We start from the raw sequence: 1,153,433 nt of genomic DNA, 5'->3' as shown, positions 1-1,153,433 counted from the left end.
GAGTCCTGTGTGTTATCAATAGTCTCTGATAGATTAATGATGGAGTAGGGAGGTAGTCCAGTTGGAGGCAGGGACAAGCGTCTCTCCGACTGCTCAATAGCAGTAGTTACCGCACCAATAGTTTTTTGTAACATGCGGTCAATGGCAGTTAATGTCGTAATGTTACTTTTGGCCTGATTGGGAATTTTAGAAGAAGGCATTTTCAACTGCAATAAACAATTTCCAAACGTATAACAGTCCTGTGTCCTGCTTACTTGTTTGTCGCTTTACGAATCACAGATGATCGACCTGGGAAAGTTGGGAAAAGGGGGTGGCCCAGCCCGGCCCCCGAACGGCCACAAAATGGCCCGCCCTTGACCCGGGCTTCACCTGGGCTACACCCGCGTGCGTCCCATGGTGCAGGAGGAGCGTAGGTGTTTTTGTGCGCCTCCGGGCGCTTCCGCTGGCATAGTTGGATGGAGCCAGCAGGAATTGTGGGACCTGTAGTCCCCCCACTCGGCGGCCGTGTTCACTAGGCGGCGACGGTGGGGACCTGGTGGCATGTTGTTAGCGCTCCCACCGCGCTGAGCAGAGTTCAGTCACCCCGTGACTAAAGCAGGAAAGTAGAGGCTGAAAACGCTGGCAAAAGGCAGAAACGTCCTGCAAGGGTTCCGTGGGCTAAGATAATGCTCCCTTCCTTCTTCAGGGAACTCATTTCTACAAAATGATGTCCGTAATTTAGTGTTGCAAGAACCTCATGGGTTGTATGGCAACACTCGATAAATGTGTTACAAACTTCAAGGCGTTTGAGTCTCGGTTCATTGGGATAAACCAAGGAGTCAGTAAATCGTGCCTGGAAGACACCGATCGGGTAGTCCCAGCGGAGTCAAAAGCTGTGCGTTACTAAGATATGTAAAACCGGAGGTAGTGACGTAACGTGGTCACATCTTCCTTTTGCAGAACTGTGGTTTCTACAACATGCTGCCTGTAAGATAATATCATTTGGAACCAGCATGTAAAGATTGCATAAGGTACTCAGTAACAAGGCAATTTATAGGCCGGTGAAAGAATACCATGCTCGTTGAACATAAGCCAAAAACAAATATGTCATACGAACTCATTCTTACAAATTGAATTGGAATTAATTTGATTTAAAACTATGCCAATATATGAGTATAAAATAATCTGTCAATAGACAGGAAGAGCTAATATGATGTTACCACAGTTAAAATGTACTAGATAGAACTTCACACACAATCATAATACTGTTGGCCTCTTGGGCCTTCTCCTGACAAGGCTAGTGGGGTGATCATTTACAATAAAGTGCTTGTGCAATGCGTCTGGTGGGGTTGAGGTTTCCATGGGCAGCGTTACTAAGGCCCAAGGGCAGCCAGGTCTGTAGGCTGGCCTGCTGGTTAACTCGCATTATCTGTTTTAGCCCTTTTAATATAGAGTATTGCATAAAAGACTGAAAACCATTAGTTACCCTTGCAGCTTTCTGAAACAGCTGGTTTCATGTCTACATTTACCACTATAGGCTCATTTACTTTAGCCTGCTACTTCGGAACGTGGGGCCATTGTGTCATGAATATAGAATGGTAATACTCTAGTTGCTAATTTATTTACTTTTTTGCCGATTTATATACTGTGAACTGGACCCAAAGGCATTGGAGCACTTTAAATGAGCACCAGTTACCTTACACAAGGACACATTCATTTTTTGGTAGGCACCGGGAGATTAAGTGATTTGCCCAGAATCACAGGATGTTCAGCAAACGCCTAAGCTCGAACCTGATTCCTCAGCTCCAAAGTCAGCATCAAGACTACATCCCCTCCCTTTCATTAGAGCACAGTGGTGAAGCTGCAAGTAGAATATTAGGGAATCAACTGACACTCTGCTGCTACTGCTCTATGTTCCTTTTTACTCATATGTCGCACTTGATTTCCTTAGTGAGTGAGGAAGATATTTGTTTCAAGAAAATTTGTCATTTTAACTCCTAGACCTTCAACTATAGTTTCCAAGAGAAAATCACAAGAGAGAAAAACGATGTTGTTTCAACAAATCACAGCAGATGATTAGCATTTTTCACAGTGTGAATTCACCTAGGAACTTACCACCGTTCGTAAAATGAATATGAAACAACAAATACACGAATTACATTGTAACCAAAATTTTATCGCGCTTTCTTTACACTCAACAAGAAAAAGAACGACAATACAATGAATATAATAAGTCCTATTTAACACAAAAAAATGTAGGGAAGGCTATTATATATGAAAGATATAAATATCATGCTATGTACAGATGAAAAATACAAAATATGAACTAATTAAAGGATGGAGTGGGGGAAACAATATACAAATGCTTCATAATATTGAGAGCTGAAAATATGGCAAAAAAGAATTAAACTGTAGGCATAATAATAAGAAAAACTAAATAACAGTTATAAATATACAGGTATAAATATCCTCTAGTAATCTAGAGAAATGGCAATAAGGTGAAATTAGGGTGGCTTTTAATAATAGTAATAATTGTAGCAGCATGGGAGGCATAAAGAGATAAGTACGTAGTTAATGGGAGGCATAAGAGATCCCTCTTAATCGCCAGAGATATAGGAGAAACATAATTGGTGTCGAATCTATGATGAAAACACACAGCATTCCACCAGGACCTAAAAGTAAACTGTCAACTTGTTTCCAGTTTGAGATTATTAAATGAAAAGCAAAAGCGAACAGGCAATCCAACAACTTAAAATTCGGTGGTGATTGAGGCCACTGAGGTGACAAGTGCCTAAAAATATGTTAGTAAAAAAAATGGAACATTAATTTTGAAAATCTTCTTAATTTGGATCCAAACTGACTGCCAAAACTGGCGAACAGGGGCCCCTCAAATAACATGTGTTTTAAAGCGGCAGTAGGGCAGGAACAGGACCAACAGGTAGAAGACATAGTTTATGAAAAAGATGCTAAAGTCACTGGGGAAAATAATAAATTCTGGTAAACAAAATAGAGATCTGTATAGTGTTTGCAGCTTGTGTGGTTTTGTACTAGTTAGCCAACATTGCAGAAAGTCTTATTTCCCAGGCCAATTCAGACTTCGATTTAAGTCTATCTGAGGGCAATTAAAAGGATTTGTAGATCATAAATGCAGAAGGGGAAGTATCTAATAATGGAGAAAGTGTAGTATACTTTGCGAGGGACAGGAAATGATTGATAATGAGATAAGATATTGTTAGAAATGGGATCTCTGGTTGGCTAAGGCTTGCACCAAAGCCAGGCAGAGACCACCACTCTAGTTAGGGCAAGGGAGTTACACTCCAAAGATAACCCCTGCTCACCCCCTTGGCAACGTGGCACGAGCAGTAAGGCTGATCCCGGAGGCAATGTGTAAAGCATTTGCACAACACACACACAGCAGCAACACACTAGGCACGCCACAAAAAGGAACTCCACATAAGGTTATATCATAAAAATAGCCTTTGTATTACCATAAACACATTAGATCCTAATCACACAGATACACAGTGCCAACTGGCACTGGGCAGTATTTACAGGGGAATATTTACACATGACAGGGCCACGTGGGCCACTGTCAGAATCAGCACTTAGTAGAATTAGCACGTAGAATAACTGTAGCACAAAATAACAATTGTAGAACACAACCAGTAACCACTGGTAAAAGGTAGGTACACACTACGCAATACTAATCACCATAGGCATAGGTCATGCAGGTAAACATAAACTCACTAGCATAAACCATACTAGGCAAAACAACCTCCTAAGCATGAAAACGCAGTTAGAGGTATAGAACAGGCATAAAGGCATTGCACATTACGCATAACTCACATTAGGCAATTATCATCATAAACACAAATCACCAATCACCTTGAGCAAGAATCACAGTAGGTACCGGCCCCAGGCCAACTGGCCTTCAATGGGGCTCAAACGCCCTTTGACCCAAAAGTCAAGGCACGCTGCCTCGGCATCAAACACCACAGGTCCTAGTTTTCGAGGCAATTCTCGTCTATTGATCTGCAGACATCACTGGTTAAGCATCAATCACCCCAGGAGATCTCTTAATATAGAGATTATCAAGCTGTCTCAGTCTATTGCCTTTATAAAAAACAGCCTAGCTCTGATCTACACATTTAAAACAACACAAACCACACAAACACTTTAGAAACCGGCAGAAAAAAGTGTGGAGGAGCGAGATGGCACCTCACGGGCGCACCACCATTGGGACCCCTGGCTGGTACTCACCAGGATGGCCCTGTTCTCATCATTGGTGCCATCAAGCCTTAACAGAAACGTGTCTTAAACCCAAAGTAAAAGGACAGTGAGTGGTGCAGTGGACACAACTTATATGTGACAAAAACTTACAACATTAAACATTTAACATACAAGCTACTGTGCAACCAGGACAATAAACTTTACTCATGTTCCTTTCTTTGTTGCAAACAGTAAACATATAAACATAAAAAAGGAGAGTGTGAATACTACCCATCGATTCACACCCTACTTACAGCTGACATGTTTCATTGCCTTGGTTTCTATCAGGCAATTTCCTCAGGGCAACTCAATTAAATGCCACTGCCAAAGACACTGAGCTTTGCGTGCCTTCAATTAGCTTTGCCTCTCATACCAGCCAAGAGGAAAATTAAAACGGGAATACAGCCCCCATAGGTGAGCGTGATCCTATCTCCCTTCGGTTCTGTTACGGTGGAGAATAGTCGTTCGGCGTCTTCTCAGCACTCGAGGATCACGCTGTAAGTTTTTGTCACTTATAAGTTGTGTCCACTGCACCACTCACTGTCCTTTTACTTTGGGTTTAAGACATGTTTCCGTTAAGGCTTGATGACACCAATGATGAGAACAGGGCCATCCTGGTGAGTACCAGCCAGGGGTCCCATTGGTGGTGCGCCTGTGAGGTGCCATCTCGCTCTCCACACTTTTTTCTGTCGGTTTCTAAAGTGTTTGTGGGGTTTGTGTTGTTCTAAATGTGTAGATCAGAGCTAGGCTGTTTTTTATAAAGGCAATAGACTGAGACAGCTTGATAATCTCTATATTAAGAGATCTCCTGGGGTGATTGATGCTTAACCAGTGATGTCTGCAGATCAATAGACGAGAATTGCCTCGAAAACTAGGACCTGTGGTGTTTGATGACTGACTGAGTGGAGGGCGTGTTAGTTTTGTCTTTCCCTCTAGACTTCTATTTTGCATGCACGCTGCCTAGGCAGCCATAGCAAAAGGTGCGCAAGAGTTTGGGCCTAAACGTAGCAGCTGCCCACTACTTGCTGGGCACTGGGAATGGATGGGGCGAAGGAGTGCGTCTCACTCCTACCTTCAATCTTGCCCCCCAAAGAGCGGTGCGCCTACACGGTGCAGCTGGCACTAATTGCTGCGCAGCTGTGAATATCAAGATGTGGGCCTGGGCTCTACCTGGCCCTTGAAACAAATGCGCTCAACGTTGGAGCCATCTAGGCTCTGAAACAACTATGGCCCATGGAGCACATGGGCTCCTGAACCAATTATGCGCAAATGGAGAGAATACTTTTGCCCCCAAAACGTGGAGCGCACTGGTGCTCGCGATAAATAGGCCCACAAGCGTTGGGACCTCTCAGGATCTAGGAATCATCATGCCGCAAAAAAAGAAAGAAGGACTAGCCCCAAGGCTGGAGCAGATGCGGGGGAAAATCCGGGGTCCCTCTGGGCTCTCTAAATAGCAATATGCCCCCTCTGGTGGAGCGACCCCCCTATTAGGCGGGGGCCGCTCAGGACATAGGTCGGGACCCTTACAAGGATGAAGCCCCTACTCACTGGGGACTCCTCACTGGGGATCGGTCTCTTCACTGGGGATCAATCTTCTCTGCACACGCGGTGGGGCAGGCACCAGCAATGTGCCTCGAGCCCCCTCCCCCTTTCAGCTGCACTTGGTGGCACCTGCAGGGCTCTCCCTCAGTCATGGGAGCCCCGCGCAGGCAGGTGCCATTGTTCTTCCTCCAGGCGACTTCTTCCCCTCTCGTGGCGGTGGGCACAGGACTTCCCTCCCAAACCGGAAGTCCCGTCCACAGTCAGGCACTACGGTGCCTAGCTTCCTATTTGCCCGCGGCTGCAGCGGTGATTCTCGGGGGCAAGCACGAGGGGTAGGCTCTCTCTTAATTAGTGATACCTAGCGGGGTGGGCACCTGCTTAGATAAATAATGACATAAGGGGGCACAAGTCCCTGGCGGAGTGGGCACCCGCCAGGGGATTTAATAAAAAACTCGGTAAAGTCCCTGGCAGGGTGGGCACCCGCTAGGGATATCTAAAACTGGCAAATATGAGGTGGTGGTCACCCGCGCCGAGAATACAGATGCAGGGGGAACTCCACGGTGCAGCTCCTTGCTGCAGTTGAGAACAGAAGCGCTACTCTTCCTGGCAGCACAGCAAAGCGTTTCTTATGGTAGTAGAAATAAAGTGCTTCCCAGGTGCTTTAGCACCAAGTTCCAAAGTCCAGGAGAAAGTCTCTTTAAGAATGCAGGGGGGGCAAAGGCTAGGCCCAAGGGCCAGCTCACAGGGCCCTCCAGCAGGGAGGCAGTCCCCAGTGGCGGTTCCTCCTGGCGCCCAGTGGCAGCAGGCCACCCTCAACTCAGGAACAAGAGTGAATATTTTACAGGGGGTCACAGCCACAGGGCAAAGGAAAAAACTGATGCAACTGTTTTTTAGCACTTCGTTGTGCTCAGCCCCTCTCCCTTTTCACAGGATGGGACAGGGACATCAGACGCACCACAGGGGTGGAGCCAGCATTGTGGAGGAAGGTCACAGCCCTATTCAGGTCCCAGGTGCACTCCTCCGTCCCATCTACATGCAGATCTCCGCATTCACCACAGGGCAGACCCATCCTGACTCCTGGAGCCAGGCACACCAGCCAGCCCGTCACTCACAAGCCAGACAGGCAATTCACATTCACTGCACACAGACATGCCAAATTCTAGAAGTGGCTCTTCTACACTTTTTTTACATGGGTTTGAAACTAGTATTCCCATTAATCTTATTTGTTGCCCCGTGGATACTTCATTTTTCGTCTTCCAACATAAATTGATTTTTGGCTAGAATCCGGTTTTCATTCTATTAGAAACCCCCTCTTGGAAGCAAGAATAGATAGAACACGGACATCGGCAAGTAGTCTTTTTTCTATATTTACGGCCATGTGATTGTTCACATGACCGGAACCTCCAACAAATATCTAAACGCTGTCGGTTACTATTGTACCGACGCGAACGGAGGAGACAAACCGTTACCTGCACGAGATTCCATACAGGTTAGTCCGCTGTACAGAACGAGTCGAACATGCTCTTCGAGAGAGACCTCTATGACACATTTTTTCTAAAACCGCTTTTTTCACCATTCTTTATAGCATTTACCGCAAACTGGAGTTTCCAGTCACGTGAGTGTTACCTGATATATCTTTAGCGCGCTTCACTTTTCACTATGCATGCAGACCACAACTACACCAGTCACATAACATCTCTTGCATAATTATATGTTTATGTCATTATTTTAACCGTTTGGATGTATGGCTTATTACTGATTGGAGTGGACAGTAACAGTAGCGTTTTTCATTTTACAGTGTCATTTTCCCTGATGAAGGGCATGTTGTTTAATGCCCGAAATGCATTGGAAGCCTAAGAATGACAGTGCTTGCAATATGGAATATATTTTTGATTACTGAATGAAGGAATACAAAATATGAATACAATTGATATTACCCTAAAGGAATAAATAAAGTACTGATGAACAATTAAATAAAAGAGTGAAAGTCTTCTTACATAGGGAGACAATAGCGAGTGCCCGGTAAGGGATGACACTAGAGAATCTCTAGTATCACTTCTCAATCTTCTACACTAGTCACATTAAAACTCGTCCCTGCACTCCTCTCACATCAGGAACTACAATGGACACATATATCCCCCATGCATTTCTATGGGAGGGCAGGCCAATCTCACCACATGCACTCAGATTGCACATGCACTTTACACTGGGACACAATGTTAAAGTGCGCAGAAGCCAAAAAAAACTAACATTAGGTCACATTTAAAAGCAAAAAGTTTAGGGGTGAACCTGCCAAAAGAGCCAAGTCCAACAGATATTGGTTGAGGGAGAAACATAAACGGTCCAATTGCGAACCAAAGTTAGCTGGTAAGGAACATTTAGTTTAGAGATCAGTAAAGGTCAAGGGTTGATCATCCGCTAGAAGTTGATATATCCAACACAAACCCTTAGATCATCAAGTCTTTCAATTTATGGTACGGTTCTTAATTTGCAGCAATTTATTATGCCAAATGGGTTGTTGGTGGTAGGAGGTAACTGAGGAATATAAAGATGGTAAAAGTGGAGCCAGGAGTTTACGAGAGTGGGAAATAATTGGAGAACGTTGTGAAAGCAGGAATTTCATTGAAATCAAAGGGAAAAATAAGAAATGTTTCTAACTGTATCCATAATGGAGGATGCAAAGGGAGCTTAGAGGACTGCCAATGGCCAGCCAGTTTCAGGGAAAAGGCAGAGTGATACGTTTTGAAATCGGGAAAGCTAAGACTTCTAGTAGGTTTATTCCTTTTTAAAGAGAACAAAGTTATGCGAGGGGGCTTGTTCTTTCAAAGACATTTTGTTAAAAGAGTATCTATTTTCTTAAAATAAAACCCAGGAATGTCAACAGCAATCATGGATATAGTATATAATATAAGGGGGTGAGCATTACTTTGATAGAATCAATTCGGCCCCACCAGAAGAGGAAAAGTCGATGCCAGCGTTTAATAGTATCATTTAATATTTTGATAATGTAATCAAAATTTTATTTTAATGTTTAAGGGATTGTCAGAGAAAACCACAGATCCAGATATTTTAGTTTAGAGGTGTAGCCATTAAAAACCTGTGTGGACAAAAAGGTGCTTATGACATAAAACATTTAAAGGTAAAACCTCGCATTTATCGGCATTAAGCCGATAACCTGACAATTGGGAAAATGTAGCAACTTGTAGGAAAGGAGGAAGAGAGGTTTCAGGATTAGTACAGTATAGGAAAATGTCATCAGGATAACCTGACATTTTAACCGGATAAGGACCAAACTGGAAACCTGAAATATGAGCATTTTGGTTAAAAAGGGTTCAAAAGCAATGATAAACAAAAGAGGTGATAACGGACACCCTTGCTGTACCCCTCTGAACAAAGAAAAATAATACAACATTTTACCATTAAGAAAAATTGATGCCCTAGGACCTGAATATAATAGGGAAATTAAAGCAATCAGTTAGGTTGGAAAACGAATCCATCTTAATGCATGAAACATAAAATCCCAACCAATCCTATCAAAATTTTTTTCTGCGTCCAAAGCAATAGCAGCATTTGGTTGATCCAAAGAAGAGGGCTTGCTTAGGACATTAAAAAAGACTTGAGAATTATAAGAGTTTAGTCGCACCTTAACAAAGCTGGATAGTTCAGGACCTATAATATCTGGCAAGACAAGGTCAATATGTAACAACAACGTATTGGCAAAAAATTGTAGTCAGTATTGAATTGACTAAGGAGATGAGACGATAATTGTTACATAGGGAAAGGTCTTTATTATCTTTTGGAGTTAAACATATAATGTCTTCTTGGAAAGTGCCCTTAGAGTTAAAGAATTAAAGATTGGGAAGGAAAAGGTTTTCAAAATGGTCATAAAATTCAACAGTAAAGCCATCAGGCCCAGGAGCTTTTCCACAGCGTAACACCAAGACCGCATTTGTAATTTCTGCTAAGGAAAAATCAGCTTCCAATGAGTCAAAATCAATATGATGGGAGAGGGGGGAATCAATAGATTGGAAATAATTGGTTACATATAATTGAACTAGTTATGTTTCTGAAGAATATACATTTTTATAAAAAGAAACAACTTAATTTAAAATATCATTGTTTCAAAAAAAAAGGAGTCTCAGCATGACTTTGTAAGGATTATATACTAGTTCTGTCTCTTATTTTTTAATAATGAGTCAACAATTTTCCCATTTAATTTTTACCTCCATTGTAATGAGTAATACTCCTCAGTAAATAAGACGAAGAGAAATCCATAGTTAATCTGTTGAAAGAGAATTTGGCGTTGATAGGATTCTTTAAGGAAGACTCATTATTGGAGTGATAGTAAGTGTATTCTAATTGTTTAATCTTAATAAGTAGTTGAGCAGTATGGGCAGCTGTGAAACAAAATTCATTATAAAAACCCTTAGCAGCTTCCTTAAAGGAGTCCCACATCATTGCAAAAAAAGGAGTCTGGGGAAGTGAAAATAGTAAGAAATTTAGAGGCGAAGGAACGAAATTGTTCAGTAAATTTAAGGTCTACCGACATGTGATGAAGAGGGGATAGGATCAAGCTCAATATAAACTGGAGCGCAAGCTGATAGTACGATTGATCCTATTTCAGACTGAAGAACATGCTGAATTAAATATTTACTGGGAAAAAGGTAGTTAATACGGGATTATGAGGGATGCGGGGCTGAATACAAACTATACTCCTGGAGATCTGAGTGGCAGATTTGCCAAATATCAATTAACGATTTACTTCGGACTGTGAATGTAAATTGTGAGTGTATTTTAGTACAAACTTAGCTGTCGAATGCCTGTCCAGAATGGGATCATGAATTTGATTACAGTCACCACAAAATATAATGCAATTAAGGGTGGGCGTAAAATCCGTTTCGCGGGCAAATTTGCGGATTTTCCACAATTTCGCAATCCGCGAATCTCGCGAAATCGCGGTAAAATCAGCGAATCAGCGGGGACGAATTTTCAGCCAAGCAAGGGTTACAGCAGCAGGTGCAAAAGTTGAACATAATTTCTTTGTAACCTTTTACAAAAGGGTTACAAACAAATTAACTTCAACTTGGACACCTGCTGCTAATTGCTACCTGGCGCCTCGTTGCCTACTCGCAACTATCCTCTGACCCTGCTCTGACCCTTGAAGCAGGGTCAGAGAATAGTTACAAGTAGGCAACGAGGCACCTGTCCAAGGAATTAAACCTCATCAGGAAGCACTTACAGATATAAAAAACAGGAAGAAGGGAGAGGATGGCAAATACACCCATTTTGAGTTGTCAGGAGGGGTTAAACTAAAAGAGACCTTTACAGCACAATTTTCATATGCATTTTGCTAAAAATAAAAAGCTGTATGTTCTGTAGGGGCAACTCAGGAATCTGGCCCTTCAGAGATCCGGCCTCTCTTTCTTTCTCTCATTCTCTCTCTCCCTCTCTCTTTCCCTCTCTTTCTCTCTCTATCTATCTATCTATCTATCTATCTATCTATCTATCTATCTATCTATCTATCTCTCCCTCTCCCATAAACGACTGCATGGGTAACTTTGCTATGCAAGCGGCTCGCGAAGACGCAAAAAGCCCCGCGAACACGCAAAAAACCCCGCGAACATGCAAAAAAAAATCCGCAAATTCGCACAAATTCACGAATTTTGCGGATCGCGAATTCGCAAATCCGCAAATTCGCGGATCGCAAATTCGCAAAATTCGCCCATGCTTAAATGCAATTATCTTCACATAAAAGCAGTTTATCAGAATTTTTTGTCTAGAGAAGCTTATCAAAATAGACTGGACTATACACATTAAAAATAGTTAAAGGTCTATAAGAAGTTTAACAATAATCCAATGACCTTCAGAGTCAGATTCCTGATGAACAACTGTAACATGTAATACTTTATGGCAAAGAATCAGAACCCTGTGTTTCTTCTCTAAAACAGGAGAAGTGAACACATTATCTACCCAACAACTCTTCAGCTTGGAATCCTCAGGTTTAAAAAGATGTGATTTCTGAAGCAATGCAATATCAGTTTTTAATTTAGCTAAATGAGGTAACACCCATTGCCTTTTAATAGGGTTACCTAACCCTTTAACAATCCAAGTAGTAATCTGGAATGCAATATTAAAAACAATACCATGATAAATTTGCCTACAGCAGTGAAATTGAGATCAAGATAAAACAAATATGAAAAGGAATAAGAATAGAACTTTTGTTTGATGAAGAAAAGAGGAATGACAGAATAGATCATAGAAAGTAGAATATGGTAGAAAAGAACCATATAAGGAAGTGCCAGGGAAGGGTAAATAGTACAAGAAAAAGAGAGACAGTACAAGTCATACATATGATGACTGAAAAACATATGCACAGAACACAAAGACGAAAGGGGGGTGGCAACACCAGATGATCATAACAGCGCTCAAACTCCACTGAATGTCAGGGCAGCCTTGAATTGAATTGACAGCAGAGACTATATGGGAAACAGGAAGAGAGAAAGTGTGCCTGTGTTATAAAAAGAGAGACAATATGTATACACATTTGAAATAGAGAAGAGAAAAAGCAATATTATGATTAAACAAAAAATGAAAGACATTTAGTGATTTATACAGAAAGGAAATCTGGCAGAAAAGAACAAAATTAAAATCAAGTAGACTTTGAAGTATCCATGACGTCTGCTCCATGTTAATGAAGAAATTTCTGTAGCACAGTTGGTTCCTCATATGTGGTAGTCTTTTCCTTGCAAGTTACTTTAAGTAGGCATGGGTGTATTAGGCCATATCTGGCATTTATAGCGCTTAGTTGAGGACATAGATCAAGAAAAGGTTTACGGCGCTCTGCAGTGGCCTTGGCTACATCCCGAGAAAATAAAACGTGATGACTAGCCCAATAGATTTGTTTTTTTGGATTGGAGAGCTGACATCACTTGTAGCAGGTCAGTATATTGCAAGAAGAACAGAATGACACCACATGGTTTTGTTTAAACTCTTGGACCAAGTCTGTGAGCCAATTGTATGTTGAGTGGGGCTGTAGTAGACATATCAGGAGGCGTAGGCAAAAAGGTTGGAACCCCCTGTGTTTTCAGGAAGTCCATATATGCAGAGATTATTTTTGCGATTTAGATACTCAAGGTCCTCATCGTGTTTTTTTAGAAGAGTTATTTCTGACTCTAGGAAAGAAATATGTGAGCATATAGACTGAAAAGATTCAGGTTTTTTTCTACAATGAGAACTAATGATTCCAAAGAAGACCCTTTTTCATCCAGGTGCTATAATATTTTATTAGTTTCCTCCATGAAGGGTTTTAATGCATGAATTTCCCCAAGAATCGTATCAATAGAAGTTGATGAGGATTGCACTGGAGATGGGGGGATCTTTCTTTTGTCGTTTAGTGGAACCCATAGGCATCTTACTTGAGAAAAGTGCTTTTGCAGTGGCACCTGTCATTCATGTTGCTGCAAAGAGAGTCTGAATCTGAGTGTATAGTATATTTGGAGGAAACAGAGCTTAAGATTAATTAATAGCCCCATAAAAGAGAAAAGGAGATTATGTAAAGCATTACAGACATTGTATAGCAATTGTTGAACCTCCAATGATGCAGGGCATTTCATTCACACAATAAAGAGCAGAAAACAACAGGTTCTAAAAACTAGAGCACAGAGGAAAATACGAACTGCTGGGTCAACCTTTCTCCCAAATTGTAAGAATGAAAGTTCAAAAATAAGAAAAGGTGCTTAAAGTCTATATGGTAGAAACCATTAAGATATCAGTTATGCACTGCTTGAAAATAATACACAGAGACCAGTTGATGAGGTAAAAAGGATCATGGGACATGAAGAGTTGAATATCTCTTATGAAAAGTTCATGTCAAAAACATGAGAGCCATGAAGTTTGAGACATATTAGTCAAGTTGCCTGTAGAACAGGAGCATGGTATATGTAAGACACCTCATGAAAGAAAGCAACTCGCTCTCCAGTCAAAATGGTGGGCGCGACCTTGTATCTGAGGATAAATCCCTGGGTGCCGTCATGGCCAGAAAAACATAAGAAAAGGAGTTATATGAAACTACTTCGACTCACAAAATCATGAGGGAGAGATGCTGTAATGTCTCTTCCCTCGGCAAGCGCAGGAGTGGTCTTCGGCTAAGAAAAAGCTCCCCGGTCAGTTGGAGCGCAGTCAGGCCCCACCATCCTCGATCGGCACTGAGACCATGCTCCCCGAAACTAGACATTGATAAACATACATTTCAACAGAACGCAAATGAGTAGCGTTTTTGCTACAAAATGCAGCAGTTGCGTGTTTTGTAATTTTCCAATAAATAGTACTATGGAAAGCACACCACCTAACAAACAAGTTTGAGAATGTCACCCCAAAAGGTTAATGGTCTAATTTACAATAGCAATATTATTCAAGGAGAAGGGCACTCCTAGATGGTTTTTGATGAAAGTGAAGTGGGGCCTTTGGCTTCAACTCAGACAGCTGACTCCACCCCAATCAAAAACTACCCAGGAGAACCCTCCCGCTTGAACAATATTGAGTAAATACCACACTTTGCAACTTTATTGCCTTCAATATAGATGATGATAAGGGTGAGGAAAAGCCTGCCCAAAACAAAAACTAAAAAAAAGTTGGAAACAGCCTTAGCCAATAACAAAAAATATAAATTGAGTTAAAAAGATCACACAATACTTTCCCAATGTTGAAATGCTTTTTGTACAATGTTCATGAGTGTGACCAAACATGCCAATACCCAAAGATTTGCAGCATTTAAGGTGAACTACCAAATTCTGTGCTCAAAATGTAGGTAAGATTCATAGTCAAAACATGTGTTACACCTATGGCTCTAATGCAACTGTAATATTTCACCTGGTTATCTGAATGGAAAGAAAAGAAGATAACCAGTTCTTTTAGGTTTATCATTTATTTTATTTAGTGTATTTATGAAGTGCAGACTCCTTGGCTGGAATCTCATAGTGATGAACAGTGTCAGCATTTTTGCTCCACCTCTATTAAGCATTGTCTTTGATTCTATGATCTTACATCCATGTCTGATTGGGACTTTCAGGACTACCATTACTCACCCACATGGGTTTGGTAGCCTAAGCAAGTACTGTGCTGCACTGTTCGCGGATGTATGGAACACTTGCTTTCATACTGTCTCGATTCTGTAGGCAGACTACTACCTGAAACACATTCATGTTACACTGTACACAGTGACATCCTTTGTTCCTAGCCCCTCTCGCCATCTTCCACACAGAAAGAGACCAGCCACATCTCTGTCACTCTATGTTGTAAGAAACCTGTAATCACAGCATTTAGCAGCAACAGCGGGGGTCCTAAGAGCTGTAACACTGTTTGACAATAGAAACAGACATTCCTTAGTGTCATCAGAGACCTCGTTACAGCAGCCACTATAGGTGGTTTTTAAGGCATGGGAGACCACAGGCGTCAGTGATTTTTGTACGCAATGTTTGTGGTAATATCAAGGAAATTAACAGTAAAAACCCACAAGATTGTAAAACAGGCCTACAAACAAACAGTAACCGGCCCACTCAGTGACTTCTCAGACCAGACCTAAATGCCATTCCCAAATTGCCCTATAGGCCAGTCCAACCCTGGTGGGGGACTTGCGCCTCAATGAGCATTGCCAAAGCCAATAGGTCTCGCCAATGGGAGACCTATTGACTTTGTCAATTGGGTGGGGGTGGTTAGCAAGGGTTGTGAAGAAACAAAGATCAAAGAGAAGCACAGGGTTGAAAAAACAGGGAATGGGTGGGGACAAGTAAAGCACCACATTTATATAAAAACTTAAAAACCAAAATTACAACACTAAATGTATAAAACACAGCAAAGGAGCTTGGAGCGACATTTGTCACAGAGAATTTGATGATAAACAAGAATGGAGCAGCTCAAAACCGATTGTGTCAAATGTGGTAAATGTGATAATAAACAGGAATGGAGCTCGGAGCAGCATCTGTCCAAGCAAAAGTGATGATAAACAAGAGCAGAGCAACTGAAAATACAAGCGCATGTGTTAAGGGCAAAAACTAGTGTGCCTAAACAAACAGAAATGGCTGAAAGTGAAAGCCTATTAACAAACGGGCCATGCTCCATGAGAGGGAGCAAGATGCCAACAGGATGAACAAAGAACATATATTAACCAGATTGAAGCAGGCCTTTTAGAAGTGCATGTGAAGTAACAAATAGAAAGTGATGGATGGGCTTTAAGCCCACAGCGTAGATACAGCATGTCTCGAACAGACAGCGCATGCCCTGCCTAGGCGAGACCTAATAATTGCCACTACTCTGCAATATTCCATCTTCAAAGGAAGGTGGGATCTATCTCAGCATCACACTGGGACAGGGGTCGATTTGGGCAAGATGTTCAATTAATGCACCAGATTGCATGGGTGGCAGGGGGGAGCTTGACTGCTGTTCACCCTCAAGCTTGACTTTCCGGGCCATGCCCTTAAAGGATAATACTTACAAGTGTTGGCCAGTACTAGAACCAGCAGTGTCTTGTTGGCTGATAGAATACCCCCAGCCAGGCAGAGCTTCCTCTCCTGTCAAGGGTAGGTGATTACACTCGCTGTATATCCTTCGCTCACCCTTGGGTAGCTCGGCACTGAGCAGTCAGGCTCATTACAGATCAAATTGTAAAGCAAAGGCACAGCAACCACTTGTGATAAATGCACTGAGGGTCACAAAAGAGACTTCATATAGGATGTACGTAAAAACGTTTATATTCAACACACATATTCAATCATTATAACATAACATTATATACTTTTGGACATAGAACACAATTAGCAATATTATTAGCAGTACTAGGCCCACTCATATGGCTATGATTTCAACAGTATGCACACACTGAACAATTCCTAATCTAACTGCCCCTATGATAGTGAGAGAGCACCCTTATGCTGTGCACGATATCAGATTATGTACATACACAGAGCATAAAACACATTTTTTAGGAACACCGTGGATCGAAGCACTGTGGGAGAAACCCATTGTCAAAAGATGAAACAGGAAAGAGCTTAAACAGCACACCTTTTGTTACTCATTGTTTGTACAAGCATCAATAACTTTTGTAAGTATATATGACCACATTCAGCTTGGGTATAAAGCGATTGACAACAACTTCGACCAGACATAGGGATCCAAAATGAGGGATAATCTTGATATCTTTTATTTCATAAATCACTTCAATAAAAGTTCCCAGCACACGGCTTGCCGACATGTGTTTCGTCTTACAAAGACTTTTTCAAGGCAAAAGATAGTAAATTCTAGACATCCAGACTGTTCCAGGATCAAGTTCGGTCTCCAGTGTATTAAACCATTCCCAGGAGGTAGCCCTGAGTTGCAAATCTAAAAGTATTCAAAGAGGCTCATAAAGTATCGTGTATTAGTTGTGAAATATGACCTATAGTCACAATGGCCTCTCCGCTGACAAGAAGTCCAGAAACCGGTCCTGACCATGATAAGTCTTGACCTCAAAAGAAGTTAGTTGCGAAAAATAGGCATCTCAGAATCCGACTGGAAGTTTTACAGAGAGGTTATTTGGGCAATAAAATGTTTAGTTACATGGATAATTTTACACTTAGTTGTAGTTTTTGCACAGGGATATTACCGCCCTGTTGATTAAAGTTTGTTTCTCATGTTCTTAACTAGAAATTTTGAAAGAGTTATTTTTAGGTTGTGATTCAGGGTTAGGTAAAAGTGAGACCTCAGACATTGGGAAAGGCGTGTACATAAGGTTAGAATGTGATTAATTACATCCTGCTAGGAGTGCTTTATGTGGTTCTTTCATGCACACTAGTCTGTCAGGTATCAAGCACTGAATTCAACTTAATGTTGAACTTTGTTTTGCTCTTAAAATGTCCAATTAGGTAACAATATTTGAAAAACCTTGCGAGTATTTGAATAGCAAAATGTATCCGCACAGCCAGTAAGACGGATACACGCAAGATACGTGTATACCTAACGGTCTCACCAGACCTACTGGCTTTACTGCGTAGTCGCATACCCCATTCAGAGTAATAAATAGTGACAGTCTGTTTTGCTGTGATTGTGTATGTAGAGGGACCAGATTGTTTAGGGATTCACCTCGAGGTGTTTGAGCATTAATCAGACGGAGCAGGGCAGGTAACTTTTCTCTTGTGTGTGAATAGGCTTTTTGATGGTAGTGATGTAAATATTTTGAAGTGAATATTTGAACCTGTGAGTCTAGCCTCCCCAACCCTATAATGAAAAGACATGCCATTTAAAAAGAGACAATCCTCCTAATAGCGTTTAATACAAAGTCACCAAAGTGCATTCTGGGTCGCATCAGCAACAGGCAGTCTTCTAGGCCTCACAGCTCTGGCACAGAAAATGCTGGCAGAAACCCTTTTCCGTGGTGAGAAGGGCTTCTCTGTGGGAGCATAGTTCATGAGTTAGCACTAATGCAAAGTGTTGCTGGCACCAAAACAACTTTTATAAAGCTAACGAAGTTTGGAAGATATGGCCATGCCAGCAGTTCAGTTTTCAGTGTTTGGTTAGTCTTAGTTTAATCTACCATTGGCCAGTACTCCAGAAAAGTGGTTGTGTTGATGTGACCACTGCCTGTTCCATGTACCAAAGCCTGGTCCGAAAGGAAATTGGTGAAGGGGTGAGGTTTCCACCACTGGGCAGGAGGCCAGTGTCTGTAGGTGGAAGGGGCAGGATCTTTAAGGGCCTCTGGTACCGGCAAGGCCCCCCCTACCCCAAGCCATGACCCTCTAACCCCTTTTGCTGTCCCTGTGCATTAGTTTGTCCTCTTTTCAATTGCTATATGTTTGTGTAGTGTATTCCATCTCTTGGGGTGTTACAGGGTAGGTTTGTGCAGTTTATATTTTAATTCTGGATGTATATATATATATATACACGTTATTGTTTAGTTAATTAAAACCATAACAATCATACAAGTAAAAGTAAGAAAAATTTCCTAATTACTATTATTAAGAACCTTTTTGTTTTAAAATTTCATATTGCTTTCAAGCACTTTTCAAAGGCTGTCAAGAACTTTATCAGCTTGCAATTGATTATGGGTTCTGTTGAATCAGGTGCACCAATAATGACAGACCTACAGGTACGTAGTCTCTTGACCCTAAAAATGTTCTTTAAAAAGTATGTGCGCTCCCGGTTCAAAGATTTACAGTGGCATATGATGTGGATTATATTTTCTTTTGTGGTGCCACATAGTCGACAGACTACTGAATCTGAACGTTTCCAGACCGGTTCGTCCGCCAGAGTTGGTAATTTGCCAAATCTCAGAACCATTAGCCTTTTCTTAATGAAGACCGAATATGTTGTTTCTGGATAGGCAGCCGGGGTGAGTTTTTTATAACTATTAATCACAGTCCAAGAATGGGAACGGTCTGAAAAGATGGCTTTGTCAGTAATTAACGAATGAAATTTGGCAGCCTTATTTAATGCCTGTTTATAAGAGGTGAATGGCAGGTTTTTGCCCTACAGATTAGCGGTGCATGTTTGCTCCAGAGCACGAGTAAGATGTTTATTAGCTGCTGAGTTTTGTTGGCTTTCTAATTCCTGCCATAGAAATCAGTTCATAGTGTTATTTGTGGCATTCATTTTAATTCGGTACCATACTCTGATACTTGTGTAGAGTCGTCCCAATGACTCGTTCATTAGGCCAAATTCTAGGCGCGTCTGAGCTGGTGAAGCAGAGCTTGGAAGTTATAAAACCTTCTTATATATTTTTATAATAAGATTATTTAAAATAATAGCATCCTTTCCCTGCATTGCTACGCTAGCATACGCTAGGGTAGGAAGTATTTTGGTGGCCATCACCGTCAATAAGGGTGTAAACGAAGGACCTTCCAGTTTTTTTGACAGTGGACTTAAAGCAAATATTAAAGCTCCAGCTCTTTGCTTCATGTATTTTTTTGGGGCATTTAAGTTTATTTTGTCATCAATATAATATCCTAGGGCCCGATTCACAGAACTAACTTAAGACAAAATCCTAAACTTACTACTTTTGGTATTCACAGAAGTTAGGATTTTGTCTTAAGTTTGTCTTAAGTTTGTCTTAAGACATACTTAAGACAGACTTAAGTTAGGATTTTGTCTTAAGTCTGTCTTAAGACAAACTTAAGACAAAATCCTAAATTCTATGAATACCAAAAGTAGTAAGTTTAGGATTTTGTCTTACGTTAGTTCTGTGAATCGGGCCCCTAGACATTAATAATTTGATACTCTTTCCAGTTGTTTTCCTTCAAGCCTGATATTAAGATGAGCTGATCAACGATTGGTTATTAGCATTGTTTTTGTCTTAGACAGATTGAGAGCAAGGTTGTTTGCGGCCAGAAATTCCGACATTACTACTAATAGTCTAGACAGGCCCACCTTAGTTAGACTCAAAAGCACAATGTCATCAGCGTAAGCCATATGAGTACGCTGGAGGTTGCCAAGTTTCGGTGCATGAGCATTACAGTTGTTTAGATTGCCCGAAGGTCGGAAATAAATAGGTTAAATAGTTGTGACGCTAAGACGCAACCCTGTTTTAATCCGATCGATGTATAGACTTTTCTTGATAAATGTGTCCCGTCCCCTAGCTTGATTTGCGTCCAGGTCTCAGCATAGAACAAGAGTAGGCCCCTAAGTATACCCTCCGGTATGGCCCATCCTCTCAGCTTCGCCCATAATAGCTTACGATCAACACTATCAAATTCCACCTGCAGGTCAATAAAACAAAGGTTAAGCTCCTGTTTAGCGTGCTGGCATTTTCCTGCTATCATGGTTATTGACAATATGTTCGATGTGGTTCCGATTCCGGCTCTAAAGCCAGTTTGGTTGATTGGAATCATTGCGTTGTCTTCTGCCCAATTTACCAGGTCTTTTAGAAGGAGGGAAGCAAAATATTTAGCTTCTATGTCCTGGAGTGTAATTAGACGATAATTTAGAGGATTAGCTCTGTCTCCTCCTTTATATATAGGCATGATGATAGAGCCTTTCCAGCTTTCGGGAAGGCGATTATGCTTTTGGACGCCTGCGAAAAGTTTTTCAAGAGGTGGACCCCAAAATTCTGGTTCTTGTTTGAAGGCGATTTGCAGGATACCATTTGGACCCGGCGCCCCGTTGCTTTTACCCTTTCTAATAATGGTGATTATCTCCCCAGTTGAGTAGTAGCCATCTGTGGTCGCAGGGTGTGCCGTATTCCTTAAGTCCATTGTTGTTAGATGACTAAGGTGTTGCTCTTCGCTGCTGTTTGTATGGGGATCCACCGGAAAGAATTGCTGCCCAGGTGCCTTCATTGGATTTTCTTTAAATTTTGTCGACAGAAAAGTTGCCCATTCGGATTCTTGGATGTTCGATGTTAGTACATTTCGCGGTCTTGTTAGCTGGTTTATAATTTTCCAAAATGTATTTAAGTCCTGTAGCTTAGAGCTGGCTAGCAAGTTGATCCAAATCTCATCATTCATCTGCTTTTGATACTCCCAAATCCTTTTTTTATATAACTTTCTTTGAGCAAAAAAAGTTTCCAAATATCTCCGATCGTTAGCGTTTACTTGCAAGTTTTTTTGGCTTCTTCGTAAGACCCTTCTTAGTGCTTGTAGCTCCAACGGCAATTTCTTTGTTGAATTCTCTCTATTAGCCCCAGATTTAAATGGTTTCATTTTTGTCTTTAATTTCTCTAGAAAAAAAGACCAAGCTTGTATCTCGTCCATTGTTGCACTATCCAGCTCTTTCAATGTGGTCTCTATTATTGTGAACCACTGCTCTTTATTGGAGCTGTTCCAGTATATTCGTTTTAGATTAGTTGTACCTAGTTGGCCCTCTAGGGAATACACAGGTTGCAGTGTTTCTACGAGGAAATTGAGTTTAAGGTGCTGCATCCCATGATCACTCAGTGGTGTGTATTCTATGTAGAAAGTGAGTAATGGGGGGATCAATGGGAGACTTACAATGGTAAAGTCCAATATTGATTGGGTGTTTGTTCCATAGTACGTTTTTTTCGGTGGTCTGTCTTCCTCCGTCCTACCATTCAAAACTCGCATGCCTTGGTACTCCAATTCCGTTACTAAGTGTCTAGCTAAGTTGTCCTTTCGACTCTTTGTTGCACCATTTGACTGCTGAGGGACATTCCAGTGCGTGTTCTCTGCAGTTAGTATCTTGTCTTCTACTGGAGTGTATATCAAGTGGGAATTGAAGTCTCCAGATAATATAATGTTCCATGTTGGCTCTGTACTTCGTAAATTTAATATTTCTTTGCATAGCAAATCATTTTTTATCTTTTTTGCTTGTAAATTTGGTTGTATATTATAATTAATCAAAATTGTCGTTTTATGGGCGTATGGATTTTGTCCTGATAATTTGACTAGCTGGATGCTTGAATCTGGAGATTTAAGATGTGGAGAAGTGTGGCTCAGGGGTTAGAGGCGGCAGACCCGGAAGCTGAGATCGGTCCTGGACCAGGGTTCAATTCCCCGCCTTGGCGGGTCTTGGGCTAAAAATTCCACGGACTCGATAATTCTCGCCCTGGTGCCTTCTCGACTCACAGGTTCACACTCTGTGACTCTGGGCAATAGCTTGCTTAATCTCCACAACGGCCCCTCGCGGCGGGATGCCTGACTTTCACCTTGTGGATACCCTGCTATCTCACAGGGGAATATCAGGACGGGTTCCCTAAGCAAGCGCCGGGAAACCCACTGCGGGTAGCTGTGCGCTATATAAGCTCAACTACATTTACATGTTCTGATTCGATTTTTAAAGCAGTAGAGACGTAAACTGAAAGACCACTTGCTCGGCCATAGGTTTTGCATTTTTTCGCAGGTACTGTGTGATGAATAAAGCTGGCCAGTGCGATGTCTTCCTGTAGCCATGTCTCTTGCAGTGCAATTATATTGGCATTGTCCCATTCATCCAAAGCAAGTCCGTCCTCTAACAGTCTTTTTGCTCCGGCTATATTCCAGGAGATTACATGTATATTGTTATTTACTGCTTTATTTATTTCTAAATCGTTCGGTCAATTCTTCCGTTTGCTATTCGCCATACTGGGAAGCCATTTCCAAGCGTCAGATGACGTTAATGAATCCCTCTCTCAATCTATGTCAGGAACGTCGCGTATGGTATCTACCTCGGTTCTGCCTTTGGTGTTCTGTAAAATAGAATAGACTGGTTTTATCGGGGCAAGGTCCACCAGTCTCCTAGTAAGTTGCGGGCAGCTGTTCTTCTTTAGAGAAAGCAGGTATTTTGGAATAGTTGGCTGTGATAATTGGATACCCCACTTTTGGACTATTTCCGATTTCCCTAATATTAATTGCACTATCAAGGCGGTTTTCCATGTTGTCATCGTTCGTTCATTCGTAGATTCATTTGTACTGCTTATGAATTGGACCCGATCTAAGTCGGAAGATTTGATGGCAGTCAGGTCCTTAATTTCCTCCATCAGCTTTAAAATATTGCTCCTGTTTAGGATATCATGACTGCCTTGAGTCACGTACTCCGGAGTGAAAATGATTTGGAAACTGACGTCATCTAACTTAATGCTATCTGACACTCGCTTTGTTGCCGCCTCATGCTTTGACTGCATATTTTCGTCGTTCACAATGCAGAAGCTCAGTTTTGTCTGGACTGGGTTACGCTGAGTGTCTGATATTGAGTTATGGAGTATTGGCTCGGAATTTTGTGCAGTGTCTTGTATTCCCCAATTGGTAAATTGTTTTTGGAATGTTAGCTATTAATCCCAGCGTATCCACAGCGCTCTGGTAGACTTTTTGTGGTTGACTGCCAGCACATTCTTGCGCCTCTTTATTTCCCTCATGATGTGCTCCAGGTTGAGCGTTTTTGGGTATTAGCTTCGATGTTGTGTTCATCGAGTGAGTGTGCCCTGCCGCATTTTTTGTTACCAGGACTGGCGCCAGGTCTTGAGATATCAGCCCGTTCATAACGGTCTTAGTCTGCTCAGTATCCTCTTGATCGGTAGTATTGATGTTATCCCTTAACACAGGAATTTTATGTTTTGTGCCTATTGGCGGCAAGCTGATCGGTTTTGCAGTGGTTATTAACATCAATGGGCAGGTTGTCGGGTTTCCTGGTGGACTTGGGGCCATGGGTTCCGTCATTGTCGACGTATTAGTATTAAGGTGCCTACTGGTTCCTCCTATTGCTTCTTGACTAGGTCCCCTTGTGCAGACCTCTATCGTTTTCGGTATGTGTTGATTTGAAAATATTGGATACGTCCTGATATGTGGGAAAGAGTCTACTTCTGTTTTTTTGTTTCTCGCTTTCCGTTTTTTTCCTTTGTCTTTTCGTTAATATTTGTTTTGTTGGCTCAGCAGTAATACACTCAGTCGTTGATTTTTCCATGGAGTCGTCGCTAGTTATATTATTCATGGACTTAGGTGGCTGTTCTTTGATCATTTTTTCCACAGTGGACTTGTTGCTGCCCATTTGTTGAAGCTCAAGCAGACTATGTTTGGGCCATCTATGTCTCTTTCGCGGCTAATAGCTTGTTTATTTAGATTAATGATCTGTTCTAGGACCGTTGGTAGGGTACTCATTTTGGCGAGAATTTGGCCGCAAGGGCAAGATTGTTGCAATTCGGTGGTATTTGCTTGGGCTCTTTTGATTAAGGTGTTAAGGTTATCTAATTTTGTATTAATCCCAGCTATATAGGAAGCAATTATGTTCATTAAATCAATTTGGATGTTCAGCTTGTCAGATGGCATTATTAGCGTAGCAGTAGCTGTTTGTAATGCTTGCAGGAGGGTAGCTACGAAAGTTAGGGACCCTTCACCTTTGCATGAGTTCATATCTGATTCACTTAATACCGGTATATTATGCTGCGTCGCATTTTCTGGTAGGGCATGTGTTCCGGCAAGGTCCGTTAATCCGGGTGATAGTACTTTTTTACTCAGTTCTAGTGAGTGTAAAGCCTCATCCTCCTTGGGCTTAGCAGTCTCTGCGTTTGGCTCACCCTGATTCAACCGATGTTCAGTGCCAGTTTCAGCCAATAGGGTCTCTCTCTTTAGATTTGTCATGGAATGGGCTAATGTTAGATCATAATTGCGAAAGCTCTTCGATGCTTGAGTGGAAAAAATTAGTATGATTTTGTTGTATTGTATCCATTCCTTCCATACTCAATCTAAGGGGACCTCTTATATGCAGGTCTTGGGGCTTTGGTTGTTTGGGGGCGTCTAGGTCCTCCTTGCGAGTGGTGTGTATTAATGCTGATATGGTTAAACTGGTTTCTCTATGGGGCGAATTTTTTTTATGATTGCCGTTTAGTAGGAGTTCTTGAGCTTTAGTAGCAGGGCAGTCTTCGCTGGTTTGAGCAGGTAGATTCACGGGCACAGTCATGTATGTTTCATCAGCTTGCTGATCGATAACTTCAAGTTTTTTTGCTGGATCCAGTGGCGTTATTAATCCCGCAACGTCTACTGTCGAAGAAAGCAATGCTGAGCCCGGATCTTTCAGGAAGTGGAATCGTAGATCCTGTAACGAATTTTTGTTCGCTATTGACTTGTCAAAGAGAGTCGCAATTGGTGAAATTAAGTTTTTTTTTACGGTGTTATTAGCCTTATTTGCCGTTGTTTTATCGAGTCTTCTCCGTTTGGCTGTACTCTTAAGAGTTGTTGGTTTCTCGCCAGGGGCTTTTCTTACTTTGCCGGACCTCATGTATAGGCTGAAGGCGGCTCCTCAATCCCAAGGCTCCTTGGCTGTACCCAGCAACTTTTTTCCCTGAGTTTTTTTTTCTTTTCTATTCCTGGTTTCAGAGTTCTTTTCCTGGTTTTGGGATTCTCCCTGATGCTGTGGGCTGTGAGCTGCGAGCTGTGAGCTTGCGGTTGTGGGCCGCGGCGGTGTTGTTCTCACAGCGCTGGACTAGGCGCTCACACCTGCGCGTGACCTTTCTCCACTGGTCTCCTCGCACAACTCACACTCAAACGGGGCGTAACTCCCTGGATCAGAGAATGCCTGTGCTCTGATGTGCTCTGGTGTGGCCCTAATGTGGCCTAGTGTGGCCGACGACTTGAGTGACCACTCCTTTCAGCCTTTAGTCCCTAATGGACCAGATATCTGATCAGCCTCCGCTTAAATTCCCGCTCACCCTCCCAGGCCTCCCAAGCCTGTCTGCCCCCACGAAGTGGGACAGCTGCCGTCAGGGAGGAAACACGGAAAGAGCGGGGGCAAGTAGCGAGGTGTTATGGCATTATGTGCGTTTGTAAGGCTGTTTAACCAGGTGTAAGATGGCGAATTTGGGCGAGTTTGAACAAGTTATTTTTTTTCCTTTTCTCCTTAACTCTTTATCTTACTCTTTCTCTTTTTTTTTTTCTTTTCACTTTCCCGCCTTTGACGAGGGAGTGCCAAGTTCCAGCTGACAGTGGAAGGCTGTGTTGAGAAGACCGGCTCTTTACACAGGGAGGCACAGGAGGCATAGGGAGGCAAAGGACAGAGAGCGATCCAAGCGGGACCCAAGCCAACACGTCACAGTCCCAGTCCCGGCTTACAGCTCCTCACCTCTGCTGCTTTCCAGCTGCAGCCCCAACTCCGGCTCTGGCCCCCACCAACGGTGGTGGTTTCCTCAACGGTCCCCCTGCTGTGGCGTTGTTCTCACAGCGCACAGATCAGCGCACACGCCCAACCGCAGATGGCTCGCAACCCCCTCTGCTCCTTGCACAACGTTCGACACAGCGTTCGGTGCGGCGTCCAGCTGATCGCAAAATGATGCACGGGTCCCTCAGTTGTTGGCTAACTGGCTACCATCCACCATCCGTCACCACTGCCCGCTCTCCCCTCTCCCTGCTCTCCGCTCCTGAAAGCGGGGGGTAAGACTGGGGTGGTGGTAGGACAGCAGACAGCAGACACAAAAGCTAGCACTGGCACTGGAGCTGGGCCAGATGCAGAGGCTGTTGGTCGTCTGTCTCGTCACTGAAATGCAGTTCGGCTGCAGTGCTCCCACGAGACCCAGCTACGGAGCAACTCAAAACAGCTGCCAACTAAGCTGCCGAGTGAGTTGTGGACCGCAGACTCGAATGGCGGCGGCAGTCCGGCAGCAACCCGGACCAGCGAGCAGCCCCAGCCCCAACCGTGGGGCAGGGCAAAAACTCCAACAACCAACAACAAGCAGTCGAGCCGCAGCCGAGCAACGAGCTGCGAGTGAGACGCGAACAGCGGCAGCGATAGTGGAGGCAGTGGCGGCTGGAGCAACAGCGATCCTCTCTCAGGTTCTCCCAGGCACGTAGCGTGTGCAGTGTGGGGAAGCAGGCATGCTCCAGTGACATCAGCAACCCACTGGTCCACAGTACCGCAGAGCTTCAGAGTGACTGTAACTTCGGCCCCTTTCTGGCTGCCTCTGGCCCCTCTAGCATCTTCTGCTCGCTCCTATGGCGTCGCACAAGTCGAGACCGACCGCACCTCACCTCTTAGGCCGCCGGGGGGCCACACTGTGACCAGCGCGGCAACAAACAAGGCAGCGGGCGCTGCTTGTTGGTATGTTGCCCTGTCCGTGATTTCTCTGCAATTTTCCCCACCTCGGCTGCACTCAAGTCTCGGTGGTCTCGGTTCTCAGGTCTCGGCTCCCACGCCGTTCTCCGCGCTCAGAGCACTCGCAGCACTCAGAGCACAGGCAGCACAACACAGCACTGCATCGCAGCTTCACTCTCCAGACTCCAGACTCTACCAATCGATCGGAATACTGGATGTGAGGAAACTCGATTATTACTTTCCAGAATGGTGTGAAAAATTATTGAGAATACTGCTTATGAGAAAAGACAGCTTGAAATGTGGAATGTTTGGAAATATTTGCGGTTTTGTGGCCACGTCATGTAATGTAATTTTGGATCGTATAAAGCAGGGATGTCCCGAGTTGCTTTACAAGAGCTTGAATTTAGCCATAATTTCAGGATAGCCAAAGAATATGTAAATGATATAATTTAGATCAACTTTATGCATGATTGTCATATGTGTATATAATAAAATCAGATATGAATCCAACCTTCATGGACCAACATTGGACATCACTGCCAGAAAGGGCCTCTGTGGTGGAGCTAGTCTGGTAACATTTTTTTTATTTATTTTTATTTTTTTATTTATTTATTTATTCCATTTGCATGGCGCAACAGCTACCCTGAGGGTTTCCCGGCGCCTTGGATCAAAACATTCCATAGGGTCATAGATTCATAGTATCATTCTTCGTTGAAAAGCCATGCCTTGACACCTTTCCTAAATTTCATATAGTTAGGTTCAAGGCGCAGATTAAGCGGGATTGAGTTCCATAGTACTGGCACCAAGTAACCAAAGGAGCATCCTCCTAGTCTTGCTCGCCTGAATCTAGGAACATCAAATCTCTCTTGATGGATAGATCGGAGGTTCCGGGACGGGATGTATTTATGGACTAGTTTGCACAGATAAGCTGGTGCTTCTCCTATGTTTATTTTGTACATGAAATATAGCGCCTTAAATTTAACTTTGTTGCCCATCTTGAACCAATGTAAATTACGTAGATATTCCGATACATGTGCTCGCCTAGGTAGATGAAGTATCCTGGCTTCCGCATTTTGCACGACCTGAAGTCGGCGTATAATTTCCTTGTTGGCCCCCAAGAACAAGATGTTACCGTAGTCCAGCCTTGACCCAATCAATGCTTGCACTACAGTTCTCTGTGCCCCTTCCGGGAGTTGCCACAAGATTTTTCTCAACCATTTGAGAATGGCGAAGCAGACTGATGCTGTTTTAGTGACCTGGGTACGCATTGTCAATTTGTCATCTATTATTACTCCTAAATTACGAGCTGACGTGACTGCTCTCGGGAGAGGCCCCATTTCAGTAGGCCAATGAACTGGACCCCAAAGAGGCCAATGAACTGGACCCGAATATGAGCAGTTTGGTTTTGTCTCCATTCAGTTTTAATTTTTTGGAGTGCATCCATTGCGCCATGCTCTGTAATCCGGAGTGAAGGGTAGAGGGAGTCTTTTTATCGGTGGATGACAAGGAGAACACCAGTTGTGTATCGTCCGCGTATGAAAAGATTGTCAGACCAAATCTGTCCGCTATGTACGCAAGAGGGGCAATATACATATTAAATAACAGGGGGCTCAGGATTGACCCTTGAGGAACTCCATGTGGGGAAGTTAAGATCTTGGAGGAGTTATTTTTGGAAAATACCTGGTAAGACCTGTCAGCTAAGCAATTTTCTAGCCACCTCAGTGCTGTACCCTTTATCCCTATTCCCTCTAGGGTTTCTAGTAGTGTTTCATGGGATATAGTGTCAAATGCGGCACTCAAATCTAAAAGAATGAGTGCCGCCGTGCCCCCATGGTCTAACGTTAGACGGATTGCTTCTGTGACTCCCAGTAGGGTGGATTTGGTCGAATGCCCTGCTCTGAATCCTGATTGCGATGGATGTAAGCTTGTTGGTGGTTATGTTTTCCCCCAATTGCTTGTTTACACGTTTTCTAAAATTTTAGAAAACAAGGGGAGCAGTGATACCGGTCTGAAGTTCGACAGTATCTCTGGGTCGCTATTTGCTTTTTTCAACAGTGGTACTACCATCGCGTGTTTCCATACAGCCGGCAGTATCGCTACCTCTAGTGATGCATTCAGTAATACACTAATGACGTTAAGTATATCGGGGTCAAGTTGTTTAAAGATTCCAGCTGGAATGGGATCATTTGGGGAACCAGATTTGATGCTGTTGAGAGTTTCTGCAAATGACTGTTGGTCTAAGGGTTGCCAGCTCAACAGTTGATTCCCGGGAGGGTCTATCCTTACCCTGGAACTCAGGATTCTATTCGGGGAGAGATGTGAGACCTCATCACTACCGAGGGATAAGTGAATGTTAGCTATTTTGTCACTAAAGAATTGCGCAAGGCCATTACACTGTGATATAGACAGCGTTGGCGGTTCTGGTTGATGAGCGGCCCCCGCTAGTTCCTTTAGAACCTTAAATAGGGTTCCAGAATTGTTTTGTGCTTCTAGAATAGTACTTTTTGTAAAATCACCTTTAGTTATTTTACATAACAGATGGTAAGCCTTCAGAGCTTGTTTGTAGGTTTCCTTCTTTTCCACATCATAGTCTTTCCTCCAATTTCTCTCAAGTTTTTTACATTTACTTTTTTCTATTTTTAGCCTTTCGGAAAACCATGGGACTGGGGGTCTACCTGAGTTCTGTTTGCTCCTTGAGAGTGGAATGGTTGACTCTACAGCTTTGGTTAACCATTGTATAATTTTGTCCTGATCTCTTACCTTAAGGTCATCTAAGTTCAGATGGGGCTTCAAATTATGTAGTTGGGAGTTCAGGTCTGCTATCTTCAGTTTTTTCCAGCTTCTGAAATAAGAGTTCTTGGACCTGCTCATAGCTTTCTTATCTGTTAGCCTGACTTTGAAAGTGGTCATATAGTGGTCGGACCAAATGACAGGTAATGCAGGCTCACAAAAAAGGCCCTCAAAGTTTGCAAAGATCGGGTCTAATTGATGGCCCGCTGTATGAGTGGGGCCTGAATTACATAAATGTACATTAAGGGCTTCCAAGTCGGTTAGGAGATTCTGAACCAATGGGCATGTATGGTCCTCGAAGTGTAAATTAAAATCTCCTAAAATCGTAAAGATGGATGCTTCTAATAGCAAGGGGGTAATAAATTCAGGAAAGGCTGCCACCCAATCTCTGGTGGCTCCAGGAGGGCGATATACCAGGATTCCGGTAAAAGTAATATACATTGGCTATGAGCATGTGCTTTGTCGCAGAAGGTATATGGTTCACTCTCTACTGACTCCGTGGTCAAAGCCTCTCTCCACCATCAAGTTCACCCCTACTGTCATATACCCCCAGATGGAAGATAACCAGACCCATCTCCCGGACACAGGGCCACACTTAGTCTGGTTCCACGGGAGGCAGGTGGGAATATGTGACAGTTTTAATTAGGAGGTAAACATAAATAAGGAGAAGTTAGTAGCCAAATGGGAAGTTCATTCTCAGGTCTCAGAACAAAAAGTCACACAGTCTCTTGACCCACTTCTGAACTATCTCAGAAGCATTTCTTCAACCCAGTGAATCTCTCTCACTACCACCCAGTGCCAAGATGTCTTTGGGAGGGGCCAGGTGTGGATAGGGCAGTTGGTCAGCCTTCATGAGGGTCAATTAGGAACTACTGTTGAATGGGTTAGTGACACAGGGGAGCCTCTCAGTAGGATGAGGTTCCCGGAACAATACATAATGATCAACGTAATGCCCAGCGATTCAGGCACAGCGACTAGGAGTGTATAGGGATGAGTCGCAGCAGGCACCACAAATTTAAACACGATAAGTGGCAAATTCTGCACCTTCCTGGTATGGAAGCACCATGACCAGTGCCCATCGAGTTAGGTTGCATCAGGCAATTCTGGTCACAGACACACAGTGAAGAGTTGCAATTCTGTACCTCTCCGGAAATGAGGCACAACGTCTGGTGCATGATGATACAGGTTGCACCAGACCAGTCCGGTCTGACACAAACAGGCCAAGTCAACAGAGCCACGTGAGGTAGAATGAGGCACTACTCTGGGTACACCCCCACCTCCGAGGGTCGCACCCTGTGAATCAGACACCGCACGCAATGAGCATGCAGTCAGCATGTCGCATGAGAAAAAAGCGGTGCAATCGTCAATATGTGTTGCGATGGATCTCACAACCAGTGAATCCGCTCACCACCACCAGATGCGTACGAGTGTTGTGGTCCCCATAGTACAGGAACCACAAACCTCAGATGAGGGCAAGATTTCTGGGGCTCTGCACTAGGCAATCCGGTCACCAGAAACAAGTCTTCAATCCATCCTTCCACCACACTACCAGTGTGAATTTAGTAGCCGAGGTGGGCACTTGAGAAGGCACAGCTCTCCAAATGTCACAAGTAAATGGTGTAGATCCCTCAGGGAGATCTTTGATGTCCCTGAAATCTTAGAAGAACAGGAGGCCCACCGTCGGGCCATTGGTGAGCACATTTCAAATCTCCACACTTCAGCAGGTCCTCGGCTCAGGTCAGTCTCTATTTGGACAGTTATCCTCTATGTAAACAGCAGAGTTCTCTGACAATGTGCACCATGTAGTCCAGGTTCTCCAGTCCCACGTCCCCACAATCATATCTCACCATTTGCTGGAGGATGGCACCCTTAGTTATACTACTGTGTGTCTTTGAAGTCAGGGTGGTTCAGGTTTTTTTTCTTTTGAACCACAGATTTCTGCCCATAAGTGTAGGCCTGTCTGCCATGGGGCCTTGGAATGCAGATCTTAATCTTTAGTGGGGCCATGATCGGGCCCCTAGAGGCTAAGTGCCACAACCTCGATCTTCAATCTATCCCATTGAGCCCCCAAATAGCAAATGTCTGCTGTTCCTGTGGGATGCCCATGTTTTATGGCTGTAGATTGCGGAATGTTGCTAACCTCTTCCCCATATTAACTTATATGTAGAGCAGGCCTCGTAGGTAGGGAAAACATGCATAGGTGTTCCTCACTACCTAGGCGCTCATGTGCTATTGCGCACACTGACCTGCAATGGCAGGAGGGACAAACAGTTCCTAGCACCAGTGGTGTCGGTGCATATGCCCAAGTCTGCACTGCAGACTGGACATGGGTTTAACCAAAATGTGCATCTATTCTATGTGCATGCACTAACCTGCGTTGGCAGGCAGCACACACAATCACTGGTACCATAGGTGTGGTTGAGCACTCCCAGCAGCCTACACTGGCAAAGTGCTCATGAGTTTACCCATGATAGCCACCAGTGCGAACTTACTGGTCTGCATTGACAGAACGGCCTGTGTTTCAGAGCATGAAATCAGTGCCATTTCCCAAAAAGGATAGAAAGGGCACGTTTCACGTGGAAAGGACAGGCCGGACACATGGCTTACGAAGGCCAGAGCACCTTTAGTCCCCGTGTGCACATACCACCCTGCTTGGCCCAGCTGGTCATGAGGAGACCCCCTCACATTGATGGTTGTGCACTTCCAACCCAGGACGGCAGACCCGGCAGCACCATGGATGCAAGCACACAGGTGTAGGCCTGCACCAGCAGGACTGACCCGGAGGTTATAACACTGTGCTTGCAGGTATACGCCCATCAGCCTGCGATGGCAGGATGTACACCTATCCACCATGCCATAGGTGCTAGGAGCATCCTCCCGTCTGCCACAGCAGGTGGGGCACGTATCAGAAAAAGCTTTTAGGGCCGGCTCAAACTACTTGGTCTGCATGTTCTTGGACAGTGCATCAGCACTCTTCCCAACCTGTGTAGAAAGGCCCATGTACTTCCCCACTGCTTTGACAGTGAGGATGTACTGAGGGCCCTGTGGCCACTCCATAGATATGGTAACTCCCCAGGAGGATTCATGGGGAAAGCTGAACTCTAAGGCAGGGGAAGCCCCATCGTGGGGTTTCTCACAACCTGGGCAGAGAATATCCATATATGCCCGACTAGCCTTCAGCCTACCCCCCCCCCCCCCCCTGGTTTCTGTTACGGATTCCCTGGGGTGCATTCCTGATAGGGAACCAACCACTCCAGGTTGGCAAGAGTAAGTGATGCCAACTGAGGAAGGGGTGTAGTGCCCCGCAGGCCTACTGGCTATCCAATGAGTAGCACATTCAGTGCTGCGTCATGACTTAGCCTGTGCAGTATCCGCTCTGGGTGTGTGTTATACCTATTTACTAGGCACAAGACAGTACGGCACCAAAACCCTATCGTATCTGCAACCCTAGCCCAATGCGGGCCAGGCGGGTGCGTGCACCTTCCTTCTGCCGTACAGGGGGAAGGTGCCCAGTTTCCTAAGAGTAGACTAGGAGTAGCAAGGACTAGGAAGAAATAACGAAAAGTTTTGGGGATAATTTTCCCTAAGAAAGCCATGCTCAACAGTCGGCAACAAGAAAAAAGAAAAAAAGTATTGGCTACCAAAGGTGAAGGTAGGGATGTTGTGGGTAAAGCAAAGACCTCTTAGTGATAGAATATGTAGGATAAATGCAGGCTATGGAACGTCACTTTTTAAGATGTTGAATGCACCCATGCAAATTTAAGAAATGCAAAAACTTTAATGTGATGCAGACACGCATGGCATTTTTCGTTAAACAATGCGCAGTCTTCTGTAGTTCTTGTTTTTTTATTCCTTCAAGTTTAGTTTTGGAAAGTTCAAATGTTTCTACAGAACTAAATGAGCTATGGGGTGAAATACAGTTGTAGCATAAAATGTCTACAGAAATACACTGATTATTAGCCACACTTGTAGCCAACATCAAACAGGGCATACTTCAGCATTTCAGACATGGCAACGACCAACATACTGTGAAACACTGTATTATCACGTACACTGCACTACAAAACCTGCACTACTTCCTTACCTGGGTAACTACTGTGGGAAAACACACCTCTTGAGCTGCCAGACTAGTCGTTCATGCTGCCACCCACTGCAGCACTAGGCGCACCAAGGCCCTCACTGTGCACCACCAGAAAAGGCGCATCTATGTTTTATACAGTCGATGCACCATAGAAGGTCCTGCTTTAGCCCTGGCCGCCAGATGACATTCTTGGCACTGAGTTGCAATGCATTCTACAAGGCTAATTTAACTTGGGGCCTTGGGACAGCTATAAATAAACGGCCTCCGCTAGCTTCCTTGCCACACTCCATGTGGAGAGCTTCTAGCCACCAACACACAGGTCAAGTTCGCTGCCACGTTTTTATCATTAGAGAACAGATTCTGCTCAAGCTTCACACCACAACACCACTTCACATCTCTCTGATGTCAGGGGTGCAGAGATAACCAGGAGTGGGCTCCGGGCTGGAATCCGCCAGCCGCACGTACTGCTGCTCTGATATGGGCTCTCAGATCTCCAGCTCCGCTGGAATCCCTTTCACAGAGGAGCACGTGTCTCCTGCTATGGCCTGGCTTGGTGTTTGTCTGTATGGTGCTGACAGCCCGTTTTACTGAAAATCCGTAAGCAGGAGCGCACTAAGTGCATTGTCGAGTTGGAACAGGCGTAGAGGATGAGTATATGAATGGGTGTTCACGGTCACACATAGGAGAGCATATTGGAAACAAGCGTGCTGTAGCCTCTACAACGAATGGCGCGCGTGAGCAAACAAATACACAAATTATTTGCAGTGATATCTTGCCACACTGACACATGCTGAAAAAGATACACTGCCTAAGGTGGACGAATTCACTTGACTTTAAGAGAATTTATCAAGTACATTTGTTAGTCCTTAGGTCTCATGTATCTGTGTAGCATCCTTAAATCTGGCACTGTGAACTGTGTGGGACCCTTTAAGTGCACAATAAGATCCAGCCTGCATGTTACTAGGGAGCTAGCGATGCTGTAATGTCGATGTCGGGAGAAAACGTTCCACAAGAAATTGCATTAAAAAATTACAAACTATCGAATTTCATAGAATATTAAAATGTAATATAGTCATCAGAGGCAACTACTGTTGTCTAGCACATGCCTTCACCCATCAAATGATGGCAATGAGCTGTGCTCCTTGTCGGGCTTGCACTTCAAGGCTAGATGGACACCGCTAGAGGGCAAAAGAGCTGTCCTAGTCGTCACATTCATGTGCTGTTAAAGCAATTTAAAACAGACTGAAGACCACAAACTTAATTCATATGGACTTTAAGCATTTATTTGCTGAGTCATTCGTTTTAGAAACTTTGATCCACATTATTTGATGGGTCAGACAAGTGTGGATAAGTATCAAATAGGGAACGTTATAACAAAACATGTGAGAACATGTAAAAAGACACTGAAATCAGCTTTGTGATATAGCAATGTGACAAAACATTCAATTAATAAAGAATAATAAAGAATAACAATCGTGTACGATAAACACCAGTCTTGATTCACAAAACAGGAGCAGAAACTGGAAACTCTTTAACATTCAAATTGTCTACCACATTGACAGTGCTGCTACACATGGGTAAAATCCATTGTGCCTAGTAGTTAGAAATTTGAACAGCATTTCTACTAGGGTGAACTTAATTAAATGCAAGAGCCTCCGCGTTGCAAGATGCCGACGCGTTTCAATTCCCAAGAAAATGTTCAAGATTCTCTTCAGGACTTGGACTGGTTTATCTGACCAACAGAGGTGTATTTGATAGGTTGCAGGCTCGGAGGACCAGTGTGGCAGGCGAGAGACACACTCTTCGCCGGGCTGGGGTGCTTTTGTGGTTATAAGTAGGCTGACTGCTGACATGTAAACTCCCAATTCATTCAGAAAAAAAAGAGCCTTTGATTTTAAGCTCGTGCTGGCTCCTAGCAGGGCAGCTTCTTGCCGCGTTGGTTTGGGAAGGTGCGGAGCATCCGCACCCGTCTCGATATCTGTTGCAATTTTATTATTATTAAAAGGGCATCCGTAAGATCTAATTTTGTGGACGATAAAAGGGGATCTATATTTTTTTTAAAGTTTTTAATTTGGAGAAAAGACCATTTAAGTATGTCTTCAAAGCAGCTTAAACCACTTTCAATCTCTACCCAGATTTTCCATTAGCCAATGTTAATAAAATCTGCCACTGTGGTTTAGACATTCTCTTCCCATTTCATTAAAATGCTGGAATCGAGCAGCTGCTGATCCCCAACATGTAGGTCTGCAAGTTGTGTTGAACCATTTATCATAGGTATATCATACAAGTTAAACATTTGTGCCTTTTGCTTTAATGACCACTGTAAGACCTTAAATCGGACTTGTTTTTGTTTTTTGTTGACCTCATTAGGTCCTGAATTTTGTTTTCCTTCAAAAGTTTGAACATAAAAAACATGTCTGTGCATAGTGTATCAGAATTAGTAAAGAATCTGTGTCTAATTTTTGCAAAATTTGCATATTAATATTCTCTTAAATTTGGGAGGTCCAAGCTGCCTTCCTTGGTTGATTTACATAAGGTGGCTAGTGCTAATCTCGGAATCTTATTTGCCCGTATACAGGATGAAAGTAACATATCTATTTATTTGTTTTAAATGACAGTTGCAATTCATAGGGGATTGCTGACAATAAAAAGTTAAACAAGGGTAAAATTGACATGCGGATTAAGCCATCATGTCCTACAATTCAAATAAGTAATTGGTTCGATTTTGTAAATAGGCGCTTGATCTTTTGTATTAAAGGAGCATAATATAGGGTATATAGATCATTCACATTCTCAGAGAGAAATCTACCCAAATATCGCTTTGGTTTTCTATTAATTAATATTTGAAATTCTGGTATTAGGGTATTTTGCGAGCAACTGCAGGGTAAAATGTTGGTCTTGGCGTTATTTATTCTGTATCCACCCAGAGCTCAAAATTCACTGAATATTGCAAAAAACATCCCTCTGAATAGTCTCCCCTGCTTTATGAAAAAGCACAATACCTACAGCATATAATTTTATATTTGTCGTGCCTTGCAATGAGGCTGATATTGTTGCTTTTTACCTAATGGCAATGGCCAGTGGTTCTATGAACAAAGCAAAAAGTATGGGGGAGATAAGACATCCCTCACGAGTGCCTATGCTCACTTTACATCGGCCGACGTTAATAATAATAATAATAGGGAGATTTGTAGAGCGCATGGTGACGCCGACGGCGTGTCCCCGCGCTGAGATCCTGGTGCAGGCTGGAGGGGAGGGAGGAGGAACACTATTGAGAGTAGAGAAGTGTTTTCAGTTTAGCTCTAAAGGTGGATTCTGAGGGTTAATGGAATGAATATTTATTTGTGTCTCAGCATCCTTATATAAACAAGATAATATTTGTATAAAACATTTTGAGAACCCGAATCTTTCAAGTATTAGAAAGAGGCTTTCCTAGGACACCAGATCAAAAGCTTTTTTGGCGCCCAAAAACATGTCCTGGGCTTCTATTAAAAAAGTTTTTTTGTAAAAAGGTGTCTGCCTGCCCCCAAACCACATTGATCAATATAGATAATTGAGCCTATGATCTTATTTAGTCTATTTGCTAAAAGCTTTGTGAAATGTATAATCTACTTTTAGTAAACTTAGTAAACTTTTAGTAAACTTGTAGGCCTATGAGAGTTGATGCTTTCCAGATCCTTCTTTTTCTTTACAAAACTAACTGTCACCACGGTGCAAAAAGATGATGGAGGCTTTCCACCCTCTAAAATGTGAATAGCTAGCTTTATTAATTGTGGATTTAATATTGGGTCAACTTTCTTATATAATTCAATTGACAGACCATCTTCCCCTGCCAAATAACCGTTTGCTGCTGAATTTACGACTATCTATTTACTCTAGGGAAAATACAGATAACAGCTTTGTTCATTTGATACAGTTGGAATATGGAGATTGTCTAAAAACACAATAAGATGATTGGCCACACTCTGCTGATCTGATTGATATATATCCTTGTAATGGTTTTAAAAACGCCTTCCCAATCTCAGTAGAGTTAGTTATCTGCTCTTTTGATTCAATGTCTTTCAGGGATGAGATTCTATTTTTCACCTATCACTCTTTAGCCTGCCATGCCAAAAGTCTTCCTGTATATTCACTCTCTTCATACACCCTCTGACAAGGCAGTGTTAGCAATATTGCCCTGTGCATGATAAATTTACTGCATATTTAATTTAGCTTGCTTAAAAAATTGTTTCGTAACAGCATTTCTGATTTGTAGATATTTCCTATTCACTTACTCTAATCTAGCTTCTAAGTCCCTTCATTTCAGATTTTCGCCCTTCTGTTGCAGAATCTCTTTTGATATAATGTATCCTCAGAGAGTAGCCTTAAAGGCTTCCCAGACAATCTCTGTACGTGCGGTACCAATATTGGTCTCAAAGAAATGTATAATCTCTGCATACCATGCTATGTTCTCCAAATTGATTTTATTGAAATATTAACTTCTTGGCATTCTCTCAATGCCAATTCCAATGACTTCCATCTTCACCAATGTGTGACCTGAAAAAGACGTTCAGAATATATTCATGGGTGGTAAGTTTCAACCCATGTGAAACTAGAAAATCTATTTGGGAAGTGGTATTATACTTTGCTGAGATGCATGAAAACTCCTGTTTCTTAGGGTGCTGAGCACGCCATGGATCAATCAGATCTAGATCTGTTTTACAGTTTGCTAAGGCTATAGCTGTTTGTGGTTTGTTTTGTTGTAGGGCTGTGGCATCTATCAGGGGAGCTAGAAGAAAATTAATATCACCCCCTAAAATAACTCGACCTGGAATATTGGTCAAAGCCTGTTTTAGTTCAAATAATGGAAGAAAATGATCAAAAATTGGGGCATAGATTGTTGCAATAGTTATATTCGATTAATTCAGACTCCCAACATTAAATGACCACCTTCCCTTGGAGTCTGTCTGCATGGCCTTTATCTGAAAAGGTATTCGCTTGCTGATGTGTATCCCCACCCCTTTTTGTACACAGCACACGTTTCATTGGCATTGCAATCCAGACCAATTTTTGAGAATTTTTCTCTGATTGTTAGTATTCTTAAAATTGATTTCCTGCAATAACATGACATCTGCAGTGTGTCCCCTAATCCAGCTTTCGGCTGCCTGAATTTTACGTCTACTATTAAGTCCATTGATATTTAAGGATATTACTAGCATTTCTTCACCTAAAATTCTTACATATTTAATTAGCGAACTAAGGTGTCGAGTGCTATTGTTGTAAAAATTAATAATCTCAAAAGTGCCCTGTGCATTATGCTCCATAGTATCTCTTTCAAAAACAGGTAGGCCATAATATAATGTAAAGGCATTAAGTGACAATACATGCAAATTTGAAATCTTCCAATGCTGAAAAGCATTTTGTTTCTCCTTATCCGAGGCCTAATACAAAAGTGCATTTTATCAAAAAGGGTTTTGTGCTTTGTGCAACGTGGAATTCCTGCATTCTTGTGCCAGAGATATACCTACTATGATATAGTCTAAAGTTCGTTAAGGGACCAGCACTGTAATTTGCAGATATATCCCCCTTTTTCATTACTAATATTAATAAGGTGCTATTTTGTCTTAATCTTTTTTTCATCACCCTTGGGCTTAAACGGCTTAAACTCTATGTCAACTACCATTGATTTGCCCTTCTTTTTGCCTTATTTGTTCTGAATCTATCTGATCTTGTCGATTATCTAAAAAATCTACTTTTTCATTTTGCAACACCCCTCTACCCCCCGCCCATATTTCCCTCTTCCCCCTGATTGACTCTTGATGCCATGGGAGTGCATCCTTCCTGTACTCCACCACTCCCCACCCATCCCTTGTTGAACTATGAATTGCCAAACCGGTTTAGACCCCTCTGTTTCCATTTTTAACTTCAACCAGCTATCATTTTGAAATATTGGGCAATTTCATTAGTGCTGACTGAGCTTCTTGAACATCATAATATTGAAAACATTGACAAACTATTTCCTTCGGCACGCTGTTGCTGCTGACATATCCTGAAAACATCTTAAAATGTAAGATATCTGCAGTAAAAAATGTGTTCTTTAACTTGATAGTCTGCAAAGTTTACTAAGATTGTACAGAGATATTTCGTGTTTGTATGTCTATGGGCTGGGACTCTATGAGCCCTAGTGATTCTTAGATCCCCCTCAAGCTCTGGTCTTGCTTTCTTTAGGAGTTGTTTTAGTCCATTTGGGGATCAGGGTGCCTTCCATTCCTTCTTCTTCGGGTATGCCGACCAGTCGAAGATTACAACGTCTATTATGAGTCTTAATGTCCTGCATCTTGAGAGCAATCCCCTTTTTACTGTTTTCCATTACAGTCAACTCTTGTTGTATTGTCTTCAGTTTATCTTCTAATTCTGAGATTCGGTTCTGGGCTTCATTTATTCTTTTAGGTGTATTGGACATGCTCTCCTCTAATTTAGTAAGCCGCTCATGCAATGTAGCAATCTCCTGTCCTTGAGACATTTGCAGATCTCTGAATTCACCTAGAATTGTAATTAACATCTCCTTTCTAATTCTAATTTATTTTCATTATCTAGAATTCTGTCCAGATTAGCCTGCTTTTCCTCCCCAATTAAGGCATTTGCTTTTAATTCCATTCTGTGCTGCGCATTTCTCTACACTTTGCGTTTTATTTTAGGGGCTGGCGTGTGAGCAGATTGATTTGGCTTTTCGTGGTCATCTTTTACTACTTTGCTCTGCTTAGTGAGCATCATGTATATCTAAGCCCCACTCAAACATTCTATAATAAGCGTCCTCAGTGTTCCTTCTTGTTCAGTTTGAATTTTTTTCCCACTTCTTTTTTTTCTTCAGTCCTTTCGGCCTCTTGCAGAAGGACAGCAGAGGTATCATCAGGAGCTGAGGCTCAAGATCTCCGTGTTGAAATATAAAGAGTTTTTAAAATTCCCAATTTACTTCGAAAAGAGTTTTTATCTTGGTGGGTCAGCTGCCGTAGGGTCGTCTTAAGGTCTCACAGCCCCCCACAGCCGTCGCAGCAAGGAGAGTCCCCACCGCCCAACTCCTCATTGTGGCGAGGACTCACCTCTTCGTGGCTCAATGTAGAAGCCTCTTAACCATTGGCTGTCGTAGCTTCCGCCCTACGCTTCACTGGGCGTGGTGATGAAGTTTTCCAGGACCCAGGGACCTGGCCCAGTCTCACCGCCACGGCGTACATCGCCGGTCTTTCACCAGTACGCTCCAGTCAAGAGAGCCGACGCGATGAAACATTGCTATGCAGAGCTCCAGCCCTCCGCACTTCTGTCTTCCTTCTTGGAAATCTCCCCGTAGCGTAGCCCACTGGGCAGGAGGAGAGAGAGCATTGGAGCTCTAACAGCCGCCTACGCCAGAGACGCGTGCAGTCATCTCATTCGTATCTGCACTAACATGTTTCTTGCCTTGTCACTGAATCAGCTGTATGATAAATTGGAGACCACAGGTACATTTATAGCTACAGGCCGGAGTGAACTATTAAAGCTGATGAGCAATGTAGGCTTACTGGTTTTGGAAGTGGATACTTTAATGACTAACCTCCTAACGAACAGGACACCAGACAGGAGCCCCTCAATGCAACTGCAAACCAAACAAACCACAAGTTATGATGGTAGGTTATAAAAGGATAAGGAGGGTATCCATTGTAGTGTCTCGTAAATAAACGCTGAAACTCTTTTGGTTCCTTCTGTACACCGTAGGCCTTTGACACACGCATTGGAGGGATGAGTTGAAGACAGACTTATAATTAGGGCTCCCGGTATTAGGCTAGTTATTTTTTTGCCATTTCCGTCTGTATTTATCCATATTTATTTTTTGCTAATTTTATCTGCATTTATCCATATTTATTTTGGGTTTTGTGGAAAAAGTACGCTGACATTAGTCTTTTTCCACATTTATTTAACCTATAATTATGCATGTATGCTTGAATGACTGCCTGGTTTCAGTGCTGTGAACACATGCAGAAGATAAATCAGTACACTTATATGAAAATATGCAAATATCAGTTTCAAACTTGTGGATATCTACTGCTGCTTAAGCCTTTTTACTATAATTCCTTTCCTTTTTACCCCCCCTTATTTACCAATCCACACATTTATTGGCCTGGCAGATCTTGGTAGACAATATTTATAATTACTCAAAAAGCAACCCAATTTCCGTTTTATCCACATTTAAAAATAGATACAGACAAGAAAATGAATGTTTTCTGTCTGTATTTTTCTGTAAAAATCAGTAAAAACGGAAAACAGGGAACCTTACTTATAATGTTGAGTTCTAAATGACATACAGCAGAATAAAGATGTGTACAACTTTTCACAATATGTGGGTTGGGTACTTGTGAGTACTGGTGCTGGTAGGACACCACATCTGGTGAAGAAATAGGGGATATGAAGCCAATACAGTGAAAGGGCACTTCCAGAGAGTTTACCTTGCTCCAGCAAACTGCGTGTGTGTTCCACATGTGCAACAGTCAAAGTGCAGAATCAACACAGGAATTGGTGGAATTTCAGTGCAACACCAGCCTGTGTAAATGCTTGAAGATAAAAAAAACACATTGAAAGTCTAAATGTCAATGCCCCAGAACTGAATAAAATGGCTGCAAATAAAAGGCACTGTACCATTTGGCAAATTAATGCCATACACTTAACGGAGTAAGAACGCTAAAGGCAGATGCAACCATGTTACGAAAGCAGCACACAATAATAGTTCACTACAGATTAAACTGAAATGCATGTGGTATGAAACAGAGATTAACTGGGTGATGTGAAGAAACATTAAAACACAAAGTCAACAAAATGTCATCTTTCATGGACTAGTAGTATACAAGGTTCATCTGCTTATCAAAACCATTAACGAATCATCATTCCACAACATTCTGCGGAGCGACCCCAGAAAGAGGTTAAGTGGTTATCTTGTAGAGGTGTTACCCCAAAGAAGCAGTTTAACCCCAGCGTTACCACATAGGGGCCAGAACAACTTTAGGTAAGGAGCTCCAATGGGGAGCCAGGGTGAGAAAAGCTTTAAAAGTCATTTAGACTGACCCCCGAAGCCAGCACATCAAGAGGCGCTACAGAAGCTCTGCCTAATCAAGATCTGTAAGAAGCGTCTGAATGACAACTATGAACCACCAAGGTATATACGGTTGCTGCATTCTTAAAATCGCCATCTGCATTTAGTACTGCAAAAAAATACAAAACTGGCAATATATGGATGGCACGATAGAGACTTTTAAAGATTTCATAGATGCAATAGATTAAAAAGATCATAACAAGATCATTATGTATATGATGAACATGGCTGGTAAAGGAGTTAAAGAAGCCATGTAAAAGAGGAGGTGACGTGACCTATGATCAAAGTAAAACAGCCTTTAACATCAAGTTTAATCCAGTGACAAATGTGTTAAAGAAAGATACATATTCAATTAGGAACACCAGAGACCAGGGGTAACCATTGATGAGTTTGTTGAGAGACTGAAAGTTCTGGGGAAGCACTGTAGATTCAATGAGTTTAACAATGAGGAAGCTACCTCCCTCAAAGAAATCGATAAATGTTGGTCATATTCCTTTCGACTATGAATGCTGAAGGAACTCTGAGCTTAGAACAAGTCCTCAATGCTGCTCATTCTGAAGAGCATACTGATCAGCAAGCGACTGCCATGGAAATCGGAGGCGCCCAAAGTGCATCAGTAATGAGCAAGAAGAGCAAGCCAAAGTAGAAGGCTGAGGAACACAAGGTGATGCCTCCACAGAAGAAGAAAATGTGTTACAGATATAGACTGCCATTTCCACATGAAAGTAAATGTCCCACAATAGGACAGATTTGCATCAGCTGTGGTAACCCAAACCAATTTGTGAAGATTTGCAAGGGACAGAGAAAAGTAAATGCATCACAGTGTAAAGACAAAATGGCCAACCAAATGCTACCTCAACAAAGCTCGACACGCTCCCACAGGGCCAAGCAGTCACACCAACTGTGGAAAACAAACACCAAACGAAGTTGATTGTCGTCTAAATCCTTGATAAAGAGTTCCCCAATATCAGTTTCTAGTGAATGTGGCAATTACAATGTTGATATTTACTTCAGAAAGGCATGCACATGTGAGACTAGTTGGATGTGAGGAAAAATTAGAAGTGAAGAAAAATCAACAGACAAAGGCACCACAAACATTCAAACAGTGTCCAAAGATCACTCTAAAGGTAAATGAGGGGGTGTGGCCAAGACGGCGGTGGAGTAGCATCGTTTCTCTGGGACTCCGCTCGCCGAAGCCGATCTATTGGCATCCAACTGCAGACTTACGACCTACACATCGCTGAAAGTGACGCCAGGACATCTGGAACACAGGCGGACCCTGTAGTCCCGAAGACAAGCGAGGAATCCAACGTGGTGTGGCTGTAGTGCCCTTGGGGGATTGGAGGTGGCGAAGACGGAGATACCGCAGAGGCCGCAGTGAGGAGCCCGCGGTCGGGGAGGGGCACAGGGCCCACGCCTCAGGCTGCTGACTCCACTTCTGGGGCCACGGTGAGCCCCCAACAATGAGAATTGAGCGGAACAGCGTCAGACCCCCAGGGTTGTGACAGACCAGGACACTACAGGGAGTACGTGCCGGAAACCGGGCCCACGAGGCGGTTGTGGAGCGGAGGTGAGGCCTGGTGACAGCGTGAGAGGGAGAGACGTGCCTGGGCAGCGAGGGTGGCCCCCTCCCTCAAGATCATCAACTCTGACAGCCCCGCAGGAGCACGGGGAAGCAGTTGCGCGCAGGCCAAGATCGGCGGCTTGGACCTGTGAGCAGCAGAGGAAGGCCCGATGAGACACGGAGCAAGGAAAGCCCACGGGACCAGATCAACCATAGCAGCACCCAGTCTGCGCTGTGAAGCCTCAGCAGTTACGGTGGATGACGCGTCCTGAAGGCCTAGAGGGCCCACCATGTCATCAGCCCTTCAACACAAGCCTTCTACTCCCTGAGGCCTAGGAAACGTGGTGCCCTCGCATCATACACCTTTCGACTTAGTTGAAAAGATGGAGGATTGAATCCTAGTAAACTGGCACCCAACAAAAACTAAACTAACAGCTTTATTGCAGTGAACGACACAACAGAAGAACACTGGGTGCTGCGGACACACTCGTTTTGAACCAGCATGCTAACTGATTCACGCCGGTGAAAACTTCACTGAGGGACTCGTTCTTTAAATAAACCCGGTGCACTTAAACTTGCAGTCGCCTTTCGAGGAAAAAAATCCTTTAAAGTGCCCACGTCATTTAAGAGGTACAAAACGTCCAGCACTACAACTTCAGGTTACACCGTGCTTCGGCCCTGATGAAAATCCCGAGATTTCTATTCGGGATTGGAAATGTGTCGGCATTTCCCTTTCTTATTTGGCTACAAAGCGCACCAAGATACGCTTTTCACCTCTATAAGGGGTCTCAAATTCAACATGTACCCCATAGAGCAGCATGTATCCCTTGTATCAGCACAATCCTAAATTTCGCCAAGTGATAGGGCCTTATGGAACGGCTCTATTTCATTTGCACTAACTATCTGCTGGTGTAATTGTGTATTTTGCTTATAAATATATTTTCATATGATTTATGATCACACATGTTTTTTTTTGCACATTATTTCATGTATGCACTCTAAGTAACACAGTCGTTGTGTAATATAAGTGTATTTGACTCTGACATGAGGAAAACGTTCTGTGAAAATGTTCAATGTGTTAAAGTATTGTGATTAAGACACAACGTGCTTAAGAACCTATTGGTCTTAGCTTTCGTCTGCTTCAATAAATAGCAGCATGATAAATTGACAACCATGTCTTCTTCTTTTGTACTTGTATCTTATCATCCTATCTGACGTTGTTTGGATGAACCCCCCCTTTCTTCCTTCACATCATACAAGGCGGGTGATGCCAGGTGCTGCTTTTGACTGTATCCTGAGGCCCCTTCCTCTGCAATATCCTGAAGCTGCACCAGGCTTATGTGTGAATGGGAAGCCAATTTAGTGAGAACCCACCACTGCTGAGATGGGAGGCCTGGCCCCAGGTCCCCAAGAGCCGCCGTTGGGATAAGAGCTTCGAGGGTTGAGGGCCTGTACGGACCTAGACCCATGAACGGGGCCCTGCACAAGCCTAGAAGCACCAGGAACACGGAGGTGGCACCAGGCTCCCACACTTAGCTGTAGCTAACTCTGCATAATGTCACAGCCACTGAGGTCACTGAGTTACGCACCTCCCAACCAGAGATTGCTGTACCCCTGGCTACCAGGACCAACAGCTGTTGAGAGAGCACCTCTCCCCCATCTGCAGCTGCGCAGGGAGTGAGCCCCATGGTCCTTTGCCCCACCGACCACAGATCTGGCCACACATCAATCCAAGAAAGACACCATGAATAAGGACACCTCCATTAAGGACCTACTCCAGAATCCGGGCGGGCAGAAAGCAGGTGGGACTGGCATCGACCCCCACGGCTCATAGCCAGGTGATGCAACAACGGACTCAGCCACAGGACATGCTGCCGAACCTGTCACGAAAGAGTCATGGAACAGCTATTTAGTACGCTACGGGAGGATTTCGCTGGACTGCGACAAGAGATGGCCTCCTATATTAAGCAGCTCAGAGCGGAGCTCGGTGAGGTGGGTGAAAGAGTGGACACCCTGGAGTGTAATGGGGATCAGCGAGAAGAAGAGCTCACTGAACAGGCTCGGGAACTAATCGACCTCCGCGAGAGGAATGAGGAGATATATTTCAAGCTGGAAGACCTAGAAAACAGTTTGAGACGCTCCGACGTTTGCATCAAAGGCGTGCCACTTCAGGCAGACGGCGGCTAGCTGGAAGACTGGGTTCTTTACCTTTTTAAATGCATGGCTCCTGAGCTGAGAGACAAAGAGGTCACGTTGGATCGTACTCACCATGCAGGGCGCCCCGCCTCAGGCCCCGGCCAGCCACAAGACATCCTAACTTGACAACACTCCTACCGGCAGAAGGAGATTATTCTGTCCGCCACCCGTGACCGTCCGACTGTAGAATTTGAGGGTCTCCAGGTGGGGGTTTTCCAAGACCACTCGCCCCTCACCCCTCAGAGGTGCAAAGAGCGATGACCAGCCACAACCTTCTTCAGCGAGCAGGGAATACGCTACAGATGGGGGCACCCGTTCTGACTGTCCTTCGTCTGGAATAACGAAACGCATGGGGTGCGGAATCTGCAGGAAGACGACATTGAAGTCTCCTTATGTTCTCAATCGTCTCTTCTCTCTTTCCTCTCCTCTTTCTTCTCTACCCACGAGAGATCTGCAGCACTCCTACAGGCAGGTAGAGTGAATCTCCGATACTGGTGGCTAGGGGCGGCGAGCAGGGGCTAGGGAGGTAAGGCATCATATGGGTGGGAGACGGGGCTGCTGCGATCACTGGAGACATATGACCTGCATGCTTTGTCTGCTCTTTACCTGGAGGGTACCACTGAATGCTCTGCCTGACACCCAGACCTACCCACCCACGCACCTATATGGTCTGCACCATAGTGATAAAGGGAAGCGGCGCAGCAGGCAGGCTGGAGTGAAAGGGACGCTGTCCACTGGTGGGGTGCGGGTGGGGGGGAGTATGTACCCTGTTGTTGCTGGCTTTGTGCGAGAGATGCTTGACATGTGCAGAACCATACACCCCCACCACATCCTATGACACGACTTAAAGTAGACAGCATGAGCTTCAATGTTCGGGGTCTTAGCTCACCGGTAAAGCGGCGAGCGCTTCTTGCCCTGTTGAGAGATGCTAAATACAATATCTGTCTCTTACAAGAGACCCACCTCTTGTGGGCCAACTGGAAGAGGCTTAGGTCCAAATGGTTCAACAGATAATACTTCCCCTCGGGCCGGGGAAGAAGGTGGCCACACACTTTCAGGAGACAGTAGTGGGGACCCACATGGAAGTACTTGGTCACCTCCTGGCCTTCAGAGTGTTGCTAGGTGAGCTAGTGCACACAATTGCTTCGGTTTATAGCCCCAACGAGCACCAGGAGGCCTTTTTACACGTACATCAAGTCTGCTCCTGGAGTCACCCGCCGAGGACTAAGTAATCGTGGGGATTTTAATTTGGTCCTGGATGCAATTCTGGACAGGTCGGTGCTCAGGGTGGGCCATTCGGGATCGATCTCCGACTCGATGCTTCAAAGACTAAGGGAGGCTGGTCTTAAAGACACTTGGTGTAACCGCTATCTGTCTGCCTGGGAGTACACCTTTTTCTCGGCGGCGCACCAAACACACGTCCACATAGATCTCTTTTGGACCTCGCCTAGAGTCCCAGCGTCCACCGAAGATGTATCTATCGGGTGGCGGCGCTCTCTGAACATTCCCTGATCATGCTAACACTGCTCCTCCCTGGAGGCTCCCCCTGGGTGGGGTTGTGGCGCCTAAGTCATAAATTTCTCACATACAATGCCAATATAACTGAATTGTGGATCATTATCAAAGCCTACGTGGAAGTGAACAACGCTGGCTGTGTTGGGGTAGACACACTCTGGGACGCCCTGAAGGCGGTCCTCCATGGAAGATGTATTGCTATTGTGGCGAGTCTGAACAAGGATAGTTGGGCCAAGAGGGGTGAACTGGAAAACCAAATCAAGGAGCTGGAGGGGGTCGATCGATGCACAGGTTCGGTTCAAACACAGCGACCACTCACGATGGCGAGGAAGCAGCTGAGGGTGCTTGACCTCGACCATGCCGAATACACTCTTCTCCGTACCAAGCAGCGCTACAACAATGGGGGGGAACAAGACTGGAGCCCTTTCATGTCGCTCTCTGGGTTGTGGGTAGACTCCTGTCCTTGCTCTCTCCTAATCTTCTCAATTTCTTCTCTGTCTCTTTTTTCCTTTTCTCGACTTTCCCTCTCTCTGGCCAGTGGTTGTAGGTGGGCGTATAATTACTGCTTGCAATAATTTCAAGAAAAACGATTTAAACCATAAAGATGAATGAGTGTTCAATACCATTAATAATTGATAGTGGTGGGTCGATGAGTATCAAAGAGAAGTATCAAGAGTGATCTCCGTTACCCCAACTTATGAAGTCAAAGACTAAAGTATACAGATGGTCTGCCTCAACGGCCTTTAAGAGTCAAGGTTTGTTTGTAGCTATGATTAAACATATGAAAACTATGCTACAAGCACCTATTCATGTACTTCAAAGAACAGCCTCATATGTTTGCTGAGTTTTAACACTGCTGCTGAAATGGGACTCATATCAGTGAACTACAATATGATGGCCCATCATGGAACTGTAAGACAATTTCCTTCATTATTTTACAGGTTAGGAAAACTCAACGATAAAAGGAAAGTTACATGTAAATGAGGATGCTCGTTCTGTTGCACAAACACAAAGATGCGTTGTGTTTCACTTGCATGGAGGCTGTTGAAAAGGAACTTAATTCATTGCATAAACCAGACATCATTGAACGCTCCACTGGTCAAACAACATGGCTTTCTCCAATTGTTGAAGTGCCTTAAAGAGACAGTGAAGGAGCTGTACACCTATGCGCTGACATGCGTGAGCCGAACAAGGGGATTGAGCCAATTGGAGCCTGAAGAAAAATCCAGGTAGATTACAACCTTTTCTATGCATATTGGTCTGTTTCACTACAAGCTATTGAGTTTTGGTGTACCGTCTGCTGCAGAACGTTTCCAAGACGTCATTTGACATATCATACAGCCTCTAGTAAATACACTTAACAATAGCGATGACATATTCATTTTCAGAGCCACACTAGAGTTTGACAGAGCTCTAGAACAAGTACGCCATTTGCTGAACAATGCAGATTAAACTCTAAATGCTGACAAGTGTGAATTCCACAAGAAAAGCTTTCAATTTTTGGCCATGAATTTTTCCGTTGGGGTCTGAAACTTGATCCAGATAAAGTGCAAGCGTTGTCTACTGCTAGTCCACCACAGGACATTTCTATGTTACGATTATTTCTTGGAATGGTCAGTTATTGTCCTGGATACATACAAGACTTTCCTACAGTCAGTGCATTTTTAACAATAACTGATGAAACAAAATGTGTCTTTTCATTGGCCACATGATTACAAGAGCTTCCAAAAAATCAAACAAGCCAATGAAATGGCTTGCTTTCAACAAAAACTTCATACAGAGCTAGTAGTTGACTCTAGCCCTGTTGAGTTAGGTGCAATCCTGGAACAGTACAGGGGACAACCACATCCTTTGAGACATATTATGGCATATGCCAGCAAAAGCCTGTCACAAACAGAACTTGTTTACTCGCAACCTGAGAAAGAAAGTTTGGTAGTGGTCTGAGCTTGTGAATATTTCCATGTGTTCTTGTACAGAAAGTCTTTCACAGTAGTGACTGATCATCAAGTACTGGTGATGATAATTGGCAATCCCAAAGCTAAAATTCCTTCTTGAATGGGACATTGGTGTTTGAGGTTAGAAGAATCCAACTATAAAATTCTCCATTGTCCAGAGAATTACCAGAATCCTGCTGATTATTTTTTACAGTGCCATTGCAGTGTCCTGGTACCTCATCTAAGACAATGGAGGCCTACATCAATTTTATTGTGAAAACGAGCACACCAGATGCCATGTCTCTAGAACTAATTGTCACTCCCATGAGCCAGAATAGTGACATGTTAAAGTTAAAAGACATTATTGCTCATCAGTCATGGGGCAGTATTCTAGACCTCCCATTAAGGCCAGCTATTACTTCAAGTGCAAAAATGTAAGAGAGGAACTTTCAGTGACTCAAGAAGGCCTCAATCTGCGAATTGTGATTCCTCAGAGTCTATGACAACAAGTGATCTGTGTCGCCCATAAAGAACATTGAGGAATAGCTGCCACCATTATAGCTCTCCATGACCAAGTTTGGTTTCCATATCTCGAAAAAGAAGTGTAAAAAAAGAATTCAAGATTTGTCACATATGCAACTGTCTTTCAGCTCAAGTCAGTCATTCAGCACCCTTTGAATATGTCAGAATTGCCACAATTTGTGTGGGAGAGAATTATTATTAATTTCTTTGATCCTCTTGATGATGGACATTACCTTCTAGTCCTAATACTCTTGTTTTCCGTTGGTAGAAGACCTGCAATTTTGATGTCTAATAGTCAAGAATTTAAAGACTTTCTAAATCACCTCAATATAAAGCATCAAAAAAGCACTCCTCTTTGTTTTGAGCCCAATGGTCTGGTGGATCGGTTCATGAGTATGCTAAAGAAAGCTGTCCAGCATGCTGCATTGGAGAACCTCGACCTCATAAGTGTTTTGAACACTACTTTTCGAGCTTACTGCTAGACTCCTCACTCAACCACAGTGGAAAGCCCTGCAACTTTCATTTTAGAAGAGCCATGACGACTAAGATGCCCCAATGAACCAACCTCAGAACTGAGAATGAAGGACACATTAATACTATGGACTTTGGTAGCAAACAGAAGATAAAAATGTATGCTTACAGACGACATCATGTAAAAGATGTCATCTTTACAAGAGGACTAATGCTTCCCAAACAAAAAATAAAAATAAAATAGGTTTCTCTTTTTGAGGCTAAACCATTTATCATTACTAATGCCAAAGGACATATGCACAAAAAAGAAAAGGGCTCGGACAGCCCACCTATAGTCACTATTTAGTCAGCAAATGTAAATTACACCAATGGGTATAGATATCACCCATTCAGCACCAATAGGAGTATCAACAGTAACAGTAACAGTAGTCAAAATATAAGGATCCAAGGCATGTAGCAGTCTTGATAGTCTTTATTCCAAAATCATTTCATTAAAACTTCCCAGCACACGACTTGCCGACATGTGTTTCGTCTTTCAAAAATACCTTTTAAGGCTGGAAATATCAAAGTAATACACCAATAAGTGTTCTATACAAACAACTGGGTGAATCTAACACTTCATAAATGAATCCAATTCAATACCTGCATTTGTTATTTACATATAAAATAATCATATCTCTATATAAAATTAATTGCATATATAAAAAGAAATCAATTGTATATAAGGAAAATCAATTATATATAAAACAGATACAAAAAACAGAAATTGTGAGGGGAGAAAAAAGATTATACACATGAACATAGAAATAACAATCAATAATTATGGATCTATGACGTTACAACGCAGGCTATTACAACGCCTGCTGTTACAACGCGGTTTTTACATCGCATACCATTACAACGCATATTGCTTTTAGGCGCTGGATAGTGAATTATTTAATTTACTATTCCAACTCCAGTCCCCGTGGATAGTAGGGAAGGTGTTGGATAGTAAATTAAATATATTCCCTATCCAAGAGCGCCCCCCAGCGCAATGGGTTGTAATGGTTTGCGTTGTAATGGTTGTGATGTAATGGTAGTGCGTTGTAATGCTTGCGTTGTAAGTGATGTTTCCCAATAATTATACATGCTTAAGTATTTTAACACAAATATAATGTGAATATATTTAAGGTGACATAGCAGCAACATTAGCATTCTCAAAACTGGAGGGGAAGGCGAAAAGTAAATCATGTAAAAGAAAAAACATAGAAAGATGTGTGAATCATACTAGAAGAAAGACGGAAAACAGCCTTTAGCTAATGTGAGGTTCCAAATATATACAAAAGCCACCAATAATAGATGTCCACTGTCCTGTAATCTGACACAGTAGGTGTGGAAGCTGGTGACAATTGTGGAGTAGCATTCAAATACAACCACGTTGTAGGCACAAATTATTTTACTGCGGTCTAAATGGATACAGAGAAGAAAATTCGCTGTCACCAACAAGATAATTTCCTAAGATAAACAAAGTTATCCACCCTCGAGCACAGTTCGACAACAGCCCCTTATCATTAGGCTCTCAATCCTCACACCATCAGTTCACATACGCATAAGTTGTCCTTAATTATTGTACTTCATGTACGATCTGTATAAACAACTAGGTTCAATCCCCCTATTTGAACCTTTTAATTGTAATTGAAACGCATCTGCAATAATATACAGAGACACAAACACAGAACCACACTCACCGATAATGAGCCATGGAATGTTACTCAAAGAGGAAATAAATCGTATTCCAAACGCTTTGGTTACAAATTCAGAGCTGATGACGTCCCTACATCAAATGAAGAGGAAAAATACAGCAGTTGATCACATTTCTCCTATACTGCATGCCACAGACATTCGACTAGACTTTTCTACACAACAAAACAGAACCAGCTAGGTTCCACATAAATTAAAAAGAAGGAATGTACACTCACCAACAACAAACAATTTTTTAGAACACTACAAGGATCTGATAATCGATCACTGTCCAAGCAAATAGTATTTCTGTAGTCTCGTCTTAACTGGCGAGATCATCTATAGTATAACAATCAATAAAACAAGGAAGACAATGCTGCTTAAAGCTACCCCAACCATGAATCTTGCATTTTCTGAATGCTCGAAAGAATTCTCAGATTGGTCATCGAGAAAAGACAAAAGAAAATAAACACACTCAACAAAAAATTATATATAGGATGAATGAATAATTCGATACTCCGTCTGGTCCAAAAAAGGCCCTTCTGTTAAAACTGTCGAATCAACCTATTTATTTATTTCACTTATAGAGCGCGCTATCACCTCGAGAGGCATCCTGGCGCTGGCAGACTCGAAAGAAAAAAGGAGGGACAACAAATCACAGGCTAAGGATTAGGGAAAGAGGGGAAAAAGTCAGGTTTTTGACTGCCTTCTAAAAGCAAGAAAGCCGGTGACCTTCCTAAATTCAGTGGGAAGAGAGTTCCAGAGCTTGGCCGCAGCCACACTGAACGATCTACCTCCTGCTCTGGATCTCCTAAACCTTGGTACGGTCACCAACCTGGCCGAGGAGTAGCGTAGATTACGGGCTGGCACATGCCATGAAAACTTCCTTTGAAGGCAGGCAAGGCCTAACGTGGAGGGCTTTAAAGGTCAGACAGAGGGAATTAAATGTCACCCTCTGCCTCACTGGGAGCCAATGCAACTGAGCCAGAGCCCCTGAGGAGGAAGATCTAGTTGACCACTCTAGGGCTAATTTTGCAGCTGCAGACTGGAGTCTCTGGAGTCTATCCATAAGGTAGCTAGGGGACTCCAGCAGCAAGGCTTTGCAATAGTCTAACCCACTAAGCACGGTGCAACGCACCACCTCTATCTGAGCAGGATATATAGGTATAGACATAAGTGTCACTTATTGAACCAGCCACAATAAGTCTAAAATTACCAAAAGTTAATCAAGTTGCCCTCATAGTCACACTCACCACAGTCACTATTGATATATTGTTTATTCAATTTATCCTCTCCTGTGAAGTGTACAGGGTCGTGTCAGACTAACAGCAGTAAAAATAGAAAGCCAAAACAATGATAAGTCCCGACCAACAAAAAAGTATATAGCAAAAGTTTAGCAAATCTATTGTTTCGTAATATCTCATTAAAACAGCATGCGCCTAATACGACTACACTGTATCAAGCCCACACAACCAACTAACTTCTGCAGTAGTAAACTCACCTAATGGCTGTCGCTCCCGCAATCTCAGTAGTCCGAATAAAGAACCTGCAGCTCTAAGGGCACCCATTTTTGAAGCCACTGTAGTCCCGCCATCCCGACCACGTGACTAGTTAGTAATGCCCACGTAGGCCAATCTACGCTGTCAGTTTAGGCGGCCATCTTGTAAATAGCACTGTGAATCGGTGCTAAGCTATACCTATTAACAGACACATTTAAATCTCGTCACAAACCTTAATACTGGCTCGGCGGATATTACAACCTTATTCGGCAAGGACAAAAATATAATACTAGTCAAGTCAAAGACCCGCCCTTATTTGTGACGCAAATTTCTTAGGAATGATCTACAAAGCCAACAAAAATTTCGTGGAGTCTACTATGGTATTATCCAGGTTCACTAAGTAGGAAACAAGAAAAACCACAAAAACGGTTGGGTTTAGTGTAATAGGACAACTCTAAAGGGAAGGTCACTAGCCCCGCGTATGAAACAGCGGCCATATTGGAATGTTTATAATTCTTAACAGCATAACAAGGTAGAGTCAATGTTGTGGCATAGGATCTACCAATTCCATTTGTTGTTGTTATAGATTAAGTTTACCTCAAGTTAGGTTCAGAGCATCGCAAATTAGAACCAGATCTTAATGATCACACAACCTTCTTCTATCATGTGGTAATATTAAAAACCTCATCCATTCTACAGATCATGAAAAGTTGGTATAAAAGATGGAAAATATCAGACCCACACTCATGAAAGAAAGACAAGGGAGACAGAACATCATAAACAGAAAGTAAACAAATTTCTCCAACATGATATATTGCCTACTCCCTGACAGCTATATCTTAGTCATTGCAGGATATTAGATTTCATCAATAAAACACATATCCCACTTATTAACAGCTCCATATAGTTGTTTAGTCACGTAAAAACACATGCAGCTCACGATCAGTATTTATGCCCATATCTACTGCTCTGAGCTTGATCAACCACCTCGATTCCAATCTCCTAAGTGCAGCCGTTCAATCTACACCCCTTGGGTTGGTGTTCACAAGGGCAATGCCATGGAATCTCAATGCCAGGATTTCCGTATTGGCATGTGTATCATTATAATGTACTGCCAGAGGGTAGTTTGCATTGTGGTTCCTAATGGCCCTGACATGTTCTTGTATCCTCTTCTTGAGAGGTCTAATTGTACTCCCAACGTAAATTAATTTGCATTGACATACAATGCAATAAACTACGTACTTAGAGTTACAGTTTATGAAATCATTTATATGATGAGTGTGTTTGGTATTAAAACAAAAGGTCTGTGCAGACATTTCTCTATCTAGAGAACACTACTACCCACCTTTTGTAATGCCAAAGGACATATGGTGACTGCCCAGCGTCCTGGGAAGTCCCTTGCGAGAGACTCTTCTCACGTTTGACATGCGACTCATCACTCCTCAAACATAACTGTCAATGTAGAGACTGGGTGCAGACAGACTGTTGATGACTGTCTGCTGATGATCCCACATCACCTTTGCAGATCACTGACACTCTGACTGCCAGTTTCCAGCGACAGTGACCTGATGAGGATGTGTGATTTAGGCACCACGACAATAAATTGAAGTATTATAATTGCCTGTATATCTCTAATCATCTGTGTATTTATTGATGTATTTGTTTCAATTTACTCATCCATTTAGTTATTTATCTAGGTTTAAAAGTTAGAACGTTTTATTTAAAAAAGCAGGAGATATAGTCTCTTGTAAACAAAGAAACAATCAATCAATCAGGGTTCTTGTGAAGCACAACTACACACCTGTTAGGGTCTCAAGGCGCGGGGTGTTGGATCTGTAGTTCAGTCAAACAACCAGATTTTGAGGTCCTTCCTGATTTGAGGCAGAGACTGTTATTAACCGAGATGTAGAGGTAGAGACTTCCGGGTCTACGCAGCGTAGTAGGACCAGCAGTGGACTTGCGGATCAGCGGGATGGTGGCCAGGCCCAGTTGGGCGGAGTGGAGATTTCAGGTGGGTGTGTGGAAGGAGAGGCAGTGGTTCAGGTATGCAGGTCTAGGATTGTGGAGGGCTTTATAAGCATGCGTGAGGAGCTTGAAAGTAATTCTTTGTTGATAGGGAGCCAATGGAGGTTGCTCAGCTGACCAGTGATGTGGCTGTGAAGGGGATCTTCAGGATGAGTCTGGTGGCATTCTGGATGTTGTTGTTTCTTTAAGGGCATTTTGGTGGGACCCAGTATAGAGTGCTTAGTCCATTCTGATGCTGATGAGTGCATAGATGACCATTTTCCTGAACTCAGTGGGCATCCACTTGAAAATCTTCCAAAGCAGACAGAGGGTGAGGAAGCAAAAGGATGAGAAGGCATTGATTTGGTTCCCACCATACACTATAGGCCTGTGACGTAAGAGTCAGAGGGATGAGTTGACGACAGGCTTAGAATGTTGAGTTCTGACTGACATACAAAAGAAAGACATGTACAACTACTTGCCGTGCGTGGCTTATTTACTGGTGAGTACCGGAGCTGGTAGGACGCTACATCAATCACAACCAAATGCACACTGTGAGTGGGAAATTGTGAACCTAATGTGAGGGAACCAAGACAGGTAAGCAAACAAACGCGTGGGATGATTAAGCAGGTGTATGAACTGGTACAAAACAGAGAGCAACAAATAGCAGCACATTACCAGGCACAGATGCTATGTTAAAATGACCTGAAATAGTGGCTGTACACCCTTATGCCCTTAAAGTGAACTAGTAACCAGGAAGTGATTGTATCACTAAGTAAGTGGTCTAATGTTCAGAATCTCTCTAGTTTCCACTGTCCTATTTTCCACAAACTTTAGCCGTAACTACGCTTACACCTGATTCAGTCTTTGCTCACATCCTGATCCTGACACATCTATATGCAATTTTGTTAATACAAATATATTTTTTCTCTTAAATGATTGCTTTTTATATTTCATACTGTAAGATGTACGCGAAAAGCACAATTTAATATAATACACTACTCACCTTTAAGCTAAACAGGTGCTACGGTAACTATTGTACGTGCTGGTGGCCATCATTAACAATTTTATGATTTCTAAGCAAGAAGTATAGATGCTTTATAGTCACAAACTTTCAAATATCAGACTTAAACCATACCATACCCAACCTACCATTCTCATTCTTTCATGCCTACCATTTCTAATCTATTTATTATACCAAATCAATCATGCCTACCTATGAACCAAACCTATCTACGAATTAAGGTACTGAAGCCTGTATCTAGAAAATGCCAATTGCAGATTTTGGCAGGTATGAAAATGTCATTGTTCCTTTAAAATTAGAGAGACCTAGTAGCTTTGCCAATTCTTGTTAAGCAGTGCCCAACATCCGGGAACTCCCATTGGGATGTGGAGACACCTAAAGGGAGCTGAAGTCAGTTGTAAAGTGATATGGTTCAGGGCCAGCGAAATACAGACCACTGCAGCACTGCATTCACTCTCTGGGCACCAGCTCAGGACACAGGACAGGAAGTACAAAGAAGCAGAGCACATCATGTTTGCGATGGGCACCATGAATGGAGACAAGCTTCCCCTAAAATATACAAGCGGAAACTTTCATTCTATAACTTATAAAGGATATTGAGCTGGCTAACAGTGTATGTGGTCTTTGTTGTGGTAGGACACTCCCTGCACAAATGTCTTACTAGAGTTTATTGAACAAGTTACTTACCTTCAGTAACAATATATAAAAACATAGAAACATAGGTTAGTTATAGATTCTTTACCATGGAATTACCCCCAGGTGTCAGACTGGATCCAGAAAGTTTTTTGTCAGCAGTACCCCTGTGCATCGGAAGGTGGCGTCTGTTGACTCCGCGTCCGTCATCGACGCCACCGGGATGACGTTGCGGTAGCTACATAGATGCCGCCCTTGTGCGCTGATGTCAGTTCTGTACATGACTTTCCACGCCAGAAGTGCAGAGCCATGCAAGACACTGACCACTGGTTTACAAAACTAGGGCCCTGAAATGATGTCCTTAACCATAGAAGTCAGTTCGCAGAATAGGAGGATGGGTGGGGCGGTAAGGAATCTATAACTAACCTATGTTTCTTACAGATATATTGTTAAACAAGGTAAGTAACTTGTTCATATGAAAAAAACAGTTAGTTATAGATACCTTACCTTAGAATAGATACTCCAGTAATACCAACCCCGGAGGTGGGTCTGCAAACTAAGTTCACACCAGATTGTCCTGGAGAACAGAATGGCCAAAGAAGCTGTCTCTCCGGACTTGGCTGTCCAGGCTGTAGTGTCTAGTAAACATGTGCAGCGATGCCCACGTAGCTACCTGACAGATGTCATTGAGGTGGACTTGTCCCAAAGCAACGGTGGCTGCCGTCGCCCTGGTGAAATGGGCGCATAGCCACACTGAAGGCTCCTTCTTTGCCAAAGAATAGCAAGCTTTGATGCACAAAACAACCCACCAGGAGATCGTCAGTTTGTGTACGGCCCACCCTTTCTTAGCACCCACGTACCCAACAAAGAGCTGGTCGTCCACGGGAATTGCTTTGTGCAATCCAGATAGAAGGAAAGCGCATGTTATAGATCCAGAAGGTGGAGCATCTCTTACTCTTTTGAAGGATGCGGAGGCGGAAAGAAGGTGGGCAAATTGATGGTTCGGCCAATGTGGAAAGAAGTAACCTCCTTGGGAGGAAAGGAAGGTCTAGTTCTAAGAAAGACCTTGTCTGGTTGGACAGCCAGAAACGGAGGCTTGGAAGAAAGAGCTTGTAGCTCACTCACCCTGCGTGTAGAGGTGATGGCCACCAGTAAGGCAGTTTTCAAAGTAAGAAGCCTGAGACCTCTGACCCTGCTCGCAGGCAGGTCACTCCCCACGCCACCACATGGCCGCCAGCTGCCTCAGGCCTGCTCCCTGTCGCCCGCCTGTTTTCCTGCTCCTTTTCACCGCTGCATCCCTGCGGCCCCACCCCCATCTCCCCATTGTCCACCCCGCTCCCGCCTTCCAGCTGCTCCTCCCTCCCTATCCCCCTCTTATTGAGGCCGCGCAGCAGACACGCGCAGCGGGCCGCCGCTGGCGTGCCGCTGGCGTGCCGAAGACGCGCCAAAGACAAGCCTGTCTGCGCCCGTCCACGCCTGGACTGTGCCCAGCGCCAGAACCCCTGGACCCCGTGAACGCCACAACACCAGACTCCGCTAAGACGCCAGCACCCTCCACACACTCAATGCCGGCCGAAACCATACCTGCTTCCAAGCAGCCCCAAAACGGACTCATGGACCTTTCTCCTGCCACACCTGCAGCTTCACCTGCGACAGAACCACCAAACCTCCAAGGACTGGACCCAACCACCTCCGCTGCATACTCCTCAACACCTGCTCTGCAGGTAAACATGCCGTCGAGCTCTGGGATCTGCTCGACACCTCCGGCCCAGACGTGGCCTTTCTGACCGAGACCTGGTTGAACGACTCCTCGGCGCCCGACATCGCCACAACCATCCCGGACGGCTACAAGATCACCCAGAGGGATCACGGCAACGGAACCGGAGGAGGAATAGCCATCGTCCACAAGTCCACCCTCAAGGTCGCCACCCACGAAAACAACACCCTCAACACCACCGAACACCTGCACTTCTGGATCCACACCGACCCCAACACCACCCTCAGAGGAACACTCATCTACAGACCCCCGGACCCCGAGCTCAATTCAGTGACTCCATCGCCGACCTCGCCAGCACCCACGCACTCGCCTCCACGGACTACTTCCTCCTCGGGACCTGAATTTCCACCTCCAGGACAACAATGACGCCAACTCCGGCACCCTGATCGCCAACCTCGCCAACCTCCGCCTCAGACAACTCGTCACCGCACCCACCCACGCCGCTGGCCACACGCTGGACCCCGTCTTCTCCACAGGCACCCACGCCGCCTTCACCACACCACCGAACTCCACTGGACCGACCACCGCTGCATCCATTTCACCTTCAATAAACCAACGACGTACCACCGCACCCAACAGCTACCTCGCCACTGCTGGAGCAAAGTCACCGAAGACCAGCTGATCACCACCCTCACCCAAAACCCACCCACCGACCCCACCAACACAGACACCGCAGCCCGCAACCTCAGACAGTGGATCGACGACTGGGCCAACACCCTCGCCCCACTCAAGAAACCCTCCAACAACCACGGCAGCAAGAGAGCCACCTGGTTCACCGACGAGCTCCAGACCTCCAAACGCGCATGCCGGAAACTGGAGAAGATATGGCTCCATGAACGCACTCCGGACAACCACGCAGCCCACAAGGACGCCACCCGCAGACATCACCACCTCATCAGATTAGCCAAGTGATCCTCCTTCAAAGACTGCCTGAATAACAACGCACACAACAACACAGAGCTCTTCAGCATCGTAAAGGAACTCTCCAACCCCAGCACCAACACCAACGACATACCGCCCTCACAAAAACTGTGCAACTCACTAGCCATCTTCTTCCACCGCACGATCGCTGACATCCATGACAGCTTCAACACCATGACCGCCCCGACTACGCCAGACCCGACCGCCCGAATACGCCAGACCCCACCTCCCCTGTGAACACCAACAGCGCCAACCGCCTGACCTCCTGGTCCAACGTCAACGATGACGAGACACGCAAGGCCATGAACTCCATCCACTCAGGCTCTCCGTCAGATCCGTGCCCACACCACGTATTCAACAAAGCAGACGCTGCCATCACACCCCAACTATGTAAGGTCATCAACATCTCCTTCGAAAAAGCAACATTCCCGGAAAGCTGGAAACACGCCAAAATCAACGCCCTCCTCAAGAAGCCCAAGGAGGACCCCAAGGACCTCAAGAACTTCCGTACCATCTCCCTGCTCCCGTTCCCGGCGAAGGTCATCGAGAAAATCGTCAACATGCAACTGGCCCGCCACCTGAAAGACAACAACATCTTGGACCTGTCCCATCCGGGTTCAGACGAAACCACAGCACCGAGACAGCCTTCATCGCGCCACAGACGACATCAGGCTCCAACTAGACAACGACGAAACATCAGCCCTCATCCTCCTGGACCTGTCAGCTGCCTTTGACACGGTCTGCCATCGCACTCTAAAGACACGCCTCCTAGAAGCCGGAATCCAAGAGAAGGCCCTTGACTGTACCACGTCCTTCCTCTCCGGCAGAACCCAGAACGTCCGCTTCCCGCCCTTCTGATGTCATCTGCGGCGTCCCCTAGGGCTCATCCCTCAGCCCGATGCTGTTCAACATCTACATGGCGCCCCTCGCGCAAGTGGCCCGCCAACACGACCTCAACATCATCTCCTACGCCAATGACACCCAGCTCATCCTCTCTCTCACTGAGGACCCGCACACCGCCAAAACCAACCTCCACGAGGGAATGAAGGCTGTCGCCGACTGGATGAGGAACAGCCGTCTGAAGCTGAACTCGGACAAGACAGAGGTACTCATCCTCTGACCCACCCCCTCAGCCTGGGACGACTCCTGGTGTCCGACCACACTGGGAACAGCACCGACAACCACCGACCATGCACGCAACCTAGGATTTATCACAAAACATAGCATAGCATAGCATAAAAAAATAGCATAACAAAACACATCAGAACATAGCATAGCATAACAAAACACAACAAAACATAGCGTAGCATAACAAACCAAAGCATAGGATAGCAAAACTTAACATAGCATAGCAAAACATAGCATAACAAAACATAGCATAGCATAACAAAACATAGCATAACAAAACACAACACAGCATAACAAAACATAGCAAAACACAACAAAACATAGCATAGCTTAACAAAACACAACACAACATAGCATAGCATAACAAAACACAACAAAACATAGCGTAGCATAACAAATCAAAGCATAGGATAGCAAAACTTAACATAGCATAGCATAACAAAACATAGCATAGCATAACAAAACATAGCATAAAAAAACACAACACAGCATAACAAAACATAGCAAAACACAACAAAACATAGCATAGCTTAACAAAACACAACAAAGCATAGCAAAACATATAATAGCATAGCAAAGCATAGCATACCAAACACAACAAAGCATAGCATAGCATAACAAAACATAACATAGCAAAACAAAGCATAGCATAATAAAACACAACATAGCAAAGCATAGAATAGCAAAACATAGCATAGCATAACAAAACATAGCATAGCATAACAAAACACAGCATAGCATAACAAATCAAAAGCATAGGATAGCAAAACATAGCATAGCATAACAAAACAAACATAGGAAAGCAAAACAAAACGTAGCATACAGCATCACTCAGCACCACCACTGCATCACTCAGGGGCACCACAACATCACTCTGGGCTACCACAGCATCACTGAAGGCCACAGCATCACTCGTTCGCCATCACAACATCACTCAGCGCCACCACAGCATCAATCTGTGCAACCATTCAACAACAACTGGTTCAAATATGTTCTCTCAATGTTTCAAGCTTTATTACAAATGTAACAAAAAGTTGTTAATATTTCACTTCTGTTCTTGGATTTTCGTCACAATAAAATACACTGAACATAATCTTAACAAAAGTTATATACAAAAGTTTAAGCTATTGCCATTAGAAATTACAATAACTTTTATTTAAGTATTAATTCATTAAAAAAATAAAAGCCATTGTTATTTGTAATATCAATACATGTAAGTCACGTAAATACAACACATATTGCATTACAAATGCTATCGGTCACATTCGCAAAAGTTATAACTATTGGCATTGTAAATGACAAAGCTATTAATTTAGCTATTTTCAAAACCAACACAAATAAAAAAATTGTCATTTACAAGACAAATAACTCAAACTTTCCTAATGCGAGACCTATTGCATTTCCAAAGCTTGTTTATATAAATCTGTACCACTCAAAATCAGTGCATGTGTTTGCAGACCGTTTTCACCCCATTGTGACCCCCAACATGGCTTACATCCGTTTCCGTCGGCCCCGCTCTGGTCATTACTTTCCCCCACCCTGTCTTTGCTTGTTTATTTAGCAATCTTGCTACCGAGGGCCGCGCTCTAATACTAATATGACAGCATGAAGAATTGTACTGGCTTTGACCAGCACACGGGAAAAAACGGAGTAAATCATTGCTATTATTTGCTATATATCACAGAAAAAAATATTAAGATTTACTTAGGCTAAACCTAATGCATTTATCAATGCTTGTTAAGTTCTGCATGTATTGGCATGCCGTTTTCCCACTTGTTCTGTAACTTCTCTGCTGGTCTCCAAATTAGAGCCATTTTAAGGCATGGGCAAAGTGGGCTAAATTAAAATTGCCACCCACTACTCATAATATACATGTTCAACTTGTATAGGGCACTTAACATCAATAATATTGTACACGACAGAATTACATTATACGTTTTTCCAAACATGCATGATTTTTCAAATGTTTAATTGGGAAAGATAGAAAATTCAATGCCGCTTATTGCATTCACTGCAAATCAGATACAATAAACACTAAATTCCAATTCACCCTACAATATTTTTTCTACTCCTTAAACAGGGAAATGTTTATAAGAACCGCCAAAATGTCTATTTGCACAATTGCTATAGAGCGAGTGGAAACCGAAAAGCAGGTTTCAGTGCAGAACTTCAGGATGGCCGCTCCTAGAAGTGCAAATGCGCGACTGTGCATTTCAAAAGGTCAATTAGCATGACAAGAGACTCGTCCCTGAAAACCCCAGAAGACTGCGAAAGACAGGAAAAGCTTCCTGGAGGGGGGATGGGCCCTATTGCATTAGAGTACACATTACCTCTACGTCCCTCGTCCTCGACCCAGTCATCACTCATGAGGTATTCCTTAGACAGGAAACAAAACAGGAAACGCTTTTAGGCTCCACCCCCCCCCCCCCCTCCTGCCAGGTGCTATATCATGCCTAACCACCAAAAGCACATCCTGTTTTGTTTCCTGTCGGATTACTTGATGGGAGGCGCTGGGGTGGGTGCCGGGCACTTACCTCCATCTTTGTCCTGTGGTTCCTCCTCTGCTGGGCTCTGGGAGGCTCCCAGGGACCATCGTGGGATTCTTTGGAGTGGGGCTGCTGGGCTTCCCTGTCTCCTCCTTGGCTTGGTTGACCTGAGCTGCTGGGCTTCTCTGGTCTTCCTCCTTCTACTTCGTTCCTGGATCCTGCTCTTGATGTCTTCTGGCTCCTCGTGCTCACCTGCTGACAGGTAGGGGTGGGGAGCGCTGGTCTGCTTTGTGCACGCTGCTTCCCGGGGTGTTCCTTACCCCCCCCTCTGGCCTCTCTGCGGTTATGGGGGCCCGGGGATGTTTTTCATTGGGGTGGTGCTTGGATTGAGGAGCACTGGTTTCTGCGCGCTCCTCTCCATATTTCTTTCCCCCCCATCCCCCGCCCGGGCCTCTCTGTGCTGTGGGGGCTGGCGGAGGGGTGGGGGGTGAGGGTGGGGGCGTTTCGGCCGGCGTTGGTACTCGCGGTGTGCCGACAGCCTGCTCTGTCCTCCCGGTTTGCTGTGGCCAGGCTTCCTCGTTGTGTGGCGGCCCGGCCTCCTCTCGCGATGCGTTGTTTCGCGCATGCGCTGTGGATTGTTTCCTGCCTGACCTCGGTATGGACGGACGCCCGGGTGGGCTCCGGGCACTCCGGTCGTTGGGGACTCTTTTTGGTATGGCCTCCGCCACCGGACTCTGTGCAGTTCCGGCGCCCCTGCTTCCCGCTTCTGGCATTAGCCTTCCACTTGCAGAGAGCCTCAGTGAGTCATGCATTGTTATGCCGCGAGGGCTGTTCTGCTCTCTTTTTGTTTTTGCCTGTCCCTCCCTCTTCTCCGGCTTGGCCTGCTGGTTGGCTGGGGGGGGGTCGGGACTGGCCTCCCTGTGGGGGGTGAATTGAGGTGTGCCCTCAATATGTATATATTTGTGTCCTCTGGGGGGGGTGTGTGTGTGCTTTTGTGGTGTTTTTTCCTTCATTCTTGCTTTGTGCTTTGGTTATTGAACATGGGCAAGCACCATCGCAAGAGGAAGCATTCCTCTCCTGTGCCTCCCTCTTCCTCGGATTCCGGTGGAGCCTCTTCTCCTCCTCCTTTGAAGCGTGCCAAGGGGGTTGATGATGATAGGATTAAGCGCCTTATCCTGGAGACTCTTTCTGATATCAAGGCGTCCAAGAAGGGTGCTGCTGGTCTTTCTGGTTCTGCTGCGCTATATTCTGATATTTCGTCATCTTCTGAGTCTGATGAGTCTTCTTCGGCTGCTGTTGAGCTTCAGGGCAAATACATTTCCAGGGATCTCTTGCCTGACGTCCTTTCCCATGTGAGGGTTAACATGTGGTTTCCTGATGATTCTGCGCCCAGTGCTTCTCAGGATTCACTTTTGCCACAGTTTCGGAAGCCTGTTGCCTCTTCCTTGCCGGTCCATCCCTTTGCCTCTGATGTCCTGCTGAAAGAGTGGAAGGACCCTGATCATATTTCCCTGCCCAGGTTTATGTCCAAGCTTTATCCCTTGCAGGATATGGCAGATAATTTACCTGATTCCGTTCCTGTGGACTCTGTAGTGGCCAGTCTTGTGGGTCATCCTTCTATGGCAGATGATAACATTCTGAAAGATGGCGTGGACAAGAAGGTGGATTCTGCCCTGAAGAAGTCTTATGCCGCCTCGCACCTGGCTATTAGTTCTGGCATTTACGGGGCGTATGTTGCCCAGTCTCTGCTGACCGATTTCAAGTCCCTGTTTTCATCTATGCAGGAGGGATGCCAGTTGTCCAGAGTTGCTGGAGTCTATGGAGCGCCAGGCGGAATTCCTGTCGGACATCACCTTTGATTCGGTGAGGGCTTCTGCTATGTCCTGTGGTTACTCTGTGGCTGCCCGTCGTAACCTATTGCTGAGAGATTGGAAGACGGACGTGGCCCATCGTTCCATGGCTTTGAGGCTGCCTTTCACTGGTGCTCGTCTGTTTGGTGACTTGCTGGAAGAGAAACTGCACAAGGTCTTCAAGGAGCGCAAGCATTCTTTGTCCTTTCGTGATCTTCCGCCCCGTAGGAGTTCCTCCTTCTCTGGTGCAAGGTCTTTCCGCCAGCCTTCCAGGTTTCAGCAGTCTTCGTTTCGGAGTCAGCGTGGCACTGGCCGGTCTTTTCCCCGGACGTTTCAGAAGAAGTCCCAGAGGGGTGTCGGGTCTGGTCCGCAGCGTTCCTGACTATGCCAGCCTGGGGGACGTTCTCGCTGGTGGTCCGCCTCTAGTTGGTGGGAGGCTTCGCCAGTTCCTTCCTGCTTGGCGCCTGACGACCTCCGACAGATGGGTGTTGGGTGTCTTGTCAAGGGGCTACTGGATCGAGTTCCTGTCCCCCCCTCCCTCCTCCGGGGTGGTGGTGACCCCTACTCCTCTGGATGCCTCCTGCCGTCTGGCCTTGTCGGACGGGGTTCGTTCTTTGGTCAGCAAACTTGCGGTTGTCCCTGTTCCGCTGGCGGAGAGAGGGGGTGGGCGTCTACTCCATCATCTTTGTGGTGCCGAAGATCACGGGGGGCTTCCGTGTGGTCATCAACCTTCGGGGTCTGAACTTGTTCGTGAGGAAGATCCCGTTCAAGATGGAGACTCTCCAGAGGATCATCCCGCTGATCCAGTCCGGTTGGGTGTTCTCCACTCTGGACCTGCAGGATGCGTACCTGCACGTCCCGGTGGCTGTGAGGGATCAGCGTTTCCTGTGCTTCTGCCTGGAGGGCCAGCACTGGCAGTTCTGCATCCTTCCCTTTGGTCTTCGGTCCACCCCGAGGGTGTTCACCAAGGTGGTGGCTCCCTTGGTGGCCCATCTCCATCTCCTGGGGGTGTCGGTGTTCCCGAATCTGGACGACTGGATGGTTCAGGCTCCGTCCCTGGAGGTCATGTCTCACCACCTTCACTTGACCATGACTGCGCTCAGGGAACACGGGTTCTTGATCAACTTGCCGAAGTGCCACCTGGAGCCTCCCCTCCTTCAGTGGCTGGAGGTTCAGGGCCACATGGCTGCTTCTGTCTTCACCGTGCCCTGGTCCAGGGTTCATCTGCGCCCTCTGCTGTGGCATGTGCAGTGGTGGGTCCCCTTTCCTGTCCTGGATTATGCAGTCCCTGTGCCCGTGTCTCTGGACATTGTGTCTGCTCTTCAGTGGTGTCTGGATCCTTTCCACCTTTCCGTGGGGATGTTGTTCCGTCTGCCTCCTCCTCTGGTTGTGACCACGGATGCCAGCGCTTCCGGCTGGGGGGCGACTCTGGACCATTTGGGCTGTGCAGGCTCGTTGGCTCCCAGGTGGAGTCTCGCAGGTCGTCCAACTGGAGGGAGTTGTCTGCAGTGGAGAGGGCACTCCGCTTTTTCCATCTTCATCTGAGGGGTTGCCATGTCCTGGTGAGATCGGACAACACCGTGTCTGTAGCCTATATCAATCACCAGGGGGGGACCCACAGTTCTTCCCTGAATCTGGTGGCCTGCTCCATTTTGGACTGTGCGGAGAAGAATCTTCTGGCCCTGTCTGCTCAGCACATTCGAGGTGTGGTTAACGTGGTGGCGGATTTGTTGAGCTGGAGGTTTCCTTCGTCTCTGTCCCTGTGCCTGGCTCCCCGGACTTTTCGCTTGCTTTGCCTGAGGTTCGGGACTCCGGATCTGGACTTGTTCGCCTCCCAGTCCAATGCCCTGGTTCCCCTGTTCTGCTCCAGATCTCCGGAGGTGGGCGCCTGGGGAGTGGATGCCTTGTCTCTCCGGTGGCCTCCTTGGCCTCTTTATGACTTTCCTCCCTTTCCTCTGATTCCTGCCTTTTTACTGAAGGTTCAGCGGGAGGGGGCTCAGGTGGTAGTGTTCTTCCGCACTGGCCGAGGAGGTCCTGGTTTCCTCTGCTGCTGGGCCTCGCGGTGGGCCCTCCTTGGCTTCTGTCCCGCTACCCGTCTCCTCTGAGGTCCCCGTCCCCTCTTCTGGTTCCCCTCTCCTTGGCGGTCTGTCTGGGATTTGAACGGTTGTCTCTTGGGGTCCGTGGTCTGCCCGACCACATAATTTCTGTGAATCAGACCTCTCATAGGCCATCTACTTTGTCTTCCTACTCGAAGCACTGGGCTTCCTTCTCAGGGTGGTGTACCTCTTCTGGTTTGTCTCCTACCTCTTGCCCTGTGTCTTCTGTCCTTCAGTTTTTTTCTGGATGGCTTTCGGAAGCGCTTTGCTGTTTCTACCTTGAGGGGCCAGTGGGCTGCTTTTCGGGCCTTCCGGGACCCGGATTCTTTTCTTTCTTGAGATGGCCTGTTGGTTTCTCGTCTGCTTCGTAGTTTTCGCTCTCTTCCACTTCTGTTCGTTCTCTGGTGCCTCCTTGGGACTTGTCTTTAGTGTTGGGTGTTTTGCAGTCTTCCCCCTTTGAGCCTTTGGAGACTGTGGACCTTAAGTTTCTATCCTACAAAGTGGTTTTTCTGGTGGCCATCACTTCTGCGAGGCGGTTGGGGGAGCTTACGGCCTTGCGTTGTTCCCCACCGTTTTTGCTTTTTTTGGATGATGCTGTGGTGCTCTCTTTGAAGCCTGGTTTTGTCCCGAAAGTCCGCTCCCGTTTCCATTCCTCTCAGGAGCTGGTTCTTCCTTCTTTGTGTCCTTCTCCTTCTTCTCCTTCTGAGCGGTTGCAATGGACTGTGCTTACGACACAATTCAATAAGCACTGGCAAAGGAAGAAGCTAAACGGCTGAGAGAGGGGCCACATCCTGCACAACAGGAAGAAAACAAACAGAAACAAGTCGGGCGGCACAACAGGGGCTGAAAAAAGGGGAGGCTGAAAAAATAAAGGGAGACACGGCCTGGCGGCCGTGAAACTGCAGGGAGAGAGAGGTGAGGTGCTGGCGGTTGGGGAGGGGGAGGAGAAATGCGAGCAAGGCTGTGTGCGGGGAGAGACAGGGGAGGTGCTGGCGGCACCAAGCTGGCTGGGGAGGGGGGGGAGGCAGAGGTTTCCCCAAACATATTCCTTTTACATTGTTTCAGAGACTGGACGAATTTGTAACTGTGGTTTCAATTCGATGTTCCTGTTGAAGGCAGTACTCAAGACGACAGAAATGACTTGATTTGGTCTAGGGCATACAACGTTTCTGACTGATGCTAAATCACTGGAGGAAAGGCATTCTGAAAGAAAATACGGATTCAAAGGAAACCTCTGCGACTGTATGGAATTATTAAGCTTGTAAAGCGCCCGGGTACATTGAAGTAGACACAATTCATGCCAAATAGTCAGAACTAACCCAAACGAGGAAGGCTTCTCTCTTAAGAATTTTAACAAAGCAAACGTCTCTGAGGACAGGGCAATCATCAAAAGGGTGGGAGCTCTCTAAATTGGGATGGGCAAACCTCTTTTCAAAACGGTAAAGGGTCCTTGAACAAGTGCTAATTACATAGGGGTGGGACTTTTGCGTGTAAGGGGTTGACTTTCCAATGGAGATGGGATTCACTTCAAAGAAGGGCACTCCCCTAGAGGGCACGATGTTCCCAGCCCTAGAATGGGCATTTAGTGTCCTATGGGGATCCCGCTTGTCTATGTCCACGTTCTGCCCTCACAGAGTACATTTTTCAACCATCCAAGCAGCCGCCTGCGTTACTGAGCTGGTTTTCATCAGGGAGGAGGAAGATTTAAAAGCAGGGTTCGCAAGAACACTGACCGGAAGCATTACACGAGACAAACCATTGCGGCCAGGGACTTGAAGTGGGCCCAGGATTGGGGTTGGGGGGAGGGAGAGAGAAGACATGCGAGTGCACGTTATTAGGATGGAGGGTGAGGAGGTAGTGTGAGACGCACAGGAGAACGAAGTACACATGAGGATGAGATACATGGGAGTGAATGGAGGTAGACTAAGAATACAATCAATATGGAGGAATGGTGTGAGGTGAGGTTAGTTCACAGATCCGGGCTATGAAATGGAGGAAAGGGGACAAGTAATGGAACAGCGGATAGAGGCAGAAAAGAAAATGTTAAATTGCACACAAACATTTTAAACAGAGAAAGGAATGTAGCGGAGTACATGGTTAAGGAGTAGAAGGGAGAAAAGATGTGTAAGAGTGAACAAATCAGAAGAAGTACCATTATTTTTTCTGCAGGGAGAGAGAGGGGAGGTGCTGGCGGCTGGTGAGCGCGGTGTCTGTGGCAGTTCAAAACAAAAAAACACAGTGAACAGCCAGATAGACAAGAATATTGAGAAAATAAAACGAGACCATGAAAAATTAGGGGAGGAGCAGCCAGGAGAGAGCAGGAGCGGAGGCGCCAAGCTGGGGAACAGATGGCTGGCGATTTGATGCTGTGCACGCGCATTTTAGCTCAATGCGCTTGCACCATCGCAAGAGGAAGCCTTCCTCTCCTGTGCCTCCCTCTTCCTCGGATTCCGGTGGGGCCTCCTCTCCTCCTCCTGTGCAGCGTGCCAAGGGGGTTGATGATGATAGGATTAAGCACCTTATCCTGGAGACTCTTTCTGATATCAAGGCGTCCAAGAAGGGTGCTGCTGGTCTTTCTGGTTCTGCTGTGCTTTATTCTGATATTTCGTCTTCTTCTGAGTCTGATGAGTCTTCTTCGGCTGCTGTTGGTTTCATAAAACTAGATGTTGTGATTAGCTACCAGCAAGAGCTAATCACAACATCTAGTTTGTTCTAGAATAACATTGATATATGCTTTTTTCGCTCTTGTAATGAATTGGCTCTTTTCATGAAAATAATCTTGATTATGAAATGAATTAATGTATTACAGATTTGTTATACTGTAATGTGGATCGTTTGTTGGATGTAATGTTGATGTTTCTTTTCGAGTATTTTTGTAAAGCATGTTTGTGTCAAGTATTATTGAATAAGATTGTTAATTGTCTTTTGTATTGTGTATCCTCTTTCTGCCATTTTTATGAAAGTTGTTTTGTATAAAGAAAAAGACTAAAAGGTATAAATAAATATACCGGACCAGATTTAATTAATTTGTTTATTTGGTCTTCATACTTAAGTTTATTGAGAAGGGGGCAATTTTCTTGTTGCTAGATTTATATAGGGTCCAGCCCTCCCTCAACCCCGTTAAGGACCTATCTCCGTTTGTGCGCTGTCCATTTATGTGGCTCGTTCTGGGGAGTTTCATTCTTCTGACTCTCTCTTTGTGACCTTTGGTTTGGGTGGTAAGGGTAAGGCTGCTTCCAGGCTCACCTTGGGTCGTTGAATCAAGGCTGTCATCACTCTTGCCTATCGTGGTGCTGGTTTGCCTTGTCCAGTGGGGGTTCAGGAGCGTTCCACTCGGGGCGTGTCTGCCTCCTGGGCTGCTTACCATGGTGTGTCTCTTGATGAGATTTGTTGTGCTGGGACCTAAGCCTCCGAGTCCACGTTTGTGAGGCACTTCAGGTTGAATTGTGCCCTGTCTGACCAGACCAATTTTGGTCGTGGGGTGTTGCAAGCTGCGGGGGTTCCCCCTCCGCTCTGAGTTCTGTTTGTGTATTAAACTTTTTTCACTTGCTGCTCCCCTTTGTGTCTGGTCTGTGTTTTGCTGTGTTTGGGTTGCCAAAGGCCTGTTTGTGCATTGCTTTTGTATGCCTCATGAGTGATGACTGGGTTGAGGACGAGGGACATAGAGGTAATGCAATGATTACGTTTGGTAATCCCCATTACTCTCAGTCCTACTCGTCCTCGACCCAGTCATACTTCCCACCCTCCCTCACTGTCCAGGCCTTTGTTGCTTGGTGTGTCAGGATGTGCTTTTGGTGGTTAGGCATGATATAGCACCTGGCAGGAGGGGGGGTGGAGCCTAAAAGCGTTTCCTGTTTTGTTTCCTGTCTATGGAATACATCATGAGTGATGACTGGGTCGAGAACGAGTGGGACTAAGAGTAATGGGGATTACCAAACGTAATCATAGCATTGCTAAACTCGGTCTACAGAGAAGTAGCATGGCATACAACTTGTTTGGCCTGAGAACAGCAAGCAAGTGGCCCAGCACCTAAACAGAATCTCAGAATCTTTCCGTGATTATTGGTCAACCTCACTACAAAATGATGGTTACAAAAAACCAAATGAAATAACATTTGCAAGCGCTATACTAATTTATATGTGTGTGCCTACAATTACTTTGTTAATTATTGTATTCCAAACAAAACCATTCCCGAGCTGCCCATGTGGCAGTCTGCTCTGTGAAATGTTGGGAGGTATTAGGAGTCCTTTTTTATATGTTTAACAAGTTATTCTTCCGGGATTAATATTGACTAGTCATGTTGGAGAACAAATGCACACAATAAACATCTCTCATTTGGGAAAAACATTGCTCTAACTTTAACAAAAGCTTGGGGGAAATAAAACAAGTGACGTACAAAGGCAAATGAGGAAGAAAGAGAGAGGACGAATTGAGACAGGAGGAAAAGAGAATATAGTGGAAAAACAAGCATTGGAAATGCAATAGGTCTCGCATTAGAAAAGTTGGAGCTATTGGTCTTGTAAATGACAAATATTTTATTTATTTGTTGGTTTTTAAAATAGCTAAATTGATAGCTTTGTCATTTACAATGCCAATAGTTATAACTTTCGCGAATGTGACACCTATAGCATTTGGAATGCAACATGTTTTGTATTTACGTGACTTAGATGGCAGCTCTGGTCGTTAGGCTACATCTCTGGAGAGCAGGAGAGTGCAGCAGGGGAGAGAAGCACAGAAATGCAATAGGTCTCGCATTAGGAAAGTTTGAGCTATTGGTATTGTAAAGGACACATTTTTTATTTATGTGCTTGTTTTGAAAATAGCGAAATTAATAGCTTTGGTATTTACAATACCAATAGTTTTATCTTTCGCAAATGTGACACCTATTGCAACACAATATGTGTTGTAGCACTGAGTGGTGTGAGGGTGAGGGGGTGTGAGGGTGAGGGCGAGTGGGTGTGTGAGTGTGTGAGGGTGAGGGTGAGTGAGGGGGTGTGAGGGTGAGGGTGTGTGAGGGTGAGGGTGTGAGGCTGAGTGCGGATGATAGGGTTGTGAGGGGGGTGAGGGTGAGTGAGGGTGTGTGAGGATGAGGGGGTGAGGATGAGTGAGGGTGTGAGGGTGAGGGTGAGGGGGTGTGAGGGTGCGTGAGGGTGTGAGGGTGGGTGAGGGTGAGGGTTTGTGAGGGTGAGTGGATGTGAGGGTGTGTGATGGTGAGGAAGTGTGAGTGTGAGGGTGACTGAGGGTGTGTGAGGGTGAGGGGTGAGGGTAAGGGTGTGTGAGGGTGAGTGGGTGTGTGAGGGGGTGTGAAGGTTTGTGAGGGTGGGTGAGGGGTGTGAGGGTGAGTGAGGGGGTGTGAGGGTGAGTGAGGGGGAAGAGGGTGAGGGGGTGAGTGGGGTGAGGGGGTGTGAGGGTGTTGGTGTGAGGGTGACAGGGTGTGTCAGGGTGAGGGGGTGAGGGTAAGGGTGTGTGAGGGTGAGGGGGGTGAGGGTGAGGGGGTGTGAGGGTGATTGAGGGTGAGAGGGTTGTTGAGGGTGTGAGGGTGAGTGAGGGTGTGTGAGGATGAGTGGGTGAGGGGGTGAAATGGACTTGGTACTGTGTGAAGCAACATCTAGGTCCCTATGGCTGTATGCCTGTATGAAAAAAAATAACACCTCAAATGGCTTGGCTCCGCGGTTGCAATGGACTGTGCTTACGACACAATTCAACAAGCACTGGCAAAGGCAGAAGCTAAACGGCTGAGAGAGGGGCCACATCCTGCACAATAGGAAGAAAACAAACAGAAACAAGTTGGGCAGCACAACAGGGGCTGAAAAAAGGGGAGGCTGAAAAAATAAAGGGAGACACGGCCTGGTGGCCGTGAAACTGCAGGGAGAGAGAGGTGAGGTGCTGGCGGCTGGGGAGGGGGAGGAGAAATGCGAGCAAGGCTGTGTGCGGGGAGAGAGAGGGGAGGTGCTGGCAGCACCAAGCTGGCTGGGGAGGGGGAGGAGGCAGAGGTTTCCCCAAACATATTCCTTTTACATTGTTTCAGAGACTGGACGAATTCGTAACTGTGGTTTCAATTCGATGTTCCTGTTGCAGGCAGTCCTCAAGACGACAGAAATGACTTGATTTGGTCTAGGGTATACAACGTTTCTGACTGATGCTAAATCACTGGAGGGAAGGCATTCTGAAAGAAAATACAGATTCAAAGGAAACCTCTGCGACTGTATGGAATTATTAAGCTTGTAAAGCGCCAGGGTACATTGAAGTAGACACAACTCATGCCAAATAGTCAGAACTAACCCAAACGAGGAAGGCTTCTCTCTTAAGAATTTTAACAAAGCAAACGTCTCTGAGGACAGGGCAATCATCAAAAGGGTGGGGGCTCTCTAAATTGGGATGGGCAAACCTCTTTTCAAAACGGTAAAGGGTCCTTGAACAAATGCTAATTACATAGGGGTGGGACTTTTGCGTGTAAGGGGTTGACTTTCCAATGGAGATGGGATTCACTTCAAAGAAGGGCACTCCCCTAGAGGGCACAATGTTCCCAGCCCTAGAATGGGCATTTAGTGTCCTACAGGGATCCGGCTTGTCTATGTCCGCGTTCTGCCCTCACAGAGTACATTTTTCAACCATCCAAGCAGCCGCCTGCCTTACTGAGCTGGTTTTCATCAGGGAGGAGGAAGATTTAAAAGCAGGGTTTCGCAAGAACACTGACCGGAAGCATTACACGAGACAAACCATTGCGGCCAGGGACATGAAGTGGGCCCAGGATTGGGGTTGGGGGGAGCGAGAGAGAGGACATGCGAGTGCACGGTATTAGGATGGAGGGTGAGGAGGTAGTGTGAGACGCACAGGAGAACGAAGTACGCATGAGGATGAGATACATTGGAGTGGATGGAGGTAGACTAAGAATACAATCAATATGAAGGAATGGTGTGAGGTGAGGTTAGTTCACATATCCGGGCTATGAAATGGAGGAAAGGGGACAAGTAATGGAACAACGGATAGAGGCAGAAAAGAAAATGTTAAATTGCACACGAACATTTTAAACAGAGAAAGGAATGTAGCGGAGTACATGGTTAAGGAGTAGAAGGGAGAAAAGATGTGTAAGAGTGAACAAATCAGAAGAAGTACCATTATTTTTTCTGCAGGGAGAGAGGGGAGGTGCTGGCGGCTGGGGAGCGCGGTGTCTGTGGCAGTTCAAAACAAAAAAACACAGTGAACAGCCAGAGAGACAAGAATATTGAGAAAATAAAACGAGACACGGCCTGTTGGCCGTGAAAGTGAAAGTACGGCCGGCTGGCCATGAATAATTAGGGGAGGAGCAGCCAGGAGAGATCAGGAGCAGAGGCGCCAAGCTGGGGAACATATGGCTGGCGATTTGATGCTGTGCACGCGCATTTTAGCTCAATGCTCTTGCGCATTGACCTAAAAGCGCACGGGCACAGCATCAAATCGCCAGTCTAGTTAAAGTCTGTTTAAGCCCCTATAGTCTCGCAAGCTCAATGCGCATGCGCATTGACAGGCGAGACCTAAAAAAGTACATGGAGGGGAATAAGAGGAGGAGGGAGTTGGAAGACCAAGAGAATCAGGGCTATCCCAGAGGGGAGATGAAAGTGCAGACAATGAAAAATAGGATCAGCTGAGAGAGGTATGGGCATAATCGAAATGAAAAGAAAGTAGCAGCTACAGTAAACATACAATGCTGGCTAGCAAATGGCTGGCCAGAACGGTAGGAAAAGCAAGAGTTTCTGAAGGAAATAGATATACAGAGACTAACGAGAGTAGAGGGGCATACAGGAAAAATATGCAGGGAGGGCAGGAACCGCTGTAGAAAGAGGAGCAGTTAAGAAAAACATCTGGAGAGCAGCGCAATTTCACAACGGTCTGTCCCTTGTCCCGTGTGAGCAGATATTCCAGTCCTCATTTTTTTTCCTCTGTGACACATGTGGTCTCAAGGGCAGCTTTTAGGGTGGTGCAACCGGTTTAGCTGCACCTGACGCTGACCATAGGCAGTGCTGCATTTAGAATTAACGTATGGTTTTAAAAGCACATGCCACAGAGTTCCTTATGTGTCCAGACAATTGCAGCTCACAATAAAAATGTCAGGATATCTTTGGTGATTAATGTTTCTGCTATAGAGAGAGACTGAGAATTTTTCTAGTGGCAGTTTTGACGCATAAAAAAGTAGTGCAGAGTGTTAATATGCGAGCTGCAAAGAACGTGTACCATGCAGATCACAGAACTATCTTTTATGTGTGTAGCTCAGTGGGTTACTGCTTTTGTCTCAAAGATCCGTTTGTTACTTGTAGTTCATAAGTTATAATCCTAACATAGCACAGTGACCTATGAACTGTCATTAAAGAGTTGCATGCAAGGTGCACAGTATAACTTAGAATGTTATATGCCTTATCCCCGGTCTTTCATTATCCTAATATTGCTAAAAATGGGTTTGTTTGATAGAAATACATTCTTATTAGTAACGGCAACCCCAAGCACTTTGGTACATTGTAAATCCCAAGTATATGCTTCTCTAGGCCAAACTCTCAAAGTATCCTGCCTACTAGTATGGATGAAGTGATTTCTACACCTTTCTAATTCTCATTGCCTTATGTAACATTTTCTATAGACTGATTTACACACATATCATTCATTGTACCAGTTTAATGTGTGTGTGATGAAAAGTGCTTTGAAACCCTAATTTTGTATGAGTAGTTCTACAAAACAAATACAATGTATGTGAAAGTAGTGGCGGCTCTTCTACTTAGGTCAAGGAGCATCATCCATCCCACTGCTTTTCTCAGTTTAAGAAAATAAAAAATAAAATGATAATAACAGGTATTGTCATTCTATTTCCTCCTGCTGCTGCATCCTGGAGGGGTGGGGCAGTTTTGCTTTGCTGACAGAGCAGGGGAGGAATGTTTTGCACTTCCTATGTGTGCATGAATGCTTGGCCGGACATCTCGGTCCGGCCATACATTCATGCACACTTAGCATGGTCTCCACCCAGGCTGCATTACAGCCTGGTTGAAGAACATGCCCAGGCTCCCATTCCCTGGCTGAGCGCCGAACCACAGCATTCAGACCGGTAACAACGCTTCATTGCAGCGTTGTGATTGGCGATGGGGAGCCTGGGAGCTCGGATGCTTCCTGTTTGCACTGAAGAAGCCAGGAAAAGGATGGGAGAGGATGGAGGAGAGGCGGCTGGCCGGCAGGTAAGTGAATTCTTTTTACACCTCTTCCCCTCTGCCCGCCCCACTGCTGCTTTCCAGGAGCAGCCACGACTGTGTGAAAGAGGGGCTATGGAGATGTGAGGGGCACTGTTGAGGGAGACAGGGGCACATGCATCAACCTATTTAGGAAGTGCAAACGGTGCGAATCGGTAAATTCGGCCGTTTGCACTTCCTAAATATGTGTTTGGGATGCATCAAGCATTTTTGAGTAATTCGGTATTTTTACCGAATTCCAAAAATGCGATTGCTTTTAAGGAATTGCAAATTTGCGATTCCTTAAAAGCTATGCATCATTTAAAAAAAAAATTGCGAGTATTCAAATTGGAAGTGCAAATTACCACGAGGTTCAACCTCGTGGTAATTTGCGAAATTGTTTAAAAATGCTTAAAAATGCATTTTTTAAACTGTCCAGTTACAGACACACATGTCCTTAGGACATGTGTGTGTGAAACATGCACTTTCAAATGCATTTCAGGGGTGCAGGGGGGGGTCCTTTGGACCCCCCCTGCACCCATGAAATTTTCTAAGTGCCACTCGCAATTTGCTACTGCCTTCCAATTGACTACATTGATTCCTATGGGCCTCTAGGCCCATAGGAATCAATGTAATGCCATTCCTTAATTGCACTTCGCAATTAAGGAATCGCAATTTCCGAAAATTAAGAAATCCTAAAAACTTTTAGGATTTCTTGATGCATAGCATTTTGCATTTCCTAAATAGCGATTCCTTAATTTTCGCTATTTAAGAAATGCAAAATCCTAGATTGATGCATGTGGGGGATAGTGAGGTGATCTGTGGAGAAGGAGGTAATGGAGACAAGGGGTGCCAAAAGAGGTTTTCACACAGGGCCTTACCAGCGAGAAATCCAGCCCTGTGTGGTCCAGTGTTTGTAATGTGAAAAAGGGTTCAAGGAGCAAAACATGCCAGCTGCTGCATTGATTTAGAGGTTTAAGGGCAGCTAGATGTGCTGTGTTACTGGGAAAGTTCAAGAGTACACCATATTTATTACAATACTGTGCATTCCTGTCCTTTCCCCTGCTCTGGCGCACAATGAGCTGCCTAGCGCCAACAAAGGCACCCATGCACACTTAAGAGCCAAGCCAAAGGGTAAGGATTTGCCACCTATATTCTGATTCAGGGGTCATGCATTGTTGAAATAGGATGGATTTTCGTCATTTCAATTGAATTCCCAGATGGGCATAAATCTCTCAGTTACTACTGGGTACCAGGATCTGCTGAGTAAGGTCACTCATACTTAGCAAAGCATTAGCTACTTATACTGAATTCAAATGTTTGGTTCCCACAAGGGGTATGTCCATTGTTACAGGAATTATTTAGGTAAGGAGTAGGTTACATTTAAACGTGTTGTGTAAATAAAACACACTTGTCACTCCCTTTAAGTGTGACCAGAGTGGCAAATTATTTAGGTGACTGATTTCTTGAACAAATAAAATGCTATGTAACTTAAAGGACACTTAAGCTGTGGTTCAAATGCGCTTAAGGCTCACTTTGAAATGCGGCTGTTCTCAGGCCCGTTACAAGTAAAAAATAATTTGTCTTTGTGCCCCCTACAGCATTGAACATATTTCACAAAGTCAATGTAAGAGTACTCAACCTGGAAGGGGCTGCTTTTGACAATCATTCCACTGCAGTAGCATACACAAACATGGGCTAATTGATCGCATTAGCATATCTATAGGTAGAGGGCAGATGTCCCATCCCCCATTGCCCTGCCCTTGTGTTTGCATCTTTTGTTTGAGATAAAGGCTTCACGCACTCAAAGGGCCTCAGAGTTCACAGTTCTCACCTGGCCCCAGCACAGAGAATCCTGGCATATGTGCAGTCAATAAGGGAATATCAGACAGCAGACAGTCAGCCGCCAACACAATGGGATGTTGTTAAAAAAATATATAGTTGAGTTCCACACACCTTGTGCAATTTAAACCAAATAATAAGCAAACTTCCCCGAATGTCGGCGTGAACGTTATCCAGGTGTATATGTACCGCTCCATATTGGCTGAGAAAAAATGATTTTTTTTTGCAGACTGGAGCATTAGGTGAAGTTCAAATTGTTAATTTAATCAATTATGTAAGCTGACTGTGCTTGCAATTATTCAGTTGTTCCCATATCACAAATAGGAAGATTCTTTCATTATACAGAAATAACATAGAGTGTCAGTGATGGCAGACCACGAACTGAGATAATATTCTAGTAACTTGACAAGGCCGGTGAAATCACCTCAGAACCCGTGACCCTGACCTGGAGGGACAATCTCTGTGATAAAGGAAATGAATACTCAACCGCAGATATAGTGTAATGCACTAAAAGGTCCTTACTTAAGAGCCTGGAATTTTACTTATACGAGCAAGATCTTGAGTAGATGGTTAGATTTCGGTAGCGAAGGAAGGCTTACATGTCAGAGAACAGATTCACGTTTAGAAAACTCTCATGCATTCTGGAACCACCCACAAGTCACCTCTTTAAAGGGGAGCAGAGATTGTGTTTTTTCTTCCCAAAGCAATTGCACTACGGTTTCTAAAATACAAAACAAATGTATCTATGCAGAGTGCTGGGTATCTGGCAGCAGAGAAAGCTGTCAAAATCTAGGGCAGAACAGCCAGTGCAGTATTTAAACAAAACGTGGCAGATTTACGTTTCCTGGCGCATCCCTGCAAATCATCAGGGATGCGCCAGGAAAGATGTGTGACGCAAGTTTATACTTGCGCCACCACAGATGCGCCACATTTACAATGCGGCGCATCATGGTGCAAGGAGAAACAGATGCATGTCTCATCTGCCGGCGTAAGATTGGCGCAGTGCTGGAGTTCTGTTGCAGGTGCGACGCAACTCGAGCACTGTGCCAGCCTGGCCTATCCTCAACATGGTGCGTCACACCTTATCGGCGGAAGGACACGAACGAGGAATCGTCATGCTGGGAGGACCTTGGGACTGTAGGCATTAGCCTAAAAAGAAATGTTTTATCACTGAAGAACTGTAATTTTATACCACGGATAACGCACATACTTCTGTAACAGGAATTTTCGACGTGAATTAACTCATCTAGCCTTGAGAAAGCCCCGGCGCAAATCGCCAAGAGGGGGCGAAACACGTGTCGGCTGTCCTCATCGTATGAATTAAAATAAAGTAATTTTTCTACAAACAGAAAGATTCTTGTCCTTCATATCAAGAGCTGAAAAAACGGATATTAATCCTGGCAAATAAATTCAATCTTACGTGGAGATCACACTCACAACTTCTTAAAACTGTTTCCTTAACCCTGAAGCCCAAGAGGTCCAGAGCTTCGAGTGTGTCTCCATCCGCTAACTAACCACACTTATTCAAGTGTTGTCTAAAGCCTTGAAATCCTTGGACCTTTGCTACCTCATCCACTGCGTCACACCTTATGCCTGCTACAAGCAGGTGCAAGTTTTTGCCACAGCGACGTCGGAAAAAGTGACTGAGTAAAATCTTGTAGATTTCACTCAGGCACTTTTCCGAGGGGTTCCCGCGCTGGAGCACCCACCCTGCGCCGGGACGCCCACATGAAACCTGACGCAGGTTTCATGTGGCGCAGGGCTTTACAATGTGACGCATCTCCCTAGATGCATAACGTTGTAAATCCCCCGCAGCACGGCTCTAGCTTTACGCCGCCACTGCGTCACAGAAGTGAGGCAATGGCGGCACAAAAGTGGTGCACGGGGCTTATAAATCTGCCCCAACATACTGAGCCCAGACTGATTGTACACTGCAGGTTGATAAGATGGAGGGCTACATTGAGAACATTCGCTGGCATGTGGTCAAGCATCTAGAAACACATAAAAATATATTTCCTTTATTTACATTTTTAACCCTTTATTTACTGAACTTTGTTGGGGTAAACTAAGTGCACAGTACTTAGTAATTGTGGAGGGGGAGCAGGGACAAAGAAAGTCATAACAATATCTGGGGGCTGTGGCTCCTAGGAATAAGACAACGAAGAAAGATAAAAAAGTGCAAAATAAGCTAGCTGTGCTGTTGTATATAATACATTAAAGGAAAGCAGCAAATCCAAGGTATTTTATGAGCTCCCCCATCAAAAACGATTTGGGCCTTATTTATGATCCCTTGCATCACGTTAATGCCGCCATTGTGTCACTTTTTGTGAAGCTGCGGCATAAAAAATACGCCACGTTGCCCCATTTTACAAAGTGATCCATCTAGACCCCTGCGTGATATTATGCCTGCGTCAGGTATAATGTATGCAGGGTGGGCGTTCCCCCCGCATCAAAGCCTCATAGATGTGACACATTGAAATCTTATAGATTTCAATGTGCCACTTCTAGGATGCCATTACGTCAAAACCTAACCCCTGCCTCATGGCAGGCGTAAGGGTGACAAAGCCCTTTCATGTGAAAGGACACATTGCTGGAGTTGCATCTGTTTTCAGACACATCCAGCAATGTGCCACTTTTGCACATACAAATACGTAATTAATACTGAGGTATCTGTAACTCCTTGCGAGATGATGCATGGCACTGTAAATACAGTGCATCCAGTGGAGTCAGTGGGGATGAGAAAGTCATCACTTCTTTGCTTCTTACCAAGTTGGTCCAGTGATTGAGGAGTGTCGTTGTGGTCGGAAGAATACTACCGGAAGTAGTAAGCTCCCAAAAAAATTCATTAAAACCAGGGGTGGGCCTAGGGGGCCGATAAACTACCATAAGTACAATGCAGGAGGACTTCAAGGAAATTTTTATCTCCAAAACATCCGCATTGTCACAGCTTTCTGTCATTATTTTTGTAACCATACGGCTCTTTTTTGAAAAGGAAAGCCACCCCCCTCCCCTGGAGTCCCCTGATCTATTATGCCACAGAGCATTAAATTCCATTCGAAGGGCTGCAACAATATCAGGGGCAGAAATATCCCCCAACCATGTTTCCGTAAGTGCCAAATGTCTATATCTCCCTCGTGCAGCAAGGAGAAAACTTCAAGATGGTGCTTCTGCAAGGAGCGAGTGTTAAGCACCACTACCTTTAGACCACATGCAGTGGGGGCATGAGTCTGTCCGTGAGTCCTCAAAGACCCATCAGCCTCTATACTGTTAGGCCTCAGTACATTTTCAACCAACAGCCTTGCCTGCACACTCTCTAGCAAACAGTTACCCGAATTAAGGGACCATAGTGTTTCTGCAGCATAAATCAGCAGAGGAGCAGGGGTTCTGTACCCTGGTCCCGTCCGGGCACGGACGGGCGCAGACGAGCTTGCCTTTGGCGCGCCCAACCTCAAAAAACCAGGCCAACTACATATCCTGCAATTTTCTCATTCGTTTTGGAAGTTCCAGAGCAAGTAATAATTTTGGAGTCAACCCAGTCAACAGAATGGCACTATGACTGTGTATGTAATCTAATTGTATCCTTTTTTTAAAAAATGTATTTTATTGGTTCACGACAAAATACCTTAGTCAAATAATTCATAAAGACATGTACATAAAATACACTATAAAAGTGAGAGTAAATAAGGACATTAACACAAGATCAAAAATATACCATTAAACCAAGGAACACAAAAAGACATACACTTTTTCAAGCTTCATAAAAATCTGAAAAAGTCCCCCAAATTTTCCATCACAGCTTTTTCTTCCGCCTTGATGCAGAGAGCGAGAAAAGACTCTACTCTAATTTATAAAGTTTATACAATCGTGCTTGCCACTGTTGAAATAATGGTGGTTTTTCTTGAAGCCACTCTGTGGCAATACATAGCCTTGCTACCGTCATTGAGAAAAAAATAAAATAGCGAAAACGATAAAATTCATTAATCCGATTGTCATTAGAGATCTTCCCCAGTACCAGCATAGAGGGAGTAATCGTTAGATTAACATTCAACATTAAGGACAAAAAATTTTCAATGTCTTGTATAAATCTTCCTAATGAAGGGCAAGAGAAAAAAATGTGTACACTATCAGCATTGTCAGCTTTACAACGAAAACATTTTCCATCAAAGCCTCTTCTCCATTTTAACATTCGAGCTGGAGTATAATATAAATCAAATAGGGTTTTAAAAAATTGAGCTTTTAAATTAGCTGACATCAAAACCTCTTTAGAAAGCAAAATCAAATTTTCCACAACAATCTCATTATCTCCCAGTAAATCCCCCCACTTTGCCCGTATTTTCTCCAAATCGTCAGGTTTCTTCTCCAAGAGCATACGATAAAGAATTCCGATCTTCACTTGTCGAGCCATTCCCTCTACTACTTGATGCTTTTTTAAACATAATTTATGTCTAATAAGGTAGTCCCTTATTTGTAAAAATTTTAAAAAATGACTACTAGACAGACCAAATTCTTCGCACATTTTAATGAACGATTTACATTTGCCCTCACTAGAAAAAAAATCCCCCAAGCAATTCACCCCTTTTTTTGCCAATTCCTGGCTATCCCATCAGAAAATATCATAGGTAATAGTCTGGAAGAAAAATAAGGAGTGTAATACGACAGTTTTCTTATATCAATAGTGCGAGCCAAGCATTTCCATGTTTTATAAGCACTAATAAGAACCTTAAATCGAGTCCTTTTGTAGTAATTACCATCGATTTCATTAAAGAAAATTTGTCTTGCATGTGTTCCTATCAGAATCTCAAATATAGAAGGGTGATTATGTGCATACTCCGAAGATCCTCTTATTGTGAGAATTCTCATTTTTAACAGAAAACACACTATGTAACAAAAAAAAATCAGGTACCCCTAGCCCTCCCCTTTCAGTGGGTAAGGTCAGAAACCTCATCGCCCTCCTAGGTTTCCCAGGGCTCCAAATGAATTTACCACAAAGTGATTGTAGAGCCTGCAACTTAGGTTTTGGGAATTCCAAGGGAATAGAGCGAAATAGATAAAGGATTTTGGGAAGGACATTCATTTTTATAATATTGGTCCTACCTATAATGGTCAGATATAACCTATCCCATTTCTCCAAAGAAGTCTTAATTTTCTGATAAGCATTGTTCCAATTTGCATTAACCAATTCAACCATATTTGTTTTGATCCGTATCCCTAAATACGTAACTTCTCCAACCACCCTCTCATCTTCCCATGTTATGGCTTCTGAACAATGAATCTGTGTTTTGGATGCATTAAGTTTATACCCCGTTATCATACCGAACTCCTTAGCCATCCTTTCAATCTCCAAACTAGCTGTTACTGATGTATCTGTTACTACTGCTATGTCATCCGCATATGCGAATACTGAGAAAGAAAAATCAGAAACGATAAAGGGAGGAATTAAAGGGTTCCGACTCAATAATTCAATAAACGGGTTAATATATAATGAAAACAATAACGGGGAACAGGGGCAACCTTGACGAGTCCCTCTAGTAATATTCACCGACTCAGAAAGTCCTCCCAAGGCAGATATTTTTGCAATAGGTTTAACATAAAGTGTTTTTATGGCTTTAATGTATTTCTGTCCAAAACCCATTTTTCCCATTAGAGACCGGAGGTACTCCCAAGACACTCGATCAAACGCTTTTTCCGCGTCTAGCAGAAAAAGCACCAGATTCCGATTATTTACAGCTGCCAGGTCAAACAGCGTGATAACTTTATTGATGTAGTCAACTGTACTCCTTTGAGGAATGAACCCATGTTGATGTCTTGACACTAGGGATGCGACTACTCCAGATAGCCGATTGGCTAAAATCTTTGAATATATCTTATTGTCCACGTTTAATAACGATATGGGTCTATAAGATCCTACATTATCAGCCGGTTTATCTTTTTTACAAAACACAACTATAGTTGCTTCAGGCCATGTAGAGGGAGGATTACCCGCTTGTGCAGCCAAAATTACCTGATAGATCTCATCCTTTAAAATATGGAAAAAGCTTTTATACACCTCAGCTGGTAATCTATCTGGACCCGCAGCTTTACCAACTGCAAGACTTTTTACTGCATTCTCCACTTCAACCATAGTTATTGGTAGATCTAATTCTTCTACCGATTGGGAATCCAAGATCTTCAAATCTACAAGCATTCTATCGTACCATTGGACGTTTGAATCCAAACTGTCATCCCTAGCATATACATTTTCATAAAAGCTTTTAAATATTCCTAATATACGTTCTGGATCTGAATGTAAATCGCCTTGCGAGTCTTTCATTGAACTGATATTCTGGGTGGTCTGCTTCATTCGTAGCTTTATTGCCAAGGTCCTGCCTATTTTCTCACCAAATTCGTGACTCATCATTTTAGAAGATAACAATTTCCTGGCAATTTCCTTATCCCAAAAACCCAAAATATTAGTCTTAGCCTTAGTGACCTCATTTTCTTCCTCAAAGAGCCCTCTAATCTGCCGTCTTCCATGCTCATTCGTGTGGCATATAGTTCAACCAAGCTCTCCGAAGAGGACATAGAGTGCTCTGACATCGAGAAAAAATCCGCTGAATCGGTATCTCCTGCTACTGATGTTACTGTATCCGCGTTAACCACTTTTACATTTTGCATCGCAGGTACTTCCGAAAAAGAACTCGCCCCAAGACAAACATTGGTCGTTTGCCCTGCCAAGCCTTCTGCAACCCCAGCAGTGTCCATGTTTGCTCTCATATTTGCCACTTTCTCTTTTACCATTGATCCCATTTCCGCGCTAGAGGTTGAACTTAAGATCTGTGCAGGTTCCAAAGTGGACTGCAAAGTGTTCCCTTCCGGATTATCGGTTCTTAGTGCATCCGCCGCATCAACCCCTGATTCTGAAACAGGTTGTCTTTTTTGTAAATTTGGATTATCCATCTCCTTACTTTTACTTTTCACACCAGTAAACATTACTGGGATCTTCTTACGACCGCTGGCCTCCCCCTCCCTCCCTGCCGGATTCCCTTGCGGTACACCGCTCTTACTCACTGCAGGAGGGGGGGGTCGCGACCGCGGCGGGTGATGCCAGTCCCGCACCTGTCTCAGCGCCATTGAGCATCTCCGTTGCAGCTCCCTGCCCACATGCTCTCCTTCCTTTCAGTCTCATGCCGCTCCGCAACACGTTCGAGGCAGCGCCTCGTCTCCACTCGCTGCTTTCCTCGTTGCTTTCCTCCGATCTGTCTTGCTTCGCGCGGAAGCAGGGCTTCCACCAGGTGTGGCGCGTTAACTGCTGGGTCAGGTGCTGCCGCAGAGATGCGTAGCGCGTCTGAAGCCAACGCCAAGCCCAAACCGTCAGCTTTAAAATCATGAATAATTTCAACTTCTAATTCGTATTTTTAGAAGAAACGGAATCTTCCCAGGTACAAACGGCATATGGCTCCACTGTAATTCGGATTTCTCACCCCTTGCAGTTCCACTCTGTGGAGTCCGGCAGGAGCGACAAACTTACGCGTCCGACTCGGACGCCATCTTGCCCCCCTAATCGTATCCATATGTGAGCCTGCTTATAGTGTAATCCAGACAACTCAATATATAACATGCCGTATTTTAATTTATTTTTTAATGTCCTCATTTAAGCAAAAACAAGTGAGACGTCTTTAGGCAAACCAAAGGTTTGTTTAAGGATCCCCGTACACAGATGACAATGCCTTCAGGTTGCAAAGCCCTCCGGGGATCCATTGAAACCTGTTGCTAAGATCCTAAAGGAGGTAAGTGTAGTGGGTGGGAACCTTTCACCACCACAGAATAAGCACACTATCTCCACTCTCACTTATTTGATAATCATTGGACTTTTCTATGTGTAATGTCAAGTAACAAGATAAATTATATCAAACCATATTCTCCCAATCAACCCAATTTCTCCATAATCTATGAATGCGCCTTACTGAGGCATCCCAATCTAAAACTACTGGTGAGTGCGGTGTGATCCATTTTAAACAAATTTCACATCTAGCGTAAATAAAAGAGAAGCCTGTGAATGAGATAAGTTATAACTGGAACCCCCCTCTGGTAGGACCCCAAATATAACCAGGCTTAAGTTTACCTTAATCTCTTGCCCCAGAACCTCCGAGACAGTGTTACCTATGTCTTGGCAGAAGCCCTGGATAGAAGGATACTGCCAAAGCATGTGCAAATCATCCGCATCATCAGAGTCGCACTTTGGACAATCCTTTCGATGAACACCTCCCACTTTGGACACCTTCTTCAGGGTCAAGTATGCCCTGTGGAGTGTGAACAGATGGTTCCTCTTAAGATAGGAAGCTTTGATGACATTCCATAAAGTGTGCATCAATACTTGCCATAAGTATGTTACGTTGATCGAAGGCATGGATCTTTTCAGGACTCCTCCATAGGTACTAAAGGGGGTTCACTCTAAATCAAAAGGCAATACCATTTAGAGACCTCCTTTCGTTGAGATAGGGCGGCCTCGAAGAGAGAGTTCATGTTCTACATCAGCTTCTCCTTCTTTGTCCAATTGTGATGCCCGACTAGATGGCTGATAAAATCTTAAATCTTGCAAGTCTTTGATAAGTAGAATTATATAATACGTCCCATGGAAGGAGTTTGTTTCCTTGAAGCAATTGGCCTCAGCTCAAAATACATTCCTCCTGTAATATGGAAGATAGACTATCTTTTAAACAAACTGGCATACCCTGGGAATTCCAAATAGGGACCCCTGCACTGTAATAAGAGATCTTCGGGATCTTCCAGATTTGAAACCAAACTTTACAAGCCGAACTTAGAACCATAAGTTAAATTTTGTCAAAGTTTTTTCGGTGCCCAAACTTAAAAAGATATCCATCACTCCCCTGTGGGGTGCTTTTAGACATGGATAGAAACAGGGGGGGGGGAGAGGAAGAATTAAATAGGAGAGATCTTACATTCTCCAATTGAAAGGCAAAACAATAAAAGCAGAGATCCCGGCTGGCAATACCTCCCTCAAATTTTGAACATCTCATCTTCCGCCATGCAATCCTCACCCCACTTGTTTACCCAAAGAAAACTATTTATTATCCCTTGTAGTTTTTTCAAAGTGGACTGATCAAAGGATAAAAGAATCGTAATAAAAATGAAAGTGAACTTTGGCAAAATTGGCATCTTAATCAGATTAGAACAGCCCAAGATGGACAATGCAAGACTACTCCAAGAGCTTAATAACAAAACAGTTTCTTTCTGTTTATGGTGTAAATTTACCAAGGCTGTCCTAGTGATGTCATGTGTGATTTGTATATCAAGATAACAAATTTGCTGTTTGGTTGAAACAGTACCTGCAGATATTCCATGTCAGAATCTCTGTCTTTTGAGCATTAATTAAATACCCTGAAAGCCTTCCAAAATTCACCAGTAGTTTTTCCAGGCTGGGCAGAATAGCAGGAGAATAACTAGAGAAGACCACCAAGTCGTCTGCATACAAGGCAACTTTTTTTTCCAACCCTCCCAACTGAAGGGCGTAAAGATATTGCTAGCCCTGATGCTACAGGCCAGAGGTTCTATGTATAGACTGAATAGTAAAGGGGAGAGAGGGCATCCCTGTCTTGTTCCCTGTTCTAACTTGATTGATTTAGAAAGATTGCTATTAACAATCAGTCTGGCAGTGGGCGTTTTATAGATGTTTTTAATCACTCTAACAAAGTGATCACCCAACCCAAACCATCGGATCATATTGGGTAAATAGGCCAGTTCAATCGATCGCAAGCCTTCACGGCATCGAAAGCGAAGATCAAGAGTGCTGATTGTGGGTAGTGGCTATGTCAATTGCCCCGATTAACTCATGAGTTAGTTCGTGAAGCTGACGGCCCCCAATGAATCCCTTCTGGTCCGGATGAATCAAAGAACTCATTACAGGGTTCAGCCTCCCTTCAAGAATTTGTGTAAATATTTTATAATCACAATTTAGCAGGGGATAGGTCTATATGACTCACAGTTCTTTGGATCTTTGTTTGGTTTAAGGATCAGGAGACCGCAGCCTCTTCCCAGGACTTAGGATTGGAATATTTTTGGAGAGACTCTTTTCGAACAGAATCACAAGAACCGGGGCGATCTCTTCAACCGAAGGCAGACCCAAGAGACCTCAAGAACTTCCGACCCATCTCTCTGCTCCCCTTCCCGGCCAAGGTCATCGAGAAAATCGTTAACAGACAGCTAACTGATACCTAGAAGAGAACAGAATCCTGGACCCTTCCCAGTCAGGGTTCCGCAGCAACCACAGCACCGAAACCGCCCTCATCGCCGCCACCGACGACATCAGGACCCTGCTAGACAATGGGGAGACTGCAGCACTTATCCTCCTAGACCTCTCCGCCGCCTTCGGCACCATCTGCCACCGCACACTACGCGCACGCCTCCATGTCACAGGGATCCCAGACAAGGCTCTGGAATAGACCACCTTCTTCCTCTCCGGCAGAACCCAGAGCGTCTGTCTCCCCCGTTCCGTTCCGAAGCCTCCGTGATCATCTGTGGCGTACCCCAAGGATTCTCCCTCAGCCCAACACTGTTCACCATTGACATGGCCCCTCTTGCACACGTCGCCCTACAGCACGACCTCAACATAATCTCCTACCCTGATGACACTCAACTGATCCTCACCAAGGACCCCATCAACACCAAAGCCAACCTCCATGAAGGAATAAAGGCTGTCGCCGACTGGATGAAGATCAGCCGTCTGAAGCTGAACTCGGACAAGACGGAGGTCCTCATCCTCGGCTCCAACCCGTCAGCCTGGGACGACTCCTGATGGCTAACAGCACTGGGGGCAGCTCCGACCCCCACCGACCACGCACGCAACCTGGGATTCATCCTCGATTCAACGCTCTCAATGACCAAGCAAGTCAACGCGGTCTCCTCCTCCTGCTTCAACACCCTCCGCATGCTCCGCAAGATCTACAGATTGATCCCGACAGATACGAGAATCACCCAGGCCCTCGTCAGCAGCAGACTCCACTACGGAAACACGTTCTAAGCGGGCGCCCGGACCAAGCTCATCAATCGACTACAACTCATCCAAAACGCCGTGGCACGACTGATCCTCGATGTACCATGACACGGCCACATCACCCCCCACCTGGGAAACCTGCACTGGCTCCCCGTCAACAAGAGGATATCCTTCAAGCTCCTCATCCACGCACAAAAGGCACTCCACAAGACCAGCCCAGCCTACCTCAACAGACGGCTCTCCTTCTACACCCCCAACCGCCAGCTACGCTCCGCCGACCTCTCACTCGCCACCGTACCGCGCATCCGAAGAACAACCACCGGCGGGAGATCCTTCTTCCGCCTCGCCGCCAAGACATGGAACACCCTCCCACTGATCCTATGACAGACACAAGACCTGCTGACCTTCAGGAGGACACTAAAGACCTGGCTGTTCGATCAGTAGCGGCCCCCACTTCCCCTCCTCCCAGTGCCTTGAGACCCTCACAGGTATGTAGTGCACTTAACAAATGACTGATTGATTGATTGATTGATTGATTGATTGATTGAACCAAAGCCACATAAAATTAATTCGGCATATCGTCAGTTCCTGCTGCACTGCCCTTCTTTAGATGTTTCAACGCGTTCTTTAAGTTCTGCTAAGTCAATGCTTCGATTCAACAAACTAGTTTGACTTTCTGTGAGGTGGGGAGCGGTACATCCTCAATATAATTCTTAATTTGCGGCTCTAAGACCACAAGGTCTTCCGTATACAAGTCCCGGAAAAAACTCAAATGCCTGTTCTATTTTAAGATTATCTGAGGAGGGCTCACCTGAGTCTAGCATGATTATTCATTTCTTTAGGTTCCTTGTTTGATTTATCCGGGACTTCCAAGCATGGAGTTTCCCGCATCCCTCTCCACATTCATAATTGGTAATCTTACTAGCCTCCCATTTTTTCCTAGTTATATCATCCAGGTGGTCTTTTAATAACTGCTTCTTAGCTGTTACCTCTCTACCATCCTCCCCATCCGATTGCCCAATCTGGAGAGATTCACACTCAGACCTCGCTCTAGAAAGATCCTCCTCTAATTTCTGTACGATCATTCTAGTCTCCTTATGTTTCTTAGCCGCCAAATTTATCAGAACCAATCTAATGAATCCCAGATTACTTCCAATGAAGCAGAATTTCGGTTTGTTTCTAAGAAGATTAGTGTTTCTTCCTTCAACTGTGCAATCATTAAGGGATCTAGGAGGAGGGTTCTATCAAAGGTCCGGCTCCTCGTAGATTCACTTTTGGGCATTTGAAGTACTGAAGCAACAGTAGAATGGTCGGAGAGGTGCTCCGGAACATGCCTAATCGATGACATAAATTTCAGCAATCTTAAATCAATCAAGAAAAAATCAATAAGGGAAAAATGTCCATACTTTTTATTGTGAAATGTAAAATCTGTCAGGCCACCCAGCCCCTTATATTTTTCCCTCCAGATATCTATCAGTCCTAGGTCCCTCATCAATACTTAAGGAACCCATTTTCGAGGAAACTGCTTTCCCCCCTCTGGACCTATTTAGAACTGGGTTCAGAAGAATGTTAAAATCTCCCCCCATTATGATAGGATTGTTGGATTGGATCAAATGACTATAGATTGTATTTAGTGGTGTTTCATCATCAATATTGGGCCATAATAACCAGCTACGATATACCACTCCTTTTGAATTTTAACATAAAAAGTTACCCAACGCCCTTTAGAGTCCACCTTAACCTCACCTAAAGTAGCTCTGGCTGCGTGCTTGATAATAACAGCTACTCCTTTAGTATACAGGATTGTGAATCCATCTCTGCTTATCACAGATGCATTCCCATTCCTCACAAGTTAAATGGGTCTCCTGAGGATGATGATATCGAACTCAGATTGGCACAAATATTGGAATATTCTCCTCTGTCTACTTGAAACCCTTAGACAATTAACAATCCACATTAGGATTTTAATTGATTTTAAAGAAATGGTACCAGTGGGATGAATTGTTTAAAGGACCACCCACTTTCATTTGTGCTATCTTGTCTATTTAACAAATGAGGACTTTAGGACTTTTTCCCCTTCTTTCCCTAATTTGCTACCTATCCAGTGAAAAAATAAGTAAAGAACGTTTCCTCGAGATGTGACCCCCCCTCTCCCATGGGAACCCACCCTGACATTAGCCTTAGCTTGATGATAACCAGCACAATCAAGCTCACCCCCCCCCCACCTCCGGAATACTTATAAATAACAACAAACATCAGCTTCAACCCTGAGCCTTTATTTGATCTATGAAAGGCCCCACCTCCGTCGGATGTCTAAAAGTTGTCATTTTATTATTCCACATGACTTTTAACAGAGCGGGTAATCTCAGTTGCGTTGTTGCACCAAGTGATGTTGAAGTCAGGATAGACTTCCCCAGTTCCGATTGCCTGTCTTGGGTAATGCTGGACAGATCTGATCTGATTCGGAATGACCGGGCTCTCTTGGTATAGGAAATCCGCTACTTCAAAAGGAAGTTTTTGAAGTTTACCAAAATTCTTCTAGGTTTTTTTCCTATTGGTATTTTTTGAGAAGGGGTCCCTGTGGATTCTCTGAATATCAGCCTCAAGGTCTGAGGAGTCAATAGTCGGGATAAACTCTTTTAGGAGACCTATAAAGAAGTTTTTAATGTTATCACCCTCCAGACCTTATAGGAAGTTGAGAACTTTAATGTTATTACGCCTGCTGTTGTTTTCAAGGGCTTCGATTTTATCCAGCATAGCTTTTTCACCCCTTTTTAAGGATTGGATCTCAGCCCGATTTGCCGCAACATCCTTATTTAGGGCCGCAACAGATGCTTCCATCAGACAAATCCTCTCTGTAATGGCAGAAATTTTCACCTCTAATGCTTCACAGGTGTCTTGGATTTTTGCCTGATTTTTTTCCGAAATAGCAAACTTACTCCTAATCTCCAAGGAAAGATTTCCTAGCATCTTCATCAATTCAGATTGATTAGATCTGTTAGGATCGAGAGGGTTATCCTGAAAAATATCAGGAGATGACTGCATGGTAGCCTGAGGTACTTCCTCAACGCAGATGGTAGGATCTTCAGAGCCGTTTCTGATGACTTGATATCTGTTTGAGGTTGGAAAGTTCAAACCAGCCTCCTGTGCAGTCGCGGAATTTTCTCCTATATTGGCCATCATAGAATCTATTGTTTTCCCAGTGAGGGATGCAGATTGAAATGACTCCTGCTTTTCTGACTGGAGTGTATTTGATTGACGGATTTATTGAGCTGTCGGAAGCACCTTAAAGAAAGATCTAAGAGATGGAGTTATTCTTAATTGAGTTGAGACCTTCAGTTGCCGTATCGGGGGGGGGGGCGCAGAAGATAATTGAGCTAGTTCAGAGTTAGAAGAAGTCTTGCCCCCTGCTGTCCTACTTGATTTTTTTACAACTGCTCTTCCAATCCTGGGGACCGGCAAGACCAAAGTAGAACTGTCTGAGAATTTCCCAGATCCAAAAATGTTGTATGGTCCCTTCTTGCCTATACTGTTGAGAAGAGAACATTGCTGCTCTAGATATGGGCCCTAACATGATGGGGGTTAGAGCCTGAACGTTTGATATTAATATTGCACACACTGAGTGTAGCAGGGTGCTGCATAGCTGTTCTCAATTGTCAGTTGCTAGGAGGCATTACTACTGTGGAAGCCTGTTATTTTTCTCTGTACCTGCAGGATCAGTTGCACAAGATATGTCAAATTCAATGGGTTTGTCTTTAGGTTTGTACAATGAACTGAAGTTTCAGGGCCAAGTGAGTCCCATTTACTGCTTGATTCCAACCTAAGTAACCAAAGGAATGTGCCCTTATCAGGCATTTCGGAAATATAGGGTACCTAAACTAGTGCAGGTTTATTGTTATTATTAAAACATGCTGCTGGTAATAGAAATAAACCCATCACTCCGCTGGTCGTGCATTTCAGACAAGTCCTCTATTAAGTCCTGAAAGGGTTAGCATAGATGGCAAGTTTTCAGTTGGTATGTGTGCAACATTTCCATTTCTTGTGTGCTTCTGTCTTACATTTAGATTCTTTAATTGTGACACACTGTGTGACACTTTTTTTGCCAATGAAAAAGTGTAGTAAAGAAGGCCCATGCTTCCTCTTAACACGCATAGTTAAAAAATACCCATTGCAATTTGCAATTATGTATATTTGGCTCGTGCCTTCCTGCACATGTGTTCTGCTTGGTGTTTTCATTTTTTCTTCTTCTTTAATTAATTTCATACAACTGTGTTGTGGTGGCAGAAACCATCAACAACGTGTTTAGCTTACAATTATAACAACATTAAACACAGCTGTACTTTAAGAAAAACACATCTGAAAACACCAGAAACAACATGTGTAGCAAGACATTAGTCCACTATTTGTACATGTATACAAAAATTCCCCAAAACTACTTGCACCATTTTGCTTATGGGGCATATTTTTATGTTTGTGTAGGCTACATTCATCTGGGGACCTTGGGTTTCCAAGACGTGCCTCACTCTATAAAGCATGCCTTTTAGAGTTACTTTCTTCTTTTTATTTTTTATTCTTTTTTTAACACCCAAAGACATAGCTCCTACCTATTTCTTTTTTTCGTCATTAAAAAGCCAAAGCTATCCACACATTTCCACGCCACACAATTCAACTCCACACAATTCAACTCCACACATTTCATATACACACCACATAATTTAACAGCAAACCACATAATTCAACTCAACAACGCAATTACTCAATACACCACATACATCCAATCCACAACACAAAATTCAAGCCACAAAAATCATGCCACCTAACACAATCCCACACCACATAATTCCAGTACACTCAATACAACATAATTATAATTAGGGCTTCCGGTTTTCCCTTTTTACTGATTTTTACAGGTAAATTCAGACAGAAATCAATTTATTTCCTGTCTGTGTTTATTTTTAAAAGTGGAAACTACTGACAATGGTGCTTCTTTTGAGAGACTCTCCATGCTGTTTTTCATGAATGCCAGACAACAGCTGAGCAGCTAGACAGCATGGAGAGTTCAAAAATAGGATGAGATTTCCTTAAATAAAGGCATATGCTAACATATATCTGTAGTATAACGTTAAGATGCACCTGTGAGTGTAGGATTTTGTTAAGTGACTACTTAATTTGGTAGAACCTGACAAGCATCCATGTATGAGGGCACATCCAAGGGTTACATTCACATGGAAATATACCATTTTACAGCTCCATTTATTCCCAAAATAAAAAATAAATATGGATAAATACCAATAAGATGAGTAAAAAATAAATATGGATAAATACAGATGGAAATGTTGAAAGAATCAATACCATATAACCGGGAGCCCTAATTATAATCAACATATTTACACTGCACACCATGCCACTACACAAATCAACTCCACACGTTTCCACAACTAACAGTTTCGTCCAAACCACATAGTTTCACTACACACCACATACATACACTCCATAGCACATAAGTAAAAGATATTGTCATTTACAACGCCAAGCTCTAACTCAATTGAATGCGAAACCTATTGCATTTCCAGTGCTTGTTTTCTTGGATTGGGTGAATGCTTTGCATGGGAGCCAGAGTACTCATCATGTTACGACGGTGAAGAGGAAGACGGAAGAGGAAGGTAATTCCTCTCACCTGGAGAGATTGTGCTGTGTGTCTCTTTCACAGTGCTCATCCCAGAAGAGTCTACCTATATTAAATGACACTAGACTGCATGTAGTAAGAGGGCGTGACAAGCAAGCTACTCTGCTAGGCTGAGACAGCACACAGGCCAGGGGTCACGGTTGAGTGATTTGTCATTGTCAGCGGAACCCGCCATGTGATTAAAAGCGTTCTGTTGCCTGATATAATAAAAAAATAGTAAGAAAATGGATTCTGTCCAATTGACTGATGACATTATCTGACCCATCAGCACGCCGTGGTAGTGAGGATTGCTGGAGGGAATGTGAAGTTGGGCGAAAGTGTCGAAGATCTCTACTCTTGCTTTGAAGATTCGTGCTTGAGTTATAGAATGATGTCTGAATTCCAATGAGAAAGGTGTCTGGGGGGCGAATTTTCACCCCCTCTTTAGTACCCCTATATCATTTCCCCGTAAAATCTGTGCGGTTGCTACTATCCTGACCGTTTACAAATGATACAGATTTTGTGCATGTCCAAAATGATCTTTATTTTTTATATTGTCTGCAAAAATGTGCACATAATAAGATAATCTCCATATTTTTGATTCTGAAGACTGTATTATCTGTATGAACTCGAGTGTTAGGGGTTGTTTTTCAGTAAATTAAAGAGGTTTGACCCCCCCCCCCCCCTCCCCCCCTCACCCCCCCACTGCGGTCACCTCCCGTACTGCATCTGCCTCAACAATTAATCTTTACTGCACATAAATCCCTGATGCAGCGTCGTTCCCATGGCGGGTCGGATCGAAGGATTGTGAAATGGCCTATGAGCGGAACACATATCTTTTACACATCAATGTGTGATTTAATTTGGTAGATAGATCCAGGGCTCCTGGATTTTATATGAATATGTGTAGCACTGTCACTTGTTTCCGGATCAATATTCAGTTAATTATGATCGTTTTATGCACGTGTATTTTATGCTTACGATCCGAAGGACCTATGTGTTTATGGAATATTATTCAAGCATTGTGTACATTTTTCCTGGGCAATTTACAAAAATACCACTATTGCTGCACGTGTTCCAAACATTATTCAAGAATTCTCTGCGTTTTACACGAATTTGCTTCCTGATATTATTCATTTCAGTAGAAACATTGAAGCCATATGGGGTTGTCTGCCAATCACTGGATTCCCCGCCAGTCCCCGGAGTATTAATAATTTACATAACCGATGCAAAGGATTCTTTGTGGAATTCTCCGCTCCCCTCCCCCCGCCGCTCCCCGCTGAGGGTGCGGACACCGTTGACTTGCTTTGATAGGATCGCCGCCAACGCACTTATTAATTCCTGTTCAGCGAGGTTTACAGAAATGCTTTCTATTGGGTATGCAGACATGAATAAACACAAATAAAACTCGCGAATAAGCATTTGTGTATTTTGTTTCTCCTGTTGTCCTTCGGGGTCACAAGAGTGACGTTAAGAGACAGCTGTCAATTCTGACCACATTGATGTTTTCCGTGGTGGGCGCTCTGAATCCATTTAGATAATGACATGCTGTTAAAGGGTACTAGTTCCTGCAGCATGTATTGTATAGGATGCAAATATCAATATGCACTTTTTTAGGCGCCAAGGGGGAGATGAACAGAGGGTTCACTGAAGTGCAAGCATGACGTGCGCTTCAGTAAAGCTGCAATGTGCAAAGTGCCAGCATGCTCCAAAGGCATTTCTTATGTTTTATATAGTGAATGTCCGCTTGGAGATGCGGGACAGGTTGTCTACAACAGGATAACCAAATGCACCTGCAATAAATCGTAAAAGATAAGCATTCAATTATTCTGGAAAAGAAGGAGCTGAACAGCTGTGCCCCCTTCAACTACTTTTTGTTGAAGGAAACTAAGAAATGTGTGGATTTCTTAGTGGACACCGCCATTATATTGGGAATACAATAAACACATTACAACACATTATATAACCTTCAGTACAGAGCCGCTAGATGGCCGCTAGATAGGAGCTCTGCTGCAGAGCTCCCGGAAATCAGAAAAATCCCTGAAAAAACCCTGCCATCCACCTCCCGCTACAGCACCCCACGGAAGCACTACATGCTACGACTCCGGATAACTTTAACATCGAGCCCTTGGACTTGGTGGGATTACCTCTACCGAAGGTCTCTACATGGAGGTCGCCGCTCTTCGCCCTTTCACCGACCATCTGGAACACAGCGCGGCGCCTCGATCGGATCTGACTGTGGGATCCTCCAGCAAGACTTCGGTAGGACTCGCGATGCCCTGGTGAGGAGCTGGCACTGCATCCCGCTGGACTTGCGTGGACGTCAGCTTGGTCCGCAACTCCGGGCTGAACAGGGCGCTCTCGCCGAGACTGGGGCTGGTGGGGAACCGGCCTCCCGCCCACCTCTGATACTGAGGTGATCCGCGATTCTGAAGTGAACAGGGCGCTCGCGCGCCGAGACTTCACCCTCTCCCACTATCCCTAAAACACTTACGCCCCGCAAGCAACCCAGCCACCTCTCAGAGGAAGAAATCATTGCGCTCCTACAGACCTACAAACCCACCCCTGGCACGCTTATCCCGCCAGATCCCACGGAAAAAGAAGTGGCTGACCTCCTCATTAGCTACGAGTCCGCCTTGACAACCCCATGCCCCTCAATCCTGAGAGAAGAACACCCTATCCACTCAGTGGCAACCAACCCCAACAGATCTGCCACTCTCCGGGTCAGAGGGGTGGTCAATAGCAACCTAGCTAGAGTTCCCATCTCTGCATCTACCCCTGACACTCACTCCTACCCTTCCATAACCGGCCTCCTAATAAACTGCTGATCAGCAGTAAAACATGCATCTGATGTCACGGACCTCATCTTTAGACATAATTCGGACTTAGCGATCCTGTCGCAATCTTGGCTCAAGGAATCCTCCTCGCCCTACCTAGACCTCTTAGTCCCACCCAATTACAACATCCTAAGGATGGACAGGCACTCAAAGAAAAAAGGGGGAGGCATTAGCTGCATCTACCGCTCTAACCTCTTGGTTACGGAACTGCCGGTAGTCCCTACAGACTTCTGCGAATACCTTGCATTCTCCGTCTCCAACAACACCTCTCAATTGTGCAAATTTCACATATTTTACCACCCCCCAGGCAAGAATGACACCTTCATGGACCTCGTAGTTTGATATCCCTGTGCACTATTGTTACTTTACGTTTCTCTCGTTTTATACTATTTATTACAAAAGTTCTTGGTGTGATGTCGCACTGTGTCTGACAGTGCCCTAAAATTGTATCTTCGAGACTGGTTATTCCAGTACCATACAGTTCCACCTTCATGAACCTCCTCATGGAAATCATCACAGCCAAGGTCTCTCCAAACTCTAATGACATTTTCCTTGGTGACTTCAACTTACACTGGAACGATCCCAAGGCCTCTCAGGTCAATGCATCAGTGACTTCTTGGCCGACCTGGCCCTTACCCAAGCCTGTTCTCTCCCTACTCACTCGAAAGGCGCCACCCTAGACTGGATCATTGCTAAGGAATCAGCGGTCAAAATTATCTCTATTGGCCTGTGTGATTGGTCAGACCACCATGCCATTACCTTCCTCCTGCCCAGCTCTCACAAGGCATGGACCCTGCAACTCATGATTCCCAAATGTTGGGTTAGAGACACCAAGAACCTCGATCACAGGAAACTAGCAGCGCGTTGTGAGACTGACCCCCCCTCAGTTCACCTCGGTCGACAACCTAGTGGATCACTACTCCTCAACCATATCCGACATTCTCGATGACCTGGCACCACTAAAATTAAAAAGAACCCAGATCAAGGACAGGAATCCCTGGTTCAGCGGATCCCTCAACAAGGAGAGGAGATCCCTTCGACAGACTGAACGAAACTGGAAACAACACCTATCAGCAGCCCATCTAAATCTTCTCCGCCAGGCCAGAAATGCTTATAACAAGAAAATACTCAACTCTAAAAAAGACTTCTTCAAAACCGAACTCGAGAGTGCCAAAAACTGACCTCGCAAGTTATTCGACTTAGTCAAAAACCAATCCAACAAACTAGCAAAAACCACCAAGGAAACACCCACACCCCTAATATCAAGAGAGGAATATTCTTCCTTCTTCTGCAACAAAATCTCTGCCCTAGGAAATGATCTTAAATCTGCAACTCACCGCCAAAATCAAAATCTATCATATCCACCTCCTCTCCACACGCTATCTTTCCAAACCTCACCCAAAAATATAGCGCACTGGTCCAACTTTAAATTCTATGACGAACACTCTATCTTGAAAATTCTCGCCTCCTTAAACCCGAACAACCACTTCAATGATCCTCTCCCCTCTAACTGCTTAGTAGCCGCCTCGCAGGCTATCATTCCCTCCTGGATGTCAATAATCAACGCCTCCCTCCAACAGGGCTCTATTCCTGACTCACTCAAGGCTGGTCAAGTTGTCCCTATACTAAAAAAAACGACCTTGGACCCTGCTTCCGTTGAGAATTACAGACCCATATCCAACATCCCACTCCATGCCATAGTTCTAGAAAAATGTGTACAACAGCAGCAGAGCCTACACCGTAATAATTTCCACCTGCGAGATGACTTCCAATCTGGTTTCAGACCTGGACACAGCACAGAAACCACCCTCCTCCACATCGTGGATGACGCCCTTCAAGCCCTCGACCAAGGCAAAACCTGTCGCCTAATCCTCCTAGACCTATCTTCTGCCTTTGATACGGTTTACTACGAAATCCTCCTTGAACGACTCAAACTCAGAATGGGGTTAGATGGCACCGTTCTTGAATGGTTTAGACCCTTCTTCAAAAACTGCTCTCAGAGAGTCCTCATCAACGGTAATCTTTCCGCCCCCTCTCCGGTCACGGTTGGAGTTCCCCAAGGATCAACCCTCTCCCCTACCCTCTTCAATCTTTACCTCGAACCACTCACCGAGATGTTACGTTCCGCCAATATCTCCTACCTTATGTACGCAGACGATACAGAGATCTATATCAAAATCTCCTCCCCTGAGGACATTTGCTCCCTGAATGAGGCACTAAAGCTGACAGTACATTGGCTCACCACCAACCAGCTTAAACTCTATGCAAATAAAACAGAATTTCTCCTAATCTCCTCACGCAAAACCAACCCGGAGATCCAGGAATGGATCAAGAGCATCACAGCACTAAATTGCCCTCCCACCATTGTAGACTCTGTGAAATCCCTTGGAATAACCCTCGACAGCAGCCTGAACATGGGCGGCCATATAAACTCAATGGCCAAGACGGCCAGGTTCCACCTGAGCTACCTAAGAAACCTAAAACCCTTCCTTGAGCTTTCTGACCTCAAAACGGCAATCCAGGCTCTAGTCATTTCCAGATTAGAATATGGATGCTCCACTCTCGCAGGGCTACCCAAGAGCTCCCTGGCCCCACTGAAAACCTGCCTCAACACCGCCGCCAGACTGCTAACTGGTTCAAAGAAATTTGACCACATTTCTCCCCACCTCAAAACTCTGAACTTTCTTCCCCTAGAGGCCAGAATCCAATTCAAACTGGCCTGCATCCCTCACAAAGCTCTCTACTCCATTTCCCCTATTTTTCTTGCCCATGAACTTGTGATATCAGGAGTCAGAAACTCCTGATCTGACAAAGACCTATTGCTGCAACCAGCCTGCTTCTGCAAGAAAAAAACCTACAATCGGACCTTCTCTGGGACCGCTACAAGAATCTGGAACTCTCTCCCACCCGCCATTAGAAGGATTCTGTCCTTGGCACACTTTAAAAATAAAACCAAAACCTTCTTAATGGGCAAATACCTCGTCTGATGACTACATCGCAACCATCGGAGCAACTTGTTTCCACCCTCCACCTTGACATCATCCCCTGCTCTGCAAAGGACACCTAATTCTGCACCCTTGGATATCCCACCCAAGAGTTGAGACTGCAGGCCTTCTGTCATAAGTTTCTTCCTATATTTATCCTGCTTGTAGCCTGAACTTTAAACTGCATGCTTTTTTGCACAATATATAATGTATCCCCCATCTTACCTTAAACTGTGTGCTTTTCTTGTGTAATGTATCCCCATCTTACCCAACTGTTCCCCTCCCTTCCTAACGCTTTGTATACCACCCTCAAACCAGTAAAGTGCTCAGATACCCTCACAGGTCTGGTACGCGCTCTATAAAACCTTAAAATAAATAAATAAATAAATAAAACAAGCACCCACGCGTCCTCTCTGACTCCTGTGTCCAGTAGCAATCCATAATTGAGCTACATACCTGGCTTCCTTCAGCACATTCTTTATGATCAGAGCAACAGTGCATCGTTTCGATCTCGGGATAGCATGTCTGCAATGCTAACCCTTATGATTTTGGTCTTTGCAGCACAGACACCTGCTGTCACCAGTGGGGACCTGTCACCTCCAAGGCTCTGTGTAGTACAAAGGGCTTGCAAATGTGGAAGCATCATGAATGACCTGGTTACTGAGGGATCCGCTTTGCTGCCTCTATTCTTTAGGCAGATACACAGACAATTTAGTAAAACATTTCCAGAATATGTGTGGATGTTAGGTAAGGGCTAGCTTCAACCATGGCTTTTGGAAAATCGTGCTTATTATTCACCTGCAATCTGTGTTTCTAGTTAAGAGATTTTCTGGTTATTCTCTGATCAGTGTTTGAGGTGCTCGAATGTAAGCGCCAGTCCTCTGTAAGGGCTTAAATGAGGTATTGAAATGTATTGAGTGCTTAAAGCTTCAGGTCTGCACAAACTTAAGCTGAAAAATTAAAACTGTGTCAATTACATAAATATGTCAGCACCTGTCACTATTTTAAGAGCACCTGTCACTATTTTAAGAACATGCTTAATGTCTAGAAGTTACTTATTACTGTAGCAAACTGGATGAGATTTGTTCCAACGAATCACCAAGCGACATCCCCTGTAGTAAGTGAAGTATTCTTCTGTAGAATATGCTTTTATGATTGGAGGAGCTAAGCCCTTTCGGGGTAGGTTACCTAAACAATCTATTGTAAGATAATTCCACATTTGTGAAAGCGCGAACAATCGCCAGTAAGGGTCTGTAGGCGCTGGGGGCCCTCGGGAAGATTAAGCAAGCTATTGCTCAGAGTCCGGTGGCAGAGTCTGCCGCCGGAGCCGGGGATTGAACCGTGAGCCCCCAGGTTCGGGAGTCTGTCACCCTGGACACTGCGCAACACCTCTTTAACGGCTATGACATGAAAACGGGCAATGTATATGTCCAGGCTTGGGACTCGCGTTTTATGTGCTGGACGGCCTGGGCCCATACTGGCCTGGCTGTGCGTCTTTACACAGTGGGAATCAATGGAAAGCCAATGGCATATAGATACCAGGGCCTTGTAGACACTGGCCCAGTGGTGGTATTTCACATACTAGGCAGATACTTGTCTGGCTGTCGTGCTTTACATATTGGCCTTGCCCTGACCTAGCTGTGGTGCTGTACATTCTGTGGGAGTGCCAAACTTGACAACATTGTGTTGCTTTAACCCCGCCCATGCTGGTGCCAAAACCGTTCCGTCACGAGCCTCGGGTGGGCTGTGCTGGTGACGGAACCGTTCCATCACGTCCCGCTCGCCGTGCCTGCACGGCGCGAATTCCGCGCCTGCGCTGACGTTCTAAAGAGCGGGCGGGGCCGTGATGGAACCGTTCCGTTACAAGCACAGCTCACCCGCAGGCCGTGACGGAGCAATTCCATCACCAGCGCGGGACCGCCACATGGCCCCGCCTCCCCCTTAGCTGTGGCGGAATAGCCGCCGCAGCGAAGGGGTTAAATATTGGGGCAACGTGGATGCAGGCTGGTTATGATTCTTTAAACATGCAAGTTTTAAATACACGTCTTACTGAGACACTGAAAACTGGCTTGTATGTGATATGTTATATATTGGTCATAGAGAAAACTGGCATGACAATAGTGAAACTACCATTACACTCCCTTTCACTTACCAGGCATTAAAATAATAATAATGTAAGATTACATTTCAATCAAACATACATAAATCACTTTCAATTAATGATCTACACGACTTAAATAATTATTCATGCATTTTTTTTAATTTAAGGTGGAAATGTTTTTTAACTTAAGAAAAATTATTATAATTTAATTGAATGTATTTAAATTCATTTCATTTTTAATTCAAAGTTACGTTATTAGTTCTGAAGCATTTCCTACTTGTGTTATACGTTTAAAATACATATATAACATTAATTTACATTAATATATATCATAAAGATAGTTTTCATTTTTTTTCCAAGTTTAATAAAAAAACAATTCTCTATACTTTAACATAGGAGGCCTCTGAAGACAGTGTGGAGGTCTCTGTATGGCAAAGTATAGGGAAATGCTCCTAACTTGCCAAGGCTATTTTGGGGAATCATTAACCACACAGTGAAAACTGAAGTGCCCGTGTGACATTTTTCTTGGAACGCTTGGTTCCCACTTTGTATGATGAGCCAGGCAAAAGTAGATTGGCGGGTTGTTACTGGCAGTACCTGTTCAACAGATTACTTTAAATTGGAAATAGTTTAATGTAATTTCTTTTAAAAGTTGATTTAAATGCATTTGTTACGATCATAGACTTGACACTGTTCCATCTCTTCCCCTAGAGACATCTCCTAAAGAAGCAGAGATACGTGGATCCATTCACATTATATTTCAACAAAAAAACTACATTCACTATTGCTGCAGTTGAAGAAGTAGAAGGTAACAAACCTCCATCATTTTTTGCCATCTCCTCATATAATTTGATCTTTATAGGATCACGAATCTCTGTAAATTGCTGTTTGCATTTTTGCTTATTTTAGACATATTTTGTGATGCTTATAATTGCCCCTTCTAATGTTACTCGCAAACACTTTATTAATATCTCCATCTTTTCTTTTGTCATTTTCTACTCCCTTCCTTCATCACCTTATTTGTCTTTCTTCCCTCTTTATACATTTATTTTCTTTTGTTGTTTCTCTTCACAGACATAAAAGCTTTTTTTATAAAAGCTATGTTTCCCAGTTGCTATCTATGGTACTTTCTTCTCTCCTGGTTTTTGAATTGATATTTTTTGGGATTGTGACTATTTCATGTTTATTACTATGGATTGGGAGGAAATGGGGAGTATTATATGGTGTGGTTGCGTGACGTCACTGTGTACTACACCTACCAACCCCTTCAAGCCCTTTAGGTTTCATTTGTCAAACCTTCAGCTGAACCCTGGGTAGCAGTGGCTTTGAGCAGCATGACTTAGACAAAGAAACAAATGTAAAGCATTTAAACAGCACCAAAACAATTGAAGATGAAATCAACATGGCACCAAACAATCCCGACAACAATTTATAAATATAGCCTGTATTTTTATGTATTTTTAGACACCAGTGAAAAAGATCCACTGGAGGTGCCCCCGCAGGGAGTCTCCGCATGCCTTTCCGTGGCAGCATTGCCACCACGGAAAGGCATTGACAGATGCCCATACTAATATGGCTGGCGGTGTCTGATAGACACCGCCACCATATTAAACCTTTTCCGCCGCGGTCGCAAGGCGACAGGGGCGGAAAAGCGTCGGACGGTCTTTCCGTCCGCCGCGGATCCCCCAGCCATCTTAATATGGCGGGGGGTCATTGCAGCAAGGATAGTATGGAGGTTAAAATTACTATTCTAACTCCAGGGGGGTGTTGAAGTAGGGTAAGTGCTGGATAGTCTAGAGGTTAAAATTACTATTCTAACTCCAGGGGGTGTTGAAGTACGGTAAGTGCTGGATAGTGTAGAGGTTAAAATTACTATTCTACCTCCAGGGGGGTGTTGTAGTAGGGTAACTGCTGGATAGTATAGAGGTTAAAATGACTATTCTAACTCCAGGGGGGTGTTGAAGTAGGGTAAGTGCTGGATAGTGTAGAGGTTAAAATTACTATTCTACCTGCAGGGGGGTGTTGTAGTAGAGTAACTGCTGGATAGTGTAGAGGTTAAAATTACAATTCTAACTCCAGGGGGGTGTAGAAGTAGGGTAAGTTCTGGATAGTATAGAGGTTGAAATTACTATTCTAACTCGAGGGGGTGTTGAAGTAGGGTAAGTGCTGGATAGTGTAGGGGTAAAAAAACTATTCTAACTCCAGGGGGGTGTTGAAGTAGGGTAAGTGCTGGATAGTGTAGCAGTTAAAATTACTATTCTAACTCCAGGGGGGGGGGGGTATTTAAGTAGGGTAACTGCTGGATATTGTAGAGGTTAAAATTACTATTCTAACTCCAGGGGTTTGTGTTGAAGTTGGGTAAGTGCTGGATAGTGTAGAGGTTAAAATTACTATTCTAACTCCGGGGGGGGGGGGTGTTGAAGTAGGGTAAGTGCTGGATAGTGTAGCGGTTAAAGTTACTTTTCCAACTCCACTCAAATTTACACTATTCATGCAAAAATTAACAACACAGTTGTCCCCTTAGTGTACAGTTTGCTACCTGACAAACAATCCACAACCTACACTGAACTTTTGACAGTGATTAATTCCAAAACATCAAACAAAAGTCCTAGGAAAATAATTATCGATTTTGAATTTGCAATGATAAATGTATTCACAAAAACGTTCACGGATACCCAAATTCAGGGATGTTTTTCCATTTTTCCCAGGCATTTTGGCACAAATTACAAAAACATCCCTAGTTTCGGATTATTCTTCGGATAGCAAACTGCAATTCGAATTAAAAAAACGAACTGCACTTTGCTTTGTTCTACCTGAAAGTGTAGACGAATACTACACTGCAATTACAGAATCAGAATTTTACACAGAAAACGAAGAAAAATTGGCACCCTTACTAAATTATTTTGAAGACACATGGATTGGGCATCTGAGCAGGTCGGGTCGCAGGAGGGATCCGCGTTTCCATGTGGAGTGGTAGAACTGCTACACGAGCTGCTTAGAAGGAGGAGAAAAGACAAACAATGCCATAGAGGGATGGCATAACTCCTTCAATTACACAATTGAAAAACCTCATCCCAACTTTTATCATTTTTTGAAAACTTTGAGGAAGGAGCAAAGTTTCCAAGAAATGAAAATGTCACAAGCATTAACAGGTAGTCTAAATTCACGCATCTCTAAAAGATCAAAAGAAATGTCTGAACGACTATTGGGTACCTTACAACAATTTTCGTTGTGTGTGGCTTTAGACTAGCTAGATAATGTTGCTCACATACTACATTACTAACTCTATCCACACCATTACTTTCCTGTTTTGCCTTAAATTAATTAAACATTTCAATTCAATTGGCAATTTTAAAAACATTTTTTTACCAAATTAAAACGTCGGGTCACCTTACCTTAGAAGTCTTCTTTCTTCTTTTATTTACTTTTAAAATCCCAAACAAATCCATGTCTTTTTGTAATCCATCAACATATCCACTCCAGAGGCCAAAACATTGAAATATTTTTTTCTTCTTTTGAAATAAACATTTCCCCCAAACAAAAATAAAAATCCATTCTCCAAGGAAGGTAATCCAATCAGAATTTTTAGGAACTGGACCAAAAAGAACGAATCACAGTATTCCATAAGATTTCTAATTTGAATTCCCAGAAACAAAATCTTCTTTAAATCCATATGTTTTGGAACTCCTCCTCCAAAAGAAACATCGATCCATCTTCTTTCTTCTCTTTAAATCCCAAAGTTTAACAAACCACAACCCAAAGAATCTCCAAATAAATCCACGACTTACAAGATTCCCAAAAAAACCCCAATGTTTTAAAAAATATACTCCATAATAAATCCAAATCTTTGGAATCAATCAATCCAAACTCTTGTATAGCGCGCTACTCACCCGGAAGGGTCTTAAGGCGCTTGGGGGAAGGGGCCGCTACTGCTCGAAGAGCCAGGTCTTGAGTTGTCTCCTGAAGGCGAGGTGGTCCTGGGTCAGCCGAAGGTGGATGGGGAGGGAGTTCCATGTCTTGGCCGCCAGATAGGAGAAGGATCTGCCACCGGCGGTGGCTTTTCGGATGCGTGGTACGGCGGCGAGGGCGAGGCTAGCGGACCGTAGCTGGCGGGTGGGCGTGTGGAAGGTCAGGCGGTCGTTGAGGTACTTGGGGCCCAGGTTGTGGAGAGACTTGTGTGCGTGGGTGAGGAGTCTGAACGTGATCCTTTTGTTGACGGGGAGCCAGTGTAGGTTCCTCAGGTGGCTGGAGATGTGGCTGCGTCGAGGGATGTCCAGGATGAGTCGGGCGGAGGCGTTCTGGATGCGTTGTAGTCTTTTCTGTAGCTTGGCTGTGGTTCCGGCGTAGAGGGTGTTTCCGTAGTCCAGCCGGCTGGTGACGAGGGCCTGGGTGACCGTCTTCCTGGTTTCGATCGGGATCCATCGGAAGATCTTGCGGAGCATGCGGAGGGTGTGAAAGCATGAAGAGGAGACGGCGTTGACTTGTCTGGTCATCGAGAGGGAGGAGTCCAGGATGAAGCCCAGGTTGCGTGCGTGGTCTGTCGGCTTGGGGGCGGTGCCCAGGGCTGGGGGCCACCAGGAGTCGTCCCAGGCGGAGGGTGATGGTCCAAGGATGAGGACTTCCGTCTTGTCTGAGTTCAGTTTCAAGCGGCTGTTCTTCATCCACTCGGCGACGTCTTTCATCCCTTCGTGGAGGCTGGTTCTGGCGGTGTCGGGGTCTCTGGTGAGGGAGAGGATCAGCTGGGTGTCGTCGGCGTAGGAGATGATGTTGAGGTTGTGTTGGCGTGCGATGGCTGCGAGAGGTCTCATGTAGACGTTGAAGAGGGTGGGGCTGAGTGATGTTCCTTGTGGGACGCTGCAGATGACTTCGGTGGCCTCGGAACAAAATGGGGGAGGCGGACTCTCTGTGTTCTTCCAGCGAGGAACGAGATGATCCACTTCAATGCCTTCTCTTGGATGCCGGTGTTGCTGAGGCGTTGGACTAGGGTGCGGTGGCAGACAGTGTCGAACGTGGTGGAGAGGTCCAGGAGGATGAGTGCCGCTGTTTCCCCATTGTCGAGCAGGGCTCGGATGTCGTCAGTGGCTGCGATGAGGGCGGTCTCGGTGCTGTGGTTGGCTCTGAAACCGGACTGCGAGGGGTCGAGGGATCCATTTGTCTCAAGGAAGGCGGCAAGCTGTCTGTTGGCGATCTTCTCGATGACTTTGGCAGGGAAAGGGAGGAGCGAGATGGGGCGGAAGTTTTTGAGGTCGGTGGGGTCCGCTGTTGGTTTCTTCAGTAGGGCGCTGAGCTCGGCATGCTTCCAGCTCTCCGGGAAGGTGGCGGTGTCGAAGGAGGTGTTGATGACGTCTCGGAGTTGGGGTGCGATGGTGGAGTTGGCCTTGTTGAAGACGTGGTGGGGGCAGGGGTCAGTCGGAGAACCGGAGTGGATGGTGTTCATCGTGCGGGCTGTGTCTTCGGTGGTCACTGCGGTCCAGGTGCAGAGGGTCGTGGTGGGGTGCGTTGGTTCGACGGTTGGGTGCGAGGATGGTGTGCCGAAGCTGTTGTGGATATCGGCAATCTTGCGGTAGAAGAACGAGGCGAGGGAGTCGCAGAGATCTTGTGAGGGGGTGATGTCGTTGTTGCCGGTGCTGGGGTTGGAGAACTCCTTGACGATGCTGAAGAGTTCCTTGCTGTCGTGGGCGTTGTTGTCCAGTCGATCCTTCAGTGATTTCTTCTTAGTGGTGCGGATGAGCTGGTGGTGCTTGCGGGTCGCGTGTTTGAGGGCGGTCATGTTGTCAGTGGTCCGGTCGAGTAGCCAGGCTTTCTCGAGGGTGCGGCAGGTCTTTTTAGAGTCCTTGAGTTCGTCGGTGAACCAGGGGGCCTTCTTGCTTCTGGGTTTGCTGGGAGGGTTCTTCAGTGGTGCGAGGTTGTCGGCGCAGGCTGTCAGCCACTGCGTGAAGTTGCGGGCAGCTTTGTTGGGGTCCGGTGTGCTGGCAGGTAGGTTCTGGCTGGGGGAGGTGGTGAGCTGGTCGGCGGTGATCTTGCTCCAGCTTCTGTGAGGAACCTGTTGCGGGTGGTGGTGGGTAGTGGTTTTTCTGAAGCTGAAGTGGACGCAGCTGTGGTCTGTCCAGTGAAGTCCAGTGGAGTGGCTGAAGGCGATGTGCTTGCTGGATGAGAAGACGGGGTCAAGCGTGTGGCCGGCATAGTGGGTGGGGGTGTTGACCAGTTGCTTGAGTCCGAGGTTGGCAGGTTGTCCAGCAGGGCGACGGTGTTGCGGTCCTTGTTGTTCTCCAGGTGGAAGTTGAAGTCCCCTAGCAGGATGTAGTCGGCGGAGTGGAGGGCGTGTGGGCTGATGAAGTCTGTGATGTCTTCGCTGAATTGTGTGCATGGTCCCGGGGGTCTGTAGATGAGGGTGCCTCTGAGGGTCGTCTTTGGGTCGGTGTGGATCTGGAAGTGGAGGTGTTCGGCAGAGGAGAAGGTGTCGTCGGCGTCAGTCATGATGCGGATGGTGTTCTTGTGGACGTTGGTGATGCCTCCTCCGGTCTGGTTGACGTGGTTCCTCCTGATGATCTTGTATCCATCCGGGATGGCGATGGCGATGTCGGGGGCTGAGGAGGCGTTCATCCATGTTTCAGTGAGGAACGCGACGTCTGGGGATGTTGTTTCGAGCAGGTTCCAGAGTTCGACGGCGTGTCTGTGGACGGAACGGGTGTTGAGCAGGATGCACTTGAGGTCGCTGCCAGGGTTTGGCTTTGCGAGCGCGGCGCATGTTCGGAGGCAGGTGAACTTGCAGGTAGTGCAGGTGAAGGGTCCGTGGAAGCGTTTCAGGGCGGCTCGGCAGCAGGCGGGGTTCCGGCCGGCGTTGAGTGCGTTGAGGGCGGCGGCGTCGTAGGTCTGTCGGGTCGTCTTGCATCGTCGGTGGGGGCCAGGGGTCCTGGTGCTGGGCACAGTCCAGGCGCGGACGGGCGTGGATGGGAGCAGACGGGCTTACCTTTGGCGTGCCTTCGGCGCACAATCGGCGCGCCAGCTGTGCGTGACCGCTGCTCATCCGCTCGGTCGCCATTTAAGGCGAAGTGGGAGGGAGGAGCAGCTGGGAGATGGGAGCCGGGAGGGTACAGAACACAAAGGGGCCGTGGACGGCAGCGGGAGGCGGGGAGCGGGGGGGAAGGCACAGGGGGGAAAAACGAGCACGATATATAGAAGGAAAAGGTACAAAATAAACTAAGGCAATACAATGTCACAGGCTGAAGAACAACAAAAGAGCAACAAAATACAGTGGAAATAAACCGGCGCAGCTGCGGGCAGCTAGGGCGGCAGGCACATGGAGCAGCGAGGCTGCGAGCAGCAGCGAGGGGCACACACACACACAGCTGGTGGCCGTGCGGCGCGGGGGTGTCCTGAGAGCAGGACAGGATCTTCTTCTTGGTTCGGTTGGTCCGGTTTTCCCCCCAAAATTTTAAAGTTCAAAAAAACCATTCATATACATATTTATAAAGTACTATAACAATAATTTACATTAAAAAATAACATTTACTTAATTTAAAGTAATAACAGGTAACCCGACAACGGCATACTCTAACTACACGATCGGCAACATACTAAAAAGGTGATATTATCTAGAATACATTAATAAACTATTCCTCCCTATTCTCTCCTTGCAATATATTTACATTAAAACATCTAACTGTTTCTAAATAAAGTTTTAAACAGTCCTACCTGAGCGCAGCTCTGCTTGCTGCTGCTTTGTCCATCGATGCTCCTCAAAATGGCCGCGATGAAGCACGTCTACGTCATCAGGAGCTATGAAGAGAAAAAAAGGACAATTTATTTTCGATGTACTGTACTATTCAATAAATACATTTAAAAAATGTATTTAAAAAAAATTAAAAATGAATAATTTTTTTCTTTATTTATTAATTCTTTATTTTAAATAAAAGACAATATAAACAATCTCGCATTCTGTTGTCAATATTGTTATATGTTTAATATACTTCTATTATCTAAATTTTGTTTTGAATATAAACTAAATAATGTACTTACCTCTATACTAGTCTCATTTGCTTCTGATCTGTCCCACATCAGTCTACTAATGAACTTGAAAAAGATACCCCCGGCAAACACATAGCCTGCTATTGAAATAAAAAAAGGTCAAAACATTACATTGTAGTCAATGGAAAAGCGTGAGAAAAGATTTTCCTTTTTAAGAAAAATAAATTTGCACTATCAATTCTTACTAAAATATTTTTAATAAATAAAAATAATCTTCAGTAATCATAATTTTAATTGTTTATAATTATTTGTATACATTTTTAAAAAATATATATTTTTAAATATTGATCCTTTTTTATATACATTGGTTACATTTTAAAATAAAAATGGAATATATGATTTTTACAATTTATAATATATATTCACAATTTTTTACATTTTTTTATTTTTAAATAATTAAGACAACTAATATTTTGAATAAATATAAATAATTAAACAATGTATTTTTTTTTAATTCTTAAAATATTTAATCATTAATAATTCATAAAACTAATACTATTTTTTATTTAAATTCCCAAAAAGAATTTATTAATTAATAAAACTAATATAAAATCAAAATGACTAATCACATTTTTGTATTTTAATTTATTTTTAAACCTACTAAGGAGTATTTGTTGAATATTTTAAATATTTAAAGAGTATTCATTAATAATACTGAAAAAAATCCAATAATTACTATATTATTACTTTTAGTAAAATTACTAAATAGTATTTATTGAGTTTTATAAATATTTATGCTAATATAAAAATATTTTAAAAACATTATTTTTACTACAAGAAAGTACGAATTATTCATTAATAATGCTGAATAATTTTCAATAATTACTATATTATTAATTTTAGTAAAATTACTAAGTAGTATTTTTTTAGTATTATCAATATTTATTATATTATGCTAATATAAAAATATTTTGTTTAATTATTTTAACTACAAGAAAGTACTAGTTTGATTTTTTTTAAACTACAAGTATTAATTTTAATAAATCTTTTTTTTTAAACATTACATATTACACTTAAAAAAGTAAAGAAGTATTAATTTTTTTATGACTTTTTTAACTATAATATAAATACTAATGAGTATTAATTTAATAATAACATTTTTTAACAAAAATAATGTACATTTTTTAAATTTTTTATTAGTATTAACTACAAGGAAGTACTAGTTTGTTTTTTTAAACATGAAATCAGTATTATATTTTATAATTCTTTTTAAACATTACACATTACAAATGACTGGAGTATTAATTTCAAAAATCTATAACTACTATTGTGAATTATTATGGTATTACAAATATAAAATAGTAAAAAAAAATGTTTTAATTTGAAAACAAATAACAATACTTACGTTGTAATTGCATGCGTTGTAATAGCATCTGCGTTGTAATAGCATACGTTGCAAAGGCACTTGCGTTGTAATGGATTAGTTGTAAAGGTAGTGCGTTGAAAAAGTTGCGTTGTAATGGATGTTTCCTCTCTGCCTTCAGAGAACAAAGGATTTGGTGGTATAAAAATTGGGACCCAGACCCTAGACCCTTAGAACTCTTTTGGAGCCAAAAAGACTGCCAAGATGAAGAGCTGGAGAAACTGTGAGGAGGGACTACCACTTTGCTGTGGGCTGACCCTGTGCCTCCACACCACTGGATTCAAGCAAACCAGGCTGAAGACGGCTGATAGCCAGAAACCGGTCCTAAAATGCTTGATTCCGGTCCAGGGAAGACATGGCTTGGCAGTTCGGGCTGGACTGTTCCCATGAGGCACAGGGTCAAGACTGATTTGCATATGGCCATGGCTGAACTGGGGTGGCTTGGTGAGCAAAATAACGATAGATTAAACCCAGATCTGTGACTGGGGGTGAATGTTTTGCCATTGTGCATCATTCCGTCCATCATCTTGTGTGTTTTGCTGCAACAGAAGAAAAAGCAACCCGCCGCCGCCTATGGCACCACTGTCAACTCCGGGTCTTGAAGGCACTGCAGAAGGTGCCACCGCAATGCCACACCACAACTCTGGTCCTACCGACGATGCCACCTGACTCCGCCGCTGAAAGTACTGCTTGCATCGCAACCTGTGCATACCGCCTTCTGCACCGCCTCGCTTCACGCCATCGCCCTGGTATCCCCGACAATGGTGCTCCATGCTGACATCGACACTGCTGCTTATACCGTGGTTCAAGGGCACCGCTTGTAAGTTACACAATGCAACATCCTCATCCCGCACTGCAGCCTTGGCCTACTGACGCTGGTCCATCGACTTCAGTTCATCAGCCGACAACAGCACTTCAGCACTGATGACGCCGCTGCTTGCACCATGACCTGCCAGCACCACTACGAACATTGCATCACTTTGCACCGCAGCCCAGGTCTCATCAATGGCACTGTACGACCATCACTGAGCCGCTGCCTGCACGTGACCTGAGAACACCGCAGGCTGCAACGCTGCACTTTGCACTGCAACATCTGACGCCTGCCGGCACTGGTGCTCCTGACTTCAACCACGAGGAGTTCGATCTGCAACACGTGTAACTTAAAGGGCTCAACGGCTCCTGCTCCAACCTCTGGAACCGACAGCTGCAGACACCATGCCTTCGGAACTCAAAGAGAGGTCACTTTTCACCCTGTATTTCTAAAAGGTACTGTTTTGCGTGTCTTCCCGACACTGTAGCTGGCCCGCGACCCCGTGGTCATCCAGAATCGTTTGGAGTTGTTGTTCACGTGATAGCCCCAGATAGAGCTATCAACTTTTTTGCAGGAACTGTTTTGCAAGTTTATTTTGAAAACTTAAGATTTCTACGAACTGTATTGTGGCTGTTTATCGTTTTTGGTCTTGTATATAAGTATATAACAAATTTAATAGTTTTCTAAACTGGTGTCCTTTTGTAGTGCTTACGCTGTATTACTGTTGGTTATGTGCTAATGCGTTACACACTGCCTCTACAATAAACATGACTGCTCGTGCCAAGCTACCAAGGGGGTGATCAGGGGTTATTTTAGGAGTGTAACTCCCTTACCCTGACTAAAAAGAAGGGTCCCTGCTTGGACAAGATGCAAACCATTGCTAACTAGAGACCCCCATTTCTAACAGCCAGGCATACCTCAACCCCCCCCCCAGAGGCTGTCTACAGGAAATTCAAATTTTCTGTCACACTGAAAGCAGACAGTCAATCTACAAAACAGACATAGGCACACAGGATGGTTGAACAAGAAAATAGCCACTTTCTAAAAGTGGTATTTTCAAACACACAATTTAAAAATCATCTTTACTAAAAGATGTGTTATTAAATCCTGGGTTCAGGGATACCAAACTCCATTTTTCTATCATATCCCTATGGGAAGATATGCTTGCAAAATATTGCAAAGTATTTCCCATTCCGTCCTATGGGGTAAGATAGCCTTTCAATAGTGAAAAATGAAATGGTCAGTCATTTCACTATCAGGACATGTTGCACACACCAGTACATGTCCTACCTTTCACATACACTGCACCCTTCCCATGGGGGAACCTTGGGCCTACTATAGGGGTGTCCTATGTGTAAGAGCAGGGAAGGGCAGGGCCTGGGAAGTAGGTACATTTGTCAAGTCGACATGGCAGTTAACAAACTACGCACAGGCACCACGGTGGCAGGCATGAGATCCCTTTTCAGGACTACTCATGTGGGTGGCACAATCAATGCTACAAGCCCACTAGTAGCATTTGATTTACCTGCCCTGGCAAACTCAGTGCACTTTACTAGAGACCTACTGGTAAAACAAATATGCAAATCAGGGAGAACCAATCTCACTACCAATTTACACAGGGAGCACTTGCCCTTTGACACTGATCAGCAGTGGCAAAGTGCCCGAAGCATCTAAGCTAGCAAAATCAAAATCCGGCACAGCATCAAAAACACAGGAGGTAGCGGCAAAAAGTCAGGGAAAACCACGCCTAGCAAGTCTTAGAAAAACTGACTTTCCTTAGATGTTTTACTAAAAAAAGAATAAGGAATCTGTAAAATGCTGAAGGCCCACCAGTGTTAACTAACATACCTGATAATAGCAAGGATTTGAGTAAATATATAAGTAACATCACTGAAATACATCATGAGATACATGATCTAGTAACTGAGGGAATTTGGGATAAAATTGGAAAAGGATTTGGAAATGTTGGAAGTTGGTCTGCAAATCTTAGAAAAGGAAATCTTAGATATATCTTGAAGCCAATAGTAATTAAGGGCATACAAATGGCACAAGTCGAGGCAATTGGAGAATTCCATTAGAAAGAGAGAAAGGAAATGGAAAGACTCCAAGACAGTTAATATGAGAACCTTAAGTGTTTAGAAGAATTTAGACAGAGCAGATTAGCTACAACATCTGTTTAGATCTGTCACCTCTATGGGTAGTTAGGGTACTGTGAGGACACAGGTTATCAGAGTGGGGGACTAATATAGCACAAAATCTATTTTCATTGTTGGGGTGCATTATAATCACACGAGCAGACCGCCTCCGTATTTAATCTTTTGTCTTGTTAACCTAAGTGTTACGATCTTGTAACGTAATAACATGAAAGTGATGTACATAGGCTAAAATGTGAAGAACTAATGTGGAAGATCAAAAGTAACCAGTGGAAAGCATTAACTGAAATGCTTGGGTTGTGCAACTGACAATCATTTTATTATTGAATATGCTTATTATTCATGTTTTTTATATGTAAACAGAAATATTAACTTATGATTCTCGATTTCTATATAACTATGTAAAGCTCATGTTTCATTTCTTTTATGTTAACTGAATTTTGTAGGCCTGATATGCATTTTCTTTGGAAGCCCTTGCATTGGAATTAATAGTTGAACTTCATGTGCATGTTGAACTCTATTCTTTCTCACGATTATGTTGCAGGTGGAAGAAGCGCGCTTGTTAGTTAGAATAATATCTTCGTTTAAGAGTTAGGCAAAAGAGAAGTGGATACATTGGGAGCTCTTGCCCATAAGGAGAACTTTTGTATTTTTCTCACTGGAGCGGGCCTGGTAATCAAGGTCATTGTGCTAGAGTTTAGGAGTAATCATCGTCCCATGGAAAGCTACCTATGAGAATGTGGCCTGTTCGGATGGCATGACCTGAAAGGAATCATTGTAAGGCACCTGTAATATTTAGAGTACTGTAATTAGGGAAAGAGACCACTTCTTCTTCTCTGCCTTTTGGAGAGAGAGCATCTTAAAATGAGCTCTGTCTCAGTACCTTTATGCTACTTGACCCAACTAAAGTGTAGAGACTTCTGAGGAAGACTCTACACGCTGAAACCTTAATCTATCCTGAATGTTTGATTAGGGATGTCATATTAGTGCTAGTGTACGGCTAGTTAATGCTTTATAGTCATCAACCCTCGATGCAGGGGAATTTGGCACCTGTTCCATAATATTTTACATCCTGATTCTTGAATTAATGGTCTTGTGCATATTGCACCGCCTTAATCTTATTTGAAGATTTGACTTTTCTATTGGTTCCAATATATTTCTACATCCTCATTTTGAAGTGTCTGGATATTCAGTTATTTTTAGCATTGTAATAAATGTACTAACCTTATTTAGTAGTCTGTGATTATCATGGCTCAAGAGAACTGCAATTGAATTGATTTGCATTCTTAATGATTTCTCTCTCCTCCATGCTCTCATGCTGAGAAAAAGTACCATCTACTCAACGTTCTATAGCAGATCGAGAACATGCTTATCCAACTCTGTCAGATGTTTAAAACTTTAGTGCATTAAGGACTCTGCTGTCTATTACAGACTTTTATTGTAGTCAATGCACATTCATCACAGTATAAGTTCATGATCAAGGAAAAAGTACAAACAAAACAATTGCTTTATTTTGATTTTTGAAGACGATTATTCACACTCTATCAAAAAGATAGCGTTTCAAACCAGATATAATATTTACACAAAGAACTACACTTCGGGTATCCATTTCATACATTTTTCCTAATTATCCAGATTATGATGTAAAAAAATCAAAGAGTAATATTGTACTCACTTCCTTAAAGAGTAATATATGTTGTTAGAAACATTTAGAAGGTTAATTGATAATAATCACATTAGTGCCAATATTACTAATAAGGCACTCTTAATACCAACACTAAAACTACTACTATGTACTACTACTACTACTGCCACTACTATAATACCAACACTAAAACTAATATTATGTACTACTACTAATACTACTACTTATAATAATAATATAAGTATGTTTTAACCCCTTCGATGCTCATGACGGATTGGCTCTGTCATGACATCAGCTGGACTTGCACCACTCCATCATGGCACCCACCCATGGGGGAAGCGCTATCACTCCCTCCATGGGCAGCCCAACATTTTGCCACAAAGGGGGATGGCAGCGGAAGAGTTTGCGCTGCTACCCGACCCCCCCCCCGGTGATCCTGTGATGTCAGCGTGCACAGCTCGCGCCGACATCATCTGGAAGCGCTGGGATGCCTGGAAGCCATTTGATTACAGGCGTCCCAAGGAGGAGGGTGAGTTCTATGTGCTCTGGTGGGGCCTTTTGCAGTGTATTGAGGCATTGGGGAAGAGGAAAGAGTATTTCCTCTCCCCTGATGTCTCAATGCAGGGCATTCCTGCTGCACGATCGTGCACAGAGCCATGATCGTTTAGCAGGAATGCCCCACTGGACACCAGGGATGCCTTTTTTGGTGAAAAGGAAGCGACCCCTTGGGCAAGGGTCACTTCCTATGGAGGCAAATTAATTTTTAGACTCTTCTGCCTCCCCTGGGGACAGATCGGCAGATTGTTGGGCCGTTTCTGGCCCCAGGGGGGTGCAGAAAAGCCCACTAGAGCCAGGGAATATTTGAGAATTTAAATGGAAGCGACCCCTTGGGCAAGGGTCACTTCCAGGGGGACAATTTTTTTACTATGGAAATTCGCAGCTCGGCCTGTTTTTTTGGCCTTTCTGCCCCCAGGGGCAGAAACCTCCTCTAGATACCAGTGGGTCATTAGGATGGCGGGCGAACTTTGCCCGCGCGCCATCCTGGTGGTAATAGGGAACGCCCGCCATAAGGGTGGGGGTCCCGTGGGGGATATTAGGATGTGCCCGCCACAGTGGCGGGCACATCCTGTATTTTTAGCATTGTGACGGGCGGTGCTCTCTGCACCGCCCGCCACAATGGTAAAAATGCATGTCAGCATTTGCATTTACAAAGCGGCAGGCACTGTGCAATGCCTGACGCTTTGTAAATGCAAATGAAGGGGGGTACCACAGGTACCCCCCGTGTTCACCCCCCTACTCTCCTTCACTCTGGGGGCCCGCACAGCGCTCCCAGAGTGAAGTCCACCTTCCTTTCCGTGGCGAAAAGCAACTGCAGACGCCCATCCAAATATGGCTGGTGGTGTCTGATAGACACCGCCGCCATATGAACCCTTTTCCGCCCCGGCCGCAAGGCGACCGGGGTGGAAAAGTGGCGGGCGGTGTTTGCCTCCGCTGCGGTTCCCCCGCTATTGTAATGTGGCGGGGGCGGGAAAGGGTGGCGGGCGGGCATTCATGTCGGGCGGATCGCCACCGCCACCATGGCGGTGGCGATCCACCCGACATCGTAATGGACCCCCAGGGAGTTATTTTAAATTGAAATGGAAGCGACCCCTTGGGCAAGAGGTCGCTTTGAGGGGGCCAATTTTGTTTGTAATGGAATTCTGCCCCCCTCGGGGTAGATTGGCCCATTTCGGGCCTTTCTGCCCCGGGAGGGGGGGGGAGGCAGAAACCCGCACTAGACACCAGGGTGTTATGTAAAATTTAAACAGAAGCTACCCCTTTGGCAAGGGTCACTTCCAGGGGGCCATTATTTTTTATGTGTATTCTGCCACCCCTTTTTATTGGGCCTTTCTGCCCCCAGAGGGGGGCAGAAAACCCCACTAGACACCAGGGACTAATTTTAAAATTAAAATGGAAGTGACCACTTGGGCAAGGGTCGCTTAAAGGGGCATATGGTTTTTGTATGCGAATTCTGCCTCCCCTGGGGGCAGATTGGCCTGGTTTTTTTGCCTTTCTGCCCAAGGGGGGCAGAAAACCCCACTAGACATCAGGGACTTGTTTTAAATTAAAATGGAACGACCCTTTGGGCAAGGATCACTTCCAGGGGCCAGATTTATTTTTATATGTGTATTCTGCCCCCCGGGGGGGCGTATCAGCCCAGTTTTTTGCCCTTTCTGCCTCCCGGGGGGGGGGGGGGGGTGCAGAAAACCCCACTAGGCACCAGGGATTTTGTTTTGTGTGTAATGGAAGCAACATGGTTGTAATGTTTTTTCTGCCCCTCCCAGAAACCGATATGCCCCTTTTTTTGGCCTTTCTTCCCTAGGCAGGATGAGGGAGGAAGAAAACCCTACTAGGCACCAGGGATTTATTATTTTTGCAAAGGTGGCACATTTCTGCCTGCTGTTTTCTGCCCCACCTGGGGGACAGATTGGCATGGCAGACAACCTCACCGATCCCTTGGGAGAGATCCCCCCCCATTTTTCTTAGCCTTATTTGAAAGCCCAACTGGTGGATTGATGATTTGGGTAGTGACATAGCGTGTTCAAATGTTATTTGTTTTATTTCTTGTGAATTGCAATTGTAATAGTTCAAGGCTTTTACTCTTTATTTTTTTGTGTTTAATCTGTTTATTAAGTTCACTAGTATACAGAGTACCGTTCATTGTTCATTGCAATTATCCAACACATCATACAGTAATCAAGGGTTAATTCCCAAATACAATGTGATTATATATATCTCTGTTCCCACCTCTACGCAGTTCCAGTTCCATCATTGGGGGTATTGTCTCACTTTTTAGGGCATCCACGCATTAAAAATACCTCTTTTTCCGCTACCATCCACTTGTCAAGTTCTTTCGCCCAAACATTGATGGATGATGGGTCCACCGCCCCCCAACTTCGTGCTAGCTCTCGCTTAACTAATGAATATCCTAATGTTACCACCTGCTGCTCAACTTCTGTGAGGTCCGCGGCTGTCAAAATATTGAGTAGGCCTAGTTGGGGTGAAAGAGCTAACTCCTACCCCAGTGCAGTCTGAATGTGAGTCATGGCTCCCTCCCATATATGCTGTATTACAGGGCATTCCCAGATCGTATGATAAAAGGTAGCTGTTTGCACCCCCTAAGACAGAGCACATCCGTCTTTGCACCTATTTTGGCCAGAATGACCCCTGTCATGTAGGACCGATGTAAGATCCTAAGTTGTATCAGTCGGAAGCGGAGGGTGATAGCCGCCTCTCTAGGGGACATCAAGGCCGTTTGCCAGTCTTCATCATCAATAGGCCCCAGGTCACTTTGCCACTGTTCCCTAAGTTTAGTAAATGTATCGGGCAGGTTATTACATAATTCTTTATAGGTTAAGGATATGGCTTTTGAGTGTAATGGCCCATCCAGAAGTCGATCTTCTAACGGCGATGATTCTAATATGTCATTAAGATCAGGGAAAGCCGCTGTTAGGGCGTGCCTAATTTGTAGGTACCGAAACAGTTCCCCTGAGCCATTTGGTAATGCCCCTGGAGTTCCTCAAAACTAAGAATAGTTACCTTTTAATCAAGTCTCCAACCACTGAGATCTCGATCATGTTCCACTTGTTGAACCCAGTTTGGTGACATAGAGTGCCTAGTCTCTGGGCATGCTGCAATGGCTTTGCTTTTATGAGGAAATTGGCCGAGCACAGGAGAGAATTCCTATAGTGTGAGAGGTGGGCCTAAAAAATCCACATTTCTTGACTTTGGAATACAGTGCTCCTAAGTAACCAGAATGGCCAGTTTGACATCGGTCTAGAACATATGCCGGAACGTTAGGGAGGTGGTACATCCAGCGGTTCACCACCAGCAATTGCGAAGCCCAGTAATAGAGTTTAAGGTCTGGGAGGGCTATGCCCCCATCACACCATTCTTTTGTTAACTTTTCATTGCCACACGAGGGGCCTTGCCATTCCACAGCAATGCACGGATTTCACTTTCCACCGCTTTGAAATACGTATCTGGGACACGGTTCGGGCAGTTCTGGAGAATGTATAAAAAGTGCGGGAGAGCCAGCATCCTAAAGAGGGCAGCCCGGGCCACGAGGGACAGAGGTAGGGACCTCCAGTGCTTTACATCCGCTCGCAACCGTGCTAGCAGAGGGGCTAAGTTGCGGTTATAAAAAAGGGCCCGATGTGATGTTACAAAGATTCCCAAGTACCGGAAGCCATCCCCAGCCATTTCTAACATACAATTTACTGGGAGACAAGGATTCTGTCCCTGGAGCATGAACAATACTGACTTGCTCCAATTGATCACATATCTACTTTCCAAAGTTCGTGAAGATGTTCAAGACAGCATGTACGGATTTATAGGGGGAGGCAAGATATAACAGTATATCATCAGCGTACAAGGATATTCAATCCTCCTGATCTTCTGCCCATTTCAGACCTCTCACCATTACATCCCGACGTATCCATGTAGCTAGTGGTTCTAGCATAAAGGAAAATATCAAAGGAAATAAAGGACAGCCCTGTTAGGTACCTCTCCGCAGTGTGAATGGACGGGGCGTGTAACTGTTGACTCTTTTTTGCCCTTGAATAACTGTACAAAGCAGTTTCACCCAGCCCAGAAACTTAGGACCAAATTCAAATATCTCCAGAACTTCAAATACATATGGCCATTCTATGGAGTCAAACGCCATAGAGGCATCCAGTGACAGGACCACTGCGTCCTCCTCCATGTATTTTCTGCGTGCTAGTACGTTATGGAGACGATGGATATTAAGTGCTGTATTCCTCCCTGGCAGAAAGGCAGATTGGTCACGGTGAACTAAGGAGGAGATAACTGCGACTAGTCTAGTGGCAAGAACTTTCGGCAAGATCTTAGCTTCTATATTGATTAACAAAATCGGTCCGTAGGAGCCGCTGCTGTCCCCGGGCTTCCCTGGTTTACGGATAACTACTATGGTGGCAAGATGCTGGTCTTTGGGCAGTTTTTCCATCTCGCAGCTTTCATTATACATAGCTCGCAAGTGCGGGGCTACTTGGGAGGTCGTTACTTTCAAAAATTCGATGGGAGTGCCGTTGGGCCCCATCGCTTTCCCTGAGCGGATTTGACTAATGGCTTTCTGAATCTCCTCATCTGTTAAGTCACCATCAAGGGTGTGTCTATCTGACTCAGAGAGTGTTGGTAGGATACTATCTGAGAGAAGTTGGTGGGAATCATACGCTGAGTAAGTAGTAGAGGGGGAGTATATCTTCTCTAGGTGGTCTGCGAATACCTCCGCAATGTCCTTAGGATGAGTGAGCTTCTCGCCAGTTGGCAGTGTTAACCGCAGCACCCATCTATCCCCTTGTTCTCTTCCCTCTAACCATGCCAAAGTTTTGCTGGCCCTATCATGTAATTCATACATTCTGTGTTGGGTGTGGAGTTGTTTGGCCATCATATGTTCCCTAGCTTTGATTTTGTATTCTTCTTGCTGAAGTGCGAGACGATGTTGCGTGTCTTCTTATGACCTATTTGTGTGGTCTAGTTCCAGTTGTTGGAGCTCATCTTCTAACTGAACTAGTAGGCAACGTTTGTTCTGGATGTAGCCCATTTTTAAGGCCTGGGCCTGTCCCTTCAAAACCACTTTGAATGCCTCCCATATAGTTAATGCCGAGTTAACCGATCCTAAGTTTTCATTGAAGTAGTAGCCTGTTTGCTTACACAATTCCTCTCTGATGTCCGGAATTTTCAGCAACCATAGGTTGAGGCCAATAGTAGTATGCGGTTGTGGTTCTCAATGTGTAAATTCAACCTTAACCGGGGAATGATCCAAAATACCTCTCAGCAATGCCTGGGGGTGCCTAAAGTTACCTATTGAGGCAACATGTGTCAGGCAGTAGTCAATATGGGATGAACTCTTGTGTGTATTGGAGAAATAAGTGTATTGAATTTCAGTTGGTCGTAGTGCACGTCATACATCTATTAGACCCATAGCTGTGGTAATATTCTGCCATTAGCACATTTTGTCTTGTCCCCGGCCGCTGTTGGTGTCTGTCAACAATGTCATCCTTAGTCATGATATAATCCCCTCCTAGGAATAGGGTGCCCACAGGAAGATCAGTCAATATTTTGCTGAGGTCTGCCAGAGCTTCCATACCTAATGCTGGTGGCAGATACAATGAGATCACTTTAAGCGCTTTAGCCTCCATTGGTTCTCCAAAACAGCAAATCTTCCTCCAGGGTCTTCCCAGGTGCATTGCACAATAAGTGCCAGGTTCTTTTTAACTAGATTACCCGTTCTTGAGAGACCGTGGTGTAGTCAGCGTGCACTCGGAGTTCCTATCCCCATTGAGTAAGAGCTTTACTTTTGTTCCCAACCAAGTGAGTCTCCTGTAGTAGTACCACGTCTGGACACTGTCTTTTTAAATACTGCTGAATAATTCCACATTTGAGAGTGACAAGTCTATTTCATCCCCCATCACCTAGCCTGACTAGAACCATTTTACTGTAGGTCGATAATGGTGTGTAGTGTGCATTTGCAATTAGCTTAACTGGTTAAACTCGACTCTGCTTGTCTCCCCTATGACAGAAGCCAGCAAAGAAACCGGTACATGTTAGTATACGATTGTTACCTTGTACATTAACCAAACCTTGAAAAGGCAAACACCCATCCCTCCTCCCACCACCACCCCCCCCTCCCTTCCCCCTGCCCGTGGATTTAAAACTACCCACTCCCCAATTAGAAAGAGTGTCTCTCTCCCTCCCAAAAATACTGAAAGGTGCGGGCTGCGTTTGTCCCCATCCCCCCTGATTTCCCTGTGTGTCTTGCCTATAGCAGTCTATCTGTAGTCTTACTCGTAGAATGGCTAGGGAGCACCTTCCTCAATATGGTATGTTCAGGACGGGCAATATTACAAGCAAGTCCCCCGACAACCCACAGTTTAAGTCTTAAGAACAGTCTCACCACCGCTGCAGTACTTTCAATTGTGTCAAACTGCATACGACCCATTCCTCAAGTATAAGTTCCATCTGTGTGACATCTCTTTCCCTTTCGTAGCAGCGGAATCATTCACAAACTGAATCCTGCTGTTCTCTCTGCGCAGCCTGGGATCTCTATTAGGGTCTCAACGCTGGCCCCCCACCCTACGCCACCCCTCCAACCATTCCCATGCTTCCTCTGGAGAAGTGAAGAACCATGTATAGCCATCAGACTCCACTCTGAGCTTTGCTGGAAAGAGCATAGCATATCATACTTTGCGGTCTCGGAGCTCTTTTTTCACTGCCTGAAAGCTTCATCATTGGTCCTGGACCTTGGCCTTGAAGTTTGGGAAAAATGTGACGTCGTTGTTGTCAATCTTAAGGGGAGGGTTGGACTGTGCTGTCTGTAATATAATGTCTCTATCTCTGTAGTTGAAACAAGGGCAATGAGGGGTCTCGGGGGGGCCCGGGCTTTGGTCTGCCCCCTGGTACCTGATGTGCTCTTTCAATCGAGAGGTATCTTGACGGGCTCTTGGGTTGTAGGTGGGTTATTACTAAATCCTCCACATAGAGGTCGGCTGCTGATCCCTCAGCCTGCTCCGGAGTACCCAATATACGTATGTTATTCCGTTGGGCCTGTCCTTGATACTCATCAAGTTGTTGCGCCATCCGCTCCTGTCGACTCTGAAGTTCAGCCACCTGCGTCTGAAGCTGAGACACATCAGTCTCCAGTGCTGTGGCAACAATTTTGAGTTCCTCCACCTTTTCATCCATTTTTCGAAAATCTGCCCTGATGAGAGACACTTCTACGTTGAATGAATCGAGGGAAGTGCGCACTCCTCCTATTGCTTCCATGACATCATGAAGCGTTGGCTCCGACAACGATTTGGGAGCACTCTGCGCTTCTGGTGCCTCCGTGTGTTGCTCTTCTCGGTATTATCCCAACTTGTTCCAGGTGACGTTGGCCAGCTTGTTTTGCACGATAGCTTTCGGATCTCTGCCTGTCGCCATATTTGCGCCGCCGGTTTCGCGAGAGGGCACTGAAATCAGGAATAACCCTGGTAATCTCCGCCGCCTACCCAGCGAGTAAGACAGTCTGGCCGTTGGCCTGTTGGGTTTCCCTAGGGCCTCTCTTCGCTAGCCCACAGTGTCCAAGTGACCTCTCCAACCAAGGCCACCAACAATGCCCGAGCACACCGGTTGATTAGGGCACCACAGACTGCGTACCTGTAGCCTGGCCTGCCATGGGACTTTTGGCCGGGGGAAGTTGTGTTGTTTCCCATCTCAGCACTAATTCAATTTTCAAAGGGAACGAGGTATTCCATGGAAGTCTGTCTCTCTGCTCTGGGGTCTACTGGTGTTCAAGGTGCAGGGCAAGGTCAACAAGCGCTATTTTGATTGCATAACACCTCGGATAGTTGCAGCCTCGGGCACCATCCGGCAGGTCTCAGGCCATCCGTCTTACTTGCCCACTCCATCCCTTACTGGGTCTCCCCCAGCCCCGGGGGACACCACCACCATCTGCAGTTCGGGCACCAGCACCACAACTAGCAGTCCCGCTTGTCTGCTGCAGGTCCAGTCACGCTCCACAACTTCCCAATCCAATACCTGCAGGTGATGAGCAGGCACACGGAGGGGGGGGCACACACCACTGGTGTCTTGTGCGGGCTTCCGGGCCCCAGTAAGGGACTGTCTAGTCGTCAGCAACCAATTTATTATCTTGCCACCAGGCCAACTCTCAGCCCACCTCGCCTATGTCCCTTCATTTTCAGGCAGTTCGCACTAGGCTGGGCTGGTCCTAGGCTCTGCAGTCCTCCAAAGCCGGGACCTCAATTGGTGGCCTCCACCCCGCCACCTCGGATCAGCCGCTGTAGCTCCACAAACTTCACTCGACTCCCCAACCGGAGCAATCAGCTACCGCATCTTAAGCAGAGGTGTGTCGCCTATTGAACCCTAGACATTGCGCAGTTACAATGACCGTGGTTTCTCAATCGGTAGTCCCCACACCGGCATGTTGGTCTCTGCTCCGCTGGCTGCCAGGCTTTCTATTTTCCTTCACCTCAGAGGAATCTCATCACCGCAGCAGTGGCAGACCGCAGAACTGGTAGGTCACCCATATAGCGGGTTTGCAGCTTTTTATGGCACAGGATTATGCAGGATAGACGGTGGGGATGCAGGAGCCTTTCTAACCAGCCGCCATTCTCTTCGGCTGCTAGCCACGCCCCGGCTTTTGCTCTTTAGACTGTTCCTGATTTAAGTTTTGTTACTGGTGGTACTGCTGTTTGTGTAGTTGCATGTGTTTGGTAGGAGATTTTGTTTTGTACAATGTACTGATTTTAATTCTCTGCATGAATGTGTTTTTTGCAAATGGTGTAATAATAGCAGTATGTTTGGCTTCGGTTTTTGAGTGTCAAAATCTTTTTGCATTTGTGCTCGATGTGTATTTTGTTGTCTTGTGAGTAAATGGTTTTGTTATTTTCTTTCTAGTGGGATATCGTTGGTTTTTGCTGTGTCTCTGCAGAGTAGGTGCTGGTGAGTGTAGCTGTCTCTTGCAAATGAATCGTATAGTTTTGAGTATATAGATCTTTGTGATAAAGACACATTTTTTTACTTACTTATTTTGCACAGTGTTGGATGTTGTTGACTTGTTTGTACAGTCTCATTTTTAAGTAAGGATAATGGCTAGCCTTCGGATTACTGCTCAGCAGGTTTTTGGTGTGCTTTTTGATTCTTCCTCTGACCATGGTTCAGAGACTGTCTCTGCATCTGAGGCAGAGGAGGGAGGGGAAGATTCAGGCAGTGAGTTTTTCCCTCCACCTGGAATCATTGGATGATGAAGCTACTCTCAGTGCGAATGAAGATACTCTTAGTTCCGATCAAGTGCCTGTGTTAGAGGAGGACATTGATGTGCCGATAATGCGGCAAGAGGCATCTGGGCTGCAGCCTGGGGCTGCAAGGCTTCCCGTTGGTATAGTGCGGCAAGAGGCATCTGGGCTGCAGCCTGGGGCTGCAAGGCTTCCCGTTGAAAGTGCTGACCTCTGGGATGCCCCAGTCATGGTGCAGCCGGCATTGCCAGACTTTACTGGTGTTACAGGGTATAGAGTGAATACTGAAAACATGTTGCTGATACATTTTTTTAGTTGTTTATGGATGATGTATTTTTGGCAGAGATTGTTGACCAGACTAATTTGTATGCCGAACAGTTTTTGAGGGACAGCCTCAAGCCCCACTCTACAGCTACCCAGTGGAACCCCACATATCTGAAAGAGAAGTTCTTGGGTTTAACTTTCTTTATGGGCTTGCTAAGGAAGCCATCAATATCGTCATGTTAGTCTACTAGTCCCTTGACGGCAATAGCTATATTTCCGGCAGTCATGAGTCATGATAGGTATTTTTTTTTTGTATGTTCTTATATAGCGCTCGAATCACCCGGAGGCATCTCGGCGCTTGCCTTGGGAACCCGTCCTGGCTTTTTCCCTGTGAGATAGCCCCTAACGGGCATCCCCAAGGTGTAAGCCAGGCATCCCGCCGCGGGGGGCCGTTGTGGAGATTAAGCAAGCTTAATGCCCAGAGTTGCAGAGTGTGAACCCATGATTAGGTCAGGCACCGAAGCGAGAATTATCGAGTCCGTGGACATTTGAGCTCAAGACCCTGCCGCGTCGGGAATTGAACCCTGGTCCCGGGTCTGACCTCTGCTTCAGGGTCTGCCTGCTCTAACCAGTGAGCCACACTTCTCCAACTTCTGCTTCGGATGCTGCATTTTGCCGATAATGGTTTAGCATTGGCACAAGATCACCCTGATTGTGACCATCTTTTTAAGATTCGGCCTGTCATTCATCACTTTGTTGATGGATTTTCTGAGATCTATGTTCCAGGGAAAGAAATAGCAGTGGATGAGTCTTTGGTGTTGTTCAAGGGCCGCTTGGTTTTTAGGCAATACATTCCTAGTAAGAGGGCACGCTATTTTTTATTTTATTTTATTTATTTTATTTAGTGTTTTCTATAGTTTGAACATGACCCTGCGAGGGGTATCAGAGCGCTTTACAGACGTATATCGTCATTAGCACCATTCAGAACCATAGATTGCACATTACAAACTCTTTACAACAGTACACTTCAGGGAAGTGTATAAACAAAATAATGAATCAGCAATTGAATAAGCAATTGAGTTAGTATCGATCGCATTAAGTCACACCACCACATGCGAGAGGCTGCCGGATGACTGGAAGCAAACATGGAAAGATTGAATCCATAGGTACTGCTGCAAGGTCGTATTGTAGAATTTTTCTCATATAGAACAATTTTGCTTCTTTTTTTATTGCTGCGATGGATGGAATTCTTCTAATGCTAGGGGGGAGTGCATTCCGAATTTGTGGTGCTGCTCCAGAGAACGCTCGGTCATAAGTTCTTTTCCTACAAAAACGAGCTGGCTTCAGAAGTAGATTGTCTTTGCTCCTGTTGCTTCGGTTTCCTCCTGAAAGCGTGATTTTCTGTGCAAGGTAAACTGGCATTTTATGGTGCAATGTGTTATGGGTGATGCATGCTAATTTGAAGTGAATTCTTGCTTCGAAGGGTAGCCGGTTGAGCACTTTCAAATGAGGCGAGATGTGGTCGAATTTTTTGGATCCCAATATCAGTCTTGGGGCTGCATTGAGACATGCTTTCAAAGGGGCTTTTGTGACTTTGGGAAGCCCTGCCAGAGTAGTGCACCCATATTCTATCCTGGAGATGACCCGTGCCTGGACTGCTGTTTTAAGATCTGTTTTATTTAGGAATGGTTTTAGTTTCCGCAGGTAGCTTAGATGGAAACGGGCGTTCTTTGCCATTGTGTTGATATGTGCAATCATGTTCAGATTTTTGTCAAGAGCAATTCCCAAAGATTTAGTGGAATCGACAATCTTTGGGGTACATTTTAAAGCAGTGATAATGTTGGACCAATCCGCTATCTTGAGTTTACTTTTCTGAGGTGTAATCAGTAGGAATTCGGTTTTCTGCGGATTTAGCTTCAGGTGATTCAGGGTTAGCCATTGGAGGGTTTCTCGTAAGGGCTTGATTCATAGTTTTTATATCTTCTGTCAATGTCACCTTGATATACAGCTGCGTGTCATCCGCGTACATATGAAATGAGATGTTCGCTTTTTGTAGAATACCCGTTAGTGGTTCTACATAGAGATTGAAAAGCACCTGGGATTACGTTGAACCTTGTGGAACTCCAATTGTATTTCTGGTAGAACCTGACAGGGTTTGGTTGACAATTAATTGTTGTGATCTGTACTCTAGGAAGGAGCTGAACCACTTTAGAACTATACCATCTAGCCCCATTCGGTTTTTCAGCCTATCCAGAATTTTGTCATGGTTTACCGTGCCGAAAGCAGACGACAAGTCCAACAATATTAGGAGACATGTGTTGTTGTGGTCAAGAGCCTGTAGAGTGTCATCTACTATTTGCAGCATTGCAGTTTCTGTACTATGGTTCAATCTGAACCCTGATTGGCAATCATTTAGTAGATTGAAATCTGAAATGTGATGACTCAGTTGTTGTTGGACACATTTTTCCAGCCCTTTAGCGAGCATGGGAATGTTTGGAACAGGTCTGAAGTTGTTTGAATCAGAAGGGTTTTCTGTTGTTTTTTTTAGAAGAGGAATGACTTGCCCTGTTTTTAGGCAGTCTGGAATTTGGCCTTGTGATAACGAAGCATTTATGATCTTAGTCCATGACGGGATTAACAGGTGGTTAAGAGAAGACCAGCACTTTGCTGGTAGGGGGTCGTTATATTGGTTGTTAGGTTTGGTAGAGGTCATGATCTGATTAGATTAAATCAAGTCAAGTCAAGTCAAGTCAAAAGATTTGTATAGCGCGCTACATACCCAGAGGGTCTCACGGCGCTTGAAGAAGGGTGGGGAGTTACTTGTCGAATATCCATGTTTTGAGTTGCTTTCTGAATGCTAGGTGGTTCTGAGTAAGGCGGAGGTGAGTGGGAAGTGAGTTCCAAGTTTTAGCTGCTAGGTAGGAGAAGGATCTACCTCCCATGGTGGTTTTGTTGATGCGAGGTACAGTGGCAAGGGCTTGGTTGGAGGATCGTAGCAGGCGGGAGGGGGTGTAGAAGGATAGTCGTGTGTTGAGGCATTCGGGTCCGATTTCGTAGAGTGCTTTGTGTGTGTGGGTTAGGAGCCGGAAAGTGATCCTCTTATTGACGGGGAGCCAGTGGAGGTTTTTCAGGTGATCAGAGATGTGTTCTTTACGCGGGATGTCTAATATGAGCCTGGCTGAGGCGTTCTGGATGCGCTGTAGTTTTTTCTGGAGTTTTGCGGTGGTGCCGGCGTAGAGGGTGTTTCCGTAGTCCAGTCGGCTCGTGACCAGAGCGTGGGTGACTGTTTTTCTAGTTTCGGTAGGGATCCAGCGAAATGTTTTTTTGAGCATGCGAAGAATGTTGAAGCAAGATGAAGAAACGGCGTTGACTTGTCTGTTCATCGAGAGTGAGGAATCCAGGATGACGCCCAGGTTCCGTGCGTGGTCCGTCGGGATGGGTGCTTTTCCAAGGGCCTCTGGCCACCAAGAGTCGTCCCAGGCGGAGGGGGAGGTACCTAAGATGAGGACTTCTGTTTTGTCTGAGTTCAGTTTCAGACGGCTGTGCTTCATCCATTCGGCTACTTCTTTCATTCCTTCGTGTAGGTTGGTTTTGGCCGTGTTAGGGTCTCTGGTGAGTGATAGGATCAGTTGAGTGTCGTCGGCGTAGGAGATGATGTTGAGGTTATGTTGGCATGCGATGGCCGCGAGGGGGCTCATGTAAACGTTGAAGAGGGTGGGACTGAGTGAGGACCCTTGAGGTACGCCGCAGATGACTTCAGTAGCCTCTGACTTGAATGGTGGAAGGCGGACTCTCTGGGTTCTTCCGGAGAGGAACGAGGTGATCCATTCCAGTGCTTTTCCTTGGATTCCAATGTTTTTGAGGCGCTGTAGAAGGGTGCTATGGCATACTGTGTCGAAGGCTGCGGAGAGGTTGAGGAGGATGAGGGCGACTGTGTCTCCATTGTCCAGTAGAGTTCGAATGTCGTCTGCTGCTGCGATAAGGGCGGTTTCGGTGCTGTGCTTGGCTCGGAAGCCGGACTGTGAGGAGTCGAGGGATTTGTTGGTTTCGAGGAATGCGGCGAGCTGGTTGTTGACAGCTTTCTCGATGACTTTGGCCGGGAAAGGAAGGAGTGAGATAGGGCGATAGTTTTTGAGTTTGGTGGGGTCAGCTGTGGGTTTCTTCAGGAGGGCGCTGAGTTCGGCATGTTTCCAGCTTTCCGGGAAGGTTGCGGAGTTGAGGGAGCAGTTGATGACGTCTCGGAGGTGCGGTGCAATAATGGAGTCTGCTTTGTTAAAGATGTGGTGAGGGCAAGGGTCAGTGGGGGATCCTGAGTAGATAGAGTTCATCAGACGGATGGTGTCCTCAGTGGAGATTGGCTTCCAGTCATTGAGGATGTTCAGGGGGGGTGGGGGTCCTGCAGGGGATTGGGTGGGTTGGTCTCCGGGTTGGTTGTCGAAGCTGTTGTGGATGTCTGCAATTTTGTTGTGGAAGAATGAGGCTAGGGAGTCGCAGAGGGCTTGAGAGGGGGTGATGTCGTTGGAGTTGGCTGAGGGGTTGGTAAATTCCTTGACGATGTTGAATAATTCCTTGCTGTTGTGGGCGTTGTTATCTAGACGGTCCTTGAAGGCTGTTTTCTTGGCATTTCGGATTAGTTGGTGGTGTATGCGGGTGGCGTTTTTGAAGGCGTCCTTGGTGCTGGTGGTTGGGTCTTTTTTCCAGGCCTTCTCGAGGGAGCGACAGAGTTTCTTGGATTTCTTAAGGTCATCGTTGAACCAGGAGGCCTTCTTGCTGCCTAGTTTGATTTGTCGTTTTTTCAGTGGTGCTAGGATGTCGGCGCTGTTGGATAACCATTGGGTGAGGTTGGTGGCTGCTTGGTCTGGGTTTGAGGAGTGGGCGGGGGGCTTTTGAAGAAGCGATGAGGAGATCTGGTCGATGGTGATTTTGTTCCAGTTTCTTTGCAGAGTGGGTTGGGGGTGGTTGTTGGATGTGGGCTTGTTGTAGGTGAAGTGAACGCAGCTGTGGTCAGTCCAAAGGAGAGCTGTGGTGTGGCTGAGGGAAACATGCTTGCTGGAGGTGAAGACAGGGTCGAGTGTGTGACCTGCGATGTGGGTGGGGGTAGTGACAAGTTGTTTAAGTCCGAGGTTTGCGAGGTTGTCCAAAAGGGTGGTGGTGTTGCGGTCGTTGTTCTTTTCAAGGTGAAAGTTGAGGTCTCCCAGAAGGATGTAGTCCTCGGAGGGGAGCGCGTGTGGAGTGATGAAGTCCGTGAAGTCTTCACTAAATTGTGCGCGGGGTCCTGGTGGCCTGTAAAGGAGGGTGCCTCTGAGTGTGGTCTTGGGGTCGATGTGGATCTGGAAGTGAAGGTGTTCAGAGTTGGCGAGATTGACGTCTGAGCTGGTTGAGATGCGGATGGATTTCTTATGGACGATAGCGATGCCTCCTCCTGTGTGGCCGGTACGGTCCTTGCGAATGATCTTATAGCCTTCCGGGATGGCAATGGTGATGTCTGGGGCTGAAGAGGCATTCATCCATGTTTCTGTTAGGAAGGCGACGTCCGGAGAGATGGTGTCGAGTAGATTCCAGAGGTCAATGGCGTGTCTGTGGACCGAGCGGGTGTTGAGCAGGATGCCTTGTAGGTGGTTGGGATCGGATATCTGTTGGGAGTTCGTAGATGAGGAGTTGTTCTTGGTGCCGTCGAACTTGCAGGAGTAGCAGGAAAAGGGTCCATGGGTGTGTCCAGGAGCGGCTTGGACGCAGTTGAGGGAGCGGCCGGGGTTGAGGGCTAGGAGGGTGGTGGCATCGTAAGTAATGCGGGAGGGATGGACTTTACGAGGACCAGGGGCTCTGGCGCTGGGCGCGGTCCAGGCGCGGACGGGCGTAGACGGGCTTACCTTTGGCGCACCTTCGGCGTGGCCGTAGCGCGTGGACGCTGCGCGTGGGACCATCTGACATAAATGGACAGTGGAGGGGGCGGAGCGTGGGAGGGGCAGCAGGGAGGCGGTAGTGTGGGTGAGGGGCGGGTCAGGGGATCCCAACAACAAAATGGAGTTTCAAAGGGAAAGGCAGACAGGGACAACAAATGCACAAATGCGACGAGTGAGCAGTTCTCTGAAATCAGTACATAAACAAAAAACACTGGAGAAATGAGCGCAGCTGCCTGAGCGAGGTCGCGCTAATTAAATCAATCAAAGCTGCGGCGCTACCATTCACTGCTAAACCGCGCTAAATTTGAATGTTATACAGCGCTATAATTGAAGGCTACACAGCGCTACAATTCTATGTAAAACAGCGCTACAATAGGATGATACACAGCGATACAACTCTATGTAAGACAGCGCTACAAATGGATGCTACAGGGCGCTACAATTCTATGTGAAACAGCGCTACAATTGGAAGATACACAGCGCTATAATTATATGTAAAACAGCGCTACAATTGGATGTTACCCAGAGCACGAAAATGACGATACCAGCAACGCGATAGCGTGGAGTGATGCAGCTGTGAGTGAGGAGGAGCGAGAGTGAGCGACCGTTCTGAAGAGAGTCCAGGTGGTCACAGTTTGGCCAGGGGAATGGAAGGCTCGGTAAGCGTGGGTGGGAGGGGCAGCAGGGAGGCGGTAGTGTGGGTGAGGGGCGGGTCAGGGGATCCCAACAACAAAATGGAGGGTCAAAGGGAAAGGCAGACAGGGACAACAAATGCACAAATGCGACGAGTGAGCAGTTCTCTGAAATCAGTACATAAACAAAAAACACTGGAGAAATGAGCGCAGCTGCCTGAGCGAGGTCGCGCTGATTAAATCAATCAAAGCTGCGGCGCTACCATTCACTGCTAAACCGCGCTAAATTTGAATGTTATACAGCGCTATAATTGAAGGCTACACAGCGCTACAATTCTATGTAAAACAGCGCTACAATAGGATGATACACAGCGATACAACTCTATGTAAGACAGCGCTACAAATGGATGCTACAGGGCGCTACAATTCTATGTGAAACAGCGCTACAATTGGAAGATACACAGCGCTATAATTATATGTAAAACAGCGCTACAATTGGATGTTACCCAGAGCACGAAAATGACGATACCAGCAACGCGATAGCGTGGAGTGATGCAGCTGTGCGTGAGGAGGAGCGAGAGTGAGCGACTGTTCTGAAGAGAGTCCAGGTGGTCACAGTTTGGCCAGGGGAATGGAAGGCTCGGTAAACGTGGGTGGGAGGGGCAGCAGGGAGGCGGTAGTGTGGGTGAGGGGCGGGTCAGGGGATCCCAACAACAAAATGGAGGGTCAAAGGGAAAGGCAGACAGGGACAACAAATGCACAAATGCGACGAGTGAGCAGTTCTCTGAAATCAGTACATAAACAAAAAACACTGGAGAAATGAGCGCAGCTGCCTGAGCGAGGTCGCGCTAATTAAATCAATCAAAGCTGTGGCGCTACCATTCACTGCTAAACCGCACTAAATTTGAATGTTATACAGCGCTATAATTGAAGGCTACACAGCGCTACAATTCTATGTAAAACAGCGCTACAATAAGATGATACACAGCGATACAACTCTATGTAAGACAGCGCTACAAATGGATGCTACAGGGCGCTACAATTCTATGTGAAACAGCGCTACAATTGGAAGATACACAGCGCTATAATTATATGTAAAACAGCGCTACAATTGGATGTTACCCAGAGCACGAAAATGACGATACCAGCAACGCGATAGCGTGGAGTGATGCAGCTGTGAGTGAGGAGGAGCAAGAGTGAGCGACCGTTCTGAAGAGAGTCCATCCTGTCCATCGAGCATTGTTTTTTGGTTTTTCGTATTCTTGTTGGAACTGTGGTTCATCTGAGGAACCCTTCTCCCTTTCTAAGTCTTCAGCTGATTTTTTAAGTACCCTCTCCAGTGCGTTTGCTTCTTAAGCTTGTTTTGGCGATGACCGATGCTGATTTGGCAGATTTATTCGACTGTTCTTTGAGTATATCGAATAGTTTCCTTGGCCTATTTATTGCATTGTCCAATTCTTTCCTAAAAAAGTATTTTTTTGATTTAAGGATGCTTTTATTATAAGCTTTCCTGGATTATCTCAGTTGGCAAAAGTGGGGTGAGGTAGGGTATTAACGCCATTTGCGCACTGAGAGTCGGAGTGATCGTCTTTCCTCATTTAGGGAACCATTAAACAACAGATTTTTGTCTTTGTCAGCGATCCTTTTAAGTTTTAGAGGGGCTACTCCTCGATGATGCTTGATATTGACATATTATAATGCAAAGTAAGGTCCTTGACATCAACCATGTTCTTGGGTGGCTGCAGCTTGTTTTCACAGCGAGCTGCTACGTTTTCCATATTGATTCCTCTGGTGTCCCTAGTCCATTTTGATGGCTTAATAGCTTGTGAGGTCGATTTAGTTTTTCTCAGGGGAATTTCAAATGTAATTATGTGATGATCAGGCCAATCGCATGGTGTAATTTAAATGTTCTTGATTGCTTTTTCTTTGGCTATGATCCAGTCTAAGGTTGAACCTTTGGAGTGGGTGGGGAGATGACATCCCTGGACTAGAGATTGTTCTTCCAGGAAGGTTTTAAAGAGTGTGATTTGCTTGTCCGCCTGATCCGTCCAATTAATATTGAAGTCTCCTAGGAAGATATCATTTGACTGGGGGCTAGAGTTGACGGTGATGATTTCCATCAATTGGTCTAGGAACTTGGTCTTTGTACCAGGCGGGTGGTAGAATGCATGGAGTTTACAGTTTTGGTTGTCTGCTGATTTTAAGGACATGCCTATATATTCGCAAGAGTCTAGAGGGTCCGAATGAGTTTTAGTAATGGAGATGTCTGTCCTATAAATGCAAGCGATGCCTCCACCCAATCTCCCTTGTCTGTCCAGTCTCATAATCTGGTATTTTGGGGGGACTAAAATGTCTAAGCATGGGAAAGACGCGTCGGAAAGCCAGGTTTCAATTAAGATGGTAACGTCTATTTCATGATTTAGTATGAGGTCGGCTATGTCCGCCGCGTGTTTGTTTGCTGATCGACAGTTGAGTAATATGCAACGAAAAGGTTTCGGGGAGTTGGTCACTGGCGGAGCTGACGTTTCAGGCAATAGTGTCACTGTCTTTAGGTTGCTCGCATTAGTCCTTCTATTAACCTGGGACATTCTATCCGTATTAGAAACAATAGTTTGGATAGCGTTTATGCCTATCTTAGGTTGCGAAGTGTGAAGCTATATATGCTGTGCGACAGTAGGATTGGATATGTCTCTAATTACCGGGTGTACACAAGTAATAAATCCAGGATTAACCCATCTGGTTGTCCGTCTACTTTTGGAGTGACTGAGAAATTTGTGTGGGAACTTGGTAGGGGACTTTTTAACAAAGGCCACCATTTATATGTAGATAACTTCTACACTGGTGTGTGGTTGTACAGGAAATTGGCCAAAGTGGACACTGTTGCTTGTGGCACAATCCACTCTAACCGTAAAGTTTTACCAAAATAACTTGTTTGTCAAAAGCTTGTGTGGGGACAGTGCAGTGCAGTGCATTGCATTGCGAGGAGCTTCTAGCTGTGAAGTTTTCAGACAGAAGATATTACTACATGCTCCACAACCTCCCAATCCAATAACTGCAGGTGATGAGCAGGCACACGGAGGGGGTCACACACCACTGGTGTCTTGTGCGTGCTTCCGGGCCCCAGTAAGGGACTGCCTAGTCATCAGGAACCAATGTTATATCCTGCCACCAGGCCAACTCTCAGCCCACCTCGCCTCTGTCCCTTCATTTTCAGGCAGTTCGCACTAGGCTGGGCTGGTCCTAGGCTCTGCAGGCCTCCAAAGCCGGGACCTCAATTGGCGGCCTCCACCCGTCACCTCCGATCAGCCGCTGCAGCTCTACAAACTTCACTCGACTCCCCAACCAGAGCAGTCAGCTGCCGCATCTTAAGAAGGGGTGTGTCGCCTATTGAGCGTTAGGCGTGTGGCAATTACACTGACCATGGTTTCTCAATCAGGAGTCCCCAGACCAGCATGTTTGTCTCTGCTCTGCTGGCTGCCGGATTTTCTATTTTCCCTCGCCTCAGAGGAATCTCATCACCCCAGCAGCGGCAGACCACAGAACTGGTAGGACACCCGTAGAGCGGGTTTGCAGCTTTTTATGGCACAGGATTATGCAGGATAGACGGTGGGTATGCAGGAGCCATTCTAAGCATCCATGATGAAAGCATTTCACCTGTGACTGTGCGCGCAAACCTGTGTGTATTTTAGACTATAATAGGGGTAAGGATGGAGACGTCGATATAGACATTCAAGGTAACAACAGGGTTTCTTTGAAATGGACAGGCGTTAACCATTTGACTTTTATGGAAACGCTTAAAGGGAAAATATCAAAAGAATTAGAAATATGTTTGGACGGTTCATCCACACATACTTCGGTTATTAATGCCTTCTCTAATATCACTGAAGCAATCGCAGGTGATCTGAAACCATAAAAAAGGAAAAAAACATGCAGTCCAACCCAAAGATGGTTTAACCGCAAATGCACAAGAATGAATGGGGAATTAAAATTTGCGCTTAAACAAAAACCTAGAGACCCGCAAAAAATAAGTGCCACCAGGAGAGCGTATAAAAAGATATTGGAAATAAGGAAACGGGAGATCTGTGAAGAGGCTTGGGAAAACCTAAACCAAGCAGCAGAGACAAAAGACTCAGCGCTCTTCTGGAAGATAGTCAACTACCCATATTTTAAAGATAATAATGCAGTTAGGATAGATACCGTGGTACCACCGGAAGACTGGGTGTTACATTTTAAGAATATTTTCAATCCAGAAGATATAAATCTTATAGATTGGAAAAATGAACAATGTATTAGGGTGAATCAAGTCAATACATCGCCAGTCACACCAGAGGAAGTGAAACTTGCACTTCAGAAAAGTGCAAGTGGGAAAGCAGCAGGCCCAGATGGTGTGCCAATAGACGTTTTTAAGTATGACCTGGACTTTTGGACACCGATACTTGTGACAGTTTTTAATGCCGCTCTGGGAGGAGCTTTGCCAACTACATGGGTTGAAAAATGTATTGTACCCATATTTAAAAAAGGGGATAGGGAAAAGGCTAATTGCTACCGTCCAATATCCCTTCTTGATTCCTCTTCCAAGATCATGGGACGAATCATGTTAGAAAGGCTTGAAGACTAGCACCTGGACGCCTCAGGGCAGCTGCAGCGCTTTACAAATCTTATTTTCATTTCATTTCATTTCATTTCATTTCATTCATTTCATTTCGACTAGGCCAACGAAAATGACATCTTGTCAGAGGCACAGTATGGCTTCAGAAGGGGTATTGGGACGGTGGAGCAACGTCTTAACCTAGACCTGATAATTGGGAAGTATACGCTAGCCAAGGAAGGTTCTCTTCATCTATGTTTTGTAGATTTGACTAGTGCCTTTGACTTAGTAAATCATCAAAAATTATGGCAAATTTTAAGAGGGCTTGGCGCTCCCATAGAAATAATGCCTTTGTATCTCAAATTTACAATTTTCAAAGTTCAAGGGTACGGTACGGAAAATCAGGGGAATGCACGCCTGCGGTAAAGCGGGGTATTAGACAGGGATGTGTATTGGCCCCCCTCTTATTTTCCCTATATATAAATAAAGTGGATCCATTTTTACAAGAATTGGCCGTAGATGCCCCAAAAGTTGGAATACGCCCCACCCCCTTGTTATTATATGCAGATGATGCTGTCTTGATGTCCAGAACTGCTAATGGCTTACAATGTCTAATAGAACACTTTGCCCAATACATGACTAACATCAATTTACAGTTGAACCTGAAAAAAACATTTGTAATGTCATGTGGAGGCAAAAGACAAAAGTGTAGACTGCATCACGTGGGTGGGGTTTCTATAAGCAGAGCCCCCACTTTTTCATATTTAGGGTTATTATTTTGTAATAACGGTACATGGAATCCGCACATCAAACTACGTAAAATGAAATTTTTTAAAACGACAGGGAATCATGAGGTTTGTGGCAAAACTTGGGAATAAACATCTACGTGAAATTTTAAATTTATATAGGAGCAAGTGTGTTCCAGCAGTTTTTTGGAGCTGCCATATGGGGGAGAGCAAACACGATAATCCTCCAAACTAATGAAAATAAGTTCCTAAAAAGACTGTTGGCAGTCCCTAGTGCAGCCGCAAATATAATCGTACACAAAGAATTGTCTGTCTCATATTTAAGCGACACTCTCAATATAGCTGCCCTTCCACTCTGGCATGGCTTATGGACAAAGGAAGAAACTAAATTCTCTAAGGATTTAGTTATAGATTGTCTAGCACTAGACCATGGTATGAAAATACCATGGTTGTGTCACATTTTTAATCTTTTGACAAAGTGTGAAATATTTACAGATGACCCCATAAGCATACAAGAGAATAGTAAAAGAGATCTGAAATTGAGATATCTTGCTGCTATAGAACATGACAGGGATAGGATGATTAAACAAAAACAGACAGTGGCAGCTTATTATGAACGTCCATACATGAGGGGCACTCAGTTATATCTTACCCTGGTTCAAAATGTCCAGCACAGATTTTATCTGACCAGGGTAAGGATGAGCACGTTACATTATTTAATTGCTTTTCCAAAAACTGAGAAATGGCACAGAATCTTGCCCCAATGTCCATGTGATGGTAAAACCTCACAATCCACCCTGAATTTTATTTTATTTTGCCCTTTTTATATGGATATCCGAAAAACTGTATTGAAACCACTATTTTTAAAAAACATGCTTTTTAATTATAAGGATGCGTTTAATTTTATATGCAGCTTGGACACCATGAAAATTATAAGTGCCGTAATATGTTTTATACAAAAATCAATTAGAAGGAGAAAAGATTATGCACCTTTGGATGTCCTGCTATATGAAAAAGAAAATCGCATTCTTTTGCACCGATTGCACTTGCACTTTATTGCATGAATTAGTGATAGATTGTATTTTAAGGATCTTGAAAAATAGACCTACTACTTTATCGCGGTTCTCCTTCTCCCAGGAACCTTAAATGTGCCCATGTTGTACCATAATTAATGTCTCTTATGAAATTTAGCTACAATGTACTTTTTTAGATATATGTGTATTGGTATGCTTTTAGGGTGTTTGCCTTGTTGTCGCCGAATAAAGCTGTTTTGATTTGATTTGATTTGACTATAATAGGCACATGGGTGGAGTTGATAGAGTAGATCGGAGGTTGGAACCTTACTGTTTCTCTTTGTAAGGCCTACATTTGGTATAAGAAGTTGGCTATCCATCTTTTCCACTTGGCAACCTTTAATGCTTTTTTTGTATTCCAGGATTCTTGTCCTGAGTCAAAGATGACTTTTGCTAAGTTTCAAGAGTCTGTAATAGGCAGTCTTGTTTTAGTGGAACAGGCAAGTGTTCCTAGAGTTGGAGTGGGGAAGGATGTGGCTAGATTGAAAGATTGCCACTTTCCTGATCACATTCCTCCCACACCCTCAAAAGACTTTTCCATTAGGAGATGTAGAGTCTGTTGGCGAAGAGTTACCCGGAAGGAGACTCATACGTACTGCCCCAAGTGTCCTTCTAACCCTGGGCTGTGTGTGCATGCTTGTTTTAGAATGTACCACACGCAAAATAATTTTTGGGAGCATCCATGAGTGGTAAAGTGAACTGCCTAGTCTCTATTGTTTTATATCTTTTGTTCAGTTTTAAGGTTGTCAAAGTATGTAGTTTCAGATTTTGTGCTAGTAGATTTGTATCTATTTGCAATTTGTTTGTGTTTTCTTTTTTGTATAAAAAAATCCTTAAATGTGATGGTGTGTGTAGGCTTGCACTTGGCTGCTGGTGTGCGTGGACTGGCACTTGTCTGGGGGGGTGTGTGGACTGGTGCTTCGCTGGCGGTGTGCCTGGACTGGCGCTTGGCTGGTGGTGTGTGTGGACTGGCACTTGGCTAGCGGTGTGTAGACTAGCGTGCCGGCCCTTATGTCCTACCCCACAGCGTTCTCCCTTGTGTCCCGAGTAAAATGATACCTTACTGGTGTGGCTGTCCAATGCAGAATTGGCTAAAAACGTATTTTAAAAAAAATTAGCGCTTAGAACTCTTGGTGCTATACCATTATTCCCCATGTTTTGGGCTCTTGCCAGTCACAGGCCCTTGCCACACCCACACAAGTGAGGTATCATTTTACTCGGGAGACTCAGGCAAATGCTTTGGGTAGGACATTTGTGCCGGCATAGGGATTCCACACAAAAATATGTGGAAAATGTGTTATTATTTAGCTAAATTTAAGGTTTGCATGGCATTCTGGATAGGAAAACATTGGGGGATCCACACAAGCTATACCTCATTGGACTACCCGGGTGTCTACTTTTCAGAAATGTTTAGGTTTGATACTTTACCAAGATCGTCGCCAAGCCTGGGGCCAAAATCTCAGGTGCCGCCGCCCAAAACCAGGTAGTTTTGTTATAGGTAATTTTTAAGTCTCCACAGTTTTATTTGGGCCATTTCCTGTTGCAGCCACTATGCCTACCTACACAAGTGAGATACCATTTTTATTGTGAAACCTGGGGGAATGCTGGGTGGGAGGAAATCTGTGGATCCACACAGATTCCAGAACTTTTCCACACAGAAATTTGAGAAAAAAACGTGATTTTTTTCTGCGAAATTTGAGGTTTGCAGGGGATTCACAGTAGGAAAATGTTGGGGGACCCACGCAAGCCATACCTCGCTGGACAACCCTGGGTTTCAAGTTTGCAGAAATGAGTTAGTTTGGTAGGTTTCCCTATATGGCCGACTAGCCCCGGGCCAAAAACCCATGGGACCCCCCTTGCAAAACCAGGTTGGTTTGTGATAGTTAATTGCGATTCTCCTATTAACATGCCTAGAGAATCTAGATTTCATTAAAGACACAGAGGCTCACATTATGCAATGACTTTTAATTGCAGATCCAAGCCAGTCGCATCACAATATAAAGGTTCCAAAAAGAACACTGAGATAAAGTAAGACATTACACATAGTAGCCATCAGCCTCTTTTAAATCTGGTGAAAGTAGATCCAGTAGATTCCAGGAGATTCCAAGTAAATAGAAGCAAAATTGAAGAAGAAGAAGAAGGCAAACGAACGACCTCCTGATGATGAAACGTCAAAAGTAGATTAAGTAGAAGGGTTATCTGAAAGAAAGAGGACAATGAAAATTGTATCCTAAAAAACAATGTAAGCAGTTTCAAAAACCAGGTGAACAGTTGAACAATAAATTATAAACAATTCAAAATACATAACATTAAGATTATGAATAACATCATGTTAAATTAAACCCAATACCAAACAGGGATGGGTTGGGATGGATAATGTGAGCCTCCGTGTCTTTAATGAAATCTAGATTCTCTAGGCATGTTAATAGGAGAATCGCAATTTCATTACAAGAACGGAGGCTACATTATGCATGTTGGTAGCCCTGTAAAACTACATTAGACATGTGTTCAATTGGTTTAAAATAATGTCTTGTGAAGGTACTTGCATTAGACCAGTCTGCAGCTTTAAGGATATCATCCAACTTACCTCCGGACAAAAGAGATTTACTTGCCATGGCACCTCTAAGAGAATGAGCTTGAAATTTGGAAATATCAATACCAGCTAGAGACATAGCGGACTTAACCCATCTGGCAATGGAAGTGGAGGAAATAGCCTTATGGGGCTTAACGAAGGAAATGAGAAGTTGGTTCTCATTAAGTGGTCGAAGATTAGACATTGTCAAATCATACACTTTCATACAATCAACCACACAAAGTTTCGGAGAAGGATCGAAACGAGGATAGAAGATTGAATCAGACATGGTCTTGGTTTTTCTATAGACTCCAAATTTAACTCCAAATAAATTATATGCTCTATTAGAAATCTCCAGAGCTTTAACATCAGAAACTCTACGGCAGGAGATAAGGCAAAGAAGAGTTGCGAGTTTAAAAGAAAGAAACTTTCTGCTCGAAAATGAATTATCTGGCCAGGAAGTGAAGAGATCTAGAATCGATCCAAATCCCTCTCCATCGACATGCACCAACGAAGCCAGCATTTCCAGATATTGTTGTATCTGTAGTGAGTTCCTGGTGCCCATGACTCTCTGAGGCGAGTAGAAGCTGATGACGAAAGTCTTGAGACTTCGTTAGATCGCCTGACACACTCCAGGCAAGAAGGTTCAAACTCCCTGATAGGGTCATTAGGTGAGGATCTCCGTTTACATCTGTAAGAAGATCTTTTAGGAAAGGTATCAGAAATGGAATTTTGAAGGTCAGTTCCAGAACAGTGGGGAACCATGCTTGTGATGGCCAGAAGGGAGTTATTAAAACTAGAGAGCATTGATCCTGCCTCACTTTCTGCAGGACTCTCTGTATCATTGCGAATGGGGGAAAGGCATAATCATTGATCCCTGACCAGGTTTGGAGAAATGCGTTCACTTCCTGTGCGCCGGGACCCCGGCATCCAGCTGAAGTAACGCTCTAGTTGAAAGGTGAGACGACTTGCAAAGAGGTCTATCTCTAATGGACCCCAATAAGAATTTAGTGAGTCGAAAACAGCGACGTTCAGTTTCCAATCGCTGTAGTCCGAAAGGAATCTGGAATTCCAATCGGCAGAAACGTTCGTCTTCCCTGGGTAGTATTCCGCTTTGAGGGCAATTTTGTGTTCTAAACAGAACATCCAGAGTTTCCTTGCTAGGTTCGAAAGGTCGGCAGACTTCGTACCTCCCAACCGATTGATGTAGGCCACTGCTGAAACATTGTCCATTTTCAGGACAACCGATCTCCCTTGAATTGAGTGCTTGAAACTCATAAGGGCGTATAGACCAGCAGTAATTTCTAGGAAATTGATGTGGTGAGATGACTCCTCCTGAGACCAGACACCACCCGTATTCTGGTCTAGAAGACAAGCACCCCAACCATGAAGGGAAGCGTCTGATTCCAGCACAAAATCTGGTTCTGACCCGAAAATTGCTTTCCCATTCCAAGCTTCCAGGTTTTCTAACCACCAGTTCAGTTCAATTTTGACCTCCAAATCTAGGGTGATTCGGTCTTTGTACCAAAGACCGGACCTCAACGCTCTTCCTTTTATCCTTTGTAAGGCCCGGTAATTCAGAGGGCCTGGGAAGATCGCCTGAATGGAAAAGGATAAAAGACCTAGAAGTCTTGCCAGTTCCTTTAAAGGGATGTCTTCCTGTCTTAAGACATGACGAATCTCTTTCTTGATCTTCGAGATTTTTGAAGGAGGTAAAAGAAGGAGGCACTTGGAAGTGTCTAGAGTGAAACCCAGAAACTCCAGAGATTTGGAGGGGGTTAGAATAGACTTCTCTTTGTTGACAATGAAACCTAGACTTTCCAGCGGATTCGTAACCATTTCCAGATTGATGAGAATCTGAGGCAGGTCCTGGGACATTATTAAGATGTCGTTGAGGTAAATAATAGGACGGACACCTCGTTCTCTTAGGAAAGAAGCTACAGCTCTCATTACCTTGGTAAAACACCAAGGGGTGGACGAAAGCCCAAAGGGGAGAGCCTTGAACTGATAAAGATGATTTTTCCAAAGAAATTGTAGGTAAGGTTGATGAATTTCCGCCATCGGGATAGTGAAGTAGGCGTCCTTCAAATCTAGTTTGACTAACCAATCTTCTTTTTGAAGAAGCTCTCTTAGAAGATGTATTCCTTCCATTTTGAAATGCCTGTAAACAAGAAATTTGTTCAGGCCCTTCAAATTTATAACCGGTCTCCAACCTTTTCCTTTTTTCTCAACAAGAAACAAAGAACTTACAAAGGTTAGGGAATCCATGGGAACTTCTAATATTGCTCCTTTTTGAAGCATAGACGATATCTCTTCCTCTACTATTTTCTCCTTCTCCACTGAGATGGGAATATCCCTTGGGAAAGAGGTTTGAAACGGAGTTTGACAAAATCTATCATAAAGCCTATTACTGTGGACAGTACCCACGGATCTTGAGTTATTTCCTCCCATTTTTTTGAAACATTTTTTAGTCTGCCTCCCACTTTTGGAGGGGTAGAGGGAGAAACTAAATGAAGGGAACTTACTTGGAGGGTTTGATGGGAAAGATGATCGGGATCTTCCACCTCTTGCTCGATTTCCTCTTCCACGGTTGGAGGTGTTGAAGTAATTGTTCTGGTATGAGCCTCTTCCAAAGGGGCCAGATCTCTGGTAGGGCCTTTGTTTATACCGGCCAGAAGGGAGGCCCCTTCTTCTCGCCCTTCCAAAAAAAAAATTATTGGTGAATACTCTTTTCATATTCTTTTGGGCTTTATCAAGAGCAGTAAAAGTTGAGACGTACTTTCCCAAAGATCTTATAAGCTCTTCACCAAAGAGCAGGCCTTTTGGATTCAAGGAAGGTTCCTTCTCAGCCATATCGGTGAGTTTAGGGTCTAGTTTAAAAAGGATGAGCCTACGCCTTTCAGCGTTAATACTAGTATTAGCATTACCTAGGAGAATGAGGGCTCTCTGACTCCAACCTCTTATTAGATCAATATCGAGCTGGGTACCTTTAAGGTAACACTCCTCAGCGGAGTCAAGAATTCTACTCAATGGACCAAGCACGTCCAATAGGCGATCTTGGCACCCTTTAAACGCTTTTTCAAGACCTTTTCTAGGGTCGCGACCAAGTCTAAATAGGTATTTGATTAATTTAGGATCCAAATTAGGAGCATAACATGCTTTCTCATCGATTGAGGGTCTTGAACACTCAGCCCTTAAAATGTTCCTTGTCCCTCTTTCAAGGGGAAATCGAATCCATTTTTTGATAAATTTAGATACATGCTCCTGAGGAGACCATTGTGTGGAACGTGGATGCTTTAGATTTAGGGGGAAAACATCTCCTCTCCCAAGGGATTTAGAATACTATCCTTGGATGTAGAGGGGGTTTCATCCTCCTCGTCAAAGATTCCAACATCCCCATCATCCAAGTCCAGAACGTATTTGTCTGGATCTAAGTCATCATCATTATCCGAGCCTTCCTGGAAGTCTTGAGCACTTAGTGATAATGAGCCGCTAAGGGCATCCAAGGTATTTGGGCCGTAAGGGGCACCCGAATAATGTGTGTCATAAAAGACATCTCTATTATTTGAGGTACGAGGACCATCCGAAAATTTTGTGGTGCCAAGACCTCCAACAATATTAGAGGTGCTAGGACCTCCTGTGCTCACATGGGTCTCGGTAGTGGTGTTGTTACTTTTTTTGGTACGTTTTGCACGCACTTTCTCACCATTAAAAGCATCAGAGATATCCTCTTGCCGAGGTATTGGTCTCTTATAGGAGGCGAATTGGGCGAAGGTTTCCCTAAAACAGGATTTCATTTCTTTCTGGATCATAGATTGTAAGAAGCTATTCACCCTTACATCTATTTTGTGTTTTCCCACTGATAAAGTAGGTATTTGTGCTCACCCACAAAGGCTGATTAAAAAATAGGGATTCTTGGGAAAGAAAAAACAAGCATATAAGCACAAATATTCAAATGCCTGTATTTTAACATTTCTAGGTTCTTCACTAGCTCTGGGAACAAAAAACGCGAAGCTCCGATGTTTACAAACAGCTGAATTTCAACTGTCCTGGAGGGGGTGAGGAAAGTCCCTAGGCGAGACACTCACGAAGCGTGAGGTTTGCCAGGGAGCTTTCCTCTAATATACGTATTGCGTGTTTGCCTGATACCCTCAACCGAGGTTCCACGCTGAGAAGGAAGCTCCACGAAATCCGCAAAGCAGTAAGGGGCAGCGTTTTATTTAATGCAGTCGGCGCTTAAAGGCTGCGTTTCATTTAATGGGGTCGGCGGCGCTTAAAAGGTCACATTACGCTCCCGTTATGGAGCGGGTGTTGTCTGCGCGTCTCTCCGAGCTGCGCGTGTGTCAAAGCAGGCGCGCGGCTCACTGCGGGAGTAACTAACGGATATGGAGCTAAAATACAATACAGTGTGGAAAGATATTTTAATATGAGCCTTAAATTAGAAAAAACTAACTCCTGGGGTAAATGCGCTTTAACAGACGATCTCGTGCGAGGGAACACGAATGGGTGCTCACAAGGGGGAGTGATTCGTTAAAGGGTGTATAAGGCGACATAAGTAAGGCCTAGAAAGAGAAAGGGAAGGTAGGATCTCCGTAAATTGCAGATCCGGGGAGGTGGGGGGGTAGGGAGTGAGGTAAAACCACATAAAGATAGATAAAAATGAATTCAACCCCAATATAATGTGAGAATTAACTCACACTTAAATTAAACCTCCCCAGAAATTAAGATCCATAACAATATCAAATGACAATAGTTTTAAAATGAGGAAGAAAAATAAGAGCTGCTTATCTGCTTGGAGCCGCATTTAAAAGAGGCTGATGGCTACTATGTGTAATGTCTTACTTTATCTCAGTGTTCTTTTTGGAACCTTTATATTGTGATGCGACTGGCTTGGATCTGCAATTAAAAGTCATTGCATAATGTAGCCTCCGTTCTTGTAATGAAATTTTGATGTCGCCTCAATAGTTTTTGGGCCCTTGCCTGTCGAGGGTACTTGACCCACACAACCACAAGAGTGAGGTACCATTTTTATCGGGAGGCCTGAGGGAACCCTGGGTGGGAGGGAATTGGTGGATCCACGCAGATTTCAGAACTTTCCCACACAGAAATTTGAGAAAAAAGTGATCTTTTCAGCAAAATTTGAGGTTTGCAGGGGATTCTGGTAGGAGAATATTGGGGGACCCATGCAACCCATAACTCGATGGACTCCCCCGGGTGTCTAATTTCCATACATTTGTGGTTTTGGTGGGTTTTATTACATGGCCGCAGAGCCCCAGGTCCAAAAACCCATGGGACCCCCTTGCAAAACCAGGTTGGTTTGTGATAGGTAATTTTGATGTTGCCTCAATGGGTTTGGGGCCCTTGCCTGTTGCGGGTCCTTGACCCACCCAAGCGAGTGAGGTACCATTTTGATCGTGCGACCTGTGGAAACGCTTGGTGGAAGGAAATTTGTGGATCCACACCGATTCCAGAACTTTCTCACACAGAAAAGGTGTTTTTTTGACAGTTTTTTAGGTTTGCAAGGGATTCTGGGTAACAGACCCTGGTGAGAGGCAGTCAAGTCCCCCCATCCTGAATTTCCCTGGGTGTCTAGTTTTCAAAAATGTATAGGTTTTCTAGGTTTCCATAGGGGCCGGCAGAGCTAGGGTTAAAAAGCTACAGTGAAATTGTGGTGTGTCCATGTTGTGATTTTCGCCGTTTCCTGTCATGGGCACTAGGCCTACCAACACAAGTGAGGTATGATTTTTCTCGGGAAGACTTAGGGGAACGCCGAGTGGGTGGAAATTTGTGGATCCACGCAGATTCCAGAACTTTCCACCACAGAAATGTGAGGACAATGTAGTTTAAAAAAAAAAATTTAGGTTTGCAAAGGATTTTGAGCAACAGACCCTGGTGAAACGCAGTCAAGTCACCCCATCCTGGATATCCCTTGGTGTCTAGTTTTAAAAAATGTATAGGTTTGCTAGGAATCCCCTTGGTGTCTAGTTTTCAAAAATGTATAGGTTTGCTAGTTTTCCCTAGGTGCCGGCAGAGCTAGGGTTCAAAAACTACTGCTAGGCACTTGGCCAAAAAAGGGTAATTTTTCACTGTGAAATTGTGGTGTGTCCACGTTGTGTTTTGCGCCGTTTCCTGTCACGGGTACTAGACCTACCCACACAAGTGAGGTACCATTTTTCTCTGAAGACTTTAGGGAACACAGGGTGGGTGGAAATTTGTAGATCCACGCAGACTCCAGAACTTTCCCCACAGAAACTTGAGGAAAATTTAGTTTTTTTGAAGAAATTTAGGTTTGCAAGGGATTTTGAGTAACAGAACCTGGTGATAGGCAGTCAAGTCACCCCATCCTAGATTTCCCTGTGTGTCTAGTTTTCAAAAATGTATAGGTTTGCTAGTTTTCTCTAGGTTACGGCAGAGCTAGGGTTAAAAAACTACAGTTAGGCACTTTGCCAAAAAAGGGTAATTTTTCACTTTGAAATTGTGGTGTGTCCATGTTGCGTTTTGCGCCGTTTCCTGTCACGGGCACTAGGCCTACCCACACAAGTGAGGTACCATTTTTCGCGGAAGACTTTGGGGAACATGGGGTGCGTAGAAATTTGTAGATCCTCGCAGATTCCAGAACTTTCCACCACAGAAATGTTAGGAAAATGTGTTTTTTTAAAATAAATATTTAGGTTTACAAGGGATTCTGGGTAGGAGAACCTGGTGAGAGGCAGTCAAGTCACCCCATACTGGATTCCCCCACGTGTCTAGTTTCCAGGAATGCATTGGTTTGGTAGGTTTCCCTAGATGGCCGCCGATCCCTGGGCCAAAAACCCATGGGACCCCCCATGCAAAACCGGGTTGGTTTGTGATAGGTAATTTTGATGTCGCCTCAATAGGTTTTGGGCCCTTGCCTGTTGCGGGTCCTTGACCCACCCACGCGAGTGAGGTTCCATGTTTATCGGCAGACCTGGGGAAACACTGGGTGGGAGGAAATTTGTGGATACACGCAGATTCCAGAACTTTCCCACACAGAAATTTGAGAAAAAAGTTATTTCTTTCAGCGAAATTTGAGGTTTGCAGGGGATTCTGGGTAGGAGAATGTTGGGGGACCCACGCAAACCATACCTCACTGGACTTCCCCGTGTGTCTAGTTTCCAGAAATCGGTGGGTTTGGTAGGTTTCCCTAGATGGCGGCCGAGTCCAGGCCAAAAACCCATCAAACCCCCCTTGCAAAACCAGGTTGGTTTGTGCTAGGTAATTTTGATGTCGCCTCAATAGGTTTTGGGCCCTTACCTGTCCCAGAAAAATGCCAAAATTGTGTAAAAAATTTTGGTTTTCTGACAAAAGTCTGTCATTCTCTAAAAGCTGGGAAAATTGTGATTTCAGCCCCATAAACTTTTTTGTTATACCATTTGCAGGGAAAAACCCAGATGCTTTCATTTGCAGCCCTTTTTTCCTATTTTTCCCCCAAACCCCCAAATTTAGCTGTATTTTGGCAAATTTCTGGGTCCCCTCCAGGGGAATGCACGAACCCTGGGTACCTTTAGAATTTCCAGGATGTTGGAAGAAAAGGACGTAAATTTGGCGTTGATACCTTATGTGGTCAAAAAGTTACAGGGTCCTAAGCGCGAATTACCCCAAATAGCGAAAAAAAGGCTTAGCACAGGGGGGGGGAAGGCCTACAAACAAAGGGGTTAATACATGCTAACATTTTCTATCTCAAATATGCATTTAGTGCTTGAAAAACCCCAAACATCGGGCAGTAATTTTCATCCATTTAAGCAAGAATGTATTTTTCTGTTGAAATGCATAGCTTGAGCATATGGATGTTGATTGTGAGGCAAATGCAGCAAGTGTAAAGCAATGTGGAAGTTTTGCGAAGACAGAGTTACATATTTCTACTGTCCATAGCTATAGCAGACTAGCTGTTAATGAAACTGGAGAACATAAATACAAGAAGAATGGCCTCAAACGGAGCTATTAGACAGAACAAGGATAGGTGCATATTTCAGCCCTTTTACACTCTTTTACGAAACCAATTGGTTCCCCTTACATTCTAATTAGTCATGCATATTGAACATATCACAAAAGCAATTCATGATGAATAAAAATCTTATCTAACACAATTCCATCAGGGACTGGAACATCCAAAATGTTCACCAAGGAAAGGTCTCTTCACACTTTTGTGATAAAGAATGGGGTGTTAAAAACAAGTTCAGCAGTTCTGCAGCAGAACGTTCTGGTAGATAGTGTCCATTTAGAAACAGAAAAAAACTGTCACGGAACACATCCGGAAAGATAAAGTTTGTCTGTGAGAAGTTGCCGGGCATATGCTGTTCACTAGTTATAGTGGGCACCTTGCACCAGTCCAAACAACCCTTATTGATGATAGGTTTAAAGACAACCTTTATTGAAAGCTATGCTAGTGGTAGCTATGGAGAGCAGCCTTCAGGTAAAGTCTTGAAGGAGTGTAAAGCAGCTTGGTTTACCAGATTATAAACTCTTGAATGTCTAAATGAAAGGAAAACCACACAAGGTATGTATAAAATATATGTATTTGTTACTAAACACTCTCTAGTAATCTCTTTATGCGTTTACACAGCAAGGTACCCAATTTAAACACAATAGTACTTCAGTAAATAGCACAATATACAATGGGCCCCAGGGGGAGACCAAACCATATATTAAGAAAGTACCTCCATTGAACTGAACTGCTGAGAGTGCTGTTCCCTTCGTGTACTCTCCTTCCTGTTTGCCAAGCAACGCCTCGCGGCCCCCGCTCCGCGGGAACCGCTCGCAGGCTAAGGACTTTGCTTGATACCTGTCCCTGGACCTTCCCAAGTGCATAGGAGCACCAACGCGATCTCTGCGAGGCTACATCTGGACCCCAAGGCTTGAGGCGGGACTGCGAGGACCAGCGTGCAGCGCGGCGCTGATCGGCCGCAGCTGGTCCTCTTCCCGCCCCTCCACCCGTCAAAAACATTGCGGTGTGTGAGCAGCCCGGGTACCTCCATTGAACTGAACTGCTGAGAGTGCTGTTCCCTTCGTGTACTCTCCTTCCTGTTTGCCAAGCAACGCCTCGCGGCCCCCGCTCTGCGGGTGCCGCTCACAGGCTAAGGACTTTGCTTGATACCTGTCCCTGGACCTTCCCAAGTGCATAGGAGCACCAACGCGATCTCTGCGAGGCTACATCTGGACCCCAAGGCTTGAGGCGGGACTGCGAGGACCAGCGTGCAGCGCGGCGCTGATCGGCCGCAGCTGGTCCTCTTCCCGCCCCTCCACCCGTCAAAAACATCGCGGTGTGTGAGCAGCCCGGGTACCTCCATTGAACTGAACTGCTGAGAGTGCTGTTCCCTTCGTGTACTCTCCTTCCTGTTTGCCAAGCAACGCCTCGCGGCCCCCGCTCCGCGGGAGCCGCTCGCAGGCTAAGGACTTTGCTTGATACCTGTCCCTGGACCTTCCCAAGTGCATAGGAGCACCAACGCGATCTCTGCGAGGCTACATCTGGACCCCAAGGCTTGAGGCGGGACTGCGAGGACCAGCGTGCAGCGCGGCGCTGATCGGCCGCAGCTGGTCCTCTTCCCGCCCCTCCACCCGTCAAAAACATTGCGGTGTGTGAGCAGCCCGGGTACCTCCATTGAACTGAACTGCTGAGAGTGCTGTTCCCTTCGTGTACTCTCCTTCCTGTTTGCCAAGCAACGCCTCGCGGCCCCCGCTCTGCGGGTGCCGCTCGCAGGCTAAGGACTTTGCTTGATACCTGTCCCTCGACCTTCCCAAGTGCATAGGAGCACCAACGCGATCTCTGCGAGGCTACATCTGGACCCCAAGGCTTGAGGCGGGACTGCGAGGACCAGCGTGCAGCGCGGCGCTGATCGGCCGCAGCTGGTCCTCTTCCCGCCCCTCCACCCGTCAAAAACATCGCGGTGTGTGAGCAGCCCGGGTACCTCCATTGAACTGAACTGCTGAGAGTGCTGTTCCCTTCGTGTACTCTCCTTCCTGTTTGCCAAGCAACGCCTCGCGGCCCCCGCTCCGCGGGAGCCGCTCGCAGGCTAAGGACTTTGCTTGATACCTGTCCCTGGACCTTCCCAAGTGCATAGGAGCACCAACGCGATCTCTGCGAGGCTACATCTGGACCCCAAGGCTTGAGGCGGGACTGCGAGGACCAGCGTGCAGCGCGGCGCTGATCGGCCGCAGCTGGTCCTCTTCCCGCCCCTCCACCCATCAAAAACATCGCGGTGTGTGAGCAGCCTGGGTACCTCCATTGAACTGAACTGCTGAGAGTGCTGTTCCCTTCGTGTACTCTCCTTCCTGTTTGCCAAGCAACGCCTCGCGGCCCCCGCTCCGCGGGTGCCGCTCGCAGGCTAGAGACTTTGCTTGATACCTGTCCCTGGACCTTCCCAAGTGCATAGGAGCACCAACGCGATCTCTGCGAGGCTACATATGGACCCCAAGGCTTGAGGCGGGACTGCGAGGACCAGCGTGCAGCGCGGCGCTGATCGGCCGCAGCTGGTCCTCTTCCCGCCCCCTCCACCTGACCTTTCTACATAATCTGTGGCAGTAACGCGCACGCGGGACGCGCACGGGGCAACGGCCGGGGCGAAGACCGGGCAAAGAGCGGGCCGTTTAAGGCCCTTCAAGGACGGCAGAGGACGGCCCTGGCCCTGAACCCCTGCATCATCGCCCCTAATCCATCAGCAAGGTAGGCGGCACTGATTTCCATCTCTTCCATAACCATACAGCGGCCGCCTCCCAGTCCTATCACTTACCGCTCTTCTGAGGCCCCATTTGCATCTGGCCCAGCACCTCAGATGTCAACTATGCGCAATAGAACTAGAAGCTGTACAAAAAAAGCCATGGGGGTAGCACAAGTGACTGGACCTATAGATCTTTTCATCTCACGGGTGAATGAGACCATCGATAAAAGTATTGTATTGCTGGAAAAAAGAGTCTCCCTGGACCTCATGAACGCTAAGCGCTCTTCCTTGGGCTCTCTCGCAAACGCAAATTCACTCTCCCAACAAGCCTCGAATAATTGTTCCCTACCCTTGCCTTTGACCACCGCTGGCACAGTCACAGTACCGAATGCTGTCGATCTGTCAGTCACCCAATCTGACTCGGACCCGTCCTTTGTTGATCTTGAGGCTACCCCAGATCTAGAAGCCTGTCAGACATCTGAAGAGACGGAGCCAAGCCCGAATGGGCAAATGGATAAACAAATGCCTCCTGTACCTATCGACTCTGGGGGAAGGGTTATTCCTACAAAGGTAGCGTCCAAGACCAAGTCTAAGGAAAAACCCAAAGCTAAAGGCAGGAATCACAACTTGATATCGCCTACTCCGCACCAGGCGTCAGGCATTCCCTGCTGGGTTGAAAACATGGTAACAGATCTCAAACAGGACCTTGAGGCCACATTAGCAGCACAAATAAAGCCTCTAATTTCTAAACTTGACAGACTCACGTCACTAATAAACTCGAAATGGCCTAATAAGATGAATGGGCCTGGGTCTGTCCAGCCACAAGGGATCAAAGTACCGCTTCCCAAGCCTTCACCTTGCGTCAAGCTCCCTAAAGATGCATCTAACAAAGTAAAAATACCAGCAGTCACCAAGGACTCAGCCGAATTACACCTGTCCCAAACAGGGAATAATTCTGCTCAACCCCCACTCCTATCTACTCCGAAGGCGATAGGCCCTACTTCGACTTTGCAACATTCAGCCGGTGGAAATAAAACTACCATCTCACAAGCAAAAGATCTCACAGGAAAGCCTACCAACCCTGCAGCTCCTCACTCTACAAATAAGCCCGAAGGCTCTAAGCCAAAGCAGGCACGTTTCAAGTCAATTAGCCTGCCACCGGAAGTCTCTCCTTTTGTGGTTGTGCTGACAGCCGTTCCCCCACTGAAGGAGGGAGTAAAAGAAACTTTTGTAGAGTTAAGAAACAAATGTGCCCAGTGGCTTCATCTACACAAACCTTTACCCAGCAATATGAGTGGTGAAATTCTTACTGTGCGTAGAGGGGACTGGGTGGGCAGGAGCAAGAAAACAATACCAGGGGATGTAATCACAGTTAACTTTAGGGATATAGGGGCAGTTAGTTACATATGCAACACACCCAATAGTGGTCCTGCTACCCAAATCAACCCACTCCCTTTATCTTACTTCCTTCCCATGCTGCCAAGACCAAATCCCCATCGGCTTACTTTTTCAAACAACAGAGGGGCTGTGTATCCCCCGCAACGTACCACTAAACACTGGCAACAGCCATTACATTTTCCATCTTTATTCCCACATCATGCTAGCCCTCAATGGCAACAACCTTTCCAGCACCCACCACCCCTATACCAGTCTGCTCAGCAGTGGCAGCAATCCCTTCAGCCCCCACTACCCACTAACCATCAGTGGCAACAGCCATGGCAGGATTTGCCCCCTTCTTTTGACCCTTCATATTCACAATTCGCCCATCCAAATAGATACTGTGTGTTAGATGAGGTAGACTGACTCAACATCATGGAAGGTTTAGATACAAATCCCGCTACCACCAATAAAGATATGGAGGATGTTTCGCCAGCCATATCCTTCCCTATATGTCCTGAATCTCCAACAGTGGCACCCCCAGTATCACTTCCACACATATTAACTAGGGATAGTGTAGACCCACCAACTTCTAAAATTATTGTTATCCCCAACGGTGATCCAACACATGACAAGATAAAAATCCTTAGTTGGAACCTCGCGGGGATTTCTAGGAAATTAGGCCTTCCAGAGTGGAATGTCCTGATTGACGCCCACAAGATCTGTGTATTTCAAGAGACCTGGATCACTGAGCCACTGCATCGTGTCGGGTTTGTCACATTCTTTACACCAGCTGTAAAACCTAAGGCAGGGAAGGGGCGGCCATCAGGGGGGCTTATCATCTGGGTGAGCATTTCGCTCAACTGTCGGATAACCATAAAGAAGGCAGGAAACCCAGATATTCTTGGTATCTCCCTATCGGGGCAACGTGGGGGACTACCTCTAGATCTCTACGATGTCTACGTTAAAGGCTCCAAAAATGGGTGCATCTCACCAACAGTATCGGAGTTGGAGGCCCAATTAGGGGACCATAGTGAACTTGGCCACACCATAATAGCAGGAGATTTTAACTGCACTTATGAGCCACTCCCCCTAGAAGGAATACCTGACTTGGGAGAAGAGGATAGTAGGTGGGGTATTCCCATCCTCTCTATTCCACCCATCAAGCGTTGGACTCGCAGTGCAATACAGCTTAATGCACTTACATTAGAGTTTGGATTAAGAGCAGCCAATGGCCGCACACCTTCTGATCAAATGGGTGCTCCAACGTTCAACAGAGTTGGTCACTCCACAAGGATAGACTATATTCTGTTGGACCGGAGGCTCTGGAGTTTGGTCATCGATATGGTTGTTATACCTACCATAGAGAGTGACCACAACTCACTTTCCCTAACCTTAAAGAATTCTTGGTCCACCGGAGCGCCGCTAGTATCACCGAGCTGCCCACAGGAGATTACTGTCTCCTCTTGTGGGAGACGCCTCAAGTGGAACAAAATCTTGTGTGACACTAACAAACTGTCCACTATTGAAGAGGTGATTAAAGGCACACAAGATGAAATTAGCTCCATAGACTTACTCTTGGCAGCAGATAAGGTAACAACTATCTATGAAGTAGCCATAAAAACTATAGGGGATCTTTTTTGGGTGAAAGGGACCATAGGGAAAACCAAACCTTTGACCAAATCCAAAGGTAGACATGACTGGTATTCTGCATCGTGCAGGAAGGCCAAGACATCTCTGATTGAGGCAGTTAGAGGGAAGTCTCCCCTATCAATTCAAATAGCTAGAAGGGAACATAAAAAGGCCTTGCGGTTAGCCAAAAGGGAGTGGGAAGATGCCTACTGGCTAACCCTTAAAGAAGCCAGCCTGAAAAAGGATTCTAAATGTTTTTGGGACACTATAAGGGCACGCAACAGACCAGACAGTGACCTGCTAACCTGCAACATTCCAAGCCAGGTGTGGGAGGACCACTTCTCCAAACTATACTCCTGCCATAACGGCCCCGACGGGAGAGGGCCTGTTTCACCCCCGCCTATCATAACCTATGCACTCTGCCCTACTGATTTTGATTTTACACTAAAGGAAGTGGAATATGCAATAAGCTTCATCATTCCACAAAAAGCGGCCGGACCTGATGGGATTCCCGGGGATCTGCTAAAATCCGATAGCGCCAAATGGGGTAAATTGATTCACTCCCTCCTTGTTGCCATCTGTAGGGGTGCCCCTATTTCTCATTGTGGAAACGGGCGGAGGTGGTCCCCATCCACAAGAAAGGCTCGAGGGATGACCCATCTAACTATAGGCCGATTAGCTTGCTAGACACCAGCCAAAAAGTTGTCGGCAAAGTCCTGTTAGTTAGAATCTTAAATTGGGCAGAAGAAAACAAAATCCTTTCTGACTTCCAGGCAGGTTTCAGAGTGGGTACTGGAACGATCGAGCAAGCATTCAGGCTCATGATGGTATATTGGAAGGTTGTGGTTATAGGCAAGGGCAGTCTTTATCTCGCGTTTATCGATTTAAAGACTGCCTTTGACCTTGTACCTAGGGACCTACTATGGAAAGTACTGGCTGACATGGGGCTGCCACACTACTTACTATCCTTGTTGGTTAAACTACACCAGGATAGCTTTGCCCAAATCAGGTGGGGCCCTGGAGGGGAAAAAACGGCTAGTATCCCGGTTGAGAGAGGAGTCCGCCAGGGATGCGTTCTGGCTCCCACCCTTTTCTCTCTCTACATCAACGGGGTGGTTGAGCATCTCCTCAAGCATCCATCTGACGAGCCATCCCTGGCTCTTCGCGGATGATACGCTTTTAATCTCCAAAACCCCAATGGGACTCCAGAGACTTTTGGACAACTTCCAATCCTTTTGTACCAAACGAGGCCTGGTAATAAATACAAACAAAACGAAGTACCTTGTCCTCAATCCACCGAAACAGCATGTGCGTTCTCCCACCCTGAACGCTGAGCTCTTGGATAGGGTAAAGGTCTTCGATTACCTTGGGATACGCCTTTCGGACAAAATGGACTGGACGCCCCACCTAGATAAAATGCTGCTGAGCCACAAAAGGATTACAGGTGCCCTTTTGAGAGAGCAACGCTCCAGTACAACAAGACCTATAGGAACAGTCCTTGAGATATACACAGCTAAAGGTGTTAGCTCTGCCCTTTATGGGGCGGAACTTTGGGGTTCCTCGTCTACTGATGCTCTGCAGAGATCTGAGAACAAATTCTGCAGAGAAATAATGTCCCTTCCACAAGGCACCCCGACACTTCCTCTATTTTTGGACCTTGGCTGTACCCAGATTGGCGAAATCGCGAAATTTCGCCCTCTATTACTATGGGCCCGTATTTGGCGGGTAGAAGAACTAAGCGGATATGCCAGAGGCCTCAAGGAAATCATGTCATCACCAAGCTGGCATAAAATCAAATGGCTAAAAGACATGAAAAGCTTATTAACTAAGCTGGGCCAACTAGAATCATGGCTAAATAGAACTTCACCCCCAAAGCAAACTCTTAAAAAGCTTTATTGGGACTGGATTTCTTCTCAAAGAAACTCTAGTACCAATATGGGCAGGCTAACAGAGGACTTTTTGAGGTTCAAAGACTGTCCCAGGCGGGAACTGTACCTGGATGCAATTGGAAAACACTTTGATAGGGCCTTGTATTTCAGATTTAGAATGGGAACCCTACCACTTAATACCTTCACTAAAAGTTGGAAACCCTGTACGGAAACGTCTGAACTATGCCCATTGTGCCTTGACAAACCGGAAACACTAGCACACTTCATGTTCGTTTGCGGCGAATACGCCACTCCAAGGAGGGTCTGGCTTAAAAACCTATGCCGCCAGCTGGGGACAAGGAGTCATGATGTGGCAATCAGGATACTTATCTCGGACAGTAGTGTACCCTATGCTTGTGCCCTAGCCAAATTTCTATCCTGGGCTTGGGCTATCCAAGCCAAAAAGCTAAAACAATTTGTTTAATTCTTTTTTAGAAAAATTTATTAAATTAAAAATGCTGTTAAAATTGTTTAATCTCTAAAAACTTAACCAACTTGTTGGCTAGTTTAACTGAATAAGTACTCTTTGAAACTATTGTCTTTTTCAAATGATTGGTACAGAGACACAAAATCTTTTTAGATTTATTATTGTTGTTCTTAATTGTAACTTTTTTATACATTGAGATGCTTTTATGATAATGACTTTTATCGAAATAAAGCTTTTTGACTTGACTTGAATATATTAAGAAAGTGGTTTAAGAACCACTACTTGACTAGACACAAGGCCTAGAGCCTGTAGAATCGCTGGGACCCCAAGAAACCACCCAAGGTAGGACGTGTGCAGTGGGAGAACACAGCCGCGAGCTCTGCTAGCTTCTATGGGGAAAGTCGCGGTTGGAATTTTAAAGTTAATGGACACTTAGGAGAGGACGTTGAGCAAACCCCCTTAGACTTAAGGGGTTCTAGGGCCAACACCCACGGGAGCACCAGAGTACTCGAGTTACCTCACCCAGGGAAGCCGGGTGCATAGGTGTCAAATGGTGTCGGAATCGTCGTTGTTTTCAATGGCGACCTGCTGCAAAGTGCTGCTGCCGTGGAGAAGAAAAGTGCCCGGTGTGATCCAAACCTGGATCGAAGATGTGAAAAACCTGAAAGCAGAGGGGACAGAGTCTGGGTCACTTGCCAGTGACCAGAGGCACGGTAGACGATAGACAAATGTCCACTGATGTCGGGGGCTTCAGGTGCGAAGGTGAAGCTTGACTCTGAAGCCACGAGGACCAGGAGGCATCAAGAACAACCTGGAGTGGGATTCGAGCTGTCCCACAAAGGATGTTGAGTGCTGCAGCGCGGTGCTCGGATTGAACACAACAAGCCTTGGCAACAGCAACACAAGCAGGAAGAGCTATGGAGAGTCAGGACATGTCAGGAGCAACCAGGGAAGCCCAAGGAAAGTTAAAGTTGCCTTCCCAGGGACCCACAGGTCGACAGACCAGGGTTCGCGAAGGTACCTCGAGAGAAAATACAAAGGGCCGGTTCACGGAACACTCGTGGAGTGTAGGCCGGCAATTGTCAGTGGAATTGCTGCTCGGGGTCTGGGCTACAAGTAACCCAATGCACAGCTTCAAGGATCGTCGAGAAGTATATGCACTTGCAAATGTGCACGGTGTCCAGGGGTTCCGGATCCACGGTGCCCACGAGGGCTACGGGTCTCAGCTTTGCTGGGGACTCGAGTCGGCCTCTGGGAAGTCTGGAAACCCACCTCCTGTGTTACAATTTCTTCGGGGTCCGGCGGAAGCTTCGGAGAGGCGAACCGGTCAGATGCATCTTTGGTGCCTGCCACGCAGGGGAGTAACTCCTTTACTCCAAGGGAGATCCTTCAGTCATCTAGTGCTTGGTAGATCGTTGAAGTTCCAGGATTAAGTATCAGAGTTTCGTCCAGGTTAATCTAAAGTCCTGTTGCCAGGGGTTCCTATCTTATACCCAAGGAAGGGGTGGGAAAAACTCTGGGAACCCACCTATGGGAGGGTTTGGAAAGAGGGGTGGCTACACCCATTTCCTTTGTCCAGTTTCGTGCCAGAGAAGGGACTTGAAGCCCCTGCAACCGGTTTGAACTGGGCTATGCGCAGGGACACCAAATGTGCCCCCAGTGCAGACTTCAAATCCCTCTTGGCGTGCACCCACCGAGCCCCAGTACACTTAAGCCTGTCTGGGAGGTGGTGACACCTCCCTGTGACAGGAAACCTACTGTCGAGGTCTTCCCTGCCGGAGTTTCATCCAGCAGCAGGAGGCCAAACTTGTGTCTGTGGCTGGCAGCATCCATTTTGTGATGCCAGGGCTCTGTTAGCTGGTACCGGTTATACCGGTGCTGTCATATCTCTCCCTCTAGAAGGGTGGAATCATACTCTCACACCAGTTACTGGTGTGGGGGTAAGATTACAAAAGTGTTTGATACCAAACACAACATGTTTCCATGCAGCCATTCCAAAGTTAGCATTTACCGCTAGGTTATAATACACTTAAGAGTATATGGTCTGGCTGCATCACAAAACAACTTCGGAGAATAGATTCTGAAGGTTGCAGAGGGGTCCTGCTCATGCATGGCCACCCTACTCACACAAAACCCAGCACCCTGCCTTCAGGATTGATAAGGCCTGCCATAGGGGTGACTGATAGGTTTGTATGTGCAGTGATATAAGGTAGATATAGGGAACCTATATCTAAGTAAGGGGTGCATACACCACCTTACACAGGCTGCTGTAGCAGACCTGTTGTGTCATTTTGGAAGGCTGCCCAGGGGTGGCATAATACATGCTTCCGCCCCTGGTAGGCCTCCGGGGTACCTATGCCTTTGGTACATAGTGTACCATACACTCAGGACTTATAAGGGTACCACAGTAGCCAATCCAGAGTGCACCTAAAGTATGAGGAATCATTTTAGAGAGGAAGCAGCTAGGCTGGGGACCTGGATAGCAGGGCCCCAGCCAGACTAAAGTTGAAAAACAGTGAAACATCAGCAAAAAGGTGGGGGTAACTATAAGTAGCAGATCCTACTCTCCTACAATGTATTTTTCAGACAAAATATAAAATTCACACAGTCTACCTTGGGACAGTAGAGGTGGGTCAGACAAATCTGAAGAGAAGTCATCAAAGTCGATGAAGTAGCTGTAGGCTATTCAATCTCTTTTAGGCAACTCTGAAGGCTGTGTAGAACTGGGACTTAAGTGAATGGTGGTACTTTGAGATAAATGCCATCTTTGTTTGCAGAAGTGACATCTGCTTCCATACATGTTGATTTTTTGGCATTTATTGGTGAAATGGGAAGAAGTAATACTTGAATGTTAACTGTCCCCAGCCGAGAGGAGGAAGCTTTATCGCTGATCAAAGCTTGCATCGGGACCCCTTGTAAGGTAGTGAGAGAAGGCAGGTAACTATCCAGGATCCCTCTTGGTCCACTCTGTAGACTTGGCCACATGATGTGGTTTAATGAGATCTATTGACCTAAATCTCTTCTTTTTGCAGCCAACAAGAGGTGGTGAAAGTACAGTTCTGGTACCTTCCACAGCCAGGACAGGTGCAGGAGTGAATTTCTTCTTGTCCACAGTCTTTTCCAAAACCAATTCACCGATCTCTGGAATCCAACCAGAAGTTGTTGGTGAGTCGTTCACTTCACCAGTGGTGGAATGTTTTTGCTAGGCATAGATATGAGCTTCTCAAACGTTGTTCAGATCCGGTAAAACATTCAAACCGTCACTGAAATCAAATGGTGTCTCTGCCTCCACTGTACAGGAACTGTCCATGTCTGGAACCCACATCTAAACCCCGAACTGGAGGTCATAGGGAGTGCAACCACCTAGGCATTTTCTAGGCAGATTATTGAGCACCCTCTGTACTCCATACAGGTGGTGAACCCAACTGCGACCTGAACCTAATACCTTAGCTGGTAAAGACTGCTTTAAATCCCAGTTTTTCCTCTCTGCTTCTGCATTTTCTTCAAGATGATAGTGTTAGGAATACCATACAGTCACACCCAATTTTCTCATGGTGTCTCTGTAAGCCCTAAAGACAAACTCTGGATCTGTTCCAAATGGAATGGGACTACTACGCATGTCCTAATAAAGGCTTCCAGATCTTGTATAACAGTTTGGGCATCAGCCGATTGCTTTGGCCAAACCCATAGAAATCATGAGTAGGAATCCACTGCTATCATGATTGATTTTAAGACCTATTAGATTGTAAAGATCTGCAGTGGACACACATGGCAGAGGCTTATCTGAGATCAATAGAGAGTGGGAATCTTATTTAGAGTTGGATTTCCAAGGATGGTAATATACAATCAGGGAACTAACTTAATCTCTTCTTACATGAGAGAGATGTGGGAACAAGCTGGTGCGCATACCACTTCTCCATGACATGGCACCCACAAACAAATGGTTTGGTGGAGCAGTTTAATAAGAAATAGAAGAGCATGATGGAAACTCTGCCAGAGAACCTCAGAGAAGGAAGTGGGATCTTGTCCAACCATGCTTCTTCTTTGCCTACTGAGGGATTCTACAGAAGTGATAGAGTTCAGTCCATTAGAGACTCTGTATGGACACCCAGTACAGGGTCCACTCACCTTTGTCAGAGAAGGGTGGGAAGGAGCCTCCAAGTTTCCACAGAAGGATGTGGTGGACTATGTGACTGGCCTCAGGAAGATGATTGCACAATGCATGAGTGATCCTAAGGAAAACCATCACGCCAGCCAAGAACTTATGAATGAATTGTATGATCTGTTGTAGATGTTAGTGACACGCCAACCCTAAATACACCAGTCAGATCTAACTGCGCCCAAGGGAGGACAGATTTAGCAAAAAGTAACAATGGAGCTAGTCTAAGTGTATTGAGCTGGAACGTGGCAAGTCTCCGAACTAAACTCGACAACACAGAATGGGTAAATCGGATAAGGGAATATGATATTCTCATGTTCCAGGAAACCTGGGCACTGAAGATTTATATATTGAAGGCTTTCATTGTTTTAGTGTGTCCCAGGATGGGAAGACCATCGGGTGTTTTTGGTTTTTAACGTGGCAGCCGGGGGAAGTTTCAAGGTAATCGCAACTCATAGTTTGGATTATCAGGCTGTATTGTTTAAAAGAGGGATCCATTTTTATTTGATAAACTTTTATAATAACGATTTTCAGTCAGTTCCAAACAAGAGTTTTATAAAACTTTTTTATTTTATCTCAGATTTGGATAACCAATCAAATAACGGCATACCCTTGGGTATTGTAGTGGAGGGTGATTTTAACGCTAAAATCCATGATATGGGATCTAATAAGGGAACAGAATATTTCGCCCAATCTATAAGTAGAGGTAGAGAACTCGAACGGCTGACTAATTCGCATAATTTATCCAACGTCATGGATTTGGTTGCAGGGTCATCCACGCGCTTTCATCCAACCTACAGGGGAAGGGGGTGCAGATCCATGATTGATTATATTTTTGTATGCCTCTGATTGAAAATCAGTTGGTCTCTACTGAAGTCGTACCCTCTGACTTCGGAGACCATAACTCCATTATGTGAAGATACACACAGCCCAACGGACAATCTTTCAGACCGAATGTGGGGCTGCAAATGTAGTTGTATCAACCGATAACCTAAGATTGTGCTGGAAGGGGGCCGACAATTCGGAAACTTTCAGAAAATTGGCTAAGGAGAATATGCCTCTCATTGATTCCTGCCTCTCATTAGAATCCCCATCGGCGCAGATAATTGAGGACTTTGGGAAGATCTGCCAGACAGTTAAATCCATCCTCTCTAAACTCCACCCTAAGGTGGTACCCACTCCCAGATGGTTTAACCACGAGTGTTCCCAAGCAAATAGGAACCTACGTAGGGCCTTAACCACCACCCGAGGTGCGCAATAGGAGTCAAACAGGCTAGAGAGGAATATAAGGAGGCCATTAGATGTAGGAAGAATGAACTCCTGGGGGAACAATGGGACAAATTGTCTGAGGCTGCTAGTTTAAAAAATGGTAACATCTTCTGGGCGGCGGTAGGGGAAGTCCGTTCTATGGACAGTCTCTGTCGCCGATCAGTTGTAACATTGCTAGAGATGCATGGACTGAACATTTCTCAGCTATTTATTCCACCCCTTCCCCATGCGAAACAACCTTAAACCCAGGTAACCCAACACCTATAGATATAGGTATTTCAGAAGTAGTGGAAGCGATTAATCAGAGTTTAGGCAATAAAGCGCCAGGCCCAGACAGGCTCCCTATCGACCTAATTAGGTGGAACCCGGCTTTCTGTGCCCCGCTACTTCTGAATATCTTTAATAACCTGACACTGGCAAAGATACCTGAGACTTGGGCTAAAAGTATAATAGTCCCGATCTTTAAGAAGGGAGATAGATCTCTTCTGTGCAATTACCGACCTATCTCCCTAATAGACAATACCCTCAAAATCCTATGAAGAATCTTGTATAATAAAATTGTGGATTGGACAGAAGCAAACGGCATCCTAGATCCATGCCAATTAGGTTTCAGGGGCAAGGTATTAACTAAGGAACAATGCCTCAACCTAAACCTAATTATTGGTAAATACGCTATCGCAAAGAGGTCCCCTGTCTACATGGCTTTCATGAATTTGTCCACAGCCTTTGACCTAGTGAATAGGTCAAGGCTGTGGGCAATCCTTTTGGCCGGTGGATTGGATGAAACCCTGGTAAATTTTCTAGCATATTTGCACAGAGACCTCAAGGCCCAAGTAAGGATTGGGGCAGGTGGAGAGGTTTCGGGGGCCATTGATATTGGCAGGGGGGTCAGACAAGGATGCGTGTTGGCCCCTTGCTCTTTATCATATGTATCAACGGCCTCAATGCCTCTCTGAAATTGGCTACTCAAGATGTCCAATATATTAACAAGGAGACATCCCAGTGCTGCTTTATGCAGACAATGCGGTTCTTATAGGCCGTACTCCAAATTCACTGCATCTTCTTGTTCAAAATTTTAATAAGTATATGAAAGGTTTAGACCTGCTGTTAAATTTTAAGAAATCTTTTTTAATGAGCAGTGGCACGGGGAAGTGTGACATTGGCCCGATTATAATAGATGGCCAAAAACTGACATTGGTTAAATCTTTTGTATATTTAGGGCTGGTCTTTGCTGAGAACGGCTCCTGGAGAGAGCACTTAGCTCACGCCAGGAGCAAGTTCTCAAAGGCCACCAATTTGATTTTAAGCTTACCCTGTCCAAAGAACACGGGTGCGATCTTAGATCTACAGAAAATCTATAAACTTCAGTGCACCCGGGTGGCCATATATGGCGCCGAGATCTGGGGAACAGTCAACTGCTCCGTAATCCAGCAGGAAGAAAATAGGTTCTGCAGAAAATTATTGAATATCCCAATCTCCACCCCCCAATATATATGTCACAAAGAGCTCAACATTAATTTTATAACTGATTTTATTTGGGCACGCCCAGCACTTATGTGGGTTGAAGTGTGGAAGAAAGAAGCGGCATCCTTGACACAGCTAATTATTAAGGACTGTTTACGCTGTGACAAGGGCTTAGAAATCCCATGGCTAAGCTGCGTGCTGAGTAGTTTGCGCAGTATAAGTAGAGAAAGTGTTTTCCGGGGTCCCATACTTGCAGCTTCAGTTGTAAACCAGGAACTGCAGAACACTTTGTACTCCCTATATAATAATGAGCGGGAGCTGGCAGAGACCAGGAAACCAACTGTGCGTAACTACATGGCTATTGAACAGTATTGTTATCCACTTCACACGTATTTGACTTTACCAATGAGCCGTTGGGAAATTAGCCTACTGTTTCGCCTAAGAGCTGGCACAATTCGATTTGCACTTTGCTTTCCACTTGGTTACAGACTAAGGGGGTCATTAGGATGGCGGATTTTCCGCATCCTCCGGGCCGGCGGAAGCCACCGCCGGCCCGGAGGATGCGGAAAATCCTCTGCGGACCCACCAGGACCCACCGCCACATTAGGATGGCTGGTGAGTCATGGTTTAGGTCCGCAGCTTTTCCGCCGCGGCTGGCTTACAACCGCGGCGGAAAAGCACTAAAATGGTGAAGGTGTCTCTTAGACACCGTCAGCCAGATTAGGATGTGCTTGGGAACATGCTTTTCCGCCGTGGAAAAGCATGTGTAACTGCACTGCAGGGGCCCATTGCGGGCCCCCTAGGTGTAGTGGGGGGTGGGGGGTGCACATGGGGGGTACCTATGGTACCCCCCTGCATTTGCGTGCACAATGCAGCAGGCACCGCGCGGTGCCTGCCGCTTTGTGCACGCAAATGCTGTGCATGCATTTTTAACATTGCTGCGGGTGCAGCTTGAAGCTCCACCCGCAGCAATGTTAAAAATAGAGGATGTGACCGCCACCCTGGCGGTCACATCCTAATCTGCACAGAGGGAACGCCGCAGCCCATGCAGACGTTCCCTCATGCTCTGGGGTCGCGGACGGACTCATGTCCGTCCGCGATCCTAATGACCCCCTAAATTTGAATTTTAACTTGTGTTCTTTTGATGGGAGGAGTGAGAAAACTATTATGCATTTTATATTTTTCTGGAAACAATACATCAAATATTCTTTTTTTTTAATTATTTATTTTTATTGAAGTTTTTACAACAGTTTTTAACCCTCCCCACCCCCCTCCCCCCACAGGCCAAATCCATTAAACCTCCATTAAACCTCATGTCAGGAGTAAGTGGAAAAGAACATTTCATAACATTTCATTAAAATCCTACTGCATTTAGCAAAAAAGAACAAAAAAGGGAACAAAGAGATAGACGTTTTGTGTCGTTGAAAAAAAGAAAAAAAAACATATATGTGTTACACACACTACCCCACCCCTTCCCACCATTTATTTATCGGAGACCAGATTTGCTGCCCCTTTACTCTGCCTTTTTTTCCTCTCCTGGCATAAATTGAGTTTTTTAAATTACAGCTGTTTAACAACCTGGCTAACCATTGTTGTAGTGTAGGGGATGTTCTATCCTTCCAGGCTGTAGCAATACACAGACGAAGTACTGCCATCGCTACAAATAAAAAATATTCCTGGTTGCGGCAAGAAATCTCACTTGAGACCCCCAGCACAATCAGCTCTGCTGTTAGCTTAATTTTCACATTTAACCCTCTGTCCATAAATACTTCCATGGATTCTAGAAGGGGCAGCAAAGCTGGGCAACTAGCAAGTATATGGGTTGTATCACCCTCCGTGCTGTCACATCTAGGGCATAATATCCCCTGTGTTCCCCCCCATTGAGCTATTTTAGCCGGTGTATACAAGGTTTTATAATGTTGTGATTGTAAAGCTGAAGAACAGAGGATATCATGCCCAGCTGTAGTGACCTACCGAATATCCCCCGTGGTATCTCTAATCTGTTCATCCATTTCAATTCAGCTTTTTCTAAATCATCTTCTCTGTTCTTAATTAGCTCTGCGTACAACATTCTAATTGTGCAGCCTTCCCCTCTTCAATAATCTGTAGTATCGAGTTAATTTCAAATCCATGTGCACCACCTATCTTGCCCGACAAAAAACTTCTTGCCTGTAAATATTTTAAAAAGCTTCTTGAATTCATTCCAAATTCCTCTTGAATTACAGACCATTGGCGCATACCCTATGGGCCTATGAGATCCCCCACCTTCTTGACCCCCAATCTTTCCCATTCCCCCTAAATTGCATCCCCGAAGATATCCTGCGACATTGTAGGGTTGTTAGACAATCTAGTATGGGCATTAAATCTGCCCAGGCTGAAGCTCTTCTTGAAGGCCCTCCAAATCTTATAGGCTGCTCAACTGTTTTAGATTTGGTTTTATTAAAGAAGCTTGGTTCAGTATGTCTCAAAAACACATTCGCTGCTTCTACTCCTAAAACCAGTTCATAAATTTCCATGGAGCCCGTATGATGTGCTTCCTCCATTTCTGCCCCCCCAAGAGGCCTGACATTTGTTGTAGCATTGCTGCCCAATAATATAGTTTTAAATCGGGCATGGCCCAGCTCCCCCATTCCCGTGGTAGCAACATGAATCTAAGAGCTCTTCTAGTTTTACCTTGGGACCAGATAAAGCGATTAAATATTTGTTCTATTATGTTAAACCAGCCAGCATTAAAAAGTAAGGGGATTGATCTGAATAAGTACAAAAACTTTGGAAGAAGGTTCATTTTCACAAAATTCACTCGTCCCACTATAGACACATGGATATTATGTACCCTGTCTAAGTCTCGTTTAGACTTAGTTATTATCGGTTTTATATTCAATTCCACCAATTTATCCAGCTCTGCAGTGATAGAGACTCCCAGATAAACCCCATCTGCCACCACCCGTGAATCTATGCATTCTGTATGTGCATTGTGTATGATTTGTGTTTTGGCTTTATTCAAAGCGTAACCTGCCACCTGGCCAAAGTGATCTGCTTCTATTTCTATCTCTCTTATAGCCTCAGTGGGTGTAGGTGTAATAACTGCCACGTCGTCGGTGTACTTTGCTTGGGCCAATGCTTGTTATTAATGGCCGTATGCACTCATTTTGTTCTAGTTTAAAGATTAGCGGATCTATATACATTGCAAACAATAAGGGTGAACACGGGCTGCTCTGCCTTGTACCGCGCGATATTTCAATTGGGCTTGAACGTCCCGCGTTCACCCTTATGCGTGCCGTTGGAGCCCTGTATAGTGATTGTACTGCTCTCACAAAACTTTCCCCGCATCCTGATTTCCTCATTACTGCCCATAAGAACTCCCAAGCCACACGGTCGAAAGCCTTTTCGGAGTCTAAAAGCAGAACTGCCATGGGACCCCCCGCTCCCCCCTGTGAAATCCCCTGGGCATCAAATAGAGTGATTACTTTTCTGATATGTTGTATGGTACCCCTATTTGGGATAAATCAGTGTTGGTTCTTACTGACCAATCCTTCAATTACCCCAGAGAGTCTAGTTGCTAAAGATTTAGAGAATATTTTAACATCTGCCTCATGGGGCACAGGGTCAGAGCTGATTTGCATAAAGCCATTATCTAACCCAGGGTGGTGTGGAGTGCAAAAAACGATGGACTTAGGCCCAGATCCTTGTACTGGGGTGAATGTAAGACATTGATCTACATTCTGTCCATCAAATTGTTTTTTGTAATTTTCTCCCTGAGTGTACTGGGGTAGCTCAGACGTGGGTCCCAGAGCCTCCACACCACTGGAGTCAAGCTAGCCGGGCTGACGAGAGGTGTTACCTCGAAACCGGTCCGGTCCTCGGATGCTTGATTCCGGTCTGGGAAAGATATGGCTGTGTAGTTCGGACTGGACTGTTCCCATGGGGCACAGGGTCAGAGCTGATTTGCATAAAGCCATTATCTAACCCAGGGTGGTGTGGAGTGCAAAAAACGATGGACTTAGGCCCAGATCCTTGTACTGGGGTGAATGTAAGACATTGATCTACATTCTGTCCATCAAATTGTTTTTTGTAATTTTCTCCCTGAGTGTACTGGGGTAGCTCAGACGTGGGTCCCAGAGCCTCCACACCACTGGAGTCAAGCTAGCCGGGCTGATGAGAGGTGTTACCTCGAAACCGGTCCGGTCCTCGGATGCTTGATTCCGGTCTGGGAAAGATATGGCTGTGTTATGTTATGTTATGTTAAATTACATTTATTAAGCGCACGTACGCCCGTAGGCTTCATGGCGCTGAGGAAGACTGGCAAAACAACATGTGACAGAAAAAAACGGGTTTAACTAAGGATAAGCTTGCTTAAAGAGCCAAGTTTTAAAAGCCTGTCTAAAGGCTAACAGTGTAGTTCGGACTGGACTGTTCCCATGGGGCACAGGGTCAGAGCTGATTTGCATAAAGCCATTATCTAACCCAGGGTGGTGTGGAGTGCAAAAAACGATGGACTTAGGCCCAGATCCTTGTACTGGGGTGAATGTAAGACATTGATCTACATTCTGTCCATCAAATGGTTTTTTCTAATTTTCTCCCTTTAAAAGTGTCCCAAGCATTTCCATACGTGGTACTACCCCTATTTTGGTCCCAAAATTCTTTTATCCATTTGTTCATGTGTTTAACATAGCTTGGATCTACCAAGAGCTCCTTTTCAAATGTCCAGGCCCTTTCCTGTCTCCTAGATCCTTCTCCACTAATTGTGAGGATAAGTGGATTGTGGTCCGATACTATACGTGGGAGTCTCTCTATGTGTAGTTTAGAAAAAGGGAAACCAGATGTAAAATAGTAATCTAACCTAACACAGATCTTGTGTGGCGCAGAGTAATAGGTATATCCAGGTTCCTCTGGCTTTAGCTTCCACCATACGTCGCTTAAGGAGTTATTACTAGTCAACTTCTGAATTGCCCGACAAACTCTTTTTTTCCTGCCCATGTACTGTTCGTTCGTATCCAATCCTAGCCCCATAGCTCCGTTTATGTTGAAATCGCCAGCTAAAATTATTTTTGGTGCCCAAGTTGCTAACTCTATGTCCAGAAAGTCTATTACTTCTGGATCATCCTGTGTAGATCCATATATTGAGCCTAGTGTAACCCACTCCTCTCAGCATTCGATCAGGGCCTATCTCCCCCATTGGTCTTCTAGCTTTTTCCTTGTCAATGTGTCAAACCTCTTAGTTAAAATGGCCACCCCCCTGTTCTTTGCACACTGCTTGGAGTAGGCTAACAGTCGGAATCCTAATTGTTCTAGCAGAAACGGCTTATTACCCTCTATATGAGTCTCCTGCAAAAAAATGTAATCTGCCCGCGTATCCTTAAGCATCAGTGCAACTTTCTGCCTTTTGTCCTTATCATTGAGGCCACAGACATTGAGTGTTAGTGTCTTAATGTTGACATTAGTGTTAATGTTAGGGCCCATTCCAACTAGATACAATCACACCGGTCTTACCTTTCCTTCCTGCTCCTGGCTCACTCTTAACAGCTCTATTAAATTCCCCATGGCAATCAAATGTCCAATATATCCACCTACCCCTGATTAAACCTACCATTGTCCCTCGTCCTGTGTTCCCCTGACCCCACCCTCCCTCCCTTACAGGCGAATAGGTCAGTCCTGACCTATGCATGGCTGCTTCCTAGACCCTCAGGGTGTCGCATCCCTTCCCTCTCCCATTTACATCGCCTTACCGCATTTTTAAAGTATGTCCCCCCCCCGACCATCCAATAAATCCCAAAATCGGAAAAAAGAACCACCCTCACCCCAACTGATCAAACACATTTTGTGCCCCTTTTATGTCCAATATATTGTCCATATTGTCCGAATTCAAATATCTCTGCGTCTCTTTTTCTCCTTCAGTTCCTCCAGAAAGGCCTGTGCCTTAATCTCGGAGAAAAGCATCCTTGTCTGTCCGTCTATTATTATTTTGAGTCTTGCTGGAAATAGCAGATAAGCCTCACATCCTAGTTTCTGGAATGGGTCAATCATCTGACGTAACCGCCATGACAAAAGTCAGGGCGTGCGAAAAAGGTTATTCCATTAAACGTGCAGCGATCCTGAGGTTTTGCTCTGTCCATAATCTCTTGCCTGGCCAAGAAGTTCCCCATAAACACTAGCATGGCTCTTGGTTTGTCTTTCTGAGAGCCGTTGTATGTTTTCTTTTGTGTTAAAGGGAACCTATGTGCCCTCTGCACCTCTGTATCCCAGTTCCATCTATCCATCTCAGGGAACTCCCCCTTGAAAAGCATGATTACAAAGGATCTGGGGTCTTGCTTTTCTGCCCCCTCTGGAATTCCCAAAAGTCTGATGTTATTTCTCCTCTGCCTGTTTTCAAAATCCTCAAGCTTCCAGTTCATATCCTCGGTATTCTTTACTTGCGCCTCCTTGAACTCCTGCCAGCTAGAAACCTCTTCCTCCAATTTCCGAGTTCTTTCCTCCACCTCTGTAATCCTTCCTGCCATCTCAGCATATAGCTTGTTCATTTTACTGAGCGAGCTTTGAATTTTCTTATTCACTTGTTTTGTCCTTTTAGTTTCCGCCCTCGCTTCTCCCTGCATCTGCTTTAGGGTAGAGTATAGCAGATTCAGAGTGGGGGTGTTGCTATGCTGACTACTATGCTGGTCTCTGGAGCCCCCCTGAGCTAGGTCATCTTCCTGGTATAGGCTCGAGGTGGCTGAATAATCCCATACTAGCTTCTTTGTTACCTCTGTTTGTGTCGGGCTAACGGGCACCTGCCTCTTAGGACGTCATCGACTCCTATGCTGCTGCTGCTGTTTCTTGTTTATGGAAATCTGCTGTATCGATTCCTCCGACCCTGAATCCAAGTCTGAGGACTCCAGTTCTGTATCCTTTCCTATAGCTCCGCTTACTTCTGAACTTTCAGCAGACTCATTCCCCGACTTACTTCCTGTTAAAGCCCCTTCTGAAGTTTCTGAAACGCCTGTCTCGTCGTTTACTGAAAAGAAGCAGTCCTCATTTGGGGAACCAGGGGCCTGCTGACCCCCTCCGCGTTTACTGGCACTGTGTGGGCTACCGGGTCAGCTTGATCTCCTTCCTCAGTATCCCCAATCACTGAGGGCCCAGAGGAGACCATACTGATAGTGCCGCTGCCTGCGTTTACGTCAGCACTGTCCCCCTCAGATAATGTTTCAGTCAACTGCTTATTTTGTGCAACTAACAATGCTTTTGATGTTCCATTTGTTTGCACCATGCCCCGTGCGCAGCTTACCTCTGATGTCTCTAATGGCTCTGCACCTTTTGGCTCTGGCTCTGCCTCTTTAAGCACCGTATCTCTTGGCTCTCCCGACTTTCCCGGTGCTTTACCCGTCTCTCCGGACATACTCCCTTGTTCTCTCCCATCTCCAGGAATCAGCAGTTTCTCTGTCCCCTGCTCGTCCTGTTCTGTGGTCGGCACACCCGTGGAAGGTCTGCGTGATACTCCCTGCGCGCACAGCTCCGGTGCAGGGGAAGATGCAGGTAGAGATGACTCCGTATTTCCGCTGTGCAACAATTCCGCATTGCCGCCGCCATGGACCACGAGATCTCCGGTCCCAGTTCCTTTACCTGCTGCAGATGCTGTGGATACCGTGAATACTTCCTGTAGGGTAGGTTGCCGCATGTTACCCGTTTTAGGAGTTTTGTTCTCTCCAGCTTTTGGGGATACTTTTGTTTGTTTTCCTTTCAAGGCAGCCGCCGCCGCTTTTCTCTCCGCCCTTTCAGCTCTAAGTTCTGCTTTCAACTCCGCATCTCGAGCCTTGTCTTTGGTCTTTTCCTTTTCTTTCAGTTTAGTTATCTGATGGGCTGTAGCAGAGTTTGCACTGCTCATTTTTGCTGCCTGCATCCTCGTAATGGCGTGAGTGTCCGTCGGAATGCCGGTGTCCACCTCACTCGCGCAGTTCTTAGAGTCTTTAAGTTTACCTCGTAGTGGCATCCTGAGGCTCCAATTCAGCCTCAGGGTCTCAGCAATTGGGCGTATCACGCTGACCTTAAGCTCGGCAAGCGTAAAATAAAAAATATTTCTTAGTGGAGAAGTGTGGCTCAATGGTTAGAGTGGCAGACCTTGATGCAGAGCTCTGGCCCGGGACCAGGGTTCGATTCCCACCTCGGTGGGTCTCAGGCTCAAAAATTCCTCAGACCTGATATTCTCGCCTCAGTGCCTATTCCAATCATGGGTCCCATGCTGCAACTCTGGGCAATAGCTTGCTTAATCTCCACAACGGCCCCAACAGCGCTAGGATGCCTGGCTTCACCCTGGGGGTGCCCAGGAGTGGACACTTCACAGGGAAAGCCAGGAAGGGTTCCACAGCGGTATGAGTAATAGCGCCACGAAGCCGCTTGGTAGCAGTGCGCTCAACAAATACTTTACATTTACATTTACATTAGTGTCTTTGTCCGCATAAATGGCAGCACACTTTGTAGGGTGTTCTTAAGCCATCCTTTCCTCGTCATTCTTTGTTTTTCATTCTTCTCATACTTCTCCCAATGCGCTTATTCCTTTCTTCATACAACGGGAGAGGGAGGTAGAAGCGACCTACTCCTGAGTCTGACCCGCGGCCATCATGCCCCCATTACATCAAATATTCTAAGTAGTTTTTATATCCCTATTTTAACACAAGAAGACCAATCACCCTGGAGGCAGCGTACCTAATAATGGTAGATTTAGATGATGTCGAACTTATCTTTCGCACTGGCACTTTCTTAAAAACTGCAACAAGGGCACCGAGATCTATTATGGACCCCTGACACTGCATGATATATTCCGTGAATTGTTTTTAATACTTACATATATTGACATGAGGGACAGTTTTGCACAAGGCACTTTGGAAATGTATATATTCTTTTTATCAACTATTGTGACTAATTTGTGATGTATTTGTGTTTTGTACGTTTTTATGGGTATATTGAATTTTAGTCCTTCGTATTAACCATTGTGATGTATTTGTATTTTGTGTGCTTTTATGGGTACTACGTACCTGAATAAAGTTGGAAAAAAATAAAATAAATAAATTGTATGACTAGAGAGCTATACTGACTGGGTATCTGAAAAGTCAGGAGGTATTGGTGCTCAAGTCTATTTGTCCCAGGGTTTTGGAAGACAAAGGGTGTGGGTCTGTCAAGTTGCAACAATGCAGTGCCTACCTTAAATCCCACACTATTTGTTTTGTGGAGACGATATGGACCGAACTCCATCTACCCTACCTTTCTGCTCGTGACTATTAGTATCAATTGGTAATAATCTGGGAAGAGGATCTTGTTTAGATGTCACCTTACGTGTCTTTTCTCGGCTTGTAGCTGAACTTTAAAGACAAAAATGATAACTCACTAAAGATAGGATCTCCCCACTGTCAGCAAGTCACCACTTAGTTGTCCCTACTCCCATTATGCTAAGACTCTCTCTAGCCCTAGCTGCAATAAATTACAGAGGAGCTTGGAAATGTCTGTTGGTTAAGCGATCTTCAGTTTAATTTTCTGAGTTCCCTGTATGTTAGTGCGTAGTCCAGATAGTTTCTCTGGACGTTTGATTGATAGACAAAGACCTTGAATCTCTATCTCTTGAATGCCTATTGACAAAGAGAATCAGATCATTTATTTATGCACCAATTACTATCACGGATGATCTGTAGGCTAATGATAGTACACTTCTGTGCACACATATAATCACATTTATCATGCAGGTTAACAACTGTACACTTATGTGAACGCAGATAATATGTCAGACAAACCAGCAGCCACCGTATGTGAATAGTTCCATACATACTGGCAAATTCTATTTTTGAATGTTCCATTAATGTCCTCTGAAATCACCAAGTAACACTGATTCTCAGTCTTTATAGTTTTTAAGTGTTATGCATTCATGCACGTTGGGAACCTGATCAATGAAGCTCCTAGTGACACAGTTAACTTGCTTTGCCCTCTGTGTTTTCTTTTGTAGTCACAGAGATGAGGCTAAAGACAGGATGCCAAGAATGTTGTGGGTGAAGATGCAGCGAGTGTAGACTTCATGACGCCCCACGAGGTCCAGGAGCCAGGAAAAAACATGTAAATGCCACAAAAGCCCAATTGCGATGTTGCTACTCGGGGATTCTTGAGGCAAAGCAGGTGAGTAATCTTGGGCACAATATAAATTCCAGACCAAGACCAGGATGGCTGCCGAGATTTGCCACAATCTTGAGAGATTTTAGCAAATCTTAGGAAATTGGAATTGGTCAAAATACAGTATTGGCCTAGAAGGTGTCAAGGGGGACTGAGACAGGCCACAGGTTATGTCACAAAGTCATAATACTATAAACAAGTTGCCGGGGGCAGATATTTCCTGGGATAAACTATACTGCAAACAAGGTGCTGGGGGTTGAGATTATCTGGAAACAAGGTGCTGGGGGCTGAGACTACATAGAATCAACCATACTCCATTAGACCAAGAGGTTGCGGGATGGTGAAGCGGCAGAAAGTTGTGAGGCAATATAAGGCCGTCAAAGGTAGTTTTAAAGGTTTCTGAGCTAAACTACTTAGTGGACACAGGTGCCACAAGAGACTTCAAGAGTGTGTTTCATGTGAACAGGCTGAAGCCTTACCTTCAGAGGGAATAGACAGTAAATACTATGGTTATAGCATACGAATTTGAGGAAGACCGTGAATCTCTTCTTGACTTGTTGCATATTGACATGAAGGATAGCACTGTGGAACGGGTTCATTTAGCCCCTGAGTTAAACCCTGAGCAGCAGAGAGAATGTAGGGAGGTGTTGGGATGCCTTGACAAACTTTTCTCACTGACTCCAGGCTGGACATCTGTCTTTGTAGATGACATTGACACAGGTGACAGTCTGCTAGTGACTGGCAGGATGTACAGAATGTCTGACTGGGTTAAGGGATGTATTAAGGTGGAAGTTGCTAAGATGTTGAACTTGGGGGGTCATTAAGAAATCTTGTAGAACCTTTTTCTAGACCTGTGGCACTAGTAACAAAGCACAAATCTACTCACTTGGGGGTTCTGTGTGGACTACTGAACCCTCAATGAGGTAACCTAAGCCAATGCCCATCTAGTTCCCAGAGCGGATAAGCCTGTGGATTGGTTAGATGCTGAAAAGTACTTTGGAGCTGAACAGTGGATATTGGAAGATCACTTTGGCATCAAATGCTGAGGAGAAGACTGCATTCTCTATGCCAGAGGGGCTGTCTCAGTTCACGGTGATGCCCTTTGGGGTAAAGAATAACTATTGACATTTTTCATCACCTGGCAAGCCATGTTCTGAAAGGGCTGGAAGAGTTCTGTGTAGCCCAGCTGGATGATATTGCATTGTTTAGCATTTCATGGCATGACCACCTAAGACACCTATTTCAGGTGTTGTTGAGGATACTGGAGTCCAAACTGACCATCAAAGTAACCAAGTGTGACATGAAGCAGTCCTCTGGAGTGTACCATGGGTATGGGATAGGGAACCGGAAGATTCATCAGTTGGATTCCAAGATGCAGTCTGTGATGGAGTGGGAAATACTTACTACCCAGACTGAAGTCAGGGCCTTTCTAAGGTTCACCAAGTATTACACGAACTGTGGAGAACTATGGGAGTGTAGTTGACCAATTGACTGCTTTGACCACTAGTAAGCGACCCAGCAAAGTAATATGGACTGCAGAGTGTCTGCGGGCATTTCAGGAACTGAAGAAGGAGCCATACACTGCACCTGTTCTAAAAGCAGCTGACTACAGTAGCCTTTCATTGTACATACTGATGCCTCTGACAAAGGAGTTGGAGCTGTGCTAGCTCAGCTGGATGACAAAGGTAAAGGCATCAGGTAGCTTTTATTAGTTGGAGATTACTACCCAGAGAGCAGAACTGGGAGTCTATTGAGAAGAAGAGTTTTGGAATAGTGTGGCTGTGCGCAAGTTCCACCCATATTTGTTTAGCACTAAGTTAGTGGTGTAGATGGATCATAGGCCTTTGAAATGATTGATAGCTACGAATGAAGAGAATCCCAAGTTGTTGAGATGGTTTATTTCTTTGCAAGGGTTATAATTTGTGTTGCAGCATAGAGCCAGATTGAGTCACAGGAATGCTGATGGACGTTCCTGCCAGTTTTAAGGATCTGACCACCCAACCTCGCCAGGTTAGTAGTTCGTTTGGAGTGTCCTGACCTGGGAGGGGCATCTGTTGGGACAGAAAAGTCCTCTGCATGGTAATATACATAAACCTGTGCCCTGAGTGCCCAACTGTACTGATGTCTGGATCCCTAATGCTGATTTTTGTTGTCATAGGCAAACACGGTTCATGTATGTGTGCCAAGACATAGCCCTGTCCCACAGACTCAGGTCTTATTGACCCGGTAAGGGAGCCCAATGTTTTACCCTCATAGTGGTGGCAGGCTACTGCCTTCACTAGGAGTTAAGTTGCATGAGCGCTATGATGGCAGCATACTGTGTAGTGATTAGTAGGATTGAACAGGTCCTTATTAACTGGTGTCGCTGGAGTGAGGCCTCCAGGCTCACTTATTTTTTAAAGTTTTGCTGCTGTGCTCTTAACTCACACTAGGCCTACATCACTTTGGTGTGAAGTGATGTGCAGCACAGAGGTGATGTCTCTGTGCTGACTGTATGTATGGCTGGAAAGGGTACAATAGAGTGACGATGCAGTCCTGAGTAGTGTGTGCCTGGTAAATGCATGGACTAAATGTATATTTGTCTACGAGTGGTACAGTACCTAAAGGATATGGTGCCGTGCATTGCATTCAGGATAAATGCATGTGGGGGTGTAGGTGTACATGTGAGTTTATGCGCGGTAGTGCATGCAGGGTAAATACATATGCTGAATGTATGTGTGCCTCTGAGTGGTACAGTACATAAAAGACACAGTGCTGGGCAGTGAGTGCATATGCAGGATGTATGTGTGCTGGTGGATGATATAAAACATGGAGGCCCCTGGGTTCTATTTTGAGAGACCCAGGTCTGCATGATGAAACTTGGAGAGGAGATAGAGGGATCCCCCAGACAGATTTGTGTATTTTTAAATGGCTATAAGATTGATGGGAAACACACTGAAGAGGGGGGAGTGAGACTTACCCTGTACGGTGGTCAGAAAAATAGGGTGGGAAGTATCTAACTAAATGTATGTAATAATTAACAAATATTTGTCTGAAAATAATTTTTGTATTTTATAATATTATTTGGCGGTATTTGTGATATGTATTTAACATAATATGTTTTTTTATGTAATGCAATTTTTTACAGTAAATATATGTATATTTTTGACAAAATATTTATATATTTTTTTATTTAATTTGTTTTTAAAATATTTTTGTTATGTTAAAGAGATTTTATTTGTTTTTAATGTTGAACTGACTGGAGTGGGAATAGTACATTTTACCTCTCCGTTATCCAACACTTTCCCTACTGTTGAATTTATTGGTGTGGGAATAATCCTTTTTACCCCTCTGCAATCAAACACTTTCCATACTGTTGGACTGACAGGAGTGGCAATAGTAAATGTTACCCATCCGCAATCCCGTGCTTTCCCTACTATTGCACTGACTGGAGAGGGAATAGTAAATATTACCCCTCACCAATCCAACACTTTCCCTACTGTTGCACTGACTGCTGTGGGAATAGTACATGTTACCCCTTTGCAATCCAGCGCTTTCCCTTCTGTTGAACTGGAGTGGGAATAATTTCCTACTGTGGCAGTGACTGGAGTGTTAATTGCTTTTTTTTGTTAATTATACATTTATTGTTGTGTTATGTGTAATTGGACTAGTAAATTGTAGTATTTTGTAATATTATATTTGATGACATTTTATATTTATTGTAGTTAGAAAAGTAAATCTTATTTTTGTGTGGTATAACATTTTTGTTACTTTTGCATTGTGTTAGGTGGGATCAATTATTGTTATGTTTATTTAGTATACATTTTTTCTTTTTATTGTGGTGGAAAATGTATATGTATTTATTTTAATTTATAATAATTTATTTTATATTGTAATTTATATAATTATATGTTTGATGTATTATAATAACAATATTATGTATTTTGCAATATTTTTTGTTCTTAAATTATTTTTAATTAAACTGTAAAATATGTGTGTCGTTGATTACCCTTTTTAATATGTTATGTTTTTAGTATATTTAATTATGTTTACATATTGTTTTGATAATGCTGTGCTATTTAAGATTTATTTAAATTATGTCACTATTGAAATATTCGTTTATATTTTTTATAGATGTATAATCATTATATATTTATATATATGTGTGTGTGTTTATATTTTTAAAACAAAGCTTATTTGTTTAAATATAAATTTAATTATACTTTTTTATGAAATAAAGTTAACATTTAATTTATGGTTATTTTAAATTATATATATTTTAAAATCGATATTTAATAAAACTATATTATTGTAAGCGATATTTTTTTCCAATATTTGTGTACTTACCTTTTTAAGTATAGGGAATTGATATTTTTGTATTCTTTATTTTTACCTTGATATTTTTTCCAGCTATATTTTTGTAAAGCCCCTGTACACTGAAAATAGTGCTCTTTGATTCAGCCAGAGGTCACAAGAAAGGGGCCCAGGCAAATCTAAGGAAGGAGATGGGGCTGATAAGAGAATCATAGTGAGTAGGTCTGGGGTCCCTGGGCTAAACTTTTGATGCATATATCACTGTGACTGGCATCCAGGGGTGAACTCAAGTCGCTCCTGTGGCTGCTGTTGTGAGAATATTGCTTTTAAGACATTTCTGCTGTGACAGACTGCTTTTCAAGAGGAAAAGGGAGCAGATGAGTGGACACCTCAAAAGAAGTAGACTCCAACATAAAATGTAAAAGACTCAGACCCTAAATCACATTTGGTGCCTAGAAATGAAGGGGCGGATTAGGATGGCGGACGGACTTTGTCCGTCCGCCATCCTGTCATGGCAAGGGACCGCCCGCCATAATGGTGGAGGTCCCGTGCGCCGAATTTGGATGCACCCGCCACAGTGGCAGGTGCATCCCACATTTTTAACATTGCGGCGGGCGGTGTTGAAAGCACTGCCCGCCGCAATGCAAAAAATGCATGTTGTGCATTTCAAAGCACAACATGACAGGCACCGCGCAGTGCCTGCCATGTTGTACTTTGAAACGCAGGGGGTACCATAGGTACCCCACAAGAGAGAGGTGGTCCACAAAGGAATCCAAGTCCACATCGGTTTTCACAGGATTTTGTAAGTGATAACACAATATAGACGGGCCCGTCTAAACTGCAGTACAGAAAAAGAATATCAAAACCACTCAGAGGCTGTAACCCAACGATTAAAACAAAGAGGCTACAATGAACAAAAACTATCCAAAGAACAAGAAAAATTCCTCACAACTGACAGACAATCCTTACTTCATAACAATTCATTCAAGGAGAAAAAAACAACCATCCGCTTTAACACAGAATACCACAGTGGTCAACATACAATCCGGAAAATTCTAAATAGACATTGGCATCTATTGAGAGACAATCCAACCTTAAAAGACTCTCTTACAGCTAAGCCACAACTAGGCTTTTCCAGGAGTAGGAATCTATGTGACATACTCTGTCCATCTTTCTTTGACGTTGAAAAATAAACCCATTAATTTCCCACCACAAACTACTGGCTTTTACACCTGTACGAACTGCTCAATCTGTAAACTTGTCCAGTAAAAGACCAAAGAAGTCAGTATAAATGGACAAAAATATACAATCAGAGACCTCATCAATTGCGAAAGCACCAACACGATCTACCTTATCACCTGCCCCTGTGGGAAAAACTACATTGGTAGCTCAAGAAGACCTCTCAAAATTCGAATCCAGGAACACTACCGGAACATTCACAAAACTGACATCAGACAATCCCTTGTTGAACACTTTTTGCAATACCATGAGCACAATCGAACTTTCTCCTTCTTAGGCATTAAAAGACTCAAGACACCAAAACGTGGAGGAGATGTGGACCGCCTTCTACGAAGAGAAGAAAGTGCGCTCATTATAAAAATGGACACAGTGGAGAAGGGACTAAACCAAGAATATGAATGGCACCATTGGTTGGAATAACAGGCACCTGAGAACAACATAGAGGGACAAAGAGACAATCATTGGCCTACCCCAGCTAACAACTGTCCTAACCAAGCTCAGTATAGATTACAACTGCTTATGAATAATATCAAACAAGATGATGTCTAAATGCTATAATCAATAGATATACTGAACTAAGAGCAACCTCTAGGAGACCGTATTCGGCTACACCCATACACATTCCTTGTTAGATCGCAACGACCTTTCAACTAGATACTATTGCATTCCTCTCCTAAACTTAGAAGCACAGAAGACAAGGATATTTGCCTTGCCTTTCTCCCATATATAAGATCAAAAGTGAGGGTGATTACATTCTACCCCTCCAACCTCATGAATGAATAGACTTATGAATAGCATATAATGCTTCATACACAGATTAGTATAACATCTCAACACCCTCTGTAGACCCTCAAGACCATATGCATAACCGCCTCGTGTCCACAGTGAGCAATGATGCAATCTACAACTGCCATATACACCATGTACATATGGCGCAACCCCCATATATCCACAACGTAAAAAAGTCCGTCCTTGATTTTTACCCATACATGTCCATTCTTCCAAAAAAAGTCCGTTCTTTACCTCTATTCTATTCATGCCCACTTACGTGTCACCTCGGAGTCAAGTGACGTAAAAACCACTAAATAATGTGCAATTTTAATATAAATGATTTCGCAAAAGGTAGATTTCCGCCCCGGTCTCTCAAAACCACGCTGCTGAATTGTAGGTTTAAACACTAAAAAAACTCAGTGTAGTTTCTATTCAGACTAACCCTTCCGGGTCAAGACTGCTCTTCCGGTTCAAAAGAGGTAGAGCCCTCCGAACACACAGTTCGTGAGAGCGGTGGGAGAGACGGAAGATTTTCGGGAGCACGCCAGGGATTCAACCCTATTAAGTAAGTGATTCAACTGCTGAATGTTTTTCTTCCGCCTGTCAAAATATTAGCACGCGGCTTGAAATCCTTTTTACCGGACTGTGCTCCACTGCGCATACACCCGTATGGTGTCTTGCGTATGAAGCCACGCTACAAATGTATTTCCCTAAAACAAATCTGTCAAGCGGCTGTTTCCACACCGGAGCATGTTGCACCGCTATACCGTCTGTCGGACTATCTTTCCTGGCAAATACTACCTCCGTGTACTTACTCTAAGAAACCGCACGCTTTTCTCTGCACGTTTTAATTAAAACCTGCCAACGCCCGAGCACATGCTCTGAGGTGCCCAAATCCCCTAGGCTTGAATATTTATTGTCGATGTCTTTAAAATCTGTTTTTCTTAGGCTCCTTAGCTTATACATTAGATCCTGAATTTAATAACCCTATCAAAACTCCTCATTTACTAACATCTGCCCTAAACTCCCTAAACAATCAAGCCCTAGAAACGAAGGGTCCTAATTCATAAATCAAGAAATGGTCATATTTACTGGGCACAAATGTTATGAACCACATTATGGAAATAGTGACATTTATGTAAATAGATGGCTGTATATTACCTCGCTCCCTTCAGATTAGACTGTCAGTAGACTTAGGTACAGGCATAAGCAGGCTTTTAATGAATACAGTATAATTGGTTTTTAGAAATTCCCTTCTAAAATTTGAAAATGTTGTGTCAACAGATTTACCAACCGGATCAAATGTTGAAATATAATGTGTACAAAATGAAGAAACTCACAGAACTGATAACTTTGTAAATAGGTATGATACAGACAATGTTTAACTTTCCTCTCCTGACATCATTTAACTTCTCTGCTTTGGTAAAAAAAACCCTAACTATCTCTAGAACTAGACCTGTGGTGGCATTTGCTCTTTCATTATCACTTAGAATCTATCTCACCTCTAATTAATCACAAATGTAATTCTCCAGAGTTCCGTATCCAAACCAGCACAAAATTGAGGTGATTTAAAACTTAGTGTCGGACGTCCCCTGTCTGCATGTACACACTTGCTCTTAAAAACTCACTTATGGGATTTCCCCTACCCGGTGATCACGCACCTAAACCCACACCAATGAATTTACACTATATTTCTTTTCTTTTCTCTCACTCATACTCTTGCACGGTTCCTTGGGGTCTTAGGCGTCTTCTTCTTAATTATGTACACTTACAATTTTTATTGTGATTCATTACAGCCTTGAAAAAGCCCTGGCGCAATTCCCCACAGGGGCGAAACACGTGTCGGCTGTTCACGCTTTTATTCCCACTAATAAAGCATCTTTTCTACAAAACAAGGACTCCTTTGATTACATTTAAACAATACAGGATTGAGCCTAAGGACACTACGATGTAATGCGTAACACATCTTTTATACAAAACAAGGACTCCTTTGATTACATTTAAACAATACAGGATTGAGCCTAAGGACACTACGATGTAATGCGTAACACACTCATCATCCCCTTCAGGTACCATAGGTCCCCCCCCATGTGCACCCCCCATCCCCCCTTCACTCTGGGGGCCCGCAATGGGCCCCCAAAGCAAAGACTGTATGCCTTGCCACCACGGAAAGGCATTCCCGAAAACCCATCCTAATATGGATGGCGGTGTCTGATAGACACCGCCACCATATTAGACCTTTTCCGCCATGGTCGCAAGGCGACCGCGACGGAAAAGCGGCGGACAGTCTTCCCGTCCGCCACGGACCCCCCAGCCATCCTAATATGGCGGGGTCATTTCAGGGAGAATGGCGGGCGGATTGCCCCCACCGGGCCGGCGGTGGCTACTGCCAGCCCGGCGGGGGCAATCCGTCCGCCATCCTAATCGGCCCCCTAGTGTAAGAAAGGGAGTTTGAGACCCCCAAGAGGTGCCATCTGCCAAGTAGCCAGATGGGCTGAATGAGGATAGGAAGATGTGCACGTCTATTGCCTGTGACCAAGGCTGGGGCCAAACCTTGTTTGTCTCCCTGCTGGGTGACAGGACATATCCCATGGAATCAAAGACACACCCACCCTGTATGTCAGGAGGAGCTTCTGTGTAATAGGCTCTGGTACTGTAAGGGTCGTAACCTTGTGTGGTAGTGGGCAGTGACTGCATATGCCAGAAGGGGCCACCGTGGAACAGACTGCCAGAACTTTGTGAGATAGCAGGTGGAGACCCCGAAGGCTAGGAGGGGCCGCTGTGAAGAATTTCACTATGCTGATCGGGCCGTAGCCCTGGACTGTGAGTTGGGGTGACCCCTTATATGGGAGGGTGTCACTGGCTGCACCGAGAACTGCAACCTGTTCTGCCCCTTCCGCCCCATCGGAGAAATGAGGACACAATGGGAACATCAGCACACATTCACCCAGGCGAAGGACCCAAGACAGGATTGCCGCATCCACCCACCACCAGGAGATGAACCAAACAGTTACTCCACAAGAGCAGCTACAGAGAGCCTCAGGTCCCTTCAGGAGTGAGACCGTGAGTGAGAGACTGCCCTGGCTGAGTTCAGCTGCTGGAGCTACGTGCGTCTGACCCACCTGAATTCAGCTGCAGCAGCTGCGAGCTCCCAGAGATGGGGGACACTCAGGAACACCGAATCCTACACACCTGTCTGTTAGGGTAAGACTGATTTCAAGGGGAACTTGATGATAAATTAGTATGGTAGTGCTGGAATACTATTGGCTTTAAGTTAGAGTCATAGTGGACTCTTGGGACTCACACTACTGGTGAGGCACACCATGGATGTGACCAATAGTGAATGGGGAATAACCACAATCAATAACATCCAGTGGCGACTGGTAAGTTTAGGCAGGGGGTGGCTGGGACACACATGCACACATACACACTCACAGCTATGCATTCACACATGCACACACACACATCCATTCACAACACTCATTACCAAACATTCATACATGCATGCACCAAACATTCATTTTCAAATAACACACACACTTACTTGTAGCTCTACCTCAGAGGTCCCAGGAGGCGTGTTACTGTTGCCTTCCCTCATTGGCTTACCTAAGGTCAGCCAACGAGCGAAGACAGATGTCCCAACATCATCACTGAATGGAATACGGTCAGTGAGACTGCTGACCCCACCCCACTCTCTGATGAAGTGTCACTGATTGACACTCAACCCTGGGCGCTTCAGGGCTTAAAACTGAAGAGCCCAGGTGGGAGACAATCAGTGATGCTACCCCTCGTCACTGAGTGGAGGGCCTCAGGGACCTTTGCTGAGCTGAGGAGGTCACGGCCACAGGAGCTGCTGTTTCCGCTGCCTAGTAAAGTTCAGCTCATGGCAGCCAGATGCCTGCACATTTAGGGCATGTCTGGCAACTTGCTGCCTGACCTGAAAATGAACAGTATCTGTCAGGCTGAACAAAGGTCACCCTGCCAAACACTTTTCATGAGGGATAAAAGGTAGGGTGTGTGGCTCCTCAGCCCCAGTAGACCAGTTGTGGCTGCTAACGTCATGATTGAGTGGAACAGGAATATTTCAAAGAAACACTAAAGTCTAAAATCAGAGGAGGACTATGTAAGTGTGTATGGATGTCGTATTTTCCCTTTGTGTGGGTATAAATTACTTCTTTTTTTCATAAAAGTGAGTATTTGGCTACACAATGATTTATTGCTGCTGCTGAGCGCGTTTTGAGTTGTGAGCCCCTGTTCACTATATTGTATCTACCTACTTCCTGAGTGAGCCTTGGGCTGATCGTCCCACACTATCATGAGAATCAAGTGCATAGTAGGTCAGGCCAACAGGACATGAGTTGAAAAAGGCCGCAAACCACCACAATTGTGCCCAGTAGCTCCGTGTGTCCAAGGCCCTATGAAAGGGGTTCTGTTGCTTAGTTTTTCAAAAACTTTACATCAAAACATAAAAAGCTCACTTCAGTTCAGTTCAAATATCTTTATTCAGCACTTCAAAAAATACCATAAAAGTGCATAAAAACATTAAAAAGCCACGTTAAAAAGAGAAAAATCCATTACATTCATACATATCGGAGGTTTCCTATTTTCCAGTCTCTATTTGCAGGGCATTACAATCACTTATCTCTCTCGTGTTCCTTAGTTTCATTGCAACCTTAATAAAACTCGTTGTGCAAGACAGTGTGTAAGCATCTGTAGCCTTCTGCAAAAACAATAGGGCTGCCTTGGCGTGTTTGCATTTTGCTTGTTTCAAGATTTCCACTAGGAACTTACGCCTGGGAGATGAATAAAATTAGCATAACAATACGAAGTGAAGGGTATCCTGCGGAGACCTATGGTCGCAGCCGCAGGTACCCTTCTGCTCCACCGTTAAAGTAAAACCAGAGGGAACAAACAATAGGTGGTGCAACATGTTGAACCTAAAACGGGTCATGTAAAATCTGTCTTGTGCAATATGAGTCACTGATAAATAGGGTTCCATTCCACTTTCCGTTTTCAGTAATCTATAAGACACAACCGTGGATTTACGCTCTTCTATAGCCGCCCTGCTCATGGTTGTCCATTCGCCAAACAGTTCTTGACCGTTGTCTTATTCTGGGCGATAAGGGCTTCAGGCACGGTATAGAAGTTCTTACAACCAATAGTCTTTAAAGTGTTTTTAACATATTTTATCCAGGGGATGGAGCTCCCTTTGTCACGATTCAGGCAATCTTTGATAATATGCCTGCTCAAACCAGCCTGAGGGTTAGTCCAGATTTTGACCCAGGCCAGAAGCGGCCTGATCTTGATTTGATCTTCAATATAAGGTTCTCCCAATTCCTCGTGTATGATGTAGGATGGGGTGCTTTGTGGTACTTTCAAGATCCTTCTGAAAAATTTATTTTCTTCTGCCTGGACCTGGTATGTGTTTGCAAAGCCCCAAACTTCCGACCCATAGGCTGTTTTAGCGCAGCATATTGATCTGTACAAATTCATCACTTGCTCCGGGGACCATCTACCCAGTCTTCTCCCATAGCCCATTATAGCCCCTGACGAGGTCACCAGATTTGCAGCGTGTTTGATTTAAACTTTAGGAGCCCGTCGAATAGTACACCTAGGTAAGAAAAGGACTGGACCAGACCTATTTTGTGGGAGCCTATCTTATAAGCAAATTTCTTGTTTGGTCTTGCCCCCGCTAACATGACTTGTCCAGATTTGCTGACAGATCAAGTGTGGCCATAAATCTTACGAATCCGTCAATCAACCTCTGCAGCCCCTGCGGTGTTCGGGCTAACAACACCGCGTCATCCACGTAAAGCAGGACGGGGATTGGGCGGGAGCCTATTTGGGGGGAATCCACTCCGAGTTTGCATAGTTCCCTGTCCAAGTTGTTAATATACAGTGAGAACAAAAATGGAGCTAAAATACAGTCCTGCCGCACTCCGCTCGTGCATGGGAATGGTAAGGTCTTACTTCCATCTTGATAATAGCGGACAGACGCAGATGTATTCCAGTGTAGGGCCTTAAGGATGTCAACTAGATCTTGTTCCACCCCTAGGCCTATCATCAGGGCCCATAGTTTCTCCCTGTTCACGTGATCAAAAGCCACAGAGAGGTCCATGAACCCTAGATAGACCGCCTCCTTGCTGGCTATGGTGTACTTGGTGATCAAGAGGTAGAGGTTCAGGCACTGATCCGTGGTTGACCTTCCCTCCCTAAACCCATGTTGGATGTCTGTTATTTGCTGTTTACTATCAGCCCATTCTGACAGGCGTTTTAGAATGGCACGACCCAACACCTTCGCCGTGACATCGATGAGGGATATTGGGCAATAGCATTGGGGGTCATCCTGGTTCCCTTTTTTAAATATTGGTACGATCGTTGCCGAGGACAAAGAGCGCGGCAGGCCTGCCTCTACTGCCGCTTTCAAGACTCGCGTGACAATGGGAGCCCACAGTTCCACTTTGCTAAGGTAGAGGTCGGGGTATACCATCTGGGCCAGGCGCTTTGTTTTTGGTAAGCCCCAGAATTGCCCCTTCCACTTCTGCCAAGGTAATCTCTAGCTGTGCGGTCAACTTTAGCCTCTGCCCTTCATCATGGTTTGTTTCGCCTGTATGATTATACAAGTTCTGTAAGTGGGCCTGCCACTGCTCTTTTAGGATGGTGTTCAGGATTTGTGGAGCATTTGAGTCCTGGAAACATGGTTTATTTATAATTTTCCAAAACTCGGACAGGTCTCTTCTTTCTGCCGCCTCCCTTAAATCCTCCCAGGCTTGTCTTTGGAGGCTAACCTTTCGAGTTTTTAGCGTCTTTTTGTATATCAATCTGCTTTGGGCTATTCGAGTATTATCCCTGGGACGCTGTTTTAGGCTATGTTTAAGATCTTTATGTGCCTTTGAGCATTCTTTGTAAAACCATCGGAGTGTGGTGGCTAGTGCCCTGGTTTTGGTGGTCTTTAGGAGTCCTTCGATGAGGTGTGCCATCTCTTCGAATGCAGTCACTACCGCCACTCCCTCGTTATTTAGGTCAAGGCATACATTTATTGCATCTGACCCTGTGGTTATTAGGCTTTTATAAAACTTATCCCCGTCTATTTTGGTCCATCTAAGCCTTCTCCTTTGGTCTGTTATACTTTCTATCATATCTACTCTGGGTGGTGCATTCTTAAGTTTTAAACATTTTAGCTCCACCACCAATGGATTATGGTCGTTAAATATACTGTTTTCATTTACCTCCCTACTGACCCATGTTTTAAGTGTAGGGGAAACCATAATGAAATCTATATACAAGTAACATCCTCTACCCTTAAAGGTTGGGCTGGGTTCTCCAGCGCTACCCATCTCGACCATGTCCATCGTATGGACCAGATTATGCCTTTTCATCACCTTGTCTATTTCCCACCCCTCTGGAGAGTGTACAAAGTGTGGCCCTTTTTCCACTGTGGACCTTGACCAGTCCTTGTTTAGTGGTCTTAAATTCCCGCAGAGGTGGCAATTAAAGTCCCCTACAAGGATGACACGAGGGGCAACTGCTGCCTTTGCCACCGATAGCTCGGCATTTAAGCGGCAGTCTAGTTCTTTTATTGCAATTCCCCTGCTATTTGCACCTACAGCGTTATACCAGTTGACCAGTATGATGTTTTTCCCTTTAGATCGAAGGCCTATCGCCTGCATATTCTGCGATTTCCAGTTATAGTTGGACCATACCCCTTCTATCCGGAGATCTACATATATTAATAGCCCTCCCACTGCTCTCCCTGAGGAAGACCTTTGGGCAGGGACTGGGAAACACCTAAACCCCTCCATTGTAAAGTGATTAGAATCAATCATCCAGGTCTCCTGTAAACATATAACGTGAAACCTGGTGAAGTATTCTCTCCATTCCTGTACCTCATATTTGGCAGCAAATCCTGCTATATTCCAGGATACGATTTTGAGTCCATCCAGCCCATCTAGCATGTTTACCCCAACCCCGAGTGGGTGAATTGTCCTGTCTCCCTCAGCTATCGTTATACCATTTGGGACAAATACATTATCTAAGTTTATCCCTTCTATTTTCTCTGAGCTGGATGCGTTCCACATGTCTTTCCTCGGTACCTCATGATCTATAAGCTGGGTCCCCCATTTTTGCACTGGTTCACCTTTCTCGCTGCATCCCTCTCTCATGCTTTCTCCGAGGGTAGTGGATAGTGTGTTTCCCTTCAGTGTGGGCTCTTTTATAAGTTTTCCCTTTACAGGTTGAGGTGGAGAGTTTCCATCCAGTGGGAGTCAATCCACCTCCTCCAATACGCTGAACCTATTCCAGTGGGCTTGTAGTGGGTTTGTAAAATCGTATTGGAAAGTGTTCTCCCCCGGTGCTTGTCACTGTTGCATTCTATTTGGTGGGCCATAGTGGCCCCTCCTGTGAAAAGCCCTGTTAGGGTAGACTAATCTCCGGGGTAGGGTAGGATAGAAATATGACAGGTATAGTGGGTATATTTGGGTGTTTGATCCACTCAGGGGGGCATTGCAGATATGATCCACAGCAGAGGTGTCCCTAAAATGTATTACTATGATATCTCCTGCCACAGTTTTTGGTCCCTCCCCAATCCACTCCACTCTTCTGACAGCAAGTATTTCTCCTGAGATGTTTGAGGGTAATGGTCTATTTACATTTAGCCATTGCGTACACTTATTTTTTAAGTCAGAGTGGTTTTCTTTTCTCCCTTCATCTAGGGGCGGGACTCCTGTAAGTGCTACAACGAAGGGTAGAGCTTCCGGGGGGAGGTTAATGGTCGGCAATCGGGCTGGACCAGCTTTAACTGGTATGTTTTTGGTTTTAGGCAAGCTATTTTTGATCTCATTTTTGTCCTCCTTGGAATTGGGACCGGTTTTATCATTATTCGGGTTAGAGTTTCCAACTCCCTGGTGGATCTGGCAATGAGTAGTGGTTGTAGGACGAGGGGGTGGTGGAATTCTGGCCGACTTGGTGGTAGTTAAAGATGTTCCTCCATTTATATTCTGTGTAGGGGGTTTGCTGATGATGCTACCTTATCCCTATATGTGTTTTCTGGTGTGCCGCCCTGCTCAGACAGAGCTGGGTTACCTAAAGGATTTACGGGCTTTGCAGTCCCTGCCCCCTATTATTTAAGATAGAGACTAATCTGTCAATCCTGGACACTAGGGGTTTGATATGGGTGACGATAGTCTGTTCCAGGCATGCCTGTAGGTCAGCCACCATGTTAGTGACCCAACAAGGTATACCTGGTGTCAATTGCGGCATGTTGGTTGTTGGTGTCACCAGGTTATGATTGGTTAAGTTTTTTTTTGCCCATTTTCTTTTTTGGTAAACTTTCTTTTCTCCTTCTAGGGCATGATTTACTTATTGTTAGGAATTCCGAACCGGGGGGAGAATTCAGATCTGTAGGGGTATCCTCAACAACTATGGGGTTCTCTGTGGGTGCCTGTGCACAGGGAAGCTCAACATACGTTGGTGTTAAATAGGAGCTTAAATCAGGGACATCTGTTACAATAATTGAGCATTCCCCTCCTGGGTCTTGAGTACATACAATGGGTGTAAGTGATAACCTTCTCTCTGTGTTTTCGATTGCCGTTGTTACAACCCCTATAGTTTTTTGTAGCATCTTATCTATAGCTGTTAAGTTAGGTAAAGGCTGTGGCATGGCCTCTTGCAAACTGGTATTTGGGCGCATTGTAGACATTTTTGACCTTTTACCCGCATTACTCATTCTTTACAGATGATTACTGATTCAGTGGTGGGTATGGCAAGAATCCCCCACCAGGTCAGTGTTTACTCCTTCAAACTGGGATCTGGACCGATGTTTCAAACGTATAGGGCCAGGGGGCTTTATATATTAGTTAACAGTACCTTTGGTTGATAGCCTAGACTTCGTTGGCGTCCACCGCAGATGAAGGAGGGGTTGCCCAGCCCGGCCTCATCCGGCCTCCGAGGGCCACAGAGGGCCCGCCCTTTGCCCAGGCTTAGCCCGGCTGGTCCCACGCGTGTCCCGCGACGCAGGGGCTGTGCAGGTGATTTAAAGCGCCTCCGGGTGCGTGATAGGCGGTGTCGGCTGGTGAAAGTGCCCCTAGGTAGACTGGGGGAGGTACCTCCTCACCTCCGCTCGGCGACCGCTGTGGTGGGCTAGCGGCGGCGGGAGGGGAAACAAGCAAGCCCAGCAGTCCCTCCACGCACCAGTCAGGATGTCAATGGCCCCCAAAAGAGTTGTGGCAGCCCCCGCTCCACCGGGGCTGTGCAGGTGAATTAAAGCTCCTCCGGTACCGTGATAGGCGGTGTCGGCTGGTGGAAGTGCCGCTAGGTAGACTGGGGGAGGTACCTCCTCACCTCCGCTCGGCGACCGCTGTGGTGGGCTAGCGGCGGCGGGAGGGGAAACAAGCAAGCCCAGCAGTCCCTCCACGCACCAGTCAGGATGTCAATGGCTCCCAAAGAGTTGTGGCAGCCCCCGCTCCACCGGGGCTGTGCAGGTGATTTAAAGCGCCTCCGGGCGCGTGATAGGCGGTGTCGGCTGGTGGAAGTGCCGCTAGGTAGACTGGGGGAGGTAGTTCCTCACCTCCGCTCGGCGACCGCTGTGGTGGGCTAGCGGCGGTGGAAGGGGGAACAAGCAAGCCCAGCAGTCCCTCCACGCACCAGTCAGGATGTCAATGGCTCCCAAAGAGTTGTGGCAGCCCCCGCTCCACCGGGGCTGTGCAGGTGATTTAAAGCTCCTCCGGGCGCGTGATAGGCGGTGTCGGCTGGTGGAAGTGCCGCTAGGTAGACTGGGGGAGGTAGTTCCTCACCTCCGCTCGGCGACCGCTGTGGTGGGCTAGCGGCGGTGGAAGGGGGAACAAGCAAGCCCAGCAGTCCCTCCACGCACCAGTCAGGATGTCAATGGCCCCCAAAAGAGTTGTGGCAGCTCCCTTTCTAAGTAAAGATCTAGCTTTCTGCCAATTTTGATGTAATTTTATCCAGCTATTTTGTCTATAGCACTGTTCAATGTTCCTATTAAAATTGCATTGGGAAAACACATTTTGGGACCCAGTTGTTGCATGTGTCCAGTTGATGATTAATGTAGGTAGTACTGTAGTGTGGTTCCTATATTTCCAATAGGCTCTGTGCATTGGAATATTATATCCTGTAGCTTAGACGTAGGACTGAGGTCTACTAGGTCTCTACCGGCTATATTAGACTTAATTGTGAGTGCCAGCTAGCTCAGAGGTCACTAGAAACTTTAACGAATAAACAAGAAGGTATTAGTTTCTGACAACCGCATAAAACATGACAACTTTGTTTCCCAAGAATAAGAAATCAAATCTATAGAGTCGCGGAAACAATAGATAACTATTTCACTCAGTCAATCGTGAATGCTTAGTTTCACCAGAGGTGCAAGAGAAATAGAGAGACAGGAGTTTTCAATAAAAAGGTATTTATTGAATAGTCTTCTTTCTCAAGCATTGAAAATGAACTGCTACAATAGTAAGGCTTACTATGAAGTACAATGCATATAATACGAACAGTATTATAAAGTAGTACTGTAAAAGCATAATATGGTTTCTAAGCCATAAGGTGCATAAAATGTATAAAATACATAAAACGCATACAGTGATAAAAGGATAACTGAAATACTCAACTGGTGCTTCTAGAATACGCCTACCCCGGTGTACCTAACCTAAGTCTGGTAAGAGGAAGGGAGTATAAGAGGAGGAGTTTAAGTCTAGGAGTTCTCTGCCAGGAATCTGATTCCAATAATCCTCTAAGAGGTCTAATCAGCTCTGTACCTTTGTTCTAGAATGAAGGAGGTCTTGTATCTCGTTCTCGGGACTTGATTTCCCAGATACCCGCAAGGGTAGCCTGGAAACACTGAAGCTGGATTTCTCGGCAGGAGAAATGACAGAGTCTCGCAGTGCGTCTGCTGGAGGGTCAGCATCCTTCGGCACTTGCTGCTGCAGGGCGTTGGGCAAGTAGATAGTCGATCTGCTCCAAACCACCATGTGTTTGTTTAGGCAAATCAAGGCATATTTATACTTTGAAGGTGCCGAGTTTGACGCATGTTTGAACTTAATAGCGTCACTCAAAGGCTAATTTCTTGGAAAACGCCTGGAGTTCTAGGAGAACTTAATATTCAAGCCGGGGGAAGTCCCGAGTTTCTGGAGGTGGGTTTTTCCAAGAAAACTTTGTTAATTCTTGGAGCTTTGTGGAAGTATCCATGCCGTGTTTGGCCTGTATGGTTTAGGCCAAATGTGGTAATGATTTCTATGCCTATATAAGGGAATGATAAAGTATACTTATTTAAGGGTATGAATCGGGACATTTATACTAGGGTCCGAGATTCATTTACAACAGTACTGAACGTTGGAAACATCAGCTTCACCGAAAAGGATTACAAATACACGGAGCATGGATATTATGATTCTTGCAGTTTAATTTTTAGGAGTGCCAAAATATAGTATATATATGTATATGTATATGTATATATATATATATATATATATATATATATATATATTCACTGAAAAAACCATTGGTTATAGACCATATATAGTTAGGGATTAGCATTTACAAAACCTTAATTTACTCGCACAAAACCATAGAAATTTGCATATATAGTTAGTTGCAATAACTATATATCGCGCACCCGCAATCCACTGCTGATGATGTCACATATTACATCATTCATGACATGGTCAGTGACATCACTGATGACATCACTGATAATATCTCAAATGACATCACTGATGACATCTCAAATGACATCACTGATGACATCACTGATGACATCTCAAATGACATCACTGATGAAATCACTGATAACATCTCATTTGACATTACTGATCACATCATTGATGATATCATTCATGTGATAATACGATGAACCTCTTCAGACTCTAATATAACCTTAGATACAATCAGTGTAAACAGACACTCACAGACTGTCACTCACCAATGGAGTTACTCACACACCTAGTCAGTCATGCAAAGAATCAATCACACCCCCATTCTACCTTGCCCCCTTTCCTTCATTTCCCCCTTCGTTTTGGCCTCCTCTTGTCTCTCGATCCTACCGAGAGACAAGATGGCGGCCGCTCCGGACTGTTTAGAATGTTGACAGACACCGGAGAGCCAATCAGCTTCGCTTCGCAAAGCTCCGTTACGCGAAAAGTACGCGTACTGGTACGCTATCGGGTACGCTGTCACAGATATATCTGTTTTTTTAAACGTTAATTTCTCAAAATCCACTGGAGCACATATATTGAGACCCAGCAAAGGCACATCGGGCTAACAGGCCCTACAATTTTGCCAAGTTTCGTGCAAATCCATTCAGCTGTTCGAGCTAAAAGTGAGGCCAAAGGCCCTATGGAAAAATGAATGGGAAAAACGCGTTTTGGGACCCCCCTTTTTTCTCGGCCCCTCCTTCACGGAACCCCCCAGGGGCTGCTCAGAAACAAAATGTGCCATTTTCCTGAAAATTTCAGCCGATTCCGTCCACAAACGCCAAAGTTATTAGACATAGAATTTTCAAAAGTTCCATAGAGAAAAAATCCTAACTATATATACCTACTGGCTATCTCCAGTAGGTAATATATATATATATATATATATATATATTCACTGAAAAAACCATAGGTTATATACCATATATAGTTAGGAATTAGCATTTACAAAACCTTATTTTACTCACACAAAACCATTGAAATTCGCATATATAGTTAGTTGCACTAAATATATATCGCGCACCCGCAATCCACTGCTGATCATGTCACACATTACATCATTCATGACATGGTCAGTGACATCACTGATGACATCACTGATGGCATCTCAAATGACATCACTGATGACATCACTGATGACAACATCCAGTGACTGTATGTTTCTGTAAAGTTAAAATATGTCTTACATATTGAAGAATGAGTGGATGTATAAGTGTCTGGATGAAGGATTTAGTAGGTGCATGACTGACTGTATGAGTGAGTGATTAAATGTGTCTCACTGAGTGCATGGGTTAGTGACTAAACTGTCTTAATTTGTGCATCATTATGTCTGTTGTTCTGTAAACTGTTGCATGTGTTGATAAGTAGCTATATGAGTAACTATATGGGTTATTGATTGGTTGCCCAAGTATTTGTATGGGAGACTGAGTGTGTGTGGGGGTGGCTGGGAGGTGTATGACTCTGTGCATAGATGTCTGAGCAGTTGATTCACTAGATGTATGGTTTCAAAAGTGCATGTGGAAACAGCTGTATGGGCGGTTGACTGTGTGCAAAATAAGGTTTTGTAAATGCGAATTCCTAACTATATATGGTCTATAACCTATGGTTTTTTCAGTGAATTTTCAAGGTTTTGCAAATGCTAATTCCTAACTATATATGGTCTATAACCTATGGTTTTTTCAGTGAATTTTCAAGGTTTTGTAAATGCTAATTCCTAACTATATATGGTCTATAACCTATGGTTTTTTCAGTGAATATATATATATATATATATTCTTTCCAAAAGTTGCCAAGTTGGAAGGTCACTCACGAAGGGGTTAACACACACTTGCCGCCGGCAGCACCACAACAGCTGGCAGTACATCCGTCCATTTACATGCCAAACGCGTTTCGGGCGTCATTCCGCCCTTGATCACTGGCTGTAACAACGAGAAACAGAGGCTGATTGTATGCACATGATTTATTGAGTAACAAGTTCCACCCATGTTGGTGTGGCAAAGCTGCATTCTGGTCTCCGCAGTCCATTGCCCAAACTTTGATCGCGCTAAAACCCCAGTGGGCACCTCTGATTTGTCGTTGTTTCACAATGTCTTACCCCAGTGGGTGGAAGGAAATGTCATGCAGCGCCCTCATGCTGCCAATATATACCAACGGCTCAGGCCCCCCTTGTTCTGTTTACTGCACAAGATGCTGAGCAGTGTAGATCCACTAGTTGCAGCGGCGGGACCATCCGCGACCGGACTAGCCGCATTAAATTCTTTCCAAAAGTTGCCAAGTTGGAAGGTCACTCACGAGGAGGTTAACACACACTTGCCGCCGGCAGCACCACAACAGCCTGCAGCACATCCGTCCATTTACATGCCAAACGCGTTTCAGGCGTCATCCCGCCCTTGATCACTGGCTGTAACAACGAGAAACAGAGGCTGATTGTATGCACATGATTTATTGAGTAACAAGTTCCACCCATGTGGGTGTGGCAAAGTTGCATTCTGGTCTCAGCAGTCCATTGCCCAAACTTTGATCGTGCTAAAACCCCAGTGGGCACCTCTGATTTGTCCTTGTTTCACAATGTCTTACCCCAGTGGGTGGAAGGAAATGTCATGCAGCGCACTCATGCTGCCAATATATACCAACGGCTCAGGCCCCCCTCGTTCTGTTCACTGCACAAGATGCTGAGCAGTGTAGATCCACTAGTTGCAGCGGCGGGACCTTCCACGACCGGACTAGCCGCATTAAATTCTTTCCAAAAGTTGCCAAGTTGGAAGGTCACTAACGAGGGGGTTAACACACACTTGCCGCCGGCAGCACCACAACAGCCTGCAGCAATCCGTCCATTTACATGCCAAACTCGTTTCGGGCGTCACCCCGCCCTTGATCACTGGCTGTAACAACGAGAAACAGAGGCTGATTGTATGCACATGATTTATTGAGTAACAAGTTCCACCCATGTGGGTGTGGCAAAGTTGCATTCTGGTCTCAGCAGTCCATTGCCCAAACTTTGATCGTGCTAAAACCCCAGTGGGCACCTCTGATTTGTCGTTGTATATATATATATTCATAGCAATCTTTTTTTTTGTAATTAGATTCTCAAATTGTTATTTTCAACACATGAATCACTGCCTGAACACCTATTGATCACTGTCTGCTGCATCATTGACTAGCTAGGCTTGTAGATGATGTGTATATTCTCTTGTGTCGCAACTAAATCACTGCATATTCAACAGGAGGTCTAATGTCAGGAATGTTTCTAGTAGTTATTTGTATTACTTAACAGGGAATATGCATCACTACATTACACATTCCTTTATTTAAAAAAAATATTTGGCATTAAGTTAAACGTGAGTAGCCATTGTTTTGTGTTTCTTCTTTTCAAAAGGTAACCACGAAAAATGTCCTGGCCCCCTGTTATAAAGAGGAAATAGTCAACTTTATATCTGTAAATCTGACCTTTGCTGCAGGGAAGCTAATGGAAATAGTGTTGCATTATTTTGATTAAAGGATCAATGGCAGCATAATTCTACCATGGCAGTGCCCTGATATAGGAATCAGACAGGCATCTTTGATCATATGACTTGTGAGGCAGCCAGAGCAACAGCAGCGCTTCTGGTAAATTTCTGGATTTGTTCCATGTCCAAAACTTACAGGCAAGTTAAACAACTGTGTGGGTACCAAGTAGGTGAACGGTTTTAACTCTTGAAGACTAAGTGGTGAACTTTACCCTTTCTGTATGGTCATACGCACACTTTTTGACTTCACCCTCTTGTTTTCTGAACACATTTTTATTGGCTTTTAGGACTCTGCACACTCTACCACTGCTAACCACTGCTACAGACCTTGTGCTCGCTCCCTTAAACATGGTAACATTGGCTTACACCCGACTGGTACATTTAATTTACTTGTAAGCCCCTCATAAAGTTGTACTACAAATACCTAGGGCCAGCTAGTAGTGGGCCTGCAGCACTGATTGTGCCTCCCACTTAAGTAGCTTTTTCAACATGTCTCAGGCCTACCATTGCAGCCTACCTACACCTTTGAAGTTATATTGGCCAAAACATGTAGACCTGTTTTTGGACAAATGCAGTTATTATTTTCAAACTGCACATGCACTGTTTTTAATCGTGACCCCAAGAGTTAACTATTAAACTTCCCCTTTTTTCTGTTGGTAGTTAGTTTTATCACACACTTCACACTTTTTGTACTGCGCCCATCCCTCCAGTACTATAATACTTCACATCTGTTTTAGTGGATCCTATACAAGAATAGCATCTGAAAATATCCCTGAGCTCCTCCCTCATAGTGAGGGGTTGTAGCTCTTGGCTACACTAGGGGACCGATTCCGATTCCGATTCGGTAAAATTCCTTACGAATAGCCGTACGGAGCATTTTTCCTGTACAAATCGTATCCTCGAACGTCCCCATACATACGATGTAGTACGATGCGTACCCAAAGCAGTTCTCCATCAGAATCATACCAAAGCCCGTTCGACTCAATAATCCATATGAATCGCATTCGGAATGCGCAGTACGCGATGTGCGTACGGATCGAAGCATCATTTTCCGACCCAGCAAGTACGATTCGTCCAGTCAACACTCCGTACGACTCTTTTTTTTACGAGAGCTCAAAACGACCGGAAAAACATGACGGACCCCTGAAAAACAGACCCCCGGGTACGGTTCGTACACCCCATGATTGTAGGGGCACGGCTCGTACACCTACAATCATGGGGACGGATCGTACACCCCATGATCGTAGGTGTACGAACCGTACCCCTACGATCATGGGATGTACGAACCGTACCCCTACGATCAAGGGGTGTACAAACCGTACCCCTACGATCATGGGGTGCACGAACCGTACCTTATGTGATTTTGTGGCTCTCAGTATGAATTGCTCATACGTGACGTTTACCATACGAATCGTGTAGTCATTCCTCGGTCCGGTTTGTACTTGTCGGGTCATACGGCATGTTTATGATTCGTACGGTTCACTTTCAGGGTCCTTATCGTACAGATTTTCCCTTGCTTTTTGTATGGTTTGCAACGATTCAGACATATTTTTTTACCACGGATCGTACTACGCGATTCGGACGGATTTGTACCATTCGGACGGAAACGGCTACGAATTTGAATTGTCGTACGGATTTGTTTCCCGAATCGGAATCGACCCCTAGGTGTTGTAGCAAAGAGGAAAATCCCAGATAATGAAGCATGCCACCTTGGTGGATGATGCGATTCCGTCCTTATTTAAGGATTCTCACTAGGCACGATTGAGAGTCCTTTGCTTGTGTTCTAATTTTTCAGTGCTTTTCTAAGCCTGTTAGACCTGCGGATTACCAGGTGTTTTTCAAAAATAAACTTTTTGCCAGGTCTAAACCTTTCCTTTTAATTCATAAAAGTCACCGGTAGTATAGGTCCAAAACAGCAGGATGCTGTCTATTTAAAAAGTTGCACATGTGCTTTTAACTTTTACATGCTCTGGTAATGACCAACTCTTTAATGTATTTTTCACTACTTCTAGGACTGCCTCTCCCACTGTATAACATTGGATTAACTTATGGGACACCCCCGCGCCGCACGGCCACCAGCTGCTGCGTGTGCCCCAGCGCCTTGCCCTCTGCCTCGCTGCCTGCCTCGCTGCCGGTTGTCTCGGCTGTTGTTTGTTTTGGTTTTTGCCTTGTTTTGTTTGCCATTTGTGCCTGTTTTTCTGTTATATTTTCTGCCCGTGTTAGCGTTGTGTTCTCCATTTGTGCCTGTATTTTAATCTTTTTGTGCCCGTGTTAGCGTTTTCCTTCCTGTTTGCCCGCCTACCTCGCCGCCCTCCGCCTTCCCTCCCCGCTCCCCGCTCCCGCCACCACCGCTGACCCCGCCCCTTTTTTCCTTCTGTTCCCACCCCGCTCCCGCCTCCCAGCTGCTCCGCCCACCCGCGCACTTCGCCTTATATGGCGACCGTGCGAACGCGCAGCGGTCACGCGCAGCGGGCGCGCCGATTGTGCGCCGAAGGCGCGCCAAAGGTAAGCCCGTCTACGCCCGTCCGCGCCTGGTCCGCGCCCAGTGCCAGGACCCCTGGCCCACGAGGACCCCGACCGACCCGCCTGACGTACACCGCCGCCACCCTCACCGCACTCAACACCGGCCGAGTCCCGGGATGCTGCCGAGCCACCCCACGACGCACCCACGGACCCTTCAGCTGCAACACCTGCAAGTTCACCTGCATCAGGACCTGCCCGACACCAGCACCCTCCAAGCCGAGCACCAGCAGCAACCACCTCAAGTGCATCCTGCTCAACACCCGCTCCGTCCACAGACACGCCATCGAACTCTGGAACCTCCTCGACACCACAGCCCCTGACGTTGCCTTCATCACGGAGACCTGGATGAACGCCTCCTCAGCGCCCGACATCGCCATCGCCATCCCAGAAGGATACAAGATCACCCGGAAGGACCGCAACACCAACCAGGTGGGAGGAGGCATCGCCATCATCCACAAGAACACCATCCGCATCACGACCAGCACCGACAACACCCCACCCTCCGCCGAACACCTGCACTTCCAGATCCACACCGACCCGAAGACCACCCTCAGAGGCACCCTGATCTACCGACCTCCGGGACCACGCACTCAATTCAGCGAGGACATCGCCGACTTCGTCAGCCCGCACGTCCTCCCCTCCGCTGACTACATCCTCCTGGGGGACTTCAACTTCCACCTGGAGAACAACAACGACTGCAACACCAGCTCCCTGCTCGACAACCTCGCCAACCTTGGACTCAAGCAGCTGGTGTCCACCCCCACCCACCTCGCCGGACACACACTCGACGCCATCTTCTCATCCAGCAAAGACATCGCCTTCAGCCACGCCACAGAACTCCACTGGACGGATCACAGATGCATCCACTTCACCTTCAGAAGAACGACGACCCACCACCACCAGCAGCAGGTTGCCCGAAGAAGCTGGAACAAGATCACAGCCGACCAGCTCGCCGCCTCCCTGAGCCAGCACCCTCCGGCCAGCTCAGCGAACCCCAGCCAGGCCGCCGACAACCTCACGAAGTGGATCAGCAACTGCGCAGACGAACTCGCCCCACTAAGGACCCCACCCAGCAGACCCGGCAGTAAGAGAGCCCCATGGTTCACAGACGAACTCAAGAGCTCCAAGAAGAACTGCCGAGCCCTCGAGAAAGCCTGGAGAAGGGAACCCACGCCGGACAACAGGACCACCCTCAAGCTCGCCACCCGGAAACACCACCAACTGATCCGCATCGCCAAGAAAACGGCTTTCAAAAACCGACTAGACAACAACGCACACAACTGCAAGGAACTCTTCAACATCGTGAAAGAGCTCTCCAACCCCAACGCCGGAAACAACGACATCACCCCTTCGCAAGACCTCTGCAACTCCCTCGCTTCCTACTTCCACAACAAGATCGCGGACATACACGACAGCTTCAGCACTCTACCGACGCACGCCACAACCGCAGGACCTCCACCCACCACCACCCTCCGCGCCTGGACCCCGGTCAACACCGAAGACACCGTCCACACGATAAACTCTGTCCACTCCGGATCCCCAACCGACCCCTGCCCTCACCACGTCTTCAACAAAGCCAACGCTGTCATCGCACCCCACCTGCGGGACATCATCAACACCTCATTCGACACCGCCACCTTCCCCGAGAGCTGGAAGCACGCTGAACTCAGCGCTCTACTGAAGAAACCTACAGCAGACCCCACCGAACTCAAGAATTACCGCCCCATCTCGCTCCTCCCGTTTCCAGCCAAAGTCATCGAGAAGACCGTCAACAAACAGCTGGCCACCTTCCTCGAGACGAATGGATCCCTCGACCCATCGCAGTCCGGTTTCTGTGCCAACCACAGCACCGAGACCGCCCTCATCGCCGCCACCGACGACATCCGAGCCCTGATGGACAACGGGGAAACAGCGGCCCTCATCCTCCTGGACCTCTCCGCGGCTTTCGACACGGTCTGCCACCGCACCCTAGTGCAGCGCCTCAGCAACGTCGGAGTCCAGGAGAAGGCGCTGGAATGGATCGTCTCCTTTCTCGACGGAAGAACACAAGAGTCCACCTACCACCGTACAAATCAGAGGCCACCAAAGTCATCTGCGGCGTCCCTCAAGGATCCTCACTGAGCCCGACTCTCTTCAACGTCTACATGAGCCCCCTCGCGGCCATCGCACGCCAACACAACCTCAACATAATCTCCTACGCCGACGACACCCAGCTGATCCTCTCCCTGACCGACGACCCCGCCACCGCCAGAGCCAACCTGCACAAAGGGATGAGAGAGGTAGCCGAGTGGATGACGACGAGCCGCCTGAAGCTGAACACAGATAAGACGGAGGTCCTCATCCTGGGCTCCTCGCCCTCCGCCTGGGACAACTCCTGGTGGCCCCCCGCCCTGGGCACCGCACTCAAACCGACAGACCACGCACGCAACCTGGGTTTCATCTTGGACTCCTCCCTCTCCATGACCAGGCAAGTCAACGCCGTCTCCTCGTCATGCTTCAACATCCTGCGCATGCTGCGGAAGATCTTCTGGTGGATCCCCACAGAGACCAAGAAGACCGTCACCCAGGCCCTCGTCACCAGCCGACTGGACTACGGCAACGCACTCTACGCCGGAACCACCGCCAAGATCCAGAAGAGGCTCCAGCGCATCCAGAACGCCTCAGCCAGACTCATCCTCGACATCCCACGACACAGGCACATCTCCGGACACCTAAGAGACCTGCACTGGCTCCCGGTCAACAAGAGAATCACCTTCCGCCTCCTTACCCACGCACACAAAGCTCTCCACGACCAAGGCCCGAGCTACCTCAACAACCGAATCAACTTCTACGCTCCCAAACGCCAACTCCGATCCGCCAGCCACGCCCTCGCCGCCGTCCCACGCATCCGCAGAGCCACTACAGGAGGAAGGTCCTTCTCCTACCTGGCCGCCAAGACCTGGAACTCCCTCCCGGCCGACCTGCGCCTGACCCAAGACCACCTCTCCTTCAGGAAGAAGCTCAAGACCTGGCTGTTCGAGCAGTAGCGGCACCCCCCCCCCCCCCCAAAGCGCCTCGAGACCCTACGGGTAGGCAGCGCGCTCTATAAATGTCTTTGATTGATTGATTGATTATATTTAATGAGTGATGACTTCCAATTGGGAGCCGATAGACATGAACATTTTTGTGTCTACAGAATTGTAATTTAGAATCCTCTTAAACGATAAAGTCGAATTTTAAATCACAATTCTGAAAATACCACTTTTAGAATGTTGAATCAAAACAATAGTATCTGGCTGTGATAGTTGAAAAGCACTTATTTATAAAGACCAAGTCTAATGAATTCGCAACATTGGTCTGTGTATTTATTTCACATTCAACTAGACAAATATTAACATATTCCTTTATTATCCTTAAAGATGTGTCCTAGAGAACAACTCTTCTCTTGTTCAATAAAGTACTTTCATTTTATGGAAAAACAGAAACATTCACCGAAAATGAAAAGCATGGATGAATCAATATACAAACATTGGGAACAATGATGACATTTTTGCAGAAGAAGAAATGTTTTAACAGAAAAAAAATGTACAGAAAAAAATTACAAACAATGACAACAAAATAGACTTGATTTAGACCAACATAGTTTAGTGCAATCATAGTACCAGTCTTATGGGATTTTAGAATACCAGAGGTGATTGTCACAGATGATGGAATTATTGTGACCCTCATGGAGCAGGATAAGGGGTTATTGCAAAATATTATCAGTAATGAGATGGATATTTGGATATATATTTCCATCTACACAACAACATTTGAGAAGAGGGCCCAAGGGCAAGTTTAACGACTACCCAGGTACATGCCCCAAACTCAATATCTAAACACCAAATGGTACCTAGTAGTCAAGAGAGTGAGTTATTCACCTGGAATCACAAAGCAAGTACAATACAAATAACACCCGTGGGAACACACCATGCATGTTTTAAATGTGAAATTGGCCAAGTAAGGGCTCAAGGACGTTTGGAAAAATTCCCATCAGAAGCCACACTGTACTGCCCTCTTTTGCATCATTTGGGATCTCCTTGCCCAGGAGACAAAACAAAATGGCCGGTCAGATGTTACCGTGACCGAAATGGAAATGTGAGAGGAGAGTTTCACATGATTTGGTGGCGACTGAAAAAAAGCAGTGTGAAGTGAAAGGGGTGAAAAAATGAGTGATTGTAAAATTAGGTGAACTGGGAAGAAATCGAGAATTTATTAGTGTCTCCCAGTCCCTAAGGTTAAAAAACAAGTGCAAATGCGGGTTAGAAATAATATCCGCAGTCAGTAGTGGTCGACATGTTTCTGCATATAGTGAAAAGATTTTCATGCATTCCTCAGGACCAGTTATTTCAGAAACTACTGCTTTTTGTGAAAAATAATTATTAAAAGATATCACCTGAAAAGTCCAGGTTGTGTGCTCAACCATGTACCATAAACGATGGTTGAGGAGCTTCACCCCACCTGGCTGCGGCTCAGGTATGAGGAGCACCGCTCTATCCGTCGGTGTCTCTCGACAGTCATCCGAGCTGTCTGGGGGGGCCCAGACAGCTCGTTTATGGTACATGGTTGAGCACACAACCTGGACTTTTCAGGTGATATCTTTTAATAATTATTTTTCACAAAAAGCAGTAGTTTCTGAAATATGCTTATGAATAATATCAAACAAGATGATGTCTAAATGCTATAATCAATAGATATACTGAACTAAGAGCAACCTCTAGGAGACCGTATTCGGCTACACCCATACACATTCCTTGTTAGATCGCAACGACCTTTCAACTAGATACTATTGCATTCCTCTCCTAAACTTAGAAGCACAGAAGACAAGGATATTTGCCTTGCCTTTCTCCCATATATAAGATCAAAAGTGAGGGTGATTACATTCTACCCCTCCAACCTCATGAATGAATAGACTTATGAATAGCATATAATGCTTCATACGCAGATTAGTATAACATCTCAACACCCTCTGTAGACCCTCAAGACCATATGCATAACCGCCTCGTGTCCACAGTGAGCAATGATGCAATCTACAACTGCCATATACACCATGTACATATGGCGCAACCCCCATATATCCACAGCGAAAAAAAGTCTGTCCTTGATTTTTACCCATACATGTCCATTCTTCCAAAAAAAGTCAGTTCTTTACCTCTATTCTATTCATGCCCACTTACGTGTCACCTCGGAGTCAAGTGATGTAAAAACCACTAAATAATGTGCAATTTTAATATAAATGATTTCGCAAAAGGTAGATTTCCCCCCCGGTCTCTCAAAACCACGCTGCTGAATTGTAGGTTTAAACACTAAAAAAACTCTGTGTAGTTTCTATTCAGACTAACCCTTCCGGGTCAAGACTGCTCTTCCGGTTCAAAAGAGGTAGAGCCCTCCGAACACACAGTTCGTGAGAGCGGTGGGAGAGACGGAAGATTTTCGGGAGCACGCCAGGGATTCAACCCTATTAAGTAAGTGATTCAACTGCTGAACGTTTTTCTTCCGCCTGTCAAAATATTAGCACGCGGCTTGAAATCCTTTTTACCGGACTGTGCTCCACTGCGCATACACCCGTATGGTGTCTTGCGTATGAAGCCACGCTACAAATGTATTTCCCTAAAACAAATCTGTCAAGCGGCTGTTTCCACACCGGAGCATGTTGCACCGCTATACCGTCTGTCGGACTATCTTTCCCGGCAAATACTACCTCCGTGTACTTACTCTAAGAAACCGCACGCTTTTCTCTGCACGTTTTAATTAAAACCTGCCAAAGCCCGAGCACATGCTCTGAGGTGCCCAAATCCCCTAGGCTTGAATATTTATTGTCAATGTCTTTAAAATCTGTTTTTCTTAGGCTCCTTAGCTTATACATTAGATCCTGAATTTATTAACCCTATCAAAACTCCTCATTTACTAACATCTGCCCTAAACTCCCTAAACAATCAAGCCCTAGAAACGAAGGGTCCTAATTCATAAATCAAGAAATGGTCATATTTACTGGGCACAAATGTTATGAACCACATTATGGAAATAGTGACATTTATGTGAATAGATGGCTGTATATTACCTCGCTCCCTTCAGATTAGACTGTCAGTAGACTTAGGTACAGGCATAAGCAGGCTTTTAATGAATACAGTATAATTGGTTTTTAGAAATTCCCTTCTAAAATTTGAAAATGTTGTGTCAACAGATTTACCAACCGGATCAAATGTTGAAATATAATGTGTACAAAATGAAGAAACTCACAGAACTGATAACTTTGTAAATAGGTATGATACAGACAATGTTTAACTTTCCTCTCCTCACATCATTTAACTTCTCTGCTTTGGTAAAAAAACCCTAACTATCGCTAGAACTAGACCTGTGGTGGCATTTGCTCTTTCATTATCACTTAGAATCTATCTCACCTCTAATTAATCACAAATGTAATTCTCCAGAGTTCCGTATCCAAACCAGCACAAAATCGAGGTGATTTAAAACTTAGTGTCGGACGTCCCCTGTCTGCATGTACACACTTGCTCTTAAAAACTCACTTATGGGATTTCCCCTACCCGGTGATCACGCACCTAAACCCACACCAATGAATTTACACTATATTTCTTTTCTTTTCTCTCACTCATACTCTTGCACGGTTCCTTGGGGTCTTAGGCATCTTCTTCTTAATTATGTACACTTACAATTTATATTGTGATTCATTACAGCCTTAAAAAAGCCCTGGCGCAATTCCCCACAGGGGCGAAACACGTGTCGGCTGTTTACGCTTTTATTCCCACTAATAAAGCATCTTTTCTACAAAACAAGGACTCCATGGATTAAATTTAAACAATAGAGGATTGAGCCTAAGGACACTACGATGTAATGCGTAACACATCTTTTCTACAAAACAAGGACTCCTTTGATTACATTTAAACAATACAGGATTGAGCCTAAGGACACTACGATGTAATGCGTAACACACTCATCATCCCCTTCAGGTACCATAGGTACCCACCCCATGTGCACCCCCCCTCCCTCCTTCACTATGGGGGCCCGCAATGGGCCCACGAAGCAAAGACTGTATGCCTTGCCACCACGGAAAGGCATTCCCGAAAACCCATCCTAATATGGCTGGCGGTGTCTGATAGACACCGCCACCATATTAGACCTTTTCCGCCACGGTCGCAAGGCGACCGCGGCGGAAAAGCGGCGGACAGTCTTCCCGTCCGCCACGGACCCCCCAGCCATCCTAATATGGCGGGGTCATTTCAGGGAGAATGGCGGGCGGATTGCCCCCGCCGGGCCGGCGGTGGCTACCGCCAGTCCGGCGGGGGCAATCCGTCCGCCATCCTAATCGGCCCCCTAGTGTAAGAAAGGGAGTTTGAGACCCCCAAGAGGTGCCATCTGCCAAGTAGCCAGATGGGCTGAATGAGGATAGGAAGATGTGCACGTCTATTGCCTGTGACCAAGGCTGGGGCCAAACCTTGTTTGCCTCCCTGCTGGGTGACAGGACATATCCCATGGAATCAAAGACACACCCACCCTGTATGTCAGGAGGAGCTTCTGTGTAATAGGCTCTGGTACTGTAAGGGTCGTAACCTTGTGTGGTAGTGGGCAGTGACTGCATATGCCAGAAGGTAGAGGTCGGGGTATACCATCTGGGCCAGGCGCTTTGTTTTTGGTAAGCCCCAGAATTGCCCCTTCCACTTCTGCCAAGGTAATCTCTAGCTGTGCGGTCAACTTTAGCCTCTGCCCTTCATCATGGTTTGTTTCGCCTGTATGATTATACAAGTTCGGTAAGTGGGCCTGCCACTGCGCTTTTAGGATGGTGTTCAGGATTTGTGGAGCATTTGAGTCCTGGAAACATGGTTTATTTATAATTTTCCAAAACTCGGACAGGTCACTTCTTTCTGCCGCCTCCCTTAAATCCTCCCAGGCTTGTCTTTGGAGGCTAACTTTTCGAGTTTTTAGCGTCTTTTTGTATATCAATCTGCTTTGGGCTATTCGAGTATTATCCCTGGGACGCTGTTTTAGGCTATGTTTAAGATCTTTATGTGCCTTTGAGCATTCTTTGTAAAACCATCGGAGTGTGGTGGCTAGTGCCCTGGTTTTGGTGGTCTTTAGGAGTCCTTCGATGAGGTGTGCCATCTCTTCGAATGCAGTCACTACCGCCACTCCCTCGTTATTTAGGTCAAGGCATACATTTATTGCATCTGACCCTGTGGTTATTAGGCTTTTATAAAACGTATCCCCGTCTATTTTGGTCCATCTAAGCCTTCTCCTTTGGTCTGTTATACTTTCTATCATATCTACTCTGGGTGGTGCATTCTTAAGTTTTAAACATTTTAGCTCCACCACCAATGGATTATGGTCGCTAAATATACTGTTTTCATTTACCTCCCTACTGACCCATGTTTTAAGTGTAGGGGAAACCATAATGAAATCTATATACGAGTAACATCCTCTACCCTTAAAGTGTGGCCCTTTTTCAACTGTGGACCTTGACCAGTCCTTGTTTAGTGGTCTTAAATTCCCGCAGAGGTGGCAATTAAAGTCCCCTACAAAAATGACACGAGGGGCAACTGCTGCCTTTGCCACCGATAGCTGGGCATTTAAGCGGCAGTCTAGTTCTTTTATTGCAATTCCCCTGCTATTTGCAACTACAGCACCTACAGCGTTATACCAGTATGATGTTTTTCCCTTTAGATCGAAGGCCTATCGCCTGCATATTCTGCGATTTCCAGTTATAGTTGGACCATACCCCTTCTATCCGGAGATCTACATATATTAATAGCCCTCCCACTGCTCTCCCTGAGGAAGACCTTTGGGCAGGGACTGGGAAACACCTAAACCCCTCCATGGTAAAGTGATTAGAATCAATCATCCAGGTCTCCTGTAAACATATAACGTGAAACCTGGTGGTGTATTCTCTCCATTCCTGTACCTCATATTTGGCAGCAAATCCTGCTATATTCCAGGATACGATTTTGAGTCCATCCAGCCCATCTAGCATGTTTACCCCAACCCCGAGTGGGTGAATTGTCCTGTCTCCCTCAGCTATCGTTATACCATTTGGGACAAATACATTATCTAAGTTTATCCCTTCTATTTTCTCTGAGCTGGTTGTGTCCCACATGTCTTTCCTCTGTACCTCATGATCTATAAGCTGGGTCCCCCATTTTTGCACTGGTTCACCTTTCTCGCTGCATCCCTCTCTCATGCTTTCTCCGAGGGTAGTGGATAGTGTGTTTCCCTTCAGTGTGGGCTCTTTTATAAGTTTTCCCTTTACAGGTTGAGGTGGAGAGTTTCCATCCAGTGGGAGTCAATCCACCTCCTCCAATACGCTGAACCTATTCCAGTGGGCTTGTAGTGGGTTTGTAAAATCGTATTGGAAAGTGTTCTCCTCCGGTGCTTGCCACTGTTGCATTCTATTTGGTGGGCCATAGTGGCCCCTCCTGTGAAAAGCCCTGTTAGGGTAGACTAATCTCCGGGGTAGGGTAGGATAGAAATATGACAGGTATAGTGGGTATATTTGGGTGTTTGATCCACTCAGGGGGGCATTGCAGATATGATCCACAGCAGAGGTGTCCCTAAAATGTATTACTATGATATCTCCTGCCACAGTTGTTGGTCCCTCCCCAATCCACTCCACTCTTCTGACAGCAAGTACTTCTCCTGAGATGTTTGAGGGTAATGGTCTATTTACATTTAGCCATTGCGTACACTTATTTTTTAAGTCAGAGTGGTTTTCTTTTCTCCCTTCATCTAGGGGCGGGACTCCTGTAAGTGCTACAACGAAGGGTAGAGCTTCCGGGGGGAGGTTAATGGTCGGCAATCGGGCTAGACCAGCTTTAACTGGTATGTTTTTGGTTTTAGGCAAGCTATTTTTGATCTCATTTTTGCCCTCCTTGGAATTGGGACCGGTTTTATCGTTATTCGGGTTAGAGTTTCCAACTCCCTGGTGGATCTGGCAATGAGTAGTGGTTGTAGGACGAGGGGGTGGTGGAATTCTGGCCGACTTGGTGGTAGTTAAAGATGTTCCTCCATTTATATTCGGTGTAGGGGGGTTGGCTGATGATGCTACCTTATCCCTATATGTGTTTTCTGGTGTGCCGCCCTGCTCAGACAGAGCTGGGTTACCTAAAGGATTTACGGGCTTTGCAGTCCCTGCCCCCTATTATTTAAGATAGAGACGAATCTGTCAATCCTGGACACCAGGGGTTTGATATGGGTGACGATAGTCTGTTCCAGGCCGCCTGTAGGTCAGCCACCATGTTAGTGGCCCAACAAGGTATACCTGGTGTCAATTGCGGCATGTTGGTTGTTGGTGTCACCAGGTTATGATTGGTTAAGTTTTTTTTTGCCCATTTTCTTTTTGGGTAAACTTTCTTTTCTCCTTCTAGGGCATGATTTACTTATTGTTAGGAATTCCGAACCGGGGGGAGAATTCAGATCTGTAGGGGTATCCTCAACAACTATGGGGTTCTCTGTGGGTGCCTGTGCACAGGGAAGCTCAACATACGTTGGTGTTAAATAGGAGCTTAAATCAGGGGCATCTGTTACAATAATTGAGCAATCCCCTCCTGGGTCTTGAGTACATACAATGGGTGTAAGTCATAACCTTCTCTCGGTGTTTTCGATTGCCGTTGTTACAACCTCTATAGTTTTTTGTAGCATCTTATCTATAGCTGTTAAGTTAGGTAAAGGCTGTGGCATGGCCTCTTGCAAACTGGTATTTGGGCGCATTGTAGACATTTTTGACCTTTTACCCGCATTACTCATTCTTTACAGATGATTACTGATTCAGTGGTGGGTATGGCAAGAATCCCCCACCAGGTCAGTGTTTACTCCTTCAAACTGGGAACTGGACCGATGTTTCAAACGTATAGGACCAGGGGGCTTTATATATTAGTTAACAGTACCTTTGGTTGATAGCCTAGACTTCGAGGAGGGGTTGCCCAGCCCGGCCTCATCCGGCCTCCGAGGGCCACAGAGGGCCCACCCTTTGCCCAGGCTTAGCCCGGCTGGTCCCACGCGTGTCCCGCGACGCAGGGGCTGTGCAGGTGATTTAAAGCGCCTCCGGGTGCGTGATAGGCGGTGTCGGCTGGTGGAAGTGCCGCTAGGTAGACTGGGGGAGGTACCTCCTCACCTCCGCTCGGCGACCGCTGTGGTGGGCTAGCGGCGGCGGGAGGGGAAACAAGCAAGCCCAGCAGTCCCTCCACGCACCAGTCAGGATGTCAATGGCCCCCAAAAGAGTTGTGGCAGCCCCCGCTCCACCGGGGCTGTGCAGGTGAATTAAAGCTCCTCCGGGCGCGTGATAGGCGGTGTCGGCTGGTGGAAGTGCCGCTAGGTAGACTGGGGGAGGTAGTTCCTCACCTCCGCTCGGCGACCGCTGTGGTGGGCTAGCGGCGGTGGAAGGGGGAACAAGCAAGCCCAGCAGTCCCTCCACGCACCAGTCAGGATGTCAATGGCCCCCAAAAGAGTTGTGGCAGCTCCCTTTCTAAGTAAAGATCTAGCTTTCTGCCAAATTTGATGTAATTTTATTCAGCTATTTTGTCTATAGCACTGTTCAATGTTCCTATTAAAATTGCATTGGGAAAACACATTTTGGGACCCAGTTGTTGCATGTGTCCAGTTGATGATTAATGTAGGTAGTACTGTAGTGTGGTTCCTATATTTCCAATAGGCTCTGTGCATTGGAATATTATATCCTGTAGCTTAGACGTAGGACTGAGGTCTACTAGGTCTCTACCGGCTATATTAGACTTAATTGTGAGTGCGAGCTAGCTCAGAGGTCACTAGAAACTTTAACGAATAAACAGGAAGGTATTAGTTTCTGACAACCGCATAAAACATGACAACTTTGTTTCCCAAGAATAAGAAATCAAATCTATAGAGTCGCGGAAACAATAGATAACTATTTCACTCAGTCAATCGTGAATGCTTAGTTTCACCAGAGGTGCAAGAGAAATAGAGAGACGGGAGTTTTCAATAAAAAGGTATTTATTGAATAGTCTTCTTTCTCAAGCATTGAAAATGAACTGCTACAATAGTAAGGCTTACTATGAAGTACAATGCATATAATACGAACAGTATTATAAAGTAGTACTGTAAAAGCATAATATGGTTTCTAAGCCATAAGGTGCATAAAATGTATAAAATACATAAAATACATACAGTGATAAAAGGATAACTGAAATACTCAACTGGTGCTTCTAGAATACGCCTACCCCGGTGTACCTAACCTAAGTCTGGTAAGAGGAAGGGAGTATAAGAGGAGGAGTTTAAGTCTAGGAGTTCTCTGCCAGGAATCTGATTCCAATAATCCTCTAAGAGGTCTAATCAGCTCTGTACCTTTGTTCTAGAATGAAGGAGGTCTTGTATCTCGTTCTCGGGACTTGATTTCCCAGATACCCGCAAGGGTAGCCTGGAAACACTGAAGCTGGATTTCTCGGCAGGAGAAATGACAGAGTCTCGCAGTGCGTCTGCTGGAGGGTCAGCGTCCTTCGGCACTTGCTGCTGCAGGGCGATCTGCTCCAAACCACCATGTGTTTGTTTAGGCAAATCAAGGCATATTTATACTTTGAAGGTGCCGAGTTTTGACGCATGTTTGAACTTAATAACGTCACTCAAAGGCTAATTTCTTGGAAAACGCCGGGAGTTCTAGGAGAACTTAATATTCAAGCAGGGGGAAGTCCCGAGTTTCTGGAGGTGGGTTTTTCCAAGAAAACTTTGTTAATTCTTGGAGCTTTGTGGAAGTATCCATGCCGTGTTTGGGCTGTATGGTTTAGGCCAAATGTGGTAATGATTTCTATGCCTATATAAGGGAATGATAAAGTATAATTATTTAAGGGTATGAATCGGGACATTTATACTAGGGTCCGAGATTCATTTACAACAGTACTGAACGTTGGAAACATCAGCTTCACCGAAAAGGATTACAAATACACGGAGCATGGATATTATGATTCTTGCAGTTTAATTTTTAGGAGTGCCAAAATATAGTATATATATGTATATGTATATATATATATATATATATATATATATATATTCACTGAAAAAACCATTGGTTATAGACCATATATAGTTAGGGATTAGCATTTACAAAACCTTAATTTACTCGCACAAAACCATAGAAATTCGCATATATAGTTAGTTGCAATAACTATATATCGCGCACCCGCAATCCACTGCTGATGTCACATATTACATCATTCATGACATGGTCAGTGACATCACTGATGACATCACTGATAACATCTCAAATGACATCACTGATGACATCTCAAATGACATCACTGATGACATCACTGATGACAACATCCAGTGACTGTATGTTTCTGTAAAGTTAAAATATGTCTTACATATTGAAGAATGAGTGGATGTATAAGTGTTTGGATGAAGGATTTAGTAGGTGCATGACTGACTGTATGAGAGAATGATTAAATGTGTCTCTCTGAGTGCATGGGTTAGTGACTAAACTGTCTTAATTTGTGCATCATTATTTCTGTAGTTCTGTAAACTGCTGCATGTGTTGATCAGTAGCTATATGAGTAACTATATGGGTTATTGATTGGTTGCCCAAATATTTGTATGGGAGAGTGAGTGTGTGTGTGACTCTGTGCATAGATGTGTGAGCAGTTTATTCAGTAGATGTATGGGTTCAAAAGAGCATGTGGAAACAGCTGTATGGGCGGTTGACTATCTGCATGAGTTTATTGGTGAGTGATTGGATTTCTCAGTGCTACATGTCAAAGTAAGTACATATGTAAAACACAGTACATGTAAGAGTTGACATATATAAATAACTGTGCATAAGAGCCAGTGAATGTGTGAGTGGCTGTATGGATCATTGTGAACTTGTATCAGTGATTGTATAAGAGAGTAAATATGTGTTAGTATATGTTTGATTAGGTAAGGTGTGTATAACTGTATAGTTGAGAAAATGGAGGTGTGATTGATTCTTTGCATGACTGACTAGGTGTGTGAGTAACTCCATGGATGAGTGACAGTCTGTGAGTGTCTGTTTACACTGATTGTTTCTAAGGTTATATTAGAGTCTGAAGAGGTTCATCGTATTATCACATGAATGATATCATCAATGATGTGATCAGTAATGTCAAATGAGATGTTATCAGTGATTTCATCAGTGATGTCATTTGAGATGTCATCAGTGATGTCATCAGTGATGTCATTTGAGATGTCATCAGTGATGTCATTTGAGATGTTATCAGTGATGTCATCAGTGATGTCACTGACCATGTCATGAATGATGTAATATGTGACATCATCAGCAGTGGATTGCGGGTGCGCGATATATAGTTATTGCAACTAACTATATATGCGAATTTCTATGGTTTTGTGCGAGTAAATTAAGGTTTTGTAAATGCTAATCCCTAACTATATATGGTCTATAACCAATGTTTTTTTCAGTGAATTTTCATGGTTTTGTAAATGCAAATTCCTAACTATATATGGTCTATAACCTATGGTTTTTTCAGTGAATTTCATTGGTTTTTTAAAAGCTAATATCTATAGCTGTAAAATATATTCTTTATTACGTGACGTATCACGTAGCCACGTGAGACGCCTCATGACGCGTCGCATAAACGTGACGTATCGTCTCTGCAGCGCAAACAAAACCCGTAACGTAAGCGTGCCAGAGCACGCTTACAGATATATATATATATTTTTAACCTTAATTAGACAAAATCCACACGTGCACATATCTTGAGGCCTTGCAAAGGCACAACAAACAAACAGTCCCTACAATTTTGCCAAGTTTGGTGGAAATCTATTCCTTTAAATTTTATTTTACTGTTTCTCTTGGTTTTACCCTTGTTACGCTTACCGGAACGCTACCCGGTACGCAAACCGGACGCTCCAAAAACACAAGATGTCGGACTCCCGTTACGCTGCCGGTTAGCTGCCCGGGAAGCGCCTCTACCGCGAAAAATCGCAATTATCTTTTTTTTTCTTTTGCCCCGCGGGCCAGTTTAATAACCCCATCATCAATCCTAGGGGGTCAGGCGGAGTCTACCTTGCCCCCTTTACGCTGCCGGTTACGCTGCCGGTTAGCTGCCCAGTTAGCTGCCCGGTTCGCGTACCGGGACGCGCCTCTTTAATATCCCCCTCATCAATCCTATGGGGTCAGGAGGGGTCTACCTTGCCCCCTTTCCTTCATTTCCCCCTTCGTTTTTCACCACCTCATGTCACTCGATCCTACCGAGAGACAAGATGGCGGCCGCTCCGGACTGTTTACAATGTTGACAGCCAATCAGCTTCTCCTCAGACTCCCGTTACGCTGCCGGTTAGCTGCCCAGTTAGCTGCCCGTTTCGCATACCGGGACGCGCCTCTACGGCGCAAAATCGCAATTTTTTTTACATTTTTTTTTGGCCCCGCGGGGCACTTTAATATCCCCCTCATCAATCCTAGGGGGTCAGAAGAGGTCTACCTTGCCCCCTTTCCTTCATTTCCCCCTTTGTTTTGGCCTCCTCTTGTCTCTCGATCCTACCGAGAGACAAGATGGCGGCCCCTCCGGACTGTTTAGAATGTTGACTGACACCGGAGAGCCAATCAGCTTCGCTTCGCAAAGCTCCGTTACGCGAAAAGTACGCGTACTGGTACGCTATCGGGTACGCTGTCACAGATATATCTGTTTTTTTAAACGTTAATTTCTCAAAATCCACTGGAGCACATATATTGAGACCCAGCAAAAGCACATCGGGCTAACAGGCCCTACAATTTTGCCAAGTTTCGTGCAAATCCATTCAGCCGTTCGAGCTAAAAGTGAGGCCAAAGGCCCTATGGAAAAATGAATGGGAAAAACGCGTTTTGGGACCCCCCTTTTTTCTCGGCCCCTCCTTGACGGAACCCCCCAAAATTTTCAGGGGCTGCCATTTTCCTGAAAATTTCAGCCGATTCCGTCCACAAACGCCAAAGTTATTAGACATAGAATTTTCAAAAGTTCCATAGAGAAAAAATCCTAACTATATATACCTACTGGCTATCGCCAGTAGGTAATATATATATATATATATATATATATATATATATATATATATATATATATATATATATATATATATATATATATATATATATATATATATCTATCACTGAAAAAACCATAGGTTATAGACCATATATAGTTAGGAATTAGCATTTACAAAACCTTATTTTACTCACACAAAACCATTGAAATTCGCATATATAGTTAGTTGCACTAACTATATATCGCGCACCCGCAATCCACTGCTGATCATGTCACATATTACATCATTCATGACATGGTCAGTGACATCACTGATGACATCACTGATGACATCTCAAATGACATCACTGATGACATCACTGATGACATCTCAAATGACATCACTGATGACATCACTGATGACATTTCAAATGACATCACTGATGACATCTCATTTGACATTACTGATCACATCACTGATGACATCATTCATGTGATAATACGATGAACCTCTTCAGACTCTAATATAACCTTAGATACACTCAGTGTAAACAGACACTCACAGATTGTCCCCCAAGGCTCCTCGCTGAGCCCTACGCTGTTCAATCTGTACGTAAGGCCGCTAGCTGAGGTTGTCAAACTATGGGGTATGACCATGGTGTCATATGCCGATGACACCCAGCTAGCGGTCACGATCAGCGGGGATGCGGAGGTCGACGCTCCTAGGTTTCAACAAGGACTGAGGGCGGTCGCTAGATGGATGACGCTTAATTGTCTCCAGCTAAACGCTAGTAAGACCGAGGTGATGGTATTTGGTAGGCAACCGGAACTGTGGGGAGAGAGATGGTGGCCGGAGGAGTTGGGTTCCGCTCCCATCCCAGTCGCCGAGCTTAAAAACCTCGGGGTCTGGTTGGACCCTTCCCTTACGTTTGCAGGCCACACTAAACGCACGGCTGCTTGCTGCTTCGGCATCTTGCGTGGGCTCCGTCCTGTGCTAAAGTTCTTCGATGCCCCCACTCGGCAACTCATGATCCAAGCTACCGTCATCTCCAGATTGGATTATGCTAGTTCTTTGCTGGCCGGTTTGAATGTAGCTGAGATCGGGCGCCTGCAGCGGATCCAGAATGCAGCAGCGAGAGCGGTGGTGGGTCTTCCAAGATTCTGTCCCACCTCCAGCACCATTCGAGCACTGCACTGGCTCCCGGTGGCGCAGCGGATTCAGTTTAAGGTCCTCTGCGTCGCCCATAAGATCTTGAAGGGGTCCCCGGCAATGATCCTCACGACCCTCATGGCCAACTATATTCCGGCACGACCCTTAAGATCGGCAGATCTCGAATTGGCCGTGGTACCGCGCTTTAAGCGAAGCAGGGCCGGTGGGCGCTCATTTCGAGTGCGGGCCGCTGCTCTGTGGAACTCCTTACCCCCGGCAATTCGCGCCATGAGCGATTTGCTCTCTTTTCGTCGCGCCTTGAAAACATTTTTATTCCCTTAGTTAGTTTGTCTGTGCTGTTTTATTTAGTTGTGTTGTGTAGCTGCCTTGTCGGGCGCCAAGACGCTCCTTAGCTGGAGCATTTGTGCGCCTAATAAAAACCACATAACATAACATAACATAACATAACTCATCCATGGAGTTACTCACACACATAGTCAGTCATGCAAAGAATCAATCACACCTCCATTTCCTCAAGTATACAGTTATACACACCTTACTTATTCAAACATATGCTAACACATATTTACTCTCTTATACAATCCCTGATACAAGTTCACAATGATCCATACAGCCACTCACACATTCACTGGCTCTTATGCACAGTTATTTATATATGTCAACTCTCACATGTACTGTGTTTTACATATGTACTTACTTTGACATGTAGCACTGAGATATCCATTCACTCACCAATACACTCATGCACACAGTCAACCGCCCATACAGCTGTTTCCACATGCACTTTTGAACCCATACATATAGTGAATCAACTACTCACACATCTATGTACAGAGTCACACACCTCCCAGCCACCCATACACACACACTCAGTTTCCCATACAAATACTTGGACAACCAATGAATAACCCATACAGTTACTCATATAGCTACTGATCAACATATGCAGCAGTTTGTAGAACAACAGATATAATGATGCACAAATTAAAACAGTTTAGTCACTAACCCATGCACTCAGTGAGACACATTTAATCACTCACTCATACAGTCAGTCATGCACCTACTAAATCCTTCATCCAGACACTTATACATCCACTCATTCTTCAATATGTAAGACATATTTTAACTTTACAGAAACATACAGTCACTGGATGTTGTCATCAGTGATGTCATCAGTGATGTCATTTGAGATGTCATCAGTGATGTCATCAGTGATGTCACTGACCATGTCATGAATGATGTAATATGTGACATGATCAGCAGTGGATTGCGGGTGCGCGATATATAGTTAGTGCAACTAACTATATATGCGAATTTCAATGGTTTTGTGTGAGTAAAATAAGGTTTTGTAAATGCTAATTCCTAACTATATATGGTCTATAACCTATGGTTTTTTCAGTGAATTTTCAAGGTTTTGTAAATGCTAATTCCTAACTATATATGGTCTATAACCTATGGTTTTTTCAGTGAATTTCAATGGTTTTTTAATAGCAAATATCAAATATCAAAAGCTGTAAAATGTATTCTTCTTTTAAAGGAAAAATATTTTTTATATGTATTTAATATAATTTTTTTATGTATATAAATTTTTTGAGGGAACGAATTTATCAAGTATCATGCTGAAGAAGAGTGTGGGGAAAAAAAACCAAAGAGGAGGACTAAGAGGAAAGAACAATCAGTTCAAAAATACAATTGCTTTAAAGCATGAAGTGCTTTTCCACACATTTACATTTAAATAACCCATATTAGAACATACAAAATATCTACAGAGGAGACGGTGTACATTGAATTTTAGACTCTTCATTGGTACCTACATGTTGGTACTTACATCACCCACATAACACAACAGCTCTATTCAGAGCTACCCTACATCAAAGCACTCTAAAATATTATTTTACTATTTCGCTTGGTTTTCCCCTTGTTACGCTTTCCGGAACGCTACCCGGTGCGCGGACCGGGCGCTAACCGTGCGAAAATTTGAAAAAAAAGGGTTATTTTTTTTACATATATGGGCCTCCTCAGCCACCCTCAGAAAACCTAGGGGGTCAGGATATGTCTCCCGTTCCCCCTTATACCCATTCCCAACATTGTTTATCCTCCATCTTGTGACTAAATTCGTCCGAAACACAAGATGGGGGACTCCCATTACGCTACCGGTGAGCTACCCGGTTCGCGTACCGGGTAGCGCTTCCACCGCGAAAAATCCAAAAAAAAAGTATTTTCTTTTTTTGCCCCGCGGGGCCCTTTAATAGCCCCCACATCAATCCTAGGGGGTCAGGAGGGGTCTACCTTGCCCCTTTCATTCATTTCCCCCTTCGTTTATTTCCACCTCTTGTCTCTCGATCCTACCGAGAGACAAGATGGCGGCCACTCCGGACTGTTTAGAATGTTGAGTGTCACCGGAGAGCCAATCCGCTTCTCCTCGCGAAGTTCCGTTACGTGTCTGGTACGCGAACCGGGGCGCTAACCGGGACGCTGTCACAGATATATATATTTTTTTGAAAGTTAATTTCTCAAAATCCACTGGAGCACATATCTTGAGACCTAGCAAAGGCACATCGGGTAAACAGTCTCTACAATTTTGCCAAGTTGTATAGAAATCCATTCAGCCGTACGAGCTAAAAGTGAGTCCAACCGCCCTATGGAGAACTCAATGTTAAAATCACGTTTTGGCACCCCCCTTTTTTCTCAGCCCCCACTTGACGAAACCCCCCCCCAAACTTTCAGGGGACGCTCAGAAACAAAATGTGCCATTTTCCTGAAAATTTCAGCCAATTCCGTCCATCAACGCTGAAGTTATTCAACATAGAATTTTCAGAAATCCCTATTAAAAAAAATCCTAACTATATATATATATATATATATATATATACATATATATATATATATATATATATATATATATATATATATATATATATATATATATATATATATATATATATATATATATATAGTTAGGATTTTTTGTCTATGGAACTTTTGAAAGTTCTATGTCTAATAACTTTGGCGTTTGTGGACGGAATTGGCTGAAATTTTCAGGAAAATGGCACATTTTGTTTCTGAGCAGCCCCTGAAAATTTGGGGGGTTTCGTCAAGGGGGGGCCGAGGAAAAAGGGGGGTCCCAAAACGCGTTTTTCCCATGTTAATTTCCATAGGGCCTTTGGCCTCACTTTTAGCTCGAACGCCTGAATGGATTTGCACGAAACTTGGCAAAATTGTAGGGACTGTTAGCCTGATGTGCCTTTGCTAGGTCTCAATATATGTGCTCCAGTGGATTTTGAGAAATTAACGTTCAAAACAAGATATATATCTGTAACAGCGCTCCGGCTGCGCTCCGGTCCGCTTACTTTTCGCGAAACGGAACTTTGCGATGCGAAGCTGATTGGCTCCCCGGTGTCTGTCAACATTCTAAACAGTCCGGAGCGGCCGCCATCTTATCTCTCGGTAGGATCGAGAGAGAAGAAAAGGTGAAAAACGAAGGGGGAATTTAATGAAAGGGGGCAAGGTATACCCCTCTTGACCCCCTAGGAATGTTGTTGGGGTTATTAAAGGGTCCCGTGGGGAAAATAAAAAAAAAAATTATTTTTCACGGTAGAAGCGCTTCCCGGGCCGCGAACTGGGCCGCAAACTGGTAGCGAAACGGGAATTCGCCATTTTGTGCTTCGTTTTAATTAAATTACTAGGTATAAGGGGGTGCGGGAGACGTATCCTAATCCCTTATGTTTTCTGAGGGTGGCTGAGGAGGCTCATATATGTTGATACATGTCTTCCAGCGGCTGTGCGTGAGCTTTTTTTTTTTTTTTGCTGCGTGACGTCTGTTAACGTTCGATTCGATGGAAATCAGGAAGTGTTGACCGCCAATTTGTCAGTGCGATAAAATATTTTGTTATAAATGAATCCTTATTGATAAACATTGTCTGCGCCATCTTGCCTTTTTTCCAATGCCACAATTTTGTCGTGCACGGCAGCCATTTTAGATGCCAGGCCGGTCCCAGGCTATCACCTAGCCCTGCGGATGTAGTTTATGGCCCCAGCTGTAGAGAATCCAGACATGCCAACCCTCCCGATTCAGGCGTGAGACTACTGATTTCAGTGCTAGTCTCCCGCCTCCCGATTTCTGCAAGCAAAAACCCGGGGGCATATTACCAACAACTAGCGATAATTTTTGTCTCTAACTTGTTTAGAGACAAAAATTATCGCCGCACATCGGCAATTTTTATCGCAGATAAACCTTGCTATTAGCAAGGTTTATCGCAAATGCGATAAAAAACGGCCGCAATGCATGAATATCGCTGAAAAGTCAGCGATATTCATGCATTATCGAGCAAATGCTCTTAGCCATGTTATCCACCTCCCATTGGATAACATGGCTAAGAACTGCTCAGGGCAGGTGTTAGCTTTTGGAGATATTCGCGCTTAGCGCGAATATCTCCAAAAGTTGGTAATAGGAGATAGCGATGTTAGGGACTGTTTCCAGTCGCTAACATCTTGGCACGCCCACTTTGCATGTCATTAGTGATAAATATCACTGACATGCAAAGCGGGGCCCAAGATGGTCGCTATCTCCTTTTAGCTGTCACTAACTGGTGTTAGCGACAGCTTGGTAATAGGGAGATAATTTTATCTCCGCTTTCTTGGCTTTTAAAGCCAAAAAAGCGGAGATAAACCCCCTTGATAATATGCCCCACGATTCCTCGGGGGTTTCAGCTGACAAGGCTTGGTATTGTGTTACGTGGTAATTCTTCCAGGAAACGTCAGAGGGTCGATGCAGGGGTTCTAGAAGGGGTGATAAACCATTTAAGCCTCATGAACAAGCGCATGGTCTTTTAAAGATCTGTGAAGTACTCGGGGCGGCGGTGTGTGTGTGTCCTCTTTCAGGAGCGGGCGAGGGGGGGGCACTGCCAGCAACTTGCCAGGCCAGGCAGTGTTCAACACTTGCATCACCCTTTCTCTGCCTGCTTTTGCGATCCATGCTTCGGAAAGGTAAGAAAAAGAACGTGCATTTGAGTTTGAAATGTCCGATCCTGTAGCAGTACACTTGCAAAGCCCACACATGACAATAACCCGATTCAAGGCCCCATTCACCCGATTTTTTAAAAATATATAGCACTCCAACAAAGTAGGATTATAAAACTTTATTAACTTTTAAATATAACGAACGGAACAAAAACTGTAAAAACATTTAAACATTTTTGACAAAAAAAAGCAACAATGGTCAGAAGCTGTCTTTTGTGCGAATAGTCCCAAGGCAGCACAACGTGCTGAGTTCTGGACGGCACCCAGGTGATGTCACCTGGGTGCCGCACTGGTTTTTGGGATCCTACAATGCAGCTCAGAAAAACAGCGTGGGGCGTCCCGGGTGGTGCGGGGGGAGGCCTCGTCAGTAGCGGTCTGTTGTGCGAATAGTCCCAAGGCAGCAGAACGCGCTGAGATGTGGATGGCACCCAGGTGATGTCCAGTAAACTGCCGCACTGGTTTTGGTATCCTACAATGCTGCTCCGAAAATTGGCGTGGGGCGGCCCGGGGGGGCGTGGGGGAGGCGGCGTGAACGGGCCTCCCCAGGTGGCGGCCATCCAGCTGAGTTGCGCCCGCTCTTGCGGCTACACCGTCTCGCTCACCATGTAGTTGAGTTGCTCCCACTCTTGCAGTGCAGCGATAGGCGGCTGCCACAGGACTCTTAAAATGGCGGACGGCTCTTCGGTTTTGGGCCTGGTCCACTAAAATGGCCCTGGGACACCTTGGAACTCGGACGCTTGCCTGCTAGGGCTTGGGCTCCATTCTCGAAAGCGTCCCCTCAGCCGTGAAGATTCTACAAAAGTCTTGGGGGCCCTCGACTCCTGCAGGCTTCCGGTGGGGAGCGGCTGCCATGATTGCTCGCGGAATGACCACGACGGAGCCACGAGATGGTGGTGCTCTCATGCTGACGCCAGCTTCAGTCTGAATCATCCAGAAACAAGGTGGGGCTTTCATCGTTTGGGAAAAAAAAATGTTCTAAACCAATGAAAAGTGTTATTTTTAGGTCATATGACCAAGCCTTCCATCTTTAGGAAACCAAAAGTAAAATGAACCAATGAAAAGTTTTATAAACAAGTCACATGACCTGTTATGCGGCATAGGGCTACAAAAAGCGTAGAAAATCCGTTGGCACGTGAGGCGGCGTCAGTAGCGGACCGATGTGCGAATAGGCCGAAGGCAGCACAACGCGCCGAGATCCGGATGGCACCGAGTTAGTGTCCAGCAAGTTGCTGCACTGGTGTGGCTATCCTACAATGCTGCGCCGAAAGTCGGCGTGGGGCGCCCCATTGGCCTGTTTGGTCGCGTCAGTCAGTGGGGGCTGTGCGTCTCCCCCAAGATGGAGGCTCCTCGGCTGCAGTGGAGCGCCCCTTAGCGTTTCACTCGCCGTCCAACTGAGTTGCGTCCGCACTTGCGGCTACAGTAGGCCGAAGGCAGCACAACGCGCCGAGATCCGGATGGCACCGAGGTGGTGTCCAGCAAATTGCCGCACTGGTGTGGCCATCCTACAATGCTGCGCCGAAAGACGGCGTGTCCAGCTGAGTTCCGGTCACTCTTGCGGTACAGTGACTCGAACGCGCCGAGATCCGGATGGCACCGAGGTGGTGTCCAGCAAATTGCCGCACTGGTGTGGCCATCCTACAATGCTGCGCCGAAAGTCAGCGTGGGGTGCCCCGTTGGCTTATGAGGTGATGTCAGTAGTGGACCGATGTGTGAATAGGTCGGAACCAGCACAAGGCGCCCTGCACTGTTGAGCCTTTTTCAATGCCTGTTTTTTGTTGTTTCCCCTCCATCAAAAACAAAAAAAAAATATAAAACTGTGCAAAAATACAAAAAAATCAAAAAATGTTTAGAAAAGCAGTGCTTGTAAGACTGTCTGAAGCTTATTTGCACCTGCTGCAGCTTCACTATTGCCCTGGTGTGGCCAAAGATCGCCCATGACATAGGCGGCCGGCTCCCGAGGTCCGGCGGAACTTTTTTCCTTTTCCTTTCTGCTTCTTGTCCCACAATCCGTTTCACCTGAAGACACGACCAGGTCCCTGAATGTGTGCAGGGGGACGCTATTGATTGAATGAAAATGGCGGCTTGACACAAAGCTGACTCAAGCGTTGCTGTTGACGCTATACAGACAAAAATTGGTTTTCAGTTTGTACATTCTTCAGGATTTTTTTTTCCATCCAAGGCTGATTGAGAGTTTGTAGAAAAATGGCTTCAGATTTTCCACATATTACTCTTCAACATTCTTCCTAAATGTAACAATGTGAGACTCACTAGGAGAACGGCTGTTTATCTTTCGTTTCAAAATGCTGCCAACAATATTTTCTGAATGGAAGACACCATCTTGTAGCATAAAGGGCCGAAAGGGGTTCTGGTCTGGCCGATGGTTGGTGGAGACATTTTGACTATATCTTGGACCTGCCCGGCCTCGCCCAAAATGGCGCCGGTATAAATGGGACTCGTAACTCCTTGTTGTGTACTGGTTGAACAACCTTGATATCACGAGATATGAATGCAGTTTTGATGCTCAAGGGGGGCGGGGACGAGAATTGATTGAATATTTCGACATCCCTATTGATATTAAGTTCTGATGTGTTATTGATTACTGTACTATTGAAAGTTCGAATTAACGTCACCCATGGTACTTGCACGCAAATGTATATCTAGATAACTTTTTTGTAAGTGGCCCTGTCGTATTTTAATTACAAAATGTACGTCCACCGATTCCGCAACTGTTAGACACCTTAGTTCTTGCAACCTAATGGCCCGCTCGTTACGTTCCTCTACAATGTAAATGTCTCCTCATCATATACGATTTCAGTTTGCTCCGTGGCCGGCCCACGTGGTTATAGGCCCGTATTTGTATACTGACATTTTCACAATAAAGGTTTTTAAAACAAAACATGGTAGTAGTATTTACATTGGTAAAGTTTTTACTTTTAGTCACTGTTTTCGAATTAGTAAAAGGCAAGTGAAATAAAGCAGTCCAATTACATGACGGATAAAAGGTATAATATGTAGGAACGCAGTAGAGATAAATGGTCAAGGGCAGTTGTGTTTTCCACTCCTGCAACATAAAGTGATCGATAAGAATCTGATAATCAGGCGTATCGGCGACTAAGACAGCAGGCCGAGTCTCTTTTACTCAACGGCTCCGTCATGGAACGAAGAAACGCCCTTTTTCTCGAAAAAGGAATATATTTTACTTGCAGGACAGTTGTAAATTTTCCGGGAAAGTACATTAGCCTGGAATATTATAACATATATGTTTTAAAAAAAAAAGTTCGAAATCAATAAAAAGCGTATTTTTTAGGTCATATGACCAAGCTTTTCATTATTAAAATAACAAAAGTAAAATTAACCAATAAAAAGTTTTATTAACAAGTCACATGACCTGTTATGCTTACGTTACGCGCTGCGCCCCGGATCACTTCCGGGTGCGCTAACGCGGCGTGTCATATAACGCATTACGCGACAACGTAAGTCAAGAATATAGTCAAAATGTCTCCACCAACCAGCGTTCGGAACACAACCCCTTTCAGCAGTCCAAAAAGTTCTGTAAAATGACAACAGAGGGGACAGGCAACAAGAACCATCAGTCAAAGAGGGGAGGGCAAGTTCTTCTCTACCGGGTCATGTTGGGGCGCTACCGGAACTGATCGAATTGGTAGTCTACAGTGTTTCTGGATGTTTCAGACTGAAGCTGGCGTCAGCATGAGAGCACCACCATCTCGTAGCTCCGTCGTGGCCATTCCACGAGCAGACATGGCAGCCGCTCCCCACCAGAAGCCTGCGGGAGTCGGGGGCCCCAAGACTTTTGTAGAATCTTCACGGCTGAGGGGACGCTTTTGAGAATGGGACCCAAGCCCTATCAGGGAAGCGTCCGAGTTCCAAGGTGTCCCAGGGCCATTTTAGTGGACCACGCCCAAATCTGAAGAGCCGGCCGCCATTTTGAGAGTCCTGTGGCAGTCGCCTATCGCTGCACCGCAAGAGTGGGCGCAACTCAACTACATGGTGAGCGAGACGCTGTAGTCGCAAGAGCGGGCGGTAAACAGCTGAATGGCGGAAGAGGCACAGTGTAGCAAAAGCGGGCGGAATGGCAACTAAAACGGTAAAGGGGCGCCCCACTACAGCGTGTCTTCAGGTCAAACGGATTGTGGGACAAAGTCCAGAATAGAAGAGTCATCAGTGATGTCACTAACCATGTCATGAATGATGTAATATGTGACATCATCAGCAGTGGATTGCGGGTGCGCGATATATAGTTAGTGGAACTAACTATATATGAAATTTCAGTGGTTTTGTGTGAGTAAAATAAGGTTTTGAAAAGGCTAATCCCTAACTATATATGGTCTATAACCAATGGTTTTTTCAGTGAATATATATATATATATATATATATATATATATATATATATATATATATATATATATATATATATATATATATATATATATATATATATATATAACATTTCTATGGCAAAATGAAACCCCTCATTTTGTTCCTTTGCAAATTAAATGTTTTAAGTGTTAACACTTTATTCCAATCAAGATGACTTCAGGTGTGCCATACTTTTGTCATAAGTAAGACTGTTAGCACTCTAGTTGTTCTTTAGAACACTCTGGGACATTCTGTCACTGGGCTATAGTTGGGCTACATCTGGCTGATATTTGGGCTACATTTGTTTTTTTTTTGTCTCTGGTGGCCATCTTTGGGCTACATTGGGCTACATTTGGGCTCTAACATATATATAGCCCAATGTAGCCCAATATATATTTTTCAAAGTTAATTTTCGTAAAAACCACTGGAGCATATATCTTTAGACATAGCAAAGGCACATCGGGCTACCAGTCCCTACAATTTTGCCAAGTTTTGTGGAAATCCATTCAGCCGTTCGAGCTAAAAGTGAGTCCAACCGCCCTATGGAAAACTCAATGTTTTTAGTTTGTTTTGAAGAATTTATGCGAAAGATCTTATTGTACGCAAATAAAACTGTCCCCCCTAGGAAAGGAGAGGTAGTCCCTATGACATTGCGTAATCTGAAAAGGGAATTAAATAAACTAATCCGCGAACAGTATGTTGAAAGGGTCCCGGAACGTGGGAAAGATATCGCTAGGTTAAAAAGAAAGAGAAGCAGATTCAAGCTCAAAATTAAAAAGGATAGGGAGGATGAAATATGGATTAAACTGAGGGAATCTGCTGCACATGGTAACATTAAAGACTTTTGGGCAATAATTGGGAAAGGATGTGGTACACGCCATTCCCCTACTCCCATTCCTATCCCAGAAGATCTATGGTCCTCTCATATCCGAGAGCTCTATGCAGGGAACAGGACCACAGGTATGGATAATTTCATGTATGCTGCCCCTGAAGATCTGGTTTTCTTTCCCTCTGAGAAGGAAATCGAGACAGCTATAAAAAATATGCGACCCTCTGGGGCCATGGGACCGGATGAGCTCCCGATGACGGTCCTTAAACAAGATCCCCTAAGCTGGAGTAAAATCTTGTTCCCCTTGTTTAGGGCGTGCCATCTTTCCAAATGTGTTCCTGCTTCCTGGAGAGGAAGCATTTTGGTCCCTATCTTTAAAAAGGGTACGAGGGATAGCCCCAGTAATTACCGCCTGATTGCGCTCCTCGACTCCATCGGAAAGGTCTTTGCGAAATGTCTCCTTAGTTCTCTTTCTGATTGGGTCGAGGAGCGCAATATTCTGCCGTTGGAACAGACTGGTTTCCGAAGGGAGCATGGCACGCTGGACAACATGACTGCCCTACAGGTGATCACAGATAAATATGTCCAGGTGAGAGGGGGAGTTGTATACGCCGCATTCATTGATTTCTCCACAGCGTTCGATAAAGTAGATCGTGGAACGCTGTGGAGAAAACTGGCGACGCTGGGTGCCCCTACTCCCCTGTTGGAATTGGTGCGGGCTCTGCACACTGAGACCTGGTGCAGGGTCTTAATGGGGGGTGAAAGGGGGCGTTCGGCCAAAATACCATCTCGGAATGGCCTTAAACAAGGCTGCTTACTGGCGCCCCTTTTGTTTTCTTTATATACAACTGACCTCCCTGCTGCTGTGTTTGCCAGTGAGGGGATTGCACCGATGATAGGAGGGGCGCCAATATTCTGTCTGATGTATGCCGATGATGTTTTGTTGCTTGACTTGACTCCCAATGGTCTTGCAAACCGGCTACAGGCTCTCCAGGCCTTCGCTGGGGAGCATCACATGAAGATCAATATCAATAAAAGTAAAGTGATGTGTATAGCTGGTAAGAAGAAGTGCCGCTTGACAAATTTTGGTTGGGCTATTGGAGGGCATAGATTGGAGGTCGTAACTTGTTATACCTTTTTGGGGAAAATATTCTCGGCCAATATGAGCGAGAAACTCCATATAGAGCACTGCTCCCGCAAAGCTCTTGCCCATGGCAATGGGTTAAAGTCCCTATACCAGGCAACGGGGAAAAGACACTTTGCTAGCCTTCTAGAAGTGTTTAGAGCAAAAATCCCCGCAACTATCTTGTACGGTATAGAATTAATAGAGGTAAAAAACTGGGACTTTTGCCACAAGATTGAGGGGAAACTCTTAAGATCCCTCTCGTCTCTTAACAACGCTTGCCCACTGGCCGCCTGCAGGCTGGACTTTGGACTCAGGAGCTCCTGGGTTCAGGGTCTGTGCGCCCTAATAAGATGGGTGGCCAGTTTGGCCAGAGCGAGAGATGGTACCCTGCGAGTTTTACTCAAAAACGAACTATTGGGCAATTTTAAGGAGTTCTCTAAACTCGTAAGTAATTTTAGAAGGGCTGTGAAGATCCTTAAACTTGATGAAAGTGCTCTGTTCTCCTTTTCTCCCACGCAGTTAAAGCATGTCCTTAAGGAGGCCTCGTGGGAGCTTTGTTTCCTTTCTGACAAAAAATCAGTTGGAGATAAAAGAAACGTGGAGCCGCTCATCTCCTCCTATAGGTTGAAACAGCCACAACCCTATGCCCTATGGAATCTACCACATGGGATACGTAGGTTCTGGTTCTTATTACGTTATGATTTAATTCCACTTAATATATTGCTGTCCAAATGGTATGGCACTTCGGCTTTGTGCAATTTATGTAAACTGAACAACCAGGACTGTATGCATGTATTATTGATTTGTCCTATGTTACGTAGTTTGCGCAACCGATGGCTTAAAGTAATCTGTCTCCGCCTCGGCATTGTCACTTTAAAAGATTTTCTTTATGCACTTTATTGCCCTCCAAACGAAATGTTCTGTGCTTATATTTTTAACTTTTTTAAAGGATTTTTAGCTATTTATTAATCTTACTGGAAAAATTGTGTCTGCCCGGCCTCGTTGGATTGTTTGTTAGCAGTATAGCTATTGCGGATCGAATATTGTGTTTTTTAAACTCTTGTACTTTTTGTGATTGTGTTGCTTTGTATTGTATATGCTTATGTGGCCCTCTTTGAGAGCCAAAACATAATAAATAAATTTGAAAATTTGAAAACTCAATGTTAAAAACATGTTTTGGGACCCCCCTTTTTTCTCGGCCCCCCTTGACGAAACCCTCCCAACCTTTCAGGGGATGCTCAGAAACAAAATGTGCCATTTTCCTGAAAATTTCACCCAATTCGGTCCATCAACGCCAAAGTTATTCAACATAGAATTTTCAGAAATCCCTATTCAAAAAAATCCTAACTATATATACCTACTGGTGACCGCCAGTAGGTAATATATATATATATATATATATATATATATATATATATATATATATATATATATATATATATATATATATATATATATATATATATATATATATATATATATATATATATATATATATATATTCACTGAAAAAACCATAGGTTTCACACCAGTTATAGTTAGGAATTAGCATTTAAAAAACCTTTGAAATTCACTGAAAAAACCATAGGTTTCACACCAGTTATAGTTAGGAATTAGCATTTAAAAAACCTATTAAATTCACTGACAAAACCATAGATTTCACACCATTTATAGTTAGCTGGAAATTTTACTGACATAAAACCATTGAAATTCCCACGTTATAGTTAGTTGGACTCACTATAACTTGCGCGCCTGTAATGCACTGCTGATGACGTCACATATTACATCACTCATGACATGGTCAGTGACATCACTCATGACATCACTGATGACACCATCCAGTGAATGTGTGTCTTTCTGAAAAATAAATTTGTTTTATATATGTATTTGTAAAGGTCGATGGAAGAATAAATGTTTAAATAAGTGTGTAAATGGATGTTTTTTAAAAAAAAAATTGGTTGGGTAACTGGCTTATTACGTGTATCTTAGTGAATACATATATTAGCGAGTATTGTTTAAATATTTAAATGTTTGTATCAGTGTTTCTCTTTGTGTATAAGTGGCTGCAGGGGTTGGTGACTGACTCACTGTTTGTATGTGTTTTGAAGACAGCATATGTGCAGGACTGTATGGGTGGATGAGTGTGTATATGTGTGTGTTAGTGAGTGAATGACTGTCTCACTAGTGTCTTCATTAGTAACGACATATGTTTTAATCTAGTATATGTGAGTATTGATGTATATAAGTGAGTATAGTATATATAGTGAGAGATTGTAGGAGTTCCTGTTTAAATAAGTATGTGTTTCTATAAGTGATTGTTTAAGAGAGTAAGTATGGGTAAGTTTCCTTAGAAGTAAGGTGGTAGTGTGTGTATAAATGTATATGCAAATAAATGGATGTTCAATAGTTTATTTGCATGTGTGAGTATGTGTGTGAGTAACTTTTGGATGACTGCTGATGTGTAACAGGATGTATAGGTGTATCACTACATATGATGAGTGAGTATATATATGAGTGACTATATAGAACTGTTGGTGAATGAGTGGATGTGTATATAGATGGTGGAATTACTGAATTGGTTGTTGTTACTGGTTTGGGTATCTCCATTTTTTTCAAAATGTTTGTTTCTATTTTTGAATATGTGTTTCAAGCGTTACATTACACTGAAATTAGGTCTGTCACTCTGTCACAAGGATGGTGTCATCAGTGATGTCATGAGTGATGTCACTGACCATGTCATGAGTGATGTAATATGTGACGTCATCAGCAGTGCATTACAGGCGCGCAAGTTATAGTGAGTCCAACTAACTATAACGTGGGAATTTCAATGGTTTTATGTCAGTAAAATTTCCAGCTAACTATAAATGGTGTGAAATCTATGGTTTTGTCAGTGAATTTAATAGGTTTTTTAAATGCTAATTCCTAACTATAACTGGTGTGAAACCTATGGTTTTTTCAGTGAATTTCAAAGGTTTTTTAAATGCTAATTCCTAACTATAACTGGTGTGAAACCTATGGTTTTTTCAGTGAATTTCAAAGGTTTTTTTAATGCTAATTCCTAACTATATAACACCTGAAAGCCCACCAGGAATCTCCAGTATGCACCAGGGGACTGCATTGCAGAGAGGTGTAATGAAGCCACAACCCTTTTTACACCTCTCTGCAACGCAGCCCCCGTGCATGTTTGAAGAGGGGGAACTAATTCCCCTTGCATACTGGGGGCCCCTGGGGGCCAATTAGCCCACCTGGAACCTCCAGTATGCGCCAGGGGCTGCATTGCAGAGGTGTAATGAGACTATGCCCCTTGTTACACCTCTCTGCAACGCAGCCCACTGCCGCGTTTGCAGAGGGGGAACTAATTCCCCTTGCATACTGGGGGTCCCTGGGGTCAACTGGTCCACCAGGAGCCTCCAGTATGCGCGAGGGAGCTGCATTGCAGAGAAGTGTAATGAGGCCACACCCTTGTTACACCTCTCTGCAATGCACGCCACTGGCGCGTTTGTAGAGGGGGGACTAATTCCCCTTTGCATACTGGAGGTCCCTGGATCATATCTGCCCAAACACCGATATTCCGAACGATTGTAAATTACTTTTCTTGAGAAACATTTGGATTTGGATTATCATGTCCTATACTTTGGAATTTTTGAAAGACTGACTTTGAGGATGCTATAAATTACTCAAGTCTGCCCGAATTGTGTGGGTAAAATTGATACCTAGTCACTTTGAATAAGAATATACTTATGTCTCGTCTAACATTTGGAAGAAATATCTAGTTATATGACAACTGGATACCGACATAACTTGAAGGAAATAAGAACGCCCTGAAGAAGTTCTGTTGTACAGAACGAAACCTTTCGGCTGGCTGTGGTACATAAACTTAAGGAAAATAAAAGCATTTGAATATACACCAAGATTCAGCGCTTCAATAAGGACTCTAAGTGATATGATTTGATTGGACTCATTGTGAAAGTGGTGCTGTGCCAAACTTTGGAATATTCTTCCCTACTCTCTACTACTTACTCTCTCCTACTCCACTACTCTCAAATACTCACTGTCTACTACTCATTCTCTACTACTCTACTACTCTCTACTATTCTCTCTCTACTACTCACTCCCTACTACTCGCTACTCACTACTCCCTACTACTCACTATCTACTACTCTACTACTCACTCTCTACTACTCTCTCTCTACTACTCACTCTTTACTACTCACTACTACTCTCTACTACTCACTCTCTACTTCTCACTCTCTACTACTGTCTACTACTCACTCTCTACTACTCTCTCTCTACTAGTCTCTACTACTCACTCTACTACTCACTCTCTACTACTCACTCTTTACTACTCTCTACTACTCACGTTCTACTGCTCTCTACTACTCACTCTACTACTTACTCTCTACTACTGTCTACTACTCACTCTCTACTACTCACTCTCTACTACTCTCTACTACTCACTCTACTATTCACTCTACTACTCTCTACTACTCACTCTCTGCTACTCTCTCTACTGCTCTCTACTACTCTCTACTACTCACTCTCTACTCTCTATTACTCACTCTCTACTCTCTACCTCTCTACCTCTCTCTTCTTCTCTCTCTACTAATCTCTACCTCTCTACCGCTACCTCTCTACCTCTCTACCTCTACACCTCTACCTCTCTACCTCTCTCTACACGCACACATATACACATATATGCATATATATATATGCATATGCATTTATATATATATGTATGTGTATGTATAAAAAAAAACAACAAAACATTTTTTTTTTAAACAGCTACTTTTAAAACTGTCATTCTTTTTCCCCATGGTACTCTCCCCGGTACGCTTACCGGTGCGCGTACCGGTGCGCGTACCGGGCGCTCACCCCGCGAAAATCAAATTTTTTTTTTATTTTTTTTTGCTCCGCGGGGCCCTTTTATGGCCCCCACATCAAACCTAGGGGGTCAAGGGGGGTCTACTCTGCCCCCTTATGGTCATTTCCCTCTTTGTTTTGGCCACCTCTCGTGTCTCGATCCTACCGAGACACAAGATGGCGGCCGCTCCGGACTGTTTAGAATGTTTACAGACACCCCAGAGCCAATCAGCTTTCTGCGCGCAAGTCGCGGTAAGCGCCCGGTGCGCGTACCGGTGCGGGTACCGGAGCGCGGCTATAGATATATATATTTTTTTGAACCTTAATTACTCAAAATCCACTGGAGCACATATCTTGAGACATAGCAAAGGCACATCGGGCTACCAGTCCCTACAATTTTGCCAAGTTTGGTGGAAATCCATTCAGCCGTTCGGGCTAAAAGTGAAATCGACCGCCCTATGGAAATTAACATGGGGAAAACGCGTTTTGGGACCCCCCTTTTATCTCGGCCCCCGCTTGACGAATCCCCCCCAAACTTTCAGGGAAGGACCGGAACGCCGCGAGGCCATTTTGAGGAAATTTTCAGGCAGATTTGTCAACCGGCGCCAAAGTTATTCCAAATAGAATTTTCAGATTTAACATTGAAAAAAATCCTAACTATAACTACCTACTGGCGACCGCCAGTAGGTAATATATATATATATATATATATATATATATATATATATTACCTACTGGCGGTCGCCAGTAGGTATATATAGTTAGGATTTTTTCTCTATGGGATTTTTGAAAATTCTATGGCTAATAACTTTGGCGTTTGTGGACGGAATTGGCTGAAATTTTCAGGAAAATGGAACATTTTGTTTCTGAGCAGCCCCTGACAATTTGGGGGGGGTTTCATCTAGGGGGGGCTGAGAAAAAAGGGGGGTCCCAAAACGCGTTTTTCCCATGTTAATTTCCATAGGGCGGTTGGCCTCACTTTTAGCTCGAACGGCTGAATGGATTTGCACGAAACTTGGCAAAATTGTAGGGACTGTTAGCCCGATTTGCCTTTGCTAGGTCTCAATATATGTGCTCCAGTGGATTTTGAGTAATTTAGGTTCAAAAAAAGATATATATCTGGGCGGAGCCTAACCACACATCTGATCTGATTGGCTGTCAGCACTTCATCCAAGAAGTGTTGGCAGCCATCTTGGGACCAATATACATGATAGCACCTCATTAAAAAGCATTGTAGTTAATAGAGGGTTTTAGGACTTTAGTTACATTATAAATCATTTGTTGATGGTACCATACTCGTTTTAGGAATTGTGGTGGGTTCTAAGGTGATTTTACCATGTGAAAAAACCTTCTGCTGTGATATCATGAATATTGTTTGAAAGAAAACTAATATCTCATGATTTTCCCACAGTGGTTTGGAAGGGGATCTATAAGCTAAACTGAAAGCATATTTTCTGTAAATTCACATTATCTTTCTCAGTCATGTGAAAATGAAGTCTGACATTCTCAGTAAAACATGTACATCCAACAAGGACAGAGACTGTCAGTTGATTCCTTTGTGTTCTACTGCAGCCTCCTAGAGTGTTCTAAAGAACAACTAGAGCGCTAACAGTCCTACTTATTACAAAGGTATGGCACACCTGAAGCCATCTTGATTGGAATAAAGTGGTAACTCTTAAAACATTTAATTTAAAAAGAAACAACATGAGGGGGTATATTTTGCCATAGAAAGTATGATTAGTGCTGCAGAATGAAAAATTAGGGCACATTTTGAGTGACTTCTCAAATCCTTTTCTATTTCATTAAAACATTCTGACATGCAGTCTCCCAAAATGGCCACCAGAGACAAAAGAGCCCAAATGTAGCCCAAATATCACCCAGATGTAGCCCAAGTATAGCCCAATGACAGAATGTCCCAGAGTGTTCTAAAGAACAACTAGAGCGCTAACAGTCCTACTTATTACAAAGGTATGGCACACCTGAAGCCATCTTGGTTGGAATAAAGTGGTAACTCTTAAAACATTTAATTTAAAAAGAAACAACATGAGGGGGTATATTTTGCCATAGAAAGTATGATTAGTGCTGCAGAATGAAAAATTAGGGCACTTTTTGAGTGACTTCTCAAATCCTTTTCTATTTCATTAAAACATTCTGACATGCAGTCTCCCAAAATGGCCACCAGAGACAAAAGAGCCCAAATGTAGCCCAAATATCACCCAGATGTAGCCCAAGTATAGCCCAATGACAGAATGTCCCAGAGTGTTCTAAAGAACAACTAGAGCGCTAACAGTCCTACTTATTACAAAGGTATAGCACACCTGGAGCCATCGTGATGGGAATAAAGTGGTAACTCTTAAAACATTTAATTTATAAAGGAACAAAATGAGGGGGTATATTATGCAATAGAAGGTATTATTAGTGCTGCAGAAAGAAAAATTAGGGCACATTTTGAGTGACTTTTCAAATCCTCTTCTATTTCATTAAAAAATTCTGACATGCAGTCTCCCAAAATGGCCACCAGAGACAAAAGAGCCCAAATGTAGCCCAAATATCACCCAGATGTAGCCCAAGTATAGCCCAATGACAGAATGTCCCAGAGTGTTCTAAAGAACAACTAGAGCGCTAACAGTCCTACTTATTACAAAGGTATGGCACACCTGAAGCCATCTTGATTGGAATAAAGTGGTAACTCTTAAAACATTTAATTTAAAAAGGAACAAAATGAGGGGGTATATTTTGCCATATGAATTATGATTAGTGCTGCAGAAAGAAAAATTAGGGCACATTTTGAGTGACTTCTCAAACCCTCTTCAATTTCATTAAAAAATTCTGACATACAGTCTCCCAAGATGGCCACCAGAGACAAAAGAGCCTAAATGTAGCCCAAATATCACCCAGATGTACCCCAAGTATAGCCCAACGACAGAATGTCCCAGAGTGTTCTAAAGAACAACTAGAGCGCTAACAGTCTTACTTATGACAAAAGTATGGCACACCAGAAGCCATCTTGATTGGAATGAAGTGGTAAGTCTGAAAACACTCAATTTAAAAAGGAACAACATGAGGGGGTTAATTTTGCCATAGAAAGTATGATTAGTGCTTCAGAAAGAAAAATTAGGGATCATTTTGAGTGACTTCTCAAATCCTCTTCTATTTCATTAAAAAAATTGTGACACGCAGACTGAAACATGCACTTTGAATACCAGCGGCAGACGTCCCTGGTGAGCAGTAGCTTTACTACAGTGGTCTAATGTGCAACTAGAGTGCTAACATTCAGAATTTATGGCAAATGTGTGACACATCTGAATGCCTGCTTGATGGAACCAAAGTAAACAAGCATTGAAAATGCAATAGATCTCGCCCTCGTTTAAGTTAAAGCCATTCTGTTTGTAATGAGGTGGCTTTTTAGCTTTGCTTTTATTAGTGTTTTTTCAACTTTCATGTAAATAACATGCATCTGTATGCATATAAGTATATGTATGCATGCATTTATGTTTGTATTTATATAGATATACAGATGATATATGTTTATATATGTATGTATATATATATATATATATTCACTGAAAAAACCATAGGCTATAGACCATATATAGTTAGGAATTAGCATTTACAAAACCTTGAAAATTCACTGAAAAAACCATAGGTTATAGACCATATATAGTTAGGAATTAGCATTTACAAAACCTTGAAAATTCACTGAAAAAACCATAGGTTATAGACCATATATAGTTAGGAATTCACATTTACAAAACCTTTTTTTACTCACACAAAACCATTGAAATTCCATATATAGTTAGTTGCACTAACTATATATCGCGCACCCGCAATCCACTGCTGATGATATCACATATTACATCATTCATGACATGGTCAGTGACATCACTGATGACATCACTGATGACATCTCAAATGACATCACTGATGACATCACTGATGACAACATCCAGTGACTGTATGTTTCTGTAAAGTTAAAATATGTCTTACATATTGAAGAATGAGTGGATGTATAAGTGTCTGGATGAAGGATTTAGTAGGTGCATGACTGACTGTATGAGTGAGTGATTAAATGTGTCTCACTGAGTGCATGGGTTAGTGACTAAACTGTCTTAATTTGTGCATCATTATGTCTGTTGTTCTGTAAACTGTTGCATGTGTTGATAAGTAGCTATATGAGTAACTATATGGGTTATTGATTGGTTGCCCAAGTATTTGTATGGGAGACTGAGTGTGTGTGTGGGTGGCTGGGAGGTGTATGACTCTGTGCATAGATGTGTGAGCAGTTGATTCACTAGATGTATGGTTTCAAAAGTGCATGTGGAAACAGCTGTATGGGCGGTTGACTGTGTGCATGAGTGTATTGGTGAGTGAATGGATATCTCAGTGCTACATGTCAAAGTAAGTACATATGTAAAACACAGTACATGTGAGAGTTGACATATATAAATAACTGTGCATAAGAGCCAGTGAATGTGTGAGTGGCTGTATGGATCATTGTGAACTTGTATCAGGGATTGTATAAGAGAGTAAATATGTGTTAGTATATGTTTGAATAAGTAAAGTTTGTATAACTGTATAGTTGAGGAAATGGAGGTGTGATTGATTCTTTGCATGACTGACTAGGTGTGTGAGTAACTCCATGGATGAGTGACAGTCTGTGAGTGTCTGTTTACACTGATTGTATCTAAGGTTATATTAGAGTCTGAAGAGGTTCATCGTATTATCACATGAATGATATCATCAGTGATGTGATCAGTAATGTCAAATGAGATGTCATCAGTGATGTCATCAGTGATGTCATTTGAGATGTCATCAGTGATGTCATTTGAGATGTCATCAGTGATGTCACTGACCATGTCATGAATGATGTAATATGTGACATCATCAGCAGTGGATTGCGGGTGCGCGATATATAGTTAGTGCAACTAACTATATATGGAATTTCAATGGTTTTGTGTGAGTAAAAAAAGGTTTTGTAAATGTGAATTCCTAACTATATATGGTCTATAACCTATGGTTTTTTCAGTGAATATATATATATATATATATATATATATATATATATATATATATATATATATATATATATATATATATATATATATATATATATATATATATATATATATATATATATATATATATATATATATATATATATATATATATATATATTCTTTCCAAAAGTTGCCAAGTTGGAAGGTCACTCACGAAGGGGTTAACACACACTTGCCGCCGGCAGCACCACAACAGCCTGCAGTACATCCGTCCATTTACATGCCAAACGCGTTTCGGGCGTCATCCCGCCCTTGATCACTGGCTGTAACAACGAGAAACAGAGGCTGATTGTATGCACATGATTTATTGAGTAACAAGTTCCATCCATGTGGGTGTGGCAAAGTTGCATTCTGGTCTCAGCAGTCCATTGCCCAAACTTTGATCGTGCTAAAACCCCAGTGGGCACCTCTGATTTGTCGTTGTTTCACAATGTCTTACCCCAGTGGGTGGAAGGAAATGTCATGCAGCGCCCTCATGCTGCCAATATATACCAACGGCTCAGGCCCCCCTCGTTCTGTTTACTGCACAAGATGCTGAGCAGTGTAGATCCACTAGTTGCAGCGGCGGGACCTTCCGCGACCGGACTAGCCGCATTAAATTCTTTCCAAAAGTTGACAAGTTGGAAGGTCACTCACGAGGAGGTTAACACACACTTGCCGCCGGCAGCACCACAACAGCCTGCAGCACATCCGTCCACTTACATGCCAAACGCGTTTCAGGCGTCATCCCGCCCTTGATCACTGGCTGTAACAACGAGAAACAGAGGCTGATTGTATGCACATGATTTATTGAGTAACAAGTTCCACCCATGTGGGTGTGGCAAAGTTGCATTCTGGTCTCAGCAGTCCATTGCCCAAACTTTGATCGTGCTAAAACCCCAGTGGGCACCTCTGATTTGTCGTTGTTTCACAATGTCTTACCCCAGTGGGTGGAAGGAAATGTCATGCAGCGCCCTCATGCTGCCAATATATTCCAACGGCTCAGGCCCCCCTCGTTCTGTTCACTGCACAAGATGCTGAGCAGTGTAGATCCACTAGTTGCAGCGGCGGGACCTTCCACGACCGGACTAGCCGCATTAAATTCTTTCCAAAAGTTGCCAAGTTGGAAGGTCACTCACGAGGGGGTTAACACACACTTGCCGCCTGCAGCATCACAACAGCCTGCAGCACATCCGTCCATTTACATGCCAAACGCGTTTCGGGCGTCATCACGCCCTTGATCACTGGCTGTAACAACGAGAAACAGAGGCTGATTGTATGCACATGATTTATTGAGTAACAAGTTCCACCCATGTGGGTGTGGCAAAGTTGCATTCTGGTCTCAGCAGTCCATTGCCCAAACTTTGATCGTGCTAAAACCCCAGTGGGCACCTCTGATTTGTCGTTGTATATATATATATTCATAGCAATCTTTTTTTTGTAATTAGATTCTCAAATTGTTATTTTCAACACATGAATCACTGCCTGAACACCTATTGATCACTGTCTGCTGCATCATTGACTAGCTAGGCTTGTAGATGATGTGTATATTCTCTTGTGTCGCAACTAAATCACTGCATATTCAACAGGAGGTCTAATGTCAGAAATGTTTCTAGTACTTATTTGTATTACTTAACAGGAAATATGCATCACTACATTACACATTCCTTTATTTAAAAAAAATATTTGGCATTAAGTTAAACGTGAGTAGCCATTGTTTTGTGTTTCTTCTTTTCAAAAGGTAACCACGAAAAATGTCCTGGCCCCCTGTTATAAAGAGGAAATAGTCAACTTTATATCTGTAAATCTGACCTTTGCTGCAGGGAAGCTAATGGAAATAGTGTTGCATTATTTTGATTAAAGGATCAATGGCAGCATAATTCTACCATGGCAGTGCCCTGATATAGGAATCAGACAGGCATCTTTGATCATATGACTTGTGAGGCAGCCAGAGCAACAGCAGCGCTTCTGGTAAATTTCTGGATTTGTTCCATGTCCAAAACTTACAGGCAAGCTAAACAACTGTGTGGGTACCAAGTAGGTGAACGGTTTTAACTCTTGAAGACTAAGTGGTGAACTTTACCCTTTCTGTATGGTCATACGCACACTTTTTGACTTCACCCTCTTGTTTTCTGAACACATTTTTATTGGCTTTTAGGACTCTGCACACTCTACCACTGCTAACCACTGCTACAGACCTTGTGCTCGCTCCCTTAAACATGGTAACATTGGCTTACACCCGACTGGTACATTTAATTTACTTGTAAGCCCCTCATAAAGTTGTACTACATATACCTAGGGCCAGCTAGTAGTGGGCCTGCAGCACTGATTGTGCCTCCCACTTAAGTAGCTTTTTCAACATGTCTCAGGCCTACCATTGCAGTCTGTGTGTGTTGTGTTAAACTGCCATTTGAATCCGGCTGCAGCTTTCGTCAGTCCGGGTTACTGATAGACAGAGCTGTGCCTCCCGTCCTGAGCTGTTGCTTGGGCGGGTGAGGCTTCTTACTCATAAATTACGGGTGTCACCAGTATATCATAATCCACCCTAAGTACTACTGGTGATGTAGGTTGTATTTGTTTCGAACTACACATTCCTATAGATTAACTTTGTTATTTGATAACTTTGTTCCACAGTAGTTTTTAACATCAAGGTTTTGAGGAAGGCCACAACACCTTTGAAGTTATATTGGCCAAAACATGTAGACCTGTTTTTGGACAAATGCAGTTATTATTTTCAAACTGCACATGCACTGTTTTTAATCGTGACCCCAAGAGTTAACTATTAAACTTCCCCTTTTTTCTGTTGGTAGTTAGTTTTATCACACACTTCACACTTTTTGTACTGCGCCCATCCCTCCAGTACTATAATACTTCACATCTGTTTTAGTGGATCCTATACAAGAATAGCATCTGAAAACATCCCTGAGCTCCTCCCTCATTGTGAGGGGTTGTAGCTCTTGGCTACACTAGGGGACCGATTCCGATTCGGTAAAATTCCTTACAAATAGCCGTACGGAGCATTTTTCCTGTACAAATCGTATCCTCGAACGTCCCCATACATACGATGTAGTACGATGCGTACCCAAAGCAGTTCTCCATCAGAATCATACCAAAGCCCGTTCGACTCAATAATCCATATGAATCGCATTCGAAATGCGCAGTACGTGATGTGCGTACGGATCGAAGCATCATTTTCCGACCCAGCAAGTACGATTCGTCCAGTCAACACTCCGTACGACTCTTTTTTTTACGAGAGCTCAAAACGACCGGAAAAGCATGACGGACCCCTGAAAAACAGACCCCCCCGGTACGGTTCGTACACCCCATGATTGTAGGGGCACGGCTCGTACACCTACAATCATGGGGACGGTTCGTACACCCCATGATCGTAGGTGTACGAACCGTACCCCTACGATCATGGGATGTACGAACGATACCCCTACGATCAAGGGGTGTACGAACCGTACCCCTACGATCATGGGGTGTACGAACCGTACCCTATGTGATTTTGTGGCTCTCAGTACAAATTGCTCATACGTGACGTTTACCATACGAATCGTGTAGTCATTCCTCGGTCCGGTTTGTACTTGTCGGGTCATACAGCATGTTTATGATTCGTACGGTTCACTTTCAGGGTCCGTATCGTACAGATTTTCCCTTGCTTTTTGTATGGTTTGCAACGATTCAGACGTATTTTTTTACCACGGATCGTACTACGCGATTCGGACGGATTTGTACCATTCGGACGGAAACGGCTACGAATTTGAATTGTCGTACGGATTTGTTTCCCGAATCGGAATCGACCCCTAGGTGTTGTAGCAAAGAGGAAAATCCCAGATAATGAAGCATGCCACCTTGGTGGATGATGCGATTCCGTCCTTATTTAAGGATTCTCACTAGGCACGATTGAGAGTCCTTTGCTTGTGTTCTAAATTGTCAGTGCTTTTCTAAGCCTGTTAGACCTGCGGATTACCAGGTGTTTTTCAAAAATAAACTTTTTGCCAGGTCTAAACCTTTCCTTTTAATTCATAAAAGTCACCGGTAGTATAGGTCCAAAACAGCAGGATGCTGTCTATTTGAAAAGTTGCACATGTGCTTTTAACTTTTACATGCTCTGGTAATGACCAACTCTTTAATGTATTTTTCACTACTTCTAGGACTGCCTCTCCCACTGTATAACATTGGATTAACTTATTATATTTAATGAGTGATGACTTCCAATTGGGAGCCGATAGACATGAACATTTTTGTGTCTACAGAATTGTAATTTAGAATCCTCTTAAACGATAAAGTCGAATTTTAAATCACAATTCTGAAAATACCACTTTTAGAATGTTGAATCAAAACAATAGTATCTGGCTGTGATAGTTGAAAAGCACTTATTTATAAAGACCAAGTCTAATGAATTCGCAACATTGGTCTGTGTATTTATTTCACATTCAACTAGACAAATATTAACATATTCCTTTATTATCCTTAAAGATGTGTCCTAGAGAACAACTCTTCTCTTGTTCAATAAAGTACTTTCATTTTATGGAAAAACAGAAACATTCACCGAAAATGAAAAGCATGGATGAATCAATATACAAACATTGGGAACAATGATTACATTTTTGCAGAAGAAGAAATGTTTTAACTGAAAAAAAATTTACAGAAAAAAATTACAAACAATTACAACAAAATAGACTTGATTTAGACCAACATAGTTTAGTGCAATCATAGTACCAGTCTTACGGGATTTTAGAATACCAGAGGTGATTGTCACAGATGATGGAATTATTGTGACCCTCATGGAGCAGGATAAGGGGTTATTGCAAAATATTATCAGTAATGAGATGGATATTTGGATATATATTTCCATCTACACAACAACATTTGAGAAGAGGGCCCAAGGGCAAGTTTAACGACTACCCAGGTACATGCCCCAAACTCAATATCTAAACACCAAATGGTACCTAGTAGTCAAGAGAGTGAGTTATTCACCTGGAATCACAACAAAAGTACAATTCAAATAACACCCGTGGGAACACACCATGCATGTTTTAAATGTGAAATTGGCCAAGTAAGGGCTCAAGGACGTTTGGAAAAATTCCCATCAGAAGCCACACTGTACTGCCCTCTTTTGCATCATTTGGGATCTCCTTGCCCAGGAGACAAAACAAAATGGCCGGTCAGATGTTACCGTGACCGAAATGGAAATGTGAGAGGAGAGTTTCACATGATTTGGTGGCGACTGAAAAAAAGCAGTGTGAAGTGAAAGGGGTGAAAAAATGAGTGATCGTAAAATTAGGTGAACTGGGAAGAAATCGAGAATTTATTAGTGTCTCCCAGTCCCTAAGGTTAAAAAACAAGTGCAAATGCGGGTTAGAAATAATATCCGCAGTCAGTATTGGTCGACATGTTTCTGCATATAGTGAAAAGATTTTCATGCATTCCTCAGGACCAGTTATTTCAGAAACTACTGCTTTTTGTGAAAAATAATTATTAAAAGATATCACCTGAAAAGTCCAGGTTGTGTGCTCAACCATGTACCATAAACGATGGTTGAGGAGCTTCACCCCACCTGGCTGCGGCTCAGGTATGAGGAGCACCGCTCTATCCGTCGGTGTCTCCCGACAGTCATCCGAGCTGTCTGGGGGGGCCCAGACAGCTCGTTTATGGTACATGGTTGAGCACACAACCTGGACTTTTCAGGTGATATCTTTTAATAATTATTTTTCACAAAAAGCAGTAGTTTCTGAAATAACTGGTCCTGAGAAATGCATGAAAATCTTTTCACTATATGCAGAAACATGTCGACCACTACTGACTGCGGATATTATTTCTAACCCGCATTTGCACTTGTGTTTTTTAACCTTAGGGACTGGGAGACACTAATAAATTCTCGATTTCTACCCAGTTCACCTAATTTTACAATCACTCATTTTTTCACCCCTTTCACTTCACACTGCTTTTTTTCAGTCGCCACCAAATCATGTGAAACTCTCCTCTCACATTTCCATTTCGGTCACGGTAACATCTGACCGGCCATTTTGTTTTGTCTCCTGGGCAAGGAGATCCCAAATGATGCAAAAGAGGGCAGTACAGTGTGGCTTCTGATGGGAATTTTTCCAAACGTCCTTGAGCCCTTACTTGGCCAATTTCACATTTAAAACGTGCATGGTGTGTTCCCACGGGTGTTATTTGTATTGTACTTGCGTTGTGATTCCAGGTGAATAACTCACTCTCTTGACTACTAGGTACCATTTGTTGTTTATATATTTCCATCAGCTGTCATTAAACATTGTCTGCTGATGCCCTAGCCTTTAATGTTGACACATTCTCTTCAGGACCTAGACTGTATGTTTTCTCAATTTTTCTTTTTTGGAAATGTCAGAGAAATATTTCTTCTCTTTCTTACCTTGGCCAACTCACAGTGGAAAGGTAGCTGTGAAGATTAGTTCCAAACATGCAACATATTGAAAAAAAGTGTATTTTTACCAACAGTTGCCAAAAGGAGAGAGGACTCGGAGAGCAGTACTCTCCTCCTGCATGATGAATAAAGTCTCCAAACTGAACATGAATACAATTAATTGCTTTCTACAAGGAAAGAAGGAGAAAAAATAATTCTCAGACATTTCCAAGAAAGAAAAATTGAGAAAACGTTCAGTGTAGGTCCTGAAGAGAACCCATAAATGTAGTTGCCCCCTGTGTGAATCAACAGGACGTGAGGCACCAGGGGGCCCTGTTGTGAAAGCGGATTCTCACCTTTCATCCACGGGTTCCTAACAAGTAAGGAGGAATCGACAATGGAGTGAAGTACAAACCAAGGGTCATTTAATAGCATTCATGAATGGGGATTCATCCGACACGCACCATAGAGACACTCTAGGAGGAAGATGAGTTTTTATAGCAAAAGATCATAAACAAGGGATGCCCAGAGGTAAATAGAGCTTTGGGAAGAACACACAAATGAGGTAACGGTAAGAATCAACAGCCTTGGTGTCTTGTGCAATTGTCGCGTCCTAAGGCTGCACAACAAGGTATGCTACCTGAGTAAACTTTGCTTGAGGCTTTACCATTGTCTGAAAAACCCAGCGCATACGCCAGCTGTTCTTTTGCACTGACTCTGCATGTATACACAGCTTACATTGATCCAATCAAGATTCTTTTACTCATGTTTATACAGATGTGGTGTCAAGGATACAGTCTGGCTTGAAGTAGGGCAGGGGTGAAAAATGGATGAGTCGTAGCTTAATCAAAAAATGAATCAAATTTTACATTTTAAAAGTCTTACCTTTTCAGCCTATGCTGCATCCATTTTAAGAGTACATATATTAATCTCGTATATCGATATTCATAAGTTCGTAAATTTCAGTTTGCATCATAATTTCTCGATCCGATTCATGAACATTAATCAGGGGAGGTCTAATATTATTGCAAGTGGCTATACAAGCTGTACATATCGTAGGGGCACATTGAATGCAGCAACAGCAGGCGAGAAAGATGATTCCTATGCTTGCTATTCCCATTAACAATTTCCAGCCCCAAGTAGAAATAATTCCCCATAACCACTCATACCAAGTCCATGTTCCTTGGTTTTGGTGTATTTCCGCAGCTATTTTATGCAATTTGGAAATGGCGTCATAAACAGATGGGGCATCGTCAGGGATATATACGCAGCAGCTACTACCGATAATGTGTCATGCTCCACCACGATCAGCTAGTATTACATCTAATACCATTCTATTTTGTAATGTTACAATACATGTAATTTGGAGCTCTTCCGTAATATTTCCAAGAGCCATTGCTGTTTGATTAGTTACTGCTTCTACCACTCGGGTCAGGCATATAATCTTTCTACTATTTAGGGCTGCAACAACAAATAAAAAGAATCCCAGGTTAAAATAAACGTATTGCTGTAATGCTGTATCAGTTTGATGTACTTCATCATTATTTATAGTTCTTTTAAATCTATTCATGGAAATGTCATTAAATAGTGTTTGGTCTCTGTGATAAGATGCAAGTGCTAAGAACACAGGAGGAAGTAAAAAGGACATATAACATATTCTGGACCATCCGGCTGATAGATGATAATAACCTTTGTGTTCACAAATGAAGTAACTGTTATGGGAAGATAGAAAACAACTATTGTTCGATATTCAATACTGTAGTACAGTCACTTTTTCCCACAGGAATACTGCCAATACTGCTCACACAAAGATCTTATCCGGTTCTGGTTACAGCAATAACAGGAGGTCCATTACCTTTGGCTGTTCGATGTGTTAGGAAAAACATATCTTGTGGAGAAATTTCCTCTGCTATACTCCTCCATTCCCCATACAGTTCCTTTGGCATGCGAGAGGCCTTCATCATTGGTGTAACAAACCTTATTTAGCTGGGCATTAAGTCTTCTCACATTAGCTAGACTAATATTACTATGTTCAGAGGTCCACGGAAGTGCAAACCAGGCATAGAGAAAAAAGCATTCTTGAGCTCTATAATAGAAAATACAGTGGCTGTAGGTGAGATTAATGTCAACAAGGTCATAATATCAGCGACAACAGGATATTGAGGAATCACTATTTTGTTTACTTCTCTTAAATCGATCACGAATCTGTAAATGTTGTCACCTGTTCCATCTCCCCGTTTTAGGATAAGGAGAATGGGACTATTGCATACATTAGAGGAAACTTACTCAACAACTGCTGTATGTATCATGTTGTCAATGAAATATATTAGCCCATCCTCACCTTCTTTTGATATTATATATTACAGGACCCTTGATAAGGGAGCACCCTCCCTAACCTGTATGTATACTAGGGAAATGTCCTTTCTTCCCACATCTGTGTCAGCAGTAGCCCAAACACATGGAGGAACAGAATAAAGATCCGAACATGAAGAGAAATTATATTGTTTAGGCAATGTTTTTTCCCCACAAAAGACATGTACTCCGGATGGGGAACAATGTATAGTAGCATGAAGATATTTTAAATGATCAAGTCCCATAAAATTATCAGTAGCATGTGGGGGAAGTAAAAAGGGGGCTGGAGCAATATAATTCTCAACCTGCAAAGGCAATTTTTGGGACACAGGGCTAGGAGTTGGTGTTCAAACCCTATCAATGTAATTACTTGGCCAGACAAGGGTGTCCCAGGGACCAGTTTCTGACATATCGCACTGCGTGTTGCCCATGTATCCACTAAAAATTTCTGATCCTGCCCAAGTATGGTGGCTGTTATATAGGGTCCTGACTGGTCTACAGGTATCTCAACTGGTCCTTCTTGACCTACGCTGTCCTTGGCAAAGTGCGTTCCCATAGTTTTTTCTGATTCCCAATCCTCCATAGAATATTGATTATTTTGTTGATCAAAATAATTTTCTGACCTATTTTTCTCTGGAGCTTGAGCTTGTTGTAGCTGTTGTCGGGGAACTGGAGTACCCCAGCTACCATTCACTTGTCCCTTTTCTTCCCCACTAGCAGCTAAAGTAGGACATTCGGAACGCCAATGTCCTTTCTCCTTACAATAAGCACATTGTGGCATTTGTCTACGCGGTGACCCTACTGGAGGTGCTTGGCTGAAATTCTGACCATAGGTTTGACCTCGACCTTGGGGTCCATAGACCTGGACCATCATTAACTTAGTTTTCAATTCTTTTAGTTTTCCTGCTTTCCTTTCTTGCTTTGTGGTCATCTGATTCTGATAATACTGAGGGTTGGACTTGGCCCTACTTGCAGGGTCATCCCAAAACATTTTTTGCCTTTCCCCCTAGTCTCTTTTTGCTAACTTGAAATTGGTGGTTTGAAAGGAAACACAATAAATATGTACGTTTGATGTGTAAGATGGAAAATAATAAATGCTGTGCAATGGTGTGGGCAAGTTATTGTTACCATTGTGTAAATGTCCCTTGTAAAATGGACGCCATTGCTGTGTGCTGGTGCCGGTTTGTCTGAGGTGAGTTACAAGTCTAGTCGTTTGTTTCCCAGCACCCCCAGCTTTTGGAGGGAAGCCTGGCACCCAGGGTGCTCTACACCTCCCCCTAAATCAGTTGGGAACGGTTCCCCAGGGAACCTTCCAGAAGCTTCCAGCCCTTTCTGGTAGGTGGGGTGAGGGGTGAATAAATAGCGGAGCTGGAATGCCATGTGGCCAGACTGAGAGTGGACTTGACTGTGAGGGGACATACTCCCAGGAGGTACCACCGCAAGGACCTGTGCACTGGCCCCATGGTCCATGTGTTCCCCCTCTGCTGTCCACAGGGTCAGTGAGAGCCCGCTGCTGGAGGAAAGACTGCTGTACCAGGAGGAATGCCACATTACAGAGGATGATGGTTCCTAGGTACTGCGGCCCACTTCTGATGAGTGCCCATTGACCGCTGATCTTGCCCAGTAGTGCCTGCTGCTCACCTACGTGGCACCCCGCGAGTGCTACAACTATGCCCTGCCTGTTGGCTAGCGCCTGGAGAAGAAGAGCATTTTATCTTACTGCCCAGGTGGTGAGGAGCGCTATCAGTTGTCCCTAGAGCTTTTGGTGGGACCTAGCGCCTCGTGAGCGCTATGTTCACATTACTGGGGAAGAAGGAGCGTGGATCCTTCAGCCCTGTGCTGCCGCCATGCTGGGAGTAAATCCTGGTGTGTGGGATTCCCCCCCTGCGCTCCTGAGATTGGCAGGAGCCTACCCCATGCTTTTGCCACGTGAGTGCCACTTCTAGGTGCTTGAAATTGCAGCGGGAGCCCACCCCGCATTTTGTGCCCCAGGAGGAGGATCTACATTCCCAGCGGGGCTCCCGTGTGCCAGGGGGAGCCCCGCATTTTAAGGAAGAGCGGGTGCCCACCCCGCATTTTTGCCATGCTTTTGTTTTAAAAATACGGCGGGAGCCTACCCTGCGTGTTGCGGCCGATTTAAAGCTATAGTGGGAGTCCACCCCACTTGTGACGTTAACCCACGGGTGCCTACCCCGCATGAGGAAGCCTCGTAAGCTGAAGGAGGGAATCCACCCTGCACTTTAGAATCGACCAAGATCTCCGCCGCTGCCGGGAGCCACGGGGAGCCCCGTAAGGCCTCCCAGGTCACGACAGGAGAACGTCCTTAATCTGCAAACCAAATGGCCCGGGTCTTACGAGGGGTGGCCTGGGTGAAGGGAGGCACCAGGCGGGGCTCTCAAGTGCTGCTGAGAGCCTTGTGAGTCGAGATCAGTACCGGATGGAGTCCAGTAGAAGAGGACGAGGCGACCAGGGAAATGCCCGGTAAGTGGGGCGGCTTGGTCCCACTGCCGATGGGGGGGGCAACCGAGGCACATTGTCAGTGCCTGAGACCCCCGGGCCCAGGAAGGGGCCACACCACCATTTGCTGGACTTGCCAGGCAGCTGCCCCGGGTGGCAGTGGGCAGCTGCCTTTCATCCCTTTACCACGTGGGGCTACAGCACGGACCGGGGGCCCACAAAGCCATGCCAGAGTCGTGGGTCGCAGCAACGGGAGGTGTTTTTCCAGAACCTCAGGACCCAGGGGGGACCCCAACTGGCCGGTACTTTGTGGGCCGCATAAGCTTTGTATCCCTGAGTCCCAGAGGGGGGGCTCCAATGGGCACAGTGATGCCGGTGCTCATTTTGGAGGGCAATTCTTTACTTCAGAGCTCCTGGGGGGGGGGGTTCGTACTTAAACTGTGACACCAGAGACCAATATGCAGCAGTGGACAGGTTTATGTTGAATGCCAGGCTGTGCCCCTGCCCCATGGTGAGAACATTGTTTTAGGGGGCGCCCAGCTAAGGTTGATGCCAATCAGATGCTGAAGGTCTGCCCACTGGGTTTCCGCTCCCTAGGAGGTGCTGTGATCCTGCCTGTCATAGGATAGGCCTAATGTAGACCAATGCTTAATGTATTCATGCCAGGGTGTGTTAGAGTTATACCAAGGCTGATGCGGCTTACGTCTAATACTTTTTCACCCCTAATGAAGCCTCGACACTCATAGTTTATGCCCCTTTCTAATGGGGTGATGCCTAATGTTTTCCCTCATGGTTACATTTTTGGTGTTCTGCATACTGGGCTTATGCCTAATCTAATGTGATTTATGTGCATGATTTCTGTCAAATGTGTTTTCATGCCTAACATCAGGTTATGATGTGCAGAGGCTAGGCCTGTGCTATTGTGTTCATGTTAAAGCTTTTAGGCCTAATGCTCCCATGATGTATGCCTACTGTGCATAATGCTAAAGTTATGCTTCCATGTTCATATGCTTGTTCCTATTTATGCTGTTGGTGTTCTGCCTACTCTGATTTCTGCCTCAGGCTAATGTGACAATACCCCTATTCTCACATGTTACTATATCCTGTAATCCATGCTAACAAGCTTTAGACCCACAGGTTTATGTCTAATGATAATGCTTTTATGCTTATTGCTGATGGACTTTAAATTTACTGATTATACCTTCTGATGGTTCTGGCAGCGGCCCGATTGGCACTGCCTTGTAAATAGTCCCATGTGAATTGTTACCCAGTGCCGGCTGGCACGGAAGTTATGCACCTGTGTTCTGCATTCTAATATGTTTTATAAATACACAAGTTATTTTTCATGCAACCTGGTGTTGAGTCTCTTTTTGTAGTATGCCTGGAATGTCGCTTGTGTGTGATGCGCGGATACTCTATACATTTCCTTCGGAGTTTGGCCGGCTCGCTCTGCCCCACGCTACCCGTTTCTAACACTGAGCCATATCTAATATAGCTTTCGGGGTTACTGAAGCCCATGTACTCTCAGAATTCTTTAAGCAAACAGATATCTCAGGAAGTACATTTCCCACAAATCGATCTACAAATAAATGCGCACCAGTAGATATAGAAGTATCTTGCCGACTAAAATCCCCCTTTTGTACCACTAAAATCGTGGAACACTTCTTCAAAGTGAGTAAAGAAATCAGGGATGGCCTCTCCCTGTTTTTGTGTAGTGTCCAATTTATTTTATTTGCCGGAACCATGAGCTGACTAGGTTTCTGACCAGGTTTCCTATCCCTGTTGGCTGCTTTGTTGGCAGTCCAGACTCCTCCTGAATCAGCAGCATGATCCTGTTTCTAAGTAAGTCTCCACATATCCGGTGGCAAGTTCATACCAAAAAACATATCAATATCAGCTAAGGTCATGACGCAGGAATCAATGGCTGCTTGTATATCATCATAAAATCCTGTAGGGTTTTTCCGTATGTCTGATAAGGAGGTTTTTGAAGCGAGTACATCCGTCCTTTTCCAGGTCGTATGTATCCAATTGTACAAAAAATGGGCTCTAGCATTGGGACTATTAGGGTAATCATTATCTGCATTTCCTCTTCCAAGAATGAACTGTGGAGCGGATTTCCTCATGGGTCTTATTCGAGGAGAGGAAGAAAGTTCATTACGATATCCAATTATTGTTGCTATGGGAGTGTTAACTCTACTTACAGGGAAGGCTCCTATCTGACACTGTCGATTAGTAGCTCTAACTTCTTCGGGACCATTCTGTCCTGTAGTCATCTCCCATTGAACTATAAGTTGATGAGAAAGCTATTTACCAGACAAAGAAGCTCGCCCTCTGAAAAATCCTGTATCTGATCTAACATTTCTCCTACCTCCATTTCTAAATCACTTAACCATTTTAATACTATCAACCTTATTGTGTTCTGACACAACTGAGGTACAATAGAATGAAGAATTCGAAGGGTCAAGATAAATACAGAAAGTGCAGGATCATCAGCCATTTCAGGTGCAATGGCCTGGGATGGGGGAGCAGTGGCCTGGGATGGAGGGGGTAAGGGATGTACGGGTACTGGTTGGAAAGTAGGGAGTTGGACAACTGCGGGTAAAGGTTGTGGAACTGGACGTACAGTGGAAACTACATTTGGTGGTCCAGCGGGAAGAGGATTACAATGGTACATATGGGGGTGGGGGTCGTTCAATCAATAATCCATCAATATTTGAATCCACAATATTTGAATCCACATCTTCTTGGTGGATTTGTGCTGTTACTGTCGGTCTGACTATATATTCCTTAGATACTAGTAATTGTTGCTATTGATCTAAACATTCCTTTTCTCCTAAACTTCTCTATCCTTTAATTCCCTATACTTCTGATACTCTGTCTTCCTGTCTTGTTTCCTTTGTACCTTTTCCACCTTGAGCTGACACTCCTTTACTTCTTTCCTCCACATACAAAAACTGTCAAACATAGCTGGCGTAACTTTCTTTAAAAACAATTGTTTCTCTAAATACTCAAGTTTGTGAGGGTCCATTTTCCCCTCTAATGGCCATTGCAACTGGGGATCCCCTTTTGTATATTTGTTCCACAATGCATTACACATGATGAGAAAATACCATATTTAATGTACATCACAAAATTAGGCGTACCTTCTGGTGGCGCCGGATGACTTGCTTTCAAAATGCTCTGCTTATCACAGCAGCAGCAACAAAACTTCCAAAGTGTACTAAATACAGGAATGTTATATAAGATATAAAAAACTTAAAAACAGAGAGAAATGAAAAAATATTATCACATTACCTGTAAGAAAAATGTCAGTCAGTATCAAATAACAAGTTCCAAAGAAGGTTCAAAACAAATTCCAAACAAATTCCAAACAGATTCCAAATACCAAAAGCAGGTTCAATACAAATCTACCTTATTTGTAGTCTTCAACTCCCACCTGTCGATCCTCCCTGATCCAAAAGAATGACCATCCGAGGGCCCCAGTCAAGGTTAGCGGCCGCCAGGAAGATCAGAGTTGGAGAGCCAAAAAATCACCCTGGACACGAGAACTAGTCTCTTCAGTTGGTGAGCTCCTCAGTGAAGTTTGTCTTACCAACACAATCTCCTTCCCCAGTCCGACTGCAAGCCTTTGATGGGGCCCCACGTTTGGGCACCAATTTGTCGAAGTGGATTATTTAAAACCCACTAGTGCAGGGGTCATCTTTGCCCACGGGTTCTTAAAAATTAATGAGGAATCGACACTGGAGTGAAGTACAAACCAAGGGTCATTTATTAGCATTCATGGATGGGGGCTCATCCGAAAAGCACCGTAGAGATACTCTAGGAGGAAGCACACTGAACGGTGGTTACATGGTTTTTTTATAGCAAAAGATCACAAGCAAGGGATGCCCAGAGGTAAATGAGCTTTGGGAAGAACACACAAATGAGGTTACAGTAAGAATTAACAGCCCTTGGTGTCTTGTGCAATTGTCGCGTCCTAAGGCTGCACAACAAGATATGCTATCTGAGTAAACTTTGCTTGAGGCTTTACCGTTGTCTGAAAAACCCTGAGCAGACGCCAGCTGTTCTTTTGAGCTGACTCTGCATGTATACACAGCTTACAATGCTCCAGTCTAGATTCTTCTTCTCATGTTTATACAGATGCGGTGTCAAGGATAGATTTGGGCTGGAAGAAGGGCAGTGGGGAAAAATGGATGAGGCATTGCTTAATCAAAAAACGAGAGAATCAGATTTTAAACTTTAACACTGTAGGGTACCCTTTGTTTCCTCTCCACCACAGTTTTCATGGCAGTGGACCTGCCTTGAAAACCATGGTGGAGAGGAAACTTGCAATATGCTGGCAGGACTGCGGAGGTCCCACCAAGTATATTACTGCTACCTGACCACATCACCAGTGAACAGCAGTTCCCTGGCAGCAAAGGCGGAGCTGTGGCGGTCCCACCACCCATGTCGTAAAAGGGCACCACCTGAGGCCCTATTGAGGTCTGACTGATAGTATCATGATTTTATTTTCTCTTCTTTCCAGCTGCAAACATTTGCCTTGATTAAGTCATGTGTGTTGACTAACCATGTCAGGTCACTAGATGCCATTGGATGAGTTGCCCCTTGTTTTGTAAGTCTGAATGACGTTCACACATTTAATATTTTGACTCGATCTACAATCAATAAAAATGGCGTGGTAACCTGTCAATGGTCTTGGTCATCATAAGGCTAACACCAAGGTAATAAAAATGCAGATTTCAATAAAAAACTCCTGTGAAACTTAGGAACTAGTAATTTCCTAGGGAAGAGTAGCCTGTGGTTTTTATGATTGTCAAATAAATATTTCCTTGGCTTGGTTGTTGGGACTGGGGCCCCGAGGGGGTATGCTATGACTGTGTTAGTTTTTACTGTTATCCTGATTTCATTTAGAGGCTTTAACTTGTTCTTTGTTTGGATCAAGTGCCTTAATGTAAATAGTCACCAGTTTATCCAAAAAGGTGCAAATCTGCATATATAGAAGAACTACCTGAATGAATGCAAACATACTACCTTTTGGAATTCACAAACGTTGGCACTACTAGGTTTCGAAAGCTATGTCAGTCTCATACTTCTGTACAAAAAAGAGATAGATGGAATACTTAGATGAATCTCAGCCACTCGAAAGTACCCGGGCCGCATTTTGCACACCATCCCACCTCAGTTTGGACCCAGCTGTATGCAAATCAGTCTTGAACTTGGTTCATTTGGAACAATGCAGCATGGTCCTCCCTGAACCAGAACACAGCATCCCATGACCGCTTTTACCCTAGGTATGGGCTCATCAGCCGGGTACAGCTTGGTTCCAGTGACACAGTGTGCATGTGACCCATGTCTTGGCATACCCATCCCACTTAGGATGAGAAACTATAATATACAAGTGGCCTGAGTGACTGAAATAATTTCAAGCTTTCCATCCATCACCTTTTTGCATACTTATTGTGTAACCCTTAAGTGGAATGGGCATGCCCATACGTGGGTCCCATACACACTGTTTCACTGGTACCAAGCTGTACCATAGTTTTCCGTCCATTGTGCCACACTAGGCAGAAGGCCTGATTTAAGATTTGGCAACTGGAGCAAAGGTAGACATGTTGGTGGAGAAAATGTCAATCACCCTGTCTTTACTCTGCCGGCCAAATTTAGAGGTGTACGCCAGCCCCACAGACATCTCTATACATTGACAGCAATCACTGCCATGACGGTTCCTGCCAATGTAGGAAAAGTTAGCGGGACAGCCTATTCAGTCAGTCAGTCAAAATACTTTTGAGATGCATGGCGGTTATCACCGCTGCTGTACATCATGGTCGCGGAGCCACTGGCGTGCACCCTTAGGGAATATCACAGTCATGAGGGCATTAGCTTCCCGACATACAACATAGTTATATCCACCTACGCAGACGATATGCTGCTATATGTGCGACAGCCAGAACAAAATCTGACTACAGTGCTTCGGGAGGTGGTACATTTTGGGGCTCTTCCGGGCTTGAAAGTTAACTGGGCCAAGTCCTTAGTTTTTCCGCTGACTCCCGTCACAGAAGAATTCGAGATGGAATATCCACTGCAATGGACCACAGACTCAGTCCGGTTTTTAGGGATTAAATTGCATAAGTACTCTGAGATGGTACTACGAGAGAACTACGGCAAGGCCATAGATAAGCTCGAGGAAGATGTAGAAGCATGGTGCAAGCTTCCCCTGTCTTTGATGGGAAGGATATCGATAATGAAGATGGTGGTACTGCCCAGGATGCTGTTCCTCTTCACTAATATACCAATTGAACTATCGCGTGCCTTTTTTCAAAGACTCACTCAGTTGATGCTGAAGCTGGCGTGGGCGGGCAAACAGGTGAATGTTAAATGGCGGGTTGTTGTACTGCCTTACAGTATGGGAGGTTTGGGAGCACCGGATTTTGAGCTTTACTATAGGGTGGCACAGTGCTCGCATCTACATGCCTGGATTCACGGCGAGGCAGGTACGCCATACCTACGCATGGAAAAGCTGTTCGCCGCTCCACAATCACCACCGGCGACAATATTCGAAGACCCTGATCGTAGAACCGGCTTCCTTGAACACTAGCAGACATGCATGGCACTGTCTGTTATAAATTTGCACTTTTGAACACAAGCGCTCCTGAGGCGGAAAGCCGGGAGCTAGGCACTTTATTCTGCTCTTATTCTTTTAAGGAAATATTATCACGTTTTAATCATAAATTGTGTCAGTCACGTAATTTACTTGTTTAATTGTGTTACGCTTTCACGCTGTTTGTTACAGCAGGGCGCTTCCTCCCACTCTATTTACACAAACCGGGGGCCGATTTAAGGGTCTTCACGGTAGAACAACTGTTTTTGCAAAGGGCGACGACTTTGGCCGCCATTGCAACTGGAAAAACGCGGTCAGCGCTCTAGCGGTCGGGCGAATCACAGCCCGGGCACATAAAAGCAGCTGGCTGTCAGCATTTCTCCTTGCTAATTTGCACTTTTGAACACAAGCGCTCCTGAGGCGGAAAGCCGGGAGCTAGGCACTTTATTCTGCTCTTATTCTTTTAAGGAAATATTATCGCGTTTTAATCATAAATTGTGTCAGTCACGTAATTTACTTGTTTAATTGTGTTACGCTTTCACGCTGTTTGTTACAGCAGGGCGCTTCCTCCCACTCTATTTACACAAACCGGGGGCCGATTTAAGGGTCTTCACGGTAGAACAACTGTTTTTGCAAAGGGCGACGACTTTGGCCGCCATTGCAACTGGAAAAACGCGGTCAGCGCTCTAGCGGTCGGGCGAATCACAGCCCGGGCGCATAAAAGCAGCTGGCTGTCAGCATTTCTCCTTGCTAATTTGCACTTTTGAACACAAGCGCTCCTGAGGCGGAAAGCCGGGAGCTAGGCACTATATTCTGCTCTTATTCTTTTAAGGAAATATTATCGCGTTTTAATCATAAATTGTGTCAGTCACGTAATTTACTTGTTTAATTGTGTTACGCTTTCACGCTGTTTGTTACAGCAGGGCGCTTCCTCCCACTCTATTTACACAAACCGGGGGCCGATTTAAGGGTCTTCACGGTAGAACAACTGTTTTTGCAAAGGGCGACGACTTTGGCCGCCATTGCAACTGGAAAAACGCGGTCAGCGCTCTAGCGGTCGGGCGAATCACAGCCCGGGCGCATAAAAGCAGCTGGCTGTCAGCATTTCTCCTTGCTAATTTGCACTTTTGAACACAAGCGCTCCTGAGGCGGAAAGCCGGGAGCTAGGCACTTTATTCTGCTCTTATTCTTTTAAGGAAATATTATCGCGTTTTAATCATAAATTGTGTCAGTCACGTAATTTACTTGTTTAATTGTGTTACGCTTTCACGCTGTTTGTTACAGCAGGGCGCTTCCTCCCACTCTATTTACACAAACCGGGGGCCGATTTAAGGGTCTTCACGGTAGAACAACTGTTTTTGCAAAGGGCGACGACTTTGGCCGCCATTGCAACTGGAAAAACGCGGTCAGCGCTCTAGCGGTCGGGCGAATCACAGCCCGGGCGCTACTTATGAAGCCTGACTTCCGTCCGCGCAGCGGGCGGGCGCAGCGGGCGCGCCGATGGCGCGCCGGAGGCGCGCCAGAGGCAAGCCCGTCTGGGCCCGTCCGGGCCAGACCGGGCCTAGGGCCAGCCACTATGCCCGTGTTTCCCCATGGACCCATAAGGTACTCTAAGGAGGAGCTTCTGTCATTTCGACTTATGGCCCATCCTGGATGCCCGCACTGGGTGGGTTCCAACCCTCCCTTTTGCCGATGCCCTGCCTGTCCGGCCCCTTACAGTGGGGAGTCGGTCGATAAGAAAGTGGGTAGAACGCTGCAGATGGCTCTCCTGAACTGTAGATCGCTTCCGAAGCATGCGGTCGAGATCCACCTGCTGTTAGAAGACAGCAAGCTCGACCTGCTCTTCTTGACGGAGACATGGTTATCCCCTCACTCAGACTTTGATATTGTTTCAGCGCTCCCCTGTGGTTTTAATATCCAATGTTTGAACCGTGACAAAGGTATGGGGGGGGGACTTGCCATAATCCATCGGGAGTCCCTGACCTGCAGATTGCAGGAGGGTGGAATTTTAGATGCAGAAAGCGCTAGTTTTAACATTCAGCTCACACCCACCCACTCCCTGTCAGGTCTTCTCATCTATAGACCCCCGGGGAGCCTAAAACACTTCCCTGACTCCCTGTTAGAAATCTCCTTATCAGCTGCCTCTCAGACCTCGAACTTTTTGATCCTGGGCGACTTGAATATACACTTCGACGACCCCAAGGACAACGCTGGGGCTGAACTGATTACCAACCTTAGCTCCTTTGATCTTGAACTTACAAATAAGGAAGCCACCCATAATAAAGGTCACTTGTTGGACCCGATCTTCTCCAACATCCCCCAGATTACAGCTAAACCCCCCTTGCCCCTACTATGGTCAGACCACTTCCTAGTTCCTTTCTCATGGGAATCTCATCAAGGAGGAATCAAGGCCCCCTGTTCCCGTACGCTTCAAAGGCCATGGCCAAGGCTGTCAGTAGACAATTGGTCAACTGCCCTCGAAAAATCTGTTCCCCCTACAGAATCGGATGCTCTACAGGCAGACATAAATTTTCGAGACTGGCTCACTAATTCCCTGGATTCGGTTCTGCCGCTTAAGCTCTGTACAAAAAAGAGCAATACGTTTAAATCTCCCTGGTTCTCGTCTGAACTAAGAGAACTCAGGAAAGAGTGCAAAAGAGCCGAGCGCGCTTGGCGCAAAGACTGGGCACCTATTCATAAAACTGCATATAAAGAAGCCCTTAAACTTTACAAACTAGGACGACAAAAATCTAAAGCTGCCTTTTTTGAAGAAAAAATTCGTCTCTCTTCTAATTCTTCCAGAGAAACATTCAAAATTGTAAACATGCTTCTTAAAGTCCCTGCCCCTTCTTTGGTTCAGAATGACCCAGTACTGAGATGTAATCAGTTAGCAGAATTTTTCGACACCAAAATCCAGAAAATTCTAGATAGCCTCCCTCAATCTTCCATCACTGAACCCGTCGAGATCCCCTCCTCTGACCCTACCTGTCCTGAACTTGAGGCTTTCAGTCCCATATCCAAAGGAGATTTTTGTAATATCTTTTCCACTATTAAAAGCGGCTCTCCCTCAGACCCAGCTCCGATGCACATTTTAAAGCAAACCGTAAACATCATTGCCCCGGTAGCCACGGAGTTACTTAATTCGTCGCTATCCTCGGGCATAGTGCCCCCGAGCTGGAAACAGGCTAGGGTCAAAACTCTCTTAAAGAAACCAGGACTGGACATCTCCGACCTGGCCAACTTTCACCCGATCTCGCTTCTACCTGGCCTGAGCAAAGTGGCCGAAAAAGCGGTGAATAAGCAGATCTCCGAGTACCTAGAGGTTAACCATCTCCTCAGTGACTCTCAGACTGGTTTTCGCCCGGGTCAGGGCACAGACACCGCCCTTTTGGCGGTGACTGAAGAGGTAAGATGCATCTTGGATTCAGGGGGATCAGTAGCTCTGATCCTCCTGGATCTGAGTGCCGCATTCGATACTGTGGATCATGCTGTCCTGGCCCAACGACTGGCCCTGCTGGGCATTACAGGATCAGCCCTCAAATGGTTGCAGTCCTACCTGGAGGAGAGATCCTTTAGGATTTGGGAAAATGGGTCCATGTCAGAGCCCTTCCCTCTTCAGTGTGGGGTGCCGCAGGGTTCCTCCCTCAGCCCCACACTGTTTAATGTCTACATGGCCCCGTTGGAGAAGGTGATAGCCCCATTTGGGGTTAAAGCTATAAGTTATGCCGATGACACGCAGCTTGTTGTCTCGCTGTCGCAACATGAGGGCAGCCCGGTTGATCTCCCAGACTGTCTTACAGCCATTTCCTCCTGGATGTCCAGTTCAAAACTTAAATTAAATGGATCTAAGACGGAGATCATGCTCCTAGGCAATCAATTTACCTCTCTGCCCCCTGAGATGTGGCCTGCTTGTATGGGAGATCTTCCACCCCCTAAGCAGCAAATAAAAAGCCTAGGGATTTGGTTCGAACCCCAACTTACATTCAAGACCCAAGCGCAGAAAGTGGTGGCAGGCTGCTTCGGCCTGCTTCGGGCAACCCGGAAGGTACTTCCTCTCCTTCCCTTTCAATCTAGAAAGCTGTTAATCCAGGGTTTGATTTTGTCCAAACTGGATTACGGTAACTCCCTTTTCCTCGCAGCCCCCCTTGCTACCATCAAGACTCTTCAGCGAGCTCAGAATGCCGCAGCCAGGCTGCTGATGGGGGCGCCGAGAAGGGCCTCAGCCAAACCATTGCTGAAAGCCCTGCACTGGCTCCCCATCCAAGAGCGGGTCTCTTTCAAATCTCTCTGTATTGCACATAAGACCCTGCAAGGCAAAGGCCCTCCAGCCTTGAGAGGATTGATCCGACCTTACAAGTCGCCCAGGGCCCTTCGCTCGGATGGAGAAAATCTTGCCATTGTCCCACGAGTGAGGAAAGCTAGAACAGGAGGCCGACGGTTCTCACTGAATGTGTCAAACAAATGGAATGCTCTCCCTAGAGAACTCCGAATGGAACCGGATCATCTGAAATTCAGAAGAGCACTTAAAACCTTTTTGTTCCCTACCACCCTCTAATCTTGCTTTCGCTTGAGTTCACCTGGTTCAGATTAGGATTAGCGCTGGGACGCTCTAGGGCAGCCATGCGCTCTATAAGTCCAATTCAAATCAAATCAAATTCAAATCAAATCAAATCAACAGGCGGGTGCTCTACTTTATATGCCGTCCATGCCTATAGAGTCGGTTCGCTGACTGACTCTGTGCAGGGATAGAGCGGTCGTTAGAGCACTGCATGAGTTGAATATAACGGTTGTGGGCGACCTTTTTCAAGACCGGACAGCAAAAACCTAGGAACAGGTAGTGGAAGGGGTCCAGATTGCCACGCAGTTACAGCGCTTTTTACAGTTTTACAGAGTGCGACGGGCTATGTTGGGGCAGTTCGGAGAGGACATGCAAGAGCCCCCAGCGATCCCTGAACTAACATATGTAGCCGCAACCAGCTCCCCTCGCAAGTTAGTAACCAACATCTACAAAATAGCGATGACACATAGAACACACAAATACACAGCAGCTAGGTTGGCCTGGCAGAGGGACTTGCAAACAGCAATAGATGATAAGATGTGGCAATACTGTTGTTCGAGCACACGTCGGGTTTCACTTCATGGAAAGCACAGGCCTATTCACTTTAAATTTCTTAACAGAGTATATTACACGCCAGAGCGACTATGCAGATATGGACTGCATGAAGAGGCGAAGTGCGAGCGGTGCCGAGCAAAGACAGCGGACTTCCTGCACCTGGCTTGGAGCTGCCCAGGTATACATGCATACTGGAAAGAGGTTTTATGGGAACTAGGGAAGATAGTGGAGATGGAGCTGACTCCGGACCCGGCACTGGCCTTGTTGGGATATTCCAAAATGCTGCCCAAGGCAGTATGCAGACTTGTGGATATGGGTCTTTTAGTAGCAAAAAGGGTAGTAGCTTTACGTTGGATGAGGGGCCCAGTGCCAACATTGAAATGTTGGTCGCATGATATGCTGTACTGCTGCACGCAAACGGAGAATTATAGCGAACTGCTCCCACCACGCAGCAGACCTAAACATTTTTGGGGATTGTTTAGGACATATAAACAGAGGGAGACTGGGGAGTCGGGAGAAGTTACGGACGCACACACAGGGGAGTCTGAGCTGAGGAATGAGGAGATATCACAGAGTTAAGATGATGGTCGCTGTGCTAAGACATCCCAAACCAGGAAATGGGGGCACCAACCCAGGGAACAGTGCGTGGTAGTAATGTGTCATGAAGGTCACCTAGAGCAGATGGTATAGTGATTGGTGAATGTTGCTGCCTGCTCATGCTGGGTTGTTAGCTCAAAAGCTGTGTAACCAAGAGACTCACAGGAAGTTCTGCTCACTAAGAAAGCTATGAGAATGCAAGTACTGAGAGAACACAAAAGTATGCCACATGGCATATGTGCTGTAATGTTGTTATGACTTGAAATTTTATAAAGAAATACATTTTTTTTAAAAAGATGCATGGCGGTTAGAGGCAGGGCAGAGGGACCGACCAACGGTTCCAATGGGCTTCTTTATCCAGGAATCTCGAGGATTTTTGAACGGATTCAGTAGGAATGTAATTTTCTATGATGTCAGTTTCAGACCGCTTTTAATGACGGTCCGAACGCCATTGAAAGGCTGTCAGAAACTGACTTTAGGGACTGCTAGCAGGGACCCCACCTCTCCGCGGCCTCTGCTACGAGGTCTTTGGAGCACCTGTGGCACCACCCCAAACGTCCAATCCCCGCGAGACAGGCACCACATGGTGCCTATCATACTGTGTGCATACATATTTGAAAACATTCATTGTACCAATGCGCTTGTGCGGCAGCACTTTTTCAACCGAAGCACAAGCCGTAATAGAAAAATGGATGTTTCCAACCGCCTCATGGGCAGTCGCATATTAATTTGTCAGATGGAACTGCCGACTACAAGTCAGTCAGTTTCCATTCCGACATGATGCCGGTTGGACGCACGTCCGAACAGCATTGTAAGAGCCGCCAAGTTCTGTAAATGTTCTTTTAATATAGGCTAGCAAAGGGATAGAATCCTAGAAAGGTTTTATGCAAAAAAGGGCTGAGGCAATATGCTACCACACCTACCACCTAAGTGGGAAAAGTTATCAAACACTTAAAATGGTGCACAGAACCAGACAATCAGCCCCTTTCAACTCCCAATGGAGAAAAGGCTCCTTAAACATTAAAAGATTCAAATGGCTTCGGAAACACTATTTAACAATATGTATCACTTTTTGTTCATGATAGTTCAGCACAGTTTTTATATGGATCCACACACACACAACTTATAATTAGCAATCTTCAATAGGTTTTTGTTGAAGATAATTCTTTATTCATATTCTTCTTCTGTTATCAGTACTCCTTAAAATCAGTAACCAATGCGTTTCATCCTCATGGACTTCTTCAGGGCTCTATCAAGATCCATCTTAGTAAAACACTGTGCTGGTATTTATAGTGTTGTTAGTATGTCAAATTCCTTATCAATAGCTTGCTCACTGAGTCCTCTAACGTTAGACCCAAGAAGGCCAGTCCATGCAATTAGCCGCTGTGTAGAATAATTACAATTTTCGTTAATGAAGAGATTGTTCAAAGTTTTTCAGGACCTGCTGATAAAAGTTTCCTGAATCTGGGTTTGTGTACCAAAGAACCAAAACTTGACCTGTGAATTGGGGGTGTCTGACTTTAGTTCCTAGTGTGCCCTTCCAAAATTGTCTGACTTGGCACACTGAAGCCTCTTGCAGATGTTTCTGGGAGTAAGCTGGAACCTAAGAAAAGATCTGTGGATCAGCCCGATTCTCTGACTTGCAGAAAACCAAAGTGAATTATTTACCAAATGTAACCCTGGTAAATGCCCACACTATTCTTACAATGTGCAATTCTTAGTTTGTAAAAAAAGGTAAGTGCCAAGGCCCACGGTATTACTCACTAGTCTACTGCAGCTGGTTCAACCAATATCAATTTAAACTGTATGTCAAGATTCTGCGTTTTCTAAAATATATTAATTATCAAATGTTTCTTAAATATACACACACACACAGTGTTCTCATAAATATGTAGCAGTGTTTTCAAAACAGTGGTGGTGCGAACCACTGGAAAACACTGGCACAAATTAAGCACTGACTGTGTGACTAGCTACAATGCAATTTAAACTGCCACATGTCATGCTGGTATTTCAGGCCACACCCTCTTTTTCAATCAAGACAATCTCTGCATTTCTTAGGCCCCTAAAGTTGGGCTGCTTGCTCCCTCCTCTTGAAACCTCACCTTTCTTCTCTCGACAGAGACCCAGACTAACACATAGATGCAGGCCTAGGTATGAACAGAGAAATTAATGTCGTTTTTTGGACCAAAGTACACAAGCATTAAGAGTTGTGCAATTAAAATAAAAACAACGGAGCCTGTGATGAAAAAGTGTGTATGTGCAGATATAAACTTGTGTCCAGTAACCTTTGCTTCAACACTAACAATATCTGTGCAGGTCATCATTCCTACTGTGGAGAATGCAACCCAGCCCTTTCAGCTTTGAGACATCTGCTCTAACTACACATTATTTGCCATATATTTCTGGACAAGGCTAACGGTTAAGCATTTTACTTATCATGTTATGAAAACCTATATTTGTTTCTAATTGTAGGAAACCTTGTTTGAGTAATGTCCTTAGGCTGTCAGGCTGTAAAACAGTATGGGGGCTATACACACATCTACATTTACCCATGAGTAAATTTACACTTACTAATTTGTTCTAAAACTTTTTAGTAAATGTACTACTTTTGGCTAGCCACCATTTTCAAGTGTAAAACGACAATAAAGTTGTACACTTACATGTCTTCACTCCCTTAATTCAGAGGTTGGGAATCCTGACAGCGGTTCAAGGTGACCATCCATACATAAAAGGACAAACTATACATTAAGCTAGAAAGACATGTGTCATTTTAAAGAATCAATAAAGAAAAAGAGAAATGTGTATTGTCAACTTGAGCTGCTGTTAAGATTCCCATATGTCCCCTGGTTCAGGTTTGTCAGGGTTGCCTATGTTGTACATAATAAATTCAGAGGTTGTCTCCTAATTTACAAATGTAAAGTTACACTTAGTAACTTTTCACACGTAGGAGAGATTTCTGTAGTCAGGGAAGAACTCTCCTTATGGTATAGTATAAGGGATAGTAAAAAATAATTTCAAGTTTAAAAAAGATAGTAAAAATTATTTTATGTTACATTTATTGTAATTGTGGAACTAAATATCAAATTGATAGCACAGTATTAACTTAATTAAGAAATAAATATTTAACTAATTTCAACATATTAAATTACAATTAAGATTATCGAAAACATAATTTTGAAATATAACCTGTAAAGTAAAATATTTATGTTGATTTTTTATGTAATATAAAGTACTAAAAATTACGTACAGAATGTATTTGAATTGATTTAAAAAAAATATTTGCATAATATTTTTTTTAACATCAAATTAAATTTGTATATTTCAAATGTCAAAATAAATTAAGTTATGTTAGCACTATTTTCTATTAGGTGTCACTTTAAGTTCATGCCTTTGTTATTATTTTTGGACGGGTGTTGCAGTGCCCCTGATTGGCCATGTGTGGTGCTGAACTTACTCCAAGTCTCCAGTAAAGTACATTTGCAAGTTTTGTTTTAATCCTTTTTGGGTGTACTAACTATAAAAATGCAATTTGTGAATAGCAATGTGTTTACTCTTTTGTGGATGGAGGGGTGTACAACCCTCTCAAAACTCCTTCTCACCACACCCTTAACCCTTTCCTACTCCTCCCTAATCGCTCCCAATTATTCATAAGTGTTAAACATTTTTTAGTCACTTCCTCGTGTCCGTTCAACATTTACTACTAAAACATAGGTGTATGTTGGCGGACACCTCCCACAGAAAATATAAAAGAGGCTTTGATTCAAGTTCATGTGGTGTAAAAACCAGCAGCATCAAATAAACAGCACTTTTTTTACCTACATTGAATTTACTTTCATCAGCCTTATGAGAAATTGAGCTGTTGGTTGAGGAGGTGAAATGGTACTTAAGCAACAACCACAATCATCATCAGAGTGAACCACAAAAAGCCACTAAATTGACCTGTGCTTCACCCTCTGGTAGCTTCTTACAAAATAATTGACGCTTATTTTAGAGGCAATGTGTAAAATATTTAACCAGCACACAAACAGTAATAAAGTGAAAACACAACACAAGGAAAACGTCACCCCAATTTATAAACATAGAGTTACCTGTAATAAATTATTTGTCACCATAATGCCAGAAATCCAGTCAGTAGAACTGGAGATACGTAATTTTAAAGATTTTTGTGGTGAAAACACAAAGCTCTAACTTTGTTCATCTGATTGCACTGGATAAGAACAAAGTTACAAGCTCAGGTTGATCCTAATGGAGAAAAGGACGGATACAGGGACATGGTTAGGTCCACTGTGATCCGTACAATATGTCCTAGATGTGAGGCATTGAGCCACACATCTGTGATTCCAAGGAGTGATGTGGGGTCGAGATACATGGGGCTGCATCATGCTGCGTTGGTTCTAATAAATGTTGTGGGGTTCCGCATCAGCATCAGTTCCACTGAGGAACTGCAAACAAGGGATGCAATCAAGTTCTGTGTCTAGTTGTATTGTGCTAAGTAGGTTCTGATGTGGAACTGCAAGGGCTGCAATGTGAGGTAAACATTGAGGGCCTTATTTATGAGACCTTGTGATACTTTAGCGCTGCTGTTGCGTCAAGTTCTTGTGACACACTGACGGCGTAAAAAATGCACCATGTCGCAACTCATTTTCAAAATTACGCATCTAAGCAGATGCCTCACTTTGTGAAGCCCTGTGCAACATTATACCCGAGTCAGGTAGAATATATGCAGGGTGGGCCTTGTAGAAGTGGCACAGTGAAATCTATTTGATTTCACTATGCCACCTCTAGAATGCCAATGCGTCAAAGTCTTAAGCCTCCCTCACAGCAGGGGTAAGACTGAAGCAGGCACATTTAACATGGGACTTGCCCATGTGTAATGACACATTGCTGGAGTTGTGTCACTTTTGCGACACACTCCAGCAATGCTTCACTACTGCTCCTACAGATAAGTCAGAAATACTGACGCATCTGTAACTCCTTGTGACATGAAGCAACATACATTAAATACGACACATACATCATGTCGCAAAGAGGGTGCAGTGAAAACTGTTGCATCGCTGTTTTCATAAATGAGGCCCAGAGTTGCATCCCACTGTGTCAGTTCTGATGAGAACTGCAGCTGGATTGCTAGAACATGTTTAACCCCGCTTCCTAGCATCCACAACTGGGAAGGCACCACTTTGGGAGTCAGGACTCACTGCAGACAGAGTCCAGGGCAGAGTTCAAGGATGTTTGAGCTTACTGTGTCCCTCTAGTTTGGCCAACCACCTAGCCCTTAGAGTCACTCTTGTGGTCCTGGGTTCAAAGTGCAGGTCCAGTCCTTCTTCCTCGGATTTTTGGATATCGGAATAGTCTCTCTTACAGGCAGGGGTGCCGGGTAGCAGAGCAGCATGGCAGCTGGGCTATCTTTTGTGCATCGAGCAGCAGGGTATCAGAGCAGTCCTTCTTCCGAGTCTTTCACAGGTACAAAAGTGATCTGAGGATTGGGTCTGAGAGTCCAATTTTCATATCTGGTTTGCAAATATGAGGGAGAAGCTTTTTGAGTTTCTTTCTACAGAGGTGTCTGGAATTTCCTGCCACCCTGCCCTGATCCCAATTTGTCTGGGTGCACAATAGGCAAGTGTGGAGTCCGTTGTGTGTGATCTGGGCCAGTGCCTTTGAAGTGCAAGTGTGGCAGGTGACAGCTCTGCCCCCACATTAAGCCAGGATGTCGGACATGGAAAGGATGTCAGAAAGCGACATTGGGGGCCCCTAGCAGGGTCCCCTTCCCTCCTGGCCCTTTGCAATGGGGCCTTGGGACACCTATAGTGCCCCCCTAAACATCCCTTCACTGTGTGACAGGCACACAGTGCAGGGATGTTTCAAAACCTCCATTTCTCAATGGAAGCCTGTGCTGCAGGACCTTTTCGACTGCCGCACAAGCTTTCATTGAGGAATGGAGGTTTGCGACCACACCATGGGCGGTCACATCAAAATACTGTGGTCGGAACAGCCGACCTATGGCCAGATGGGTCCTTTCCCAATGAGCCACCCAACATCGTTATAAGGTCCATAGTTGTTAATATAATTTTTGAATTATTATTGTGTATTTACTGTATATTTTAAATGTACATGTGAATGTTTTTTATAATTGTTGTTTAGTTTTTTTTTAATATAGTTGATATATTTTTAGTAGTTGTTAAATTTAATGTAATTCGTTTTTTATATTTTTAGCACTGTAGATGGGTTGTGGGTTTATTGGGGTACAGGGTGAAAAGTTATTGAATCATAATTAATTTATAATTCGTTTTTAATTAATATTATTGATTTAATTCATAATTATGTCTGTGAAATTGTGTAATTATTTTATTATTTTATTTTAGGTGCAGGTTGTGGGTTTTAAAGGGTATGGCTACTGATGGAGCGGACGTTCAGATTTATTTATAAAAAGTTTGTGACAAATGAAACTCTTGTGATTGTTATTTTCTTACTAATGTGTGTTGCATGATTTATATGATTACTGACTCAAACTAGATTTATATGCATCCTCATGAACATGTGGGTTTGTTTAATCATTTGTGCTCTTGTCGTGTTTGTCATTTTGCTTAAAATAACAGTTTTACTTTGTCTTTTGTTTATCATTTTACTAATCGCAGCTGTTTTGGAAATAATAACATGAGCATTCTTTAAATGCGCTTTTGTTTATGTATTGTCGTCTCATGTGTATGTGGTTGTTATTTGTTTGTATGCAGAACTAGCTAACATAGCTAATGGGTTAAACTTAGTGGGTTAGGATGGGTAACAGAATAATTATCATTTCTTGAATTAATTATTGTTTTGTGTTTCTTTGCATACTAGACACCCTCATTGCATTGCATGCAAAAGGCTTGAGGCCTACTTCTAAAATGGATTATGGAAAAGCCTGACCAGAGTGAGCTTTGCACAGCTATGCAGGAATGGAAAAATTATATCGTTCTACGTTGATTCTTGGAGAAAGGCTTGCAAACAAAGGCTGTGTGGAAGTAGGACATTTGGTTCAATTTGTTCTTTGGTCAAGGCCGTATTTGTCGTTCGGCAGCGGAAAGTCGGAAAAGCATGAGCGGTCAGAAGAAGTTTTGTTTTGATTAAAAGTTACTTTCTTCGGAAGCTGCCGGTGTCATATTTATGAATAATAGTACTTTTGAAAGTGTCTCTGGCTATGTGAGAGACGGATGATGACCACATCTTATGAAATCCAACAACCAATGAAATTCAGTTCTGCTCGAATATTTGTATTCTTTTAGTTAGTTTTAGATAGGAAAATACTATAAGAATTGCCCCCTTGCTAAGAGCACTGTTCGATCGATCCTGCGCTCCAGAGACGCTGCCCGATTTCCCTTTCACGTAAGACTTTGTAATTTTGCTTTATTTCCAGGTTTCTACTTTAGCTAAGTTAGGGAGATAGGCTATGCAGAAATAAATAAATAACTGTTTGAGCTATTCTCATGCTGATGTTGGTTCATTGAATTTATATGACCTTCTGTGCCATTAATGAATTGAAAAATAAAATTGCTAATAAAGTTTGAGCTTTCTTTATGAAATAAAATTAATAAACTAGATTTTGAAATGACAAGCTGGTCTTGATCTCTTTTTTGTGTTACCATTAGTTAATCCATTGCCGTTATATATGATTTAATTAATGAATGTGTTTGATATAAATAATTAGGTCATATGATCCAGCAGGTCTTAATTCAGAAATCGGCTAAGAAATGGGCCTAGTTATTAGTTTATAAATAATGGTGAGTATCCTGGTGTAGAGATTTATATGTGAGACTAAATTTCCTCAGACCCGCTGGATCAATTATCTGGTAGCAGAGTTCGGTTACTATGGTAACATACATGTTACATGGTAAATACATAGTATGCATGTGTAACACATGTTAAGTTTTGTCTAGATGTTAAATGTTTGTTATCGGGTTTTTCCAGCAGTTTGAAAAACCTAAAAGCCGGCCGGCAGAGTAGTGTGACAGGTGCAGTTACACAGTTCATTTGTTCCGTTTCAAAACAGTGGTACAGAATTATCACTAAGTGTTGTTGTCGTACAACACAAGTTTAGGGATTTAGGTATGATAGATTGCGTGCATAGTGAGGATTAACTATGAAATTGTAGCATTGAAGTATAGGGACTTGGAGCCCATTTTAAAACTTAATGTAAAAAGAGTAGTAGAATTTTTCCAAACTTGTATGAAGGGTAAGATAGCTTTTTCTTACTGACGTAAGTAGGAATTCATTTGGTTGGTTAAAGTCCGACTGGAGAATTCTATGTGTGGTAAGGTTTCCTTTTGTATGAATGAAAAATTGTTTTAAAATGAAAATAGCGTTGTCTATTTCATGTGAGTGAAATTTCTGAATGTTTGGTAAAATTATTACTTTTTAGTGAATCGGATAAATGGTTTGTTATATGTAGTTATTAACTGAATTTTTTTCCGAAAGAGATTGTTTAAAATGGCGCTGTGAAAATATTTTGTAAGGGAGGGGTAAGTTTGCGGAGTGACACTGACAAGTGCAGCTTCTCTGCAGCGGCAGTGAACGTCACAGGGTTCGCGCTGTGATTGGCTGACATACGTCATAGCGAGCACACTGATTAGCTCACATGATCAAGTTGAGCTGTTAGCTGATTGGTTGTTTCTGAAAACTGGGTTCTCATTGGTTGAGCGAGGTGGTGACGTAGCTTAACCTTATTGGCTTGTTGGTGAGTTTCGCGCACGGATTGGTCAGAGTAGCGGAACAACAAATAAATTATTTACGATCATTTTCGAAGCTTACAAACTCATTTTTAATCATGAGTTATTGGTATAAGGAAGAGAAAAAGCCTTCATTTGTTCAGAAAATTAAAAATGTATTTACTCCTGACAAGAAAATTAAAACGCGTGGTGGAAAAATTGCTTCATAAGTATAAAACACCCGCGGCATATATGGAAGGAGAATACGGATATCATACTGTTCTCTGGTTTGAAAATTGGATGCAATATACAAGGGATGATGGAGTTTTAGCCTGGCCGGAGGATGGGTCATTTAATGTCAAAATCTTAAGAAATTTGAGAGATAAAATGATGGCTCTTTCACCTAGACCCAGACCCACTCAATTTGAAGCATTAGTTGAATGGGAAATTGAAATGATGGAACTTGAGCGAGAAAGATGGGGAACACCTAGGAGTTTATATAAAGAAACTCATCAGGAAAAAGTACGTCGTTGGAGGAAAGGAGATATGCAGGAAGGATTATATCCTGTATTGGAAATGGTTTTAGAATCCGAACAAAAGAATTCTCAAGAGAGAGGTGAATTAGATCAAGAATTTGATGCAGTTTTGGAAGACATGTTAAACAGTCCTCCGCCGTATCATCAACCAGGTTGTTCGCATTCAACTCCAAGAAATTTTTCAGACGTTTCTCCTACTGCACCAAGGGAGGAAGTTGAAGAGTCACCCAGGTTCATGAGATTACCTGATAGAGAAAGGTCAAGAAGCAAAACAAGGTCCCCAAGAGAAAATTCAAATTCTAGAAATAATGTTCAGAAAAATGATAAAAAGACTCTGTCTGATATTCCAAATATAACGGATTATTTGAAGGCAAAGGGAGAATTAATTCAACAATTGACAAAAGGCATGGAAGCAGTGACAGTACCAGTTACAATTGGTCCTGTTATGCCAGTTTTTGATGAAAATAAAACAAGGCAGTCGCTTATAGCAAATCCTTTGAATGTGGAAATTCAGAAAGTGGCTGAAAAATGTTATTCTGAATTAACAGAAATCCATAAAGATAAAACGATGCCAAATTTAACTTTAAATCAAAAATTGTCAAATGTCACACCATCGGTTGCAGAATCAGATTCCGGCTCTGTAAATAGAACAGAGTTAACGCAAATTCCTGAATCAAGACAACTTGATATTGCTAAATTAAAAGCAGATTTAGAAGAATTATTTATTGGCACAATTGGTACTGATTGTTTGAAACAATATCAGGATGATGAATTGCTTTTTATATGTAAGAGTATTCAGTGGAAAACAAAAAATAAATATGATCAGTTTGAAGAGGTGACTGCTGAATTGGAAGTAGATTTAACTCGTCAGAAACAATTACAAAAGCATTACAGAGTTGATTTTTCTGAAAGGGACATAGAAAATCTTAATACTACAGGAAGAATAACTCACATTAAATAATTAATTGTGTTCCTGAAAAGATTAGGTGACTTAAGTAAATGGAAAGTTAAATGGACAAAGAAAAGAGAAGAAGAAAAGAAGGACAGGGGAGAAGTTTTTGGTGAATTCCCAATGAGAGAAATAGCAGGTGGAGGTTATGTTCATGTTCCTTGGACAAGACAGGATATATTATTATTTACGAATGATTTTCCCAGACTCAGAGAAAAGCCAGTGGAATGGTATCGTCAGGTAGATAGGTTTATTAAAGTTTCCAAAGTTCTGTGGATTGATCTCGATGGTTTCTTTGACATTGTTGTCCCGTCAAATCTCTGGACAGAATGTAAAATTTCTGTGGGCTGGCCGAAAGAAGAACCACAAAGGCATAGAGTAACAGGCGCTCCTTCTGACACTGTCATGGATTATTATGACAAAGTAATTGTTTGGTTAAAAGACAAAATTCGTGCGAAAGAAGTGGATTGGGTTAAAATAGACAGAACTAATCAGGAGCCAAAAGAATCAGTTCACTCTTATTATGAAAGATTGCTTCTGGTATTTAAACAATACAGTGGTTATGAAAAATTAAGTGAAAGTGACATGAGCCATTTTATTTATAGATTTGTTTATGGCCTGAGACCTGAAATAGGGGACATGATTAGGACAGGAATTGTAGGCTGGCAAGCTCTTTAGGTTGATGACATCCTGAGAAAGGCAAAATATTGCAGTGATGAATTAGAGGCTAAACAGAAGAAACTCAAGGAAAAGGCAATGTAGGCACAAGGGAAGGTAGCTGAGCAACAGATAGCAGCTTTGGAGAATAAAAATTTTCAGCAGAATCAGAATCCTGGCAAGTTTAAGAAAAATTTTACGAATAAACCAAAATTTTATACAAACATTGAAGAATTGAAACAAAAATTACCCGGTTTTAATTGCGGGGAAATTGGACACTGGAAGCGAGTGTGTAAAAATCCGCCCAGAAATTTAAAGAATTCATCATTAAATCCACAGATGCAGAATGATATAAATCAGCAGCAAGAGCAACAGCTTCAGCGACAGTTAAATGAAATAAGTCAGCAGCAACAGCTACAGCGACAGTTAGTGAATCAGCAACAGAATCAATTCATTCAGCAAGGCCAAATTCCACAGCCACCTTTGCCAAATTGCAGCAATTCACAAAGATACAATCCGGAAACAGGTTTCTGCGGAGATGGACAGGTAAAAAGATCACAAAATGTGTCGAATGTTTCTCAACAGTTCTGGTTTAAAGAAAATGAGAGCAGTGATTCAGAAGATTTTTCATGACGGTGCCTGAGAGGGGAAGAAGAGTGTGTAATTGGAGCCACTCTTGAGGTAGATCAGTCAGGTCCATTTGTAAATGGTAAAGTGAATGATAAAGATATCACTTTTCTTGTGGATACTGGTGCTACCCGTTCTACTGTTAGATCAGTGGAAATTGAAAATCTTCCTCTCTCGGGTGATACAATCCAAGTTGTTGGTGTAGCTAATCAGCATATTAAAACAACTTTGACAAACCCAGTAAATGTAGAAATAGGAAGCTACAAAGACAAACATAGATTTATTGTCTGTGACAGCAGTTCTGTTAATCTATTAGGTAGGGATTTGCTGTGTAAGATGAATTGCAAAATATACTGTTCGCCAAAAGGTATTGAACTACAGACTCTAGAAGAAGATGGGCTGTATAAATTGACATTGACATTATTAATTGTTGATGAAGAAAACAAAATGTTTCCAGCTTTTGATAAAAATAATTTGCCAGAAGAGCTAAAAGAAACAGTGAATCCAAAAAGTTGGGATTTGACAGGTGATGAAATGGGTTTAATGAAACATGTTGATCCAGTCAAAATTACTGTGAGGCAGGGAATAGATTTTCCAAATGTTCCTCAGTACAAAATGAAACCTGAGACAATTGAAGGTGTAATTCCTGTTATTGAAAAGTTCATCAAGCAAGGAGTCTTAAAGTAAATTGAGAGCAGCCCATGTAATTCACCGATTATGGGTATTAAAAAGCCAAATGGAACATATAGAATAGTTCAGGACCTGAGAAGAATTAATAAAATAGTTATTCCTTGTTGTCCAATTGTACCAAATCCAGCAGTAATTTTATATCAGATTCCACATGATGCTGAATGGTACACGGTCATTGACCTGTGCAATGCATTCTTTACAGTTCCATTACATCCAGACAGCCAGCAAATTTTTGCATTTCGGTTCCAGGATCGAATTTTAGCATGGTGTCGTATTCCTCAGGGGTATACAGAGAGTCCTTCTATTTTTAATCAGTTGTTAAAAAGATCCCTAGAAGATCTAAAATTACCTGGAGAATCAACATTGGTTCAATATATTGATGACCTACTTGTTGCAGGACAAACCAGAGAAAATTGTGTGACAGACACCATTACACTTCTGAATCGTTTAGCAGATGAAGGGCATAAAGTGTCGCCTGCAAAACTTCTGTTTTGCAAACAAGAGGTTAAATACCTAGGTCACAGGATTGCAAAAGGCATCAAACAAGTGACAATTGAGAGAATAAAAATTATTCGAGCAGTTCAGCCACCAACAACACAGAGACAGATCAGAATGTTTCTAGGAATGGTTGGTTATTGTCGCCAATGGATTTGTGGGTTTTCAGTTATTGCAAAACCATTACAAAGATTAACAAAGGCAGACATTAAGGATCCATTTGTTTTGACAAAAACAGAACTAGAGGCTTTTGAAAAGTTAAAGAAAAGCCTTTGTGAAGCACCTGCACTAGGCATGCCAGATTATGACAAGGAATTTGAGCTGTATTGCAGTGAAAGAGAAGGTTGTGCTTCATCAGTTCTCATACAGAAGCATGGAAACATGAGAAAACCCATAGCTTATTTTTCAGCTGTCCTGGATCCTGTTGCAAAAGCTTTGCCAGGTTGCTTAAAAGCAGTGGCTGCAACGAGTGTAAGTCTTGAGCAAAGTGAAGGAATCATAATGGGATTTCCTGTGAAAGTATATGTACCGCATTCTGTTGAAACACTTCTTACAAGAAGTAAAACACAACATCTGTCTAGCAATAGATTAACGAAATATGAAAAAGTTATTCTGGGATCAGATAATGTATCTATTGCGAGATGTTTGAATCTCAATCCAGCCACACTTTTTCCAGATGTAACTCCTGGTGATGATGATGATGTTGAACATCAATGCCTAGATGTTCTAGAATATTGGACTAAACCCAGGAAGGACATTAAAGATGTACCTTTACCAGAATCAGACATTGTTTATTTTGTGGATGGCTCTTGTTTAAGAACAGATGAAGGCATCCTGAGAGCAGCGCATGCAATTTGTACAGTTTCTGAAATAATTGAAGGTTCAACTCTTGAAGGAATTCGTTCTGCACAAATAGCAGAATTGGTTGTTTTGATTCGTGCCTGCGAAAGAGCTGAAGTGAAAAAGGTTACCATAGTGACTGATAGTCAGCATGGATATGGAGTGGTCCATGATTATGGACAGCTCTGATCTCAAAGAGGTTATTTAACATCTGCAGGGACTCCAATCAGAAATGCAAAATTAATTAAAAGATTAATTGATGGAATTCAGTTGCCAGAAAAAATAGCTGTAGTTAAATGTGGTGCTCATAAAAAGGGTCAAGATTACATCACTAAAGGAAACGCATTTGCAGACGAGACTGCACGTTACTGTGTAAAGAACAATCTATCACTTAATCGGGAAAAGAACAATGAGCATCTAATGAATTCTCTCTTGCTAATATCTGTGGTAGAAACATGGCAGGGAGTAAAAGATTTACAAGATGAGGCTGAAGATGAGGAGAAAAATACTTGGCTCAAGGAAGATTGCAGACAGCGAGAGGAAGATGGAATTTGGGTTTACAAAGATGGAAGACCTCTTATGCCGAATTGTATGATTGCTGACATGGCACGGATGTACCATGGACCAGGTCACTTAGGTAGAGACACAATGATTAGACAATTCAGAGAAACTTGGTTTAATCCAAAATTCAGGGTCATTGCAGAGTCACTTTGCCAACGTTGTTTGATCTGTCAGCAAATCAACCCAAACAGAAAAACTGTGGTGAGCATGGGAACCATAGGTCGGGAGGGTGGTCCATTCACCAGATTACAGATGGATTTCATTGACATGCCTCAACATAATAAGCTCAGATATGTGTTGGTAATTGTCTGTTTGTTTTCAAGATCGGTTGAAGCTTTCCCAACTCGTCACAATGATTCAATCCCTGTGGCAAAATTGCTTTTGAGGGAAATCATACCTAGATACGGTTTCCCAGTGACTATTAAAAGTGATCGCGGAAGACATTTTGAAAACATGAAAACAAACTAATTGAACTGATTTGTGAAGCATTTGGTATTAAGCAGAAATTGCATTGTGCATACAGACCAGAAGCATCAGGTGTTGTTGAGCAGATTAATGGAACAATCAAGAAGAGAATTTCAAAAATGTGTCTAGCTACAGGAATTAAGTGGACAGATGCTCTTCAACTTGTTTTGATGTCATTAAGGAGCACTCCAGATAAGAAAACAGGTCTTAGTCCTCATGATATACTTATGGGGAGAGTAATGAGACAAGCTCATATTCCAGTTGGAAAGTTGCTAGCAATAAATGACAGTGCAATTTTAGACTACTGCAGGCAACTCTCTGATGTGGTAACCTCTGTATTCCATCAGGTGGCAACAGATGTAATTTCAAAGGAAAAGGAACAAGCTCATGATCTTTTGCCAGGAGACTGGGTGGGAACAAAAGTTCATCGAAGAAGAAACTGTTTGGTACCCAGGTGGCAGAAAGCAAGGCAAGTAATTCTGGTAACAACTAATGCTGTGAAATGCAAAGGCTTGAAAAGATGGCTGCATCCTAGTCATACCATTCATGTACCTGCACCAGAAAATCCTGAAGACAGTGACAAAACTACATCAGATTCAGATTCTGAAGAAGAAAATCCTGAAAATCCAGATTCTGAAGATCGACACAGAAGTCGACATCTGGAGAAATCAGAAGCAAAACAAGCATCTAATGAGCGAGATCTAGACATTGTTGTCGTTGATTCGGATAATGATGAAGATGTTCTAGAGAAAAGAACTGAAAAAAAACTGTGTCAGAAGAGATTCGAGATCAGGAGAGTATTGAAAAGCAGATTGAAAGCTCTGAAAGCAGGAACAGAAATTCTGATACTGGGAAGTTAGAAGTAATTCCAGAAAAAGAAGACGAATTACCAAGTACCAGCTACAGAGACGTTGTTCCTAACGGAGTGAAACTACTGAGTAAAGAAGTTCCTAGATTCAGTATTGAAATCTCTGAAACTGACTCAGAAGATAGTGATGAAGAATCAGAAGTAAGAAGATTCAAAAAAAGGGCTTGGAAAGCTGAGAATAATGAAGCAGAGCCGAAAAAGAAACTCCTGAGAAAAGGTGATGTTTGCCCTAAAGAAGATTTGAAATTCAAATTGATCAAAAAATCGAAAGATCAAGTAAACGAGATTTCGAGTCAAAAAGGTGAAATAGATGATCAAGATCAAGTTGGGAAGAAGATTGAAGTAAAAAACAGAAAAAGTAAAAGGCCACTGAAACCTAATCAAAAGTATAAATCTCCAGAGTGGGCCTACATAATCATTCCGCCAATAGTTGAGATAAGCAGCAGTAGTCAGGAAGACTTGGAAGAAAACAGTGACAATGATTGAAGTTTAAATCATAGTTAAGAATAGATTGATTTCATTTCTGGCGTAAGGCTGAAGAAATTGTGTTAGGTGACACAAGGTCGAAGAAATTGTGTTAGCTGAATACTTTTTACGGACACAAGGCCAAAGAAAAGCTGTTAGAAGGTTTACTCTTTTAAAAAAATTTTAAGAGGAGGGTAGTACACACATTTATTATATTTTTACATATTTTTAAAATGTTTGCTTAATAGAGTAAAATGCCTAATGCTGATAACTCTAGACATGCTATTTTTAGAAGATGCTGTAAAATGTCTTCTATTTGTGTTATTATGATTATTTTAGTTTGGTTAATTTTAGCAGTCATTTTTCCTTTTGGAATTGATAAGGAGCATTATAGAGTGAATATAACAAGTAAAGCTGAATCAAAACAAGTTAATCATGATGTAGTAGGTAAAACTAACAGAATCATTGAGCATAAACCCGATGTCCATCAGGACAGATCAGTTGGGGATTTTTCTACTAACTCGTTTTCCAGACTTCTTTCAGAATATGTTAGAGTCATGGATGTTAAAGATTGTTATGTCTGTGTTAAGCTTCCTACTTCAGTTTCTGAAGGGGTCAAGAATAATATGCTTCCCCTAACATATGGGATTACCTGTAGTGTCATATCAAGCCTGTTTTATCAAACTGGTCGCCTGGAATATTATTATTCAGACTATGACGAGATTTTTGCAAATCTGAAGGTTGTCAACAGTCTGAACAAAGTTAAGCCTGCTAAACAAATGAGAGATTTCTTTCTGGTTACTAATGAATTAACCTATGAGTACGCATTTAAAAATAATTTAACTTGCAAAATGAGAGATGAAGAAAAATCATTTCTTGATCAGGTTGAGGAGAGGAGGGCAATTTATAAGAGGAATGAAATGCTGAAACAAACTAAGTCGAAGTTTTGGCAGATAGAAGATGAAAAACTTAATGGAAAAAAACAGATTTGCTGCCATTCATATTGATGAACCAGTTAGCGGAAAACTCTGTATCAGAAGAGATAATACGCTATATGCCCTCGCCGCCGTCCCCCGCATCCGAAGAGCAACTACAGGAGGAAGGTCCTTCTCCTACCTGGCCGCCAAGACCTGGAACTCCCTCCCGTCCGACCTGCGCCTGACCCAAGACCACCTCTCCTTCAGGAAGAAGCTGAAGACCTGGCTGTTCGAGCAGTAGCGGCACCCCCCCCGCCCCCCCCAGCGCCTTGAGACCCTACGGGTAGGTAGCGCGCTCTACAAGTGTCACTGATTGATTGATTGATTGATTTTGTTGGTGCAAGTCAAGGTGAGGATACCTATCGAATTATTGGGGGTTGGGGATTTAAAGGTGGTAAAGACCCAATTTTTCCTGGAATTTATTTTGTCTGTGGAAACAAGGCGTATTTCAGTCTTCCAGATCATTGGTATGGCACATGTTACCTTGGTCTTGTTTTCCCCAAAATGTTCCATGTTGACAGAAATAATGAAGGATCATTTGGGATTGGCAAACACCTGAGTAGAATGAGAAGGGAAAGTTTTTCAGAAATCATGGGAGATATATTTGGCGCAATAATTCCTATGGTGGGGATTACCCTAAATGCAGTAAGGATCAGAAAATGTTCCACAATTGTTGATAGATTGTCCACTGACACAGCAAGTGGTTTCCAGTTGGTCAACACAGAGCTTATTGCTACCAGAAGCATGGTTATGAAAAACCGGCTTGCCCTTGATATGCTATTAGCAAAAGAGGGAAGAGTCTGTGGGATTTTGCATGTTCAGCATTGCTGCACATATATCCCAGATAAAAGCCAGAATATTGAATCTCTGATTAAGAATATTACAGAATTTCACTCTGAAATAGAACCTATGGAAGTGACAGTTTTTCTGAACATTTGGCAAAAAGATTTAAAGCAATTAAGGAATGGTTCGCTGACATTGGCAGTTCGATTATTGGCAAAGTACTCTACCCTGTGATAGTTATTGTGATAGTGACACTCCTATTAAAAATTAGTTGCATGTTTCACAAAAGAAAGAAGCACATGAGGGAAAAGAGGAGAATTTATAAGCTTAAAAAGGCTCAAGAAAAGGAGATTGAAATGGATGAGTGCCGTAGAACTCAAAATGAAAGACCCAGACAGAGACAGACTGATGAGACAGGAGTTTAGATTTACTAATACTGAGAGAACTCATTACATGACAATAATTATAATAAAAATGTAGTATACATTTTTGTGGGTTTTTGTTTGGTGATTTTTAAAATCACCAGAGGAGGGAGTTGATGGAGCGGACTTTCAGATTTATTTCTAAAAAGTTTGTGACAAATGAAACTCTCGTGATTTTTATTTTCTTACTAATGTGTGTTGCATGATTTATATGATTACTGACTCAACCTAAATTTATATGCACCATCATGAACATGTGGGTTTGTTTAATCATTTGTGCTCTTGTCATGTTTGTCATTTTGCTTAAAATAACACATTTACTTTGTCTTTTGTTTGTCATTTTACTAATCGCAGCTGTTTTGGAAATAATAGCATGAGCATTCTTTAAATGTGCTTTTGTTTATGTATTGTCGTCTCATGTGTATGTGTTTATTATTTGTTTGTATGCAGAACTAGGTAACATAGCTAATGGGTTAAACTTAGTGGGTTAGGGTGGGTAACAGAATAATTATCATTTCTTGAATTAATTATTGTTTTGTGTTTCTTTGCATACTAGACACCCTCATTGCATTGCATGCAAAAGGCTTGAGGCCTACTTCTAAAATGGATTATGGAAAAGCCTGACCAGAGTGAGCTTTGCACAGCTATGCAGGAATGGAAAAATTATATCTTTCTACATTGATTCTTGGAGAAAGGCTTGCAAACAAAGGCTGTGTGGAAGTAGGACATTTGGTTCAATTTGTTCTTTGGTCAAGGCCGTATTTGTCGTACGGCAGCGGAAAGTCGGAAAAGCATGAGCGGTCGGAAGAAGTTTTGTTTTGATTAAAAGTTACTTTCTTCGGAAGCTGCCGGTGTCATACTCATGAACAATAGTACTTTTGAAAGTGACTCTGGCTATGTGAGAGACGGATGATGACCACATCGTATGACATCCAACAACCAATGAAATTCAGTTCTGCTCGAATATTTGTATTCTTTTAGTTAGTTTTAGATAGGAAAATACTATAAGATTTGCCCCCTTGCTAAGAGCACTGTTCGATCGATCCTGTGCTCCAGAGACGCTGCCCGGTTTCCCTTTCACGTAAGACTTTGTAATTTTGCTTTATTTCCAGGTTTCTACTTTAGCTAAGTTAGGGAGATAGGCTATGCAGAAATAAATAAATAACTGTTTGAGCTATTCTCATGCTGATGTTGATTCATTGAATTTACATGACCTTCTGTGCCACTAATGATTAATGAATTGAAAATTAAAATTGCTAATAAAGTTTGAGCTTTCTTTATGAAATAAAATTAATAAAATAGACTTTGAAATGACAAGCTGGTCTTGATAGTTTTTTTGCATTACCATTAGTTAATCCATTGCCGTTATATATGATTTAATTAATTAATGTGTTTGATATAAATAATTAGGTCATATGATTCAGCAGGTCATAATTCAGAAATCGGCTAAGAAATGGGCCTAGTTATTAGTTTATAAATAATGGTGAGTATCCTGGTGTAGAGATTTATATGTGAGACTAAATTTCCTCAGACCCGCTGGATCACTACGATGTGACTCGGAGAGCCTCCAACTGCACGTCTGATGCTTTCTGAGTCATATCGTAGGTTTCATTTCTGACCGCCGCATTACAATGCAAGAATTCGAAAGTGAAACCAAAAGTAGGTTATTCCAACCTACTTTCCGACAGGCTCAAGGACTCCATTGACCAGTCAGGGACCTCACCGTAATCCCTAAGTATGGCGTTTCTGCTGTTGTGAGTACAATGTCGGTTTCCAACAGGCTTTCCATGTTGGGCTTTCTGACATGGAATTCCTGTCGAAAAGCAACTTTGGGGGGCCTTGCAGGGCCCCCTTCTCCCTGCGACCTCTGGTTGAGAACCAAGGGATACCTATGATGCCCCCCATTAATCCCTGCTCCCTGTGGGGGCACCATGAGGTGCATGCCGCACAGTACAAGAATTAATAGAAACTCCCATTCCTCTATGGGAGCTTGTGCTATGGCTGGTTTATGGCTGCAGCACAATCTCCCATGGAGAAATGTGAGTATGCAACTGCACCATGTGCAGTCATATTGTAATAGCGGTGTTGATACTGCCAACCGGAGGTTGGTCAGTCCCGAGACTGTAACAGTGTTGGACGGATGTAATCAGGCCCTTAGTTGTTAATTGATATGAATTATTTAATTGATAATTAATTAAGTTAATTTGGTAAATATTTTTTCATTTTAATTTTAGCTGCAGGTTTTTGGGTTTATAGGGGTAAAGGATGGTAAGTAAAGTAAATATAAGTAATTAATAATTAGGACCTCATTACTATATCGGTCGGAAAGCAATCTGACCGACTCGGGGGGATTTAGGGGTACAGGGTGGGAAGTAATTTGATTACATTTAAGTAATTATTAGGGTCTGGTTACGATGTGACTTGGAAATCATCCGACCGACTCCTTGGAATTGTTTCTGACTGACTCGGGTTCGGCGAGTCCGAAATGCCGATTACGATATTTCCGAACACCGTTCAGTCAGACTCACATTGACTTCATTGAGAGCCTGTGCTCCGACCGACAACACAGGCTCCCATTGAAAAAAGGGGTGGTTGTGAAAAAACTTGCATCCTGTTGCAGGCACCCCATGGTGCCAACTGCTCATGGTTGGAATGAGGGGTCCCATGGGTATCCCCAGGGCCCACTATCAGAGGCTTCTGGTTGAAGAGGGTCTTGCTACAGGCCCCAGAGTTAGTTTCTAGCAGCTGTCCCATGTCAGACAGACTGATTCAAAAAGGCTGTCCGAATCCCACATTGTAATACGTCGGTCGGAAACGCAGTCCATAGACTTGTACAATTTGGCTCCGACCGACTTGGAGTCTCCGAATGCCAGTTGGAACGGCGTTGGAGAGACCGAACGGTCACCATCTAATGTGATCGGTTGGCCAATATGTTTTCGAGTTGGTCGGAAACAGGAGTTCCGACACAGGTTAGGAAAATCCAAATGCCGTTTGGACTTCAGAGCCTTTCCGACCGAAATCATTATGAGGCCCTTAGTTTTTAATTTATATTAAAAATGTAATTGATAATTCATTATGTTAATTGTTCAATTACATTTTTTGAACTACGTTTTAGTTGTGAGTTTTGGGGTTTTTGGGGTTATAAGGTGGGAAGTTAATTCATTTTAATCAAGTGATAATTTATTTGTAATTGCTAAAATTATTAAATTGATAATTATGTTAATTGTGAAATACATTTTTGGTAAAGTCACCTTTTATAAGCGTGTTGTGTGTATATTGTGGGAAGTAAATTTAGTAAAATTAGGTATTAATTTTCAATTATTGATAATTATTTATTTTAACAAATATTTTGTTAATAGTGTAATTGATTTTTTTAAGTTCAGTTTTAGGTGACGATTATGAGTTTTGTAAGTCTATAGGGTGGGAAGTAACTACATTCTAATTTGTTCATAAATATTTTTGTATTAATAAATAATTTTAAAATATTTATTTAAATGAAAAATAATATTGTAAATTGTGAAGTACATCAAATATTTGTTTGGGTGTGTGTGTGTTTTACTTTTTGCATGTTTAAAGGATGTTTGAGAAATTATCTTTTTAAAGAAAAAATTAAGTTAATATATAATAATTATTGTGAGAAGTTGGCCTGGTATATGCTGTCGACTAGTTATAGTGGGCACCTTGCACCAGTACAAACAACCCTTATTGATGAATAGGTTTAAGACAACCTTTATTGAAAACTATCCTAGTGGTAGCTATGGATTGCAGTCTTCAGGCTAAGTCTTGAAGGAGCATAAAGCAGCTTGTTTTACCAGATTATAACCTCCTGAATGACCAAATGAAAGGAGAACCACACAAGATTTATATATAAAATATATGTATTTATTACTAAACACTCTCTACTAACCTCTTTATGAGATTATAGAGAAAGATGCACAACATCAACACACTAGAACGTGCGTAAATAGCACAATATACAATGGGCCCAAGGGGGAGACCAAACCATATATTAAGAAAGTGGTATAAGAACCGTGACTTGACTAGACACAGCACAGCGCCTTGAGCACGTAGAATCACTGAGACCCCAAAGAACCACCCAAGGTAGTGACACAGGAGAACACAGCCGCGAGCTCCATACAACACTATGGGAAAGTCGCAGTTAGAATTTTGAATATTAGGGACACTTCAGAGAGAACTTGGAGCAAACCCTTTTAGACTTAGACGGTTTTAAGGCCAGCACCCATGTGAGCACCAGAGTACTTGTGTAACCTCACCCAGGGTAGTCGGGTGCCAAGGTGCCAAATGGTGTTGGGAATCGTTGCTGTTTACAATGGCGAGGTGCTGCAAACTGCTGCTGCAGTGGAAAGGAAAAGTGTCGGGTGTGATCCAAGCCTGGATCGGAGCTGTGAAGAACCTGAAAGCAGAGGGGACAGAGTCTGGGCCACTTCAGGGTGATCAGGGGCATGATAGACCAATGCCCACCAATGTGGGGTGTTTCAGGTGTGATGAGGTGAAGCTTGACTCTGCTGCCATGGAAACCAGGAGACATCGATGATGACCAGAGCCTGTAGGCAATCTGTCCCACGAAGGATGTGGAGTGCTGGGGGATCAGTGTCCAGATTGGACTAACAAGCCTTGGCAACAGCAACCTACGCGGTGGGAGTAAAAAGGCTTCGGACTGGACCAGCAAGGTCCTGGTGACTCCCCAAGCAATGGAGAGTCAGTGCATGCCTGGAGCAAGCAGGTAAGCCCGTTCAAAGATACAGTACCCTTCTCAGGGACCCAGGTCATCGAACAAGGGATCGCAAAGGGTCCTCGAGAGGAATCACTAAATACCAGCCCACGGGTCACTCGTGGAGTGTAGGCCAGTAATCGTCGGTGGAATCACTGCTTGGGGTCTGGATTACAAGTAGCCCAAAGCACAGCCTCAGGGATTGCCAAGAAGCATATGCTGCTGCAAATTTTCACGGTGTCCAGGGGTTTGGGTTGCACGATCTCCACAAGGGCTTTGGATCTCAAGTTTGCTGAGAGCATGGATTGGCCCTGGTAGCCCCTGCAACTAGTTTGAGATGGACTATGCACAGGGACAACAAATGTGCCTCCAGTGCAGACATCAAAGCACTCTTGGAGTGCACCCACCCAGCCCCAATACACTAAAGCCTGTCTGGGCAATGGTTACACCTCCCTGTGACAGGAAACCTATTGTCCAGCCTCCCCTGCCATAGTTTCGTCCAGCAGAAGGAGGGCAGACGCATGTCTGTGGCTGGCAGCATCCATTTTGCGATGCCAGGGTTCTGTGAAGCTGGTACCGGTGTGTACCAGTGTTGTCATATTTCTCCCTCTAGGAGGGTGGAATCATACCTCTCCCACCAGGACTGGTGGGGAGGTATGATTCAAAGTTGTTTGACACCAAACATGACATGTTTCCTTGCAGCCATCTCAAAGATAGCATTTGCAGCGAGGTTATGAGTACATGGTTGGCTGCTTCACAGAACAACCCCGGAGAATAGATTACGAAAGCTGCAGAGGGGCCCTGTTCATGCATTAGCACCCTCTCACACAAAACCCAGCAGCCTGCCTTCAGGATTGATAAGGCCTGCCATAGGGGTGACTGATAGGTTTATATGTGTAGTGATATAAGGTAGATATACGGAACATATATCTAAGTAAGCAGTGCATACACCACCTTACGCAGGCTGCTGTAGCAGACCTGTTGTGTCATTTTGAATGGTCTCTCAGGGGTGACATATTATATGCTGCAGCCCCTGAGAGGCCTCTGGAGTACCTATGCCCTGGGTATATAGGATACCATATACCAGGGACTTATAAGAGTACCCCAGAATCCAATCTGTGGTGTACCTGAAGTACATGCAATCATTTTAGAGAGGAAGCAGCTAGGCTGGAGAGTCCATCTGCATTGGCATGGTTACTCCCAGGTCTATGTTTCACTGTATAGTCCATCCTCTGTAGGGAAATGGACCACCTCAAATGTTTGATGTTTTCACCCTTCATCTGTTTTAGCCATAAGAAGGGCTCATGGTCTGTCTGAACAATGAAGTGAGTGGCAAACAAGTATGGCCTCAGCTTCTTTAAATCCCAAACCACAGCAAAGGCCTTCCTCTCAATAGCTGACCAACGTTTCTCTCTGGGGGTCAGCCTTCTGCTAACGAAAGCTATTGGCTGATACTGACCTTCATCATTCAATTGTGATAACACAGCCCCTACCTCCAAATTAGATGCATCTGTTTGGACATTGAATTGTTTGGAGTAGTCAGGATCTTGCAGAATGGGAGCAGTGAAAATGGCCTGCTTCAGATCATCAAATGCCTTCTGACAGCTAACTGTTCACTGAACTTTCTTTGGCATTCTCTTGGAAGTTAAGTCATTAAAAGGGGTCACTATATATCCATAACCTTTGACAACCCTCCTATAGTACCCAGTCAGGCCCAAGAAAGCTCTGACCTGAGGCTGGGTGGTTGGAGCAACCCATTCCATATTGGTCTGGATGTTGCTCTGCAATGGTTGAACCTGACCTCCACCTACCAGGTGGCCCAGGTGTACAACTTGACTCTGCCCTATCTGGCACTTGGTGGCCTTGGTAGTGAGGCCTGCCTTCTGCAGGGCCTCCAAAACCTTTCTCAGGTGGACCAGGTGATCCTCCCAGGTGTAACTAAAGACAGCAATATCATCAAGATATGCTGCACTATAGTCTTCCAGGCCTATAAGGACTTTGTTCTCCAACCTTCGCCAGCCTTTGAAAAGTGGCAGGTGCATTTTTCATACCAAAGGGCATCACCACAAATTGGTAGTGCCCACTAGGGATAGAAAATGCTGTTTTTGGCTTTGCATCATCAGCTAGTCTGATCTGCCAGTAGCCAGCTGTATCAAATGTTTTCAGAAACTAGGCTGAGGCCAAACTAGGCTTATAAGCTTATTTGCCCTTGGAATTGGATGAGCATCTGTCCTAGTGAATGCATTGAGACCTCTGTAGTCAACAACAAACCTCATTTCTCTATTGCCATCTTTGGTGTGAGGTTTGGGGACTAAGACCCCTGGACTAGCCCAAGAGTTATCTGAGGGTTCAATAATTCCCAATTCCAACATCTTCTGGGCTTCAGTCCTGATACAGTCCCTGACATGGTCAGGTTGCCTATTAATCTTATTTTTAACAGGCAGACTGCCTCCAGTGTCCACTTCATGAGTGCACCAGGTAGTCTTACTTGGAGTCAGGGAAAACATATGTCTGTAGTGATTGAGAACTTTTCTAAAATCAGTTTGCTGCTGGTCAGTGAGGTTGCCTGCCAAGACTACACCATCTACTAAACCATCATAACGGGACTGTGAGAACAGGTCAGGGAGTGGATCACTCTCTTTCTCCTGTCCCTCATCAGTAGCCATGAGCAAGCCCATGTCTGCCCTGTCAACATATGATTTGAGCCTGTTGACATGGAGCACCCTGTGGGGGCTCCTGGGAGTTCCAATGTCCACCAGGTAGGTAACCTCTGCCTTCTGCTCAATTATGGTATAGGGCCACTCCACTTGTCTTGGAGGGCTGCTGAGGCAACATGCTCCAACACCCATACTTTTTCTGCCCTGGTCATGCCAGTCCTTCCGTAATTCCTGGCTAGCCTCAAGGTTTTTAGTTTCCTTCTTCATGTATTCAGCCATATTGGAGTGGAGACCAAGTATATAGTCAACTCACAATGTCCTGTTTAGGGGGCTCGAAAGGTTACTCCCATCCCTCCTTCACTAGATACAATGGACCCCTAACTGGATGTCCAAACAGAAGTTCAAATGGGCTGTAACCAAAAAACTTGTGTGGAACCTCTCTGTAGGCCACAGCTTTCCAATCTTTTCATGCTGGTGACACACCTTGTCAGGGACACGGTAACGCGAGGAAGCGCAGTGAGCGAGCCCGAACCACCTATGGTGGGTTCGGGACCCACACACACACACCCCACCCCACACACAACCCCACACAAACCACCCCATAGACACACCACCCCACACACACACCCCCACAACCCCCACACACACAACCCCACACACACACCCCACACACACACACCACACACACACACACCCACACCCCACACACACACACCCACACACCCCACACACACACACAACCCCCCCACACACAGCCCCACACACACACACACCCCACACACACTCTGTCTGTCCCTGTCTCTGTCTGTCTCTGTCCCTCCCTCTCTCACTGTCTCCCTCCCTCTCTCTATCTCTCTCCCTCCCTCTCCCTCACTCTGTCTGCCTCCCTCTCTCTCTGTCTACCTCTCTCTGTCTCCCTTCCTCTCTCTCTCTCTCTCTCTCTCTCCCTCTGTCTCCCTCCCTCTCTCTCCCTCTGTCTTCCTCCCTCTTGTCTGTCTCCCTCTTGTCTGTCTCCCTCCCTCGGCCCAAAATCACAGGATGTGGAGTAGACCCTGATGAGGGTTCCACAGCTCCAAAGTCGGCAGCTCTGGCCATTAGACCACCTCCTCTGCCTTGTGGTAGTTACTGACTTTGTAAGCATCATCCAAATCCGGCCTCTATGCATTAGCCATTGTTCGCAACGTATACATTTTACATACTTTTACCATATGTCATGTTCCTTTAAATATAGTGCTTGCCAAAGGATGGTCCCTTGGGCCGGGCGCATAAAATCATCGTTAAGGTAACGCAGGAAGACTATTGTCCCAAGGGAATAAATATTTTTGATAGGGTCCGCCTGGATGACTGATTGTCCCAAGTGAAATTAAGCCTACTGTAAAACCGTTCAGAGGACTCTGTATAATCTGAAGGTCAATGGTAGAACCTTTCCTCCACCTTCTAGCGCAGGGCGATTTCGAATCTCCGCAAAACAGGATAAGCCTTTCATCCTTCCAGAGTCGGTTGAATGAATATATCATTAAAGTGCGTAATAGTAGCACCTCTTATTTATATAGCTTAGAAACGGCTAAAGTTGGGAATGATTCGCGGAAAAAAAATGCTTAATATTAGTTAAAGACCCAAGAAAAAAATGTATTTTTTGGGGGGATACACGCTATAAATTGTCCGGCGTAAGTATATTTATCATTCTCTTTATATCTGAATGAGGAGTAGAAGTGGCAATAGGGAAACAGGAAGAAATGTAGCATGTAGCTTGTGAGGGAACTTCCGGGACCGGGGACATGGTTCCGGATGCAGGGTGCCGAGACTGACCCCTACTTAGAAATGTCTGACATAGCAGCTGCGCCGGTCCGCATATGTTTGAGGTGCCAAAATGCGTGACATACAGGCTCATTTCATGCAGCACCCACTGCTCTCCTACCCCCGCCCTCTCCAGAGGGCCGTCGGCAGTCTGTCGATCCCCCCCTCGCCCATCCACCACCTGTCATCCCCCTGCATCCCAGAAAAATGCTTTTTATTTACATCTATATTTTCGAGCGGCAGCTGCAGACTCAGAGGCACTCTTTCAAAGGAATGCCTCTTAATTAGCAGCATCCCGTGACACACCCACCACTTGTAGGTGACACAGTACTGTGTCGGGACACACAGTTTGGAAAGCTCTGCTGTAGGCAAATAGAAGGCAGGGCAAACCTATGTCCCATCTGCGCCTAAGATGTTCTGGGAGACCTTTGATCATGCCCTTGAGGGTTCTGTTGAACCATTCGACTAACCCATTGCATTGTGGGTGATAAGGGGTGGTAAATTTATAACTTACTCCACAGTCCTTCCACATAGCAGTCAAGTAAGTAGACATGAAGTGTGCATCTCTGTCTGATACCACCTCCTTAGGGAAACCCACTCTGGAAAATATTCCCAGGAGGACCCTTGCCACCACAGGTGCTGTGGTGGTCCTAAGGGGAATTGCTTCTGGGTACCTAGTGGCATGGTCCACCACCATCAGGATACATCTGTGCCCAGATGCTGTCTGAGGATCCATGGGACCAACTATATCAATCCCAACCCTCTCAAAGGGAACCCCAACCACAGGTAGTGTACCACCTGCCTTGCCACGGGCTTGACAGGTGACACAGGAGCGAAAAAAACACCTTTGTTTCTTCAGACATGTGAGGCCAATGAAAGTGAGTGACAAGCCTGTCTCAAGTCTTGCTTTGGCCTAGGTGACCTGCTAAAGGGATGTCATGTGCTAGTTCAGTAGGAAGCCCCTACACTTCTGAAATATAACCAACCTCCTGTTGGCACCAGGCTTTTGGTCTCTACTCTCTGAGAAAAGGAGTCCATCATCCCAGTAGATCCTATGGGACCCACTAGCACTCCCAGCAGCCTCAGCAACAGCTTGTTGTCTGAGGGGTTCAAGAGAGGGGCAGCTCAGCTGATCCTGGCTCAGATCTGCCCTGTAAGGTCCCCATGTCCCCAAGAACTCAACCTGATCAGGTTCAAGCTCATCTGGGACAGTTCCTTCTTCAGGCCTAGGTTCATCTCCCCCAAAAGACTGATCTGTACTCTGAGCCAGGGGGGAAGACACTGCCTTACCGCTACTGCCCCTCCTCTTGGAAGGTGCTTGGTCCATTCTTCCAGGATCCAAGACCTGTTCAGTGTTAGCCATTTTTGCCTGTGACCTAGTCATAGCAAACACATCGGCAGGGATTTCCAACATTTCTGCATGAGTCCTGAGTTCTACTTCAGCCTAAGCTGAAGTTTCTAAATCATTGCCAAGCAAGAATTCAACAGGGAGGTCTGCACTTACCATAACCATATTTTTAAAGTTTCAAGAGAGAATTTTATTAAAGGTAAAAAGGTGTCAATATGCAATACATATAATTAATCATGAATCAATACATCACATATGTACTCCAGCATAAATACATGGATGGGATTAAAAGATAGAAACCACAACATTGAAGTGATAAGGAATAATAAAATACGTATTCAAGTAGAAATTAGAGGAACATCTTGAAAGATCATGGGGGTTTAAGTACTTCTTGCTGGGAAGGATGCAGTAAAGGAGTGTTGCTTGGCACAAGTATCAAAGAACGTCGTAACCTGTAACCATAGCTGAATTCGCTTCGTAGCCATATGTGTAGGAAAGGTGAAAAATGTATCTAATCTATCATTATGGCAAATAACATACCACCAGGATTTGTAGGAAATGTTCGTGAAGTCTGCCGTATGTCTTGTTATTTGCTGAAAAGCAACCGCTATTAATAAATCGATAATTTTTATATTAATTGCGCTATTACTCCAAATTGGTGAAAGGCTTCCTAAAAAGATGTTTATTACAGAAAATTAGGTGTTGGTACCAAAAATTTAATTAATTTGAGACCAGACACGTTTCCAAAAATGATGTACTGGTGAACATGAAAATAGCATGCGAAACAAATCAGCGTTTGGAGATGTGCAGGACCGGCAAGTGTCTGGTACAGTGGAGAATCTTTTATTTAAAATATGCAGAGATGATAAAAGCCTGTTATATATGTAAAACAATGTTTGTGTTAAGCTAGCTGCCCTTGAGGACTTACGTATTTTAGTCCAAATATTATTCCACATTGGTAAAGACCATACTGTATTAAAATCTGTCTCCCAGGCGATTTCAATGCTGGATTTTTGCCTTATCATACTTGTAGATCAGTGGTCTTCAAATATTTGTAGGCTGAGCCCCCCCAGCTGAATTGTTTTAGATGTTGGGCCCCCCACCACCTGACAGAAATTTCTGGAATCTGGTGCACTACATAATCCTTGATGGGGCACAACATGCCCATACTTGTGTACAGGGGCGCAACTAGACCCCAACTTCGGGGGGCTAACACTCCCATCAAGGGCTGGCCCTAGCACTGGACGCACGTAGTGCAACGGTCTGTTTTGGCCCCCCTCCCCCATTTCCTCCTTCTCCCTGAATTTCCTCACTATCACTCACCAACAATGCACCCCATCTCTCTATAGCACCTTTCTGGCAAACATTTCATTGTTTTATAGCGCTACTCATAGTTTACCCAAACTCATTTCTTTGATCTGCATGGTACACATTCTTTATAGCAGGCACATTAACCCTCTGCACTTTTTGGGTGGTAGGAGTGCCCATGTGAGTGCACAGTGAGTTATGCAACAGTGTGAGAGAAGGGTAAGAGGAGTGACTGCAGGGTGAGTGAGGTGACCATATGAATTTAGGTGCGGATGTAAGTGCAGAGTGGGACAAATGAATGTATGTCTTATTTGAGTGAGTATGCACATTGAGCAGAAAGGGAGACATGCGAGTGAAGTTTCATGAGTGCAGGGTGAGTAGTGTGCTTGTGTGACTGCAGGGTGTGGTACAGGTGAACAGAACAAGTGCATTGTGAGTGCAGAGTGATCACTGTGAGTTCAGGGTGAGCGGTTGATCAGTGTGAGTGCCTGGTGATCAGTGTGAGTGCATTGTGATCGCTGTGAGTGCAGGGTGAGAGGATGAATGGTGTGAGTGCATGGTGATCAGTGTGAGTGCAGGGTGAGAGGGTGAATGATGTGAGTGCATGGTGATCAGTGTGAGTGCATTGTGATCGCTGTGAGTGCAGGGTGAGAGGGTGAATGGTGTGAGTGCATGGTGATCAGTGTGAGTGCAGGGTGAGAGGGTGAATGATGTGAGTGCATGGTGATCAGTGTGAGTGCATGGAGATCACTGTGCGTGCAGGGTGAGCATGAAAGTGAAGGGCGAGAATGAGAGCGAGTTGTCTGAATTCAGGGTGCATTCCCAGACACTTGAACTGCAGCGTAGGGTTTCAGATATGTTAAACTATTGCTATTATGGCATTAACCAGGGATCAGGATGGACGAAAAAAATGTGCTGATCTTCCAGCAAACTTCCAGTTTTATGGTTAGAGTTGCCAGCTCATTATTTTGATGGCCCAGTTGGTACAAAAATAACAGTCACCTGAAGCTGTATTGTCAGCACTTGTATGTGAAGACTTTGAGCAGCAAATATAAATAGTAGCACTTTTAATTGTGTTCTATAACTGACTGAATGGTCCATGACTGATAATAAAATGGAACAAAGATAGAAACATCACATTACAAATGTTTATTTATAAGCATATTTGGTGTCAAGACAAGCAGGCTGTTTAAAAAACACATGGTTAATTTTTCTGTTGGTAACTTGAAGCCCTGTGGGTGTTGCAGCGCTTGCCTGTGTAAATGTAAAAGAAACTTTGTCTCCTTTCTACTAGAAGCTTCCTCCCAGGACGGGGTTAAACTGGTAAAGCTGAAATGCTTCAGCTGCTTTGGGAGGCAGGATGTCTACTTTGCTAAAATTGAAAGCAAGGAAAGACCTCCTTTCAGCTGCAGTGGGAGGCAGGGAGTCTCCTCTGCTTTGAAATCGAACGCAAAGGAACAGGACTGTCTGTTCGTTTTTTAGCAGAGGAGACCCTGCCTCCCACTGCAGCTGAAGCATCCAATCTCTACCAATTAACCCCCTCCTGGGAAGGTTAACTGTTAGCTCTTACCGTGACAAAAGCACACGTCCTGCCTTATCTATTTTCCCTCCATCCCCCCTCCAGACCTTAGTTACGAGAGAATTCCCATTTGAACTAGTGACACCTCGGGACAATAAAAGACTCTGAAAGGGAAGATCTTCGTGTGGAGTACGCGACCCCCTGAGATGGTGTCGTGCCCCCCTGGGGGGCGCGCCCCACAGATTGAAGAACTCTGTTGTAGATTGTAAAAAGGTATCTATAGTGGATGCTTTAGGTTGAGTATGCAAAAGAGTGGACATATCTCTAAGCAAATCATCAGTATGAGTCGTGGAAGATTTGCTAGCTAGCTGAGTGTATCTGTCAAGAACAGCTTTCCGAAGAGTATAGTATTTAGAAATGAAAGAGGTGCGTAGATTATATAGCTGCCGAAGCGAAAAAAAAGAAATACAATCTGAGTTGGAGAATAATTGGTGGACCCATATTAAACCATGTTGTCTCTGTGTTTTCCTATAAAAGGGTTTATTGCTTATTAATAAAGTTGTATTGTGCCATATGGTTGAGGCAAGAAAAGAATCGAGAGTGTCATGAATTGATGGGTATAGAGGGCCAAGAAGTTTGGAAGTGAACTTAAATGAAGGAGTGGACAATGCTTGGGGTTTACGGGAAAAGGAGAGATATTCTTGGAGAGAAATAGGGGACAAAAATAAATTTTCAACTAATGTCCATAAGGGATATTCTGCTGTAGAATCAAGCAGCCAATATGAGGCCTGTCGTAATAGAAATGCTGTTTGATAAGCGGAGAAATTGGAAAAATTAACTCCTCCTTCAGCTTTAGGACCTGTTAGCTTAGAAATAGACATACAGGGTTTCTTATTGTTTCATAAAAAGGAAGAAAGTATTGAACTAAAAGGTTTGAATAGTTTAGCAGAAATGGGAACTGGAATATTGGAGATGGTATATAAAACTATAGGGGAAAGCATCATCTTTATGGTATCCAGGCGGCCCGCCAGGATAGATAACAGGGATGCCATTTAGTTGTACGCTCTGAAATGTTTTGAATGCACTCATTTATGCATAACGTTACTGTGCCTTTAATTGTAGGTGTGAAATGTAATACTAAATATTTAATATGGGAGGATTTCCAAATAAAATTAGCTAAAATGTAATCTGCTTTAAAAGTATAGTTAGTCATGGGTAAGATCTCACATTTATCACTGTTTAATTTGTACCCTGAGATCAATGAAAAAGATTGAACCTACGTTAAGAAGGCAGGGATCGACTCACTAGAGTTTGAAATAAAAAGCAAAATATCATCAGCATATGCTGAAGTTTAACATGAGTTGTGGGTGCTTCAAAACCCTGTATGTGTGCATTTTGCCGCATTTTTTAGATAAAGGGTTCGAGGGCCAAATTAAAAAGAAAAGGGGGTAAAGGGCAACCTTGACGCACTCCTCTGCCAAGATCAAAACATTATGATATTAGACCATTAGCCCATACAGCAGCACGAGGATTAGAATATAAAAGTGAGATTAGGGATGTACATTTTGGGCCAAACCATTTGAGGGTGTAAAATAAGTATTGTCATTCGACTCTATTCAATGCTTTTTCTGCATCTAACACTATAGCTGCAAGGGAGTGTTTTAAATGTGGAGCTTTAGATAAAATATTAAAAAAGAGTCTTGTGTTATCTGTAATTACCTGTCCTTTCACAAAGCCGGATTGTTCCTTGCCTAATATATTTGGTAAATGGAAGTCCAATCCTAGGGCTAGTGCTTTGGAAAAAATGTTGTAATCTATATTGACGAGTGATATGGATCTATAATTTTTACAATACTTCAAGTCTTTGCCTTCTTTAGGTATGAGACATATGTATGCTTCTGAGAAGGAGCCTTCAGATTTCCCTAGAGTGTAAAAGGAGTTAATCAAAAGGTGTAATTTGGATAGTAATAATTTGGAGAAATGGAGAAAGAATTCGACAGTGAATCCATCTGGTCTGGGCGCCTTATCTTTTTTGAGATGATGGAGTGCAACCAGAAGTTCTTGTTGTGTTACCTCTGTTTCCAAGGATGATAGATCAGAAAAAGTGTGCTGAGTTTTTGTATGGTTGAGAAAAAGTGTGACAGCGTGACGTCTGTGGAATTTGTTTCGGATGAGTATAGCGACTTGTAAAACAGTGCAAATTCATTCAAAATTTAGCCTGTGTTTGTAGCCAGGGGATGTCCTAGAAAGCACTACAAAATCTGGAAGAGTTGGGCAGACTACGAGGGCTGGACCTGGACCCGCCACATGAAGAGGCCATCCTCCCGACCCTCTGATATGTTGGACTATGATATATTACTGTTGGTGTATGGGGCATATGGCTAGCGATCTGTTCTGGTATTATGATTTCGTGGGGCAAGCAGCTACGCAAGCAGAGGGTGGGACTCTTAGGGGGGAGGGGGGTAGTTACTTATCCTTTTGTTTCTGCTATTCCGAATGGGGGAGTTCTTATGTTCTTACTACACATTGTTGAAGATGATGCAGATAAATTGATGATGGCAGTAGACTCTGGATGGCAGAGCTTTGCATACTATGTGTGTTTAAACAATAAAATCTGTTTTCCAAAAAAAAAAACATTCAAAATGTCTTCATCCTTGAATTTTAAAGTAGAATTTTCATCGTAAATAGAATCAATATTCAACTTGTTGTGTTTGGTTTTCAAATAGTTGATCAAGATTTTACCTGCTTTATTTTTATCACAATGAGATTTTGCGCTAGCTTTCAATAAATATAAGGAGGCTTTATCTGTTGATTCCTTGTTGAACTGTAGTTTTGCTTTTATGAGGGCATTGAGAACATCTTTTGAGTTAGATGTATCAAAAGAATGCTCCAGTCTCTTAATGTCTTGAAATAGGGTGCGTGAGCGAGTGCGCGCGATATTAAGTTTTCTGGCAACATAATTTATGATAAAATCTCTTGCTGAGGCCTTAAAGGCATCTCAAATAGTTTAGAAAGGTAGAAATTCAGTTTGATTTATGGACAAATATTCACCAAAGTAGTGATAAATGAAGAGGAAAATGCTGGGTTCAAAAGCAGAGAATTATTAAATCGCCATTTTCTGGGAGTGTTGGCTTTAGGTAAAATGTCTAGGCAGATTGAAACAGTAGCATGATCCGATAATAGTATGGGTCCTATTTCCGCACCTATAAGTGCTTGCGATATATTATGAGATACAAAAAAGTAATCGATTTGTGATTGAGAATGATACACCGGGGAATAAAAAGTATGTTCTCTTGTGACTGGGTTACACAGTCTCTATGCATCTAAAAGTTTATGTTGTGTAACAGTGTTCAGATCCAAGGCCACCAAAGTCATTTGCGGCGTACCACAGGGATCATCGGTCAGCCCCACCCTCTTCAACGTCTACATGTGCCCCCTGGCAGCCATCGCACGCCAACACAACTTCAACATCATCTCCTACGCCGATGACACCGAGCTGATCCTCTCCCTCACCAACGACCCAGCCACCGCCAGAACCAGTCTACACAAAGGGATGAAAGACGTTGCCGAGTGGATGAAGAACAGCCGCCTGAAACTGAACTCAGACAAGACGGAAGTCCTCATCCTGGGGTCATCGCCCTCCGCCTGGGATAACTCCTGGTGGCCCCCTGCCCTGGGCATCACTCCCAAGCCAACGGACCACGCACGTAACCTGGGCTTCATCCTGGACTCCTAACTCTCGATGACCAGACAAGTCAACGCTGTCTCATCATCGTGCTTCAACACCCTGCCATGCTCCGAAAGATCTTCCGATGGATCCCCATCGAAACCAGGAAGACAGTCACTCAGGCACTCGTCACCAGCCAACTGTAATACGGAAACACCCTCTACTCCGGAACCACAGCCAAATTATAGAAAAGACTCCAACGCATCCAGACCACCTCCACACGACTCGTCCTGGACATCCCCCGACACAGCCACATCTCCGGCCACCTGAGAGACCTGCACTGGCTCCCTGTCAGCAAGAGGATCACGTTCAGACTCCTCACCCACGCATACAAGGCTCTCCACGACCTGGGCCCCAAGTACCTCAAAAACCACCTGACCTTCTACACGCCCGCCCTCCAGCTACGGTCGACCAGCCATTCCACGCATCCGCAGAGCCACTGCTGGAGGAAGATCCTTCTCCTACCTGGCAGCCAAGACATGGAACTCCCTTCCCATCCACCTTCGGCTAACCCAGGACCACCTCTCCTTCAGGAAGCATCTCAACACCTGGCTTTTCGAATAGTAGCGGACACCTCCCCCCCAGCGCCTTGAGACCCTTCTGGGTGAGTAGCGCGCTATACAAATGTCATGATTGATTGATTGATTGATTGAGTGTGGATAAAGGATTTGTGTGATTTATTGGGAATGAATGAAACTTTAGAGTTACGATCTATAAAAGAATCAAAAATCTGATTGCAGTCCCCTGCTAGTATGTAGTTGCCTTCCATGCAAAGAGTAATTTGCTCAGCTATTGAAGACCAAAAAGAGGAATCACCGCCAGTAGGGGCGTAAACATTGAAAAAAGAGACTGGAACATCCTTCAACATCAGTTTTACATTAAGCCACCGACCGTCTACATCAGATTCTTATCAAATAAATTTGAAATGAAGTGATTTATGACAAAGCATTATGACTCCATTACGTTTGCCATCACCAATGGAATAGAATATTTTCCCCACCCAACCTCTTTTTAGTTTTGATGACTCATTCTCCGTGAGATGAGTCTCTTGCAAAAATATTATATCTGTATTTAGTTTAGCCAAGTGAGTTAGGACTTTCTGTCTCTTAATGGGGGAATTTAGTCCTCTAACATTCCACGACACTAACTTCAACAACATAGCAGGTTAACAGGAGTAATAGATGAGAAAAATGAATAATAATCCAACTCAATTAGAGAGAGCATAAGAGAAAGAAGACATCTCAAATATAATGACCATGACTGAAATAAGGAGATAAAGTTGCATAAAAAACAACAGTAAAGAAAGACAAAATGTTGACAAGAAAAAATAATAAAAGGAGAAGATACGTAGCTGGAGTTGTGATTAAAATGGAAAATGTAGGTAAGTGATTTTAAGATAACAAAAGTGAGTAACAATGAAAGCTGGAGATTAACAACATCAATATTGAGTTTAATCGAAAAAGGAAAGATATCAGAGTGAGAGATATCAGATGGAATAAATAAGTGAACAACACCTATAAAAAGACTGACAAGTATATTTGGAAAAGAAAAAAGAAAGGAGGATAGGAACACAAGTAGGATAGAAATGTAGGAAGATAACATACCTACATGAGGAGAGATCAGGTAGGCTCGGGGAGGGGGTGGTACCACATGAATAGACGACACATCCCGGGTCAGCTAAATGAAAAAACATTAGACAAGGGCGGAAAATCTGTGGAGACGAAAAATAATAAAAGTTAGGAAAAAATGCTAGAATGGACGATAACAGGAATAACCAAAGATGACAATGAACAAAATTGCAAAATGTGAACCTTGATAAGTACAACAATAAATGTAAGGAATACAAGGAAATTCAATTATTGAACTACTAAATATTATAAGGATGAGAATGTATACTGAACAACCTATTAGGAAAAAATACAGTGTCAAGCATTAAATGAGGATGAAGGGCCAGAGGAATCCATAGCAGTCGTTTTGCACGAGTTCATGAAACTTTGTAAATTCAGCGGATCTTCGTATGTTGTTGTTCTGTTATTGTATGTAACTTTGAAGAGACAGGGGAGAAAAAGGCCGTATTGGGCTCATATTGAACGAAGATCAGCTTGCATGTTTAGAAAAGCCTTACATCGTTTAGCAGTGAATTTAGGGTAATCCTGTGCAAAGAACAAAGATGAGCCTGACCATGTAATATTTAGAGAAGTTTTGAACGCTGATAAAACATTTAATAAGTCTGTGTATTCTAAGAAGTATAAAATGACTCCTCTTGGTCTTTGTGAAGGTTAAGCGTGGGATGGAATACGTCCCAGCCGATGTGCTTGTTGAATGTTGAGTACCGTTCCTTCTGGCATGTGAAGTAATTTAGGAAGGAGAGACTTAAAAAAGGTAAGAGAATCAGATCCTTCAAGTCCTTCTCCCAGGTCATAAATACGTAAATAGTTTTGTCTGTTGTGGTTTTCCAGGTCCTCAACCTGTCTTTGAAGCGTAGAGACTTGAGAGTGAAGTTGAGAAACATTGACACAGGTTTCTTTTAAGAAGGTAACGCTTTGTTCAACTGAGAGACACTTGTTTCAAGTTGAGACCAATTGTCCGTTAAGATTTACAATTTGGTGTTAGTCTCTTCCATGAAGAGTCTAAGAGCTCTAATTTCCTCCAACAATAATTCCATGGACACTGGCGATGTTGATTAGGTGGCCAAGGAGGGTCCTTTTTTAGTCGTTTAGTATTAGATTTCCCAAGAACTGCAGAAGAAGGATCCATTGTTATGTTCAAGCTCAGAGGAGAAGATGCTAGAGAATCCTCTAATTTGGAAAATTCAGAGAAGATCTTAGAATTTTTTACAAAAATGTGCTTTGGCTTAGAAAGTGAAGGGTGTGATGCCTTCGTTCTGCCCATAAATTGCTTTGAAAATATTCACTTCTGATGCATATGTACTGAAGACAGCGAACCGTGAAGTAAAAATCACACAGAAGGAAGAGGATTCGTGAGGAAAAAAATCAATGCAGCGCTACATAGATGAACCTTCAAAGTTTGAGCAAAGAAGCCACTTATTTGAACATAACAACCGTTTAGAAAGACTCCAAAACTGTGGTGTGGGAATTAGTAAAAATGCACGCTGTGGAGGCTTATTAGTATTCACAAAACAGCTGCTCCGCACATTGCAACTCAGGTACTTAAGCAGGAACCAACTAGTGAGATACAGCACTGAGTGACAAGGTTCTAGCATGAAAAACAGCAATATTCCATTCCTCAATGTGTTAGGAGCAAAGGCAAGAAATTATTGTGAGTAGCTGTAACATTGTGGCAATATTTTGAGGAGATGCTCTAGAAGTACACTGTTGTTCATAAAATGGCGGCCCTGCACTTTGCGTTGTAGATGCCTGAACATGATTCAAATAGTGTGATGCAGCACTAAATGCCACAACGTCAACATAAGAAACATCAAATTTCTATTCCTGGCATGGTAGGAATGTAGGCAGGCGGTTCTCATAAATTGGGGCTTCGTTATGACATTGTTTTGATGAAACGTGCAATCGCGCGATAAATTCAAAGTGGCGGCTGCGGAAAAACATAGCCGCGAGGGAACTCAGTGCGACAAAGAAAACTGCTCACATGTCGCCTGTAGAAATGCTGAGGGTCCCAAAGTCAAAAGTCAAAGTCAAAAATGTATTTGTTTTGGTACTCAACAGAGGACCACAATTATGACATATAAAACAAGAGAAAAAGAAACAGGAAAAAGAATACATCACATATTAATATAAAAACAACATAGTTTTGAAGAATTTATAAAACTTATAACATACAAATTCGTTCGGAGGCAGTTTGCCCACTGTTAATAGTTCTTTTTCCTTTGTTAGCCTGCAGGTTCGGTAAATAGGGTCAATATATAAAGCACGAGCAACTACAACTTAAGGGTTTGGGCAAACAAATAATAAATGCTCCACAGTCTGCTCGCCTCCTTGACATAACGAACAAAGGGTCCCAAAACTTGCCCTGAGCCTTCAGACGTCCGTACATGTCTCCAGCAGAGCGGAAAGCTGCTCCAAAGCGCAAAGTCTTCCAGGTGTGCCAGAGAGACTCACCCGTGTGCCGCCATTCTCCTCGGGTGCCAAGCCATGTCCCCTTACCACAACCTTCTTAGGACCAGTTACCCCCCCCCCCAAGTGAAAGTAACAACTGCCAAGGAATGGTCTGTCCTCACATTGCTAGCATTGGCCACTTGATACATCTCCCCAAGTATGATTTGCTCAGGAGCCACAAGATGTTTTGTGAACACTGTGATACTTGCTCCTGTGTACCTGAATGCAAGGCCTCTTTTCCATTTATCAAGGGCTGCTGTCTGTATTTTCCCAAATTACTGGGACTCGCAAATGAGGAGGCCATATCCATGCCCCCATCTCAGATCAGTACAGCCTGAGTAGGAGCTCTGACTAGGCCAGAGTCCATCTCAAATCCCAGGGTTAACCATCCTACACCCTTATTCTGAGAACTACCACTTGGAGCTGAACATGGGGGAACAGTTGCCTTAGAGGCAGTGGTAGAAGAAGTTGAGTCCTTGGACTTGTTACAGTCACTTGTCCAATGGGTTTTCTGTTTACAGATTTTACACCATGGTTTCTTCTTGCCTTTGCCCTTGTTTGATTGTGACTCCCCATCAGATGCAGATTTTTGGGCCCCTTGAGGAGATTTCTGGTCTTTACCCTTTTCCCCACCCTTATCAGAGTTTTTAGAATCTTGCCTATTTGAGTTACCACCTTGGTTCTGAACCTTCTGCCTCACCCTAGTTCTGACCCATTTGTCTGCCTTCTGGCCCAATTCTTAGATCAGAGTCCACCAGGTACTGATGCAACAGCTGATTTTGACAATTATTAAGGATTTGCTCCTTCATAATTAAATTGTACAATCCTTTAAAGTAATACACTTTACTGCCAAGTAACCAGCCTTCGAGAGCCTTAGTAGCACAATCTACAGAGTCAACCCAATCTTGAGTATGTGCCTTTTGGGTGTTTCTGAACTTAATCCTGTATTGTTCAGTGGTTAAGCCAAACCCATCAATCAGAGCACTCTTCAAAACTTTGTAATTATGAGCATCCTCTTCTCTCACAGTGAGGGCCTTGTCTCTACCTTTGTCTGCAAAGGAGATCCACAAGATTGATGCCCACTGCTCCCGAGGGACCCTCTCTACTTTACAGGCCCTCTCAAGTGCAGTTATACATTTGAGGAAGTAATCCCCACTCTGGTGGGGGGTGGTCTTGTTCAGGTTCCTATGGTCATGAGTATGTTATCTACCTCTTGGGACACTGTAGCTGCCATCATGGGGCTCTAACCGCAACCTTTGTGAAGCTCCCACTGTAGCTGCCACCATGGGACTCTAACCGCAACCTTTGTGAAGCTCTCTGGTGCTCCAGGAATTTCCTGTCTAGGGCCAACTGCTCTCTCTTTTGGTTCTAAGCTGAGCTTTCTCAAACGCAAGCAATTTGTACTTTTTATCATAGGAAGTCTCCCTCTTGAGAGAAGTAGAGGTTCTATGAGAAACAGAGGTCCCTACAGAAGTACCAGAATGATGAGATTCCTGAGAAGGAGATCTTGATCTTCTTGGTAAACTGCTATCCCTTCCAACTGGAGTAAAGAGAGTGCCCATGGGGACTTCTCCCCCACCCATGGAAAGAATTGGATTGTCCAGGTTAGAATCATCATCTTCCTCCTGGTCAGCTTCAGAGTCTAGGTCTTGAATGTGTTCACCTCCTAACCTTTCCTCTTCTGCTGCCCCACCCAACCTGCTAACCTCACCAGACCCTGGGGTTTTTCTAAGGTCATCGAAAAGCAATACATCTATGATGTGTTTACTCTAGGGTTTTTCCCTGCCTTCAGTCTCCTAGATGCACACATGCTCCTCAGTTCTTGGAATGGGACATGGTCATACTTAGTCAGCATGGAGCCACTGGCTTCAAGTCTTGAAGACATACTAGTGTAATGTGGTGTAGGCACCTACCTAACCTATTGGGACTACTAAACTCTCTCCTGAGTTGGAGAAAGGGTGTGCTAGACCCTTGACTTACCTAACTCTAAGTTCAGTAGAACTTACTTTATGCTAGACTTGTTTTATATGTACCTAAATACCTATAGTGGTTTTCAGTTAGTCACTCAATGAGATTATCTGGTAAAGCAATAGCAAGCTTGAATCCCACCGCTGCCACCAATGTGAGAAGTTGGCCTGGTATATGCTGTCCACTAGTTATAGTGAGCACCTTGCACCAGTCCAAACAACCCTTATTGATGAATAGGTTTAAGACAACCTTTATTGAAAGCTGCCCTAGTGGTAGCTATGGAGAGCAGCCTTCACGCTAAGTCTTAAAGGAGTGTAAATCAGCTTGGTTTACCAGATTAACCTCCTGAATGACCAAATGAAAGGAGAACCACACAATTTATATATAAAATATATGTATTTATTACTAAACCCTCTGTACTAACCTCTTTATGAGATTAGAGAACAAGAGACACAATATCAACGCACTGAAACGTAAGTAAATAGCACAATATACAATGGGCCCCAGGGGGAGACCAAACCATATTTTAATAAAGTGGTATAAGAACCACGTCTTGACCAGACACAGTGGCTAGAGCACGTAGAATCGCTGGGACCCCAAGGAACCATCCAAGGTAGTGACACAGGGGACCCACTGGGGACACATGCCGTGTGAGAACACAGCCGCGAGCTCCGTACAATCCAATGGCAAAGTCGTGGTTAGAATTTTAAAGATTATGGCCATTTTGGAGAGGACTTGGAGCATACCCTTTTAGACTTAGAAGGTTCTATTTCCATCACCCATGTGAGCACTGGAGTACTCGCTTTACCTCACCTAGGGAAGCCGGGTGCATAGGTGTCAAATGATGTTGGGAATCGTCGTTGTTTTCAATGACAAGTTGCTGCAAAGTGCTTCTGTAGTGGAAAGGAAAAGTGGCTGGGGTGATCCAAGCCTGGATGAAAGCTGTGAAGAACCTGAAATCAGATGGGACAGAGTCTGGGTCACTTCAGGGTGACCAGGGGCACAATAGACCAATGCCCACCAATGTCGGGTGTTTGAGGTGCGATGAGGTGTAGCTTTACTCCGCTGCCACGGGGACCAGGAGACGTCGACAATGACCAGAGTCTGCAGGCGAGCTGTCCCATGAAGGATGTCAAGTGCTGAGGGGGGGTGTCGGTGTCTGGAACGGAGACCAACAAGTCTTGACAAAAGCAACCCATACATTGAGAGTAAAAAGGCTTTGGGATAGACCAGCAAGGTCCTGCTGACTCCCCAAGCAATGGAGAGTCAGGGCACATCTGCAGCAACAGGTAAGCCCGTCCAAAGTTACAGTACACTTCTCAGGGACCCACAAGTCAAGGGATCGCAAAGGGACCGCAAGAAGAATCACTAAATACCAGCCCACGGGTAACTCGTAGAGTGTAGGCCAGTAATCTTTAGTGGAATCACTGCTCGGGGTCCGGACTACACGTAGCCCAAAGCACAGCATTAGGGATTGCCAAGAAGCATATGCTGCTGCAAATGTTCATGGTGTCCAGGGGTTCAGTTTGCACTGTTCCCACGAGTTTGGAAACCCACCTCCTGTGTTGCAAAGTCCTCAGAGTCCTTCAGGAGCTGCATAGTTGCAAACCTGACAGATGGGTCTTTGGTGCCCGCCTTGCAGGGTAGTAACTCCTTTACTCCAAGGGAGAGTCTTCGGTCATCCAACAAAGGGTATATAGTTGGCATTCTGGGATTCTGTAGCAGAGTTTCATTCAGGTAACTCTAAAGTCCTGTAGTCAGGGGTTCCTACTTTATACCCAAGTAAGGGGTGGGACAAACTCTGGGGGCGCACCTATGGGAGGGTCAGGACAGAGGGGTGGATACACCCATATCCTTTGCTCAGTTTCATGCCAGAGCAGGGGCTGGTATGCCCTGCAACCAGTTTGAGCTAGACTATGCACAGGGACACCAAATGTGCACCCAGTGCAGACATCAAAGCACTCTTGGAGTGCACCCACCCATCCCCAATACACTAAAGCCTGTGTGGGAGGTGGTTACAGTGCCCTGTGACAGGAAACCTATTGTCTAGCCTTCCCTGCTGGAGTTTCATTCAGCAGCAGGAGGGCAGACGCGTGTCTGTGGCTGGCAGCATCCATTTTGTGGTGCCAGGGTTCTGTGAAGCTGGCACCGGGTGTACCGGTATAGTCATATTTCTCCCTCCTGGAGGTTGGAATCATACCTCCCTGCTAGGACTGGTGGGGAGGTATGATTCCAAGGTGTTTGACACCAAACACAACATGTTTCCTTAAGCCAGCTGAAAGATAGCATTTACAGCGAGGTTATAATGCACTTAAGAGTATATGGTTGGCTGCATCACAGTACAACCCCGGAGAATAGATTCCGAAGTCTGCAGAGGGACCCTGCTCATGCATGGGCACCCTCTCACACAAAACCCAGCACCCTGCCTTCAGGATCGATAAGGCCTGCCGTAGGGGTGCCTGGTTTATATGTGTAGTGATATAAGGTAGATATAGGGAACCTATATCTAAGTAAGGGGTGCATACACCACCTTACACAGGCTGCTGTAGCAGACCTGTTTTGTCATTTTGAGTGGTCTCTCTGGGATGGCATCATACAAGCTGCAGCCCCTGAGAGGCCTCTGGGGTACCTATGCCCTGGTTATTTAGGATACCATATACTAGGGACGTATAAGGGTATCCCAGAATCCAATTTGTGGTGTATCTAAAGTACATGCAATTATTTTAGAGAGGAAGCAACTAGCCTGGGGCCCTGGATAGCAGGGTACCAGCCAGACTAAAGTAAAAAAAACATGAAACATCAGCAAAAGTAGGGGTAACTATAAGAAGCAGATCCTACTCTCCTACAATTATAGAATTGAAAATCATGTTAAATACGTAAATTAAATGTTTGTTACATTAAATATTAAGGGGCAGATTACGATGTGTCCCCGAAAGGCTCCGACCAACGGACGGAGCCTTTCTGTGCCGCATTTCTGCTTTCCGACAGCCCCAGTACAATGCTGGCGGTCAGAAACTACACTGGCCGGTCTTTCCGGCTGTCTTCTGACTGCCAGTTGGAGGCCTGCCCATAATCCCAAAGTACAGTCTTCCCTTCCTTGGGACTACGATGCATGGTTTCCAGCAGGGTTTCCAGGCTGACCTTTTCGACATGCAAAGCCTGTCAGAAAGTGTGTTTCGGGGCCCCTAGCAGGGCCCACTTGTGAGAGCGGCCTCCGGTAGGGTGCCGAGGAGGCCCCATGTTAATCCCTGCACCCAGTGGCATGCACCTTGAGGTACCTGCCACTGGGTGCTGGTATCAACGCTGCCTCCCATTTCCCTATGAGAGTATGTACTAAGGCCAGTTTACGGCCGTAATATATGCTCCCATAGGGAAATGTCAGAATGCAATAAACAATGTTCGGTTGCATCCTAAAAGGGAGGTCAGGACCACTGATCAGAAGTTGGTCGGTCCCAGTTCTGGGACGGTTCCGCCCAACATGGTAATAGGCCCCTAAGTGTGAGTTGTTGAAGTTGCAGGAGAAAATGGTGTGAAGTTACTTAAGTATTATTAATGTATTGTTACTTATTTTTTTATAATAAATGTTTAATTAAGATTTAAATATTAAAATGTTGAAATTAATAATCTTTTAATTTATATATTTAGTGTGAGTTGTTTTATTTGTAAGGATAAATGGTGGATTGGGAATTAACTGAAAGTATTCTAGGAATGCCTTTTTGTTATTCATTTTTTATGTATTCATTATGTAACATTTGTAAATATTATTTATTTTCAAAAAACATTTTCAGATAAATGTAGTATTCTTTGTTGCAGTATAGGGTAGAATGTAACAAGTTAAAACAACTTTAAATATTGGTTTTTATTCTATAAAAACATATGTTATTTATTATTGTATGTGTTAATTGTGTTGTGTTTTTCAAATGTAAATAATATTTTACTTATTTAATTATAGAAAAATTTTAGTTATTTATTTAAGACTGTAATACATGTTTATTTTATTACGTTTTTAATATAATATATATTTTTATTTTTTCACATACTTCATATTTTGAATTGTTTACTATTTTTTAAAAATACTTTATTATGTTAAAGAGAATCTGTTTCTAATGTTGCACTGACTGGAGTGGAAATAGTAAATGTTATCCCTTTGCACAATCCAAAACGTTCCCTACTGCTGCGCTGACTGGAGTGGGTATAGTAAATTGTACCCCTCCGCAATCCAACACTTTCCCTACTGTTGCACTTATTGGAGTTGGAATAGTAAATTTTACCCCTGCACAAGCCAACACTTTCCCTACTGTTGCACTGACTGGAGTTGGAATAGTACATTTTAACCCTCCGCAATCCAACACGTTCTCCAATGTTGCACTGAGTGGAGTGGTTGTAGTAAATTTTACCCCTCCAGACTCCAACACTTTCACTACTACTGTAATGAATGGAGTGGGAATAATTAATTTTACCTCTTGCAATCCAAGAGCTTCTCTATTGCTACACTAACTGTAGTGGGAGTAGTAAATTTAACCCCTGTGCAATGTAACAGTTTTTCTACTGTTATGTTGCATGAAGTAGGAGTAATACATTTTATTCATCCTTGCTCCAACAGTGTGCCTACTTTTGTATAAAGTGTGGTGGGAATATTATATGTATTAAATGTAAAATGTTATAATTTATTTTATATTGTTACAAATCATATTATCCTGTTTTTGTTTATTTAAAATATTAATATTTAGAATTATGAATGGTTTTTATGTATTTTAAAAATAAAAGGGCTTGTTTTAAAAATATGTTATATTTTTGATATATGTATGTTTAAATAAACATTAAGGGGCCGATTTTGATGTTGGATGGAATGGCTTCCGCCTGACACCAACTCATTACCCGGACCAAGTGACACCCGGACGGCGGTCCTGCCCACCTCATTAGGATGTTCGCTCACATTCCAACATTTCCCTATGGGAGTTTGCATTATGGCCAGAAATTGACTGTAATACATTGTCCCACAGGGAAATGGGAGGTGTGGTTTCTCCCTGAACCCCATGGCAGGTAAGGCATCTCAAGGTGACTGCCACAGGGTGCAGGGATCAACAGGGGAGTACCATGGGTGCCCCTCGTCCCCCAACCGGAGGCCGCACAAACAAGGGGGCCCTGCTGAGGGCCCCCAAACAAGCTTTCTGACATGGTTTCCATGTCAGACAGATTGGCTTGAAAGCCATGCCAGAAACCGTGCATGGTAATCCCAAGGGCGGGAAGGCCCACCCTTTGGGATTACAAGCCGGTTCTAGATGGCCGACAGGCTCCTAGAGCCTGTCTGAAGCCAGCTGGAATGACCGGGCAGTTTCAATTCCTACCAGCTCCATCATTATCAGCCGGTCGGAATTGAAACCGATCACCATCGTAAAAGGCTCCTAAGCATATTTTGTTTCATCAAATTTATGTTCCTATTTCATATATTTAACCCCTTCAGTGCTGCGAACGTCCAACGGTCGTCGCGTGCACTACCTCCCCAGTGCTGCGCACGACCATTGGACGTCCATTCAGCACTAGTTCCAATGGACAGCGCAGCACTGGGGAGGGATATTTGCGCCGCATCAGAGGGGTTAATATTCAAATGTATGAATATTTAAAAAACATTATTGTATACAATGATATTAATGAACACCAAAGGGGGGAGCGCCAGCGCTCCCACAGCCTTGTGGCACATACACTGTAATTTAAACAATGTACCAAATCCCAGCTTGACAATGAACTAGCGAAAAAAAGTAAGACCTAAGGGACTGAAGATACTGCTGGTCAGCCTGGACCTGACCCGGAGAACAGTTCCATACTTGCGTCTGAACCACTTTGCCGAGGGGAAAGTCTGTCACTATCTTCGGCAGGACGCTTATTGTTGATTTTGAATGGGTTGCAGAACTCCTGCACCTCTGTTGGAGTGTCAAAGACACGTGCCCGTTCATTTACCTCTACCTCCAGCCGGGCAGGGTACAGCATTCTGTACTTCAGTACGAGATTCCGGAGTGTTGCCTTGACTCCCAGATGGTAAAATTGGGATACAGTAACAGTTTAGAGCCTTGCCACAGGATCTCGCCCCTTTCGTGTGATAGTCGTAGAGCAGTGTCTCGGTCTCTGAAGTTCATTACGCGGGCAATGATGGGACCCAGTGACCTATGGGCACATTCTATCACAAATCCCGGAGTTGAAAAGTCTCTCCCAAACACCTCTATCAGTATCTTCTTCACCAAAGTGTCTATGCGTCCAGCGCAGGCTTCCAGGTCCTCATTCTTTATTGCAACGTCTTTAAGTATACGTTCCATGGGATCTAACCTCTTCAGCGACTGCGCCATGCCATCTTCCAGATCCGAAGTGCGGGACTTAAAAATATCAAGGCGCCTGTGGTGTACTTGGACCTTAGTCCCCAGCTCCCCTATGTGTTTGTCATGTGTGTCAAATTGCATGTCCAATGCTTTGAACCCCGCCCTCATCTCCTGCAGGTGCAAACCCAACTGGCCAGTGCTGTCCTCGGACGTATGACTCAAATAAGAAATTGGTACCTTGGTTATACGGTATATGTTCTGAATTGCAATAATAAGGAATAAAGAATAAGTATTCCCTATTTAGTATTTATATTACTATGACCACACTTAGTCTATTTTACCTTTTACAGTCTCTTGTCTCGTCATGACCCACAAACACGTCTAAGATTATTACTAAATGATTTTTTATTTTATCAAATAAGGAAATTTTCAATATTTCTTGTTTCCAATTTCAAACACATTTGTATATACAAGTAGTTTTTACATATATACAATAGAAGCCCTTCGTTTCCAAGCTAGGATGTCTCACTGAAAAAATAAATAAACAAGACATTCCTATCGAGATCAAGCAGACTAATGTGAGGAAAACAAATAGGTGAAAATTATTTAGACCCAATGTCTTTAAAGTCCCTCAACAAATTATTTAAATTAATCCAAAATGTTTTTATATATCTGCTGTCTCTTTATAGTCGACGTGTTTCAGCCAATCAATTCTGGCCTCTTCAGGACTAGGGCTATTCACAATCCATCGGGTTCTAGGGTCATCTGGGGTTGGAAGTACTTCTCAAGTTGTATCAGGAGCTCTCTTTTACGCTGAGCTCGCTGTATATCCAGTTAATGAAACAAATAAATGCGCTGCCGGTGATTGAGTGATATGTATCTCCCGTCTACAGCATTTTGCTAGCGCGTAAAACGCTTCTTTGTTTTTGACACCAGAGCGACGACCAATTTGAAAGGAAGAGACACATTTAAAAACACCCCGGGAAGAGAGCAACGAGCTGGGCCGACGTTTGTCAGCACACGCGATCTAATAAAACGAAAAAACAAAGAAGCGTTTTACGTGCTAGCAAAATGCTGTAGACGGGAGATACATATCACTCAATCACCGGCAGCGCATTTATTTGTTTCATTAACTGGATATACAGCGAGCTCAGCGTAAAAGAGAGCTTCTGATACAACTTGAGAAGTACTTCCAACCCCAGATGACCCTAGAACCCGATGGGAATTTTGTCTATTTGAGGCAGCGTTACCTGCGGTTAACTAAAACTTGTTCAATTCATGTCCGCACCTTTGCATTTCTTCCAGCACGAGCTGCTCTTGAACCTTTACAGCGGGCCACCATTTTAGGTCCCTCTTGCTCTCTCACTGACACTCAAGTCTTGCTGGTTATAAAAGCAGCAGACTGGCAGGCAAGCCCATCCGGTGCCTGGATGGCACAAAGGGCGAGGCACCCTGCCGGTTTTCGTCCAGATTTTGTGCAGTATAATCAGATAAGTTACGATCTCTGAATTCTGAGATTAATATCATCTGCCACCATTCGGTGAATGTGGGCATAGGTCAGACTGCATGTCTTGGGTGCTCTTTTGTCGTGCCTCCAAAGCTTGTAGAAACGTGGGAGGGAAGTAACTTCTGTAGCAGCCCTGAAATTGCCCATTGTCTCTTGCTTAATTGTCATTCCCTTCCCAAATATAAAATTGAAATTGCCAACCTCATATTGGCCCAGAAATCGATTGACCTTTTCGTGGTGGAAACCTGGCTACATGCTGAATCCCTCCGGACATTTTAGAGGCTATTCCCACAGGCTATGCAATGTTCACACTGGACAGACTAATGAGGAGGGGAAAATATACAACTGGTTCTGTCGGGTGACCAATTTCTTAGCATTCTATCATTAATGTACAGAAATAAGAAGAAACACACAAAGATGAGATAAATCAAAATTAGTATATTGCACTATTTTTCTTTTTTTGTTTTTTGCACCAAAACAAGTTCATAGTTGGAAAAACGAGAAAGTGGTAAACCACACCACTACTACTGGCTGTCCACACTGTCCTGAAGAAGACTTTGTCTCAATCACTCACATTCTTGGGTCGAAACATCGACGTATCCTGACACTCCATACCCTACGTTCTCCACCCAACAAAAAATAACAGAATCCAAAGGAGGGTTACTGGAGATTCGCGTTTTTAGGGACGGATGTCTATTGATTCAAACATTTTATTATGCGGTTGTTATATAATTGCCCTGTATATATTGCTTCCACTTAAAAACTTTGTCACTTTAAGATCACTTATTCACTTAAAAGTTACTTTCACGTCTTTCCAACTATGAACTTGTTTTGGTGGCAGCCTCACATATGCAAAAAATGAAAAAAGAAAAATAGTACAATATACTAATTTTGATTTATCTCATCTTTATATGTTTCTTTTTATATCTGTACATTAATGATGGAATGCTAAGACATTAGTCGCTCGACAGAACCAAGTGTAAAATATTTTCTAGACACCCAGGTTCTGCGGGATACTGGGTTACCCCATTACATTATATGTGTACTGGGGCGGGGAGGCGGTCTGGTGATGATATATAAACAACATTTGAGCTGCAGTCTCCCTGTGCAGATCAGTGGATCTGAAGCAGCCTTTTTTTCACTTTCACTAACCGCCCGCTGTTCCCTTGATGGTTTTCTGATTTATAGGCCCCCTGGACGTCTTTCATCACGGCTTTACTGGATATCATCCCTGCATATGCTCTGCAGTATTCTAACTTTCTAATCTCAGTAGATTTTAATCTTCCATTTGATTTGATGATTGGACCTCTTATTTAGCCACAATCCTGATGGAGGACTTAATTACGTTGCACTTTCAACAGCTAGTACAAGAACACACTCATATTCAGGGACTTATTCTTGACCCCATTTTTTCCAATTCTGCCCTAGTCAAAGTAGCTCTCCCAGTTCCTACTGCTTGGTCAGATCACTCTCTTATTCCTTTTCAGATTCTGGATACGTTTCCCTTGCCGAAACCATCTTCTACCCACTCTATTAATACTCAGAATTGGGCCTGGATTACTCTGATCAAGAGGCCCTTACATTTGCCATGAGCTACCGGCCTGTATGTTTAGACACTTGGTCAGGTTGCAAATCAACAGGTTTCGGCCTGGATCGTTTATATTCTATAGCCCCATGGAAATCTCTGAACATTTCTCACTTCAGACCTGCTGCCGCCTGGTTTGAGGACCTACTTCAGATAAAAAAAGTCATGCAAGCACCTAGAACGTAAATAGTGCAAGAGCTTTTGTACCCTGGACAAAGATATCTATCTATAAGCACTAAAGGAATACCATAAAATCGGACTAGCTTGGACTCGATTTTTTTATACAGAGAATAGATTAGGCCAATAACTCCTCCCCCGAGATATTTAGAATAGTTCAATCTGTCACGTCCTTTGACACTGTGTCAGCAGTTAGAGCTCCTTCTATCGGTAGCTGTAATCAGATTGCAATTTTTTTTGTCTGATAAAATATCATCTCATTATGCCTCTTTCCCAGAAATCACTAAGACTCATAGACACTGTCCTGCGAGCTCTTTTACTATAGAGAACATCTCAGTAGAGAAAATGTGCCTCTTAGTTGCCAAAATTGAATCTTGCTCCCTATTAGACTATGTGCCCCCAGAATTTTGTAGTACATGGACTCACCGCCCTTGCCCCACACTAGGCACTCTGCTTCAATTCATCCTTTGAAGCAGGGCAACTTCCGGCAGAGTGGAAGCATGCTATGGTGGTTACCCTTCTGAAGAAGCCTTCTTTGGACTCCCCAAAACCGGAGAACTTTCGACCTATCTCTTTGCTTCCATTCCTTGCTAAAATTGCTGAAAAGCATGTAAATTCCCAACTAATGAAGTAAATTGATGAGAACAGCCTCCTCCATGAGACACAATCTGGTTTTAGGCCACAGTATAGCATGAAATCGGCACTCCTTCTAGCTTCTGAGATGCTACAGAGATTGGCTGATGATGGTTAAACAGCTGCACTTGTCATGTTAGACTTAAGTGAAGCCTTTGACACTGTATTACATGGTTTGTTGCTGAACAGCTGTGGTCACAGGGTACAAAAGGAAGAGCTCATGAATGACTTGCTGAAATTTTTACAAAAGCGTTGTGGATAGGCAGGCAGTTGTTTTCCACCTCGCATTCCACCTGTCCACTGGTATTGCAGTTAAAGGACTGGTCTTGTATTGATTCTTTATGTTATATGTTCTTGATTTCTCAATTGATTTGGATAGTATGTACGGAAGTTCAAGTCATGTTTTGGTGTCTATCTAATGTAAAAAGATTTATTTATTTTTTCATGTCTGTACATTTTGTAACTTTGGTGTATACAATTGCCTGTTTTTGTTTTGTGATTTAACTGTCCTGACGGTGTGTTTTCCTTGTACGTCATTTTCTCATCAACTTTGCTGATTTGTATTATAATTCAAAATAAATGTTTTGCTAAAAAAAAGGCTTGACCACGCAGCACTGATTGGCTGTGTGGGTTCTGATTGGTACTCTAGTTTGTCAGACCAGCCACATGTTTTTCTGTTTTTGCAATTGTTGAGGTCCTGGCTGGCCAGGGTTCTGGACCCAAAACCTTTTTGTATGCACGTCCCTTGTGCTATGGCATACCCTGCCCCCTTATACCATGAGACTCATTATCCAGAGAATGTCGCTGGGCCCCTAATTTCTTTTCTTTTTGAAATGTTATATAAAGCGCAAAGTAGACGAACTGCAGAGCGCACTGCACAAGTAAAATGCAATATTTAAAAGGCAGTGAAAAAATAATTATGCATTCTTCATAAAAATATAGGCCCAGATGTAGGTAAATCTGATTTACCGACTCTAGAATACCCAATTTTACCGATTCGGTATTCTAGATTCGGTAAATCAAATGTAGGTAAAAATTCGGTAATTTTTACCGAATCTATATGATTCGGTAATTACCGAATCGGTATTTACCGATTCGGTAAAATTACAGATTTTGCAAGGGTGACAGGGTGTCACTTTGACACCCTGTTGCACCCCTGATTTAACCTTGTGTGCCATGTGACACACATACATGCCCTTAGGGCATGTCTGTGTGCCACATGGCACAGGTGTACATGCACAGATGCGCATGTACACTGAAATTCGTTATTTACCATGTAATAGTAATTCATGGTAAATAACGAATCGGTAATGGCCTGTGGCACTGTTTTCAGTGCCACCTACATCTGTATTTACCGATTCGATAAATTTACAGATTCGATATTTTACAGAATCGGTAAATTTACCGAATCGGTAAATATACAGATTCTGTAAATTAAGCCTACCTACATGTCAAATCCCAAATACCGGTCGGTAACGGCCAAAATCGTCCGTTACCGACCGGTAATTGGTGACCTACATCGGGCCCATAATCTGCAAATGAGGCCACACTCCCCACCTCCTTAATTTTTGTGGGTACTTTTGTAAAAATGCCGCGATTTTTACATAAGTGCCGATTTCGCGGGCACTTTTGTAAAAATCGGCGGCATTTTTACAAAAGTGCCGATTTCGCGGCAAACTGCGAAATTGCGAAATCCTGGAGGGTCTGACAAGATGATGGCAGTGCTGCAGCAAACTTCAAATCCTGTTTGGTAGATCTAGCGGCATGGTTGGATACTAGTTGCCTGAAATTAAATGCGGAGAAGACAGAGGTCCTGGTGATTGGGAAACAGCCCTCAGTTGGGTCCTCTGCATGGTGGCCAGGTGAACTGGGCCCCACTCCGATCCCTAAACCAAAAGTAAAAAATCTGGGCATTCTTTTTGAGAGCCGGATCAAGGACATAACTGGCACTTGTTTTGGAGTATTAAAGTTGCTAAGGAAGATTTTAGGGCTCCTACTGGACTCAGGAAGAAAGGCTGTAATTCAAGTGCTTCGAGTGTCCTGGCTTGATTATTGTAATTTACTCTATCTGGGGGTCTAGAAAGGCAGGCTGGGTATACTTCAGAGAGTTTGGAATGCAGCAGCCTGATACTGTTGAAAATCCCAAAACAGCTGGCAATTACATCGGGTCTTGCTGAACTTCACAGGCTCCCCCTTAAGCACAGAGTCTCTGTTATACCACTATGTTTTACGCATAGGATACTGAATCAGAGGGGTCCAAGTTATTTGTATCCTCTGATTCAAGCCTATACCCCCTCCAGACATCTTAGGTATTGTGAAGTAGCTCTGACCGTAATCCCTAAAGTGTGCAGAATGCGCCAGTGAGGCAGTTCCTTTGGATTTTTGGCAGCCAAACTCTAGAACTCAATGCCATTGGATCTCAGACTCCAAACTTTAGAAGTACGTTTTTGCAAAAATCTCATGACCTGGATGTTTGGTCAAAGTAAGTGGAACAGTCTGGTTCTTTAGATGACGCCGTCTCTACCTGACTGTGGACTGATGTTTTCTATCCAGCGTGGAGATACTCCTTGGAGTAACCAGACACTTTACAAATCATTTACCATAACATGAATGAAATAACTTTCAAACATATATGAAACAACCTAGGCAAATCAAGATGTAATAATTATTATAATTGACATTCTTCTTAAAGACGAGATGAGCCTTCATCAAGCCTGGCATTCAAAGACACATACGGATCCTTTTAGAATGAATCCTTCTAAACAGAGACTCTGAAAATCTAAGTGAACTTTTCGAACGATCCAGTAACATTTTTTTTTAACTCACTTTTACATTAAAAAACATGAAAAATATTGTACTCCGTACTCCAACAGAATAAGATATGTTGTATGAAGGTTCATAGGAGTGAAGACAACTCCTAACGAAAGCCAGTGTTATTGTGCAAGTAAGTTTTCAAATCATACTGCAGGCTTTGTGAAATTATGGGATGGTCATTGAATGCCTGGGAGAAGCTAATGCGTTTAGTCATCCACGTAAACAAAAAAACACTGGGGGGCAGATTTATGAGTTCTGGCGCATGTCTGCAAATCAGCAGGGATGCGCCAGAACTGATGCGTCACGCAATTCCCTCCTTGCGGCACCACAGGTGCGCCGCATTTACAATGCGGCGCACCATGGTGCAAGGAAGGGCAGATGCGTGACGCATCTTGTGGTGTACGGGCAGTGCATTGCTGGAGTAGCGTCGCAAGTGCGATTCAACTCCTGCAATGTACAGAGGCCACCCATACATAACATGGTGCGTCACTCCTTACGCCTGCTTCAAGCAGACGTAAGGATTTGACCCAGCAGCGTCGTAAAACTGACTCAGTGAAATCTTGTAGATTTCACTGCGTCAGTTTTACGGGGCTTTCCTACGAGGGAACGCCCACCCTGCGACAGAACGCCCACACGAAACCTGACGCAGGTTTCATGTGGCGCAGGGCTTTACAACGTGACGCATCTGCCTAGATGCGTCACGTTGTAAATAGGTTGCAGGGATGTGCCACGTTTCCGCGCCGTTGCGTGATGCAACGGCGGCATAAATGTGGCGCAAGTACGACATAAATCTGCCCCAGTGTTCCCTTTTCCCATTTCTGATCAATTATGTCTCATCCCTCTAGCATTCCATCTGAGTCAAAGTCTATCATTTCAATTTCATTGAAAGGGATGTGCACGAAGTAAAGAAGCATGTTCATTCGAAACAATTGTTGCAAATTGTTATTAGAAAGATGTCTCATTGTGACACCTCCAATAGAGAGGGAGGAATGAGCTGTTTCTAATTGGAGTATGTGTAAAATTACAGATTGAGGTACATTTCTGAAAATATAATGCAAGGTGGCACAGCAATCAAACATTTCTTGTAGACCCACCACCAGTCCTCCGAAGGTCCCCACAGCTGTTTCAGACTACGGGCACCTATTGTTTGGGCCCGTTTTAGGTATTGCCTGCAGACAGTGCATGGGCTGTCGCTGCGAGGCATATTGTGTACAATAAAGTGCATAAAGCCCATTGTTGACTATTCGCTGGCTACATTTTCAGTCTTATTTGCTGCCTCCGAATTTGCCATCACGTGCTGATGTCATGTCCTGCTCTTTCATTTAGAGCACGGGCCAAGTACTGATTGATAAACTTTGATTAGTGCCCTGTCCCTGAACATCTACTTCTCACTGGGATTCAGGTACTATCTTCTTCTTCCAGTGTTGCTCCTTCCTCTCCCACGCAACTCTTGCTTCATCCCCTGCCACTCCAACCTGTTGTTTGTGTTTCTTCATAACCTTCCACCCCCACCCTAGTCTATGTTGCGTGTCACCTTCCCACCCCCATCTTTGGCCATGTTGCAGCGGATCTAACACCCCTACACTCCTGTTATCCCCATTGTTTATCGCCTCCCACCTCCACCCCTTTATTGTCTGTATTGCCCCCCACCCACCATATGAGAAAAAATAACTATTACATGGTCATCGAGATTTTTTGCTGTCCTGTTCTCTCCCACACGTATCTTATCCGTGTTGCCCATTTCTCACGGTTTGGTGATGGACCAGGGTTTGGGTCACTAATTGGGAACAGCTGCCAAATGGTAACAGTACACCCATTGCACTTGATAGGAGTAGGACCACTTTGCTACTGATGCACACAGGAGCTGATGCTGCCCCATTTTCTCTTCTGTACTGTGAAATCTTTGCACTTCGCAGTGCTCATGAAGTTTGTATATATAACACACAGCCCAACCAGGTTTCATTTTTGAGGGATGGAAACTCCAATTCACTTTTGGGTGGTGTGTGTTTAAATTTGTGACCGAGGGCTGCAGACTGAGCTCAAGTTCTTGAGGTAACTCTCCAGGGTCCATTGAGAACCTATGACAAAGGGCAGATTTACAATGCCAGCTGAATAGTTTGAATATGTCACGTTAGTACACATGCGTTTACAAAGCATGCCATTACAACGAGGTTGTTACAATGACCGGGTTGTTACATCGCATTCCTTTACAACACGAGTTGGAACAGCGACTTGCTGTAGGGGGCGCTGGATGTTGGACTAGTATAGTTTACTATTCCAACCCCAGTCTGTGGGACGGTTTTGGATTTTGAATCTAACACCTTCTGCCCCTTAACACAAGTTGTTGTTCCGACTTGTGTTGTAAAGGTATGCGATGTACATTCGCGGTTGTTCTAACAACCGCGTTGTAATGGAATGCGTTGTCTCTCATGCATGGTAAACGTTGTTTACTGAATTGTTTATAGCATTCTGTCTGATCCCCTTGATTCGTTCAGGAACGGAGTCTGCAGTAAAATAACTGCCTGTAGTTTGGCCTAATCAACCCTCAAATGTGGGTGAAAGACCACTTTCTAAGGCTTCACCCTCAGAAAGCTCACTTGCTCTTTATCACAAAATACAAGAACTAATTTAACACTGTGCTTTTTAATGAACTTGAAGTAAAAAACATCTCTCCATCACTTTCTCCAACAGACAGATTATTATGTTTTGCACTTTAATGTCCTTCACAGCAAAAAGTTGGAGAATGCTACAAATTTTCACTTTCAATAACTTAAAAAAAGTAACAGTTCCGCTAACCTGGTCACCTCAGAATGCCAGTCCATCCTTAGATAATTTCTCAACGGACTTTGACTATATTGCAGCTGGTGCTCTATCTATGTTCTTCACTTTTCAGACCTTACTGCAAACTGCAGCCAGATTTCTATCATCCACAAGAAATTTTGACAAAATAACTTTAATCCCCTGAAACCCTGCTTGACTACCCATGAAGGCAAGAATCAATCTTAAAAATGACAAAATGAACCTCACTGTCTTCCTAATTTGCTCATAATATCATAGAGTGAAAGAGTACTCTGAAGTAGAGACTCTTTGGGGCATATTTACAAAAACTTAACACCGCTTGTAGCATACATTTTTGACGTTACAGCAGCTTTTTTTTATCCACTTATTTACAAGTTGCTGTTAACTGCAGGTAGCAGCACTTTTCCAGCATAAATGTGAATTTTCAAGATCGCTACTTCTGTTAGCGGGTCTTAACAAAAACGAGATGCAAGGTAGGCTTTCCAGTGAAATAAACTGCCGCTAAACACACTATGCGATATTTACATGGAATTCCTTGCATGGAGCAAAAGCAAAAAAACTGCTGCTAAGTCGAGTTAGAGGCAGTTTTTTAAGACCAAAAATAGCTGATCTTAAAAGTGGTGCAAACACTTGGGTCCACATATGAGATGTTTGGGTACTGGATAACGCAGAATTGCAACGCTTTTCACTGCACCCTCCTTGCGACACCATGGATGCACTTTATTTACTGTAAGGCCCTCCATGTCGCAATCAATGACAGATTACATCTGAAATCCTGACGTATTTGTCAGCACTCCAGTCATGCATTGCTGCAGTTATGTCACAAGCAAGACGCAACTCCAGCAATGCATGGGGCCAGCCTATCCCTATTGCACTGCGTAACATTTACTCCTGCCATGAGGAAGGCGTGAGGTTTTGACGATGTGGCATCCTAGAATTGTCGCAGTTAAATCTGATAGATTTCACAGCGCCACTCCTACAAGGCTTTGTTGCGTGGGGATGCCCACCCTGCATGCATCATACCTGACGCAAGTTTAATGTGGCACAGGGCTTCACAAGGTCAGGCATATGCCTAGATACGTCACTTTGTAAATGTGGCACCACGATGTGCAAAATTCACACTGCAAGTATGTCAAGAAAATGACGCACCAGTGACGTTAAACTGTCACAAGGGGCCCATGAATCAGCACCCCTGTATTTCCACCCTACGTTGATGCACAATGGCTGCCATGCGCCAACTCAGGCTCCTTGGGACATGGTGCAAGGCTGAGTGTTTGGCGAAGTTCATTGCTGTTCTGCATAAAAGGACACCTACCTGCACAAAATCTAACAATCCAGGATATTTCCTCTTTCTCTGTGTGCTGCAGAATGCTGCACACATTGAAAAAGTGAAAAAAGAGTAGAAATTAAAACATTCATCCTTGTATTGGTTGGTATTAGATTCTGACGTATTCTGAAGGTTTATGGTTTCTTCTAAACCTGGGAATGCTTCAGATTCCATTGGGTTGGTGTGAGAATGCCCACAGCAACACCCATTGAATGAACATTTCACACTGTTTAATGCTTGAAAGGAGCCCATATTCACAAGGCCATGCAAAGCCATGTAAAGTGACTTTGCGTGGCCTGGTAAACATGCCGTGGCAGATTGCGCTACCGGAACGTCAAACATAACATGTCACAGCATTGCAAGAGTGCAGCTAGGGCCTCATAAATTAGGCCCTTGGCTAACAGAAGAACTCTAAAACTTCTTCCTTGGCAAAGTCAACGATGTCATGGATCTCCTGCCAATGAAGCTTGGAGCATCAAAGAGACCACCACCACCCCTGATATGCATAGCTTACTTGAACAACTGCTCCATTCCCTTTGGGTAAAAACTTGACCTGATCTCTGTACACCAGAACTTCAGAAACAGGAAGCTGGAGACCAGGAACAGCAGAAGACCGGAGATTCTCCAGAGCTGACTGTAACCATGGAGGAAGGAGAAACACACAACTAGTAAATATTAAATTAGGTTATCTGCCGCCTGAGGAGTCACATCTGGGGGGTGCCTAGGCTCCGCACCGGATTGCCTCGTTGCAGTGGAGCCATTGTCGCTGGGGGAGTGTTCTGGGAAAGTGCTGGAATCCTGCCTCTGAGTGCAATTGTGCATCCTCGCCTCTGTATGAAGCACATTCTGCCTCTCTTGTATAACCTGCTCCAGATTGGAGGTGGCTTGTAGTTGTGGCGGGGGGATGGCCAGCTCCTCCTATGCCTCCTACTACAACTGCCTCTTCAAATGTCAGCTTGTTGCACAGAACCTTCACTCCTTGTCTGCACCTCCTGGCAACCAGTGGATTCCAGCAAGGTCCAGACCTGTTCAGGTGCAATAAATAATCGCATGTTACCATCTGAGACCACTCACAGCCTTGTCGGGAAAAAAAGAGAGTATTTGATGCCAAACTCTCGGAGGCATCACTTAACCCCTAGGAACGGCCCTCTCTGCCTCAGAACCCCTGTGGCATAGTCAGGGAAGAAAAGTACTGTGGCGTTATTCACTTTCACCACCCCCAGCTTGCATACCTCCCTCCGGACAGCGTCGTAATCCCTGTCGGAGGCAGCAGAGAATGGGACTAGGACCTGTACCTCGCAGTGGACGGCTCACCGCCACTTGATGTGACCACTCCAAAACAAAGAATAGGGAGAGTTCAACTGCTGGCAGTAGATTACGCAACCATGTCTCAGTATATACCACTGCCTCATCTCCTTCTGTTTCCTCGGACAGACCCACCATCTGTGAATGTTCTTCTGGGAGCAGCCCTCTGCATTCTCAGATCATCTGTCTAGTGACTTCACACATGCCATTAGCTGCTGTACCTCCAAAGCTGCATTATGGGTAATAGGGCGAACTTCGGACAGTTCTTGCACAATGTCACATACCTTGTCAGTCAGCTTGCGTTCATCTGCATGCTCCAGGGTGAAGCTGACAGTGATTTTGTCAATGTGGCCCTCAAGGAAAGTGCATGTTTGTTTGACGGAGGTAACTATTTTCTCCACAGCCGCGAACACAGAGTCTAGTTTGGAGTACAGGGTGTCTGCTGTCACCTGCCCCGGCAGCCAGCAACCCCCAGCCACACAGTCCACTGACACGGAAGCGCTGCCTGGTAAACATGTAAACATTTAAACTCACAGGTGCTAGGCCTAGGCCCGACTTGACTGCCGCCCCTGCGTGCAGATGGCCCATTGTTTCGCCAGACGCCCAGGCACCATGTATGACATGCGGTGCAGTGCAGTGTGCCCAGCCGGCACCTCTCCTCTAGTCAGGTGTATGTTAGCCTGGAATCTTCATTTGGGCGGTACCAATGGAAATCAATAAATCAATCATTCAGAGGGTCTCAAGGCGCCGGGGGCTGTTGATTGGACTGGGTGGAGGATCATTCGAAGAGCCATGTCTTGAGGTCCTTCCTGGACTGGGTCAGTGACGCGGATTTCCTGAGGTGCAGGGGTAGGGTGTTCCAGGTCTTGGCGGACCACCAAGGATGAGGAGGGACTCGAAAACATGACCTCCGGGTCAGAGGAACCAGCAGCAGCAGATGGGGACAACTGCAGCAGGTACCACTGTGCTGTGGGAGGAGCAAGTCCACAAAGAGATAGTCCCCTCTGCACCCTAAAGCAAATTAACAGGGGGCGGGCAAAGAAAGGCAGCACCATCTGGTTGCCTCCTCTGATTTAACATTGGTAACAGGATTCTGTGTTCCCCATCATGTAATAGCAGAACACACTGCATAACCAAGAACCTGGGCCGGAACAGGTCCCAATGCCCCTGACACCCACTGTCACCAATGGCTGATCTCAGTGGCTTGAGCCAGTTAGTGGAGTCTGCCACCAGTCTTTTGTGGTGCCCTCTGTGATGTAGGTCAGAGGTATTGCTCCGGGCATGGTGTGTGTCACCCACAGGTGCTAGGCCTAGGCCCAACTTGACCCCCGGACTTCCTCCACTCCCTGTCCTTACCTAGACATTGATACTGGGGCTCAATCCACTGCACTCTCTCCAAATCTGTGACTCAGGAATCAGGAGCCTCAGGCAGGGGGGAATTTTACAGGCCTGGGTACAGCAGTCAATGCGAAGTTTGCTGGGGAACCTCCCGATGCAGGTGATGCAACAGGGCCCCCTTAGGAGTGAAGTTACAGCACTCCCGCCACACAAGTTTGGAGCAGCTCAGGGGCCACATCCTCCACAGCGTGTGGGCAACGCCACATCCTCCGGCCTGTGATGCAGAGAGGCGTGGCCCACCATTGGTATAAACTTCAGTGCACCCCGGTGTAGTGGTGGAGCGTGTTATGCGATGTAAACCTCCCTACTTTGGTGTGCAGGAGTCAGGCGGTCTTCTCACAAAGGTCAGCAACGTGTCTCCATGTGAACTGCCAGACTTCACCACCAGATAAGCGTGATTGCCGATGCCTCAATTTCTATCACTGCAGCCCACAGGCTTGGACCCTACATGGCCCGCCTCCTCCGTCCAGCCACAGTGACTCCAAAGCAATGCTCCCTCCCACTCCGAGTCTCAAATGCAGGCCCAGCAAGGCCTACAGGACCTGGAGACTGTCCTCCCTTCCAGGCATCGGCTGCCATAGTGTCGCAAACATGGCGCTATGCAAAGTGCTGCACAGCGCTATAAATGGAGCCCTGAATCTGCATTTCTTCTTTCCCTGGCCCTTTGGCTAGTCATCCTGGTTATTGGGGGCTTGGGGGGGTTGCGTACTGTGCTGAACTTGGCCCTGGCTCCTCCATTCTGCATTCTATTGTTTTTATTTGCTTTTTATCATTGGAGTTAGACTTATGTGACTAACGTGAGATTTGTTTGCAGTTAATTGGCCTTTTGTTAATTTTCTTCTGCTAGCGTCAACATTTTTATCAACTTGACGCTAGTGTTAGTGGTGGTTTTCGCCGCGGCTAGCTGATTGCATCGCCATGTAGCGACATACTGTAAATACGTCGGAAACCGGGCAATAGTTTTCGCCGATAGGCAGCGTTACCAAAATTGCTGCTAACTAACCCAAACACTGGTTAGCGAGAATTCTTGTAAATCTACCTCTTTGAATATGGCTCAACATCAAACTCAGTATTTCACTGGAGCTTCTCCCTTGTTCTTCAGACTACATTTGAAAACTCACCTTTTTGTCTTTTTCTATAATAACAGATGTCTATGTTATTGTAGGAACAGTAAGCTCTAGAACATTGTTTTGCATCATATCTTAGCTCCAGAATTTGCTGAGACCTTCTGGTTTTGGGTATATGCTACTTTTAACTGTTCTACATTTGCTATTGAAGATTAAGGTCAATGCTCTATGAAAAATTTGGCTCTGACTCAACAATGATCTTTTCAGCGGTTTGTAATCCATGGCACCTCCTCAAGCAAGTCTTCACTGCTCCTCTCTCCACACCTTGGAGACCAAAGAGTAAAATTGGAAATCCTATCTCCCAATGAGCAGATCAATAGCACCGGAGGCCCTAGGACAGCAGTCACAAATTATACTTACTCACAAGAGAACTGCCCACAACCAATGACTGTCCCAAGATGTGTAAAATGGGTGTCCTGAACGTTACACCTTGGAATATCACTAATGGGCCCCCAGGCATCTGTCTGCCACAACCCTGGGATTGCCTCATACTAATTTTCCAGTAGAGTTGTCCATACAGCTACCTTCTGAGATGGATACTCATGAATTTACATCGCTTTCATTTCCTAACTCCTGTATAGAGGTTAAGGTATAGATCAGGTAAATCAACAAAATCATGCATGAAGCTGTCTTTGTTACTCCTCACATATCTATAAACATTTATATTTGTAACAGCAGTGACGTATTCGCGGTAAGACAACCAGACCTTGTAGCAGGATCTTCCTCACCTTTCTCTTCCTATTTATTGGATGTGCATCAACCACGCCTTCTACAACCAAACATACAGGTCCACTTGTACACTAGGGACAGTTTCAGTGCCACGTCAAGTCGGGGGGTGGCTTAGTGAGTTAAGTGCTCACCACTGAGAAATGCAATCAACTCCAGGTCAGGACTTTGAATGTCAGCAAGGGATCTCAGCCACCCATCCTTCTGAAGGTCAGTGACTGAAGCCCATTAAGTTGGTTAGCAGTAAAATCTACTACATTGTTTCGAGGTTTTAGAAACAGCAGATGGCTGGTGTGATGCACTACATATAACACATCATTGTTACCCGTGGCAGTTCGGCAGTATAGAAATGCTAGATTACCTAACGGCTATTTCAATGTACCTAAGCTCTTGAGCGTTTCCTCTTACAGTCTTAAGCACACATGTGTATCATCCATGACAGCTGACAGTCATTAACAGTTATTTTCTCAAACCCAAGCACTCCCACGAATAACAAAGCGTATGAAAATATACTTTTTCAATAAAATTTGTATTCACAATATTTCCGGTCCCTTAATGACCAACATGCGTTCAAGTGTTGGGTGAACATTCAAACCCCAGGTGTGCACTGGTATATCGATCACTGTGAGAGCCAAGACACTGCTGACAGGGAAAGGGCCGTGGACATTGAGCATCCCCGATGAATAACATCTCACACCTACAAAAGGCTGCATGTGGATATTTAGTTTTTGCTATGTGCAGATCCCTTGCATGATTTACAGGGCACAGTGAACAAGGGTGCAGACAACAACAGACAATGATATCATCCATGAACCAGAATTGGATTAGAAAACGAATATTCTTTTCGCATAAGGAAAGCGTGTCCTGCTGTCTGTTGCGTGTGCATATTACAGCCAATGTACTCACTACCTTTTCACCAAGCTAGTGGACCTCCTAAGTAGACTAGTAAGGCCCTGTTGAGCAGTTGTAGCTGCCTTGAGTGTGTTGTCACTCTTGGTATTTACAATTCAATACCAGCCTTTGGAGCACCCCCCAGTCCGACAGCTAAGGTCAGGAACTTGGGAGTCATTTTTTTTGATGAGGGTCTCAACTTCATGGATCACGCAAACAAAGTAGCAACTACAGCCCACCACAAACTTAGAATGATTAGGAAAATCAGCCCGTTCCTGCCAGAGGCAGCTACTAAAATATTGGTTAGCTCTTTGGTCTTATCGTCCCTTGATTACTGTAACGGCCTATTCCTAAATGCTCAGGTTAGGGTCACGACGAAGCTACAGGCAATACAGCGTGCCGCAGCACGTCTGCTTTCTGGAACACCTAAATTTGCGGCCATATCAGATACCATTAAAAAATACCACTGGCTGACGATCCGAAATAGGATTAAGTTTAAATCACTGTGTATAGTGTACAAGGCACTCAACGATCAAGGACCGCACTTCCTTAAGGACCAATTGATACCCTACAAACCTTGTAGACGGCTTCGCTCTACCATCCTTAACCAGCTAGTGATCCCACGGTCCAAAACAGTGTCCTGGGGCGACCACCGCTTTTTAGTGGCGGCACCAAAATTATGGAACACTTTGCCTCAAAACATTAGGCTAAGCCCCTCACTTCTCCAGTTCCGCAAGAATTTAAAGACATGGCTTTTTAATCAATAACATCCACCAAATTCCTTTGGAGCTTTTAATATTGAGCTGAAGTTATGCGAATTGTTTAGCGCCAAGACGCCTGCGGGTATGGGTTCGTGCTTTATAAATGGCAAAAATAAAATAAAATAAATAAATAAATAAATACAAGGTATGGCTTGTACGGCTGTTTTATTGCACTCCCAAGGCATTCGAGCGAGTGGATTGATTCATGGAGGCAAATGGGAGAGCAGCAACTGGTTGAATTATTTCATGGTCCACGATGTCCTTCAGTTCCCTCGAACACAGAGTGTACCAAAAAAGTGACACCAACATGCACAGCCGGACTAGCCATATGAACAAAATCCCATGAGTGACCGGAGGAGAGGGAGCTCTTTCCAGTGGAAGGACTCAGAAGTCCTCAGAACTAAAACAGTACAGATACAGCAGAAAGACAATAGTCTCATTTGCACAGGCACGATGTGACAATGCACGTGAATAATAGGCCCTGGTGCCGTGCCACTCCCTCAAGGACTGGAATGTTTCACTCGTTTCTCTTCAGAATCACTTGTAAAATTGATGGCTTTTATCCGATATTTTTGAGAATGTGTGCTGGGAAATTACTTGTTCGACATTGTTTTTTGAAAAAAAGCAACCTGGGAATAGAATCGGTTAAACACCCTCTTGCAGAGGTTACTTGGTGTAATGCTGGGCTGATAGCGAAAGCATCACCCAGCGCAGATTTCAGCTCCCAATCCAGTGCTGCCCCTGCCTGCATATATTTAATGATAATCCAGATCCTAAAACGGCTTCTCCCCTGAGAATGAGCCTCCCTGATGCTTTTTGATTGATATTGAGAGTTAAGATTTCTGTGCAAAGGTTGGCCCTTGTGTTGTGTTACAGTCTTTTAAAACCAGTATTCCTGTGATTTACCCATCACGTTCCCTACAATATGAGAACGTTGATGGCAGGTAGTAGTGAAAGAAAACACAGCTCCTGTGACGCTTGATAAGGATCAGTGACCATTTACTCACAATATGTCCTAGAAAAATACCTGTTAACTATGGTAAGATTGTTGAAGTAGACAATACAATCATTGACACAGGGTTGACGCCTGCTTTGAAACTCATTCTCTTCTTTATGCTAGAGGAGTTCAGTGTTTGTGAAACATTCCGTGCCAGATTTTCAGGATAAAAGCCATGTAAATCATGCCTATTTAAACAAATTATCGCTATATTTATTCCATTTTAAAATCCTGAAAATCTTAGCTGAATCATCAGATCCAATGTTAAAAAATGCTAATATAGACAAAAATAGGCTTATTTTTAGCCTGAGTATGTGCAGATCTTTCACCAGCACAGCACCATAAAATTAATCTTCTTCAGGTACTTCCAGGCTGAAAATGATGGACCATCATTTTCATTTAGTACTTAACATGGTTGTTTAGCTCACTCTCTAAGTTATGGCCGTATCACCCCATTGGGACAAGCAGGGGTTTGGGCATCAGAACCTTGTGTACATAAGCTGCTGTCGGCATCTGACCACAATACTATATCATCTTACTTCTCCCTATCTCTGTCTGGCAGATTCTGAAAACCCAGTGTGCCTTTAATTAGATTGGGGTTTCACTGTTATTCCCATCAAGCAAGGTCACGTCTATAATGTAAGATCACAAGAACACTGACACTGCTTGGTCTAATCTTACTCTTGAACCAGTTTTAGAGAAGCTGCGGTTCGATTGGGCATGAAATGGTATTTCAATGTCATTGTCTACAACAGGGCAAGGGATGCTTTGCCCAAGGACAGAGGTAATGTTTGCAGCTCTGGCACCCTTTGCACTACTCTGGACCTTCCGGTGTGATGCCTGGCATCAATGCAGACACCCTTGTGTCATGGTGCAAGTGTGTCTGCGTTGTAGGCAGGATTGTTTTTGTGCAGGCTGGAACACATTCCAGCACAAAACCAATCCTTAGAGATGGTCTCCTCTCTCTTATTGTGCTGCAGAATACAACCCACTTAAAAAGAGGAAAGAACGGGTAAAAATAAAGATATTTTTCCTCACTGTGCCTCTATTGGGAAGCGTAGCATTTTGATGCATTCTAAAGTTTAGCCCTCTTGACACATCTGGGAATGAGCCAAAATACATGGGTGGGTGCATGCAACACCCACTCTCCCCCTTGCAATGCCTTCCTGGCGCAGAGTAACACAAGGAAGAGACTAACGCTGCCCGGCACTAGTCCACATCCACCAAGCCACACAGAGCCATGCAAGGTGACCTTGAGTGGTTAGTTAAATCTGATTTAAAGATTATTTTGCCCTTGTTTCCCAAGGGCAACAAAATGCTTTGATAAATCTGGGCCACAGACTTTTCCCCTGTATCAATCAATTGCAATCGTTCAAGGACTAAGAGAGTAAAGCCAATAGCATGAACCATATCTCTTGACTCATCCATGATAGAACGCTGGACGTCCATGATAGAACGCTGGACGTCTGCCTGTCTTGACATTGTAGCCAAAAGAACCGTTCATTTTGGCACCAATGGCTGCACTCTCCACATACCATGTATGATCATGGGTAGTACTGCTGGTTAAGTACGAATAGGCATGGCGAGAGATGACCCCCGACGACATGAGACAAGCGCAGCTTTGGCACATTCGCGAGTCACGTGTTCTTCTTTCAGTAAAACACTTAAAACTTTCATGTAGACTTGCATTTGGATTTGCAAACAAGCAAATGAGTGCCCCTGACAGTACTTACAGTCCATGTTTGACATTAACATGCGAAAGAGGGAAATTGGAATTTAAACCATCTTTTTATCGCATTTTCCCTTCTTCTTTTTAAATGTAAGTATGTTGGTATTTTCTCTCTTAGTGATTTTAATGTTGAACCCGTTTTGCATACTTGGCTGGTTGTGCTGTTTCTCCTGATTCTTGGCAGCTTCTCTCACTTATGTACTCGCATTGTTTAGTCTAGGTGGCATAAACACCCATTCTTCGATATGTGTTAAGGGTTTCAACATTTAACATCGACCCATGTAAATGCACTCAAATCAATTTATGGAGTAACAGGTGGAAGGCGTTTTAACCACCTTTAAACGGTTTTAAAACTGAAAATTCTTGGACCCCGTTATATGGAATAGAGACAGTAAAAGTAGATCATTGGGATTGATGCATAGGGCCGAGGGGAATGTATTGTGTTCTATTTGCCCCTTAAAAACGATGACACCAGCCTAGGATTTAAGCTTAGAAATGGGTCTGATTTAGCACATTTATAAGGGGTTTGGCAGCTGGAATTCCATGGGGCTATTGTCCGATACATTCAAATGAGGATACCCTCAGGTATTTATCAGGCACAAAATGTTTTACACCCTCAAGAGGGGATGGTAAATTTATAATGAATTTTCATTTTGCTTTAAGCACTCAGTTAGGAAGACCTACAAAACGTGAACTATTACCAACTTTAAAATTATTTGAAAGTATTTATGAAACATATCTTTATGGAAAATAGCAGATTATATGGTAAGAAGTTGAGCTTATGTGAAGTAGTTCGGTCTTGTCGAGTTGGGGCCCCTGAACCTTACCTAAACTGGGATTTAGATCACATAATTTGTAAATGCATATTATTGTGTCGACAAAGCTGAATGCCCCTTGCTAGTGTGACTGATGCTTGGTGGCATGTGAAATGGGAGGACAGGATATGCACTTTATGCAATGATGCTATACAAAAGCTATAGCATATTGGTGTGTCCTGCCCCAAAATCACCTCAACATAATCTTTTAAACATGCTTCTTTAAAAAAATAGGGCTAAATCAACAACAGCACCGATTCAACTATTGCATTAACCAGTACATGAATAGATGCCCTAAGAATTTTTTTATATTTTTAATTCTTTATAGGTTGAGCCAAGCATTGCATCTGATGCTCTGCTCGCTTTGTGAGGCGTGCAGTATTCAGTATAGTGTGGAAACTTTGTGGAAGCTCCCCACGCTTGTTTTTCATTGGCTTACGTCCTAAATGCTACCTTCCGGTTGGTTTTAGGCTTGTTAGTCCCTCCTCATGACAGCCATGTCCTCATTTGTATCCTTCCATGGCTACTGGCCCCTTCACTCCAAACACTATTTTCTTTCCTGTCTCCCCCCCGCCCCTTCCCGCAGTCCGTGACTTCTCGGCCCCCGCCTTCCACTCCCATTCGTGCCTTCTTGCCCGCCCGCCCGCACTCCCGTTTGCGATGCAATAGGTCTTGCGTAATGCAAGTTATTGCATTGCAAATGCTTGTTTTTAAATGTTTTAAGAGATTACATGAGTTGTGAAAGTAATTGTGGTGCTGCAAACATTTTAAATATATCGAGTTATGAAATGCCTATGTACTCCTATTCTTGATCTCATTGTAGATCTAAATCTTTAATGAAAACTTGAAATTTAATAATGTTATCTAGGCATCACTAACTACCCATAACATGTCTAACGTTTGTAATCTTGTGTAGAATGAATTAAATACATTGTTTCAAATGTGAAAGGTATTTTCTATTTTTCTATTTCTTTTGTAATTTCTGTATTGCAACAAGAATTGGCAAAGCCAGTAGGTATAGTCTATTTGATCTCTTGGCTTTGCCAATCTGTTTTAGCAATACTGTACAGCATCACAGCAGCCAAACAGCATGGATATTATAAAAATAAAAATGTTAATCATGTCCCAGCCGCATAATTTTATAGGTAAAAGAAAAACAAGGAGTTGCAACAGTATTGGTTTAAAACACAGCACAAAACACTTAAAAAAATTACCAAGAAAGACTTGGTTTGGGAAGCGAGTTATGAGCGGGAATAGGGGAGAAGCAACACGGCAGGGAGTGGGGAAGAAGAAGCAACACGAAGGCAGTACAGAAGCACCACCAGCTAAAGAGTGCAATGTGAATGGAGGAAGCAAACACAGGCAAGACAACTCAACACAAGTGAGGGTGGTAGAAGAGAAGCACATGGGCAAGACACAGTAACGTAGAGGGGAGGAGAAAACACACAGTGGATATCGCTGAAAAACCCATGCACTCTCATAGAGTGTATAAACAAAAAGAAAAAAAGTAGTTTCTTAAAAGCAACTAGTGAAAGCGTGGAAGATAGCCAATCAAAGATATGATAAAGAGACTATACTTCATGGGATGGACAAACATAAGGTTGATAAGCTTGGACCCAAATAGGAAGCAGCCAAATGAGAATGACAGTAAAGCCAACCATTGGTAAGCAGTGGGTGGGATGCAAGTCTGGGTGGGATGCAAGTCCTTGTATGTTCTTGGTATGCCCACAATGTGTCTTTTGCAATCTTTCGACAGCTTGCGCTGATATGCAAGACCTAAAAATTGAAAACTTAAAGTTTTACCTATAGAGCTGAAAACTGTAAGTATTACCTATAGAGCTGCCTTCGTGCTTCGGTTGGTTGGAAGTATTCTTTATTCGATGGTATTAGTATATCTAGAGAATGCCCAGGTGACAGATGAAGCTGACAGCATTCTATTCTATGTATGTGTGGACACATGTAAACAGGTCAACAAGAATATTTGATAGGTTTACAGAACTATGGATGATGAAGCATATGTGAGGAGTACATTTGTTGGTAAGTGCCATGACTGATACGTTCTCTAAATCATAGGAAGTTTGTGGAAAATGGCTCTGAAAACATACACATCAATTGGCATATGAAACAGATGGCACGTGCCAGTGTAATTTTGCACCAACATTTGGAGATTGCAGAGATTGAACTGTTGCAGTTTGAAGTAGCTCAGTTGCCACTGGTGCAATTTTACACCAACATTTGCAATGCATGGCGCATGTAAAAACAACGTGTGTGTAGAAGTCTTAGTCTATCCAATTGTCTAAAATGTCTAGAGTTGCACTGTCATTGGTACAATCTACCTAATTCAGCCCCAGCTGTTGGGCGTATGTGAATGAATCAGCAAGGCTGGTTCAGTTTTGAAACTGCAACACAATTATAGTGGTATACATTTCATAAGAACTTTACCACTTTGAACCGATTTTATTACCATTCATTGGAAGAGGTTCAGAAATGCCAGATTCAGTTGGTTGGAAATTACACATTCAATTGTTACCTATTGCATTGTTGTTTGACACCTAAAAAGTGGTGCCTTTGCCCTTCTCAAGAGGCACAAGGTAATGCCAGGAAAAGTATATGGTAGAGGTTAAATATTCTGGGGTTCGAACTTGTAACCATTAGCTTACCCACAAACCATCAACACAGTTTGCAGAAACAAATTAGAATTCATAGGAAGATGAACAAAATGTATAGATAAATAGGTAGAAAAGTGGAAAATTAAACTGCAAAAAAGTATAGTTTATCAAGTCGAAAAAATCATGAAGGGTTAGTATTCATGTAGAGGAAGAGGTCAAGAAGAAGTTTAAGGTTAGGTTATATTTAGGAATTAGAATTAGAGTAAATAAAATATTATGTGATGGAAAATGTATGAAAATGTGTATGTAATAAGGAAAGGGTTTGAACCAGGGCGGGCTTTAGTGCTACTGGCGCCTGGTGCGACAATCATTTTTGGCGCTCCCACACCCCATGACCACCTCCTCGTATTCTCACACTACCACCGGGCAAAAGTGCCTCTCACCTCTCCAATCATACGTTATTGCAAAACACAGTGCCCCTCCCACCTGAAGTTGGCGACCCCTCCTTAGGCCAGCGCCAAGTTGCGCTGCACTGGTCGCACTACCCTAAAGCCGGCCCTGGTTTGAACTGAGGAAAGCATAGGCATATGGTAACGGATTGTGTTAGGATTAGGATATCTACAGGTATTTGGATTAGGATGAGAGCATGAGATGGTGTAAGGGAAGGTGCAGTGGATGGAGTCATGGTAAGGTTTTGAATAAGGCTTAGCGGAGTATTGGATAATAGGCAGGTTTGGGGCAAGGTATGGGGCTAATTTCAGGTTATGGTGAGGTGCTTGGTTCAGAGTAGAGTCTTAGAAGCTGTAAGGGATTGAGTAAGAAGATGGTGCTGGGAAAGGGTGACATGGTAGGTCATATGGATCCTACAGTAAAATGGCACATACAACTTGGTGTAAAGGAAAAAGGTTAAGTAGGTACTAAACGTTAGGGTTTAATTAAGTGTTCATGTATGACGATGTTTAATTCACAAATATAGTGATATTTTTCTGCTTTCATACTTCGACATTTTTGAATTTCCATTGACATACTTGTCAGCCATGACCTGTTTATTGGCACTTCTTTGAAATCTTTTTTATTCTATGTTTGCATATGATATAACCTCACTCCCTATGCATACCGAATAGTATTACTGAAGTGCTAAGACGCTTGGCAACTTGGATTTACCTCACAACATTGTGTGTTAAATTTTTTTGCAGAATTTCACAAGTGCGAAAATTTAGTTTGTTTGTCCACTGTAGATTAGTTCAAGTAGTCTTCCAGAAGACATTTTTCTCTTTAAATCAGTCTCCTTCTAGTACCTGGTGTGACCTCTGAATGCAAGGTATGCTCTCACATTCAGTTATTACCAAGACCTTGGCAAGTGAATTTCGTGAAATTTCTAGGAAAAAATGTTGATTTAGAACATCCGTGAGTGTTAACTACTGCTCTAGTTCCCATATGTGTGCCACACGTTCCATATTGTTTGTGGTGTATTTAAATATCGACAATTTGATTGTATATGTTCCTATTCCAGTCCTCAATTGTGCATTCCTGGCCATTCTTAAGTTATTTAATTTTATATGAAAATCTAGGAGAAGTATAAGCTATGGGGGCATCAATTTGTGGACATGTGTGATATCCACAGTTCCATGAGAATTTGATGACAAGGCTTTGAAAAGATGTAGAAAAATATGGCTTCATTTTGTTCATGTTAAAGACGTGAATCAAGGTATGACCAGCTGGAACTGATTTGCTAGTTAGAACCTATTGTTTGGGTGAGATACAGAAGCAAGATACCACTAGCTTGTTTGAATTGCATCATGATTCTGCGAATAGCGTCAAATCAGATGATTACAGTTGGATACAGTTAATCATCTGATAATTGGGACTAACCTGCAACACGTAAGGAACTGCCAGTATTAAGATGCTGAAGGTTTAGCCATGAGAAGAGAATGAGCCACTGTGATGGGGTCTCAAAAGGCATTCCGCCAAACGAGAATATGTTAAATGACATAGGGTCAGATTTAGATCTTGGCAGATGGGTCACTGTCACAACGGTGACAGGTATCCTGTCCACCGAAATATGAACCCGTCTGCCAAGATCTAAATCAGCCCATTTTAATAATGCACAGTGATAGAAAAATAGCATCCTGAATTGGAGGAGAACTTGGAAATAATGATCCCAATCATTTTCTTAATATCAGCCCTTACAATTAAATTCGTATAACAATAAAAGTTGCCAGAGGATTTATATCAGAGTATTGTGCACGTAAATCGGTTCTGATATAAATATTTTGTGCTAAAACATTGTGGATGTATGACGGTACAACGCGTGGTATTACCACGCGTACCGTTACAACGTGTTTTTTACAATGCAAGTCGTTACCACGACTTGCGCTGTAGGGGTGCGGACTTAGGAATAAATACCAGCCTACGTACAGTAGGGAAGGTGTTGGAATAGTAAATCTACTATTCCTTATCCTTGAGTGCCCTCCAGCGCAAGTCATGGTTACAACTTGCGTTGTAAAAGACGCATTGTAACAGCACTGCAGGGTAACATCCGCGTTGTAAAGGATGTTCCCCAACATTGTGCACAAAACTATTGTCCTATTACATATAGATGTTCTCTTATTAACTTCAACGGGAAATATTTTGTGGACAATATTTAGGACATCATATTTATGTTCAGGGATATTCATACACTATTTTGGTACTCCACCCCTTCCAAATAGGATGAGTTTACAAGTGAGGTGATTCTAAGGTGGTACCAACCAAGATGGAACCAAAATGTGACCACCATCCTGGCCAGAAGTGACAGAACTAGAATGTCATGAGCAGGCCAAGTCTTGAACTTGCTCACTGACAATTGAATCTGTTGCAGAAACAGGTAAGATTTCATGCTCACTTAGTGAATCGTGCCTGGTGGGTCAAGCTTGGGGCCGACAGTCAGGTTACACTAAACTTTGCCTTCCATGGTTTTGCAAATAACCTACTCCCACCTAACTGAGACTTTATTTCCAATCAGATACAGAGTAAGAGAATCAAGTCAGTGGCTGAATGTCTTGATATGCCCTTTGAGTTAGGTTCATGGCTCTGCACTGAGATCTCCCACTCTTCCGTTCATTCCATTCTGCTCTTCCACACCCTCTGTGATTTCATCCACTGTCTCTGAGTTTCCACTTAGTAGAGAGGCATTATGGAGTGGTCCAACCAGCCGCCCCTCCTCCAAGGACTCTGATAGTTCTTTGGCACTGCAAGTGGGTGAATTTGTTTCATAGGTATTGTGAAAGCTGTTGTAGTCCACTTCATAAAAATCTTTCTCCAAGGTAAGGACTGGAGTGAAACGATGCCCCCATAACACCTCTTTATCCATGTATGAGCTGCGGGCCTGGCAAGTCATACCTGAAAAATACAGACAAAAAATGACATAATGTAAATGAAAACATTATTACAAATAGAGTGTATGCAACAAAATATAAATGCAAATGCGTAATTATTGAGCATTTATTGAAATGCATGCATCCTCTTATGCTAAGGCCAGTGGTATCAAGCTTAATTGGTTTTACACAATCACAAATACCGAGAATTGTTTACAAACTAATGCAAGCATAAATTAAAAAACACAATGGACTGATGCTGGTCCGGATTTCATTATTAGATTCCTGGACATACAATTACGTTGAATGGGAATTATTTACATAGTCGGGGGTTTCCCTGAAAATATGGCAATTCAGCTTTCTTGCTGACACCGTGAATGAGCCAAAAACCACAATTGATGGACAGAATGCAGAACAATGCCATACATTCACCCCAGTACAGAGATCTGGGCCTAAATCCATCGTTTTTTTGCACTCCACATCACCTCAGTTCAGACATGGCCATATGCAAATCAGTATAACCCTGTGCCTCATGAGAACAGTCCAGCCCGAACTGCCAAGCCATGTCTTCCCTGGACCGGAAACAAGATACCGAGGACCGTTTTCTGGCATTCCAGCCGTCTTCAGCCCTGCTTGCTTAAATCCAGTGGTGTGGAGTGCTTGGGACTCACGTCTGAGCATACCCATCCCACTAAGTGTGGCAGGGTATGCTCAGACGTGAGTCCCTTGCACACTTTGCCACTGGATTCAAGCAAGCCGGACTGAAGACTTCTGGAATGCCAGAAACCGGTCCTCGGAAGCTTGTTTCCGGTCCAGGGAAGGCATGGCTTGACAGTTCGGGCTGGACTGTTCCCATGAGGCACAGGATCAGACTGATTTGCATATAGCCGTGTCTGAACTGGGGTGGCAGAGTGGGCTAAAGAACGGTGATGGATTAAACCCAGATCTTTTGACTGGGTGTGAGTGTTTGATTGGTTCAGATGCGCCGTCCATTACCACCTCCTTTTGTACCGCTTTTGGCCGCCATAAGTGTGGTAGGGTATGCTCAGACGTGAGCACCTTGCTCACTTTGCCACTGGATTCAAGCAAGCCGGACTGAAGATGGCTGGAATGCCAGAAACCGGTCCTCGGAAGCTTGTTTCCGGTCCAGGGAAGGCATGACTTGACAGTTCGGGCTGGACTGTTCCCATGAGGCACAGGATCAGACTGATTTGCATATAGCCGTGTCTGAACTGGGATGGCAGAGTGGGCTAAAGAACGGTGATGGATTAAACCCAGATCTTTTGACTGGGTTTGAATGTTTGATTGGTTCAGATGCTCCGTCCATTACCACCCCCTTTTGTACCGCTTTTGGCCGCCATAAGTGTGGCAGGGTATGCTCAGACGTGAGTCCCTTGCTCACTTTGCCACTGGATTCAAGCAAGCCGGACTGAAGACGGCTGGAATGCCAGAAACCGGTGCTCGGAAGCTTGTTTCCCATCCAGGGAAGGCATGGCTTGGCAGTTCGGGCTGGACTGTTCCCACGAGGCACAGGGTCAGACTGATTTGCATATAGTTGGGCACTTGATCAGACCCGCACCGCAGCGGTGGACCTTCCTTCATTACCGTGACTGGCCGTAATATATCCAACAATGCAGGAAACCCATTTGAAGGAGGCCACAGGAAGAATTGATTGTCTTCACATAGTTTAATTGCAGCATGCAAGCAGGCGATTTGACAAAACACACATCAAAGGAATCCTTACGCCACGAGGTGTCAGCAAGAAAGCGGGGCAGGTGACTGCCGGTGCCCGCATCTACCCACTGGGTATAATAACTTTTGTTTTATTATGAAAATTAACAGCGCGCCCACTTGTGATCACAGACGGCGCACCACAACAACCAAAAGGCCGTGCATTCAGCCACGCCCACTACGGCAGGTGTTTAAAATTGAAGGATGCGCAGTGCAAAAGTGCTTTCATTTTCTTTGAACAACACACCACAGAAGAAGGGACTTTGAGACTCCAGAACCGCATCTGGCGTAAGGATTCTTTTGATGTGTGTTCTGTCAAATCGCCTGCTTGCATGCTGCCATTAAACTATGTGAAGTCAATCAATTCTTCCTGTGGCCTCCTTCAAATGGGTTTCCTGCATTGTTGTATATCTATACTACTATAATAAAGGAAGAACTTTCAGCTTTTGAGGCGGGTAATCTCGGGAACCACAGGGCCAATCCTCACACCCGATACACCGTTGGAATCGTCAGGGTGTGTAGATGGTTATAGGCTATGTAAATTTAAAAAAAAAACGTTATTTCAAAAATTTACAGTAAAAAAAAATAAATAGTCCCTCCGAAGTAGCACCGACCGCGATGTGCGTGCTCACGTCAGGAGCACGGGGACGAGAGGCGTCCAGGAGCCAGACGAGGAGTGGCGGACATGGCACGGGGGAGGAGTGTTGACGTGAGGAGCAGCGGACAGGCCAGCGGCGGTCAGGTGAAGCAGCGAGGAGCGTTAAACTGAGGAGAGGCGGCTGAGGTAAGGGGACCCATGTCGGAGCAGGCGGGGGTCAGGGCAGGCGGGGGACGGCCATGCGGGGCCGGGCGGGGGCCGGGCTGCTGCAGGGGCAGGTGGGGGTCAGGGCAGGCGGAGGACAGGCCGGGCGGGGGCCGGGCTAATAGCTGTGGGCCAGGACTCTCCAGGGCGTAGGAGACAGGTCTTAAAAGAACATCTCTCTGGTTTAAATCCTCTCGACCACCGTATGTTTATGCCTCCCGGAAGTCAAAGGGAAGCTTACAAATACTGGCGTCTACGCATTTTTCTATGCCCCCGACTGCTGCTCTCATGGAAGGTGTGGAGATGCACAAAATCCTATTTCTGGGAATATGTTTAAATGCATGTTTGTACTTCTCCGAAGTTTGTGGTAGTGGAATTTTGCACATGAACATTCTGTTGTAAACTATATTTTCAACCGGGCGGGCGGGCGGGGGTGGTGGAAGCCTGATTGCTCCCGGACAAGGTCGGGAGGGGCTGGTAGTATATATATATATATATATTCACAAAAAAATCAAAAAGAAACTGGTACGTTATAGTTAGGCTGACATTTCACTCGTACAAAACCAGAGAAATTCCGCCGTTAGTTACCTGAGTTAACTATAACTTGCGTCCCTGCAATGCACTGCTTATGACCTCACATATGACATTACTCATGACATGGTCAGTGATGTCACTGACCATGAATTTCTCAGTTTTTTGTGAAATGTCAGTTTAACTATATAATCCCTGTAAAATTTTGAATGATTTTCTAAGGTTTTTTAAATTCTATTTGCTAACTATAACGTCCCTGTAACCTTTGTTTTTTGTAGTGAATTTCTAAGATTTTTTAAGTAGCAGTCAGGTTTGCAGAGTTGCCCCCCTACCGGGCCCTTTCGGCCCTGGGGACCCCAGCCCCCGGGCCATGGGCGTATACTAGATGACCACTGGGGATGCCTGAAGCCTCCGTGGCCCGGCCACTACCGCCCCTTGGGGGAGCCAGCATTGATTGTTACCCCCAGTAAGCTGTTAAGATGCAGCTCCCTGGGTGTAAAAAGCCTAAGTGTGCTCACTCTGACCAAGTGAGAGCAAAATGCTCTTGCTTGTTCAAAGCGAGCACCGTTATTTGCTATGGGATGGCAGGAGCAGTGCTCCCTCCATCCCATAGCAAACTGCAAAGTCCCAAGGGTGGGCACCTCTTGTATTTGCAAAATAGCCCCTGGGAGGTGGTGGTCCCCGGGGGGAATGTGCCCCTTGCATTCTTTATACTGGCTCTGTGGAGATGGCAGTCCACAGGGTTGCATGGGGGCGGATCCCCCGGCATCTTATTTACACAATAAATCATAGCCCAGGGAGGTTGCAGTTCCTGGGGCAGCGAGGAGTGGGGCATGGCCCAAGCACTTCAAACTATCAGCCCTGGGGAGGTGTGGTCTCCAGGTCTGCAGGGGCCCACATGGGCCCCCTCATCTTTATTTGATATTGCACCAGTGAAGGAAATTGAAATACGTTGTGAACTGTAATTATTCTTCTACGTGTATAGGGCTCCACAGTTCAGAAAATCTCCAGATCAGCCCTAGCACATACATACATTTCGCAGCTCAGTAGCCAATAGATCCACCAAAGATTGAGGTAATATTGTTAAAATATTGATTAAGCCTTGCAGCTAAAACCTCACCACTACCTTAAGATTTTTGTGATTTCTTGTCTAGCTTTTTTGAGCAAATAAATAGTAGGTATTTGTCATAGTTTTCACATTGAAAAGCCATTATCAAATCAGGGCAAATCATGTGATAATGATCTTACTTCAGATGCTTCATTTGTTTCTAGGGTACTGAAAGCCCCAGTGTACATTTTGACACAGAAGAGGGTGGAAGAGCCTGGCCCCTCCCACCATTCTTCATGGTCTTGCTTATAGCGCCAACTGGATTCCTGCAGCACGTGACACTTCCTTTGCTTTTAGTTAACTGTTAGCCCCAGAATATATTGAACCACAGTCCGGGGCAGAGAAGGGAGGCCCCGCCCACACCATTCTTCGCGCTTATAGCACCAACTACACTCCAGCAGCTCAGAATGCTTCATTTGCTTAGAGGAGACTGCAAGCACCAGAGTCCATAGTGACACAGGAGGGGGCAGAGGTGGCGGGCCCTTCCAACCAGGCTTTGCGCTTATAGCGACAACCAGACTACCATAGAGCGGGACTCTTGTAAGCAGGGCAGGCATGTTCTTTCCGGGACTAGGCCATCCCCTTTGGCCCTGCTCTTTGAGGTGACTTATTTTTGCATTCTCTTTAAGGCCATATCCAACCTCCATATCAATAAAGCTTCACTCAAGCTCGAAAAGACAGATTATCTCACTCTCATAGTTATTTGGTTGGCCAGGTTATTCATTTATTATACGTTAAATCACTTTGTTTTATTTTTTATGTGTATTGTTGTTTTATTACTATGTTTGTTAATTGACTTCAGCTTATCCCTTTCCTCACAGTTAGCACACCCCCTTGTTTAGTAAGATCTTGGCCGCCACTACGGGAACAAGAATAGCTGCCAAACCTCCTCAGGGAGCAAATAAATTTACTAATGCAGCTAGACACACTGTTGTGAACTGTACTCTTAAAGAGACTGATGTAATGATTGAGGAGGCTGATACCATACTCAATAAAGTAAGCACACTCTAAAAAGGCAAACAAAGGTAGCATTCCTACTGCTAAAGCAACCCAAGTTTATAAGAAAAAAGATCATTTAAGACACCTTACTGGCCTAAAAAAGCTGCACAACCCTAATTTACATGTGGCTTCGTATATTCCATGGCGTTTACCACAGCTGGCACCAAGTCACTCACAACTTACTGGCATGCCTAATATGCATTCAGCTCAAGCAACCCATAGCAGTCTAACCCATTCAGAACAACAGTTCTCTTTAAAAATGTATTTGCCCTTTTGGTAGGTACCTACAATGAAAAACAGGATATTTCTGTATTTGTACAAGCTCACTCTGTGTGTAATGAGGTCAGTATCTACAACACAAAAATAGGGGGGGGGTGCTAGAGAGCCATCGAGCAAGATGGTCACACTGATGTGGGGGTCCTGCCATCTGGGGCATGCATCTGGCATAATCCTGCCCCAAATTATTGCAAAAGGACATTTTTTAAGCTACAAGGTGCCTACACACTTGGGGTACCTGATTGCAGCTGATTCTGTGGGAAACAAACCGCTGATACCAGGTCTCAGAAGGCACATGAAGCCCCCATAATGGCGGTTGCAATAAAAGCTACAGACCACTGCACCTAGCCTGAAACTGTGGTAAGTGCAAAGCTGGAGCCTCACTGAAGGTTAAATTGCGGCACATAACTGGCACTCCCTGCCCTGTTGCGAGAAAGTCATCCCAGTGGCATGCCTGTTGAGCATTGTATGGTGAGGCAATTAATTGGAGCCATGACCGGCGCTACTTTCAGCCTGCAGCAGACGTGTGTTGTGAGAGGAGACCGGGAAATATTAGCGGTGCTGGCACTAGGCTCTCGGCTGTGGGGACAACAGTTGAACTCAGACTCATCTGGGCCCTGCATTGAGACCTTGATTGGAACAGAGGACGTAAGTGGAGGCTGGCTCTGAGGCTTAGGGTGCGGGTGGCTCGCCACTGCCAGGCAGGGCTCGGCTGTGTGTGCCGCAGGCCGTGCTGAGATTTCTGATGTGGGGGAGAGAGGTGACTGAGGAGCACAAGCCACTATTGCCATCCTGAACCCTCTTGGGGCCTGATGGGTGCCTGCAGGCTTGCGGGGGCAGCCCAGGCAGTGTGCTGAGCCTGGGCAAAGAAAATATTTACATGAACAGGCACTGCCAGCCTATCTAACTGCACACCAGCACATCTCGATCTAGAGAGGCCCTGTATAAGTGGTAAGATGCAGGTGTCTGGTGGATCTGGAGCGTGCTCCCTGGTCCCTACTGAGGCCTATATGACTGCCTTATAATGGAGGCCTAATTAGGAACTGACAGCTGTTGGCAGCTGCTGAGGGCTTCCAGTGCTATACACCATACATTGCATTCAACTATTTCTGCTCGAACCATCTTGAGTGCCATCGGCTGCAGCTAGACATAACGAGGGGCTGAGAGAAGAGGGGCCTCTGGCTGCGCATACCGCACAGGCCTGCACATGCCCCTGGACTGGACCGTGGGGGAACTGTTGCAGAGAATCTATCCTTGACGCATGATGTGATCTGAGAGCTCTCAGGGCATGTAAATGTGTGAGTTGGCAGATGCTAATACCTTCTCAGATTCTACAACCACACCACAGCCCACTACTGAGACACACATCTTAGTAGCACCATGGGGAGAACAGATGGTAGTCAGACTAGACTGCAACTTGATGCCCTTAGGTCCTCTCAGACACCCTAAGGCAGCACTGACCAGAATTACACTGAGGACTCCCCGATTGAGGAGCGATTGACACCGCTGACATGAAATCATTGCTTCTTGTAATTCAGCTGTGCCTTACCTCAATTGAATAAAAAATGAATACCATGTGTACCAGGATAGACTCCATCACCCGAAAGTTAGAGAAACAAGATGGCGAATAACCAAAACAGAAGACAGGATCTCTGTGATTGAGGATGCTGCCTCCCATAGGAGTGAACAACTCCTTAACCCTGAAAAGTTTCAGAGAGTAATATCGGCCAAAAACGAAGACTTAGATGCAAGACCATGCAGGAATAATGTGCGTATAACGAGAATCCTTGAGTCCACCAATATGGGCAGAATGGAAGACTTGGTGCAACATATGCTGAAGGCGGTGCTTATGGCAGATTCTCTTTCTACCGCTCAATGATGACTCGTCATCCGCCTGGTGCACCTCCATGACTGATCATCACTTGATTATTAAATTATCAGGATTAGGACACTGCTCTTAGGCTGGCAAGGGAAAAACGCATGTAGCAGTTTGAAGGAAGCGTATTGGCCATTTATCCTGACTTTACTTTTGTGGAGCAAGAGGAACGAAGGACATTTCTGCCCATCAAACAGAAGCAACAGCAGGCCGGCGTTATGTGCACCAAGCTTTATCCTGTGAGGCTCTGATTCACTTATCAGGGTAAAGTCCATATCTTCAACAATCCGCAACAGGCCAGTGACTTTATGAAATGTAGCATGGGCTGTGCCTCCCTGGCGGACTGCACACCACAGACATCCAGACTTTCCTCACCAATGACAGAACCAGGCTAGCCCACAGAGTGAGGAAACAAATGGCCTGGTTGGCTTGCCTTTAGACAATCAAACATGGCCCCTCTGGCCTCACGAGGTGCAGGAAGGGTTTTATTGTCTTTCTGTTGAACAGAACCTAGAACTCCATGCTAGCACTGGCTTTGGAGCTGCAAACAAGTCTGCATAAAATGACAATATCAAAGGCCTTGGCCTTGATGTGCACAGTCATTTGGGACACCCACAACATCGCCCTGGATACCCTTGATTAGTTAAAGAGAACCCCACCAGGCTCTCTGGTTGTCTACCTAAAGTATACCCCTAAAGTACTTTCAGGGTCTACATTGTTTTGCACGGTACTGCTTTCTACCTGCATCTCTATCTCTCTACTCTACACTTGCACTTCTACTTTCTCCACCCCTCTGTGGCATCCATTACTTTTACTGGCTTCAGGCTTTCACTACTCAAACTCTATCTTTTGCTGATTTTCCATTGGTTGTATTTTCTGGGCACTGCCTTTGTTTTCAGGTATAAGATCCAAGTGATTGCGTACACAAAGGACGATACCAATGTCATAGGTGGGAATCAGGACTGCTCTGTATGTTGTAGCAAAAAATGCAGAGCCTACAAAGCGCACATGTTGGGTATAACTGCCTAACGTGGAACATCATAGGACTGGGTAACCCATGCAAACGTCAACATATACTAGTTTATTTGGATCGACATATTATAAATTTTGCTCTCTTGAAATATACTCATGATTCTGGGCAAATCACATAATCTCTCTCTTCCTAACAAATTGCAATGTGTCCTCATGTAATGCAAATGATGCTTGTGGAAAGCGCTCTGATACCCGATACCTTTGGATCAAGTTTGCGCTATATAAAAGTCAGTCAAATAAAAAAATAAAATATGGGGGGTACCACACACACCACCTACTCGCTGGGCATCACATAGTAGCTTTGCAACCTATTCTAAGTATGAAAGGGGAACCTTTACACTTATTCCAAAGGGCACATCTAATGCCCCATAAGGCACCGTCAACGAACACATGGGATGCTACACTTTGATGGGGAAGAGGCTGGCCTTGGTATCCATTACCATTGGTAATTGTTGTGGTCCAAACACTGACGACACTCCCATTATTGATGGATTGTGGGTTTGATATGGACAAAGGGGTCATGCACATCATTTGGTGAGGAGATTTTAACTTTGCTCTACACACGGCCCACTACCAATTGCCAGCCAACCGACAATTTCAGGCCATTATGGAGGCACATTATCTACTGGATGCGTAGAGATCACTACATCCTCTGGACAGTGAGGGTACTTTCCATTCTGGGGTGCATAATAGTCAAGGTTGGACTATTGGCTCATATTTTGGGGTTGCTTTCTTGGATACCCGTGGTAACACACTTAGCACCTGCCTACTAAGACCATTCCCTCGTTCTGCTTACTTTCAGTTCTCCAACTGTCTCCTTCCCAAATACCGATCAGAGGCTATACCGTACATTACATCTGGATGAACTCTTCCATGAGGAATTGAGGCAAGATATAGCTGATTTGTTTGAAGAAATGTTGGCATGGTCCCGGATATCTGCAAAATAGAGGAGGCCTTTAAGGTCACCATCTGCAGATTATGCCTGGATAAAAGTGGAGGGGCCTACACTCGATTTGAAACGGTTTCAAGGGACTGGAAAGGGACTTTAAAGCACTGGAGTGAGGCCTGGGCGATCCCATAGATCCTGACAGACTCAGGTAGACTCTAACTGATTACCAAGACATGACTGAGCGAGTATGTCTTTTCCAAGGCAAATACTTTAAAGCTAGGATGTATGGAGAGGGAGAATGCCTGGGACGTGCATTGGCAGCAATGACGCGTACACCCCACTTCACAATTACTGTTCTTGAGATAAGAAATGAGGCAGGAACATTGTTCCATGACACACCAGAAATACTTAGTTATATTTCCACCTTCTACACCAATCTGTCCACATATCAAAGGATGCACAATATAGAAAGACACATACCTTGGTGATGTGGTGCTTAGGTGGTTGCGCAATGTGCAGTGGTAATTTCTGTCAGCATATATTGAGGAAGACGAATTAAGGGAGGCTATGATGCAGTTAGAATCTGGTGAATTCCCCAGCCCTGACTGCCTAACGGCGGATTTTTATAAAACATGCATTAGTACCATCATCTTAATACTGCAGGATGTCTATTGTGAGGCAAAGAGAGCTGACCTGCTCCCTTCCTCGATGAGAGTAGCAATGATAATCACTCTCCTCAAGCCTGGTAAATCAATGGAACTTGTGAGTTCTATAGTCCCTTATTCCAGATCAACGCAAAGATTCTGACTAATTGCCTCAGTCTGCTAATTAATTTTTGGGTGTGGCCTGATCAGTCAGGATTTATATCTAGGAGAGCTACATCACACTATTATATTTCACTATTGCACTATTCTCGTTCTTGCAGGACGCTGACCCAGATTTGGCCGCAGTGGCGGTATTCCTTGATTCCACTGTCAAGGCTCCTAGATTCCTTTGCAGAGGCAGATCAGACGCTAGTCCCAATCGCCCCCCAGTCGGTGCCGCTGCTACTTAAGCCACGTAACCAACGGGGGGGAAAGGGGAAGTGGATTGAGAGAAGAGACACTCCGTCTGCTGGTACACCCTGGTTAGGTTCTGGATTCTTCTATGTGTTTTCTACTGACTGCGTAACCCAGGTGCCTAAAACACAGAAAGGGAGGGGGGAATGAGAACATAACAACATACCAGTCTTCTCCTAAACATATACTCTTAACTGTACTTATCCTACAGCTGTCTTCAGAGCTTTCGCCTCTCTTCTATTTTTAATGTTGTGCTTTGGAAGTACTTTCTCTAGAAAGAAAACAACTAATTAACTAAATGCTAACCTTTGAATCTTCTCACAATTAGATACTAAATACTGTACCACTTATACCGTAAGCACTTCCTTTAGTTGACTGAAATGATGCTCATATCATCTGGTCCAGCCAATTGGGATTCTTTAAACTATATACAGTTAGTAGTATTTGGTCTCAGTGTATTCCTCAAGATGCGCGCAAAAGGGAGAAAGGAAGGAACAAAGGGAAAGGGAAGATAAGGTAAAGCGCAAGAGTATGGTGAGGAAAACTATTGCCCAAAATTAGTTTTGTCTCCAAACGCTGCTGAGCAAGTCTTACTGTACTCTCCGTCGTAGTTTGCTTGCAGCACTCAGGTCTGCGGCACAGCCACTGTTCTGCCGCTCTGCTGCCGATATATAGGAATGACGAAAGAAACCTGAAGTCTCCACACTACCGGCTTCAAACACTCCCAGGTGCCGGAGTCAATGAAGCTCTCGCTGAGGGGAGTAAAGGCTGAAGCACTCTATCCCTCAACGCTATTAGGATACTATATCTCTCGCTTCACTGACTCCACAAATCCCTTCCGGGCATGGAAACAGCCGCGGAAGAAACTATTAATCACTAAACTCTTGGAATCTAATTCTCTGGCTGCTGTTCAGTCCCGCAGTGGAAAATAGCGCAGAGGAACGGTTTAGAGCTGCTGTCTCTCCCGAAGGTTCGTTAAAGTACGCAGATAGAATCTCGCGCACTTCACACGAACACTAGTCTGTGCAGGTGCGCTCCTTCTGCCTAGACGCCGCCCAAAACGGCAGCCATCTTGGGAAGGGAGATTTACTTTTTACAGTAATGCCATATATTTACCCGATTGGGTTTCACCAATACTCGTGTTCTTTGACGCCCTACGGGGCGAAAAGCCACTGCAATGGTATGTTTCCTGACAGCCAACAAGGCATTCGACTCCTTGGAGTGTGATTGCTTAATGGTCTTGCTTTGCGGCATGGGTTCCCTCCTCCATTTCTATCTTGGATAGCACTATTATACTCCCAACAGCCTGCAGAGGTGCAGATCAATGGGACCTAATTGATCCATTCACCATCATACAGGGAACTAGACAGGGTTGATCTTTGTCGCCTCTGCTTTTTGCATTGGCAGTAGAACCACTGGTGTCAAAACTGTGACAACATCACCACGAAAAGTCTTTCAGGTACCCCACTAGCCACATACTAGTATCATTATACGCTGAGGATATCACATTATATGTTAGGGGCTCTCAGAAAAGCTTGAATGGATTATTGTGCCAGTTTGTCCACTTTGGAGGTATATCAGGCATTCACATCAATGGGAGGAATCTCATCTTTTCCCTCTCACCCCTGCCACAAAACAATATTGCCTGGACTACCCGCTGAAATAATGTGACGCAAAGCTTCGCTTTCTGGGGATATTGATCACCAGAGATATAGAAGAATGAATCCTTGCAAACTATGGGACTGCCCTGTCTGCGGTATTGGATAATAATACCCTCCGGATATCGTTGCCTATTTCTTTGGCAGGAGTATTTCTCTCATGAAGGTGCTCATATTGCTGAAACTTCTTTACTTATTTCTCAATATTCCTTACCAGCCAGGGCACCATGTCTTTAATGCACCGAAAAGCGCAACTGATACGACTGGTCTCTATGGGGAAGACATTGCAACTGCAGTGGAACGTGCTTACACAGCCTTTCTCTAAAGGAGGCTTCGAGGCACCTGACATGGAACTATACTTTTTGTGCACACAGGTGCACTATGCTATATATTTGTATAAGCCAACAGCCTGTATGCCACACCTAACCATAGAACAAGGTTACTCCCAGCATCTGCATACTTGGGTGCACGAACACACTCTGCTGAGGTTGCAGACTCCAAGGTAGCATGCACAACAGAGACATGGGACAGACTGGCTAAAAGGATCTGTAGGCCCAATTCTCTACTCACTCAGCTCTTATCCCACAGCTTTACCACTTCTGCTTCCTGGTCACCCACGCAGTGGACTGCAGGAACATATTACATAAGATAGGCATCGCCACATGCAGCGACCTATACTTTGTAAGGAAATTAGTTATTCAGGAGATTGTTTTCACCAGGGAAGTGCCAACTCTATTGGATATATTAATTTGTACGGCTCTACAACTGACAGGAAGCGCACGTGCCAGCTGGAATCAGGAGCTTGAGACAGCAGTTTTTGACAAGCAGTGGTTGTACTGCTGTCAACAGTAGGGTTGCATAGTCTCGGGTAACAGTCTTCGTATCATACATTTAAAAAAACTATATGTTATATTACACGCCTGTCAGATTACACTGCTACCATCTATGCTCTGATGACCAGTGTGTTCGATGTGCCTTGGTTGGTGCTGAATTCCTCCATCTGGCCTAAGCATGTGGACTGATACATGCTTACTGGGGAGAAATTGCAGATGCACTGGTCAGCTTGATTGGGCACCCCCTAGTTCTAACACCAGTAATGGCGAAACCGGGACACACAGAAGATGTAGACCCGCCCATTAGAAGATATGTAACGCTGAGTCTTCTGTCGGCGAAGTGCGGAGTTACATGTAGATGGGGGAGAGGTTGCACGTCAAAATTTAAGGAATGGTTGCACAATTTAACCTACTGCAGGGATCAACTGACAACCTATGCAGAATTGTTACTCCATAGTTATCGGCCTCGGGACATATGGGACCCTCTGCAGATCTACCTGATACCACAGCTCAGCGAGTCTGGGGATGTGGCGGGTCCTAGCTGGACCTCAGAGTAGACTTCCTGGCAGATTCCTCCCATGTCACTCACTGTCAGAACCGTGTAACAGATAAAAAAGCAGACACACTGCCTCTGCTATAAGGGTGGGCACTTACAGTTATGTAATGACAGACATGATAAGCGGAGCGGATCAGGTGGGGATAACATATTCTATTGGATTAAATTGCCCAAACTCATGCTCCAACTAATGTTCAATGCACTAAAACACCAATTTGGTAGGCTCAGAAGGGTATGTACCACACATATAATATATTGTTTCTAAGATGATGCACGATAATGATGTAATTGGAAATTGTTTGATATTATGTGCTTATTAAATGTGATGTACATAGAATAAGCAATAAAGAAAGTAAAAAAACCACCATCGCCAGATTAGACTTTTTAACTAAGGAAGTAAGGGGCAGATGTATCATCACCATCATTTGCGATTCTCAAATAGCGATTTTTTAGAAATCGCTATTTGAGAATTGCAATTTGGGATGTATGTAGAATATCACAATTTTTTTGCGATTTCTAAATATTCCTAAATTGCGATTTGCAAATTGCAAAATCGCAATTAAGGAATAATTTCCCATTCATTTCTATGGGCCAGGAGTCCCATAGGAATGATTGGGAAGTTATTCTCAATTTGCGATCCGCAATTTGAGAATCGCAAATTGAGAATAATTTCAAGGGTGTCTTGAGGACACCCTGCTGCACCCCTGAATTTTAGATGTGTACGCATATGGCTCACATACATGCCCTAAGGGCATGTATGAGCGCCACATGGCACCTTCACAAATGCCAAAAAGTGCATTTGTGAAAGAAATCGCAAATTAACACCAACTTGAAGTTGGTGATAATTTGCGATTTCTTAAGGTGTATTCGCAAAACTTAAATGTTTCGTACATAGCATTTAAGAAATAGCTTTTTGCAATTCCTTAAATGCTTGCGCAAAGTTAAGGAATCGCAAATTTTGTGATTCCTTAATTTTGCGATGCAATTTCCTTCATAAATCCCGTTTTCCTGATTTTTAGTCCCAAACGCTGCTTTTTTGTGAATCCCAGCGTTTGCGACTAAAAATCCTGTTGATACATCTGCCCCAATGGGGCATATTATCAAGCACAGAGTTAAAATTATCGCCGCTTTAGCAGCAGAAAACTGCCGCTAAAGCGGCGATAATGGGCTTGATAATATGCCCTTGAGAATTCCAAAAGAAGCCCATGTTGACACCAGAACCTGGGTTTCTATTGGAATTCTCAAGGGCATATTGTCAAACCCATTATCGCCGCTTTTGCGGCAGTTTTATACCGCTAAAGCAGCGATAATTGTAACTCTGTTACTTGATAATATGCCCCTAAGTGAAGTAAAATCTCTGCCCCAGTTATTAAATAGCGACTCCACAAAGTCCCAAAGAGAGGTAGAGTGTCTGTTGCTAATGTGACACATGTATTCACAAAGGTCCTTGAAGAACACTACTGCACGTAGCAAGTATTTGAATAATGACTATTCTGATGTACAATCATGTTTAAAATTCCATTTTGTAAGCACATATTGGTACTTCCGTGGAGGAGTTCTGAGGGAAAATCATATCTTCTGTTGCAGCTGTACATCAGGCAAGAGTTCCTCTTTTCTGCAGACTTTAATCGATGGTCATCTTCCCCCACAATATTGATGCTGAAGTGAAGTTTCTGACTGGAAGCTTGGCTGGCTTGTTAGGCTTTTCAGTTTAGGCGTGCACGTCTATTGTAGTGGTTTTGTTGTTTTACATTAAGGTCTTACCTCTGAGTGAATCAGAACCGACATTTGGAGCTAGAGTTTGGCAAATGCAGCCATCTTTCAGCTTTGGGTGAGTGGAGCGTAACTCTGTGAACTCTGTCCACCCCAAAACATTTGTAAAGGGAGAGGAGGGCGGAACGGTAGGGGTACTTAAAACAAATTCAACATTTCCTAAGGCTTTCAAAACATAAGAGAGAGCGTGTGTGTTTTTGTCAGTCTGGGTATGTAGAAATTCCAGGTGAAATCCGACAAACACTTCATACTACCTGACTAAAACCACTTGCATCTGGGTGTATGTTACAACCACATAATTCCCCACCACGCATGCCTGAACAAAGAGGTCTTAACAACGACTGCGTTTTAACCACGCTTGCCTTTACAACAAATGTAGTTGTAATGGTATTTTAGTAAAGCCATATACGTTGTTAAGGTTCTGCCCTGGTGTCCAGCTCCCCTGCCCTGAATACTTAAATCAGACCTCAGCCCCGCGCCTTGAGCCCCAAAACCCCTCCCGAGGCTTGACATTGACCGTGACCCCCCCTTTCCTAAGCCCTAAATCCTTCACCCCAAAACTCGACCCTGACTCCTTGAGCCCTAAAACCTTCACCCCTGAACTCACCCCCCACTGGCCTAAGCCCTAAATCCTTCACCCCAGAACACTACCCCGACTTCACCCTACAACAGTCCCCGCCCTAAGCCCTAAGCCCGAAATCTTTAACCCCAGAACTCAACCTCACCCTGAGCCCTAAAACCTTCACCCCACAACTCAACTCCGACCCCCCCCCACTCTGAGCCCTAAAAACGACCTCTCCACCATTCAAAGTATATAGTAAAAGTATAACCGAGCCACTCCGTCCATTCATATCTCATCTGGGCAGGAAGTCTCCTCCACCCAGTCCGACCCTCCGCCCGAGTCTAGAGCGTTGAACTACCACACACGTCGAAACCACAGATACGTGTGGTAAAGGCATATGCGTAGAATAGCCTGCATGGTTCTGCCATTGTTGTTAAGCCACACATTGTTTAGACTGCGTGGTTTAGGCTGTTTCCCCTTGCAGCCAACTATTTACTACAGAATAAATTTGCAAGGGGTGGGGTGTTAACACCCAAACGCTCTGCCTGGAGCTATGCCCCTGTGTGGTTTGGTCTGAGAGAGCGCAGGTATCCAGGTTAGGAACCAGGTGCAGCAGTCAGCTGGAATGATCTGAATCTGGTGAATGACCGAGTTTGGATTCGGTGAGTGTGTGTGGGTATGAAGTATGAATATTTGAGTGGAGGTTATATGTTAACATTTGGTCAGGTTAGAGTGTGTGAAGGAGCGTCAAGGCGACTGCCATTTTGGCCGTCCTAGTGTTTGGGCTCTGGCCTAGCCGTTAATGGCGGGGTCGCAGGGATTCGATTGCTATTTATCCTGGTTTGATCTACAGGAATATGGGGAAATACCCTGCTGCGCTCAAAGGCTTGACAGGTCGCCACTACAAAGGTGATCTATTAACAGGCGGGTCCACCTCCACCCCAGACCTAGCTCTGAAGCTGCGGTCAAAGTGTATTACAAAAAGTATGGGAACTGTGATGCTGCATGCAGTGGGGACAGGGTCAGTGAGTGAAAGTTCGGAGTCAAAGGTGTGGTTATAAACTAACAATTCTGTAAGCTATTTTGTTCTTTTACCGTCAGGTAGCTACATATAAAATAATGCGCAGCTTAAATGAAAAATAAATTTGAAAAATTATTATTTGGGAAATGCACTATATAACATTATGAAACCTCTATTAGTTAATGCACTGCAGAGGTCTGTGTGTAATCGGAAAGCCACATAATAAAATTTTGGTTGGTGCAGTGGGGAACAGTGATTTGTGTATTTTTAGTGCAACAAGGTCACAACCTGCGACAGAAAGCGCAGTGAATATGTAAGTATTTTAAACTTGCATTACATAAAGTATAAAATAAACTGCAACAAAATGTGCAAAAAGGTTTAAGAGAAAACGGTGTTTCCAATATATAGATTTTAGTAATACCCAGATTGTGTGCAATGCAATGCAATTTTTTGTTTACATTGCTGTCCCTGCAACACCTCCTGGGGTGTTTAACCCCTTTGCCACAGCTTCGATGCAGTGCGGCACTTCCGCAAAATGGGCAGGCCGTTTCGGTCATTGGCTGACGGCAGCACTAGCGAGGTAGTGCTCCCGTCGGCCAACGGTGGACAGCAGCACGCAAGGGGTTAAGCCCTATATAAATACAATTGCTATTAAAAGCCTGCCCTTCACAGCTCAGTTGTTAACTCTTTGCACTACCATTCCAAAATGATGAATCTATCATCAGAAATCTTTGAGTGATTAGATCAATTAAAGCCGGTACCGACTCAAAAGCATCCTTTACATTTGCAGATTACCCTTTACATTTGTAGATGAACTCTTTGCACTACCATTCCAAAATGATGAATCTATCATCAGAAATCTTTGAGTGATTAGATCAATTAAAGCCAGTACCGACACAAAAGCATCCTTTACATTTGCAGATTACCCTTTACATTTGTAGATGAACTCGTAGCGCACATTTGCATTTCTTTCATGCTAGCAGGCACACTGGCAGGAACATGGGCATCCGCAGGAATTTTTCCAGGGGGGCAACATTTTGCTTCATCACCATCCTCCAACATGATTGAGCACAAGTATTGGATAAATAAAAAATCTAATAAGACAAAGAGCTTAAATAAACAAAGAAACCCATGGGAGGGGGGAGGGAGAGAAAAATCTTGTGAGGCGCCACAGCAGAAGACCTGGCAACTACAATGATACAGAGGAAAAAACAAAAAAGGGCCGGAAAAAGAAATCTGAATCAGATTGATGTGGTTCTAGAGAGATCCACATCAGCTAACCTTTCATTGATGACACAGTGGACGACTGTGTCAAATTCAAGAGCTAGTAGGGTCTGCCTCGCTAAGCCACATTGTCTAGAACAATATAAATGAAGCAACTCATTAAGTACCAAAGCCATGACTGATTCCATCTATCTACTTGGACAGAGGAATGTCCTCTTTAGAGTCTGTGGAAAAGCCAGAGAGGGAGATCTCAGTGCAGAAGTAAAGGCCAGGTGCAGGAAAACTGAAACGTGGAAAGCAGGGGACTGATAAATGGGTAGGTTTTAGGTGTACTCTGCAAGTCATTGAACACAGAAGTGGCAGGGCTACATGTCCTCTAATGCACATCTCTTTAGGACAGAGGCAGAGACCAAAAGGCAAACAATAAGTATGGACAGAATGGAGTTCATGGGTTTGGTGAGAAGGAGTTCTGACCAACTTGGGAGTTACATTCAGCTAGGAGTAGGGGGGCAAGAAAATGGAGGATGAGCTTGATGCTAAAAAGATGATGTGGTGAGAGTAAAAAAGTACTGAAATTGGGGTGGGGGGGAGGTTATGAGGAAGCCCCAGCTCTTTCCGGTGTTGCTAAATCCAGGGCACAGATGCCCAGGCCTAACAGATACATTTAGGGTAAAAGTAATCTGTTAAAGAGGCAGGGCCGGAAGCAATAAATCATATCAAGTAAGACTCTCTGGGGATTGATGAGGGATGACCAAATGGTGGAAATGGACGAATGCAGTTGCTTCTAGTTTTAAGAAAAAGGAGGTGACATAATATAACCAGGAATCACTGAGATATGGCAGTGCTGGCCTGATACTGGTAAGTTTGAGAAAGGACTAAAAGATCAGTGTGAAGAAGGTGTCTGGTAGGCCTAAGAGGAGACCAATATGCCAATGCAAAGTGGACAGGGCCTAGAACCCAAGAACTAGGTAAAGTGGTGAGACAGATAGCCGACTGCCGAGAGCCAAATACAGGCTAGGTCATTGCATAGTAGATGGTAATGGTATGATGTATTAGTTTTTCATTGACCATTTTATTAGCTTATAAACTAAAGGGGTGGGGAATTATTTTTCGTTTTTTCTTGTCTCAGTAATAACATGAACTTTATTTAACTTTAAAGTTTGTCTGTGCTGCTTTCATTGCTCCTTTTCGTCCTTCAATGACAAGCCAATTAGTTTGATTCCAAAGAGATATTTCTCCAGTTGCTAGCCCAAGAGAAGTGGCTTCAAATATGCACACCCCATGTTGACACCATTGCAAACACACACATGTATATTCTCCACACCCATTCCTGCCTAAAGATCTGCATTTCACACCGACAATACCCCAATGGAGCTTGAGGTTAAATGTTGTTCAAAATAGTGACACCTCACACAGATCCCAACAGAAGCATAGCACTTTGCAGACATTTCTTCAAAAGAACTGCATCTCTCAAATACACCAAGGAAGAGTTATTCCTTTCTGAGACACTGCCCGTTGGTGCTACATAATTAAGGCGACAAGATGACTGCAAGTGATGGGGAGAATTACTTTTCCAGAACTGCGTTTTGCTTTTACATTATCAGCTAGTGTGTTCGACCAATTGGTTGAAATAAAATTAACCTAGACATCAGCTCCCAGAATGCACGGGTATGGCAAATTAAAGCTGAAAAAGTTGTGCCCTGGTGAGAGTCATCTGGTCACCCTATACATATGACTGGTACTGCCCCGAAAAATGTATATTCGCAGACAGTGCCCAACCACCACAATGTCACCAAAGCTCTTCAGTTCACCTAAAAAAAGACCCACATAAAGGGTGAGCCTCATACTAATACTTATTTCTTCCAAACAACATTATTATGAACCCCGCCAAAAAGGTAAAATAACAATGCCGCGGCATGGGGTACTTAATACCAGCACAGTACTCCCAGAGACATAGCCCACACAAGTGGCTTTAGCTGCAAATCCCTGAAGAGGCCCTCCTCAGAAATAACCCCCAAAGCACACACAGAAAAGAGCGAAACCCCACAAATATGCCACCACAACTAGCTGTCAATTAAGTCATTCTATACTGCCCGCCTCCCCCCTGCCCCCTCCCCCACAATGCAAAACGACAATCCTATTTCTGTTCATGAAATGGGGGCTAGCTCACTTCACACTCACCACAGGTACTAAACCAACTTCTAGGCAGATTTGCATCACAAACACACAATGCGCCTCCTCTCAAGTTTGGCATAACCAACTGTAATCCTTACCCCTAATACATAGCATAGCATTCCTCTATGTACCAATATTTCACATTGCCCGAGATGTACTTTAACAAAAATCGGCATCTTCCCCAATTAAATTAACGATTTATCATACCAACACTTTGAGGATACCAAAAATAAGCAAAACATGCCGTAATCTGACTGTTAATTTAAGCAACATTTTGTATCTAAAAGGTGTAAACCAACTCCAAAAAGCAAGAACGTCAATGTCCATTGCTTAAATCCTTACAAAATATAAGGAGTATGGTTTTAGGTTTAACTCTTTTTTATTGATGTCGTCATCAAAAGGAAAAGCAGTAATTACAACAATCCCCTTAGTAGCATAAGCCGGCCCAGTGTTACCAAAGCGAATGGGGTTTAATACAGAGACATTGTGGCCCCCAAAGTATAGACTAGGAACCCCCTGACCACTGAGTTGTTTAGCTTGGTGATGACAACAAAAGAAGAACTGGCCCCCCCTCCCCGCTTCCCTTCCCTCCCCCCTCCCTCCCCGTGCAGTGCTCACAACAGTTCCCATGCGCCCAATCTCTCTGCTCCGCTGGTCCTTTCTCTCCCCCTCTGTTCTTAAGGATATGTCGCGTGTGGCTCTGTGAGCCTCAACAGCTGGAGGTACCTGGGGCAGGTGAGTTCCCTGAATTCCGTGACCAAGAGTGAACGAAATGGGTGCCAAAGCTCCTCGTATTGGTCTCCCTCCCTCACCATGGTGAGCGATAGTTTTTCCATGCCCAGCACGTGCCATAACCTATACAGCCAGCCGGTGATGGAAGGGACTGTGCCGGTGCACCAGTATGCAAGGATGTTTTGTACCGCTGAGCCTAGTGCAATGGCCATTTGGCGGCCTCTACGGGATTGTAAGGGGTATGTGAGGGGGTTAGGCAGCCCTAACAGTACATATGCTGGGAAGCGCGGGAGCTCTGTTTGGAAGTGTTTGTCCACCTCATCTAATACCTGTGTCCAGTACGTTTGAAGATAGCTGCATTCCCACAACAGGTGGACCAGGTTGCCAACCCGGCCACAACCTCGCCAGCAAAGGTTTCCTTTGTTACTGTCCATCTCGTGCAGGCGTTCTGGCGTGTAATACCAATAGGTCATTAATTTCATAAGTCTCTCTGTAAGTCCCATGTGGTATGCAGTGTTGTGCTCTGTAAGAAATGTTCTCCCACTCCTTATGGCTAAAAGCCCTGCCTAGTTCCCTCTCCCATCGCTCCCTGCTGGGGTTGTATATGTGTGTCTGTGGTGTCTGCAGCATTTTATATAGATCAGATATGAGTTTAGTATTTGAGGTGAGAGTCAAGAGCCATTGTTCATATGGTGAGAAACGCCTATCTGCATTTGTCCGCACCTGTGGCTGAAGCGCCCAGTGCCTGACTTGAAGGTATCGCATCCGGTCCGTCTCAGGCAAGGTATACTCTTGTTTAAAGTGGGTAAATGGAAGAAAGCATGGGCAAATTTTGCGAATTCGCGATCCGCGAATTTGCGGATTTGCGAATTTGCGATCCGCAAAATTTGCGAATTTGTGCGAATTTGCGGATTTTTGTTTTTTTGCGTGTTCGCGGGGTTTTTTCCGTGTTCGCGGGGATTTTTGCGTCTTCGCGAGCCGCTTGCATAGCGAAGTTACCCATGCAGTCGTTTATGGGAGAGGGAGAGAGAGATAGATAGATAGATAGATAGATAGATAGAGAAAGAGAGGGAAAGAGAGAGGGAGAGAGAGAACGAGAGAAAGAAAGAGAGTCCGGATCTCTGAAGGGCCAGATTCCTGAGTTGCCCCTACAGAACATACAGCTTTTTATTTTTAGCAAAATGCATATGAAAATTGTGCTGTAAAGGTCTTTTTTAGTTTAACCCCTCCTGACAACTCAAAATGGGTGTATTTGCCATCCTCTCCCTTCTTCCTGTTGTTTATATCTGTAAGTGCTTCCTGATGAGGTTTAATTCCTTGGACAGGTGCCTCGTTGCCTACTTGTAACTATTCTCTGACCCTGCTTCAAGGGTCAGAGCAGGGTCAGAGAATAGTTGCAAGTAGGCAACGAGGCGCCAGGAAGCAATTAGCAGCAGGTGTCCAAGTTGAAGTTAATTTGTTTGTAACCCTTTTGTAAAAGGTTACAAAGAAATTAGGTTCAACTTTTGCACCACTGCTGTAACCCTTGCTTGGCTGAAAATTCGTCCCCGCTGATTCGCGGATTTTACCGCGATTTCGCGAGATTCGTGGATCGCGAAATCGCGGAAAATCCGCAAATTCGCCCGCAAAACGGATTTTACGCCCACCCTTAAATGGAAGCACTCCCTCTGGGCTGTAGATGTGGTATAGAAAGCGGCAGCCTGCTGGTCTCCAATGCGCAAAAGCCAAGTTCTCCATGCCCGGTGTAAAGTCTGGGTTATCTACCAGTGGTGTGAGCGGGGACGGGAAAGTTGTAAGGCCGTATGTGTGGCTGGTGGCGTCCCACCCCTTCATAGGGATGCGTGTGATGAATAAGGCGTACAGATTAGCAGGCCTGTGGCCCCTCCGAAGGAAGGGGATTTCCTGCAATGGACGGCCTGCCACCGCCTGGTCCTGGAAGAGCCAGTATTTTTCTGACTCCCACTTGCTCCATTCCACCAGGTAGCGCAATTGCGCCTCCTGATAGTATTTGTGCAGGTCTGGTATTCCCAGGCCTCCGGATTCTGGGGCCAAAGTGACCAGTGCTCTTCGCATTCACGGTTTCCGTCCTTGCCAGATGAATTGAGGAAGTTCAGATTGCGTTTGCCGTATCCATCCAGGCGGTGGACGCAAGGGCAGGGCCCGAAAGAGGTAAAGAATTTGGGGTAATATGGTCATTTTAACTGCTGCAATCCTTCCCAACCAGGAGAGTGGGAAGTGTCTCCAGCGTCCCAACTCCTCTCGTATTTTCCCCCGGAGCGCTGAGTAGTTCGCCACCACCATAGCGGTAAGTGAGGGGGCAGTTGGATCCCGAGATAAGGAACTGTGCTCAATGCCCACTGGATGGGAAATGAGCCCTGTAGATAAGTCCTCGTGGAGGGGGATAGCGATAAGTCTAGTGCCAGCGATTTGTCTGGGTTCATTTTGAAGCCTGCCACTGCGGCGAATGCGTCCAATTCCGCCATACAGGCTGGTAGGGCAGTTCGCGGATTATCTAAGGAGAGCAAGATATCGTCGGCATATAGACTGACGGCATGCGTAAATCCGCCGAACTTTATCCCCGTGATCTCTCGATTTTGATGCACGCGTTGGGCGAAAGGCTCCATCTATAGGGCAAGGAAGAGGGGTGAGAGCGGGCACCCCTGCCTCGTGCCCCTTTCAATGCTAAAACTGGCCGAGCTATATCCGTTTACCCGGACTACCGCGGTAGGAGATCTGTAACAGTTAAAAATGAGGTTGCAGAATTTCTCCCCAATCCCTACCTTTGCTAAAACCATGTCTAGATAGGGCCATTCGACTTGGTCAAACGCTTTTTCTGCGTCCACCGCCAGCATCAATCTCTCTCCCGGGATGCAGGAAGCTTTTTTTTATCAAGTGCGTGATGCGCTACGTGCTATCTACCGTCTGACACTCCGGAATAAAGCCTGCCTGGTCTGGGTCTATTAGACCTGGTAGATGGGGCGCCAGGCGGCCTGCTAGAATCCCCATATAGAGTTTGAGGTCTACATTTAATAGTGATATCGGTCGGTATGCCCCGCATCTAGTCGGGTCCTTCCCTGGTTTGGGGATGACCATTATGGACGCCCGTAGTAAGTCAGGCGGTATTGTGCCGGGTTCAGCAAACTTGTTAAACAGGCGAGTGAGGAGTGGTGCAAGTGTGGTGCAAAATTTCTTATAGAAAAGGGCTGGGAAACCGTCCGGCCCCGGTGCCTTCCCGAGCTTGAGCCTGGAAATTGCGGCGATCACCTCCTCAACCTGAATGTCCCTCTCGAGGTGTTCTGCTTGAGGTTTCGTCAGTTAGGGGAGTGGGACCGAGTCTAGATAGTCCTTGGCCTCTAGACCATTGAGCGGGTCCCCTGCATAGAGGGAAGCATAAAACTTGCAGAAGGCATCTGCAATGTCCGCGTCCTCCGAGACACTCACACCATCGGGTCTGATAATCTCTTTGACCCTTTGGTGTTGACGTGCAACTCGCAACCGGTTAGCTAGCAGGCGACCATGCCTGTCCCCTCCTGTGTAATATGCATGCCGCAGCCTCAGCGCCGCAAATTCTGCATGGTCCATATCCAGGGCCGATAGCTGTTGTCTCACGGCCTTCAGTTGTTTTCAAATTCTCGGGGCTCCTGTCCTCTGGTGCATTTGTTCTAATTCATGCACACTCTGCGTGAGCTTGTCGCGCTTGCGTTGTCTATCCCTGTTGTTGGCTGAGGACAGAGCTATAAATTCCCCACGAAGGACAGCCTTCAACGCTGCCCACTGTGTTGCTAAAGATGTATCGGAATTGGCATTGTGGGTAAGATAATCCCCGATTGTGTCTTGAATGTGCTTTATCGTATCTTTCTTCTGTAATAACGTATCTCGGAGGCGCCACACTCTCGGGGGTAGGACGCAGGCGGCAGAGTGAGCATGGCAGTGACAGGTGCATGATCTGAGAGGGAGAGCACTCCTATCTTTGCCGAGGTCGTTAGTGCGCACGTTGGCCCTGAGGTTATAAGGCAATCCAATCTAGCATAAGTTTTGTGAGCGTTTGAATAGTAAGAGTATTCTATATCTCGGGGGTGGTGTGTGCGCCAGAGATCGTGGAGGTCTATTTCCTTCAACCGTTCAGCGCCTCCAGCAGAGAGCGCTCCTACCTGGTGAGTGCGTTGGCACGACCTGTCCAGTACGTTATCGAAAACTAAGTTTAGTTCGCCCCCTATTATAATGTGTCTATCTGTCGTAGCTGTGACGTCAGTGATGGCTGTGTGCAGGAATTGTTCTTGGCCCTCGTTAGGGGCGTACACTGATCCTACTGTGAACGTGAGTCCTCCCAGGCTAAAGCGATATGCAAGCAGCCGCCCTTTAATCTCCGCATACTTATGCAGTACCTCCCCCTAGAAGTGTCGCGCCACCAGAATTGCCACCCCCGCAGTCTTGGTTGGGCCAGAGGGGAAGAGCTGTGCGGGGAATTTGCGGGAGCGTAGCCGGTGGCAGTCTCGTGCTAATAAATGAGTCTCTTGCAGTAGGCATATGTCTGCGTGTGCATTTTCTAGGCTGGACAAGATCGCTCGTCGTTTGACGGGGTTGTTGAGGCCCAGTACCTTAAGGGTCAGTACCTTACAAGTGTTGGGAGGCATGACCTATGTGGGATCCAGTAGCGCCAATGTGTGGGGCCTGATATGGCCAGAGGCAGTCGCACGCGGCAGGTTGGTGCGCTGGGAACCCCTTGCTCTGTGCGGGTATAACAACAGGGAGTAGAGTCTGAACCTTGAGCACTGGACACCCTGCCCCCCCTTCCCCAACTCCCCTTCGCCCTCCCCCCATTCTCCTGAACCTGGAGTCCCCCTCCTGTCCCCAAATCACCCCTCCCATCTCCCCTTCCTCCCTCTGCCCTTCTCTCCATCCCATTTCTCCAACTCCCCCCTCCCTTGCCCTCCCTATCCCCAACAGAACATACCTATGAACAGTTCAAAGTCCCAAGCCGGTTAGCCTTCAGTTCCGGCCTGTGGCAGTCATCCATGAAGGAGCAAGTGGCTGTGGCGACCCGGTCGCCCCCCGCCCGCCCGTCAGACCTGCTGAAGTATGATGCAATCAGAAACCCCCGCCCCTGCATGATCAGTGGCCTGCTGCCGTGTCCTTAGACGCCTCCCGAATGGCCGACGCCTGCTCCTGTGCCACCACGGCGGGATCCGGCTTCTGAGTGGCCTTTAGGGGTCTCCTGCGGCGTACACGCTGCCACCCATCCTGTGAGAGACGTGGGGACTTCTCTTGTGAGGATCACGGGTCACTCTCTAGAGGCTGGAGCTCCTCGGGATGGTCAATACCCAGTAGGTCACATGTGTCCTGCGATGACCGAAGTTGTTGTAGTGTTGCGTTCCATTTAAAGATCAGTCTAAAGGGGTGGCCCCATGAGTAGGGGATTCCTTTGTCTCTGAGGAACGATGTGACCGGCCGGAAGGCCTTCCTATTATGCAAGGTGATGGCTGAGAGGTCCTGATAGTACGCCACCTGGTGCCCTTGGTATTTGAAGGGCTGCTTCCGGCGTGCAGCTTGTAGAATCCGCTCCTTCAAGGGGTAGTCCGCTAGAAAGACTAGTATATCGTGTGGTGGAGCAGAGCCCCGGCGTACAACACCCACCCTGTGCGCTTTATCTATGAGAATTGGAAAGTCGTTAGGTTCCTCCAGGATGTCCCTGAATAACCCCTGTAGGAAGCTCGTGATATTGTCCCCTTCTGCGTTAGATGGAACGCCTGGGACCCTGATGTTGTTCCTCCGAGAACGATTCTCGAGGTCTTCTGCATGTGCCTGGAGGTCCACCTGTTGCTCCTTCAGGCGAATGACTTCCTGCTGCAGCTGGTCGATCTCCTCGGTTCTGGCTTGCGTTGTTTCCTCCACATCTGCCACCCTTTCGCCCAGTCCATCAACGTCTCTCCTCAACTCACGGTGTTCCCCAGCCATTTCCTGTTCTAGTGCTTGGAAGTCCTCCCGTAGGGAATTGAATAAAGTTTCGAGGAATAATTTTGTTATAGGTGTCTCTTCTTCCCCCAGCCCTGGGGATCCACTCTTCGTTGCCTGGGAGGTGGGCGAGGGACTCTTCTCCCCCTTGGGGGCATCCTTAGCCAACATTTCTGGGATGGTGCGTCCGCCTCGGCGTCCAGCGTTAGCCATGATTATCTGTCTCTCCCTCTCAGTGTCAATTCCCCTTTCCGCCACTCCCTCAGCGGCTCTTTGCTGCCGACCGACAGTCCAGGACTCTGATATATCTTCGCCTCGTGAGCTCCAGGGAGTCCCGCCCGCCGGGCCACTCAGGAGGGCACAGGCTGGGTCCCAGGAGATGCCCATGTTGCTATGAAGAGGCGCTCGGGGGCACCACCCCCCGGTTCTCCTCACCGCCCGATGGCCTGGGTCCAGGCACGGCAGGGCCTCCGCCAAGGTCAAGTCCCCGCCTCTCGTACGTCTGCTCTGGGTCCCGTGGCTCAACCCAGACTCCTCTGTTGCTTCTTCCAGCCACTCGCCCACTGCAATCTGGCTCAATGTGTTATGCAGGGTGCAGCTGCGTCGTCCGTGGGGGGCCGCCTCCAAGCAATTAGTACACACACAATGGGGGTGGGGAACTCACAGCAGGCAGTTCCCCAGGCCACTAATTTCGTCTCCACTCCTGCCACCTCCCGATCTCCGCCGCTCCGCCTGTGTCTCTCCTCCGTAGACCGACAGACCAGGACCCCGCTGTACCTTCGCTTCACCAGGCCTTGTATATGGGGGTCTGAGTCGGCCCGCACTAGTCTGTTCAATATTGCCAAGCCCGGCCCTGATCCCGGCTGGGTCGCCCAAGGCCCAGCCTGGCCACACAGATGGTGGGGGGGGCGTGCTTTGGGGGTTTAGAACCCAGCTGGGGGCACCACCAGGCAATACAGTCAGGATGCCTCCTCCCACAGTCCGACCCAGCCGGAGCACTCCAGGCAGCCACGGGTTAAGTAGCCCTTGTCAGTCCCACAGCTCCAAGTCGGGCTTTGCTGTGCTAGCCCCGGCTCCCAGTACAAAGTCATCGAGAAAGCCGTCAACAACCAACTCGCCGCCTTCCTCGAAGCCAACAAATCACTGGACCCCTCACAATCTGGCTTCCGAGCTAAACACAGCACTGAGACCGCCCTCATCGCAGCAACAGACGACATTCGAACTCTACTGGACAATGGAGACACAGTCGCCCTCATCCTCCTCGACCTCTCCGCAGCCTTCGATACGGTCTGCCACAGCACCCTTTTACAACGCCTCAGAGACATCGGAATCCAAGGAAAAGCACTGGAATGGATCACCTCGTTCCTCACCGGAAGAACCCAGAGAGTCCGCCTCCCACCATACAAGTCCGAGGCCTTTGAAATCATCTGCGGCGTACCACAAGGATCCTCTCTTAGTCCCACCCTCTTCAACGTATATATGAGCCCCCTTGCGGCCATCGCCCGCCAACACAACCTCAACATCATCTCTTACGCGGACGACACTCAACTGATCCTCTCGCCGAATGGATGAAACAAAGCCGTCTGAAACTGAACTCAGACAAAACAGAAGTCCTCATCTTAGGCACATCCCCCTCTGCATGGGACGACTCCTGGTGGCCAGAAGCCCTTGGAAAAGCACCCATCCCGACAAACCACGCACGGAACCTTGGCGTCATCCTGGACTCTTCACTCTCAATGAACAGACAAGTCAACGCCGTATCCTCCTCCTGCTTTAACATTCTTCGCATGCTCAGAAAAACATTTCGCTGGATCCCCTCTGAAACAAGGAAAACAGTCACCCACGCTCTAGTCACGAGCCGACTGGACTACGGAAACACTCTCTACGCAGGCACCACCGCTAAACTCCAGAAGAAACTACAACGAATCCAAAACGCCTCAGCCAGGCTCATATTAGACATCCCACGCAACGAACACATCTCTGGTCACCTTAAAGACCTCCACTGGCTACCCGTCAATAAGAGGATCACGTTCCGACTGCTTACCCACGCACACAAATCACTCTACGATATCGGACCAGATTGCCTCAACTCTCGACTGTCCTTCTACACCCCCTCCCGCCAACTTCGCTCTTCCAGCCAAGCCTTCGCCACTGTACCTCGCATCAACAAGACCACCATGGGAGGCAGATCCTTTTCATACCTGGCGGCCAAAACATGGAACTCACTCCCCGCCTACCTTCGCCTCACCCAGAATCACCTAGCGTTCAGAAAACAGCTTAAAACGTGGATATTTGACAAATAATCCCCCTCCCCTTCCTAAGCGCCTTGAAACCCTCTGGGTATGTAGTGCGCTATACAAATTTTATGACTTGACTTGACTTGACTTGCACAGAAGAGGGATCGTCCTGTATCTCGTGTCCCCTCTGAGGCAGCACCTCTATGCTCCTGTCCCGCAATGCCACTCCTTTCCCAAGCTGGTCCCAGCTACGGACAGGCCGTGCCAGGCCCCAGACCGGGGGCTCAATTTTTGCACTTCCCACGCCTCGTGGGTCCGACCGCCGGTTCCGCCTGTTGCTCCTCACTCACTCTGCTGGGAGCCGCCGTCGCTCACCCCAGTGCATGCGTCTACTCCCAGCCCGTCGGATGGCCGGCACCCAGCTCCAGGTCGCGCCCCATGGGACAGTGCGCCGGCGCCCTGCTCACAGCCGCCAGGAACAGGCCCCAATCCCGGACCTTGATTTTCGCGCCTCCCGGCGTGCTCCTCCACCGCCTCCCGCTGTGCGCTCCACTTATCCTGCTCTGACCCGGGGCACCACAGGCACATCAAGGGACCGCTGCAGGTATCTCCGGGCCACTGCTCACCTACGGGGGTGCACTCGGTAAGTTACTGCGAGCTGGCTTCGTAGCTGGCCTCTGGCGGACTCGCCCACCATTTCCTTTTCTCCGTGTCCGGGGCGCACTCTGTGGGCGATGTGACGGCCCCCAGCGATGCTCTCACCGGTGCTCGACTTACACCAAAACTCTCACTGGACGTCCCGTCACAACCGGGCCAGGCTTGTGTCAGGTTGGTTGTTCGGGAAGCTAATTAAGGGGCCGTAAGGGGGTCTGGGATGGGGAGCCTCCAGCACAAGCGTCTTCTCAGGCCGCCATCAAAGCCACGCCCCAGGAGTATGGTTTTAAAAGACCACATTCATGAACATAAAGCTGCAGTACACATTTTATAACCTAATATAAGGAAAACAGTTAATAAGGATCACATTTTTTTTCTCTCTCGTTCTGCCACTCTTATATTGCTCTTGGCCCTAATACCTCCGTGCTCTACTCTTTACCTCTCATCTTCCTCCCTTTCCTCTCTTATTTGCTTGCTGATTCTGCCCCTCTTACATTCACATCTCTCTTCCCTGCCCTACTCTTCACCTCTCAACTCTCCACCCACTCTTTATCTTCTCTGTTGGTTATGCCATCCTAAATACAGGTATGCCTTTTCCTTCTCCCCTTTCCTTTTATCTTCTCTTGCTGTTCCTGTCCCATTACATACACCTCTCCCCTTCCGTCTTCCTTCTCCTCTTGCTGATTCTGCCCTTCTTACATCAAACTCTACCTCCTTGATCTAATCTTCAGCTCTAATCTCTCACCAAACCTTTAACGTTCTCTTACTGGTTCTGCACATCTTACATCCACCTTCTCCTCCTCTTTCCCTCTTCATCCAACCTCTTAATATCTCTTGGTGGTTCTTCTCTCTTCCATCCACTTCTCTCTCTTGCCACTCTGCCTATGTGCTCTTGCTGGTTATGTCTCTCTTATAGCCATGACTCCTATCCATGCAGTACCTTCACTGCTCATCTCTCCCTCAGCCTTATAACTTTTTTTCCACTGGCTCTGCCCCATTTACATCTTCTCTACATTTTCATCCTCCTGAACACTCTATTAGTTTCCCACTGATGTTTGCCACTTACACCACCTATTTCCATTCATCCTCTACTCTTATTCTCGTCTCTTCCTCAAACCTTATTTTGTGGATTCTGCCCTTTAACATCAAACTCTCCGCTATCCTAACTTTGTTGCTTTTCTTTCTAATTATGTCCCTCTTATATCCACCTTTCTCCTCCATGCTGTATGCCTCATCTCTCCCCCTGCCTCTTACCTTTCTCACTGATTCTGGCCTTCTTCATCCACCTCTCACCATTCCCTCTCTCTTCTCTGTGTAAGGTTTCTTGATTGTTCCGCCTCTCTTACATCTACATGTCCCATGTATGTACTGCCATTCACTTCTCATTTCTTCCTCCAGCCTCCTAGTGTTTTTTGCTGGTCTGCCCCCTTTACACCCAACTCTTCTCTTATCTTGTCTAACTGTTTCTGCCTCTCTTACATCCGCGTCTCCCTTTCATGCTCGACACCTCACTTTATCTCTATTACTGTGTCTTTCCTTTCTCACTAATTCTGCCTCTATTACAGTCGCCTCTTACCTACCTACTGAACCTTTCACCTCTCATCTCGTCACAGCCTCCAACGTTCTCTCATTGGTTCTACCTCTCTATATTCCACCTCTCCCCTGCCTCTTACATGCTCTTGGTTGTCCTGCCCTCTTACATCCAATACTCACCATACCCTCTCCATGACACTTAAGTTCTCCTGTTGGCTCCGCTTCTCTTATATCTACCTCTCCTATCCAATCACTTCCTTTCACCTTTCATCTTTCTCTCCAGCCTCAACTGTGTTCACTGGTTCTGACTCCTTTATGTCCACCTCTCCCTTCCATGCTCAACTCTTCATGTTTTATTTCCTCTCACCTCTACATTCAATTCACTGTTTCTGTCCCTCAAGCTTCCACCTCTGCCCTACATGCACTGCTATCTACCACTTTTCTCCCCAGCCTCTAACCTCGCTTCACCTCTTGTGCCAGGATGCAATACAGGCCCCTGCAGCACAGATGGGCCCACAACACTTCAGGAGGCCCCCAACCCATCACAGGGCTCCCATTCAGCACAGGGCCAATGAATGTATGTGAGATGTGGGAGACTCAGGGCTCATTATCACCTTCTGCGGAGAGGGACCCCATCATTTTGGGTTACGCCACTGCTCTTGTTTTATTTACAGCATTCTCTCCCCTTCCACCCTCCCACTCTCCCCAAGCCTGTTACATTTCTCTTTTGCATGCTATTCCTTTTACCTAATCAAGACTCCTCCCTTCTCTCATTGATTCTGCCATTACATACACATCACTCCTTCCCCATCTTTCTTTCCTTAAGCGTCTTGTTCTATATAGTTGTTTTGCCCCTTATGTTTAGATTTCACCTCTGCTGCTCTGTCATCTCCCCCACTTATTACCTTCTTTTGTTTGTCTAGCCCCTTTTAGATGTGCCTCTCCCTCGATACTTCTATTAAAAGCAAAAGTGGACACCAGACCTCCTTAGATGTACCCAGGAACACAGGAATTCAATATTTCAGATATGAACAAACTTGAAGCCGGGGAGTAGCGCAACTTTTTCAGATGTGTAAAACAAGTAATGGAGAGTGGCTTGAGGGGTTATAACTTGGGTGTATCTTGAAGGGTTCGTTGCACTCCTCTCAGGGTGGTAAGAATGGATGTGGGGGTCATCCCTTCTTACCCCGTACCAACTCAATGTTATCATCTCTACTATTCTTTTACCGACCCAATTTTTCATTATTCCTTTTTTTATGTAAATTACATGAAAATAAAAAAACACAAAGGGGCAGATCTACAAGAAAGTGCCGCAGCGCGGCACCGCAAGCCCTTTGGCGGCACCACGCTGCAGCACTTTCAGAGCACAGGAATGCAACATATCTACAATGATATGTCACATTCCTGTGCTCTCCTCTGCACTGGCGCAGAAACAACTGCAATGCGCCGGCGCAGGGACCCTTGCACGATGGTGGAAGGATGCCTGTGCCATGGGGAGATTGCTTTTGTGAAGGAAGGGGCCCCTTCCTGCACAAAAGCAATCACTGCAGGCATTTTCCTCTTTCAATGCGTGCTGTAGAATGCAGTACGCATTGAAAGAGGAAAAAACAAGGAGAAATGAAAACATTTCTCCTCGTTTCTCTTGACTACGCCACATCTATGGTAGCGCAGCAAACTGACGCATTTCCAGGTTTACGATTTCTCGTAAATCTGGAAATGCATCAGTGGACATAGGTGTTGCGTGGGAACACCCACAGCAACACCCAAGTCCCGTCCCTAACAGTGTTGCGTGAACAGGGGCGATATTTACAAGCACAGGTTAAGTCACGCAGGGTGACTATTCCTGTGCTTGTAAATATCCCTTAGCAGTTTGCGGCACCGGTGCGTCACGCAACGTGATGCAACAGCACCGCATGGGGCTTGTAAATCTGCCCCCAGTTGCTTATATTCAACTGATGTCTCTATTTATTTTTAACACTGTTTATGTTTCTTTTGGATGCACATGCTTGCTTGGAAAAAAAATAAGAAAACAGTTGCAAAAAAAAGAAAAGAATAGCATCTCTCTCCATTTTCTGCTCTCTTCCTTTTCCCTTCATTGAAACTGAGCAGCGCCGATTGTGACACTAAGGTCACTCGTTTTTTAGGTCTCGCCTGCCGATGCACTTGCGCATCCGAGCTGGCGAGAGATTAAGGGGCCTATCCAGAGTTTAACCAGACTGGCGATTTGATGCAGTGCATGTGCGCTTTTAGCTCAATGCGCATGCGCAATGAGTTAAAATGCGCGTGCACAGCATCAAATCGTCAGCTTGGTGCCGCCAGCAGCTCTTCCTGCTCCGCCCCCTGCTGCATCAAAGGCTTTGCGCTCTGCCTCAGCCCAGCCATTCTCCTCCCTAATTGCCCCCTGCTGCATCAAAGGCTTTTTCACGGCCGGCCGGCCGTGCTTTCAGTTTCACGGCCGCCAGGCCGTGTCTCCTTTTTTTTAACTAACAGTGGCTATTGACACATAGGAATTTGGTTTCCTAGTCATTCTTTTCATTAGTTTACTTCTTGTCATCATCTGTTTGTTTTGTAGGGATTACCGTTTGCCTTCCATTTTTTTTTTCTGTTTGTTTTCTTGTTGCTGTTTTATTTTGGTTTGGTGTCATGTGAGTTGCTTTGCAGAGAGCATGACGCCCAGCCCAGTTCTCCCTCCGGTTGGGTGACTTGGCAGTGTGGTGGACGCCACGGATATGTGTTGCCCTGGATTAATGCAGCTGTTAACATAAAACTGGAGTTTGGGAGGGGCTTGGAACACATGTGTAAGATGTTTTTATGCGTCACTGGGGAATCTAGTGAGTGTGCGCTTTCCAAAACGAACCTATTCAAAACAGGCATTTCATTTGTTTGAAATCGATGACTGGGACAAATTACCTGATAACAACGTTCAGTTTCTTTCTTTTTAGCATCACATGGCAGTCTGAAAATAGAATTCTTAATCAGTGTTGCAGAATTGTGCAATTTAATGTTTTTAGGTCTTGCGGACAGACAGCTGTAGTTATTCATCAGAGATGCCATTTTACTACACAGTACAGAGAGAGTGTGCTTTTGGTTCAGCCATTTGCTGTTGCCTTTTTTATCCGCTGGTACGATAGTCATGGCAATGTAAGAAAGGCTGCATGAGTGTGATATTATTTTCCGACTGGGTGTTGTGATAGGGTGAGGTTATATGAAGATCCTTTTCCCTGTGCAACAGTTCATTCTGCACCTCTTCACTGCTCAGTGCCCCTCTCTCAGCCGTTTAGCTTCTGCCTTTGCCAGTGCTTGTTGAATTGTGCCGTACGCACAGTCCATTGCAACCGCGGAGCCCAGCCATTTGAGGTGTTATTTTTTTTCAAAAAGTCAAAGGGAAATCCCTGGGGTGTATCAATGCGTTACTGGTGTATATGCTCGCACGGTTGCACTATAGCCCCTAGTTAGCAGGTTGCTGTAGATCACCGTCAGAAGAACAGAGAATTTTATAATGATTCCCACAACGAAAAATATTTGTTAACAATCTAGATTTTTTATTAAAAATTGAAACAAAAATTTACAATAAAAATGTACACATTTAAAATTTCAAAGGAAACTTTCCCTGAAAAGTAAAAGTTAATCCACGAGATGTCATTGAATGATAACAAACTGTAAAACATATAAGTATATTCACATTACATTGTATATCTTACACACAAACATTGATTATTATAGACGACACATATAAAAAGAAGAAAAGAAACGGAAAAACACCCCTTTAAAACGGTGGCACTTTGATGTTTCTACCACAGTTGATTCCTAGATCCACTAACAGAGAATGGCCTATGTGTTATAACACACATGTGACAATCATATATGTGCATCCAGTGCGTTTGGGCTAAAGGTGGATTCTCTCATCTAGAAATGCGTCGACGCGTTTCGGTGCTTTGCACTTGGTAATGTGGCACCTTCCTCAGGACTTCTTGATAGGGGTTTCCTGTACAACAAAGACTTCACTTTCCCTGTATATGGGGCGAAATAATATCATGTCAGAGTCTATTGGCCCTAAATTCATAGTCATAATCTTTATATACTTTTATCTTCTGTATTGCACTAATATTCAGGATATATTCATGTTAGCCCTCCTCAATGACCAACTGTATGAGCCTCTTCAATTTCCCATCGATGTGGGGACCCTCTGCAATTGCTCTTAACATTTAGGAAATTCCACAATTAATGAATATACCATTTATGTACAGTTACTATTTCCTTTAAACTGATTGGAAGTCGTATGCAACATTTCATTTCCTTCAAATACTGTTCGCGTGTGGAAATCATTACTAGAAGGGGGGGGACTCCAAAAATACGGAGTGAGGAGTGCAAGTTATATATATATTGGGCAATACCAGCAGTCTCACCTAAATATAGGTGAAAGGATAAAACACCGTTCCTTTGTCGGTGGGTCCTGGGCGCAAGTTAGGTCGTTCCAGGGCAATCGCTGTAGGATCACAGGCTGTATTTGGCCTAAGGATAGATATAACAGATATTCAAAAACCGAGCTTAAAATTGGTTTTATACTCCAGGGTAGTGTCTAATGTTCACTCATTACCTCTGTGTGATTTATCATGCTTCTATTAGTGACATTCCTTTATCGTCAAGTTCGATCTCGTCTATTTCTTTATTCTTTTTATTTTAAAACTCGTTTATCTGGTTGGAGAGAGATCATATGTTTCTATGCCTCTGTGGTATAGACAATTAGCATTATTATATGGTTGTTTAACACTTATTCTTACCTTAAATGAATAAAAACTCGCTTTGAACGGGCATATATAGGGGGCCTCGCTGAGACTGGATATGCTCTGATAGGATCAAAAAAGGCATAAAATTGGTAAAGTGAAAAAATCACTCTTATTAAATTCATTGTTTAATCTTTTGAAATCGTTCTAGCTTGTAGGCAGTATTGTTCTTTCTCTAAAAAGATTCATGCATCTGCTGCCTAATTCTAATCTAATTAGACTAATATTGGGCATATTTAACAATGGGTTTCCTATCTCTGCCCCGATACACCCTCCTTTCATTAGCCCTGCTTGTTTGTTAGAAACGCTAGTTACATGTGTTTTAACAAACAGAGTGCCTGTTTGCATTTTCTCTATATCTTAACGTGCTGCATAAAAGGCTGCTTGCCAGAAATGAAAGGCTGTTGTGCGTGGGCCCTACTTGTTTAACGGGCGCTGATTCCATAAGCTTTAAAACAACCCTCATCGTTCTTTTACATTACCCTTGGGCTACAGCGGGAGATAAAGAAAACGGGACATTTTTTTTCATACAGGCATACAGCCAAAGGGACCTAGATATTGCTTCACACAGTACCAAGGCCATTTCACCCCCTCATCCTCACACACCCTCACTCACCCTCACACCCTCACCCCCGTCAAAACCCTCTCACCCTCACACCCCTCACCCCCTCACCCTCACACACCCTTACCCTCACCCCCTAACCCTGACGCACCCTGTCACCATCACACCATCAACCTCACACCCCCTCACCCTCACCCCCCTCACCCTCACCGCCTCACCCTCACACCCCCTCACTCACCCTCACACACCCTCACTCACCCTCACCCTCACACCCCTCACCCACCCTCACACACCCTCACACACCCACTCACCCTCACACACCCTTACCCTCACCCCCTCACCCTCACACACCCTCAGTCACCCTCACACTCACACTTCCTCTCCATCAGCTACCCTCACATCCTCTCACCCTCACACACCCTCACTCACCTCACACACCCTCAGTCACCCTCATCCACCCTCACACCCTCACCCACCCTCACACCCAGCACCCTCACACCCTCACTCACCCTCACCCCCTAATCCTCACACACCCTCACTCGCCCTCACACCCTCACCCCCCTCACCCTCACCGCCTCACCCTCACACCCCCTCACTCACCCTCACACACCCTCACTCACCCTCACCCTCACACCCCTCACCCACCCTCACACACCCTCACACACCCACTCACCCTCACACACCCTTACCCTCACCCCCTCACCCTCACACACCCTCAGTCACCCTCACACTCACACTTCCTCTCCATCAGCTACCCTCACATCCTCTCACCCTCACACACCCTCACTCACCTCACACACCCTCAGTCACCCTCATCCACCCTCACACCCTCACCCACCCTCACACCCAGCACCCTCACACCCTCACTCACCCTCACCCCCTAATCCTCACACACCCTCACTCACCCTCACCCCCTAATCCTCACACACCCTCACTCGCCCTCACACCCTCACCCCCCTCACAACCCTCTCACCCTCACCCACCCTCACACACCCTCACCCTCACACAGCCTCACCCTCACACACCCTCACCTTCACCCCCCTCACCCCCTCACCCTCCCTCACCCTCACACACCCTCACACACCCTCAGTCACCCTCACACCCCCTAACCCTCACACCCTCACACCCCCTCACACACCCTCACTCACCCTCACACCACCTCACACACCCTCACCCTCACATCCCTTCACACAACCTCACCCTCACACCTTCTCACTCACCCTCACCCCCTCACACACCCACACCCCTCACCCCACTCACCCTCACCCCGCTCACCCTCACACCCCCTCACCCTCACACCCCCTCACCCTCAACCACCCTCAACCACCCTCACACCTCCTCACCATCGCATACCCTCACATCCTCTCACCCTCACCCACCCTCACCCCCTCACCCACCCTCACTCACCCTCACCCTCTCAACCTCACACACCCTCACTCACCCTCACACCCTCACCCCCCTCACAACCCTATCACCCTCAACCACCCTCACCCTCACACCCCCTTACCCTCACACACCCTTACCCTCACCCCCTCACCCTCAGTCACCCTCACACCCCCTCACCCCCCTCACCCTCACACACCCTCACACCCCCTCACCCACCCTCACACACCTTCACACCCCCTCACACACACACTCACCCTCACACCCTCTCACCCTCACACCCCCTCACCCTCACCCTCACACCCCTCACCTCACACCCCTCACCTTCACACCCCACACCCTCACACCCCCTCACCCTCACACCCACACCCTCACACCCTCGCCCACCCTCACTCACCCTCACAACCCTCTCACCCTCACACACCCTCACCCTCACACCCCCTAACCCTCACACACCCTCACTCACCAGCATAGCATAACAAAACCTAGCACAGCAAAACATAGCATAGCATAACAAAACAAAGCATAGGATAGCAAAACAAAACCTAGCATAACAAAACAAGAAATAGCATAGCAAAACACAACAAAGCATAGAATAACAAAATACACCAAAACATAGCATAACAAAACGTAACAAAGCATAGCAAACCAAAACATAGCATAGCATAACAAAACACAACCAAACATAGCATAACAAAACATAACAAAGCATAGCAAAACATAGCATAACAATACACAACAAAACATATCATAAGATAACACATAACAAAACATTGCATAACAAAACATAGCAAAACACAAAGCATAGTATAACAAAACACAGCATACATAACAAAACATAGCATAACAAAGCATATCAAAACATAACATAACTTTGCATAACAAAACACAACAAAACATAGCATAGCATAACAAAACACAACATAGCATAGCATAACAAAACAAAGCTTAGCATAGTATAACAAAACATAGCATAGCATAACAAAAGATAGCATAACAAAGCATAGCATAGCAAAACACAACAAAACATAGCAGAACAAAACATAGCATAGCATAACAAAACAAAGCATAGGATAGCAAAACTAAACATAGCATAGCATTAAAAACAAAGTATAGGATAGCAAAACAAACCATAGCATAACATTAAATAACATAACACATAGCATAACAAAACACAACACATAGCATAACAAAACATAGCAAAACACAACTAAACATAGCATAGCTTAACGAAACACAACATAGCATAGCATAACAAAACAAAACAAAGCTTAGCATAGCATAACAAAACCTAGCATAGCATAGCATAACTAAACATAGCATAACAAAACATAGCATAGCAAAACAAAGCATAGCATAATAAAACACAACAAAACATTGCATAGCATAACAAAACATAGCATAGCATAACAAAGCATAGCATAGCAAAACACAACACCACTCAGTGCCACATAATTATATGCTACATAATTACACTGCACTCAATGCAACATACTCTCCAAATACCACTCAGTGCCACATAATTACACACCACATAATTACACTGTACTGAATGCAACACACTCCAAACAATACCACTCAGTGCCACATAATTACATGCCACATAATTACACTGCACTGAATGCAACATACACTCCAAATACCACTCAGTGCCACATAATGACACTCTACTGAATGCAAGACACACTACACACTATACCACTCAGTGCCACATAATTATGTTACATAATTACACTGGACTCAATGCAACATACACTCCAAACAATACCACTCAGTGCCACATAATTGCACGCCACACAATTACACTCTACTGAATACCTCAAACACTCCCCACAATACCACTCAGTGCCACATAATGATATGCTACATAATTACACTGCACTCAATGCAACATACACTCCAAATACCACTCAGTGCCACATAATGATATGCTACATAATTACACTGCACTCAATGCAACATACACTCCAAATACCACTCAGTGCCACATAGTTATATGCCACATAATTACACTGCACTCAATGCAACATACACTCCCAATACCACTCAGTGCCACAATATTACACACCAAATTATTACACTCGATCGAATGCAACACACTCCACACAATACCACTCAGTGCCACATAATTACAAGCCACACAATTAAACTCTACTGAATACAACATACACTCCTCATAATACCACTCAGTGCCACATAATTACACGCAACATAATTACACTCTACTCAATGCAACATACACTCCAAATACCACTCAGTTCCACATAGTTACACGCCACATTATTACACTGCACTCAATGCAACATACGCTCCAAATACCACTCAGTTCCACATAATTACACGCCACATAATTACACTGCACTCAATGAAACATACACTACAAATACCACTCAGTGCCACATAATTACAAGCCACACAATTAAACTCTACTGAATACAACATACACTCCTCATAATACCACTCAGTGCCACATTACACGCCACAAAATTACACTCTACTGACTACAACATACACTCCAAATCCCACTCAGTGCCACATAATTACACACCACATAATTACACTAAACTCAATGCAACATACTCCAAATCCCACTTAGTGCCACATAATTATACGCCACATAATTACACAGCACTGAATGCAACATACACTCCAAATCCCACTCAGTGCCACATAACTACACGCCACATAATTACACTACGCTCAATGCAACATACACTCCAAATACCACTCAATGCTACAACACATATTGTGTTACAATAGGTGTCAAATTTGCGAAAGAAAAAACTATTAGCATTGTAAATAACAAAGCTATTAATTTTTGAAACATTGTGATTTGTCAGATCAATACATGTAAGACAGGGGAAAACTAAACATGTACCTTTACTAATGCTATAGATGTAACATTTGATCATTTTATAACTATTGGCATTTATAATACCAAAAAAAAACTTTTATAATTTGCACAACATAAAAAAAATGTAAATAATATTTCAATTTGCCACACCTAAAACTCAAACTTTTCTATTGTGAGACGTATTGCATTTCCAATGCTTGTTTTTGTTGTTGTGAGCCCTGCAGGATGCTCTGCCTTTCATTCATGCAGGGGCAGGGCTCACTTCACACCTAAAGGCCAGTTTACGCATCTGCAATTATCATGCAGATGCAGTGATTAGGATAAGAGAGAGTTGCTAGCAAAGAAAGATGGTCACAGCCTCAAAACCAGCCCTGCCCAGTCTGCCACAGCTGAAAAGAATCCGGGGGTCATATTACCCTTTCAGGCCAGGGCAGCAGGGCCCAGGAGAGGGGGCCCCGCCTCGGGTCTTTCTGCTGCACCTCGACTGAACATCCCAAGGGAGGGGGCTGCCCACCGGACTAACTTGCGATCCAGGGGGGAGCAAGCGCCCCTCCTTGCCCCCCCCCTGCGAACGCCCATGGGCAGGAAGGCTTGTTTAGCTATCTGCCTGGCTTCCGTTTCCCAGCACAGGAGACTCACTGAATGACACTTGAGCTGAAGCATTTGATCTGTCGGAATTAACCATCCCTGGACAGTTGTATGTTTACAAAAAGTCGATATTTCATAAATCAGAAAAGTACGGGCACGTCGTGCCTCTCCGATCCCGCCCCCTTTCACCACTCCTCTGAAGAGATGATTAATACTGGGTGTCGGATTGTATGATGTAGTCTAGTGGTTGGGGTGGAGTTAAGAGGGAGGAGCAGGATCGGGAGGAGCCAGTGGCAGGAACCACGACAGTTAGAGTAGGGACAGGATGGAGGTAGGACACAGGAATAAAAGCTCCTATGAAAGAGATATGAGTGTCTGTTATTATTAGTAGCAGGATGCTACAGCTGGCGATGAAGGTGGGATCGGGCACATCGTGCACCCCACACCGATCTCGTGACACTGTGTGATCCTGTCCCAGGTGGCGCTGATGAGGAGTTTGCCATCGCGACCACCGAGATAGAAAGGAGCATTGCGGCGAGGAGTGAGCCGCCAGAAACATTGCCTGCCTGCCTGAAGCTCCGTGGCCGAGAAGGCTGCGTGGAGCATGCTGCTCGGCGAGTGAATCGCTGGAAGAATCAGCGAGCGCAATCGCGCGCCAAAACGGACTTAAAAAAAAACTCACCCCTGAAGCGTGAGTCCAAGGGAGGGAAACGCGACGTCGGGAGCCCACCCCGATCTTTCCCCGTGGTGTCCGTCGCTGGAGTGGAGACGGTGGAGGTCTCATCATGCAGCAGTGAGCCCCTGCACCCGTTGAGTGGAGCCCAAGCGAGAGAACGCTGGATCTGCTCCGGCGGGAAAAGCGCGACCGAGCGCTAGGACCGGGTGCTCACCCCGGATGCGTGAGGAGTGGTGGGGCAGCTGAAGAAACGGAGGTCGGGAGCTCACCCCGATCCTACCTGCCACGCTGATGTCCAGATGTGTGTCTGGAAGTGCTGTCTGCCTGGAAATCGGCTGCCGGTGAGTGCCGATTGAAGAGACGTGAGTCTGGAGGCTTGAATAAGACTGAGATCTCGTGGGAAACGAGATTCCCATAGCGGCGGCCATCTTTGAGTCAGGCAACTGGGAAGGACATCCCTGTACAACTGTGAAGCGGCCATCTTGAAGTCAGGCAACATTAAGAACAAACAAACACTGAAAAAAGAAAAGAAACAAACATTGGCGAAGAGAAAACAAGCATTGATACATGCAAATCAACAAGCATTGGACAAACCCTGGCAAAGGAAGAAAACAAGCATTGGCGAAGACCAAACAAGCACTGGCAAAGACAAGCAAACAAGCATTGGCGAAGACCAAACAAACATTGGCGAAGACCAAACAAGCATGAGCCAATGCAAATGTGAACTAACAAACAAGCATTAGCCAACTAAAAGTGAATAGAACGGATAAACAAGCACAAGCGAACACAAGGGTCAACACAGACAAGCACATGCAAATGCAAGCAGGCGAAAGACGCAGATGCATAAGCCTAAGCGAGTGCCCGAGATTAACAAAGATAACGTCAATTACGACCAGAGGAGGACCGAACTGCAGAAGACCGTTCCAAAGAAGCAAAGAACGCATCAAATGTAACCAATGAATGCAAATGAGCAACGTGACGTGAAAGGAGCCAAGGGTCAATAAACATAGCGGACACTGGCAAGTACAAGAAACGCGCTGAAAACAAGCTCAAGTCTGCACAAACCGTGAATGCGACAAACACAAGCAGTGAGGAAGCCTTCTCTCATCAGCAAAGGGAGTGGAGGACCTGTGCTAGTCCAGAAGAGATGCATGAATGAATAAGACGCCAAATGTGTCAAGCTTCATCATGAAAGAGCCCTCAATCACCTGCAGCTAACATACGACTCTAAAGAAAGGAAGCCACGAGTCACGCACAGGTTGCTGAGTGGTAGCCCGCCTGAACTCCAGAAATCCAAGTTCACTCAATTTCGAAATCATGAAATTCAAGCCTCACTCATTGAAGCCTACCGAGACAGTCGCGCTAAGGGCGGACAGAAGACAGTAGTCACCCAGGAGTGGTGAACCTTCCCAACATCGAAGGAGACGACTAGACACAGAATCTCCGGCGAAGAAGGTCAGCAAATAAGACTGGAGGCAAAGTGAACAATCCTGCGACGGTAGTAGACGAAACCTTTACTCCATCATGGCGGGGGTAAATGCAACCCATCGGTCCAATCTCTGCATTGAAATACCACCCCCAGTGCAACAGACTGACAGTCAGAGTTTGGGTCTCAAATGGAACCGGTGGCTGGAATCACTGGACGATTTTCTTGAGGCAATTGGTGAGCGAAGAGATAGAAAGTGTCTGATGCTACTCCTTCAACTGGTCGGTCATGAGGGCCGGCGTTTAATTAGAACATTTCCCAAAAAGGACACAGAGAGCTATGAAAGACTCCAAGTGAAGTTACGTGCCCATTTCCATGCACAGGTGGAAGTGGATCACGCTCGCATCGCTTTCAATACAGCATGGCAGGAACCAGGAGAACCATTGCCGAAATTCATCACCCGGTTGCTAAGTCTGGTACCCTTCTGCTACTTCAATACATTTACAAATGAAGAAGCAGTTCGGCTCCGGATAATCGAAGGCTGTTCAAGCGCAGACACAAAGTGCAAGATTCTTCAGGAGCAGTGGTCGCTAAAGAGAATCATAAGAGGGGCCGAGGTTGGAGTGCGGATAAAAGCAAAAGACTTAGTGAAAGACGTGCACTCGAATGCAAGACACATGGATGTCTGGAGAGAGACATCCCTCATGTCTGGGGGCAAGGCCCAGGAAGCAAACAAAACTGAAAAGAAGGAGGGTGAATCAGAGCCAAGACGAAACAAGAGACACAGCGTCATGGAACACTCCAAGTCACCATCACAAAAGACCAGGATGAATCAGGATTGCGAAAGCGGCACTGATACAACCTCACGGAGTTATTCAACCTCAAGGAGTCAGTCAACAGACGATGATACTGATACAACCTCACGGAGTTACTCAACCTCAAGGAGGTAGTCAACCGATGATGAAAATGGCTATGAAGCAGATTAAGTGTCAAGCGGGTCAGATCACACCCATGGACAAGATGGCAGATTGCTCAACAAGAGGGCAAGCAAGACAAACTACAGAAGACAGGACCAGTCCCGTCAATGCCGTAAATCGGCACACGAACATCCCCGGGCATCCTCCCGCTATGCACCAAAGTCTATAGATGAGTCCGAGGAAGCATCAATCAGCGAGACATATCACCCCAATGGCACGGACGTCAGCACGCCTAACAAACGAGAAGAAGAAACCAACCACATGAGGAGTGGTAAGCCACTCAGACACGGAAAAGGGAGGGGCATGTGCACTCAAGACAGTTGTGTCAATGAGAAAACGGAGAAGGGACAAGTGATGTCCCGTGAAAAGGGTAAAGACCAAATGCTCCGAGATCAAACTAAAGAAGTAAACGTGTGGTTAGCAAACAATCTCTCCATCGCAACAACACAAAAGACACATAAAGAGACGTACCCAAAGGAATGCTCCGTAGATAGCTCCGACTCCAGGAGCATGTCATCCCAGACTACCAACTCAATAAACTTATCAGTCACGACGCCCTCAAAGAAACGTTCTCAAAAGGAATCGGCGAACGACTCCGACGAGTCGGAAAACATGTCTGTCCGATCATTCAGGTCAACAAAATCATGGTCCCGACCACGTCCATGGCATCAATCACCCGAACGCACAACAGAATCAAGGGACAACATGTCACATCAGTCATCGCCATTTCAAGACATGAGTAATATACCGTCACCCCTGATGGGGTCAGCGAGGCTGACTAAAAGAACTGACGGAGGGAAAACAAAGAGATGGGACAGTATCTACCAAGTGGAAAAGGATTATCCTGTCACCCTGGGAGGAGGACCAAAAGTGGTGACAGAGATAGACTGTCACCGAATGAGAGAGAAACAAGTACCTGATCGGATGGTCAAGGGTTTCGCTAGTCTCAAACACGAGTGGGAGAGGAAGAGACAAACAGAGGCAGCAAACGAGTCCAAGAATCAAGACAGCACACCCATTTCAGATAGTACGTTAACGTCTGGCATGCCTGACGGTGAACAGAAGAACAGTGCTGCTCCCAACCTGACAAGACAAAGAGAAATAACCTTACAGGTGGGAGCTCGGAAGAAGACCAGAACATTGCCCACTCCCGAAGGAGATCAACCGTCAATAGAACAAGAGTCACCAAGGAAAGCAGACTGCTACTGCTGAGCTGAGCCAGTAGCAGTCACACAACATGAAAGAACCATCATAACTGCGGAACCGGATAATAAGCAGCCCACACACAATGGGTTGCATTCTCAAAAGTGCACTCCTGTAGTCAAGGATGTCTTGGTTAAGACACCGGAAAGATTAATCAACGTCAGGACCACCACGGATTCGACACTACTGATGCTTGAAGAACAAGCTGTCCGCCAACCCGTGTGGTGGATTGAAGAATTGCGAACACTGTGGAAATTAAGTTCATTTTGTTAAGAAGGGGGGAGATGTCGGATTGTATGATGTAGTCTAGTGCTTGGGGTGGAGTTAAGAGGGAGGGCCAGGAACGGGAGGAGCCAGTGGCAGGAACCACGACAGTTAGAGTAGGGACAGGATGGAGGTAGGACACAGGAATAAAAGCTCCTATGAAAGAGATATGAGTGTCTGTTATTATTAGTAGCAGGATGCTACACTGGGGATGGAAAGGGAGTGGACTGAAACCCGAATCCAGATGATTTCTAGCAGAGCAATAAGTGGGCAATGTACTGCATGCCGCAGCTAGGGATACAACCTCTCCCTTTGCTCGTGGGTAGGCCAATATCGGCTAACTGACACATTGTTAAGTTTAGCCTTCTCTCAAGGGAGTGGGAGCTTCCTTGCAAAATTAATATGGGCAAGCAGGACACAGGAGAGCCCATCCTTGATGTGATTTTACCATCCTTATTCTGTTTTGCATGACTATGTGGAAGGGAATTTAAACCCCACTGCCACCCGAGTCAGAAGTTGCCCTTGTAGATGGCATCTCAATAATGTCCATTGTAAATGTAATACACCGGGATAATGCGAGGGTTGTGAAGCATGGGGTAAATGGGCTTTTGCTGGTGTTTTTTGTTGTTTAGCTTTCCAGATGCTCGCTGTTGTTGTTGACTGAAGCATACAGACGCCCTCTTCTGTTTGAGGGACATTGATGGTTTAATAAGGACGCACTGCCTAGGTAATTGTGGCTCATGGGCTTTTTAGTGCAGGTGAAGTCGCTATATTTTCTATTAATTTCCTGATGAATTTTAATATTTTAAGTTGATACTAACTTTGGCAGCCCACAACTGCCTGCACCACACCTAACTCCTCTTTTACTTCAAGCTCTGGTAGCCTGTGCACCTGGTTGTCTATAGGTTTGTGCCAATAGTTGTCACTTGCTGTGTATTTTTCATTCTGTCCTCTCCACTAACTTATTGTAAAGCGCTCTGATATCCTTCGGGATCTTGTTTGCGCTATATAAAAATTAATAAGTAAATAAAATAAATAAATTCTCTTTCTAGAGCGACCCACAGGCAGATAATTGGCCAGAAGGGTGGCCCCAGCATGGGGACCAGTGACCACAAGCTTCAAGTTGGAGCCACTATCATCGTTTTGATAAACAATCATGCTAACTTTGTTCCAAAACAAGTATCAAATAGGGGTGCAACGATAGTATGTATGATCACCATGCCAACACATAGAGATAGCACTAGGTAAAACACATAAATAAGGTAATGCATTTGATCAGACACCATTGCCAATGTTACTCTCATTCACTCTGACATATATTTTGTTCAGCGTTCCTCATGGACCTCTGAGTAGCTTGACAATATTAGATTGGTTCTTAAAAGTCGGAGCATGTGGATGGATTGGTGGCTCTGAACACATTTAAAGTTCCAAATGCCGGCGCATTTAGACTTAGGAAAAAGCTATTTAATGACTAGTGGTTATTTTAAAGCGGGCCAGTCTCTAGCAGTTTTTGTCTAAAAGTCGTTTCCTGTCACTTTTATATTTTTAAGGATAGCGCCTTGTAGGGAGAGGGCATTGGATGACTTTGTGTTGTGATTAGGAGTGTAATGATGCATCTGCACTTTATTTGAAGGTCTGATGTAATTTACATTCCGGTGGTTTATTGAAATCTTCTTATAAGCTTTATGATTGAGATTGTCATGTATTTATGCCAATAATGACTATGTAATTGTTCCTCTACACCTTGTTGTATTTTAAACAGCTGCTTGTATATTTATGCTAAGTAATATTTGTTTGCACAGATGTAACACATACCATCTTGTTGGATGTTATATTGTGCTTTTATGATCTTTGTTGGCCCAAAGTCTTTCATTTGGTCTAAATGCATGTAATGGCCACTGTACATCTGATAAAGTTCATACACGCATTCACAAGCTTTTTATAAATGTAGAATCGATTATTTAATTCGGAATACAGCCCTCTGGCACAAACCCGTTGATTTCTAAGATCATAACAAGGTCACATAGTGACCATAACACTCTCCAATTAACTGTGAACGAGACCAGACATGTGAGCTATCTGATACCAATAAGTCATCTAATACAGCATCAGCTAATGGGAACAACAAAAAATCAGTCATATGGCATAGATTAAAGGCAACACCAGATATTCATAGGCATATTTGCAATACTTTTAACTACATTGTAGCCCCTTATAACAATTGGCTCAGGTGCGAAAGGCTTATCAGTGAGCTACATCACCTTTCACTGCTCACTGCACTGAAGAGAAGAAACTATTGACCAAGACTGTCTGAACAACTGCATTCAAAACATCGAGGAGCACTCAGTGGTATACAAGTAAATATTGTAAGGTAAAATCATCTTTAATTTCTGCTATTCAATCTTGTAATCCTCTGCCATTGAGGAAGCTGAAAATTTAACGAAAAGTTCACCACACAATAATATAGAAATACACTAAATATTAACATGAAAAATGCATAATGAGTTAAACCTTGGAAAATGTGCCTTTATTTAACGTGCAAATGTGAATAATGTTGTTTATTATCTGCAGTAAGCTTTCATTTCTATTGTTCTCCACTTACCAGGCTGCACTAATGTTCTATTCTACTTTATCCAGATAAGGAAATAAAGGCTTTTCAGAAAATAGTGATTTAACATTATAATTGAGCTCTAGAGCTCAACTTTTTGTGAAATGTGCTGTTTCCTGAAAAACGTATTGCTTTTTTTCTCACACCACATGACTTCACTGTATTTAGATTGTATTCTTAGTCACATATACATCATGAACAAGCGTATTAATGAAAAGAAAATGCTTGCTGTCGCTTACATTTTGTGATCTAACCAGGACATACCAGAATTTAATTGTTTAATTTCATAACGTAGCTCATTTTTATTTAATGAGCCACAAGACGGCTAACAGTGTAGGCTTGCAAATGTTTCTCATGAGAACCTTCATAGATGTAACTTTTTGTGATATGTTGTAGCCATCTCTGTCTTTATGATGACATGAACATTTACCGTGTGAATAGAGGACAAAGACGACAGACCATCGAAAGATCTCTGTTAAATAATCCACAGGAACTGGTAGAAATATTAGCTGATTTATTAAGCAGCACAGCAACATGAACAGCAGTCTCTTGGTCCACAGGAACAGTGCAACTGACCTGAAGCCAAGAACACAGTAGTGTTCTAAGAACACTTAAAGAATAACATGCAAGATTTAAAGGTACAGGAAAATGCAAAGAGGTGAAAATGTAACACATCTCCCTTTAATAGAAAACAAAGAAAACGGTTAAGAAACATAATCATCAAATTTCACAGGAAACGATCTGGAACGATCAGAAAACTTAACTCTTGAAGCAATGGAACTACTGGTAGGCTTTGGAGGAGAGGATATGGAAGTTTGCTGCACAGAGGGACATTTTGCAACCCGCTTAACGTTCCACAACCTGCCATCCTGGGTAATGACACTATTACTAAAAACTTTTACAAGTTTCATTGGCTTACTAAACTTATCGGTACATTTTGAAACAAGACCAGGTCTCTTAATCCTCACAACATCTCCCACAGAAAAATCAGGAGATTTAACATTCCACTTTTTGTCATACCATAATTTGCTTTTAGATTGTTTATCCTCAACTTTCTGAGAGGCTTGTTCGACCAACTCTTTTGAAAAGGACTTATTGAGACATTTATCCCTGAACCACCAAGGACAAATGGTAGAAGCAGGATCACGTCCCTTGAGCAAACGAAACGGACTGACTTCAGTGGTTGAATGAGGAGTAATTCTGTAACACCACAGCTTTTCTCTTAAGAGGGTTTTCCAATCTGACCCACACTTAAAGACATCAGATATAAAACCCTTCAAAACTCTATTAAAACGCTCCACCAAACCATTTTCTTGTGGTTCATAAAATGAAACCGTGTTGTGCTTGATGGAATGTAATTTAAGAAAATTCTCCATTTCTAATGAGGTAAGTTGCACCCCATTGTCCGTGACCAAGATGGACGGACAGCCTTCTCTAGAAAAAACTTCCTTAAAAAATTCTACTACAACATTGGTGGAAGTAGAAGAAACAAACTTAACTTCTGGCCATTTTGAGTGGTAATCCATTAGAACAAGGGCATAGCGGGAATCAGAGGGAAGACACATAAAGGGACCAGAAATATCAAAGGCAAGTTTTTTCCAAGGCAAAGTGGGCCAAGGGGTTGTCTTCAATGGAGGAACATTGACTTTCAACATTTTGTCGTATCCTACACAAACGGCACACTCTCTAACCTTGTGTTCAACCAAACGATCCAAAGATGGCCACCAGAAATAATTCCTAATCAATCTTTTCATGGCCGACATACCTGGATGTGATTTATGTGCAACATCTAGAATCAGATTTTGGTATATCAAAAGGTGGAACACACTTACCAGACTTAAAAACTAAATCATTCTCCAACTCAAGTTCGGTTGAAACATTGAAAAATGGCATATAATTTTCTTTTAACAACTTTTTATCGGGCCAACCTTCAAGAATACATTTTTTAATATTTTGTAAAGTAAGATCTTGTTCGTCAGAAGTTTTCCACAACTCTTCAGAAATCTCAGTGAAAGAGGTAGAAAGAACATCCTGCAAGCAAGTAACAACATCAGCGTCATTCAAACTCTTGCACACAGCAACTGGAGATGGATGGCGAGACATAAAGTCTGCCACCACATTTTTCTTTCCAGGGACATACTCCGGAGTGAAAGAATATTCTTGGAGTCGTGAAGTTAACCTGGAAATACGAGCTGTGGCATTCCAACCTCCACCAGGGGAAAGAATGTTAACTAATGGCTTGTGATCAGTTCTCAGAATAAATTTACTTCCCCAAATGAAATTTCTGAAGTGCTCAATTGCCCATACGCAAGCTAAAAGCTCTTTCTCAATGATGGCATATCGACGTTCCGTTTCATTGAGGGTGCGGGACGCAAAACATACATTCCACTCATCTTTGCCCGACCTTTGAGACAACACAGATCCAAGCCCATACATACTGGCATCCACCGTGATGACACACAACTTATTCAAACAGAACGGTCTAAGTGTAGGAGCATGCAAAATATCAGACTTGATGAGTTCAAATGCTACCTGTTGTTCCCCTTCCCAAACAAAGGAATTACCATGTCTCAACAGCTTCCTTAGAGGCTCCATTTTGGTGGCATAGTAATTTACAAATTTGCTATAATATTCACACATTCCTGCAAACGATAATAACTAATACCATCTACATTCGATCTTTTTGGTACTACACCATCACCAGATAATGTGTGACCCAAATATTCAACTGAAGATTGGAATAACTTGCACTTGCTGGCTTTCATAGTTAAACCACTCTTCCTTAACTTTTCACACACGCAGCGTAAATGACCAATATGGTCCTCAACTGTACCAGAAAAAATTAAAATGTCATCTTGGAAACACTTCACAAACTGATCCACATCCCTAAAAATATTGTACATGACCCTTTGAAAAACCGAGGCAGCTGAAGCCAAACCAAAAGGCATTCTGTTATACTGAAAAAGACCATGATGAGTAATAAATCTTGTTAGACACTTGGATTCATCTGTAAGTGTAATCTGGTGATAAGCCGATCTTAAATCGAGAGTAGAAAAAACCTTAGCACCTTCCAACATAGAAACAACCACATTTATATTGGGAAGAGGATGACAGTCCACAATAATAGCCAAATTAAGTGCCCTGAGGTCCACACACATTCTCAAAGATTTGTCCGGTTTCCTGACCAAAACAATCGGAGAAACCCATTCCGCAGAATCAATGGGTTCAATGATTTTCTCTGAAACTAAATCATCTAACATTTTCCTTAGATCCTCCCTCACATTAATAGGCACCCCTCTCAGCTTTTGCCTAACCAGAACAGCACCAGATTTCAGTTTAATTTTGTGAGAAAAATTCTGAAGCATACCTAACTTGTCAGAAAAAACATCCTGGAATTCACATTTTATTATGTCGGTTCCTCCTTCATTTGAAATAGAGGAAATACTATTACTTTCAAAAGTTTCACCTAATATAACAGGATCCTTGGCACGGGGATTTAAAATGATGTCAAATTTCCACTGATCTTTCCATCCAATGACATTCACGCCTTTAACTGCAATATACAATTTAATCTCAACACACCTGGATTTGAAAGTAATTTTGACTTGAAAATGGCCTAACATTTCTACATTAGTACCATTGAAACTGACTGCACTAATCTCAGAAGGAAGAATGTCTTTAAAATTCAGAACATGTTTTAACCGTTCTTCAAAATAATCTTTGGTAATAATGGTCCAAGGTGAACCCGAATCAGCCATTAAGTTAAGGCTAACACCCAAAACAAACATCTCACAAATGGGTTTCTTAATGAGCTGGCAATTGTCATCGATCAAAGAAATCTCTTCAGCCAGATAAACTACGAAGCCTTTATTGGGTGCATCACAATACTCCGAACTCACACAGACACAACTACAGGTTTTTGAAGGACCTTCTGTGACAACTGCTACTTTATCTTTAGGATTTTGAATAGACACCCTTGAATCCCTACAAACAGTGGAAAAATGTCCTAACCTTCCACACTTCCTGCATTCTTTGTTGATGGCAGGGCATCCAGCACATGAAGCAACATGCATCCTACTACCACATTTATAACAACTAATAGATTTCCCAAACCTCTTAAAATTTCCTGTGTTATTGAATCTGTTGGTATTGGAATATGCATGTTGACTTTCATTCATTTGCCCTTCTTTATGTTTAATCACACAAACTTCATCATGAGAACCAGGCTTATTAACCACATGTTTTTGAACAGTCAGCATCCATTTCTCAGACTGTTCTAGAGACTTTGCAATGGCAATAGCTTCTGATAATTTAGGATCACCTAACTCCCATAAGCGTTCTTGCGTTTTCTTATTTTTTACATGAACTATAATTTGATCTCTCAACATCTCATCACAAATGGTACCAAAATTACAATGAATAGATAAAGATCTCAATGCAGTCATAAATTCATCAAACGATTCGGATTCTTGTAGCGCACGAGTGTAGAACTTGTACCTATTCAGTGCTATATTAGAAAATGGTTTAAAACGTTTCTCAATTCTAAGAAGAGCTTCTTTATATACATTAGTACCTTCTCCTTCACCCAACTCAGGTGGAACAGGAGGTAAAGCTCTAAAAACCATTTGCCCCTCAGAACCCAGACAGTGTAATAGAATACTTTTCTTCCTTTCAGCACCCATGCGTTCCCCATCTATTGCCTTCATGTACTTGAAAAATTCTTCTTTCCAACGAGTCCACGGAATAGGTGGATCACCCTTATTCTGCAAAAAAAATTCAGGTGGGTCAAACTGCATATTCTCTATTTTAGTGCTTTTTTTTTTTTTAAAACAATCCAAATTACCAGGTAAGTCAAATGAAAACAGTTTCATGTAAATATCTTATAAATGACTTCTGGGTGTTTAACCTTGTCACGTGAGACTTCCTTCAATGTAAAATAATTGGAATAAAAGTATGTGCTACAACAATACCAAGTGTTTCCTTGAGTAATCTCCTTATTTCTCTGTTGTTTCTTCTAATAAACAAAAGCGGCAAGTTTTCCAGTCAAGAAAGCTTTCTGAAACAGAGCGAGTAAAACAAACGGCGAATTGCGGTGATCGGTTGCTATGGTAACCCCATATAATCACATCCCAATTCAAAATGGCCGCCGCGCTTGAGGACGTTACGTGATTACGTCACCATGCGCTGATCCGCCCTTGCGCTGCAATACTCCTCTGACGTCTCGTAGTGCGACTATGCGCTGATGTAGTCTTCGGAATGAAGAGGGAAAGGCGTTCGCATTCCTTACAGACGAACCTCGTTTGTCTTGCGCAATGGACAGCTGGCAAGCGCTGACGAGCCTCGTGGGTCTTGCGGAACAACAGCTGGTACTATCTCGTGTCTGTCACCCGCACAACTCCCGATCCACCAGCCAGAGTCAATGATTTCAAAGGTAAACACTTGTAAATACCTTGAAAGTGTTGCAAATTCAATAAGTTTGAGTTGGTAGGAGTCCTTGAAAGCAGATTTTCTTCTTTTGTAGTAGAATGTTCTGTAAAGTCTTTAAAGGAGGCTTTTAAAAAGAAGAAGTAGTTGATAGTAGGTTTTCGAAATTTCATCAAAATTTAAAAATAGACTCCACCTCTGTGCTGCTCTTCAATCAGTTTAAGGTCACCCTCGTCGCCAAATTTGTTAAATAATCCACGGGAACTGGTAGAAATATTAGCTGATTTATTAAGCAGCACAGCAACATGAACAGCAGTCTCTTGGTTCACAGGAACAGTGCAACTGACCTGAAGCCAAGAACACAGTAGTGTTCTAAGAACACTTAAAGAATAACATGCAAGATGTAAAGGTACAGGAAAATGCAAAGAGGTGAAAATGTAACAATCTCTCACTATTGGGCACTAATAAAACATTCATCCGTTTTTGCAACATGTTTAGCTGCTTTCTATAGAGCATGTGTTCCTAGCTAGAGAGGCTCTCTTCTTGAGGCATTCAATGCATCTCTACCCTGCCATGCCCCTTAGAACTTTGCTGTGCTAGCCCAAATTGCTTTAAGCTACTGCTTATGGCAATTTCTTTGTTTTCCTTATAACTTGTGTGGAGAATGTCTGGTTTTATGCAGATCATAGCTACAACTGTGATCCTCTCCTACTCACCTGCATAGACAGTTGCTACTGCAATTGTCTAGAGAACTCAGCTCAGTCTACAGGACGTCCCATTATGGGCAGTTCGATCTTTTCCTTGGTTATCTGACTTAGCTTTGAAATTCTACTTGCTCTTTTCCAGAAGAAACTCTTCATGGGTTCTTGTTAGGATAGGATAGGTCCTTTAGAATAGTTTAAAATAGTGACTATGCTCTGTTATTTCTCCATGCTTATTCTAACCAGCCTTATTTCTTACTCATTCTGTAATCAAGTTGCCACTAATTTGAATAAAAAAAAAACATAGGAACTAATCTACTAAAAAGAGGAAATAAACTTTTGAAACTTCACCAAACCTCTCTTTATTGACTGAAAGTGAAATGCAAGTAATAATGTACTTGTTATGTAAAGCTCTATTCTAAAACAATGGCAAAGATTCATCAAAGATTCAAGGCCCTAAACCTACACAAGGTTTCTCAAGATCTATAACCCTCTGAGATTACAGTCTTGCCTCCTTACATAAATATGTTGTCTCATAAAATATTGGCTGGTGTGAGCATTCCTGACACTTGATACAGGGGACCTCATCTCTATATATAAGAAAGGAGACAGAGGATTCCCAGAATTTACAGATCTTTTAAGTTCATTGGACAACTTACAAAAAGTAAAGAACTATTAGACAAACTCCATGAGTGGATGGGTGAGACACAGACTTTTTCTCCAGTCCAAGCAAGATTTAGAGTGAAAGTCAGTATAATCAAGTATTTTGATTTGCTCTAATATTATGGAAATAGACTAATCTAAAGAAAAATCACTTTTATGTGGCCTTTGTTGACTTGAGGGCAGCATTCAAACTTATCCCCAGACATAGCCTATGGGACACCCTCAAGTCAATCGGATTTCCATCATATATACTGACCACTTAGACGACTACTTGAACACAATACCACATATCTACTCTGGGGTAAGAAAGAGGAGTTTACTAATTGCATACCCATTCACAGAGGCATACAACAAGTTTGTGTCCTTGATCCTACCCTGTTTCCAACATATTAATGATGTCATCAACCACTTCAACAATTGTGCCCACAATTCTACCAACTAAACAGTAAACCAATTCCAACACTTCTTTTTGCTGCTAATATTCTCTTAATCTCTCAAACCACAATGGGTTTAGAAAATTTACTAAACAAGTTCACTGATTTCTGAGACTCTCTGGTATAGAAATCCACTTTTCAAACACTGGGTGCATGACCCGTAGCCCACATATTTCTTAATGATGGGTCAGAGGTTAGGGGGAATCATAGCCAAAGCCAATAAATTTGACTATTTGGGTATCATGGTCGACAGTTTACTTACATATAAACCTTACATCCAGAAGAGTAAAACAGCTATTCTCCACAGAGCTGCAGCAACTCTTAAAACGTATAGAGCTTCTACCTCTAAGCCCAAATTGAAGCACTGTGTGGAGCTGAAATTTGGGGAGTGGCTAACATCAAAGAACTGGCCGGGAGGGAGAATCAGTTTGCAAGACCTCTACTTATTTTGCCAAAAAGCATTTTACCTTACCACTCCTCTTTTACACCGGTCTCAAGAGAATAAGACTTATAGCTATCCTCAAACCTCTTATGTTTTTAGCGAGATTCTGGTAAACATCCTGCTAGTCTTATATAAAAAGTGCATTTTTGAAAGATTTTGAACTTAAAGAGGACCCTCGCTTGTTGTGGTTGCACCATGCAAAATTATGGCTTTATGTTTTGAGCCTGAAAACTCTTTAGCATGATCCATCCTCTATTAATGGGGCTACAAGGGGAATTTTAAACGGAGCTTTTTGTGCTAGTGGAGTGGCACCAGTCCACAAAAACTGATAGTGTTTCAGACCAATTTTTTGCCTTCAAGCTAGTCCTCTTTTTTAATCTTACTTGGAAGAGATATCACCACTCCAGGTCAAAACTTTGTTTATCAAATTTATATTTGGAAACATTTTATTTTGATTTCATTTTATGTGTATATGGAAAACTAGCAGTTGAAAATGCAGAAAATGTTCTATTTTTGTGCTCACTCTACAGATGTGCAGGGAGAAACTGGAGAACACTACCCTGCCTCTCGCTGATCATCTAGCATTATCTAAAAGCATTAAGAGTTTTCAAGACTGATACAAGCACACTTATTGTCTTAGGTGTAAGTACATTTTTATATTCTGTATGGCTCCAAAGGAAGCACACGGAGCAGTTATTGTAAAGCTGTGCTATAATGAATTATTTGCTTAAACCACAATCTTTTATGTGAAGATTGTACAAATGTTTATGAAAAATGTATATATATATATATATTCAATGAAAAAACCATAGGTTATAGACCATATATAGTTAGGGATTTGCATTTACAAAACCTTATTTTACTCACACAAAACCATTGAAATTCCATATATAGTTAGTTGCACTAACTATATATCGCGCACCCGCAATCCACTGCTGATGATGTCACATATTACATCATTCATGACAAGGTCAGTGACATCACTGATGACATCACTGATGACAACATCCAGTGACTGTATGTTTCTGTTAAGTTAAAACATGTCTTACATATTGAAGAATGAGTGGATGTATAAGTGTCTGGATGAAGGATTTAGTAGGTGCAAGACTGACTGTATGAGTGAGTGATTAAATGTGTCTCACTGAGTGCATGGGTTAGTGACTAAACTGTTTTAATTTGTGCATCATTATATCTGTTGTTCGACAAACTGCTGCATATGTTGATCAGTAGCTATATGAGTAACTGTATGGGTTATTGATTGGTTGTCCAAGTATTTGTATGGGAAACTGAGTGTGTGTGTATGGGTGGCTGGGAGGTGTGTGACTCTGTACATAGATGTGTGAGTAGTTGATTCACTATATGTATAGATTCAAAACTGCATGTGGAAACAGCTGTATGGGCGGTTGACTGTGCATGAGTGTATTAGTGAGAGAATGGATATCTGAGTGCTACATGTCATATTAAGTACATATGTAAAACACAGTACATGTGAGAGTTGACATCTATAAATAACTGTGCATAAGAGCTAGTGAATGTGTGAGTGGCTGTATGGATCATTGTGAACATGTATCAGAGATTGTATAAAAGAGTAAAGTAAATATGTGTTAGTATATGTTTGAATAAGTAAGGTGTGTATAACTGTATAGTTGAGAAAATGGAGGTGTGATTGATTTTTGGCATAACTGACTAGGTGTGTGAGTAACTCCATGGATGAGTGACTGTCTGTTTACACTGATTGTATCTAAGGTTATATTAGAGTCTGAAGAGGTTCATGGTATTATCACATGAATGATATCATCAGTGATGTGATCAGTCATGTCAAATGAGATGTTATCAGTGATGACATCAGTAATGTCATTTGAGATGTCATCAGTGATGTCATCAGTGATGTCACTGACCTTGTCATGAATGATGTAATATGTGACATCATCAGCAGTGGATTGCGGGTGCGCGATATATAGTTAGTGCAACTAACTATATATGGAATTTCAATGGTTTTGTGTGAGTAAAATAAGGTTTTGTAAATGCAAATCCCTAACTATATATGGTCTATAACCTATGGTTTTTTCATTGAATTTCAATGGTTTTTTAAATGCAAATTTCTAACTATATATGGTCTATAACCTATGGTTTTTTCGGTGAATTTCATTGGTTTTTTAAAAGCTAACATCTGTAGCTGTAAAATGTATTATTCTTTAAATCCCAAAATATATTTAGATATTTATTGATAATTTTTTTTTGATATTTTTTTCTTCGCTTCTAGTTCGCGAACCGGGAAGCTTTCCGTTAGCTCATCTTGATGCCGCGATCTAGTCCGCGAACCGGTCAACGTTACGTTAGCGGAACAGTGACGCGTCGCGGAAGCGCGACGTATCACGTTATCGCGTAATGCGTCTAATGACGCGTCGCGTTAGCGCTCTCGGAAGTGCTCCGGACCGCGAACCAGAAGCGATCTGGGACGCGGCGCGCGCCGCGTAACGTAAGCGGAACAGGTCATGTGACTTATTTATCCAACTTCTCATTGGTTCATTTCACTTTTGGTTTCCAAATGATGTATGACTAGGTCATGTGACCTAAAAATAACACTTTTCATTGGCTCAGAACTTTTGTTTTCCCCAAATCATGTCAACCCCTCCTTATTTCTTCACTCTGACTTTCATCTTGGTGAGAGAAAGACCATTTATCTGAAGTTCCACAATGGCTTCCATTCTTGCTGCAGCTGGTGCACCCCCACCACCACCTCCACCTCCTCATAAGAAGAGAGGACCACCTAGTCAAATTATGACTAACAGAGAGGAGGAAGTTGAGGAAGAAGAAGAAGAGGACAGAGAGGAACAACAATTTGTCGAAGAGTTGCCCCGGGTTTCTAAACGACAAACCAGTTTCATCTGGCAGTTTTTCACCATCCCTCCTGGATCAAAGAAAGTGAATGCAAAATATGCCACCTGCCTCATCTGTGATCACAGATTGTCGAGAGGCACAGAAAAGAAGTACAGTATGGGGAACTATACAATGCATCGTCACATGAGCAGGTGGCATCCCTTGAACTACAGCCGGGCTGAGTTAAGGGATCTTGAAGACAATCCGACGGCAACTCCTGTGGCAAGATCTACATCCACATTGTCTTTGACGGGAAGAGAGGCACAAGAGACTGTGCCAAACATCCAACCCAACTTCCAGCATATGAAGTTATCTTGCATTTACTGTGGTGCTATGTTGTCATATGGCAACATGAGTGTCAACCTGATGAACATTGCATTTGAAAATCATAAATGCCCTAATGCACCCAAAAAGTAATTTTTTTTTTTTACTCCAGTTGAGCCGTTTTGAAAGCCTGTTTTTTGTTGTCTCCCCTCCTTAAATAACACAAAAAAACATAAAACAGTTCTAAAAATACAAAAAAATCAAAAAATGTTCAAAAAAAAAAAAAAAAAATATAAAACAACAAAAACAAAAAAAAACAGTTCTTTTCAGAACTACCTCCCCTTTCAAACAAAATTGCTAGAATGTTTATCACTCTGGCAAGCTCTATTTCTTTTGGTTCGCTTCAAGTTCGCTGACCGGTTCGCGAACTTTAAGCGAACTAAAAAAATATTTTTTTAAAAAAAAGAAGAGTTAGTATAAGGGAAGTAAACAGAGAATAATGTAAAAAGAAAGACAGCTAGAGAGAGTAAATGAGAGATAGTGTCAATGACATCATCAGCAGTGCATTGCAGGTAAAAAGAGTGGAAAACATTTACCTTATAATTCTTGTTACCTTTTTAAAATATTTTTTCATACTTTCAATCTGTAAAACAAAGAACAAACATTTCAAAAAATATTAAAACATGTATTTAAAAATTAGAAAAGACAAGGGAAAAGGTTCAAAAACAAACAGTTTTTCAACAACTTTGACATTTACAGAAGTCTCTGCTTCTCTACGTCCCCTACACAATCCTAAAGATATATATTCGAAAGAAACTGTATCTTGATGTTGCTGAACTGAGGCCTATTTTGGAACATGATGTTTTTCTTGCACTGCTAATGTCTCACAATAGTGATGCAATAGCAGCGCAAAAAAGATGTAAAGCCATCATAAAATTGTGTCTAACATTGTAAATGATTGTTTTAGGATGCAAATAAGATGTGTGCTTTCAAGAGCTTTCTTTGAGGTGAGGCCTCTTTTTTTTAAAAAAAAAAACACTACCCAGAAGTACAGCACTCTAAGCATTAAAAATGATATTTACAGAACTCAGCTTACCCATATGTACCACACATTTCTAAATGTATATCATAAGGACAAAAAGCATAACATTAATTATACATGTTAAATGGTTTATTTTTGCTGTTCTCAGAATGTATCAAATTTCACTTAAATCAGTGACTTGAAGGTATTCATCATGTAACAGCGGGGAAAAAAAAACACAATCAAAATGACTGTGTTTAAAAAACCCATACAACCTAAGAAATCTGATTTCAAAACTTCTTAAAATTAACTTACTTTCAATGACGTCAAACAATCTCCTATAAACAGCATCCACTCTGTTGTGCTTTAAATATTTTCAGCCCGCCACTTTCTGAAAGAAAACCTCCATCGATACGTGAAATATGTTACATAGAAAAAAAACTTCTCTCATTATATCACATGTTTCCACTAGGCCAAATCATGTTGCCGCGATTCGCAAGTCTTGTAATTCTTCCAATCAAATCCCGACATTTTCTATTTTCGCAACTTTCAAAAATAAAATATTTGAGATTATTTTCACAATCCTGGACTACTAATATCTTACTCTTCTTTGTCACTCATGTTCTCCTTTTCCTATGACACTGATACTGCTTACTATGAAGCAGACTTACTTGCATCAGGTTTATATAGTTGGATTTTTAATCGAGACAGCATTGCAGACTTACATTCCCTCTACTTAAAATTTTGGTTTTAAAAACACCAGGTAAGAATTTTTAAGGTCAAACGGCAACTTTTTTTTGAAAGTTACAACAGAATCATTACAGAATGACCAGCCGTTTCCAGACTTTAAGTAAGCTGTATAATGTCCTGATGTTGTTGATGGACCATCGTGATAGATAATTGCTACAGTAACAAAAGTCCTCCCTGATATTGACAGCTGAGAAGCCACAAATTTTTTTATTAAAGTTGACAATTTTGATCCATCAGGCCTACATCGTTGCATCATTAAAATGACATACTGGCCATATCTACGTATAAATAATGTTGACATCATATCACATTTACATTGGCTACACTCCATGTTGTGATCCGCTGCATTTACTAGCTTATTAAAGGACACTGATTTACTGTCTGGCAAAGTTAAATATATAAATCTTTCTGAGTCTACACTAGTAGTACTTGATACCATACAGTTCTCGCAGTCATGCTGCCATTGATAAGAAAGCCCAAACAGGTGATCTACATCTACACCCTCATCTTGCAATATATCAAGCATATACATTAAAAACTCCTGACAATCTTGCTGATTATTTTCAGAGAAGTCTGTTTGACCTGAACATTCATCTAACAGATAACGAACTTCAGACACACTTTCTACTTTTGTTCGATCAGTGCTACATTTCTCTAACACAGAATTCAACAAGCAGCATAAACTTTGTTCTGAATTGAACACAATCTGTTCTTTTAAACTCTCTAGTGAAAAGAGAACATTAACAACGACATTTGCATAGCAGTTGACACCAGAACTGTTTTCAAATTGAAAACCAACAATCTCTTCAACAGTATCCACTTTCTTTCTGCTAACAACTTTCGGTTCATTGACTTTTAGTCTTTTTGCAACAACCTCCCTACTATTACTGCTATTTCTACGTTTCCGGCCTACCACACGTTTCTCAAACAAAGGATATTGAGGCAAATGTGGCGCATACTCTCTTCTTAACCTATTGTATTCCTTAACACAATCTAGATCGGCACAAATGTTTGTGACATCACAGTCAATCAAGTACAATCCCGATAAAGTTCTAACTCGTGACAATGCCACATATGCCATACCCTCCTTGAACACTGAACTGCCAATATTCACCAATGCACAGTCTACACTTAAACCTTGCGATTTATGGATTGTCACCGCATATGCCAAGCAAACAGGAAACTGTTTACGGCGAACATATAAGTCTTTAACAAGCAAAAACCTAGCAGAACAACGAGCAATTATCTGTACTTCCTCAATGCCATCAAATTTAATTCTTAAAAATTCTATTCCATCTCTATTTCTGTATTTCTCAAAATCAACAACATTACCCATTGATCCATTTACCAGACCTCTTTCTACATGTAAATTCCGTCTCAAAATGATTCGGCAATTTAAACACACATTCAGAGTCTTTTCAAAACCCGCTGTCTTAGATATAGTCTTCTCTAATGAATCCAATTTTGATTTCAAATTGTCTGACAAAATAATTGTTGATCCCATATGCTCTAATTTGTCGATAGCTTCCAGTTTCACAATCTCTTGCTTTTCTAAATTCAACATTTTGTTGTTGAAGATGGCACATTCTGCAAGAGTTGGCATGAGACATATCCCGGATTTCTTCTCAGTAATTTTCTGAAAAATATTCTCAGGCACAATCTCTTGTTTGGGATATAAATTTGACAGTAATCGTGCATTTAAAGCTTCTTTCCCATGCTCGGTCACTTTTCCAATTCTAATATCTTGTAGAATATTCTTGTAATCTTCATCCTTTGCCTGACGCATATTTTGATGCAGTTCTGCATAATTGAAGTTTAACCATATATTGACGTTGCCAATGCTCCCTAGGCACTTCCTGGTATCTTCATGCGTGAGTATTTTGAACACAGGTTGACCTTTTACTGGTGTCAGCTGTAGAAGATCTCCGAAAACAATGATGTGTTTCCCACCAAATAAAACATCATATTCAGTTTTAAGTACTTCTTGCATTCTCAAATGCACAAAGGCAAGCATGACATTGGAAACCATGCTTACTTCGTCAATGATAAGTAGTTTCATTTTCCTCAAAACTCTTGAAACTTCACAGCAAGCATCTCCAGATAACTTGTTGTATTGTAATTTGTTGTCATGCTCCACCGGCAGCATCAGTAGACGATGCAAAGTAATACCTTTAATATTATGTGCTGCCAGTCCAGTAGGAGCGGTGACAACACAAGACAGCGATGACTCAGTCCTTTCCTGCAAATAACAAGAGATTGCTTTAATGAGGAAACTTTTTCCAGTTCCCGCTTCTCCACTCACGTACAGTCGGACAGGCTTCAACGACGTACATGAGCACTCTTTCTTCTCATGACTTAATCCGTGCTCAATTTCCTTGGTAACTTCATCATATATTTTCCTCTGCTCAACGTTGAGTTGTTTTTCCAAGTCTTGTAAGTTAACTGAATCCTCCTGAGCATGTGCCATGGCTCTTTCTACTTCATTCATAGCAGTGGCAGCTTCATTTTCGATAATAGGTCCTCCAAGTGGATCTTGACTCAATGAAACAGAACTCTGACTGTCCTGAGAACTGTCTCTGGCAATCTCGGCTGCAATCGTTGCTTCCTGCTCAATTTCCAAAGTTAGCATTTCTTGATATTTAGAAAAAGCAGGACATTCTATGGACTCCTTGGCTGCATTGAAAGAGTCTTCGTAACAGAGGAAATCTCCAAGCAGTTCCTCTTCTGCACGCCAAGGCTTGAAAAGTTGCAAAAGTGCTAAATAGAAAAACTCCTTTTTTACTGGAGATTCGCCACTCAATTTTCGATGGTTTACTAATTGGCATTTTCTTTGCTTGACCAGGCATCCCTCACTTCCAATTACAGCATACACTCCTTTCTCAATATCTTCTTTGATGTTCCTCTTGAATATATAATTTTGGAGAACCTCATATAGACAAACATTCTCAAGGTGACTGCTTCGATTTGGATAATATGTATCCAACATGTTGGTCTTCAAAATGTCGGTACTGTTTGGTTCCTTTTCTGCCAAATACTCAATTTCCCGAACAGGTTTTAGAACTCGATTTCGCGTTGCAGCAAGACCAAGACTCGCCCAAACGAGAGTCCTGGATTTGGCATAGAGACTTGCTGAAGACAATCGATCAGAACATTCGTAAGCTCCGATTTCTCGATGCGACAACATCTTCAGACTGAAACTGTACAACTTCTTGCTGAGGCTCTTTTCATGGGAAATGTCCTCCCACATATCCTTCAGTTCGGTCTTTTCTTTTTTGGTGATGTAAGACGTCACATACCGAGCCACAGCCATACAGTTGTCAGCCACAAACTGTATATCCATGTTGGCATTCCACATGGACAAAATCACTGGGTTGTAGTCATTGATGTACTTGGACTCTTCATTCCTTTTCAAATTGTATGTATTCTTGGGTGATTTCCTCGTCACATTATGTTGCAGCGAAGACATCAAACTGTTCACTCTTCCTTTAGAAATCACCGGTCGTGGAAAGTTGAAACGACATTTGGTGTAGAACTTGTCCTTGTTTCTGAATTTACGACGACAGTACTTTCCACAACGATGGCTTTGGAAACGTAGAACTTGTTCTCTTAGACTTTTCTTCTCCGTTGCGTTTGGAACAGCACACGTAGAATACTGTTCGATGAAATTCATCACTAAGTCATCCGGATCTGTTCCAAATTTAGGTGCATCCTTGATCCACAGCAACATATGTATATGAGGGGCACCTCTTGCTTGGTACTCCTTTCTCCAGAAGAAATCCAACACCTCTCCAAGAGGTGGATTCTTTTTATTTGTGATGAAAGACATCATAGCTTCAAATCTATGATTGAAGTACCTGCATACATTCACAGGATCCAAAGAACACAGTTCTCCAGGTGTCTTGAATTCAATGTTTTCAATATTTCCATTTGCCTCTCGTAGAAATTCAAGTAAGTCTTCCCAGCCATACTCGGCACAGCTCAGAGTGAGGAACCATGTCGGAGTTCCTAAGTTCCTCAGCATACATTTTAAATCACCATGACGACGGTACCAGTACTCATTAGTACCACGCTGACACGCCATGAGATTAATTAAGTGAGAATCCAAAATACTGTCTTGGACATTGACTTTATGCATAAAGTCACTTGCCGAGATGTTTCACATCTGTATACCACTTTTCAAGATGTGGTTCACTGCATATGACAGTCCAGACAGATCGCTTTCAAACAGGAGATGAAACAAATAGGGAATGCATTGCCGAAACCTAGGATCTTCTGCATACAATCGTAAACTCCGGTATTCAGACGCAGGAATTTCACGAGGTCGCTCATCATATCTTCCTCCTTGACCTGTGGGAAATAGCTGTGGGAAACACCGAGCTTCCAAACTTTCCTCCCAAACACTGATGGGACTCCCTTTGGCTTGTTTCATTTGAAACAACTCAATAGCATTCCCCATGACTTCCTTGGAATGCAAAGGATGAACACTATAATGTTCATATATTTCTTCACTTTTAGAGGCCTCTACTTTCTCAATTTGGCCTGCACACAAAACGCTATCCTCTTCATCACTTACTTCCTCTTCTGCAACATATACATTCTTATAGTACTTATTATTTTTCTTCAAATACACTGTTGCCGTTTTGACTTTCCTAACATCCACTAAATCTTGCCATATTTTCTTATTCTTTGTCGGAACCCCATTAACCAAGATAACCAGAGGTTCCTCTTCCACTTTTTCTATTCCAATTGTGTTAATGTTTTTATTCAAATCTAGAGGCAAATAAACAACTCTTCCCTTTAATCCTCTCTGTAAATCTGCTGGAGGCAACTTCCCTGTCTTTGGCTCCATTCTTACAATAGCCTGAAAGGGATGGATACTTTGAATCAAAATAGATTCATAAGTATTTAAATCCTTCAATTCAGAAGGAATCTCAACCAATTCCAGATTATTATGAACTGCCCTAGCAGGCATCTGGTTTTGGTTTAATTTATTACAACAATAAGTACACACACGTTGATCCGATCCCAAATCAAAATAATTTTCTACCATCAAGTATGTGGCTAAATCCTTCCATTCACTATTATTTTCCCTTTCACTTTTTGCATATAAATCCACTACCTTAGTCTGATTCTTATAATAAGTGCGTCGACAACATACACAAGTGAAATTAGGCCTCTCACTTGATTTCATCTGAAACGTGGCAATTTCCTTCTGAAAATTATCTGTACTGGAAACCTGTACATTATCTTCCACATTACCCTCTACTTCAGGGTCAATTTGAACATTCTCATCTTTACTACCAAAGTAACAAAACTCAATTTCTTCACAAAGATTCTTCACATCTATTTCAGAACCATGCAAAAGAGCAGCACATAACTGTTTAAGCATAATTGCTGGACTCTTAGCATAATACAACATTCTCACTAATTTTCTCACTTTATTATGATGCACTGCTAGCATCCTGAAATGATGAAAAACACTCTGGCATACTCTCCTGGAAAGACAAGCCAGTGAATGACCACGCAAACCTGTCATTTGTCTCACTCTGCAAGGATCTAAATCTTGCAACAACTTCATTTTCTGCTTCAAACTTTTCTTATTAAATGTCCGTATAAAATCACAAAGCAAATTGATGGAAACCTGTCGCACACTGCAAATAGAACTACACTTCCAAATGTACACAGGACCCTTAGGACGTCTTCCTAAAACCTCATCACTTAGTGCCTCTTCTGTCTCTGTTGTCACAAGTTGTTCTTTTTCAACTGGACAACCATCCTTCACTTCATAAGCTCGACCACTGATGTCAACTGCATGCACCAAATCATTATCCTGAAAATAAGTCTCCTCATTAAAAAATGCCTCAGAACTTGAACTATGCATCCATTCTCCGGAAAAAACTTCACAAAAGTTAGTACGATTTACTACTCTCTTCCATCTACTTTTTGTTTTGAAATCAGAAATTACCTTGCTTAGTTTCCTAATTCTATTGATTACCAAAATAAACAACTTTCGCTTAATTTCAAAAGCATGATCAATAATTTTCTCTACATTTTTCTTCTTCCTATAAAATGCCGCTTTCTGTTGGCCTTTCTTTTTAATATTTTTCAATAAATTAACTAATATCCTATTACGGAACATTCGAGTTCGAATGTCCCTAAACTGTTGTTTCCTTCTACTATCATGCACAGAGTTATCTCTTCCTCTACCAGTAACATTTGTGATGGGTCTCTCCATTCCATTTAAATTACTTTTCTTTTTGTGAACTGAAACATTTTTTTGAGCAAAATTTTTTTTACTACAAATATTTCTTAAGAATGATTTCGTGCTCTTACCCGGACCTTTCTTGGTGTTTTGACAAGTATTTGGGGAAGAGGACTGCTGCAATAAAACATCATCCTGCTGTCTTTGACGTTTTCTAGCCTTTCGTATTCGACTTCTGGAAGGCATTTTCCAAACTATGAAAGAATCTGCAGTTGAATCTGTGAAAAAATATAATATAAAATGTTATTAACCACTATTACCAAACAGTAAATAAATAACAGTCATCTAAAACTTAATGCCGTACTAATTATTTAACATAGCAAATATTTTCCACCAGCACTGCATCACAAAAATGACACTCAATGGTACAAAACAGGCATACAACACTCATAAACCACTCCCTAATATTTTAAATCATTAATTCAGGATGACGATAAGATGTAGCCTATCTAAAGGTTTGTTTAGGCCCAGATCTTTGGACTGTGGTGAATGTGTGTCATTGAGCCACATTCAGTCCATCACCTGTTTTGTTTATTTGAGGTGAGGCCAACACATGGTTGCAGATAAGATTTTCACTGAAAAAAACCAAGGTAAAAAAACATGTGAAGGCCTACCAATGAAGTAAATCATTAAATGAAAACCAATACATTTCTGGAAATATGCACTACTAGTGCTTCATAAGATATTTTGGGTCATATTTATAAGTTATTTGAGTATCTAGTATGCTACTTTACGTTCTTCATGGTGCAAATTTATTGTAAATACGCTCCCACCTGCGGTTGGCAAATTTAGATTTTGATTATGGGAGTTAGATAGGCATGTTAATAATTTCCCAAAAATGGTGTATAACCCCAAACAACCTTTGAAGCAAATGCTCTTAGCCATGTTATCCACCTCCCATTGGATAACATGGCTAAGAAGTGCTTGCAAATGTGATAAAAAAAGGCCGCAATGCATGAATATCGCAGAAAAATCAGTGATATTCATGCATTTTCCAGCAAATGCTCTTAGCCATGTTATCCACTTCCTATTAAATAACATGGCTAAGAACTGCTCAGGGCCCCATGAGGAACGCTTTCCATTTAAAAAGGGAAAAATAACATCAAAGACACTAAAATGCCTTCTAAATATGAACCCAAACAACCTATGAAGCAATGTGAAAAAAAACTGCCGCAATGCATGAATATAGCAGAAAAGTCAGCGATATTCATGCATTTTCCAGCAAATGCTCTTAGCCATGTTATCCACTTCCAATTAAATAACATGGCTAAGAACTGCTCAGGGCCCCATGAGGAACGCTTTCCATTTAAAAAGGGAAAAATAACATCAAAGACACTAAAATGCCTTCTAAATATGAACCCAAACAACCTATGAAGCAATGTGAAAAAAAACGGCCACAATGCATGAATATAGCAGAAAAATCAGCGATATTCATGCATTTTCCAGCAAATGCTCTTAGCCATGTTATCCACTTCCTATTAAATAACATGGCTAAGAACTGCTCAGGGCCCCATGAGGAACGCTTTCCATTTAAAAAGGGAAAAATAACATCAAAGACACTAAAATGCCTTCTAAATATGACCCCAAACAACCTATGAAGCTCTAACAGTACATATCCTGAAATTTAATTGATTTCAAAATTCGTTTTTAAACACAACATATAAATCAATTGTATACCTGCATTCATGAAGAAATGACTAAAAATGTCCTTGAGACACATGAAAGTGTTTTCTGGAATGCCCAAGCACCATTTTTGGGACACTATTAACATGGCTAGGTAACTCCCATAATGAAAATCTAAATTTGCCAAACACAAGTGGGAGCGTATTTACAAGACACTTGCCCCATGAGGAACACTTTACATTTTGAAAGGTAAACATAACATCGCAGAAAAGTCAGCGATATTCATGCATTTTCCAGCAAATACTCTTAGCCATGTTATCCACTTCCTATTAAATAACATGGCTAAGAACTGCTCAGGGCCCCATGAGGAAAGCTTTCCATTTAAAAAGGGAAAAATAACATCAAAGACACTAAAATGCCTTCTAAATATGACCCCAAACAACCTATGAAGCTCTAACAGTACATATCCTGAAATTTAATTGATTTCAAAATTCGTTTTTAAACACAGCATATAAATCAATTGTATACCTGCATTCACGAAGAAATGACTAAAAATGTCCTTGAGACACATGAAAGTGTTTTCTGGAATGACCTAGCACCATTTTTGGGACACTATTAATATGGCTAGGTAACTCCCATAATCAAAATCTAAATTTGCCAAGCACAAGTGGGAGCGTATTTACAAGACACTTGCCCCATGAGGAACACTTTACATTTTAAAAGGCGAACATAACATCTTAGACACTCAAATACCTTATAAATATGGCCCAAAACAACCTATGAAGCTCTAGCAGTACATATACAGAAATGTAATTGATTTCTTAAATCGTTTTTAAAAGCAACATATCTGTTTCAGCTTACATAACAGACCATGAAATGGGCTCCATGTATCACAATATCTTGTGTTACTGCATGCCAGAATGTTACACCAAATATGCAATTATAATTTCTCTATGAAACTAATTCTATTAGTATATCACTAGAGACAAAACCACATTTTAAAAACACAGCTTTTTTCATCATTTTCTCCTTAAATCATACTATTCTCTATCTAAATTAAATAAATCTTTTCTCACCTTAGCAAATATTTTTTGAGTTTTGAAAACAGTCTCAGAAATACACCAAATTGTCTTCAGCAGAAGAAAAAGGATGCACTCCAAAGGCTGCAGCTATTGAAAGCACAGAAATACAGATATTCATTTCACATATCTCTCATATTAGCCAATCATTCCTCTTCCCTCACTTTTTTCAAATCAAAACCCTTCCCCCCTCTGCCCTGTCTGCCTTGTTTCCATAGCAACCACCTCCTGGAAGACCTCTCATGTTTGCAAATTCACACAACAATGTTTCAATTGAACTCTGAACTCTCAGTGCACCTGCGTATCCAGTGCAATCTTTCATTAAATGTTTCTTCCTTGACCATTCAAATTACATCTTTCAAAGAACACATCCATGCACCCTAACTTTCTGTTTTCAGGAATGGAAATGCACCAATCACTGCTAATGAATCATTAGCATTGTAAATCCACAGTTTTTTTTCTATTGAAACTCCTACTGTTTCAACTGCCCTTTCATTACCACACTTCATCTGACTACAGAACAACCTTCAGCCACCATGTTTAACGTCTGGATTGTTGGACATAGTTACATCCACTGGGCTCAAAGGTATGCTGAGAACAGAAATTTACCTAACCTCAATTTACAAGATGTGGAAATTAAGTGGTTGGGCCAAAGATGATTAAAATGTCACCAATTGATACCATTGGTGAAAACCTTTATGCATTTGCCAAAACCTGACCTGTTAATAGTGCACTGTGGAGGTAATGATTTGGGCACTTTGACAGGGGTAGGTCTGGAAATGCTTTTAAAGGACACCTTGGAGCAATTAATGGCACTTTTTCCTCAAACTGCCTTGGTATATTCCAATATATGCCAAAGACAGAAATGGAGGTGGTCCAACCAATTTTGTCCACAAATTGAGAAAGCGAGGAAGCATGTAAACAAATCTGTTTCAGCTTACATGAGAGACCATGGAATGGGCTCTCTTTACAACAATAACTTGCGTTACTACATGCAAGATATCTACAGAGGAGATGGAGTTCACTTCTCAGATGAGGGCAACAGAATTTTCATTCTGAATTTAAGACTGTGCATTGGTACCTACTTATAAGTACCTAAATGTACCATAAACCCAAAAGCTCTTCTCAGAGCTACCCTACATCTGATCACTCACAATTATTATTTTTCTCTAACTTTTTTCACTAATTTTCCACAAAATTCGCTCCCCGGAGCGCTACCAGGTTCGCTAACCGAAAGCTAACCTCGCGGAATTTTTTAAAAAAAAGTTTTTTTTTCCGCACATATAAGCCTCCTCAGCCACGCTCAGAAAACCTAGGGGGTCAAGATAAGTCTACCATGACCCCTTCTACCCATTCTAAACATTATTTGCCCTCCATCTTGTATCTTAATGCGACCGAAACACAAAATGGTGGACTCCCGTGACGCTTAAGGTTCGCTAACCGGGCCGCTTCCCGGAAAGCGGTCCAAAAAAAAGGTGGGAAAGTAATTTACAGAAAAACGACTAGACACACTCTCACCAAATATAGATTAGCTCATACTACATAACAATCCCTTCCATTCTCACAAATTTCATTGAAATTTCATTTAGCCATTTAGCCTGTAGACCTCTCCAAGTACCGTGAGGTAAATTACTTCACAAAACACATCTGAAGTGTTGGAATTGACAACCAATGAAAATGTTACTTTCATTTTCTACTTTTATTACCTGACATTTGATTGGTTATATACCTGTATATATATAAAGGGAGAGAAGGAAACACAGCCATTTTGACTACTACTTCTTGTTGTACCTCCTATTTCAATAGCTTCAAAAAACTTCAACTTCTTTGTGAAGGTAAGTTATAATTTAATATATTGTGCAGTATAACTTAATATAGTAGGCTTTTTCTGCTAAATATACACTATCCCTCTGTAGTAGTAATGTATTTAGATAGACTTCTCTGTTATAGTTATGAATGGAGTAAGGCTTGTCTTGGTTAAATCACATACACTTTTTTATAGTCCTATTTCCACTCTCATACTATACACTGCCAAAAGATAAATTCACTGATAAAAACTGCCTATCTAAAATTAATCCCAACAGTGCCCTATCTCTACTAATATATATTTTTTTTAATCCAAATTTCAGGCAAAATGGAAGGCGAGCAACAAGTTTCTTTTGAGATGGACCTGCAAGAGAGCAGCCAGGAATTATATGAACAAATTGACCTGGAATTTATGGATGAAAGCTTGGATAATGAACTGCTGCAATGTGTCCAAGCAGTAGATGTCCTCCTTGCAAATGAGGACATTTTGCAACCTCACCGATTGCAAACAATATTTCAAGAAAATAATGACATTTCAGACACTGAAATGTTAGAAAGTTTAATAAATTATGAAAAAGAATCAAAATAAAAAAAACACTTTAAAAAAAAGAAAACAAAAAAAAAAAGAAAAACAACAAACAATTAACATACAGTATTAGAAAAGTCTTTCATTCTTTTATCCATAAAGTTCGCTGCCCAGAACGCTTTCCGGTTCGCGAACTTGGCCCTTACCACGCAAAAAAAAATTTTTTTCATTTTTTTTTTGGGACCCTCCTAGGCCCTTTTAAAACCTCCACATAAAACCTAGGGGGTCAACGAGGATCTACTATGCCCCCTTATGGTAATTTCCCCCTTTGTTTTGGCCTCCTCTTCTCTCTCGATCCTACCGAGAGACAAGATGGCGGCCGCTCCGGACTGTTTAGAATGTTGACAGACACCGGAGGGCCAATCAGCTTCGCATCGCAAAATTCCGATACGCGAAAGGTTCGCTAACCGGATCGCTGCCCGGAGCGCTGTTACAGATATATATCTTGATTTGAACGTTAATTTCTCAAAATCCACTGAAGCACATATATTGAGACCTAGCAAAGGCACATCGGGCTAACAGTCCCTACAATTTTGCCAAGTTTCGTGCAAATCCATTCAGCCGTTCGAGCTAAAAGTGAGTCCAACCGCCCTATGGAAAACTCAATGCAAAAAACGCGTTTTGGGACCCCCCTTTTTTCTCAGCCACCCCTTGACGAAACCCCACCAAATTTTCAGGGGCTGCTCAGAAACAAAATGTGCCATTTTCCTGAAAATTTCAGCCGATTCCGTCCACAAACGCCAAAGTTATTAGACATAGAATTTTCAAAAGTCCCATAGGGAAAAAATCCTAACTATATATACCTACTGGCGACCGCCAGTAGGTAATATATATATTACCTACTGGCGGTCGCCAGTAGGTATATATAGTTAGGATTTTTTCTCTATGGGATTTTTGAAAATTCTATGTCTAATAACTTTGGCGTTTGTGGACGGAATTGGCTGAAATTTTCAGGAAAATGGAACATTTTGTTTCTGAGCAGCCCCTGACAATTTGGGGGGGTTTCATCAAGGGGGGGCCGAGAAAAAAGGGGGGTCCCAAAACGCGTTTTTCCCATGTTAATTTCCATAGGGCGGTTGGCCTCACTTTTAGCTCGAACGGCTGAATGGATTTGCACGAAACTTGGCAAAATTGTAGGGCCTGTTAGCCCGATGTGCCTTTGCTAGGTCTCAATATATGTGCTCCAGTGGATTTTGAGTAATTTAGGTTCAAAAAAAGATATATATCTGGGCGGAGCCTAACCACACATCTGATCTGATTGGCTGTCAGCACTTCATCCAAGAAGTGTTGGCAGCCATCTTGGGACCAATATACATGATAGCACCTGATTAAAAAGCATTGTAGTTAATAGAGGGTTTTAGGACTTTAGTTACATTATAAATCATTTGTTGATGGTACCATACTCGTTTTAGGAATTGTGGTGGGTTCTAAGGTGATTTTACCATGTGAAAAAACCTTCTGCTGTGATATCATTAATATTGTTTGAAAGAAAACTAATATCTCATGATTTTCCCACAGTGGTTTGGAAGGGGATCTATAAGCTAAACTGAAAGCATATTTTCTGTAAATTCACATTATCTTTCTCAGTCATGTGAAAATGAAGTCTGACATTCTCATTAAAACATGTACATCCAACAAGGACAGAGACTGTCAGTTGATTCCTTTGTGTTCTACTGCAGCCTCCTAGAGTGTTCTAAAGAACAACTAGAGCGCTAACAGTCCTACTTATTACAAAGGTATGGCACACCTGAAGCCATCTTGATTGGAATAAAGTGGTAACTCTTAAAACATTTAATTTAAAAAGAAACAACATGAGGGGGTATATTTTGCCATAGAAAGTATTATTAGTGCTGCAGAATGAAAAATTAGGGCACATTTTGAGTGACTTCTCAAATCCTTTTCTATTTCATTAAAACATTCTGACATGCAGTCTCCCAAAATGGCCACCAGAGACAAAAGAGCCCAAATGTAGCCCAAATATCACCCAGATGTAGCCCAAGTATAGCCCAATGACAGAATGTCCCAGAGTGTTCTAAAGAACAACTAGAGCGCTAACAGTCCTACTTATTACAAAGGTATAGCACACCTGCAGCCATCATGATGGGAATAAAGTGGTAACTCTTAAAACAGTTAATTTAAAAAGGAACAAAATGAGGGGGTATATTATGCAATAGAAGGTATTATTAGTGCTGCAGAAAGAAAAATTAGGGCACATTTTGAGTGACTTTTCAAATCCTCTTCTATTTCATTAAAAAATTCTGACATGCAGTCTCCCAAAATGGCCACCAGAGACAAAAGAGCCCAAATGTAGCCCAAATATCACCCAGATGTAGCCCAAGTATAGCCCAATGACAGAATGTCCCAGAGTGTTCTAAAGAACAACTAGAGCGCTAACAGTCCTACTTATTACAAAGGTATGGCACACCTGAAGCCATCTTGATTGGAATAAAGTGGTAACTCTTAAAACATTTAATTTAAAAAGGAACAAAATGAGGGGGTATATTTTGCCATATGAATTATGATTAGTGCTGCAGAAAGAAAAATTAGGGCACATTTTGAGTGACTTCTCAAACCCTCTTCAATTTCATTAAAAAATTCTGACATACAGTCTCCCAAGATGGCCACCAGAGACAAAAGAGCGTAAATGTAGCCCAAATATCACCCAGATGTACCCCAAGTATAGCCCAATGACAGAATGTCCCAGAGTGTTCTAAAGAACAACTAGAGCGCTAACAGTCTTACTTATGACAAAAGTATGGCACACCAGAAGCCATCTTGATTGGAATGAAGTGGTAAGTCTGAAAACACTCAATTGAAAAAGGAACAACATGAGGGGGTTAATTTTGCCATAGAAAGTATGATTAGTGCTTCAGAAAGAAAAAATAGGGATCATTTTGAGTGACTTCTCAAATCCTCTTCTATTTCATTAAAACAATTCTGACATGCAGACTGAAACATGCACTTTGAATACCAGCAGCAGACGTCCCTGGTGAGCAGTAGCTTTACTACAGTGATCTAATGTGCAACTAGAGTGCTAACATTCAGAATTTATGGCAAATGTGTGACACAACTGAATGCCTTCTTGATGGAACTAAAGTAAACAAGCATTGAAAATGCAATAGATCTCGCCCTCGTTTAAGTTAAAGCCATTCTGTTTGTAATGAGGTGGCTTTTTAGCTTTGCTTTTATTAGTGTTTTTTCAACTTTCATGTAAATAACATGCATCTGTATGCATATAAGTATATGTATGCATGCATTTATGTTTGTATTTATATAGATATACAGATGATATATGTTTATATATGTATGTATATATATATATTCACTGAAAAAACCATAGGCTATAGACCATATATAGTTAGGAATTAGCATTTACAAAACCTTGAAAATTCACTGAAAAAACCATAGGTTATAGACCATATATAGTTAGGAATTAGCATTTACAAAACCTTGAAAATTCACTGAAAAAACCATAGGTTATAGACCATATATAGTTAGGAATTCGCATTTACAAAACCTTATTTTACTCACACAAAACCATTGAAATTCCATATATAGTTAGTTGCGCTAACTATATATCGCGCACCCGTAATCCACTGCTGATGATGTCACATATTACATCATTCATGACATGGTCAGTGACATCACTGATGACATCACTGATGACATCTCAAATGACATCACTGATGACATCACTGATGACAACATCCAGTGACTGTATGTTTCTGTAAAGTTAACATATGTCTTACATATTGAAGAATGAGTGGATGTATAAGTGTCTGGATGAAGGATTTAGTAGGTGCATGACTGACTGTATGAGTGAGTGATTAAATGTGTCTCACTGAGTGCATGGGTTAGTGACTAAACTGTCTTAATTTGTGCATCATTATGTCTGTTGTTCTGTAAACTGTTGCATGTGTTGATAAGTAGCTATATGAGTAACTATATGGGTTATTGATTGGTTGCCCAAGTATTTGTATGGGAGACTGAGTGTGTGTGTGGGTGGCTGGGAGGTGTATGACTCTGTGCATAGATGTGTGAGCAGTTGATTCACTAGATGTATGGTTTCAAAAGTGCATGTGGAAACAGCTGTATGGGCGGTTGACTGTGTGCATGAGTGTATTGGTGAGTGAATGGATATCTCAGTGCTACATGTCAAAGTAAGTACATATGTAAAACACAGTACATGTGAGAGTTGACATATATAAATAACTGTGCGTAAGAGCCAGTGAATGTGTGAGTGGCTGTATGGATCATTGTGAACTTGTATCAGGGATTGTATAAGAGAGTAAATATGTGTTAGTATATGTTTGAATAAGTAAAGTTTGTATAACTGTATAGTTGAGGAAATGGAGGTGTGATTGATTCTTTGCATGACTGACTAGGTGTGTGAGTAACTCCATGGATGAGTGACAGTCTGTGAGTGTCTGTTTACACTGATTGTATCTAAGGTTATATTAGAGTCTGAAGAGGTTCATCGTATTATCACATGAATGATATCATAAGTGATGTGATTAGTAATGTCAAATGAGATGTCATCAGTGATGTCATCAGTGATGTCATTTGAGATGTCATCAGTGATGTCATTTGAGATGTCATCAGTGATGTCATCAGTGATGTCACTGACCATGTGATGAATGATGTAATATGTGACATCATCAGCAGTGGATTACGGGTGCGCGATATATAGTTAGTGCAACTAACTATACATGGAATATCAATGGTTTTGTGTGAGTAAAATAGGGTTTTGTAAATGCGAATTCCTAACTATATATGGTCTATAACCTATGGTTTTTTCAGTGAATATATATATATATATATATATATATATATATATATATATATATATATATATATATATATATATATATATATTCACTGAAAAAACCATAGGTTATAGACCATATATATATATATATATATATATATATATGTCTGGAAACACTCGAACCACTTCCTGATACTCCGCAGCAGCAGACAGGCGAGGAAAGAGACACAGACCTCCGAGGTATTTCAAGTGGGCAGTGATTTTATTTTAAGTGACCCAACACAACGCGTTTCAAGCCCGTAAGCCCTTGATCACGTGTCACAGTTTGAATACACCATTGTCTACATTTAAAGTGCAAAGTGCCCCTCCCACTTTTTTCGTCATTGATCACATGTGCAAAAACACTGAAAACATCCTAATGCGTTTTCATCGTACGCTTTCACAACGTTATTCAAATATATATATATATATATATATATATACATTTTATTTTTAAATCTGTAAAGAAGTGCTTTTTTATGAGTTTTAAGGGCATATCCCAGAGCCGTTCATTAGTTCCCCATGGCCAAATCATCTATCTTTAAGGGGATTTACTATCAGGTTGAACCTAACTATTTCCAGATGAAACTGTCTATCATAAGATCGGTGAGCTCTTCTACTCACCCACTTTGCATCCTTTCCATTCATTAAGGCAAACGTTACCATTAACATTGGAACATTCTACCTCCCAGTTTCTGTCTGTGAGAAACAAACAATCCAGAGCCATGATACCCATATGGATACATTCTTGCGCTACCAAATCTACATACAATCAAATCAAAGGGGTCTTGGATACTAAGAGATAATGCACTATTGTAGAGCTAAGTCCTTATCCCTGTAACCATGGTTACATATGTCTTACTACCATTACAAATCTGAAAACAAAGCAATCTGTACAGGTCTTCAGGAGCTGCCAGGATTCAAAGCTCATGCTCAAGTGGCAAGGGGTCTCATGGGTGAATGCTCCAAACTTCCTCGCACTAAGCTCAGTTTGAGAAAGGAAGGTCTTACAACAGTCACAAAATGTCAGTATTGCAAGCCAAAACGCTTTGCATCTCTGGAGAATGCACTCCAAGACAGTGCCCAACAACACAACCACACTTGAAATGAATCCCCAAACTCTAAAATTCTTTGGAAATGGTGGCCATTCTGAATCATTGGGTTTAAGATTTATCCTGTTTCACAGCTTCATTGCTGGACAGTCTAGATAGTAAACTGCTGTGAGAAGAATACTGCTACTCAGCTCTGCAGAGCACTTAGTTTTTTTCCTTTGTGGTGTGTTGAAGATCTATTAAGGAATACAGAGAAGTATTTGGGCAACTAAGTTGTGTTTAAAATCAAACTTTAAATAATTTGAATATTGGTTCCAAGGTATACTGATGAACTCTACTCAGAGGACGGTTCAATGCAGTTTGGAAGGCTTCCTAAAGGCATTTGTTCCTTTCGAATCGATTTGGAAACATGTCTTTCCGACCAAAACAGAAAGGTTTCCGACCGACCGATTACGATGCGAGTTTGGCATTAGGAATAACCCAATCTGAACCCGTCGGCATTCAGAATGACTGAGCCGCACATGTCAGACTCATATGCCTCTACAGGCTGCATTTCTGAATGACCGATTATGCTGCTAGATTCAGCCAGCCTTTCCAAATCCAGCTATCCAATTTGAATCAGCAGTCAAAATCAGACTTTGGGGTGCCATAGCGGACCCCCCTACACCTGGAGACTTCTCAAACTGGCCTGTGGGGTATCCAATGGCCCAGTGAAGCAGGCACCAGGGGTGCCCATCACAGGGTGCCCCATTGTCCCCAGCCACCCCTTTCTTCAATAGGAGCCTATGCATTTTGTCGAGACATATGCTCCCATTTAAGTCAATGGGAGTCCGACCGAATCGTATATGGAAGCATCCAGATGCATCATATTTGGTCGATTGGACTCTCCCAAACAGAGTCGGTCGGAAACCATTCCCTAACTGATTCCAAACCACATTGGTATCGGGCCCGCAGTAACAAGAATTATTCTCTAACCAAAGAGAGCTGAATTTTCATGATGTATATATGAGTGTTAAAATATATATGTATTTATGAAAGTGACGGATTTGATGAACAAGAATTGCAGAATGTCGATGATAGTTGGTTATATTTTGATCACACGAAGGATGAAATAGAAAGTAAGCCTATTAGAGTCTGAGCATTTGTATCTGCATTCATTCATCTTGCATGTAGAGAATGATGCCCAGTCAAAATGTATAACATAATTGCTCTGATATTGTTTCTGTCCTGATTTCAGGAATAGCTGCACCCACAGAGAGTGCACAGAGAGTTTAAGATATATAGATATGCTTATCATATACTATTTCTACTACAGTTTTAGTTGGATCACCCATTATCATAAACACTGAAGTATATCCTCATCTCTTTAGATATCCACAGTGGCCAGAAAATAACAGACCCCAATAAACTGATGATTCAGAGTGGTATTATCCAATGTCTCTGTTTATGTCTAATACCGTTCCGCTGTCCCTGATTCAGCTATTAACCAAAATATTCCCAGTGTGTGGTTGGTAATGAATACAGTGACATGTAGAAGAATGCATCGCTCCCACTAGATCGAAAATGACAAGGTTAGTCTTTTTTCACAGGTGCTCCAAATGTTTCCTGTAAATTACCCTCCTTACTCGTTGCCATCACACTATCACAAATTCATCACTCTCACAGTACCTTCAGCTGACTGTCCTCTCACCTTTTTCTATTTGTCTCAGTCAGCTCCATCATATCACCGCTCTGTTAGCTTCTCACCATCATTGCTCCACCACAGCTTCCTTGCTGCACTTCCAACAGCTCCAAATCCCTCCATATCACTGACCTTCCATGGCTCTCTTACCTTTTGCCCTCTCAGCACATAGTTCTGAATTCCCAGATTCTTTGTCTTACTGACTTAAGGAGCAGTGTATTTGACACTTCTCATTACAGTATTTTACTGCACATGTCCATAGAAGCATCAAGTTGCTTAGGTGTTGGCTCTCACTCTTGAAAGCAAGCTCGATGTAGATGTAAGGTATGTAACACTTACAACGCAACTTTTACGTCGTAATGCTGTTACAACGCAGCTATTACAACGCAGGATCCATTACATCGGATGCCATTACAACGCATGGCATTACATAGCAGATGCTATTACAACGCATACCATTACATCGTAAGTATTGGTAAGTATATATATTTTTTTTATTTTATTTAATATTATATAATTGATTTATTTATTATTAATTATAAAAAAAATATGTATTTATGTTTTTAAATATTATAAATTAAATATATTAATTTAAGTAATTTTTTAAATAAGTATGAGAATAGGAGTATATGTTTTGGGGTACTGAGGTATATGTTTTGGGGTGTTTGGGTATTTTTAGGTTTTAGGGCTGGGTTTGGGTTTTGGGGTACAGGGGTGTTTTTAGGTTTTAGGGCAGGGTTTGGGTTTTGGGGTACAGGGGTGTTTTTAGGTTTTAGGGCAGGGTTTGAGTTTTGGGGTACAGGGGTGTTTTTAGGTTTTAGGGCAGGGTTTGGGTTTTGGGGTACAGGGGTGTTTTTAGGTTTTAGGGCAGGGTTTGGGTTTTGGGGTACAGGGGTGTTTTTAGGTTTTAGGGCAGGGTTTGGGTTTTGGGGTACAGGGGTGTTTTTAGGTTTTAGGGCAGGGTTTGAGTTTTGGGGTACAGGGGTGTTTTTAGGTTTTAGGGCAGGGTTTGGGTTTTGGGGTACAGGGGTGTTTTTAGGTTTTAGGGCAGGGTTTGGGTTTTGGGGTACAGGGGTGTTTTAGGGTTCAGGGGTAGGTTTGTGTTTAGGGATAATTAAATTATATTTACCATTTTTAAATTAATTAAAATATATTTAATAAATTAAATTAATTATTTTACATTAATTACATTTCTAAATTAAATTAATTAAATTAAATAAAGTATTAATATTAATTTAATTTAATTTCAATTTTAAAAATATGTACATTAAACTAATTTCATTATTTTAATTAAATTAAATTAATTACAATTTTTATTAAAATTACATTTATTAAATAGATATTATTTTATTAAATTAAATTAATGACTATTTTAAAATGTATTTTCATTAAATTATTTAAATAAATTTAATTAAATTTACTTAATAACATTTTTAAAAAAAGGTATACTTACCTATACTTACGATGTAATGCCATGTGTTGTAATAGCATCTCCTATGTAATGCCATGCGTTGTAATGGCATCCGATGTAATGGATCCTGCGTTGTAAAATCTGCGTTGTAACGGAATGCGACGTAAAACAACGCGTTGTACTGACACCAATCCAGATGTAAAGAGAATCCTGATTCTAGATTCTTGGCAGTCTAGTCATATGTTCCCCCATTGGAGAGGAAATGTTGAATCCCTCAGTATAGACCCACAGACAGTTATGGTGCTAGCTGAAACACACAAACCCACTGATTTGTCGAAATCAGTGCTGCAAACCATTGCGCTTTTTTTGATAGCTTATTGTACCATTGGCAAACTGCTTGTTTGAGCATGGCAGGTGGTGCAAGTTATGGCATGTGCTGTATCATAACTGGTGAATTTCAATGGTTTTTGCACCTTTGAGCCAGAGCCACATCTAAGTTTTTAACTATGGTTCTTTTTAATGATGTAATTAATTTCCAACCCCGACTGCACATGGCCTTCTATCTGCATCCAACCTCCATCGTACATAAGGGTTGGCACACAGATACAGCTGTTATTTTTTTTTGATGGGGGGGGAGATTTGCAAATTCTAAATGTGATTTGGAAATCCACGACAAGTGTCATGACTAGTTAATGTCAACCCATGGCAAGCATCCCTTACTCATGCCACACTGTGCGAGGCATGCCGTTCTGGTTCTAAAACCATACATCCCCCATAGGCACTGCATAGGTCAGGAATATTACCCTGGGTTCACAGTGCCCAGGCATAACGCTTTTTCAGATGTGTGATTTCTTCTAAGGAATGAAAAAATGGAAAACCTAACACAACGGCTGAGGGCCTTTGTTCAAAGGCAGATACTACAGATCCCAGAGTCATTTTAGATGTTGAGGGTTTGCAAATCAGAAAAGGAATCACAAGTGTCCGGGAAAACATGGTTCCTGGGACACTGCTATTTGGATATGGAGCTTGGGGTCCAAGGAGCCAATTTTGGGGGAGGGGGCCCTACACCCACCCTTGTTGGACCTGACATCCTTAGTATGGTTTTCCCCATCAATCCTGCTGCTTTCACTGACTTCAGTTTGGCTGGCCTTATGATTCTTTAGCACTGGTTAGCAGTGTTAAAGTGCACATTGCTTGTTATCTCTCATAAAACATGGTAACATTGGCATCCACCCAATTGACAAATGCAATTAATTTTAAGCCCTGTGAAAAGGGGTACTACCTGTACACTCGGCCTGTAAATTAAAGGCTACTATTGGGCCTGTAGAACTGATTGTGCCAGCCACTTTAGTAGTCTCTAGCCTGCCATTTCAACCTATGTATGCAGTCCTAACCTGCCATTTTGCCAGGCCTAAACCTTTCTTTTGAATACATAGTAGTCAACCCTAGAGTAGGCTGCAGTTAATTTAAAAAGTTGGACATGTACTCTTAAATTTTACATGTCCTGATAGTGAAAAACTCTCAAATTAATGTTTTCATTACTGCAAGTCCTACCTCTACCACAGTATAACTTGGGTTGCCTTATTAGATTTAATAAGTAATAATGATCAATTGGTAGCATGTAGGAATTTCAAGTTTGGTCTCTAAAGAATTGTACTTCAGAAACTTGTATAATCGTAAAGTCAGAGTTTTATAAATGCTAATTTTAGAAAATTGCCATTATCTTTTCTCAATCATTTTGTGACTGCAGTCACATGGTTAGGTGTAGCTGGCAGTTGGTATTTGTGTACTTCTCCCATACAGTGAGACAAAGGGAGGATCAGCCATCTCTGACTTGATAGGGGTGCAGGGGTGCTGTCACCAACCACATTTGCACATCACAAAGACTCTGCCTCAACACACCAGTCTTTTCTGACCCCAGACAAGCTGGGGCCAGGGAAGAGAGACAGGAAATTCCAGACACCTTTGTTGTCTGGAAACCTTGAGAAACATCTACATGACAGGTGGTACCAAGGAAAAATAGTATACCCTCTGACCCAACTCTTCAAAACACATTTGGGTCTGTGGAAACCTCAGAGGAAGGATAATGTGCAGCTCTGCTGCAAGAAGGATGCTACTCAGCTGCCCTACTACTCTGCTGCCCTTCTGCCTAAGTGAGAAGAACTGGACCTATATCTTGAACCCAGGACCACCAGAGTGACTCCAGGGCTAGATGGCTGGCTTCCTTATCAGAACCTCAGTGACATAAAAGGCTCCAACCACCTTGAAACGTGCACCTGGACTCTGTCTGCTGTGAGTCCTGCCCCAAGTGGTCACATCCCAGTTCTGGACGTTTGAAAGTAGGTCTGAAAGTGCTTTGCCAGTCCAACTGGGGACGGGGCAGAACCGACGTGGCACAACGCATTGCCTCACAGCCCAGTGTGCAAATGCCACTGTGCAAAGCATCCCCAAACCAGGAACTTACAGATCATTGGAACTGCTGATGCATGACATATCCTCAATGTAAGACCTTGCATCGCAGCTCTCTAGCTCCTCATAACCACATCTGTGCAATGCATCCTCAACGCAGCACCTCACATTGCTGCCATGCAGCTCTCCGGAATTGCTGCTGCGTGAAACAACCTTGACGCTGGGCTCCTCAGACCAACCGCTACTCGATACACCCTTGATGCAGGACCTTGCAATGCTCCACAACTAGAGTTAAAGCTCCCTATGTGTTCCACCCATGCTTTATCAAACTAGGCTTGAACTTGCAACATTGACCCGGTCTGGCGCAACTACGTAACCCCAGCTGGCTTTGTGCTTTTAAGCTAATTTTTACCTAAACCTTTATAATTACGTATCACTGGTTCTACTGATTGAGTTTTTGTTGTTATGATGTCATATATTGTGTTACATTTTTCTCTATGTTTCTAAATTGGATGTGGAATTTTTTTATAAGTTGTGTTTTCACTTTATTACTTATTTTGAGTTGCATGAATACATTGCATCCAATTTAAGCCTGACTCCATTTGTGCCAAATTAACAGAGAGTTAAAAACAGAATATTTTGGTGTTTGCTTGTATTTCACCTTAACAAGAATTATGGTTGCTGCTTGAGTAGGGTTTTACCCTCAACCAGTAACAAAGTTTCTGACTGCCTCCCCACAAAATACACTGGATAGGATCCCAGGGCTTCTTCGAGGCTTGAGAAGGGTTCAAGAGTCACCCTGCCCATATTAAATACAATCAGACCCATAGTTTGGGGTCTCAGGGCCCCAAGGAGGCTTAGAAAAGGGGGCCGTACACTAACCTCTTATTAACTGGTTCGGCCCCAGGTGGATTAGGTCCCAGAGGCCTCAAGGTAGCTCAGGAGGCTGTACACACAAAGCCCCCTCCCCTTATTAAATGATTCGGCTTCAGTGGATATCCTGAGCCACTGTCCACCCAGGCAAGGGGGATTAACATGCAAGGGAGACCTCCACTTTTTAATTTTTAATTTTGCTGTATTCTATGTGCATTTGTTGCATAATTAAAAAAATATGTTTTGGCCCGAGTCAGGGTCCTACTAACCAGGTCTAGGGGGGCAAGGTATGGATACCCTGCCCATATATGTTTTTTAAAACTTTTTTCAAAAGAAAGGGGAATGAGTCCCTGAGTTCTAAGAAGGCTTCTGCAACTGAAGTACAGTTCATACTATTTCAGTAAGTCTCAGCATTTGGACAGCATAAAAGACAAAACTGCATCAGACTAAGTTCACGGACACCATCAGGATATGTTGGTCTTAGTCCTGGCTAGCTCACTCTGTACCATTTGGACCTCTAACCTTACAAGGTACCGGATGGTATGTGCAACCTCAAAACACAACACAGCCTCCCTTACTCCCAAGGAAATTGTGGAAATAGATCTCACCCTTTTGTTGATAACTCATGCATGCACAAAGGGATACACAAGAAATGCTAGAATTTGCATTTTACACATGTATTGAAGCAATATGGTTCTTGCGTAAAATACGTGTGTTGCACTGATTAATAGACTAATCAGCATTACTAGAATGGTCAAAAAAGATAAACAATTCAATCATTGTGATGTTACATTGATTATATGCATACATATATAATCACAACTATACTCCTCCCTAGTGCTTCCCAACCAAGTGGGTTTAGGGGGTACGAATCTGCCAGAATACCATAGGGTGATCCAACTCCACAGGCACCTGTGGGCATGTTTCATCTGGGAGACCTTTCTTGTGCAGAGCAGGCTATTGTCCTTCTCAGGAAGGTAAAGAGGATTCAGCTGGGCTGGAATTCAGGCATGAGGTGATGTGAGAAGTTGGCCTGGTGTATGCTGTCCACTAATCAAAGTGGGCACCTTGCACCAGTCCAAACAAGCCTAATGGTGATTGGGGACCTCCTCGACAGCACGACCCCAGACATCATCTTCCTCACTAAAACCTGGATGAACGCCACCTTCGGACCAGATATCGCGATAGCCATCCCTGACTGATACAAGTTCACCCGGAAGGATCGCCTCCACTGCCATGGAGGAGGCATCGCCATCACCCACAAGGCCAATCTCCTGCTGAGCACCTATTCTGATGGGCCCACAGACCTGATGGAAGACCTCCATTTCAAGATACAGACCAACCCGTACTCCACCCTCTGAGGCACCCTCATCTACTGATCACTCGCTCCTTTCTCCGACTCCATCATCGACATCATCACTCCACATGCCATCACCTTCACCGATTTCATGCTGCTAGAAGACCTCAATTTCCACCTTGACAACCACCAGGACCCCAACTTCGCCTCCCTCCTAGACAACCCCCACACCATAGGACACAAGGGGATGGTACAAGAACCAATGCACACAGCTGGGCACATCATCGATCCCATTTTCACAACAGAGAACTCCATCAACTTCAGCCATACCTCCGAACTCCCATGGACCGACCACTGCTGCACTTCACCTTCAAATCCAACATCTCCCGCAGACACCCGCATCAGCTCCAGCACAGGAATTTGATCAAGATCTCCAACGACCAGCTCACCGCCGCCCTCGCCAGCTCGGGTCTGACCACCACAGACGATGACTCCTCCCGCGCCCGCACTCTACACAACTGGATCATGGATTGCACTGACACCATCGCTCCCCTCAAGAAAGCCTTCAAGCCCCACATCAATAAAGCCAGCTAGTTTTCCACCAAACTCCAAGACTCCAGACACACCCTCAGACAACTCAAAAAACTGTGGAGGAACTCTAAAACCCCAACAGACCTCGAGAACTTCAAAACAGCTACCGCTGCCCACCATAAGCTCATCACACTCTCCAGGAAGAAAGCACTTCAGGACAGAATCTCCACCAACGCACACAACAACAAGAAACTTTTCGGCATCATCAAAGAGTTCGCACTACAGGCATCACTCTCTCCCAGGACGTCTGAGTCAGACTCAGCACTTTCTTCCATCACAAAATCAAGACCATCTATGACAATTTCGATGACAACAACCCCCTTGAGGAACCCCTTCCCAACGCTCCTAGCGGCCCGCAGCAAACACTAGACAGCTGGACCATCATCAGCATCGATGACACTCTGAGAATAAGACCACCCACTCCGGGGCCCTAATGTACCCCTGCCCCCACCACATCTACTGAAAAGCCGCAGACATCATCACCCGAGCTTCAACGTATCATCAACTGCTCCTTCAAGACTGTCTTCTTCCCTGACGACTGGAAACACGCCGAGATCAACCATCTAATGAAAAAACCTTCAGTGGACCCCACTGACCTCAAGAATTTCAGACCGATCGCCCTACTCCCTTATCCGACCAAAGTCATAGAAAAATTTGTCAACAGCCATCTCGCCGCCTTCATAAAAGAAAAACACATCCTTGACTCCTCCAAATAATGCTTCAGGAAGAACCACAGCCCCAAAACCACACTCCTTGCAGCAACAGATGACATCCGCGCCCTCCTTGACAGAGGAGAGACTATGGCCCTCATCTTATTAGACCTCTCTGTAGCCTTCAACACTGTCTCTCACCGCACCCTAGCCCGCAGGCGACACGAAGCTGGTATCCGGAACAAGGCCCTCGACTGGATCCTCTCTTTCCTCACCGGCAGAACGCAACAATTCAGACTCCCTCCATTTCTCTCAGAATCGACTCCAACCACCTGCGGAGTTTCACAAGGATCCTCCATCCACCCGACCCTGTTCAACAGCTACATGGCCCGCTCGCATCCATCATCAGAACACATGGACTAAACAACACATCATACGTAAATGAAACCCAGCTCATCCTTTCCCTATCCAACGGACCCAACATCACCAAATGCAACTTTCAAGATGGAATGGAAGCTGTCGCCAGATGGATGAAGAACAGTTGCCTTCAACTCAACACGGACAAAACCGATGTTCTCATCATGGGCCAACACCCCGATGCCTGGAACGACACCTGGTTGCCCCTTACCCTCAGGGACCCGCCTCCCCCACGGAACACATACGCAACCTCAGAATCATCCTGGACTCCGAACTCAAAATGACCTGCCAGATCAACGCCATCACCTCCTCCTGCTACTACACCCTCCGCCTCCTCCTTAAGACTTTCAAATGAATCCCCCTGAACATAGGAAAACTGTCATACATGCCTTTATCAGTAGCAGGCTGGACTACGGCAATGCAATGCACTCTATGCAGGGATACACAAGAACCTTACCCTCAAACTCCAGAAAGTCCAAAATGCAGCTGCCAGACTAGTCCCAAACCTACCACGCCACAACTACATCAGCCAACACCTACCTATACTGGCTCCCCATCGAGAAGAGAATCACCTATAAGCTTCTCACCCATGCACACAAAGCCCTCCACAACACCGGATCCGCCAACTTGAACCACCGCCTCGTGTTCCATGCTCCCCAATGCTCGCTCCACTTGGCCCAGTTCTCTCTCACAACGGTTCCTCGGATCGAGAAAAGCAGAACAGTAGGGCGCTCCTTCTCCATCATTGTGGCCAAGGCATGGAACTCCCTAGCTCTCCACCTCCGACAGACTGCATCGCTCCCTAAGTTCCTAAAGGACCTTCAAGACCAGGCTCTTCGATGGATCTCAGTGAACTTCCAGGATCTGTGGACTCCCCTCTCCACGCCCTTTCCCTCAGTGACTTGAGACCTGTTCCGTGTGCGTAGCTGCGCTTTATAAACCCCTGATTGATTGATTGATTGATTGACTGACTGCGTGCTCCGTACAATTCTATGGGAAAGTTGTGGTTGAATTGTTAGAGTTTAAAGGTACTTCCCAGGGGACTTTGAAGAAACTCTGCGGAAGTTAGAAGGTTGTAGAGCCACCCCACCTGTGAATACCGAGGTACCCATGTTACCTATCCCAGGGAAGCGGGGTGCAAAGGTCTGAAGTGGTGTCGGAACCAATGGAGGACTTCGAAGAAGAGCCGCTGCTGGAAGGAAGAAAAGTGTCCTTTGGAATCCAAAGGTGGATTCTTCTTGAAGAGTCCCTGAAAGCAGAGGGGACAGAGTTGGGGTCACTTAGGAGTGACCAAGGGCTTGGTAGATGAGTACCCACCGATGTCGGGTGCTTCAGGTGCGTTGACGGAGTGCTTGACTCCACAGCTACAGGGACCAGGAAATGTCAAGGACAACCATTAGCTGGATACAGGCTGTCCCACAAAGGATGTCGAGGGCTGAGGGGTCGGTGTGCAGTTGGAGTAACAACAAGCCTTGGCAACTGCAACCCATGCAGAAGGTCAAGGACGGATGCGGTTCAGCCCAGCAAGGTAGAGGAGACTCACCACAGCAAGGGGAGTCAGGGCAGGCCTGGAGCAACCAGGGAAACCCAAGAAATGCAAAGTTGACCCTCGAGTGGACCCACAGGCCAGAGGCACAGGAGTCTCGAGAGGACCTCAAGCCGTTTGAATGAAACAGCAGCACACAGACCACCCGGTGTGAGGAGGCCAGAGTTCTTGGTAGGAAATGGTGCCAGAGGTTGGGGCTACTTGGAGCCCAATGCACTTGTTTGGGAAATGCCAGCAAGCATATGCATTTGCCAATGTACACGGTGCACAGGGGTTCGTGTATTGCAGCCCCCACAAGAGATTCTGACCTCAAACTTGGTTTGAAGGCAGCTTGGTTCTTGAAGGACATGGAAACCCTCCTCCTGTGTTTCTGGGCCTTTTGGAGTCCATTGGTGCTCAGGGTCAGCCAACCTGTCAGCAGTATTGCAGTTCCTACTAATGCAGGGGAGGGACTCCTTCACTCCAAGGGAGATATTTTTGGTTGTCCTTGATGCTCCACAGGTTGTGCATGGATCCTGTATGGAGCACAGGCACAGATGAGGTTTCAGACTGAGAGGGAGACGAAGTTGGGCCCAAACGAAATCCATCAAAGTTCAGTGTCCAGACGGTCGAAGATCAGTGGTTTCTGGTTCGACATCTTGTCCACGTTGAATCTAGGGTACTACAGTCAGGTAAGCCCTTTTGTACCCACAGGAGAGGGTTGGACAGATTCAGGGGACCCTGCCAGGGGAAGGTCTGGACAGTGCAGAAGTTACTCCCAATTTCCTTTGTCCAGTTTTGCAACAGAGCAGGAGTCAACGGCAGGGCTGGTTTGAACTGGACTATACACAGGGACATCAAATGTGCCCCTCATGCAGACTTTCTGTCGCTGGCAAACGCACCCACGCAGCCCTAAAACACTAAATCCTGTCTGGGAGTGACAAGATGCCTATTGGTCTGCCTTCCCTGCTCGAGCTTGGCTCATCAGCCGGAGGGCAGGTATGTGTCTCTGGTCAGCAGCAACCATTTTGTGCTGCCCGAGACTAGAAGGCTGGTACCGGAAACACCAGGTACCCAACGAAACTCGCTTCTGAAGAGTGGAATCATACCTCCCATACTGTTAACCGGTGTGGGGGTATGATTCCAACATGTTTGACACCAAACACAATAGGGTTTGTTTCAGCCGTTTTAGAGTTGTCATCAAGCGGTCGCATAATGCCACTCTATAAGTCGTAAATGGCTGCTTCACTGAAAACCCCAGAGAATTGACTCCGTAGGCTGCAAGGGTGTTCTGCTCATGCAGTGGCACCCTCACACTTAGAACCAAGCACCCTGCCTTCAGGATTTTAAAGGCCTGCTATAGAGGTGACTGATAGGTTTTAAGTGAAGTGACCTGTAGATATAGTAAACCTATATCTTAAATAAGTGGTACATGCACCAGCATACACAGGCTGCAATGTCATGCCTGTAGGTTTCATTTTGCATGGCCTCTCATGGGTGGCTTAATACATGCTTCAGTCCATCGGACCTCTGGGATACCTATGCCCAGGGAACATGAGTACCATATACTAGGGACTGACAAGGGTACCCCAATATCCAATCTGGAGTGTACCTATGTATATAACATAACAGTTTAGGGAGAGAGTAGGTAGACTTGGGTCCTGATTAGCAGGATCCCAGTCAGACTAGTCAAAAACAGTATCACAATTAGCAAAAAGTGGGGGTAAATATAAGAAGCAGATCCTACTTTCCTACAGGCGACCTCGACTGTGACAGTGGAATGATCCACTGCCTAAAGAAAGGAGTGGTGTCTTTTATATAATAAACTTCACCTATGTCTATGCCCGCGCTCTAGTCCAGCTGTAATTATTGACTCTACGCTTGCAGAGCTGTCACCGAGTGGTCAACGAGAAGCATCAACAATTTGCGTTGTGAACAAAAGCCTGGCACAGAATGTTCAAGGCCCTGATACTATGCCTATCAAGGAGTTTAAATGTAAACAAATCCATTTCATAGAATATTATCCCATATGGGTGTGCAATCAAATGTGTGCCAAGAGTCAGAGTTTAAGAAAGATGTCAACTTCAAACATGAATTTGTAAAATGGTGGTGTTCTCTGTCTGAGGCCTATGTAAACACATCACACCACATCTTTGTTGATGTGGTGAATCAGATCTCATCTTGAGATCTGTTGGATCTGCGGACCCTCCATGTCGTGAAATATGTAAATATGTTGATCCTTAACTTCTCTGAAACTGCTGAACAAAATTATCCAAATCACAAAAAGCAAGACAAAGATATAGCTTTCTGTCAAATTTGTGGACTTATGTTCAGGGGTTTTGGCTGTCTCTTATTTTTCTATGGAATAATGAATGGGTAAGATTCTTTTGGGGACCCACTTTATCTTGGCCTCCGCTGGATGGATCACCTTGAAACTAATGAGAAAGAAGCTGAGGTGGATGAGACTTTTCTGTTGGAAAGTTTTGTGAAGATTCGTCAAACGAACCAAAGTTATTAGTAAACCAATACAAATGCTTTTACTATTGAGATCTGGTTCTAGCTTTAACTATATAGTACAGATATATATGTATATGTATGTATGTATATATATATATATATATATATATATATATGTAAATATATATATAAATATATATATATATGTGTATATGTGTATATATATATATATATATATATATATATATATATATATATATATATATATATATATATATATATATATATATATATGACCACAATTCCCCCTTTGCAGGGCGAACAAACGGGACGAACTCGCGTGCTACAATAATTTTACTCTTTTTATTTAATTTTTAAGCCTTCAGATTGGAGGATTTTCCAATTTCTTCTCAGTATACCCATGATTTGTTTACTCTCTACTGAGAAGTCCATTATTAGACGTATTGGTTCCTTCTCCATCACGTTACGTTTTTGTTTAAGCATTACGCATTACTCTCTTGACTTTGCATTGGTTTTCGCCCAACTTTTCAGAACTATCTTGTTGTTATATTTTCTCTTTTTGAATCTACAACCTCTAGAATGCTTAGAGACAATGGGAACACCAAACAGGAAGGGACACATTGTCGCTTTAAAAGAACATACATCCTGTGATCAGGTGATCATAAGCAAGGGAGAAGCTCTCCCGAAACGCGTAGATCAGTGTTTGTTTTTGTCTGCCAAGATTCTATCTGAAGGCTTAAAAATTCAATAAAAAGAGTAAAATCGCTGTAGCGCGTGAGTTCGTCCCGTTTATTCGCCCTGCAAAGGGGGAATTATGGTCACATTGGAAGCGGCGTGGTTCTGCCGCTGGGATTACGAACCATATATCGAGAGCGCTGCAATTCCCGGGCGCAAGGAGAACTGAGAGAAGGACTATATATATACATATATACACATTCACTGAATTTAAAAAAACCTTTGAAATTCACTGAAAAAACCATAGGTTTCAGGCCTTATATAGTTAGGAATTAGCATTTAAAAAACCTTTGAAATTCACTGAAAAAACCATAGGTTTCAGGCCTTATATAGTTAGGAATTAGCATTTAAAAAACCTTTGAAATTCACTCAAAAAACTATACGTTTTAGGGGTGTTATAGTTAGCTGGACATTTCACTCATACAAAACCATTGAAATTGCTCCTATATAGTTAGTTGTACTAACTATATTTCGCGCACCCGCAATCCACTGCTGATGATGTCACATATTAGATCATTCATGACATGGTCGGTGACGTCCCTGATGACATCTCAAATGACATCACTGATGACATCACTGATGACATCATCCAGTGAATGTGGTTGCTTCGTTATTTAAATATGCGTTAAATATATATAGCAATTTACATAGAAGAATGAGTGGATATATAAAAATAAATATGTGGATGGAGGATTTAGTAGCAGTGTAATTGACTCTTTACTTGACCAATTTATAGTGTCTCACTAAATATAGTGGATAGTGACTAAACTGTGTGAATATCTGTATCACTTTGTCAGTTGTTGTGTAAACTGGTTCTCCAGTTGGTTACTAGCTATGTGAAAGGCTACATTAGTTATTGATTAGTTAACTGAGTATTTGTATGGGAAATATATTACCTACTGGCGGTCGCCAGTAGGTAGTTATAGTTAGGACCTAGTTTCCATAGGAAATCCACAACATTCTATTGGGAATAACTTTGGCGCCGGTTGATGAATCTCTGTGACACTCTCAAAGAAGATGGCCTGCTCTGCTTCGCTCCTTCCCTGAAAGTTTTGTGGGGATTTGTGAAGTGGGGACTGAGAAAAAAGGGGGTGTCCCAAAATGTGTTTTCCCCATGTTTTTTTCCATAGGACGATTGGACACGGCTACAGCCCGAACTGCTGAACGGAATTACAAGAAATTTGGCAAAATGGTAGAGTCTGATTCGCAGATCACGCTTTTGCTTAACCCCTTCGATGCTGATGACGAGCTTAGCTCATCATCAGCCACGGGTGGCGTGTGCCGATGACGAGCTGAGCTCGTCATCTAACGCGGTTATTCGAAAACAGCCGCACAGCGCAAAAATAACCGCAGCAGCGATGCGGTTAAATGGTGTAAATCCCTCCAGTAGTTCCTGGGAAAATCAAAAGAAAAAAATATATATCTAGAAGCGTGCACCATGCGCGCACCCATGCATGTACGGTGCGCGTATCGGGTTTGCGCGAGCGGAATTCTGATTTGCTGTTAGACGTCTGTCAACATTCCAATCGGTGGAAAACAGGATGTGTTGGCCGCCATTTTATCACTCTGAGGCAGAAGAGAGCCAAAAACAAAAGTGGAGAACGTGAAAAGGGGGCAGGGTAGAGACTCCCTGACCCCCTAGGGCTTCTCAAGGGGTCCCTGAAGGACCCCGAAGGGCAAAAAACCCTTTTTTTTTTTTAAATCGTGAGGTGCGTGCACGGTGCACACAACACTGAGGCAGAAGAGAGTCAAAAATAAAAGTGGAGAACGTGAAAAGGGGGCAGAGTAGAGACTCCCTGACCCCCTAGGCCTTCTCAGGGGGTCCCTGAAGGACCCCGAAGGGCAACAAAAATTTTTTTTCTTTGTATGAAAAAATCGCGTTGTGCGCGCACGATGCACGCAGCGTACGTGCACGGTGCGCGAACATCGGCAAAAAAAAGAAAAAAAATACAGTTAAATCACAAGTTTGAGTGTTTAGATGTTGGTTGGCTCTAAAAAGAGCCGTTGTGTTCATCAAGTGTTTTTTGTACCTACAAGTAAGCACCGATGCAGAGTCTAAAGTTCAAGAGGAAGACTCTGTTCCCCTCATCTGTGAAATGTACACCGTCTCCTCTATAAATGCCTTGCATGTTGTAACGCAAGTTGTTGTGGTATATACAACCCATAACATAGTCTATGAGGAAAGCAGAAACAGACTTATTCACATGTTTCCTTGCTTTCTCAATCTGTGGATAATATTGGTTGGAACAGTTCCATTTTTGCCTTTGGCATATATTAGAATATACAAAGGCAGTTTGTGGAAAAAGTGACATCAATTGCCCAAAGGTGTCCTTTAAAAGGGTGTGGGAGATGCAAAAAGGATTTTACCAATGGCATCAATTGGTGACATCTCAATCCTCTCTGGCCAATCCACATAATATCCACATTTGGTAAATCAAGGTTGAAAAAGCATCTATTTACTGCATACCTTTCACTCCAGAAAATATAGATGTGTCCTACAATTCACACTCTAAGCATCTTGAAGGGAGATCTGGTTGTAATCAGAGGGGCTTTGGAAATGAAATGGCAGTTTAAAAAGTAGGAGTTTAGAAAAAAATGTGGATGAGATTCAGTGCACTTGAAAAAAAAGAAATGATTGGTGGTTTCTGAAAATTCAACATTGAAAACTAGGGTGCATGCTACTGTTTTTTGAAAGGAGAAATGCTAATGGTTGAGAAAAAGCTATTGAAAGGAATTTGCACAGGATAAGCTGGTGTATTGAGAAGTCAAACACCCTTGCTGGTTTGGTTTGCAGATGAACTTTTCACCTGTATGTTCAGTTAAGTGTTCTATGGAGTGTTAACATGGTAGCAGGCAGAGAGAGTAGTGGGGGAAGGTTGAATATTATGTGATATTTAAAGTGTTGCAATGTAGAGCCAATTAAAATGTTAGTTTGGTTTTGAATTAGTGTGGGAAGAAATTTCATTGGTTATCTACATGAATATGTGTGGAAAATGAGAGGGAAGCAATGCCATTCTATGGTTTCAGTGACTGGTTCACAATTCAGAGATTCTGTTTAAGAAAATCTGGTGTGTGATTGACACTGTTCTAAATCTACAAAAGCATTATTAAAGGTGAGTTGTTAATTTGTAAGGGGATCTATGTTGTGCACTTTAAGTTAAGAAGAAAAATGTGTTCTAATGTAGAAGCAGGAGTTTATTTGAATAGAGTCTGATTCTGAATTTGTCTGTTTTGGGAAAAACATTGTGATAGGAGCATTTGGTATGTTAATGTGTTTGAGGAGATTTTTTTTGCAGTACAGTGCTGTTAAAAATGTAGAGTGTGTACATGAAGTGGTCTAACCACTTACACACTTGTATATCAGGGTTAGAATTCTCAGATAGTCTCCATGCAGTCTAGTAAACATTTTTGGGTGTGCTGCACAAATGCCATAGAACATCTTTCAGTAGCTTGTGGCAGAATAATTTGCTTAGTTGATGTGTTTAAAAATATGGGAATACATGTACTCATGGAGTGAGTCGGGCGTTAGGACATGCAGTGCTTTATAGTCCTAGCACTTGCATGATACCAAACACTGCCCAAACACAACTGCATTGCTCTAAATTTAGAAATATCAGTCCCACCTTGACCCCCTACACTGCCTGAACACCACTGCACTATTCTAAGGCCTGAAACACCATCCCTAGCAAAACCTGCTAAACTCTTTCAACACTACTGCACTGCTCTAAACCCTGATACAGCACTCCCAGCAAGACCCTCTTTCACTGTAGTAATCATTTTACTGAATTGCAAGGGATAGTGTCATTTGTCTAAGATCACAGTGTGAGTCAGTATTCATTTCAGGAAAATGTGGCAGAATAATTTGCTTAGTTGATGTGTTTAAAAATATGGGAATACATGTACTCAGGAAGTGAGTCAGGCTTTAGGACATGTAGTGCTAGAAAGTCCTATGCAGTATGTCTGTCAGGCCTCTTAATTCCCAAATAGTCTCCATGCTGTGTAATAGAGATCCTGGGTCTGCTGCACAAATGCCATAGAAAATCTTTCAGTAGCACGTAGTAATCATTTCAGTGAATTGCAAGGGATATTTTGATTTGTCTAGAAACAGAATGTGAGTCAGTGTGTTTTTGGGAATATTGTGAAAGAATCATTTGCTCGGTGCATGTGTTTGCAGACATGAGAATACTTGTCCTCATGGAGTGAGTCAGGCTTTAGGACATGCAGTGCTTTATAGTCCTAGCACTTGCATGATACCATACACTGCACAAACACAACTGCATTGCTCTAAACTCAGAAATATCAGTCCCACCTTGACCCCCTACACTGCCTGAACACCAGTGCACTGTCCTAAACCCTGAAACACCATCCCTAGCAAAACCTGCTAAACTCTTACAACACTAATGCATTGCTCTAAACCCAGAAACACCATCCTCAGCGAATGCCCCTATAATGTTGAAACACCACTGCACTGCCCTAAACCCTGAAACAGCACTCCCTGCATGACGTCCTACAATGCCCGAACACTGCTGCTGTGCCTTAAACTCTCAAAGAACACCCCCTGCTATACCCCCTACACTGGGTGATTACTACTATAGTTTTCTAAACCCTGAAACAGCACTCCCAGCAAGACCCCCTTTCACTGTAGTAATCATTTTACTGAATTGCAAGGGATACTGTCATGTGTCTAAGATCACAGTGTGAGTCAGTATTAATATCTGAAAAATGTGGCAGAATAATTTGCTTAGATGATGTGTTTAAAAATATGGGAATACATGTACTCATGAAGTGAGTCAGGCTTTAGGACATGCAGTGCTAGAAAGTCCTATGCAGTATGTGTGTCAGGCCTCTTAATTCTCAAATAGTCTCCATGCTGTGTTATAGAGATCCTGGGTGTGCTGCACAAATGCCATAGACAATCTTTCAGTAGCACGTAATAATCATTTCAGTGAATTGCAAGGGATATTTTGATTTGTCCAGAAACAGAATGTGAGTCAGTGTGTTTTTGGGAATATTTTGACTGAATCATTTGCTCGGTGCATGTGTTTGCAGACATGGGAATACATGTACTCATGGAGAGAATCAGGTTTTAGGAAATGCAGTGCTTTATAGTCCTAGCACTTGCATGATAGCATACACTAAACAAACACAACTGCATTACTCTAAACTCAGAAATATCAGTCCCACCTTGACCCCTTACACTGCCTGAACACCAGTGCACTGTCCTAAACCCTGAAACACCATCCCTAGCAAAACCTGCTAAACTCTTACAACACTACTGCATTGCTCTAAACCCAGAATCACCAACAGCACTCCCTGCATGATCTCCTATACTGCTGCTGTGCCTTAAACTCTGAAAGAACACCCCCTGCTATACCCCCTACCCTGGGTGAATACTGATGTAGTTTCTGAAACCCTGAAACAGCACTCCCAGCAATACCTCCTTTCACTGTAGTAATCATTTTACTGAATTGCAAGGGATACTGTCAGGTGTCTAAGATCATAGTGTGAGTCAGTATTCTTTTTAGAAAAATGTGGCAGAATAATTTGCTTAGTTGATGTCTTTAAAAATATGGGAATACATGTACTCATGAAGTGAGTCAGGCTTTAGGACATGTAGTGCTAGAAAGACCTTTGCAGTATGTGTGTCAGGCCTCCTAATTACCTAATTGTCTCCATGCTGTGTAATAGAGATCCTGGGTGTGCTGCACAAATGCCATAAAAAATCTTTCAGTAGCATGTAGTAATCATTTCAGTGAATTGCAGATGATATTTTGATTTGTCTAGAAACAGAATGTGAGTCAGTGTGTTTTTGGGAATATTGCAACAGAATCATTTGCTCGGTGCATGTGTTTGCAGATATGAGAATACTTGTCCTCATGGAGTGAGTCAGGCTTTAGGACATGCAGTGCTTTATAGTCCTAGCACTTGCATGATACCATACACTGCACAAACACAACTGCATTGCTCTAAACTCAGAAATATCAGTCCCACCTTGACCCCCTACACTGCCTAAACACAACTGCACTGTCCTAAACCCTGAAACACCATCCCTAGCAAAACCTGCTAAACTATTTCAACACTACTGCACTGCTCTAAACCCAGAAACACCATCCTCAGCGAATGCCCCTATAATGTTGAAACACCACTGCACTGCCCTAAACCCTGAAACAGCACTCCCTGCATGATCTCCTACACTGCCCGTACACTGCTGCTGTGTCTTAAACTTACTTATGGAGTGAACCACACTTTACAACATATAGTGCTTCTAATTGATACATAGTATGCTAGTAGTGGTGTATAATTGTAATTATCTACAGAAAGAAAAACCATTATGCCTTCGAAGAGTGAGAAAAGAAAAAGATATAAACAGGCTTACTTTTCCAAGAAAAAACAAGTACAAGATTTATCTAAACAACAATGTGTGGAAAAAAAGAAAAAAGCTCCTGGTAAGACAACAAAGGATTTTATAAGGACAATAACAAAAACAAAAAAAAAGTGTGGAGAATCAGGAAAAAAAATATATCTGTAACTACAAAGACAAACCAGACAAAAAAGAAAAATGATGGAAAACTATGTGGTAAAGATATTGTGTATAGTAATAGACGAAAAAATCAGTTTGTTGAAATTCAGAAGCAAATGTTTTCTAACAGAGTTGTTTTAAATTTATTAAAAAATATAAAGAATTGTAAAAGAAAAACTGCCTTTTATAAGAAAAAGAAACATATTGAAACAATTGTTGAGAAGGCTTTTGAATTTAAAAAAAAGTTGTTCATTGTAGTAATCAATAGGATTCGAACATTAGATAAGCCAATCAATGTTATGAAGGCCAAAAGTAAGTGGAAAAGACTAAATAATAGAACTAATTTTTGTAATGTTTTTTCTGGAGAATGGAAACATAGTTCAAGTTGTGAGCCGTTTTTTAATGAAGAGAGTTACCTTCACAGTAATGATTTGTTGCATGCAGTTGACACCAGTGGTCGAGCTTATGAGGTTAAGAATGGTTGTCCGATTGAAAAAGAGAAAATTGTCCCTAGAAATGCAGAAGAGGTGTTAGCTGATGAAGTTTTAGGGAGACGTCCTAAGGCTCCAGTGTACACTTGGAATTGTAGTAGTATTTGTAGTGTATGACAGGATTCAATTGTTTTTTTTCGCAATTCTTACATTAGTATACTAAGAAAAGTGTTAAACAAAAGATTAAGATGTTGCAAGAATTAGACCCTTGCAGAGTGAGAGAAAAAATGGGTTTGCAAGGTCATTCTCTGGCTTGTCTTTCAAAAAAAGTAAGTCAGAGTGTTTTTCACTATTTCAGGATGTTAGCAGTGCATCATACTGAAGTGAGGAAATTAGTGAGAAGGTTGTATTATGCAAAAAGTCCAGCACTTAAGCTAAAGCAGTTAAACAGTGCTCTTTTGCATGGATCTGTCTTAGATGTAATCAACATTTGTGAAGAAATTGAGGTTAGTTACTATGGTCCTGAAGAAGACAGTGCAGAAACAGATATATTAATAGAGGGAAATGTGTAAGAAAATGTACAGAATTTTAGTACTGAAAATTTTGAGCAAGAAATAACAAGGTTTAAGGTCATTTCGGGTAAAAGGCCAAACTTTTCTTGTATTTGTTGTAGACAAATTCATTATAAAAATCAGACCAGGTTAGTTGATCTATATTTAAAAAGTGAGAAGGAGAATAATAATCAGTGAAAGGAATTTGCAACTTATTTGTTGGTGGAGAATTGCTTTGATTTGGGTTCTGATCAACGTATTTGTAAATATTGTTATAATAAATTAAATGAAAACAAAATGCCTGCTAGAGCTGTACATAATAATCTTGAGTTGGTAAATATTCCTTCTGAACTGATGGATTTAAATACTTATGAGTCTATTCTTATTCAATGTGTGCATCCATTTCAGGCTATTGTTTGTATGGAGCCTAAGACAGGGAAATTGCCTCCTTCAGATTTACAGAGAGTATTAAAGGGAAAAGTTGTATATTTGCCTCTAGATTTAAAGAAAAATATTGAATCAATTGTTGTAGAAATTGTGGAAGAGGAACCTCTAGTTATTCTAGTTAATGGAGTTCCTACGAAGAGTAAGAAAATCTGGCAAGAATAAGTGGATGTTAGGTGAGTGAAAAAGGCAACGTTGTATTTGGTAAAAAATAATCAATACTATAAAAATGTATATGTACGAGGAGAGGAAACAACTGTAGAAGAGGACAGTGATTTGTCAACTGGAAAAATTTAAAAAGTGGATGTGTCCAGAACTGAAGAAATTTATGAACATTATAGTGTGCATCCACTTCACTCTAAAGAAGTGATGGGGAATAGTATTGAGTTATTCCAAATGAAAGAAGCAAAAGGAAGTTTCATTAGTGTATGGGAAGAAAGCTTGGAAGCTCGTTGTTTCGCTCAGTTATTTCCAACAGGCAAAGGTGGACGATATGATGAACAACCTGTGCAGATTCCTGCATCTGAATACCGATCATCAAGATTATATGCAGAAGATACAAGGTTTCGCCAATGTATTCCATATTTGTTTCATCTTCTGTTTGAGAGTGACTTGTCTGGACTTTCCTATGCAGTGAACCATATACTAAAAAGTGGAGTACATCAGCTAAATGTTTCGGCAAAGGACTTTAAGGATAAAGTCCAACAGAAAGACACTCTTTTGGAATCTCAGCTAATTAATCTTATGACATGTCAGCGTGGTACTAATGAGTATTGGTACCGTCGTCATGGGGAATTGAAATGTATGCTAAGAAACTTAGTTTCCTTACTCTAAGCTGTGCAGAGTATGCTTGGGAAGATTTACTTCAATTTCTTCGAGAGGCAAATGCAAACATAGATATAGAATACAAGACACCTGGAGAACTGTGCTCTTTGGATCCAGTTAATGTATGTAAGTATTTCAATCATAGATTTGAAGCTATGATGTCTTTTATCACAAACAAAAAAAATTCTCCTCTTGGAGAGGTTATGGATTTCTTTTGGAGAAAGGAGTATCAAGCAAGAGGTGCTTCTCACATACATATGCTGCTATGAATCAAAGATGCTCCCAAATTTGGAACAGATTCAGATGACACAGTGATGAGTTTTATTGAAATATATTCCACATGTGCTGTACCAAAAAGTACAGAACAAAAGAATTTAAGACATCAAGTCTTGCGGTTTCAAACCCATCGTTGTGGATTATACTGTCGTCGAAAGTACAAATCTAAGGATAAGTTCTACACAAAATGTCGATTTGGATTTCCACGTCCAGGAATATCAAAAGGAAGAGTGAACAATTTTATGTCATCTTTGCGACATACTGTCACAAGAAAATCACTGAAAAATACCTACAACTTAAGAAGAAATGAAGAGTCAAAATACATAAATGACTATAACCCAGCCATTTTATCCATGTGGAATGCTGACATGGATATTCAATATGTTGCAGACAACTCCATTGCTGTGGCTCGATATGTAACATCTTACATTACTAAATCTGAAAAAATGGAACTAAAGAAAATGTGGGAAGAAATTTCTCATGAAAAGAGCCTAAGTAAGAAATTGTACAGCTACAGTTTGAAGATGTTGTCTCATCGAGAAATCGGAGCATATGAATGTTCAGATCGCTTATCATCTGCAAGTCTATACTCCAAATCTAGAACAATCATTTGGGTGAGTTTAGGTCTTGCAAGATCACAAAACCGAGTTTTGAAATCTGAACAAGAAATTGAGTATTTAGCAGAGAGAGAACCAGACAGTACAGATATTTTGAAGACAAATATGTTGGATATATACTATCCAAATAGTAGTAATCATCTTAAGAAGGTTTTCTCTATGAAGTACTTCAAAGCTATACTTTTAAGACGAATATTACAGAAGATAGCAATAAAGGAGTATATGCTGTGATTGGATCTGAAGGATGTTTAGTGAAAAAAACAAAAGGACATTTGATTAATCACTGAAAACTGAGTTGCGAAACTCCTGACAAAAAGGAATGTTACTATCTTTTGCCACTCTTTAAGCCATGGCGTACAGAACTGAAACTACTCGGAGATTTTGACAGTTATGAAGATTCATTCAATGCAACTAAAAATACTATAGAATGTCCTGTTTTTACTAATTATCTGAAAATGTTGAATGACGAAATACAGCAAGAAGCTACAATTACAGCAGAGATTGCTAGAGACAGTTCTCAAGACAGTCAAAGTTCTGCTTTGTTGAGTCAGTAATCCACTAGGAGAACCAATTATCCAAAATGAATCAGCAACTGCCATGGATGAGGTGGAAAGAGCAATGCAACAAGCTCAAGACGATGTAATAAACTTAGAAGAATTGGAGAAACAACTAAATGTTGAGCAAAAAACAAATATATGATCAAGTGACAAAACAGATTGAGCATGGTTTATATCATGAGAAAAAAGAGTGTTCATGTACGTCATTTAAACCTGTCCGATTGTACATGAGTGGAGAAGCAGGAACTGGAAAAAGATTTCTAATTAAAGGAATTGCAACTTATCTACAGAAAAGAACAGAGTCGTCACTCTCTTGTGTTGTTACTGCTCCAACTGGGTTGGCAGCACATAACATTAAAGGGATTACTTTACATCGTTTATTGATGCTGCCAGTAGAGCATGAAAATAAATTGGAATACCACATGCTACCTGGAGAAGTTTGTTGTGAAGTCTTGAAAAAAATGAAACTTCTCATTATTGATGAGGTAAGCATGGTATCAAATTTAATGCTTGCCTTTGTGCATTTAAGAATGCAACACATCCTTTAAACAGAGTATGAGGTGTTATTTGGAGGCAAACACATCATAGTTTTTGGAGATCTACTACAACTTACTCCTGTGAAAGGACAGCCAGTATTTAAAACAGTTACACATGAAGACACCAGAAAGTGCCTTGGAAGCATTGGAAATGTTAATATTTGGTCATATTTCGAATACACAGAATTCATTACAAATATGCGACAGGCAAAGGATTCTGATTATAAAAGTATTCCTGAAGATATAAGAATTGGAAAAGTGAGTGAACATGGCAAAGAAGCTTTACAGGCATGATTACTTTCAAATTTGTTTCCAAACGAAAATATTGTTCCAGAGAATATATATAGAAAAATTGCAGAAAAGAAATCAGTGATATGCTTGATGCCAACTCTGCAAGAATGTTCAATATTCAATGAAAAATTTTTAAAGTTAGAAAATCAAGAAATTATAAAACTGGGAAAGCTATTGATAGAATAGAGCATGAAGGAGCTACTATCATTTTGTCAGAAAAGTTGAAGTAAAAATTCGATTCTTTAGAGAAATCAATACCTAAAACTGCTCGTTTAGAAAAGAATCTATATGCATGTATAAATTGTCGGATAATTTAATGACGTAATTTACATGTGGAAAGAGGTTTAGTAAATGGAGCAATGGATAATGTTGTTGATTTAGTTAATTACCCAAATAGAGATGACATTGAATTTTTGAAAATCAAATTTGTTGAAATTAAAGTAGTACAACAATTTAGTCGTTGTTCAGCTCGATTTTTGCTTGTAAAAGATTTATATGTCTGCCGAAAATTGTTTCCTGTTTGTTTGGCATATGTAGTGACTATTCATAAATCTCAAGTTTTAAGTGTAGATTATGCTTTGGTGAATATTGGAAGTACGGTGTTTAAAGAGGGTATGGCATATGTTGCTTTATCTCGAGTCAGAACTTTATCTGGATTATACCTGATTGATTTTGATGAGACAAAGATTAGTGCAGATGTAAATTGTGTAAAAGAGTATAATAGGTTAAGAATAGAACATGCTCCCAATTTACCTCAATATCCTTTATTTGAAAAGCGTGTGGTAGGTCGAAAAAGAGGATATGAGAAAAATTGTAGCGAGGTTGTAGAGAAAAGAAAAAAACTAGATGAACCAGTGATAGTAAGCAAAAAGAAAAAGGATACTATTGAAGAGATTGTTGGTTTTCAGTTTGAAAACAGTTGTGGTGTCAACTGCTAAGCTAACGTAGTGGTTAATGTTTTTTTTCTTGAAACTTTACAACAACAAATTGTTGAAAATCAGGACAAAAGATTTTGTTGTTTGTTGAATTCTGTGTTTGAGGAATGTAGTAGTGATAAAACTAAAATAGAAAGTGTTTCTGATATTCGAAATGTTTTAGACATATGTTCTGGTTTAAATCAATTTTCTCAGAATACTCAGCAAGATTGTCAGGAATTTCCAATGTATATGCTTGTTGTATTGCAAGATGAAGGTATAGATATAGAAAATCTTTTTGGCCTTTCTTATAAATGGCAACAGGACTGTGACAATTGTTCGTTTTCAAGTAGTACTAATATAGACACTGAAAGATTTATAATTTTTACTTTACCAGACTGCAAATCAGTGTCTTTTAATAATCTAGTTAGAGAAGCAAATCATAACATGGTCTGTACCCAATGTAACTCACAAACGTTATCAACATTATTTATACAAAGATATAGACAGTATGTAATTTTAACGCTGCAACGATGCAGACCTGATGGAAGAAAACTGACAACTTTAATAAAAAAAATTGTGGCTTCTCAACTATCAATATCAGGAAGAACTTTTGTAACTGTAGCAATTTTTTCTGTGATGGTCCTTCTACAACATCAGGACATTACACAGCTTATTTAAAATGTACAAAAGGCTGGACTCATTGTAATGATACTCAATTGATTTTTAAACAACGTTTGCCTTATGACTTACCAAATTCTTACCTAGTGTTTTTACAACCAAAATTTTAGGGAAAATAATTGGCCTGGGAAAATTACTGCTATTAAGAAAGGGTAGTCTGGTGTTGAAAAGTACTTTGTGAGTGAGGGTGATCAAGTTAAAAAAATTCTTGTTGTTGACGTAGAGGTAGTGTTAGTGTATCAGATAGTGGGTGATGTGGCTATCAAAGGAGATGTTGATCATCAGTGAGGCAGAGGTGTTTTAGATTTGTTGTAGTTGTTGTAGATGTTGGTGTCATTTTGTATTCCCTTGTAGAGGTTTCTTTAAATGGTATACATCTCCTTGCTAAGATAAAGGATGAGCAGTGTCATTGGCATACCAGATGAAGTTAAGATTCTGATAGCATGATAGTTGTTTAAGGTTCTATGTACATGATAAATAGCATCGGGTGGAGGTATAACCATTGTTAGATGGTACAAAAAATGTTGGTGCTTTTAATTCAGAAGGTTGGGAAAAGGAAGCTTAAGAGTACTATTAAGTAACTTCTAAACTGAGGATTTTACACATACTATTTGGCCATGCGGAAAAGTATCTGAAACAAAAAATGACTATTTCGGGTAAATGTTGTTAGCATATATTTGTACATAACTTTATTTAGAGTGTATAAAAACATGTAATAATGTTTTGTTACTTTGTGATTATTGGACATGTCCTATATTTAATTAAATCAATAAACAAGAATTACAGGGCAGCTAAACAAGAATTACAGGGCAGCCGGCGCTGCCAGCCCAGGTCTTGATCACTATCTCCTGGAGGCGGGCCAGGCGGCAAAGTCAAATTGCAACGGCACCTGTGATGGCTCGCGGCTCAAGCCTGCCTGCCGAGATCAAAAGCGGGGGAAGAGGAATAAAAGGCAGTTAGGAAAGGAAGGATAAGATTAGGAAAGGGTGCCCTATGTACCCGCAGAGCACAACAGAGAAGCGAGGAGTAGGAGCAGAGGACGGGCGCAACCTACTGCTTCACGATGTAGGGCAGAAAAGGTAACATCTTTGCCCCATTTCCATCAGTCGAGGTGGCTGTGGTGCCCATGCACCCCAAAACTCCACACTTCATTTCTTCCGCCCCTCAAATTCCCAAGCACAAGTTTCTCTTCTCGCTTCAGTAGCACCTTCCTTCCTGTGCCCTCCTTCCTCCCCTTTGCTCCCCCTCCCCTGCTTTCATTCTACCTCCACGTGCCCCCTTTTCTCTCACCCACGTTAAGTGACGTGGCTTGCAATTATGGAGCGCCAGAATTTTCAACATTTGGTTAAGGGGGTTATAAGAGTCCGGCGGCAGCAATCGAACTGCAGCCTCTGAAGATGTCCAGGGTCGTCAGTAGACACTTGACATGCATACATACCTGCATGATGGTAAGACAATAGCTTCACAAGTAGTTGATATTGTGATGTGGATACTGAGATGTGCTAACCTCGAGCTTTACGAGGGAAAGGTTCGTGTTTTTCCTGAATAGGTCCCAAGTATAGTGGCTGTTTCCTAAATTAATTTAAAGCAAGATCTGTGTTATAATTTATTAGCTTTACTACTTTTGAATTCACAATCCTGAATCACTGTAGCACTTAAAGTTCTAACCTGCATTAGTATAATTGAGTATTATAATTTGAAAACTAATTCTTGCTAAATAAATGTGCAAGAAACTATTTAAAACAGTACACATTATATTTTATTGCACGGGAAACAACTATAGTCCAGCATCAGTCCACAGACCTGCAGATACCTGAACTCACTGTTTTAAGATCTTATTAGAGTGTCTCGTTACTTAATGGTTGTAATTTCCATCATTTTCATTCTTTAATTTTGCTCTGGAGAAAATGACACTCATAGTTCTTGATATGTCACTCATAATTACACTGAAATGATAAAAATGTCACACATAGCAATCTGAAACCTTGGTATCTATGAAGTAAGTGATCAACGTGAAGAGGGTATGACCATGAAAGCTGGTGGTGTCGTAAAGGGGGGCTCCACTGATGAGGATGAATCAGAGGGAGGGGAAGTCAAGGGGAGACAATTAAAACAAGAGAACTTGGGGCAGCATATAGGCCTGTAGGGCTGAGGGGAAATCCCGACGTGCTCTGTGGAAATGCACCAATAAATAGGCATAACCACCTAATGAGCCAACTAAAGCTGTGTGGGGCATGGGAGCACTGAAGCTGAAGCGTCCTGATGGTGCCCATGCAAGGCATGTATATAAATTACCTGCAGGTTCCTCACCGCACCGTTCTCCATTTGTGTGTGTTAGTTATTGTCTGTCTATGCTTTTATAATTCGTTTTAAATCCTTCACTTCTTCAAGGTGCTGTGGGCATACTCTGTTCTCTCTAAGGGTCTGTCACTGGGAAAGGGGTCGGGCGTAAGCTTCGTAAACACAAACCACAGTGCCATCAGTTGCTGTTTGCTTTTTGCCTGAACTTCTGGGATTGCCCTGCCTCACATTAATGTTTTTTTTAGAATGAATATTTCTCAAAGTGATTATGATACTCTTTTGTTGACTGTATGTATATTTGTGAACTTTTTATAGCACTGTGCTGGAAGCTAAAATGCGTCTGGGCACTTTTCAGTCCATTTCAGAAATGAAATCCTTAAAATTTGACAAACCATTGGTCTGCATAGCTTTACAGCGCTCCACAGGGCTCCACTAACTACAGCCGATATCATACAAGCTGTAATTGTCAGTATTCTCTGACCACTGCCATTTTTTTATATTCTATCCTTTTGGGACCACTAGAGCAGTGGGTGGGTTGCTTGATGCAATCGCAGTCTTAAGCAGAGCCAGTTACAGATGGAATTTCCCAGCAGCACTAGTGCAGCAGTTTAAGATCTTAGTGTCTGGTTGCTCAAATAGATGCAATTTCTGATATTTATATGTTTCCCTCATGTTCATTGCTTGATTTTTGCTTGCCAGAAAGTGTCACTCATAGTCATTGAATGTCACTCATAATTATACTGAATTTATAAAAAATGTCACACATAGTAATCTGCAAACCTTGGCAGCTATGCACAGTGTTCACTCCTGCATCTGCTCTGCAGAGAAAAAGCACAACTGCCCTTGGTAAGGTGACCTCTCACTCACGAATTGCAGTGGTGCTTTTTACCCGCACAGACTGACAGGTGCCGCGGTGCAGTAGTTGGGTTCAATTGAGTAGTTCCTCGCACACGCACTACTAAATTTAACCCAAGTTACCATACCAGTCCACCAGGCTACTGCACCTTGCATGCGCAGGGACAGGGTACTGTGCTGCCAGTGCATGCAGGCCACATACACTTACTTTCGACACCACACCCACTGTCTACCACCACCAACCCCGTGACCAGGCAGGCACTAAGGCACCTGACCTGCCTTAATTGTAGGCATAATGACTGGATAACCTGGTGCTCTTTAAGGTCTTCATCTTCTATTTACTATGCTTTAAAAGTTAATGCAATGACATTTCTGATGAAAAATATGCTGCAACTGCACCATTTTTGTCTGTCTTTTTCCAATTTTTTTGTGGGGGGAGAACAACCCCCTAGTAGTGGTCGGCCTCACTTGCTCCGCTCGCTCGCTACATGCTGGATGGGAGCTGGTCTGACAAAATCTGCCAGGGCTGATTTCATTTCCCAGTCCGGCCTTGGTTACCACAGAAGGGCGTGCCCCAGCTGGGGGTAGTGTAGGGCCTGGGTAGCAGGAGAAACAACAGAGGAAACCAAGACTGCTAAGGGGTTAAGGAAACTAGCTCTTTGTGGCAGGGCTGAGCCAGTTTTAATAGGACCCACCCCAGATAAAGTTCTCCGACTCATCACACCACCCCAAGATACACTAAAATGTCAACCATACACCATGAAAATACTCCTGCATGCCCTGACTGCCCGCAGCCTCTCACATACTGCTCCAGACTCAACCAATAAAACAGCAAAAAACATGACTCCCTCCAAGTGTCAAAGGAAACCCCACAGTCATATGACCTCCCAATATTCCCCAAGAGAGAGACTCCAAACAACCCTTAGACACATTCATGAAACTCCTTCACATCATTTAAAGCACCAAACAATCCAAGTATTGTGTAGACCCAACAAAAATACCCTTCAAGAACTGACGCCCTCAACCATGTTCAGATACCCTAAAACACTCTGCTGATTCCATCAAAACTATAGAAACCGTTAACACAACAATTCCAGGTATGCTTATATGGACAAGTGAAAGTCTGCATTCTGTTAGTGAGTGGTAAGTACTTCTGAGCAGTACAGATATTTAGACCAACATAGGGGGTTGGAGGATGGGCGTGAGTGAAACTCGACAATAATGTTGACCTCGCTGCCTAAAGCAGAAACGTTTGAAGCAAAAAAAACTACATTGAGACTGCCAGGATAGTAATAATGCAGCATGCATCTAAATCTAGCAGTGTTGATAGCCAGTCTCTCCAGATAGGGTCCTAGTATGAATATCTGCAGAAGAATTGAGTGACATTCATGCCAGACAAAGCTGTAAATACACAAATATACATCACTCTAACTTTTGAAAATAAAGATAAACAAAATGTGAATGCATTCCTACTACACCACATTAAATAACTGCAGAGAGATACAAAATACAAAGCCTGGAAATGCACACATTATGGTCAAAGCTGTACGTTTATAGGAACTTCAATTGTGATCATTACAAATATGTGCACAAGTTACAATTCATCCAACATTCTTAGCACAAGAGCAGTTCTAGGGCACACAATCCACCCTCTAATTAAAACTGTTTGATATGTTTTCAGTTTAGCTGTGTGTGGCATTTCCATATTTTGAGTGTGATCATGAGCGACATTTCAATATCACGACTGGACTAAAGTATGACGTCCATGTGATGGGATGCATTTCAGAAATTATTTTGGTTTGTGTGATTTAATAGTTTTAAAATAAGCTTCAAAACACAATTATTTATAGACTGAAACAAGCTGATGTCATTATTACACTGTTATCACGGCAGAAACATTGCCATGGGAATAAATGGGAGTGAGGGTCCCAACTACCTCTAACAGCTATGCTTAGGCCCAACCATGGACTACTTAGGGGAAGATGACAGATCTTTTCTCTTTCCTAAGGGGCACTCCTGTGAAGCTTTCAGAGACAGATGGGCAGATGATATGAATGTCAGAAATAGCAAGATGGGGCCATTGCCATCATCATATTGGTGCCAAGTGAACATGTCATAGCTGACACATTCAGTGAATCCTGCATCTTAGCACCTGCTTTGACATTCTGGGACTTTTTAAGTCCTGCTATAGAAGAAAATATTCTTCCTATAAGTCTCATAATATGCAGTGCTGTTGACTACTGCAGCAGGACAGGCCAAATCTGTCAATCATACATCAAACTAGATAACTTGGTATGTTTAGTACCTAAGGCTTGGGCTGTTCACACTGTGTACCCGAGACCTTATGAAAATGAAGGGCTTTAGACTGGAAAAGAGACACTCAGTGACTATCACACTCAATCTAAAATAAACCTGCACAGCGTTTAGAGCTCTCAAGTACCCCATTTTCAGGGATAAGATGGTCCTGTCCAGTTTCATGGTTTGCATTCTGCCACTTGCAGCTGTGAATTCATAATGGTATAAACATGACTACTGTGAGAATTTAGCCTGGCATATGATGTCCACTAGTTGTAGTGGGCACCTTGCACCAGTCTAATCGACCCTTATTGTTGGTGTTTGTAAAGTCAACCTTATAGAAAGCTATCCTAGTGGTAGCATGGAAGCAGTCATCAGGCTAAGACTTCAGAGAGCGTATTAAGCAAGTTGTTTTACCAATTATAATCCCTTGAGTACCAAATGAAAGGACACCACACAAGGTATATATCAAATATATATGTATTTATTCTAAACACAACCCCTCTGCACTCTTTATGAGGTCAGAGGTAAAAGTACAATACAAGTTACTCAATTAGCATACGATAAGTTGCCCAGTATACGTTTTGCCCAAGGGGCCTCACAAACCATATACTAAAATAGTGATATAAGAACCACGTGAAAATTAGAAATCAGGCCTGGGGCCTGTGGAATCGCTGGGGCTACTTTAAACAACCAAAGGTTAGGAAGTAGGAGGCCCACGGGAGACGCGTGCAGTGTCTAAACACAGAGGCGGGTTACCATTGACTTTCCATGGGAAACAAACAAGTTACAAATGTACAGGTTAAGGATACTTCTGGATGTACTAGGATGAAACCCTTTTAGACTTAGACACTAGGAGGGCCAATACCCTCGAGACTACCAGAGTACTCGTGTTACCTCACCCACTGAAGCTGGGTGCATAGGTGTCTTTTGATGTCGGGTTTCATCGTCGATTTTAATGGAGAGCTACAAGGAAGACCAGAGGAAAAGTGTCTGCGTGGATCCATGCTCAGCACCGTATAGTCTGCTCCTCTTTGTGCCAGAGTGATTTGTTTATCTGTAAGGTTAAATACAGAAAACAAAGAAGTGGTGTTGATAAGACGCCATGGCACATATCCAAAACGAAGATTTTGCAACATCCAGCCTAAAAGCATTATAGAACGTAATTGTGACTGTCCATGTTGCAGCATGAACAAGTACTGTTCCATTATGTCTATGGCAGAGGATAATATGCTGTCCAAAGAATAAATTCTGGATGACAGAGTCGTTAACCCATTGTCAACTACAGAGAGAGCTTTCTCTAAATTAATACGATCAATTTCTCGTATTCTTTCTGCAGCTTCTGCTTGTGTCGCTTTCCAAGCTTCATTATAAATGGCATATATACCTGCGTATATGATACATTCATGACGCCGCTTTGCAGGACCTTGTAAGAAGTCCCTTAAATCAACGCCATCTTAAAGATAAGTATTGTTCAACCTCTGTAAGTGTCGATTTTTGCAGCCACTCAAGGCACAGTTTTCCTACAATGTATGTTGTTGCTATCCCTGGATATTGTCTCTGGACATATCTTGGATCTGGCCTAGTTACTTGTGTCTTATTCAGGAATCTATCTTGACAGTTATTCGTGTCTGTGGGCCAGATTAACCATTTTTTCCACTCAGGATCAGTTCTATTTTTAAGTAAAATTGATTTTACGTCAACCCCTCCCTCTGAAATGTTTCTATTATCAGGTGTAGGTGTGGGTATGGATGGTTTGTTTAAATCTTTTATCTTAGCTAGGCCAAGACAGGATGTCTGTTGAACAGTGTCATTCAAAAACATTATTTGTTCAGGTATCATGCAGGCTCTAAATAAAGCTTCTATTCCCTGCACCTGCCAGTTTTCTGTGCCACCGACATTTTTTGTCTCAATGTTGTCTCTCCAAAAGTCGAAACCTAATGTGGACAGCTGATCATAAAAGGCTGCAGAATAAATTTGCTTAGTATTAGTCAACATACTCTTCATTTCTGTCCTATTAATATTTTTAAAGTAAAACGTTTCCGGATTTGTGACAATGAAACCTGAGAAGTATGGACATTTTTCATTAAATGTTTTTGAGCTACCCTTTGGTGGCGTTGGACAATGTTCCCATTGATTATAAGTATAAACATTTCTAGGATTTTCAGATTTGTGCAAATAATGATGACCACAATTGATTATAATAGTATATTTGTTCATAATCTGATGAACATTCTAAGTACTCATGTTTTGTAAATTTTGCAGACATTTCTTAATCTGACATCATATTATTAATAGTCTCAAAGTCCCAATCATCATAAAATGTGCTGGGTGAAACAAAGTCACTCAAGGAAATCTTGAATTGATGTGGAATCTTCAACAGCTCTGCAGGGCCAAATATGCCGTTATCAGTTCTGTCCCATGCTATACCACCAGGTATAGGAACGGCTGTGATGTTCACTGATGTTAAATCTCTTTGTTTACAATGAGATGATTTGTGTGGCTTCAGCAATACGTTGATGTTCTTACTTTCTGTGTCCATTTTACTCTATTTTCCATTTATTAGCATTCCCAAACTTAATACAAGGATTAGCCAAAGCAGGAGAAAAAACATACCTAGTACAATCCAAAGTTCAACCCATGGTAAAACTAGATAAGTCTTTTCTATTTGATTGAAAAGTTCTGTTACTTGTTGTTTAAATTTTGTATTTACTGGCATCCTCAGAAAATGTATCAAAGTTGATGAAATAACCAGAGGCAGTTCTGTCAATTGTTGGAATTGCATCAGAAGTACTGGAAATCGCTGGAGCTGCTTGATCCCTTGTCATGTTAGTATAGTCAGAGGCTATATCATTGTAGACAGGAGTTTCTTGACAAACTGGTATTTGGGTCTCAAGAGGCACAAATTCCATGGCTTTGTTGCATAGTCCTTCTTTTCGTACTGCAGATTCTTCAAAGGTGATGAGTCTCTCAGTTTGAACCTCTTGGATATTAGCCAGATTTGGTCTTCTGCTACATCTTTGGAGTCTACTTGGACTACTACTTATTATCGGCCACATGATGTGGTTCTACCAGGTCGATGGATACGAACATGTTCTCCTTTCTTCCAGCAAGGGGCGGCAGTAACACTGTTCTTGATCCGTGGATTGCTAGCACAGGTACTGGTTTTCTGTAAGAAGGCCTAAATTCCTTCTTATCCGCAATCTTTTCTCTGACTAGATCCCCAATCTTTGGAATCCAGACAGTCCTTGCTGGGACAGGTGGTTCCCCTTCAGTGGTTGTTGGCTTCTGCAATGAGTTGCTTAGACTTCTTCTTGTTTCTTTTAAGTCCTGCAAAATAGCCAAACGGTCTTTGATATCAAAGGGTTTTTGTTCTACCAATGAAGTGTGGGGATCGAGGTCCTTGATAAGCATTCTAGTACCAAAAAGGATTTCATATGGAGCGATTCCACCCAGAGAATTTCTTGGGAGATTGTTTAAACTACTTTGGACACTTATTAGATGTTTGACCCACTTGTCACTCGAGCCTAATACCCTAGCTGTTATAGATTGCTTTATGTCCCGTTTTTTCTTTCCACTACAGAATTTCCCTCAGGATGGAATGGACTTGAGTACCGCAATGCAATGCCCATATTGGACATGGCCAGATGTACGCTGTAGTAGGTGCATGACTGACTGTCTACGTGAGTGATTAAATGTGGATTACTGAATGCATGGGTTAGTGACTGATACTGACATTCACAGTTTAGTTTGTCAGTTGGTGTGTAAGCGGTTGCATGGGTTGATGAGTAGCTAAATGAGGATCTATATGGGTTATGGATTGGTTGTCTGAGTATCTGTATGGGTGCCTGAGTGTCTGTGTGGGTGGGTGGTGGGTGTGACTCAGTGCATAGATGTGTGAGTGGATGATTCACTGGCTGTATGGGTTCAAGAGTGCATCTGTGAAGGGCTGTATGGGTTGGTGAGTGTGTGTTTGTATATGTTGGTGAGTGAATAGATGCCTCAGTGGTGCATGTGTGAGTAACTGCATATTTGAATGACAGTATATGTGAGTGTTGAAGAGTATACTTATATTGATCCACAGTTGCACTCACTTCTGTTTTTTTATCTTACTTCTTATACTGATTAATTTGGTGCCACAACCTAAAAAGTGTTTTGTCTAAGAACACTGTCCAATAGATGAATGATAGATGAGAACAGGGGTACTATCCTCAGTTTAGGGTGTGCACACGTTTTAGCACGGACCACTTCTGATCCTCTTAATCCATGATATACATTTCCAATGAAAATTCTTCAACGACAATATCCTTTATGTCATTTTTATTCATTGTATTCCTAATGATACTTCCTCATTGGATACATCTTTTTTCAATTGTTAGCAGGTTTCCATTGTACAACATAACACTTTGACCCAATGCATTTCGGGTACGATGGACCCTTCGTCGGGGGTCTCTACGGAAGAAAGTAAAGAATACGTGATGAGCCCCAAGCTACGTTTCTAATTCAATACATGACATACAACAAATCATAAATTTTATCCCACGAAATAAACGAGTTTCTCAATACATGTCAAATGACTACTACATGATGTTAAAGCGCTAGAGGTTTAAGGATTGGCGAAATTTCAGAACCAGCTATCATTTATACTAAACGAAACGTGCATTAAACAAACAAAAATTCCTTTAGCATTACTGCATCGTTAACCGCCCGTACTCACAGTGAAATGTAGCGTCCCCGCTTCCTGTTCCTTCATCCAATACCTGCCGCGTATGGGTCGCTTAACGCTAACTCCCCTTATAACTGCTGTGATAGGTTGGTATCCCGATCACGTGGTCGCTGCATGAAAACAAACTCGCATAGCGTCTAAATGGGAAACTGAAGAATAACTACCAAAGCCCACTTAATCTGGCTTGTGTTTACGTCAAAGTAGAGCGTTACCTCCCATATTCAATTATAGCAAAACCATAACTAGGTTTTTGATTGTAAACTTTTTACGGCACCAAAGCAAATTAATAAAGTTATATGTAACTAAACATTTTCTCTATGATGACACTAGAAGAAATCTAACTGTTACGCGCTATGTGTTATTCTTATGTTTATACACAAACTACCGGGGGAAAAAACGGTCGGCCATTTTGGAACGGTCTCAGAGACTACTAAGGGTTCAGAGTATAAGAGAAGGTAACTTCTCTCGCCTAATGCATAATGCAAAACTAAATGCACAAATACCAAATGAAAAACAGTACTGAATATTATACAGTAAATGTGAAACAAAATCGTCATGCAACTTCATGAAATTTAGCACAATGTCCTCCGCCCAGTCAGGGCAAAACCTGTCTCATAAATCCAAAGTCTATAGGAAGCATGTAAGTTCCAACCTGTCATTAAGCCCATCTGGCTGAAGGCTTCCCATCTTTTTAATCCAAAAGTATTCGGATCTCAGTCTCATTTTATGTGTATCAACATCTGGGCGACCTTTAACCACTTCCAAAATGGTGAAACGTAACTGGGCAATGTTGTGTCCTGACTCTGTCCAGTGCGCTGCCACTGTAGATTTAGTATTTTTTAACCGGATATTACTCTTGTGCTCGGTAATTCTTACCTTGACCTTACGTTCTGTTTGGCCCACATATAGCTTGCCACATGGGCACTTGATACCAGTGCCCAGTTACGTTTCACCATTTTGGAAGTGGTTAAAGGTCGCCGAGTGGATCCAACGTGTCAGCGCATATCGGAGGATACGTGTATACGCAGAAGTATCGACGAAGGTAGGGAAGCGCCGAATGCCTGGTGAAGGAGTGTGCACTATTGAAGCCTGATTATTAAAACAAAGGACTTAATAGTTAAGTTACCTAAAGAACTTGCCCACACATTGCACCATGTCAGCCGACACGCTAAGGAGCAGCAGCTACGGATATGTTTAACAACACTCCCAGTGGGAAGACAACAAAGGCATCTAACCCGACTTTGGCCCCTATAGTTAATCAAAACTCCAAAGATTTGTTCAAAAAATTGGAAAAGCTCAGCCGAATGAAACAATCGAAATGGTGGGAGCATAAGTGACTCACACGGTATTTGGAGGTGGGAAGAGTCCCGAGGGGACTAAGAATAATGCTAGCCCCAAGTTATGAGAACCCGGACCCCCACATGTTATCTGAGTGGAAAGAGACAAATTTGGATTCTTCAAGACGGTTACTAGAAATTCTTGTGAAATATGCTGAAAGCGACCGTGTAGCATTACAGAATAATATTGAAGAGACTAATGAGGAAATTGCCCTGTTGGAACAAACGCAGACATTACAGAGATATAGAAATGAAATGATTGTCAGACTACAAAAGGAAGAGGATGTAATCAAAAAAAGGAAGACCTTTAAGTTTCACTGAGACAAATGCGATTATGATCAGGGACGTGTGTTCACATTCGCTAAAAAATATGATAATGTAAAGATAACTGGTACTGCGATTGGGATGAGAGAACAACAACCGAGTACTAGCAGGAATCTCACTGTACAATCCTCTGCATCTGACTTTAGCTCAGTCGTCGACAGTGAGTCAGAAGTGGACCAACGGGGAACATCAAAGGCAATGGGGTTTCCAAAACGATCCCTGGCGCAGGAGGTCGACTGCCTGCGCCAGGACAGGCGACAAACCCTAAAGGTCCAATGTGATAAATGCAGGTGCGCAAAAAACAGGAACCTCAAACAGAGAGCCAGACGCAGATGCAGTAAGGCCAAACAACAAGAAACGGGTGAACAAACGGTGGCAAAGAAAGCAGTACTGAATTAAATAAATCCTAGTACAATAATCAATCTGACAAACATAAAACTCAGTAAGGAGGAAACAAAAACTCTGTCCCTTGGCCTGTCATACAGCCTACAAGCGAATTTCGATTATGCCAATACAAGGGTTGACGTGTATAAATTTGTGTGCAAATTGAAGCTTCGTAAATGCCATGCAATGTGAAGGACTAATATAGAGATTCAAAGGCCAATGCATGCATTACCTGCAGATAATCCGGACGGGTTATCAACACAAGACGGAATGTTTTTGAATGATTTGGAGGAATTGCATGCAGAGAACAATACAATCACACAAGGATCTCAGCTTATGAAAGTGGAGACAAGAGTACACACTCCATTTCAACCCAAATCTACTTTCTGCCCCCTCATGCTGAGAGATAATCTTGACTTGTTCAGTGAAAAAGTCACGAAGGAGCAAAAAACACTCTATTTTAAAACAATGCACTCAGCAAGTAAATTCAACCATCAGAACAATGAATACCACAAATTGGTGAAGAAACTACAAGCACTACAAAAAATTATAATTTTCCAATCTGATAAAGGGGGAAACATCGTATTGTGGCCACATGACATGTATATGAAAGAAGCGTTGGGCCAATTAAATAATAGAGACTGTTACAGACGGAGCAACCAATTACAAGTCAATGCAGCACGTAATGAATTATATGGAAAACTTGTAGCATGGAAATCAGCAGGCTTGCTTTCTCAAGATGAATTAAAATTTTTAAAGAACGATCACCCAAAAACTTCCAGCAATTTATTTTATCCCAAAAGTTCACAAATGCATTTCAACGCCCCCTGGTAGGACCATTATATTGGCCTGTGGAGAACACATCGCGTTATGTGGACTTTTTTCCACAAAACCACGTTAAAAGTCTTCCTTCATATATAAAAGATACAAACGACTTTTTGAGAAAACTGAGTGGAATAAAATGGGAAAGCAGATCACCTCTTAATGACTCTGGATGTCACAACACTGTATACAAAGTATTAACCATGTAAATGTAAATGTACAGGAATTTATATAGCGCAAATCACCGAGTGGTTTCTAAGCGCTTGCTTAGGGAACCCGTCCTGGTATTCCCCTGTGAGATAACCCCGGCAGGGTATCCGCAAGGTGAAAGCCAGGCATCCCACCGCGAGGGGCCGTTGTGGAGATTAAGCAAGCTATTGCCCAGAGTCGCAGAGTGTGAACCCGTGAATCAAGTAGGCACCGGAGCGAGAATTGTCAAGTCCATGGACATTTTTAGGACTCAAGACCCCGCCAAGCCGGGAATTGAACCCTGGTCCCGGGCTGACCTCTGTTTCCAGGTCTGCCTCCTCTAACCAGTGAGCCACACTTCTCCATTGTGATGGCATCAGAGCAGTGGAGTTTTATTTAAACACAAGACCAGAGGACATGCATTCACATAACAAAATGTTATCTACCATGATTTTAACCTGTCTTGAAAATAATTTCTTTTTATATAACAACCAGATTTTTAACCAAATCAGCGGAGTGGCTATGGGGACCTGTTTTTCTCCCAGTAATGCATGCCTACATATGGGTTACTGGGAGGAACAGGTCCTAAGAACAGAATATGTGGACATTTTAAAGAGTCAGGTTTGATGTTGGTACAGATTTATTGATGACATTTTTTTAATTTGGAAAGGAACTGAAGAAAGTGCTCAAAGATTTGTGGAATGTATCAACTGTAATCCTTTTAATTTAGGTTTTACAGCACAAATGAGTAGGGATACTATGAACTTTCTAGATGTGGAAGTTTACATTTCAGATAAAATGGTAAAAACTAAATTACACTGAAAGATATCAGCTGGAAACACAATTTTACACGCTACAAGCCATCATCCTGCCCATTTGATTAACAGCATCCCCTATGGGGAGATTCTATGAATACGCAGGATATGTAATGATGACAATGAGTGCAGATTAGCACAGCTAGAAAGTAAGAATAGATTCCTGGATAAGGGGTATTCTGCAAAAATGCTTGATATCGCTATAACGAAAACAACTGGTTTTGATCAAACACAAGCACTCATAACTCGTGAAAAATCATTGGTTGCACAAGATGAACTCTCTACTAGATTGATTTTAACATACAGTTTGCAACACAAAGCTATACGCAAAATTATGAACAAAAATTGGCCTTTGGTTAAAAGTGACCCAGTGTTATCCGGTCACTATGTATAACTTTCAGGAAGGCTCAACCCATGAGCAATTCCTTGGTAAAGAGCAGTCCGGAGGGATTGATGACTAAAAACTGGTTAAGTCCAAAGAATGGCTTTACACGCTGCAAAACAGTAAAGCATGTAAACATGGGGTTGACAAAACTAGCTACATTACACAATTCAAACCAAATCCAGTCCCAATCAATAAGAGTCTCAACTGCAAAACTGAATATGCAGTTTATGTATTGGAATGCTTATGCAAATTACAATATATAGGAAGCACTAAATTGCAAGTACATAAGCGAGTGCTCCAGCATTTGAGAGCAATTATTAACAACGATGCAACTTACCCGTTGCACGCCATTTTAAAGAGTATCATGACAGCAAGCTTGATGATCTAAAATACTTTGTCATAGATACCATCTTGCCCCAGAAACGAGGGGGGAACCAGGACGCTTTATTGCGCAGGTTGGGGACACGATACATTTTGGAACTGGATAGTAAAATGCCCCAGGGTTTGAACCCAAGTGAAGATTTCTATACATGCCAACAATTGAAATTGAGCTTTTAAATTGGATTTTTAATGAGATCTTAACACCTTCCGAGCGTCGAACGTTCAGCGCCCAGTGCTGAACGTTCGAATAATGAATGCTGACCCGTCGGCCAACGGTCGTGCGCAGCACTGGCAAGGTAGTGCTTGTGACGACCTTTGGCCGACGGCAGCACTTAAAGGGTTAAAATCCATATTCAACTGCTGCCTACTTAAATGAATAATTTTTTCTTCCTATTATTTACTTTTTCACATTTGCACATCAGTAGGTCACGGCTGTGATTACTAAAAACTATATAGATTTTTTCAGCACGAGCACTTTAGGCTATTTAAATCATGAAAACATTAATAGTCATGGCCCACTTGGGCAATATTATAAAGAGTCATATGTTTACATTTCCCCTTTACGAATTTGCACACAAATTATAAACAACTATGGAATTATATATGGTTGGTGCTATAAGCTACAGGTTTTTTTAATCTTGAAAAAAACTTTAAAACTCACAATGAGGGTTTTTAAATTGCTTTTATTATATTTAATGCTTTTTTATTTATAGAAATGTTGATAATATTTATGTATTAACGTCTAAATGTATATATCATTATTACAAAGAGATTATGATTTACTCTATTTTCAACTTTGAAATGATTAAGTATGTCTTTCATGTTTATGCCTATGACGTGGTAATGTCTGCACTAGCACTGTCACTTTAAATATGGGAAGCACTCCACATGCGCGTCATGATCAACGGCTCTGTGTTGCCCGAAACGCGTCATGGCGGTGGTGCAGGGTGTTATTTCATTTTTTTTTTTTTTTTTTTTTTTTATTTTAAACTTTTTTATTTGACAGACAAGTCACAAGCAAAGAGACATTGCAATTCAGAAGGAAAAAGAAAAAAAATAAAATACGAATATAGCAAGCTTTAAAGTGACATCAGGGAAAAAATTCATAAATTAGTAAGATCAACAATCTTTAAATGTTACAACTTGGCCGAACAAAAAGACCTTTATAAGAAAATAAAAAGCAAGGAGAAAAAAACACTAAATATTTATACAAAGTTAGCCCAAATCTTTTCAAATCTATCTACCGTTTTCCGGGTCCTATTTTTAGCAAGGGCCTTCTCCATTGTGTATATTTCATGAAGTAATATTAGCCATTCCGTCCTCTGAGGTGGATTTGGTGAGATCCAGGCTCTAGCTACTACCAGTCTAGCACAAGAAATCGCTATGTCTAGCCAGCTTCTATTATCGTGGCCCCGCTCGTGTATATAGAGTAAAACCATAGATGAGGTAAGTGGGGAGCTGATCAGTTGTTTTTCACATAATGTGGTTTCTATTTCTCGCCAGAACAAGTTTAGTGCTGGACAAGAAAAGATCATATGGATAAGATCAGCTGCTTGCAGATCACATTTAGGGCATTTGGTACGTTCGTTATTTTGTGACCATTTAGAAATTTTCTGTGGGGTGTGATAAAGTTGGCTGACCGTTCTATATAATTGAAGTGTCAAACTAGAGGAGTATGTTATTTTGTTAAGAGTTGTGAAAGCCTTTGAGATATTCTGGGGAGTCACATTAGTTCCCAATTCAAGCGTCCATTTTTGAGAGAGTCTGGGACAATCATCCGAGTTATGCTGGATTAATTGTTTATATCCTCTGCTTATTATAGATTTCTCCTTAGAGCTATACAGAACTTCCCAAATATCCGAGCTAGTAATTTTTATTAAGTTCATTTTCCGTATAAGATAGTCCCTTATTTGCAAGTATTTAAGTGCCATTTCACTTGGTAGCGAGTAAATTAATTGTAAAGTGGAAAACTGTAGAAACCCCTCATGGCCATATAGGTCTCCCAGTCTCTTGATCCCATAATCGGCCCATTCTCTCCCAAAATTATCGTTAAAAATACCTGGTATATATATATATATTCACTGAAAAAAACATGGGTTATAGACCATATATAGTTAGGGATTAGCATTTACAAAACCTTATTTTACTCACACAAAACCATTGAAATTCACATATATAGTTAGTTGCACTAACTATATATCGCGCACCCGCAATCCACTGCTGATGATGTCACATATTACATCATTCATGACATGGTCAGTGACATCACTGATGACATCACTGATGACAACATCCAGTGACTGTATGGTTCTGTAAAGTTAAAATATGTCTTACATATTGAAGAATGAGTGGATGTATAAGTGTCTGGATGAAGGATTTAGTAGGTGCATGACTGACTGTATGAGTGAGTGATTAAATGTGTCTCACTGAGTGCATGGGTTAGTGACTAAACTGTCTTAATTGGTGCATCATTATGTCTGTTGTTCTGTAAACTGCTGCATGTGTTGATCAGTAGCTATATGAGTAACTATATGGGTTATTGATTGGTTGCCCAAGTATTTGTATGGGAGACTGAGTGTGTGTGTGGGTGGCTGGGAGGTGTGTGACTCTGTGCATAGATGTGTGAACAGTTGATTCACTAGATGTATGGGTTCAAAAGTGCATGTGGAATCAGCTGTATGGGCGGTTGACTGTGTGCATGAGTGTATTGTTGAGTGAATGGATATCTCAGGGCTACATGTCAAAGTAAGAACATTTGTAAAACACAGTACATGTGAGAGTTGACATATATAAATAACTGTGCATAAGAGCCAGTGAATGTGTGAGTGGCTGTATGGATCATTGTAAACTTGTATCAGGGATTGTATAAGAGAGTAAATATGTGTTAGTATATGTTTGAATAAGTAAGGTGTGTATAACTGTATAGTTGAGGAAATGGAGGTGTGATTGATTTTTTGCATGACTGACTAGGTGTGTAAGTAACTCCATGGATGAGTGACAGTCTGTGAGTGTCTGTTTACACTGATTGTATCTAAGGTTATATTAGAATCTGAAGAGGTTCATCGTGTTATCACATGAATGAAATCATCAGTGATGTGATGAGTAATGTCAAATGAGATGTCATCAGTGATGTCATGTGAGATGTCATCAGTGATGTCATCAGTGATGTCATTTGAGATGTCATCAGTGATGTCATCAGTGATGTCACTGACCATGTCATGAATGATGTAATATGTGACATCATCAGCAGTGGATTGCGGGTGCGCGATATATAGTTAGTGCAACTAACTATATATGCGAATTTCAATGGTTTTGTGTGAGTAAAATAAGGTTTTGTAAATGCTAATCCCTAACTATATATGGTCTATAACCCATGGTTTTTTCAGTGAATCTTCAAGGTTTTGTAAATGCTAATTCCTAACTATATATGGTCTATAACCTATGGTTTTTTCAGTGAATTTCAATGTTTTTTTTATTGCAAATATCAAAAACTGTTAAATGTATTATTCTTTTAAAAGAAAAATATATTTTATATGTTTGTAATATAATTTTTTTATGCATCTGCCAAACCCTAACCTCTTAATAGTGCACTGTGGTGGAATTTATTTTGGGACTATGACTGGGGTTGGTCTGGAAATGCTTTTAAAGGACACCTTTCATCAATTGATGACACTTTTTCCCCAAACTGCCTTGGTATATTCCAATATATGCCAATGACAGAAATGGAAGTGGTCCAACCAATTTTTTCCACAATTTGAGAAAGCACGGAAACATGTGAATAAATCTGTTTCTGCTTACATGAGAGAATTTACAATGGGTTTAATATACAACAATAACTTGCGTTACAACATGCAAGACATCTACAGAGGAGATGGTGTGCACTTCTCCGATGAGGGGAATAGAATATTCCTCCTGAATTTAAAACTGTGCATTGGAACCTACTTGTAAGTACCTTAATTAGCCACAGAACCCAATAGCTCTTTTCATTGCTTCCCTACCTCTGATCATTCAAAACGTTTACGTTTTTCTAACTTTTTTTTTATTTTTCACCAAAGTACGCTCCCCGGTTCGCTTACCGGGCGCTTCCCACGCGATTTATTTTTTTTGCCTATATCAGCGTCCTAAGCCCCCCCTCAGAAAACCTAGAGGGTCACAAAGTGTCTACCGTGCCCCCTTTTACCCATTCCGAACATTGTTTGCCCTCCATCTTGTGTCTTAATTCTACTGATACACAAAATGGAGGACTCCAGTAACGCCCGCCGGTTCGCGTACCGGGGCGCGCACCGGTGAGCGCTCGCTAAAAAAGGTGGGAAAGTAATTTACAGCAAAACCACTAGAGACACTTTCATCAAATATAGAATAGGCCCTACTACATAGCAGTCCCTACCATTTACCCAAATTTGATGGAATTCCATTGAGAAAATTATGCTGTAGGCCTGACTAAATATCCTGAGGTAAATTACCTAACAAAAACACTTATGAAGTGTTAGAATTGACAACCAATTAAAATGCTACTTTCATTATCTTCTATTATTTCATGACATTTGATTGGTTATGTACCTGAATATATATAAAGAAAGAGAGAGAAACACAGCAATTTTGACTACTACTTCCAGAAGTACATTTCAAGTGCATTTCAAATGACAACTTAAACTTCTTTTTGAAAGGTAAGATGTTATTTTAAAAACTGAAGTATGTTGTGCACTTTAAGTTAATTAGGAAAACATTTTCTGATAGTTATATACTATCCCTCTGTAATAGTTATAGAATAAGATAGACTTATCTGTTATAGTTATAGATGGAGTTAGGCTTGTCTTGTATAATTATGAATTTACTTAGGCTTTATCACATACACTTTTTTATATTTTTACTTCCACTCTGATACCATACACTGCCCAAAGATAAAATCACTGTTAAAAAAAACCAAAATACCTGTCTGAACTTAAACCCAACAGTGCCCTATCTCCATTGATATATTTTTTTTAAAATTCAAATTACAGCACAAAAATGGAAGGAGAGCAAAAAAATACCATCGAAATTGTTCTGGAAAGCAACAAAGATACAGATATTGAACCCAATGACTCAGAATTCATGGATGAATCACAGGACTATGAACTTCTTCAATGTGTAGAATCAGTAGATTTCCTGATTGAAAATGAGGACATTTCTGACAATCAAATATTAGAAGTTCTTTTAAATTTTGAAAATGAATCTGAGAAATAAATTTATATTTAATAATTCAAAAATTGTTTGAGACATTATTCATTTTTATATGTATTTTTTAAACTAGTACCAAATTGATTATAATGTAAAGTCAGACTTTAAATATACTGTGCAACTTTTTTGTGTAACATAGTAAGTTTGCTCATAGTTACTTCCTTTCTCCCACTATTTTATCTCCAACGTGTATTTAACATCTCTTTTTCATCTCCTGCCTCCATATTCTTTCTGCTTTCCTCACAGACTATGCTATGAATTCCATATACCACAATAACTTCTGAAACAACATGCAAGATATCTACAAAGGAAACAGTGTATTTTTATTTTTAGACTCTGCATTGGTACCTACATGTTGGTACCTAAATAAATAAAAAAATAAAAAAATAAAAAAGAACAATCAATATACATACATTATTTGAACATTCTTTCATTCTATTTTCCCTATATTACGCTCCCCGGACCGCTTCCAGGTGCCCGTACCGAGCGCTCCCCCCGCAAAAAAAACGATAATAAAAATTATTATTTTTTGCCCCGCGGGGCCCTTTTAAAGCCCCCTCATCAAACCTAGGGGGTCAGGGAGGATGTACTCTGCCCCCTTATGCTCATTTCCCCCTTTGTTTTTGCCACCTCTTGTGTCTCGATCCTACTGAGACACAAGATGGCGGCCGCTCCGGACTGTTTAGAATGTTCACAGTCACCGGGGAGCCAATCCGCTTCTCCTCGCAAAGTTCCGTTACGCCTCAGGTACGCGAACCGGAGCGCTAACCGGGACGCTGTCACAAATATATATGTTTTTTAAAACGTTAATTTCTCAAAATCCACTGGAGCACATATATTAAGACATAGCAAAGGCACGTCGGGCAAATCATATCTACAATTTTGCCAAGTTTCGTGTAAATCCATTCAGCCGTTCGAGCTAAAAGTGATTCCAACCGCCCTATGGAAAAAATAAATGGGAAAAACGCGTTTTGGGACCCCCCTTTTTTCTCGGCCCCCCCTTGACGAACCCCCCCAAATGTTCAGGAGCTGCTCTGAAACAAAATGTGCCATATTCCTGAAAGTTTCAGCCAATTCCGCCCACAAACGCCAAAGTTATTCGACATAGAATTTTCAGAAATCCCATAGGAAAAAAATCCTAACTATATATACCTACTGGCGACCGCCAGTAGGTAATATATATATATATATATATATATATATATATATATATATATATATATATATATATATATATATATATATATATATATATATATATATATATATATATATATATATATATGTATATATATATATACATATGTATATCCAATGAAAACAAGTAGCCCTTGTGGGAGAGCCAACCGGCAAATAGGTTCTTCTCTTGTGCTGGATGACGAACATGCAAGCAGGCATGCAGCAGGACCGGAGCATCCATCTTTCTTAGACCTGCCAGACGTGTTACGGGATACTATTCCCTTTCTCAATGGCAAAAATAATGCAAATGCCAAACATCATTTACCAGCACCATTTTATTTTCAAGATCTCGCCTTGTTTGGCTTGGCCACTACGATGGCCTTGTGGTTCTTGTAGCGCTGGTTTGTCATCTCACGTGAGTCTGTTTAACTTAAAGCATCAGTGAAAGTCTGAAGTAAAAACCCATGTGGGTAGATGCAGCCACCGACTGACACTGCCTGTTCTGCTTTATTGTTGGTCATCAGAAAGCTGCCTCCTGTGATGCAAATGACGCCAAACTTGCGCCAACGCGGGCCCGCTTTCATGCGGTGAGCTTCTTCCGTGCCCGGACTTGGCCGCTAACATCCAACGAAAACAAGTAGCCCTTGTGGGAGAGCCAACCGGCAGATAGATTCTTCTCTTGTGCTGGATGACGAACATGCAAGCAGGCATGCAGCAGGACCGGAGCATCCATCTTTCTTAGACCTGCCAGATGTGTTTCGGGATCCTATTCCCTTTCTCAATGGCAAAAAGGATGCAAATGCCAAACAGCGTTTACCAGCACCATTTTATTTTCAAGATCCCGCCTTGTTGGGCATGGCTACTAGGATGGCCTTGTGGTTCATATTGCTGCCTGACTTCCACTCCGTCCGCCATGAGGGGTGGGCTCCATCGTAAGTCCAGAAACAATCGCATAAAGCGGGGTGGGCACCCGCCACGGCTCAAACACGCGGGGTGGGCACTCATGTCAATGAAAGAAGGCAAACAGCACAAAAGCGGGGTGGGCACCCGCAAGACAATGCTCAATGCGGGCTGGTGACCCGCCGCAGAAGCACAACAGGGGAATTCCTGGGATGGGGACTCCCCCAGCAAGGGCTGCAGCGCTGCAGTGCTCAGCCCCCAGGCTCTCCCTCTCCTGGGGAAACCAAATCAAAGCGCGCCCAGTCTCAAATAAAGCGCAGGAAGAGCCAGGTGCATCAAAAACAAAGCCAACACTCACAAGGCACTGGGGCAGCCCAAAGTCCCAGGGCAACTAGAAATCAAGCCAAAGGTTCCAAGTCCTCATGGGCCCCAGCAGCAGCATGCCTCGCAGGAATCAGGATCCAGAAAACAGAACTGAACAACTTTATCGGGACACAGCCCCTATATTTATATTAGGAAAACCCTTTGTGACACAGCACAGGGCTGGGGGAAAAACCAGATGCAACTGGTTTAGGGGAGCTGTTGAGCACTTTGTTTTGCTCAGCTCCTCTCTCCCTTTCACAGGACAGGACAGGTGCTGAGACGCACCAAGAGAATGGAGCCAGCATTGTGGAGGGAAGGCACATCCCTATTCAGGTCCCAGGTGCAACTCCTCCCTCCAATCTATACGCAGATCTCCCTATTCACCACCGGGTAGACCCATCCTGGCTCCTGGAGCCACCCACATCATCCAGCACCTGTCACTCACAAGCCAGACAGGCAATTCACATCATACAGTACACAGAAATGCCAACTTGTAAAAGTATTTACAACAAGGGGTGGTGAGGGACAGAGTCTCTGAATTAAACAGAAAGCTCTCACCCAGTCAAGAGATCAGGGCTAGATCCAACACCGTTTTTTAGCTCACTGCACCATCCCAGTTTCAGAACCTGGCTGTATGCAAATTAGTCTGTTCCTGTCCCAGTGCATGATGGGAACAGGGCAAACCAAACTACAAAAGCCAATTCTTACACTGGGAAGGAAACAAGCTCCCGGGGACCGGTTTCTGGCATTACAGCCGTCTTCGGCCCGGTTTGCTTGAATCCTGATGGTGCAATGAGCAAGGGTCTCACATCTGAGAATACCCTTCCACGCTTAGGGTGGACAAAAATATTTACAACAAGGGGTGGTGAGGGACAGAGTCTCTGAATTAAACAGAAAGCTCTCACCCAGTCAAGAGATCAGGGCTAGATCCAACACCGTTTTTTAGCTCACTGCACCATCCCAGTTTCAGAACCTGGCTGTATGCAAATTAGTCTGTTCCTGTCCCAGTGCATGATGGGAACAGGGCAAACCAAACTACAAAAGCCAATTCTTACACTGGGAAGGAAACAAGCTCCCGGGGACCGGTTTCTGGCATTACAGCCGTCTTCGGCCCGGTTTGCTTGAATCCTGATGGTGCAATGAGCAAGGGTCTCACATCTGAGAATACCCTTCCACGCTTAGGGTGGACAAAATTATTTACAACAAGGGGTCCCAGGGCAACTAGAAATCAAGCCAAAGGTTCCAAGTCCTCATGGGCCCCAGCAGCAGCATGCCTCGCAGGAATCAGGATCCAGAAAACAGAACTGAACAACTTTATCAGGACACAGCCCCTATATTTATATTAAGAAAACCCTTTGTGACACAGCACAGGGCTGGGGGAAAAACCAGATGCAACTGGTTTAGGGGAGCTGTTGAGCACTTTGTTTTGCTCAGCTCCTCTCTCCCTTTCACAGGACAGGACAGGTGCTGAGACGCACCAAGAGAATGGAGCCAGCATTGTGGAGGGAAGGCACATCCCTATTCAGGTCCCAGGTGCAACTCCTCCCTCCAATCTATACGCAGATCTCCCTATTCACCACCGGGTAGACCCATCCTGGCTCCTGGAGCCACCCACATCATCCAGCACCTGTCACTCACAAGCCAGACAGGCAATTCACATCATACAGTACACAGAAATGCCAACTTGTAAAAGTGGCACTTCTCCACAAGTCACAATAAATCTGTGCACACCATTGCACAGCATTTATTCTCACAAGTACGCACATACCAAGCTCGCCCCTGCACTCCTCTCATATCAGGAACTACCAGCGACACGCATATCCCCCATACATTCCTATGGGAGGGCAGGCCCATCTCACCACACATACACAGAGAGCGCACGCACTTTACACTGGACCACAGTGCTAAAATGCGCAGAGGCCTATAATCACCAACACCAGGTTACAGACTAAAGCTCCTTCCCTGAAAGTTTTGGGGGGATTCGTCAAGTGGGGGATGAGAAAAAAGGGGGGGGGCCAAACGTACTTTTCCCATGTTATTTTCCATTTGACGATTAGACACGGCTGCAGCCCGAACCGGTGAACGGAATTACACCAAACTTGGCAAAATCGTAGGGACTGGTACGCAGTATGCCCTTTTGTTTAAATGGTGTAAATCCCTCCAATAGTTGTTGAGAAAATTGAATTTGAAAAAAATTATATATCTATAGGTGCGTACCGTGCGCGCACCGTGCGCGCACCTTCCCGTGCGCGAGCGGTATTCTGATTTGCTGTTGGACGTCTGTCAACATTCAAATTGGTCAAAATCAGGAAGTGTTGGCTGCCATCTTGTCTTCGAGGCAGAAGCGAGCCCAAAAAAAAGTGGGAAACATGAAAAGGGGCCAGTGTGGAGACCCCCTGTCCCCCTAGGCCTTCTCTGGGGGTCCTGAAAGGACCCTGAAGGCCCCAAAAAATTATTTATTTTCCCCGAAAAATAGCGAGGTGTGCGCAGGGTGCACGCACCCCACGAGATAGAAGAGTGATGAAAACTAAAGTGGGGAACATGAAAAGGGGGTAGGGTAGAATCTCCCTGACCCCCTAGGCCGTCTCAGGGGGTCCCTAAAGAACCCCAAAGGGCAAAAAAAAAATACAATTAAAAATCAAGTTTGAGTGTTTAGATGAACTCTTTTTTTTCTTCTATTTTGTTTTGTATTTTTTTTGTAATTTTAGGAACAGTTTTATATTTGTGGGTGAAGTTTTAGGGGGAGAAAAAATTAACAGGGACTCAAAAATTGCTCAACAGGAGCAAAAAATGGGGAAAAATTACTGCTGGGCCAAGCAGCAGTGTGCCTGCTTCCTCCGCACGATGAGTTCAATGCTCTGCTCCCCATAGCAAAGGAGCTCATTACATTTTTTACATACAATTTTCGCGTCAGTAAACTCTGGCTGGATGTTGGGCACCAGAGATGAGGATGCACCAGATGATGTACCCGGTGTTGCCGTTGATGTGCTGGGGCCAGCAGATCCACGATTTCCTGCACGATCCCTTGTGCACGCCCGTGCATAGTTGTTGGGGTGCAGTTTTTCCATGTGGCAGATGAGGCTGGCAATCCCAAAGCTATAATGCTTTGAGGGATTCCCTCTGCTCAATGTGGTGTTGCAGATCCTGCATGTGACTTTCGCCGCATTTACTTTTTTTTGTCCTTGTGGATACATGAAAAATTGCCAAACAACACTCTCCTTTACTTTCTTCTGAAGTGGCTGCTCAGGCACAAGGTCAAAGTCTGAGTCAGACGAAGAAGGAGGAGCAGCAGCAGCAGCCATTTTCACCAGGAAACAGGGTCCAAAAGCAAGCAGGATGTCAGAGGAGATGTTGCTCCCAACAAAGGCAAAGTGAAAGTGAGGGAAATATGTGAGGTCTTTCAATAGTTGCAAAAGAAAGTATTGTAAACCAATTAAAAGTGTTGTTTTAGAGTCACATGACTTTGTGTTCAAGTCACATGTCTTGACGTGCGCGCACCGTGTGCGCACCCTCGAAGCAGAGGTGACTTGAAAACAAAAGTGGATAACGTGAAAAGGGGGTAGGGTAGAGACTCCCTGACCCCCTAGGTCTTCACAGGGGGTCCCTGAAGGACCCCGAAGAGCAAAAAATACATTTATTTTCTGTTTAAAAAAATCGCGAGGTGCCCGCACTGTTCACGCACCCCTTTCCGCCATTTTGTATTTCTGAGGTAGAAGAGAGCCAAAAACAAAAGTTGATAACGTGACAAGGGGCAGGGTAGAGACTTTCTGACTCCCTAGGCCTTCTCAAGGGATTGCGAAAGGAACCCAAAGGGCTAAAAAAACTATATATATTTTTTAAAGTTGCGAGGTGCGGGCACGGTGCTTGCACCCTCCAGCCGCCATTTTGTGTACTTTAGAAGAATAGTGCAAAACAAAAGTGGAAAATGTAAAAAGTGGGCAGGGTAGAGGCTCCCTGACCCCCTAGGCCTTCTCAGGGGGTCCCTGAAGGACCCCAAAGGGCAAAAAATAAAATAAAAAATAAAATACCGCGAGGTGCGCGCACGGTGTGCGCACAGCGGAATAAATTGATAAAAAAATAACAATCAAAAATCCAGTTTAAGTGTTTAGATGTTAGTCATTGAAAAGAACATTGCACAGGATAAGCTGGAATATTGAGAGGTCAAACACACTTGCTGCTTAATACTGGCAAAAAAAGTAATGCTGTAAATTGGAAATGTATTTTGAAAATGACTCAGGTTTCTGCACTGTAATGTAGTCTCTTAAACGTTTTAGTGTGGTAAATGTGTTTTGATAAAATGTATGGTTTTAAAATTTTTGTCCAGGATCACAATGAGTGCCTTTGTAAATTAAAGAATTATATTTGCACCTTTTTCTATAATCTCCCCTGTCTCTCCTCACAGTCTACCTCTCTCTCCTTATACTGTCTTCTTTCTTTTGATATTGTGTCTCATGTTTGGATGTAATGCTGGCAAAAAAGTAATGCTGCAAATTGAAAATGTATTTTGAAAATGACTCAGGCTTCTGTACTGTATTGTAGTGCTGAAGTAGATAGGCTGTGTTCTGTCTCTTTCACTTTTTTGCGTGGTAAATGTGTTTTGGTAAAATGTTTTGTTTTAAACTTTTAGTTCAGGATCACACTGAGTGCCTGTGTAAATTAAAGAATTATATTTGCACCTTTTTTTATAATCTCCCCTTTCTCTCCTCACAGTCTACCTCTCTCTGCTTATACTGTCTTCTTTCTTCTGATATTGTCTCATGTTTGGATGTAATGCTGGCAAAAAAGTAATGCTGCAAATTGGAAATGTATTTTGAAAATGATTCAGGTTTCTGCACTGTATTGTAGTACTGAAGTAGATAGGCTGTGTTCTGTTTCTTAAACCTTTTCGTGTGGTAAATGGGTTTTGGTAAAATGTTTGGTTTTAAACTTTTTGTCCAGGATCACACTGAGTGCCTGTGTAAATTAAAAAATTATATTTGCACCTTTTTCTATAATCTCCCCTGTCTGTTTTGATATTGTGTCTCGTGTTTTGATTAAATGCTGGTAAAGAGATAGTGCTGTAAATTGGAAATGTATTTTCTGTCTGCACTATCCCTCTGTCTCTGGGTGCATCTTCTGTCTGCACCCTCTCATGTACATCTGCAGAGGCTTATTATGATATGGCTGCTGGTGTGTATTACACAGCGCTACCATGTTAAATCTTTTCTTTCTCTGTCTCATGGTAGCGCTGTATAATACACACCAGCAGCCATATCTTAATAGGCCTCTGCAGATGCACATGAGAGGGTGCAGGCAGTGGAAGAGGGTTGGTGCCGACAGAAAATGAGATAATGCAGGCAGAGACTAAACTTGTACAATCAGAGGATAGATTGTGCAGAGCTGCAGGCTGAGGGACAGATGGTGCAGTCAGAGAAAAGATGTTTCAGAGAGAGGGTGAGATGGTTCAAGCAGAGACACAGATAGTGCAAGCAGACACAGACATGGTACACACAGAGGATAGATGGTGCAGGGTTGCAGTCAGAGACACAGATAATGCAAGCAAACTCAGACATGGTACAATCAGAGGATAGATGGTGCAGGGCTGCAGGCAGAGGGACAGATGGTGCAGTCACAGAAAATATGTTGCAGAGAGAGGGTAAGATGGTTCAAGCAGATACATAGATAGTACAAGCAGACACAGACATGGTACACACAGAGGATAGATGGTGCACAGCTGTAGGCAGAGACACAGATAGTGCAAGCAGACACAGATATGGTACACACAGAGAATAGATGGTGTAGGGCTGCAGGAAGAGGGACAGATAGTGCAAGTAGACACAGACATTGTATAATAAGAGGATAGATGGTGTAGGGCGTCAGGCAGAGGGACAGATGATGCAAGCAGACTCAGACATGGTACAATTTGAGGATAGATGGTACAGGGCTGCAGGCTGGGGGACAGATGGTGCAGTCATAGAAAAGATGTTTTAGAGAGAGGGTGAGATGGTTCAAACAAAGACACAGATAGTGCAAGCAGACACAGACATGGTACACACAGAGGATAGATGGTGTAGGGCTGTAGGCAGAGGGACAGATAGTGCAAGCAGATACAGATATGATACACACAGAGGATAGATGTTGTAGGGCTGCAGGCAGAGGGACAGATAGTGCAAGCAGATACAGATATGGTACAATCAGAGGATATATGGTGCAGGGCTGCAGGCACAGGGACAGATAGTGCAAGCAGATACAGATATGGTACACACAGAGGATAGATGGTGCGGGGCTGCAGGCAGAGACACAGGTAATGCAACCAGGCTCAGACAAGGTACAATTAGAGGATAGATGGTGCAGGTCTGCAGGCAGAGGGACAGATGGTGCAGTCATAGAAAAGACGTTTCAGAGAGAGGGTGAGATGGTTCAAGCAGAGACACAGATAGTGGAAGCAGACACAGACATAGTACACACAGAGGATAGATGGTGCAGGGCTGCAGACAGAGGACAGATAGTGCAGTCATAGAAAAGATGTTTCAGAGAGAGGGTGAGATGGTTCAAGCAGAGACAGAGATAGTGCAAGCAGACACAGACATGGTACACACAGAGGATAGATGGTGCAGGGCTGTAGGCAGAGGGACAGATAGTGCAAGCAGACAGAGACATGGTACACACAGAGGATAGATGGTGTAGGGCTGCAGGCACAGGGACAGATAGTGAAAGCATATACAGATAAGGTACACACAGAGGGTAGATGGTGCAGGGCTGTAGGCAGAGGGACAGATAGTGCAAGCAGACACAGACATGGTACAATCAGAGGATAGATGATGCAGGGCTGCAGGAAGAGGGACAGATGGTGCAGTCATAGAAAAGATGGTGCAGAGAGAGGGTGACATTGTTCAAGCAGAGACACAGATAGTGCAAGCAGACACAGACATGGTGTGAGACTACAGGCAGTGAAGGGAAAGATTTAACATGGTAGCGCTGTGTAATACATACCAGCAGGCATATCATAATAGGACTCTGTAGATGCATATGAGAGGGTGCAGGTAGTTGGAGAGGGTTGGTGCAGACAGAAAATGAGATAATGCAGGCAGAGAGTAAACTGTTACAATTAGAGGATAGATGGTGTAGGGCTGCAAGCAGAGGGACAGATGGTGCAGTCAGAGAAAGATGGTGCAGAGAGAGGGTGAAATAGTTGAAGCAGAGACACAGAGGTGATGTAGTTGTAGAAAGTCCTATGCAGTATGTGTTTCAGGCCTCTTAATTTTCAAATTGTGTTTTTGCTGTGCAATTTAGATGCTTGGTGTGCTGTTGAAATGCAAAAGCAACTGTATCTGTAGCAATCATTTCAGTGAATTTCAATTGTACATTCTCAGTTGCACCTTGACTCACCACACTGCTTTAAATTCACTTCATTGTCCTAAATCCTGAAACTCCATTCCTAGAAAAATATTGTAAACTCTTGCAACACAACTGCAGTGTTGTAAACCCTGAAAGAATATTCTCAGCAAGACTACTTTTTTTTTTAATTTATTGTACAGATTTGTAAAGCGCATGGCTGCCCGTGAGCGTCCCAGCGCTAGTGATAGATATGACAAGAATTGAGGAAGAAGTGTTATGGGAACAGCCAGGTCTTGAGTGCCTTACGAAATGGAAGAAGATTGGGCTGGGCCCAAATATCAGAGGGTAGTGAGTTCCATAACTTGGAAGCATTGTATGCAAATAGTCGGCCTCCGGGGCGGGCTTTTTTGATCCTGGGTACGGATGCCAGATTGTCGTGTGAAGAGCGAAGGGTTCTGATAGTCCTGTAGGGGGTGACAAGGTCCTTTAGAATGGGTGGGGCCTTTCCCTGCAAGATTATATGGGTAGTGCAAAGGGCTTTAAAATGCACTCTTTCCTGGCCACTATAGGTGTGGCAGGGTATACTCAGACATGAGTCCCTTTCTCACTGCTCCATCAGGATTCAAGCAAGCCGGGCCGAAGAAGGCTGAAATGCCAGAAACCGGTCCCCGGTAGCTTGTCTCTTTTCTGGTGAAGAATTGGCTTGGTAGTTTAGTCTGCCCTGTTCCCATGATGCACTGGGCCAGGGACAGACTGATTTGCATATAGCCAGGTTCTGAGCTGGGATGGGGCAGTGAGATAAATAACGGTGATGGATCAAGCCCTGATCTTTGGACTGGGTAAGAGTGGTCTGTTTAACTCAGACACTCTGTTCATCACCACCCCCTTTTCTAAATCGTTTTTGGCCACTATAGGTGTGGCAGGGTATACTCAGACATGAGTCCCTTTCTCACTGCTCCATCAGGATTCAAGCAAGCCGGGCCGAAGAAGGCTGAAATGCCAGAAACCGGTCCCCGGTAGCTTGTCTCCTTTCTGGTGAAGAATTGGCTTGGTAGTTTAGTCTGCCCTGTTCCCATGATGCACTGGGCCAGGGACAGACTGATTTGCATATAGCCAGGTTCTGAGCTGGGATGGGGCAGTGAGATAAATAACGGTGATGGATCAAGCCCTGATCTTTGGACTGGGTAAGAGTGGTCTGTTTAACTCAGACACTCTGTTCATCACCACCCCCTTTTCTAAATCCTCTTTCCTGGATGGGCAGCCAGTGCAGGGCTTTGAGGGCTGGCTTGGCTGAGCAGCGGCAGTGAGTTCCTGTGAGAAGGCAGGAAGCAGTATTTTGCACCGTCTGGAGGTTTGTCAATACCTTTTTGGGGGCCCCCAAATACAGGGCATTGCAGTAGTCCAGACGGGACATCACAAGGCCCTGAATCAGAAGTTTTTGGGAATGTGCCGGGAGTAAGGGAAGGATTTTTCTGGCAGTCCGTAGGAGACCATAGCATAGCTGGCCGTTTTCCTTGCTTGGGTGGAGAAGTTAAGATCCTCGTCCAGCCAGATCCCTAGGCTCTTGATCTCATGTTTAGGGTTAGGTGGTGTGCCCATGCAAGGTGGCGACAGGGATTCGGGCAGAAGTGTGATTGGTTGCCCAAGACCATGATCTCTGTCTTTCCACTATTCAGCTTGAGATGGGACATGTCCATCCATTTAGTAATGTCACTAAGACATGTGTGGAGATTAGTGGCAGATTGGTTATGCTGACTAAGAGAGACCACCAACTGGGTGTTATCAGCATAGGTTAAAAGCTTGATTCCAAATGGGGCGACAATTTTCTCAAGGGGGGACATGTAAACGTTAAAAAGGGTCGGGCTCAGGGATGAGCCCTGAGGGACCCCGCAGTGTATAGCAGTAGGCCTGGAGGTGAAATTGCCATCCGCTACTTGAAATGACCAGTCATTCAGGAAAGATTCCAGCCAGGACAAGGCCGTCCCTGCTATACCAAGGTCCCTTTGCCTATGGGCCAGTATCGAGTGGTTGGCGGTGTCGAAGGCCGCGCTTAGATCCAGGAGGATCACTGCCACTGATCCTCCTGAGTTAATGATCTTTCTCGCCTCTTCGACAACCGCCAACATCGTGGTCTCCGTACTCTGGCCGGGCCTAAAGCCCGTCTGTGAGGGTTTAAGGAGGACATTGGTTTCAAGGTAGTTCGAGAGTTGACGATTTACACATTTTTCAGCGATCTTGCTATGCCTGGAATCAGGGAGATCGGCCGAAAGTTGCTTAACTCTAGGGGATCTAAATGCGGTTTTTTAATTAAGGCTTTGATGATTGCTTTTTTCCAGGTGGGTGGGACAATACCATGGACGAGCGAAATGTTAATCAAAGTTGCCATGTAAGGAAGGATGGTAGGGGCAACTGATTTTAAGATGTTAAAAGGTGCCGGGTCTAGTGGAGATCCACTTTTTATTGAGTGAAGTATAGGGGAGAGAGTGTCTATAGTCATGGGAGCGAACCGAGTTAGCCGAGGTTCGGCTGTTTGTGGGATGGAACTGGACAGGTTAGGAAGGGAGGGTATGTCTGGTATTTGTAAGGGGAGGGAGTTGAGGATGTTCTTGATCTTGGAGTCAAAAAATTCAGCTAGTTCATTGCACCGGCTGACCGAGGGTTTAACGGGGGGGGATCCGGGGTTTTGAGAAGTTTTTTGGCAATTTGAAAGTCTCCCTAGATGATTTGGCGGAGGACTTGATTTTTTCTTCAAAAAAGTTGGATTGAGCAATTTTGAGGGCCTTTTTATAGTTCAGAATCGTGTGTTTATATTCTAGTTTTTTGATAGGGTCGAAGTTTTTTCTCCACTCTCTTTCAGTTTTTTTGCAGATCTTTTTTAAGAGGCGTATTTCCTGGGTGAACCATTGCGAGGTAACTTTGCCCCGAGGTTTACCGGTAGGTTTTTTCGGCAGGGTCTTATCCAATGACTCTCCGATCAATTTAGAGAACTGGGAATCGGCAGAAGCAGGATCAGAGACTAGAAATGGGGGGAGCCCTCTAAATTGTGCTTCCATTTTTCTAGGTCTAATGTGGCCCAAGGGCGTGTAGGTTTGCTAGCTGGAGGTTTGGGGCGAGCGATGGTGGGGAGCCGCAAGTTCAGCGATATTAAAAAGTGGTCTGACCATGGTAGCGGAGTAGGACCTAGAGTTGTAAGATCAGGGATGTTGGAAAAAATGGGGTCAAGGAGGTGACCCATTGTGTGGGTGGGGTGCCTACTTTGCAGCCTAAGCTGAAGGGTTTCCAGGTATGATATTAAATCAGTGGCTAGTTTGTCTTCACCCTTGTCGAAATGGATATTGAGATCCCCAAGGATCATAAAGGTAGAGAGAGTGGCAGCTAGTATTCCTGAATGTTCCATGAGTGAGTCATAAAACTGTCCTGTTGGGCCTGGCGGGCGATAGATAAGAAGTCCCATGAGAGATCTACATGGGGAGATTTGGATCGAAAATAGGACATTTTCACAGTCCGAGAGGGGGCTGCCTTGGAGATGGCAGGAGAGATGATCCCTATAAATGATGGCAATTCCCCCTCCCCTCCCTTTTGATCGGTCTACATGCTGGATAAGAAAGCCAGGTGGAAGGGACTTAATGATGTCGGGGTCTGAGTCAGGTCCCAGCCATGTCTCTGCCAGAAGAAGGATATCCAGCTGGAGATTTTCTAAAGTATGATGAATTTCTACAGAGTGTTTATTGTAGTAATCATTTTACTGAATTGGAAGGGATAGTGTTATGTGTATAAGATCACAGTGTGAGTCTGTTTTTATTTAAGAGGAATGTGGCAGTATAATTTGCGTAGTTAGTGTGTTTAAAAATATGGGAATGCATGTACTTATAAAATTGATAAAGGTAGTTTTTTATTATCTATTAGTGAAAATGATATAATTAAGTGTTTATATTATTTTGCAAGGTGGAACAAAATTATCATACTGGTGCAATGGAACAGCATCAGGAGAACTTTGCTTTAAATTTTGACTTCTCAAATGAACTAATAGAGGAGTTAAATGGACCTTTTGCAGAGGAAATGAATGAAGAAAATACAGATTTCTTTGATGAGACTTTGGACAGTGAATTTCTAGAAGCTGTGGAAGATATTGTATTTGAAGATCAAAATTTAGAAATTGAGGAAAATCAAAATGAAATACCAGATGAAGTGATGTTGGAGGCTTTATTGGAATGCGAAATGTTTGATGAATACATTTATAATTCATAATTAAAAATTATTCGAGTGAGTCTTTTTGTACTATTGTAATAATTTGGATCGTTGATGTGTTTAAAAAATATGGGAATACATGTTCTGATGAAGTGTGTTAGGGTTTAGGGTATGTAGTACTAGAAACTGCTATGTGGTATGTCTGTCAGGTCTCTTAATTTGCAAATAGTCTCCATGCTGTGTACTGTAGATCCTGGCTCTGTTGTAGAAATGCCATAGCAACTCTCTCTGTAGCATGCAGTTATCATTTCACTTCCTCGGTGTATATGTTTTAAGACATCTGAATACATGTACTCATGGAGTGAGTTAGACTTTGGGACATGCAGTGCTTTATATTCCTAACCCTTGCATGATCCCATACACTGCCGAAGCACAACTGTATTGCTCTAAAGTCAAAAATTTCAATCCCATCATGACTCTCTACACTGTCTACACACTACTGCACTGTTCAGAACCCTGAAACACCATTCTTAGAAAATTACCCATCAATGTTAAAACACCATTGCACTGCCATAAACTCAGAAACATCCCTCACTGCATGATTTCCTACTCTGCTCAGACACTGTTGCTTTATCTTCATCTTACTTATGAAGTGAATCAGTGTTTACATCATATAGTTGTTCTAATTGATATGAAGTATGTTAGTAGTGGTCTATAACATGTTTTTTTTTCTTCACAATAGATTGTTATTATCTACAGAAAGACAAACCAACATGCCTACAAAGGATGCCAAAAGAAGAAAATATAAACAGGCTTTTTCCAAGAAAACACAATTGCAAGATGTATCTAAACAGCATTGTACAGAGAAAAATAAGAATGCTCCTGGTAAGACAACAAAGGATTTTATACGGAATTTAACCATAAGAAAAAAAATGTGGATCATGTGGAAAAGATTAAAAAACATCTGTAAGAACAAAGAAAAAGGACTTAAAAAAGAAAAATGTTGCAAAAGTGTCCGGCGATCACAATGGCTATAGTACTAGACGCAAAAATCAGTTTGTTGAGATTCGTAAGAGAATGTTTTATAACGAAGTAGTATTAAATTCATTGAAAAGTGGAAAGACTTCTAAAAGGAAAACAGCTTTTTATAAGCAAAAAAAAGAATTGAAAATATTGTTGATCAGGCTTTTGAATTAAAAAAGAAATTGTTTATTTTAGTAATCAATAGACTTCGTACACTAGACAAGGCAATTAATCTTTTGAAAGCTAAAAGTAAGTGTAAAAGAGTTATTATTAGAACTAATTTTTGTAATGTTTTTTCTGGAGAATGGACGCATAGTTCAAGTTCCGAGCCATTTTTTAATGAAGAGGCTTACTTTCACACTAATTATTTGGTGCATGCAGTTGACACCAGTTGTCAAGCATATGAGGTGAAGGATGGTTGTCTGATTGAAAAAGAGAAAATTGTCCCAAGAAGTGCAGAAGAGGGGATAGCTGCTGAAGTTTTAGGGAGGCGTCCTAAGGCTCCAGTGTACATTTGGAATTGTAGTACTATTTGTAGTGTACGACAGGATTCAATTGATGTTTTCCGCAATTTCTTACGTAAGTATACTAAGAAAAGTATTAAACAGAAGGTTAAGATGTTGCAAGATTTAGACCCCTGCCAAGTGAGAGAAAAAACGGGTTTGCAAGGTCATTCTCTGGCTTGTCTTTCTAAAAAAGTATGTTAGAGTGTTTTTCACCTTTTTAGGATGTTAGCAGTGCATCATACTGAAGTGAGGAAATTAGTGAGAAGGATGTATTATGCAAAAAGTACAGCACTTAAACTAAAACAGTTAAACTGTGCTCTTTTACATGGATCTGTATTAGATGTAAAGAACATTTGTGAAGAAAATGAGGTGAGTTACTTTTGTGAAAAAGAGGACAGTGCAGAAACTGATACAGAAATAGAAGGAAATATGGAAGAAAATGTAAAAAAATTTAGTACTGAAAATTATGACCAAGAAATTACAAAGTTTAAGGTCATTTCAGAAGAAAGGACCAATTTTTCTTGTATTTGTTGTAGAAGAATTCATTATAAAAATCAGACCGGATTAGTTGATTTACATTTAAAAAGTGAAAAGGAGAATAATAATGAATGGAAGGAATTTGCAACATATTTTTTGGGAGAGGATTGTTTTGATTTGGGTTCTGATCAACGTATTTGTAAATATTGTTATAATAAATTAAATGAAAACAAAATGCCAGCTAGAGCTGTACATAATAATCTTGAGTTGGTAAATATTCCTTCTGAACTGATGGATTTAAATATTTATGAGTCTATTCTGATTCATGTGCGCATCCATTTCAGGCTATTGTTCGTATGAAGCCTAAGACAGGGAAATTGCCTCCTTCTGATTTACAGAGAGGATTAAAGGGAAGAGTTGTATATTTGCCTTTGGATTTAAAGAACAATATTGAAATAATTGTGTGGAAAATGTGGAAGTGGAACCTCTAGTTATTCTAGTTAATGGAGTACCTACGAAGAGTAAGAAAATCGGGCAAGAATTAGTGGATGTTAGGAAAGTCAAAAAGGCAACGTTGTATTTGGTAAAAAACAATCAATACTACAAAAATGTATATGTAGGAGAAGAGGAAACAACTATAGAACAAGACAGTGAATCGTCAGCTGGACAATTTGAAAAAGTGGATGTGTCCAGAAGTGAACACATTTATGAACATTATAGTGTTCATCCACTGCATTCAAAAGAAGTAATGGGGAATGCTATTGAGTTTTTCCAAATGAAAGAAGCAAAAGGAAGTCCTATTAGTGTATAGGAAGAACGCTTGGAAGCTCGTTGTTTTCCTCAGTTGTTTCCAACAAGGTGGACGATATGATGACCGACCTGTGCAGATACCAGCATCTGAATACCGGACATCAAGATTGTATGCAGAAGATCCAAGATTTCGACAATGTATTCCATATTTGTTTCATCTTCTGTTTGAGAGTGACTTGTCTGGACTTTCCTATGCAGTGAACCATGTACTAAAAAGTGGAGTAAATCAGCTAAATGTTTCGGCAAAGGACTTTATGGATAAAGTTCAATCAGAAAGACACTGTTTTGGAATCTCAGCTAATTAATCTTATGACATGTCAGCGTGGTACTAATGAGTATTGGTACCATCGTCATGGGGAATTGAAATGTATGCTAAGAAACCTAGGAACTCCTACATGTTTCCTTACTCTAAGCTGTGCAGAGTATGCTTGGGAAGATTTACTTCAATTTCTTCGAGAGGCAAATGCAAACATAGAAAATATAGAATACAAAACACCTGGAGAATTGTGCTCTTTGGATCCAGTTAATGTAAGCAGGTATTTCGATCATAGGTTTGAAGCTATGATGTCTTTTATCACAAACAAACAAAAATCCTCCTCTTGGAGAGGTTCTGGATTTCTTTTGGAGAAAGGAGTATCAAGCAAGAGGTGTTCCTCACATACATATGCTGCTATGGATCAAAGATGGCCCCACATTTGGAACAGATTCAGATGAGACAGTGATGAGTTTTATTGAACAGTATTCTACATGTGCTGTTCCTAAAAACACAGAACAAAAGAATCTAAAACATCAAGTCTTGCGGTTTCAAACCCATCGTTGTGGAAAATACTGTCGTCAAAAATACAAATCAAAGGACAAGTTCTACACAAAATGTTGTTTTGGATTTCCACGACCAGTAATATCAAAAAGAAGAGTGAACAATTTTATGTCATCTTTGCGACATACTGTGACAAGAAAATCACCGAAAAATACCTACAACTTAAGAAGAAATGAAGAGTCAAAGTATATAAATGACTATAACCTAGTCATTTTGTCCATGTGGAATGCAAACATGGATATTCAATATGTTGCAGACAACTCCATTGCTGTGGCTTGATAAATAACTTCTAACATTACGAAATCTGAAAAGACAGAACTAAAGGAAATGTGGGAAGAAATTTCTCATGAAAAGAGCCTAAGCAAGAAATTGTACAGCTACAGTTTGAAGATGTTGTCTCATCGAGAAATCGGAGCATATGAATGTTCAGATCGCTTATCATCTGCATGTCTATATGCCAAATCTAGAACAATCATTTGGGTGAGTTTAGGTCTTGCAAGAACACGAAACCGAGTTTTGAAATCTGTACAAGAAATTGAGTATCTAGCAGAGAGAGAACCAAACAGTACAGATATTTTGAAGACAAATATGTTGAATACATACTATCCAAACAGAAGTAATCATCTTGAGAATGTTTGTCTCTATGAAGTACTGCAAAGCTATACTTTTAAGAAGAACATTACAGAAGATATCAATAAAGGAGTATATGCTGTGATTGGATCTGAAGGATGTCTGGTGAAACAAAGAAAAGGACATTTGATTAATCATCAAAAACTGAGTTGCGAAACTCCTGACAAAAGAGAATTTTACTATTTAGCTCTTTTGCAACTCTTTAAGCCATGGCGTATAGAAGAGGAACTACTTGGAGATTTTCTCAGTTATGAAGATTCATTCAACGCAATCAAAAATACTATAGAATGTCCTGTTTCTACTAATAATCTCCAAATGTTGAATGAGAAATACAGCAAGAAGCTACAAATGCAGCAGAGATTGCTAGAGACAGTTTTCAAGACAGACAAAGTTCTGCTTTGTTGAGTCAGGATCCACTAGGAGGACCAATTATCCAAAATGAAGCAGCCACTGCCATGGATGAGGTGGAAAGAGCAATGGAACAAACTCAGGAGGATGTAATTAACTTAGAAGAATTGGAAAAACAAATAAATGTTGAGCAAAAACAAACATACGATGAAGTGACAGAGCAGATTGAGCATGGTTTATGTCATGAGAAAAAAGAGTGCTCATATACATAATTTAAACCTGTCCGACTGTACGTGAGTGGAGAAGCAGGATCGGAAAACGTTTTCTAATTAAAGCAATTACAACTTATCTACAGAAAAGAACTGAATTGTCACTCTCTTGTGTTGTTACCGCTCCAACTGGGTTGGCAGCACATAACATTAAAGGGATTACTTTACATCGTTTATTGATGCTGCCAGTAGAGCACGATAATAAATTAGAATACCAAAAGCTATCTGGAGAAGCTTGTTGTGAAGTTTCCAGAGTCCTGAAAAAAAAGAAACTTCTGATTATTGATGAGGTAAGCATGGTATCAAATGTAATGCTTACCTTTGTGCATTTAAGAATGCAACTAATTCTTAAAACAGAGTATGATGTGTTACTTGGAGGCAAACACATCATCGTTTTTGGAGATCTACTACAGCTAACTCCTGTGAAAGGACAACCAGTGTTTAAAACCCTTACACATAAGATACCAGGAAGTGACTGGGTAGCATTGGAAATGTTAATATTTGGTCATATTTTGAATATTCAGAACTCATTCAAAATATGCGACAAGCAAAGGATGCTGAATATAAAAGTATTCTTCAAGATATAAGAATTGGAAAAGCGAGTGAACATGGCAAAAAAGCTTTACAGACACGATTACTTTCAAATTTGTTTCCAAATGAAAATGTTGCTGCAGAGAATTTGTATAGAAAAATTGCAGAAAAAACATCAGTGATATGCTTGATGCCAACTCTGCAAGAATGTTCAATCTTCAATGAAAAAATGTTAAAGTTAGAAAATCAAGAAATTATAAAACTGGAAGCTATTGATAGAATAGAGCATGAAGGAGCTACTATTATTTTGTCACCAAAGTTGAAGTCAAAATTGGATTCTTTAGAGAAATCAATATCTAAAACTCCTGGTTTAGAAAAGAATCTATATGCATGCATAAATTGTCTGATATTTTTACGACGTAATTTACATGTGGAAAGAGGTTTAGTAAATGGAGAAATGGGTCATGTTGTTGATTTTGTGAATTGCCCAAATAGAGATGACATTGAATTTTTGAAGATCAAATTTGATGAAATTGAAGAAGTACAACAATTGAGTAATTGTTCAGCTCAATTTTTGCTTGTAAAAGATTTATATGTCCGCCGAAAACAGTTTCCTGTTTTTTTGGCATATGCGGTGACTATTCATAAATCTCAAGGTTTAAGTGTAGATAGTGCTTTGGTGAATATTGGAAGTACTGTGTTCATGGAGGGTATATATACATATATTATATGTTGCTTTATCTCGAGTCAGAACTTTATCTGGATTATACTTGATTGATTTTGATGGGACAACGATTAGTGCAGATCTAAATTGTGTGAAAGAGTATAATAGGTTAAGAAGAGAATATGCTGCAAATTTACCTCAATATCCTTTAGCGTGTGGTAGGTCGAAAAAGAAGATATGAGAAAAATTGTAGCGAGGTTGTAGAGAAAAGAAAAAAAGTAGATGAACCAGTAATTGTAAGCAAAAATAAAAAGGATAGTATTAAAGAGGATGTTGGATTTCAGTTTGAAAACAGTACTGGTGTCAACTGCTATGCTAATGTAGTGGTTAATGTTTTTTTCATCAAACTTTACAGCAACAGATTGTTGATAATCGGGATCAAAGATTTTGTTGTTTGTTGAATTCTGTCTTTGAGAAATGTAGCAGTGATAAAACAAAAATAGAAAGTGTTTCTGATATTCGAAATGTTTTAGACATATGTTCTGGAGTAAATAAATTTTCACAGAATATTCATCAAGATTGTCAGGAATTTCTAATGTATTTGCTTATTGTATTGCAAGATGAAGATATAGATATTGAAAATATATTTGGTGTATCTTTTAAATGGCAACATGACTGTGATAATTGTTCATTTTCAAGTAGTACTCAAATAGACACAGACAGATTTATATATTTGACATTACCAGACTGCAAATCAGTGACTTTTAATAATCTAGTTAGAGAAGCAAATCAAAACATGGTTTGTACCCAATGTAACTCAGAAATTTTATCAACATTATTTATACAAAGATATGGACAGTATGTCATTTTAATGCTCCAACGATGCAGACCTGATGGAACAAAATTGACAACTTTAATTAAAAAGTTTGTGGCTTCTCAAATATCAATTTCAGGAAAAACTTTTGTAACTGTAGCAATTATTTTTCATGATGGTTCTTCTACAACATCAGGACATTATACAGCTTACTTAAAATGTGCAAAAGGCTGGACTCATTGTAATGACACTCAATTAACTTTTAAACAACGTTTGCCTTTTGACTTACCAAATTCTTACCTAGTGTTTTTAGAACCCAAATTGTAGGGAAAACAATTGGCCTTGGAAGATTAGTGCTGTAAAAAAGGTTAATCTGCTGCTGAGAATTACTTTGTAAATCAGGGTGATCAAGATAAAAAAAAACTTAAGCTAGTCATAGAGGTAGTGTAGGTGTATCATATAGTGAGTGGTATGAGTATTATAGGAAATGTTGATCATGAGTGAGGCAGTAGTGTTTTAGATTTGTTGTAGTTGTTGGAGAAGTTGGTGAAATTTTTTATTTCCTTATAGATGTTTCTTTTAATGGTATACAGCTCCATGGTGAAATAAAGGATGAGCAGAGTGTGATCAGCATACCAGATGATGTTGAGGTTCTGATAGCATGATATTTGTTTAAGGTTCTATGTTCATGATAAATACTCTTGGGTGGAGGTGTAACCATTGTTAGATGGTCCAAAAGATGTGGGTTCTTTTGTTTCAGAAGGTCGGGAGACGGATGCTTAAGAGTACTATTAAGTAACTTCCAAATTAAGGATTTCGCAGATACTATTTGGCCATGAGGATTAGTATCACAAACAAATAACTATTTCGAGTAAATGTTATTAGCATATGTTTGGACATTACTTTATTTAGAGTGTCTAAGAAAGAAGTAGTACTGTTTTGTTACTTAGTGAATGTTTTTCACATTTTCTACTTACGTCAGAAATTGCTGTTTGAAAAAGACATTTAAGATATGTTTTTTTCAAATTGTTACATTGTCAATGAAAATGTTGAATGGGTTTTTTAAACACAATCTTTTTGATTGTGGTTTTTTTTGCCCGCTGTCATATGATGAGTTGTATTGAACTCACTGTTTTTAGTGAAATTCAATATATTCTGAGAACAGCAAAATAAAATATATAACATATTGTACAAATTATTTTGTATTTTGTATTGTGAAAAATATATTTTAACTCAATTGTTTCTTCTCCTCCACAGATATTATATTTAGGTAAGTACGACAAAAAAAAAACTTTTTCATTACTTTTTTACTTCTATTTCTCTATATTCTTTCTTCACTGTCTCTCTTACTTCTTTACCTTTCCTCATCTTACTCCTCTTCCCTCATTCTACTTACTCCCGTTCATTCACCGTTATTCTGCATCTCTCACCATCAGTACTCTTCCTTCACCCTCACTCATCTTGTCCAACTCCCTCTTTCCTCTGTCTGTTCCTCACTTCTCTTTCTTATCTTCCTCCATCACTACCCTTGTCTTGCTGTATTGATCAGTCACTCCACTTCTTTTAGTTTCTCACTCTCTTTCGCTCACTGCCCTTTTTCCATTCGTGTATAAGTTTGTTCCTCTTTGTCAGTTAGTATAACTGATTTACTACTTCACAGTCCATCACTCTCCCTCTGTTTTTCTGTTTTATTGTCTCCCTCTCTCTATACCAGTCTTCCTTTAGTTTTTTCTCTCTTTCCATAAATTCTTCTCTCTCACTTACTTCTTTTTCCTTTCTCTTAATATGCTTATTTTTCTATCACTCCCCTTCCCTCACTCTTATATCCTTTCCCTCACTATCCCTGCCCTTCATTCAATCTGAGTCTTCTTCCTCCACTTCATGTTCTCTTCTCTCTGCATCACTCTCATTCCATTTCTCCTGCACCCATTCCTTCACTCTTCCTCACACTCTTTCCCTTACTTCATCCATCAATTCCCTTCCCTTAATCTCGTTTCCTCAATCCCTTTTGGTAACTCTCATTCCTTTAGTCTGTCACTCCTTTTAGTCCATTACTTAGTTCCTCTCTTCCTCTATGTTTTTCCCTCACCCTTCCTTTCTGTTTTTTTTCACTTCTACTTTCTTTTGTATTATGAATAATATATTGTAATTCATTTTTTCCTTGTCTTCACAGATACTATATTTATGGAAAAGAATTCTATTAAGTTGTCATTATTTATAAGGAAAGTATGACAAACACTTTTTCTTCACTCTCTTACTTGTGTTTCTCTCTTTTCTATTCTTTATTCTCTCTCTTACTCTTCTTCCTCTAGTCACCTAACTCTGCTTCTGTCATTGTATTTATTGCTCTTCATTCACTTTTATAATGTTTCTGTGACTATCAGTACTCTCCATGTTCTGTCACTCACCTTGTTCAACTCCCTGTTTACCCTGTCTGTCTCTCACTTTTCTTTCCTATGTTTGTACATCACTACCTTTGTCTTACTGTATCATTTAGTTTCTTCTCAGTCCCTCTTAATCTTTTTCCATAACATTAACCCTCACTGACCTTCACTCACTCTATTTCTTTCACTCCCTCACTCCCTTTTGCTCAATTCTTTTCATTTATTCCTTCTCTCACTCACCTTTCCTCCATCTGCTTTTAAATCTCTTCCTCTGTCATAGACACTGTAACTGATTTACTCATTCACACCCCCTCACTCTCCTTTTGTTTGTCTCTTTTACTATTTTCCTCTCTTTTCACTACTCTTTCTTTTATTTTGTCTCTCTCTTTCTATAAATATGGTTCTTTTCAAATCACTCCCTTTACCTCAATCTTATATAGATTCCCTCACTGCCCTTCATTTAATCTGAGTCCTTTTTCCCACTTCATGTTCTCTTCACTATGTATCCAATGTTGTCTTTACCCTCTCTGTCCCTCACTTCTCTTTCCATCTTCCTCCATTACTACCTTAGTCTTACTGTATCACTCAGTCTCTGCTTAGTCTCTCCTTACTTATTTTTCTTTATATGATCCCTCAGTCTCTTTCACTCTATCCCCTTACTCCTCTTTCTTCATTCACTTGTGCTTTCTCCCATTCGTTTAGTCCCACAGTACCTTTCACTCCTTTTCTCTCTCCCTCTTGTTCCCTCTATGTCAGTCAAACTGCCTTACTCCCTCTCAGTCACTTGCTTTCCTTCTCTTTCTCTCTTACTCTCTCTCTCTCTTTCTCACTCCCTCACCCTTCCTCTCTTTCTCTTTTTGTTTCCTTCACTCCTATTTTCTTTTGTATTATGAAATATATATTATAACTAAATTTTTTCTTTTCTTCCACAGATAGTATATTTAAAAAAAATATATACTATAAAGTTGTCATTATTTATAAGGTAAGTTTGACAAACAAAACATACTTTGTCATCACTCTCTTACTTTTCTTTCTCTCTTTCATGTTCTTTAATCTCTCTCCTATTAACCTTCCTTTACTGATCTTACTCTCCTTTTCTTGTCATTACTGCTCTTCATTCACCTCTACACTCCTTTTCTCTTCAAAAGTACTCTTCCTTCACCGTAACTGACCTTGTCTAACTCCCTCTTTCCACTGCCTGTCTCTTACTTCTGTTTCCTATCTTCCTCAATCACTACCTTGTGTTGCTGTATAGCTCAATCTGTTCTCACTCCCTCTTACTCTCTTTCTATTACATCATCCCTTATTGACCTTCAGTCACTCCACTTCTCTCACTCTTTCACTCCCTTTTGCTCACTCCCCTTCCTTTATTCTCTCCCTCATTCTCCTTTCCTTCATCCGTCTCTAGGTCTCTTCCTCTGTCTCAGTCAGTATAACTGATTTACTCCTTCACACTTCTTCACTCTGCCTCTGTTTGTCTCTCTCACTGTTTCCCTCTTTCTCCACCACTCTTTTTTTTCTTTCTTCTCTCTTTCCATAAATCCTTCTCTCTCACTCACTACTGTTTCTTCTCTCTTAATATGCTTCTTTTTCCCTCCCTCTCACTGCCCTTTAGTAACACTCACTCATCTTCTCCTACTTCATATTCTCATCTCTGTGCATCACTCCTATTCTCTTTCACCTGCTTCTATTCTCTCACTCCCTCTTACTCTTTCCTTCACTCCATCCGTCAATCCTCTTCCCTTACTTCACTTTCCTCATTCACTTTTGCTAACTCCCATTCCTTTAGTCTCCCTCTCTTCTTCTGTGTCACTCAGTCTAACTGCCTCACTCCCTCTCACTCACTTCCTCTCTTTCTCTTTCTCCCTCATTCTCCTTCCCTCACCCACATACCCTTTCTCTAACTGTCACTGCCCTTCATTCACCGTCACTCCCCTTCTCCACTACATTTCCTCCTGTCTCTATGTCACCCCTCTTGTCTTTTCCGCTCTCTTTCTCTCGCTCTCCCTTACTCTCCTTCACTCATTTAAATCCTCACTCCCCTTCCCTCACTACGCTTTCCTAAGTCCCTCCATCTCCTCACTGAATTGCTCTCTCCCTCACACCCCACTTCTCAATTTCACTTACCGCCTTTTTATCATCCTCATACCCCTTCCCTCACCATCATTCCACTTCTCTTACCTTCACTCCCCTTACCCTACTCTATTTCCCTCTCTCTGTCCCTTACTCCCCTTCCCTATCTACGCCTCCGCTCCCCTTTTCTTACTCCCCCTCCCTCACTCTCTTTTTGTTAGTGACCTTCCCTTACTTTTTTACTCCCCTTAACTCACTCCCCTACCCTTAGTCTCCTTCTTTCAGTCATTCTTTGATTCCATTTTCCTCACTCACCATACTCTCCTTTCCTCACTCATTCCTTCAGTCCCTTCCTTCCCTTCACTTTAGTCATTCATTTATACACTACACATTCATTAAAAAAAAATAATGACACAGTGTGTAAGAAATACAGCTCTTTTTGGAGAAGTGAGTTAGTTCTGAAAAGAACTTTTTTTTTTATTTATTCTTTTTTTTGAAAGTTTTATATATATATTTTTTTCAAATAGGAATAGGAAACAGGAACGTCAAAACTGTTCAACAGGAACAAGTTAAAAAAAAAATCATTTCTTCTGAGGGTATTGGTGGTCTCGAATTCTGTTCTCAATTAGACCGAGGCTCTGCTCCCTGTGCACGATAATTTTGAAGCACTTGTTGCATCTCATGTGCACAGAACTCAAGTATGGCCTTAAGTCCAATTCTGAAGTGGATGGTGATGCAGGTGTTGTTGCTGATGATGTGCTGGCCACAGCAGGTGGAATTTGTGAGGCCATGGCTCTTGTCTCAGCTTGTGCATATTGGACAGGGTGCACATTTCTGACGTGCCTGATCATCGTATGCATTGAAAACGAATATTTCTTATGAGGGTTTCCCCTCGAGAGGACAGATCCACATATATTGCACTTGACTTTAGGGGCATTTACTTTTTTCAGTCCTTCTGGAAATGTGAAGAATTTCCATATAAAAGATACCTTTCCCTTCTTTGCAGGTTGCTGATATTCGTGCTCTGATTCTGTTGAAGAATCCTGTCTTTCTGCCATTTTGAAGAAATTTCTCTTGAAAGCTGGAAAGGCTCCTTCTCCCACGAAAATGAAACAGATAGTGAGGGAAGTGGGTGGGGTTTTTGAAGTTTCAAGAACAGAAACTACTATTAACCAATACAAAGTGTTGTTTTCGAGTCACATGACTTTTTTTTAAATCACGAGGTGCGCGCACGTAGCGCGCACCTCCGTGGCACAAAACTAGGAAAAACTATTGTGGAGAACGTGGAAAGAAGGCAAGGAAGAGTCTCCCGACCCCCTAGGTTTTCTCAGGGGGTCCCTGAAGGACCCCAACGGTCCAAAAAACCATTTAGTTTTTTTTAAAAAATCGCGAGGTGCGTGCACGTTGCCCGCACCCCGGAAAAAACACAAAAAAATATTAACAAATTTGACTGTTTACATGTGGATTGGAGATGTAGAGTATACTGTTCAACTTTATGTAAATCATAAAAAATACATGTGCTGTTGCATATTACATAATTCAGTCAATGTATTACAATATACAAAGGCAGAGTGTTGAAAAGTAAATTTATAAATAAATAATGATTTAAAAATTCGCATTTTAAAAATTTTGGAATATCAATAGAAAATCATCGCTTTCACACACATCATAGTTAAAAATTATTTTGTAAATTCACAGAAAAAAACATAGGTTTTACACACGTTATAGTTAAGAATTAGTATTTTAAAACCATTGAAATTCACTGAAAAAAACATAGGTTTCAGGCCTTATATAGTAAGGAATTAGCATTTAAAAAACCTTGCAAAATCGCTGAAAAAACCATAGGTTTCAGGCCTTATATAGTTAGGAATGAGTATTTAAAAAAACTTTGAAATTCACTAAAAAAAACTATAAGTTTTAGGATTGTTATAGTTAGCTGGACATTTCAGTCATACAAAACCATTGAAATTGCTCCTACATAGTTAGTTGTACTAACTATATTTTGCGCACCCGCAATGCACTGCTGATGATGTCACATATTACATCATTCATGTCATGGTGAGTGACATGACGGGAATTGAGACACAAGATGGAGGACAAACAACATTGGGAATGGGTAAAAAGGGGCACAGTAGACACCCCCTGACCCTCTAGGTTTTCTGAGGGGAGTTTAGGAGGGGCATATATGGCAAAAAAAAAAAATTACATTTCGCGGGGAGAGCGCCTGGTACGCACACCGGGGAGCGTACCGGGGAGCGTACCCTGGTGAAAAATAGTGAAAAAAGTTAGAGAAAGATAATCATTTTGAGTGATCAGAGGTAGGGTAGCTCTGAAAAGAGCTTTTGGGTTCTGTGGTTGATTTAGGTACCTACAAGTAGGTTCCAATGCACGGTCTTAAATTCAGGAGGAATATTCTATTCCCCTCATCTGAGAAGAGCACACCATCTCCTCTGTAGATATCTTGCATGTTAAAACACAAGTTATTGTTGTATATTGAACCCATACCATGGTCTCTCATGTAAGCAGAAACAGATTTATTCACATGTTTCCGTGCTTTCTCAAATTGTGGAAAGGGGCGACCAACTCGGTCCCCCCGAACTTATGGCAGAGTGCCTCGATCCCCCCGGGAAGCCATTTGTGGGCGGGGGGCGCGTCTCGGCTGGTATGCCCGAAGCGGCGTAGCTGGGGCGCGCCCGTTCCCGCCCTAGAGTGGGCTGGCCTAGACACTGACGCAGCCAGCCACGCCCTCGGGGCAGGCAGGGGCGGGTATACGCCCGCCCTGAAGACGGATAAAAAGGGACGCAAGACCAGAAGACACCCTCTTGTTCTTGTGCCCTGAAGCTGCACCTCCTCGCTGCACGTGAGCTCGGGACAGAACGAAGAGCCAATTTTGAGCGTTTTAATCTTTCTTTTTGTCTTCTAGATACTTCGTTTGAAAGATGCCCAAGAAAGGCGCGAAGAGAATGACGACTGACCAGATGGTTCGGGTCCTCATGAAGGAGATGTCTGAAATAAAGAAGCGGTTGGTGGAGCGAGACGGGGAGGAGGGATCGGGGCGTCCACCGGCTGGAGGGAAGCCGAAGAGGCCGAGAAGGGGGCCAGCCGGGGGAGACGTCCCGGTCCCCTGTTCCCCGCTCGAGGCGCCAGCCCCGGTACCGGCCCCGGTACCGAAGGAAGGGAATCCGATTCCCGTCGTAGTCACCCCGACATCCACTGAGGATATGCCTCCCGAGTTGGCGGCACAGTTAGCAGCGTGGTTGGGGGACAGTAGCGAGAGCGCCACGGCTGCCGAAGCGCAAGCACTGATGAAACAGTTGCGCGAGAAACGTGATACAGCCAAGGTACCCGCGCCGGCTGCGGTGATAGACAAGCCACGAGTGGCGGAAGCAGCGTTCGGTGCAGGTAAGCGGCCATTGCCGATCGCGAGGGATGAGTCAACACCCTCTCGTAGAGAAAAATTGGGGCAACATGTTCCTTTGGCAATAAAGGAGAAGATTTGGGCGGGGGAATATGTAAACATTTTCTCCTTGCTCGTTGATCATTATGAGGTTGAAACTGTTAAGAGTCAAAAGGATCTGATGCATCCAAGTGTTTGGCGCGCAAAAATGGCCGCCTTTAAAGTGAATGAGAATATTGGCAACTGGGACAATGCATGGGGAATTTTTACGTCAATTTTGGGGGAACGTAGGCCTGAATTGCTCCCTGAGTTTCCAGTATATCAGTCACGAATTATGGGGTACTCGACATCGCACCAAGGTAACCAATGGTTCTGTTATGACAACCTTTTCAGGAAAGCGATGGAGCATAACAAAAGTTTAACCTGGGACTGTTATGATTCTTTGACATGGGATAAAATGAAAGAGTCAGGGATGTTGAAAATGCCGTTGGTGGGGAGTACTGTTGGTGAATCCTCCCGCCAATATGGGGGGACGCCCTTTCGGTCGGGTACGGGTACCGACGATTATCCGAGACCCGCCGGCAATGCAGGGAAGAAGGGTTTCTGTTTCAATTTCAACAAAGGTAAATGTACTAGGCCCCCGGGATCGTGTAAGTTCAAGCACGAATGTAGTGGTTGCGGGGCACCCCATCCTGAGTCCTCGTGCAGAGCCAGAACGGGTGAGAATGGGGGTAGAGGAGGCGCCAAACAGGTCTAATGTAGTCCGAGGGGCGCCTTTACCAACCCCGATTGATACCTTGGCGATGATTCCCTGGCTCAGCGAATACCCAGATCGTACTTCTGCTGGGGTGCTGCGGAACGGTTTTTCATATGGTTTCCGCATCCCGGTGGGGGACTTTCAGGGTGTCGGGACGTGCAAAAATCAACTTTCCGTCTTGCAGCATACGACTGTAGTGCAGGATAAGATCCGGAAAGAGGTTATCCGAGGTCGGGTTGCCGGCCCGTTTAGTGTTCCCCCGGTACAGAAGTTTGTCTGTTCTCCTTTAGGGGTGGTCCCCTAGAAGGACCCAGGTGAGTTTCGATTGATCCACAATTTATCAGCTCCTCATGGCCTTTCTGTGAACGATGCAATTGATCCAGAGGTATGTTCGGTGCGGTACGCATCATTCGATGAGGCCGTAGCCATTTTGAATCGCTTGGGGCCCGGGACGCTGATGGCGAAATCAGATATCGAGTCAGCGTTCCGTTTGCTCCCGGTACACCCGGACGACCAACGTCTTCTGGGATTCATGTTCCAAGGTTCGTATTACATGGATAGGTGTATGCCGATGGGGTGCTCTATATCTTGTGCATATTTCGAGAAATTCAGTAGTTTTCTACAATGGGTTTACACGAAGGAAACGGGTTTTCGAAATGTGATGCATTACCTTGATGACTTTCTGTTCCTTGGGGCCGCTGGGGATGACGAATGTGCCCGGGCCTTGACTGAATTTTGTGTATTAATGGATCGATTTGGCGTGCCATTGGCACCAGGTAAAACTGTGGGTCCCACGACTTGCCTCGAGTTTCTGGGGATCGAGTTGGACTCTAGTGAGGGTTGTTTTCGTTTACCAGCTGCCAAAGTGTCGAAATTCAGGGCAGCCCTGCAAATGTGTATAAATGCATCTAAAGTTACGCTGCATCAATTGCAGCAATTGGTGGGGAAGTTGAATTTTGCCCTGAGGGTGATCCCAATGGCCCGCCCCTTTTCCCGTTCAATTGCCCAGGCGATGGTCGGCTTAAAGGAGGGTCATCATCGCACGAGACTATCGGCTGAGGTCCGCCAAGACATGCGCATTTGGTTAGCATTTTTGGCGGATTTCAATGGTCGAGTCGTCTGGAACAAACCAGCCTTGTCCTCTGAAGAGCTTGGTCTATGGACGGATTCAGCGGGAAGCATGGGCTTTGGCGCCATCTTCGGCACAAAATGGTCGGCACAAAGGTGGCCAACATGGTGGCATGAAGAGGGGCTGACGAGTAATATTGCTTTCCTTGAACTGTTTCCCAATTTTGTGGCCCTCAGAACCTGGCCCGATGGATTCAAAAATCACTCTGTCATATTTTGGTCTGACAATATGACCGTTGTAGAATGCATCAATAGTCAGGCAGCACGTTGTAAAATGATTTTAAGGCTGCTTAAAGAAATTGTCTTACTGTGTATGCAACTGAACGTGGTATTCAGAGCGAAGCATGTCCCAGGGGTGATGAATCAGGCGGCTGATGCACTGTCTCGTTTTCAAATGCAGGCTTTCTCGGGTTTCCTTCCCTCAGCGGACCCAGAGCCGGCACCCTTTCCCGAAGCTCTCTGGTCTCTCGGTGCCCCGAACTCCGTTACCTCGTGGGAGAGAGTCTAGCACCAAGGACGAGGAAGGCATACGAAGGGGCGTTTCGGGCCTATTTAGCCTTTTTGGGGACTGAGAGAGGGGGGCTTTGGGGGCATGAGGATTGGGTAGTACATTTTCTGATGTCCTTGCGTAGGGCTGGGAAGTCAGTGGCTACAGCCCAGAGGCATCGTGCTGCCATTTCCTTTGTTGCCAGGGCTCATAATATCCAGGACCCGACAGCGTCTTTTGTGGTACAGAAAGCGCTGCGTGGGTGGCAACGCCTTGAGGGTCGCAGAGTAGATGAGAGGCGCCCGATAGGTCTGGATAGGTTGTCCCAGTTGCTGGCCACACTCCCCGCCACATGCTCGTCTCAGTTCGAGGCCTGTTTGTTCCGAGCTGCTTTTACGCTTGCATTTCACGGGGCGATGAGGATAAGTGAGCTGGTGGCAAGGAACAAGCAGGATGTGGTGGGGGGTTTGTGCCGGGAACACGTTCAGATCTGGGGTGAGACGATGACTGTATCCTTTGTCAAGTCCAAAACCGATCAAGGTGGGGTAGGGGACTGCATAGTCATTCGCAGGATTCCAGGGTCCTCCATGTGTCCGGTAAAGTGTTTAGAAGACTACCTAGCACGAAGGGTGGCATCATGGGGAGGGACATTGTTGAGACACGCGGACGCCACCCCACTGACGAAATTTCAGTTCCAGCGGGTGCTCGCGATGTCAATTACCGCAGCGGGCTTGGACCCGGGCGAGTTTGGGACCCATTCCTTTCGGATAGGGGCTGCCACTGAAGCTACAGCCAGGGGTCTCAATGTGGAACAAGTGAAACGTGTGGGGCGCTGGTCCTCCAATTGTTATAAGAGGTATGTGCGGTTGCACATGTTGTGAAGCTATGTTAATGTACTCACGCTTCTTGTCTTTTGTTTGGTTTTCAGTTACGCAAGCCTTCGAGGCGGGGCGGACTATGCAGTCGACCCAACACCAGGCCAGCGGTCAGACATCACCGGCTGTGAGGAAAGAGGTGTGGGTCGTGGGCCACTCATACGTGAGGCGTGCCGCTGACGTATTCAAAGCAGGTGACATGATTCACGTAGCTGGGGAATACGGGTACAGGGTGTCCTTCTACGGAAGGGGCGGTCTCTGTATTGACCAGTTTCAGGCATTCTTTGAGGGTTTGTTAGGGCGGACGAGGTCACCGCCGTCTATAGTCATAGTACATTTAGGGGGCAATGATTTGGTCACCACCGGTAGACGACTTCTCCTAGAAGCAATGCTTTCCACTGTAAGTTGGTTGGCGAGGAAAGTTCCGGGGTGCATAATTGCGTGGTCTCATATGATCCCACGAAAAGTGTGGCGGGGGGCTGTTTCGATTCCTGCTTTGAACCATTCTGTTAGAAAACTTAATAACAAAGTGAGTAGGTTGTTCCGTTCCAGGACATTGCATTCTATCTCGCATGGTTGTATTAATGATGACAGTATGTATCTAGGGGATGGTGTGCATTTGTCTCGGGTGGGAAATGAGTTACTCATAGGAGACTTCTTAGCATGGTTAAAAAACGTTGAAACATGACCTTTAGGTAGGAGTTTTGTGGGGGTCCGGATAGCCGGTCAACTATCCGGCCTGTGGCGGTAAGGTCATGATCGGTGAGCACTAATTAGTAGATCCCTATGAGTGGGCGTCACCCAACACGGATGGGAGCGCTCGGGAGAGGTGGCCATTGGCCCCTCAATGGGGAGGCGGTCCCTTCTAAGGATGGGTCGCCGGAAGTAAAGGAAAAGGCGGTCAAGGCCCCTTCCTTTCTAGGAGGGGTTACAGCCCCCTCCTGGGGAATTTCCCGGGGCCAGTGACATCTGCGACGGCAGATGCGGTAAGTTGTGTGGGGTTGGGATAAGGTCTACGATACCTTCTAGATACCTCACACGAGTATTCGAACGACCTTTAACTGGCGTCGAGTCTTTAGGTGCCCCCGTCAAGTCAAGGGAAATTGGTAGTAGTTGCACTTGAGGTACGCCTCCGTGCTGTCGCCCCTCCCAAGTGGGAGGGGTAAGTCGGGTTAGGGATCTTGACACCGGTTATGACCTTGCCGTTGGCCCTTAAACGTTAGGATGTACAATTTCAATATGTCAAGAAAATGTTTGTAGGATGCTACTTCGGCTAGGAGAACCTCTGTATTAGAGAATCTGTTAAGGTTAGCCAAACATCGCAATGTGGTAATGAAATTGTACATAACATGAAACGTTTAATGTTTTAATTTTGTTTTAATAAATACGGCCGGGATGGTCACTCCATCCCACTTCCAAAAACTTCAAGAACTGTTTCCGGTTTCCCTCCTTTTGGGGATTGTGTTGAGAGGGGGTGGCGGGTATCTCGGCCATATGGAAAGGGGCGACCAACTCGGTCCCCCCGAACTTATGGCAGAGTGCCTCGATCCCCCCGGGAAGCCATTTGTGGGCAGGGGGCGCGTCTCGGCTGGTATGCCCGAAGCGGCGTAGCTGGGGCGCGCCCGTTCCCGCCCTAGAGTGGGCTGGCCTAGACACTGACGCAGCCAGCCACGCCCTCGGGGCAGGCAGGGGCGGGTATACGCCCGCCCTGAAGACGGATAAAAAGGGACGCAAGACCAGAAGACATCCTCTTGTTCTTGTGCCCTGAAGCTGCACCTCCTCGCTGCACGTGAGCTCGGGACAGAACGAAGAGCCAATTTTGACCCACCCACCAGCCCCTGAAGACAGCCAGTTGTTTGTAATAAAGTTGATTAATTTTGCTTCCATTTCGTTTACAGGTTGTGGAGTCATATTGATGTTGAGTATAATAAAGAATGGTCGGTTTGAGTACGTTTTTGCCATTAAAGAGATTCAGATATAGTGTTGAATTTTAAGCATGCTCTTTCGGTCATAGTGGCCAATGTATTCTTAGGTTTAGTTAGCACTGTCGTATTTATTTTGGTAGGCGGTAAGGTCATGATCGGTGAGCACTAATTAGTAGATCCCTATGAGTGGGCGTCACCCAACACGGATGGGAGCGCTCGGGAGAGGTGGCCATTGGCCCCTCAATGGGGAGGCGGTCCCTTCTAAGGATGGGTCGCCGGAAGTAAAGGAAAAGGCGGTCAAGGCCCCTTCCTTTGTAGGAGGGGTTACAGCCCCCTCCTGGGGAATTTCCCGGGGCCAGTGACATCTGCGACGGCAGATGCGGTAAGTTGTGTGGGGTTGGGATAAGGTCTACGATACCTTCTAGATACCTCACACGAGTATTCGAACGACCTTTAACTGGCGTCGAGTCTTTAGGTGCCCCCGTCAAGTCAAGGGAAATTGGTAGTAGTTGCACTTGAGGTACGCCTCCGTGCTGTCGCCCCTCCCAAGTGGGAGGGGTAAGTCGGGTTAGGGATCTTGACACCGGTTATGACCTTGCCGTTGGCCCTTAAACGTTAGGATGTACAATTTCAATATGTCAAGAAAATGTTTGTAGGATGCTAGTTCGGCTAGGAGAACCTCTGTATTAGAGAATCTGTTAAGGTTAGCCAAACATCGCAATGTGGTAATGAAATTGTACATAACATGAAACGTTTAATGTTTTAATTTTGTTTTAATAAATACGGCCGGGATGGTCACTCCATCCCACTTCCAAAAACTTCAAGAACTGTTTCCGGTTTCCCTCCTTTTGGGGATTGTGTTGAGAGGGGGTGGCGGGTATCTCGGCCATATGGACAAAATCGGTTGGACCAGTTCCGTTTCCGTCTTTGACATATATTGGAATATACCAAGGCAGTTTGTGGAAAAAGTGTCATCAATTGATCAAAGGTGTCCTTTAAAAGCATTTCCAGACCTACCCCAGTCAAAGTGCCCAAGTCATTTCCTCCACAGTGCACTATTAAGAGGTCAGGGTTTGGCAGATTCAAAAAGGTTTTCACCAATGGTATCAATTGGTGACATCTCAATCCTCTCTGGCCAATCCACTTGATTTCCACATTTGTTAAATCAAGGTTGTGAACATTTCTGCTAGCTGCATACCTTTGAGCCCAGTGGATGTAGCTATGTCCAATAATCCACACAGAATACATGATGAGAGAAGGTTCTGGTGCAGTCAGATGAAGTGTGGGAATGAAATGACAGTTGGAACAGTAGGAGCTTACAAAAAAATAATTGTGGAGTTTCACTGCTCTTGAATCGCAAGCAATGATTGGTGGATTCAGATTGTTGAAAACTAAAAGTTAGGGTGCATGGTTGTGTTTTGTGAAAGAAGCAATTTGAATGGTTAACAAAAAGTCAATTAAAGAAACATTTCATCGGATAAGCTGGTGTATTGAGAGGTCAAACATCCTTGTTTAGTTCATTTGCAACATTGTAGAATAAACTTTTGAACCTGTGAGTTAAGTAAGGAGGGAGTTGCTATGGTAACAGAAAGAAAGGGCTGAGGGGGGAAGGGTGTTGGTTTGAAAATAGTGAGGGAAGAGTTTTGATTGGTTGAAATGAGGCATATCTGTGTAGAATTAGAGGTTTTCTGTGCCAGTCATGGTTGCAGTGAGTGGATTGCATACCTTTTGCTCTGCTAAAGAAAAATTGGTGTGTGTGTCTGACATTGTTCTTTATCTCCCAAAGCATTTGTAAAGGTAAGAAATGATTTATTTAATTTAGATAGAGACTTGTATGCTCTATGGAGAAGATTTGGAAGCAGATTGTTTTTTTTAATGTTGTTTTGTGTCATGTTTTTGATAATGCTTGGTTAAAACATTTTAATGCATAGAGGAATTGTATTTTGTGAAATAGAAAATTTTCAGTAGTGAAATTGAATGCTTGTATATAGGACCTGTGCTTTGTTTCTAAAATGTTATTTAAAAAACGATTTTGGGGTAAATGAATGCTTTTTATATTTTTGAGAAGGAATTATTAGTGCTTGCCTCATTAAATAAATATATTTCAACCTTTTACAATGATGTCACCTGCATTACCTCAGATTAGGATGCAGATTGAGGTTTTTTCTGATTGGTTTGTATCATGTTTTTGGATAATGCTTGGTAAAAAGGTTTTGCAGCAAAGGGGAATTGCATTATGTAAAATTGAGAAGTTTCTCTAGTGACATGGAATGTTTGTACATAGGACCTGTGCTGTGTTTCTAAAATGTTATTTAAAAAACTATGTTGGTGTAAATGAATGCCTTTTATATTTTTGAGAAGGAATTATTAGTGTTGCCTCATTAAATAAATATATTTGAACCTTTTACAATGATGTCACCTGCATTACCTCAGATTAGGATGCAGATTGAGTTTCTTTCTGGTTGGTTTGTGTCATGTTTTTGGATAATGCTTGGTAAATAGGTTTTGCAGCATAGGGGAATTGCATTATGTAAAATTGAGAAGTTTCTCTAGTGACATGGAATGCTTGTACATAGGACCTGTGCTGTGTTTCTAAAATGTTATTTTAAAAACGATTTTGGGGTAAATGAATGCCTTTTATATTTTTGAGAAGGAATTATTAGTGTTTGTCTCATTAAATAAATATATTTGAACCTTTTACAATGATGTCACCTGCGTTACCTCAGATTAGGATGCAGATTGAGCTTCTTACTGGTTTGTTTGTGACATGTTTTTGGATAATGCTTGGTAAATAGGTTTTGCAGCATAGGGGAATTGCATTATGTAAAATTGAGAAGTTCCAGTAGTGAAACTGAATGCTTGTACATAGGACCTGTGCTGTGTTTCTAAAATGTTATTTAAAAAACGATTTTGGTGTAAATGAATGCCTTTTATATTTTTGAGAAGGAATTATTAGTGTTTGCCTCATTAAATAAATATATTTGATCCTTTTACAATGATGTCACCTGCATTATCTCAGAATAGGATGCAGATTGAGTTTCTTTCTGGTTGGTTTTTGTCATGTTTTTGGATAATGCTTGGCAAATAGGTTTTGCAGCATAGGGGAATTGCATTATGTAAAATTGAGAAGTTTCTCTAGTGACATGGAATGCTTGAACATAGGACCTGTGCTGTGTTTCTAAAATGTTATTTAAAAAACGATTTTGGTGTAAAGGAATGCCTTTTATATATTTGAGAAGGAATTATTAGTGTTTGCCTCATTAAATAAATATATTTGAACCTTTTACAATGAAGTCACCTGCATTACTTCAGATTAGGATGCAGATTGAGCTTCTTACTAGTTTGTTTGTGTCATGTTTTTGGATAATGCTTGGTAAATAGGTTTTGCAGCATAGGGGAATTGCATTATGTAAAATTGAGAAGTTCCAGTAGTTAAATTGAATGCTTGTACATAGGACCTGTGCTGTGTTTCTAAAATGTTATTTGAAAAACGATTTTGGTGTAAATGAATGCCTTTTATATTTTTGAGAAGGAATTATTAGTGTTTGCCTCATTAAATAAATATATTTGAACCTTTTATAATGATGTCACCTGCATTACCTCAGAATAGGATTCAGATTGAGCTTCTTTCTGGTTGGTTTGTGTCATGTTTTTGGATAATGCTTTGTAAATAGGTTTTGCCGCATAGGGGAATTGCAGTATGTAAAATTGAGAAGTTTCTCTAGTGACATTGAATGCTTGTACATAGGACCTGTGCTGTGTTTCTAAAATGTTATTTAAAAAACGATTTTGGGGTAAATGAATGCTTTCTATATTTTTGAAAAGCAATTATTAGTGCTTGCCACATTAAATACATATATTTGAACCTTTTACAATGATGTCACCTGCATTACCTCAGATTAGGATCCAGATTGAGGATTTTTCTGTTTGGTTTGTGTCATGTTTTTGGATAATGCTTGGTAAAAAGGTTTTGCAGCATAGGGTAATTGCAATATGTAAAATTGAGAGGTTTCTCTAGTGACATGGAATGCTTGCACATAGGACCTGTGCTGTGTTTCTAAAATGTTATTTAAAAAACGATTTTGGTGTAAATGAATGCCTTTTATATTTTTGAGAAGGAATTATTAGTGTTTGCCTCATTATATAAATCTATTTGAACCTTTTACAATGATGTTACCAGCGTTACCTCAGATTAGGATGCAGATTGAGCTTCTTACTGGTTTGTTTGTGTCATGTTTTTGGATAATGCTTGGTAAATAGGTTTTGCAGCATAGGGGAATTGCATTATGTAAAATTGAGAAGTTCCAGTAGTGAAATTGAAAGCTTGTACATAGGACCTGTGCTGTGTTTCTAAAATGTTATTTAAAAAACGATTTTGGTGTAAATGAATGCCTTTTATATTTTTGAGAAGGAATTATTAGTGTTTGCCTCATTAAATAAATATATTTGATCCTTTTACAATGATGTCACCTGCATTACCTCAGAATAGGATGCAGATTGAGCTTCTTTCTGGTTGGTTTGTGTCATGTTTTTGGATAATGCTTGGCAAATAGGTTTTGCAGCATAGGGGAATTGCATTATGTAAAATTGAGAAGTTTCTCTAGTGACATGGAATGCTTGAACATAGGACCTGTGCTGTGTTTCTAAAATGTTATTTAAAAAACGATTTTGGTGTAAATGAATGCCTTTTATGTATTTGAGAAGGAATTATTAGTGTTTGCCTCATTAAATAAATATATTTGAACCTTTTACAATGAAGTCACCTGCATTACTTCAGATTAGGATGCAGATTGAGCTTCTTAATGGTTTGTTTGTGTCATGTTTTTGGATAATGCTTGGTAAATAGGTTTTGCAGCATAGGGGAATTGCATTATGTAAAATTGAGAAGTTCCAGTAGTGAAATTGAATGCTTGTACATAGGACCTGTGCTGTGTTTCTAAAATGTTATTTGAAAAACGATTTTGGTGTAAATGAATGCCTTTTATATTTTTGAGAAGGAATTATTAGTGTTTGCCTCATTAAATAAATATATTTGAACCTTTTATAATGATGTCACCTGCATTACCTCAGAATAGGATTCAGATTGAGCTTCTTTCTGGTTGGTTTGTGTCATGTTTTTAGATAATGCTTTGCAAATAGGTTTTGCCGCATAGGGGAATTGCAGTATGTAAAATTGAGAAGTTTCTCTAGTGACATGGAATGCTTGTACATAGGACCTGTGCTGTGTTTCTAAAATGTTATTTAAAAAACGATTTTGGGGTAAATGAATGCTTTCTATATTTTTGAGAAGGAATTATTAGTGCTTGCCACATCAAATACATATATTTGAACCTTTTACAATGATGTCACCTGCATTACCTCAGATTAGGATGCAGATTGAGGATTTTTCTGTTTGGTTTGTGTCATGTTTTTGGATAATGCTTGGTAAAAAGGTTTAGCAGCATAGGGGAATTCAATTATGTAAAATTGAGAAGTTTCTCTAGTGACATGGAATGCTTGTACATAGGACCTGTGCTGTGTTTCTAAAATGTTATTTAAAAAACGATTTTGGTGTAAATGAATGCCTTTTATATTTTTGAGAGGGAATTATTAGTGTTTGCCTCATTATATAAATCTATTTGAACCTTTTACAATGATGTCACCTGCGTTACCTCCGATTAGGAAGCAGATTGAGCTTCTTTCTTATTGGTTTGTGGCATGTTGTTTGGAAATGCTTGATATCAACATATGCAAGATAGAAGAATTGTGTTTTGAGAAATAGTGAGGTTTCAGTAGTGAAATTGTAAGCTTGTACATAAGACCTGTGCTGTTTTTCATAAATGTGATGCGAAAAACTATTTTTGGGTAAATGAATAGTTTTTACATTTTGGAGAAGGAATAAATAGTGTACTTGAGGTGAGCCCTGTCCATGGGTATAGATGAGGTGAGGCCTGTCCAGGGGTGCAGATGAGGTGAAGCCTGTTTAGGATTGTAGATGACGTGAGGCTTGCACAGGGGTGCAGAGGAGGTGAGGCCTGTGTTCAAGAGTGTAGTGGGAGAGAAGTATGTTTAGGGGTACAAAAGAGGTGAAGTCTGTGTTTTAGTATGCAGTGGGTGAGAGGCTTTTTGAAGTCATGTCCATTGCACTCTTCGACACAGGCCTCACCTCCTCTGTTCTCCTGGACAGGCATTACCTCATCTGCACTCCTGTTCAGGCCTCACTTCATGTGCACCCTGTCACTATTAATTATATCCAATACATTGAGGTCTGTCAAGGGGGCACAGAGGAGGTGAGGCTTGCCCAAGGGTCAGAGAAGGTAAGTCTTGTCCATTGCACTATTGGACACAGTGTTCAAGTCCTTTGCACCACTGGATAGGCATCACCTCATCTACTCAATCTGTTTACTAATCTGAGGAAACACAGGTGACATGATTGTGACATGTGTTAATGTATTTATTTAATGAGGCAAACACTATTAATTCTTTCTCAAAAATATAAAAGCCATGCATTTACCCCAAAATCGTTTTTTAAATAACATTTTCAAACACAGCACAGGTCCTACGTACAAGCAATCCATGTCACTAGTAAAACTTCTCAATTTTATATAATGCAATACCTCTATTCAGCAAAATCTATTTACCAAGCATTATCAAAAAACATGACACAAATCAACAAGAAAGAAGCTCAATCTGCATCCTAATCTGAGGTAACACGGGTGATATCATTGTAAAAGGTTCAAATATATTTATTTAATGAGGTAAACACTATTAATTCCTTATCAAAAATGTAAAAGCCATTCAATTACCCCAAAATCGTTTTTTAAATTACATTTTAGAAACACAGCACAGGTCCTATGTACAAGCATTCAATTTTACTACTGAAACTTCACTATTTCACATAATGCAATTCCTCTATGTAGCAAAATGTTTTAACCAAGCATTATCAAAAAACATGACTAATCTGAGGAAACATAGATGACATGATTGTGAAATATGCTAATATATTTTTTGAATCATGCAGATACTATCTAATCAACCTTTTTCTTTGTAATATTCTGTCCTTGAGATACTCCCTATTACACCTTTTGTCTGTTGTATACCCTCTCTCTCCCTCTCTCTCCCTCTTTCTGACTTTTTTTCTCTCTTCCTGTTACACCCTCTGTCTGACCTACTTCTTGTAAAATCCTGTCTCTGATTTACTTCCTCTTACACCCTCTCTCAAACTTACTCTCTGTCTCTTCCTTTACAGGCTCTCTCTGTTTTAGTCTCTTTTACAACCTTTTCCCTTCTAACACCCTCTCTCTGTCTTACTTCCTGTTACACCCTCTCTCTGTTTTACACCCTGTTACATCCTTTTTCTGGCTTACTCTCTTTTTTGACTTACTTCATCTCCCTATTACATTCTTTGTCTGTCTTTCAACATATTATACATTCTCTCTGTCTTAGTCCTTCTCTATGTTTTACTCCCTCTACCTGTTTCCTTGTCTGAGTCTCTCTGGGTCTTTGTGTTACTCCCTCTAGCTGTTTTTCTTTGTCTTACTCCTAGTTATATAGTTGCTGTGGTATAAACTTAGATATGTTGCAAATTAGTGTTTATATCGTTTGCTTATTGTCATTACTTTGTTGTTTGATAATAGTGGTCCATAATGTGTTATTTTTTTCTTTACCACAGATTGAAATCAACATTTCAAAAGTAAGAAAAAATGCCGTCAAGGCAAAGGAGAAGAAAAAATACCTTACGGAAAAGAACAAAATCAGCAAAGGAAGTAAAGGAATCCCCTACAAGTACTTCAAAAAACACAAAAAAGCTCCTGGTAAGACAACATAAGTCTTTTTTTTGGAACATATGTAGAGGAAAAAAATGTTAACGGGAATGTGAAGATCCAGAAGGAGAGAGCAAATTTGAAAAGGAGGGAGAGGCCCTAAAAAAATATCACTACTGAAGCAGGAAAGAAGAGTATGGATAGCAATAGAAGACAAAATCTATTTAGGGACATTCGTAGACGAATGTTTCGCAATAGGGTAGTTTTAAATTTGCTACAAATTGATAAGAAAGGTAAACAAAGAGCTGCTTTTTACAAGAAAAAGAAAAGTGTAGAGAGGATTGTTGATCAGGCTTTTGAAGTTAAGAAAAATGTATTTATTTTAGTAATCAATAGAATTAGGATACTTAACAAGGCAATTGATGTTTTCAAATCGAACAGTAGATGGAAAAGAATAATTAATCGGACTCATTTTTGTGAAGTTTTTTCTGGAGAATGGATGCATAGTTCAAGTTCTAAGCCATTTTTTAATGAGGAGAGTTACTTTCAGGAAAATGATTTGGTACATGCAGTTGACACCAGTGGTCGAGCATATGAGGTGAAAGATGGTTGTCCGATGGAAAAAGAGAAACTTGTGTCTAGAGAGGCAGAAGAGGTGTTAGCTGATGAAGTTTTAGGGAGACGTACTAAGGGTCCAGTGTACAAATGGAAGTGCAGTAGTATTTGTAGTGTGCGACAGGATTCAATTGATTTGCTTCGAAATTTCCTACGTACATATAGTAAGAAAAGTGTAAAACAGAAAATGAAGATCTTGCAAGAGTTAGATCCTTGCAGAGTGAGAGAAAACACAGGTTTGCATGGGCATTCACTGGCTTGTCTTTCTAGAAAAGTATGTCAGAGTGTTTTTCATCATTTTAGGATGTTAGCAGTGCATCATAATAAGGTGAGGAAATTAGTGAGAAGGTTGTATTATGCAGAAAGTCCAGCACTTAACCTCTTCGCCGCTAATGACAAGGGTAACTCGTCATGCACTTTTCATTGATTTCAATGGAAATTCAATGAAAAGTAAAATATTGCCTTAGCAGCCAAGTGGTTAAGCTTATTTGTGAAGAAATTGAGTTTTGTTATTTCGGGAACAAAGAGGACAGTGTAGAAATGGATATGGTAATGGATGTTAATGTGGAAGACAATGTACAGATTTCAAGTATAGAAAAGTTTGACAAGGAAAGTACCAAGTTTAAGGTGAAATCAAGTGAAAGGCCTAATTTAACTTGTGTGTGTTGTCGACGGACTCATTATAAGATTCAGACTAGGTTAGTTGATTTATATGCAAAATGTGAATTGGAAAATAATAGTGAATGGAAGGATTTTGTAAGTTATTTGTTGGTGGAGAATTCTTTTGATTTGAGTTTTGATCAGTGTATTTGTAATTATTGTTTGAAAAAATTAAATGAAAATAGAATGCCTGCAAGAGCTGTTCATAATAATCTTCAGTTGATAGATATTCCTTCTGAATTGATGGATTTAAATACTTATGAATCTATTTTGATTCAATGTGTCCATCCTTTTCAGGCTATTGTTCGCATGGAGCCTAAGATAGGGAAATTGCCTCCTACAGATTTACAAAGAGGATTAAAGGGAAGAGTTGTTTATTTACCTCTAATGTCAAGAAAAAAATTGATACAATTGGTGTAGAAAGAGTAGAAGAGGATCCTCTGGTTATTCTAGTTAATGGGGTTCCGACAAAGAATAAGACAATCTGGCAAGATTTAATGGATGTTAGGAAATTCAAAAAGGCAACGTTGTATTTGGTGAAAAACAATGAGTACTACAAAGATGTAAGTGTTGGAGCAGAGGAAACAGCTATAGAAGAAGACAGTGATTGTTCAGTTGGCCAAATTGAAAAAGTTGATATGTCTAGAAGTGAAGAAATATATGAACATTATACTGTTCATCCTTTGCATTCCAAAGAAGTAATGGGGAATGCAATTGACTTGTTTCAAATGAAAGCAGCAAAAGGAAGTCCTATTAGTGTATGGGAAGAAAGTTTGGAAGCTCATTGTTTTCCACAGTTATTTCCAACAGTTCGAGGTGGACGATATGACGATCGACCAGTTCAAATTCCTGCAGCTGAATACCGGACTTTAAGATTATATGCTGAAGATCCTAGGTTTCGTCAATGCATTCCGTATTTGTTTCATCTACTGTATGAAAGTGATTTGTCTGGGCTTTCTTATGCAGTTAAACATATACTGAAAAGTAGAGCTCATCTGCAAAATGTTTCGGCGAGGGACTTTATGGAGAAAGTCAATCTGCAAGACAGTATTTTGGAATCTCAGCTAATCAATCTCATGGCATGTCAGCGTGGAACAAACGAGTATTGGTTCTGTCTTCATGGGGAATTGAAATGTATGCTAAGAAACTTAGGAACTCCTACATGGTTCCTCACTCTTAGCTGTGCTGAGTATGCACGGGACGACTTACTTCAATTTCTACGAGAGGCAAATGGAAACATACAAAATATAGAATTGAAAACACCTGGAGAACTGTGTTCTTTGGATCCAGTGAATGTTTGCAGATATTTTAATCATATATTTGAAGCTATGATGTCTTTTATTACCAACAAAAAAAATTCCTCCCCTTGGAGAGGTTTTGGATTTCTTTTGGAGGAAGGAGTATCAAGCGAGAGGTGCTCCTCACATACATATGTTGTTATGGATTAAAGATGCACCCACATTTGGAACTGATTCGGATGACACAGTGATGAGTTTCATTGAAGAATATTCAACATGTGCTGTTCCGAAAACTACTGAAGAAAACTGTTTAAGGCAACAAGTTTTACGTTTTCAATCCCATTGTTGTGAAAAGTACTGTCGTCGAAAATTTAAAAACAAGGAGAAATTCTACACTAAATGCCGTTTCGCGTTTCCACGACCAGTGATTTCTAAAGGAAGAGTAAATAATTTGATGTCTTCTCTGCGACATACTGTTACAAGGAAATCAGCAAAAAATACATACAAATTAAAAAGAAACGAAGAGTCCAAGTACATCAACGACTACAACCCAGTGATTTTATCCATGTGGAATGCTAACATGAATATTCAGTTCGTTGCTGACAACTCTATTGCTGTGGCTCGATATGTGACGTCTTACATCACAAAAAAAGAAAAGACTGAACTGAAGGAAATGTGTGAAGACATTTCACATGAAAAGAGTATAAGTAACAAATTATACAGTTTCAGTCTGAAGATGTTGTCGCATCGAGAAATTGGAGCATATGAATGTTCTGATCGGTTATCATCAGCAAGTCTCCATGCCAAATCAAGAAAAATCATTTGGGTGAGTCTAGGTCTTGCTGCAACACGAAACCGAGTTTTGAAATCTGTACAAGAAATTGAATATTTGGCGGAGAAAGAACCAAACAGTACAGATATTTTGAAGACAAACATGTTGGATACATAAAATCCAAATAGAAGTACTCACCTTGAGAACACTTGTTTGTATGAAGTTCTGCAAAACTACAGTTATAAGAGGAATATCACAGAAGATATCAATAATGGAAAATATGCTGTCATTGGGTATGAAGGATGTCTAGTGAAGCAGAGAAAAGGCCATTTGATTAATCATCGAAAATTGAGTTGCGAATCTCCAGACAAAAGAGAATTTTACTATTTAGCTATTTTGCAACTCTTTAAGCCATGGTGTACAGAAGAGGAACTACTTGGAGATTTTCTCTGTTATGAAGACTCTTTTAATGCAACCAAGGATACCATAGAATGCCCTGTTTTTCCAAATTATCTGCAAATGTTGAACGAAGAAATGGAGCAAGAAGCCACAATTGCTGAAGAGATTGCTAGAGATAGTTCTCAAGACAGTCAGAGTTCTACTTCATTGAGTCAGGATCCACTAGGAGGACCAATTATCCAAAATGAAGCTGCAACTGCCATGGATGAGGTGGTAAGAGCTATGGAACAAGCTCAAGAGGATGTAGTTAACTTAAAAGATTTGGTAAAGCAACTAAACGTTGAGCAGAAAAAGATATATGACGAAGTCACAGAACAGATTGAACATGGATTCAGACATGAGAAAAAAGAGTGCTCATGTACATCATTTAAGCCTGTCCGACTGTAGGTAAGTGTAGAAGCGGGAACAGGAAAAAGTTTTCTGATTAAAGCCATTGCAACTTATTTGCAGAAAAGGACTGAATCACTGCTGTCTTGTGTTGTAACCACTCCAACTGGACTGGCAGCACATAACATTAATGGGATTACTCTACATCGTTTACTGATGCTGCCAGTTGAGCATGATAATAAATTGCATTACAACAAGCTATCTGGAGATGCGTGTTCTGAAGTTTCCAGAGTCCTGAAGAAAATGAAACTTCTTATCATTGATGAAGTACGCATGGTCTCAAATCTAATGCTTGCTTTTGTGCATTTGAGAATGCAAAAAATTCTTAGAACAGAGTATGATGTGTTATTTGGAGGAAAACACATTATTGTTTTTGGAGATCTACTGCAGTTAACTCCAGTAAAAGGACAACCAGTGTTTAAAATGCTCACGCATGAAGATACCAGGAAGTCCCTTGGAAGCATTGGAAACGTTAATATATGGTTAAATTTTAAATATGCAGAACTGCTTCAAAATATGCGACTGGCAAAGGATGAAGATTATAAAAATATTCTACAAGATGTAAGAATCGGAAAAGTAAGTGAACTTGGGAAAGAAGCTTTACATGCTCAATTATTTTCAAATTTGTATCCAAATGAAAACATTCTTCCAGAGAATATTTTTAAGAAAATTACTGAGAAGAAATCTGGGATATGTTTGATGCCAACTCTGCAAGAATGTTCCATCTTCAATAACAAAATGTTAAAGTTAGAAAATGAAGAGATTGTGAAACTGGAAGCAATAGATAAAATAGAGCATATGGGTGCAACAATTGTTTTGTCAGAAAATTTGAAAACAAAATTGGATTCATTAGAGAAAAGTATATCTAAAACAGCTGGTTTTGAAAAGACTCTGAATGTGTGTTCAAATTGTCGTATCATTTTGAGAAGGAATTTAAATGTTGAAAGAGGTCTGGTAAATGGAGCAATGGGTCATGTTGTTGATTTTGTGAATTATAGAAATAGAGATGGAATTGAATTTTTAAAAATAGAATTTGATGGCATTGAGCAAGTACAACAAATTAGTAGTTGTTCTGCTAGATTTTTGCTTGTAAAAGACTTATATGTTCGCCGAAAACAGTTTCCTGTTTGTTTGGCATATGCGGTGACAATTCATAAATCTCAAGGTTTAAGTGTAGATAGTGCTTTGGTGAACATTGGAAGTTCTGTGTTTAAAGAGGGTATGGCATATGTGGCATTATCACGAGTCAGAACTTTATCAGGATTGTAATTGATTGAGTGTGATGAGACAAACATTTGTGCAGATCTAGATTGTGTTAAAGAATACAATAGGTTAAGAAGAGAGTATGCTCCACATTTGCCTCAATATCCTCTGTTTGAAAAACGTGTGGTAGGCCGAAAAAGAAGAAATGAGAATATTTGCAGTGAGGCAGTAGCAAAAAGACAAAAAGTAGATGAAACTGTAATTGTAAGCAGAAAGAAAAAGGATTCTGTTCAAGATGTTGTTGGATTTCAATTTGAAAACAGTTCTGGTGTCAACTGCTATGCTAATGTAGTGGTTAATGTTGTTTTTTTCTTAAAACTTTACAAGAACAGATTGTTGAAAATCGGGATCAAAGATTCTGCGGTTTATTGAATTCTGTGTTTCAGAAATGTAGCAGTGATAGAGCAAAAATAGAAAGTGTTTCCGAAATTCTAAATCTTTTAGATATATGTTCAGGTCAAAAAAGATTTTCACAAAATATTCAGCAGGATTGTCAGGAATTTTTAATGTATATGTTTGGTGTATTGGAAGATGAAGGTGTAGATGTAGAAAATCTTTTTAGACTTTCTTATCAATGGCAGCATGACTGCGACAATTGTAGTTTATCAAGTAGTACTAGAATAAACACTGAAAGATTTATATATTTGACTTTACCAGACTGCAAATCAGTGTCTTTTAATAATCTACTTAAAGCAGCTGATCATAATATGGTTTGTTCCCAATGTAAGTGCCCAATGCTGTCCACATTATTTATACAAACTTATGGACAGTATGTCATTTTAATGTTCCAACGATGTAGACCTGATGGAACTAAATTGACAACTTCTATTAAAAAGTTTGTGGCTTCTCAGTTATCAATTTCAGGAAGAACCTTTACAACTGTAGCTATTATTTATCATGACGGTCCTTCAACAACATCAGGGCATTATATAGCTTATTTAAAATGTCAAAAAGGTTGGAGTTACTGCAATGATACTCATTTGACTTTCAAACAACGTTTGCCTTAAAAAATTCTTACCTAGTGTTTTTAGAACCGAAATTTAACTAAAGGTAAATGGTCTATAAAGACAGAAGCAGTTAATAAAAGTTAGTCTGCTATTTAAAATTATATTGTGAATAAAAATGATGAACATAATATAAAAAATCCAGTTCTCATATAGGTACTGTAAGTTGATCTCATAGTAAGTGATATCAATATTATAAGAAATGTTGAACATGAGTGATCCAGAGATGGGAATATGAATAGTTATACATTGTGAAAATGTGGTATGACCTTTTCTTTCAAAACATCGGATAAACGGTAATTTCTGAGTTTGAAAATAGACTGATAAATCTGACACTATTTGGCCGTAAGGAATAGTGTTGGTATTAGAAAAGAGTCATAACTTAACACAACGAGAAAAAGAAAAAATTGAGACATATTTCAGATGTTCTTAGAGTTTTTTTATAGAAAGTCGATGAAATGGAAGTTTTAGAGAACAGCAGAGTATTTTCCAATGAAAAGGACCTTCACGATCTACTATTTGGCCTCAAGGAAAAGTAAGTGAATCAAAGATTAGTTTAAATATGTGATTTGTAAGTTTATATGTTTTTTTTAAACACAATCTTTTAGATTGTGTTTTTTTTCCCCGCTGTCATATGATGAAATTCAATATATTCTGAGAACAGAAAAAATAAACTATGTAACATTTTGGAGAAGTTATTCTATAGTTTGTTTTGTGTAATTGATATTGTATTCCCATTGTCTCACACTCACTTTCCTTTTTCCACCCTTTTTCAGCTCTCTTTACTCACTCACACTGCCTTTCTCTCACTCTGTTTCATCCCCGTTCTTTTACTCCACTTTTTTCACAACCCCTCATTCCCATTTCAACTTTCTGCATCCCCTCTGTCCCTTGCACCACTTTTCAGCTTTCAGTCTCTCTGCTTTATTTGCCTTTTCCGTCTTTTCCTCCTTTGCTCTTTTACTAATTTCTCTTTACTCACTCATCTCTTTTTTCGTACTCTGTCACATTCTTTTTGTATCTTACTTACCTTCACTTCATTTCTCTCATCTTCTCTTCCTCTTTGTCACTGAATTTATCTGCCTTACTCTTAGTAATTTTCTTTTCTTCTATTTCTTTTTCACTCTTTTTGTCCTTCTACGTTACTTTATTTCCTTTTCTGTATCCTTCACTCTTGCTTTATTTCTTTATACACTTTTTTGATTTTTAACCTCTTGACCTGTCTCTTTTATTTTAAAATATATATTCTACTAATTATAACTTATTTTTTGTTCTCTCTTTCACAGATACAAAGTGTAGAAAAAAATATAATTACGTTTATATTAATTATATGGTAAGTGTGACTAAAAAAATGTAGTTTGTCATGATCCTTTGCTTTAACCTCACTACTTTTCTCTCACGCTATGTTACCCCTGTTTCCTTACTCTGCTTCCCTCACTTATTCTTATCCTCCATGTTTATTTCCATTTTCCTTACTTTTCAACCACATTCAATTTCTTTCAGTGTTCCTGCTCACCCACACTCCCTCACTTTCCTTTCTTTTCTGGTTCACTCAGCCCCTTTCTGTCACTCCTTCCTTTTCTCTCTCTATCCTTTCTCTCTGTCACTCCCCATGTCATTCCTTTTCTCAGTTACTTCCTCTAACACCTTTTTTTGTCTTACTATCTATTACACAGTCTCTCTGTGTTCCTCCCTCTAGCTCTCTTTCTCTTTACACCACTCTTTCTGTTCCCTTTCTTTATGCTCACTCCTTCATTATTGTTTTTTTCTTTTTTTGGGGGGGTGCGCTAACGGGACGTGCCCCGGTACGCGCACCGGGGCGCGCCGGAATACTGCGCTTACCGGTCCGCTTACCAGTACGCGCACCGGGAGCGCTCCAAGACAAAAAACAACAAAACAAATATGAACAATATACATAAAAAAATAGTATTACATAAATATACCATATAGGATTCATTTAAAAAAATATTTCATTTCATAGCTATAGACATTTGCTATTAAAAAACCTTTGAAATTCACTGAAAAAAACATAGGTTTCACACCAGTTATAGTTAGGAATTAGCATTTAAAAAACCTATGAAATTCACTGAAAAAACCATAGGTTTCACACCAGTTATAGTTAGGAATTAGCATTTAAAAAACCTATTAAATTCACTGAAAAAAACAGAGGTTTCACACCAGTTATAGTTAGCTGGAAATTTTACTGACATAAAACCATTGAAATTCCCACGTTATAGTTAGTTGGACTCACTATAACTTGCGCGCCTGCAATGCACTGCTGATGACGTCACATATTACATCACTCATGACATGGTCAGTGACATCACTCATGACATCACTTATGACACCATCCTTGTGACAGAGTGACAGACCTCCTTTCAGTGTAATGTAACCCTTGAAACACATATTCAAAAATAGAAACTAACATTTTCAAAAAAATGGACATACCCATACCAGTTACAGCAACCAATTCAGTAATTACACCATCTATATACACATCCACTCATTCACCAACAGTTCTATATAGTCACTCATACATATACTCACTCATAATATGTAGTGATACACATATACATCCTGTTACACAGTGACAGTCAACCAAAAGTTACTCACACACATACACACACATGCAAATAAACTATTGAACATCCATTTTTTTTGCATATACAGCTATACACACACTACCACCTTACTTCTAAGGAAACTTACACATACTTACTCTCTTAAACAATCACTTATAGAAACACATACTTATTTGAACAGGAACTCTTACAATCTCTCACTCTCACATATACTCACTTATATACATCAATACTCACATATACTAGATTAAAACATATGTAGTTACTGATAAAGACACTAGTGAGACAGTCATTTACTCACTAACACACACATATACACACTCATCAACCCATACAGTCCTGCACATATGCTGTCTTCAAAACACATACAAACAGTGAGTCAGTCATTGATGCATCTATGTGCTAAGTAATACCCCCACCAAACCATACAGACACTCATACTGATACTAAAAAATATAAAACAACAAAAAAGAATTAAAAAAACAGTGACACCATCCTTGTGACCGAGTGACAGACCTCCTTTCAGTATAATATAACCCTTGAAACACATATTCAAAAATAGAAACTAAAATATAAAACATATTTATTTTTCAGAAAGACACACATTCCCTGGATGGTGTCATCAATGATGTCAAGAGTGATGTCACTGACCATGTCATGAGTGATGTAATATGTGACGTCATCAGCAGTGCATTGCAGGCGCGCAAGTTATAGTGAGTCCAACTAACTATAACGTGGGAATTTCAATGGTTTTATGTCAGTAAAATTTCCAGCTAACTATAACTGGTGTGAAACCCCTGTTTTTTTAAGTGAATATAATAGGTTTTTAAAATGCTAATTCCTAACTATAACTGGTGTGAAACCTATGGTTTTTTCAGTGAATATATATAAAAGGACTGACATCAGAGTTCCCTAAAGGTTTTCACGCTGTTCCTCCTCGACCAGCACGCAATGACATTGTTTCAATCCAGTCATTCACCTGCACCGCGGTTCCAAACATCTATCCAGTTGCATTCTGGGACCTGCAGTCCTGCGCCACACTCGGGACTGCTCACAGGTGCGAGGACTTCATCAGAAGGGCGGAGCTGGCTTGCACTAACAAGCGTATCTATGAGGGACCTACAGGCAGCGTGTCATTTCACTCACGGGATGCTTTGGGCGCTGAGGAAGGCAGTTAAGCTGCCGAAATGCATTCGCAAGCTAACCAATAAACAAGCGTCTCCTACCTGTTCCTCCTGGGAATCTGTCTCCTTTTTTCGGGAGGGAGGTTTGTGCATCAATTCAGCGCCACCCAGGGACGCTTCACAGAGACCCCCATCGCGCTTTGGGAATACCAGCCTCACTGGGATTTTGGACTCTTGCAGTTCTTGTGTGTTGCCAGCGTTAGTTGGAAAGGCTGGGAGCCCGCCATCGAAACCAAGGAGGAAAGCTAGCAGTTTTGGGATCACCAATCCCATGCTGGGTAGGGCTCACTGTGGCTCATCCCCTGCTTCACGGACTCTCTGGTCGACGTGTTTGTGATGGTTATGGGGGACCGGAGGAGGCACTTGCTAGCTGGAACTCCAAAGCAGGACTGACATCAGAGTTCCCTAAAGGTTTTCACGCTGTTCCTCGACCAGCCCGCAATGACATTGCTTCAATCCAGTCATTCCCCTGCACCGCGGTTCCAAACATCTATCCAGTTGCATTCTGGGACCTGCAGTCCTGCGCCACACTCAGGACTGCTCACAGGTGCGAGGACTTCATCAGAAGGGCGGAGCTGGCTTGCACTAACAAGCGTATCAATGAGGGACCTACAGGCAGCGTGTCATTTCACTCATGGGACGCTTTGGGCGCTGAGGAAGGCAGTTAAGCTGCCGAAATGCATTCGCAAGTTAACCAATAAACAAGCGTCTACTACCTGTTCCTCCTGGGAATCTGTCTCCTTTTTTCGGGAGGGAGGTTTGTGCATCAATTCAGCGCCACCCAGGGACGCTTCACAGAGACCCTCATCGTGCTTTGGGAATACCAGCCTCACTGGGATTTTGGACTCTTGCAGTTCTTGTGTGTTGCCAGCGTTAGTTGGAAAGGCTGGGAGCCCGCCATCGAAACCAAGGAGGAAAGCTAGCAGTTTTGGGATTACCAATCCCATGCTGGGTAGGGCTCACTGTGGCTCATCCCCTGCTTCACAGACTCTCTGGTCGACGTGGTTGTGATGGTTATGGGGGACCGGAGGAGGCACTTGCTAGTTGGAACTCCAAAGCAGGACTGACATCAGAGTTCCCTAAAGGTTTTCACGCTGTTCCTCGACCAGCCCGCAATGACATTGCTTCAATCCAGTCATTCCCCTGCACCGCGGTTCCAAACATCTATCCAGTTGCATTCTGGGACCTGCAGTCCTGCGCCACACTCGGGACTGCTCACAGGTGCGAGGACTTCATCAGAAGGGCGGAGCTGGCTTGCACTAACAAGCGTATCCATGAGGGACCTACAGGCAGTGTGTCATTTCACTCACGGGACGCTTTGGGCGCTGAGGAAGGCAGTTAAGCTGCCGAAATGCATTCGCAAGTTAACCAATAAACAAGCGTCTCCTACCTGTTCCTCCTGGGAATCTGTCTCCTTTTTTCGGGAGGGAGGTTTGTGCATCAATTCAGCGCCACCCAGGGATGCTTCACAGAGACCCCCATCGCGCTTTGGGAATACCAGCCTCACTGGGATTTTGGACTCTTGCATTTCTTGTGTGTTGCCAGCGTTAGTTGGAAAGGCTGGGAGCCCGCCATCGAAACCAAGGAGGAAAGCTAGCAGTTTTGGGATTACCAATCCCATGCTGGGTAGGGCTCACTGTGGCTCATCCCCTGCTTCACGGACTCTCTGGTCGACGTGGTTGTGATGGTTATGGGGGACCGGAGGAGGCACTTGCTAGTTGGAACTCCAAAGCAGGACTGACATCAGAGTTCACTAAAGGTTTTCACGCTGTTCCTCGACCAGCCCGCAATGACATTGCTTCAATCCAGTCATTCCCCTGCACCGCGGTTCCAAACATCTATCCAGTTGCATTCTGGGACCTGCAGTCCTGCGCCACACTCGGGACTGCTCACAGGTGCGAGGACTTCATCAGAAGGGCGGAGCTGGCTTGCACTAACAAGTGTATCTATGAGGGACCTACAGGCAGCGTGTCATTTCACTCACGGGACGCTTTGGGCGCTGAGGAAGGCAGTTAAGCTGCCGAAATGCATTCGCAAGTTAACTAATAAGCAAGCGTCTCCTACCTGTTCCTCCTGGTGGGAATCTGTCTCCTTTTTTCGGGAGGGAGGTTTGTGCATATATATATATATATATTACCTACTGGCGGTCGCCAGTAGGTATATATAGTTAGGATTTTTTCTCTATGGAACTTTTGAAAATTCTATGCCTAATAACTTTGGCGTTTGTGGACGGAATCGGCTGACATTTTCAGGACAATGGCACATTTTGTTTCCGATCTGCCCCCGAAAATATGGGGGGGTTTCGTCAGGGGGGGGGGCCGAGAAAAAAGGGGGGTCCCAAAACGCGTTTTTCCCATTCATTTTTCCATAGGGCGTTTGGCCTCACTTTTATCTCGAACAGCTGAATGGATTTACATGAAACTTGGCAAAATTGTAGGGACTGTTAGCCCAATGTGCTTTGCTGGGTCTCAATATATGTGCTCCAGTGGATTTTGAGAAATTAACGTTTAAAAAACAGATATATCTGTGACAGCGTCCCGGATAGCGCTCCAGTTTGCGTACTTTTCGCGTAACGGAGCTTTGCGAAGCGAAGCTGATTGGCTCTCCGGTGTCTGTCAACATTCTAAACAGTCCAGAGCGGCCGCCATCTTGTCTCTCGGTAGGATCGAGAGACAAGAGGAGGAGAAAAACGAAGGGGGAATTTAATGAAAGGGGGCAAGGTAGACCCTTCTTGACCCCCTAAGAATGATGTTGGGGTTATTAAAGGGTCCCGTGGGGCAAATAAAGAAATATTGATTTTTTTGCGGTAGAAGCGCTTTCCGGTTCGCGAACCGGGACGCGAAACGTGAATTCGCCATTTTGTGTTTCGATTTAATTAAATTACAAGATGGAGGAAAAACAATGTGAGAAATGGGTATAAGGGGGTACGGGAGACGTATACTGACCCCCTATGTTTTCTGAGGGTGGCTGAGGAGGCTCATATATGTTGATACTTGTTTTCCAGCGACTGCGTGTGAGCGTTTTTTTTTTTTTTTGCTGCGTGACGTCTGTTAACGTTCGATTCGAAGGAAATCAGGAAGTTTTGACCGCCATTTTGACACTGCGAGTAAATATATTGTTAAAAATAATTGTTATAAATTAATCCGTATTGATAAACATTGTCTGCGCCATCTTGCTTTTTTTCCAATGCCACACTTTTGTCGTGCACGGCAGCCATTTTAGATGCCTTGACCAGACCCACTCTCTGCACGCCGCCGATCGTGACATCTGTTAACGTTCGATTAGAAGGAAATCAGGAAGTGTTGCCCGCCATTTTGACACTGCGAGTAAATATATTGTTAAAAATAATTGTTATAAATTAATTCGTATTGATAAACATTGTCTGCTCCATCTTGCTTTTTTTCCAATGGCACACTTTTGTTGTGCACGGCAGCCATTTTAGATGCCTTGACCAGACCTACTCTCTGCACGCCGCCGATCCTCAGCATGGCTCCCCACCCTCGCAAGCATCTCCCCCACGCACTGGTCACCCCCGCTCTCTGTCTTATGCATGGGCCATAAACCTCCCCCCATCTGCGCTGCTTTTTCCTGAGAATCACACCCTGTGCCCGCCCGACACCACCCTTTCACCCTATTCACTACCACACCCTCTGACATTCCTCTTCCTTTGTGTCTGATTGTCCAGGCCGGTCCCAGTCTATCACGTAGCCCTGCGGATGTAGTTTATGGCCTCAACTGTAAAGAATCACCCCTCTTCAAAGGAGTTACAGTAGATCAAGGCCCCCACCCGATGAGATCCGTCACAGCACACACGTTCCTACTATCTGATAACCATCCTGTATTGTGATTGGGGAGGGGATTCTCACTGTGAGGGTGTGTGGGACCGAGCCTGAAGCGGAATTTCCAGGGATGCCTTTTTGTACATCAAAGTCTTCACAATTATGTGTCACATTAAAAATATATAGCTCTCCAACAAAGTAGTAGGATTATAACACTTTAATAACTTATAAATATATACATCGCAACAAAAACAGTAAACACCTTAATTTTTTTTTATTAAAACAGAAGCAACAATGGTCAGTAGCGGTCTGTTGTGCGAATAGTCCCAAGGCAGCACAACGTGCTGAGTTCTGGACGGCACCACTGGTTTTGGTATCCTACATTGCTGGTCCGAAAAACGGCGTGGGGCGCCCCGGGGGGGGGGGGGGGTAAGGCGGCGTGAACGGGCCTCCCCAGGTGGAGGCTCGTCTGTTGTAGTGGGGCGCCCCTTTAGCATTTCACTTGCCATTTAGCGGTTTTCCGCCCGCTTTTGCTGCACTGTGCCTCGTCAGTAGCGGTCTGTTGTGCGAATAGTCCCAAGGCAGCAGAACGCGCAGAGATCTGGACGGCACCCAGGTGATGTCCAGTAAGTTGCCGTACTGGTTTTGGTATCCTACAATGCTGCTTTACCGTTTCAGTTGCCATTCCGCCCGCTTTTGCTACACTGTGCCTCATCCGCCATTCAGCTGTTTACCGCCCGCTCTTGCGGCTACAGCGTCTCGCTCACCATGTAGTTGAGTTGCTCCCACTCTTGCGGTGCAGCGATAGGCGGCTGCCACAGGACTCTTAAAATGGCGGCCGGCTCTTCGGATTTGGGCCTGGTCCACTAAAATGGCCCTGGGACACCTTGGAACTCGGACACTTGTCTGCTAGGGCTTGGGCTCCATTCTCGAAAGCGTCCCCTCAGCCTTGAAGATTCTACAAAAGTCTTGGGGGCCCCCAACTCCCGCAGGCTTCCGGTGGGGAGCGGCTGCCATGATTGCTTGCGGAATGGCCACGACGGAGCCACGAGATGGTGGTGCTCTCATGCTGACGCCAGCTTCAGTCTGAAACATCTAGAAACACTGTAGACTATCAATTCGATGAGTTCCGGTGGAGCCCCAACGTGACCCGGTAGGGAAGAACTTGCCCTCCCCTTTTTTGAGTGATGGTTCTTGTTACCTGTCCCCTCTGTTGTCATCTAACGGAACCTTTTTTGATTGCCGAGTGAGAAAAAAAAAGGTGGGTCTTTCATCGTTTGGGAAAAAAAATGTTTTAATCCAATGAAAAGTGTTATTTTTAGGTCATATGATCAAGCCTTCCATCATTAGGAAACCAAAAGTAAAATGAACCAATGAAAAGTTTTATAAACAAGTCACATGACCTGTTATGCGGCTTTGGGTTATAAAAAGCATACAAAACCCGTTGGCCCATGAGGCGGCGTCAGTAGCGGACCGATGTGCGAATAGGCCGAAGGCAGCACAACGCGCCGAGATCCGGATGGCACCGAGGTGGTGTCCAGCAAGTTGCTGCACTGGTGTGGCCATCCTACAATGCTGCGCCGAAAGACGGCGTGGGGTGCCCGGGGGGAGGCGGCGCGAACGGCCCTCTTCCGCCTCCCCAGGTGGAGGCACCTCATCTGCAGTGCGGCGCCCCTTAGCGTTTCACTGCCGTCCAGCCGAGTTGCGCCCGCACTTGCTGCTTCAGTAGGCCGAAGGCAGCACAACGCGCCGAGATCCGGATGGCACCGAGGTGGTGTCCAGCAAGTTGCCGCACTGGTGTGGCCATCCTACAATGCTGCGCCGAAAGACGGCGTGTCCAGCTGAGTTGCGGTCACTCTTGCTGCTACAGTACGCCGAAGGCAGCACAACGCGACGAGATCCGGATGGCACCGAGGTGGTGTCAAGCAAGTTGCCGCACTGGTGTGGCCATCCTACAATGCTGCACCGAAAGACGGCGTGTCCAGCTGAGTTTCTCCCACTCTTGCGGTACAGTGACTCGAACGCGCTGAGATCCGGATGGCACCGAGGTGGTGTCCAGCAAGTTTCACTGGTGTGGCCATCCTACAATGCTGCGCCGAAAGACGGCGTGTCCAGCTGAGTTTCTCCCACTCTTGCGGTACAGTGACTCGAACGCGCTGAGATCCGGATGGCACCGAGGTGGTGTCCAGCAAGTTTCACTGGTGTGGCCATCCTACAATGCTGCGCCGAAAGACGGCGTGGGGTGCCCGGGGGGGGGGGAGGCGACGTAAACGGACCTCTTCCGCCTCTCCAGGTGAAGGCATCTCATCTGCAGTTTGATTTGGTGGATAATCCCCGACCTGCCAGTACATCCACCATTGAAGTGGCAGTGTCAGAATCAGAGGCAAGGGAAACGGTTCTAAATCTTCTGAAGAACTTTGGACAAATGAAAATGACATGTTTAACTTGCGGCAAATTAAATTCATGTGGAGAGAGGAGTGGTATTCTAATCAATAGAGCTTATGAACATCATCATAGTCGCTGGTTGGTGGAGACATTTTGACTATATCCTGGACCTGTCCGGCCTTGCCCAAAATGGCGCCGGTATAAATGGGACTCGTAACTCCTTGTTGTGTACTGGTTGCCCAACCTTGATATCACGAGATACGTATGCAGTTTTGAAGCACATGGCGGGCGGGGACGAGTACTGATTGAACATTTGGACATCCCTATTGATATTAAGTTCTGATGTGTTATTGATTACTGTACTATTGAAAGTTCGAATTAACGTCACCCATGGTACTTGCCCGCAAATGTGTATCTAGATAATTTTATTGTAACTGGCCCTGTCGTACTTTAATTATAAAATGTACGTCCACCGATTCCGCAAATGTTAGACACCTTAGTTCTTGCAACCTAATGGGTTGCCCATTACGTTGTTCTACAGTGTAAATGTCCCCATATCATATACGATTCCAGTTTGCTCCGTGGCCGGCCCACGTGGTTCTAGGCCCGTATTTGTATTTATTTATTTAATTATTTATTTAAAATCTTATATAGCGCGCAGCTACCCTTGGGCATCCCGGCGCTTCCAGACAACATCAGATGGTAAAGGGGGGGACAGCATCGAGGCGTTATGCCGGAAACAGAAAGGTTTTAAGGCCTTTGCGGAAACGCAGTGTGCAGGGCTCAGCTCGAAGTTTTAGGGGGAGCGAGTTCCAGAGCTTTGCCGTGTTAAATGAGAATCTTCTCCCACCAGTGCGGGCCTTTTTGACTCTAGGCACCATCAAGAGATGTTTCGTGTCTGATCGCAGCGTTCTGCCAGCTTTGTAGGGAGTCACTAGATTTTTTTAAAATAAGGGGACCTTTACCTGCGAGAATTTTATGAGCGGTACAAAGTGCCTTAAAGGTCACTCTCTCCCGCACGGGGAGCCAATGCAAAGCCTTCAATGCCGGTTTCGCAGATTGCGTCCTCGGAATGTCCATGAGCAGCCTTGCCGCTGCATTTTGGACCTGTTGAAGAGTCTTAAAGGTTGATTCAGGGGCGCCCAAAAAGATGGCGTTACTATAATCGAGTCTAGATGTTATAAGACCCTGAATCAGCAGCTTCCTCGATGTTACCGGTAGTAGAGGGAAGATTTTCCGAGCCGACCTGAGCAGGGCATAACATACTCCTGCTGTTTTCTTGGCTTGGGTGCGGAAAGACAAGTCTGGTTCTAGCCAGACTCCAAGGCTTTTGATCGCATCTTTGGGGGCCGGGGGATCACCCATACATCCCGGCCAACTGAGCGGAGGGAGAAGGGTAGTTTTACTCCCCAGCAGCAGTATTTCCGTCTTTGAGCCGTTTAACTTAAGGGAGGAATCTCCCATCCAAGTGTGAACATCTGCCAGGCAGGAGTTCAAGATGTCAGGATTGTCGGCCAGATGTGATAAGGAAACCACTAGCTGCGTATCGTCAGCGTAGCTGACGATTTTGATGTCATATGGGGATACTACGTCCTCCAGGGGGGCCATATATACATTAAATAATGTGGGGCTCAATGACGAGCCCTGTGGCACACCACACTGGAGGGGAATGGATTTGAATCTATCAGGGCCATCCCACACCTGGTAGGAACGATTCGAGAGAAAAGATCTCAGCCACTGCAGGGCCGCCCCGGAGACCCCTACCTCAGCCAGCCGTCGGATCAACACCTGATGGTTCACGGTGTCAAACGCCGCGCTGAGGTCCAGGAGGATACTGACATTTTCACAATAAAGGTTTTTAAAACAAAACATGGTAGTAGTACTTACATTGGAAAAGTTTTGAATAATAGCCACTGTTTTCGAGTCAGTAAAAGGCAAGTGAAATAAAGAAGTCCAATTACATGACGGTTAAAAGGTATAATACGCAGGAACGCAGTAAAGATAAATGGTCAAGGGCTGTTGTGTTTTCTACTCCTGCAACATAAAGTGATCGATAAGAATCTGATATTCAGGCCTATCGGTGACTAAGACAGCAGGCCGAGCCTCTTTTGCTCAACGGCTCCCTCATGGGACGAAGAAACGCCCTTTTTCTCGAAATAGGAATATTTTACTTGCAGGACAGTTGTAAATTTCCCGGGAAAATACATTAGCCTGGAACATTATAACATATATGTTTAAGAAAAAAAAATGTTCGAAAGCAATGAAAAGCGTTATTATGACCAAGCCTTTCATCATTAGAAAAACAAAAGTAAAATGAACCAATGAAAAGTTTTATTAACAAGTCACATGACCTGTTATGCTTATGTTACGCGCTGCGCGCCGCGCTCTGGATCGCTTCTGGGAAGCTGCGCCTTGCGCACCGGAGTACTTCCGGGTGCGCTAACGCGGCGCGTCATATGACTCATTACGCGACAACGCAGGTCCAGAATATAGTCAAAATGTCTCCACCAACCAGCGGTCGGAACACAACCCCTTTCAGTAGTCCAAAAAGTTCTGTTAAATGACAACAGAAGGGACAGGCTACAAGAACCTTCAGTCAAAGAGGGGAGGGCAAGTTCTTCTCTACCTGTTCACGTTGGGGCTCCACCGGAACTTATAGAATTTGGGCGGGGTGGGTGGCGGAGCCAAGCTGTCTTGCAGTCATCATGGCGTCGAGCTCAGTTCATCTCACTAGTTTCGTATTTCTCATGAGGGGTTGTTCCTAATGTTTCTATTTTAGCGAGGTCAAAAAGAGATCCCATTAGTGGCCTACTGATTTTGCTCGATTCCTTTTGTTTTTTAAAACGATTTTTCACTATCTGCAAAGACTAAACAGAGTATTGCGACTCTGTGCTTGTTTGTTATTAGAGAATGAAGCAAAGAGATCCAATTCTAAAACAGTAAATGCTTGGATAACAATCAATCAAATGGAGAGAGAAGCAGGCACGACGGATTACAACGGGGGCAAAGGCCTGCGTTACCTACCCTTCACTATCTGCAAAGAGAGAATACTCCTAAAAGAAAAAAAGGGGGGGGCAGCGTTCAAAGCACATCAGCGTGCATAGACAAGAAAATGTTTTTATCTACCACGTACTTGACATTTTAAAGCTTTTCATATTTGCTATTAAAAAAACATTGAAATTCACTGAAGAAACCATAGGTTATAGACCATATATAGTTAGGAATTAGCATTTACAAAACCTTAATTTACTCGCACAAAACCATAGAAATTCGCATATATAGTTAGTTGCAATAACTATATATCGCGCACCCGCAATCCACTGCTGATGATGTCACATATTACATCAAGCGTCCGAGTTCCAAGGTGTCCCAGGGCCATTTTAGTGGACCAGGCCCAAATCCGAAGAGCCGGCCGCCATTTTAAGAGTCCTGTGGCAGCCGCCTATCGCTGCACCGCAAGAGTGGGAGCAACTCAACTACATGGTGAGCAAGACGCTGTAGCCGCAAGAGCGGGCGGTAAACAGCTGAATGGCGGAAGAGGCACAGTGTAGCAAAAGCGGGCGGAATGGCAACTGAAACGGTAAAGGGGCGCCCCCCCCCTCCGGGGCACCCCATGCCATTTTTCGGAGCAGCACTGGACATCACCTGGGAGCCGTCCAGATCTCAGCTCGTTCTGCTGCCTTGGAACTATTCGCACAATAGACCGCTACTGACGAGGCACAGTGCAGCAAAAGCGGGCGAAAAACCGCTGAATGGCAAGTGAAACGCTAAAGGGGCGCCCCACTACAACAGACGAGCCTCCACCTGGGGAGGCCTGTTCACGCCGCCTCCCCCCCACCCCCCGGGGCGCCCCACTCTGAAGCAGTTGACGCACAGCAGGACATAGCAAATAAACATGAAGTCTCTGAAGCTGTTAACTCACTGCAGGACAAAACAAGTGAACCTGAAACCTCTGGAATAATTGTCGCTCAGAAGAACAACACACATAACTCTGTAGTGTCTGAGGAAAGTAAAACAGAAGGACACTGTAGTTTCAGACACACTTAACACTAATGACCTAACAAAGATATCGTCTGTCTATGAAGCAGCTGTCATGTCCACAGAATTGACAGAGAAGTGTGCAGACACCAATGCTATTAAGAAACACAAGGAAATCCCTAACGCATCAGCATTCTCGGAAGAGGTTGACACAGATGACATCTTAAGGAACAAAGAAAGAAAAATTAAGGATGAGGAAGTTGTCACTTTAGTGTTTTCATCAGCTAGCGACAGCAACAAACACATTGTAATGGAGATTAGAGAGGCTACGGATGGGTGAATAAATTATCAAAAGAAATGGCGACTCCCCCCTTTAGCAGATTAGCTAAATCTTTGCGTAATTTGGGCATAAAAGTTATATTATTGGAAGTAGATGGTTATAGTTCTGGTTAATTTCCATTCAGAGTATCCTACACAGCACCACTCTAGGTAAACACTACTTTATGTAAAACCTGGGACATAGCACTCATTGGAATGTTTGTTTTCTTTCCTGTTAATTTGCATCATAAGTTATTTTAACCATTCCATATAAAGTCATGTATAAAAATGAATACACAGACACAAATAACATGTGTATCCAAAAACAAAATACAGATTTCGGCCTTATTTATTGCCTCTAGTTTTCAAAGGCAAATTTCTGTGGCAAACATGCACATTAAGGGTTGCCTTTCCTTAAACTATAGTTGGTCACCATGGGGTTTAAAGAAGGGATGGTTCTCGTCCTGGGTGCCATCCAGAACTCAGCACGTTGTGCTGCCTTGGTACTATTCGCACAACAGACCGCTACTGAACATTGTTGCTTCTGTTTTAATAAAAAAAATTTAAGGTGTTTACTGTTTTTGTTGCAATGTATATATTTATAAGTTATTAAAGTGTTATAATCCTACTACTTTGTTGGAGTGCTATATATTTTTAATGTGACACATAATTGGGAAGACTTTGATGTACAAAATGGCATCCCTGGAATCTTCCGCTTCAGGCTCGGTCCCACACACCCTTACAGTGAGAATCCCCTCCCCAATCACAATACAGGATCGATATCAGATAGTAGGAACGCGTGTGGTGTGACGGATCTCATGGGATGGGGGCCTTGATCTACTGTAACTCCTTTGAAGAGGGGTGATTCTTTACAGTTGGGGCCATAAACTACATCCGCAGGGCTAGGTGATAGCCTGGGACCGGCCTGGACAATCGGACACAGAGGAAGAGGAGTGTCAGAGGGTGCGGTAGTGAATAGGGTGAAAGGGTGGTGTCGGGTGGGCACAGGGTGTGATTCTCAGGGAAGAGCAGCGCAGATGGGGGAGGTTTATGGCCCATGCATAAGACAGAGAGCGGGGTGACCAGTGCGTGGGGGAGATGCTTGCGAGGGTGGGGAGCCATGCTGAGGATCGGCGGCGTTCAGAGTGTGGGTCTGGTCGAGGCATCTAAAATGGCTGCCGCGCACGACAAAAGTGTGGCATTGGAAAAAAAGCAAGATGGCGCTGACAATGTTTATCAATACGAATTAATTTATAACAATTATTTTTAACAATATATTTACTCGCAGTGTCAAAATGGCGGTCAACACTTCCTGATTTCCTTCAAATCGAACGTTAACAGACGTCACGATCGGCGTCGTGCAGAGAGTGGGTCTGGTCAAGGCATCTAAAATGGCTGCAGTGCACGACACAAATGTGGCATTGGAAAAAAAACAAGATGGCGCAGACAATGTTTATCAATACGGATTAATTTATAATAATTATTTTTAACAATATATTTACTCGCAGTGTCAAAATGGCGGTCAATACTTCCTGATTTCCTTCGAATCGAACGTTAACAGACGTCCCGATCGGCGTCGTGCAGAGAGTGGGTCTGGTCAAGGCATCTAAAATGGCTGCCGTGCACGACAAAAATGTGGCATTGGAAAAAAAGCAAGATGGCGCAGACAATGTTTATCAATACGGATTAATTTATAACAATTATTTTTAACAATATATTTACTCGCAGTGTCAAAATGGCGGTCAACACTTCCTGATTTCCTTCGAATCGAACGTTAACAGACGTCACGCAGCAAAAAAAAAAACAAAAAAAAACGCTCATGCGCAGCCGCTGGAAGACAAGTATCAACATATATGAGCATCCTCAGCCACCCTCAGAAAACATAGGGGGTCAGGATACGTCTCCCGTACCCCCTTATACCCATTTCTCACATTGTTTTTCCTCCATCTTGTAATTTAATTAAAACGAAACACAAAATGGCAAATTCCCGTTTCGCGTCCCGATTTGCTACCCGGTTCGGGAACCGGAAAGTGCTTCTTCCGCAAAAAATCAAATTTTTTTTATTTGCCCCACGGGACCCTTTAATAACCCCAACATCATTCCTAGGGGGTCAAGAAGGGTCTACCTTGCCCCCTTACATTAAATTCGCCCTTCGTTTTTCTCCTCTTCTTGTCTCTCGATCCTACCGAGAGACAAGATGGCGGCCGCACCGGACTGTTTAGAATGTTCACAGACGCCGGAGAGCCAATCAGCTTCGCTTCGCAAAGCTCCGTTACGCGAAAAGTACGCGAACTGGAGCGCTATCCAGGACGCTGTCACAGATATATCTGTTTTTTTAAACGTTAATTTCTCAAAATCCACTGGAGCACATATATTGAGACCCAGCAAAGGCACATCGGGCTAACAGTCCCTACAATTTTGCCAAGTTTCGTGCAAATCCATTTAGCCGTTCGAGCTAAAAGTGAGGCCAAACGCCCTATGGAAAAATGAATATGAAAAACGCGTTTTGGGACCCCCCTTTTTTCTCGGCCCCTCCTTGACGGAACCCCCCCAAATTTTTAGGGGCTTCTCAGAAACAAAATGTGCCATTTTCCTGAACATTTCAGCCGATTCCGTCCACAAACACCAAAGTTATTAGACATAGAATATTCAAAAGTCACATAGAGAAAAAATCCTAACTATATATACCTACTAGCTGACAGGGCTTGGTATTGTGTTACGTGCTAATTCTTCCAGGAAACGTCAGAGGGCCGATGCAGGGGCTCTAGAAGGGGTGATAAACCATTTAAGCCTCATTAACAAGCGCATGGTCTTTTAAAGATCTGTGAAGTACTCGGGCGGCGGTGTGTGTGTGCCCTCTTTCAGGAGCGGGCGGGGGGGGGGGGGGCACTGCCAGCAACTTGCCAGGCCAGGCAGTGTTCAACACTTGCATCACCCTTTCTCTGCCTGCTATTGCGCTCCATGCTTCGGAAAGGTAAGAAAAAGAACGTGCATTTGAGTTTGAAATGTCCGATCCTGTAGCAGTACACTTGCAAAGCCCACACATGACAATAACCCGATTCAAGGCCCCATTCACCCGATTTTTTAAAAATATATAGCACTCCAACAAAGTAGGATTATAAAACTTTATTAACTTATAAATATATCGAACGCAACAAAAACTGTAAATACATTTAAACATTTTTTGGCAAAAAGAAGCAACAATGGTCAGTAGCTGTCTTTTGTGCGAATAGTCCCAAGGCAGCACAACGTGCTGAGTTCTGGACGGCACCCAGGTGATGTCACCTGGGTGCCGCACTGGTTTTTGGTTTCCTACAATGCAGCTCAGAAAAACAGCGTGGGGCGTCCCGGGTGGTGCGGGGGGAGGCCTCGTCAGTAGCGGTCTGTTGTGCGAATAGTCCCAAGGCAGCAGAACGCGCTGAGATGTGGATGGCACCCAGGTGATGTCCAGTAAACTGCCGCACTGGTTTTGGTATCCTACAATGCTGCTCCGAAAAACGGCGTGGGGCGCCCCGGGGGGGGGCGTGGGGGAGGCGGCGTGAACGGGCCTCCCCAGGTGGCGGCCATCCAGCCGAGTTGCGCCCGCTCTTGCGGCTACAGCGTCTCGCTCACCATGTAGTTGAGTTGCGCCCACTCTTGCAGTGCAGCGATAGGCGGCTGCCACAGGACTCTTAAAATGGCGGACGGCTCTTCGGATTTGGGCCTGGTCCACTAAAATGGCGCTGGGACACCTTGGAACTCGGACGCTTGCCCTCTAGGGCTTGGGCTCCATTCTCGAAAGCGTCCCCTCAGCCGTGAAGATTCTACATTAGTCTTGGGGGCCCTCGACTCCTGCAGGCTTCTGGTGGGGAGCGGCTGCCATGATTGCTCGCGGAATGACCACGACGGAGCCACGAGATGGTGGTGCTCTCATGCTGACGCCAGCTTCAGTCTGAATCATCCAGAAACAAGGTGGGGCTTTCATCGTTTGGGAAAAAAAAATGTTCTAAACCAATGAAAAGTGTTATTTTTAGGTCATATGACCAAGCCTTCCATCATTAGGAAACCAAAAGTAAAATGAACCAATGAAAAGTTTTATAAACAAGTCACATGACCTGTTATGCGGCATAGGGCTACAAAAAGCGTAGAAAATCCGTTGGCACGTGAGGCGGCGTCAGTAGCGGACCGATGTGCGAATAGGCCGAAGGCAGCACAACGCGCCGAGATCCGGATGGCACCGAGTTGGTGTCCAGCAAGTTGCTGCACTGGTGTGGCTATCCTACAATGCTGCGCCGAAAGTCGGCGTGGGGCGCCCCGTTGGCCTGTAAGGTCGCGTCAGTCAGTGGGGGCTGTGCGTCTCCCCCAAGATGGAGGCTCCTCGGCTGCAGTGGGGCGCCCCTTAGCGTTTCACTCGCCGTCCAACTGAGTTGCGTCCGCACTTGCGGCTACAGTAGGCCGAAGGCAGCACAACGCGCCGAGATCCGGATGGCACCGAGGTGGTGTCCAGCAAGTTGCCGCACTGGTGTGGCCATCCTACAATGCTGTGCCGAAAGACGGCGTGTCCAGCTGAGTTGCGGTCACTCTTGCGGTACAGTGACTCGAACGCGCCGAGATCCGGATGGCACCGAGGTGGTGTCCAGCAAATTGCCGCACTGGTGTGGCCATCCTACAATGCTGCGCCGAAAGACGGCGTGTCCAGCTGAGTTCCGGTCACTCTTGCGGTACAGTGACTCGAACGCGCCGAGATCCGGATGGCACCGAGGTGGTGTCCAGCAAGTTGCCGCACTGGTGTGGCCATCCTACAATGCTGCGCCGAAAGTCGGCGTGGGGTGCCCCGTTGGCTTATGAAGTGATGTCATTAGTGGACCGATGTGTGAATAGGTCGGAACCAGCACAAGGCGCCAAGATCCGGATGGCAAGTCCTGGATGTTGAGTGCCATAGTTGAGAGTTCTGAGCAGTGTTTGTAACACTGTCTGAAGCTTATTTGCACCTGCTGCAGCTTCATTATTGCCCTGGTGTGGCCAAAGATCGCCCATGACATAGGCGGCCGGCTCCCGAAGTCCGGCGGAACTTTTTCCTTTTCTTTTCTGCATCTTGTCCCATAATCCGTTTGACCTGAAGACACGACCAGGTCCCTGAATGTGTGCAGGGGGACGTTATTGATTGAATCAAAATGGCGGCTTCACACAAAGCTGACTCAAGAGTTGCTGTTGATGCTATACAGACAAAAATTGGTTTTCAGTTTGTACATTCTTCAGGATTTTTTTTTCCATCCAAGGCTGATTGAGAGTTTGTAGAACAATGGCTTCAGATTTTCAACATACTACTCTTCAACATTCTTCCTAAATGTAACAATGTGAGACTTACTAGGAGAACGGCTGTTTATCTTTCCTTTCAAAATGCTGCCAACAATATTTTCTGAATGGAAGACACCATCTTGTAGCATAAAGGGCCGAAAGGGGTTCTGGTCTGGCCGATGGTTGGTGGAGACATTTTGACTATATCTTGCACCTGCCCGGCCTCGCCCAAAATGGCGCCGGTATAAATGGGACTCGTAACTCCTTGTTGTGTACTGGTTGAACAACCTTGATATCACGAGATATGAATGCAGTTTTGATACTCATGGCGGGTGGGGACGAGAATTGATTGAATATTTCGACATCCCTTTTGATATTAAGTTCTGATTTGTTATTGATTACTGTACTATTGAAAGTTCGAATTAACGTCACCCATGGTACTTGCCCGCAAATGTATATCTAGATAATTTTTTTGTAAGTGGCCCTGTCGTATTTTAATTACAAAATGTACGTCCACCGATTCCGCAACTGTTAGACACCTTAGTTCTTGCAACCTAATGGCCCGCTCGTTACGTTCCTCTACAGTGTAAATGTCTCCTCATCATATACGATTTCAGTTTGCTCCGTGGCCGGCCCACGTGGTTATGGGCCCGTATTTGTATACTGACATTTTGACAATAAAGGTTTTTAAAACAAAACATGGTAGTAGTATTTACATTGGTAAAGTTTTTACTTTTAGTCACTGTTTTCGAATCAGTAAAAGGCAAGTGAAATAAAGCAGTCCAATTACATGACGGATAAAAGGTATAATACGTAGGAACGCAGTAAAGATAAATGGTCAAGGGCAGTTGTGTTTTCCACTCCTGCAACATAAAGTGATCGATAAGAATCTGATAATCAGGCGTATCGGCGACTAAGACAGCAGGCCGAGCCTCTTTTACTCAACGGCTCCGTCATGGGACGAAGAAACGCCCTTTTTCTCGAAAAAGGAATATATTTTACTTGCAGGGCAGTTGTAAATTTTCTGGGAAAGTACATTAGCCTGGAACATTATAACATATATGTTTAAAAAAAAATAATGTTCGAAACCAATAAAAAGCGTAATTTTTAGGTCATATGACCAAGCTTTTCATCATTAAAATAACAAAAGTAAAATGAACCAATGAAAAGTTTTATTAACAAGTCACATGACCTGTTATGCTTACGTTACGCGCTGCGCGCCGCGCCCCGGATCACTTCCGGGTGCGCTAACGCGGCGTGTCATATAACGCATTACGCGACAACGTAGGTCAAGAATATAGTCAAAATGTCTCCACCAACCAGCGTTCGGAACACAACCCCTTTCAGCAGTCCAAAAAGTTCTGTTAAATGACAATAGAGGGGACAGACAACAAGAACCATCAGTCAAAGAGGGGAGGGCAAGTTCTTCTCTACCGGGTCATGTTGGGGGGCTACCGGAACTGATCGAATTGGTAGTCTACAGTGTTTCTGGATGTTTCAGACTGAAGCTGGCGTCAGCATGAGAGCACCACCATCTCGTAGCTCCGTCGTGGCCATTCCACGAGCAATCATGGCAGCCGCTCCGCACCAGAAGCCTGCGGGAGTCGGGGGCCCCCAAGACTTTTGTAGAATCTTCACGGCTGAGGGGACGCTTTCGAGAATGGGACTCAAGCCCCATCAGGGAAGCGTCCGAGTTCCAAGGTGTCCCAGGGCCATTTTAGTGGACCACGCCCAAATCTGAAGAGCCGGCCGCCATTTTGAGAGTCCTGTGGCAGTCGCCTATCGTTGCATCGCAAGAGCGGGAGCAACTCAACTACATGGTGAGCGAGACGCTGTAGTCGCAAGAGCGGGCGGTAAACAGCTGAATGGCGGAAGAGGCACAGTGTAGCAAAAGCGGGCGGAATGGCAACTAAAACGGTAAAGGGGCGCCCCACTACAGCGTGTCTTCAGGTCAAACGGATTGTGGGACAAGGTCCAGAATAGAAGAGTCATCAAAAGGCAAAAAGTTCCGCCGGACCCCGGGAGCCGGCCGCCTATGTCGGGGGCGATCTCAGGCTACACCAGTGCTATAAGACTTGGGGAGGGGGTCGGAGCCAAGCGTCTTCTCCGAGTCCGTGACATCACACCGCCCCTCGGGGGCCTCCGTCATGCGGTTTAGGGAGGTACCATATCACATTGTTTTCAAATGCAGTCAGGTCCACAAACGACCCTCACTTACTTTGAGAATAGTGAAGCTGCAGTAGGTGCAAATAAGCTTCAGACAGTGTGACAAGCGCTGCTCAGAACTCTGAACTATGACACCCAACATCCAGAACTTATGCCATTTGAGAATGGCAGTGACATCGAAGCAACTCAGGGACCAAAACCATTAACGTACTTTCACGTATGAAAATCTTACTTGGGGAGGGGGCAGGAGCCAAGCGCCCCCTCCCAGTCCGCGCCAACTCACCGTATGTTTAAAATCTGAAGCCATCGTTCTACAAACTCAACCAACCTTGGATGGAAAAATCTAGAAGAATGTACAAACTGAAAACCAGTTTTGGTCTGCATAGCATCAGCAGCAACGCTTGCTATCAGAGTGCATGAGTTTCATGCTCGATCGATTGAGCTAGCCGGATTGGGCAACAAAAAGTATAAAATAGTTATGTAAATAGTTATATAATAAAATGTTTTACCCTGTTACTTTGCTGGTGTGTTGTATATATTTATAATATTTGCATAGAGTTTATCATTATTTTGGGCGGGGTGGGTGGCGGAGCCGAGCTGTCTTGCAGCCATCATGGTGTCAAGCTCAGTTCATCTCACTATTTTCGTATTTCTCATGAAGGGTTGTTCCTAATGTTTCTATTTTAGCAAGGTCAAAAAGAGATCCAACTAGTGGCCTACTGATTTTGCTTGATTCCTTTTGTTTTTTTAAACAATTTTTTACTATCTGCAAAAACTAAACAGAGTATTGCGACTCTGTGCTTGTTTGTAAATAGAGAATGAACCAAAGAGAACCAATTCCAAAACAATAAATGCTTGGATTACAATCAATCAAATGTAGAGGGAAGCAGGCACGACGGATTACAACGGGGGCAAAGGCCTGTGTTACCTACTCTTCACTATTTGCAAAGAGAGAATACTCCTAAAAGAAAAGAGGAGGGGGGGGGGCAGCGTTAAAAGCACATCAGCGTGCATAAATACGAAAATGTTTTTACCTACCACGTACTTGACATTTGACAGCTTTTGATATTTGCTAATAAAAAACCAATGAAATTCACTGAAAAAACCATAGGTTATAGACCATATATAGTTAGGAATTTGCATTTAAAAAACCTTATTTTACTCACACAAAACCATTGAAATTCCATATATAGTTAGTTGCACTAACTATATATCGCGCACCCGCAATCCACTGCTGATGATGTCACATATTACATCATTCATGACATGGTCAGTGACATCACTGATGACATCACTGATGACAACATCCAGTGACTGTATGTTTCTGTAAAGTAAAATATGTCTTACATATTGAAGAATGAGTGGATGTATAAGTGTCTGGATGAAGGATTTAGTAGGTGCATGACTGACTGTATGAGTGAGTGATTAAATGTGTCTCACTGAGTGCATGGGTTAGTGACTAAACTGTCTGAATTTGTGCATCATTATGTCTGTTGTTCTGTAAACTGCTGCATGTGTTGATCAGTAGCTATATGAGTAACTATATGGGTTATTGATTGATTGACGAAGTATTTGTATGGGAGACTGAGTGTGTGTGTGGCTGGCTGGGAGATGTGTGACTGTGCAGATCAATGTGTTCTTGTATCAATGATTGTATAAGAGATTAACAGCCTGATTCATGTACGGGCCGTTTTGCGTGTCCCTAATAGCGAATCATAGCGATTCGCTATTGAGGACACGCAAAACGGCATTCATGTAGGAATTGCTACTTAAATAGCGATTCCTACATGTTCTTTATTTGCGAGTAGCAATTTGCTACTCGCAAATACTCCCCATTCATTCCTATGGGCCAAGAGGCCCATTGGAATGAATGGGGATTTGCGAGTAGCAATTTGCTACTCGCAACTGAGATAGCGATTTTAAGGGTGACAGGGGTGTCCAAAGGACGCCCTGTAGCACCCCTAAAATGCACTTTTGGACAGGTGTTGCGCACACACATGTCCAAAGGACATGTGTGTGTGCTACATGCAACTTTGAAAAATGCTTTTAAAAGCATTTTTCTGAGTTTTTGCTATTTACCGACAGGTCTGACCTGTCGGTAAATAGTGGCCCCAAATGTCCAATATCGCTATTTTGTTGTGTGTCATGAATAGCATTTAAGGAATCTCTATTAGAGATTCCTTAAATGCCATTCCACGCAAATATGCGAATTCCTAAATAGCGATTTTTGCATTTGGTATCATGAATACCAAATGCAAAAATTGCGCTCGCAAAGGGCCAGATTCTGAGAATCTGGCCCTTTGCGAGTGCAATTTAGCTACATGAATCAGGCTGTAAGTATGTGTTAGTATATGTTTGAAAATGTAAGGTACTCTATGTTTAACTGTATTGATTAGAAAATGGAAGTGTGATTGATTCTTTACAGGACTGACTAGGCGTGTGAGTAACTCCATGGATGAGTGGCAGAGTGTGAGTGTCTATATTGGTGTATGAGTTCATATGATAGTGTTGTAAAGATGAGTAATTGTATGTATGAATGATTGTATGAATGAGTGAATCTGTGTGTAGACTTAGGAATCAGTGAGTGCGAATGTAGTAACTAGTATTGGTGTGTCAATGGTTTAAAAAATTATATTCTGTATTTTACACTGGATGTAACAGAGGAGATGCATTGTATTGTCACATGAATGATATGATCAGTGATGTCATTTGAGATGTCATCAGTGATGTCATTTGAGATGTCATCAGTGATGTCATCAGTGATGTCATTTGAGATGTCATCAGTGATGTCATCAGTGATGTCACTGACCATGTCATGAATGATGTAATATGTGACATCATCAGCAGTGGATTGCGGGTGCGCGATATATAGTTAGTGCAACTAACTATATATGGAATTTCAATGGTTTTGTGTGAGCAAAATAAGGTTTTTTAAATGCAAATTCCTAACTATATATGGTCTATAACCTATGGTTTTTTCAGTGAATATATATATATATATATATATATATATATATATATATATATATATATATATATATATATATATATATATATATATATATATATATATATATATATATATATATATATTACCTACTGGCGATAGCCAGTAGGTATATATAGTTAGGATTTTTTTCCTATGGGATTTTTGAAAATTCTATGTCGAATAACTTTGGCTTATGAGGACAGAATTGGCTGAAATTTTCAGGAAAATGGAACATTTTGTTTCTGAGCAGCCCCTGAAAATTTGGGGGGGTTTCGTCAAGGGGGGGCCGAGAAAAAAGGGGGGTCCCAAAACGTGTTTTTCCCATGCAATTTTCCATAGGGCGGTTGGCCTCACTTTTAGCCTGAACGGCTGAATGGATTTACACCAAACTTGGCAAAATTGTAGGGACTGGTAGCCCGATGTGCCTTTGCTATGTCTCAAGATATAGGCTCCAGTGGTTTTTACGAAAATTAACTTTGAAAAATATATATTGGGCTACATTGGGCTATATATATGTTGGAGCCCAAATGTAGCCCAATGTAGCCCAATGTAGCCCAATGTAGCCCAAAGATGGCCACCAGAGACAAAAAAAACCAAATGTAGCCCAAATATCAGCCAGATGTAGCCCAACTATAGCCCAATGACAGATTGTCCCAGAGTGTTCTAAAGAACAACTAGAGTGCTAACAGTCCTACTTATTACAAAGGTATGGCACACCTGAAGCCATCTTGATTGGAATAAAGTGGTAACTCTTAAAACATTTAATTTAAAAAGAAACAAAATGAGGGGGTTCATTTTGCCATAGAAAGTATGATTAGCGAATATATGACGAAATCCCGCATACCATCAGTCCGCAAAAAAAATCCCGCATGTACTATTAGGCCACAAATTAAAATAACGAAAACTTTTAGAACGAATATGCCTTTAGCATACACTAAACAACTAAACTACCCTAAACCCTAAAACACTACCCCCAGCATGACCCTACACTCCACAAACAGTACAACACTACCCTAAACCCTAAAACACTACCCCCAGCATGACCCTACACTACACAAACACTACAACACTACCCTAAACCCTAAAACACTACCCCCAGCATGACCCTACACTACACAAACACTACAACACTACCCTAAACCCTAAAACACTACCCCCAGCATGACCCTACACTACACAAACACTACAACACTACCCTAAACCCTAAACACTACCCCCAGCATGACCCTACACTACGCAAACACTACAACACAACCCTAAACCCTAAAACACTACCCCCAGCATGACCCTACACTACGCAAACACTACAACACTAACCTAAATCCTAAAACACTACCCCCAGCATGACCCTACACTACGCAAACACTACAACACTACCCAAAACCCTAAAACACTACACCCCAGCATGACCCTACACTACGCAAACACTACAACACTACCCTAAACCCTAAAACACTACCCCCAGCATGACCCTACACTACGCAAACACTACAACACTACCCTAAACCCTAAAACACTACACCCCAGCATGACCCTACACTACGCAAACACTACAACACTACCCTAAACCCTAAAACACTACCCCCAGCATGACCCTACACTACACAAACACTACAACACTACCCTAAACCCTAAAACACTACACCCCAGCATGACCCTACACTACGCAAACACTACAACACTACCCAAAACCCTAAAACACTACCCCCAGCATGACCCTACACTACGCAAACACTACAACACTATCCTAAACCCTAAAACACTACGCCCAGCATGACCCTACACTACGCAAACACTACAACACTACCCTAAACCCTAAAACACTAGCCCCAGCATGACCCTACACTACGCAAACACTACAACACAACCCTAAACCCTAAAACACTACCCCCAGCATGACCCTACACTACGCAAACACTACAACACTACCCTGAACCCTAAAACACTACCCCCAGCATGACCCTACACTACGCAAACACTACAACACTACCCTAAACCCTAAAACACTACCCCCAGCATGACCCTACACTACGCAAACACTACAACATAACCCTAAACCCTAAAACACTACCCCCAGCATGACCCTACACTACGCAAACACTACAACACAACCCTAAACCCTAAAACACTACCCCCAGCATGACCCTACACTACGCAAACACTACAACACTAACCTAAATCCTAAAACACTACCCCCAGCATGACCCTACACTACGCAAACACTACAACACTACCCAAAACCCTAAAACACTACACCCCAGCATGACCCTACACTACGCAAACACTACAACACTACCCTAAACCCTAAAACACTACCCCCAGCATGACCCTACACTACGCAAACACTACAACACTACCCTAAACCCTAAAACACTACACCCCAGCATGACCCTACACTACGCAAACACTACAACACTACCCTAAACCCTAAAACACTACCCCCAGCATGACCCTACACTACGCAAACACTACAACATAACCCTAAACCCTAAAACACTACCCCCAGCATGACCCTACACTACGCAAACACTACAACACAACCCTAAACCCTAAAACACTACCCCCAGCATGACCCTACACTACGCAAACACTACAACACTAACCTAAATCCTAAAACACTACCCCCAGCATGACCCTACACTACGCAAACACTACAACACTACCCAAAACCCTAAAACACTACACCCCAGCATGACCCTACACTACGCAAACACTACAACACTACCCTAAACCCTAAAACACTACCCCCAGCATGACCCTACACTACGCAAACACTACAACACTACCCTAAACCCTAAAACACTACCCCCAGCATGACCCTACACTACGCAAACACTACAACACTACCCTAAACCCTAAAACACTACCCTCAGCATGACCCTACACTACGCAAACACTACAACACTACCCAAAACCCTAAAACACTACCCCCAGCATGACCCTACACTACGCAAACACTACAACACTACCCAAAACCCTAAAACACTACCCCCCAGCATGACCCTACACTACGCAAACACTACAACACTACCCAAAACCCTAAAACACTACCCCCAGCATGACCCTACACTACGCAAACACTACAACACTACCCTAAATCCTAAAACACTACCCCCAACATGACCCAACACTACGCAAACACTACAACACTACCCAAAACCCTAAAACACTACACCCCAGCATGACCCTACACTACGCAAACACTACAACACTACCCTAAACCACGCAAACACTACAACACTACCCTAAACCCTAAAACACTACCCCCAGCATGACCCTACACTACACAAACACTACAACACTACCCTAAACCCTAAAACACTACCCTCAGCATGACCCTACACTACGCAAACACTACAACACTACCCAAAACCCTAAAACACTACCCCCAGCATGACCCTACACTACGCCAACACTACAACACTACCCAAAACCCTAAAACACTACCCCCAGCATGACCCTACACTACGCCAACACTACAACACTACCCAAAACCCTAAAACACTACCCCCAGCATGACCCTACACTACGCAAACACTACAACACTACCCAAAACCCTAAAACACTACACCCCAGCATGACCCTACACTACGCAAACACTACAACACTACCCAAAACCCTAAAACACTACACCCCAGCATGACCCTACACTACGCAAACACTACAACACTACCCAAAACCCTAAAACACTACCCCCAGCATGACCCTACACTACGCAAACACTACAACACTACCCTAAACCCTAAAACACTACACCCCAGCATGACCCTACACTACGCAAACACTACAACACTACCCAAAACCCTAAAACACTACCCCCAGCATGACCCTACACTACGCAAACACTACAACACTATCCTAAACCCTAAAACACTACGCCCAGCATGACCCTACACTACGCAAACACTACAACACTACCCTAAACCCTAAAACACTAGCCCCAGCATGACCCTACACTACGCAAACACTACAACACAACCCTAAACCCTAAAACACTACCCCCAGCATGACCCTACACTACGCAAACACTACAACACTACCCTGAACCCTAAAACACTACCCCCAGCATGACCCTACACTACGCAAACACTACAACACTACCCTAAACCCTAAAACACTACCCCCAGCATGACCCTACACTACACAAACACTACAACATAACCCTAAACCCTAAAACACTACCCCCAGCATGACCCTACACTACGCAAACACTACAACACAACCCTAAACCCTAAAACACTACCCCCAGCATGACCCTACACTACGCAAACACTACAACACTAACCTAAATCCTAAAACACTACCCCCAGCATGACCCTACACTACGCAAACACTACAACACTACCCAAAACCCTAAAACACTACACCCCAGCATGACCCTACACTACGCAAACACTACAACACTACCCTAAACCCTAAAACACTACCCCCAGCATGACCCTACACTACGCAAACACTACAACACTACCCTAAACCCTAAAACACTACACCCCAGCATGACCCTACACTACGCAAACACTACAACACTACCCTAAACCCTAAAACACTACCCCCAGCATGACCCTACACTACGCAAACACTACAACACTACCCTAAACCCTAAAACACTACCCCCAGCATGACCCTACACTACGCAAACACTACAACACTACCCTAAACCCTAAAACACTACCCCAAGCATGACCCTACACTACGCAAACACTACAACACTACCCTAAACCCTAAAACACTACCCTCAGCATGACCCTACACTACGCAAACACTACAACACTACCCAAAACCCTAAAACACTACCCCCAGCATGACCCTACACTACGCAAACACTACAACACTACCCAAAACCCTAAAACACTACCCCCCAGCATGACCCTACACTACGCAAACACTACAACACTACCCAAAACCCTAAAACACTACCCCCAGCATGACCCTACACTACGCAAACACTACAACACTACCCTAAATCCTAAAACACTACCCCCAACATGACCCAACACTACGCAAACACCACAACACTACCCAAAACCCTAAAACACTACACCCCAGCATGACCCTGCACTACGCAAACACTACAACTATACCCAAAACCCTAAAACACTACACCCCAGCATGACCCTACACTACGCAAACACTACAACACTACCCTAAACCACGCAAACACTACAACACTACCCTAAACCCTAAAACACTACCCCCAGCATGACCCTACACTACACAAACACTACAACACTACCCTAAACCCTAAAACACTACCCTCAGCATGACCCTACACTACGCAAACACTACAACACTACCCAAAACCCTAAAACACTACCCCCAGCATGACCCTACACTACGCCAACACTACAACACTACCCAAAACCCTAAAACACTACCCCCAGCATGACCCTACACTACGCAAACACTACAACACTACCCAAAACCCTAAAACACTACCCCCAGCATGACCCTACACTACGCAAACACTACAACACTACCCAAAACCCTAAAACACTACACCCCAGCATGACCCTACACTACGCAAACACTACAACACTACCCAAAACCCTAAAACACTACCCCCAGCATGACCCTACACTACGCAAACACTACAACACTACCCTAAACCCTAAAACACTACACCCCAGCATGACCCTACACTACGCAAACACTACAACACTACCCAAAACCCTAAAACACTACCCCCATGATGACCCGACACTAAACAACCACCACAACTCCACACTACACTAACACAACACTACACTACACAACACTACACTACACTACACAATCACTAACCCACGAAAAAATTAACACAAACCCACTTACCTCTCTCGTCATCGTGGTTTTCACAACGCAAATGCATTTACCATACATGCCTTTAAAACGTAATTCTTTGTAAAGGCATGCGCGATAAATGCACATGCGTTTTGAAAAAATGCGGGATAATGGTATGCGAGCTCAATGACCTTGCGGGATAATGGTATGTGGACTGAAAGTCTGCGGGATAAAAAATGCGGGAAAATGGCTGCAAACCATGATTAGCAGCAGACTTCCCTGGTGAGCACTAGCTTTACTACAGTGATCTAATGAGCAACTAGAGTGCTAACATTCAGAATTTATGGCAAATGTGTGACACATCTGAATGCCTTCTTGATAGAACCAAAGTAAACAAGCATTGAAAATGCAATAGATCTCGCCCTCGTTTAAGTTAAAGCCATTCTGTTTGTAATGAGGTGGCTTTTTAGCTTTGCTTTTATTAGTGTTTTTAAAACTTTCATGTAAATAACATGCATATGTATGCATATATGTATATGTATGCATGCATTTATATTTATATAGATATGCAGATTACATATGTTTATATATGTATATTACCTACTGGCGATAGCCAGTGGGTATATATAGTTAGGATTTTTTCTCTATGGGATTTCTGAAAATTCTATGTCTAATAACTTTGGCGTTTGTGGACGGAATTGGCTGAAATTTTCAGGAAAATGGCACATTTTTTTTCTAAGCAGCCCCTGAAAATTTGGTGGGGTTTCGTCAAGGGGGGGCCGAGAACAAAGGGGGGTCCCAAAACGCGTTTTTCCCATTCATTTTTCAATAGGGCGGTTGGACTCACTTTTAGCTCGAACGGCTGAATAGATTTACATGAAACTTGGCAAAATTGTAGATATGGTTTGCCCGACGTGCCTTTGCTATGTCTCAATATATGTACTCCAGTGGATTTTGAGAAATTAGCGTTTAAAAAAATATATATATCTGTGACAGCGCTCCGGTTAGCACCCCGGTTCGCGTACCTGACGCATAACGGAACTTCGCGAAGCGAATCTGATTGGCTCTCCGGTGTCTGTCAACATTCTAACCAAACCGGAGCGGCCGCCATCTTGTCTCTCGGTACGATCGAGAGACAAGATGTGGTGAAAAACGAAGGGGGAAATGAAGGAAAGGGGGCAAGGTAGACCACTCCTGACCCCCTAGGATTGATGAGGGGGATATTAAAGTGCCCCGCGGGGCAAAAAATTTTGCGATTTTACGCCGTAGAGGCGCGTCCCGGTACGCGAACCGGGCAGCTCACCGGGCAGCTAACCGGCAGCGTAGCTGTCAACATTGTAAACAGTCCGGAGCGGCCGCCATCTTGTCTCTCGGTAGGTTCGAGAGACAAGATGTGGTGAAAAAAGAAGGGGGAAATGAAGGAAAGGGGGCAAGGTAAACCCCTCCTGACCCCCTAGGATTGATGAGGGGGATATTAAAGTCCCCCGCGATTTTTCGCGGTAGAGGCGCTTCCCGGTACGCGAACCGGGCAGCTAACCGGCAGCGTAACGGGAGTCCGCCATCTTGTGTTTTTGGAGCGTCCGGTTCGCGTACCGGGTAGCGTCCCGGTAAGCGGAACAAGGGGAAAACCAAGAGAAACAGTAAAAAAAAAATTAAGGGAATAGATTTCCAGCAAACTTGGCAAAATTGTAGGGACTGTTTGTTTGATGTGCCTTTGCAAGGCCTCAAGATATGTGCACGTGTGGATTTTGTCTAATTAAGGTTAAAAAAAATATATATATCTGTAAGCGTGCTCCGGCACGCTTACGTTACGGGTTTTGTTTGCGCTGCAGAACCGATACGTCACGGTTATGCGACGCGTCATGAGGCGTCTCACGTGGCTACGTGATACGTCACGTAATAAAGAATATATTTTACAGCTATAGATATTAGCTTTTAAAAAACCAATGAAATTCACTGAAAAAACCATAGGTTATAGACCATATATAGTTAGGAATTTGCATTTACAAAACCTTGAAAATTCACTGAAAAAACCATAGGTTAGAGACCATATATAGTTAGCTGGACATTTTATTGACATAAAACCAATGAAATTCCATATATAGTTAGTTGCACTAACTATATATCGCGCACCCGCAATCCACTGCTGATGATGTCACATATTACATCATTCATGACATGGTCAGTGACATCACTGATGACATCACTGATGACATCTCAAATGACATCACTGATGACATCACTGATGACATCTCAAATGACATCACTGATGACATCATGACACACCAATACCAGTTACTACATACGCACTCACTGATTCCTACGTCTACACACACATTCACTCATTCACCCATACAATCACTCATACATACAGTCACTCATTATTACAACACTATCATATGCACTCATACACCTATGCAGACACTCACACACTGCCACTCATCCATGGAGTTACTCACACACCTAGTCAGTCCTGTAAAGAATCAATCACACTTCCATTTCCTCATCTATACAGTTAAACACAGAACACCATACTTCAGTGACATCCCTGATGACATCACTGATGACATCTCAAATGACATCACTGATGACATCTCAAATGACATCACTGATGACATCATGACACACCAATACCAGTTACTACATACGCACTCACTGATTCCTACGTCTACACACACATTCACTCATTCACCCATACAATCACTCATACATACAGTCACTCATTATTACAACACTATCATATGCACTCATACACCTAGTCAGTCCTGTGAAGAATCAATCACACTTCGATTTCCTCATCTATACAGTTAAACACAGAACACCATACTTTTCACACATATACTAACACATACTTACTCTCTTATACAATCACTGATACAAGTACACATTGATATGCACAGTCACACACCTCCCAGCCAGCCACACACACACTCAGTCTTCCATACATCCACTCATTCTTCAATATGTAAAACATATTTAAACTTTACAAAAACACACAGACACTAGATGATGTCATCAGTGATGTCATTTGAGATGTCATCAGTGATGTCATCAGTGATGTCATTTGAGATGTCATCAGTGATGTCATCAGTGATGTCACTGACCACGTCATGAATGATGTAATATGTGACATCATCAGCAGTGGATTGCGGGTGCGCGATATATAGTTAGTGCAACTAACTATATATGGAATTTCATTGGTTTTATGTCAATAAAATGTCCAGCTAACTATATATGGTCTCTAACCTATGGTTTTTTCAGTGAATATATATATATATATATATATATATATATATATATATATATATATATATATATATATATATATATATTTATATTCACTGAAAAAAATCATAGGTTTCAGCCATGTTATAGTTAGGAATTAGCATTTAGACACTTATTTACCCATTTATTCTTCCATCGACCTTTAGATATACATATATAAAAAATATTTATTTTTAAGAAAGACACACATTCACTGGATGATGTCATCAGTGATGTCATCAGTGATGTAATTTGAGATGTCATGAGTGATGTAACTGACCATGTCATGAGTGATGTAATATGTGATATCATCAGCAGTGTATTGCGGGTGCGTGAGTTATAGTTAGCTAAACTAACTATAACGGGGAAATTTCAAAGGTTTTGTATGAGTGAAATGTCCTGCTAACTATAACATGGGTGAAACCTATGGTTTTTCAGTGAATTTCTAAGGTTTTTTAAATGCTAATTCTTAACTATAACGTGTCTGAAACCTATGGTTTTTTCAGTGAATTTCTAAGGATTTTTTAAATGCTAATTCCTAACTATGACGTGCCTGAAACCTATGGTTTTTTCAGTGAATTTCAAAGGTTTTGTAAATGATAATTTTAAAATGTATTAATTATTATATTTCTTTCTTTTTATAGTAATTTCCTACATTTTTATTATAAATATTTATATTTATTTTATTTTTAAAGTTACATTTCATATTTTTAATGTAAAATAATAACAAAAGTAAATTAAAAAAGAATGCACTGCTAGTGAAACTGCCTGGGTGAATTTGTAAGTGTTTGTTAGGGGCAGATTTACAACAGCCTTGTGCCTCTTTTACACCGCCGTTGCATCAGTTTTCTGATGAAGAAGTGGTGCAAAAGATGCGCCATGGTATGTGGTATTTAGAATTTGACGTCTCTGAGAGGTGCGTCACATTGTAAATCCCTGTACCAGAAGGAGACATTCCTACATAGGGGAGGGGGGCGTTGCAGCGCAGGAACAGCTCCTAAAAGTGGCTGACTACAAGATTTCACTTTGTCACTTTTGGGCTCATGCTGTGTCAAAACCCTGCACTAGAGGGGCGTGGCCAAGATGGCGGGGTGAGCGGACGCTTCTTCCCGCAGCTCCTCCGGCCCGACTAGGCCCGAGCCCTTTTTCGTCAGCTTCTCTCCCCCCGCTGAAGCTTAGCGGCCGTGGGAAGGGTGGCGGAAACCATGGGGCACACATTGGTGCAACTTTGGTCCCGAGTGCTCTGGCGGAGGCACGCTTAGAGACTGATACAGTAACTGCGGAGCGCCACGGAGGCGGAGTGGAGCGGAGCGCTGGCCGGGAGGCCTGAGTGGACCCTGATGCTGGTGTCTGGTGGCCTGGCGCGGAGTTCGCTTGTATACCCGCATCAGATTGTGCCCGGTATAGGACGCCGGATGGGTAGCTACTGCGAGATGTCGAGAAGGGAGATGCCTATTGTCTGATCGTGGAGGCACTTGGATCTGCAGCGGTGGATTGATACATTGTGTGAGCCCCGGCCCCGTTGCCAGTTTGGGACAGTACTCAGGATCTGGGGCCAGATCAACTGTCTCTTTTTTGGCTCGTCGGACCTGGAAGGGGCTCATTTCAGGGGCACTGACTCTTGGCGTGGCCTTGATGGCGCCATCGGGCTTGGAGGGTCTGCCCGGCTACCCCCAGCCGCCATCTTATCTTCACGGCGACGGTGACGAGTCCCTCCTACAGTGTCGCCCGGGGACAGCTCCTACACCCCTGGCCCTGCATAGCTCTTTCTTCCTGGAGGATGCTGCGGTCTGGGTCCCCCCTGTAGTGGCCAACGCCCGAACTTTGGTTGGGATGCGAGTTGGCCTCTGCGACGGAGCTGGCCCGCCATTTTGTCCTCGGTGGCGCAGGACCCGTGGTGTCCCTATTACAACGGGCATTCCCCCCAGCGGTGCTCTGCCAGCCGTTGGAGACTCATCGACGCCGATACCTGCTGCTAGCAGCTTGAGATCGCATATCTGATTGAGTGGAGTGCGGCAGTCTACAGAGCACGAATGTCGGGGAACCGAGGATCGAGGAAGGGGGACCGCACCCTGCCGGACATGCTCAGCAGAGCCCAGCAACAGCGAGACAGGGCGCAACCGTCCCCAAGCTCTTCTAGAACTGCAGCGGACCCGGCGGGGGGTGAGCCCCCCGTCACAAGGTCCTTCATGGAGGACCTGTTCAGTTCGCTTAGGCTGACTTTCAGACGCTGAAGCAGGAGGTGGCCAGCGAAGTGCGCGAGGTCCGCAGGGAGGTGGAGGGCCTAGGTGAGCGGATGGAGACGGTGGAGGCAGCGGCTCAACGGAGGGACGAGGAGATTGTCCATTTACAGCAAGACGTTCTCCGTCTCAGGGAGCAGCATGTCGAACTCCAGGCACACAATGAAGACCTGGAGAACAGGTCGAGAAGAAACAACATTCGAGTCCGAGGTGTACCGTCCGCGGATGAAGGGACAGATTTGACGGGCTACCTGAAGGACTTGTTCAGGGAAATTCTGGGAGAGCCCGCGGACTTCCCGATTCGAATCGACAGGGCCCACAGGGTCGGTCGACAGCGACAGTCGATGGCACCTCCACCGGACATTTTGGCCTACCTCCCGGATTTCCCGGTGAAGGAACGCATCATGGCTGAGGCCCGCAAAAAACAGCCGCTGACCTTCCGCGAACGGCCTGTGGCGTTGTTTCAGGACCTGTCTGCCATCACGCTACAGAAGCGCAGGTCCTTCAAAATCGCAACGGATTTCCTGAGAGAGAATGAGACGCCGTACTCTTGGGGGCATCCCTTTCGCCTAATATTCCGCTGGAATGGCATGCTGCACCAGCTGCGTTCCTTGCAAGATGTCTGTGGTGTCCTGGGTCTCACGGCCACGGAAGAGGGTGAAGCGACACCGGGCTGGAGGCGTTCTGATCGGAGAGGGCGACGGCGGTCAGCGAGGAGGAGATCGACGGCGAGTGCTGGACGGCCGGACTCACCCACTATCAGGGCAGACATGGCGAACGCCCTGAGAGAAGCGGCCAGGGACTCGGCCGCCATGAACGGAGTCGCCATGACGGCGTAGATTCACTCCGGGGGGAGATGGACATAGCTTCTGCAATGCCAGGTTTGGGGGTTGGAGGGAGGGTCGGGGGAGAGGCGGGAAGAACGAGTGGCCGGACGTCCACTTTTTGTACTTTCCACAGACTTGTCCGTTTTGGGACATGACTGGGACAATGGGTTGTTTCAGCGTGGGTGGGGAGTTGGCTAGTTGCCATGGGTCTGTTTTGGAAGGGGTTGGGAGTTGTTTAGGGGTTGAAGGGGTCCGTCCAATATCTCAAATGTTATTGCTTGGTTTTATTTTGCTTGTCCTGCGCTGCTGTCCTGTGCCCCCCCCCGCTCATTGATTGCCCGCGGCTTAGCTCTTCCGGTCCCTTGGGGATATGTCGACACTGAAGGTAGTGACCCTTAATGTTAAGGGTCTGAACAACCCTGTGAAGCGAAGGGCGATCTTATCTCTGCTGGAGGGGACACAGGCAGATATATGCCTCCTGCAGGAAACCCATTTACTATCACGGGATTGTCATAGGATGCGCTCTAATAAGTTCCCAACTCAGTTTTTCTCCTCTGCTGCGTCTAAGACCGCGGGGTGGCCATTTTGCTAGCGAGTTCCTTCAGGGGGGAGGTGTTGTACAAATTTGCGGAACAGAAGGGGAGGCTATTGGCATACCGCCTCCGGCTGGGGGACACAACGTTCACTATTGGCTCCTTATATAGCCCAAATGACCACCAAGAGCGCTTTCTGGACTCGGTGCTGGTGGACGTGACTGCCTCCCCTGATCGACATATCATTCTAGGGGGCGATTTGAATATAGTTTTTGATTCTACACTCGATAGATCAGCGCAGCGATACCCGCAGACTGGGGAACTTTCACAGGCTGGGAAGGCTCGAATCACTGATATGGATCTGCATGATCTTTGGCGCACCCTCCACCCCACGGATAGGGACTATTCTTATTATTCACATGCGCACCAGACCTACGCACGGCTAGACTACTTATTGGTTAGCGGGCCGATGTGTGCCGCTGCTACGCGGCGGACATTGGGGTCCTGTCGCTGTCTGATCATGCGCCGGTCGTGGGCGCATTTGCGCTTCCGATGGCCTCCCCCTCTCGGGGGGTGTGGCGTCTTAGGGACACCCTCCTGCACAAAAAAACGGTTGTTAAGCATATTAAGGAAGCGATCCGGGAATACCAGGCACACAATGATAACTCGGACACCTCGCCAGCGACACAGTGGGCGGCGTTGAAGGCGGTTCTTAGGGGGGAGTTCATCTCTATCTCCTCAGCAGAAAACAGGGAGAGACAGCGCAAGAGGGAGGAGCTGACTTCCCAGGTCCGGGAATTGGAACAGGTCCATCGCCATACCGGAGCTCCTAGGGTGTGGAGGCAGTTGAAGGCTGCCAGGAAGCTCCTGTCGGCGTTGGACATGGATAGGGCGGAATACGCGGCGCTGCGTCTAAAACATGCGTTTTACACGGGTGGGGATAGGTGTGGCAAACTTTTGGCAAATAGGCTCCGTATCGCGCACCAACGTAACGTGGTGAAGGAACTGCTCAGCGCTGATGGGGTGGCGGTCTCTGATGACGCCGCGGTGGCAGAAACGTTCTGTAGTTTCTATGAGGCGCTTTACACGGGGGAACCCCCCTCGTCGCGGAATATTTGGAGTCAGTAGCCCTTCCGGCGCTGGACCCAGCACAGGCGGAACACCTCGAGCACAGCATCCATGTGGAGGAGGTGATATCAGCGATAGCCAGGCTCAAACACGGGAAAGCTCCGGGCCCGGACGGTTACACGTCCTTGTTTTATAAAACCTTTTGCCCGGTTGTGGCCCCTATTCTCACCCGCCTGTTTAACTCCTTTTCCGAGCCAGGAGCCATCCCACCGGACCTGTTGAGAGCAACGGTCTCTGTGATCCCGAAACCTGGGAAAGACCGGGCCCTCTGCGGCTCGTACAGGCCTATCTCACTCCTGAATGTCGACCTTAAATTATACACAGGGATTCTAGCATCTAGATTGGCCCTGCATCTGCCGGGCCTGGTTGAGGCTGATCAGGCTGGCTTTGTGCCTGGCAGACAAACCGTCGATAACACTAAGAGAGTAGCGCACATTTTTGAGAAAGCCTCGCGGATCCAGGGTGAAAGGATGCTGCTAGCGGTGGATGCCGAGAAGGCATTCGATCGGGTTCACTGGCCTTATCTCGAGCAGGTGCTCCGGAAACTGGGTATTGGAAACAAATTCTGTTCGATGGTCTTCAATTGCTACAAGTCCCCTTCGGCGACAGTGAGAGTTAATGGGTGCAGCTCCCGTAGCTTTGCGATCGAACGGGGTACTAGGCAGGGATGCCCGCTTTCCCCACTCCTCTTTGCTCTCTATATGGAGCCGTTTGCCCAGAGAATTCGCCAAAACCCGGATGCGATTGGGATCAAGATGGGGCAGTATGTCCACACGGTCAGTCTTTATGCGGACGACGTCCTGTTGACCTTGGACGAACCCAGACAGGCCCTCCCCGCTTGTATTCAGGAACTAGACGCTTTTTCGAAAGTGGCTGGTTTTAAGATGAACATGGGCAAGTCGGTGGCTCTGGATGTGTCCCTGGCCGCGGATACTAGACAAGATCTGCAGCGGCTTTTCCCCATGCAGTGGTCATCATCCCTGGTGCCGTATCTGGGGATTCTGCTAGCGCCAACGTTGCCAGTGATGGTAACGGCCAACTATGCCTCTCTTAGCCGGAAAATCAAGGAAGAGCTGGGCCACTGGAGTAAAAGCCTGCTGTCCTGGCTCGGCAGGATTGCAGCGGTCAAGATGACTGTCCTGCCCCAGATCCTGTACCTCTTTCGAGCCTTGCCGCTCCAGCCTCCTGTGGGCTGGATTAGACAGACACAGGCCGACATTGCACGCTTCGTCTGGCAAGGCCGCAAGCCGAGGATGAAGAGGGTTCTTTCCACGCTGGCCCCGGAGGCAGGGGGCCTTGGTATCCCGGACCTCCGGAAATACTTCCAGGCGGCGCAGCTGCGCTACCTAGTGGAGTAGAGCAGGTGGGAATCCGACGAGCACTGGCTCTTTCAAGACCAGGCGGTGGCGGGGCGCACCCTCCAGGAAGTTCCGTTCTTGCGTCGGATTCATCGTCCCCCCAACCTCTACGCTTCCTTCGTCACGCGAGTCCCCTTGAGGGTGTGGGATACAGTCAATGAAGTTCGTGAACTCACTACGTTCCCTTCGCCTTTCACACCGATAGCGGATAATCCTGATTTCTCCCCCGGGATGGAACCAGGCGCTTTCTCCCACTGGAGGGCAGCGGGCTGCCGAGCGCTCTTCCAGATATATGGACCGGAGGGGGTGGTCCCCTTTCAGCAATTGAAACAGGAGTTCCAACTGCCTGAGTCAGATAGATTGCGATATATGCAGGTTAGGCACTGGGCGCTTCAATCTCAGGTGCGGGGCACTGCTGATCGCCAGATAACGCCGTATGAGCGGTGGTTGGTGACCCGCGCCTCTGATGCTAAGCTAATCACCGACCTTTACAAATTCTTGCAGCCCCCTTCGTTTCATTTCTATAACCCGGGTAGGGAACGCTGGAATAGGGAATTCGGAAGGACGCTTAGTCATAAAGAATGGGATCAAATTGCGCACCGAGCGAGACACTCTGCATATCATACAGGTCTCACGGAAACACTCACCAAGGTGTTTACGTATTGGTATTATACCCCGGAGAGGCTACACGAAATGAATAAGCATATCGAGAAGGAGTGCTGGAGGGGTTGTGGTCGGGTGGGGACCCTTACACATATACTTTGGGACTGTCCCTTGTTAGAGGCTTACTGGAAGGAGGTTCTCGACGAGATTGATGTTCATTTTGAAACTGAATTGCCACGCTTCCCGGCGTATGTATTGCTGGGCCTCCCGAATGGCCTGATGTACCCGCTGAAGGCCCGCAGGGGCAGGCAAATTGCGATAGCGCTGGGTTCAGCGATTCAGAACATCTTGATCCACTGGCGTACAACCACGGTCCCCTCCATCACAGGCTGGCTGCACAGGCTTTGGCATGTGCTGGGTATGGAGAAACTATCGCTTATGGTGGTGGGGGACGTGGACCAATTTGATGAGCTATGGCAACCCTTTCATGCGCTTTTAACTACAGAATTTAGGGAACTCACCTGTCCGAGGTACCTCAGACTTCTGAGACTAACACCACCGGTGATTTCAGCTGACTAAGGAGACACAGGATCTGGGCTCACGGGGAGGGGGGCGTGGCGGGAGGGCAGGTTGCGTTATAGCCGAGTATTGGACGAGGGAGAGGTGGGGGGGTGTTGGGGTGAGTTGGGGAGTTTGGAGGGAGGGGTTCTGGGGGTTGGTGGGGTTGGTTTCTTGCATTATTGCCTTTCCTTTTCTGATCTGCTTGATGGTGTCGACTGTATTCAGCCCTTATCATTTTGCCATTTGATTTTTCCTTTGCAGTAGCCTTGTCCACCATCGCACTCATAGATTTATGCTCAGCTCTTTTCACCTGAATGTATGTAACCCTAACCCTCATGTTCCCTTACCTCCTATGTTTTTTTTGTCTTAATAAAATGCTTTAAACCTAAAACCCTGCACTAGCTTGAAGCAGGTATAAGGATTGAAACAGCATTCTCAGCATAGGGCCCCCAGAGCATTGCTGGAGATGTGTTCCACTTGCACCATACCTCATACAATCCACCACCTTTACAGCACAGATACATCACATATATGTGCCATTTTTGTCCCATGGTACACAGCATTGTAAATACGGCACATCCATGGTGGTGGTATCACGGAGCACAATAACTAACATATTCCTGGGGATATGCCAGTTATTATATACTAGCAGGCCGTCCCAACGTTGTCCGGGAGCAAAAGGCTGCTTCAGGGCCCCCGCCCGCCCCGCAGAAGAGTTGTCTGTGCAAGTCCTGGCCCTGTTCAACTGATTTGGCCCACTTGTGTTATTTTTTTAATTCGTATGTATTGTTTTCCGCATTTTATGTTGTCTGCAAGATGTGAGGAAAGTGTTGTGTCACCTGTTTAATGTTTTTTTTTTCTTTCGAAGGCTCTTTCTGTGTGTTCGTTTTTGTATCCCTTCAAAGAAGTTTCCCTTTCGTTTTGTCAATTGTGTGGTGAAGTCCTGGCAGTGCTCGAGTGATTATGGGCAGTTGTGCTATTTTCGTTATTCGTATGTCTTATTGTAAGCATTTTATCTTGTCCGCAAGATGTGAGGAAAGTCTCGTGAATGCGCAGTCGATTGCGTTTCTCCGTTAAGAAATGTCGGCTTCTTATGTTCGTGTTTACCCCCCTGTGACGTTGTTGGTCAATGGCCAATGGTTAAAGACTTTTTTTTTGGTAAGCCGAAGTCGTGTGTGTGTTTTCTTTAGTGCGTTGTGATTTGTGAAGTATGCGATCAATCCTGCCCCCTGTGTGGCGTCATTTGACACTCCTCGTCGATGGAAGGCCCGCCCAGTTTTTAATGCGAAGGCGTCAATGTTGTCTGGGTAACTGCAACGAATGTGTGTATATTTCTTATAGCGCGCACCTCTGCTGTTTTTGTATATTGGTGTTACCGCGCTGTATGTGTGAATTTAAATTCATTGAAAGCGCATTTCCGCTCTATGTCTGCATATTGTGCGTTCTAAATTCAGTGAAAGCGCATTTCCGCTCTATGTGTGCATATGTAAGTGTGGTGTGAAGTCGCTTGGCCTATGTTTGTTATTTGCACTTGGCACGGCCCTGTAAACGCCCACATTTGTTGTTTGAGATGCCCACGACCACGCCCCCAAGGGACTACTTTACCACTTTTGGCGTTTTTGCTTTTTTAATGTATATGGTGTACATATCTATAGCCTATGTCCTTCTGCCACATCTTCCCTTTCAAATGGTGTATTGGGTGTAGTGATTGGTGCATTACTTTTGTAGTTTACCTGGCTCAAACGTTTGTGTTCGCTCTTTATAATAGTAGTATAGATGTGCCCATTAGTGTTTTAATGTAGTGAATGCATTACTACATACCGATTAATGACTCACTACAAAGCTAAAACAACAGTGACAGAGTGATTGGTGGAAGTGTAAGGATACAAACTGGTAAATTGAAAGTATTAAAGACAAATTTGCAAGTACATAGAAGACTGCATGCATACTCTATAAGGGTTTGAAACAGTCTATGCCCTAAGGCCTATTTTAATTCATGAGAATCTAGATACTGACTGAATCATTACACTTCTGCAAAGAAAGTTCCTCACTAAATTTATAACAGCTTCAGTTTTACCATGGTACAATGGAAAAGAACATACTGCTGACTGGCTCACTACAATACTAAAACAGCAGTGTCAGAGTGTTTGGAGAAAGTCTAAGGATACAGACTTGGGAATTTAAGGCATAAAACACACGTTTTCAGGTGCATACAAGACTGCATGTATACTCCATACGGATTTTAAGCAATCCATACCATCAGACCCCCTTTGCATATTTTAAATCAATACAAAGATTTAAAGAATATATAACTGAATCTATAAGTGCTTCACTTTTAGTACAATAAATACATTAGTTGATAGTGCTCAAACCTTTATTAATTTTAAACAATAAATGTATTCTTGTAACATCTCATAATTTACCACACATTCCAATACAAGTTCATCAGATATCTCATTCAGATCAATTCCCTAGTTAGCAGTTTCTGAATTAATTTGTTCTATACTTTCAACATTTAATGCTTCCAGAAAATCTCCATCAAAGCTTTCGTCTTTGAAATCACACTTCATGTTGCACGAATTTCCCCTTCTTCACTCTCATTGGCTGTGACAGATACGATTAGTTCTTCAATTATACTCAAGGCAATATCCAAAATCGCCTCAGTATGAGGCTGTTCTCTTTCCATAATTTTTCCTTTATGTTCTTGCTCCTTGTACAAAAATATAAACAGTTAATTTTATCACTTTTCGTAATATATAATAGAAAATTACTGTTTTCACCTATTTTGGCCAACAAAAAATACTATATAAATACTATTATCTAATAACATTCAATTAGTAGAGTTTTAGTTCTTTTCAAAGTTATACACATATAATTAATTATAAGGATATCCTGTTCTTAGCTTTTCTTACATTTTGAAACCAGTCACTCCTTATGACTATAGGAAAAGACTCAGGCTGGTATTGTAAAATGTAGTACTAAAAGATGTAGAATATGTCTATTCACCTTACCCATTCCAAAATAGTAAATGTGTTTTACTCAAATGCAAAAGATACTATTCATTGTCTAGAATACCACTGTAAATCTGTGTATATTTAGACATCATTATCACACTACTTTTTGAATACTTCATGTGTTTACTCTATCTCTATTCTTCATCTATAACTTAGTCTAACCCTACTAATTACCTACCCCTTCGACTTTCGAACAAGCCTCTCCTCTAGTATTTATCTGCGACCTTGTAGCTTGTGGTTCTTTATTTTTCCCACTGCTTATAACCTATAATTACGTGACATTCATTAACCAAGGCCTCTCAGTTTATTATCTAACTTTTTTATCTTATTAATTTCCTGGTGTTCTTCTACTAACCTTTCTTTATGCAGTTGCTTGTTGTCAATTCTGTCAATCCTTGAATATCTTGTGTTTTTCACTAATGTTCCTTCTTAATTCAAAAGTCTTTCGAGTATTCCTTACTCAATGTGTTCTTTTCCCTTAAGACCTTGCTTAACACGAATTTTATCATTTTTTGTTTTAAGTTAGAGAAAATACATTGACTGAGTACATTCGATATTGTCTATAATGTCAGGTAAGTTTACTTACTCACTAACCTGTCATACAACGTTCTTTAACTCTCACAGAAATGTTTGCACTTTCTCTTCAGGAATGTCTAAGGAGCAATTGAAAACGGGTCTGAACTCCGGAACGTCTTCGGTGAAGTGCGCACTTGTTAGTGAGCATGCACCTCACCAAGGATTCCCTACAAGTGTGTGGTAAATGACTCGATCGCCTCCGCGTCTTCCTCGAGGCAGCCATCTTAGAATTCCTCTGTTGCACTAAAGCACTCCAAGTCTGTTTCCTTGCAGATTCTTTATCTCTCCTGCGCCAGATAGGATTTAGATAAGTCATTATCGTATCCACTGATTGATTAGGGGTTCTGACAGGTACACTCATTATATCATTTTTTCAAATGTCTTTAAAAGATAAAAAAACATCTTTACACACTAATGTTCTCCATACATATTTTGTTACTTCACCTCGGTTAAAGCACATTCCTTCAACAATTTTTAACAGTTACTTGTACTTACCTTAAGCATAATAAATAATAAAAAAATATATATATTTTAAAGTTATCACCTGTGGAAGACACACAAAAATACAGTTACAATATATATTTTACATTTGCCTTTTTTGCTGTTCTCAAAATATATTGAATTTCACTAGAAACAGTGAGTTCAATAGTACTCATCACATAACAGCGGGCAAAAAATAGACAATCAATAAGATCATCTTAAAAAAACATTCAACATTCTCAATAACACTTTAAAAAAAAGAAATAAAACATATCGTAAATGTTTATTTCTTAACAGCAATTTCCTACGGAAATATGACACATCTCAAACAGTCATAAAATCACAAAACAGTATGATTAATTTTCATACACTGTAAATAATGTTACTTACAAATATATGCTGACAAAATACACACCAAAAAGTCCTTAATGGTTTCACATACTATTCCTCACGGTCAAATAGTATGCATCAAATTCTTTGTTTGTAAGTTGTTCAATAGTAATCCTGAGCGTCCGCCTCCCAGCCTTCTGATCCCAAACCACCGACATCATCTATGGGTCCCCCAGGACACATCCATCAGTCCGACACTGTTCAACATCTACATGGCCACCTTCACACAAGTAGCCCACCATCACAACTTCAACAACATCTCCTACACAAACAACACCCAGCTCATCCTCTTCCTCACCAAGAAGTCACATACCACCAAAAGCAACGTCCACAACACAATGAAGGACGTCACCAACTACATAAAGAGCAGCACTGTAAACATAAACTCGCACAAGATGAAGGTACTCATCCTCAGACCCACCCCCTCAGCCTCGGACAACACCTGCTACCTGACTACACTATAAACAGTACCAACACCTATCAACCATGTCCACAACAGAGGATTTAACCTCAATTCCTCCCTCTCCATGTGTAACCAAGTCTACACCGTCTCCTCGTACTGCTATAACACCCTCCACATGCTCCGCAACATTTACAAGTGCATCCTAACCAAAAGAAGAAGAACCGTGACACAGGCCCTCATCAGCAGCAGACTACACTGTGGTAAAACACTCTACACAGAAATTCCAGCCAAACACCTACAACTACAACAAATCCAAAAGACCTCCACCTGAGTGATCATCAATGTCCCCTGCTGCAGCCACATCACCCACCACCTGATACACCTACACTGCCTCAATATCAACAAAAAGATCACCTTCAAGCTCCTCACCCTCACTTACAAAACACTCTCCAACACCAGACTAATCTACCTTAACAGCAGTAATCCTAAAGGGCAAACTTTGATCTTAAAATTTTGCCTTTAAAAATGTTAGGTAAGAATTTGGTAACTCTTTGGGCAAACGTTGCTTAAAAACGAATTGACTATCATTACAATGTATCCAACCTTTTAGATTTTTCAAATAAACAATGTAAAGTCCAGATGTGGTAGAAGGTCCATCATGAAAAATAATTGCAACAGATACAAAAGTTCTTCCTGATATTGAACATTGACCAGCTACAAATTTTTTAATGCAAAATGCGATGCTGGGCATGGAACAAAATTCGTTTTATTAATTTAATTGTTTACTTACCTGCAATCATCCAGATTCCGTTGTTTATCACCCCCCACCCTGCCCCTCCCCTGGCCCGCCAGTCCCACCGCAACTACCTCCACGGGCCTCGTCTGGGCTTGATAATGCGCCCTTGTTAATTCCCATAGAAACACATGTTAACCCTAGAACATGGGCTTCTGTGGGAATTAACAAGGGTGTATTATCAAGCCCATTATCGTCGTTTAATCGGCAGTTTCCTAAAACGGCGATAATTGTAACACCGGTCCTTGATAATATGCCCGTCACTGCCATATTATCAGTAAAGGTCGATACATTATCACCGCTTTTATCGACAGGAAACTGCCGCTAAAGCGGAGATAATGGTCTTGATAATATATCCTTATGAATTCACATAGAAGCCCAGGTTAAGACCATAACCTGGGCTCCTATGGGAATTCACAAAGACATATTATCAAGCCCGTTATCACCGCTTTACCGGAAGTTTCCTGCCGATAAAAGCGTCAATAATGTATCGCCCTTTATTGATAATATGGACCATAATCCCTTAATGTACACAGACGCACAAACTGATGTTAAACAAAAAAACATAACAGCATGAATTATAGCAAAACACATTTACTACTATAAAAGGTTTAACAACGGACGAATATAGGGGCATATTATCAAGAGAGCAACGGATTTTCTGCCCATGCTTAAAAAGTACCATTAGGTGCAAAAAACAGGCAACTCGTCTTACCAATCATTTCTTAGAAATAGGTCATAAACCCACAGCCTTTAAATGGACTGTGCTGGAGCAACCTTGGATTTCGGCAGACGTCACAGATGTTTCGAAACACCTTTTCAGGATTGAACAAAAGTGGGTGTACAAATTGAATTCTGACAAGGCAGGTCTTAACACCTTCAATGCTATGGGAATTCCCCTGCTGCGCTCGGTTTGGCCCATTTCCATTAGTTCATGACGAGCTCAGCTCGTCATGATTGTAGCAGCAGGCTACTGCATGACGAGCTGGGCTCGTCATGAACGTGGAAGGAGTTAATGAAGACATCCCTTGGATGTCCCTTTAATGCCTCCATGATCCTGTATTTGCCGTTATGCTCTAAATGGAGTATCTTCATTCTTCTCTATGAAGGATGAGACCAAACACGAATGGGGACACATCGTTCATGCTTAATATCTATCTGGGAGGTTCTGAACTAAAACATACCCCCATGGTCCTGTAAGGGCCATTATGCTCTAAATGGAGTATCTCCAATCTTGCCTATGAATGATGTGACCTAATACGTATAGGATACACATCGTTCATGCTTAAAGCCTATCTGGGAGGTGGTGCTCTACAACAATTTGTTTCCCCACTGTGGCCCTGCGTTCAACTCACTAACCCTTTTGGGTTTCATTTGACATTTCTGGGAATGATACACCAGTAGGAAGGACATGGTGTAGCTCGTTACATCACCAGCACTTAGTACAGGATGGGACCACAATTCCTATGCCTTTACTATTGGCTGTAAATCAGAAGTATAATTCCCCAATGTATAAGGCATAGTTGACTTGAAAGATTGGACGCTTTATTGTCCTTTTTCTGTCCTTTGAATTCTATGTACAAACTATTGTGTGAAGAGAAACAGGATTGTGTTCTCAATGCCATCAACAACTTAGAAAATCTCTCACGGGACTACAATTGTTATAATTCTATGGCTCTTCATGTGTGGTATGACCTGCCTATATTCAAAGTGTTTTATATTACCGACAACGGTACTACAACCTTAATGACTCTTTGAAAAATGTAAGCTATGTATGCTATCATGAGTTAATTAATATTAGTTACTATGATTGGCTCTAAGTATGCAGCACACCGAGGTGTTATGATGCCCAGAGTGTAATACTAACGCCGCGTATTAGTGACACCGGGACTTCATTTCCCATGATTCTGCACCCTGTCGGCACGCGATGATGCGCTTCGCACGTCATTCGATAGTCGAGATCTTGGACTCAAATATGGCGGGGGCCACTATCCCGGTGCCTCCCCAACAGCCCAGATGGCCGCGAGGAGTACCGACGGATAGGTGAGTACGCAGTGCCTTTGAGTTTAAACTTTTGTTCGTTAGTGCTTGCCTTTAGCCCACGCCCGGTCTGGAATAGATCTAGTAGTTCTGCCGCCGCACGCATTGGGCTTAAAATCTGTATCTTGTTCCGCTCTTCGAGACAATTTGCGAGTGCCTGGCCATTTAAATAACTTAGCACTTAAGTATGCAGAATAAATCGAGCCGAATATAACATCGCATACTTGCACCTACCAATATGAAACTTCTAATGTATACATGTGGCAGCATCCGCATTTCATACAAGGAGATTTATCATTCTCTTAACAAAAGAGCCCCTGAGACATTCATGTTCAGACTAATATATACGCCACAGCTGTCGCGCTTTTTTCTTTCTCTTACATTGTCATTTCTCTAAGAAATAGAGCGGTGCCCCAATATCCTGAGCTGAAGCCAGGTGAGGAGAAGCACGCCCCTCCAACGCCAAAGGTGAGCTGGAGGGCTTCCCACTAGTTTCTGTTGGGTAACGTTGAAATAACGAATATATGATCTGTGATGAATAGTACAGCTCCTAACTGATAACTGATATCAAACTGTTATATCTACCTTGTTCTCTGTGTCTTGCCTGTGTTCCTGTTTGACCTGATACCTCTTGCGTTTGGACATCTTCCAGCACATAGGAGGAGTGGAAAGACATATCAGGTGATATAATAATAATTTAATTGTGTGTTTTTCACTAAGATTATTAGCAGTAGCAAAGTTAACACGGGCCTGACGAAAGCAGTAGATACCATTTGGATCAAGAAAACTGCTGAAACATGTTGACCTAAGTATACCATCCAGTAGCTATTTGTTGAAACTACTGTTTCTTTGCACTAAGTCTTTTAATATTGGATGTGGTATGCTACCAAATAAAGTTTATTTGCGTCCACTCTCCAATTTTAACATAGCACATTTCTATCACTCACACTTTTCTTTTTGATGCACTGCTTTCAGTTACTCGCAATTGCAACCTGCAAAGTGATCTAGTCCTATTACACACTGGGCTATACACTCTATCTTTTGAAGGTGGTGGCAACGAGAGTTCTCCACTCTGTGAAGTGGCCCAGATGATGAAAAGGGCGGCATTGAGCGTGTAACTGATGGAAACACTTCACAGCGTGAAGTATCCTGTTGTATTCCATGTTTATAGGATACATGTATTTCATGTCTACATTGACACAGTAAACCAAGGTAGATTGTACTCAGACCCACAGTTATCTTTTTGTAGTTATATAGAGTACATAGGGGGCTATAACTGTGTGAAGGTCTCTAAAGATTCCCCTGGACCCTACCTCCACCGTGTTTGTTTCTATTATTCCAATATATGCCAAAGGCAGAAATGGAACTGGTCCAACCACTATTGTCAACAGATTGAAAAAGCTAGGAAATATGTGAATAAATCTGTTTCTGCCTTTCTCTGAAACTATCGAATGGGGTCCATCTACTACAACAATCTGCATTTCAATATACATGACATCTATAGGAGAGATGGTGTAAATTTTACATATGAGGGAAACAGAGTCTTCCTCATAAACTTAAGACTCTGCATCGGTACTTACTTGTAGGTACTAAAATCTCTCAATAAACACAAGGGCTCTTTTTAGAGCCACACAATACATAAACAAATACACTTCATAAATATCTAAAAATATTTTTATTTTTCTTGCTTAGTTACGCTTATGGGACGACTTCCAATATTCCATCTGTACGTCGTTCATACATGCTTGGTACACGTACGATAAATCTACCACTAAAAAAAAATAATCTTTATCATTAATTTTCTATAATTCCCGAGGACCCCATCCCCAGGGGCTCAAATCTAACGTTGTGGACCGTGGGAACAGCCCTAAGGCCTCCACGGTCCCACCCGGCTCCCCACTTCCTGCGGGAGCCGGCATTGCTATTCCTCACAGAGAGCACCTTACATGCTTCCATTCTAATTTTAAACATGATTTCCACAGTTTGTTGTACATTTTATAAAATAATATACTACTGCATGCTAAAGCAGAAAAGCAGAAAAGTCAGCATAATTATGATAGAATAGAAAATAGAAAAAAATATATATACTTCTACACTCAACAAACTCGTAAGCAGAGTACACAGTTTAATTTAAAAGCACCCTAACACAACTAGTTTTTGAAATGCATTGTACAATAAAATGCGTCACAAAATAGGCTACATACATGGTGACTCTATAACGTCACATAGAAAAAAGAAAGCCACTCTTACGCTACCAGGAAAACACAACAAAAGTACAAGGCCCAAACTTCCATTGTAGTGATTTCTTAGTTGCAGGTCTAGTTGTCAGATCGACACACACACTCCCTCATGGCTAGTATACACCCACACCACACCCATTCAGCGCATCCGTCACTAAACACGTGACACTATCTATAAAAAAGATGGCGCGCACGTGTTGTACGCCATTTTAGAGTTGTTCCCAAAGCACCGAACAAGGGGCCACTACTACATGCGTGGCCTCTTTGGTCACTGAGTTAGTGGTGCCCGAAGCACTGAGCGGGTGAAGAAACTGTGATGATAATGATGACGATGGGAGCACGAGTATGTCATTAGCCATAGAGATATCAAGACTCAGCACCATATATTAGACTTCTTTGTTGGAGATCGTGACTACATCATGAAGAAACTGTTGTTTCCCCAAAAGGTGAGCAGTGACAATTGAGTATGCATCAGAAGGAGTCAAAGGCTTGTAGCTGACTACATACAAAAATACAACTTAAAATTTTAGACAAACGCACTCATATATAAAGTATTAATTTACATGTTCCATTTTTTTTCCCAATAGCACTAACGTTTTTATAATCGCTGAAATGTCCGGAATATATTCACAATACAAACGGGGACATATTATCAAGAACCAGTGTTAAAATTATCGCCATTTTATTGGCGATAAACGGCGATAATGGGCTTCATAATTCGCCCTTGTTAATTCCCATAGAAGCCCATGTTAACACCAGAACATGGGCTTCTATGTGAATTAACAAGGGTGAATTATCAAGCCCATTATCGCGGTTTTATCAGCAGTCTGTTGCCGATAAAATGGCGATTATTTTATCACTGGTCCCCCTGGTACGTACAAAAATGACAATGAACATCTATAAAACCGCAATATAATCTAACTACAAATTAATATAGCAACATTTACCAATCATAACATCTTTCTTTTAATTTCTTTTAGATGTACAACTTCGCAATGGATTATGTAACCAGGACGACTGCAATAGCACAAGGTGAGCAAAGAAGCTTGTTTCTGAAACAACAAGTTATCTGTAAAAGGAGACAATCTATATTATGCAGCAGGTGCGCAAAACACACATTGGCCTAACGAGGCTTCAGCTAGGATGACATACCTTCCTGCGCCCACACACAGTCGCACCCGAGTACGTCACAGGCCTTTTAAAGACATTTTGCTTGTGATTGAGGCTTTGATGATCCCTCCCCCGCTTACAGCCCCTGCAGCTCCACTCTTCTTTTAGTTGGAACCTAAGCCCCCCCGAAAATGTTGACTGTGGTTGCGCCTCGGGCTTCAGGTACACCCCCCTCTGTCGTGTGTCTCCAATGTTTTAATGTCCTTTTTTTCTCTTTCTCTTTCTTACTCTCTCGCATTGTTTCTCTTCCTTTTTTAAAGTTTTCGACGCTACTATCTCCACTCTGTGTACAACCTTATCTGAATTCAAGTAGTTAACTGTCTTGATTACAGTGAATGCTTCTTCCACACGTAGAGCACCATGTTTCAATCACCCCAATGGCACTATGTGACAAAGAATTGAGGGCCATATTATCAAGCAATGGCGATACATTATCGCCGCTTTTATCGTCAGGAAACTGAAGATAAAGCGGCGATAATGGGCTTGATATTATGCCCTTGTGAATTCCCATAGCAGCCCAGGTTCTTGTGTTAACCTGGGCTGCTATGGGAATTCATAAGGGCATATTACCAAGCCCATTATTGCCGCTTTATCGACAGTTTCCTGTCGATAAAAGAGGCAATAATGTATCGCCCTTGCTTGATAATATGGCCTTTCTTTCTGAAACAACAACAAAATATTTGAGAAAGGAAAGAGTAGGTAGTCTGCAGCAGCTTCACAGTGTAGAAATGTATAATTACCTCCAAACAGTGACAACAGATAGGTTACAACAGTCTACAAACAGATCTACACGCTTATTACGCCACTTTTCTGTCACTTTTAACATGGGGAAAGTGACACAAGGAGCTTCTAAATCTGCGTCTGAATTTTCAAGAAAAATTCTCAACTCCAAACTCTCCGAGTCAATGGGCTGCAACAGTCTAAGTACGGAATATTAAGAACCCACATTAAAATTCACTTTTGACAGTAGTTTCGCAACTCAGTTTACAATGATTAATCAAAATGTCCTTTTGTATCCTTCACCAAACATCCTTCAGAAGCAATCACGACCTATCGAGCAACAGTAATGGAATTCTCTGCAGCATATTGAATATACTTTGACGTATAGAAGCAGATTTCAAGTCAAGTTGTGAAGTCCGGTGGCCGCACTGTTTATACAAGGTAAGCACAGCAGTCTACATATACAATGCCTTCATAGCAATGCATTAGAAATAAGTCGGCATATTTATAATCCCGTTGTGCCACTTTTGCATCAATAACTCAGTAGGCACTTCCTAATAGACACCATTTGAACAATGCACTATAACAACTGAAATGTACCAGGCACACTGCACTCGTAAAAATGTAGTGTTACCTTTATTTGTGAAAGGAGAGAGTGCATAGTGTACAGCAACTTCTCTCTGTAAAACCTATAATTACCTCCGAGCAGTGACAACAGATAGGTTACAACAGTCTGAGAAACAGATCTACAACCTTATTACGCCACTTTTGAGTCACTTTTAACATGGGTAAAGTGACGCAAGGAGCTTGTACATCTACCTCTCACTTTTCAAGAAAAGATCTCAACTCCAGACTCTACGAGACAGTTTCAATGTTCTTTTCTCTCTCTTTCTCTCTCTCACTCTCTGTGACATAATTTCTCTTTCTCTCTTAAACGTATAGACACTTCTGTCTACTTAAACATGTAGAAGAACAACTCAACTCAAGTTGTAAATTCCACTTGCTGAAGTGTTTGGCCACAGTGTTCATACAACGGTAAGCACAGAGGCCTAGATCTACAAAGCCTTCATAGGAATGCATTAGAAATAAGTCTGCATATTTACAATCCTGTTGTGCCACTTTTCTGTCAGTAACGCAGTAGGCACTTCCATATAGACACCACTTGAACGCGCCACTATAACAAGTGAAATGTACCAGGCACACTGCACACGTAAAACCGTAGAGTTACCTTGACTTGTAATGCTTCAGCTCATTTACTCACATCTACATCATTCTAAACTCTAAGTTTCATTTTTGTTTTGCAGATTACCAATCGCACATCTTTTGAAGTCCATTTCACAATTTGTTTATAAAGTTTTTTTTATAAAGTTATTTTTCTAGTTGCTTCTAATAGTTATAATTAAGTTTCGTTTACAGTTATTGTTTTAATAAAAGTTAATAAAAAAACTACATACATCTTTTATTTTGTGGGGGGGGTATGACGGTCCACAATAAAAATAATGTTGAAATACTATAGTAAGATGTTCAAGACTAGGAATGAAAACTACGGAGTTCAATCAATCAAAGTACTTTATTCGGTTTGCTTGATATGAAACCATAACAGTTATAAAACACAATAATACATTATAATCACAAGTTTAAAATATACAATATACAGATACGGAGAAGGATGTACACATTCCCCGGGTTAAAAATAGTAATAGGAGCTTAACTTCAGGGTTTACAAAATAAGGAGGGCAGCATAGGAATTCCAATAAATAATATAGATTATAAAAGAAGGGCCATAAAATGCTTTAGCCAATTTATTTAAGGTTCCAGTCTTTTTCTATGCTTCAGTGAACATTTCAGAAAACTGGCCACAAAAGGGATACATTCAGGTTTTAGCAGTTGCAAATAATAGAGAGCGGGACGTACTTGCACAAAGTTTAACTTTTTTAAAATCGGTTTTAAATAAAAAATCCTAGGTATTTCATAAAATTTGCAAAGAAACATAAAGTGCAGCAGGTCCTGAGGAGACAAATTGTCGCAGCCACAGGGTGCTAGCACTTTCCCTTTGTGACATTCTCTTGGGACTGCTAATAAAAAATGGAAAAGATCCATTCTAAACCTGATTAGTAAAAATTGCTTGTTAGCCGGTTATGTTATGTTATGTTAAAAATTCTTATACCGCGCACGTTCACCGGAATGGTTTCTTGGCGCTCATAACAGATACAGCGGGCAAGGGCCAATGATTACTCGAAGGCAGCTTTGAAAAGGAACGTCTTTAATATCTTGCGAAAGCATTCATAGGAAGGGCAGTGACGGAAGGAAGAGGGGAGGGAATTCCAAAAGGAAAGGGCCAAGAAAGAAAAGCAGAGACCACCATGTTTCTTGCGATGGATTTGAGGGATGCACAGGAGATTGTCGGCGGAAGAGCGTAAATTTCGTGTTGGTAAATACCGCTTTAGATTGGAAGAGATAAAAGCAGGTGCAAGATTGTAAAGAGCTTTAAAAATAGTTTATCCGAGTTTAAAGGTGCACCGTTTGGCCACTGGAAGCCAGTGGAGGCTCCGCAGTGGTGGAGAAACGTGCTGGTGCTTGGGCTGGAGGAACACCAAGCGGGCAGCCTGATTTTGTATCAGTTGGAGCCTCTGGAGCTGGTAAGCAGGAATCCCCACGTATAAGATGTTAGCGAAGTCAACCCTGGAGATGACTAGGGCCAAGATGACTAAAGTGAGTGCCTCTCTGGTGAGAAATCTACAGATCTTGCGTATCCTGCGCAGATGGAAGAAGCAGGATGATGTAACTGCCGAGATCTGCGACTTCATGGACAGATCACCAGAGATGACTACTCCGAGACTTTTCACAGAGCTGACAGGGCAGGGGGGGTGCCAAGAGAGAGGGGCCAATAGTTATCATTCCACGGATTGGCCGGTCCGCCAACCAGGACACGTTCCGTCTTAGTAGGATTTAGCTTGAGCTGGCTGTGGGCCATCCAATCAGAGATGTAAAGCATAGTGGTTTGGAAATTGGTGAGGGAAGAGGGAGAGGTATCAAGGGGGAAAATCAACTGCAGATCATCTGCGTAATTATAGATTGTTGCAGAGGAGTGACGGAGAGAAACCATAAGGGGTTGCATATATAAATTAAAAAGAAGGGGGGATAGAGCCGAGACCTGGGGGACTCCGCAGGAAAGGGAGGAAAGGGGAGCAGAGAAGGTGGAAAGATGAACTGCTTGAGAGCGCCTGTTGAGGAAAGATCGGACCCAGTCAAGGGCAACGCCCTGAATGCCGGCGTTGGTGACACGGTCGATCAATATAGAGTGATCGACCGTGTCAAAAGCCGACAACAGATCTAACAGGACGAGGGCTTGAGAGATGTTATTATCCGCCCCAGTTCTTAACGTGTCCATGACGGCCGCAATGACCGCCTCAATGGAATGAAGGGGGCGGAAACCAGCCTGTTGGGGGTCCAAAAAAGATGAACTCTCAATAAAGGTGCTCAGACACCGAGTCACGTGGGTCTCCAAGATCTTTCCCAGGTAGGGGAGCAGAGAAATAGGCCTATAATTGCTCAGAACCAAGGGGTCTGCGTTGGCTTTCTTTAAAATCAGTAGTACCACTGCCTGTTTGAAGGAGTCTGGAACTACTCCTGTGGCCAACGAGGTGTTAAGAAGTGCCAAGGCAGGGTCAGGGCAGGCCAAGAAGATTTCTTTGAGTATATGGGGGGGGGGGCAACAGTCGTTGGGAGACCCGGAACTGACTTTGTGCTGAAGTCTCTGGAACTCAGTAATGGAGATAGGGGGGAAGGCATCCAGTTGCTGGGGATTATTGGGGGGTAATGAAAATGAATGGGACAAAGTGGGCGGAGAAATATTATTTTTAATAGTGGAGATTTTATCCTGAAAATAAGTGTTTAGCGCATCACACAGAGCCTGGGTGGGCGCGGAGGGAAGAGTGACACGATCAGGAAGAGAGAGCTCATTGACAATCGAAAATATATCTTTTGCTTTGGAAGCAGACTCCATGATTTTTTGGGATGTTTTAGCCTCTAAAATGGAGGATTTATAATTTTTTAAAAGGGTTGTGAATTCGATTTTGAGAAGGGGATCGTAGTTGAGGCGCCATCGGCGTTCAGCCTGGCGGAGAGCCAGTTTATCAAGTTTTAGCTGGTCAGTGAACATCGCTGAGCGTCGTGAGGGCGCACAGCTTTTATAGTTTTTAATGGAGCTACTGAATTGCAAGCCGACGCCAGCCATTGTTCGAGGATGGAAGCTTGATGAGTGGCTGAGCCGGAGAGCAGAGGGGCTGAAGCTGCCAATAGAGAATGTAATTCAGGTAAATTGGCTTTCTTCCAGTTATGAGCTAAGATGTTAGTTGTGAGAGGGGGGCGGTGGGGGATAGATAGGTCTACCGAAAAGGAAATAAAATAATGGTCTGACCATGAGCAGGGAGTCACCAATGGGGATAAGATGTCAAGGTTTGCCGTCCAGACCTGGTCCAGTATGTGGCCCTTGCAATGAGTAGGTGTGGAAATAAATTGTCGACAGTTCATGCTGGTAAGGAGTTCTGAGAACTGCTCGGAGAGTCGGCTTTCCCGAGGGTCGGAGGGCCAATAATTAAAGTCACCTATGATGATGACTTTAGCGTGATTAATAATTATTTGAGAGATAAGATCCCCAACTTGTTGTGGGAAGGAGGGCATGTAGACAGGGGGTCTATACATAAGGACACAGGTAAGAGAGGACCTGGTGGAACTAAGTTTAATAACAAGGGTTTGGGTATTGGGGATAGGAGTGCAGGCCATAATAAATATGTTTCCATGTCTATGGATGTTTTAAACATCATATATTTATGGACACTAGACTTCAGCAGTTCTTTCTTCACTCTTTCCATTATTTCACGTTGGGTAAAGGAGTATTTAACGAGCGCCACATCTTTTCTGGTAATACAATGAGGTTTTAAAAACAATTCCAAACGACCCAGCTCGCTAAAACATATTTTAAGATATTTCAACCATAGAATGTTGATCATATGATCTAAACTCAGAATCTCTTTCAGAAGACTGTGTCTGAGACCAAGATGCTTGTTAAGCCAACATTGTAGCCAAAAGGTTCGGGGACGCAAAGCCAAAATGTCACAGATAAAAGGCATGTCAGTTTCTTCATGTACTAGTAGGTTTGCAGTCCCCTTTGGGACACTCAATAGCTGTTTTAAAAAATTATTTTCTATCACCTGTAATCCCTCAAGACCAGAGTATCCCCACAAGTCACTCCCTTAACTAGCTATAGAGATACTCTTGGCCCGATAAATCTTTAGCATCGCAGACACAGGGCGATTACCCATTTTGGCAGCTAAGCCAAATAGTGCAGCATTGGCCCTGGTAGCCTCTCCCTTTTTCTTGTTTAAGAGTGCAACCCAATTGAGCGGGTGATCTAGAAGGACGCCCAAATAAGATAAGGTTGTGCATGTTGGCACTCTAACTCCATTCACGCTGAAGGAATACTGTCTTTGTGGGGGCAACCTGACCTGCATCACATAAGATTTAGAGTTATTTACAGACAGGTCTCGACTTGCCATGGACCCATAGAAAGCATCAAGTAGGGTTTGTAACCCCTTCTGGGTCCGAGCCAGGAGGACTGCGCCGTCTGCATATAGCAGAACGGGTAGACCCCGCCTACACCCACGTATGGGTATTCCGCCCCTGTTTCTAACAGTGATCCTTCTAGGTCATTTATATAAAGATTAAAAAGGAACGGTGCCAGGATGCACCTCTGTCAAACCACCCTTTCAGTGTTAAAATTCCTAGTTACCTTGAGGCCTATTGTGTACCTGATATTTGCCTTGGTATCTCTATGCAGATCCATCAGAAAATCCACCAAGTTTTGCTCCACTTGTCGTGCTCATTAAGCATGTCATTAAGAACATTTCCCTGTTTAGTGTGCTCAAAGTGAAGTCCCGATATCAACGGACAGCCCAATGTCCCTATGTCATTAAACTTGGGGTCGCCACATGAATGCACATTAAAGTCTCCTGCGATGATCAGGTTCTTACTAAGAGGGCCACAGCGCTGATCAACAAAATGATTCAATTTAGTGATCTCACACCCCTCTTCTTTATGGATAGCGTTATAAAAATTTATCACATAAAGGCTACAGTCTGTTTGCCCCAAGGAGATAGCCTGTATGTTTCTATTATCGGAAGGTATAACCCTAATACTACATCTTAAAGCCAGCAAGGTGAAGATAGCCAGACCTTCCAATGCTCTACCGCTAGTTGCTTGAATCGCTGGGACAAAGAAGGCTCTATACCCCGCCAGAGAGATATTGCAGTTGACAAGCCACGTCTCATGGAGACATATTATCGAGAAGTGGCTGACAAACTGCACCCAAGAGGGGTCCAGGACTTTCCCCGCCAGCCCCGCGATATTCCAGGATAGTATGTTATGCTCCAGGGTGTACTCCTTTAAACTCAGGGGATCATCAGAGTGCTCCCCAGGGGAGACAGCCAATATATTTTCGGTGAAATTATCTTCCCATTCCCCTACTCTTGGGGTGGAAGCAGATGTTTCCAAATTTAGCTCCACAGGTAAGGACTATGACACTGGACTGTCCTCTAGGAAGTACCAGTTAGTGGGTGAGTTGAAGTAATTTCGAGAGGCTAACATTTCTTGTTTCCCTCGCAGTCAATCACAGTCATTAAGGTCAGAGAGAGCTGCGTATCTGTTTGGGCCCACTGGGAGCGGAGAGTAACCATAACCACCCCGTGTGTGGTCCCCATATGGCCTCAGGGATAAAGGACCCATCCTGGGTTGACCTCTGTGATAAGGTGGCCTGACATGCTGGCCCACATTCCAGTTATCCGAGCTGCCTCAGGTCGCTGTCCTATAAAAGAAACCTAGTGGTAGTATCTCTATACCTTGACCCCTGAATGCTATTCCCAGCTCCACCTCCCTGAATATCCTTTCTACTGGCGCGGGACTATTAAAGTGTATCAATATGCAGTCTCCATTTCTCAATTTTCTAGAACTACCCAGCCATGAGACTCGGCGAGCCATGATAACGTTGTGCACCGCCGTATGTCCCTCAGCTGTGTTACAAGACAACCAATGGGTTACCTTGTTTTTGAGTTGGGTATATTCCTCTTTAGCTCCCCTGGGGAGGGGTGGTACATTTCCCAGTACTATCACCAATGGGGTAGATTAAGGGGGTAGATCGATAACGGGGAGGTTTCCCACCCAACCAGTGGTCTTATCTGTGTTTAGGTGTCCCTCAACCTGTGTGTGTGATGCAGTACTATCTTTCCCATATTTTCTATTGTACCCCTCAGCACGATCTTTTCCAGTGTCTCCCGGTGTTTTGAGTCTCTCAACCCCTGTGCTATGTTTCCGGTTAGTTAAGTCACCTTGCTCCCCAACTACACTAGTTGGAATTGGGCGGGACATAGAAGGTGGACTTCTATTGGAGTCTGTGAGTTTTGTAGAATATGAGGCAGAGCCCCTAGTTTTCATACATGTTGACAGACTATCCAGTTTATTGGCGTTATCTAGGCAAGCCTTTTGTAGCTTTCCTAGGTTCTCGTTTATTATCTTGAGTCTCTCTATGAGTGGGAGCATAAATGACTTTAATATCTGCTCCACTTGTTTAACAAGTCCTTCGTCGATATGTGATACAGGTATATAGCGTTTAGGTGGCTGTAGGCTAACATTAGGAATAGTTTTTAAGGGTACACTCTGCCGGGCAGTGGGGGCATTGGCAGCTGGGAAATCTACAGTGGGAGTTAATTTTACCGTAATATTGGCTATTTTGGATACCTTTAGGCATCTACCCTTTTGTCCTCCCCCCTCTTTCTTTTCCCAGGTTGTTTGAGGCTTGTTGATGGAATTTTTAAGGAAGGATCATTTCCGGCGTTTATTGGACTTATTTCAGTAGGCTCACTTTCTCCAGATGATATGCTGCTGCCCAATTGTAATATTCACAGAGGAAATAGTATTATGCCCGGATAGACCTTCACTCGCTTCTGGCAAACTAGTCCCGCTGTATCTCTGGCTATCTAATAGTTCTGGGGTTACAGCAATCTTAATGTTGCCCAATGATGACCGCTTCGAGCCAAGTAATTCCAGTGATAGCCGCTTTTCAGTAGGGGCTATTTCACATTCTAAGACAACCGCTGCTCTGGTTATAAAGTTGTCTAGTGTCCTGGTAACACTACCCCCTATGGTGTTCGGTGTGATCTTCCTCCCGTTCCCAGATCGAAGTGCCATGATCACTAATTCTGAGGTTACTCAATAAAAGCAAAACAAATACCAACAATTGAATCAAACATACAATATTAACGACCATGTTCATAATCGGATGCTCTCCCCTAAAATTAAATGCACGTTGGGGGGTGGCCCAGCCCGGCCTCCTACAGCCTCTGACAGCCTTGGACGGTCCCGCCCTTGTCTCAGGCTTCTCCCGGGATGCTTCTGCGCAGCAGAGGAAGTGTTGAGATAAATAACGTCGACAAGGGGGTAGTGCTCAAGCCCCGATGCAGGTGTGGGCGGCCAAGGGACTCCTGGGACTTCTAGTCCTGAGGTTGGTGATTGCTCATCTCTTTCACAGCAGACCCCCGGTGTCCTCCTCATTATCAGGCAATGACAGGCAGGTTCCTCGTTACCCCCACTAGCACCGATAATGCAATGGAGCTCTGGCAGACAACACCATCAGACGCTATGGCCCCACTGAGTTATATTTCCTCTGGATAGACTACAACTTAGAAAAGAAATCAAAATAATATGAAACAATGTGTACCACATTTACAAACCTCATGCCACATTTGCCCGTGCAAACCTTACCCCCTACAAAATTAAGTGTGTGGCCCTCAATGACGCTCCTCAAACCACGGAAACAATCACCCCACAAAGATTTCTATATTGTATGAGGAACTGGGTGGCCCTCCATCTACTGCCTTGCACTCCACGGCCCCCAGACCCAGTTGCTGCACTGTCCATTGGGGGGAAACAGCCATTACAAAGCGGTCATAAGCACGCATGATCGTCACCGCGAAGCCATTAGCTCGCATATAGCTTTACCACGCAAGCCTTTACCACGCATGGTTTTGCAACTAGTATACATTTACCACGCATGATAAAGGCATAATCATAATAATGTCTTTATGTTTACGAACACGCGTTCTAATGGCTGTGGCTTACGTGCTTCAAATTAGTTTGTAGGTATTCGTGTGACCAAGTCTGATAACATCAGAGACTAAGGACAAACACCATGGTGTCTGTGGCAGGAAATCTCATCGATCACAGAGAAAATAGGAGGACGGTAAAATGAAAGTAACTGATATAATAAAAATAACTGTGAAGAACTACTAAAATGGCGGTGGACTGAGTACGTAATCAACGCTTGGCGCCTCGGCACTACGTTTCAAATAAATATAGATAAAATATGATTATTAATATATTATAAAAGTACAGCAGCGGATGACACACATGACCCGCGAAAAGAAAGCGGCAAATTTAATACCTGAAATAAAGAAAGGTTTGCTTGTTGAACTTGAAGAAAAGAAAAAGAAAAAAAACGTGGCCTTCGAAACGAGGCTGCGCATGCGTAGACAGTACAACTGCTGCACAAAAAAAACGGAAAGTTTTACATACAATCATAGAAATATACCTCTTTTTTTGACCAGTAAACTTAGGGGCATATTATCAAAGACCGATGTTAAAATTATCGCCGTTTTATCGGCATGAAACTTCAGATAAAACAGCGATAATGAGCTTGATAATACAGCCTTGTTATTTCCCATAGAAGCCCATGTTAACACCAGAACACAGGCTTCTATGGGAATTAACAAGGACGTATTATCAAGCCCATTATCGCCGTTTGATCGACTGTTTCATGCTGATAAAACGGCGATAATTTTATCACCGTTCCTTGACAATATGCCCCCTAGTTCTCAAAAAGAGCTCTTTTTTTTCTTTTAGATCCAAAGCCCCCACGATCGCAGACGGCTCCCCATGACCTACCAATCTTCTTTCCTACTTGAAAGAGAGAAGATTAACTTGCTCTCTCTTTCAAATAGAAAAACGGTTTGCTATGGTAAAGTGGGAGCGGCGACTGTACCGCCCTACTATACCAACAGCAGTGTACCAGGAGTACGCACCCCGATACACTGCAAGAGCTGGCCCTGAGAAATGGTGCTCCCCAGGATGCCCTGTCAACATTAATAAAAAACCCCAGACAGTGCAGGTACCCAGAGCTGGAAGGTTATTTTACATATTACTGCCCCAGAAAGGTGGCGTTCCCCGCAACGTGTACAGGGAGAGAGGGAGGGAGAGCTCAAAACATATTTTCTTTTTAAAAGCCCTGAGGGGTGCCGCTCCCCGAGACTGCAGGGAGTAGGACCGTAACCCCCCCCGCATACTTCAAAATAAAACCAGATGAGTGGTGTTCCCCAGTGCTCGCGGCACCTTACAAGCCCCCATTATGGAAAAAATTTGCCCCCGTAATTTTCCCCCCAGCACCTAATGAATAAAATGGGCTTATAGTTTTTTTTCACCTTTTCCACCGCGTACGAGTACCACACGAGTAACCCGCGATTTTTTATTTAAAATAAATAAATAAATAACCCTAAAGATCCATGTACCACCCCCTGAGCAAGCCTATAGGGTCAGAATGTTTCTACCCTGCACCCTTTCCTTATTTCTCAACTTTGTTTTACTGTTTTCTTGTGACTCGGTTCTCGCGACAAACACGATGGCTGCCAACACTTTCTGGTTTGGAGTGTTGACAGCCAATCAGCATGAAGGTTGTGCTCGTAATTGTACAGATTTCAGTACGCGTACCCCGCAATTTTTCTTTTTAATAAAAATAAAAAAATAGACCTCCTGAGCAAGCCTATACGGTCACGATGCTTCTAGCCTGCCCCCTTTCCTTATTTCTCAACTTTGTTTTACTGTTTTCTTGTGACTCGGTTCTACCGAGGCACAAGATGGCCGCCAACACTTCCTGGTTTTGAGTGTTGACAGACAGTTGACTGCCAATCAGCATACAGCTCACGCTCAGAATTGAACGGATCTCTGTCGCGTTTAGAACTCTGTTTTTAGATATCGCTATGATTTTGCTTGTAATTTTCTCAGAAACTACTGAACGGATATACACCATTTAACCTCATCCATGCTCATGACAAGGTCAGCTCGTCATGAGGCACGGTTGAGCTGTGCTTATGACGAGCTGACCTTGTCATGATCCATGGACTATTGCAATTTCCAGCACAGGAGGGGAAAACCCCTTAGCAGCCAAGGTGTTAACAAAAAGCACAATCTGCGAACCGAACTCTACCTCTCTGCCAAATTTGATGTAATTCCCTTCAGCCGTTCGGGCTGTAGCCCTGGCTAAATGTCCCCATGGAAAATTGCATGGGGAAAACACGTTTTGGGACCCCCTTTTTTCTCGGCCTCCATTTGACGAATCACCCCCAAATTTTCAGGAAAGGAGCGGAACTGAGCAGGCCATATTCTTGGAGAAATTCACGAAGATTCGTCCACCGGCGCCAAAGTTATTCTAAATAGAATGTTTCAGATTTCCTATGGAAAGTAGGTCCTAACTATAACTGCCTACTGGCGACCACAGTGATACAGCTTATCCTGTGGCTCAACATTTTAAACAAACTCATGCTAACGATATCAATTGCCTAGCTTACTATGTAATTGACGCTGTTGCCAAATCAAGAAGGGGCGGCAACAGAGAACACCAGTTAAGCCAGTTGGAAACCTAATATATCTTAGAGTTCGACTGCAAATGGCTTAACGGTTTGAACACAACAGATGATATGCGTAATTTTCTATAAATGAATAATACGTTTTAAATGCGAATATCTCTGCTATTGTATGACTAAATAGCATTGCAAATAGTAAATAAGGAATGGCTCTGATGAATTGTATGAATTTCTGCTTTTCAGTAAATGTATAGTGTCATTCTAGGTCCCTTTCAATCGGCCCAACTCTCCGCTCCCTGTGGAGTTCCCCAAGGCTCATCCCTGAGTCCGACACTTTTTAACATCTATGTGTCGGACCTTGCCAATACCATCAAGGCACATGGGATGAGCCTAACTTCCTATGCCGACGACACCCAACTAGTGTTGGCAATGAAAGGGAACGGAGAACAAATAGCCGAAAAATTTAAGAAGGGGCTCCTAGACATAGGAGAATGGATGGCTACCAACTGCCTAAAGTTAAATTCAGAAAAGACCGAGGTACTCATTTTTGGACCCCTGTTACCACCCTGGCCAACAAGTTGGTGGCCTGAAACCTTCGGTACTCCGCCCACACCCACCACCAAGGTTAGGAACCTCGGAGTCATCTTCGATGACGGTCTTATCTTCCTGGACCATGCTAATAAAACAGTGTCTACGGCACACCTGAAATTGAAAATGATCAGGAAGATACGTCCTTTTCTCCCTGATTCCGCCATTAAGACACTAGTCACTGCCCTTGTCCTCTCATCCTTGGACTATTGCAATGGGCTATTTCTTAATGCTCAAACCAGAGTAATCACAAAACTACAAACAATACAAAACGCAGCGGCACGCCTGCTCTCAGGCAAAACAAAGTTCGAATCCATCTCCAAAAATATAACAGATTTTCACTGGCTCACTGTACAAAAAAGAATTCACTTTAAATCCCTCTGCATTGTGTTTAAAGCTGTCAACAATCAAGGACCACACTTTCTCAAGGATCAACTGCAACTCCACAAACCCACCAGAGCTTTACGATCAGCCACTCTTCATCAACTGGTTGTACCTCGCACCAAAACCGTTACCTGGGGAGACCGTAGGTTCCTGGTGGCGGCCCCCAGACTCTGGAACACCTTGCCTCTAACATCAGGCAAAGCACCACCCTCCTTCAGTTCCGTAAACTCCTGAAGACCTGGTTGTTTATTCAATAACTATATCACCTTGCCAGTTTGCTTCTTCAACCGGTCCAAAGCATCATGCTCCGTATGTAAACAAATGATTTATTAGCGCCAAGACGCCCAAGGGTATATGCTGCGCTTTATAAATATTAAAAATAAATAAATAAATAAATAAATAGTGTTCTCTTTCCCTCTAGATCTGGTTTTAATTGAACTAATTTCTTTTTAATGCAGGGATATATATTTTTTTATACATGTTTTTTAAGAAGTATTGTGTCCCTTGCTGACATTTTGCTTAAAGAAAGATATTTTGGAAATGTATACCAGCATCAATAGAACAATAACATCAGATCTTGAATTGTTTATATGTCGTCCACTTTAGCACTTTATATTTATATTTGCACTATTTTGCACAGTACACACTTGTTTTGCACTAAAAAAGAAAACATCAAAGTAAAAATTAAATTTTTATAAAATAGATATGCAGGTTTTGCACATGATTAAACATGGATTTATCCAGTTATAAATCATTGTACAGAAAGGACTACATGTAACATGCGCAGGTTGGATTTATCCATGAAATGTTAAGTTACAAAACAAATATAAAATAGCGTTTTTGCACATAACATGTTTTTATTTATATTTACATGTATATAAAATAATAATGTGCAGAATCATTTAAACATGCCTGTATAATGCGTTTGTCGTTTATAGAGTAACAAACGTTGAACATGTAGTCTTTTGTTTATGCAGACTATCTTGTGACCTGTGATGTCAATCAATGGGTGTGGCTACTTTTGACTTTAAAAGTAAGATGGCGTATGCACTAATTTGCATGTGAACAAGGGCTTCAGGGCTTGAAACGCGTTGTGTGTTTGGGTCGTTAAATAAAAAGAAGATTTCTTGCCCAGAAACTGTGCGGTCTGTGTCTCTTTCCTCGGCAAACCGCCGTCGGCGGGATTTTGGAAGTGGTACGACTGTCCAGAATACATATATATATATAACGCGTCCTCGCTGAAATAAATGGATAAACGAACTCCGCAAGTGATGTGTGTTTTTACGCTGGAGCCTACATGTTTTTGAATGGACCCAACTCCATTCTTGATGGCACCCGTCAGCAAGTGTGCTAGATGCGCTGAGGTGGAACTTGGAACGTGATTTGTTATTGGCGTTTTGCACCAACATTGGGCACCTGAGGCATCAGCGTCGACATAGTCGCCAGATATATGCTGGTGGAAACTCGGACATATACCGACCCCTACGCCGGATGCCATAGAGCCCAGGGTTTGATGAAGGGGCTCCCTTACAAGGGTCAACTTAACAACAAGCAAGGCACTTTTGAATTGACTGTGGCAAAGGGAGGAGATATATATAACTGGACACTTTGGGGGCGCCATACCGGCATAATATGAAAGACAAACATCTGACCTTTCCCGAGTGTGTCCTGATCATAACAACAACAAGTGTGGAGAAATGTCATTGGCATACCATCAGCCAATCCCCTCCTCCCTCTCATCTGCTGCGCCCAATGATAAGCCATTTGTCAGTTCAAGTAGTGCCCCAGATATGCTGTTTTCTTTCCAAATGCGAGCTGATGAAGGCAGAACGCCGAAACGCGTCCTCGCTGAAATAAATGGATAAAGGAACTCTGCGAGTGCTGTGTGTTTTTACACTGGAGACAACATGTATTTGAATGGAACCACCTCCATTCTTGACGGCACCCGTCAGCAAGTGTGCTGTATGCACTGAGGTGGAACTTGGAGCGTGATATATATATATATATGGCTGCTCCGCTCCTTCCCTGAAAGTTTGGGGGTGATTCATTAAGCGGGGGCAGAAAAAAAAGGGGTCCCAAAACATGTTTTCCAAATGCAATTTTCCATAGGACTTTTAAGATGGGCTACAGCCCGAACTGCTGAACGGAATTACACCAAATTTGGCAAAAAGGTAGAGTTTGGTTCGCAGATTACGCTTTTTGTTAAATGGTGTAAATCCATTCAGTAGTTCCTGGGAAAATCAAAAGTAAAATCATTGATATATCTAGAGATAAGGTACCGTACTCTGTACTGTACTCTGTACCTTCCCGAGCATGAGCTTTATGCTAATTGGCAGTCGCCACTCCAAACCAGGAAGTGTTGGCAGCCATCTTGTGCCCCTGTAAATAGTAAATAAGGAATGGCTCTGATGAATTGTATGAATTTTTGTTTTTCAGTAAATGTATAGTGTTCTCTTTCCCTCTAGATCTGGTTTTAATTGAACTAGTTTCTTTTTAATGCAGGGATATATATTTTTTTATACATGTTTTTTAAGAAGTATTGTGTCCCTTGCTGACATTTTACTTAAAGAAAGATATTTTGGAAATATCACAAGAAAGCAGTGATACAAACGTGCAAAACACGCAAAACAAAGGGGGCAGGGTAGAAACACCCTGACCCCCTAGGCCTGCTCATGGGGTCCCACAAGGACCCCCAAGGCCCAAACGTTTAAAAAAAACCCAGTCTGATTTTTTTTGTAATTAGCCCCCGGGCGACCAAATCCTGGGGGCACAATAAAAAAAAATAGTGGGGGGACCCAATCCCCCCCATACTGGCCGGGGGACTGCCATCCCCGAGGCAAAGTAATTATAATAGCGGGGGCACACGGCCCCCTGCACTGCTGGCGTGGCGCCCGGAGTGCGCTCACCCTCACAAATACCCAGCGGTCACATTCAAGGAGGAAAAAAACAAGAAGGACGGATTCCAAACCGATCAGGATGAACATGATTTCGATGCAAAGCGAGGCAGTAACGTAACCCTTGGAGAGATGAACTTGGGTCCTATTAGTGCAAGAGGGATTTCTGCTTCATTTCACGAAGAGACAGACGCGGTCGACTTGGAGCTGACAGAACTAGGGCAGACAGCGTCCTCTACTGCCAGTTCTGGCGCGTAGAAAGTGTCTCAGTGAAGAGGACGCTTCCTAGCGCTTGCCTGTCATGATGCCGCAGTCGACTAGGTGGTCCTTGGGAGCAGCCAGTGTGATAAGTAACCTGTTGTTTCTCTCGTGCAGACATTTGAATGCATTAGGACAGCGTACAGTGAGAGTTGAGTCCCAGGTCGCCTACTAACTCGTCGTTTACATTGGGCGATCCACTGTTGCTTCACCCCGCTATTTCCATGAGTTATGGCTTAACTTGTGTCGTCGTAGTACACTGCTCTGCTCAGTCCCCAAATACCTCGAGCGGTCGGAAACAAATACTTGTTGAAAACAGACAGACTAAAGACCGAAGCAGGGTCTGCTGCGGGGGGTGAGTGCTGGCCGTGTCAGGGGGTGCATGGCAGTAACAGTAGCCGCTGCTGCACAGACAAGAAGCAACTCACGAGAAACACAAAGCAGAACATATGAAATAAAAGAAAATGTAATGCCAGAGAAGGGTATTATTTTGTATTTATTTTAGGATGAGAATAAAGTGTGAACGAGGCCTGAGCGAGTCCGGGCGCCAGGGAGCCGATAGCCCAGCAACCCCGAGGTAATGCTCGGACCGAAGTCCTGAGCCACTGTGTGTATCGCTGCCTGGGACGGGTTGTGGGTTTGCAAGGAATGGCCAGTTACCAACGGGCCCCCTCTCCTGGTGATCCCGCCGGCATGTTCTTGATCAGAAGAGATCAAGCGTGCCAGGGGCCTGTGTCACATTTCCTGTTTTAGTTACTACGCATTTGGGGGTATGTTCTCATTGTCGCTGGCCGCGGAATTAGCGTTGAAAAAGTATTGAAGGGTTCATAAAAGCAGAGGCATCGTCCGTCGGTGCAGAAGGGACATATTTGTAAACACCATTAAAAGTTACAACAGAGCATGTGACCTGGTAAGTGTGCACCCATTTGTTGCACGGTGTCTGGCGCATACTGGAGGTTCTTGGTGGGTGTATAAGGGGCTCCTCTTATTTCTCAATACTATGGGCAAGTTGGCCCCCAGGGACCCCCAGTATGCAATGGGACTTAATACCCCAACTTTGAACTGCTATGGGTGCGTTTGCACAGTGGTGTAGGTAGGGGGCAAGGCTAGAGGTGATATGTGTGCAAACATGCCCTGTGGCGCGTTTTAAGTTGGGAAATTAATTCTTCTTCAATCCAGAGGTCCCACAGGGGCCAACTAGTCCAATAGGTACCTCCAGTAAGTGTTGTAAAAAGGGGGCGTGCCCTCTGAACACCTCTCTGCAACGCAGATCCCTGGCGCATACTGGAGGTACCTGGTGGGCTAGTTGGCTCACAGGGGACCTCAGGATTGAAGAGGAATTAATTCCCAACCTAAAACGTGCCACAGGGCGTGATTGCACACATGTCACCTCAGGCCCCGCCCCTTTCTTCACTATTGAGCGAAATATTCCTCTAAAATCAGCCGAACTACGAATTCCGATTTACTCACCTGTTATTACAAGAGACGTCAGTGCTGCATCTTTGAGCCCTGAACGGACTCTGAAAAGCAAATCTAACCATACTTACAGTAACTTGAATTTCCTACCATAGGCTAATATTGAATGGTTTCCCTTGGAATTTTTTCTAAGTGTGGAGAGACCAGGAAACCTGCTCTCTCTCTCAAATAGGAAAGCAGATTGCTTTTCGTCAGAGAGAGCAGCATCTTAGCTGCTCTCTCTGACGAAAAGCAATGCCGGCTCCCGAAGGACACAAGGAGCCGGCTGGGACCATGGGGGCATTGGGGCCCCCCACATGGTCCCCAACGTTATATTTCAGCCCTGGGGGATAGGGTCCCTGGGGATTATATATTTTTATTTTGTTTTATGGTAGATTTCCCGTACGCGTACCATGCACGTACGTACGACGTACGGTGCAAAGTCTGTAAGTCGTCCCGTAAGCAATACAAATCAATTAAAAAAATATATCTTAGAGATATCTATCAAGTTTATGTGTTTATATGTTGGTTGGTTCTAATTAGACCTTTTCTCTTTATTGGTACTTATAAGTATGTACCTATGCAGAGTCTAAACTTGTTGAGGAGGAGTGTTTTACAGTGTGCTGAACTTTTGACCTCTGTTGACAGTTGTCTTTTGCATGATCTGTTGGGGGTAGGGTAGAAAGTTATGTCAGTTGGAAAAGTTTGAAATATTGAACCAATAGAAATGTGTGTTTGTTTTTGAATTAATGTGGGAAGGAAGTTGATTTGTTATTAACGTGTTTATATGTGGAAAGTGAGAGAGAACATTTGCCATTCTTTGGTTCTGCTGCAAGCACTGAAGTAGAGAGATTCTGCATAAGAGTATCTGCTGTGTGAGTGGCATTCTTCTTAATCTACCAATCAGTTTGAGAGGTGAGTTGATAACTTGTAAGGGAATGTATGTGGTGCATTTTATTTTTAGTAAGAGTAATGTGTTTATTCTTATAAAGTTTTTACAATCATATTTTGAGTTTGTCTGCATTTGGATAACTATTGTGATAACATCATTTGGTAAGTTAATATGTTTAGTGAGTCACTTTTGTGCAATAAAGTGCAGTTCTAAAAATTGTAGAATGTGTGTGTAGGCACATTTTTAGTTGTAAAGTAGTTAATATTGTTGCTTGCTTAGAATTAGACTTGTGTTCTAAATCTACAATTTTGTAGCCAGTATACATACACTGCTGCATACACTCTTGGGCAGATTTACAAGCCCCTTGCGGCTCTTTGTTGTTCTATTGTGTTACATTTTTGATGTAATGTTGGCAACAATAATGCAGCAAATTGGAAATGTATTTGCAAAATGAGTCAGGGTTGACCACTGAAATGTAGTAGTTATATACAGTAAAATGTGCAGTCATTTAACTGTTTTAGTGTAGTTAATGTGTTTTGGTAAAATGTATGGTGTCATATTTTTTGTCTATAATCACACTGAGCGTCTGTGCACAGTAAGGAATTATACTTGCCCCTTTTTCCATAATCTCCTCCCTCTTTCCTCACAGTCTACCGCTCTCTGCTCATACTGTCTCCTGTCTTCTGAGATACCCCCTCTTTCCTTATTCTAACTTCTCTCTCCTCATAGTGCTGCTTGTCCTCATAGTCTCCCCCTTTCCTCATATATCTCCTCTGTCCTCATTGTTTCCTCTGTCTCCTAATACTCTCCCTTCTTTTTATACTCCCTCCTCTGTCCTCTTACTCTTCCCTCTCTCATCATACCTCCCTCTAAACAATTCTCCAGTCAGTATACATACACTGCTGCATACACTCTTGGGCAGATTTATAAGCCCTGTGCGCCTCTTTGTTGTTCTATTGTGTCACATTTTTAATGTAATGTTGGCAAAAGTAATGCAGCAAATTGAAAATGTATTTGCAAAATGAGTCAGGGTTGTCCACTGAAATGTAGAAGTTACATACATGGAATGTGTGCAGCCACTTAACCGTTTTAGTGTAGTAAATGTGTTTTGGTAAAATGTATGGTGTCATATTTTTTGTCTAGAATCACACTGAGTGTCTGTGTACATTAAGGATTTATACTGGCTCCTTTTTCCATAATCCCCCCTCTTTCCTCACAGTCTACCTCTCTCTGCTTATACGGTCTCCTGTCTTGTCATATTCCCCCTCTTTCCTTATTCTCACTTCTCTCTCTTCATAGTGCTGCTTGTCCTCATAGTTCCCACTTTCCTCATATATCCCCTCTGTCCTCATTGTCTCCTCTGTCTCCTAATACTCTCCCTTCTTTTTATACTCCCTTCTCTGTCCTCTTACTCCTCCCTCTCTCATCATACCTCCCTCTAAACAATTCTCCAGTCAGTATACATACACTGCTGCATACACTCTTGGGCAGATTTATAAGCCCTGTGCGCCTCTTTGTTGTTCTATTGTGTCACATTTTTAATGTAATGTTGGCAAAAGTAATGCAGCAAATTGAAAATGTATTTGCAAAATGAGTCAGGGTTGTCCACTGAAATGTAGAAGTTACATACATGGAATGTGTGCAGCCACTTAACCGTTTTAGTGTAGTAAATGTGTTTTGGTAAAATGTATGGTGTCATATTTTTTGTCTAGAATCACACTGAGTGTCTGTGTACATTAAGGATTTATACTGGCTCCTTTTTCCATAATCCCCCCTCTTTCCTCACAGTCTACCTCTCTCTGCTTATACGGTCTCCTGTCTTGTCATATTCCCCCTCTTTCCTTATTCTCACTTCTCTCTCTTCATAGTGCTGCTTGTCCTCATAGTTCCCACTTTCCTCATATATCCCCTCTGTCCTCATTGTCTCCTCTGTCTCCTAATACTCTCCCTTCTTTTTATACTCCCTTCTCTGTCCTCTTACTCCTCCCTCTCTCATCATACCTCCCTCCTAACAATTCTCCAGTCAGTAGACATACACTGCTGCATACACTCTTGGGCAGATTTACAAGCCCCTTGTGCCTCTTTGTTGTTCTATTGTGTCACATTTTTGATGTAATGTTGGCAAAAATAATGCAGCAAATTGGAAATCTATTTGCAAAATAAGTCAGGGTTGTCCACTGAAATGTAGTAGTTATATACATGGAATGAGTGCAGTCACTTAACTGTTTTAGGGTGGTAAATGTGTTTTGGTAAAATGTATGGTGTCATATTTTTTTATCTAGAATCACACTGAGTGTCTGTGCACATTAAGGAATTATACTTGCCCTTTTTCCATAATCTCCCCCTTCTCTCCTCACAGTCTACCTCTCTCTGTATATACTGTCTGCTGTCTTCTGATATTCCCCCTTTCCTTATTCTAACTTCTCTCTCCTCATGGTGCTCCTTGTCTTCATAGTGCAACCTGTCTTCATATTCGCCCTCTGTCCTCATTGTCTCCTCTGTTTCCTAATACTCTTCCTTCTTTTTATACTCCCTCCTCTGTTGTCTTACTCCTCCCTCTGTCATCATACCTCCCTGTTAACAATTCCCCAGTCAGTATACATACACTGCTGCATACACTCTTGGGCAGATTTACATGCCCCTTGCGTCTCTTTGTTGTTCTATTGTGTCTCTTTTTAGATGTAATGTCGGCAAAAATATTGGAGCAAATTGAAAATGTATTTGCAAAATTAATTAGGGCTGTCCAGTGAAATGTAGTAGTTATATACATGGAATGTGTACAGTTACTTAACCATTTCAGAGTAGTAAATGTGTTTTGGTAAAATGCATGGTATCATTTTTTTGTCTAGAATCACACTGAATGTTTGTGTATATTAAGGAATTAGAATTGCCTCTTTTTCCATATTTCCCCCCTTCTCTTCTCACAGTCTCTCTCTCCCTGCTTATACTGTCCCTTCTCTCCTGATATCCCCCTCTTTCTTTTTTCTCACTTATAGTGCTCCTTGTTCTCATACTCCCTCCTGTCCTCATATTCCCCTCTCTGTGCTGTTACTCCTTTCTTTCTCCTCATATTCCCTCTTCTAATCATATTGTCCACTGTCCTCATAGTGTCCCTCTATGTGCTCATACTCCATCCTCTCTCTTTTTATTCCTCCTCTCTCTTCATTCTTCCCTATGCCCCCTTATACTCCTCCCTGTCTTCATACTGTCCCCTCTCTCTTCTTACTCCCCCCTCTCTCCTCATAATCCCTTTTGTCTTTATATTTCCTCTGTCTTCATACTCCTCTCTGTGTTCTTACTTCTCTGTTTTTGTTCATATTCCTCCTCGTTCTTTATTGTTTCCCCTGTCTAGTAATACTCCCCCTTCTTTTTATACTTTCTCCTGTCTTCTTTTACTCCTCTCTCTCTTCTCATACCTTCCTGGTAAGATTTTCCCAGTCAGTATACATACACTGCTGCATAAACTGTTGTGCAGATTTACAAGCACCTTGTGCCTCTTTGTTGTATTATTGTGTCACTTTTTGGATGTAATGTTGGCAAAAATAATGTGGAAAATTGGAAATGTATTTGCAAAATGAGCCGGTTTGTCAACTGAAATGTAGTAGTTATATACATGGAATGTGTTCAGTCACTTAACCATTTTAGTGTAGTAAATGTGTTTTCGTAAAATGTATGGTGTCATATTTTTTGTCTAGAATCACACTGAGTGTCTAGTTACATTAAGTAATTATACTTGCCTTTTTTTGCACATTTTCTCCCTTCTCTACTCACAGTTCACCTCTCTCTCTTTATACTGTACCCTCTCTTCTGATATTCCTCCTCTTTCCTTATTCTCAGTTCTCTCTCCTCATAGTGCTCCTTGTCTTCATACTCCCCCTTGTCCTCATATTCCCCTTTCTGTCCTATCACTCCTCCCTTTCTACTCATATTCCCCATTGTCCTCATCGTCCCCCTGTCTGTGCTCATACTCACCTCCTTCTCCATATTCTCCCCTCTCTCTCTTCACACTCCCTCTCTCTCTGTCCTCATACTCTTTCTTCTCTCCTCATACCCCCCTTTTTTCCTATTACTCCACCCTCTCTCTTCAATTGTCCCCCTTTCCTCATACTCCGTCCTCTCATTATACTCTTCCGTATTTTCTGATACTTCTCCATCTTTCCTCATACACATCACTGTCTACTTATACACATTTGTGTGTTTTATACTCCTCTCGATTTCTTCAATCTCACTCCTCTCTTTTCATATTCTTCCCTGTTTCCTCATACTACTTTTGTGTCCTCATACGCTGCTGCACTTATAAATTCAATCAGTATTGATGCAGTGAAGTAGGGTTTAGCAGATGAACTGCTTAATTTTTTTTATAATGTTCTATATATGTTTTATTAGAGGTTGTATTTATCAACAGTAGAACAAATTTATCATGCCTTCAAAAAGTGAAAAGAGTAAACAACGTAATAAAGGTTATTATTTAAAGAGAAGTCATCCACACGATTTACCTGAACAACAATGTGTGAACAAAAAGAAAATTGTTCTGTTAAGAGAACGAAGATATTTTTGAAGAACTTATCGAATACAAGGAGTAGTGTGCACAATGTTAAAACTACAAATTGTGTATCTGCAACTAAAAATAAAAGCAAGGGAAAAGAGAACAACCATGGAAATTCATCTTGTAAAAAAACAGTGTATAGTAAAAGGAGGAAGAATCAATTTGAGGAAATTAGAAAAACAATGTTTTATAATAGAGTTTTGTCAAATTTGATTAAGGAAGTTAAGAAATGTAAAAAAAAACAGCATTTTATAAGGAGAAGAACATATAGAAAATGTAGATGAGAAAGCTTTGGAATTGATTTTTTTAATTTGTTTTAGTAATCAATAAAATTCGATCACTAGATAAGCCAATCCATTTAATGAAGGACAAAAGTAAGTGGAGAAGAGTAATTAATAGAAGTAATTTTTCTGATATTTTTTTGGGTGAATGGAAACATAGTTCAAGTTCTGAGGCTTTTTTTAATGAAGAGAGTTATCTTCAGAGTAATGATTTGTTGCATGCAGTTGACACCAGTGGTCGTGCTTATGAGGTTACAAATGGTTGTCCCTTTGAGAAAGAGAAAATTGATCCTAGAAATGCAGAAGAGGTGTTAGCTGATGAAGTTTTACGTAGACGTCCTAAAGCTGCAGTATACACTTGGAATTGCAGTAGTATTTGTAGTGTATGACAGGACTCTATTGATTTTTTGCGCAATTTCTTATGTAACTATACTAAAAAAAGTGTTAAACAAAAGATTAAGATGTTGCAAGGACTAGACTCTTGCAGAGTGAGAGAAAATACTGGTTTCCAAGGTCATTCTCTGGCTTGTCTTTCCAAAAAAGTATTTTGAAGTGTTTTTCACCATTTCAGGATGTTAGCAGTACATCATACTGAAATGAGGAAATTAGTCTGAAGATTGTAGTATACAAAAAGTCCAGCACTAATGGTAAAAAAGTTGAACAGTGCTCCTTTGCGTGGATCTGTATAAGATGTAATGATAGTTTGTGATGAATTCAGGTCAGTTACTTTGGTACTGAGAAAGACAGTGCAAAAATTGATATATTAATAGAAGGAAATGTAGAAGAGAATGTACAACATTGTAGTACAGAACATTTTGAGCAAGAAATTACAAAGTTTAGGGTAATTTCAGGTGAAAGGCCAAATTATTCTTGTATTTGTTGTTGATGAACTCATTATAAAAATCAGACCAGGACCGTTGATCTGTATTTAAAAAGTGAAAAGGAAAATAATAATGAGTGGATGGAATTTGCAACTTATTTGTTGGTACAGAATTGTTTTGATTTGAGTTTTGATCAGTGTATTTTTAAATATTGTTATGATAAATTAGATGAGAACAAAATTTCAGCTAGAGCTGTGCATAATAATCTTGCATTGGTAAATATTCTTTCTGAACTGATGGATTTAAATACTTATGAGTCTATTCATATTCAATGTGTGCATCCATGTCAGGCTATTGTTCGTATGGAGCCTAAGAAAGGAAAATTGCCTCCTTCAAATTTACAGAGAGGATTAAAGGGAATAGTTGTATATTTGCCTCTAGATTTAAAGAAAAATATTGAAACAATTGGTGTAGAAAATGTAGAAGATGAACCTTTAGTTATTCTTGTTAATGGCATTCCTACTAAGAGTAAGAAAATCTGGCAAGAATTAGTGGATGTTAGGAAAGTGAAAAAGGCAACGTTGTATCTGGTAAAAAATTATCAATATTATAGAAATGTGTATGTGAGAGAAGAAGAAATAACTGTAGGAGAAGATAGTGACTTGCCATCTGGACAAATTGAAAAAGTGGATGTGTCCAGAACTGAAGAAATCTACGAACATTACAGTGTTCATCCACTTCAATCGAATACTATAGAGTTATTTCAAATGAAAGAAGCAAAGGGAAGTCCCATTAGTGTATGGGAAAAAAGCTTGGAAGCTCGTTGTTTCCTACAGGAAAAGGAGGACGATATGATGACCGACCTGTGCAGATTCCTACATCTGAATACTGGACATCAAGATTGTATTCAGAAGATCCAAGATTTCGACAGTGTATTCCGTATTTGTTTCATCTTTTGTTTGAGAGTGATTTGTCTGGACTTTCTTGTGCAGTAAACCATATATTGAAAACAGGTGTACATCTGCAAAATGTTTTGGCAAAGGAATTTATGGATATAGTACTGCAGAAAGATAATGTTTTGGTATCTCAGCTGATTAATCTCATGACATGTCAGTGTGGTACTAATGAGTACTGGTACCACCGTCATGGAGAACTTAAATGTATGCTAAGGAACTTAGGAACTCCTTTATGGTTCCTTACTCTAAGCTCTGCTGAAAATGCTTGGGATGATTTACTTCAATTTCTCCGAGAGGCAAATCCAAATATACTAAAAATTGAATACAAGACACCTGCAGAATTGTGCTCTTTGGATCCAGTTAATGTATACAGGTATTTACATCATAGATTTGAAGCTATGATGTCTTTTATCACCTATAAAAAAATCCTCCTCTTGGAGAGGTTCTGGATTTCTTTGTGAGAAAGGAGTATCAACCGAGAGGTGCTCCTCACATACATATGCTTATATGGATCAAAGATGCTCCCAAATTTGGAACAGACTCAGATGATACTGTGTTGTCTTTTACTGAAGAATATGCTACATGTGATATACCCAAAACTACACTCGATAAGGACTTAAGACAACAAGTCTTACGATTCCAAAGCCATAGTTGTGGAAAATACTGTCGTCGAAAGTACCAATCTAAGGACAAATTCTACACCAAATGTCGTTTTGGATTTCCACGTCCTATAATATCGAAAGGAAGAGGTAACAGTTTTATGTCATCTTTGCGACATACTATCACAAGAAAGTCTCCAAAAAATACCTACAACTTAAGAAGAAATGAAGAGTCAAAATACATAAATGACTACAACCCAGTCATTTTGTCCATGTGGAATGCTAACATCAATATTCAATATGTTGCGGACAATTCCATTGCTGCTGCTCAATATCTAACATCCTACATAACTAAATCAGAAAAGACGGAATTGAAGGAATTGTGGGTAGAAATTTCCCACGAGAAAAGTATAAGAAAAAAATGATATAGTTACAGTTTGAAGATGTTTTCTAATTCGAGAAATTGGAGTGTATGAATGTTCGGATCGCTTATCATCTGCAAGTCTATACTCCAAATCTATAAGAATCATTTGGGTGAGTCTAGTCTTGCTGCGACACGAAATCGAGTACTTAAATCTGTACAAGAAATTGAATATTTAGCTGAAAAATAGCCAGAAAGTACAGATATTGTGAAATCAAATATGCTAGATACATATTATCCAAATGGAAGTCATCATCTTGAGAACATGTGTCTCTATGAAGTGCTGCAAAACTATATTTTTAAACGGAATATTACCGAAAACATCAATAATGGTATATATGCTGTGATTGGTTCTGAAGGATGTTTGGTGAAACAAAGAAAAGGATATTTGATAGTAAATTGAGTTGCGAAACTCCTGACAAAAGGGAATTTTACTATTTAGCCCTTTTGCAACTTTTCAAGCCGTGGCGTTCAGAATTGGAATTACTTGAAGATTTTGAGAGCTAAGAAGAGTCGTTCAACGCAAGTAAAGATACTATAGAATGTCCTGTTTTTGCTAATTATGTGAAAATTGCAGCTGAGATTGCTAGAGACAGTTCTCAAGACAGTCAAACTTCTACTCCGTTGAGTCAGGATCCACTAGGAGAACCAATTGTTCTAAATGAAGCAGCAACTGCTATGGAAGAGGTAGAAACAGTAATGTATCAAGCTCAAGAAGATGTAACAAACTTAGGAAACTCGGAAGAACAACTAAATGTTGAGCGAAACAAATATATGAGCAAGTGAGAGAACAAATGGAAAGGGGCGACCACTCGGTCCCCACGAACGTATGGTGGAGTACCCCGATCCCCCCGGGAAGCCATTTTGGGCAGGAGGCGCGTCTCGGCTGGTATGCCCAAAGCGGCGTAGCCGGGGCGCGCTTTTTCCCGCCCAAGAGTGGGCTGTCCTAGACACTGAAGCCGTCAACCACGCCCCCGGAGGCGGGAGGAGGCGGGTTTACGCCCGCCCAAAGAAGAATAAAAGGAGCGATAATACAAGGAAGCATCCTCTTGTTCCTGTGCTCTGAAGCTGCACCTCCTCGCTGCACGTGAGCTCGAGACGGAACGAAGAGCCAATTTTGAAATTTGTAATTTCTCTCTTTTCTCTTCTAGCACTGCAAATCTAGTCCAGGACCTTCCACCTACGTGGGGAAAATGCCGGGCAAAAGAGTCGCAAAGAAGGTCAGCACCGACCAAATGCTCCGGATGTTGGTGAAAGACATGGCAGAGATGAAGAGGAAAATGGCGGCCAGGGACGGTGCGGGAAGGCCAAAAAGATCCAGCCCGTTGAAGGTCCCGGCCTGGAGAAGGAAGAGGGCCAGGAATGGGGCAAATGAGGACGAGGTCCCAGTTCCGGAGGCTCCCCCGGCGAGCCCTCCTAGACCAGCGGAGACTCTCGCGCCGGCTCCCCTTGAAGGCCAACCGATCCCCGTGGTGGTTACCCCAGTGAACGAGGGGGACATGCCCCCGGAGTTGGCCGCCCAGATGGCGGCATGGTTGGGTAATAGCAGCGGGGGTTCCGTGGCTCCGGGGGACACGGCCGAGGAGGCCAAGCAATTAATGAGGCAGTTGCGGCAGTCACAGGAGGCCGCAAAACCACCTTGTCCTTTTGTTTCCCCTCAGGCTCCAGTAGGTCAACCCGCAGCGGGCACGAGTTCGGCAGCAACTGCGGTTACAGCTTCTAGCTCAGGTAAGCAGCTAATGCCGATTGCGGGGAAGGGGTCTGTACCCTCGAGAAGGGAGAAATTGGCTCAGCATATCCCGATGGAAATCAAAGAACGGATATGGGCTGAGAAATATGTAAAAATACAAATAATGTCATCGGGTCTAAAGAAGAAATGTGGTGCTATTAACAGTATGTGAGAGTACTTACATCTATGTGTTTGTAAGATTAGGTGGGCACCTTGTGATCCTTAACAGGGTTCCCATCAGTCACCACTCGGAACCGCCCTTCATCATTTGGGATTCCTGTATAGCCATTTGTTAGGAATCGGCACAGTGGAGGAGATGTTAAACCTCTGATGTTACTGATGCCGTCCTTGATGGTCTGAGTCTCACAGGCTATTTTGAAGCTGGAAACAGGAGTGAGAGTGACTGAGTGTGCAGTGCATATAGTGAGAGTGAAGCGTGAAACTAAAATTGGGTGAGAGGGCAAATTTTTTTTCTTTATTCCGTGTTTTGCTCGCTCCTCCAATGTTAAAAAGCAGTGGGGTAAATTAAACAAATATTCACCCAGATGTATTGGTTTATACTGAGAAATATGTAAACATGTTTTCCTTGCTAACTGATCATTACGAGATTGAGCATGTGAAAGTTCAGAAAGAGCTTATGCATCCGAGTGTTTGGCGCGCCAAAATGGCCGCTTTTAGAGTCGATGAGACGATAGGTAATTGGGGCAGAGCATTTGGCATATTCACTTCAATTATGGGGGAACGGAGACCTGAACTGTTGGCCGAGTTACCCGTGTACCAGACACGCATTATGGAGTTTTCTCAGACATATGCGGGCAAGGAGTGGTTTTGCTATGATAATATTTTTCGCAAGGCCAAGGAGTTCGACACGTGCCTGACGTGGGATTGTTACGACTCCATTTCTTGGCAAAAAATGGAGAACTCAGGCATGTTAAAGGCGCCATTGTTGGGGGGGAACGGGGGTGAGTTTTCCCGCCATTCATCTGGGGCGCCCTTTCGGGCGGGGGCAAGTAATGAGCATCACCCAAGGGCGAATGGCAATACAGGTAAGAAAGGGGTATGCTGGAATTTTAACAGGAGAAAGTTTACGAGGCCCGAGGGGTCATGCAAGTTTAGGCACGACTGTGGGGGGTGTGGACAGTCCTCGCATCCCGAGACCATGTGCAGAGCCAAAACGGGTGATAACGGAAGTAGGGGAAGCGCCAAACAGGTCTGACATAGTCCGAGGGGCGCCTTTACCTACACCAGTTGATACCATGGCAATGATTCCTTGGCTCAGTGAATACCCGGATCATGTCTCCGCTGGGGTGTTGCGAGACGGTTTTTCCTATGGTTTTCGCATCCCGGTGGGGATTTTTCAGGGTAAAGCGCATTGTAGGAACCAACTATCGGTCCTGCAGAATACGGCGGTGGTGCAAGCGAAGATTGGGAAAGAGGTGACCCGGGGTCGGGTTGCGGGACCATTCGACATGCCACCAGTTCCTAATTTTGTTTGTTCACCCTTGGGAGTGGTCCCCAAGAAGGACCCGGGTGAGTTTAGACTGATACATAATTTGTCAGCTCCGAGAGGTCTGTCGGTTAATGATGCGATAGACCCGGAGGTTTGTTCGGTGCGGTACGCATCCTTCGATGATGCCGTCGCCATGTTGAATCGCCTGGGGCCCGGAGCGCTGATGGCCAAGTCAGACATCGAGTCAGCGTTCCGGTTGCTCCCGGTACACCCAGACGATCAGCGTCTCCTGGGCTTTATGTTTCAGGGGCGCTATTACATGGATAAATGTATGCCAATGGGCTGTTCCATATCTTGTGCTTATTTTGAGAAATTCAGTTGTTTCCTGCAATGGGCATTCACAAGAATGACGGGGTTTCAGCATGTTATGCATTATCTTGACGATTTTCTGTTCCTGGGGGCTGCCGGGGATACAGAATGTGCACAGGCTTTAAAAGAATTTTGTGGTCTGATGAGTCAGTTTGGTGTGCCATTGGCGCCAGGTAAGACTGTGGGGCCATCAACTTCGCTCGAGTTTCTTGGAATAGAGCTCGATTCCGAAGAAGGTTGCTCCCGGTTGCCCGAAGAAAAGGTGCGAAAATTCAGGGCCTCGCTTGAGGCATGCATTAGGGAGACTAAGGTGAACTTGCATCAATTACAACAGACTGTGGGTCAGTTGAATTTTGCCCTTAGAATAATGCCAATGGCCCGCCCTTTTTCCCGCTCGATTGCACAAGCCATGGTCGGTCTTAAAGAGGGGCACCACCGCACGAGGCTCTCGGCAGAGATTCGCCAGGACATGCGCATTTGGTTGGCATTCCTGGCGGATTTCAATGGTCGGGTTGTCTGGACCAAGCCGGCGGTGTCCTCCGAGGAGTTGGGGCTGTGGACAGATTCGGCGGGGAGTATAGGCTTTGGCGCCATATTTGGCAATCACTGGTCGGCTCAAACGTGGCCGTCATGGTGGCACGAGTGTGGGCTTACAAGTAACATTGTTTATCTCGAACTGTTCCCTATTCTGGTGGCTTTGAAAAGATGGCCTGAGGGGTTTAGGGATCACTCTGTGGTGTTCTGGTCTGATAACATGACCGTGGTTGAGTGTATCAATAGTCAGGCAGCACGATGCAAATGGATTCTGAGGTTGCTCAAAGAAATTGTTTGACTATGTATGCAATTGAACGTGCTCTTTAGAGCGAGGCATGTGCCAGGGGTGCTGAATCAGGCTGCTGATGCGCTTTATCGTTTCCGTATGCAGGCCTTCTGGGGTTTTCTGCCCACAGCGGACCCGGTGGCGGCACCATTTCCCGAAGCTCTCTGGTCTCTCGGTGCCCCGAACTACAAAACCTCGTGGGAGAGAGTTTAGCACCCAGGACAAGGAAGGCATATGAAGGGGCGTTCGATTCCTATTGGTCCTTTTTGGGTTCTGCTAGGGGGGAGCTTTGGGGCCAGGAAGAATGTGTCATAAAGTTTTTACTGTCATTACGCAGGGCAGGCAAATCGGTGGCCACGGCCCAGAGGCATCGGGCCGCCATTTCCTTCATGGCGCGGGCCCATGGCATCCAGGACCCTACAGCGTCTTTCGTAGTACAGAAAGCGCTGCGTGGGTGGCAACGCCTTGAGGGTCGCAGAGTAGATGAAAGGCACCCGATAGGTCTGGATAGGTTGGCCCTGTTACTGTCCGTACTCCCTGCGACATGTTCATCCCAGTCGGAAACAGTGTTATTCCGGGCCGCTTTTGCATTAGCATTCCATGGGGCTATGCGGGTAAGCGAACTGGTGGCAAAAAAGAAGCAGGATATGGGGGGTGGACTGTGCCGAGAGCACATTCAAGTAAAGGGGGAGACGATGATTGTCTCGTTTGTCAGGTCCAAGACCGATCAGGGGGCGATCGGGGACAGTGTAGTAGTCCAGCGGATTCCCGGTTCTCCCATGTGCCCGGTTGCATGCGTTGAGGAGTATTTGGCGCAGAGGGCGGCATCATGGGGGGGGACCTTGCTGAGGCATGCAGATGCCACCCCACTGACGAGGTTTCAGTTCCAGCGGGTGCTTGCAATGGCAATTTCGGCCGCGGGCTTGAACCCGGGCGAGTTTGGGACCCATTCCTTCCGGATAGGGGCTGCTACAGAGGCTACAGCCAGGGGTCTGAGTGTGGAAAAGGTGAAACAGTTGGGGCGTTGGTCCTCGAATTGTTACAAAAGGTATGTGCGGTTGCACATGTTGTGAAGCTGATATCATGTACTCACGCTTCTTGTCTTTGTTTGGTTACAGTTTCGCAAACCTACGAGGCGGGGCGGACTGTGCAGTCGACCCGACACCTGGGAACCAGCGGTCAGAGATCACCGGCTGAGGAAAGAGTGGTGTGGGTCGTGGGCCACTCATACGTGAGGCGTGCCGCGGACGTATTCAAGGCAGGTGACATGATTCACACGGCTGGGGAATACGGGTACAGGGTGACCTTCTACGGAAGGGGCGGGCTCTGTATTGACCAGTTTCAACCTTTTCTTGAGGGTTTTTTAGGGCGGACAAGGTCACCGCCATCTATAATCATAGTACATCTTGGGGGCAATGATTTGGTGACCACTGGTAGACGACTACTTCTCGAGGCGATACTATCCACAGTAAGTTGGTTGGCGAGAAGGGTTCCAGGGTGCACGATTGCATGGTCTCATATGATTCCACGAAAGGTGTGGCGGGGGGCTAATTCAGTGTCTGCTATAAATCATTCTGTGAAAAAGGTGAATAACAAGCTTGGTAGACTGTTCCGTACCAGTACATTGCATTCGATTCCTCATGGTTGTATCAGGGGGGACAATATGTTTCTAGAGGATGGGGTCCATTTGTCCCGGGTGGGGAATTCTTTACTCATAGGAGACCTCGTAGCCTGGTTAAGGAGTTTACAGCATGACCTTTAGGTAGGAGTTTTGTGGGGGGTCCGGATAGCCGGTCAACTATCCGGCCTGTGGCGGTAAGGTCATGATCGGTGAGCAGTCATTGGAAGATCCCTAGGGGGGGGGCGTCACCCATTACGGATGGGAGCGCCCGGGGGGAGGTGGCCATTGGCCCCTCAACGGGGAGGCGGTCCCTTCTAAAGGACGGGACGCCTAAAGGAAAGGGAAGGCGGTCAAGGCCCCTCCCTGGATAGGAGGGGCTACGGGCCCCTCCTGGGAATTTCCCGGGGCTAGGACATCTGCGACGGCAGATGTGGTAAGTTGTGTGGGGTGGGGAGGGGCATCTACGCTACCTTCTAGACACCTCACACGAGTCCTCGGACGACCACGTAGATGGCGTCGAGTTAACAGGGGCCCCCGTCAAGACAAGGGAAATTGGTATGGCACATGAGGTGCAGACCTCTGTGCGGCCGCCCCTCACAAGTGAGGGGGGAGTTCTGGTTTAGGGATCTGACACCGGTTACGACCTTGCCATTGGCCCTTATCGTTAGGATGTACAATTTCAATTTGAAATGCATTTGTAAGGATGTTAGTATCGGCTAGGAGAACCTTTGTATTAGAAATGTGTTAAGGTTAGCCAAAACATCGTAATGTGGATATGAAATTGTACATGATATGAAACTGTTATTTTAATGTTTTAATTTTGTTTCATATTTTAATAAATACGGCCGGGAGGGTAACTCCCTCCCGCCTTCCAAAAGTTCAGAACTGTTTCCGGTTTCCCAATTCTTGGGGATTGTGTTGAGAGGGGGTGGCGGGTATCTCAGCCATATTGACCATGGATTACTTCATGAGAAGAAAGAGTGCTCTTGCTCATCATTTCAACCTATCCGAATGTACGTGAGTGGACAAGCTGGAACAGGCAAAAGTTTTTTAATTAAAGTAATCACAACTATTCTACAGAAAAAAACTGAGTCACATTAGTCTTGTGTTGTCACTGCTCCTCTGCTCCAACTGCTCCAACTGGATTGGCAGCACACAATATTTAAGGAATTACTTTACATCGTTTATTAATGCTACCAGTAGAGCATGAAAACAAATTTTAATACCACAAGCTTTATGGAGAAGCTTGTTGTGAAGTTTCAAGAGTCTTGAAGAAAATGAAACTGCTCATTATTGATGAGGTAAGCATGGTATCAAACTTAATGCTTGCGTTGAAACCGCTGGTGTACGTGCGCTGTACAAATAATTTTAAATAGAAAAATAGAAATAGAAATAGTGTTTGTGCATTTAAGAATGCAGCAAATTCTTAAAACAGAGTGTGACATATTATTTGGAGGAAAACGCGTCATCGTTTTTGGAGATCTACTACAACTTACTCCTGTAAAAGGACAACCAGTGTTTAAAACATTGGCGCGTGAAGATACCAGAAAGTCTTTGGGGAGCATTGGAAATGTTAACATTTGGTCATATTTTGAGTATAAGACACTTATTACAAATATGCGACAGGCAAATGAAGCTGATTATGGAACTATTCTTCAAGATATAAGAATTGGAAAAGTGACTAAACACGGCAAAGAAGCTTTAAAGAGACGTTTACTTTCCAATTTGTTTCTAAATGAAAATATTGTTCCTGAGAAAATATATATGAGAATTGCAGAAAACAAATCTGTAATCTGCTTAATGCCAACACTACGTGAATGTTCTATATTTAATGAAGACATTTTAAAGTTGGAAAATGAGGAAATTATCAAATTGGAAGCTATTGATAAAATAGAACATGAAGGATTCACTATTATTTTGACTGAAAAGTTGAAGAGGAAATTGGATTCTTTAGAGAAATCGATAAGTAAAACTGCTGCTTTAGAAAATAATTGATATGCATGTGTAAACTGTAGGGTAATTTTACGACGTAATTTGAATGTGGAAAAAGGTTTAGTAAATGGAGCAATGGGTAAAATTGTTGATTTTGTTAATTATTATGTAAATAGAGATGGTATTGAATTTTTGAAAATCAAATTTGATGAAATTGCAGAAGTACAACAATTTAGTTGTTGTTCAGCTCGGTTTTTGCTTGTAAAAGATTTGTATGTACGCAGAAAACAGTTTCCTATTTCTTTGGCGTATGCCGTGACCATTCATAAATCTCAAGGTTTAAGTGTAGATAGTGCTTTAGTGAAAAATGGAAGTACAGTGTTTAAAGAGGGTATGGCATATGTTGCTTTGTCTCGAGTAAGAACTTTATCTGGATTGTACTTGATTGATTTTGATGAGACTTGTTGTAGTCGTTGTAGGTGTTTGTCCGAGTTGATATTTAGAGAGTTGATTCTTATACAGTTGGTGAAGTCTTTCAGTGGTATGTGGCTCCTTGCTGAGGGAGAAGGTGAGTTGGGTGTCATTGTCTTAGCAGATAATGTTCAGGTTGTGATGGTGGGCCACTTGTGTGAGGGTGCTATGTAGTTGAGGAATGAGCCCTGGGGACGTTGCAAATGATGTTGCTGGTTTTGCATCAGAAAGGTGGGAAACGGATGCTGGGGATTAGTATTGAAGAAGTTCCAAGCTAAGAAATTTAGATATACTATTTGGCCATGAGGAAAAGTATGTAAAACCATTAAGGACTATTTGATGTATATTTGTTGTATATTTTGTCAGCATATATTTGCAGTGTATGAAAATTAATGATAGTGTTTTGTTATTTTAAGATTGTTTGACATATCTCATAGTTACGTAAGAAATTGCTGTTAGAAAAAAACGTTTAACATGTTTCATTTCTATTTTTTAGATTGTTATTTAGAATGTTGAATGTTTTTTTTAAGATAATGTTATTGGTTGTCTTTTTTTTGCTCACTGTTATCTAGTGAAATTCAATATATTCTGGGAACAGCAAAAATGCAAATGAAATGCTTTACAAATTATTTTGTATTGTAAAAGATATATTGTAACTGTATTTTTTTGTCATCCACAGATGCTAATTTTATAATATATAATTTTTTTATTATTTATTATGTTTAAGGTAAGTATAAATAACTGTTAAAAATGGTCGAAGGAATGTGCTTCTACAGAGCTGAAGTAAGAAAACATGGATGGAGTGCATAGGTGTGTAAAGATGGTTTGTATCTATTAAACGTATTTCAAAAGATGTATATATGGGTCACTGAAATAAAATATTGCCCACTTGAAGCTCCGGAGGTCTGCGTCTCTTTCCTTGCCTGTTTGCCGCTGGTGAATTCAGGAAGTGGTTCGAGTGTTTCCAGATATATATATATATATATATATATATATATATATATATATATATATATATATATATATATATATATATATATATATATATATATATATATATATATATATATATATAGTATTTTTTTTAGTACTGCATTTTATTATAGCAGCCTGAGTTTTTTCCTAAAGTGATAAGGAGTGACTGGTTTGAAAATTTAAGAAAATTTAAAAACTGAACATTCATATTAATAATTATATTTATATAATCTTGTAAAGTAGTTGAGAATGGTAGTTGTATAATATTTTTAAAGGGAAAAATAGTTGATAAAGCTAGTTTTGTGTTATGTATTAGGAAAAATGATAAAAGTAAGTGTTTATGTTTTTGTACAAGGACCTACAACATAAGAAATTCACTGTAGAAAAAAACCCGAACAATATGGAAGACGATTTCAAAATTAGTAAGAGTCTCATAGTAGAACTAAACATACCTTTCATGGGCAGTGAGAATGAAGAGGAAGAAATTAGTGCTGCAGATATCAGCTGTGATTTCCGAAACAAAACTTTGGATGCTGATTTTGTGGAAGGATTAGATGACATCGAGTTTATTCATATGACTTTTGAAATTGATAACCAGGAAAATGAAATACCTGTTGAAATTATTTTAGAAGCTCTATTAAATTATAAAATGTTACAAGAATACATTCTTCTTGTAGAATTGTAATCATTCAGCTAGTACTCAAGTACTCATGGTACAAAGTGGGCCTTGGGGCATGGACTGCTTCAAACCCCTATAGACTATGCATGCACTCTTCTATGCACCGGCAAACTTGTCTTTTATGGCTTCTATTTCCCAGTCTATATCCTTACACTTCCAGCAAAGTCTCTGTGATTCCTGATTCAGTATTGTATCGAGCTATTCAGCATATGTCCTTATGTGCACTGTGCTAAAAATGAAGCTCTTTTAAATTCAGTCAGACACTCTCCTTGCAGAACTGTAATTATCCAGTCAGTATCTAGCTTAAAACCCCTATAGATTATGCATGCACTGTTCTATGCACCGGCAAACCTGTGTGTTATACCTTCAATTCCCCAGCCTCTATCCTTACACTTCCAGCAAACACTCTGTGATTGCTGATTCAGTATTGTATTGAGGTATTCAGCAGAATGTCCTTATCTATACACTGTGCTAAAAATGAAGCTCTTATAAATTCAGTCATGCAGTCTCTTTGCAGAACTGTAATCATGCAGCCAGTACCCAAGTAATTATGGAGCAAAGTAGGCCTGTGGCCATTAGACTGCTTTAAACCCCTATAGACTATGCTTGCAGTCTTCTATGCACCTGCAAACTTGCCTTTTATGTCTTCTATTCCCCAGTCGGTATCCTTATACTTTGAGCAAACACTCTGTCATTGCTGATTCAGTATTGTACTGAGCTATTTAGCAGAATGTCCTTATCTATGCAGTGTGCTAAAACTGAAGCTTTTTTAGATTTACTTAGTCACTCTCCTTGCAGAACTGTAATCATCCAGTCAGTACCCAAGTAATCATTGAGCAAATTAGGCCTTAGGCCATGGACTCTTTTAAACTCCTAGAGACTATGCTTGTGGTCTTCTATGCACCTGCAAACTTGCCTTTCATATCTTCAATTTCTCTGTCTGTATTGTTACACTTTCACCAAACACTCTCACACTACTGTTTCAGTATTGTAGTGAACCATACATCAGTATGTGCTTATCTATACACTGCTGTAAAAGTAAAGCTGCTATACATTCAGCCACACACTCTCCTTGCAGAATTGTAATCATTCAGCCAGTACCTAAGTACCCATGGTGCAAAGTGGGCCTTAGGGCATGGACTGCTTCAAACTCCTATAGACTATGCATGCACTGTTCTATGCACCTGCAAATTTACCTTTTATATGTTCAATTCCCCAGTCTCTATCCTTACACTTCCACCAAATACTCTGTCATTCCTGTTATAGTTTTGTAGTGACTCATTGATCAGTGTGTAGTAATACATTCACTACATTCAAACAGTAATCAGCAGATGTACAATAAGTGGTACATCCCCAGAGATATGCCAGTTATTGTGCACTGTGACATCACCACAATGGATGCACCGTATTTACAATGTAGTGTATTATGGGGCAAAAACGGCACAGGTATGTGATGTATTTGTGCTGTAAAGGCGGCGCATTGCTTGACTTGCGTTACAAGCGCAACGCAGCTCCAGCAATGATTTTGGGGCCCTATGCTTAAAATGCTGTGTCAATCCTTACACCTGTTATAAGCAGATGCAGGGTTTTCACACAGCATAAGCCTAAAAGTGACGGAATGAAATCTTATAGATTTGACTCAGTCACTTTTAAGAGGCGTTCCTGCACCAGAACACCCCCCCCCCCGCGCAGGAAAGTCCCCTTCTGGCGCCGGGCTTTACAATGTGATGCACCTTCCAAATGCGTCACATTGTAAATACCACACACTATGGCACATCTTTTGCCCCACCGCTGCATCACAAAAGTGACGCAACAGATGTGTAAAAGAGGCACAAGGGGGTTGTAAATCCGCTCCTAACACATACAAATTCACCCAGGCAGTTTCACCAGCAGTGAGAATTGAAGCATATACTTGTAACATATTTATATGGGTATGTTACATTGAAGTGCCTCGGAGGTACTACAGTATACTATAGGTAAACACATTATACATTTATGCTGTAGCACTCCCTTATAGTTTTGCACTTTCACATTCACCATACACTACTAATTCATTCATTCATGTATGCACTACACATTCATTCTGACAAACTTTTACACACTAACATAGAAATATAGTACTTTCTTTGACCAGTGAAGGTAGTTCTAAAATGAACAGTTTTTTGTGTTTTTAGTTTTCTATTTTTTTTTTTTCAACAAGTTTTTTTTTTAAACCAAAAAAATGGAACTGGAACCTAAAAAGTGTCCAACAGGAACAAAAGAATGAAAAAAAAATCTTATGACGAGGACAGCGATGCTCCCACTTCCTGCGTTTTATCAGGTCGATAGACTGTTCCCCGTAACACAAAAGTTTGTCGCAATAAATGCAAAGGATTTCAAGTACACCGAAATCAGGTTCAATCTGTGGGTGTGGACTGCTTCCCAAAGGTGGTGGTGGTGCACTTGATGTACTTGAAACAGCAGCCAGTGGGTCCTTTTGAACCCTTCATGTTGCAGCTCTTTTTCACGTGCCGCACCATACTCGCAGTGCCAAGTGAGTATTTTTTTGAAGGATTGCCCCTGGAAAGCATTGTTTGGCATATTTTACAGGTTACAAGTGGAGCATTAACCTTTTTTACCTCTTCAGGGAAAGTAAAAAACTTCCAAATAAGTGCCTCTTTTTTCTTCTTCTGAAGGTGCTTCGGCAATGAATTCTCTGGCTGGAAGACGACTCCATAGGTGTTGTCATGGTTGTCTTCCTTCTAAATTGACAGGCTTCAGAAAAGAGAGGCTTCTTCTTAGAAAGTCAAAGTAGAATGATTAAAAGAGGAGGGGTCTTTCAACAGTTGGAATAGGAAGTGTTATGAACCAATCAAATCTCTTCTTTTTAAGTCACATGGCTTTGCGTATGCTTACGGTGCGCTTACGGTGCTCTTACGCTGCGAGTAGGTACGACGTACCTCAGCGATTTGCGTAATTGCTTTGCAAAGTAATATACGCTTATTAAAAGTTTAAAAAAACAATTTTCATGATTATCCCAGATAATGTCTTCCCTTAATATGTACATTAAATACAGAAATATATGTTTTTGAACAATTAGAAACTTTTGCGCCGTACACGTACAGGGCGCCGTACATGACGTCATGCTGAAGCATTGATGCGACGCTTAACGTCAAAGCGTATCCGTAACGTGTGCGCGGGTATGCTCAGAGGACGATTTACCGTACAAAGTATGGTGCGATCACCGTATGCGTATGGTATGATTACCCAAAAAAAAAACAATGAAAAAGGAATTATATCGAATTTAATTTTAATATATTGAAAAAAAAATTATTATAAAAAATATATTTTTGCATTTCACTTTGCTTTTATTTTACATAAAGAATATGAAATATAATATAAAAAAATAAAATAAATATACATATTTATATTAAAAATGTAAGAAGTTAGTATAAAAAGAAAGAAATATAATAATTAATACATTTAAAAATGATCATTTACAAAACCTTTGAAATTCACAGAAAAAGCCATAGGTTTCACACACATTATAGTTAGGAATTAGCATTTAAAAAACCTTAGAAATTCACTGAAAAAACTATTTGAGATGTCATCAGTGATGTCACTGACCATGTCATGAGTGATGTAGTATGTGACGTCATCAGCAGTGCATTTGGCGCGCGCGAGTTATAATTGGCTGAACTAACTATAACGGGAGAATTTCAATGGTTTTGTATGAGTGAAATGTCCAGCTAACTATAACATGTGTGAAACCTATGGTTTTTCAGTGAATATATATATATATATATATTACCTACTGGTGGTCACCAGTAGTTAGTTACAGTTAGGACCTAGTTTCCATAGGAAATCCACAACATTCTATTTGGAATAACTTTGGCACCGGTGGACGAATCTTTGTGAATTTTTCCACGAAAATGGCCTGCTCGGTGCTGCTCCTTCCCTGAAAGTTTGGGGGTGATTCGTCAAGTGGGGGCCGAGAAAAAAGGGGGTCCCAAAACATGTTTTCCCCATGCAATTTTCCATAGGGACCTTTAGCCAGGGCTACAGCCTGAACGGCTGAACGGAATTACACAAAATTTGGCAGAGAGGTAGAGTTCTGTCCGCAGATTGTGCTTTTTGTTAAATGGTGTAAATCTGTTCAGTAGTTTCTAAGAAAATTGCAAGTAAAATCATAGCGATATCTAGAGACTGAGTTCAGCACTCATACAGAAATCTTATCAATTACGAGTGCGAGCTGCATGCTGATTGGCTGTGAACTGTCTGTCAACACTCGAAACCAGGAAGTGTTGGTGGCCATCTTGTGGCTCGCTAGAACCGAGTCACAAGAAAACAGTAAAACAAAGTTGAGAAATAAGGAAAGGGGGTAGGCTAGAGACAGTCTGACCCTCTAGGCTTGCTCAGGCGGTCGTATATCGATGTTTAGGCTCTATTTTTATTTTTTATTTTTTTAAGAAAAATCGCAGCATACACGTATGGAAATACGTAGAATTAGGAGCTGGATGCTGATTGGCTGTCAAAACTCCAAACCAGGAAATGCTGGCAGCCATCTTGTTTGTCGGGAGAGCAGAGTCACAAAAAAACAGTAAAAGAAAGTTGAGAAATAAGGAAAGGGGGAGGGTAGAAACATTCTGACCCTATAGTCTTGGTCAGGGGGTGGTACATGGAACTTTAGGCTCATTTTTTATTTTTTTTTAAATAAAAAATGGCGGGGTACTCGAGCAGTACTTGTACGCGGTGGAAAAGGTGAAAAAAAAAGTAGAAGTTTGTTTTATTCATTAGGTCCCGGGAGAGCAAATTACGGGGGCAATTTTTCTGCATAATGGGGGCTTGTAAGGTGCCCGAGCACTGGGGATTGGCACTCCTCTGGTTTTATTTTGAAGTATGCTGGGGAGGTACGGTCCTACTCCTCGCAGTCTCGGTGAGCGGCACCCCTTTTGTGGGAAGTAATCGATGACACCAGAATAGATGAAAGATGTATTTATTATGAATGTAACAAGGGCCCACAGGGAGCCAGAAGATAAGGGTGCATTCTCAACAACCCCTCTGGTCTTTTAAAACAAAATGTGTTTTGAGCTCTCTCTCTTTCCCCGTACATGTCGCAGGGAACGCTACATTTCTGGGTCAGTGATATGTAAACAAACTTCCAGCTCTGGGTACCTGCATTTCTGGAGGCTTTTATTACTGTTGGGAGGGTGGGCTTGATAATACGTCCTTGTAAATTGCCATAAAAGCCTATGTTCTGGTGTTAACATGGGCTTCTATGGTAAATAACAAGGCCGTATTATCAAGCTCATTATCGCCGTTTTATCTGCAGTTTCCTGTCAATAAAATGGTGATAATATGCACCTAAGTTTACTGGTCAAAAAAAGAGAGCAATGGGTCATATTATCATCAAAAGGCGATACATTGTCCCTGTTTTTATCGGCAGGAAACTGTCGATAAAGCGGCGATAATAGGCTTGATAATATATCCTTGTGAATTGACATAGAAGCTCATGTTGACACTAGAACTTGGGCTGGTACGGGAATTTACAAGGACCTATTATCAAGGCCATTATCGGAACTTTAGTGGCAGTTTTCTGCCTATAAAAGCGGCGATAATGTATCGCCCGTTACTGATGATATGGCACTGATGGGCATATTATCAAGGACCGGTATTAAAATTATCGTTGTTTTATGAGCAGGAAAGTGCTGATAAAACGGCGAAAATGGTCTTGATAATACGCCCTTGTTAATTCCCATATAGCCCATGTTCTGGTGTTAACATGGGCTTCTATGGGAATTAACAAGGGTGTATTATCAAGCCCAGACGCGGCCCTTGGAGGGAGTTGCGGTGGGACAGGTGGGGCCGGGGAGGGGCAGGGTGGGGGGTGATAAAGAACAGAATCTGGATGATTGTAGGCAAGTAAACAATTAAATTATTAAAACAAATTTCTGGCTATATTATCAACAACATAAGGCAAAACATTTTTGCCGCTTTTATTGGCAGGAGACTGCTGATAAAGCGGCGATAATGGCCTTTATAATATGCCGTTGTGAATTGCCATAGGAGCCCATGGTAATAGTAGAACCTGGGCTGCTATGGGAATTTACAAAGGCCTAATATGAAGCCCATTATCACCTCTTTATCAACAGTTACTGTGGTGACAATGACCTAGGCACTTTGACTGGTGTAGCTATGGAAATGCTCATGAAGGACACATTTGCCCAATTGATGACACTGTTCCCGAAAACTGTCTTTGTATATTCTAATATATGCCAAAGGTGAGATGGAAGCGGTCCATCCACTATTGTCCACAGTTTGAAAAAGCTAAGAAACATTTGAATAAATCTGTGTCTGCCTTTCTCCGAGACTACCGAATGGGGTCCATTTACAACAATAATCTGCGTTTCAATATGCATGGCATCTATAAGAGAGATGGTGCACATTTTACAGATGAGGGGAATAGAGTGTTCCTCATAAACTTAAGACTCTGCATCGGTACTAACTTGTAGGTACTAAAATCTCACAATAAACACAACCGCTCTTTTTAGAGCCACACAACACATAAACAAATACACTTTATAAATATCTAAAATAATTTTTAGTTTTCTTGCTTTCGTACGCTTACGTGACGACTTTCAACATTACAGCTGTACGTTGTCTGTACGCGTACAATAAATCTACCACCCCCTGAGCAACACTATAGGTTCAGAATGTTTCTATTGTGCCCCCTTTCCTTGTTTGTCAACTTTGTTTTACTGTTTCCTTGAGACTCGGCTTCTGTGACAAATAGATGGCTTGCAACACTTCCTGGTTTGGAGTATTGACAGCCAATCAGCATGCAGCTCCTGCTCGTAATTGTACATATTTCTGTACGCGTACGCTGCAATTTTTCTTAAAAAATAAAAATAAAATAGAGCCTAAACATGAATGTACGACCCCCTAACCACGCGAGATCGTCACCACAAAGCCATTAGCATGCATTTCGGGTCATATTATCAACAAAACGCGATGGATTTTTGTCCCTTTATCAGTACTTTCCTGCTGATAAAAGCGGGGATAATGTGGCGCCTTTTGATGATATCGCGTTTTGTTGACAATATGGCCCGAAATTTGTTTCATTAATGTAATTGTTTAGTTACCTGCAAGTTACCTGCAATTATGCAGATTCCGTTGTTTATCACCCCTCACCCTGCCCCTTCCACGCCCGTCCTGCCTGCTCCATCGCAAGTCCCTGCACGGGCCGCGGCTGAAAGACGCGGTTGCGATCTAGTCATTTACCACAGAGTTGTGGGGAATCGTTGGTGAGGTACGCGCTCACTAACCAGTGCGCATTTCACCTAAGACACTCCAGAGTTCAGACCCATTTTCAATTGTTTGACAAGCTAGTGAGTAAGTAAACTTACCTGACATTATAGAAAGTATTGAATGTACTCAGTCAATGTATTTTCTCTAACTTAAAACAAGAAACAATAAAATTCTTGTAAGGAAGGTCTTATGGGAAAAGAACACATTGAGTTAGAAATAGTAGGAAGACTCTTGAATTAAGAAGGAACATTAATGATAAACATAAGATATTGAAGGATTGAGAGAATAGATAATGAGCAACTGCATAAAGAAAAGTTAGTAGAAGAACACGAGCAAATTAATAACATAAAAATTAGACAATAAACTGAGAGGCCTAGGTTAATGAATGTTATGTAAATATAGTTGTATAATTTTGCAAAGGGCTAAAACTCTACTAATAGAAATTTATTAGATAATAGTATTTATACAGTAGTTTTTGTAGGCCAAAATAGGTGAAAACTGTAGTTTTGTATTATATATTACGAAAAGTGTTAAAATTAACTGTTTATATTTTTATACAAGGAGCAAGAACATAAAGGAAAAATTATGGAAAGTGAACAGCCTCATACTCAGGAGATTTTGGATATTACTTTGAGTATAATTGAAGACCGAATTGTATCTGTCACAGGCAATGAGAGTGAAGAAGGAGAAATTAGGGCTGTAGACATGAATTGTGATTTTGAAGACAAAAGCTTTGATGGAGATTTGCTGGAAGTTTTAAATCATGTTGACATTTTAGTACAAATTAAGTGAGAACCTGCTGACAAGGAAAATGATCTAAATGACATATCTGATGAAGTTGCATTGGAATGTCTGTTAAATTATGAGATGTTACAAGAAAAAATGTATTGTTGAAAAGTAATAAAAGTTTGAGCACTATCTACTAATGTATTTATTGTACTAAAAGTGAAGCAGTTATAGATTCAGTTATATATTTTTTAAATGTTTGTATTGATTTAAAATATGCAAAGTGGGTTGGAGGGTATCGATTGCTTAAAATCCGTATGGATTACACATGCAGTCTTGTATGCAGCTGCAAACTTGTGTTCTATGCTTTTAATTGTCCAGTCTGTAACCTTAGACTTCCTGCAAACACTGTGACACTGCTGTTTTAGTATGGTAGTGAGCAGGTCAGCAGTATGTTCTTTTTCATTGTACCGTGGTAAAACTGAAGCTGTAATAAATTTAGTGAGGAACTTTTTTTGCAGAAGTGTAATGATCTAGTCAGTATTTAGATACTCATGGATTAAAAGAGGTCTTAGTGCATAGGCTGTTTCAAACCTTTATAGACTGTGCATGCACTGTTCTATACACCAGCAAACTTATGTTTTATACGTTCAATTCCTCAATATGTATCCTAATACTTCAAGCAAACATTCTCACTCTACTGTTTCAATATTGTAGTGAGCTATTTAGCAATATGTGTTTATCTATATACTGTGGTACAACTGAGGCTATTATAAATTTAATCAGGTTCTTTCCTTGCAGTCTTGTAATCATCAAGTCACTATCTTAGTACTCATGCATTAAAATAGGCCTTAGGGAATAGACTGCTTCAAAACCCTTATAGACGATGTATGCAGTCTTCTATGTACTTGCAAATTTGTATATTTATACGTTCAATTTACTAGTTTGTATTGTTACAGTTCCAGCAAACACTCTGTCACTGTTGTTTTAGTTTTGTAGTGACTCATTCATCCATATGTCCATATGTAGTAATCCTATCACTACATTAAAACACTAATGGGCAGATATACAATAACTGGCATATCCCCAGGAATATGTCAGTTATTGTGCTACGTGGCACCACCACCATGGATGCGCTGTATATACAATGTGGTGTACCATGGGACAAAAATGGCACATATATGTGATGTATCTGTGCTGTAAAGGTGGTGCCTTGTTTGAGTTATGTTGCAAGTGTAACGCATCTCCAGCAATGCTCTGGGGGCCCTATTCTCAGACTGCTGTGTCAATCGTTACACCTACTTCAAGGTAGTGTAGGGTTTTGACACTGCATGAGCCCAAAAGTGACAAAGTGAAATCTTGTAGATTTCAGTAAGCCACTTTTAGAAGGTGTTCCTGTGCCGGAACGCCCCCCCCCCTCCACCCTCCCCCCCCTATGTAGGAATGTCTCTTTCTGGTACCAGGATTTACAATGTGACGCACCTTTCAGATACGTCACATTCTAAATACCACATACCATGGCGCCTCTTTTGCACCACTGCTTCATCAGAAAAGTGATGCAACTGCGGTGTAAAAGAGGAACAAGGGTGTTGTAAATCTGCCTTTAACAAACACTTACAAATTCACCTAGGCAGTTTTACTAGCAGTGGATTTACTTTTGTTATTATTTTACATTAAAAATATGAAATGTAACTTTAAAAATAAAATAAATATAAGTATTCATAATAAATATATAGGAAATTACTATAAAAAGAAAGAAATATAATAATTAGTACATTTTAAAATTATCATTTACAAAACCTTAGAAATTTACTGAAAAAAACATAGGTTTCATGCATGTTATAGTTAGGAATTAGCATTTAAAAAACCTAAGAAATTAATTTTAAAAAACCAGAGGTTTCAGGCACGTTATAGTTAGGACTTAGCATTTAAAAAACCTCAGAATTTCACTGAAAAAACCATAGGTTTCACATATGTTATAGTTAGCTGAACATTTCTCTCATACAAAACCATTGAACTATAACTCGCCACCCGTAATGCACTACTGATTATGTCACATATTACATCACTCATGACATGGTCAGTGACATCACTCATGACATCACTGATGACATCTCAAATGACATCACTGATGACATCACTGATGACATCATTGTTGTGAAAGAGTGGCAGACCTCCTGCCAGCGTAATATAACCCTTGATACAGACATTCAAAAATAGAAACTCAAATTTTCAAAAAATGGAGCTACCAATATCAGTTACAACAACCTATTTGGTAATTCCTAAATCTACATACATATCCAGTCATTCACTAACAGTTCTATATAGTCACTCATACATGTACTCACTCATCATATGTTCTCATACACCTATACATCCTGTTACACACTGACACTCATCCATAGAGTTACTCACACATGTACTCACACATGCAAATAAACTTTCAAACATCCATTTGCTTGCATATATGGCTATACATACACTACTACACTTATTTGTACAGAAATATGCACATACTAACTCTCTTAAACAATCACTTATAGAAACACATACTTATTTATACAGGAAGTCTTCCAAACTTTCGCTCTCACATATACTCAGGTATATACTGTTTATGTATTTTTTTATTTTTTTAGTTCTTTTTTTTTTCCCTCATATATGCCACCAGATGATATGACACTAGATGTGATCTCTCAAATCTGCCAGCACAAATCATTACTATGCGCCCTGGGATTTTATGCTTAGCGGTTAAAGATCACCCAGAGGTAGGCTGTCTACTAGTCCAACTCCCATATTCGATATCGGTAGATTTTGCCCCAGGGAGGACCAGACCACAAACCCCTGGCATAATCATTGGACTTTTCATTGTTTATCTGTCCGACCATTTTATCAACGAAGACCAAACCTTCGCCGCACCCTCTCCACTACACAACAGATCTAATTTGCTTATGGCCATGATATTTAATGCAGTCTGCAAACCTTGGGGGAGTCGAAGATTTCCATTCTCTACACACCTCCCTCCTTGCGATGACAATAACATAAAATATAAACTGAAAGATACTGTCTCTTATGTCATATTCGTATGGTAGACCAAAATGAATCAATCTTGGACTACAAATAACTGGTCTTGACAGTACCTCCTCTAAAAAACTAAAAACCTGTTGCCAATAGTTTTTAATTTCTGGGCAATCTGCAAAAATGTGTAAATCAACTGCAGCTAAAAGCTTACATCTAGGACAGTAATAAGATTCTCCAGAAATGTTTGTCAATTTTGAAGGAGTCCAGTAAACCCTGTGTGCTGTGTAGAGATGGTTCCTTCTGAGATTAGCAGGCTTTATTGTTTTTTGAGATATTATAAATTAATCTATCCAAACCTCCAGCTTCTTTTCCGTGCCGTCTGCCAAAAAGTCACCCCAGAGTTTAGAGATTTCTTCCTCCTGCCCATCTTTTGCCCCTGTTAGTAAGATATACCAAGAAGAGATCTCCCCCTTCCAACCTTCCTGTCTACTGACTAATTCTAGAAATCCACTTTCCTCTTCCTCCATCTCCCAATTTTGACTCCCCCACCAGGATGATAATTGATAGTATTTAAACCTCGTGCGAGATCTTCCTGTTATATTAGATAGGAATGTCCAGTCTAGGAGACCTAGGTTGTTGTTCAGGTCACCCCATCTTACAATGCCTGCATCCCTCAAAGGGGACGATAGGCAATCTAATAAACATTCAGGTGTTCCGGTGGAGTCCCAGATTGGGGCTAGGGAGTTGTAATAGGGGATTTTCCAGATTTTACAGACTGCTTGCCACAACTTAAGTGCTGTAAGTAGGATTTTTAAACTGACTTTCTTATAGAACTTCTGGGCACCGAATTTAAACAAAAAAATTCAAGGCCCTGGGGTAGGTCAGATAACATCGCCTGGAACAAACGGCCATGTGAGGATGAGTCCAACTTATTAGCCAGGAGTCTAAATTTTTTTAACTGGAACGCATAACAGTAAAAAAGTAAATTGGGGAGGGCCAGGCTGTCCATTTTCAACCCCCTTCTCAGCTTCCTCCAAGCAATTCTTGGTGACTTAGTAGCCCAAATAAATGAGCCTATCTTGCCCTGGAGGCTGGAGATGTCTTTATTATGGAAGGTCAGTGGGATGCTGTTAAATAGGAAAGTTACTTTAGGCAATTCTACCATTTTGATTAAATTGACTCTACCATATATACTAAGAGGTAGACCGGCCCATCTAAGTAAAAGTTTAGTTATTTCTTTAACCACTATTTGCCAGCTTGTTCTGGGGACATCAATTAACTTTTGCGTAAGGTAGATACCCAGGTACCTGATCTTAGTTTTTGTTCCTGGTATAGGGACAGGACTATTCCAGCTCATTATATCTGTTTTGCTCTTATTAATGCTATATCCTGAGACTGCTCCATATTCCTCCGTTAATTGAAATAACTTTGGAATAGCCTCTAGTGGATTGATGGTATAAAGCAGTAGGTCATCAGCATATAATGCGGTCTTAAGCTCCAGCCCACCCATTTTAAAAGGAATGATTGTTGGATCTGATCTCAACATTGAAACAAAGGGCTCAATGTAAAGATCGAAAAGGAGAGGAGACTGGGGATGACCCTGTCTCGTCCCTCTTGAAATCGGCAACCAATCAGTCAGGCAACCATTGATCAGCACTTTCGCCTGTGGATTCCGATACAATATTTTAACAGCCTGGATAAAGGATAATAGAAAGCCAAACCTGGTCAGAGTGTCCCAAAGGAACAACCAATTGACCTGATCAAAAGCCTTCGCGGCATCAATTGCCACGATGGCCAACGGCAGTACCTTTTCTTCTGCAAAATCTATTGCTCCAATGACCTGAAATGTCAACTCATTTAACTGTCGACCTGGCAAAAAGCCCCTCTGATCCGGGTGGATAATGGTTTTAATAACTTTAGCTAATCTCCCAGCCAAAATTCCAGAGAATATTTTAAGGTCAGAATTCAGAAGAGAAATGGGTCTGTAAGACTTTATTTTCATGGGATCTTTGTTAGGTTTAGCTATTAAAGTAATAGTAGCCTCTAACCATGAGGGTGGAATACCCCCTCCTTGCTGATATATGGTATTAAAGAGAGACAGCAAGTGGGGAAGAATCTCTTCTACATTATCCTTGTAGACCTCCGTTGGTAAACCGTCTGGGCCTGGGGACTTACTCCTACTCATCTTTTTTAACTGTGCCCTGATTTCCCCTTCAGTGATCTCACCCGATAGAGTCTTTTTATCTGCCTCACTCAATTGAGGTAATACCCTCTGGCTCCACCACTTCTCTCATTCTTCTGTTCCAGTACTTATATTTTCCTGATATAACTCTTCCATGAATCCCCTGGCTTCAGCCCTAATCTCTTCATCATTGGTCAGCTGTTTTCCCGAGTTCCATTGGGATAGGGTGTTGATGTTGTTCCTAGTCCTATCTGATCTGGCTTTCCACAATAGGAGTGCACCACACTTCTCCCCATATTCGAAGTTTTTAAGTTTGCTAGCCTCCCATCTATCATGAATCAACTTATCTGCTTTGGCTTTGAAACTCAATTGTTGCTCTAAAAGTTCCTTTTCAAGTTCTGGAATCTTCTCTCTTTCCCCTAAAGCAGCCTGCTGTAATTCCTGTTCTTCTTAATAGAGTCCAGATCTTTAGCTTCTCTTTCTTTTATCTCTTTTCTTTTTTGTTTCATCTGGTATCCCAGAAAGCCTCTGTGAAAAGCCTTAAATGACTCCCAGACAGTTTGTTCTGTAGTCTAACCCACATTGAATAAGAAGAACTCCTCTATACTGCTCTTAATTTTAACTCCAATGATATCTTCCAGTAGGATGGTTCTATCTAGGGTCCATCTACGTTCATAAACAAAATTCTTGAAATTAATAGTTAGTTCTATGACCGAGTGGTCTGAAAGGCCCACTGGGTTATGGGAAACTGAGGTCAAAACAGACTTAAATATATGGTCTACCAGGAACAGGTCTATTCTTGAGAATTGCTTGTACTTTTTACTATAGTAAGAGTACTCTCTTAAATCACCATTCTTGGCTCTCCAAGCATCCATCAAGTTGAAATCTTTTATTATATTCTTAAGAACTGAAAGAGACCTCTTAGGCGAGACATATTTTGCTTTGGAGGTACTATCTAGCTGAAAAAGATTAAAATCGCCCCCGAGAATAACAGGTGCTGTGACAAGATTAGAATCTTCTCAAGTTTTCGAAGAAAAATTTCATTATCTTCATTTGGGTCGTAAAATACTGCAAATGTATAAGGTGAACCAGCAATCAGAAGGACCGCCACCAACCATCTCCCTGACTGGTCAGTGTCCCAGTTCTGTACACTAATTCCCTTATTTGCCCTGATAATTATTGCTACTCCCCTAGAGATTCCCTTCTGCCTAGAGCACAGCACATCCTGTACCCAACGTTTTTTCTCAAAAACCTTCTTACACACTTCTGCCTCAAGATGAGTCTCCTGCAGCAAATATACACTAGCCTCTGAGTTCTTTAGGAAATCGCAAACCATCTGCTGTTTCTTAAAGCTTACTATTCCGTTAAAGTTCCATGAAATGATTTTACTACTAGTATGTAAGTTTACAGCCATAACCAAGTATTACCCAACCAGCGACCCTCCGGGATGACTGCAACATCTGAGTCAATGTGTATTGTATTTCTGCGGTTAAATGAGGATTTTTTATTCTTTTTTCCACTTCCCTTCCCAACCCACCTGTTCCCTCCCCTGAGGAACCCCCTTCATCTTAGGTGTTGTCTCGCCCCTATGGAGCTCCCCGCCTTTCAGCACCCTGTTTGTCCTATCCCCTTCTATCTGCTATATATGATTAAATGTGTTTAAGTGTGTTTTTTTTTTTTGGCTTTATGTGTGTAGTGTATTCCCTTTTTTTTGCAAAGAAAACTAGTCATTACCTCTAGTATACAATGTTTATTTTCATTTAAGCAGTAAGTGCTGGCAAATGCTAGGTATATGGGCGGTAAATGGAAACTAGGTACACCCAAACCGAACTACTCCCTCATATTCAATAACAACTCATCTACTTCTTCTGGCTGGTTGCAAGTGTGCATTTTGTTATTCCACATGATTTTTAACATAGCTGGGAACTTCATCTGCACTCGTGCCCCCAATGATCTAAGTTCAGGCATTCTTGAACCTAGTTCCCATTGTCTTTGAGCTGTTCGTCCTCCTATATCTGACCTGATTTGGTATGGACTGGCCCGATAGTGGAGAGAGGCTCTCCCTAGAGCTCTGCTGAGTATTAACTCCTTAACATTGTACATCTGGAAATATACCCGAATATTCCTGGGTGCCTTACGTATATACATCATTATTCACATATACTAGTTTAAAACATATGTAGTTACTCATAAAAATACTATTGAGACAGTCATTCACTCACTAACACCCCCATACACACTCATTTACCCATACAGTCCTGCACACATGTTGTCTTCAAAACACATACAGTGAGTCAGTCATTCATGCATCTGTGCGCTAAGTAATACCCCCACCGAACCATACAGACACTCATACTGATACTCAAAAATCAACTAATAGCCCATATAGACACTCATATAGCTACTCACCAACCCATGCAGCCACTTATACACAAAGTGAGACACTGATAGAGATATTTATATATTTATACATTACTCCCTAATACATGTATTCAGTAAGATACACTTATTAAGTCAGTTATACAATCAATTTTACAAAAAAAACAATCCTTTAGACACTTATTTTCCCATTTATTCTTCCATCGACCTTTATATATACATACACACATAAAATATTTATTTTTCAGAAAGACACACATTCACTGGATGATGTCATCAGTGATGTCATCAGTTATGTCATTTGAGATGTCATCAGTGATGTCATTAGTGATGTCATTGACCATGTCATGAGTGATGTAATATGTGACATCATCAGTAGTGCATTGTGGGCGCGCAAGTTATAGTTAGCTGAACTAACTTTAACGGAGGATTTTCAATGGTTTTGTATGAGAGAAATGTCCAGCTAACTATAACATAGGTGAAACCTATGGTTATTTCAGTAAATTTCCAAGGTTTTTTAAACGCTAAGTCCTAACTATAACGTGCCTGAAACCTATGTTTCAGGCACGTAAACAACAATCGTAAACATCGTAAACAACATTGCATCGTAAACAACAAATCCAAACAGTTCTGGCTGGCCATGTTGTCGCAGGCCAGCTATAGTGTCAATAAGACCAGCAAAACAGTACCTTTAGAAATGTAGGTCATCAGGGACCTCTTGTGGAGCTCCAAAGTGCCAGCTTTGGCAGGCGTTGGTTTCGGAGGTCAGTGCAGGAGTTGTTGGGCCCTTGAAGTCATACACGTCGCAGATCAAACTCCTCACAGTTGAAGTTGGGAGGTCTGCGTCTGCAAGCTTTGTGGCTACAGTGCAAAGAACAGTGGTGCAGTGTGCAGTGCCCTCAGGTCACGGTGCAGGCAGCGGCTTGGTGGTGCTTGTCCAGTGGCATTGTTGAGACCAGGGCTGCCGTGCAAAGTGATGCGATGCTCCTTGCCGTGTTCGCCGCGATGCTGGCTGATCACTTGCAAGCAGCGGCGTCCTCATTGCAGGAGTGCTGTTGTCAGCTGACGAACAGGAGTTGATGGCACCAGCATTAGTAGGCGAAGGCTGTGGTGTGAGATGAGGGCGGTGTGTCGCGTAACTTATAAGCGGTGCCCTCGGGTGGCGGTGCAAGCAGCAGTGTCGATGTCAGAGTGGAGCTTCATCAAGTGCTTGGTGTAAAGGGAGGCAGTGCGAGGTGCGATGCCCAAAGCACATGGTGCAAGCAGCGGCTTGGAACATCGTCATCGGTTAGGCCAGTGTTGCAGTGCGAAGTGCTGCAGTGCCCTTTGTGGTGCCTTCAGGACATGGAGATGGCAGCGTTGTTGGTGACAGTGTTGGGTTGCTTTTTCTTCAGTTTCTGCACAAATCACATGGTTTCCAGTGTTGGTAGCAGATGAACTTGAAGTCTTTTCTGTTCCTGAGATTTCTTGAACCGGGTGCAAGCTCTACGTCAAGCCCTTGGAGAAACTCAAGCAAAGAAGCTGCAGAAAGTTCAGTCCAGTCCTTTCTCTGCACAAGACAGAAGCAGCCACTGCCGGCCAACACAGCAACGTGGTAGTTCCTCCTCACAGCTTTTTCAGCTCTTCTTCTTGGCAGGTTTCTAAGTCCAAAAGAGTTCTAACGTTCTGGGATCTGGGCCTCAAAATGTATACAGCCTTTTCCTTTGTTCTCTTGTGGCAGAGAGTCTCTGTGTTTAGTCCTAACTAGCTCTGTCCTCTCTGGTCCAGCTTCCTGGCAGGAGGTGGAGACAGCATAGTGTAAGGCAGACTAGGCTAATCCAGGTGTAAGGAAACCTCCTCCCACTACTCTAAATGCAACCCAGGTCTATTCAGCCCAGCCCTGACTCATCCAGGAAAGGCAGGACACACCTCAACCCCCCCAGTAGCTGTACACAGGGAATGCACATCCCCAGATCCTGTCATTCCAGAGCCAGACAGTTAATCCACAATCAAGCAGAGGCGCGCATGATGGTTAAGCAAGAAAATACCTAGATTCTGAAAGTGGCATTTTCAACCACATAATATAAAAGTCATCTTTACTAAAAGATGCATTTTTACATTCTGATTTCAGGCATACTAAACTCCATTTCTCTATTTTGTCCCAATGGGAAGTTATACTTGTAAGATGTTACAAAGTATCTCCCATTCCATCCTATTGGACAGATAGCTTTTAAATCGTAAAAAACGAAATACACTACATTTCACTATCAGGATATGTCACACACATTATTGCATATCCTCTCTTTCACATACACTGCACCCTGCCGATAAGCGTACTTGGGGCTTACATTAGGGGTTAGTTGCATGCAAGAAAAGGGAAGGTTTGGGCCTCGAAAATGGGTGCACTTGCCAAATCGACATGGCTGAAAAAATAGCGTGCAGACACTGCAGTGGCAGGTCTGAGATACCTTTACAGGGTTACGTCTGTGGGTGGGCCAATCAGTGCTGCAAGCCTACAAGTAGCATTTTATTTACAGGCCCTGGAACCCACAGTGCACTCACAGCGTAGAGCTGTACTTACTAAATATGGCCTGCCCTGGCTCATTTCCCTTGACTAGGGAATTAGCAGTAAATCAAATAAGCTAAACAAGGAAACACCAATACATAAACATAATTTACATGGAGAGCAAATGCACTTTAGCACTGAATAGCAATGGTAAAGTGCCCAGAGCCCTAAAACAAACTGGGTCAACAACAAAAGGCCAAAAAGCTAAAAAGTCTGGGGGGTAAACCTGCTGAAAAAGCCAAGTCTAACATATATAAATATATTTCTTTTTACCTGACCTGAAGTTACTGACTTCCATGGTAATTCTTCATTCTTCAGAATAAACGTGGGGTTCCACCTGTAATCCCTATTATCTCTGACCTCTGGAATCACCAGTACCACGGTACACCCATTTTGTTAATTCAAAGGGTGCGGAAGTAACTGGGTCAAAATTGGCTACTAAAATGAGGGCTAAACTACATTGTATCTAGTCACTTGGGAGGGTTCTGGTGTGTTGCTGCCACCTTGATGTAATACTTTTGGTATGTGGTTTAACCCTTCTTAGAAATGTTTAGTGGTGTTAATTATTTTTTCATTTTTAGAATGTACTGCCACTTTACCGTTCTAGTGGGGAGCTGTATGCCCAAGTTGTACTTTATTGCAGAACGACTGGTGGCACTGTGTTTATTTTGTTGGGTTTAAAAAGCCTGGAAAATATGTGTGGGAGATGTAAGAATTACCTAATGTCATGCCCCATATGTAAATGCTTGTATATTTATGAAGCACTGAAAGGCTATGGAAGAGCTGTATTTTGCTAACTCCAGACCCGTGGCTTGTTTATATAGCTGGTTTTAGGACATTTTATGTGATTTTATTAGTTTTACAAAGGGAAAGCACCATTTTATTTGGTAATGGGTCTACATGAGACTGGGGTACGAAAAACTTGTTTGCCTACTTAATCGTTGTGGTCTATGTCCTCTCGCCCCAGAACCTAGTATGAAATGTATGTGAACTAAAAGATACTATCAAAACAGAGCCAAAATGGCTACATGCTCTTCTCTGTAAATTTGTATGGTTATGTTGCCATGTGGCAAGTAGATTGAGAAAACGTAATGATTACGTATGAATCTGCTTTTTCAAATGTGTAAAGACGTTTTGTATGTATTTATTTGTACCTTTATGATCCTTGTTGATCGAATAAAGTTAAGACTGAGCTATATAGTGAATAGTGTAGACCTACACAGAAGTATAGCTGCACCATCTATATCATTTGCTTATTGCATTCTGAAAAGACAGATTTAAACCCTGCAGGCCTTATTTGAAATATTTTGCCATAGGGCGGTGCCGCAAGCCTTCCTCTTGCACTACCCTATATCAAAAGAGCGGTGCATTCCTGCCCTCTTTCCCTGTGCTGGCGCTCAGTTGGCTGCTAATGCAGGCACCCTTGCACCATGGTTGTAGGGATGATTGTGTTTTTGTGCAGAAAGGGACACCTTCCTGCACAAAAACAATCTTTGGAGACAACTTTCTCCATCTATGTGCTTAATGCAGAACACATAGAAAGAGGGAAAACTAGAAGAAATAAATGTATTTCTCCTTGTTGCGCCTTCCCCTAAGCCTCCCTGGGGGGGGGGGGCATAAGCTTTTGAAACATTCCCAGGTTTGCAGAACTTTGCATATCTGGGAATGTGTCCAATGCCACGAATGTTAGGTGGGAACACCCACCGTAACACCCATGGCACGCCTCCCCATCACAGTGTTACGCAATGCAGCAACTTGCGCTGCAATGCCTCACGCCATATCTACAAGGCCATAAAAAGCCATGCAGGGTGGCTTTATGTGGTCTTAGAGTTACGGCACTGCACTGTGCGCCACCAGAGCGCCATTAAAGGTGACGTTCCAGCGGTGCAGGGGCCTTGTAAATGAGCCCCTGCATCTTCTGTATATTGTGGTTAATGTTTCAAGACACAGATGGATTATAAACAGGGCACTTTTTCCTCTTGTTTCCTTAATGCAGCGAGTTACATAGAATGAGCAAACTGTTCTATGAGTAGAGGATGCTTAGTGTAGGCAGACATACAGTCCCACTGTACACTTTGCCAAAATGGTCTCCTGGGCTCGTAGGCACAGTCAGGAAAAGAGTGCTTCAGACAAGAACCTTCAGGTATGGTTTTCGGACTTGCTGTCACGTGACATATTTGATATTTATTGATTTGTATAGCGCTGAATCACCCATGAGGGTATCTCGGTGCTGAGGACGAAGGAACATCAGAGCTACAGGGAGGAATTAGAAGAGGTGGGTTTTTAGCATTTTTCTAAATTGGGCCAAATTGAGTCCTGAGCGTAACTGAGAAGGCAAGCTATTCCAGAATAGGGGGGCAAGATAAGAGAATGCCTTGCCATCGATACGTGCCTTTTTGATTCTGGGAATGGTGAGCAAATGCTCAGTGCTAGACCTGAGAGTTCCTGCAGGGGTATAGGAGGAGAGTTTGTTGGTGAGATACACGGGGCCCTTGCCATTGCGGGCTTTGTGAATAATACAGCCTATTTTGAACTTTACCCTTTTCTTTATGGGGAGCCAGGTGAGTTGATTGAGGAGGGGTCCAGAGGGTTTTCTATATGGGGCATTGTTAGTGAGTCGGGCAGCAGTATTCTGCACCACCTGAAGTTTAATAATATCGCTTTCGTTGGCTGAAAACAGCAGGGCATTGCAGTAGTCAAGCCTACTCAATATCAAGGCCTGCATGAGTGTTTTTTTTGTGGAGGAGGGTAAGAGGGGGAACATTCTTCGCAGGAGGCCAATAATGTAGTAGCAGGAACCTGCAGTAGTATTGGCATGTGTGTTATGGGTGAGTCTGTGATCAATCCTAGCACCCACGTTCTTAACCACTTCTTTGGGAGTAGGGGCGGTTCCAAGCTCTTCTGGCCACCATGTAGGCGACCAGTGACTGGTAGCTCCTCCAAACAACATGATCTCCGATTTGCCCCCATCAAGTTGTAAATAGTTGTTAAGCATCCAGGCAGCGATAGATTTCATGCCTTCGGAGAACAACAACTCAATGTCGGTGTGTTTTTATCAAATCTTAGAAGGAGCTGGCCCACCTGGCAGTTTATTTGTATCACCTTACACTATGTGTGTGTAAATGTGTATCTACACTCCACTATGCAGCCTCAACTTATGAAGTTTCATATTTTACACTGAAATATGGGCATACATCGCCAGTGGTTCAAACAGATGGGATGGTGAAGGATGTTTGATGCAAAGTCTTGCCACTGACCACACAACCCAGCCAATAGCCACATGATGAGATTTCCTTCTCGTGTCTTTGCTCTTCCATCCTTTATGTCCTTTGAGGATGTGCATCTCTCTGGTTTAATACCCAGGTCTGGCGTGCTGCAGAGCTGCAGTCCCCGTGATCCTACAGCGCGTTATATTTATGGGCTGACGCGGGTTGAGGAAGGTGGTGAAGTAATGTTTGACCATTCCCTAGTAGAACAGCCATCTCTGTATTATTACTTTTCATAATAATCTCGTATTTTTTTCCATATGGGGCCAGACCCTCAAGGTGAAAGCAGTAAATGTTCTAGTGTTGTATTTCAACAGTTATCTTATGGCACATTCACCGCTTAATCATTAACAAAAAATACAGTGTGGTTCATTCAAATGTGTGAGTGGTAAATTGCTTTTCATCTTTTCATCTTGAAAAGGTGAGCTTTCCAATGTAAAACATATAATCACCACAGATGAGAAAGTTTAGTCATTGATGAAAAGCTAAATATAGTTAGTAATGGTAGTAGTGAATGAGTCTTAAAAATATTCCATAAATGAGGACAGTCACAACCTTTACGGCTGCCCTTGTGGACCAATATTCTGTTCAGTTACCCTAGTCTATACATCACACACACAACCATATCTCAGCTTCCAGTTTGGAGCACAAGGCAGTGTCTGCCTGTCTATGGCCCCACATTCCTCCTTCTTGAGATCCATCCATTCACTTCTGTGTTCATTGGCTGTCTCAGGACCTGTCTGCACACAAATAAATCCACTGTGAAGATGGATACACTTGTGCGCTGACGGTCCTGAGACAATGCCTTTGACCACACCTCCATAACCACCTGCATCCAGCCTGTCGAGCCCACACCTCTTCACAAACATACAATTCCCAGGTACACTTATCAATGCATCACCGTGGCCATGGTCAAACCCATCAATGCATCTGTCTAACTCTCTGATTATTTTACACTACTTTAGGCACATTCATCATCCTACAGTTTAGCTATTCGATCATCAGGTAATCGAATTTCCCTAAACCCTCTGCCTTCGCCATGAAACTATGACACCACCATTCTAATTTCCCAAGTCTTCATTGCACTCCTCATTTGCCAGTTCATCCACTTATCTTTATGTATTTATTTTGAAATTTTGTAAATTGTGACGTTTCTACTTTTTCCATGTCCGAGTAAATGATAATACAAGAGAGTACTTGGAAACTGTTTACAGGTAGTTGGGATCCAAGCTGGCTGTGAGGATTGATCCCCTCATCAAACATTCTTCAGCCAATAACTACCTTTGTCATCACCAGCCCCCTGTCTAATACCTGTCTGAGCAATTACTGTTAAAGCAGTCTCCTGGAGCACTGTTAGTCTCAGGCTCCCTACGTGCCATTCCGGTGTCTAAAGCTCCGAAGTCCCAAGCACCTGCTCCCATGCTTTTTTTTGTTTTTCATATTTTTGCTGCTTTAAAGTTTGTGGGTGATGTGTGAATCAACTGAATGTGGCACCAGTTACTTTGAATTGTAGTGCCCAATTCTGGAAGTACACTGGGCTTTTGCTTCAGTATGATTCAGTGTATTTGTCAAGATCTGGTAAATGTAGATGTCTGTGCTGCTAAACACGGCTGGCTCAGAAAGCCCAGTACATTACTGCTCTGAGCAAGTTCAGGGCATATAGCTGTGCCTAAAAAAGGACACTTCAGGCAACAGGTGCATTTATAAGATCAAGGAGACATATGGGTGAAGGGTACTCAAGATTGATTGCGAAGGATAAGGAAGCCAGAAACGTGTAAAGATAGGCAACATCTTTAGCACTAAATTAACTCAGGACACAAGGAATTCTCATACAAAAAAGTAAAAACAAGACACAAAGATGAACTACAACACATAAAAATTCTAGGAAGCAAGGTGTTTCCTGAAACACAGGGTCCATTAAAAATAGAATCAGTGCCTCAATGACTTATGCCGAACTGAACAAACAGGGTATGCATGAGCTTACTAATGACTAATGTCTCAGATGTGATCAATCAAAGCTTCCACCTACCAGCCATGAGTGTTCCTTCACCCATACTTGGCCAGTGAGCGTGGGGTCAAAGGCATGTACAAGGGCTTCAAGAAAATGTAGGTATTGTTGGAAAACCATCCAGGTTGCCATAAAAACCTATCCTGGATTTGGATCGAAAGCAACTGTTAACACATCCTACTTATACTCTTAAATTGTGGGCAACCGAAAATAGGTAACACGTGGAGAAAGTATTTAGAATTTAAATTCTGTCTTAAATGAGAGTCAGTTTAAGTCTAAAAAAGATTCCCTTTGGAATATTCTATCAACATACAGTTTGTACATATAACACTTCAATACACATTCATACTTCACATTTTAACATTATCATTTAGCATACTGCGGGTCAGTACAATCAGTTACCAGAAATTCAAAATAAGAACAATACAAAGGATTTTCCGTTGGAAAGAATTTATTTGATTAATTCATATAAAATCATTAAAAACCATTAAAAAGTATAGCACATCAATGTACACAATAAAAACATAAGAGAAACCAAGTCACAAAGATACAAATTGATTATAACAACACCTTTCACATTCATATATCAATGTTTGCATATGTTACCATATAGTGTACAAATAAATTTATTTCATATGTGAGCAAAGGACAGTGACGCGTTTCAGAGGTTTCTATTGGTCCCACCTCCTTCTTCAGGCTTGCAAAACATTTATTCCAACACTATGTATCATATTTGGCACAGGTTATCCCAACAATCTTCAGGGGCTCTCAGCTTATTGCTTCCGGAATATGTTGTATGGGCAATTCTTTATGGTTGCCACGGCCAAATAAGAATCTGGCAAACTTAGAGGGGATTTCTCAATTTCCACCAGTGGAAGGCACCCAATCCTGAAGGTACTTGTATTTATCTCACCAACTCTCTTCTAAGTTCCTTTCTGTATTTTATTATTGTGACCGAGGCATCTAGTAATTCCAGCCGGAATTAAAAATCTCCTGCTTTGAGTGCCACAGTCACAGATAGATGACTCTTGTGTTTGAGATTAAATGAGAGTCAGTGCAGTTAATTTATGACTAGTTTCTCACTGTAGTGTTACTGTAGGCTGGAGGACATTTTGGCCTTCTATATCTCTGAGCTTTCCAGCTTATTGATTAACTTTTAAGGGAGTTTCACATGGTTTATATTTCAGAAATCAAAATGGGCTGCCATTAGTGCTCTGGACAACTCCATCCAATGGTTTTAATTAGTAGAAGTAGGAGAATATTATTCTGCTGCAAGGAGCTAGAAAATATTCCTAATGAGAGGGAGTTAATGACAATGCATGTGATATCAGCTGTAGGTGGGTATTGCTCCTCCATCAAGCTGGAAGCTTTAATGATATGGGTTGCCCCTTGCAAGCATCTTCCCCTTCCATAGGCTTTACTTCAGTGAATTGTGTACGTAAAGGGGGAGGTGGGTTAGGGCAAACTATGATGGGTCATGGTTGTTTGTGGGTGATTCACAGACTTTTGCAATAGTAGATTCAGTTCTTATTAAGAGTGGCCTAAAAAATGAGACTGGTTTTCCCCACCCCTGGAGACAGATCCGGGGTACGGGTAGTAGCTTCGAAGGCAGAAAAATCTAACCCATTATGAGTTGGACTCATAATACCAGGCAATTGATAATTCCAGGCTCAACTCCCCCAGTTATTCCCCATTTACCCCAAACTTTTTACATAGATATTTCAGCTGTTTTCAGAAGAACCCTGGATCAAAAAGCTCTCATAAAGTTGCTAAATTGCATATGGGCAGATACTCAGTTTTTCTGGATAGGCCATATTTCTAAATATCTTCCTGTCAAATTTTCTATTTTTTTATTTTCTCAAGATTACATTACACGTGATTGTCTTGATTGCACCTTCACATGTGATAAAAATATCATGAATGTGACTCCTATACGATTGATTCACTATGCCAGTGACAGTCATGAATAATATAGGGACCGAAAAAGCTAGACGTTTTCTCGTCAGTGGTCATACTTGCAGTTTCCAGCAAAGTTTTCCAGAATGAACAAGTAGTTTCGCATACCAGTTGTGGAGTTCTTTCCCAGATTTGGACTTTGTATTTTATGGTGGGGTAACCCTGCCTACTGCCTTCAATATCTTGTGAAGAAATCGTTGTAACAAGGCTTCTGTGGGTTTGAACTGACTGCTTTGTAGTGCTCATATCACAGCCTACCTATTTTGTTAAGTTAATTGTTTAGAGGGTGACTTAGTACTTACCAACTGGGTGTGTCAGGAAACATGTTTAAAAGGTGGGAAAGATGGAACCTGTACTCCTCAATGATCTGGCAGATGGTTTCTGTTATGCAGCATGAGAGGTAAAGAGAATATTTCTTTCACAATATCTAAATTCCAAAATCCATACTACTTAAGTATGAACTCAGGTCCATAGCTAAATTCAGGTCAGTATTTTTATTTCAAAATCAGAAACAGATTGATGTACCTCAATCTTACCATTATAGTGTAAAAATACAAGGTTAACAGGATGAAGCCAAATCTCAGGAACCAATACACCCGATATAACAAAAACAAAATTACTAACTCATTCATCGCAACATATATTATCAGGAGACAAAAATGCACATTGGATTGCATTAAAATCCCCTACATAAGCCTTAAAAATACCTAACTGTCCCTACACTACCTTAAAATGAAAATCATAACTTAAAGAAAGATTGGGCAGAGATGGGAAAAGGAGTCAGCTGCTAGAGCCCTCCTATGAAGCACTCCAACCGGTGTCATGTAGCATGAAGTCACAAAGCTAAAGATAAGGTATGTACCTCAAGGCGTCCTAAAGCAGAAGTGACAGCCATTCCTAACTACGTTACAGCATAAGCAATCACTGAATCAATACACCTCCCATGGTGCTACTGGTATTTTTTCCATTATTTTAGCGTCTTCTTGCTTCCTCTCTCCGCCCACATGTTCACATGTCCTTGGTGCCATCACCTTCTCCCACAAGAAGTCCTCCCCCATCTGTTATTGAATTTCTTCTTCTCATGCCTCTCTATTTACTAGGAACTGTTGTAGACGAATCTAGGGCTCTAGTGTAATTTTCCCGATTCATGCCCTTATATAGGTATAACTCATCATATCCTTATATAGGCATCAGAATCATAACCGTATTTAGACACAGCCAATGTAGTCCAAATACGGAATGGCTACTTCCACAGATTCCTAGAAATCACAACGAGTTCTTGGAGAGACCAAACCTCCAGCAGTCTGGGACTTTCCCCTGCTTCTGTATTGATTTGTCCTAGAACTCCTGGAGTCCTAAACGAACTGCGAGTTCTCAGTGACGTATTATGTCCAACCTTACGTCAAACTCGGCACCTTCCAGGTATAAATATACCAGCATCTGCCCTAGCAAAAAACACACGGTGGGTTGGAGCAGATCGACTAACTACTTGCCCGACGCCTTGCTGTAGTGAGTGCCGACGGAAGCCGTCCCTCCAGCTGACTCACTGAGAGAGACGCTGTCTTTTCTCTTGCTGAGAAATCCAGCTCCGGTCTTTCCCGGCTACCCTTGCGGGTTACTGGGAAATTGAGTCCTGAGAGAGAGATACAAGACTTACTACATTCTATAAACAAGGTACGGAGCTGATTAGACCCTAAGAGAATTCTTGGATAGATTCTTGGCAGAAACTATTTTAACTCAAGCTACATCTCACTTACTCCTTCCCATGTACTAAGCTTAGGTTAGGTACACCGGGGTAGGCGTATCTTAGAAGCATTGGTTGAGTAAGTTTAGTTATCATTGTTTGTATTTTATCCATTTTAAGTATCTTATGGCTTAGAAACCATATAAATGCTGTTACAGTATTATTTCATAATACTCTTTTTACTGTTCGCACTTTACTTTATGACAAGTATTGCGATTGTAGCAATTCATTTCTCTTGCATGAGAAAGAAGACTGCTCAATAAATAACCTTTTTATTGAAAACGCCTGTCTCTCTATTTCTCTGCACTTCTGGTGAAAGTAAGCATGCACGATTGACTGAGTGAAATAGCCATCTATTGTTTTCACGACTCTGGAGATATATTCCTTATTCTTGGGGAACAAAGTTGTCATGTTATATGGTTGTCAGAAACTTATCCCTTCTTGTGTATTCGAGAACGTTTCTAATGACCTCTGAGCTAGCTGGCATTCACAAATTAAGTCTAACATATTCAATAGAGACCTAGTCGACTTCAGTCCTACGTCTAAACTATTGCTTATGTTATTCCAATGTGCAGAGCCTATTGGGAATATAGGAACTACACTACATGGCGCCCAATGTTTGGTAAGGCGATAATTTAACGCTAGATACTAGAGTAACTCAGTTGTGCTTTTCACAAAGACCCCTTTCCTGTAAAAACTCCAATAGACGTCTGGAGTGGGTGAAAGGTTAATATCCGCCAAAACTTAGTAGGAGGCGATTCCTATGTATTAGTTTTTGGTTTGCTCAACGTTGAAGGATACAGTGTTCCAAAATATTGTGCACCTAATCTTTGTTTCCTTGAAACTTGCTCTGCAAACTTTCGGTCAATAAAATGCCAGAGAGTGACGGCGAAAGGGATGGAGCTAGAATAGCAGCTCAAGGGGAGTCCATTCTGAATCCGCCGCCACCGCCGAGAGTCATATTAACTTACCTCTCACACGTCCGAGGAAGCCTGAAGCCATTGCCCACGCCGCCGCCACCGCCAAGAGTCAAGGGACAGCAGACTCCGCGCCGCCGCTCCGGGAGACTCCAAATCCCGGCAGGCACCGCGGCGGCGCGTCTGAGTGACGCGGCAGCGCCCAGTGAGCGCCAACAGAGGCGCTGAAAAGGAGGAGCACCCCCGCGTCGCGGGACGCCCGGGGCGAAGCCCGGGCAAAGGGCGGGCCCTCTGAGGCCCTCAGAGGTCAACAGTGGTCGGGCGGGCCACCCCTCCAACATCTCTCTAAAAGGTCAGTCCTCAAACAGGTTTTTACAATGGCTGACTGCACCGTTACAAGCAATAATGTTGATATCCTTACTCAGGATGCAGAGTCCCCTGTATCATTGCTAACGTCGTTTGAGGCATTGATAGATACCGCATTCAATGAGATTGTTGAGACTGAAAGGAGATTCTCTATGGGTCCCATGAGCATCAACCAACCACATGTCATGAGCAGTTCCAATGGCAACACCCATATAAACCCTGAAGTAATTGTGGTAAAACCCTCATATCCTGCTGTTGATGTACCAATTGTCTTAGACGATGATGACACTGTTATGTACATAGCACCAGGTGTAGCTCTTGACCCTGCCCCGGTACCAACATCTACAGAGGCTGCCAATAAGGTATCTGATAAAGTTGTAGCCAAGAGAAAGAGGGGCCCTGTTAAATTAACCTACAACAAAAGGAAGCAGCCACTAAGGAGTATAAACCAACCAACCCCACAAAGCTTGTGGAATAGGGGGGAGAGACAGAAGCTGGCTCAACATATAGTACCCACACAGGAACAACCGCATCTAGGTGATGTCGTCGTTATAAATAACGACGGGTTAAATTTTACATCTATTTCCACCCAGACTGAACCCCCCATCGCAAATGACACATCCAGTCACTACTCCAAATCTGAGGGGAACCTTATTGAGACTATTGCAGATACTATTTTTAAAAACCTGGAAGGTCAAATGATCAAACAATTTAATAATATTTTTAAAAGACTTGACAAACTGGAAAACCTAATTAAAAATGAGGATGCCAAGAGAAAAGGCATAGCGAACCTGGACAAAATAAGAGTAGAACGTCTGCTAAAAGACCTTGAATCCACCACTCGCGTCCTCACTAGTAGTGACCACGGCATTAACAGGGTTGTGGAACAACAAGCTATTACTAATCCAACGCCGTCTGTTACACCCACGGTGATTAAAAGTAAAGGCACAAGAGGCACAAACCCGCCTGACCCTTTAACTGACACCCCCTTACCACCACGCAATGCTACACGTGGACCTGTCACCTCGTCCAAACCCGCTGTTTCTGCTATCGTTGTAAACGGACCACTAACTAATAGTAACAAAAAGAGTAATACAGCGATGCAGACCACCATAGCACAGAAGGCTTCTGCCAATCCCAGCCAGCGCGATAAGAAGACCTCGCATGAAGACACTAGGCCTATAAAACATCAAGGCCCTGCCTTACACCTCCCACCTGAGGCTTGTCCATATGTTTTAGTTCTGGCTGGTATCCCACCGCTTAGGGAAGGTCAAGGTGAATCGTGGGTTCAATTGCGCAATAAGTGTATAGACTGGTTAACAAAACACAAGGGGGTGGGTTATGATATTTCTAAAGAGATCATAACCACACTGCGAGTAACCTGGGTTGGTCCTCTTTTCAAAAATATCAATGGGGACTGTATTGTAATTAACTTCAGAAACCCGGGCACTGCAAAATTCTTGTTGAACAACAACTCTGCTCGACACGGTCCGTCTACTGTGGTGACCCCCCTACCGCTAAATTATTTCTACCGTCCTCCCCACAAGATGATGCAACCCCCACCAGTTTTTCCGTTATATAACAGGTTTGGAATATTTCAGGACCTGGACACATTGGATTGACTGCCCTCCGAAAGCACCGAACCGCCTTTTGTGTGTTTTGACACAATCCAGCTAGTGGAAACACCTCCAGAGGCAGCCCCGTTAACATTGGAGATTTCTCCACCTAGTATATTATGTGAACAACAGGGGCATGTCACAGCTAAATTCGTCTCAGGAACTAACCAGAGTCCTTGTTTGAGGAATGATAATAACTTACAAATTCTCAGTTGGAACATCGCGGGTCTGAAGACCAAGATGGAAATTCCTTCCTGGAGGGACTGTGTCAATTGTTATGACATATTAATGTTTCAAGAAACTTGGTGTGTTGAGGACCTGTTGCTTGAGGGGTACAGCTGCCATAACAGGACTGTTTTAGCCCCCCTGTTTGGCCGTCCTAGCGGTGGACTGTCCATTTGGATAAAAATCTCTGCAGAAGTAAAAGTTGACAAACTACTAACCAATTGTCCTAGCTTCATGGCACTCTCATATACTCAGAGGACAAGACTATGTCTAATCAACTTCTATAACAATGATTTTTCGTCCCAACCTAACCCAAATTTTATTCTTTTATTTGATTTTATCAATGAAATTATGGATGGACAGGTACATGGGAAATTTGATGGCATTTGTTTAGGAGGGGATTTTAATGCACATGTACATCCAAGAAATCCCCCATGCAAAAGAGGCATAGAACTGTTAAATCTTCTCGCTACCAGTGAACTTGTCAACTGTATGGAATATGTAGGTATGGAGAACAGCGCCTCCCCATTTCCCACTTTTATTGGCCATGGGGGAGGCACCACAATTGATTATGTTTTCGTCTCACCTCTTGTTGCCAAGGCTTTAACAAAGGCCGAAGTAGTGTGTAAAATTTACAGCGATCATTATCCGATTGCCATTCACTTATCATTGCCGAGGGGTAAGTGTCCAAGACATGAAATAGGTGCAAGGGATTTGGAAGTCTCAACAGATAAATTGAGGGTAATCTGGAAGGGAGCAGACAATAAGGGAATCCTAGCAGGAATTTGCAAAAAATATCCAACTTTGATCGAAAATTGTCTCACTACCGATGACCATGGGGTTAACGTGATTAAATCATTCTCTGAACTTTGTTCTGTAATTAAAGGTGAGATTTCCAGACCAGTTTCTAGTAAGGCTGAGGAAACGCCTAGATGGTTTGATGCCCCATGTTCCAAAGCAAATAGGATGCTTAGAGCTGCCCTAAAAGCTGAACCTAGGGATATACCGCGAGTAAGGCTGCTCAGAGCAGAGTACAAGCGTGCCCTACGCACTAGATCAAATGAATTACTTAAAACCCACTGGGATTCCCTGGCACGATCTGCTGACCTGAAAGATACCACTGGGTTCTGGAAGGAAGTAAAGGTGATAAGATCTATTGGTTCCAACTTGACCGAAATTAATTGTAATATCACTGGTCCTACCTGGGTTGCACACTTTGGAAAAATCTATGCAACACCAGGTAATCCTCCTCTGTCGCCACCCTCCCTACACCCACTGAATATTTCTGTATTCGAGGTAGCTGATGCTATATTAGAAAGCGCTGGGAATAAAGCGCCCGGTTCTGATGGGCTCTCTATTGACCAGCTAAAATGTGAGCCCGATTTTTGGGCCCCATTGCTTTGCAATGTTTTTAACAATCTAACAGACGGGCAAATCCCAGAAACATGGTCACGTAGCATTATTGTTCCCATTTTTAAGAAGGGCGATAGGCTGGATACTGGGTGTTACCGCCCAATTTCTTTAATTGATAACACCTTGAAAGTTTTGGGACGGATCATATTTAAAAGGATTAGAACTTGGACTGATGAGAATAACATCCTACACCCTAGCCAGCTTGGGTTCCGTAGTAGTGTCGGAACGGTGGAACAATGCCTGAACTTAAACCTGATCATGGCAAAATATAATATTGCCAAGAAATCCCCTTTATATTTTGGTTTCATGGACTTGAGCTCGGCTTTTGATTTTGTTAATCGTTCCCGCCTTTGGTCTACCCTTCTTGAATATGGCTTAGACGACCATCTGGTACACTTTTTAGCTTTTTTACACCGCGACCTAAAAGCATGTGTGCGTGTGAATCAAATGGGTGAAGTCTCTGACGATATTAGCATTGGCAGGGGGGTCAGACAAGGGTGCGTGCTGGCCCCCCTCCTGTTCATTTTGTACATCAACAAGTTAAGTGGCTCTCTGAGCACTTTAACTAGTGATGTGCCTCACGTAAATGGAGTCCCTATACCCACCCTCCTTTATGCAGACAATGCGGTCTTGATGGGCCGCACTCCAAAGGCACTCCGCATTTTAATTTCAGGTTTTGTCCTTTTCATGGCCGATTTAGGCCTGACAACTAATTTTAAAAAATCCCTGATCATGAGTTGTGGTCCTAAAAATCACAAAATCCCCCAGATCAATTCAGGGTCAAATGTTTTAAAAAGCACCAGCACTTTCCCCTACCTAGGGCTGCTATTCTCAAATAGCGGTACGTGGCATGCACATGTATCTTATGCCAGGAACAAGTTGGGTAAGGCCATTAACTGCGTAACCTCCTTGAGACAACCCAACCACACTGATGTAATAACACCCCTGGTCAAGGTCTATCAAACCCAATGTATGCCAACCGGCACTTACGGCGCCGAAGTTTGGGGTTATACCAACTGCTCTCATATCCAAAGAGAAGAAAATAGATTTTGCCGGAAGGTGCTGGGGGGGGTTATTTGTTCCCCCAACTATGTATGTCACAACGAATTAAATATTCCATACATAGAGGATTTCGTGAGATCTAGACCAGCACTATTCTGGATAAAGATATGGAACAACACGGCTGCTACCTTGACCCGTGAAATTATTCTGGATTGCCTAAAATGTAATAGGGGACACCATATACCATGGTTGAAAGCAGTAAAAGAGTGCCTTGTAAGTGTGGGGTTGGGCTCTCTGTTTACATCACCAAACTTAATAAATCGCTCCCACAAGACCATCACTCTAAGGGCATTGTATGATTTGTACAGCGAAGAGCGTGATAGAAAGAACTTGACTAAATGCACTGTTGTAAAATATTTGGCTTATTCTGAACCACATACTAAAAAACCTGGCCCACCATACAGATATTTACGTCTGCATCTCGGCAGATGGGTTAGGGGTTTACTGTTTCGTTTCCGAGATGGGAGCATAGTTAATCTACTGAACTTCCCCCTGGGATACAATAAACACCTTGAAACTTTAAACTGTCCATGCAACCCTAACATGAAGCAAAACCTTATGCATTTCTTGTTCTTCTGTGGTTTCTACAAAAAGCTCACTGGACATTATCTAATGCCTTATTGTAGAAAAAATGGTTTGACTAATTTTAAATCAGCTTTGCGGTCTTTTCTATTATTGGGATCAGATGAAGTTACTTTTAGGGTGAGCTGTTTTCTCAAAGCTGCTGTTAGATTAAGAATCACTCTTAACACTGAGGTATAATCATCGCACACTGCACTTTTTATTATGTATTTTAGAGAATTTTTTACCTGCTCGCTTCACCTCTTTGTAATAGTTTTTTCACGTGTATATAGATATAATTATGATATTGACCTGGCTATCCTTTTTAACTATGGTTGTTAAAACTGTGTTTTTAAACTGTGTCTTTTAAACTGTGCTCTAAAACATTTTTTCTCTTAAAAACTCATTTTGGATTGTGAAGGGACAAATTTTGTTTAGCAAATGGAATTTGATTATGCTTGATTGTTCTCGGATTTATTTTTCAAATGTCATTACTGAATTGAATGTTTTAAATGTATTTTGTCTGTACTTTTATGGATGTTTTTTATTCCGAATAAAGATCTTTTGACTTGACTTGACAGTCTTTAATGACACAGCGCTCCAACAAAATGACCCGGATGCTATATTCATCCCAGCAAATATAAGGATAACCATAACTATAAAACTTATAGAAAATGGGGTATCATCGAGAGGTGGTAAAGTTATATCTGTAATAGAGGCACATGAATATCGACAGAGAGAGGTATTCTATTCATGGATATCAACTCTGTGTATGTGTCACAGCAAATGCTGTGACACACGAGTTCCACTACTACAAAACAGAGGAACCTCCAACGGAATACGTTCCTTTCGAGGACGTTGAAATTCCACTAACTTACCAGGAGCATCAGCTCTGGTTTATTGGCGCCCTAAAACATCAAGATCACATTACCAGGCTTGGTCCACTAGGTAGACCAGGAGCTACATGGCCGGTTCTAGCCAGCTATACACCACATCCTGACATTAAAGAAATGTCAGACAGAGAACTGTTAGTTCAGCTAAAACAATTAATCAAAATACATAGACAATTGGTCCAATATGTCATGCAGACTTTAACAGTCCAACCTACTATAAAAATTCCACAGCACACCCCTCACCAGGGGAATACAAACAAAATTAAACCATAGACTATACAATCAGTCATTGGTAAATTACCCGGAAACCGGGAACAAATTCTGTTCTGGTTGGCTCAAAAAATACTCAAATAGAGGCAGTGTTCCCTGATAGTACACTTCATAAAAAACACAGAATTCAGACAATCTGTTTACCAATGGGGATCGCACCACATGTGGAAGACTGTGACACTTGGGGAACAGTTTTTGCTTCAATCTATACAAAAATACATGGTGTTCCGTCTATGGCGGTAATACCAGACGTACTAAGACAGATTCAAAATGAATACGGTCCAGACCCTGCTTTAAATCTAGGTATGAAATTACTTAAAGACTTTAAGCAAGTCTCGGCTATATTACTAGCCAACATAAAAGGAGAAGCAGCATCTGTGGCGATCCGCCAAAAATTAATGGAAACAGAAATAACAGACCAGCCTTTTGAACTTGCCAGAATAATTGAAAAGTGCTATGAAGAATTAGATAGAGATAGTTTGGGTGGGAAACCACTAAAACCACAACTAACAGAAAATCCTGAAAAAACTTTTATTAAGAATAATCTCACTACTCCAAAAAAGAAGTGGGAGAGTAATAAACAAACTCTTCCTAGAGAAAAATATTCTCAACCCAGAGGAAGATCTCCTCAACAGAGAGACAAGTCTCCCCGAAGGGAGCCCTCTGAAAAGAGATATAACTTCAGAAATAGGGACAATTTGCCGTCTCCCCAGAATTTCAAGAATAGCCCAGGGTTATTTTCAGCAGGAGTAACCGAGTTACTACAAATATATGATGATGAGGCATTATCTTATGTCGATGACATCTATCTAACAGACAATGATTTGAACAGGCACTTGGAAAGAGTGAACACCATTGTACTTGGGTTCGCATCAGAAGGGTACAAATTCAACTTTAAAAAATAGCGAATTGCCCACCTCACTGTCCTATTTCTAGGATATGAGTTATCAAGTGAAGGCAAAAGCCTGGCAGCCAATTTCTTAGAGAAATGTGCGCTGCTCCAAAATCGCTTAAAAACTTACAATCAATTCTAGGTTTCTTGAATTTTGGAAGAACTTACGTTCTGAATTACGCAGAGAGGGTTAAACCTCTCTATGAATTAATTAAACCTGATTTCAAACCAACTAATTGGACACAGAAACACACAGAAATTTTACGTTCAATACAAACAGACATGTTAGCTAAAACAAAGCTGCAAACACGCGTAAACGTACGCAACCTTGTAAGCCGAGTCAACCCAGGAAGATGCAGATTCGCGTACCTGACCTATAATGAAGGGGAAACGGTACCAATAGCTTACAAATCACACTTGTACACACAAGCTGAAATAAAATTCACTTCTACTGAGAAAATTCTGACAGCGGTTCAAACTGCTGTAGCAAAAGAAAGAGCCCTCGCACAAGGTAAACGTATAATAATCGTTACACCTGTACCTGCCCTAGAAGCAGTGACAAGAGCAAGCATTCCAAATGCTAAAGCTTTACATCTGAGATGGATACAATGGGTTAATTCTCTTGCTGCATCAGACGTAATTTACGAATTTGATCCTAACTTGAAAACACAAAAATTTCTCCAATATGAGTATGAATGTCCTCTGCCGGCCGAAATTCTGCCTCTCAAACATTACGGCTGTATAATATATACAGACGGATCAGCACAGGCAGCAGTTGGGGGTAAACAAGCCTATAGTGCTGCGTGCGCGATTGTTAAAGGTCGCTGGCGCGAAGGCAAATTTAGACCAATGGTCACTAAAACGCAATCACTCGGAGACTGTACAGCTCAGCGAGCTGAACTACAGGCTTTCAAGATGGCGCTTAAGAATACCGATCGCGAATTCCCCACACTCATAGTGTGTGATTCGTATTACTACGTCCAGTCTTACAATGAATACTTTCAGAACTGGGTTCAAAACGGATTCAAAGACACTAAAGGTGGCACAATAAAAGCATAAAATGCTATGGGAACAAGTAGTTTTTTTGCCAAAAGAACTACAAAAGACTCACGTGATCCATACACTGAGTCATCAACGTGATGGCATTCACGTTGCAGGGAATTCATTGGCTGATGAAGCCGCAAAGGCAGCTGTGCAAACGGCTTCGGTAGCTGCTATCAAACGGTCAAAAACAAAAATAGACAGCGAGATAATGCAAGCTGTCACTGCTTCAATAAAAAACAGTGGTAAGACAGTCCCGAAAGGCTTTCCAGTAAAGTACTCATACAAAACTGATGCAAATAATGTTCCTTTTGCCGTAATCCCTGGAGTGGGGGATAGGGCAATTCCAAACATGGAACATAGGTTAGGACTAATCTTAGCGGCACATGAAGGGCTCGCCTCTGCACATGCGGGTGTTTCCGCCACAGTATCGTTACTAAAACAAAGATATTGGTGGCCGCGCATGAGGAAACAGACTAGAAACTATGTTCTAGACTGTGAAATATGCCAAAAAATGAAGGTATCAACAGTAAAACGACCTGCGCAGACGCCCCTTCTAATCTCAGATAAACCATTAGCATGTGTTTACCTGGACCACTGTTGTCCCCTACAAAGGGATGGCATCTATAAATATATCATGGTCGCAGTGGATTCCTGCACGAGATTCATTTGGATGTGGCTCCAGCGCTTGGCTGATGCCAGAACTGTTATAAAAGATTTGCGAGTCTTTATTGGCACATACGCAATTGGCACGCTACATTCTGACCAGTGTCCTGCATTTATCTCTCAGGCTTACAAGGAGGCCATGGTCAGCTTGGGCGTTGCATTGCGGTACTCTAGTCCCTTCCATCCTGAGGGTAATGCAGTAGTGGAGAGAAAAAACTGTGACATAAAGCAATCTATAACAGCGAGGGTATTAGGTTTGGGTGATGGGTGGGTCAAACATCTAATAAGTGTCCAACGTAGCCATAATATTCTGGCAAGACATTCTCTGGGTGGAATCACTCCGTATGAACTTTTGTTTGGTAATATAATGAAGATCGAAGACCTCAATCGTCAGACTTCAGTGGTGGAAAAAAAAACCTTTGATATCAAAGATTGTTTGGCTGTTTTACAGGACTTAAATGAAACAAGAAGAAGTCTAAGTAACACAAAGCAAAAGCCAATGGCCACTGAAGAAAAAACACTTGTCCCAGCAGGACCTGTCTGGATTCCAAAGATTGGGGATCTGGTCAGAGAAAAGATCGCGGTAAAGAAGGAATTTGGGCCTTCTTACAGAAAAACAGTACCTGTCCTAGCAATCCACGGAACAAGATCAGTTGTACTACCGCCCCTTGCTGGTAAAAAGGGGAACAGAGTTGTATCAATCCACCTGGTAAAACCACAACCATGTGGCCAATAATAAGTAGTTGACCCAGTGGACTCCCTAGATGTAGCAGAAGACCAAACCATGCTACAATTCAATAGGTTCAAACTGAGAGACTGATCACATTTGATAAACCTATGCAACAAAGCCATGGAACTAGTGCCTCTTGAAACCCAAATTGCAACAGTTTGTCAAGAAACACCTGTCTACAATGATGTAGCCTCTGACTATACTAATATGACAAAGGAAGAAGCAACTACAAAGATTAATGAGAATCATGATGCAATTCCAACAATTGACAGAACTGCCTCTGGCTATTTCATCAATTTCGATCACTTTTCTGAAGATCCTAGTGAACATGAAGAAAAGCCAGCAAACAAAACTTTCAAAGAAAAAATGACAGAACTCTTTCATCAACTTGGAGAAACATATCTGATTTCACCATGGATTGAATTGTGGATTGTGTTAGGTGTACTTTTCCTCCTGCTCTGGCTCATTTTAATTTTAAGCTTGGGAAGAATGATTGATGGAAAATACAGTACAATGGATACAGCAAGTCAGAAAATCAACTTGGTTCTAAAGCCTCACAAATCTTCTCACATTAAAAAAAGAGAACTGTCATCAGTAAACATCACAGCCATTCCTATATCTGGTGGTGTAGCATGGGACGCTACTGATTACTCAATCACAAGGTAGAAGGTGAACTACACTTTTCTGATTTAACTTAAATCCATAAGGTTTAAACAGGTGGGGTGCTCTCCCAGGTGGCGTCACCGTCCGATGACGCTGTAAAGTACAATAAGGTTGTGTGCACGCATAGAAGTGAGTGCATCCCTGGTTGGAGGCACACCTTAGGGTTCCAAAATAAATTTAGACTCCAATAAAGTTCATGACTTTGTTTTGTCAATTTATTCCATGAGAAAGTTGTTTGATATTAACATCATATCAAGGTGATGCGATCTTCAAAAAGCATAGTATATGCAGGTAAATGAGTTCCACTCCCTATGCATTTCGGGCAGAGCCCTTTGTCAAGGGGTATCTACAAAGAATGAAGAAATTGAGTAGCCTGTTAGGGTAACGTAAGAAACAGGTGTATCATCCCTAAATAATATGTCTAGTTACTGAACACTGTTAAGTGCCTAAGTGGGCATGCTAATGTGCAACTAACATGCTACGTGGTTATGCTGATGTGCAACAAACATGCTGCATGATGAACGTGGTGGCATATCCATGTATACAAGCAGTGTATAAAGCAAAGATAGTTTTTCGCGGCTAAATAGCGACAAGGTGCTCATGTCAGTCAGTGATTTAGTGAGTAAAAATGCTGGCATGCAGTGTGCAAAGTGACGCCAATCTGCTCAAGACAGGCGGTGATCTTACGAGTGAGAAAGCTGCCATGCAGAGAGCGGTGGTAGCGTAATATCAACACTCCGTGTGGGGACTTAAATATAACAAGCTAGTGTGCTTATCGGTATAGCGTGTTAAGAAACGCCTTTAAAACTCACGGCGTGGACCCTGAAAGACCAATGTTTACGTCGGTCTGTGAAAACGGTAAAAAACAATTAATGTCACGAACTGAAATAATGGAGCGAAACTCCCGTTAACAAACGAACATGGTGCTCTCGCCTCACTCGGGCTAGTGGAAACTGTTCGATTAACTCCAAGGGACCGTCTTCAATCAGTGTATCATCCCGGTGAAAACCGCCGGCAGGCGACTGCTTACTAATATACGAATAAACGTGCAGATGATAGGCTTTGGTGATGTATGCTAAAGATAGATGATGGACTAACGTGTAGTGTGTTAGACTAAAAGTAGAAGAAGGACTATAAAGAGAGTACATACACACAAAAAAGTGCACATAATGATATGAACTGTTGAAAATGTTTCGAGCATTCACTTATAAATATAGGAACTGGATCAAAACTAGACTGTTACGGTCTGCTAGTATGTGAAGGGATAAAACTGTAAATACAAACAGGAAATGCACATGATGTACTAAACTGTTGAGAATGTTATATGTAGACACTGGATCAAAATTAGACTGCTGTTGTGTATTGATATATAGAGAGATGACCAAGGAGCATGTGTAAACATACAATATTGTTGCATCAATACGGGAACATATTATTATAAATTCAACAGTAGCTATATAGATAACCAAGAAACTACATTACAGATAGCAACTGAATTCAGTCCGGTCATTAAGACCATGTGGCTTCATCGACTGTAATCGATAAATCCATGACATTTCTCTCTGTAGGAGAAATTTACAATTGTCTCTACCTTCCACCTACTCGATGATTTCCAATACAAGGAACTTGAGTTGGGCCACGTTGTGCTTTTGTTCAATGAAATTGGCGGCTACACTGGACTTATCATTTCTAGTCTGGATGTTAGATTTATGTTCGTTAATACACACTTTGATTTTGCGTTCAGTTTTCCCCACATATATTTTGCCACATGGGCATTTCAAAAGGTAAATGAGGTTGGTGGAGTCACAGGTTGCATCTACTTGAAGTTTAATAGTGTTGCCTCTCATGGGGTGCGTAATGGAATTACCTTTAATAATGCATTTGCAGTTGTTGCAGTTTAAGCAAGGGCAAGTTCCTTTTTGAGTAGTTGTAGTAGCACAAGGTTTGGTCAATATTTCTTTAAAGTTTTTGTTTCGCGTGTAAGCAAAGATTGGAGGGGCTTTGAAAATCTCATTAAAGTCAGATTCGACTTGTAGGATTGACCAGTGTTTTAGTATGATTTTTTTGTACATCGTGCTTGAAGTGGAGAATTTTGATTCTAGCACCATCTTATTTTTCAGAGGTTTAATGGTGGGCTTCAAGGTCTCTGCTCTCGCAGTGGATTCCACGAGGTTCATGGTTTCAGTAAGGAGTGCTTTTGGGTAACCTCTTCTTCTACTTTTAGTCTAACACACTACACGTTAGTCCATCATCTATCTTTAGCATACATCACGAAAGCCTATCACCTGCACGTTTATTCGTATATTAGTAAGCAGTCGCCTGCCGGCGGTTTTCACCGGGATGATACACTGATTGAAGATGGTCCCTTGGAGTTAATCGTACAGTTTCCACTAGCCTGAGTAAGTGAGGCAAGAGCACCACGTTCGTTTGTTAACGGGAGTTTCGCTCCATTATTTCACTTCGTGACATTAATTGTTTTTTACCGTTTTCACAGACCGACGTAAACATTGGTCTTTCAGGGTCCACGCCGTGAGTTTTAAAGGCGTTTCTTAACACGCTATACCGATAAGCACACTAGCTTGTTATATTTAAGTCCCCACACGGAGTGTTGATATTACGCTAACAACGCGCTCTGCATGGCAGCTTTCTCACTCGTAAGATCACCGCCTGTCTTGAGCAGATTGGCGTCACTTTGCACACTGCATGTCAGCATTTTTACTCACTAAATCACTGACTGACACAAGCACCTTGTCGCTATTTGGCCGCGCAAAACTATCTTTGCTTTATACACTGCTTGTATACATGGATATGCCACCACGTTCATCATGCAGCATGTTTGTTGCACATCAGCATAACCACGTAGCATGTTAGTAGCACATTAGCATGCCCACTTAGGCACTTAACAGTCTTCAGTAACTAGACATATTATTTAGGGATGATACACCTATTTCTTACGTTACCCTAACAGGCTACTCAATCTTCTTCATTCTTTGTAGATACCCCTTGACAAAGGGCTCTGCCCGAAATGCATAGGGAGTGGAACTCATTTACCTGCATATACTATGCTTTTTTAAAGATCGCATCACCTTGATATGATGTTAATATCAAACAACTTTCTCATGGAATAAATTGACAAAACAAAGTCATAAACTTTATTGGAGTCTAAATTTATTTTGGAACCCTAAGGTGTGCCTCCAACCAGGGATGCACTCACTTCTATGCGTGCACACAACCTTATCTTACGCTACTGATTACGACTCTATGGCCCGGTTGAACTCTTGACGTATCCACACCAGTTCAAGGTTTCTTTAAGTGATTTTGTCTCTCCCAGCACTTTCTCTGATGATTGGGACTTTGAAACTATTAATAACATGATGTCAGTTTTAGAAATGTCAGAAAAATGTACAGAACATGATTATTTAGAAGGTTCATCAGATTATGAAGAAATGTATTGCTTTAATCCTTATGGGCGTCACTATTTGCATAAATCTGCGAATCCTAGAAATGTTTTTACTTATAATCAATGGGAACATTGTCCAACACCTCCAAAAGGCAGCTCCAAACATTTTATGAGAAATTCCCATATTTCTCAGGGTTTAATAATACAGATCCAGAAACATTTTATTAAAAAATTATGAATAAGACAGGAATGAAAAACATGTTGACAAATACTAAACTAATTTATTCTGCAAAATTTTATGCACAATTGTCTACATTTGGTTTTGAATTTTGGAAAGACAACATTGAGACAAAAACGGTCTGGGGTACAAAAGACTGGCAGGTCCAAGGTTTAGATTCATTATTCAGAGCCTGCATGATCCCAGAACAAATAATGTTCCTGAATGACACCATTCAACAAACAACCTGTCTTGGCCTAGCCAAGATAAAGGACTTAAACAAGCCGTCTATAACAAAGCCCATACCTGATGGTAATAGCACTACAGATGAAGAGATAGACGTATCCCATATTTTACACCAAAACAGAACTAATCCTGATTGGAGAAAATGGTTGATCTGGCCCAGAGACACTAATAACAGTCAAGATAAATTCCTGAACAAAACACAGGGGTTCACACAGAACAGGCCAGACCCAAGATATTCCCAGAGACAACATCCAGGGATAATAACAACATACAGTGTAGGGAATCTATGCCTCGAATGGCTACAGAAATCCACACTACCTGAAATTAAGCAACACTTGACCTTACTTAAAGAAGGCGTTGACTTGCGAGATTTCCCTTTGGGACCTGCAAACAGCATCAAAAACATTTCATAAACGCTGGTATATATGCTGCTTACAAACGAAGCTTGAAAAGTAACGCAAATTGAAACTGCTGAAAAAATACGAGAAATTGATCGTATTAATTTGGAAAAAACACTGTCTGTAGTGGACAATGGGTTAACGACTCGGTCCTCCAGAATTTATTCTTTGGACAGCATTGTATCATCTGCTATTGATTTAATAGAACAGGATATGCTAATGTTACAACATGGCCAGTCCCAATACGTTCTATTGTACAGTTAGGCTGGACGTTACAAAATCTCCGTTCAGGCTACGTGCCATGGCATCTAATCAACACAACGTCATTATTTTCTATCTTTAACCTTACAGATAAACAAATCTCTTTGGCACAAAGAGGAGCTGACTATATGGTGCTGATCATTGAAAAACTAGAAAGATTGCCATTGACAGTTTCCGAAAAGCCGGTAATTGAATGGATAATACATGGCACCATTACAATACCAATAACAACATTTCAGTTTCAATATTGCCTAAAGCACATACCAGCGGGCCTGTATGAAAAGTTGGGTAAAGGGTACATCAAGTCAACCTGGAATTTACCTTACACACATAGATGTTGGAGTGGGGGGAAAAAAGAGGTATTTGTTAGTGGTAACAATTGTAAAAACTCACTAAGTGGTACACTTATGTGTCAAGGAATTAACTTGGATGGAGCCTGCGAGGGTTCATCAAATGACCTTACATGCCACCTGCATGGCACCCCAGCCACACAAATAGAGCCTTTTTTCAGACAACTTTCCAACGGCAGTTACGTTATGTTAAGTGACCACAGCTGTTGTGGCATGTTGCCAGGAACGGCCTATCTCGTTAGTGTTACATCCAGGGTCACTTGCTTTATGCAAGTATTGTATCCAAACAGCAAACCAGACAAGGAGGCAACGATATGGACTTCATTGAATATCTCTTCTATTCGAATTGATACTTTAAGCAGAATGAAAGCCATTCTTTTACAAAAAATTGTGCCTTTGACCTCGTCCAAAGAGATGTATGATCTGCAAGTCGCAAGGACGTCAGCAGAGATACATGCATTATTATCAACAAATTGCCCCGTGCATTTCGTAGAAATGTTAAGTCAAATCTTAAACATGTCTGATACCAGTGGCATCGCACATGTATTTAAGACAATTTTTTCGGGACTATTATCACCCTTTGAAGCAGTCCTGAGCATCTTCCCGAATTTCGTGCACTCTGTGTTTGGCGGCCTGCCTCTCATCTTGGGACTCGTAGCAGGAATTTTATTTTTGTTCCTTCTGCTCCGATATGGCAAGTCCAGTCACAAGCAATACCCAGGTTACCATGGAACAAACGATCCTAGCAATGCGGTACAGACATAGGATTACCGAAGTCCTCGGCTTGGCTCGGCTAAGAGATCTGAATACCACATGGTTTCTTTCATTCAGACCAATCTGGAAAGATTGCATCCTACCTGTTCTACATGCCTGCTCTGTGGAGAAGAATGCGTGTTAGACGTCTGTCTCACACTCCCATCAGCAGTACCTATGGATGTCGATACTTTGCTTGGTTCGGTAACGGCTCAGGCAACGTGTTGTCCCAAGCGGCTACCAATTCTGATGACTGCATTCGTTAAGACCTCACAGCAACATGCTGGCAGAGAGGTATGAGATGAAAGCGGCACACACGTACAACATTCCGTGACCATTGCTGATCTAGACAACGATGACGGCAATGCATCTCACATATGCACTATTTCTACTTTTTCTAACATGGTCCAACTTTCACCTACTGTTGTAGACAAATTCTTTGCCAGCCTATCTGACTTAATGTTTTCTCCTAACAACGAGAATAACTTTTGAAAACAGGAGCACACAGCGTTCCCTGAAATTTGAATTTGGCCTTCAGTTTTGATAAACAGAACTTCTAAATCTTTGGAACTATTTTTTCCTGAAACAAAATTATTTTTTTCTCATTCCCAAAATATTTACTCTCTTTTGGCACAGAGTAATCTGCTTAAAGTAGAACTATTCTTAGAGAACAAGATTTCTATTTTTAAGGAAGAATCTAGAGACAATATTTGAACACAGCCTCTAGCACATGTACAGTCTTGTATAAATATGTGATGAAATGATCTCGACCTTCTCTTCTGTATTAAGAGGAATTTTATGAATGTAAACTTTTCGTGATTCATTCAGTCAGCATTTCAAATGTAAACTATGCGCATTGTTTGAATGATACCACTGCTTAGAAAATGTACAGTACAATACTCATTTTTCGCGTACAAACCATTTCAAATGCATCTTATGTATTCTTGGGTGGGATTGTAAACACATGCTTAGATATGTTATACTTGCTTTAGTACTTAGTAAAGATGGACATTCTACATGGAGTGGGTGTTGTAGACGAATCTAGGGCTCTAGTGTAATTTTCCCGATTCATGCCCTTATATAGGTATAACTCATCATATCCTTATATAGGCATCAGAATCATAACCATATTTAAACACAGCCAATGTAATCCAAATACAGCATGGCTACTTCCACAGATTCCTAGAAATCACAACGAGTTCTTGGAGAGACCAAACCTCCAGCAGTCCCGGACTTTCCCCTGATTCTGGATTGATTTGTCCTAGAACTCCAGGAGTCCTAAAAGAACTGCGAGTTCTTAGTGACGTATTATGTCCAACCTTACGTCAAACTCGACACCTTCCAGGTATAAATATACCAGCATCTGCCCTAGCAAAACACACAGTGGTTTGGAGCAGATCGACTAACTACTTGCCCGACACCCTGCTGTAGCGAGTTCCGAAGGAAGCCGACCCTCCAGCTGACGCACTGAGAGAGACGCTGTCTTTTCTCTTGCCGAGAAATCCAGCTCCGGAGTTTCCCGGCTACCCTTGCGGGTTACTGGGAGATCGAGTCCTGAGAGAGAGATACAAGACCTCCCTCATTCTATAAACAAGGTACGGAGCTGATTGGACCCTAAGAGAATTCGTGGATAGATTCTTGGCAGAAAGTATTATAACTCAAGCTACATCTCACTTACTCCTTCCCATGTACTAGGCTTAGGTTAAGTACACCGGGGTAGGCGTATCTTAGAAGCACCAGTTGAGTACGTTTAGTCATCTGTTATCATTGTATGTATTTTATCCATTTTAAGTATCTTATGGCTTAGAAACCATATAAATGCTTTTACAGTATTTTTTCATAATACTCTTTTTATTGTTCGCACTTTACTTTATGACAAGTATTGCGATTGTAGCAATTCACTTCTCTTGCATGAGAAAGAAGACTGCTCAATAAATAACCTTTTTATTGAAAACGCCCGTCTCTCTATTTCTCTGCACTTCTGGTGAAACTAAGCATGCAAGATTGACTGAGTGAAATAGCCATCTATTGTTTTCACGACTCTGGAGATATATTCCTTATTCTTGGGGAACAAAGTTGTCATGTTATATGGTTGTCCGAAACTAATCCCTTCTTGTGTATTCGAGAAAGTTTCTAGTGGCCTCTGAGCTAGCTGGCATTCACAAATTAAGTCCAACATATTCAATAGAGACCTAGTCGACTTCAGTCCTACGTCTAAACTATTGTTTATGCTATTCCAATGCACAGAGCCTATTGGGAATATAGGAACTACACTACAGAACAATAACACCTTCTCTCAACTAATGAAGCCTTGTCCACGTGCAGTGGGAACACAAGGTACATGCAACATTCCACGGTGCAAGCAAAATACAAATTCAAACGTAAGTTGAGAAATACATTGAGAATGCATTTCAGACGTACAGTTGGGCTAAATTAACAAAGCACAGGTTACAATATTTGCACCCTTCTACAAGCAAATAAATCATACTTTCAGTGTATACTCCAACAGTTATAAAGTCTGTGAGTGTTGTGTTAAACAGAAATTTGCAAACACCTGTAGCTTGTTAACCCTTAACAAAGCATTAATGCACACTTCTGTCAGGTACATTTGAGATTCACGTTAATAATAAGGATTACACAAACAACTTGGGCCTAATTTATGAGGCCCTACCGGCACTATTGCTCCATGGGGACTTCACTTTTTTGATGTTCCATTGGCGCAATGTGCCACTGGCATATTTATAAGGCCACATAAAGCCACGGTATGTGGCTTTTTATGGCCTCATAAAATCTGCCCCTTTCATGCACAAAACTGCGTGAAAGGGGTGTTCCATGGGTGTTGCTGGGGGCGTTCCCGGTAACATCCATGGCCTTTTGACACGGCCCCAGATTTATGAGAAATCGTAAGTCTGAGGCAGTGCCAAAAACTTACACCTTCCCAGGGGGAGGCACAAGGATGCACAACGAGGAGAAATATCTTCATTTCTCCTCGTTTTTCCTCTTTGTATGTGTGCTGCACATAAAAAGAGGAAAAAGCCTCTTGTAATTGTTTTTGTGCAGGAAGGTTTCTCTTCTAGCACAAAAATAATCATACCTGCAAAGCAGGCACCCATGCACCATGGTGCAAAGGTGCCTATGTTGGTGCACGGCAGCCTATTCTGGGCCGGCCCGAGGGAAAAGTACAGGAATGCACCGTATCTAATAGACACGTGCACATTCTTGCCCTTTACTTTTTGAGTAGAGCAATGCAGCAGCAAGGCCTGGTGCACTGCCCTACGGCAAAAAAATCCATAAATGAGGCACCTTCTTCCATTCATACATTGGTTACACAGAATATATGTGAGTGCAGACACTAAGACTGATTATAAAGCACTCCTAATGTAAATTCAAAAAGGTGTCCCAAACTACTCTCCTCCAAAGGTGGCTTGTGACAAGTAAGCAAGACATTATCTGTGGTTGTGAGGTTAACTTTTGTGTTTTAAAATTGGTTGTGAACAGAATTAAGGAAATGGACCCTTGTAAGGATCGAACTGGCCATTGCTTGACTGATACCAAATACATATATTTGTTGTTTCTGATTTGATGCTGGCTTAATGTCGGTTCTGCCAACTTCTAGGATAATTCTTCCTACTATCAGGCTTTTCTGAGTTATACTCTGAATTTGTAGGTCATGTTTGGGGATTTTGTCAAAGAATGTGACATCAAATGCAGGTAGTTCATATGTCCGAGCTATGACAAGGCAACTCATTGGTTTCATTGTACATCAATAAACCACGAACTTGAGGGATTAGTATACTATGTTTAGTTTTGCTGAGCGGGCCAGCAGTGCTTTCTCTCAGCCTCTCTTGTACCTCTGTGCAGTGACTAAATATGACCATAAAAGAGAGCAGACCCTTGAAGTTGACGTTCCTCTAGTCTCCAACCATGGTTCTTTTTGTCCAGCTTTGGAGCATATTTTTTTGTCAATCAACTTGGGTATACCAGGAGTTTGCTTGTCAATGGAACAACTGCTGATTGAACACATTTTTAGAAAAGGTTGTGTTTCAAAGTGGTATTAGTTGTAAAAATGAACAATAGTTCACTGTGGACCATTTCTTTGCAGCATTCAATGCTTCGCAGATGCATAATCCATCCGGGAGTAGACATCAGTGATAATCATAAAATTATTATAGACAACCAACCAAATAGTAAAGGTATTAACTACATTAATTTACATGTGTGCAACATAAATAGTGCTCTGAACAGTGATCAAACAGTGGGCCACACATGAAAATGAGTGTTTACATAAAAATGTGAATGACTCTTGACTCCAAAGAATTATTTAGCATTGGGGTCAAGGAGTCTTTGTACTGTCTGAAGCCAAACATGTTGCTCTTTTTACAGTATTATATTGCTCTTGATTTCTGCTTGGCATATTGGGCCAAGTCCTGTGTTGTATTACTACATGGTGGTAAACGCAGAGGTGGGAGGAGGGAAGGATTCAGTAGTGATCTGAATTTCGCAGAGGTGGGACCCCTGGACGCTGGCCCGGAAGGTTGTTCACACATTGTACCACTCTCTGGCCAGGCATGGATAGAGAGCTTAAATAATAGAGGGGAGGTCGCTCATGACCTTCCGGCTCATACACTGACACCAGAGTGGTTGGGTCAGTGATAACCTGTGGCCCTGTTACACTGGAGACAAGGGTGGTCGCCAGTTGCCACCCTGTTCACCCCGTTGTCAGCCACCCCACAATGCCTGTCAGCTGCCAAAGACCCAGAGGTGACCGCAGCGCGAGCTGACGCCCACACCAGCACTGAAGCGCTAGAAGAATCTGCCGCCGCAGAAGGCTTCAGACAGCCTACCGCCAGCCGGTGCAATTCGTAGTCCTGTGCCACCATCGGAGACCTCAGTGCCGGTGGGGCCCTGCAGCGACCAGGCTGGTACAGTGCCCCGCCTATTCCACCTCCCAACCATGCGCATTCCACCCAGCAGGCCGCGGCCGGAGCGAGCTGAGAAACGAGTGCGGCCCGCCTGAAGTGCCTCCTCAACACGTGAACACCTCGTGACCCCACGACCAATACCACTGAGGTTTCTCTTCACCACGTGGCACTGTACTGCCTATCAAGCCAATGTAGCCCCTCAGAACCAGTTCTTTCCAGCCAGGGCAACAAAGCAAAGAAAGAAAAGAGGGGGAACATAAGAATAACAATAAAAAAAAATAACGTTTGAAATTAAAGAGAAACACTCCCAAGGCCACCAGCGCAAGCAAGATAGGAGAAAGTCTGCTCACCAGACATCATGACAGAGGCAGCAGCACAAGCAGGCCCTGTTAGAAATGGGGGTCTCAAGTTGGCAGAGGTAGGTACCTTTGTCCAAATAGGGACCCTTGCTTCTAGTCAGGGTAAGGGGGATACACACTTTAGATAACCCCTGCTCACCCCCTTGGTAACTTGGCAGGAGCAGACAGGCTTATCCCAAGGGCAATGTGTAAAGTATTTGTACCAACACTCACAGTAACAACCCAGCATTTTCACGAGAGGAAATACTGATCATGGCGAGATCACTACCTGTCAGAACGAAGAGCGACTGAGATGGACATGGCCATCACTGAACAACCAGATAATTCTCCAGTTGTCAAGACAGAACATGCTGACGTACTCCGCAAACCAAGCATAGGAAGCTGAGGATGGTGGCTAACGATGAGCATGCCGGGGTTGTGGTATGGTTACTGCAGGTGGGAAGAACATCCCCAGGAAGAGTGCCCTGCACAAGGACAAACATACTCAAAAGGTGGCACCCCGAACCATTTCGCCGTCGCATGTGGAGGTGGCCCGAGAAACTGAGGGGCAAGGGAAAGTATGCCGCCATTGAAGAAAGTAAGGCAACTGTGCCCGCAGATCCCGAGAACCTAAAGACGACCAGAACAGTACCTAGAAGCATCGTCCACGGAGGACGAAGGCGAATGGTACCTCATCTCATTTGCCAGTGACCTGAAGCCCAGGAAACACCTGCAACCCACATATGTCATAGAAATCGTTGGGTCACGAGTCACAGCACTGATTGACACTGGCGCATCCATAAACATAACGCGGAGTCAGCAGTACAAACAAATACAAACAAAATCCCTGCTGACCCCATCACATGTCAAGATCCTCACCTACAGAAGCCAAACACCCCTACCACTGAATGGCAAAATGACGGTCCGAGTGAAATCAGATGACCAAGAGTTTACAACGACATTCCACGTAGTATATAGAGAGGCTGATATCCTAGTAGGATACCACACAGCCAAAGATTTAGGTCTTGTCACATTCGCCCCGGGAGTCAAAGCCCTGCAGACAGACAATATCCTAGAGCTGTTCCCGCAGCTATTTAAAGGACTGGGTAGCATGAAAAACTGCAAATAGACAAAGCTGTGAAACCTGTAGCGCTGCCCCATAGACGCATACAGTTTCACCTTCGGCCATTGGTTGAGCAGGAACTTCACAATCTGAAGCAGCAAGTAATGATTGAAAAGGTTACTGGACCGACCCCCTGGGTTTCGCTGATGGTAATAGCTGAAAAACCAACACAACCCGGGAAAATAAGACTGTGCATTGACATGCGCTTGCCCAACCAGGCAATCAAATAAGAAAGGCATGTGACCCCGACTGCTGACGATGTCATATCTGACCTGAATGGATCCACATGGTTCTCCAAGTTAGACCTCAACTCAGGGTATCACCAGTTGAAGCTAGCCAAAGAGAGCTGGTATATTATGACCATCTCAACACACATAGGTCTACCCTGCTATAAACGTTTTAACTTCAGGATTTGATCCACCGCCGAAATATTCCAAAATGCTCTCCGAGAGATCCTCTCAGGCCTCCATTGAGTGTTGAACATCAGCGATGACATTTTAATACAATAGTCAACCATCGATGAACAACACTGCCACCTTTGAGCAACTCTCCAACGACTCTCTGATCACGGAGTTAACCTCCAAAAGGAAAAATGCTCATTTTTCCAGAATTCAATCCAATTCTTTGGGTATGTCTTTAGCCAGGACGGCGTCCAAGTTGACCCACGAAATCGCATGCCATAGAGCAAGCCACGGCTCCAAACCACAGCATCAGAAGTCTGAAGTTTTCTCCGAATGGCCACTTATTGTGGCCGATTCATACCCAACCAAGCCACAATAGCTGAGCTGATGCAAACTCTCACGAAGAAAGACGCTGCTTGGAAATGGGACCAAAAACAAGACAAGGCATTTGAGAAGATCAAGGAAGTGTTCCTGGGAAAAACTACGATGGGGTACTTCGATGCCACCCGAATGACCGAGCTTCTGGTAGATGCCACCCGTGTGGGGCACGGAGCACTCTTAACTATAGAAACAGAACGAGGCAAGTGGGCCCCCCTCACATTCACGAGCAAAGCCCTCACTCCAACTGAAGAATGCTACTCCAAAATCGAAAGGGAGGCGTTAGAGATTAAATAGGCCTGCAACCATTGTGACCTATATATCAGCGGACACGTGCTCAGAGTCGTGACTGGCCACCAGCCTCTAATCCTTTTGTTCAAGTGCACAGCTCCATATCCCCACCAAGGATTGAACGGTGGGCCATTCAAATACAACATACCGGATAGAACTCCTGTATTGATCCGTGGCGAAAAACCCTGCCGACTTCTTACCCCGACCAGATCCGGCGGAAAAAGACCGGGATCATGAAGTGAGAACCAAAGAGTATGTTGATATGGTCTCCCACTGAGCATGCCCCTATGCTCTCACCAGTGAAGAAATCAAGACAGCAACCAGCAATGGCCCCGTACTAACCAAACTAATGAGCTCCCTGCAGAAAGGATCTTAGTAGGACTTCCTGCGCGATGCCAAAAAGTGGAACGGGCAAGACAGAGAACGCCTTAGAAAACTATGGAAGGTATGAGATGTACTAGTCACAGCAGTGGAAGGCTTAGTGCTGAAAGGCTCCCAGATTGTGATCCCTGCAAATCTCCAAGGAAGAGCGACAGCCTTTGCTCATGAAGGACACCAGTGGACAGTACAAATTAAGTCACCCATGTGAGAAGTTGGCCTGATATGTGATGTCCACTATTCTAGTGGGCACCCTATACCAGTCCAAAGAACCCTTATAGTGATGGTTGTAAAGTCAACCTTATAGACCAGCTATCCTAGTGGACAAAGAAGTCTTAGGCTAATACTTCAGAGAGCATGTGAAGCCAATTGTTTTACCAATAATAACCCCTTGAATACCAAATGAAAGCACACCACACAAGGTATATATCAAATATATATGTATTTATTACTAACACAACCCCTCTGCACTCAAGATTTCAAGATACAGCACAAGTGACTCAATAAGCATACTATAAGTTGCACAAATACAAATCTGCCCTAGGGGTCTCACGAACCATATACTAAGTAAGTGGTATAAGAATCACTTCAGAACAGGGTAATAGGCCTAGGGCCAAGGGAATCGCTGGGACTAAACTGAACAACCACAGGTTAGGAAGTAGGAGTCTCACAGGATGCGTGTGCAGTGTCTAAACACATACGCTGGTTCTCATAGACTTTCAATGGGAACGTAAAGTTAACCAAGTAGTTGATTTCGAACACTTCCGGGTGGACTACGGGAAAACCCAGTTAAAGTAGGACACTTGGGTAGTTATTACCCACGGGAGCACCGGAGTACTCAAGTTACCTCATCCAAGGAAGCCGGGTGCATAGGTGTTTTTTTGTTTCGGGTTTCGTCGTCGAATCCTATAGAGAACTGCACAAAGATGCTGCAGGCGACCAGGAGGAAGATGTCCGGTTGGATCTAAGGGTGGATCGAAGCAGTGAAGAACCTGAAAGCAGAGGGGACAGAGTCTGGGTCACTAGCCAGTGACCAGGAAGGAACCAGGAAGGAACCAGGTGATGTCGAACTGCAAACAGATGAAGAAGTGAAGCTTGTCTCTGCAGCCACGTGGACCAGGAAGCGTTGACGACAACCAGGAGCTGGATACGGACTGTTTCATAAAGGATCTCACTGTTGGCAGTGTCGGCTTCCGGATTGGAGTCAAGAAGCCTTAGCAAAGGCAACCCATGCAGGAAGGGAAGATCGGCTTCTGTTCAGACCAGCAAGGTCTGGGGAGCTTCCCCTTTATGGGAAAGCAGGAGCAATCCCGGAGCAACCAGGCAAGCAGTGTTATTTTGTAAAGATGTCTCCAGGTGGGCTACTAGCCAGCGGGCTAGCAACCACAAAGACGCATAAAGGAGAAATGTAAGTGCAAGCCCCACGCGGCACTCGGGGAGTGTGGAGGGCTGAGCTTCGGTGCACTTACGGCTCGGGGTTTGGACTTCTCAGGGTCCAATGCACAACTTCGAGGACACCTCAGAAGCTGCACAGTTAGCAAGAAACAGGTAGTGCAGTTAGTCCGGTCCCATGTCTCTTGTGTCAGCCATGGGTCTCAGCTTTGCTGTGGATGTGGGTCGGGGTCAGAGAAGTCAGAAAGTCCAAAGGCTGTATTGCTAAGTCTTCGTGCTCCAGTAGGAGCGTCGACAAAGCAAACCGACAAGTCACTGATGGTGCCTGTTTGCACAGGGTGGTCAATCCTTGACCACAAGGGAGATTCTTCAGTCTTCTAGTTGCAGTAGAATGTCGAAGGTCCAGAGTTCCATTTCAGAGTTTCAGTTCAGGATAATCTAAAGTCTCTAGACTCAGCTCCTAGCTTTATACCAATCTAAGGGGCTGGATTACCTGCTAGGTCCCTCCTATGGGTGGAACCTGGGAAGGGGGTGGTTACACCCCTTTCCCTTTGTCCAGTTTTGCACCAGAGCTGGGGTTGGAGTGCCCCAGCAACTGGTTTGAACCGGGCTATGCATGGAGCACCTTGTGTGCCCCAGGCAGTGTCTCATTTCATTCAACCCACCCTGCTCCAATACACTATAGCCTGTCCGGGGAGGTGCTAGAATCTCTCAAGGCAGGAAACCTATTGTCCAGGTCTCTCTCTCTGGAAGGGCTCCCAGCTGCAGGAGGTCAGACTTGTGTCTGTGGCAGCAGCATCCATTTTGTGATGCTGAGGCTCTGTTTAACTTTAACCGGGTAAAGCTACAACCACGTGTCATCTTCCTCTAGAAGGGTGGAATGCTACCCCCGTCACCAGAACTGGCGAGGGGGTAGTATTTCAAAGCATATGACACCTTACACGACATGTTTCGATAAGGCCAAACCAAAGTTAGCATTAACCGCAAGGATTATAATGCTCTTAAGAGCATATGGTATGGCTATTTCATAGAACAGCTATAAGGACATGGTTTCGAAAGCTGCAGATAGGCTCAGCTCATGCTAGAGCACCATCTCACATAAAACCAAGCACTCTGCCTTCAGGATTGTCAAGGTCTGCCATAGGAGTGACTTATAGGTATATATGTGTCTATATGTAATGGTAGGTATAGGGATACTATACCTAAGCAAGGGGTGATTACACGACCTTGTCCCAGCTGAATGATCAGCCAGGTGTGTCAATGTGGATGGCCAGCCAGGGGTGGCATAATACATGCTGCAGCCCCTGGTAGGCCTTGGATGCACCTATGCCCTGGGTACCTAGGGTACACTATACAGGGGCTCATAAGGTGACCCAATATCCAATTGGAGATGTACCTAAAGTACATGGAGTCCATTTTACAGTGAGAGCAGATAGCTTGGGGCCCTGATTAGCAGGAGCCCAGGCCAACTAAGTCGAAAACCAGCTAAACACTAGGCAAAATGTTGGGGTAACCATATAGTCAGATATCCACCTTCCTACAATCCATGAGAGAGAAACTATGGTTCCCTGGTTTTGAAGTTGCCGTAGATACCCAAGTAAGAAACTGTTGACCCTGCCAGCTCACAAGCAGCCAAGAATTACCAGCTCCGGTAATAACTAAAGACCCTGGCACGACCCGGTGGTCATGGGTAAGCCTAGGCTTTGGAGGTTTTCCTGACAGAAGAGTAACTGCTGTACTGATAGACAGCTACTCGAAGTGTCCAATAGTGGAAGTAATTGCATCCATGCCATTCACACATCAGCAACCCGTCCTTGAGAAAATGTTTGCACTATTCAAACTGCCTCATGAACTCAGGACAGACAACGGACCTCCATTTCAATGGGGAGAGTTCAAAAACCTGCTCATCCTCTTGGGAGTACACATCATTGAATCACTCCCCAATGGCCGCAAGCCAGCAGCATAGCTGAGCGCTTCATGCTGACACTAAAAATCCTGCGAATCGCAGTGGCTGAACAAGCTGACCCCGAGACTGCACTACAGTGGTTTCTGTGGGAGTACCGCAGTACCCCTCACTGCACAACCCAGAGGTCACCCTGGTCACTGATGTTAGCCGGACACTGTCCAGACACAATCACAGTGGCCGAGACCGGGTCCCCTTAGCCCCATGAACCTATAGACACTCAAGCCTAACGAACAATTAATAACGATCAAGTCAGTCAGTGGAGGAGGGCCAAGGCACGCATCATCGCTGCAGGGAGCTCAGTCCTGATCCGGAACTGTCGCAACGGGGAAAATTTCAGAACAGCCTATGAACCAGGTTAGTGGACTGTCATAAAGGTGAACGGAACCGCCATTACAGCCCCATGACGCACAAAAGTAATCACCAGAAACATCTCCTGCTTCAGAAAGGTCCAACAACCAGACCAAGGAGAAAGTAATCCCAGACTTGCTGAAGGCGAGAAGGTGCCAGCTAAAGACACGTCAACACTCCACACCAGAGAACAAGACCTGGCGAACTACCTACAGCCACTGTCCACGGTTGATGGTACTAACAATGATGCAGTTACATCATCACCCCACAACCAACACATGAGCCATAGATACAGCCAGCTGAGACCAAGCTCAGCTCCCAGTCAAAGATCCAAAGACTTTATTTGTTAATTTGATTTCCTTTTTGAACACTAACTTGGGAAGGGATGTGGTGATCTGAATCCCAGGAGACGGGACCCCTGGAAGCTGGACCAGAAGGTTTTTCACACATTGTATGACTCTCTGGCCGGGTGTGGCCAGAGAGCTTAAATAAACTAGCTGAGGTCGCTTGTGACCTTCCGCCTCATACACTGACACCAGAGTGATTGTATCATTTGCTGTGCGCTTAGCCCAGGCCTCAGTGATAACTTGAGGTCCTGTTACAGGTTCCACAGGGGGAAGTCTTCCACTCTACCTGAGGTAATAACATTGAGGTCAATCAATGGCAGCGTGTGGTGTGAGGCATTATAAAGTTTGAGAGTCACAGAATCAAGGTCCTAATGCTGGAGAGACTCTAAAAATCACTCTCATGAGTCCGACATTGTCTGACGTTGTATTGAGGTGTTGCTTTGCACACAGCATTTTAGTACTGCAGCATCAGGAGGGCATTGAGAGCATGGATCAGACAAATTGTTGTTTGTCTGGTGCTCAGCTGTCATTTGGCTGAGGGTCCTCTTGGCCATGTTAAGAATGTTTGAAGCGTTCTTAAACAACCTCATATTTCAATCTTTGGCCGGAATCATAATTGTGCCATTAGTGTAATTAATTTTCAAAGTTTTCTGTGGATTTTGGTTTTCTCTGCAGCATGAAATTTGGGAGTTTTAAGTCTTTTCTATAAAAGCCCCTCGTGGAATGTTCTTATCATGGTCTGGGTTGCGTGAAGACAAGTAGCACTGTTTTGAATCTGCTCATATCTATGCATGCACAACGAGGATATTTTTCATATTATTTCAGAAAATGATGAGGTGATGCCTGTATTTGCCTTTGAGAATCTCTCGGGCTTTGTTTAGATTTAAGGACTTCTGTGCATAGGTTCAAGTTGCTGCTAGGCCAGTTTATTGCTCATACTGACACTTCTGCTCTGCCTTTTTTGAATACCATTACCAGTGACAGTAAGACATTCATTTGTGAAAGAAATGTCAGGGCGTTTGGTGCTGGCCAAGAGACCTCATTGGTTTGGCTTTTCCCCAACAATTGCTGCTCTTCTGTTCTTTTCGGCTGGCACCATCTCCCCTTCTTCCAATGTAGCATGTCCCTAGTTTATGTGTTTGTTTTCCTGCTCAGGCAATTACTGTCAAACTCTCCGGGCAAAAATCAAATCACCAAGGTACTCTAGTATTTGCTGTTCTGACCCCTTGTCCTAAATCACAGACTATTTCTCTCTTAAATCACTCAATGTCGTTTCTATGCATTGCTTTTCCTTTTAGCATTGCTGTTAGATTAATCAGCACTTTTATCCAAATGGTCTAGTGAGAGTTAATTTGTGGTTCTTGCCCCAGTTTCTCCTTCTGCCTTTATGAGTAGGGTGCTGATATTCTTCTACAGTTAACCGAACAATGCTTCCGGCATTTTATATTGTTTTTACATCTGCATAGCTGGGTGACTGCTATATGTTACTAAATGCCTAATTTATGTCATGGCGATAGTGACAAAGTATCCATACCACCAAGACTGCGGTACGCCCTCAAGATTTAAACGCAGGCTCCGCTGTATCTACACACTACCCCTTTTGCCCTCGCCCCCTTTTCATTCCTCACCCCATTTTCCTTTTCTTCTATGCTACTGAAATGTTTTTTTCTGGTATCTTTTGTAACTATTTTCCCCTCGTCTCTACGTCCTGTCTTCCTCCTATCCCTTAACCCTATCCCTTTACCCTTCCTGCTCCATTCACCTTGTACCCCTATGTTTTTTAAATGCTGTTGTTGATACTTATGTAACTTTTAACAGATGTAATTTGCAACATTATTGTCCCTCGTATAAAGCGCTTTGATTCCATCAGGTCTAGCCAGCGCTATATAATAACTCTTTAATTAAATTTGTTCCCATTTAGTACTCTTTCTCCCTTTGTCTACCTCCCTAGCTCCTATCCTCTCTCCCCTGAATCTCTCACCTTGCCTGCTAGTCTGTCTAGCCCCCTGTCCTTTATCTCCTTTGACTAAGCACTCTTTCTCCTCTTGTTGGGGAAATATCCACTATTTATACTCTGGAGTCTCAGCGTACTCGCTGAGAGAGTCCACTGTGCCAAGGGAGCCACTCACAGCTGAGGTATGGTATGGCACCCCTTGCCAAAGCACTCCCTCTCCCCTTTTTTGGGGAAGGATCCAGTATCTAGGCCTTGGAGTCTCTGAGACCTCTCTGAGAGAGTCCACTGCGTAAAGGGAGCCTCCCGCAACAGCTCCTTCCCCCCTCCCTTGAATCTTTCCCCTTGCTTGCTTTTCCCCTTTCGTATTTGTGCTTATTGTTATCTTGACCTTACAAGTAACTATGTTGCCATGCTCTAATAACTATGTAACCTTTGTAATGATGTAACCTGTAACTACGATCTGATGCTCATGTAAAGCGCTCTGATACCTCCGAGTCTAGCCAGCGCTATATAAAACCTTTAAAATAAAATAAATAAATAAAATAAATTCTCCATCTTTGCCGTGAATAATCTCCTATGACAGCCGACGGAGTAAGGGCTGTCGGAGGTTGACGGCTAATCCCGCCCACCTACTTCAGATGGATGGAACTAGAGGTCAGTTTTCACTTCCTGTCTGTGCCAGGAAACCTCTGGCCGTAAGGAGGTGTGAAATTTAAAGTGAAAATTACAAAATGTTCCCCTCTCCATGGGAGACAACTCCCATGGCGAGTGGAGCATTGTCTTATTTCTTTTCAAAAGGAAAATCCTGTTTTGGGATTTTCTTTTTGAAAAACAAAAGAAAACATGACTGCTCCTTCATGCCTGACAGACCTGTGCATTAAACTTAAAAAGCTTTGACAGAAACTTGGCGGTCATTTCATAATTTAGCGGAAGGAGGTGCAGTCAAGGAGACAATGTAAATTACTCCATCCATGAACTAACCAAACACATTCCTATGCAGTGTGGTGTGTGTCAAGGGTGGGTGCTCACACCCATGCTAGTTACCCTTTATATGAATGACGTAGTGGACACCTTGATAAATTGCAAAAAATTACTCTCCAGCCCAGAGCAACAAAATGGTTCCTATTCTATCATTCGCAGATGATTCCCCCCTTATTTCCAAGACACCCATGGAGCTCCAACTCCAGGCTGATAAATGATTAGGCTTCTTCACGCCCAGGGCCTTGGAGCTCAATGCTAATAAAACCAAATACATGGTGCTTGGAAAGGGAGTGACTAAAACTTGATTATTCAAGTAGGTGGAGAAGCCTTGGAGAGGGTGCAGAGCTTCAGTTATATGGGGGGTAAAAATAATGGAGAATCTTAAGTGGAAAGGACAACTTAGCAAAAGCTCACTATTAATTGAGCATAGATCAAATGCTATTATTAGAATGTATAAGCAAACAAACCCGTGTTCGGTCTCACAGGCCCTTGAAGTATATCGTGCTCAGGGCCAAGGAATCCAACTACATGGTGCTGAGACATGGGAGTGCATTGATGTATTTTTACTATATATTGCAGAAAATAAATTTGCGAGACAGTTTAGTTTCTGTTGCTACTAGTTCATGGCTAATTCCCCTATATTTTGTTTTAAGATTAAAAAAGAGTTTCAGATTTGGCTGTAATTAGACCGCTCGTTTATTGGGTTTGTTTATGGGTCACAGCAGAGCTAAGCGAGTTTGGAAACTCTCTTGTAGACTTACTAAATGTAGGTGGCGCCAAGTCAGTTACCTGGGTCAAGTTTGTTTCTGATTGGTTGAATAGGTTTAGATTGTAAAGGCTATGGGATGATCTGATAAACATTTGTAAAGCTGATCTCAATGTCCTGAAATCCGGTTAATAGTTATACATTCAGGGGTGTTACAATAATAACAAGCTACTGGCTCCCTGACTAATAGGTTCTTAGTTATCAAGCTTTTTGCATGCTTTGAGGAATTTCAAGATTTTGTTCCACCACTCTTAGCGAAAAGCTTGTATATCCATTTTTGATTTTTCATTCTCCCTTTGAGATATTTCACTATTAAATGGGGCAAGGATTTAGTCTCTGCTTTGTGCCCGGCTTGTTGCTTCGATAGTGAAGAAGATACACAAACTGTTTTTTTTGTCCTGGTATATCACCTGAAATAGATTGGCCCAAAATGTAAAGATTTGGGTGAGTCCAGATACCTTGTTGCTTATAGAATTACAAAGAGTGATACCTTCCCCATAATTGTTTTTTGTACATTTTTACAGCCGGTATGGTTCAAGTGTGGTAAATTGTATTCATGTGAACTCAGTGAACACTAATGAGTTTTAACTTGTATATATTTTAAACAATCTTAGCCAAGTTTTGCACTAACTTTATATAGGAATGAATTTGAAGTAGTATTGATTTTACTGCATGAATGTATCACTTATTTGTTTTAACTTTGTGTCAAAGAACGATGTCCTTTCTTTCTGCCTGTTTGAACATAGTCTAAGCTTAGCTTTGCACTATTTGTACATAGGATTGGATTAAAAATGGCATTGATTTTATCTTAGGTCTGTTTTAAAAAATGTTTTAATGTTATATATTTTCACATATTGTGCAAGTATACTTTGATGGTGAATGCTTACCGAATAAAGTTTACCACTACTACTGCATCTACCTGACTGCCAAAACTCCATCCTCTAAATTATAAATCGTGGCCTTAGTATTTCTTCATTGGTTGCTACTCGAGCCAATCATTCCTTTTAATGCCCTGTAGTGTCTGTGATCCCTATTGAGCATTCCTGTTGCTCAAGGAGAAATAACTGCCTGTCTATCACTGGTGACCAAGTTGGCCTTGCCCCTTGGAGTTCCAGTCAGGTCTCAAAGCAACTCTATACTTGTCTATCCATTCATTTACACATTCACAGAAACCCATCCACCAATCTGACAATTGTCCGTCCTTCCAATCCATCCATCCAGTCATCCATCCAATCCATCCATCCAATCCATCCATCCAGCCAACCATCCATATTTTTCGCTTTCCCATACAAAACTTAGGCAACTGCTTTTCTCTTCAGGTTCATCTTCCAAAGTCCAAGTTCTGCGAATGCCTTTTTGTGACAGTGGATGACTTCTCTCTCCCTCACTACTTTAAAGCTGCCAGTGATGGGGAAGCATTATTTATATCTATTTCTAAAGTTTATATAGCGCGAACAAGATCTACAGGGATATCAGAGCGCTTTACAATATGATGGAAGAAAGAACATAAATGCAATATCCACATCAAGTAAAAAAAAAAAAAAAAGACACAAAAATATTTGCAGATTACAGCACAACTGTACCCAGGAGGGTAAGTAACACAATCAACAGGTGTAGGAGGGCGACAAGTCTGGGGCAACAGTATGCAGTAAAGAAGAGCCATAACACATGGTGGTACAACGGTAGTAGGCACAATGACAACAGGCAAGTGAATTCAATCCCTCTTAGGGTAAGAATTTGTTCATTAGGAATCTTTTGGCTTCCAGTTTGAAAGCAGTCGTTGAGGAGATGCTGCGTACTTCCGGTGGAAGAGAGTTCCATATCTTTGGGGCAGCGCTGGAAAAAGCTCTGTGACAAGTTCTCTTTTTGTTAAGAATGAGTGGTTTCAAGAGGAAGGAAGAGGCACTTCTTGAGGCTCTTACCCCAAAGGATAGTTCAAGTTTTTGAGCCAGCGACATGGGAGTATTCAAGTGAAGGGCTTTGTGCGTCAGAACAGCAATCTTCAACTGAATTTGTGCTTCATAAGGCAGCCATTTGAGAGATTTTAGTATTGGGGATATATGCTTGTTTCATTTGGTATCTGTAACGAGTCTCGCTGCAGCATTTAGGGAGGCCCTTAGTGGAGCCAGGGCGTATTAGGGAAGGCCACAGAGGGTAGCACTGCCGCAGTCTAGCCTCGGAAAGACAATCACTTGGACCACCTGCTTGAAATCATTTAGTGGAAGGAAAGGTTTGATATTTATGAGTGATCTCATCAAGTGATTTGCTCCCTTACATACATTGCTGATATGATTTTTCATATTCAGGTGCTTGTCCAAGGTGATTCCAAGTGACTTGGCTGAGTCTATGATGAGAGGAGTGCAGTTGAAAACAGTGAGGTGAGTCAGCTAGAGGTCTAGTTTGGGGATGTGGGTCAGAGGGGAGAAGAGCAGGAATTCCGTTTTGGAAGTATTGAGCAGGAGGTGGTTGAGTAGATGTTAAGGTAGTGTTGAGTGAGATGATGTTTTCCGGGGATGATATTTTCAGATAGAGTTGTGTGTCATCCACATACATGTGGAAGAGAATGTTCATAGAGGTTAGTGAATTTCTAAGAGGTTCCAAGAAAAGTTGAAGAGAATAGGAGATAGAGCAGACCATTGGGGGACCCCCATGAGTACAGGAGTGGCTGAAAGAGAGAGTGGTTTGCCTGACTCTTTGTGATCTGTGATGTAGGAAGGATGAAAACCATTGTAGCAGCTGATCAGAAAAACCCATTCTGTTTTGCAGGATGGATAGGTCAAGGAGGATCAGGAGGCAGGATTTGTTTTGATCAAGCATTTAAAAAATGTCATCTATAACGTGAGTGAGAGCGGATTCGGTGATGTGCCCTTTCCTAAATCCGGATTGATGTTGGTCTAGGCATTGGTAATTGTCTATGTGAGCACACAGTTGGGATTGTACATATATATTTTTCTAGGAGTTTTCCCAGGGTGGGTATGTTGGAAATGGGGCTGAAATTATTGAGATCAGATTTAACAGCGTTAGATTTTTTTAGTATAGGAGATACCTGAGCTGCTTCTAGGCACTCGGGGATCGTGCTTTGTGACAGAGAAGCGTTAACGATCCTTGTCCAGGTGGGGATGAGTGCATTTTTGATTTCTTTGAAGATGAATGGGGGTCACGCAGGTGATTGGAGGGGCTGATATTCTGCCGAATCTTGTAGATGTTATTTTCACTAAATGAGGTGAAGGTGCCCCATGACGCATTGTTCTTGGTGTTCGGGGTGGTTGAAAAGTGCTTTTCAATGGGGTCAATGGGTGAGGCGGAACTGTAAAAGGAAAGTAGAGGCTTCGTAGAGGCGAGATCAGTGGAAATGAGTCTTGACTTCTCCGTTAAGAAAGCGGCAAATTCGTCGCATGAAGGTGGGTTGCCACCAGGATCCGCATGGTTAGGACCGACAACTGATGCTATTTGACCAATTCGAAAAGTTTCTTGGGGCGGTTTGCAGCTTGATCCAATTGGTATCTGAAATAGTCAGCCTTAGCACTCTTGATTTGTTTGTTGTAGAGGCTCTTGACCTCTCTAAGGAATTTTGGTCAGTAGAGAGGATTGGATCACCAGGAACCTTCAGCTGCCCTAAGGTTGCGGCGTTCCGTGTTTAAGGTGTCATTACACCACGGTTTGGATATTTTTGTTGAAGCCTTTTTTTGTTGGAGCAGAGCAATGATATCCTTGATTTTGGAGATGGTCAAATTGTTAGCTTCGGTGAGTGATTGCACCTCAACCAGGTCAGCTTGGGCGGAGAGGGCAGATTTACAGTGGGCAGCTAGTCCATCAGAGTTTATTGATCTGAGGTCTCTTTTCCATATCTTTGATTTCATTGGATGATCCTTCCTTGACAACACTTCCCTGTTAATGTAGAAGAGGATTCTTTGGTGGTCGGACCAGTCACACGGGGTAATGGAATCAAGGGTGGTAATCTGCCCTTTAGAGATGATGAAGTCTAGAGTTTCTCTTTTAATGTGAGTTGGTTGTTCACAGTGCTGAGTCAGATGATTTAAGAATGATTTAAGGCAAGATACAGCGGGGTCATTGGGGTTAGACCAGTGAAGGTTGAAATAACCAAGGAAGATTTGGGACACCGCTGAGTCGACATTGCTAGTGATGATTTCCATGAGTTGCTCAGTGAAGGGGAAATAATCTTCCGGGGGTGGTAAAAAGTGTGAAGTCTGCAAACCGGTAGATTCTTACTTGAGATGCTGAGACAGAGGTATTCACAGGAGGAAGGCGTAGAGGACTCTAAGTGAGAAATCTAGAGTGTGTTCCTGTGAATACAGGCTAGGCCACCACCCAACTTCAGAGCTCTGTCTACCCTAATTATGTCATGAGTGGGAGGTACTAGAAGGTCTAGGAAAGGAGTGGAGGCAGGATTTAGAAAAGTTTCAGTGAGAATGATAATGTTTGAATCATTGTGTTGGATAAGGACAAAGATACCTGAGGCATATTTATTGGCTGATCTGCAATTAAGCAGTACACATTTAAGTCGTAGTGGATTAGGGGGGAAGGAGTCTGGGTGGCGTTCAAGCGGGTGAGGTTGTCAGTATTGCTGCCTACAAGATTGCGAGGAGGTACTCTATTTCTGGATGGAAAGGATGGGGTGTATTTGTCTTGGCGGGCTCATGTTAGAATTGGACCAAGTAGGGCAAGAGTTGTGTTGGTCTTGGAGATTAAAGGACACAGGGTGGGGCTCACTTCCTCTGAGGCTGGCGGGGGCATTGGCTAGGGAATGGATTTTGAGATGGAGGGGGTAAAAGGCTGACCCATGTGATCACTATCCCTAGTGGAGGCTATGGGCCGCCTGGCAGAGGTGATGATAGAGCTGATCATGGGGAACAGATCATTTGTGAGGGCTTTCAGGTCATGTAGCTCAGAAGTGAGAAGGTACAACTGTAGAGATATGTCATCAGGGCGCGCAGCCAAGTCTGAGTGTTGAGCGAGGGTTGGAGGATGAGAGGGAGAAGGGAGGGGCGACGGAGGGCCTCAGTGTATGTCTGTTGATGCCTGTGGGGGGAATCGTTTCTCAGACCCCAATCTAGCCAATGGCAAAGTTATGGTATTGGGAAGAAACATTGTCTGTTAATCGAGAAGACTGTGGGGCTTGAGGGATCCTCTCAGCTCGAAAGTCATCCTGTAACGGCCTGACCGTCGGTGAGGAGATGGAGCCCATAGAATCCTCTACCAGCTGAGAGGGTGATCTAATGGGTTGACAAAAATCAATTGGAGACAAGACGGCTCTAGAATACACAAAAAGAGGTGAGTGGTTAGAGAAGAGTGGAGTATTCACAACTATTAAGGGGGGAGTACTGGTTAGATCCAGCTGAGAGATGGTGGTAGAGTAGGGGTCAGTTGAATTGCCGTGAACCGCTTTTCTGAGAGTAGGGTAAAAATTGGCCATCTTAACTAGGTTGATATTAGAAGCTTGGATTAAGATGATACCATTATTGTAGAGAGTGATAGTGGTGGTGGCTTTAACGGTGGACGAGGGAGAAATTAAATTCACACATTATTTCACAGGAGATCATTAAAGAATACAGCTAGCAGTTCTGAGCAATGCTCATATTCAAGAGGCCGTGGATAGGGTGAAGTACTATATTAGGAGCCCACATCTGGAGGAGCTGTGTTGAATTTGGGGAATGTTTGTGAGTTTCTAAAGAAGTGGTGTCTCTGGGAGGTGTGCTGTCCTGTTGGGAGCGATTAGATGGACCTAGGAATGCAAGGCTGTTTCAGGTTGTAGTGAAAGAATCTTGGGGTTCCAGTCCTACACAGATTAAAGCTAATGTGCAGAAACTCAATAAAGCTGAGAAGGGTGTACTATTTTATTTTCTACCACTTTCTGTTACAGGCAGATGAAACTGACCGAATTTCAGAGGAACCTTATCATGCTGGAAACATACCATTCCATTCAGCCTTGTCCTGTGGACTGTTCTTCACCCAAATGTGGAAAATGCAAAAAAAGGGAAGTTGTTTGTGTTTCGAGTGGGAACGGGGTGATATTTACAATGAAATGCAACAAGCAATTTTGCTACCTCAAGCTGTGTCATTTCCAAAACGCAGGGATGTGCAATATTTACAGGAATAATGGTCACCCCTGTGTTCCCTCCTGTGCCGGCGCTAAAAAAGCAGCCGTGTGCCAATGTAGGCACCCTTGCACCATGGTGCAAGGGTGCCTCTGTTGCAGGTATGATTGTATTTGTGCAGGAAGGGCCAACTTTCTGCACAAAAACAAACATTAAGAGTGTTTTGCTTCTTCCATGTGTACTTCAGAATGCAACACACATATAAAGAGCAAAGAACGAGGAGAAATAAAAGTATTTCCCTTATTCCACCACTTTAATGCCTCCCCTTCACAGGTGTTAGTTTTTGGTGCTGCCTCAAATATACTAATCCTTGTAAATCTGGGGCAGCGTCACAAAGCATGGGTGTTGCGTGGGAACACCGGCAGCAACACCCATGACACCCACCTTAAAGACAGAATACTGTGTGAAAGAGGGCCATATTTACATGGCTGTGTAAAGCCACGTCAAGTGGCTTTGCGTGGCCTTGTAAATACAGGCCAGCACACAGCCCCACCGGAGCATCAAAACAAGTGATGCTTGTTGATGCTAGGGGCTTGTAAATATGCCCCTTGGTCTTCAGAGTTATCTTATTGTGTTCCACACGAAAATTCTCAGTTGCTGAAGACCTACACAGGGCTGCACCATATTTCCCTCTACGCTGGTGCTAATTACAGCTGGCTAACGCCAATGCAGGCACCCTTGCACCATAGTGCAAAGGTGCCTGCATCGGGGGAAATAATTGTTTATGTGCCGGAAGGTGTCTCTTCCTGCACATAAACAATCTTAATTAGCGATTTGTAACCTCTATGTGTGCTGCTTTCTGCAACACACATAAAAGTTGCAACTTGTTATTTTTTAAATGATTGTTTATGTGCAGGAAGGAACACCTTCCAGCACATAAACATTCATGCATGGCTTTTTGCTGTTTCTGGGTGTGCTGCACAATGCAGCACACATAGAAAGCAAAAACGAGGAGAAATAAGATACTTCTCCACGTTGTGCCATGTTAAGACCAGGTTGTTTTGGTCTTAATTTTGGTGCTGCCTATATTTATGTCCCCTTTGTAAATATGGGGCACTGCCAAAATCAGTGAGTGTTACGACAGAACGTCCACCGCAACACCCATTGATCACCCCTTTCACTCTAGGTACAGCGTAAAAGGGTGCCTTATTTACAAGGCGGTGTAAAGCCACGTTTAGTTGCTTAACCCTGCTTTGTAAATAAGATAAAGCCCTTATCACCACAGGAACGTCAAAAAAGGGACGTTCCTGTGGCGATAGGGGCTTGTAAATATGCCAGAAATATTTTTGATCAAAAATCACAAGCATCTGCTATGTGCAGGCCTCAAAGACTGACTTCATTTCATGGTATTGGTTTATGGCTTAGGCCTCGTATCCATATTGCTTATAATTATATGTTTCTTTATTTTGAGATAGATTTTGTCTAGCAAGGATGAGGCTAGTATGAAGACTAGAGTGCTAAACATGTACAAGTACAAAAGTATAGGTATCATTGTGTGCTTCTAGAAGAACAATTGTTAAATGGCTGAACCCTTTGGAACTTACCTGCCATACTGCCATACTGCTGGGAGCTGTGTTGTGCCGCTTTTCGTCCACGGGACGCCTGCCTGCTGTCTGCTAACACCCTGGTGGGACTTCTGCTCCCAGGGTGCATCGCTTCATTTTGCAGGGCTAGAGTGCTAACAGCTGCTGCAGGTGGAGGCACTGACATCGCACTATAAAGCGCCACCTTCCCCCACGCAACGCAGGACGTGCGCGGGCGGCGCTGGAAGAAGCCCGGGAGAAGGGCGGGGCTGTCTAAGGCCATCGTAGGCCAGTGGAGGCTGGGCTGGGCCACCCCCCTAACGTGACATTAACAAAGTGGGACTTTTATGTATTGCTTGTTTCTTGACCGCTGCATGTATGTTTGGCTACAGGTATCCCGTTGTTATTATTAGCCCTTAGATAATTCTGATAAGATAAGGTCATTAAACGCAAAGGGAAATGGCGCTACGATCAGGGAAGGGGAGGAAGGCAGCGTCAGGCCCTATTGGGGGGACCGTTACTGGGACCCTAGACCAGTTCATAACTAGAGCTGCAGTAGTCCTAGAGCATGAAATAGCCCTCACTGAAAGGCGATTATCATTAGAACCTCTATACTCGAAGCGATCTTCGCTGGGCACTATTATGTCAGCAAAAACACCAGAACAGCTATGTACCCAGATATCTAATGGTGATAGCCTTTTAGAAGTGAGTTTTGGGTCTGCTGGGCCTATTACCTGTGCTTCGGTCAATACTACAAAAGAAAGCACCTTATCAGAAGAAAGTGGGCCCGCAGAAACGAGTACCCTTAACGTTCTAACTGACTTACCATCTAAAAAACAAGTAACAGGCCCAGCACCGACTGGTAAAAGGAAGCAGGGGGGAGGATTGCAAAAGGGTAGATGCCCGAAAGTAATTAAAACAACCAACAAAGGGGGGAATCTAACCACATCCACCCAATCAACATCTCTACGCCACAGCCACCTAAGCGACTCTCTTTAACGTCACAAATACCAGAAGGCTTCATGGAACAATTAGAGAAGATAATGAAGTCATTAATGCTGCCTTTAATAGAAAGAATGAAAGTCATAAATGAGAATCTGGGGAAGCTAGAATTGGCTACCACAAGTAACTCACATACATTGGAAAATCTTGTAGCCTGTATGCAGAATCTTGGTTCTGCATCACAAATTAGAACAGTTAATGAGACCAACAATATCTCATTAAATTTAACCCCCTTAACATTAAACACAGTAAATGGGTTACAAAAAGCAAACTGCAATTAGATTAGGAAAGAGGTAGAAACTGGGGGGGTAGTTGGAAAGGACTTTGTAGCATCAGATCGGGTTGGTGAAATAACAAATATAGAAAAGAGAATTAGTTGTGCGGATAATTTACCAGTTATTGACCTAACCCCACAATCAACCCCGCTGGTGTTAATTTCAGGTAACGTGCCACCTCTTCCAGATGGAGCAAAGGAGGACTACGGTCAACTTAAAAACAAGGTAACCCATTGGTTGTCCCGCAATACTGCTGAAAGCCCAACCTCTATACATAATGTCATTATGGTCCGCCCAGTTTCCTGGTTGGGTAGCTCCAGGAAATCAAGAAGGGGGGATTGTATCGTGGTAAACCTTAACAACCCATTGCCTGAAGAGAGGATATTTAAGGAGGTCAGCTCTGGCCCAGCTTACAGGGGTCAAGGTATTGAGATACTGCCTTTGGGTTTCTTCTATAGGGTGGAGAACCACAGGCAGAAGAACTTGAATTCGGGGCATTACGCCTGGCCTCATGAGCGTATGGAACGATGTAGGACTGGTATCTTTTTCCCCAGGGTAGGAAGGGATAATACACAGGATCATTACCATGCTTCTCCATTTCTCCAGGGCCAAAATAGATATGCAGCTCTTTCAGGACTGAATGACTGTGATTGACTAAGTGAAAATATGGTCCTCTCAGATCATTTTGCCTACAGGTCCGTACCCACTGATACTGTCTTCAAGGACGTAGGGCCTACTCCAGGAATACCGACAGAAATGCCAAATCTAGAAGTACTAGACACCATCATAGGAGCAGGGCCAGGGGAATATGATTCTTCAGGAACTACAATTGCTGATCAACCGTGGGATTTAAACACTGTCTCCCCTGACAATTTTGTTAAGACCCAGGAATAAAATATGCTATCATGGAATATCGCGGGGCTGGTTGGGAAGGTTACAGACCCAATATGGGTGCATTTTGTCAGCCATTTTTCCGTAATATGCCTCCAAGAGACATAGCTGGTTAATTTTTTGTTCCTGCAATTCCAGTATCTAGTGGCAGAGCGAGGGGTGGCCTGGCTATTTTTACTTCCTTGTCCCTGAAATGCAAAATTAAGGTAATCTCTTCTGACCACAGTGATTTTCAGGCAATCGTGCTGGGGCGAGGAAATGGCAGTCTTTGTTTGATAAATTTTTATAATGCAGTACACAAACATGAGGGATGTAACATAACCGAGCTGAACAATTTTGTTGAGCAGTGTTGCAGCCCTTTTAGAAATAATCTTATGATTGTAGGCAATTTTAATGTTCACCCGTGCGGTGACCCCGAACTCACCGACAAGGATACTCTGGGGTGTCCATTGATTCAGGGACTTAACTTTGAGCATTCCGTACAGGGAGATGTTCTTAATGATATGCTCAATGAGTATGATTTGTTCTCAGCTATGAGTTTTGCACCACCATCCAGTAAACAAAAGGAACCGACTTTTAAAGGTCGTAGTGGTGGATCCTTCATAGACCATATTCTGATTTCCACAAATACCCTACCTTTCTTTCAGGGCTTCGCAATCTTAGCGAGTGCCTATAGTGACCATAACCCAGTGTGTGTATACTTGGGAGGGAGTATACTGAAGAAAAAGGACAAGTGATGGTAGGCGTCGGTTGAAATGGACCCAAGTAACCCCGTCCCTCTTTCATGAAAAGCTCCAAGACGTTTGTGCAGTAGAATTTTCCTATTGTCTGAATCCTGATTCAACTGCTACGGGTACCCTCAATGCTTTTGATGGGATTGTTTCCAAAGTAGGGACTTTGCTATCTATCCCGGGGCAAAATAGGACTACCGGTGATCCCAAATGGTTCAGTTCATCATGCTCCAAAGCCGCTAGAGACCTAAAGGCTGCATTGAAAGTAAACCCAGGGATAAATTACAGATCTGCACTCTTCGTAATAATTAGAAAAAAGTGTTGGCCACCCGAAAAATGGAACTGAAGGAGGCCACATGGCAGGAGCTTTTAGATCCTTTGACTCTTTCCAGCAGTTACTGATTTTGGAGTATTATTAATAGGCCTCTCTTTACCATGGAAAGAGCTGAGGAATTGGGCACCAATATAAGAAGAATAGGTGTCTCATTTTGATGCTATTTTTAAAAGTATATCAATTCTACCGCAGTTGCCAGTAAGAACACTGAATGAGGATGTAATCGTGTTCACTTTAAGAGAAGTGGAGGATGGTATCAATAATCTTTCATGTAAGAAGGCCCCAGGTCCGGATGGTATCCCACTGGACCTTTTTAAATCCAACCCCACTCTTTGGGCATCGATCCTGGTGGTGGTGGTTAATGCAGCTGCCATGGAAGGGTGCCCAAAGTCATGGGGAGTCTCCACAATTGTTCCAGTGTTTAAAAAGGGAGACCGTAACTGTACCTTGAATTACAGACCAATCTCCCTCATCGACTCCGTGGTTAATGTCATAGGTGGAGTCGTATTAAATAGATTGACTGCCTGGGTGGAAGAAAACAAGATTATTTCCGATATTCAGTATGGGTTCCGCTCAGGCCACTCGACCGTAGCACAATGTCTTAATCTCTATCTAATCCTCGGAAAGTACACCATTGCCCACCAAGGGACAATCTACATGGCCTTCATGGCTCTTTCCTCCCCCTTTGATTGTGTCAACCGGGGAAAGTTGTGGCAGTCCATGAGGGCCATGGTGGTGGAGTCAAATTTGGTGGACTTCGAGATGGAATTACATAGAGATACTAGGGCAAACATCAGATATGGCCAGGACCTTAAGGTAACCAGGAATTTTAACACAGAAAGGGGGGTACGCCAGGGGTGTATTTTAGCCCCTTTCCTTTTCAACCTCTATATCAATGACTTAGACAAGATGTTGTTGGAAACCGGGGCTGATTTCCTGTATGTGGGACGCCAGGGACTGCCCGCCTTGCTATATGCAGACGACGAAGTACTTCTAGCACGTACCCCCCAAAGTTTACAAACCCTGCTTGCGTGGGTTTATGGCTGATAGAGATCTGGCCATAAATAACTCTAAATCTTATGCAATGCAGATAGGGCTGCACTCCAGAAAGCAGTTCCCCTTTAAGGTGAACGGAGAAAGAGTGCCAATATCCTTCTCCTATTTGGGCGTCCTACTGGATGATCGCCTGAAGTGGGGCGCACTACTAAAAAAAAAGGGGGAGAGGTTACCAGGTCCAACGCAGCGATATTTAACTTTGCAGCTAAAATGGGCAACCGCCCAGTGGCTGCAATGTTGAAGATCTATCAAGCTAAGAGTGTATCGATAGCTAGCTACGGAAGCAAATTATGGGGGTACACTGGTCTAGAAGGTATACAGGTGACGGAAAATCACTTTTTAAAGCAGCTGCTGGGTGTTCCTAAAGGGACTGCAAACTTAATTGTTCACGAAGAAACTGGCCTTCCATATATTTGTGATATTCTGGCTATGCGTCCCCTAATTTTCTGGCTCAAATGTTGGTTAAACGAAAATTTAGATCTTACTCAAAAACTACTAACAGAGGCTTTGAACCTGGACCACATGATCAACATACCATCGTCAAAGTATTTAAAGGGGTGCTTTAGTGAGCTGGGGCGTCCGGACCTGTTTTTAACACCTGATTGTATTACTAGGGCAGACATGGCTTTTGTAAGGAGGAGACGGAACTGTTAAAGAATAGTGTCCGCAAGCACATGATACTTAAGTCATCTCTAGAACTGGAGCCATACTTATTGTGGCCGTTATCTGCCCACAAGCGCTTTTTACTACCAGGTTTAGAATTGATTATTTCCATCTTTTATTAGCTGTTCCGAAGGGGAGTTATAAAGGCAAAGTGCTAGCACCCTGTGGCTGCGACAATATGTCTCCACAGGATCTGCTGCACTTTGTGTTCTTCTGTAAATGTTATGAAACCCCAAGGAGGCTATTTTTTAAATCTCTTTTAAAAAAGTTACATTTTATACTCTCTATTTTCTACAACTATTAAAACCAGAATGTATTCTGTTTGTCGCTGGATTTCTGAAATGTTCGTTAAGGTATAGAAAATGTTTGGAACCCTAAGGGACCTGGATGACGTATTTTATGAATTAATTTTTTAAACAACTGAATCAATGTGATGCCCTCCTCCTTTTAATTATTGAATACATAATTGAATTATTGTACTGTATGTTTGGGAATGTATTTTGTGTCTTGCATATTTTTATAGACGATTTGTAATTTAATGGTATTATGTAACTTTTATGGTTTCCTATTCTGTGAACTGAATAAAGTTTAATGAAATGAAATGAAATGGCTGGACCTGGTTCAGCGAATGTATCGGAGATAATAGCTTGCAGGGCGATTAGGAGGTAGGGGTATACAAGATACACATTTTACCTGCAATGTTTTGTTATCGTGACAAGCTTCCCCCCGCAAGCTGTATAAAACTTCAACTGAAAGAGATGATTCATGCATAAAAAACAGTCCTGCCATGAATTTCTTCCTGTTAAGCATTTTTAAGAAAGGTTTTTTTTATGATGGTCATTTGCGGCACAAAGTGTATTTTTGCCAGATTTTTCCAGCCCATACAATTTTATAAACTTTCCAAAACTTCACTAAGGCTGCAAGTATTTTTTTTAAGGGACGAAGTTCCATGTGGAAATCTGCAAACATTCACACATTCTGAGGAAGCCGAAGGTAGCCCAGGATTTAATAGGCCAGCAGCTACGTGTGACGAGGCATACAGACATAATAATATGTGCAATAAGACATTGTGGTTGGTAGTGGTGCCAACTGTTACGTTATTCAATCAAAGGAGATATTATTTGGTCTCTTAAAGCACGCCCAGCATTGAATGAGAATTGGCTCCCACCTAAAAGGCAGTGAAGGAAGCGTCTTGAAACTGAAGAGCGGGCTGCTTGTTAGGCTGAATATCGCCAAAGTATTTTAAACAATGGGTTGATGCATTTTAGTAAGCTTGGAACAGTATATGGAAAACAAAGACTGGAGTACAGAGCCCATGTCCCAGTCATAAGGAATATGCAGTAGTGTATACTTGTATCAGCCATTACTTTCATCTTCTAAACATCTTTTTGCAATTCCTCTCTTCTATCACAACGCTTTGGTGGTCGCCAATGCTCCGACCTTGCATCAAAATTATGGAACTTTCTAACCTTTGACATTAAAACTGCTGTCAAATATTCATTTCATAAAAAGCTTAATTGTGTCTTTTTTGTTAAATGAGTAACTTCCCACTTTGCATTCTCATTGCGGCGGGGACACCTGTTGTATGGGCAACCGTAGTGGCTAGAAACTCATGCACATAACTGTTGGACCTGTCATCCTTAGAGTGGTCTTCCCTCAACTTTTTGCCTGCTTCCCTCCTTCTTTTTGTTGCATCTTTCTGTTGGCCCATGGACTCTCAGCACTTTATCACTGCTGACCAGTGCTGAATTGCAGTTGCTTCTCCCCAAAACATTGTAAAATTGGTGTGCACACAATTGGCATATTAAGTTTACTTGTAAGTCCCTTGTAAAGTAGTATACCATATATCCAGGGCCGTAATCTAGATGCTATTAGGGGTCGTGCAGCACTGATTGTGCCACCCACACAAGTAGCCTTTCAAACCTGTCTCCGGCCTGCCATTGCAGGGCATGTGAGGTCAGTTTAGTGCAATTTCGATTTGGCATTCAAAACCACTTACCAAGTGTTCAGCTCCCCCTTTTTTACACAGAGGCCACCCCTAAGTCAGGCCCTGAGTAACCCTATGAGCAGAGTACCGTGTAGCTAAAAGGCAGGACATGTGCTTTTAAGTTTTACCTGTCCTGGAGAAGTGTGGCTCAATGATTAGAGCGGCAGACCCTGATGCAGAGGTCTAGCCCGGGGCCAGGGTTCGATTCCCTGCCTCAAAATTCCACTGACCTGATATTTCTCGCCTCTGTGCCTATTCCAATCATGGAGTCCCACTCTGCAACTCTGGGCAATAGCTTGCTTAATCTCCACAACGGCCCCCACAACGCTAAGGATGCCTGGCCTCCACCTTGGGGGTGCCCAGGAGTGGACGCCTCACAGGGAAAGCCAGGATGGGTTCCACAGCGGTATTTGTACAAGGGCCTTGAGACCCTTGCGGGTGAGTAGTGCGTTATACAAGTATCAATTTACATTTACATTTACAAACAGCTACATTCGTTTTTCACTGCAGTGAGTTCTACTTCTCTCATAGGCTAGGATTGGAAAATCCTTACAACACTTTTAAGCTGTAATTCCGAATCAGAAAGGAGTTTCTACATCATGTTGTATCTCTTTGGAATGGTGGTGACAAATCCTCTTTAGTGGTAAATTTGGATTGGACATTACCATTTTGAAAATCATTCTTTATAAATTGGACATTTCTCTGCTCTTAACTTTGCTCCGTGTGCTTACAGCCTGTCTCCAATACACGTCTATGCTGGGTTACAGCTACACTATGTGCTTTCCCTGTAGACAAACACAGGAACACAACAACAACACAAACACAGGAAGAGCTGGGTGTGACAGAGGGCACATCTGCGTTCATCTGCATTCTAATAGCCTTTCTCTTCAGGACGGGGAAGAGGGGAGCTCACACTTATACATAAATAGACTGTGTCCTGTCCCCACACAAAGGATTGACTACTCCCCAAAGATAGCCTGGCAGACAAGACTGGGTTGAAAGGGATCATTGTGTACTTCAGAGAGTTCCTTTGAAGTCACCCACACATCAAAGGCACGTTTTGGTATATTTACCAGGGATATCACCCTACCAAATCAGTACACTAGTGGACATGGCAGGAACTTTGCAGGAGCAAGGACTACTGTGCTGTAAGGATTGCCACATTACCTTGACTGACTGTTATGAGGGACTGCTTCACTTGCTGAGCTGCCCTGCTGATCTGATGAGGACAAGGACTGGACCTATCTCACTTGAACCCAGAGTGACTCCATGGATTTGCTGGCTTGCCTCCTGTTTTCCGAAGTCTTAAGGGCAAAAAAGACTTCCTACAATTCTGCTAATACTGCTGGAGTCTGTGAGTCCTACCCTTGCATGAGGTGCCCCTCCAGTCCTGGACCTCAGATGTGGGTTTTTGTATATTTTTCCTACATCGACGCAGCTGCGACTTTGCGCCTAACTGGAACCAATGCATTGCCTTCAATGCCAAAGCAGCAGCCGGTCAATGAATGTGATTCTACAGTGTGGCTTGACGCTGATGGACAGCATTGCCATCAACGCAGCACCTGCATCTTAATGGGGTTCAAGCAATCAATCAAACATTAGTAGGGAGCACTACTCACCCGTGAGGGTCTCAAGGCGCTAAGGGGGGACCAGCTACTGGTCAAACAGCCAGGTCTTGAGAAGTCTCCTGAAGTTCAGCAGGTTCTGGGTCAGCCGCAGGTGGGCGGGGTGGGTATTCCATGTCTTGGCAGCGAGGTGGGAGAATGATCTGCCACCGGTGGTCATTTAGCGGATGCGTGGGACGGTGGCAAGTGCTAGGTCAGTGGAGTGAAGCTGGTGGTTCGGGGTATAGAAGGACAGTCTTTCTTTGAGGTATGCTGGTCCGGTGTTGTGGATTGCTTTGTGAGCGTGGGTTAGGAGTTTGAAGATGATCCTCTTGTTGACCGGGAGCCAATGCAGGTCTCTCGGGTGGGTGGTAATGTGACTGTGGCGAGGGAATGTAGCTATTGTTCTTGCATAGAGGGCATTGCCGTAGTCCAGCCTGCTGCTGACGAGTGCTTGGGTGACCGTTTTTCTGGTTTCGGTGGGAATCCATCTGTAGATCTTGCGAAGCATGAGGAGAGTGTTGAAGCAGGAGGATGAAACAGTGTTGACTTGCTGGGTCATAGAGAGTGTTGAGTCCAGAATGAACCCCAGGTTGCGGGCGTGGTTGGTGGGTGTCGGGGTAGCTCCCAGCATGGCCGGCCACCAGGAGTCGTCCCATGCGGAGTGAGTGGAGCCGAGGATGGGGACCTCCATCTTGTCTGAGTTCAGTTTTAGCCGGCTAGTCTTCATCCAATAAGTGACGGCCTTCATTCCCTCGTGAAGGCTGGATTTGGCAGTGGCCGGGTCCTTGGAGAGAGAGAGGATCAGCTGGGCGTCGTCGGCATACGAGACGATGTTGAGGTGGTGTGCTGGTACAATGTTGGCGAGCGGTGCCATGTAGATGTTAAAAAGGGCCGGGTGAGGGATGATCCTTGGGGTATGCCGCAGGTGATCGTAGTGGCTTCGGATCTGAAGGGGGGGAGGCGGACTCACTGGGTTCTGATGCGAGGAATAAGGTGATCTAGTCCAGAGTTTTGCCTCGGATCCCTGCATCATGGAGGCGTGTGCGCAGGGTGTGGTGGCCGACAGTGCCGAAGGTGGCCGAGAGGTCCAGAAGGATCAGGGCTGAGGTTTCACCTTTGTCCAGTATGGTCCTGACTTCATCAGTGGCGGCGATGAGGGTGGTTTTGGTACTGTGATTGCTGCAGAAGCAGGATTGTGAGGAGTCCAGAACGTTGTTCTCCTACAGGAAGTGGGTCAGTTGTCTGTTGGCGATCTTCTCAATGAACCAGATGGCTCTCGTGTTGGTGCGCCTGTTGGAGGGTTTCCTGATCGGGGCGAGGGTGTTGGCGCAGTCGTCGATCCATTGCCTGAAGTTGTGTACTGCTGCTTTGGTCTCGGAGGGCTAGGGTGGAGGGTGGAGGGCAAGTGTGGTGATGAGCTGATCTTTGTTGACTTTTTTCCGGTTGGGGTGTGGGATACGTTGCGGTTGGTTGTGTGCTGTGTGTTTCTCGAAGGAGAAGGGGATGCAGTGGTGGTCGGTCCAGTGGAGTTTGTGGTCTGGCTGAAGGTGACATAGCTGGCGGAGAAGATGGGGTTGAGCCTGCACCTCCTAACAGTGAAGATACATTGAGGATTCTGTGGGTAAACACCTTAGATCCGCTTCCAAGTGTTCAGGACTGGGTGGCACCACTTGGCAGGGTAGACTCACAGATGGCAGAGTCCAGGTGCATGGTTGTTGGTAGTCTGTTATGCAGCTGAGGCTCTAGATCAGGAAGCCAGCCAACTACCAATGGAGTACAACTGGGTTCTGGGTTCAAGAGAGGCAGGTCCTGTCCTTCTCACCCAGGCAAGAGAGCAGCAGGCAGGAGGTCAGCACAGCAAAGCAGGAGGCCATCAGAGTGCAGCCCAGCCTAGGAGTAGTAGTTCAGCAGGTAGTCGTTCAGCAGCACAGCAATCCTTTTCTGGCAGACTATCAACACGTCCAGACGTGTACTGAAGTGACAGTGTCTGAGGTCCTTCTTTTAATACACAGTGGTGCCTTGAAGTGGGGGCTAACTTCTAGAGGCATACATTTGAAGCGCACAGATGCCCTGCCTTCTCTGCCCTGGCTCCGGACTAATTACAGGCGGTATGCAGCCCTTTGTTTTGGGACATGACACAGACTATTCAGGTGAAAATGAGACTAGGCCCAGCTTATCCCTCCCATTATACCAGTGATAGCTCACTCACACCTAAGCTCCCATTGTGTGTGGCTGTCTGGGAGTAATACACAAAGCCCAACTGCCAACTACACCCATTCATGAGACCAGAAACAGGCTGCAGGCACCAAACGGCTCAGGTGAGGAAAATGCCAACCTTCAAAAAGAGTGTTACAGCAAACAAATGACTGACAATGCAAACATTCTCCCCAAGTCAAAATATCTGGGTTAAATTCATCGTTCTTTTGCCCACTACGCCACCCCAGTTTGGATCCAGCCATATTCAAATCAGTCTTGACCCTGTGCCCCATGGGAACAGTCCAGACCAAACTGCCAGGCCAGGTCCTCCTTGGACCGGAAATAAGCATCCTGGGACCGGTTTCAGGGTATTTCACCCTTCTTTATCCAGGCTAGCCTGAATCCAGTGGCACAGTGAGCAAGGGGCCCACGTCTGGGCATACCCATCCCACTTTGGGTGAAAAGTGTTACAACAAACAAATGATGGACGGAATTCTGACAATGCAAACATTCTCCCCCAGTCAAAAGATCTGGGTTAAATCCATCATTATTTTGCCCACTGCGCCACCCCAGTTTGACCCAGCCAACACACAACACACACACCTTTCTAAAAGAGGCATTTTCAGAATTACAATTTAAAATCTGACTACACTATAAGTTAGGATGTTAAATTCTGATTCAAGAGACACCAAACTTTCCATTTGAGAATTGCACTCATAAAATGTAATAGGGCAACTCCAATGTTATTCTATGGGATGGTATGCTCACTGTGTATATACAACAAGAGAGGAAGGGAAAGACGGCTACTTTCCTACCCCTTATTTAAATGACTCTCATCAACAAAAGAGCGCCCAGGGAACACCCGTGAAAAAACCTTATCTCACAGAAGAAACAAGGTGCAAAAGAACTACCCAAAATGTGAGTGGTCAACTAATTTAATGAAAGGGAACATAAAAATTGGAAAATTAATTATTTTCTAAAAGAACCCTCACTCACCCTAGAGGTGACATGCTTCATCATGGGGTTCGTTCACAGGGGGGGCTGACTATCCCCACCTGTGTGCTACCACGCCTACAAGTGCAGCGGAGCTGGTATGTGCGTAAGTGATCAGTGCAAAAGGTGTGTGTTTAAAAGATCACAACCGTGCCTCAACAGGCTTTATTAGGGGCCAGTTGTTCACATTAAAAACTGTGTAGTCGCTGGATTTTTTAATTTGTGTCCAGGGACATCAAAAAGTGACTGGTCCAGTCAATTAAATAACGCTCTCAAAATACCACTGAAATTCTTCATGACTGAAGGCATGGCTCTTTCCAAGAGCCTTTGGTCTAAAACGTGGGTAAGGATTCTGACCATTTTCATCTTATTCGCCCCAATGCTAATCGAGATATCCGACGAAACATTGATAAGTTGCAGTAGTGCTATATATATAAAACCATTACAAAAATCAGTCTCCTTTTTAGGTCGAGTCTCGACAGTGCAAGACCTGTTGTATTGTATTCTATGGGTTTTAAAACTTTAAGTGGTTTTTATTGGCTGTTGCTGGTGCTATTCAGAAATCCAGGCTTTTTATTGGTGCAGTTTTGCAAGTGTCCCTCCCTTGTGTGCTTGTGGCGATTTCACTTAGTGAACATTTTGTTTGGCCATCACACTGTGTAGCGTGTGATGGCCCCTCCTTTATCTTTTCTTTATGTTTACGGCGATGTGCATCTGTTTTATTCCTGGTCGTTTACTGAACAAGCAATCTTAGATGGAGCCAGGAGTGTGCACCCCACCCACTTAGAATAAAAAAAACAGACATTTCCTTGCTCCATTCACAGTTTGTTTTAACAAAGCTTGTGAATGCTCATCTGGCTTCACATTTACTCAGCCAGGACAAGCTTGATGATGGAAACATATACTAGCCTTCATGTTGAAACCCGCAAATGTGTATCAAAAATGGAATTCAGATGTTCGAGCCGCCTGAAATCCGCTGAAATACACCTTATTTTCACAGAAGGAAGCGAACAGACAGAGAGCATTGTTCACTTTTACTAGTGATTCTGTAGCGACATACTAAAGGGTGATGGGTGCGCCAAGCACGAAAATCGGATTAACATTCTTTTTCTTTCACGAAACGAAAAGCACACAGGTCGGTGTTGCAAGGAGACCACGCAAGCCCTTGTAGCTTTTGTAAACTCTTGTGAAGATATCGCCTGTTGGCTGGCTCATGTTTGAAGCTAAGAAACGTGTCTTACAGACTTGTAAATAAAACACAACACCTCTTTATCCGTAGATCAGTAAAGGTCAAGGGAAGGAGAGTGTTGCTCAAACCACCATATCTCACATTTCTGTCTTCTCCAATGACTGTATGTAGTGGGTTATTCCATAAAGAGGCTCTGAAGTGTTTATTTTATGGTCGCCATTATGTCAATAAACACGTTTGCTGGTTTGCTGAATCTGTTCCAGCTAGGCTTCGCTCTACAGGAAGGTAAAAGCAATGAGTTGCTTGAACAAAGTTAGGGTGGTGATTTTTGACAGCCTGTCTTTGGCTATAGGTTAAATTATGGTAAAACAAAGTAGGTTTTCATTTTCAAAATAAACAAAACAAGCGTTTTTAATTCAATTGGTCTCGCCTTTGGGGCCTCATAAGTATTTAAAGGTATCCGGGACAGAGCACTGGGGTGGTTGCAATCATATCTGTTGGACAGAACGCAATCGGTGCGCATGGGTAACTTCTCATCCCCCCACCGGAACATCAAATATGGGGTCCCACAGTGGGCCTCATTGAGCCCAACGTTGTTTAACGTGTTTGTGGCTTCCCTGGCAGCGATAGGAAGAAAGTGGGGTGTTGAAATCTGTTCTTACGCAGATGACACCCAACTACTTGTAATCCTGGATGAGGATGATGACCCCAAAGACAGGCTACTAAATTGTCTCACCGAACTGTCTGACTGGATGTTTAGCTACTGTCTAAAACTGAACGCAGACGAATTAGAGATACTGCTTTTCGGGGGACATACTAAGTTGTGGAATAACAGCTGGTGGCCAGCGTCCCTGGGCACCCCCCTATCCCAACACTGACAGCAAGGAACCTGGGAGTGACGATTGATAACACTCTGTTTATGAAGTCTCACGTGTCAACAATCTGCAGCAAAGGTTTTGCTTTGTTAAAGATGCTCAGAAGAGTCTTCCCCTGGATTCCCATAGAGTGTAGAAGGATCCTGGTTCAGTCACTATTGATGAGCAGGCTGGACTACGGAAACTCCCTGTTTGTAGGTATGGCAGACTATCTCTTTACCAAACTACAAATAGTGCAAAACGGGGCGGCTAAGGCAATCTGTAAGAAAAGAAAATTTGACTCAGCCAAGAATTGCCTAAGAGAACTCCATTGGTTGCCAATGAGGCAGAGAGCAACCTTCAAAATGCTGTGTATAACACACAGAGCACTGCATAAAACAGGCCCACTTATCCTAAGAAATAGGATTACGTTTTATGCACCAACTATAAATCTCCGCTCTCAATTCACAGCAAGAGCAAGAACTACTCGAGTGAAGAGAGCCAGGATGGTAGAGCGAGCCTTCTCCCACATAGCCGCAACCAAATGGAATGAGTTGCCCGTGGCTCTCAGACTTACGGATTGCCATCTGTTATTTAGAAAACAATTGAAAACATCCCTTGTCCCCAAACCAGACTAAACTTGTAGGACTCAGGTCTACCCACTGTTCATCATAGCTATTGCAGCGCCGTGATATCCTATTCAGGATGATTGTTAGCGCTTTATAAGAAACACAATACAATACAATACAATACAATTGTCTGCAGCTGGGGGCCCGTACCGATTACACCAGGGTGCGGGGACGGGAAACAGAGTGTCTACAATGGAGAACCAGCTGTCTGAAAAATGCCAAATATCGAGAATTGGTGAAGGTAATAAAGTAATAATGCCCTAAAATTAAGGAATACTATAACAATATACATACAGCAAGCTGTGCAAATGTTCACATAAATAAAGGCACCTACTGAGGAGGGATAGGTACAGCATTACAAAAATTAAGGGAAGGCGCTCATAAGGGATTATTGAAACATAACTTTCAAAAGATTAGCAGTACTGGCAAGTATGAGTACAACATGGAGCTTCAGTACACACCCTAAAATGTGCAGAATACTACCACAATATACATAACCTGTGTAATGTGCGCATAGATAAAACCTACCAAGGAAGATAGGTACATCAGTACAAAAATAAGGGAAGGCGCCAATAAGGAATCACTGGAATGTAACCTCCATGAGATTAGCAGTACTAGCAAAGAATGTTCCCTCTAATTTTTCTTTCTTATGTACAGCAATACAATGTTGGTGTGCACTCTTTTATTGCCTGTGTGCGAAACTGACTGATAAGATGTGCAACAAGGCAAGTCGATCCGCAACCACTTATAGGTAAATAACAAGCATTGGCACTGTCAATAAAGCCTTGCTTTTAATTTAAAGTGACTTCTTGGTCACTGATTGGTTTAAGCACTGAATAAGTCATCACACATGCACCCTGTCAATCATACTTGCACTTGTGCATCCATAAATCACTTACTCAATCTTGCATTCACTAACTTACACAACAACAATACAGCACTTACACAAATTGAGCCACATTTGCAAGATAAATTGAGAGAATACAAGTTGAAAAAATACAACATGCTATCGGCTAAAAATGGCAGACATATGTGTGTAATAATAAAGTTAAACAAAGCAGCTCATTTCTTGCCCTCTGCTTGTGCCTTCTCCGCTCGTTTCTTGCCCTCTTTTTGCCTTTCTGCCCATTTCTTGCCCTCTGTTTCTGACTTCACTGCTAGTATCTTGCCGTCTTTTTGCCTATTCTGCTCGTTTCTTGCCCTCTGTGCCTTCTCTGCTCATTTCTTCCCCTCTTTTTGCCTTTTCTGCTCAATTCTTAACCTCTCTTTGTGCCTTCTCTGCTTGTTTCTTGCCTTCTTGTTGTCTTTTCTGCTCGTTTCTTGCCCTCTTTTTGCCTTTTCTGTTCACTTATTGCCCTGTGTTTCTGCCTTCTCTGCTCATTTCTCACCCTCTGTTTGCCTTTTCTGCTTACTTCTTGCTCTCTGTTTTGCTTTTTTCTGCTTGTCTCTTGCCCTCTTCCTTTTGTTTTCCTCCTCCCGCTGCCCAGTGCCCCTACTTCCCCCCCAGAACACCTTCCCTGGCAGACTTCAGAAACAAACTCTAAACTTGGCTTTTTGACGGAGGCCTTGCATCCCAGCACCCAAATATCCTTAGGGGTGACAGTGCTGCACACTAAAAATGCTGAGTGATTGATTGATTCAAAAAAAGGTACTTTACAAAAGGTTATGATTGTTTGAAAAATGTTGATTTGCAACGTGTCTAATGGAGGTGAGTGGGAGAACTTTGTGAACTGGTTAGTGGACAAAGACAAAGGCCTATTGTTTGGGAAGTCCACTGCCAGTCCTTGCTTTCTGGCTCCCGTTCCGAAGTACTTGATGTTTGTTTTTATAATCAGATAAGTAATATTACAAAATCATTACCCAAATGCCCCTAAATGCCTGATGACCTTTTAAGTACTTAGTGCCTGGGCAAGTATGTTCAGTGGCCACTTAGAGTGTACTCTCTGCTAAGCCTACAATGTGTGCCCTATTTGTTCATCTTTTGCTTTGTCATGTTTATACAGATGGCAATAACCTGTTTCACTAATAAAAGATATGAAAAGGGCACTCACTTGTTCCTAATCTGTCTGGGACCCCAAAAACCCTAGAACTAGCCCTGCTGCTGTGTGTGTAATCGCTGCCTAAGTGTCAACAGCACATACTGCAGAGCTCCTGGCAGTTTCGAGAAGTGGAATTGAAAACTAACATATTGAGCAGTTTGAGGCAGGTGACATGAATGTGAAAAGCAACATGCAGTAGGGAGCATTTTAGGAGTCACTGCATATGTAACTGACTAACAATAACAGCTGAAGGTGCTGTACTAGATGGAAACATCTTACAAACAGGAAAAGCACATGTGAAGCCAGTGATGGCACTCGGTGCAAAAAAAGAGAAGAACTTGAGAAATCAGGAGGTGGCCTGGTCGGAGGCAGTGATGTACGGTGCAGCACCTTGGTGAAGAGCGTTTAACAAGCCACTGCAGAGCTGAATGGCCAGCAAAAATAGCAGAGGCTGCTGAATGAGACCAACCAGCATACCAACTGATAAGGCCTCAGACAAGCATGTGTGATGCCACAGTCAGACACAGGAGGAGAAAACAAAAGGTGGAGGCAGCTCTGCCAAGTACCATGCATCAGGCGTTAGACTAACGCATTTCAGTGTGGTGATCCGCATCACCGCACTGAAATGCAAAGTCATGCATTAAAGCGCCTTCGCTGTAAAGCTGAGAGCGCTGCTATAATTATAAAGCACCATACAAGCTGCAGTGGCAGTGCATGGTGTGTGCTGCTGCCGGCAAACTAAGGGATCTCTTTGGCTGAGCTATAGCTTAGTTCAGCTGTATAGAGTGGGGTGCTACAACGTTACAAAGTTACAAATGCACCAACATGCCACTATATCCCTGACGTCAGAGGAAGATGGGTGAGAGCCCAATTGCTACCTAGTGTCTTGACTGACAAGTGACTTTAGGCGGGCCTGGCTCCAGCTTCCTGAGGCGGGAGAGGGTGGGCCACCACACAGATCAAATGTGGCTGATGGAGTAATTGTGATACCGTCCCCATGGCTGTCTGCCGTAAACAATAACGGCTTACTTTTAGTAGCTTGAACACCTGCGCTATCCGGCAGCTGCTACCGGACCTGGCAGCTGCTACCGGACCCGTTCCCATCGGCGCCATCATGGATAAATGTAAGTAATCAGGGCTGAGCAGAAGAATCATTGCCACAGGACTGAGCCAGTCAGTCCACGGTACTCAGCATAATAATTGCTTATGGCCAGTGGGGCCGCCAATTGCTGTTCTCCATGTTCCTAGTCAGGTCAATGTTTAATTTATATAGATCCTTATGGACTGTGTTCCGCTGTGCCTTGGGTGTCTCTCTGTGGAGCCTTGGGAGAGCAAGTATCTGAAGGAGTTTGTGGCCTGTTTTATTTCTTGGTCAAGGGTCTGGTGGCTTAGTGGACCAATGCATCCACTGCAGGGGCCTGTGTTCGACCTCATGGTCACAGGTTCAAATCCCGGCAGGTCCACTCAGCCTTTCATCCATCTGAGGTCGATAAAATAAGTACCATTGAGTTGGGTAACAATAAAACATCTGTTATTCAGCGCTTTAAGACCCACGGGTGATAAGTGCGCTTTACAAATACACATGTTATGTTATGTTAAGGGCCCCCGTTTTTTGACAGCGCCAGGGCTCTCTTCCTCACATGCAGAGGGAAAAAAGACAGAAGCCGCACATGAAGGTGGATTCTTCACTTAGTTAATACAGAAACCATTAGTCTTCCTGGCCGGCCAGATAAGCTATCAGAGCACAGCAAACCATCTCCCATAGGGAAAAAATATTTATTAGAGCGTCTTGTAAAATAGCATAGGCTGGTCCGGTTTATTATTGGTGCCCAATTAAATGGCACAGTTTACTTGTAGTTTATTAGGGCATCTTCTTAAAATACAAAGATTTTCGAGCAATTATTCTAATGGAAACGGACAGTGAAAACATAGGTGAACTGCTCACCCAGGTGTACGTGTAAAGTGTGGATCATGTCAATCAGAGTGCCTTCCCATAAAGTACAGCTGCCTACTTAGTTGTGGCCTAAATGCATGTCTCCCACTCTCTGCTTTCGAATGCAGCTGTGCTTACTGCTCATGTCCCTGTGTGTGAGTCTGCGAGTCACGCAGCTTTCAGTGTGCCTTATCTTTTGTCTGCAATTTTGGCTAGAGTCTGATAAAGCAAAGTCGTTTATATTTCTTACGTTTTGCAGCAGTTAATATAGTTTCTCGTTGCTCAAATGGGTGATCTTTCTGATATTTATGTGTTCCCCTTGTCTTCATTGCTTGATTTTGCTTGCGATAAACTGAATGCCATTAGTTTAGGAAACAATAACACCTGTTATATAGAGAAGTGAGAACCGCCAAAAGTGCGGTGAAAATTCTATATAAAAATCAGCGCATTATTATGGCTTCTCTAGTAAAGCACATTTTACTCAATTCCTTTTCAGTGTTGTAGGATGCTATATTTTTTATTGGACCTAAAAAATAAGTATGGTGTCGCATCTTAAATACATGGGCTTTCACACTGCTCTACTTCCTATGCCAGACCATTAAAATGAATCACACACAAAAACGAACATGCAGGCATTATTTTAAGATCAGTCGGGCGACAAAAAAAACGTATCTGACACAGCATGTAATGCTATCACTATCTGTTACTTAGAGAGAGTTTTAGCAATACAATTTTTTTGGATCGATAGATTTATTGGTATAGTGGAGAATTTCTTTTGTTTTAGTTTCTGAATGTAATCGATTTCGGTTAAGGGCACCACTGTCCTGATTAACGGCAGTCTAATTATATTTAACATCTCCTTCAATCAATCAATCAATCATTTGTAAAGCGCACTACATACCCGCGAGGTCTCTCTGATCTCTCTAGCTGTGCCAGTGGATTTAGTGAAACTAGAAGTGAGATCTCACCAAATAATGTAACTCCTGATGTGGGAAACACTGGTTCATCTTTTTTATTAGAATTGGAGAGGTTCCGCAAGGGAACCAAGTCGACATACAGTCGAAAAAACACAGGAAACGAACCAGAAGAGGTGGGAGAAAGAACAGGATCAGACGAGAGCAAACGGGTGACAAGATCAGCCTCACGTGTACAGAGAAAGTAGTGGAAAATACTGATACTGCCAATATAAGTCATATTGCTGCATGTCCTTCTGAACCTAATGATGTGTCCATTATAAATCTGTCTTCTATTACATTGAGCACTGTAGAGGAAAATGTTTTAAAGAAGGGCCTGAATTTTTGTCCGATGACCAAACCTGATTTTGTTTCTTTACATATTGATTTGTTTAAATTTACTAGAAGACTAAAATTTAAAAAGTTCTTTGATGCAAACAAAAAAGTGTCAACTATTCCTGTGTATAATGTAGCTGAAAGTGGACAATCTATCAAAGATATACAAAATGTACAAATGCTATTAGAACTTGATGACAGCATAGACAATCCACCAGGAATACATGACATTATGATAGATTTGGGTATTGATGAAAATTTTACAACAAGCAGTGGTTTGAAAAACAAGTCTATCTTTGTTCCACAACATCCACATGATAATTTGATTGACTGTTTCTTCAGAGCGGTTACAGCAGAGCTCTACAAATTAGAAGATAAATTCAAATGGTCATCTATCACAAAATGTGACAATATAAGTACTCAGGAAAGGAGAGCCCTTAAACAACTATGTGGTTATGACAATACGGTTGTTAAAGAGGCCGATAAAGGGGGTAATATCGTCCTCATGGACAAAAGCGACTATTTTGCAGAAATAGATAGACAACTTATGGACACCACCTCCTATACTTGCATTACAGCCAATCCCACATCAGAAGTCAATTTCCGTTTGGAGAAAATGTTAAAATATTGGCACAGTACAGGGGTTTTGTCTGATGCAGAACTTAAATATCTTTATAACCCCAATCCCATGGCAGCTTACATATATATTCTTCCCAAAATACATAAAAGTACGACCAAACCATCGGGAAGACCTATAATATCAGGAATTGGCTGTGCCACAGAACACATCTCTGAATATATAAATATTACATTACAACCCATTGTACGCAATCTGCCCTCGTACATAGAGGATACTAAGGACCTCCTTAATAAACTAGAAAACTTGACATGGATGGATGATGCCCTATTGGTGACACTAGATGTTTGTGCTCTATACACCAGTATTCCAGTTGATAAAGGTATGGAGGCCCTTACTTATTTTCTTGCTAAACGTGATGCTACCCTATACTATCATACTGAAATGATCTTGGAATTTACCCGTTTTGCCCTAAACAACAACTATTTTGTCCATAACAAAAAATGGTTTCATCAGCATTTAGGTGTAGCGATGGGGGCCAAATTTTCGCCCTCTTTTGCCAATATCTACATGGGATTCTTTGAAGAATTCCACATTTGGAAAAATGGTCCCCCTGAATTATCGAATCACATCATTTTTTGGTGTCGATTTATAGACGATATCTTTTTAATATGGGGAGGCGATGAAACATCGCTTAACCAGTTTGTCATGTACATTAACGACAATACATACAATCTAAGCTTCACTTCACACCATAGCAAAAGCAGTGTAGACTTTCTGGACATCACTCTATTTGTGAACAATGATAAACTGGAAAGTAAATTATATCGAAAAAGCACTGCCTGTAATGCAGTACTGCATGCAAGCAGTGCTCATCCATCATCTCAGATTACTGCAATTCCATTTGGTGAAATGACCAGATTGCGTCGTAACTGTAGCCGTGAAACTGATTTTCAAAATGAGATAAGTAACCTAAAAGAACGTTTTACAGTGAGAGGATATGATAGGGCAATACTAGATAAAGCACATGATCGTATTAACAAAGTGGCTAGATCTGAAACCCTTAAACAGAAACCCAAGAAAAAGAACAAAAAAACAATCACAGAGAAAGTAGCTTTTATTACTCAGTTTAATTCTCACAGCAATCAGGTGTACAAGACAATTAATAAACATTGGAGCATTCTTAGAATGGATCCTGACCTGGAATCCTATCTTACTAATAAACCTAGAATTGTGTACAGACGAGGACAAACTCTTAGGAATCAAATTAGTCCCTCTATAATCAAGGAACCTGCACCAACAGGAAATACGAACACATGGTTTCCAAACAAACCTAAAGGCTTCTTCAAATGCACCCAATGTTGTGTCTGTCAATTTGCTGATGACAAAAAGAAAATCTTCAAGTACAATTCCCAACAAACCCATCAGATTGATCAATTCATAAATTGCAATACGAAATCTACTGTGTATTGCATAGTGTGTCAGTGTGGCCTAATCTATGTTGGGAGCTCCACTAGACCTCTCAAAGAAAGAATCCAAGAACATATACGAGCTATCCGTAATTGTAACAGAAGCTATCCTTTGGCAGTTCACTATAATACAGCTCATGCTGGTTCTGAAATAATTGCGATCAAATTCCATGGCATTACTGAGGTAAAAGCCAATCCGAGAGGAGGGGACAGAACCAGTGCACTTAGAAAATGTGAATCTCAATGGCTTATTAAATTACGAGCGGTAGATATGGGACTTAACATTGACCGCGAGCTTCATGTCTTTCTTAAAGACTAGATCACCAATTCTATTCAGATTTCTGTTTACCATCATGTACACATATAGATGCTAATATATATATCTCTTTACTTCTATACGAGTGTGCAATTATCTGTGAAAACTATGCACTTTAACCACTGTAACACTTTGATGCACCGTATATTATACTAACTTTAAAGTCAATACTGTTTCAATAACAATACCTTGCTCTCTTCTTTTCTTGGTGGTGTATGCTTATAAAAAGCCCTACTATGTTCTCAACTCTTTTGAAGCCCATTCCAACATGTCTGTCACGGGCTTACCACAACTGGTAACTATTTTGGTTGATGTATCAAAATAATCTTTTAGGAACTCAACGTAACTGATGCTTGTGTCCAAAGATAAGATTCATTGCTATATTTTAAATTTCTTAGGCCAGGACTTTGTGCAGATCTCTCGCATAACTTCCATCCGTCGGTTTTCGTGCCTCCCCGAAACTCAAATATGGATGCCATTTCTACACGGGTAGTTTGTTATTGCACGAGCTAGTCCTTCGTCTATTTTTCTTGCCTAGTGGCCCACGTGGGTGGCGGCGCATTCAATCTAGCGGCCAGTGTATAAAATGCCGCTTGTCGACTTATACTGTTTCGCGATACAGAAACCGTTTGGGTGAGGAAATGCGATAGCCTGACTTATGGTAAGCGCCCACTAGTTATTGGAATGCATGGTACCGGTTGGTCAATAGGGATAGTCCGGTTACTTACTTGGTATTTTACTTATGTCGTTTCAGCTTATCAACTTATCATGGTTGTAAACTCTACTTTAACACCGGCTTGCTTTCGAGTGTTCGTCATTATGAACCTGATATAAACAGACGTGTACTTACTAACCGTGGGCGGCCAGCTACGCTCCGTCTGCGGAGTGTGCGTAGTTCCGCCTACTCCGCATTTTGCGGAGCTGGCGGAGCCAGGCGGCACTACGCACGCTCCGCAGACGGAGCGTAGCTGGCCGCCACCCGCCTCCCTCCCGCCCTCCCTAAATACTTTAAAATAAAAGAACGCAATAATTTTAAAAGCACTTACCTTGCCGCCGCTGGCCGCCGCGTTCCCCGGGGCTCGTTCTCTTCCGTCTTCCGTATTTTGCAGTAATGCGCATGCGCGGACGGCCGCGCATGCGCATTTTCACGAGAAAATGCGCATGCGCGGCCGCCCGCGCATGCGCATTACTGCAAAATACGGAAGACGGAAGAGAACGAGCCCCGGGGATCGCGGCGGCCAGCGGCGGCAAGGTAAGTGCTTTTAAAATTATTGCGTTCTTTTATTTTAAAGTATTTAGGGAGGGCGGGAGGGAGGCGGGTTGCGGGGCTGCCGGCCAGTGGTTTTGCGGAGTGGGGCTACGCGGAGTGCGGAGGTGGGCGTAGTTTCTCGCCCACTTCGCGTAGCTCCGCGAAGCCCCACTCCGCGAACTCCGCCCAGGGTTAGTACTTACCCATCAAATAATTATATAGTTAGGTGAGTCTTTGAATATCACTAATATGGATGTTTTCATTTATTTATAGGCTGACATACTAATATACCTGTGTGTGTATTAAAACAGTATATACATGCTTTCTCTCGTATTACTAACTTAGTATTTTATGTGAGTTTTGCTGCCTCTTACCGTACACACTGTGCGGGTACCTTATGGTTAAAATGTGAATTTTTGATGTCTCTGAGAGGGACCTGCATACCTGCCTTCTTAAATTGTCAGGCTTGCTTTACCTAGTATAACGTCTCTTAGCAGCCGGGTTTACTGTTCATTTATTTGGTGTGCCAGCTGATAGGAGCCTCCAATTACTTTTGGGCATTGTGTGACATACTTTTTTTCTTTTCCCCGATTTGTCCGTCAATAGATTATGAGCTGGGTCGTACTTGACTACCGTTATTGTCACTACAGACCGGAAGACTTTCCTTATCCGCATTTTGCTACACCTCTCACCCTGCCACATATACTTTGGGTGAGTTGATTGGCATTCCAATTACTTGAGACATGGGTGCTCTATAATTTCTAACATACGCACTGATAGCATCATCTATGATATTGTAAGTGTATACTATACACACTAGCATTACGAATTCCTCATGTGCGTCATGTATATCTTCCTAGGCACGAAAGGATTGATCTATGAAATCAACTCCATAGGTCTATTTCTAATTTAGTTATCATGCTATACCAAATCTATGTAAACCTACTATAGTTTCTTTACGGCCTTAGTAATACAGGTTGTTTGTTTGGACACATGTATCAGTGGGTTGAGATTCTTAACCTGGACTCTTTTTTCTTATGCTCTATCTCTTCAGATATTAAGTTTCATCCCTAAATTACGGCTTATTCTGTTCAAACGAGATGCTCAACAAATATCTCAGTTCGCCGTGTTCATGGTGGGTGTGTATATATATATATATATGTTTTAACTGTATATATGGATTACATCTGTTACACGTAATGCTCTTAGCCCCATAGGAATACTTCCCCAATGTAAAGATATCCCTTTGGTATTCGGGATATTTCTGTGTTATATTGTAAATATTGCTTATACCATCTTACATGCCATTATGTGAGACGATGTATCACAAGATAAAATACAACATCTGGTATGATATAGTGTCACGTATATTGGAGGCAATGTTAGTATGTATAAATGCATTATGTATATATGTGTTTTTTTAACCTGCTATCACATTGTATATAGGTGTTTAACTTGTTATCACATTGTACATTGTTTGAATTTTTTCCAGCCTTGAAAAAGTCCTTGTGTAGGACGAAACACGTGTTGGTGATGTCTATTTTTGCTGGGAATATCTGTTTTATGGAATTGAAAGAATAAAGATTAAAGAAAACAAAATAAGTGGACTATATCTTGAAACCCTTTTGTTTTGACAACTCCTATTGAATATAACCTTGTCATTTGTTTCTTTTTGGAATACTCTATGATTAGTAGAGTTTGATATACTGAGGGTTTATAACTTATGTCCTAACTGTTAGAATTACTAGCCCACAGGAGTGCTGTCAAAACTTTCTCAAAATTTTGCTTATACCCGCGAGGGTCTCAAGGTGCTGGGGGGGGGCGCTACTGATCGAACAGGCAGGTCTTGAGTATCCTCCTGAAGGTCAGCAGGTCTTGGGTCTGTCGTAGGCTCAGTGGGACTATGTTCCATGTCTTGGCGGTGAGGTGGGAGAAGGATTTCCCACCAGTGGTTGTTCTTCGGATGCACGGGGCGGTGGTGAGTGAGAAGTCGGCGGAGCGGAACTGGCGGTTGGGGATGTAGAAGGAGAGCCGTCTGTTGAGGTAGGCTGGGCCGGTCTTGTGGAGTGCCTTGTGTGCGTGGATGAGGAGCTTGAAGGATATCCTCTTGTTGACGGGGAGCCAGTGCAGATTTCTCAGGTGGGGGGTGATGTGGCCGTGGTGTGGTACATCGAGAATCAGTTGTGCTGAGGTGTTTTGGATGCGTTGTAGTCGTTTGATGAGCTTGGTCGGGGCTACCGTGTAGAGGACGTTTCCATAGTCGAGTCTGCTGCTAACGAGGGCCTGGGTGACTGTCTTTCTTGTATCTGTCGGGATCCATCTGTAGATCTTACGGAGCATGCGGAGCGTGTTGAAGCAGGAGGAGGAGATGGCTTGGTCATTGAGAGTGTTGAGTCGAGGACGATTCCCAGGTTGCGTTCGTGGTCGGTGGGTGTCGGGGCTGCCCAATTGCCCTCGGCCACCAGGAGTTGTCCCAGGCTGAAGGGCTGGAGCCGAGGATGAGGACCTCCGTCTTGTCCAAGTTCAGCATCAGACGTCTGGTCTTCATCCAGTCGACGATGGCCTTCATTCCTTCATGGAGGTTGGCTTTGGGGGTGAAGGGGTCCTTGGCGGGGAGAGGATTAGCGGAGTGTCTTCGGCGTAGGAGATTATGTTGAGGTCGTGCTGTCGGGCTACGGGTGCGAGCGGGGCCATGTAATGTTGAACAGCGTCGGGCTGAGGGAGGATCCCTGGGGTACGCCACAGATGATCTTGGAGGCTTTGGAACGGAATGGGGGAGGCGGACGCTCTGGGTTCTGCCGGAGAGGAAGGAGGTGGTCCAATATAGAGCCTTGTCTCGGATCCCTGTGGCATGGAGGCGTGCGTGTAGTGTACGGTGGCAGACGGTATCGAAGGAGGCAGAGAGGTCTAGGAGGATGAGTGCTGCAGTCTCGCCGTTGTCCAGCAGGGTCCTGATGTCGTCGGTGGCGGCAATGAGGGCAGTCTCGGTGCTTTGATTGCTGCGGAATCCTGACTGTGAAGGGTCCAGGATTCTGTTTTCTTTGAGGTATCAGGTTAGCTGTCTGTTGACGGTTTTCTCGATGACCTTTTGCGAGAAAATGGAGCGGAGAGATGGGCCGGAAGTTCTTGAGGTCTCGGGTCTGCCTTAGGTTTTTTGAGTAGGGCGTTGATCTCGGCGTGTTTCCAGATCTCTGGAAAGGTCGTGGTCTAGAGGGAAAGATTGATGATGTTGCGCAGGTGGTGTGCGATGGAGCTGCTTGCTCTGTTGAAGACGTGGTGCGGGAATAGGTCTGACGGAGAGCTGGAGTGGATTGTGCGCATGATCTTGATGGGGTCATTGATGCTCACGCTGGCCCAGGCTAGCAGGAGGTTGTGGTCGATGGTGGGCGGAGGGTCTTTTGTGTTGCTGTCTGTTGGAGCTGTCTGGGTGTTGAAGCTGTCGTGGATGTGTGTTATCTTGCGCTGGCAAAAGGCGGTGAGGGAGTCGCACAGGGCATGCGACGGCGGGATGTCATTGGTGTTGGAGCTGGGGTTGAACAGTTCCTTCACGATGTTGAAGAGCTCCTTGCTCCTTGCTATTGTGTGCATTGTTGTCGAGGCTGTCTTTGAAGGAGGTCTTCTTGGCCGCCCTAATGAGGTGGTGGTGGTTGCGGATGGCGTCCTTGTGTGCTGCGTGGCTGTCCGGAGTTTGTTCACTGTGCCATTTCTTCTCTAGTTTCCGGCAGGCTTGCTTGGAGGCTAGGAGTTCAGGGGTGAACCAGCTGGTCCTCTTGCTGGTGTCTCTGTGGGGGGGTTTCTTCAGCGGGCGAGGGTTTTGGCGCAGTTCTCGATCCAGCATCTGAGGCTGTGGGCCGCACTGTCCGTGTTGGAGGGTTCGGTGGGTGGGCTGAGAGCAAGGTTTGCATGTAGTTGGTCTTCAGGGATTTTGCACCAGCAGCGGCGGGGGAAGGCGAAGTGGATGCAGCGGTGGTCGGTTCAGAGGAGTTCGGTGGTGTGGCTGAGGGAGATGTGCAGGCTTGAGGAGAAGACAGGGTCGAGCGTGTGGCCGGTGGAGTGGGTGGACGTTGTGACGAGTTGCTTCAGTCCGAGGTTGGCGAGGTTATCGATCAGGGTTGTGGAGTTGTTGTTGTTGTTCTCAAGGTGAAAGTTCAGGTCTCCGAGAAGGATGAAGTCGGTGGAGGTCAGGGCGTGCGTGCTGATCAAGTCGGCGATGAAGTCGCTGAACTGGGGGCAGGGTCCGGGGGGTTGGTAGACGAGGGTGGAGTTAGGGTCTGTGTGGATCTGTAAATGCATGTGTTTGGCGGTGCTGAGCGCGTCGTCGGTGCTAGTCGAGACCCTGATGTTATTCTTGTAGACAATGGCGATTCCTCCTCCGACTCCGTTGGTGCAGTCTCTGCAGGTGATCTTGTAGCCATCTGGGATGGCTATGGTGATGTCGGATGCGGAGGAGTTGTTAAACCAGGTCTCTGTCAGGAAGGCAACATCCAGGGATGTTGTGTCGAGCAGGTCCCGAAGTTGATTGCATGCTTGCGTGCGGAGCAGGTGTTCAGTAGTATGTATCGGAGGTGGTTGGGGGCTTTTTTGGCGGGTGGTTCATCGGCTCTGAGGCTGGTGTAGCTTCAGTTCCGGTAGATGATGTGTGCGTTCGGGGCGGACTTGAAGCAGGTGTTGCTCCATCCGGACTTGAGAGCGTGCAGAGTGCTGGCGTCGTAGTGGTGGGTGCGGGGGACAGGGGTTCTGGCGCTGGGTGCAGTCCAGGCGCGGACGGGCTTGCCTTCGGCACGCAAGCTGCGAGCGGCCGCGCAGCGGCCCACATATATGGGGAGGTGGGAGGGAGGAGCAACTGGGAGGTGGGGACAGCGAATGGGCAGTGGGCAGTCAGGGGAGACGGGGCCGCAGGGGACGCAGCAGCGAGTGCAGTGAAAAACAACAAAGGTAACAGAAGTTAAAAGGGGCATAGAAACGAGGAAAATACGAGTGGCACAGAGGGCAGAAGGGCACAAAAAAACGAGGTGAACAGAGGGCAGAAGGGCACAAAAAACGAGTGGAACAAAAGGCAAACGAGGCACAAAAATGAGGGGAAAACGAGTGGCACCGAGGGCAGAAGGGCACAAAAAAGCGAGTGGAACAGACTGCAGAAGAGCACAAAAACGAGTGAAACAGAAGGCAGAAGGGCACAAAAAACGAGGGAAAAACGGGTGGCACAGAGGGCACAAAAAACGAGTGGAACAGAGGGCAGAGGAGCACAAAAAATGAGTGGAACAGAAGGTAAAAGAGGCACAAACTCGAGGGAAAAAAGAGTTGCACAGAAGGCAGACAGGCACAGAAAGCAAGTGGCACAGAAGGCAAAAAGGGCACAGAAATACCGGAAAAACAAGTGGCACAGGGGCAAAATACAGAATACAGACATACAGGGGCAGCTAAGAACAGAAGGCAGAATTGACAGAGAGGCACAGGGGCAGCGAGGGGTTCAGAAGGCAAACCGGGCAGGGACACGGGGGTAGCAAGGGGTACAGAAGGAAAGACCGGGCAGAGAAAGCATGGGGACAGCAAGGGGGACAGAGGGAAGTAAAAGGGGCACGGACCACGTACAGGCAGCGGGGGAAGACAGACAACAGCAGTCACAGACACAACAATGAAAATACAGGCAATACAATAAAGGCAATAAAGCGGAGGATGAACAAACCTAACTACAGCCTACCACTGGCCACCAGGGATGAGGCGCAGGTGGTAGCCTGCGGGTGGTGGTGGGCCTCAAACTTCCTATGCAACGGCAGCTGGGGAAGGGAGACACAGGCATTGCTGAGCGGAGGGGGAGCGACCTACCTGGTAGGGGCAAGGGTCGCTCTCCTCAACGTACAGCGGCCGCCATATATGGGGAGGTGGGAGGGAGAAGCAGCGAATGGGCAGTGGGCAGTCAAGGGGGCGGGCCGCAGGGGACGCAGCGGCGAGGACGGTGAGGGACAATGACGGTAACAGAAGGAAAAAGGGCCACAGATACGAGGGGAAAATGAGTGGCACAGAGGGCAGAAGGGCACAAAAAGACGAGTGGAACTGAGGGCAGAAGGGCACAAAAAACTAGAGGGACAGGGGGCAAAAAGGGCACAAAAACGAGGGAAAAACGAGTGGCACAGAGGGCAGAAGGGCACAAAAAATGAGTGGAACAGAAGGCAGATGGGCACAAAAACAAGGGGAAAACGAGTGGCACAGAGGGCAGAAGGGCACAAAAAACGAGTGGAACAGAAGGCAGAAGGGCACAAATAAAGAGTGGAACAGAAGGCAAAAGAGGCAAACAAACGAGGGAAAAACGAGTGGCACAGGGGGCAGAAGGGCACAAAAAACGAGTGGGACAGAAGGCAGAAGGGCACAAAAAATTAGTGGAACAGAAGGCAAAAGAGGCAAAAAAACGAGGGAAAAACGAGTGGCACAGAGAGCAGAAGGGCACAACAACCCGAGTGGAACAGAAGGCAGAAGGGCAAAAAAACGAGGGAAAAACGAGTGGCACAGAGAGCAGAAGGGCACAAAAAACGAGTGGAACAGAAGGCAGAAGGGCACAAAAACGAGGGAAAAACGAGTGGCACAGAGAGCAGAAGGGCACAAAAACCAAGTGGAACAGAAGGCAGAAGGACACAAAAAATTAGTGGAACAGAAGGCAAAAGAGGCAAAAAAACGAGGGAAAAACGAGTGGCACAGAGAGCAGAAGGGCACAACAAACCGAGTGGAACAGAAGGCAGAAGGGCAAAAAAACGAGGGAAAAATGAGTGGCACAGAGAGCAGAAGGGCACAAAAAACCGAGTGGAACAGAAGGCAGAAAGGCACCAAAACCGAGTAGAACAGAGGGTAAAAGAGGCAAAAAAACGAGGGAAGAATGATTGGCACAGGGGGCAGAAGGGCACAAAAAACGAGTGGGACAGAAGGCAGAAGGGCAAAAAAATGAGGGAAAAACGAGTGGCACAGAGAGCAGAAGGGCACAAAAAATGAGTGGGACGGAAGGCAGAAAGGCAAAAAAATGAGGAAAAAACGAGTGGCACAGAGAGCAGAAGGGCACAAAAAAAAGAGTGTAACTTCACTTTTAAAGCTTGAAAGATTTCTCATATACTTTTAGCAAAAAATATTCTCAATTTTATTTATAATGAAATTCTCAGTGTCACTCATAGCCATTGAAATGCACTCATAATTACTCTAAAATTACAAAGATGTCATACGTGGCAATCTGAAACCTTGGCAGCTATGTGGAGGGGCCAGGGGTCCGTGGACTTTGCAAACGGGACTCGGGCTGCAAAGAAAGCTCTGGGATTACTCTCCTGCGTGCAGCAGAATCACCATGAGCCACACTTCAGAGGCTCCAGTGAAGTATTTACTGAATGTGTGGAATCTTTTGCAGTGCGTGCAGATTGTAGTTGTCTGCGCAGAGGGAAACCTAGGTGTGCGCGCCCGCTCAGCCGCATAGGTTAGAGGGAAACATGCTGGCAAGTATGAGTTCACTCCACAAAAAGAACAGCAGGCCCGAATAAAGTATTGTGTAAAATGAGCAATCCGTGAACCACCCTAGAATTGGACAATATGATAACTAAATAGCCACGTACCTATGGTAAACCTGTAGAGAGCACACTCTCATGGGGCTGGCCAAAGCTGATGAAGCTGAACATGCATGTCACCGAAGACACCAGCTGGGCTTACAAACATAATGGGGTGTGGGAGGGCTGCAATGCCTCAAGTTCTGCACTGGAAAGAGAATATAAGCAAATAGCGACGGGAGGTGGTGGTGAGGGAAGGCACCGCACAGACAAATTAGGCAGCGACAAACAGGATACTATGTTTAAACAACGGCCCTTTCAAACCTTGTCAGGCTCTCCCTGTATGAAGATGCAGAAGATGGGAGATGTGAAATAAAGATACATCTACCAAGGTAATCCCAAGAAAACTTACACATCGCTAATGGCACTCCCTAACCACTAAACCGTAAGCTTTGTGTACACATTACCTCATTTGAAATGTTGTTGATGTTTGCTTAAAAAGAACTTCACTGTTGTATGTAGTGCAACCTACATAGAACATTCTTAGCAGGAAAGTATTGCACAGCTAAGCGGGCGCTATTACGGTAACCTGCTTAGAACAAGCTGTTGGCATTGTGCGAAAAATATAGTGCGTCCCAGCTAATGAAGGAGACCGTGTAACGTTGCAAGTGAGAGATACAATCCCGGTGGGCGGGACAAAAGGGGACAGGACGGTAACAAGGAGGGACTATTAAGCCTCCTTTTCAATCGTAAGCCAGCGTTTAGCATCGAGGAGGACGCCAGCAAATGAAAAAAATGGGGGGGCTTCAAGTCCGCCTCTGTAAGCTTCGGCATCCGTATTGATTCCAAGAAGCTCTTGCATGGTGAGGGCAGGGAATGCGTGCTGCTAGCACCAATCGAGACCTAAAAACGAGATTCAGGGGCTCGCTTTCCTGCTCTTGTAGTGAACTTAAGGGAGGAAACACATCCACCAAGAAGAAAATAGTTACAAAAAAACAAATATGAAAGCCTGATACGAACATATGACTGGTGAGCAAATGTAGTTTGAGAAACCAAACAAACTGAGACATGCTCACTCAACTACTCATTTAGGGCTTATTTTGAAAATCAGTTTTTCACGAGCTGCTAGTAGCACACTCAGGTGTCCCAATCGTGTGAGGTGCACCATTAATGCCCTATTAAAAGTTTTACCCTATAGAATGGAAAATTACTGTAGAAATCTGTTTCTACACACCTGTTTGCAGTTATTTCCCGATATCCGTGCCATTTATCAGGAACATGTTCTTCCTCACACAACTCTGTGATACTACTGCATGCACAGCGACCACACATTTCGGATTCACCATTTGGTAACTTGAGTTTCTTGCTTAATCAGGAATTCTGTCAAACTCTGAATGAGGGCCATAGAGTTTTTCGGTAAATATGCCGTTGTAGTGCTAATCAAGAGTATGTTGCAGACAAAGAGTTTCCATGGGATTTTTATTACATTTAATGATGTGGAACTAGCTTCCTATCAGTGTGACAGCTCCTGTTAGGATTTTTCCATGTCTGTCATTTATAGTTATCATAGTTAGTCAGTTGATATTACGAGCACTCGCACATTACAGTTGTGATTGAGTGCCAGGATAATGTGCTGCATGGCTTAATACTTGTAAGGTCCCAAAGGCTAGACCAATTGCATTTCAAATGCTTGTTAAAAATGTTGCTTGAGTGGTAAGCAGTGGGCCAGCGATGAGTAGCATTCCTTGCAACCTCAGTGGAGCTTATGGTCAGAAAGGCTCAACATGTGTGACCTTCATCGACCTTTATTTACACATATTAGAAAACGGAGGCAAGGGTTAACCCTCCAAAGTGACCTTTCTGCACAGTGCAAACGCCATTAGGCCTAGTGTGAGGGCCATTTGGGAGTGACATGACAATGTAGCTGATAAAGGTGTGCATGTGTGTACATCATCCATAGCAAGATTATTTCTCTCTTCCAAACCTCCCCAGAGGAATATGAATCAATACCAAACAGAGCTCATTTAGCAAAATTGCTCTCATCGAGGAAATCCATCCAATTACCGAACAGGTCGAAGGCCAACTGGCTTTTAATCTTCATCCATCTCTCGCAGCAGTTAGTAGAAATCAGCACAAAAAAGCAACCGGGCACAGGTTTCAGCATCACAAGGTTGTGCCTGAGAATGAATGTATCAAGACAGGTCCAACCATGCCAGGAGACTGTTTTCCTGTGCTGTGGAGAGCAAGTCATGGCACTGGCGCGCGCCGTTGGAGGGAAGCAATGTGTCCCTGATCTGACACATTTCTAATATGTTATTTGGTTATTTGTCAAGTATCTGTTATAGTAGATTTGTGTTAGCATGTTAGGGGAGTTTCCATGTTTTCAATTCTAGATCATGGTGGCAGCATACCTCCATGATATCAGGGCACTACTATTTGGGCTTCAGATTTGCGGTTAGAAATCATTTTCATGAGGTGTATTTAGCCCAGTTGGTCCAATGGAATAAAACCACTACAACTCCGAGAATACACTATATTGTACAATTATAGTCAAGGACTGCTGGTGAGACCTGGCTTCGTAAAAGAGGTCACACCCGCTCAGTGGTGTGGCTGCAGAGGCACGTGCTGCGGCTGACAGTTACAAATACGTCATTGGTTAGAGTATAAAGATTGTAGAGAGGGTTACATGGGTTGCAAGTAGATGTATGGGACCATCCTGGGTCCTTCTAATGATGTCCATAAACACAGATTAACATTCCACTCACTGATGCCGTGGGTGACGTAGCTCTTCATATCGAAAATGCATCACCCTTGGCAGGGCACTGCAGTCTCGAGAGAAAATTCTAATTCTCTGTTTGTGCTTGATTAATATGGGATACTTTTGCTCATCTCAGCGAGCCGATACTCAGTGTATTACTCAGAAAGAGATAGCACCACTGTCATTTGGACATTTGTTCTGAAAGTTACAGATTAATGCAGCTGGTTCAAAATATTAAACTAAACATTGAATTAATGTCAAATGCCTGCCATTGAGCACACTTGGCCGCCAGTTTAATTTGTGTCCAACTACTTCATTAAAAATTGCACTACTGTCGATGCAAAAGAAGAGCACTTACATGTCTTCTTTACCCGGGTTGTTCTCTCAGGAACTGTACTTAACCAGCGTGACCTCTGAGTAACTACATTTGATCATCTCACTCTCCAAACCACCCAGTTTTGTGAAGTGGTTCGGGCACCCAATTGCATGTGTGGTTCCCTCTATAAATGAATGAATGGTTGCTTTCAATAGCGAAAGTGGGCACTATGGGCTCTACCCCAACTGAGAAGCCACTCAGTTGTTGCAGAGCAGTTTTGCATAAACAAGTTACAAACAAGAACATACAGAGAGCAGCAAGATAGCTTGACACGCGAATGTACCTGTTGCAGCGCAGATATCGATTCTGAATTTGCAGGTCACCAGTTTAATTAAATCTCGGGAGTCGACTCAAACTTTCATCTTTGATGTGGTTAACAGTAACATGATCAGCTCTCATAGTGCATCCATGTATAATGCTATGTTATATTACGTTATGTTAACATATATTTGTGTGAACTTTTTACCGTTGGACGGTATTGGCATCGTTTGATGCATTGTTGAGGTGTGATTATTACAAGAGCAGTTCGAGTTCACAAATTCTGAGTCTTACGAAGATCTCTCAGTAGACACCAATAATGATGCAGTTCTTCGACAAGTTAACCTAGATTTGCTTGAAAAAGCACCAATCTTCAACCTTTTTCAGAAATCACTGGATGTCACTTTTTGAAAAATAAATATATTTTTTCCTTTAAATAACGAGGTGCCTTGAGGCATAACGGTGAGTATAGAGTGGGAGGGGGCACAGAACAGCTGTGGAATTACCCTGCTAACAGTATAGATTTATGGTTAGGTCTCAAGACCAGTGCAGTGTGCATCAATCACATGTGCCTAGGATGCGTTCTGTGGTGGAAGGGTAAAAGCATATAGGCTTCTTGTTTCTGGCTAACAAAGCCTGTTCTCATTCACTACCACTGCTCGTTTGTTTACACGCTCGTGTTTGCCAATTCGTGCAGTCCACTGACTGCATTTTCTGGTTGTACATCAGAATATCATACACACAAATATCGTCCTACAAAATCATTGTGGGCAAAATATCGCTAACCAAAATATCTTCAATTTAGTATATACAGTAGATATAGGTTTGCTATTTGAACTTCACATCTACATGCTTGGAAGACATATTTGCTATTAAGGTACTTAGATGTGAACTATAGAACGTATATGTATCTATGTATACTTACCTTGATGATAGTTTGATAATCAATAACTTTACTATAAAATGTTTGTTCCTCAATACGTTTTCCATGATAATATGGTGCTACACTGCATTCTGCTTCAAGAAATGTAATGCATGCCCTTGCAGTCCCATATCACTGTCCAAACGTTTCAACAGTCTCTCTCATTCACAGCTGCTAATGTTGAAGCTCCCTTTCACATGGTCCCACTCGGCCACCATTTTGGGTACATAATAGACTGAGGGTTAGTGGCAGTCACATACAAGTTCAGAGAGGCTGTCATTCTTTCCTTTGACTGCTGGGCGAGGTAGCCGCTGGCATATATTTTTATTTTAGCCTGTCTTACCTTGGATCTCTACTTGTGCTTGAGGTATGCATGAGGTGTTTTGGATCTCGTAGAGTCTCATTTGACATCTATACAAAATGCTTCCCACTTCAAGAGAGAACGTCTTTGTGGCTATTCAGCCTTTGCTCTTCATGATGCCCTGCCTATCTGCTTCAAAGACCCGGGTAGCTGTCATTATGTTCTCCTACAATCAATGTTTTTGATCAGAACACACATTCCTAGATTTAGAATTTGGCAAACAGGGTACTCCATCACAAACATGACAGAGTACCTCACCAGCTAAATCATCTGTCTACCTGGCTCCTGAATCAAACAAACACTCACACCCAGTCAAAAGATCTCGGTTTAATCCATCACCGTTCTTTAGCCCACTCTGCCACCTCAGTTCAGACACAGCTATATGCAAATCAGTCTGACCCTGTTCCTCATGGGAACAGACCAGTCCGAACTGCCAAGCCATGTCTTCCCTGGAACGGAATCAAGCTTCCCAGGACCGGTTTCTGGCATTACAGCCGTCTTCAGCCGGGCTTGCTTGAATCCAGTGGCAAAGTGAGCAGGGGACTCACGTCTGAGCATATCCTGCCAACTTAGGGCGAACAACGAAAAACCAAAGGGGGTGATGGATGGAGCATTGACAATACAAACACTCACCCCCAGTCAACTGATCTGGGTTTAATCCATCACCGTTCTTTAGCTCACTCCGCCACCCCAGTTCAGACATGGCCATATGCAAATCAGTCTGACCCTGTGCCTCATGGGAACAGTCCAGCCCGAACTGCCAAGCTATGTCTTCCCTGGAACGGAATCAAGCTTCCCAGGACCGCTTTCTGGCATTACAGCCGTCTTCAGCCGGGCTTGCTTGAATCCAGTGGCAAGGTGAGCAAGGGACTCACGTCTGAGCATACCCTGCCAACTTAGGGCGAACAAAGAAAAACCAAAGGGGATGATGGACGGAGCATTGACAATACAAACACTCACCCCCAGTCAACTGATCTGGGTTTAATCCATCACCATTCGTTAGCTCACTCAGCCACCCCAGTTCAGACATGGCCATATGCAAATCAGTCTGACCCTGTGCCTCATGGGAGCAGTCCAGCCCAAACTGCCAAGCCATGCCTTCCCTGGACCGGAAACAAGCATCCTGGGACCGGTTTCGGGTTCATAATCCTCATCAGCCAGGCTATCTTGAATCCAGTGGCCAAGTGAGCAAGGGACTCATGTCTGAGCATACCTTGCCAACTAAGGTCTAACAAAGCGATACAAAAGTGGATGATGGACGGAGCATTTGAGCAAATTAAACACTCACCCCCAGTCAACTGATCTGGGTTTAATCCATCACCGTTCTTTAGCTCACTCAGCCACACCAGTTCAAACATGGCCATATGCAAATCAGTCTGACCCTGTGCCTCATGGGAACAGTCCAGCCCGAACTGCGATCAAGGAGGTTCTGGACTCTGGGGGCAAGGCCATGTTGTTAATGCTCGATCTATCGGCAGCCTTCGACACCGTCCCCCATCGAGGTCTTTTGTCCAGACTGAGTGAGATCGGTCTGCGGGGGACGGTCTTCAGTTGATTTGAGTCCTTTCTGGCAGATCGTCGTCAAACGATCTGGGCACCCCCTTTTTCCGCCGAAATGCCGCCATTGGAGGTGGGAGTTCCCCAGGGCTCAATCTTGAGCCCTACTCTCTTTAACATCTACATGGCCCCTTTGGCGGCACTGGCGGAGTCTTATGGTGCCCAGATCGTTTCATATGCTGATGACACCCAGCTTCTTTTTTCTTGCAAGAAGGGCTCAGACTTCAATGCAGGGAGCATCAGAGGCTGCTTGGGGGCGGTGTTTGAGTGGTTTCAGCAGAACAGCCTTAAGTGCAATTCGGACAAGTCTGAGGGGCTCTTTTTTGGGTGTCCTTCCGACCCCAGGTGGCAGTCTTGGTGGCCTGCGGACATGTTTCCTCACTCTTCCGCTTCGGATACGGCCAAGAATCTTGGAGTGAAGATTGACAACAGTCTATCCTTGAAGCCCCAGATTATCGGCTTAGCTGGTAAATGTTTCGGCCTCCTTAAAATGTTAAGGAAATTTCTTCCTCTGCTCTCCCAGGATCATAGGAAAATTACGGTGCAGGCATTAATTGGCTCTCGTTTGGATTATGCCAATGTCCTCTATCTTGGACTCCCAGAGTATCTTCTTTCTTGTCTACAAGTAGTCCAAAACTCGGCTGCACGAGCCATTTTTGGCCTTCATCTGAGAACCAGTGCAAGCACCCTTTTGAGAACTCTCCATTGGCTCCCCATCCGTAAGCGTATTACTTTTAAGACGCTCACCTCGGCCTTCAAAGCTCTCCATGACTCAGGCGCCAAGTACATTAGAAAACGGTTGGCCTTCTACCATCCCTCGTGATCGCTCAGGTCATCGTCGCTGGCCTTGGCCACTGTTCCCAGGGTTAGGCGTGCCCGTATTGGAGGCCGCTCCTTTGGATGCCTGGCGCCTCAGTTGTGGAATTTACTGCCGGTCTCTCTGAGAAAGATCGGCAATCTGCTGGCCTTTAGAAAGGATCTTAAGTCCTGGCTTTTTGTCCAATAGGTGTGTGGCATCTCTAGCTTGCTCTCACTCTGTAGTCGGGTTTGAAGCGCCGGGACACTCCTCGAAGTAGCTGAGCGCTATATTTTAAGACACAATATAACATAACATAACATAACAGTGTATGTTCGAGCCGAAATCCAGACAAGACATGTTTGAATGTGTGCGAATGTGGGTGAAAGAAGTACGTGAGCGTGAGAAACGTGAGCAAGCGCTGATTGAAAAAGAGCAACGGAAGAATGTGTATGAAAAGCGCAGGAAATAAGGAAGAAAGAAGTGAAAGAATTAGAAGAGAGACAGTAAAAAGAGCGCAGATTACAGATATCTGGCCAATATGCTGTTCGGCAACCTCTTTATCCTGTCCTTAATAAATCACAAGATGATTTCTCATTGCTAGATCGTCCTCCGCCTCCGTATGCCGTTTCATCCGCTGCATCAGACGAAGAGGACGATACCGGGGCAGATCGAACAAAACCAGATACTCGCTCTATGCTGTTGGTCGAACGTGCGGCAGAACTTAGAAAGACTGCTCGTCAAGCACTTTGTGATTCTGTTACTGTTTCTAACATCTTAGATAGTTTACAGGGGTGGCAGGACAGAGAGCGATTATATTTTACCGAGCATTTTGCTGAAGAAGTTGTTTACATGTTTCGGAAAGTCTCTGGTGTTTAAGAACCTGATGATGTAGCAGCCGATTATAAGCAAATACGTAATGGGCTTTTTACTCTCCCCCAGGTGGCTGATACGATAATACGGTTGTTCAAACTAAGAACGGAGGGGCTTCGTATGCGAGAGGAGAAACCGAAAACAGATGCAGATGCACGTACGGATTCGCTCGGCGGGAAACAATCATCTACCTTTGGAACAGATAAGACCGCAATATGCAGGCAAAGCCTATGCGAGAGGCTGCGCCTTTATATGTTCCTCCTAAGGGAGCTGGTGCAAGTGATGATAAGTCCTCTTTAGATGCTAAAGGTTATTTTATTTATAATTGGGTGTACACTCCCTGGAATAGGGCAGATGTAATGGCACTTAAAGCTGCATTGCCTGACCCGGGGAAAAATCCAGTCGCTTTCTATGAGGAAGTTGAGGGAGCCATAAATTCTTGTACCATGACATTAGCTGATATTGATTTATTTTTCGGGCTAATATTACCGCCTGATATGTGGAGATCCGTGCATAAAGTTGATGATCGTGCAGCGTATGGGGCATTATGGAAGGAGATAGAGATGGAAGACGAGGATAGGGAACCAGCGAAAAAGCTATGTCAGTGGATTTTAGACCTTCCTGTTGCAATACTAACTAAGTTAAAAACGATTATTCCCCCTAAAAAGATTGAATGGACTATTTTAGCATCATGTAAACAAAAGGCAGATGAATCGGTTTCAGATTTCTTTATGCGTTTAGAGGAAGCCTTTCATGATTTTAGTGGTCAGTCGCTAACGGACGATACAGGCCGACATTTTTGTTTGTAGATAAATATGTTACAAATCTATTACCAGGAGTGGCTAGCCGTTTAAAAGCTAGTGAAAACTCTTGGATTACCTCTTCTCCGGCATCCCTCCTGACGATGGCTCAATATTCTGAGTGTCAGGAATTAGAAGCGAAGGGTAGTGAGGATAAAAAGTCTACGGAATTAAAAACAAAAAGGTTATGTTATCTCAGGTTTATGGTCCACCTCCTAGAGGTAATGATAGAGGCGGACGAGGATTTTTTGGCTTTTCTTACACTCCTACGAATTTGGCTGTTGATCAATGCGTGTAAATTTGGCCATTGGGCTGTTGAGTGTCCATTGTTGCACTCACAACGCTATGTCTGTGGTCGAGGACCAATGAGAAATTGTGCAGGATATTCAGGTCCTAGGGGCAACACGAACGATCGTGCTAGGTTTGATTCTAATGTGCGGGTACAAAATGGGTTCAATACTTTTGACAGGCGCAACCAATACCAGATGTCTGATTATGTGCAGCCTGATTTGCATGATTCTGCTTATGCATAGGATTGCGTAGGATGGGGTAAGGAATCAGTTGAAGTTCCAGTAGATCAGAGGGGTCCTTATGTTACAGCACATGTTTTGGGTTCTACTGATCAGTTTCTGGTTGATACAGGAGCTACTCGTAGTCCTCTGCCTAAACAACTGATTCCGAGGGCTCCCCTGTCTGGCTTAACGATCACATCGATAGGGTTCGTTGGAACACCCTCCCTTAGCCCATTATCACAACCACTTGCATTTCATGTTGATAAATTTGCTGCTCCATGCCCGTTTTTGCTCTCACCAAAAACACCAGATAATATTGTGGGTCTTGATATGCTTAAGTATTTCAGAGCTAAAATAAGATGTTCCCCTGAAGGAGTACATGTGATTTTGAATGATAATTACCCAATGATGGACAGAGTTTGCATTGCTAAAGAGGATACTGCATTAGCCTCCCTACCTAAAAATTTGTGGGCTACTTCAGATACTGATGTGGGACAGATGGTTATTCCCCCGGTGCATATTAGTGTAAAGGAGGGAGCTGTGTTACCACGTTTACCTCAATATAGAATTTCACAGGAGGGTGAGGAAGCACTCACACAAATTGTAAAAGATCTAATTGAAGTGGGGGTGGTTGAAGAAGTTCCATTTAATATTTGTAGCAGCCCGATTCTCCCAATTTTGAAGAAAGACACTGATACTAGGATTTATCGATTTATAATTGACCTACGGGAGGTGAATAATATAGTGGTGCCACAATACCCAGTGGTTTCTGACATCACAACGATTCTTACTTTAGTTCCACTTACTGCAACCACGTTCTCTGTTATAGAGTTGAAGAACGCCTTCTTTTCGATCTCTATTCATCCTGATAGCCGATATCTGTTCGGTTTCACTTTGAATAATAGATCGTATAAATTTTGTAGAGTTCCTCAAGGCTATACTGAGAGTCCCAGTATTTACAGCCAAGCATTAAAAATACAACTTGATTCTTTTGTTCTGCCCAAAGGTGTGGCGCTCATACAATATGTCGATGATATCTTGTTGGCAGCCAATACCCCTGAACAATGTGAAAAATGCACCTTGTCCTTGCTTTCTTTCCTTGCTTCACATCATCACAAAGTATCGAAAAAGAAATTGCAGTATTGTAGACCAAAGGTAACCTACTTAGGTCACCTTTTGTCTAAGGAGGGGTGTGCACTCACATCAGATCGCATTCAGGCAATTCTAGACACACCAGTACCTTCTATACAGAAGAAAATTCGAGAATTCTTAGGTCTTACTTCCTTTTGCAGGCAATGGATATTGGTATTTTCATACATTGTTAAGCCTTTGTTAGCACTTTTGACAAAAGACACTCCAATAACCCTTCCATGGACAGATGAATGTGAGAATGCTTTTCAACAGTTACGACAAGCCCTTTGTTCAGCACCAGTGTTAGGAACTCCAGATTACACGAAGCCCTTTACATTGTATGTACATGAGCGAAATGGATGTGCATTGTCAGTTTTAGTGCAGACACATGGTGATAAGCAACGTCCTCGTGCATATTTTTCAGCAGTACTCGATCCTGTTGCTCGAGCATTGCCTGGATGTTTTCGCTAGGTTGCAGCAACAGCTGTGTTAATACACCAGAGTGAAGGGATAGTCTTATCACAAAAACTGTTGGTGCTGGTAACCCATGCTGTTGATGCCCTTTTGAATCAAACTTTTGAATTAACTAGTGTTCGTCTGACTATGAGCTGACGCTGTTAGCTCCTCATATTACACTGAAGAGATGTGCAACACTAAACCCAGCCACGCTGTTGCCATTTCCGGCGACTCAGCCTGAGGCACAAGAAACACATGATTGTATTTTCCCGACTGAGGAACAGACAAAGGGTCGTATTGATTTGCAAGATACGCCCCTTCCAGGTGTACATGGAGAATTGTTGGTTGATGGGTCTTGTCTGAAGTTACCGGATGGTACAACTTCAGCCGCATATGCAATTACTACGCTTCACACAATAGTGGAGACAGCTCGCATACCACAGAAGTCAGCTTAAGCTGCAGAACTAATAGCTTTGACACAAGTATGTGAGCTTAGTACAGGTTTGTGTGTGAACATTTTTACAGATAGCCGCTATGCTTTTGGAGTGGCGCATGTTTTTGGTCTGCTCTGGAAGGAAAGAGGTTTTCTGACATCACACAGGATGCAGATAATGCATGGAGAACTAGTGCATAATCTTTTGACTGCATTAACATAGCCAAATAAAATAGCTATAGTGAAATGCAGTGCACACAAGAAAGTGACTGATAAGGTGGGACAAGGAAATGCTTTTGTAGATCGAGTGGCACGTGAGTCTGCGATGCAGCCTGACAATACTTCCATGTATGTAGTGAAGTCACAAGCTGAGCGGTGGCATGATGCTAGGAAAGAAGTATTAGAAATACAGAGGATCGCTTCTGACAAAGAACGGGAGCAATGGTCCAAGGATGGAGAGTTGGATGATGAAGGTTGTTGGCGAAACAAAAAGATGGATAGATGGAAGTTGCCTATAGCTTTTGTACAACCTATGGTTCAGATGGCACATGGGGGAGCACATGTTGGAGCTACGGCAATAGTGAAATTGCTTACGCAAGTTTGGGAGCATCCAGCAATTTCTAGCACAGCTAAGAGAGTAGTACAGTCCTGCATGATTTGCCTGCAATTCAATCCTCGAAAAGGAACACGAACTCCAGCAGGAGGGTTTGCTACACCAACAGCACCTTTTGAAGTTTTGCAGATGGATTATATTCAGCTTGAACGCTGCAATACTCTGAAGTATGTTTTGGTGGCGGTATGTGCCTTCAGTAAATGGATTGAGGCGTACCCTACAAAGGACAATACTGCAATTACTACGGCAAAGGTGCTTTTGAAGGAATTTTTTCCTTGTTATGGTGTTTGTAGACTTTTGTGGAGTGATAACGGACCTCATTTTATAGGGAATGTTATCAAGTATGTCGTGAAAGGATTAGGGATCAGACAGAAGTTTCATGCAGTGTTCCACCCACAATCAGCAGGATTGGTGAAAGATACAATGCTACTCTGAAGCTGAAATTAGCCAAGATACAGGCTTCTACTTCTCTGACTTGGCCAGATGTGTTGCCACTGGCATTGTTGTCTATTCAATCAGTGCCTCATTCTCTGACAGGTCTCACCCCTTATGAGATCCTGTTTGGCAGGCCCATGAATATCTGGGGAGTTCCTAAACCAAGTTCTGTGTATGATGTACCTTGTGTCTTAATGAATGACTATTTGGCACAATTAACTGATAACTTGGTTTCTATTCATCAACAGGTTCGGGAAGCACTTCCTGACAGATCTACAGGTGAAGGCCATGAACTCCGACCTGGCGGCCATGTGATGATCAAGGTCTTCGAGAGGGTGAGCAGTTTGGAGCCAAGGTGACGTGGACCAGAGCAAGTGCTACCTCCCACGAGGACAGCAGTTCGAGTCACGTACCGGAAATATTGGATCCACAGCACCCATTGTCGGCGAGTACTTCCTACCTTGGTTGAGCCTGCTGTGTTGACCGACCATCGAGAGGTTCTGACTGCAGAGAAAGGCCGTGCTGTGACACGGATCGGATCTGAGGAGTTCTTCCCGGACCAGACAATCCCAGGAGCAACGAGATATAATTTGAGACCGAGAAAGGAGTCTGCAGTGCTTGTGAAAGTTGTCTGAGCATTCCCTGGGTTAGTGAAACGGAGAGCCGATGTGGCAAGGGGGGGATCAGCCCTGCATTAGAGTAGTGACACCTGTCTTGGCCCGTGGTGAAGAAATCAACGGCTGCCCAGGGGTAAGAGCTCTGACAACTACTTTAGTTTCAGTAAGAATTGTTTTGTGCTTTTGTCAAAAATGGAAAAGAAGAAGATTTTTTGTGCTGTATTGTTATCTTGGTGATTGTGGCAACAATAACATGGTCTGTTGAGGAGACAACTCCTGCTCGTGAGTTGTTTGTTGTTACTACACCGAGGAGCATTATATCTTCACACTCCCATATCAAGAATTGAACCACCGACAATCCTACCTTAATAACACTTTTATTCAGATGCTACACCATACCCACATTTCTACAAATGCCATGAACTGTTGAATTTGTGGGATGATGCCTGCACATCAAAAGAAGGGAGGTATACCGTTTATACCTCTACCTTTTTCGCATAATGGCTCCTGTCGAGCCTGGTATGCTCTGCTTGTTGCAACTAGGAAGCCTACTGTGGGCAGACTGCTTTTCCGGTTCAATAAAGACTGTCATCAAGACAAACATGGGTATCCCCAAGCTAATGGAACTAAATGGGAGTTGGAGGAATATCGACCGGACAATATTTCAACGCCATATATCTTCACCAACACAAGAGATTCTATTGAAAGTGAACATTTTGTTATCTCTGTCACTCAGGCACAAGCAGAATTATGTGTACAGAGCATTGGACATATTCCTGTTGGGATTAGTGACTGTATTACTGTTTTGAATATAGTTGGATTGAATAATAGTACCTTTTTAGCTTCACATAACACCTACTTTGTGTGTGGAAATCGTGGATATTATCGATTGCCAGCTGTGTGGACAGGTGTATGTTATGTGTCATTTTTGTTGCCTCCTGTGTTTCTGGCAACTCCATTGTATCATCGAGATCTTAAACTATTCAACAATATTACTGTAAATCGATATAAGAGGACCTTGAATACTGATGATGTAGTTCAAACAGATACTAGCCTGCAACAATATGTAGATTTTAATTTAGGATTGTTCTTCTTTGTGGGTGCTGCATTAAATAGTAGAAAAGTGTGACGATTAACTAGAGTTGTAGAAGCTGTTACAGATCAAGCAGCTGTAGCCCTAGGAAATCTCACTGAAGAATTACAAATTGCTAGAATTGTTGCTTTACAGAACCGAATGGTTCTAGATGTTATGTTAGCAGATAGGGGTGGTGCATGTCGCATTATAGGTAGTAGTTGCTGTGTGTTCATCCCCGATCACACACCATTGGTGTATAAAGCGATCAATATACTCCATAAGATCGCTGCAGACCTCCACACAGAGAATGGTACGTGGAATCTTGTATAATGGTTCTGGATTCTAATTTCTGCCTGGGGCTGGAAAGTACTGATTGCTCTACATATAATAATTGCAGTAGTCTTCACATGTTGCGTGTGTATCCAGTGTAGTCTGATGATATGTTCTATGTGCATTACTACTTGCATACCGACCAAAAGAAATGTTGCAGAAGTCAAAATGCAGAATAATTTGAACAAGGAGATAGCTGAGATGATGATCATTGATATAAGGGATGAGTATCTAGCTTATCCTAGGAAGTCGAATGTCTTCAGCTTATGCTGAAAGGGTCGTCTGTTGTAATTTGGCAGCGGCTAGATTAAGCATTAGCAGAAGACATGCTGTATTCAGCAACTATTGTAACATCGTGCAGAACTCCATTTTGTATTTGTGGCAGCCATTTTGTCTGCCACATGTTGGCATGTGCTCATCATGTGCTTTGTCGTACCTCCTTGTTAACTGTGCCTGAAATCTGCCCAGCAACAGGCTATGTTTAGCATCCCCCACTTTCAGCATGCCCAGGCATGCCCAGTAGGGTCTGCAGCTGTTACTAATTAGTTCCAGATAGGATTGTGTTTACTAGTTTCTGAAAACTGTTAACTCCGCCCACTCATCGATTGTGCCTTCCAATGTGCCCTTATATGTACATAAAACTTGCTCTTGTATTTTGTACCGCCTTCTTTTGAGCCCCCTCATTGTGTATAAAAGGGGCCATGTGCTTTAGTTCGGTGTGCTACTCTATGCAATATTGAAGGGTGTTGTGTGGACTGTAGTATCACCTTTAAAGGTTTATTAAACTATGCTTTTGTATTTTCCAGTTTCTGTGCCAACTTCTTCCTAGGGTCTGAGGACTCTGTGCAGAGAAGGGCGACCCCCTTGCACTGGTAGGTCTTGCTGAGGCTTGCTTACTTCAATGGCACGCCCTTTCTCATGCACCATCACACAAGTAATATCAGGACTGCAGCAGAAGCCCCACCATACCAGGCTCACCAGCGAGGTCAAACAGGACATGCTAATATGGCAGGCATTCCTGCGTGATTTCAATGGGAAGGTGGTGTGGCCCAGCCCCATCAGGTCTAGCCCAGAGATGGGGCTAATGACGGATGCAGCTGGAATCAAGGGTTTTGGTGCCATCCTGGGTTCAGCTTGGGTGGCACAGCAGTGGCCAACCTGGCGGTTAGAGGAAGGGTTGACAACCAACATAAGTTTTCTGGAACTATTTCTCATCCTGGTGGCGCTGGCAGTCAGGCCTGAACAATTGAGAAACCAAAGTGTTGTATTCTGGTCAGACAATATGGCAGTAGTACAGTGCATTAATACCCAGACGGCAAATTGTACCATGATATTGCGACTACTGAAGGAAAAAATACTGCACTGCATGAAAATGAATATATTGTTTAGAGCTAAACATGTGCCAGGGGTGCTCAATAATGCAGGTGATGCCTTATCTCATTTTAAGATGCACGCGTTCAGGTCCCACCACCCAGACACAGTGGCCAACACCTTTCCCAGAGCAACTTTGGCAGCTTGGTGCCCCCAGTTACCAGACCTCGTGGCAGCTAGCATAGCACCTAGGACCAGGAAGGCATATGAAGGGGCGTGTTGGGCATATTGCCACTATTTGAGGGACCATTGGGAACAAAAGTGGTAGGAGACTGGATCCTTGGTTGCATATTTAGGGGCCATGAGGGAGGAGGGGCGCCCGGCAGCAGCAGCTATGCGCCATGTCACAGCCATATCCTTTTTTTGCTAAATTAAAGGAGGGGGGCAATCCAACAAGTTCCTTAATGTGTGCCAAGCCCTTAAAGGATGTCTGGCAGCGTCTTCAGGGTGGCCAACCAGATGACAGAAAGCCAATAGGGATTCACATTCTGGCAAGCTTAATGGAGGCCTTAGAACACGTCTGTAATTCCCCAGGGGAGGCAACGATGTTCCAAGCAGCGTTCTGCTTAGCTTTCTATGGGGCTTTCAGGGTGGGAGAACTGGCTGCAAGGAACAAAAGGGATTGGCAGGGGAGCTTGCAGATGGGACATGTCAAAGTGGGGGAGGAGTCAGTTATGATATCACTACCCAAATCAAAAACTGATCAGGAGGGCAGGGATGAAGGCATAATACTACACAGTTCTAGGTGCAGCCCCTGCTGCCCAGTTTTCAGGCTGGAGGCATTCATGGCACAAAGATCAAGGGCTGCGGGGGGCCTCTTCTCATTCATGCCAATAGGACTCCTCTCACCAATTTCCAGTCCAGGAGGGTTTTGAGGCTACTAACATGGATCCAGCAGCATTTGGATCACACTTCTTTAGGATAGGGGCTGCTACTGAAGCATTTGCCAGAGGGCTTAGTGGGACTGAGGTCCAAAGGAAGATGGTCATCAAACTGTTATAAACGCTACGTGCACTTACATATGCTGTGATCAAGTACAGTGTGGTCAGCTGATGGTTGTTTTACGCCTGTTTGAACTTTGCAGTTTCTTCAACCTGCAACGCGGGGAAGGAGTGTGCAGTGGGTCATCATAAGGCACAGGCGGCGCCATCCTGCCACGCAGGAGGCCAACAATCAGCACCACAGGAGCACACGACAGAGGCAATGCCATAATGCCACGCAGGAGGCCAACGATCATCAATATAGGAACACACGGCACGTACCATGGTGCAAGCTAACGTATGGGCCCAAGAGGAACAGGATGTCCGAATCATCGGGCATTTGTATGTTTGCCGACTAACTCATTTCTTTACAGGTGCATTCAAGGCTAGGGCACAACAAGCTGTGGCAAATCTGATATTTCATGGGCAGGGTGATGTGCGCATTAAGCATATCCCGGATCTGATGGAGCGCGCACAGCTTAATAGAAAGAGGCCCCCTTCGGTCTGTATTTTGCACTTTGGGGGTAATGACCTGGTGCACATGACGCATAGGGCGGTTGGGGCGGACCTGCTCACTGAGGTGGGAAGGCTGGTGAGGAGATGCCAAAAGGCAACTATAGTCTGGTCTCACATGATCCTGAGGTTCCAGTGGAGAGGGGGGAGTCCGTACAGGCATTGATTCACTCAGGAAAGAGGATCAACAACAAGATGAAAAAGCTGTGCAGGACCCCCCAGCTGGGTCAATAGGACATGGGTACATTTCTTTTTGCGTGACGGGGTTCACCTCTCAGCTAAAGGGAACAAGGCTTTCATGGACATTCAAGCATGGCTAGAATGCGCAAGGCGCTGGTCATGACCTTTCGGGCTGAGCAGAGGGGAGGCCAGATAGTCGGTCAACTATGCTGGTCTGTGGCGGTAAGGTCATGATTGGTGAGCATAGTCTGCGGTCTCTCTCATAGAACTCCAAGGGGCAGTTTCAGCCAGTAGATTGGATGGGTGCGGGGCTGGGGTAGCCATGCTTGCACTGGCCTGGTGGCCATCCCCGCATGCGCATAAGCTCAAGGGTTCATGAACGCATGATTACAGGGTCTCGTCATGGAGTTGAGTGTCTGGGCGTAGGGGGGCCACGGGGGAGGTATCTCTCCGGTAAGCTGGACCCCCTTCGTAACATCGCTCCGGTTGGAGGCACGCAAGTTTAGATTGAGAGGGGCTGTCAGTCATTGAACTTGCCGTAGGCTCTAACAGGGTTACGCAGAAAGTAAATCATTTTTCAGGAATTAGTACATGATAGGAATGAATATGTATTAGAGACATGTTAAAGTTAGTCAATGAACACCTTGTACCTATCAATGTATTGGACTTTCAGCGTATTGTATATATTGTTAAAAATCATAATTTTTTAATGTTATTAATTTGTAATAAATACGGCCGGGGTCTATTACCCCTAATCCAAAGAAGTAGTAAAGTCTGAATTGTGTGACAATGGGGGGGGGGGGGGGGGGGGGATGGGAGGGTCCCCACTACATTGTTGGGTCTCGGGCAGTTTGGTGGAGGAGGGTACACAACCACATGAATTCTCTTTTTATCTACCCCTCTTCCTTACCCACACACTCTCCCTATAATTTCTGTCCCACTCCCTGTCTGTTGGGATAGAAAAGGCCCCCTTGTTGCTCAGGAGAGCGTGCTCGCATGCCTCCATTTTATCTCGACAAATTCAGCCGCTTGCGCAATGGAGGCCTTTTCGGTGACACCGGAAGCAAGACTCTTTGGTCTGGAGGGATGACCTATATGCTTCCTCTTTACTGTGCGAGACTAATATCAGTTCACAACTCTGTAAAGGCTGTGGTAGCAGCAATAAAATTGTAGTTTCATGACTGACCATTTGACCTAACTCTGCCAGGTACAGTCACTTACATAATTCTCCTGCACTTTTTAAAATGGTCTAGAAGTTCCCTGTAACCGGATGTTTAATCCATCGATGTACAATATAGCTGACCAATGTGTTTATGTTATTTTTATGGATAGAGGATGTGTATGGACCATGTATGTCACACAGCCGCGCTGTTAGAGTATAGCAGCACCGCACCCTCTGCCACCACCAGCAAAAAAACTAGAATAAAATTGGTTTATAACCTGTTTTATTATTGCTTTAGTTTAATCCCATGGACTCGCCCCTAGGACTTTGATGAGTCCTGGTGGCAGGTCCAGGGGATGACACTGCTGGTGGGGAGTGGTGGGCACGTCCTTCATTGTGCATGAGGTGTTTGGCAGGCCATCTCAGGCTGACCAAACCCCTCATGTGCAGTGACACTCCCTACAGCCCCAGCTGCATTTCTGGGGCTGGAGAGAGCAGGCACAGGCTCCAAGTCTGCATTGGAGTGCAAGTTGCCGGCACTCATGCCAATCCTGAATCTGTCCTCATGGGAAAGCCATTTCAGGATTGGCCGGAGGGCAGGCTGGGAGCCTGCACCCAGGGCCAAAAGCAGGAAGAGCGCGATGAGCCAGGAGATGGCGCCGGTGGCTTTAAGGTAAGTTTATTTTATTTCTTTTATTTTTGATGTTGTCCCCGAGCCCTCCCCACCTCCCTCCTCCCCCCTTAAATCTAAAATCTATCACACATAAGCAGCACAGGCTGTCTCACAAAAATGCTAAAATGTTACCTGAATCAGAGTAATAATGTAACACCCTCTGTTATCTATGTGCAGTGTTATGTGTGAATAGTTGGTTGATAGCTTTATTTCGATATGCAAATATCATAAAAGCATTACAAAAAGGTATATAAAATAGCACATCGTAAAAAAACGGTACAAGTTAAAGACCAAGTCGAGTAAAAGATTTCTAATTGTACAACAAATAAATTATTTAAAAAGGAATTAAATTGATGTAGACAGTCTTTTTAAGCGGATCAACCATGCCCATTTAAAAAATGTAGACACGCCGCAAACTATGGGGGAGGATGTGTCAGTTAATAAAATCCGTAAAGCCACCATGTACTGGCGAGTTCCCAATTGTCTACAGAGAGGTTTGAGCCACTGACTTCTTGGGCGGGTGTAATCAGGACACTCAAAAAAGAAGTGAGCCACAGTTTCAGGCCTAGTAGTGCATAGTGCGCAGTGTGGTGATGCCTGCGTGGGCGTATTCCATCTTGAGAGCAGGTCTCCTAAAGGTAAGGTGCCTACTCTAAATTTAATGTAAAGTGCCCGGTCAGCAGAAATTGTAATTAGGTCCAAGTAAGGCTCAAGGGCAACAACGTCTTTTATTTTCAGGTAGGCTGCGGTGGAGTTGCAGTGACGTGGGTTGCTGATGAACTGGGCAGAGACCCACTCCCAATATAGTTTTTTCAGGGTCGCCTTCGGCGGGGCAGATTGTGTAGTCCAACAAGACCTAGGTCTCCCAGGAGATTTTTGATGTCCCTGAGCCACTTGATCTTATGCCAGCCACCCGTTCCCATCACCTCTGACAGCCCGTCCGCATATGTTTTCAATTCGGGGACCCTCCACAGACGAGCCTATAAAAGAAGGGGCCGGAGCCTATGTGTGAATTGGAAAAGATGGCGGGCTATGCACAGTTTGTGATCTACAGCTCACATTCCTTGAATAGTACATCCGCTTTTACAAGACAAAGCAGTGCCTGGACATTGATATATTAATTAATATTGGAACAGTAGTGAACAATATAACGTCACTCAAGATGAGGCTTATTAAGTTCTGAGTCTCTAACCTCCACCACCACTATGAGTAACCCTTGGGCTTCTCAGCTTTGCTGCCCTGAGGGTCAAATGCTAAAAATATGTAGTTGATGCTCAATAGCAAAGGGTGAGCCCCACAATTCCTATAGTAACCAGCTCTGATTGTCACAATCACAGCCCAAAAACACCTGTCTGCCCTGGGACTCCTGAAAACGTTTCCACACCAGGTGTGGCGCCGCGGCTAGGGCGACTGCCTACTGAATCTGTGGATCACGGTTCGATCCCCGGCACAGGCGGCAGATTAGTCCAGCACCATGTGACTCTGGGCAATAGCTTGCTTAATCTTCCCGACGGCCCCCAGCGCCTAGAGACCCTTACGGGTGATTGTGCGCTTTACAGATGTGGATTATTATTATTATTATTATCATCTGTCTATGCCCCTCTCTTTGTCTTTCTCCTCCTCTTTCAGTATTTCCCTTATGCTTACTTCTCATACCTGAAGGAATGGATGCACCCATAGCCAAAATACTGTATTCTGACAGGACTTAAATTCTTGCTAAAACTTATTGCAATATTAGGCCAAGGGCTAGACCAGCGGTTGAGGTGGAAAGTCCCTCCTTGTCCCATTCTTTCCCCCCTCCCCTCTTTACCTCTGCTTACCCCACTCTACATGCATGAACATGCTAACGCTCTCTATCTGGGGCAACCATCCTCCATGATGGGCACCCTCCAGTTGGAGAGATCCTGGATTGTCACTCCACAGTATCGAGAATGGCTATAAGTAGTCTGTCATTTGAAAAGAATGGAGAGGATGCGTTCAGACACGCTTTCTGTTCATTTCTCACCACCGATACACACATGCACAATTGTAAGTGGGTTTTCTCATAATCACTGTTTAAAAGGTGATATCTTTCTCTGTGCTTCCTGTAGAATAATGATCCCAGGTCACGCCTAAAATGTGAATCCAGTTCTGTTGGCATTCTGTCGCTTACTGGTGTCCATTTGTGACATCTTCTCCTTAAGTTGCACTGGCCCCACTAAGGAACATGGGCAGCCTTTAAAAAAAAGTTTCCCATTTGGAAATACAAATGCAGGAACAAATGTCTGCTGTCCTATGCAGGCTTCCGTCCCTGACTTAGTAACCAAAATGAGTCAATCAATCAATCATATCATTTGTAAAGTGCACTACTCACCTGTGAGGGTTTCAAGGCGCTGGAGTGGGGAATGCTGCTACTGCTCGAAAAGCCAGGTCTTGAGGAGTTTTCTGAAGGTCAGCAGGTCTTGGGTCTGCCGTAGGTGGGTGTAGAGGGTGTTCCAGGTCTTGGCGGCGAGGTGGGGGAAGGATCTGCCACCGGAGGTCGCTCCTCTGAAGCGGCAGACTGTGGAGAGGGCGAGGTCGGCGGAGCGGAGCTGTCCCGTGGGGGTGTAGAAGCTGAGTCGTATGTTGAGGTACTTTGTTCCGGTGTTGTGGAGTGCCGTGTGTGCGTGGGTGAGGAGCTTGAAGGTTATCCTCTTGTTGACCGGGAGCCAGTGCAGGTCTCTCAGGTGGGTTGTGATGTGGCTGCGGTGAGGGATGTCGAGGATCAGGCGTGCAGAGGCGTTCTGGATGCGTTGGGGCCGGCTCAAGAGTTTGGCCGAGGCTCCTGCGTAGAGGGCGTTTCCGTAGTCCAACCTGCTGCTGACGAGTGCCTGGGTGACCATTCTTCTCGTTTCAGTGGGGATCCACCTGTGGATCCTGTGGGGCATGCGGATGATGTTGAAGCAGGAGGAGGAGACCTGTTTAGTCATGAAGAGTGTGGGGTCGAGGATGACCCCTAGGTTGCGTGTGTGGTCGGTGGGTGTTGGGGCGGTTCCCAGTGCGGTCGGCCACCAGGAGTCATCCGAAGCCGAAGGGGTGGATCCGAGGATGAGGACCTCCGGTTGACGTGGGCGAGCGGTGCCATGTAGATGTTAAACAGAGTTGAGCTGAGGGATGAGCCCTGGGGTACACCGCAGATGATCTCGGTGGCTTCTGAGCGGAAGGGGGGAAGGCGGACGCTCTGTGTTCTGCCGGAGAGGAAGGATGTGGTCCAGTCCAGGGCCCTCTCTGGGATCCCGGCGTTGTGGAGGCGTGTTCGTAGTATGTGGTGGCAGACCATGTCGAAGGCGGCTGACAGGTCCAGGAGGATGAGGTCTGCTGTTTCTCCGTTGTCCAGCAGGAACTTGATGTCATCGGTGGCGGCGATGAGGGCAGTTTCTGTGCTGTGGTTGCTGCGGAAACCAGACTGGGAAGGGTCCAGGATGTTGTTCTCCTTGAGGTAGCGGGTGAGTTGTTCGTTGACGGTCTTCTCGATGACCTTTGCCGGAAACGGGAGCAGGTAGATGGGCCGGAGGTTCTTGAGGTCCTTGGGGTCCGCCTTGGCTTTCTTGAGTAAGGCGTTGATCTCAGCGTGCTTCCAGCTCTCTGGGAAAATTGCTGTCTCAAAGGAGGTGTTTATGACTTTCCGGAGATGGGGTGCGATGGATGTGCTGGCTTTGTTGAAGATGTGGTGTGGGCATGGGTCTGACAGAGATCCGGAGTGGATGGTGTTCATGATCTTCATGGTGTCGTCGTCGTTGATGTTGGTCCAGGAGAGCAGGTGGTTGGTGTGGATGGTGGTCGTGGGGGCAGAGGTCTCAGTGGTTGTTGGGGCGGTTGTGGCATTGAAGCTGTCGTGGATGTCTGCGATCTTGCGGTGGAAGAAGGTGGCCAGCGAGTCGCACAGGTCTTGCGAGGGTGGGACGTCATTGGTGTTGGAGCTGTGATTGGAGAGTTCCTTCACGATGTTGAAGAGCTCTTTGCTGTTGTGGGCGTTGTTGTCTAAGCGGTTTTTGAAGAAGGCCATTTTGGAGGATCTGATGAGGTGATGGTGTCTGCAGGTGGAGTTCTTGTAGGCTGCATGGCTCTCCGGTGTTCGGTCACGGAGCTAGATCTTCTTCAGCTTTCGGCAGGTCTGCTTGTAGGCCCGGAGGTCTTCAGTGAACCAGATGGCATTTTTGTTGGTGTGACTGTTGGAGGGTTTCTTGATTGGGGCGAGGGTGTTGGTGCAGTTGTTGATCCACTGTCTGAGGTTGCGGGCGGCGGTGTCGGGGTCAGTGGGGTCGGCGGGTGGGCTCTCGGTGAGGTTGGTGGTTAGCTGGTCTTCGGTGACTTTGCTCCAGCAGCGGCAAGGCACCTGTTGGGTACGGTGGTGAGTGGTGGGTTGCTTGAAGGTGAAGTGGATGCAGCGATGGTCGGTCCAGTGGAGTTCAGTGGTGTGGTTGAAGGAGACATGGGGGCTTGCGGAGAAGATGGGGTCAAGCGTTTAACCGGCAGAGTGGGTAGGTGTTGTGATGAGTTGTCTCAGTCTGAGGTTGGCTAGGTTGTTGATCAAGGTGGAGGAGTTTGTGTTGTTGTTGTTCTTGAGGTGGAAGTTTAGGTCCGAGAGGAGGATGTAGTCCATGGAGGCGAGGGCGTGCATGCTGACAAGGTTGGCGATGGAGTCGCTGAACTGTGGTCGGGGTCCGGGGGTCTGTAGATGAGGGTTCCTCTGAGGGTGGTGTTGGGGTCGGTGTGGATCTGGAAGTGCAGGTGTTCGGCGGTGCTGAGGGTGTCGTCGGGGTTGGTCGAGACTCTGAGAGTGTTCCTGTGGATGATGGTGATTCCTCCTCCTGCTCCGTTGGTGCGGTCCCTGCAGGTGATCTTGTAGTCTTCTGGGATGGCTATGGCTATGTCGGCTGCCGAGGCGGGGTTCAGCCAGGTCTCCGTCAGGAAGATGACGTCTGAGGAGGTTGAGTCGAGTAGGTCCCAGAGTTCAACAGAGTGTTTGCGGGCGGAGCAGGTGTTGAGAAGGATCCATCTAAGGTGGTTGGGTTCTTTCCTGGTCAGCAGAATGGTGGGGCAGATGCTTGTGAAGCTGCAGTTCGGCAGGTGAAAGCTCCGTGGGTGCGCTTCGGGCAGCCAGGAAGCAGGTGTGTGATCATCCAGTGTTGAGTGCATGGAGGGTTCTAGCATCGTAGTGGTGTCGGGCGTATCGGCATTCGCGGGGTCCTGGCGCTTGCCTTAGGTGCGCCTTTGGCACGCAAGCGGCGTGGCCACTACGTGGCCTCCATATGAGGGGATGTGGGAGGGAGGAGCAGCTGGAAGGCGGGAGCAGGGAGGCAAATGGGATTGCAGGGGGGAGGGGCCACAGGGATGCAGCGGCAGAAAAAACGGGCGGGCCCCGGTAGAACTGGGCACAGGAAGGAAAAACAAGTATAGGCATAGAGGAATAAAAACAAGTCTAGGCAAGAAAGCAAGTACAGGCACAGCGGAATAAAAACAAATCTGGGCAAGAAAGCATGTTAGGCAAAGTCGAAAAAACAAGTCTGGGCAAAAAGCAAGTAGAGGCAAAGGGGAAAATACAAGTCTGGGCAAGAAAGCAAGTTAGGCACAGGGAAAAAATACAAGATTAGGCAAAAACATTGCAGGCAGAGCCGTGCAGCAGCATGGGGAACGACCTGTCTGCGAGCAGGGTCAGAGGTCACAAACTTATTGTGGTGTTGTGATGATTGGCTGGTGCTTTCTGTAAAATCAATAAAATCTTTTTATCAAAAAAAAAGGTCACAAACTTTAACCTGCCTAATTAATATTAATTAGGCTGATTGTTCTGTGACTTCCTGCGATTCAGAAATGTGTGAACCAACCTATTAGTACACCAGGCAGTTCACAAAACCAAACTGCAAAAACTTGGTCCACAATTTGCAAACCATTTTGCGAATGTAATCTTTGAACATAAACCCATCAATGAGCTACTTATACCTTGCGAAGGACAACCTGTGACCTTTCGGCTTCATAATAAATGGAATATTGTTGCCCCCTTGTACATTGAAAAGGATATTGCACGTCAAAGCAGAGTCCCATAATATCAAAAAAGCCACTCAAGGTAAGGAGATGAAGTCTGGTGGTTAGAATGCTGTCTTTGAAACCTGGGGATCTAGGTTCAAATCCTGGATTTATTATTTGGCTCAACATCATGTGAATCCGGGCAAATCATGTAATCTTCCTGTGCCTAAATGTGTGAACTGTATTTGTGTAGTCTCCTCTTGATGTACATGGTCTAGTATATCGACTCCCAACCACACCATGTAAGGTACAGCGCTCCATTGTTTCTTCGCTAGATTCACACTTTACAGATACAAATATATACTTGTCGCCCTTTCTCTTTTATTTCAAAGAATTTATTTGGTTTTGCATGAATATTTATTCTGCAGGTAGCAACACTAGGATCTTTTTAACCGTATATGTCGGGGCCTTATTGAAACAGCAAAAAAATTAACTAGATCACTTCTTTATGTTCTGAATGTTGGTATTTAAGGAAACGTATGTGCATTTAAGGTGACGTAATTTATCATCATCATGCAATATGTTCAAATGGGTAAATATGTTCTGGTTTTCTTCTTAAGCTGTCTGCAATTAACCGTGAGCAGTTCATATTTTCTCCAGAACATGCCTTGTTTTGTTTCAACGTACAATGCTTTCTGCAAATAGGCCTTTAATCATGACAAGTACACCATGTTCAAATTACAAAGTACACAAATAACATATTAAAGGAACTTGACAGCGTGTAAGGAATATTTATAGAAATATGTTAGACTGAGTATGATTCAGTGTCCTAAGAGACAACATCACAAACAAGAAATGAATAGTTCAATGTCAAATGTAAGGCAAAGTGTTGCAAGGCAAAGAGTTGTATTCTGGTCAGACAATATGGCAGTAGTACAGTGCATTAATACCCAGACGGCAAATTGTACCATGATATTGCGACCACTGAAGGAAAAAATACTGCACTGCATGAAAATGAATATATTGTTTAGAGCTAAACATGTGCCAGGGGTGCTCAATAATGCAGGTGATGCCTTATCTCGTTTTAAGATGCAGGCATTCAGGTCCCACCACCCAGACACAGTGGCCAACACCTTTCCCAGGGCAACTTTGGCAGCTTGGTGCCCCCAGTTACCGGACCTCATGGCAGCTAGCATAGCACCTAGGACCAGGAAGCCGTATGAAGGGGCGTTTGGGACATATTGCCACTATTTGGGGGACCATTGGGAACAAAAGTGGCAGGAAACTGGATCCTTGGTTGCATATTTAGGGGCCATGAGGGAGGAGGGGCGCCCGGCAGCAGCAGCTATTCGCCATGTCACAGCCATATGCTTTTTTGTTAAATTAAAGGAGGGGGGCAATCTAACAAGTACCTTAATGTGTGCCAAGCCCTTAAAGGATGTCTGGCAGCGTCTTCAGGGTGGCCAACCAGATCAGAGAAGGCCAATAGGGATTCACATTCTGGCAAGCTTAATGGAGGCCTTAGAACACGTCTGTAATTCCCCAGGGGAGACAACGATGTTCCAAGCAGCGTTCTGCTTAGCTTTCTATGGGGCTTTCAGAGTGGGGGAACTGGCTGCAAGGAACAAAAGGGATTGGCAGGGGAGCTTGCAGATGGGACATGTCAAAGTGGGGGAGGAGTCAGTTATGATATCACTTCCCAAATCAAAAACTGATCAGGAGGGCAGGGATGAAGGCATAATACACAGTTCTAGGGGCAGCCCCTGCTGCCCAGTTTTCAGGATGGAGGCATTCATGGCACAAAGATCAAGGGCTGGGGGGGGGGGGGCCTCTTCTCATTCATGCCAATAGGACTCCTCTCACCAATTTTCAGTCCAGGAGGGTTTTGAGGCTACTATGGAGAAGGCCAACATGGATCCAGCAGCATTTGGATCTCACTCCTTTAGGATAGGGGTTGCTACTGAAGCACTTGCCGGAGGGCTTATTGGGACTGAGGTCTAAAGGAAGATGGTCATCAAACTGTTATAAACGCTACGTGCACTTACATATGCTGTGATCAAGTACAGTTTGGTCAGCTGATGGTTGTTTTACGCCTGTTTGAACTTTGCAGTTTCTTCAACCTGCAACGCTGGGAAGGAGCGTGCAGTGGGTCATCATAAGGCACAGGCGGCGCCATCCTGCCACGCAGGAGGCCAACAATCAGCACCACAGGAGCACACGACACAGGCAATGCCATCCTGCCACGCAGGAGGCCAACAATCATCAATACAAGAACTCACGGCACGTACCATGGCACAAGCTAACTTTTGGGCCCAAGAGGAACAGGATGTCCGAATCATCGGGCATTTGTATGTTTGCCGACTAACTCATTTCTTTACAGGTGCATTCAAGGCTAGGGCACAACAAGCGGGGGCAAATCTGATATTTCATGGGCAGGGTGGTCTGCGCATTAAGCATTTCTGGGATCTGATGGAGCGTGCACAGCTTAACAGAAAGAGGCCCCCTTCAGTCTGTATTTTGCACTTTGGGGGTAATGACCTGGTGCACATGACACATAGTGCAGTTGGGGCGGACCTGCTCACTGAGGTGGGAAGGCTGGCGAGGAGATGCCAAAAGGCAACTATAGTCTGGTCTCACATGATCCTGAGGTTCCAGTGGAGAGGGGGGGAGTCCGTACAGGCATTGATTCACTCAGTAAAGAGGATCAACAACAAGATGGAAAGCTGTGCTGGACCCCCAAGCTGGGTCAATAGGACAGGGGTACATTTCTTTTTGCGCGACGGGGTTCACCCCTCAGCTAAAGGGAACCAGGCTTTCATTGACATTCTAGCATGGCTAGAATGCGCAAGGCGCTGGTCATGACCTTTCGGGCTGAGCAGAGGGGAGGCCAGATAGTCGGTCAACTATGCTGGTCTGTGGCGGTAAGGTCATGATTGGTGAGAATAGTCTGCTGTCTCTCTCATAGAATTCCAAGGGGCAGTTTCAGCCAGTAGATTGGATGGGTGCATGGGCGGGGTAGCCATGCTTGCACTGGCCTGGTGGCCATCCCTGCATGCGCATAAGCTCAAGTTTTCATGAACGCATGATTACAGGGTCTCGTCCTGGAGTTGAGGGTCTGGGCGTAGAGGGCCCGGGGGAGGTATCTCTCCAGTAAGCTGGACCCCTTCGTAACATCGCTCCGGTAGGAGGCAGGCAAGTTTAGATTGAGAGGGGCTGTCAGTCATTGACCTTGCCGTAGGCTCTAACAGGGCTACGCAGAAAGTAAATCATTTTTCAGGAATTAATATATGATAGGAATTAATATGTATTAGAGACATGTTAAAGTTAGTCAATGAGCACCTTGTACATTTCAGCGTATTTTATATAGTGTTAAAAAGCATCATTTTTTAATAATATTAATTTGTAATAAATACGGCCGGGGTCTGTGACCTCTAATCCAAAGAAGTAGTGGAGTCTGAATTGTGTGACAATGGGGGGGAGGGGATGGGAGGGTCCCCACTACATTGTTGGGTCTCGGCCAGTTTGGTGGAGGAGGGTACACAACCACATGAATTCTCTTTCTATATACCCCTCCACCTTACACACACACTCTCCCTATAATTTCTTTCCCACTCCCTGTCTGTTGGGATAGAAAAGGCCCCCTTGTTGCTCAGGAGAGCGTGCTCGCATGCCTCCATTTTATCTCGACAAATTCAGGCGCTTGCGCAATGGAGGCCTTTTCAGTGACACCAGAAGCAAGACTCTTTGGTCTGGAGGGATGCACTATATGCTTCCTCTTTACTGTGCGAGACTAATATCAGTTCACAACTCTGTAAAGGCTGTGGTAGCAGCAATAAAATTGTAGTTTCATGACTGACCATTTGACCTAACTCTGCCAGGTACAGTCACTTACATAATTCTCCTGCACTTTTTAAAATGGTCTAGCAGTTCCCTGTAACCGGATCGTTCACCCATCAATGTACAATATAGCTGACCAATGTGTTTATGTTATTTTTATGGATAGAGGATGTGTATGGACCATGTATGTCACACAGCCGCGCTGTTAGAGTATAGCAGCACCGCACCCTCTGCCACCACCAGCAAAAAAACTAGAATAAAATAGGTTTATAACCCGTTTTAATATTGTTTTAGTTTAATCCCATGGACTCGCCCCTAGTACTCTAATGAGTCCTGGGGGCGGGTCCAGGGGATGACACTGCTGCTGGGGAGGGGTGGGCACTTCCTTCATTGTGCATGAGGTGTTTGGCGGGCCATCTCAGGCTGACCAAACCCCTCATGTGCTTTGACACTCCCTCCAGCCCCAGCTGCAGTTATGGCGCTGGAGAGAGCAGGCACAGGCTCCAAGTCTGCATTGGAGTGCAAGTTGCCGGCACTCATGCCAATCATGTATCTGCTCTCATGGGAAAGCCATTTCAGGATTGGCCGGAGGGCAGGCTGGGAGCCTGCACCCAGGGCCAAAAGCAGGAAGAGCGCGATGAGCGGGGAGATGGCGGCGGTGGATTTAAGGTAAGTTTATTTTATTTATTTTATTTTTGATGTTGTCCCCGATCCCACCCCACCTCCCTCCTCCCCCCTTAAATCTAAAATCTATCACACATCAGCAGCACAGGCTGTCTCACAAAAATGCTAAAATGTTACCTGAATCAGAGTAATAATGTAACAACCTCTGGTATCTATGTGCAGTGTTATGTGTGAATAGTAAAAGATGGCGGGCTATGCACAGTATGTGATCTACAGCTCACATTCCTTGAACAGGTCATTCTCTTTTACAAGCCAAAGCAGTGTCTGTACATTGATATATTAATTAATATTGGAACAGTAGTGAACAATATAAAGTCACTCAAGATGAGGCTTATTGAGTTCTGAGTCTCTAACCTCCACCACCACTATGAGTAACCATTGGGCTTCTCAGCTTCGCTGCCCTGAGGGTCAAATGCTAAAAATATGTAGTTGATGCTCAATAGCAAAGGGTGAGCCCCACAATTCCTATAGAAACCAGCTCTGATTGTCACAATCACAGCCCAAAAACACCTGTCTGCCCTGGGACTCCTGAAAACGTTTCCACACCAGGTGTGGCGCCGCGGCTAAGGCGACTGCCTCTGGAATCTGTGGATCACGGTTCGATCCCCGGCACCGGCGGCAGATTAGCCCAGCACCATGTGACTCTGGGCAATAGCTTGCTTAATCTTCCCGACGGCCCCCAGTGCCTAGAGACCCTTACGGGTGATTGTGCGCTTTACAAATGTGGATTGTTATTATTATTATTATCTGTCTATGCCCCTCTCTGTCTTTCTCCTCCTCTTTCAGTATTTCCCTTATGCTTACTTCTCATACCTGCAGGAATAGATGCATCCATAGCCAAAATACTGTATTCTGACAGAACTTAAATTCTGGCTAAAACTTATTGCAATATTAGGCCAAGGGCTAGACCAGTGGTTGAGGTGGAAAGTCCCTCCTTGTCCCATTCTTTCTCCCCTCCCCTCTTTACCTCTGCTTACCCCACTCTACATGCATGAACATGCTACCGCTCTCTATCTGGGGCAACCATCCTCCATGATGGGCACCCTCCAGTTGGAGAGATCCTGGATTGTCACTCCACAGTATCGAGAATGGCTATAAGTAGTCTTTCATTTGAAAAGAATGTAGAGGATGCGTTCAGACATGCTTTCTGTTTATTTCTGACCACCGATACACAAATGCTCAATTGTAAGTAGGTTTTCTCATAATCACTGTTTAAAAGGTGATATCTTTCTCTGTGCTTCCTATAGAATAAGTATCCCAGGTCACGCCTAAAATGTGAATCCAGTTCTGTTGGCATTCTGTCGCTTACTGGTGTCCATTTGTGACATCTTCTCCTTGAGTTGCCTTTAAAAAAAAGTTTCCCGTTTGGAAATACAAATGCAGGAACGAATGTCTGCTGTCCTATGCAGGCTTCCGTTCCCGACTTAGTAACCAAAATGAGTGAATCAATCAATCATATCATTTGTAAAGCTCATTAGTCACCTGTGAGGGTCTCAAGGCACTGGGGTGGGTAATGCTGCTACTGCTCGAAAAGCCAGGTCTTGAGGAGTTTTCTGAAGGTCAGCAGGTCTTGGGTCTGCCGTAGGTGGATGGAGAGGGTGTTCCCGGTCTTAGCGGCGAGGTGGGAGAATGATCTGCCAACGGAGGTCACTCCTCTGAAGCGGGAGACTGTGGAAAGGGCAAGGTCGGCGGAGTGGAGCTGTCAGGTGGGGGTGTAGAAGCTGAGTCGTCTGTTGAGGTACGTTGGTCCGGTGTTGTGGAGTGCCTTGTGTGCGTGGGTGAGGAGCTTGAAGGTTATCCTCTTGTTGACCGAGAGCCAGTGCAGGTCTCTCGGGTGGGGTGTGATGTGGCTGCGGTGAAGGATGTCGAGGATCAGGCGTGCAGAGTCATTCTGGATGCGTTGGAGCCGTCTCAAGAGTTTGGCCGAGGCTCCTGCGTAGAGGGCGTTTCCGTAGTCCAACCTGCTGCTGACGAGGGCCTGGTTGACCATTCTTCTCGTTTCAGTCAGGATCCACCTGCAGATCTTGCGGAGCATGCGGATGGTGTTGAAGCAGGAGGAGGAGACCTGTTTAGTCATGAAGAGGGTGGAGTCGAGGATGACCCCTAGATTGCGTGTGTGGTCGGTGGGTGTTGGGGCGGCTCCCAGTGCGGCCGGCCACCAGGAGTCGTCCAAAGCCGAAGGGGTGGATCCGAGGATGAGGACCTCCGGGTGAGGTGGGCGAGCGGTGTCATGTAGATGTTAAACAGAGTTGAGCTGAGGGATGAGCCCTGGGGTACACCGCAGATGATCTCGGTGGCTTCTGAGCGGAAGGGGGGAAGGCAGACGCTTTGTGTTCTGCTGGAGAGGAAGGATGTGGTCCAGTCCAGGGCCCTCTCTTGGATCCCGGCGTTGTGGAGGCGAGTTCGTAGTGTGTGGTGGCAGATCATGTCGAAGGTGGCTGACAGGTCCAGGAAAATGAGGGCCGCTGTTTCTCCGTTGTCCAGCAGGGACTTGATGTCATCGGTGGCGGCGATGAGGGCAGTCTCTGTGCTGTGGTTGCTGCGGAAACCAGACTGGGAAGGGTCCAGGATGTTGTTCTCCTTGAGGTAGCGGGTCAGTTGTTCGTTGACGGTCTTCTCGATGACCTTTTACGGGAACGGGAGCAGGGAGATGGGACGGAGGTTCTTATGGTCCTTGGGGTCCGCCTTGGCTTTCTTGAGTAAGGCATTGATCTCAGCGTGCTTCCAGCTCTCTGGGAAAGTTTCTGTCTCAAAGGAGGTGTTGATGACTTTCCGGAGATGGGGTGCGATGGATGTGCTGGCTTTGTTGAAGATGTAGTGTGGGCATGAGTCTGACAGAGATCCGATGGGATGGTGTTCATGATCTTGATGGTGTCGTCGTCGTTGATGTTGGTCCAGGAGAGCAGGTGGTTGGTGCGGATGGTGGTCGTGGGGGCAGAGGTCTCAGTGGTTGTCGGGGCGGTTGAGGTGTTGAAGCTGTTATGGATGTCTGCGATCTTGCGGTGGAAGAAGGTGGCCAGCGAGTCGCACGGGTCTTGCGAGGGTGGGACATCATTGGTGTTGGAGCTGTGGTTGGAGAGTTCCTTCATGATGTTGAAGAGCTCTTTGCTGTTGTGCGCGTTGTTGTCTAGCGGTTTTTGAAGAAGGCCTTTTTGGCGGATCTGATGGGGTGATGGTGTCTGCAGGTGGAGTTCTTGTAGGCTGCGTGGCTGTCTGGGGTTCGTTCACTGAGCTAGATCTTCTCCAGCTTGCGGCAGGTTTGCTTGGAGGCCTGGAGGTCTTCAGTGAACCAGCTGGCTTTTTTGTTGGTGTGACTGTTGGAGGGTTTCTTGATTGGGGCGAGGGTGTTGGTGCAGTCATTGATCTACTGTCTGAGGTTGCGGGCGGTGGTGTCGGGGTCGGTGGGGTTGGCGGGTGGGCTCTGGGCGAGGGTGGTGGTTAGCTGGTCTTTGGTGACTTTGCTCCAGCAGTGGCAAGGCACCTGTTGGGTGCGGTGGTGAGTGGTGGGTTGCTTGAAGGTGAAGTGGATGCAGCGATGGTCGGTCCAGTGGAGTTCGGTGGTGTGGTTGAAGGAGACGTGGGGGCTTGCGGAGAAGATGGGGTCAAGTGTTTAACCGGCAGAGTGGGTGGGTATTGTGATGAGTTGTCTGAGGTTGGCTAGGTTGTTGATCAAGGTGGTGGAGTTGGTGTCGTTGTTGTTCTCAAGGTGGAAGTTCGGGTCCCAGAGGAGGATGTAGTCCGTGGAGGCGAGGGCGTGCGTGCTGACAAGGTTGGCGATGGAGTCGCTGAACTGTGGTCGGGGTCCGGGGGTCTGTATATGAGGGTTCCTCTGAGGGTGGTGGTGGGGTCGGTGTGGATCTGGAAGTGCAGGTGTTCAGCGGTGCTGAGGGTGTCGTCGGGGTTGGTCGAGACTCTGAGAGTGTTCCTGTGGACGACGATGATTCCTCCTCCTGCTCCGTTGGTGCGTCCCTGCGGGTGATCCTGTAGCCTTCCGGGATGGCTATGGCTATATCGGGTGCCGAGGTGGGGTTCAGCCAGGTCTCTGTCAGGAAGACGACGTCTGAGGAGGTTGAGTCGAGTAGGTCCCAGAGTTCAACGGAGTGTTTGTGGGCAGAGCAGGTGTTGAGAAGGATGCATCTAAGGTGGTTGGGTTCTTTCCTGGTCGGCAGCATGGTGGGGCAAATGCCTGTGAAGCTGCAGTTCTGGCAGGTGAAAGCTCCGTGGGTGCGCCTCGTGCAGCCAGGAAGCAGGTGTGTGATCATCCGGTGTTGAGTGCGTGGAGGGTTCTAGCATCGGAGTGGTGTCGGGCGTCGCAGCATTCGCGGGGTCCTGGAGCTTGCCTTAGGTGCGCCTTTGGCACGCAAGTGGCGTGGCCGCTGCGTGGCCTCTATATGAGGGGATGTGGGAGGGAGGAGCAGCTGGGAGGCGGGAGCAGGGCGGCAAATGGGATTGCAGGGGGGCCACAGGGATGCAGCGGCGGGAAAAACAGGCGGGCTGCGGTAGAACTGGGCACAGGAAGGAAAAACAAGTACAGGCACAGAGGAATAAAAAACAAGTCTGGGCAAGAAAGCAAGTACAGGCACAGCGGAATAAAAACAAGTCTGGGCAAGAAAGCATGTTAGGCACAGACGAGAAAACAAGTCTGGGCAAAAAAGCAAGTACAGGCACCGGGGAAAAACAAGTCTGGGCAAGAAAGCAAGTTAGGCACAGGGGAAAAATACAAGATTAGGCAAAAACTTTGCAGGCAGAGCCATGCAGCAGCATTGGGAACGACCTGCCTGTGAGCAGGGTCAGAGGTCACAAACTTATTGTGGCGTTGTGATGATTAGCTGGTGCTTTCTGTGAAATCAATAAAATCTGCATTGGAAATGCAATAGGTCTCGCATTAGAAAAGTTGGAGCTATTGGTCTTTTAAATGACAAATATTTTATTTATGTGTTGGTTTTTAAAATAGCTAAATTGATAGCTTTGTCATTTACAATGCCAATAGTTATAACTTTCGCGAATGTGACACCTATAGCACCTGGTAGGGTGGAAGAACAGAGGTGACGTGAAGAAATGTGCTGAGACCCAAGCCTGCACTGCATCATTGACCTATGGAACGACTTACAGAATTTCTTCAAATTGCGAGTTTCAGGATCTTCACACTTTTTTATTTTTACTTTGACACTGAGGAATAAAAACCTACAAGGATAAATGAAACAGAAATTAAGGACTAAGTTACCTGTTGGGGCCAGACCTTTAGCTTCTGATAAAAATGAAAGAAATAAGTTAAATAAGGAGACAAGGCCTGGCGGCCGTGAAACTGAAAGCATGGCCGGCCGGCCGTGAAAGCCTTTAATGCAGCAGGGGGTGGAGCGGGAAGAGCTGCTGACGGCACAAGTTAAATAGGGAGACACGGCCTGGCGGCCGTGAAACTGAAAGCACGGCCGGCCGGCCATGAAAGCCTTTGATGCAGCAGGGGGTGGAGCGGCACCAAGCTGGGCAGCGCCTGATTATCTTAAGTATTTAGTCTAAATGTCCTCTCCTAAATATGATGCATGTTTATAAAATACATCTCTATAATCAGGAATACTGCAGCAGCAGCTCCTGTAATTGCAAGAACGAACAGTGTTTCAAAATTGTGTCGGCCAGCTGTAGATGACGACGAGGGAATGCTTTATGGATGACCACTGCTAGAGGGGCATCTCAGTACACAACTATCCCCTCACTATCATACACAAGGCCTGCTAGGAAATCTACACGTGCGCAATTCTCATACTATATTAGACCTTCTGACAGTAGTATGTTCTACTCAGAATAAGCAAAGTACCGAGGGAGGAAATACGGCAACACAGTCTACAGACGGTAACAGGTTTGCATCTCTGTAAAATAGAGTGGCATGCGTACCTGTCGCAGTCAAACAAAATGTAAAGCTGTTCACAAAGTTACTCTCTTCGGCCTAAACGTAAGTGATCAGTTACAAGCTGTATGCCGAACTTGTAATAACGGCATGGACTGAGGTAATAAACCTCCCATCGTTGATACTATAATGTGTAAAAAAATACAGCAGTGGTGTAGTAAGCTAATCTGCTACCCTACTATAGAGTGGAACTGAAGTTTTTAAATCTTTAATCCAAAATGGGGACCATGACGCCCCTGTCTCAATGGCATACACTAATAATGAACATGCATGTAAAGAGCACGCTCGCAACATTTTTATACAACAAAAACCAGAAATAAGTTCTCAGATAGTCATGCAAAGGGTATACAACGTTTACAACGCGCGCGTTACAACGAAGTACCATTACCACGCGGTTATAACAACGAAAGTTGTTACAACGGATTGCGCTGGGTGGCGCTCAAGGATAATAAATCATTTAATTTACTATCCCAACACCTTCCCTACTATCCACGGGGACTGGTGTTGAAATAGTAAATAATATTTTTTAAATTTGCGCCCCCCCCAACGCAAGTCGTTGTAACGACTTGCGTTGTTACAACCGCGTTGTAATGGTACGCATTGTAACAGTGTGCGTGGTAGTGACATACATCCCATGCAAAGATGGTAGACGGTTTTCTGCACTATAATGTCTCAAAACGCACAGTAGGTGCTAACGAAAAACGAAACACTCACCTGTCAGTCAGTACCCCAGGCTGCACTGAGCCATTGCCAGCGGTAACGATCAATAAGGATCAGATGGTATTTATTGCCGTCATTGGTTGTACAGAGTCATGGGACAGCCTTGTTGCGGCGTTCAATTTGGACGTGTGTTCAAAAATAGGGTACCCGATTGGTGGAAAGGATATACATACGGAAGTGGTAAATGTCTACGTGTTCCATATCTATTGATGAATATACATCTAACCACGTTGGTGTGTCTAGCCAAGCAGCAGATGGCTCCAGCAATAGCACGCTCGCCGAGGCTCCAGCGAATAGGTTCCGGGCTGCGGGCTGTCATAATTGATTTTGTCAGTGTACTTGAATGTATTAAAAGGGTGCCCCCTTAATTATATTTTGATGGTTTTCAAGGAAAAGATTAAGAATTAGACAAGGAGTCTCTCTTGTTCATGTTGCACCTGAGTGTAAACTAGCAGTAAAAAAACTCGATTCCAAAGAAAATGCATTACTGATAATAAAGCTCATATTAACTCGTGCTGGTAAATTGATCTATGCATCTTATTCTGCTGGCAGACTCAAATCTCTACACACCAGTTTATAAAGAGAAAAAACGATAATGTGCATCTCTTTCTTGCGGCTGTTTTCTGTGCACGCAAAAAACACTAATGTATAATACACTGGTCTGTTCAACTAGAGGCTGACTAGCTGGCGGCACAAGTTAAATAAGGAGACACGGCCGGCCGGCCGTGAAACTGAAAGCACGGCCGCCGGCCGTGAAAGCCTTTTATGCAGCAGGGGGTGGAGCGGCACCAAGCTGGGCAACAGATGGCTGGCGATTTGATGCTATGCACGCGCATTTTAGCTCAATGCGCTTGGGCATTGAGCTAAAATCGCACAGGCACAGCATCAAACCGCCAGTGTAGTTAAAGTCTGTTTAAGCCTCTAAAGTCTCGCTCCGCTCAATGCGCATGTACATTGACAGGGGAGACCTAAAAAGGTCACAAACTTTAACCTGCCTAATTAATATTATTTAGGCTGATTGTTCTGTGACTTCCTGCGATTCAGAAATGTGTGAACCATCCTATTAGTACACCAGGCAGTTCACAAAACCAGACTGCAAAAAGTTGGTCCGCACTTTGCAAACCATTTTTGCGAATGTAATCTTTGAACATAAACCCATCAATGAGCTACTTATACCTTACGAAGGACAACCTGTGACCTTTCGGCTTCATAATAAATGGAATATTGTTGCCCCCTTGTACATTGAAAAGGATATTGCAAGTCAAAACAGAGTCCCATAATATCAAAAAAGCCACTCAAGGTAAGGAGATGAAGTCTGGTGGTTAGAATGCTGTCTTTGAAACCTGGGGATCTAGGTTCAAATCCTGGATTTATTGTTTGGTGCAACATAATGTGAATCCGGGCAAATCATGTAATCTTCCTGTGCCTAAATGTGTGAACTGTATTTGTGTAGTCTCCTCTTGATGTACACGGTCTAGTATATCGACTCCCAACCACACCATGTAATGTACAGCGCTCCAGCAAAAAAATTAACTAGATCACTTCTTTATGTTCTGAATGTTGGTATTTCGTATGTGCATTTAAGGTGACGTAATTTATCATCATCATGCAATATGTTCAAATGGGTAAATATGTTCTGGTTTTCTTCTTAAGCTGTCTGCAATTAACCGTGAGCACTTCATATTTTCTCCAGAACATGCCTTGTTTTGTTTCAACGTACAATGCTTTCTGCAAATAGGCCTTTAATCGTAACAAGTACACCATGTTCAAATTACAAAGTACACAAATAACATATTAAAGGAACTTGACAGCGTGTAAGGACTATTTATAGAAATATGTTAGACTGAGTGTGATTCAGTGTCCTAAGAGACAACAGCACAAACATGAAATGAATAGTTCAATGTCAAATGTAAGGCAAAGTGTTCTCCATTTATGTTAATATAAATAGGCTTCTCCAGCAAAACAAACAGAACAATATCGCAGGGAGCTAACACACATGGCAGGCTTGTCATTTCTTCTACAAGTCAAAGAGGCATATATCATCTAACTGATTAAATCGACTCCGAGAACCTAATGTCAGATTAAAGACTTTCAAGGGACAAAACTACACGGCTCAGTTCAACTGCAAATGCAGATCTGCTTTTACTTGTATCTACGAATTTTACTCAATCGATATTTATAATGATACTGTTACGCCATGCTATCTTCCCAGCCAGGTGAGTGGGCGCTGCTTGCATCTTGAAACTAATAGCATTTCCTGTACCGCTTACATGACTGAGGGGACACACGGGTATTGTAAGGGGTGCTTAGCAATAAAGAGAAAGGACACAACCAGTGCTTCATTTGTAAAAAAAAAAGTATCAGGTCCAAATGTGGTGTCCAGAAGCCTGCTATCGAAGGTCAGTTTACGAATACTTATGGTGGAATCAAGAATATTCACCCTGTCTCTTTATTACCACCAGAAACTCCCTGCCTCTTTAACAGACTCTTGCAGTTTCCTTTTCATCCCTGCTTCCTCTGTCTATCATGTTGTCTTTGTCTTTCTCCTTCTTTCCCCCTGTTCTGTTGTTTCTCTCACTTGCTCTTCATAAAAGTGTGTTGCTGAAAAATAAGCACCAGTCTCGAAAACGGAGTGCCAGTGGGCTCTACCTGCAACCACTACCTCAAGTTATTCACTCACATAACCCCTGCCAAAGATCTAGGTCACTCTATGTAACCTCTTACACCACCACTGAATCCTCACACCGCAGCCACACTTACGCTGTCTGTCCCACAGCTATCAGTATGGGCCGATGACATGAAAATCTTGTTAGCAAAACTCAATTGCTTGCATAGCTGCAAGTGCTTCCGCTCAAGACTTGAAACAGCAGCCCATGGTTAACTCTCTTATAGTAAGAAGACTCCAGAAATAGTCTTGGACGACCTGGCTCAAAATCCTGGGCGTGTGCTAGTGTGGCTAATATGATCCTTGTGACAGGCTACCGCCAAGAAATGAGGGATTGTCCATGATCAGAGAAAAAGCTGCAGATGGGTGGAAATAAACAAGGCATGCCAGGTAAAGTTGAGAGGTAGAAGGAACAAGGTAAGAAGGCAATTATTACTGGGGATGTGTAAGGTAGAACGGCCGATAAAAAGGAGAGTCTTTCCTAAAATGAGACACCCCCGGTAAGGAGAAGCAGAACGTTTTCCATAGACAAGAAGGTAGGGAGAGGGGCAAGCAGGAAGCAGAGAGTCCTCCCAGGAGAGGCGGAGAAGTTGAAAGTTAGCAGTAACTAGGGACCCACGACAATGACAGGTGGGGAGACATGGAAAGGAGAGGTAGAGCAGAGATGGTTATGAAAGAGTAGTACTCTGAAGATAACAGAAATAATATTTAGCAAATCATTGCCTGTGATAATGAGAGGTGGATGGGGATAATCAGGTGTCCTGTTATCAATGGTGCAGCAGGTGCAGCGACACTGAGACTCAGGGTTCCGAGAAGCCCACTGCACCCCAGTTGTCTATGTTTTTTACAATCAAACCATGAGATGGAGTAGCATTTTCTTTGCTGACATTAGGGTCCATGGTAAACTTGCTACTCCACTGAGAGCGAATAGAGTCTTTCTACATGAGAGCTGCATGTAATGGGGACATGACAAGAAGAAAATCCTCCCGGAGGTGTGTGAGAGGTAGATGGAAAGAGTAAGGTAGAGCTCTCCCAAGAGAGGATGAGAGAGACAGCAAAGCGAGGGAAGAGGTCTCACTGGTTCGGAGGAGGATGAAAGGGAAACGAGACAAGAGAAGCATATGGGGCTCACAATTGGATGCCGAAAGCAGTATATGGAGTGAAGAACTCTGGCCCAGATTTATTATGATTTTACATTGAGGTTGCATCACTTTTGTGTGTTAAGTCCTAACGACATATCATTTTGGGCATTTACTGAGCCCTGCAAAGCCACATTACATAGTTTTGCGTGGTTTCTTAAATACAAAGTAACAGGAGGTAGCGCAAAGCTCTGCCTTGTGTGTTATTTTGCATTGGATTGGCGTCACATGGGTGGAGCATTAGCATTCACATGCACCCACCCTTGTATTTTGAAGCAAAGACAGATTTACAAAGACTTATGAAAATGGGCTTGTTCCAGAATGATACCTCTCATGACAGAGGAAGAACGTGGAGAAACAGATTCATTCTGGAGAAGTGTGACTCAATGGTTAGAGCAGGCAGACCTTGATGCAGAGCTCTGACCAGGGACCAGGGTTCGATTCCCGCCTCGGCGGGTCTTGGGCTCATAAATTCCTCTGACCGGATATTCTCGCCTCAGTGCCTATTCTAATAATGGTTTGTAGAACAAAAAAGGTTTTGGATCCTACGTCTACCCAGCCCGGATCTCAACAACAGAGTAAACAGAACAGGATGGCTGGATAGGGAGAGTTTGTATCGTGAGTATCAGACACGCAGTCAATATGTACTACGTAGCCAAGGTCTTCAGTACCAAAACAAATTTATTTAATTTTTATCTGGTTTTTCAGATTTTTCAAAACGCATGGGCAAACCAAAGACTGTCACGACAGTGAATACATGAATACAGTATTTACATTTATACACACATACCAATAAACATTATTTACAAGGTGAAAAAAATTGAATAAAGACAGTTGTAAATGACACACCAAAAAAGCAATAACGTTAATCAATATTCAAACATTAATTGCATTTATATACAGTGAGAAAATTCATACAAGAAGCAAGGGTACAACCAGTCCATGGGGATGTAAAACCAAAGGACAGGCGGGGACAGATGGGGTAGTACGCCTGCCTGCCTGACAACACTGTGGTTCAATATTTATATTGGGTTGCACCACTAAGGTCCCAGGTGGTATATACTTTCTCTTCCTAGGTGCACCCTTTTGGATCACCACAGGGTGGGAATGTCGACGCGTTTCGAACCGGATTATTGACGGTTCTCTTCAGGACGGGGACTGGGAACAATGAGTCTGCACGTGGCAAAGAATGTGCCTTGGTGTCGGTAAATCGCCGGGGAAGGGGTTGATTCTGCGGTTAACCGGTTCTGGTTCTTTAAGATTTGGTTGTCCGCCGCGCGGTACAAACACGAGAGTGGGACTGCTTACATATTGACTTTGTTTCGTTCTGCAAGCTGAATAGGTAGCTTGTGCAACGTGTAGCGTCTGATGTCAAAATTCACTTCAGGGCTGGTATATGAGTGAGCCGGGACTTTGGAGGATTCAATCACTCGGAGTGCCTCGAACTGAAACACGCACAGTCTGTTAGTGTGTCTCAGCGTTATCTGGATTATTTGAAAACTCCCGGGCCGGTTGGCTTGTGGGAGTGGCTAGAGGGCAGAGTGAGTGAAGGATCATGGTCCGTGTAGTTCGGGCCGGGAGTTTTCAAATAATCCAGATAACGCTGAGCAGTCCCACTCTCGTGTTTGTACCGCGCGGCGGACAACCAAATCTTAAAGAACCAGAACCGGTTAACCGCAGAATCAACCCCTTCCCCGGCGATTTACCGACACCAAGGCACATTCTTTGCCACGTACAGACTCATTGTTCCCAGTCCCCGTCCTGATGAGAACCGTCAATAATCCGGTTCGAAACGCGTCAACATTCCCACCCTGTGGTGATCCAAAAGGGTGCACCTAGGAAGAGAAAGTATATACCACCTGGGACCCTAGTGGTGCAACCCAATATAAATATTGAACCACAGTGTTGTCAGGCAGGCAGGCGTACTACCCCATCTGTCCCCGCCTGTCCTTTGGTTTTACATCCCCATGGACTGGTTGTACCCTTGCTTCTTGTATGAATTTTCTCACTGTATATAAATGCAATTAATGTTTGAATATTGATTAACGTTATTGCTTTTTTGGTGTGTCATTTACAACTGTCTTTATTCAATTTTTTTCACCTTGTAAATAATGTTTATTGGTATGTGTGTATAAATGTAAATACTGTATTCATGTATTCACTGTCGTGACAGTCTTTGGTTTGCCCATGCGTTTTGAAAAATCTGAAAAACCAGATAAAAATTAAATAAATTTGTTTTGGTACTGAAGACCTTGGCTACGTAGTACATATTGACTGCGTGTCTGATACTCACGATACAAACTCTCCCTATCCAGCCATCCTGTTCTGTTTACTCTATTCTAATAATGGGTCCCATGCTGCAACTCTGGGCAATAGCTTGCTTAGTCTCCACACAGCCCCCACAGCGCCGGGGATGCCTGGTTTCACCATGGGGGTGCCCAGGAGTGGACACTTCACAAGGAAAAACCAGGAAGGGTTCCCTTGCGGTATTCGTACAAGCGCCGGGAGACCCACTGCGGGTAGCTGTGCGCTATACAAGTACAAAGACATTTACAATTACATTCCTCCCTGTTTCATCCTCTGTCCATTTATGCTACATTTTCAGCCCACACAGAAAGATGAAAAGCATAACTTTGGCTTCACCCCTTTATGTTTTGATCATGCTATATACGTACATATGGTCTCATGTATTTGTGTGATTTAATATCATTAACATAATGTAGTGCATTTGAACTGAAACATAAAGTGCACTTGCTTTCTAATCTCAACCTCCATATGAGTGTGCACACTCATTTTTCCTTATAATATTATCAGATTGCAGCTCTCATAGACATCTGTGTGGTTTGAATAATATTGTTAACTCTTATATAATCAAGCACTCATTTGAATAAAATTCAGCATTTAATTTATAGCTGGAAATGTATATATAACCATGCATTTAAATGTGTATTGAGATGCTTGCCATGTTAACTTGACGAAGGACCTTTGCATTAGAATTTTAATGTTTTACCTTCAGGGTGAAAGTTACCTCGGATTGCAATTGTTTCTTCTTCTCTACAGGTGCATTTGTATGATCTCATAATTGGAGAAAGTCACATTGTATATGAGAGATAGTGAGGCTTGAGAGGAGTTTTTTTTGGCAAGGATGAGTGGCCCTAACAAACAAAGGGCTAACCACTGGCTGAGCTGTGTCTGGAAACTGAAGGAATCCCAGGATATTATAATAAGAGGATCAGAAGAAGGGACTTTCAAGTGTGGGTGTCAAAGGTTTACTGATAGAAGTTGAAAGAGCCATGAGATACATGATAAGAGATTCTCGAATGTTCTTTGTGAGTTTAATTGATAATCACACTTTAGCTTCAGTCAGATTCCCTTTAGACTAAGAGGGGAACATACCTCTTTGCTATCTCTCTGTTACGTGGCTTTATGCTATGCAATACTACTGATTTTGGAGAATTTCTGCAGATGTTTCTGCAATCCTGACACCTTCTTGTTTTACTGGATCTACTTGGGGTTTCCCTAATTAGTGCTAGTTAGTGTAATCTTAGTTTAGATAATTTAAGTTTACTCATGCCTAGGCAAGAGGAATGCAAATCATATTCAGATAATCAAATCTTGTTTCTCATTTATTTTCTGCACTGCCATTACTGAATTTCTGGTATGCTTCATGTTGTTAAGATTTAACTTTTTTAGACAATTTGGTCTGCCAGTAGTGATTATGTACTTTTACAATGTATTTTGACACTAGTGTATATCAGCCTGGCTTTGAATTTATATAATAAACTATTCTTAATCCCATATACCAAGTTTTAGATCCTCTCTGTGTAACTAAATTGGTTACATTGTAAATTGAACTTGTGGCTGATCTTAACTCCCTTTTATTCCTTAGGCTCCTAAAAAGGTCCATTGTGGGGAAATTTCAGATAAGGGTCTCAGGGGTATATTACCAACGAGTAGCGATATTTATCGCTAACTAGGCTTATCAACGATTTTTTTATCACTAACCATCGCCAGAAATTATCGCTGAGATAACGTGGTATTCGCAACGTTTATCTCCAAAGCGATAATTTTTCAGGCGATAACGTGAATATCGCTGAGAATACAGCGATATTCACTCACGCATTAGCGACAAAATGCTCTTAGCTATGTTATCCACCTCCCATTGGATAACATGGCTAAGAACTGGTCTGCACTCAAAGTGATAGTGATCCCTAGAGTGATGGGGAACACACAGTGTTGTTTAAATGCCCCTCACACACCAACAGGCCCCTTGGTGTCATGCTTCATCATCGGGGCCTTCGCACCCCTCTACGGGATGCGGCGTGCTACGACTCACGGATACGCAGGAGCACTTGAAGTGAACTATGTGTGGGGGTGTGTGTTTATTACAAAAGTGTGAGTGAGGTGAGGTGAAAAAGTGAGTGGTTAAAAAATACCTGGCACGTGGGAGAAAAAACTTTATTAAATCCCCGGCTGGTATTATTAAAATAAAAGTGCAGGGCGTGGTCTTGATAGATACGTGTTAGGGTATCAGACCACTATCTTAAAAGTCAACATGTTTCGGAGGTCAAAGCCCCCTTCTTCAGGACAAGGGTTAATGCACTTACCCTCCCCTTACTCACATGTAAAATGTAAAAGTGTAAATAAAAAATTACCACAATGTGTAATGTTCCTCACAATGTTAAATGTTTAGTGAGTGTCGTTGCGCCCAATTGGCGTAAGAACTTAAAGTTCCCAAATACAGGACTTCATGAGCCTTTAGCGTATATTGGGGAATCCTTCCTTTCTAATCAGAAAACGGTTACTGCAACAGCTAATCGCCTGCCTTCCCTCAACGCGGCTCCGATGAAATGGCTCACTTCATCGGAGCCGCGTTGAGGGAAGGCAGGCGATTAGCTGTTGCAGTAACCGTTTTCTGATTAGAAAGGAAGGATTCCCCAATATACGCTAAAGGCTCATGAAGTCCTGTATTTGGGAACTTTAAGTTCTTACGCCAATTGGGCGCAACGACACTCACTAAACATTTAACATTGTGAGGAACATTACACATTGTGGTAATTTTTTATTTACACTTTTACATTTTACATGTGAGTAAGGGGAGGGTAAGTGCATTAACCCTTGTCCTGAAGAAGGGGGCTTTGACCTCCGAAACATGTTGACTTTTAAGATAGTGGTCTGATACCCTAACACGTATCTATCAAGACCACGCCCTGCACTTTTATTTTAATAATACCAGCCGGGGATTTAATAAAGTTTTTTTCTCCCACGTGCCAGGTATTTTTTAACCACTCACTTTTTCACCTCACCTCACTCACACTTTTGTAATAAACACACACCCCCACACATAGTTCACTTCAAGTGCTCCTGCGTATCCGCGAGTCGTAGCACGCCGCATCCCGTAGAGGGGTGCGAAGGCCCCGATGATGAAGCATGACACCAAGGGGCCTGTTGGTGTGTGAGGGGCATTTAAACAACACTGTGTGTTCCCCATCACTCTAGGGATCACTATCACTTTGAGTGGATTCCACTTTGTTTATTCGTATGACTAGGGAGACTGAATCCACTGACTCTCTCTCTCCCCCCTCCTGTTAAAATTTGTTTAAGAACTGGTCTGAGCAGGCGTTAGTTTTTGGTGATAGCGGGAATATTTCCATCGCTACGCCCGCCTTGCTAATAGGCGATAGCGACGTTAGCGACTGCTTTCAGTCGCTAACAGGTTGGGTATGCCCACTTTGCATGTCATTAGCGATAAATATCGCTGACATGAGAAGGGGGCACCAAACCGCTCGCTATCGCCTAAAAGCTGTCGCTAACATCAGTTAGCGACAGCTTGCTAATATAGCGATAGAACTAACCTGCCGCAAAACCGGTGAGAATTGCCTGTCACCCCCCTTGGTAATATGCCCCAAAGTGCTCTGGTAAATGGTAGCTCAGTGAGGATTGTTAGGTCGTGGAATAGGGGAAATTAGGATAGTTTGTTAGAGTAGTTCAGAACCAAGCCCAGTCCTAGACCCCATGTTTCAGTTTGGAGGCTGAGCGGAGTTCCAGCAGTTCGAGAAAGAGTTATAACAGCAGAGGTGTGAGTATTAATAGGGTTGCATGTTCTAATGGTTTGTGCTTTGCTTGCAGTGTTCATGGAGATTGTGTAATGTTTGTCGGAAATGTTGTGAATGTCGTCTGAATGTGGCGCTTTGATATTAAAAAGTGTAGAAGACACTGTATTGTATTTGTCTGCTAAAGTTTTTTGGTGCCTGTCATGAGACGTCATCGACAGCACTATTGAATAAGGCACATTTATCTTTGGGGGTGAAAGTGAGGTGTGATTAGTGTGGAGGACCATTTGCGCAGAGGGGAGGTGTACTAATGGGCTAGAGTCCTTGCAGGTTGAAGTCTCATTGGAGCGTGTTTGAGTAGGTCAGAAAGTGTTATTCTAAACGATTTCCTGCATGATTGAATACTGTTGATTTCTTTAGTGGAGCAGGCAGAGTTATTTGTTGCAATTGCTTTGTATTTGTTTGCATGTGGCTTGCTGAGGGGAGTGCGTTCATGAAAAATGTAAAGGAGGGTGAACGGCTGCAAGGGCCAAGATTGACGTCACGGTGTGCTGCCCTGACATTGGTCAGTGGGGTAAAGCTGCTCTTTTATTGGCTGTATATGTCATGGAGTGCAGCACTGGTATTCATTGTTGTTTCTAAAATTAGAATTGTGATTAAACTAATATTTCCTGCTCTGACACAAAATTCTAATTGTAATTATTGCCAATCTTACCTGAAAATGAAATGTTTTAAAGTTATACAAGTTTTGATTAGGGGAGATGTGATGAATCCCGTTAGAGAAGGAGAAGAGGCACAACCAGAAGTTACTTCAGGTCATTATATGGTGATAAATATAACGTTCCACACATGTATTTGTCTTCAAAAATGTCATAGGATCACTGAGAAGGAAGGTGCATTGACATTTCCATGCTGTGGTACATTTAATGTTGGAATCATTGTAAATTTAAGGAGGATATTATATGAGATGACACCATAGCCTAGATCAACACACTTCAAAGCACTCAATGCTTAGGTGGAGGCAGCCCATGCCCTACAGAAGGAGAAGTATCAGGGAAGAGCTAGAAAAGCAGTGTGTACTTACGCTGATGTGAGGTGGAATGCAGAACAGACGAAGTGGAGAACTGACATGATAGAGGAAGCTAACTTATACCCTGCATTACCGGGTAATGAATTTGAGAAGGGTAGCATAGAGAAGAAAATGAGGGAAAAAGGGGATGAGTCAAAGGAACAAGGTGACTGAGATGAAAATCCTGACAGTGACTCTAGTAACAGTCTTCTAAACATGTTGTTGCCATAACGCCAACCTCCATATAATGAGACCTAATCAATGGGAGTTGTAAAGACTAATGCAAATGGAAATTTGGGAGTGGCTACACCTCACACATAAGTGTAAACCCTAGTAGAACAGAAGTCACCCCTATACATGTGAATCAAAACATGATAGGAGGTAATCCAGGGGTTTGTGTCTCTGGTACCTCCATAGCTCCTAATGTTACAGATGTAAATTGATACTTGTATAGCGCACTACTCACCCGCAAGGGTCTCAAGGCGCTTGTACGAATACCGCTGTGGAACCCATCCTGGCTTTCCCTGTGAGGGGTCCACTCCTGGGCACCCCCAAGGTGGAGGCCAGGCATCCTTAGCGTTGTGGGGGCCATTGTGGAGATTAAGCAAGCTATTGCCCAGAGTTGCAGAGTGGGACTCCATGATTGGAATAGGCACAGAGGCAAGAATTATCAGGTCCGTGGAATTTTTGAGCCCAAGACCCGCCGAGGCGGGAAATTGAACCCTGGTCCCGGGCTAGACCTCTGCATCAGGGTCTGCCGCTCTAACCATTGAGCTACACTTTACACTGTCCCAGTCAACATTGGTCCTGTGGTTCCTATATATAATCCCAGTTCTATGGGGAATTTAGGACATAATTTGGCTGTCCCCGCCAAGCCGAAAGCCCCAGAGAAGGCTTCCACATGCTCTAATGTGGTAAGATTTGTTCTCTTCATACCAATGAATGCAAGTTACCCTTGTGATGTGAGTGCTGATTCGATGTTGAACCAGAGAGGGTTTGAATCTTTAAGGTCATTACTGGGATTGTCAGGTCTGGGTACGCTTACCTGGAAGCCACCCTTAAATGTGCACAGTAGCACCCCTAGAGAGGGGACAGTACCTAAAACCTCTGCAGTGCAGCCAAATGTTAGCGCTCTGGAATCAGATGAAAGGTTGAAGGTTGTTAATGCCACTTCGGATGAAAGTTGAAGCTCAGAATTGAGTCAAGGAATGATTACATCATCGTTGAGGGAAAACCTGGTGGATGTAGGTGAATTGGATGACATTATAAGTGGAAGTATTGAAATTAGCCCAATTGTGCACTTATCAGGAAAGTGAACTAGTGTTTAATGATTAGGGATGTTACAAGACAAGCAAAGGAAGCCTACGACAAGTTGTCTGAAGTAGCTCAGAAATATGCAGTAGATCTGGATCGGACTAAAGCTTTATCGAAATGCCATTGACTCTATTTTAGTGATAAGGACATAGAGTGTATGACAATTCCAGGAAGTAATTTGCAAATTCAGGAATTGATTCAAAGCATTCAGACTTGGAGAACCCTAGATAAGTGGGAAGGTAAATAGGCAAAGACGAAGGGTCCCAAGAGATCTATGCAGGAACTGTCTCCCACCGGAGAAAGGGGAGTGTGTGCTACAAGTTTCCCTTTACAGGGAGTACCCAGTGGAGGTTATGTTCATGTACCTTGCAGTAAAAGTGATCTTGCATCATTAGCTAATGATTTCCCAAATTTTAGAGATAAGTTGAACACTTTGTGAAAATCTTGAAGGTTTAGTGGACTGATTTGAATACTTTATTTGACATTGTGGTCCCAAGTGACTTGTGGACAGCATATAAAATAGCCACAAAGTGGCCACAGAGAGAGCCAGTAAGGGACCTATTGACTGATGGTATGTCACCCATACTAATGAGAAAGTATAACCAGGTGACAATGAAGTTGAAGTCTTAAAGTATCGCCCCAAGATTTTCACTAGGTCAAGATTGACCGAATGACCCAGGGACCCAAAGAGACTATTCAGGCATATTTTGTTATATATATTTGAACAGGACAGGGGAATGGAAACTTTACAGCCAATGGATATGGAACATTTCGTCTCTAGTTTTGTTACAGGATTGAGGCCTAAAATCAGCATGATGATTCAGCAGAATTTGATTTGTTGGCAGAAAAAAATCGGTTGATGAGATTTCGAGACATGCCAAATATTGTATCAATGAAATAGACATGAGACAGAAGAAGGAGAAACTAATGGTGGAACAAATCAAGGCTACTCAGAGGGGAAGTCATTCATTCATTTCCATAACTTTATTCAATCTAATTTAAAACATAGATCAAAGTATACATTATTTAAAAAGATAAAAACAGTGACATTCTTCTCAGTGCAATGTGCAAATTCAAACCCCAAGCAATAAAGAATAAAATTGAGCTGTGCAAATTCCACACTTGACTATTATTTGCACAATAGACATAATAAAAGAATGAATGCTATGTTGTGAATGAATCTAGGACCCTAATTAGATATTCCCGATTTATGCCCTCATGGGGTTATAACAAATCATATCCTTATAAAGGCATAAGAATCATATCCATATTAAGTCATAGCCAATGCAGTCCAAATACTGCAAGGCTACTCCCATAGACTCCTAGAAAGTACAACGCGTTCTTAAACAAACCAAGCCTCCAGCAGCCCGGGAATTCCCCCTGCTTCTGTTTTGATTTGTCCTAGAACTCCTGAGAGTCCTGAAAGAACTGCCAGTTCTTAGTGACGTCTTATGTCCAACCTTACGTCAAACTCGACACCTTCCAGGTATAAATATACCAACATCTGCCTTAAGCAACACACGGTGGTTTGGAGCAGATCAGCTATCTACTTGCCCGACGCCCTGCTGATGCGAGTGCCGAAGGAAGCCGACCCTCCCTGCTGACGCACTGAGAGAGACGCTGTCTTTTCTCCTGCTGAGAAATCCAGCTCCAGTGTTTCCCTGACACCCTCGCGGGTTACTGGGAGATCGAGTCCTGAGAGAGAGATACAACACCTCCTTCGTTCTATACCCAAGGTAAGGAGCTGATTAGACCCATAGAGAATTCTTGATTCAGATTCTTGGCAAAAACTGTAACTCATCTACTCCTTCCCTGTACTAGGCTTAGGTTAGGTACAGTGGGGTAGGCGTATCCTAGAAACACCAGTTGAGTACGTTTAGTCATTATTTTATCATTGTATGTATTTTATCCATTTTAAGTATCTTATGGCTTAGAAACCCTATAAATGCTTTTACAGTATTATTTCATAATACTCATTTTACTGTATGCACTTTACTTTATGACAAGTATTGCAATTGTGGCAATTCATTTCTCTTGCATGAGAAAGAAGACTGCTCAATAAATAACCCTTTTATTGAAAATGCCCATCTCTCTATTTCTCTGCATTTCTGGTGAAACTAAGCATGCACGATTGACTGAGTAAAATAGCTATCTATTGTTTCCGCGACTCTGGGGATATATTCCTTATTGCAGGGGGAACAAAGTTGTCATGTGATATGGTTGTCAGAAGTTAATCCCTTCTTGTCTGTTCAGGAAAGCTAAACACCTTCTTGTTTACTCGAGAACGTTTCTAGTGACCTCTGAGCTAGCTGGCACACACAATTAAGTCTAACATATTCAATAGAGACCTAGTCGACCTCAGTCCTACGTCTAAACTATTGTTTATGTTATTCCAATGCGCAGAGCCTATTGGGAATATAGGAACTACACTACAGCAAAACTACAGGTTCCCAGTTACCCCATAAGTACATAATTCAAAAAACGCAGATAAAAACATGAAAGAGCCCATCATTGCCTGCATTTAGCTCTGGGATGCCCCCGGATAACCATGTGCTCAGGAAATGTCTTTCATTCATCATCCTATGTTCGTAGAAACAAATACATTTAAGACTAAGACTTAGCATAGGTCTCCAGTTCTAATATGTATCTCCTACTCTTAGAAGCCCATAAAAATGAGGCTACTGTCGTAAATATTTAATTTACTATCTTAATTTCTATGCAGGTAAGTACTTAATCAATAATAACTCAATCGGAAAGAAAGAAGACAGAGTCCGTGGTGTTAGAGTTCTTAGGGGTTTTATTCCTTAAAAAGGAATTATTCCGGAATAGGATATCATGTTCCTGCAACCACACGGGGTTCAGGAAGGGATAGAGCAATGATTTATTGACAATACATAGCTTATATACTTAATTTACATCATAGGAAGCAATATAGTAGGCGTAACAGCTGAGAGTAGACAAGATAACAGCATCCACGTGTTACTAGTACGTAATCAGAAGGCGTGGACTAGGCGTAACTGGAGGTGTGTTCTAGAAACGTCACAGATAGGTGTCACATGTGGGTGGCACTAAAACAGAAATGTTGCAATGTCAGCAGAAATCAGAAGCTTGGATGCGCGCGCAGCTGCATGACGTGTGATTTGGCGTGAAACTGGAGGGTGCAGGGGGCTTGACATTTGCACTGACGGAAAGAGACAGAAGTCTGGCATGTCAGATCAACTTGTGCTTCTATCATATCTGATATCTGATGTTTTAGGAACGGAGCTATCTGGGCGGAAAGGTCTCTGGGGCAGAAGCTATTCTATACTGACTGTGAGTGCGTGTATAAGCGCCTGAGTGTCTGCATGAGAAGCGTGGGGGCATGGGCCTTCCATGGGAGCATGGTAACAGAGGCTATGAATTACTTGCACGGAGACAGGCCGGCCCTTTGGCTCTGCAGCTGGGGAATGTTTACTGAAACTAGTAGGCAGGAATGTATCTTCGAGGAGCGAAACAGATAACTCGAAGGTTGTAGTCAGTCTTGGCAGGCAGCAGGCTGAGCTGAGCGTGGTGGGCCGCGCTGGAAGTAAGGCAGAGTTCACGGGTACGGGGGCAGCCTGGGCTGAGGCTTTCGGAGTCAGAAGGACGGAAAAGGCTCGATGGCAGAAATTCTGGGCCTGCTTTGCCAGAGCTGAAAAACATGTAGAGTACACTACAAAAAGACGTTGGCATAGCATACTTAGGAACGGACTATCCAACCCATTCAGGGTGGGTCTGAAAGAGGACATGTTAACGTTGGACGCAAATGTATTTGCGTCTTCATAGCTGGCACAGGAGGGAAGTTACATGCACTTTAACTCGTACATGGAGACGGTGGGGTATACGATAGGGAACATAACTTGACCAAAAATTTATATTTCCTCATTCCCTCCTTGTTCCCTACGGACCCTTCATGATATATCGATCATCATAAATTGATCAGTTTGTTCTTGTAACATAATTTGTTCGTCTCTCTTCCGTTGTCTGTTTGAGAGAAAACTGGAATGTTCAATGCACGATGTGGCACACAGTCCACATATCGCCGGCCCACACTGTAGGCACAGGCAGCAGCTGAATACTATGACAAGGCCAAAGCCTAGGAAGGATAGGATCTTCCATCCCCAAGCGGACAACGTTGTCCAGAACCAACCGGACCAAGTCCAGGTGCCTGGAGTCTGATGTATTAAACTTGCAATTTTGTGAAGACGTGTAATAGCTTTGTATACAGATGGCGCGTTTTCTGGAATGTAAACACAGCAACTTGACCCGATGACCTTACAGGCTCCACCTCTATCTGCCAAGATGACGTCAATAACAAGACGATTCTGAAGGACAACAACCCGCATGGCGGACTGTTCCTCTGTTAGGTTACCTAAGGCGGAGGCAGTTTCATGTACTACAGCTTCAAGGGTTCTAGTTAATCTACGTATTAATTTACTGTTTTGGACGGGGCCTAAAAAGAAAAAGAATCCTTTATTAAAATCGGTGTATTGTTCCCATGCCGTTTCTGTATAGTCGACAAGCGGGAGATCTCTTCGGAGTCTATTCTTTACTAGATTTGTGTTTCTGTGGTAATCAGGAGGGGCTAGAAAAACAGGTGGCAGAAGGAATGCAATATAACAGGTACCATCCCAATTTGGAGGCAGACGTATGTATGCGGTATGACCACAAACAAAATAAGAATGATGGGTAGCTTTAAAGGATGATTTACCATGATCACTGAATTCGACCACAGTAGTACATTTACTATGACCTAAGTGTACTGAACCTTTCTTTCTGACACATAATTCACCAGTGACTGGTAATACTGACATAGCGGGCAGAACTGGTGCAGCTTCGGATTCGACAGTAAGAATCATAAGGTTAATTGTGTAATTACTTAATCCATATACTTCATTTTCTAGATCAGTTCCTATTCTAATGGGGAGTCCCTCCTTATCAGGGTAACAGACGTTGAGCAGGACTAAGTTCAGGTTTCCCCAAACCCAGTTCCCGTCGAGAACAGCAATATCAGGATCTAAGGAATTAATTATTTTGAACCATGCACCACAGGAGCCGTTATGAGTGAACGGGTATGGAAAGAGGGGCAGAGCTCCCTTGTAATTCTGGTAGGGAGGGAGTCGGCCACATATCCAGCAATTTGTAGCGTTATTAGTCTGATGGGAGTGGTGTAACATACTAATGAATGTGTTGTTGCGCAGCGCAAGTCTGTAAGAAAGTTCATGTGGAGGTAACTCGCTAAAAGAATGTTCAGCAGAAACATTGTAAGCAGATTGTTCACGCTTGAAAATAGGGCAATAGATTGGAAGAAGTACACTTGCAACAATTATCAGAATACTTAGAAAAAACATGATTAATAATGTCACTATACAGTGACTACGCAGTGATTTGCAGTATGTACGTTTCTTGAATTGTCTCTCTCTCTCTCTATCTCGATCTAGGGGATACATGTCAGAAACTATTTAACCGATTCACCTAGGGGAGGACTTAAACAATTAAACTGTCTGACTTGCTAGATCGAAGCTTGAGTCGGTACTCCTCTTGGGGAGTTTTCTCTCGTTCAGGTAATTTAAAGTCACTAGTTTTAATACAGTCTTTGGTGGGGGTGGGCGAGTCAAGGTCTGGTTTCAGTTCATTGCATAACTTAATATGACTCGTGTGGACCCACCCCTTTCTGCCCTCCAACTTCACAGCGGTCCTCGTAGTAAGAAGGACGGTCTTCGGTGCTTTCCAGCGGGGCTCCAGCGGGCTTTTCCTGTCAAAGTTCCTCACGAGGACGGTGTCGCCAGGACGGACATCATGTGGCTTTACATCAGTGTTGTCAGGAAAGGCTGCGGCAACCTGTGAACGACATGATTGGAGTGCAGACATCAAGGAGGCAAGGTAATCTGTCAACATATTACAATCAACATCGGTAATTTTCTTAGGAATGGGCGTCCCCCACATATTCGGTGGTCTGCCAAAGACCACTTCGTACGGGGATAGCCCTGATCTCGAATGTGCAACCATTCTCATATAGAACAGTGCAACTGGCAGGGCGACTATCCAGTCGACCCCTTTCTCCTGGCATATTTTGGCAAGGCGTATCTTGAGTGTCTGGTTATGCCTCTCTACAAGGCCTGCGGCTTCGGGATGTCGGACACAGTGGAATTTCCACTGATATCCTAGCAAAAGGGAAACATGCTTCATAAGTTCGGATGAGAACGGCTGTCCGTTATCTGAGTACACGACACGAGGCAGGCCGTATCGTGGGAAGAATTCTCGAACCAGCTGCTTGGCAGTGGTCGGAGCGGTGTAATCTGAGACTGGGTATGCTTCGGTCCAACGAGACAGTGCACAAACAACTACGAGGACATATTTGAATCCTCGACAACGGTCCATCTGGATATAATCCATCTGGAGGACTTCAAAAGGGTGATCGGGAGGATGAAATCCACCTTGCTCTACGGGGACGCTTTTACCTGGATTGAACTGACAACAGATCATGCAAGTACGCACTTTCTGTTTTGCTGCTGCTCGTAAGTGTTTGTTGTACCAGAGATTCTGTAAACTGTCTAACATAGCTTTTTCTCCTAGATGTGCAGGACTATGTGCTGTATTTATCATGATTTGAACCATGGAGTCGGGGAGGAACCATGTAGGTTTTCCCTTTGTGACCCATCCTTGATCTGTCTGGATCCCTCCTAGTTCGGTCCATTTCTTTATTTCATCTGAAGTGGCATGTGTCTGGATATCGATTACGTCTAGGGTGGGATCCCTGACTGACATACACTGAGTTGGTACTATTGTCTTTGTCACATCAGTAGTCTGGGTGTGAGTCAATGCTGTATGTTTCGCTGTCTGGTCTGCCAGGTCGTTACCCTGGGAAACAGAATCTGTAACCTTAGTATGTGCTTTACACTTCATGACTGATATGCCTGAGGGCAAATGTATTGCCTCTAATAATGCTTGAATGAGGGGACCGTGTTGGATCTTGGCACCATGAGAGGTCAAAAAACCTCTTTCTTGCCATAACATGCCGAAGTCGTGTACGACTCCGAACGCATAGCGGGAATCAGTGTATATGTTAACATTTCTGTTCTTTGCTAGAATAGAAGCTCGGGTCAGAGCGATGAGCTCCGCTGCTTGAGCAGACAATGTGTCAATACGGTGTGTTTCTTTAACTTCAGTTTCAGTGGTCACTGCATATGCGGCCACTAATTCTCCTGTACTAGTTCTCATGCATGAACCATCCACATAAAGTGTCAGGTCTGGATTTGTCAATGGAACATCTGTTAGATCTCGTCGAGGTTTTGTTACTGTATTAATGATCTCTATGCAATCATGTGGTGTTGGATCAGTCATAAGTGCAGGTAACAATGTTGCGGGGTTCAATATGCTACCGCGTCTGATTTCTATGTGTGGCTGGAATAGTGTCAATTCATAACCTGTCAATCGTGCTATGGTCAAGTGTTGAGTCTGGGTTCTGTTTAAAAGAACCTCTACAGAATGTGGAACTTGAACTGTTAATGGATGTCCTAAAACAATTGCATCACTCTGTCTGATTGCTAATGCTGTTGCTGCTACTGACTTTAAGCACGCAGGGAGTGCCTGGGCTGCTGAATCCAATGTACTCGAAAAATAAGCACAAGGCTTATATGAACCTGCTTGGTCTTGAGTGAGGACAGACAGTGCTGTACCCTCACGTTCTGTAACAAAAAGTGTAAAAGGTTTGCTGTAACATGGTGTCGCTAGAACTGGTGCTTGGCATAAGGCTTTCTTTAATTCCTCAAACGCTTGTGTATGTTCCTGAGTCCAGGGAAGGACAGTCGAAGTTGCTGCCTCCTGCGTTGTTAACTGAATGAGTGGTTTGGCTAGAAATGCATATTGAGGAATCCATTGTCTACAGTACGAGGTGAGGCCTATGAAGGCCCGCACTTCCTTTTGTGTCTGGGGTTGTGGCATATTTGCAATTAACTGAATGCGATCGGGAGTGAGCTGTCTCCCCACTTTGGACAGCAAGTGACCCAGGTACACAACTTGCTGAACACAGAATTGTAGCTTCGAAGGAGACACCTTGTGTCCCTTGTCGGCCAGAAAATGTAAAACTGTCAGTGATGCTTGTTCACATTCGGGCTCACTTCGTGCGGTGATCAGCAGATCATCGACGTATTGCAGTAAAGCGGTGTTAACTGGCATTGTGATACAATCAAGTTGTCTTTTCAGTGCTTGGCTATAGATGCTGGGGCTTTCTGTGAATCCTTGAGGTGCGCGTGAAAATTTGAAACTGCGTCCATTTAAACTGAATCCGAAGAGATATTGGCTCTCTGGATCAATAGGTACGCTGAAGAAGGCGTTCTTGAGGTCCATTACAGTAAAGAACGTCGCTTCTGAATCAATAGCAGTCAATAAGGATGAGATGTCGGGAACCACAGGGTACTGTGGAATAATGCATTTGTTCAGTTCTCTTAGATCAATCACCAGCCGATATACTGGCGGTGCATTGGGATCAGTACGTTTAAGAATCGGAATGATGGGTGAATTACAGATATTGGAGTCGGTCTCTACGACCACTCCCTGGGTAATGAGCTCTTCAATGATTTCCAGTAAAGCCACTACAGCATCGGGTGGTAACTTGTATTGTCTGATTCTGGGTAAAGCTACACCTTGTTTGAGTGTAACACGGTATGGGGTAATGTGCATACAACCTACATCAGTTGGGCCTTTTGCCCACAGGTGGTCTGGTACATTTTTCAATCTGACATCAAACTCACGCAACATATAATGACCCTTGAAATCCCGCAGAAAGAGTCTGACTCCCTCCGGGGAACAGCAGATCACGGCTCCTAGAGCCTTCAATGTTTTAATTCCTAACAGATTTTCTGGACATGATTTCGTAAGTAACAAGTCTGTAACACGTGATAATGGACCCACAGCCAGGGGAACTGGTTCTGATACCTCATTTACAATGGGCTTTCCTGAAAAACCAAGGGAAACATTCTGTGAGCCTGAGAGGGGTGCCCCTGGAACTTCCTCATGACTGATTGTGGTGCGACTTGCCCCTGTATCAATTAAAAACTTTCTGTCTTTTCCCAATACTTGACTGTGTACATAAGGACCCTCTTGATCTACAGGAATCTCAATAAGAGGCAAGCCACCCTCCCTCTCTAGGCTGTTTCATGTATATCGTGGATAATCGGGGTAAGCGGACTGGGCATACTGGTACATCTGTTGTGAAACTTGCTGAGACGCGGCAATGGGCTGTGGCTGTGATACCGCTACTGTCTGTGCTGTAGGTGATGAAGCATGTGTAGGCTGTGTATTCTGCATGGGCTGCATATTCTGTGAAGACTGATGCTGGTTATGGTCTTGTCTAGGCGGATGCGGTCTTTCTTTAGTTTTACCTGTCGCTATGTTATGTTTCAGAACTGGGCATTCATGTACGTAGTGACCTGGCTGCTTGCAATAGTTGCATGTCCCTTTAACGGGAGCTGCGGTGTGACCTGTCTGGGCCGTACCCTTTCTGTGGCCATCGGTTGGGACCGATTGGGCTACTAGCATTTTCATTTTCGTGTCTTTCATGCGTTTTTGTTCCTGATCCTGCTCTTCTCTAATTCTGTTCTGATGATATTGTAACATTTGTAACATTTGGGATGGCGTATTGGCTTGCCATGTACTCTCGACCTTGTATACACGGTTTTTAACTGCTAACAGGGAATTTTCGACTAACTTTGATACAAAAAGATGCGGGTACGACTCGCTACTTGGTTTAAGACCACTATTAATAATGAAACATTTCTCAAATCTTGAATAGAAGTCACTAGTATCTTCGTCGGGTTTCTGTTTACAGGCTGATATTGCATCCCAGTCTTCCTTTCTGGTTGTCAATAATCTTGGCAGAACCTGTACTATCAGACCTGGTAGTGCTTTAGTTTTCTCCCCAAGGCCTACCCCTGGGACCCGTTTCTTCTCTTCGTCTTCTATTTCTGTCCATACAATCTTTTTCTCCCCCACCTCCCATTCCTTTTCTTTTAGTTTCTCGTAAATGCCCGTGGGCAGCAGTACTTTTAACATTTTCGTGATATCTTCGTACGTATAATCCCCCATCAGTAACATGTCTTTAAGCTCTCTATGAAAACCTGCAGGGTCTTTATCATGGCACGGGACTAGTTTCTTCATTTCTAACAGTTCTAACTTAGTCAGAGGCGTGTGTACATACACTCGTTTCAAGTGATGATCGTCACCCATAACTGGGTGCACTTCTCGTAAGGGGTTCTGACTTTCAATGCCATGCCGACGTTCCATATGATACATTTTCCTTTCTGGAGGCGGGGCGGGGACATATTCGGAGCTTATGAAAGTGTCATATCTATGGAGTTGTTCTAGAATTATTTGAATTAATTTGGTACTTAAACCTCTCCATCTGTCCATGAGTAGTTCTTCTAATGTTTCGTGTAAGGGACCTGGATCAGAATGTTGATTTCTGTATTTCGTGAGAAGGTGCTGAATCATGTATACACCTGCTAATTTCTGCTCGTCTGGGGAAAGGTTCAAGAATGTCTGTGCTACGGTGTCATCATTGTATATATCCGGATTTTCAGTCCATAATATGGCTGACCGGGCTAGTTCTTGTTCATCCATAGAATTGAGTACATGGTACCCTACTCGATCTCGAAGCCTTTTATCAGTCTCCTGGAACTGATGTTCAGCAGAATTCGGGTTTGTCAAGGCAGAGAAAAGAACTCTCTTGCTTTCTGGACGGATGCCTTTCCTAAGGTAAGTTCCCTTACCTACATACGCTATAGTGTCTGTAGTCTTTTCTGGTTCTTCAGGTTCTTCTTCCCCCTCGGAGGAAGCCTTTTCTTTCTCTTCTTTGTGTGCGTCTATCACTGCTTTTCTTATTTTCTTGTACATACTGGCTATGCAAGTCCCCTTGTCGTGTTTTCCTTCATATATATTTTGACCCCACCTGTTGAGTGCATCTAATTCACCCTGATCTGTCTCGGGCCTGTCTCGTTCTCTTATTAGGCAATTTATGAAAAAACGTAATATTTGTTTTTGAACGTCAACTTTCTGATGCTCCATGGCATCCTTAATACTGTCAGGGTCTTTCCCAGTCTGAATAAACTGATATATTCTATCTAGATGCTCGTTCATTCCTGGAAACATCAGCAGGAAATCAGTAGCAGATCGTAATCGTAGTGATGCCATTATCATTCTATCGTCGTTGCCGGGTACTGGATCATATCTGCAAACTGTAAGTTGTCCTTTGAATATATCGAGACGGGGTGATTTGTACGTGTAGGGACTCTGCAAGTCCCCGAGCTGTAACCTGCGTGTTAATGGCGGGGTCTGGTGACCCCCCATCGCACCTCCTGAGGCGGAAGCTTGAACATTATCTCTCTGTGGAGTCTGTATCTGTACTTGAATTTGTCCTTTAGTAGGGTCAGGTAAACGTGGCTTCGGTAGATTAACTTTAGGTATGGGAGGCGGTGGAGGGGGCGGAACAGGCGGAATATGATCTTGGGGCGCGCTACCACCCCCATCCCTGTCGTTAGGCAGGGCGCGGACAGGCAGATTGGTGTAAGCGGGTGCTACATCCTCTAGATAGGAATTCAGGAATATGTCTTTAGTAGTCTTGTGAGTTACTTTAGTTGGAACCAATGGTGACGGTAGATTTTTCGGTATTTCTGAAATGGCCTCAGGCGAACCCTCGGCCGCGAGATACATACCGTTTACGAGGTTATTTCGTGCACGGTCTATCTGTTCTGACTTTACTCGGATCCCCTCAGTAATTAATTTGTTTTCTCGGGCCTTCTCTGATTCTTTAAGTCTGTCCTCTCTACGTAGTTCTTTTTCAGCACGCTTACGTGATTCCTTACGCCAAAACTCTATGGCGTCTTTCTGAGATTGTCTGGCTTTCTTTTTCCATAATGCTTCCTCTACCTTCATGATGCACTCGGCATCCCATGTTCCAGTAACTGGCCACCTGTGTCTCTCGTCTAGATGTTTAGTATAGTCGGCCCATAAATCTAGATACACTATGGCATCTATGCCATGCTTGTGGTACATAAAGTTTCCAGGAGTATCCTTAGGGGGGATAGGAATTTCTTCCTCTAGTATCCCCTTCCTAGTTCCTATCTGCTTTAACTTGTTGAAAAACGGCATCTTGTTTACTCGGTACTGAACGCTCAATCCTTGCTACTTAATACTAGATACAGCTAGTTATACAAGAACACAATAATGCACATAAAAACAGTCACACTCATACCACGACATTAATCAAAAAAAGGACATTTGCGACATACACGACTACCCCCTATATCAGATGTACTGCTAAACAGCACAGATACACTGCTGAAAACAGTGCAAGAACTTGAATCATCGGATGTACTGCTAAACAGTACAGATACACTGCCTAAAACAGTGCAGACCGGACTTGTGTACCCAAACCCGTCTAGATACGTCCCAGCAATGGTACTCACCGGGAAGCACGGAAAACAGAAGGCCTCGGAAAACTCGACTGGACTGGACTGGACAGGACTCGACTCGACTCGACACGTGGACACTTCGGAAAACTGGTGGGCCTCTTGACACCTCGGACCTTGCTTCTTTCGGCTAGGCTCTGGTCGGGATCCTCCGCACTCCTCACCGCCTCGTCTGGGTACTGATCGTAATCTTCGTCACCTCCGTGGGCCAGAGGGAGATACAGGAAATCCTGCCAGTACGCGTAGTTTCCTTCTAACTGATGGCAGGGGACAGAGCTTACAACGCACCAACCGGCGCGTGAGGTGGGGGAGGGGTCCCTATTCGGGCGCCAAAATGTCGTAAATATTTAATTTACTATCTTAATTTCTATGCAGGTAAGTACTTAATCAATAATAACTCAATCGGAAAGAAAGAAGACAGAGTCCGTGGTGTTAGAGTTCTTAGGGGTTTTATTCCTTAAAAAGGAATTATTCCGGAATAGGATATCATGTTCCTGCAACCACACGGGGTTCAGGAAGGGATAGAGCAATGATTTATTGACAATACATAGCTTATATACTTAATTTACATCATAGGAAGCAATATAGTAGGCGTAACAGCTGAGAGTAGACAAGATAACAGCATCCACGTGTTACTAGTACGTAATCAGAAGGCGTGGACTAGGCGTAACTGGAGGTGTGTTCTAGAAACGTCACAGATAGGTGTCACATGTGGGTGGCACTAAAACAGAAATGTTGCAATGTCAGCAGAAATCAGAAGCTTGGATGCGCGCGCAGCTGCATGACGTGTGATTTGGCGTGAAACTGGAGGGTGCAGGGGGCTTGACATTTGCACTGACGGAAAGAGACAGAAGTCTGGCATGTCAGATCAACTTGTGCTTCTATCATATCTGATATCTGATGTTTTAGGAACGGAGCTATCTGGGCGGAAAGGTCTCTGGGGCAGAAGCTATTCTATACTGACTGTGAGTGCGTGTATAAGCGCCTGAGTGTCTGCATGAGAAGCGTGGGGGCATGGGCCTTCCATGGGAGCATGGTAACAGAGGCTATGAATTACTTGCACGGAGACAGGCCGGCCCTTTGGCTCTGCAGCTGGGGAATGTTTACTGAAACTAGTAGGCAGGAATGTATCTTCGAGGAGCGAAACAGATAACTCGAAGGTTGTAGTCAGTCTTGGCAGGCAGCAGGCTGAGCTGAGCGTGGTGGGCCGCGCTGGAAGTAAGGCAGAGTTCACGGGTACGGGGGCAGCCTGGGCTGAGGCTTTCGGAGTCAGAAGGACGGAAAAGGCTCGATGGCAGAAATTCTGGGCCTGCTTTGCCAGAGCTGAAAAACATGTAGAGTACACTACAAAAAGACGTTGGCATAGCATACTTAGGAACGGACTATCCAACCCATTCAGGGTGGGTCTGAAAGAGGACATGTTAACGTTGGACGCAAATGTATTTGCGTCTTCATAGCTGGCACAGGAGGGAAGTTACATGCACTTTAACTCGTACATGGAGACGGTGGGGTATACGATAGGGAACATAACTTGACCAAACATAAGAAACAATCAAGAAGCTTCTTCAGATAAAATAGGGCTACGCGGCACTGCTTAAAATTATGGTGCATTAAGAGAGGTTTAATGTATCTGACTCTCTGCTCCTTATAGAAATGGCAAAAAAAGTGGTGGAGATCAGACTGAGCATATAGATTATCGCATGGGAAGGTTGTCAAATCAATATGAGCATATTGTTTTAAGGAAAAACCCAGCATTAGGGGAATTGAGTTTAAATAGAACCTTAAATGAATAAACCTATGCTGCAGTTTTCTTACCAACTCCAATTAGGAGTATTCGCCATCTATCATCTATCATCTGGCATTGAGTGATAGGTCTTTACAGTTATTTTTAACTTCTTGGACTCCTCCCTTGCATATGCTAGCGTTGCCAATGCTAGTGCCTTTAGCGTCTTCTTAGGGAACCTGGAACACAAGGTGGGATTTATGGACATTTCAGGGACTCCCAGTGGGTGCAGAGTTGTTTTAACATACTCCAACCAGGGGACCTTTTCAGCTTTATCCAATTCAAGACAATTTAGTATGATAGATTTTTTAAGATCTACTGTGTCCCAATTCCATATGGAATGCCAGAGCATGATCGGAGCTACTTTCACCAAGTCAGACACATAGGGCATATCCAGCTCTAGGTGAATGACATGGTTTGAAAATAAGGGAGGTAACAAAGCGATCCTCTTAAGAAATCCATTTTCCAACTTCTGTAAGGAGACGGTTGGTGCTGTGTCCCAAAACTCTGCCCTGTAGATCGCTGCCAAGATCACTTTGGCATTGTAAATCTTTTTTATTGTTAATGCTCTTGAGCCTATTTTTTTTAATCAAACCAGCAACTGCCACCATAGTAGGTTCCATTGTTTGAGCCTTGTTACCCACCATGTATGACCAGGTTTGTCTGATATTAAAGAAAACCTAAATATGAGAAAGTCTCTACAATGGCCAATTTACGAGTTCCAATATGGAACAACTGGATCGTCTTTGGGAGGGGTAGTCCTGCCACTACTAAGATGAAGGTTTTGGACTCATGGGCCTTGAGATCCATGGATGACATAAAGGCCACATAGGTGTCAATTAGGTGTTGCAGTACTACACCTGTCCTGGCTACCAAGGACACTGTCATCCGCGTAGGCCAGAATTGGTAGCAGCCCTGAGAGGAACTGTGAAAAGTCTGGCGTGCACATTTTCAAGGCTCCCTCCACTCTATTTGTGTAAAGTAAGAATAAAAACGGGGCAAGGACGCAACCATGCCTAACTCCTCTTATAATCCTAAAGGGTGTGGTGCATTCCCCATCTCTTCCATAGCGGACTGATGCTGTTGCATGTGAATACATTTGTCTTATAAGAATAATCAGCCTGCAGTCTAAGCCCATCGCAGCCATGATTGTCCAGATTTTGGAATGGACTATGCTCCATGGGCCAACACCTGCTGGTGGTCCCTCTGGTCAGGAGAACCTGGGCCGGAGGCCGCTCCTTCCGGTACAGAGCGGCAATTCTTTGGAACTCTTTGCCACCCTATATTCGAGGTCTTGACAGCTTTTCTGAATTTAGGAAAGCTATTAAAACCTTTCTCTTTCCCACTGTATAGACTGCTTCCTGTGTTGATGTTGCCTATTTTGCCGTCAGAGTTGGGATGCCTCTTAGCTGGGGCAGCTGTCGCGCTATATAAATGATTTAAATAGAAATAGAAATTCTGTTGCCCAGTCTTCTAACCTATTAAGTGAGACACGCCCTAGAAGTTTGGCAGTGGAATCCAGAAGAGAACTAGGACGATAATTCTGGGGGTTTGATTTGTCCCCTTTTTTACATATTGGCAATATAATGCTTGTTCTCAATGATTGAGGTGGGGCAGTCTTGGAGATTTCATTAAATATGTTAATTAACAACAGGGCCCATAGGTCTTGATGTTCTAGAAAGAAGTAAATCAGGGCCCCATCTGGCCCTGGTGCTTTGGCACGACTGCATTTAGTGAGGGCAAGGAAAATTTCCTCCAGGTTAAAAGTTATAGGGTTTAGGGGGGTCTCTAAGGGGGTATGAGATTCATACCAGGGAATAATCACACCCCTAAGTATCACCTCAAAATGTGCCACACATGTGTCTTCGTCCACATAGTTATCTAGTAATTTTTCCTGCTCTCTCTTGAAGAAAGGGGCATTTACTATCTTCCAGAAATCCCCACTACTATTAAGGGATGCGGCTTTAGCCAGTTTTTCCCATGCCTCATCTTTTAGCTCAAATTCCCATGCTTTATGGGGTCTATTATAGACCATTTGTAGCTCCTTGATCTAGGATTTATTCCTGGGCGATACTTTTAGAGCCCCACGAAGGTTCTTTAGAGCCTGGGTGAAGTTCACGTTAAACCATTGTGTTTCCGGTTTCTCCCTGTTAGATGTACGCTGAAAGAGGGCTAGTTTTACCTCCTGAAGAATTTCTAAACAATTCTTAATTAAGATATCTGGTGGAGTAACCAGATCCAGACAATTTGTGACCAGATTCAGATTATTAGTTATAACTTCCTGTATGGTTTTAGTCTTGTCTATATTATCCAATTTCAGCTGATATCCATTTAGCCTGGCCAAAATGGGTTTTGGGGCCCTCTCTGCTTGTCGGGGGAGCATTCAGAGGCCAAAAAGCTCAAGAAAAAATGCTGTATGGTCACTAAAATTTGACAATATAGTATCCATGTGATAAAGACGTCCATGACAGTTCATGGTTGCAACTATAAATTCTAATGTAAAGTTAGAGGTGCCCCCCCCAAAAACAATTCTAATCCTCCTGCGTCTTTTTTATTACACAATTCCAGATTCCTTGAAGCTAGAAACATATTTAAGGTGTTCCCATATTCATGGTGGGTGAAGTGGACTAGTGGGTCTCCCTCTATATCAACCATACTACAAACCGTACCCATTGAGTTGGAGCATGGTTGGGAATTAAAATCACCTAACTATATGATATGGAGTTCTTTACAGGACAGGGGCCTTATGAATTTCTCCAGTTCTTTATCTAATGAGTCTGTAACAGTCACCATGTTGCCGCCAAAGTTGTTGTTGTGATAATTTAATATTAGCCAACACTGATGATGTCCTCCTTCAAAGGCCAAAAATGAAAGTAAGGGGAGAAGAAGTTTTCGATTTTAATAATCTTAATAGGTAGGGTATTAGAGATTAAGGTTATTAAACCCCCTTTGAGTATTCCTGCTAAGGAGGGGACTGCATTGCTTTGAAGGGAACGATAGCTGCTTATGAATATTGGGTCCAAAGTCCTTGTCTCCTGAAGACATATAATGTCTCAATCCTGCCATTGGGCTATCCACTCCATCCTTATCCAGCTTTGATGTAAGGCCTACCATGTTCCACGTGGCCAAGTATATCCCCCTCTTATGTTGAGCCGTCTGGTTTGGTGGGGGCGACGCTCCTGGGTCACTAAATGGGTCATTACTATTAAATAGGTTATTGTCTGGTGTACCCCTAGGTGATATTATCAGGCCTCCAGAAATCTGTGCAGTGGAGGTGTGAGAGGGCTCACTAATGATGGTAGAAAAACCTACTTTTCCCTCCATAGGTAGTCAGCCGCAGGCCTCCAGATCCTACAGGGGGGCAATTCTGTTGGCTAGCTCAAGTCTCAGTGCTAATCTATAGGGACTGGGAGGATCCTGTAATGGGAAAACAGGGGGGCATAGGGGATGGTACAGAAATCTCAAGCTTTGAGGGGGCAGACGTGGTATGGCACTATACAATTTCCCCAATGAAAAACAGAGATCTGCATAGAGAGTGGGGGGTAGTCTGTGAGCACTCCCAACATGCTTCTTACAGCATACTGGTTGTTAAAATGAACAACAATGAAGCCTCCATTAAGATCCTTGGGAGAGGGGCCCACTCATCCTACCCTTTTGGCCATTATAATATGCTTATCCAAAATGAAGCCTCATGGGCCTTGGCCTTTGAGATGGGTATTAAACAAATGTACAGCTTTATTCATTAAATGATCAGAATTTTCCTTTTGGCGGCTGTGTAACGGGGGTACATTGGCCAGAACTAAAACATAAGGGAGTGCTGCGGGGGATAAATCTAATATGTGTTACTGGCTAAGGCCTGCCGACAGAGCTTTTGCGGCTGGGTGTACCTGCCGGCCCCACCCTTCTCTACTCCCGTTGTTGGTAGAATGGATTTAGTAACCCCGGGGAGGTTTGTGTTTTGTGCATGTGTAGTGTTAATTGTGACTATGCACAGTGGGAGAAGTGGAGGAGGGTGATGTGCTGAGGAATTGTAGATGATATCGTAGTGACTGGGGTATGGACTGGATTGCCTGCCTTAAGTTTCTGTCTCTCCCATCTGAGGGCCCCGCTGGATCCCCCGAAAGCCCAGGGGCACATTCCGCTATTGGCGGGTGAGTGAGACACAACGCAAAAGTGCGCCCTTTAATAAGAAGGTCTATTTTTCCTCTATTTTTCCCAGTCTACAATTTAGGAGCTTAAGAAAGCCCTGTACCATCTGTTCCACTTTTAATATCATGTCCTCACATATCTCCGTCATACAGCTTTCCCCCCCAGGGGCGCTGTCGATATTAATACATCTTAGGCAGGCTTGTTTGCTTGTGTGGTCCTTGTCATTCTAGGATTCTATTTCCCTACATTACATTTCCTCTTGACCGCTTGAGTAATTTCTGACCCATTGGACTCGGGGGACTCTATTAGAGGTGACACAGTCAAAGTCACAATTCTGGGCCAATTTGGGGTGGCACTGAGATCAGGCTCATCTGTCAATGGGGACTGGTGGAAGAAAGTGGTAATAGTGACACAGATCCTCTCCCTTCCTCTAATAAGAGCTGGCGCTCTGTAAGCTCAATTTCATGTGATGGGAGGGAATGAGGAACAATAAAATATAGACTCAGTCGTTACTATATTGGATTGACATGTCCAGCAAGACAGAGGTCTAATATTTACTTGTAAACAATAGAGATGTATTATACAGCAATACACAAGGTGGGGCACCTACTTAACACATGAACAACATACAGTTAAGGACAAAACAAGGAACAATGGGCTTTTAGGCAAAAGCTTAAAAGGTTTGTTGCACCGATGAATGCACAGTGTCAAAGTACAACAAAACACAACCTACACCTTTACACTTTCTGTACACATAAAGTTTGGAGTGTATAAGGTGTTTTCAGAGAGTCAACGGCGTTTCAATCCACCAAAGCATTACAAGAATCATCATCAGGACATAGATATTATGCCTATGAATAGGAAGCCTCAATTGCCTATGGGAAGGAAAATACAGATTTGCAAAGATTAGGTGCAAAAATACAATAGGGGAGCAACAACGCTGCATGCACAAGCGGATGAGGGACCGTGTGCCTAATGCAGAAGGTATTGAAGTGTGGTAAGGATTAATTATTTGTCAAGTGGAAGACCAGTTAGTTATTTGAGGAAGGGAGGGCACTCGCCAACAATGCGCTCAAGGTAAATTTAAACCGCGTCTACAGAGTTATGGTTTCAGTTAACATATTACAACAGTAGAAGACATGCAAGAAGAGCGGCATTCAATTCAGTTACGCAGAGGTCCTGTGTACATAGGCTTGATGATTTGGTCATAATTAACCACTTTGCTTAGAGCCAACACATAGTGCATCATAAAAAAGGTAATAACTGTAAAAACCACTGAGCATCGTGGACATAGCTAATATTTGTGACTGAACATTCCGATTCGAAGGGCTAATGCAAAATTGGTGTGCAATCGTGGGGACCAAGAATTGGCCTAAACAAGCATGCCGTGATCAGGAGTGAATTCCGTGCGGGCTTACCGAAACAAAGTAAGAGGGACATCGGCGATAGGGTGTATCGCGATGCGGAAGGATACGGAAATTAATTGGCCTGGCGAAGTTGCAAGTGGCACTCTACGGAGTAGTTAATTGGTGTAATTTATGAAGGTGCTTGTGCGGTGTGTGTGGGGGACTGCTTACCTAATGGGGTCCAATTAACTCAAGGAATGAGCGATGGCAAGGTAGCCTAAGGGAGAAACGAGGAAGGAGTCAAGGCGGGTCACAAGGGGGTAGCGAGACTCACCGGGTGAGGAGGTACCAGAGCTGCACAATCGCGGGTTCTGTGGCGTGTTCGCTCAGGAAGTAAGCGCTGGCATGGTAGCCTAACGGAGAAGCAGGGAGGAGTCAGAACGGGTTCTGCAGCCGCCTCAACCGTAGGCAGCGGGGGTAGCGGGACTCACCGGGCAACAGGGTAACGGAGCTCCACAATCGTGGGTTCTGTGGAGTGAAGTTACCAGGAAGGAACCAAGAGTAGGCTAGTTATGGAGGGTGTGACTACAGTGTGATAGGACCCGATCGGCACGTGACCTAGATAGGAAGCGATGAGGGACTCAGTCAGTGGGAATGGAGGAACAGTGCTATGGTGATCGTGGCGGCCATCTTAGGAGGGTGTCAGAAGTGAGGTGAATTGGTGACATAGAATTAGCGTGATTCATTCTTACAAGGATTGGTATACAATTAAGAGTTTACAGAGTGTTCATTATATCAAGGATTAATTTTACAATTGAGCAGTCACATCAATTATATCAAAGCAGTCCAATCCTCACGGAGGTTTAATCCTGTATTCAAGCTGTCCGTTTTTAGAATCCATTTGAGTTCCTCTTTGTTCAGAATTCTCAAAATATCCCCGCCTCTGGGGGCAATTTTATGGCAGTAATCACAGTCCAACGGATGTCATTCTCTGAATGTCCATTCTGAAGAAAATGCTCAACCAGTGGTGCGTTCGCTGTTTTACATCTTATCCTGCTGCAGTGTTGGGAGATGCGCAGGCGGATTTTCTGAGTTGTTTGTCCCACGTATATTTTATTGCATGGACAAAAGATGGCATATACTACATTACACGTGTTACAGTTCGTAAATACTTTGAATTCGTTCCTAATGTCCTTAAATACAAACTCTTTACATTCGATAGTAAATTCGCACACCACACAGTTTCCACACTTAGAGTGACACTTGAGTGGTGCTAGGGACCAGTTATCGTGTAGGGTTGGATTGTGATTTTTAGTGGTGGGTAAGGCTGCGCGGACCAACTTATCTTTAATATTTTTGCTTTTCTTGAAGGCAAACATGGGCACTTCCAGATCAAGGGTACCTGCATTCAAAATAGGCCAGTTTTTCTAATCGTTTTACGAATAGCATTAGGTACCGGTGAGAAGGTCGTCACACATACTAGGCGCTCTGTGACTGTTTTAGTTTTTGGTTCTTGTAGAGTCTCACATGGACAGTACCACGCTATTTTCATAGCGTTTCACACAAGGCAGCGCGGGTATCCTCTGAAGGTGAGTTTGGGGCATAATGTTTTTGCCTCAGTGAAGTAGTCAATTTTGAGCCAACAATTTCTCCTAATCCTCAGGAATTGTGAGTAGGGAAGACTGTCTCTGAGTGCCCGAGGGTGATTGTTACTGTAGCTAAGCAATGTATTACGCTCTGTGGGCTCGCGAAATAGGCCAGTTATTAGAGTTCCATCAGTGTGTTTAATAGGTAGGTCCAAAAAAGGAATAGATTTCTTATCATGGGTAAGGGTGAATCTGAGTCCACTGCAATTGTTATTTAACCAGTGGAGGAATGACTCTAGAGTCTGCACTTTGCCTCTCCAAATGAGGAAAATTCAGTCTACGTAGCGTTTTGTAATTAGTTATGCAAGCACGGAAGGGGTTGGTATTGGACAGAATGTTGTTACGTTCAAGTGAGTCCATATACAGAATGGCTAGGTTAGGAGCAAAAATGGCCCCCATTGAGGTACCTCTCACCTGCTGATAAAATTGGTCTTCAAAAGTGAAGACATTTCTTGTAAGACAAACCTCTAGGAGTTGCATAATGAAATGAGTAGGGACTGTATGTGATCGAGGTCTTTGATTAAGTATCTTTTCCACTACCATTAATGAGTCTTTCTGTGGGATGTTGGTGTACAGGGACTCTACGTCCAATGTACATAGAATCTCAGTAGAGGGATCAAAGGGCTTGTTCTCAATAAGGTTGATCATGGGCATACTGTCCCTGATATAGTATTCAGTAGTGGGTAAAAAGTCTTTTATATAATTATTAACGTATTGACCAAAAGGTTCCAGGACCGATCAACATCCAGAGACGATCAGCCGGCCTGCGGGGTTGTCAAGTCTTTTGTCGACCTTAGGTAAGGTGTAGATGACCGGGGTCCGAGGGGCTTTGATGATAAGAAAATTAAATTGATGTTTAATCAGGAAGCCTTCCTGGAGGCCCTCATTAGTAATCTGTATTATCAGTGACTGTAACTCCTTAGTAGGGTTAGTCGGGAGCTTACAATAATGTTCTGTGTTGGACAGTTGATGTTGGAGTCCTTCCTTATAGGCGTTGATTCCTTGCAACACAATTCCTCCCCCTTTATCCACAAGTTTAATCACTAAATTAGTGTTTTCGCGCAATGTGGAGATGCATATTTATGGAGAATCTTCATTTGACTATCATTTGGTGGGAAAGAGTGAGTGTGACAATACATTTGAAGTTAGGGGAAATTGCAATTTATTTGTGATGGTTGATGATCCTGTTATTCCTGGAGTTTATTTTATTTGTGAAGGACATGCTTATTTCATGTTGCCCAGAGGTTTATATGGTACTTGCTACCTAGCAGAGCAACACATAACGTGTATTTGTAATGTGCACATTCACCACAAAGGGTATTTTGGCGCTGAATAACAAATGTTTGTTACCCAACTCAATGGTACTCATTTTATCGACCTCAGAAAGATTAAAGTCTGAGTGGACCACTGGGATCTGAACCTGTGACCGTGAGGCCAAACACAGGCCCCTACAGTGAATGCATAAGTCAACTAAGCCACAAGACCGAACAAACTAGTTGTGGTTGACCCAAAGATTTATCATGTAGAAAATCCGAGTGACTCTGAGTGGGAACAGAAGTCCAGGTTTAAATGAGGTATTAGTAAAGGAGAAGTAGTGGGAAATATTTTTGATGCAATGATTCCATCTATGCGCGTTATTTTAAATGACATTAAAATTAGAAAGTTATCCATCATAGTGGATAAGTAGTCTACTAGTACAGATGGAGCTTTATTGGTTATAGATACTGAAATGGTGGCTATCCGGCCCATGGTTTTACAAAAACACCTTACGTTAGAAATCCTGCTCACACCCGAGGGCGGAGTCTGTCGGATGTTAAAGGTCCTTGGAAGTGGCCTAGCCCCTAAGTGGCTGCTAGGACTCTGACATGCAACAACGAAGAGTGGTATTCCTTTATAACATTTTAATCATGTATCACAGGAATTAAAGCGATCATTATTCATCAATCATTTGTTTTACATTTCATTCTACATTACATCAACGATGAAAACATAATACATATAATCAAATACATCTCAAATGAATGACCCAATGCATTTCGGAACCTATTGTTCCTTCATTAGGGGTTCTGTTGAGGAGAAAAGAAAATAAAGGAACCGTATTAAAGCGATGCTTTTATATATTAGTCGTTTGTATGAAATTGCTATATGTTTAATGCTCAGTTTGAAAATAGGTTTCTGTTAGCTGATGATTTTTGCATTGCGAAATGATCAATCATCTGATACTCAAACGCAACTAGCTGATTTTACACTGACTGGCATTTAAATTATGATATTGATAACCTGACTCGTTTAAAAAACTTTTTTTTTTTAAAAGAGTAGTTCTCTTACCTAATTTGAACAATTGGTTTTCAAGGACTCTGGAAAATGCCATACGATAAATCCGACATTGTTTGGATCTGTATGCGAATGAACATATATTACGTTTCAAACAGGCATTGGTGTAGATTTGCTTAATAGTTTCTCGCAAAACTGGGGCTTACCTGTCTAAACAGTCATTAGAAGTGTGGAATTACGATGGCAACCTGAGGATTTGAATGAAATATATTCAAATATCGAGTTTTTGCAACAGTGTCAGGAGTTAACAACACCAGTACTCTTTGTTTGAACTCACCTACGTGAACTTAAAAAACTGTACGGGGTATTCAGATTTAGGTGGTAGCGTGATCTCATGAACACGATAGCTGAAAAAATGAGAAGGGGTTGTCGGTTTTAATTCCAAAACAAATCTCTGTGCTTGGCAATTCTTGTCAAATAAAGAAGTCGCATAGAAGCTTACCCGTGAATATGAACGTTTCGGATAGACAGCGTTTCTCCTTCGTGTGTGGACACGTAAGGGAAGTCCGTTTTCTTGGGTGGTACTAGTAAACACTAACAAAGGACTTATTTGATTATCAGGATGGAGACCAGGGTAATGGAAACTAAAAACAGACTGAGAATGATCCTACACTTAAGCAACTGGATAGTAGTCACTAAAAAAGGACTACAACGTGTGTTTCATTTTTATATTGGTGTCAAAGAAAACGTTATTGTTCACGCGTTGTTTTGGAAAAGTGATCGCGATATTTGAACTATTATTTTATCGAACTACCCTTGGACGAAAAAACGTCTCGTGAAAATAATTTCGCGAGAATTTGGTTTACAAGTTCTTTTTTTAGAAAGAAAAAAGGAATTGATTTTGACAGTTCAGGTTTGTTATATAAACAAATCATCATAATAATATGGAAACATTCAATATAATCCCTATTACACTGAATGCACACATGTTTGAATTACTACCATATTGCATTAATAGACATTGTGGCAAATATCGTGACCAACTGTGAATTTATATGTAAAGGACTACTGCTATGTGATCTTGAGTCTGATTTCAGGTTAAGGGCACTTGTGTGGAATAGTCGGATGAGACTGCGTGTTTTGGTCTTCTGTGTGTCCCAGGCTTCGAATTTTGATTAAGTTAAAGAAAGCATACCATTTCTAATTTGTCACTAAGTCCAAATGGTGTGAGCATTTGCAATTTCTTTATCCAGAAAACTTCTCGTTGGAGGAGGATTTTAGAGTAATCCAGCCCAATTCTTTGTGGTACTAGTTCAATTATTTGGAACTTCAGTTGCGCAATTGAATGACGATGTTCTGTCCAGTGCATTGCTAATGGCGATGTAGTACTCTTATTTCGGATCCTACTTTTGTGTTCAGAAAGTCTTATTTTCATTTTCCTCTCTGTCTTGCCTACATATAAAAGTCCACAGAGGCATTTTATCATGTGGACTAGATGCTCTGAATCACAATTTGCCGTATGTCTTAACTGAATTTTTTCTCCTGTCCTTGGATGTAAGAGGATGTTTCCCATGATGGCGTTATTACAATTCTTACAATTCCAACATTTAGTTGTGCCTTTGTAGGTAATTTGTTTTGCAAAATCTGGTTGTTTAATGCGTTTAGTGAGTAGGTCTTTCAGATTTTGTCCGCGTTTGTAGGCAAAAAGTGGTTTGTCCTTGAATAAGGGTCCAAAATCGCTTTCTGAAAGAACTACTCACTAAACGCATTAAACAACCGGATTTTACAAAACAAATTACCTACAAAGGCACAACTAAATGTTGGAATTGTAAGAATTGTAATAACACCATCATGGGAAACATCCTCTTACATCCAATGACAGGAGAAAAAATTCAGTTAAGACATACAGCAAATTGTGATTCAGAGCATCTAGTCTACATGATAAAATGCCCCTGTGGACTTTTATATGTAGGCAAGACAGAGAGGAAAATGAAAATAAGACTTGCTGAACACAAAAGTAGGATCCGAAATAAGAGTACTACATTGGCATTAGCAATGCACTGGACAGAACATCGTCATTCAATTGCGCAACTGAAGTTCCAAATAATTGAACTAGTACCACAAAGAATTGGGCTGGATAACTCTAAAATCCTCCTCCAACGAGAAGTTTTCTGGATAAAGAAATTGCAAACTCTCACACCATTTGGACTCAGTAACAAATTAGAAATGGTATGCTTTCTGTAACTTAATCAAAATGCGAAGCCTGGGAAACACAGAAGACCAAAACACGCAGTCTCATCCGACTATTCCACACAAGTGCCCTTAACCTGAAATCAGACTCAACATCACATAGCAGTAGTCCTTTATATATAAATTCACAGCTGATCACAATATTTGCCACAATGTCTATTAATGCAATATGGCAATAATTCATACGTGTGTGCATTCAGTGTAATAGGGATTAGCTTGAATGTTTCCATATTATTATGATGATTTGTTTATATAACAAACCTGAACTGTCAAAAACAATTCCTTTTTTGTTTCTAAAAAAAGAACTTGCAAACAAAATTCTCGCAAAATTAATTTCACGAGACGTTTTTTGTCCAAGGGTAGTTCGATAAAATAATAGTTCAAATATCGCCATCACTTTTCCAAAACAACACGTGAACAATAAAGTTTTCGTTGACCCCAATATAAAAACGAAAACACACGTTGTAGTCCTTTTTTAGTGACTACTATCCAGTTGCCTAAGTGTAGGATCATTCTCAGTCTGTTTTTAGTTTCCATTACCCTGGTCTCCATCCTTATAATCAAATAAGTCCTTTGTTAGTGTTTACTAATACCATCAAAGAAAAAGGACTTCCCTTACGTGTTGACACATGATGGAGAAACGCTGTCTATCCGAAACTTTCGTATTCACGGGTAAGCTTCTATGCGACTACTTTTTTTGACAAGAATTGCCAAGCACAGAGATTTGTTTTGGAATTAAAACCAACCACCCCTTCTCATTTTTTCAGCTATTGTGTTCATGAGATCACGCTACCACCTAAATCTGAATACCCCGTACAGTTTTTTAAGTTCACGCAGGTGAGTTCAAACAAAGCGTACTGGTGTTGTTAACTCACAACACTGTTGCAAAAACTAGATATTTGAATATATCTCATTCAAATCCTTAGGTTGCCATCGTAATTCCACACTTCTAATGACTGTTTAGACTGGTAAGCCCCAGTTTTGCGAGAAACTATTAAGCAAATCTACACCAAGCACTGTTTTAAACGCCATATATGTTCATTCGCATAGAGATCCTAACAATGTCTTATTTATCGTATGGCATTTTCGTGTGTCCTTGAAAACCAATTGTTCAAATTAGTTAAGAGAACTACTCTTTTTCAAATTTTTTTTTTTTTTAAACGAGTCAGGTTATCAATATCAGAATTTAAATGCCAGGCAGTGTAAAATCAGCTAGTTGTGTTTGAGTATCAGATGATTGATCATTTCGCAATGCAAAAATCATCAGCTAACAGAAACCTATTTTCAAATTGAGCATTAAACATATAGCAATTTCATACAAACGACTAATATATAAAAGCATTGCTTTAATATGTTTCCTTTATTTTCTTTTCTCCTCAACAGAACCCCTTACGAAGGAACAATAGGTTCCAAAATGCATTGGGTCATTCATTTCAAATGTATTTGATTATATGTATTATGTTTTCATCGTTGATGTAATGTAGAATGAAATGTAAAACAAATGATTGATGAATAATGATTGCTTGAATTCCTGTGATACATGATTAAAATGTTATAAAGGAATACCACTCTTCGTTGTTGCATGTCAGAGTCCTAGCAGCCACGTAGGGGCTAGGCCACTTCCAATGTCATACAAATGCTAGCAGGCATTAATCTGACATAGCACACATACCAAAATAGTTGCACAAACCCCGAAAATCGAGTGCGATCTCCACACACATCCATGGATGTTAAAGGTCCAGCAATGCTGCACCTACATTCCTAGCAAAAGTAAGGATTTGAAAAATGTATAAAGAATATTTCTGACTTGCACAAGCTTTTGCAGGAGTTGGACGCAAAAGGTGCTTGGGAAGCCATTGGAAATGGATTTCCCACAGTAGGCAAATGGTTTGGAAACCTTAGAAGTGGAAATTTGGGCACTATCTTGAAAAACCTTGTGATAATTGCCCTTAGTGGAATATTCCTAGTAGTGATCTTTGAGTTCATGAGAGTCAAACGGGGAGTGAAGAGAAAGAGAGTGGATGTAGAGTTAGAGGAGAATCAGAGTGAATAGTATGATGGCATGAAATGTCTAGAAGATTCTAAAAGAAAAATGTCAAAAAATATAATCTGTGATGGCTTAATGTGCTGTCAGAGGGGCAACTGGGACAGTGTAATTCTGGCTAAAGCCTTTTATGTTTCAACCTTGCCATTTATATGCAGACATGGCCTCCTGTATTTGTGCAATTTAATTTCATTAACATAATGTAGTGCCCTTGAACAGATACAGAAAGTGCACTTACTGTATAATCTCAACCTTTATATGAGTGTTCATGATTACGTGTTCCTTATAATATCATCAGATTGCAGCTCTCATATTTGTCTGCATGTGTGTGGTTTGAATAATTTAGTTAACTCTTATATAATCACATATTCATTTGAATAATATTCTGCTTTTATTATATAACTATATATGTATCTATAACCATGCATTTAAACGTGTAATGGAATGCCTACTACGTAACCTTGACCAAAGGCCTTAGCATTTGATTTTAATGTTGAACTTTCTATGTAAAAGTTTGCTTGGCTTGCAATGCTTTCTCTCCACTGCTGATGCTTTTGTATGTTCTCATAGTTAGCGAAAGGCACATTGTGTATGAGAGAATGTGAGGCTCAGTAGGAGTACTTTTGGCGAGGATGAGAGGCTCTAATGAACAAAGGGAGTACCACTCTCCTTTCTGTATCTGGAAACTGAAGGAATCCAAGGACATTCTAATGTACAGATCAGAAAAAAAGAGTTTCAAGTGTGGTTGTCAAAGATTTACCGGGAGATAGTGGCTGAGCCATGAGACACATGATATGTCTAATGTTTTTAGTGGGTTTGATTGAGAATCAAACCTTAGATTTAGTCAGATTCCCTTTAGGCTCAGAGGGGTACAGACCTGTTTGCTTTTTCTCTGTTGTGTGGCTTTATGCTATGCAATACTACTGATTTTAGAGAACTTCTACAGACGTCTGTGCAATGCTGCTATCTTCCCGTTTTACTGGATCTAATTAGGGTTTCCCCAATGAGTGCTTCTTCTTGTACCCTTAGTTTAGATAATTTAGGTTTAATCATGCCTATGCAAGAGAAAAGCAATTCATATTCTGATCATCAAATTTCTGCATTGCCATTACTGAATTTCTCATATGCTTCATGTTTTTAAGACGTAACTTTGTTAGACGATTTGGCCTACCAGTATTGATTCTGTAATTTTACAATGTATTTTTGAGATTAGTGTATAGCAGCTTGGCATTAAACTTGTAATAAATCTATACTTAATCCCATACACCGGCTTTTGGATCCTCACTGCAGCCAAATTGGTTACATTGTAAATTGAAATTGTGAAATATGTTATCTCCCTTTTATTCCTTAGGCTCCAAAAAAGGTCTGTTGCATGAAATTTGGGAATTCCAGCAGAAGGTAGAAAAGAGAGGATGGTTAGGGCGTGGAATAGAGAGAGTTAGGGAAAGTTTGCTAGAGTAGTTCAGAGCCAAGCCCAGTCTTAGAGCTCATGTTTCTGTTTGGAGGATCAGCGGAGTTCCAGCAGTTCCAGTAAGATTTGTAAAAGCGGAGGTGTGAGTATTAATAGGGTTGCACATTCTAGTGGTTTGCGCTTAGCTCGGGGCTCAGTGCCCTGACAATTTTGGGGTTTTGTGCAGGAAGATGTGCCTCCCTGCACAAAAACAATCCTGCCTGTACCTGATGCACCCTTGCAGTATAGTGCACAGGTGCCTACGTTGGTGCTAGGCACCACACAGTGCCCAGCAAGTCCCCTTGCTGCACCGGGCTGTGTGAAAAAATTGTACATGTGTCCCTATGTCTTTAAAGGGTCAGCATTGGGAGAGGAAAGAGCGTTGTATGACAAGCATGGTCTGGAGAACGGAGTGCATCAAACCTACCTTCCCACAGATCAGGCAACTTCTTGTTATGTGGCAGAGGGAATGCATAGGCCTTATACCCAAAGTGACGCCTTTGCTTGGAATGACACGAGGGGGTTGAAATTGATTGAACTGCAGAGAATGATTAACTATAGGCTTGCTGCCTGCAGCAATAAAAGTAATAGCAAAATCCATAGCACTGACACGAACCTTCACGCTGCCTTCCTTCCAAATGGATGGCAGCAAAACCTTTGAGGTGCAGCACTTTATATATTAGAAACTGTGAAACACTGCGAGATTGCTCTCCAGATAATTATCTCTCCCCGCCATCCACTCTGTGCATGTGACCTTTGGCATTGTGCCGCAGCGTGGGCAGAGTCATAATACTGACCCATAGAGCCCTTGGGATGCAGACATCCCCAGCCATTTAGGGGCCCCCATTCAGTACAGGACCATTTAATATTGGTCAGATATAGGAGACTCCGTAGCCACACCTCACCTTCTTCAGTGGGGGCCAAAATGTTCTGTTATGCCACTATGGGCCTGATTGACAAAGGAAAACTTACACTTTCGTTCGTGTAGATTAAAGAATTTTTGAAATTCGGAAGGGAATTTTACAACTGCCAATTTTTATATGTGCAGTGTCCCTGCCACTACTGCGGATACTACGCACTTGTAAAGATACTGCTCTTAAAATTCCTTTGTAAATTAAAAAAAAAACATAATCTTACACTAAAGTGTGTGTTTGTTTTTGTGAATCAGGCCCTGGTGTGGGGTGTCTTTGTGAGGGGGGCTGTCCATGGGGTGGCTCTATGAAGCTCTGTCCTGGTCATGCCCTTAAAGGCAGCACAATCAATGGAATTATTTCTTATGCTAGAGTGCGAACTACAGTGCATATATTCTAAAATGGGTGTCTTGCCAAATACTTTTTATTGATGGGATGGTTTTCTTATTGCACACCAAAATGTGGTTTGTTCTCTCTCCACCATCACCACTGCTGCTGCCTCAGTTGGTCATGCTAAATGTTTGGAGTGGTGTGACAGGAATAGGCATTTCACACTATAGGCATAGTGGGCAATTCTGCAGGACCCCGCCCCCCCTGTCCAATGGCCCCCATGGGGAAGTGAGTGGATCAGGTAAAATTCCTGCAATAATAACATTGCTCATAAAATATAGCTTATTTTTCTAATTTGACAGCTGAGCATGTTTAATAGAAAATTAAGGCCACATTTAATAATAGTTTGCACTGAGTCAAAGTCACGAAAAGTGAAGCAAAACAGTGCAAATTCTTACAAGGGTATTTACATTTGTTGCACAGAGAAGTGCCCTTTCCTAAATGTAAATAGCATTTTGCACTACATTGCACCACTTTGTGTCAAGGTAGCATCCCTTGTCTGTAACTTGGGTGGATTGGAACACGGACCCATAGTTTTCATACCAAAGGCCATGACTGGTCTGCCCAGCGTTAAATAGGTTACACTGAAAAACAATCTTTCTGTGCAATTTTCAACTCCTTACATCACCACACATATTCTACCTTAACCTTCTCTCTCAACCTTTCTCTCTGTCTCCACTTCTCTACGTACCTGCATCCTTTTTCTCTGTCTCATTTCTCAATGCTTCATCTTATCTCTATCTGTGTTTCACCCCTCTATCTCACCTTCCATGCCTCCAGTACTTTACCTCTCTCTGCATTGCGCACTCCTTCTTCTACCTCACCACTCTCCTCAGCTCTTAATGTCATTTTTCTCTCTCTACTGCACCTCTCTCTCTCATTATTTCTGTCTCCCTAAGCTCTCAATGTATCTCACCATTAGTTCACTATGTCACCTTTGCATGTCCTCTTTCTTTTATTCTATCTCTGTTCCCTTTTCATCACCTCTCTAAATATTGTAACTCTTTCTTGCTGCCTACTTTTCTTTACTCTTTTCTCTATCTTCAACTGTTTTGCTCCTCTCTCTCAGTCTTCCTCTCTCTCTGTCTGTCTCTCGCACACAAACACATATCTCTCTCTGGACCTTCTTATCAATTTCAACTCACCCCCTTCACCACAACTATCTCTACCAACCTCCTTCTTTAATGATATCTCTACCTCACCATCTCTTCCTATCTCATAACTATATCTGTGTTCTCTTTCTATCTCACAACTCACTATTTCTGTGTAAACCTGATGTCTGTCTACATCATGTATGCTTCTCAACTTCTTATTTTGCACACACAACATATTTCTCCTTTGAATCTTTAACCCATTTCCTTTTCTCTCTTTCTTGCTTCTATTTTTAGCTGGCCTGTGTTCTATAGCTTATCTTACTTTGCTTTCTCTTTACCTTGGATCTATTTGTTGTTCCTCAAGTCTCACTGTCTACATCTATCTGTTGCTGGGTATACCGAACTGTAATTCATCTCTCTTTCAAAGTTACCTCGATCTATATTTCTTGCCCTTGGACTACCGTTCTCCTCTGCCTCTCTCTCTACATTGCCTTCTCCTCATCTTTCTCTACCTCTCTTCCACACTCTAAAACCTTACCTATTTCTCTGACTCTCTTCTATACCTCCATCTCCCTCTTTATACCTCTCTTTATCTTTCATTCTAGGTACCTCACCTTACTTTATTAACTTTACTTCTCTCCTTACCTTGCATATCCTTCTATGGGATCTCTATCTCTAACCCCTTCTTCCTCTACTTCACATCTCTCGCTATTCTGTTCTCTTTATGTTTCTGTCCATCTTTTGTATCATGCCCTGAGCCATTTCTGTTACTCATCAGGGTTACAGGTACCTATCTTGCCAGAGATGTGTGCACAAATAAAGAGCAGAAGAAAGAGAAGGCGGGGGAAGAAAATAGAAATAAAATATATATTTTGTTTACCAATGGAATGGTGAAAATCCTTAAAGCAATGCTTTGAATTTCCTTGTTGGTTCAAAAATGCCAGTATTGAAGGTGATATATTTATGACTATAAATATACTGCAAGCAAAGCTACAATTTCAAGTGCTCTGAAAGAGTTCATGGATAAGGAAGGTGCACTCAGAAGGAAGTCAATCAAAAAGACAGGTATAATCTATCAAACTTCTTTATTCAATGGTGTCATTTAAAACTGGCACACAGTCAACCCATTTCGTTCCTTGATACCAAAGGAACTTCATCAGGGGTGCAACAATTACACAGAAACATAACATAAATAAACATATAACATTATATAATTACATATACAGAGATAATCACATCAAGAGACAGCCAGCATAACTCATATCAATAAGACGAACCAATATCAGAAATCACATTGAACAAGTAAAAATTCAAGATTATGTGTATATTTGAAAATAAATGACCACTATAATTAAAAACACGAACATATTGAACACAAAAATTTTAAGATATATAAAGTGGGAAACACAAGACAAGAGCTAAACACTAGAAATAAACAAAAAAAGAACACATCCGAAATAGTCACAAAAGTATGTAATGTCGAAAAAATGAGCGAGGGAGGAAAGTGCACTAAGCCAAAAAAAATCAGAAGTTTGAAAAATTAAATAGGAGAAGTATATCAATCTTTAACAGGGAAAGTATCCAAATGTATCAAATCCAATTTAAATTCTATTGGAAAGAGTAGAACAATAAGAAAAGGTCATGAGGTTAAATCCAAAACAGATTAAAATACAAAGAATCATCAAAGATACTAGATTACCCAAATAGGCTCACATATCAAGGCCTTATTTCTAAGATCAAATACAGTAAACCCATGGAAAAAACAATTAGACCACAGATCATACCAACACCATGATACAATGGTGCACAACGAGGAGATAATAATCACCTGTAGAAATTGTTCTTGCAGCCTTATATCATGAGTAACCCAGTGTTAAATCACCGTGTTCATATCTCACCTTGGGTATATATTAGTTGTACATATGTCATCCGTATGTTAATAACTCAACGGAAATCTCAAGAGTCCCACAGTGCACTCACAATCAGAGAAAAGGGATTAATGGTTCCTACTGCGAAATGTAAATTCAAAGAAATAAGAGTAAATTCATATTAAGAAGCCATAAGGCTAAGATGTCATAGATCAGGAGGTGGGCATGATAAACCCAGAGTATAAAAAAAATAAGAGATACAGTATCCGGAGTTTATACAGGAATTGTAAATAGGGCATTGATCAGAAAAAGAGCAAGGACGCATGAACACCCATTAGAGTGTTCATACAAAGGGCATTGATCAGATAAAGAGTGATAACGCATGCACCCCCATTAGAGTGTCCACACCCATCAATCAACATAACAGGAGAAAGCAAAGGATGGGCAAAGAACAGCCAATGAAAAAGCCCCCTGAAAAAACCATGCAAAAGGTATAAAACAGGCCTTATAATGCATAATCACAACATATAACACATGAGAATAACAAGTGAAAAATGTCAAGTTCAAAATACAAATAAAATATTACAAAATGTAATAATTTAAAGACATAGAAATGCTTATATACCAAACTAAGGGGCCAACAGGCAATGTGAGTAGGTTACCCCATTAAGTATAATAAACTCAATTAATCACGGGGAACAATGAGCGCTAATCACTCAAAAGAGGCCAACCAGTATAGTGAGCCAAATAGTCACATTATATGTGAGAAACGCTAAAATGCGTGTCAGGCGATAGGCATAGAATCAGCAAGGCAACATTGCCCCAGTCGTACAATGTTCTACCGAACATAATATCACAAGGCTTACTTATACAACGCAAAGGATGCGACAAATTGCATAATAACCGGCAGAGATCTTGCAAAATGTAATGCACCAATATTTAAAGCCGGCAGTAATCAACGTAGAAGAAGTTGTAACGTCGAATACGCATCATGTAAAAGTAACAAAAATAAAGGAGAGGACCAAGTCATGAAAAGGCACAGTTCTCAGATCGGCCATCTTGTAAGATCACAGAATGGTATGACGAGAGCCAGAGCCGATCCATACCATGAGCGGATACATTCAGTTCTAAACTCTAAAGAACCAGTTCTTCAAGACATAAAATTTAAAAAAAAGAACCACTTTAGGAATGGCAAAACAAAAAATGGAAGACCCATCATGTCCAAAAACAGGAGATATGTATGTAATATAAAATAGTATATATGTAACATACACTTGTAATCAAACTGCGCGCATACTAAACATTTAGGTCAGAGAAACATAAGCGCATGCAAATGAGAAAAATGTAAGCAAAAAACAGAAGATCTCAAAAGGGTGAAAAGAAATTAGTAGTGGCCCTCTACTAGTGACCAACTACGCATTTGATAGACACAATATACACCGAGAGATAAAAACAAAGAATTTGAAAAGAGAAATTATATAACAAAAAATAGATGCACTCAAATGTAGTCAAGGTGTCTATCTTTTGTATAAACAAGCATTACTAGAGAGCTGCAAGTGGGTCACAGAGATTAATGAAAAATCAATGTGTGGGAGTTCTCATTGAACCTCTAAGGGCCATATGTATCAAGCCGTTTTTGATCGCAAAGGCCGAAATGCGCAGAATTTCGGCCTTCGCGACTCGCAAACGGCCGTTTTGCACGTTTTGGAATGTATGAAACATTCCCAAAATAAGGAATTGCAAACTTGTGCGATTCCTTATTTTTCCATAGCATTTCGGGAATCGCAAATTTGCGATTCCTTAAATGCTATGTATGTAGTAATTTTAGCTTGCGAATTTTGTTTAAGAATTTGCAAATTACCACCAACTTTCTGTTGATGGTAACTTGCGAATTCTTCCAGAAATGCACAAATTGGCATTTTTAAAGGTGGCATATGATGCACACACATGCCCATAGGGCATGTATGTGCGCCATATGCACACACATTTTCTTTTCAGGGGTGCAGCAGGGTGTCTTTGAGACACCCCTGCACCCTTGCAATAATTCTCAAATTGCGATTAGCAAATTGCGAATTCGCAATTTGAGAATTATTTTGCATTCATTCCTATGGGCCTCCTGGCCCATAGGAATGCATTGGAAATTATTCCTTAAGTGCAAATTCACAAAATGGGAATTCGCAAATAAGGAAGCTTAAGGAATCGCAAATGAAAAGCGATTTTGTTCATACATACCATTTTGCATTTCCTAAATAGCGATTCCTTAAAATTCGCTATTTAGGAAATGCAAAATAGTTTGATGATACCTATGGCCCATAGTCACAATAAGGGTCAAACCAAAAGAATGCATACCCACAGGATTGGAAAAGGAATATAAAAAAAAAGAAAAAAGGATGAAAAAGAAAGAAATAAGAAAATAGAGAAATAAAAAATAAATATAAAAACGGGAGGAGAGAGAGAGGGAAAGGACATTTTATAATGTATATTCATAACAACGGTAGTGGGGGAGATAATTCCTCCCGAGAGTTTTATATGTACATAATGACAACATCGATACCTATTTCATACTAGTAGGGTCAATAGAATAACAGAATCACGTCTTGAATTTCATTTATCCAAGGAAGTAATGAAGCGCCTGATCCGTGTTATGACCCATCTGTGTTGCCCTTAAGCGGCAATTCCATTTGGCCTCTTTTTGCCTGACCAGTAGTTCTCAATCACCACCTCTATCTCCAGTGGGTACACGACGAATACCATGAAAACAAAATGAATTGTCATCTGGATGTACACCGATGTAGTGATCACTTAAAGGATATCGATTATCATTACTGAGTATTGCCCTATGAGGCTCCTGTATTCGAATCTTAAGTGGGGGAACTGCACTTCCCACATTTATATTGCCACATTTACAACCCAGTACTTGTATTTCATGTGTTGTAATACCATTCATGAAGTGTGCAATATTATGTAATCTGGGAGTATTGTAAGAAAAATTGGTGGTTTTGTTTTTTCCAAAAAGACATACATTACTGGACCCACAAATAAAAAAAACATGCGGTTTTGAAGGTAACCATGTTTCATGTTTGTTGGTTACATAACTAGGACACAATACATTGCGTAATGATTTCCCCCTTCGATAGGTAGTGGATGGTATATTGGTGAGACAGTTCTTGAGACCCGGAACGTCCCTCAGGAGGCCAGAGTTTTTTTTCAAGGTGTTGAAAACCCTATTGCTGTTTGTATTGTATTGTGTAACAAAGCTTACTGCCCTTTCAGTTTGGGCCTCTATTGATCTCTTGGGTTTGTCACAAAGAGTGTCCTCCCTATCTAGGGGCCCGATTCACAGAACTAACCTAAGACAAAATTCTAAATTTACTACCATTTTTGTATTCACAGAAGGCACTTACTCATTTTGGTATTGAGAGAATGCTCTTACTCATTTTGGTATTCACAGAAGTTAGGAGTCCTAACTTTAGGACTCCTAAATGCCTTCTGTGAACACCGAAAGTCTTAAAGTTAGGATTTTTCTCAGGTTGGAGTAGTAAAGTTAGGAGTCCTATCTTTACTACTCCTAAACCGAGAAACATCCTAACTTTAAGACTTTGGTTATTCACAGAAGGCATTTAGGAGTCCTAAAGTTAGGAGTCCTAAATTTACTACTCGTAAACTGAGAAAAGTCCTAACTTTAAGACTTTCGGTAGCCATAGAAGGCATTTAAGAGTCCTAAACTTAGGAGTCCTAACTTTACTACTCGTAAACTGAGAAGAATCCTAACTTTAAGACTTTCTATATTCACAGAAAGCATTTAGGAGTCCTAAAGTTAGGAGTCCTAACTTTACTACTCCTAAACTGAGTAAAATCCTAACTTTAAGACATTTGGTATTCACAGAAGGCATTTAGGAGTCCTAAAGTTAGGAGTCCTAACTTTACTACTCGTAAACTGAGAAAGATCCTAACTTTAAAACTTTTGGTATTCACACAAGGCATTTAGGAGTCCTAAAGTTGGGAGTCCTAACTTTACTACTACTAAACTGAGAAAAGTCCTAACTTTAAGACTTTCGGTATTCACAGAAGGCATTTAGGAGTAATAAAGTTAGGACTCCTAACGTCTGTGAATACCGAAATGAGTAAGTGCCTTCTGTGAATACCAAAATGAGCAAGTGCCTTCTGTGAATACCAAAATGGTAGAAGGTTTAGAATTTTGTCTTAAGTTAGTTCTGTGAATCAGGCCCTAGGTGTTGTACTCTCACAATTGCTTTGTATGCTCTTTTTAAAAATCTCTTTTTAGATTCAAGGATATTGATGAGATATGCGTCTTCCTCCGTGCAATTCCTTCTAATTAGTGTCATCTCACCATAAGGAATATTGTTGTGTGCACTGTCAGCATGTAGTACCCCGCTGCATGCTTTTTCTTTCCTGTAAAGGGTACTCTGTATAATCTTATTCTTAACATAAAAATGTATGTCAAGAAAATTTATTTTTTCCTAGTCAAATGGCATGGTAAATTTTACATTATAATCGTTAGTTTTCAGGTATGTAAAATACTGATATAACAGCTCTATGGATCCAGACAACAAACAGCTAATATTGTTTCTCATTATTATGTTCTCTTTATGTCTCTGTCCATCTTTTGCATCATGCCCTGTCCCATTTGTGTTACTCGGCAGGGTTACAGGTACCTATCTTGCCAGAGATGTGTGCACAAATAAAGAGCAGGAGAAAGAGAAGGCAGGGGAAGAAAATTGGAATAAAATATTTTTATTTTACTTATGGAATGGTGAAAATCCTCAGAGCAATGCTTTGAATTTCATTGTTGGGGCGAAAATGCCAGTAGTGAAGGTGATATATTTATTACAATAAATATACTGTAAGCAAAGCTACAATTTCATGTGCTAAGTGCATTTGTTTTACTTTAATAATATGTATTAGTCCACTAAACATCTAACAAGTCACCATTAGCATGCTTTTCGTACAATAGGAGTAGCAAGCTGGTCAGACATTCAACATAAAATGTTGCAAGTTTAAAAAACATTGAAATCCAAACTAAAAAGAAATGGCTTTATCATTTCTTGTTCAAGCTCTCTTCTGACACCATTGGGTTAGCGGACAAAGGGAAGCTTGAGCTTTTGTCCATGTTTTTGTCACTCTGTTTTTGAAGGTTTAACATATATTAGAACATTGAAATGTTGGGAGCTCAGTTGAAAACAGTGGAGTGCTCTAGGCTTCTAATGGCCGATAGAAGCACGGAGCTCCAACATTCCAATGTTTATTCACAGCCATGGTGTAAAACATTGAAACCATTTGCTACCATACACTACCATACTGCTCTCAGTGTGGCTAACCACACTGGGAGCAGCTCCCACACCCACAGACCACGCACGCAACCTATGATTTATCCTCGACTTCTCCCTTTCTATGTCAAAGCAGGTCAACGCCATCTCCTCCTCCTGCTACAACACCCTACGCATGCTTCGCAGGATCTACAAGTGGATCCCACCTGAAACCAGACGAACGTGACCCAAGCCCTCGTCAGCAGCAGGCTGGACTACGGCAACACACTCTATGCAGGAATCCCGATTAAACTCCTGCAAGGACTACATCGCATCCAAAACTTCTCTGCCCGACTGATACTCAACGTCCCCCGCCGCAGCCACATCACCTCCCACCTGAGAGACCTGCACTGGCTCTCCGTCAACAAGACAATCACCTTCAAACTCCTCCCCCATGCACACAAAGCACTCCACAAAACCGGACCAGCCTACCTGAACAACAGACTCAACTTCCACAACCCTGCCTTCCAGTCCCGCCCTACCAGCCTCACCCTGGCCGCCGTCCCGCCCATCCAACGAACAACGTCTGACGGAAGATCCTTCTCCTTCCTCGCAGCCAAGACCTGGAACACCCTCCCACTCCATCTGTGACAGACCCAAGACCTGCTCACCTTCAGAAGGCTCCTCAAGACCTGGCTCTTCGATCTGTAGCAGTACCCCCCCACCCCCACCCAGCGCCTTGAGACCCTCACGGGTAAGTAGTGTGCTTTACAAGTCCATTGATTGATTGATCCACTCATCTTACCATACTAGGGGATTTTAACTACCATCTAGAAAACATACTAAATAAAGATTCAGCACTCCTTCTTGAGCTCATGTCATCTTTGGGACGTGAGCAATTACTTCAATCTCCAACCCACACGGCCAGCCACACTCTGGACGGCATTTTCACCAACCAAGATACTCTAGAGATAGAGACTATTCAGCCCCTCAGCTGGGTGGATCATTGGTTGATTGAATTCAGAGTCTGCCCCACACTCCCTACTATGAGAAAGGAGGGCTTAAATTGTGAGGTCCATTCTCTGGAGGGCTCTGAACAAGCTCACAGTCACTAAATGGGATGCCGCCTTGGGTACAGCTTGTGAGGGGAGGCACACTGATCCCCCCACAGCCAAGGGTTTCCAAAAGCTGATTAACAAGGCTCTTGACATTGCTGCTCCTATTAAAGCCTACATTACTAGAAGAGCTAAACCATCGGCACTCGGTTCTCAGAAGAGCTTAGATCCCTGAGGCGGGTGTGCCGCAGGCAAGATCATAAATGGCATAGGGACCCCTACCCTAGGGAAAAGGACAAGCAAAAATCCCCCCTACACAAATATAAGATCGCTAACTTCCAAACTAAACCCGCTTCTTTACGGAAAAGATTTTATCAACTGATAATTCATCTTGTATGCTCTTCTGGGTCATCAAGAGATCTGTGAGCCACCAGGACATCAGATGCTCACCCCCTACCAAGATTTATGTGAAAGAGTAGCTACTTACTTTCAGGAGAAGGTCCTCAAGATCTTCCAGTTGTTTAGTCCTGCGTACATTGAAGACCTGGAGGCTACTCAGGACCACAGGAGGCATATAGTTAGTGCCTGCCTACCAACCACAGCCCAGCAACCAAAAGATGCTGAGGAAGCTACTCAGGACCGTGAGAAGTGTGCCCTTACCTCTTTCCTTCAAATTACTGTTAAAAAAATTAAAGATCTCTTAATGGGCCTTAAATCCAATGCTACCTCAGACCAGTGTATGCCCTCCATACTTAACCTGATTCCTGACCCTGTAGCTAACTTCCTGTGTAAAGTTATCAACAGCAGTCTTCTAGCCGGAGACACACGGAAGGAGGCTATTTTCTCGCCTCTCCTAAAACAAAACAACGCCGACCCTTGTGAGCTGAAAAACTATCGCCCATTCTCCTTTCTCCCCACCCGCCAAAATTGCATAGAAATGTATCAACACCATACTGATGAACCATGTTGAGTCCCTGGAGTGCTTAGACCTCTGTCAGAATGGGTTTTGCGCCGGTCACAGTAATGAGTCTGCTCTTATTGCAGCCACTGATCATATCCGTATGTAGGTGGATCAGGGAGGATCTGCGGTGCTGATTATTCTGGACCTGTCGGCAGCTTTGATTCTGTCTCCCTGACACACATGAACAGGGAGTTAGGGGTAAAGCTCTACAGCTCCTACATTCCTTTATGTCGGGAAGAGCGAATATCGTTATCTGCATAGGTTTTAGAGCTAAGGCATTCAGCCTTCCATGGGGGGTCCTTCAGGGCTCCTCTCTAAACCCCACTCTATTTAACATTTATGTGACCGCCTGGCTGAGCTGGTGAGATCATTTGGTTTTCAAGTGATCTCATACGCGAACGGTACTCAAGTCTTTGCTTCCATCTTTAATGATTTACAATTGGTTGCATAGAATTTCAAGCACTGTATGGCAAGCATTAACTGCTGGATAAAGATGAACCCCCTCAAGATCAATGCTGATAATGTGGGGGTTAGCCTTTTCAGGGGCTCACCTGGTGCAGGAGTGAGCTCCTTTACACACTGCTTCTTTCGACTGACAAAGTAGAGATTGGCACGGAAGCTGTAATATCAAGAAAATAGTTTATTAGGACTCATGAGTGGAACTACATCAATACGGAACCCTCGGGCAATGTATGAGGCACCACATGGAGTACAGAAACCATGGGCCTTATATACTGTGACATTTGCAGTGAAAGCATGGATGTTCAAAAAGAGGCAGTACAAGTGTACACACAAATAGTCAGTTACATACAAGGATACATCAGAATTGCTTAGTCAACAGAATGGGAGGAGTTACAGAACTGCTGATATCAGTTAAAATAGCCTGACAGTTACATATGTAACAGGTGCATTCCAGCAACTAAGGTCTCTCTGATCATGCGCAGTGCTCAAGCTCAGTGCTGAAGGAGCTAAATATTGATGATGACTCAGGTGTAACAGAGAAACAGGCAACAGCGAAGACTAAAAGCACATGGCAAACACATGGCTAACTAAAATGGATATCAAAAACAAAATGGCTTCAGCTCATGCTAACAGTGATCCCTGCCAAGTTTCCACAATAAGACCGAGATACTGGTTTTTGGTGTACAGAATTCTATCTGGTCAAGTGCCAGGTGGACTGCAGATTGTGGTCCCCTTCCTGTCCCAACAAAGACAGTTAAAAATCTAGGGGTCATTTTTGATGAGAGTCTGACCTTTGATGCTCAGCATCTGTTTTATATCTTAAAGATTCTCAGAAAGGTGTTACCCTGCATCCCGCCTGAATGGCATCATCCACCATCATCACACATATCACTTCCCGGCTTGATTATTGCAATGCCTTACACCTCAACCTCAATGCAACTTCTATGAACAAAGTCCAGGTTGTTCATAATGTACAGGCAAATCTGATCCTGAACATTCCAAAGCAACTGTATGGCAGGGAGGGTATTTGCGCCATGCACTGGCTTCTCATTAAGCAACGTATCTCCTTCTAGATTTTGAGCACAGTATACAAAGCCATGCATAGTAAAGGCTAAATGCAGTTGCAAACCGTGATCCAATGGTATACCTCAGGAGAGTTCTGCAATCCTCCCCCCAGAAAAAAATGGAGCCCTCCAAGATAACGCAGGGCCAGGTGGGGTGGCTGCTCCTTCTCGGAAGCTGCCGCCAAACTTTGGAACTCCCTGCCTTCCCCCATCTCCAATGCCGACTCTCTTCTGGCTTTATGAAAGCTGCTAAAAACATGGCTTTACTCATCCTTGTTGGCTGTCCTACGTTCCTCCCTTTACCCCCATCTGCCTAGCACCTTCACACCCTCTGGTATAAGTGTGTTTAATATATTTTATACTATCTAGCTTTTGCTGTGAACACAGGGTTCTCACAGAGCCTGAGGAAATTTCAATCCCCTTGGGTCACGTGAGGTCTTTGTTTTTCAAATTTGTACATTCTGCCATCTAGGGGCGGAATGCACTAATTACCTTAGAGTCCCCCGTTGCGGGCTCTACCGACCATTAAAGGCTCGGGCCTTTAACAGTGTAGTGGGCATTTGATGGCCCGTAGAGCCCACTACGGCAGGCTCTAAGGATATCATTTAATATTGTTTGGCATCACTGGGCTTTAATGAGCGAAAGGGGCATTAAATTCAGAGATGCTCCAATAAAGAGCAGCGAAATATGTCTTGTCCAGGGCCCCAACAATCCTTAAGATGTCACTGGTGGTGGGTTGTTACAAAAGAATTGCGAAGGCTTGCTTTTTTTTAATAACAATGTTATGAACTGCAGCTGTCTGTGTGTGGTGACTGGAAACAGCAAACAAGGTGAGTGCTCAGGTAAACGTTGTTTAATTATCAGTCACAAAACCGATGAGCCAGCAGCAACTCCTCCAGGCAAAAGCTGCCTTGTAACTGTCGTTTTCACCAGATTCCACACTTGAGCAGGGAACCCAACACTGGATTCCATGCTCAACATTCCAACAAAGAAGGGCAAAATGCTATATGGGTTTTCGTTTTAATGAAAAACAAAAGACAGCATCAAAAACCATAACAATCCATGAAGGTTGAAAACAAAACTAATCATACAAAAAACACAATATGATTTACAAGAAAACTTTCTTACAAGAGCCTATTGATATAAAAGAAATGGTTCCAGCAAAAGTGGAAAAGGGGATGGAAATAAAACTAATAATGATAGAAGAGGATCATAACACAGAATACATAGTAATGCATGACCCACATTAAATAGTTACAATTTGCATCACAACACAAAGGCAATACTACAAGCATCATTGCCGGAAATGTAAAGGTACATTACTTGACCTAGTACTACCTCTCACATCACCACCTACCTTCTCTTCCTCCATATCTTTAGTACACTCAAAACCATCAACACAGCCATCTTGTTTTCCACCACTCTAGTCAACCTACAGCTATTCCTTCATTGACCTCCCTCTATCTGCATACTGTTCCCTTTCACTTCCAAAACCTTTACAGGTGGTCCAAACTTGGACCCGCCTTTCCTCGCATTCACAGCTTTTGTAACACATACAGTATCTCTAAGTTCAATTTCCAACTTTTGACTTTATTTGTAAGATCAAAATACTTCTTTTGTTTTTCCAAGGCCAACACTACATGCTTTCATACACTTCCATCCGCCCATTTACCTAGCTTGACTCATTTATTCATCCAATCTGGGCAATAGCTTAAAGTTGCTCTGCTACCTCGCAACAACTCGAATGGTGACACCCCAGTAGAAGCATGTGGAGTCATATGATAAAACCACAACATTGTCCTCATTGCATCAGCCACAACACACTTATTGTTCACAGCCCACTGCATACATTCTCCCAACAACTGATCGATTGTTTCCACCAGACCATTGGTTTGTGGATGATACAGTGAGCTTTTCAAATGCTTTACACTACTGGATTGCAAGAAACTTTACATCTCACCAGACACAAACTCTGTGCCATTATCAGAAACAAGCGTAGCTGGGAAACCTTCTTTTAGGAAGAATCTTTTAAGAATTCAACAACCACACCAGACGTGACTTCTTTCACAAATTTAATCTCCGGTCATTTTGTGTACTAGTCCATCATGACCAATGCAAACTTTGATGAAGGCACCAATTCGTCAAATGGTCCAACAATGTTAATTCTTAGCTTTCCCCATTGTGCAGCAGGCAAAATAAATTGAGACATAGAGGAGGGGCATGCAACTTAATGCTTTTGTCACTATCATCACATATTACACATTCTTTGACCACTTCATGAATCTCCCTGTCCATTGCAAGCCACCAAAAACGACAACCTCATCTGTTTCTTCATCATAGTAGCCCAAAGATGAACTTCATGGGCACAAATTATAAGCTCCTTCCTCAACACAACAGATGGAATCAACTTTTCTGCTCTCAATAACAATCACCCTCAACTGATAAATCATCTGCCACTTTTACAAAAGTCTTGAATTTAAAATCAAAGGTCCTCTCACAAGGCCAACCTGACTCCATGACCAACCTCATAGAAGCATCTTCTTCCAGCGCCTATTGCCACTCACTCTCAGTAATGGCACACATCTCCATTCGATCAATAGCAGCCACCAAACAATCCAATTTATTGTCATCTACTGCACCACCTTCCACCTCAACACACTCAAAAGTGTGCGACAAATAGTCTGCACAGCCATTTCTACTGCCAGGAATGTACCCTGGAATTAAATCAAATTGTAGCAGCTTACACAACAACCATGCAATTTGTGGAGTAAACCCTCTAGCTTTCCTTCCACTCAAGATAAAAATCAAAGGCTTATGATCTGTTTGTATTCTGAACTTCCTTCCCCAAACATATTTCCTGCACTTTATAACTGCCCAATAACAGGCTAACAATTCCTTATCAATCAAAGAATATTGTTTTGCAGCCTTAATTAACACATGTGAGGCAAATCCAGTTGTTCTGATTTCACCTCTCTCATCTTGCCTGAGCACCGCCCCCACACCAACATTGCTGGCATCACCTGTTATGACACATTGCAAATCAGGATCATAATGTTTCAAAACTTTAGACAAAACAAGCTGGCCCTTTACCCGCTCAAACACTTATTGACAGTCCACATCCGAAACAAAGAAAATTCTCTTCATGAGCATGCGTGATAATGGTCTCAGCATACTGGCAAAAATCGGAAAAAAGTTCAAATAAAATTCACACAACCCTAAGAAAGATTTAAGTTCTGCTTTGTCCACAGGTAGCTTTGTCAGGATTATGCTTGATTTCAGGGTAATACCATTACTGAACACGAAATGTCCCAGATACTCAACCTCATCAGTTAGGAAAACACACTAATCTCTCCTCAGTACTACACCTTTTCTCTTGAATCTGTCTAACACTTCCTCAAGAACACGATCATGTGTCTTCCCATCTGGTGCAAAAATCATCCTGGAAAACAGACAAACCTTTGATACCTTTCTGTATGTCCGCCCTGGTTCACTGAAAAATTGAGGCCGCAGATGCAAGATCAAAAGGCATGCAGTACTACTGAAAAGTACCAAAAGGGGAGAAAAAAGCTGCTAAATGTGTTGATTCCTGTTCTAGTTGAATTTGGTGGTAGGCTAAAGCTAGCTGAAGCTTAGTAAAAAGTGTAGCCCCCTTTTGGCTAGCTAGCAGCTCATTAATGTTGGGTTGGGGATTAGAATTCACCCAAATTTCTTTATTAAGGCAGCACAAGTCCACTCATATCCTGAGTTCCCCACTCTGTTTTCGAGGTACTACCAAGAGAGAAAACCATAATGATGAATCAATTGGTTTAATTATTCAATTTTTCACTTAAGTGTCCAATTCTTTTTCTAGGTCTTTTCATATACTGAAAGGCACACTTCAGAGTTTAAGTTTTAGAGGCTGCGTACCATCCTTCACTATTATCCGGTGTTTATGATCTTGAACTTTTCCCTATTCACCCAAGAACACATGTGGATATTTTTTAATGAGTTCCTCTAATTCTAAACTATCCCTCATGACCAAACCCTGTTCTCTTGCCTCTGGTCTGAGAAACATCTCAAACAACCCCTGGTGGAACTACAATAGAATGTTCATGCTTTTGTGGGCCACATAAACCATTCCGGCTATTTTCCGTCCCTTAAATTGCATTATATCTCAAATGTAGCCACATAGGTTTATATCACACCCCTCATAAGATACTGCTTTCCGGTCTGGTGGCAACGGCTGACTAGTAGGCCACACATTTTCAAACAGACTTTGTGTGATCATGGTGATCCTTGCTCCGGAATGAACCTGAAGCTTAAATTATGATCACCACATACGGATCAACACTCAAGTATAGATTTCCTATCTTGACCTCATCGCTTTGTACCAACATGACCATACGCCTAAGATCTTTGGTCACACACATTTTATCTATCCTCTACTGGAATGTCACTATCCAAAATTCATTTGACAAATGACTGTAGTTTCGTCTTAAATGATTGACACATTTTGGCAAAATGCCGCTGTCTATTGCACAACCTACAGGTGAAAAATGTTGCTGGACATTGCCTTTCACCTTTTACCTACGTATAGAGTCCAGAACGGAAGGAAATGTTCTGCTGGGAAAAAAATAATAATGTTTGTCAGTTAATACTGACCCTGATTTATCTCCCTAACTGTTGTCTCACAAGTCTCCTTGCTGAGTGTCTCTCAAATCTCTTCTACCTTTCATTTTAACCACTGCTACTGGTTAATTATTCTTCCCCTCCACTTACTTAGCTGTCACTTGCGAAGTCTCAACACTCTAGTCAATTTACAGCAGTTCCACCATTTACTTCTTTATGATCTAGCTCCACTCCAAAGCAAAAATAAACGACGTAAAACACTAGCAGCTTGGTTTAACAAGTACCTACATGATGAAAGGAACGCATTAAGAATCTTAGAGAAGAAGGGGGCATGGCTAACCGCCAAACATGGCGGTCGCAGAATAGCGGAGCTCCGAGCCAGAGTTAAATAATCCTGAACAATTACCACCAACTGAGGCTCATCAAGACTGACATAACAGCTTATCAAGAAAACGCAAATGCTGCTCACCAGCTGAGTGTTAGAGAAGCGAATATCGGTGCTGGAAGGCCCGAAATCCGAAGCAAGGTCTGCGCTGTAAGCAATCTGTGGAGCGCGGCCACAGCGTACCACTGTGGCTTGGTTGTGGAGATCTCACTGGCGAGTTGCTGTAAATACATTGAGTGCTGACTGCTGTTGGTTGATCCCCTCACTGATTGCCAGTCGCCCATGAGGCCAGGGGCTCCGATCTGGGCCTATGACAAGGCAGATGCCTGCGAAGTCAGGAGTCCGGAGACCCCGGCGGCCCAGTTGCCTCCTCCTGCCGGCCCGCTGAAGTGTGTGAATGTCTCAACCTCGACCCCGCCTGCGGCAAACCCTGTGATATCAATGATAGCCGACCAGAGAGACCTGTGTTGGAGGTGCAGCATTTCAGCAGCCTGATCTACGCCGGTGGGAGGGTGGAGCAGACTGGGGCCGTGAACGCCCAAGGACTCCCTGCTGCACTTAGACGACCGGGACCCAGCCAACAAAGCGCCAAGAAAAAGAGGTGATAAATGCTGTGACCGGGGTCGGGAATGCCCCGGGACTCACAACTGCACTGAGCTGACCGGGACCCAGCCAACGAAGCTTCAAGAAAGAGAGGTGAGAGTTGCGGGAGAAGCACTGACTTCTTCTCCCTGCCCCCCCATGCTTGTCTCGTATCCACGGGACTGGAGCGGAGGGTGTGGTTAAACCTGGAGCTTCGGAGAGATCGTACTAACACAGGGTGGCTGGCAGTGCACACTGATTCCCGAGAGGGTCTGCTAGTGGACTTACACCTCCCACCGCATCCCACAAACCAAGCAGCAAAGTATTGTAGCACAGTTTGACCTACACGGTTGCAAGAGGTCCAACAGTGTGGACCACTGACTCTTGCCTGGATTAACAGTGTGGTGACCTTAACGGGGTAAAGTGGGAGAACTTCCCCACTTAAAATTCAAAACTTTAAAATAAAAATGACAATATATGGGAAACACTGAAGGACACCACCTATAGGGCACAAGGTACCAGAGACCACGTGCATGGGGGAGGGAAAGAACAGCGGTAAATCAAAAGAGTGACTGCTGCAGCACCTTAGAGGGGGAAGGAAAAAGAAATAGAAAGGAAGTAACAAGAGGCAGCGCACCTGGGGCATACAAGGTGGATCGCCATGGAAGAGTGAGTCATATATTGGGCCAGATTGCTGATCGCGAGAGGGTGGCCTGAATCAGATGTATTAGACGCTGCAATGTATTGAAGCAGAGGAAGAGAGGGGGATGGCGTTGAGTCACCTGTAACACGCTCATACTGAGGCAAAATCAGGGAGCAAAGGACCAAGACCCACCAAGCTGGCACAAGATGTGGACCCATAAGCAAGACTGGGTATATAGCAGGCATCTACTCCAAGTGTCAAGAAGCTGCATAGTGGGCAAAAGAAAGCTACTAACTTTGGGGAAAGCAGCCACAGTGGTACGATAACTCTTCCGGAAAAGAGAATAACAACTTAATTCACAACACTGCAACAAACCAAGGCGACTCAACAGGGATATCTGATGCAAGTAAAGGCAATCAAAGTCAGTGCTACCTGCTTCACACCAATGCTAGTCCATACTACTAAGGGTATTTATAAAGCGCCATGGGACGCCCCAAACGGAAACTGCAGAAGGCAACAGTTACCAACACGCAACAGACAGAAGAACCAGAAAACTCCACTCAACCACTCTCACTCAGCTGTATACCACCCACAAATAATAATATGGCCCCGGACAAGCTGTATTTAATATTATGAAAGGTCAGAGTCAGAGGCCATAGAGCAGCAAATAGGCTCACTCGCGTTGGGCTTCACGCTACTCAAAGCAGACCACAACAAACTGGCAACTACAGTGCAGGCCAGCAAATTAATCCTAGAGGAGATGTCACCTCAACATAGTGAACACACGGCACAAATGAAGCAACTACATAAACAAGTCTCTGGGCTGCAGGATAGAGTTGAAGATGCTTAGTGCAGAACACAACAGAATAACTTCCACATCATTAGACTACCAGAGCGTAACACAGGATCAAACAACAATGCTTACAGGACCATGTGGCCCCTGAGGGCCTGTCGGACTTCTTTTGCATCGAGAGGGCTCAGAGAATTCCCACTGGCAGACCCATGGCGGGTACTCCACCGAGGCCACTGATAGCCAAGATCCTAAATTATTGAGATTGAGATGTCCTCCTCCAAAAGGCATAGGAAAGAACCCTAATACAGTATGAGAATAACTGCATATCATTATACCCAGATTACACACTCCTGGTCCAACGCAGAGAATCCTCCTATCAGCTAGTCAAAAATAGGCTAAGGGCCCTGGAACTTAAACACTCACTCCTATTCCCAGCCCGCCTGAAAATTATTTATGAACAAAAAACTTTCCTTTTTTAAATGGCTGGAGGCAATGAACCTCAGTACGGTGTCCAGCACCTCATCACAAAACTGGAAGCGTAGCCCCAGGAGAACGACAGGAAGACGGTCACACCGCAATGTGAAAACCACCCACAAATCGCAAGTTAACATCCCTACACATGAACAAGCTCAAAGGAGCAAGGAGGAAGCGTTGACAGTGGCAACCACGTTCAGAGACTGGCCTTCATGCAGCATCAGAATTTGCGGAAGAACGCACTGTTCAATCAGACTCAGAAACGGGCATCGCACTGTTCCCCGCGTTAATGCCACAGACGACTTCCTGGGCTAGCGGGAAGCATAGCAGAAAGCCTAGTTCGACAAATGAACATATGAAGTTAAAAAGGTTGTAATTACTGATAGTGGAACTGATATCCTTTGTCCGGTTATGTAGGTAATATACTAAGACAAGTATCAAACCCAGGTGATGTAGAGTTAGCACTAAAACTCACAATACCTTGTTTGGGACGAGTGACACTCCCCTTATTGTGAAAGCACTAAATAAGTATAAAAATGTTAACACAGTTTGGTTTTTGGTTTGGACCAGCACAGTTGGTGGGTTGGACCTAGTATTTACAGTTAAAAGGGAGTTGAGGGGTTCTGGCTTGCATCAGAGAAATGTTATACACCAAAGACCTAGACATCTGAATCAGATATACAATACACCAATTACGCCAAACAAGCATGCCAGGCTCTTATAACATAGTTACCTGGAATGTACAGGGGCTGGGCTAGGTGCAAAAGCGCCACAGGGTACACACGCAACTGAACAGGCAAAGGCGCAAATAGTACTGATGCAGGAATCTTAATTCACGTAGTCAGAGGCTGGGAAGGCGCGGAAAAAGTGGCAAGGGGAAGTTTTTTCTACAGCATTCTCAGCCTTTGCCAGAGGGGCGACTATCTGGATCAGACATGGGGTCCCATTTGAAGTGATAGAGCAGCGTGGAGCTGTTCAGGGACGGTATATATTGGTGCATGGGATGTTAGATGGCAAGCGCGTAGTGCTGGGCAGCTTACATGCCTCTAACATTTACCTGGACAAATTCTTTGTGAGTTTAAATGCAATGTTAGCAGAATGGGAGGCTTACCCATGGATCCTAGGGGTAGACTGCAATGCAGTCATGGATATACGGGTGGACCGCTCGCACCCCCCACTCCATGGAGCGGGAACCATTAAGCAATCAGAGGCCCCTTATGGATGGGTAGAAGGGTGGGCATTGGGTGATGTATGGAGCATAAGAAACCAGATTAGCAAAGAATACTCATTCTATTCCCCAGTCCCTCAAATAGACACATGAATTGATAGAATTCTGTGCTCGCTCTCCTTTGCTACCCAAGTAACCCACACTACCTATTTAGAGAAGACCCTCTCAGATCATAACCCATTAGAGATCTCCATCATGTGTGGCAGAGTCGGCACTCCAGTGCCACTTTTGAAACTCTGGTCCCAAATGTTAGAAGACACTGCATTTCGTAGCGGTCATCATTAATTACTTTACAGATAACATGAACACTCCTTGGTTTTGTTAGAGTGGGACACGTTCAAAGCTATTGTAAGGGGTACTGCTATCAGCACCACAGTAGGCACTAGGCAAGAGGTACATCGAAACCTGAAAGAAGTGGAGAATAAAATGAATTCCCTAGAACAGGCTGCGGCGAGCGACTCTGCAAAAGCAGCACCGCTACAAGAAGCGCGCATACGACATGCTGAATTGCTAGAGAGTCTTTGGATTATAGACCACAGATCATACACCCAGTTAAAACATACAGAAGCAGATAAATTGGGTATACTCCTTGCCAGAATATTAAGAGATTCACCCCAACCACTGTAATTTATTAAATTACTGCGCCGGGGAAAGAACCTGTACACACTCAACAGGATATTAACGAGGAATTCCGCACGTATAATGATAAATTAAACAGTACACCTGCGCCAATAGATAATGCAGTCATAGACACTTTCTTGGATGATCTGCCCTATCCCAAGCTTAGTGCAGAAGCACAAAACTAATTGGCAGGACCCATTACGACAGCTGAAATTAAAGCTGCTATTAAGGAGATACTGCGCAATAAGACGCCGGGACTAGATGGTCTATCTATAGAATTTTATAATACATACGCTGAGGTTCTAGCCACCCAACTAGAGCAATTATATAACAATTCACTGGAAATAGGCCACCTTCCCCTAACCACTATGCAAGCATTGGTGGTCTCGCTCCCAAAGTTAGGTAGAGATGAGGCGGAAATAACGAGATATCGCCCGCTATCACTCCTTGCTACAGAATATAGGAATTTTTTTTTTTTTTTAATCCTCATCCACGTTCATGGTTTCCAGCTGCCAAGCACCAAAAGTAGGTAGTGGGGTATATAGAGTACAGTCGTGCTGACTCAGTCAAAACTGGCTGGGAAGACAAGCAGATGGTGGTAACAGTTCCCATCAGCAACACCTGACTCATTCCCGACAAACCAACTATGTTGCACAAATGGCAGATGACACCAATAAGCCAGTTGCTATCATAGCTGATGCCGACAGATAGTTGGGTATAGCAGAGTGATTAAACCATGGCAGTGTAATCATCGGACCTGGGGAAAAAAAAAATAACCCAGGTTGAATTTGTCCAGTCCAACAGATGCCAAAAAGCTCTTCTATCTTTCTTCCCAACCCTGGCAAGGTCTAATTTCGAGATCTGTAAAATGGAGTTACACCAATCATGGAACGTAGGGGGGGAAGCATCTTTCCAATGTTTACAGATTTCTCTTCGAGCTGCCAGAATGGAGTAAAATAATAAGTTCTTTGCTGGACTGCAAATCTGATCCACTACTCCAAAGATAACCATACAGAGATTAATCACTACATTTGAGCCCAAAGAAGATGAAAGTTTGCTGCTAATTGAGTCCCAAAAGATCTAAGCTGGGGGCAATCAAAGAACATATGAGTATCCGGGGCCTCTTTTAAACCACACCTTGGACAAGCCACAGGGCCTCCCAGAGAAAACTTTGACAACCTCTGAGGGGAGTAATATGCCCTATGTAGGGTAAAAAGATGGTTTCTACGCAGCCAAGCTAGTTTAACTAAATCCCAAAGAACCCTGCAAGAAATTGGCAGAGATTTTTCACATTCACGCCTGGCATTAATATTCCCCACAGTAACTCTGGGAGAGGGAAGTTGCCATTGATCTCCTCTAATATTAAATTGTACCACACAGAGATCTCTTTCTTTGCTGGTGGTTTATCTACCAGAAGAGATTCGAGTTCACAGCCTCCTCCTAGTGGCAAGTTTGTTCGTCGTGCAGATTGGGTGGTCGCAGCTTGAGCCCAACTCGATATTTGTAGATATTTAAATTTAGACATGTTGGGCCCCACTTTGTTTACTAGATACTCCCAATGAAGCAAGGTCCCTTCACCAAACAAATCTCCCCAGGTAGATATTCCAGCTTCTCTTAGTGGGAGTGCTAGTACATCACTCGCCCAGCTTGGAGCCAAGGTAGATCCCAAATTGGAGATCTACTAGAATAGTACCCCAAATTAATTGTAGATCTTATCTTTGCCCAGGTTCTTACCAGGCCATAAAGCACCTTCAATTTTACTTTTTTTTTAAACTTGGGATCTCTGAACTTGAAGAGGTAACCTGGTAGACTAACTCCTTCACAGCGTAGGAGAGCCGAGAACATGTTGCCTACTCCCTCTTCTGTCGGTGTTTTGAGAAGCATGCGTGAGTGCGAGAGCTGAAACGCCCATGCATATATCTGTATATCAGGGCCCGCCAGTCCACCCTTCTCCCTACGGTGTCTGATCTTTTTCCAGGCTATCCTAGGAGAATGGAAGAGATTTCTCCCTGTAACTTAGCCAGCAAAGAAGGGTCAAAGAAAAGTGGGATTGTATTAAACAAAAAATAAATCTTTGGTAGGATTGACATCTTTACAAGATTTGCTCTTCCCAACAGAGACAAGGGGAGGTGTTGCCAAGATCTCATTAGCTTACGACACTCTTTTGCAATTGCTGCAAAATTTAAAGGGACAATCTGACTGATGTCTTTAATGATATTCAGCCCTATGTAGCCAGGTTTTCACTAAGATGTTGATTAAAGCCACTCGCATCGTCGTTCCAAGTCATAACCTCAGTTTTTGAGGCATTTACCTCATAACCTGACACTTCCCCGAATTCCAGAGCTAATTTAATTGCTGCAGGGAATGCGGTACTGATATCCGAGGTCATTATCATGACATCGTCCGCATAGAGAGCAACCCTCTCATCCCAATCTCCATATAGGAAGGATTTGATGGTATTATCCTCTCTTAATCTCTGCGCGAAGGGCTCTATATAGAGATCAAAAAGGAGAGGGGATAGAGGGCAGCCCTGAGTGTACCTCTAGTTACTGCAAAGGGTTCAGACAGAGCCCCATTTACCAGCACGGAGGCTGATGGACAGTTATACAGAAATTTCACAGCCTTGCGAAAACCCTCTCCCACGTTGAATTTTCTCAAGGCCCCCGACAGGAAAGTCCAATTAACCCTATTGAAGGCCGTGGTGGCGTCCAACGTGAGGATAGACAAAGGCATGGAATCTTTAATTGCTATGCCTATGGCACCTATAAGATCGTAAGTTTGTGCAACTGACGACCCCTCACAAAGCCCTTCTGATTAAGGTGTAAGATATCAGGGGCCACCTGGGCCAGCCTGTTTGCTAAAACAGATGCAAAGATTTTATAATCCGCGTTCAGGATTGATATGGGACGGTACGACCCACAGTCATTAGCAGGTTTGCCTGGTTTCAAAAGGAGCGTGATAAACGCACCATTCCAAGATGTAGGTGGTAAAGCCCCGTCCTGCAGTACGTGATTAAAGAGTATAACAAGGAAGGGTGATATTTCAGCCGCCAGATTTTTATAAATTTCAGCTGGCAGGCCATCAGGGCCTGCTGCCTTGTTACTCTTGCTTCCCTGAATAGCTAATGTAAACTCTTCCTCGGTAATCTCCCCATCCAAAAAAGCACTTTGTTCTAAAGAAAATGATGGAAGGGAGACACCCTCTAACCATCTATCTACATTATCTAAGGTGATGTTCCTATCCTCCTGGTATATCTTTTTAAAGAAATCCTTAAAAGTTGTTTTGATTTCTGTGTCCGAAGAGAGGGTGCCATTGTTAGTAGTTACCGAGGCTATGATGTTTCGTGCCTGGTCAGTTTTGGTCTTCCAGGCCAATAATTTACCGGCTCCCTCCCCATATTCAAAAAGGGATAGTTTGCCACTCTCCCATCTTTGGAGGATACGTTGATTCAAGACCGTGGCCATTTTCTCTTTCAGGGTAAGCAGGTTATTCTGTAGGGATATAGGATCCTGGTTAGAGGCACTATGAATGGCTTCTATTTCGGCATGTACTCTGAGAAGGTCAGATTCAATAGATACTATTTCTTGATTATATTGCTTCTTACGGAACACAACCTTATTTTCAATTACCCCTCGAATAAAGGCTTTATATGCATCCCATAATATACAATGGCCCGATGAGCCAATGTTTAGTTACATGAACTCTCGGGTATCAGTTTTAATAGATAGGATATCATCCGATGATGCAAGGAGAGAACGATCAAAAGACCAAGATCTAGGAGGTGATGTAGTTATTCCGTGTAGAGTCAATGATACTGAGGAGTGGTCAGACAGATGCGAGGGCAGGTATCTTACATTTTTTACTGAATCAACCAAGTTACGACTAATTAAGTAAAAGTCGATTCTGGATTGATGCCGATATTTAAAATTTCTAAAGGAAAATCCTGGTTCCAACCCTGCTCTCACCCTCCATATGTCCGTGAGACCGTATTGACTCATGCAGTTAAGAAGAAAGGCTCTAGTTTTGGATAAAGTTAGCTGCCTACTACTTGGGGATTTATCAAGGAAGGGATCCAATACGATGTTAAAGTCCCCTGCTATAATCATAGGCTCTGAAAAATTTAAAAGGTGAGAAAATAATGATTCAAGAGCTGAAGAATCATCCCGGTTAAGCCCGAAGTAACCTGCAAGAGTCAAACGAACTCCACCTATATCTATAGACGCGATAGCCCATCTCCCACCAGAATCAACCTCCTGTGAAATAATTCTTGCATTTAAGGGTTTTTTAAAAAGAATGGTCACCCCCCTTGTGTTCGAGGTTTGGGAAGAGGATATTGAGATATCAATCCACCTATTTTTCTTAGCCACTTCGAGCATCTCAGCCTCGATTAGATGTGTCTCCTGGAGTATAATGACCTGCGCATCTATATCGCGCAAGTATTGCATGATCTTATTCGCTCTTGGCTTGGAATTAACATTCCAGGAGAGAATCCTGAGATTACTCATGACTAAAGGACCCTATCATAGCTGTAGATCCTCTGGATTTAGTGCCACAAGAGTCAACACTTACTCTTGCTTTTTTTAGATTCACTACCCATATATATCAAAAAAAGAATAGCCAAAAACCTAAACGTAAATGAGGAAATTTTGTGTTTAATGTCCACCCCCAAACTCCCCAGTGCCACAACCCCCCCCCCTCCCTGAGGAACCCTGGTACTATCTAACCGGAGCAAGTCCGGCTGATGGCACTCCCTCCCCTCCCCAAGCCCCATGCAGAGTGATGCTGTGTTTTTTTATTTATTTTTTTATTTATTGTTTATTTTCCCTTTTACTTATTTTATGTTTTTTCCTTCGTTTCCAATTATTCACCCAGAAATTTTTTTTTGTTTTTTCCTTCCCTTTTTCCTTTTTTCCCTTTTTATCCTTAGTCTTCTACTATAATTAAATAGCTTTGTTTCCACTATTTATATGGACAAGGACTCTACATTCATTATACCTTTTTATTTTCGACTAAAGCACTGCGGAGAGATTGGAGGAATGCCACTAAGAGAAACCACCAGTATTACAGGATCTGATGTTATTGGTCCGAGATAAAATTACTCTTAAGTTAGCTAGTGGCCCCCTTTTTTCCCCGATAGACAACAACAGCTCGTCTGCCGCCAGAACAGAACGAACGTTAAACATCTTGTTATTAAACATGGTCTTTAAAGCTGCAGGAAAGCCCATTTGAGCCCATTTGAACCGTTGCGCCCAGATCACAAAATGCCTCCATCCTCCTCCCCAGTTCCCATTGTTTTTCCAGGGTGATTCTACTTAGATCTGATCGTATTTGAAAAGTGAATCCTTTGCTGGATAGAGATTTTTGCCTTAGCGCTAGATTGAGGATCTGTTCTTTTAGAGTATAGGTATGAAAGTTCACCAAAATCTATCTAGGCTTAGTTCTTTGGGGGTTCCGCCTAAAGGGATCTCTATGAATCCTTTAGATATCCTTAAGGAGCTCTTCTTCCGGCATATCAGGGTTGAGGGACTGTTTTAAGAGCGGGATAACAAAGCCTTTAATATCCGAACCCTCACTTCCCTCTGGCACATTCAGGATTCTGATGTTACAGCACCTGGCATTGTTCTCCAATGTTTCCATCCTCTCTGCTAGTGACAGATCTTCTCTTTTGAGTTTTGTTATTCCAACCTTAGTATCTTCTAGATGTAGGGATAACCCGCCCACTGTCTCTTCTAGAGCCTCCGTTCTTGCAGTGAGACCATCAATCTTGCTGTCAAGAGACTCACAGTAGTTTCTGATCTCTCTCTGGATTGATGGGGACTCTTCAAAGCCTCTCTTAATGTCAGCTGACAGGGTTGAAAACATAAGCTGTAGGGAAGCTATTGAAATACTGGAGGAAGGATCAAAAATTGGGGCAGTGTGGCCGCTGGCTGTTGGCATATCTTCTGCAGTTGGAAGCATATCAAGAGTTGGTTGTAGTGAGCAGTCTGAGCGGTCTGAATTTAGGTGCTCAGCAAAAATCTCCCCCTTATGACCTGCCTGGTCTCCTTCTGTACCCTTACTAGAAAGTGAGGTTAAAGAAAAATCAGCCGCTAAGAGATAAGAAGAACCCTGTTTACTGCTGCTAAGGGGGGTACAGCTGACCGCCTCGATTTCTCCATTATGGGCTCCTTGCTCAGTCAATACTGCAGGGGATATAATATGGTTGTCTTGTTCATGGTGGCATGATGCTACAGTCTTCTACAAGACCCGGGGGGGTAGCGAGGCCGCCTCCATATTTAAAGGTAGAAAGGAAGCTGGTTCAGAAGCCGATAAGTCTTCCACAGGAAGAAATTGAGGGATTGGTACGGAAGCTGGCGGGGGTACAAATCTAAAATTTTCTAGAGAGTGTGACTGTTTCGGGGTGTCGAAAGGACCAGATCTACCCAAAATAGAAGGGGAAAGGACGCGTTCAGATGGAATATTATCTTGGACTAAGTCCAACACCTGGGGGACGAGCGTAGCGAGGGCGTAATCTTAGAGCTAGGAATAGGTGCTGTTTTAATTGCCCTGCTCCCCCTGTATGAACGCTTGGCCTTAACCTCAGTTACTAGATATGTGGATGGTTTACTGAGTGCTTGGCCCTCTGATGTTGTAGAAGCACACTGGGCGAAATCCCCCTGCTCCTGTTCCTGCCCACAGAAAGGCTTTATGGACTGAGTTGCTAACTGACCTTTTACTCCCCCCTTCTTTTTGCGATTATATTTTGCTCTACTGACTCTACTGACACCCTTACTCTGCGCTCCTTCAGCTGTGGAGATTACTGCAGCAGACGGGGTCGAAACTGTGGCAGGGCCTTGAAGTCCCACTGATTGCCCCCCTCCTCAGTCCCCTTCACCTCACTCTCCAGTGCAGTAGTGGTTACGCCAGGAGTCTCCCCTGATGTTATAGGAGCTGCAATCGCCGACGTTACGTCTGCCGCTTCTTCTGCCCCTGTTATCTCCACTGCAACCTCTGCCAACGGCACTATGTCGCTACTATGAGCGACAACAGTAGATTCCCCAAGATGAAAGTCTCTCCGGAAGCTCCGCAGGCGCCTTCCGCGGCGGAGCTCCAGGGCGGCTCGAAGCCACAACCACACGCCTTTCGGTGCCTCTTTCTGTGGAGCTACCAGGACCCTGGTACGAAGAGCTGCCTTGGATCAGCCTGCGGATTAGCCTGCACCAGGCCCCTAGGAACGTGACACATCAGACCGAGCGTGCCGCAGGACGAGTTTGAAAAAAGACGCATAGGGGTCGGCGTGGAAGGGGTGAGAGTTTCTTACCACATTAACAAGGCAAGCTCAAGAGCGAGTTTTGCAATAATCATTGCTGCAACCAATTAGTCATATCCTCCGAACACTCTCTGCTGGGGGCTCGGGGCACGGAGCTTCGGAGTGCCGCGGCCGCTAACCTGCTGCCATGTTCCTCGTGACCACTCCCCAGAATATAAGATATTAAGCAAAATACTAGCACGTAAGCTCCTCTCCTATTTAAGTAGGCTCATACATATAGATCAGTGTGGATTTGTGCTAGCATGCAGCACATCACTAAACATCATGAGGCTACACCACATAATAGAACCAACGCGCAAATTATAAAAATGCAGGATGTGTCACACTAGACTTGAGACAAGCATTTGATACACTCACATGGGACTACATTTTCAAGGCCATAGAGAAGTTTAGTATACTTCCAGAATATCTCCAATGGATACGGTTGCTCTATGAGATCCCCATTGCAAGGTTCCCTACAGGAAGCTACATATCAAGAGCATTCCCGGTATGTAGAGGTACGCGACAAGGATGCCCCTTATCACCACTGCTATTCGTGTTAGCATTGAAACCCTTGGCTCTAAGGTTGCCTCAGGAGGCAATCTTAACAGGAATCCAGCTAGGTAACAACACCCACTTGATATCGGCCTACGCAGATTATATACACACATGACCTAACTGACATGATAGAACCAGTATACAGTATCTTCTCTTAATTTGAACACATATCAGGAGTTGATATAAATGAGGCAAAATCACATACCTTCTTTTTTCACAAAATTAACCACCTGGAAGTAATCAATTTTGAGCCATACACCCTATCAGTAGCCCAGCACACATTCGAGTACCTAGGTATACACATCTACAGATCCCATGCGGACTGGCTTGAGGGTAATCTGACTAGGGCGATTAGGGAGACCCGGTCCAGGGTGGCCTTCTGGACCTTGCTGCCATTGACGGTGATGGGTCAGATAGACATATCTAAAATGGTAGTTCTCCCATGCCTCCTATATTTCTTCACTAATATGCCAGTGGTGGTCTCCACTTCTCTTTTCAAAACACTCAACACCATATTAGTTGGCTTAATATGGGGAACTGGACGGATAAGGGTGGGACTGAAGAACTTGCAGCTGGGGACTAGCAGAAGGGGAATGGGGGCGCCAAATTTTCGTGCGTGCTGCTATGCGAGCCAATTACAATGGCTCTCCTATTGAATTGCAGGCCGCAATCTGCAAGAATTAGGATACACGATGTATGACATTAACTGGAGAACACTACATACACTACTGTTGGCCAAAAGCAAATCAAAGATGCGCCATCTCTATTATGGACAGTGCTTATATATTTGAAAAAAGCAATGCAGTACACGCACCGCTGTCTCCCATATGTAGATACCATCCCCCTGCTGAGGATTCCGCTGCCCCATGGACAGATCACCAAACGCAAAATCCTGGCCTGGACTGAAGAAGGAGTCGATACTATAGATGCACTATTTAACAATAACATTCTATTAGACCATGAGAATTTCGTGCGAGAAAACAGGGTACCAAGCCACCTAAATATGATGCACGCTGTCATAGTACAGTATGTAAAGAAACACTGGGCCCCAGACAGGGAAGAACCCCCAACACATGAGCTAGTGCTGGCAATGTACCTAATGGGTAAAGGATGACATCCGGAGGCCGCAGGCTGAGATGTCTCTTAATGACCTAAGAGACAAATGGTCCAGGGTTGCAGAGAAGGAGATAGTCAATAAGGAATGTGCAAACATTATGGAATATCCTAGAAAAATTGTGACCCAAAATGCAAAGTTTAAATTTATACAATATATGGTTCTACATAGGGCCTACCCAACACCACACCGTCTACAGCAGATGTTTCAAAATGCACAGCACTACTGCCTCTGATGCAAAGCATAGAGAGTGGATCTAATCCACATGTTATGGACCTGTCCGCACCTTAGAGCATACTGGGAAGGAAGTACGGAGGCGCATAGATGCAGTTACGCACATACAAACAGGGGAATCAATCACAGAGTGTTTATTAGGACTTTGCAAATGCACTTCCTCACAGAAGAGTCCAGCTCTGATTCCTAGACCTAGCTTTGCTTATAGCTAAACGGTCCATAACAATGAGGTGGAAGTCGGTACAACCCCAACAAGTGGCAGAGTGGCAGAGCACAAGGTAGATATAAACAGAAAATACGATAAGACAAACTATACACTAGCAGCAGAGACATAATATAGGTAGGACTGAGACACAGCTGAGCTGTACAATAGTGAATAGACCAGATCAGCCAGGACGGTGGGAGGAGGGAGGGGGGAAGGTTTGATATTGGATCTTCTTTTGTAATTCATGGAAACAATACATATATATTGGATAAAGCTATATTTATGCAAAATTGACTGATAACTGTTATATAAAAGTGCGTAGCAAATGTATGACACTCTGTTTCATTACAGAGTAATGTATAAGCTGATTTCATGAATGCAACGTATAAAGAGAAAATTAATAAAGTGTGTTATAAAAAAATGAATCTTAGAGAAGAAATGGAGACGGTCGCCCTCTACCACCAACCTTATTGATCTCAGAAATGCTAGCTTCCTGCGCAAAAATACATTTTCTGGGAGAAATTCAACCAATCTAGATCCCTCCTGGACTCAGTAAAGACCTGACCAAAGCAACTTTTTTATCTTCAATTCTAAAGTTCAATTGCTTCTATGTCATGAATTCCATCCAACACCGTCATTGGTGTGTGAATCCAAAAACACTTGGCAACTATTTAATACCATTTGTAGGAAATTGAGCTATCTGTTGTGTGGCCTGCAAAAGTAATAGGTCCACAATTGTCCTTCTTGGGATCAAAACACCCTATTGTAGTACTTGACTCTCACAGTAATGGGCTGGCGCAGCCTTGGGTGGAGCTTCTTCTCCCCCTTGAGTAACCACTCTTCTATCTCCCCTGCACATATCTCATAAAACTTTTAAACAATTCATAATGAAATCAAAGTTTTCTTTTCACTTGTTTTTATTCTACTTCCTGATGACAATCCACCAATCCCAGTGCGGCTTCACACCAACCGACCTATTGCAGCGCGGCACTCTCTGACGTCACTCTTCCTCCGCTTGCAGCAGTTCCCCTCCTTTACAATTTGTCTCTCACACATTCAAGCGTCTCTTTCATACTCTGAAATATCTGTTTGTCCGCGAAACGACTGAACAGTCACTTCTCTGACTGTCAGTCCACCAAACGGCCGGACAGTCTCTCACAATTGTCGACCTCAACTCTGGAAACTGTCTGTCTGCGAAATGACTGGACAGCTGCCTCGGACTATCTGCCCACGAACAGCTCAACAGTCAAGTACTTAATCGATGGGATCCACTCACTTGATAGTCCACATGCGGTAGCCCACGACCTACGTCGGTTACTCATGCACTCACACATGTGTTCCCCGATCACCAGTGGGTCAGTCAACGATGTCTCATGACTCCCACAATCTCTGGTCAGACAATTTCAACTCTGGGTGTCTTCTACACCACAATCTCTTATCCCGGGATATCAAAATCGAATCTCATGGATCGCATGCGCTCGGATCGAAACCACAATCATTCAACTCTCCTTTCAACTCTGCAAGACATCACACAACCAAAACAACACTGCAATCTAACAGACACACAACCCTTTCATACTCACTCTCCCACAAACTGCTGCTTCTGCCGCCCTGTCACTCTCTGTCGATTTCCATCCGTCGTCCTCCGCTCACGATCCGCCGGACAACCATCGCCTTGGGCTCTACGGGTACGGGACTTAATGACTAACTTCCTCTACATCTCTCCTTACTCCAGAGGTAAACATCCTACTCTGCTACCAACTGATAACGCTGGATTCTTATCTTATCTTACCATCTGTTAAGAATCCTTGGTCGACTGGATCTTTTTATCTGCTGGAAGTGTAAAGGGTAGCAAACCAATACATTCACTACCATCAATATGAGCTAACCGATTCAGACTCGAAAGGATCACTGACTCCGACTTACAATTTAAGGGTTTTATTAGCAAACTAAAAATAACTGAACATACAAACGGTTGTATGATGTTAAAACGTATCACGTTGTAACACATGCCTTTTCCACGCTTGTGTTACAATGAAATGCCTTTCCCACGCATAACCTTTACCACAAATATTCCTTTACCATGCATACTTTTACAATGATTTTCGTTGTAAATTCATGCATGGTAAGGGCATACTCTTAGTAAAGATTATGCCCCCACCCTTAAACCCTTCTTACAAATACCCCTCCCCTGCTCTTAACCCTTAAATCTGACCCTTTTTTTTTTCTTTCTTTAATCTCATATTCCCTTTACCTCTTGTTTTTGGCTCTTCTAATTCTTCTTCCTGTTGACGTCGCACGTTGTTAAGTGGAAACAGAAGTGTCTTTCTGTTCCCTCTATCGACACGGATTGCCTCCACATAGAAACTGCAACAGGTGCAGTTTTTTTTGGCGGGGGAAACCCCCCCAAGCCCCCTGTTTTATTCATGCTTTTTTGGGGGGGACCCCCAAGCCCCCTTTTTTATTTGTAGCCTTTACCACACATGCCTTTACTATGTATTTTGTAGTAAAGGCATGCGTGGTAAAAGCTGTCGTAACCACGCATGCGTTGTAATGCATGCATGGTTAATTTATGCATGAAAATTGCCGCATTGTAGTGCCCGTTTCCCCATACACACACCTCATAACGAGGTTGAAAATATATATGGGCGCTAATACAAAATTAATTCTACGAATAAACTTAACTCGGTGCAAAGTAAAAAGAATAAGTAATTCTAAGAAAATCAAACAAGCAACAACTGCTCCAATCTCTAAATTAGTCTTCATCAGTTACAGAAAGGAAAATTAATGAGGTAATTCTGTGCCTACACTAACACTAAGGTGACATCCCTACTTAGCATCTCCCAGGCCAGATTGAGAAAAGGTGTCAGCTCGAGAATACTTCTTTAGAAGTACACTCACATTGCATAGGTCTGAAGCCAAAGCTAAGTCTTCGCTCTAAGAATCGATCTCTTCCCACTCTCTGAACTACTTTCCGCTCTCATCTCCCCTCTCTGCTCTCATCTGCCCTCTTTTCCCTCGGGGCACTGTCACTAATACCAAAATGAATAATTCAAAGAACACACCCCGAAACACCTTCTTTAGCTGGGCGTTTTTCAGGTAATTTTCCAGAAACTTGCACTTTGTGCAAGAACGGTTGAGTTGTCTTTAAGTCCCAGGCTTCTTCAGCGAGCTCCTAATTATTAGCATTCCATGAAACACTGTAACAGGTCTCCTCCATACCTAACTTCTAGATCAAAGATCAACAGTCTAGCTAACGAGAAAAATGTCCTTGCTCCTACAACAAAAGCATGTCAAATGAATTAACGTTGCATGCACAAATCTGCTGACTGCCTGCAACTGAAAGCCTTCCCAGGGAAAATTCATTTCAGGCCTACTCGATTTAGCTAATATAAGAAACCACGAACAGGCCTTACCATGGCATAACTTAAATACTCATTTAGGCCTTTACACACCAAAGAATACACACATTAATAAACACTACATCTATAAGCATTCGATTTCTTCGCCGTTAAGGCACATTTAGGCATCTCTACACGTGCAGACTTTTATGGTGAACGTTTAAATCTAATGCATTACATTACACATGAACAGATTTGTGAAGCACTTGCAATAGGCAATTATCTTTAAATATCGTTTTACCCTTTCTATTAACACAAACTAATTTTCTACAATTGCACATACAATTTCATTATTACGTTCACAATTTCTAATGATTATACTTAGTTTAACGTACAATATGTGCAGGTGCGGACTAGCTGTGATTATGATGCACCCCTACAAATTTAAGAATATCATGACGCTCTATCACAGGGTAGTAGAGTGGAGCAGTCCAAGGCCTACTCAAGGGAGGTGGTATGGGCTAAAAATCACCAATCACAGGCACACAATAAATGCACATAAAATGATTTTCCAGTCAGACATTTTTCTTTAGAAAATGAGAAGCACATTTATTAAGTACACACTACTGATACTACGCAGTAATTTACAAATATGTATGTTGGCAAATAGAACATTGTAGTATGGCCTAAGGCCTGCTTTGCGTGCATGTTATGTTAGCATGGCTTATTAGAAGTTTAAACACCATTTTACCTTTTGTTGCTTTGCACATGACACTGCATAGCTGTTTTTGTAAGTTAGCCTTCACGAAGGTCCACACATGAGAAAAGGTTTGTTTTCAACATCTCCAGACTTACATTGTGCCCCTAGTCTGAACAGTGAGTTCTGAAGCCGTCAAGGTTATCAAAACATGTTAGCTGTTTTTCAACATGTTCGAGTAACGCTTTTTAGACAAAACATTTCGGCAGCTGTTAGCCAAGTAAGATGCTGGCGCCTTTATTATTCCACACTTGCCATGATTTCACAAACTTGGAAGATTTCTGTTTCCAGGGATGCAGAGAGCATATGCTGATCTAGATGTAATTTACTCTTACTGAGCAGAAAGGTAATGGGGTCCGCCACACAAGCCTAACAGACCTTTTATAGTTTATAATACATAGTTCCTATATATGGAGGGTGTTAAAAGTAGGCACTATAGGACCTGTTTTCACCATCATTGTAATATGATTTCTCCTTTTGTATTTATTGGAATTGTAACCATGCTGACCATATTATTTGTAATCATATGTCTGCTTTTGTTGGCTAAGATACTGCACACGAGATCACGTTGTTAAAATAAATATTTTAACCTTACCGTTTCTCTTATTTACTCCTGTTGTGGACTGGTATGAGAGTATAACAAAAGAGTGTTCTCACTTCCCACCATTCCTGAGATGGTCCTAAGTCGCATGTTCTAGGTCGTCCAATCATTGGTTACTTTTCTATAGGACAAAAGTTAATGTGACACTGATGCTAGCTGATTGGGGTTTTTCTAGGTACTGAGGTGAATTTCTGGTACACCACAATTCACTGATGTCCTAGGTCTCTATGCACAGTTCTGTGTATGAGCAGGATCCTTGCAACAACATACCATTGATGATGTTGTGTAACCATGGATGACCCCCCTAGAGGGTCACTCAAACATATCAAGTTAGTTCAATAATTATGTGTTGTAATAAACACATTAAGATACCTTTTTCAGAAGTCATTGTTATTATTTCAGTAATTAATAAAACATTTAACTCATTATGATGAGCCAATAAAAAATGTCCAATCATTGCGATGAAGCAATAAAGCATCCACGAGGAATAAACCCTGTGTTTGTGTATTTTTCATACATTTGATAACAAACTACAATTATAAAGACAGCTTAGTGAGATTCACATTGCAGTCATACAGTCAACCCCTAGAGAGCGTTACGGCATTAGCATTGCATGTATGTATTTTCAGACCTTCAAGGCTCATCTAAGTATTACAATACACATGGCCCCTAGAAAGCGTGTGCCTACCACTCGCAGCCCTTACATGTGTGTGCACACTTGTTCAAGTGCAACCAGCCAAAGGCCCCTTACCCTTGCTGCGTCGCAGCAGCCTTATCTTAAAAGGCAGACACTGGCGGTAGACACACACAGTTCATATGCCAGGTGATTACCATGGTGGGATACAGGTAGTGAGACTCACCCACTGTAACATGTAAAAAAACAGGTGTACTGTATGGGAGGAACCAAATCATAACACCATTACAGAGAAGACTTACGCAAACTTATCATGAAACATCAACCCTCAAACCAATTGTAGACCCAATCTGGGGTGACTTACCAGATACCTTAATACTCACATTCTTCACTACTGGTCAAAACTGGTGAATCTCTCTCAGCCAAGGAACATTTACTGACTGCATCAAAATTGTACAGGTGACCCCTCCCTCAAAAAACCCTCTGTAAATAATAATGATCTCAACAAATGTCACCCTTATGCAACCTGCCTTTCATCACAAAAATCATTGAAAGATGTGTAGCAGAGCAATTCACACAACACATCATGAACAACAACCTCCTAAATGAATACCAATCTGGTTTAAATCATCAGGCCTACAGCACCAAACCAACATTACTACAGCTATTTAATGATGGTCTTTCAATCCTAGATGTACCCTAGACACACCCAAAAATCATATGGGCATTGATGCTGTGTTCCTTAAATGGTTTGCTCCATTCGGCATTGGCAGGTTGCAGAGGTTTAAAAAGATAACTATCTCTTAACACCGCTTGCACAAGGGTTACCCTAGGAATCTGTCCTTTCCCTGACCCCATATAATATATTCATTGAGCCTCGTTAAGATGGCAGGGATCTTTTGTCATCAATATGCAGATGACACACAACTGTATCTAAAGATCTCCTCGCCAAACTACAACCCACACCTTCTCATCACCCTAAACTCAGTTCGTGACTGGGTGACCTCTCATCACCTAAAATTAACCTTTACAAAACTGAATTTCTCCTAATCTCCCCTTCAAAATCACCACCTTTGCGCAATCCTGGATGCACAAACATGACAGACTTAACAGTAAACCCATCACTGTTAACAGTGCCAACAGAGTCATTCCAAACAAAAGGCTCAACTTATATTCTCAAATCAGCACCATGTCCAGAAATGCACACTATCAACTATGTCTTCTGTGGGGAATCCGCTGTTACATTCAAGCACTATATCTAAAACTTCTTGCTTATACACTGGCGCCCTCCAGAATAGACTATTGTAACTCTCTCTTGACTTGTTTCCCCAAAACCCATCTCACCCCTCTGAAATCAGTCATACACTCAGCAGCATGGCTTGTCAATTGGTCCTATGCTAATCACTCTCTGATGGTTGCCGGCTAATGTCAGGTCTATTTACAAGACTGCTTGCATCACCCATAAAGCTCTGCACACATCCACACTCCATTACCTGGTGGACAAACTCAGTCTTTCACGTGACTCTAGACTATCATGAGATGTTTCAACAATTCTGCTAGAATCATCACACAGCCCTTCTCAGGTATCGCAACCACAATTTGGAACTCATTACCTCCAAATCTACGTACAAACACTTAGCTGGCGACTTTTAAAACGGACCTGAAAACCCTTCTCATCCAACGTTATTGTAGCTAAGACGTTGCAATAAATCTTGGCACAAACATTTACACTACTTTCGTCTCATCAGATGCTTACAGCCCTTTACCTACTGTATACACCGCTTGTAATTATCGTCCCTTATAAATATATGTGGTAGTATTTAGCCATCTTAAAGCATCTGTAATGTATGTGTAACTAAACATTTCTGTTGTAAAGTTCTGTAGTACCTAATGTCCACACTAAATACATATGTATACACAATAAATAAATATTTCGATACATAAATAAATAAATAACTAAATAAATAAATAATGTATCATTTGGCTGCCACTTGTCATACCGCAACATACTCAGTTCGGTCATTAATAGCAGATTGACAGCTATGTGCACTTCACAGATCCTCTACAACATGCCCCAATACCCAGCCCAAAAAATCCAATCCGAATACCAGCTGATCATATTGCTTTTTGCCCAGAGAGCTCCCATCTGCATTTGCCACAGCAAGTGCATGGCCCTACCGCAGAGACACCTGGCATCTGAGCACGGCTCCCTCCCTCTGATAAGAGATCTCCCTGTTCTCTCAGCCCTAAAGACAGCCTCCTGTTTATACACAAGGGGCTCCCGCAATAAACCTTTTCATTTCGACTGTGTTACTGCTAATGACTTCCTACAGCAAATCATTAGCATTAACTGGATCGTTCCCTCAGTGAGGCACATCTGCGTCTATTGTCTGCCTGCTGCCAGAGAGACCAGTGATGGGAGAAGCGTTAGAGGTGTTTTCCCTCTCGATTTGTCGCTAGCGTCATTAGTGCCGGGTTTAACCCCTTGCTGTCACCATCCAGTATTTCTGTATGGCGGGTCCGTTGGTATTGAGATCTGATTGTTTGGTCTGCAAAAAAAAACGATTTAAATGTGTCGTACTATATATACTATGTGCTCATTCCCCTTAAGGGTTGCAGGATGCCCAATCATATTAGCTGCCTTGTCTGCCCAGGGATAAAATGTTTATTAAACACTCCAGAAGGGCTAACAGGCTGTGGCTCAGCCAAGGCACCTGAGAATCCGTGCCTCCTTTAAGTAGTCCCAGGCTCTCCACATCACTGGAGTCAAGCTATCCAGGCTGAAGAAGGCTGATAGCCAGAAACCGGTCCTTGGATGCTTGATTCCGGTCTGGGAAAGACATGGCTTGGTAGTTCGGGCTGGACTGTTCCCATGAGGCGCAGGGTCAAGGCTGATTTGCATATAGCCATTGCCTGACCTAGGGTGGTGTGGAGTGCAAAAAAAAACAAACGATGGATTTAGGCCCAGATCTTTGTACTGGAGTGAATGTAAGACATTGTTCTGCATTCTGTCCATCAACTGTGTTTTTTGCAATGTCCTTTAAGTAGCGGCACTGAGATTTGCCAAAAATACCTGAAATATTGTAAATGCTAAACCAAGTCTTACAAAATGCTACGACTTATTGATATATATGGGTCCAAGACTGAGATCCTCTTGATGGGCCACAAGGGGCCCTCTCTGCCACCTCACCTTTGGCCCAGTTGCCTAGGTGACCCTCCCGCACCCAAGGAAGAGGTCAAGAGCCTTGGTGTGTGGATCGAGAAGGACATGAGCTTTAAAACCCAGGCTAAAAGAACGGCAGGGACATGTTTCAGGCTACTCGGAGCCTGCAGGAAGATCTTCCCCCTGCTCCCCGATACCGCAAGGAGGCTCCTCATTCAGGGTCTAATCCTGGCAAGATTAGACTACTGTAACGCCATCTACCTGGGAGCCCCTGAAGCCACCCTGAACTCGCTGCAAAAAGTCCAAAACGCCGCCGCCCGCCTACTCACGGGCACACCAGGAAGATCCTCCGCCAGGCCGGCTCTTAAATCCCTCCACTGGCTCCCAGTCAGAGAAAGGGTCGTTTTCAAGGCCCTTTGTCTGGCCCATAAAACCCTCAACAATAACGGCCCCCCTCTTCTCAAAGAACTCCTAATCCCATACAAAGCGGAGAGAGACCTCCGGTCTAGCGTAGAAAATTTTATCGTAGTCCCTAGAGTCAGAAAAGCCAAGACCGGTGGCCGTCGCTTCTCGGTTCACACAGCCAAACATTGGAACCATCTACCACGAAGACTCAGGACAGAACCGAACTACCTCCAGTTCAGAAAAACCCTAAAGACCCTCCTCTTCCCGCAGACATAATTTCATCAGATGGCTGAAACCCTTGGAGAAACAGGTCAGCGCTGGGATGCTCTTTGATTTACTACGCGCTTTATAAAACCATTAAATAAATACATTAAATAAATAAATAAATATAGATTTCACATCCAATTCCAAGAATAAGGCTTTTAATCTCTGAACCATTGTTTGTGGTAACTATATATCGGTATAATGTATAGTGTACTGCTGAATAGGTTTTGTAGAGACAATGTTTGGTAGTACCTGTCTGTTTTCTAGATTACCTTGGATGAATATTATACTTTCTTCTTTTATCAATTTCTAGGTGGCATTATTTTAGTCATGAAACATCCCGAGCCGGAGATGGGGAACTGTTTTCTACTTATTAGGTTTCAAACAGTGATTTACTGCATTGGAGAGTTTGCATATTTATTCATACTTTGTACATGTCACAAGGGAAGACCCAGCTCGACGAAAATTGACATTGGGACTATAAAGAGGATTTCATGTGTGATTGATCATGAGCTGGGATTACCAAAGCATTATGGTATAGAATATCCCTGATCAAAGACCGATAGGCCCGAAATGCATTGAGGATTATTGCAAATTTCGGGCTTAAACAAATTTGTATTAAAGCATTTGTTATTTTAGAAATTCAGAAACAGTTATAATGAAGATGAATGAGCCAACTCAATAAAGAAAGCTTTATTTTTACTTTTATTCGATCAACCGTGATTGCCTGGGCAGTGAACTCCACTCTGCTCACAGAGTTTGTTGAGTTTTCTGCACTCCGCGTTATTCAGAGATCGCTGGGTTCTGAAAAACTCCGCGTAGCAAAGGGTAGCAGAGTTTTTTTCCTCACTAGCACTCGTCACCGTCAAGTTGGCGAGCCCAAGCGGGGAAAATCAACCTCCTGGCTAGATTTCTCAGCACGGGCAGTCAGATCTCTCATTGCAAGTGGTTGAGTATGCTCTCGACTGCTTGAGTTGAGAAACCATCCGTTCGCATTGAGAAAGCTGCTGCTCTAGTAAAAAATCTACTCAAGCGGCAGAGAAGAAGCAGCGCCAGCTTGCACTGTGCATGGTGCCATTCGCGATGATTGCACAGTGCGGACACACACGTGGCACCGAAAATAACAGCGAACAACATTTATCTAATGCACTCTGCCGCTTTTACAGCTTGGCGTAGTGCTGCAGAGTTTTTTTTGCACTTCGCGGAGTTAACTCCGCGAACACCGCCAGGCAGGGCAGAGTGCTGTAATTTACATTTGCTAGCACCCGGAACAGGGGTGATACACTCTTGCACCCTAAAAACATTGATAGTTTAGGTAAATTTACTGAAAAACTGTAGCGTGCACTGAATCTACAAAAACTTGATTAGCATTTTAGTCGTGGCTTTATAAGATAACCTGCTGTCACACATGTATTACTAACAGCAAAATGTGGCGCCAGATTTCAGAATGATATTTCACACGTTCTGAGACTTCTGGTCTCCAAGTACTTCATACATATTATTATTATTATTATTAAGGGGCATTTATAGAGCGCCTGGTTACGCAGAATGCGTGTCCCCGCGCTGAACTGAAGCACTCTGAGAGAGAAGTAGGGGAGGAGCCCACTTATTTAGAAAAGAGGTAAGTTTTTAATTTCCTCCGGAAACTAGATTCGGAGGGGTCCAGACGGAGATTAAGAGGTAAATTATTCCAGTTTTTTGCCGCCAGGTATCGGAAGGATCTTCCTCCCATACAGGCCTTTTTCACCCTAGGGACCTTAAGTAAGCCTCCATGCGAGGAGCGCAGTGCACGAGTAGGTGCGTACCTTGTAATAAGGTTCTGGAGTGGTGCTGGCGCCTTTTTAGCGAGGATACGGTGGCAGGTACAGAGGGACTTAAATTCAACTCTGCTCCTCACTGGCAGCCAATGGAGTGACTGGAGGGCGGCCTTGGAGTTCGATCTTTTTGGGAGGTTTAAAATGAGGCGAGCTGCAGCATTTTGTAGCACCTGAAGTCGATTAATCGCTTTACAGGTAGCTCCCAAATAGAGTAGGTTGCCAAAGTCCAAGCGTGAGGTGACTAGAGCATGCACCAGCGTTCTGCGGGCGGCCGTAGGGAGAAGAATTAGGACTTTCCGCAGAGTTTTTAAAATGCTGAAGCACATGCCCGTCACCCTGTTAATCTGTGGTCCGAAAGACAGATCAGTATCTAGCCAGACCCCGAGATTTCTGACTTCTTTCCGAGGTGTGGGGGCCTCGCCTAGGCATGGTGGCCACCATGCCGACGTCCAGACAGAAGGGCTGCCTCCCACCACGAGCACCTCAGTCTTGTTGCCATTTAATTTCAGGCAATTAGTGGACATCCAGGTTGCAAGATCTTGCATGCAAGCCCTGAAACTGTCCATAGCAAGACCGGGTGCACGCGAGAGGGAGACAACCAGCTGAGTGTCGTCGGCATAGGTAACAATTTGTAGTCCGTGTCCCACTACAATTGGAGCCACTGGGGAGACATAGAGATTGAAAAGAGTTGGGCTCAGGGACGAACCCTGAGGAACGCCCTGACCCAATTCTATGTCTCGGGAATAGTGGTCCCCTTGACGGACCTGGAAACTTCTCCCCGTATTATTACTGACTTTACTGATGCTAATCCGTTTGTATGAACAGATTTGGAAAGGATGCCCTCTAAATCAAGACTACGGCATATGGTTGTTTTGCTGAAGGGAAAATGGTAAACTTATATTGTATGCTGCAAATGAACACGTTAGTTAAAGCCTAGATACACAATATAAGCAATAAGCATTGTAACTTTTTTTAAGTCATCATAGTCCCTTAAATAAATAAAAAACAGCCAATACCGAAATAAGACGCCACCTGTAATGTATTGAGGTCTTTTCTACAAGGTAGGCACTGTTATGTTATGTGATCTTGTATAGCGCATGGCTACCCCAGCGACGGGACGTCACTGTTGCTTTTCTATTGGCTGCCATGCTGTCTAGTTCGTGCACAGGAAGATACCAAATGCCTGCAACGGTCGCCAATCATGAGCTCTGGGTGTTAGACACATTGAGGAGGCATCCTCCCTAAACTTCTATGCATATTTAACACATGCAGAGATCCTGAAAACTCGCAGTGCCTCCACCAAATACCATTTTAATCACTGCTCTGAAAAAGTTCACCCAGGTGCCTATCCCTTCGACCGTTTTCATATCCACTATGTCTGCCGCATGAGCATTCCTCGCTTTCAGACTATGTAGGCGTAATATCTTCCCTAACTTTGCCTCTTTGTTACCTTCAAGAATATCAATGTACTGACTTTAAATGAAATGCACAATTGGCAATTATTTTGCAGTTCTCTAAACGGTGCTGTATGCACTACAGAAATATGAAATCATAATTTGCAAATGAGCTAGTGGTGATATCATGACCTTTACTACCATTACATCTTTAATATTCAGATGGCTTTTACTAGATGACGGCAAACATGTCATAGTACTTTCCTTTTTCTACACTTGCTTTCCTACAGTCAAATGGTCAGATACATAGATGATAAATATTGCAGAACTCCACCCGTAAGAAAGTCTGATCACACCACAGCTTCCATTCTGAAATGGTGTGCATTCCTTTGGGAGTAGTGCTGATGATGCAGCAGCTCATATATTACCAACCTCCTGTATGATCAGAAGGCTTGGCTTAGAATAATTGGCCCTTTTATTATACAACCTGGGGGCATATCATCAAGGGAGATATCGCCGCTTTTTCGGCACATAGTGCCGAAAAAGCGGCGATTTGGTTATCACCATATTTACAAGGATACGTTAACAAGTGTTAGCGCATATTTCCTTGCTACTTTGCATGTCAGCGATCAATATCGCTAATGACATGCAAAGTAGGCATTCCCCACATAACATCATGGGTTAACCTCTCAAACACAGCTTCGCTATATTTACAAGGATGCCCCAGACCCGCGCAGCAATTTTTAAAGTCGCGCTTAGGCCCCTTTAACACTGGATGTTAACTCCTGCTAAAATTTCTACTTAGCTATCTGTAACATGGGAGGAGGATTGAAAGGCTAGGTCCATACCTGCCTATTATCAAGTTTTTTGTTCTTGCAAGATAATTATCACTGATTTTCACACGCTAATGCAGCTTCTCACCCTCTATTGCTGGATTTCACATCGCCTCGGTGAAAAGCGTTGATAATACTCCACTAACCACGGGCAGAAATCCAGTGATAGACTGTGATAATGCAAATCGCACTATGCGCGATTTGTGATGATTATTGCTTCTCCTTGCTAATATGCCTCCAAGTTCCTTAGTGTGAAGGACCAGCATTGCGATTCTCCAGCTTTCACTTCCTTGATTTTGTAATAGTCAACTTCTTTGGATCATGACGAAAGCAAATGTCATTACTTAAATATATTATAGGTATACAAGTTGGACTTAAGAAAACACATACCTGTTGCTTCAACCATTCCTTCCAAGATAACTACAATTTCAAACTCCTCCTGTTCCATCTGAGCACGAGACATCTCCCAGAACGGGCTCTTCGCATTGATCTCATGAGAGATAATAAGTGGTGATACGAGGAACAAACGGTCATCCCCCGTGTCAAAGCCCACATTGATGTCTGTCTGGTTGAGGGGTATAAATTCACCTTCTTTGGTCTGCTTCGACTTAATAAGCTTGGCCCTGATAGAGGCCTCCACAATATGCGAGTTCCTCAAATCCCCTACCCGAAACATCAAGCACAACTTCTCATCTCTCAGGGAAATCACAGCATTGTTGGAAAACATTAGGGTCTCTGCCCTCCTCTTTGGTTGGCTAATTTTAACAAACATGCAGCCCACCATCAGTGCATTGACAATGGAGCCCATTATGGCTTGAACCAAAAGCAAGATGATTCCTTCAGGGCACTTTTCAGTAATGACTCTGTAGCCATACCCAATGGTTGTCTCAGTTTCAATAGAAAAGAGAAAGGCTGAGACAAACCCATTCAGGTTAGCCACACAAGGTATCCACTCCTTGTCGCCAATGTGTTCCAGATCTCCCCTGATGTGGGCTATAAGCCACCATATGAAACCAAAGAACAACCAGGTCACAGTGTAAACCAGTGTGAATATGAAAAGACTGCAGCGCCATTCCAGGTCTACTAGTGTGGTGAAGAGGTCACTGAAGTAGCGGTAGGTTTCTTGTACATTGCCATGGTGTACATTGCACTTGCCATCTTTCTCCATATATCGTTGACGGGGTTTCTTAATTTCTGTTAAGAGGCGGGTTCTGTTGGTTGGAATAGCATCTTCTCGAGTTGCTTTGGGGATTTTCTTCAGCTCCCTTGGGGCTACACCAACTTCCATATCTGGATTCATGAATATCCTAGAGTCTCCTGCCATGATGGTGCTGGGTTAAAGAGAAAGAAAACATCAATGTTGATCATAAGACACATGCAGTCTCAGTCACACCCTGAAGGAAAATACCTTTAAAAATTTTGCATGCATTTCTATCGTTTTACCTCACAAAAATATATCTAATTTCTAAGTGGTGAAATAATTTACGATTCTATTCCAACCCACAGAAGGTTTAAAGTTGGCAATGGCCCTGTTGAGACTCACATCTAGGATCTAAGGTCATTAGACAGTTCAACCCACATATGTATTGTATCTCCTTCATATTACTATGCTCAGGGGTCTCTTGTCTGCCTAAAGTTACCATTGAGACTAAGAACACAGCATTTTAGAATGTATAGTAGATCAGAGCTTGGATAACACATACATAAAAACATAAAACAAAAGGTAAAGAATTTTGATTAGAGTGTACATCCAATTTATCGTATTATAATGAAAAGTAGATATTGACTTAGAGTATGCGGACGACAGAGACAATCTAGAGACTCCCATCCTCAGCTAGAGCTAGGGAAATATTAAAAACATTGAAATTCAGAAAATCCATTGATCTATAACGAATAGTTTGATAACCCCTGAAAAATAGAATTACATTGAAGGCCACGTAAGATATGTACTGTGAAGAATTTTTTTGAGGAATCAACAGGTGTACCACTGATGTAGGGGCTGTTTCAAATACTACAATTGTAAGCACAGTGTTACAATAGTGTACATTTCCACTCAACAGATACAGTAGCCAGCATCAGTGCTTAATTTGAGCCAGTGGGTTCTGGTCCTCGGCATCAGCACTTAATTGTCAAAAAGTGTACTTTTTACAGTCTGCCACATGATGGCACATTTTGTCTAAGTTAGAGATGAACACAGCAACATTTATTTATGAATTCAAAATACATTAAAAGTGACTAATACTTGCAGCTCATGCCATTCTGATAGCTTTGGGGGCCAAGAATAGGCTGGGTTGTAGTGATTGTGTTGGTTCTGTCACTGGCGACGCTACCAGGGACAATGGGTAGTGTAAACTTCAGTGGCATCCTGAGGAGGACCCTGGCACTTATTTGTTTTACAAATTGAGCATTGAGGTACAGTTTTGTAGAACATGCATTTAGACCTCAAAAGAATCACTATGAGGAGCATCAAAGGACGCCTCAAAGTTTACCTTTAGAGACGTTTTACTCATAAATTGAGGTTTACAAATGCACTCACTCACTACCCAGGTGTATGCAAGTGTCAAGTCATTGCTTAGTGTGTAAGCAGAAGAATTCCAACATCAATATACCCACATGTAAATCTATGTCATAGCCAATATTATTTTCCTAGATGGTTTTACACTAAATATTGTGGCTATATTTTAAGTAATGCCCCCACTTCCAAGAGTGGGATCCTGAAGCCTTCATTGTTACGATATAGTGCTCCAATAATAACATAATAACCAGGGGCGTAAAGCAAGACCTTGCATCCTCTATGGGACAAGAGGACCCACAATGCTTAAGGAGCCTACAAATCCTTCAAGGGGGCCCATTCCGCCCCAAGGCTAATGAATATCTGTGAGAGATGGGAGACTCAGGAGCCCCTCTTCACATCCTGCAAGGAGCCCCCATTATTTTATGTTATGCCACTGGCAGCAACTCATACTCACTCATAACATAATCACAACTTCCAACTTACTTCTTCCCCCTGAAGGGATGTCCGATGTTCATGATCTCACCAACTAAATGAGGTAGCCCCCGTCAAATAAAGAGAGTCTCCACAAAAGACTCTAAGCCTTGGTACGATGGAAGACTCAACAAGGACAGACGATCTCTAAGAATAACTGAACGCAGTGAGATCAGCCCCATCCACGAATCTCCTCAAGATAGAAGAGAAACGCATATTACAGAAAGATCAAGTGCACTAAAGCAGGCTGCTTCAGCCACCAATTAGACTAGGCCAAAAATCGTCCCCAAAAATTCAAAAATCAAAACTCAATCTAAGGATACATCACACTTCCCGCAAGATAACTTAGGCCCACAACCCAACTTTGAAAAATGTGCATCCTTCTTCACTCGGAAGACCGATAGGATAAAGAAGGACCGTCTCAACGATCTGATCACACACACTGTCTCACATATGAAACCCTCACAATCCCTTCTAAATGCCCCACATCGAAATTCATCAAAGTTCGACCAAAAAAATAATGCATCTTGGTCATCCTTCAATACCTACAATGAAGAATCCATTCTCAAAATGCTTATTGCTCTGAACCCTGCCAATCACTTCACTGACCCTCTCACAGCAAACTTCATAGAAGACTTCACCCATTTCCTGCTGCCTCTCTGGACCAAGATCCCTGACACCCTCAAAGCGGGGCAGGTATCCCCCATTTTAAAGAAACCTATGGCTGACCCTGCGGACTTAAACAATTACCGCCCTATATCCAACTTCCCTACCCTGGCCAAACTCTTAGAAAAAAGTGTACACCTCCAGCTGATAAGACATATAGACCATTTCAACCTACTCAACAAATACCAATCAGGTTTCCGTGCAGGTCACAGCACTGAATCAGCCATGACCCATATAATTGACGATGCTCTACAAATCCTAGATCAGAATGGAGCCTGCTTACTCATCTTGCTAGACCTTTCCTCGGCCTTTGATACCGTCAAACACGATAACCTGATAGACCTTCTGCAACACAGAATTGGATTACCTGGATCAGTTCTAAACTGGTTCACTTCGTTCCTACAAAACAGATCGCAACGATTCAAGGTCAACCACTCCCTGTCCAAACCCGTCCTAGTCACTTTAGGAGTCCCACAAGGATCTTCTCCATCTCTGACACTGTTCAATCTATTCATGGAACAACTCACTGAAATTCTCTACTCGTCTAACGTTCAATATCACATGTACGCTGACGACACACAACTATACCTTAAGATCTATACCCTAGAAGATATCAAATCGCTCAACACAACTCTGGGAAATACTCAGACCTGGCTGGCAGAAAACCATCTAAAATTGAATGCCCTCAAAACCGAATTCCTCCTAATTGATCCTCCCGCCCAAGAACCCATAATGCAAGACTGGATCAAACACCTTACAGCCTCAATTGCCAACCTCTCATCATTGACTCAGCGTAATCGCTGGGAATAACTTTGGACAGAAACCTCAAAATGCAGAAACACATCAGAAATGCAACAAAAGGAGCAAACTTTCAGATAAATACTTTGGGAAAACTGAAACCTTTTTTAGGAGAGTAGAGTCTGCTTTCCTATGGTCACCCCATTTCTTGCTTGTTTGCTTCAATGGTTTTCGACTTAATGTGGCTGTGGGCCTGCTAATCAGACCCACAACCTGCTGTTCTCTCTCTAAATTCACAACTATATACTTTAGGTACATTACCAATTGGGTATTGGGTCACCTTATCAGCCCCTATACAGTGTACTATAGGTACCCAGGGCATAGGTTCATCCAAGGCCTACCAGGGGCTGCAGCATATCTTTTGCCACCCCTGGCTGGCTATCCAAACTGACACAACTGTCTGATCACTCAGCTGGGGCAAGGTGGTGTAATCACCCCTTGCTTAGATATAGTATACCTATATCTAAACCTATATCTGGACACATATACACCAATAAGTCACTCCTATGGCAGGCCTTAACAATCCTGGAGGCAGAGTGCTTGGTTTTATGTGAGATGGTGCTCTAACATGAGCTGAGCTTTTGGAACCATGGTGCTTAGCTGTTCTGGGATATTGCCATACCATATACTCTTAAGTGCATTATAATCCTCGCGGTTACTTGCTAACTTTGGTTTGGCTTTATCAAAACATGTCGTGTAAGGTGTCATACGCTTTGGAATACTACCCCCTCACCAGTCCTGGTGGCGGGGGTAGCATTCCACCCTTCTAGAGGGAGAAGACATGGTACTTTCCTTAAACGCGGTTAAATCAAACCAGAGCCTCAGCATCACAAAATGGATGCTGCTGCCACAGACACGAGTCTGGCCTCCTGCTGCTGTCCGAAACTCCGGCAGGGGAGGCCCGGACAATAGGTTTCCTGTCATAGGGAGGTGTTACACCACCCCAGACAGGAGATAGTGGATTGGGGCAGGGAGGGCTGAATGAAACTAGACACAAGGTGTCCCATGGAAAGTCCAGTTCAAACCGGGGCTGGGGCTCTCCAGTCCCAGCTCTGGCGCGAAACTGGACAAAGAGAAAGGGGTGTAACCACCCCCTTCCTGGGTCCCACCCATAGGAGGGACTTAGCAGGTGATCCAGCCCCTTAATTTGGAATAAAGGTAGGAGCTGTGCCAATGCACATCAGATCATCCTGAATGAAACTTTGAAACAAAACTCTGGACCCTTCGACATCCTACTCAATGTAGAAGACTGAAGAATCTCCCTTGTGGTCAAGGAGTGGCCACCCTGTGCAAGCAGGCACCGTCAGCGCATCAAGACATTTTTTGTTGTTGCTCCTGCCAGAGCTCAAGCAACAGAGACCGACAAGACCTGTGGAGGCGACACGAGACGTGGGACCAGCCATCTTGAAAAGTTGACGAAGTGCTTCCTGTGCAGCTCCCGAGGCGCCCTTGATGCTATACTTTAGGGTTTTAGAAGCCCTAGCATGGAGCAGCCTGTGCGCCAAAGATCACCTCTCCACACTCACCGAGTGCTGCGTGGGGCCCTTTTGCACTTTTCCTGCTTGATGCATTGTCCGGTCACTTGCCCGTTGGCTAGTGGCCTCTGAGACGATGAACCTACAATTTTGAACAGCTGGTCTGGTTGCTCCAGACTGGCCCTAGCACCTCTAAAAAGGAGCCACCGATCTGACCTTCCTGGTCCGATCCAGAAGACATCTTTGAGTCCTGTGTGGGTTGCCTTTGCCAAGGCTTGGTGACTCTGATTCGAGAACCGACACCGCCGACAGCAAGAGCCTTTGTGGGACAGCTCGTGTTTAACAGCTGGTCATCCTCGATCCTTCCTGGTCTACGTGGCAGCGGAGACAAACTACTCGACAGCACCTGATCGCAACCCAACATTGCCTGGTTCCGTCCTGGTTCCATCCTGGTCACTGGCTAGTGACCTAGACTTTGTCCCCTCTGCTTTCAGGTACTCTACATCTTCGATCCACCCTTGGATCTAACCGGACTCTTCTCTCCTGGCCGCCTGCATCATCTTTTCCTCCAGGCTCCATAGAACTTCACGAAGAAACCTGACACACTTTGGCACCTATGCACCCGCTTCCTGTGGGTGAGGTAATGAGGGTACTCCGGTGCCCCTGTAGTGATTTACATCCCTAGTGTCCTAGTTTCAAGTGGCTAAGCTCTAGTCCAGTCGGAAGTCTCCTAAACCTATAACTTTCTGATTTTTATGCACCATTGACTTGTATGGTACACGCGGTTGCCTATAGACACTGCACCCGCATCCTGTGGGCCTCCTATGTCCTAACCTTTGTTAGTCCAGTGTAGGCCCAGCAATTCCCAAGGCCCTAGGCCTTACCATTGTTCGTGACATGGTACTTAACCCACTTTTTTAATATATGGTTTGAGTGGCCACCCGGCCTATCCATAATTGTGCAGCTTATTTTATGTAATATTGAGTTCTTTGTTTAACGCTTGTGCTTCTGTGCTCATAAAGAGTATAGGGGATTATTTTAGAAATAAATACATATATTTTGTAATATATAACTTGTGTGGTGTCCTTTCATTTGGTATTTTGAAAGGATTGCATATGGTAAAACAGCTGGCTTCACATGCCCTCTTGAGTTTAGCCTAAGACTGCTTTTGTCCATGCTACCCCTAGGAAAGCTGGTCTATAAGGTTGACTTACAACCAATCACCATAAGGGTCGTTTGGACTGGTGCAAGGTGCTCACTAGAATAGTGATCATCATATACCAGGCCAACTTCTCACACCTTTCCTGCCTGAAAAGGACTTCAAGCTGACAGTACAAGCTCTAGTCATCCCAAAAGTGGAATACGGGAGTGACTCTCTCTGCGGCCTGCCCATTGCTGAATGGCCCCTCTAAGAGCCTCAATCAACGCCGCAGCGAGACTTATCACTGGCTCCAAAAGAAGCTCCCACATATCCCCTGACCTAAAATCCCTTAATTGGCTACCTTTTGAAGCCAGAATTCATCTGAAAATAGCATGTATGACACATAAAGCCATTCATCACAACGCACACAGCTATCTGGCACAGAAACTGGCACCCTCATGTGGGGTCAGATCTTCAAGTAGTGCTAAAAACCATTTTTACTGAAACCGCAAAGATTCAACAGGAAGAAAACATACAACAAACCTTTTCAGGGATGGCGACCAGAATTTGGAATGCTCTGCCCCCAGAAACTAGACCTAATCCCTCTACTGCATCTTTCAAAAAAGAAGTGAAATCGCTTCTCATGGCTAAATTCTCTTGAGCATGGACTACTGTTATTATGCGACCCAACGTATGTTCTACATGGAACTATATCGTGTTTACTGTCCATCCATGTATCCTAGATATTGTATTTATATTAGGCTTGATATACATGGAACGTTTTGTTATGCACCATATACCTCTGTATCTACGATAGGGTGTTTACACTATCATTGACTAGCATGGAAATTTATGTTATTTACCTTATACTTATGTATCTAGGACACTTACCTTGTAAAACGCTCTGAAACCCGCAAGGGTCTTGTTCGTGCTATATAAAACTTTCAAAATAAAAAAATAAATACTAAGCATGCTGGGTGCCATACTCAGAGACTTATGTATAATAAGTCGGCTGCCTCTCAGGCAGTATACAGTTCCAGTTATTTACATTGGCTGCTCATTGTGGAACAGTCATTTCACAATGAATGACTTCTCACTCTTGCATACAAACAAAAAACATGCACTTAATAATCATGTGCGCCCTGGATGCTCATCCATTCTTAAGACATTATGATGCCGCTTGATAATGTTTTGTCATTCTCACAAGAGCATGTGCATCTGCTCACTGCCCAGCATGATATCAATAAATTGAAGGATGAGATATCCCAGAAAATGGATCAGGAAGATTGGAATAAAGTGTTGGAAGACATCAACAGGAATTTGGATTAACATGCTAAAGAGGTTCACAAGCGCAAAATCCGCAAATTTCACAAAGATACCATCGACTATAAATTAGACGAGGTATACTCGTGGGCTGAGGCCTATGCACAGAATGTTTTTTTTTTTAACGGGAGCAACCTCATCAGAGGAAAGTGTAGTGACTGACCAGGATTTAACGTTACAATTTCCTAAAGCTGGATTAGCACAATAACAGATCAACGTACTACCACAAGAAACTGCAACCTCGTCGGGCACGCAGCCGTCTTTTTTAGCGGAAGGCCAAGCTTCGAAGTCACCACTAGACAAAATTCAAACACCTTCAGAACACGTACCCGTAGGGGAAAAAACAAAAAAGCACCAGAAACAGGCAGACCTGAAAGGAACCTCAAGAAATAGAATCTCTTGTAATGAACATCTCCAGTAGAGCCCTGAGTATTGAGGAGGTGAAAGTTTTGAACAAAGGAATTTCGTTTGTCCCAACGTATACCTCAAATGAATTGAAAACTGAAATAGCTATGTTTAAGTTCCGGCGAAAATTACGCCTTAGATGGTTCTTTTCAACGTTGCCGGATTCTGCGGAACAAACTCAAGAATTTAAACCTTTTCGCCCGAAGAGTAAATTTATGCCTCCCATTTAGCATAAATCCCTTGCCACTTTTGAACTGCTGGTGAAAAAAGACTTGAAAGATATCATGTATAATAAACCTTCACTGTCAAACTTAACACAGAAGGAAATTTGAATTCTAAATGTATTACGACAGGACACGTCTATCACCTTTCAGCCGGCTGACAAGGGTGGAGCCTTGGTGGTTCTTAACACTGAGTACTATAATACGAATGTTGATTCGCATATACAAGATGAAGACACATACATTCTATTGGAGTATGATCCAACACATGAATTGTTGATCTTATTGACTGATATTGTGACAAGAGGTGTTAATAATGGCATCATTGATGAAAACACTGGGAAGTTCCTCATCAACCCAACACCTAATGTTCCACATATTTATATGCTCGCAAAAATGCAAAAGAACAGATTGAAGCCACCGTTTCGACCGATAGTTGCAGGATGCAGTTCAATTCATGAACCAATAGGACATTACTTGGATCACCATTTGCAACCATTGGTACAGTCCTGGAAGACTTATATTAAGGATACTACCGACTGTCTGTTGAAATTGGAAGCAGTTCGTCATGTTTTTGATGAGGAGATCCTGTTGTGCACCATTGACGTGGTCGCTCTGTATACATCGATAGCTCACAATGAAGGATTGGAGGCAGTAGAATGGAGGTTGCTGGCCTCTCCCATAATCGCTGACAAAGGCATCTTTTTATTAGAATTGTTGCATTTTGCACTATACCACAGTTATTTCATTTGGCATAAGAATTTTTATTTACAGAAGACGGGTACATCAATGGGCTTTTCCGGAGCTCCATCTGATTGCTAACACATTTATGGTTTACTTTGAGTACAAACATATTTTGACTTACCCAAAATGAATGGAGAATGTGGCAGTTTTCCTGCGCTATATAGATGACATACTGGTAATTTGGAAAGGGTCCAGATTACTATTGGAGGAATACATTGTTGAATTGAGGACGCGATTTTCGGAGTTGGGGCTATGTACCTGCCTTTGGCCGACTCCTTGCTCTGAGCCACTTTGTTCTTGCTGCCACTTTTCGCCAAACAGTCCAGGGGACTGCAACGTTGATTGCTACGCTGAACGCTCCAGGACTACAATTCCCAGAGTCCCTGGGGAGCGTGTTGATCGCGCCAGAAGTGCCGGGAGGTGCTTAAGAACATCGCGCCCCTCCCGCGGTGCGGGATGCTATTTTCGGAGTTGGGGCCATGTACCTGCCTTTGGCCTGCTCCTTGCTCTGAGCCACTTTGTTCTTGCTGCCACTTGCCGCCAAACAGTCCGGGGGACTGCAACGTTGATTGCTAAGCTGAACGCTCTGGGACTATAATTCCCAGAGTCCCTGGGGCACCTGTTGATCGCGTCAGAAGCGCCGGGAGGCGCTTATGAACATCGAGGCCCTCTAGCAGCGCGGGACACGATTTTCGGAGTTGGGGCCACGTACCTGCCTTTGGCCCGCTCCTTGCTCTGAGCCACTTTGTTCTTGCTGCCACTAGCCGCCAAACAGTCCGGGGGACTGCAACGTTGATTGCTACGCTGAACGCTCCGGGACTACAATTCCCAGAGTCCCTGGGCACCTGTTGATCACATCAGCAGCGCTGGGAGGCGCTTAAGAACATCGCGGCCCTCCCGCAGCGCGGGACGCGCGCTGGTCAAGGGCGGTCCCATCCACGCCCGTCATAGCCCGAAGTAGGCTGGGCTGGGCCTCCCCTCGTGTATCTGTGCTCTGGACTCTTACGTAAGACTATATTCATACTTTTGTTCCACTCATCACAAAAGCCTACAACTGTTATTGTTCCAGATTTGTTTTAAACATAGCATAACATCACAAGCACTTAGTACCAGTAGACGGGGGAGTCAATGTCACGGAAACGGAGGAAACTAACAACAGGGGGGAGTGTTACTGGCACCTTGGACCAGTTTATAACAAGGGCCAGATCAGTTTTGGAACACGAAATTGCCATCACTGAGCGTCGCTTGTCACTGGAACCTCTCTATAACAAACGCTCCTCCTTGGGCCCCATAGCAACAGCTACTACTCCAGAAAACCAAGGAAAGGAAACACCTCATGTCGGCACTAATGTGGGTAACAGAAACGATCGATCACTGGAGGTGTCGCCTAACTTAAACATAACTAGGGAGGCCAGCAACACCGACTCAAGCCTCGAATCAGTACTAGATGTTACATCTAACGACCCTTTAATGCATCTTCCAACAAAACCCATAGTAAAAGCCAACTTGTTGGAAAAAGCCCTAGGGTCAGGCTCCGCTACTAAAAGGAAACGCGGTGGAAACAGACAGAAGGGAAGATGCCCAAAGACCGTGAAAATAGCAAAAACACCGAAACGACCAAAAACGCAGTCAAAGAGATGCAAGATGTATTAACCTCAGGACTTATATTGATTAACACCCCATCACTAAATGGAATAGCTGCTGAAAAAGCAGTTTCTCCCCTCTTATTACCCCAATATAATGAGGGGCTTATGGAAAAAGTTGAACATCTTATGAAATCCCTTATGGCCCCATTTCTGGAAAGGGTTAAATGGATTTGCGCACAACTTGAGGTATTAGAACAAGTAACAACATCTAGTTCTAATACTCTAAGGCAATTTGTAGATAGTGTACATAGCAAGAATGCAGAAAGTGAGACACATTCCAGAGATCCAACTAGAGTCCCTAACAACATAATCCCTACGCCCTCAACCTCAAGGATTCCAGCTGCTCAACCGTCTAATAATATTGAAGAGCTTGGTAGGCTCTCTGGGAGGGTGACTGCGGTGGTCGAGGACGAGGGCTCGCGAGCAGGGGAGGGTGGGCTGGTTAAGGCTATGGAACCTGTAGGAGAGGCGAATAAAACTATTTGTGTAGCTAAGGAATTACCCACTGTCATAAAACCAAAGAGAATATTCCCACATATCGACTTACCCCCACAATCATTTCCATATACAGCAGTGTTGTTTGGTGTCCCGGAGCTAGACCAAGAAAAAACATAATCTTACTCTGAATTAAGAAACAAAGTAGCCCACTGGTTAAATAAGAATAGACCACTTCCGCTAAATATGTTTGGAGAAATTTTATTTGTCAGAAGACTAAGCTGGGTGGGCCATAGAAAAAAAGATTTACGGGGAGATTGTATCATCGTCAACTTTAGGACAGACGGGTGGTTCGCCACATATGCAATTGGTCCCATCAGCTTGAAGTCAGTGGTATACATGCCAGTGACCTAAGTTTCTTTTATCCTCAATTCCCCTCTACACCAATAAATACACATCAATGGGGAGCCCCGAACATAGATATCATGGAGGGGTATAAAACCAGATACCGTATCCCAACCTTTAACCATATCGATACGTTCTCTGAGTTAGAAGGGGTGGATTGACTTGGTACTGAGGGCACAATTGCTAACACGATTTCTAACTTGGTGGATGTGACCCCCTCTTCCAAATGCTCTTCCCCTGTCGCCATCAACACCACTGACACACTCACTTGCTTTGAACATTTACCAGATCTAACAGTTAACTTGGGCCAAGCACTTGGAATCAACGAAGAAGCTATGGCCATTACGACCCAGTACAGTCCCATTGAGGAAACTACTGGAGTAAGTCCTGCGACTTCTACTACTGAGGTAAATTCGTCCCTGAGCATATTATATTGGAATATTGCAGGCCTGCGCACCAAGGTGGTGAATGACATCTGGCTTAATTTCGCTTACAAGTTTAGCATTCTTTGTATCCAAGAAACGTGGGCTACATCAGAGATACACTTAGAGGGTTATAAAACTTACTTTTCCTCAGCGTTACCATCACCTTCGGGCAGAGCAAAGGGTGGTTTGACCATTTTTGTCTCCAATGTTTTGCAGATTATGAAAATTGGAATCACATTTCCAAATAATCAACCTGCACCTGAGTAAAAACAATGCCCTTTTAATGGTGAATTTTTATAATAATCTCCCTGTAGGTGACCTAATAAAAGTGATAAAAGAAATATCCTTCTCCCTTCAGGATTTAATTAATAAGGCCACCAAAGAAGTGGCAATAATCTGGGGAGGGGACTTTAACCAAACCCTGTGTAAGAATAGTGATAACATAGTCTGTGGCATTTTGGATGAAAACAAAAATCCGGTAACCCATTTCCCCCATACTTTAATTGGGGATTGTTGAATTAAACATTTTGCGGTTTAGACCTGGGTCTCCCAAACTATATGGTGAATCCTTCCATACCTCTTATTCCCACCTTTAATGGCAGAGGAAGGTCAAGCATAATAGACTTTATCTACATCTCTTCTAAAGTCAGATCTAAAGTCCTAAACTTTAAGACCCATGACATTATTATCAGTGACCACTACCCAAATACTTTAATTTTAAAATTTCTAAAGGAATCTGATAGGCATGATATTATGAGGACTCTTGGGCAAAACACCTTGTTGCTAGACAGATTAAACGGGTATTCACTTAAGTGGGAGAAAGTGGACCTGTTGGAAATTACTACGAGGGTGGTTAGAAACTCTGGAGCAGAGATCGAAAAATGTCTCGATCCAGCCACCACGAATGAGGGAGTTATGACTAACTTTGCAATTGTGACAAAATCAATAAAAGAAGCCCTTTTTGTCAACCTGAAAACCAGTAAGTTCAGAACTAAAGGATGGTTCGATAGTAATTGTACAAATGCGTATCGGAAACTGAAAGTAGCTTTACATAAAAAGGAAAGAGACCAAAAGGAAATTGCTACCCTTAGGAAGGATTACAATTGGGTCTTAGAAAACAGGAAGGAAAAACCTAAAAGAGATCTATGGGACCAACTGCACAAATCATGTACCCTGAGAGATAGTGCTTCTTTTGGGAAAGTCGTTAAGTCGCCCTTTTTATCAGAATCCAGGGACAATCCTAACATCGATGTAGCGATAAATGAACAATCAAGGGTCGAATATTTTGAGCGGATATTAGGCATTCCCTGTAACGGACAAGAAATGCAAAATCCACAAGTTTTGACCAGTCCTGGCCCCAAGACAAATCCATTTCCGTTAGCCATCGATATATCGTATGAAGAGGTTGAGTCTGCATTGTTGGCTAGCAGGAATGGAAAAGCGCCAGGCCCCGGTGGGGTCCCAATTGATCTTTGTAAGTTTAATATGGACCTGTGGATCCCAATCTTAACCAGGGTCCTTCGAGCAACATGTGCCTTGGGGCTCATGGACTCGTGGTCACAATCCATCCTCGTTCCTATCTTTAAAAAAGGGGACCGCCAATTACCCTCTTGTTACCGTCCTATTTCTTTGCTGGACTCTCTGGGGAAAGTGGCTGGGAGAGTTATTTTAGAGCGTCTCCAGCAGTGGGCGGATGACAACGAAGTTTTATCAGACTTACAATTTGGGTTACGTGAAGGACTGGGCCCCACAGAGCAAGCCCTTAATTTGTCTCTCCTAATAGGTAAATATGTAAATGCGAAAGGGGGGTACTCTGTACATGCCGTATGTTGCAGCTTTCGACTGTGTCAGCCATACCAAACTATGGTCCATTCTATTGGCTACGGGGGTAGAGGAGTCACTCGTAAACTTTTTACATGAATTATACTCCGACGCCACAGCTAGAGTGATGTATGGCATGGGGGTGAGTTAACAAAGTTGTTCAGGGTAGGGAGAGGAGTTAGGCAGGGCTGTGTCCTGGCCCCGTTTTTATTCAACCTTTATACCAATGGCTTGAAACATGCCATGGTAAGTGGGTGCCAGGACCTCCCCACCATTAACAACCGCCCAATACCGGCGTTACTCTACGCCGACGACGCTCTGATTCTAGCCCGTACCCCCTTGGAATTACAACGTGCTCTTGTGAGATACAGCACGTTCATGGCCAATCTGGACCTGAAAATGTTTGTCATGTCTGCAGGCCCCAGGATAAAGAAAATGAAGGCCATTTTTTTAGACAAACAAAAACTTGAGAGCACAACCACATATCCGTATTTGGGAATTGTTATTGATCACAAATGTTCCTGGAAGCATGCCATTGAGTCGAGGAAATTGCTCTTCATGAGGGCAACAGTTGCCTTGATTAATTTCACATGTAAACTTGGTAGAAGGCCTACTGTTGAACTCATAGAGATATATAAGGCTAAATGTTTAGCCACTGCTATATACGGGGCTGGAGTGTGGGGATATGGGAAAGTAGAATCCCTACAAATGGTGGAAAATAGTTTCTTAAGATTCCTTCTTGCCGTTCCACGGGGCACAGCGACCTACGTATGCCATTTGGAACTGGGCCTGCCCTATTTGACAGACTTAGTCAAAATCCAACCTCTTCTCCTATGGCACTGTATTTGGTCCTCTAGTGAAACTATTTTCTGTCAAAGGTTTATACAGGACTGTATTTCCTTAGAGTATGCCCATAAGATTGGATGGATAGCCTACATCAGAAAATTTCTTAATGACTTGGGCATGGCACAATATTATCATTCTCCCATCCTAATCGCTGAACTCCAGAGAAAAACGTTTAAAAAACTTTGCTTGGCGCATTTAGAAACACTGCGGCTGGCAAATGAGGTCAGCAAAACTACAGTCCAGCACTCGTTATTAACCCAAACAACTTTGATTATCCAACCTTACCTAACTTTTAATTTTTCACGTCATGAAAGACTTCTACTAATTAGGTTTAGATTGGATATTTTTCACCGTCTGGTCACCTTCCCTACAATTAACGGTATACAGCCATTACAACGAAACTTTTAAAACGAACTACCATTACAACGCAACTTTTACAAAGCAAACCATTACAACGCATAGCGCTGGGGGGCGCTCTAGGATAGGGAATAGGTTTAATGTACTATTCAACACCTTCCCTACCCTCCACGGGGACTGGAGTTGGAATAGTAAATTAAACTATTCACTATCCAGCGCCTAAAAGCATTATGCGTTGTAATGGTATGCGTTGTAAAACTTGCGATGTAAAGGTAGGCGTTGTAAAAGTATGCGTTGTAACATCATACATCCACAATTAACGATTGGGCAAAGTACTTACAACCATGTCCTAGTGACGACATCTCCGTCCAATCCACAATCCACACAATCCTATTTTGTAAGTTTTATCGCGAACCAAGGAGACGCTGGCTCATGCCGAATTTAAAAATTATGGGTTTTCGAAGGTGTTGCCCCGCTTTCCTCACTCTCCAACTTCTGGATGTAGAGTGTTTTGCTAAACCCATAGCAACATTTTTGAGTTTTGTTATTAGGCATAGGCGAAAACTAGACTAAATCGGGATTCTCGTTTTTACATTGTCTTGTTCAACTGCCAAATTTTTGTCTGATTTAATCTGAACTCAATTAACTTCAGGAAGAGCATGATGTTTCAATGTAACAAACCACCTGCCTTATGGCTGGAGTGCCCCTTTTTAATTATGCACCTTGCACTTTATGTTTTGTTGAAGCCCCGCGCACTGGAGTTCTGTCACAAAAAATCACTGCCACGATTCTATTACTGCTGTTAGGCGAACTGACGAACCCTGTAATGTTTTAATCCAAATGATATTTTATTATGATTGTCAATCTTTTAAATTGTATTTATATGTAATATGAATGTATATTGTGCTTTTATGGCTGTTTGATACATCTGAATAAAGCTTATTATTGAATTGAATTGAATGGTTACAATCCTAGAATCCAATTTACGTACGACATTCAACATGAGAAAATTCATTTCCTGGACATAGAAATTTGCAAAACGGATTCGGGACTGGTGACATCAGTGCACAGAAAGCCTACGGATGTCAACAATGCTCTGCATTTCTCAAGTGCACACCCTTACTCACTTAAGCAACATTTAACAGTTTCCCAATTGACAAGGATCAAGAGGATTACTTCAGATGCTGCAATTTGTACCAACTTGATACATGATCAACTTGTTAGATACAAAGCAAGAGGTTATCCGGATGAAACATTGATAAAGGCAGAACAGAGAGTTGCTTTAAGAAAAAGAGAAGACCTGTTGAAGCCAACTGAGAAACAGTTGAAGAATCGTGAAGTTTTTGTAATAAAACATTCTACACAAGCACCCCAGATTAAAGTTATTATAAGAAAGTGATGGGAGATTATAGAACAAGAACCTGACTTTGCTGATCTTTTTCAAGGTCTTCCGTTATTCGCACATAATAGACCCAAAAACGTACGAGAACTGTTGAGACCTACTGCTGCTGTTGAAAAACAGGTCACAAAGGGAATGAGGAAATGCAACAACTGCGGACAGTGTGGCAATGTTGTTTTAGGAGATGTGTTCACGCACCCATACACAGGCAAAAAGATGAAACTTCATCATATATCAGACTGCAATACAGAGAGGGTAATCTATGCCATTAAGTGTCCATGCGGACTAGTATATGTAGGGAGGGCTATTCGTAAAATTAAAACACGCATGATAGAACACAAGAGTAGAATTCGTAATAAAAACACCAACTCTTCTCTTGTTGCACATTGGCTGCAGGCTTCACATACTATCCCACAATTGAGGTCTACAATCCTTGAGCAAGGGACGTTGAGTTCAAGAACTGACGCCAGTATTGTCCTGGCACGCAGGGAGACACATTGGATTAAATTGTTAGGCTCAATGATCACTAAGAGCTACTGTGTTTTCTCTAAATGTATACTTTTCTAGACATCATTGTAAAGGATTTGCACTAATTTTTCCCTTCACATCAGCCTTATGTTCACATACATATCCAGGAGACGTTTTAGTGCACAACATTCACATGAGATACTCTTAGTATTTTTATTGGGTATGGATACTTTCCTTATCGGTTGTTTCTTTTAATACACTGAGCATGCCGGGTAGTCTGGATGTGCTGCAGTACTGGCGCGCGATTTATGTGAGGAGCGAGAGGCAGCGTTCTACTGAGTTCTATATGCGGTGAGAGTCAGGGCGTTTATCGCTCGTAAATTTTCAGAATTGCTTACTTTCACACGCGTTTATCTGGAAGTAAGGCTCACGAAGAACCTATTTCATGTCTTTTAGAATAAGCAGCAAATCTTTTGGAGGGCATGCATGATTAAGACTAGTGACCCGATAGTTCAGTTGGGTAAGGTGATCCTCCAAAGTCTCCTACTGGTGTATCATATTTTGTACCGTTTTTGTGTTGACTTCGTTTATTTAGATTAATTTGTTCCTCTTGCTTTTAGCGAGACGCCTCTGACGGTTTTGCAGAGGGTAAGAGCAATTTGCTGGAACGCGTTATGTTACACACGGGGACGCACTAAGGTTGTTTAGGAGACTGGGTGTATTTTCCAATCTTTTAGCAAGTTTTCACGTACCTGCATGAGAGTAGCTCACACGTGAATCTTTTCTTGTATTTTCCATTCATTTAGTAAGTCTTTATGCGTAACGCATGAGAGCATCTCACACGTGAATCTCCACTTCTGCACACTGGGTACAGTAGCATAATATCTTTTCAGTTTGTTTTCTTTTCTTTGAGTGCAAATCCTACTAATCAACTTGAATTGTATTGATGCCAATATTTGACATGACACTTCATTGTGTCTGATGTGCTTATAATTATTGTGTTGTAGATTGCTGAGGAGGACGTAGCAGAGTGAACAAAAGCTCTTTCATTCTTTGGATAACGCTTTACCCCTGATGAAGGGTTCAGTTTGAACCCGAAATGCATTGGTATTGTCTATGTTAATGCATTGTAGATATGTATAAAGTCGAATTAGTATCTCTGTTTATTTGTCAATGTGATGACATTTCAAATCATAAGTTCTCTGTGTTTTGTGTTGTATTTAAGTAAATAAGTTTAAATATCATCAGATTGTAATTTCATGGTTGCTAATGCAATATGTCACTAATCAAGCATTGATAAATAGAATGCTTCTGAACATATAAATGTTTGTGTATTTTTGTTGAGACATTCATTTTCCCTAGCTGTGCTTCACGCAGGCCATGGTTTTCCACAGCCTCCATCAGTTGTTTGAGTACCAAGAGGGGTCAAGGGCTAGATCCCTCACAGACGTGGATGCACGCAAAACCTAATAAGTTGGTTGAATAATTGATTCACTAGTTTTTGATTAATGTATAGGAAGCAGGTGTTCGGGATAACTCCAGGTATTAGAACACTGCCCAGGTAGGCCATATTGGATTGGTCTATTGCATCTCACTACTGAACAAAATGTACCTGAATTAGATAAAGGAAAGAACCAAGCTCCAGTAGAGGTGTCTAGCCTAGATTGGTTGGTTTCCCATCATCCCATCCTCTCTGCTGCACCTTAACCCCACCCGCACCCACATCCACAGAAGCAAATAGGGATATGCCTTTCTCTACCCCTATACAGGAAAATCAACCTTCATGAAAGAGGCAGATTCTTAAACTTCAACAAAGTAATAAGGTTTTTAACGATGGCTATCTGAGAAGGAGATCCCCCTGGTAGCTGGCAGCACATGGTCATGCTTCCAGCTGCTATTGTGAATGTTGGGGCACTCTCCCCAGCTGCTAGACTGCAGCAATCAGTGTAGGTAGCCTATGAGCAAGTGAGCGAGTGAGCGTAGGGACTGACTCTACTCAAGCCCAGACCTCATTCTCAGGAGAACAAATAGGGAACTATACTTTAACCTCAGCCTCAGAGTAGGGGCTTAACTAACACCCTCAGGCCTGAATTCTACCACATCCACACTCCGCCAGATATAGCAGGATACTTAGCCGGCACTCTACAGCCCAACTAAAGTCCGCCCACATAAAGTAGGTAACATCAATATTGTCTCTCATCCTAGTAATTACTGCAAGGAAGCCTTTAAACTTCCATAAGTACCACTATCCCAATCTACTGCCCGTATCATATCAACTTTCCCCTAACTATCCCAAAACTACCCCCACACACTAATATGGCCTCACACAACACCTCCATTGAAAGACATAGTCCCAATTCATACCGCCTGAAAGGTCAGTAAATTCTGTCCAAACATGCAGTGAAAAACCCCAAGCACAAATTCCTGAAAGAACATCCAGAAACACTAAAAACCAGCATCTACTACAGTTCACTACACGGCGGTCTTATAACAGACTTCATCTTCTAGACCAAGAAATTCGTTAAATGGATAGAAAACCTCCTACAGCACCTGCATGTAACCAATACTATGAACATCTCATATGGATCCAAACTCAAAATGTTCCCATCCCATGAAATCAACGGTAAATTGTCCATATCCATATACAGAAACAGGAACATCCCAATCCAAGCCTCGGGACAAAACCTCTCCATCTTTGAGCGCCACTTACCCATGCTCTGCGCCTCCATGTCAAAGCCACTAACAACACATCACCCTTTACCTCCACAGAACATATCCCGGTACTCTCACCTCCCTCAGTAAAACTTACCACTCCCCAATCCCATCACACCAACTACACCAACACCCCTACTACACCCTCCCTGATCCCCAAACCCCATATAGCTACGGTCACACTGCAGGAATTCGCTTCTCCTCCTTCAGAAACCGCATCCCATATTCAATTAGACCAAACCACTTCACTGGAATCCTCACAATTCAAGATCCAACTCAGACTAGATTCAACCACAACCCCCACCCCTGCCCACAATGACCAACTGCTTGCCCCTTCTTCTGCCACAGAACCAACTGCCTCACAACTGATCTCCATAATCACCCATCTGGAGCTCAACGTCAATATTAGGCTGGAAGAAATCTCTTCACTATGAAAGGATACACGTTTCTGACCAAACTCACCTCCCACTCACACATCTATGGCAAACACCGATCTGACCACTAGTATGCACTTGAAGTTCGACGATCTACCCCTCAGTCATCTGTCCCCTACATCCACTACCATCTCAAACCTAGACACACCACTACAGGAATGTTGCAATGGGAAGCTGAGATTCTAATCGACACATACAACGCTCCCAGTTTTCCCCGCTGTTACAAGATTCCGGTCATCCTTGGCACTTAATAGGATCCATTGCTCCAACCTTCCCCAGACTGCCTGCCCAACTCACTACTAACCAGTGTAGCCCATGTGATCTAAAATTACAACCCACATTAAACTGCAAGGTATTAAACTGTCGGTCAGCAGTCAAGCGTGCTACTGAAATAGCGGACACCATCCTGCTACTTAAAATTGACATTTGTTTTCTAACCGAAACCTGGCTAAATGACCTCTCGTCCCTCATTATCAATCTCCTCACCCCCGCAGGCTTCTCAATCCTGCGATGTGACCATAAAAATTGTATTGGAAAGGGATTAGCTATCATTCATAAATATGAGCTATGTCTGAACCACTTCCACTCAGCCGAATACTCTACCTTTGAATATCTAACAGTCGATCTCTCCTCAAAAGGTTTCAACCCCATCAAATTCCACTTCATCTATCACCCTCCAGGTGAAAAATCACAATGTTTCAAAGGTCTAACAGACCTAATAACACACAACTTCATTATGGACTACACATACATAATATTAGGAGTCATTAACCTGCACCTGAAAGAAGAGGAAGATACTACATCATAAGCATTATCCACACTTCTTTAATCAAAAGATCTCACGCAACACTGCTAACAGCAAACTCATAATAAGATTGCTACCCTCGATGCAAGAATTTCCAACCAGAATACCATATCCATCCTGTCCATCCTACCAACCCTATGGACTGTCCATCATCGAATTCCATTCCATCTCAAAGTCAACCAACCAAAGCTCCATGCCCAAACGAATCGTCGTAAGCACTGGATGAGAAATATGCACAAAATCCCTAAATCAGAATTAGAATCCCTATTCAGTTCCCAAATTCTACCTCCACCTGGCCTCACGTCCACCAATGCCCTCACCTCCCACTATAACACTAAAATAACAGTCGTTCTTGACACTATTGCCCCTCTAAAATAAAAAAATCAAGAACTTTGACTTCCAGATCTTGGTTCAATAAAGACTTGAACATTCAGAGAGAACAACTTAGGCTAGCTGAAAGAACATAGAGGCAAACACCTTTACTGACCCATCTTTCTCTCAACTGAGCTTAATACCAGAAATACAAAAAAAATATCTACAGAGAGAAATCCTCTCTCTTCCTAGTCCAACTTGCCCTCTCCAAAATAGACCTTTTCTTTTTTATTGTTTTTATTTTATTGTTCCACAGTAAAGTACTAAAAAAATACAGCTTATAACAATAACACAATTCATATATGGTCAACAAAAGCGCCCCAAATACTCAAAACCAATCTTCTTTTTTTAGCTTCCTTAACGGAAAATAAACTCAATTCTAATTAAACAAATTATACATTTTGGCCCGCCATACCTCAAATGCAGGGGGTTCAGTTTGAAGCCAGTTAGAAGCAATGCACAGCTGAGCTACTGCCATTGCAACAAAAATCAAGTAGGGATATTTATACAATGGAGTACCGTTATCAATTTCCAACCCCATCCCTAATAACATTATGGCGGGTGTAATCCTCATCGAGCTATCAGTAACTATAGACATAAATGTCGCTATATCCATTATAAATCTGGACAGTTTACAGCAACTAAAGAAAACATGTAAGCTATCAGCATTATCTTCCTGGTAGCAGAAACATTTTCCATCATGAACTCCCCCCCACTTAAACATCCGAGCAGGGGTATAATCCAAATCAAAAACGGTCTTAAAAAATTGCACTTTCAAATTAGCAGACATTAACACAGTCCGAGATCTGACAATAGCATCCTCAATAAATATGTTCTGCTCTCCTAGAATTTTAGGCCATTTAACATTATGTTTCCCTAAATCATCTGATCTATAAGATAATATTAATTTATACAACGCCCTATTTTTTCCTGTCGCCTTACCGCCTCCACAAGAAGATTGGGTGCAAAAACAAAACTTTCTTACGAGATAAATAATCCTGAATTTGGAGAAATTTAAAGAATTGAAGATTAGATAGATTATACAATCTCCCGAATTCTTCAAAAGACATAAGAAGTCCCCCCCTTTGCATAAAAATCCCCTAATATTGTAATACCTTTATTCCTCCATCCATGGGCTACATTGTCCCAGAAAATAGGAGGAAGAATCTTCTCAGCATTCATGGGTGTGTAATAAGATAATTTCTCCAATAAACAATATTTTCGTATTCGTTTCCATACTTTAAAAGCACCATCCAAAACTTTAAATCTGGTTCTCTTGAAATAACTCCCATCAATTTCCTTAAATAAACATTGTCGAGCATCAGATCTTAGCAAAATCTCAAGAATCGAGGGGGCCTCTGCTGCATTAACTATTTCTTCCCCAGTCAATTAGATCCGCATTTTTAACAAAAAACATACATAAAAATATAAGGCAAAATCCGGTATGGCAAAACCACCTCTCTCCACTGGGAGGGTCATAAACCTGCTAGCTCCTCTTGGTTTCCCAGGGGCCCAGATAAACTTTGCACACAAGGATTGAAGATGTTGCAAATGAGCACCTGCTACTTCCAAAGGGATTGATTTAAATTTATATAGAGCCTTAGGTAAAATATTCATTTTAATGATGTTGCTTCTACCAATTAAAGTAAAATGTAGCTTGCCCATTTATCAAGCAAGTCCTTAACACTCTGTATCAACGCATTCCAGTTAGCATCAGCCACCTCTGACATTGAGGTTCTTATTTTAATGCCTAGATAAGTCACCTCTTTTAGCACTCTAATATCCTGCAAAACAATGCTTTCTGAACAAAGCATTTGTGTTTTTGTCATGTTAAGTTTATAGCCAGATACCTGCCAAACAATATTGCTAATTGCTCAATCTCTTGAAGTGCAAGCATTTGATCAGCCGATGTCACTGCAATGTCGTCTGCATAAGCGAAAACAGAAAATGGGATATCATTTACATAAAAGGTTTGATACGAGAATTGTTGCCCAACTGCTCGACAGAAGGATTAATACATAAAGCAAACAAAAGTGGGGAGCAGGGGCAGCCTTGCCTGGTACCTCTAGTAATTTTCACAGCATCTTATAATAACCCCATAGCAGTAATTCTACCAATCGGTGGGTGTATAATACCTGAAGGGCAGTCAGGAATCCCTGTCCAAAACCAATACGACGCATCAGTTGCCATAAATACCCCCACTCCACCCGATCAAATGTTTTCTCTGCATCCATTAAAATTAATCCTAGATATCGCTTTTCCACATGGGCAACATCAAACATTGTGATCACTTTATTTACATGGGTGGCAGTTCCACAAGAAGGTATAAACCCATGTTGGTTTACAGTTAGTAAAGAACTAATAACCTTGGATAAACGATTTGCCAATATCTTAGAATATATTTTACTGTCACAATTCAACAAAGAAATCGGGCGATATGATCCAACCAATTCCGGGTCTTTACCCTTCTTACAAAAAAACACTATAGTACCATCAGCCCAAGACTTAGGAGCATGACCCTTCTGTGCAGCCTAAAAAGTATTCAACATTTCATCCTTTAGATGATGAAAAAAAAGTTTATAAATCTCTGTCGGGATCTTATTAGGGCCAGACGCTTTTCCTAAAGCAAGATTATTAACTGCCAATTCAAATTCTGACATTGTGATTGGGCTGTCCAGTTGTTCGGCTTCTAGTGGGTCTAAAAGTAATATTCCCTCCTCCAAAATTACACTGTCATTAACCCCAGCCTTATCCTGTTGTGTATATAGGTTAGTGTAAAACTGGTGGAAAATAGACAGAATCTGCTGTGGGTCCTGGCATGTTTGATCATTCTTATCCATCAAAGATGCTATCGACCGGGAAGACTCTTTCATACGTAACCGTAAGGCCAAGCATCTACCAGCTGTTTCTCCATATTCATGATTTTCCTTTTTATAAACTAAATACTTTTTAGCACTCTCAATATTCCACAAACCTTGAATTTTAGCCTGGGCAGTAGCAACCGAGTTTTCTAACTCCATAATATTATTGCATTGCTGTGAGATCCCCACGGTTAACTTACCCTCTGCTTCTCTCAAAGCATCATACAGCCCCTGTAGCTCTAATCTAATTTTCCTTTAGTGGTGAAGTCCAAAATTAAATACTTCACCACAAAAACAAGCTTTAAATGTATCCCAAATAGTTGCGATATGAGTCGATTGCCTATTGTTGTCGAAAAAATCCTTCATCCAGCAACCTATTTATTCTCTGAATTCATCATTAAAGCAGAGTTTCCGATCAAACGAAAAAGTCTTAGGTAACATCTTCCGACCAAATATGCTCAGTTCCAAAACAATTGGGACATGGTCAGAGGAAATCCTAGGATATATGTGGACTGAAGCCCCAGCCCCCAGCTAGAGAGGTAGCGGATACAAAAAAATAATCTAAACAAATTAACTTTTTATGAGGTAAAGAATAAAATGTATAACCCGGATCCTTAAGATTTAACTTACCCCATACGTCAACTAAAACATGATCATTGACTAGATGGTATAAGGCTTTAAATACACGTGGTTTATGCCCTTTATATCTTCACGGCCCATCCAGCAGCTCTTGGTTAGCCAGGTTAATGTTTATATCTCCACAAATAACCAAAGGTCGTCCCCAAGTAGCCAACTCTAAGTTCAGTTCCCCCAGAGTTTCTGCCTCATCTAAATTAGAACCATAAATGGTACAAACAGTAAATTTACTATCCCCATATCCGCATTCAACAATGGCCCAATGCCCTAAATTATCAGCCAAGGAACAACCCAAAGGCTGTATATTCGATTTGGCTACAATAGCCACACCCCGAGTCATATGAAGTTGTTTAGAGGCCGTGATCAATGAAAACCCAAGTTCTTTTAAAATATGTTGTTTGGGCCAAGGTATATGCGTCTCCTGAAGACACACCAGGTTTGGCTGAATAATTCGAAATTCAGCGTCAACCCTCTTTCTCTTCAACAAATCGTTAAGACCGGAAACATTCAACAAACAGAATTGTATCCCTTTAGAAATCATAGTGATAATATGCTGATAATACCTCCCATAGATGCCAAGTCCCAAATAATACCATAACTGCAAATACATATTTCCATTGTTACCATATAAGATTATTTTTTTTTTATTTTTTTATTATTTTTTTTTTTAAAACCTTTATTGACATTTCAACCAAATACAAGTATGGGCCTACAACCCCCGGGGCTGGCCGCTAAGCAGTTAGATTAGCAGAGAGCAAATTTTAAATCACAGGCAGCACCTCGGGGAGCAGAATCACCATGCTAGGTTACTCTTAGTCACTGAATAGCACAATTAAAAAAACGGGATATAAAAGGTTTTCATTTTATAGTATAGGATGGAAGGATCAGATGCCGAACAATTTCCCAGCAGCGAAAAATGGCAGGCAGAATAGGAAACGTGTCAACAGTAAACAGCAATCGGTCAAATCCATGGCGCTGAAACAGGCGGTTCAGGATATGAAGAAATATTACGATCAATTCGCGCCTGCTAGTCACCTGCCCTAAGACCCAGAGAACACCACGAAAATTGAGGCACAGATGAAAAAGCAGTGATTGATACCAAAGGAAACCCACTGCACTGACCCAGAAAAAGAAAAAGACAAAGAAAGATATGAGAAGAGACCAAAGCCATAGAAACAAAATAAAAACAAAGAATCCCCTCCCCAGATGACTACGCCTCCCCCCAAGCAGTGTGTCTGTCGCCCGAGAACCAAACCCGAAATATAGAAGAAACAGAGAAAAAGGAGAAAGAAAGGAAACCCTACCCAACGGGGAAGCGGAGGCGGGCGATAGTCTCTGCGCTCCCGGTCTCTCCCCCCTGCCCTAAAAAAGGGGGGCCCCCCTAAGCCAGCATGAATAAAGTTGTCCACCATACAAAAAACCCCCGGGGGGAACCATAAACCCCCGCCCCGGAATTCGTCTGTTAATGAAGCAGTCCCCTTACCAATAGATCCATCATACACAATTCAACCCACAATCTCAGCCTTGGCCCCGTCTATCAAAGTTGCCGAGTCCCTCGGATAAGTAAAGCCCCATCCCCGGAAAGTCAAAAGTCACACAGTAGCAGCCGAAGCTTGGGCCAGCAAATGGGAGAGGAATATCAGATCCAAACGCACACGGCTTGCACAAACGATGTCCCTCCCCGTCTCCGAAGCCAAGAACCGTTACATCCGCCATGTTGGGAGACCGACTGGGGAGGGGGATAACTGTAGGACCGATGTTTCCGAGAACGTAAGAGAGTCACCAATCTCAGCACACACGATGAGTTCCATTTCTGCGGGGGCAGGCACAGCTTCCAGCACCGGGTCCAAACGCGCCACTAGGGCGCCCAACAGGAGGCAAGTCGGCTGCCGGGTCTCAGAAATCAAATCAGGGCTTGCTCCCGGTCCTATGATCCCATCCGCTGCCAACAGCAAACGATTGACCTGGGCCCTCATCGTCGCGCTAAGCGCCGCAAGTTCCACCATTACCATCCGCAAGGAAGGGCCACATTGAGTCCGTTCCGCCATGTTCCATACATCCGCAGGCATAACGATCCCCACGGAGAGGCACCCTCTCCGGGGCAGGATACGCCGGAGCAGAATCGAGCCGTGAGGGACGGGCCAGCAGCACACAGCAACGCGCGGCGGGACCCCCGCCCCGGGGCACCAGCGGTGCTAGTGCCGGGCCTCCGGGCCGGGGCCCCCCGCGACGCAGCACCGCGCGCCCCCCGTCACCTCACCTCAGGTACGGCACCAGGCAGCGGATGGTTGCAAAGTAGTCCAGAGAAATTTTCAAAAGTTCCAAGGACCGGACCCAACCACTCTCCTCAGTCCATTGTTGTTCACTTTGGACCTGGGTAGACCAGCAATCGAGAACCCGGCTTCCAGTCTGGGTTAAGCCTCAAAACATTTTCGATGTTACTTCACCCCAGAACATCATAAAAATTCCGTGGTCGCACCATCGGGGTGCCGACTAGTTCACCCACACGAATCCGGGGCAGGAGATCAGGATATTCGACAGGATAAGCGAGCGTAGGACGGAGGTCAGCGGAGCCGGGAGACTATGCGGCCATCTTGGTTGGTGTCATAGCTCCTCCAAGATTTTTATTTTTGATTATATTCTTCAGAGTAATCATTACTGTGGATTTCCCCCACTTTTTACCCCACCTACGTGCCTGACCAACCCCCCAATACCCCCGGTTCGCCTCTTCCCCCCTCCCACCCCCTGTAACGAGGCTTTGGGACCCATGGTCCTGTATATGCAAGCTCCTGCCATCCCTTGCGGACCTTTCTCATCAAATAAAGTTATGTAAAATTATATAAGAAGTAGGAAATAAATGAATGAAGAGAGACAAAGATAATAATATGTTACTCACCGCCCTAGAAATGGGGAAAAAACTAACAAAAATGTCCTGGGTTAGCCTTTGCTTAAATCCCTAAGTAAATGTCAGAATCAATCATGCTAGATAGAACCCAAGAACTCTTTAGGAGACCCTATACCAGTAAAAGAAAAACGAGTGCGCTCTTCAAAAATAACTTTTAGTTTTGCCGGAAACATTAAGTAAGCTTAGGCCCCCTTAACTTAAAATTGCGCAATCAGCTGCCGAAGCTGCCAACAGAGCTCAACACTGTTTTGACAAAGATCCGGCCTTGAAAAAAATTCAACATCCCCCCTAGCTCGTTTTTTATAAGGTCGTGTTAACTGAAACACCTCCTTACGAGCCAGAAAGCTGTTGAATGAAATTAGGAAGGCTCTAGTCTTAGGATCCCCCTGACCGACTCTGGGGCGAATATTAAAGGGAAACCGATGAGCACGTTCGATTTCTCTGTCCCAATCCCACCTAGTCAACTCGGGAAAAGCTTTTTTAAACAACTCTATGATAAATCTACGTGGATCCTGCCCTTCCTTCCCCTCCGGAATCTGAAGTACTCTCAGATTGTTCCAACGCTCTCTATTTTCTAAGTCCGCAATGTTCCATTGAGTGTCCTCCCTGGTAACCTGCAACTGCTCAGTGACACCCTTTTGTTAAGTAAGTTCATCCTCCTGGTTGGAAATCTGTTTTTCAGCCTTGTTGAATATAGCAATGAAGTCACCATGAGATTTTGCAATGCGCCTCACTAAATTCTGTAATTTACTACATAAATTTGGACTTATTGGCTCTCTTCTCGGGTTTCATCACGATGGGACATAATCGATCGATAAATCAAAGTTAAGGAAATTTCTTCCCCGTCCCCTTCGACATTTAATTGCTCCATAAAAATGTTGTGCCTGTACAATGTCGCCTTTGTTGGAGTTTGCATTTAGTTCCAACTTTTTCCGTACTGTGTGAGTGGGATTTTCAGCACACTCCCCTGACTCTTCCAAGAACATACTGCTATTATCGCTGCCATCTGCCATACTCATTTGTGTCGAGTAGTGTGTGGCCAGGTCTTCACATGAAGACATAGACTGCTCAAAAAGAGAATAAAAATCCCCTGATTTAGCATCCGGAAATTGTAACTGCTCAAGGCCCTGGCAGTTTATCGGCAAACTAGAAAGAGGAGCACCCCCTACAGCACCAGAATCCATATCTCTCTTATCTCCCATTCCTCCAGTGCAGATCACAACACCATCTAAAAGTTCCAGGGGGGGGCTGATCAATATTAGGAGAGTTGAAAGGAGACCCCACATTTTGTGAAGTTACATCCTCTGTAAGCGCGGGGGTGGGGCTGTAATTAAGTTCTTATTTCTAACATTCGCAAGCCCCCTGCCATTCAACTCACCAGATTCTACTCCGCTTTCAAATATGAGTTCATCCTTTTTCCCTTTTCGCTTGTCCTTTGCGGCAGAGAAAAGCGCAGGAATCTTTTTCCCAATCGGCCCCCCCTTTGCAGCGGCGCCACCATTCCTAAAGACCTTTTCAAAATCATCAAACAGCAAGCCCCCTTTCTCTCACTACACTCATCACTTGTAATGATTATGCTTCCTAAACGGATGAAGAATACTATGAGGAAGTGCTATGGAGGGGGAGTTGAAATCACAAGGGTCAATGCATTTTCATGTCTTGGCGTACTCTTTGACGATAAGGGATCATGGTTATCATCAAAAAGGGTTAAAAGGAACACAATGAAAAGAGCCACAAGAACAGTGTATAAATGTGCTAATAGATTAGATATCAAACCTGTCCAGGCCCTCCTGAAACTTTATCACTCAAAGTGCATCTCTCTGAGCAGCTATGGATGTGATATTTGGGCTTATGAGATGTTTGCTGAATTGCAGACAGTGGAGAATAACTTCCTGAGAAAGCTGCTGGTGGTTCCCCAGTCTACAGTTTCTTACATTGTCCATGAAGAAGTGGGGGCTGACTAGGTCATTGATCTCCTGCGTCTGGGCCATGTGATAAGGTGGCTCAGGGTATGGTCCTATCCAGTCCTAAAATTAAATCAAATAATAATAAAAGATTGTTTATGATTGGAGAAGGGGAATAGCATCCACTGGCTCAATTATATCAGCTCGGTTGTGGCTAAGCTTAATTGTCCAGAGCTATATAGCACTCCTGATTGAATTACCAAGAAGGATGCGGTCTTGACAAAGAAACATTTTTTAACTTAAGCCCAAACTGAAAGAGAAGCCAGAGAGTTGTGTAATCCGTCAGTTTGTGCGTACATTCTATTAAAAACTGGCCCTGCACTGGATAATTATCTCCTTCTTGTGACAATTTCTCAACACTGTTACCTCCTGGTTAGAATTCGGCGGAATCTTTTGTATTGGCTTTTGGCTGATCCTCAAGGTTGGAATAAGGTGTCTAATTTGGGTCCTTTTAGTTGCGATAATTTTTCACCTCAAGACACTAAGAACTTTGTTGTGTTCTGTGACCACTTCTGCACAATGAGGAAAGAATATACCCTGTTGTCATTAAAAGGGATGGGATTTGTTCAAGTTAGACGAGCACTTTATAGCTGCATATGCTACCTAATGCAAAAATATGTTTTAATGTAGGCAGTTAGTGGCGCTGCGTATGAGGTTAAAATGAATAACATTGTTTTCAGCACCTATGGTTAGACGACTGAGAGACTAAAAAGGAACTTTTTATGTATGTATTTTAAAATTCTGTTTTTTAAATTAATTAGTTTTTATTGCTTTTAATGATTTTGCAGATTTGTCTTTTATGATTCTAATTGATCGAATAAAGATGTTAAGCACTATGAGGGATTCAGGAATTTCTGACCCCTCCACCTCCTCGCCCCCTACCATTGATGTAGCTACTACCAAATACGGTCCCACAACTGCCACACCTCCAACGAATGATAGCCCACCCAAACCTACCTCCTCATTTAGCCAGAACACCAACAAAAACCCTATACAGCTGAAAACAATGCAACCTGGACCAAGTTCAAAAATATCTCTAAAGAAGAAGTCATTAAAATTCTTACATCATTGAAGCTGACATCACCTGTATATGACCCCCTTACCTCATCACTTGTCAAAAACTTCAGACACACCATCTCCCCAACCTGGACCAAAATTATTAACTCCTCTCTAAACAGTGGCTCTTTGCGGGCCTCCCTCATACTTTACCAAGTCACCCCCTTTATCAAAAAGCCGGACGCCGACCAGAATGACCATAACAACTCCAGACCTATAGCTAATCTCCCTCTCCTTGCCAAAACTATTGGGAAATGTGTGCTCTCACAACTTAACAGCCATATTGAAAAACCCAACCTTCACGACACCTTCCAATTGGGGTTCAGGAAAAGCTGCAGCACAGAGACTGCATTCATGAACATCATTGATGACATTCACAGTTCTTTTGATGATGGTCAGGCCTGCCTCCTAATCCTCCTTGACCTCACAGCAGCCTTCGACAGTGTCAACCACAATATTCTCCTAAACACCCTCCCACAATGTGCAGTCATCAACGGTACAACGGTACTGTCGTCCAATGGTTTGCCTCATACCTGAACCAAAAATCTCAACTAATCAAACAAATCAAACTGAACACATCCACTACTCCAGCAGCATCAGTCCCACAAGGAGTTCACCAAGGATCCATTATGTCTCCTGCCCTGTTCAACCTCTATATGGAATCACTCGCAGGCATCTTAAAACAAGCCAGAATTGCCTACTATCTCTGCAGAAAACACCCAACTTTACATTAAACTCTTGTCACCTAAAGACACCCAGCAGCTTAACAACATTCTCTCCACAGTCCAATCCTGGCTGACAAACAACCACCTAAAACTCAACCCCAACAAATCCGAACTCCTCCTCAGCCAACCGAAAGGAAAATTCTATCCTATTCATAACTGACTTGATATCCTAATTGCATTAAACTGTAAGTGTTCTCCATCTCAGTCAAATCACTAGGGATTACACCTGACAATAACATGAGCATGAAATATCACATAATTCCTCAGCAAAAAGTGCCTTCTATACACTGAAACATCTAAAAAGAAATCGAAATCTTCATCCCCACTGAAGACCTAAAGACCGTAGTACAATCCTTAGTCTTCTCTGAGCTGGACTATGGTATTCCAACAACCATTGGCATCCCAAAAAACACCTTATTCCTATAAAATCCACAGTCACCGTGGCAGCCAGACTTCTCTCTGGAGCAAGCCCTATCAACACATTAGTCCAAAACTTAAGAAACTCAACTGGCTACCAATCAAATTGAGAAGTAAATCTAAAACAGCCTGTGTAACCCACAATGCTCTCTACATGGAAAAACTAACCTACCACACAAACAAACTATCAAAAGCTGGATAGAAAAGGCCCCAGCAAAGCATAAACACTCTACACCCAAATTTAGGAAAGAAAAATCATTCAACAGATCCTTCTCTGGGAATGCACCTAGATTTGGAATGCCCTGCCACAGGAGCTACAAGACAATCAATCATTCCTGCCCTTCAGAAAAAACTTTTCTCATAAAACAATTGACTTACCTGTAGCTTCCCTTAACATCTTTCAAAGAGCCTGAAAAACTCCATGTCTGAAAATAACTGTGCAACCCCCAGCTTTTGAACTAACCTACCATCACTACCACCAAACTGTATCACCGGTGTTTTTTATCCCCAAAATCAATTATATATAGGCCTTCCTGTTTTCAGTTTCTATTTTTGGTAAATTCTGTTGGGGTTTTTTCACTGTTTTCCAGTGATTTCAATACCTTAAAAAACAGTGGTTATTAGGGGTTACACATTTTCGCGCCATTAAAAACAACAGAAACAGTGTTTTTCCTGTGTTTATGGAACTTTTTGCTTTTTAATAGTGCTTGATTTCTGCACTGATAGTGCATGATATATAGACAGTGTACGTAGTGTATATGTGTATATGAGGTCCTAATGCATTTTTACAAATCAAGCTTATCGTAGTATGCCATACAATACTTCTTCAGTGAGTCATGAACACTCGCTCTTTCCTTCTCATGTAAACTTTAATCTGTGAAAAGGCCCTCTCAACATTGCCACTTGAAACAGGCAATGCCAAAATAGCCAGTACACAATTTGCTAACTCTGGCCACTAGCATAGCTTTCCATGCCAAAACTGGTGCACCTGAAGATTGTGATTCTCTGCAACAGCTTCTGCAACATATGCGTTGAACTGGGCGCATATGCCCTCAGAGTTATTGAAGCGGTCAAAAATGAGGCCGCACTTTTGAAACTCCGAAGAAAACTTCCCCTTACGGAAGGGATCTATAATTGTGGAGAGTACCACATTGAGGCTTAACTGGCATCTAATGTCATGGCTGTTTAAGGGATATTTCTCATACATTGTAAAATAAAAGTTCATGAATTGCTCCTCAACATTTCCTTGCTTACCAATTGGCAAGCACTCTAACATGGAACTTGTTGCAGTGCCAAAAGTCCCTAAAAGTGTCACCCAGCTTACTCTCAAGGAGATGTCTCACATCTACACATATTATGCTGAACCCTTGACAGACAAGGGTGTTTTCAGACTCTAGCTTTTTATTATGTCCACTTCAGCAGTCATGCTTTCCTGTAAAAATCTAAGAATGAAGTAGTGTACTGTTTTTCAAATCACCATAAATATGTGACCAAAGATCCTCACATTTCCTGCTGTTTGCATCATCACTCAGCAAAACTTCTGTAAACGATTGCTACATGGATAATATAGCATTCATGGCCTCTAGGACTCAGAGCCACCAGCTAAGTGACACAGTTGGTATTACTCTTTCTTTGATGCCACACAAAGCACAAAATGAGAAATATTTGTGTTTTAGTTCCCACGCATTACAAAACAGTGAACCAGAATGGACTAAAAGATCAATAGCATTCTTCATTAACTCTGAAGATTGTAAAGATGCTTTTAGATTGCCATCTAACAAGTGGCAAGGATCTCTAACAAGGAAGCACTTCAGCTCAGGTATCGATTTTGACAGATCATCACATAATTATTTCATGTACGTTGCTGAATCACTGTAAATACAAACAATATCACTCCAATCTTTGTTGAACTTGGTAAGAACTTTTTGCAGCAGCATTCCAAGTGACACTGAATTCCATGTTTTCCAAAAGTCTGGTGCTATGTTGTCACCAGCATTACAGATGCTTTGTGACTGCACTCTTTTCACATAAAGCTGTCACTATACCTTGAATTGAATGTTTAAAGCCTGAGGTGTTTGGCAATTCACCTACTATCAATACTGACTCACTAGAAAAGGGGGCTGATGTATCAAGGGTTTTTATCCATTCTCTGTGGGTTAATGTGATGGTATATATTGAGAAAGATGCTTATGAAACCTACATTTTTCCTATCAGTGAAAGACTCAAATGTAGTCAAAAAATCAAATATGATTGACATATTTCCTGATTTATTTATTTATTTATTTATGAATCTTATAAAGCGCACTGTCGCAGGCATCCTGGCGCTAAGGCTCCATGAAGGTCGGAAAAAAAGGTATGTCATAAGGTACAAAGAACTCAGACCCTAGGGAACAGCCAGGTTTTCACACATTTTCTGAACGGAAGAAGTTCCTCAACTTGTCTAATCTCCCAAGGTAGACTGTTCCAAAGGTTGGCCGCAGCCACCCCAAAAGATCTACACCCTGTCCTGACTTTCTTGAATCTAGGTACTCTCACCAACCGGGCCGAAGAAGAGTGAAGCCCCCTGGTGGGAGTGTACCAGGCAAATTTAGATTGCATTGATCGAGGGCCTAGCCCATGAATGGCTACAGTTTATCAAATAAATAAACAACACCTAAAACATGCTTATAACCCCTGTATCTTTAGACCAAAGACCACAAAACTGAAAAAATTATGAATAAACAATATTGTTGTAACAGTCCCAAACAACAAAACTCAAGCAGAATATTATTTGCCCAATCTTTCTTACTGCTACCTTATCCCCTTCCACACTCATGACGAGCTGGGCTCGTCATGGTGTAGCCTCCTCGTACACTCATGACGAGCCCAGCTCGTCATGAAACAATGTAAAACAACAAATTCCAGCACAGATGGGGAAAACGCATAGCAGCCATGGAGTTAAATACCAAAGTTACATTGTATTGGCCCATTCAGGAAGAAATAAAAATGACTCTTTCACTCTCCTTTTCCTTTCTTTGAATGACACTTAGTTTGTGGTTGTGCAGTTTTTTTTCCCAGTGTTTATATATTTACACTCTGAGGGCTATTTCCCTTCCAGTGGAGTTTTATCAGTTATTATAGGTTTAAACCTAAAACTGGACAGCCTAATAATATATTATCCCCATGTATACTCTCTCTTTTTTCCCCTTGTGGATTGTTTGTAAATGTTGATGTGCATGCGTCTGTAAAGCGCTTTGTTACACTTGTGTCAAGTCGGGGCTAAATAAAACTAAATTTATAAATAAATAAATAAAGTATAAATAACAAAGATTTGCCAAACCCTTGTCCGGCTGGGTTGCTATAAATAACAATAACCTACTCGGTTAATCAATCAATCAATCAATCAATCAATCAGTCAATCAATCAATCAATCATTTGTAGAGCGCACTAATCACCCATGAGGGTCTCAAGGCACTGAGGGGGGAGCGTGCAGCTACTACTCGAACAACCAGGTCTTGAGAAGTTTCCTGAAGGTCAGCAGGTCCTGGGTCTGTCACAGCTGTGTGGGGAGGGTGTTCCATGTCTTGGCGGTGAGGAATGAGAAGGATCTGCTGCCAGTGGAGGTCCTGTGGATGCGTGGGGCAGAGGCGAGGGCGAGGTTGGCGGAGCAAAGCTGGTGGTTTGGGTGTGGACGGTGAGAGGTTTGTTGAGGTATGCTGGTCTAGCGTTGTGGAGTGCTTTGTGGGCATGGGTGAGGAGCTTGAAGGTGATGCTCTTGTTGACTGGGAGCCAGTGCAGGTCTTTCAGGTGGGCAGTGATGTGGGTGTGGTGAGGTATGTCAACGATGAGGTGTGCGGAGGCGTTCTGTATGCGTTGGAGTCTTTTCTGGAGTTTGGTCGTTGTTCCTGCGTAGAGGGCATTGCTGTAGTCCAGTCTGCTGCTGACGAGGGCCTGGTTGACCGTCCTTCTGGTTCCGATGGGGATCCATCTAGAGATCTTGTGGAGCATGCAGAGGGTGTTGAACCAGGAGGAGGAGATGGCGTTGACTTGCTGGGTCATTGAGAGCGAGGTGTCCAGGTTGCGTACGTGGTTGGTGGTTGTGGGTGTGGCTCCCAGGGTGGCTGGCCACCAAGAATCGTTCTAGGCAGAGGGGGTGGAGCTGAGGATGATGACCTTTGTCTTGTCTGAGTTAACTTTCAGGTGGCTGGTCTGCATCCAGCTGGCGACAACCTTCATTCCTTTATGGAGTGAGAAAAGAATTTGGTAGTGGGGTTTCCCTAAAAGGGAGTAACCGCACATCAGACTATGCACAAGTAGATAACTTTATAGTAAGGGCAAATTATTTCGAGAATGCTGTACAAACAGCAGGGGTGCTAAAAAGACCAGTGTCACTCACTACCAAGGAGTGACCAAGGAAGATCAAAAATGATTCACCTGTACATGTAACAAAACAAGCGAGGTTACAGCACAACCCAAATGCAAGTGTTTAGGAGAAATATTAGTCTCAGGAATTATAAGATTAAGCAGTCAGCAAGAGGTTGGTTTTGGTGGAGGCGGAGTTCTTGGTGAGTGAGAGGATCAGTTGAGTGTCGTTGGCATAGGAGATGATGTTGAGGTTGTGCGAGCGGACGATGTTGGCGAACTGTGCCATGTAGAAGTTGAAAAGGGTAGGGCTGAGGGATAATCCTTGAGGCACGCCGCAGATGATCTTGGTAGCTTCAGAATAGAATGTGGGAGGTGGATCTTCTGGGTTCTGTCGGTGAGAAAGGAGGTGGTCCATGTAGGAGAGTAGGGTCTGCTTCCTATGGTTACCCCCACTTTTTGCTGTGATTCACTGGCTTTTCGCCTTTAGTATGACTGTGGCCCTGATAATCAGGCCCACAGCCTGGCTGTTCTCTGTCTAAATTGATACCATGTACTTTAGGTACATACCAGATTGGTTACTTGGTCACCCTTGTGAGCCCCTGTATATGGTACCTTAGGTACCCAGGGCATAGGTGCACCCTAGGCCTACCAGGGGCTGCAGCATGTAGTGTGCCACCCCTAATTAGCCTTCCAAACTGACACCACAGGTCTGAAATTGCAGCCTCGGTAAGGTGATGTAATCACCCCTTACTTAGATATAGTATACCTATGTCTATATATATATATATATATATATATATATATATATATATATATATATATATATATATATATATATTACCTACTGGCAGTCGCCAGTAGGTAGTTATAGTTAGGATTTTTTTCAATGTTAAATCTCAAAATTCTATTTGGAATAACTTTGGTGCCGGTTGACGAATCTGCCTGAAAATTTCCTCAAAATGGCCTCGCAGCGCTCTGGTCCTTCCCTGAAAGTTTGGGGGGGATACGTAAAGCGGGGGCCGAGATAAAAGGGGGGTCCCAAAACGCGTTTTACCCATGTTAATTTCCATAGGGCGGTCGATTTCACTTTTAGCCCGAACGGCTGAATGGATTTCCACCAAATTTGGCAAAATTGTAGGGACTAGTAGCCCGATGTGCCTATGCTATGTCTCAAGATATGTGCTCCAGTGGATTTTGAGTAATTAAGGTTCAAAAAAATATATATATCTATAGCCGCGCTCCGGTACGCGCACCGGTACGCGCACCGGGCGCGCCACGCGGCTTGCGCGCAGAAAGCTTATTGGCTGTTGGGTGTCTGTAAACATTCTAAACAGTCTGGAGCGGCCGCCATCTTGTGTCTCGGTAGGATCGAGACATGAGAGGTGGCCAAAACAAAGGGGTAAAAGACCATAAGGGGGCAGAGTAGACACCCCCTGTCCCCCTAGGTTTGAAGTGGGGGCTATTAAAGGGCCCGCGGGGTCTCGTTTTTTTTAAAATTTTATTTTCGCGGGGGGAGCGCCCGGTACGCGCACCGGGGAGCGCACCGGATAGCGTACTATGGGAAAAATAATCACCTTAAAAAAAATGTATGTTCATCAATATTTTTTTTTATTTTTATTTTATTTAAGTACCTACATGTAGGTACCAATGCAGAGACTTAAATTTAATGTACACCATCTCCACTGTAGATATCTTGCGTGTTGTTACAGAAGTTATTGTGGTATATGGAACCCATTACATAGTCTGTCAGGAAAGCAGAAACAGATCTTTTAAGCACTCCCTGAGAATTTCTAGGGGATTATGGGTAGTCTATCCTGATCCCTTATGATGAAAAAGAGGTGTAAAATATACATAGGAGATAATATAGTGGGAGAAAGGTAGTAACTATGAGTAAACGTAGTATGTAACAGAAAAAAAGTTGCACAGTATACTATAAGTCTCATTTTATAATGTAATTATTTTGGTAATACTTTATGAATTACATATAAAAATGAATATTGTCTCAAACAATTTAAAATTATTAAATATAAATTTATTCCTCTGATTCTTTTTCATAATTTAATAAAACTTGTAACATAATATTGTCTGGTATTTCCTCATAATTATAAGTACATGATTTCATTTGTTCCAAACATTCTATAAACTGTTGATCCAAAGAGTCATCCATGAAATCAACTTCATCTTTTTGCTCTTCTGGTTTTTCCACCTTTACTTCGATAGAAGTAACATTTGCTTGATTTTCTCCTTCCATTTTCTTTGTGAAAATTGCATACAAATTAACTATATTAGTAGAGTTAGGGTACTGTATACCAGAGAAGCGTAACTCAATCCATAACTATTACAGAGAAGTCTATCTCTATCTATAAATATTACAGAGGGATAGTATATAACTAACAGAATATTTTTTCTGAAATTAACTTAAAGTGTACAACATACTTCCAAAATAACAACTTACCTTGGAGAAATCAGTTGAAGTTGTCAGTGTTATTTGTTTTCAAATGTACTTCTGGAAGCAGTAGTCAAAATGGCTGTGTTTCCCTCTCTTCTTTTATATATATTTTTGTACATAACCAATCAAATGTCAGGAAATAATCGTAGAAAATGAAAGAAACTTTTTAATTGGTTGTAAATTCTAACATTTCATATGTGTTTTTGTTATGTAATTTACCGCAGGATATTTAGACAGGCCTGTAGCCTAAATGTCTCAATGAAATTCCACCAAATTTGGGCAAATGGTAGGGACTGCTATGTAGTAAGGCTTATTCTATATTTGATGAAAGTGTCTCCAGTGGTTTTTCTGAAAATTACTTTCCCACCTTTTTTTGTGGAGCGCTCACAGGTGCGCGCTCCGGTACGCGTACCAGCAGCGTTACGGAAGTCCTCCATTTCGTGTTTCAGTACAATCGAGACACAAGATGGAGGGCAAACAATGTTTGGTATGGCTAGAAGGGGGCACAGTAGAGACTTCTTGACCCTCTAGGTTTTCTGAGGGGGGCTTAGGAGGCTCATAAACGTTAAAAAAAAAAAATTCTTTAATTTTTCGCGGGGGAAGCGCCCGGTACGCGCACCGGGGAGCGTATCGGGCAGCGTACTTTGGTGAAAAATAGTGAAAAAAGTTAGAAAAAGATAAACGTTTTGAATGATCAGAGGTAGGGTAGCTCTGAAAAGAGATTTTGGGTTCTGTGGCTGATTTAGGTACCTACAAGTAGGTTCCAATGCACAGTCTTAAATTCAGGAGGAATATTCTAGTTCCTTCATCTAAGAAGTGCACACCATCTCCTCTGTAGATGTCTTGCATGTTGTAACGCAAGTTATTATTGTATATTGAACCCATTCCATAGTCTCTCATGTAAGCAGAAACAGATTTATTCACATGTTTCCGTGCTTTCTCAAATTGTGGACAAAATTGGTTGGACCAGTTCCATTTCTGTCTTTGGCATATATTTGAATATACCAAGGCAGTTTGTGGAAAAAGTGTCATCAATTGATGAAAGGTGTCCTTTAAGAGCATTTCCAGACCAACCCCAGTCATAGTGCCCAAATCATTTCCACCACAGTGCACTATTAAGAGGTCTGGGCTTGGCAGATGCAAAAAGGTTTTCACTAATGGTATCAATTGATGACATTTTAATCCTCTCTGGCCAATCCACTTGATTTCCACATTTGATAAATCAAGGTTGTGATAATTTCTGCTTGTTGCATACCTTTGAGCCCAGTGGATGTAGCTATGTCCTATAATCCATACAGAATACATAATGTGAGAAGGTTCTGGTGCAGTCAGATGAAGTGTAGGAATGAAATGGCAGTTGGAACAGTAGGAGTTTACAAAAAATATAATTGTGGAGTTTCACTGCTCTTGAATCACAAGCAATGATTGGTGGATTCAGATAGTTGAAAACTGAAAGTTAGGGTGCATGGTTGTGTTGTGTGAAAGAAGCAATTTGAATGGTTAAAAAAAAGTCACTAAAAGCTAAAATACCCTGGATAAGCTGGTGTATTGAGAGGTCAAACATCCTTGCTGAGTTAATTTGCAACATTGTACAATAAACTTTTGAACCTGAGAGTTCAGTTAGGAGGGTGTTGCTATGGTAACAGATAGAAAGATCTGAGAGGGGGAAGGGTGTTGGTTTGAAAATAGTGAGGGAAGAATTTTGATTGGTTCAATTAAGGCATATGTGTACAAAGTTAGAGATTTTCTATGCCAGTCTTGGTTTCAGTGTATTGAGTGCACACTTTTTGCTCTGCTAAAGAGAAATTGGTGTGTGTGTCTGACACTGTTTTCAATCTCCCAAAGCATTTGTAAAGGTAAGTAATGATTTATTTAATTTAGATAGAAACTTGTTTGCTCTATGGAGAATATTTGGAAGCAGATAGTTATGTTTCAGAAGTCAAATTGTATGCTAGTATATAAGTCCTGTGTTGTGTTTCTTACATGTTATTCAAAAAACGATTTTTGGGTGCAATTGATTGGTATTTGCATTTGACCCATTTTTATGATTGCCTTGTGAAGCTGATGTATCACTTTAAACATGGGTAATAAGTGACGCACTGGTGGCGCAAGGCCTTCATAAATAAGGCTCTGACTTTGTTTGCTGTTGATTTGTTTTTGGATTTTTGATAATGCTTGATATCAACATTTGAAAGATAGAGGATTTGTATTTGGGGAAACAGTGACGTTTCAAAAGTGATATTCTGTGCTTGTACATAGGTTCTGCGCAGTGTTTTTTAAATGTTATTCAAAAATACGATTTTGGGTGCAAATGAATGGTATTTTCATTTGGCCCTTATTTATGATTGCCTTATGCAACTGGTGCATCACTTTATACATGGGAAATAAGTGTTACTCTTGTGGCGCAAGACCTTCATAAATAAGGCCCTGACTTTGTTTGCTGATATTGAGTGGTTGTACATAGGTTCTGCGCAGTGTTTCTTATATGTTATTCAAAAAACGATTTTTGGGTGCAATTGATTGGTATTTGCATTTTGACCTTTTTTATGATTGCCTTGTGCAGCTGATGCATCACTTTAAACATGGGTAATAAGTGACGCACTGGTGGCGCAAGGCCTTCATAAATAAGGTCCTGACTTTGTTTGCTGTTGATTTGTTTTTGGATTTTTGATAATGCTTGATATCAACATTTGAAAGATAGAGGATTTGTATTTGGGGAAACAGTGACGTTTCAAAAGTGATATTCTGTGCTTGTACATAGGTTGTGTGCAGTGTTTTTTAAATGCTATTCAAAAAACGATTTTGGGTGCAAATCACTGGTATATTCATTTGGCCCTTATTTATGATTGCCTTATGCAACTGGTGCATCACTTTATACATGGGAAATAAGTGACACTCTTGTGGCGCAAGACCTTCATAAATAAGGCCCTGACTTTGTTTGCTGATATTGAGTGGTTGTACATAGGTTCTGCGCAGTGTTTCTTAAATGTTATTGAAAACACGATTTATGGGTGCAATTGATTGGTATTTGCATTTGGCCGTTTTTTCTGATTGCCTTGTGCAGCTGATGCATCACTTTAAACATGGGTAATAAGTGACGCACTGGTGGCGCAAGGCCTTCATAAATAAGGCCCTGACTTTGTTTGCTGTTGATTTGTTTTTGGATTTTTGATAATGCTTGATATATACATTTGAAAGATGGAGGATTTGTATTTGGGGAAACAGTGACGTTTCAAAAGTGATATTCTGTGCTTGTACATAGGTTGTGCGCAGTGTTTTTTAAATGTTATTCAAAAAACGATTTTGGGTGCAAATGAATGGTATTTTCATTTGGCCCTTATTTATGATTGCCTTATGCAACTGGTGCATCACTTTATACATGGGAAATAAGTGACACTCTTGTGGCGCAAGACCTTCATAAATAAGGCCCTGACTTTGTTTGCTGATATTGAGTGGTTGTACATAGGTTCTGCAAAGTGTTTCTTACATGTTATTCCAAAAACGATTTGTGGGTGCAATTGATTGGTACTTGCATTTGGCCCTTTTTTCTGATTGCCTTGTGCAGTTGATGCATCACTTTAAACATGGGTAATAAGTGACGCACTGGTGGCGCAAGGCCTTCATAAATAAGGCTCTGACTTTGTTTGCTGTTGATTTGTTTTTGGATTTTTGATAATGCTTGATATCAACATTTGAAAGATAGAGGATTTGTATTTGGGGAAACAGTGACGTTTCAAAAGTGATATTCTGTGCTTGTACATAGGTTCTGCGCATTGTTTTTTAAATGTTATTCAAAAAACGATTTTGGGTGCAAATGAATGGTATTTTCATTTGGCCCTTATTTATGATTGCCTTATGCAACTGGTGCATCACTTTATACATGGGAAATAAGTGACACTCTTGTGGCGCAAGACCTTCATAAATAATGCCCTGACTTTGTTTGCTGATATTGAGTGGTTGTACATAGGTTCTGCGAAGTGTTTCTTACATGTTATTCCAAAAACGATTTTTGGGTGCAATTGATTGGTATTTGCATTTGGCCCTTTTTTCTGATTGCCTTGTGCAGTTGATGCATCACTTTAAACATGGGTAATAAGCGACGCACTGGTGGCGCAAGGCCTTCATAAATAAGGCGCTGACTTTTCTTTGCTGTTGATTTGTTTTTGGATTTTTGATAATGCTTGATATCAACATTTGAAAGATAGAGGATTTGTATTTGGGGAAACAGTGACGTTTCAAAAGTGATATTCTGTGCTTGTACATAGGTTCTGCGCAGTGTTTTTTAAATGTTATTCAAAAAACGATTTTGGGTGCAAATGAATGGTATTTTCATTTGGCCCTTATTTATGATTGCCTTATGCAACTGGTGCATCACTTTATACATGGGAAATAAGTGACACTCTTGTGGCGCAAGACCTTCATAAATAAGGCCCTGACTTTGTTTGCTGATATTGAGTGGTTGTACATAGGTTCTGCGCAGTGTTTCTTAAATGTTATTGAAAACACGATTTTTGGGTGCAATTGATTGGTATTTGCATTTGGCCCTTTTTTATGATTGCCTTGTGCAGCTGATGCATCACTTTAAACATGGGTAATAAGTGACGCACTGGTGGCACAAGGCCTTCATAAATAAGGCTCTGACTTTGTTTGCTGTTGATTTGTTTTTGGATTTTTGATAATGCTTGATATCAACATTTGAAAGATAGAGGATTTGTATTTGGGGAAACAGTGACGTTTCAAAAGTGATATTCTGTGCTTGAACATAGGTTCTGCGCAGTGTTTTTTAAATGTTATTCAAAAAACGATTTTGGGTGCAAATGAATGGTATTTTCATTTGGCCCTTATTTATGATTGCCTTATGCAACTGGTGCATCACTTTATACATGGGAAATAAGTGACACTCTTGTGGCGCAAGACCTTCATAAATAAGGCCCTGACTTTGTTTGCTGATATTGAGTGGTTGTACATAGGTTCTGCGCAGTGTTTTTTACATGTTATTCAAAAAACGATTTTTGGGTGCAATTGATTGGTACTTGCATTTGGCCCTTTTTTCTGATTGCCTTGTGCAGTTGATGCATCACTTTAAACATGGGTAATAAGTGACGCACTGGTGGCGCAAGGCCTTCATAAATAAGGCTCTGACTTTGTTTGCTGTAGATTTGTTTTTGGATTTTTGATAATGCTTGATATCAACATTTGAAAGATAGAGGATTTGTATTTGGGGAAACAGTGACGTTTCAAAAGTGATATTCTGTGCTTGTACATAGGTTCTGCGCAGTGTTTTTTAAATGTTATTCAAAAAACGATTTTGGGTGCAAATGAATGGTATTTTCATTTGGCCCTTATTTATGATTGCCTTATGCAACTGGTGCATCACTTTATACATGGGAAATAAGTGACACTCTTGTGGCGCAAGACCTTCATAAATAAGGCCCTGACTTTGTTTGCTGATATTGAGTGGTTGTACATAGGTTCTGCGCAGTGTTTCTTAAATGTTATTGAAAACACGATTTATGGGTGCAATTGATTGGTATTTGTATTTGGCCCTTTTTTATGATTGCCTTGTGCAGCTGATGCATCACTTTAAACATGGGTAATAAGTGACGCACTGCTGGCGCAAGGCCTTCATAAATAAGGCCCTGACTTTGTTTGCTGTTGATTTGTTTTTGGATTTTTGATAATGCTTGATATCAACATTTGAAAGATAGAGGATTTGTATTTGGGGAAACAGTGACGTTTCAAAAGTGATATTCTGTGCTTGAACATAGGTTCTGCGCAGTGTTTTTTAAATGTTATTCAAAAAACGATTTTGGGTGCAAATGAATGGTATTTTCATTTGGCCCTTATTTATGATTGCCTTATGCAACTGGTGCATCACTTTATACATGGGAAATAAGTGACACTCTTGTGGCGCAAGACCTTCATAAATAAGGCCCTGACTTTGTTTGCTGATATTCAGTGGTTGTACATAGGTTCTGCGCAGTGTTTCGTACATGTTATTCAAAAAACGATTTTTGGGTGCAATTGATTGATATTTGCATTTGGCCCTTTTTTATGATTGCCTTGTGCAGCAGATGCATCACTTTAAACATGGGTAATAAGTGACGCACTGGTGGCGCAAGGCCTTTATAAATAAAGCCCTGAGTTGCTATTGTATAAACTTAAATATGTTGCAATTTATTGTTTAGATTGTTTGCTTTTTGACATTACTTTGTTGTTTGCTAATAGTGGTCTTTCATGTGTTTTTTTTTACAGAACAACAGATTCAAATCAACTTCTGAAAAGCAAGCAAAAATGCCTTCAAGGCAAAGAATTATCAAAAATAACATATGGAAAAGGAGAACATCAACAACAGAGTTTATGGAATCCTCTACAACAACTACTTCAAAAAACACCAGAAAAGCTTCTGGTAAGCCAATTAAGTCTTTTCTTCGCAACTTATGTCGTAGAAAAAGAAATGATATTGCTACTGTGAATATTCAGAAAAAGTCAACAAATCTAAAAAGGAAGGAGAGGCCCACAAAAAATGTCTCGATTGGAGCAGGAGAGAAGAGAATGGATAGCAATAGAAGGGTAAATCTTTTTAGGGACATTTGTAGGCGAATGTTTCGCAATAGGATAGTTTTAAATTTGCTAAAAAATGATTTGAAAAGTAAACTGAGAGCTGCTTTTTACAAGAAAAAGAAAAGTGTAGAAAAGATTGTTGATCAGGCTTTTGAAGTTAAGAAAAAATTATTTATTTTAATAATCAATAGAATTAGGATAATTAATAAGGCAATTGATGTTTTCAAATCGAACAGTAGATGGAAAAGAATTATTAATCGGAGTAATTTCTGTGAAGTATTTTCTGGTGAATGGATGCATAGTTCAAGTTCTGAGCCGTTTTTCAATGAGGAGAGTTACTTTCAGGAAAATGATTTGGTGCATGCAGTTGACACCAGTGGTCGAGCATATTAGGTGAAAGATGGTTGTGTGATGGAAAAAGAGAAACTTGTATCTAGAGATGCAGAAGAGGTGTTAACTGATGAAGTTTTAGGGAGACGTACTAAGGGTCCAGTGTACACATGGAAGTGCAGTAGTATTTGTAGTGTGCGACAGGATTCAATCGATTTGCTTCGAAATTTTTTACGTACATATAGTAAGAAAAGTCTCAAACAAAAAATGAAGATCTTGCAAGAGTTAGATCCTTGCAGAGTGAGAGAAAGCACAGGTTTGCATGGGCATTCACTAGCTTGTCTTTCTAGAAAAGTATGTCAGAGTGTTTTTCATCATTTTAGGATGTTAGCAGTGCATCATAATAAGGTGAGGAAATTAGTGAGGAAGTTGTATTATGCAAAAAGTCCAGCACTTAAGCTTAAACAGTTAAACAGTGCTCTTTTGCATGGATCTGAAGTGGATGTGAAGACTATTTGTGAAGAAATTGAGTTTTGTTATTTTGGGAACAAAGAGGACAGTGTAGAAATAGATATAGTAATGGATGATAATGTGGAAGATAATGGACAGATTTCAAGTATAGAAAAGTTTGACGAGGAAGTTACCAAGTTTAAGGTGAAATCAAGTGAAAGGCCTAATTTAACTTGTGTGTGTTGTCGACGGACTCATTATAAGATTCAGACTAGGTTAGTTGATTTATATGTAAAAAGTGAATTGGAAAATAATAGTGAATGGAAGGATTTTGTAAGTTATTTGTTGGTGGAGAATTCTTTTGATTTGAGTTTTGATCAGTGTATTTGTAAATATTGTTTAAAAAAATTAAATGAAAATAGAATGCCTGCTAGAGCAGTTCATAATAATCTTCAGTTGATAGATATTCCTTCTGAATTGATGGATCTAAATACTTATGAATCTATTTTGATTCAATGTGTCCATCCTTTTCAGGCTATTGTACGCATGGAGCCTAAGACAGGGAAATTGCCTCCATCAGATTTACAGAGAGGATTAAAGGGAAGAGTTGTTTATTTGCCTCTAGATGTAAAGAAAAATATTGATACAATTGGTGTAGAAAGAGTAGAAGAGGATCCTCTAGTTATTCTAGTTAATGGGGTTCCGACAAAGAGTAAGAAAATCTGGCAAGATTTAGTGGATGTTAGAAAAGTCAAAAAGGCAACGTTGTATTTGGTCAAAAACAATGAGTACTACAAAGATGTAAGTGTTGGAGCAGAGGAAACAGCTACAGAAGAAGACAGTGATTGTTCAGTTGGTCAAATTGAAAAAGTTGATGTGTCTAGAAGTGAAGAAATATATGAACATTATACTGTTCATCGTTTGCATTCCAAAGAAGTAATGGGAAATGCAATTGACTTGTTTCAAATGAAAGCAGCAAAAGGAAGTCCCATTAGTGTATGGGAAGAAAGTTTGGAAGCTCGTTGTTTTCCACAATTATTTCCAACAGGTCGTGGTGGACGATATGATGATCGACCAGTTCAAATTCCTGCAGCTGAATACCGGACTTTAAAATTATATGCTGAAGATCCAAGGTTTCGTCAATGCATTCCATATTTGTTTCATCTACTGTTTGAAAGTGATTTGTCTGGGCTTTCTTATGCAGTTAATCATATACTAAAAAGTGGAGCTCATTTGCAAAATGTTTCTGCAAGGGACTTTATGGAGAAAGTTAATCTGCAAGATAGTATTTTGGAATCTCAGCTAATCAATCTCATGGCATGTCAACGTGGAACCAATGAGTATTGGTTCCGTCGTCATGGAGAATTGAAATGTATGCTAAGAAACTTAGGAACTCCTACATGGTTCCTCACTCTTAGCTGTGCTGAGTATGCATGGGACGACTTACTTGAATTTCTACGAGAGACAAATGGAAACATACCAAATATAGAATTGAAAACACCTGGAGAAGTGTGTTCTTTGGATCCAGTGAATATTTGCAGATATTTTAATCATAGATTTGAAGCTATGATGTCTTTTATTACCAACAAAAAAAATCCTCCCCTTGGAGAGGTTTTGGATTTCTTTTGGAGGAAGGAATATCAAGCGAGAGGTGCTCCTCATATACATATGTTGTTGTGGATTAAAGATGCACCCAAATTTGGATCAGATTCAGATGAAACAGTGATGAGTTTCATTGAAGAGTATTCAACATGTGCTGTTCCAAAATCTACTGTAGAAAATAGTTTAAGGCAACAAGTTTTACGTTTTCAATCTCATCGTTGTGGAAAGTACTGTCGTCGAAAATTTAAAAACAAGGAAAAGTACTACACGAAATGTCGTTTTGCATTTCCACGACCAGTGATTTCTAAGGGAAGAGTAAATAATTTCATGTCATCTCTACGACATACTGTGACGAGGAAATCTCCCAAAAATACATACAATTTGAAAAGAATTGAAGAATCTAAGTACATCAACGATTACAACCCAGTGATTTTGTCTATGTGGAATGCTAACATGGATATTCAGTTCGTTGCTGACAACTCTATTGCTGTGGCTCGATATGTGACATCTTACATCACCAAAAAGAAAAAACAGAACTGAAGGAAATGTGGGAGGACATTTCACATGAAAAGAGTCTAAGCAAGAAATTATACAGTTTCAGTCTGAAGATGTTGTCGCATCGAGAAATTGGAGCATATGAATGTTCTGATCGGTTATCATCAGAAAGTCTCTATGCCAAATCAAGAACAATCATTTGGGTGAGTCTAGGTCTTGCTGCAACACGAAACCGAGTTTTGAAATTTGTACAAGAAATTGAATATTTGGCGGAAAAAGAACCAAACAGTACAGATATTTTGAAGACAAATATGTTGGATACATACTATCCAAATAGAAGTACTCACCTTGAGTACACTTGTTTGTATGAAGTTCTGCAAAACTACAGTTATAAGAGGAACATCACAGAAGATATCAATAATGGAAAATATGCAGTCATTGGCTATGAAGGATGTCTAGTGAAACAGAAAAAAGGCCATTTGATTAATCATCGAAAATTGAGTTGTGAAGCTCCAGACAAAAGAGAATTTTACTATTTAGCTCTTTTGCAACTCTTTAAGCCATGGCGTACAGAAGAGGAACTACTTGGAGATTTTCTCTGTTATGAAGACTCTTTTAATGCAACTAAGGATACCATAGTATGTCCTATTTTTCTAAATTATCTGCAAATGTTGAATGAAGAAATGGAGCAAGAAACCATAATTGCTGAAGAGATAGCTAGAGACAGTTCTCAAGATAGTCAGAGTTCTACTTCATTGTCTCAGGATCCACTAGGAGGACTTATTATCCAAAATGAAGCTGCCACTGCCATGGATGAGGTGGAAAGAGCTATGGAACAAGCTCAAGAGGATGGAGTGAACTTAGAAGATTTGGTAAAGCAACTAAACGTTGAGCAGAAAAAGATATATGACGAAGTCACAGAGCAAATTGAACATGGATTCAGACATGAGAAAAAAGAGTGTTCATGCACATCATTTGACCCTGTCCGACTGTACGTAAGTGGAGAAGCAGGGACAGGAAAAAGTTTTCCAATTAAAGCCATTGCAAGTTATCTACAGAAAAAGACTGATTCACCGCTGTCTTGTGTTGTAACTGCTCCAACTGGTTTGGCTGCACATAATATTAAAGGGATTACTCTACATCGTTTACTGATGCTGCCAGTTGAGCATGATAATAAATTGCATTACAACAAGTTATCTGGAGATGCTTGTTCTGAAGTTTCAAGAGTCTTGAAGAAAATGAAACTTCTTATCATTGATGAAGTAAGCATGGTCTCAAATCTAATGCTTGCTTTTGTGCATTTGAGAATGCAAGAAATTCTTAGAACAGAGTATGATGTGTTATTTGGAGGAAAACACATTATTGTTTTTGGAGATCTATTGCAGTTGACTCCAGTAAAAGGACAACCAGTGTTTAAAATGCTCACACATGAAGATACCAGAAAGTCCCTTGGAAGCATTGGAAACGTTAATATATGGTTAAAGTTTAAATATGCTGAACTGCTTCAAAATATGCGACAGGCAAAGGATGAAGATTATAAAAATATTCTACAAGATGTAAGAATTGGAAAAGTAAGCGATCTTGGGGAAAAAGCTTTACAAGATCGATTAATTTCAAATTTGTATCCAAATGAAAACATTCTTCCAGAGAATATTTTTTAAAAAATGACTGAGAAGAAATCTGGGATATGTTTGATGCCAACTCTGCAAGAATGTTCCATCTTCAACAACAAAATGTTAGAGTTAGAAAATGAAGAGATTGTGAAACTGGAAGCAATAGATAAAATAGAGCACATGGGTGAAACAATTGTTTTGTCTGAAAATTTGAAAACTAAATTGGATTCATTAGAGAAAAGTATTTCTAAAACAGCTGGTTTTGAAAAGACTCTGAATGTGTGTTTAAATTGTCGTATCATTTTGAGAAGGAATTTAAATGTTGAAAGAGGTCTGCTAAATGGAGCAATGGGTTATGTTGTTGATTTTGTGAATTACAGAAATAGAGATGGAATTGAATTTTTAAAAATAAAATTTGATGGCATTGAACAAGTACAACAAATAAGTTGTGGTTCTGCTAGATTTTTACTTGTAAAAGACTTATATGTTCGCCGAAAACAGTTTCCTGTATGTTTGGCATGCAGTAACAATTCATAAATCTCAAGGTTTAAGTGTAGATAATGCTTTGGTGAACATTGGAAGATCTGTGTTTAAAGAGGGTATGGCATATGTGGCATTATCCTGAGTCAGAACTTTATCAGGATTGTACTTGATTGAGTGTGATGAGACAAAAATTTGTGCAGATCTAGATTGTGTTAAAGAATACAATAGGTTAAGAAGAGAATATGCTCCACATTTGCCTCAATATCCTCTGTTTGAAAAACGTGTGGTAGGCCGAAAAAGAAGAAATGAGGATAATTGCAGTGAGGTAGTTGCAAAAAGACAAAAAGTAGAAAAAATGTAATTGAAAACAGGAAGAAAAAGAATTGTGAAGAAAATGTTGTTGGATTTCAGTTTGAAAATAGTTCTGGTGTCAACTGCTATGCTAATGTAGTGGTTAATGTTGTTTTTTTCCTTAAAAGTTTACAAGAACAGATTGTTGAAAATCGGGGTCAAAGATTGTGCGGTTTATTGAATTCTGTGTTTGAGAAATGTAGCAGTGATACAGCAGAAATAGAAAGTGTAACAGAAATTCGAAATATTTTAGATATGTGTTCTGGTCAAGATAAATTTTCACAGAACATTCAGCAGGATTGTCAGGAATTTTTAATGTATATGTTTGGTGTTTTGGAAGATGAAGGTGTAGATGTAGATAATCTTTTCAGCCTTTCTTATCAATGGCAGCATGACTGCCACAATTGTAGTTTATCAAGTAATACTAGAATAGACACTGAAAGATTTATATATTTGACTTTACCTGACTGTAAATCAGTGTCATTTAAAAATCTAGTTAAAGCAGCAGATCATAATATGGTGTGTACCCAATGTAACTGTACAATGCTGTCCACATTATTTATACAAAGTTATGGGCAGTATATCATTTTAGTTTTCCAACGATGTAGACCTGATGGAACTAAATTGACAACTTCTATTAAAAATGTTGTGGCTTCTAAGTTATCAATTTCAGGAAGAACCTTTACAACTGAAGCTATTATTTATCATGACGGTTCTTCGACAACCTCAGGACATTATACATGCTACTTAAAATCTGAAAAAGGATGGAGTTACTGCAATGATTCTCATTTCACTTATAAACAACGTTTGCCTTATGACTCTACAAATTCTTATCTAGTGTTTTTAAAACCAAAGTTTTAGTAAAGGGAATTGGCCTTTGAAGTCGGGAATAGATATTAAAAGTTAGTTAGTTAATTAGTTAATCTAATATTTTAAATTATTTATCTCATGTACATACTTTAAGTGGATCTCAAAGTAATAAATACTGTCATATCTGACACAAATTGGCCGTGAGGAAAGTGTAAGGTATGATGTTCTTAGATCTTTTTTCATAGGAAGTTGATGAAATGGAAGTTATAGAGCACAGCAGACTTTTTTTCCACCCAAAGGACCTTCACTATCTTCTATTTGGCCTCACGGAAAAGTAAGTGAATCAAAGATTAGTGTACATATATGAGATGTATGTTTGAATGGTTTTTTTTAAACACAATCTTTTAGATTGTGTTTTTTTTTTCCCGCTGTTAAATGATGAAGACTGTGAAAGAAGTGAAATTCAATATATTCTGAGAACAGCAAAAATAAATAATGTAACATATTGTAGAAGTTATTGTGTAGTTTGCATTGTGTAATTTATTTTGTGTTCACATTGTCTCACACTAATTTTCCATTTTCACCCTTATTTACCTCTCTTTACTAATTTAGACTCTTTTTTCATCGCTGTTTCTTTACTGCACTTCATTCACAACTTCTCAATCTAATTGGAACTGTCTGCATTTCTCTCTTCCTTCCACCACTTTTTATCTTTTTCATATTCTCTCAGTACCACTGCTTTAGTTTTCTTACCCTCTCTTTCTTTTTCTCTTTTTTTTTCTTTCGCACTCATTGTACTGTAGTCCACTCAGTCCGTACTTTTGTTTTTCTGTGTACTTACTCTCTCACTCCTGTTTTATCCATCGTTCTATAATAACCTCATTCCTTTCATCCCTTCACTCTGTGACTTCACTTCACTCACTCTCAGTCATCTTCTATTCCTCTTTTTTATTAATAGTTTCTCATTCAGACTCCTCTCCTTTTCACTCATTTTCCTTTTACTTTCTTATCTTTACTGATTTTGTTTTGATATCTTACATTCTTTTAGTATCTTACTTACCTTTAGGAATTTGTTCTCTTTCTATTTCTTTTTCCTTCTTTTTTCTCAAACTACATTACTTTCTTTCTTTTTTTGTATCCTTCACTATTGCTTCATTTCTTAGTAAACTTTTGTAGATTTTTAAACCTCATGAACTGTTTCTTCTATTTTATTATATATTTTTAAGTAATTATAACGTGTTTTTTGTTTTATCTTTCACAGATACAAGTTTTCATTAATTATATGGTAAGTGTGTTTAAAAAATGTTTTTTGTTATCACCTTTTGTTTTATTTTCACTATTTTTCTCTCACCCTACCTCACCCCTGTTTCTTTACTTTGCTTCCCTCACTTATTCTTATCCTCCATGTTTACTTCCTACCACATTCAACTTCTTTCAGTACCTCTGCTTATCCACACTCCTTCACTTACCTTTTTTACTGGTTCACTTAGTTCCTTTGTGACACTCCTTCTTTTACTCTCTCTCTTCTTTCTCTCTGTTACTCCCCATGTCTTACCCTTATTCACTTATATATAACCTCTTTCACTCCTCTTTACTTACACTCACTGCTATTTTCATTCCCTCCGTCACCGCTGTTCCTTTTCTCTGGTTCCGTCACTATCAGTCATTCCCCATACTTAACTGTTCTTCCTTTTACTTTCATCATCCATTCACATTCTCCCAGAACCTCTGCTTTAGTCTTCTTCCTATTGTTTCTCTTCTTTTGCTCCCTTATTCTTTTTCTTTTTCTCAGTTACTTCCTCTTACACTTTTTCTCTGTCTTACTATCTATTACACAGTCCCTCTGTGTTCTTCCCTCTAGCTCTCTTTCTCTTAACACCACTCTCTCTGTCCCCATTCCTTTTAGCTTCATACTTTTTTTTTTCTTTTTTTTTGTTGGTGCGCTGACGGGACGCGCACCGGTACGCGCACCGGGGCGTTCACCGGTGCGCCCACCGGGAGCGCTCCAGAGATGAAAATATTAAAAAAAAACTATTTTAAAACAAAAACTAATATTATAATATACATTATAGTGTTCATTTTTATAAAAACATACCTTTCTCAGCTATAGACATTTTTGAAAAAATAAGCTTAGAAATTTACTAAAAAGTACATAGGTATGAAGCCCTATAAAAAGTAAAAAATTAACATTAAAAAAACCAATGAAATTCACTGAAAAAAACCAGAGGTTTCACACCAGTTATAGTTAGGAATTAGCATTTAAAAAACCTTTGAAATTCACTGAAAAAAACCAGAGGTTTCACACCAGTTATAGTTAGGAATTAGCATTTAAAAAACCTATTAAATTCACTGAAAAAAACAGAGGTTTCACACCAGTTATAGTTAGCTGGAAATTTTACTGACATAAAACCATTGAAATTTCCACGTTATAGTTAGTCGGACTCACTATAACTTGCGCATGCAATGCACTGCTGATGACATCACATATTACATCACTCATGACATGGTCAGTGACATCACTCATGACATCACTGATAACACCATCTTTGTGACACAGTGACAGACCTCCTCTCACTGTAAAGTAACCTTTGAAACACATATTCAAAAACAGAAACTAGCATTTTCAAAAAAGTGGATATACCCATACCAGTTACAACAACCAATTCAGTAATTTCACCATCTATATACAAATTCACACATTCACCAACAGTTTTATATATTCACTCATACATATACTCACTCATCATATGTAGTGATACCCCTATTCATCCTGTTACACACCGACAGTCATCAAAAAGTTACTCACACATATACTCACACATGCAAATAAACTAATAAACATCCATTTATTTGCATATACAGATTTACACACACTACCACCTTACTTCTAAGGAAACTTACACATATGTACTCTATTAAACAATCACTTATAGAAACACATACTTATTTAAACAGGAACTCTTACAATCTCTCACTTTCACATATACTGACTTATATAAATCAATACTCACATATACTAGATTAAAATATATCTTGTTACTGATAAACACACTAGTGAGACAGGCATTCAATCACTAACACACACATATACACACTCATCCACTCATACAGTCCTGCACATATGCAGTTTTCAAAAAACATACAAACAGTGAGTCAGTCATTGATACATCTATGTGCTAAGTAACACCCCTACCAAACTATACAGACACTCATACTGATACTAAAAAACATAAAATAACCCATATACACACACATGTAGCTACTCATCAACCCATACAGCCACTTATACACAAAGTGAAACACTGATACATATATTTAAATATTTAAATATTACTCGCTAATATATGTATTCACTAAGATACACTTAATAAGCCAGTTAACCAATCAATTAAAAAAAGAAAAAATACATTAATTAAGACAATAATTTAAACATTTATTCTTCCATCGACCTTTACATTTACATATATGAAACATATTTATTTTTCAGAAAGACATACATTCACTGGATGGTGTCATCAGTGATGTCATGAGTGATGTCACTGACCATGTCATGAGTGATGTAATATGTGATGTCATCAGCAGTGCATTGCATGTGCAAGTTATAGTGAGTCCGACTAACTATAACGTGGGAATTTCAATGGTTTTATGTCAGTAAAATTTCCAGCTAACTATAACTGGTGTGAAACCTCTGTTTTTTTCAGTGAATTAGTGAATTTAATAGGTTTTTTAAATGCTAATTCCTAACTATAACTGGTGTGAAACCTCTGTTTTTTTCAGTGAATATATATATATATATATATATATATATATATATATATATATATATATATATATATATATATATATATATATATAGACACATATTAACCTATCAGTCACTCCTATGGCAAACCTCGACAATCCTGGAGGCAGAGTGCTTGGTCTTGTGTGAGAGGGTGCCCTAGCATGGGCTGAGCCCCTCTGCAGCTTTCAGAACCATCTCCATATAGCTGTTCTATGATATAGCCATACCATATACTCTTGAGTGCATTATAATCCTCGCTGTTAATGTTAACTTTGGTTTGGCTTTATCAAAACATGTTGTGTAAGGTGTCAAACACTTTGGAATACTACCCCCCTCACCAGTTCTGGCGCCGGGGGTAGCATTCCACCCTTCTAGAGGGAGAAGACATATAGTTACTGGTAAACACAGTTAAAGTTAAACAGAGCCCCAGCTGTCACAGCCACGAGTCTGCCCTCCTGCTGCTGTACGAAACTCCGGCAGGGGAGGCCTGGACAATAAGTTTCCTGTCCAGGGAGGTGCCAGCACCTCCCCAGACAGGCTTTAGTTTAGTCTATTGGGGCAGAGTGGGTTTATATTCAGGGAATGCTTTTCAGACACTGCTTGGGGCACACAAGGTGCTCCATGAATTTCCCAGTTCAAACCGGTTGCTGGGGCACTCAGCCCCAGCTCTGGCACGAAACTGGACAAAGAGGAAGGGGTGTAACCACCCCCTCCCCAGGTCCTCCCATAGGTGGGACCCTAGAGTTAGTCCAACCCCTAAACTTAGTATAAGAATAGGAGCCCAGTCCCTGAGACTTTAGATTACCGTGGACGAAACTCTGATACATAATTCCTGGACCTTCGGCATTCCATTTCGACTGGAAGATGGAAGAAATCTCCCTTGTGGTCAAGGAGTGACCACCCTGTCCAAACAGGCAACAACAGCATCTTTGCGAGTCTGCATTTTCAAGGCTCCCACCGGATCCCGAAGAATCTGCAACACAGGACATGGACTTCCAGACATCTATGATGCTGACTTGCGCTCCCAGCAAAGCTGAGACCTGTGGCGGACACGAGCGACGTGGGACCGAAACTCCTGGACATCCTGCATCCTTGCTACTGCGCCTACTTTCCGAGGTATCCCAAAGTTGTGCATTGGGGTATTTGAAGCCCCTGCCCCGAGCACCTTTTGCACTGAAGCTCAGAGGCCCACACTTCACGAGCGTCCCCTGGGCCCGCTTTGTGGATTTCAGCTTGATGTGTCTCCGCGGTTCCTAGTTTGTTAGCTAGTGAGCCCCCACGAAGACCACTCTTCACTTGCTTGAGCTTTCCTGGTTGCTCCAGACACGCTCTCACTCCTCTCCAAAGGAGTAGTCCCTCAGACCTTGCTGGTCTGCACCGATGCCAATCTTGACATCCTGTGTTGATTGCGTTTGCCAAGGCTTGTTGGGTCCAATCCGAATTCTGACACCGCAGTCAGCTAGATCCTTTGTGAGACAGCTCAAATGCAGCTCATGGTTGTTGTCAACGCCTCCTGGTCCCCGTGGCTGAAGAGACAAGCTTCACCTCTTTCAACTGAAAGCACCCAACATCGGCTGGCATCTTTTTCCGCCATCCTGGTCACTGGCTAGTAACCCAGACTCTGTCACTTCTGCTTTCAGGTTCTTCACATCTCCGATCCACCCTTGGATCCACCTGAACACTTTACCTCTGGTTGCCTGCAGCATTTCTTCGCAGCTCTCCATTGGAATCGACGACAACACCAGACATCAAAAGACACCTATGCACTCGGCTTCCATGGGTGAGGTAACTCGACTACTCTGGTAGTCTCAAGGGGTCTTGACTCTCGAAGTGTCTAATTCTAAAAGGGTTCAATCGTAGTGAACTAAGTGCCCCTATTCTTTAAAACTGTAACATGTTCGTTCTCCATAGAAAATCAATGGTAACCCGCGGCTGTGTTTAGGCACTGCACGCGTCTTGCATGGCCTCCTACATCCTAACCTTTGGTGGTTCTATGCAGCCCCAGCAATTCCACAGGCCTTAGGCCTGCTTTCTAACTCTCACGTGGCTCTTATACCTCTATTTTAGTATATGGTTTGTGAGGCCCCTAGGGCATAATGTATACTGTGCAACTTATCGTATACTAATTAAAATCCTTGCATTGTACTCTTACCTCTGACCTCATAAAGAGTCCAGAGGGGTTGTGTTTAGAGTAAATACATATGTATTTGATATATACCTTGTGTGGTGTGCTTTCATTTGATCATTCAAGAGATTATAATTGGTAAAACAACTTGCTTAACTCGCTTCTAAGTCTTAGCCTGAAGGCTGCTATCCACAGCTACCACTAGGATAGCTTTCTATAAGGTTGAATTTACACCCTACCATCAATAAGGGTCATTTGGACTGGTGCAAGGTGCCCACTAAAAAAGTGGACATCATATACCAGGCCATATGGTTTGTGGGGCCTCTAGGGCATAACGTATACTGTGCAACTTATCGTATGCTAATTAAGTTCCTTGTATTGTACTTTTACCTCTGACCTCATACAGAGTCCAGAGGGGTTGTGTTTAGAATAAATACATATCATAGCTCTGTTGCCGCTGCTGTCTTGTTGCTGCCCTGCCCTGTTTGACCAGTCCGTGGGGACTGCATGGTTTCTAACATCGCGATGGGTGCCGGGGACTCCATTTCCCAAAGCCCCCCGTGGCGCCCAATACCAGCGTCATCGACCAGCGCCAGGAGGCGCTTTAAGATCGTTTCAGGGCTCCCGCAGCACGGGACGCGCGCTGGTGTGCCCGGGCCAAGGGCAGGCCCGTCCATGCCCGTCAAAGCCCGAAGAAGGCCGGGCTGGGCCATATCCCTTGTTTTTTTCCCCTGGCTGTTTTTTCATCAGCGGTAAGACTGAATAGACAATTTATATGTGTTTAAGAAGGACATGCTTCATCGGTTTAAACTTTGAATAATCCTAATTGGAAATTAGGTATTTTATTGTTAGCAAGCATCTGTGCTTCACATATCTTTTCATATTTTGTTTTGTTCTTCCTTTTTGTACCTCGCATTTTATATCAAATTTTTTAAATATTTAATTTCTGGTTACTAATAGTTATAGACAGATACCAGCAATACTTTTTTGGACCATTGTATTGTATTGATATTATTGGATATAGGAGTATTTATCCTGAAAACACTATTGTAATTCTATTGTACTGCAAGCTATCACATTGACATTGACCAAATAGCCAAGGTAGGCACCTCCATTAAACTATTAAGGTAATAATGGGGAAGAGAAAGGCAGCTGATACGATTACTGGGAGGAAAAAAATTGCAAAAACGCAAAAGCTAACAAAATCTGCGGCAGAAAACTGCACCCTGGCTGCTATTGATGAGTTAATCAAGGAAGTAAGCGTGGACGTAAAAAATACGTTTCGCAGGGAAATTTGCGGATTTTCGACGATTTCGCGATGCGCGAATCATGCGAATTTACCCAATAATCTGCAAATTCACAAGCTACGAATTATTTTGCTTGGTCGCGCTTGAAAAATACAATATCGCGCGTGCGGCGTTGTCTTACCGTGATTCTGAGTCCGCCGAGTTGTTTTTCTTCAGGTTTTGCGTGTGCTGCGCCATTTTTGATCTTCCTGCGTGATCGCGCAAGAGTTTTGCGATTGCAATTACGTTATCGCGGCTTGCCATCTTGCACGGTGCGAGTTTGAGAAAAAATTGCAATTCTGCACAGGAAATCCACTGCAGGAAGCATAAACCTTGTGAAAATGATGATTTTGATCAGAATAACTCCTCAGATTGACATTTGACTGCAATTTTGGTGCAGGAGTCCATTTTTTGGCGTGGGGTGGGGTGGGAGGAAGGAAGTGCCTCAGAGTCTCCAACTTCCTGTTCCTGTCCAGCAGGCTCCTCCCAGTGCTTTGTGCATGTACTGGTCACTTTTCATTTGGCTGTTGAGCTGGAAGGATTACTTTCTGTGACTGCTGCTGGATTTGTATTTGAGGACTTTTTGGACTTTGGAGTTTGGATCACTTTTGGACATGAGATTTTACAAGTAAGGTGGTGTTGCTTGTTTGGGGCATTGCAGTTGAGGCAACTACAGTTCTAAAACTTTTTTCACAACTTTAACAAAATATATATTGTGGTGGGTAGCCACATTATCCAGTAGGCCCAGGGTTAGTCATGGGTGCATGATACAACTGTTTCTGTGATTTGTTTTTTAACTTAATTCTCATTTATGTCATGGAATTTTAGCTCACTGTTATATGTTGATTTTTTTTACATTTCGGGGTGCCTGTAAAGCCTCACTAGCCAGTAGGCCCAGGTGTAGTGAGTGGTGCATGGGCCTAGTCTTTCTGTGGGGTGTCTTGAATTTAAACATCATTGAGGGCATGGATGGCATGGGATTGTGGTGAATTTTCAGTGTTTTTCGACTTTTTGGGGTGGTGATGGGACCTGGCCATGTGGGTGCGGACCATCTTGAGGCCTGGTACAAGCATGGCCTGGCCATGTGGTGGGGGGTCAAGGGGCCATTTTTAAGCCAGGCAGTGTGCTCAGACCTGCACCCAGTTTGCCTTGCTTTCAACCATTATGCCCAAGGGGTACTCAGTGGTGCATGGGCCTGGTCTTTCTCTGGGCTGTCTTGAATTTAAACATCATTGAGGGCATGGATGGCATTGGATTGTGGTGATTTTTGAGTGTTTTTCGACTTTTTGGGGTGGTGTTGGGGCCTGGCCATTTGGGTGGGGGCCATCTTGAGGCCTGGTACAGGCAGGGCCTGGCCATGTGGTGGGGGTCAAGGGGCCATTTTTAAGCCAGGCAGTATTCTCAGGCCTGTACCCAGTTTGCCTTGCTTTCAACCATTATGCCCAGGGGGTACTCAGTGGTGCATGGGCCTAGTCTATCTCTGGGGTGTCTTGAATTTAAACATCATTGAGGGCATGGATGGCATCGGATTGTGGTGATTTGTGAGTGTTTTTTGACTCTTTGGGGTGGTGTTGGGGCCTGGCCATGTGGGTGGGGGCCATCTGAGGCCTGGTACAGGCAGGGCCTGGCCATGTGGTGGGGGTCAAGGGGCCATTTTGAAGCTAGGCAGTGTGCTCAGGCCTGCACCCAGTTTGCCTTGCTTTCAACCAATATGCCCAGGGGTACTCACTGGTGCATGGGTCTAGTCTTTCTGTGGGGTGTCTTGAATTTAAACATCATTGAGGGCATGGATGTCATGGGATTGTGGTGATTTATGAGTGTTTTTCGACTTTTTGGGGTGTTGTTGGGGCCTGGCCATGTGGGTGGGGCCATCTTGAGGCCTGGTACTGGCAGGGCCTGGCCATGTGGTGAGGGTCAAGGGGCCATTTTTAAGCCAGGCAGTGTGCTCAGGCCTGCACCCACTTTGCCTTGCTTTCAACCATTATGCCCAAGGGGTACTCACTGGTTCATGGGTCTAGTCTTTCTGTGGGGTGTCTTGAATTTAAACATCATTGAGGGCATGGATGTCATGGGATTGTGGTGATTTATGAGTGTTTTTCGACTTTTTGGGGTGTTGTTGGGGCCTGGCCATGTGGGTGGGGCCATCTTGAGGCCTGGTACAGGCAGGGCCTGGCCATGTGGTGGGGGTCAAGGGGCCATTTTTAAGCCAGGCAGTGTGCTCAGGCCTGCGCCCAGTTTGCCTTGCTTTCAACCATTATGCCCAGGGGTACTCAGTGGTGCATGGGCCTAATCTTTCTGTGGGGTGTCTTGAATTTAAACATCATTGGGGGCATGGATGGCATGGGATAGTGGTGATTATTGAGTGTTTTCAACTTTTTGGGGTGTTGTTGGGGTCTGGCAATGTGGGTGGGGGCCATCTTGAGGCCTGGTACAGGCAGGGCCTGGCCATGTGGTGGGGGTCAAGGGGCCATTTTTAAGCAAGGTCATGTGCTCTGGCCTGCACCCAGTTTACCTTGCTTTCAACCATTATGCCCAGGGGGTACTCAGTGGTGCATGGGCCTAGTCTTTTTCTGGGGTGTCTTGAATTTAAACATCATTGAGGGCATGGATGGCATGGGATTGTGGTGATTATTGAGTGTTTTTCTGCTTTTTGGGGGTGGTGTTGGGGCCTGGCCATGTGGGTGGGGGCCATCTTGAGGCCTGGTACAGGCAGGGCCTGGCCATGTGGTGGGGGTCAAGGGGCCATTTTTAAGCCAGACAGTGTGCTCAGGCCTGCACCCAGTTTGCCTTGCTTTCAACCATTATGCCCAAGGGGTACTCAGTGGTGCATGGGCCTAGTCTTTTTCTGGGGTGTTTTGAATTTAAACATCATTGAGGGCATGGATGGCATGGGATTGAGGTGATTTTTTAGTGTTTTCGACTTTTTGGGGTGTTGTTGGGGCCTGGCCATGTGGGTGGGGCCATCTTGAGGCCTGGTACTGGCAGGGCCTGGCCATGTGGTGAGGGTCAAGGGGCCATTTTTAAGCCAGGCAGTGTGCTCAGGCCTGCACCCACTTTGCCTTGCTTTCAACCATTATGCCCAAGGGGTACTCACTGGTGCATGGGTCTAGTCTTTCTGTGGGGTGTCTTGAATTTAAACATCATTGAGGGCATGGATGTCATGGGATTGTGGTGATTTATGAGTGTTTTTCGACTTTTTGGGGTGTTGTTGGGGCCTGGCCATGTGGGTGGGGCCATCTTGAGGCCTGGTACAGGCAGGGCCTGGCCATGTGGTGGGGGTCAAGGGGCCATTTTTAAGCCAGGCAGTGTGCTCAGGCCTGCGCCCAGTTTGCCTTGCTTTCAACCATTATGCCCAGGGGTACTCAGTGGTGCATGGGCCTAATCTTTCTGTGGGGTGTCTTGAATTTAAACATCATTGGGGGCATGGATGGCATGGGATAGTGGTGATTATTGAGTGTTTTTCAACTTTTTGGGGTGTTGTTGGGGTCTGGCAATGTGGGTGGGGGCCATCTTGAGGCCTGGTACAGGCAGGGCCTGGCCATGTGGTGGGGGTCAAGGGGCCATTTTTAAGCAAGGTCATGTGCTCTGGCCTGCACCCAGTTTACCTTGCTTTCAACCATTATGCCCAGGGGGTACTCAGTGGTGCATGGGCCTAGTCTTTTTCTGGGGTGTCTTGAATTTAAACATCATTGAGGGCATGGATGGCATGGGATTGTGGTGATTATTGAGTGTTTTTCTGCTTTTTGGGGGTGGTGTTGGGGCCTGGCCATGTGGGTGGGGGCCATCTTGAGGCCTGGTACAGGCAGGGCCTGGCCATGTGGTGGGGGTCAAGGGGCAATTTTTAAGCCAGGCAGTGTGCTCAGGCCTGCACCCAGTTTGCCTTGCTTTCAACCATTATTCCCAATGGGTACTCTGTGGTGCATGGGCCTAGTCTTTCTCTGGGGTGTCTTGAATTTAAACATCATTGAGGGCATGGATGGCATGGCATTGTGGTGATTTTTTAGTGTTTTTCGACTTTTTGGGGTGGTGTTGGGGCCTGGCCATGTGGATGGGGGCCATCTTGAGGCCTGGTACAGGCAGGGCCTAGCCATGTGGTGGGGGTCAAGGGGCCATTTTTAAGCCAGACAGTGTGCTCAGGCCTGCACCCAGTTTGCCTTGCTTTCAACCATTATGCCCAAGGGGTACTCAGTGGTGCATGGGCCTAGTCTTTTTCTGGGGTGTTTTGAATTTAAACATCATTGAGGGCATGGATGGCATGGGATTGAGGTGATTTTTTAGTGTTTTCGACTTTTTGGGGTGGTGTTGGGGCCTGGCCATGTGGATGGGGGCCATCTTGAGGCCTGGTACAGGCAGGGCCTGGCCATGTGGTGGGGGTCAAGGGGCAATTTTTAAGCCAGGCAGTGTGCTCAGGCCTGCACCCAGTTTGCCTTGCTTTCAACCATTATTCCCAAGGGGTACTCAGTGGTGCATGGGCCTAGTCTTTCTCTGGGGTGTCTTGAATTTAAACATCATTGAGGGCATGGATGGCATGGGATTGTGGTGATTTTTTAGTGTTTTTCGACTTTTTGGGGTGGTGTTGGGGCCTGGCCATGTGGATGGGGGCCATCTTGAGGCCTGGTACAGGCAGGGCCTGGCCATGTGGTGGGGGTCAAGGGGCCATTTTTAAGCCAGACAGTGTGCTCAGGCCTGCACCCAGTTTGCCTTGCTTTCAACCATTATGCCCAAGGGGTACTCAGTGGTGCATGGGCCTAGTCTTTCTCTGGGGTGTCTTGAATTTAAACATCATTGAGGGCATGGATGGCATGGGATTGTAGTGATTTTTGAGTATTTTTCGACTTTTTGGGGTGTATAACTGATGATCCTCTGGCTTCCATTGCTTTTATGTGCACAAGAGAACCACAAGTGCCAGGAAGAAGTCCTGCAGCAGGTGTGTGCAGCACAACGTCACATGATGTCACGTGTGGCCACAGACAAGACAACTCTGAAACTCGTGCAACTGCGGCCTGCTGTTCTGACATCTCAAGAAGATGGCCCCAAAGAAAGTTGGCTGTAGCGCCTCAGCGAAAAAAGATGATAGTGCCACTGCCAGTAAGAAGAGGCAGAAAAAGCAAGTAGAACCACCTACCAAGGAGACTGGTGTGCCCACCAAAACTTTTTTGGGAAAAAAACTACGCCTGCAGCAGCAGCGGTGTCCGCCGGGGACCAAGCTGGAAGTGGCACCTCTGCTTCATTGGGCTCAGTGCCACCATGTCAAGTTAGGTCCAAGACCACCATGATTGCTGCTGCGGCAGCCACTTTGGTTGTTGAATCACCATTGCCCAGTGATCTTGGCTCATCACAAGAAAGTACCATCCAATCAACGCCGGGTGTAACTCAGCTGACGAGTGTTCAACAACCGCAGCCACAAACACAGGTGCAAGTAGTACAAGCGCATGTACATGGGCAAGGAGAGGCGCAAGTACAGCCGCAAAGAGAGGGGCAAGTAGAGTCACAAGTACAGCCGCAAGTAGAGGCGCAAGTACAGCCGCAAGGAGAGCCGAAAGAAGAGGCGCATGGACAGGTGCATGGAGATGTGCGACTAGAGGTTCATGGAGCGGCACAACTGCCTACAACGCTTGTTCCTCCAGAAGTAGGGGCATATCAGGAAATTGCTATTCAAGAGGAGGTATCACCCGAGGAAGCCACTCCTCCTGATGATGATTCATTGTCTTCCAGATCCCCAGCAAGAAAAAGTTCAAGGAGGGCTACTACTACTACAAGTTCTTCTTAAAGCCCCCTTCCTTCTGATGACCTTGATTCTGATTGGAACCCACAAATGCAGTCTGAGAGTGAGGCACGCCATGATGAGTCGACAAAGGTAGCTAAGCCTAAAAGGAAGGCTCCCGCAAAGCTTCGACTTATGGCTGATGACGACGAACAAGAAGTGGTGTCTTCTGCTGCTGATGAACAGTCTGACAATGACCCAGTCATCACAGTCGTCACTCCAGCCCCAGCAGGCATGCAGCAGACAGACATGTACACTCTATCCCCAATGGCTGCTGAGCAGGATATGGGCGGCGTGGCACTGGTACCACCACCGTTAACACGACCTACAGCTCCCATCTTTTTTAGTCAGAAGGGCCGGCATGGACCTCCATCCAGCTCGACCTCAAGTAGTAGTGCTGTAAGTGAACAACAGAAAGTAATTCAGCCACGCCCATCCTCCACTTCATCTGGCATTGAAAGTCAAAGTAGCACCTCCACCTTCAGCAGACATCACCAGTCCCCAGTTTGGGACTTCTTCACTGTTAGCGCAAAGGCAGGAAACATGGTTGTTTGTTCGATTTGTTAAGCATGTGTTAGTCGGGGTAAGCTTGGTACCAACTATGGTACCGGAGGCCAGAGAGGTCATCTCAAGTAACACCACACTATCGAGTGGGAAGCACACATGAGGAAATCGAGGAAGGCAAAAGAAAAACAAATTCAAATGTATCCCTTGATATTGCATCTAATGATGACGAGAATCTGATTGTGCAGGGGGGAAGTGAAGAGGCGACGGACATTTTTTCTGGTACACCAAGTTCTGCTGGCAGCACTGCAGTGGTATCGCCCTCTACCCCTGCAACATCTATGAGGCACACTAAGAGTGTTGTAAAGACTCCAATGCGAAAAATAAATCAATGAGCCTAACTGGTTTGAAGACGTCATCATCATCATCATCATGTAAAATGATCCAGCTCACCATTCGCGGATTCTTCTGGTTGGAGGCACCATTTGAACGCAACCACCCAACGGTACGTCTGTATAACGCAAAGCTGGCTAAAATGCTAGCGCTGCAACTTCTCCCTTTTTCTTTCATGGAAGGAGTGGGGTTTCTAGAATTAGTGGCAACAGTCTGCCCTAAATGGAAGGTTCCTAGCCGGTCCTATTTTGTCAGAGTTGCAGTTCCAGCACTACATCAAGATGTGCCGGAGGTGATTGGGGCAGCTTTGCAGAAGAGTGCTGTTCACACTATACACTTGACAACAGACATGTGGACCAGTTGCCAAGCCCTTGATTACATGTGCATCACTGCACACTGGGTCTCTTTTGCAGGGTCTTTTTCAAGGGTTAGAGACAAGTCAAGTGCAGTAGTTGACCTGGACACAGTTTTTCAAGCTACACGGAAACATGCAACATTAACCATGTTTGCCATGGAGAAAACTCATACTGCAAAAAACATTTTGTATGAGTTTAACAGTAAGGTCTCTGAATGGCTGCAACCAAGAAATCGCATAGTTGGCTATGTTTCCACGGATAATGGCGCACTGTATAAACCTGGTTATTCAAGATTTCTTGAAAACTGAAACCAGAGTCAAGAGGTTACTGTCTACCTGCCGAAGAATCTGCACACATTTCAGCCATTCTTTTAAGGCCTGGAAGCAGCTGAGGAGAATTCAACATGTACGTAAAGTTCCAGTCAAAGGACTCATCCAGGAGGTGGCAACACGTTGCAAATCAGCCTTTTACATGCTTGAGCGTCTGTTTGAGCAGTGCATGGTAATCAATGACTATATCTTTACAGGAGGTTCTATTGACCTGAGGCTAGAGTTGGAGGAATGGCAGCTAGTTAAAAGCCTGGCATACATGCTTTGTCCTTTTGAGGTCTTCACGCGTGAAGTCAGTAGGGAGGACTGTTCTTTGAGCAAAGCTATCCCATTGTTGCAAATGCTAAAGCACCAACTGAAGGCGGTGTCTTCAACGTTGAGAGATGATGGTGGAAAGCAAGCTGCATATCTGTTGGCGGAGAACTTATTAAGCCGCCTAGTTGCCAATGAAAGGCTTAAATAGATACATACAGAACAACATTACATTTTTGCCACTATTCTGGATCCATGGTACAAAAAGGCAGTGGCCTGCAAAGCATTCATTCCTTGTGATGAGGCAGATGTTTCAAAGTACAAACATTCGATAGCTGTGTCAGCCAAACAGTTCGAAAAAGATTGGCAGAAAATTCAAGGAGGCGTCAGAAATCCAACTGAATCAGCAGGCAATCCAGCATCAAGTTCCACTTCTGAATCTGTGGGCGAAGGGAGTAACTTTCCCTCACAGCCGTTAACGACACCAGCAGCAACCCTATCATCATCCTCACCTGCACCAGGCCCAGCCATAATATTGTCGGAAGCGGATTGGCTAACTCATCAAGGGTTTGTTCGTTCCAGTGCTGAGAAGGCCACAGATGGTACGCAAAGTGGAGCAACCATGGAGAACCTTGAGTTGATGGTGCAGGCCTTTGTTCATATGAACCCATTGCTGTATTGGTACAGGAAAATGGCTCTATGGCCACTGATCGCCCACCTGGCTCTAAATTATTTGTCTTGCCCACTCGCAAACGTGTCTTCTGAACGTGTTTTCAGTTCTGCTGGTGCCATTGTAACTTCAAAAAGGTTCCGCCTCTCGGCCAAAAATGTGGAGAGGTTAACACTGATCAAGATGAATCAGCACTTGATACCACCAGATTACAAAGTACGTGAATGCACGCAGGAAGAAGAGGACACCGACATAGGTGATGGAAGTCCTTCTCTGTTATCTGACCTACTCCTGTCTCAAATCATGGAGTTGGAGGCCGAGCTCTACTTTCCTGACACCGAGCCCTGAAATTGACTTCCTTTTTTTCGTCCTTATTCACTTTTATTCCTGTGTGTCTTTCTTTGTTTTGTAACTTTTACCCCCTATCCATTTCCCTCAAGGCAGATGGATGGATTACGACGAGTCCCCTCAAGTGGGACTGAAATTACTGACTGACTACATGCTTGCTGATTGCTGACAGAGGTACTTTTGATATTGACAGGAGAGGCTGCCCTGTGGGCTCTCACTTTCCGAAGAAGATGCGGACAAAAAGTAGAACAGGTAATGAATAATTGAGAAGATGGCATGCACTGGACAGCAATGGCTGTCTGGCTCTGATGAAACCAATTGCTGTTGGTTTTTTGTGCATGAAATGATGATTCATATGTCTTGTCCTAGTTATTATCTAATCTTTCACACAGTAATTGTAACTCATGTCAACAACTAATTTTTTTTACCTTGTTTAATTAAAATTGTACTTCAAATTCAGGGGCCACTATATTGCATTTCACAAAATATGCAAAATGTCCTTGGAGCGAACTCACTTGCCAATATACCATGATGATTGATTAAATAATATATCTGTTTTCTTTACAGTCACTCACTGGGATGGATGGATCATCAGCGTCGATTTACGGAAGAACTATGGCCAATTCGTGAGTGGCATACAGGTAAACCAGTCTACAACAACTACTACAGCAGGACTACATGTCTGTATATTCGTGGTATGTATTGGTCGAGGGCGAGGCAGTGTACTGTTGTTGTTATGCCAGGAAGAGTCCACTCCAGACAGCAGTTCATGTAAAATTGGGGCTATGTGGCTTGCTGCATACAATTAGATATGCTTTGTCTGTCTGACAAAGAGCCTAGGTATGCTACATCAGGTTGCTTCACTCAGTGGTGCTTGCCTTGACCCTCTGCATGGCACTGCCTCAAGCTTGGGCCAACATCCGTTATGTTTGCAAAATTTGCAGTTTTTCGGTATTTCACAAATCTCGCAAAAGTACTGAAAAATCGCAAATTCTTGAGCGGAATGGATTTTTGGCCCATGCTTGCGACAGGGCCATGCAGACGGTCAAGGCAGGCACCACTGAGTGAAGCATCCTCCTGATGTAGCATACCTAGGCTCTTTGACACAGACAGACAAAGCATACCTAGGGTTTAGGGTTCAGTGCGATTTACTAGGGTTTTTGGGTTTAAGTTGGTATGGTTCACTCTGATTCTAGGGCTCGGGCCCGATGCTGGCTCGTTCATAATGATGTTGGCAATTTTTTAGGGGGGTTTGGTGTTCTTTGGTCCAGAATTGGCAGAATTTTGGCCTTTTTGGGTGTTTTGCAGGCACGTGTGTTTGGGTGAAAAACTAAGTGAAAACTAGTCGTAGACCTTCTTCTTCTTCTTCTTCTTCTTCTTCTTCTTCAAAGAGCGCAGTGGTTCGATTTTGTTCTGCCTTGCTGAGATTCTTGTGAATCGCTGGAACAAGTGACTGTCCAGGTGAGTTTCAAGAGGATCAAAGTAGTGGAAGTGCTGAAATCAGCAATGTTTTGTGAACAGCGCAATTTGCCATGTTTTGAATATACCAGTATTGCATGTTTTTGGGGGGCTGTTTAGGGGTGTTCTAGATTTGTGGGGGAGGGTGTGGCGGACTGGGGGTCTGGGAGCACTGCTGGGATAGCATAATTTTTATTGGAAGTGATCTGAAGAAAATCCATGGTGGGAAAGAGGAGTTAGGGCCTAGCTGCAGAGCGCGTTTGGACCGATGTTGACTGGTTGGCTGAAAACTTTCTAAGTATGAGTTATTGCATTTTTGCTTTTTGCCTGTTTGGGGGTGTTCTGATTTTTTGCGGGTGGCTGCAGGGGTCTGGGGGCATAGTTTGGAAGGTCTAATATCGGAATCAAGTGTTTTGGACCAAATCCATGGTGAAAAGGTTTTTGCGTTTTTGCTCACTTGCCTGTCTTTGGGGTGCTGTTTGGGGGGCTTCCAGGTTTTTGTGGGTGGGTTTTGGTGTCTGGGAGCACTGCTGGCACAGTCTAATGTTGATTGCATTTGTCTTTCAGGAAATCCATGGTGGAAAAGGGGAGTTAGGGCCTAGCTGGACAGCGCATTTGGACTGAATTCCAGGTAGGCCAGAAATTTGCTAAGTCTCACTTTTTGCGGTTTTGCTTTTTGCCTGTTTGGGGGTGTTAATCTTGTTTCCGCCTGGGTTGACGAGTCTGGGGGCATTGCTGTGAAGGTCTAATACCGGATAAAAGTGGTTTGGAGAAAATCGGAGGTGAAAAAGTTTTTCCATTTTCAGGAATTTCGCTCATTTTAGCGTTTTCGGGGGGCTGTTTAGGGGGTCCCTGTTATTTGCGGATGGGTTTTGGGATCTTGGAGCAACGGTGGGTATGGATACTTTTGATTGCAAGAGGTTTGACGGAAATCCATGGTGGCAAAGGGGAATTAGGGCCTAGCTGCAGAGCGCGCACAGAATGATTTTGGAACTAGGGCTAAATATTTCTAAGTCCCCGTTTTTGTATTTTTGCTTTTTGCCTGTTTGGGGGTGTTAAACTTGTTTCCACCTGATTTGATGGGTCTGGGGGCATTGCTGTGAAGGTCTAATCCCGGATAAAAGTGGTTTGGAGAAAATCGAAGGTGAAAACGTTTTTCCATTTTCAGGAATTTCGCACACTTTAGCGTTTTCGGGGGGCTGTTTGGGGAGGTTCCTGGTGTTTGTGGGTGGGTTTTGGGGTCTTGGAGCAATGCTGGGTATGGATACTTTTGATTGCAAGAGGTTTGACAGAAATCCATGTTGGCAAAGGGGAGTTAGGGCCTAGCTGCAGAGCGCGCACGGAGTGATTTTGGAACTAGGGCTAAATATTTCTAAGTCCCCGTTTTTTGCTTTTTGCTTTTTAACTGTTTGGGGGTGTTAAACTTGTTTCCGCCTGGGTTGACGGTTCTGGGGGCATTGCTGTGAAGGTCTAATACCAGATAAAAGTGGTATGGAGAAAATCGGAGGTGAAAAGGTTTTTCCATTTTCAGGAATTTCGCTCACTTTAGCAATTTCGGGGGGCTGTTTGGGGGGTTTCCTGGTATTTGTGGGTGGGATTTGGGGTCTTGGAGCAACGCTGGGTATGGATACTTTTGATTGCAAGAGGTTTGACAGAAATCCATGGTGGCAAATAGGAGTTAGGGCGTAGCGGCAGAGCACGCACGGAGTGATTTTGGAACTAGGGCTAAATATTTCGAGGTCCCTGTTTTTGTATTTTTGCTTTTTGCCTGTTTGGGGGTGTTAAACTTGTTTCCACCTGGGTTGACCGGTCTGGGGGCATTGCTGTGAAGGTCTAATACCGGATAAAAGTGGTTTGGAGAAAATCGGAGGTGAAAAAGTTTTTCCATTTTCAGGAATTTCACTCACTTTAGCGTTTTTGAGGGGCTGTTTGGAGGGGTTCCTGTTGTTTGTGGGTGGGTTTTGGGATCTTGGAGCAACGCTGGGTATGGATACTTTTGATTGCAAGAGGTTTGACGGAAATCCATGGTGGCAAAGGGGAATTAGGGCCTAGCAGCAGAGCGCACATGGAGTGATTTTGGAACTAGGGCTAAACATTTCGAAGTCCCTGTTTTTGTATTTTTGCTTTTTGCCTGTTTGGGGGTGTTAAACTTGTTTCCACCAGGTTTGATGGGTCTGGGGGCATTGCTGTGAAGGTCTAATACCGGATAAAAGTGGTTTGGAGAAAATCGGAGGTGAAAAAGTTTTTCAATTTTTAGGAATTTCGCTCACTTTAGCGTATTCGGGGGGGCTGTTTGGGGTGGTTCCTGGTGTTTGTGGGTGGGTTTTGGGGTCTTGGAGCAATGCTGGGTATGGATAATTTTTATTGCAAGAGGTTTGACAGAAATCCATGTTGGCAAAGGGGAGTTAGGGCCTAGCTGCAGAGCGCGCACGGAGTGATTTTGGAACTAGGGCTAAATATTTCGAAGTCCCTGTTTTTGTATTTTTGCTTTTTGCCTGTTTGGGGGTGTTAAACTTGTTTCCACCTGGTTTGATGTGTCTGGGGGCATTGCTGTGAAGGTCGAATACCGGATAAAAGTGGTTTGGAGAAAATTGGAGGTGAAAACGTTTTTCCATTTTCAGGAATTTTGCTCACTTTAGCATTTTCGGGGGGCTGTCTCGGGGGTTTCCTGGTGTTTGTGGGTGGGTTTTGGGGTCTTTGAGCAACGCTGGGTATGGATACTTTTGATTGCAAGAGGTTTGACGGAAATCCATGGTGCAAAGGGGAGTTAGGGCCTAGTTGATGAAAGCGGTTGACACTACTTTTTAACTTAGGGCTCGTTAGGGTTAGAAGTATTGCATGTGTTTGGGGGCGTTCGAGATTTTGGCAACTGGGTTCTAGGGTCTACTCTTGGAACCCTTGTCGAGAAATGTCTAATTTTGGTTGCAAGTGGTTTGAAGAAAATCCATGGTGGGAAAGGGGGGATTTGGGCCTACTTTACTTTCAAAGTACATTTTGTCACCATTTTCCTTTAGGCCTCAGACAGGTAGCAGTATTGCACATTTTTGCGGTCTGATTGGAGGTATTCTACATTTTACCGTCTGTGTTTAAGGGTCTGGGAGCACTGCTGGGAAGGTCTAATTTTGTTCTAAAATCGTAGTTTACACTACACCTAGCTTGAGGGGAAAGATCCACAAAATTCGCCCATACTTATTTATCCTTCAAAAGTAGACTCAGAGTACGCCCTTTCGAAACTATTGTACTGTCGATTCTGAAACTGAAAGTGTGACTTTTTGCACTACACAGCGTACGTACCTTATATTTTTTTTTCAGTGGTGTTTTAATATCACTTCCTGTTTTTGCATCAACATTTACAGGGCGGCTTTGACCCTGTGCAATGGAAAAAAGGATGAAGTCAGGCTTCACATTAGCGACCCGCAATTCAGCATCCACCAGGCAGGCAGTGGACAGGGTGTCTTCTGGTCACCAACATTGATCGACGGAGTGTCAGATGGAACGGAGGAGTACAGCAAATAAGAGGAATGGCTTGATGCATGCAACTTCCCAAATTCAACAGGACAAGTACAACAACATACAGTAACAGTATCTATTCATTTCTACTTATCCTTTAAGTAATGTTATTGCTGTGAACTTCTATGAGTGTGACTATGCATTTCTTTGCTCTCTGCTTCTAAATTTGCTATGTTTTTGCTATGTTTAACAGTAATTTAATGTTCTAAGTGTTTATTCTCTCCGAGGGCAGAGAGGCAAGTGAAATTGCGTAATGACTGCAGCCCTGTACTCTCAACTTGTGTCTTCGTAGTTACTAGTAAGTTGCAGTAAGTAGTAGTGCTACTTTGCAGTAACCTAACCATCCATTTAGTAAACAACTTCTGGCATGCAGTAGTGCACTTCCTTTATGCCCCTTTAAAGATTTATCAATATCTTCAAATCCAAAGATTTGTTTCTCTTCATTTGTTGTTTAACTGTCCATGCTGTGTTTTTTTCCTCTCTACCAAACTTTCGCCAAAAAAAACCATTCCCATCCAATTTTCAAACCCTAACCCTCTTCTCCCCGGCTGTGTGGTATTTCATTGTGGTGTGACTGACAACAACAATAAATTCCACACACTTGCTGGGGAGGATAAGGTCAAAGCAGCCAAAATCATTACAATCAGAAGTTCATGTGCGCCATTGTGGATTGATAAGAACATCCTCCCCCTACACGACGTGAACAATCAAATGCTTAATGCTTACGTTATGTTGATGACGTGTCCTTTGCCTTCATTTCTTATAGCAGTCCAACTCCACGCAACTACTACTTATATTTACATTAATTTAACACTGCTTAGGGTTCAATTTAGGGCACTGTTCTCTACCGTACTATCTAATGTATTGTTTCTAATGCTACGCTCAGCCCACTCAATGTTTCATTTCCTTTTTTTTCATATGGTGATACTGCCGGTGTGTACCATTACTGCTACCAGCACAACAATGATATTGCATCCGACGAGGATTCAAGTCAACAACCAACCTTATTCACCAACCGTGATTCACAAATCACAGGTAAGAGAAGCATATTGGAGAGGTAGTAGAATAATGGGCTAGGACTAAGTTGGGAGGAGAGCAGAGACTGACAGTACTACTAGTAAAGTACAGTAGTAGGGCTACTGAATTGACTAACTCGGTTACTTGCATTTTGGTACATTTCAGGACAAGATGTTTCATTCATGTTGGTAAGTTTGAAAAACCAAACGTCCAGTAACCACCGCCAACCCCCACACAAAATAATATGAGCGTGTATACTGTGTTTTGGTATGAAAAATATAATTATTAAGAAATATAAATGATGGATGTTGTCACAAAAATAAAATGAATTACCCCAACTCACCCCCCTAACTAACCAAATCAATGTCCAAAAATCAAAAAGTCCCCTTTCCCAAAAACCCAATTCCTACCCCCCCAACAGTTTTTAAAAAAGGGGCAAGGGACAGTCACTTCCTCCGGTAGTGTAGTGTGGACAGCTGGTGCTGCACGTCCCGCAGCTCTTTGCGGAGGTCCCGGAGCTGGCGCTGATGTTTTTCGCCCAACCGCTCCAGGTAGTCCACTCGCTTTCGGATGCGGCGCACACGTGCCGTCCAGGCTCTGGGGGGGGAGGGGCAGCTGTTGTTTTTGCTGCTGTGCGGTGGCGGCGGGAGGCTGTCAGGCCACGGCTCCGTTTGGCTGGAGGCTTGTGGCTGGTGGACCCGGGGGCAGTGGAGGAGGATGTACTGGTTGATGTTGATGTGTCCTCATGCTCCCGAGCCCACAACCACAGATACTCGGCACAAATAGCCTCCAGCTTACGGGCCCTGGCCCGGACAGCCATCTCCTTGCGGGTGAGCTTTTTTGGCGTAGCATCTATGAAGAAAGAAAGAAAAATACTGTAGCCAATAGTCTTTAACATAAAGTCAAAATAATTCAACGTAAAGTTGACACTCAGTAACACCAGCATTAGTAACGCCAGCAAGTAGCAAACGCAGTATAACATTTTGAAGATAATGGACCAGGTTTTTTGATTGTCGATCCACAACTGGCGCCTCCCCTGTGTGACGTTATTTATAATTTCTAACCACTATTTTGACGGTGCCCCAGATAGGAGGAAGAACCTAAACCTCCAATTAGGACCAAGATCCAAACAAAATTGATACAGCAGGTATCTGTGCACACGTCGCCTTTTACAGAGTAAATGCTGTAGGTAATCAAACAACACAAGCAATAGACAAACAATGTGGAAGTTGTCTTGATGGAAGTTTTTCTTCAATTCAGATTTTTTTCACCACGCCCAGCCAACACGTGTTTTGTCAGGGCCAGTAGCCCACGACTTCATCAGGGCTCCCGCGGGCAGCGGTTCCAAAGCTATTGCCACAATGGCTATGTGCTCTCAGCCGGTTCTAATTCCGACCCGTCTACCGGGTACTGTGGAGGTTCTCGCTGATTCGTCTCAGCTTTCCAGTGCCTCCGCGTGTAAATGACTTCCGCATTTACACGCGGAGACGCTGGAAAGCAGTACTGCTTAACCTGCCGCGCACACGGATACTCCTATGGTGTGTCGCATCTTTGGTATTAACCATCATATGGACGGCTGAGATGAATCAGTGAGAACCTTCACAGTACCCGGTAGCCGGGTCGGAATTAGAACCGGCTGAGAGCACATAGCCATTGTGGTAATAGCTTTGGAACCGCTGCTGGTGGGAGCCCTGATGAAGTCGTGGGCTACTAGCCCTGACGAAACACGTGTTGGCTGGGCGTGGTGAATAAAATCTGAATTGAAGAAAAACTTCCATCAAGACTACTTCCACATTGTTTGTCTATTGCTTGTGTTGTTTGATCACCTACAGCATTTACTCTGTAAAAGGCGACGTGTGCACAGATACCTGTTGTGACAGTATAACATTTTGGCATGTATCTTTCCGCCGTCTTTGTAAGCCTGTGACATTACTGGGAGTTTCAAGAATTCCACTAGCAGCACTATGGGTGGACTTACTTCTACATACATAGTCAGAGAGTACTAAAATAGGCCTTTTTAACTTTTTTCTCTTGTGTTGCAAAAGAAATGACTGGTACGTGAACTTGTGGTAGCCGCCATAATGGCAGCTCACTCAGCTTTCACCCAAGAAATACATTTATTTTTGTCAACAACCAACTAACACCCGTTTCATTATATTTTGGAAACCGCCGTCTTCTTATCTTGAATTCCATTCAACAAAACCATTCTTTACAGTCATAAATATTAAGACTTGCTCGTCCTTCGTTTCACCCTTCTTTAACTTTTCGTTCTTCACATCCCTAAACTACATCTGATATGACTTGGCTTCACAATACAAATTTGCCAGCTGAGTTGAAGTGAAATAGAGGGGGCCAATGGTTACCCGAGAAGTACCGCAGCTAATGCTATTACAAGTCAAGGTTGACTGTCTTCTCTGCGATAGTAGCCCAAAAAGTAGTTCTAAATTAGTAACTGTTATTAACAGTACAGTCTACTTATGCTAGTGTACTGTGTACTACTGTACAGTACATCATACACTCCTTTGCAAGCCTACTCAAAAACATTTCAATGAGTAAGGAGTATAATAACTTACCACCGTCCGGCGCTGCTGAGTCTTCCACCCCAGCTCCTCCTGTTGGCGCCGCCGCATCCAGAGTGGACCCCTCCGCACTGCTGGCCTCGGCACTGGTGGTCATCTGTGCCGCATCAGATGTTGTGACGTCTAGGAAAAACATGTCATATTTTCAGATGCCATACACAACCCCCTATTTTATCTCGTAATGGAAGAAACTGTTACATATCACATTTTTTATTACTGGGATTGAAAAAAAGTAACGGTTTTGGGGAGGAAGTGTTAACCTTTTATATGCTTATTCCATTAAATGCTACACTTCTTCTTATGACAACTGATGAATGCTTGCTTAACGTGCACCATTTTTCTCATTACAGAAGGAAGATTCCATTGCCCTTCTGCCAGACCATTCACCAACTACTAGTAAGTCATCACCAGCAGTACTTTAAGTACTTTAAAGAAGGTGGGGGCTCCCGCACAGTTATTCTAATAATTTCATGTGTCAGTTAACTATTATTAAGTTTGAGTAATACTAATTTCATTCATGGGAATGTTGTTTAAACTTTAACGTCATCTTCATCCATCACCATTGCTCGCTCCGAATACTACGCTATTAAAAATAAAGAAATCATGTTTTCATTTCTTAATTCAAAAATAAAACTTTAAAACTAACAAACACTGTGTGGTTTTTGTTCATGAGTGAGTGAGAGGAAGGGTTTGAACTACTGCACTTGGCAGTCATGTTTCAGTGACTCAGATAGGCCGGGACTCGGCGGTAGTCTTCTTCTGTCCTTCGGGGTCGTAAAATCATTGGTCAGACACACTAGATAGTCGGTCAGGGGATTGGGGGTTCAACTTCTGTTCGGACTGAGCTATGTCGAAAGTCGAACTGCACCTATCATCAACAATGTCCTATTTCTCTTGTCCATACTTATTTGTGTGCAGAATAGTCCCTGAAACACTAGCGGTATTGGATGTGCTCCTCTCAAATCAAAAAGGCAACTGCTACCTTTTACTTGGTGTAAACAATGACATTTTGTTGTTGGAAATTGTCAAAGCACTTACATTAAGAAGACTGGAATAGACAGCAAGGGCAACCCAGAGGACTGCACTCAGTGCCTAGAGCTATTGCTAGATCAGAGTTTTGTTTCATATCGTTTGCCGACTGGGCAAGCTTAGCTACCTACACAGACCGACTCATAATCGTAAATAGTAGTAGCACAGAGAGTGAGGGTAGAGGCAGGATAAGAATGTAGAGGATGTATGACGTTACAACGCATACCATTACAACTACCTACCATTACAACGCGACCATTACAACGCATACCATTACAACGCATAGCGCTTAGAGGTGCTGGATAGTGGTAAGTATAATTTACTATTCCAACTCCAGTCCCCGTGGACACTAGGGAAGGTGTTGGATAGTAAATTAAACGTATTCCCTATCCTAGAGCGCCCCCCAGCGCAATGCGTTGTAATGGTATGCGTTGTAAAAGTTGCGTTGTAATGGTAGGTAGTTGTAAAAGTTGCGTTGTAACAGGTGTATACCGAATGTAGAAAGTAGTCTACATTAGAAGTAGATCAAAGACTATTTTTAAAACATAGAATTATTAGGAAACAGTTTGTAATGAATAGGAGCTGTAAAAGTTAGGGAAGTATAGTTATTAATATAACAATAGAAAAACTTACTGGAGACAGCAGAAGAGCCTGCAAGGGACTGATCCTGTCCACCTTTTCCACCGGAGTCTCAGTCGCCGTCACCGCCATGCCCCTGGGAGCTTCTGTTGAACATGAAATAAAGAAACACAACATGGATGATTGTTTTTTGGGAAATATTTGATTTCTTTTAACACAATCTAAAATTATGTCGGGGGAACAAATTAACAACAATTGCATCTGATCTGGTCAACTAGGAGGATAGTAGTACAGTATTGCAGGATTCGCAGACCGTCTAATAGGAAAGTTATGTAATACACTAACTACACCAACAACAAAAAGGTTCTAGTACGACTGCCATCACCCAGCAGCACGAGACGTCGCGTGACAGACACAGTCCGTCATCATGATTGCAGACCACTAACAAATGTCCTATAACAAGTAATAAATAATATACTCAGCGTATCAATCCACCACTATCTCTTCAAAGTGGCAGCAGCAGGCAGGAGTACAAAGAAGGACTAGACTTGACTGTACTGTCTCTACCATTACGCAGTAATGCTCTCAAATGAGTAAAACGTTGCAAACAAGTAAGCATAGTAGCAACGCCAATAACCAGGCAAGCACCTACAATGACAGAAGCTTTTTAAAGATTAATTTACCTGCAATGTAATCGAATCAGCAGCATTCGTACTCTTCAGGAAAGAAATAGATTAGCAATGTAAAAGAGCAAAAGAAAAAAAAGTAGTTATTAAATAGATACTTACCAAGGCCAGGGATCTCCAATCCTAGCAGGTCGAGCATATCATGCTCCCGGTCCAGGCTGTCAGTCCACCGGTGCGTTGCTTGCTGGTAGGTGCGCCGGACCCCAGACTCCTTACACATGCGCCGGCACACCTTCTCCCACAGCTGGCAACGCTCCCAGAGGCCTTAACCAGAAGCAATCTGCCCACCTGCTGCCACGGTCTTAGGGTGGTGGACTTGCACAAACACCATCAATCGGCCACCTCCACCGCAGAGAAGATCTCCCTGGCCTTGACTAGCTCCCCCCTCAAACGCCTGCAAGGGAGCCAGGTACGGGGTGCTGGTCCCTTCCCCTTGCCCTTGGCGGCTCCCTTTGCCATGGTCCTGCGCACAAGAAAAAGGAAAGAAGAATAGGTGTGAAAAAAAGTAAGAGAGAAAGAAATAAAGTAGGTAATAAAGTAACAAAAAGTTTTTAAAAAACACAAAATATAGATATAGGAAATTGTGGAGATAGATAATAAGCAAAAAAAAGCAAAAAAAAGTTCAGAAAAACATAGGATTACAAAGATGTAAAATGGATAGAAAGGTAGCATGCCCGAAAACCATAGCAATGAATGAAAAACAAGATGGCCGCGCCCATAGAGGACCGCATGGGTAAGTTTGCGCTATATTTTCCCCGCGAGCACGCAAAAACACAGGCGAACTCGTAATAGCGCGCCGCACACAACGCAAGATTGCCAAAAGCGCCCGAACCAGAAATACGCAATGCGTACAAGAAGGCCACACCCATGTACGACCGCATGGGTAACTTCGCGGTCGGTGCGCTGCAAGCGGCTAGCGAAGACGCGAAAAAACCCGTGAACATGCAAAAAAAACAATCCGCAAATTTGCACGAATTCGTGGATTGCGAGTTCGATTTAGCACGAATTTGCGCCCAGCGAATCTCGCGAAATTGCAGAAAAACAAATTTTGCAAAACTGAAAGCACCTAGCAGGTGCAAAAGTTCAAGCTAATTTGTAACCATTCCCTGTAGTGCTTCCTGAGGGACCCCTCCAGAGTTCAGTTGCCTATTTGCAACTATTCTCTGACCCTGCTCTGACCCTCAAAGCAGGGTCAGAGAATAGGTACAAGTATGGCACAATGCACCTGTAAAAAAAATTAAACTGCAACAGGAAGCACTTACAGCTAAGGAAGCAGGTGCCAGACTTGAAGCTCAAATGCAGTGACACATTAACCAGCCCCAAATGAATTCATCTCAGTTGAGGCTGGGAAGGTGTGCTTTGCTTTCCCCCCATAATCTACAGTGGTGAACAAGAGGGTGGTAGTGGTGAACCAGAGGGTGCTGTGATTAACCAGAGGGGGCAGTGATGATCCAGAGGGTGGCAGTGGCAAACCAGAGGGTGGCAGTGATGAACCAGAGGGTGGCAGTGATGAACCAGGGGGTGGCAGTGGTGAACCAGAGGGTTATGAACCAGAGGATAGCAGTGATGAACCAGAGGGTGGCAGTCTTGAACCAGAGGGTGGCAGTGATCAATCAGAGGGTGGCAGTGATGAACCAAAGGGTGGCACTGGTGAACCAGAGGGTGGCAGTGATGATCTAGAGGGTGGCAGTGGCAAACCAGAGGGTGGCAGTGATGAACCAGAGGTTGGCAGTGGTGAACCAGAGGGTTATGAACCAGAGGATAGCAGTGATGAACCAGAGGGTGGCAGTCTTGAACCAGAGGGTGGCAGTGATCAACCAGAGGGTGGCAGGGATGAACCAGAGGGTGGCAGTGATGATCCAGAGGGTGGCAGTGGCGAACCAGAGGGTGACAGTGATGAACCAGAGAGTGACAGTGGTGAACCAGAGAGTGTCAGTGGTGAACCAGAGGGTGCTGTGATGAACCAGAGGGTGGCAGTGGTGAACCAGAGGGTGGCAGTGGTGAACCAGAGGGTGCTGTGATGAACCAGAGTGTGGCAGTGATGAACCAGAGGGTGGCAGTGGTGAACCAGAGGGTGATGAACCAGAGGATAGCATTGATGCACCAGAGGGGGGCAGTCTTGAACCAGAGGGTGGCAGTGATCAACCAGAGTGTGGCAGTGATGAACCAGAGGGTGGCACTGGTGAACCAGAGGGTGGCAGTGATGATCCAGAGGGTGAACATGGCAAACCAGAGGGTGGCAGTGATGAACTAGAGGGTGGCACTGGTGAACCAGAGGGTGGCAGTGATGATCCAGAGGGTGGCAGTGGCAAACCAGAGGGTGGCAGTGCGGAAACAGAGGGTGGCAGTGATGAACCAGAAGGTGGCAGGGATGAAGCAGAGGATGAAAGTGATCAACCAGAGGGTGGCAGCCTTGAACCGGAGGGTGGCAATGATCAACCAGAGGGTGGCAGTGGCAAACCAGAAGGTGGCAGTGATGAACCAGAGGGTGGCAGTGGAGAACCAAAGGGTGGCAGTAATGAACCAGAGGATAGCAGTGATGAACCAGAGGGTGGCAGTGGTGAACCAGAGGGTGGCAGTGATGATCCAGAGGGTGGCAGTGGCAAACCAGAGGGTGGCATTGGTGAACCAGAGGGTGGCAGTGATGAACCGGAGGGTGGCCGCGAAGAACTACAGGGTTGCAAACAGGCTGGACATGTAGAAACAACATGGTCGCGACCGTTGCGACCACACAAGTAAGTTTGCGTTCCCGAACTTGTAAAAAACCCTCACGAACTGGCAAAAAAGGAAATTCGCAAATTTGCACGTATTCGCGAATTTTGCGAATTGTGAGTTCGCTTTCGCACGAATTCGCGGATCGCGAATTCGCACATTTCGCCCACACTTACAAGGAAGTAGAAAGCATACTATCAAGTGGAAAAGAGAGTAGTGTTAAAGAGAAGAGCAAACTTTCTTCCTAATACAGTAGGAAAGAGAAAGTGGGTTCGATAACGGCAAATAGCTCAACCGTTATTGTTCATCAATCTTATAAAAAAAAATCAGCTCAAGTTCCAATGGTTGCACCAATAAAGTCAGGACGGGACACAGGTACAACTCCATCTCCTACGACGAGTAATTGTGGTATCACAGAAGGGGACCGATGTAGCCTATCATCTAGTGAGACCGTGAATGTAGAGTGTTCGAATAGATACTTGCCTCTAGAGGACATTGTGGAGGAAGTCCAAATAGGACTTCTAGCAGGGGGAGAAGGAATTAGTCCAGCCAATTTGAGCTTAACTGAGGAAGATCTGCAAGATAGGCACATCATACTCATAATCTGGTACTGGACCTCTATGCAAAATGTAATATTGTCCAGGAGGAGGCCTTGACAATTACAAGAACAATAGAGGTGTTGTAATTTGGCAGCGGCTATATTAAGCATTAGCAGAAGACATGCTGTATTCAGCAACTATTGTAACATCGTGCAGACTCCATTTTGTATTTGTGGCAGCCATTTTGTCTGCCACATGTTGCCATGTGCTCATAATGTGCTTTGTCCTACCTCCTTGTTAACTGCGCCTGAAATCTGCCCAGCAACAGGCTATATTTAGCATCCACCACTTTTAGCATGCCCAGGCATGCCCAGTAGGGTCTGCAGCTGTTACTAATTAGTTCCAGATAGGAATGTGTTTACTAGTTTCTGAAAACTGTTAACTCCTCCCACTCATCGATTGTGCCTTCCAATATGTCCTTATATGTACATAAAACTTGCTTTTGTATTTTGTACCGCCATCTTTTGAGCCCCTGCGTGGGTATAAAAGGACCATGCTTTCTTTGTCCGGTGTGCTACTCTATGCAATACTGAAGCTTATTGTGTGGACTGTTATACCACCTTTAAAGATTTAATAAACTATGCTTTTGTATTTTCCAGTTTTTGTGCCAACTTCTTGCTATGGTCTGAGGACTCTGTGCAGAGAAGGGCAAACACCTTGCACTGGTAGGCCTAGCTGGGGCTTGCTTACATCAATTGGCGCCCGACACGTGAGGCTAATCAGTGACTCGGATGCCCGAAGGAGTAGTCGTGACGAAGGATTGGAATCTCGCCACGGATGTGATCACTGCCAGCAGCGACCCGAGTCCTGGCATCCCAGGCGTTTCTTCCTTTCTTTCCGATCTGACCATCCAGGTGGTGCCGGTCCTCGACTGAGATCTCTTCTGTTGGCTTGCCGTGCAGTGGCCGTTTGGTCGAATTTAGAACTTAGCAGTTGGTATCTGGACACCCTATGATTGGTAAGAACCGTTGTACGGTACTTGCTGTGAGTTTTGGAAGCCTGGCATTGGCAAGGCAGTTTTAGAATACGCTTGCTGTGGCAATTTTGGTTTGATATGACTAGTCATAATATATATGTGTGTAATTGTAATATATGCGTTGCAACACATATAGGCAGGTAATGGGGATATTTTTCTCTAAAATTGTGGTTTTGATTTGAACGGCACATCGTATTAAAGATACCTTAAGTGCTACTTTGATTATAATACTGCATATTTTGCATTATGTTCGGCATGCCTGCTTTTAGTGCACTTCGTAGGTTGTGCTGCTGTTGTGGAAATAACCGGTTAAGACTTGAGGAATCGCAGCCGGCTCCCCCAGAGGGGATGCCTAATAGAGAGAAGTATATAAAACATGGTCTTTCTTCTATAATGCACAGTACATTATGGAGGAAATACACGAAGAAGGATCCTGAGTTACGCTGGCCAATGTATGGGTCATTTGATATGTGTAAGATTGAGTATGTGGAGCAGTGTATGTTTGAGCGGAGATCCTGACAAGATATGTTTGAGTGCGTGCGTATGTGGGTGAAAGAAGTACGTGAACGTGAGAGACGTGAGCAAGCGCTGATTGAGAAAGAACAACGGAAGAGTGTGCATGAAAAGGCGGAAGAGTTGAGGAAGAAAGAAGCGAAAGAATTGGAAGAGAGACAGGAGAAGGAACACGAATTACAGATATCTGGCCAATATGCTGTTCGGCAACCTCAAGATGATTTTTTGTTATTAGATCGTCCTCCGCCTCCGTATTCCGTTCCGTCTGCTCTGTCCGGCGAAGATGAGGATTCCGGGGCAGATGAAACAAAACCCGATACCCGCTCCATGATGTCGGTCGACCGTGCGACCGAACATAGAAATATCGCCCGTAAGGCACTTCATGATACTGTTACTGTTTCTAGTATCTTAGATAGTTTAAAGGGATGGCAATATAGAGAGCAAATATATTTTAGTGAGCATTTTGCAGAAGAAGTTGTTGACATGTTCCGAAAAGATTCTGATATTCTCGAACCTGATGTTGTAGCAGCCGATTGTAAGCAATTGCGTAAAGGTCTCTTTACTCTCCCCCAGGTGACTGATACAATCAAGTGGCTGTTTAAACTAAGAACTGAGGCGCTTCATCTATGGGAGGAGAAATGGAAAGCTAAAACAGATGGACGGAAGGGCTCGGTCGACGGGGAACAATCATCTATCTTTGGAACAGATAAGGCCGCAATAGTGCATGCAAAACCTATGCGAGAGGCAGCGCCTTTATATGTTCCTCCTATTTAATTTATAATTGGGTGTATACTCCCTGGAATAGGGCGGATGTCATGGCACTAAAATCAGCATTGCCTGATCCGTGGAGAAATCCTGCCGCCTTCTATGAGGAAGTTGAGGGAGCTATAAATTCTTGTACTATGACGTTATCTGATATTGATTTATTTTTCGGGCTAATATTACCGCCCGATATGTGGAGGTCCGTGCATAAAATTGATGATCACGCAGCTTATGGGGCGAAATGGGTAGACATTGAGGCAGAAGATGAGGAAAGGGAACCAGCGCAAAAGCCATATAAATTGATTTTAGATCTTCCCACCGCGATATTAACTAAGTTAAAAACAATCATTCCCCCTAAAAAGATTGACTGGACTATTTTAGCATCTTGTAAGCAAAAGGCAGATGAATCAGTTTCAGATTTCTTTACGCGTTTCGAGGAAGCCTTTCATGATTTTAGTGGCCAGTCGCTAACGGACGATACGAGCCGGCATCTGTTTGTAGACAAATATGTTACGAATCTGTTGCCAGGAGTGGCTAGCCGTTTAAAAGCTAGTGAAAGCTCTTGGACTACCTCGTCTCCAGCATCTCTCCTGACGATGGCTCAATATTACGAGCGTCAGAAATTAGAAGCGAAGGGTAGTGAGGATAAAAAGTCTAAAGAATTGAAAATGAAGGTTATGTTATCTCAGGTTTATGGTCCGCATCCTAGCGGTAATGATCGAGGCGGATGAGGATTCTGGTTCTTCCTATGCCAGCTCGAATCTGGCTGTTGATAAATGCGCGTATTGTAGAAAACTTGGCCATTGGGCTGATGAGTGTCCATTGTTGCGCTCACAACGTTATACTCGTGGTCGAGGACCAATGAGAAATTGTGCTGGATATTCAGGTCCCAGGGGAAATACGAACAATCGTGCTAGGTTTGGTTGTCATGCGTGACCACAAAATGGGTTCAACACTTTTGATCGGCATAATCAATATCAAATGTCTGATTATGTGCAGCCTGATTTACATGACTCTGCTTATGCACAGGATTGCGCAGGATGGGCTAAGGAATCAGTTGAAGTTCCAGTAGATCAGAGGGGTCCTTATGTTACAGCACATGTTTTGGATTCTACTGATCAGTTTCTGGTTAAAACAGGAGCTACTCGTAGCGCTCTGTCTAAACAATTGGTTCCGAGGGCTCCCCTGTCTGGCTTAACGATTACATCGATAGGGTTCGATCGAACACCTTCCCTTAGCCCATTGTCACAACCACTTGCATTTCATGTTGATAAGTTTGCTGCTCCTTGCCCGTTTTTGCTCTCCCCAAATACACCAGATAATATTGTGGGTCTTGATATGCTCAAGTATTTCAGAGCCACAAAAAGATGTTTCCCTGAAGGAATACGTGTGATTTTAAATGATAATTATCCAGTGATGGACACAGTTTGCATTGATTATGAGGATGCTGCATTAGCCTCCCTACCTAAAACCTTGTGGGCTGCCTCGGATACTGATGTGGGACAGATGGTTATTCCTCTGGTACATATTAGTGTAAAGGAGGGAGCTGTGTTGCCACATCTGCCTCAATATAGAATTTCGCAGGAAGGCTAGGAAGCACTTACTCGAATTGTACAGGATCTCATTGAAGTGGGGGTGGTTGAAGATGTTCCATTTAATGTCTGCAACAGCCCAATTCTCCCAATTTTGAAAAAAGACACTGACACTAGGATTTATCGATTTATAATTGACTACGGGAGGTAAAGAAGATAGTGGTGCCACAATACCCAGTGGTTTCAGACATTACAACACTTCTTACTTTAGTTCCACCAACTGCAACCACGTTTTCTGTTATAGACTTGAAGAACTCTTTCTTTTCGATCCCTATTCATCCTGATAGCCGATATTTGTTCGGTTTCACTTTGAATAATCGATCGTATAGATTTTGTAGAGTTCCTCAAGGCTATACTGAGAGTCCTAGTATTTACAGTCAAGCACTAAAAAGACAATTAGATTTTTTTGTCCTACCCGAAGGTGTGGCGCTCATACAATATGTCGATGATATTTTGTTGGCAGCCGATACCCCTGAACAATGTGAAAAGTGTACATTGTCTTTGCTTTCTTTCCTTGCTTCACACAATCACAAGGTATCAAAGAAGAAAATACAATATTGTAGACCAAAGATGACCTACTTAGGTCACTTTTTGTCTAAGGAGGGGCGTGCACTCACATCAGATCACATTCAGGCAATTTTAGCCACACCAGTGCCTTCTACACAGGAAGAAGTTAGAGCATTTTTAGGTCTTACTTCCATTTTTAGGCAATGGATATTGGGATTTTCATACATTGTTCAGCCTTTGTTAGCACTTTTGACAAAAGACACTCCAATACCCCTTCCATGGACAGATTAATGTGAGAATGCTTTTCGACAGTTACGACAAGCCCTTTGTTCAGCACCAGTGTTAGGTACTCCAGATTATACGAAGCCTTTTACATTGTATGTACACGAGAGAGATGGATGTACATTGTCAGTTTTAGTACAGACACGTGGTGATAAGCAACGCCCTTGTGCATATTTTTGCAGCAGTACTTGATCCTGTTGCCCGAGCGTTGCCTGGATGTTTTCGCCCGGTTGCAGCAACAGCTGTGTCAATACGCCAGAGTGAAGGGATAGTCTTATCACATAAGTTGTTGGTGCTGGTACCCCATGCTGTTGATGCCCTTTTGAATCAAACAAAGACGCAGCATTTAACTAGCGCTCGTCTGACAGGATATTTGCAGACGCTGTTAGCTTCTCATATTACACTGAAGAGATGTGCAACACTAAACCCAGCCACGTTGTTGCCATTTCTGGCGACTCAACCTGAGGCGCAAGAAACACATGATTGTATTTTCATGACTGAGGAACAGACAATGGGTCGTATTGATTTGCAAGATACGCCCCTTCCAGATGTAGATGGGAATTGTGGGTTGATGGGTCTTGTCTGAAGTTACCGTATGGTACAACTTCAGCTGCATATGCAATTACTACACTTCACACAATAGTGGAGACAGCTCGTTTACCACAGAAGTCAGCTCAAGCAGCAGAACTAATAGGTTTAACACAAGCATGTGAGCTTAGTACAGGTTTATGTGTGAACATTTATACAGATAGCCGCTATGCTTTTGGAGTAGTGCATGATTTTGGCCTGCTCTGGAGGGAAAGAGGTTTTTTGATATCACACGGGATGCAGATAATGCATGGAGAATTAGTGCATAATCTCTTAACTGCATTAACATATACAAAGAAAATAGCTATAGTAAAATGTAGTGCGCACAAGAAAGTGACTGATAAGGTGGGACAAGGAAATGCTTTTGTAGATCGAGTGGCACGTGAAACTGCGATGCAGCCTGGCACTACTTCTATGTATGTAATGAAGTCACAAGCTGAGCGGTGGCATGAGGCTATGAAAGAAGTATTAGAGATACAGAGGAACGCTTCTGACAAAGAACGGGAGCAATGGTCCAAGGATGGAAAATGGATGATGATGGTTGTTGGCGAAATAAACAGATGGACAAATGGAAGTTACCTATAGCCTATGTACAACCTATGGTTCAGATGGCACATGGGCTAGCACATGTTGGAGCTTCAGCAATAGTGAAATTGCTTACGCAAGTTTGGGAGCATCCAGAAATTGCTAGCACAGCTAAGAGAGTAGTACAGTCCTGCATGGTTTGCCTGCAATTCAATCCTGGAAAAGGGACACAAACTCCAGCAGGAGGATTTGCTACACCAAGTGCACCTTTTGAAGTTTTGCAGATGGATTATATTCAGCTTGAACACTGCAATAATATGAAATATGTCTTGGTGGTGGCATGTGCCTTTAGTAAATGGATTGAGGCATACCCTACGTGGGACAATACTGCAATTACTACAGCAAAGGTGCTTTTGAAGGAATTCTTTCCTCGTTATGGTGTTTGCAGACTTTTGTGGAGTGATAACGGACCTCATTTCATAGGGAATGTTATCAAGTATGTCCTGAAAGGAATAGGGATCAAACAAAAGTTCCATGCAGTGTTCCACCCACAATCAGCACGACTAGTTGAGAGATACAATGCTACTCTGAAGCTGAAAGTAGCTAAGATACAGGCCTCTACTTTACTGACTTGGCCAGATGCGTTGCCACTAGCATTGTTGTCTATTAGGTCAGTGCCTCATTCTCGAACAGGCCTCACTCCTTATGAAGTACTGTTCGGTCGACCCATGAATATCTGGGGAATTCCTAAACCGAGTTCTTTGTACGATGTACCTTATGTCTTAATGAATGACTATTTGGCACAATTAACTGATAACTAGGTTTCTATTCATCAACAGGTTCGAGAAGCACCCCCTGAGAGATCTACAGGTGATGGCCATGATCTCCGACCTGGGGACTTCGTTCTGCTGAAATCCTTTGAGAGGTCGAGCAGTCTGGAACCGAGGTGGTGTGGACCTTAGCAGGTGCTGCTTGCTACGAGGACAGCGGTTCGAGTCACCAATTGGAAAAATTGGATCCATGGTGTGCACTGCCGAAGAGTGCATCCTGCTTTGGTGGAGACAGCTGTGTTGACTGATCATCGAGAGGTTCTGACTGCGGAGAAAGGCCGTGCTATGGTACCTGTCGAATCTTAGGAGTTCTTCCCGGACCCAACGATTTCTGAAGCAACGAGATATAATTTGAGGCCAAGAAAAGAGCCTGCAGTTTTGTGAAAGTTGTCTGAGCAGCCCCTGGGTTAGTGAAACGGAGAGCCGATGTGGCAAGGGGGGGGGGTCATCCCTGCATTAGAGTAGTGACACCCGTCTTGGCCCGTGGTGAAGAAATCAACGGCTGCCCAGGGGGAAGAGCTCTGACAACTACTTTAGTTTCAGGAAGAATTGTTCTGTGTTTTCACTAAAATGGAGAAGAAGATTTTTTGTGCTCTAGGGTTCATTGTTGCCTTGGTGATTATGGCGACAATCACATGGTATGTTGAGGAGACAGCTCCTGCTCGTGAGTTGTTTGTTGTTACTACGCCGGTTCCTGAGGACCATTACTTTTTCACCCTTCCTTATCAGGTATTGAAGCACCGGCAGTCCTACCTAAATAACACTTTCATTCAGATGCTACATCACACCCACACTGCTAAAAATGCCACAAACTGTTGGATATGTGGGATGATGCCTGCTCATCAAAAGAAAGGGGGAACACCATTTATACCTCTCCCTTTTTCGCATAATGGCTCTTGTCAAGCTTGTTATACTTTGCTTTTTGCAACTAGGAAGCCTATAGTAGGCAGACTGCTTTTCCAGTGGAATAAAGAATGTCACCAAGATAAAGATGGATATCCCCAAGCTAATGGAACTAAATGGGAGTGGGAGGAATATCGACCGGACAATATTTCAACGCCTTATATCATTACGAATACAAGAGAAACTATTGAAAGCGAACATTTTGTAATCTCTGTCGCTCAGGCACAAGCAGATTTATGTGTACAGAGTATTGGACATATTCCTGTCGGAGTCAGTGATTGTATTACTGTTTGGAATATAGATGGACCTAACAACTGTACCTTTTTAGCTTCTCAAAATACATATTTTATATGCTGGAATAGAGGATATTACCGACTACCAGCTGGATGGTCAGGAGTTTGTTATATCTCATTTTTGTTGCCTCCTGTATACTTGGCACCTGCATCCTATCACCGAGATCTTAAATTGCTTAATAATGTCACTGTAAATTGTTTTAAGAGGATTTTGTCCACCGATGATGTAGATCAAACAGATACTTGTCTGCAACAATATGTAGATTTCAATTTAGGATTGTTCTTCTTTGTAGGTGCTGCATTAAATAGTAGAAAGGTGCGACAATTAACTAGGGTTGTGGAAGCTGTCACATATCAAGCTGCTGTAGCTCTGGTAAACCTCACCGAAGAATTGCAAATTGCTAGAATTGTTGCTTTGCAGAACCGAATGGTCCTAGATGTTATGTTAGCAGACAGAGGTGGTGCATGTCGCATTATCGGAAGTAGTTGTTGTGTGTTCATTCCTGACCACACTCCATCGAGTATAAAGCGATTAATAAACCTCATAAAATCGCTGCAGACTTACATACAGAGAATGGCACTTGGACTCTTGCAGCATGGTTTTGGACTCTAATTTCTGCCTGGGTTTGGAAAGTACTGACCCTTCTATGTATAATAATTGCAATAATCTTTACATGTTGTGTGTGTATTCACTGTGGTCCAATGTTACGTTCTATGTGTTTTACTGCTTGTATACCAGCCAAGAAAGATATTGCAGAGATGAAAGTGCAAAAGATTCTAGACAAAGAGGTAGCTGAAATGATGAAAATAAATATACAGGACGAATTCTTACACTATCCCAGAAAACCGAATGTCTTCAGCTAATGCTGAAAGGGTCGTCTGTTGTAATTTGGCAGCAGCTACATTAAGCATTAGCAGAAGACATACTGTATTCAGCAACTATTGTAACATTGTGCAGACACCATTTTGTATTTGTGGCAGCCATTTTGTCTGCCACATGTTGCCATGTGCTCATCATGTGCTTTGTCCTACCTTCTTGTTAACTGCGCCTGAAATCTACCCTGCAACAGGCTATATTTAGCATCCCCCACTTTTAGCATGCCCAGGCATGCCCAGTAGGGTCTGTAGCTGTTCTTAATTAGTTCCAGATAGGAATGTGTTTACTAGTTTCTGAAAACTGTTAACTCCGCCCACAAATCGATTGTGCCTTCCAATATGTCCTTATATATACATAAAACTTGCTTTTGTATTTTGTGCCGCCTTCTTTTGAGCGCCTGTGTGGGTATAAAAGGACCACGCTTTCTTTGTCCGGTGTGCTACTCTATGCAATACTGAAGGGTGTTGTATGGACTGTAGTACCACCTTTAAAGGTTTAATAAACTATGCTTTTGTATTTTCCAGTTTCTGTGCCAACTTCTTCCTATGGTCTGAGGACTCTGTGCAGAGAAGGGCGAACCCCTTGCACTGGTAGGCCTAGCTTCGGCTTGCTTACATCAGAGGTACTAATAAATCGACCACTTGAAAGACCTAGGGACCGTAACAACTGTCCCAGGGGATAAAACCCAATTAGGGAAGAAATCTGATTGCCCCACTGTAAAGAGCTGGGTACCTAAATTACCGGTTAGAACAAATGAAAGCCTTCATACAGACCAGGCCATAAATCAAAGTACTTGTCTTACCCCATAGTTACACACCAAATCCAACCTGGAGTCTCATGGGATAAATAGCAACGCAAGACCCTCATTTCCTCTAGAACAAGTTAATTGCGCAAATAGAAACCCTGAAATTTTACATCAAATAAGGTCAGGGGGAGGGGTACAGTGTCTTGGTAGGGCTCTGGTGCCCAGGAGGGGAATTATAGAGTAAGTAGGTCAGGGTATTTATACTCCAATCAGAGAGGATCAAAATACGTATAATGTGTTCCTAACTAATGTACCAAGGCTTGCCTTGAGTAGTAGAGAACATAGGGAGTCTCTTGTAAATAAAGTAACTCACTGGATTAGAAAGGAAAGGCAGTGTCTTTCTATAATTAGATCTGACATAAAATATGTTGAAAGGATCCCACAGGACACTGGGAATTTGGACGATGTAAAGTTAACTTTTTATTCCAAACTTATTGCCGAGAATCTAATCACTATGAACTTAAGATCTCACTCCCTTTTTGACTCTAGAATTAACATTAGGCAAAATAGAACTGATAAAACTAGCAATGCTTATCGAAACGACAATTAAAGGGGGGATAGTAACCTTGAGGCCATTGATTGACTGCTCCAAGCACACAATGTGTATCCTGAAGGGAGCGGGACTACGCATCTTTTGATCCAGACACAATGGGTCACACATTCTGACGTTCAACCTAAAGTACATGTTTCATATGAAGGATATGGCCCCCGAAATCATGCATCTATAGATACAATACCGAAATTTGATGGCACCGATATTTTAATATTCCACCCAACTGGTAGCCGAATAAGGATGATTTCTTGGAATATAGCTGGGCTCACAAGAAAATTACAAGAACCCGATTGGCAGACCGTTATTGAATATTTTGATTTCTGCCTTTTCCAAGAAACATGGGCAAGGGAACCATTATTCAAAATTGGCTACAGAACATTCAGTATAAAGGCTCTCCAATCAACTAGAGGAAGACCATCTGGAGGCCTCTTAATCTGGATAAAAAATAACATAAATACCTCTGTAGTTATTTTTCCTACTCCTACTGATGACATTTTGAGCCTAAGCCTTAAATTTCCGAATACATTTCGGCTTTATCTGTTCAATATATATATAAGACCTAGAGAATCCTCAAAAGAATCAGTAATAATCCCCTACCTAGAAGAAGCCCTTGATTCTATTAATTCTAATGGGCACATTATACTTGGAGGTGATTTCAACTGCTGTTATGAGCCATTACAGGGGTTAAATATGGTCATTGAAGAACAAGATCTAGCAATGGGCATACCGTCTTAGGGCTGGAAGAAACGATGAGACTTACTGTCTCTGTATTACAAATATTTAATTTTACCATAGAAAAGGGATTAAGATCATGTAATGCTAGAACTTCTTCCGACCTTAAATGCTCAAACACCTTTTCGAGAGGGTTATCATCCTTTCGGATAGATTACATCATGATAAGCGCCCGTTATTGGGATTATGTGCAAGATTTTAAAGTGGATAGTAGCAGCAGAGAAAGTGATCACTTTCCTTTGTGTCTAGATCTTGTAGGGAAAGATTTTCTGCTATATTCACCACCCCAAATGGGTAGGGACTTAGAGGTTATACAGCTTGAGGTGTCTACATAACAGAAGGGCACTAAAAGGGCCATCTATTCTGGGGAAGGTAGAACCACTTACATGTGTTTATAATACCTTTAGTGATCTGGTATCGCTCTATTTAAAAGAGTGCTCAAGAGGCCTAACCATAACCCAAATCCATCAGATGCTGACGGAGAGTATAAAACTCTATCTAACTAAGACAGTGGCTGGGAACACCAAATCTAATAGTAAGATTGGGGAGTCTAGCCCATGGTTTGACAAGGAATGTGTTCTTGCCAAGAAAAATGTAGTTAAGGCCCTGGAAACTAAGAACATCACTCTGATCAGGCAATTAAGGAATGCGTATAATAAAGTCCAGAAAGTTGCCCGTAGAAGGTGGGAAGATGAAATCTGGGAAGAACTGATAATAGCCTCTAAGAGGGGTGATCAATTCTTGTTCTGGAAAATTGTTGCAAATGGTACCAAGGCAAATATCCTGGCACAAGATTACAACCTGGACTCTAGGTCTTGGTAGGACCATTTCGCCCATTTATATGACCCTCCGGCTCCAAGGCCTGGAGTTTCTCCAGATATAATTGAAACCCTTTTGTCAACTAATGAAATGATACCACTGCAATTTAGTATGGCAGACACTATAAAGGCAATAGCTGCCATTAAACCCTCTAAAGCGCCAGACCCTGATAAGATCCCTGGTGATCTGTTCCAAAATGAGCCAGATATGTGGGCGCCATACATCAACCTCCTATGTAATTCAATCGCTAGAGGCCAGCCCATCCCAGATTCATGGAAAGGAGCGGAGATCGTCCAGATCTATAAGAAAGGTTCCTGGGACTACCCCTCTAATTATAGACCTATTAGTTTGTTAGATACACTACAAAAGGTCTATGCTAAACAGTTCCTAGATAGGCTAAATGAGTGGATCTTAGATAACAACGTACTATCATCATCTCAAGCTGGGTTCAGGAAGAGAATAAGTACCATAGATCAGGTCTTTAGGTTGATAATCATAGCATGGAAATATACAAGGTTGAGATCTGGCCATCTACATATGGCGATTATAGATCTAAAGGTCGCTTTTGATTCTATCTCTAGAGATCTACTATGGCTAACCTACTCCAGCAAGGGGTCCCGAGGAATATTGGAGTACAGTTAGTCAGGCTTCATGAGAACACTTTTGCGAAAGTACTCTGGGGAAAAGGGGGGGAATTGATGGAAGAGATACCAATTAGGAGAGGTGTGCGCCAGGGCTGTGTCCTGGTGCCAACTCTGTTTCTTTTGTGCATCAATGATAGGATAGAGTCCCTCCAAAAAGCCAATCATAATTCCCCGAAATTAGGAGGTGAACACATTTGCGCACTAACTTTCGCTGATGATACCATCCTGTTATCCCAAACACCAAAGGGTCTCAAAAACCTCCTAAATACATTGGACCAATATTGCAGGCAAAAAGGGCTGGAAAGTAATCCATTGAAAATGAAATATATGACTATTAGGCCCCATAAATGCTTTAAGAATAATATGAAGTTGAATAGAGTAACCCTGGAGCGTGTTTCCAACTTCGTTTATCTTGGGGTAACTATCGATTCTAACCTTTCATGGAACCCCCAGATTATGAAATACAAATCAATGTTAATACAAAACGCAGCCCCAATTACAAAAAAAACTCCTTTCTACTACGTCAAAGGCTGTTACACCAGCCCAAGTTTATAAATCCAGGGCCCAAGCAGCCTCCTTATATGGCTCAGGGTTGTGGGGCAGTGGGGTAGGGGGGCGGGCCTCCCACCCCTAACTACGGGGGAAAATAAGATTCTCAGGAGGTGTGCTGCCCTACCTCAAAACACACCTGTGATCCCCCTAATGTTTGATTTGGGTATTAGGCGGATTGAACACAGGGCAATTTGTATGACTCTTTCACACTGGATTAGAATATGGACCATGGAGGAATTGCAAATATATAGACAAGCGTTGAGCGAACTGATCGCTCTTGACACTTGTGTTACCTTCCCATGGTTGGTTCATATACGTAGGTGGTTTTTGGATCTGGGTTTGAGCAGGTTTTGGGAACATCCAAACCTGTTAATTCCTGAATCTAAACAGGAATGTAAAACTATTTACTGGAATTTCATAGAGCATAGTGTTATCCTAAATTGTAGATCTGGTACACTCACTACCCAGTTTCTGATGCTTAAAATAACCCCCTCCTTTGAACCATTTCTAGACGAGATTGAACCTTTTCTTGCTAAAGTACTGTATCTAAACTTTAGATACGGTACACTGCTAATCAAGTGATTAAAATCTAGGTGGGGGAAAAAGGATGGTGAGGAAATTGATTCTAAATGTACCCAGTGCTGCTCAGAAAGAGAAGAGGATATTGCACATGTGCTATTTTTTTGCCCGCTGTATGAAATCCCAAGGAAGAAATGGTTAAAACCTTTGGGCAGGAACCTGTGTATTAGAAAATATATTGAAATGTTGCGTATTTTAAAGTTCGAAACTTCTAATTCGATTGTATTTGGAACTAGTAGATTTTTATTGGCAGTTAATTTTATCAGGTTAAAACGAGGTCTAAAGTTTTAAACAAATATTAGAAAAGGGGAAGCATTGATCATGCAAACCTACAGTGGGTTAGAAATCTTTCTATGCAGCACTTCCTTCTTGTGACATCAATCATTCCTTAGTTGATTGTTAAAAACTAATACTTACAATAAATTTGCACGTGACACTTTATGCAATTAATACTTCGTTGTTGACTGTTAAAACTGAAATCTATGATTGAGAGGGAATTTCAAATGGTAATTGTCCTATTGATGGTTATTTTCACCATCTAATTATCAGAGGAATAATTGTAAACTTTGAAATTCTTATAGGATGTAAGATTCTGAAATTAACATAAGACTGTTAGGCACTTTACACCTTGTATTTTTTACGCATATGCTACTGAAATTGTAAAATTATACCTTAAGTACTGTATCGTAACTGAAATGAAGATCATTTATTATATTTATTCATTTTATTGATAATGTTTTGTATTTATTACTTTGATGATTCTGTGAATCAAATAAAGATGCTTACTACTACTACATATATATTTGATATATACTTTGTGTGGTGTGCTTTCATTTGATCATTCAAGAGATTATAATTGGTAAAACAACTTGCTTAACTCACCTCTAAGTCTTAGTATGAAGGCTACTCTCCATAGCTACCACTAGGATGGCTTTCTATAAGGTTGACTTTACAACCTACCATCAATAAGGTTCATTTGGACTGGTGCAAGGTGCCCACTAGAATAGTGGACCTCAAATACCAGGCCAACTTCTCACAGTCCAGTCCAGGGCTTTGACGCGTATTCCTGCGTTGTGTAGGCATGTGCGTAGGGTTTGATGGCAGACAGTGGCAGAGAGGTCCAGGAGGAGGAGGGCTGCGGTTTCACCGTTGTATATTCGGGTCCTGATATCGGCTGTGGCTGCGATAGGGCGGTTTTGGTGCTGGGATTGCTGCGGAATCTGGATTGGGACAGCTCCAGGATGTTGTTCTCCTCAAGGAAGTGGGTCAGTTGCCTGTTGAAGATCTTTTCGTTACAACTACAGCTACTTCTCAATAGGCTACTTCTCAATATTTGGAAAGCAAAAATAACAACACAACTAGTTAGCCTCTGAATTACAGCATCAGACAATGCAGGATGCCAACATAGAATATCATTGAGAAGCTGATGGTGTCAGAATGCATGTATTCCCTCACTCATCCAGCTATGCATTCTTCTTCTGTAAGTTAAGCATTGACTGCAAAGATCTATCTACAACTGACATGTTACTCATGCCTTAACTGTCCATGTTCTGTGCACACTGAAAACTTGTATTAGTCTGCACTGTTGAATCTGTTCTACAATAAATTGAAGAATGGACTTGCTGCCTTCTATGAGAGGGACTCTTGCTTTGCCACTGCCATGCTGTTCCTTTTCTGTAAGAAGTAGAGCATGCACTGCTGCTTCCGGATTTGAACCTGTCTTGTGATTGGAAAAGGTTGTGTTAAAGCTATCCTAGCTGTACCAGTCCTTTGAGGAGGAAAGCATGCACTGATTCTGCCTAAGGTGTACTGTTCTATGAAGAGGGGTGTTTCCTCTGTGGCTTCCCATCCGATAAAAAATAAAGGGGCATATGTACAAGGGAAGTGGCGGAGCATGTCGTTAGCCTCCTTGGCTTAACAACACGCTCCTTCACTACTGAAACGCAGGGTTGCACCATATTTACAAGAATATGGTGCAGACCTGCGTTTCCCCCTCTGCTGGCGCTACACTTAGCAGTGTAATGTCAACGCAGGAACCCTTGCACCATAGTGCAAGGGTGTCTGCATGAAGGGGAAGATTGTTCATGTGCAGGAAGGTCCTCCCTTCCTGTACATAAGTAATCTTGAAATGCTGTTTTGTAACTTCTATGTGTGTTGCTTAATGCAGCACACACAGAAGTTGCAAAACAGCATTTTAAAAAAAATATTGTTTATGTGCAGGAAGAGGGACCTTCCTGTACATAAACAATCATTGGCCTTTTGCTGTTTTCATGTGTGCTGCACAATTAAGCACACTTGAAAACAGCAAAAACAAGGAGACATTAAATATTTCTCGTTGCTTCGTCAGGTTAAGACCAGATGTTCCCTGGTCTTAATTCTGGCGCTGCCTCCTATTTACACCTCCATTGTAAATAGGAGGCAGCGTCAGGATCAATGAGTGTTGCGGTGGTAAGCCCACCGCAACACCCATTACCCTCCCCTTTCATACTAAGCATAGTGCGAAAGGGAGCCTTATTTACAAGGCAGAGTTAAGCCACGCTAAGTGGCTTAATGCTGCATTGTAAATAAGACGAAGCACCCTATCGCCACAGGAACGTCAAAATAAGTGATGTTTCCATGGTGATAGGGGCTTGTACATACGCCTGAAAGTCTATTTTTAATGGAGCTACATAACATACGTAGCCCACCCAGTCGGATGTTTTTGTTGAACCCAGGGCAAAAATTGGTTCAGGGCCCTTACCCCAACCTTGCTTTCAATGACAGCTTCCCAGTTTGAACCAACTATGTGGACCTGGCCAATTACCTTTCTTCCCTCTGCCTCCTTTTCATTGATCATCAAATTTGAGAGCAAATAAAAAAAAAAAAATTCAGATGTGCACTGCACAAAAACCTCTTTTGTATATAGTCTAATAGATTTTAATGTTGCTCCATTTAGAACAGCAATAAAGGTCTAGGATAAGGGGCACAGGACAACTGACTTGCCTTTTGTGTCACTAATAAAATTGTCATCATAACAGGAGGAGAAATAAAAATACCCGTCTAGTATTTGCATTGCACAATGTCTAATCTGGAGACCTGGTTTCAATATCGGCTTCCCATTTGACTAAATTGGGTGACTATAGGCAATTACTGTTCTTCCCTCTCCATTATTTTCTGTGGACATTACGTTTGAGAGACTCTGGAAGTAATTCAGTTCAGGAATCACACTGTAAAAGAATATGTCTTATGTACGCTTCAATAGACAATAATGTTGCTCTATTTAAAATATATAAAGGCTTATACAGGAAAAATTACTTACCGCTTGAGTCATTAATAAAATTGCATGGCAGAAAGGGTGTAGTTCACTAATTACATTAAAGGCCATTCAGTACTGCGACATAATCAAAGGTGCTAAAGTAAAACAATCCAGAGTACACTTTTTTAATATAAACATTGTACCATAGCTATTAAGAAAAAAGGGGCAGTCAGTGACAATTGCAGCAGGGCAGGAGTCCAGACTGATCTAAATTAGATGTCTTTAGCCTCCATGGCGCTGATTTTCTAGGCAGGACACGCCACAAATGGGGCTGTGGAGAATTATGGGACGCAGTCGTCCCTGCTTCTCCACCACTGCCCTATTGGTGCTGGTAGAGAGTCAGGAGACGCTTTGGTGTTGGCCACTTGGTTTCCAGTGTCAAGGTCTATGTACTTTCCCTGCCCACACAAATCATCGCCTTTTTCACAATACTGTGAGATAAGGGACAAGATGCCTGACTCCACAGAGGCAATATTCGAGCACAAAAACATGTCGATTAAAAAGTAAAGTAGTGTCCATTGCTCAGCCCTCCTGCTTTTAGTCTTGTGGTAGGGAGATACCAGTAAGAAAGATACTTTGATAACCCACATACAATGTTAATCTGGGTCTGACAGTTTAACAAGGGACAACATAAATTTAGACATAAGGGACATAACCTGTGCAGAACATCAGCATCACCCAGCTTGTATAAGGCCCTACCCACATCACCTAACAAGCCCTGGACCCCATCTTCTCCTCCAGTGACAAAGTTAAGTCAGCCACATCACTGCGCTCACATGGACGAACCACTCCATCGTCCACTTCTACAAAATAGGGCCACCAATCATCCCTACAGAGTCTAGCACCACCTCAAGGGAGTTGCTGGAAGAAAGTTGCATACACCTGAATGGCTCAACACCTTTCAACTAAACTACCAAGGACCCACCAATGACATAAACAACTTCAACAACTGGATCATCACCAGCCCCAACACCCGGGTACCCCTGAAAAAAACCAAATACAAAAGATCCAACAAAAAAAAGGTACAATACTGACCTCAGAGAATCCAAGAGAGTTTCCAACCAACTCGAAAGATAATGGAGAATCAAACGAGAAACCACTGAAACAGTCACCACGTCGCACATTAACAGTATCACCATCAAGTGAAAGAGACCAAGAAAAAGGCCCTGCCCCTGGGAAACAAATCTATCTCTAATAACTGCAAGGAACTTCTCACCATTTTCAAGGAATTCACCAACCCAACAGACACAACCAACACATCAACTCTACACAAGAACTCTTTAGCAACCTCTCCAACATCTTTCATGAAAAAAATCACCAAGCTCTACAGCAACGTCGAACCCCAATCACTCTCATTGACCTTCCCAGCCTGCTAACCTCATCAACCAAAGACTACAAACTGACAGCATGGAACCCTCTATCCATCCATGACACTGCAGCAAAAATCAAGACAGTCCTCTCAGTGGTGCTCACAGACCTCACAATATCTACACCCTGGGAAGGGCAACGATTGGTGCTGAACTCACTTCCATCATCAGCACCTCCCTCAAGATAGCCACCTTGCCAGAAAGCTGGAAACATGTCAAAGTCACTGGTCTCCCCAAAAAACCCTCAGCTGAACCCATAGTATTCAGCAACTACCGACCTATAGCGCTGCTTCTCTTCCCAGCCAAATTCATTGAGAAGATCATCAAGGGACAACAGTCTGACCGTCTAGAATGCCGCAAACTCCTGGACTTCTGGTAATCAGGATTCTGAAAGAACCACAGCACATAAACAGCCCTCATCGCTGCCAAAAAGGGCATACACACCATCATCGACTGTGAACATACCACTGCCCTCATCCTCTTTGACCTCGCCATCCATCTCGGACACTGTATCCCACCACACACTCATTTCCAAACTACACACAGCTGGAATACAAAGACCAGCTCTCAAATGGATAGCCTTGTTCCTCTTCGGAATTATTCAATGAGTAAGGCTCACGCTGTTCACATCAGAACCCAAGTACCTAATCTACGGAGTCCCACAGGGATCTTGGCTCAGCCTCAAACGAATAGTTAAAATACCTGTATTCTACAGCATGTATCATAAAAGCTTCAAATTGCAGCTATACAATAAAACAATATTTGCTACATTTGAGGATAAAATCTTGCATTACAGTGCAGATGGTTGTTAAAAAATCTTGACATAAAATTAATTGCGGCATATTTGATTTAAAAACATAAAACAATTTTCATAAAAAGCTTAAGTCTGGGACACTATGGGGCAGATTTATGAGGCCCTTGCGCCACGTTTACGCCGCTGTTGCGTCACGCAAGGCGGCATAAACGTGGCGCATCCCTACGAACAATTTACAACGTGACGCATCTAGGCAGATGCGTCACGTTGTAAAGCCCTGCGCCGCTTGTGGGCGTTCCGGCGCAGGGTGGGCGTTCCGGGGCAGGTGCGCCTCGCAAAAGTGTCTGAGTGAAATCTATGAGATTTCACTCAGTCACTTTTAAGCCAATGCTGCGTCAAAAGCCTGCGCCTGCTTGAAGCAGGCGTAGGCCTTGACGCAGCATTGTTAAAATGGGGCACCCCCGAGCCTTGCTGGAGCTGCGTCGCACTTGCGACGCAACTCCAGCAATGCGCCACATTTCCGGCACAGATGCGTCACGCATCTGTGCCGTTTTTGCACCATGGTGCGCCGCATTATAAATGCGGCGCACCATGGCTGGCGGAGCTGTGGCGCACTGTGGCGCATGTTAACTGGCGCATCCCTGGGGATGCGCCAGTTAACATAAATCTGCCCCTATATACATAAGGGGGCATAATCCATCTCAGTAAACACTGTATAAAGTACAAGTGCTATCTACATAGTTGACAGTGGTTAGAGGTTGTAAAGCATTCCAGGATGGTATATGGTTTTAGTCACAAGTAATGAGTCATAAATATCTACATTAAAAGCACACCTCGTGGGGCTCTAATCCTGATTTGTCAGGCTTGGCCTAGAAACGTTGCCACTCCGCATGAAAACAGGACACTGGAATCAGATTTTAAAATACGCATAGCAGACCGGTAAACGCGGGTTCCCATGTCACTACATATTGGTTTTACCCATTTCCTCCTAGATTTATTATAAGCAGGGCAAGCAGACAGGACATGGGCAACACACTCCACCGGAGCTCCACAGCACGGGCAACTCTCTGTCATGTTCTCAGCCTCAAACATTTCGACATGTATATGACTCCGTTGCTAACATCATCAGATCCGACAGAATCAACATCGTCTCCTTCTCTGATGACACCCAGCTCACTATTCCCTCTCAGATGACACTGTCACCACCAAGACAAACTTCAAAAAATGCATAATCAGCAATGACCAGTTGGATGAAAGAAAACTTCTTCAAGCTCAACACCAACAAAACTGAAGTGCTGATCTTCGGAAATAAGAGCTCACCTTGAGACTATCTGATGGCCTGCCGGACTTGGACGCACACCCACATCAACTGACCAAGCTAGGAACGTAGGCCTCATCTTGAACACCAACCTCACCATTAAGTCCCAGATAAATGCTGTCATCTCCTCATGCTTCCACATCTTCCCCATATTACTAACAATCTTGTGGCTGCCACTCCACTGTACACCAGACAATCACATCACACAGGCTCTGTCAACGCGCTCTATGCCTTCATCTGAACCCATTTTCTTCACAGACTTCAAACCATCCAAAACACCACCACTAGATTCATCTTTGACCTCCTGTGCCAAACCCATACATCACCACTCCTAGGAGCTCCATTGCCTCTCTATTCAAAAGAGCTGCCAGTTCAAACTTTTTACATATACCCTTATGTCACTACAGAACATGTGACCCACAGGCCTCATTCTCCTTCTTCATATCTACAAACTCATCAGAAAACTTCGCTCAGCATCCCTCTCACTCTCACAAACACACTGCATCCACAGGAGCAGAATGGGAGACCGATCATTCTCCTACCAAGCTGCCAAATCCTGGCATGACCTCCTCCAAAACACCAGGGTTTTCTCCTCGCTTCTTGAATTCTACAAGAAGCTGAAGACCTGACTTTTCAATTAGTCTTCTTGTGGTACCATCAAGATTGCATCTACTCACGCACAGCCTCACTATATGCCTACAATCATCTACTCAGTGCCTGGATACTCTCACTGGGGACAAACCAGGCTCTACAAATCCACCTTACATTACAAATTCATCGTACAATCTCACCCAATCTAGAGAACCAGTAACTAGGAGGTTGTAAAACCAATGAACAGTAGTATTTTTTAATGCTTCCCACTGCAAGATCTGGAACCCATTGAGGAAGCGTAGCACACTAGGTAAGTTATGATTTACCATCTTATATCAGTATGGAGTCCTATATGAACATATGGTAATTCCGTAAGAAATTTGGATATTCCTTCTAGGAGCTTTGTACTTCTTGTATGTTTATGCCTGTTTGCCAAAAGCGTAGGTTAAGTCATTTACCTGCTCTCATTCTTTCTTTAATGTGTTAGCTACCTGTATTGTACCTGTCCTGTATGTGTGAGGGAATCATATGATGTTCCTTCTGCAACTGCCACCTATCATTTACTTATTTCTCTTAAAGAAGCTTGCACTGCTGCTGTTCATGTTGTTTTGAAGTTCTGTAAAATATTTTTTCACTACACATAAGTAAACATGAATCATATTGCCAATGCTTGTTTTAATGTATTGTGCTAGTGAAAGACTGAACCATCACAAAATATGTAAGCAGAGTTTACATTTTTTTACGCATGGAAGAAGCAGTTTTTGAAACAGAGTGGTTGACAATGTAAGACTTTAAAGCATAGCTAACTGGTGGCTCCAGCCAATTCTACTATTTTAGTCAACAGCATTTTGCATGCTGGGGCTTTGAACCCACAATGACAAAGTTACATTCAAAACTACAATCCCCAGAATGCAACTTGATTTAGCGGGGGGAAAATAGATATTAGTATCCTGTGTCATAGTGTAGAAGTGCAGAATTTTGAAATGCAAGATAAAATAGAATTCCTTTATTACCTTTTTTATTGCAGGCAATACTGAGTTAAACAGCCCTGTGGGTGATAGGTAAGAGATCACCTTTCAGGTTCAAATGCCAGCATCTGATTGCAAATGGTCTAAGGTCATTCTCCTGTGGCGTCTAGCCTTATTTGACACTGTTAGGTCCTGGGTGGATCTATAGATTACCATAGGTACCCCTCCCCTGTTTCACATCTCCAAACATAATAATAATAATAACAATAATACTAAAGCTTATAAAGCGCGACAGCTACCCCAAACAGGGGTGTCCCGGCGCTGAAGCAGCAGGTAATATGCGTCCAGAAACGAGCATCAGGATAACCACCCATAATAGTCTGCCCTAAAGACCACGTCTTCAAGGTCTTTCTAAAAAAGGATTCTGACTTAGCCTGCCGTAGAGACCCTGGTAGGTTAAGCTAGAGACAACGGTCCTTGACAGGAAAGATCAACGTATCAATAATTATAGGCCACAATAAGCACTTTAATGAAAAAAAGTCCAGCCGGACTTTGAAATTTATTCAATGTTTGAATATATTAAATCAGACGAACCAACAATTAAACAGTGGGACACAATCCTGCATCCACAATGCTACACATACAATCAAATAATACAAATACTTGGGGTATTTCAGGCATATAAGAATTAGGAGCAAAAAGAAAATGTAAAGTGCATTTGCTTCACATATGTGGAAAACGTAAGAATTTAGGCACATAATAGTACACTAATGTTTAAACCACATATCATGTCGACGGCGTTTTGATCCTACTAGCATTAAAGGATCATCATCAGGACATTCATTGCTTGCCTGAATGAAAAAAGCCTGTATTGACAGGAAGGAAGGGGACATATAACATTTCATTAGCCAACTGTGTTACTCACAGGATTTTTCAACGCAAACTCATGCCAAGTTTATTAGGTGCTAATTGGTCATTTAGGTGAGCAGGTGTCAGACGACCTGTGCCAACCATACAGGGCGCAGTGGAAGGCAAGCCATGCCATGCTCGGAATCTATGCCGTGAACAAGTCGTGTTCAAAGTGCCTATAACATGCTCTGGGTGAATTTTGTCAGAATAGTGAAAGGTCTAAGCCGTTTAGTGAACAACCAACAGTTAGTGCAGCAGAATGCTTGAGCTGAAAGGGTCTACGCTGATAGTGTACATCCAACAATTAGGTGCTTGAACTAATATAAGAGGGAATAATTACATAAGCTCCAGAAACCCAGTTGGGGCATGAAACAACGTGTAGTACTGGAAACTTGGACCAGTAGAACGGATGGAGCAATTAACTCAGGTGGTGCCTAAGGGTTAAGGACCAAGTTAAGACTCGGGCATGATACTTGAAGGGTATGGGGTTTAGCGAGGAGGGGAGGAATGGCTTACCTCATAGAGTACGGCTAGGGATTGCCATAGATTGATGAGGTGGGACTAGAACGCGGGTGGAGGGGGTGGTTTGATGTCCACTTGCAGCAAGTTAGGTTGGTCCAATGTGTGACGTTAACCTCATAGGGTCTCAGTTAGAGGTCGAAGAGGCTGATGTCTGGAAGACGTTCCGGAGGGTACCTGGGGCCAATTAAAGTAATTTTAAGCCAACCCACATGGAGCGTGTATTCAACGTAATTGCCAGAACCTAATAGAAAGGGCCGCTTAACTGTGGACTGATAATAAAGGCTCGGGGAGGGTTCGGCGTGGGGTAGTACACAGAATTTCCTGGGGTCGAATAAAATAAGTGATTTAAAACCTGTGCTAAGTACCAGTAAGAGTTACGTGTTAACCCACCCCAAGGAACCAGTTGCTTACCTGCCGATTAACAATAATGGCTCCTACTGCGGAGCGGCGAAGCCTGTAACAAGGCTCCTATGGAAGAATTAGCGTGGAGCGGTGAAGCCTGTAATGGGTCTCCTATGGAAGAAATAGCGCGGAACTGTATAAGTATCTATTCCCTAATTAAAGGCACAATCAGCCTGGGAACATGTTAAGGGCTTACCTTCGGTTCACAATGGAACTCGGAGAATCGTCCCGGTGCTCAGTAGCGCCGTGGAACGTCTGGGAGTGGGCGTGTGCGGTAGATGTAGAAACCGCGGCGGGCATGATGGAGTGGGAATTAGCACATTGGAACGGCCATGTGAGGTGGGGCACCCCAATTTGACGGCTGACATGTTGGAATGGTGATAAGGGGGGATTTTTTAAAAAGTGAATTCCAGACGCATGCAGGTGATATGACATAGCGAAGGTGGTGGTGCACAATTAGACACATTAAATAAAACATTACATAATTTCATATTCACAAGAATTGGAAGGGTTAACAGAAGTGAGGTCAATTCATTAATTCAAAGACAGGACAAATGGTATTCACAAAAGTGAGGTCCAATCCTCATTACGGTTGAGCCCACTACGTATACTGTCAAAGAGTAGGATCATCTTGAGTTCTTCTCTATTGAACAAATGTCCAATGTCACCTCTACGGGGAGGTAGCTTCACAGACTTCAGGACAGTCCATTTCAAATCATTGTCTGTGTGTCCTTTGTCCGTGAAGTGGTCCACCAATGGGGCGATGGGAGTTTTACAGCGAATACGACTGCGATGTTGGCAGATCCTTGTCTTGACTTTTTGTCTCGTTTGTCCCACGTATATTAATTTACATGGGCATTGGATTAGGTAAATTACATCATTACTATTGCAATTGGTGAAGCTTTTACATGAAATATTGACTTTATCAAATACAAAAAACTTTCCTTCGATGGTGAATTCACATACATTACACGCACCACACTTAGCATGTCCAACTAATGGTGTTTGAGTCCATAGAGAATTGATTGTGCTCAAAGTGGGTGGATTTGGAAGAGCTGCTCGGACCAAGTGATCTTTCAAGTTGGAACTTTTTTTGAAAGCAAACAGCGGGCGATCATAATGCAGACTACCCGCACTCAGAGTAGGCCAATGCCTAAGTATACTTTTCTTCAAGTCATTGGACGCAGGTGAGAATGTAGTTACACATGCTAGTCTTGTGTTGGATTCTTTATCTTTCGGACAGAGGAGTGCCTCCCCAGGGCAGTACCAGACACGTTTGACTGCTGTTCTTACTAGCCTTTTGGGGTAGCCGCTATGTTTTAGCTTATCAGACAGTACAGCAGCCTCCCTGAAATAGTCTTCCTTGGCGTAGCAATTACGCCTAATGCGGAGGAACTGCGAATAGGGCAAGGAATCCCTAAGGGCTCTAGGGTGGTTGCTATTGTAGGATAACAATGTGTTCCTCTCAGTGGGTTTGCGGTGTAACCTTGTGTGTAAATGACCCTCAAGATGATAAATGTTTAAGTCCAAGAATGGGATGTATTCAGTGTCAATGGAACTGGTAAACGTGAGCCCACAGCAATTATTGTTAAGCCAATGGATAAATAGATTTAAATTGCCTTCATCATTATTCCAAATCAGGAAAAAATCATCGATATAGCGTTTCCAACTAATGATATCTGATGAGAAGGGATTGGAGGGTGTTAAGATAGAATGAGTCTCTATTTGATCCATGAATAGTATAGCTAGATTGGGGGCAAAAATTGCCCCCATGGAAGTGCCTTTGATTTGTTGGAAATACTGCTGATCAAAGGAGAAAAAATTATTTGTCAAACAAATTTCCAACAGTTGGAGTATGAAAATTGTGGGAACCCGATGTGGTCTGGGCCTGGTATCAAGGATGTCGCGTATAACCAGTAACGCAGCAGTTTGGGGAATATTTGTATACAAGGACTCAACGTCCATTGTACACAACAACTGGTGGCCTACAATAAAGAGAGTTTCTTCAATGAAGTTTACCATGGCCATGCTGTCTCTGACATAGCATTGAGAATCTGGTACGAAATCTTTGATAAAAAAGTTTACATATTTACCCAGAGGTTCAAGGATCGAACCACATCCAGAAACAATGGGACGTCCTGGTGGTGCGGTGATGCTCTTATGTATTTTTGGTAAGGTGTAAATAACCGGCATACGTGGCGATTTTGTATTAAGAAACTGGTGCTCTTTTTGGTTAATGATCCGTAATTCAAGGGCATCTGTAGTAATTTTTAGAATTATTGTTTGTAATTCTTTAGTTGGATTAGTGGGAAGTCTCATATAGTGGTCCGTATTTGAAAGTTGTCTTAGAATTTCAGCAGTGTATTCATCTCTATTTTGTAAGACAATTCCACCACCCTTATCCGCACTCTTAATAACAAGAGTTTCAAGATTTTTAAGCGAGTTAATGGCTTTCTTCTCTTCTAGAAGTAGATTGTAGGGAATGAATCTTTTTCTTTCTTTCTTCTTTCTTTCGTTCTTGCAGCTACCTCGCTCCGTATCAGGAGCCTTTATTATCAGTCCGCAGGTAAGCGGCCCTTTCTATTAGGTTCTGGCAATTATGTTACATACACGCTCCATGTGGGTTGGCTTAAAATTACTTTAATTGGCCCCAGGTACCCTCCGGAACGTCTTCCGGACATCAGCCTCTTCGACCTCTAACTGAGACCCTATGAGGTTAACGTCACACATTGGACCAACCTAACTTGCTGCAAGTGGACATCAAACCACCCCCTCCACCTGCGTTCTAGTCCCACCTCATCAATCTATGGCAATCCCTAGCATTACTCTATGAGGTAAGCCATACCTCCCCTCCTCGCTAAACCCCATACCCTTCAAGTATCATGCCCGCGTCTTAACTTGGTCCTTATCCCTTAGGCACCACCTGAATTAATTACTCCATCCGTTCTACTGGTCCAAGTTTCCAGTACTACACGTTGTTTCATGCTCCAACTGGGTTTCTGGAGCTTATGTAATTATTCCCTCTTATATTAGTTCAAGCACCTAATTGTTGGATGTACACTATCGGCGTAGACCCTTTCAGCTCAAGCATTCTGCTGCACTAACTGTTAGTTGTTCACTAAACGGCTTAGACCTTTCACTATTCTTACAAAATTCACCCAGAGCATGTTATAGGCACTTTGAACACGACTTGTTCACTGCATAGATTCCGAGCATGGCATGGCTTGCCTTCCACTGCGCCCTGTATGGTTGGCACAGGTTGTCTGACACCTGCTCACCTGAATGACCAATTAGCACCTAATAAACTTGGCATGAGTTTGCGTTGAAAAATCCTGTGATTAACACAGTTGGCTAATGAAATGTTATATGTCCCCTTCCTTCCTGTCAATACAGGCTTTTTTCATTGAGGCAAGCAATGAATGTCCTGATGATGATCCTTTAATGCTAGTAGGATCGAAACGCCGTCGACATGATATGTGGTTTAAACAATAGTGTACCATTATGCGCCTAAATTCTTACGTTTTCCACATATGTGAAGCAAATGCACTTTAAATTTTCTTTTTGCTCCTAATTCTTATATGTCTGAAATACTGAAATAGTATTTGTATTGTTTGATTGTATGTGTAGCATTGTGGATGCAGGATTGTGTCCCGCTGTTTAATTGTTGGTTCGTCTGATTTAATATATTCAAACATTGAATAAATTTCAAAGTCTGGCTGGGCTTTTTTTCATTATAGTGCTTATTGTGGCCTATAATTATTGATACGTTGATCTTTCCTGTCAAGGACCGTTGTCTCTAGCTTAACTGATACCCCAGGTCCTTGCTTACCTAGTGTGTTCCCGTGTCCTTTAGTAAAAGTATGTTGCGCAATCGCTGGATTGCAAGGGATCAAATCCTATCTACTTCCTTTTGAAGTGGGCCCTTACTGTACCCCCTTGCTTGTTGTGTATCTTCCCACGTTGTTATTGTCCCTAATATGTCTGCCCCTCCACCTGTGTACTCACTAGAATATATTCAGAAGATATGTGAAGGTCCCTCTCTATTTTCTGACACCACTGATAATACCCCCTCTACTACACCATCTGATCTACCTGAACAACTGGAGAAAGTGAAGAAAAAAATATGTACGCTTGGATTTGATGACTCCTATGTTGAGACAGTATTTAAAAGCAGAAATTATTCCAATAGGACTAATAGTAAGAAACATCCCTGGCATATTTACTGACAACCCGAAATACATCAAGGGGTTCAGACACATTGGCACTACCTGCTCAAGACACTGGCTTGTTTTAGGTATTGAAATAGCCACCGAGACACTCAGTACCTTGTTAGTTGAGATTGAAGAAATCGAAAGAAAGATCAAAGACTACAGCTTAGTTCCTGACTCCAAAAAACTCCGAGACCAGGTCCAGAAAACAGTTGATGAATCCCAACGAATTGAGCAGAACAAAAAGACTAATAAAGTCAAAAAAGACATCAAGTCTTTTCATATTGAATCAGCGTACCCCTATCTCCAGACGGATTTTTATTTAAATCGTGCTTACTCTAACCCCGCAATACAAGACCTTTGGGTCGGTTTAATCAACGCCAGACATTGGTTAGCTTTTCTGACTCCTCAGTAGATCAATCCGAAAATTCAGACTCTAGCGATAACGCAGGCCCTTCTAATAGAAACCCTGTCCAAAATAGGAATAATTTTTTAGACAGAGGACAATCCAATACACCAACCAGAGGGAGGGGCAAGAGGGTTCCCCATTGGCACAACCCTCCAGGCGAGCGCCAAACGAGACAGAAATTCTACACATGGTAGATCCCAACATGAGTGAATCTCAGTCCATTCCTATTTTTAATCTGTCAACGCACAATCTTTCTAATGTTGAATCCTCACTCCTTGGTAAAGGCCTTTCATTTGTGCCTACAATTCGCTCTGACTTTCTAGAGCTCAATACAGAACTCCTCAGATTTTATCGGAAGGTTCGCTTGGATGCCTTTTTTCAAATGAATCCTACGCCCATGAATATATCTAACACTCCATTTAAACAACCCTCTACCTTTCTTCCCACTGCAAGTATGGTACCACCAGAGGTCATCACCTTTGAGAAATTGGTTACTAAGGATCTGAACACATTAAAAGAAAGAAAAAGATTTGTTCCCTACAATCTACCCCTAGAAGAGAAGAAAGCCATTAACACGCTTAAAAATCTTGAAACTCTTGTTATTAAGAGTGCGGATAAGGGTGGTGGAATTGTCTTACAAAATAGAGATGAATACACTCCTGAAATTCTAAGACAACTTTCAAATACGGACCACTATATGAGACTTCCCACTAATCCAACTAAAGAATTACAAACAATAATTCTAAAAATTACTACAGATGCCCTTGAATTAGGGATCATTAACCAAAAAGAGCACCAGTTTCTTAATACAAAATCGCCACGTATGCCGGTTATTTACACCTTACCTAAAATACATAAGAGCATCACCGCACCACCAGGACGTCCCATTGTTTCTGGATGTAGTTCGATCCTTGAACCTCTGGGTAAATATGTAAACTTTTTTATCAAAGATTTCGTACCAGACACTCAATGCTATGTCAGAGACAGCATGACCATCGAAGAAACTCATTGAAGAAACTCCCTTTATTGTAGGCCACCAGTTGTTGTGTACAATGGACGTTGAGTCCTTGTATACAAATATTCCCCAAACTGCTGCGTTACTGGTTATACGCGACATCCTTGATACCAGGCCCAGACCACATCGGGGTCCCACAATTTTCATACTCCAACTGTTGGAAATTTGTTTGACAAATAATTTTTTCTCCTTTGATCAGCAGTATTTCCAACAAATCAAAGGCACTTCCATGGGGGCAATTTTTGCCCCCAATCTAGCTATACTATTCATGGATCAAATAGAGACTCATTCTATCTTAACACCCTCCAATCCCTTCTCATCAGATATCATTAGTTGGAAACGCTATATCGATGATTTTTTCCTGATTTGGAATAATGATGAAGGTAATTTAAATCTATTTATCCATTGGCTTAACAATAATTGCTGTGGGGTCACGTTTACCAGTTCCATTGACACTGAATCCATCCCATTCTTGGACTTAAACATTTATCATCTTGAGGGTCATTTACACACAAGGTTACACCGCAAACCCACTGAGAGGAACACATTGTTATCCTACAATAGCAAGCACCCTCGAGCCCTTACGGATTCCTTGCCCTATTCGCAGTTCCTCCGCATTAGGCGTAATTGCTACGCCAAGGAAGACTATTTCAGGGAGGCTGCTGTACTGTCTGATAAGCTAAAACATAGGGGCTACCCCAACAGGCTAGCAAGAACAGCAGTCAAACGTGCCTGGTACTGCCCTAGGGAGGCACTCCTCTGTCCGAAAGATAAAGAATCCAACACAAGACTAGCATGTGTAACTACATTCTCACCTGCGTCCAATGACTTGCAGAAAAGTATACTTAGGCATTGGCCTACTCTGAGTGCGGGTAGTCTGCATTATGATCGCCCGCTGTTTGCTTTCAAGAAAAGTTCCAACTTGAAAGATCACTTGGTCCGAGCAGCTCTTCCAAATCCACCCACTTTGAGCACAATCAATTCTCTATGGACTCAAACACCATTAGTTGGACATGCTAAGTGTGGTGCGTGTAATGTATGTGAATTCACCATCGAAGGAAAGTTTTTTGTATTTGATAAAGTCAATATTTCATGTAAAAGCTTCACCAATTGCAATAGTAATGATGTAATTTACCTAATCCAATGCCCATGTAAATTAATATACGTGGGACAAACGAGACAAAAAATCAAGACAAAAATCTGACAACATCGCAGTCGTATTCGCTGTAAAACTCCCAACGCCCCATTGGTGGACCACTTCACGGACAAAGGACACACAGACAATGATTTGAAATGGACTGTCCTGAAGTCTGTGAAGCTACCTCCCGTGGAGGTGACATTGGACTTTTGCTCAATAGAGAAGTACTCAAGATGATCCTACTCTTTGACAGTATAGGTAGTGGGCTCAACTGTAATGAGGATTGGACCTCACTTTTGTGAATACCATTTGTCCTGTCTTTAAATTAATGAATTGACCTCACTTCTGTTAACCCTTCCAATTCTTGTGAATATGAAATTATGTAATGTTTTATTTAATGTGTCTAACTGTGCACCGCCACCTTCGCTATGTCATATCACCTGCATGCGACTGGAATTCACTTTTTACTAAATCCCACCTTATCACCATTCCAACATGTCAGCCGTCAAATTGGGCTGCCCCACCTCACATGGCCGTTCCAATGTGCTAATTCCCACTCCATCATGGCCACCGCGGTTTCTACATCTACCGCACACGCCCACTCCCAGACGTTCCACGGCGCTACTGAGCACCGGGACGATTCTCCGAGTTCCATTGTGAACCGAAGGTAAGCCCTTGACATGTTCCCAGGCTGATTGTGCCTTTAATTAGGGAATAGATACTTATACGGTTCCGGGCTATTTCTTCCATAGGAGCCCCGTTACAGGCTTCACCGCTCCATGCTAATTCTTCCATAGGAGCCTTGTTACAGGCTTCGCCGCTCCGCGGTAGGAGCCATTATTGTTAATCGGCAGGTAAGCGACTGGTTCCTTGGGGTGGGTTAACACGTAACTCTTACTGGTACTTAGCACGGGTTTTAAATCACTTATTTTATTCGGCCCCAGGTAATTCTGTGTACTACCCCACACCGAACCCTCTCCAGGAACGCGCCTCGTTGCAGCTACCTCGCTCCGTATCAGGAGCCTTAATTATCAGTCCGCAGGTAAACGGCCCTTTCTATTAGGTTCTGGCAATTACGTTAAATACACGCTCCATGTGGGTTGGCTTAAAATTACTTTAATTGGCCCCAGGTACCCTCCGGAACGTCTTCCGGACATCAGCCTCTTCGACCTCTAACTGAGACCCTATGAGGTTAACGTCACACATTGGACCAACCTAACTTTCTGCAAGTGGACATCAAACCACCCCCTCGACCCGCGTTCTAGTCCCACCTCATCAATCTATGGCAATCCCTAGCCGTACTCCATGAGGTAAGCCATTCCTCCTCTCCTCGCAAAACCCCATACCCTTTAAGTATCATGCCCGAGTCTTAACTTGGTCCTTATCCCTTAGGCACCACCTGAGTTAATTGCTCCATCCATTCTACTGGTCCAAGTTTCCAGTACTACACATTGTTTCATGCCCCAACTGGGTTTCTGGAGCTTATGTAATTATTCCCTCTTATATTAGTTCAAGCACCTAATTGTTGGATGTACACTATCGGCGTAGACCCTTTCAGCTCAAGCATTCTGCTGCACTAACTGTTGGTTGTTCACTAAACGGCTTAGACCTTTCACTATTCTGACAAAATTTACCCAGAGCATGTTATAGGCACTTTGAACATGACTTCTTCACGGCATAGATTCCGAGCATGGCATGCTTTGCCTTCCACTGCGCCCTGTATGGTTGGCACAGGTTGTCTGAGACCTGCTCACCTGAATGACCAATTAGCACCTAATAAACTTGGCATGAGTTTGCGTTGAAAAATCCTGTGAGTAACACAGTTGGCTAATGAAATGTTATATGTCCCCTTCCTTCCTGTCAATACAGGCTTTTTTTCATTCAGGCAAGCAATGAATGTCCTGATGATGATCCTTTAATGCTAGTAGGATCGAAACGCCGTCGACATGATATGTGGTTTAAACAATAGTGTACTATTATGTGCCTAAATTCTTACGCTTTCCACATATGTGAAGCAAATGCACTTTAAATTTTCTTTTTGCTCCTAATTCTTATATGCCTGAAATACCCCAAGCATTTGTATTGTTTGATTGTATGTGTAGCATTGTGGATGCAGGATTGTGTCCCACTGTTTAATTGTTGGTTCGTCTGATTTAATATATTCAAACATTGAATAAATTTCAAAGTCCGGCTGGACTTTTTTTCATTATAGTGCTTATTGTGGCCTATAATTATTGATACGTTGATCTTTCCTGTCAAGGACCGTTGTCTCTAGCTTAACTGATACCCCAGGTCCTTGCTTACCTAGTGGGTTCCCTTGTCCTTTAGTAAAAGTAGAGACCCTGGTAGGGCATTCCACAGTAAAGCAGTTCTGACTGTGAAAGTTCTGCCGCCCAAGCGAGATTTCACAAAGCGTGGGGTGCGCAGCAGATTATAAGTATTTGATCGCAACACCCAATTTTGCTTAAAGAGGCACAGTCTCTCCTTCAGATAACCGGGACAATTTCCAATAAAGGCCCGATAAGCCAAAGTCAAGGCCTTAAATTGAATTATTTTCTCCACTGGGAGCCAGTGAAGCTCCAGCAGATGTGGAGAGACATGTTGTCGGAATGGTATGCGACAAACCAGTCTCGCAGCCGCATTCTGTATCATCTGGAGGCGGCAGATGGCGTATTTGGGAAGGTCCAGATATAGGCAATTTGCATAATCTAGCCTAGATGTAACTGTGGCATGCACTATTGATTTACGGCAGTCTTCCGGTAGGAAATGCAAAACTTTCCAGAGGTTTTTTAATTTACTAAAGCAAGTTGCAGAGACCTGCTGTATTTGGGCTGAAAAAGAGAGGTCTGCCTCCCATCTCACCCCTAAATTTCGAATACAAGTGGCGGGGATGGTGGTGGGCCCATTTCTGGTGGCCACCATAGAGCTGAATCTGGCACTGGGTCCTTGCCAAAGAACAAAACCTCTGTCTTCCCAGCGTTAAGTTTTAGTTTATTAAAGTGCATCCACCGTGCTATATCACACATACAACCTTTTAAAATTTGAAAGGCATCTACCGTCTGCTCCTTAAATGGAAAAACCAACTGGGTGTCATCAGCGTAGGATATCGCCTTCACACCCCATTTGGCAATCAGGGAAAACAGTGAAGCTAGGTAGAGATTAAAGAGTAATGGGCTCAACACTGAACCCTGGGGGACACCGCAACATAGCTGTTTTGGTTTAGATTCAAAAGGTTGAAGGGCAACTCTCTGAGTACGACCACTTAGATAGTATGTCAGCCAGGTCAGCACTTTCCCTACAAAGCCCGCCCCTTGTAGTCTCTGGACCAGAAAGGTCAGTGTTGAATGCCACAGACAGATCCAGGAGCACCAGCAATGCTGATGCCCCTGAATCCAGCGACCATCTAACCGACTCTGCTACTTCGAGGAGAGCGGTCTCTGTGCTGAATCCCGCCCGGAAACCAGATTGTGTGTCATGCAGAGCGCCATTCTGCTCAATAAAAGTGGTCAGTTGGCGCTGGACCAACTTCTCCAGCATATTTCCTGGGGCAGGAAGCAGAGAGATAGGTTAAAGTTGCTAAGGTCTCCTGGGTCCCCGTTTGGTTTCTTTCTCAAGGGGAGAAGTGTTGTATGTTTCCATTTATCAGGAAAGTTTCCTGTGTCCAGAGAAAAGTTCCAAATGTGAAGTCGCCCGTCCATCAGAGAGCGGGATAGCATCTTCTACAATTTGGGAGGGCAAGGATCATCTGGGGCACCTGAACGGCACTTTTGGATTTCAGCTAAAGCACCTTGGGCCAAAATCGATGTGAAGTTAGTCAGCAGAGGATCCTCCCTCACGCCCGTGGACCAATCCACTTTCTCAGTTGCCTCCGGAGTCGAAAAGGAGTCGTAGACCTTTAAGATTTTATTATCAAAATAACTCGCGATTTCTTCACACAAAGCTAAGGATGATATCACTTCAGTCTCTATCGCCTTGGGTTTGAAAAAAGTTTGGAATACTTTAAAAACCTCTCTACTGGAGTGATCTGCGTTATGGATACGCGACACAATATAGTCCCGCCTGGCTGCTTTTAGAGCCTTATGAAAATCTTTTAGTGCTTTTTTGTAAATTCCCTTGGCTAGAGCGCAATACCCCAACCTCCACTGGCGTTCCAATTTTTTGCACCTACTTTCTGTTTCTTTGAGGGCATTTGAAAACCAGGGAGCAGAGGGAAACGATCTAATAGATTTCACTACTCTGACCAGCGCGACTGACTCCACAGCCGAGGCAATCCACTGATGTAAGGCCGCTGCATCTGCATTGGGGTCAGAGGATAAACAAGGGTAATTATTTTGGAGTATAGAGCTTAATGAAACTTCGGTCAAGTTTTTCCAATTTCTTTTTAAAATGGATCGAGTGCCCTGCACTTGATCAAGTTTAAATAGAGTAATCGAAAAAGGGATCAAATAATGATCTGACCAAACCACGGGATACAGAATCTCAATATCAAAGCAGAAACATTAGAAAAGACTAAATCCAATGTGTGCCCTGCTATATGCATCGGGGAAAACACCCATTGTCTAAGATTGGCACTAGCTAAGGCAGAGACAAATTGCGCTGCTTGTGCACACTGCGGGCCATTCACATGCAAATTAAAATCTCCCAGGGCCATAAAATTCCATCATTCCTTATTAATGTAAGCAGAGCCCCCTCCTCAGAATCATTGGTTGTTCCTTCTCTACCTTTGTTTTCATAATGCCACCTCCTGTTTGAATATCATTAGAACAGGGTGCACTTCACAGCCTGTACAATATGATTGAATATGTCCTGTCCCTTCCTATGGGTTTCTCCTAAATGTCAATTGTGTATACTTCAGATAAAATATACAATGGTTGACTACTTAATGCCCATGGCAAATGCTTATTCATTCATTTTGTTTTTCTTGTAAGGCACTGCTCCTAAATACATGCAGCCTCACAGTATCACCGGGTTACTTCCACACGCTTTATAGTAAGGTTGTTATTTTAACTTCTGCTGATACTATCGGCTGACTTCAACTTTATTTATCGTTGTACCTTTTTTAACCACTGGACACTTTATTTTTTAAACCAAGGCATTCAAGGGTAGTAAAACTGTGATTTATTAGTGACATCTTACCGACTGCTCTTTGCACAGCATTCTCTTTTCCACCTGCAGTGAAATCACAGCACCTCTCCCCGGTCCACCAAGGGTGTTCCCGTTTGTGTGGAGAGAGTTAGCGCTAACATCTTTGTTCCACTTCCAGGCAGGGGTGGAGCCACTGGGCCAGCAGTCTAGCTGCTACCTTTTTGTATTTAAACCAATGCCTGCCCCGACACGCAGCAGATGTGCTTTATAGTAAGGTTGTTATTTTAACTTAAGCTGATACTATCTGCTGACTTCAACTCGATTTATCGTTGTACCTGTTTTAATCACTGGACACTTTACTTTTTAAACCAAGGGAGTTAGGGACAGTAGAACTGTTATTTATTAGTAACATCTTACTGACTGCTCATTGCATGCCATTCTTTTTAGGTCTCGCAGAGAGACCTATTGCAACCAAACCACAAAGCTGACTTTTTACGATCCGGATTTGTTCCGCAGTCTTACTCGGATTTCTCCTCCCCCTCTCCAGCCAGCTTCCCCCAGGCCATGTTCCCTCCCACCTTTTCTCCTCTGTCAAACACGCAAACACGTCTCGGCAGGGACACTCACCATCCTGTGATTCTTGGCAAATCACGCAATCTCCCTGTGCCTAGAAGTGAATGTGTCCCTCTGTAATACAACTGCCTGGTGCTCATGAAAAGTGCTCTGATATATTCGGGCCGAGCTCTTCCTGCCTTTCACTCGCGGAAACACGCACACCAAACTCAAACAGCCCACAGACTCTCTCTTCCACCCCCCACATTCCCAGTCTCTCTTCCATTCACGCACAGTAACACGCACACCATAGCTTCTCTCATTCATCTGCACGTTCTCCCCCCCTCCCAGACTCTCTCCCATTCAAGCACGGCAACACGCACACCATAGCTTCCCTCTCATTCTTTTGTATGTCCTCCCACCCCCCCTTCTACTTTTATGCCCGCTTTTCTCTCAATGTTTCAAAACAACAAGGGACCCCAAGTAAATCAGCAAGGGACCTCAGGGAGCAATCTTTTGAAAACAACAGTGGTCCCATGCAACACAAGATAAACCAAGTACATAAATACAGACACAATGGATTCCGTATTTCAGTGACTTGTCCAGCCGGAGAGTGGTCAGCATGTATATTTCATAACAAAATTTTGATAGAATATCCTTCAATAGTATCACGGTGTGGGGCACAAGCCTGCACCTCAAATACACATAGACACTTTAGTACACTCAAAGTGAACAGAAAGGGCTTCTAAGCAGAAAGCTAAATTGTTCTTTTAAATCACAGTGTGAACAGATATTATCAGATGCGCCAACACATAAACATTGCTCATAGTATACAAACTGTATATGGCACATGAGTATGGTCGACGGCGTTTCGATCCCACATTTAAATCACAGGGATCATCATCAGGACATTTCATAAATGCCTGATAGTTACAAGCCTCTCAAACCTAAAAAGGCAAAAGTGGAGAAAAAAGATGTGCAAAGAATTATGGACTGAACGAGAATGATTTCAATCATTAAAAACGTGGTGGCTCAGTGCTTAAAAGAGTGTCTAATAAAAAACATATTGATGCACAAGTCATAGAAATTACCGCCGTGATCGTGGAGGGCGGGGGACTATGTTCGTAAATTGACGAGGATCAACATTGTCTTAATGTGACTAGTAGTAAACCCCGTGAGTGGGGTCTACTGTCGTGCAACAGTGGTGGTAGGATATTGTCAATTCCACGTGTTCATAGAACTGGCGTGATCATAACTGTGGCAAGTTCACGGGCTGGTGTCCGCAGTGAGGGGTGGTTTTTCCGCAGTATTAAATACTGGGCAGATGGTAAAACGGTTGCTTACACTCCTATTTGTGCCACGACGTTATGTGAAAACGCACAAAATTTGCGGCGCAGTGAAGAAATTGTCGGCACAGTGATGTACCAGTGAAGTGGTGTTAATATTAAAAGACTCTAAATCCTTTGAATTCGGCATTTTTCATGGGCGCGGATCGATCCACGCCGCATTCTTATTCTTTCCACACATATTTAGCGACATTACATTTCCTGAACAATGTGTCTTTAAACCGTCTTGAGTCTGTCCTTTGTCCCACGCTTTCAGCGTGAATTATTTCTTCACTATCGAGTCACGTGACGTCTTTTGTCATGTGACCTTCACCTCTTACAGACAGCCGGGACTTCCGCATTCCATCCCGCTACCTTTCTCAGAACACAGTTCTTTCTCAGAACACAGCGATTTACGCGGTGAGTAAGTCTGTAGCACCCTTAGGCCAGGACCCAAACCAGCAGGGTGATACATTATAAAGCGCCTTTGGTTATAGGGTTTATACTTTTCCTTACAGAAACATCTCTTATACCACTGTGGAATCAAGCTCGATCTACGTTAATAAGGTACGATTTTTTCCAAAACTGCCTAAACAGCAGGGGCTTAACACCCCGATCACGCTCTGTGCTGCATCATGCCGCAGATTCTCGCTTTTTAGGACTCAATCATTTTTTGAAAAGGGCGTATTTTCAGTTTACCTACAGCGGCTTTTAAGGTAGGACACACCACTTTTTGCACACCATGGGTACCCGTTTGAATTTCGCTACACGCTGTTCACACGCTTCGTGTTACCTTTCATGTTAAAAGTTACCGCTTCCGGCACCATTCCACCTAATTCATTAAAACGCTCTACAGCATTTTAATTTTTTCTTAAGCATCACTAATGTGTGACATGATTTGAAAAATGCTTCATTACTACGGGGATTACAATGTTGATTGTACTAGTTGCAATGACTTCTAGAAACATACAGACAATGATGAGATAGCCAATCATGATATGTTTTACAATATTTGCAAGGAATTATTGCATATATTAATTTTTATTGTATTATTCTTCATTGACAGTACATTTAATCCCCTGATGAAGGGACCTTGGCCCGTAATGCATTGGGAAATCAAAAATGAATTATAAAAAATGAATGATGACTTTTGGAACTCTATGAACTTTATGATGTGAATACAACGTCAAGACCCCCAAAAACTTTTTTTCAATAAATCTTTATTGACACAAAACGCATAACAACTTTTTTGAAACTTTATTCATTGAGTGCATTTGGTGACGTTACCCACGTCTGGGATAGCGCTACATAACCCATTGATTGTTCCTTCAGCCCTCTAAAGTACCAAATAGCACCTACCGACCTTAAAACAAATTTCCACCTTTCTTTTGAACAAAGGAGTGCGATTGTTCTACCACTACTCTATCATCTAAATATATGAGACAACTTTGATGTTTTGTTTAATTTAAATTATTTTAAATTTTATTTCTACTGCGCACAAACACGCCGACTACAGCCTCTCTGTCACTTAGCTGCATGTTCTCTCTCATGCATGCTCTTCACACTATTCTGTGGACCATCAGGTTTTTTTTTTTTTTCGAGGGACTGGGGGCGCAGTCTGGGGACGATACCACACCAGGATACCAAAGTGCTTTAAGCACAGCCATAAAGATTCTTATCTGTTGGCGGACATCCCCTGTGAAATACAAATCGGAGCTAAAGGAAACCAAACGAAACAACGGACCATCCACAGTCACATTATAAGTAGCAAGTGTGGTGCACGGCTGGTAGTTTGCTGTTTTCGGTATTGCATATCGATATATGCTACAAGTTACATGCTTTTGGGAGTTTTCATTTACTGAAAGCAAACACGCAGATGAGAGCCTATCTTACTTAACTGCAACTTCGTCCATTCCACCCCCCCTCCCTCTCATGCACACTCTTCGCTCTCCAAACACAATACTCAGGCCACATACTCCTCGGTCTCCTTTTTTTTCTTATTTATCACAAAATATATTCATCTGGCCACAGATTGCTCCAAAGTTTTAGGGATAAACATGCAAACACGCACACCACAGCCTACCTATCACTCAGCTGCACGTTCGTCCAGTCCACCTCACCCCCTCCCTCTCAGGCACGGTCTTTGCTCGCCAACCACAAGACTCAGGCCACAGACTTCATTACTTGCGTGCTATTCTTTTCGGTGATACAAGTCGACATTTAATACAAAACATGTGATACAAGTCACACAAGTACAAAGTGTGGCGCAAAACTTTTATTTTGCAGTTTCGGTCATTGCATACAAATATATGAAACAAGTTTCATGCTTTAACGCAAACACGCAGACCACAGCCTATCTCTCTCACATGCATGTTCGTCCATTCACCCCCCCTCCTCTCATGCACGCTCTTGGAGCTCCATTTTTTTTTCTCAAACTACAATACTCTGACCACACACACACACCACCAGCCATCAGTGCACAATTTCATCAGGCATACACACACAACACCAGCACACACACACACACACACACACACACACACACTTGCAACAGGCAAACACACACACATCATCAGCCATCAATGCACAATTTCACCCGGCACACACACCGGCCGTCACTGCACGCTTTCATCAGGCGCACACACACACACACACACACACACACTTGCAACAGGCACACACACACACATCACCAGCCACACTTGCACAGCTCACACCACTTCACCACACCTCACAGAACCCCTTCCCTGCAGCTCAACACACAATCTGACCCTGCTTTACTTTCTACGTACTTTTAGGACAGCCTATTTACTCTTTAATACATACTATCAACCAACACATCACTCAACGGCACAAACACATCACTCAGGGACACCACATCACTCTCTGAGGCACACCATCAAAACCACAAGACTCCAGTACACAACCACCCCAATAATGCACACACAGCTCACAACACTTCGCCACACCTCACAAACACACTACCATGCAGCTCAATACACAATCTGCCCCTGCTCAGCAGCCTCTCGTCCCTCCTCCGCTGCTACCCGCTAACGCACCCACAGGTCACACCACTTCGCCACACCTCACAGAACCCTTTCCCTCCAGACAAAATAAAGAAAGTCTAAACAGGTACGTAATCACAAGAGCACTAGAATTCACAGCCTAATTGGAATTATTCAAAAACTACAAATGTGTATTTAGCTCAAACACTAAGACAAAAATTAAATATATAATAAAGGTTGGTACATATGTATACTTTGTAATTCCATATCATACGTACTACTTAATAAACATTCTAATGGTATGGAGAACCTCATGTTTCTTTTACTTTAATAAATACATTTTTTAACACATATAAGATGCTACTACATAAGTCTCGCATTTCAAAAACAAAATTTTGCAAAGCAGACAATTAAGGGATTTCAGCTCAAACGCATTTAAACATGTAGGTTTACAACTTTACGGGAATGATTAGGTTCTACGTACCATTACAATAAGTATTAATATTTAATAATGAAATAAAATAAGAAAGTATACGTATAAAACAACTAACAAACACAGGAGCAAAAAGAGTTAAGGAACACAAAAACACAGTGACTAATACAAAACAGTACCATCGAAATAAAACATTGTCCAGTAAAAAAAAATTAGCAACATAAGGAAAGAGTACCTCAAATACAAAAACAAAACGCCCTATCTTAGTTAAAAAACAACACTACAACTACACCCTCCAAATACACCCTCCAAACCCACCCTCCAAATCCACACATAAATAGCATTAGGCGACATTTATTTCAATGACTGAACAACACATTACACGCTTGTATGTATTAAAAAATGCTAAATTAATGCATCGCAAGAACAGTGCAGCAATTAATACATTAACATGCCGGAAGGAGTTGTCAAATCGAAAATTTTAAAAGAAGAAAACAATAACTGCAAACAAAATAGGAGAAATACAAAATACACAGCGAGTAATAAACAATTTAAAGGGGGACAAAGCTATCTAAAGAACACGGGTTCACCTATAAGATTAAACTCCATAAGTATTGATTTTGAATTTTAATTTATTTCTAACAACATAAGGAAGGGATTGCAGCTCATACGCATCAAAACCTGTAGGTTTCAAACTATACAGAAAATATAGCTTCTAGGTTCCATTACGATAATTATTAATATTTAAATATGGAATAAAATTACAAAGTAGACGAAAGAAAAACAACAACAAGAACAGCAGAAATAAGTTTTAAGCAACACTAAAGCACAAGGTTTAATACAAACGAGTACAGTTACAATAACACATTTTCAACAAAACTAATATAGCAACATGTGGGAAGAATACTGCAAAAACAAAAAAAAAATTGCCATATATTACATACAATTAATGAAAAATACATTACATATAGAAATTTAGAAACATTCCATGGCAATACAATATATACATACACCAGCCAAGTACGATCGCAAAAAATAACTTAAAAACACATTACTAAACATTACAAAATATATCTACACTAAAGAAACTCTAGGTAAACTAAAAATAAGATAAAAATAAAAAATGTACCTGTCAAATGACGCAGCTACTGCACACGATGCACGACACGCCTTCCACAAACGCCGGCTCGCGAATATCTGGAAATTTCACTATTGGCGTGACGCAATTGCAACGCTACGTAAGACATCGTTGCAATTTGATTGGAGGGAATAGACGTCAATCAAAATGCAAAGGAAATAAGAAAAAAAAACTAGAACACTAACCTGAAAACTTCCGTACCGTTATGGCCCAGGCTACCTGCTGCCATTTTTACGCACAGGGAAACACTCAAAATTAGAGAACATGGACTAATTCTAATACTAGACATATATACGTTCTCAGAGCGCACACACATACAAACACACACAAACACACACAAAAAATCCCAACAAAACACACTTACACTCACACCCATTCACTCACACTCACCCACTCACACACCCTCCCTCACCCTCACACACTCACCATTACATACCATCACTCACCATCACCCTCACCCTCACAACCCTTCACCCTCACACACCATCACTCACCCTCACACCCCCTCAAACCCCACACAACACCTCACCCTCACACCCCCTCACCCTCACACACCATCACACATCACACCCTCATCCTCATCCTCATACACCCTCACTCACCCTCACACCCTCACCATCACAACCCTCACACTCACTCACCCTCACCCTCACACATCATTACAACACACTTATACTCACACCCACTCAAACACCCTCACTCCCTCACACACCCTCACACCATTACCCTCACACACCCTCAATCACACTAACCCACTCACCCTCACACACCATCACTCACCATCACCCCCTCACCCTCACACCCCATCACCCTCACACACCACCACTCACCCTCACACACCCCCACCCCCTCACAACCCCTCACACACCTATACTCACCCTCACACCCTAACAACTCTCAAACACCCTCACCCCCCTAACCCTCACACCATCTCAACATCACACACCCTCACATCCTCACACCCTCACCCTCAACCGCCCTCAAACACCCTCACACACCCACAATCACCCACAATCACCTTCACACCCTCACACCCCGTCATCCATGCTCACACACCTTCAATTATCCTCACACACTCCACATTCCAACTCCACATTCCAACTCCACCCTCCAAATCCACCCTCCAACTCCACCCTCCAACTCCACACTCAAACTCCACCCTCCAACTCCAATCTCCAAATCCAACCTCCAACTCCAACCTCCAACTCCAACCTCCAACTCCAACCTCCAAATCCACCCTTCAATGCCACTTCACCAATCAATGCCACAACACCACTTAATGCCACAGCACCACTCAATAACACAGCACCCCACAACACTACAGCACCACTCAACACCACAGCACCACTCAATGCCACAGCACCACACAACGCCACAGCAACACTCAATGCAAAAGCACAACTCAACACCACAGCACCACTTAACGCAACAGCACCACTCAACGCAACAGCACCACTCAACGCCACAGCGAATGTCTGACAAAATATCGAAAACTAGAATATCGAAGTACAAAAATATCGGAACAAAATTATCGATGTCAAAAATATCGGGATCCTATACTTAACTATATATCTACACAAATATCGATTTTTTAATATCGACATACAAAAATATCGTGTTCTTTGATATCGACCACATTTATATCGGAAAACAAAAATATCGCAATCTGCAAAATGTAATGACACTTACAAAAATATCGAAATCAAAAATATCGTGAACATAAATATCGGATTTAAAAATATATCGACTTTTGTTAACCTTTTCTTTACATAATTAAGGAACGCTTTATATGTTTTCACATCAAAAATAACATACAACACTTTTATTTCTACTATACAAACACCATAAAATCAAATATTTTTTTAAATCATTTAAAAATATGTCACCTACACATATAAAATTATTCTATGGTACTGTGTATACTTTTCAAATTATTCTTTGATTTTATATTCTAATACTAATTAATGTCAACAGAAATTCAAATCTACTAACTAACCAATCAGAAGCCTAATTTTTTAAATGAACCAATAGTAAAGTAATTACTACTGACACTCCCCTATATAAGCAATGAAAACGTAAGCACAAACTACTTGCCAAAAGTCACAGAAGGAGATTCATCTCTATCAGAATTGCTGCCCAACAAGTAGAAGAACGAGAGTGAAAACCTACTATTACATCTACTAAGTAAGTAAATAATATATATCCTACATTATTTTCTATTTGTATTTACTTACCTGCTAAATACCCAGTGGCCCTTTGCTATTCATACTACTTAACATTCTAAATAATGATATAAAAATATTTTTTTTAGATACTACCACTACTGATAATTGTACTCCAAATAATTGTGAACAAAAGATAGGAATACAGAATCAGAAAATTATGTAAGTAATTTGACATTGTTTCGTTTTATGCACATTAATCTAAAAACCCAGAAATAATGGAAAGGGGCGACCGAATCGGTCCCCCCGAACTTATGGCCGAGTGCCTCGATCCCCCCGGGAAGCCATTTTGGGCGGGAGGCGCGTCTCAGCTGGTATGCCCGAAGCGGCGTAGCTGGGGCGCGCTCGTTCCCGCCCTAGAGTGGGCTGGCCTAGACACCGACGCAGCCAGCCACGCCCTCAGGGGCAGGCAGGGGCGGGTATACGCCCGCCCTGAAGACGGATAAAAAGGGACGCAAGACCAGAAGACATCCTCTTGTTCTTGTGCTCTGAAGCTGCACCTCCTCGCTGCACGTGAGCTCGGGACAGAACGAAGAGCCAATTTTGAGCGTTTTAATCTCTCTCTTTTTCTTTTAGATACTTCGTCGAAAGGATGCCCAAGAAAGGAGCAAAGAGAATGTCGACTGACCAGTTGGTTCGGGCACTCATGAAGGATATGTCCGAAATTAAGAAGCGGTTGGCGGAGCGAGACGGCGAGGAGGGATCGGGGCGTCCACCGGCCGGAGGGAAGCCAAAGAGGCCGAGAAGGGGGCCGGTCGGGGGAGACGTCCCGGTTCCCTGTTCTCCGCTCGAGGCGCCAGCCCCGGTACCGGCCCCGGTACCGGATGAGGGGAATCCGATTCCCGGGATAGTTACCCCGACGTCTGCCGGAGATATGCCTCCCGAGTTGGCGGCACAGTTAGCAGCATGGTTGGGGGACAGTAATGGGGGCGCCATGGCTACCGAAGCGCAAGCTCTCATAAAGCAGTTGCGCGAGAAACGTGATACAGCCAAGGTGCCCGCGCCGGATGCGGCGATAGACAAGCCACGAGGGACGGAGGCAGCGTCCGGTGCAGGTAAGCGGCCATTGCCGATTGCAAGGGATGAGTCAACACCCTCTCGTAGAGAAAGATTGGGGCAACATGTTCCTTTGCCAATAAAGGAAAAGATTTGGGCGGGGGAATACGTTAACATTTTCTCCCTGCTCGTTGATCACTATGAGGTCGAAACTGTTAAGGGTCAAAAGGATCTGATGCATCCGAGTGTTTGGCGCGCAAAAATGGCCGCCTTTAAAGTGAATGAAAATATTGGTAACTGGGGTAATGCTTGGGGAATTTTCACGGCAATTTTGGGGGAACGTAGGCCTGATTTGCTCCCTGAATTTCCAGTATATCAGTCACGAATTATGGGGTACTCGACATCACACCAAGGTAACCAATGGTTCTGTTATGACAACCTTTTCAGGAAAGCGATGGAGCATAACAAAAGTTTAACCTGGGACTGGTACGATTCTTTAACATGGAATAAGATGAAAGAGTCCGGAATGTTGAAAGTGCCATTGGTGGGGAGTGCTGTTAGTGAGTCCTCCCGCCAAAATGGGGGGACGCCCTTTCGGTCGGGTACGGGTACAGACGATTACCCGAGACCCGCCGGCAATACAGGGAAGAGGGGGTTCTGTTTCAATTTCAACAGAAGCAAATGTACTAGGCCTCCGGGGTCTTGTAAGTTCAAACACGAATGTAGTGGTTGTGGGGCACCCCATCCTGAGTCCTCGTGCAGAGCCAAATCGGGTGAAAATGGGGGTAGAGGAGGCGCTAAACAGGTCTAATATAGTCCGAGGGGCGCCTTTACCAACCCCGATTGATACCCTGGCGATGATTCCCTGGCTCAGCGAATACCCAGATCGTACTTCTGCTGGGGTGCTACGAAACGGTTTTTCATATGGTTTCCGCATCCCGGTGGGTAGCTTTCAGGGTGTCGGGTCGTGCAAAAATCAACTTTCCGTCTTGCAGCATAATACTGTAGTACAGGATAAGATCCGGAAAGAGGTTACCCGAGGTCGGGTTGCCGGCCCGTTTCCTGTCCCCCCGGTACCGAACTTTGTTTGTTCTCCTTTAGGGGTGGTCCCCAAGAAGGACCCGGGTGAGTTTCGATTGATTCACAATTTATCAGCCCCTCATGGCCTTTCTGTAAACGATGCGATTAATCCAGAAATGTGTTCGGTGCGGTACGCATCATTCGATGAGGCCGTAGCCATTTTGAATCGCCTGGGGCCCGGGACGCTGATGGCGAAATCAGATATCGAGTCAGCGTTCCGTTTGCTCCCGGTATACCCGGATGATCAACGTTTGTTGGGATTCATGTTTCAAGGTTTGTATTACATGGACAGGTGTATGCCAATGGGGTGCTCGATATCTTGTGCTTATTTCGAGAAATTCAGTAGTTTTCTGCAATGGGTTTACACGAAGAAAACAGGTTTTCGGAATGTGATGCATTACCTCGATGATTTTCTGTTCCTTGGGGCCGCTGGGGATGATGAATGTGCCCGGGCCTTGACTGAATTTTGTGTTTTAATGAATCAATTTGGCGTGCCGTTGGCACCAGGTAAAACTGTGGGTCCCACGACTTGCCTCGAGTTCCTCGGGATCGAGTTGGACTCTAGTGAGGGTTGTTTTCGTTTACCAGCTTCCAAAGTATCGAAATTCAAGACAGCCCTGCAAATGTGTATCACTGCATCTAAAGTTACGCTGCATCAATTGCAGCAATTGGTGGGGAAGTTGAATTTTGCCTTAAGGGTGATCCCGATGGCCCGCCCCTTCTCCCGTTCGATTGCACAGGCGATGGTCGGCCTAAAAGAGGGTCACCATCGCACGAGGTTATCGGCCGAGGTTCGCCAAGACATGCGTATTTGGTTAGCATTCTTGGCGGATTTCAATGGTCGAGTCGTCTGGAACAAACCGGCCTTGTCCTCTGAAGAGCTGGGTCTATGGACGGATTCAGCGGGAAGCATGGGTTTCGGCGCCATCTTCGGCACAAAATGGTCGGCACAAAAGTGGCCAACATGGTGGCACGATGAGGGGCTGACGAGTAATATTGCTTTCCTTGAGCTGTTTCCTATTTTGGTGGCCCTCAGATCCTGGCCCGATGGTTTCAAAAATCATTCTGTCATATTTTGGTCTGACAATATGACCGTTGTAGAATGCATTAATAGTCAGGCAGCACGTTGTAAAATGATTTTGAGGCTGCTTAAAGAAATTGTCTTACTGTGTATGCAACTGAACGTGGTATTCAGAGCAAAACATGTCCCAGGGGTGATGAATCAGGCTGCTGATGCACTGTCTCGTTTTCAAATGCAGGCTTTCTCGGGTTTCCTTCCCTCAGCGGACCCAGAGCCAGCACCCTTTCCCGAAGCTCTCTGGTCTCTCGGTGCCCCGAACTTCGTTACCTCGTGGGAGAGAGTCTAGCACCAAGGACGAGGAAGGCATACGAAGGGGCGTTTCGGGCTTATTTGGCCTTTTTGGGGACTGAGAGAGGGGGACTTTGGGGGCATGAGGATTGGGTAGTACATTTTCTGATGTCCTTGCGTAAGGCTGGGAAGTCGGTGGCTACAGCCCAGAGGCATCGTGCTGCCATCTCCTTTGTTGCCAGGGCTCATAATATCCAGGACCCGACAGCGTCTTTTGCTGTACAGAAAGCGCTGCGTGGGTGGCAACGCCTTGAGGGTCGCAGAGTAGATGAGAGGCGCCCGATAGGTCTGGATAGGTTGTCCCAGTTGCTGGCCACACTCCCCGACATATGCTCGTCTCAGTTCGAGGCCTGTTTGTTCCGAGCCGCTTTTACGCTTGCATTCCACGGGGCTATGAGGATAAGTGAGCTGGTGGCAAGGTGCAAGCGGGATGTAGCGGGGGGTTTGTGCCGGGAACACGTTCAGATCAGGGGTGAGACTATGACGGTATCCTTTGTCAAGTCGAAAACCGATCAAAATGGGGTGGGAGACTGCATAGTCATTCGCAGGATTCCAGGATCCTCCATGTGTCCGGTGAGGTGTTTAGAGGATTACCTAGCACAAAGGGTGGCATCATGGGGGGGGACAATGTTGAGACACGCGGACGCCACCCCACTGACAAAGTTTCAGTTTCAGCGGGTGCTCGCGATGTCAATTGCCGCAGCAGGCTTGGACCCGGGGGAGTTTGGGACCCACTCCTTTCGGATAGGGGCTGCCACCGAAGCTGCAGCCAGGGGTCTTAATGTGGAACAAGTAAAACGAGTGGGGCGTTGGTCCTCCAATTGTTATAAGAGGTATGTGCGGTTGCACATGTTGTGAAGCTGTAACAATGTACTCACGCTTCTTGTCTTTTGTTTGGTTTTCAGTTACGCAAGCCTTCGAGGCGGGGCGGACTATGCAGTCGACCCAACACCGGGCCAGCGGTCAGACATCACCGGCTGTGAGAAAGGAGGTGTGGGTCATGGGCCACTCATACGTGAGGCGTGCCGCAGACGTATTCAAAGCAGGTGACATGATTCACGTAGCTGGGGAATACGGGTACAGGATGTCCTTCTACGGAAGGGGCGGTCTCTGTATTGACCAGTTTCAAGCTTACTTTGAGGGTTTGTTAGGGCGGACGAGGTCACCGCCGTCAATAGTCATAGTACATTTAGGGGGCAATGATTTGGTCACCACCGGTAGACGACTTCTCCTGGAGGCAATGCTTTCCACCGTAAGTTGGTTGGCGAGGAGAGTTCCGGGGTGCATAATTGCGTGGTCTCATATGATCCCACGAAAAGTGTGGCGGGGGGCTATTTCGATCCCTGCTTTGAACCATTCTGTTAGGAAACTTAATAACAAAATGAGTAGGTTGTTCCGCTCCAGGACATTGCATTCTATCTCGCACGGTTGTATTAATGATGACAGTATGTATATGGGGGATGGTGTGCATTTGTCTCGGGTGGGAAATGAGTTACTCATAGGAGACTTCTTAGCATGGTTAAAAACGTTGGAACATGACCTTTAGCTAGGAGTTTTGGTGGGGGGCCCGGATAGCCGGTCAACTATCCGGGCCTGTGGCGGTAAGGTCATGATCGGTGAGCACTAATTAGTAGATCCCTATGAGTGGGCGTCACCCAACACGGATGGGAGCGCTCGGGAGAGGTGGCCATTGGCCCCTCAATGGGGAGGCGGTCCCTTCTAAGGATGGGTCGCCGGAAGTAAAGGAAAGGCGGTCAAGGCCCCTTCCTTTGTAGGAGGGGTTACAGCCCCCTCCTGGGGAATTTCCCGGGGCCAGTGACATCTGCGACGGCAGATGCGGTAAGTTGTGTGGGGTTGGGATAAGGGCCACGATACCTTCTAGATACCTCACACAAGTATTCGAACGACCTTTAACTGGCGTCGAGTTTTAGGTGCCCCCGTCAAGTCAAGGGAAATTGGTAGTAGTTGCACTTGAGGTACGCCTCCGTGCTGTCGCCCATCCCAAGTGGGAGGGGTAAGTCCGGTTAGGGATCTTGACACCGGTTATGACCTTGCTGTTGGCCCTTAAACGTTAGGTTGTACAATTTCAATATGTCAAGAAATGTTTTGTAGGTTGCTAGTTCGGCTAGGAGAACCTCTGTATTAGAGAATCTGTTAAGGTTAGCCAAACATCGCAATATGGTAATGAAATTGTACATAACATGAAACGTTTAATGTTTTAATTTTGTTTTAATAAATACGGCCGGGATGGTCACTCCATCCCACTTCCAAAAACTTCAAGAACTGTTTCCGGTTTCACTCCTTTTGGGGATTGTGTTGAGAGGGGGTGGCGGGTATCTCGGCTATATGGAAAGGGGCGACCGAATCGGTCCCCCCGAACTTATGGCCGAGTGCCTCGATCCCCCCGGGAAGCCATTTTGGGCGGGAGGCGCGTCTCAGCTGGTATGCCCGAAGCGGCGTAGCTGGGGCGCGCTCGTTCCCGCCCTAGAGTGGGCTGGCCTAGACACCGACGCAGCCAGCCACGCCCTCAGGGGCAGGCAGGGGCGGGTATACGCCCGCCCTGAAGACGGATAAAAAGGGACGCAAGACCAGAAGACATCCTCTTGTTCTTGTGCTCTGAAGCTGCACCTCCTCGCTGCACGTGAGCTCGGGACAGAACGAAGAGCCAATTTTGACCCACCCACCAGCCCCTGAAGACAGCCAGTTGTGTATAATAAAGTTGATTAATTTTGTTTTTGTTTTCGTTTCCAGGTTGTAGTGCCATGTTGATTTTGAGTTAATAAAGAATGTTCGTTTTGAGTATGTTTGCCATTAAAGATATTCAGTTAGTGTCGAATTTTGATGTATGCTCTTTCGGTCATAGTGGCCAATGTATTCTTAGGTTAATTTGCACTGTCGTATTTATTTTGGTAGGCGGTAAGGTCATGATCGGTGAGCACTAATTAGTAGATCCCTATGAGTGGGCGTCACCCAACACGGATGGGAGCGCTCGGGAGAGGTGGCCATTGGCCCCTCAATGGGGAGGCGGTCCCTTCTAAGGATGGGTCGCCGGAAGTAAAGGAAAGGCGGTCAAGGCCCCTTCCTTTGTAGGAGGGGTTACAGCCCCCTCCTGGGGAATTTCCCGGGGCCAGTGACATCTGCGACGGCAGATGCGGTAAGTTGTGTGGGGTTGGGATAAGGGCCACGATACCTTCTAGATACCTCACACAAGTATTCGAACGACCTTTAACTGGCGTCGAGTTTTAGGTGCCCCCGTCAAGTCAAGGGAAATTGGTAGTAGTTGCACTTGAGGTACGCCTCCGTGCTGTCGCCCATCCCAAGTGGGAGGGGTAAGTCCGGTTAGGGATCTTGACACCGGTTATGACCTTGCTGTTGGCCCTTAAACGTTAGGTTGTACAATTTCAATATGTCAAGAAATGTTTTGTAGGTTGCTAGTTCGGCTAGGAGAACCTCTGTATTAGAGAATCTGTTAAGGTTAGCCAAACATCGCAATATGGTAATGAAATTGTACATAACATGAAACGTTTAATGTTTTAATTTTGTTTTAATAAATACGGCCGGGATGGTCACTCCATCCCACTTCCAAAAACTTCAAGAACTGTTTCCGGTTTCACTCCTTTTGGGGATTGTGTTGAGAGGGGGTGGCGGGTATCTCGGCTATATGACTTTTGCACACCATCTTTTTATTTTTCTATAGATTCTGCTACAGAAAACTGCACTAATACAGAACTAAGGCTACAGTACTACATCTATAATCCTTTATATTAAGTAAGTACATAAAATAGAAAGTGCTTCATTTGCTAGTAATACTTAATTACCTGCTAAATAACCAGTACCCCTTTGCTATTCATTGCAGTGAACATGCTAATAGATTATCTGCTAGTATTTGTTTAAGAGACCACGAGGACAGATTATTTTACTCTAAATAACTGTGAACAAAGCATAGGAATTCTGAAGCCAAAATATATTTAAAGAATGGCACATTGTTTCATTATGTCCACATAAATCTAAACACAATGAAATAATCATTTTTCGCCCACATATTTATTTTTCTATATAGATTATACGACTGAAATCTGCTTTACTACAGAACTGAAAACATCAGAACTATATATAAAATACTTTGTCATAAGTAAGTACATGAAATAGAACATGCATATTTAGTACTCCTAATGATTTTCATGCTAAATACCCGGTGGCTCTTTGCTATTCATAGTACTTAACATCCAAAATAATAACATATTATTATTTTTTTAGATACTACAACAACTGAATTTTCTTCTCAAACTAAGTGTGAAGAAAGCATAGGAACACAGAATCGAATAACTATGTAAGTTAAGTTACATTGTGTAATTTTGTGGTCAAAAATCTAAAATCTTACAAAATAACAGTTTTCCTCAACATATATTTTTTTCTCTGTAGATTCGACTTCTGAAAACTGCACTCCTCATTAACTAAGGACCCCAGTAGTATTTCTAAAATACATTTTAGTAAGTAAGTATTATGCAAATGCAATAAATGTGTGAAAACAATTCTAACATTTCTAACTGTTTTAATAATTTTCTATGACATATTCTTTATTTACAGAGCAAACACAGTGAATAGATATACAGACAACATACAGAACTTCACATTCTAAACAGCAGTAAAACTAATAACTAAGTAAGTATATTAAATGACATATTTACCACATGTTTCAAAAAACCTACCAACATGGTGAGTAAAGTAACTCATATGTTCCTTATTTTTTATAGATAACACTACAAAGTATTCTACAGAAGTTGAAGAAAGAATTAGACCTGCCAAATACCAACAACAAAAATTATGTAAGTATCTTCACAATGTGAATAATGAAGACACATCTTTGTAGTAAAAATGAGCTTTATAATTGCTAATTTACCTAAACATTAATAAATAATATACTACTTTCATATTTCTCTGACCAGCTACAACAACATCAAAAATATTTATCCTCAACTAAAGAAACAAGAAAGTCCAAAGTTTAGCTGTACATTGTAAAACACGTAAGTATAAACATTCCTACTTATCACTAACATAGATTATTGATCACATTTAAATTGATATTAACTATTATATATATTTTATAGATATACACAGTACAAAATGACCGAAGGAGCCGAGTTTGTGACCAGCCAAAAAGGAAAATTATTGTTATGCTACATGGGTTACACGTACACACAGGAAAAACAATATGGCATGAAAGTGAATTGGAAATGTTGCAAATATTATTCCAACAAGTGCTACGGCAGAGCAACAACAAAAGAAGCTACAGTACTATATACTAGGGAACATAATCATCCACCTAATATTACAGAAATAGAAGTCAGAACAGCCATGGAAAGTATAAAAGAAGCTAGTACTGGATCCCAAAAGCAAACTAATATAATTTTGAAAGAAGCCATTCCAAAAATTCCCAAAACAGCCTCCACCCAAATGCCAAACATCCTATCATTAAAAAGAACAATAGCACGGACCAAAAAAGCGACAACTTCTTCAACACCATGTCCTAGAACATATCAGGATATTAGTTTTAGTGCTAACGAAATAATAACTTTAAATAAACAACCCTTTATAATTTATGACAACGAAAGCAATGATAATAGACTAATCATTTTTGGTACCAGTATGAATTTAGTGAAACTGCAGCAAAGCCAATATTGGATGATGGATGGGACATTTAACATCTGTCCCAAACCATTCTTCCAATTATACACCATACATGGCCTCTATCACAACTGCAATATCCCTTTATTATATGCACTATTGCCTAACAAAAACAATTCTACTTATATGGAATTATTAAATGTCATAAAACAAAAAAACAATGATTTCTCTCCGGACAAAATCATTCTTGATTTTGAGCATGCAATGCTCTCCACTATTCTAAAGATCCACCCACATACCTCCATTCAAGGGTGCTATTATCATTTCAACCAGTGTTTATGGCGACACCTGCAAAAAACTACCCTAAGTGTCGAATATGCTACAAATTCTTCTTTTGCTTTTCAAATAAAAAAACTTATAGCACTTGCCTATGTCCCTACAACAGATGTAGCTGAACATTATAATATTATCATAGACAGTCCATTTTATAAACAAAACGAGGCTAGATTAACTCCTTTTCTTGATTACTTCGAGGACACCTGGGTAGGCAGACTCCACAGATCTGGGCACAGGAGAAATCCAAAATTCCTTATTCCCTGGTGGAATGTGTACCATAGTACCCTTAACGGGGAGTCAAAAACTAACAATGCCGTTGAAGGTTGGCACAATGCATTTGTCCAATCAACTGGCAGAAGCAAACCTAGTCTCGAAAAATTCATAAAATGCCTACAAAAAGAACAGAGCTATCAAGAATTCCGAATGGACCAATCTGTTACCGAAATTGTCCCTAAAACATCCAAGCAAAATAAACAAATGCACAAGTACCTGGAAGAGCAGGTTAAACTGTACCCTAATACGAAAGGCATAGAATACCTAAACATCATAGCCAAAACACTACTGTAAATAAAGCCGAAACTGTTATTAAACACCAAAAGTAGCACCTAAATATGTGAAAAAATGTAACGTGAGCTTTTAAAGTATTTAATGTATGCAATATATAATGATATTATTTTAATATATGCACACATTAAAACAAAATAATAAGTTAAAATCAATTCCGTAATAAATATGACATTACCCACCCCCAAAAAAAAATAGAATGCAAACACTTACCAATTTGGTTCTCTATCCAAGAACGTCCATTACCACCAAAGTAATCCAGGTAGAGCAAAAGTAACCCAAAAAAAAATGTAAAAATACAACTGTTCCACAATTAGGAATTCCACGCGGTCCTTAGCCATCGAACTACCATAAAAACCCGAAAAAGTGGAAAAAAAGAAAGAATCGCTCCGGAAAACCCGAAAAACTGTAAAGAAGTGTTTGTAAATCACTGTAGGATTAGAAAAACTAACACTTCCTTTAGAAAAAAAACGGAACTTCCGATGTTGCGAACACCTAGGAAAAAAACATAGAAAACAGACATTCCCACCCACAATATTTAACAAATAATGACAGAGTAACATATTAACATTGATGAGTTAATGTTCGATATACCCTAAAATACTTAAATGAAGTCTATAAATAATTAGTAAACTAACTAACACGACGTGTATATACCATACGTAAATATGTGATTTCTAAATCTGAAACATAGCTCCCTCACATTCAACAGCACTAAATATAAGCTCACTAGTGTCAAACCATAATATTAATACACATATAATATATAAAATGAAGCTTACCTGCAGCGACGTGAAGTGTCTCCCAACCGCGATCAGCCCTTCTTCAAAATAACCCAAAACGACCAAACGCGGTTACAAAAGAAAGCACCAAAAAGTTAAAAAAAATAGTCCCATTTGTAAAATATAATATCTATACAGAACTAAATGTGTTAAAAAATAAGTATTAATTTATGTTATGTAAAAAAAATTAATTTTTTTTTCCTACAAAGAAATCATAATAAAAATGTACATTAATATAATAATGTAATATGATGAAAAAAATGATGTTTATGTTAACAATGTAAAAAATTGTAAGTACATTGTCACAAAAAGAAAAAATTTATTTTGTAAAAATGTTAAATGTTTATTTATATTGTACAAATGTTATCTTCACAAATGAAGGTGAGAAAAGCTTTACAGAAAAATATTATTGTTATTACCAATTTTTTCCTGACAAAACAATATGTGAAAGAGATAATAAAGAATGTTAATGTCATATGAAAATGAAGATTAATAATAATGGTTCTGTATAGTTGTTATTAATTGTGCTTATAAAAGTTTATTTCGAAAAAAATGTCAATAAAAAGATATTATAATGCATTTATGTTATATGTTAAAATGTAAATAAATAAAAGTTAATAAAATCATGCTGAATATTGTATTTTATTATCTTACTAAAAAGGTATCAATGTAATAAAAAATAAATATCTGCATATTACAAATGGGTATATGTTGGACTATAATAATGTAATGAAGAATATAGAAAATCCAGTGTACATTAAATTACAATACATGTAGCACAGTAATAACATAAATATTAATATTCCTACTATACTCTACATCAAATGTTAATATGTACTATACACTAATTAATTTCAATAGATTATTCCAACAGTAGTGTACAGTAAATTAAACTTGATGTAATATTATATATGTTACAAATCCTGTAATTGATTAAATGACAAATACATAAATATTTATCCTGTAGAACTAGGTACCAAAATAAATAAATTAACCCTGAACTCTACAAATAGTCCTTTACCCTAAAAACAGAACACTGACCCTGAACCCCAAAAATAGACCTTAACCTAAAAACTTAAAACTGACCCAGAACACAACAATAACCCCTTGACCCAAAAACTAAAAACTGACCCTGAACCCTAAAATTAGCCCTTTACCCAAAAACTTAAAACTGACCCTGAACCCTAAAATTAGCCCTTTACCCAAAAACTAAAAACTGACCCTGAACCCTAAAATTAGCCCTTTACCCAAAAACTAAAAACTGACCCTGAACCCTAAAATTAGTCCTTTACCCAAAAACTAAAAACTGACCCTGAACCCTAAAATTAGCCCTTTACCCAAAAACTAAAAACTGACCCTGAACCCAACAAATACCCCTTTCTCCACAAACTGAAAACTGACCCAGAACCCTAAAATTAGCCCTGTACCCAAAAACTGAAAACTGACCCTGAACCCAACAAATACCCCTTTCTCCACAAACTGAAAACTGACCCTGAACCCAACAAATACCCCTTTCTCCACAAACTGAAAACTGACCCTCAACCCAACAAATACCCCTTTCTCCACAAACTGAAAACTGACCCTGAACCCAACAAATACCCCTTTCTCCACAAACTGAAAACTGACCCTGAACCCAACAAATACCCCTTTCTCCACAAACTGAAAACTGACCCTGAACCCAACAAATACCCCTTTCTCCACAAACTGAAAACTGACCCTGAACACAACAAATACCCCTTAAATAAAAGATAATTAAGTACAATAAAAAAATAATTACCCAATACAAATTAATTTTTCTCAACGAATTGAGTAAATAATAAATTAGACTATATAATATAAATTACTAAACTAATTAGTATTAATTAATTAACAATTAGGTGTAATGTAGGGAAAAATATGTACATTTATTAATTATTGTTTTAATTTTTAATAAATTACTTCCCACCCTTATCCCCTATAAACCCAATAACCCGCTCCTAAACCTAAAAAATTTATTAATTAATAATGTATTTTTCTACTTGTAGTAAAACAAAATAAACAAATATCTACATATATAGTTTAAAATATATATTAGTTAATTAATAATTAATATTTATTAATTATCAATTAATAATTAATTAATAATATTGACTATATGATCTTAATTAATTAACTAATTATTTATAATTAATTAAATGATATGTATAATTTAGTATTTGTTATTAACATATATTATTTAATTATTTATGAATTACTTCCCACCCTTATCCCCTATAAACCCAATAACCCGCTCCTAAAACTAAAAAATAACTTTTTGCTAACTTTTATTTTACTAAATGTATATATACAAAATTATCAATTATCTACATATAATGTTTAAGATATATAAATCAAATTTCATAATTAATATTTATTAATTATCAATTAATTATTAATTAATAATATACACTATATGATCTTAATTAATTAACTAATTAATTATAATTAATTAATTTATATTTATAATTTAGTATTTGTTATTAACATATATTAATTAATTATTAATAAATTACTTCCCACCCTTATCCCCTATAAACCCAATAACCCGCTCCTAAAACAGAAATAAAAATATTTAAAAATTTTTATTTTACTAAATGTATGAATACAAAATTAACAATTATCTACATATAATGTTTAAAATATATAATTCTAATTTAATAATTAATATTTATTAATTATCAATTAATTATTAATTAATAATATAAACTATATGATCTTAATTAATTAACTAATTAATTATAATTAATTAAATAATATGTATAATTTAGTATTTGTTATTAACATATATTAATTAATTATTAATAAATTACTTCCCACCCTTATCCCCTATAAACCCAATAACCCGCTCCTAAACATAAAAATGTATTTTTAAATATTTTATTAATTACTGTTTTATTTATTATAAATCAGCTTTTTTATAACTTTCCCATACCATTATTTAGATTTTTCCTATACTATAGATTATTTCCATTACTACACGATATTTTTTTTTTACGATATTTTGACTCTTGATATTTTTTTTGTCGATATTTTTGCATACTCTTCTATTTCGATATTTTTGTATCCGATATTTTTGCATACCTATATTTTTGTCCTAAGATATTTTTACTTCGATATTTTGTCTTTCCGATATTTTTTTTTCGATATTTTGTCTGATTACCGCCACGAATGTCTGACAAAATATCGAAAACTAGAATATCGAAGTACAAAAATATCGGAACAAAATTATCGATGTCAAAAATATCGGGATCCTATACTTAACTATATATCTACACAAATATCGATTTTTTAATATCGACATACAAAAATATCGTGTTCTTTGATATCGACCACATTTATATCGGAAAACAAAAATATCGCAATCTGCAAAATGTAATGACACTTACAAAAAAATCGAAATCAAAAATATCGTGAACATAAATATCGGATTTAAAAATATATCGACTTTTGTTAACCTTTTCTTTACATAATTAAGGAACGCTTTATATGTTTTCACATCAAAAATAACATACAACACTTTTATTTCTACTATACAAACACCATAAAATCAAATATTTTTTTAAATCATTTAAAAATATGTCACCTACACATATAAAATTATTCTATGGTACTGTGTATACTTTTCAAATTATTCTTTGATTTTATATTCTAATACTAATTAATGTCAACAGAAATTCAAATCTACTAACTAACCAATCAGAAGCCTAATTTTTTAAATGAACCAATAGTAAAGTAATTACTACTGACACTCCCCTATATAAGCAATGAAAACGTAAGCACAAACTACTTGCCAAAAGTCACAGAAGGAGATTCATCTCTATCAGAATTGCTGCCCAACAAGTAGAAGAACGAGAGTGAAAACCTACTATTACATCTACTAAGTAAGTAAATAATATATATCCTACATTTTTTTCTATTTGTATTTACTTACCTGCTAAATACCCAGTGGCCCTTTGCTATTCATACTACTTAACATTCTAAATAATGATATAAAAATATTTTTTTTAGATACTACCACTACTGATAATTGTACTCCAAATAATTGTGAACAAAAGATAGGAATACAGAATCAGAAAATTATGTAAGTAATTTGACATTGTTTCGTTTTATGCACATTAATCTAAAAACCCAGAAATAATGACTTTTGCACACCATCTTTTTATTTTTCTATAGATTCTGCTACAGAAAACTGCACTAATACAGAACTAAGGCTACAGTACTACATCTATAATCCTTTATATTAAGTAAGTACATAAAATAGAAAGTGCTTCATTTGCTAGTAATACTTAATTACCTGCTAAATAACCAGTACCCCTTTGCTATTCATTGCAGTGAACATGCTAATAGATTATCTGCTAGTATTTGTTTAAGAGACCACGAGGACAGATTATTTTACTCTAAATAACTGTGAACAAAGCATAGGAATACTGAAGCCAAAATATATTTAAAGAATGGCACATTGTTTCATTATGTCCACATAAATCTAAACACAGTGAAATAATCATTTTTCGCCCACATATTTATTTTTCTATATAGATTATACGACTGAAATCTGCTTTACTACAGAACTGAAAACATCAGAACTATATCTAAAATACTTTGTCATAAGTAAGTACATGAAATAGAACATGCATATTTAGTACTCCTAATGATTTTCATGCTAAATACCCGGTGGCTCTTTGCTATTCATAGTACTTAACATCCAAAATAATAACATATTATTATTTTTTTAGATACTACAACAACTGAATTTTCTTCTCAAACTAAGTGTGAAGAAAGCATAGGAACACAGAATCGAATAACTATGTAAGTTAAGTTACATTGTGTAATTTTGTGGTCAAAAATCTAAAATCTTACAAAATAACAGTTTTCCTCAACATATATTTTTTTCTCTGTAGATTCGACTTCTGAAAACTGCACTCCTCATTAACTAAGGACCCCAGTAGTATTTCTAAAATACATTTTAGTAAGTAAGTATTATGCAAATGCAATAAATGTGTGAAAACAATTCTAACATTTCTAACTGTTTTAATAATTTTCTATGACATATTCTTTATTTACAGAGCAAACACAGTGAATAGATATACAGACAACATACAGAACTTCACATTCTAAACAGCAGTAAAACTAATAACTAAGTAAGTATATTAAATGACATATTTACCACATGTTTCAAAAAACCTACCAACATGGTGAGTAAAGTAACTCATATGTTCCTTATTTTTTATAGATAACACTACAAAGTATTCTACAGAAGTTGAAGAAAGAATTAGACCTGCCAAATACCAACAACAAAAATTATGTAAGTATCTTCACAATGTGAATAATGAAGACACATCTTTGTAGTAAAAATGAGCTTTATAATTGCTAATTTACCTAAACATTAATAAATAATATACTACTTTCATATTTCTCTGACCAGCTACAACAACATCAAAAATATTTATCCTCAACTAAAGAAACAAGAAAGTCCAAAGTTTGGCTGTACATTGTAAAACACGTAAGTATAAACATTCCTACTTATCACTAACATAGATTATTGATCACATTTAAATTGATATTAACTATTATATATATTTTATAGATATACACAGTACAAAATGACCGAAGGAGCCGAGTTTGTGACCAGCCAAAAAGGAAAATTATTGTTATGCTACATGGGTTACACGTACACACAGGAAAAACAATATGGCATGAAAGTGAATTGGAAATGTTGCAAATATTATTCCAACAAGTGCTACGGCAGAGCAACAACAAAAGAAGCTACAGTACTATATACTAGGGAACATAATCATCCACCTAATATTACAGAAATAGAAGTCAGAACAGCCATGGAAAGTATAAAAGAAGCTAGTACTGGATCCCAAAAGCAAACTAATATAATTTTGAAAGAAGCCATTCCAAAAATTCCCAAAACAGCCTCCACCCAAATGCCAAACATCCTATCATTAAAAAGAACAATAGCACGGACCAAAAAAGCGACAACTTCTTCAACACCATGTCCTAGAACATATCAGGATATTAGTTTTAGTGCTAACGAAATAATAACTTTAAATAAACAACCCTTTATAATTTATGACAACGAAAGCAATGATAATAGACTAATCATTTTTGGTACCAGTATGAATTTAGTGAAACTGCAGCAAAGCCAATATTGGATGATGGATGGGACATTTAACATCTGTCCCAAACCATTCTTCCAATTATACACCATACATGGCCTCTATCACAACTGCAATATCCCTTTATTATATGCACTATTGCCTAACAAAAACAATTCTACTTATATGGAATTATTAAATGTCATAAAACAAAAAACCAATGATTTCTCTCCGGACAAAATCATTCTTGATTTTGAGCATGCAATGCTCTCCACTATTCTAAAGATCCACCCACATACCTCCATTCAAGGGTGCTATTATCATTTCAACCAGTGTTTATGGCGACACCTGCAAAAAACTACCCTAAGTGTCGAATATGCTACAAATTCTTCTTTTGCTTTTCAAATAAAAAAACTTATAGCACTTGCCTATGTCCCTACAACAGATGTAGCTGAACATTATAATATTATCATAGACAGTCCATTTTATAAACAAAACGAGGCTAGATTAACTCCTTTTCTTGATTACTTCGAGGACACCTGGGTAGGCAGACTCCACAGATCTGGGCACAGGAGAAATCCAAAATTCCTTATTCCCTGGTGGAATGTGTACCATAGTACCCTTAACGGGGAGTCAAAAACTAACAATGCCGTTGAAGGTTGGCACAATGCATTTGTCCAATCAACTGGCAGAAGCAAACCTAGTCTCGAAAAATTCATAAAATGCCTACAAAAAGAACAGAGCTATCAAGAATTCCGAATGGACCAATCTGTTACCGAAATTGTCCCTAAAACATCCAAGCAAAATAAACAAATGCACAAGTACCTGGAAGAGCAGGTTAAACTGTACCCTAATACGAAAGGCATAGAATACCTAAACATCATAGCCAAAACACTACTGTAAATAAAGCCGAAACTGTTATTAAACACCAAAAGTAGCACCTAAATATGTGAAAAAATGTAACGTGAGCTTTTAAAGTATTTAATGTATGCAATATATAATGATATTATTTTAATATATGCACACATTAAAACAAAATAATAAGTTAAAATCAATTCCGTAATAAATATGACATTACCCACCCCCAAAAAAAAATAGAATGCAAACACTTACCAATTTGGTTCTCTATCCAAGAACGTCCATTACCACCAAAGTAATCCAGGTAGAGCAAAAGTAACCCAAAAAAAAATGTAAAAATACAACTGTTCCACAATTAGGAATTCCACGCGGTCCTTAGCCATCGAACTACCATAAAAACCCGAAAAAGTGGAAAAAAAGAAAGAATCGCTCCGGAAAACCCGAAAAACTGTAAAGAAGTGTTTGTAAATCACTGTAGGATTAGAAAAACTAACACTTCCTTTAGAAAAAAAACGGAACTTCCGATGTTGCGAACACCTAGGAAAAAAACATAGAAAACAGACATTCCCACCCACAATATTTAACAAATAATGACAGAGTAACATATTAACATTGATGAGTTAATGTTCGATATACCCTAAAATACTTAAATGAAGTCTATAAATAATTAGTAAACTAACTAACACGACGTGTATATACCATACGTAAATATGTGATTTCTAAATCTGAAACATAGCTCCCTCACATTCAACAGCACTAAATATAAGCTCACTAGTGTCAAACCATAATATTAATACACATATAATATATAAAATGAAGCTTACCTGCAGCGACGTGAAGTGTCTCCCAACCGCGATCAGCCCTTCTTCAAAATAACCCAAAACGACCAAACGCGGTTACAAAAGAAAGCACCAAAAAGTTAAAAAAATAGTCCCATTTGTAAAATATAATATCTATACAGAACTAAATGTGTTAAAAAATAAGTATTAATTTATGTTATGTAAAAAAAATTAATTTTTTTTTCCTACAAAGAAATCATAATAAAAATGTACATTAATATAATAATGTAATATGATGAAAAAAATGATGTTTATGTTAACAATGTAAAAAATTGTAAGTACATTGTCACAAAAAGAAAAAATTTATTTTGTAAAAATGTTAAATGTTTATTTATATTGTACAAATGTTATCTTCACAAATGAAGGTGAGAAAAGCTTTACAGAAAAATATTATTGTTATTACCAATTTTTTCCTGACAAAACAATATGTGAAAGAGATAATAAAGAATGTTAATGTCATATGAAAATGAAGATTAATAATAATGGTTCTGTATAGTTGTTATTAATTGTGCTTATAAAAGTTTATTTCGAAAAAAATGTCAATAAAAATATATTATAATGCATTTATGTTATATGTTAAAATGTAAATAAATAAAAGTTAATAAAATCATGCTGAATATTGTATTTTATTATCTTACTAAAAAGGTATCAATGTAATAAAAAATAAATATCTGCATATTACAAATGGGTATATGTTGGACTATAATAATGTAATGAAGAATATAAAAAATCCAGTGTACATTAAATTACAATACATGTAGCACAGTAATAACATAAATATTAATATTCCTACTATACTCTACATCAAATGTTAATATGTACTATACACTAATTAATTTCAATAGATTATTCCAACAGTAGTGTACAGTAAATTAAACTTGATGTAATATTATATATGTTACAAATCCTGTAATTGATTAAATGACAAATACATAAATATTTATCCTGTAGAACTAGGTACCAAAATAAATAAATTAACCCTGAACTCTACAAATAGTCCTTTACCCTAAAAACAGAACACTGACCCTGAACCCCAAAAATAGACCTTAACCTAAAAACTTAAAACTGACCCAGAACACAACAATAACCCCTTGACCCAAAAACTAAAAACTGACCCTGAACCCTAAAATTAGCCCTTTACCCAAAAACTTAAAACTGACCCTGAACCCTAAAATTAGCCCTTTACCCAAAAACTAAAAACTGACCCTGAACCCTAAAATTAGCCCTTTACCCAAAAACTAAAAACTGACCCTGAACCCTAAAATTAGTCCTTTACCCAAAAACTAAAAACTGACCCTGAACCCTAAAATTAGCCCTTTACCCAAAAACTAAAAACTGACCCTGAACCCAACAAATACCCCTTTCTCCACAAACTGAAAACTGACCCAGAACCCTAAAATTAGCCCTGTACCCAAAAACTGAAAACTGACCCTGAACCCAACAAATACCCCTTTCTCCACAAACTGAAAACTGACCCTGAACCCAACAAATACCCCTTTCTCCACAAACTGAAAACTGACCCTCAACCCAACAAATACCCCTTTCTCCACAAACTGAAAACTGACCCTCAACCCAACAAATACCCCTTTCTCCACAAACTGAAAACTGACCCTGAACCCAACAAATACCCCTTTCTCCACAAACTGAAAACTGACCCTGAACCCAACAAATACCCCTTTCTCCACAAACTGAAAACTGACCCTGAACCCAACAAATACCCCTTTCTCCACAAACTGAAAACTGACCCTGAACACAACAAATACCCCTTAAATAAAAGATAATTAAGTACAATAAAAAAATAATTACCCAATACAAATTAATTTTTCTCAACGAATTGAGTAAATAATAAATTAGACTATATAATATAAATTACTAAACTAATTAGTATTAATTAATTAACAATTAGGTGTAATGTAGGGAAAAATATGTACATTTATTAATTATTGTTTTAATTTTTAATAAATTACTTCCCACCCTTATCCCCTATAAACCCAATAACCCGCTCCTAAACCTAAAAAATTTATTAATTAATAATGTATTTTTCTACTTGTAGTAAAACAAAATAAACAAATATCTACATATATAGTTTAAAATATATATTAGTTAATTAATAATTAATATTTATTAATTATCAATTAATAATTAATTAATAATATTGACTATATGATCTTAATTAATTAACTAATTATTTATAATTAATTAAATGATATGTATAATTTAGTATTTGTTATTAACATATATTATTTAATTATTTATGAATTACTTCCCACCCTTATCCCCTATAAACCCAATAACCCGCTCCTAAAACTAAAAAATAACTTTTTGCTAACTTTTATTTTACTAAATGTATATATACAAAATTATCAATTATCTACATATAATGTTTAAGATATATAAATCAAATTTCATAATTAATATTTATTAATTATCAATTAATTATTAATTAATAATATACACTATATGATCTTAATTAATTAACTAATTAATTATAATTAATTAATTTATATTTATAATTTTGTATTTGTTATTAACATATATTAATTAATTATTAATAAATTACTTCCCACCCTTATCCCCTATAAACCCAATAACCCGCTCCTAAAACAGAAATAAAAATATTTTAAAATTTTTATTTTACTAAATGTATGAATACAAAATTAACAATTATCTACATATAGGGCTCGATTCCGATCCGGTAAAAAAATCCACCGTACGATTCGTATTCGTAGCCCTTTCCGTACGAATCGTACCCGTCCGTCCGAGTCGCGTAGTACGATCCGCATTCCGTGAATCCGTCCAAATCGTCGCGATCCGTACATATTGCAGGCTGAGACTGTGAACCGTACGACTCGTACACACGCCGTACAACCCGACGAGTACGATCCGTACCGGGGAATCAGGACGCGATTCGTACAGTTCACGCCAGGTAAGGGCGATTCGTACGGAAAAGCGCATGATTACATACACCCCGTACAGCGCGTACCCCCGCATGATTGCAGGGGTATGGCACATACCCCTGCGATCATGGGGTGTATGAGCCATACCCCCATTGTACGATCGGTATACGATCGTTGTACGAGCCGTACCCCCATTGTACGATCGGTGTACGAGCCGTACCCCATGTACGATCGGTGTACGAGCCGTACCCCATGTACGATCGGTGTACGAGCCGTACCCCATGTACGATCGGTGTACGAGCCGTACTCCCATCGTACATGGGGTGCGGCTCGTACACCGATCGTACATGGGGTACGGCTCATACACCGATCGTACATGGGGTACGGCTCGTACACCGATCGTACATGGGGTACGGCTCGTACACCGATCGTACATGGGGGGCTCGTACACCGATCGTACAATGGGGGTACGGCTCGTACACCGATCGTACAATGGGGGTACGGCTTGTACACCGATCGTACATGGGGTACGGCTCGTACACCGATCGTACATGGGGTACGGCTCGTACACCGATCGTACATGGGGGGCTCGTACACCGATCGTACAATGGGGGTACGGCTCGTACACCGATCGTACAATGGGGGTACGGCTTGTACACCGATCGTACATGGGGTACGGGGGTACGGCTCGTACACCGATCGTACAATGGGGGTACGGCTTGTACACCGATCGTACATGGGGTACGGCTCGCACACCGATCGTACAATGGGGGTACGGCTCGTACACCGATCGTACACCGATCGTACAATGGGGGTACGGCTCGTACACCGATCGTACAATGGGGGTACGGCTCGTACACCCCATGATCGCAGGGGTATGGTGCGTACCCCTGCGATCATGGGGGGTACGCACCGTACCGGGGGGGGGGGCCGTTCCGTACCTGTTTCGGCACGAACTCTGCTTTTACGCCTGTTTTTAGCTCCCGTAGAAAAAGGGTCGTACGGTGCGTACCCGACACGTATCGTACTTGCTGGGTCGTAAAAACCAGCCGCGAACCGTACAGATGTCGCGTACAGCAGGTTCCGATGGAGAATCGTACGGAGATTAGAGTCGTACGGTGTCTTGTACGACTCGTACGGAGTACGGCTCCTGGTACGAATCGTACTTCGTCGTACATACGGGGGACGTTGCAGGGTATGATTCGTACGGGAAAAATGCTCCGAACGGCTATTCGGAGCGGTTTTTCCCGAATCGGAATCGACCCCATAATGTTTAAAATATATAATTCTAATTTAATAATTAATATTTATTAATTATCAATTAATTATTAATTAATAATATAAACTATATGATCTTAATTAATTAACTAATTAATTATAATTAATTAAATAATACGTATAATTTAGTATTTGTTATTAACATATATTAATTAATTATTAATAAATTACTTCCCACCCTTATCCCCTATAAACCCAATAACCCGCTCCTAAACATAAATATGTATTTTTAAATATTTTATTAATTATTGTTTTATTTATTATAAATCAGCTTTTTTATAACTTTCCCATACCATTATTTAGATTTTTCCTATACTATAGATTATTTCCATTACTACACGATATTTTTTTTTTACGATATTTTGACTCTCGATATTTTTTTTGTCGATATTTTTGCATACTCTTCTATTTCGATATTTTTGTATCCGATATTTTTGCATACCTATATTTTTGTCCTACGATATTTTTACTTCGATATTTTGTCTTTCCGATATTTTTTTTCGATATTTTGTCTGATTACCGCCACAGCACCACTCAACGCCACAGCACCACTCAACGCCACACCACCACTCAACGCCACACCACCACTCAACGCCATAGCTCCACTCAACGCCACAGCAACACTCAACACCACAGCACCACTCAACACCACCGCATCTCTCAACGCCACCGCATCACTCAACGCCACTCAATGTCACAGCAACACTCAACGCCACAGCACCACTCAACAAAACAGCAACACTTAATGCCACAGCATCACTCCGCAACACTGAAGGCCACATCATCACTCAGCACCACTGAAGGCCACATCATCACTCAGCACCACTGAAGGCCACATCATCACTCAGCACCACTGAAGGCCACAGCATCACTCGGCACCACTAAAAGCCACAGCATCACTCAGCAACACTGAAGGCCACAGCATCACTGAACGCCACAGCATCACTCTTTGCAACCAATCAAGAAGAACTGGTTCTAATATGTTCTCTCAATGTTTTAAGCTTTATTAGAAATGTTACAAAATAATGGTAATATTTCACTTATGTTCTTGGATTTTTATCACAGTAAAATACACTGAACATACTATTCCCATAAGTTATTTACAAAACTTTAAGCTATTGCCACTATACATTACAATAACTTTTATTTAAGTATTAATTATTAATAAAAATAAAAGCCATTGTTATTTATAATATTAATACTTCAAAGTCATGTAAATACAACACATTTTGCATTACAATGCTATAGGTGTCACGTTTGCAAAAGTTTAAAATATTGGCATTGTAAATAACAAAGCTAATAATTTCACTACTTTCAATACCGACACATAAATAAAATATTTGTCATTTGCAATACCAATACCTCAAACTTTCCTAATGAGAGACTTATTGCATTGCAAATGCTTGTTTCCTTCTGCAGCAAAATCACCGCACCTTTCCCCGGTCCACCACGGTGTTCCTGTTTGTGTGAAGGGAGTTAGCCGTAACATCCTTGTTTTGCTTCCGGGCAAGGGTAGAGCCACAGGGTCAGCAGTCTAGCTGGTACCTGTGTCTGTTTAAGCCCATGCCAGCACTGACGCACAGTGGATGTGCGCAGCAGGTGCGCCTGCCGGCATGCCGAAGGCAAACCAGTCAGCGCCCATCTTCGCCCAGCCATCGCCATGAGCCAGGACCCCTGCTACTTTTAAATATGTGGTTAATGTGAGAAGTTGGCCTGGTATATGATGTTCACTATTCTAGTGAGCACCTTGCACCAGTCCAAACAACCCTTATGGTGATGGTTGTAAAGTCAACCTTATATACCAGCTATCCTAGTGGTAGCATGGACAAAGCAGTCTTAGGCTAAACTCAAGAGGGCATGTGAAGCCAGCTGTTTTACCATATGTAACCCCTTTAATACCAAATGAAAGGACACCACACAGGATATATATAAAATATATATGTTATTTATTACTAGACAAACCTTTTGAACTCTTTATGAGGTCAGAGGCACAAGCACAATACAAGATATTCAATTAAAATACAATAAGTTGCACAAAATACAGTAGGGCCCTTGGGGCACGCTAAGCCATATACTAAAATAGTGGTATAAGGAACACTACACGGAAAGTGAATCGGCCTAGGGCCTAGGGAATCGCTGGGGCTACGATAAGCTACCAAGAGTTAGGAAGCAGGAGACCCACAGGAGGCGTGTGCAGTGTCTAATCACACATGCATTTTACCATAGAGAATAAATGGGAAAGTACAAGTTACAAACTAGTTATTTTAGGGTACTTCTGACTGGACTCGGTGAAAGTAACTTGAAACCTAGACAGTTGGATAGTTGATACCCACAGGAGCACCGAAGTACTCGCGTTACCTCACCCACAGGAAGCGGGTGCATAGGTGTCAAAGTGTGTCGGGTTTCGTTGTCGAATCCTATGGAGCCTGGAGAAAAGATGCTGCAGGCGACCAGGAGAGAAGTGTCCGGATAGATCCAAGGGTGGATCGAAGACGAAGAGGACCTGAAAGCAGAGGGGACAGAGTCTGGGTCACTAGCCAGTGACCAGGAAGGAACCAGGAAGGAACCAGGAGATGTCGCAGTGCAATCAGGTGCTGATAGGAAGCTTGTCTCTGCAGCCACGTAGACCAGGAGGCATCGACGACAACCAGGAGTCAGGCACGGACTGTCCCTCCAAGGCTCTCATTGTCGGCGGTGTCGGCTTCAGGATTGGAGTCAACAAGCCTTGGCAAAGGCAACCCATGCAGGAAAAGAAGTTGGCTTCTTACTCAGACCAGCAAGGTCTGAAGGGCTGCTTCTTTTGAGGGAAGCAAGGGCCAGTCTGCAGCAACCAGACCAGTGGTGTAAATTCAAAGGATCGTTGCCAAGATTCCCACTAGCCAACGGGCAAATGACCGGGCAGACACGTTGAGCAGGAAAATGCAAAAGGGCCCCACGCAGAACTCATGGAGTGTGCAGGGCTGATCTTTGGTGCAGATGCTGCTCGGGGCTTCTCAATCCCCAATGCACAGCTTCGAGGAGGCCTTGGGTGCTGCACAGTTAGCAGGTCGCAGACTTTTCAAGATGGCCGGTCCATCGTCTCTCATCGCCTCCACGGGTCTCAGCTTTGCTGGGACTGTGGATAAGGCTGTTGGATGTTTGGAAGTCTGGTTCTTGTCAGGCTCTGTGCTCGGGCTCCAGCGGGAGGCGGCAACAAAGCAAGCCGTTGATTGCTGGGTGGTGCCTGCTTGTGCAGGGCGGTCACTCCTTGACCACAAGGGAGATTCTTCAGTCGTCTTCTTGCAAAGTAGATTGTCGAAGGTCCAGACTTTTGTTTCAGAGTTTCAGTCAGAATTAATCTAAAGTCTTGGGACTCAGCTCCTACCCATATACCAAATCTAGAGGCTGGATTACCTGCTAGGTCCCTCCTATGGGTGGGACCAGGGAAGGGGGTGGTTACACCCCTTTCCCTTTGTCCAGTCTCGCGCCAGAGCTGGGGCTGGAGTGCCCCAGCACCGGTTTGAACTGGACTATGCATGGGACACCTTGTGTGCCCCAGGCAGTGTCTCATTTCTTTCAGCCCTCCCTGCCCCAATACACAAAAGCCTGTCTGGGGTGGTGCTAGCACCTCCCAAGGCAGGAAACCTATTGTCCAAGCCTCCCTCGCTGGAAGGACTCCCAGCAGCAGGAGGCCAGACTTGTGTCTGTGGCAGCAGCATCCATTTTGTGATGCTGAGGATCTGGTTAACTTTAACCGGGTTAAGTAGGAACAACATGACTTCCCCCTCTAGAAGGGTGGAATGCTACCCCCGTCGCCAGGACTGGCGAGGGGGTAGTATTCCAAATCGTATGACACCTTACTCGACATGTTTTGATAAAGCCAAACCATAGTTAGCATCTGACCGCGAGGTTCATAATGCAATTAAGAGTATATGGTATGGCAATATCCTAGAACAGCTATAAGGACATGGTTCCGAAAGCTGCAGGCAGGCTCAGCTTATGCTAGAGCACCATCTCACATAAAACCAAGCACTCTGCCTCCAGGATTGTTAAGGCCTGCCATAGGAGTGACTTATAGGTGTATATGTGTCTAGATATAAGGTTAGATATAGGGATACTATATCTAAAGCAAAGGGTGATTATACCACCTTGCCACAGCTGAGTGATCAGCCAGTTGTGTCAATTTGGGTGGCCAGCCAGGGGTGGCATAATACATGCTGCAGCCCCTGGTAGGCCTTGGATGCACCTATGCCCTGGGTACCTATAGTACACTGTACAGGGGCTCATAAGGTGACCTAGTATCCAATTGGAGATGTACCTAGGGTACATGGAGTCCATTTCAAAGAGAGAGCAAATAGCCTGGGGCCCTGATTAGCAGGATCTCAGGCCAACTAAGTCGAAAACCAGCTAAACACTAGGCAAAAAATGTGGGGTAACCATAGTCAGGTATCCACCTTCCTACACAACCCCCCCCCCCCCAAACAAAAGGAGATAAGGCTATCCTTGACCAGGTAAGCCTGTATTGCCTAAGTGGCCATATAAGGAAGTACCTGCACTAGCATGGTTACCCCCTGTCTCATGGTCCACTAAGCAATCCCTTACCCTAAGAGTATCATAGGGTCTCCACTATAGGGAATCTCTACCTGTGGTGTATTTTGGCAAAGTAAAAAGCTGGTGTTGAGATAGAGTACTGAAGTGAGGATCCTCTAATGTAGGGCTCAGCTTCCTCCAATCACTTTCCACCATATAGGCCTTTCTTTCCTTGACTGAGTTGCACTGTGCTCTCAGGGTCAACCTCTGGCTACCTAAAGCTGGAGGCTGGGTCCCTTTTTTTGGTCAGGTTTGGGGCCTTTGGGTCCCAGGTTTGGCTGTGCCCAACAGAATCCATCTGGGGGAGGTTCCTAACTAATGGTAAGGGAGATCCCTCAGGAGTTTTTGAAATGGTCACCTTGCTAGGGCTGCTAGCTTTGGTGCCCCTAATCTGCTGATGGGGTGGTTCTTGTGGACAGGGGGCCCTTTGGGGTCCACCACTGGCCTTCCTGACCTCTGCAGCCCAGGGCTGACTGAGGCAGGGTAGAGAGGGCCAGGTTACCTGCTCCAGACTGGGTCTCACCTTGGAAGAATCCACTGACATCAGGGGCTCTGCCAGGCTAGGCCTGACTACCTCTGGGGCAGTTCCTTCCCAAGGGGTAGGGTCAGTTCCCTGAGGAGGCTGACTCTCACCTAATGTCTGGTGGGAGGGAGACTTTGCTTCCCCCCTCAATGCTCTCTGTCTGAGTGGAGTGATCCATAGTTTCAGGCTTCACAACACTAAAATCTGTTTGAGTTTGGGCTGTGACCATCACAGCCCTACCAACCTTTTCAGGAAGGAACTCTGTTTGGGTGTGGGCTGTGACCATCACAGCCCTTCCAACCTCTTTAGGAAAGTCTGCCTGAGCTTGGGCTGTGACCCTCACTTTTAAATTTTCACAGACAAGAGTAGCTAAGTTAGGGGACCTGGTTAGGCCAGAGTCCACCTGAGCTCCCAAAGTATACCCAGCCAAATTCTTAGGGGCACTCCCACCACCTGGGGGATTACTACTAATAGTAACAGGAGGTCTGGGAGTATTACTTGGGGGTGTGTTCTCCTTATTGTTGGCCTTTGGGCAACTGCTGTCAGTCTTCCAGTGGCCAGGCTTTTTACAGTCTTGGCAATAAGGTTTCTTCTGGTTAGAGGAAGTGTTTTGGGACCTACCCCCATCATTGGAATTTTGGGGCCCTGGGGAAGTCTTGTCTTTAGATTTTTTCCCCACCTTTCTCTTGAGGCTTGGAAGAATCTTTCTTCTGGTCACTACCCTGATTTCTAGGCCTAATCCTGGTTCTGACCCATTTATCTGCCCTCTTACCCAATTCTTGGGGAGAGGTCAGATCTGAGTCCACCAGGTGCTGGTGTAGAAGCTGCTTTTGACAATTACTAAGGATCTGCTCCCTCATAATCACATTATACAATCCTTTATAGTCATGTACGTTGCTGCCCAATAACCATACCTCCAGAGCCTTAGTAGCACAATCTACAAAATCAGTCCAGTCCTGAGTCTGTGTCTTCTGGGTATCCCTGAACATCAACCTTTTCGTTCAGTGGTAAAGCCACACCCATCAATCAGAGCACTCTTCAGGACAGTGTAATTGTTAGCAGCATCATCACTAACTGTGAGGAGCTCATCTCTACCATTTTCTGAAAAGGAGAGGCACAAGATTGTGGCCCACTGACTTTGGGGTACCTGCTGTACTTTGCAGGCCCTCTCCAAAGCACTTATCCACTTGTGGATGTCATCCCCATCTTTGTAGCGGGGCACAATCTTACTCAGGTGTCTATTGTCATAGGACCTGTCTTTATCCTTAGGGATACTGCTGCCACCAGTGGGCTCTAGCCCACCTAACTTCCTTTCTCACTCAAAAGCAAGTTTGTCCTTGGCTAGGGCAAGTTGCTCTCTCTCAATTCTGAGATTGACTTCCCTCATCCTAGCCTGGTGTTCTCTCCTCTGAGGAGATGTTATTCCCCTCTGAGAACCCCTAGAAGCATTGGAGTGATGGGAATCTCCTGAGTGAGACCATTCCATCCTATACCTCTGACTAGGCCTACTTAAAGGCCTGAATGGGGCTGCGCCATTCTCAGCCCCAAATTGGCTAAAGTTAGCCTGGCTAAGTCTCCTAACTTGGACCTGGCTACCATCCTCTTCCTTTACCTCTTCCTCTTTCTCTTCTAGGACAGGGGTGTCAGTAGTATCATCTGAGGAGGGTAGGACCTCATCTGCATTCCCTGTATTGTCTGTGCCTGAGGCTTTTAGAGCTTCAGACTCATCTAAGAGCTCTAGGAGTTGCTGAAGTGTAGGGTTAGACCCTTGTTTCAGCCTTCTTGTGGTACACAAGTGTCTCAGTTCCTTGAAACTGAGGATAGCAAATCTGGATGGTACCTTGGGAGGGTCACTCTCCACAGGTTGGAGTCTACTGGGCTTTCCTATGCCAGACATTGCTCCAGTGAGGTGTGGGTATATGCACCTACCTACACTAAGTGTTTTCCTACTAAACCTATCTAGGAGTTGTAGTCAGGATGTGCTAGGCCCTTTGCTCTACAACCACTAAGTTCAGTAGAACTTAAGTATTCTGATCTTGTTTTATATGTACCTATAGGTACCTGAATGATCTTTCAAATGGTATTGCAAATATTACAATTGGCAACACAACAGCAAGCTCAAATCCCAACCGCTGCACACTAATGTGAGAAGTTGGTCTGGTATATGATGTTCCCTATTCTAGTGAGCACCTTGCACCAGTCCAAACAACCCTTATGGTGATGGTTGTAAAGTCAACCTTATAGACCAGCTATCCTAGTGGTATCATGGACAAAGCAGTCTTAGGCTAAACTCAAGAGGGCATGTGAAGCCAGCTGTTAAACCATATGAAACCCATTTAATACCAAATGAAAGGACATCACACAGGATATATATAAAATATATATGTTATTTATTACTAGACAAACCCTCTGAACTTTTTAAGAGGTCAGAGGCACAAGCATAATACAAGATATTCAATTAAAATACAATAAGTTGCACAAAATACAGTAGGGTCCTAGGGGCACGCTAAACCATATAATAAACTAGTGGTATAAGGACCACTACACGGAAAGTGAATAGGCCTAGGGCCTAGGGAATCGCAGGGGCTACGCTAAGCTACCAAGAGTTAGGAAGCAGGAGGCGTGTGCAGTGTCTAATCACACACGCATGTTACCATAGAGAATGAATGGTAACGTACAAGTTACAAACTAGTTCTTTTAGGGTACTTCTGACTGGAATCAGTGAAAGTAACTTGAAACCTAGACAGTTGGATAGTTGATACCCACAGGAGCACCAAAGTACTCGCATTACCTCCCCCACAGGATGCGGGTGCATAGGTGTCAAAGTGTGTCGGGTTTCGTCGTCGAATCCTATGGAGCCTGGAGAAAAGATGCTGCAGGCGACCAGGAGAGAAATGTCCGGATGGATCCAAGGGTGGATCGAAGATGAAGAGGACCTGAAAGCAGAGGGGAAAAAGTCTGGGTCACTAGCCAGTGACCAGGAAGGAACCAGGAAGCAACCAGGCGATGTTCAGAAGCAATCAGGTGCTGACAGGAAGCTTGTCTCTGCAACCACGTGGACCAGGAGGCGTCGATGACAACCAGGAGTCAGGCATGGACTATCCCACAAAGGCTCTCGCTGTCTGTGGTGTCGGCTTCAGGATTGGAGTCAACAAGCCTTGGCAAAGGCAACCCATGCATGAACCAAAGTTGGCTTCTTACTCAGACCAACAAGGTCTGAGGGGCTGCTTCTTTTGAGGGATGCAAGGGCCAGTCTGGAACAACCAGACCAGTGGTGTAAATTCAAAGGATCGTCACCAAGATGGCCACTAGCCAACGGGCAAATGACCAGGTAGACACGTTGAGCATGAAAATGCAAAAGGGCCCCACGCAGAACTCGTGGAGTGTACAGAGCTGATCTTTGGTGCAGATGCTGCTCGGGGCTGGGGCTTCTCAATGCCCAATGCACAGCTTCGAGGAGGCCTCGGGTGCTGCACATTTAGCAGGTCGCAGACTTTTCAAGATGGCCGGTCCCACGTCTCTGGTCGCCTCCACGGGTCTCACCTTTGCTGGGACTGTGGATCGGGCTGTTGGATTTCTGGAAGACTGGTTTTTGTCAGGCTCTGTGCTCGGACTCTGGTGATGACAAAGCAAGCCGTTGATTGCTGAGTGGTGCCTGCTTGTGCAGGGTGGTCACTCCTTGACCACAAGGGAGATTCTTCAGTCGTCTTCTTGCAAAGTAGATCATCGAAGGTCTAGAGTTTTGTTTCAGAGTTTCAGTCAGGATTAATCTAAAGTCTTGGGACTGAGCTCCTACCTATATACGAAATCTAGGGGCTGGATTACCTGGTAGGTCCCTCCTATGGGTGGGACCAGGGAAGGGGGTGGTTACACCTCTTTCCCTTTGTCCAGTTTCATGCCAGATCTGGGGCTGGAGTGCCCCAGCACCGGTTTGTACTGGACTATGCATGGGACACCTTGTGTGCCCCAGGTAGTGTCTCATTTCTTTCAACCCTCCCTGCCCCAATACACAAAAGCCTGTCTGGGGTGGTGCTAGCACCTCCCAAGGCAGGAAACCTATTGTCCAAGCCTCCCTCGCTGGAAGGACTCCCAGCAGCAGGAGGTCAGACTTGTGTCTGTGGCAGCAGCATCCTTTTTGTGATGCTGAGGCTCTGGTTAACTTTAACCGGGATTAGTAGGAACAACATGTCTTCCCCCTCTAGAAGGGTGGAATGCTACCCCATCACCAGGACTGGCGAGGGGGTAGTATTCCAAATCGTATGGCACCTTACTCGACATGTTTTGATAAAGCCAAACCAGAGTTAGCATCTGACCGCGAGGTTCATAATGAACTTAAGAGTATATGGTATGGCAATATCCTAGAACAGCTATAAGGACATGGTTCCGAAAGCTTCAGACAGGCTCAGCTCATGCTAGAGCACCATCTCACATAAAACCAAGCACTCTGCCTCCAGGATTGTTAAGGCCTGCCATAGGAGTGACTTATAGGTGTATATGTGTCTAGATATAAGGTTAGATATAGGGATACTATATCTAAAGCAAAGGGTGATTACACCACCTTGCCTCAGCTGAGTGATTAGCCAGTTGTGTCAGTTTGGGTGTGCAGCGAGGGTGGCATAATACATGCTGCAGCCCCTGGTAGGCCTTGGATGCACCAATGCCCTGGGTACCTATAGTACACTGTACAGGGGCTCATAAAGTGACCCAGTATCCAATTGGAGATGTACCTAGGGTACATGGAGTCCATTTTAAAGAGAGAGCAGATATCCTGGGGCCCTGATTAGCAGGATCCCAGGCCAACTAAGTCAAAAACCAGCTAAACACTAGGCAAAAAATCTGGGGTAACCATAGTCAGGTATACACCTTCCTTCAGTTAGTCACAGACAGAAACACTCCTATACGAGCATGGAGGTTTTATCAATAAGATGGGTAAGCTCTTCCAACTGTACACCCAAGGCCCTCCCAGAGATGGAGGGACCTTTTGCATGTAGGAACTGCCAATTCCACAGCCTGCAATTGAGGCAGAAACACATGGGTTCTCTGTTACCCGCTCTTGGAAAGAGAAATCTAAATTTGGACTCAAATGATCTCCCTCTCCGCCAGACTACTCAAGCAATAATTCTAGTCTGGGCTGGAATCGCTTCCTGGCTTCAGTTAGATCATTGCCTAAGCATGCCATTGAAATCTGGGATTTGCTTTCCTCAGGAACACAGATATTGGATTTCTAACAAAAACTAGTCTCAAACCCAGTTCCATCCCCGATATCACGAAGGCAATCCCAGATGGATACCATATCCAAAGGTCTGATATGCAGTCTAAGGTCAGTGGAGGGATAGCCATTGTTCATAAAGATACTATTAAGGTATCTATACTTGAACAATGTAGTGCCAATAAAATAGAAATCCTTGTTTTTAGAATTTAATTCCAATCCCATTATTGCTGGAAAGGCACACTTATATACCGGCCTCCAGGCTCTCTCCAGGATTTCTCGCTGCAACTCATGGCATTAATTGCCCCCCATATTATCTTCACGAAACACTTTTTACTATTAGGGGACTTTAACCTACATAGCGAGATCATCTCGAATGTGGATACCTCTATGTTTTTGGCGGACTTAGCTGCCTTGGGACTAGAAAAGATCAATGTAGGTCACACACATCTTGCGGGCACACTCTTGATCTTATCTTTACCAGCTCTCCTAAATTCTGCTGTGAGGCTCCCTCCCTGCTCACATGGTCTGATCATTCTCTACTTGGCTTTCAAATAAAAGGACCTACGGCCACTCCCGCTTCCGCCAAAGCTTCCGGTAGTCTTCGAAGACAATGGCATAAAATAAAGTCAGATTGCTTCGTGAACAAATTTCCGGCAAATGTCAATCTGGCATTAGAAACATCGAGGATTGTTTGGCCAGCTATAACACCATAGTAGAAACAACTTTAGATCAGTTGGCCCCATTAAAATTATACCCCAATTTGGCCAGACGAACGCATGCAGCATGGCTCTCGTTAGATCTACCGAAGGAAAAAAGCCTCTGTAAAAAGCTGGAAAGACGCTGGCGTCTCTCCCATGATGCAAAGATCTCTCTAGTCCATTATCATAAGAACTTAAAGAATGCGCGTAGAGCCCATATTGAATTACAACTTAACCAGGCAGGGAAATCCTCTAAAGAACTTTACCATATCCTTAACTCCTTTACTAATCCCAAGGCCTGTCACACTGAAGTGACTCTATCACAAGAACTCAGTAATAAGATTGCCAATCACTTTGTACAGAAAATTGAGATTATCTATGATAAAATCACCGAAGATTGGAACCCTGTGAATGACACTTCAATCCTCTTTCCCTTATTCTTACCCAATGCACATTCACTGGAAAGCTTTCCCCCCTCTTACAACAGATACTGTGGAGACTCTGCTGAAAACTGCCAAATCAGGCTCTCTTCAGGATAATCTACCTGCTAAAGTATCTTTACTACTTTAGAAACAGTTGTCACTTGCTATCTGCTCAATCCTCAATCTTTCCATGAGCAAGGACCCTTTACCACCCGGATGGAAACCCACCCAAATAATTCCCATCCCGAAGAAACCTATTGCCTCGCGGGAAGATCTGACCAACTAATGCCCAATTTCTTTGATACTCTTTCTGTGTAAACTCTTGGAAAAACACATCAATAAACATCTTTCTGAGTATATTGAAGCAACCAGATATCTTGACTCCTCTCAGTCTGGGTTTTGACCTAAGTTCAGTACGGAGCCAGCATTGATTGCTGTTACTGACAATTTGAGTCACTCCCTGGACAACAGACAAGCAGCACTATTAGTGCTGCTGGATTTGTCAGTGGTGTTCGATACAATATCCCAATCTATCCTACTTAACAAACTGAGAGATATTGGAATCCACGGATTAGCCTTTAAGTGGTTATTGTGTTTTCTAACTCACAGTACCCAAACTATCCACCTCTGGTCCGTCAGATCAGATCACAAACTTTGGAGTTGACCAAAGGAGTACCTCAGGGATCTTGTCTTATTCCCACACTGTTCAACATGTATGTGGCTCCTTTAGCGGACTTACTCAGGGAATTGAGCTTTACTCCAATCTCATACGCTCATGACACCCAGCTTTTAATGTCTTTTGATAAAAACTCTCCCCATACCCAGTCGACCTTCTCAGAAGGCATGACAACCATTGCTACTTGGATGAAGAACAACTTCCTGCAGTTAAATGCAGGGAAAATGGAGATCATGCTATTTGGTGAAGCCCCTCTGCTCTGGTCCCTAGAATGGTGGCCCTCCAAACTGGGTGTCGCCCGGTCCCTTAAGCTGTGGAGAAAAACTTAGGCATACATCTGGACCAAAACCTCACTATGAAAGAGAAAGTCACTACCATCGTAGGTTCATGCTTCCATACGCTATGCCTTCTGCTGAGGGTTTTCCCTCTTCTTCTTCTGACTGTACTTAAATCACTCCTCCAAGCATTAGTAATAAGCCGCCTAGACTATTGTAATACCCTCCTGATTTCAGCTAACGAGTCTTCCCTTAATAGACTTCAGGTGGTTCAAAACACTGTGGCTCGCTTTGTCTCCAACTCTCCAACTTTCCTACCAGTACCGCCTCTCTTCCGCTACTACAAGGACTACACTGGCTATCAATCCGCAAGTGAATCAGATTTAAGATCTGCTTCATTGTGCACAAGGCACTAAACGGCAATGGCCCTAGCTACTTAGCCGATAGACTCACTGATTATCAGCCATCTAGAACACTCCGTCCAGGCTTTAAGTTGCTGCTACTGGTGCCTTGTGCTAAGAAATCCTGCATAGGTGGGAAAGCATTCTACTACCTAGCCCCCTCCTATTGGAACCAACTCCCCAGCCACCTCCGGAAATGCCCAGATTATCTACTATTCGAAAGTTCCTTAAAACTGAGCTTTTTGAAAACGTTTCCTCTGCCTAATTGTAGCAACTCCTTAGCGCGGAGTTATCCCTTAGGTGTTAATTGTTCTGTTTTACCCATCTCTTGCCCAAAAATTGTGAAGCATTATTATAGTGAAAGAAAGACATTTTGTATGAGTCTGTTTAAATGTGTGGTTAAAAGTGCATTTTTAATTTGCACATTTTATCTGGTAATAATCTACAGCCTGCTTCAAAAAAGGTCTACATGTGGTCTAATCTAAGTGTTTTTCCTCCTATTATGTGTTTCTGGGAACCTTATTGACTTGAAAATGTTGCAGGAAAATAAGAGCAGGAGAGGATGTTCCAAATATAGATCTGTATAGGTAGTGTGACTGATAGAGTCATAAAAACAGGAACAAGCTACGCTTTGAGGAAATGTGTGCAGTCTTGGTGGGACAGAAAAGCAGGAAGTGTTTTCTATAGTTAATATTATATTAAAGTTATGAATGTTTGCCAAAAATAGTAATATAAGAATTGACTCGCAACATGCATAATTTGAGACTGACTTGTGCTTCTCTTATGGTGCAGTCACTCTAACAGCTGTTGTATTCTGTGCAATAAACCTGTTTGCACCCCCTTTATTGCAGATGTGGTGATGAAATGATTTTACCTACTTAAAGGATTTTATTCCGGCATTGTGGCAAAGCCAGCCAAGAGATCCCTTATGCTCTGGCCTGCAGCTAGGGAATTTCCCCTTCAGACAACTATTTAGTCGTGCACAATTTGATGACGATGAAAGATGCCAGTTGAGATGAAAGATCTGTTTTTTGGACGACAGAGATACTGGTCTGGGGACATCGGCAGTGGCTAGATAAGGTAGGAAAAGCAGGCAATCATCGATTCCTTGTGTATTTATCCACAACTGATCCAAACAGAGATATGTATTTAGTTAATCCTGGCAGACCTTTGTTTAGGAATCATCAGAGAGGGAGAGAAAAAAGTAAATGTGTTTTGTTGATCCTCGCAGACCTTTGTTTAGGAATCGTCAGAGAAATAGATGTGTGTTTAGTGAAACTTGGCAGACTTTGTTTTTTTCCCTCGCGGAATTATTAGAGAAATAGGACTTTTATAGGAAGTTTATCTTTATCCTGACAGTTTGAATTAGGAAAACGTCAGAAAAAGAGAGAAAGGGTTGACATTTTGTATAAATATGGTATGTGATTTGTTTTTTTAAAAATAACAAAATACTTATATATATATATATACTGTAGATTTGTGATTATTATAGCATGTGTATTAGATCATGAGTTCTTTTTTTTGTTGAAGATTTTTATTGAAGTTATTTGCAGTCTCTTAAATCAGATACAAAAGTATAAATCTCACAGATGTACATTATCATTCTTTCCAATATAACATATTATGCAGGAAGTTACTCGAAATACACTCCCCAAACTTTTTTATCCCCCCAACCCGTTTTGCATACATTTGTTCGCATTTCCTAACCCTTTTTATTTTGTCAAACCACTCCTGAAACACCGGAACCTGTGATGAACGCCAGTTCTGCAATAACAGTGATCTAGCAACAGCCATTACAATATAAACCAATTTTGCCAAATAATCTGAAAGTTTGCAATCAGGATCAAAGCCAAACAATAATATTTTTACATTGCAAGAAATTGAAATCGCATAATAGATTGAAGAAAAACAAAAATTTCATCCCAGAAAGACTTAATTTTTGGACAGTAAGCCATAATGTGAGACCAATTGGCTGGGTCACATTGAAAGCATCTAAAACAATTAGCAGACGTATTATCATACATTTTGGCGATAATTGCAGGAGTGCGGTATAAAAGCCATTTGCTAAAAAATAACATTCTACGCCAGTTGGCGCCACGTAATGAACCAAAGTTGAAATTATTAATAGTTTTCCATATATCGATAGATAACACAAAATTTTCCTGTGTATGCCATTTTCGTATAGCTTTAGAGCTCAATTCTTCCTCCCGACTCTGTGCTAAACAATGTTTCCATTCCCCAGGTTTCTTTATTGAGACATTTACAAAGAGATCTTCTGCCAACGGAGAAGGGATACTAATATGACTGGGGTCTAGTTGTGCCAGAGTTTTGTAGATCACAATATAGGACCAGATTAACAAAAAGTTGCCAGGAATTAAACGTGTCATTGCATCGATAGCTAACCAGGACCCATTCCCCATAAAATCGGCTAACGTTTTAAACCCAGCGCGCCCCCAGTTTACAATAATTATGGGTTCAATTTTGAGCCTTAAAAAAGCAAAAGCACCAATTAGGGGAGTTGTTAAATTGAAGAGGGGGAGGGAATATCTCTTAAGCATGGCATCCCGTCATTCGAAAAACCAATTCAGGGTCTTGTATCGAACACATTTAGGTGATTTGAGCACAAGAAGGGGGGATGGGATCTGAATTTCTAAACATATTAACTCAAAGAAAAAATTTATAAATAAGCCCACACCGGGAATTGTATTTTTAAATCTGTCTAAGTACTGCGCAAAGCATGTGTTATAATAATCTTTTAAACTTGGTAATGAGAGGCCTCCATATTCAGTTTCTTCGTATAAAGTCCGTATGTCCATTCTAGGCATTTTTTTTGCCCAGACAAATGCGGAAAACATAGATTCTACTCTAGAGAAAAAAGAGCCAGGCAAAAAAACTGAGATAGTGGAAAATAAAAAGTTGAAAAGGGGAAGTATTGACATTTTAATCAGGGCAATTCGACGGAGAATAGATAACGGTAGTGGATCCCAGCGAGCGAACATTAAGCGGACCTTCCGAAGCAAAGGGACAAAATTAAGTGTATATAAATCCTGAATTGCAGGAAAAAATAAGATCCCCAAGTATCTTTTGGGTTTTGAATTAATACAACCATACATGTCTGGATGTAATACTGGGTCTGCTCCCCCACAAACCAGAATTTCTGTATTTTTTAAATTAATTTGACAGCCCCCTAAAGCCTCGAATTCTTCAAAAATCAGAAGAGCCTGTGTCTGTGATTGAAGATCCGGTTTAATTACTAAAATAATGTCATCTGCATATAATTTTATCTTGGCCATAGAAATGACCGGGGGAACAATCTGTACACAATTCCGAATAGCTACACCAAGTGGTTCAAAACGAAAGCAAAAAGAATAGGAGACAGAGAGCAACCTTGCCTAGTTCCCCGCTGAACTAAAATTAAACCCGCTAAAAGTTTATTCATGATTATATTAGCTGTGGCACCTGTGTACAGATTCTGTATTAAATTAATGATTTGTTGTGGGATCCCAAAATATTTCAAAATAATAACCGTCCACCAAATCAAAAGCTTTTTCTGCATCTAATAGTAGAACCAAAGCCTGTAACCCCGTGACTCAAAGTAATCTAGTACCTCAATCAAAAAATGTATATTTGTGAATAATTGCCTTCCTATAATAAACCCGTTTTGATCGGGGTGATTCAAATCCGCCGTGATATTAATAAAACGAAGTGACAATAATTTGGTGGCGATTTTATAATCCGAGTTTAATAACGTATTCGGTCTGTATGAATTAGGGTCCTTAGGTTCTTTCTCCTTTTTCAAAAAACTAACAACTGTACCTTCATGAAAAGATGCGGGAACTTGCCCACCATCGAGCATAGAGTTTAATAATAACAGAAACAGATCACCAAAAGAACTAAAAATAACCTTGAAAAACTCTGCAGGAAAGCCATCCGGGCCGCAGGCCTTACCCAATGGAAGATCCTTTACAACCAAATCCAATTCCTCCCTGGAAAATGGGCTTCGCATAATAAGTTGATCGTCTAATGATAGACTGGGAAGTACATGTCTCCCCTGAAAATAAGACAAATTTTGATGGTCGATGGAATACTGTGTACTATAGATTTTATGATAGTGGGAGAACATTATTGAACTTATTTCTGCCTGATCACATGTCTCAATCTGAGTAACTGGACTTTTTTAAAAAAATGTATCATATTCGTAGAAGCTTGTTCTTTCACCTGCCAGGCTAAAAATTTCCCCGTAAATTTACTTTCTTCATAGACTTTTTGACATTGTCTACGAAAAACCTCTTCGCTCTGTGAAAAATAATGGGCACTAAGTTCCCGCTTAGATTCACTAAGTTGGATTGCAGTATAGTTGTGTTGTTAAATCCTGAATTTTTTGGAACAGAGAATTCCTAATATTTTTTACGGCCAGCCACTCAACCGTATCTTTGCTCATGACTATACCCCGAATAAAAGCCTTCAGGGAATCCCAAATAATATGTATGGGAGCTGTGCCTGTGTTTCGGACAATGAAATCCGTAATCTCTGATTTGAGTACAGTAACCCAGTTAATCTCCTGTAAATATGCTTTATTAAAGATCCATCATTTAGGAATTTTAATATTGTCTCCCACAATCATGAGTTCTCTTGCATTATCAGAGGTACCAACTGTTTTTATAGTGCTAACTCCAGTAGTACAGGAGCCTTTAAGAATAGTAAGAGTTGGGTCTACTAGGATACCAGATCAATGTATTCCGTGCAATATACATCCATCTGATTTGAGTGTAAGTGGGTTGTGTGAAACTCTTGTAAGTCTCCCACAACTTGCTTATTTAGGGATAGCTGAAGACGAGGTTGAACCAAAGGGAGTAGTCTGTCTCATATATTGGAGCAGTACTCTTCGTTGTTCTCCCTTGTCCCGGGAAGGACTCACCTGTGTACCCATGATGTGGACACAGGAGACAGCCCACCAGTGAAGTCCAAGACCTACCGGCTGTCAGACAAGGTGAAGGCCAGCATCCACGGTGAGGTTACCAAGATGCTGGAGCTAGGAGTTATTGAACCTTCCAGTAGCCCCTGGTCCAGTCCGGTGGTTTTAGTACTAAAAGCTGCCCCACCAGGAACCACTCCAGAACTGAGGTTCTGTGTGGATTACCGGGGACTGAACTCAGTTACCAAGACTGATGCTCATCCGATCCCTAGGGCGGATGAATTGATTGACCGGCTGGGAGCTGCCCAATATCTGAGTACCTTTGACCTTACTTCAGGGTACTGGCAGATCTCCCTTACAGATGGAGCAAAGGAAAGGTCAGCTTTCTCCACGCCTGAGGGACACTTCCAGTTCTGCGTGATGCCCTTTGGGCTCAAGAACGCCCCTGCCACTTTTCAGCGGCTGGTGAACCAGGTCCTCTCCGGAATGGAGGGTTTCTCCGCTGCTTACTTGGATGACATTGCCGTCTTCAGCAGCAGTTGGGAGGACCATTTGCATCACTTGCAAGCAGTTCTCCAGGCCCTGAAACAAGCTGGCTTGACAATCAAGGCCAGTAAATGTCAGATTGGGCAGGGGTCAGTTGTGTACCTAGGTCACTTGGTGGGTAGGGGAACAGTGCAGCCCCTCCAGGCAAAGATTGAGGCAATCATGGCCTGGGAACCCCCCAAGACCCAGACTGAGGTCCGAGCTTTCCTGGGCCTCACAAGTTACTACTGTCGCTTTGTGAAGGGGTATGGCACTATTGTAGCGCCCCTCACAGAGCTCACATCCAAGAAACAACCTTGACGGGTAGTCTGGACAGAGGCTTGTCAGCAAGCCTTTGAGAAATTGAAACAGGCAATGTGTGCAGCACCGGTCCTGAGGGCCCCAGACTTTTCCAAGGAGTTCATTGTCCAGACAGACGCATCAGAACATGGCATTGGGGCAGTGTTATCGCAACTCAGTGAAGAGGGTCTGGATCAGCCTGTAGTCTTCCTATCCAGGAGACTACTTCCCCAGGAACAGAAGTGGAGTGTAATTGAGCGGGAAGCTTTTGCGGTGGTATGGGCTCTGAAGAAGCTGCGGCCATACCTGTTTGGCTCGCACTTCCTGGTTCAGACTGACCACCGACCCCTCCGTTGGCTGATGCAAATGAAGGGGGAAAATCCCAAGCTGTTGAGATGGTCCATCTCCCTACAGGGAATGGACTTTCGGGTGGAACATCGGCCTGGAGTGGACCACGCCAATGCAGACGGTCTCTCTAGGTACTTCCGCCTTAGTGATGAGGACTCCCAAGGTGTTGGGTAGCTCTCCCCACTTATTAATAATATTATGTTTCTTATATAGTGCCGGAATCGACCCCCGAAGGGGTATCTCCACGCTTGCCTTGGGAACCCGTCCTGGCTTTTCCCTGTGAGATAGCCCCTACAGGGCATCCCCAAGGTGAAAGCCAGGCATCCCGCCACGGGGGGGGGGCGTTGTGGAGATTAAGCAAGTTTAATGCCCAGAGTTGCAGAGTGTGAACCCATGATCAGGTCAGGCACCGAAGCGAGAATTATCGAGTCCATGGACATTTGAGCTCAAGACCCTGCCGCGTCGGGAATTGAACCCTGGTCCCGGGTCTGACCTCTGCTTCAGGGTCTGCCTGCTCTAACCAGTGAGCCACACTTCTTTCAGCTGGGGGGGACGCGTGTTAGACCTGTCTGCCCTTTGCGTAGCCCCTCCTAATAATTATTTATTTTGTCCCCTTTTTGCCCTCAAAACCTTTTTATCTTTTTATGCCCACTGAATTTTTGTGGTGTTGTCCTGGGGGATAGATGCTCTTTTGCTCTCATAGTCCTTTTTACCTGAGGCCTAGGTGCCTTTTCTGACTAGAAAGTATGAGACTCACAAAATGGTCGCCAATTAACTGCCATAACGGTCACCTCTAGACAGGACCCATAGATTAGAATAGGGACCTTCCAGAACCTTCTGGTCCCTTCTGGACCTTTTGAGGCCAACCTATAAAAGGTCAGCTGCAGTGCAGCCATTTTGTCTTACCAGAGAGAGTCAGCTGGAGTACAGGCTGTAGCATAAGGTGGGGGTAGGATATCCAGAGGGTTGTTCTCCCAGTGTAGGGATGCTTCCTTACTGCTTCACCACCCCTCTCCCCTTGTAGTTACTGACTTGATCCTGCCACGAGGTATTCCTGGAGACCCTGGGCGCCTGACCGATCCAAAGCCTAGAAGAAAGGGTTAGGAGTGGTTGAGGGAGACTGAACTAGTGGGGAGCTCAGTCCATTGCCCAGTAGGAAAGCCCTCATTAAGACTCTGGTAGCGTGTTACCAGGAAGAAGGAAGGGTTGAAGCTGAGAAATTGATTCTTGTGACCTCCCTCCTTGGCTCTCCAAATGAACTGAGGATCTATTTGCCCCCCCGACATTCCAACAGGAACCCCCCGTACCTGTGGTGACAGACTGCCAGATTAAGAATAGCGGCTCGCCAGGAGGGGAAGACAGGGTCCGAGTGATCGGGGCAGGGGCTGCAGGTAGTGTTGTCGTGTGGAGGAAGCAACCTCATTCTTTCCTGGGCCGGCAAAAAGTGACCGGAGGCTTTGTGTAGAGAAAGCATTTCCCTGATCTGCGCGGACTCGGCAGAGCGGAAGCTGGACCTGGAGTGGGGCGGAGCAAAGAAAGGAGAACCACCAGAGCTGAGCGGGCTCGGTCCCGGAGCCACTGATCCCTCGCGCATGCTCAGTCGGGCCGCGTTTCCTTGAGAGAGGCGGAGACGGCACACGAAGAGGAAACGGGCGGGAGGCAAACATCGGCTCTCCTCAGCCTGCGAAGTCTTTTCACCCGACGCCAGCTCTGTGAGCGAGTGGCTGGTCTGGCGGGTGAGGCTGAGTGGCGATCAGATCCCTGCAGAGTCCACTGGTGATGTCCTCCCTCCCCCCAGCGATCTGAGACTGTGGCCACTGAGGGCCCTTCATTGAAAGTAAGGAGTGTGTGTTGGGGGAAGCTAAAGATCGGAGAACTGCCGACCAGGGGTCCTGAGGAGTGGTTCCTCTTTACTGTTCGAATTAAAAAGTGGATAATTGATTCAAGAAGCCTTTAAGACTTCCACAAGTGGCTTTTTACATCACAAACGCTTATGAAGGTTTCCTGAGGTTGTACTGGGATCTAACGCTTTTGTTACAGGAGTAGTGGAGAGAATCCCTTTTAAAAGTAAATCGTGGGTTATTAGCCATTGTTCCATGGTGCAGTAGGAGAAATAATCAGTAGCATCCTCACTTGGAAACCAAAGACTACCTGAACTCACATAGTGGACAGCCGGTGCTCTCTGAGAGCCCTTGTATTGACCTCTTTTGCTTGTAAATTGAGTGGCGATGACTTATCTCTAACATTTAGTAGTTGGTAGCAACAATGTTTAAATGTGTATTTCTGTACTGACTAAGGATATAACGTGGAAGGAGAGCAAAGTATTATTTTTATAAACCAGAACGTATTTTCCTACAAAATTTTGGTGTAGTGTCCTTTTTGAGTGGATGGAGGTGATGTTACTGATGGGTGTGACGCAAACTTAGCACATGTTCTTTGGAGTTAGGCCTGCCCACTTAGTGCCAAGCTACCCTATGTGGCTTGGGTGTTCCCTAAGTCCAACAGTCCACAAGTATTTTCCTCACAAACAGGAATAGTCAAACTTTCTGGTAGATTAAAAGAAAAATTGTGAGGCCATGCCTTTCTTCAAGAAATCTTCTCCGGGGAGGCCGGGAGAGAAATGGACTCCTTTAGGGCACATGGTTTTCACATTTCCAGGAGACTCTGATAGGATAAAAAGACATTGTCAGGAATGGGCAGAAGGTACAGAGATTTCCCTGGTTCCAGGGACCCCAGATGGCTCTTTTGATAATTTAAAACAAGCTTTATTCGATTTTAAACATTAAAATCATAAAAGCAGACATATAAAAAAGAATATTATATGCTTGACATATAAAATTCATCAATACACATTTTACACAGATTAATACCTAAAAATTCATAATGTACATATCGGCATCCTGTGTTTCCTAAAACAGTCCTAAAACAAAACATCTCATACTTAGTAAGTCCATCCCATTTCATGTCTTGTGGTTCAATTATTTAGGCCTTTCCTAGTCCTCAACACACTCTTTGAAAAACCCACCATTGAGCCAATGCAATAAAAAGTTCCCAGCATCTGTAAATACACAAAGGCGGGGCGGCATTGCCTCCATCCTCCCTGTTTTAATAGCGGTATTATCCATCTGCGCCTTTCACTGCTATAGAATTTACAGAATAGACTTGCAGGTATTGTACTTTATGAAGAAATATTGTTTGCAAGGGCAACGACAAAATTCTCTTGACCAATCATTAATGGCGGGGTGGGTGATCAGGTGATGGAAGGTCCCAAATCTAAATCTTGTCAATAGATATCTATCATATCAGTCCATGACATGTAACAGGTATGGTTGGATATCACACGTGATGGGGATTATTTGATGTTTTGCCACCGTGGGTTTATTAATCTCGAGAGTTAACCTGGTTTCTTCTAGGTGGATCATACAAACTTTTTTAAACTCCTTACGATTAATAGAATTCATCAGGCGAGGTAAAATATTCCGGGTGACCAATGTCCAAGTAATATCGTATATCTCAGGAGCATATAAAGGAGATAAAAGAACAAAAAGAAAAGCATCATTAGACAAGTGGAAGATATTCAGTCAGGATTCCCACGTAGAATCCACTGCACCACCCCCAGCGTATTCTGAGATAATTAAAGGGCCCTTATGCTGCAGGGTATGTATTCATCATTGGCAGTGGAAGATAAGGAATCCACTACCTCAACAGACTCAGTGTACACTGATGTTCCAGTTGTAGGCTACAAAGACCTGACTGACATAAACAAAGTTACACCAAAGGTTGATGACTTGTTAAACATGGGGAGGTTGATCTTGCTCAAACAATTAACAAAGATTCTCTTAAAATTGAAAAAGTATATGAGGTAACAGTGTCCCTAACAGGAGACAGTTCAGTAAAATTAAGACAAGACAATAATGGAAAATTGTTGGAAAAAAAGTCAAAAGATATAATAGAATGGGCTAGTAAGACACCTAAAAACTCAAGTGAAGGAAATGGATACTATACTAGCACCCCAGAGGTGAAGTTTGACTTGGGGGCATGATCAAAGATGCATCAGGAAGAGGATAAGGGTTATCGTGACAGGACCACCAGTGTAAAGGGAATACAGAACACAATTGAGAGACCAAGCCATATTGCTGATGACTGTTCAAATATATGTAAATCTTTATTATAGAAGACAGATGAAAAGCCAGTTGTAGGGATATAGGATATGATGTAGAAATCAAGAATGTGACAGGAGAAGATGAGAAATATGAGGAAGTGATACATTCAGTGGGAATTAAAATCAGAAGGGTGCTTGACCATGAATGCATGGTACAGTGGCAAGAGGCTGAGAATAGAAATGCTGAAATAAATAGAAGGAGATTGGAGGAACAAAGTGCCTTTAGAGAAGAAAAAAGAGGATAGCAGGTGTTTCCCTGTAGTATAACTAGGTCTGGGCGTTCATTTCGAGCAGAGAGTATGATAGAGTTAAGACAAAGTTCCCCTCTGCTGGAGCAAGATCCTTTCATGTACGAAATATGCAGGGAATGGCAAGTTTTATACAGAGAAAAGAAAGGAAAGGAAATAGTGACTTGACACCCAATGAAGTAGTAGCAAAGGGAGAAAACAGTTGGTATAATGTTGTCCCATTTACTAATAACCTTGTGGGGTGGACAGACGGTATGGTGCTGCAGATGAAAGTGTAACCAAGAGCAGGATCCTTTCACCCTAAATTGATAAATATGTCTGATTTATGTATTTTTCAAGGTTATGAGGACCCAGAGTGGTATTATAATTACATGCAACAAAGTCTGTGTGTGTGAATGGAATATGCTGTAAGGTCTGAGACACCTTAAGAGGGACATGGTGGCAGGAATATAGTTGTAATGCAGATAAAACTGGTGTATAACACCCAGGGAACACAACCTGTATATGTTCCATGGCAACACATGGATAAAGAAAATCTAAAAAAAAGCCTGCCTCCATTTTATGAAGGAGAAAGGAAATTGATAAAAGCATTTGAAAATGCAACAGCTGGGATACCTTTAGCTCTTGGAGATGTAAAGACCTGTTGAGCTCCTTAGTAGGTGATGAGGGGGACAGTATGATGAGAAGTGCAGGGATCCAAGGAGTAACTATTACTAAAGAAAAACATGATGGTTCTGCTTTTGGAGTAGTATGTTCTAGGGTGTGGACTAAATTAAGGAATAGGTACCCAGACTGACCACACAATGAGGCATAGATGACACAAACTATGTCTCCAGGACAGTCCTGTGCAGACCATACACCAATGATGAAGAGAAAGTGGGAAGCAGATGTAGGACCTGCAGATGTGGGAAGTAGTTTTAGATTATTCTACAATGTTTTAAAACAAGGGCTAACAGGAGACATACAAGGCCATTTAGATCAGTTTGTGGCCTTAGATGTAAAACCCTGGGCAGAAATACAAGCACATATTATACATTTCTGTAAAAAAAGGAAGAAAAGGAGAGGAAAAATAAAGACCAAAGTGACAGAGCCCAAGCCAAACCGGTAACACAAAAAATAGAGAAAAATAAGAAGGAAAAGACAGGAAAAGAAATGACTGTGCAGGTTCCTTTTGCAAACAGGGAGCAAGGAAGTGGTCAAAGAGAGGGGCGACAGATGCAAAGAAAAAGCCATTTTATAAGCCATTACTACAGTAACATGGGCATTTTATTGCTGAAGGCTGCTTTAAAAAGAGTGATGGAGTGCGTGGAGTGATAGGAATAGGGAGAGGAAGGGGACGACAAAATGTGAATACATGGGGACCAGCGTCTCAATTTGATCCTCATCAGTATGTCACCTACCCTCAACAACAAACAACTCCACTACCACAGTTTTATGTCACAACAGCAATTTGCTAATGTACCAAGTGATACCAGCACCTGGAAAACAGAAAAAAACAGTCTCAGGTGCAGACTACTGCAATGGTGAGCAAACAGAGTCAAGGACAAGGGGGAGTCATTGTTCAAGGTGGAAACCCCTTTTATCATACAGCTTGATGGGATGCACTAGCGAATCCCAAATATTCTGTGCTAGGTAGGACTCTAGACCCAGAGGTAGACCAATAGTAGAAATGATTATAATGGGAAGGAGGTATGCTTTCTTGGTTGATACAGGGGCAACAAAATCTTGCCTCTCAGAAGGAAATGTTCCATTATCCTCTGCAAGCATGGATACGCAGGGAGTCTCTGGTGGAGTAAAGCACATTCCATACACAACACATGCACCCATAGAAGTGGCAGGAGTGTGAACGCAGGAGTGTCTCCATTATTCTCCTAACTCACAAGCAAATTTATTAGGATGGGATATCCTGTCTAACTTAAACATGATAATAAGATTTTCCTCTGATGGATCCATGACCTGTGAAATACCAGCTCAAGCAAATTGTGGGATACATCTGCTAAGAATAACGGAGAAAAATGTGGTTGGAAGGGCAGAGCAAGTGTATTACAGATTCAGATCAGATTAAGCAAGCTTTATTCGATTATTAAAAACAATCATAAAAGCACAGAGAACATTTAAAACATGTACAGTACATTGATATGGTACAGCAGCAGTCAGGGAAGCAATTATTAAAATATTATACTTTTTCTAACAGCAATTGATTTTAGAATATGCGCTGCAGTAAAAAAGCAAATATCTAGCTCACGTAATAAAAACATCAAACTCATAGCAGTTTTCACAGATAAGGTGCCGTATCTTTTAAAAAGAGGTTTAAGAAAAGCAAGACGAAGGTGCAAGTATAAATCACAAATGAGGAGAAAGTGCGTAGTGCTCTGTTTAGTGACTCTGTCACATGGGCATGGGAGAGTAGGATACTTTTTAATACATGGAAATGCCACCAGGTGATGTACAATACCTAATCTCATTCTAGTGAGTACAAACCGGTGTGATGTTCTAGGAACCGTAGTTAGGTATTGTTGTGTAGTGTAGTTCCTATTTTCCCTATAGGCCCTGCGCATTGGAATAACATAAACAGCAGTGTAGACGTAGGAGTGCGGTCTCCTCGGTCTCTACTGACTATGTTAGACTTAATTGGGTTTGTACCAGCTAGCTCAGAGGTCACTGGAAACTTTCTTGACTGAATAGGTAGTGATCAGCTTCCCTGGCTCAGACAAGAAGGGATTCAGTTTTCCAACAACCGCATTAACATGACAACTTTGCTCCTCAGAATAAGAGTCAATCTCTAGAGTCGTGTGAAACAATAGAGAGCTATGTCACTCAGTCAGTTGTGCAGAATTACTTTCACCAGTTATGCAGAGAATAGAGAGACGGGTGTTATAAATAAAAAGTATTATTTATTGAACAGTCTTTTTTCTCATGCAAGAGAAATGAATTGCCACAATTGCAAGACTTGTTATTATAAAAAGTGCGTACAGTAAAAGGAGTATTGCGAAATAATACTGTAAAAGCATTGATATGGTTTCTTAGCCATAAGATGGTTAAAATGAATAAAATATATACATTCATATATACATTTGGCTAACGTACTCAACTGGTGCTTCTAACTATGCCTACCCCAGTGTACCTGACCTAAGCCTAATACGTGGGAGGGAGTAAGTGAGTAGCAGTTTAAGTTAAGTTGGTTTTGCCAAGGGTTTGCTTCAAGAATTCTCTCTAAGGGTTTAGTCAGCACCGTACCTCTGGAATAGAATGTTGGAGGTCTGTTATCTCCTCTCAGGACTCGATATTCCAGTCACCCGCAAGGGTAGGCTGGAAACGCCGGAGCTGGATTTTCTCGGCAAGAAAAAAGACAGCGTCTTTCTCAGCGCGTCAAGGAGGAGGGGCAGCGTCCTTGGGCTTCTCGCATCTGCTGGGCTCTCTGCAAGGGACAGCTGTTCTGCTCCTGTATTCACCACCACCGACTTGTTTGCTTAAGGCAACGTTGGTATTATTTATACCTGAAAGGTGCTGAGTTTGATGTAAGGTTTTGGACATAAGACGTCAATAAAGATGTCACTAAGAACTGGTCGTTCTTACAGTGCTCGTTAGGAGTTGTATTACAAATCAAAACAAAGCAAGCGGGGCTTTCCCAGGTTGCTGGGGGGTTTGAGCTGTCGAAAGAACTCGGTGTGTTATCTAGGAACCTAAGGAAGTGGCTTCTGCTGTGTCATGTACTGTAATGAGCTGCAGAGACTAGTTACTGAAATATGGCTCTGATCGTTTATGCCATTATGGGGATATCTATTGATTATAGCCGTATAGGGGCATAAGGTCACAATATTGATCGGGGTCCTAGATAGAACACAACACCCACTACACGAATATATGTCCATCAAATTACTAAAAACTAAAGCAATAGGATGCGCGTGTATTCCTACCCACCCCAAAATACATATTGCATTTGAAATGGTGTATATGAAATACATGAGAATATAGGTACCGTACGTTTTTCGAGCATAGTAATCATTCAAAAATTTATTGCATATGTAATCAGTATGAACGATTTTGCGAAGAAATTACACATGAAAAGTCTCTAAATACAGAAAAGAAGGGCGAGACTATTTCATCACAAATAAATACAATTGCTGTAAAATATGCTAGAGGCTGAGGAAACGTTTTTTTGTCTCTAGGTCTATTTAAAAATAGAAGCTCTGTTCTTTATGAATAGTTCTACTTTAGGCAAAAGTACTTGTGCCAGAAAAAAAGTAAATATTTGAAAAAATGTCTGATTCAAACAAAATATTTCATGGGGAGCAGAAAAATAGAGTTCCAAACGCTTTTCAGTAGTTTTGTTGATCAAAACTGAAGGCCGAATTCAGAGTTCATGGGAACGCTGTGCGCCGTATTGTTTTCCAAAATTCATTGTTTCTTTTCAGGGGAGAACATCATATCAGACAGGCTCGCAAAGAATAGATCTACATATTCAGGTGACAGTTCTACCAGGTTCGATAGTGCAGTAACCTGGCAGTTGTGAGAATGATTGCTATCATCGATGTTTGGATCAGCAATGCTCACAGAAGGTCGTACCTGGGTGATGCTGCTTTCATTTATTGCTTCACTGTCGCCACCTAGTCGTAGCGCAGGAGTCTTAACGAATGCCGTCATCAGGATTGGTAGCCGCTGGGGACAACACAATGCGTGAGCCGTTACAGGACTTAGTAAAGTATCGATATCCATTGGTACTGCTGATGGTAGTGCAAGACATGTGTCTAACACACCTTCTTCTCCGCATAGCATACATCGAAGCACAGGTAAGATGCAGGTCTGCCATATAGGTCTGAATGAAAGAAACCAGATCATTTTCAGATCTCTCAGACGGGCCAATCCAAGGACCTTAGTTATGAGGTCCCGGTAGCATATTGCTAGGATCGTTTCTTCCATCCTTGCCGGAGTCATGTCTGTGTTTTCGCTTGCCATATCGCAGCAGAAGGGTCAAAAATAAAATGCCTGCTACGAGTCCCAAAAGTAGAGGTAGGCCGCCAAAGACCGAATGGACAAAATTTGGAATAATGCCTAGAACTGCTTTGAATGATGTTAGCAGTCCCGAAAAAATCGTCTTAAATACCTTCGAGATACCTACGGCATCCAACATATTTAGGATTTGGCTGAGTATTTCTGTGAAATGCAAGGGGCAATTTGTTGATAAAAGTTCATGTATCTCCGATGTTGTCCTTGCAACTTGGAGATCATACGTCTCTTTTGATGACGTGATGGGCACTGTTGTTGCAAAAGCACAGACTTCATTCTGCTTAAAGTATCAATTCGTATAGAAGAGATTTTCAAAGGAGGTCAAATCGGCGTCTCGGAATCTCCAGGGCCGTTTGGATACAATGCTTGCATACAGCAAGTGACCATGGAAGTTACGCTTACGAGATATGCTTTCCCTGGCACCAAGCCACAACAGCTGTGATCCGTTATTAGAATGTAACTCCCGTTAGAAAGTTGCTTAAAGAAAGGCTCTATCTGCGTTGCAGGTGTGACGTGTTGGTGACATGAAAGGTTGTTTGAAGTCCCTTCACAGGCCCCATGAAAATTAATACCCTGGCACAAAAGTGTACCGCTTAGTGAATGTTTGCAGTTTTCACCACTAAGAAATACATTTTTGTTGTTGTCACTGTAGCATGTGTGTGTATATGGTAATTTCCATGACGACTTAATGTACCCTTTACCCAACTTTTCATACTGGCCTGCCAGTATATACTCAAGGCAATTTTTAAATTGGAAGGTTGTTATCGGAATTGTGATAATCCTGTGTATTATCCATTCAATGACAGGTCTTTCTGACATTGTCAATAGTAATCTCTCAAGTTTTTCGATGCTCAGGATTGTATAGTCTGCTCCTTTCTGTGCCAAACTGATTTGTTTATCAGTAAGGTTAAAGATGGAAAACAATGACGTTGTGTTGATTAGACGCCATGGCACATAGCCGGAACGAAGATTTTGCAACGTCCAGCCTAGCTGTACAATAGAACGTAATTGGGACTGGCCATGTTGTAACATTAGCAAGTCTTTGTCTAATATATCGATGGAAGATGATACAATACTGTCCAGTGAATATATTCTGGAGGACAAAGTCATTAACCCATTGTCCACGACAGAAAGTGATTTTTCCAAATTAATACGATCAATTTCACGTATTTTCTTGGCTGTTTCAATTTGAGTTTCTTTCCAAGCCTCGTTGTATGCCGCATATATGCTTGCCGCTATGAAACATTTTTGACGCTGTTTGTGTGGTCCCATAATGAAATCACGCAAGTCAGCACCATCTTTAAGTAAAGATAAGTGTTGCTTAACTTCTGCCAGTGTGGATGTTTCTAGCCATTCAAGGCAGAGTTTCCCTACACTGTATGTTGTTACTATCCCTGGATGTTGTCTCTGGGAGTATCTAGGGTCTGGTGTGGTCATTGTTAACCCCTGTGTTTTGTTCAGGAATCTATCTTGACAGTTATTTGTGTCTATAGGCCAGATTAACCACTTTTTCCAATCAGGATGTGTTCTGTTCTCATTTAAAATTTGGGATACATCTACTTCAATATCTGTGGTTGCATTATCAGGTATTGGTATTGGAATAGACGGTTTGTTCAGGTCCTTAATCCTAGCTAGGCCAAGACAGGTTGTTTGATGAATTGTGTCATTTAAGAACATTATTTGTTCTGGGATCATGCAGGCACGAAATAATGCTTCTAGTCCTTGTACCTGCCAATCTTTTGTACCCCAGATTGTTTTTGTTTCAATGTTATTTTTCCAGAAATCAAAACCAAATGTAATCATTTTTTCATAAATGCTTCTGAATATTTCAATTTAGTATTTGTCAGCATGGTTTTCGTCCCTGTTCTATCCAACATTTTAAAATAAAATGTTTCTGCATTACTCAAGTTAAACCAAACACAAAGGAAGGTCCCAGAGGTAAGTTTATAGACCCTATCTGTTAAGCCCCCTGAACAGAACTGACACCAACCAAAAATTAACAGAGAGTCCAGCTTGAACAATGTACCCATACATACAGGAAAGGAAGTAATTTTAGCTAAAACGAGTTCCCATCAGTCCACCATCGAGACCGCCCTTCATCATTTGGGATCTCTTTTGCTTTAATAATTCACAATCAGGGGTGAAAAAACCTGTGTCGGTGCTTAGTTTCCATACACAGGAAAAACCCAAAGTTAATGCTGATGTGAAATTCTGATGTGAATAAGATAGCGTTTCTAGTGGTGAACTGAATAGCAGTGCTTTAGAAAAAGTGAATTGTGAGAGATAGATAAAGAAATCTAAAATTAGGTCGTGATCGGGAAAACAATTTTAATAAGCACCCTCACACTCCTAAGTCAATAAAAAACAGTGCTGATTAGTGGTTTAGCAAATATCCACTAAAAAGGATATAAGGTCGACATGTTTCTGCAGACGAATGAGGTCTAAAGATCCCCTGCTGCTTCCTCAGGACCATTAGAGCTACTGCTAGATTAAATTAAATAAGTCATATCACCTGAAGTGTATGTGTAATCATCTTCTCATCCAAACTGATGAGAAGGAACAGCCCCACGAGAGAGCTTAGAGGGACGACCGGTGCACCGACGGATAGTGCGGTGCATCCACTACCTGAGCTCGAGCCAGGTGAGGTGGGGCTGTTCCTTCTCATCAGTTTGGATGAGAAGATGATTACACATACACTTCAGGTGATATGACTTATTTAATTTAATCTAGCAGTAGCTCTAATGGTCCTGAGGAAGCAGCAGGGGATCTTTAGACCTCATTCGTCTGCAGAAACATGTCGACCTTATATCCTTTTTAGTGGATATTTGCTAAACCACTAATCAGCACTGTTTTTTATTGACTTAGGAGTGTGAGGGTGCTTATTAAAATTGTTTTCCCGATCACGACCTAATTTTAGATTTCTTTATCTATCTCTCACAATTCACTTTTTCTAAAGCACTGCTATTCAGTTTACCACTAGAAACGCTATCTTATTCACATCAGAATTTCACATCAGCATTAACTTTGGGTTTTTCCTGTGTATGGAAACTAAGCACTGACACAGGTTTTTTCACCCCTGATTGTGATTTATTAAAGCAAAAGAGATCCCAAATGATGAAGGGCGGTCTCGATGGTGGACTGATGGGAACTCGTTTTAGCTAAAATTACTTCCTTTCCTGTATGTATAGGTACATTGTTCAAGCTGGACTCTCTGTTAATTTTTGGTTGGTGTCAGTTTACTCAAGTTAAACCCTGAGAAGTATTGGAATTTCTCATGGAATGTTTTTGAACTGCTTTTAGGTGGTGTAGCACAATTTTCCCATTGGTTATATTTAAAAACATTTCTAGGGTGTGCAGATTTATGTAAATAGTGATCTGCGTAATGTGAAAAACAGTACATTTGTTCATAATTAGATGAGCCTTGTAAATAATCATGTTCTGTAAATTTTGCTGACAACACTAAATCCGACATCATATTATTTATACTTTCAAAATCCCAATCATCAGAGAATGTACTTCGTTTTACAAAGTCACTTAATGAAACCTTGAACTGGTGAGGATATTTCAAGATCTCGACCGGGCCATATATTTCATAGTCAGTCTTGTCCCAAACTATCCCGCCGGGTATTGGAATGGCTGTGACATTCACTGATGATAGTTCTCTTTTCTTGACGTGGGATGATCTGTGTGGTTTCAGAACTAAGTTGATGTTCTGACTTGCTGTGTCCATTGAACTGTAATAAATTTTCCTAAAATTAAAACTAAAATCAGGCATAGTAGGAGTATAAGTCCCCCTGATACAATCCAATGCTCAATTAATGGTGCATCCAGATATGCTTCTTTTATTTGATGAAAGAGTTTTGTTGCTTTTTCTTTAAAAGTCTTTGTTTCTGGCATTACTTCAGGGTCGCTTTGATCTTCTGAAAAGTTATCGAAGTTGATGAAGTAGCCAGAGGCAGTTCTGTCGAATGTTGGAATAGTATTTTCTATTTGCTTTTCATTAGCACATTCTGATGCCACTTCATTGTAGACTGGTGTTTCACGACGAACTGATTCAATTTGAGTTCCAAGAGGTACGAGTTCCATGGCATTATTGCATAGTCCTTCTCTGTGCACTGCAGGTTTATCAAATGTGATTAGTCTTTCAATTTGAACCTCTTGGATTGTTGCAAATTTGGTTATTCTGTTACTTCTTGGGAGTCCACTGGGCCTGCTGTTGAGTATAGGCCACATACTTGTGGTTTCACCAGGTCGATGGATACAACTCGGTTCTCCTTTTTACCAGCAAGGGGCGGGAGTACTACTGATCTTGTTCCGTTGATACTTAGGACAGGTACTGCTTTTCTGTAAGAAGGCCCAAATTCCTTCTTTACCGCTATTTTTTCCCTGACCACATCCTCAATCTTTGGAATCCAGACAGGTCTTGCTGGGACAGGTGGTGTGTCTTCAGTGGTAGCTGGCTGTTGTTTTAACTTTATGTTGCTTAAGGATTTTCTTGTTTCATTCAAGTCCTGTAAAACAGCCAAACGATCTTTGATGTCAAAGTCTTTATTTTTATCTTTTACCACTGAAGCCTGACTATCAAGATCCTGAATATACATTCTAGTTCCGAACAATAGTTCATACGGGCTGAAACCTTTTAGAGAATTTCTTGGCAAATTATTAAGACTACGTTGGATGCTTGTTAAATGTTTGACCCACCCATCACCCGAACCTAATACCTTCGCTGTTATAGATTGCTTTATGTCTCGGTTTTTTCTTTCCACTACACTGTTTCCCTCAGGGTGAAATGGACAAGAGAATCGCAATCCAATGCCCATACTGGTCATGGCCTCCTTATAAGCTCGGGAGCTAAAAGCAGGACCCTGGTCAGAATGAAGCATGGCAATTGCGTATGTGCCGATAAAGACTTGCAGATCTTTTATAGCAGTTTTGGCAACAGCCGAGCGCTGGGGCCACATTTTTAAAGTGAATGTAGTCTTAAATAATTAATAGGATGCTGGATTGCATATAGACAGCATGACGCTATAATCATACAAGGCCATGGCATTACTCCGCTTCACTCGTTACTGCGGTCTCTGTCACAGTCTGGACAGCTTTTTACAAATTTATGATGGTGCAGGCTCATCTCCGGCCACCAGTATACTGCTTGTAATTCTGTCAGAGATTCTTTCATTTGTTTGTGCCTTGGACCTTCACCCATGAGTGCGTCTGCTATTAATAACTTTCTCCGGTTCATGTTTGGAATTACCCTATCTCCCACTCCAGGGATTCGAGCAAAAGGAACGGAGTCTGCATCAATTACGTATGTATAATTGAGTGGATAGTTCACAGGTAGTGCTGCACAGTCGCCTTTTAAGGATGTTTTTGCTGCCAACATGGTTTCCCCGTCTATGTATTTTTCTGAACGCTTTTTTGTGGCTACGGAAGCTGGTTTACTTGCTTCCGCTATGGCTGTATTAGCCAATGAATTCCCTGCAACGTGAACGCCATCACGTTTTTGTTATTTTCGGTCTGAATTTACCGCAGAGCCAGCGACCTTTACCAATCGCACAGGCTGCATCGTAGGATTTATTTTCTACATTGTAATGCTGTACAAATCTGTCTGTATAGATTATACAGGAGTACTGTTCTAGAGGGAGAATTTCGATTGGCAGAGGATATTCTTTTTCATAATTTAAATCATTCAGTTTTTTCATGTGCGGGGTGAAATAGTATTTCAAGTCTTCTGCAGCAAGAGAATTTTCCCACTGTATCCATTTCGGATCCAGTGACAGTAGGCAGGTTTACTGGGCTGAATAGCGCCTCGAAGGCGGATTCTGCTGTGAGGACAGTGATCCTTTTACCTTGTGCTAGTTCTCGTTCTTTTGCTATAGCAGTTTGCACTGCCTTCACAGTATTTTCTGTGAGACTGAATGTTTTTTCTGCTTGTGTGTACAAATGAGATTTGTAAGCTATTGGTACCGTTTCTCCCTCATTAGAGGTCAGGTACGTGAATCCGCATCTTCCTGGGATGACTCAGATTACAAGGTTGATTGTATTGTCACGTGTATCTAATTTTGTTTTTGCTAACATGTCTGTTTGCAGTGATCTCAAAATTTCTGTGTGTTTTTGAGTCCAGTTGATTGGTTTAAAATCAGGTTTAATTAATTCGTAGAGAGGTTTAATCCTCTCTGCGTAGTTTAGTATGTAAGTTCTTCCGAAATTCAGGAAGCCTAGAATCGATTGTAAGTTCTTCAGCGTTTTTGTGCTTGGAGTACAGCGCACTTCTCTAAGAAGTTGTCCGCTAGGCTTCTTCCTTCACTTGATAATTCGTATCCTAGAAATAAGACTGTTAGATGGGCAATTCGAGACTTTTTAAAGTTGAATTTGAAACCCTCTGCTGCGAACCCAAGAATTATGGTGTTCACCCATTTCAAGTGAGTATCCAAGTCGTCGTCTGTGAGATAGATGTCATCGACATAAGATAATGCCTCATCATCATATGTTTGTAGTAACTCTGTTACTCTGGCTGAAAATAATCCCAGGCTATTCTTGAACCCCTGTGGGAGCCTACAGAAATTTTTCTGTGACCCCATTATTGAGAAAGCGGTTAAGTACCTGCTTTCTGGTGCAATATTTTGACAAAAGAACCCATTAGATATGTCTAATGTTGTTTTGTATTTTTTCCGAATTTTGTTATTCATCAGTGCCGCACTGTGCGAGTTCTGTACCGCAAAGGTTTTGCAACACGAGTTAAGGTGTCTGTTGTCCAGGACTAGACGATAAGTATCATCTGGTTTGGAGACAGGAAACAAAGGATTGTTCATTTGAGAGGTGCATGTTTCAATCACCCCCTGTATTCAAGTTGATCTAAAATCTCCCTGACTTGTTTTTTAGCTTCTTGCTTAATAGGGTACTGCCTTTGTGCAGTAGGTTGACTTTTTAACTGGATTTTGTGAGGAGGAGAGCCCTCATCCCATCCTACATGATTTTTATATAATGCTGGTGCCTGGGCTACTGCCCATTTCCTTGCATATATATATTTAGTGTGAATCGGAATGTGATTCGAGAAGGCAGGCATAATCATTTCTTCGCCATGAGGGCACTCCCTGACAAACTCCGGGGGCCAATCTTTTTCAGCTAACAGGATGTCATAGCCTTTTGAGAGATTATCCCAAAATAGACCCCTTATTTTCCTAGTCTTATCTCCCTCTATACGCAGTGTTATTTCGTATATCTTATGAGGTTCGCTAACTCTGGTGTCTGCAGTTTCTACTTGAATGTATTCATTCGTGTCCACTGTCTCCAGATGACTCATCAGGATCTTGCGAGCTATGGTGATTTCTGCTGCACTTTCTAGCATTGTCTGTGCCCACTCTCCGTTTTTCAGCTGTGTCCTCAGTATTCTCGGCATGTTCGATTACTCTAATACTGGCTACCTTCTTTCTTGGAAATTGTAATTTTTACTTTGAGCAGGTTCCTTGTCTTTGGACTTGGTGTGCTCTCCTGGGTCTGACCGTCCTCTTGTTTCCGATTTCTGCGAAAAAGATCGAGAGGGATGTGTATCAATACTTTGATATCTATCAGGTTTTTTCGAGTTATCCCTATTTCTAAGGTTATATCTTTTCTCAGAGTGCTCCCTCTGGGGAGACTGGTGTTCTCGAGTCGGAGTTCTTTCCCTCCGTCGAGGAGACCTTCCTCTGGACTGAAAAACTTTTTCCTTGGGAGTGGACTGTTTATTTCCATCCCAATTTTTCTTTGGAGTATTTTGATTATTTTTAATAAATAATTTTTCAGGATTTTCGAGTAGTTGGGGTTTTACTGGTTTCCCACCTAAACTATCTCTTCCTAATTCTTCATAGCATTTTTCTATGATTCTGGCAAGCTCAATTGGTTTATCTGTTATATCTGTTTCTTTCAATTTCTGGCGGATCGCCACAGATGCTGCTTCTCCTTTTATGTTGGCTAGTAATATAGCAGAGACCTGCTTGAAGTCTTTCAGTAATTTCATACCAAGAGTTAAAGCAGGTTCTGGACCGTATTCATTCTGAACTTGTTTTAGCACATCTGGTATTACCGCCATTGACAGAACACCAAGTGTTTTTGTGTAAATGGAAGCAAAGACTGTGTCCCAAGTGTCACAGTCTTTCACTTGTGGTGCGACTCCCATTGGAAGGCAGATAGTCAGAATTCTGTGTTTCTCAATAGGGGTAGTATTTGGGAATACTGCCTCTATTTGAGTAATTTTCTGTGCTAACCAGAAGGGAATTTGTTCCCGTTTTATGGGTGTTTTACCAAGACATGATTGTATGTTCTGTGGTGTAATGTTATTTGTGTTCCCCTGATGAGGGGTCAGCTGTGGGACATTAACAGCTGTTTGGACTGTTGCAGTCCGCATTACATATTGGACTAACTGTCTATGTATTTTAATTAATGCTTTTAGCTGTGCTAACAGCTCTTCTTTTGACATTTTATCAATGTCTGGATGTGGTGTGTAGCTGGCTCGAACCGGCCACGTTGCTCCTGGTCTACCTAATGGACCGAGCCTGTTGATGTGATCATTGCGTTTTAGGGCGCCTTTAAACCAGAGCAGGTGCTCTTGGTATTTTAATGGGATTTCAATCTCCTCGAAGGGAGCGTATTGATCCGTTGGTTCCTGTATTATGTAATAGTGAAACTCGTGTGTTGTAGCGTTTGCCACTGGAAAGTTTATCCAAGAATAGAATACCTCTGTCTGCCGATATTCGTGTGCCTCTATCACGAAAATGACGGTACCACCTCGTGAGGTCAGTCCGTTTTCTGTAAGTTTTAACGTTATAGTTTTTCTTATGTTTGCCAGGATGATATTTGCACCCGGTGGGTAAATTCCTGTTTCATCGGATTCCCGCTGAGTCGCATTTACTGCGGCATCAGCGGTTCCGTTGTCTTCTACTGACATTGTATAAATGAAAGTTTTGCAGAGTAGGTCTCCAAGGAGACAAATATTAAGTGCACAATATTTTGGAACACTGTATCCTTCAACGTTGAATAACCCAGAAGCTTTACATAGGAATCTCTTCCTACTAAGTTCGGGCAGATTTTAACCTTTCACCCACTCCAGACGTCTATTGGAGTATTTACGGTAGAAAGCGTCTGTGTGAAAAAGCACAACTGAGTTACTCTAACGTCTTGCGTTAGTTTTATCACCTTACCAAACGTTGGGCGCCATGTAGTATAGTTCCTATTTTCCCTATAGGCCATGCGCATTAGAATAACATAAACAGCAGTGTAGACGTAGGAGTGCGGTCTCCTCGGTCTCTACTGACTATGTTAGACTTAATTGGGTTTGTACCAGCTAGCTCAGAGGTCACTGGAAACTTTCTTGACTGAATAGGAAGTGATCAGCTTCCCTGGCTCAGACAAGAAGGGATTCAGTTTTCCAACAACCGCATTAACATGACAACTTTGCTCCTCAGAATAAGAGTCAATCTCTAGAGTTGTGTGAAACAATGGACAGCTATTTCACTCAGTCAGTTGTGCCAAATTACTTTCACCAGTTATGCAGAGAATAGAGAGACGGGCGTTTTCAATAAAAGGTATTATTTATTGAACAGTCTTTCTTCTCATGCAAGAGAAATGAATTGCCACAATTGCAAGACTTGTTATTATAAAAAGTGCGTACAGTAAAAGGAGTATTGCGAAATAAGACTGTAAAAGCATTGATATGGTTTCTTAGCCATAAGATGGTTGAAATGAATAAAATATATACATTCATATATACATTTGGCTAACGTACTCAACTGGTGCTTCTAACTATGCCTACCCCAGTGTACCTGACCTAAGCCTAATACGTGGGAGGGAGTAAGTGAGTAGCAGTTTAAGTTAAGTTGGTTTTGCCAAGGGTTTGCTTCAAGAATTCTCTCTAAGGGTTTAGTCAGCACCGTACCTCTGGAATAGAATGTTGGAGGTCTAGTATCTCCTCTCAGGACTCGATATTCCAGTCACCCGCAAGGGTAGGCTGGAAACGCCGGAGCTGGATTTTCTCGGCAAGAGAAAAGACAGCGTCTTTCTCAGCGCGTCAAGGAGGAGGGGCAGCGTCCTTGGGCTTCTCGCATCTGCTGGGCTCTCTGCAAGGGACAGCTGTTCTGCTCCTGTATTCACCACCACCGTCGTGTTTTCTTAAGGCAACGTTGGTATTATTTATACCTGAAAGGTGTCGAGTTTGACGTCGGTTTTTGGACATAAGACGTCAATAAAGATGTCACTAAGAACTGGTCGTTCTTACAGTGCTCGTTAGGAGTTCTATTACAAATCAAAACAAAGCAAGCGGGGCTTTCCCAGGTTGCTGGGTGGTTTGAGCTGTCGAAAGAACTCGGTGTGTTATCTAGGAATCTAAGGAAGTGGCTTCTGCTGTGTCATGTACTGTAATGAGCTGCAGAGACGAGTTACTGAAATATGGCTCTGATCGTTTATGCCATTATGGGGATATCTATTGATTATAGCCGTATAGGGGCATAAGGTCACAATATTGATCGGGGTCCTAGATAGAACTCAGCAGTTGGAAGCCATCAGTATCCGCGTAGGTAAAATAGAACTTAAAGGTTAATAACTGCCCACTAGTACTTTGACGGTCAAGGGCTTTCTTCCTCAAATAAGTATTTTTAATTTCTGTCTTGGGAATATCAGTCGCACTACTGGGATTTTCCATGATATTTATATTAAATATATCCTTAAATGTTGACACTACATATTTGAGCCAAGGGATTTGTAGACATTTGTCCAGGCGAAGGCAGTCATTACTAATACTTCTTTTGAAAGTAGTTTCTTCCTTCAACCATATAGATCTCCACACCATCAATGGTCTTAGCCCTATTAAATCCGTCAAGTATTCCATCCCCACTTCATTATGTATAAGCTCGGAGGAGGCTGACATAGTACATTTTTCTAGAAACCGGTTTTCCTCAGTTTGTAGCTCTACATGGTGACAGTAGCCCCAGACCTCAGCTCCGTAGAGTGCTATCGATACGCATCTGGTTTGGTAGATATGTAACATATCATGAATGTGACGATCCCCGAGTTTAGCAGCAAATTTCAAAACTCCATAAGCACTTTTGGCCAGTTTTGCCCTGACATTCGATACCTCCTGTGTCCACATTCTGTTACTGGTGAAGACTATACCCAAGTAGCAGAACTTCTCGACTGTTAAAAATATTTGATCATCTATATAAAAGGGTTTCGTTTTTCCTGCTCTATGGCCACAGATCAAAGTGTATGTTTTAGTTTTATTAATCTGCAGCTTTCTGCCCTTGATAAAATCTGTGAACTTATCCATCAAACTCTGGAGGCCTAGTGGTGTCCTTGAGAGGAGTACCTCATCATCTGCGTATAACAGCACAGGTAAATCCTGGCCCTCCACCTGTGGTGCATCACATTTAACCATTTTAAGTTCAGCATCAATAGCGTTAATACAAAGGGTAAAAAGAAGGGGCGCAAGGACACAGACTTGCCTAATACCTAGGTTAACCTTAATTTTAGGAGTGTATTCTCCGGCTTGTCCATAACGCACGCAGGCAGATAAGTTAGTGTAAAACCTAGCCTGAAAGTAAATAATTGCCTCCGGTGCACCAAGACCCAGTAAAATCGGCCATAGTAGGGCATGGTCTACTAGGTCGAATGCACTACTTAGATCTGCGAAGCAAAGAAAAAGTGATCCTTGCTTTGCACACGTATATTTTCCTATTAAAAGGTCCAAGTTAATGCATTGTTCCAGGGTTCCCCGCCCTTTCCTAAACCCATATTGTGACTGAGCCAGAATACTATTATACTCGGCCCACTCTTTTAGCCTGACTAACAGGACCCTGCTCATGATCATCATAGATGAGTCCAAAAAGGGAAATAGGTCGGTAATTTTTAACTTCAGATCTATTTCCTTTCTTGAATATGGGGATAATTGTGGACTCACCCCAAGTAGATGGTGCGCTATCCATTACAGCAGTATTACAAACTCTGGTCAATATGGACCCCCAGAGTGCCTGTTTGGCTTCATACAAGTCAACTGGCACACCATCTGGCCCAGGTGCTTTCCCTCCCTTACTACTCCTAATGCCAAATTCTACCTCTGAGAGTGTGATGTTAAGAGCGAGGATAGGCCAAGAGTCTACATCCCCACCAATTTCTGAGGGCGCATCCCCTGGGTCAAAGATACTAGAAAAATGTGCGACCCAAGCTACCTCACTGACGGGAGATGTTAGGTAAGGGATGTCCTCATTTCTTAACACCTTCGATGCTGCTGACGGAAGCGTTCCATCACGCCCCTCGCCCTGTGCTAGTGACGGAACGGTTCCGTCACGGCCCGGCCGCCGCTCCTGCGCGGCGCTGATTTCGCGCCTGCGCGGCAAGTTTACTTAAGCGGGCGGTGCCGTGACGGAACCGTTCCGTCACAAGCACAGCTCACCCGCGAGCCGTGACGGAACAGTTCTGTCACCAGCGCGGGTGAGCCGCGTGCCCGCCCGCGACCGTTAGCACTGCGGCGGAATACCCGCCGCAGCGAAGGAGTTAAAAAAGGGGAATTAACTGTGTTCCAGAAGAACTTAATATTGGATATCTCTACTGCCATAGTTAGTTTGCCCCAGGCACCTTCCTGAAGCTCCCTCTTCCTTCGCTTTAACTGTTCTTTGTAGGCTAATCTCAGGTTAATAACAATTGACCTGTCCCTAGGTCTACATGACAGGGCTTGCTTTAACTGCAGAAAAGACTGAGTGCAGGCATGATCAAACCACCTTTTGTTCTGCTCTTGTCTATTCACCTTGGTTGCAGTCAGTATATTATTAATTATACCATTGATCTTGCTAAAACACAATATAGTACGCAAGAAATCGGCATTGTCATCCAAACAGTCATATAACTCGGATTGACAAGCCGTAACAATACTTGTCCGAGTTTTCCCCTTTCCACTTAATCCTAAAACTGTTGGGTCTACATGGAGTAATATCATCTACAGTAATTTGGGTAATCTGGCCTTTAAAACCCCAAATACCTAGTGTTAAAGCAATACAGTTATGGTTACTAACAGATAGATCCACTATCACGGGGGTGGTACAGTATGCGCTTATATTCGCAGAGACCAACAAGTGATCAATAATAGTACAGGCATTCCTGCCAGTGAATGTTGATAGAGGGTTACCCTCCCCATCTTTGGCACACTGCAACACTTCCATATCAAATTTGACCATAACGGAATTCAGCGCCTCTCCGTAAATGTTATGCAAAAAATGAACACATTCATCACCTATGTCATCATTAAACTCACAGGCCTTGGTTAGAGAAAGGGGACAAGTGGGTATGTTAAAATCACCCCCCCCCCCCAAATAAAATCAAAATTAACACAATTGTCAGAACACAATTTATCTAGTACATTCTCTAATTCGGTAACCACTTTATAGCGTGTGGGAATCAAACATGTTATTATAGTAATAGACTAACAGGACATTATGACCGTTTTTATGTTGTAACCACAGAACTTGGGAATGGCATCCAATTATTTTATACATTTTGACTTCCACTGGCAGTTTAACAGACAGACAGGAGTATTAAAATTCCTCCTTTAGCTCTTCCAGTGGCAGATCCTAGGGCAGGTAGATTAAATGAGACATACCCATCAAAGTTAATGTGCTCCGTACACCATGTCTCCTGGAGACATAGTATATTGTGGCTATTACCAAAATCCTTCCAGCCGAGTGAATCTTTCTTACTATACCACCCGGCAATATTCCAAGTAATTAGGCTATACCCCTTACCATATACTCCTTCCCTGGGGCCGACTACTTCACACGACAGGAGTGGGGCAACGCCGATTTCCTTTGGAGTGGCTACTACTTCCTTGGGTAAACAATTCCCAGGGCTTTCCAAATGTACATCTAGTAGATTACCATGATTAAGCTCTTCTATTATCCTAATGTCCCCTGTACTACTCTCAACCTGGACAAGGGTTGGATTTTCTGACTGTTTTGCAACCCCTAAGAAAGTCACACTTTCTTGTTCCACCATACCTGTGCTATGGCGGTAGGGGTTATGTCAATCTATCTCCTCAAATTGTTAGCAGATTCAGTGCTTAAGGTTCTGAAGACTAAGGAAATACATTTCAGGAGAGATGGAATTGCCAGCTAGACTCAATTTACTTGAGTGCATGGAAATAACCAATAGGTGGGGCATGCCCTGGTGGCATCAGATAATGAGGGAGGGAATTGGAAGGTCCTGATCTTTCTTATGCCTGGTCTGATGCTACAGGACATTTCTGATTCAGAACTCTTTTCAGGGGATCCCACCAGGACTGAGATAGTTTATACACACACTGCACCCTTGCTAGTGTGTGTTGACCATGCACAAACCATGTTCCCAGCTGTGCCACCCCCTCCCAAGCTATATTGAATTGCTTGCAGCAGTCCCACCTTGTTTCTGGACATCAGCTCTAGATGAGATAGGACTGATACTATCTGCAGAACCACTTAAGATAAAGTTGAAGCCAAGTGCACAATGTCCCATGTAAAACAGTATCCACTATCCAAAGAAGCAAAAGAAGGTATTAGAGTGACAATGCAAAGACTAAAGGATCAGGGAGTACTGTATTCCTGCCCATCACCTTGTAACACCACCATTTGTCCTGTAAAAAAAGCTACATGTAATACTTGGAGGATGGTTCAGGATTTTCGCCCCCTTAATAGCATAGTATTACAAGAATGCCCCATAGTGCCAGACCCATCAGTGATATTGACTAGTATACAAAGTGACAGCAAATGGTTTTGTTGTGGATCTAAAGAATGCGTTGTATTCGAAAACCTTTATATCCTGACAGTCACTTTTTCACAGGCTTCAGTTTTGATGGTGAACAAATTGTGTACTCTAGACTCCCACAAGGCTATTATGAGCCTCCATCTATGTTTAGGTTTAAAGTATTTTATTAAGGCATAAAAAAGAACACGGGGAGGGGAGCAGGAAGTCAGGTAAACATACAATACAAGAAGCAAAACGTTGCAGCGAGTCAGAAGGAAAAGAGGGAGACAGGGTGCCCCAGAGGGTAACAAGGCAAAGACATAGGCAATAAGGCATTGTGTACGATCCCCCTGTCGGCCCCCACTCCCTAGGCAAGGTCAAGCCAAAATAACACTCCGCGACACAGTGAAAGAGAAGCATACCGTTCCACCAGCCCCTCGACCCCAGAAGGGAAGGAGAAAGAAAAGCAAAGAAGGAAAGAAGAGAAAACAATACCCCAACATCCCCGTCCGAAAGTCAGCATTAGAAGCATATAACTCCACTTCCCGCCCCCAGCCCTCGGCCCCCAATCCGCACATTCACTCCGCCGCTGGCGCCGGCGGCGTCAGCCTAAGGAGGCGCAGGTACCGTGGACACGTAAGCTCGCGAAATTCCGTGGACAGCAGTGCCAAAAAGGGATGCCAGAGCTCCTCAAACTGGTCAACATTCCCAGCCACCGTTAGCGATATCTTCTCCATGCCCAGTACCTGCCAGAGCCTATGCAACCAACCAGTGATAGAGGGGGCAGTGGGGGTGCGCCAAAGTACCAGTATATTCTGGACGGCGGAGCCTAGCGCAATCGCAATCTGCCTGCCCCTGCGGGATTTCAGCGGGTACATCAAATCATTGGGGAGGCCAAGCAAGACATACGCGGGGAAGCGCGGAAGCTCGATCTCAAAATGCCTGTCCACCTCATCTAAGACTTCCTTCCAGTAGGCCGACAGCACCGGGCACTCCCAGAGAATGTGCGTGAGGGTACCCTCCTGTCCGCAGCCGCGCCAGCAACCCTTATCGCCTATTTTGTGCATCTCGTAGAGCCGCTCCGGGGTGTAGTACCAATAGGTGGACACTTTAGTGAAGGTTTCCGTCAGCCCGGTGTGGTACGCAGAGTGCCTCGCCCGATATGCAATCTTGTCCCACTCCTTGTGGCTCAGGGTCCTGCCCAGTTCCCTGTGCCAGCGCTCCCTCCCTGGGTTATGGTAATGAAACGGCGGGGGTTGGAGGAACTTATACAAATCAGTGATGAGTTTGGCGTCCGAGGCCCGGGTTACCAACCATCGCTCAAAGGGCGTAATCGAACGGGCGGCGACGTCACGCACTGGGGGTTGAAGAGCCCAGTGGCGGACCTGCATGTAACGCAGTCTGTCCCCCTCCGTCAGGCCAAACTCCTGTCGGAGCTGCTGGAAGGGGAGCACGCCCTCCGGCCCGTAGATCTGGAAAAGCGCCCTACATCCCGCGCTCACCCAGTGGGAAAAGGCCCCCGGCTCCAGACCCGGGGTGAAGTCCGGGTTGCCAGCAATGGGAGTGAACGGCGATGGAAAAGTGGTGAGCTCCCGAAGCTCACACACCGCGTCCCACACTCTTAGCGGGACCCGGGTGATAAAGGAAGCGTAGAGATTAGGTGGTCGATGGATGCGCCGCAGGAACGGGACCTCCCGGAGGGTACGACCTGCAACTGCCTGGTCTTGAAAGAGCCAGTGTTTGTCCGATTCCCACCGACTCCACTCCACCAGGTACCGGAGCTGCGCCGCCTGGAAGTACTTCCGGAGGTCCGGGACTCCGAGACCTCCCGCCTCCGGGGCAAGCATGGAGAGGACCCGCTTCATCCGAGGCTTACGGCCCTGCCACACAAAGCGGGAGATGTCTGCCTGCGCCTGCCGTATCCAACCCACGGGGGGCTGAAGAGGCAGAGTGCGAAAAAGATACAGGATCTGGGGTAGTATCGTCATCTTCACCGCCGCAATACGGCCTAGCCACGAAAGTAGGCCTTTGTTCCATCGGCCGAGTTCCTCCTTGATCTTTTTGCCCAGAGAGGAATAGTTAGCCGCGACCATAGCAGGCAGGGAGGGGGCAAGCAAAATGCCCAGGTAAGCCACCGTGGAGGAGGACCACTGCATAGGGAAGAGACTTTGAAGGTCCCGCCTGGTGTCGGCAGAAAGCGACACATCCAGCGCAGCCGACTTGGCCATGTTCATTTTAAAGCCCGCGACGCGGCCAAAGGCGTTCAGCTCCTGGACGCAGGCAGAGAGTGACCGCCTGGGGTCATCTAGGGTCAGTAAGACATCGTCCGCGTATAAGCTGACAGTGTGTGTGTATTGCCCCATCTTCACCCCAATAGCGTCCGGGTTGTCGCGGATCCTCTGCGCAAACGGCTCCATATAAAGGGCAAAGAGGAGCGGCGAGAGGGGGCAACCCTGTCTCGTGCCTCGCTCAATGGCGAAGCTGCCGGAGCTGTGTCCATTGACACGCACTGACGCCGACGGTCGCCTATAGCAGTTAAAGACCATAGTGCGGAACTTCTCGCCGATCCCCAGTTTCCCAAGAACCAGCTCGAGATATGGCCAATGAACCCTATCAAAGGCCTTCTCCGCGTCGACCGATAGAAGCATCCGCTCCCCCGGGACGCGTGAGGCCTTTTCCAGTACGTGCGTCACCCTCTTCGTGTTGTCGACCGTCTGCCTACCGGGTACAAAACCGGCCTGATCCGCCTCCGCCAAACCTGGTAGGTGTAGACCCAGTCTGGCCGCCAAGATTCCGGTATAAAGCTTGAGGTCCACATTTAGGAGCGAAATGGGCCGGTACGAGCCGCACAAGGTCCGGTCCTTCCCCGGCTTGGGGATAACCGACACAGTCGCCGAGAGGAGGTCCGGTGGAATGGCACCCGGTTCGGAGAAGGAATTGAACAAGCGGGCCAGGAGAGGAGCAACAGTGGGACAGAAGGTCTTGTAGAACAAGGCCGTGTAGCCATCCGGGCCCGGGGCTTTACCATGCTTCAGCCGCGCGATCGCGGAGATGACCTCCTCCACGTGAATGTCCCTCTCCAGGTGGTCCGCCTGGGAGGGGTCCAAGGCCGGGAGGGTCACGGAATCCAAATAGGCCTCAGCCTCTCCCGGTGGGGAAGGCTCCGAAGCGTACAGTGCCTCGTAAAAGGAACGAAAGGTATCCGCAACCTCCGCATCACCGGAAACCGGGATCCCACCCACTCCCACCAGCTCCTTCACCACATTGCGTTGCTGCGCGGCCCTGAGCCTATGGGCCAGGAGCTTACCGCACCTGTCCCCGCCGGTGTAAAAGGCATGTTTCAGGCGCAGCGCTGCGTACTCCGCCCGATCCAGATCCAACGCAGAGAGGAGTTTCTGTGCCGCCTTCAGTTGCTTCCAAACACGAGGAGCCCCCGTACGGCGGTGGACCTGCTCAAGCTCCCTAACCTGCGCTGTCAGTTCCTCCCTCTTGCGCTGGCGTTCCCTGTTTTCCGCCGAGGAAATGGAGATAAACTCTCCCCTGACGACTGTTTTCAAAGCAGCCCACTGCGTAGCCAGGGACGTGTCAGAGTTGTTATTGTGGGTCAAGTAGTCCTGGATGACCTCCTCCACCCGCTTCACTACCGATTTCTTATGGAGAAGCATGTCTCGGAGCCGCCACATCCCTCTGGAAGGGGGGGCCGCCGGCCACGCAAAAACTCCGGAAACCGGCGCATGATCGGACAGGGACAAGACCCCGATGTCCGCCGCCATGGCGGCCGAGCGAAGCGGCCGCTCACCAAAAGATAATCCAACCGCGAATAAGTGCGGTGTGCGTGGGAGAAATAGGAGTAGTCCCTATCGGTGGGGTGCATGGTGCGCCAGAGGTCATGCAGGTCCAACTCCGCAATCTGGTCCTGTACCGCCTTAGAAAGCTCCCCCGTCTGCGGGAAGCGCTGGGCTGACCTATCTAAAGTGGAGTCGAAGACCATATTCAGGTCTCCCCCCAAGATGATATGGCGATCGGGCGAGGCAGTAACGTCCACCAACACCGATTCCAGGAAACGATCCTGGTGGTCGTTTGGGCTGTAAACCGAACCAACCGTAAAGGCAACACCACCCAAGCGCATGCGATACACTAAAAGTCTCCCCTTCTGCTCAGCATGTTTATACAACACCTCCCCCCTAAAGGAGCTGGCTAGGAGAATGGCCACCCCAGCGGTCTTAGTCGCAGCAGAGGAAAAGAGTTGCGTGGGGAACTTAGCAGAGCGCAACCTATGGCAATCCCTGGAAAGTAAATGGGTCTCCTGCAGGAGGCAGATATCCGCCTGCGACCCCTCCAACAGGGAAAGGATCGCCCTACGTTTCACGGGGTTATTCAGACCCTTAACATTAAGGGTCACAACTTTCAGGGGTGGCATCGCCTCCGGGGAAACAACACGCTATGCCGCAGGCGGGGGATCAGCGGAGGGGGCGCGCGGGGTAGGGGTGCAGGGAAGGCCAAAAGCGGCATCGTACACGTTCAGATAATTTCGGACGGGACCCCCCCCACAACAAACCAACAGTGAAACCCCCCCAAAACCCCCTTATGGCAACCAGCCAAAACAAAAAGCAGAAAACAACACCCCATAGTCTCAGTCCAGCCCAAATGGGCGAGTCTGCAGAAAACAGTCAAGTGGACGTCCAGCCACACACCACCCCCCTCGCCCCCCCAGCCCTCAGCCCAGCATCGTCAAAGCTAAGAGCCTCTCCCCCCGGAGAATAATTAGGCCGTTAAGGCCACACCAGTAGATTCAGGCAAGTTCCTGGCCGCAGTCCTCAGGGCCTCCGCCATTTCAGATCTGATGGTGGGCGAGTCTGGACGACTCGCCGGTGCTGACGATGGGCGCCTTCTCGACCTCCGTCGGCCCCGCCGCTCGGGGCGCCTCCATGCGGGTGTAGCCCCTTCCTCCTCCGTAGCAGTAAGACCCAGCACTCTGCAGACATCCTGTAAGGAGCGCAGCTGATGCAGCACCCCATTCCATCGAAAGATAAGACGGAAGGGGTGACCCCAGGAATAGGCTGTCTCGTGCTCTCGCAGAAAGTCCGTAGCGATGCGGAAGGACCTGCGCTTCTGTAGTGTGATGGCGGACAGGTCCTGATAGAGCGCCACAGGTCTATCTCGGAAGGTCAGTGGCTGCTTCCTGCGGGCCTCCGTCATGATGCGCTCCTTTAGGGGGAAATCCGGCAAGAATGCCAGGATATCAGGCGGGGGTGCCGATGACTGGCATTGGCGGCCCACCCTATGTGCCCTGTCAATGCGGATTGGGAAGTCCGCTCCTTCCCCCAAGATGTCGCGGAACAGGTCGTGCAGGTAAGCCACCAGGTCCGCACCTTCATCCGCGGATGAAACACCCCGCACCCAGATGTTGTTCCGCCTGGACCTGTTCTCGAGGTCCTCCGAGTGGGCCTGGAGCTCAACACATTGCTCCCGGAGGCGGAGGACATCCTGCCGGAGGTGGGTTATCTCCTCATCGCGGCGTTGAGCCGCCGTCTCCACAGCATCGACCCGCTCGCCCAGGCCCTCGACCTCCCTGCGCACCTCCCGGACCTCTCCAGCCACTTCGGTCTTAAGAGTTTGAAAGTCCTCCTTGAGGGAGCTGAATAGGTCCTCCATGAAGGACCGCGTGACCGGCGGCTCGCCCACAGTTGCGTCCGTTGATGCCCGGGAGGCCCCCGGGGACGGCTGCGTCCTGTCGCGTAGTTGCTGGGACCTGCCGAGCATTTCCGGCAAAGTGCGGTCTCCTCGCGCTGCGCCTCGTCTTCCAGTCATCTTGGGGCTCGGCAAAGCCCAGGGTCAGTTGCTGTAGGCGAGCTCCGCCGCTCGTGGGCACCAGATGTGAGGCCTTCGCCGAAGACAAGGGTAGTGCGTCACAGGCGACAAAATGGCGGTCTGGGCCTGGGCAAGACGGCCCCTGGGCCAGTAGGACAGGCAGCAACGTCCGAAGTGTAGGCCTCCTGCTTCGTGCTCCCAGGGAGGGCAGCAGATGAGTTGGTGCCAGAACCAGCCGAGGCTCCCGTGCGAGAAGGACGCGGGCAGGGATCACTGGGCTCAGCCACACAAAGACAAGATGGCGGGAGGGTGGGACCCAAGAAGGCAGCCCGGGCCAGCAAGTCCATGGGCGAGTCTCAAATGGTAACGGGTCCGGAGAGCATGAAACCAATGCCCTCCTCCACCACCAGTTGATTTGTCCGGCTCGGGCACTGCTCGAACTCCGCCATCCAGCGCCTCCAGGCGCGGTGTTCGCAAGTCGTCACCCTTCGAGGCCCTGGGTAGGGGGGGGAACCGCCGGTGCAGGGCTAAGGTCCGTCGTCCAGCAATGGTGCCCGCCGCCAGGGCACCGGCCAGGGAGCCACCTCACTCCGCGGAGTCCGTCTAGTCCGCTCCCTCGGGATCACAGGCTTTCCGCTGTTCAGCACTCGGGCCAGCCGAGGCGCGCGGACAGCGCCGCACTACGCTCCGCCTCCAAGCTCTTCTCCTCGGGGCGACCCGGGCTCCACTCCTCGGAGCGATCTCAGAATGAACTTCTCGGGAACTTCCCTCGGGGCCACAGAAGCCAAAGTGGCACCAAAATGTGCCCCACGAACTCCGGCACAGTCCTCTCACCCGCGATGCAGCCGCGGGGGGAGAGAAGCGCAGAAATCGGGGCTCAAGCGGAGCTGGGCCGGAGGAACTACGGGAGGAAATGTCCGCTCAACCCGTCATCTTGGCCACGCCCCCCCTCCATCTATGTTTAATAGAGTATAACGCGATGATTTGTTAAATGTCTAGTCAGACAGTACAATCTTACAATATGTACATGATTTACTAATACGTAGTAAAACAGAATATGAATGTGCTTTGGACGCTGTCAATCTCTTAACGCTACTTGCTTTTAAGGAATACAAAGTGGGCAGAAAAAAATGATAGTTTGTGAAACAGGAAGTGCTGTATTTGGGCCAAGTGCTGTCTATGGAAGCCAAAAAGATAGCAGGTTCTAGAATACAAGCTATACTTGATCAGCCTCAGCCCAAGAAAGTAAAAGACTTTCAAACATTTCTAGGGTTTTGTACGTCAGTGGGTTTTTGATTATGATACTATCAAACAATCCCTATTGTATGCAATGAAGCAAGCTCAAACTGACAACACAGACATACGGTGAACTGATTGTCATCAGACCACTGCATGTGTGTGTTGTCAGTTTTAGCTTGCTTCATTGCATATAATAGGGGCTGTATGATATAAGTGTAAGAGTATTTCAGACATTGAAAAAAGCAATTGCTTCAGGCCTAGTGCTAGCAAATTCACACTATACAAAGAGATTTTTTCTGTTTTCCACTGACAAGAAGGATTCCATGATATCAGTCCTTAATCAAAAATACTGGATGGGTCAGAAACACGTCGCCTATTTTAGTGGACTATTAGATCCAATAATTAAAGGTCACTTTCCCAGTGAGCGAGCGCTTACAGCAGCCGCTTTTGCTGTAGGAATGAGTAATACTATTACAGCAGGATGCCCTGTAACACTGTATGTTGAGCACTCTCCATTTGCTGTGCTTCAGAAAAGTAAAAGTACACTGACCACTCAAAGAGCGACAGGTTATGACAGGTTATGACAGTGGCGGTTTGTGTCATTTGAAAGTGGTGAGGCATAAAACAATTGTCATACTGCTCTTGGGCAAGCAAGGGAGCCTGAACCACCTAGGGGTTCTCCCACCAGGAACATTTTGAAAAAAGAGTGGGAAAATGTTGCATTTTCAAGCAAATTTGAGAAAAAGTCAGAGGAATGAGGTTAAATGACCACAGTCAGAGGAAAGAGGTTAAATAACCACAGCCAAAGAAAAAAGGTTAAATAACCAGAGGACGGAGGTTAAATATTCAGAGGAAAGAAGTTAAATAATCACAGCCAGGGGATGGAGGTTAATTAACCAGAGGACAATGGTTAAATAACCAGAGCCAGAGGACGGAGGGTAAATATCAAGATCTGGACAACAGATGATAAATAACCAGAAGTGGAGGACAAAGCTTTCCCAGCCAACTACAAAAGTGACTATTTCTTGATGTGTAGATGCATGAGGTGTGTTTTCGGCAAAGCACACACACGGACATTTCTTCCTAGGCATGTGATCGGCTGATTTGTGACTGTGGAGCCGGGAGTGGTCAGAGTCAGAGGGGGGAAGAGTGGGGGGAGGTAGGCCATTTGCCATGCCCTATTGTTCAATGCCATGCTTTAACTACCTGTGCAGTTCCCTGATATGGTGTCTCTCAAAATTGCTGAACGGCCATCTTCATAAAGCTGCAGGCAAGTAGGAAGCTGGCAACCGACGGTGAGAGGCAATTAAGACAGGAATCAGAAGGCAGCAGAAGGTGCTAAGGGCATTTCTGGAATGATGCCGTCTTTTTTCTTTAGAGCATTGTTTGATAGTAAACAGTAAATAAAATGTGCACTAATATACTGCCTCCACAATGCCGGGATCCAAGATAAAGCCCTGGACTGGATCACCTCGTTCCTCTCCGACAGAACCCAGAGAGTCCGCCTCCCTCCTTTCCACTCCGCGGCCACCGAGATCATCTGCGGCGTACCCCAAGGCTCATCGCTCAGCCCAACCCTCTTCAATATCTACATGAGCCCCCTCGCCACCATCACACGCAAACACAACCTCAACATCATCTCATATGCCGACCACACCCAGCTGATACTCTCCCTCACCAAAGACCCAGCCACCGCCAAACTCAACCTCCAGCAAGGAATGAAAAATGTCGCTGAGTGGATGAAACTCAACCGTCTGAAACTGAACTCAGACAAGACGGAGGTCCTCATCCTCGGACCATCCCCATCTGCTTGGGACAACTCCTGGTGGCCCAAAGCATTGGGCACCGCACTGACACCCACTGACCAAGCATGCAACCTGAGCTGCATCTTGGACTCCTCTCTCACGATGACCAAGCAAGTCAACGCCATCTCATCCTCATGCTTCAATACCCTGCGCATGCTCCGCAAGATCTTCCGGTGGATCCCTACCGAAACTAGAAAGATGGTCACCCAGGCCCTCGTCACCAGCCAACTAGACTACGGAAACGCCCTATACGCAGGAACCACAGTTAAACTTCAGAAAAGATTCCAACGCATACAGAACGCATCCACACGACTCATCTTCAACATCCCCGCCACAGCCAATTATGAGCCCACCTGAGAGACCTGCACTGGCTCCCCGTCAACAAAAGGATCACGTTCAGGCTCCTCACCCACGCACACAAAGCGCTCCATGACATTGGTCCCGAATACCTCAACAACTGCCTCACGTTCTACACTCCAACATGCAAACTCCGCTCCGCCAGCCTCGCCCTTGCCACCGTCCCATGGATCCGCAGAACCACCGCCGGAGGAAGATCATTCTCCTACCTGGTGGCCAAGACATGGAACTCCCTCCCCGCCCACCTATGGCTGACCCAGGACCACCTCACTTTCAGGAAACACCTCGAGACCTGGCTCTTCGAGCAGCAGTGGCACTCCCCCCTCCCCCTGCGCCTTGAGAACCCTATGGGTGAGTAGCGCGCTCTACAAATTTTATTGATTGATTAGTTGATTGATTGAACCCCACTTCACGCTGCCTTGTGGGCAGGCTGTACAGTTTGATGAGAAGAGGTTATCCAGTTCAGTTCATAAACTTTATTTCGATTTATGAAAATCACAAAAGTTAAAACGTATAAAATATAGTTGGCCATAAGAACAATACATCATAATTTCAGACACCAATCATCTTAATAAAAAGTGTGAACTTTGTTAAAGCAATAAATACGATATGAGGACTCTAAAACATACCCAGAAAGTACAGCCTAGTCTAGCATACAGTATTAGTTTTTACAGGAGCATCAAAACTACACAATAAAGTGCAGCATACTTTGTTGTAAAGACAGTAATATCAAGGTGAGAAAAACATCTGCCTATGCCTCTTTTCAGTCCAGCGGATAGTCCAAACCCAGCCCAGGAACTTTGCTATTGTGATAACAGTGGGGCCTTCCAATTATGTTTTAAGTATTCTGAAGGCCTCGCTGCTAGACCTAGTACCCAGACTACCACAAATAGCAGCGCCTAGGTTTGCTATACGCTGGACAACCAAAGAAAAAATGTTCAGGGGTTTCGGACCAGTCTGGACAGAAGTGACATTTACTCGAGTTTGCATTGGAGTTGCCCCACTTAGAGATAAAGACATTGGTCAGTAGAGTTCCCACCCTGTACTGGTGGAATAGTTTCCTTTCTCGTACTACGGTAATTAAATCCCAGTACATCTCATATTTGGGTTCATGTTTAATATAAAAAAAAACTCTGGCCAGGGTTGAGCTAGAAAAATCGGCAAGCCGTCTTGTGTTAATCATTTTCCAATAAAACTCTGGACAGAGTTCGGCTAGAAAATTGGTAAGCCGTCTTGTGTTAATCATTTCCCAATAGGCTGCCTTAAGCTCAAGTTTGCTTGGAAATATACTTCCAGCTCGGAGGGTCCATAAGTCCCAGCTCATAAAGTATATTTTTGACATGACTAAACCACACAATGTCCCTAATAACATTTAGGTCCCTAACTTCTAATAGGGCCTCCTCCAATATGCTACTGACATATATTGTGCCACATCCCTAATGGGGTTGCATCCCAAGTCCATAAACAGGGGCGCCAGTGAGGTGGATTGAGGAAGGCCAATTAGCTATCTTAAAAATTTATTCTGGCCCACAACTAAAGAATCCAAATTAGCGTGACCCCAGAGCCCAGCCCCATACAGGATTGAGGCACCCGTTTTAGTATTGTAGATTTGTAGAAGGGGGCTATGGGTTTAGTGTAACAACACCTATGCTCCTTGAGCAAAGCACCTGAAAGTTGAGCATGTCTAGCATTGAGACAGTCTAATTGGGGCTTCCAGCTTAGTTTTCTATCTAGAGTTACCCCCAGATAAGAGAAAGTCTTGGTTTGTTCCAAAACCCTGTCCTTCATTCTAACCTCACCAATGACTTTGTTGGAGATCTGGAGGACCATATACTTTGTTTTATCAACATTAATGATAAGGTCATGGTCCACACAGAACTCCTTGAATCTAGAGAGTGTGCGCTGAAGGCCCTGTCTCGTTTTTGATAGAATAAGCGTGTCATCGGCAAACATTAGTAATGGGATCTTCGTCCCTATTAGGGTCGGGACATCCGTGGGAAAATCCTCAATGTATTTCATTACCCCATTGATGTACAAAGAGAAGAGCATGGGTGCCAAAACACACCCCTGCCTTACCCCCCTCTCGACCGCAAACTGTTCTGTGATGCTACCCTCCAAATCCCATCTGACCTGCGCATAATTAGCCGAATGCAATTTTACAACAAAAAATAGGATTTCCAGCACCATACCCAACTTTAGGAGAGTGTGTTACAATTTAGGTCTCGGGACCAAGTCAAAGGCTGACTTCAGGTCTACGAAAGCAGCATAAATAGCACCTCTCCCGAAAGTTACTATACGCCAATAGATAAGGATAAACCTTAGCACCTTATCAAGTGTGCTAATACACTGCCAAAACCCTGCCTGTAAGTCAGAGAGGATGTGGCATTCCTCCATCCATGCTTGCATTCTGCCTAGCACCACCCTTGCCGATACTTTTTGTATGCAGTCAATCAGGCTAATCGGCCTGCAGTTTCCCTGCTTGTTGCGATCCCCCTTTTTAAATATGGCAAGGATTACTGCTCCAGCCCAAGTACTGGGTATCGCTGCTCCATTAGCAATTGCATTGATGAGGAGCTGGATATACAGTGGCCAGGAATCAAGATCGTGGAGGAACAGATCAGCGGGGATACAGTCAAGTTCGGGAGCCCTGACTTTAGGGACCTGGAGGAGGGCATTTACCACTTCTTGCTTGGTTATACACAAAAATGGGATAGATGGCGGCATTATAAAAATATCTTGGGCAACTGGATCGCAGGAGAACTGACTTTTTTAGTGATCAACCCACTGATCTAGTTTCACATAGTTAATGGGAACTTTCCTGATATCCCCGCTCCCCCACTTCACCAGGTGCCAAAAAGCCATTATGTCTCTCCCAGTGCAAGCATTGAGAAGATCGGTCCAGTGGCCTTCATCCAGTCCCTTTTGGCCTGGGATTTATTTATTTATTTTAACACTTATAGAGCGCACTGATACCAGTCAGCGTCCTGGTGCTGAAGTGATAATTCCAAAGAAGCGGGGAATGTGGGTACTTAATGGGAGAAGAGCCATGTCTTTAGATCTTTCCTGAATGCCATGAGATTTTTATTAAGTTTGAGGGAGAGAGGGAGGGAATTCCACGCCATCGCAGCTCCCCTGACAAAACTCCTTCCACTCCAGCGTGCCCTCTTGATCCGAGTGGTTTTAACCAGCCCAAGACTGGCCGACCTCAATTGTCTCCCTGGTCTACACCACTGAAAGAGATCCTGAAGGAACACTGGACCAAGACCATGTAGTGCCTTAAAGACAATACAGAGGGCCTTGAACCTAATTCGCTTCCGCACCGGAAGCCAGTGCAATTTATCCAACTCCTTGGAGACTGAGGAAAACTTGGGCAATCCCCCGATCAGGCGGGCGGCCGCATTTTGTAAAACTTGAAGCTTGTTAAGCACCCCCTGTTGTGCCTCAAGAAAAAGGCTATTGCAGTAGTCGATGCGTGAGAGAACAAGGGCTGTCACCACCGTCTTTCTACAGCCCTCTGGAAGGTAGGGTAAAACCTTTCTGATAATTCTCAGGGTGCAATGTACAGAGGAACTCAACGCATTGATTTGTGGTTTAAAGGTGAGTAGGTTGTCAATAACGACCCCCAAATTCTTCACCTTTGAAACAGGGAGAGGAGGAGACCCCATATCAGTGGGCCACCAGTTAGGGCTCCAAAGATTAGTACTTGGGCCAAAAATGATCACCTCAGTCTTTGATGAGTTCAATTTTAAACAGCTTTTTGCCATCCAGGAGCTGACTGCAGACATGCAATCCTGAAACCTGCATGCCACCTCCCCCTCGGTCCCCGGGAGCACCGAGACCACAATCTGGGTGTCATCGGCGTATGATGTTAGCTCGAACCCGAAGGATCTGATTACTGGGGCGAGAGCGGCTACGTAGATGTTGAATAAAGTGGGGCTTAGGGAGGACCCCTGCGGGACCCCCCCCGGGAGCTCGAAAGGTCTTGATTCGTACTCCCCCATGGCCACCACTTGTACCCGCTCAATTAAAAAGGCCTTCAAGATCTTAAGAGCTTGACCGCGGACCCCGCAGCCCTCCAGCCGATCCAGCAACAGTGCATGATGGACCGTATCGAAGGCCGCCGACAGGTCCAGAAGGATCAGCACTGCCTGGCCCCCTTCATCAAGCACCTTCCGGATCTCCTCTGTAGATTTAATCAGAGCTGTCTCAGTGCTATGACCCTCTCTGAATCCATGTTGGGCTGAGTCAAGGCCTTGTGAGTTGCGCAAGAAGGAACAGAGTTGAGAATTCATAATTTTCTCAACCAGTTTCGCCGGCAATGGCAACCTGGATATTGGTCTATAGCTGTTAGGATGCACTACCTTATAAGCAGCCGTCTTCACTCTTATCGTGTCCCGATCTTTGGTCCTGATTGGTGCCGCAAGGGCTCTGTAGGCTGCGCCGCATGTGGAGTTGTACCAAACTGCAGCCTTGTGGCATGGGGATTTGTGCACTTTTTTGTTCCTAACAATAAAAAATGTAAGCCCATTAAAAAGATGCTCATGTACCAGACTGACATTATCTAGATATGACTCATGTGAAACATCACCCTGGAGAGTGGCTAGAGCATTATCTACCAGTTTGCACATTTGGTTCATTTTCTCTGCATTGGTGGCAACTTTATACCATTTTAAACGTTGTGTGTCAATTGATAATTGAACTTCTTCGAAGTCTACACGCCCAGCTGCAGGATTTAAGTATAAAGGCCGCATAGAAAGGAGCAAAGGGTTGTGATCGCTCTCCGGGCGCTCAAAGACCAACAGGTCTAGTAAATTGGGCCAAAACTCCTTATTGATAATAAAGTAGTCAATATGACTGGAGCATTGCCCATAGCTATATGTCGGGTTCCCCATCTTGTCAGATCTCGAGCGCCCATTGGTTGCTCTCAACCCGTGTTTCAGGCAGAATACTTTTAGTTGTAATGCTGCGCTAGTCCACTTTTTTATTGGGGGAAGATCCAGGGGGGGAATAGACCACTGTTCGTCCTCATCAGTACTAAAATTCATATCCTGGAAATCCAGTGGTTCATACGTACAATCTCCAGTTATTAGTATATTGTTCAGGCCTCTTTGTGTTGTTAAAAAGTCATCAAGAAGGGCTACAATATTGGAGGCCTTCCCTCCTTGCAAACATTGATAAGTAAAAGGTCAGGGATATTACCCAGAGATAACCTAACAATGAGAATGTCCCTGGTGTCGATATATATTTCCTCAAGCTTGTGCTGTTGGTGCTGCTCAACCCATTAAATCAATCCCCCTTTGGGTCTACCCCGGTCACCCTTTACTGCAATTTTAGCAAACTTAATGTAATCTGGACGGAAAACCTGATCCATTGCCCACGTCTCCTGAAAAATTATTATATCTTGTTCCTCAATAAAAGAGGACCATTCCGTAGAAGCGGTTTTATTTGTGACCCCTGCAATATTCTATGAAGCTAATTTAAGACCTGAACCATCATCATTGGGGGCAATGGTGCTTTGGTGTGAACATAAGCCATGCCCTGATCCCTGTAAACCAGTAAATTGGATACGGTCATTTCCCTTTGGAGCCAGATCGTGTTCAAGTGCCCTAGTGCTTTCCGCAAAATCAGATATTCTACTCTGCGATGACCCATGTGTTGCATACAATGATAGCCCATGGCTGCATGGGTAGCCTAAAACTTGGTCATCTAGACCTGATTCCACCATTGAAGAGATAGACTGCTCAGATAATACAGAAGAACTCAGTCAGTCAATGTCCTCCAGATGTGTGAATGACTCAAATCGGTTATGGGTCGGCACATTGTACTCGAACATCCCCTGAACTTTGGTGGTAGCCATATAATCGGGTCTTACAGTTGCTAATGTAGGAACATTACGATAAAAAAAAACAGAGGTAGGATGTTAATACCTTCCCTACTCAGATGCCTTGTGCCAGCCCTTTCAAAAATTGTTTCAGTAAGTGAGGGGACCCAAAATTCAACACTTTACACTCACTTCTACTAGTTTTAGTTGATTTCCCTATCCAAGGAATCCTACAAATCATTTTAAATTCATGAAACAGGTGACTGCCCAGTCCTGATTTGGTGTCTAGTAGGTGAAGGGCCCTATTCCTAAGTGTGGCCCAATGCTAATCAGTGTTGGTTAATAATGGAGGGACGTTAGAGAGAACAACAGTGTATGGCCTAGACTCTAGGGGTGAATTGAGGTAGCCTTTACCATGATCACTAGCTGGGCCACCCCAATTCATTCCCTTTTGGTTCCCCCAGAAAATGTACCCCTGAAGACAGGCTTCAGTTGTAAAGGAAGCAGATTAACAATATTTTCTGGGGGAGCCTGTGCGCCTACGTTAGTGGCAGTACCAACAACAACAGGGTGCAAAATTGGTGCAGGGGCTGTTGATGTACCGTGATCTGTCGGGCAGTGAATCCTCCATTCAAACGTCAGGGAATTGGGGAGGAAAGCTGATGCTTAATATTACTTAGTCTAGTATCAATATCAGATAATTTAGTTAATAGAGGTTTTAGCAATACCAATAACTTTTCTTCTAGTTTAACTAAAATACGATCTTCCAGATCACCTTGGACCTGCTTACAGCAAGCCTGGGATCTGGTGTCTCTCGGGCTAGATATACTTGTAACAGCAACTTTCTGCGTAGAGCCTTTCTTGCCGCGAAATGTCCCTCTAGTTTTGGCCACTTTGCTAACTTGGTCTGTGGTAAGAGGTAAATCATCCGCCTTCCTTTTCTTAGCTATAACTATAGCGGTACCCTCCCTTGCCCTTGGCTGAGTTTGCCGTTGTGATCGGGTGGAAATCTTAGGTGAGGGTGAGAGTGTGGGAGAAAGTACACTAACTGTGGTAAATGAATCTTCAGGTGATGCTACTAAGGGCTTGTAAACCTGTTGAAGCATACACTCAGACATACATTCAGCAGATGAATCCGGAATTAGTAGGGGGCCAGCTATGGGAACTTCGGCTGAAACTCAACGAGGGTCCAGAGAAAGTCCCCATTACATCAACTCAGTTTCATGATTCAGAACAGATGCTGCCCTTGTAAGAAAGGCATCAAGAGTTCTCACAACCCCTGGACCCCCGCCCATTTACGAGTACCCTTACTCATGATAGACAGCTACCTGTATAGACAAATGCTAGAAGGATGAAAAACAATCAATAATTAAAAATAAATGTGATGTCACTAACCAAGTCCTTAGGAAGACGAATAGTCCAATGACAGGGGGGTGGCCCTGCCCAGTCTCCTCCTGGCTATGACTGGCGCGGATGGGCCCACCCATGGCCCGGGCTTTGCCCAGGCACGCCCGCGCACGTCCCGCGCTGCTGGAGCCCTGGAGCATTCTTAAGCGCCTCCTGGCACTTGATTATGATGCTGCTCAAAGGCGCCTCTCAGGACGCTGGGATCTGTAGTCCCGGGCACATGACTCCCGTGAGAGCGTGGAAGGCGTTGGCTTGTGGACCGTAGCTGCATGGGCTGTGGAGGACGTGTCGTAATTTGATAATGATTGGGTTAGCGTTTAGTTCAGCTACACAAATTTCTCCTTATCTTGACCACGTTTTTAGGCGGCCATTTTGGATTACTGGCTTCCATTTTCATGAACGTGCTGCCTCGTGGTCAGCATGCCCTTTTGTCCTTTCTCTGTACCAATGACCATCTAACTTGCCCAGCAACAGGCTATTTTTAGTACTGGTCAAGCTTGCATATGCGCAGTTAAACCCTCTGTATTAGTGGACAGTCATCGCTTAGGAATGTTCCCCAAACTGACCAGTGGCGCTAAAACTCCTCCCATAAGCTGGCTGTGTTCCAGAAATGTCCTTATATGTACCTAAACTGAGCAAATGTGTTCCGCCTACTCTTTTTATTACTGTAAAACTGTATAAAAGAGGTCGGGCACCGATGTTTGGTGTGATACTTCTTGCATTACCGAAGGGTGCTGTAGGAATGTACCACCACCCCATGGGGTCTTAATAAACTTGTCTTTTGCATTTCCAGTTTCCGTGCCAACTTCTATGTTATGGTGTCATGGAGTTTTTGCAGAGTATGTAGGTCTGAAGAACCCAATACCACAAATTGGCGACCACGAAGGGACTCATCGGCGACTCAGATGCCCGAAGGAGAGGTTGTGACGAAGGATTGGAAACTCGTCATGGACGCGTACGCTGCCACTGAGTGACCCGAGTCTTGGCACCCACGGTGTTTTCTTCCTTTCCTTCTGATCTGACCTTCCAGGTTGCGCCGGTCCTCGACTGAGATCCTGATCGGTTGGGTTGTCGTACAGTGCCTGTTTGGCTGATTCGATTAAAGAACTTGGCAGCTGGAACTTGTATACTTGAGAATTTGGTAAGCTTGTGATTGGTAAGATAGTCTACGGACACTTACTGTGGCTTTTTGGATTTGTTTGAGTTAGCTAACATTTGGTTCTATGATATGAGTTATATGTGGAGTGACTGTTTTAAGCACACGTCGAGGAATGTGCTGTCTTGGAAAAGGTACCATTTATCGATTAAATGAATCTCAGCCGGCTCCCCCAGAGGGGACACCTAATCGCGAAATGTACATCAAATTTGGCCTTCCCCCTATTATGTATAGTACATTGTGGCATAAATATACCAAGACTGACCGTGAATTGCAATGGCCACTACATGGGTCGTTTGATTTACGAAAGGTTCAATATGTGAAGCAATGTTTGTTTCAGCGCAGGTCTAGAAAGGATATGTTTGATTGTGTACGTATGTGGGAGAAAGCGGTGCGTGAGCGAATGAAGCGTGAACAAGCCTTGGCGGACAAGGAGCAGCGAAAGGCTGCCCGTGATAATGCTTTACAGCTGGAGGAGAAAGAGTTGCAGGAAAAGAAAGAGAGGGAGGCACGAGAACGTAATTTGCAAATTAATGGTCAATTTCCTATTCGACGTCCTCTTTATCCTGTCCTTACTAATGAATCTGATGATTTTTTATTGCTAGACCGTTGTCCGCCTCCGTATGTTTCACCTACGGCTCCGCATGAGGAATCGGATGAAGATGATGAAGGGCATAGTCGTACCAGGCTAAGTGTTGATCGGGCTGCAGAATTGCGTGGGTTTGCTCGAAAACTTAATCTTAAAACTATAACTATTTCAGAGATTGATGACCACATGCGTAAGTGGTCCGAAAAAGAGCGGTTGTATTTTTTGAGTCATTTTGGAGACAAAGTTGTAGAACGGTTTAGAAAATATTAATCTGAATTGGAACCAAAAGATGTATCAGTTGGTCGTGAGAATTTGCGTAAAGGTATTTTTGTTCTTACAGATGCGGATTCGTTCTTCCAACGGTTGGTCTATCTGCGGGATGAGGCGTTACAATTACGGGCGGCGAAAAAAGCATCAGATTCGGCTGCGTCTGGATCGACAGAGATATCCAAAGAGTGTCCTACCTTTGGAGCAGATAAGAGTTCTACAATTCACATTATGCCTATGCGAGAAGCTGCACCTTTATATGTCCCTCCTAAAGGGCAAGGTACAGATGATGATAAAACGTCTGTGGATGCAAAAGGTTATTTTATATATAATTGGGTTTACACGCCATGGAATAGAACAGATGTTATGGCACTTAAGACTGCTTTGCCTGACCCTCGTAAAAACCCGGCAGCTTTCTATGAAGGAGTGGACGGGGCTATTTCTTCGTGTGTTATGACATTAGTTGATATTGATCTTTTCTTTGGATTGATATTACCTCCTGATATGTGGAGAGCGATTCGTAAATTCGATGATCGAGCGATTCTGGGTGCAGATTGGAAAGAACTAGCCCAAGCCGATTTAGATAGGAAGCCCGCGTGTAAGCCATGCCAATTAATTTTAGATCTCCCGGGGGCTATTTTGAATAAATTGAAAACGCTTGTTCCCCCTAAGAAGGTTGATTGGACTATGTTAGCTTCTTGCAAACAGAAACCGGATGAATCGGTTTCTGACTTCTTTTCGCGTTTTGAGGAAGCATTCCATGACTATAGTGGGCAATTATTAACAGAGGACACGGGCAGGCATTTGTTCGTTGACAAGTATGTTGCTAATCTCCTACCGGAGATTGCGAAATGCTTAAAGACTAGTGAAAGTTCTTGGACCACAGCGACCCCTGCTTCTTTATTGACTATGGCTCAGTATTATGAACGACAGGAATTGGAGGCTAAGGAAAGTAGTGATAAGAAAGCGAAGGAGTTAAAGACGAAGGTGATGTTGGTTCAGATTCACGCTACACAGACGAGAGGGAACGATAGGGGTAGACGTGGGTCGTGTGGTACGTCTTCTGTTCGTTCCGATATTTCTGAGGACCAGTGTGCATATTGTAAACAGTTTGGCCATTGGGCTTCAGACTGTCCGGTGCTTCGAGAACAGCGTAATCAGCAAGGTCGAGGAAGTGGAAGGACGCGGAATAGTTATTCAGGATCGAGGGGTGGAGCGAATGATCGTGGCAGGTTTGAAGCGAGGGGACGTGGTCAGGATGATCATAATACTTTTGATCGACGAATCAGTATCAGATAGCTGAGGGTGAGTTTACAGAGTCCCAGGATTATGTACATGCATAGGATTGCGTAGGATGGGGTGTGGAATCGGTTGAAGTACCAGTAGATCAAAGGGGTCCATATGTATCAGCGCATGTTTTGGGTTCTACTGATCAGTTTCTGGTCGATACAGGAGCTACTCGTAGTGCTCTGTCCAAACACTTGGTTCCAACGGCTCCCCTGTCTGGCGAAATAATTACATCAATAGGGTTCGATGGAACACCCTCTCTTAGCCCATTATCACAACCCCTTACATTTCACATTGATAAATTTACTCCCCCATGTCCGTTTTTGTTGTCACCAAACACTCATTTTCGAGCAACTATACGTTGCGCTCCTGAAGGGCTGCGGGTTATTTTGAATGAGAATTACCCAGATGTAATGAGAGTGTGCCTCATGCAAGAGACTGAGGCATTAGCCTCTCTTCCAAAAACGTTATGGGCTACTTCAGATACAGATGTGGGACAGATGATTATCCCTCCCATACGTATCACTGTTAAGGAGGGGGCGTCTTGGCCTCGTGTACCGCAGTATAACATTTCCAGGGAAGGTGAAATTGCTTTGATGCATATTGTACATGACTTGATTATTGCAGGCGTGGTAGAAGAAGTCCCTATAATGTCTGTAACAGCCCTATTCTTCCGATTTTAAAGAAAGATACAGACACTAAAATCTATTGTTTCATTATTGATTTGAGAGAAATTAATAAGATAGTAGTGCCTCAATACCCAGTGGTGTCTGATATTACCACCTTACTTACTTTGATTCCACCCACAGCCACTACCTTCACTGTCATTGATTTGAAAAACGCTTTCTTTTCAATCCCCATCCATCCTGATAGCCGATATCTGTTTGGCTTCACATTAAATAATAAATCATATAGATTTTGTCGAGTTCCTCAAAGTTACCCTGAAAGCCCTAGCATTTATAGCCAGGCTTTAAAAAGACAGCTTGATTCTTTCAATTTACAGTCTGGAGTGGCTCTCATTCAATATGTTGATGACATCTTACTTGCAGCAGACACGCAGGAACAATGTGAAGAGAGTAGTCTTGCCCTGCTTTCTTTTCTTGCTCAGAATAATCACAAGGTTTCTAGGAAAAAGCTACAATATTGTAGACCAAAGGTGACCTACATCGGTCATCTTTTGTCTAAGGAGGGACGTGCATTGACATCTGATCGAATCCAAGCAATATTAGATACACCAGTCCCTCACACTCAGAGAGATGTTCGTGCTTTTATAGGGTTAACGTCTTTTTGCAGGCAGTGGATAATGGGGTTCTCACACATTATAAAACCTTTGTTAGCATTGTTGTGCTGAACTACACCGATCCCCCTTGAATGGACAGATGAATGTCAGAATGCTTTTGAACAATTGAGACAAGCCCTTTGTTCCGCACCAGTGCTAGGTACACCAGATTATTCAAAGATTTTGACACTGTATGTACACGAGAAGGATGGGTGCGCATTGTCAGTCCTAGTGCAGACACACAGGGATAAACAGAGACCTTGTGTGTACTTTTCAGCAGTACTTGACCCCGTAGCACAAGGATTACCTGGGTGTTTTCGAGCAGTTGCAGCAACAGCAGTGGCTATATGACAGAGTGAGGGAATAGTTTTGTCACACAAATTGTTGGTGTTAGTTCCCCATGCGGTAAACGCTCTGCTAAACCAAACAAAAACCCAGTATCTAACGAGTGCATGTTTAACAGGATATGAGTTAACACTGTTGGCGCCACATATTACATTGAAGAGATGTGCCACTTTGAACCCTGCTACTTTATTGCCGTATCCAGTTGCTGAGGGCCAGGAGGAAGAACACCATGATTGTGTTTTTCTGACTGAAGAACAAACAAAGGGTCGTATTGACTTACAGGATACGCCACTTCCAGATGTAGATGGGGAACTGTGGGTTGATGGATCGTGTTTAAGGTTGCCAGATGGTACAACTTCTGCAGCCTATGTGATCACGACACTTAAAACAGTGGTAGAAACAGCACGAATACCGCAGAAATCGGGCCAAGCAGCTGAATTGATAACTTTAACAAAGGCATGTGAATTAAGTGCTGGTTTATGTGTGAATATTTACACTGATAGCCGGTACGCCTTTGGAGTGGTGCGCGATTTCGGTCTGCTCTGGAGGGAGCGAGGATTTTTGACTTCACACGGAGTGCACATTATGCATGGAGAATTAGTACGTGACCTCCTGAATGCGCTATTACATCCAAAGAAGGTAGCGATAATCAAATGCAGTGCACATAAGAAAGTGTCAGACAAAGTAGGACAAGGAAACGCTTTTGCATATCGCATAGCGAGGGAAACTGCTATGTTACCAAATGTCTCGCCAATATATGTGGTGAAATCACAGGCTGAGCGATGGCCTGATGCTAGAGAGGAGATCTTAGATATTCAGAAATCAGCGTCCGAATCAGAACTCGCAACCTAGGCAACGGAGGGAGTGTTAGATGATGAGGGTTGCTGGAGGAGCAAGGATATGGAGAGATGGAAATTGCCTGGCGCTTACTTGCAAGCAATGGTTCAAATGACACATGGATTGGCACATGTTGGAGCTCTTGCAATTACTAAATTGCTTACACGAGTTTGGGAGCATCCTGAGATTGCCAATTCAGCCAAAAGAGTAGTGCAGATCTGTCTGATATGCTTACAGTACAACCCTGCTAAAGGGACTTATACTCCGAAAAGAGGGTTTGTTCCACCTACTGCACCATTTGAAGTATTGCAAATGGATTACATCCAGCTTGAGCATTGCAATAACCTTAAGTATGTCTTAGTGGTGGTGTGTGCTTTCAGTACATGGATTGAGGCCTTCCCCATGAAGGAGAATACAGCGTTGACAACAGCTAAGGTTTTGCTCAAAGAGTACTTCCCACGCTATGGTGTGTGTAAATTTTTGTGGAATGATAATGGTCCTCATTTTGTTGGGAAAGTAGTGGAGTACGTCCTGAAAGGGTTGGGGATTCAGCAAAAGTTCCACGCTGTATTCCATCCGCAGTCAGCAGGTTTGGTAGAAAGGTATAATGCTACTCTGAAGCTGAAGCTAGCAAAGATCGTGGCATCTACGTCTTTGAAATGGCCGGATGCTCTGCCTTTAGCATTGCTATCTATTAGATCGGTACCCCATTCCCGAACTGGCCTCACACCTTATGAAGTGGTGTTTGAAAGGCCTATGAACATATGGGGAGTTCCTAAGCCTCGTTTGCTACATGATGTGCCTTGTATAATGATGAACGATTATTTGGCACGATTAACAAATGATTTACTTTATATTCATCAACAGGTTCGAGAAGCGCTCCTCGACAATTCCATTGGAGAGGCTCACAATCTTCGTCCTGGGGATCATGTGATGATCCGCTCGTTTGAGAGATCCAGCAGCTTGGAGCCGAGGTGGCGTGGCCCTGAGCAGGTGTTGCTGGTGACTCGAACGGCTGTGCAAGTCACGAACAAGAAGCGGTGGGTGCATTCTACTCATTGTCATTGTGTCTCTCCGGATCTGGTGAGCCCCACTGTGCTGTCTGCTTATCAAGACATCTTGGACGCAGAGAAGAGCCCAGCTACTACGTCTACTGAATCAGAGGGAGCCTTCCCGGACCACACTGTTTCTGGTGGAGAAAGATACAATCTACGGCCAAGGAAAGCAGTTGATTTGTGCGAGACTGGTTGAGTTACCGCTCTGAGGTTTGTGAAAACGGAAGCCGGGAATATCAAGGGGGGGGGATCAGTTCTGCCAAGTGTAGCGACACCCATCTTGAATCTCGGAGAAGAAACCAACGGCTACCTCGGAGCTCAGCACTCATATTTTTATTTTTTAGTTGTTTTGTTTTGAGACATTTGTGCTTTGAACTATGGCACCTACTACGATAAGAAATAAGAGAATTCTTGGTGCAGTGCTTTTTGTTACGACCATAGTGGTAATAGCAGTAATAGCTTGAGTTGTAGAACGATTGGTTCCGGCAAGAGAATACTTATTGCCTACTACCCCAATCCCATCTGAACATTTTCATTTCACCTTGCCTTATCATGAAGAACGACATAGACAGACTTTTCTAAATAACAGTTTCATTCAAATTTTACATCACACCCATAATATGACGAACACTTCGAACTGTTGGGTATGTGGAATGTTGCCTGGACATCAGAAGAAAGGAGGCACTCCGCTTATTCCTCTTCTGTTCTCTCATAATGGTTGTTGTAATGCTTGGTACACTCTTCTGTTTACTTTGAGATGGCCGACAAAAGGTGGACTGCTTTTCCGGCTTAATAAAGTTTGCTATAATGACAGAGATGGCTACCCGCAAGCAGAAGGAACTAAATTCGAATGGGAAGAATATCGACCAGATAATGCGTCGTTGCCTCGAGTTTACACTAATCAAAGACGTATAAATATGTCCAGTTTTCATGTGATTACAGTTATTGATACCAAAGCTGATTTATGTGTCCGAAATAAAGGTACTATCCCAGTAGGGAGAAGTGAATGTAATACTACTCTCACCTTTGACACTCCAAATGGTATCGCCTTTGTGGCTTCACAAAACACTTACTTCATTTGTGGAAATAAAGGTTATCACCGTCTTCCTATTGGATGGTTAGGAACATGTTACATAACCTTTGTATTACCCCCTGTGTTTATTGCCCCACCCATGTATCATAATGACTTTGTGTTATACCATGATTTTATATTAAACAGAGTGAAGAGAACATTAGGAATTGATGAGATTGATCAAACAGACACCTCCCTGCAGCAATACGTCGATTTTAATTTAGGCCTCTTTTCATTTGTTGGTGCTGCTTTAAATAGCAGAAAAATAAGACGATTGACACGTGTTGTGGAAGCTGTTGCTAATGAAACAGTTTTTGCCTTAGGGAATTTGACTGAGGAACTTCAAATTACCAGAACTGTAATGCTCCAGAACCGTATGGTTCTAGATGTAGTGTTAGCTGATCGTGGGGGTGCATGCCGTATTATCGGCAGTAGTTGCTGTGTATATGTTCCTGATAACTCACCTTCTAAATATGATGCTATTTCTACATTGCATAAAATAGTTGCTGAAATACATCCTGAAAACGGTACATGGACATTTTCAAGTTGGTTCTGGACTTTGCTCAGTACTTGGGGTTGGAAACTGCTAACAATCCTATGTATAATAATTGGGATACTCTTCTTCTTTTGCCTATGTATTCAATGTGGCCCTATGTTATGTTCTATGTGTATTTCTGCTTGTATTCCATCCAAACGAGACATTGCTAAGAATGAGCAAATGATTAATCGAGAAATAACAAATATTATGCTGATTAATACTGATGATGAGTATCCCGATTACGTCCATTATGAGGTAGCTTCAGCTAAACACTAAAAGGGTCGTCTGTCGTAATTTGATAATGATTGGGTTAGCGTTTAGTTCAGCTACACAAATTTCTCCTTATATTGACCACGTTTTTCGGAGGCCATTTTGGATTACTGGCTTCTATTTTCATGAACGTGCTGCCTCGTGGTCAGCATGCCCTTTTGTCCTTTCTCTGTACCAATGACCATCTAACTTGCCCAGCAACAGGCTATTTTTAGTACTGGTCAAGCTTGCACATGCCCAGTTAAACCCTCTGTATTAGTGGACAGTCATCGCTTAGGAATTTTCCCTAAACTGACCAGTGGTGCTAAAACTCCTCCCATAAGCTGGCTGTGTTCCAGAAATGTCCTTATATGTACCTAAACTGAGCAAATGTGTTCCGCCTACTCTTTTTATTACTGTAAAACTGTATAAAAGAGGTCGCGCACCGATGTTCGGTGTGATACTTCTTGCATTATGGAAGGGTGCTGTAGGAATGTACCACCACCCCATGGGGTCTTAATAAACTTGCTTTTTGCATTTCCAGTTTCCGTGCCAACTTCTATGTTATGGTGTCACTGAGTTTTTGCAGGTATGTAGGTCTGAAGAACCCAATACCACAGACGCGTTGCAGCCCCTAAGGGCTGAGTCAGCAAACAGGTAAGCAGCAATTTGGCATGGGCAGCAGCAAGTTCAACAGGGACCCACACTGTGGGAGCCCTGGAGCGTTCTTAAGCGCTTCCTGGCGCTTAACTATGATGCTGTTCAATGGCGCCTCTAGGGGATGCTGGGATCTGTAGACCCGGGCACCTGACTCCCGTGAGAGCGTGGAAGGCGTTGGCTTATGGACTGTAGCTGCATGGGCTGTGGAGGACACGTTGCAGCCTCCAAGGGCTGAGTCAGCAAACGGGTAAGCAGCAATTTGGCACGGGCAGCAGCAAGTTCAACAGGGACTGAGAGGTTATCCAGCACACTATGTTTAACCAGTTGTTAAGTTTATGTATCCTCCAACATTATGCAGCTTCCCCTTTACTCAGATAAACAATGGCAATACAATCGTCCCATGTTTGTAAAGTTCAATAATCTCAAATTCCAATCAATAGAGGATCTTTTGTTTAATGTAGGATTTGTTTTATTTGCTAATTAACAAGCATCATATACCCTAATCGCACAATCCTGATTTTAAGGTACAAAACCTAATTTCAAATTTTGTTGTGTTTCAAGCCGCTGCTACTTTAATGGTGATGTGCAGTGACAGGCCCCATGCAAAGGTTAATAGATTCTGATCAGACCAATCCAAATTAAAGTCTTCCTCCTACACCCAGAATAACATGGTTCAGAATAAATCACGTTCAGACCCAGAGGATAATTCCAAAAACATAGCGTACTCCGGAGTTATTCTATATCACCCAGATGTGGAAATATCACAAGCCATCCTGTGCTAGGCAGTTCCTTTATCAATCACACTCAGACCTTGCGGCGCTAATTAGAATACTGAGCGTTAGGCTGGCTACTTACTACTTAAACTTTACCTCACTCAGCCGCTATGCCAATGCTTGTTGAAATTACTTTAGCCACTTTGCAAAATATTCCCACTGATGCACGTCTACAAAACTTTAACAAAGCAAATAACTCTCATAGAAAAGAGCTATTGGCTTTGTCAATGCTTGTTACTGATGTCTGCTCCACTTGCAACAATAAATAATTGTTTTTCAAGTGTTACTTTCCTTTGGGGCCAGGGGTCGCAAGAACAGCTGCGACCCCTGGCAACCTGTAAATGACTTCTGAATCCCTCTCTTGGCTCTCCGCTATTCCTTCCTCTGTCTAAGGTCCTGTCTCTCCCTTTATTTGCACCCCACCCTCCCTCTGTGACCCTGTATCTCTCCTCTGTATAGCCCTATCGATCGTCTCACTACCCACTCTCCGTGGACTTGTCTCTTCACGGCTTCCTGCCCTCTGATATTTATGGCTCAATGGAGAGGGCCAGTCCTGTTCCTGCCAGAATGAGTGAGCGGACCTGGAAAGAATCAAGAGAGAAAGCTGAACCAAGCCAAGAGCTCTCCTCCAGGTGCCAGGCACCCCCACCCCTTTCACATGAGCCTCTTTAGGGCCGACCCTCTTTCAGAGACTTTATCTCACCTCTTTCCTTTCTACGCATTCATAGGACGGGCTCCAGTCCTTCTTCTCGCCCCTTTCCTTGCCGTTCACCTTTTTCCATCTTTTTCCATATCTCCAAACTCTCCCTCCCTATCTTCCACTATTTTCCCTTTCTCTCCTTTATCTTACATGTTTTTCTCCATATAATACTCTCCTCCTCACTGTCCCTTCCTATCTTGTCCCATTATGTATTTCCCTGTATTGTACTATACCTCTCTGTGTCTCTGTCTCTCTGTTTGTCATACTCTCTAGTTCTCACAATTCCTCTAACCCTTATGCTGTGTTTTAGTCTCTATTTCTCACCTGTTCTCTCCCTATTTTCCTTTGCTTCTTTCTACCTTTCGCTCTCTCTCTCTCTCTCTATATATATATATATATATATATATGTTCATCGCATGTGTCTCTGTTTTTCCGTTTATCGCCCTCTCTCTTCGAAGACTTTCTCTCTCACACTCTCTGTTTTTGTCCTGATCTCTCTGTTTTTCTGTGTAGTTGACTCTCTCTCTGTCACTCTTACCTATCTGCTGGTGCCTTTGTATTTCAATTTTCCAACTCTCTCTCTCTCCTTTTAATTGCGCTCTCTCTCACAGTCTCACGTTATGTGTGTGTCTCACTCCCACACACTTCCTTTTTTTTGTCTTTTCTCTTCCCTCCCTCTTCTCGACTGGGTTCCATTCAGTCTTTGGCTGGCGCGCGCTCCGTTGGCATTTCCTATTATCACACGGATTGCCAAAGTGTTCAAAGTGTTATGTATTCCTCTCTGCCTCTCTTATATTTTAGTCTTCTCTCTCCCTCCTGCTCTCCCTCCTCTTTCTGCCCCTTCCTGGCTCTTAACTTCTCCTTACTTTTATCTGAAGATTTAAAGTTTTGGAAGTTTCTCCCAAGCAGTGGCAAACCCCTCCTGCCTCCCGACCCTGGATGCCTGAGACTTCCGGCCATACCTCCAACAGGCGCTCCATCCATGTACTCACTCATGCTCCGACCACAAGTTACACATCATTAAGCTTCCAAGCCGTGCCCGCCGAATGACGGACGGGTAGCAATTTCCCACATTGTGCACGTGGCGCCCCTGGCACCTCATTAAGGCACACCGGGGTGCCGCGACGTACAGTTTGGAACTACTGCTCTAGGCAATACCTCACTTAATTTCCGTACCCAGCACTTTCAGACTGTTAGGGGTCAATAGTTCAGCGACTTTACCCCGACTCCGGCAGCAGCTCAGCTTACCCTCCAGCACCACAAAAGTTCCTCCGAGTAGGTATAACTACATGCACACACTACTTGGACAGATGTGGCACAGCGGCCAGAGCACTAGACTTCACAGCATATGAAACACAGTTTGGGCTCATCCCCGAGTCCGGCAGCGCCCAGCTTAGCACCATGAGATTCTAGACAATAACTCACATATTTTCCGTACCCGAGGACTTTCAGACCAATACGAGTCAGTTGTTCGTCCTAGTAGGTATAAACACATGCTGACACTACTTCCGCAGGTGTAGTGCAGCGACCACAGCACATGACTTCACAGCAATAAACACACAATTTAAGCTCACGCTTTAATCCCTGAGTCGAGCAGCAGCTCACCTTAGCAGCATCAGACTCTAGGCAATACACCACTTTCACACCGGTAGGGGTGAATACTTCGCTTTGCGCCCCCTCTATAGCACACCGTAAACACCCCGCAAATGTTACAGTGCTCCTACCCTCGTCTTTCCCATTTGTTTGCCCTTTTTTCCCCTTACTCGCATCAACAAAATCACAACATGGCGGCCAACACTTCCTAGTTCCAACTGCTCGCAGCGCTCGCAACCAATAAGCAACAAGCTTGTGCTTGTAACGCCTCAGCCAATCAGAAGGCAGAATTCCCAAATATCGATATCTGTAAATTTCGTTATTTTTCAAACACTACTGGATGGATTTACACTAAATAAACAAAAGCGTACTTTCTAGACCAAGACCCTTCTCCCTGCCAAATTTGGGGTCATTCCGTTCACCCGTTTGACCTGTAGCCTTGTTTAAAGTTTCCTATGGAAATGAACATGGAGAAAACACGTTTTAGGACCCCCCTTTTTTCTCTGCCCTCCCTTGACAAATCAACCCCAGACTTCCAACATAGGAGCTGATATGAACAAAGAACTTGTTTGGAAAATTTCATGAACACTCATCAAACGACGCCAAAGTTAAAGCAAAACAAAAAATGCTCTTCCTATGGAAACTTGGTCCTAACTATAACTACCTACTGGTGATAGCCAGTAGGTAATATATATATATATATTTGCGCAATTCAGAAAAATGATAACACATATGCGATGGCGAAGCATATTAAAATTCATGCAGGAAAGACCTGGCAGGACATTAAATATCTGGGGCTGCCAATTGTCCCAAAGCAAGAACGAGGTGGGGACAGACTACTAAAATTGAGAAGACTAGAGTCCAAACTTACAATAAAATTCAAAACAAAGCATCCTTTGGGCCTGAACGTAGACGAGGAGATGCATGTTCATCTTTAAGTAGAAAAGACAATGATGAATTAACTTAGCATGAAATGTTTGACCGCAGCAATAACCACTGTCAAGTTTAACACACTAATGTTAGCAATAATAGGGCCTCTAAGATGATAAAAATGGTGTAAAAGGTGGGGTAAAGGGCACTGAGCCCTAGAAACATTAGAAACCATCTAAAATACGATACTCACAAGAGCCGTTATGATAATTATGGTATCAACAGTCTAAGTTCACGGTATCATCGTGAATTATTCCTAAGCGTTACTAATTTCTACTGTAGGATTAACGCATCAGTGAGTATGTTTTAGAAGAATATCCCCACATGAATACACTATGATTTATTTTAATTTGTGAACAAACAATAAAGTTATATTGAATAAACTACTAGGCCCACAATGCGTCACTTTGTAAACAACAGGAAGCCAGTATAAAATGTGGAAAGTAAGAAAGGACAATTGTAGAACACTGCTGTGACCAAGAACGTTAGTTCAAAATGCGGAGGAGTTTTGCGATTGACCTTTGAATAAACCATCATTTGCTGCCAAGAAGTGTGCCGCGTGTTTCTTTGTTTTAGCTAGATATATATATATATATATATATATATATATATATATATATATATATATATATATATATATATATTCACAAGAAGGTGCTCACAATTGAGCGCCGCACACCACATGTAGAGTTTACCATTTATTTGGCAGTTTTGCAAGATTAGCAATGTCTCATTAGCTTCATTTACAGCATGCCCTTTAAACCAATTTCGACGTCAGCCAAATGGGTTTCAGGTAATGTAGTACCATTGTTCACTAGCTCAGGCCGGGAGATCAACTTCATGATAACAGCACACCTGCACAGTTCCTAAATACTCCGCCCTACTGGGCGTATGCAGACAAGCATTCTGGTTGATGTAGTTCATGCTCTTTTGATTAGAGCATGGACCAAGTACTGATTGATTTACTTTAAGTAATGTCCTTTCACTGTCCATCCACTGCTTGTGTGATTCTGGTACTTTTTTCCCCTTATGCTTCCCGTCCATGTTGTTCCTTTCCCTCCCACCCTCCACTCTTGCCCATATTGCTTTTTACTATCCAACCCCCACCCTTGTCTGTGTTATTTCTTCCCTCCCACCCTTCTGTTATCTATTTTTCCCCACACCCACCTTAAGAAAGACAAGAGCTGTGACTCAGACAGTGCTGGCCGAGTCATAGACTTTTTTTTACCAGTAACACCCTCTCTCTCATTGCCTCTTCTGCCCGCCCCAACCTCCTTGTCAGTATACATGCTGCCCAGCGGTGCAAGTGAACAAAAGAACAGATCACTAGGCTCATGCCAGGAATGAATGTCTGAAAAGAAACAGACAATCAACATCCTTGCTCCACCCAAAGCCCAAGTAATTTTAAAGCAAGTACTATGGTTAAATCCCATCAAACCCATTGACTACCACTGTGCGCACAAGGTCATACAAAGCAAACACTAGTCATGAGATAGCTCAGTGGGATGAGCAACCTGCTGCATGTACTGTCTGCAAGCATTTATAAATATATATATATATATATATATATATATATATATATATATATAAATGCGCCCACGCTCAACAACATTATGCATTACCTTTACAAATGTATAGTCCTATGTTTATGTTGTTGTTCATACCTGATTTTTTGCGCGATCTGTATGTTTTGTATATGTTGGCGTTGGCTCATACTCTCCTCATCAGTGAGCAAGGACGTAATGTCCAAAACGCGTCTGATGACTTGCACCACCACGAGAAAATAAAAGCGCTTTAATTGAAGGTTGGATAAACTTTACCTGCGGCTGCGGTAAAAACAGAACATTTGGTGTCCGTCTCTTTTCCCTGGGAAACTTGGGCGTGGTGAGGATAGCGGCGAAAAGAGTGGTTTTTGTATATATATATATATATATATATATATATATATATATATATATATATATATATATATATATATATATATATATATATATATATATATATATATATTACCTACTGGCGTTCGCCAGTAGGTATATATAGTTAGGATTAATTCCCTATGGGATTTTTGAAAATTCTATGTCTAATAACTTTGGCGTTTGTGGACGGAATCGGCTGACATTTTCAGGAAAATGGCACATTTTGTTTCTGAGCAGCCCCTGAAAATTTGGTGGGGGGGCTGAGAAAAAAGGGGGGTCCCAAAACGCGTTTTTTGCATTGAGTTTTCTATAGGGCGGTTGGACTCACTTTTAGCTCGAACGGCTGAATGGATTTGCACGAAACTTGGCAAAATTGTAGGGACTGTTAGCCCGATGTGCCTTTGCTAGGTCTCAATATATGTGCTTCAGTGGATTTTGAGAAATTAACGTTTAAATCAAGATATATATCTGTAACAGCGCTCCGGGCAGCGATCCGGTCCGCTTACTTTTCGCTTATCGGAACTTTGCGCGCAGAAAGCTGATTGGCTCTTCGGTGTCTGTCAACATTCTAAACAGTCCGGAGCGGCCGCCATCTTGTCTCTCGGTAGGATCGAGAGAGAAGAAGAGGTGAAAAATGAAAGGGGAATTTAATGAAAGGGGGCAAGGTATCCCCCTCTTGACCCCCCTAGGAATGTTGTTGGGGTTATTAAAGGGTCCCGTGGGGAAAATAAAAAAAAAATGATTTTTCTCGGTAGAAGCGCTTCACGGGCCGCGAACTGGGCCACAAACTGGTAGCGAAACGGGAATTCGCCATTTTGTGCTTCGTTAATTAAATTACTAGGTATAAGTGGGTGCGGGAGACGTATCCTAATCCCCTATGTTTCCTGAGGGTGGCAGAGGAGGCTGATATATGTTGATACATCTCTTCCAGCGGCTGTGCGTGAGCTTTTTTTTTTTTTGCTGCGTGACAGTCCGGAGCGGCCGCCATCTTGTCTCTCGGTAGGATCGAGAGAGAAGAAAAGGTGAAAAACTAAGGGGGAATTTAATGAAAGGGGGCAAGGTATCCCCCTCTTGACCCCCTAGGAATGTTGTTGGGGTTATTAAAGGGTCCCGTGGGGAAAAGAAAAAAAAATGATTTTTCACGGTAGAAGCGCTTCACGGGCCGCGAACTGGGCCGCAAACTGGTAGCGAAACGGGAATTCGCCATTTTGTGCTTCGTTTTAATTGTTTAGAGACAAAAATTATCGCCGCACATCGGCCACAATGCATGAATATCGCTGAAAAGTCAGCGATATTCATGCATTATCCAGCAAATGCTCTTAGCCATGTTATCCACCTTCCATTGGATAACATGGCTAAAAACCGCTCTGTGCGTGAGCTTTTTTTTTTTTTTTTTTTTTTTTTTTGCTGCGTGACGTTTGTTAACGTTCGATTCGATGGAAATCAGGAAGTGTTGAACACCATTTTGTCACTGCGAGTAAATATTTTGTTATAAATGAATCCTTATTGATAAACATTGTCTGCGCCATCTTGCGTTTTTGTCCAATGCCACAATTTTGTCGTGCACGGCAGCCATTTTAGATTTCTTGACCAGGGCCACTCTCTGCACGCCGTCGATTCTCAGCATGGCTCCCCACCCTCGCACGCATCTCCCCCACGCAATGGTCACCCCCGCTCTCTCTCTCATGCATGGGCCGTATACTTCCCCCATCTGCGCTGCTCTTCTCTGAGAATCACACCCTGTGCCCGTTCGACACCTCCCTTTCACCCTATTCACTACCGCACCCTCTGACACTTCTCTTCCTCTGTGTCCGATTGTCCAGGCCGGACCTAGGCTATCACCTAGCCCTGCGGATGTAGTTTATGGCTCCAGCTGTATAGTATCCAGACATGCCAACCCTCCCGATTCAGGTGTGAGACTACTGATTTCAGTGCTAGTCTTTCGCTTTCCGATTCCTGCAAGGAAAAACCCGGGGGCATATTTCCAACAACTAGCGGTAATTTTTGTCTCTAACTTGTTTAGAGACAATAATTATCGCCGCACTTCGGCGAATTTTATCGCACATAAACCTTGCTATTAGCAAGGTTTATCGCAAATGCGATAAAAAACGGCCGCAATGCATGAATATCGCTGAAAAGTCAGCGATATTCATGCATTAGTCAGCAAATGCTCTTAGCCATGTTATCCACTTCCCATTGAACAAGCGCATGGTCTTTTAAAGATTTGTGAAGTACTCGGGGCGGCGGTGTGTGTGTGTCCTCTTTCAGGAGCGGGCGGGGGGGCACTGGCAGCAATTTGCAGGCCAGGCAGTGTTCAACACGTGCATCACCTTTTCTCTGCCTGCTATTGCGCTCCATGCTTCGGAAAGGTAAGAAAAAGAACGTGCATTTGAGTTTGAAATGTCCAATCTTGTAGCAGTACACTTGCAAAGCCCACACATGACAATAACCCGATTCAAGGCCCCATTCACCCGATTTTTAAAAAAAATATAGTACTCCAAGACAGTTACATTTTAAAACTTTATTAACATTTAAATATAACGAACGCAACAAAAACTGTAAATATATTTAACCATTTTTTGAAATGAACCCGAACTATAACGATAACAACAACAACAACAATAATATAACTTTTATGCCTAAATTACGCAAACATTTAGCTAATCTGCTAAAGGGGGGAGTCGCCATTTCTTTACAATAATCAATAATGAAAAATCCACATCAATAGGGTTGCCCGTTTTCTCTATGCAGCACTATAGTGCAATATACACAGCACCTGGGGTGTCAAGAGTGAACAGGTCTTTCTTTGTTCCTTAAGATGTTATCTCCGAGAATGCTGATGCATTGGTGTCTGTACACTTCTTTGTCAATTCTGTCAAGTTGATAACTGCTTTATAAACAGACGATATCTTTGTTTCGTCATTAGTGTTAAGTGTGTCTGAAACTACAGTGCCCTTCTGTTTTTTTTTCTTCAGGCTCTACAGAGTTTTGTGTGTTGTTCTTTTGAGCGACAATTATTCCAGAGGTTTCAGGTTCACTTGTTTTGTTCTGCAGTGAGTTAACAGCTTTAGAGAGTTCATGTTTATTTGCTATGTCCTGCTGTTCGTGAACTGCTTCAGAGACGTCAGCCTCATTTTTTATGTTTCAGTAGATCCTGGACCTGCCCGGCCGCGCCCAAAATGGCGCCGGTGTAAATGGGACTCGTAACTGCTTGTTCTGTACTGGTTGCCCAACCTTGATATCACGAGATACATATGCAGTTTTGAAGCACATGGCGGAGGCTTGTCTGCTGTAGTGGGGCGCCCCTTTATCGTTTCAGTCACCATTCCGCCCGCTTTTGCTACACTGTGCATCATCCGCCATTCAGCTGTTTACCGCCCACTCTTACGGCTACACCGTCTCGCTCACCATGTAGTTGAGTTGTTCCCACTCTTGCGGTGCAGCGGTAGGCGGCTGCCACAGGACTCTTAAAATGGCGGCCGGCTCTTCGGATTTGGGCCTGGTCCAGTAAAATGGCCCTGGGACACCTTGGAACTCGGACGCTTGTCTGCCAGGGCTTGGGTTCCATTCTCGAAAGCGTCCCCTCAGCCTTGAAGATTGTACAAAATTCTTGGGGGCCCTCGACTCCCGCAGGCTTCCGGTGGGGAGCGGCTGCCATGATTGCTTGCGGAATGGCCACGACGGAGCTACGAGATGGTGGTGCTCTCATGGTGACGCCAGCTTCAGTCTGAAACATCCAGAAACAAGGTGGGGCTTTCATCGTTTGGGGAAAAAAAATGTTTTAATCCAATGAAAAGTGTTATTTTTAGGTCACATGACCTAGTCTTACATAATTAGGAAAAGAAAAGTAAAATGAACCAATGAAAAGTTTTATTAACAAGTCACATGACCTGTTATGCTTACGTTACGCGCTGCGCGGCGCGCTCTGGATCGTTTCCGGGAAGCTGCGCCTTTCGCACCGGAGCACTTCCGGGTGCGCTAACGCGTCGCGTCATATGACGCATTACGCAACAATGCAGGTGCAGAATATAGTCAAAATGTCTCCACCAACCAGCGGTCGGATTTCCACCGCTTTCAGCAGTCCAAAAAGTTCCGTCAAATCTTAAGAGCGGGAGCAACTCAACTACATGGTGAGCGAGACGTTGTAGTCGCAAGAGCGAGCGGTAAACAGCTGAATGGCGGAAGAGGCACAGAGTACCAAAAGCGGGCGGAATGGCAACTAAAACGGTAAAGGGGCGCCCTGCGACAGCGTGTCTTCAGGTGAAACGGATTGTGGGACAAGGTCCAGAATGAAAGATTCTTCGAAAGGGAAAAAATTCCGCCGGACCCCGGGAGCCGGCCGCCTATGCCGGGGGCGATCTCAGGCCTCACCAGGGCAACACGACTTGGGGAGGGGGCAGGAGCCAAGCGCCCCCTCTCAGTCCGCGCCATCTCACCGCCCCTCGGGGGCCTCCGTCAAGCGGTTTAGGGAGGCACCGTATCACATTGTTTTCCAATGCAGTCAGGTCCACAAATGGACCCCACTTACTTTGAATAGTGAAGCTGCAGCAGGTGCAAATAAGGTTTAAACAGTGTTACAAGAACTGCTTAGAATTCTGAAGTATGGCACTCAATAACCAAGACTTATGCCATTTATGTAAGGCAGTGACATGGAAGCAACTCAGGGACAAAAAGCATGAACGAACATTTACGTATGAAAATCTTATTTGGAGAAGGGGTAGAATCCAAACGCCCCCTGCCAGTTCGCGCCACTACACCGTATGTGGAAAATCTGAAGCCATCATTCTACAAACTCTCAACGCTTGTTATCAGTGCATGAGTTTCATGCTCGATCGATTGAGCTAGCCGGATCGGGCAATAAAAAGTATAAAATAGTTATGTAAATAGTTATTTAATAAAATGTTTTATTCTGTTTCTTTGGTGGTGTGTTGTGTATATTTATAATATTTGCATAGGGTTTGCCGTTATTTTGGGCGGTGTGGGTGGCGGAGTCGAGCTGTTTTGCAGCCCTCATGGTGTGGAGCTCAATTCATTTCACTATTTTCGTATTTCTCATGAAGGGTTATTCCTAATGTTTGTATTTTACCGAGGTTAAAAAGAGATCGAATTAGTGGTCTACTGATTTTGCTCGATTACTTTTATTTTTTTACACGATTTTTCACTATCTGCAAAGACTAAACAGAGTATTGCGACTTTGTGCTTGTTTGTAAATAGAGAATGATCCAAAGAGAACCAATTGTAAAACAGTAAATGCTTGGATAATAATCAATCAAATGGAGAGACAAGCAGGTACGACGGATTACAACAGGGGTAAAGGTCTGCGTTAACTACCGTTCACTATCTGCAAAGAGAGAGTACTACTAAGAGAAAAGAGGGGAGTGGGGAGGGGGGGCAGCGTTCAAAGCACATCAGCGTGCATAAACACGAAAACGTTTTTACCTATCACGTACTTGACATTTGACAGCTTTTGATGTTTGCTATTAAAAAACCATTGAAATTCACAGAAAAAACCATAGGTTATACTCCATATATAGTTAGGAATTTGCATTTACAAAACCATGAAAATTCAATGAAAAAACCATTGGTTTTAGGCCATATATAGTTAGGGATTTGCATTTACAAAACCTTATTTTACTCGCATAAAACCATTGAAATTCCATATATAGTTATAAGCGCTAACTATATATCGCGCACCCGCAATCCACTGCTGATGATGTCACATATTACATCATTCATGACATGGTTAGTGACATCACTGATGACATCACTGATGACATCTCAAATGACATCACTGATGACATCACTGATGATATCATTCATGTGATAATACCATGAACCTCTTCAGACTCTAATATAACCTTAGATACAATCAGTGTAAACAGACAGTCACTCATCCATGGAGTTACTCACACACCTAGTCAGTTATGCCAAAAATCAATCACACCTCCATTTTCTCAACTATACAGTTATACACACCTTACTTATTCAAACATATACTAACACATATTTACTTAACTCTCTTATACAATCTCTGATACATGTTCACAATGATCCATACAGCCACTCACACATTCACTAGCTCTTATGCACAGTTATTTATAGATGTCAACTCTCACATGTACTGTGTTTTACAAATGTACTTAATTTGACATGTAGCACTGACATATCCATTCACTCACTAATACACTCATGCACAGTCAACCGCCCATACAGCTGTTTCCACATGCAGTTTTGAATCTATACATATAGTGAATCAACTACTCACACATCTATGTACAGAGTCACACACCTCCCAGCCACCCATACACACACACTCAGTTTCCCATACAAATACTTGCACAACCAATCAATAACCCATACAGTTACTCATATAGCTACTGATCAACATATGCAGCAGTTTGTAGAACAACAGATATAATGATGTACAAATTAAGACAGTTTAGTCACTAACTCATGCCCTCAGTGAGACACATTTAATCACTCACTCATACAGTCAGTCATGCACCTACTAAATCCTTCATCCAGACACTTATATATCTACTCATTCTTCAATATGTAAAACATATTTTAACTTTACAGAAACATACAGTCACTGGATGTTGTAATCAGTGATGTCATCAGTGATGTCATTTGAGATGTCATCAGTGATGTCATCAGTGATGTCACTAACCATGTCATGAATGATGTAATATGTGACATCATCAGCAGTGGATTGCGGGTGCGCGATATATAGTTAGCGCTTATAACTATATATGGAATTTCAATGGTTTTATGCGAGTAAAATAAGGTTTTGTAAATGCAAATCCCTAACTATATATGGCCTAAAACCAATGTTTTTTTCATTGAATTTTCATGGTTTTGTAAATGCAAATTCCTAACTATATATGGAGTATAACCTATGGTTTTTTCTGTGAATATATATATATATATATATATATATATATATATATATATATATATATATATATATATATATACATATATATATATATATATATATCATGAGCAAAAGTCCCAAGAGGGGGGAAGTTCTGAAAGCCAGCGGCGAGGATTGGGACTGCCTCGCTGTAAGTTGCTGAAGCAAAACCCATTGCACAGTCAGATTAATAACCACTTTCAGCTCACAGGAGCGAAAGATTAGGCGCATCATTGGCACTGAATGGCCCATTATTTTGACGGACTCTATTCTTGGCCCCATGTTACCTGAAACACCTACAATTACATTTAGGCGTGCGCCATCCATGCGTGATGCTCTAGATAGAACAGCACCTGAAAATCCACCTAAACTCACTAAGATCAACAAAATGGGTTTTTTCAAATGCACATCTTGTCGTGCCTGTAATTTTGCCACCAACACTACTCAATATGTCACTGCGTTCAGCGATATACCCATTCCAATCAAAGAATATCTGACATGCAGATCAGAGTTTGTTGTTTACAAGCTCAAATGTACATGTGATCTGGAGTATATAGGCAGCACCAAGCTGCCTGTTCACCAAAGAATACTCCAGCATATCAGAGCCATCGTAAACAGTGACAGTAACTACCCCGTGGCAAGGCATTTTGAAGCAGTCCATGACAAAAAGCTGAAGGACTTGCAATATACGGTCCTTTGCTCAGTACCTCAACCGAGTCGTGGGGGGGACCGTGAGAAACTACTAAGACAGCGTGAATCTCAGCTCATTATGTCCCTCGACACCAAGGCCCCAAATGGGCTAAATCTTACTGAAGATTTGAAAAGCTTTCTTTAAATATTTGTACTGTAGCTGATTTTGATCTTGGTCTCTGTCGGTCTCTTTCTAAGACTGTAACTACTCTGTTTCTTTTACTTTTTCTTGTCCGGGTCATTGCGTCACTTATTGGTCTTGGCCTACTGCTATTTATCTGCTCAGATGCCTTTTTGTAATCATTTTATGTAATATTCTGACAAAGCATCAATGTTACTTTAACTTTTACTCTATTCTTATAATTCATCACTTCGCCTCATATGCTATTACTTTTCTCTTGCTTCTCTCTGGATTTCTCTCTATTTTTACACATTTTCGGTTGGGCTTCTGTCTTTCTCATCATTTTTTCACTTTCAAATCTACCTTCTTTTTTTCTCTATACACAGATATTTTATGTTTTGCACTTCTTTTGTAGTACATGACTTGTACCATTGCTGGTTCTTTCTGCTGACATGGCAGTCTTTTGTTTAGCTACAGTGTTGTGGCCACGGGATTCAGGCACTATGCCTTGATTTTCTGGCACTTTGGGTTTTTCATTACGCTGCTGGCTTGCATTTTTGTTCCTTTGTGTTATATTTCAGCACATTATACAGATTCTGGCACCATGCCATTATACCTGCATTTTTGCTTGTTGTTGTGCTTACTTTATAGCATTTGACTATTTTCTAGCCAGCTGTTTGAATGTTATTTGCCTACGGCCATTGCTTATATTTTAGCAGCCCTTATTGTGTCAGCCTTGTTTTATTTTTACCCAGCACACACTGTATATATTTGTTCAAATTTGCCATGACCAGTTTATAACCAGACACGAAAGATTATGTTCATGTTGCTGCATATGTCAAAAAATAACATTTATTTTGCACTGTTTCTTTATTTTCCTTCTTTTGGGCGTGTTCCCCCAATCAAGCCCCTCCCTGTGTTATGTATATATACTCTTATTTTTTTGTTGAGTGCCTATATGTGAACAAGCTCCCTTGTGGAGCGAAACACGTCATTTATCTAATAAACGTTTATTCCTGCTACTCACTCGAGTTGGATCCTTTGTGAGCTCCGTTACGACTGTTTTCTGATGCGTACTGAGGTCTGCACCGTGACGTTGCCTGTCATCCATTGACGGGTTGGGATTGCTTTTTCATATATATATATATATATATATATATATATATATATATATATATATATATATATATATATATATATATATATATATATATATATATATTTCACTCCAAGAATGCCGGAAGAGATTATGAGGCTGTCAGGGCGGTCCGAGTACCGAAGCCGGCGCTTCGTAAATATCCACTCCCAGGTTCTAATATTCTCCAAAGAACCACTCGGACACCTCAAGTGCTTCAGCTTAGTTTATTTTAGCAACAGGAAAAACGACGCGTTTCGGGGATGAACCCTTGATCACGCTCGTAGTTACAAAGTGTCACCATGTTTAAATACATTTAGAAAAACACAACACCTCACGTGATTTTAGTCATCAACTGTGGCGGCCATGTTGTAACATGCAATTTCGGCATGTTATCACATTTTAGAATATGTCCTGATAGGTGACATCAGTTTATAATATTGTCTGTGTGTAGTATCCAATAAACAATTAAATACTGCAGGGTAAAGCGGTTTAATTTCCGCTGCCTTTGGATTTAACACTGTTGTCTCTCAGAGTCTCGCCCCAGTGGGCTGGCAGAAAGATGGAGTCTCGCCCCAGTGGGCTATTACCAGTTGATATGTCACCTACTTCAAACATATTGTTTACGTGTTCATGGAGCTTTGGCCTTGATCTTCTAACCATCAGTTGTCCTTATAAGTGATAGTGCCCATAATCAATCTGAAATTAAAAACATGACATAAGTCCTTTGTGGCAAACTATATTCAGACAATAAAACATATTGATTATTCATGTAGATGAATCGCCAGCTCTTCACTGATATTCAGCCCATTAGGGGCAAGGCTTTCGAGCTCAACAATGTATCTCGATTCCAATTTGCGCATTGACAATTCTCGATTCCCCCCTCTCACACCAAGGTCGACACTGTCAATCACCACCATTCGCACCTGGTTCTCGTCACTGAAATGAAATTCAGCAAAGTGACGAGAAACAGGGTACTGTTTGGTCTTGTTTTTGATAGCTCTTAAGTGCTCCAGCACACGCTTTTTTGCCTCATGTTTTGTGCTGCCTATATACCATTTCTGACAAGGACAAATGAGCACATATATACAGTGTGTAGTAGTGCAAGTCAGATTCTTTTTTATCACAAAATCTCTATTGTGATTGGGTATAGGCAGAGTCTGGCAGTCTGTGCTGTTCTTGCAGGCTTTACATTTTTTACAAAAACGAAAACCAGCCGGTCTTCTAGTATTGGACACATCCCTTGATCTTACATGGTTGTGACTTAGTTCATCTCTTAAACTCTTACTTTTTTTGAAAGTAATCTGAGGATTACTGCTCAAGTTGGCACTTAAGTGAGTGTCAGTTAACAACACATGCCAGTGTTTTTTTAAAATGTGTCTTACAGTATTGGCCTGCCCTGAAAAAGTGGTGATGAATCTCACAGTGTCTTCATCTTTATTTTCTTGCACTTTAGGATACAGTAAGTCATTCCTTTGCAAAGATTTCACCCTGAGTTTTGCTTTGTTGATGATGTTTTTACTATAACCTCTCTCAAGGAATCTTTTACACATAACTTCTTGTTCATGTTCAAAAGATGAGTCATCGCTACAATTTCTTTTGGCCCGCAGCAGTTCCCCATAGGGGATACTGCGTATCAAATTGGAGGGGTGGCTGCTATCAGCATACAGGATACTGTTCCCGGCTGTGTTCTTCCGGTACAGTTTAGATGTGATCATCCCATCTTTTACTACAACCAGAACATCTAGAAATTCTATAGATTTACTACTAATGTTGCTGGTGAAATGTAAATTTAGATTGTTATTGTTCAACTTGGCTACAAAGGATGTTGCTGCCTCTTCTGTGCCCCTCCAAATGAAAAAAATGTCATCAATATAGCGCAGCCACAGGGTAATGTTAGAAAATTCGGCCATCTCCATGGCAACCCGCTCCTCCCACCAGCCCATGAAAAGATTCGCGTAACTGGGGGCGAAGCAGGTTCCCATGGCCGTACCCTGTGACTGTCTATAGATGTCCTCATCAAAATAAAAGAAATTATTAGTCAAACAGACTTCAATCATTTTTAACAGCATTTGCGAATGATGGTAATAGGTTATAGATCTCGTTTTAAAGAAATGCTGTATAGCTTCTAGCCCAAGATCATGTTTTAAGCAGGTGTACAAACTGCTAACGTCCAGTGAGACCAAAAGGTAATCTTTCTCCCAGTGCATCCCATCAATTACCGTCAAGAAGTGTGTTGTATCTTTTAGGTAAGAGGGCAATGCGACAACATACGGTCTTAAGAAGAAATCAATAAACCTAGAAGTATTCTCCAACAAAGATCCTATTGAAGAAACTATGGGTCTTCCCGGAGGGTCCACCATACTTTTATGAAGTTTTGGGAGTAAGTATAAGACAGGGATTCTGGGGTGGGCGCAATACAAATATTTGTATTCCCCATCCTCCAGTAATCCTCTATCTAACCAGTCTGTTAGTAGGCTTCTATACTTAATGTAAGATCCCAATACTTCAGTCATATTGCTTCTGGAATAGCAATCCTTGTCACTTAACTGTCTCTGACCTTCCGCTATATACTTCTGTTTGTCCTGAATGACAACATTGCCACCCTTATCCGATTGTCGGATGACAATGCTGGAATCATTTTTCAAATCCATAAGTGCATTTACTTGTGTTTCGGTTAGGTTCTTCTTATCCCATGGTGTCTTAACATATCTTATATCTTTCAAGTCTTTTAAGACACCTCTCTCAAAAATGTCAATCGCTTCACTTTGGACATTGGGGAGGAAAATCGACTTGGGCTTAAATGTACTGCCTGGATTTCCACTCATATCCTCCACCCATTCTTCCCAGTCAGGAGTTTGATCAGAAGTCATTCCCAATCTGTCTTGGGTGGGATATATTACATTCAGTAAGTCAATATCACCCACATCAATAGTACTTATAGTGTTAGGATTACTCACGTTTCGTGGATTTCGTACTGCAGTGTTGAACCATTTCTTCAACTTTAATTTGCGGGAAAACAAGAAGAGGTCAATCCTAGTTTGAGCATAGTTCAAATTAGACGAGGGACAAAAGGATAAACCAAGTGCTAGAGTCTCTTCCTCTGCTTTGGAGAGTGGTCTCTCAGATAGATTCACAACTGTCATATTCTTTGAGTGCGGCTCCTGGTATCCATTCCCATGGGAGTTCTTCTTTCGTTTGTTCCTCCTCCGTTTTGCTTGCCTGTTCCTCTGGTTTTTCCTCTGGTTCCTCGTCCACGTCCTCTCTGAGCCCCTCCATCCTGATGGTGTTCTGTCCGGGTTTGGCTCATGACCTGGAACTGCAATAAAAAATTATTCGATTTCTTTTGTTGTTTGGGTGTGGCTTCTTGACTTATTGCTGATGTGGACGCATCCGACAGGTTTCCATCTGAAACATCGCTCTCAGTTATTTCTTCTGTAGGTGTAGGGACTTCTGTATGTGGGGCGTTGGATTTGTCCCTCTTTTCAAAGAGATGATCGTATTTGCGATGAAATGTCAGTGTTCTTCCCGCCTGATAATCTTTGTAGTCTCTTAGAAACTTTCGCTGTTTTTTAGCTGTTATTTCCTCTTCCCACTTGTCCACTTTTTTCATCAAGTTGGTCATATGTTCCTCCAAGGCTTCCTTGCTGATGATTTTGCTTATTTCCTCCAATGTTTTGTCTATTTCAGCGACCAGTTTAGCACGGTCCTTGATCGCATATTTAACAAGGATCTGCGTCATGGTCATAGAACAGGCTGCGGAGTTATTTTGCCATTCATCCAGCATTTCTTCATCTGGGTTTTCATAGGTGGGAATCGTGAATATGCGCAGTCCCCGTGGGACCCGTTTAACATCAATATATCTTTGAAGCGATTCCGCCTCCCACCACTTAGATAGCTCTTTTTTGTATAGTCTTTCCAGAGCTGTAAATAAGCCTTGAAGGTTAATTTTCTCCGAGAGATCAGGTGGGGGTGTATTGGAATTGATAGATGTTGCTCCTTGCGCAAAGAAGAGCTTGTCCGCAGTTTGCTTTCTCCGAGCTTCTAATCCTGTTGCCATTGTGTTATTTTGACTTATTGCTTCTGCACTTGATGCACTGTGTTATTGTCCGTTTTACCCGTTGGTAATTTTCGACGGTGCTCCTACCCCTGAGGTCGTTGGCGGTAATTATTTAGCTGCCTGGGTGTTTATTGGCAAGCTGGCATGACATCACTCGAGTCACGATCGGAATCCCCAAATCGTGCTACTGCCGTTCACCTGGCTGTTCTACCCACACCGGGACAGACGAGTGGTATCCGTCTATTTTTCTTTCGCCTCCGACGCCGGTCAGCTGTAGTTTACGGGTTGCTCCCTGGTTACAGCTTTTGATGCGGATCCGTTTACCAGTCAAATCCGCAGTCCTGTGCCGGGTTCCTTACAGGGGGTCAGCCTCTTCTCAGTATTACGATTCACTCCAAGAATGCCGGAAGAGATTATGAGGCTGTCAGGGCGGTCCGAGTACCGAAGCCGGCGCTTCGTAAATATCCACTCCCAGGTTCTAATATTCTCCAAAGAACCACTCGGACACCTCAAGTGCTTCAGCTTAGTTTATTTTAGCAACAGGAAAAACGACGCGTTTCGGGGATGAACCCTTGATCACGCTCGTAGTTACAAAGTGTCACCATGTTTAAATACATTTAGAAAAACACAACACCTCACGTGATTTTAGTCATCAACTGTGGCGGCCATGTTGTAACATGGAATTTCGGCATGTTATCACGTATCACGTATATATATATATATATATATATATATATATATATATATATATATATATATATATATATATATATATATATATATATATATATATATATATATATATATATATATATATATATATATATCATGAGCAAAAGTCCCAAGAGGGGGGAAGTTCTGAAAGCCAGCGGCGAGGATTGGGACTGCCTCGCTGTAAGTTGCTGAAGCAAAATTTCTTCACAGAGGAAAACACTGCACACCACTTTAAATTACACTGGTTCGTTTATTTTCCTGTAGGTTTCCCCACCTACGCGTTTCGGACTGCCAAGAGTCCCTGTTCACGGTTTCCAAACGGTTTGGAAACCGTGAACAGGGACTCTCGCCCGAAATAATCCAGACCCAATGCAATGAGACAAACATCACTGGTAGCATAAAAGGCCACTTTTATTCGTTAGATCAGGCAATTTATAAATATCCGTAAACCATCAAACAGTTGTAATTTTACATTTATCTTCAGAACCGTTGAATTTGCATATTGTACCAAAACCATAACATTTATTTCTGCACTTCTTTGTTTATAACTGTATTGTTCCAAAACCAATATAACTTCCTTTTTCTTGAATTCACCACCATGTTTCAAAATCTTTCACTTTTCCATCTTTTCTTTCCTTTTCCCCCATCCTGTACCTCCCACCACCCTCTCTCATGAAGGACGGTCAAGTCCGCTCTAGATCTTGACCTCCCCCTATTCCGCCACTCCCAGATAATAGGATACACATCAATTGCCTGACCTACAGTGGCATATTGCATGTCTAACATCTGTCTTTCCATACAAAGCTTGTTAACAACATAAACCATTTTATTGAACATCTTGTCATCAGAGGGTGGGTGGGCGGGCCTCGCCTAAAAACTCCTGCCTCCTATGCCTGTAAACTCCCATGGCGCCTCTCCCCTGACTAAACTCCTACGCAGCAATCTACGCGCGCGCCCTGTCCTAACGCGTCATTGCTCCGGGTCCGTCCACCCGGGCGAAAATCCGCGGGGGGAGACTGCTTCGCTCTGCTCCCCCCGAGGATCGCATCGCCCGAAATAATCCAGACCCAATGCAATGAGACAAACATCACTGGTAGCATAAAAGGCCACTTTTATTCGTTAGATCAGGCAATTTATAAATATCCGTAAACCATCAAACAGTTGTAATTTTACATTTATCTTCAGAACCGTTGAATTTGCATATTGTACCAAAACCATAACATTTATTTCTGCACTTCTTTGTTTATAACTGTATTGTTCCAAAACCAATATAACTTCCTTTTTCTTGAATTCACCACCATGTTTCAAAATCTTTCACTTTTCCATCTTTTCTTTCCTTTTCCCCCATCCTGTACCTCCCACCACCCTCTCTCATGAAGGACGGTCAAGTCCGCTCTAGATCTTGACCTCCCCCTATTCCGCCACCCAGGAAAAACCTTGGATTTTTCCTGACCCCACCCGAAAACCAAAACCATTCTTATCTTACTTTGTTGTTACTCAGTTCAGCCCGCTTTCTTGTTTTTTTTTTTTGTTTGTTTGTTTTTTTATTCCTCCCTTCTGGAAAAACCCACAAATCCACTTCCAAAACATGTCTCTAATTTCAAGTATGTAATACGCCATCCCCAATTGTGTGAGGTGGACAAACAAACAAATGGCCTTCCTTCCCAGTGATGCTGTCATGTGCGATTGTCTGGATCCCCAAACCCACACAGAAAATCTGCAGAGCCTTGTTTAACAGTGCTTGGCTTTTGCCATGGCGCTATGGCACCTTGCATTCCTCCACTGTTGTCTAAACACAAATTCGTTCCACACTAGACTGGTCCCTAGCCAATTCTCGTATATCACAGCTAAATCTAATTGCATGCGTTGATTAAAATTAAACCCGATCATGCCACCAGGTCATTCTCCCCTAGATGGAGGATTAGCATATCAGAGCCACCTCTGTCATACCCGATCTTTGCCAATAAAGAGAACAAAATCTCCCAGCGCATGCCCCCTTTGCCGCACCAGTAAAGTTAATGTCCAGCACCGGGGATACCCAAATTCCTTCCCTAGCTTAGGTGGTCAGCAAAAATCATGGCCCACTTCACAATTGAGTGTCCCACGATCCAGCTTTGTTTTTTGGCCAGACTCAAGCCCCAAATGGCACTTAGAAATTCATGCCATGCAAACTACCTACGAATAGAACGGGAACAACCATCAAACTTCCAGCCGCCGAGTATTTATTTATTTTTATTTGTATATATATATATATATATATACACACACACATATATATATATATATACATATACATATATATATATATATTAATATATATATACATACACATACATACACATATACATACACATATATACACACATACACATATATATATACATACATACACATACGTACATACATACACACACATTTTTTATTTTTTATTTATTTATTTATTTTTTTAAATATATCCCAACCATGACGCCTTCGCTCACCTCTCCAAGTCTAACAGAAATGGGTCCCATTCTATAAGGGATTCTGGCCAACTAACGTCAACAAATTTACGGAAACACCTCCAGAAAAGATGATATTGTCCCAGTGTGCAGGGCAAAATCCCACCCGTGACTGAAATGAGGGGGTAGTAAAAGGAATTCCCATTCATGCCGTGGACAACGAACTCCAATACAACTCCCACTCAGTGAAAACCATGCCCACCTGCCACTTTGATCCGTTTGTACTGTCACAACCAAAATCACAAATTACCTTCTGAACTTATACCTTTGTAGATTTCCTGCCCAAATGACCCCCTAAGCCCCTCAAAGCTGAAAACCAAAATGCCCCAAAGAACTAATATCATATGCAGCCGAAACACGACTAAACTCCCACCCAGCAAAACAGCAAACGAGCAAGTACCGTAGAAGCTGTTGTAACCAATCAAAAGAAATTGGTTCCCGCTAAAGCAAACTGAATGAGCCCTCCCCTTACTGAAACTTGGAACCTTCGCTTCAAGAAAACCACACCCTTCAACCCCAAACCACTGCCCCTTAAAAGAAACCCTTGAAAACTTGCCAGCAAAACGTGGTATAATGACAAAAATTTTGCACGCTACAGGTCGTGCCCACACAGCCTATTAGCTATTACCTATCTGACTTTAGCTGCACAGCCCGCTGCTGAAAATTCTTGGGGATCATCACGCCCACGATGTCCCACTCGCTGACCTTGATCCGACGTTAAATCCGCTCGTGACCTCTGAAAAATACTGGCAGACATGAAGTTACCCTGAAAAAACCCGACCCCAATTCTGGATTGACTACCATCGGAACCGCATTTTCAATATATATCCCATATTATCGACACCACTGTCCATTCATAGCTAAAATTTTACTCTGTGTGATCAACCAGAAAAGTTGCAATAGTATCGTAGTATTTGGCAATTCGCCCTCACCAATTTGCCATCATACACCATCAAGAGGTCACAGCCTGCGTCGCAACTGTTAAAAAGACACCTTATGACCCTCCCTAGGAGCAAGGTCCTCCACCAATTTCTAACCGCTCCAGCTAGAAACCGCCATATACTTACCCTTCGCAGGAACCCTGCGAAATACCTTTCATAACCGTAGTTCCAACGTCCGAGTGTGTAACCCCACACCCCAAGCGGCCACATTGAAGATTAGCAACAGAGACCACCGCACTAGTAAAGTCTCGTGAATACTGTGACCTACGCAAAGCCGCTCCTGCTTCGCAATGTTGATAAAGAAAAACTAGGACCTGCCCAATGAACAGGTCCGCCACCAAATTTTAACCGCTCCGGTCAAAACCGCCATATACTTACCCTTCGCAGGTGCCCTGCTGATACCTTTTGTCTCTGCAGTTGTTACAAGCCACCCCCATTGAATCAGAGTCTTAGTCCACTTGAGGGTGGCAGGTGGATGACGGGGTTCCCTCTTGACGCTGCACGCCATGGCCACTTAGCTCCTCCGTCTTCTTCCATAACCGAGCCCGTCCGAAGCAAGTCAAGGACGATGGAAATGCCGTCCTAGTGTGTCCTTGAGGTTTGATAAGACTGCCATTATTGTAGTACTACGCTTTACCTGTGTTCTGCACTCTTTGGTAACCTGCACATAACTGTCCTTCTTGTAACACAGTTGTCTACCACCCGCTTTTGCTTGCTGACAATACCTGCGACTTTGCCGCCGCTGCCTAGGTCATGTGCCTTCCCATGGTTGGGCGCCCCCAACCCACTGCAGCAGTATACCACCAATTGTACGTAGTACACCTTGTAACCTGCTCATAAAACAATTTGTTCCTTATGTAATGCACTGCTTGCTAACCCCTGTACCCTGTTCTATCACGACCGTCACCCCGCCCCAATCAATGCCACCCTCGCTTCTGCCAGTTGTTCAGCTGCAATGATCCCCCACATCTCCAGTCATATGCCTTCTCTGTGTATATATAGCTAACTCTAATCACTAGTATATGCAATAGGCCTTTGTAATATCTACCCTGCCTGTGAGACACTTAAGAGTATATCCATATGTATCTCCTCCTTATGTAACTTTACATCTTGTACATTTGCAATAATAAAGTTTTTTTTTTTTTTTATATGCCTGTATGTACCCATGTAATCGAAATTCCCTACATTTCTCAACCAGTTCCCCTGCAAAGCGCTCTGACACCCTCGAACCAAGCATGCGCCACACCACATTGCACAAATAAAGAAAGAAATAATGAATCACTGTTCCCCCTGTGAAGCACTCCAGCTTCCCTTGACAAAGTCTGCACCGTACAAAAACACACAATAACATTTGTAAATAGCGACACACCGCCCTGCCTGCAGAAACGCTCTCACCGCCTGCCTCGCCTAAAAACTCCTGCCTCCTATGCCTGTAAACTCCCATGGCGCCTCTCCCCTGACTAAACTCCTACGCAGCAATCTACGCGCGCGCCCTGTCCTAACGCGTCATTGCTCCGGGTCCGTCCACCCGGGCGAAAATCCGCGGGGGGAGACTGCTTCGCTCTGCTCCCCCCGAGGATCGCATTGGCAGTTCGAAGCGCGTAGGTGGGGAAACCTACAGGAAAATAAACGAACCTGTGTAATTTAAAGTGGTGTGCGGTGTCTTCCTTTGTGAAGAAATGTTGCTTCTGCAATATATATATATATATATATATATATAATATATATATATATATATATATATATATATATATATATATATATATATATATATATATATATTACCTACTGGCGATAGCCAGTAGGTATATATAGTTAGGATTTTTTTCCTATGGGATTTTTGAAAATTCTATGTCGAATAACTTTGGCGTTTAAGGACAGAATTGGCTGAAATTTTCAGGAAAATGGAACATTTTGTTTCTGAGCAGCCCCTGAAAATTTGGGGGGGTTTCGTCAAGGGGGGGCCGAGAAAAAAGGGGGGTCCCAAAACGTGTTTTTCCCATGCAATTTTCCATAGGGCGGTTGGCCTCACTTTTAGCCTGAACGGCTGAATGGATTTACACCAAACTTGGCAAAATTGTAGGGACTGGTAGCCCGATGTGCCTTTGCTATGTCTCAAGATATAGGCTCCAGTGGTTTTTACAAAAATTAACTTTGAAAAATATATATTGGGCTACTTTGGGCTATATATATGTTGGAGCCCAAATGTAGCCCAATGTAGCCCAATGTAGCCCAAAGATGGCCACCAGAGACAAAAAAAAAATGTAGCCCAAATATCAGCCAGATGTAGCCCAACTATAGCCCAATGACAGAATGTCCCAGAGTGTTCTAAAGAACAACTAGAGTGCTAACAGTCCTACTTATTACAAAGGTATGGCACACCTGAAGCCATCTTGATTGGAATAAAGTGGTAACTCTTAAAACATTTAATTTAAAAAGGAACAAAATTAGGGGGTTCATTTTGCCATAGAAAGTATGATTAGCGAATATATGACGAAATCCTGCATGTACTATTAGGCCGCAAATTAAAATAATGAAAACTTTTAGAACGAATATGCCTTTAGCATACACTAAACAACTAAACTACCCTAAACCCTAAAACACTACCCCCAGCATGACCCTACACTACACAAACAGTACAACACTACCCTAAACCCTAAAACACTACCCCCAGCATAACCCTACACTACACAAACACTACAACACTACCCTAAACCCTAAAACACTACCCCCAGCATGACCCTACACTACGCAAACACTACAACACTACCCAAAACCCTTAAACACTACACCACAGCATGACGCTACACTACGCAAACACTACAACACTACCCTAAACCCTAAAACCCTACCCCCAGCATGACCCTACACTACACAAACACTACAACACAACCCTAAACCCTAAAACACTACCCCCAGCATGACCCTACACTACGCAAACACTACAACACAACCCTAAACCCTAAAACACTACCCCCAGCATGACCCTACGCTACGCAAACACTACAACACTACCGTAAACCCTAAAACACTACCCCCAGCATGACCCTACGCTACGCAAACACTACAACACTACCCAAAACCCTAAAACACTACACCCCAGCATGACCCTACGCTACGCAAACACAACACTACCCTAAACCCTAAAACACTACCCCCAGCATGACCCTACGCTACGCAAACACTACAACACTACCCTAAACCCTAAAACACTACCCCCAGCATGACCCTACACTACGCAAACACTACAACACTACCCTAAACCCTAAAACACTACCCCCAGCATGACCCTACACTACGCAAACACTACAACACTACCCAAAACCCTAAAACACTACCCCCAGCATGACCCTACACTACGCAAACACTACAACACTACCCAAAACCCTAAAACACTACCCCCAGCATGACCCTACACTACGCAAACACTACAACACTACCCAAAACCCTAAAACACTACCCCCCAGCATGACCCTACACTACGCAAACACTACAACACTACCCAAAACCCTAAAACACTACCCCCAGCATGACCCTACACTACGCAAACACTACAACACTACCCAAAACCCTAAAACACTACCCCCAGCATGACCCTACACTACGCAAACACTAAAACACTACCCAAAACCCTAAAACACTACACCCCAGCATGACCCTACACTACGCAAACACTACAACACTACCCAAAACCCTAAAACACTACACCCCAGCATGACCCTACACTACGCAAACACTACAACACTACCCAAAACCCTAAAACACTACCCCCAGCATGACCCTACACTACGCAAACACTACAACACTACCCAAAACCCTAAAACACTACCCCCAGCATGACCCTACACTACGCAAACACTACAACACTACCCTAAACCCTAAAATACTACACCCCAGCATGACCCTACACTACGCAAACACTACAACACTACCCAAAACCCTAAAACACTACCCCCAGCATGACCCTACACTACGCAAACACTACAACACTATCCTAAACCCTAAAACACTACGCCCAGCATGACCCTACACTACGCAAACACTACAACACTACCCTAAACCCTAAAACACTAGCCCCAGCATGACCCTACACTACGCAAACACTACAACACAACCCTAAACCCTAAAACACTACCCCCAGCATGACCCTACACTACGCAAACACTACAACACTACCCTAAACCCTAAAACACTACCCCCAGCATGACCCTACACTACGCAAACACTACAACACAACCCTAAACCCTAAAACACTACCCCCAGCATGACCCTACACTAAACAACCACCACAACTCTACACTACACTAACACAACACTACACTACACAACACTACACTACACTACACAATCACTAACCCACGAAAAAATTAACACAAACCCACTTACCTCTCTCGTCATCGTGGTTTTCACAACGCAAATGCATTTACCATACATGCCTTTAAAACGTAATTCTTTGTAAAGGCATGCGCGATAAATGCACATGCGTTTTGAAACAATGCGGGATAATGGTATGCGAGGTCAATGACCTTGCGGGATAATGGTATGCGGACTGAAAGTCTGCGGGATAAAAAATGCGGGAAAATGGCTGCAAACCATGATTAGCAGCAGACTTCCCTGGTGAGCACTAGCTTTACTACAGTGATCTAATGAGCAACTAGAGTGCTAACATTCAGAATTTATGGCAAATGTGTGACACATCTGAATGCCTTCTTGGTAGAACCAAAGTAAACAAGCATTGAAAATGCAATAGATCTCGCCCTCGTTTAAGTTAAAGCCATTCTGTTTGTAATGAGGTGGCTTTTTAGCTTTGCTTTTATTAGTGTTTTTAAAACTTTCATGTAAATAACATGCATATGTATGCATATATGTATATGTATGCATGCATTTATATTTATATAGATATGCAGATTATATATGTTTATATATGTATATTACCTACTGGCGATAGCCAGTGGGTATAAATAGTTAGGATTTTTTCTCTATGGGATTTCTGAAAATTCTATGTCTAATAACTTTGGCGTTTGTGGACGGAATTGGCTGAAATTTTCAGGAAAATGGCACATTTTGTTTCTGAGCAGCCCCTGAAAATTTGGGGGGGGGGTTCGTCAAGGGGGGCCGAGAAAAAAGGGGGGTCCCAAAACGCGTTTTTCCCATTCATTTTTCCATAGGGCGGTTGGACTCACTTTTAGCTCGAACGGCTGAATAGATTTACATGAAACTTGGCAAAATTGTAGATATGGTTTGCCCGACGTGCCTTTGCTATGTCTCAATATATGTGCTCCAGTGGATTTTGAGAAATGAACGTTTAAAAAAATATATATATCTGTGACAGCGGTCCGGTTAGCGCCCCGGTTCGCGTACCTGACGCGTAACGGAACTTCGCGAAGCGAAGCTGATTGGCTCTCCGGTGTCTGTCAACATTCTAAACAGTCCGGAGCGGCCGCCATCTTGTCTCTCGGTACGATCGAGAGACAAGATGTGGTGAAAAACGAAGGGGGAAATGAAGGAAAGGGGGCAAGGTAGACCACTCCTGACCCCCTAGGATTGATGAGGGGGATATTAAAGTGCCCCGCGGGGCAAAAAATAAAAAATGTTTTTTTTTTGAGATTTTACGCCGTAGAGGCGCGTCCCGGTACGCGAACCGGGCAGCTCACCGGGCAGCTCACCGGGCAGCTCAGCGGGCAGCTAACCGGGCAGCTAACCGGCAGCGTAGCTGTCAACATTGTAAACAGTCCGGAGCGGCCGCCATCTTGTCTCTCGGTAGGTTCGAGAGACAAGATGTGGTGAAAAAAGAAGGGGGAGATGAAGGAAAGGGGGCAAGGTAAACCCCTCCTGACCCCCTAGGATTGATGAGGGGGATATTAAAGTCCCCGCGATTTTTCGCGGTAGAGGCGCTTCCCGGTACGCGAACCGGGCAGCTAACCGGCAGCGTAACGGGAGTCCGCCATCTTGTGTTTTTGGAGCGTCCGGTTCGCGTACCGGGTAGCGTCCCGGTAAGTGTAACAAGGGGAAAACCAAGAGAAACAGTAAAAAAAAAATTAAGGGAATAGATTTCCAGCAAACTTGGCAAAATTGTAGGGACTGTTTGTTTGATGTGCCTTTGCAAGGCCTCAAGATATGTGCACGTGTGGATTTTGTCTAATTAAGGTTAAAATATATATATATATCTGTAAGCGTGCTCCGGCACGCTTACGTTACGGGTTTTGTTTGCGCTGCAGAGCCGATACGTCACGGTTATGCGACCGCCATGAGGCGTCTCACGTGGCTACGTGATACGTCACGTAATAAAGAATATATTTTACAGCTATAGATATTAGCTTTTAAAAAACCAATGAAATTCACTGAAAAAACCATAGGTTATAGACCATATATAGTTAGGAATTTGCATTTACAAAACCTTGAAAATTCACTGAAAAAACCATAGGTTAGAGACCATATATAGTTAGCTGGACATTTTATTGACATAAAACCAATGAAATTCCATATATAGTTAGTTGCACTAACTATATATCGCGCACCCGCAATCCACTGCTGATGATGTCACATATTACATCATTCATGACATGGTCAGTGACATCACTGATGACATCACTGATGACATCTCAAATGACATCACTGATGACATCACTGATGACATCTCAAATGACATCACTGATGACATCATGACACACCAATACCAGTTACTACATACGCACTCACTGATTCCTACGTCTACACACACATTCACTCATTCACCCATACAATCACTCATACATACAGTCACTCATTATTACAACACTATCATATGCACTCATACACCTATGCAGACACTCACACACTGCCACTCATCCATGGAGTTACTCACACACCTAGTCAGTCCTGTAAAGAATCAATCACACTTCCATTTCCTCATCTATACAGTTAAACACAGAACACCATACTTCAGTGACATCACTGATGACATCACTGATGACATCACTGATGACATCTCAAATGACATCACTGATGACATCTCAAATGACATCACTGATGACATCATGACACACCAATACCAGTTACTACATACGCACTCGCTGATTCCTACGTCTACACACACATTCACTCATTCACCCATACAATCACTCATACATACAGTCACTCATTATTACAACACTATCATATGCACTCATACACCTAGTCAGTCCTGTGAAGAATCAATCACACTTCGATTTCCTCATCTATACAGTTAAACACAGAACACCATACTTTTCACACATATACTAACACATACTTACTCTCTTATACAATCACTGATACAAGTACACATTGATATGCACAGAGTCACACACCTCCCAGCCAGCCACACACACACTCAGTCTTCCATACATCCACTCATTCTTCAATATGTAAAACATATTTAAACTTTACAAAAACACACAGACACTAGATGATGTCATTTGAGATGTCATCAGTGATGTCATCAGTGATGTCATCAGTGATGTCATTTGAGATGTCATCAGTGATGTCATCAGTGATGTCACTGACCATGTCATGAATGATGTAATATGTGACATCATCAGCAGTGGATTGCGGGTGCGCGATATATAGTTAGTGCAACTAACTATATATGGAATTTCATTGGTTTTATGTCAATAAAATGTCCAGCTAACTATATATGGTCTCTAACCTATGGTTTTTTCAGTGAATATATATATATATATATATATATATATATATACACATATACACACACACACAAATTGTTTGGATGAAAATAGCATGTTTGAATTGTAGCACTAAAATCTGCAGTGCTAATCGCTGTGCAAACTCGGTACTGTTTTATTGTCATATGTGCTGGACATACTTGTAAGGCTCATATTATCGAGACACATTTGGTAAATAGAGTTGGCCAGGATCACACAATATCAATATCAATTTTAGGTGGGGTTGGAGCCTATGCATTCTCTATTTCAAGTTTGAGAACTTTAAAATCTTACTGTTCTGCTGGGCAGAGGGTGAAGTGTAACATAGTGTAAAAGCACTTTGTCTAACTTTACTTTTAGCCATGCTGATGTACCACATGGCTAAAAGACATTGGCAAAGTCAATAGGCCAGATGTGCGACCTATTTTTGCCTGCACAAACGGGTTTGAGATCCGTTTGTGCATGCAAAAATACCAATGGGCCATGTAAAAAACCTATTTAGCGAGTCACAATGTATTTGCAACTTGCTAAATAGGATTTGCGACTCGCTATTAGGAGGGGTTGTTCCAAGGGTGTCCCTTCCTAATAGTGACTCGCTACCCTATGTAAGAATGTTTTGCGACTGCAATTGCAGTCACAAAAGACTCGCAATTTACCACTCTCTTGTAGAGGGTGGTAAAGCACTTGCTAAAGGGAAGGGGTCTGGGGACCCCTTCCCCTTGGGAACGCAGGGGAAAATATTTTTTATGGGCAGGCAGTGGTCCGAGGGACCACAACCTGCCTTTAAAAAATGAAATGAAAGTATTTCATTTTTCATTTTCTTAAAGGCATCCTGTTTTCCTTTAAGTAAAATGGGCTGCTTTCGAAAAAAAAAATGCTTCATTTAAAAGCAGTCCCAGACATGGAAGTCTGCTGAGCCCAGCAGGCCACCATACCTGGGGCGGCCTGCCATTTCCAATGGGGTGGCAAATTGCGCGTGCCTCATAAAAATTCATGAGGCATGCAATTTGCACCCCCATTGACTATCGCAAACAGTGTCTCCGACACTGATGTACATTGGCATTAGCGACTCGCAAATCACGACTCGTACTATGTTGAAATTTGCGAGTCGCTAATGCCAATGGTCGTACATCTGGCCCAATATCTCTCCTCCATTAACGCTTTGATAGGGGGGGAAAGCCCATTCCTCGTTCCGCCACGGGGAGTCCCATTTGTTGCGGAGGGAATATCGGGCTGTCTCGACACCAGCAGGCCACATAGCCACCATCTTAGGTGGGGAGGACTGGTGCCACGCGCTCTAACTGCCGCAACTCCCGGCCTAAGAGCCTATTTAGCCCTATGCTGGTCTGGACACGCAGCGGGCGCGCCGACGACGTGCCGAAGGCGTGCCAAAGACAAGCCCGTCTGCGCCCGTCCGCGCCGGACCAGCGCCCAGGGCCCAAATCCCCGGCCAAATTACCACAAGTCACCCCAAATACATTTACTCAAGAGAAACACTCATGAATTTAAGACGCACAGACTGTCTACACTCGGTGCTACTCCATGACAGCTGGACGCTACACACTCGGAAATGACGGTCATGTGGTGTTACGATACCACATCCATCACCAAACACGCTCAATTTAGAATCCACGACTCATCCCCCTTGTCAGCCCCCGAACTGTTGCCGCAAGAAAAAAACCAAAACCTTAAAAAACTTACTCCTAAATGTCAGGTCAATGCCAAAGCACAAACACAAAATTGAAGCCTTCATTACTGTCCACAACGTAGACCTGGCCTTCTTAACAGAAACGTGGGCTAATGACTCATCAGGGCCTTCCTGGAATACAGCAGTACCCACAGACTATTCTTTAGTACACCGGTCAATCTTTAAAATAAACATCCTCCCTCAGGCGGGACTAGAAGCAGAGGCCATATCCTTTTTGGTTAAGTACAATAACCAACTATTATTCACTGGCCTCTTGCTCTACCGACCGCCAGGACCCCGAGGTTCGTTCACAAACGCGCTCCTAACCTTCCTGGAATCCACCTCAGATAAATCCACCTTCACTACACTAGGGGATTTTAATTTCCACCTAGAGGACAATAACTCTATGGAAACCTCTACCCTCATAGAGAACTTCCGCAGCTATGGATTAAACCAATTAGTGGTAGGACCCACCCACACTGCCAGTCATACTTTTGATGCAATCTTTACCAACAATCATGACATTAAGATCACCTCCACTACCATGCTCCCTTGGTCTGATCACACCGCCATTCACTTTTCCCTTACAATTAGTCTGACAAACGCAAGGAAGAAAGACCTTGCACTCCCGACTAAAACCCGCCCATGGAAAAAACTTGAAGCCACATCCCTTGCAAATACACTCAAAAGGGATATGCCTTCCTTCAAAAGTAGCGACAGCAACAGCGGAGCCCATAAATTCCACACCTGGCTTACCCAGGCGATGGACGAACTAGCCCCGGAAGAGTAAAAAAATCCTAGGACTCGCTCAGCAACCTCACAATGGTATACCCCGGAGGTTAAACTGATAAAACTAAAATGCAGGAGAGGAGAAAGACTATGGTGGAATGACTATAGCCCCCAGACCAGAAAAGAGTATACTGCAGCCCTACATGAATATAAGCTAGCGATAGAACAAGCTAAGGCAATTTTCTATACAAAGAAAATCCAGGAGTCCACCAACTCCTCTAAAGAATTGTTCAAAACCATTACCCACCTAGCTAAAAGTCCCAGGGAAACAACCTTCAAACCACATCAGGAGTTTGTGGAAAATATAGCACAATTCCTTCAGCAGAAAGTCCAGACTGTCTATGACGACCTTCGTCTGCTACCTACTTGCGAGGAGCTCCCTTATGAAACAGATCATAAGTGCCTGTTCTGGAACTCCCCAAATTCTCTTAACTAGGCGACTCCCAGGTTGCCAATTTGCTCTTACAGACTAAATCTGGCTCCCCACTAGACCCATGTCGCCCTCACATCCTACATCTGGTCCTTGAAACTATCAGTCAGGCCCTCACCCCGCTCATTAACACGGCGATCAGCTCAGGACATTTTCCCAGTAGCTGGAGGAAGGCCTGTATCAGGCCCATCCTTAAAAAGGAGACTTTAGATCCCATGGAAGCCAAACACTATCGCCTGATATCATGTCTACCCCTCCCTGCAAAAATTCTGGAAAGTGCTATGAATCAGGAGCTTACCAAACACCTTAAGGACTGTCACCTACTTGACCCTACACAACATGGCTTTAGGTCCCATCACTCAACTGAGTCGGCTCTGATCATAGCCTCGGAGGACATACGACAGACCATGGATGAGGGAGGAAGAGCCGCTCTGATCCTACTGGATATGACAGCAGCGTTTGACACCGTTAACCATGGGGTCCTCATAAACAGACTGAGGGTGTTGGGCATTACGGACACCGCCCTAAATCTGCTCAAGTCCTTCCTAGAGGCCCGCATCCACCAAATTCACTGGGACGGTCTCCAATCTGAGGAGTTCCATCTACCTTGTGGCATCCCTCAGGATTCGGCCCTCTCACCCACCCTTTTTAATCTTTATGTCACCCCCCTAGCTGCACTGATAAAATCCCATGGCCTGCACCTAGTTTCCTACGCTGACGACACCCAACTGGTAGTCTCACTCGCTCAGACGGTGGAAGCCACCGCTACCAGTTTTAGAAACTGTCTGTCAAACGTAAAGAAGTGGATGAACACCCACTTCCTCAAGCTTAGACGGAGGTGATCAAGTTTGGCCAAAAACCCTCCCTTTGGAACGACTTGTGGTGGCCTCCAGAGGCTGGCACCTGCCCCGTTCCAGCCAATAGGGTCAGAAACCTTGGCTTCATAATGGACAAGGACCTCACCTGTACAGCTCAAATCAGCCAGGTCACATCGGCCTGCTTCTTCACACTGAAGATCCTCCGCAAAATCCTACCCTACATCCCATTTTCCTTGAGGAAAACGGTAGTAGGAGCGCTGATCATGTCCAGGGTAGATTATTGTAATGCCCTGTACATAGGTGCAGGTGACCAACAACTTGACAGACTCCAGTCAATTCAAAACACAGCGGCCAGAGTACTGCTCAACCTCCCCAAATGACATCCCACCTCCAAAGCCATTTGTGAACTCCATTGGCTCCCAGTCAGGCGCAGAATCCAATTTAAGGTCCTATGCCTTGCCCACAAATCCCTTTATGGGAAGATTTCCAAACAGCTCTCCAACCTTCTCCCACCATATCCACCTGAGCGCTCACTTAGATCTAGCTCCCAAAACCTGTTGTGCATCCCTAGGACAAAGAGAGTTCGTTGGGGCGGCATATCCTTCTCCAACCAAGTCCCCAAGCACTGGAACAGCCTACATCCTCACTCCTTTCCGAAATGAGCATAGTTACGTTCAGAAAGGCCTTGAAGACATGGCTTTTTGCACTGCCCTAACCCTTCCCTTCTTTCTTCGTCCTACAGCCCAAGACGCCTCGGCATAAGAGCGCTCTAAAAAATAATTCAGTCAGTCAGTCAGGTATGTTTGGCGCTTCTGCATTGTCTTCCACTCTGCACCCTGCTTCCTGGTGGCTGTGGCCTACTGGAATCATTATCGTGCCACGTCATGTTCCACCCGGACTTACCACATCTTGTGCCACTTTAACTTCATCCTGAAGATCCTGGAGAACTTATGCCTGCTCCCTCTGACATACGTGTCCTCTACAGAGAACCCTGCGGTCCACCAGTTGGCCTTCATTAATTTCATGATCTTCTACCTCAGCCTCATGATTCTGAACTATCTCCCCTGGATGATGACTGGATTAAACACTGTTAGTTCTGAGCATCATCCTCTGCACCCAAGAACTTAATATGAAAACATCTGGATTGCTGATGAGCAGCGTACTATAAACTTCTGTGAATTGTGAAAAAATAATTTGAGTTACTAACTGTGTGCTTCGTGTTCTGGAGGGCAAAGCTTCTGGAACGGCCTGTGCTTGGCTTTTACCTTAGAGATGGGGCAAACTCGTGGCCACAGAGAGAAAACAGTCTGTCCCCCAAACTGATGAAGTTTGTTCCCGTGTAGTACTCTTCTTTCTTTGTCTACTTCCTTTGCTCCTATCCCCTCTCCCCTGAATCTCTGCCCTTGCCTGCTACACCGCCTAGTCCCCTGCCCTTGTGTGCCCTTTGACTGAGCACTCTTTCTCCCCTTGTTGGGGAAAGATCCAATATTTATACTCTGGAGCACAGCTTTCCAAACTTTTCATGTTGGTGACACACTTTTTGGAGCTGCATCATTTTGGGACACAGTAAGGCAGTGTAGCAAGTGAGCGTAGCGAGAGAGCGTAATGAGTGAGCCCGAACCACCTAAGGGGGGTTCTCACTCACTCTGTCTCCCTCTCTCTCTCTCTCTCTCTCTCTCTCTCTCTCTCTAACTATCTCCCTCTCTCTGTCTCCCTCCTTCTGTCTGCCTCTCTCTCTCTCCTTCTGTCTCCTTCCCGCTGTCTCCCTCTGTCTGTCTACCTCCCTCTGTCTGTCTACCTCCCTCTGTTTCTCTTGGTCTGACTCGTTCCCTCTGTCTCCCTCCCTCTGTCACTCTCCTCCCTCTGTCTGTCTGTCGCCCTCTGTCTTCCGCTCTCTGTCTCCCTCTGTTTCCGTCCCTCTGTCTCCCTCCCTCTGTCTCCCTCCCTCTGTCTCTGTTCCTCTGTCTCCCTCCCTCTGTCTCCCTCCTTCTCCCTCCCTCTGTCTCCCTCCCTCTGTCTCCCTCCCTCTGTCTCCCTCCCTCTCTGTCTCCCTTCCTCTCTGTCTCCCTTCCTCTGGCTGTCTCCCTCTCCTTCCATCTGTCTCCCCTGACTGTCTCCCTCTGCCTCCCTCCCTCTGTCTTCCTCTCTCCCTGTCTCTCTCTGTCTCCCTCTCTCTCTGTCTCCAAACCCTCTCCCTCCCTCTGTCTCCCTCTGTCTCCCTCTCTGTCTCTCTGCCTCTCTGTCTCGGTCTGTCTGAGTCTCTGCCTCTGTCTGTCCCTGTCCCTGTCTCTGCCTCTTTCTGTCTGTCTGCCCCTGTCTGTCTGTCCCTGTCTCCCTCTCTGTCTCTGTCTGCCTGTGCCTCTATCTGTATGCCCCTCTTCCTCGCTCTGTCACCCTCTGTCTCCCTCTCTCTCTGTCTCCCTCTGTCTCCCTCTCTGTCTCTCTGCCTCTCTGTCTCGGTCTGTCTCAGTCTCTGCCTCTGTCTGTCCCTGTCCCTGTCTCAGCCTCTATCTGTCTGTCTGCCCTGTCTGTCTGTCTGTCCCTGTCTCTCTGTCCGTCCCTGTCTGTCTCTATCTCTGTCTGTCTCTATCGGTCTCTGTCTCCCTCCCTCTCTCTCTCTGGCTCCCTCCCTCTCTCTCCCTCTTCCTCCCTCCCTCTGTCTGTCTACCTCCCGATGTCTATCTTGGTCTGTCTCGCTCCCTCTGTCTCCCTCCCTTTCTGTCTGTCTCTCTCTGTCTCCCTCTGTCTCCCTCCCTCTGTCTTTTTCCCTCCCTCTGTCTTTTTCCCTCCATCTGTCTCCCTCCCTCTGTCGCCCCCTCCCTCTGTCTGTCTCCCTCTGTCTGTCACCCTCTGTCTCCGTCCCTCTGATCCCTCTCTCTCCCCCTCTGTCTGCCTCCCTCTGTCTCCTTCTCCCTCTGTCTCCCTATCTCCCTGTCTCCCACGGTTTCCCTCTTCCTCGTCTCCCTCCCTCTCCCTCCCTCTGTCTGTCTACCTCCCTCTGTCTCCCTCTATCTGTCTCCCTCCCTCCCTCTGCCTGTCTCCCTCCTCCCTCTCTGGCTCCCTCCCTGTCTCCGTCCCTCTGTCTCCCTCCCTCTCTTCCTCTCTGTCTCCGTCCCTCTGTCTCCCTCCCTCTCTCCCTCTCTGTCTCCCTCCCTCTCTCTCTGTCTCCCTCCCTCTCTCTCTGTCTCCCTCTCTCTCTGTCTCCCTCCCTCTGTCTTCCTTCCTCTATGTCCCTCTGTCTGTCTCCCTCTGTCTTTTACCTTCTGTCACCTCACCCCAGCTTCCCGGGCACGTACGCACACACACACACACACAGCTGCACCCGAGTACTTCACAGGTTTTTAAAAACACCATTTACTTGTTAATGAGGCATTTTTGTATTTCACCTCTTCTTAGCCCCCCTGCATCTCCACTCTATTGCTGGAATCGCTTGGTCCCCATAGAGCATTGTGTTTCGGAGCCCGCGCTGCTGAGGCGGTGTTTTCTGACACTCTTTCAAAGGAAAGCCTCTTAATTAGCAACAGTTATGTGCTAAGTGCCCCTTAATACCAGTGTCATCCTGCGACACACCCACCATTTGCAGGAGACACAGTACTGTGTCGGGACACAGAGTTTGGAAAGCTCTGCTCTGGAGTCTCAGCGAACCCACTGAGAGAGTCCACAGCGCCAAGGGAGCCACTTACAGTTGAGATATGGTATGGCACCCCTTGCCAAAGCACTCCCTCTCCCCTTTTTGGGGAAGGATCCAGTATGTAGGCCTTGGAGTCTCAGACACCCCTCTGAGAAAGTCCATAGATGGGGAAATTTTACCACTTCCCCTGGGATCACAGCTTACTGGACTTTGGACGCAGCTTTGTCTCATCTACTGGTTTTTGTCCCCGTCACCCTCCCCCTTCTCTTTCCATGCTGTGTCTTTCACCCTCCCCTCCTCTTTCCCTCCTTCATTCTCTGTCTACTTCCCCTGCTCCTACCCTCCCTTCCCTGACTATCTTCCCTTGCCTTACGTATATGTCCTTCTTGTTTGTCTCAACCTTACATTTAGTTATGTTGCCATGCTTTAATAACTGTGTAACCTATGTAACAATGTAACCTGCAACTATGGTCTGATACTCATGTAAAGCACTCTGATACCTCCGGGTCTAGCCGGCGCTATATAAAACTTTTAAAATAAAAAGTACAAAAATAAAATATCTTTTGCCTAAGTGCGACCTATTGGCTTTGCCAATGGTTGTTTTATTAGCCTCAATCTATCTCTGCCTCAAATACCTTCTGTCTTTTTCTTTAATTCTTTGTGAAAGATGCAAATCAAAGTACAGCAAGGCTCACAAATTAACCTCCCCCACATGTTAGAAGGCAGCAATTTGAATAGAGAATCATCATCTCCTCGAATATTCAGGGGTATTTCTATGGCTCTCTTCTGGATCTTAAAGAAAGTATGGAAACGTAGCTTGCAGTTCAACAATAATCCTCAAGGCTAGGCATGTGGAGTGAGCACAATTACATGCCATTGTTACCAACAGTGTTACCAACCATTCTTAGCACTGGTACTTAAGAAGATGCCCGAGCCCTACAGCTGCGGTGATGACAGGGTAAAGTTGTTAATCCTTTGGGCCAAGGACTTGGGAAAATTCAGTTCATGGGTCGCTGAAGACCTGGCAGCTATAGCATACCACCACACACTCCACGGAAAGCCAGATCCCACCAAATGTTTTCTAAAACTTCAAGTGTTGAAAGGCTGGGTCAGAACCGAGCCTGATAGACTTCACCTCACTACAACTCATTTTAGATCAGACATCAGCAGCGTGCAACTTACAATATGAGACCACCCTCTTCAAGGCAGCATTTACATTGTCATTTTTTTAGGCTTTCCAGGCATCAGAGCTGGTGGCTCACTCAAGGAACGCCTGCAGTTTAGTTTTAGGGCCTTGGGTATCAAGGACATTAGAATGAAAGAGCTTAACATCAAATTACTTTTGGGCAAGGCAAAAACTGATCAGCATGACAAGGAAAGGGTTGTGATACAACACAGACAAAGGTAGCAATCCAACCATTCAAAATAGGCCTGTCAGATGATAGCATAAAAAAGATTGGGAGGTGGAAATCTGACCGCTTTATATGCTATATTCCACCTTAGGGGCAAGCCATGCGGTATTTAGCAAGGTTTTCCTTCTAGACTTGTAGCCTGCATATTTGTTAGTCAAACTGATGTTTGGCTTTGGTATGTTCATCACGCAATGGTACTTAGATTTACAAAGTTGTTTTCCGAATTATTAAGCTTTTGATGGGGCAACACCTTAATGTTGATTTTTACTGATGGTTTAATTTGGGTGAATACATGAACAAGCATAGGCATAGCCAATAGGTCTCGCCTTTGGGACCTTATAAGTGTTTAGCTATGCAACAGTTGATATTGCACCAAGGATATTGTGCTGCATAATTAAATACTTATAAGGTCCCAAAGGCGAGACCTATTGGCTATGCCAATGCTTGTTCTGCTTCCCACTGGTCTAAAGCCTGTGAACCGTGTACTGATTAAATGAATGTATGAAATTCTTTGTCTACAGCCCTATAAAACAGTGTGACTTCTTCATGCGAGGAGCCCCGTTCCCCTATTTTATGAGGACTAATCTATGCCAGCATATGCATTTCTGTAACTATTATGTTTTGAGTAAATCTTTCAACTTTAGCTCTTGGTCTGTCATCCTTTGAGCGGGAATGGGTGCCGTCAAAATGACCATGCTTGAAATTTGATTGACACAGGTCTAGCGGGGAGCACCAAAGTCTGAAGGGTCTACACCGTTCAAATTGCCAGTGAGCTGCTGAAGTAAACAGAGGTGGGTGGGCGTGTTGACACTGGCTTGCACTTTGAAAGGCAGACACACACCAAAAGTGCACAGAAACATTTTATGTTCTGGGCAAAGAGGCACGTGTGCACACAAGTACATCTCTGGGGCGGCGATTCAGCGCGGCTTGCTGCTGAGCAGTTTTTGACAGCGTCGGAGAAAGCACTCGTGCCATTGTTCTGTGATTGCAGAGCATGCACAAACGAGGTTGTTGAGGATTGCCGTTAACCAGCAATGGAAGGAATAGAGTTTAAACGTCTGCACCAGTACCAGGAAAGAGAATGTCTGAACAGATACGCTTTTTTTTCAGCATAGATCAGCTGGCATATGTGACAAATTATAGAACCGGCAGTAATGCGAGGGAAATGCATTTGTCTAAACCAGTATATTTGGTATTTAGCAAGGCCGCCAGTTGGGCTCAGTCTGGGAACAAATCCCTGGCTATATTATTGTCTTGTAGTCCCTATTTTAGTCACACTTGTAAAACAACTATTGATTAAATATATCTTGATAATCTTAAGTGTGAGCAGCAGAGGGCGCTGCTGTCCTACTTTGGCTTCAATAAATTATAACTAAAATGTAGCAGAACTTATTTTTCAGATATCGCTAATCAAGATCCTTGATACGCTTAAGGAGTAGAATTAGAGTGTGAGAAGCGTCTTACCGCAGTTTAAGGGAGGACAATGAGGAGCACACTTGACACTAATCACATCTTTGTGTAGCATTCGCACTCAATATAGCATTATGGAAAGAGCATCACCGCTTCCAATCTCAACAAACAAAACAAGCCGCGCAGCCGTGAAACTGACGCAGCCCCACAAGTAAAAGTGATCGCGGCTGTAAGGGTGCCCGCGAGATGGCGCCTGTGTTCGTAAGCGCGCGCCCGCGTGCATACACGCAAGCTCTAGGCCACCACCAAATGCATGTGGTAGCATTTTCTGAAGCCCTTACTAAAAGTCTCGCCAGAGCAGGGCATGCGCTGGATCAGGCAAGACCTAAAAATACAAATAACTAGTATCTAGTTGCAATCACTAGTATCCAGAGCATCTCAGCACACCCACAGGATCAATAGTCATGGAATACATAGATTTGGCTGCACAGAGATAGCATGGATCGGTAGGCCAGGCATGCAGTGGCAAATGTTGGAGAGATTTTATCAAGTTACAATTTGATCACTCCAGAGCACCTTACGTTCTAGCAATACACCTGGGTGGCAAGGATGTCATTGCTGAAGGTAGGGGTTCACTGCTGTAGGAGAGGAGATGCACCCTGGTTGCTTTGAGCATATTACTTTGTGCCACAGAATTGCTATGGTTCGATAGTATTCCTTGGCATTATTTGGCTGGGGCAAGCGCACAAGAAAAAAATCGAGGAGGCCAGATGAAAGTTAAATTGAGCCATGTTCCAATTTTTACATTTTTAAACAATGTGGGCATGGGTTATGTGAGACATAGCCTAATTAACTTGAGGGCCCCTTCAACCTATGGTCCTGATGATCTTCACCTCTCCGGCGTGGATATAGAACTGTTCCTCTAGAGCATAACGAATGCTCTAACTGCAGTGGGTTGTAGGTGTGTCAGAACTCAAGTTTTTACGCCTTAATTTCTTACCGGTTCTTGCACAGGAACAGAGATGCTAGGTCCCAACTCCCTCTAGGCAATGCCAGCAGGTCTATACTCAGAACCTTCTGATCATTACCCTAAGGGAAGGAGGAAATTGGATAAAATAACAAACAAAGAAGAGACTGGTCCAGAAAGGCTCCTTCCGTCAGTGGTTGGCGAACACCCTCTGCTCTGTTAATGGAACCTGTAAATTAATGCATCATTACTATCTAACATTCAAAACCCTATTACTTGAATTTCTCTATTGTAACTCTCACCCACCCTGGCTTTCCTGGACCTTAGCTGCTCTTCTGGTTTTTTAAATGATGTTTTTATTCCTCATCAGTTAGTTGTTACTAGTGGAAGAAAATAACATTATTAGTTCTCTTATCTTTTAATCCTAGTTAATTATATCTTTTGTTTAGGATTGTCACTTACTTCACTAACTGAGGAAACTCTCTTTTAAATGGATTTCTGTGTTGGCGCCTTTACTGTTAATCTCTCTTCTCTTCTCTTATTAGGTTTATCCTGGAGAATGCCACTGCTGCTCTGGTGAGTATTTACATATTTACATAGATTTCAGTAATAGTTCTGTAGTCCTTCATTTGCCCTTAAAAAACTAACTTTTCTTCTACTCTCTAACACAGGTTAATCTCCAGTAAAGTCTTGCCTCTGCCTTGGCTTCTGTTGAGAATTTCGAATGACATTCAGGTAAGAACGAACAGTACTTATTTGCTTGGTGGGATTCTGTAATCTTTTTTTTATTAATAGCCTCTATCTCTCCCTAAGCCTTCTAGTGTGTATCGAAAGTTAACATAGTCCTGAGTTCCAAAGTTTTACAACAGATTATTTCCAGGTTCTATATTTCTTGTTTTTAACTTAGCTCTGAATATTCTGCTCTTCTCTGCTGACAAGACTCGGCTCCCTTCAGCTTCAGCTCCGAATTCCTCAGCTCCAGTTAAACACTCGTGCTGAATTAAATTGTCAAGTAGGGTCGTAAATCTTCTCTTCTTCTCATAGAGAATGTTTTCGGGGAAAATTAATTACACTAATTTGCTCTAAACTCTAAATGAAATGAGCGCTCCTCACAATGGACTGTCTAGGCAGGAAACTTCAGTGAAGTGCGTCGTTATTAAAACGCTCGCGCTTCACCTAGCTCTCAGGCAAGCTGTGCCCTCGGAGAATAGAACGCCCGCCTTCAATTCCAATACGGCGGCCATCTTATGTCACCAGTAATGGACCCGATCGGTCCAAGTACAGTAATCAGAGAGCCCCTGACTCTTTTGTGAAGTGTTTATACCGCAAATACTGGCACTAGGCATGGCGGTTCTGACAGTACCCCCCAACAAGGCAGCTGCTTTCCCTCTCGGTTTTGTGGGGAATCATTGATGAAAAGACTTGATCAACCTAGGAGCATGAACATTCTCTTCCACTTCCCAAGACCGCTCCTCAGGACCATAGCCCTTCCAATCTATGAAGTAGTACAGCCTTCCTCTAGACCATTTAGAGTCCAAAATTTATTTTACCTCAAACTCAGTTCCTGTCTCTAATTGAATTGGTTTTGGAGGTGATTTGGTTCTTAGACCTGCCGAAGCTTTCTTTAACAAGGAGACGTGAAAAACTGGGTGAATTTTAAATCTAGGTGGTAATTCCACTCGATAAGTGACATGATTGATTTTCTCTTTGATAGGATAAGGTCCAATAAATCGGGGCTGAAACTTCCGATTCCCTTTTAACCTTAAGTTATTAGTACTCAACCAAACTTGATCCCCTATACCCAGGGTTGGATCTTCTTGTCTCCTTCTGTCTGCATAACCCTTATACTTTTCTTTAGCCTTGGTAAGGTTGTCTACTGCCCTTAGCTGTGTTTGATGCAAATGTGAAACTACTTCTTTTACCGCAGGAACTGTGATATCAGTTTGTCGTATAGTTGTATTTGGGTGTCTGCCGTAATTTAGATAGAAGGGGGAGTAACCTGTCGAACTGTTCTTCGCATTATTATGGCAAACTCCGCCGTCCACAAATAGTCCGACCAATTACCCTCCTCCTTCAAAAGAAATAACCTCAGGTTCTGCTCTAATTCTTGATTCACCCTCTCAGTCTGACCATCTGTCTCCGGATGATAACTAGTGGAGAATCTGACCTCAGTTCCTAATCCTTCCATAAAGGCTTTCCAGAAATGAGACACAAATTGGGAACCTCTGTCCGAGATTACTATTTTGGGTATTTCATGTATCTTAACTATCTGGGAACTGAAATGAGCTGCTAGCTGTTTTGCAGATGGAACCCCCTTTAATGCGGTAAAATGAGCCATCTTGGAAAAAGCATCTACCACTACTAGGATGGTATCATAACCCTGACTAATGGATAAGTCAGTAATGAGGTCTAATGTGACCGTGTGCCATGGGTAAGGTGGAGTGGGCAATGGTTTCAGAAGACCCTTTGGGGCCAACCTTTCCGATTTTCCCTGAGCGCAGATCCCACAGGACTTAACATATCTCTCGATATCGGAAGTAATCTTCGGCCACCAATAATGTCTTTTTATCAACTCTTCAGTCTTGGCCTCTCCCTTATGGCCAGCCAATTTATCATCATGACATTCCTGCATAATTTGTTGTTGCATCTCAGTGGTGGGTACATACAAGGCATCTTTATAGTAGGGCAACTGTTGGATGATCTTTCTATCCGAATCTTCTTTTGCCCAATTCTGTATAGCTTCCGGGCTCATGACTTCTGCAATGTTTCTTTCCAGACTGATTGAAGTGGTGACTCCTATTATCTTGGTACTTGGAATGATTAGTTGGCTTTCCGTAACTACCTTCTGAGCTTCAGTACCAATCCTGGACAATGCATCTGCTTTTCCATTCTGAGCTCCAGGACGATACGTGATTAGGAAATCGTAGTCTGCAAAGTATAGAGACCACCTTAACTGCCTGGGAGTAAGGGTTCTTGCCGTCTTTAGAAATTTTAAATTCCTATGATCTGTAAACACCGTCACCTGATGTTGAGCCCCCATCAAAAAATGACGCCACTCCTTAAAAGCATCTTTTATTGCCAGCAACTCCTTCTCAGTGATGGTGTAATTAATCTCAGCCGAGGTTAATTTTCTGGAGCGATAAGCGACCGGATGCAGTTGACCTGTGGTTTTATGTCTTTGAGACAAAACTCCTCCTACAGCTTGGTCGGATGCATCCGTCTCAACATAAAAAGGTTCATTAGGATCAGCATGTAACAGGACGGGTGCAGTGGTGAAGTCTGTCTTTAAAGATCGAAAGGCTTCCTCAGCCTCTTCGGTCCATTCGAACTTGATTCCTTTTCTCAGCAATTTTGTGAGGGGGAGGATCTTCCTAGCAAATTCACTAATAAATCGCCGATAGAAATTGGCAAATCCAATGAAGCTTTGGACTTCTTTTACACTTGTAGGAGATTCCCAGTTCGTTACTGCTTCCACCTTTTTCTGATCCATCAAGATTCCAGTTGGCGAAAGGACAAAACCTAAAAACTCCACTTGTGACACATCAAAAGCACACTTTTCCAATTTTACAAACAATCTATTCTCTTGTAGCTTCTTCAACACCCCTTTTACTTGCTCATGGTGTCTTGCCACATCGGAGGAGTAAATTAAGATGTCATCTATGTACACAATAGCGCATTGATCTATAAATTCTTTCAAGATGTCGTTGATGAAGTGCTGAAAAGCAGCTGGGGCATTGCATAGACCATAAGGCATCACCTGGTATTCAAATAGGCCAAACCTAGTCCGAAAAGCCGTCTTCCACTCGTCTCCTTCGCGCATTCGGACTAGGTGATAGGCGCCCATCAAGTCCAATTTTGTGTAGATGCGAGCTCTCTTTACTTGGTCCAAGAGCACCGAGATCAATGGCAGGGGGTACCGATTTTTCTTGGTAATCTTGTTGATTGCCCTATAGTCGATGCACGTTCGCAAGTCTCCCTCCTTCTTCGGCACGAAAAATAACGGAGATGAGACAGGGGACTGGGAAGGTCGAATGAATCCATTTGCGAGATACTTGTCCAGGTACTCCTTCAGATGATGATTTTCTTTTTCCGTTAGCACATAAACACGTCTGCATGGTAAATTTGAACCAATTTCCAAATCTATTTTGCAGTCATATACTCTATGAGGAGGTAGTTGCTCAGCCTCAGTGTCGTTGAACACATTTTTGAACTCTTCATACTCTTCAGGAATTTCCGGAATATCGATTACGCACATGGAATGCCCCGTAGAACATAAAGGCAAGGCCGGATTACTCTCCCAGGGCTTCTCCGCAGCACCAAAACAATTCTCATGGCAATAATTTGAGTTCATCACCATGGTTCTGGAGCTCCAATTCATCATTGGGTTGTAATCAGTAAGCCATGGAAGACCTAAAATTAATTGAAATTGTGGTGCGTCAATCAAATTGAACTGAATTCTTTCCTTATGTCCGTCTCCGGAGATCAGTTGTATTAACTCGGTGTGGCTCACGATTGGTCCTGACGAAAGATTAGTTCCATCCACAGCCCGGACGGGCTCACTCCTTATCTTCTTGATAGCTCGAATGCCCACCTTAGCCGCAAATCTCAAATCACAAAAGTTTCCGGTGGCTTCTGAATCTATCATGACTGACACTTCCGTCAGAATTGTCTCCCCGAACCTCACTTCCATAGACAGGTTCAAGTGTGGAGCTGCAGATTGCAAATTATTTGCTACTCGATGTTCGTTTGGAGTTATTTCTTGAATCGCACCCACCTGTTCAACTCCCCCCACAGGTGGTGCCATTAGTTTTCCTTCGGCTTGTAAATATTTCTGGGCTTCTTCGGACAATTTCTAACGAAATGTCCCCCAATTCCGCAATACATACATACATTTCCAGCTCTCCTTTTATCTTTCTCCTCTTTAGACAAGGGACCTCGTATGGTTCCAATTTTCATAGGCTCTGTTCCAAGTTGGTTTTCTACACTTCTCACACCCTCAGATCGAACTCTGTCAAATCTTGGAGTAATTGGTCTAAGGTCTTTTTTCTTTTCTCCTCTTCTTTCACCCTGACGAAAGTCTATCTCCAAAACCAAGTCTATCAGCGCCGAAATCTCTGTGGGTCGATTTGGAATTTGGGCCAGGGTATCCTTTAATTCGTCTCTCAACCCTCGATAAAACACCGCCGCTCTCTTGCTTTCTGGCCAGTTAGTCTCCACCACCAACTTGTTGAACTGGGCCAAGTAAGCTATTAAATCTTGGTTCCCTTGCCGCAAGTCGAGTAGTTCATTATCCACCACTTGGGATATTCTCCGTCGGTCAAATATTCGAAGGAATTCCTGTTTGAATTCCTCAATGTTTCTTAACAAAGGATCATCCCGGGAGACTAGGGGCATAGACCATGAAGCAGCGTCTCCACTCAGATATAAGAGTATGAATGCCACCCTAGACTGCGCATCAGGGAAAATTGAAGGGCGGCACATAAAGTGTAAGGAGCATTGTGAAAGAAATATTTGCGCCTTCTGAGGATCTCCATTAAATCTTTCAGGGGCTGCTAATCGAATGACTGGGGATAGGGAATGAATCACCTATGTGGTAGATCTATTGGCCACTTCTAATACTGGGTTCATTGCTTCCCTCTCCAGTGTACTAGGTGGCCTAAGTCTTAAAGCTAATTCTGCAGTTTCCTTTCTTGCACTGACTATCTCTCGTCTAAGACTTTGATTTTCTTCTCTGACCGCTCCCAGCTCTTTTTGTACTGCATCTAGTATTGTCCCAAGGGATTGTATATCTATTCCTTCCGCCATCTCTGTTCGGGTGCGAAAACAACTTGGGCACTTCACTCTGTCAGACCTCAAGTTTTTATGCCTTAATTTCTTACCGGTTCTTGCACAGGAACAGAGATGCTAGGTCCCAACTCCCTCTAGGCAATGCCAGCAGGTCTATACTCAGAACCTTCTGATCATTACCCTAAGGGAAGGGGGAAATTGGATAAAATAACAAACAAAGAAGAGACTGGTCCAGAAAGGCTCCTTCCGTCAGTGGTTGGCGAACACCCTCTGCTCTGTTAATGGAACCTGTAAATTAATGCATCATTACTATCTAACATTCAAAACCCTATTACTTGAATTTCTCTATTGTAACTCTCACCCACCCTGGCTTTCCTGGACCTTAGCTGCTCTTCCGGTTTTTTAAATGATGTTTTTATTCCTCATCAGTTAGTTGTTACTAGTGGAAGAAAATAACATTATTAGTTCTCTTATCTTTTAATCCTAGTTAAATATATCTTTTGTTTAGGATTGTCACTTACTTCACTAACTGAGGAAACTCTCTTTTAAATGGGTTTCTGTGTTGGCGCTTTACTGTTAATCTCTCTTCTCTTCTCTTATTAGGTTTATCCTGGAGAATGCCACTGCTGCTCTGGTGAGTATTTACATATTTACATAGATTTCAGTAATAGTTCTGTAGTCCTTCATTTGCCCTTAAAAAACTAACTTTTCTTTTACTCTCTAACACAGGTTAATCTCCAGTAAAGTCTTGCCTCTGCCTTGGCTTCTGTTGAGTATTTTGAATGACATTCAGGTAAGAACGAACAGTACTTATTTGCTTGGTGGGATTCTGTAATCTTTTTTTTATTAATAGCCTCTATCTCTCCCTAAGCCTTCTAGTTTGTATTGCAAGTTAACATAGTCCTGAGTTCCAAGGTTTTACAACAGATTATTTCCAGGTTCTATATTTCTTGTTTTTAACTTAGCTCTGAATATTCTGTTCTTCTCTGCTGACAAGACTCGGCTCCCTTCAGCTTCAGCTCCGAATTCCTCAGCTCCGGTTAAACACTCGTGCTGAATTAAATTGTCAAGTAGGGTCGTAAATCTTCTCTTCTTCTCATAGAGAATGTTTTCGGGGAAAAATAATTACACTAATTTGCTCTAAACTCTAAATGAAACGAGCGCTCCTCACAATGGACTGTCTAGGCAGGAAACTTCAGTGAAGTGCGTCGTTATTAAAACGCTCGCGCTTCACCTAGCTCTCAGGCAAGCTGTGCCCTCGGAGACTAGAACGCCCGCCTTCAATTCCAATATGGCGGCCATCTTATGTCTCCAGTAATGGACCCGATCGGTCCAAGTACAGTAATCAGAGAGCCCCTGACTCTTTTGTGAAGTGTTTATACCGCAAATACTGGCACTAGGCATGGTGGTTCTGACAAGGTGGGCCAATACGGGGGCCTTGCTGTTTCCATTTACCAAAAGGAACTCCACCCACCGATACAATGCGCACCAAGGGTATAAAGACAGTACGGAAGTGGAGGCTCATCCAACAGGCCCAAGTAACTGAAGGCATATGGACCTGCCAGTGTGTACACTTTTGGTTTGTCATTAATGATTAAGCACGGCTACTTTATGCTCAAGACTTCACGGCCACTTTGTACGGCTGATTGGAGGAAGCGTTGGATAGTACTGGCACAATGGTCAGCCAGTAAAGATCATCATCATCCTCTTTATTTCGGCATCATGTGCCATAAAAGGTACAAGTAACATTAAATCTAACATAGTAAATGTTAAGATATATACAAACATTAAAAGATGTAAAAACAATATACAAGTGCAAGGACCAGCCTTTTAACGTGCTCATAATATCTAAATCAGTTTTTATCATTTTAACGATTTTTCATAGATCCCCATTTAAAAGTTGTCTCCTCTTATGCCAGACGGACCCAAAATATTTGGCTAAAGCAAAGACAATATGCCCAGATAGATCCGTCTTAAGAACCCTGTATGCTTGCAGGCAATGGGAGAAGCCCAAGTTTTTACATAATGGAACAATCCATTTTCTCCGCGCCTGCACATACGCACTACAGAAGAACAATATGTGCAAATCAGTTTCTTGTTCAGATTCGCATCCTGGGTAATGAGACGGGGATGGTTCGGCCCATTTGCTAGTATGGGCCCGTAACGGTAAACTATCATACCTCCTTTGGAGATACAGTTTCCTGATTAATGTTGGCGATATGGTATCTAAAACAGTTTCAAACCTATAGCTGTCCTTGATTATTAAAAATGATGACGTTAGGGTGCCTGGGCCAGTTCCTTGCATATGGGTAGCAAATTTGCTTTCCTGATACTGGATAATGAGCTGCCTCCGTGCAACCCCGGGACAAGATGAAAGCGGGTCAGACCATAGGGTAGGTATCCCTAGTTTCCCTGATTCTTTCTTAATGAGCCTGGGAATTTTCCCGATGTTTGGGAGGGTAAGAATTTCTTGCAATTCTAACCTATAGTTCACTAACTCAGGTACTGACCAAATCCTGCGCCAAAATAACAGGGGCCAGTAGAGATGGGATTGCCCAGCATGGAACATTAATGGGATATAAATGTTACAATTACCTTTAATTTAAATGCAAAGTAAAGTGAATTGTAAGGATAGCTTATAAGTGTAAGCATCCAATAAACTGCAGCCTTTACTCTTCCAAACAAACAAGTGTGGCCTCCGTTATTAGGGTGCAGATCGGCCCACACCTCAGGGGGACCAATGCTATGCACCAGAACTTTCCTCGCATGGGAAAATCAGGGCCAGGGCATTAGCAGGGGTACACTGGGGTGGGCACCTCACAAATTAGCGAGGAGTGGCAGGGTTGCTCCAAGACAAGGAAAAACTGCCCTCATGAGCAGGGATTCACATCTACCCCATGCTAGGTCCGTCCACTTCAAAGGCCATTTGCTACACCCATGGCAGGACGGAGGGGGGTGTAGAAGGTATGTGAACCCATGCCACCTTCTTGGAACTCAATTTGAGATTTCAGAGAGGCAGCGCGAATGTCACCCGTCAGCTCCAACAGCAGAAGCAGACGGGAGAATGAGATGAACACAAATAACATTCCGGCATGGAAACTGTTTTTACTGAGAAACTAACAAGCCAATCCATGGTAGCCACCCTCAGTCCAGGCAAAAACGGCATCAAGGAACACCAGTCATTCAATGAGCCATTATGACACGGCCAAGGGGACGACAGTACGAAGGGACAAGGGATATAATGTTGACAGTGAACGTTCAGCAGTAAGGGCAAGCATTGGGTGGCACTGATGCAGCCAATTTTCGCTCAACTTGAGAGGCAAAAAGTACTACGCAGAAAAAAAACTTCTGGGCCAATAAAGACATTTAATTGGCCTTAAAAACTTGGCTTTTTGATAGAGGAATATTCCCGGTCTTAAATTATGCTTTGTCGGAGGATTGTAGCTAGCGCCAGGACACATTAGGGTAAAAGTTGCGCTTTAGAAATGTCTCTAACATAACATTGGGAAGTGATTTTGCACTATGACCGCACAAGAGCTTCTAACATAACATTGGGAAGTGATTTTGCACTATGACCGCACAAGAGCTTTTACGTATAAAACAATGTCCACGTTCAGCGAAAAATATATGTTAATGTCCACGTTCAGCGAAAAATATATGTTAACCCCTTCAGATCCCAAATGGTGTGCATGCCACCGAATTGGGCATTCTTGGTACCTGTGTAAATGACACATTCAACTGCAGACGTCTCTGGAAAAAAAGGTTTTCTTGGACAGAGAATGAAGAGGATATTAGAAAATGTAAAAAGAGCTATGACAAGCCAATAGTGTTATTGTTTTAGTATGCATACAGGAACACAATAATCGATGTACATATTTAGATATATCACTCATATGAATGTACACTTATACAGAGAGAATAGCTTTTTCCATTCATAAATGCACACAACGACCACCACACTTGCACAAGCCAACATGCTTACAGGCACTAACAAAAATAAAACCTCAAGACATGCTGCCTTTCATCTATACAAACCACCAAACATGAAGGCATCAATGAATGCTGATCTATAAGCAACCATATACAGATCAACATGTACAAATTCACACAGAGACCGCACATACAGACCCACCTAGTGCACTCAAATTCACATGACGTGTGTTAGACCTGGCACCATTGTCGTGGGTCTCCCTTCCATTTTTCACTGTTTTCTCCTCTGTTTTTGCTGGTATTAGATGCTCTGAGCGCTGTGCCACTGCCATTCAGTGCCACAGCGCAAATGCTCCCTTGGTAAATATGTCTGTGAATAGGTATATCCCTGATTAGCTTATATGAGTTACTTGTTAGTCCCTAGTAGTGTGGCCTGTGTGTGTCCAGAGCTGGTAACCCAAATGCTGCTGGTGGGCCTGCAGCGCTGGTTTGCGCCACCCACAGAAGCAGCTTATAAAGTGTATCTCAGACCTGCCACTGCAGTGTCTGTGTGCAGTCCAGAACTTCCATCTTAGCTGTGAAGTGCCCACACTTCCCAGCCCCTGAACCTTCCCTTGGCGTCATGTCAGTCACCCCTATGGTAGGTGCATTGTGTGTGTAAGGTAGGACATGGCTTGATATGTGTAACATGTCCTGGTAGTGAATTACACTCCATTTTGTTTTTCACTGCTGGAAGGCTACCTGTTCCCCATAGGCTCGAATGGACAGTCTGACTATTACATCTTATAGTCCTAACTGACTCAGGGAACATGGTAGAAAATCGAGTTTAGTATGCCTGAGCTCAGAATAATAAAATACATCTGTTAGCAAAGTTGGTTTTAATATTCTGTGTTTGAAAATACCCCTTTTAGAAAGTAGGTATTTTCTTGCCTAAGCCTTCCAGTGTGCTCTGCTGTTATGTCTATTGACTGTCTGGGTTTAGAGGGGCAAGGAAGGCTGAGTCAGACCTGGGTTGACTAGAGAGATCTGCATTGAGTACTGGGGAGGGGTAGCTCCTTGACCTGAATAGGGTTGTGCCAGGCAAGGTGAATGCTGGCTCCACCTCCTACTGTGCGTCTGATGGCAGACCCCCTCTTTCTGAAAGGAAGGATGCAGCCTGGTAAACAAAGTGCGCCAGGCCTGAGCAGAACTGGTTCTGGCTGGATTCAGTGACTAGAGAATTTTGAGAACAAAGACTTTTGGGGTGTAAATATCTGTGCCCAAACACCTGATTTTTGTATTGCTCCTGGATGTCAAGAAGAACCTCTACCATTTCACTGAAGGAATCTGCAGGAGAGGACTGTCCTTGTGCTTGTGTGCTGTTTCTTGGACTGGCCTGTAGTAGATCCCCCTGGACTTGGAAGAAGAGGTAATAGGATTTTGAAAGAACTATTAATTTGCTAAAGCAATCACCCAAGGGCTTGAAGAGAGCTAGCCTCCTGCTGAAGTCACAGGCACATCTGACTCCCCCACCAGACTACTGATTCCTCCCAGCAAGGATTTCCATCTGCAGATGAGGTCCCTGTGAGTTCCAGGGCCTCTAGTTCTACTACAGAGAAGAGAGTGCTGAAATCGCCGCTAATGCCCGTTTGCGAGCCGCCGCAGCTGCAGAGCGTAAGAAAAATCCACGCGCTGCTGCCGCTGAGTGCTCGCAAACCAAAGATCATTGCGTCACACGCTTGCGGGCCATAAAGTGCTTGCTAACTTCCAAAGGTCATCGCATCGCACGTTTGCGGGCTGTTGAATGCTCTCTAACCCCTGATCATCGCATCGAGATCATCGCAGTGCGGGTGCCATGCGTCCGCCATTTTCATCGCATTGCACCCAGATCGTCGCTCCCTCGCGGTGCGCCACGCAACCGGACCAGTGCATCATCCTCCCTTGCGGCAAGGATTCAACACATCGCCGGCCTCCCAATAGGAAAATCGTTGCTACAGCTCGTTTGCAACATTTTGTTTGTTTCGCTACGAAATCCAGGTACTTTGTAAGTAAAAGGGTTGCAGACACCACTGCTTTGAACTGAACTTCTATTGGCACACTTTGAACTATTTTTACAGCATTTCGAAAGTAACCCTATTTTTCAGTATTGTGGCTTTTTATCGTTATTGGTCTTGTGTTAAGTCTATATATAAAGATACTTATTTTTTATAACTACTTGTGTGGTGTTCCTTTGTAGTTTTCTTCACTGTATTACTGTGTCTGATCATAAATGCTTCACACACTGCCTCTGAGATAAGCCTAGCTGCTCGTGCTACGTTACCTCAGGGTTGAGCAGGGGTTATCATAGGGTGTAGCCCCCTTACTCTGACTTAGGAAGAAGGGCCCCTACTTGAACAGTGGCCAGCCATTGCCAACTAGAGACCCCAATTTCTAACAACGTGCATCAGGAAAACACATATAGGTGCATAGGGAAATGAATGAAAAGACAGAGGGCCAAACAGAAAGATGGACATGTTTCTTCGACTCTTAAGGATCGATTCATGAAAGCTTTTTACCAAACTAATCTAGCACAGATCTGGAAAAGGGTGAATCAATTTACTTATCTATCTGTCTGTCTGTCTATCTATCTATCTATCTATCTATCTATCTATCTATCTATCTATCTATCTATCTATCTACCTCCCTATATATCTATCTATTTAAATTATGTTTACAGCTGCGTTTCCTAGATAAGAGTGTCGGGACTCCGCCCTCTTTAATTTTCCATTCCAAACAGCTTTTTTTACATAAAGTTTAAAGATTGTAAACTTTATTTTTAAAATAATCAAATCACTCAAACGTACTAGCAGAGGGCAGTGCAACAGGCACTCACCTCAAGTCGTTTGCATCTTTTTACATGCTTTAATGCTTGTCCCTTGAAAGTCTAAAGCCTGACTTAAAGCCACTCAAGTCAAGTCAAAATATACTTTTGTTTGATTCATTAAAAATCATAACAGGATGGACAACCATCATCAACCGCAATGCTTTAGAGTATACATTTTAAAAACGTAAAAAGGACTTAAGGTCAACAACACGATAAGGGGCCACTTATTATTTTAAAATGGTGACGAATATAACAGTGCATTTGGGAAATATGTACTAATTAATTGTACTAATTAATTGGCTACTTAGCGGAGTCGCATTTTGCCAGTTCTTTTGCTGCGATTTTCCAAAGTGTTGTGGCTCTGCAGGACAGGGGAATCGACGACCCTCTGAGACATTTAATAACCGCTGCTCTACATGTTTCTTCCGTAGAGCCTCCCGGAGGATGGATTTTCGAGTTTACAATAAGAAAGAGAAAGTACATATTAAATGTAGTAATGACTCTTCCCCTTGACCACAGAGTCGGCAATCCTTGGGTGGCCATGTTTGTTTCCATTTTGGGGTCAAACCCTTTGAGGGGAAAGATCCCATGCATAGCAAAGTCAGATAATATATTTTCTGGTGGGAGAATTGTCCCAACAGGTATTGTTGCGGCTTCAGCCTCTGATAGGCCTTTTGCACAGCCCAGGCATGATGTTTGTTTGCAAAGGTCATTTTATCAGTTAGTAAAGAGGTCCGCTTAATGGCGTTATTGACTACGCTTTTAAATCCAGAGTACGTTGCTAGGGTGAGCCAAGCATCCTCTAGCTGTAATGCCAACAGGAATTCCTTCAGGGGTGTTGTAGTTGAATTGGCTAGGCTCATTTGGTTTTCGATCTCAACCCAACAATGATGGGCTAGGGTGTTGTCTTCTGCCTCCCTCATCCTCCAGTAGCATTTTACTAGGGCGCCTTGTCTGGCCATAATCTGAATTTTTAATCCATATTCTAGCCGTATTTGTGCCTGTGAGGTATGTACCTGTATTGAAAACAGTCTCTTAAATAGTGTAGATTGTGCTGTATTTAGGACTGTGGCATCTTTAGTGTTCAGAATTTCTGAGCCGTATGAGATGGAAGGTAGAAATTTTGCAGTAATCACTTTAAGCAGATGGCCGGAAGAGCATCCTATACGTTTTTTCCTTAGGTTTTTAAAAGGGAACAACAGTTGTTTGGCTTTCATACGGCCTTGATCCAAGTGTGATTTAAAGTTAAGCTTACTATCTAGCCGAAAGCCTAGGTATTTATAGCACATAACCCTGGTCAATGGATGCTCACTCAATTTCCAGGAAAAAATATGTCTTTTCGATGTTTTGTTGGATTTAGAGAAACACATAACTTTTGTTTTTCAGTGGTTAATCGTGAGTTGGTTCAGGGTAGTGTTGGCTCCTAATTCTGTAATCAGTTTCTGCAGGCCTATAGGAGTTTGTGCTAGCAGGACGATGTCGTCGGCGTATTGGAGGCACAGAGTCATTTTTTTCCCAATTTCTAAGGGTCAGCTTGGATTAACCACAGGCGCTTATCAAGGTCGGAGGTGTAAATGTTAAATAGACAGTGCTAATACGCAACCCTGTTTTAGCCCGTTGAATGTTGGAATTTTGCCAGTTAAACTGGACCCATCTCCTTTCTTGATTTGGACCCACGTGTGTGAATACAAGTTGATGATGGCCGTCAGTAGTCGTGGTGGGACCCCCAGTCTTGCATTTTAGACCATAAGTTTGCTCTTGAAACTTTATTGAAAGCCACTTTTAAGTCGATAAAGCAGGCATACAAAGGCCTAGATTTTGCAAAGGCTTGATTGACTATGAGAGTAACCGCTGAAATGTTGGTGAGGTTGCCCATCCCTGCCCGAAATCCAGTTTGCATGTAGGGTATTAAGTTTGAACGGCTGACCCAAGCCTCTAACTCAACCAAAAGGTTAAATGCGTATAATTTCGCCTCCACATCTATCAATGCGATCAACCTGTAGTTGGAGGGAACCGAGCGGGAACCTGACTTGTGGATTCGGTTAAGGATACTTCCTCTCCAGGACTCAGGGCTCAAACCACATGTTATGGCTTTGGTAAAAAGGGGAGTCAGAAGACAAGACCAAATGAAGGGTCGTACCGAAAAGGGGCATTTGGTAGTCCATTGAGACCTGGAGCTCCCTCAGGTTTTAAATTTTTTATTATTTTTAGTACTTGTTCAGCAGAAAATGACTCTAAAACTGCTGGCGATTCATGGGTCAGAGTATTGTTGGCTTGGCCTCCGCCACCAGCCCCATTTCCTGATTAAAAAGCCACTTGGGCGACCATTTATATCCAGGTCCAGGTGGGAGCACAGTTGGCAGGTGTAGACTGTTTCAGGGGCCTTTACAACAAAAATGGACGTATATCTAAAAAGGTTATCTGGCCCCATGCTGATTTTCTTTAAGATTGGTGGAATGATCCTATGCTTGCCATCCAGAGGAATGACTCCACTGCAGAGGGAAGAATTGACAAGGATGCTGAATATGTGGCTTTGTCATTGAAACATTCCAAGGGGGAAAAGATGTCTTGAAATAGGTCAAGTTGTTACTAATGTCGGTTTCAGAGACTGGCGGTAACTCTCAGAGTGAGGTTTCACTGGAGGGTACAGGAGAGAAAGGGGTAAGCACTATAGAAGATGTAGCATTGTTGGTGACCTACAGCCATCTATGCAATTGTGCCTATTGAGTGTAGTGTTTCATAACAGATCAATAAAAGTAGTGTCTAAGGTGGTGGATCTAGGCTTAGTTCTGGCAAAAAGGAGGGTAGAACTAATCTAGAAGACTAGAAAAATACCTGAGTATAAAATGTGGGAAGCAGATATGATTAGATGGCTAACTGTGGAATGTGAAGTAGAGAGAGACTTCAGGGTGCATCAACAGGGGACTGTGGCTTGGGAAGTAATACCGACTGAGTTAAAATGCCAAGATGTACCAGGTCATGGCATACAGCAAGAGACTGAGACAAACAAATGCTTTGTGCCCTGATTGGATCCAGATTCGAGGATAAGATCGACGCAATGTACCTCGATAGGTATGCACATGTAGAAGTAGGTAGACAGAACTCTCTAAACAATGTGTAATGCTTAACAAACACGAAGCATGAGGGCGGCTCCCGAAAGGAGGGTGCTGGATTCTGTAATGTTTGGTATTGTGTACTGTTGAATGAAATTAAATAAAAACGCATGTACAAAAAATAATGCATACAGATAGTAACAAAAGTCGCTTGTGGGAGTTGGCACGCTGGATACGTGCCGTTGAGAGCCTTTCCTCGCAGAAATAAATATTTGATTGAGTTTGCTGAATCATCAATACAGGACTGAAAGTAATCTTTTTGCTCTGGTGAAAACTGATTGAGAGCCTTCGCAGTGTGACCGACACGGGTGAAGTCAGAAGGTGCATTGGTTGTTTGCAAACACCTTTCTCACTCTCTATGTATGCGTTTCTATCAGTGGAGTTGTGAGTGTACGAGTTTTTAGGCTTTCACTGATAAAGTTAGAGGGTGAAGATGAAAGCCAAAGTACCAGAGTCTTTGGTTATTGTACAACGTGGACAGGAGATTTCAATGAGTGGCAGGTATTCTTGGTAATATTTGTTGAAGGTTTCATGATAAAAAATAAAAAAACACATTTTTGACGAGGTCAGTTAACCAATATTAGACGAGTTCTTTAAATGGCCGCCAAGTTCCATATTAATGCAGAAATTGAATAGATAGAGACCTCTTAAGGGAGCTGCCAGAGCCCTTACAGCTGAAGCTCATGTGCCAGGGAGATAGATAGAGACCACGACCTCTGTCATTGGTGGGTTCAATGATCAACTAGGTAAAGCTGAAGAAATCCATGTTTTCAATACTATTAGAAATCAGAATTGTTGCTGCACTTTCCTTTATACGAATGTGTGAAGCTGGGTCGCAGAATTTACCTCATGTCACTAGTGTCGGTTTTACAGATCCAGTGGTGTTACCCAAACTGCCCCCCCTCCTCCCTAGAATGTGATGAGGGACCCGGTGTCTCCCAGATCACACAGATACGGTTGTCCTCCCTCCTATGCTTTCCCGAGAATGTAACTTTCTTTTATTTAATGCAATAGCACGCACTTCTACGAGGAATGCAAAAGCTTGACTCAGAGGGTCAGTGGGCCCTCCCCAAAAGCAGGTAGGTCGTTCCCCACGCTGCTGCATTATTTTTGCTGTACTTGTCTTGCATTGCCTAATTTTCCTTTTTTCCCTCCTGCCTTTCTTTTCTCTGCCCTGTTTTACCCTCTGCTCCTCCCGCTGTCCCTCACCCGTTTTTTCCCGCCACTGCGTCCCTGCGGCCCTGCTCCCCTGCTATCCCATTTGCCGCCTGCTCCACCTCCCAGCTGCTCCTCCCTCCCACCTCCCCTTATATGGAGGCCTCGTAGCGGATGCGCACAGTGGGCACACCACTGGCGTGCCAAAGGCGCACCTGAGCCAAGCCCGTCTGCGCCCGTCCGCGCCTGGACTGCGCCCAGCACCAGACCCCCAGGCCCCTTCGAACGCCATGACGCACGCCTCCGCTACGATGCCAGTAACCTCCATGCACTCACACCTGCTTCCAGGCCACCCCGAAACGTACCTAAGGACCTTTCTCCTGCCGGAACTGCAGCTTCACCATCATCCGACCCGCCAATTTACCCTTCAGAACAAGACGCAACCACCTCAGATGCATTCTCCTGAACACCCGCTCTGCACGCAAACACGCCATTGAGCTCTAGGACCTGCTTGACACATCCTCCCCGAACATTGCCTTCCTGACAGAGGCCTGTATAAACGATTCCTCGGCACCGGACATTGCAATAGCCATCCCGGACGGCTACAAGATCCCCCGCAGAGATCGGGCCGATGGAATAGGAGGGGAAATCACCATCATCCACAAGTCCCCTCTCAAGGTCTCGACCAGCACCGACGACACCCTCAGCACTGCCGAACACCTGCACTTCCAGATCCACACCGATCCCAACCCCACCCTCAGAGGTGCTCTGATCTACAGACCCCCCGGACCCTGACCTCAGTTCAGCGACTCAATCGCCGACTTCATCAGCATGCATGCCCTCGCCTCCACGGACTACATCCTCCTCGGAGACCTGAACTTCCACCTCGAGAACAACAACGACACCAACTCCACCACCCTGATCGCCAACCTCCCCAACCTCAGACAACAACTGCTCATCTCAACGCCCACTCACTCCGCCGGCCGCTCGCTTGACCCCATCTTCTCTGCAAGCTCCCACATCTCCTTCAGCCACACCAACAAACTCCACTGGACCGACCATCACTGCATCCACTTCACCTTCCAGAAACCCACCAGGCACCACCGCACCTAACAGATCCCCGGCGCTGATGGAGCAAAGTCACCAAAGACCAGTAAAACACAGCCCTCGCCCGAAGCCCACCCTCCGACCCCACCGACCCAGATGCCGCTGCAAGCAACCTCAAGCGCTGTATCAATGACTGTGCCAACACCCTTGCCCAGATCAAGAAACCCACCCACAGACATACCAACAAGAATGCCAGCTGGTTCTCCGTGGACCTCCAGACATCCAAACAAACGCGCCGAAGACTGGAGAAGAAATGGCAGAGCGAACAGACACCGGAGAACCACGCAGCCCTCAGGAACGCCGTGCGCCAACACCACCTCATCAGATCTGCCAAAAGGACCTCCTTCAAGTACCGCCTCGACAACAACGCACATAACAGCAAAGAGCTCTTCAGCATCCTGAAGGAACACTCCAACCCCAGCTCTAACATCAATGACATCCCATCATCGCAAGGCATGTGCAACTCCCTGGCCACCTGCTTCCATTGCAAGATCGCAGACATCCACGACAGCTTCGATGACCAGGCCACCACAACAGCCAACGACACCTCAGATCCCACGACCACCACCCACAACGACCACCTGCTCACCTGGACGAACATCAACGATGACAACACCATCAAAATCATGAATACCATCCACTCCGGCTCCCCGTCAGACCCGTGCCCACACCACATCTTCAACAAAGCCAGCGCCACCATCGCACCCCATCTTCGCAAGGCCATCAACATCTCCTTCGAGACCGCGACCTTCCCAGAGAGCTGGAAGCACGCCGAGATCAACGCCCTGCTCAAGAAACCCAAGGCAGATCCGAGGGACCTCACGAACTTCCGGCCCATCTCCCTCCTCCCGTTCCCAGCAAAGGTCATCGAGAAAACGTCAACAAACAGCTGACCCGCTACCTTGAGGAGAACAACATCCTAGACCCGTCCCAGTCCGGGTTCCGCAGCAACCACAGCACCAAAACTGCCCTCATCGCTGCAACTGATGACATCAGGGCCCTGCTAGACAACTGCGAAACCGCGGCCCTCATCCTCCTGAACCTTTCAGCCGCCTTCGACACGGTCTGCCACCGCACCCTACACACACGCTTCCACAATGCAGGAATCTGAGACAATGCCCTGGAATGGACCACCTCCTTCCTCGCCGACAGAACCCAGAGCGTTCGCCTCCCGCCTTTCCTCTCCGAAGCCTCAAATATAATATGCGGCGTACCCCAGGGATCATCCCTCAGCCCGACACTGTACAACATCTACATGGCCCGCTCGCCCACATCGCCAGACTGCACAACCTCAACATCATCTCCTATGCCAACGACACAGAGCTGATCCTCTCCCTCACCAAGGACCCCCTCACCGACAAGACCAACCTCCGCGAAGGAATGAAAGCCGTTGCCGAATGGATGAAGAACAGCCGTCTGAAGCGGAACTCGGACAAGACAGAGGTCCTCATCCGCGGCTCCATCCCCTCAGCCTGGGGCGACTCCTGATGGCTGATCGCCCTGGGAACAGCACCTATGCCCATCGACCTCGCACGTAACCTGGGGTTCGTCCTCGACTCAACACTCTCCATGACCAAGCAAGTCAACGCTGTATCATCCTCCTGCTTCAACACCCTCTGCATGCTCCACAAGATCTACAGATAGATCCCCACCGACACAAGAAAAACTGTTATCCAGGCCCTCGTCAGCAGCAGGCTGGACTACGGAAACGCCCTCTGCGCGGTAGCCCCGGGCAAAACTACTGTAAAGACTGCAATGCATACAGAACGCCTCGCCCGCCTGATCTTCGACATCCAGCAACACTGCCACATCACACCCCACCTGAGAGACCTGCACTGGCTGCCCGTCAACAAGAGGATCACCTTCAAGCTCCTCACCCACGCACACAAGGCACTTCATGACACCGGACCAACATACCTCAACAGGTGACTCACCTTCTACACCATGAACCGCTAGCTCCGCTCTGCTGACCACGCCCTTGCCACCTTCCCCTGCATCAGAAGAGCAATCTCCAGTGGCAGATCATTATCCTACCTCACAGCCAAGACCTGGAACACCCTCCTCATCCTCCTACTGCATACCCAAGACCTACTAACCTTCAGGAGGCTTCTCAAGACCTAGCTGTTCGAGCAATATCAGCATCCCCTGCCCCCCCCCCAGCGCCTTGAGACCCTCACGAGTGAGTAGTGCGCTCTCCAAATTCCTTGATTGATTGATTGTGCCCCCCCCAACCCCGGCACCACTATTGCTGCGGGGGGGCCTAAATAATGCCCCTGTTCAGTACCCTGACCTCAGCAGATCAAAGACTGAGTCTGATTTCCAAGGATTCAAATTCAAGACCTTAAGATCACTACAAAGGCCCATATCAAGTATCAGCGCAGTGAACCATCTCCCTAGAAAGCACACTGTATGTTGTTCTTTGAAAGCTTGGCAAGAGCACTGCTCTTATTGTCTAACATTCAATGTGTTACCCATACTCCTTTCATCTCAGGATTTTGATTGCATCATGAATCTATAAATGTATATCTTGTATCAAAACCAGAAGAGTGTGAGATTTGGAATAACATTTCGATGGGTGGGTATAAGTGGCCAGGCTCGGATTGGTAAGGTGGACACTGGGGCAATGGCCGGGGGCCGGTATCAAAGTTCCAGCTGTGGGCTGCTTTTTTGGCAGCCTGGGGGGCGATTTGGGCTGTGTCTGGTGTGCAGATGTCCCCAGTGGCCCACTGGGGCCCTGAGTGGCCCTTCTGGAGTCAGATGGGCGTCCAATACCTGGCTTTTATCAGCAGGCAGGGGTGCAACTCTCTTTCTCTCCCTGGGCCGGTCAATTAATGTGTGCATACCAGGTGTGCAACGCCCGTTGGGCTCAACGGGCTTCAGCCCCCACTGTTATGTGTCAGCCGGGGCTGAGACAGTTTCCCAGGCACACACACAGCGGCAACCGAGTACTTCACAGGTCTTTAAAAGACCATTTAGTTGTTAACAATGCTTTGCTGTTCACACACCCTTTCTTAGAGCCCCAGCATCTTCACTCTGCCGATTTCTGGAAGAATTAGACCCCCACCATGAAATCTTTATTAGCCCCCCGCCTTCCCCTCCCCAAAATTTCGCTCTAGTTGCGCCTCTGGTGCATACTTAGCGGGGGCAGATGCCTCGGCAGAGGTGGCCTCACTTGTTTGCAGTTCTTTATAAAACTTCGTAGAAGCAGTATTTTGCGGACCGGCAATATGCAAATGTGGACCCCATTTTGTAGGCATGCCCAGCCGATTTCTAATCCCAATCCAACCCTGCAAGTGCCATAATGTAACAGAGCATTGGAATTGATATCATATATACAAGTTGTCATTGGGGAAAGTTATGTGATAAAATGTTTTCTCATATATTCAAAGAATATCTATTAGTAATTAACAGCATCAAGTAAAGATTCAAGATATTTAGGTAGATTAATGCTGCCTCATTCACCCGAGTGCAGCACTGTATTATTCTTGTTAGGAATGCATAGAGAGGTCATCTTTATCTTTTCTTCATTACCATCTGTTCTCCTTCCTATCGTATTATAGCCTACTGCTGAGAGGTACACCCTACTAAAAGTATTGCTTCGTTCTCGCTTTCTATATTATTGCGTCTCGCTTAATATGCTCGAAACGTAGGCAAGGCCATGTAACGACGAAGATCATTTTCCTTTGGGATTCTGACCTGTCTCTCCTCCAATCACTTTGGTCATGCAGCACCTTGTCCCTTCCCATTCTTTGGGGATGAGCATGGACAGATGAAACCAGCAGCGGGGGACAGAGAAAAACATGTTTGTAGTAGAATACATTTAAATTGGCACTGGTTCTGTGCGACTGTCCCCAAAGTTTGATCAAAACTGGTCCTCTGAGACTTATTCCGTGATTTCTCTGTGAGTTGAGAAAATGATATGTAGGCCAGCTCGGATCAGGACATCTTACCAGGAAAGGGACACTGTATGCTACTTCAGAACCAGTAAGCCCTGGACAAAGACTAGGGCACTTAGTTAACTGCGCTCAGGGTCTTCCGCTTCTGGTCTTTGTGGTTGTGTCGCAGTGTGTCTTTGGCCTCTCCTTGTGGTGCCCACCCCTTGGACTGTCGCACAGCATCCATTTGTCTTGCTTGTTTGTGCTGTTTGCTTCTGGTGTTTTCTGGCTTGATTTCTATGCTCATTGTGGGCCCCTGTGCCGTGGCTGTCTTGAGCACTCCTTGTAGCATTACCAGGTACATTTCTGCCTTAGGGTGATCACGCACATGGTCTGGCTGTTGCTGTTTTCCTTGTTCTTTTTTATGGCTACTTAATCCCCTGTGGTGGGCCTGGGGGTTTGGCTGTATCTTAGTATGGTCTTGTTTTCTGGCCTTTGCTGGCGAGGGCGAGGGCGTGGCTGGTCGATCGAAGCTGGCGAGTGGGAGTGTAGAAGTTGAGGCGGCTGTTGAGGTATCTTGGGCCTTGGTTGTGTAGGGCTTTGTGTGCGTGGGTGAGGAGGCGGAAGGTGATTCTCTTTTTGCCCGGGAGCCAGTGCAGGTCTCTCAGGTGTCCGGAGATGTGGCTGTGTCTGGGGATGTCGAGGATGAGTCTTGCTGAGGCGTTCTGGATCCGCTGGAGTCTCTTCTGGAGCTTGGCGGTGGTTCCTCATTTTGCAGTTCCGGCCCACTTCCTGGATTCTTATCCAGGTCCGGGGCCTTCTCTACTGCCTCACTTCATTTGCGGACCCAGGGCCTCATTTATGAAAAGTGACGCATCGCTGCGTGAAAACAGCGATGCGTCACTTTTCACTGCACACTCCTTACGACATTCCTGATGCGTCATATTTAATGTATGACGCATCATGTCCCAAGGAGTTACAGATACGTCAGTATTTCTGACGTATCTGTAAGCGCAAAAGTGACGCATTGCTGGAGTGTGTCACAAAAGTGACGCAACTCCAGCAATGCGTCCTTTCACATGGGGAAAGCCCCATGTGAAAGGGCCTGCGTCAGTCTTACGCCTGCTGTGAGGCAGGCGCAAGATTTTGACGCAACAGCGTCCTAAAAGTGACGCCGTGAAATCTCATAGATTTCACTGCGTCACTATTATGAGGCTTTTTGCGGGGGAACGCCCCCTCTGCATACATTATACCTGACGCAGGTATAATGTGGCGCAGGGGTTTAAAAAGTGACGCATCTACCTAGATGCGTCACTTTTTAAATATGGTGCAATGAGGCGCATTTTTTACACCGCTGGTGCGTCACAAAAATAGACGCACCGGCTGCGCAAAACTGACGCAAGGCCTTCATAAATAAGGCCCCCTGATTTTAGCTTGCACCAGTCTCTGCTCTTTAGAAGATTAGGACACAGATTTAGAAAGTCCATGTGGTGTTTGGGGTGGGTGCTACGCCTCATTTCCTATCTACTGGGTTGAGAATGGGTAATTGAAGTAATGAAGATTACTGATAAATCATCAGCTCACAAACCACTACCTGCCCTAACACTTGAAGAGACAGCCTGGCGAAGTGGGAAAACAAAGCAGTGGCCATACAACACGTAATAATTTTAAAGTAGTAAGTAATTAAAAATGTATTAACCGTACGATTACTTAAAATCTTTACAGTATTAAAACACTTGAGCAGCACTCCTCCACCCTCCCAATGAAACTTCCCAGTTCTCGAGGTAAAAATGCGCCCTGCCTACATGTTTCTGATTACTACTTTGTGTCCTTCTAAGGCTACAACGGGTTATTTGAATTCAAATAAGAAATCAGCTCATTTAAAATGATAGTTGGCACCAATTTTGGCTAGTCCTATTAAAAGTTAAATGGTATTATGAGATCCGTGGCGGTCGTTGGGCTTTCATAAGAGTCCTTGATATGGTCCATAACCCGCCCCGCGTCTGTCTTTCTGCTCCGATAGTACATGTAAGGAAGCCCCTGGATTCAGTAAGATGCATCGGAGCTAGGGCACCGGCTTGTTCAGTTTCTGAATGATGTCAGCCTAGTTTCTACTACCTTTTGCTGGAAGTCAAGTGTGATTCTAATTTGATGGATGAACTTGCCTACTCCTGCAAGTAGGCAGGTAGCAGTTTCTGAAAGCACCAATCCAAAGTGGCCCTGCAGGTTCTAAAGCCCTAGGCCCTAATTTATGAGGCATTGCGTCAGTTTTGCGCCGCTGGTGCGTCACTTTTTGTGACGCACCAGCGGCGTACAAAATGCGCCTCGTTGCGCCATATTTAAAAAGTGACGTATCTAGGTAGATGTGTCACTTTTTAAACCCCTGCGCCACATTATACCTGCGTCAGGTATAATGTATGCAGAGGGGGCGTTCCCCCGCGAAAAGCCTCGTAATAGTGACGCAGTGAAATCTATGAGATTTCACTGCGTCACTTTTAGGATGCTGTTGCGTCAAAATCTTGCGCCTGCCTCACAGCAGGCGTAAGACTGACGCAAGCCCTTTCACATGGGGCTTTCCCCATGTGAAAGGACGCATTGCTGGAGTTGCGTCACTTTTGTGACACACTCCGGCAATACGTCACTTTTGGGCTTACAGATGCGTCAGAAATACTGACGTATCTGTAAGTCCTTGCGACATGATGCGTCATACATTAAATATGACGCATCATTGGTATCGCAAGGAGTGCGCAGTGAAAAGTGACGCATCGCTGTTTTCACGCAGCGATGCGTCACTTTTCATAAATGAGGCCCCCTGTCTCTCAGGATGGGCATTGAAAATGATGAGGGTCACTGGCCAGAGTGGGGCAGCAGCATAAGAGATGTACCCAGGATTCTCTATGGTATAATTTTACATTAAATTCCATATCTCCGGAGCAGCAAACAACATTACACGCCAGTGTAGGCCAGATTACTAAATTTTGTACAAATTCCGAAGTAAAGCAAGTGTGCCTCTAGAGTACCTCTGTGGCCTATATTACATAAACTAGTTTGACAAAGTATATTATGAGGGTGTTGTAATGTATTAACAAATAAAACCCTTGTCCATTAACAACGTCTGCTAATTTAAAAAAAAAGTTAGCTGATTTTGCACTAATTATTCTGTATACATAACAGAATCGGAGAAAATATACTTTGCACCAAGCCTGGTTTTATCATTTCAATTTCAAAAGTGAATAAACAAACATTGTTGCTTCCGTTTCTTGTTAATATATCGCATTCAATGTTCTCCTTTTTTTGTCACCTTGAAGTTAACATCCTTATGAACTGTGGTCTTTTAGAAATCCCGTTTGTTCAGTCTATATCAATAAAGCATTAAAAGGGTGCAAAATGAGAACGTTCCTCATTTTTACATCTGTGCAACATTTATGTATCTGGTCCTGGTGTTGGTTTAACTCCCTGAGGGCGGGGAGGGGCTGTGTCATATCATTCTATTAGGGACACTTAAACAAATGCACAGTTTGACTGTATAATATATGACATGCAGACTTAGGAAATGTAACAGGTGACCCTACTCTTCTCACATTTTATGAATCGATGCTAGTAGAAGACTTCGGCTATAATGAGCTTTATAGAACTTCCAGGAAGTTAAAACTTCGAATTCAGGGAAAACAGGAACATATATCATCTTTAAATGGCAAGTAAAAGGACTACCAATTACAGTAACACACTGAAGGCTTTAAAAAAAATATATATATATATATTTAGGTACAGAAATTGGGTAAATGCGGGTAATGGGCATTTTAAGGGATTTAGAGTATAGCATCAGTTGTAGATTTCAAAGTGACTTCAGAAATAAACGCAGGGTCATATTAGTTTATATAACCAAGGACAGAGTTGGAGACTAAACATAGAACGAAATATCGAGGCATGAAAATAGTCAGTTGGAAGATGGTGTGGGATCTCCTTCCGCACATCAGTCGTTGGATATCGGAAGGAGAACACTTTGGCAGCAGCGGTCATTGCACGCACCGCGAACCACACGCACAAATTGATGAAACTTAGCATTCAGAAAGGGGCATTGCCATTTACGAGTGAGGCAAGTGCCGCAGGCGGGTGCCTTACAGAGAGAAAGAGTGCTTACTGCTTTACTTACTCGTGCGAAGTTTTGCGACGGCACTTCCAAGTGCACCGGCGGCGCAGGTCGTTGTCGTGCAGACCTGACCCTCTCGCAGTCCGTCAGGAGTTCCGCAGCCGCTAGCATCCCAGTCACCAACGGTCCTTACCCCATCTTGCCCTCCCCGCACCTGCGGTATTTCCTCCAGCCCTGCCCGTGTTCTGAGCCTCCCCTCCAGGGCTCTGCAGCTGGTTCAGCGGCTGAAGGTGGGGGCTCACTCTCTGTCCCCGATGCGCTTCTCCCGCCTATCCAGGTCCCTGTAGTACACATGAATTCGCCGCAAAACAAATCTATTTAAAGGGGGTGGAGTGAGTGAGTGGAGGCCATGTGACCAGGGGCATCATCTGTGCTGAATGAAACGGGAGGAGGGGGAGCAGACATGTCATCTCCCACCCTGCTCAGCGCGGGATGACGGGCAATATTGAGGCTGGCCGAGGCGGCCCTGCAGGAGGCACCGAGGCGTCGCATGCTTTTTCTAGCTATTATTGGTAGAGTCCCAACGATTGCTGGCCGAACGAATCTGCGCTCCTTGAGAGAGTACAGTACTCGACACCCCTCAACCGTTCACCCAGGGAGCTGCAGTCACTTATCATCCAAAAGCCAAAGAGGCAGACCGCGTGGTACTCTCATCTGGCAGCTGCTCATCTGTACTCTCATCTGGTACTCTCATCTGGCAGCTGAAAGAGAGCAGTGGCTCTGCAGAGGGACCAGATGTGCAATCCTGCAAGCTGGACATGAAATATATAATGAATAAAGGTGTTAAGTTTTACAAGATGAATGAAATGAAATGTCAACTTGTAAAGCGCGATTGCTGCCCTGGGGGATCCAAGCGCTAGCGGCCAAAATATGAAATTGCTTAAGAGTCAAAGAGAGTTTAGACAGGAACATTGAACAGAAAGGTCTTCAGCTGTTTCCGAAAAGTGGAGAGATTTGAATTAGACCTGAGTTGAAACGGAAGTGAGTTCCACAGCTTGGCTGCGTTGTAGGCGAACGTCCTGCCGCCAGCTCTTGCCTTTTTTATTTTGGGAACTGTGGCCATACATGCCTGGATAGAGCGAAGAGTTCTGCTGGATTGGTACTGTGTTGCCAGGTTCCGAATAATGGCCGGTCCTGTGTCCCAAAATGGTTGATACACATTGCCTTAAAGGCGACTCTCTGTCCAACTGGAAGCCAGTGCAGACTGGCCAGCCCGGGTTTGGCTGACAGCCTGCGCGGCAACTGGAGCACGGCACGAGCCGCACAATTTTGCACAGTCTGAGGTTTGCGCAGTGTATATTCCGGAGCGCCGAGATAGAGGACGTTGTTAGGTTCCAAGCGGGACTGAATCAGACCCTGAATGGCCACCTGCTTTGCCTCCATCGGCAGAAGAGGAAAGACTTTCCTCAACATCCTTAGTAGGCCAAAGCAAGTAGCCGCGAGTTTTGTGGCCTGAGTGTTAAAAGAGAGCGTCTTGTCCAACCAGACCCCCAGGCTTTTTATATTGTCCCTGGATATTGGGAAAATACCAAGACGTGAGGGCCACAAGGGGTTGATCGAGGTAGGATTAGAGGGGCCCAGGAGCATCAGCTCTGTTTTGTCCCCATTAAGTTTAAGTTGAGAGGACGTCATCCAAACCTTAACCTTCTCTAAGCATGTAGCCAGACCACCTGGGGATGGCGAGCCCAACTCCTGCGCCAGGGAGACCACTAGCTGAGTGTCGTCCGCATAGGAAATTATCTTGATGCCAAACGGATGAACAACCTCAGCCAGTGGTCTCATGTAGATGTTAAAAAGCGTAGGACTTAGAGAAGAGCCCTGCGGGACTCCACACTTCAAAGGCCTGCTTGAGGATACAGAGTCTCCATCAAAAATTTGGAAAGACCTATCACTCAAAAAGAAGATTGCACAGTCATACCACTGCCATAGTCCTTTCCGTTTTCAGCTATCGCATGTTATAACTCTTGGCCAACCTAAAAGAGCTTTTACCTGGTTCCACAACACTAAAAACATTGATCTTGACACTCTTTGTGATTCTGCTATGCTTACACTTCCTAGACTAACCCTAACATGGATGTCAACGATCTCACTTTCCATTGCTTCTCAGTCCTTGCAGTCGAAATCGATAATATCGCTGCACTCCAAAGCCAAAGGAAAAGACCCATCCCTTCAGCACCTTGGTTCAATAAAGCTCTCTATGATGAAAGGAAGAACCTTAGAATCTTGGAGAAACATTGGAGACAATCTCCATCCACCTCCAATCTTTCTCTTTTACGTTCAGCAAGATTCAAATACCACAATCACATCTTCCACAAAAAAGCATCACATTTCAGATCCCTCCTTGACTCAGCCAAAAACAGACCCCAAAAAGTTTTTGACCTCATCAAAAACCCAAACTGCTCTCCACTAACCATCAAGCTTGAGGATTCTACAAAGAAAGCAGCAGAATTCCCTGTATTCTTTGATGAAAAGGTTAAATCACTGGTGGATCAGGCCACCCACCCCACCCCATCGAGGAGCGAAAATCCTCAGTCACTTGGCAGAACTTTGACCTTATCTCGAAGATGACCACCTCAAATGCATCCTCAAAAGAAAACCCTCCAACCATTCTTCTGACCCCCATCCCTAGTGACATCGCCATTGATTTCTACAACCATACTCTCTCTTACTGGATCAGGCAAGTTAATCTCTTCCTCAGTCAAGGCTCCCTCCCTCTTGCCCTCAAAACAGGACAGGTTACCCCTCTTCTAAAAAAACCTCCGCTGATGGGAACAACCTCAGCAACTTCCGCCCCATCACCCACCTCCTTTTTCTTTAAAAAATCACAGAAAAATGTGTTGCAAAACAATTTTCCCTACATATTATGGACAATAATCTCAACGTTTTTCAGTCTGGCTTCATTCAATATTGCAGCACTGAAACAGCCCTTCTGCAAGTGATTGACGATGATCTGCATATACTCAACTCTGGGGAATCATGTCTTCTGATTCTTCTAGAGATCTCTGCAGCCTTTGACCTTGTTAATCATAACAACCTCTCTTCAACAGAGAATGGGATTGGAAGGCACAGTGCGTAAATGGTTTGCCTCTTTTCTCTCCGACAGATCCCAAATGATCAAATGATCAACATAGCGAACAGTCTGGTGTCTCCATTGGCTGTAGGTCAAGGCGTCCCTCATGGCTCTATCCTTGCACCCACTTCCTTTAATCTCTACCTGGAACTATTAGGGAACCTCCTAAGTAAATCTGGGATCCATTACCAACTCTATGCGGACAACACTCAAATCTACCTCAAGGTGTCTTCCGCACACGATCTCTCACTACTCAACTCCACTCTTAACTCTATTCACAACTGGATGTTAGCTTACCGACTCATTCTAAATCCCTCCAAAACGGAATTCCTCCTCCTATCTACCTCTCTCTCCCCTCTTCCTGTTCAATCTTGGATGAATCAGCTGAACTTACTCAATAACAAACCCATCATTGTCGACAGTGCTAAATCCCTAGGTGTCATACATGGCAAAAGACTCAACCTAATCTCCCACATCAACTCTATTGCTAAGAACACACGTTACCAGTTGCGCCTTCTGTGGGGCATTCGTTGGTTCTTCCCGGAGAAAGACCAAAAAACCTTGGTACAATCGCTGGTTGTCTCTAGACTGGATTATTCAAATTCTCTTCTGACAGGCCGACTCAAATCCCACCTCTCCACTCTCAAATTCTTCCTCCATTCAGCAACTCGCTTTATTTCAGGGTCTAAATGAAGCAACCACATCACTCCTATCCTGTCCTCTCTTCAATGGATTCCCATCGAGACAAAAATCTATTTACAAAACTGCCTGCATCACCCACAAATCCTTGCACACTTCCTCCCCTCATTACTTGGTGAATACATTGAAATTGTCTGGAGGCTCTAGACTTCTCGAAATGTGGAAAAGTTTCTGCTTGAGCCCCCCTCTTTCAAAAGGGAAAGATCGATGGTGCAATCCTTCTCAGGTAATGCAGTGAGGATCTGGAACTTGCTTCCTCCATTGCTTCATGCCACCTCCTCTACCCGGATCTTCAAAGCTGACCTCAAATCTCTTCTCTTCCAAAGACACTTTCAGAACTAATATTTTCAATCTCAGGCCCTTCTAGGGAGTCCGCTCATTATTGTAAATTTGTAATTGTTTCCATGAGAATTAGAACATGATTGGAGGACGGACCTTCTCGCACTGTGCTGCAAAGCTATGGAACGAATTGCCTTTACCCACGAGGTTTCAATCTAATAGACAGCTTTTTAGGAAGGAATTGAAGACTTGGCTGTTTGGTTCATTATAATCAGATAACGGGATTTGCACCATTCCCACTTACACCAGCGCCAAGACGCCATGGCAATAAGCTTATATCTAGGCTGTGGGGCTCTAGGTTTATCCCTATAATAACTGATAAAACCCCACTGAAAGATAAATAGCCCTCACCGGTGAAAACATATAAACACTGAAAAAACACCTGCACAACCACAAACTAAATGCCATTCAAAAAAAGGAAAAAGAGTGAAAGAGTCATTTTTTTCTTCCTGAAGGTGTCAATACAATGTAACTTTGTTATACAAGCTAGCAGTAAGGAAGACTGGCTAACATTATTCTGCTTGAGTTTTGTTCTTTAGGGATGCCACTAAAATGTTGTTTCTTCTTCCTTTTACTTTTTTAGGTTTTGTGGACTTTGGTCTACAGATGCAGGGTTTAGTTTCATGTTTTAGGTCTAGTTTGATTATTTTATAAACTGTAGAGAATCAGAAAATATCAAACTCATATTTGATATTTTGGCTGCATTTGATTCTTTCACTGATAGGTAAAATGGCTGGTTTCATAAAAATCTTTCCTAATATGTGTCATCACATTTACCCACAGAGAATGGGAAAAACCCCTTAATACATCAGACCATAGTTTCTAGTGGGTTAGTATTGATAGTAGGTGAATTTCCAACACCTCAGGCTTTAAACGTTCAATGCAATGTATAGTGACAAGTATATATCACCAAGCATCTGGGATAGTGGTGAAAACATGACACCAGACTTTTGGAAAGCATTGAACTCAATGTCACTTGTAATGCTCTGTAAAAAAGGTTTTTTCCAAGTTCAACAAAGATTGGAGTGATATTGTTTGTATTTGCAGTGATTCAGTAATGTATATAAAAAAGTTGTGTGATGACCTGTCAAAATTGATACCGGAGCTGAATTGATTCCCTGTAGGAGATCCTTGCCACTTGTTAGACGGTATGCTGAAAGCATCTTTACCATCTTCAGAGTTAATGAGGGATGCTATTGACTTTTTAGTCCATTCTGGTGCACTGTTTTCTTATGCACAGGAACTAAAACTCAAATATTTATCATTTTGTGCTTCATGTGGCATCAAAGAAAGAGTCATACCAACTGTGTCCCTTAGCTGATGGTTCTCAGCCCAATGGGCTATGAATGCTGAGAGGGGCTTTTCACAGAAGATTACATGGGAAGAAAAGAGCGAGCGCACATGACCCAAAGATTCACTGAAGAAGTATTGTATGGTGTACTACAATAAGATTAATTTGCAAAAATCTATTTGGACCTCATATACACTATAAGTACACTGTCTATATACCATGTTCTTTCAGTACAGAAAGCAAGCAATAATAAAAGCAAAATGTTCCATAAACACCGTAAAAACACTTTTTCTGTTGCTTTTAGTGGCGCGAAAATGTGTAACCACTGATAACAACTGTTTTTTAAGATATTAAAAACACTGAAAAAACCCCACCAGAATTTACCAAAAATAGAAACTGAAAACAGGAAAGCCTACTCATATCCTATCCTATACTATCCTATCCTATCCCATCCTATCCTGTACATTCCTTGCCCTTGCTTGCTGTGTTGATATTGTGTTTGTGTACCTTACCTTTTTTAGTCTCCTGTTTATTTTTGTAAAGTTCTATTGTGTAACACTTCTCTCAAGTAACTTTACTGGTCCTATTGTACAGAGCTCTGACACTTTCGGGTAATGTCTGCGCTATATAAAAATGCACTAAATAAAATAAATAAAAATACAACCAAGGAGCGCTCAGATGAATCCTACTCTCCAAGGGAGTCGCACACCGGGTTTACAGCCAGGGGTCTCCCTCTACCTTTCTTTAGCCTTGGCTCCCACTGTTTTTCTTCCTTCTCCGACTCTCTCCCCTTGACATCCCTCTATCATCTGTCTCATTTCTCTGTCTCTCTCACTATCACTGTCACTCTCTCTTTTATTTTATTTATTTGTTTTATTTGAAAAGTTTTATATAGGGCTGGCTAGCCCCAGAGGTATCAGAGCGCTTTAAATTAGGATCCACAGGTTACAGGTTACGAAAGTTACATCAGTTATAGTTGTAGTTAGAAGTATAGGCTGAGGAGAAAAAACATGAGATTACACGATAAAGGAAGTTATCAGTGCGTAGTGTAAACCAAGACTTGCTTCATATGGGGGAAGGAAGGAAGGGGGGGAGGAAAAACAGGGAAGAGGAATGCAGATAGTGTCAGGAAGGCCGGAGGGGGGGGACTTCAGGGGTAGTAAAACATTGAAATCAAACCAAAAGGCAGACAGATAACAAAACGTGAAGAACCGTGAAAAACAACGTCCAAAGTCCAGCTAGGTAGGTGACAGCTGAGGGGATGAACCATAGCCAGACACCTCTATAGCTGCTTGGGACAGCTCCACTGAGCAAAGGCCAAGGGTACGATAAGGACAAAGAGTTTCTGAGCAAAGCATTCAAAACAATCAAAGAAAAAGACAGATGAAGCCATGTAGAACCATGAGAACAAGTGTTCGATGTCCGGCTGGGTAGGTGACGGTCATGGGGGTCAACCAGACTCCTCTATAGCTGCATAGGACAGCTCCACCGGGCAAAGACCAAAGATTGTCAGGTTCTGTAATGAGTACAGATAGTTTCTGTTTCCGCCCAGGTTTGCTGAAGTGAGGCTGTTGTGGGGGAGGCTTCTACTGGTGGCCATCTTAGGGTCACTGAACTGGGGTAGCAGAGTGGGCTAAAGAACGGTGATGGATCTAACCCAGATCTTTTGACTGGGTGCGAGTGTTTGGTTGATTCAGATGCTCCGTTTATCACCACCCCCTTTTGTACCGCTTGTGGCTGCCATAAGTGTGGCAGGGTATGCTCAGACGTGAGTCCCTTGCTCACTTTGCCACTGGATTAGAGCAAGCCGGGCTGAAGACGGCTGGAATGCCAGAAACCGGTCCTCGGAAGCTTGTTTCCGGTCCAGGGAAGACATGGCTTGGCAGTTCGGGCTGGACTGTTCCCATGAGGCACAGGGTCAGACTGATTTGCATATAGCCATGTCTGAACTGGGGTGGCAGAGTGGGCTAAAGAACCGTGAAGGATTCAACCCAGATCTTTTGACTGGGTTTGAGTGTTTGGTTGATTCAGATGCTCCATCCATCACCACCCCCTTTTGTACATCTTAGGGTCAGGCATCAAGTAATTCTCTTTGTCTTCAAACTGCAGTGGCCTAAACCCTTTGTGGTAGACATGGACTTTGGGACCCCTCCGGAACCGCCACACCTTTTCCAAGGGACTCAATGGGGAGCCTACCGTGTTGTAGCTGTAAAGGGGAAAGGCGGCTACCATTTTAAGATCAGGCGGGGAGCCTCCGGTTTACTTCTCCATTCATTCATTAAACTTCTCGTGGGACCCCCGCAATGTCTCTCTGTGGCTCTTGTCCGCCTGCCTCCTACTTGCCCTGCTGCCCACCGTCTCCTCGGTTGACGGGCTGCCCGCGATACCTCCCTGTGGCTTGGTTCGACCTCCAGGCCCCATTCTCGCAGATTGGTCCTGCGGGCCAAACTCCTCACACCGCCATGTTGGGGTCAGGCAATGTGTTCTCGATCCCTCCCCAAGTCACCCTCAGGCTGTTATTGCTGCCGCTAACGAGACCGCCAGGTTCTGGGATGCATCCGACAGCTGAACCGGCGTCCTGGAGTGACCAGGCCCCCTGGGCCCACTAAAGAGAAATCAGCGAAACCTTGCAAGTAAGCTACCACCCGGGCGCCATCTAGGGACACATACATCTTGCAGAGCTTTGGCTAGAAGCTGTCTAAAATGTTTATTTTTGTGACCTTTACAAGTGAACTAATAGTTTGTGTATGCATGAGACTAAAATGAGTTTTGGGAATGTTGTTAAGCCCTGACTTTTCATACACTTGAGGCAAAAAATTGTTTTGCCAGGTAGAGGTGGGTAGGCCTCTCTCCAGACTCTGAGCATCAACTTGTGATTTGAACCCCTCACCTACTCAGTGCTCTGTCAGAAACAATGGAGCATTTGGCTTCCTGGGCCCTGTTGAAGAAAAGTCATCATGATAACTAATGAATTTGAAAGGATTGGCACTGCCAGGCTTCTCAACGCTGCATTTTCTATGAGAGAAGCACGTCAATTAATGCCAAGCTACTAGGGATAAGCACTGAACGGCTCAGAGAAACCTGTTTGAATTTTAGGCGCTAGATTGTCACAACTCACATCAAGACTGGGGCTTTTTCACCTTCTTTTTCCGTCAATTTTCCCAAAACCCTTATGCAAAATTATACTTAAATTGGACACACTAATCCACATGAGCACACAGTCTGAGGGCATTATGAGTCAGACAGTGCCATTAATGTAGTGCAAGTCCCCATTGTACCTCTGGCCCATGAGATGCAAGCAGGGGGACACATATTGTGCCCTCCTGTGTGCATGCACCCCACTCCCTTCATCAGTCCATGCTATGCAGGTGCTGTTTTTGACATTCCCATTGTTATGTTATGTTATGTTATGAGAACTTGTAAGCTGACCAGAGTGCAGAATGAAGGAGCACAAAGAAAACGGATTATTGGAAAAGATGGGTTTTGATGGCTTTTCTGAAGGCTAAAAGATCATGCATCCCCCGTATGGTTACAGGCAGGCTGTTCCATAACTTGGCAGCAAGGAGGCTGAAAGAGCGTCCCCCCACTCTAGCAAGTCTAGTGCGGGGGATGGCAATTGTGGTGCCTATTTCTTTGGCATCACCATTGGAATGCGATAGAACACCTGCCAGTGAAAGTAATAATATGGTGGGTGGTGCGCACATGGGGTTGGAGGTGTGGCAGCAGAGTGGTCCCACCGCCGCACAGCCAAACTCGTAATCAGGCTCTGAGTATGCAGTAACTCAAAGTCTAGATTCCAGATAGAGTAAAAGAAAGCGTATAAATAATAAATATTTGGAGACAAAGATTTATTTCAAGGAAATGTTATCATCTTCTTCCAGCTTGAATCATACTTGCAATTAAATACAAAACACACACACTACTATGTTTTCACGTCCTAATTCCTGGATTTACTAGTATCACATCTGTTTTTACTATGCTATTGAAAAAGAATACACATAGTTTTGATAGGTATGAACTTGGCATGGGCTCAGAATGATGTATATTCCAGTATTCTTTCAACTGGCCCATAACAAAGAATTTTGGAAAACTGATCTGTTCTATTTTTATGCATGTGCAATCCGTTCTTTTGATGTATGCACAACAGACTAAGAAATGAAAGTCAAGACACTGTTTCTGGGTTTTTAGTGAGAGGGCTTTTCCATATTTATTTTCCGATTATGCATGCTAAAGTTCAAATGTAGGCCATAAAGTCCTAGATAAAATGCTAATTACCCTGGGTAATCAGTAATTTGGGTAACTAACATTGAGTTATTCTAGTGAAGCAAAATTACCACAAAATTATGCTATTATGCCCACTCCTGTAATTTATAGTAATTTGGAGAACAAATGAAGACTAAGAGTACAGGAACAGACCAGGAGTGGCAGCTGGCTGATGATGTTTATGTTCTGTTGCATGTAGCATTATTTTCTTAGCACAAAATGCACCCTCTGCTCCATTTTGGGAGAAAATAGTGCTAAATGAATGGTTATGCTCTTCGTGTAATTCAGTCCTTACACTCTTGGAGCGTAAGGCAGACTGACTCCTGTCTCACAGTCGGAGTGGAAAATTGTGGGGGAAGTAACTCTTCAGGGGAACCACATTCAGCCCAAAGCCAATGAATAACTGTGAGGTATAAGAGACTGGGGGGTCTTCATCACGTTCTGCAGGTCTGCCCCATTATTTTTCCTTTACTCTTTCCTGACACTGACCATTTTTTTCTCCTCACTTTCTCCACTCTGAAACCCTCTGTCCTCTCTCTCTCCACTGACACACTAACTAATTCACCTCAGTTCTTCCCTGAGACCTCCCTCTCTCTTTCTCACCTCTTCCATATTGAGAACACCACTTTATCTCTTTGACTCCTGCGTTCTGTCTCTTAGGGCCTCTGTCTTTCTTTTTGAGACCAGCAATCGCTGTTTCTCCTCCCATCTCTGATTGAGACACTTTCTCCTCTGCTCCAGTCTGTCCTTTCCTACCACTCTCATTCCATCTATTATCCTGTCAACACCGCTCTCCCTCTTGGTGCTTGCTGTTCTGATACACGCAATAATGCTCCCTCCCTGGTGCATTGTCTCTCTTGGACACGCCACTTTCATTCAACTGGCCCCTGATTGCCATCTCTTATAATTCCGCTTGCATACCAGTCTATTTAAATGGCAAAATGCCTTGAATATACAATTAAGTTATACACAGCCCTCCAATGGATCAGATATCGTGAGGTTATCATGCCAGTTTGCGATTATAAGAATACGCTAACAAAAGTTCTATTTAACTACCATTGTGAATACCATACTATTTCGTATCTTGAGTACTATAGACCTATATTATTGATTTGAAGCCCTGAAGAAGTCTCCTAGCGAGACGAAACGCGTTGGTTATGGCTTTGATGATTTCATTTTTGGAAGAAGTTTCTGCTATGTGAATAATAAAGAGAAAAAAATCTTGGAACAAGAAACACATCTACTGAATTTGGACTTCTTCTTTCCTTATGTGCATATTGTCTGAAGATAGAAAATCTTTAAGTTGAATGTGACATTTAAAAAAAACTTTTACTGTCTTTGGAGTGCTGAAACCCCTTTTTGATGTTCATACAATTAAGTTGTGTTTTCATTCTATAGGGACATTCCTTATGATGCTCTCAGCCAGTGCAAAGAAATTCATTAAACTGACAAGTGTTTTTTTTGTTTGTTCCCTTAGAAGCATAGCTGCAAGCATCTGCAACTCTTCTGACATTGTTCTTTAAGACAAATAGGGAGTAAGTACTTCTTGCGCTGCTGCAGTAGGTTGGGATACTTTCAATAGTTTTATCTTTGTGATGGCAAGGTAAGGGTTGTCTTTGATCTCAGTAGAAGTAGGTGAGCCAACAAATTAACAGAGAGAATTGTGTAGAGGGTGTGTCTGAGCTCTGAAAGTCCATGCACAAGCTCACCCCTAACGGTGTTTGGCACGTAAAGTTTGCACAAAACACACCACAGAAAAATTTGGGCTTGGCAGAATTTTAATTACGCTAGAGTAATGAAATAATTTTGGTAATTCTGTGTTACTATTTGACGTGGAGTTAGTAATATTAATGCGATTCTCCTGCTCGCGTAATTGAGAGAATTTTGGGAAAAAATCCCTTTGCATGAGCACATTTAGCGAGCGTGAGAAGCCTATCACGTTTTCTATTTGTGTGTGTAGGAGAGTAGGGTCTGCTTCCTATGTTCACCCCCACTTTTTGCTGTGATACTCTGGTTTTTCGACTTTAGTGTGGCTGTGGGCCTGCTAATCAGTCCCACAACCCAGCTGTTCTCTCTCTAAATTGATACCATGTACTTGAGGTACATACCTAATTGGGAATTGGGTCACCTTTGTGAGCCCCTGTATAGTGTACCATAGGTACCCAGGGCATAGGTGCATCCAAGGCCTACCAGGGGTTGCACCATGTATTATGCCACCCCTGGCTGGCCATCCAAAGTGACACCACAGGCTGATCACTAGGCTTGGGCAGAATGGTGTAATCACCCCTTGCTTAGATATAGTATACCTATATCTACCCTTATATATAGACACATATATACCTATAAGTCACTCCTATGGCAGGCCTTGACAACCCTGAAGGCAGAGTGCTTGGTTTTATGTGAGAGGGTGCTCTAGCATGTGCTGAGCCCTTCTGCAGCTTTCAGAAGCATCTCCTTATAGCTGTTCTGTGATATAGCCATACCATATACTCTTAAGTGCATTATAATCCTCGCGGTTAATGCTAACTTTGGTTTGGCTTTATCAAAACATGTTGTGTAAGGTGTCAAACACTTTGGAATATGACCAACCGGCCAGTTCTGGCGGCGGTCGCAGCATTCCACCCTTCTAGAGGGAGAAGACATGTAGGTACTGCTTTACCCGGTTAAAGTTAAACAGAGCCTCAGCATCACAAGATGGATGCTGCTGCCACAGACACAAGTCTGACCTCCTGTAGCTGGGGGAAACTCCAGCAAGGGAGGCTTGGACAATAGGTTTCCTGTCGAGGGAGGTGCTAGCACCTCCCCAGACAGCCTGTAGTGTATTGGGGCAGGGTGGGTTGAATGGAAAGATGCTTTTCCAGACACTGCCTGGGGCACACAAGGTGCTCCATGCATTGCCTGGTTCAAACCAGTTGCTGGGGCACTCCATCCCCGCTCTGGCGTGAAACTGGACAAAGGGAAAGGGGTGTAACCACCCCCTTCTCAAGGTCCACCCATAGGAGGGACCTAGCAGGTAATCCAGCCCCTAAAATCAGTATAAAGATAGGAGCTGAGTCTAGAGACTTTAGATTATTCCTGGAAGAAACTTTGATAAGAACTCTTGGACCTTCAACGTTCTTTATCGACTAGAAGACTGAAGACATCTCCCTTGTGGTCAAGAAGTGACCACCTTGTGCAAACAGGCACCACCAGAAACTTGCCAGTTTGCTTTGTCGACGCTCCTGCCGGAACTCGAAGACTCAGCTACTCAGGAACTGGACTTCCAGAATTTTCTGACTCTCATCCACATCCACAGCAAAGCTGAGACCCGTGGCGGACACGAGAGACGTGGGACCGGACACCCTGGACATCCTGCATTTTGCTCACAGTGCAATTTCCAAGGCACCCGTGAAGTTGTGCATTGGGGTTTGAGAAGCCCTAGGCCCGAGCCACATTTGCACCAAAGCTCAGCCCTCCACACTTCACGAGTGCCGCGTGGGCCTGCTCCTGCATTTCAGCTTGAAGTGTTGCTAGCCCGTTGGCTGGTGAGCCCTCTGAAGATGAACCTTTGAATTTACACCACTGGCCTGGTTGCTTCAGGCGTCTCCAGCTCCCCTTCAAAGGAGAAGCTCCCCAGACCTTGCTGGTCTGACTCGAAGCCAATCTTCACTTCCTGCATGGGTTGCGGTTACCAAGGCTTGTTGGGTACAGTCTGGATACCAACACCGCGGTCACCTAGATCCTTTGTGGGACAGCTTGAATCAAGCTCCTGGTTGTTGTCGACACCTCCTGGTCCTCGTGGCTGCAGAGACAAGCTTCACCTCTTCACCTGAATCAACTCGGCATCGCCTGGTTCCTTCCTGGTTCCTTCCTTGTCACTGGCTAGTGACCCAGACTCTGTCCCCTCTGCTTTCAGGTTCTTATCATCTCCGATACACCCTTGGATCCACCCAGACACTTTTCCTCTGGTCGCCTACAGCACTTCTTTGCAGATCTCCATTAGAAACATCGACGAAACATGGCACGAAAAGACACCTATGCACCCGGCTTCCCTGGGTGAGGTAACTCGAGTACTTCGGTCCTCCCGTGGGTGTTGACTCTCGAAGTGTCCTAGCTTAAAGGCGTTTTACCGTAGTCCATCCGGAAGTGTCTAGTGTAGCCCCAGCGATTCCCTAGGCCCTAGGCTTATTCCCTATTCCTGAAGTGGTTCTTATACCACTTACTTAGTAAATGGTTTGTGAGACCCCTAGGGCAGAACTGTATTTGTGCAACTTATAGTATGCTTAATGAGTAACTTGTAATGCATTTCGATCTCTGACCTCATAAGGAGTTCAGAGGAGTTGTGTTAGTAATAAATACATATATATTTGATATATACCTGGTGTGGTGTCCTTTCATTTGGTACTCACGGGATTATAATTGGTAAAACAGCTTGCTTTACATGTTCTCTGAAGTTTTAGCCTAAGACTGCTGGCCCATGCTACCACTAGGATAGCTGATCTATAAGGTTGACTTTACAACCACCATCAATAAGGGTCGTTTAGACTGGTGCAAGGTGCCCACTAGAATAGTGGACAACATATGCCAGGCTAACGTCTCACATTGGTGTGCAGCGGTTAGGATAAGTGCTTGCTGTTGTTTTACCATATAATCTTAAGATATCATTTGAAAGTTCACATTAAGGTACCTGGAGGTTCATATAAATCAAGTTCTTATAATACTTAAGTTCTACTGAACTGGGTGGTTGTAGAGCAGAGGGCTTAGCACACCCTGACTACAACTCCTAGAGAGGTTCTAGTAGGAAAGCATTTTGTGTAGGGAGGTGTCCTTGAATGCAGGGTCTAGTGTGCCTCTGCAAGAAGAGGATCCTCCCAGGATCCCTTCTAAGTATGACACATTTACTTTTCATGAGCTGAGAAGTCTGTGCATAGCTAGAAAGCTAAGACAAGGACAGAGTCCCACCTTTAATCACCTGGTAGACATTTTAGTTGAATGTGATGTTGATAAGGCATCAAACCCAGCTCAAACAGGTAGTGCAGAGGAGGGCCATCCCTCAACAGAAGACCCCACTGATGACCATCAGGGGGACACTGATGATGATGTGGATGAGGACCAGGTGCAAATCAGTGAACTGAATCTGGCCAACTTAAGCCTACATGGGACTGGAGAATGTAGGAACCAATACAGACCCCCAAGTAGATCTAACACTGAGCACAGGAGAGGAAGGTCGCTATCTAGTGAGTCCAACCACTCTGGTGACTCAATGGGGTCCAATGCCTCAGCTGTGAGGAGGATGACTTCCCCTCAGAGAAGAGAACATAAAGCTAGGATGAAGGAAGTAAATCTTAGGATCAAGAGGCAATAAATTGCCCTTGCCGAAGAGACCCTGGCTCTTGCTAGAGAGCAAAAGTTGAGTGGGTTAGAACCCACTGGTGGTGGCAGCAACATCCCTAGAGATACGGAGAGGTCTTATGACCATAAAAACCTAAATAAGATTGTCTCCCACTACAAGAGTGGGGATGACATCCACAAATGGATAACTGCTTTGGAGAGGGCCTGCAAAGTACAGCAGGTACCCCAAAGTCAGTGGCCAGCAATCTTATGGGTCTCTTTTTCAGATAAAGGCAGAGACAAGCTCCTCACAGTTAGTGATGAGGATGCTAAAATTTACACTGTCTTGAAGCGTGCTCTGATAGATGGGTTTGGCTTAACCACTGAGCAGTATAGCTTGACACCAAGAAGACACAGACTCAGGACTGGACTGACTTTGTAGATTGTGCCAATAAGGCTCTGGAAGGCTGGTTACTTGGCAGTACGGTCAAAGACTATACAGGATTGTATAATTTGATTATGAGAGAACACATTCTTAGCAATTGTCAGAACCAGTTATTGCATCAACACCTGATTGACTCTGATCTGAGCTCTCCCCAAGAATTGGGAAAGAAGGCAGACAAATGGGTCTGAACCAGGGTGAAGCAAAAGGTCCAGAACCAAGGTGGTGATCAGAAGAAGCAAGACCAAAAGGGTGGGGAGAAAGCAAAAGACCAGAAGTCTTCGCCAAGAAAGCAAAAGACCAGAAGTCTTTGCCAGGTCCCCAAAAAGCTTCTAATGAGGGGGGTTCCAAGAAATCCCAAAATAAAGAAGGTCCAAAGTAACCATGGTGTAATTTTTGTAAAAGTAATACTCACTGGACCAGTGATTGCACTAAAAAGGAGACAGCTCCAACCACCATTGCCCCTAAGGCAACTGTTCCCCGTAGTGCAGCTAATAGTGGTGGTTCTGAACAGAAGGGTGTAGTAGGGTTAAACCAAAAGTGATGAGACGTTGTTAGTGGAACTCAAAAGTGCTGCACACACAGTGGGAAAAATAATGTATTTATAAGAAGAACCCTCACTCACCCTAGTGATGACATGCTTCATCATAGGGTTCCCACAGGAGGAACTGAATGTCCCTCCAGTGTGCTTCGACGCCTGATTTACAGCGGAGCTGGTTGTTGTAAAAAAGTTTTTCTGGTAGCTTGGGGTTCTATTTCAGACCACAGCACCTACGAGTCGATCTTTAGTTGTTGTTGTATATTTATCAGGGATATAGGAGTGACCTACGAGAATCCTTACTCTCTTGTTGTTAATATGTAGTAGGGTTAACCCTGGGAACTGAGATGGACTCTGGCCTAGTCCGAATATAAACTCAATCTGTCCTTGTCTGTGATGGGGACATGGCCATGTCCTCTAGTGTGAGTCCCAATAACTTGGGCAAGTATAGACAGACACCTTTAATCTATACTACTATTATAAAGTGAGAACTGGGAACCTTTGAGGCGGGTAAACTCGGGAACCACAGAGCCAATCCAAACACCCAATACCACATTGGAATTGTCAGGGTAAGCAGATGGACATAGGCTATATATATATAAAAAAATATGTTATATGGGCAAAGTAACTTTTTTGGAAAAGTAGTCCCTTCGAAGTAGCGCCAGCTAACGACGTGCGTGCTGACATCACGGGTTGGCGGCCAGGAGCGCGGGGAGGAGCGGCCAGGACCAAGGAAGCCGGAAGCAACATCCTGCGAGGGCCGGAGCGATCACGCCATATTCAGCGGGGCCCGTCGAGAGTTGGCAGAAATGTAAGTAGGAATCTGTTGACATGGAAAAGAGAGGAAAAAATGTTGCGCAAATAGCAATGCAGCCCCAGAGAGGAACAGGAAGCGCGCTGCCATTCCTTCTTCTGTCTTGTTGGGTGACTGTTGAGAACCTATTTTGCCTGTTATGATACTCGCCTCAGCAGAAGGAAAACTAAAAGTCTTGCGTGTCGAGTGAGGCCTGCCATGATGCGATCGATGCTGCACCGAGGCGAGCTGCAGGCGGTGTTCCAGCGTGCCCACAACACATGGGCAGAGGAGGTGAAAGTAAGAAGTAAGCCGGCCACTCACTTCTTTAAAAAGAAGGTAAAACCGCTCTGGCTACGCATTCTTCCATGCCATAACCTGTCGGCTGCCCAACACCCTGCGAGGTCCAATTCACATGGGGTAGCAGCGGTCAGCAGCGCGGGGAGGAGCGCCAACATCGACATGCCCAGGGGAGCACGATGCTGGTGAGTCCCTTTCACCGAGCAAAGACTACCCGGACAACGTCGGGACAGGCTGCTAGTTAATGATAAAGTGGCTCAGGCCTACAGGGACACATGTGCCAGTGTTACCATGGTGACGCCTAACTTTGTGGACCCTGGACAGATCATACTAGGTGAGAATTACCTGGTGACCAATGCTAGCAATGCCACTACCACCCATAGTTTGGCAATTGTTAATTTCTCCTGGGGAGGGATAACTGGCCTTAAAAGAGTTGTTGTAAGTTCAGACCTCCCTGTGTTTGTTGGGCAATTATTTGGAATCTTTAGTCTGGTCTGAAGTGGAGTATAGGACTCATGCAGAGATGCTGGGCATATAAGCACATGTCCTTGCTGTGACCAGGTCACAGTTCAAAAAGTGCCAAACTGAACATGCCCTGGATCCTGAAACCATGGACCAGTTGTCTTCCAAGAAAAAGAGCAGAAGGGCCAAGGCAGTGCCTTCTCCCTTGTCTCAGGAGGAGGATCAGACTTCACAGGAAGCTGAGTGTGAGACCCAAGAGGGAACTGTCCTAGAAGAACTTGAGGATGCCCAGGTTGAGTTTCCTGGGACAGGGGGACCCTCAAGGGCAGACCTGAGGCAGGCGTAATTGGACTGCTCCTCTCTTGAACCCCTCAGACAGCAAGCTGCTGCTGAGGCTGCTGTGAATGCTACAGGTACCCACAGAGTGTATTGGGATGAAGGGCTCCTTTATTCAGAGTCTAGAGACCCCAAGCCTGGGGCTTCCAGGAGGTTGGTCATACCTTTGGTATTCAGGGGCTTCCTTCTTACCGTAGCCCATGATATTCCCTTAGCAGGACATCTTGGCCAGAACAAGACTTGGGACAGGCTTGTCCCTCATTTTCACTGGCCACACATGTCAGAAGATACTAAGGAGTTTTGTCGCTCCTGGGTCACCTGCCAAGCCAGTGACAAATCAGGTGGCACCACAAAGGCCCCCGAATACTACTACCTGTGGTGGGAGTTCCCTTTGAGAGAGTTGGGATAGACATTGTTGGACCAATGGATCCCCAAACAGCCTCTGGGCATGGGTTTATTCTGGTGATAGTGGATCATGCTACCAGATACCCAGAAGCTATTCCCCTAAGGACCAAAACAGCACCTGTTGTGGCAAGAGCCCTCCTGGGAGTTTTCTCAAGAGTGGTTTTTCCGAAGGAGGTTGTCTCAGATAGAGGTGAATACTTCACGTCTGGGTACCTAACTGCTACGTGGAAGGAGTGTTGTGTGAACTACAAGTTCACCACACCCTACCATCCACAATGCAATGGTCTTGTGGAGAGATTCAACAAGACCTTAAAGGATATGATCAAGGGTTTACCTGAAAAGCTTAGGCGAAGATGTGACATCCTTCTGCCCTGCCTTCTGTTTGCTTACAGAGAGGTCCCACAAAAGGGGATTGGCTACAGCCCTTTTGAACTTTTGTTTGGGCATCCTGTAAGAGGACCCCTTTGTCTGGTGAAGGAAGAATGGGAGTTACCTCTCAAAAAGCCAAAACAAGGATGGGCGTGGCTAGCCAGCCAACATGGCGGACGTGTCCATGTAGAGCTCTGGTGACCACCCCATCTTATCCTGATCATTACCTTGTGTAGGTGCTTAAACAGCCCATACTGTACGGGGCTGGTGTGGGGGCACAGCGGGAGTCCGCGGAGCACAGTGGATCCCGAATCGAGACTGTGGCTGAGGCAGAGGAGACCGTCGGTGGGCAGAGGCATTGAGGCCCGCGACAGAGTGGCGCGAATCACGCCTGGCGACCGTTGGAACTGCCAGGCGCAGGATAGTGGCAGCGCTGTTACATTGAACCAGAATGTGCGTGGCCGACGGAGCACTGGCGTCCATGGCCTTAATGCAGTAAGTGAGGAGGGCTGAGGCGACAACTGCATTGTCACCAATCGGCACATAAGCGCACCGGGACAACGTCCCACACCGGCACCTACAGCCATGCAGCCCGCAGCTCTTGACCCTCTCTGAGTATGGCCACAACGCCACCGAGAGCCCACTGAGCCATACACATGTATTGGGCCCACACAGCAAACACGGAAAAGGAATAGCAGCAACGCGTCGGGAGGCTGCACCTTCCCTGCCCGACCCCTACATCTACACAGTATTCTTTGCACCGCACCCCCAGCAGAGTTGCTGTGGCCCATAGGCTGGCGTGGTCCACAGTGCAACAGGCAGCACCGAGGTGCATCGACCGGGAGATCAGCAGATGACAGACAAGCCACCCAACTTGTCAAGCAACAGCCCACAGTGCCCCCACTTACCTCCACAGAACACCCGTAGCAGCCAGGATAGCCTCTTCCACTTTCAATACCACAACTGCACGGCCGCATTTCCAGGAAACACTACCGGGACCTGCAAAAGAAGCGCTGCACTGTCATCTAGTGGATGTCGGTGGTACTGCAGACAAACCACCCAAGCTCATTACAAAGAAACTACCTGCAGTGCGAGATAGACTACCGTACTTTTAAAGTTACCCTGTGGCACCACTTACCTGGGAACGTTGTCGGAGGCAACCTTGACTCAAGAAAAAAACCAAAAGCCAGCAATTGGAAATCGTGGCCAGCTAGCACCACAAAATACCTTTTACCTGCATCACCACCACAGTTTTTGTTCCCAACCCTAGCAAACCTGCTGCCTCATGGAAAACAAGCCACAGTGCCCCTAGGGGTACTGTACGACACAGCACGTCCACACAGTGTGCTCAACGCTCGCAACAACAGGGAACCTACCAAGGGTCAGTGGAATGCCCTGAACAGCCAAAGGAGCCACAGCGACATCGGAGAAGTAGCCAGCAGCCGTGCAAACGCTTCCATGCACACACAAAGACCTCAAAAAGTCGAAATCCCAGATGCCTGAGGACACAGACTGGCCGTTCGAGCCAGCCGGCGACATTCACTGCAGCAGGCACCACTGTGGACACAACACTGCTGCGACACGCACTAGTAGCAAAACTGACATAGCCAAGGCGGTTGATGAATACACCACAGGCCCCAATGGGCTGACTAGGCTGTTGCAAGATAAAGACAGTTGCACATCCCCAAGAGCCCCACGAAGCTTCTCCAGCCCAACCTAGTGCTTAACCAACACAAGCTGTAACGTCAAAGACAGCTATCATCAGCAAGGCTGGAAGACCTGCCAGTCAGCAACGTCTCAAGGTAGCCATCCCCACCAAAAGCACAAGAAAGACTGGTGCGGAGCGCGCGCCACAAGCAGCTGTCCAACGCCACCGCCAGTTGGAAAATCACTACTCGCTCCCACTGGTGCACAGACATAACCGCAAGCTACAACACAGGCACATCAGTGCCAGAAGAGATCGCCCAAGGAGGAGACAGAGCACACATGGTCATAAGCTCGAAGAAGACCGCCCCAGTGAATCCGGCAGCACAGGCAAGCACCCAGGACTTAGGTGGGCACCTGGTGCTAGGAGGCAGGCGGCTGTCGGCAGGTATGGATGCCTTCTGCGCACCAGCTGGCGATGGGCAGGCTCAGCGACAAGTTCCTGCAGAAGCAGCAGGGAGCTGATGGTCTGAGTTCATCGCATGGATTGCAGGGTGACGGTCTGGGCCCTGCGGCGGCCCTTGCGGCCAAGATGGACACCGCGCTGGCGGCAGTGGAGCGCATAGGCACCACACTGGAACAAACAAAGGTATCACTGGAGGCCCGGATCGACAAGGTAACATCAGACTTTACTCTACTCCGCGCCGACCACCGAAAGCTGGCGGAGTCAGTTGCTGAGCAGCGCCAATTGTTTCAAGGATTGCAACCTGTGGTGCAATGTCATACTTCAGTGCTTCAAGATGTCATAGACAAAGTCCACGTCCTGGAAGATCGCATTGAGGATGCGGAAGGGTGCTCTCGGCGCAATAATGTTCGGGTGGTAGGACTTCCGGAATGGAGAAGAGGGGAAAGACCCGGAGCGGTACATGGAGAACTGGTTGCGGGACCTCCTGCCCTTGGCGCTACTGTCCCTGCACTTCGTAGTGGAAAGAGCCCACAGGGTGCTGGCGCAGAGGCCCAGGCCCGGATCTAGGCCCCACCCATTTCTCTTCAAGCTACTTAACTACCATGACTGGGATGTGGTGCTGCACGAAACGAGGACGCTGGACAATCTGACAGTGGGGAGCAGCTGTGTGATGTTTTTCCCGGACTACACAGCAATGGTGCAGCGACGGAGGAGCACATATTTGGCTGTGAAAAAACAGTTGCGGGAACTGGGACTACCATATTCCTTGCTGTTCCCCTCTCGTCTCCCCGTGATCAACAAGGAAGGGGCCCGTTTCTTTGACGTGCTGTCAGATGTCTGGGATTGGCTGGAGGAAACGGAGCAGTGGAAGGGCAAACGGCCTGTGGATGCGGAGGAGGAGGCTGAATTACAGGTACAGAGATCACGAAGACGCAGGAGACGAGGCGCTCATCGTGGGCAGGGGCCTAGCGGCGCCCAGTCTGGAGAAAATGCGGCTAGAGCGGCAGGAAGCGCTTGAAGCAGTATTAAATCTGGGAACAGTGCAGGGCGGGGCCCGAGTGGCTCACAGACACGCAGCGACCCAGACTTGAGTGGCCCGTCATCACCATCAACTGTACTATCGGAGGACATAACCATGCCGGTGGTAACACCACAGACTGCCGACCTTCTCATGTAATGTAATGTGTGGTGAACACACCAGGGTCCCTACCCTTGACATGGCGCAAGATAATGTCATGTTTCTCATATTGTGGCTATGTGCGCAATTGTGAAATGGTTACTCTTCTCTACATATGAGCGCACTGCTGCGAAAATTGCGAGGCTGCTAGGCTGAGGGTGCCAACGCGGGGCCGGGTTTAGTGGGAATTATGTGTCTATCCCACTTGCGGGGTCCCCTGCAGGTGCCTCACGCTGGCCCGGTTCGGATGCAAGTACTAGATATCCCAAAGCGCCTCTCATGTTACTAAGTGATTTGAGTTAGGGGTGTAGGGTACTGTGGTTGTTGGCAGCACACACACCCAGACAGCGACCGTGCTGAGTTAACCCACTGCTGTGTGGTGGATCTTGTTAAGGTTTGGACGTATGCCCTATCGGGGACATGCCCATCATCGCACCCCAACTCCGGGACGTCATCAACAGCTCCTTCGCTTCCACCACCTTCCTGGAGAGCTGGAAACATGCTGAGATCAGCGCCCTCTTGAAAAAACCCACTGCGGACCCCACAGACCTCAAGAACTTCCGACCCATCTCGCTCCTCCATTTTCCTGCCAAGGTCATCGAGAAGCGGTCAACAAACAACTCTCCACCTTCCTCGAGACAAACGGATCCCTCGACCCGTCACAGTCCGGTTTCCGAGCAAACCACAGCACCGAGACCTCCCTCATTGCAGCCACCGATGACATCAGGTCAGTGCTCGACAAAGGGGAAACCACCGCCCTGATCCTCCTGGATCTCTCAGCAGCCTTCGACACGGTATGCCACCACACCCTGATACAACGCCTCAGCGACACAGGAATCCAAGGCACGGCCCTGGAATGGATCATCTCGTTCCTCGCCGGAAGAACCCTTAGAGTACGCCTCCCCCGTTCCGGTCTGCAGCTACCGAAGTCATCTGCGGCGTCCCACAAGGATCCTCGCTCAGCCCCACCCTCTTCAACGTCTACAAGAGCACCCTCGCAGCCATCGCACGCAAACACAACCTCAACATCATCTCCTACGCCAATGACACACAGCTGATCCTCTCCCTCACCAACGACCCGGACACCGCCTGTGAGAAGTTGGCCTGATATATGATGTCTCCAATTCTGGGGGTACCTTGTATCAGTCCAAACAATCCCTTACGGTGATGGTTGTAAGTTAACCTTATAGACAAGCTATCCTAATGGTAGCATGGACTAAGCAGCCTTAAAGGCTTAACTCAAGAGGTCGTGTTAAGCAAGCTGTTTTACCAATCACAATCCTGTAATATCAAACAAAAGGACACCACACAAGTTATATATAATAAAAATATATGTATTTATTACTAGAATAATCCTTTGTACTCTTTATGAGTGCAGAGGCACAAGCGTTTAAACTAAAGCACAGCTAAACATGTAAAAGTTGCACAATTGTAGATGAGGCCCAGGGGCCACGCAAACCATATATTAAAAAAGTGGTATAAGAGATACCAATCGAACAGTGGTTAGGCCTAGGGCCTAGGGAATCGCTGGGAGCAGTTGGGACTAGCAATGCTGAAGTCAGGAAAAGCCCGCGGGATTCGGGTGCAGTGCTTAAAGCACACACATGCACCAATGCAATGTCAATGGTGCGTAAAAGTTAGAAAGTTACTGTTAAAGGAGACTTCCGCTTAACCTAGAAGGACGAAACTTTAGACACATATACTAGAGGTGTGTACCAATGTAGGAACACCGGCGTTGCTGAGTTACCTCAGCCACAGGAAGTGGGAGCACAGGTTCGAAGTAGTGTCGGGTTTCGTCACGCAGGTTGATGGTGCTTGGAGCTGAAGATGCTGCAGGCGTCGAGAAGAGAAGTGTCCGGTGTGATCCAAGGGTGGATCGAAGATATAGATGATCTGAAAGCAGAGGGGACAGAGTCTGGGTCACTCAGCAGTGACCAGGGTGGAACCAGGAAGGAACCAGGCAATGTCGGGCGCAATCAGGTTGTTGACAGAAAGCTTGTCTCCGCTGCCACGTGGACTCTGGGGCACCGAGGGTGTCCAGGAGTGGGTCACGAGCTGTCCCACGCAGGCTCTCGCTGTCGGCGGTATCGGCTTCCGGATTGGAGCAAACAACTCTTGGCAAGCTCAACCCACACAGGATTCGAAGATCGCTTAATACTTGGACCAGGAAGGTCAGAGCGGGTGCTCCTTTTCAGGGAAGCGAGGGCAAGTCTGGAGCAACCAGACTCACAAGTTAGGTTTCAAGGTTCGTCGGCACAGGGGCTACAAGTCAATGGGCAAGTGACCGGGCCAATGCGTTGAGCCAAATGATGCAGAAGGGCCCCACGCAGCACTCAGTTAGTGTAGAGGGGTGACCTTCGGTGCAAGAGAGGCTCACGGCTGGGGCTTCTCAAACCCCAATGCACAGCTTTGAGGGTCATTCGTGGGCTGCATGGTCAGCGTCTCGTGGTCTTTCCAAGATGGTGGGCCCCACCGTTCAGATCGCCTCCACGGGTCTCAGCTGTGCAGGGACTGTGGATCGGGCTGTTACAAGGAAGGCACGCTGGGTCTTGTCTTACTCTGTCGCTCGAGTTCTGGTGGGAACTGCAACAAAGCAAACATCAAGGTGCTGGATGGTGCCTGTTTGCACAGGGTGGTCACTCCTTGACCACAATGGAGATTCTTCAGTCTTCTACGTCGAGTAGGATGTCGAAGGGTCCACAGTTTTGTTTCATAAGTTTCAGTCAGGATAATCTGAGTGCGTTGGCACTGCTCCCATTCTTATACCAATCTAGGGGGCTGATTAACTGCTAGGTCCCTCCTATGGGTGGGACCCTGGAAGGGGGTGGTTACACCCCTTTCCCTTTGTCCAGGGTCATGCTGGGACTGGAGCTGGTGTGCCCCAGAACCGGTTTGACCGGATTATGCAAGTCGAAGCCTCGGGCGCCCCAGGCACTGTCTAGTTTCTTTCAGCCCTCCCTGCCCCAATACACTATCTCCTGTCTGGGGTGGTGTAGCACCTCCCCGCGACAGGAAACCCTTTGTCCAGGCCTCCTCTGCCAAGTTTCGGTCAGCAGCAGGAGGTCAGACTTGTGTCGGTGGCAGCAGCATCCATTTTGTGATGCTGAGGCTCTGGTTAGGATTAACCGCGTTTTAGTAAAGTAACATGTCTTATCCCTCTAGAAGGGTGGAATGCTATCCCCGTCAACAGGACTGTCGAGGGGATAGAATTCCAAATCGTATGACACCTTACACGACATGTTTTGATAAAGCCAAACCAAAGTTAGCACATAACCGCGATGGATTATAATGCACTTAAGAGTATATGATATGGCAATATCCCGGAACAGCTAAGGGAGTTGGTCCCGACAGCTGCAGACAGGCTAAGCTCATGCTAGAGCACCATCTCACATAAAACCAAGTACTCTGCCTCCAGGATTGTTAAGGCCTGCCATAGGAGTGACTTATATGTAAATATGTGTCCAGTTTTAGGTTTAGATATAGGTATACTATATCTAAGCAAGGGGTGATTACACCACCTTGCCCCAGCTGAGTGATCAGCCAGTTGTGTCAATTTAAGAACCAGCCAGGGGTGGCAAAAGCTATGCTGCAGCCCCTGGTAGGCCTTGGATGCACCTATGCCCTTGGTACCTATAGTGCACATATAGGGGCTGACAAGGTGTCCAGTACCAAATTGGTTATGCTCCTAGGGTGCATGGAGTCCATTTTAAGGAGTGAGCAGATAGTCTGGGGCCCTGATTAGCAGGGAACCAGGCCAACTAAGTTGAAAACCAGCTAAACACAAGGCAAGAAATCTGGGGTAACCATAGTCAGGTATCCACCTTCCTACACAATTTCCCCCCCCCAAACGAAAGGAGATAAGGCTATCCTTGACCAGGTAAGCCTATATTGCCTGAGTGGCCATATAAGGAAGTACCTGCACTAGCATGGTTACCCCCTGTCTCATGGTCCACTAAGCAATCCCTCACCCTTGGGGTATTAGAGGGTCTCCACCATAGGGAATCACTACCTTGGGTGTGTTTTTGCAAAGTAAAAGGCTGGTGTTGATATGGAGTATTGAAGTGAGGCTCCACTAATTTAGGGCTCAGCTTCCTCCAATTATCTTCCACCATGTATGCCTTTCTTTCATCAACTGAGTTGCACTGTGCTCTCAGGGTCAACCTCTGGCTACCTAAAGCTGGAGGCTGGGTCCCTTTTGTTGGCTTACTGGAGGGACAGTTCAGGTTTGGGCCCATCGTCCCCTCTTTCTCCTAAATGTGTACATTAACCCCAGTACACGTACCAAAAAGGACCATCTGACTCGTCTAACTGAGATCATGAAAGACATAGTCACGGACCAACCCAATTCAGACTGCATAGTTACTGGGGATTTTAACACCTATCTGTTTCAGGGGAACACAGCAGATAACAATGGCCCCCCTTTAATCAAAATGACCAAGGTCACAATGCAAACCAAACCTCTAATACAAACTCAAAGTAACCTAGGCGACTTATGTGTGAGCCAATTTTACAGTTCAGGTTATCTTGTAATCAACGGCAGAACAGCCGGGGACACTCCAACAAAGTGGACATGGACAAATGGCTCAAAGCAATCGCATCTGGATTACACGATTTGCACTGCACCCCTGCTAAATTGCATTATTGACTTCAGAATACATCCAAGAACTGAAAGTGATCATAGGCCCCAGGTCACAGCTTTTAATACAAACCCAGAGTATCACAAAACGGCACCATCGACAATTCGGGGAACCTACACAGAAAACCTAAAGCACCTAAAGTGGACAGAAGAAATTAGCTTGAATATTCTTCGGGCAAGTTCGGACATAATAAGACTGGGCCAGGAGCAAGAGGCCAGTCTAATTGACCTATGGTCCACGATATGTTCCCACCTGATTCATCTGTTTCCTGCAAGGCACCAAGCTCAAAGGGTAACTCCGAAGCATCAATTCACATTATCTCAGACGACGAAGTCACTAAAGAAAGCGCTTTGGCCAAATCCCCGGGAAATAGTGAGTGCATATCCAATTATCAACTCCTTTTTAAATCACTCAAGCGAGCGATTAGAAAGGACAAACGGGCACATGAAAATCAATTCTGGAGTAAACTGGTGTGGGAAAGTAAGCAAAAAAATTCAAGGAAATTCTGGGCGCTTATTAACCACACCAGCCTAGGAACAGTGTGTACGGGATCGGCTAATATCCCGGAATCAGTCTGGGCCAATTTCCTATCCGATCACTTCAAGTCCCCTGATTATCCAAGCTCCATTGGAAACATCACCGTAACTGAGACTAGCCATGGGCATGGCCCCACGTGGAGTATAACACAGGAAAGGGTCTCGAAATTATTGACAAAAGCAAGATCGGATGGGGCGCCAGGCCTGCCACAGACTTTGTTTTACCTCAGATATTGCCCTCTGGTCAGGAACATTGGCCAATCTATTCAACTACGCATTAAGAACAGCCACAAACCCAGAGTCATGGTGGGGAGTTATAATACACCCGATTTATAAATCCGGATCTCATGCACAATCGAGCAATTACAGACTCATTGCCCTTCTGGACATTGAAGCAAAGCACTATGCCGGTCTTCTATTAGAGGACCTAAGGTTATGGGTAAAGGACAATAATCTATTGCCAATGAACCAGACAGGGTTTGTGGCAAATTCAGGAACCCGTACCAATTTGCTAGCAATATCCACCGTAGTCGACAGGGCAATTGTAACCTCAAGATTAGTTCATTGCTGCTTTGTCGACTTCAAAGCAGCATTTGACAGAGTCCCCAGGGAGGCCCTATGGGACAAACTAAAGATGTGGGGGATCCCAGAGAAACTACTAGAGGGAATAATCCAGCTCCACACCAGGACGTGGGTGCGGGTGAAGTTGGGGACCGGTACACACCTCTCACGTAAAATAATGACAACCAGAGGAGTGAAGCAGGGATGTGTGCTGGCCCTCTTCTTTTTAATCTATTTGTAGCAGACCTGTCGGCGGCCCTAGACGAGATTAACAGTCACTCTCCGAAGGTGGTTGGCATGACCCTAAGCAATCTTTTATATGCCGATGACTTGGCTCTCTTTAGTTTAACCAGGGTAGGGTTACAAAGACTCCTCGATAAATTGTTTGATTATACGACCAACAACCAACTCGAGGTTAACCTAAAGAAAACGCAAGTAGTTACATTCGGCAAGAAACAATATACAGGGGGTGGTTGGACATTCAATAATGTCAGTCTAGAAACTGGCCAGTCCTATAAATACCTAGGCGTCCACCTGGACTCAAAATGTGGCTACAAAAAACAGCGAGGAGAGATCGGAGCCAAAGCAGTGACCCTAATGGTCTCACTAGGTAAACTTGCGAAAGATCTTTCCAGTCCAACCTTAGATCCCCTCTTGGAGGTAGTGAGAGCAAAGGTTGGCCCTACTCTATCCTACGGCATTGAGATTCTTTGTGGAAAAATGAACACAACCCTGAACCAACAGACAACCAAAATTTATAAAAGGGTGCTCCGGCTGCCAAAGACCGCCTCTGCAGCACAGATAAGGTTGGAGATGGGGCTGATAAACTACGAGGCCTCTGCCAATGGGGCATACCTTGACCTGTGCCACAAGTTAAGGCAAGCTGAGCCAGGCACTTTAGAATCCCTAGTCTGGCAAGAAATCAGCCAGATTAACCCGGGGGTTTTGTACGGATTCCTTTTCACAGACGCCATTAAGCAAATGCCAGCAAGCGATCTGTGGGCTCTAAACCCAGGCCAGATAGCTTTTTAAAAAGCTATAAAAAAATGTGTGAGAATGACCTCCTGTCTTACTGATAAAGCACTTTTTCTAAAACGTAGTCATGCCTGGGCCATGATAAATTCCTACAGACACCCAGTCCCAGTCTGTTATCTGGCAAGCACATACCCATTATACTTGAAACGAGGCTTTATTGCTATCAGAATGGGCGACTGGCGTTTCTTGCAGGACTTACCACCATGGCGACGTACATCGGAAGACCTTTCCTGTAGATGGTGTGGGAAAACAGCGGAAACCATATTGCATGTAAGTTGCCTCTGCCCAGCCCTTAATACAGAACGTAGGTCCGGATTAAAATTAGAATGGAACAGGCTGGGGGTTCGGACTTGCAGGCAAGCCATCATGGCAGCTGTAAATCCGGAAAATACAGTGCTAAATATAAAATTTACTAAATTTGTTCAGCGAGCATATTACACCTTTAACTTAAGGAGGCCATGTTAAAGTGCTCAATCTTTTTCTCTCATCAAAATCAGTAAAAACTGGCATTATTCTCAGTAAAATCAAACATAATCTGGCGATACCCAAAACAAGCTGGTGCCTTGTTTCATTTTTGTGATTCTAAAACATTTTATGAGACAAAATCCCTGTTTTTATAACAATTGGAAATGGATTGTGTTTTTATATCAATATCTGCGTTGTTATTTTCTAGAAGTTTTTAATCTAATATTTGGTCAGGCTGTGAACTTGTAAATTCTTTTAAAGATATGTTTTATATCTAAATAAAGATTATTATTATTATTATTATTAACACAAGGCAAAAAATCTGGGGTAACCCTAGTCAGGTATCCACCTTCCTACACCGCCAGAGCCAGCCTCCAGGAAGGAATGAGAGATGTCGCGGATTGGATGAAGTTCAGCCGCCTGAAACTGAACTCAGACAAGACGGAAGTCCTCATTCTGGGACCATCCCCCTCTGCCTGGGACGACTCCTGGTGGCCACCTGCCCTGGGCACCGCCCCCAAACCCACAGACCACGCACGCAACCTGGGCTTCATCCTGGTGGACTCCGCCCTCACAATGACCAAGCAAGTCAACGCCGTCTCAGCATCCTGCTTCAACACCCTGCGCATGCTCCGAAAAATCTTCTGATGGATCTCCACCACGACCAGGAAGATGGTCACCCAGGCTCTTGTCACCAGCCACCTGGACTACGGAAACACCCTCTACGCCGGAACCACAGCCAACCTCCAGAAAAGACTACAGCGCATACAGAACGCCTCGGCAAGACTCATCCTGGACATCCCTCGCCACAGCCACATCTCTGCCCATCTGAAAGACCTGCACTGGCTCCCCGTCAGCAAGAGGATCACTTTCCGACTCCTCACCCACGCACACAAGGCTCTCCACGACGCAGGCCCCAGGTACCTCAACAACTGCCTCGCATTCTACACACCAACCCGCCAGCTCCGCTCTGCCAGTCTCGCCCTCGCCACAGTCCCACGAATTCGAAGAGCCACCGCCGGAGGAAGACTCTTCTCCTATCTGGCAGCCAAGACATAGAACTCCCTCCCCACCCACCTCCGGCTGACCCGGACCATCTTGCCTTCAGGAAACAACTCAAGACCTGGCTGTTTGAGCAGTAGCGACACCCCCCCACCCCAACAGCGCCTTGAGACCCTAACGGGTGAGTAGCGCGCTCTAAAAATTCCTTGATTGATTGATTGTTATATTATTTGTGTTTTCTCATATGTATTTGTTGCGGCACATTGACCTTCCTATACCCGCTGGCGCTCACAGCCCCCCTTCTGAGGCGCTCCCTTGCTCCTGCGTGCATGCAACAAGACCTGACACATGACACATACGAACGTAATGACCTGAAACATCCGCGGAATGCACACCCCGTCCCGCCGTTATTCGGTGTTTTCATACCTACAGCGCCATGGGGTGGGGATCGCTCTACTCCAGGAGACTCACATGATGCTGGTTGAGCTGGGTAAACTGCGCAGGCTTTGGAGGGGGCAGATATTCGGTACAACCTTCTATGCCCATGCATGCGGTACCCTGGTTTGGGTGCCGGCGGGCGTTCCCTTCAAGTGCATGGAAGCGTTGGTGGATCCTGCGGGCAGGTATACCCTAGTGCAGGTGAGATTGAACGAACAGGAAATCTTGCTGGGATCCCTCTATGCCCCAAACACAGGCCAGCCCTCCTAATTAGAGACCCTGAACCACGTCCTACACCCATAGGCAGGCCTCCCCTGGCTAGTGGGCGGGGTTTTTAACATGGTGCTAGATGTGAGCCTGGACCGGTCTTTCACTCCCCTCCGGGCTGCGACAGTGACATCACATGAGCAAGCGTTTGGGGATTGGCTTGTGCACTGGGGGGTGTGTGATCTCTGGCGCGCGCAGCATCCCACAGATAGAATTTACTCCTACTACTCTGCAGTCCATGACTTGCATGTCTGATTGGATCGGATAATAGGCACCCAGTCATTGCTGCCGCTCCTTACCAGGACAGAATATCTAGGGAGAACACACTCAGATCACAACCTCCTATGGTTCCAGATCAGCTGGGAGGCGGACCACCGGCCCGTACCCGCGTGGCGGCTGCAGCCTGCTGCGCTCGATGATGCTGAGTTTCGATCCTCGATGGACACGGCTATTTTAGCTTATTTCGAGGAAAATGAGGGGGCGGCAGGCAGTGCACTGGTGGAGTGGGATTCACATAAAGCAGCCATTCGAGGGCACTGTATGGGGGCCACATGGAATATTCATAAAACACTATCGGCCTCCCTGACACGTCTGGAGTCAGAACTCTCCAATACGAGAGGGAGGGAGAGGGGACAGGGGAGCACTCGCGCGCGCTAAGCGACTTGCGCACTAAACACGCAGAGCTTATGGAGAAGATGCGCTGCCACAACTACGCTGCGCACACTGCCAGGACACATGCCAGGGCGGACAGAGCTGGCCGGCTTCTAGCCTGGCTGGTGCAGAGCGACGGGCGCGGGGCCCCCATAGGGGCACTATGCACAGCGGAGGGGGAGAGGGTATACACCCAGCGAGAAATTCACTGCGCTCTGACCAACCACTATAAACAGCTCTATAAGGCCCGCGGCACTTGCCCCCGGCAGGCGCTGGATGCGCTCTTGGACGCTGTCACCCTGACCGCGGCAACTGAGGGACACAAGGACAAACTTAATGCCCCTCTCACACTGGAAGAGGTAGGAGATGAGATCAGGGGCATGGCAACTAGAAAAAACCCCAGGCCGGACGGCCTACCCGCCGAATATTTCAAGGCAAATGGGGATGTTTTGGCGCCCCTGTTCCTCCAGCTGTATAACACCACTGTAAGTGAAGGCCGTTTCCCCCGTCCATGCGGGAAGCGTTCCTGGTCTCTTTGCCCAAGCCGGACAGGGACCACACCGCGCTAGGTTCGTACAGGCCACTGGCAATGCTAAATGCAGACTATAAAATCTTTGCGAAAATTCTTGCAGAGCGGCTTGCGGTAGTGGTCCCTCACTTAGTGCACCACGATCAAAACGGGTTTGTGCCAGCGAGATCCACATCCCTGAATCTCAGGAGGCTCTTTAGGGTGGTGGCTGAAGCAACAAAGCAGTGGCCTAGGGCGGGGTGCCTGATAATAGATTTGGAAAAGGCCTTTGACTGCCTCGAATGGGGGTACCTGGCTGCGGTGCTAGCACGCTATGACCTGGGTGAGGGATTCCTACAGATGGTTCAGCTCCTTTACAACAATCCTGTGGTTAGGGTGCGGCTGGGCCCATACATTTCGGAAGCGGTGGCGGTGGGCCGGGGCACTCAGTAGGAATGCCCCTTGTCCCCGCTATTGTTCGCGCTGGCTGTGGAACCTTTGGCGGTGGCACTGCGGCAGACACTGGAAGCGGGAGTACCTCTGGGGGATGCGACCCACCAGGTCTCGCTTTAAGCGGACGACCTGCTGGTGTTCGTAAATGATGTGACGCACATACCGGAAAGGTTGGCCCAATTGCTGGAGCAGTTTGCGGTTGTCTCAGGGCTTAGGGTAAATGCGGGCAAGTCCTACCTCTATGCCTTCAATGCTGAGATAGAAGATCCGGGGTACTGTCTCGGGGACATGAGGGTCCAATGGAAAGCTGACACCTTTAGGTATCTAGGGATTCAGATCTATAGGCAGCCAGCTGACGTTTTTGAAGGCAACTTGGGTAAAGCGGTCGCAGCGCTTCGATACCAGATATGTTTTTGGTCCTGCCTCCCACTGAATACAACAGGCAGGGTGGCTCTAGCCAAAATGGTTATGCTCCCCGACTCCTGTATTAATTTGTCAATTTCCCTCTTTATGTACCGGCCTCCTTCTTCTCGTCGCTCAATGCGATGTTGCAGGACTTCATCTGGGGCACGTCCTTGCACCGGTTGGAGCTTGTGAAGTTGTTCCTGCCAACGGACAGCGGTGGGCTGGCTGCTCCCTCCTTTGAGGACTGTCACTTGGCAGCGCAACTTCAATGGATTGCACGCTGGTTGGCTGAAAGGGGCAGGGATGACACTGCCACAGTTGAGCCGCCGTACTCACTAGAACAAGTCACCAGGCTTTTTCACCCCCTGGCGACGCCTGCGAGACCCGCCCCGCTGCTGCTGGCAGTGGCGTATAAGTGCTTCCGCAGCACCCTTTTTCTTACCAGATGGGTACATCTGTATGCGCCAGCGGTGCCCCTGGAGGGATTCCTAGGGGACCAGGGAGGCCTTACCCAACCTATGCTGGAGCGCTGGAAAGAGGCGTATATTCAGACGCTTGGTGACTTCTTTAGGGATGCTGAGTTGTTGGCGTATGAGACGTTGGTCTCAGAATATGGGCTTCACCCTGGGGGATTCCTGTTGTATAGATCAATAGTGGCAAAAATGACAGCAAGGTGTGGTAGCATTGCATCGGAGCCTGAGCTGCACTTAACTATGCAATACACACACGTCATGGGGAGGGGCAGGCACCTGGTCCGTTGGTTCACGGGGTCGCTGAGAATACACACAGGGACTAGCTTGGCTCTGCTCAGGGACAAATGGGAGCGTGACATGGGCAGACAACTATTGGATAAGGAGTGGGAAAGAATCCTTAAAAGCCCGGTGCGCGACCCAGAAACTTGCGCTTCTGACAGATACAGCTTTATGTAGTTCATAGGGCCTACCACACGCCTGCGCTCATCAATAGGCATTTCCACTGTGCAGATGCTTCCTGCCCCAGATGCGGAGAGTTAGAAGCGGGGATCCTTCACTTCTTATGGAGCTGCCCTAGGCTGAGCTACTACTGGAGTGTAATCGGCGAGCTGCTCAGCAGATGCACTGGGCACACAATACCCTTTGACTGGCCGGAATACATTTTGCACCAGTTTGGGAGGCCACCTAAAGACAAGGTGTCATCCCGCTTTTTGGATTTGGGGATGGTGGTGGCTACGCCCCTCCTTATGAGGCGCTGGAAGGCAAGTGATCCTCCAAGCGCACAGGCGTAGACCTCCTCCTTTCAGCCATGGGCCCGGGCAGAGTGGACAGCTATACTCAGGGAGGAGACGGTGGGGCTTCGAAAAGAACCAATGGCGGAGCACTGGGAGTGTATGCTTAAAGCCTTGCAGCCGATGGTTGGAGCTGGGGGCGTAGGTGTTGTGGAGGACTAAATGTCGCCCTTTGGGATTGGGGTGAGCCGCGGGTTACTTTCCTGCCAAATAAGATGGCTTTACACCGTCATTGACTCCTGGGGTCACATAGGATTCAGGTGCAAGTCCAGTTGAGACTGGGGCGCATGTGTGTGTGTGGGGAGAGGGGTAGCCTAAGGGGAAGGGGGGAGAGAATTAATAGGTACCAGCGTTATTGTTTTTGCTGCTATTGTTTTCTTATGCTTTTCCGTTTATTGTTTAATCACAGTTGTTGTATAAAAGCCATCTCTGTGCACAAACCAGGAGCTGGGAAGATCCACCCCCAACTATGCTCATGCACAAAAACTCAACGTGCGGACAGTCATAGACCTACATTGGGGCGGCTGCCCCGACAACATGTGTTTCGCCAGTATAGGGCGGGTATCCTTCCTTCTTAATTCATATGTGGTCTTGTACTCCTTAATCATATGATAACACACCTTTAAATGCATGCCTGACGTGCCCAATTACTAGGCTATTAATTTTGAAACGTCTAATGTACTCTGATACTTTTTCAAAATGCTAATAAACAGATTTGACAAAAAAAGCCTAAACAAGACATAGTGGACTATGTACTTGGTCTCCGCTCCAGGATGGCCGAATACATGAAGAAGGCTTCTAAAAACCTTGAGGCTAGCCAGGAACTTCAAAAAGTCTGGCATGACCAAAAGCCTGTGCTGACTGTGTACCAGCCAGGGCAGAAGTTGTGGGTGTTAGAGCCAGTGGCCCCAGCAACACTCCAAGACAAATGGTCTGGACCCCACAATGTTGGTGAGCAAAAGGGAGAGGTAACCTGCTTGGTTGATCTTGGGACTCCCAGAAGTCCCCACAGGGTGCTTCATGTCAACAGACTGAAGGCATATGTTGCCAGGGCAGACATGGGCTTGCTCATGGCTACAGATGAGGGACAGGAGGAGGAGAGTGACCCTCTCCCAGACCTGCTATCTCAGAACCCTGATGATGGTTCAGTTGATGGAGTGGCCTTGGCAGGCAGCCTCACTGACCAGCAGCAACAGGACTGCAGACAAGTTCTACAGGTCTATAGACATATGTTTTCCCTGACCCCAAGTCAGACAAACTGGTGCACCCATGACACAGGTCAGAGCTTTCTTGGGCCTGTCTGGTTACTACAGAAAGTTTGTTAAGAACTATGAGTCCATTGTGACACCACTTAATGACTTAACTTCAAAGAAAATACCAAAAAAGGTTCAGTGGACAGTAAGCTGTCAAAAGGCATTTGATGACCTGAAGCAGGCCATGTGCTCTGCACCTATTCTAAAAAGTCCAGATTACTCCAAGGAATTAATTGTCCAAACAGATGCTTCTGAGTTGGGTGTGGGAGCTGTTCTTTCACAATTGAATAAAGATGGTCAAGATCAGCCCATTGCTTTTATAAGCAGAAGGCTGACCCCTAGAGAGAAACGTTGGTCAGCTATTAAGAGGGAGGCCTTTGCTGTGGTTTGAGCCCTGAAGAAGCTGAGGCCATACTTGTTTGGTACTCACTTCAAGACTCAGACAGACCATAAGCCCCTCTTGTGGCTAAATCAGATGAAGGGTAAAAATCCCAAACTGCTCAGGTGTTCCATTTCCCTACAGGGGATGGACTTTACAGTGGAACATAGACCTGGAACTGACCATGGCAATGCAGATGGACTTTCCAGATATTTCCACTTTGAACATGAAGACTCAACTGGTCAAGGTTAGTTTAATGTCCCTGCGTTGGGGGGGGGGGGGGGGGGTTGGGGGTTGTGTAGGATAGTAGTCGAGGCAGCTTCCTATGGTCACCATCACGTTTTGCTGTGATACTCTGGTTTTTCGACTTAAGTGTGGCTGTGGGCCTGCTAATCAGACCCACAGCCCAGCTGTTCTCTCTCTAAATTGATACCATGTACTTTAGGTACATACCTAATTGGGAATTGGGTCACCTTTGTGAGCCCCTGTATAGTGTACGATAGGTACCCAGGGCATAGGTGCATCCAAGGCCTACCAGGGATGAATTATGCCACCCCTGGCTGGATATCCAAACCAACACCACAGGCTGATCACTTGGGCAGGATGGTGTAATCACCCCTTGCTTAGATATAGTATACCTATATCTACCCTTATATATAGACACATATATACCTATAAGTCACTCCTATGGCAGGCATTGACAATCCTGAAGGCAGAGTGCTTGGTTTTATGTGAGAGGGTGCTCTAGCATGAGCTGAGCCCTTCTGCAGCTTTTGGAACCATCTCATTATAGCTGTTCAATGATGTAGCCATACCATATACTCTTAAGTAAATTACAATCCTCGCGGTTAATGGTAACTTTGGTTTGGCTTTATCAAAACATGTTGTGTAAGGTGTCAAACACTTTGGAATACTACCCCGGCCAGTTCTGGTGGCGGGGGGTAGCATTCCACCCTTCTAGAGGGAGAAGACATGTAGTAACTGATTTACCTGGTTAAAGTTAAACAAAGCCTCAGCATCACAAAATGGATGCTGCTGCCACAGACACAAGTCTGACCTCCTGCAGCTGGGGGAAACTCCAGCAAGGGAGGCTTGGACAATAGGTTTCCTGTCGAGGGAGGTGCTAGCACCTCCCCAGACAGCCTGTAGTGTATCGGGACAGGGTGGGTTGAATGGAAAGATGCTTTTCCAGACACTGCCTGGGGCACACAAGGTGCTCCATGCATAGCCCGGTTCAAACCAGTTGCTGGGGCACTCCAGGCACAAAACTGGACAAAGGGAAAGGGGTGTAACCACCCCCTTCTCAGGGTCCACCCATAGGAGGGACCTAGCAGGTAATCCAGCCCCTAAAATCAGTATAAAGATAGGAGCTGGATCTAGAGACTTTAGATTATTCCTAGAAGAAACTTTGATACGAACTCTTGGACCTTCAACGTTCTATATCGAATGAAGATATCTCCCTTGTGGTCAAGGAGTGACCACCCTGTGCAAACAGGCACCACCAGTAACTTGCTGGTTTGCTTTGTTGATGCTCCCACCAGAACCTGAAGACTTAGCGATGCAGCCTCTAGACTTCAAGACTTCTCTGACTCCGACCCACATCCACAGCAAAGCTGCGACCTGTAGCGGACACGAGAGACGTGGGACCGGACAACCTGCTGTACCTGCTTTTTGCTACCTCTGCAGCTTCTGAGGTGTCCTCGAAGTTGTGCATTGGGGTTTGAGATTGTTAAAGTGTTAAAGAGTTAAAGAAATAAGAGATGTTGGTTTATAAATAAGTAGACTATATGGAATACATAAACAATGAAATGATATGAATTCTCTGGAAATAGATATCATATTTATGGCCCAGATAGGATTGGTTTGTATAGATTTTGCTATGGTAATAATATGTTGTCTTAAAGAATGTGATGTCCCCATTATGTATACATCTCATGAACAAACAAATGTTTTGTGTACTCTTGCTGCATTGGTATTTCCTAAAACATTCAGGTATATATATACATGCGCCTGCACGATTGCACCAAATGTATATTTCCATGAATTTGAATATGTTTATAATGCATCACCAATTAGACTATAGTGAATATACAACTAATGAACTGATATAAATTTGCTAAAAATAGCTTTCATATTTATGGTACAGATAGGACTGGTTTGTAAAGATTTCGCCATGGCATCATTATGGTGTCTTAAATGTGATGTCCCCATTGGTTACACATCTCACAAACAAACAAATGTAGTGAAATCAAATCAAATCAAAATAAGCTTTATTCGATTTATCAGAAAATCATAAAAGCGTACAAGTACAGTTTATACCATGAATCTAAAAAACAGTTTTCTCATAGACAAAATTTATATTAAACATATATAAAACATTTTCCAAGTATTAAAAGTCTATAGTAGAGATAAGGCCTCATACTGCAGTGTTTAGTTAATTTAAACGTGTAGAGCTTAGGTCATTGAGTTTCTGTATTTAATCACTGACATTAAAAAGCGAGAGACGACAAAGATAACATACTCCTCCTCTAACAACAGTAATTTCAGATATGCAGTTTTACATGTTCTTATCCCCCAGCGTTTAAGTAGAGGTAAAAGGAACAGTTTCCTCGGGGTGGTGTACAAATTACAAAAGAACAAGATATGGATGTTACTTTGTGCTGAATGATCATCGCATGGGCAAATTAGGTTCAAAGAGGCCCAGTCATTCTGTTTTGGGAAAGTGACCATGCGAAAGAAAATCCCTAAACGCAGCCTAGTGAGAAGCATGCTAGAGTAAGGTGCGGTTTCAATCCTGAGATAAAATTGTAGACCTTCAGTGGGGGTAATTTGCTGGTAGCTCAGGGTAGTGCTTTTGAGTTTCCCAGTGTTCCATCTGGCACTTTCTAGGTGTGTGATTAAAAGTTTTTTGAGAGCCGGCCTGGACAAAGTTTCTAAGGACTCTGGGTCATCATAAAATTCGGGGTGTCCCATATTAGAGAACATCATCTGGACGTATCGTAGCCATTTAACTTTTGATGCACCATCCAAAGTCAAGCAGTCTTTGATGAGTTCTCTGTTCAATTGGCATTCCACGGTAGTCCAAATTTTATGCCAAAAGTAGACAAGGTGATAACTTTATACTGTCACTGAGGTATTTGAGGCCAGTCTCAATATGGATCATAAAAGTTGAAGTGGTTTTGTTCACACCTAGTAGGTAGCGGATAAAAATGTTCTTGCAGGTTTGTAGTGAGGACACATTCTCGAGACCCCATAGACCTGCTCCATAGGTGGCCGTCGCTATACACTTAGCCCGGTAGATCTGTAGCATCTCAGCGATAGGTTTACCCCCGATTTTGGCTGCGAAGGTTCGCAGGGCCCCTATAGCACGGCTGTAGGCAAGTTTCCTGGCAGATACTGCATGTTTCCACCTTCCTCTCCTATCAAAAACAACGCCCAGGTAGCAGAAGGTGTCCGTGATCGCAATTTTTTGCTGCTCCAGGTATATTGAGCATTGTGGTCTCTTGTTTTTTTGGGAGCAGGACATGGAGAAGGTTTTAGAGATATTCACTTTCAGGTTTCTTTTCCCCATGTAGGATGAGAATTCAGTTACGGCTCTCTGCAAGCCTACCTTTGTCCTAGACATAATTGCCGCGTCATCGGCATATAAAAGAATGGGTACAGGCCTACCATTGACAGCTGGGTAGTCACTTGGCAAGTTTATTAGATTCTCTGCGATGGAGTTTATGTAAAAACTAAATAACAGGGGCGCAAGTATGCAGCCTTGCCTAACCCCTCTATTTATAGCAAATTTTTGAGTACATTGCCCCTGGGTCCCGAACCTCACTCTAGCCCCGGTATCTCTGTATAGTTCTTTTATGAATGTGATAATAATAGGATCCACCCCAATGTGTTCCAATGTTGACCAGAGCTGCGCGTGGTCCACACAATCAAATGCGGAGCTATGGTCAACAAAGGTAACGAACAGGTCCCCTTTTTTGGCCTCAGTGTATTTAGAGACCAATAAAGACAGATTTAAGCATTGTTCCTGTGTGCCCAACCCCTTTCGGAACCCGTATTGGAGCTCTGAGATGACCTTTTTCTCTGCTTCCCAGTACTGGATCCTCTTAAGGACGATCCTTCCTGCGATTTTCATGAGTCCGTCCAATAGCGATATTGGACGGTAGCAAGCAGGATCGTCCCTGTTCCCCTTTTTAAAGATGGGCACTACAATTGCATCTGACCAGGTGTTAATAAAGCCACATTTGTTTCCCATATTTAATACGTTGGTTAACAGGGGAACCCAGAAATCCAGGTTTGATTTGTAGACGTCCACTGGGGTGTGATCAGGGCCAGGGGCTTTCCCTGACAGGCTTTCTCTAAGGGCATCTTCCACTTCTAGAGTGGTAAAAACCAGTTCAATCGGATAGGGGGATGCTGGGGGGGCAGTTGGCGGGTAATCCTCAGTTATTTTATCCAAGGGTGAAGTCGCCTCTTGTTGGTTCCGGGTGTCACTCTGGCTATTGGTGTAAAGGTTGCCATAATGTTCTACCCAGAGCTCTGCCGTAATTGCTACGTCTATGGAATTGTCACTGACTTTTGAGTTATATACAGATCTTATGACTTTCCAAAAGAGGTTAGTGTCCTTATTCCTAGCGGCTTCCCCCAGGGCTTCCCAAGCCTCCCTCTTCATTGTCGCCCTTCGCTGGTTAATTGCCCGCTTTTACTCTCGTCTCGCCTGGCAAATTTGAACCCTGTCTTTTGGGATAACAGATAAAGCTTTCTTTAGATTTTTCAGGGCAGCTGTACACCTGGAGTCAAACCACCCACGTGTGTGTTTCCCATTCTTCTTGTAGCTCCTAGTTAGCGCATCTTTTATGTATCTCTGAATGTTAGAGAAGGCTGCCATAATGGCCTTTGGATCAATGTCTTCTTCTAAACAGACAAGTAAGTCTGTATAGCAGAACGATATGAAGTTGTGAAAAAAAGTTGTGGGGTTCATTTTCTCCCATTTTATTACATACCCATTGATCTTTGTTAGGGTGACCTCGAGTGGATAAAGAGCCCCGCTAGATTCCTTTGCTTTCCCCTCTGTCAACCTTACCCCAAATGTGATAGGATAATGATCGCTCATTGGGTCATCCCCAATCTCCCAGAAAGTTATAAAATTGGGATTTGTGGGTGATATTAGTGCAAAATCGATTGTAGTTTCACAGCCTCTTCCATTACATGTTGGGGCAAAGGGAACTGGGGGGGAGCATGCCTGGTTGATGAAAGTGAGGTCAAAAGAGAATATGATGTTGTTAAGGAGAGACCCCAGATTGGTGTGTGAGAAGTGAAAAGGACCATCCTCCTCGTGATCTGAAAGGCCGCACAAACCTAACTCAGAAGACGGACAGATGGCACAATTGAAATCTCCCACCCACAGTACTATGTGGTCCCCCGTGCTTTGATCTCTTAGTTTGTGGATATGATGGATCATCTTGTTCAAGATCAATTCCACTTCCTTCGCTGGCATGTTGTTATAAAAATTCACCAGTATCACCTTTTGTGTGGTGCCCCATTTGAATGAAAGGATTTGGAAGTACTGATCAGAATGGAAGTTATATACTTTTACGTCCCCTACATTCGAGATGTATATGCACAGACCCCCTTTATTGCGAGCCTGGGGTGATGGAACAGCGGGTGAGTGGAATGTTCGGTAGCCCAGGATGTGACTTTCCTCTACAAGCCAGGTTTCTTGCAGGCAAAGGATGCCATGCTTCTGCACGATCTCCAACCAAGGTTTGTGGGTGATCTTACTGCCCAAACCTGCTACATTCCAAGATAGGAGTGAATGCATGGGGTTTCTATTTTTCTGGTGAAGTTGACCCTCGTTCCCCATTATGTCGATCGGAACTAGGGGATGTGCCATCTCTATCTGTTGTATGGCCTGTGCAGGAAGGGCATACTGTTCGGGGCAGGATTGATCTTCCCCGTTAGGGTTGTATTTTTATTAATGGGCAATAATTTATCGATCTTTATGGCATCCAGTGGGTGGTTGTGGGCACTAGAAGGGGGTGAGGGAACGGTGGTTCCCAGTCAATCCACCTGGTCTAGGCATTCAAACCTATTCATCTTAGGTGCTCCTTCCCACCAGTTGTTAGTGGGTTGCCATCCATGCCCCTGGCCTTTCCGTCTGTGATTGTGGGCTATAGACCAGGCCCCAGGCAGCTCTACAGTCTGTTTAGGGGGATAAAAGAAGGTAAGGGGTCTGGTGACAATAGATTGGTCAGTAGCATATGGATCCCAAGTGGTGATAAGTTGGGCTGTATGGGGGTCTGCAAATGAGACCACAATGCAGTCTCCAGGTATGGATTTATGAGTGCGACCCACCCATGGGACTCGCCTGACCATTAACCCCTTTACTGCTAAGGCATTATTTTTATTGCCATTTACTTTCCATTGAAATCAATGGAAAGTCCATGACGAGTTACCCTTGTCATTAGCGGCGAAGAGGTTAAGACCCTACTCCTGGTGGTGTGAGGGAGCTGCCTGTTAACGTTTAGCCAGTAGATCACCTTGTTCTTTAGCGACCACTGGGTCTCCACAGAATCAGGGTCAAGTGGAGGTACCCCAGCCAGGATGACAACATAGGGCCCGGCATCGGGGGGGAGATCAATATAACCCCCGCGAAAGTTCTGATTACTTTGGTGTTGGTTGACTGTACGCTGTGGTAGAGGGCTGGTAATCTTATTCACCTTATGGGCTGCCCTAGGAATAGTTTTGGGCTGTATCTGTTATTTGGGGGGTTTTATCTCTGATTTTAATGGGATTGACATGGGGGGAACAGAGACGTTTGAAATTGTCCGAGGTTTGGGAATAGGAGTAAATTTTGGTAGTGGTGGGGGCAGAGGTGGGGGCAAAATTAAAGGTGCACGGGAGGCAGCGTTAGGGTCTAGAGCCGATTGGATGCCAGCGTTAGGGTCTAGGACCGGTTGGATGCCATCCTTGCTTTCCTGGGGGACACCCTCAGCGATACGGGGATATGTAGCTTCCAGCTGTTTTAGGCTTAGAGTGGCCAGGGATACTAAGGTCTTATCCATCTCAAGAAGATGATTCTCAATACGTGACAGTCTGAGTTCAAAAGGTGACAATAATTGTTTTAAAGTAACCCAGACTGTTTTGAGAAAGTCTTCATCGTCACCCGCCTTGTCCATGTCCCTCCCTGGCTCATTGTGTCCTCCCCCTATTAGGTTCTCGCCACAAACAGGGAGGTGCTCTGTAGCAGGGGCAAGTGTGATGTTAGGATGGCTGTGTTCGCTATCACCCCCTGTAAGCTGGGTGACCGAATTTGATGTTTGTGTGAGCTCCCCTGTATTGGGCAGTGTTCTTCTGTGATTGAAAAACTGCTGCCTTGCGATTTTTGCTTTTTTGCGGGCGTAAGCAGATCTTGCATTATTTTTCTTTTTCAGGGCTAGGCCATCTAGGTTTTTACTTTTTACTACAGAGGAGGGGGGGGCAGGGGTGTCCGGCAGAGTGATAGTGATTCCAGGTCCAGTGGGCACATGTCCCTCAAGAGGTTTAGAGGGCATGGAGGTAAAGATGAAGGTGGGCTCTGGTGGGAGTGGGGAGGTAGGGGGAGGGTGATGGATGTCGGCGTGAATTATCAGAGGGAGAGGGCATGAAGCGTGTTGGGGCGATGCAGCAGACGCAATTTTTCCCAGGGACGATTTTTTGGAGTTTGCAAAAGTTTGAAAAAAGCCTGCGCGCAGCATCTAGCTCAATTGAAACCCTCTTCTGCATTTTAGTAATTTCGGCGTCAATTGCCAAATTTGTTTTCACAAGGAAATCATCCAAGGTCCCATTTGGCTTGCTCAACCCCAGTGCAGTCTTGCTGCGACTGCCCCGAGTACACATGATGTGTGACAGTTACAGTTCCGGAAGTGTACTCACTAGAATCGATGTGCAGGCACAGTGACACGGACCAAGGGGGGTGGGCCAGGCCAGCCCTCTTAGTCCTCGAACGGCCTCAAATGGTCCCGCCCTTGTCCCGGGCTTCTCCCGGCGCCCTCCCGCGCGCTCCCGCGCAGCGGGGATGATGCTTCCCTTTTATTGCAGTGTGATTGGTCACAGGGGGCGGAGCCGGCAGGGAGAGCAGCCCAGGTGGACACGGGCGCGCGGGGACTCCTGGTGCTTGGAGTCCACCGCTCCACGCTCGCAGCCCTGCCGGTCGAAGAAGGACAAACCCCTCGCAGAGTACAGCTGACCGCTGCTAGCCGCGAAGCGGGTCCGGCGAGGCGTGGCGGCAACAGCAGGCAGGCAACAGCAGTCTCTCTCAACACCCTCCTAGGTGCTCTGGTCCGCTGGTCCGTCGAGATGAGGCAAGTAATGCAGGAATCCACAGGTTGTAGGGCAGGACGCCGCTTTAGCCTTCCAGGTGGGGGCGGAGCCGGCAGGTAGAGCAGCCCAGGTGGACACGGGCGCGCGGGGACTCCTGGTGCTTGGAGTCCACCGCTCCACGCTCGCAGCCCTGCCGGTCGAAGAAGGACAAACCCCTCGCAGAGTACAGCTGACCGCTGCTAGCCGCGAAGCGGGACCCGCGAAGCGGGTCCGGCGAGGCGTGGCGGCAACAGCAGGCAGGCAACAGCAGTCTCTCTCAACACCCTCCTAGGTGCTCTGGTCCGCTGGTCCGTCGAGATGAGGCAAGTAATGCAGGAATCCACAGGTTGTAGGGCAGGACGCCGCTTTAGCCTTCCAGGTGGGGGCGGAGCCGGCAGGGAGAGCAGCCCAGGTGGACACGGGCGCGCGGGGACTCCTGGTGCTTGGAGTCCACCGCTCCACGCTCGCAGCCCTGCCGGTCGAAGAAGGACAAACCCCTCGCAGAGTACAGCTGACCGCTGCTAGCCGCGAAGCGGGACCCGCGAAGCGGGTCCGGCGAGGCGTGGCGGCAACAGCAGGCAGGCAACAGCAGTCTCTCTCAACACCCTCCTAGGTGCTCTGGTCCGCTGGTCCGTCGAGATGAGACAAGTAATGCAGGAATCCACAGGTTGTAGGGCAGGACGCCGCTTTAGCCTTCCAGGTGGGGGCGGAGCCGGCAGGGAGAGCAGCCCACAAATGTAGTGTAGCCTCTTGATGTATTGGTATTCCCCAAAACATTAGTATATGTATATATATGCTCTGGTACGATTGCACCAAATGTATATTTCCGTGGTTTTTGAATGTGTATGCAATGCATCATAGACTTGGATCGTATTTAGCCAATTGATTAATAACACTATGTCATAGTCAACTGATACAAAGTGGTAATCAATCAGAAACCATTCAAGTCGGAAAACCATGAATTTCCCACAGTGCGATATATTTTCCTCTCCGTTTTAAAAGAATTGAATATAATTAAAAAAAAATGTTGTGTGCAACTTGCGAAATAACCCTGTAATCTATAGCAAGTTGCCATGTCACAATGTAAGGAGTATTAAAATGAGAGGTGAAGTTAGTCCGTCATCTAGAAACCCCTGTTGACGGCATTCCTTGATCTGGAAGTATATCATTAACCGGAAGTAGACCGGGCCGATTGAACAACTACGCCCAATGGATTCGCGTGTTATTTATGTATAAAAACAATGGTCCCCACTCGCCTGCTGACAGCGGAGTGTGTAAGACGCAGAACCCCATCTTGCTGCTCGAAGTTTTTACTAGCAGGTACGTGTACTGATTGAGGCACTAGGCGTTACGAGGGGAACATGCGGATTTGCGTTACCTGACCCCAAGTCTTTGTAAATACTTTTTAGGCTGTGGGCAGTCTGGCTAATACGAGAACAGAAGAATTTCTTCTGTCTCCGGAACGAGAGGCGTGATCTTGACGTCGACGAGCACGTAGTGCAGTATACTTCTATACGCACATCGGAAATAAGTCTGGAGGTATTTCAATCCTTATTGTTAATGCCCCTTTTTAAAGAAGAACGGGATTAATAAACAATATTAGTTGTCTTAAACTATTGGGTTTATATATACGATTATCTCTCATATGCGCTAATGGGTTTATCCTCCCAATATACAGGCTAATTAGCATATGTGATGAGTGATTAGTTAAATCACAGTGACTCTATAATGTAAACATGCAAGTATCAGAGACGATATGTATATAATGCTGCCTTATATAAACATTTGAATATCCGCATAAAATTAGTATGGTAGCTATCGTACCCACACCAAAACCGAGTATTAGGCATTTTAAAGATAAGTCTTTTGTCGCTGTGGATACCTAAAATCAACCGACAATCTTATATTATTGACATAGAAGTGGATATGGATATGCAGCACCCCTATACAATGCCCTATATTCTTATGGCGTGATAGTATTGTATTTAAAACAAATACTAAGTATATCACTAACTATTACTCAACCTTTGTAGGTACTTTTTGAAGGTAGCTGACTCTAGCAGCACCGTTGATAATATTCACTCGTTGATCAACAAGGTAAATACCTCGCATATCTTTTGTGTCAACTTAGCAATGGCCAAAATCTTGTCGATGAACAATGAGTTCTCTTAGTCACTGACTGACACTAGAAACAGCATGTTTTGGATATAGTCGGTGCATCAGAGTATGACTAGCTGCTAATTCTCTCTAGTACTACAAATAAGTTGTGGGCTAATATGTGACAAGCTCTTGCACATGTGATTGTTGCCATTTTCAGTAAACAATGAAACTTTATTTTATTAAAACCCACAGATAAGTGCAGTGAATGTTGTGTGCTTGTAGGAGCAGAGTAATGTAACATAGTTTATGTTTATCCTTTCTTTACAGTCATGCGATGTATATCTTATACTGTGTATTTTTATTTCTGATATTATGTAAAAGTTGGATAGTATTATTTTAATCCTGAGGAAGGTTTTTGGCTTTGAACATTTGTACGCCATAACCGAAACGTGTCGATGCAATTTTGGGTGGAGATACACTAAGCTATTGAGAAAAGAAACTCCTGTAATTGTGAAATTAAATGTACAAACTGGAGTAGTACCTATCAATCAATTTGAACTAGTGATTTCTCTCCCCCTTTTTAACTGGAATAATTTTCCTTATGTGTTGTCCCATTTTCTGTGTAATGAATTTATGATGTGTCACAATTTTCTGTTTTTAATATTGTTTTTAAATTTACCAAAATAAAATGTACATTTTTTTGTATGACTGTTTCATGTTTATCATTAGCTGCTTCTAGTTTGTGAAAACGTATGAATTCTTTGTATACTTAGAGTAAAACTGTGGTTTATTTATAAGTTCACCCAAAGGGGAAACTTCACTGACAGTTTGGTTTGCTTTGTCGACTCTCCTGCCGGAACCCGAAGACTCAGCTACTCGGGAACTGGACTTCCAGTCTTCTCCAACTCTGATCCACATCCACAGCAAAGCTGATAACCGTGGCGGACACGAGTGACGTGGGACTGGACACCCTGGACATCCTGCATTTTGCTAACAGTGCAACTCCCGAGACACCCTAGAAGTTGTGCATTGGGTTTGAATAGCCCCATTACCGAGCGCTATTTGCACAAAAGCTCAGCCATCCACACTCCACGAGTGCCGCGTGGGGCCTGCTCCTGCATTTCAGCTTGACACATCTTCCCGGTTGCTAGCCTGTTGGCTAGTGAGCCATCTGAAGATGAACTTTTGAATTTACACCACTGGGCTCGTTGCTCCAGGCTTGCTCCACCTTCCCTCCAAAGGAGAAGCTCCCCAGACCTTGCTGGTCTGACTCGAAGCCAATCTTCACTTCCTGCGTGGGTTGTGCTTACCAAGGCTTGTTGGGTCCAATTAGGATACCGACACCGCAGTCACCTAGATCCTTTGTGGTACAGCTCGAATCCAGCTCCTGGTTGTCATCGACGCCTCCAGGTACTCGTGGATGCAGAGACAAACTTCACCTCTTTGCCTGAATCAACTCGGCATCGCCTGGTTCCTTCCTGGTTCCTTCCTGGTCACTGGCTAGGGACCCAGACTCTGTCCCCTCTGGTGTCAGGTTCTTCTCATATCTGATCCACCCTTGGATCCACCCGGACACGTTTCCTCTGGTC

At 43.6% G+C, this 1,153,433-nt stretch overlaps 1 protein-coding gene across 1 annotated transcript; it reads right to left on the bottom strand.

Moving 5' to 3' along the window:
• Positions 1-337,310: 337,310 nt before the first annotated feature.
• KCNJ5 (potassium inwardly rectifying channel subfamily J member 5) lies at positions 337,311-1,105,793 on the bottom strand. The gene is made up of 3 exons (XM_086956888.1): positions 1,105,650-1,105,793; positions 820,848-821,788; positions 337,311-337,766 (listed from the first exon to the last, which is right to left on the bottom strand). The coding sequence occupies exons 2-3, from the start codon at positions 821,779-821,781 to the stop codon at positions 337,450-337,452; spliced, it is 1,251 nt and encodes a 416-aa protein (XP_086813014.1). The 5' UTR covers positions 821,782-821,788; positions 1,105,650-1,105,793; the 3' UTR covers positions 337,311-337,449.
• Between the last annotated feature and the right edge of the window lie 47,640 nt (positions 1,105,794-1,153,433).

This window comes from Lissotriton vulgaris, chromosome 2_1 (genome assembly GCF_964263255.1).
Source record: "Lissotriton vulgaris chromosome 2_1, aLisVul1.2, whole genome shotgun sequence".
NCBI lineage: Eukaryota > Metazoa > Chordata > Amphibia > Caudata > Salamandridae > Lissotriton > Lissotriton vulgaris.
This window is presented reverse-complemented; position numbering and strand designations above follow the sequence as displayed.

Excerpts from the sequence above, each read along its gene's own strand:
- KCNJ5 (XM_086956888.1), bottom strand. The coding sequence starts at position 821,781 with ATGGCAGGAGACTCTAGGATATTCATGAATCCAGATATGGAAGTTGGT. Across the intron at positions 337,767-820,847 it reads AGGAATGGTTGAAGCAACAG|GTATGACTTGCCAGGCCCGC; the intron begins GTATGTGTTTTC and ends TGTATTTTTCAG.